An 819198-nucleotide genomic window follows, 5' to 3' on the forward strand; every position below is an offset into this window, starting at 1 on the left:
GGCTTTTCCAAGAGTGACGTCAGGACACTGTCGAGTGTGTATGGGTGCTGCCCACTGTATGGTGCAGTGCGTCAAGGGATCGAATGCAGTGCCAGAGGAGCTATGTTACCAGGTGGGCTGTTACAGTGATGCTAGGGGAGTTGTCAAGGCTTACTCCAGTTTGATGGCAGTGGCCCTGCCAGCGTGCGGCTCAGTGGTAACAGTGGTATGTGGGATTATGGAACCATGGTGCTGCTAGGTGTGCCTTGCGTGGTGTTACCCAAGGATACAATGGCCACCCCTCACCCCGGGAGAGACTTCAGAGCACCCCAGACATCATTATGTTCCTCTCAGCGTCACATGTGGACCCTGAGCTTTTTGGCATGGAACATTTATGAAGGTGAAGTCTGATGAGTAGAGCTCACCTTCAGAGTCAGAAATGCCCACACACGGATTTCTGTGTATCACATAGTGAAATAAAAATAAAAAAAGGTGCAGGCTGTACCGCCTCCACAGACGGCGTTCTGTCAAGGTGTGCCACAACCTGGGGCATTTTACAGAAACTTTGCATCAATGCAAGTGCAATTAGCATTGGGGCAAAACGTGCCCTAGTGTTAAAAACATATTCTTTCAAAAGTTTTTCAACAGGGCAGAAGTCTAGGACTAGGTGCAAAAATGCATTGGAAGAATATGCTTTTGGCATTTGGGCAATGTTCTGTAATATCGATAGCTGTTATGCTCTAGTGTGCAGCTACACAATAATACAAACTGCAGAAATTGTTTAGCTCGGCTAAGGAAACAAAAAGCCCTTTTCCCATTGTCGTAACATTAGCATTTAATGTGCTGCAGAGGTGATGGGTAATGAGATAGTTGAAATGTCCATTAATATTAGCTCATGATTTATGTACATTAAAAAAATATGTAGAGAAATCAACAGCGTGCCTTGCAGACCATTTGAACAGGCGAGTCATCAGCCTTCTCGTGCCATCATTCATGTATCAGTGGTTGTGTATATTTTTATTTACATATGTATATACTGTGATCATTTCATGTTTCTTTCTAATGAATGCATTAATCAAAGGGAAGTATGAGGTGAATGAGCAGTACACTGAAAGAGGAGAAGTTCACTGCAATAACATCAACCACAACTTTTGTTTAAAGCAAAATCAGGCAAAGAACCTTATTGCAGATAACCAACTGCAAAATTGCTCGGTAGTAGCGTCGACAGAAGGCAGATGCCATGTTATGTTGATTTATACCGCGCACCGCTACCATCCAAGGGCAGTCTGACAAGAAGGTTCCATCATAACTTATGCACAGAGACGGCATGGAGGCCTACAAGGAATCAGTGTGGAAGTGCTGCAATTCCTGGATAGGATACCGCAGGCTTAACACCGAACATCCTATGGCAGGGTTGTCCAACTCCAGCTGACGGTATTTAGGATATCCCTCATTATTTTCATGAGGAAAAATGTGCATACATTTAGAATCATTCTATGCAAATATATCTCATGAATATTAATGAGGGGTATCCTGAAAACCTGACATGGATCCAGCCCTACAGGCCTGGAGTTGGAAAACCCTGTCCTATGGCATTCGAGGACCGGATCCAGCTGGACGATCTGGAGGTAGTACTCAGTGAAAGGCCGAACAGAAAGAGCCTGGACGACCTCTCTGTAGAGTTTCGGAAAAGCTTCTACACGCAAATGCTGAGGCTACTTCTGGAGGTGTTCATGGAAAACAGGGAAAATGAGAAGATGACCTCAACCCAAAGACAGGCGTTCATTACAGTCATACACAGGAATGAATCCTCAAGCATCTGCCCAATGTCCTTCATTATTGGATATGTGAAGCTCAACGCCAAGGAACTTTCAAACTGACGGATAAACGATGCAGACATTAATCAGTAATGGCCAAGCGAGGTTCATGAAGGGCCGTAAATGAATCAATGACATCTGGCTCCTATTTGAAATGTAGATGGTTGCTGAAGACAACGAGTCAACTACTGTAGGAATATCATGGGATGCCAAAAAAAGCGGTTTGATAGGGTTCACTACTTTCTCTTCAGAATGCTATTGAACTGTTTTTGTTTTGTTTTTTTGGTGAAATATTTGTTCAAATGTTAAAGGCTTTTTCCCGGGGGCCCAAGGCATGTTTTAGAGCAACAGGGTGTGGTCGAAATTTTTCCAGCTGTAGTGCGTGTCATGACAATGCTGTTCTTTGTCGCCATTGCTTATTAATCTGTCCCCCAGAGCCTTTGGCATAATCCATTAGGCAGATCCCACCAATCAGAGGTATATTCAGTGGAGATAGAGAATAGAGGGTTGCAATTTACGCCTGTGCCGCGCTGGCTTTCCCATCAGACCTGGAATGCAAGCACTCTTGTCATCATTATAAGGCTTTAGTAAATTATCTCATTGCAAGATTAATCGTTCGCCTCTTCTGTCCACCCCAGATACTCTTCTCTTTCTCTGTGGCTGCCCCTCTCGCTTTTGCCACAGTCTCTTTCATATCTGTCTTTACCCTGTTAAATTCTCCATATGATTTGCATGCATCGGAGGGCCGCTGCGGTGCTCACAGAAGACTGGGGCGAGGGCCCGGGTGGAGCCGCCGCAGCTGCAGATCCTGTTGGTAGTAGCAAATATTCAAACAAGAACTTTGTAGGCCAAAGTGGAGAAGGGTTCCACGTGAATAGCAGTTGAACATGGGCCAGTCAGTCCTAAGAGATGGGTGAGCGCTTACATTCTCGCTATGATTTGCATGCATGCCGGTATCATTTATTTGAAATGTGTAATATTAATGCAATTACCTTTTTTAATCATTAAAAAAACACCAGCGCAGACTTGTGTTTCTAGATGTTTCTTTTTAAATTTACTGGCATTTTTGTTTGTTCTTTGAGCTGTGCATCTTCCCCTATTGATAGAAACGTTATGGTTACACCCGTTTTCAAAACTGGATTTCTGTGTATTACAGGGTGAAGTTCTTCCTGCCTTATTAGATAAACATACATGCATATGCTAGGCGTAGCCTTCTTTTGAAACCAGCGCAACTTAATTCGGTCACACAACAGCCTTGATGAAAAGTTTTAAAATCTTTAGGCATACGGCATAACCAAAATCAAAGACCCGCTGCATACGATCTAGGAAGGTAGCACCAGCTGTTACCATGTTCGTGTGGTGTGTCTAACGACAATCAGACAAGGGGATTGGAAAATTGACCATGTGTTACTGACTACAAGGCCAGCCCTTACAGCTGAAAACAGCACCAAAGAGCAGAACAAACCAGTATAACCATGTCATTGGAAAGCCTCTGCATGAAACCTTAAAAAAACAGTTTTCACCCATAGTACTTCTTCAGACATGTTACCCAATGAGGCTCTATCTGCCCACTTAAAACACTTTCCTTGTTATAAAAAGAATACTGGTGGCATTCTCGTAATCGTGAAGTGAGGAGGCTTCGAGCGTGCTGCCTGTGTTGCTTGCAGGGGAACTTAATTGCACTGCTTGGGGTGCTGAAAGGGTCTGAAGTGGGGTTGATTAGTGCAATATGTGATGCCAGGGATGCAGCTGGGGGTGCTGACGGAGGTTCTATTAAGTGCCAGGCTTTCTGCCAGGGAGTCCATTCAGTATCAGCGCTGCTCTGCAGTTCCAGAGGCACAGGCCATTTCCAGGGGAACTGTTGTGGTTCTATACAGTAGCAGTGGTCTGGTGCCTTGCTCCCCTTCGGTGGATTTTCCCCCTCAAACTGTTTTTTTTGGAAGAATTGCAAACTTCTGTTTGTGTCATGCTGGTTATGCCAGAGGTGGAGGGCTACACTTGCCAAGGAATGAGCATTTGTGGATTCCAATTTGGGCACAGTTGTTTTTAGAGTCCTTTCAATTGTATTCCGACCTCAGTGTAGCAAGAAATGTTTGCTTTTCCCTGAACATGTGTATTTTTGGTGCATGTAATTTAACTGCAGATTTTTCCCAGCAGATGTTTTTTACTGCCTTTTTTAACTGATTTTTTGTCTCAAAATGCAGAGGAAGACTCCCTGTCCTATCCATGCCTATCCTCTCCCCATGCCATATTCCCTCGCCCAAACCTGCCCCTGCATTTTGCAGCAAAAACTCAGTAAATAAAGTGCAGTAAAACAATTCTGCAGTGAAGTTTCGGTGGTAAAAAGACTGGATTTCGTGTATTAGGTCATTATTGGGAAGGGAGAACACTCAGAGATGATGGTAGAGAGAGGGCATGCTCAAAATGTATTGGCTTCTGTGAAGTATTTCCAGGTTAAGCACTTAAAAAGGGGATCAGCTTCCTACCAATACCGTACAAGGTGGCTATCCCTTACTTTTGGACTCAGTCACTGCCTGTCTGGTGTAGGAAAGCCCCTAGACGCTCACACCAGAAAAAATACAACCCTCTAGGGAAAAGGCCCAATCCACCTCCTGCAAGGATAACAACTTTATTTCCACACAAAAAATGGAAGCGCCAACAAAGAAGTCTGCTACAGCAGAGCGTTCGGTTTCTGCCAAAATCTGCAGGAGCAGCGCATTATGAAGGTGCACAGTGTCATCAGTGAGATCATTACATACAGTAGAAACCTGCATGGTTGGTTGGTGCGACTCTACACATAGGTTACCTACTCCATAGGGGATGCCTGGCCATTGGTCCCAGCCCCGTCCGTCCATCTGCTTCCACGTGGGTGATGCTCCAGTCGTCATCTGTCAGAAGGTGACCAGGTAGCAAGCATATAGCAAACTAAAAAACACGTCTCTATCCATCTAACAGTGCACCTGGGGCTCTGGGGGAAAGTCAAGGTCATACTAACGCACACACTTCACTCGATCCGAGACAGGCCAGCATCTCTCCAAGGTCTTCCACCCTCGTTCAAGGCTATAATTTCATCCCTTCCTGCACCTCACATCACAAATCACGTGAACTAGTAGTGAAGGCAGGAAAGCCCTGCTTTCTGATCTTTTTGGACAATCCAGTGGTCTGACAGATTTATGATCAGTGGTCTGGAGCTGGCTGGTACCTTGGAATTCAGGGGTCCTAAAGCTAAGGCATGTGGGTGCTAAAACTTAGAATTGGGACTGTTGGGGGTCAGAGGCCCATGCCCTCCTTCTCATGGGATCATATTGTACACAGACACTCAGCCCACCTCCCATGGCCTTGCAGGGCACATTATTCCCAGGGCGCGAAGGTTGGCAACATTTTAGGGCAATGAAGGATTTATGGGTCTATGTAGCTCTGGCCTTTCTCATCAGTGACAAAAAAGCACAAAACAGACTGACTACCCCTCTCTCTAAGGTCTTTCGACAACACAGATTCAGGTGCTTAGGTACTGTTGCATGAATCTACAGTGAGTACTTATTAAGGAAGCAAATTATTTGACTGAGACCGTGAAATTACAAAGGTATAAATCATTTTAATAATTGGTTAAAAACCACATTTTTTTTAAAAACTGTACATTTATCGGCTTTTTCATACACCACTCATACCTTTCATACCAATTCATTCGTGCTGTAACGTAAGGGTTCGGCAATTTACATTTTCTTTTAGCATATTAGTTGTTAATAGTATGCATGATATCAGAAAAAACAATTGCTTTTTCTAAAGATCGACATATGTTTCGGCCCCTTGTGATAGTACCATCGTTGTCTACGGTGGTCTACAAAATTGTTATTGGGCCATCTTCAGGACAGTGATGATTTTTTGGAAGCTTAAAGTCTTCACCCTTTTCTCATACGAAAAGCCATCTAAAAACATAAATAGTACATGTATTACATTATGGAACGGTCTGTACTCTTTCAATTATTTTCAAGGTGATGGCCAGATTGCTATGCCAAGAACGAAGCACCCACCTGTGGTCGAAATGTATTGTTCAGGACCACGGAGCTAGAGTTGTAGGGTATCTTCTATATTACCCCTTATCAGGAGCCCTATTAAAAGGGAACACATATAGGGAAAATTACTACCCTGTGTGTTTGTTTGAATCGACACGTAAGTTAAAAAAACCTTATTCCGAAATATGAGGAGTGACTTACAGTAAACACCTTGGTGTAGGTAAATCTTCTGAATTCTGTGCTCCAATACCGCGTAGTTTACTCTCAACCAGTGGGAGCTGTTTATATCGGCAGCATCAGAAGTGGTGCCTGCAAAAAGAAGGCGCTTTGAGTAAATAACCTGCTTTAGTCATGTCTGTTTTCTTATTTAAGACAAATAGTTTCAAAACATTTGTACGCTATGATTTATGAGCCTGCTGGTCATATGTTGTTTGTGACAGCTGGAACTCAAGTATCAACTTGATGCTGTTATGGGTTAAAGATCAAGATCTTTGGATTGCTTAACTAGTGTTTCATATGGCGAGCTGATGGTCTGTGAATAGCCATTGTAAGCAGAGTGAATGCCGCATGTGTGCGGTCATATGAACCTGCACATCTCACTACTGAATGAATTTGGTAATCGTTTCTGTTAACATAGTAGCGAAATTGATAAATACTATTTGTTACTGTGATCCTTCTCTCCCTATTTGTATCCCTGCTATGGCCGTATTGTAATTATCACCATGGCTTAAGAACAATACTTGCTCCATGTACTGCCATTGCTGTTATGGAAAGTGCTGTTCATGACAATCTCGAGTTTACTAATTGGGCGCGCAATACCGCGCTGCAGTCTGTATAAATATAACTGACCGCAGGATTCTGAAATGCTTTAAACTTGTTGCTGCGTGATTGAAAAACACTTGGGCTTACCTCTTGTGCTTGTTTGGAAAGAACACAGCGTGTCAATTCTTGTGGCGTCCGCTTGCCTTTAACTGAATAGCTGTGGGGAAGGGTAGCAGAGAAGGGACTGAATCTTTATGTGAATCACGTGAGATGAAATGGGAATCTTGCTCACGCTGGCTTCTGCCAAAAAAGTGGCGGCCATTTGTAAACATGTTGTAAACATGTTGAACTTGAAATAAAGACGAGCCCTTCAAGTTCGTGATTCACATAAAGAGGCATCGGAGAGCAAATCAGTGACAGATAACAGTGAGACAGTTGTTAATCCATTCTGAGATGGCTGCGGAGAAGGGGGGAAAAGAGAAAAATATTTGTGTGTCATCAGCAAAGAGGTGATAGTGAAAGCCAAAGGATGAGATAAATCTACATTGGGCAGAGATATAGAGGTTGAAGAGTATTGCTCCAAGGACTGATCATTGTGGGATGCGAAGAGGGAGAGGAGAGGGGTCAGAGGTCTTGGAGTTCCAGGAGATTTTAAAGGATCTACCTCGTAAGTAAAAGGAAACTCAGGCTAGAACAGATTGGCAACACCCACACTCCTGGGGAATGAGGAAGAGAGAAAGTGGCCAAGAGGTCCAAAAGGATGAACATAGAAGAACGTTTTGAGTGGTGAGCACAAGAGAAACAATTGGAGACATGAATGAGTGCAGTCTCAGTGGAGTGTTTACTGCGGGAGCCAGATTGAATTGGATCCCCAAGCCCATTATCATCAAAGTACTTATTGAATCGTTTGAAGACCTCCCACTCAAGTGCCTTTGAATAATGGGGTCAGGAGAAACAAGGTAATAGTTCACCGGGACAATTTAGTCACAGAGGGTGTCTTCAAAAGGGTTGCCAGTGAATTCGTCGAAAAAAATTGGTCGACCAGACAAATGGTCGAATCAAATTGGTCGAAAACCATTTCGTCGAATTTTTTTTTTTCTATTTTAACCCTTTTTTTTTTTTTTTTGGGGGGGGTCCCCCCCCAACCCCCTTTTTTTCTCTAAAAACCCATTTTTTAACAAAACGAAAACCCAAAAATAAATATATAAATAAAAAAATGTTTTCGACGAAATGGTTTTCGACCAAATTGCGTCGACCAAATTGCAGTCGACCAGTTTTTTTTCGACGAGTTGACTGGACACCTTCAAAAGGAGTAGGACAGTTGCAGATTTGAAGGAGACAGGGAAGAGCCCCAGTGGAGAGACTAAACTGTATCTCTACCCTTGCTTGCCATAACCTGAACACCAGTACAATGGTAAGTCATCAACACGTGTAACATTGGTAACAACTCATGATTCTTAGATGATATGTAAACACTGTATGATAACTATATCCTGTAACCTGCTACCACTGTGATGGACTGCATATGACTGTAACTGTATTCTAGATTCCCGAAATGTAACCAATCTCTTAAGTTAAAAGTGCCTAGATGCCACTGGGCTAGGTGTGCTATATAAATGACTAAATAAATAAATAAAGAGCTCAGCAAGATAAAGGCTGGTGAGTGGGACTAAGCATTTGACAATTTAAGCAGCAAATAGGTCAATAGGAGTGCAAGATGGGTTGGTTATCTGAAGAATGGGTGATAATTTGGTAGGCGAGGTAGGGGAGAAATATTAGCGAGTAGAAGGAATGGGGGAGAGGTCCTGGACAGGAGGAGAGTGAGGAGGGGAAGGAGAGGAGGGCTGTGAGAGTGTCACAAAATTTACAGATTTTAGAGGAAAAGTAGTGAGCAAAGTCATTAGAAGAGAGGGAGGAGGTTATCGATATTGGCTTGGCAGTTGGGAGTAAAGCTTGGAGGATAAATGAAAGCCTGCAAGGCTTATTTTGAGGGGAGGAGATTAGGTTACTGAAGAGAATAAAGTTCAGAGGAGCGAGCAGTAAAGGAATGTGTGTAGGCTAGGAGAAAGTGGGGGTCTGGGATTCCCATCAGCATCATAGGTCAGAGCACATGTTTGTTTTGAGGATCAGGATCGCAGAGGTGATCCAGTGATGAGGATGGGGGCGGGACAGTGAGATCTTGGTCAAAGAGAGTCAGAAGCGCAAAATTAAAGTTAGAAAAAGCACAGTCAATGGGAGAGACATCAAAAGGGGAAAGAGACTGGAGAGAAGTCCTCGCATCAATCCTGTTAGTAATAACCAAGCGGTATGCCAAAGGTCAAAGACATATGTCATGTAGATGGGTTGGTGGAGAGACTGTGATGAGAAAGTGATGAATGACTTGTAATGAATATTACCGGTCAGTAAGCAAAGCATCACTACTTGCCCTCTTCCTGGTTACAGCCCTTACTGTATGAGGATATAGCAAGCAATGCTGCTCTTAGAATGACACCCCTTGTAATCTAGTGCTGATCCCTGCAAAAAACAAGGTCCATGAGGAAGTGCAGGTTTCAACACCAATCATAGGCAGGGAAGAAGGCTGAACCACCTAATCAACTACTCATAGAAGAGCTGGTACTGGAACCTAATTGGTAAAACCAAAACACTACTTGCTGCAGCTTGCTGCAAGGGAACAGTGTCATCAGCGGGTTGATGCAAAAAGGCCAAACAAGCAAATAATTGTAGGAAGATACGGCATTGAATAAAGATAAATGGCATCATTTGGAGTTGGGCATCAATGGTAAATCTGGCCATATCAGCCAAATACCTCTGATCTTATCATTGCTGGTTCAAGGCTGGAATCCACGATCAAAGGTCCACCGATGGATAATACTGAAAGACAACTGGCTGCATCATAACAACCTGGCCCCAGACTGTGGTATTTAACACATGCCATCAGAATCAAATACCAACATATTCAAAGTTGCAATTCCAGCCGAAGGTCCACCAAAGGAAATCCAACCCAAAGGAAAAGACAGCCATAGCACAACAAAATGAAAAATAAAACATGTCAAATGTCATCAATGTCACCCCAAATATGTGGCAGGCATTGAATGAGTGATGCTGTCAAACTGCACAGATTGGGGTCCCCTGCTCTCACCTGCCCCCCCCCTTACAAACATTCAAGAAAAAAAGGCAAAGCTACAGAACGCTCCCTCCCATAGTCACAGTATCATGGCCACGGGAGAAACACGCACGCGCCAGAGCAGCATATCCCATGACCCGACCAAGGTACAGGCCATTCCTGGCACATGCACCTAAACGTCACGATGCAGGGTCAACGAGTGCTGCAGGAAAGACACATGCAGCACATTGCAGATGCAATGTGCATTCACAAGCCTCCGGGATGGCACTCTCACCCAGGTGCCCAAGAGCCAGCTATTGACTACACTGTGACACCAGGAGGGGCACATCATCGCAGGCACATTGGAACATGCCAGACCAGTAACGACGTACCTGCTGCAACTCCTGATGGCATGGGCCTAGCCAAGACTACCTTAATCCCAGGAGACATACATGGCCAGAATTAAATGTGATGGATGCCCAGGAGTCTTTACCTACATAGAGTATCTGTGATTAGACTTCAGTGCACGACAAAAACAAAAACATGCAACCTATGACACTCGACATATGTCATACCCCAAACACCCATATGGCAACTCTGCAATACCACATATTTTTTTTTATTGTGTATTTAGTTCTGAGAAAAATATAAACATGTACACAATTATTTCAATAACAACACATACACAGATATCAAATTCATCATATGCACTGTACATTACAATTATCAATGTTAACCTTATTATCATTTCATTAGAACATAAAGGAAAAGAAGACAAATAAAAAAAGAAGAAAAAAGAAAATAATATATGTCACATACGCGTGCAGAGGTCCCAATTAAAGTGCAAAACAATCATACTGGTGAACCATAGTAAACCAGTGAAAAGTCTTCTGTACGTGGTCCCAGTTTATATGGTTAAAATGGGGCAACATATGCTGCAAGGAAACACAACAGATACCTGACTGCCAAGGTGTATGTGCCAGGAAGGTTGGGAAGCTGTGTTTGTCAGGTGCACATTGCCTAGCTTGACACTTAAACTCAGATTGCAAGGTTGTGTCTCATTTCTGGCTTCGAAGCAGAGTCACGTGTCTCTTGCTTCAGAAAGAAATATAGTCAATCTCATATGCACCTGTGTCGCTGCTGCGTCTTGCCCTTCCGGGCATAACAGTCTTTCAAATTAGAATTATTTGAATTACATCCAGAGTGTTGAGCTGGAAACCTATTTGTAGATACTGGGTACAAGGATACTCAACAAGTGTGTCACTGAATCACCACAGATTCATCAGAAGGAAACAACTCATGTAGATTCAATATATACTTTAGGGGAGAAGAAAAAAGAACTATGACGTTTGTTTAAAGGCATGCAGACCAAAAAGCAGCAGGTAATAATGGCAGTATGTGTGAAGGGTATATAGAAGTAAGTATAATGTGCAGCACAGAGATTCATGGCTTATACTGTGCACACCTCGGGTTGCAATGGGCAGGACAATGGAGATGGCACATTTGAAATGGGGGCAGTAGTGAGTGATTCTAAGATGAAGCATTGGTAGGGGAAAGAAGCACGCTTTGTTCTGATGCCTTTGGCCACAATGTATGCAAGCAGAGCCCTCCTGTGGGTTGCAGGCAGATGAACTGGGCATTTGGGAACCCGAGAGACCACTTGGTTCTGCCTGGGTTCCTCGTGTGTGCAGCATTGTGTCATTCTTCGTGTTTGTTTTGAGGGCCCAGCTGGGTGTGTGGAGCCTTAGCTTGAAGGGGTATCCAGAGTGACCTGCACAATGCTAGCAGAGAGTGACACACATGCTATCCGTAGCTGCATTCGGTGAGTGTGATTCTGTGTTGCTGCCCACCCTGTGTCCGTGTGTACATGCACCCACATTGTCTACGGTGAGGATATCATGGGGTGTGGGGTGTGGAGGGGAGTAAACAAGTGGATATCAGGTATGTACAAGTGGAGAGGAGATAGGGTGAAGGGAGAAGGGGATATGGAAGAGCTGGGGGTGGTCATGTTTAAAAACCTATGAGCCAGATGTGTGTCAGTATGTGTGACCATGTGTCAGGGCAGCACAATATTTCTTGTGACCATGGAGTCATGGGTGCATCCGCGGAACTGTGCATCCTAGATGTGAAGTAGGGACTGGCATCACATGTTACAGACACATTGATGCTGTGCTACTGCTTCCAACTGCAATATATGGGCTCCCTCACCTGGCATCAGAGGTGGAAGGACAATGCTGGTGCTGTCCAGCGCCCCAAAATGTTGGGGATGACAGACATCTCCTAAAAACTGGCATTGGTGGGATAGACTTCTGTATGTGTGGTGTGGCAGTTTTGGCTAGGGCACATGGTAGGCGACAACAAAGGCCTTGGCATGCCATGAAGCGCTCTCACAAGAGGCGGGACTTTCCCTATGGCAGAGAAATGCAAGACAACCACCTGCTTGAGGAGTGTAATGCCTGGGCACATGACAATCCAGCTCTCTATGTTTCCCTGGATGAGTTGCAGTATAGCGGTGACGGTGCATCTCCACAGCCAACAGAGGGTGCATATGTGTACTCTGATGAGCATCCAGGGCGATGGCCTGAACCTCTGCACATTGGCCCGCCTGCGCCTCCCCTCCCTACTGAGGAACATCAATTCAGAAGCATGCAAGGGGTAGTGGAAGTGACATCACACAGCTGATGACTTCACAGGAAGTTATATCTCAAGGCTGTTGACCATGATATATGGTGCTCTGTCCCCCTTTCCCAAGATCATGTTTCCATTGGAAACTGCAGGGGTCCCTTTTGTTTGTAGTAGGTATTCATAGCTGGCAGGCATCAATCCACAATCTCACATAGAATAGATGCTGCATTTTACAACTTAAGATAGTGTTGGTTTGTTATAAATGAATCATAATGTGGGTTTATTTGAACAATAACACTTAAACCCCCTTCTCCTCCAAATGCTACTGAAGTGCAGTGCCTTGACAAGACAACCACTTTCAAGAGTTAGTCCTGCTTTTATGTTAGTTGCTCTGTTTACCGTTTTGTTACTTTTTAGTTCTGGTCACCCTACCATGGTGACCTTACAGGCAGTGAAGCATAGTGGATTTTTGCCCGATGACGTCCCCGGAAGTGACTTTGCAGATGTGAATTAAATCAACATAAGAGTGAAGAAATTATAATTACTAAAGCAGGCAACAGAATACTGTTTTAGTTAACAACCACATGTAACGGTTACTGCCTTGATATGGTACGGTTATTGTGAAAATATGGTAGGATTATCCAGAAGAACCAACATAGGCCAATGCCACTTCTTGCCATTACAACCACATATGTTGAGTTGCTGCCATCTTGAATTGGAAAGTGAGAAAATGCCAAAATCACATCCCTGTGGAACCCTCATAACATGATTGAAGAGATGAACACACACACACACACACACACACACACTTTTTGACTCTTTCTCTTACACACAGCTCGCACTCATTCTCCCACATTCTTACATGCATGTACACTTAGACATGCATGCATGTAAACACACGCACCACACACATTGACACACACGTTTGCTCTCCTCTATTGCACATACCCTCGCACACATTCTCCCACATTCTCACATATGTGCAAGATCAGAGTCGATGCATACACGTGCACAAACACACACGTGCGTGCTTTGGTAATACTATGTTCTTAGGGAGACAATGAAGGAATTAGCCTGCATACCATGCTTTTTACTATACATAGGCTATGTTGACCTATCTTCAAATCAAACAGATGAGGTATTTGGATGTCAGCCAGCGCCTGTTATATCATGCATGCTAAGACATCATTTAGCTAATATCAGCACAGTACTGTCTTCAGGGATGTCATTTAGGGGTCGCAATGGCGACCCCTGAGGTCTCCCTTGCTGCCCCAGTGGTCTCCCTTGCTACCCCTAAAAAAAGAAAAAGAAAAAAAGTTTAAACATTTTTTGAAATGCAAGCTCCTTGACTGTGGTCAGCGCCATGTGGCCCTTTGCTTCTGGAGTGGATGGCTTTCTTGCTCAGACCTCTAAAAAAAACAGTGGTTCCAAAAAAACAGGGGTTCCACAAGTCTAACACTTTCAGCACTGACCCTAAATAAGAAAGAATAGGAATACCAAATAATTTGTCTTTCTGGAATTCTATACAATAATTGGTAGACTCATTAAAGGTTTATTTCAGGCACACTTCAGGGGGCGAGTCCCTGATTTAGTCTGTTCTTAAACACAACTTAGCCTTTCATCCTTCTGAGGTTGATAAATGAGCACCAACACAGGTTGGGTGATATTGTATGTATATTTGTTCTATATAAAGCGCTTAGGCGTAAGTGCTATATAATTACATATCATTATCATTTGGCCATGGACATCTTCTTGCATTCACAGTAATTTGAAAATATGGGCCTGTACACACTGATCTTAACGATACATATGGAGATCCATTCTTGTATGAAATGTTTATGACATTATAGTGATATTGTAACCATATTTTTCGTGGTGTACTAAGGAACAATGCTATGTGATGCCACGTCCTGTTTTGTCAAGGGGTGAAAGGTCATGTTCTATCGCTTCCCATGAGGTCACTGTGGCGTAGGGTCAAATGACATCACTTCCTGTAATGTCATCACAGAGGTCAAGGCTCGTTTGATGTCACTTCCGCTACCCCTGGCATTTTGGTGAAATAGCGTCCCTGACTCTCTTGATGAATTTATTATTTATCTGCTGTAGCAATGCATTTCAGAAAAAAACGAGACAATCAGGGATTATGTATATGCATGTATGCTAATATGCTGTCTTCAATCACTGGACAATCGAGTGTTATTTTAGTGAAAAAAGATAATACTGTGTTTTGACTGGGAGGCCTGTATAAAAAGGTAAATGTAGATAACGCTCACTTCCAGGACCTCGATTCTATAGGAAACTGATTTTGTGTTCTTATTGAAGGTAGCTGCAATACGTGATTTTTGGATAACTGCCTTGAGAAAGTGCTGTAGTGTGTGAAACACCTTGACTAGTTATTTACTATTGTACTGAATATATACATTGTGAATAAATTAACAGATAATAATAAATCCGATGAGAGCGTGACATTCAATTTCTTTGTGATTGCGTTGTAGTGTTGTGAACCGGTGTGTTTTTTGCCCAGATTTACTACTATTTTTCAGGATTTTTGCAATTTTTTTTTTATATCTTAAATGATTTACACAACATATTGTACATGTCATGTTCTATGTAATTATTATCCAGCTAAAATTGGTACTTATTTTATAAAAACTCACCAGGAAGTAGAACAGTGTCTGGCGTTGTGGCGCAAAAAATTTAGTTTTGTTCAAGGCGGCTTGAGTGTGCATGCATGGTTCAACTAAGAAAACTATCGTCTTATAAATTTTGCAGAGTTAATCCGGGGAAAAAAACACGCCAGTCCAGAGCAGATAAAACAAATTCTTCTATTTATGAATTAAAGCTTACAAATAAAGCCTGCAATGTGGGAAGCAACGGTAGCATGGCAGCCTGCTGTAGAAGGAGGGTATTTGACTTTTAACCGAAATGGTCTTGTGGATCAAGGTGGCCGTCCAGCAGGTGGCCCTGAGCGTCCTGCTGCAGCCACTGTACGTGACCCCGTGGGATGTCTCGGAAGTGGTCCAAGCAGGCCCGTCTGCCAGCATGCACGGGCACGCAGGCTGTCCTGCGGATGTGGAGCCGTGTTATGCATTCCGGGGGTCCCAGGAAGTGGCTGCTTGTCATTCCACAGTTGGGGTTGTTGATACAATCAAGTTTCAAAGCAATCCTAGGTAAGAGGAAACGGCGAGTCCAGTTGTTTTGGGAAGAAACCTTGCTCGCTTCAAATGCGTCTACATCAGGGATTTCATTGGGGTTTTCCTGACAATAAGGACTCTGAAAGAGACCATCCCCCACACAGAGAACCTTGCTGTCATTAGAAGGCCTGGGTAGTAAAACGACCCACTAAAGGTATTGCCAATAGTTAAGGTCGTCAAGCAAATGAGGCTGGTGTAAGAACTTCCGAAACGAAGGCCACTCACTGGGGAGGGCGGGATATGAGGGGCAGAATGAGAAGGAGGCAGAGAGAGGGGGGGAAAGATAAAGAAGGGAGAGAGAGAGAGATGAACGGATATATGGGTGTTTGTGTGCCTCTATGAGGGAATGAAAGGAGAGAGAAATGAAGGGAAAAACAGTGTGTGTATCAGAGAGAGTGAGAGAAAAAGAGAGAGATACACACCAAATCAGCCGGAGAAAGTAAGTGTGTACTGACCTGTTCACAATAGATTACCAGGAAACACTTTGATTTTTTTTTACCCCGCTCCGCTTCACTACCACCCCGCCCAAAATCCCTCTCCACCCCCCTTCTACCCCTTATCCCCAAAATGCATATACATGTCGAAGTTTTTGCGAAGTAATTTTCACTGAGTAAATTGCATTGAAGGAATTTAGTTTGTGGAAACAGCGGGATCCCACTTTGATAACCTGTATATGTCCGCACTTCAACTGTCTTGCCATATTTGTTTAGCCTTTACAGGACTACATTAAGAGGTGCTGTATGATCCACTTCAAGTATATCATCTTGAAAGTACATTATACCATTTACTCCTTTGAACAACCTTTCTATGTGTTTTGGAAAAATTGATGTGGCTGAGGCTAGGGAAAATGGCATTCTGTTTTGAATCCGAGTGAACCGACCGCGGCTGATTTGGCCGCGGTCGGAACTTCGCATGAGAAAGGTGCGAACTACCAAAAGTTCACACCTTTCTCATGCAAACACACGTACTACGGGTGCTGCAGGGGGTGTCCCCCGCAACCCCCGCTCACTATACTGTGAAGTATAGTGAGCGGGGTGTTGCGGGGGACACCCCAGCAGTCTTTTTTAAAATTATTATTCTTAACCTGCAATGCTACCACCAAAGGTAGGAACTTTTGGTGTTCAAACCTTTGGTGGTAGCATTTTTAGAACTTTTGGTCATTATGGCCATTTGTTCGCGGTAAAATCGACCTAAACCTTCTGTTTTAGCTCAACAGTTCACATGCTGTGGTAATCATAGTAAGATGCTTACATGGTTTTGTTAGTTTGATGGTATGCACTCCGTAAATTCATTGTAGAAGATACTGTGGCAATTTGAATACAGTGTAGCATTTCAGTTATATTCGGTAATGGATGCATTTCTGTTATGATACTGGCATCCACGCCCCTTAGATCTTGACATAGGCAAATGGTACTGTCAGGTTGGATTACTAGCACCACTGGAGCCACCCGCTGAGAACATTCAGTTTCCTCTCTAATTCCTTGCTTGATCATATCTTGTAGTAGTGCTTCTGACTGATCAAATCTTGTAATAGTACTTCTAACGGTCTTTGTAGTTTCACCAACACATTTCTGACCTCACTTTTGAAGGGTTCCAACATGTATTTTAACTTGAGGTTGTGTTCGTATCATTTTAATATACTAATTTTCTCCATAAATATATCTGGAAATTTCACAACTAATTTCTGCTGCCGGAAAAGATGCTCTACAAATAGCAACTTGTTCTTGTTCTCCCAGTTTTAGCGCCATGGCAAACTATGCTTGCTGTCTCCACCACTATGGGTGGTCCCTTATCCACTATGTTGACTTTTCCCACTGTTGCAGGATTCTTGAATTTAATTTTCTCTGCAAACCATCTAAGTGAGCTTATTGGATGCCCCGAAGAGCGATGTGGCATCTTGGAAATGGATTTGAGTGATCCTACTCTGGATTGCAACCCTCCCTTGTACATGGATTCTGATATTATGGGATGGAAGTATCCCAAATGCCACATGTTCTGTCTCTACCTGTCAGGCATGGGAAGTTGCGAGCGGGTTTACGGTGCCTCCGGCAGCAAAACAAAGTAAACAATTGAAAGTGCTGGGAGGATGGCATTTATTCACCAGAAACGCTATTCGTGGCAGCGACTGGAGGTTGCCATGGAAGTTAGGTGACTCGTTGCTAAGGAGGGGTAACGTTCGTGTAAGATCACGACGTTGATCAGGTGATCTTGGGTATTTAGCCACTCCTCCTCAGTTGCTCAGTGCTTCTGATTGAGCACTTTTGGCGTTTGTTTTGCTGTGAGGTAGACCTTTTGTTATCACGACTTCTGAAGGCAGATCGTTTGTTTCCTTCCAGTGATTCGCTCGTGGATATTCCCGCGTAAGCCCATTTCTTGTGTTATAAGCACTTTTGATCAATCGTTCTTAGTGACTTAGGCACATAGTGACTAATTGCTCATAGTGAAATATTCTTTTGCAGAAATTCTCTGGGCTCTCTTCATAACCTGATCCTGGTAGTTCATCAATCCTATTCTGTTAAATCAGCCACGTTGGCTAATCCTATTCTGTTAAATCAGGTTGGTGTTAATTGGGATTAGGTTAGAATTGTGGCTTACAATCGTCAGTCTCACTGGTACTAATTGTGTTTTTTCTCTCTACAGCCACGTGGTCTTGGTGGAATATCCACTCTTTCAATTAATTGATTCCTTTGTATTGTGTATTTATCACATTCAAAGGAATACATTGGTGCGAAGAATTCTTCTTCTACATTAGGGGGTCAAGTCTGTGAAGAGGAATTCTGACAGAATCAGAAGCCTTTTAACATGGACCCCTACGAGACCCTGGCAAATTTACTTCAATTAGTGGCCGATTTAAGAACTGACATGGCCAATGCTTACGCTACTACTCAATTCCAAATCCTTGAATTACAAACTGCCAATCAGCCATTACCACCAGTGGCGCCGGTGATGCCTAACAACCCTGTCATTGAACCTGCACAGGCAGAGGCTGGTCCGGTATACATTACTCCACAGTTTCCGTTGGCTCCTCCAGAAAGGTTCCATGGGGACCCCAAGCAGTTCAGGACATTTTTGAAACAATGTCGTTTACATTATTTATGCCAACCTGGTTCTTTTCCTGATCCCGCTACCAAAGCGGCCTTTTTATTGTCGCATCTTGGGGGAACTGCCGCAGCTTGGGCTAACCCTCTCTTGGAAGAGGGTAGTCCATTATTGTTTGACTGTGATGCATTAATTGAAGCGATGGGAAAGGTATTTGATACCCGATACAAGTCTCAAGTCATGGAACTGGAATTGTTAAATCTACAACAAGGGGATTTGACTCTTTTGGCATATCTAGCCAAATGTAATCAATTGGCTGCAGAAACAGGATGGCCTGATGATAAGAAGGAGTCCTTATTCTATAAAAGGTTATCTGACTCATTGAAAGATACTCTTGTTCTGGTACCGGTAGTTCCGGTTACGTTTCCAAAATTATTGGAACTAGTTCTTCAGATCGATACCCGCAAGGCTGCTAGAAGAGGGGGAAAACGTGGTATTCCACCTGGGATCCATGTCAATCCCACACCCGTTGCGGGTGCTCCAGAACCAATGCAAATTGGAGCCACTACACAGGGTCCTCTTTCTCAAGAAGAAAGAGAACATCGAAAGAAGAACAATTTGTGTTTTTATTGTGGCTCTTCAGAACATCTGTTAAAAGCATGTACCAAGAAGCCTAATAAAAAACAGGGAAACTTGAAAGCTCGGCAATAAAAGGAGTCCGATTGTTGAGTACCAATGTTTACACGGACTCCAATCTCATCCAACCTATTTCCTTACAGGTGAAATTTAGGTTGTCTCAAGACCAGGTCGTCCATGCCATTGCTATCCTGGATTCCGGTGCGACCGGAGTTACATAGATTCTCAGTATGCCAAGAAATTAGATGTATCTATTGTTGAAAAGGAAAACCCTGTTGTTGTGAATGCTGTTGATGGTTCCACTTTGATATCTGGTATGCTGGTACAACAGACAGAGGATTTGGTGATGGAAACAATACAGAGCCATTCAGAAAAGATATTTTTTGATTTGATTTATGCGCCCCAGTTCAAGCTTATATTAGGTATTCCGTGGCTCAGGTTGCACAATCCTTCAATTGACTGGCACGTAGGCAGTATCGAATTCTTATCGGAGTACTGTGAGTCCAGGTGTTGGGAAGGGAAGGCTCCAACTTGCAGTCCTTGTCATCCTTTATTGGAGACTGCAGCTACGATTGGGACGGTCATGGCTGCTGAATTACCAAGTGAGTATTCCGGCTTCAGAGATGTGTTTGATGAAGGAGGGGGTACTGTGCTACCGCCTCACAGACCATACGATTGTCCCGTTGATTGGGTCCCTGGAGCCAAAATTCCTTCACGGAGAATTTACTCTTTAACCCACAAAGAAGATGTCATTCTGAAGGAATACATTGATCAGTCCTTAAAATCAGGTTTCATATCTCCATCTCGTTCACCAGCAGCCTCCCCTTTATTTTTTGTGCCCAAAAAAGAAGGGGATCCCCGTCCATGTATTGATTATTGTGCCCTCAATTCCATCACTGTGCAGAATCAATATCCCATACACTGATTTCCGTACTCTTGGATCAACTGGGGTCCTCTGTTATATTTGCCAAGTTAGATCTTCGTGGGGCTTATAATTTGGTAAGAATCCATAGTGGAGACAAGTGGAAAACAGCTTTCAAAACCAAATATGGGTTATTCGAATACAGAGTTATTCCATTTGGGCTCTGTAATGCGCCTGCTACGTTCCAATACTTTATTAATGAGTTTTTCCATGATATGATGGACCAGTTTCTTGTGGTGTATTTGGATGACATCTTAATATATTCTGCATCCTACGATCTACATGTGAAACATGTTACTAGTGTTTTACAGAGGCTTTGTGACAACCACTTATATGCGAAATTAGAGAAGTGTATTTTTCATGCATCTGAAGTAGAATTTCAAGGGTATGAGATTACTTGTAATGGAGTACAAATGAGTCAGTCTAAGGTTGAAGTAGTTTTGGACTGGCCTTTCCCCACATCCCTGAAAGCTTTACAGTCATTCTTGGGGTTCGCAGGTTTTTATAGAAGGTTCATTAAAGATTTCTCATCTTTGGTCACCCCATTCACCACACTGACAAGCAATAAGACACCTTTCCTTTGGAACAGTGACTGTAACAAAGCCTTCCAGAGTCTTAAGTCTGCTTTTACCAGCGCACCTGTCCTTCAATATCCGAATCCAAAGTTACCGTTTGTTGTAGAGACGGATGCATCGGACATAGCCTTGGGTGCCACTTTGTCTCAGGAATGTCCAGAAACTAAGGGGTTACATCCGGTGGCTTTTCATTCAAGAACACTTACCTCGTATGAAAGAAACTACACTATCACAGAGAGGGAGTTGTTAGCAGTCTGTGATTCATTCATGACTTGGCGACATCATTTATTGGGTTCAGTTTTTCCTGTTCAAGTATATACTGATCACAAGAATCTGGTAGCCTTACAGTCAGTTAAGTGTTCTACAGCCCGGCATGCCAGATGGCATGAGTTCTTTTCGATGTTCGATTTCACGATTACTTATCGCCCTGGTGCTCTACACACGAAGGCAGATGCTCTTTCACGTATCCACGGAGATTCGTTTCCTCCCAGATCGGAAGGTCCTCTTTTGTTACCACACCAAGTAATTTGTGGTTGTACCCTTCAACCCACACTGAGAAGCGATCTACAGGATTGGGTAAGAGACAATCCTGCAGAACCGTCAAAACTCAATCTTGAAATCATTCGGGGTTTGCCTCATATCAAGGGTTTACTGTTTCTTCCGGATAGTGGTACTCAGAAGAAGGCTATCCAATGGTGCCATGATTCGAGGTTAGCTGCACATCCTGGTAATAGGAAAACCCTTGATCTCTTGCAGTGTTGGTGTTGGTGGCCTTCGATGATAAAGGACGTTGCTGACTGTATTTCCCATTGTTATGTCTGTGCTCAATGCAAAGTTTCTGGTACTAAACCGGTTGGACTACTGCAGTCCATGCCTGTTCCTGATTATCCTTGGTATAGGATTTCAATGGATTTTGTGGGTGATGTACCTCCAGTTTCAGGATTTGACACTGTTTGGGTAATCATCGATTACTTCACCAAATTGGCATTGTTTGTGCCTTGTCAAGGCCTGCCATCTGCCCCGGGACTGGCGGATTTGTTTCTAAAAAACGTTTTTCGTCTTTTTGGTCTTCCTTGTGTTATCGTCTCGGATAGGGGTTCGCAGTTTACGTCACATTTCTGGAAGTCACTTACTGCCTCTTTTGGAATTGATGAGAGGTATTCCAGTTCTTATCATCCTCAAACGGATGGACAAACTGAATGCCTCAATTCCACCATGGAACAATATCTAAGGTGCCTTATTCATCAATATCAAGTCTCCTGGCTTACGTTACTCCCTATGGCAGAATTTGCGTATAATAATTCTTTACATTCCTCTACATGCTATTCCCCATTTTTTGCCATGTTCAGTCGTCATCCTCGGTCTTTACCCATTGCCCCTGTTTTGCCCACACGCCATCCGGCGGCTTCTTCTTGCATCCAGAGCCTGTGTACAATTCATGATCAAGTGAAAAAGCATCTTGTTATTGCGCAGGATAATTCTAAGCGTTTTGCTGATGTCCACCGTTCTCCGGCTCCTCAATATGGAGTGGGCAGTAAGGTTTAGCTGTCTACTAAGAATCTGCATATTCCTGGTAGGAGGGCTCTTCTTCCACGTTATGTGGGGCCGTATGAGATCACGGCTGTGATCAATCCTGTGGTGGTTCGTCTGTCTCTTCCAGCCAAGTGGAGGGTACATCCCGTTTTTCATGTGTCTCTCATTAAACCTTCTCATCCTGACACCACTCTCCCTTTGCGTCCCCCTCCCGTCACGGTGCAAGGGGAAGAAGAGTATGAGGTTCATAAGATTCTAAATACCAAGGTTTCTAGAGGCATTAGGATGTATTATGTGGATTGGAAGGGTCATGGGCCAGAAGAAAGGACCTGGGAACCAGTACAGCACATTCATGCCCTCGCTTGATTTCTGAATTTTGGGCCTCGAGGAGACGTGACCTATCTTTAGGGGAGGGTACTGTCAGGCATGGGAAGTTGCGAGCGGGTTAACGTGTGCCTCTGGCAGCAAAACAAAGTAAACAATTGAAAGTGCTGGGAGGATGGCATTTATTCACCAGAAACGCTATTCGTGGCGGCGACTGGAGGTTGCCATGGAAGCTAGGTGACTCGTTGCTAAGGAGGGGTAACATTTGTGTAAGATCACAACGTTTATCACGTGATCTTGGGTATTTAGCCACTCCTCCTAAGTTGCTCAGTGCTTCTGATAGAGCACTTTTGCCGTTTGTTTTGCTGTCTTGCATATTCCTGTTTTCTCGTGTTTTGACTCGGATTTTGGACTTCGTTTTGGCATTGGATTTCCCTTTACTGTTTGGCGACTTATTTTTCATTGCTGTAGATCTCTGGCTCTGGTACCTGGATTACGTCTTTTTCTTACCCTTGACTGCTACTGTTTTTTGCCCGCTTGGTGTTTTCAGACCGTCTAAAGGATTTTCTTTTGGATTTAGATTTCGATACGCGTCTTTTTGGTAACTTTCAAGTACTTTGTTCTGGCATTCGTAGTTATTGGATTGAGTTTGTGACTTACGAGTGTCCATTGCGCCGTGGGACAGCCGTGGGACAGCCTCCGCTGCGCCGTGAGACAGCCTCCGCTGCACCGTGGGACAGCCTCCGCTGCAACGCGGGAATACGAAACGGAAGAACTGTTCCCGCGCCGTGTGGTAGACCTTTTGTTATCACAGACTTCTGAAGGCAGATCGTTTGTTTCCTTCCAGTGATTCGCTCGTGGATATTCCTGGGTAAGCCCATTTCTTGTGTTATAAGCACTTTTGATCAATCGTTCTTAGTGACTTAGACACATAGTGAATAATTGCTCATAGTGAAATATTCTTTTGCAGAAATTCTCTGGGCTCTCTTCATAACCTGATCCTGGTAGTTCATCAATCCTATTCTGTTAAATCAGCCACGTGGGCCAATCCTATTCTGTTAAATCAGGTTGGTGTTAATTGAGATTAGGTTAGAATTGTGGCTTACAATCGTCAGTCTCACTGGTACTAATTGTGTTTTTTCTCTCTACAGCCACGTGGTCTCGGTGGGATATCCACTCTTTCAATTAATTGATTCCTTTGTATTGTGTATTTATTACATTGATAGGAATACATTGGTGGGAAGAATTCTTCTTCTACACTACGGGGTCACTACGGGGTCAAGTCTGTGAAGAGGAATTCTTGCAGGTGGGTCTCATTATCCTGGCGAAGGCATTGATGTCCTCATCCCTGTTCCATACCAACAATATATCCTTCCTGTGATTCAATATTTGTTTCTTCCACCTCCCCAATCCCATCTGTGCATGAATTTTCATGAATGGCTGCTACTTGGTTTTTCTTTCTCCAAGTAGATGGGTTTGCTGTACTTATTTCTGCAGACTTTTGCAAAGTGCCTTTTCTTCCACAGACATTACATTTCCTTCCAATATCCATGCTCATTTCACTTGGTGACATGATCCTTTGATCCACACGTATGGCATTCTGGATCTGATGTTGCTCTATCACTCCTCGTCTTGGTATCGATTGCACATACTTGAGGGTTGTCACCTTTCTTTTCGGTTGTATACTAATTGACCTTTTCACAATTGACCTCGGGAGAATTGACCTCGGGAGAAATGACCTAATTTAGAAGGTGAATTAGGACACATATGCGGGGGGGAAGCCCCTGCAACCCCTCACCCAATCCAAAAAACCCTGAAACCCCCCACCCAATCCCCTTATATTATTTATAATCTAAAACCAACCCAATACATATATAAAATAACTAAAATAATATAAAGGTCAATTGTGCAGAAGGGCAATTAGGACCACTATAATTAGGTCAATTGTGCAAAAGGTCAATTGTAAAAGGTCAATTTGGGTAATACCTTCTTTTATTGTGCTATTTTCTTGCACCCTTCAGTCGACCTCACAATGCTTTTCTACTATCTGAATAACGTCCTCAAGTGTGGGTTCATATTCCTCCCACTATCAGCTGATCTCTGAGGACTTCATTAAAAAGTTTCCAAAGTTGCAATGTGCTTCTTGTCCTCTCAAAGCAGCTCGATATCCGTCCACTGATTCTCAGGTCAGCTGCTCTCCTATGTAAAATGTGTGCCTCTCCAGAATAACACTGCAAATAGCAATGCAAAAGCAATGTCTTTTCTTTTGCATTGCTTTTCCAGTCTCGCAACCACTTCTTCAAATACGTTCAAGCTTTCCGCTTCTTGTCATTCCAATACTGGTGGTGATACTCCTTCTCTTTCTTATTTTATATATGTCCATGATACTTTGTTTTTCGGAATGCCTGGTATTCATTTCCTTCAGCACGTTTCCAGTATGAACTATCTTTATTTTCGCGTTGTTGCCAGGCAACATGGATGCAGTGCTGAGAACGGTGCGCCGTGAGGTACTTTCCTCTTCGGTATAATGGCACACACTGAGGTGCTGTTCTCTAACATCACGCAACAAGCCGTTGAAGCTCTCCGGGCTCGTGCTCGCCTTTCTCCTTTATACCATTATTGTATGAATCCCTTTTTTGCAAGCTTTACCTCAATTTGGAGTGGCAATGTGCTCTGCTCCACCTCTGGGGAGACAGCATCTTCTAGATTTACTGGAAGACCGCAGGTGGATCAGCATCCAGGATGTGGCCATGCAGCTTGTGAAGGCAGAGCTCATCACCATTTGAAGTGTTCTTCTTCAACCCCTGAGAGGACACAACGGATACTGCTGATCAGTACGTATGTTTATTGGAAGAAATCTCATATGCGGCCGCAGCCACATCTTCTTGAGGCCTCTTAATTTCTCTGGAATTGTATGTTGTCACCTGGTTGAAGTCAGTGCATAATGACATTCCAAATTCCACCAATGATAGGCAACACAACATCAAATTCTGAAACAGCACTGTTTTACTGATCTGGGTCATGGATGGTAGATATGACAAAAAACAATATATATATATATATTATGTATATATTTCATAGTGAAGTGGTTTGGAAAACCTCACTGAAGTGAACCTCAAAATAAGTGCCTTCACATATACTAGTCTCATGTTCTTTTATTTCTGTTATTCATTTTCCTCCAGAGTCTCCTTTTTTCAAATATTTGCATTGTAGTGGCGCTTTCAAACACAATGCTGTTGTATAGGTGCCTAACAAATGCTCAATAAAATAAATAAATAACATACTCCGTTGTGCATTTAGGGTAGCGCTCTTTTTATTCCATATCTACTGGGTGGTCTACATCTGCTCCTCCACAGGGAGATCACTTCTCTGATTTCTTTTTCTATAGGTATATATGGAGTCTGTTATTGACTTCCTCTCGGCCAATCTGAATGCACTGAAGGCAGTCAATAACTACTGCTATTGCCTGCATTCCAAGCATTCTGACCTCAGAAGCAGACAAGTAAAACAGAAAACATGTTTCTTCATAAGCCCCTCAGGCCCAACAACCAACACAGAAAATGGAGCGGCATTACAAACTCCGAAGAAATACTACTGACTGCTTGCCTCCACAACAATGTCCCACTGGTGCTCAAACATGACGCAATCCTGACAATGCCATTCAAAGGGTGCAATAGAACCCGGAGCACGCTTCAAGAAAACGTGCCTGCTGTTAGTTCGATTTTCCTACCTACAAATCACAAAGAAAGCGTCATCTCTGGGAGCATGTTTTTCCACTGCTGCTTGAATTGTATTGTATTTTATTACATTGGTAAAGCGCTAACTATGGTGCAAAGGCATCTAGGCGTTATGGCGGGCTTTAAAGGAGACTGTCAAGAGAGTAATGTGCTTTTATAATAAGTGCGTTTCAAGAGCTTGGCGAAAACAGAGATGGTCAGTAATTTCTCGGAGATTGGTTGGAAGAGAATTCCACAGAGAAGGGGGGGGAGGACGGAAAAAGAGCGTCGTGCAGTGTGAGCTCTGTGGTGTCTAGGGATTATCAGTAAGGTTTGTGGGCCGAGCGCAGGAGTCTAGAGGGATTGTGCAGAGCATGCATTGTGACATACAACATCTAGTTTAACAACTCCCCTTATCCCGGGATTATTGTGTAACAGGAGCTGGGAAACCATTCCCTCATTGCACTGCGCCCCTCTACCCAACTCCCCGTCCCACTACTGCTTCTCTGGGGGACACCCCCTAAACACAGCGCCCATTTGCCTTTGCTTCTCCCACCCCTATCACGCCGACTCCTAGCATGTGGAAGGCACCCCCAGGTTCGCCAGCACTCTGCCCCCTCCTCTTCCACTCCCCATCGGCTTGCTCCGTTCTCCGACCCATGTCTCTGTACTCACCTTACCTCACCCTCCACTAGCCCGGCCCTTCCTGTCCCCTTTCACTTACCATGCTTGCGTAAAGAACATTTGATACTGCATTTCATGCAACGTCTTTTTCCCGCAAACAACACAAAGTGAAAGCTTAAACACTGAAAAAACGCTTTCAGTTTTATATATAGAAACAGTTCACTTTTAAATCAGGTCACCCAAGTTTACAGTTAAAATGCTTATCAGATACATAAAACCTAGTAATTTAACTGCTACAAAAATCAAACAAAAATGATTTCACCAACACGTTTTGTCTCTTTAATTACCTGACTATTAAACTAACTTTTTACTTAAGTACCGAATCTCCAAAACATATATTGTGATTAACGCTATGTACTAGTAGCTTTGTAGAATATGAGGGGGGTTATCATTGCTTCAGGGAATGAATTACCTTTCCCCAATGTATGGGCCTCGACTTCGCATCCGGCAATAACTTGGGGTCGAGTCATTAACCCGCAATAATGACCCGACCCTCAATCTATCAGGCCATAATATGACGTGCACTGAAGACATAGTGGGTTCGCTATTTGGTGGGTAGATTCTCCAATGTACAGAAGGCCCCCCCAGACCTTCTTCAGAATTAAAGGTCTCTTGGCAAGAAGGATGCCCAAATGGTGGTTCATGCTGCTTTGCTTGCCCATCCCACCTTTTGTAATAAGGCCCCTTAATCTTGAAATAGGAAGAAAAACAAAGTGAAAAAATAACTGCCCAATCGTATCGTTATAACAAAGTCAATGTCAATGTTGTGCTTATCATTTTAAGGGCAGATGCAAAATATAACGGCAACATATTGTTGGGAGCACTTAAGCATGTACATTAATACACAGTGGGGTTTGGCTTGTAGAAAACTGAAGCCTTCTTTTGATGTGTGGAAGTGGAAACATTCTTAAGGAAGTCTTGCCTTACCTTGGCTGTCCTTGGATCAATCAGCAGCCCTTGGCTTATGAATGAACAAGGAGGGTTTCCATGAATGCAATCTCTGGATGAGGCTGCCTTAAACTCCGCCTGTGACAGGCTGCTGATTGACACATATTGCCTGTCCATTTCCTGTGTAGGCCTTTCATTAAAATGCACATTTAAGCTTCACAGAAAGGCGGACCTTGAGACTTTAAATACTTCAGATGTATTGGTTTTCTGCAAAGCAGACAATAGCCCCCTTAAAAGTGACCCCCATGGGAATAATGCATCACAACATTTTGAGGGGCATTTTCTGGTTTAAGCTTCAGTGCAAGGATTAGTGGGACTGAGTGAAACTGTTAATGTAGCCAGATGAAACAGGGCTCAAAACTGTGAGGTGCATGGCACACAAATCTCACCGAGCAAAAATGCGGGTTATTCTCTTGGAATAGCTCATTTCTGGTGGTCGAGGTCAAATACAAAACAACGGAATCTTATAGAGTATAGTGGCACGCACGAAAGAGGAAAATGTTGAACATTGTGTATTTAACTCTGGAAAAATCAGGAGATTCAGCCCTCACAACTAGTCTCCTGATTGGCTGGCTCCACCGCCAAGGGTGCTAATGGTAGTAATTGCCACCTTTTGTGATTATGGTAATACTCCATTTTCTTGATATGTGGCTGAATTGGAATGCACAGTAGATTTAATCATCAATATAAAGGTTTTGTATGAAATGTCATATTTATTTATTGTTAATTTATAACACGCTTAATACCAAAGAGTGCTTTCTAGGCGCGTGATGGGGATCCGAACCTTTGTTGCACCGCGTTGTCTTCATTCCAAGACAAGCGCGTTGCCCCTGAGTTATCCTGCATCCCCTATATAGGATTTTATACTGTACCTGTTAGCAATATATGTGTCTCCCGGCACCTGCTGTGCTGGTTTATCAGCTGAAACGACTTCATTTATTTATTTATTGCACATTCATACAGCAGAAAGTGTTTCTAGGCGCCATCATCAATTACCTCTATCGATGTTTCACATGCTAAAGTACCCTTTGTTGCATGGCAGAACAAGACAAAGAACTAGGGACATGCTCCAATACCGGCACTAAGATGCTGTCCACACATGGCAACCATTGAGGACTAAAGAAGGGTAAGAACTAAAGCCTAAATATTGAATCCAGATCTTGATATTTCTACGTGGTGTTATAGAGCTTATATACTGTGCTAAATCGCCCCAGTGGTGGTCATGTGCACTTAGGCTTGTCAGAATGGCTGACATATTATGGTTCCACCAGGGTTTCCACGTCTGATCTGTGAGAGAAAGAGGTGATTTAGAGGGAGAGGGTCGGATGACGGTTCGGAAGGGAAGAGAGATGGTGTGGGGAATCCTGGTGGCGATGGTTTGGAAAGGTGTGTTGGTCCTGTTAAGTACAGGCCTACGTAAACGATGTATAAGGTGCATTATGGATCACCAAAAGACATGCAGGCAGATCATTGTAATTATTCCCCATGTCAAAATGGTGCATTGGGTATGTGTGGGTCCCGCGATGTGCTCAAGCAGACACTGTACGTAAGACAGCTAAATTCCCTAGGATGTGTCTTAAATGTTCCATAGGGCAACATTGATGTCTACCTCATCAGCGAATTGTTGTGGAACCCCGAGTTTAGAGGTATGTTTCAAAATGTCCCCCATACAAGTGTTACTATCAGATAGCTGTAGGAACTTTTCATCCTTATAATTAAAGAGCCAGAGATCTCAGAGACTCCCGGCTTGTAGGTCTAGTTTGTACTCTCTAAAACTCTACACCATCTAATTTCTCTGTTTTCCTATTATATATACAACTAGCCTAAGTACCCGGCTTCGCCCGGGATGTCCATTCTCAAATTTATTTTCTTATTCCACCAAAAAAGAAGAACAAATCTTGTTGTTAGATGAACAAATATTGTTGTTTGCCACAAAGGTAAAACATGATACATGTTAATTTCACTAATTAATTGAACACCACATTTTCATTAATCTCCGATTTCAATTCTCACATGAATATCATATTTGTATGCTTACTCTAATTATTTGCAGCGTTGTGAGCAGTGGTGGCCATTGTTGCTGCTAAACACACACTGCAAATAATCAGAGTAAGCATACAAATATGATATTCATGTGAGAATTTAATAAGGACGTAAAATTAAAATTAGGTGTTCAATTAATTTGTGAAATTAACACGTATCAAGTTCATTGCCAAAGAAATCAATTAAGAAAAAGACACACTCACACTCTTCTGAAAAAATTAGAAAACAAAAAAATGGAAGACCTGTTCAGCACAGACAGCGCAATGATGAGCACTATCTACAAATGGCCCATAGATGGCACTCCGAACACCACAAAATGTAATGCAGAAAAAAAAATAAGTTAATTATCTTGGGAACGGGATGGACCATCGAGCTAGAAATAGTTGCTAACATTTGGCAATGAAATAAAGAATATGCCATGTAAAATTCATGACGCCAGACCTCAATGTTCATGAGGAGTTATGTCTCCGAAATCCACGCCACATACAAACCCACAAACAAACAAAACTTTGTTTTATATATGTAGATACTCAGAATTGTCAAGTGGAGGGGTGGTAAGAGTACTTACCCCATAGTTTATCTAATCTATAACCATGTTTGATGCTCATATTTCTTATATGACACAGATATTAATTTTGTTCTTATATTTATTCATAATACAGACGTGCAATGTGAAAGGTATAAAAGGTTATGCAGCACAAAGCAGAAACATGTTACTCATCTTTTAATGGAAATGTTGAAATTGACCAAATAACACTTTTAAGGTGTTGTTCCATACAGCTATACTTCACTGAAAGTGAGGGGCTACTTTCCGACCTTCAAAATGTCATCTTTTAGATTTGTATGTGTTATATGTGTTTAGTTTAGTTTAGTTTAGTTTAGTTTATTATTTGTATAGCGCCGCCTGGCCCTAGGGCATCCAGGCGCTTGCGATGAGTACAACAAGAATAATGAATACAACAAGAATAATGCAACAGAAATGTACAAATCGATTACATATTTACAAATTTACAGTCTTGGTGCATGCTAGTGAGGTAGGGCTAGGCAGTTTCTTTGGATAGAAGCCAAGTTTTGGTGTTGTGTCTAAATCTGTGAAAGGACGGTTCTGATCTCAGCTCGAGTGGAAGTGAATTCCAAAGTTTGGAGGCAAGCACGGGGAAGCTGGAGCCACCTGCTTTTTGGAGCTTAAATCTTGGGATATTTAAGCAGTGTGTTTGAGCTGATCTGGTAGGGCGCGCTGGGGTGTGGTGCTTGAGGTTGTCGGATAGGTATCTGGGTGCTTGGTTAGCTAGGCATTTGTGTGTGAGTGAGATGGTTTTATATTCAATTCTTTGTGGTATGGATAGCCAATGGCAGGTGCGTCTGGCGTCCGAGATGTGTTCATGTTTGGGTATGTTCAGGGCTGCTCGCAAGGCGTTGTTTTGTATGACTTGTAGTTTGTTGATGTTTTTCTGACTGGTTCCCAAGTATAGCGCATTGCAGTAGTCAACTTTGGAAAGGACTAGCGCTCTGGCTAAGGTGATGCAGTTGGATGGTGAGAGGTAAGGTCTGCTGGCATTGATGAGTTTACAAGTGTAAGCAGTGGCTGATGAGATGGAATTGATCTGTCTTGTCAGTGTGAGGGAGGAGTCGAGGTAGATTCCTAGGGTTTTGACGCTGTTAGAGACGATGATGTTATTGCCGTCTATAGTGAATGCTTGATAGAGTTTGTCGAGTTTATTAAGTCTGGGTTGGGAACCTAGGAGTTATTTGTTATGTTATGTTACTAAGCTTTCAATGTGAACTTTGAGTTTCACTGATTCACACTTTTTTTATTGTGCCCTTCCTCATTAATATACAACACTGACAGTGAGGGACTACTTTGGTCTTTTAGAATGCCATCTCATAGAGTTGTATGCACTGTTTTTCTTGTGTTGTTTTACGATACTCAGATTTCAATACAAATATTGATCTTCATTGAATCCCACTTTTAAGAGGTCCTTCCTCACTGCTATGCTCCTCTGATAGTGAGGGGCTACTTTTGGGCCCATCAAATGTCATTGCATAATGTGTTATGTGCTGTTTTTGTTATGTCATGATACTCAGCTTTTAATGTGCATATTAAACTTCAACTAATTACTCTTTTATGGTGTCGTTCTTCATTCACATGTGAGGATAGTGTGAGACAGCCAGGGTATCAAGAGTTGACACAGACAGTAAAGGTATAGTTCATAAACCTTTATTTTACTGATCAGGATGGTGTAACGCCTAACTAACCCTATGCTATGGCAGGATTTCCCTGCCTAAATGAAATTAAGGAAAGTCCATGTCTTATAAAACTAGAATCTGTCTGTGTCAAAACGTATGTTGTCCTCACTTCTATAAGCTAACAATGTATAGGAAATGTCAAAATTAAACAAATGTTCAAAAAGTAAATGTATCTGTTCACTGGAGCTTGAAGGCAAAGAACGTTCACACAACACTGTAGTCTTGGGATTCCCTTCCCCAAAACGAAGGCAATACAGTTCACACAACACTGTAAACCTCGGGTTCCCTTCCCCAAGATGAAGGAAAGTAAAGTTCACTGTAGTCTTGGGATTCCCTTCCCCAAGAAGAAGGAAATAAAGTTCACACAACTTTAGTAAATTGTGTAAGTTTACAAAATTTACAGAACACTGTAATCCTGGGGTTCCCTTCCTCAATATGAAGGCAAATAAAGTTCACTGTAGTCTTGGGATTTCCTTCCCCAAGATGAAGGCAATAAAGGTCACAAAACACTGCAATCCTGGGATCCTCTTTCCCAAGATCAATTTTCCTCTATTAGCTTCTTTTCTTCTCTTTCACAACAACACAAAAAAGATTTGGTCCGCTTGACCTCTCCCTCTGTCATCTTCCCCAAGGAGTCACTCCTCTTTGCAGCTTTCCAATGTTTAGTGGTTTTTGGCCTAGGCGCAGTTTCAGATCACACGGTCCACCCATCACAGGTCATACAACAAGAAACCACATCCTTTCATTGTGCTTTAAATCTGGAAGTTAGAAATGTGTACACTAGGAAACTCTCTGTTCTAGGCACAGTTGACAGACCACACAGTCCACCCATTGCAGGTCACGCACCCATATGTTTCCCTTCCCCAATGTCATTGTTCAATAGCTTGATTTAATACTCCACATACTTGAAGCTTGGTGTTAGCTTAGTTTCACTTGAGACAGACTCAACAGCCCCTTTCAGAAAGTTCAGTATTCAGAATGAATATATTTCACTTCATAAAGGCTCACCAGCCCCTTTCACAAAGTTTGTTATTCAAGAATTGTAGGTTTCACTTAGTACAGCCTCACTAGCCCCTTCTCCATGATTCTATTATCAACAGTAGCACTTTCACAAAGTTCCTTATTCAATAATAATAGATTTCAGTGTATACAAGCTCACCTGCCCTCTTCACAAAGTTTGGTATTCAAGATTCTCTTTATAGAGGCTCACCTGCCCTCTTTACAAAGTTCAGTATTCAGTAATACTAGGTTTCACATCATATGGGCTTAACATTCATTTGGAGCAGCCATTATCCAAAAAGCCCTTCCAGAGCCTTACCGGGTTACTGTGCTCCACTCAGTGGCTTCCCTTCTGCTGGGGAAAAGCAACTCACCAATTCGTCGACTGCTTACTTTCAGGAACGCTGGCCTCTGACTCCGTCTCTGCTTCTCTGCGATGCCTGATCTCTGATTTCTCTCACACCGGGCTCCCGGTCCTGTTTGTTCCATCCGGCAGGACTCTCGACAGCCTCTCAGTGTCTCGGCTTCTTCCCTCTTGACACGGCTCAAGCTGTATCGCTTGTAGTCCTCGTACCTCCCTCTTCTTGACACTTGACCAGCTTTTATACTCCTGTTCATTCACAATGGGTTGCAGGTCAAACAAAGTATCTCCAATTGCCTGAACTTGTTCAGACCTATTGGTGTGACATGTCTGACCTCTCTTCTTCATCACAGTACCAGAGTGGTACCTACAACATGAAATCTGCATTGCTCCTAGTTATCTTCTTCTTCTCAGAACCCAAAGGAATGTCATAGGGGATAATAGACTGGGACTGACAATAGCCCATAAAGGCTGAGGACATGTTGGGTAGGTCAATGCCGGAAAAGGGGCGATACCATGTCTCACCCTTGGGTGTCCTTTCCCCAATCCTTAAGGACCCTCTACCCAGGTGATCCTCTGTTGCTTGTCCACCCCCAGGGTCAGGATCCAAAAATGATGGCCCTCCCTTGACCGCCTGTACAGAAGATCTCTGCGGAGTAGGTTGCGGAACACCCTGGGGTTTTTCACACTAGGCTGGACCTTTGAAATGCCATCTTATAAAGTTGTTTGTGCTGCTTTCTTCTGTCCTGTGTTTGTCCTGCTGGTCATGTTGACTGATAGTAGACGTGTACTGCCCAGAGAAAGTTTAGAGAGTGCTTCAATTAATACATCTCTTTTCTACTGTTTGCGTCTTATTTCTCTTTTACTTCCTTCCTAATGACTACAGGTGTATCCATGGCCTTGCCTGCTCTATTTTTCTTCCCTGATCTCTTTATACTCTCCCTCACATTGTCTTTAATCTCAATCTTTCTCTAAACCTATGTCTTTAGCATTTCTCATTCCCTTTAGATCCCCCAAACCCCTTCTCAACCTATATGAACATTTGGACTCTCTTCTTTCATTTCTTTTATATCCTTCACTACTTCCTTCTTCCTCCTTTTTGACTTCAATCAACATTTCACCACTATTCATTTCACTGCCCTTCTTCTTTCCCTTTTTGATTCCTATCATCTTACCCACATTGTCTCCCATTCCTCTCATGTTTCGAGCTAATCTCTTGATCTTCTATTTTCCTCCTTCCCTTGTAACTCTACAATATATGCTCACCCTATATGTTCTTCTGATCATGTCCTTCTTTCCTTTTCCTCTTCCCTTCCCTCTTGCTATACCCCTTCTCCCACCTAGTTATTTTCTCTCATCATGATGTACACACTTTTGATTCACCCTCCTTTCTCTACTTTTCACTCTTTGTTTCCCTCTCTTATTGATTTTTGTTTGCTTTCCTAACCAAGATGCTTCTACTTTTCAAACTAGTTCTCTTTCAACTTTTGACTCTCTCTTCTTTGTGACCTTTTTTCCCATCTCTCAAACCTCTTGAACCATGGCTATCCTCCTCTCTCTTTTCCATTTGGACTTCTCTCTGCAAAGCTAGGCCAAGTTAGCAGAAAACCAAATCCTCCATCAATCTTGACATTCTTTTCTCTTTCTTCAATATTCCTATGACCGTTCTTTACTTGCTTCCAAAAATGGTACTTCTCTGATCTTACCATCTTTTTCACATCATTCTCGTCATATTTTCCAACTTCTTAATAACATTCTTTCACACTGCCCAAAGACCCTTCTTTGTCTTCTCCTCTATCCCCTTCTGACGTTCTGACTACTTCACTTCTAAGGTGTCTCCTCTACGGTCTTCCTTCCCTTCCACACCATCCCTTACTGATTTATCTCTTCCCCCCTCCCTCTCTACTATCCTCCTTCTCCTTACCTTCTGATTCTGACACTGTATTCTTTTTATCTTCCGACAGCCTCTCCTTTCGACCCCATTCCCACCTCTCTTATCCCATATATCTACACTCCAATTATTTTTGATCTCACTTATCTTCTGATTATATCTCTCCACTTCATCCTTTCCCTCCTGGTCCAAGCATGCGGTGGTACACCCTATACTCAAAAGACCTATCATTGACCCTACCCTCTGTGGGAATGTTCACCTTATTTCCCTTCTTTCTTTTCTTTCTAAACTACTTGAGTGCATTGTCAATCTCCACTCACTTTTTCGCAACGTTCAGTCTGGCTTCTGACCCTCTCACCTCACCGAAACAGCCCTTCTTCACAATGACAATGCCATGGCTTTTGATTCTGCAGGTGATCCTACTCTTCTTTCTTCACTTTCTTCTCTTGGACTATCTAGTTCAGTATTCCAATGGTTTTGCTCCTATCTTTCTGACTATACTTATTCTGTATTTTGGGCAGGACACATCTCCTCTTCTCATACATTTCTCTATGGAGTGCCTCAGGGCTCTGTACTTATTCCCGTGCTGTGCTCTTTTTACACCATCCCTCTTTCCACCCCATCTCCCCTTACAAACTGTCATGTCACTTTCATGTGGATGACTCTCAAATCTTCTTTTCCTTCTCTTAGTTTACTGGCACTCTTCACACAACTGTTTCTAATTCTCTCTCTGCCATCCAGTCTTGGATGTGCTCTCACTTTCTTTACCTCAATCTCACAAAAGTCTTCTTTTTCCCCACCACCTCTTTACCCACTTACATCTTTACCTGCACCTACCCTTTTTTTCCTCATTCGTCACTTCCTTTCTCCTCTTCAGCCCGCAATCTTGGAGTTACTTTTGACTCTTCCCTAATGTTCTCTTTACATATCTCTGATAGTGATTGTATCTGTCACTTTTATCTTTTTAATATCTATTGTGCTTGCCCTTTTCTTTGCTTCCAGGCTACGAAATGTCGTAATATATTTTCCCACATCTTGACTACTGCTCCACGCTCTTGCTTGGTCTTCCTACTTCCCATATTACTCCCTCCGCTCTGTGAATAACTCTACTCTCTGTCTTCTTTTCTTGCTCTCTTCACATACTTCTATAACTTCCCCTCATCTATCTCACTATCTGTTTTTTACCATTCGATTTTCGTCTTCCCTTTCACTATCTTTCTATTGTCTACATGTGCATTTACCCCACTCTATGTGTCTCCCCTGATCTGATTATACTCTCCCTCACGGTCTCTTCAATTTCAACTCGTCCTTACTGTTTCCAATCCCCCTGCGCCCTATCTTGTTTCTGCTCCTTCTCCATCCTAGCCTCTAAGCACTAGAACTGCCCCCTTTATCTAGCTGATCAACACCTTTACTTCATGTATTTTGTTCTTGACTGAACTCTCATCTTCTCTCTGCTCCCTCCAACAATTGATGCCCCCTCTAACTGGATCTCTGATTACCATACATCATTATTGCTTGATGATGAGCCACCCATTTTTCTATTGTAGTGTACAGCGTTTTCGCGAAAATGCTTTACGCTTCATCAATACACATACACAAGTTCCATGGGAGCGTCCGTTCAGGTTGAGCTGTGACTAAAAGAGGTGGTCGGGGGGTATCTCCTGTCTTGTATGTTACTTAGAAGCTTAAGATTCTTCTTCTTATTGAAATAAATAAAGCCTACGCCCATATTACCTGGGGGCTCCTGAGTCATTACTAAAGTAGTACCTGAATATTACATGGTTGTTATGCTGGGTTACATTACTCAGATTTGAATGCACATTTTGAACTGCAGAAAAACACACTTGTAAGGTGCCTTACCTCACTGCTATGTTTTACTGATAGTGAAGGGCTACTTTGAACCTGTAAAATGTCATCTTATAGACTTTGTATGTTGTGTAACATTACTCATCTTTTAATGTGAACTTTATAAACTTTGTTGAATCAAACATTAAGTTGTCCTTTCTCACCGCTCTCATAGAATACTATTTTTTATACTGTTTACATTTAAAAACAATAATACCACTTGAATGAATTTCACAAAATGACAATTCCCTTCCATGAATTACATTAAATTCCATTTCTACTGTCCTGGTGAAGGCCGAAACATTCATGGAAAGAGCACATGACCAGTAGCTCAGAGATGCCGAAACACAGCATGTCGACAATATGTTCTCATGACAATGCCCTATAGCATTGGCAACTTGACCGAAATTCACATTCTAGAAAACACACATCAAGTACAAACGACGATAGAAGCAAGTGAATCTCATAACCCCCTAAAGCAGGAGTGCACAACTGATTTTGACAGAGGGCCGAAAGTACCTTACATGAGGGCTATAGTGGGCCGAAAAGTAAATGTGGGCGGGGCGGTAGGCGGGGCGTGGCAGGAGGCTTTTTAAACCCCCAATTTGTACTAAACACATGGAAAAAGAATGTTTTTGAGGGGTAACGATTTTTATTTGCATTTCAAACTTACATTTTGTACTACACATTTTCCATTGTTATAATGTATTTCTATTTAGTTATTGCATCTCGCCTGTTTAATTAACTTATATATATTTTATTGACCCTAGATACACTATGCCCCATGGCCCCCTCACCCCAACCAAACACTATGCCCCATGTCCCTCACCCCCAACCAAACACTATGCCCCATGTCCCTCACCCCCAACCAAACACTATGCCCCATGGCCCCCTCACCCCCAACCAAACACTATGCCCCATGGCCCCCTCACCCCCAACCAAACAATATGCCCCATGTCCCCCTCACCCCCAACCAAACACTATGCCCCATGTCCCTCACCCCCAACCAAACACTATGCCCCATGGCCCCCTCACCCCCAACCAAACACTATGCCCCATGGCCCCCTCACCCCCAAACAAACACTATGCCCCATGGCCCCCTCACCCCCAACCAAACACTATGCCCCATGTCCCTCACCCCCAACCAAACACTATGCCCCATGGCCCCCTCACCCCCACCCAAACACTATGCCCCATGGCCCCCTCACCCCAACCAAACACTATGTCCCATGTCCCTCACCCCCAACCAAACACTATGCCCCATGTCCCCCTCACCCCCAACCAAACACTATGCCCTATGGCTCCCTCACCCCCCATGTCCCCCTCACTCCCAACCAAACACTATGCCCCATGGCCCCCTCACCCCCAACCAAACACTATGCCCCATGTCCCTTACCCCCAACCAAACACTATGCCCCATGTCCCTCACCCACAACCAAACACTATGCCCCATGTCCCTCACCCCAACCAAACACTATGCCCCATGGCCCCCTCACCCCAACCAAAAACTATGCCCCATGTCCCTCACCCCCAACCAAACACTATGCCCCATGTCCCTCACCCCCAACCAAACACTATGCCCCATGGCCCCCTCACCCCCAACCAAACACTATGTCCCATGGCCCCTTCACCCCCAACCAAACACTATGCCCCATGGCCCCCTCACCCCCAACCAAACACTATGTCCCATGGCCCCCTCACCCCCAGCCAAACACTATGCCCCATGGCCCCCTCACCCCCAACCAAACACTATGTCCCATGGCCCCCTCACCCCCAACCAAACACTATGCCCCATGGCCCCCTCACCCCCAACCAAACACTATGCCCCATGGCCCCCTCACCCCCAACCAAACACTATGCCCCATGGCCCCCTCACTCCCAACCAAACACTATGCCCCATGTCCCCCTCACCCCCAACCAAACACTATGCCCCATGGCCCCCTCACCCCCAACCAAACACTATGCCCCATGTCCCTCACCCCCAACCAAACACTATGCCCCATGGCCCCCTCACCCCCAACCAAACACTATGCCCCATGGCCCCCTCACCCCCAACCAAACACTATGCCCCATGGCCCCCTCACCCCCAACCAAACATTATGTCCCATGGCCCCCTCACCCCAACCAAACACTATGCACCATGGCCCCCTCACCCCCAACCAAACCCCCCAACTCAGCACACACACAAACATGCACCAATACAGACCCGAACCCCCACCCCCCAACTCAGCACACACACACAAACATGCACCCATACAGACCCGAACCCCCCACCCCAGCACACAAACATGCACCCATACAGACCCGAACTCCCCACCCCCAACTCAGCACACACACAAGCATGCACCCATACAGACCCGAACCCCCCACCCCCCAACTCAGCACACACACAAACATGCACCCATACAGACCCGAACCCCCCACCCCCCAACTCAGCACACACACAAACATGCACCCATACAGACCCGAACCCCCCACCCCCCAAATCAGCACACACACAAACATGCACCCATACAGACCCGAACCCCCCACCCCCAAATCAGCACACACACAAACATTCACCCAAACATTCATACACATCCGACACACCCCCCCACCTCAACTTACACACAAAATACATTCAAATACAAACATTCATACACATCCGACACACCCCCCTACCCCCGCATCTCAACATACACACAAAATACATTCAAACACAAACATTCATACACATCCGACACACCCCCCCACCCCCGCATCTCAACATACACACAAAATACATTCAAACACAAACATTCATACACATCCGACACACCCCCCCACCGCAACATACACACACAAACATAAAGCAAAACAAACCCGACACACAAACACAAACAGACCACTTACCGGAGACGTGCTGGAAGGCAGGCAGGTAAGCGGCAGGTAAGCTGGAACGCTGGAATCGTACTACGGCTGGCGTGGTCCAAGGCTGAAATGCCTTCCGGCATCAAGCCTTATGGACCACGCCAGCCGTAGTGCTGGCCCTCCATTGGTGCAGCACACATGCATTACGTGGCTCGTAGGAGCGACGTGATGTGTGTGTGTGCTGAGCCAATGAGGGCCAGTGTTTTCACCGGCCCGGAAGACAACAAAGACTTTCCTAATGGAGGGTGGCCGCGGGCCGCCCTCCATTAGGAAAGTCTTTGTGCCTCGCGGGCCGGTCAAAAGGGCATGGCGGGCCGCAACTGGCCCGCGGGCCGTATGTTGTGCACCCATGCCCTAAAGTAACCAGTTTAAGTTCAATCCAGAGAGACCTTTAAGTCTTGGTTCTTAAGTCAATTGTCATTTTTGCGAACTTCATTGAAGTGGCATTATCATTTGTAGATGTAAACACTATGTATGTGTCATTATTGTTGTTCACTTTTTCAATAACTACTGCATACAGAATGTGGTGTTATTGTTTTAAAATGTGTTATGGATTAATATTTGTAAACAAATAGGTGTTGTATATATGCATTACTGTTTGACTCCAAGCAAATAATTTCATACTGTGAGGAATTCGACCATCCGCACAGGGAGAGTGAGCTCGCCTGGGCTTTTTTGATTTTTGGATGTATGAAAATGAATGATGAGAGACCAACCTCTGAGAAATGAGTGCGGCCATTCCGCACCCATTTCATCTGCGTTCCGCACCAAATACATAGTCACCTTTACTCTGGGAAGACACTGCCTACATGCGCCGTCTTCCCCTGTCATATTCACATGGAATATGACAGCCCTGAGTGCATCAAAACATTCCAAGAAGGGAGAAGGCACACCTTCCTCTAGCCCTGAGCAGCCTAATTAAAATATCAAAAGCTCCATGGATCTGCATTCCTTTGTACTCCGGCTGGTGGCAGTGCATACTAATGAGAGATAATTGAGGAAAGTCTGCCGAGTGGGCTTGGTTGCTGTAGAGACAACAGGAAGGCAAAACTAACTCCCCTTTGGTGTGCAATGTGCCAACTTGAAGCTAGTTCCCACAGCTTTGTATCATAGGCCGTGAAATGCATGTCTGGGTCCACTATTTACCATAGGCTAACCCCTGCAGAGCTGACCCCTTTCAGAGGGGAGAAGTATGTGGATTGGGGGAGACAGGAAGTCTGCTCCCACCACATACTTCAAGGGAAAACCTGCCCTTTATTCAAGAGTCACAAAGGGCTCAGTTAATAAGAGAGATGCTTTAATCTAGAACAGACAGGATGATGGGTGGGACTTAGGTATATGTTGTCATCCCCCTGTCTGTCCTGTTGCAGAGTGCTGCGGTCCTGGTCTCATCCCAGGAGGATAGCTCAGCGGCAGCGTGCCCGACTTGGAAACAAAACGACACGGAGCAACACAGGTTTGATCCCTGGGTCCGCGCTTAGAAACCTATGGGTATTAAGCGCGTTATAAATAACCTATCATATCATGCATAACAGAACGATTGGTTCATTAAGGTGGGCTTAGCCTACACCAATCGCTGGGGCACATTTGGCTTTAAAAGAGGGCTGAACTGCTACTCTGAAGACTTTGCAATGAGTAAGAAGAAGGACTCATTTGGAACCGAGCTGAAGGTACAGTCTACCTTACATCTTCCACCAGTGAAGGAAGGCTAGGAGTTCAAAGAGAGAAGCAAGATCCCTCCCCAAAACATTTCCCTGGGAACAGGGGAAGATACCAGACTCAGAGGACCCATCCAGCAGCTCCAGGACCGGTACCCAGCCCACACACAGTTTGCCCTGCTAGGTTGTGACAGCAAAATTCCTAGGTAGGAAGTGCCGGAGATTCTCTGGACAAAGGACAAGGCTGTTGCCTGCTAACATCCTCCTGAGCTTTGGGCCGTCTGCCTTGAAAGAACATGAGCACCGCAAAGAGCTAAGAGGAGTGCCACACAAGCATCAGCCCGCGTCCATCTTTCTAAGGACAATTCCATTACGCCTCGACTAGCATTCCAGATTTGACAACCAGCACAGAGACAATGATTCTTGGCCCTGAGCCGCCGTGCCAGACAGCCTACAGACATCCGTCCAGCCTCGCTTGCCAAACTGCCTGCCGCCTGGTACTTGCAGCTCTCTCCTGCTACTAACTCACTCTTACTGGCTGCGAAGTGCCCTGGAACCACCTCAACACTGTCGAACACCAAGAAATTCTTCAGCACTAGGTACATTGAGGTTCTGCCCCCCTGGTCCTTCTCCGAAAGCCCCTAGAGATAGTACCGACCCTTTGCCCATTTGGTGCTGGACCAAATAATCTTGAACTATAAGACTGATTACTTTACCAACTGCCCTCCTATCAGTATCCCGAGTGCATCCCTTTCCTTCATGAAACTGTCTGTCCTCTGTGTTCCTTTACAGTGTGGGTTGTAATTGTAGTGTGCTAGAACTGTCTGTTGTAGTACTAATAAAGTAGTTATTTGTATACCACTTTGGCTGCACAGTCCCTTTTATCATTGGCTAATAATTATATTTTCTCTGTGTTGCAACTAACGATCCAAGACCTTGCGGAGATAAGCCTGCTGTTGCGTCCACGTTACCAAATATTGGACAATTAGGTCTTATAATTCACTTGTATTCCAATCTGTTTGCATCCCTTTTAGTGTACTAGAGGTGTGGGGTTGATTGATGGTGTAGAAACCGCTATTCATCCCTTAACCACTGGTGCCCCGGAAGTTGATTCATCACAGATACATTTTTAAAAATACATTAAACATTTTTTAAAGAAGGCTACACAGTGCAGATAGTGTATATGCCAGTGATACTACCGGTTGCCTATCTGAGATGATCCTGTTAAGTTTGTATTTTTATGATTTAGAGGAACCTAGGAGATCAGGATCATTACCAGGTACCCCTGTATATGTATATACTTCCTCACTGGTATACATGGCTGATAGGGAGTTGCTAATTGTGGACCTTTAAAATGTCATCTTATAGTGTTTCAGAAGCAACACATGTTATGCTGTGTTGCCTTATTCAGTTTTTAACTCATATGTTAAACTTCACAAACTCATACTTTTAGGGTGGCTTTGCTCACCAGTGAACTGTGCAAATATTGAGGGGCTACTTTTGAACCATTAAAATGTCATTTTATAGTTTTATGGGCTGTTTGTGTCATGTTATGTCGTGTTATGTTACTCTGCTTTGATTCAAAATCTGAACTTTACTGAATCCCACTGTTAAAGTGACCTTCCTTGCTGCCATACTCTGCTGATAGTGAGGGGATACGTTTTGACCTTTAAAATGGCATCTTATAGAGTTTAGGTGCAATTCATGTTATGCTAGGCTATGTTAATCAGCTTTTAATAACAATGTGGATCCTCACCAAATGCCACTTTTAAGGTGTCCTTTGTCACTGCTATATGTAGAAAATAGTAAGGGTCTACTTTTGGATCTTCAAAATGATATATTGTAAAGCTTTATGCACTGTTTATGTTATTTTTCATTAATGATTTTTAACACAGACCTTGAACGTCAATTAATCCTTTAAGGTGCCCTTTTTCACTGTTATATCCTGCTGGTAGTGCAGAACTAATTTAGACCTTCAAAATGTCATCCTAAATTTTTTATGGGCTGTCTATGTCATGTAATGTTATGTTACTCAACATATAATGCACATTATGAACATCACTTAAACCGACTTTTAAGGTGATCTTCCTCAATGCAATAGTCTGCTGATATGAAGGTGCTACTTGTTGACCTTTAAAATGTCATACTATAGAGTTTTAGGTGCAATTCAGGTTATGTTTCGTTACTCACTTGCAATGCACATTTCAAACGTTTCTGAATCACACTTTTAAAGTGTCATTCCACACCCATATACTTTGCTGATAACGAGGAGCTTCTGTTGAATCTTTCAATTGTCATCTTAAAGAGTTGCATGTGCTATTCATCTTATATTGTGTTACTCTGCTTTTCTGCCTCTCCTTTCACCATTTAAGGGATTGATATTAACCGTCTTCATGTACTTTGTGTATGATGGCTGGACCAGGCATAAGAGGCATTTTTAGAGGAGCAGTTACATGCCTCTGCAGGAAATCCCACCCCCCTACCTCCTATATGTTGGAAGCCTGAGATTGTACCATACTTAACACCAGCAGTTATGACCATACCACGGCGAGTATTCGAAAGAAGATATCCTCTGAGAAAACCCAATCAAATGTATCCCTGAAGAGATGACAATCTGCCGGGAGGTATTCCCTGAAGGAATATGAAAAAGAACAAAAAGAGGAGCTGGTGACGTTACGAAAGACAAGAGTGGCGCCCTAAGGATACTGGCTGAAGATAATGCATGGATCGTACCGAAACTGATGACGAAGTTAAGAATCGAGTAAACTTGCATATGCGAAAAGAAGATTGCACGTGTGCGAAGCATTGCAGAAAATGCAAGCCGTTCAATAAATGTTCAGATGCTGTAACGCAATTAGATTAAGTCATCTTAGAAGCTGGCTATATGTAGTGAATAGACAGCAGGCGAAGCCGCCATTGTATAGAAACTGGACATCAGTATCATGAATTTAGTAAGTCAGGAACCATGGAGAGAAAAATGCAAGAACTGTGTCGCAGCAAGAATAAGCTGAGATCGTGGAAATTAATGGCAAGACTGTCTGCCCTTGAATCAAAGTTGAAGCCAGCCAAGGTCGGTTATCTATTTTTGAAGGCGGTGAACATGAGAATCTGAATCATTCCTCATTAAGGTGCAAAGAAAGAACACCAAGAGTGCCAAGTTTTATTCATTTAAGACATTTAAATGCTGCAAAATTGACGATATCGTGGTCTCCTGTCACTTGAGCCAAGGATAGAAATAGAGTCCAGCATGGAGTCATAGAACTACGATAGTGACAGCCTGCACTCGCATATATTCCCAGGGACAACAATACTTTGTAAGGCCAAGTTCAAAGACAATCTTCATGGCAGAAGGCATGGGTGATGAGAGATGTTGGGCTAATTGGGTGGGGAGGTAAAGTCAAGTCCGCGTCCTGGCACCTGGGTCTGAACTTATGTGCTGCTAAGTGAACCAAATCTTCCAGACATGGCACAAGCATGCTAACCAAATGGCATAGAGGGCTGTATAATGAAGGGCCTTATAGTTTGTGAGCCAATGATATACTATGTACTTCTACTAGTATATCATTGTACTATGTACTAGTGTTAAAGATTACATGTTTTAGAGATAGGCATAAGTTCTCCACCTGAAAGTAGACATCCAATCACAATCCCAGTCCCTATAGAAAGTGTACTTCGAAGTTCCCCTTGAACCTATCACAATCCCTCGTAGGGTTTTCTTATTTGCAATGTAGTATGACATCACTGTTGATGTATTTTTTGCATATAAGGATGTTTTTATGAGAAATGCACTGAGAGCTCGAAAGAAAACATCGATTAATGTCCGTTGTAACTCCCTGTTTTTGATAATTGTTAATAAAACAGCACCTATGCCATTATTTGGTGGCAGAGTTATTCTGCATCCCCATTCATTCTATGCACGATACACAAAGTGCCTTATGCTCACATGGTAGCAGTGTGGATGATTGGAAAAGATCCAAACTAGTTTGTCTCCAGATTTTTGCATGATCAGGCATCCTCTGCCATTAGCCGGAAGATCACAGGGTTTCCTATGGAGAGCGGCCGATAGAAATAAACTTGCAAGAAGAACTGAGATGGTGGCCAGGTCCCCCTTTGGTGAAATCCCTGTCCGGTTTCCACTGGCGCTCTACGGACAAAAGGTGAAGTGGTCGGATTGGAGGAGGAGTCAATACCGAAGGCCTCAAGTCATTAACACACAATTGGTGAGTAGACTAAGGGGAATGGCAAATGAAGGGGATGGGATTGTGATAATTTATTAAGTAATGGGTAATATGGAGTGAAGAAAAGGTAGCGCCTTGAGTCCTGGCTCAAAGGAGTTTCAGAAGGAGATGTTTCAGATCCCAATGGGGGTAGAATAGAAACATATAACGTGTAAACAGGTTTTCGTAAAGTGAAGTCTCAAACCCTGTATAGGGTACAAAGTAAAGGCGAGAGAGAAAAAGGTGATCACAGTGTTTATTAAGGTGTAAATGTCAACTAGTTTGTAGTTGTTTGTTGAGTAAAAATATCAAAAAGTGATAGAAGTTGTGAAGTAATTGAAAAAGTTGAGGAGCAATAGAGATTAAGCATAGCAAAGTGATTGATACCAATCAAAAGGTAGAGATAGCTAATTAAGAAATTAGAGTGTAGAGCACCGATTGATTGTGCATGCTCATATTTGTTGTTTAAAAGGCGTTGAAAAAGTGGTGATTTAAACAAAAGTATAAAGGTTATTTCATAAGTCTGGTAAGTATTGACAGTCAATTGAGACTTGTCATTATGGGAGATACTCCTCTGATGCACTTATGTAAAACGTTACCACAGCTTCTGCGCAAGCTCAAGCTCAAACAGTATAGTGAAGAATGGGTGAAAGGCATGGCAGATAAAATGTTCATGCCCTGGCCACAAGGGGGATCGTTGTCAAAAGCGGTATTGTGTAACTCATGAATACATACTTGCACACTGGTACACGGGGAAGAAATTAGAGAAGAGATTAGCGATTCTAGGGCTCTGGAAAATGCACCAGGAAGAAAGGGAAGACACGCCACCTGGGGAGTGGATGCTTAGACAGTGTAAGGAGGAAGGTGTTGAGCCCTCAGCTCCCTTTACCTCCCCTGAAGTAAAAGGTGCCAGTACGGAAGAAATAGGGTTATATCCTTAAAAGAGTTGAAAGCTCCAACAGTGTATAGTAATCCAATATACAAACCTCCCGCTTATAGTAGAGATGATAGCCCAGAGGAGAATAAGAGAAAAGAAGAGATCTATACGATCATACAAGACAAAGAAGAAAGGAGTGAGTGGTTGAATTTGTCAACAGAACTAGATAGGGAGATTAAGGGATGGAAAGGAGAGAATGATAAAGCTGACGAGAAAGCGCTTGTGCAGAACTAATGGATGGGAGGACAGATATTACTTAAAATAGATGGGAAAAGCATTGAGGAAGTTAGGCAAAGAGAAGATAAGGACGAACAAGAATGAAAAGACAAAGAACGAGAGAAGGGATTGAAAGAAAACGAGCAGAAAAGGAAGAGCAGGGTGTGACGAGAAAATATAGATTGATGCCAGTCTCATTTGAAAGGAACTAGTAGGGCTAAGCCCAGAAATACAATAGGACAGAAAAGAAGAGATTCCTCTGATGAAGGAAGCAATGCCAACGGCATCTAGAGTAGTATTAGAAGAAGAAAGCTTTGATGCATTGAGCATCGGAGAAAAGATCGATATGGCCCATCAAGAATTGAAGGAAGGTAGCAAGTATGGAATTCGAGGGAAGAGGGATCAATCTCTAGTATTTCAATCACGAAGTGAAGAAGGAATTCGGTTCAGTCATGGACGTAGAGCATTGTCCTTAATCAGACTGAACTTAGACAAAGGTGAGGAAGATAATAGTCACACTAGTTGGGGACAAGACATGTCAGACGAGGAAAGAGAATCCAGTCTTTGGGTAGAAGGAGGGAGCGAGTGCACCCCTGAAAGAAGCCTGCAAATGGATAAAGAAGTAAGATGGTCAGATCCAGGTTGAGGTCATTACTGACAAGGAGATAGACAGGGACGATCGTTCTGGCCATGGATAGACTAATGATGGGAGCTGAGGTTGGGGTTCACACAGTTTCCCTTGCTGGAAAAAGGGGGAGCAAGACCACGGTATATTCCATGGCCGCAGATGGATAAGGCTAACTTATCAAGCTCCCGAGTTTGACTTCGGGCACTGAGAAATGGATATATGAATTAGGAAAAATGACGGGAGGAAACACGCTGGCCATAGGGGATATAAAAGGTCCCCTGTCAGCTATTCTTGGGGAGAGAGCTGTTGACATATGGAGGAGAGCAGGATATTCAATTGTGACAGCACATCATTAAAATGCGCTCCGTCATGCGCTGTGTTTTCACAGCGCATGACGGAGTGCCGTTTAATGATTGTAGAGCATGTGTGTTGAGGGCTCTCAGGGTACAGTACCCCGATACATCAGATATGGGTGCAGTTATGACTCGTAAAATGAAGGAAGATGAAGACCCTATTGCTTACATTCAGGCTATTCAGGAGAAATGGCAACTTGAAACTCGCGAGCTGTGGGAAACGACAGTGGGATTATTTTACCACATTCTTTGCCAGGGGTTGCATGAGCCATTGCAGAGCCAGATGAAAAGACAAGTGGGGATGGAAGGGAAACCAAGGGCTGAGATACAGCTGACGAAAATACACCATTGGCGGTTATTACAAGAAAAAAATAGGAAGAAAGATGAGACTAGGAAAATCGAGTAAACCAAGTTAGTTCAGAATTATTTTTCTAAATTTGCCATAGAAGGGGCAGTATCGACAGGTGGAGAAGGATTGGGAATGCCAGAAGCAGTGGGTGCATCACAGATGAGTAATCAGCACCGATGGATCAAGGTGGATACAGGTTCGTGCCACGAGGCAGAGGTATGGGCCATAGAAGAAGAGGAGGTGGATTCCAAAATAATCAAGGCAGGTTTCAGAATACACAGAATGAGAATCGGAGTACCCAGGGAGGATATAACCAAGGGGGACTTGTCAGAAGGACACGCCCAGTATGTTGGACTTTTGGGATGACAGGGCATATTGCACACGTATGTGGAAGCCAAGGGAATGTACAAAATGGGCAGTTTTGAAGAGGGGGGACACCTTGTCCTCCACCACATAGCACATAAACTAGAGACGGGTTCTCCCAAGATCACACATTTTATCAAACACAAGCACCGCGAGTACAACAGGTATAGCAACAAGAATCCACCAAAAGAGCACTCGCAACAAGCCCCTATGCACACACATTAGTATGCAAACACTGGGCAATTGCTGACACCCAAAATAGGAGGTGTCACTGTAGTAGGAGGAAATCCTTTCACAGGGACGGGGATGAGCCTGTACCCACAATAGGCAGCTCACAGGGTGACTTGATGTGTTCAGTATTATTTGTGACACCAGACCTCCAAGAGGAACCAAAGGTAGATGTTACGATAGAAGGCACATCTTTTTCTTTTCTACGAGATACTGTAGTCACTCATTCATGAATACGAGAGGAAAAATATCCAATGTTGGGAATTGCCATGAATGCTCAAGGGTTCTCTGGAGCTACGAGTCAAGTTCCTTTTACTAATGAATTACCAGTCTCTATAGGATAGTGTGACATGTCTGTTCCTTTGTTATATTCATGGCAGACACTGGTTAACATTTTGGGAAGAGATTTAATGACAAAACTTAACATGACAATTTCCTTTACTGATCAAGGGATAGTGTGCTCCACTCCAGGAATACACTTTTTAAACTTGGGCGAATTTATACTGGCGTTCACAGGGCAAGAGGCTATGCGAGGCATTCCAGTAGATCTAGAGATTTCTCTATATGGAGTGAGCATTCTATTCACATGGCTACCTGGCTTAGTGGGAGAAATTGGGAGGATACCTGTTGAGATTTTGTTTAGACCACGGATACCTATGGACGAAGAGGGGGGACAGACTATCCCTATAGAATTAGAAGCAGCCATTGCACGGAGCGAAATGGAAATGCTCGAAGGAGTAGACAATGAGGGTAGACCATGGAGAACAGTGATAGTTCTCGAGGAAGGGTACAGATTGACTGACATCACTGATGACAACATGTTCAGGGAAGACCAAACAGATTCTGAAGTGGTGTTCTTTATGAGCATCACATACTCGATAAGGATAGAAAAGAGGGAGGTCCCTGAGCGAATGGTGATAATGCAGCAGCGTCATGCATTTTTTCAGGAAGACTTGGAGAAGGTGCTAAGCATCCTTTGGACCACAGGTCCTTATAATGTAGGTTTATTGAAGGGAATATGGGAAGTTAAAATAACGCTTAGGCCAGGATCAATTTTACCTCGAGCAAAACAATACCCATGTCTCGAGAGGCTGATGAAGGTATTTTTCAGACCATTTCAGCATTGATGAAACAAGGGATTCTGGTGCCATCAGAATCATTGTGTAATACTGCGGTGTATCCGATCAAAAAATCTAAAGGAGGGTCGTGCAGATTTATACAAGACATTAGACTGATTAACCAGATTATAGATGCAGAGTTTCCTGTAGCTCCTAATCCGGTTATGTTACTATGCAGAAGCCCGGTGGAAGCTCGATATGTCATGGAGATTGATTTAAAAAATGAATTTTTCTTGATTCCGTTGCACAAGGACTCACAACACTTCACTTCCTTTACATTCCTCCAAACTCAACTGAAACATACTCGTTTGCCCCAGGGGTACTGCGAGTCCCCATCAATCTTTAATAGGGTCCTACAGATGGATTTAGGCAATATTGATTTTAAGAGTGCAGTGATACAATACGTCAATGACATTTTAAATTATGGCACAACGGAAGATGATTGCAGACAAGATTCTATTCAGTTGATGACTATTCTTGCAGATAAGGGATATAAGGTAGACAAGGAGAAGTTGCAATGCTGCCAAGAAGAGGTTTTATACATAGGGCAGATGATTTCACATGAAGGAAAGAAGGTGACACCTGAAAGAGCTGAGGCAATTATGAAAACCTCAAAGCCAAATACGGTGAAACAGATGCAACTGTTTTTGGGGTTATGCAACTATGTTAGAGCCTGGGTGTTTGATTTCAGTACATACACAAGACCCCTTTTGCAAGCTTTAAAGAAAGCACAAGTGGATAAAGTAAAAATAGAATAAACTGAACAAATGTAGGAAGGGTTGGAGGAGTCGAAAAAAGGCTATTTATACAGCCCCTGTTATGGGAATTCCCAATTATGCTGTGGAATTGCATTTATTTTCACACACAAATGGGACAGTCATGACAAAAGTGCTTATGCAGAGAACTACATACGGGTACAAGCCTTTAGCTTATTAAAATGGGATTTTAGACCCAGTTATGAGAGAAAACTTTCCTTGTGAACAATCTTTGGCAGCTGCGGTGTTCGCAATTGAGAAGTCTACAAGTATTGTTATGGCTGCTCTATGACTCTCTTTGTGGAGCATGCTCCGTTTGCCATTTTAGAGAAACACAAGCGTACATTGACATCCCAAAGAGCTTCAGCATATGAGGTAATGATTTCAAATCCAAAGATGAAGATTGTAAGATGTAAAATAGTGAATTCTGACACGTTTATAGCTGAGCCAGTAGAAGAAGGTGACCATGTCCATGACTGTGCCAATTATGTTGAATTTTATGATGATATACCCCGAGTGAAGGAAAATGCCTTGGCGGAAGAGGAAATTCTCTTTATTGATGGTTATTCGAAAATTGATCAGATTAGCGGGGAAAGGCATTCAGGCGCAGCACTAAGACACATATTAAATAGACACTTTGAAGTTGTAGCAAGTGCAAGGTTACCGTCTAACTTTTCAGCGCAAGCAGCAGAATGAGTAGCGCTTATTGTCGTGCTCGACAAACATGAAAGGCAGGAAGTGACGTGACGTGTACAGTGAGTCTGCTTACGTGACGTCAACTGTACATGTAGGATTAGCACGTTGCAAAAGAGGGGCTACCTCCGTGCGGACAGCATTCCAGTGCAGCATGCATCCTTATTGGGCAGGGTTATAAAGGCACTATCAGTAGCCATAGCGGATGTTAAATGCGCAGCGCATCCTAAGCAAACAGATTCTATCTCTTGCAGGAAGGAAGCCGGAGACAAAAAAGCCAAAAGGGTTACATATTCCCTAGATATTTCGAGTTTTGATACTGAGAGTATTAAAGAAAAATAGTTACAACCATCATAGTTCAAGAAGGATTTAATAATTTGTCGATAACCCAAATAATGGAGATTCAATGGAGTGCACCACAGGAAGAGCAGGAATTGTGGAAACAAAAGGGGTGTTCTTTATCCCTGACAGACGTATTATGGCGACAAGACAGCACTGGAAAGCCGGTGATGCCAGTAGCATTATTGAAGGTCGCGCTCGAACAGCTGCATTACCCCGCACATGTAACTAGGGAGAGTCTTGCTGCTACAATTGCAGAAGACTGTTTCATTCCGAATTTGTTGGAGCATGTTGCATTACTTACGGTAAACTGCATCGTGTGTCAAAAGTTTACTGCTGGGCATACACTGAGAACAATTAGAGGGGTAATACCTCGACCAAATGGTCCGTTTCAGCATTTACATATCGACTATGCCAATATGCTGCAAGTATGTAATAGATATAGGTATCTATTAGTTGTGGTGTGGTGGTGTGTCCCTTCTCTAGGTGGATGGAGGCAGGTCCGCGTACACGCCCTGATGCCACTTGCGCAGCAAAGTTTTTAGTGTCTGAAGTCTTCCCAAGATGGGCTGTGTGTGAAGTGCTGAGATCCGACAATGGGCCACATTTTGTTGATGAGCTATTTGAACAAATAGGGCTTCTATTGAATATAAAGCCACGTTTTCTTCTGCTTATCACCCGCAAATGGACGGGATATGCGAGACTCCACAGCCTGCTTAAAGAAAGGATTGCCAAGATTAAATTGACTTTGAAGAAGGGATGGCTATATTCCCTTCCCCTACTTTTATATGCCCTTTGGAATCAGCCAGGGTCAGACCACCACCTCACCCCGCATGAACTCAGGGGTGGACTGACCTATAGGGAACTCTGGAGATTTCTCGGTAGGCCTCTACACCATGGACACCTTTTGTGTGGCATTTCCAAATGTTTCCATAGGAAAGGGGTTGGACTTGCTGAAAAGCTCTACCATGGGGCCACTTGAAACATTATTTACATGGCCTCTTTTGGTTCGCAGTCCACGCCTGCATGAACTAGTGACAGAGCGGCATATGTGAATGCTCCTTACACCTCCATCTAGGAGTAGTAGAGATGCCCAGAATGTAGCTAAAACTTTAGGTGATGAATTGCACGACTATTTGACATGCATGACCTCTAGCATCTCTCTCATTTCAGATCAAGTCAAGCGCAAGGGTGGTTGGTCTCAGAGCACAGAAGAAGACAATTCAACAACCAACCCAAGTCAACTACTATCGGCACCTAAGTTATACGTTGGAGACCTAGTTCTTATTAAAAACTTTTCTAGAAAGTGGCATGAGCCACGATTCAATGGTACCTTTTGCATTGGGAATATAACCCCTTCAGCTGCAAAGGTCCAAGGAAGACGAGCTTGGCTTCACCTGAGTGATGTAAAAACCTATAAAGGTGAGAGTCGCCTTCCCACCATTGCTGATCTAGAAGCAAGGCAAGAAGAAGAACTTCAGCTTGTGCAGACTCGAATGATGACGAAGAAGAAGGACGATAAGGCAACTACCAATGTATGATACAGATTTATCTTGAACTGAAATTCAAAAGGACACTCATTATAGATATTTTAGTAGGAGTGCAAAGACTTGCCGAGAATTTCAGGAATTTTGGAAAATGAACTTTTAGAAACACATTGAAGCATCAAAGTTATGCCTAAATGTCAGTTCTTGATCAGAAATTGGAAACGAAATCAGTATCCAGATTCATTTCGTGGTGAATACCTGTTCCAAGCAGTTAAACATAGGGTACTTACTGACAGTGATGTTCATCGACTTTTGCTTGCTGTCTTTGTGTTTTTACTTCTAGCTCATCCTGCTCTTGTTAGAAGAGACGTTGATATTCGCACTTTTTTGCAGGATCCTAAAAATGGCCCAGTGATAAGAAGGCTTTGCATTGCAATAATTGAGAAGGTTTTACAGTTGCAAGTGAAGAGAAATGTGATGATTGTATTAAAGATGAGAAATGTAGTAGCCGCCACATTTCTAGAGAATGAACAAGTGCAACAAGTACCAGGATGGCTCAAGAAATGGATGCCTATGTTTTGTGCATAATATTTGCTTGTACGATTACTCTTTGTCTTTCTGTTCCTCATTTTTCACAGTCTCTATCATGTTAGTACTTCCACTGAGGTAGAGATCCCTATTGTTCTTCCTACTATGGGAACTTCCTTTGATATACTCCATGAATGGTACAAGTCTTCTAAAAGACACAGGAGAGATGCAGAGGAAGATAATGAGGGGATAAATACCTATCTAGATATTGCAGCACACTTGGGTAATAACATGTGGTACCAGCACATGAGCGAAGTAGGGGAAGAAAACATCTAAGGAGAGTTGCTACGTCTGCACTCTCATCCTTTATGCGATGAATACAGTGTGAATTTTAATCTCCAGAGAAGTCCCAGAACATGGTGCCAGGTGCCTCGTTCATCTTGCAGCATGTATGACCAGTGGAAAGTTTCTGGGTCATCAGGCCACTTTGCGATGGAGATCGAAATGGCTGTTTCCATTCCAGGATGATTATATCAAGACTGCACCGATGAAAAGGAAGCTGGATGGGAGAGCAAGATGCTTGTGTATCCTGCAGCAGGACAGGAACAGGTAGTCATTGAAGACATGAAGAGAATGGATTGCCCTGATATAACAGAAATAGCTGGATGGCCTGGATGTTGGGAACTAACTCCAGTCTTAGTCTATGGACGAGTGAAGTCCAAGAAGGGATGGGAAAGAGGGCCGATGTCCTGTGCAGCTCATCCACTGAAGCCAGAATATGTGCAAGAGGTGCAAAGATTGAACAATGGATGATTGAAGTCATCGGCTAAACATGCCAAACTACTGATATGGGTTGAAGATTAATCAGGTCCAATGGTTGTAATTCCACTGACGAATGTGACATTGTGCTTCCGAAGAGAGGGGAAGAAGCATGTGGGAGATAACAAAGGCTGCAAAACTACAGTTGATGTTTCTAGGACGGGAGCAGGGACAGCTGTTTTGATGGATCAATATTGGGTTTTTGTGGTCCTAGGGCCTACATGAAGTTGCCCAAGGTTTGGAGAGGAACGTGCTCCTTGGTGCTGTCCATGTTCCAGCATTAGTGATTCTTCAGAGCGACCTGAACATTGTAGAATTTCCAAATGTAGATGCCCATTTGAGAAAAAGAAGACAGCTTGAATTCCTCAATTGAGCCAGAAGAGAGAATTGCTTCTCAGCCAAGTCAATAAAAGCATTTGACTCCATTCCTTAAAAACACAGGTTGTTCAGCAAGACTGTGTCAATATTTACAAGTATATTCATGCCTGGGATACAGACGATGGCCAATGCCAAGTGGTTGCAGTTTACGATATGGGAGCTACTGCAGACAATCAACACCATCATAAAGGGATTCATTGCTATCAAGGAACAGCTGAGGGCCATATGAATAATGACCCTGCAGAACAGATATGTCCTTGATATGATCACAGTGATGGAAGGAGGAGTTTGCACCAGAAACAGGCCATCATGTTGCACATTCATACCTTCTCACGATGATGAGAATGGGACCTTGACAGACGCCATAACGCTGCTAACGAACCTGCATAACAAGATGGAAGACGATATAGAGGACATTACGCATGACAGTTGATTTGCTTCCATATTTTCATTGATTCCACAGTGGATGGCAACCATCTTCAAGTTTCTTGGAGCAATATTGTTGATCGTGATGTTTGGCTCCTGTGTAATCAGGATAGTGATCGCCCAATGCAAGAAGACGGCACAGAAAGCAGTAGGAATGAAGATCATGATCAATGTCGAATCTGGGTTTGGACCCAAGGAATTGACTGATAAAGATGTCAGAAAATACATAGAGGCCAGCATCGTAGCACCTGAAGGAATGAAGTTCCTATATCCAAAGAATCATAAGAAGTATGTGGGACGATGGGTCTATTGTAATCCGATGGACAGTGCAACTACATGACCTGGAGTGTGGATGAACATGTTAAATAAGCCAGCACCCTGAGGGGAGTGATGAAGATCTGGACTCCAAAAAAGCACTTTTAAAAGAGAAAATATCCAGATGTGGAGACGATTGAGAAGGTGGTCGAGGACTCGACCAGATGGGGGGAATGTAGAGGAACAGTTACATGCCTCTGGAGGAAATCCCACTCCCCCCTATCTCCTATATGTTGGAAGCCTGAGATTGTGCCATGATTAACATCAGCATTTGTACCATATCACGGTGAGTATTCGAAAAACGGTATCCTGTGAGAAAACCCTATTAAATGTATCCCCGAAGAGACGACAATCTGAGGGCGGAACTCCCTGAAGGAATATGAAAAAGGACAAAAAGAGGAGATGGTGACGTCACAAAAGTCGAGCATAACGCCCTAAGGATACTGGCTGAAGAGAATGCATGGATCTTACAGAAACTGATGGCGAAGTTAAGAATTGGGTAAACTTTCATATGCGAAACAAAGATTGCATGTGTGCAAAGCATTGCAGAAAATGCAAGCCGTTCAATAACTGTACAGATGCTGTAACGCAAGTAGATTAAGTAATCTTAGAAGCTGGCTATATGTAGTGAATAGACTGTAGGTGAAGCCGCCATTGCATTGAAACTGGACATCGGTGTCATGAATTTAGTAAGCCAGCACCCATGGAGAGAAAAGGCGAGAACTTTGTTGCAGCAAGAATACACTGAGATTGTGGAAATGAATGGCGAGGCTGTCTGGACGGGTATCAAAGTTGAAGCCAGCCAAGGTCGGTTATCTATTCTTGAAGGAGGTGAATGTGAGAAACTGCATCATCGCTTATTAAGGTGCAAAGAAAGAACACCAAGCGTGCCAAGTTTTATTCATATAAGGCATTTAAATGCTGCAAAAGGTACCAAATGATGCTCTCCTGTCATGTGAGCCATGGATGGAAATAGAGTTGAGCGTGGAGTCCTAGAACAACAATAGTGAAAGCCTGTACTCCCATATATTACCACAGACAAGGATACTTTGCAAGGCCAAGTTCAAAGACAATCTTCATGGCAAAAGGCATGGGTGATGAGAGATGTTCCCCTAATTGGCTGGGGAGGTAAAGTCAAGTCCACCTCATGGCACCTTGGTCTGAGTTTACGTGCTGCTAAGTGAACCGAATGTTCCAGACATGGCACGAGCATGCTAATCAATTATAGAGGGCTGTATAACGAAGGGCCTTATAGTGTGTGAGCCAATGATATACTGTGTACTCACAGAGTTAAAGATTACATGCTTTAGAGGTAGGCATAAGTTGTCCACCTGACAACAGACACCCAATCACAATCCCAGTCCCTATAGAAAGTATACTTAGATGTTCCCCTGGAACCTATTACAATCCCTCGTAGGTGTTTCTTATTTGCCATGTAGTATGACATCACTGTTGATGTATTTTGTGCATATAAGGATGTTTTTATGAGATATGCACTGAGAGCTCCCGCAAAAGTCCTTTGATGTCCGTTGTAACTCCCTGTTTTAGATAATTGTTAATAAAACAGCACTTTTGCCATCTTCCTGAGTTGGTTCAAGTATTTGGTGTCAGAGTTATTCTGCATCCCCATCCATTGTATGCACGATACCTAAAGGCCCTTATGCTCACACTCTTACCACGAGTCTCTACAGGCAGCTGCCATTTCACTTTCCCACTGCGCCACAGTAACCCCTTCTCTCTCTCTCTCTGTTTCTCTCCCTCTCAATTGTGAATTGTACACAGTGAGTAATGAGGATATGGGAATTGGCAGATAAGTGGCAGAGCAAGACTGGAGTCGCCCTTCATTGCCATAGGAAAGCTGCAAAGACTTATGGGAGGCATAAACATGTGTTACAGGGAAGGGGCTTGCTGCAATATGAAGGTTCCAGTCTCTCAATTATTCTTCCTTAGTAAATTGGTTGGAAGGTTGAGAGCCAACACAAACCTCACTCTAACTTGTTCAGGTGCTTTTTTTTAAGTGGGCCTCACCGATCACGTCAATAGACATCGTTTGTCAGGTGTTCATCGGGCGATCGGGGCGGTGACCAGCCTCCCTTGGTGCTTCTCCCCAAAGTAAACCTCAGTATCCCAAAAAAGCCTCAAACCCCCCTCACACAGTCAAAGACTACAATGAAATGTATCAGTCTGACCCCCTAACCTGGTGTTCTGGGTCATTTGTAACTATGCCTGGGATTCTTCACAGAGACGGTGATGAAAAGAGGTTGAACAAAGATAAAAGGTGGAGCCTAGATTCCACAGAGTGCCCCGACAACGCTGAGTGCACCATCCCTTGCCTTAAAGGGGATGCCACAGCTTTTTACTTGCGGGGTTTCCAACAAGAGTCAGAAGGAGCAGGCAGACTTCAATAGACAAAAACGGGCATTGAATTGCAGAAGAATATTATGGCATCTGAATAAACTTGTAGTAAGTGCACTAGCGAGGACAACTATTCTAGTTGCGCTCCACTGACATATTGTGCGGATATTTTAAAATGATTGCAAATGCTATGACCTGTTGCATGCAGCCATTAAAAATCAATGTCAAAGGAAAGGTTTGGAAAAAGTACAAATTGTGCATTTCAAAACACATTGGGCTTCTATAGTTGGCCAAAACATGACAGGCTTGAATGCATAGGAGTTATTAGGGCTCAGAGCACATATACAATTGTTTCTTTTGCTCAGTCAAGCAGATATTACCAATTGCTTGTATACATTAACGGATGTTGTAATTTTACCAATGCCCAGAAATGGGTATTTACAGTTCTTATGTGGCAAGTTTCATATATTGCTACTTTCCACATTGCCAGTAGCTGCCATTGCCAGTGTTCATGTGTGCAGTAATTGATGACAGATGATGGAAGTAGTCTTATTTGCAAGTCGATTAGAGCCGGTGATGGCCTGACCAATAGGATGTGGCACCCCTACCATTGAAACTTGGTAAAAAGTGGAAAAAAATGAAAAGGAAAACCAACACAAAGAAATGCGGGAAACCCAGATGAGGGAAGACTGTGTGTGATGGCACATGGGAAATTGACTCTTGCTGATGCATATAAGGCAAGAGGGAACAGGATGGGAGAGTAATAGGGTGCACGCGGCAGAGGCTTGCGTAACATATAGCCAGTCAGATAGCACAGCGAGTAGAGCGAACGCTTTGACATCCGTGCAGAGCCTGCTGATGCAGCCTTTCATCCTTCCGAGGTCGATAAATGAGCACCACACACTGTGGGAAATAAGCAGCGCTCAGATACCTGAGGGTTCGTAGCGCTATATAAATGCACAAACAAACATCAAGAAATGCCATTTCGTGCACATTGTATACTCCTCATGGACCTGTTGAAGGAAAGCCTGAATATTCCGTTTGATATTGCAGCATGAGCCCTACCAATAGTACGCTCATGGGTCCTGCAAGAGAGAGGAAGGCCTGTGAAGGATTCAGATGTACAGGGACCTCTCTGCATGTGCTCCCCCAGGCCTTTGTCAGATGAAATGCGGAGCATACCGGCATTGAGACATGTCTTTCTGCCCACCTTCAGGGTTGGAGCCGATAGTAATGACCTCCCCCAAGACGGCAACCATCTCCCTCTAAACTAATGTAGAATAGGGATGTTGATCTTGAACATACTGAGGCTGCGAGAACGGCGGGATATTCAGACGGTTTTAACAATGTCCATATTAGAATTACATAAAGATAGGCTAACCTAGTTTGAGGAGAACCATCTCTGGTTCCACAAGCACTTCAAGTCCTTCCTCTTTATTTCAGCTTTCTCTCCTCCTCTCCCCAGCTGAACTCCTGACTGAAACTTCACTGGTCACCTGGCTACCCTCTGATGTCGGACCTAGGTCCCTTACCCCGCCACATTGCCTCCCGGCAACCCCTGCACTAGGAGGATGTTTCTGTATCCCTACAGTCTCCCACCAGCTCTTGACACCTGATGTCTGCACTTACCCCTGCACTTGCCACAAGCTGGCCACACTTTTACCTACTGTTTTTCTTTATTCCATGTATGTATTACTGTTGATCCTATGTACTGCACTGCCCCCTCCCCCTCCGCACTTTCCCTTCCCCCCTCCCCTGCACTTGCGCGATCTCAATGTCACCTGGCCTAGTAAGATCGTTGTCTCTGTCTACCCTCTGTTCCCCTTCCCTTGCCTCATCACGCCTTGAAACATTTGTGTATAGGCGTGCAATAAATGCAGTTTCATATCATAAAGTAAGATGGCCCCTCAATGCCTCCGGGCTGTATGCGTGCTATACAAATGAAATAAATAAATAAATATATAAATAGGAGTGTGTTAGGCAGAATCCTGTGCAGGGACCACTACACACAATTAAGACTACAGGTGGCAATACAAGTTTTACCATAGGTACAAGCCTGTACTACTGTGTCAGAGTGGTAGCAGTGGCGGAGCAGCCAGGCGTATCTCAAGAGTATGTGAGCAGTAGCAGAGATTACACAAAGGGACCACAATTACTGTGACTGAAGCAAACACTGACTCAAGGTTTCAGGTAAATGTTAAGACGGATTTCTGAACTCTGTCCTGGTGGCGCAGAAGTTCAGAAGGCCAACCTAATTACTTGGAACAGGGTAACCTCTGGACGAGCCAGACCAATCAAGGTAGCGATTGCGGCGGTCAAGACTAGGTCTCAAGAGGGGTGAGGGTGACTGAAAGCCCGCAATGAGCACACAAAGCAAGAACACTTACAAACTACTCCAAACAGTTGTTATATTAAAAATATATACACATTTATTTCAAGGCCTTTAAAACAATGACCGTAGCGAGAAAATCACAATATAATGATAGTAAACCAACACATACCATATCAACACAATATATATACAAATACGACAGTCTCAAGCGTTATATGCACGAAATGGGTAGTCCACCTAAAAGGGAAGGAAGACAGGCAGTGCGTAATGATGCTTAGACCCAGTTCGCCTTCAGCGGCACCTAACTAGATGGAAGTCCGAGCCCTGCGAAGAGTGGAGCCTTGTGCTCAAGAGTACCTGCACACGCTGGTGCCAACGGGCAAAAGGAGAAGCTCTTCGAGGGAAATCAGGCAGTTCTGTTTAGTGCACAAAAGAAGAAGAACAAGTTCCGCGACTCAAGCGCAGCCTCCACAGTGGGCAGAAGCAGAGCGCGAGTACGGAAAAGGGTGCTGTTTTGACACAGCGGGGAAAAGCAATGGGCTCCTGCAGGAGGGCGACCAGATCCTAGCTATGCTACTCACCGGTCCCTGATGCAAGCAGACCCAGGCTTCTCCGCGTCAGTTTCAGCAGCTGGCAGGTTCAGAAGAGCAGGGAACGCCTCGTCGTCGTGTTGAGTAAAAAGACGTCCCAATCGAAGAAACCCGCACAGTTTGTTACCACAGCAGGGCAACGGAGCGGCCGTGTGTATCTGAGCCAAATGTACACTACTCACTTCAGACCTGGGAACGCCAAGTGTACGAAGCGTGTGAGAGTGACAAGGAATCGAAATACTACACAACCTGGCGGCGGTTACAGAGCAAGACTCCCGTGTAAGCTGGTCAGTCAGCTGGATGGCCCAGAGACGCTTCCGAAGGCTTACTGGCAGGAGATGGTGAATATGCCGAGAATAGCTGTCCCCGCTATTCCAAGGGTCGAAGTACCAGTACAGGCCTTCTGGTTCGATCAAAGGTGAAAAGGGTTTCACAAGGCGACAGCAGTGCAGAGGAGAAGTCCTTCAGCGGGTCACCAGCGATTCCTCGGTCCAGCCTCTTGGTTGCAGGATACTTGGCTCCTGTATTTCTTCATTCGTGAGAACTCAGGAGATCGACCTGGTAGTGGTGTTTCCAGCCCCCTCTTATCCACGGTTCCCTTCGCGCCAAAACGGAGGGGACCCAATGGGAGATCCGCTCATCAACACTCACACCATTCGTGGACCAATCACGGACCACGGTGGTCCCAGGCATTCACACCACCCTAGACTCTCTGGCACCCAGGATGTGTATTGGGACCAGACATCCCAGCCCACATCCTGGAGGCACACACAAGACATGTAGAAGCCCGCGAAAGCATCTGTGTTTCGTGGGAAATTACATGCCCAAATAAGGAAGGCCCCGGGTCGGCTCGACCTGGGGAAGGTGAAGGGAGCAAGAAGGTCAGCGGACAGGACAAAGGAGCCTCGTGGTCTGGCCATTTTGGGAGCCAGGCCACCATTTTGGGTTAAGCGCGGAAAACGGGCTTAGAACGCCAAAAGGAGCTCAAAACACAAGAAACGATCGCTGCCACCATTCCCGTCCCTGAATCACTTGCACCGATCAGATACAATCCTAAACGAGTAACTAGGGCCTGTAGAAGGCTAGAGACCCAAGAGAGCTGTAACTTAGCTTACAGTGCCCTCTTGTGTCATGTTGCACGAAAGCCGCAACATGATAAAAGAAACTACGGGAAACAGCGTTCCCCGGTACTGACAGTCTTAAGGGCATGTCAGTTTCCCCGTAAGAAAGGAGCGAAAGCCCAGAGGAGTCCGGCAGAAGGCTGCACTTCTCTGGCAAAGTCAAGAACAAGGTGAAAAACAACAGCAACAAGTTTAGGGGTTGCCACATGGAAGGAAAATTACCTACAATTACGAAATCTTTCCTAACACTCGCCCCTCCCAGACTATGGACAGGGGGAACTATTCCACCCCTGGATGAGTCTCTTGTTCAGGTCAGTTAAACATTCTGGACAACCCATCAGCATTGCTATGTTGGACACCTGGCCTATGCTCAATAGTGAAGTCGAAGCCTTGTAGACTTGTGGACCACCTAAGCAACTTTGGATTCTCCCCCTTCATGTTCATTAGCCACTTTGAGGGCTTGTGGTCAGTTTGCACAGTGAAGTGGGTCCCATAGAGGTAGGGCCTCAGCTTCCTTAGGGCCCACACAACAGAGAAACATTCTTTCTCTACCGTGGACCATCTGAGCCCTCTGTCCTTAAGCTGGCGGCTAATAAAACCAATAGGGTGTTCCTTACCCTTCTCATCTACTTGTGATAGTACAGCTCCTATCCCAGTGTCAGAGGCGTCCGTCTGCACGATAAAAGGTCTTTGATAATCAGGGGCCCTGAGGACAGGGGCCTGGCACAAGGAGTCTTTTAAGCCATTGAAGGCCTTCTCACACTCGTCGGTCCAAGTTACCTTCTTGGGTTTCTTCGGAGTTGTGAGGGCAGTGATAGGGGCAGCTATGGTGCCATAGTCTGCCACAAAATTGCGGTAATACCCCGTGAGTCCTAAGAAGGCTCTCACTTGGGTTTGCGTAGTGGGGGTAGGCCAGTCTTGTACTGCTTGTACTTTACTGGGAAGAGGCTGTATCCTCCCTCCACCTACTTCATATCCAAGGTAAACCACTGAGCCTTGTCCAATCTGGCATTTACTAGCCTTTATGGTCAGGTGTGCTTTCTGAAGAGCCTGGAGCACAATCCCGAGGTGTTTCACATGGTCTTCCCAGGTGGCACTGAAAACTGCGATATCGTCCAGATATGCAAGACAGAATTCGTCCAACCCATTCAAAACATGATTCACAAGCCTCTGGAAAGTGGCAGGTGCATTCTTCAACCCGAACGGCATTACCCAGAATTGGTAAAGGCCGTCTGGAGTAGAAAATGCTGTCTTCTCCTTGGCATGCTCTGCTAACGCTATTTGCCAATAGCCAGCAGTGAGGTCAAAAGTGCTGAGGTACTTGGAGGCATCCAAAGTATCCACCAGCTCATCTGTTCGAGGCAAGGAGTGTGCATCTGTCTTGGTGACAGCATTCAGAGCCCTGTAATCCATGCAGAACCTCAATTCAGAAGTGCCTGCCTTTGGAACCAAAACCACAGGGCTGGACCAAGGACTACTAGAGGGTTCAATCACCCCAAGGTCTAACATCTTGTTGACCTCGGTCTTAATATAAGACCGTACTTTGTCTGACATCCTGTATTCCCTACTTTTGGTAGGTACACTGTCTCCTGTGTCTATGTTATGTTTGCACCAAGGTGTCAAACCAGGCGACTGTGAAAACAGGGGGGAAAACTGCCTAAGCAAACTTTTCACCTCAGCCTGCTGATCAGAAGTCAGGTGAGGGGCCACTCGGACACCCTCAAAGGAGCTATCTGAAGGACCACTTTGGAATAGGTCCGGGAGAGGTTCAGACTCCTCTTCCTCAACGTCTGAAGCCAGTAGCAGTGCGGCGATTTCGACTCTTGGGACGAAAGCCTTCAGCCTATTCACGTGAAACACTTTTGGAGCCTGTCCAGGCCTTCCAAGGTCCACTAAATAGTTAACCTCACCCAGGGGCTCCACCACTGTGTAAGGGCCTGACCATTTGTCGTGTAAAGCTCGAGGCCTTATGGGATTCATGATCAGGACTTGCTGACCAGGTGTAAAGTTGATGAGGGAAGCTTTCTGGTCGTACCAATGTTTCACCAGTGCTTGTCCTGCCTTCAATTTATCACTAGCCAAGCCCATCAGAAGTACCATCCGTTTTCTGAGCCCTAGCACATAATCAACTACGTTGGTAGTAACAGGGGGAGTGGGCATCTCCCATCCCTCTTTGACGATGGCTAAGGGTCCCCGTACGGGATGACCGAACAGAAGTTCGAAGGGGCTGAAGCCAACACCCTCCTGTGGTACCTCTTGGTAGGCAAACAGTAAGCATGATAAAAGAAGATCCCAGTTTCTTCTCTGAGGTTCCTCCAGAGCCCCAATCATGCTCTTTAACGTTCTGTTGAAACGTTCCACCAGACCATTGGACTAGGGGTGGTATGCAGAAGAGAACTTGTAGGTGACCCCACATTCTTTCCACATAGCCTGCATATACTTCGACATAAAGTTGCTGCCACGATCTGACACAACTTCTTCAGGGAAGCCAACCCTAGTAAATATGCCAAGTAAAGCTTTTGCAACTGACTTGGCAGTTACAGTTTTCAATGGGATGGCCTCAGGATACCTGGTTGCATGATCGACCAGCACCAGGATAAACCTATTGCCCGAGGATGTTTGCGGGTCAAGGGGACCAACGATGTCGATCCCTACCCTTTCAAATGGTACCCCCACAACTGGGAGCGGTACCAACGGAGCTTGGATTGTCGCGCCAACCTTACCAGACAACTGGCAGGAGGCACAACTCCTGCAGTGACTTTCTACTTGCACCCCCATCTTGGGCCAGTAGAAGTGCATGGATAACCTTTGCTTGGTCCTCTTCATATCAAGGTGACCAGCAAGGGGAACTTCATGCGCCAACTGCAGGAGGAAGGGCCTAACAGCAAGGGGAACCACCAACCTCCTATGGTCTCCTTCTGTAGACTCTGTGGGCTCACTATACAGGAGTCCACCTTCCCAATAAATCCTATGCGTCCCAGGAGGTTCACCCTCAAGCTGGGAGCAGGCCTGTCTCCTTAGGCCTTCCAGAGATGGGCACTCACGTTGGCCTTTACTGAATTCGTCCCTATCAGGACCTCCTTCAACTAACAAGTCTTTTAGTCCAGGATGATCGTTGGGGTCAAATACTTCAGGCATCGCCACCTCCTCGTCAGGCCCGGGCGATTGACCAACTTCCTCCACCGCAGTGGTAGGCGAGCTCGGGGGAATATTCTCTTTCCCTCGTCTTGACTTGTCGACTCCTTTCGCCTTGGGTTTGCCCTTCGGCTGGGGCGGCGTATTGGTCTTGGCCAATGCTGCCCGTGCTTGAGACCGTGTGTAGGGTCTTTCGGCAGTGTCTCCTACGAGCCCTAAAGCTCTGAGATCATTACCTAACAAGACCTTTTCCGGGACGTTTCTCTGAATGTTCACTGGAATCCTGACTGCTGTACCATTTAAAGTAAGATTTACAGGTATTACTGGGAACATACGGAGTGGGCCGTCAGCCAACTTAGTGGGCATCAGAGTAGCTCTGGCAACTTCCTCTGAGTCTACCAAGGTAGAATCCACTACAGTGCGACTGCACCCACTATCCCTAAGAGCTGGAGTATCTACTCCATTGATCAGCACACTGTCTTTAAAGTAGTGCTTGGTATTATCCGGAAACCTAGCATAAGCCTCTGCGACTTTAGGCTCCCAGGAACCCAGGGAAACTAAAACTACCTCAGCCTCTATCCCGCTGGGAAATGAGTCTGAGGAGAAGGATGCTCCTGTAATCTCTTCTTCCTCGTAGGAGGAGAAGGCCAGATTAGCGGAGTGGACCCCCAAAGGTCTAACCTTACACCGGGGATCCCCCTTCACGTGGTCAGTTGCTCCACAAGCAAAACAAGATCCATTGGGTCTGTTTACATAGGGAGGCTTATTGTAACCAGAGTTCTGTTTCGGAGGTTGACCTCCACTACCCTGTGAGTTCTCTTGTGTCTTACCCTTATTTTTCTTTTTGTGGCCCTTATGAGAAGAAGATTTATCAGATTCTCCACCCTCCATATCTTTGGACTTTTTCCCTTCCTCCTGCTTACCAGGATGAGTTTTGTCCTTATGGGACACTCGATGTGACACCCATAAGTCGGCTGCAATGGCCAGCTTCTTAGGATCTATCTCCTTCAAATCGGCCAAATGCTGCTTAAGCTCCGGGGAAGAAGATGCAAAAATGTGTTCCAGCATGACAAGATTTATCATGCCTTCGAAGGTAGAAACCTTATAACCTTCGACCCAGCCAGTTACGTTTTTCAAGGATTCAGTGACATAAAATACCCAAGTACCACCTTCCTTTTTCTTATACTCTCTGAAACGTTTCAAATATTGGGCCGGAGTCTTCCCAAACTTTAAAATGAGAGTTTGCTTTAACATTGCGAAATCAGCTGGCTCAGCCTTCGACATTTCCATAATGCCACTACAGCCAGAATGGGGCAGTCTGCTGAGTAACCAGGCAATCTTATCAGCATTGTCAACTTGTTGAACTTCGCATGCATACTCAAACGCATTCAGCCAGTCCATAATGTCATTCCTTTCTTCATACACACTGAGCAGATCTTTCGGAAACCGTGGATGAGAGGAGGCCCCAGACCCATGTCCAGGACCCTTGGACCCATTTGCAACCTGAAGCTTGGCCAGTTCCAACTGGTGATCCCTGTCTTTTTGTTTTTCTGCCTGTTCGATTTTTAGTTTGGCTATGCTGAATTCAAGCTCCTGCTGCCTAAACCGCAGCTCTTGCTTCTTGAATTCAAGCATAGCCTCCCCATCAGCACTGGCAGAGGAAACATTAGACATCTCGTCCTCCCTGTCCTCGTGGTCGCGATGGATCAGTGCAGCGGCAGAACCGTCGATTCTACCAGTGAGAGCAGCCCCACCACCTTCCGCACTGTCCTCAGAAGTTATAGCTTCAAGCTGCGCTTCTTGCCACACCACGATTCTTTGGATCATTTCCAATTTCGTGCCTTGAGAGGAAACACCTCTCTCCGCACACATCTTTTTCAATGTTTCTGATTTGGAAGCATTTAAAGTTAACAAGGTATTTGTTTCCATACTGTTAGATAGGACTATGGCCTTTTTAAAGTTTTACTACAACAATTCACTACGTGTCCTGGTTGGAATAACCCGAAATGCCTTAGTTCGTGCGCAACACTGGATACTTTCAGTCGTATCCCACCGCTGTACACCAATTTGTTAAGACGGATTTCTGAACTCTGTCCTGGTGGCGCAGAAGTTCAGAAGGCCAACCTAATTACTTGGAACAGGGTAACCTCTGGACGAGCCAGACCAATCAAGGTAGCGATCGCGGCGGTCAAGACTAGGTCTCAAGAGGGGTGAGGGTGACTGAAAGCCCGCAATGAGCACACAAAGCAAGAACACTTACAAACTACTCCAAACAGTTGTTATATTAAAAACATATACACATTTATTTCAAGGCCTTTAAAACAATGACCGTAGCGAGAAAATCACAATATAACGATAGTAAACCAACACATACCATATCAACACAATATATATACAAATACGACAGTCTCAAGCGTTATATGCACGAAATGGGTAGTTCACCTAAAAGGGAAGGAAGACAGGCAGTGCGTAATGATGCTTAGACCCAGTTCGCCTTCAGCGGCACCTAACTAGATGGAAGTCCGAGCCCTGCGAAGAGTGGAGCCTTGTGCTCAAGAGTACCTGCACACGCTGGTGCCAATGGGCAAAAGGAGAAGCTCTTCGAGGGAAATCAGGCAGTTCTGTTTAGTGCACAAAAGAAGAAGAACAAGTTCCGCTACTCAAGCGCAGCCTCCACAGTGGGCAGAAGCAGAGCGCGAGTACGGAAAAGGGTGCTGTTTTGACACAGCGGGGAAAAGCAATGGGCTCCTGCAGGAGGGCGACCAGATCCTAGCTATGCTACTCACCGGTCCCCGATGCAAGCAGACCCAGGCTTCTCCGCGTCAGTTTCAGCAGCTGGCATGTTCAGAAGAGCAGGGAACGCCTCGTCGTCGTGTTGAGTAAAAAGACGTCCCAATCGAAGAAACCCGCACAGTTTGTTACCACAGCAGGGCAACGGAGCGGCCGTGTGTATCTGAGCCAAATGTACACTACTCACTTCAGACCTGGGAACGCCAAGTGTACGAAGCGTGTGAGAGTGACAAGGACTCGAAATACTACACAACCTGGCGGCGGTTACAGAGCAAGACTCCCGTGTAAGCTGGTCAGTCAGCTGGATGGCCCAGAGACGCTTCCGAAGGCTTACTGGCAGGAGATGGTGAAGATGCCAAGAATAGCTGTCCCCGCTATTCCAAGGGTCGAAGTACCAGTACAGGCCTTCTGGTTCGATCAAAGGTGAAAAGGGTTTCACAAGGCGACAGCAGTGCAGAGGAGAAGTCCTTCAGCGGGTCACCAGCGATTCCTCGGTCCAGCCTCTTGGTTGCAGGATACTTGGCTCCTGTATTTCTTCATTCGTGAGAACTCAGGAGATCGACCTGGTAGTGGTGTTTCCAGCCCCCTCTTATCCACGGTTCCCTTCGCGCCAAAACGGAGGGGACCCAATGGGAGATCCGCTCATCAACACTCACACCATTCGTGGACCAATCACGGACCACGGTGGTCCCAGGCATTCACACCACCCTAGACTCTCTGGCACCCAGGATGTGTATTGGGACCAGACATCCCAGCCCACATCCTGGAGGCACACACAAGACATGTAGAAGCCCGCGAAAGCATCTGTGTTTCGTGGGAAATTACATGCCCAAATAAGGAAGGCCCCGGGTCGGCTCGACCTGGGGAAGGTGAAGGGAGCAAGACGGTCCGCGGACAGGACAAAGGAGCCTCGTGGTCTGGCCATTTTGGGAGCCAGGCCACCATTTTGGGTTAAGCGCGGAAAACGGGCTTAGAACGCCAAAAGGAGCTCAAAACACAAGAAACGATCGCTGCCACCATTCCCGTCCCTGAATCACTTGCACCGATCAGATACAATCCTAAACGAGTAACTAGGGCCTGTAGAAGGCTAAAGACCCAAGAGAGCTGTAACTTAGCTTACAGTGCCCTCTTGTGTCATGTTGCACGAAAGCCGCAACATGATAAAAGAAACTACGGGAAACAGCGTTCCCCGGTACTGACAGTCTTAAGGGCATGTCAGTTTCCCCGTAAGAAAGGAGCGAAAGCCCAGAGGAGTCCGGCAGAAGGCTGCACTTCTCTGGCAAAGTCAAGAACAAGGTGAAAAACAACAGCAACAAGTTTAGGGGTTGCCACATGGAAGGAAAATGACCTACAATTACGAAATCTTTCCTAACACTCGCCCCTCCCAGACTATGGACAGGGGGAACTATTCCACCCCTGGATGAGTCTCTTGTTCAGGTCAGTTAAACATTCTGGACAACCCATCAGCATTGCTATGTTGGACACCTGGCCTATGCTCAATAGTGAAGTCGAAGCCTTGTAGACTTGTGGACCACCTAAGCAACTTTGGATTCTCCCCCTTCATGTTCATTAGCCACTTTGAGGGTTTATGGTCAGTTTGCACAGTGAAGTGGGTCCCATAGAGGTAGGGCCTCAGCTTCCTTAGGGCCCACACAACAGAGAAACATTCTTTCTCTACCGTGGACCATCTGAGCCCTCTGTCCTTAAGCTGGCGGCTAATAAAACCAATAGGGTGTTCCTTACCCTTCTCATCTACTTGTGATAGTACAGCTCCTATCCCAGTGTCAGAGGCGTCCGTCTGCACGATAAAAGGTCTTTGATAATCAGGGGCCCTGAGGACAGGGGCCTGGCACAAGGAGTCTTTTAAGCCATTGAAGGCCTTCTCACACTCGTCGGTCCAAGTTACCTTCTTGGGTTTCTTCGGAGTTGTGAGGGCAGTGATAGGGGCAGCTATGGTGCCATAGTCTGCCACAAAATTGCGGTAATACCCCGTGAGTCCTAAGAAGGCTCTCACTTGGGTTTGCGTAGTGGGGGTAGGCCAGTCTTGTACTGCTTGTACTTTACTGGGAAGAGGCTGTATCCTCCCTCCACCTACTTCATATCCAAGGTAAACCACTGAGCCTTGTCCAATCTGGCATTTACTAGCCTTTATGGTCAGGTGTGCTTTCTGAAGAGCCTGGAGCACAATCCCGAGGTGTTTCACATGGTCTTCCCAGGTGGCACTGAAAACTGCGATATCGTCCAGATATGCAAGACAGAATTCGTCCAACCCATTCAAAACATGATTCACAAGCCTCTGGAAAGTGGCAGGTGCATTCTTCAACCCGAACGGCATTACCCAGAATTGGTAAAGGCCGTCTGGAGTAGAAAATGCTGTCTTCTCCTTGGCATGCTCTGCTAACGCTATTTGCCAATAGCCAGCAGTGAGGTCAAAAGTGCTGAGGTACTTGGAGGCACCCAAAGTATCCACCAGCTCATCTGTTCGAGGCAAGGAGTGTGCATCTGTCTTGGTGACAGCATTCAGAGCCCTGTAATCCATGCAGAACCTCAATTCAGAAGTGCCTGCCTTTGGAACCAAAACCACAGGGCTGGACCAAGGACTACTAGAGGGTTCAATCACCCCAAGGTCTAACATCTTGTTGACCTCGGTCTTAATATAAAACCGTACTTTGTCTGACATCCTGTATTCCCTACTTTTGGTAGGTACACTGTCTCCTGTGTCTATGTTATGTTTGCACCAAGGTGTCAAACCAGGCGACTGTGAAAACAGGGGGGAAAACTGCCTAAGCAAACTTTTCACCTCAGCCTGCTGATCAGAAGTCAGGTGAGGGGCCACTCGGACACCCTCAAAGGAGCTATCTGAAGGACCGCTTTGGAATAGGTCCGGGAGAGGTTCAGACTCCTCTTCCTCAACGTCTGAAGCCAGTAGCAGTGCTGCGATTTCGACTCTTGGGACGAAAGCCTTCAGCCTATTCACGTGAAACACTTTTGGAGCCTGTCCAGGCCTTCCAAGGTCCACTAAATAGTTAACCTCACCCAGGGGCTCCACCACTGTGTAAGGGCCTGACCATTTGTCGTGTAAAGCTCGAGGCCTTATGGGATTCATGATCAGGACTTGCTGACCAGGTGTAAAGTTGATGAGGGAAGCTTTCTGGTCGTACCAATGTTTCACCAGTGCTTGTCCTGCCTTCAATTTATCACTAGCCAAGCCCATCAGAAGTACCATCCGTTTTCTGAGCCCTAGCACATAATCAACTACGTTGGTAGTAACAGGGGGAGTGGGCATCTCCCATCCCTCTTTGACGATGGCTAAGGGTCCCCGTACGGGATGACCGAACAGAAGTTCGAAGGGGCTGAAGCCAACACCCTCCTGTGGTACCTCTCGGTAGGCAAACAGTAAGCATGATAAAAGAAGATCCCATTTTCTTCTCTGAGGTTCCTCCAGAGCCCCAATCATGCTCTTTAACGTTCTGTTGAAACGTTCCACCAGACTATTGGACTAGGGGTTGTATGCAGAAGAGAACTTGTAGGTGACCCCACATTCTTTCCACATAGCCTGCATATACTTCGACATAAAGTTGCTGCCACGATCTGACACAACTTCTTCAGGGAAGCCAACCCTAGTAAATATGCCAAGTAAAGCTTTTGCAACTGACTTGGCAGTTACAGTTTTCAATGGGATGGCCTCAGGATACCTGGTTGCATGATCGACCAGCACCAGGATAAACCTATTGCCCGAGGATGTTTGCGGGTCAAGGGGACCAACGATGTCGATCCCTACCCTTTCAAATGGTACCCCCACAACTGGGAGCGGTACCAACGGAGCTTGGATTGTCGCGCCAACCTTACCAGACAACTGGCAGGAGGCACAACTCCTGCAGTGACTTTCTACTTGCACCCCCATCTTGGGCCAGTACAAGTGCATGGATAACCTTTGCTTGGTCCTCTTCATATCAAGGTGACCAGCAAGGGGAACTTCATGCGCCAACTGCAGGAGGAAGGGCCTAACAGCAAGGGGAACCACCAACCTCCTATGGTCTCCTTCTGTAGACTCTGTGGGCTCACTATACAGGAGTCCACCTTCCCAATAAATCCTATGCGTCCCAGGAGGTTCACCCTCAAGCTGGGAGCAGGCCTGTCTCCTTAGGCCTTCCAGAGATGGGCACTCACGTTGGCCTTTACTGAATTCGTCCCTATCAGGACCTCCTTCAACTAACAAGTCTTTTAGTCCAGGATGATCGTTGGGGTCAAATACTTCAGGCATCGCCACCTCCTCGTCAGGCCCGGGCGATTGACCAACTTCCTCCACCGCAGTGGTAGGCGAGCTCGGGGGAATATTCTCTTTCCCTCGTCTTGACTTGTCGACTCCTTTCGCCTTGGGTTTGCCCTTCGGCTGGGGCGGCGTATTGGTCTTGGCCAATGCTGCCCGTGCTTGAGACCGTGTGTAGGGTCTTTCGGCAGTGTCTCCTACGAGCCCTAAAGCTCTGAGATCATTACCTAACAAGACCTTTTCCGGGACGTTTCTCTGAATGTTCACTGGAATCCTGACTGCTGTACCATTTAAAGTAAGATTTACAGGTATTACTGGGAACATACGGAGTGGGCCGTCAGCCAACTTAGTGGGCATCAGAGTAGCTCTGGCAACTTCCTCTGAGTCTACCAAGGTAGAATCCACTACAGTGCGACTGCACCCACTATCCCTAAGAGCTGGAGTATCTACTCCATTGATCAGCACACTGTCTTTAAAGTAGTGCTTGGTATTATCCGGAAACCTAGCATAAGCCTCTGCGACTTTAGGCTCCCAGGAACCCAGGGAAACTAAAACTACCTCAGCCTCTATCCCGCTGGGAAATGAGTCTGAGGAGAAGGATGCTCCTGTAATCTCTTCTTCCTCGTAGGAGGAGAAGGCCAGATTAGCGGAGTGGACCCCCAAAGGTCTAACCTTACACCGGGGATCCCCCTTCACGTGGTCAGTTGCTCCACAAGCAAAACAAGATCCATTGGGTCTGTTTACATAGGGAGGCTTATTGTAACCAGAGTTCTGTTTCGGAGGTTGACCTCCACTACCCTGTGAGTTCTCTTGTGTCTTACCCTTATTTTTCTTTTTGTGGCCCTTATGAGAAGAAGATTTATCAGATTCTCCACCCTCCATATCTTTGGACTTTTTCCCTTCCTCCTGCTTACCAGGATGAGTTTTGTCCTTATGGGACACTCGATGTGACACCCATAAGTCGGCTGCAATGGCCAGCTTCTTAGGATCTATCTCCTTCAAATCGGCCAAATGCTGCTTAAGCTCCGGGGAAGAAGATGCAAAAATGTGTTCCAGCATGACAAGATTTATCATGCCTTCGAAGGTAGAAACCTTATAACCTTCGACCCAGCCAGTTACGTTTTTCAAGGATTCAGTGACATAAAATACCCAAGTACCACCTTCCTTTTTCTTATACTCTCTGAAACGTTTCAAATATTGGGCCGGAGTCTTCCCAAACTTTAAAATGAGAGTTTGCTTTAACATTGCGAAATCAGCTGGCTCAGCCTTCGACATTTCCATAATGCCACTACAGCCAGAATGGGGCAGTCTGCTGAGTAACCAGGCAATCTTATCAGCATTGTCAACTTGTTGAACTTCGCATGCATACTCAAACGCATTCAGCCAGTCCATAATGTCATTCCTTTCTTCATACACACTGAGCAGATCTTTCGGAAACCGTGGATGAGAGGAGGCCCCAGACCCATGTCCAGGACCCTTGGACCCATTTGCAACCTGAAGCTTGGCCAGTTCCAACTGGTGATCCCTGTCTTTTTGTTTTTCTGCCTGTTCGATTTTTAGTTTGGCTATGCTGAATTCAAGCTCCTGCTGCCTAAACCGCAGCTCTTGCTTCTTGAATTCAAGCATAGCCTCCCCATCAGCACTGGCAGAGGAAACATTAGACATCTCGTCCTCCCTGTCCTCGTGGTCGCGATGGATCAGTGCAGCGGCAGAACCGTCGATTCTACCAGTGAGAGCAGCCCCACCACCTTCCGCACTGTCCTCAGAAGTTATAGCTTCAAGCTGCGCTTCTTGCCACACCACGATTCTTTGGATCATTTCCAATTTCGTGCCTTGAGAGGAAACACCTCTCTCCGCACACATCTTTTTCAATGTTTCTGATTTGGAAGCATTTAAAGTTAACAAGGTATTTGTTTCCATACTGTTAGATAGGACTATGGCCTTTTTAAAGTTTTACTACAACAATTCACTACGTGTCCTGGTTGGAATAACCCGAAATGCCTTAGTTCGTGCGCAACACTGGATACTTTCAGTCGTATCCCACCGCTGTACACCAATTTGTTAAGACGGATTTCTGAACTCTGTCCTGGTGGCGCAGAAGTTCAGAAGGCCAACCTAATTACTTGGAACAGGGTAACCTCTGGACGAGCCAGACCAATCAAGGTAGCGATCGCGGCGGTCAAGACTAGGTCTCAAGAGGGGTGAGGGTGACTGAAAGCCTGCAATGAGCACACAAAGCAAGAACACTTACAAACTACTCCAAACAGTTGTTATATTAAAAACATATACACATTTATTTCAAGGCCTTTAAAACAATGACCGTAGCGAGAAAATCACAATATAACGATAGTAAACCAACACATACCATATCAACACAATATATATACAAATACGACAGTCTCAAGCGTTATATGCACGAAATGGGTAGTTCACCTAAAAGGGAAGGAAGACAGGCAGTGCGTAATGATGCTTAGACCCAGTTCGCCTTCAGCGGCACCTAACTAGATGGAAGTCCGAGCCCTGCGAAGAGTGGAGCCTTGTGCTCAAGAGTACCTGCACACGCTGGTGCCAATGGGCAAAAGGAGAAGCTCTTCGAGGGAAATCAGGCAGTTCTGTTTAGTGCACAAAAGAAGAAGAACAAGTTCCGCTACTCAAGCGCAGCCTCCACAGTGGGCAGAAGCAGAGCGCGAGTACGGAAAAGGGTGCTGTTTTGACACAGCGGGGAAAAGCAATGGGCTCCTGCAGGAGGGCGACCAGATCCTAGCTATGCTACTCACCGGTCCCCGATGCAAGCAGACCCAGGCTTCTCCGCGTCAGTTTCAGCAGCTGGCATGTTCAGAAGAGCAGGGAACGCCTCGTCGTCGTGTTGAGTAAAAAGACGTCCCAATCGAAGAAACCCGCACAGTTTGTTACCACAGCAGGGCAACGGAGCGGCCGTGTGTATCTGAGCCAAATGTACACTACTCACTTCAGACCTGGGAACGCCAAGTGTACGAAGCGTGTGAGAGTGACAAGGACTCGAAATACTACACAACCTGGCGGCGGTTACAGAGCAAGACTCCCGTGTAAGCTGGTCAGTCAGCTGGATGGCCCAGAGACGCTTCCGAAGGCTTACTGGCAGGAGATGGTGAAGATGCCAAGAATAGCTGTCCCCGCTATTCCAAGGGTCGAAGTACCAGTACAGGCCTTCTGGTTCGATCAAAGGTGAAAAGGGTTTCACAAGGCGACAGCAGTGCAGAGGAGAAGTCCTTCAGCGGGTCACCAGCGATTCCTCGGTCCAGCCTCTTGGTTGCAGGATACTTGGCTCCTGTATTTCTTCATTCGTGAGAACTCAGGAGATCGACCTGGTAGTGGTGTTTCCAGCCCCCTCTTATCCACGGTTCCCTTCGCGCCAAAACGGAGGGGACCCAATGGGAGATCCGCTCATCAACACTCACACCATTCGTGGACCAATCACGGACCACGGTGGTCCCAGGCATTCACACCACCCTAGACTCTCTGGCACCCAGGATGTGTATTGGGACCAGACATCCCAGCCCACATCCTGGAGGCACACACAAGACATGTAGAAGCCCGCGAAAGCATCTGTGTTTCGTGGGAAATTACATGCCCAAATAAGGAAGGCCCCGGGTCGGCTCGACCTGGGGAAGGTGAAGGGAGCAAGACGGTCCGCGGACAGGACAAAGGAGCCTCGTGGTCTGGCCATTTTGGGAGCCAGGCCACCATTTTGGGTTAAGCGCGGAAAACGGGCTTAGAACGCCAAAAGGAGCTCAAAACACAAGAAACGATCGCTGCCACCATTCCCGTCCCTGAATCACTTGCACCGATCAGATACAATCCTAAACGAGTAACTAGGGCCTGTAGAAGGCTAAAGACCCAAGAGAGCTGTAACTTAGCTTACAGTGCCCTCTTGTGTCATGTTGCACGAAAGCCGCAACATGATAAAAGAAACTACGGGAAACAGCGTTCCCCGGTACTGACAGTCTTAAGGGCATGTCAGTTTCCCCGTAAGAAAGGAGCGAAAGCCCAGAGGAGTCCGGCAGAAGGCTGCACTTCTCTGGCAAAGTCAAGAACAAGGTGAAAAACAACAGCAACAAGTTTAGGGGTTGCCACATGGAAGGAAAATGACCTACAATTACGAAATCTTTCCTAACACTCGCCCCTCCCAGACTATGGACAGGGGGAACTATTCCACCCCTGGATGAGTCTCTTGTTCAGGTCAGTTAAACATTCTGGACAACCCATCAGCATTGCTATGTTGGACACCTGGCCTATGCTCAATAGTGAAGTCGAAGCCTTGTAGACTTGTGGACCACCTAAGCAACTTTGGATTCTCCCCCTTCATGTTCATTAGCCACTTTGAGGGTTTATGGTCAGTTTGCACAGTGAAGTGGGTCCCATAGAGGTAGGGCCTCAGCTTCCTTAGGGCCCACACAACAGAGAAACATTCTTTCTCTACCGTGGACCATCTGAGCCCTCTGTCCTTAAGCTGGCGGCTAATAAAACCAATAGGGTGTTCCTTACCCTTCTCATCTACTTGTGATAGTACAGCTCCTATCCCAGTGTCAGAGGCGTCCGTCTGCACGATAAAAGGTCTTTGATAATCAGGGGCCCTGAGGACAGGGGCCTGGCACAAGGAGTCTTTTAAGCCATTGAAGGCCTTCTCACACTCGTCGGTCCAAGTTACCTTCTTGGGTTTCTTCGGAGTTGTGAGGGCAGTGATAGGGGCAGCTATGGTGCCATAGTCTGCCACAAAATTGCGGTAATACCCCGTGAGTCCTAAGAAGGCTCTCACTTGGGTTTGCGTAGTGGGGGTAGGCCAGTCTTGTACTGCTTGTACTTTACTGGGAAGAGGCTGTATCCTCCCTCCACCTACTTCATATCCAAGGTAAACCACTGAGCCTTGTCCAATCTGGCATTTACTAGCCTTTATGGTCAGGTGTGCTTTCTGAAGAGCCTGGAGCACAATCCCGAGGTGTTTCACATGGTCTTCCCAGGTGGCACTGAAAACTGCGATATCGTCCAGATATGCAAGACAGAATTCGTCCAACCCATTCAAAACATGATTCACAAGCCTCTGGAAAGTGGCAGGTGCATTCTTCAACCCGAACGGCATTACCCAGAATTGGTAAAGGCCGTCTGGAGTAGAAAATGCTGTCTTCTCCTTGGCATGCTCTGCTAACGCTATTTGCCAATAGCCAGCAGTGAGGTCAAAAGTGCTGAGGTACTTGGAGGCACCCAAAGTATCCACCAGCTCATCTGTTCGAGGCAAGGAGTGTGCATCTGTCTTGGTGACAGCATTCAGAGCCCTGTAATCCATGCAGAACCTCAATTCAGAAGTGCCTGCCTTTGGAACCAAAACCACAGGGCTGGACCAAGGACTACTAGAGGGTTCAATCACCCCAAGGTCTAACATCTTGTTGACCTCGGTCTTAATATAAGACCGTACTTTGTCTGACATCCTGTATTCCCTACTTTTGGTAGGTACACTGTCTCCTGTGTCTATGTTATGTTTGCACCAAGGTGTCAAACCAGGCGACTGTGAAAACAGGGGGGAAAACTGCCTAAGCAAACTTTTCACCTCAGCCTGCTGATCAGAAGTCAGGTGAGGGGCCACTCGGACACCCTCAAAGGAGCTATCTGAAGGACCGCTTTGGAATAGGTCCGGGAGAGGTTCAGACTCCTCTTCCTCAACGTCTGAAGCCAGTAGCAGTGCTGCGATTTCGACTCTTGGGACGAAAGCCTTCAGCCTATTCACGTGAAACACTTTTGGAGCCTGTCCAGGCCTTCCAAGGTCCACTAAATAGTTAACCTCACCCAGGGGCTCCACCACTGTGTAAGGGCCTGACCATTTGTCGTGTAAAGCTCGAGGCCTTATGGGATTCATGATCAGGACTTGCTGACCAGGTGTAAAGTTGATGAGGGAAGCTTTCTGGTCGTACCAATGTTTCACCAGTGCTTGTCCTGCCTTCAATTTATCACTAGCCAAGCCCATCAGAAGTACCATCCGTTTTCTGAGCCCTAGCACATAATCAACTACGTTGGTAGTAACAGGGGGAGTGGGCATCTCCCATCCCTCTTTGACGATGGCTAAGGGTCCCCGTACGGGATGACCGAACAGAAGTTCGAAGGGGCTGAAGCCAACACCCTCCTGTGGTACCTCTCGGTAGGCAAACAGTAAGCATGATAAAAGAAGATCCCATTTTCTTCTCTGAGGTTCCTCCAGAGCCCCAATCATGCTCTTTAACGTTCTGTTGAAACGTTCCACCAGACTATTGGACTAGGGGTTGTATGCAGAAGAGAACTTGTAGGTGACCCCACATTCTTTCCACATAGCCTGCATATACTTCGACATAAAGTTGCTGCCACGATCTGACACAACTTCTTCAGGGAAGCCAACCCTAGTAAATATGCCAAGTAAAGCTTTTGCAACTGACTTGGCAGTTACAGTTTTCAATGGGATGGCCTCAGGATACCTGGTTGCATGATCGACCAGCACCAGGATAAACCTATTGCCCGAGGATGTTTGCGGGTCAAGGGGACCAACGATGTCGATCCCTACCCTTTCAAATGGTACCCCCACAACTGGGAGCGGTACCAACGGAGCTTGGATTGTCGCGCCAACCTTACCAGACAACTGGCAGGAGGCACAACTCCTGCAGTGACTTTCTACTTGCACCCCCATCTTGGGCCAGTACAAGTGCATGGATAACCTTTGCTTGGTCCTCTTCATATCAAGGTGACCAGCAAGGGGAACTTCATGCGCCAACTGCAGGAGGAAGGGCCTAACAGCAAGGGGAACCACCAACCTCCTATGGTCTCCTTCTGTAGACTCTGTGGGCTCACTATACAGGAGTCCACCTTCCCAATAAATCCTATGCGTCCCAGGAGGTTCACCCTCAAGCTGGGAGCAGGCCTGTCTCCTTAGGCCTTCCAGAGATGGGCACTCACGTTGGCCTTTACTGAATTCGTCCCTATCAGGACCTCCTTCAACTAACAAGTCTTTTAGTCCAGGATGATCGTTGGGGTCAAATACTTCAGGCATCGCCACCTCCTCGTCAGGCCCGGGCGATTGACCAACTTCCTCCACCGCAGTGGTAGGCGAGCTCGGGGGAATATTCTCTTTCCCTCGTCTTGACTTGTCGACTCCTTTCGCCTTGGGTTTGCCCTTCGGCTGGGGCGGCGTATTGGTCTTGGCCAATGCTGCCCGTGCTTGAGACCGTGTGTAGGGTCTTTCGGCAGTGTCTCCTACGAGCCCTAAAGCTCTGAGATCATTACCTAACAAGACCTTTTCCGGGACGTTTCTCTGAATGTTCACTGGAATCCTGACTGCTGTACCATTTAAAGTAAGATTTACAGGTATTACTGGGAACATACGGAGTGGGCCGTCAGCCAACTTAGTGGGCATCAGAGTAGCTCTGGCAACTTCCTCTGAGTCTACCAAGGTAGAATCCACTACAGTGCGACTGCACCCACTATCCCTAAGAGCTGGAGTATCTACTCCATTGATCAGCACACTGTCTTTAAAGTAGTGCTTGGTATTATCCGGAAACCTAGCATAAGCCTCTGCGACTTTAGGCTCCCAGGAACCCAGGGAAACTAAAACTACCTCAGCCTCTATCCCGCTGGGAAATGAGTCTGAGGAGAAGGATGCTCCTGTAATCTCTTCTTCCTCGTAGGAGGAGAAGGCCAGATTAGCGGAGTGGACCCCCAAAGGTCTAACCTTACACCGGGGATCCCCCTTCACGTGGTCAGTTGCTCCACAAGCAAAACAAGATCCATTGGGTCTGTTTACATAGGGAGGCTTATTGTAACCAGAGTTCTGTTTCGGAGGCTGACCTCCACTACCCTGTGAGTTCTCTTGTGTCTTACCCTTATTTTTCTTTTTGTGGCCCTTATGAGAAGAAGATTTATCAGATTCTCCACCCTCCATATCTTTGGACTTTTTCCCTTCCTCCTGCTTACCAGGATGAGTTTTGTCCTTATGGGACACTCGATGTGACACCCATAAGTCGGCTGCAATGGCCAGCTTCTTAGGATCTATCTCCTTCAAATCGGCCAAATGCTGCTTAAGCTCCGGGGAAGAAGATGCAAAAATGTGTTCCAGCATGACAAGATTTATCATGCCTTCGAAGGTAGAAACCTTATAACCTTCGACCCAGCCAGTTAAGTTTTTCAAGGATTCAGTGACATAAGATACCCAAGTACCACCTTCCTTTTTCTTATACTCTCTGAAACGTTTCAAATATTGGGCCGGAGTCTTCCCAAACTTTAAAATGAGAGTTTGCTTTAACATTGCGAAATCAGCTGGCTCAGCCTTCGACATTTCCATAATGCCACTACAGCCAGAATGGGGCAGTCTGCTGAGTAACCAGGCAATCTTATCAGCATTGTCAACTTGTTGAACTTCGCATGCATACTCAAACGCATTCAGCCAGTCCATAATGTCATTCCTTTCTTCATACACACTGAGCAGATCTTTCGGAAACCGTGGATGAGAGGAGGCCCCAGACCCATGTCCAGGACCCTTGGACCCATTTGCAACCTGAAGCTTGGCCAGTTCCAACTGGTGATCCCTGTCTTTTTGTTTTTCTGCCTGTTCGATTTTTAGTTTGGCTATGCTGAATTCAAGCTCCTGCTGCCTAAACCGCAGCTCTTGCTTCTTGAATTCAAGCATAGCCTCCCCATCAGCACTGGCAGAGGAAACATTAGACATCTCGTCCTCCCTGTCCTCGTGGTCGCGATGGATCAGTGCAGCGGCAGAACCGTCGATTCTACCAGTGAGAGCAGCCCCACCACCTTCCGCACTGTCCTCAGAAGTTATAGCTTCAAGCTGCGCTTCTTGCCACACCACGATTCTTTGGATCATTTCCAATTTCGTGCCTTGAGAGGAAACACCTCTCTCCGCACACATCTTTTTCAATGTTTCTGATTTGGAAGCATTTAAAGTTAACAAGGTATTTGTTTCCATACTGTTAGATAGGACTATGGCCTTTTTAAAGTTTTACTACAACAATTCACTACGTGTCCTGGTTGGAATAACCCGAAATGCCTTAGTTCGTGCGCAACACTGGATACTTTCAGTCGTATCCCACCGCTGTACACCAATTTGTTAAGACGGATTTCTGAACTCTGTCCTGGTGGCGCAGAAGTTCAGAAGGCCAACCTAATTACTTGGAACAGGGTAACCTCTGGACGAGCCAGACCAATCAAGGTAGCGATCGCGGCGGTCAAGACTAGGTCTCAAGAGGGGTGAGGGTGACTGAAAGCCCGCAATGAGCACACAAAGCAAGAACACTTACAAACTACTCCAAACAGTTGTTATATTAAAAATATATACACATTTATTTCAAGGCCTTTAAAACAATGACCGTAGCGAGAAAATCACAATATAACGATAGTAAACCAACACATACCATATCAACACAATATATATACAAATACGACAGTCTCAAGCGTTATATGCACGAAATGGGTAGTTCACCTAAAAGGGAAGGAAGACAGGCAGTGCGTAATGATGCTTAGACCCAGTTCGCCTTCAGCGGCACCTAACTAGATGGAAGTCCGAGCCCTGCGAAGAGTGGAGCCTTGTGCTCAAGAGTACCTGCACACGCTGGTGCCAATGGGCAAAAGGAGAAGCTCTTCGAGGAAAATCAGGCAGTTCTGTTTAGTGCACAAAAGAAGAAGAACAAGTTCCGCTACTCAAGCGCAGCCTCCACAGTGGGCAGAAGCAGAGCGCGAGTACGGAGAAGGGTGCTGTTTTGACACAGCGGGGAAAAGCAATGGGCTCCTGCAGGAGGGCGACCAGATCCTAGCTATGCTACTCACCGGTCCCCGATGCAAGCAGACCCAGGCTTCTCCGCGTCAGTTTCAGCAGCTGGCATGTTCAGAAGAGCAGGGAACGCCTCGTCGTCGTGTTGAGTAAAAAGACGTCCCAATCGAAGAAACCCGCACAGTTTGTTACCACAGCAGGGCAACGGAGCGGCCGTGTGTATCTGAGCCAAATGTACACTACTCACTTCAGACCTGGGAACGCCAAGTGTACGAAGCGTGTGAGAGTGACAAGGACTCGAAATACTACACAACCTGGCGGCGGTTACAGAGCAAGACTCCCGTGTAAGCTGGTCAGTCAGCTGGATGGCCCAGAGACGCTTCCGAAGGCTTACTGGCAGGAGATGGTGAAGATGCCAAGAATAGCTGTCCCCGCTATTCCAAGGGTCGAAGTACCAGTACAGGCCTTCTGGTTCGATCAAAGGTGAAAAGGGTTTCACAAGGCGACAGCAGTGCAGAGGAGAAGTCCTTCAGCGGGTCACCAGCGATTCCTCGGTCCAGCCTCTTGGTTGCAGGATACTTGGCTCCTGTATTTCTTCATTCGTGAGAACTCAGGAGATCGACCTGGTAGTGGTGTTTCCAGCCCCCTCTTATCCACGGTTCCCTTCGCGCCAAAACGGAGGGGACCCAATGGGAGATCCGCTCATCAACACTCACACCATTCGTGGACCAATCACGGACCACGGTGGTCCCAGGCATTCACACCACCCTAGACTCTCTGGCACCCAGGATGTGTATTGGGACCAGACATCCCAGCCCACATCCTGGAGGCACACACAAGACATGTAGAAGCCCGCGAAAGCATCTGTGTTTCGTGGGAAATTACATGCCCAAATAAGGAAGGCCCCGGGTCGGCTCGACCTGGGGAAGGTGAAGGGAGCAAGACGGTCAGCGGACAGGACAAAGGAGCCTCGTGGTCTGGCCATTTTGGGAGCCAGGCCACCATTTTGGGTTAAGCGCGGAAAACGGGCTTAGAACGCCAAAAGGAGCTCAAAACACAAGAAACGATCGCTGCCACCATTCCCGTCCCTGAATCACTTGCACCGATCAGATACAATCCTAAACGAGTAACTAGGGCCTGTAGAAGGCTAGAGACCCAAGAGAGCTGTAACTTAGCTTACAGTGCCCTCTTGTGTCATGTTGCACGAAAGCTGCAACATGATAAAAGAAACTACGGGAAACAGCGTTCCCCGGTACTGACAGTCTTAAGGGCATGTCAGTTTCCCCGTAAGAAAGGAGCGAAAGCCCAGAGGAGTCCGGCAGAAGGCTGCACTTCTCTGGCAAAGTCAAGAACAAGGTGAAAAACAACAGCAACAAGTTTAGGGGTTGCCACATGGAAGGAAAATTACCTACAATTACGAAATCTTTCCTAACACTCGCCCCTCCCAGACTATGGACAGGGGGAACTATTCCACCCCTGGATGAGTCTCTTGTTCAGGTCAGTTAAACATTCTGGACAACCCATCAGCATTGCTATGTTGGACACCTGGCCTATGCTCAATAGTGAAGTCGAAGCCTTGTAGACTTGTGGACCACCTAAGCAACTTTGGATTCTCCCCCTTCATGTTCATTAGCCACTTTGAGGGCTTATGGTCAGTTTGCACAGTGAAGTGGGTCCCATAGAGGTAGGGCCTCAGCTTCCTTAGGGCCCACACAACAGAGAAACATTCTTTCTCTACCGTGGACCATCTGAGCCCTCTGTCCTTAAGCTGGCGGCTAATAAAACCAATAGGGTGTTCCTTACCCTTCTCATCTACTTGTGATAGTACAGCTCCTATCCCAGTGTCAGAGGCGTCCGTCTGCACGATAAAAGGTCTTTGATAATCAGGGGCCCTGAGGACAGGGGCCTGGCACAAGGAGTCTTTTAAGCCATTGAAGGCCTTCTCACACTCGTCGGTCCAAGTTACCTTCTTGGGTTTCTTCGGAGTTGTGAGGGCAGTGATAGGGGCAGCTATGGTGCCATAGTCTGCCACAAAATTGCGGTAATACCCCGTGAGTCCTAAGAAGGCTCTCACTTGGGTTTGCGTAGTGGGGGTAGGCCAGTCTTGTACTGCTTGTACTTTACTGGGAAGAGGCTGTATCCTCCCTCCACCTACTTCATATCCAAGGTAAACCACTGAGCCTTGTCCAATCTGGCATTTACTAGCCTTTATGGTCAGGTGTGCTTTCTGAAGAGCCTGGAGCACAATCCCGAGGTGTTTCACATGGTCTTCCCAGGTGGCACTGAAAACTGCGATGTCGTCCAGATATGCAAGACAGAATTCGTCCAACCCATTCAAAACATGATTCACAAGCCTCTGGAAAGTGGCAGGTGCATTCTTCAACCCGAACGGCATTACCCAGAATTGGTAAAGGCCGTCTGGAGTAGAAAATGCTGTCTTCTCCTTGGCATGCTCTGCTAACGCTATTTGCCAATAGCCAGCAGTGAGGTCAAAAGTGCTGAGGTACTTGGAGGCACCCAAAGTATCCACCAGCTCATCTGTTCGAGGCAAGGAGTGTGCATCTGTCTTGGTGACAGCATTCAGAGCCCTGTAATCCATGCAGAACCTCAATTCAGAAGTGCCTGCCTTTGGAACCAAAACCACAGGGCTGGACCAAGGACTACTAGAGGGTTCAATCACCCCAAGGTCTAACATCTTGTTGACCTCGGTCTTAATATAAGACCGTACTTTGTCTGACATCCTGTATTCCCTACTTTTGGTAGGTACACTGTCTCCTGTGTCTATGTTATGTTTGCACCAAGGTGTCAAACCAGGCGACTGTGAAAACAGGGGGGAAAACTGCCTAAGCAAACTTTTCACCTCAGCCTGCTGATCAGAAGTCAGGTGAGGGGCCACTCGGACACCCTCAAAGGAGCTATCTGAAGGACCGCTTTGGAATAGGTCCGGGAGAGGTTCAGACTCCTCTTCCTCAACGTCTGAAGCCAGTAGCAGTGCGGCGATTTCGACTCTTGGGACGAAAGCCTTCAGCCTATTCACGTGAAACACTTTTGGAGCCTGTCCAGGCCTTCCAAGGTCCACTAAATAGTTAACCTCACCCAGGGGCTCCACCACTGTGTAAGGGCCTGACCATTTGTCGTGTAAAGCTCGAGGCCTTATGGGATTCATGATCAGGACTTGCTGACCAGGTGTAAAGTTGATGAGGGAAGCTTTCTGGTCGTACCAATGTTTCACCAGTGCTTGTCCTGCCTTCAATTTATCAATAGCCAAGCCCATCAGAAGTACCATCCGTTTTCTGAGCCCTAGCACATAATCAACTACGTTGGTAGTAACAGGGGGAGTGGGCATCTCCCATCCCTCTTTGACGATGGCTAAGGGTCCCCGTACGGGATGACCGAACAGAAGTTCGAAGGGGCTGAAGCCAACACCCTCCTGTGGTACCTCTCGGTAGGCAAACAGTAAGCATGATAAAAGAAGATCCCATTTTCTTCTCTGAGGTTCCTCCAGAGCCCCAATCATGCTCTTTAACGTTCTGTTGAAACGTTCCACCAGACCATTGGACTAGGGGTGGTATGCAGAAGAGAACTTGTAGGTGACCCCACATTCTTTCCACATAGCCTGCATATACTTCGACATAAAGTTGCTGCCACGATCTGACACAACTTCTTCAGGGAAGCCAACCCTAGTAAATATGCCAAGTAAAGCTTTTGCAACTGACTTGGCAGTTACAGTTTTCAATGGGATGGCCTCAGGATACCTGGTTGCATGATCGACCAGCACCAGGATAAACCTATTGCCCGAGGATGTTTGCGGGTCAAGGGGACCAACGATGTCGATCCCTACCCTTTCAAATGGTACCCCCACAACTGGGAGCGGTACCAACGGAGCTTGGATTGTCGCGCCAACCTTACCAGACAACTGGCAGGAGGCACAACTCCTGCAGTGACTTTCTACTTGCACCCCCATCTTGGGCCAGTAGAAGTGCATGGATAACCTTTGCTTGGTCCTCTTCATATCAAGGTGACCAGCAAGGGGAACTTCATGCGCCAACTGCAGGAGGAAGGGCCTAACAGCAAGGGGAACCACCAACCTCCTATGGTCTCCTTCTGTAGACTCTGTGGGCTCACTATACAGGAGTCCACCTTCCCAATAAATCCTATGCGTCCCAGGAGGTTCACCCTCAAGCTGGGAGCAGGCCTGTCTCCTTAGGCCTTCCAGAGATGGGCACTCACGTTGGCCTTTACTGAATTCGTCCCTATCAGGACCTCCTTCAACTAACAAGTCTTTTAGTCCAGGATGATCGTTGGGGTCAAATACTTCAGGCATCGCCACCTCCTCGTCAGGCCCGGGCGATTGACCAACTTCCTCCACCGCAGTGGTAGGCGAGCTCGGGGGAATATTCTCTTTCCCTCGTCTTGACTTGTCGACTCCTTTCGCCTTGGGTTTGCCCTTCGGCTGGGGCGGCGTATTGGTCTTGGCCAATGCTGCCCGTGCTTGAGACCGTGTGTATGGTCTTTCGGCAGTGTCTCCTACGAGCCCTAAAGCTCTGAGATCATTACCTAACAAGACCTTTTCCGGGACGTTTCTCTGAATGTTCACTGGAATCCTGACTGCTGTACCATTTAAAGTAAGATTTACAGGTATTACTGGGAACATACGGAGTGGGCCGTCAGCCAACTTAGTGGGCATCAGAGTAGCTCTGGCAACTTCCTCTGAGTCTACCAAGGTAGAATCCACTACAGTGCGACTGCACCCACTATCCCTAAGAGCTGGAGTATCTACTCCATTGATCAGCACACTGTCTTTAAAGTAGTGCTTGGTATTATCCAGAAACCTAGCATAAGCCTCTGCGACTTTAGGCTCCCAGGAACCCAGGGAAACTAAAACTACCTCAGCCTCTATCCCGCTGGGAAATGAGTCTGAGGAGAAGGATGCTCCTGTAATCTCTTCTTCCTCGTAGGAGGAGAAGGCCAGATTAGCGGAGTGGACCCCCAAAGGTCTAACCTTACACCGGGGATCCCCCTTCACGTGGTCAGTTGCTCCACAAGCAAAACAAGATCCATTGGGTCTGTTTACATAGGGAGGCTTATTGTAACCAGAGTTCTGTTTCGGAGGCTGACCTCCACTACCCTGTGAGTTCTCTTGTGTCTTACCCTTATTTTTCTTTTTGTGGCCCTTATGAGAAGAAGATTTATCAGATTCTCCACCCTCCATATCTTTGGACTTTTTCCCTTCCTCCTGCTTACCAGGATGAGTTTTGTCCTTATGGGACACTCGATGTGACACCCATAAGTCGGCTGCAATGGCCAGCTTCTTAGGATCTATCTCCTTCAAATCGGCCAAATGCTGCTTAAGCTCCGGGGAAGAAGATGCAAAAATGTGTTCCAGCATGACAAGATTTATCATGCCTTCGAAGGTAGAAACCTTATAACCTTCGACCCAGCCAGTTACGTTTTTCAAGGATTCAGTGACATAAGATACCCAAGTACCACCTTCCTTTTTCTTATACTCTCTGAAACGTTTCAAATATTGGGCCGGAGTCTTCCCAAACTTTAAAATGAGAGTTTGCTTTAACATTGCGAAATCAGCTGGCTCAGCCTTCGACATTTCCATAATGCCACTACAGCCAGAATGGGGCAGTCTGCTGAGTAACCAGGCAATCTTATCAGCCTTGTCAACTTGTTGAACTTCGCATGCATACTCAAACGCATTCAGCCAGTCCATAATGTCATTCCTTTCTTCATACACACTGAGCAGATCTTTCGGAAACCGTGGATGAGAGGAGGCCCCAGACCCATGTCCAGGACCCTTGGACCCATTTGCAACCTGAAGCTTGGCCAGTTCCAACTGGTGATCCCTGTCTTTTTGTTTTTCTGCCTGTTCGATTTTTAGTTTGGCTATGCTGAATTCAAGCTCCTGCTGCCTAAACCGCAGCTCTTGCTTCTTGAATTCAAGCATAGCCTCCCCATCAGCACTGGCAGAGGAAACATTAGACATCTCGTCCTCCCTGTCCCCGTGGTCGCGATGGATCAGTGCAGCGGCAGAACCGTCGATTCTACCAGTGAGAGCAGCCCCACCACCTTCCGCACTGTCCTCAGAAGTTATAGCTTCAAGCTGCGCTTCTTGCCACACCACGATTCTTTGGATCATTTCCAATTTCGTGCCTTGAGAGGAAACACCTCTCTCCGCACACATCTTTTTCAATGTTTCTGATTTGGAAGCATTTAAAGTTAACAAGGTATTTGTTTCCATACTGTTAGATAGGACTATGGCCTTTTTAAAGTTTTACTACAACAATTCACTACGTGTCCTGGTTGGAATAACCCGAAATGCCTTAGTTCGTGCGCAACACTGGATACTTTCAGTCGTATCCCACCGCTGTACACCAATTTGTTAAGATGGATTTCTGAACTCTGTCCTGGTGGCGCAGAAGTTCAGAAGGCCAACCTAATTACTTGGAACAGGGTAACCTCTGGACGAGCCAGACCAATCAAGGTAGCGATCGCGGCGGTCAAGACTAGGTCTCAAGAGGGGTGAGGGTGACTGAAAGCCCGCAATGAGCACACAAAGCAAGAACACTTACAAACTACTCCAAACAGTTGTTATATTAAAAACATATACACATTTATTTCAAGGCCTTTAAAACAATGACCGTAGCGAGAAAATCACAATATAACGATAGTAAACCAACACATACCATATCAACACAATATATATACAAATACGACAGTCTCAAGCGTTATATGCACGAAATGGGTAGTTCACCTAAAAGGGAAGGAAGACAGGCAGTGCGTAATGATGCTTAGACCCAGTTCGCCTTCAGCGGCACCTAACTAGATGGAAGTCCGAGCCCTGCGAAGAGTGGAGCCTTGTGCTCAAGAGTACCTGCACACGCTGGTGCCAATGGGCAAAAGGAGAAGCTCTTCGAGGGAAATCAGGCAGTTCTGTTTAGTGCACAAAAGAAGAAGAACAAGTTCCGCTACTCAAGCGCAGCCTCCACAGTGGGCAGAAGCAGAGCGCGAGTACGGAAAAGGGTGCTGTTTTGACACAGCGGGGAAAAGCAATGGGCTCCTGCAGGAGGGCGACCAGATCCTAGCTATGCTACTCACCGGTCCCCGATGCAAGCAGACCCAGGCTTCTCCGCGTCAGTTTCAGCAGCTGGCATGTTCAGAAGAGCAGGGAACGCCTCGTCGTCGTGTTGAGTAAAAAGACGTCCCAATCGAAGAAACCCGCACAGTTTGTTACCACAGCAGGGCAACGGAGCGGCCGTGTGTATCTGAGCCAAATGTACACTACTCACTTCAGACCTGGGAACGCCAAGTGTACGAAGCGTGTGAGAGTGACAAGGACTCGAAATACTACACAACCTGGCGGCGGTTACAGAGCAAGACTCCCGTGTAAGCTGGTCAGTCAGCTGGATGGCCCAGAGACGCTTCCGAAGGCTTACTGGCAGGAGATGGTGAAGATGCCAAGAATAGCTGTCCCCGCTATTCCAAGGGTCGAAGTACCAGTACAGGCCTTCTGGTTCGATCAAAGGTGAAAAGGGTTTCACAAGGCGACAGCAGTGCAGAGGAGAAGTCCTTCAGCGGGTCACCAGCGATTCCTCGGTCCAGCCTCTTGGTTGCAGGATACTTGGCTCCTGTATTTCTTCATTCGTGAGAACTCAGGAGATCGACCTGGTAGTGGTGTTTCCAGCCCCCTCTTATCCACGGTTCCCTTCGCGCCAAAACGGAGGGGACCCAATGGGAGATCCGCTCATCAACACTCACACCATTCGTGGACCAATCACGGACCACGGTGGTCCCAGGCATTCACACCACCCTAGACTCTCTGGCACCCAGGATGTGTATTGGGACCAGACATCCCAGCCCACATCCTGGAGGCACACACAAGACATGTAGAAGCCCGCGAAAGCATCTGTGTTTCGTGGGAAATTACATGCCCAAATAAGGAAGGCCCCGGGTCGGCTCGACCTGGGGAAGGTGAAGGGAGCAAGACGGTCCGCGGACAGGACAAAGGAGCCTCGTGGTCTGGCCATTTTGGGAGCCAGGCCACCATTTTGGGTTAAGCGCGGAAAACGGGCTTAGAACGCCAAAAGGAGCTCAAAACACAAGAAACGATCGCTGCCACCATTCCCGTCCCTGAATCACTTGCACCGATCAGATACAATCCTAAACGAGTAACTAGGGCCTGTAGAAGGCTAAAGACCCAAGAGAGCTGTAACTTAGCTTACAGTGCCCTCTTGTGTCATGTTGCACGAAAGCCGCAACATGATAAAAGAAACTACGGGAAACAGCGTTCCCCGGTACTGACATTCTTAAGGGCATGTCAGTTTCCCCGTAAGAAAGGAGCGAAAGCCCAGAGGAGTCCGGCAGAAGGCTGCACTTCTCTGGCAAAGTCAAGAACAAGGTGAAAAACAACAGCAACAAGTTTAGGGGTTGCCACATGGAAGGAAAATTACCTACAATTACGAAATCTTTCCTAACACTCGCCCCTCCCAGACTATGGACAGGGGGAACTATTCCACCCCTGGATGAGTCTCTTGTTCAGGTCAGTTAAACATTCTGGACAACCCATCAGCATTGCTATGTTGGACACCTGGCCTATGCTCAATAGTGAAGTCGAAGCCTTGTAGACTTGTGGACCACCTAAGCAACTTTGGATTCTCCCCCTTCATGTTCATTAGCCACTTTGAGGGTTTATGGTCAGTTTGCACAGTGAAGTGGGTCCCATAGAGGTAGGGCCTCAGCTTCCTTAGGGCCCACACAACAGAGAAACATTCTTTCTCTACCGTGGACCATCTGAGCCCTCTGTCCTTAAGCTGGCGGCTAATAAAACCAATAGGGTGTTCCTTACCCTTCTCATCTACTTGTGATAGTACAGCTCCTATCCCAGTGTCAGAGGCGTCCGTCTGCACGATAAAAGGTCTTTGATAATCAGGGGCCCTGAGGACAGGGGCCTGGCACAAGGAGTCTTTTAAGCCATTGAAGGCCTTCTCACACTCGTCGGTCCAAGTTACCTTCTTGGGTTTCTTCGGAGTTGTGAGGGCAGTGATAGGGGCAGCTATGGTGCCATAGTCTGCCACAAAATTGCGGTAATACCCCGTGAGTCCTAAGAAGGCTCTCACTTGGGTTTGCGTAGTGGGGGTAGGCCAGTCTTGTACTGCTTGTACTTTACTGGGAAGAGGCTGTATCCTCCCTCCACCTACTTCATATCCAAGGTAAACCACTGAGCCTTGTCCAATCTGGCATTTACTAGCCTTTATGGTCAGGTGTGCTTTCTGAAGAGCCTGGAGCACAATCCCGAGGTGTTTCACATGGTCTTCCCAGGTGGCACTGAAAACTGCGATATCGTCCAGATATGCAAGACAGAATTCGTCCAACCCATTCAAAACATGATTCACAAGCCTCTGGAAAGTGGCAGGTGCATTCTTCAACCCGAACGGCATTACCCAGAATTGGTAAAGGCCGTCTGGAGTAGAAAATGCTGTCTTCTCCTTGGCATGCTCTGCTAACGCTATTTGCCAATAGCCAGCGGTGAGGTCAAAAGTGCTGAGGTACTTGGAGGCACCCAAAGTATCCACCAGCTCATCTGTTCGAGGCAAGGAGTGTGCATCTGTCTTGGTGACAGCATTCAGAGCCCTGTAATCCATGCAGAACCTCAATTCAGAAGTGCCTGCCTTTGGAACCAAAACCACAGGGCTGGACCAAGGACTACTAGAGGGTTCAATCACCCCAAGGTCTAACATCTTGTTGACCTCGGTCTTAATATAAGACCGTACTTTGTCTGACATCCTGTATTCCCTACTTTTGGTAGGTACACTGTCTCCTGTGTCTATGTTATGTTTGCACCAAGGTGTCAAACCAGGCGACTGTGAAAACAGGGGGGAAAACTGCCTAAGCAAACTTTTCACCTCAGCCTGCTGATCAGAAGTCAGGTGAGGGGCCACTCGGACACCCTCAAAGGAGCTATCTGAAGGACCGCTTTGGAATAGGTCCGGGAGAGGTTCAGACTCCTCTTCCTCAACGTCTGAAGCCAGTAGCAGTGCTGCGATTTCGACTCTTGGGACGAAAGCCTTCAGCCTATTCACGTGAAACACTTTTGGAGCCTGTCCAGGCCTTCCAAGGTCCACTAAATAGTTAACCTCACCCAGGGGCTCCACCACTGTGTAAGGGCCTGACCATTTGTCGTGTAAAGCTCGAGGCCTTATGGGATTCATGATCAGGACTTGCTGACCAGGTGTAAAGTTGATGAGGGAAGCTTTCTGGTCGTACCAATGTTTCACCAGTGCTTGTCCTGCCTTCAATTTATCACTAGCCAAGCCCATCAGAAGTACCATCCGTTTTCTGAGCCCTAGCACATAATCAACTACGTTGGTAGTAACAGGGGGAGTGGGCATCTCCCATCCCTCTTTGACGATGGCTAAGGGTCCCCGTACGGGATGACCGAACAGAAGTTCGAAGGGGCTGAAGCCAACACCCTCCTGTGGTACCTCTCGGTAGGCAAACAGTAAGCATGATAAAAGAAGATCCCATTTTCTTCTCTGAGGTTCCTCCAGAGCCCCAATCATGCTCTTTAACGTTCTGTTGAAACGTTCCACCAGACCATTGGACTAGGGGTGGTATGCAGAAGAGAACTTGTAGGTGACCCCACATTCTTTCCACATAGCCTGCATATACTTCGACATAAAGTTGCTGCCACGATCTGACACAACTTCTTCAGGGAAGCCAACCCTAGTAAATATGCCAAGTAAAGCTTTTGCAACTGACTTGGCAGTTACAGTTTTCAATGGGATGGCCTCAGGATACCTGGTTGCATGATCGACCAGCACCAGGATAAACCTATTGCCCGAGGATGTTTGCGGGTCAAGGGGACCAACGATGTCGATCCCTACCCTTTCAAATGGTACCCCCACAACTGGGAGCGGTACCAACGGAGCTTGGATTGTCGCGCCAACCTTACCAGACAACTGGCAGGAGGCACAACTCCTGCAGTGACTTTCTACTTGCACCCCCATCTTGGGCCAGTAGAAGTGCATGGATAACCTTTGCTTGGTCCTCTTCATATCAAGGTGACCAGCAAGGGGAACTTCATGCGCCAACTGCAGGAGGAAGGGCCTAACAGCAAGGGGAACCACCAACCTCCTATGGTCTCCTTCTGTAGACTCTGTGGGCTCACTATACAGGAGTCCACCTTCCCAATAAATCCTATGCGTCCCAGGAGGTTCACCCTCAAGCTGGGAGCAGGCCTGTCTCCTTAGGCCTTCCAGAGATGGGCACTCACGTTGGCCTTTACTGAATTCGTCCCTATCAGGACCTCCTTCAACTAACAAGTCTTTTAGTCCAGGATGATCGTTGGGGTCAAATACTTCAGGCATCGCCACCTCCTCGTCAGGCCCGGGCGATTGACCAACTTCCTCCACCGCAGTGGTAGGCGAGCTCGGGGGAATATTCTCTTTCCCTCGTCTTGACTTGTCGACTCCTTTCGCCTTGGGTTTGCCCTTCGGCTGGGGCGGCGTATTGGTCTTGGCCAATGCTGCCCGTGCTTGAGACCGTGTGTAGGGTCTTTCGGCAGTGTCTCCTACGAGCCCTAAAGCTCTGAGATCATTACCTAACAAGACCTTTTCCGGGACGTTTCTCTGAATGTTCACTGGAATCCTGACTGCTGTACCATTTAAAGTAAGATTTACAGGTATTACTGGGAACATACGGAGTGGGCCGTCAGCCAACTTAGTGGGCATCAGAGTAGCTCTGGCAACTTCCTCTGAGTCTACCAAGGTAGAATCCACTACAGTGCGACTGCACCCACTATCCCTAAGAGCTGGAGTATCTACTCCATTGATCAGCACACTGTCTTTAAAGTAGTGCTTGGTATTATCCGGAAACCTAGCATAAGCCTCTGCGACTTTAGGCTCCCAGGAACCCAGGGAAACTAAAACTACCTCAGCCTCTATCCCGCTGGGAAATGAGTCTGAGGAGAAGGATGCTCCTGTAATCTCTTCTTCCTCGTAGGAGGAGAAGGCCAGATTAGCGGAGTGGACCCCCAAAGGTCTAACCTTACACCGGGGATCCCCCTTCACGTGGTCAGTTGCTCCACAAGCAAAACAAGATCCATTGGGTCTGTTTACATAGGGAGGCTTATTGTAACCAGAGTTCTGTTTCGGAGGCTGACCTCCACTACCCTGTGAGTTCTCTTGTGTCTTACCCTTATTTTTCTTTTTGTGGCCCTTATGAGAAGAAGATTTATCAGATTCTCCACCCTCCATATCTTTGGACTTTTTCCCTTCCTCCTGCTTACCAGGATGAGTTTTGTCCTTATGGGACACTCGATGTGACACCCATAAGTCGGCTGCAATGGCCAGCTTCTTAGGATCTATCTCCTTCAAATCGGCCAAATGCTGCTTAAGCTCCGGGGAAGAAGATGCAAAAATGTGTTCCAGCATGACAAGATTTATCATGCCTTCGAAGGTAGAAACCTTATAACCTTCGACCCAGCCAGTTAAGTTTTTCAAGGATTCAGTGACATAAGATACCCAAGTACCACCTTCCTTTTTCTTATACTCTCTGAAACGTTTCAAATATTGGGCCGGAGTCTTCCCAAACTTTAAAATGAGAGTTTGCTTTAACATTGCGAAATCAGCTGGCTCAGCCTTCGACATTTCCATAATGCCACTACAGCCAGAATGGGGCAGTCTGCTGAGTAACCAGGCAATCTTATCAGCATTGTCAACTTGTTGAACTTCGCATGCATACTCAAACGCATTCAGCCAGTCCATAATGTCATTCCTTTCTTCATACACACTGAGCAGATCTTTCGGAAACCGTGGATGAGAGGAGGCCCCAGACCCATGTCCAGGACCCTTGGACCCATTTGCAACCTGAAGCTTGGCCAGTTCCAACTGGTGATCCCTGTCTTTTTGTTTTTCTGCCTGTTCGATTTTTAGTTTGGCTATGCTGAATTCAAGCTCCTGCTGCCTAAACCGCAGCTCTTGCTTCTTGAATTCAAGCATAGCCTCCCCATCAGCACTGGCAGAGGAAACATTAGACATCTCGTCCTCCCTGTCCTCGTGGTCGCGATGGATCAGTGCAGCGGCAGAACCGTCGATTCTACCAGTGAGAGCAGCCCCACCACCTTCCGCACTGTCCTCAGAAGTTATAGCTTCAAGCTGCGCTTCTTGCCACACCACGATTCTTTGGATCATTTCCAATTTCGTGCCTTGAGAGGAAACACCTCTCTCCGCACACATCTTTTTCAATGTTTCTGATTTGGAAGCATTTAAAGTTAACAAGGTATTTGTTTCCATACTGTTAGATAGGACTATGGCCTTTTTAAAGTTTTACTACAACAATTCACTACGTGTCCTGGTTGGAATAACCCGAAATGCCTTAGTTCGTGCGCAACACTGGATACTTTCAGTCGTATCCCACCGCTGTACACCAATTTGTTAAGACGGATTTCTGAACTCTGTCCTGGTGGCGCAGAAGTTCAGAAGGCCAACCTAATTACTTGGAACAGGGTAACCTCTGGACGAGCCAGACCAATCAAGGTAGCGATCGCGGCGGTCAAGACTAGGTCTCAAGAGGGGTGAGGGTGACTGAAAGCCCGCAATGAGCACACAAAGCAAGAACACTTACAAACTACTCCAAACAGTTGTTATATTAAAAATATATACACATTTATTTCAAGGCCTTTAAAACAATGACCGTAGCGAGAAAATCACAATATAACGATAGTAAACCAACACATACCATATCAACACAATATATATACAAATACGACAGTCTCAAGCGTTATATGCACGAAATGGGTAGTTCACCTAAAAGGGAAGGAAGACAGGCAGTGCGTAATGATGCTTAGACCCAGTTCGCCTTCAGCGGCACCTAACTAGATGGAAGTCCGAGCCCTGCGAAGAGTGGAGCCTTGTGCTCAAGAGTACCTGCACACGCTGGTGCCAATGGGCAAAAGGAGAAGCTCTTCGAGGGAAATCAGGCAGTTCTGTTTAGTGCACAAAAGAAGAAGAACAAGTTCCGCTACTCAAGCGCAGCCTCCACAGTGGGCAGAAGCAGAGCGCGAGTACGGAAAAGGGTGCTGTTTTGACACAGCGGGGAAAAGCAATGGGCTCCTGCAGGAGGGCGACCAGATCCTAGCTATGCTACTCACCGGTCCCCGATGCAAGCAGACCCAGGCTTCTCCGCGTCAGTTTCAGCAGCTGGCATGTTCAGAAGAGCAGGGAACGCCTCGTCGTCGTGTTGAGTAAAAAGACGTCCCAATCGAAGAAACCCGCACAGTTTGTTACCACAGCAGGGCAACGGAGCGGCCGTGTGTATCTGAGCCAAATGTACACTACTCACTTCAGACCTGGGAACGCCAAGTGTACGAAGCGTGTGAGAGTGACAAGGACTCGAAATACTACACAACCTGGCGGCGGTTACAGAGCAAGACTCCCGTGTAAGCTGGTCAGTCAGCTGGATGGCCCAGAGACGCTTCCGAAGGCTTACTGGCAGGAGATGGTGAAGATGCCAAGAATAGCTGTCCCCGCTATTCCAAGGGTCGAAGTACCAGTACAGGCCTTCTGGTTCGATCAAAGGTGAAAAGGGTTTCACAAGGCGACAGCAGTGCAGAGGAGAAGTCCTTCAGCGGGTCACCAGCGATTCCTCGGTCCAGCCTCTTGGTTGCAGGATACTTGGCTCCTGTATTCCTTCATTCGTGAGAACTCAGGAGATCGACCTGGTAGTGGTGTTTCCAGCCCCCTCTTATCCACGGTTCCCTTCGCGCCAAAACGGAGGGGACCCAATGGGAGATCCGCTCATCAACACTCACACCATTCGTGGACCAATCACGGACCACGGTGGTCCCAGGCATTCACACCACCCTAGACTCTCTGGCACCCAGGATGTGTATTGGGACCAGACATCCCAGCCCACATCCTGGAGGCACACACAAGACATGTAGAAGCCCGCGAAAGCATCCGTGTTTCGCGGGAAAGTACATGCCCAAATAAGGAAGGCCCCGGGTCGGCTCGACCTGGGGAAGGTGAAGGGAGCAAGACGGTCAGCGGACAGGACAAAGGAGCCTCGTGGTCTGGCCATTTTGGGAGCCAGGCCACCATTTTGGGTTAAGCGCGGAAAACGGGCTTAGAACGCCAAAAGGAGCTGAAAACACAAGAAACGATCGCTGCCACCATTCCCGTCCCTGAATCACTTGCACCGATCAGATACAATCCTAAACGAGTAACTAGGGCCTGTAGAAGGCTAAAGACCCAAGAGAGCTGTAACTTAGCTTACAGTGCCCTCTTGTGTCATGTTGCACGAAAGCCGCAACATGATAAAAGAAACTACGGGAAACAGCGTTCCCCGGTACTGACAGTCTTAAGGGCATGTCAGTTTCCCCGTAAGAAAGGAGCGAAAGCCCAGAGGAGTGCGGCAGAAGGCTGCACTTCTCTGGCAAAGTCAAGAACAAGGTGAAAAACAACAGCAAAAAGTTTAGGGGTTGCCACATGGAAGGAAAATTACCTACAATTACGAAATCTTTCCTAACACTCGCCCCTCCCAGACTATGGACAGGGGGAACTAATCCACCCCTGGATGAGTCTCTTGTTCAGGTTGGTTAAACATTCTGGACAACCCATCAGCATTGCTATGTTGGACACCTGGCCTATGCTCAATAGTGAAGTCGAAGCCTTGTAGACTTATGGACCACCTAAGCAACTTTGGATTCTCCCCCTTCATGTTCATTAGCCACTTTAAGGGCTTATGGTCAGTTTGCACAGTGAAGTGGGTCCCATAGAGGTAGGGCCTCAGCTTCCTTAGGGCCCACACAACAGAGAAACATTCTTTCTCTACCGTGGACCATCTGAGCTCTCTGTCCTTAAGCTGGCGGCTAATAAAACCAATAGGGTGTTCCTTACCCTTCTCATCTACTTGTGATAGTACAGCTCCTATCCCAGTGTCAGAGGCGTCCGTCTGCACGATAAAAGGTCTTTGATAATCAGGGGCCCTGAGGACAGGGGCCTGGCACAAGGAGTCTTTTAAGCCATTGAAGGCCTTCTCACACTCGTCGGTCCAAGTTACCTTCCTGGGTTTCTTCGGAGTTGTGAGGGCAGTGATAGGGGCAGCTATGGTGCCATAGTCTGCCAAAAAATTGCGGTAATACCCCGTGAGTCCTAAGAAGGCTCTCACTTGGGTTTGCGTAGTGGGGGTAGACCAGTCTTGTACTGCTTGTACTTTACTGGGAAGAGGCTGTATCCTCCCTCCACCTACTTCATGTCCAAGGTAAACCACTGAGCCTTGTCCAATCTGGCATTTACTAGCCTTTATGGTCAGGTGTGCTTTCTGAAGAGCCTGGAGCACAATCCCGAGGTGTTTCACATGGTCTTCCCAGGTGGCACTGAAAACTGCAATATCGTCCAGATATGCAAGACAGAATTCGTCCAACCCATTCAAAACATGATTCACAAGCCTCTGGAAAGTGACAGGTGCATTCTTCAACCCGAACGGCATTACCCAGAATTGGTAAAGGCCGTCTGGAGTAGAAAATGCTGTCTTCTCCTTGGCATGCTCTGCTAACGCTATTTGCCAATAGCCAGCAGTGAGGTCAAACGTGCTGAGGTACTTGGAGACACCCAAAGTATCCACCAGCTCATCTGTTCGAGGCAAGGGGTGTGCATCTGTCTTGGTGACAGCATTCAGAGCCCTGTAATCCATGCAGAACCTCAATTCAGAAGTGCCTGCCTTTGGAACCAAAACCACAGGGCTGGACCAAGGACTACTAGAGGGTTCAATCACCCCAAGGTCTAACATCTTGTTGACCTCGGTCTTAATATAAGACCGTACTTTGTCTGACATCCTGTATCCCCTACTTTTGGTAGGTACACTGTCTCCTGTGTCTATGTTATGTTTGCACCAAGGTGTCAAACCAGGCGACTGTGAAAACAGGGGGGAAAACTGCCTAAGCAAACTTTTCACCTCAGCCTGCTGATCAGAAGTCAGGTGAGGGGCCACTCGTACACCCTCAAAGGAGCTATCTGAAGGACCGCTTTGGAACAGGTCGGGGAGAGATTCAGACTCCTCTTCCTCAACGTCTGAAGCCAGTAGCAGTGCTGCGATTTCGACTCTTGGGACGAAAGCCTTCAGCCTATTCACGTGAAACACTTTTGGAGCCTGTCCAGGCCTTCCAAGGTCCACTAAATAGTTAACCTCACCCAGGGGCTCCACCACTGTGTAAGGGCCTGACCATTTGTCCTGTAAAGCTCGAGGCCTTATGGGATTCATGATCAGGACTTGCTGACCAGGTGTAAAGTTGATGAGGGAAGCTTTCTGGTCGTACCAATGTTTCACCAGCGCTTGTCCTGCCTTCAATTTATCACTAGCCAAGCCCATCAGAAGTACCATCCGTTTTCTGAGCCCTAGCACATAATCAACTACGTTGGTAGTAACAGGGGGAGTGGGCATCTCCCATCCATCTTTGACGATGGCTAAGGGTCCCCGTACGGGATGACCGAACAGAAGTTCGAAGGGGCTGAAGCCAACACCCTCCTGTGGTACCTCTCGGTAGGCAAACAGTAACCATGGTAAAATAAGATCCCATTTTCTTCTCTGAGGTTCCTCCAGAGCCCCAATCATGCTCTTTAACGTTCTGTTGAAACGTTCCACCAGACCATTGGTCTGGGGGTGGTATGCAGAAGAGAACTTGTAGGTGACCCCACATTCTTTCCACATAGCCTGCATATACTTGGACATAAAGTTGCTGCCACGATCTGACACAACTTCTTTACGGAAGCCAACCCTAGTAAATATGCCAAGTAAAGCTTTTGCAACTGACTTGGCAGTTACAGTTTTCAATGGGATGGCCTCAGGATACCTGGTTGCATGGTCGACCAGCACCAGGATAAACCTATTGCCCGAGGATGTTTGCGGGTCAAGGGGACCAACAATGTCGATCCCTACCCTTTCAAATGGTACCCCCACAACTGGGAGCGGGACCAACGGAGCTTGGATTGTCGCGCCAACCTTACCAGACAACTGGCAGGAGGCACAACTCCTGCAGTGACTTTCTACTTGCACCCCCATCTTGGGCCAGTAGAAGTGCATGGATAACCTTTGCTTGGTCCTCTTCATACCAAGGTGACCAGCAAGGGGAACTTCATGCGCCAACTGCAGGACGAAGGGCCTAACAGCAAGGGGAACCACCAACCTCCTATGGTCTCCTTCTGTAGACTCTGTGGGCTCACTATACAGGAGTCCACCTTCCCAATAAATCCTATGCATCCCAGGAGGTTCACCCTCAAGCTGGGAGCAGGCCTGTCTCCTTAGGCCTTCATGAGATGGGCACTCAAGTTGGCCTTTACTGAATTCGTCCCTATCAGGACCTCCTTCAACTAACAAGTCTTTTAGTTCAGGATGATCGTTGGGGTCAAATACTTCAGGCATCGCCACCTCCTCGTCAGGCCCGGGCGATTGACCAACTTCCTCCACCGCAGTGGTAGGCGAGCTCGGGGGAATATTCTCTTTCCCTCGTCTTGACTTGTCGACTCCTTTCGCCTTGGGTTTCCCCTTCGGCTGGGGCGGCGTATTGGTCTTGGCCAATGCTGCCCGTGCTTGAGACCGTGTGTAGGGTCTTTCGGCAGTGTCTCCTACGAGCCCTAAAGCTCTGAGATCATTACCTAACAAGACCTTTCCCGGGACGTTTCTCTGAATGCTCACTGGAATCCTGAATGCTGTACCATTTAAAGTAAGATTTACAGGTATTACTGGGAACATACGGAGTGGGCCGTCAGCCAACTTAGTGGGCATCAGAGTAGCTCTGGCAACTTCCTCTGAGTCTACCAAGGTAGAATCCACTACAGTGCGACTGCACCCACTATCCCTAAGAGCTGGAGTATCTACTCCATTGATCAGCACACTGTCTTTAAAGTAGTGCTTGGTATTATCCGGAATGCTAGCATAAGCCTCTGCGACTTTAGGCTCCCAGGAACCCAGGGAAACTAAAACTACCTCAGCCTCTATCCCGCTGGGAAATGAGTCTGAGGAGAAGGATGCTCCTGTAATCTCTTCTTCCTCGTAGGAGGAGAAGGCCAGATTAGCGGAGTGGACCCCCAAAGGTCTAACCTTACACCGGGGATCCCCCTTCACGTGGTCAGTTGCTCCACAAGCAAAACAAGATCCATTGGGTCTGTTTACATAGGGAGGCTTATTGTAACCAGAGTTCTGTTTCGGAGGCTGACCTCCACTACCCTGTGAGTTCTCTTGTGTTTTACCCTTATTTTTCTTTTTGTGGCCCTTATGAGAAGAAGATTTATCAGATTCTCCACCCTCCATATCTTTGGACTTTTTCCCTTCCTCCTGCTTACCAGGATGAGTTTTGTTCTTATGGGACACTCGATGTGACACCCATAAGTCGGCTACAATGGCCAGCTTCTTAGGATCTATCTCCTTCGAATCGGCCAAATGCTGCTTAAGCTCCGGGGAAGAAGATGCAAAAATGTGTTCCAGCATGACAAGATTTATCATGCCTTCGAAGGTAGAAACCTTATAACCTTTGACCCAGCCAGTTAAGTTTTTCAAGGATTCAGTGACATAAGATACCCAAGTACCACCTTCCTTTTTCTTATACTCTCTGAAACGTTTCAAATATTGGGCCGGAGTCTTCCCAAACTTTAAAATGAGAGTTTGCTTTAACATTTCGAAATCAGCTCGCTCAGCCTTTGACATTTCCATAATGGCACTACAGCCAGAATGGGGCAGTCTGCTGAGTAACCAGGCAATCTTATCAGCATTGTCAACTTGTTGAACTTCGCATGCATACTCAAACGCATTCAGCCAGTCCATAATGTCATTCCTTTCTTCATACACACTGAGCAGATCTTTCGGAAACCGTGGATGAGAGGAGGCCCCAGACCCATGTCCAGGACCCTTGGACCCATTTGCAACTTGAAGCTTGGCCAGTTCCAACTGGTGATCCCTGTCTTTTTGTTTTTCTGCCTGTTCGATTTTTAGTTTGGCTATGCTGAATTCAAGCTCCTGCTGCCTAAACCGCAGCTCTTGCTTCTTGAATTCAAGCATAGCCTCCCCATCAGCACTGGCAGAGGAAACATTAGACATCTCGTCCTCCCTGTCCTCGTGGTCGCGATGGATCAGTGCAGCAGCAGAACCGTCGGTTCTACCAGTGAGAGCAGCCCCACCACCTTCCGCACTGTCCTCAGAAGTTATAGCGTCAAGCTGCGCTTCTTGCCATGCCACGATTCTTTGGATCATTTCCAATTTCGTGCCTTGAGAGGAAACACCTCTCTCCGCACACATCCTTTTCAATGTTTCTGATTTGGAAGCATTTAAAGTTAACAAGGTATTTGTTTCCATACTGTTAGATAGGACTATGGCCTTTTTAAAGTTATACTACAACAATTCACTACGTGTCCTGGTTGGAATAACCCGAAATGCCTTAGTTCGTGCGCAACACTGGATACCTTCAGTCGTATCCCACCGCTGTACACCAATTTGTTAAGACGGATTTCTGAACTCTGTCCTGGTGGCGCAGAAGTTCAGAAGGCCAACCTAATTACTTGGAACAGGGTAACTTCTGGACGAGCCAGACCAATCAAGGTAGCGATCACGGCGGTCAAGACTAGGTCTCAAGAGGGGTGAGAGTGACTGAAAGCCCGCAATGAGCACACAAAGCAAGAACACTTACAAACTACTCCAAACAGTTGTTATAATAAAAATATATACACATTTATTTCAAGGCCTTTAAAACAATGACCGTAGCGAGAAAATCACAATATAACGATAGTAAACCAACACATACCATATCAACACAATATATATACAAATACGACAGTCTCAAGCGTTATATGCACGAAATGGGTAGTCCACCTAAAAGGGAAGGAAGACAGGCAGTGCGTAATGATGCTTAGACCCAGTTCGCCTTCAGCGGCACCTAACTAGATGGAAGTCCGAGCCCTGCGAAGAGTGGAGCCTTGTGCTCAAGGGTACCTGCACACGCTGGTGCCAACGGGCAAAAGGAGAAGCTCTTCGAGGGAAATCAGGCAGTTCTGTTTAGTGCACAAAAGAAGAAGAACAAGTTCCGCGACTCAAGCGCAGCCTCCACAGTGGGCAGAAGCAGAGCGCGAGTACGGAAAAGGGTGCTGTTTTGACACGGCGGGGAAAAGCAATGGGCTCCTGCAGGAGGGCGACCAGATCCTAGCTATGCTACTCACCGGTCCCCGATGCAAGCAGACCCAGGCTTCTCCGCGTCAGTTTCAGCAGCTGGCATGTTCAGAAGAGCAGGGAACGCCTCGTCGTCGTGTTGAGTAAAAAGACGTCCCAATCGAAGAAACCCGCACAGTTTGTTACCACAGCAGGGCAACGGAGCGGCCGTGTGTATCTGAGCCAAATGTACACTACTCACTTCAGACCTGGGAACGCCAAGTGTACGAAGCGTGTGAGAGTGACAAGGACTCGAAATACTACACAACCTGGCGGCGGTTACAGAGCAAGACTCCCGTGTAAGCTGGTCAGTCAGCTGGATGGCCCAGAGACGCTTCCGAAGGCTTACTGGCAGGAGATGGTGAAGATGCCAAGAATAGCTGTCCCCGCTATTCCAAGGGTCGAAGTACCAGTACAGGCCTTCTGGTTCGATCAAAGGTGAAAAGGGTTTCACAAGGCGACAGCAGTGCAGAGGAGAAGTCCTTCAGCGGGTCACCAGCGATTCCTCGGTCCAGCCTCTTGGTTGCAGGATACTTGGCTCCTGTATTCCTTCGTTCAAGAGAACTCAGGAGATCGACCTGGTAGGGGTGTTTCCAGCCCCCTCTTATCCACGGTTCCCTTCGCACCAAAACGGAGGGGACCCAATGGGAGATCCGCTCATCAACACTCACACCATTCGTGGACCAATCACAGACCACAGTGGTCCCAGGCATTCACACCACCCTAGACTCTCTGGCACCCAGGATGTGTATTGGGACCAGACATCCCAGCCCACATCCTGGAGGCACACACAAGACATGTAGAAGCCCGCGAAAGCATCCGTGTTTCGCGGGAAAGTACATGCCCAAATAAGGAAGGCCCCGGGTCGGCTCGACCTGGGGAAGGTGAAGGGAGCAAGATGGTCAGCGGACAGGACAAAGGAGCCTCGTGGTCTGGCCATTTTGGGAGCCAGGCCACCATTTTGGGTTAAGCGCGGAAAACGGGCTTAGAACGCCAAAAGGAGCTCAAAACACAAGAAATGATCGCTGCCACCATTCCCGTCCCTGAATCACACCGATCAGATACAATCCTAAACGAGTAACTAGGGCCTGTAGAAGGCTAGAGACCCAAGAGAGCTGTAACTTAGCTTACAGTGCCCTCTTGTGTCATGTTGCACGAAAGCCGCAACATGATAAAAGAAACTACGGGAAACAGTGTTCCCCGGTACTGACAGTCTTAAGGGCATGTCAGTTTCCCCGTAAGAAAGGAGCGAAAGCCCAGAGGAGTGCGGCAGAAGGCTGCACTTCTCTGGCAAAGTCAAGAACAAGGTGAAAAACAACAGCAAAAAGTTTAGGGGTTGCCACATGGAAGGAAAATTACCTACAATTACGAAATCTTTCCTAACACTCGCCCCTCCCAGACTATGGACAGGGAGAACTAATCCACCTCTGGATGAGTCTCTTGTTCAGGTCGGTTAAACATTCTGGACAACCCATCAGCATTGCTATGTTGGACACCTGGCCTATGCTCAATAGTGAAGTCGAAGCCTTGTAGACTTATGGACCACCTAAGCAACTTTGGATTCTCCCCCTTCATGTTCATTAGCCACTTTAAGGGCTTATGGTCAGTTTGCACAGTGAAGTGGGTCCCATAGAGGTAGGGCCTCAGCTTCCTTAGGGCCCACACAACAGAGAAACATTCTTTCTCTACCGTGGACCATCTGAGCTCTCTGTCCTTAAGCTGGCGGCTAATAAAACCAATAGGGTGTTCCTTACCCTTCTCATCTACTTGTGATAGTACAGCTCCTATCCCAGTGTCAGAGGCGTCCGTCTGCACGATAAAAGGTCTTTGATAATCAGGGGCCCTGAGGACAGGGGCCTGGCACAAGGAGTCTTTTAAGCCATTGAAGGCCTTCTCACACTCGTCGGTCCAAGTTACCTTCTTGGGTTTCTTCGGAGTTGTGAGGGCAGTGATAGGGGCAGCTATGGTGCCATAGTCTGCCAAAAAATTGCGGTAATACCCCGTGAGTCCTAAGAAGGCTCTCACTTGGGTTTGCGTAGTGGGGGTAGACCAGTCTTGTACTGCTTGTACTTTACTGGGAAGAGGCTGTATCCTCCCTCCACCTACTTCATGTCCAAGGTAAACCACTGAGCCTTGTCCAATCTGGCATTTACTAGCCTTTATGGTCAGGTGTGCTTTCTGAAGAGCCTGGAGCACAATCCCGAGGTGTTTCACATGGTCTTCCCAGGTGGCACTGAAAACTGCAATATCGTCCAGATATGCAAGACAGAATTCGTCCAACCCATTCAAAACATGATTCACAAGCCTCTGGAAAGTGACAGGTGCATTCTTCAACCCGAACGGCATTACCCAGAATTGGTAAAGGCCGTCTGGAGTAGAAAATGCTGTCTTCTCCTTGGCATGCTCTGCTAACGCTATTTGCCAATAGCCAGCAGTGAGGTCAAACGTGCTGAGGTACTTGGAGACACCCAAAGTATCCACCAGCTCATCTGTTCGAGGCAAGGGGTGTGCATCTGTCTTGGTGACAGCATTCAGAGCCCTGTAATCCATGCAGAACCTCAATTCAGAAGTGCCTGCCTTTGGAACCAAAACCACAGGGCTGGACCAAGGACTACTAGAGGGTTCAATCACCCCAAGGTCTAACATCTTGTTGACCTCGGTCTTAATATAAGACCGTACTTTGTCTGACATCCTGTATCCCCTACTTTTGGTAGGTACACTGTCTCCTGTGTCTATGTTATGTTTGCACCAAGGTGTCAAACCAGGCGACTGTGAAAACAGGGGGGAAAACTGCCTAAGCAAACTTTTCACCTCAGCCTGCTGATCAGAAGTCAGGTGAGGGGCCACTCGTACACCCTCAAAGGAGCTATCTGAAGGACCGCTTTGGAACAGGTCGGGGAGAGATTCAGACTCCTCTTCCTCAACGTCTGAAGCCAGTAGCAGTGCTGCGATTTCGACTCTTGGGACGAAAGCCTTCAGCCTATTCACGTGAAACACTTTTGGAGCCTGTCCAGGCCTTCCAAGGTCCACTAAATAGTTAACCTCACCCAGGGGCTCCACCACTGTGTAAGGGCCTGACCATTTGTCCTGTAAAGCTCGAGGCCTTATGGGATTCATGATCAGGACTTGCTGACCAGGTGTAAAGTTGATGAGGGAAGCTTTCTGGTCGTACCAATGTTTCACCAGCGCTTGTCCTGCCTTCAATTTATCACTAGCCAAGCCCATCAGAAGTACCATCCGTTTTCTGAGCCCTAGCACATAATCAACTACGTTGGTAGTAACAGGGGGAGTGGGCATCTCCCATCCCTCTTTGACGATGGCTAAGGGTCCCCGTACGGGATGACCGAACAGAAGTTCGAAGGGGCTGAAGCCAACACCCTCCTGTGGTACCTCTCGGTAGGCAAACAGTAAGCATGGTAAAAGAAGATCCCATTTTCTTCTCTGAGTTTCCTCCAGAGCCCCAATCATGCTCTTTAACGTTCTGTTGAAACGTTCCACCAGACCATTGGTCTGGGGGTGGTATGCAGAAGAGAACTTGTAGGTGACCCCACATTCTTTCCACATAGCCTGCATATACTTCGACATAAAGTTGCTGCCACAATCTGACACAACTTCTTTAGGGAAGCCAACCCTAGTAAATATGCCAAGTAAAGCTTTTGCAACTGACTTGGCAGTTACAGTTTTCAATGAGATGGCCTCAGGATACCTGGTTGCATGGTCGACCAGCACCAGGATAAACCTATTGCCCGAGGATGTTTGCGGGTCAAGGGGACCAACGATGTCGATCCCTACCCTTTCAAATGGTACCCCCACAACTGGGAGCGGTACCAACGGAGCTTGGATTGTCGCGCCAACCTTACCAGACAACTGGCAGGAGGCACAACTCCTGCAGTGACTTTCTACTTGCACCCCCATCTTGGGCCAGTAGAAGTGCATGGATAACCTTTGCTTGGTCCTTTTCATACCAAGGTGACCAGCAAGGGGAACTTCATGCGCCAACTGCAGGAGGAAAGGCCTAACAGCAAGGGGAACCACCAACCTCCTATGGTCTCCTTCTGTAGACTCTGTGGGCTCACTATACAGGAGTCCACCTTCCCAATAAATCCTATGCGTCCCAGGAGGTTCACCCTCAAGCTGGGAGCAGGCCTGTCTCCTTAGGCCTTCCAGAGATGGGCACTCACGTTGGCCTTTACCGAATTCGTCCCTATCAGGACCTCCTTCAACTAACAAGTCTTTTAGTTCAGGATGATCGTTGGGGTCAAATACTTCAGGCATCGCCACCTCCTCGTCAGGCCCGGGCGATTGACCAACTTCCTCCACCGCAGTGGTAGGCGAGCTCGGGGGAATATTCTCTTTCCCTCGTCTTGACTTGTCGACTCCTTTCGCCTTGGGTTTCCCCTTCGGCTGGGGCGGCGTATTGGTCTTGGCCAATGCTGCCCGTGCTTGAGACCGTGTGTAGGGTCTTTCGGCAGTGTCTCCTACGAGCCCTAAACCTCTGAGATCATTACCTAACAAGACCTTTCCCGGGACGTTTCTCTGAATGCTCACTGGAATCCTGACTGCTGTACCATTTAAAGTAAGATTTACAGGTATTACTGGAAACATACGGAGTGGGCCGTCAGCCAACTTAGTGGGCATCAGAGTAGCTCTGGCAACTTCCTCTGAGTCTACCAAGGTAGAATCCACTACAGTGCGACTGCACCCACTATCCCTAAGAGCTGGAATATCTACTCCATTGATCAGCACACTGGCCCTCATTACGACCCTGGCGGAAATCGCGGTGCTAAATGCACCGCGGAGCACGGCGGAAAGCTGCCGATAGCGCCATGGAGGTTGGCGGATTTTCCGCCCCATGCCGACCTTGGCGGGGCGGTAAATCCCCATTCCCCATTTTACCCTTCCCCATTCCCATTTTTGCCCCATAGGGTATAATGGGAGTGGGGAAGGCGTTAATTGCGCCACCACAAAATACGGTGGCGTAATTAACATCAAGGTCCCGTAGCGCCATGGATTTCTCCGCCCGGAAAAACCAGGCGGAAAACGTTCCATGGCGCTACGGGAACTCGTAGTAGGGCGGACGGGTCCGCCGCGAATAACGCTGGCGTAAACCCACTCCGCCAGGGTCGTAATGAGGGCCACTGTCTTTAAGGTAGTGCTTGGTATTATCCGGAATCCTAGCATAAGCCTCTGCGACTTTAGGCTCCCAGGAACCCAGGGAAACTAAAACTACCTCAGCCTCTATCCCGCTGGGAAATGAGTCTGAGGAGAAGGATGCTCCTGTAATCTCTTCTTCCTCGTAGGAGGAGAAGGCCAGATTAGCGGAGTGGACCCCCAAAGGTCTAACCTTACACCGGGGATCCCCCTTCACGTGGTCAGTTGCTCCACAAGCAAAACAAGATCCATTGGGTCTGTTTACATAGGGAGGCTTATTGTAACCAGAGTTCTGTTTCGGAGGCTGACCTCCACTACCCTGTGAGTTCTCTTGTGTCTTACCCTTATTTTTCTTTTTGTGGCCCTTATGAGAAGAAGATTTATCAGATTCTCCACCCTCCATATCTTTGGACTTTTTCCCTTCCTCCTGTTTACCAGGATGAGTTTTGTCCTTATGGGACACTCGATGTGACACCCATAAGTCGGCTGCAATGGCCAGCTTCTTAGGATCTATCTCCTTCGAATCGGCCAAATGCTGCTTAAGCTCCGGGGAAGAAGATGCAAAAATGTGTTCCAGCATGACAAGATTTATCATGCCTTCGAAGGTAGAAACCTTATAACCTTCGACCCAGCCAGTTAAGTTTTTCAAGGATTCAGTGACATAAGATACCCAAGTACCACCTTCCTTTTTCTTATACTCTCTGAAACGTTTCAAATATTTGGGAGTCTTCCCAAACTTTAAAATGAGAGTTTGCTTTAACATTGCGAAATCAGCTCGCTCAGCCTTCGACATTTCCATAATGGCACTACAGCCAGAATGGGGCAGTCTGCTGAGTAACCAGGCAATCTTATCAGCATTGTCAACTTGTTGAACTTCGCATGCATACTCAAACGCATTCAGCCAGTCCATAATGTCATTCCTTTCTTCATACACACTGAGCAGATCTTTCGGAAACCCTGGATGAGAGGAGGCCCCAGACCCATGTCCAGGACCCTTGGACCCATTTGCAACCTGAAGCTTGGCCAGTTCCAACTGGTGATCCCTGTCTTTTTGTTTTTCTGCCTGTTCGATTTTTAGTTTGGCTATGCTGAATTCAAGCTCCTGCTGCCTAAACCGCAGCTCTTGCTTCTTGAATTCAAGCATAGCCTCCCCATCAGCACTGGCAGAGGAAACATTAGACATCTCATCCTCCCAGTCCTCGTGGTCGCGATGGATCAGTGCAGCGGCAGAACCGTCGATTCTACCAGTGAGAGCAGCCCCACCACCTTCCGCACTGTCCTCAGAAGTTATAGCGTCAAGCTGCGCTTCTTACCACGCCACGATTCTTTGGATCATTTCCAATTTCGTGCCTTGAGAGGAAACACCTCTCTCCGCACACATCTTTTTCAATGTTTCTGATTTGGAAGCATTTAAAGTTAACAAGGTATTTGTTTCCATACTGTTAGATAGGACTATGGCCTTTTTAAAATTATACTACAACAATTCACTACGTGTCCTGGTTGGAATAACCCGAAATGCCTTAGTTCGTGCACAACACTGGATACCTTCAGTCGTATCCCACCGCTGTACACCAATTTGTTAAGATGGATTTCTGAACTCTGTCCTGGTGGCGCAGAAGTTCAGAAGGCCAACCTAATTACTTGGAACAGGGTAACCTCTGGACGAGCCAGACCAATCAAGGTAGCGATCGCGGCGGTCAAGACTAGGTCTCAAGAGGGGTGAGGGTGACTGAAAGCCCGCAATGAGCACACAAAGCAAGAACACTTACAAACTACTCCAAACAGTTGTTATATTAAAAATATATACACATTTATTTCAAGGCCTTTAAAACAATGACCGTAGCGAGAAAATCACAATATAACGATAGTAAACCAACACATACCATATCAACACAATATATATACAAATACGACAGTCTCAAGCGTTATATGCACGAAATGGGTAGTCCACCTAAAAGGGAAGGAAGACAGGCAGTGCGTTATGATGCTTAGACCCAGTTCGCCTTCAGCGGCACCTAACTAGATGGAAGTCCGAGCCCTGCGAAGAGTGGAGCCTTGTGCTCAAGAGTACCTGCACACACTGGTGCCAACGGGCAAAAGGAGAAGCTCTTCGAGGGAAATCAGGCAGTTCTGTTTAGTGCACAAAAGAAGAAGAACAAGTTCCGCGACTCAAGCGCAGCCTCCACAGTGGGCAGAAGCAGAGCGCGAGTACGGAAAAGGGTGCTGTTTTGACACAGCGGGGAAAAGCAATGGGCTCCTGCAGGAGGGCGACCAGATCCTAGCTATGCTACTCACCGGTCCCCGATGCAAGCAGACCCAGGCTTCTCCGCGTCAGTTTCAGCAGCTGGCAGGTTCAGAAGAGCAGGGAACGCCTTGTCGTCGTGTTGAGTAAAAAGACGTCCCAATCGAAGAAACCCACACAGTTTGTTACCAGAGCAGGGCAACGGAGCGGCCGTGTGTATCTGAGCCAAATGTACACTACTCACTTCAGACCTGGGAACGCCAAGTGTACGAAGCGTGTGAGAGTGACAAGGACTCGAAATACTACACAACCTGGCGGCGGTTACAGAGCAAGACTCCCGTGTAAGCTGGTCAGTCAGCTGGATGGCCCAGAGACGCTTCCGAAGGCTTACTGGCAGGAGATAGTGAAGATGCCGAGAATAGCTGTCCCCGCTATTCCAATGGTCTAAGTACCAGTACAGGCCTTCTGGTTCGATCAAAGGTGAAAAGGGTTTCACAAGGCGACAGCAGTGCAGAGGAGAAGTCCTTCAGCGGGTCACCAGCGATTCCTCGGTCCAGCCTCTTGGTTGCAGGATACTTGGCTCCTGTATTCCTTCGTTCGTGAGAACTCAGGAGATCGACCTGGTAGTGGTGTTTCCAGCCCCCTCTTATCCACGGTTCCCTTCGCGCCAAAACGGAGGGGACCCAATGGGAGATCCGCTCATCAACACTCACACCATTCGTGGACCAATCACGGACCACGGTGGTCCCAGGCATTCACACCACCCTAGACTCTCTGTCACCCAGGATGTGTATTGGGACCAGACATCCCAGCCCACATCCTGGAGGCACACACAAGACATGTAGAAGGCCGCGAAAGCATCCGTGTTTCGCGGGAAAGTACATGCCCAAATAAGGAAGGCCCCGGGTCGGCTCGACCTGGGGAAGGTGAAGGGAGCAAGACGGTCAGCGGACAGGACAAAGGAGCCTCGTGGTCTGGCCATTTTGGGAGCCAGGCCACCATTTTGGGTTAAGCGCGGAAAACGCGCTTAGAACGCCAAAAGGAGCTCAAAACACAAGAAACGATCGCTGCCACCATTCCCGTCCCTGAATCACTTGCACCGATCAGATACAATCCTAAACGAGTAACTAGGGCCTGTAGAAGGCTAGAGACCCAAGAGAGCTGTAACTTAGCTTACAGTGCCCTCTTGTGTCATGTTGCACGAAAGCCGCAACATGATAAAAGAAACTACGGGAAACAGCGTTCCCCGGTACTGACAGTCTTAAGGGCATGTCAGTTTCCCCGTAAGAAAGGAGCGAAAGCCCAGAGGAGTGCGGCAGAAGGCTCCACTTCTCTGGCAAAGTCAAGAACAAGGTGAAAAACAACAGCAAAAAGTTTAGGGGTTGCCACATGGAAGGAAAATTACCTACAATTACGAAATCTTTCCTAACAGTAAATAATATAAGTACATTTATTTTTAAACCATTCGTTATCAACACAACACTTCTACTAAACTCAAATAAAAACCACACGTTAAATATACCACAACTAACCAATTCACTTTGTATAGTAAGTCTCGAGGTAAGTACCCTGTGTTTGAATGAACCAGTGTTACGAACAAAACACGTTACCGGGAATACGATTGCAATCCCTTTTTGACAGTTCGGTCTACTAAATAAACACGTATCCGTGACATGAAATGCTACCGGGCAAAAACACACTTAGCACCTGAGATACCCAGAGGGAGTTGGAGGCAAAAATCACAGGCAATATTTTGGTTAGGCAGGCAGAATCAAGAAACACTTAGAGACAGGAGTTCAAAAGTCAAAGGGCCAGAGGCAGGGTCGAAGGACACCGGGGCCTGTTGCCGAAGATCACACAGTCAGACAGTTCACGATTCAACGTAGCCAAAAGTACTTCGATATTGTCAATGTTCGGAAGCAAAAGTTATAAGAAGGAGGGAAGACAAGGGCAAGCCTTGGAAAATGAAGAAAAGGGATTCACCCAGTTTCCTTAAGGAGAACACAGTACCTTGTTCCAATGGTGCAGCTGGTGCCCTGGCAGTTGTTTCTGTTGGTTTCCCGCAGACCCACGATTCCCGGAGCTTCGTTGTGAAGGAGGACGTCTGAAGGGGGTCTGCACCACACAGGGATCAAGCCGGCAGCAGCGGCGAGGAATAAAAGGTGTGCTCCTTAAAAACAGGAGAGGCTCTTCAAGTGGCTATCCGGACCACTACAGCAGTGTGCAGTGATTTCGAACAAGGAAGAGGATCCTCTGGCTGTAGAAGATGAGCTGGTTATCCCCACCAAGCTCATGGGAAGAAGACTCCGGACTAGATCTTCTCTAAGTCGTTGGCAGGAAGATAGCTCAGGACTGCAGCAAGGGCTTCACCGGGATGGGGTAGTTGCTGCAGCCGTCTTTCTCTCCGCTTCTCTTCAGTTCCTTGTAGTTCCAGTGGCAACTCTCTGACTTCTAGCCCAAGAGACCTGCCTTTTATGCGAAAAACCTCCATTCACACAGCCTGGCTGTCAATCACCCAGCAGGGGAGTTGTCCGGCCCGGACAACTACCCTGGCCAATCATGACAAAGTGCGACTTGGGTTTCCTAGGAAACCCTGTGCAGGGGGTAACTACACCCCTCCCTCACATTCAGCCCACCTAGACACCCAGGCACCTTGAGGAGGGCTTCTGAGCAGAAGCCCGCCAAAAGACAGTGAACAAAGAAGGCGAACCTAGTTTGCCGCGCAAAGTAAAACACAAGAAGGACTTTAACAAAAAGAAATGGCAAATAAACCCAACCGGAGCCGCCAAAAGAAAGACGATTTGGTCAACCGGGTTTATGTTCGAGGCTAATATAATAGCCAAGAACAGTACCACCTTTATCTAATATAATCGCGGTAGAAAAGTTAGGGTAGATACCACTGCCGCCAGCCAAGTCTAAATGTTAAAAGAGCGAAACAATGCTCTAGGAGGTACAGATAAAAAGGGATACAAGTTAACCCTTGCCAGTACTCCATGGAATATGGGGTGTACTGGATCTGTGGTAGATTGACTAGGTAAAGCTGATTGTAACTTTACCCTTTCCTGGGGGACGGTAGTCGCCTCAGAAATGGAGTGGAGGGAAGTCTCAAAGACAATCCTGTGCCATGGCACTGAAGGTGCTGTGTGACACACAAAAAGATTAGGGTTACTGAAGTGGTGTACTTCAGAGTCCATAATCACAAAAAACAGGTAGAAACATATAGTAAAACACAGGTAAGAGTGGGGAAAAGCTCTCACTCTTACCAAGTGGAAAAAAAATAAACTCCAGAAGTCCAGCAAAGCTGCTGGGGGACTCACTAGGTGAGGGAAATTAGCCATAGATGAGAATTCTCCCTAACACTCGCCCCCCCCAGACTAAGGGACAGGAGGATTTAATCCACTCCTGAACGGACCTCATACCTCTAGTCAGTTACAAACATCTTAGAGAGACCATCAGCGTTTTGGTGGTGACTTCATGCTCTGTGCTCAATGGAAAAATCAGATCCTTGTAGGCAGATTGACCATCTGAGTAATTTTGGGTTTTCCCCTTTCATTTGCATCAGCCATCTCAAGGGTTGGTGGTCAGTCTGAATGAAGGTAGATCCATACAAGTATGGTCTAAACCTCTTCAGTGCCCACAGAATAGCAAAGCATTCTCTTTCTATTGTTGCCCACCTTGTCTCAGGATCCATTAACTTCCTGCTGATGAAACAAATGGGGTGTTCCCTACCTTTCTCATCCAGTTGACTAAGGACTGCACCTAAACCTACATTAGCAGCATCAGTTTGTACAATGAAGGGTTGGTGATAGTCAGGAGCTCTTAGGACTGGAGCTTCACAAAGGGCTTTCTTTAGACCTTCAAAGGCTTGATTGCACTCCTCATTCCACCTGACCTTTTTAGGAAATTTGGGAGAGGAGATGATATTCAAGGGAGAAGCTATGCTCCCATAGTTCTCTATGACGTTCCTATAATACCCAGTGAGACCTAGGAAGGCTCTCACTTGGGTTTGAGTAGTGGGGGTGGCCCAATTTTGTACAGCTTGTACTTTGCTAGGCAATGGCCTGATTTCACCTCCTCCTACCTCATGTCCAAGGTAGACCACTGAACTCTGACCAATTTGACATTTGCTTGCCTTGATGGTCAGTTGGGCCTGTTCAAGAGCCTGCAATACATAACCTAGGTGTTCAACATGTTCTTTCCATGTAGAGCTGAACACTGCAATGTCATCCAAGTATGCCATGCAGAAGTCCTCCATCCCATTCAGAACTTGATTGACCATCCTCTGAAATGTAGCAGGTGCATTCTTTAATCCAAAAGGCATTACCTTGAATTGGTAGAGGCCAGATGGGGTGGAGAATGCAGTTTTCTCCTTGGCATGGTCTGTCAGGGCTATTTGCCAATAGCCTGACGTTAGGTCAAATGTGCTGAGATACTTGGCTTCACCAAGTTTGTCCACCAGCTCATCTGTCCTAGGCAAAGGATGGACATCAGTCGTGGTGACTGCATTTAGAGCTCCATAGTCCACGCAGAATCTCAGCTCTTTGGATCCTGCCTTTGGTACAAGCACAACTGGGCAAGACCACAGGCTAGTAGAGGGTTCTATTACCCCGAGTTCAAGCATCTTGTTGACCTCATTCCTTATGTGGGTTCTGACATTGTCTGACATTCTGTACCCCCTGCTTTTGACAGGCAAACAGTCACCAGTTTGTATGTCATGTTGGCCCAAAGGGGTCAAGCCTGGTGAAAGTGAGAACAGGGAGGCAATCTGATTTAACAGTAGCTTGCACTCATCCTGCTGGTCAGATGTGAGACTGGAAGAGAGATTAACTCCTTCCACTTGCTCATCTAAAGGTAAGCCTCTGGGGAGGTCAGGCAGGGGTTCACTCTCCTCCTCCTCCTGAGCTGAAACTAGAAGCAAAGCTCCTATGTCAGGTCTGGAGACATAAGCCTTTAAACGGTTGGTGTGAAAGACTCTGGGAGCCTCCTTAGGATTGCCTAAGTCAACCAGAAAGTTCACCTCTCCAAGTTTACCCACAACCTTGAAGGGTCCTATCCATTTGTCCTGCAAGGCCCTCTGCCTTGTGGGGACCATAACAAGAATAAGCTGTTCTTGAGTAAACTCAACCATGTTAGCCTTCTGGCCATGCCAATGTTTGACCAGAGCTTGACCAGCCCTCAAGTTATCACTTGCCTCTGCCATCATGTGTGACATTCTCCTCCGGAGACCTATCACATAGTCAGTCACTCTGACTGGCTTGGGGGAAGGAGCACTCTCCAACCCCTCTTTAATCAGGGCCAATGGACCTCTGACTGGATGGCCATAGAGAAGTTCAAAGGGACTAAATCCTACTCCCTCCTGAGGGACTTCTCTATATGCAAAGAGAAGGCATGGCCATAGAAGGTCCCACTTTCTTCTAAGGGGTTCTTCTAAAGCACCTATCATGCTCCTCATAGTTCCGTTAAACCTCTCTACCAGTCCATTGGTTTGGGGGTGGTAGGCAGTTGAGAACTTGTAGGTGACTCCACAGGTGTTCCACATGGTTTGCATGTAGTGGGACATACAATTTGATCCCCTGTCAGATATCACCTCCTTAGGAAAACCTACTCTGGTAAAAATACCAAGTAGGGCCTTAGCCACAGCCGGAGCTGTAACAGTCCTCGTAGGTATGGCTTCAGGAAATCTAGTGGCATGGTCCACTACAACCAGGATAAACCTGTTGCCTGAAGTTGTGGGAGGGTCAAGAGGACCAACAATGTCAATACCAACCCTCTCAAAATGAATTCCCATCACTGGGAGAGGCACTAAGGGTGCAACATTCTTGGATCCACTCTTTACAGAGGTTTGGCAAGTGTGGCAGCTTCTGCAGGATTTGTCTACTTCTGTACCCATCTTAGGCCAGTAGAAGTGCAGAGATAGCCTTTCTTTGGTCTTCTTAAAACTTAAGTGACCAGCCAAAGGTACCTCATGGGCTAACTGCAGAAATTGGAGTTGGTTCGCTAGAGGTACTACAAGTCTTTTGTAGTCTCCAGGGGTTGACTCAGTTGGTTCACTGTAGAAGAGGCCATCTTCCCAGTGCAACCTGTACTTCCCAGGCTCAGTCCCATTGAGTTGAGAAGCTGCCTGTTGGCGAAGACCTTCCAAGGTAGGACACTCCCTTTGTCCTTTACTGAAATCTTCTCTGTTGGGTCCACCTTCTGCCAGTAAAGACTGCAGCTCAGGATGGTCAACAGGGTCACAATCTCCTACCAAGGTAAGATCCTCTTCTAGATCTGATTCCTCGGTATCTAGTTTGACCATACAGGGTTGAACCTCACACTCAGCCTCAGCTGGTGTGGGAGTCACAGGTGTGACTTTGGACAGTCTCGGAGATGTCCTTCTGGGCACAGGAGTGCTTGCTGTTTTCTTGCTGGCAGACTTAGGTTTCCCCTTTGTCTTTTCTTGCCCTGCAATGGCAGTAAGTAAGTCCTGTGGACTTGGTGTGATAGCTTCCTCTACCATGTCCCCAGAAGAGCCTCTTAAGGTTCTCTCCCTTGCAGACCTTGTGAGCTCCTGCTTCCTTCTGCTGGGGGTGCTAGTTTTTAGGTCATTACCCAACAGGACCCTCCCAGGTACGTTATTCTGCACACTTACAGGTATTCTGACAGTCATGTCATTACACTGGATGAGAGCTGGTAACTGGGGAACCATTTGCACAGGGCCTCCGGCTAACTTGGTTAAGTGTTTGGGTGCCTTAGCAACATCCTCCACTTTGAAAAAAACATTCATCAACCACAGTTATGATGGCTCCAGTGTCTCTGATGGCAGGGGTCTACTGACCATTCACAAGAACACTATCTTTATACTACTCTTTAGTATTATCTGGGATTGAGTCATAGACATCTAAGTTCTGTTGGTCCCAAAGACCCAAGGACACTAAAGAAACACTAGCTGAGACTCTCATGGGCTCATCAGCTAGTAGCTGAAAGTTTCCGCTGGTCATAGGTACTTCATCCACCTGGGAGAAGGCTAAGGAGACAGTGTTGATCCCTGAAGGTTTACCCTTACACTTGGGATCTCCTTTCACATGGCCAGGCAACCCACAAACAAAGCATTTCCCAAATGCTCTCTGGAATGGGGGTTTGCCCTGGCCTCCATCTGGTGTGGAACCAGGTGGTACACTAGCCTGAATCGGTTTAGCTTGTGGCTTACCCTGGTTATGTTTGGGGCCCTCTTTTGGATTGGAATTATTGGAATTCTCTTTGTTGTCTTTCTTTGGCTGCTTCCCCTCATCCTTCTTCTGAGTAGCCCCAGAATCCTTGTGAGTGGCCCTGTTGGCAACTCATACATCAGCAGCCCTAGCTAGCTTCTTATGATCTATCTCCTTTGAATCAGCCAACTGCTGTCTAAGCTCAGGAGAGCAGACATCAAAAATAGACTCCAACATTACAAGATTCCTCAAACCTTCATAAGTGTTCACTGTGTAACCCTTAACCCAACCATCTAAGTTTTTCAAACATTCACACACCCAGGTAGCCCAAGGGGTACCATCATGCTTTTTGAGGGTTCTAAACCTCTTAAGATACTGGGAAGGGGTCTGCCCAAACCTAGCTATTAATGATAGTTTCACACCCTCATAATCCTGTTTATCCCCCCCAACTCCATTACAGCATCACTTGCAACAGGGTAGAATAAACTGATTCCCTGAGATACCTTGAATCCCATGAATGTACTCAAACATTGCTAACCAATACAAAATATCAAGTTTAGTCTCATACATACCAATCATTTCCTTTGGCATACAGGGTCTCTTAGGGCTGGAAGACCTAGAAGACTCTGGGTGAGAAGCATTTTCAAGAGACAGTTTCTTCATTTCTAGTTCATGGTTCAGCTCCATTTCTCCGAGCCTTAACTCTTGATGTTTCATGGCAGTTTGTGCATTAATACGTTACACTTCCAATTCAAGTCTCATTTTCTCAAGTGCAATAAATTCAGGAGTAAGTGTAGGACGTGTGGGGGTCCCCGTGGACAAAGGTTGTGCATTCTGAGCAGGTAAGGGAGTTGTGGGGTTTTCTAGCAAGGACTCGTCTACTTCTTCACAATGAACACTCTCAGAATCAGAAACATCAAAATCCACATTTGCTGGAGGGGTAGGTCCTTCTGACCCACTCTCCAGACTTTTTCCCATTAACTTTGCAACCAGTTCAGATTTGTTTCCTTTACCAGAGATATTCTTATAGCTACACATGGCTCTCAGAACCTCAGCAGTATAGAGTAAAAGACTCTCTTCAGTGTAGTTTTCCATATTTTACATGATTGCTTAGTTAAATAAAATTAGTGGTGTTAGCCTTGTGGTTAGTTGAACCCAAGCAATAGCAGCACTCTAAGTGTAATAACTCTACTTCCAAATCCTCACCGCTGTACACCAGTGTTAGGCAGAATGCTGTGCAGTGCCCTTAGGGACCACTACACACAATTAAGACTACAGGTGGCAATACATGTTTTACCTTTGGTACAAGCCTGTACTACTATGTCAGAGTGGTAGCAGTGGCAGAGCAGACAGGCTTATCTCAAGAGTATATGAGCAGTAGCAGAGATTACACACAGGGACCACAATTACTGTGACTCAACCAAACACTGACTCAAGGTTTCAGGTAAAAAATATAAGTAAATTTATTTTTAAACCATTCGTTATCAACACAACACTTCTATTAAACTCAAATAAAAAACACACGTTAAATATACCACAAGTAACCAATTCACTTTGTACAGTAATTCTCAAGGTAAGTACCCTGTGTTTGAATGAACCGGTGTTACGAACAAAACACGTTACCGGGAATACGATTGCGATCACTTTTTGACAGTTCGGTCTACTAAATAAACGCGTATCCGTGACATGAAATGCTACCGGGGCAAAAACACACTTAGCACCTGAGATACCCAGAGGGAGTTGGAGGCAAAAATTACAGGTAATATTTTGGTTAGGCAGGCAGAATCAAGAAACACGTAGAGACAGGAGTTCAAAAGTCAAAGGGCTGGAGCCAGGGTCAAAGGACACCGGGGCCTGTTGCCGAAGATCACACAGTCAGACAGTTCACGATTCAACGTAGCCAAAAGTACTTCGATATTGTCAATGTTCGGAAGCAAAAGTTATAAGAAGGAGGGAAGACAAGGGCAAGCCTTGGAAAATGAAGAAAAGGGATTCACCCAGTTTCCTTAAGGAGAACACAGTACCTTGTTCCAAAGGTGTAGCTGGTGCCCTGGCAGTTGTTCCTGTTGGTTTCCCGCAGACCCACGATTCCCGGAGCTTCGTTGTGAAGGAGGACATCTGAAGGGGGTCTGCACCACACAGGGATGAAGCCGGCAGCAGTGACGAGTAATAAAAGGTGCGCTCCTTAAAAACAGGAGAGGCTCTTCAAGTGGCTATCCGGACCACTACAGCAGTGTGCAGCGATTTCGACCAAGGAAGAGGATCCTCTGGCTGTAGAAGATTAGCTGGTTATCCCCACCAAGCTCAAGGGAAGAAGACTCCGGACTGGATCTTCTCTGAGTCGTTGAAAGGAAGATAGCTCAGGACTGCAGCAGGGCTTCACTGGGATAGGGTAGTTGCAGCAGCCGTCGTTCTCTCTGCTTCTCTTCGGTTCCTTGTAGTTCCCGTGGTGACACTCTGACTTCTAAACCAAGAGACTTGCCTTTTATGCGAAAAACCCCCATTCATACAGCCTGGCTGTCAATCACCCAGCAGGGGGTTGTCCAGCCCGGACAACTACTCTGGCCAATCATGACAAAGTGCGACTTGGGCTTCCTAGGATACCCTGTGCAGGGGGTGACTACACCCCTCCCTCACATTCAGCCCACCTAGACACCCAGGCGCCTTGAGGAGGGCCTCTGAGCAGAAGCCCACCAAAAGACAGTAAACAAAGAAGGCAAACCTAGTTTGGAGCGCAAAGTAAAACACAAGAAGGACTTTAACAAAAAGAAATGGCGAATAAACCCAACCGGAGCCAAAAGAAAGACGATTTGGTCAAGCGGGTTTATGTTCGAGGCTAATATAATAGCCAAGAACAGTACCACCTTTATCTAATATAATCGCGGTAGAAAAGTTAGGGTAGATACCACTGCCACCAGCCAAGTCTAAATGTTAAAAGAGCAAAACAATGCTCTAGGAGGTACAGATAAAAAGGGATACGAGTTAACCCTTGCCAGTACTCCATGGAAGATGGGGTGTACTGGATCTGTGGTAGATTGACTAAGTAAAGTTGATTGTAACTTTACCCTTTCCTGGGGGACGGTAGTCGCCTCAGAAATGGAGTCAAGGGAAGTCTCAAAGACAACCCTGTGCCACTGCACTGAAGGTGCTGTGTGACACACAAAAAGAAGAGGGCTACTGAAGTGGTGTACTTCAGAGTCCATAATCACAAAAACAGGTAGAAACACATAGCAAAACACAGGTAAGAGTGGGGGGAAAAGCTCTCACTCTTACCAAGTGGAAAAAAAATAAACTCCAGAAGTCCAGCAAAGCTGCTGGGGGACTCACTAGGTGAGGGAAATTAGCCATAGATGAGAATTCTCCACAACAGAGTGTGACAACAGTATGGAAAAAACTAGAATGGGTTAATGGTGCAAAGATAAAGAAATACAAAATGGCTCAGTAGAGTGTAATGTTAGTGAGAAAGTCCATGGAACTTTATTTGGGAGTTTCCTACAGCTAGAAGTTATGTGGCACGGGTTTGCGCACTTGCCTCCAATGCTCTGTGGGGGCTGCCACCCGATGGCGTTCATTGCTCCAGAAGGAGAATGGTGCTCCAGAAATAGGCAATAATTACACGTGCGTACAAGGGAGACAGGTAGATGGGTGTTCAGAAAGAGTGTGTTCGTTCACTGGATGAGAGCGGTTTTGAATGTCAGGTGCTGTGTCTTCTTGCGCAGAATGGCGCGGGATCGCATAATGTTAGATGGACCTTTGAGTGTCCAATCACAGGAGAAAATAAGTGGGGGGATTCAAAGATGACTCAGAACGTGGAAGCAACACAGACACAATAGGAGCAGTTCTTACAGCTCTGCGGAGAACAACAGAGCTCCAGGACAGGACTCTCTTGCGCTGCAAGAAGACGAGACTTGCCAGTCTATGAGTGCCTGAAGCGTGCAGCTAGGACGCCCAGGTTTAGGACACAAGCGTGCAAATTCCATCGAGGTGTAGAGAAAGGATGGTCTCTTCTGGTTCCAGTTACCATTCTGGAGCAAAACACTGTACCAGGAACGATGTGACAAGACGGTGCTCTGAAGCACAGTTTGCATGCCCTATTTATGCCCAGCAAGCGCTATGATGTCTCATTCCCTGGCTGATCCTGTTAATGCGCAGGTAAGCAGGGGTTATGGCTGTGGTTTAGGGGGGTATCTGACCTCTGGTGCCCATAGGAAGAACATATAAGCCAGTGTCAATTACCAAACCCGCACTGAATCTTCAAGACACTCTGAAACGTGAGAGTAGCTGAGGCTGGGGCCAGAGAGCTTGTGGGGTAGGAAGGGGCTGGAGGGAGTAGAACCTGCCAGCTTTTGGTGGATGGATGTGGTTGTGTAAAGCAACTGTATGTGTGCATAGCCAATGCACGAACTCACTGAGTACATCTACCCTGATCTACCTGAAAGTATAAAATGCGTTGTTGGTACAAATGGTTTGCTCTGTGTGCTGGATTCGCATGACAACTAGTATTCCACCCAACTTCCCTGACTTTTGACCATGAAAGTACAATACAAACTTTGCAGAACTTAATGTAAAACGTACTTGGGCTTTAGCATGTCTGCGATTGTTTATTCAGAAGAGCACTGTCCCAAAATCTGTGGAGACCCTTGACCCCTTTCTTGTACTTTCTCTGCGTTCCACAGTGGAAAACCAGACACTTGCCTGAGTGGGTAACCTAAAATCAAACTTAGATCACGCTGGTGCACAATAACTGGAAATAGTACACTTGAGTAAGTCAGCACAGAGCATATCAGCCAAGCCACTGCCTCTGAGCCTCAGTAACTGTGGCTGCCAGAACACATGACTTCTTCTCTCCAAAAGAATCCACAAGACCTGAGTCAGAAAACCACCAATGCAGTTTTAACACTGAGTCGCCTTCACCAATAGAAACAATGAAACAAGAGTGAGGCAAAACTTTGTACTATTACATTTAACACTCAATATTCAGTTTTGTGTATAAATTTCTCCCTACTTCTAGGTGTGTGTGTAACAATGATAGATGTGCTTGTGGTCGTGGACACAGTGAGTAGATTTTACAATTATGATTTAACAGGATTTGTAGATTTAATACATATGCAGTTAAAACCTCATGAACTATGCATCATTTTAATGCACATTACTCTGATTGTAAATGAACCCAAACCAAGTAAATGTGTGGGGTTAAGCCCTTTCAATACTTATCAAACGTGTGTACATTAGTACCTGGGTATTAAATTGACAAAGATATCCTTAAACGATCAGATCTGTGAAAGTGAGTGGAGGAGTGCGTTAACAAGTGAGTGCAAGTGAGTGCATAAGTATGTGTGTGAGAAAGTGTGCAGGAAAGCATATGCCGCAGTCCCCCTGAAAGAAAGGGCTAAGGGTGCCAGGGCTTAACATGGAAGAGGGGCCAAGCCCCCCGCACCTGCCTCATTTCCATGAGGGGAAGGAGCAGGAAGCAGGGGTCACTGGTATGATGACCAGGAGGAAGGGGAAACAGAAGGCAAAAGGTGACTGCTGGACAGGAAGGGGAGGAAGCCCCCTCCCCTGTGGAATGCTCTGATTGGAGGGCTAAGGTATCTTCACACCTCCAACAGGTGACATCAGAGGCCCCACTGAGGCCTCTAATTAGTGGATGCACAGGGGGGCGGTTTCTTTCACCGCCTAAACCTCCTGCTCCAAGGAGCACATGTCGGAGGACAAGAATGACCAGGAATCGGTAGCCCCCTCTTAGCCTAACACTGCGGGAGGCGGCAAGGAAGGATAAAGAGGTGCACCCTCCGTTTGGATGTGAGCTTCCAGTCTTGGGTGGTGGAAAGAAAAGCATAACGGCGCTCCCCGCAGCCCAACAGCAGCGGCAGCGGTCAATGTGATTCGCCCTGAGTGGGAGGCTCGGGAGGGTGGTGGGGGTGAGACCTAATTATGCTAAGTAAAGAGTTGATAAGGAGAAAGGGGCAGCTGACTGGAGGAGGTGAATAAAAAGAGATTAAAGGTCAAAAAGGAGGTGCTGATAAAGAGGAAGACCAAACAAAAGGTGCTGCCAATTGTCTGTGTTGTTAAAAACGAATGTGTGTTTTTGAAGTTTATGGTTGTAAATATGACATATAAACTGCCACAATAAGACGAGTTGGTCTGGCCCCAGTTATTTGTGCAAAGTAAGCTAAAGAGTATTTGTTGAATCTGTTGGGGTGCGAGGAGGGCGAAGGTTGTCCCCGACTGCCTATGTTAGTGAGTAATCGTCTCTGACACACAGGGTTGGATTGGCCCCTCGGCCTTTCGGCCCGGAAATCATCCCTGGGTAGTGGGGCCCGGTTTCTGGCCATGCTTGGGCCAGTTTGGAAGAAAAAAAATGTGAAAATAAATATATATGTTTTTTCAAATTTTTATTTTTTATTTTTTTCAAAAAGCCTTTCATCCTTCTTAGGTCGATAAATGAGTACCAACACAGGTTGGGTGATATTGTATGCATATTTGTTGTATAAAAAAGAAATTAAGCGTAAGTGCTATACAATAACATCATCATTTGGCTGTGTACGTCTGCTTGGAATCACAGTAATTTAGTGTACTTAGGAACAATGCTATTTGATGCCACTTCCTGCTTTGTCAAGGGGTGAAAGGTAGTGTTTCATCGTTTCCCCGGGATATCACTTCTGGGTGGGGTCAAATGACATCACTTCTGGTGATGTCATCAGAGGTCAAGGGTCGTGAGGCGAGGGGTGGGCCACTTTTTTTTGGATGACCGGGCCTATTTCCTGTCCCAGTCCGGCCTTGATGGCACAGTTTACGGAGGAAAGCGCCTGTAGGCACTGCAATGGAAGTGGCATAGCCTTTGGGGTTCGATGAGTAGGCTATGCCCTTTCCCCGTGTTTGACTCGTACCTCCTGAAAACTGAAACCGGGAAACTCCATCTTTGCCGTCTATTACCAGCGTGCCCCATACACCCCCCATAACTTCCAATAGAAATCAATTAACTTAAAAAAATAATTCACGGCAGCACATAGTTTGCATGGAATGGCCGAGAGACGACTTAATTGTGATGCTGTCCCGCATGACCCGCCTGCGCTCCTCTCTCTGGTGCTGCTCTTGGGAGTTTCAAACCACACTTTCTACGCGCACATTTATTTATTTATTTATTTATTTATTTATTTATTTGTAAAGCGCCTAGCAGCCCGGAAGCATGGAGGCACTGTTTCAAGAAGGTGTCTTAGTTACAAATGAGTCTGAGGGTGAGGCGGTGTGAGCTGCTCCTTATCATTCGTGACCAGTCTTGTAGGAGAGCTGAGTTACTCCCCACGATAACCTAGTGTACACACCACAAATCTCCCCTTCCCACACAAAGAGCCCCGTGCAGGCAGCATGAGTTGGATATATTGCGGTGGGCAGTTCGCCATGCCTGCGTCTGCCTTATCTTCGAGGTCGTTTAGCGAACTACTACTTTTTTAACAGTGTTCGAGGGAGGGAACCAGGGGAGGAGGGAGGCGGGGAGGTCCTCCTGGTTTTAGGAAAACCTTTCCCCCTCCTCTCTCAGAACAACTGCTATATTCATCACAGCAGCGGCTCCTGCGGGAACTCCCCGAGGGAAGTGGACGTGGAGCCGGAGCTCACTGCAAGTTTCCTCAAAGTGCCCTCGGAGGACCCCCGGCTGTCAATGCCCCCCTGCCTGCACCGTGCCACCAACAATGAAGCAAGCCGTCTGCGCCTGGCTCGGACTCCTGCTGCTGGCTGGTGGGGGCTGCAGCCAGCAGCCACGCGAGAGGTGAGGACAGCCCCCTAGGGGTCCAGGGAAAGGGGGCTTCATCTGGGAGGGTGCGGGTCCCAGCAGGGGATGTTTAACTACCAGAGGTCTCAAGTTGCAGGTGGGGAAAGACATTCTATCCCTGGGGGTTTCCTTGCGTTAGCGTACTTGTGACTCACCCCCCCCCCCCCCTTATAAATGCAGGAATCCAGATACCAGAATGAAAAAGGAAAACGGAGACTGGCGAGCTACCCACAGCTGACATCACAAACACGCAGATCTCTGGGCTACCAGAATGCCGTGGCTTGGGTCCTTGTTGGATGACCCCCTCCCCCAAATCCTCCCTACACGTGGCTGTCTAATCCCTAAAGCATGCCACTCTATCCGAGAGGAGTGTATATCTTGGCGCTATTGGTGCAGCAGTCTCGAGTGCAGCCCTTGCCCCAAGCAGCAGGTTTAGCTCCCATCCCACCGTGTCCCTGTCAGGCTCCAGATCCCTTTGCCTGCTTAAGACTGGCTGAAGATGTGTCAGGGTTGGTGGGGGCCTATTTCAACATGTTATTTGAGTCCACCCCCCCCCCCCCCCCGCACCCTCCGCCCTCCCAACACCTTACAACTGGGAAAAACAGGCCGAATTACCCATGGGGTGCTTACATTATGATTAAGTCACGAGAATAGCTGCTGAGTATCCCAAGAGCCAGGCAGCGGGGAGCTGAAACACAAAAGGTATGCTTGACATCTATTAATCACTCGTTCACATCAGGGTGCTGATGGCAGGGAAACCAGAGTAAAACGGCAACAAGGTGATGCGAGTGAGGTGACGGCCTGAGAGCGCCAGTGAAAGGCAACCTGTGAGTTAAGTGCTGAAAAGTGGAAAGGCCCTGGCGTCGTCTCTGAAGGGGCCGATATTCGTGGATTTGTTCTCGGCCGTTCGCGTGATTTCTGTCACTCTGTCAGAGCTGCCAATCACTGCCCAGCCAGCCTCTTCTCCAGAAATGCGACGGGTTCTGCCGCTCAGCGTCGCTTGCGCGAGCTCCGAAAGCTGGAATTGATTGGGTTACTTTTTCACACTTTACACCCCTACTCTTCCTGGGAACTTTCCCTACGCAGTCAGAATTCGTTAACTAACCGTTTGGCCTGTAACTGACCACGCGCTCCCTGTCACTTTTGCACCGCGTGCCTTGACTGGGTTCCCGGGCGGGAGATGACAGCACATCCTTTAACGATGCGCGCTTCACACGTCCCAGTCTAGTTCCCACCCCCGCCCCTCCTGAGATTACACGGTGTGTAGTATGCTGCCAAAACTGGGCGTCAGGCCCGTCTATGCTGCCTTTTCTCCCATGTCTGCCGCCCTCACGTTCCCCCAGCTGCGCTTTCACTTCCCGCCTCTGCGTCCTGCTAATCTGCGCCAATGCTGCTGCTCGCGACACTCCTGAGGGCACAGGTCGCACGCGCTTCTTCTCACCCTGTCTCCCTGACGACGCCGGCCCACCTGTGCTGAGACACCCGCAGAAGCCTCTGTCCTGTCCAGTGCCCGGTGCCTTCCTCTCCACGTGGTCTGGATGCCCAGTGCCACGAACTTGGGCACAAAGTTAGATCAGGGGGCACGGGGAATAATCGGAGCGTAGGCAGTGCAAGGGAGCGAGAACACAGACAAGGGCAGCCCTTGCACACAACAGGGAGGCAGCTCAGTGCCACCACACCTGGCTACACCCCCACCCCCTCAACACTTGTCACACCACAGGGAGGGGGGACAAGACAAAGGACCAAGGTATGACCAAAGGCAGGCAGGAAGGGAGGCTAGGGCCACACACCTGTGTGAATGGCCAGGGGTGCCAGCCAGCCATGAGGCAGGAAGCCTCCAAAGTGCAAATGCATGGCCACAGGCAAGAAAAGGGGAATATAAGGAGAGGCCTTGCTGAGGAAGGCCAGTTCTCCTTGATACTCTGTTCGGAGTATCAGCTGTCCTCTGTGCACGCAGAAAACTGATCTTCTTTTCCCAGACCCCCCCCCCACCCCCAATGAAAGGAAGAAGAGAAGGACCACAGGGCAACGAACAGGGCCCACAAAGTCGTGGGAAGAATGGGCGGCACGGGCCAGGTAGATGCACTGGCTCCTTGCCCAAAAGATGACAGTTTTGTTTATCATTATGTTTGTTTGGATAAATAAATGTACCCAATTGTTATGATATTACTATGTGCAATAAAACACCACAGCCCTTTTATTGCCAACCACAAACAACCTTGACTCTGGTCGTTCTTGCCCTGCCACAGGGCACAGGTAACCACCGCACCAAAGGGTAACAGGTCCGGACGGCTCAGCCTCCTCAGATTATTGCTCTTACTGCAATGCTGCCTTAGGTGCTTTGAAACGTTGCCTTCAGCAAACACTCCACATTCAGAAAAGTTGCCGTCAGGGTTGGACTGGCCTATCGGGAACTCTGGAGAGTTCCTGGTTTCCGCACCCAGGTCCCCTTTTGTGTGGTAACCTATTTTCCCCCGAAAATGTTCTCATAGGAAAAGGATAGGGCTTCTTGCAAACAGAGAGATGACAGACCTCTTTGTTTAATAGGATACGAAATAGAAGATTACAAACAAAAAAAACTTTCAAACAAGAATATGTTCTCTTTTTAAAAAAGGAAAGGAAAGCAAAGGGAATTTTGAAATGTATTACTAATTGCAAAAATATCTTTATTGACAAACACAAACATGAGGTCACCCTAATCTGATCTCTTCAAAACACGCAGGACCAATGGGGATCAAAAGACAACGAACAAGAGATGTTGCATCAACTCAATTAATCAAGCAGCCACAGGCAGTATAAAACAGAAGATATTTATTGCAAATGTCAATAGTCATAAATCATTGTAACACATGAAAAGGTAATCAGAAAAACTATGAAAATGTTATACAAAATGCACAGTAAACAATCCCTACCCATATTTGCATATCTCATGCCTTAGTCATACCTAAACAACAACAGTAAGTACATAAAAATGCTAAATACAAACACAAAATTGAATATCACAGCAAAGAACCGAAAAACGACAGCAGCTATTCCTGTCTGCTTACTGCTCAAAGCCACATAAAAAAACAGAATCTTCCAAGCCCATGGTGAGAAACTTCACCCGTCGGGCAAACCCGTTCGTGGATGGCGAAGTGTGTGTGAATGAATGGATCAATTTATACAGGCGAACTCGAGTTTCGACTTAAGGTAACTCTATTTTCATAAACCTATGCCTTCATCAGGGCCAAAGAACACAGCTACATGTTGGGAAAAGTTCTGTCAACAAAGGAAATAAATGAAATCAAAAGTAAAGTTTCTTTGAACAAAGATACATGAGCATGCACGCTTGTTCTGCATGCTGGCACACATGTGCATCCATTACTCAAATAAAACAACCTGTGCCTTTTCTAACATCCCAGTGTGGACAGCCCATCAGCCCAAGTGGCGCACCCGTGCCAAACCACCATGGACCCCCCACTGCGTGAGCCAAAATAGAAAATTAGAAAGGTGGCTTACTCCAGCCACTCTTACCAAAGTCCTGCTGTATACACAGGGCATACGTCCTAATGTAGTCTCACAGCAGTGTTTCCACAACAACCTGCATGAGGATGTATGAAAAGTGCATCACATCGTTCATGACCTCGAATGTTCTGACTATTCAATCGTAGTCCACTGCTTTGATGTCTCTTTCTGTAGTTGCAAGGGTTTGAAATTCCCTTTCTCTTATTCCGTAGAGCGTCCACACAATGCCCATCGGACAAAGCGTTGGAAAACCAGTGCACAAGAAAGTGATTCAATACATCACCGGTCCACAGATCTGAGGGAATCAAATGAAAAGTATGATCAAATGTGAAAGGGGTGAACATACCACACAGCCCCTGTTCAATCTCACCCTATCCATGTTTGATAAAAAGAAATCTTCACATTGGGGCACAGTTCTCACTACAAAGATCTTTATTGTGCAGCAAAAAAGTTTTATTGATAAAAAGGAAACTGAACTAAGTAAATTAACATGCTCTTGAAACATTGTTTTTAGCTTTGAAAACACAGCTGTTGGCATGAAAGGTGTGTTAGTGGCACTCTAGAGAGTTTATATTAAGAGATTTTGTAAAAAGTGATTAGGCAGAAAAAACATACTATTTTATGGAAAATATCGAAGATTAACCACTCAGGTCACATATGGCTATGAAGACAGTTACCAAAAGATGTAGTCTTGCTTTCAGCACGGAGAGACATAAGGAAATCTCGCAAATTTATTATTATTATTATGGTGTTTAATGAGCACGGACCTAGCTTCGAGAAGCAGCGGAGCACTTTACAGAGGTATATAACAATAAAGATACATAACAGAGTGCTCTTCCGAGGTAACAACAGAAAAGATATACAGCGCGGATAGGATACAGAGGGGCACAGAGGAGGGGTACAACTGTACCGGGTAGCTGGGCGGAGAGGCGCGGGCGTCGTCTAGCGAGTCATGTGGCGCGAGGGGTGATGTGTTGGCCCATGTGTTGGGGAGGAGAACTGCCTTGGAGAGGTCGGTCTTGAGTTATTTTCTGAATTGTAGGAGCGTGAGGGCGAGTCTGATGCTGACTGGGAGGAGATTCCATAGTCTTGGAGTGTAGGCAGAGAAGGTTTGTTTTCTGGTCCTTACCTTTTTGCAGCAGCAGATTTCAAGTCTGCACGTGTCCTTGCTTCTGGTGGTGCGCTGTCCGCTGGAGATGCTGAGTTTCTCAGCGAAGTAGCTTATTGTCTTGAGGGTGACTGCGTTATAGATGATGCAGCTAGACTTGAAGGTGATTTGTGCATGCAGTTGGAGCCATTGAAGGTCGATGAGGGCTAGGGTGATGTGGTCGTATCTGCGTAGACCCTTGATGAGACATGCAGCCCCATGTAGGACACTTCTCAGAGGCGCAAGGGAAGATGACGGGAGGCCTTCGAGGAGTTCATTGCCCCCATCTAGGTGGGATAAGACCAGTGCTTGAACAGTGGATCTAAAGCTATCCAGAGGGAGGGAGGGCTAGACTTTCTGCAGGAGGGAGAGCTGAAACCAAGCTGTCTGAGTTTTCTTAGCTATGTGGGTCTTGAAGGAGATGTGTTTGTCGATGTGGAACCCGAGGGAGTTGGTGCAGGAAGTGAGCTCGGGTGTGAAGCCCTCAGAATTAATTGTTGATAGCCAAGTCTGTATGTCTGGGCATTCAGTGTTGTTGGTGAGGAGTAGGAATTTGGTCTTGGAGGGCTTAAGCTTCAAGTATGCACTGGACATCCAAGACTGGATCAGCGTTTTGAGCAAGTGGATATGCTCGATGGAGTTGATCTTGAGGTATAGCTGTGTGTCATCAGCGTATTGGTGGATGTAGGTGTTGTGTGTGGCTAGGAAGGCTCCCAGTGGCTCCATGTATAGATTGAAGATCACTGGGGAGAGGATGGAATTCTGCATGACTCCAGAGGTGGCGGGTAGCATTGGCAATCTAGAGTCCATGTGAAGAAACGGCTGGTGGTTGGTGAGGTAGGACTTGAACCAGCGTAGGCTGAGGCCTCTGATCCCCATGCACCAACATAGGGTGTCCATAAGCACCTGGTGGTCTACTGTGTCGAAATTGGCAAAGAGGTCGAGTAGAACCAGGAGGCAAGGATGGCCGTCGTCAAGGATGTAGAGGGCTTCATCGACCACCTGTATGATTGCTGTTTCTGTGCTGCATCTAGGTCTGAACCCAGATTAGTAGGTTTGCAGGAGATTGTTGGTGTCCATGTGTTGCTGCAGTTGTGCGACTACCGCTTTCTCAATGATCTTACATAGGACAGGAAAATGGGTAATGGGGGGTAAATAGTTACCTCGGTTGTCGGGATCCAGAGTGGGTTTCTTTAGTAGAGGGAGGATTTTTCCTGTTTTTAAGATCGAAGGGAAGATGCCTTGGGTTAGGGAGCTGTTGATGATCTCCAGGTAGGGAAGGAGAGCTTCTGAAGGGAGGGTCTTGAGGTTGGATCCTGGGAAGATGTCATCTGTATACGATGTTGCTTTGAGGGCAGTCAGGGTTTCTACCAGTTCCTCTGTCGAGAGTGTCTTGAACGTTGTCCAGGGTGTGGAGATTTTATGAGGAGGAACGCAAGATGGGTCTGTGGATGCAGAGGTGGTGTCTATGTGTGGTGAATCTTGCTGATCTTTTAAATGAAGAATGTGTTGATGGCTGTGGATTTTTCAATGGAGCATGTTATGGGATGGTTGAGTGGTGGGTTGACGCAGTGCTTGTCCCCTTTGAAGAGGGCTCTGCTTTTGTTGTTGGCTTCCGCTATGGTATTCTGATAGTTGGAGGCCTTGGCTGTATGGATTAGTTATCAGCGGGTTGCTCAGAGTTTCTTGAGGAATGCCAGGTCAGATGCGGTCCTGGAGCAGTGCCAGGTTTTCTCTTGTTTCCTGATGACTCTTTTGCTAAGGTTGAGTTCAGTTCTTGCCTGTACCAGGGTGATGACAGATTTGGTTTGCAGGTGCGTTGTTTCAGAGGCACGTGTCAGTCGATGGAGGCTGAGAGGGTGGCGTTGAGTGCTTCCAGTAGAGTCACTGTTTGATTGGGGTTTTTGGGCCATGTAATGTGGAAGTTGGCAAGGTCTTCTGTGCGGGCTTCCACCAGGAAGTTCTTGAAGGACCTCAAGGTTTGTCTGGTGGGTTTCTGATGGGACCACTTCACTGGGGTGGTGTGCAGGATGTTGAAAGGCACGGCTAGGTGTTCAGACCAGCAAAGCAGGAGAGGAGAGTTGTAGTGGAGTGAATACAGTGCAGTGATGATTAGGTCGAGGATGTTACCTTTTTTGTTTGTTGGGTCTTTTGGTTGCTCTGTGAGGTTGAGGGTGTCGAGAAGGTCAAAGGGAGCTTCCTTCATTGGTTGGGTGGCCTTGTTGCCTAGGAGGTTGAAGTCACCTAGGAAGATGTTGTTGTCATGCGTGAGGGACAGGGTGATGACCAGGTTGGTAAAGTCTCAGATGAAGGCGTTGTTGGATTTGGGTGGTCTGTAGATGAGATGGAAGGTGACTGTGTTCATCAAGGAGAGCGGGAAGTGACAGGAGAGGACTTCGAAGGAGCCAATGTTGGCAACGTCAAGTCTGGTGCAGGACCACAAGTCTTGTGGATGACAGCGAGGCCTACGCATGTCTTGTCTGGCCAGTCTCTGTATTGGATGCTGTAGCCGTCGGGGGAAAATGCATGGGTGATAGCTGAGCGAACATTGATGAGCATCAACTTGTATGTTTTGGATGTTAAGGGGGTGCTGATGGGCTTGAGTTTGCTGCATTGTGGAGCCCATGCCTTAGAGAAGGGGCGATGTCGCTAATGTTGGCGTTGGCTGGTGATGGTGGGAATGGCCTGTGGGGACAGAGGGCGAAAATACATGTCAGCGTGTGCGTACATGTTGTCGGAGCAGGGGTTCGGGCTCTGGGTCCTCTCAGTCTGAACAGGTCCAAACAGGAATTGCTCTTTTCTTCGTCTGGCCTTTAATCCGGACGCCCAGGCGAAAGACGCCCCTGATCTAAGAGTTAAGAGCAGAAAGGAATAGGCAGGGCTAAGAAGGTGGGTGGGGCTTAGGCCACGTGACCCTGCTCACCAACTGCAAAGGAAAAGAGGCGGGAGGGCTGCTTAAGTAGGGAAAATGGGTTGCAAAACAGGAAGGCGCCAACAGATTAAAGTGATTGACAGGTGGAAGGGGCTTAGGACACGTGACCTAGATCCACTTGTGGCTGCTCACTAACTGCCAACTATGGCGTAAGAGAAATTTAGGAGAAGGGTGACATGCCTTGTTGCTGACCATGGGTGTCAGGCCATGCCATCATGCAATAAAAATACATTTGTCTACCGCCTTAGTTGCACCTTTGTCTGCTTTTGTGCATGGTATATCATTTCATCAGGCTGTTCGGTGTACATGTTGGAGTGGAGGAGCATCTACGCCAGCACCCAAGTTGGGGGAAAATGTTCTGCGGACATAGACGCATACCTGTCAACTCAACTGCTTTTGGCGGATGACACCCGTCATGAAGTCAGTTCACTCACCCGCCAATCCCTTTGCTGGTCCATAGGCATCAATGGAGCTCTCACCCGCAAAAAATAAACAGCCTGATACATGGAATTATTTGCGTATGGGGATTTTCGGGCAGAAAGGCGTGCAAATCTGTGTTTTCACACAAATAATTCCATGAATCAGGCTGTAAATCTTCTTTTTTTACCCGCCTTGACAACTCAAAAGGTTGCGGGTATCTTTATGAGAAGAGCAATACAATATTCATATATTTTTAATATTTATATCATGAAATAAACATTAATCTGCATCCGATTGCTAATTGCTGATGCACTTAGAAAAAAACAGCTCTGTAGTGAAACTAAAGCGTGAAGGTGGTGCTCACAAATTATACTTATTCTTTACAGCACAATCAGCAGGAGGCCATAGAACCAATGTGCAGGTATACGGGAATGTGCCGTGGTACCCAAGAGCAAAAGCATGAAAGTGGAAGCTGGCAAAACCAACGCAAAAGCTGTGTGAAAAGAAGTTTCACCCAACAAGTGGAACCAGCAGGATTCCCTTTCAATGGTTAAATTGGTCCATCCCACAGTGCACCACAATGTACATGGACACATGCACTACACCACCAGTAAACATTGCACTCTGAATGCTAAATCTGGTATATAACATTTACGGGCTTCTTGGGCCTGATTACAAGTTCAGCAATAATTCAGCGATACATCCACAGAATTGTATCCAAACTTGTTTACTGTTACTGTCACTTGGCGCTGTGGCATTACCACATTATTACAAGTGGTTGCACATCAGTGTAATTCCCCATTTTTGGAATCTGTGTAGTTACCACGAGCAGTCACTCTGTTGAGGGGAATTCCAGCGATTTTTGTGGGAAAAGAAAAGGATCCACCTGAAGCAAATTGCCTCCAAACGTCATAGTACCATAGTACTGCAGAGCTGTAACGTGGCTGTAAAGTGGCGGTAACAGAAATACCGCCAGTATACTGCAATTTTTAACTGCACCGCCATGCTGCTATTGAGGCCTATATGTTTTTTGTACATTAATTGGAATGCTGAGAAAGGGATAGCCTATGACATTTCTCAGGAGGCAACGCACTACTGGACTAGATTGAACTAGATTGAAATGTAGCAATGCTTACAGTGGCTGTGGCGGGCTTGGCTTGGCTTCCAACATTTCGCCAATCGCTGCCCTGGTAGGCCCAAGTAAAGCAATGGCCTTATTGAGGGCTTAGGCCCATAACTGGACCTGCCCTTGTGCAAACATTGTGATTAAGATTATAGAACCTGCCACTTGAACGTCTGGCTAAAAGCAGGTTCAGTTTGGGGTCTAAGAAATTAAAACTATATAAAAAACACAGAGACCCGCTTCCATTTCTTTGACGGCCATGGGTTTTACCAGGGATGACAAGACATGGCCGGTGGATGGCATGAGGGAGGAAAGTGTGCGGTACAGGCAGTGATTGAATTGTACGAAAAGAAGTAGTGGAACTATGTTCCCTGCTGGCCTGCCCCTACTCCCCACAAACCCCATTGCCAGAACCCCTCCCACACACAATACACCCCCCAAACACTTGCACCCGCTGTTTAAGGGCACGTCCAATGCAGTGCACTGAAATTGAAGGTTTCAACTTCTTCCAACACTTTTATTTTAAAACAAAACCATTCCAGAGCGGTTTCTTTTTAAAATAAAAGTATAGGAGCTCACTTCGACCACTGGGTAGAGCTGGGTAGAGCGGTGTCTTCAGGGCAGTAAGTGCAGCTTCCCAGGATGGGGGCCAGGGTGGGGGCAGGTGTAGTGGGAATGGTTGTGGAGATTGGTCAGGGAGGTGTTTAAGGCGACATGTGTGATGAGCAGAGATGGTTAGAGGATGAAGCAGAAGAGAGGGCGAGGGGTACAATGAAGGCGTCTACCTTCAGTGTACATGGGCTCCCACTGGCGATTCATGTCCACGTTCCATGGTTCCCAATTGGCTGGCACCTTCCCAAGGGTTCTTACATTAGAACACAGCTCATGGAAAGCACTGGGAATACGCATAGAGAAACAGCTTGAAAGAGAGGGTCAAAGGGAGGGGTAGAGAGAAAGTAAAAGAGGAAGAGAGAGAGAGAGCAAGAAAGACACAAAGGTTAGCATGACAGCGCTAGATATCTCTTGTTCTAATATGGTTATTGCCCTTAGAATTTGTGGCTTATCCCTACAAATCAGGTGAGAGTCAACTACTAAAGTTAATAACTAACTCTTTCGACAGTAATGTAATGTAAAGTGGCCTTAAATGGAGCTCTTTAGCCAATCATTTTGGTCTCGCTGCACATTGCTCTGTAAGAAAGGAGGGCAGGGTGGATAGCAGGAAGGCAGATGCAGAAACCCTTGACGTTGGTGGGTGCCCGTTACCTGTGTGTCTATATGAAAATCTCTAAGTTGTTTGTGGTTAGTACCGGCTGGACAGGTTAGCCATGTGGGCATCCCTCGGACAGTGGAGTGCAAAAACTGGCAGCATGGTTGTGAGCAGAAGATGGATAGGGTCTGAATCTGTTAATTAAACTAGACCTAGGAGGTTGTCTGTAGGAGTGTGGGAGATGTAAGGATGCAAGACTGTAGTAGTGAGGAGTTAGTTGAGGGATGAGGGGGTGGAGAGTGGGGCCAATGGTGTTGTCATTTGCTTGCTGTTGGTGGTAGATTTCACTGAGATTAAAGGTGTGGACCTGTGCCTTGGAGGAGAGGTGCTATGAGTCAGTTTGGTTTGCTGCAGCTTGTAGTGCAAAGAGTTTTGAAAAATGTATGTTGTAAATTAACACAAGCGTTTCTGGTCCACAGTTTTAGTTGGTTGCTATTATTTTGTGTTTCTTTGAAGAAAGCCAAATCTTGAGCTGTTTCCTGAAAGTCAGATGATTCTCCTTCAGTGGTAGAGGTTTGGGTAGGGTGTTCCACAGTATTGTGGCTAGGACTGAAAAAGAGGATCCTCCTTGCTGTTTCTTGTTGAAGTTTGGGACGTGCAGTATGTCTGGACCTAAGTGTTCTGGAAGGAGTGCAGTGTTAAAATTTACAAGGAGGAAGGGCCCACTCCATGGTATGAGTGATGACTATGCAAAAGGTTTTGAAATGCACACTTTTTTGATGTTTAGCCAGTGGGGGGTAGGCAATGCTGGCTTGATATGCTCAAATCGCTCCATTCTTAGAAGTATTCTTGCTGCTGCATTTTGAACTCTTTGAAATTTCCTCATTAGGTAGTGTGTGAATCTGAGATAGAGGCTGTTTGCATAGTTTAGTCGGGATTGTCTTAGAGATATTATGACCATGGCCCTGTATGGGAATGTCAAGTAAGGTAAGATGCAGCATAGTAATGTCAGAAGAGGATGTTGCCACCCAGACATCTAGCTCAGGGAGCCATGAGCTGTCAGGAATCATATATGCATGTGTTTTTTTTTCTTTCCCAGCAGACATGCTTTCACTTGTGGAGGAAATGTAACTGGAGAGACTGGGTTTATTGGCAGTGAAGGATTCCCTGGAGTCTACCCACCAAACAGCAAATGTACATGGAAAATCATGGTAAGGTGCACCTGGGGGTAATATTTTTAATAGATTGTCTGCTTTTCTAGGCAAAACCTGGCAAACCTGAAGTGAGACAATGTGGGGGCAAATTGGGCATCAAGAGGAAGAGTCACCATCTATGTCCCCAGAGTACAAATTCTCCTTGGGTCAGATTGTGTTACTTTAAGGGACAACCTGTAAAATGTTACAATCTATGGCTTTGTCGATGCGCAAGATATGTTTACTAGGCCGTATGCATATGTGAAATTTAACTGAAATATGACGGCTAAAAAGATTGCTCATCATCAAGACTGCGTTCATGCTGCGAGCGTAAATGGTGGCTGTTATCAAACCCTCCTTGGGAAAAAAATCCCAAAATGGATTTCTTAGCTATAATTTACAAAAAAAACGAAATATGGGCCCAAATACCAAAAGCTATGGTCCAAAAATGACTGTTTCACGTCAAAAATACAGAGAAAGAATAGCTTTCCATTCAGCCACACCTCCAAATCCTCTGGAGTTCGGGCTCAATCCTGCGAGTTCTGCCAATGGCTGGGTGAAATTCCAGGCCAGGCCTGCCAACCTTTCAAGGCAACACATACGCACACTTTTCACAAGGGCTGGGTAAATCCCCTTTGGGTGCTGTGGCACGCCTGTTTCTCGCCGGCAAGGATGCAGCTATAGCAGGGTGTGTAAGACCCCAAGGCTGAGTCTATGAGGGGACGCCCTGGATGATGTCATGGGCGCCTCATGGACCCCGATGCAGGCGTAAAGGGTGTGTTAGACCACGAGTTTGCCCACGGTTTGCTCTGAATGAAGTCATTGGGTGCCGCATGTAACAGTCTGGTCTGAATCAGTCCATTGACCCCACCCTCGCCGCCCTGGCCCTGACATGCTATGTCTCATCCAGAGTCTACTCATGCATTATCCGTATTCCCCCCACGCCCGTTATTTCCGCAATGAGTCACGTGAGTGCGCGTGTGCGCGCGCGCCTCATCCTCTTGTCTAGCGCCCTCTCAATCTTGAACTCCTCGGGGTCCCATCGTCTGCCTCCTCCAGTGACTCAGCCTCGGACAGGCTGCTGTATCAGTCAGCACGGCAGCTGCGGGTCTTTGTTTCTCTAAAATCATGGGGAATGTGAAGGTGACAGCATGTGCACTTTGACCCCATGACATCACGAGAAGTGGTGTCATCCAACCGCTGCCCCCGCTAAGTGGCTGATACGAAAACAGTTGAACAATCCTCATGTCATACAGGAGGCTGCAGCAGCGTTAGATAAAAGGCACTTAACAACCAGGCATTAAACAGTAGAAAAAGGTAAACGCATGTTTCACGTTAGCATATCTTTAGTCAGTCTAAAAGTATTACCGCTCGTTCAACACTAGTTGTTTACACTACAGGGGCTGCGAAGCAGTTCCCAGAGGTGGCATGCCAGACCACAGGGGTGTCTGAGCCTGGTGGCAGCTGCCCTTCTCTCCCCCCAATTGACCTCTGTTTTCTCACCTGGTGTCGACGGTCGAGGCCTCATCAGCTGATAGTAGGATGCATCTTCCCCGCCTAAGAAGCAGCTGAGGAGGCCCCAAAGCCAGATTCGCCTCACCTCATGCAACGGCCATTTTCCTAATTTGTGTTTAAAGTTGTATGATATGATATTTATTCCGCGCTTAACACCCAGAGGTTCCTAAGCGCGGACCCGGGCTTATAGAACGTGTGTTGCTCAGTGTCGTCTTGCTTCTAAGGCTAGAGCGTTGCCCCTTAGCTATCCTCCTTGCGTCTCCTGTCACAACGAGGCAACGCATATCAAAACAGAACACTCTGCCCCTCCTGACTTTATGCAGGTACCTCACAGGAATGTTATGCCATTGCCAGCCATACCTTATATTTTAACCCTTTCCAAATTGGGGGGGGGGGGGCAGGGCGGGAGAATGTACTTGACAGTATATTAGTATTTCTATAAAAAGCGAACTGTACGTTTTATTCTATTTTAATTTTATTTTAGTTATTTTTACAGCACATGCACAAGGCTACAGATAAGCTTACTAAACAGGACTATTTTAGGTTGGAGTAACATGACTTTTGAGGGTGCAAAAAGGTCATTCTTATTAACAATGTTTTTTTTAAGTGAGTAAACATATTTTAACTTTATAACGAATGTGATATGCATATTAAAAGCTGTATTTTTTTTTACCCTAAAGTTCCTCTTCGGATTAGGCAATTATTATATTACAGATCCTTCTGTGACACTGCTCTGCTGGTGCCACTGATCTCAAAATATTAGTGGAGCAGTGTGGGTGGGAGAAGGGGGCAGGGTCCTTTTTGTCCATTGGCTTGTATGTGGGTTTGGAGTATTTGTAAATGTTTTTAAGAGGTAAAAATGGCGGATACGCCGCTTATCTGTAGGGCTGCGCGGCCTTCCTAACCATTGGGGCAATAGAGTGCTTCAAATAATAATAAGAACACAATTGGAAAGGGGAAGTTGCAGACAGTACCCCTGAGCGTGTTCTTTGTGTATTGCTTTTTTATTGTCTGAATTAACCTCATCGGCCAAAGATCTTGCGCTGGTGTGGCCCCAATCTGTCTCCAATATTCATTGTGCACAGCCTTTCAAAACGCTGTTTACCATTTCACTGCAAGGGGGCTCCTTGCCATTTCAGCGGTGTAGGGTTTGTGGCACCTGCTCTTTCATGAGCGGGCCCAGGTCACAGCTGGGCTGCAAGTGGGAGTAGAGTGGGATATTGCCAGGGTTGAACGTCTACTTGGTACTTGTCTCGGGAGGATAGCTCGGGGGCAACGCGCTCGCCTCGGAAGCAAGACGGACGCGGCGCAACACAGGTTTGATCCCTGGGTCCACGCTTAGAAACCTCTGGGTATGAAGCGCGATATAAATGACCAATCATATCAAATCCGTGATAGGCTGGGGAGCAGGGTTTAAACCTTCTGCAAGCATCATCAATTGGTCAAACACTGACCCCTCAACTGTGTCACAGGATTTGATCTGCTCTTGATTTTTTTTAATGCGCTCATTCATTCATACAACGTACAGCAGAAGCATTTATTGGCTATGTATACTGTTAAAACTTAGCAGTTTTGATTTGCTGCATGCTTTTTTCTGGTGTTTCTACTATAGATATTGTAGTGACGCATCAGGACATCAAACAACAGCAACAATATAACTTTAAAAAGGCAGACTCGGAAGGGCTTTTTCTATATAGGCCTGGCAAAAACAAGTAGAAACGCAGTGCAGAAAAGTAGCATGGGACAGAGACACTCTCGCTTTTATAACTCGTTGAAACATTAAGATCATTGTGACAGTGAAGGAAAGAAAAATTAGAAAACTGATGTTATGATTGGAAATATTGTATACAAACATATTTTAAATTCATAAACAAAATAAATTCAGAACAGTGGGCAGTCAAAACCCCCCAGATGAAGCCACAGTGAGCGGAGAAACACGTGTTTGGGGAAAATGGGAACTGACATATCATATGAAATTGTTTATACTATGAAAATTTGGTCTGAATTTATTTTTGGAATAGCTCATGCAAGATCATATTTTGAGAATCTTTGGCCACTCCAAAAGTCGTTTTTGGAGGTGTGGATGCTCCTTGCCATCTAAGTGGAAAGCTCTCGCCGCGTCACAACTAGGGCTGCGTCAATGAAGCCTAGAGAAGCAGAACTGAGCTACAACCCAGCCGCATACACCACAATGCGCTCAACCGCAAGCTGACAAAACACATAGCTGCAAAGTAAATAGCTCCGTTGTAAACAGTTCTACTTATTGTTCTAATGACCTGTTCATGTTTGTAAAAATGCTTCTCTCACTTTTGTACCTGTTGTTATATTGTCAACGTTCGGCGCTCCATGTCATGGTACATTATAGTGTACACTCCCCACACCCACCACTAGCCGGCAACACATTCGGCACTGTTCGTGGACGTTATGCTTAATTACAACACGGAGGAGGTGGTCGCCCACACCTTTTGTCGCCTATCTCTATCCCACCCCACCCACTCGCCCCACACTTGAATCCTCTCGCCTCTCCAGCTTTCCTTGCAGCACAATCGGAATAGCGGTAGTTAGTGGGAGATGACATGCCAGACAGCATGGGCGTTGCCCTCCCCCTCCACCACTTTCACTTCAGTGGCCAATGAAAGCCATCTTTAACGCTGCTACAGTAGGCCCCTTCCCCCAAAGACATTGACGTTTCTGTGATTGCCAATCAAGGCACGCTTAACGGAGCTCAAATCCACTGCCTGTGGTCACACATAGAGTTAGGAGGGTGGGCGTCAGTCAAGGCGCGTCTAGGTATGTTCAATGCAATATTATAAACGGAACAATTACACCCTACAACATTTTTTCCGATGAGGTCTTTAATCCCATGAAGAATGCAAACCCAAAAGGGGAAAATGTCTATGTTTTGCTCATCTCTCTTATCATATTCCACTGTCCTGCTGTTTCCCTGGTTCCCTTCCCTTTGCCCTGTGGGCGCTTTGAAAAACAATTTCTTGATGTATAAGTGCCTTGCAAATGACCCATGAAATAAATAAAATAAATAAATAAAACCACAGCGTCTGTGATTACAGCAAGCTGAACTCTAGGACGCAAACAAGTCTGTTCCGTAAAAGGACAGGATTAGAATGGTCATTCCCAATGGTATATTCATGGCAACAACATAACCAATGTTGCTGCTATCGGGGTCATCAGACAGCAGCATTCACAGACTCAAAGAGCATACCAGAAATCATCCGAACCATATCCTAGCATCAGGGAGGCACTAATCTTGCATCTACAACCTTCAGCCCCCAGATGCTTCTGACGACACATGCCACCAGCCCCAGCGAGCATGGCCAACGATGAGGGCGTCCTGGGAGTTGTAGTACGAAACACCCAGAGAGGTGTTGGTTGCAACAAGACAAATGTGAAGCCTCATGGAACCGTTATTGAATCTGATGTAGGGCCTCATTACGAGGCTGGCGGTAAGGGGATAACGGCACCGGTAAGGATGCCGGTGCCGTTAACCCCCTACCGCCGCATTCCGAGGTACTTTAGCGGGTCCCATTAAGGCCGGCTGGTTTTACCAGCCGCCCTTAGCGGGAGCCGCTAAGGGACCAGTGAGCTAATAACGGGCCCGCTATTTGCGGGCCCGTTATTAGCTCCATCCCCATTCCCATTGAGCCCTATGGGGGCTCGAATGGGAATGGGGAATGGTTTTCAGAATGGGGACTTACTGGGTCCTCCATGGTTGGAATGACCCGGTAATTCCCCATTCCGACTACCCGGACACGATTTTTCTGCCTCCAAACTCGTAATGAGGCCCATAGTCTGAGAAACAGGACTCAAGATTGCTTAGTTGGGAACAAGTGGGAGTTCAGTGTGGGCCATTCATGTATCAATCTCAATTTATATCAAAAAAACTTTAATTAAATACTTATTTTCTTTTTTTAAAAAAAATATAGACATACATATATATCACAATTGTCAATACAATAATACATAATTAAATAGCGTTCTTCATTGCAATTTGCATACAAATAGTGCATGGGTCAAACAGGCCTACAATAAACTTTATGTATTTACTGCATCCTTATTCAATGCAAGCGATGTTGTGCTAATGGTAGGACCTGGTGAAACAAACCACTCGAATCTATTGACCTAACATTAAGTCACTCAGCTGAAAGAAACACCATCCAAGTAATGTCCAAACCTAAATGCCCTTATTGCCCATATCAAAAGGAGCAAACACCGTGCAAGGAACCCAAGCGGCAGCACGCTGCATAGGTCAACGTTTCCTTATCGGAGGGATGCCCTTACCCAACTGCAATAGAACAGATATGCCGGAGGACATACTGGCAGTAGTGCAGCACACATTTTAATGAAGACGTCTGTGCTCTGTATGTTAACCATCAATGATACATACGGCACATCAACCGTGGGCATATGCTGTAAGAAATAAAATAAAAAAATAAAAAATCCCAACTAGTTCATGGCATCTGCAAGTCAGTATCACAAACAAAATAATAGAAGTTACTGCATTACCATATAATGAGGTCTGTTTATTTTCTGTTAATTGCAATAAGTAGTTATTTACCAAAATTAAAAACAATACAAGGTGGATTACATAAAGGCTTTGGAGCAGGTGCTATTCAAACCCTGCTCTCAGAGGTGCTCAATCCGAGGCCCAGATGGATTCCACTTTGCCAATACAAAGCTGTAAGAGTGATGCCTGCAGAAGAGTATACCCAGCAGAGTGCATCCTGATGTGTAATGGACTGTCTCTACCTTCGCAGCATTGGAGGAGAAGCAGGGAGAATGTTTCCCTCGGATACACCACCAGTGTATGTATCGCCTACGGCCTGATTGTAATATCCAGATGTATAGCTGATATCTGTTTCTAATGTTTGCAGTTTAAGCTTTGACTTTACAAAAGCAACTACAATAAAAAAATTAAAATAAAAACGGCATTGGATAGCAGGGGGTTTCAAACATCTGTTCCCCGCTGCATCACCCTCCCCTGCACTTCTCCACAATGCACTTGCACGGCCGAATGCCACAAGGCCTAGTAGAACCAGGACTGTAGATTACTGTTTTGCCATTGTTTTTATTTCTGCTGTTGCCTTCCCATTTAGCCTTGCAGCGCTTTGAAACACAATTCTGTTGTATAAAGTGCCTTACAAACGCTCAATAAAATAAAAAATAAATAAATAGCATAAAATATAATGTCGCCAATGGCTTTTCCCGGCAACATTAATTATGGGGACATTATGTATGGGGACAATATTACCTGATACCAAATAAATTGCATCAAATATGAACTTTTTGGCCTCATTCAACTTTTCCCCCCGGCAATACAAGCCGCAAAAGTAACTTTATAATGCATTGTCTAAGACGCCAGTCTGCTTATTTTGCATCGCCAGGCGCTCGATTCAAGAAAATACCTGTGCATGACTATTGTGACGTATAGCACTCTGTTCGACTCTCACACCGTTGTTGATGGCTGCAAGCAATTAAAATACATTTTTAAAATGTGCGCATGGGCAGAGCTGTTTCCATTTAGTGCCACACTGTGGGGAGAGTGGAGAGGTGCAGTTACTTTCTCCTTAGGCATATTAGCGACAGAATAAAATAAATCGAGCAGAGGTCACGCAATAAGAAAACAAGTCTTGCGTCGGTGCAAGAGACAAAACGCTTGTTGGCCGATATTGCAGTTCACAAGGACAAGCATTGTAAGGACAGAAGAAATGCTGCCAGACAGATGGAGCAAGAGACTACAAAGGAGCAAAGACCATTTGTAAGGTGGGGTAGGAGTAAGGTAGAAGAGTCAGAGTTAGAGGGGAGCAGCAAAAGAGGCACATCAAGGCTCAGAGGGAAAGAAGAGTCTGAGGAGGTAGGTTGCTAAATATCCAGCATATTAGCAGTGGGAGAGCCTTAGTTGAAGAGAACTTTGTTCCCACAGTCGTTTGGCACAGATTAAGGGTGCGTGGCTCTTTGTGTTCCCTATGTGGGGTTTTCGATTTTAAGAATGACTAAAGTTGTCCTTCTGGTGATCTATAGATGCTCCAAGGAGGGCAGTTAGTCAGAGAGTTTCACAGAGTCAATGACGGTGGCAGAAAGATTGAAGTTCATTTTTACCTTCACACTTGCCAACTCTCCCAGCAGTTACCTCTTGGATTCTCCTAGCTGTTTTTCTTATTTTCCCCCCACACATTTCTAGTATCATCCCCTCCTTCAGTGCACTATTCTTCTAAGAATTTGGGCTGCTGTAGCTGTTACCTTCTGTCCTCTTGCTTGCCATGACAGAGTAGTCCATGTCTGTATGCAGCAAGGACCATGTTATTTACCGCATTGCGGGTCGCATTCTTTTTAGCTGGTGAAGCAGCTGTTACTGGTGCCATCCTGCCCATCAGTGTCATGTTGTTGTTGTGGGGCTTTCAGGGACTGGCCCTATGTTTCCTGAGCTTTTGGAGAACCCTGCATGGGTAGGAACTACAAGTCCATGGTCCCTACCGCTTATCTGCCTTGCACTATTGTTATTTTAGATGGGCGTTCTATACAGGAAGTTGAGACACTACTGTCCTCTACACAGCTAAGCACAGTGCTCTGAATTTCTCTTTTCTCCTTGATGTTGGTATTATTCTTGCCTTGCACACTGCTGGCTTGATTTTTGGGTTACCCTTAAGCATGGAGACTGGTATTGTTCCTTCCTTCCTCCTGGTTGTCTTTCCATCTTGGTCTGAATTTCATAGTTTAGATAGATCCTCAGATTGTTCTTGTATTTTGTTTGGATTCTGAATTCCTTCTTCTTTCCTTGGTGAATTGTTTGGTCTTGGCATTTAACCTCAGTCGTCTTCAGTAATAGAATCTGTGAACCTCGTTCTTTGAATTTGAACTGTGCCTTGTCTGGTCTTCAGACCTTTGAGATCTTTGACTGCTTACCATTGGGTTGCTCCTCTTTCTACTGGGCTGTATTCCCACAGGCATTAGTTTCCCTTCAGATTGGGGCAGACGTCTGACTGCTGAATCACCCTTACCTTTTATTTGAACTTCAGGCCAGTCCACTTGGTGATCAATGTAGATACTGGCCTGGACGTGTGCCTCGTTGTACACCACTTCCTCTGGAATCTGTGGATTCTACTCTGGTGTCACCAGCCATGGTAGCTGGGGTTATCCTGAGTCACCTGAAAGGGCAAAGGTCATAGGTGTCAGTCACAGAGCATTGTGGATGTGTTACACAATACAACAGCATGGTGATAGACAGTCTGTGCATGCATTTCACAAGTATTGCCACACGGCATTATATAACATACCAGTAGTTGCATATGGAGTCATTCACTCAGGGGGTACATTTGCTCTGTCGTGGAACATCATGCACACATCTCAGAGCCAGCACTCTTCACTTTCAAGGTCTGTGATTTACAGTGCAGCATGCTATGGTGCCTGTGTTGGGCCTGTGCATTGCTCCCATGCATGTGCACTGATGGATGTTTAGCGGTACCAGTTCAGGTTGTGGACATCTAATCCACATTGGCCTCACATCCATGCCACCTGAGTACATGGCATTACTTCTGCCAGTGTCACATTCCTTTGTTGAAGTGTTGTAGCATGTTGTTCCATGTATAGGGATGTGAAGCGTTGCATTGTGGTTATTGTAGTCCTATGTGTGTGTTGCTAGCCTATTGGGCATATATGCACTGGCGATTTACAACAGCATTGTCACTCATGTCCTAGTCCTGTGGATTGTAGTCTCTCATGTGCAGGGGTGTGAGGGCAGATCCTGCATGTACAAGGCTATGACGGGGCATGCTTTGTTCAGTTGTGGTAACCCCTCCCTCATATGGCATGTCTATTGTGCTGCGAGAATAGTCTGTGTGATAGCACTTGTACTCACCCAATGTCCACATCCGTTGCCCTCTGTGCCTCTCCATGTATCCCAGAAGTGTGCTGTTCCGCATGACCATGGCATCATGGGTTGAACCGTGGAAGCAGGCACAACAGTGTATAATAAGGTGGTCAGGATCACAGGTGACCTGGACATTCAGGGAGTGGTACTGCTTCTGTTTGCGGTATACATCTTCAGATGCCTGGGGTGTCACCAACTCCACATGGGTGCAGTCCACAGCATGGGCATGTGGGCTGCTGCATAGAAACGTGCCTTCATGGCGTTCACCTGTGCCGTGGTGGTGGACAGGGAGTTGTGCTGGGAGACGTGGCACAGGAGTGCTTCCAGCATCTGCAAGAGCACCAATAAGCTGCTTGGCCTCCGTCAATCAGGTTTCAGGCCCCAACACATTACAGAAACAGCTTTGATTGACTTAAAAATCCAAATCGACGATCTAAAGGATAATGGTAGCTCAGCCCTCTTACTCTTACTGGATCTGTCAGTTGCCTTTGATTTGGTTGATCACAAGGTTCTGTGCAAGCACTTATCCACAACAGCTCACTTCTCAACAGAAGCTACAGCCTGGATTAACTCCTTTTAAAACAACAGGACCATGAGAGTCTTCCTCGTTGGCCACCGCTGACCCGATCCCCTTTTCTTGTGGAGTCCCACAGGGACCGTGTTTATCTACCACCATGGGTTGTTCTGGATTAATGTGATCCAAAAACTTGAAATTAGGTGCTGGACAGTGGTTCCTTAGTATCCAATGAGTATCAATTTCCACACACATTAGGTGTTTGCAACATTTGTTGATTTATTTTTCCTTCAGTAATTCACACATTGGTTGTCACTCTTGTGACCAACATATTCTTTGCGAAAACTTCATATGTGGTACAGAGTATGTGATATACTTTTATTCCTTTAGTGCCGACACATGTTTCAACCTTTGAGGTCTTTGTTAAGGCAAGTGTAGGGTTAGCGTGTTCCCGGATGGTTGGAATTGAAATTCTTATGTTCAGCTATGGTAGAGGGTGACACCTCTTACTCTCGGGTGAGTGTCCGTGTAGTCTCCTGGTCTCACGGTGATCTGCTTCAGTGAGCGTACCACATATGAAGTTTTAGCAAAGAATATGTTGCCTAATTTCAAGCTTTTGAATCTCAGTAACCCAGAACAACCCTTGCAAACATTGGGACCTTAGGAGCTTTTTCCCTCTGAGATCCACCTGACAGGCAGCTGGCAACGAAAATAAGATAGCAACACACACACTAGCGCAAGACCCACAGTCCTAACAAGCTCTCAAAGCACTTTAACTCTCCCACCATGTACAATGCTTTTACCAAACCACTGTTTGACGATTTGGACCATCTGGGTATCACCTACACTAATTATGTAGATGACACCCAGATCCTCATACCTCTGACAGGCAACTACGATAAAGACCTGGCTCTTGTAAATAGAATTTATCTTATCATTCAGGCATGGATGGCCACACATGGCCTATGCCTGAATGATGAGAAAACTGAGTTGCTCCTCCTAGCCACCCCTATCAACTCTGCCAAACTGGGCGATCAATACAGATCTTTTAATATTGATGGAAACAACATCAAGGTTGCAAACAAAGTAAAAATGCTAGGTTTCTACCTCGACTCCTCACTGAATATGTGCAAACAGGTTAGCGCAACAGCTTCAGCAACTGCCTATGCCTGTAGACTTATCAGAGCCTGTAAACCCTTCCTTTCTACACAAAGTTGCATTACTCTGGCCAGAGCCTTAGTACTATCTAAAATCGACTATTGCAACGCACAATAATTAGGTGCCAATAAATATATCATTAAGAAATTACAGATCTTGCAGAACCATGCACTCAGAACAGCACTGAGTATTGCTCGCAGACAACACATCTCCTCAATGAGACGGGACAATAAATGGCTATCTATCAAGGAAAGAATTCAACTCAAAACGGCCTCCCTAACTCATAAATGCCTCAATAATTCAGCCCCCCAGTATCTTATGGATACATTTTCCAAAACCAACTGTGCCCGATTAACTAGATCATCCAACAAAGGGTGTCTACATGTACCTAGATATAAACTCAAAAAAGCAGGCAGCAGTAGTTTCCCAGTTTTGGCCTCCCAACTCTGGAACTCACTGCCCACGACACTTAGATCTGACCAATCCTTTGTTAAATTCAGGAAAGACATGCAGAACTGGATTATCACTAATGATGCTCCCTATAAGTCCCAGCTTCCCCGCTTAACCTGACCCGGTATAGCTGATTGACTGTGTCAACACAGTCCCACCTTATTGTACATTACTTTTCTGTAAATTATATTTTTACTTCTTTTGTAAATGACTATATTAATGCATCCTTTTGTAAATGACTATATTTCTCCCCATATTGCCTATTGTATACTCTCTGTGTTTAACTATGAAAATGCATATCCTTGTAATGCGCCCAGATACTTCAGGGTGTGGCGCATACTATAAATAATGAACAAACAAACAAAAAAACATTGGACGGTGTGCTTGAAGTTGCCAGGAAATGCAGGGCTGACACAAGTTTCATCAGCGGGGCTAAGGCTGTCCTGATGTTGATCCTGCTCTCCATGTCATCCTGGATCAGGGTGAGCAGCTCAGCAATGGTCTCCCTGTTCAGCCGGTACAGCGTGATTAGCTGGATATTTGTCATGGTCCAGGGTGAGGGCCTAATCCAGGGTATGGGTGCTCGCATTGCATCCCTGCCTCTCCCTCCTCCTTCTCCTATCCTCTGTGCCCTGCTCATTTAGGTGGAGGTAAATGAACTGTGATTTTGGTGGTATTTCTGCCCAATTTCAACGGTATTACCATGATTTTCCAAGTTTCATCACAGCAGTAATACTGTATTATGATTTTGGTGGTAATACCGCCAACATTAAATCCATGGGTGTTAATTCCACCAACGGTATTACCATTGGCGGTATTACCACCGTCAATAATACTGTTGCCTCATAATTTGGCGGAACAGTAAAAGCAGTGGTAATACCGTTTTAACACATACTGCCAGACTTAATAATGGGCCACTATTTGTGACAGCAGAATTGATGTCCTAGTATTGCACCGCCACCGCCACTACTGTCTGTCCCAGGCTGTGGTACCAAACCTGACATTTTCTGCTGGTAACTCCTCCGGTTATGCATTTCGACATGCCTCTTCCTTTTAACAAAGGGATTTCTTTAAAACACCACCACTAGTCCTGTACCTCTCTGCCAGATTGCTGTGCCCTGCACGCGTGCCTTTACGTGTGTCTACCTACACTGAATCTAATTAGCCACTTTCTGGACTGGTTTTCAATTCTATTACCTCTTGTGTACTCAGACTATGAAGTATAGCACAACTTCCACACTAGCTCCTCCACCCCCACAAGTTCACTTATTAATGCTTTGTAAATGAAAATCATATGCTAGAGAATGGATAATGGCAGCACCGTCTGCGTCAGTTCCTTCAATCAGCTCTCTTTGGTACATATCACTGAGCCAGATGCTAATCCAGTTCACCTGGCTCTTTGACCTGTTTAAGTAGAGCTCATCCACACTACACCATCTGTTACTCGAGGCACCAGTCAAAGACCTCAGTTTGAGGTGTCTGACACCAGTTCCTCTTGTGGAATCAACCTGCCACGAATGTTCGCTCACCCACCGATTCCAAGATAGTAGACACTTTCCTTTTGCCTGTACAATGTGTGATTCAGTTCATTTCCTCACCACTAATGCCACGCCGACTGGCCTCCTTTCCTTTCGTTTCCATATGGAAGACAAATGTGTCCTCAATCATAGAAAGCAGACTTATCAGGCAATGTATGCAGTGCTTTAACCAGTGGCAGCTCTAGTGCGCAAACATGGGAGGCACAAATAGAACAAGGGGGGCAGGAGAGTGCCACATGAAATAAGGGTCAACAGGGCAAACGGGTTTCAGTAAATATATATTTTAACAAGCTGGAGAAAAAGGTGACATTATGCAAGTTCAGAGTAGATCTAAGACAATGCATGTTTTGCATCAAGTTAATATACACCCTCAGAAGGTAACTCATGTCCAACAGTTGCAAAAAGGCCCTCCAAAAACTTCCAAAGGCCTTTAGTCTTACAAGTGTTTTAGGGTGTGTTTTTCATTGAACACAGTTCATCATCATCTGTTGCTGTATCTTTAAAACAATGAATTAAAATGCACATAACCAAAGAAATGAATAGTCTGAAATCTCCCCCCAGACCCTTCAAGGTCTAACCTAAAGCACCCTGAATGGCACCCCAACTAAACTTACATTTTGCAACTCCAAAATGACAGTTCACCAGCCCTCCCTAATGTGCCCTCTGTGTCTTTTGAACTATTCATCCATATCAATGTTCTGTCCATTATTTCAAGCTTAACCATAATAATCATATTACTTTTTTTATTTAGTGATTCATGGCAGATACCTCCATCACCTAAGTGCTGTAAAGGTGTTATTATTCCCCAAATGAATGGTAATGTAATATCATGTAAAGTTTTCTCTGTTGCATCTCAAATATGTGGTGGCTTTGTGGCTTGTAGTTTTGCCAGAACAAAAGAGGGGGTGGTTATAAGGAAAATGGCAGGTACTTAACATGTGGCATCGATGCGTGTGGGCTGGGAGTACCAGAGTCCGCAGTGCTGGTAACGATTCTATATGGTTGTGTCATTGACACTTGGCTATGTGTTCTATTGATACTGATTGTTTATTTGTATAGCGCCTATACACAATGTGTTTCAAAGTGCTTCAAGGAGGGAGGGAACAAAGCAGAAATACATTTACATTCTTACAGGTCCTTGAAAGAAATTAGAATGTGAAAAATACAACTATTATAATCAGCCTGGTGACATTTCTGATAGCGCAAGTGCATAGAACAGTTAGGGAGAGAAAAGGGAAGGGAAGAAGGAGACACACAAGCAGTAACATTACTATGCCTGACGACAATTGTTGTAGTGCATGAGGACAAGAGGAGGGGATGGGAGGAGGGGGGAGTGGAGAGAGTGAGGAGGAGAGGAAACAAACAGGAGACTATCATGGAAGGTCAGATGACAATCAGATTAGTCAGGGGGGAAGAGGGAGGAGAGGACAAGGAGTGAAAGGGGGGACAAACGAGCTGCTATTAGATGTAATGGGACAAATGATAGGAGTATGTGCTAAGAGAGGGAATAATGGCTGCAAGACAGGTGGAGGGGGAGAAAGGAGAGAGGGGGGGAGGAGGAGGGGAAATTGGCTGTAAAAGACAGGCTACGATTACTATGCCTGATGGCAATTGAGGTGGTGACAGCCTTAGACAGGAGGTGAGAGACAGCACCGGTACACTGGTAACGTCCCTGGCAGAGCACAGTACGTGACAGAGCGAAATATTCAGCGGGCTGTGCAATGAACGCTGAGCTTCTTCCCAAGGCTCCAGTGGTTGGGATGGTTCTAGCAGGCATACATCAGTTTGCTGTGTGTGTTATAGTACTTGTGTGTGATTTAAAGGTGCTAGTAGATTGAAAAGTTAGGGAAACAAGATTTGGGATGTGGCTCCGGAGGAGTCCAACTACAATTTTAGGATTATACTGAATCAGTAGAGTTCAAGCTGTGTTATTACTCATCTTGATGTGGTTTGTTACTGTTCTGAGTTTCCATTTTATGACGACTGTGGGGTGTTATGATGGAGAGAAAAAGATGCAAAGACTGACATGACTGAGTTGAGATCCCCAAAGTCAGCACTTTAAATGGGCCTGTCCTAACAGGCCCACATTACCTGCACTTCTCATACCATATCGAGTACCTGGACGTCTCCAAGATGAAGGAGCGTATCATTACTCGATTATGAGGGCAGGTGAAAAATAAAGCATTTCATTTAATTGTACATGGCTGAAGGAAAAAGCCCCTGCAAGCTTTGTTGCGGAAAGTAGAGCCTACTTTCTCCTTCTCTCTTCCCCACCCATAGTGCCCATCAGGTCTCCTTCAGGGCCCACCATGCATAACAAAAGGAGAAACAAACATACAGCTACAGGGCTGCTAGTGTGTTTACTGGGCATGCAACACCATGTGGCTAATTGAGCTGTACCTGTCACTCACAGGACCCTCCAGAGCTTTCCTGTGGAGGACATATTCATGGTTATAGTATCTGGGAGACCACTGCACATTCAGCACTTTAAGAAGGGCCTGGCAATTACGTTTTAGCCTGTTTATTTTTTATTATCAGTGCCTTTTTTATGTGTAAAGGTTTATGTGGTTACAACTGTGACTGTGACTGTGATGGGAGTTATCAGACTGAAAGCCTGTACATCCTCCTGTTACCTACCAAATATTGACCTTCTTGCTAGGCCATGAAAGTGAGCAAAATAACCTCAATGTTTGAATCTTAGTGTATATCTATGATGACTGCTAATTTGACATGCAATAAAGAACAAATTCGCTTTTATGTGGATATTCAAATATTTTTAAGACCATGCATAACACGTTTGTCCAAAGAAATCATTCAGGTGACCTTATCACAACATTTCTTTTGTGTGTCTTTAGGTTCTGAAAGTAAAGTAGTGTAAAAAAGAGGGGATTTTTTAGGGTCATATTACTTGGCTTTCTGGAAACTGTTGTCCTTTAGGATGTGTAAAATATAGCTGCAATGATTCTTATCTATCTTAACATGTATTTGTATCCCAACTGCAGCTTAGAAGGTATGTGGTCAGGTGCCTAAATTACAGAGTAGGTTCAAATTGCATCTTCACAGCTTATTCCTTGGCAAATATTTAATACAAACTTGAGTACATCAGAATATTGCTTGAGGAAAGGGGCAATATTGGTCTGTTATTAACAATCAACTTTGAGAGATCGCTACATTAGACTGACAATTAAATGTAAAGTGAATGGGCCGCATATGTTTGCCGGTGTGATATTGACTGTTTAGCAGTACATTACTGCGCTGACAAACTACATGTTTGGTGGTGGGGTGGCTGGATTTACCTGCAGCTCAAAGCTGCTGGTAATTCTGGCATCCCACCACCAAAGAATTATGGTATTATTGGAACTGGTATCACTGGTGCCCGTAATACTGGCAATTCCTCCCATGGAGTCATATGGAACTCCATGGAATGGGGAATACCCACCCTCATCGGCACTTGTAATCTATCGATATTACCGGCAGACCAAGTGCTTGTGATAGTAATACCATTTGGTGGTACCAAACATATAATGAGGACCAATGGCTTAAGGGTAAACCATTATAATCAGATTTTGGTTGGAAGCACTGGCTGAGATGTTTCAGCTCATCATGACCCCAAGGCCCAGGCTAAAAAAAAGCGGGACTTGCACAGAGTTAAAGAGGGGGAGAGGACCAAACTGGAGTTGGGGTGTGGGTAGGGGCTGAGGGCTTCCAAAATGGGGAATATTGGAAAGGTTCACAGGATTGGAATCATGCGGTCCTACTGGGGAACTGGGTAATTACCACATGGGGTAACAGGTTGGTCTCATATTACTCATGGTAATACTGCCAAACTCTTAATCGGGCCCAAAGTGATGAAACTGGTTTAGCATCTAACACTTGACATGGACTAATTTTAGATGTCTTTAATTTTTCAGCTGGGTTACACATGTTATAGTCACCTTTTCTTAGTCGTCATTTGAAAATGGCGTGCAGCGTGTTGTTATGTGTGATTTGCATACAGGCAAGAGAGAGGATACTTGTAATGAGAAGACATCACTCATAGTTCAACCACCCAATAGTTTGCACTCATTAAAAGACAGTTTTCTTTGAGCTAAATAGACATTGCTTCACACTCAGCTTCAAATAATATGTAGTAAGAGATGGTGGTTAACAGAAGAGACACCACTCCCAGTTCAGCTTCAAATAATATGCACTCAAAAAAGAGTCAGTCTAATAGGAGAGATATCACTCATAGCTCAGTTTCAAATGATAGGTAGTCAAAGACAGCTGACGCGATTACAAATTTTGCGGTCTTACCAGAGGTAATTCTGCCAAACTCTGTTACCATTACCACATGTGGTAAATACCGGGTGCACTGGTAGGTCTGCTTGACTACAAGTTATGCCAACCCTTCTGTTATTTCCCATTTTGGAGTTCAATAGGACTCTATTGGTTCTGATAATTACTGCTGCCTGTATATATCACATGTGGTACTGCTTTTGTGTGGCAATAATTATTGCCATCACACAAAGGTCAGCTAGTAAAAAAAATTTCAAACTCAAAACTTGGATTTTGGGCCGAGTGGTAATGATAATTTCTATGGGCCTCATTACGACCCAGGCGGTAGGGGGTTAACGGCGCCGGTAGAGCTGCCGTTAACGAGGTCTACTCGTGGGTCCGGCTAAGGATGCCTGGTAAAACCAGGCGTCCTTAGCGGGTCCCGCGAGCAGACCAGGATGCTAACATCCTCCCCATTTCCATTGAACCCTATCGGGGCTCAAATGGGAATGGGGATGTACCAGGTCCGGGTTCCTTGAATGGGGAAATACTGAGCCCTTCAAGGTCAGAATGGCCTGGTATTTAACCATTCAAGGAACCCGGACCCGCTACCCGGTATGGGGGTATCCATGCCGCTAAAAGCGGCATGGCTACCTCCATACTTGTAATGAGGCCCTATGTGTTTTACTACTACTGTAAACTTGTGATCGGGCCCAGTCTATTTAACAGATTATATATCGCCCATGGGTACTGAGTACAGGGGGCAAGTCAGTAAGTGCACCCATTGGCCATTAGCAATGGAAGCAGGAATCTCACTTGACCCATATAGAGATGTTCACAGTTTCCACTTTCTGAATGTACATCCCAAATGCCTCTGCACAGTGTCAGTCTGGAGATGAAACACCATTGACTTCAAAGTCATGCACATGAAGTACACTGTTGTACATAAAGTGATTTTGAGCACAATAAGAGATCCAGATTTGATACTGAATTCTTGGAAGGTAGAGTGAGTGACATGACCTAACGTAGAAAGCTACCAAGGTGGCTCAGCAGGTTGAGTGACTTTTTGAGATGTTATACATTTAAAGCTGGCTGTACATCCTATGGCTTTTTGCAGTGCCTTATAAATATAGGTGGTGTAAATGCACTGTTTGGCCGGGGGATGGGCTGGGCTGGCTACTTGCTCCTATTCAGGGCAGGGATAGGGGAATGTCTGCCCCCATAGTGCAAATGAAAAGTTAGCGCCCATTAACTCACAGCTCAGTTTCAGAATAATTGCTGTCAGCACAGCAGAATCATTTACTTTCAATTGGGCAGTTTGACAAACAAATAACAGCTGTAGAAGTATACCCTGCCAAAAAGCTCAAAGGTAGGTTCTGTGAGACAGACATGGTATCAAGAGAGACACAACTCAAGTGTTATAGTTTCAAAACCTTTATTTACTATAATGCTGGGGTTTGTGTAATACCTAAGTGGCCCTAACTCTAAATGGATGATTCCCTCAACTGATGTTTCTAAGGGCTGTCGATGTCTGAAAGTCCAAAACCAAAATCCTTCTGTGTCTAAACCTATGCTTGCCCTGCCTCTTTGATAAAATGTAGTAGGAAGTCTCTTTAAAGAAAAATGATTAAAAAAAAATATATATATACCAAGGTTGGTTTCAGGTGGTCTTCTCACCAGGTGTGGCTGTCAGTATCACCAAAGCTCAGCGCAATCAAAAAGAGATTGTTCGTTAACTCTTCTCCAAAAAGTTCTTGCACTCTGTTCAAACAACTTCCAATCTCTTTAGATTCCTGGGGATTCCCTTCCCCAAGCTTCAATCCTCCCAAGTTTCCGACAAGGCAACAATATAATAGAGTTTCCTTCAGGCTTCTCAGGATTCCCTTCCCCAAGCTTATGCCTCTCTGTTTCACCAAACAAGTATTCCTTTTTGTTAGACCTCTTAGGGTTCTCTTCCCCAGGCATAGGCCCCTTCAGTTCCAAACACAACATTTAACTTGTCAGGATGTACCTTTTACTTATGTCCAGTTCCTTTTCCACACAACCTTCTCATGGGTAAAATCAGAGACTTTCGAAAACACCAGGTTCTTTGCTCCTCCCAAGCACGCCCACTCTGATCTTTGGCCCCCTCTCTGTATTTCCTCTACTTGCTTTTCTTCTATCCTTTCATCTTCAGGTGCTTCCTTCACCCCTTTGTTATCTTCCACCTTGCTGTGCACACATGCACCTTTTTTGGCTTTCTCTTCTTTCACCGTGTTTTGCCCCTGGCACCACTTTCTCTCCACTGTGCCTCTTGCACATTCACTTCTTTAAATCGTGCACACTTGCACCTGTCCATTTCTTTATCGTGCCTCTTGCACACGTATTTCGCTGTTCGGTGCTCACTTGTGTCTTTCCTTTACTTTCGGTCATTTGCACTTTCAAGCCTTTTGCTTTCTTTTCACTCTATTAGCAACTTCCTATCACTTTCCATTCACTTTCTGGTTTCTCTCTTGCTTTTCGCTTCATTCCGCTTTGCAAAAACTGTCTTTCGCCCTTCCCACGCCTGCTAGCCACACGCTCCCGAGTTTCTCCCGCTTGCTGACTCGAAACTCACCGGGTAGCATGGCGCTGGCGAGCGTTCTCTCCAGGCATATGAGAGCGAGGTCACGGTCTCACCACCTGCCCCTCAGACCCCCTTGGGACCGGCACACGTCCCAAGGGAACAAGCACTTTTCCGCACACTGCCCGCAGGACACAGGCTACCTCGCTCCGGCTCCCTGGAGACATGGCTCGCTAGCCATGCTGTAGCCCTTCACAAACACTGGTCCAGCGTCTCAGCATGCTGCTCTCCCCGGATACTACAGGTGTCTCTTTCTGCAGCTCCCTGGCCTCTCGGCTCGGATCAGGATTCACAGCTCACTCTCTTGATTTTGTAAAACCACACCTTTTATACGTAAAACGGGAGTCAAGTGGAGTCATGTGTGAGTAGTCAGTGTTAAATGCTTGACCCTGCCTGACTCTATTAATGGGACAACCTAATGGTACTAGTGGCACTCTTCCTTCTGTTTCTCAAGGTGTTTTTTGCAGGTAATCCTCACTACTCTCGGTTGCCTCTTCTTCTTCCCAGTATCAGTCAGAAATGGGAAGGGAGAGAAGGGGCAAGATGGAAAAGGGTATTTATAGGCCAACCGACTAGACCTGGGGTGATTTCGTTTCCCTCTGGTCTAAGCCCAGGAAGCCAAATAGGTGTCAAAGTGGGAACTGTGTATGTGTCTTATATGGCCCTCCTCCTTGTCTGGTTTTATTGTGTTATGATGTTTACATCTCCCACTTGGATTTGGGACCAGGGTCCCCATATATACTGCAAAGGCTTCCGTGTCTTCTCCTCCTCGCCTACTGTCCCTTTGGCATACCGCGTCTCACCTGGGGCACTCCTACAACAACAACCCTGGACTCCCCGACTCTTTTTCTGCCCTTCCTCCACCCCCAGAGATGGGATCCAAAAGAGATGGCCCTCCCCTGGCCATCTGAATAGAGGATCCTTGGGTTCTGCATGGGAGAATACCCGTAGGTTTCTCTCAGTGCACACAAATCACAATGGGCCTCATTACAAGTTTGGAGGTAGCCATGCTGTTTTTACCAGCATGGCTACCCCCAAAATCGGGTCTGGGTCCCGCAAAATGGGAATAACCGGGCCATTCCGACCTTTGCGGGCCCGGTAATTCCCATTGACCCGGTACATCCCCATTCCCATTTGAGCCCCCATAGCGCTCAATGGAAATGGGGAGGATGGTTACAATGGACCCGTTTGTAGTGGGCCCGTTGCTACCATCCTGTTCTGCTAGCGGGTGCCACTCTGAACGTCTGGTCTGACCAGGCGTGAAGAGCGGCCCCGCGAGCAGATCTTATAATGTGGCGGTAGAGTGATAACGGCGCCGGCAGCACTACCAGCGCCGTTATCACTCTCCCGCTAGGGTCGTAATGAGGCCCAATGTATTTGTAGGGGTAGTCCAATTAAAAAATGTATAAACACAGTTGAAAGAAAACTGTTAGATTCAAGTTTAGGAAGCATGTTTCACTTTGGAAATGCCTTGTTTTTTGGCTTCAATTAAATTGCAAGCTCCACATTTCCAAAACAATAGTGGCCCAGCATGTGGGAAGCCTGCTTTTAGCATAGATTGTCAGACCAGCAGAAAGGGCGGCTCAGCAAAGAGATTGAAAACGTGAGTGCACGTAGCCGGTCAATCGAGCACCTTTAGGGTTCCTGAAAAGAATTGTTTGCCTTGGGGGGAAAGGCACCAATTAGGGGGTGCAGGGGAAAGTAATTAGGGGGAGGAAATTGGACCCCTTTGCCACTCTCTAGGTACACCTATGGCTTTAACACTTAGTAAGTTTTACATAGTTTCACCACTGTAGGTGCTAAACAATAGTTACATCTTTTGTTAGTGTGGATATGTATGTCAGAATAGCACATAGTCTCAATACAACCATCTTTTAAGGATGTTATGTTATGTTTGAAAGCTTTTATATTCTGCCACTCTGCACTCTATTGGTCTGTTGGTGCCGGGACCTTGTCCTGGATTTGCCTGGAGTAACCAGACCATAGCCTCTGAAGGAAGAATGAAAAAAGGCGAAAGGTGGGGTGTGGAGACAAGGGACTAGGAAAGGGACACACAGAGCTAACAAACAGAGAAGAGCCAGTGGGGTTAAAGCAGAAGGAATGTGATCACATAAGTAGGGGTACATGCATAATGCCAGACAGCGAATCAGACATATTGCTGACCTACAAAGAGGGCACATAATCCATCTTAAGGCAATGAGCATTTTCAGTGATGGCAGTTAATAGCACCTTGGAAGGACGTATTAGTGTTACTGGAAGCATGGTTGTGTGATGCCACCAAGGTGTGTTTGCCAATCCCTTGAAGTGTGGAGGCCATAGCCAGGAAGCCTTTTCTTTTTCTTTTGTAGGTGCTCCCTCCAAATCCCAGGGTATCATCTGGGACTGCCAAGCCCACTGTGAGAAGTAACAAGCCAAGGACTGGCTGTGTAAAAGGGTGAATGCAGGGAACAAGAGTGGGAGAGAGGGAATGCGAAACAGGAAGTGACAGCCACCCTATAAGAGCCACACGTTTACATTCTCTTTAGGGAGACTTCACCGTGGCGAGCTGTGGGAGATGTGGGGGCTGCGTGGTGTCAGTGCGTCGTGTTTGAAAAGCTTCCATGTGCTGTTTGTGTGCTTGCCAGCAATGCACTGTCTTTTGGGCAGCTTATACATACCGGGCGGCTACAGAATGGACACAATCGCCATTGGTTTACAGACCGCTTTTATTTCCCACGCTCCCTGCAGACAATAAATCACATATCTCAGAACATTTACACCACAAAAAATGTGCAACCATAATACAGGTTGCCATAGTGCTGCAGTACTTATCACAAAAGAACACAGATAGCATCGCTGTGTTTTTCTGATACATTATTAGTGCTTGCAGTGAGTGTACCTTAGGGCTTGAGTCGTGGCAGTGAGTCTACAGCAGTGGTTATCACAGTCTCGGCACTCATGAGCTGGCTTGATTGCATTTGGGTCATTCTGCAAGCCACAAGAGAGACTTGCTGTCTGCGAGCACATCTGCTTAGAAAGAATGAATGCCCTCCAGGAGGGTGGGTAGGAAACATTGGCTCTCTATTACTGGAACACGTGCCTAATGCAGGTGTCACAGTGCCCGCCTGCCTACATTAACCTTAGCCACCAGCAAGACAGGCATTTCCCAATCCTAATAAAAGGCCAGACAGTAGCACATTGAAAGAAAGCTCCGAGTCTCCTGCAAAGCGATTTCTCTGTTTTGGGTATTTGGATTCTGTTTATATCTGATTTTATAATTAACTTTTCCCTCTACCTGAATCTTTGTCTTCTTCAATGAGCCACCTCTCACTTTTTTGCTAGAATATTTTTATTTGAAGAAATGCTAAAATAGTTGATGCCTTTTCTGATTTTTCAAGGAGCTGACTTTTCAGACGACTGACTGATCCAGCTGTTCCATTTCCCTTAAAATTGTTAATTTAGCTGTTGCGCCTGAACCACAGATGTGCTGAACAAATTGAACGATGCCAGTTGAAGAGGTGTGTCATTGTTGATAGCAAACCTTCTCCGCAATGGCAGACCGATACCGTTTCATAAATCCTCTTTTCTAAATACATGTGCTCTGCAAGATCCACCTCTACTTAGATCTGCTTCGACTATTGTAATGTCCCATACTTAGGCCTGGATAAATAGCTACAGCAACAGTTACAGCTGATCCAAACTAAGGCCATCAAATGTGTGGCTGGTCTCAAAACATGGGGCCACATCACCCCCAGCCTGAGATCTCTCAAATGTCTGCCTGTGGAGAAAAGGGTCAGCCATAAGACACTCGTCCTCAGCTTCCGCACACAAGCAAGATAGAGACCAAAAATACCTCAAATGCGACTTAACCAAACATGAACCTAATAATCCCTAGGATCCAACCGAAATCGGGGCCTCTCACGAGCCCCCTAAATGACGGCAGATCCCTAGCAGTTCAAGTCACATCTCATTAGAAGAAACTAAAAAAGGATTGAATGCACATTTACTGTGCATTCGACCTGGTATAGAAAATTGAAGCCCATAATACCTAACAAGGGGAGTCGGGGTTGCAGGGTTGTCCCACTCTCCCCTACTTCGATATTATAGGCTGCGGCGGTGTCCGCCGCATACATTACATGACCAGTGGAGGGGGGAAAAAACAAGTCCCTAAAACTCAAAATACAAAATGCGAACAAAGTGCCTTCTTAATTTTGTAATTCGAGTTTTTGGGATTCGGTTTTATAATGTAAGGATCACCTAACACCCACCTCGCTTGCACTCCTTCCCGCTGACCATCTCTCGTGTACTAGACTCCGGCTGCGTCTTAAAAAAATGGTCTGCTGCACGTATTGCTTCCTTGTTATCTAGACTTGGGCTTGTCACCTCGCCCCGACCTCGGGATTCCCGATTCTGAGGCCACTCCGTTTGATTAACCTGATAGGCACAAAGCATTCTGTGTATTCCAGCAGGCACCCGGTCCATATATAATGCATACATAGATGAACCTCTTATTAGAGCTCTTTAAAGCAGTATTCCCATGAGTGGACACTCGACTATCACAAAAGAACGTTTCACACACAATTGGTCACTCTTGACAAGTACGACTGGAGACCTATGTTAATGTGGAGAATTGCCAGTGGGTGGGTGACTTTCATGCCTGGTCAGTAGATTGCAACTTGACATTTTTCCCCCATTAAATGAATGTGTCGCCCTTATTTTGACCTTGTTTGGACATATTTCTAACTATCCTGTCCAGCTAACTAAGTAGACTTTCAAAGATACCCTTTGGAGCCTATTTCTTAAATAAACTGGGAACTTAATTATAATCTTGCAGATCCGGCATCAGATTTGGCTTTTTCTGCTCTCAGGCGACAATATCATGGCTTCCTTAAGGTGTTTTGTATTTTAAGCATAGTCAGCGCTTCGAACAAAATGCACGGGATGCAATTTTGTTCCTAACCCTAGAGCATCTTGTTAGGGCAGTTTCTGGGGACGGTAGAGCCGTGCCAAGGGTCCGCGGACTCCCAGCTCATGAAAGGCCCTAACTCCTTCCCTGGTACCAAGAAGTCGAGGTCCACACATGGATCAAAGCGTTACTGTGGCTTATTATGTAAAACAAATAGGGGTCATCGCAGGCCAGTTTTGTACATTTGTAACAACATAGCCTTCGTCACTCAGCAGGCTCCCTCCCCAAACCTATCAGGGCCCAGGATTGGCTCCTGAATCGTAGATCCAGTAGAGGAACCTATAGAGGAGAATTGTTATTGGACATTATTGTGTCAGATGGTGTACTTGTATCATCCCTGAAAGTTGCTTCTTCTAAAATGTTACAGTAAGGAAGCCTGGTGATTGGTTTATAGCCTCCGCCATCTGCCCCCGACCGCAGTGTCCTGGTCAGGCTGTGGGCCCCCAAGTCTGGGACCAACTCTGTTCCCAGCCCGCGAGACACCTGTTCCCGCTACATGTCTACTCTGTCTCAGCAAGGTGCAACTATGTGTCTGTGTATTACAATAGTGTGTGAAAGACTAATGGCATGAGAGCGTTCCATTCCCACCGTATAAGGTGGCTGGAGGTAGCGAATATGTTGCGAGCCGATGTCTGGCCGTGGGGGCGATTGCTCGTTCTCAGCCTCCGAGTCTTGGCCTGTTCTCAGCTCAGCCGAGTCACGTGGTTGGAGACCACTCTTTCAAGCTTAATTGCTTTGACTTAACGTGTATTTTGCAGGGACTATTCTTTGCTGCAGCCAATGTCACCTTGGCTTGGGATGTGGAATGTCACATTGCAACATGGTGGCCTTGGCAGCCTGTTGCTCTTGCTAGGGCTTGGTCTGCTAGCACAGCACCATGAGGCTTGAGATTTCTCTGAGACCATTACAGCCTACTGTATTTTCCTAAGGCCTGCTATGGCTTCTATTATGGAGTTCTCATAGTGTCCATAGGTTAGTAGGAGTTTTATGGCTGGTCAGGTCCCTTGGGTGCTCCTGACCTTCCACAGGGTTAATTGCATATAAGCATCTGCAAGCATATACACAAGCTCTTCTTTGCTTCTTTTGTGTCTGCAGTGCTATAGCGAGCCTAATGACAAAATAATAAATGTGCTGATTGTGAGTATATGTCACTGTCCTCTATCTCATAGAACTGTACGTGTTCTTCGTGTAGATTGGTGCGTGGGTGTCCCAATTGCGTGGATTGCACGTGTGCCTCCTGTCTAATGTATCCATGTTGTCATGATGTCTCTAACGACTTGTGGCATGGTGTTTTGGGTTGATGCCTCTTGTCAAACCTTTCCATACGGTTGTCTCCAGCTCTGTCCTGTGCCTCTTCGTCCACTCCAGGCAGAATTCGCATTGTAGCAGGAACATATGGTCAGCCGGTAGGGTACCTTTCGCGGTAGTTGTCCAAGGCTGGAGCAGTAGGGATTGGCATGAGCTCATAGGATAGGTGGCCATGTTGTTGCTGGTGCTTCTTCCGGTTAAGGGGTCCTCCGGGACTGAGGATCTGTTCGAATTTTCCCTCTTCAATCTCGCAAAGGAATACACGCGTACACATAATTAGGAAGCACTTTGGAAGGTCTGCTTCATGGTGAGGGTGGCATGCACTCACCATTCCAGTGTGAGTGCTATGAGTATTCAGGACACAGCATGGCACTACCCTGGGAGCCGCAGAGCGTCCTGTAAAACAGTGATTGACTGGCAATGTTACCCGCAGTTAGATGTTTTACCACCCAGGAGCAGAACTAGACTGCATGTTAAGTTAGCCTCGTTAAAACCAGATCCTGTTGTATTACAGTTTCACCTTTAGGCCACCAAACCTTTTTCGGGTATAAGTCAGGCTTTCACGGCTCATATAAAATTCACATGACCATTTTCCTAGTTAAGCCACTGCTATTTCTAGAGGCGGTTAAAACCCTTTTTCCAACTCTGGAAAAGAATATCTCTGTTCTTAACACATGCTTGTGGTTACCGTAACACACTTGGCAGCGTAATCACAGAGGCCGCGAGCCACCACACGGAAGACCAGAACTTCTCAGAATTCAAGCTTTTTTTAACTCAGCTTTCCGTAATGAATGGGAGTTTCACTTGGAATTCTGAGTGGTGGGCATCCCACAAGCCACTGCGCTGCCATAGGCTGCCTGAGGAATGTGGGGAGAGAGGAGGCATTCTGCGCGGGCAACCACAGCGCGTGACTTGACAGGTGAGGAATTATGGCACGTCATTATCAAGTGCGACAACACAGTGGCCTGTTAGCTGAAGGGTTTCACTTGGACACATCCATTTAGGAGGTTTTCAGCCACTAAAATGAGTGTACTGTAGGCACGAGAAGAGTGCACTAACAGAACGTCATGAAAAAACACTGACAGAAACATGGTACTGATTTTCTGCACGGGGGCATGTGAATTATGGGAATCCCATCACGATACAGTAAGAAAGAAATGTGTTATTGCTACCATTACAGTTTCTTTGCGCGGTATCCAACGATAATATTGCTGAAATAAATACCGTTTCTGAAACAATGTTTATTCCTATTTGGCATGAATATCCACGTGGCTTATTTTGCATCACGATATTCGGTGATGATATGCCGATTGACTGCAGATCAAGATACAATATGTGTGTCCAGCGGTGACGTCCTTTGGATGGGAATTTTCCGTCAGCATCTGTCTGGGCCTGTCCAACATGAACCATGAGTTCAGACTGGGAATTGAGGAGATTCTGTTTGTGTGCACTTTAACCCCTTAACTGCTAAGTGTATGATTGCCCTGCATTTCTATACATTCCCGCTGGCAATGTTTAGGTTATGTGGCCAGTGACTCCTTTGTGCGACCAGATAAAAAAATACGCACTATGGAACCATACTTAGTGAAGTGTCCCTCCAGTCACATTAGATCTCAATTGCTACGGATTCGATTGAAACTGTGTGCCACCAGACAGATTTTAGGTAGAAGAGGCAGCATTTTTAAAGACGATATATACTGTCGATATTGTAAAGACCTTGATCAAATTGAAACAATATGGCATCTGGTTGTTGACTGTCAAGCCCTAAGGGTAATTCGTAAACAATTGTTTAAAACATTTAGGCCTTCTGTAGTTCCTCGATCTAGTGATGAAATTTGGGGCTATCTTGTGTCTAATGCCAAATCATCTATTCAAATTGCGCTTGTTCAATTTGTTAATGCAGTTATTCCTCCTTGTATACTGTGAGCTATTTATTAATTCATTGTGTAATTGTCTTTGGTGGTGTAATATGAAATGTATCGATGAACTTTTAAAAATCTTTTATATGATGTGTGTAGAGTTGACACTTTTGTGTATAATCATTATTGTGAATAATTTTGTAAGTTCGATAAATTTTGTAAGGTTGATATCTTTCAGCCAATCAAAATAAATAATAAAATAAATAAATAAATAAGGAACCACTGTTGCTTGGCCTTTTCATTCTTACTTTAGGCTCGGACTGGCCCCATTGACAATAACACAATGCACGAATGGCCAGCCCTAGAAGTCAGAGTGGGCCAGTTTGTTCAACTAAGGTGGGCCACTCCCAAACCATAGCACATGATGCTGAATAGTCGTAGTCAATGTTACTGGCCCAATGTGCTTTTAAAGTGCCCTAAAAACTACTCAAACAGTGTGTCATGAAAACGTCACAAATGAACATTTAAAAATAAGTGACCATTTTCTTTTGGTGCACAGGCCTATAGATTGTCCCACTCTGACCCTGTTTTCTACTATGTGTAGGACTATTTTTGGCGTCTTAGGAGACATCAAGTACTTGAGGTACTGAGGGGGCTAGATCAACTTGATGCTGTCCTCCCTCTATTTTAATAAAATGGCAACTTCCTCCGTACACTTGATTAAACTTTTTTAAATTCTGATTCATTTTTCTTTTAGTTGGTCAGAATAATAGGTGACCTCTTTGATGCAGTCTGGCAACTAGGGTTGTTCAGCATGAGGCCAGGCTGCTAGTTACCCTGCTTGGGGCAGGCTGCTAGTTACCCTGCTTGGGGTCCTGTAATTTCCACCTTCTGTTGATTTTCTCTCTGCACCAGTGGTGGACGTAATGATGTTCTGGGCCTCCAGTGCCAGCCCTGCACAGGTGATCATTGTGTACCACTGTTAGGACCCTCCCATTTTGGCTTGTAAAGCTACAGATAACACACATGATATATGTAAGATCTGGATGCAAAATACGCATGCACCCACTCTGTGAACGATGGCATTGTCTGCATGTTCGGGGCGTTCATTTTTTGTTATTGTTTTTTGTTTTATTGGTTAAAAATCAATTAAACCTTTAACACTTTACAGATATACTTAAGCAATCAGTATTGTTCAGACAAAGGAGAAAAAAAGGAAAAAATAACACTAAGTGAAAAAATCATACATTTACTATCCAGAACGCAGCTTGAAATATGTTACCTACTCATTATTGAAAATCATATTCGTAATTGATTCAAAAAATGAAGCAACCAGATTCACAACATGTGTGGTTGATCTTGATAAACAGTAATTCCACATTTGATCCATTGATATAAAATGATATTGTAAAAACATATAAAACACTCTTTCTCTTAACTGACTCAGGGCTTCACACATTAACAGCAAATGCTTAGCTGTTTCTCTCTGTTTCACAGCTTTACAAAATCTACAGAGCACAGCCTCTTCCTGAACCAAGCCAAATCGAAGCAATATTTCTTTTGTCCTGGTCAAGTTCAGGCAGAATCTTAGGAAACTGGAGCGAACTAGTCTGCTGGAGTAAAGCGACAAATATGGAGTCAATGTTTTTTATGATCTCCTTTGAGGTCAATTAGAGAGGGATATGCATGGAACTCTATCACCATATTAGCCCAGTCTTCCAAATACAAAGCCTTCTTAACTTTGTCTGGGCTACCTGTTAAATCAGTGGCAGAGCACCCCACCACTGCCAGTAACATTGAAGCCAGTTCCTTTATTTCAGATAAAGCTTGAAGTCCACCACGTTCACATGCTTCTCTAAAGTCCGACATCAGAGAATTTGCTGTTGGTTCTGCCATCTTCCCATAAAAAGACAGGTAACTCCAGAAGGCTCTGTCTTTCAGGGATATACTACCAGCCCATATTGGATAGTTGAAAGCGGAATAGATGCTGGAAGATTAAGGACTCTTCTCCAGATCAAGGCTTCTAAATAGGGCATGTAATCTGTCACTGCTAGATCATACATTTCAATCCTGTATAATAATTTTGGGACAATCTTGCCCTAAAAAAATCACAGACAAGGCACTAGAGAAAACTTGCCAAATTTTGTATTCTCCCTTTGCGGTTGGTTCGCTAACCTACTGGACAAAGTATGCAGCCATGATCGAATAGAAGTTAAAGAGGGTCTGGAGTTTATCATAAAACCACGATAAAGAAAAGAGTTAATCCTTTCCACTGCCTCTGCTTTGACATACCACTTAACTGAAACTCGTTTCCGAGAATTCGATAGATGCATTACCTTTGTTTTAGCTGAATTGATGGATAATGAGTTAGCAGTGACAAAGGCAGAAAAACCATTTAACACATCAAAGATTAGATAGTCGTCTGCCTAACCCGTCCATAAAGGTCTTAAGACAAATACCTTTGGAGTTTCTAAAGACTCAGACCGCAGATAGTGTTCTAGGTCTGCCATGAACAGTTTACACAGGCAGGGAGCTAAAACGCAACCCTGTCTCACGCTTCTATGAGTTCTTATTGGGTGCAAAAGAGTGCCTTGTTGGTATAGGCTAACTTGTATAGTGGAGTGGCCATGGAGAGCAACTATCAATCAGACCCACAGGAATACCCATTTCTGTAGCTTATGCCACAGCAGCACCCGGTCCACCATGTCAAAAGGAACTGCAAGGTCAACTGAGACGAAATACACTGGGTTACTCCCTTTTGATCAGGACTGGAACCGAATGCGTTTCAGTAACATACCATTCAGTTGTGTGCTCATCCCCTTTCTAAATCCCATTTGACATTTAGATATCAGATTCTGGCTAGTGGCCCAGGACTCAAGATGATCCAGCAGAAGACAGGAAAAGACTTTTCAATCTGCATTGTGGCGTTAAGGAGTGCATTACATCCCTATTGCATGTGGCATAAAGCCTTCCATGGGTGTCCTGTATTTTATCTACGTTCATGCAGATGCAAACAGTCAGTTCGGGCACAAAAATGTGCAAAGCCCACCCCTATCCATAGCACACAGAAAGTCTCCCAGCCCAATCCCTGGTATGTTGCACATTATGGTGTGTAACAAACACTACCTATGACACTGCACTCCAAATACTTTTCCAAACGCTTTAATGAACATGGCAAGATGTTTGGAGGGTTGCAAGTGCCCTCCCTTTAACTGCACAGAATAATAGTTTCAACCAAAATTCTCTGTGGCTTAAAGTACATTTTTCTGGGGTCAAACGAATGTATCTGGGCTTCAACAGAACTGTCTGGGGTTATAATCCTCAGTTCAGGGATCCCTTCTGGGAGTTTTCTTCCTTCTCTTTTGTTTACTCTCCACTGTTTCTTCTTGGCTCTCTGGCCTCCTCCTCTGCTTCTCACTCTCACTTATTGGGCCCTACGTGTGCTTTTATGGTAGACCTTGACAATAGGAGCAGCAGGTGGTGTAACAGCATCTTACCCCAGGAAGCTGGCTACCAGAGCTACTCTATAAGATGGATCTGTTTCTCCTCGCCACCCCGCTGTCTTAGTGTTCTGGATCTAGTCCCCAACAACCTGCTGTTGTCTTTTTCTCTGTGAGTCACCATGGTCTCTTGCCTATGGGGAACACTTCTTCCTTTCATCAACTTTCCTTTTTCTTTCTTCTCATGACCTCCCTGATGCTCTGCCACATGCTTTTACCCCCACCCACACATCAGTCACACTCCCTTGGCGCAGCGTGTGATTCCTGCTCTTTCTTTTCTTTTAGTTCTCTTACAGATCAATCATTTACTCTTAGCTTCCTCCTTAACCTTATTCCAACCTTCTCCTTCACTCATTCCTCTGCCTCTCTTTATCCTTTCTCAGGCCTCCTCTTTATCTCTATCCCAAACCTCTGGGTCTTCTTCATTCCCAGCCTCATGGGTCTTTATCTTCCCAACCTCCTGGTCTCTCTCTCTCCCCAGCCTCTTGGGTATCTCCCTCTTTCTCTCCAACCTGTGGGCTCTCTCTCCATCTCTCTAACCTCGCTCCTCCAGATCACATTCTTACTCTTCACCAATACCTTATGTTCTGTGACCTCTCGCCTCCTCTCTTGCTCCATAACAACCTTTCTCCAGCCTCATTACTCCTGTTGCAGCTCTTTCTGCTCTGGCCACAGCCTCCTCCCGCCAGAGGCGTAGCCAGGAGTGTCTAACAAGAGGGGCCTGAAGCTAATGCAGCTGGGCCCATCTCAGTGACATTAACATGTGTAAATGCCCACACAGTGCCGTTGAATGGTATGAATGTAAAATTAGACAAATTGACTCAGGAGTTATATTGAAAATGGATTAAGCAAGACTATGTGTATTGCCTGCTTGCAACTATAATAAAGAGATAACACCCTAACTGCCCACCGCCCAAACTAATAATCCCAACCGGCCTCCAGTTCTCCTTCCCTATCATGGTCTTGGCCCTTTATAATGAACATCACATCTGTTTGGGTCAGCCCCCCACAGGTAATACAATGGGACACACTATGTACAGTTGTAGTCTGTCTTCAGTTCCCGTTTGTTCTCCCATTACCGTGTGCTTCTCAGCTCCCTGCCCAGTCTCTCCATTCTGATGATATTCAGTGTCATCTTCCTCAGGTTTTGGGCCAACACCCCCGACACACGTTCGGTCAAGAATAATGGTCCATTGTCAAAACATGTTTAGGCTAGTACAATCCAAGATGGGGTGCAGGTGGCCTTGACCCAATGCACTAGAGAGCCTCCATGAGTGCTGCCTCGGCAGTGCTAGTGCACACGTCCATTTCAGAAGACCTCAGTGCAAGTGTTACCTATAGTCAACAGTTGGTGATTTCCCTATCCATTGTCCGTCAACAGTTGGTGATTTCCCTATCCATTGTCCGTCATAATAAAAAGGAAAATAACAAACTCTTGGGCATAGTATATGTGAGATAATACTTCCGGTATATAATAGTATTCACAGACTCCTCCCAATTGCAGGGTTCCTCAACCTTTGTGATTATAGTAATCTGATAGTCCTTATGGCGACTTTACAACCCAAATGAGATCCCCCTTCCTTGGTGGTCATCAGTGTTAACAGACCCCCCTCTGTGCCTATTGCGCAATTAACCTAGCTGATCCCCTTATACTATCCCTGTTTTTCGTTTGGACAGGGAATTCTATTCTAAGCCTAATCTCACTATGGTGCAATCCTGCTATTTTTGTTGTGCAGGTGAACCAAACTTTTTTTATTTTGACACTTCTACAATACATACATTAATCATCCGATCTCTGTAACAATTTCCCCAGCTCTTATTATAGCAGTGTACTTTCTTACTACCTGGAACTAACCACTTTTTCACTTAGGATTCTTTACCACCTTGGTCTTGATTTGCAAGCACATATTTTCACGCAGTCATAAGGGTGTCACCTGCATGTTACCACAAGCGGGGGGCAGACAGTATTTTATTTATGTGAATATGACACCAACGTTGGTGAAATCAAACCCTTGCACGTTATATTAGCATCTGGGATCTTTCACAAGGACTGTACTCATTATAATTATTATCAATAATGCACTACTATATTGAATTGAAAGCCATAATTGGTTGACACAAACAACAGGTCTTTTGGTGAAAGGACTCCAATTGGGCATTTCTCTTAATAATTGGTTAACTTCTTATATATTTTTTTCCATGCTTCATCTGTTTCTTCACCTACATACCCGACTCCAACCTTGTATGCGAAATTAATGTATTACAAATGCCATGATTTTGCTTTTTATTTTCATTTTATTTAACAACAATGTTTGCGATTGTTTACTGAAACATGTCTCATCTGATATGATTTGACTGATTCGTGATCTCATGATGCAATAATTTGGATCATTTGGCAGCCTTGATGAAGACAAGTTGTCAAAACACGTGTTGGCTGCTCCTGTACAACTCGCGCAAGAGATTGCTGTGGGGGAAATGAATAAATAATAACTTGTGTTGCTAAGCACATTGGATCAGTATTTTCAATTTTGTGTTGTTTCTTGGCATAGTTTGGCCAATTTATTCTTCAAGACTCCATTTCATCTCCCGACTTCCCTGGATGATTGGCAATGGTGAGGGCAATGCAAATTATGCTGGACCTTCAGAATGGACAACAGTGTTTTGATAATGTTATTAACAAAATGAGTTCCCTGATCACTGTTAATACATACCAATATCCTAAATCTGGGCAATAATTACTGAATCAAAAGATTTTGCGACAGTCACTGCATCTGCCTTTCTAAAAGGGTGCACCTCCACCCATCCTGAGAAAACATCCATTATTACTAGCAGGTATTGCAACTGTTTAAACTTTGACAGTTGGAGAAAATCAATTTGTAGTGCCACAAATGGGCCATACAGTGGAGGGTGTGTGGCTTCCACTGGGAAAATGTACACATCATTGCCCTCTAAGGTGGCAGCCAATTTGGCAGTTTGACCAGCAAAATAGTTTCCACAACTAATAGGATCATCTAGTTCCTGATGGGCAGCACATTTGATGATAGCACTTTGTTCAGGCAACATTACGACATCTAACAATGCTAACACATGCTGACAGTTTTTAATGTGTGTACTAGTAGAAGTCATGAATCCTCACTGTTTCCAGGGCTGATGAAATGTGTGGTGTATGGCAAAGGTTTATCTTGTACAAGTGTAAATATTAATGGATTGCTACGCTGCTGCTCAGCAGGCTCTCATAGGACCACTAATTTGGCCATGTGAGCTAATGTTACTTGTGGCAATTTTCCACCCTCCACTACTTCTCCAGGTGCACATACTGCATAACACGAGACCACTTGGCCATTCTGATTTCTGAAACATGACCCATCCACAAAGTACTTGAGATTTGGGCCTGGCAGTGGTACATGAGTGAAGTCTGCACGAGGCATTGCCAGACATCGCTTCATGTGGGGTGGAATCATGTGGCTCTCCCTCTAATGGAGTTGGTAAAAATGATGCTGAGTTTAAGACCAAACATCAAGTCACAGTGATAGTGGAAGAATTTAATAAAAGCATCTCACATTTCCTTGCTCACGATACCGACATGTGCCTCATTTTGTTTTTCAATAATATTGATACCACTGAATGTGGGACAGCCACCTCTAATGGTGATCCTAATTCAAAATGTTCACTTTGTTCTGCCACCAGGGCTGCATCCTTTACTGATCAGAGGCAAGGCGGCATACCTGCGGCAACTGGGCCCAATATCCTTACTGCAGTATGCTACAGGTCTCTGATACATCCCATGTTTCTGGGTAAGGACAGCTAGAGCAAATTCCTTCCTCTCATGACAATGCAGGGTAAATTCCTTTTAAAATCTGGTAATCCCAAAGCGGGGGCTTCAGCTAGTAATCATTTGATTCTTGAAAATGTCTCTGGGGCCACTGCAATGATTCAATAGTGTTCAGTTGGGTATCATCTTGTAGTGGTTTAGCTATCTCAGCAAATCTTGAGATCTGTTGCCAGCAGTAACCTATTGCCCAGAGGAAAACTTACATCTGCTTTATACTCTGCAGCCTTGGCTTTTATAAACTGCCTCTTTCCGGTAAGTGGATATCATCTGACATCACTTCAAAATATCAAGTGCCAAATGTAGCACTCTAAGAGCATATAGCTGTAGCTTTATTTTCAAAGCCTTATGTCCTTTCTCTGCCAACGCTGTTAGCAATACTTTAGTATCTTCTTCGCATACTTTGTACAAGGAAGAGGCTATTTACAAATCATCAACATATTGGATGGATACTGACTTTGCTGGCAATTTCATATAATCTAAATCTTTCCTTAACTGGTGTGAAAAGAGGGTTGGTGACACTGTATATCCCTGGGGTAACCGGGTCCATGTGTATTTGAGCCCCCTATGTGAAAATGCTAATAAATATTGTCTATCCTTGTGTATGGGGACTAAGAAGAAATCTGAACATAGGTTAACCATCGTGAAATGTGTTGCTTCTTGTAGAATACACAACCTTATGGTTGCTGGATTTGGTACCACAGGAAAGGAAGGTATCACAACAGCATTAATAGAACATAGGTTCTGTGCAAAACAATATACCCCCTTCCAGGGCTTCTTCACAGGAAAAAAGAGGTATTGCACATGCTGCAAGTTGGAACAATGATTCCTTGACTCCAAAATGATTCAGTCACGGGGGTGATTCCTTCTTCTCCTTCAGGTTTTAAGGGGTACTGGGGTGTACGGGGGAACCTCTTAAATTATCTACTTTTATCCGGTTATAGGTTAAAGGTTTGAATCAAAAGGTTTGAAATACAATAGGGTGGAATCAAAAGGACCGAAAACAAAAGGTATAAAAAAAAAAAAATGTTTCATATTTTTTTATGGGGGGGGGTCCCCACCCCAACCCCCATTTTTGTGGTAAAAAACACTTTTTTTACCTATACGGAATCCCCAAAACAAAATATAGAATAAAAAAAAAATGTATCCTTTTGTTTTCGGTCCTATCGACTCGATCCTATTGCATTCGAACGTTTTGTACTCAAACCTTTAACGGGACACCCTTTTATCCTTACTGATTCCGGAGTGTGTTTATATCATTATCATGAGTGGCCCACAAACACCCTGGTATTGCATCAATGAATTCCTGTATGTCCTCCGATCATTGCTTCTCTGTTACACCTCCTTCTGTGTCTTCCCTTTGTGAGGCCATTATTGTCACCGCATTATCTGTGGGCACACTAAGAAACACCCCATCTGAAGTAGGATAAATAGTGTGTCTCATCTTGCACAGTAGATCTCTTCCCAACAAATTCACGGGTTAAGTGGGACTTAAAAGAAATGCCTGCTGATTAGTAATGGGACGGAATGTGATGGAGAGTGGTTCCATCACCTGGTGCATGACATTAGTATTCGATATTGAAACTACTCTTACGATCTCCTCTTATTTGGGGATATGTGAAAAATTATAAATTTGTAAAGTGGATCAATTTGCCCCGTATCTACCAGACAGGGTACAGGTATTCACTGAACCTGGCACTGCACATACAGACCCTTCTCGTCAACCAGGACTATTAGTGCTCCCAGAGTCTCCCCTCTTCTGGTTGTCAATATCTAGTCATATCTCACCCTTATACTTGCTTGTCTCCAGATATTAATGGATTAGAATTTGGGATTGGAAACTGGGGCAGTCAGTCTTTGGACCTGTCCTCACTGTGGTGGCATTTGTGCATTGTTTGGACATTTGCCCTGCGATCTGTATTGGCACTCATTTTTCCAGCAGCCCTCCTGTTTACAATAGTTACAAATAAGTGGACCCAGTGCCATAGCTCTGGGAGCCGTCTGATTATTCCAATTTCCCTGCACCTGCTGACCCTGGCCTCCCCATGCCTGTTGTTGGTCAAACTGTCCCCACTGTCTAAGTTGCTGCTGCTGTACCCCATACCCCCTGTGTTGATTCTGATACATCTGTTGACCCATCTGACCCCATCTTCCTCTGCCTCTTGGCTGGCCCCCCGTCTGGGCCTGATTCCCATGAATGTGTCCTGTACCCTGCTTCTGTCCCTGTACCTGTCCTTTTAAACTTTGCATCTGTAAGGTCATAGGTTTGTTATCAAACGTCTCCTTCCTCTGATCTTGGCAAGCAATAAAAAGATTTGCCACCGCAACGAGCTGCGCTAATAGCTTGGTCTGCATTCTACTCAAACTTTCTTAAGCTGCATCTGTACCTTCAGGTGTAACTAGTGTGAGAAACCTGAAGGTGTCTCCCTGTCTAGTCCCTGGGGATCTATCATCCAGGTGGCCACGACACAGCCATCGCTATTGGGTCCAGTCCCTGGGGGTGGACCAATGAGGGAGGATCACCTGAATGGGGGATCCTCGGGGAGTGGGATACCGATGGGTGAGATGCAGTTTCCCCCTTCTTTCAACACCTTTTCCTCATCCGACCACATAGGACATTCAGATTCACTACCCCCCCCTTTCCCACCACAAAGCCTTTCATAAGACACGCCAGAGAATGGACTAACACCGGAGGCGTTTACCTGACATGTCCCAATATAAGGGTCAGGCAGAGTCAGATATTTGATCAGAATCACACACACCTGACAGCCCTTTCCCTTCCCCACAGGGATAAAAGATGGAGTGAGAGAGCACAGTACGAGCATGGCAGACAGCACTATGGCACAGCTAACCAGGCACGGCAGTTCAAGAGAAGGAGAAAGGTGGCGAGAATAGAGAGGGTGGTGAGGAGAGAAGTGACCTTGCCCTTTTCTTCCCAGACCCGCAGAACCTTTGTGGAAGAGGACATAGGACAGTGAACAATAGCACAAGTGTCTTGCACCAGATGTCAATGGTACACAAGGCAAGACTACGCCGATAAGCAGGAGCAAGGGAAGCTCCTGCGACTGTGAGACCGGCCTTTACTCCCATGAAGAGAAAAGCCAAGCGGTCATCACAGCCAGTGAGTCGAGGGGAAAACCAATAAGAACCGGGATGTGTTGAATGAAAGTCCCAAAGGGGTAATTTGAAGGAAGTTCATAGAACTGTGAGATTGTGCAAGGGAAGACCAGCTGCAGAGGAAACCAGCACCAAGTGGGTGCTAATTTGAGAGACTCTGGTCAACCCAATCTTGATTGAAACTACAGATACCAGAACGCCGTAGGAGAGACGCCAAAACAGGTCAAAGTGGTCATACAGGAGGTTAAGCAAAATTCCCATGCAATCGAAAGACTTTGATCTGCAAACTGGTGAAAAGCAAGGGAAGTGAATCCCACACTGAGAGAAAGCAAGGGAAGTGAATCCTGCTCTGCGAGAAAGTAAGAGGAGTGAATCCCGATTGTTAATTGGGGGTGAAGCCTTCACCCAAAAGCAGTTGTAGAAGTAGTCAAAGACTGTGACGGGTCAGCGCCCAGAAGAAGGGGATCCAGGGGTGAAGCCATAACCCAAAGTGTTCGTAGAACAGAACTGTGTTTTTGTTTGTTGGAACTGTCAGGCTCTCGGGGGCAAGAGACCATTTATTGGAAAAATACTTTTGGCCCCTCGGAGAACCCGATAGCTGGGGCAGAACTGTCGGCTCGTGCTGGGAGGAAAGCTTGTGGGTGTGCTGTGCTCGGGAGACCTACTTTGTCCCGTGCTAAAAACGTGGGGAAGGGAGACCATGGTAATCACATCTTGACATATGATTTGAGAACACTTCTTTCTTTATTGAAACCCCTATCCCACACTTTGTTGTATTTGGCATAAATAACTGGTAATAGGTTGTGTTAGTATAGGCCTTTTATTTTGACACGATGCCACAAGGCCTGCCTTACTTTTCATTTGATGTTCGACGCTTGCTCCCATCGTAGATTTAGGTTTAGGTTAGGCATTATTCCACCCTGCATTTATTGTTCAATAACCACCCTTGAGCTGTGATCACTTGTGCTTGTGTCCATCTTTACTGTTGTCACAATGAGTTCCTTACACCAGGCAACAAATGAGTTTGCTATAGCTTCCTGCACCTGTCTTCCGACTTGGTAATACACACATACCACCTTCAGTCTATCTAAATAGTCGTCCTTATTTTGTTTACAATTCGATATTTTTGCCCAATCAGTTTTTCTAGGGCATACATCAGTGGCCATCATCACTATCCTATCCCTTGCCTGAACCAGGGTGTCCCCTGTGCCTGGATCGACAACTGGTCAAGCCACATGTTCCGTTAATTATTGCCTTACCTCTGGTGGCATCACAAGTCTCATATGTTGATTCATGTCTGCCAACAATGGGTTATAACACTGCATGATTGTCTGTAATTCCTCCACAAACCATTGTGGTTGCTTCCTTATATTGGGGAATTCTTTAGCTAATATCCTAAGGTGCCCGGTGTCCATGGTACATGGACTGTAAACAGTGCCTGCTGTTGCTCTCCATCCTCATGACCAGTTGGTCTGAGTGGAGCTTCAAATGTGTGTGAATCCCTTCCATATATCGTACCTCTCCTTATTACTGAGGGGTCATAAGCGAGTGGTGGTCGCATGAGCATTTACACACCTGTGGACCCTACTGTGCTCAGACCCGTGTCTCTGGGGCTGCCGGCACCAACAGGGACCTCTCTTCTACAACTGGCCCCTCCTGTGCCTGGGGTCTTCTCATGCTGGTGAAAAAATCAAGTATATCCTCTGGTGGTCTCACTTTCCTGATCTTCTTTATCCTCCTCTAGCTTGTGTGTATCCAACGGCCCCTCCTTCTCTAATATCTACAGGCACATTTGGATCCCCCATAGTGCTCTCCTACCACTCAAAATGTGTATTTGGCTCCTCAATCTATCATTACTCTCTCTTATTCTCCTAACTTTCCCGTCATCACTTTTAGCTGTGGCCTCTTCCACCCACATGGCGAACACTCGTCATTGTGCTTCTGATATTTACGTACATTTCTTTTCCAGCGCCCGTCTCAGGGCTCCCAGTTAATCTAAATTTTACATTCCCTAAATTGGGAATTTAGTTTGTCTATTTTGTTCCATCAAATAATGCCTTGAATCACAGTTAATCTAAATTTTACATTCCCTAAATTGGGAATTTAGTTTGTCTATTTCGTTCAATCAAATAATGCCTTGAATCCAAAGAATCACAAGACGAACTGTTAAACTGTCTAAACATATAGTGGGCGGGTGACCCCCTTGGGGGTTCCTCTGCCTCTTTCAACTGCTGTTTGCCCATTTTATTTTCCCTATTTAAACATGCTTTCACTCCTCATTTGCCCCGCTAACCAGGCACCCATGCTCCACTCATTCTTTGACTCCATTCCTTTGTGGTTCAGAGAGGGAAAATCGATCAATAACCGGAATAGCACTGATAGGGATTTTATAAATATATTTATTGGGTTTCTATAATGTGCCTGTACACAATGGGCCTCCTTACGGCTTTGGCGGTAGCCATGCCCTTGATAAGGGCATGGCTGCCACCAAAACCGGGTCCGGGTAACCTGAATGGGGAATTACCGGGCCATTCTGAGTTTGGAGGGCACAGTAATTCCTCCTACAGGGAACCCGGGCCCGGACCTTCCCCATTCCCATTTGAGCCCCCATAGGGCTCAATGGGAATGGGACCAGGGAGCTAACAACGGGCCGATCCCGACCGGGCCGTTGTTAGCTCCCTGGTCCCCTCGCGGGACCCGGGAATGACGCCTGATTTTACCAGGCGTCCTTACCGGGTCCCGTGAGGGCACCTCGTAATATTGCGGAATGGGTTAACGGGCGCTGCCACCATTAGCGGCGCCCATTAACCCATTCCGCAATAGTCGGAATGAGGCCCAATGTGTTTCAATGGATAAGGGTTCTCACCATGCACTTGCCCACCTGTCTCTGTTTACTGATGGACCCCACCCAGAATCTCCATCCCATTTCAGCATATCCCCTAAATACATCCCATCCCGCGTTGTCCATTCCTATTCCATTCCTTTCCTAAGCGGGACACTCGGTTCCCCGCGTTGCTTCACCTGTACTCTCACCAGCCCCAATCTCCTGCTCTGGAAGCAACCTATGGAGATTTTCAAGTAGATCTCCTACCATTTCTTCGCATTGAACGCTCATGGGGGTGTCCAGATAGAGGCCCTCAGGGTTCCGGCGTGCTGCAGCATTGCATGACAGATCTGAGTAGCGGACACCATCTATGAATGTAAAATCAGACAAAAGGACTCAGGAGTCGTATTGGAAATGGACAAAGCAAGACTACCTTTATTGCCTGAAAACACGAAACAGAAAACACCCTAACAACCCACCACCCAAAATAATAATCAAAACACTCCTACAGTTTGCCTTCCCTTATATCCCCTCATGGTCTTGGTCGTTTACAATAAACATCAGTTCTGTTTGGGTCATCCCGCCACCCTGAGTAAGACAATGGGACACGTGTACAGTTGCAGTTTGTTTGTTTGTTTGTTTGTTTATTTATTTCTAATGCGCACCCATCTTCAATTCCCATGCGTTCTCCAGTTTACTGCATGCTTCTCAGCTCCCTGCCCAGTCGCTCCATTCTGATGATATCCAGTGTGTTTTCCTCAGCTGAAGGGTGTGGGGCCGACTCCCGCTGACGCACATCCGGTCAAGAATAATGGTCCATTGCCAAAACTTGTTTAGGCTAGTAGAATCCAAGATGGAGGTACAGATGGCCTTCACCCTGCACTCTCGAGTCTCCAAAAAAGCACTGCCTCTGTAGTCCTACATCTCATGTCTGTTCCAGAAGCCCTCTGTCAACAGGTGAGATTTCCCTATCCCTTGTCCACAATAATCAAAAGAAAAATAACAAACTCTCGGGCATAGTATATGTCAGATAATACTTTCAGTATATAATACTATTCATAGACTCCTCCCATTTTGGGGTTTCTCACCTTTTACGATCATAGTCATCTGATGGCCTTTGTGGCAACATTACAACCCAAATCAGATCACCCCCTCCCTTGGGGGTCATCAGCGTTAATAGTGGACATTAACAGATTTTGGGTTGTCCTTGCCCACTCAGGCCCTGCCCTATTTATGGCTCTGCCTCCATTACTCTTTTGCCAAAACTCCATTCCACTTTTCTGCTGGCAATTGGCATTTAGATAGGGCTTTGCTTGAATTGCTTCACAATGATTCACTGGAGCAGTCACATGATGCATCTGAGCATTCTCAGTGTAAGGGGGACTTTGTAGACCTGCCCCACTAGAAGAAGTTTTCAAAAAGGGCTGCCACCATTTTGGATTGCAGACCAGAATGTGTTCTCCTCTAGATGGATGGCAGCTACTGTTCTCTCTCCAACTCTGCTTCTAGAAGCTGCCTTTGTTTGGTGCTTAACAGTAGCTGACTCCTGTGAACTCCAGGTGAGTGCTGCAGCTTCCCCCTGTGGAGGTGTTGAGGCTGAAAACCCTATTATCTGTTGCCTGTGGCTAGTTTGGGATATTTCCTCATTGGTTGAACTATAGGGAGAGGATGCACTTCCTTCTGCTCCTCTGATTATTAACTGCGTGAGGGGCATGGATGGCCCATGGAGGACTTAGGTTGGGGTTTTACGATATTGCTGTGCCATAGTTTGGTCTTGCTGAGACAAAGGCAGCAAATGTATCCTTCTGGTATGTTCCGGGGTTGCCATCAGGAGTACAGGGGAATTGTGGCGGCTGTAACCATTCTCTTCCTAGGCTGTTGAGAACATTCTGCTTGTCTGGGTAAGGGAGGGGGGCTCTTAGAGGCGACATTTCCACATCGGGTCCAGGTTTTCGTCCCAATCAAGAGGTGCATTCTAAGAGTCATAATTTCCAGGGTCTGAGCTTTCCGGGTGGGTGGTGTGGCCCGGGGATATCGCTGGTCTCAAGAACTCATGGACGCCGCCTTGTCCCAGATCATTGTCACCTACTGCTGTGGCTAAAGGGTCGAGCGACGTGCGATACTACAGGGTCCTCATGTTGCAATTCTAATGTTTGTTTCATTATGTTTGCATATGTATATCAGGATATATAGAGATTTACAGATATAGAGACTGCAGCCATCACACCTGTATAGTGGGCAACACATGTATCTGGAGACAAACTTCTGATGGACATTCCTCGGGCTAAACTGATTTCGAAGGGGGACAGGAGGTTCTCTGTGTTTGGCCCTAATTTATGGAACCAGCAACCAACTGCCATACGATCATGCCCATCGTTAGAAGGTTTTAGAAAGGAACTTAAAACCTTTCTATTTAAGTGAATCTAAGAGGTAGGGGCGAGAACAGCATTTCACAGTCAAAGGTTGAATTATAGTTAACATCTGCGCCCAAATGCAGTTTATTCTGTCTGGTGCGCATAAGAAATAACCAAAATCAAAATCAATATCTGTAACATTTGTCATCTGTTAAGTGATTAATTTACCTCGTCTAGCAGATGAATTAATCCTGTTGACTCCCATGTGTGCTTATGGTTGTATTATGCAGCACATGGCTTCAGGGTTTCATGTCGCCTAAGCCTGCCTCCAGGCAGTCCAACTATGCCCATAGGTGTTTGGCCATTGCCCTCTGCTTCTCACTTTACCAGCGTTTATTGATGTCAACCACTTTGTGTAGCTCCACACCACGTACCTTTACTAAGTCACTGACAATCTGCCAGTGGTCTTTCTGGCTCCAAAAGTTCCATAGTGGGCCTGCACATGGTGTAGTTCATCATGGCATGCCACCTCTTTTTTTATGGGGATCTCATGTTCCTCCACTGAGAAGTTCCTCTTTCCCTTCATGCTGGTGAAGTTTTGGCCAAGGCTTTCAGCCTGCAGCGCGTTGTCAGAGTACTAGAAAATGGGGATTTTTTGTTTTCATGTGGATAAGTTGATTGCGTTAAGGTGTGGTCATTTGTGGGTACAATTGGGGATGTCGCATAGTGTATATATGTTTCGATGGATTGCGCTTAATATCCAGAGGGATGTTACATGATGTATATTTCATGGACTGAGCACATGGTGCACATGCAGGGGGAACGTCAAAGTGTGTGTCTGCCTGGGGCTTGCCTTTAACAAATCTTAGGCTTCTGTTTAATGTTTCACCCCTATTCCAATTCATGTAAAGGGTGTACCTGTCATACACCACGCACATTTCCCTTATGAAGTGGTTCATTTGCACAGGTAAACGTATTTTTATATTCAATGGGCCTCATTATAACAGTGGCGGTACAGTGATAACGGCACCGGTAGTGATGCCGGCGCCGTTGTCACTGGGCCGCTACATTACGAGTTCTGCTCGCAGAGCGGCACCCCTGAGCAGAACAGGATGGTAGCAACGGTACTGTTATGAACGGTACCGCTGCTACCATCCTCCCCATTCCCATTGAGCCCTCTGGGGGCCCTCTGGGGGCTCAAATGGGAATGGGGACGTACCGGCTCCGGGTCCCGTGTAAGGGGAATTACCAGGCCCGCCAAGGTCGGAATGGCCCAGTAATTTCCCTTTCACGGGACCCGGAGCCAGACCCGAGTTTGGGGCTAGCCATGCCCTTATTAAGGGCATGGCTACCTCCAACCTCGTAATGAGGCCCAATGTTTTTTTTTACACGTCTATTGCTTTCTTTGTTAATCAGAATTAGACTCTATTGATGATAAACCCACGTCTATAAATGAGCCAGAAAGAGACAATAAATAATTCAATGTCAGATTCTGTAACCTAATTTGATCACAAACCCAAATTGGAGAAATATACTACTTGCCAGTGAAACCCAATGCATATTAAACCACGTTCACGGTGGTTTCCATACCACTTGCCATACATAGCCATTTACTTTAAAATGGCTGCCTTTTATCCCTCTCCGGTGTCCTGCTCACAGGAAAATTGACTTGCATCCATTGCATTTAAAAATCCTGTTTACAGTTTTCAATTGCCCCAGACCCACCAGATGCATTTGTCGAGGCCGGAAAACGAGGTCTCGCTGGACCGTGGTCGATACTATTCCCCAGAGAGGAATCCAGCAAGATAATCCTTTTAAGCATTTCTATCAAATGGTCTGAGGCAAATTTAAGATGAAAGATGGGAACCATGTGTACACACTAGGCTTTCGACCTCTTGTCCCCTCCAGTGCTACACTGGCACCACTGAAGGGGGAGGGCAACGTTTGTACACTTGCTTTCTTCTCTACCACTAATAGAAGGCGGAAATGCCTCCCATCTATAAAATGCTCGAAAGCAGATGCTTTTCTCAGAAAGCTTTATAGCAAGAAAGCATCGTTTTTTTGTTCTACCCAAATCCCCTTTTCTTACTGCTGGGCCAAGTCACGTGGGTATTGAAACATGATAATATACATTAACTAAACCAGTCTGTAATATCTAATTTCCTGGAGGATATTGGTCTAAATCCATACTAGGATAGTGAAGTTAACGCTAAAACAACAAACAGACTGCTTTAAATCAAACCGAAAACATAATTACTTCTCATGTTTGCAGCCACAGGATGTGGATGCTTGATTGAAAGTGATGACGAGTAAAACCAAAACATGCCATGTGCAGGGATCATAATTGCTAGGACCTATTCCTGAAGCCTAGAAGAGGCTGATTGACTTGGACTAATAGCTGCCAGGGTCTCTTTTTTGACTCCCCATACCATTTGGTCCATATACACATATCTGTGTAACATTAACACTGTGTACAAGGCAGTAGTGGATTATTTTATTTATTTATTTATTTTATATTTATATATAGGAGGAACAATGCTCTTTTGATCACAAAAGAACGTACAATAGATAAGAAATCAGATTTGACAGGAAGCAGTGAGCTTCTTACAATGGGGTGAGTTTGAGGGGCATTCTGACAGGTTTTTGGATGGGAGTAAATGGAACAGTCACCAGGGACAATACATAAGTGGACATACATAGATTAAGGACAACCAACATTAGACATTTTTAAGTGCAGGTAGGCGGTACGACCAGCTGTGCTGCGGACATGACCATGATGGGTGAAGTACTACAATAAAAGAAGAGGAAGTGAGAGACAGAGGTAGTTTAGAGGCGAGGGAAAAATGTTAGCTAGAAGGCAGATGAGAGGTATGTTAAGAGGGTAATTCAGAGGTGATAAGGTAGACTTTTAGTTTGGTTTTGAACAAATCCGTGCAGACTGTTTCTCGGATGCTCATGGGAAGAGAATTCCATGCAAGTGGTGTAAGAAGAGAGAAAGAGCAGAAGGGTGACGGAGCACAGAGGCGAGGACCCACAAGGGTAGTCGTGAAGGCAGAGCAGAAATTAAGAGAAGGCTTATAGAGCTGGATAGAGGAGGATACAGTGGTGCCTTACCGTGGATAGATTTATGAAGCAGGAGAAGAAATTTAAATCTGGCCCTGTTTTGCGTCATCAGCCATCCAGTCTGGTTATGGTACGAGAAGTAGGTGTGAGGTGAGGGAGTTCAAAGGGAGTCCTGGACCGAAGTTAATGATCTTGTCGAGAGGACAGAAAGCATAGTTGGGGAGACACAAGAGGATACTGGCATCAGAGAGTGCAAAGCCATCCAATATTTAACAGCAGAGAGACAGTTGGAAATTTTGATAGAAAGATCAGAGGAGAGTTCAGGAAAAGAAAAGAATATGTGGGTGACGTCCATGAAGAGTTGGTGCGAGAACCCAAATGAGGAGATTAGTGCCCCAAGAGCAGAGTTGTAGAGTGTAAAATGGAGCAGACCCATGACAGGGCCTTGTGAAATACCAACAGTTAGAGGTGTGAGTTGAGAGGTGTTGTTGCTCCAGGAGACAGAGAATTGGTGAGGTGCAAGTGAGGACCCAGTCCAGCAAGGGCTTGATCCTGAATCCGAAGAAGAAAGAGAGTATTAAGGAGATCAGAGGGATCGACAGTGTCAAAGGCAGCAGACAGGTCAAGGAGAATGAGGATAGAGGATAGGTTTGAGTGATTAGCAGAGGTCGATGAAGTTGGAAACATTCTTGAGGGCAGTTTCAATGGGGTGGCAGGAGAGAAAACCTGCTTGTAGGGGGTCTTGAAGGTTGTGGATGTCTAAGAAATTGGTAAGACAGTTGAACACAAACCTTTCGAGCACTTTAGAGTAGTACGGAAGGAGAGACACAGGGCAAAAGTTAGCCGGTAGGTTCTGGTCAGCCTCTTGATTTTTTAGGAGAGGGATGACTGTGGCTGTTTCGAAAACAGAGGGGAAGCAAGCAGAGTTGAAGGACAGTGAAAACTAGAAAAATTGTTATATGGCCGTAACATTGTCATAGTATATTTGAACTCCTAATTGGTCTAAATGAGAAGCACTACCTGCGAATACTAGTGGATTTGTAATACGTTTTGGGCGGAAGCGCAGATGGTGAGGCCTTTGCGTCTTTCTAGTTTTCACTTATCTGAAGGTTTTTTTGGAGAAATTACCCTTCTGGGCCCCACTGCTGCCGAATACCGGCTTTTATAATATCTTTGATTCCCCAAATATATACTAAACGTAGATATAACTGAAATCTGAGTGCACCTCCTGTACAGGTAAATTTCTCAGACACTCCATGAGTTGAAGGACAGGTTGACTAGTAAGATGTCACTATAGGGACAATAGGATTGACTAGCTGAGGAGCAGGAGGGTCTGATGGGGCACAACAGCGGTTAGCCTTCATTAATAGAGATAGCACTTTGTCAGTATAAGTGTGACTAAAGTGGGAGATGGAGGCAGAGGATTATGGTAAAATAGGCAGAGTGTAAAATGCAGGCAGAGGGATTGTAACGAAGGTCAGGAGAGCGTCTCTAATTTTTTTAATCTTTGGAGCGAAGTATTCAGCTGGGTCATTAGCTGTTAGAGTGGAGTTGTTAGTCAATGGAGTGAGTTTAGGGTGCCCTCTAGCCGGCGAGGAAGGTTGGAGTGACAATCAATGAGAGCTAGGTAGAATTCCCTTTTAGCTCTATTAGGAGGGTAATTGAGAGAGTTCAGGGCAGGGAAGTAGTGTTGGAGGTCCTCATGTGAGTGGGTACACCTCCATTTGTACAGCAGCTGACGCATGTCTGTGCAGGGAGAACATATGACTGGGACAACCCATGGCTGAGGATGCTGAGACTTCGGGGTGAAAGTAAGCAGTGGGAAGGGAGAGGATAATCAGTCATATGGTAGAGATTGGAAGCTGGAGAAGGCAGTGTTGGTGGAAGAGGTATCGGGTGTGAAGGATACTGTAGGTTGGAGAGAAAGGGGGGAATGGCACCTTTTAGGTGCGAGGGTGGAAAGGAGATGGTGATGGAAGCAATTGAGTGATCAGATATGGATTGTGTGACAGTAGTATTATTGGGGATGAGAGAGAGTTTGAGAGGATTAAGAGATCCAAAGAGTTACCCTGTGTGTGAGCAGGTAATTTATGGATAGAGTGGAGAGCGTGTTCACTAAAAAAAGAATGAAGTTCAGATTTATGAGAAGTGGTTGAAGAGGGACGGTTAAAGTCACCTACGAGAATGAGGTGATGTTTAGTGGAAAGAGAATCAAGGAGTTGCCCGAGGCCATCAAAGAATGGATCAGTAGGACCAGGAGGGCGATTAATGGTGATGATGTGAAGCTAGTGAGGAAGAGCAATAGTGAAGATGGTGAATTCAAAAGAGGTACTAGAGGATATGTCCATGGCAATTTGTTGGGCATTGAGGTGGGAAGAGAGTAGGAATAGGACTCTTCCACCTCTGCCAGTCAGTCGAGGAGAGTGAACGCAGGATAGTTTGGAGTTGTGTAGGGCTGCCAGAGTGGCAGTGTCAGATGGAGAAATCCAGGTTTCAGTGATAGCAAGAATTTGGGGAGGAGAGCTGGAGTTAAAGTAGTCAGTGGTAAAGGAAGTTGTGTTGCAAACAGACTGAGCATTCCAGAGTGCAATGTTCAGTTGATGAGGTAAGGAAGAGAAGAGAAGAGAGGTGAGGTGGATAGGTGTTAGAGGAGGAATGGTTAGCTTGTCGGTTTTGTTTGTTGGAAGGAGTTGGAAGAGAGATAGAGTAGTTGGTAGTTTCAAGTAGTGAGTTTTGTAATAGGGCTAGGAAAGGAGGAATTTGTAGTGTGATAGGAGAAAGCATAGGGAGAGGTGAGTAGGAGGAGCAGGAGTGAATGCTTTATAGGTTTGTAGAACAGTGTGGAGAGACAGCACAGTAATTAGGCAGCTTTGGGTATTCAAAGGTGCAACAGGGAGAAAGGCAAAGGCTTGTAGGCTAAGAGGCAAATTGGCTGGTCAAGGGCTGGTCTTTACCCTTCACTGTTCCGTCCTTAACTGGGACGCCCCTGGCTGATGCCCCTAGGAAGTTCAGAAGGGATGACACCTGCCCCTGTCACCTGATCGCCTTGTCAAATATACTAAGGGCCACCTTGCACTTCCCAGATCTTCCCAGGTAATCATATGTATATGTGAAAATGATCAGGGTGAACCCAGTTAAAGTGTGCCCCACTCTTTTATTCTTTTATTCCATCTACCATATGTATGAAGGTAAATGTGAAATCGCAGAAATGAAATACAATACCATACATTAAAGAGTGTAGCACAGGGGAAAAATAGTGCATTGCATGTACAAAACAATCAACAAACCTTATCACACAAAATACAAACTGTGACTAATATGAATGTAAAACAACCCCTTTGCATTAGCTTGGGGCTGTGTTCAAATGTTAATGCCACTGTATAGTATGCAAGAGGACCAAGGGTTCACACGACAAAATCCCAGTTTAGCAGAGTACCCAAGGCCCATCAAACCCTCCCCTGGCAATGATGGAGGACTCAGCCATGGGGCAATTTAGAACTGTCCTTTACTTTTCCAAACAGACAGGGATCATACAGGAAATAGCAGAATGTCTGGCAATCACAGACCATGAGCCCATGTTACAAGCTTGTATCCCATAGTGACATCACAATTCCCAACCCTTCCCAAAAAACCTCAGAACCAAACCCATTGCGGAGCTCGGGTAATAACACCTATAGAGATCCCCTATTTAAATGATTCAATTGGTCTTCCTATGTCAGGTGGGTTCACTTGAGACTTCCCCAAAAATGATCTATTACATTGTTGCAGGGTCAAATGACTACCATTGGCCCTTGCATTGCCACACACCGTCCCAGGATTTCAGCGTCGTGATTGGCTGGAGTGGGTGGATGAGGATCACAAAGCTGAGCTTTTCAGTCTGCAATTAGTGAGGATTTTATTCTGTTATTTTGCAGGTGTCTCTCTGCCCTGTGAGCCAGGTTGTGTCACTGCACTTGTCCTTTGCTGCGAGCACTGGCTCTGTGCTTCACACTGTAGAGTCTGCATCTCTACTTCCCATATTTTGTGGCCTGTTGCTTCATATGAATTCACTACAGTCCTTCTATTGTCTCCCTATATATTGTATTATTTTCTTTAGAGGTTAGTAGTACTCAAGCCATTCCAGGTTCCCTACATGTTCCTCTAGCTCCATATGGTTAGTTGCAAAAAAGCAGGTGCAAGCTTGCTCTGGGTGTACTTTGCTGTTTTGCATTTCTGCGTTTGGCTAGTGAAAAGGAAAGGATTCTGACAGTATGTATATGTATCTGTCCTCTATCTACAGAATGGTGTGTGTATGTTCTTCGTGTATGCATGTGTGTGTCTGCATAACTTCATGCAGGAATGCTAGTTTACTTCGTGACTAATGTTGCTACGTCATGTTGTCACTAATGACATCAGCATGGCTGGTCATTTGTCATTAGTCAACCTGGTCCAGTGATGAGGCACCTGTATCCGAGAAGACATCAGCTGGATAGGGTTTGTCTAAGGGAATATCTGTTCCCATACGTGGAATACACTGGTCCTCCTGGAGGTTGGCCAAACAGCGACTGACATCCCTCATTTCTCATCCTTCATTCTGAAATGTGCATAGGGGACATGAGGGCCACCCCAGGCACCCTCTCTTCAGTCCCCCCTCTGGTTGACTTGTGGACCACTTCTCCAAACGTATTCACCTTCGCCCTCTGGAGCCAAATCTTCGTCACTCCTCTTAGATGTCCATAAAATCTTGCGTGGTCATCTAAACTCCATGTCACGTAACAGCAGTCTCCTTCCGGGTTGCACAACACCCATTTCCCCCAATATTCTTTGTAGTCATTGGGGTTGTCGAACACTACTCCGGTCGGGAACAGTGGACACCCTGTTATTTGCGTCCTTTGGGTATTTCGAGCTGCTATTGTCTTGTCTTCTTCAGAAGTTGTTTCTACTAATACTTGAATTACTACAGTTTTCTCTGTCATTTTCTGGCATTGGGTGATGCATATCCTGACCACACAGTGTGTCAGTAGTACTAAAATGAATTCTGCCAGCAACACTTTCCTTCCATTGGCCATCATGTAAATATCCATGAGAAGATGTATGACAGCCAATTTTTTGCTTCTTCCTCCATGTTGGCATGCATATGCGGTAATTTGGTAACTGCTTCAATTAGTGTCCCATTGGCTTTGTCATTTGCTGGAACAAACTTACAGCAAGAAGATCTGATCATGGTGCACACTCCTCCTTCCATTTCTGCAAGGAGATCCAGAACATACGTGTTCTGCAGGGCCAGTAACCTTACTGCTCATAGCTCTTCCTTTATGGTGTTGACGCCGTTGACAGTTGAGGTTATGTTTTGTATCAGCTCCCACCTCGTAATCTGGAGCCATTTTGCATTTGTGTATATTTGTACAGCAGGAATGATGGACGTGAAGAACATTTCTGTTCTGCTGAACAATCGGTGCTTAGGTGGTATGTCGTCCACAGAGAGTTTTCCATCGCTGACGATATGTAGTTTCTTCTCTTCACCCTAGTTAATTCTACTGACCTCTTCTTTCTTCTGGCATAGTCCATTTGGGGAATATGTCTGTTTTGATGTCTTTCTGTGGAACAACGAATGCTGGCATGTTTATGTCTACCAGTGAGCATATTCCTCCCCAGTTGGGTGGCAGTTTCGTGTATGCCTTGGATCTGCAAGCCCAATAGTGATCCATTAGTACTGCTGTCCCAACTTTCATGCCTGGAACCTTCACTGTTTGCTGGCATTCTTTGTTGTCTCCAACCTTTACTGCTCCGTCATTCTGGAAACATAATGCTACCCCTTTAAGTGGTATTATGGGCATGGGCCCAGCCTCATTCTCTACCCATGTTAGTAATTTTGCACTTGCTTCCCATTCCTTTATGCATGGTCATTTTCTTCTTGAACTGTATGAACTGGAACGGCTAGGAGCGTATTCACCTTGCTTGCCACGACTCCTTCTTTCTATCCTGCGGCTGTGTATACTTGGCCATATACAAGCACCTGTGGTGTTTCCCAGCATTCTGGTTCTCCTCCTATTGCTATGGGTCCCTTCTTAGGACATGGGTGTTCTTTCAATGTTATTGTTTTTGTCTCCCCTTTCTGTGGGCCATCAGTGATATATTGTATAGCCTGGTCCTTTTTCCAATAACTGTCCATCATGCCTAGTGTTTTTATAAAGCTGTCTTCATAGGGAGGTGTTGCTTTGGACATCCATCTTAAGGTTGCCGTTTTCCCTTGGAACCTTCCTTGGGTGGTACACATTGAGAGGTACATAAGGCATTGTGCTCTTGCAGGTGGTATTTCAGTTGCAACAAATGTTCTGGAGGCATAGCAGCTCTCTCCAGTGGTCTGCTTACTTACTCTAGTCATGTGCTTGTACCACATGTTATTGGATACTTGAGCAGTATCAGTGAGATAAGAATCGATCCCTCCTACATCTACATCAACACTGTGTCTACCTCTCCTTACTGGTCTGACAGTGCTTACCTCCCGACCTGACATGGTAGCCACACCTGCTGGAATTGGGGTAGTGTTAGTAGGGGGTCACAGCTTTATTTTCTATAACAAAAGACATTCGCCAAAAAATAAGGGCAAAAATACCAAGCAAAAAGAAGACACAAGTCAGCATGATCACACTTTAAATAATGGCTTCATTACTTACTCCGCTTCAGAACATTGTGCAGTTTTGAAGATATTGATGAACCACCTGAAATGTGGTAGAAATGCGTTAATTTGTTGTTAGTACTTATTATTTTAAGCTCTGTGGTCGTGATGTTGTTCTACTCAATAAGGAATAACTGTTCCCACACAATGCGTATTCTAGGGTCACCAAGTACTTCAAGTATGGACAGATTTCCTCAATGAAGTTGTCGGTATGTTTGGGACAGATAGGCCAAGAAAACACAGAAATATGAACTGGGAGAGGGTCTCCTTACATGGTTGAATCTTCTAAAATTGGCCTTGGAAGCTCGCGGGGTGAGGCTCTTCCGGAAGCACGGGACAACGTTCCTGATGAATGCTGTTAGTGTGCGAAAAGAAAAATAACAAACAGTGCATCCTCACTCTAGATGTGTAGGAAGTGCTTTCCCTATCTCTCTCGCTCGGGAGCGAGCATTTATGGGTTGGCCTCTGCTGGGCTACGATGTTCCTCAGTGATCTTTTTGCTCTCCCTCTTGTGGAATGTTGACCCTTTTGTTGTTGTTGCTGGTAGACACCACTGCTTGACAGGGTGTGATGTCCCCAAGGTAGTTCCATGCTTTCTTACTCCTTAACTTTACAGCGTAGTCAGTAACTTCTTCAACCTGATGGGGACCTGTGAATGTGGGTTTAAACCAAGTCCTCATAAAATTGCATAAAAGGACTGTGTCGCCAGGATAAAGTTGTGGTGCTTTCAGTCAATCTTCGTTTATTGCTGCATTGTTGCTTTCTTCTTTTCCTTTGGGCCTCTCCTGTTGTGCCTGCAGTTGGTAAGAAATGAAAGAGGCACTAGCCATCAAGGCAGCAGTGTACTCATACATTTCCTGTCCCAATACATCAAGCATCTGCTAATTCCCTAGTAAGAGAAGTCAGGAAGAGTCGCATGCACCACCCGGTTACCACCTTGTGTGGGGTTAAATAGTGGTCGGACCCTGGTTTGTTGTGCAAAGCGAACAGAGCTAAGGGCAAACAGTGTAACCAGCTTTTATTCAACGTTTTCTTTATGTTAGCTATGTTCTCCTTGAGCAGCCCATTGAGGCACTCACACATCCGTTCGCCTGCGGGTGGTATGCACAGGAGAATTTGTGTTGGATTCCTAACAAAGTTGTGATGTGATGAAACATCTCATTGGTGAAATGCGGACCGTTGTCAGACTGCAGGACCTCACACATGCCCCAGTGTGGGAAAGATTCCCTAACCAGGAATTTTGCCACTCGAATGGCATCAGGATGGGGACAGAGTCTGGCTTTGATCCATTGGGAAAATGGGCACACAACCACTATCATGTAGCGGTAGCTCTGGCATACTTGAAGCATGTCTACATAATAGATATGAAGGTGTTGGAATGGGCCCATTGGATGAGGTGTGACTTCTCTCACTCCCTTCAGCGTATGACCTTCTGTGATACTTTTACAGACAATGCAATTGGTCATGAATTCTGCCACATGTTCCGCCAGGTTGGGACAGAACCAATCTTCTCCAATATGAGCAGCAAGTACATCCTTCCCCATATGGGTACAATGGTGTAAATGTGTTAGTCCAGTGTGTAATAATGATAATGGTATCACTACCTTCCCTCTGCTTTCCTGCTGCCATAGGGCGCCTGTTGAAGATATGAAACATTCCCTTCTGAACCATAATTCCTTTCCTCCTTTGGTGCAGCTCCCTGCAGCTCCATGATTTGCGTCACTAGCAATGTGCTGTACCCTTCCTTCAACACAATTGTGCGTACATAATTACATGTATGGGATAGGATGTTCATCTCTAAGATGTCATCAAAATAAGCGGCGCATTTTGCTTCTGCATCTGCTGCCTCATTGCCCCTGGAGACTGGATCCTCCCCCCTCGTGTGTGCCTGGCATTTCGCGACCACTATGCACATTGGGAATTGGAGCCCTTTTATCAGTCTACCCAATGGGAGCGCATGCTGCACCGGTGAGCTATTAGTGTGTCAGAAGCCCCTCTTTAGCCAGCGTGACAGCCCAGAATGCACTGCAGACAACACGTAGGCTGAATCTGAATATACTGTCACTTCCTTATTCTGGCTTCGCTCCAATGCCAGTATTAGAGCTACTAGTTCCACAGCTTGTGCTGAAAAATGTGACGGTAAAAACACGCTTGCTACCACCTTACTTGCCCTGTCCTCCTTTACTCTCACTACTGCTGTATCAGTATGTTGTTCTGCTGTGGTCTGGTCTATTGTTGATGACCCATCAATATAAAGCACTTCTCCACCCTCAAGTGTGTTCTCCTTTACCTTAGGGTTGTCGTCATGGTTTTCTAAGCTTGCGGCACAGTCGTGTACAAAGTCATCCACCTCTATGAGTTCAGAGAGCGAAATGTCACCGGGTTCACAAGTCGGCACCTCACTACCTTTATAGCTGGATTTGACAGTTTCACCTCATATCCCAAAGCTCTTTGTGATGTCAATGTACTTTTGGGTCCTTCTAGTGTTGCGGAGAGAGCATGCTCTACAAATAGAGTGGTGCTGCATCCCATGGTAATAATCGCAGATTTTTCCACTGCAAATGCGGCAGCAGCTAGTGCCTGCTTGCAAGAGTAGTGTCCTCTCATCACTGTCTCTAGATTCCTTCTGTAATATGCTAATGGTTTGTGGCCCATGGTTGTTTTCTGTGTCAGTACTGCGGTCATTACTACTTGGTTGGGAGGTGATAATAAGTAAAATTCATCTTGATAGTCTGGGATCCCAACACTGGAGATGTGCATATTGCTATTTTCAACTCTTCAAATGCCTCAGTCATTTCTTCTGTCCACTGTAATGTACCCTCCCTTCTTTGTGCTTCTTTCAGTGCGCTTAATAAGGGTCTCATATATATGCTGTACCTGAATACCCATGGTCTGCAGTAATTACAGAGGCATAGAAACTGCTGCATTTGTCTTATGGTCGTGGGTTTTGGGGTCTTGCGAATTGCCTCTGGTCATTCTGGTGTCACTTTCTGCCCCTCTTGCAATATCAGTTGCCCAATATATAACACTTCCTTATGGCAATATTGTCGTTTGACCTTGTCTACCTTGTACCCTTTCTCTGCTAGTACAGTCTACGTATTGTATAACAACACTTTCTAACTGTACATTGCCTAAGTCCATCTGGAGGATCCTGTTGAATATGGACAGGGGCTCGCAGTACCCTTGTGGGAGCCTAGTGTACTTCCATTTTTTTTATTTCTATGTAGGAACGAAGTTAAATCTTGTGAGTCTGGATGGAGTGGTATAGAAAGGAAGGCATCCTTCAAATCTATAACCGTAAAGTGGGTAGCTTCCGTGGGAATGCTACACAAAATTGTTGCTGGGTTCTGAACTGGAGGAAAGTCTGCCTCAACAATATGGTTCAAAGGATTCAAATCCTGTATAAAATGCCACAACCCCCCTGTTGCCTTTTTCATGGGGTACACCACTGTGTTGCATGGTGACTCTGATGGTATTAGAATGCCTTGCTTAACTAGGGCTGCAAAGGTCTTGTAAATGCCCTCATCTGCCTCCCTAAGTATAGGGTATTGCTTTGCTCTTGGTAGAATGGCTCCTGCCTTATTATCTTTACTGCTCCTATTTCCTTCAAAAGCCCCACGTCATAGGTACTTGTGATCCATAAGACACTGGGGACCTTGGCCAAGTCTTCCTCGAGAAATGATGGTGGTGCTTGTAGCATCATCGCCATTCTCTGTGTTACCTCTCTGTAGTGTATTTTCACCCAATATGTAATGCTAATGTCGAACACCATCTCATGATCTGAGCGGTTGTCTTTGACAAATTCTTCGTCAGTGACGGTAGTCATCTGTAACCTTCTCCCACTGCAATCACTGACCTCCATGCCCATCTGGTGCCATCTGCCCCATGTACTGTTATTCTGCCATCGCCCACTATCAATCCCTCTAGTTCTAGTGGGATCACCATCCCCTCTGGCTCATCTAATGGTAGTTCTTGTCAAAAAAGGTACTCATTTGGAAGGAACCATACTTTTCCCTCGATCCCCGAGAGCCTTGCAATTATTACCTCTACTCCATATTGGAATAGCTCTCCATCTGCTGGCACCCCCCTCTGTACCGTGTGTCCGCAATAGGTTTGAATAATTTCCCTCACATTTAGGAGGTGAAACCCAGATGTGGAAAACACTATCGCTTGGTCAGTGAATGAGATGGTCATGTTCAGTTTACTTATAATGGTCCTCATCACGAGTTGGTCAGTAAACATTATTCTCCATTCCCCATTGGGTCCACTGGACCCAATTGGAAATATATGATAGAACAATCCCACTGTCTTGTCCCTTTTGCATTCATGGCGTTGTCTGACATTGGATATATTCCCTCCCGATGCAGGATCTAGACACCCCTGTGTCTACAAGAAAGGAGAAGGTCTTGTCACCTACTGTCACCCTTATACGTGGTTCATCTGCCATGTTGGGTGTAATCGATAGAATGGGACACATTAGGTCAATCTGTGGGCTGTCCTATTGTGGGTACAATAACATTCCGTTCCCTTTGAATAGGTTGTCCCCATCACCGTTACACCTCCCAATTTCCAAATGGGAGTAATTAGCATGGAATCCGTGCGTGTCTGTGTCCCATCGTTTTGCTGTGCCATGTATGGTGACTGCATATTATTCTGCATCTGCGGTGTGGGTGGTTCTTTTGAGTATGGCTGTGCGGATACCTGCATCTGAGGTGTCTGTGTCATGGGTTGGTATGCCTGCGGGCATGTGTCCGATGTCTGCACTCGTCAATGTGTTTGGTTCTGCTGCATTCCCCCCCTGCTTCTACACACCCTGGAAATGTGTCATATTTGTCCAAATACCCAGCACTGGGGTTATCCTCCCCTTAGCCTCTGATACACTCCTGAAAATCCCTATTGGCAGTGCTGTACCGAGTGCCTGTACCCTCAGCCTCTAGGTGGTCCCCCTCTTCATCTGAACCTGTGATACGCATCACACCACCCTGTGAAACCTCCCCCCGTGGGCGGTGGCCCGAAGTGCATATGCGGGGCACCTTGTGCTTCTGTACTCGTCAACATTGTTCCTTCCATTGTGTGTTTTGACAACTTCTTCTGCACTAACTTTGCCTCTTCCTGCTTTCTTTCCTTGCTCTTCTTTTTCACATTTTCTTGCTTAGTCTACAATAGTGTACTATAATGAGCTGAATTTTGGACCATGGGTTAACTTCCATCCCCACAAACATCTTGAATTGCCTTTGCACTTGCTCCAGCAACCCATGGCATAATATATGATAGAATGATCCCACTGTCTTGTCCCACCGTTCTTGCGTTTCAAGTCTCCATTTGTCTTTTATAGCTTGAATGTACTGCAAGGGGTCTTCGTCTTCCCCCATTTTTTTGTGTGCCATAATCGCACTAATATCTGAGGTATCTGGGTACTGTACTCGTAGAGCGCGTCACACGGCTGCTCGCAAGTTGTAAACGGTGATCCATTGTGCACTGTGTTCTGGGCGGTTACTCCTGTGTAGCTGGCCCTTTTCCATATGTCATTGGCCACCTCCTCGAGAATTGCCGAAAGTAAACTTTTCATATCCCCCACCAATATTGTTGTGCCTGCTGTTAGTCTTTCTATCTCGTATATCCATTTCCCCGCACCTGCGGTCAATGAGGGCGACTAACACCTCAAGTTGTCTATGTCAATCTGTTGCCATAGTATGTATTGAGGTTGCCCCCCTCCCTTCTCTAATAGTGGGTATTGTGTCAGTCTCATCTTCCCATCCTCTCTCTCGGCGTCTTTGGTGGTGGTAAAAGCCCTCCTCCATGCGGGAAGGTCCCTGAGCCGCTGCTTATATGGAGTAACGCTATCTGCACTGCGCGATATAGCCCTAGAATGATGTGCCCTCTCCCCTTTGTCACCCCATAGTCCACACATTAACTTGTCGGCCTCCCATATCGTGTCTCAGTCAAGGCTCTTCCCTATTTTTTTTTTAAACGTATTTTATTGTCATTTGTATTAAATGCATACAAATACAAGAAAATTAACTAAAACAATAAACATAAACAACAACAGTCTTCAAGGGAACAGTTCCTCTTACTTGGGTGGGCAAGGGTGCAGATGGGGGTTCCGACATCTCGGGAAGTGAGAGGGATCTCGGTCAAGGAGATCACCATGTCCGGGCGAGTGTGAGGGATCTTATATGGTAGAGTAATGGGGTTTATCAGGGGGGTTTATGGTCTGCACTGAAGTGTATATCTCTCAGGAGGGCCTTCCAAGAGTGCAGGGTGCCACTCGCAAAGTCTCCGTCAGAGGCGATTCCATCTTGCCAGGCTCTGGTTTCGGCTGCAGTCCATCTCTCTAGTTCTTTTAACCAGCGTTCAGGTCTAGGGCCCCCTGGTGACTTCCATGCCATGGCTATAGTTCTTTTTGCAAGGATACATGAAATGTCCATCAACTTAACGACATAAGGCTCTTCCCTATAGACCGATGGGCAGGTCACCCCACTTCCTCGTCTTCACCTCGTCTTCACTACTGAGGTGTCGCTCTCTAAGGAGCCGTTCCACTTCCAACCTCCTCTTCTACTTCTTTTTTTGCACTTGCTTTCCTATCTCTTCTTCCGCCCTTTTTCTCGCCATATCCTCAAGCTCTCTCTGTCCCCCATCTCTCGCTATTTGCACAATTCTGCCTTCTGTTTCTCCCTTCGCCCTCTCTCACATTCCTCCTTCTCTCGTCTCTCTACTTCTTCCATTATCATTGCTTCACTCGGGTCCTTACAACCCATCATTTACTTATTAGGACCTCCCACTTCTCCCACTGTCTTCCCGTCCAGTTTAAGCAATATTTGTTTGCCTACCCATTCGTTTTATATTATATTCTCTGGTCTTTCCTGTCTCCATTTCATCCCTATGTCGCTCTGTTTTATGCGTGCCTGGATCTCGCTGCACTCTCTTTTTTCACCTCCCACACTTTCAGCTTCCTTGAGCGCGTGCCCGGGGTCTTTCTGCGCTTCCCTCCAGCTGTATGCTGGAGGTGCAAATATTGGATTTGTGTAGCCTGCCGCTGCTCTCAATTCCCTCGCTGGATATAATTCCTGGACCCCGGCTGTTGCACCTTCGCTCTCATGTTCAGGAGGATGAGGGGCAGAGGCCGAGGGGTTTTCGCCCACAGCCTCCTGTTGGTTCAGCATCCAGTGATGCCGCGGCACATTCCCTCCACCGTCCTGGAACATTTTCCACAGTTTGAATATAGCCATTCGCTTATTCAATTTCTTCCCCTTGTAGACCTTGTGTATATGTACATGTAATGGTTGCTGCACACATTTGGAGAAGCTCCCACCTTTTGGCCATGGCTTAGACAGTTTACTGTGTGTGCTTCGTGTCCAATCCACGCTATATTTACAAATGTTGTCCCTTTATCGCAGAACGGACTGGCACATGTGCTGTAGGGGTGTGTCCCCCATATTGCTGTCACAGTACATTATTTTAATACTTACTTGTCCCTAAATTGGGGCTTTGACACTTCCGATGTTATCAAACAAATGCACTTTACTTGATGTTAACCTCAAATATTCAAATAACAATTCAATCCACAAGATTACAAGCCTCTTTGACTCTCAACCAATATCCTGGGTGTGCTCCGTGCACCGCCCTTCTGCAACTCTCCACCTTCTCAGGCACACCCACCAATCTTGTGCATGCACCTTCCATGCACCACCACAAAACGCCACAAACTCTGTCAATTCTTGATCGTCAAAATGTTCTGCACCTCCTCGTCCTCTCTGAGTCCTAAGCACAAGCCTCACTGGTGACATTACCTCAATAATGCATAAGGATAAAGAAACAGAATCTCTGATACCCGCTCACTCACAAACTTTACCAAAACATTTCCCAGTCACACTAAGACCCCGACAAATACAAACAACATATATCCACTGCCGTCTTCCTGCCTCCTAACAGGGGACACCAGTATTTCACGTGCTCAATCTGTACCCACAGTGTTGCCTTGCAGATAAAATGCCTCCGCAGGACTTATCCAGAAGAACACCTTCTGCGATTAAAGCTAGGTTCACCTACTTAGCCCTATACACTGGAATACCGTCATCCATGACCTGAGCTACAACGCCCAACCTACAGGCAATCCAATATTTACATAACTTCTGTCATCCATACCCTTGAGTCAATCGTCTAGGCCAGCTGCCACAACTGATCACGTCAAGATCAAATGTTCCCTAACCCCAAACAATTAACATCCACCTCTGCGGCTCACCACCCAATACTCAATAGGACCCCACAAAGCTCATGCAGATTCAGTGACCCGTATGGTACTAGCCACCAGCGACAGACACCACACACATACTTCCTGAAATCTCCATTGATGTGCATGCTATCTCAGTGCTCGACTCTGACCACAGGATATTGCATTGAAAGAGACACTATAATCACTTCACATCCTGATGAAGGCTGATGTACTAAGAGCACCATCTAACTGCTATACAGGCCGAAACAAAGTTGTGTCCACAACCAAAAATAACAACAGGGTTTAACCAAAACACAGTATAATAAACTGACTAACGCAGCATTTGCATTTGTACACGGCCCCAAGGTAATGCAAAGGGGTCATTTTACATTCGTATGAGTCACAGTTTGTATTTTTGTGATAAGATTTGTTGATTGTTTTGTACAGGTAATGCACTATTTTTGTTCTCCTATGCTACACCTTTGATGTATTATATTGCATTTTATTGCTGTGATTTAACATTTACCTTTATTCATATGATAGATGGAATAAAAGAGTGGGTCACACTATATATATATATACACACACACATCAGATCCCTTAGTACTCAGTGGTTGGTCTCTCTGATAGTGTCCCTACTGTTGCTGGGATGAGGCGATTTCTTCCTGATTGGTGTTGCAAGAGGAGCCTCTTGTGGCTTTCGGCTGGAGATGGGTTTGGTCCCAAATGGCTGCAGGAAGTGATGTCAAGGATCCAAGATGGCCACAGAAAATGATGTCACGGATCCAAAATGGCAGCTGAAAGTGATGTCAATGACCAATCCAAGATGGCCACTGGCAGTCAAGTTCCACATAGAAAGCAAAGCCAAAAACCAGAAGGAATGACACACACTCTTGTCACCGGATTGCCTAGTCCATCAGTCTCACTGATATTGTCCCTGCTGTTGCTGGGATAAGACAATTTCTTTCTGATTGTTTCAGATTGGGAATCCATTTTAATCATAATGTGTCATATATAAAGGGCAGAAAGCTACAGTTTGCATATTATGTGGGATATATATTTGTGGCACACTATATAGTACCCCATTGCTCCCCAGTAGCTCCTGCTCATTGTGCGATGCCTGAAACCAAGGAGAAGTTAGTTGCTCATCAAATCTTTATTTGTATCCCTCTTTTCAGAAGGGTCTTGCAGATCTGGAATCATCACAGAACCCCACTATCTCCTCAGGAAGGACTAGATCTTGAATTCTTTTCAGATTTTTATGGGAGTACAGGTTCCTTTTAATCAGGTTGTTGTCAGAATGCACAATTTTAAATTGGTACGAGGTCCCCATTTCGCAGCTGCTCATTCGTGGCTCACCTTTCTGTGCCCCACACTGTAAACAGATGGCAACGGGGATGAACAATCTGGCTGGCAGAGGAGCATAGGTTGACAAAAGGAGGAGGCCAGTGAAAAGAATGGGGGTCACTGAGGTTTCCCCTGGGGGAAAAATAAAAAAAAGAGGCAGGAGTCACGTGGGTGTTCCCTGTGAAAGGGCACCTTGCAAAAAACGGAACAAGAGACAACCTGTGCCAAACAGAGAATGGTTTGGTCCAGGGGTGCAGGATGCGGAAGAGCTAAAAGGTGAGAGAACAACCGAAAATGTGTGAGGCAGTGGCAGGGAAAGGCAGTAGGACGACTGAGACAGGCAGTACAAATAACAGGTAAGGAGAGTGGCAGAGGCAGAAATGGGGATCAGTGAATGATGCAGTGCGGAAAGATGTCTGATAAAATCATGGGCCTGATCCTTTAAGTATGCCCTTTTTCATATAAGTCTGCTATGGTATATATTGTTAAATATCCCATGTAAAACGTGTACTGGACAGGTGGGTTTACGGATGAATTTTAGACTGGCTTATGTGATGGGTTATGTGAATTCCATGCATGCAGGCCTTCCACTTTCACAAATTGATCAGCTGTAACTGGTGTGGAATATCATGGCAGATTTATCCCTGGTTTGAGGAACCTTGACAGTTGGCACAGCTTTTAGATTCTTTCATTGGCTCCCTACTTTGAGCAAGTATTCGTAATAGGGTACTCTGGGCCTCATTACGAGTCTGGTGGTAACTTGCTGATGCTACCGGTGGGTTGCCGCCAGACTTGTAACACCAAATACGGTGCCTGACTTCCTGGTGCCAACGGGACATTACAAGTCCCGGTGGAGCGGGAAGTCAGGTGCCGGATTTTGTAAGTCCCCATTCCTGTGAAGTCCCTCCACAGGAATGGGGACACGGAAGCAGCAGCACCGTGGCTAATGATGCCAGTGCTTCCGTGACAACTGTGCCTGCTGGAGCCGATATGCCCGGTCGTTTGCCAGTCCAGAAAGGGTGCCTTTAAGTTGCTACCGGCATCCTTATTTCAGGACCGGCAAACTCGGAATGAGGCCCACTTTAACTAACTTTACAGCGTAAAACCAATGCACATCTGGAAGACATTTTCCTGCTATGTTCGTCATAACCACCGTACCTTATTAGTTAGAGGCTTCGAAACCTCAGTGTGTTAATAGAGATGATGACCATGTTTGTGCACCCCACAAAGACTGCAGAACTCTCGCCATTCCAAATTTAACCCAATTCCTTCTTTTGGGATTTCTTCACTGAGGCTTAAATCCTTTCTCTTTTAAACATCTTGATTCACCTTTGTGGTGTGTGTCGTGCTGGGGCTTTTGTTAACTCCTCCATAGAAGTGCCTAGGGGAATGTAGTTTGTATTGTGTGCTATACAATTCCAGGCATAGCAACTTCGATTACTCCAATGCCATCCAACTTTAGAGTGACACAAATTCATAGGCTTGCGCATACCGATCTCCCATCAGCTTCCCTTTGTAGAGCTAGTCTACCTCTAGTAAGTCTTTTTTTGAGTTTGTAATCATAACAATGAATAATGTAAGGGCAATGTAGTGGTTCGAAGAAGACATAATAACAATGATTTTTGATGTTTGTAATTTTGTCAGCTATTTTGGGGGCATTCCAGTGCTATATAATTAATCTTTTAGTTGCCTATCTTTTAGAAAAAATTACGTTTTGGGCAAATTCAGCAAAGAAACACTAACTGGTGAAGGAGAGAGTGGAATTGAGGTAGAAACCGAGGGTCTTTACCTCGTTGGCCACCTTGATGAGGTTACCATCAATTATGAAGGAAGAGTAGTCCTGGCCTAGTTTTTTAAGTTTGGTGGGGGTGCCCAAGATGATAAACTCTGTTTTATGATCATTCAGGCATAGACCGTGGGTCGCCATCCATGCCTGGATGATGAGGTAAACTCTATTCACCAAGGCCAAATCCTTGACGTAATCCCTGGAAAGTGAGAGGAGAATCTGAGTATCATCTGCATAGTTAGTGTAGGTGATACCAAAATGGTCCAAATCATCGAAAAGGGGCTTAGTGAATATGTTGTACAACGTGGAAGAGACGCATGAACCCTGGGGCACCCCGCAAGTGATTGGAATAGGGTCAGCCACTGCTGAGGGGGAGATGACCCTCATGGTCCTGTCACTTAAAAATGACTCGATCCAGATTATAGCCTCTTTGGAGAAATGTGCGGTTGAGTGTAGGTGAATACATAAAACCTTGTGGACCACAAGGTCAAATGCAGCTGAGAGGTCGAGGAGGAGAGCTTTATATTCTGCTTGCGCCACTTCCCTTATTAAGTCTGTACCAATGAATATATAATCCAGCCTTGTATAAAGATTTTGTGGGGTGGAATAATGTGAATGTTCTCTATTGTGTGGGGGGCGCAGCCTCCATACATCTACCAGATGGGCGGCTTGTAATAAGGTATTTAGGGCTTTCGCTGCCAGGGCCAGGTGTGACACCTTCTCGTCCGACCTGTCCATCATGGGTCTAGAGTACAATTAAAGACCCCCCCCCCCAGATCACCGCTCCATCAATGTACGGGCTGATCTTTGTATATAGGGTTCTGAAGTAGGCTGTAGTGTCCTGATTCAGGGCATACGCATTAATGATGCATACTTCTTTATCTTCCACCAACCCCCTTTTCAGTGCCATCCTTCCATCTTTATCTATGGTGGACTGTAGCAGCTTAAACGGGACTTGGGGTGCTATCCATGTTATAAGCCCTCTGGCGTATGCTGAATAGGTTGCTCCTAGTGTTGTCCGTTTCCATTTCTTTATTATCACATCTTGCTTTTCTTTGGTCAGGTGGGTTTCTTGCAACAGTGCTATGTCTGTTTTGTGTCGTTTTAAGTACATCATAACCCTATTGCGTTTGATATAATTATTCAGCCCCCGCACATTCCAGATTACTATCCTCATTTCCCCATCTTATCCATTGTTCAGTCCTCCCATCCCCGCTCCCACCTCCCACCTCTCACCTCCCATGCTTGTCTGTAGGCCTGTCCCTTTATAACTTCCCCAACTACCCTGTCCCCCACCCCTGAACCATCCCCAACAATTGCCCAGCTCCAAAACTGAATCTCAGGCATCCCTGCTTCTCCCTCCTTTCTCGGCACATAGCCGGTACTTAGAGCGCAACAGGTGGATACTGTGCTATCAGTATCTCAACTAACCACCTACTGGGGGTAAGAACGATTCCTGTGTTACTCTCACATTCTGTTAATAGTCATAGGTCTCATAACTTAGTTATCTAATAGTCCAAGTATCTCTTTCGCCACCACCCTTGTTATCTACCCCTCCCCTTGGGTTGTACATTAGGGTCCCCATCGGCATATCACTTATCACTCTCCTCGCCATGTCGGTTCTGCTGCTCTGATGGCATATTCTGAGAATCCAACAAACTGTTGACCTCATCTGGAGATTCGAAAAATAGGGCTCGGTCTTTGTGCAGCACCTTCATCGTGGCAGGATACAGTATCATGAACTTAAATTGAGTGGTGTACAGTCTTCTTTTCACCGTCCCATAGTTCATCCGTTGCTTTTGTACTAAGAAGGTGTAGTCTGGATACCCTGCAGTGGATGCTGATGCTGTGCTGATAGTGCCGCCTTTCCAAAAGTGTTCCAGTATTCTCTCCCTGTAATTCAGTATTTTGGCTATTATTGGCCTCGGCGGGGCCCTGAGTGGCAGTCTCCGTGTCAGAGCCCTGTGTGCCCTTTCCACTGTCAATCCCTGGGAGAGCATGCCCGCTACAATTTCTTGGAGGAATATGCCTTCTATGTAATTGATCGGGCCCTGTCCTTCCTCACCTTCCGGTAGCCCAATGATCCAACGTTGCTTCGCCTGGCATGGCCTTCTGCTTCTTCCGCCTTGTTTTCCAGGTTCTGTACTTGCTGTTTCAGGGAGGAGATCTCTGATGTGTTGTCTTTGCAACTACTGTTATTGGCCTGCACCTCCTTTTCCAGCACCCCTGTGAGCTCTGACAATGCTCTGACGTCTTGTCGCAAGAGATTCATGTCTATCTGCATTGCCTCTATTTTGAATTCTAGGGACGCCTTCAATTCCGCTATAGAAACCAGTATTTGTTTGTCCATTCGTTCTTGCGTGTCTCCATCATTTAGTTCTTGTGGTTGTGACTGTGTACCCTCCATCGTTTGCACGGGTCTGGTAAACATGTCCAGGGATGTCTGTTTTGCTTTATCCTTTTTTGCCTTAGACGACATCGTTGATGTCCTCTCCCTGGTGTTCGTTTTTCTTCCTGGCATCCGTGGCGGTATTGGCTGCTGTCGTTGTTCCCCGTCGAGGGGGAATGTCTCCTGATGATCTTGTGCAGGGTCTTATCAATTTCCTCCCACTCTGTATCTTTTTTTAAAATTTTTTTAAAATTTTTTTTTAATGGTTTGTTCAACCTTTAGAAAAGACAAGAAAACACAAACAACAACAACATCTCCTTATCCTTTCTTAGTATCCATTTCCCTCGCCACCCTTCTGCACACAATTTCCGCCAATTACATCAATCTGGGTGTCTAAGCCATTTGCACTGCAAAGATTCATTCAGCTCTAGGCACTTGAATTGGTTCCTGCGTGTCCAGCCGTGTTTTTACGACCTGGAGCAAGGTTATCAGATTAAATAATACTGTTCGGTTTGAGCCTTCGAAGAACATTTCCCACCATTCTTCCAAGCTCCTTGAGCTAATATTATAAATGAGTGGGGAAAAAATCCGTCCTCTTTCTTTCTCAAAACTCGGGCATGACATAATCAAATGCTTTAAAGTTTCTCTAGCAAGATTGCAGAAGCGGCACATTTGATCAATGTTTGCGTACTTTGGCCAAGAGCTTAAACGTTCTTTTGTACTTAGTGCATTTAGTCTAAATCTCATATACAAGGCTCTTGCGTGCTGATTTGGCAGATGCGTTAGATAGAAATGGCGTTGATTAAAAGCTTTCGCCTCGCCTGGGACTTTGTGCATTAATTTACACTTAGCTCTTAGGTCATAGGTCTTAATCCAATCCAGCCGCCAAATCTTCATCTTCGCTGCCTCCGGATTTTCCGATAACATAGCAGTAGTGATATCATACTCGCCTAACAGATCTTGGCATAGCTGATTCCACTTGGCGAGTATCGTATAGTCTTTCGCAGTATCAGGCATGTGCACAATTAGGAATTGGGGTGCCGGAGTCTTTAGCATCGTTTTACGGTAAAGGCTCAGCAAGTTCCATAGAACTCTTGCATGTATTGAGATTAAGCCAAGCTCGTACCGTATACAAACAGTTGCGATACCCCTCGGTAAATGAAGTACACGAGACCAAAAGATGTTTTCTAGTGAGTTCCATAGTTCATTTGAGCAGCCGAAGGCATTTTCACCTCCGTAAATTAGACTCGGCACCACTTTCTGTTGAAAAAACATAATTGTCGGCTTCAGCGAAAATTTGCCATATTTGTTATTAATTAGACATGCTTGGCTTGCTAATTGCCGACACTTGCTTTTCACCACTTCTGTCCATGGTGCATCGTTTCTGCTTGCGCTGATGGTCATACCTAGATATTTCGTATGTTTTACGAGCTGGATGTGCTCGTTGGCAATATACCAATGCTCTTTCGACCCCTTACCAAGGGCTCCTTGAAGATTCCCCAATGTCAAAATTTCTGTTTTTAGTCTGTTGATTTGCAATCCGTTTGATGTTATGTAGATATCTATAAGATTCATTTTTCGCTGAAGACCTATTGGCGCCTGGTCTATTAAGACAAGATCGTCAGCGTATAGCAGATAGTTAATGGGTACTCCGTGGATTTTTGGGGGAAACAGACTGTTGCCACAAAAGATCTCGTTCACATCCGATATAAACAGGTTGAATATAGTTGCTGCCAAGGGACAGCCCTGCTTCACACCCTTAAGTGTGTTTATTTTTGCAGACAGAGTGCCCTTCAAGTCCAACCGAACTCTAATGGACGTTTCAGAGTGCAATTCCTGAATTGCGCTCAATAAACTAGGCGGACAGTCCCATTTAACCAGTTTTTCCCACATCCTCTCTCTGTTGATACTGTCGAACGCCTGCGAGAGGTCAATCAGAGCCAAATAGATTTTTGTATTAGTTCTGAGTGCCTCCATCTTTAGGAGATTTAATAGCAACAAGTTGAGGCCACAACCTACTCCTCTTACGAATCCAGCTTGTCTCTGGTCTATATGATTAGAATCTTTTGCCCACCTCACAAGTTTGCGTTGAAGCAGAGTTGCATAAATCTTCCCCACAACATCAAGAAGCGCTATCGGGTGATAGTTTTTAGGGTTGCTTCGGTCACCTTTTTTAAAGATGGGAACCACAATAGCACTTTTCCATGAGTTGGGGGTAGAACCACTCATTGCAATGCGATTAAATAGAGTGACACAAAAGTCAACCCATAGTTCTGGGTTACGTTTGATTGTGTAATTAGTTAGTCCATCAGGACCTGGCGCTCTGGATTCACTCAATCCATTAATTATTGAGAGAATTTCACCTCTTTCAAATTGCAGGTCCCATTTGGGTTCAGGCAAAAGGACACGGATACTTGCTGGATCGTCTTTGTTAAATAATGCAGAATAGAATTCAACCCAGGCTTGCTCACTGACAGCGTTAGCCTGTAACGCGTATTGGGGTGTTACACAGTTGTTTAATAGACTCCAGAATTCAGCTGAATTGCGCCCCTCCATTTTTGCCATCATCTTCTTAGAATCATTTTGCAACATAATAGCCGCGTGTGACTTAAGCCAATGTTTGTATTTCTGTTTAATCGTTCTTCGAATTTGTTTTACATTTATATTGGAGATGTTTTTGATTTTCCTTAATTCCTGTCTCATCAGGCGTTTATGCTGCAACACACAAAGATCGAATTTGTGTTTATGATGCAATTTGACATGGCTCAATTTAGATCTTCTTTCTTCAAATTGAACTAAAAGATGTTGATATTCGAGAGCCTCGGTATTTCTTTTGAATTTTGATGTTATAGTCTCTACTTCAGTAGCTAGAAGATTAAGTCGAATCCTGCTTGGGTCTGTATTTACCGTGAAAGGCCATATTTGCTGCGGGCAGACACATTTTTTGTTAAGAGTCAGTTGCACCATTTCATGATCACTATGAACCATTTTTTGGACATTTAGGTGCAGAACTCTCTTAAGAAGATTTCCGGTTACGAAGATGTAGTCAAGTACTGAGGTTGACTCCTCTCTTCTCCAGGTTGGCTGCGCCGGGATATCGCCTGTGGTGTTGCCGTTTAGCATATGCTTAGCACGCAAGTCCATTTCACCGCACCATTGAACTGCCTTAGGTTCTAGTTGAGATTTCTCATTCACGCAGACCAAATTCAAATCGCCACAAACAATCAGATCCAACGGAGATTCTGTCCCAAGGAGGTCATCTATCACAGTTGTCACAGTGTCAAGAAAAGACGATGCATATTTGTTTCGATGGTTCCAGTATACATTAATAATATATAGGCGGTCGATGTTCCTTTCGTTAGATTGAGTTATGCCAATTGTTGAGAATTGAATAAAGGGAGACAGGTTCTGAGAGTCTATAATCCTGAATCCAGCCGCCTTTCTCACTGCTGTCAACAAGCCCGACATGGGTCTTCCTTTGGCTTGGCGAATCACCGGATTACAAGCAATTTCAAAGCCCTCTAAAAGAGGACTAGTACTTAGCCAAGTTTCCTGTAGGCATAGCAGATCCAAGTTAGTTGCCCATGATGCTTGAAACAAATGGCTAAAGCCTCTAGTGTTCCAGGAAGCCAGTCGGCATGAATTTTGCGTCTCGGACGCCTGGCGTTATTTGTTCCCACTTTTATTTAAAGAGCCTGCAAGCCAAGACCAGTCAGATTCTTCTTGAGTTAAAGCAGTCTCACTTGCACTTTCCGCAATCGTCATGGAACCGCATATGGGTCCATTCACAGTGATTCGTATGCGCTCCCCTGTCATCGTTGGTTTAGATGATTTTGCCACAGAGGTAGGCTTCAGAGCTGGGCTTTCAGACAATACAGCAGATAGTCGTGTTTCAGGCTGCTGCGTGCAAGCTCGACTTGTCACATCTACTGTGCTGCAGGGATCTCTTTTAGGAGTTAGCAATTGCAAGCAGCCATCTGCTCTTGATATATCAAACCCCAAGGACATTAGGACTGGCCCAGCATCAAGCAAAGCTTCAGCGATCAATTTTGATTGAATGTGTAAGATGACAGCGTCATTTTTCTTCTCGTCATAGAATTCTACAATTCTGAGGTCATCAGATTCGATTGCTCTTAGACTTGGAATCAGGTGACACAACCAGAGTACGTTGTGCCGATTTAAGATTAGGTCATCCGAGGATTCGATACGTTCGAGTATCAGTCGTTGCAGACCATGAGAATCTTGTTTCGCTGGGTGAGTCTCTCTCTCCTTATTCACGTTTTGTTTCACCTTCGGTAATTTTCGCGTCTCTTGTTGTGACTTAAACTGAGAGCTAATTACCGGTCCCCTAGGAATCCTTCCAGGGTCACAAGATACACCAGCTAGATCAGGAAGCACCGTCTCGCTAGCCGCCGACATCTTGTCCTGTCCATTGCGTCCTATACTGCCAACCTTATTAAGCGGCAAAGTACTAGACGCTCTCGCCCTTGCTTCGAGCATCTTTCTTTTGTCCTCAAGCGTTACGAATTTCGAATTCAACGCCTCTTTTTCAGGTGATGAACTAGTTGTTAGTGGAATCAGTTGACATGTTCTGGATAAAGTCTGTAGTTCATCTAAGGTTATCGTTCCATTGTTATGTACATTAGGTAACAACATTGAGGGCCGCTTACCATCACCTACGGCCTGGTTCGCTGCCGACTGTTGGTTGTTCTGCAGCTGTACCGGGACAACAGATTGGCCCGCTTTTGTGGTCATGGGTGGCAAATTCTCTTCTGCTGTTAATTCTTTGAGAACAGACGTTGACCGTTCATGAACTACTTTTATTTCACTGTCGCATTGGTCCTCATCCTCGTAGGTTGAGACATTTATCAAAGTATCAGATATATCACTGATTCGGGTGTAAGAGCCATTAGGATCCATAACCGATTTTGAGCTGCTTATTTCAGTTTGATTACGAGCTGGTTGAGCTGATTTTGTGTGCACACCATTCACCGTTATGTCCACATTTTTAATGTTCCTCAGAAACTTAAGCGAGTTGTTGTTACGTCTCTTAACTTTCTTTTTTGGTTGGTTTTTAGTCTTCATTCCTAGGGCCCCATTTACGGAATCGATTGATATACACGTCTTCTGTGATTCACCAGTAGGTTTGAATATAGAATATAACCCTGTGGGTTCCGCCTCAACGTTCGTTGCTACCTGAGGTAATACGGAGGAGTGCAGCTCCTGAGTGGTGACCTCTTTCGACGTTGATGGTCTTTGTGGATCTTGTAGTGCCAGGTTTGCCACATCTTGGGCCTCCCTTACCACTTTGGCGAAACCAGATTTAGAACTAGTTACTTCACTACTAATCGGAGTTTGAACCTTTGATGCATCCACACAGCAGTCGTTATTTTCATCCAAGGTGGCAATAGGGTGTTCCACGAGCACGTTCACCTTAGCATACGTCTGTTGGTCAGTGGCAGCCACTGTTGATATCTGTACACCATTTGAAATTCTTGGAGCTTGGCACTTTGGACAAAAAGGGTCACTTGTTTGCACATCACCGCCCTTATTTTTATGGAATATTTTCAAGGCTTCCTTAGCAACCTCTGCCAGTAGTTTTTTGTCAATATTTGCGTTTGTGATTTGATTTAGGAGAGCGGCCTCTGTTATATCTGACTTCCTAATCATCTCTTCAACCATATTCTTATATTCAGACATTTCCTTTCCAAGGTTTGCTGAATTATTAGACAACCTGCAGACCCCTACAGAGAGGTCTTTAATCGTGTCATTTAAACTTTCATATAATTTAAGAAAAGGAGCAATCGATATGTTTAAAGAGGACATTATCAAGGCCTGCAGATCTTGCGTTGTTGGCATATTTCTTACAGATTCAGGCTCGGTTGCTTTACTAGGCACACCTTTCTTCTTGTGATAAACAGGACGTCTAATCTTAGGATAGGGCCGCTCCATCAACGAGGAGTCCGAAGACACTTGGCCAGCGAGGACGTCGCTTGGTGCTTCATCCGAATTACAAGAGTCTTGCTCTATTTCTGGGGGCAGAGTGCGGTGAGGTGAAATACTGTACACAAGCCTTTTAGCCTTTTTGTTTTGAGAGCATCTCAAACTGGGTGACAGGCTTTCGTCAAGGCTCGTACGCTTCATCAAGTAACCATCTCCATTAAGTTGATGCTTCTCAATTAAGGGTTGTGTCCCACTGTCGACTTGCAAGCACTCACTTTCCACGTGAGCCGTTGTAGATACATCAGAGTTTTTGCCAATTTTATCCTTGGGTATTTTTTGTTGATTTATGCGAGTGAGATCAGCCAGCAATTTGTTGACCACCTCCAGCGAGTTTCTTCGCTCCCTACCATGTGCTATGACAGTATCAGAGATGGGATGAGTATTCCCTGAAACTTTAAGCTGGGGGTCTAAAGCGGAACTCAACCGCCTTATTTCACAGTTTCTCAAAGATCTCCGAAACACAGCATCGTCGTCAGCACTACCTGTAGAGTGACGTGGAACATCCAATGTGTGCACAGCAGTAGACCGTGCAGAGTCTAGAGCCCCCGGATCACAACACTGCATCGACTCTTTAGGAGGCTCTGTTTCACAAAAAACACTCTCGCTGTTGCTATTCCAAGTGCCGTCATCAGGCGACCGTCGGCAGTACTCGCTTGGAATCGGGTCAGCCGGCTCTGCTAGTACATTGGGGTTCATATTAGTCCATTGAGGGGCAGTAAGTGGAGTGTTAATGGGACTGGGCCTTTCGAGCAATGTCACAGACAGATGGCCAGTCGCTGACATCTTGCCTTTGCAATTTCTCTGGTTAACAGCACAGGAGCGAGTCAAGCACAAGTCAGACCCATCCAGCACACAAGCCGGCCTTGCACCAACCGTTAGTTCGGCCACACACGTCGAGGGCTCGTCATTCACATCAGTCCCAGCAGAAAATGAACCACAAGGCTTATCCGACAAACCAGACAAGGGGCTTGACAAGGGGCTTGACAGAATTTGCTGTGTGTGCTGATCGGTAAGTACACAACTTGCCACTTTAAGTGCGAATAAAGGTTCATGCGTGGCAAGTTGAACACAGGCATCCATGTTAGCACTTACTTGTTGGAGAGCAGCGGGAGATAATTCCATAGAGGCGCTAGTTACGCTGGATGTCAGATCAGCCGGCCCCTCCAATACAATGCTCACACTTTCAGCACAGACCGCCATATCAGCCTTGCCTCGTTTTCTCACGGCCATTACTTCCATTGTGGCAGCTTCAGTCTTCCGCTGCGCCCGAGTTTTGGGAGAGAGGACCGCCTTCATGGCCTTCCCAAAGGAAGACACAGGTCCTCACACCCCTCAGACTCCTAAGACTCCCAAGACTAAGCGCCGACTCCGCGCCCGCTCCGCGGGAGAGTCGGGTCTTTCAGCTGCACGGCACGCCCACAGCCGAATCAGGAAGCAGTGTAGACAGACTGCAAAAGCACAGAGAAACAGGGAGACACTCCGTACACTCCCAAGACTCAGCGCCGACTCCGCCCACTCTGTATCTTGCTCCCAATGTCTCTGTCAGTCTTACTGTTAGTGTGTCCTTCTCCTTGAGAGATGCAGCTTGAGGGTTGTTTGTTGTGACCTTTGTTCAGCTGCGCACCTTGCTGTCTATCTGTGGCCTTCTCCTCTCATCATGACTCACTGCATATTGCAGCACTGTCTTGTTGCTTGTCCTTTGGCTATGTTCCCGTCCTGTCCACTTTTCATTTTCCCACTCCCACCGCCTTCGACTCTAGATAACACAGGCAGCCCCTCGGTGAGCCAGTGTCTTCCTGCTTCCTTTAGGTGGTGTGGTGGACTGCGGCCCGTTGGGTCCCCTTGTCGTGTCCTCCTTCAGGCTACATTCTTCTATTCTTTGCCCTTCCTGTTTCCCTTCACCTTTGGGGGGCCTCACAAGGAGTGCCTCTGTGGAGCCTGTTGGTTACTCCTGGGTACATGACCTTATTTGACACCTTTGTGCACTTGGGTGTCTTCCTTGCCCCCCTGGTGCCTTTTTTGACTCTGATCCCCACTGCTCAGAAGACAATCAGGTGATGAGCAGCCCCTGGCTTATGTCCTTCGTTGGGATCACCACCCGGGTAAACCCATGCAAGGCAACACACACATACATTGTGCAGCTATGCTCCTAGAACATACAAACAAATCTATGCAGTGCCACTCATTTAAATCACCCAGTGCCCTCTATAGTTACTTAAGCAATAAGCCCTGAGCTGTGTGGGCATTATGGAGTCAGGTAATGCCCCGGGGCCCATAGTTATAAGCCAGAGCAAAGCATCTCTCACATCATCTACAGAGTATCTCCCACAGTCCCTCCTAGGGAATCTCCCACAACATCCCCCAGAGCATTTCCAATATCTCCCACAGCATCTGCCAGAGCATCTCCCATAACATTCCACAGAGCATCTCCCAGAGTATCTCCCACAGCATCTCTTAGAGCATTCCCACCAGCATCCACCAGAGCATACATCTCCCAAAACATGACCCAGTGCATCTCCCACAGCATCTCACAGAGAATCTCTTACAGAATCTCTCACAGCATTTCCCAGAGCTTCTCCCAGTGCTTCTCCAAGAGCATATCCTAGAGTATCTCCCACAACATATCCTACATCTTCCAGAGCATCTGCCTCAGCATCTACTACAGCATCTCCCACAGCATCTCCCACAACATCTCCTAGAGCATTTCCCACAACATACCCCAGCGCATCTCCCAGAGTAGCTTCCAGAGCTTCTCCCACAACATCTCCCAGGGTATCTCCTGGAGCACCTCGTACAGAATCTCCCACAACATCCCTCAGAGTATCTCCCACAACATATCTCACAGCATATGACACAGCATCTCCCACAGCATCTCCCAAAACATTCCTCAGAGCATCCCACAGAGCATCTCCCACAGCATCTCCTAGAGCATCCCCCAAAGCATACATCTCCCACAACACTCCTCAGAGCATCCCCAGAGCATATCTCACAACATCTCCCAGAGCATCTCCCAAAGCATCACTTACTGCACCTTCCGAGCATCTCCATCAAGATTCCCAGAACACCACTTCCCAGAGCATCTCCCATAGCATCTCCCACACCATCTCCTAGAGCATTTCCCACAACATACCCCAGGGCATCTCCCAGAGCAACCCTCAAAGTACCTCCCACAAAATATCCCACAGCATCTCCCACAGCATCTCCCACAGCATTCCTCAAAGAATCCCAAAGAGCATCTCCCACATCGTCTCCTAGAGCATCCCCCAAGTATACATCTCCCACAACACTCCTCAGAGCATCCCCCAGAGCATATCCCAGAGTATCCCCTGGAGTATCTCCTAGAGCATTTCCCACAACACTCCTCAGATCATCCCCAGAGCATCTCTCACAACATCTCCCAGAGCATCTCCCAAAAGCACCTTCCAAGCATCTCCATCAAGATTCCCAGAACACCACTTCCAAGAACATCTCCCACAGCATCTCCAGAACAGCTCCCACAATGCAACTCCCACAGCATCTGCAAGAGCATCTCCCACAACACTCCTCAGAGCATCCCCAAGAGAACCCCCCAGAGCATCTCCCACAGCATTTCAAAGAACATCCCCTACAGCATCTCCAAAAGCATCTCCCACATCATCTCACAGAGCATCTCCTGGAGCATCTCCCACAACATCCCAAGAGCATCTCCCAGAGTATCACCCACAGCATCTCCGAGAGCATCTCCCACAACATCCCCCAGGGCATCTCCCAGGGATCTCCCACAGCATCTCTCAGAGCATCTCCCACAACATCTCCCAGGGCATCTCCAGGAGCATCTCCCAGAGCATCTCCCAGGGCATCTCCCACAACATCTCCCAGAGCATCTCCTAGGACATCTCCCAGAACATCTCTTGTAGCACCTTCTGAGCATTTCCCACAACATCCCCAGAACACCACCCCAGAGCATCTCCCATAGGATCTCCAGAGCATCTCCCACACCACTGCCTAGAGAATCTCCCACAACATCTCCTAGAGCATCTCCCCAGAGCATCTTGCACATCATCTCCCAAAGCATCTTCCAGATCATCTCCCACAATGTTATACAAAGCTTCTCCCAGAACACCTCCCGCAGCATCTCCCAGAGCATCTCTTACAGCAGCTTCTGAGCGTCTCCCACAACATCCCCAGACCACCACCTCTCAGAGCATCTCCCACATCATCTACAGAGTATCGCCTTCACACCTCCTAGAGAATCTCCCATAATATCCCCCAGAGAATCTTCCACAACAACTTCCACAGCATCTGCCAAAGCATCTCCCAGACATCTCCCACAGCATCTGCCAGAGCATCTCCCAAAACATGACCCAGACGATCTCCCAAAGCATCTCCCACAGCATCTCACAGAGCATCTCTCACAGCATCTCTGAGAGCTTCTCCCAGTGCTTCTCCTAGAGCATCTCCCACAACATTCCCCCAGAGAATTTCCCATACTGTCACCCACAGGATCTGCCAGAGCATCTCCCACAATGTTCCCACAGCCTCTCCCAGAGCATCTGTGTGATGAATCAACTTCTGGGGGCACCAGTGGTCCAGGGATGAATATCCCTTTCTAAACCATCAATCAGCCCCACATCTCTAGAACACCAGAATGGATCCGAACAGATTGGAACACAAATCAATTATAAATCTCCTTGTCCAATTTTTGGCAATGTGGATGGAACGGCAGGCTTATCTCTGCACGTTTGTGGATCTTTGGTTAGTTGTAACACAGCGAAAACACAATTATTAGCCAATGATAAAAGGGATGTCCAGTCAAGGTTATATACAAATATCTACTTTATTATTATTACTACAGCCAGTTCTAGCACACTACAAAATACAACCCACCCTGTAAAGGAACACAGAGGACAGACAGTTTCACAAAGGAAAGGGATGCACTCTGGATACCGACAAGAGGGTAGTCGGTAAAGCAATCACTCTTAACTGTTCAAGGTTATTTGGTTTCAGCACCAAGGGAGCAAGGGGTCGTTAATGTCACTAGGGGCCTTCGGAGAGGACCAGGGGGACAGAACCACAATGTACCTGGGGCTTGCAATGATCTTGATGCTCAACAGCGTCGAGTTGGTTCCAGGATGCTTTGCAGCTCCTGCAACAGAGTTCAAGACGGAACACAGCTGCAGGTATAGGCGCCAGCCAGTTCAGCAAGTGAGTCTGGATGGACGCTGCAGGCTGGCCTACACGGTGGCTCAGTGTCAAGAATCATTGTCTCTGTGCTGGCTGGTCGACCTGGAATGCTGGTCCAGGCGTGTCAGACGGCTTTAGTAACTGCAGCGTGACAACAGTCAGTGGTGCAGCCAGTCGCGATTGGAGGTCTCAGCTGCCTCAAAAATGTCCTTTAAAGATGTATGCTGGTTGATGCTTGTGTGGCACTCCTAGCTTCTTCGCAGGGCTCATAGCATAATTTCAAGGTGGTCGGCCCAAAGCTAAGGAGAGTGTTTGCTGGCAACAGCACTTCCCACCTAAGAAGCTTGCTGGCAGAACCTAGCAGGACACGCTGTGTGCTGGCTAGGTACCGGTTCTGGAGCTGCTGGATGGGTACTCTGAGTCCAGTATCTCCCTCTGTTCCCTGTGAGATGTTTAGGATCTTGCTTCCCTCTTGGAAATCCTGGCCTTCCTTCACTGGCAGAAGATGTAAGGAAGACTGTACCTTCAGCCAAGGTCCAAATGAGTTCTTCTTCTTACTTCTTTCAAACTCGTCGGATACCAATCTGCGGTCCCCACCAACAATCTTCTGTTATGCGTGAGATCAGTTCCAGAGCGTTTTGCAACAGGAAAGAGGTGACAACATGTACTCCTAAGTCCCACCCATTTTCCTGTCTCTTGTAGATCAAATTGTCTCTCTGGTTAACTGAACCCTCTGTGGCTGTTGATGAAAGCGCAGGTCTCCCTTGAAGTTTGTGCTGAGAACAGACTTCTATCTCCCTCAAATCACATACTTCGTCCCTCTGAAAGGGAGTTTGCCTAATGTAAACAGTTGTCCCAGATATGACATTCACTGCCCTTCATACAGAGGGGTGGGAGCTAACTTCAAGGTGACACATTGCATATCAAAGAGGTTTTAGTTTTCCTGCTCATTGTTAAGATCTGTGACCAGGTCTATTTGCAGGCCTGCTTCAATTAACTCTTATCAGTATGCACCGTCACCACATATAACTTAGGCAATAGAACAGGGCGGATACATGGAGCCTTTGATATTTAATTAGGCTGCCCATAGGAGGAGGAAGGTGTTGCCGTTCTCCTCTGGATGTTTTCGTGCCCCCCTCGCTGTCACATGTCAAATAAATGTGACAGGGAGGATCTGTAGGCTCTATCCCCACTATCACCTGCGCAACCACCCTGGAATCCCCTAGTGTGCCAGGCATATTCTCAACACATTGATATTACTTGCAGTAGAAACATCTTTTCATTTGGTTGTATCAGGGAATGATTTATTAGAAGGACTACTAGATACAAGTAATGACTTTGAAAATAAGGGAGTGGGTGTACTCAAGTTCAGACCTATCTGATTTTTGGGACATCATAACATTTGCATAAAATGGCTCAACTATCAGCCTGAGTGGAAAATAAAAAGAATGAGAAAGGGGAGAATGCTCCTTTGATGAGCAGTCACCATGCCTGAAATCTTTCTAATGGAACACATCCTCTCCGCTATAAACCCATGATGATTAAGAAATGATGAGTGGTACTTCACCCTAGCCCCATCCCACCCCAACACAATATTTACATAGGTTATGGGTTCTGTTGAGAAGGGGACACAATCTTCCCACACCCCAAGCGCTTTAGGATAAGGTAAAGGTCGCTGCAGGTACTGTAAGAGACCAGGGGAGAAGAGGAGTGCCCTAAGGATTTCTGCATGATTACATTATTGCATGCTTTATACAGCAGCAGACTTGTGAGAATAACAGCCATCTTGGATATTAGCAGCAATACTGTGGCACAAAGCTTAAAAGTAGCGCAATGCTCAGCGCCCCAGTCCTAGGCCGCAAACATGAATAAAGGAATAGATTAAATCCCAGGCACTGATGAGAAAGGCCAGAGTTGCACAGACCCATAACCCCTCCATTGTCCTAAAATGTTCCCACCCTAAGAAGTATGTGCCCTACAAGGCCACGGGAGGAGGGCTCAGTACCTGTGAACAGTGCCATCCTATGAGAAGCTGGACACGGGCCTCCAACCCCCATCAGTCTCAATCCTAAATTATAGCACCTAAATGTCCTGCCTTTAAGACCCCTATATTCCAATTTACCAGATACCCCTTGTCCACTGACCATAAACCTGTTTGTCCCCTGATCAATCAAAAAGATCAGGCAGCAGGGTTTTTCTGCCTTCACTTCTAGGTCACATGATTTGTGCTGCGAGGTGCAGGGAGGGATGCAATTATAGCCCAGAGTGAGGGTGGGAGACCTTGGAGAAATTCCGGCCTGTCTGGGAGGGAGTGAAGTGTGTGCATTAGTATGACCTCAGCTTTCTTCCTGGGTCCCTGTCTGCTTGTTCCAGATAGAGATGTGTTGGTTAGTTTGTGAATAAATTGCTAATTGCACAGCTTGTGACCAATGACGACTGAAACATCGCCCACGTGGAAGAAGATGGACAGACGGGGCTGGGACCAATGGCCTGGCATCCCCTATGGAGCAGGTGACCTCTGTGTCGGGTCTCACCAACCAGCAGCTTGGGTTTCTACTGTATGTAAAGATGTCACTGATGACGCTAGGTATCTTTATAATGTGCTGCTCATGCAGATTCTGCCAGAACGTTCCACGGCAGCAGCGTTCTTTTCTGGCACGTTTCTCTTTTGTATGGAAATAAAACTTGTTATCTTTGCAAGAGGCGTATTGGGCCTTTTTCCCTAGTGGGTTGTATTTTTTTTTCTGGTGTGAGTGTCTGTGGGCTTTCCTACAGTTCTCTGATCTCATCATACCCGCAGAGCCAATGGACATTGGGCATCAGGGTATGCTTTTCCTTGCTTATAGGGTCGAAGGGAAACACAATAAGGCCAGGTAACAGCAACTAGACAAACACTCAAAGGCTGATCTCAACTGGAGACACTCCATTTCAATTGACACACTTTGGAATCAAAATCAAATTGGGGATCACGATGCCCTCTCACCCTCACTGCACCCTTTCTTTTGGGATGGTGTGTTCATTTAGGCACATCTCTTCCACTCAATTTAATTAGAAATCCTTTCGTCCATATGCTATGAATATACACGCAAGGACATGTTATAGCGATGGAAGAAGGGGTTATGATGGCAGAGGAAACTAATATCATACAATACGAAATGCCATTGAAGGAGCCACCGTTCTGACTTTTGTGATGATAGGGAATGTGAAGGGTGGCATCAAACCTGAGAATACAAAGACCAAAGTGACATGGGGTCAGAGAGTTGGGCAGAGGACTCGAATAATACTGTCAAGTAGTTTGATGTTTTGGGATTTCTTCCATGACTTTTCTGTCACCCGCTCAGTTATCATTCTATACACATTGCTCATGTAGGTGTTTATCTGGATCAGAGAACTTGTACGTAAGCGGTACGGGTCCCTCAAGTACAGAGACAGGAAGAGGCCAAGAAAGGACTTTATTGCAAGAACTAAATACAGAGACAGGGTACATGACCATATACCAATCCACCAAGGACGGGAAATAATAACTGAGTGTGTAAAGATAACCCTAAGGGAACAGCCAATGAAACCATCCACAAGATCATCATTGATTACACATTTCTTTGAGCAGGACTTCAAACACCAGGAAACAGATTCAGGATGGGCTGGGGAAAAAGCCCAGGACAGAAAAGTGGCCCTATTGACTGAATCATCTCCTGCAAGAGGAAAAACGGGTCAGAATTGGGCACACCATTGGGCTCAGAATTGGACATGATAAACTAGGGCTTTCAAAGTCAGGATGTTGGGGGAGGTGGGGCAAAGCCCAATTTAAAAAGGTAATTTGCTCAATGTGGGCAACAGCCTTCCAGCCCCCTTACCTCACCGAGCCCAGGTGGAGCTTCTATTCCTCTCTGTTCCCTTCCTTAACCCTTGTTACATGCAGCACATTGCGGGTCAGAGATATTAAAGAACAGCTAGCGGAAAGGGGAGTGGGTCATTGGTGGCTCCACTGTCCTCCATCTCCATCTGTTATGGTTGCCAGCCCTTGCATCCGCTTGATCCTCCTCACCCCCTGGGATGCCATCCCCAGGGCTCCACAGTGGTAAAATGCAAAAAGACCAGGAATATCAGTGGCTTGTGAATCACCTGGGCCCTAAGACATATGCATGTGCTCTGTCTCTCTGTGAATAGAAAGTGCACAAATATTGTGCATGCACCAATACGTTTTTTTTTTATAGATGTTCGCCAATTACATGTACAACCTGACACCGCTAGTGCATGCAAACTCTATTTGGAAAGAAGAAAGTATAATTGACAATGATGTCGCGGTTTTTAGTGATATTTTGAGGCATATTCACGAAACTTGTCACCAGTTCAAGTGCAATTAGCACAAGGTGTAAAAAAAATGACCCTACTGCAAAAAATATATTCTTTCAATACATTTTTGCACCAGGGCATAGACTAATACCAGGGCAAACATTGACATGGTGCAAAATATATTGAAAGAATGTTTTTTTGTACAATGAGGTAATTTCTGTCCTGGTGCTAACTGCACTTGCACGGGTTCAAAGTTTCTGCAACACCACCTTTGTTTTAGTTTTTAAAAGATCTTATTGGAGCACTATTTTCTAACTAGTAAAATGGACTGCAAAGTTTGTGTAACTTGCTTATAGTGCGCAGGCCAGCTATTCCCAGGGCTGGACTAGGAAACCATGTGGGTTTGTTTGGCATTGCAACTCTTTGCGGCGCCCCTGCTTTTACCTGTGTTTCACCTGAAACTATAATATTTAGTGGCAGCCCCTGCCCACGTGTGGCGGGAGACAGTGGTCTGCGAATTAATGCAGCTCTCCCACCGAGGCACTTGTGAATAGGCGCGTTATAAATGCGATATATGATATCATATCATATCACACTTCTGGTACACCCACTATTTGGCCAAATACACACTGGGGGGAAAACCCCACATTGTATGCGCTACTTTGAATGTGGACACCCTAGCACCCTTTGTGAGTGAAGTCTACCGGCCTCGTTTTCTAACCATGCAGAGTGTTAAAAGTGGTGTACGCATCTTAGTAAAAGTGTTTCAACTACCTTCACACCACTTTTAGCACTCCTGGGGATTATCAGTGTTTTTTTTAGATGGAAGGCGGGGGAGGGGTGCGGCACAGAATGCTATTAACATGTTCCCCCTGCATTCCCTTTTCAACTGCAAAAATCAAATGGTTTTATATGCCAGCATGACGTTCATGCTGACGTAAAACTAGTGGCTGCTTAGAGAATCGCCCTGTTTTTTTGCCCCTGTTTGAAGCAGGCAGATTCCACAGGAATCCATTATACAGGCCTCCTGCAAATACATGCAAAAAAATGTTCATTTGTATTTGGCAAGTTTAAAACTTGTTTTGCACTTCATAGTGCAAATGTCTATATTTGCATAGAGGGGACCAAAGTACACAATAGTACTAGAATAGACGGCCCACTCTGTGCAATTTAGGCTTTAAAGAAAACTAGAAAAAGGTACCCATTCTCCAAACGGGTTCTGTGGACTGACATGACAACACTCTCATACATTTTTGCCAATCTATGATCCTGTAGGTCGCTGTTATCATGTCAGTTCTGTGGACTGACATGACAACACGCTCATAAATTGTTGAAAATCAATGATCCTGTAGGTCGCTGTTCTGATTCGCTTATCATTTGATGTGCTTTGCACTCCGAAGTAAACTGCACTGAGAACGGGCGCCCGTGACTGGCTGACATACCCCGGAGCGGCCTCTGGGGGAGGCGAGAGTTGGTGTGCTGCTGCATACTGGGACCTACTGTGCTCCCTCCATCATCTGTTGCCTCAGCCTGGTGTGGTGCAGTTTGTTGTTGTGCATTGCTGTGCAAATGTCCCAGAAACCGTGCATTCTAGGTTTGGGGACCGGTCCTTCTTTGACCACATTGTTGTTTAGTTGATTTCATGCAACCGTCTCATGTGTGAAGGTGCTGAAATCCAGAGAAAGGGTGGAGTGTTCAAATGTTATGTAGCCAGTCATGTCCGTAGGGTCCTCACACATAACTATGCAAAATGTGGTGCAGATTGTTGAAACGGTGTGGAATTGTTTAAGGAACAATGCTTTGCCAAGCCACAAACCCACAAAATGTTTTGACTTGTGCAGAAATCCAAGGAAAGGGGTGGGGATTCCAAATGTCATGTAGCCAGTAATATCAGGAGGGTTCTAACAGGTAACTGTGCAAAATGTGGTGCATATTGGTAAAATGGTGTGGAATTGTCTAAGGAACAACGCTTTGCCACAAACCCACACACAACTTTGACTTTTATATATGTAGAAGATAGAACCCATATATATTTTGTGCATATTTTAATGTGTGTGTGTGTGCACGCGCGCGCACGTGCACATTTTGTGCGAACATTAACATTTGCACAAGGGACATTTGTTTACAGAAGCAGGTAATGAATGATAGGGCAGCTGATGGAATGAACAGCAATGGAGACGGTTTAACACTAGTCATTTTAAACGCTAACTAGGGCACAATACAAAATAAAAAGCAACAGAGTCCTTATAAAAGGACCAGTAATATTTCATGAGACTATATACACATGAAAGGAACAGCTAATAGCAGTCCAAAGACTCTTGGCAAAGCACAGTGTTTTTCCGACCCAAGAGCTGGCTACCAGTCTTAACCACATTCCAGACGGTGTGACTCTTATGTGAATGTGCACACTTATAGAAGTCTGGCAACTGTATCAAGGGATGCCCTGCTGTAATTGGGCATTGAAAACACTGTCAGGCCGCTGAATAGGATGCATTCCTATAGTACCCACTTCAATGACTTCTTGGCGTTCCCATATGTCTGCAAGCTTCTTAGACCTTCCTTCAACAGTCTTGTTATGAACAATCAGTCTTGTTTCATTTTGATTTAATTCCCGTGGCGACTGGTGAATTTTTGAACTGGTGGGGCATAAATGTGTGTGTCTAATATGTCAGAGCAACCAAGTGCAGCAATGGAGCTCAAACCAACACAGGTGGTTCGAGATGGTGTCGGGGGCAGAGTTGTAATAGAACTTATCATGTTTGATTTACACTTGATGCCAAGTAAAAGATTTTATGCAATATTAAGAAAGTAAATGCAGACTGGCACTACTAATGTAGGTTAGTCTAGCCATGTTATGCAAACATAAGTGCTATTACATGCCTAAACATCCTGCATTCAATGTAGGCCAGTCGAGCCATGTAATAACTCTTATCATGTTTGCTTTACCCTCGATGCACAGTAACTGTGCATCGAGGGTAAAGCAAATAAAAGTGTTAGTGCCTGGTTAGACTGGACTACATTGAATGCAGGCCAGTGACAACACTTTTGATGCACAGTAGCTATGCATTAAGTGTGACACATAGATACATGTTATTACCTGACCAGACTGGCCTACATTAAATGTAGCCATGTAAAAACACTTTTCATGCTTGCTTAGTGCACAGTAACAGTGCATCAAGGGCAAAGCAAACCTAAGTGTTATTACATGGGTTGGCTGGTCTACATTTAATGTAGGCCAGTCTCTTCATGAAATAAAACTTCACTTACCATTGTTGCTTTCCCCTAAATGCACAGTATTGTGCATCAAGGGTAAAGTAAAACAGAACGCCATGCCCCCAGCAGCCTTACCTTCAAATTTAAGGGTGGGGTCTGACACACACGCACACAAACACTTTCACCCGCACATTCTCACATCATTCATACAACTCCTTGCATTCATGCATTCATAAAAACAAACACCAACATACATACAATCCATACATTCATATATACATACAAATTACATACAAAAACACCTACTTTCATGCACCCATGCTGCCACAGGGGGCTGGATAGACTTCCACTCCTACCCGCAATGTAAAAACTGTGACTTATAGGCAAGGACTCCCATCCTGCCAGTCAGTGCGTTTGCGCTGCTGGTCTTGGCAAAGTGAAGACACTCATTATATGGAAGGCGGTAAGCCATGGCGCTATTAGCGCCATGGCTGCCGCCGGTACCTTACCGGGTCCGCCTTGGTGGATGGCGGAATTAGCGCCATATTCCAAGGTGTGTGGGGGCGCTAATTCCGCCATCCACCATTGCCCCTTCACCATTGCCAGTCAGCCCCATAGGGCTCCATGTTAATGGTGAAGGTGCTAATTACGGTACCGCAAATTGCGGTACCGTAATTAGCACCAAGGTCCCTTTGCGGGTCCCGTACTTAACGCCTGTAAAAACCAGGCGTTAAGGGAGGACCCGCAAAGGGACCTCGTAGTAAGGCGGTAAGGGTTTACCGGTACCAGTGCCCTTACCGGTACCGGTAAACCCCTACCGCCTTCCGTGTAATGAGGCCCACTGACTGACAGGTGAGGACTCCTGTCCTGTCAGTCAGAGTGTCAACACTGTGTAAGGGAAGCATGGTATCACAAGTATGACACTAACACAAGAGGTACGAGTTTCAAAACCTTTATTCAATTTTCTGGGTTTGGAAAAACTCCTGCTTTGCTCTATATCTATGATGGGAGTAGTTTCTACCATCAAATAATAAATAAAACCCAGTCTTAGTCAGTCTCTGTCAAATCAAAATGGCATATAATAACAAAAGCTAATGCCTGCCCTATCTCTCATACAATAAGTCTGTAAAGGGGAATTATGTATGCAGAGGAAAATCAGTGTTATGATATACAGGATCAAGATGGCTGAGTCCGCTCTCCTCCGCACGTCGGACAGCACAGAGTAAGGCGGCCCTGTAAACAGGATGGCACACTCTGGCTCAGGTTCTCAAAACAAGACAGTTAAAAACGTGGGTCGAGGCCCGCTTGGTCTTCCATGTTAAAGTCATTTATTCCACTTCACAAAAAGTTCTTTAGCAGTTCAACAACAAATTCACGTAGGTCTTCCTTCATCTGGCTCATACCTCTTAAAGCTTTAACAGTTAACAGAGGTCTCCCTCAGCAGGGCTTGGACCTCTCAATCAACAAATACCGAATTCTATGCAGATCTCCCTCAGCTGGGCTCTGACCTCGCAATCACAGCACTTGCGGGGGTTACCTTCCACAAGCTTTATGCACATTCATTAGGGGCTCCCTTCCTCTAACTTATTTCATGCTTCCAGTCTCCCTCAGTCGGGCTCGGACCTTTCACTGATGTTGAAGACTTTTGAATGTGTGAAGCTTTTACTATAGACCTACGCAGGACCACTTCAAATTTTACTTCAGCTCTCCTGTTAGTTATTTGACCCAATTCCTCTTTTCTTGGTAGTTCCATACCATAAGCACAAAAGTTCCAAGAAATATTTCTCTTAAAGCATTCACCTTTTAACTTCCCCTTTTGCCAGGATTAATCTTGACCATTGTGCATTTCAGAGTTCGTTCACTTAGCTGCTTCATGACAAGATATCACACATTTCACAGAGACTTTTGAGTGGGCTACTTCCTTTTGCCAGACTACTCTGCTAATCTGTATCACTGGCTTCAAAGTTATCAGTAACTTAAAAGTTCACTATGGATTTGCTTTCCCTCACGTCTCATCAGCATGTGCGCAACTTTCAATTCTAAGATACACTGTTGCGGCTTCAATCTTTACTTAACACACACCAGCCTTTCATGTCTTTTGCTAACTCAACAGCTGTGCGTAGTCCCTGCAGCTTTGATTCATGAGTCAAGGTTGATACCACAGGCTTGTCCTCGCCTCCCAAACTCTGTCGTTCACCCGGGAGGGTTGCTGGTGTCCTTGAAACACGATGCAGTCTTCTTGTCTGGGATTTGTCCTTTTCCACGTATCCTTCACGGCTCTTTGGAGGAAATAACTTCCCAGGGATCGCCTGGGTTCCCCTACCCTTTGCTCTTGTCCCTCGATCGGTCGTTCTACTCCAGTGGATTCGCCCTTGCCCCGGAAGATCAGCTCCTTCTCGTGTTCCACCTTGCTCAAAGTTTGTCTATATGTTCTGACTTTTATCCATGTGGGGAGAGCTAATGGGTATCAGATGTATCTAATTAAAGTCAAGTGCCTGACTTTGCCTGACCCGATTAGCGGGACATGTACAATGAGTATTAGCCACTTTACTCTCAGTCCCTCTTCCTCTGTCCAGTGTTTGTGTAGAAACGGTGGGGGAAGTTGGGACGTCAGAGAATCCCATAAAATAGGAAGAGATATGGGAACGGAAAAGGGGAGAATACCGTGTCTCAACATCGGTTGTCTCACCACAACTTCCCGAAGATCCCTCACCCAGGTAATCCTCCCGCACTGGTCCACCCCCAGGGTCTGGATCCAAAGGTGATGGCCATGCCCTAGCCACCTGAGAGAGAGAGCCCCGGGGGCTAGCAAGTGAGACACCCTTTAGTTTCTCACATCCCCATCCCCTATGAAATGTAGCCTCATCTGTTCTCTTCTGGACCCTCCTTTCCCTAGGGGTTTGAAGAGAGCAGGTATATGAACAGTCTAAGGACCATCACATACTACTCATGTGCTCTTATTTTGGTCCTGGTATACACTGGGATCTGATGGTACTATTTCTTGAATATCCCATCCAACCTGAGTGAGTTTTTTGCTTCCTTAAGTATTCCCTATCAGAGTTAACCATGGACTCACAGTGGGTCACCTCATCTTGGAAGTTCAATTCTGTCCAATCCTATAAGATAAGAGAGAGGTTTAAGAACAACAATCAGTTAGCCATTGAGTGTGAGGTGAAAATCTGCCTGGTGAAGAGGTTAGGTCTTGCAGAATGGTGGAAAAATTAGGGAAGACCCTGCCTATGATGACCTCTTCAGGAAGCCCTGGGATAACTGCTGATGAAATTAACGTTGGCTCCCCTCTAATATTAATTGACATGGGTACTTTGTTGTAGATTTCGTTGTCGCCATGCACGTAGGAAACCCTAGTTAGGGATGACTTCTCAAGATCTGCTTGTGAAACTAGATCAGCTCTTACTGCGGTTTGTTTTCTACTGGAATATATCAGGGCTTTTACCACCTTTCTGTTCACTATGATCGTTTCATAGGTGAATCATGTTGGTGATTGACATAAACATATGCTAACTGATTCTATAATTTCTTCCAGATCTTCCCATTCTTCATCTCTCAGACTTTCTATCTCCATATGTTCTTCCCTTTGCTGTTTTGGACATGTCTTGCCAGTGTCTTGTCACTGGTTCTTTTCCAACTTCCCTCAAGCACTCCCTTGTGCACCCCCTCCTTAAAAATCCCCGTGTAGACCCTTCCTGCCCAGCCAACTACTGCCCCATTTCCATCACCCCCTTTCTGGGAAAACTGCTTTAGAAGCCAGCCGTTCCCCAACTCAACTCTCATACTGAACTTGTTGGCAGTCTGCATGACCGCCAGTCTGGATTTTGAGCATCCAGAGGCACGGAAATAGCTCTTCTGAACACCTGTGAAGAACTGCTTGCATCTCTTGACTCCAGTTCCCCTGTTGCCCTCATCCTTCTGGATCTCTCTTCTGCATTTGATACAGTGAATCACTCCATCCTCATAAAAAGGCTCCATGAGACCCTTGGCATCTCATAACAGGCACTGAACTAGCCTACTTCCTTCCTAATTAACCGTTCCTCCAAAATCATTTTGGGACCTTTCTCCTCCCCTTCTTCCTCCGCTAACTGTGGTATCCCCCAGGGCTCCATTCTTTCGCCCGGGCTCTTTAACATATACCTTTCTCTGCTGGCGCAACTCATTTCCTCCTTCTCCCCCAACTTCCAGTGCTATGCTGATGATACACATCCTTTCTTTAAACTTCCCTTAGATGCCCTTGCACGCTCCTTCATCCCTGACTGCCTCTCTGCCATCCAGACCTGGTGCACTGCCAATGACTGGGCCTCAATGCCAGCAAAACTGAGATTCTTCCTATTGGCTCCCATGCACCCTACGTCTTTCCTGCACTTTGGCCTTCCTCCATGCCCTCCCTGCCCCCTTCACTGTAGCTAGGAAACTTGGAGTCATCTTTGAATCTTTCCTTTCCTTCATCCCACATATTTAGGACATTGTCAAGAAGTCATACTTTCAACTCTTCCTTCTCAAAGGGACTCTACCCTTCCTCACCTTCCCCCAGAGACACAATGTTATCCGTGCTCTTGTTCTCTCCAGACTAGACTACTGCAATAGCCTCCTCCTTAATCTTCCTTCCTCAACCCTGCAACCCCTCCAGCTAACCCACAATAGGGCAGCAAGTCTTATCCTTGGTCTCAAGCCCAGGGACCACATCTCTCCTGCCCTAAATCGCTCTGTATCATACATAAGGCGATCTGGTGGCGGGGACCACTCTATCTTCAACGCTTCCTGACCAAATACTCTCCTTTTGGACTCCTCCATTCCTCTGGCACCAACTCCCTGTGGGTTAAGTGCTTTGCTAAACAGTGAGCTGGTGGGCGATCACTTTCCTTCGGACTTGCAATGCCTACGCTGCAAACGCGAGGAGGGAACTTTCTTCCGTATTATATGGGAATGCGACAACATTCAGGAGCACTGGTGCAAATGCTGTGATAAACTGTCCAGAGTCATGGGCAAAACAATACAAAGGAGCCCAAAACAGCTCCTACTAGGGATCTCCGATGAATGTAATCTGTCCCGCTATGAGAAACTGTTCTGGTCAACCGCTGCAGCGGTACTTAGAAGGAACATTGTGCAGCTGTGGGGATCGGAGAGTACACCTAGCTATGACCAATGGGTCACGGATGTGGACATCTGCGCGACAATGGAACACAGGGTGTACGCAGCGAGGGGTTGCTGGCAAAAAGTGAGCGAAATATGGCAGAGATGGGAGGAGGCTAGTATGCACCTGACGAGGCGGCGCAGGCAATACGCACAAGGTGGACTGAGCAATGCCAGGCAAGCGGACCTGTTACGAACAAACTGCTTCATGAGATCCCTCGCCAAAGGCTTGACGGTTCGAGGGGCTAAGGTCCCTTCCTTTTCTTTTCCTTTGACGTAATGTTCCCCTATGTTTTTCCCCCTCCCCGCAATGCAAAGTGTTATTTGCAATGTTTATTCATGTTTAAAAATCAATAAAGTCTTTGATTAAAAAAAAAATTGTGAAACAAAGAACATACACCAGTGACAACCACCTGAACAGGCTATCCAGAAATTATGAATATATGTAAGAAAAAACATATATATTTTACACAACAGAAACCTTCTGAATCTTTTTAAGACATATATTCATTAAAATGTACAAGGAAGAAACTGATCCACATTGGTTTCAAATATATAAAGGCATTCAAAGGAGTGTGCACTATGTTTCGATTCCTGTGTTTGTGTGAGATCTTCTTCAGGGGCATGTAATGTAACACATTGAAAGGAGTGTAGATGATATAAGATATCTTCTAATGGTGTGATAATAGATGAATAGGAAAACATCTTGCCTATTCTTAAGCAAACAAATTTCCGAAAGTGAGGTTATCGCCACAAGAAACTATTAAGGTTGGTAAATCCTTGATACCTCTATTTTCTGAGGGGTGAATCTAGGGAGGAAGAATTGTAGAATTATGTTACGCAGTAAGAATAAAATAAAAAGAAAACATTGGTCAGAGAAAACATTAACCTCAAAACAAAAACCATGGAGATAGAGACAAAGGTGTATCTGTGGGTGAAATGGAATAGTTTTTGTTATTTTTTATTTTTTATTGATATATTTGAATTTCATCAACTTTACAATATAAAATATGTAAAATATTAACATTAACATATTAACATAAAAATTTACATCAACATACTCAATTATTTGTTCTTTATAAAATCATCTACAGTACAGAAGAGAAAAAAAGAACCTAAACAAACATTATCACCTACTCACATGCAATTATCTAAAAACAACAAAACTAAAAAGCACAAAAAAAGGAAAAAAATATAATACTCAACTAAATCACAACTTTGAATTAACATTAAGATTGTGATAAAATCACTCTTGAACTCTTGTTTACAACCAGATAAGTAATGAACATTACATGAACATTTATTTTGAAAAACAGTGTAAAAACTGCAAATAAGGAATCTAGATGTTCAGTGTAGTGTTTACAAAAATGATAAGATTTCAAACCTAGTTCCCTTCTTTTTGCAGTCTGTCTTCAGCTCAGGGACCTAGACCAGATCAAAATTGACCAGATCATGTTAGCTTCTCTGTGTCCTAGAGCCACATGGTGGTTTCCCATGGGAGCACTCCTATTCTTAGTGTGACTACAGCAACAATGTTCAGTTAGTCGGATTCTATTGCTCTACATAGTTATCCCTATGTTGATAAATGTGCTTAAGGTTTATGTAATTAACCAACTGCACAATAAAAAAATAAAAAAATTGTCATCCCTATATATTTCTTCTGGCAGAAAGGGACAAATCATCGCACATACCACTCATGGGCTGTTGCAGTTGGTGAATTTCTCGAGACCATAATGTTGGTAGACAAAGATCAAGAGTAGTGCTGACTCGTGTGAATTTACACATTACACAATTGCCACATGAGTCGTGGCTCTTAACTGGCGTCAGACCCCATAGTTCTAACAATGATGACTGATATGTAGTTGGTGGTACATGTGTGCCAGTGTACAGCAAATGATCTTGACGGCTGGAACTCAGAATACTGCTGAGCCTCTATACCCATCTATACCTACTAACATAAAGAAAATGTCGAAAGTCCAGTCTCCAAAAATCAGATTCATCTTCTCCCCTCTTGACTTCTAATACAATTCCTCCAACCATGGATCATCCATTGAGGGTTCCAACACCGTACTAGCAAATGCCTGTGTAAATAATAGGCCACAGAACGTCATGGCTCCTACTTTCCATCGAAACAGAACTGCTAATATTCAGAGAATTAAAGAAACAATGCTGGGACAGTGAGCTACAAGGCATTTCAAGCTATGGAAAATGAGATAATTACCAATGTGCAATGGATCACAAGGTTCATACCATGTGAGGATCGCCATAATATCCTTGCATTATTCAAAGAACAGTAAAAGCCAGTGTTAGCCTGGACCCAGGATTTTAAAAGCCTCAGAGTAATATGGGTTGTCGAAAGGGAGTCACAGAATGGATGTCTAATCATAGGCTGTGTAGAGCAACATTTGCAATGTGTTCTATGGAGACAAACACACTCAGACAAGAACAGCTATAACTTTAAATTGATCCTTTGGTACTTTGATTCAATTTGAACTAAAAAGTAATTGAATTAAAACTGATAAAACAAATACGCTGTAACTGAGGAACTTACCCGTGATGACCTGCATGCTCTGTGCAGTCCAAATAGTTATGCATGAAGACACCAGTAACCCTGTTTCCCCCACCTGCCTAACCCTTATCTAACAGCCAACACACAAGGGAAATCCTGAGCACCAGGAGTAGAGAAATGACTTGAAGCAAATGACTCCTCTGACGTTGGAAAATGCTATAAGAAGAAACTGGTCATGTGTATTTGTGGGCCAAACCAAAGTGAACTAAAGATGTTTATTTCCTGGGTTTTAATATAGGATATATGCTGTCTGTTTATTTGCACTTTATGTGTTTTCTGAAGCACAAAAGGCCAGTTTACCAGAGTGTGTGCATAAACTTTCACTTACCGGGAGCCTACAGATTGTTCCTGTGATGACTCTGTCATGGAAAGATTTTCATTCCCCTATGCAGAATATCTTTAAGACATTCCGGCAATGGAAATTAGGCCACATTTGTTGGTTGTTGGGACAATTTGGAGCTCCTGGTAGTGACAAAATAGGCAGCTGCCATGTATTTCCTTACCACTACACTGGCCCCACTGATGTAAGAATTTGAAAGAATTAACAGTAGTGGTGCATCATTATGGACGGGGAGCACCACTCCCTCACCCAAGGGGCAGGCCGCCCAATCCCCTGAGTGGCAGGCAGCACAGTTGCAATGTGCTTGTTTTCACAGGGGTCTGTGCTGCCTGCCTCTGAGTAGGGGTGTGTCCCCTGCTACGAATTTCGTATTTGTTTGTTGCAGGGCCCTTTCGGCTCCGCAACAAACTTAGTGCATATTAGTGGGAGGCAGCCGGATGGCGGAAGACTGACCTCTGCCTCTCATTATTGTGCTATAGTTTGTGAGAAACCAAAGGGTGTCTCACTTGCTAGTCCCTGGGGATCTCTCTCACAGGTGGCCAAGGCATGGCAATCGCCTTTGGATACAGACCCTGGAGGTGGACCAGTGCAGGAGGATCACCAGCGTGAGGGGTCTTTGGGAAGTGGTGTGAGACAACAGATGGTGAGCCGCAGTATTCCCCCTTTGCTGTTCCGATATCTCATCCATTTTATGGGATTCTCTGATGTCCCAACTCCCCTCCCCTTTCTACACAAACACTGGGCAGAGGAAGAGGGCGACTAAGAGTAAAGAGGCTAACACTTACATATCTCATTGGACATGTTCCGCTAATTGGGTCAGGAAAAGTCAGGCACTTGACTTTAATTACATACATTTGATACCCATTAGCTCTCCCCACATGGATAAAAGGTGGAACATAGAGACACACTCTGAGCAAGGTGGAAGACGAGAAGGAGCTGATCTTCCGGTTCGAAGGCAAACCCACTGGAGCAAAATGACTGATTGAGGGACGGGAGCAAAGGGTAAGGAAACCCAGGAGATCCCTGCAGGAGGTTGTTGCCTCCGAACCGCTGTGAAGGATACGCAAAGAAGGCCAAATCCCAGACAAGTAGACTGCATTGTGTTTCAAAGACGCCAGCAACCCTCCCGGGTGAGCCAACAACCCTCCCGGGTGAACGAAAGAGTTGGGGTGGCGAGGCCAAGCCTGTGGTATCAACCTTGACTCATGAATCAAGGCCGTAAGGATTACACAGAGCCTGTGAGTTTGCAAAAGACATGAAAGGCCAGTGTGTGTTAAGGAAAGATTGAAGCCGCAACAGTGTATCTTACAATTGAAGGTTGCGCACATGTTGATGAGATGCGAGGGAAAGCAAACCTGTAGTGAACTTTTAAGTTACCGATAACTTTAAAGCGAGAGATAAAAAGTAGCAGAGTGGTCCGGCGAAAGGAAGTAGCCCACTCGAAAGTGTCTGCAAAATGTGTGATATCTTGTCCTAAAGCAGCTAAGTGAAGGAACTCTGAAATGCACAATGGTCAAGATTAACCCTGGCAAAAGGGGAAGTTAAAAGGTGAATGCTTTAAGAGAAAGATTTCTTTGAACTTTTGTGCTTATGGTATGGAACTACCAAGACCAAAACACATTGGGGAAAATAACCCAATGGGAGAGCTGAAGTGAAAGTCGAAGTGGTCCTGCATAGGTCTATAGTAAAAGCCTTGCACATTTGAAAGTCTTCAACATCAGTGAACGGTCTGAGTCTGACTAAGGGAGACCAGAAGCGTGAAGTTAGTTAGAGGAAGGCAACCCCTAACAAATGTGAATAAAGCTTGGGGAATGTAACCCCTGCAAGTGCATTTATTGTGAGGTCCGAGCCTGGGTGAGGGAGATCTGTGCTGAATCAGGTACTTGTTGATTGAGAGGTCCGAGCCAAGCTGAGAGAACTATGTGAACTGTTAAAGCTTTGAGAGGTCCGAATCCGACGGAGGGAGACCTACGTGAACTTTTTGTTGAACTGTGAAAGAACTTTTGGTGAACCGGAATGAGTGATTTTAACGTGGAAGGCCAAGCGGGCCTTGACCCAAATATTGAACTGCCTTGTTTTGAGAAACTGAGCCAGAGTGTCTCACCCTGTTTACGGGGGCCACCTTACTTGGTGCTGTCCAACATGTGGAGGAAAGCTGACTCAGCCATCTTGGTCCTTTATGTTATAACACAGATTTTCCTTTGCATACATAATTCCCCTTTTCACACTGTTTTTATTCTTTCAAGACCAGGTTTTACTAGCTACCCTTCCTTTCTCACTACTGCATACAGCAGTGGTGTCGAATAATCCTAAATTTAAGACCATCCCTGGTTTTTATTAGACTTAGTGCATTGAGCCCCCATTTTCCAGAACCTTTTTTTCTTTAAAGCTGAATTACCTTCTGTAACAGGCTTGTCTGGTTTAAATTCTGTTACTCCGAGGTCTCCTTCTCAATCAGAATCAGGCCCTGAAAGTCTAGAAAGTTCTGCAATTTCCATTTATTTTTCAGAATTTGAAAGTACAACAGAGGGAACTCTAATACCCCCCTCGAGAATATGGCCTCAATAATTCAATTAAAGATGTATTAGCATAACTGGCCGCCCATCAGATACAAGCTGAAAACCGTCTCAAAACAAGCTTCGAACAATTAGTGGCTTTACAGACCAAACCCCTATTACCTCAGGGGGCATTACAACCATATCAAGATGGAGAAGATCTTGGCAATTTCTTTTTGAGTTTTGATCGGCTAGCAGAACAATTTGAATGGCCTTAAAATCAATAAATGTGTTACTTGTGACCATTGCTGAAAGGGGAATGACAAACTACCTACCGGTTACTCAATCTCCCAGTGGGGGCCACCTTTACCACGATTAAAGAGAGACTTCTCAAAAGAGTAGGTCAGACAAGCAACTTCTATAGGTAAAAACTAAGAAGCATCCAACTGAATCCAGGAGAAACCCCATTAGAATTAGGAGAACAAATTAAAAATACAATAACTTTATGGGTGGCTAAAATAAATCTAGATGAACTGATAGAAATGATAAACCTGGAACTATTCGATAACGCTTTACCTCCATATTTACAAAAGGCAACATTGCAGCTAAATAGATAAAGTGTCACGCTAGCCATCGAAAGTGCCCAATCCCATTCAGAGACTGTAAAATTCTTCCATACCCTACATAGAGGAGAGGATAGAAAAGAACAAAAACCACTGTACCGCTCTATGCCACATACATCAGAGCGAGGGGGAAACCTTTTTAAACCTAAAGACTGAATGATGAAAGAGAGGGTGGAGTTAAAAAAATAAAACCTAAACCTCGAGAGGAGACCAAAAGAGAGGAGCCAAAAAGTGTTAAACCTCCTTCCACTATCTGTTTCTCATGTAGACAAACCAGTCATATTTATTTATTGTTCACTTATTAGGCGCTTATACAATTAGCAAAACTGTTTCAAAGCGCCCACAGGGAAAACTGGGTGGGGACAGGGAAAGGTAATACAGCAAGGATAAATAATTGCATTAATGGTACAAAATAATGAGAATAAAGGGAGGGAGAGATGAACCTACTATGCCTTTTGAGTGTTCAGAACGTGCAAGTGCAGGGGGGGATGGGTGAGGGATAAGGTGCTAGAAGATCATGGTGAAGTGCTCAGGGTAAGTGCTAAGAGGAGAAGAACTAAAGTGCATAACATAAGTGCAACCACCCATGGGTAGGGTGAGCCAAGTAAGTGCAGCAGAAGACAGCGGCTGGGATGAGCGATGTGGGGGGGTCAAGGCCCCAAGAACACATAAGGGCCCTGCACATCAATCACGCTGCTGTGAGATTAGCAGGGAACAGAGGGGGAGAAGGAAGAGGTAATGAGAAAGGTCTTGAGGTTTTTTCGGAACAGCCTTCCTCTCCCTCTGAGTCTTGAACAAGACCTCCTTTTGTTCCGAAACAACCTCAAGACCTTTCTCATTACCTCTTCCTTCTCCCCCTCTGTTCCCAGCTAATCTCACAGCAGCATGATTGATGTGCAGGGCCCTTATGTGTTCTTGGGGCCTTGACCCCCCCCACATCGCTCATCCCAGCCGCTGTCTTCTGCTGCACTTACTTGGCTCACCCTACCCATGGGTGGTTGCACTTATGTTATGCACTTTAGTTCTTCTCCTCTTAGCACTTACCCTGAGCACTTCACCATGATCTTCTAGCACCTTATCCCTCACCCATCCCCCCCTGCACTTACACGTTCTGAACACTCAAAAGGCATAGTAGGTTCATCTCTCCCTCCCTTTATTCTCATTATTTTGTACCATTAATGCAATTATTTATCCTTGCTGTATTACCTTTCCCTGTCCCCACCCAGTTTGCCCTGTGGGCGCTTTGAAACAGTTTTGCTAATTGTATAAGCGCCTTATAAGTGAACAATAAATAAATATGACTGGTTTGTCTACATGAGAAACAGATAGTGGAAGGAGGTTTAACACTTTTTGGCTCCTCTCTTTTGGTCTCCTCTCGAGGTTTAGGTTTTATTTTTTTAACTCCACCCTCTCTTTCATCATTCAGTCTTTAGGTTTAAAAAAGTTTCCCCCTCGCTCTGATGTATGTGGCATAGAGCGGTACAGTGGTTTTTGTTCTTTTCTATCCTCTCCTCTATGTAGGGTATGGAAGAATTTTACAGTCTCTGAATGGGATTGGGCACTTTCGATGGCTAGCGTGACACTTTATCTATTTAGCTGCAATGTTGCCTTTTGTAAATATGGAGGTAAAGCTTTATCGAATAGTTCCAGGTTTATCATTTCTATCAGTTCATCTAGATTTATTTTAGCCACCCATAAAGTTATTGTATTTTTAATTTGTTCTCCTAATTCTAATGGGGTTTCTCCTGGATTCAGTTGGATGCTTCTTAGTTTTTACCTATAGAAGTTGCTGGTCTGACCTACTCTTTTGAGAAGTCTCTCTTTAATCGTGGTAAAGGTGGCCCCCACTGGGAGATTGAGTAACCGGTAGGTAGTTTGTCATTCCCCTTTCAGCAATGGTCACAGGTAACACATTTATTGATTTTGAGGCCATTCAAATTGTTCTGCTAGCCGATCAAAACTCAAAAAGAAATTGCCTAGATCTTCTCCATCTTGATATGGTTGTAATGCCCCCTGAGGTAATAGGGGTTTGGTCTGTAAAGCCACTAATTGTTCGAAGCTTGTTTTGAGACGGTTTTCAGCTTGTATCTGATGGGCGGCCAGTTGTGCTAACACATCTTTAATTGAATTATTGAGGCCATATTCTCGAGGGGGGTATTAGAGTTCCCTCTGTTGTACTTTCAAATTCTGAAAAATAAATGGAAATTGCAGAACTTTCTAGACTTTCAGGGCTTGATTCTGATTGAGAAGGAGACCTCGGAGTAACAGGATTTAAACCAGACAAGCCTGTTACAGAAGGTAATTCAGCTTTAAAGAAAAAAAGGTTCTGGAAAATGGGGGCTCAATGCACTAAGTCTAATAAAAACCAGGGATGTTCTTAAATTTAGGATTATTCGACACCACTGCTGTATGCAGTAGTGAGAAAGGAAGGGTAGCTAGAAAAACCTGGTCTTGAAAGAATAAAAACAGTGTGAAAAGGGGAATTATGTATGCAAAGGAAAATCTGTGTTATAACATAAAGGACCAAGAGGGCTGAGTCAGCTCTCCTCCACACGTTGGACAGCACCAAGTAAGGTGGCCCCTGTAAACAGGATGAGACACTCTGGCTCAGTTTCTCAAAACAAGGCAGTTCAATATTTGGGTCAAGGCCCGCTTGGCCTTCCACGTTAAAATCACTCATTCCGGTTCACCAAAAGTTCTTTCACAGTTCAACAAAAAGTTCACGTAGGTCTCCCTCCGTCGGATTCGGACCTCTCAAAGCTTTAACAGTTCACATAGTTCTCTCAGCTTGGCTCGGACCTCTCAATCAACAAGTACCTGATTCAGCACAGATCTCCCTCACCCAGGCTCGGACCTCACAATAAATGCACTTGCAGGGGTTACATTCCCCAAGCTTTATTCACATTTGTTAGGGGTTGCCTTCCTCTAACTAACTTCACGCTTCTGGTCTCCCTTAGTCAGACTCAGACCGTTCACTGATGTTGAAGACTTTCAAATGTGCAAGGCTTTTACTATAGACCTATGCAGGACCACTTCGACTTTCACTTCAGCTCTCCCATTGGGTTATTTTCCCCAATGTGTTTTGGTCTTGGTAGTTCCATACCATAAGCACAAGAGTTCAAAGAAATCTTTCTCTTAAAGCATTCACCTTTTAACTTCCCCTTTTGCCAGGGTTAATCTTGACCATTGTGCATTTCAGAGTTCCTTCACTTAGCTGCTTTAGGACAAGATATCACACATTTTGCAGACACTTTCGAGTGGGCTACTTCCTTTCGCCGGACCACTCTGCTACTTTTTATCTCTCGCTTTAAAGTTATCGGTAACTTAAAAGTTCACTACAGGTTTGCTTTCCCTCGCATCTCATCAACATGTGCGCAACCTTCAATTGTAAGATACACTGTTGCGGCTTCAATCTTTCCTTAACACACACTGGCCTTTCATGTCTTTTGCAAACTCACAGGCTCTGTGTAATCCTTACGGCCTTGATTCATGAGTCAAGGTTGATACCACAGGCTTGGCCTCGCCACCCCAACTCTTTCGTTCACCCGGGAGGGTTGTTGGCTCACCCGGAGGGTTGCTGGCATCTTTGAAACACAATGCAGTCTACTTGTCTGGGATTTGGCCTTCTTTGCGTATCCTTCACAGCGGTTCGGAGGCAACAACCTCCTGCAGGGATCTCCTGGGTTTCCTTACCCTTTGCTCTCGTCCCTCAATCAGCCATTTTGCTCCAGTGGGTTTGCCTTTGACCCGGAAGATCAGCTCCTTCTCGTCTTCCACCTTGCTCAGAGTGTGTCTCTATGTTCCACCTTTTATCCATGTGGGGAGAGCTAATGGGTATCAAATGTATGTAATTAAAGTCAAGTGCCTGACTTTTCCTGACCCAATTAGCGGGACATGTCCAATGAGATATGTAAGTGTTAGCCTCTTTACTCTTAGTCGCCCTCTTCCTCTGCCCAGTGTTTGTGTAGAAAGGGGAGGGGAGTTGGGACATCAGAGAATCCCATAAAATGGATGAGATATCGGAACAGCAAAGGGGGAATACCGCGTCTCACTCTCACCATCTGTTGTCTCACACCACTTCCCAAAGACCCCTCACGCTGGTGATCCTCCTGCACTGGTCCACCTCCAGGGTCTGTATCCAAAGGTGATTGCCATGCCTTGGCCACCTGTGAGAGAGATCCCCAGGGACTAGCAAGTGAGACACCCTTTGGTTTCTCACAAACTATAGCACAATAATGAGAGGCAGAGGTCAGTCTTCCGCCATCCGGCTGCCTCCCACTAATATGCACTAAGTTTGTTGCGGAGCCGAAAGGGCCCTGCAACAAACAAATACGAAATTCGTAGCAGGGGACACACCCCTGCTCAGAGGCAGGCAGCACAGACCCCTGTGAAAATAAGCACATTGCAACTGTGCTGCCTGCCACTCAGGGGATTGGGCGGCCTGCCCCTTGGGTGAGGGAGTGGTGCTCCCCGTCCATAATGATGCACCACTGCTGTTAATTCTTTCAAATTCTTTCATCAGTAGGGCCAGTGCAGTGGTAAGGAAATACATGGCAGCTGCCTATTTTGTCACTACCAGGAGCTCCAAATTGTCCCAACAAGCAACAAATGTGGCCTAATTTCCATTGCCGGAATGTCTTAAAGATATTCTGCATAGGGGAATGAAAATCTTTCCATGACAGAGTCATCACAGGAACAATCTGTAGGCTCCCGGTAAGTGAAAGTTTATGCACACACACTGGTAAACTGGCCTTTTGTGCTTCAGAAAACACATAAAGTTCAAATAAACAGACAGCATATATCCTATATTAAAACCCAGGAAATAAACATCTTTAGTTCACTTTGGTTTGGCCCACAAATACACATGACCAGTTTCTTCTTATAGCATTTTCCAACGTCAGAGGAGTCATTTGCTTCAAGTCACTTCTCTACTCCTTGTGCTCAGGATTTCCCTTGTGTGTTGGCTGTTAGATAAGGGTTAGGCAGGTGGGGGAAACAGGGTTACTGGTGTCTTCATGCATAACTATTTGGACTGCACAGAGCATGCAGGTCATCACGGGTAAGTTCCTCAGTTACAGCGTATTTGTTTTATCAGTTTTAATTCAATTACTTTTTAGTTCAAATTGAATCAAAGTACCAAAGGATCAATTTAAAGTTATAGCTGTTCTTGTCTGAGTGTGTTTGTCTCCATAGAACACATTGCAAATGTTGCTCTACACAGCCTATGATTAGACATCCATTCTGTGACTCCCTTTCGACAACCCATATTACTCTGAGGTTTTTAAAATCCTGGGTCCAGGCTAACACTGGCTTTTACTGTTCTTTGAATAATGCAAGGATATTATGGCGATCCTCACATGGTATGAACCTTGTGATCCATTGCACATTGGTAATTATCTCATTTTCCATAGCTTGAAATGCCTTGTAGCTCACTGTCCCAGCATTGTTTCTTTAATTCTCTGAATATTAGCAGTTCTGTTTCGATGGAAAGTAGGAGCCATGACGTTCTGTGGCCTATTATTTACACAGGCATTTGCTAGTACGGTGTTGGAACCCTCAATGGATGATCCATGGTTGGAGGAATTGTATTAGAAGTCAAGAGGGGGGAAGATGAATCTGATTTTTGGAGACTGGACTTTCGACATTTTCTTTATGTTAGTAGGTATAGATGGGTATAGAGGCTCAGCAGTATTCTGAGTTCCAGCCGTCAAGATCATTTGCTGTACACTGGCACACATGTACCACCAACTACATATCAGTCATCATTGTTAGAACTATGGGGTCTGACGCCAGTTAAGAGCCACGACTCATGTGGCAATTGTGTAATGTGTAAATTCACACGAGTCAGCACTACTCTTGATCTTGGTCTACCAACATTATGGTCTCAAGAAATTCACCAACTGCAACAGCCCATGAGTGGTATGTGCGATGATTTGTCCCTTTCTGCCAGAAGAAATATATAGGGATGACAATTTTTTTATTTTTTTATTGTGCAGTTGGTTAATTACATAAACCTTAAGCACATTTGTCAACATAGGGATAACTATGTAGAGCAATATAATCCGACTAACTGAACATTGTTGCTGTAGTCACACTAAGAATAGGAGTGCTCCCATGGGAAACCACCATGTGGCTCTAGGACACAGAGAAGCTAACATGATCTGGTCAATTTTGATCTGGTCTAGGTCCCTGAGCTGAAGACAGACTGCAAAAAGAAGGGAACTAGGTTTGAAATCTTATCATTTTTGTAAACACTACACTGAACATCTAGATTCCTTATTTGCAGTTTTTACACTGTTTTTCAAAATAAATGTTCATGTAATGTTCATTACTTATCTGGTTGTAAACAAGACTTCAAGAGTGATTTTATCACAATCTTAATGTTAATTCAAAGTTGTGATTTAGTTGAGTATTATATTTTTTTCCTTTTTTTGTGCTTTTTAGTTTTGTTGTTTTTAGATAATTGCATGTGAGTAGGTGATAATGTTTGTTTAGGTTCTTTTTTTCTCTTCTGTACTTTAGATGATTTTATAAAGAACAAATAATTGAGTATGTCGATGTAAATTTTTATGTTAATATGTTAATGTTAATATTTTACATATTTTATATTGTAAAGTTGATGAAATTCAAATATATCAATAAAAAATAAAAAATAACAAAAACTATTCCATTTCATCCACAGATACACCTTTGTCTCTATCTCCATGGTTTTTGTTTTGAGGTTAATGTTTTCTCTGACCAATGTTTTCTTTTTATTTTATTCTTACTGCGTAACATAATTCTACAATTCTTCCTCCCTAGATTCACCCCTCAGAAAATAGAGGTATCAAGGATTTACCAACCTTAATAGTTTCTTGTGGCGATAACCTCACTTTCGGAAATTTGTTTGCTTAAGAATAGGCAAGATGTTTTCCTATTCATCTATTATCACACCATTAGAAGATATCTTATATCATCTACACTCCTTTCAATTTGTTACATTACATGCCCCTGAAGAAGATCTCACACAAACACAGGAATCGAAACATAGTGCACACTCCTTTGAATGCCTTTATATATTTGAAACCAATGTGGATCAGTTTCTTCCTTGTACATTTTAATGAATATATGTCTTAAAAAGATTCAGAAGGTTTCTTTTGTGTAAAATATACATGTTTTTTCTTACATATATTGATCATTTCTGTATAGCCTGTTCAGGTGGTTGTCACTGGTGTATGTTCTTTGTTTCACAATTTTTTTTTAATCAAAGACTTTATTGATTTTTAAACATGAATAAACATTGCAAATAATACTTTGCATTGCGGGAAGGGGGAAAAAACATAGGGGCACATTACGTCAAAGGAAAAGAAAAGGAAGGGACCTTAGCCTCTCGAACCGTCAAGCCTTTGGCGAGGGATCTCATGAAGCAGTTTGTTCGTAACAGGTCCGCTTGCCTGGCATTGCTCAGTCCACCTTGTGCGTATTGCCTGCGCCGCCTCGTCAGGTGCCTAGCTAGCCTCCTCCCATCTCTGCCATATTTCGCTCACTTTTTGCGGGCAACCCCTCGCTGCGTACACCCTGTGTTCCATTGTCGCGCAGATGTCCACATCCGTGACCCATTGGTCATAGCTAGGTGTACTCTCCGATCCCCACAGCTGCACAATGTTCCTTCAAAGTACCGCTGTAGCGGTTGACCAGAGCAGTTTCTCATAGCGGGACAGATTACATTCATCGGAGATCCCTAGTAGGAGCTGTTTTGGGCTCCTTTGTATTGTTTTGCCCATGGCTCTGGACAGTTTATCACAGCATTTGCGCCAGTTCTCCTGAATGTTGTCGCATTCCCATATAATACGGAAGAAAGTTCCCTCCTCGCGTTTGCAGCGTAGGCATCGCAAGTCCGAAGCCCTGCCCCATCGAAAGAGTGCCACTCTTGGATAGTAGGTACGATGCCAGATCTTAAGTTGGACTAGTCTGAGCCTCGACGAGATGGTTACCTCCCGAGGGTACATCAGAGCCTCTGTCCAGTCTTCTGGTTGTAGTGGTCCCACATCTCGCTCCCATTTGGCTTTCAGACTGATCAGTTCTGGTGTGGCAAAGGATGTGATCACGTTGTACATAGTTGAAGTGATTTTCCGTTTTATCTGGTCCTGAACTATATTGCGCTCTAGCGGAGAACATTCTCGCATGTCACAGGTGATCTGCCGGTGCGCTTGCAGTGCGTGTCTCAATTGAGTATAGTGGTACCCTTCTGTGGTTGGGAGGGAGAGTTCAGAGTGTAGTGGCTCGAACGGAACCAGTTTATCCTCCCGCACCACGTCTCCAATACTGGTGATACCACGCTGGACCCAGGCGGGCCACTTGGGCAGCTTCTGTATTTCGGGGAGGAGGCTGTTGTTCCTCAGGATTTGGGCCAGTGTCAGTTTTGAGTCCCACCCTAGGTGTCGGTGTGTTTCCGCCCAGTTTCGCGCAATATGCATTGCCATGTCGGAATTTGATGTACATCCCAAACCACAGTACAAGAGCTCCAGGCATGTCGTTCACCACCGCCATCTGGCTGGCCCAGTAGTATGTTTGCAGTCTGGGCAGCCTGATTCCACCCTCCCAGTCTGACCTCTGAAGTGTGGAGAGAGCCATACGCGGGTGGCCCCCACTCCATAGTAGCCTCCGAAGGATGCGGTTAATTTTGAGGAATTCCTGATGTGGGATATGCAGTGGTGCAATTTGCAGGATGTACAAGAACTTGGGAAGAGCAATCATTTTGAATAGGGCAGCTCTGCCCATCAGTGTCAGTGACAAGGAGATCCAGTGGCGAGTGTCGTCTGCGAACCTCGTCACAAGTGGGTAGAGGTTCAATGATGTGTAGTCGGTAAGATGTTTCGTGATTCGTATGCCGAGGTATTTGAACTGTTCTTTTACAAATTGGTAGGGGCAGTCTGCGGGGCTCGCAGCTGCAATGCTGCCTATGGGGAATAAGGTGGATTTGGTCCAGTTCACGCATGGACCAGTGAAGATCTCGTATTTCTTCAGCATATCTGTGACTCTATGGCAGGAGTTGATTGGTTCTTTCAAGTAGATGAGCAGGTTGTCCCCATAGAGCGCGATTCTATCCTCCCAAGTCTCAGACCAGTGGAAGCCCTCCCAGAGTGGTGTGTTTCGTAGGAGGATAGCCAGGGGTTCGATAGCCCAGAAGATCATAGCCGAAAGGGGAAAGCCCTGCCTAGTGTCTCTGACCAGACTGAAAGGGTCCGATTGGCAGCCGTTGACCTTAGTTCTGGCCGTTGAGCAGTTGTATAGTCGTTGCACCCAGCTCATGAAGTTCCTGCCAAAGCCCATGCGCCTCATTATGTCACAGAAAGCCTTTTCAAAGTCAATTGCTAGTAAAGCTAGTGGGCCTTGTATGCTATCGGCTCTTTCCAGGGCTGTGTGCATTCTGTAGAGGTTCATGTGCGTCGATCTCTGGGGCACGAAGCCGCATTAGTCCGGGTGGACCAGGGAGGGGATGACCTGCTGCAATCGATCTGCTAGTAACTTCGCTAATATTTTGGTTTCGCTATTTATGAGTGAAATAGGTCTGTATGAGCTGCAGTTTTCAGGGGGTTTGTCCATTTTGTGTACTACTATTATTGTGGCTTCTCTCAGATCTGGGGGCAGGATGCCCCGTTCCCGTGCGTGTTGGTACATTCGCAGTAGGTGTGGGGCAATTACGTTGGCTCCCACCTTCCGCCATAGCTCGACCGGGAAGCCATTTGGGCCCGGGGACTTGCCAGTTTGGAGGCCGGCCATGGCGCTCAACACCTCATCCTCCGTGATATCCTTCTCTAGTAGCTCCTGTTGTGCCGTGTTTAAGATGGGGATATTGATCTCGTCCATGATTGAAGCATCTGTGCAGGTGGTGGATGCCTTATAGAGCTCAGCGTAGTATTCCGCGAAACCCCGCGTTAGGTCCTGATCTGTCACTAGTGGGCCTGGGCCCCCTTTTTCTAACTGCAGGACATGGCTGCGTCCCTGCTCCCTTCGTTCCAACCATGCCAGCATCTTGCCGGCCTTGTCTCCTGTTTCATATATCCACACCCGCATTGCCGTATGTGCGTGCCTGGCATTGTCCAGTGCTATGTTTTGGAGACGCTTCTGTGCTAGGAGTAAGGCGTGGTTTGTGCCAGGCGCGTCTTGAGTTATGTGCGTTTCCTCTGCCTGTTTTACCTTTTGTTCCGCTTCGTGTATCTTAAGTAGATGTTTTTTCCTATGTGCAGTCGTCCAAGATATGAGTTCACCCCTCAACACTGCTTTGTAGGCCTCCCATAGTAACCCGGGGTCCGATGCGGTCTCTGTATTTAGCTAGAAATGTGTTGGTAGTCTCTTGAAGCTTATCTACCAGGTCCGGGTTGCCCAGATAGTAATTATTCAAGCGCCAACTAGGCAGGGGGGGTCGTCCTGGATGTTGTGATTTTTAGCACCAGTGGGGAGTGGTCAGAAATACCTCTGGAAAGCAGGCTTGTTTCCTGTGCCCTATTTAAATCAGTTCATGGGATGAAGAAGTAATCTAATCTGGAGAGCGAGGCGTGAGCCCCAGAGTGGAAGGAGTATTCTCTGGTGTTGGGGTTTGAGATCTCTCCACATGTCACACATGCCCAGGGCATTGGTAAATGTGGCAAGTTTGGTGGGTACATTGGAATATCTACCGCATAGATGTGAGCGGTCTAAAGTTGTGTCCATGACTTCATTGAAGTCTCCTCCTAATATCATGATATTGGAAGTGTTGTTTGTAATCAGGGGGGGAGATATTGGTGAGTAGTGGCGATAGTAGGGTGGGTGCCACATAGACAGCTAGTAGAGCGATAGAGTGGTCCCAGAGCGTGCCCACCGCGTATACATATCTGCCTCCGGTGTCTTGGGTAACTGTGTTCAGGTGGAAGGGGAGTTTTTTGTGTATCAGGATCATGATATCCCTTGAGCCCATAGTGAAGCCTGCGTGGAGTGCAAGCCTATAATGTGTGCGTTTGAATAGGGTACACTCTGTACACGCGAGGTGAGCCTCAGACAGAAATACTATGTCTGGTGCGTGTCTATTTAGGAATTGCCCTACCAAGCGGCGCTTGACTGCATTGCCGAGGCCGTTGACATTCCATGTCATGAGCTTGAGTGTTCTGGAGGCGTTTGTGGTGGTGTTACGTGATGCCATGTTTGCCTGTGGTTGGAGAGGTGTGTGCTGCTGTTGGCGACGTTAAGCGCCGGGCTGATTTGTATCCATGTGCTGTTGCCCTCCTCTCTGACTTTAGTATGCTTCGTGTTTGACAGGTCCCATACTTAACTGAACTTAACAAACCCCTTACCTCCCACCCTATACTCCTCCCAACTAGAAGCATTGGCCGCCCGAACATAAGAACTTCAAATTGTCAACCGGACAACTTACATGCAGCTAACTAAACTTAAGGTACAGGTAGTTCCCCCTTGCGATGTACGACCAGGGGTTGCCACCACTAGTGCTATCTTGTAGTGTGTCTATGGGGTGGGTACCTTGACGTGAGGACGCAGGTCGTTCCCGCGACCGCAACATGAAAGTGTGTGTTGCCTTGTTTTGGGTGTTGAGGTATGTTGCATGTGGTTAGGTGATTCAGTGTGTACTCAGTGCTGAGTATCGGGGCTCTGTTGGAGATCGAGACAGGAGTCATCACCCAATGTCTTCCAGCGGGTCTTGTGCTGGTGGTTGCCGGGGTGCTTGCTGTTGGTCAGGCGGTGGTCTGTGGTTTCTTCCCTTGCTACCAATAGAAGTTGACCAGTCTCCTTCTATGTGTTGGTCAGCCCAGCGCCATACTTCTTTGGGGTCATTGAAATGGACTGTCGTACCCTTGTGGTAGATCTTAAGCTGTGTGGCGAAGAGCAGACCGTATTTGACACCCATTGTTTGCAATTGCTTTTTTAGGTGGTCGAAGGATTGTCTCGCTTTCTGCACCTCCCTTGTATAGTCGGGAAAGAAGGCGTTTTTGAAGCCATTAAAGGTGATCGTGCCCTTGGCGCGTGCGCGTTGCAATAGTGCATCTCGGTCTCTGTAGTTTAGAAACTTTGCTATTACTGTTCGTGATGGGGCCCGGGTACCGGTCTGCCCGTGGGCATTCTGTGTGCTCTCTCTATAGAAAAGAACTTGGAGAAGGAGTCCGGTTTGAATATGTCAGTGAGCCACTGTTTAAGAAAGAGTTCCATACATCAGCCTTCAGCTCCATCAGGTATACCAAGTATGCGCATATTATTGCACCTAGATCTTCCTTCTCCGTCCTCAATTCTGTCCTCCAGTACCTTGAGCTTCGACATGACGCTTCTGAGCGAGCTGCTCTTGCATGTCGCATACCCCATCCTCTGAGTTGGAAATGCGTTGTTCGGCCTCACCAGTGCGTGCAGTTAGTTTTTGGAGATCGTGCGTAAGGAGGGATACGTCCAGGCTTATCCCGTCCATCTTTTGTTCCATTGACGTGCGGGAGTCCACTATGGCAGTAATGACGTCCGTCAGCGAGATTGTATGGTCTGACTCTGCATCCTCCGGGGAAATAGAGTGGAGTTCGAGAGCTTGTGGTGGAGGATTGGTGTACTGATCCATTCTGCTCTGAGTGGGAAGTCTCTTGGATTTGTCTTTCCCCATGTTTCCTCTTGCACCTTGTAGCCGTAGTTTTTGCACAGTGATCACTCTGTGGTACTTGACAGTTATGTTTCATACCAGCTCAATTTTTTCGTGGTCTGTTGGCGCTGTGATCTTGCTCCACACTCCCTGCAGAGTGGGGACCCTTTGTGACTCCCGTGTCCAGATCGGCACCGGTGAGCCCTGCTGCTTCCCCCTAGCTGCCTCTTGGGTGTACCTGCAGTGCTTAGCCTCTGGTTTAAGTCCTCTTTTTTCTGGTGCATTAGCGGGCTGGTGTGATATGCGCTGGACCTGCACCCTATGGGGGATCACCTCCAGGCTTTGTTGTTGTGCTGCTGGCGGGTTTTCCGGTGTATGCCCCGGGAGGCGCCCCGCCCCATCACAGCCAAGTGCGTGCGGTTGTGGCCACAAAGCCAGGCCTGTCGCCATGTGTTCCGGGTGTGCCCCAGGCGTGAGGCTCGTCTTTACCTTGCTGTGTGTCCCCACAGTGCGTCCGCTCACTGCTCCGGCAGGTGTAAGTGTCAGGGCTGCCAGGCGGCTGCGTGTCCTCTCCGCCTCTCTGCAAGGGCCGGCCCGCTTATTGGTGAGGCAGGGTCGAGGCTGTGCTGGCGCAGGGCGCCTTGGGGTTCCATCCACCCACTCCAGCAGCTTGGCCTCTGTTGGCTTGCGGCGCCGTGCTCCTGTGGCCCCTCCCCGGGTGCGGCTGACTATGTCCCTGTGTGTGGGCTGCACCCTAGCTGTTTCGCGGTATGGGTCTCCAGACCCCACTCCCAGGTTTGGGCGTACACTTTTGTCGTGGATCTCCGTGTCTCCCCAGGGCCTCCTCCATGCCCGTCTGTTGGTGGCTTCCCACGTACTATGCGGCACTGCCGCAGTGCACCGCAGGTCTTCCGGGCCCGTGACCAGGCCGACGTGCTCACCACCAGAGCGCCGCACCACTGCGTAACCCAGGGAGGCCACCTCTGCCTCTGCGCCTCGGGCAGTCTCCTTTCCTCAGGCAGGTCCTCGGATCGCCACTTCCGTGGCGCTGCCTGAGTGCTGCACGTTCTCTTTCTTCCGGAGCCGGCTTCGGCCCACGGCAAACCAGGCCCAGGGTGGCGCACGTCAGCGGGGGCATGCTATGTCTCCTTCTCTTCTGTTGGCACGCGTGGGCCCGCCCACGGATCGGAGCGCCGTCGGAGCTCTCCCAGGTGCAGCGCCCCACCTCCGCCACTGTTGGTGGGTAGGTGGAGAACAGGGCGCCGCTGTGGCGCAGTCTCACTCCACGGCCCCGTGTGTTTGATTTCACACGCAGGCGGCCATCTTTGAGGTGGACCAATCGGTGTCCGCACGACGTTCTTCATGCCCCAAGAACCGAAAAGCGGGCTCGTTTCCCGTCATTTTTTGCCCCACTTGTGCACAAGGGTGTCCGACACCCGTCAGGGATGTTTATGATCCTTTATCTTGCAAAAATCTGGTGTTTTATTCAGGATGAGCGTTGCAGTCGCGGGAGCCGGCGAGGCTCACGACTTTCCCATCTCGCTGCTGGCCACGCCCCCTCTTTGTTTCACAATTAATTAATAAAAGCAGTGTAAGCACTTAGACTTAATTGTGAATATTTTGAAAAAATAAATGCCAATAATAATTTATTGGGTGTGATGAAGATGGAGAGTTTTTTGTGTTTTGAAAACCCCATCGGGGCCAGCAGCTCTTCATATAATGACGGTTGAGCACGGTACACATTCCAATCACCTAACATACGTTAGAGAATAAAGAGCCTTATCCTCCATTTCGTCCAGGCATATTAGTGTTAAGAATTGGCCCGTGGTGAATGTTCCACAGGACTCATGACTTGTTTTGACATTTGTAATTTTTGACCGACATTTCTCACTAACTCTGATGGGTTCTTTGTTTTGATGTCCTTAGGTGCTCTGAGTGGACCTGACATCTTCTTCCTCCACTAAGTCTTAGGATTCTGCAGTATTAATTTGGACATTCCCGCCATTTGCTTTGCATGATATGGGTAGTTGGGTTTGTGTCCTTTGTGCCTTGAGTATTTGGCCATTTCTGTACCAACCGCTTTGCTATGCCTTATGTATAGCCATAGGTTATCTGACCTGCAATAAGTGATATCCTCCTCTCCTCTTACCCCCTGTCAGTTCTTCTCTAGCATAGATTCAGATCTCATTTCCCTCTGGGAAATTATGTCAATGATATCAGAGGTCTGGCACTTAGTTGGAATGCCATTTGTGTTGGCGCCCATCATTTTACCTACCCCCTTTTCTTTCCTCTTTTGATTCTTTCTTATGACAGTTTGGAGGATCACATTTCCTTCCCTTCCCACCCATGCACTTTTGGATCCCATCAGATTGCCAGTGTTCGAAGCAGCAGAGGGAAAGGTGACTCCACTTTTGCTCAGGATACTGCTGTTGCAAGTGAGTGTTCAATGGTACCCACTTTATTTGACCAGAAGGTCTGTTACTTTCTACTGACCCCTTGTTTGAATTGCTGCCACTCAGGGACTGGGGTTGGAGGTAACAGGTGCTGTCGAGAGGGGCTCAGGTGGACTCTCCCATCCCCTAACGGTGCCCTTTCATGATCCCTTTTAGAGTAGCATCACTTGCAGGTGTGTGATACAGCAGACGTTGGAACTTTTGGAACTCTGGGACAGCTAGTTTGGGTAAGGTGCGATCAACTGAGTGCTCACCAGGTACTGAAAATACTCCAAGAGAATTTTGCAGTGAGAAAGACTCATAGACAGATAGACGGTCAGGTAAAGAATAGCGTAATGGAAAGTAAACGGAAGGGAATCTTGTTACAGCAAATGGCAGACATCGAACAACAGTCAGTTACCTCAGCAACACGCTAATCAATTTCTTGCCATGGATAATCCAAGCCTATATTCAGGCCTGTGAGTATCCCCACGGTTGTAAGTGACATACTCCCAACCGCCCCTATCCGACGTCACCATACCACTTCTGTCGATTGTAGTTTATCGGCCTGTCCCACTTCCTGGTCGTTGTACACATCAGTGCTTGAGCTGCCATGGGAAGATCCAGTAGTCGAAGTGGATGAAGGATAAAGAGCAATCGTGGTAGAGGTGCACTAGCAACAGAATGGCAACCAGGCCTGTAGGACAGGTTGAGCAACTGCCAGGACACATTCATTTACGGTGGGACATGGTATCCGTGTCTAGTATGCTAGAGCCGCTGAAGTGGCAGCACCTCCTGTGCATGTTCAACCTGATCAGTATCCGGTCAAGAAGCTCCCTGGCCGCACTGCCAGACGTAGCAGTTGCCTCCACGGTCTCTCATGGAAGCTTGTATGAAATGATATTGTCTATACAACGCTACAGCGTATTTGGAGCAGGAAATAGTGCTTTCTTTCTGTTTTGCAGACATTTGTGATTCATTTGTAGCAATATTAGCAGCGCGCCCTCAGATATATTATAGTATTTGTGATCTAAAGAAATATACTTCAAGCTTTGCACTGGCATTAACAGAAGCAGCTATAGACCAAAATCACGACTCCTTAGGAGACCTGGGACTTTTTGGTGTTTCATGCAAAAGTATGTAGGACCAGTATATATTTAAGAGCAACACTTATAAATGAGAGTTGTGAGCTGATCCCCAAATAACGTTTACAAAAAAGGCACTGGAAACTACTTCACCCAACAATTGTGAAATGCCCTCCTCAGTGCTTAGGAAATGGCCAAATTCCTCAGCTCCTGGGCAGATAACTTTCACATGGAAAAGTGAAAAGAAATATACTTACACATTTTCACTGTGACAGTCGCGATATAAAAAACGACCGAACTCTGAAAAATAAAGTTAAACAGAACTTCTTGTCCCTTATCTCCAGGGCCGATTTGACATTGATCTGTAACCACCTCTTCTTTAATGCTTGAGGTGTCCTGAGTCCTGTATCAAGCAGGCAACCCAGACTTTCAAATGGCTCTTTCTCGGGTGTTGGAGCAGCTTTGTCTCCTACATGTAATGAAAATGACAACTGTCCCTTTCCCAGGTATTTCATAAGTCTTGACTTCCGCATCGTGCAATGAAAACCCCAAGTGTCTCGTTCTCAGATGTTTGGGAGTCTTGATTGCCGTATCCAGTAGACAGTGGATGTAGCTTTCTCTGATGGTTCAAGACTCTAGCATGCAATGAATGCCTCTTCCTCAGATGGTAGATGAGTTCTACTGTCTCTAATGTGTCTTTCTCAGATGGTTGAGGAGTATGGTGCCTGTATTCAGCATACAGTGGATGTAGCTTTCTCTGATGGTTAATGACTCTGGTATACAATGAATGCCTCACCGTTTAGATTGTAGATGAGTTCTACTGTCTTCTTTGAATGTATCTTTCTAAGATGGTTGAGGAGTTATGGTTCCTGTCCACAGCATGCAGTGGATGCAGCTTTCTCTGATGGTTCAGGACTCTAGCATGCAATGCATGCCTCGCCATCAGATGGTAGATGAGTTCTACTGTCTTCTTTGAATGTGTCTTTCTAAGATGGTTGGGGAGTTATGGCTCCTGTATCCAGCATACAGTGGATGTAGCGTTCTCTGATGGTTCAGGACTCTAGCATGCAATGCATGCCTCGCCATCAGATGGTAGATCAGATCTACTGTCTCCAGTTAATGTGTCTTTCTCAGATGGTTGAGGAGTCTTGATTGCCGTATCCAGTAGACAGTGGATGTAGCGTTCTCTGATGGTTCAGGACTCTAGCATGCAATGCATGCCTCGCCATCAGATGGTAGATGAGTTCTACTGTCTTCTTTGAATGTGTCTTTCTAAGATGGTTGGGGAGTTATGGTTCCTGTCCACAGCATGCAGTGGATGCAGCTTTCTCTGATGGTTCAGGACTCTAGCATGCAATGCATGCCTCGCCATCAGATGGTAGATGAGTTCTACTGTCTCCAATTAATGTGTCTTTCTCAGATGGTTGAGGAGTTATGGCTACTGTATCCAGCATAGAGTGGATGTAGCGTTCTCTCATGGTTCAGAACTCTAGCATGCAATGCATGCCTCGCCATCAGATGGTAGATGAGTTCTACTGTCTTCTTTGAATGTGTCTTTCTAAGATGGTTGAGGAGTTATGGCTCCTGTCCACAGCATGCATTGGATGCAGCTTTCTCTGATGGTTCAGGACTCTAGCATGCAATGCATGCCTCGCCATCAGATGGTAGATGAGTTCTACTGTCTCCAATTAATGTGTCTTTCTCAGATGGTTGAGGAGTTATGGCTCCTGTATCCAGCATACAGTGGATGTAGCGTTCTCTGATGGTTCAGGACTCTAGCATGCAATGCATGCCTCGACCGTCAGATGGTAGATGAGTTCTACTGTCTCCAATTAATGTGTCTTTCTGAGATTCTTGAGGAGTTATGGCTCCTGTATCCAGCATACAGTGGATGTAGCGTTCTCTCATGGTTCAGAACTCTAGCATGCAATGCATGCCTCGCCATCAGATGGTAGATGAGTTCTACTGTCTTCTTTGAATGTGTCTTTCTAAGATGGTTGAGGAGTTATGGCTCCTGTCCACAGCATGCAGTGGATGCAGCTTTCTCTGATGGTTCAGGACTCTAGCATACAATGCATGCCTCGCCATCAGATGGTAGATGAGTTCTACTGTCTCCAATTAATGTGTCTTTCTCAGATGGTTGAGGGGTTATGGCTCCTGTATCCAGCATACAGTGGATGTAGCGTTCTCTGATGGTTCAGGACTCTAGCATGCAATGCATCCCTCGCCATCAGATGGTAGATGAGTTCTACTGTCTCCAATTAATGTGTCTTTCTCAGATGGTTGAGGAGTCTTGATTGCTGTATCCAGTAGACAGTGGATGTAGCGTTCTCTGATGGTTCAGGCCTCTAGCATGCAATGAATGCCTCAACGGTCAGATCATAGATGAGTTCTACTGTCTTCTTTGAATCTGTCTTTCTAAGATGGTTGAGGAGTTATGGCTCCTGTCCACAGCATGCAGTGGATGCAGCTTTCTCTGATGGTTCAGGACTCTAGCATGCAATGCATGCCTCGCCATCAGATGGTAGATGAGTTCTACTGTCTCCAATTAATGTGTCTTTCTCAGATGGTTGAGGAGTTATGGCTCCTGTATCCAGCATACAGTGGATGTAGCTTTCTCTGATGGTTAATGACTCTGGTATACAATGAATGCCTCAACGGTCAGATCATAGATGAGTTATACTGTCTTCTTTGAATGTGTCTTTCTGAGATGGTTGAGGAGTTATGGCTCCTGTCCACAGCATGCAGTGGATGCAGCTTTCTCTGATGGTTGAGGACTCTAGCATGCAATGCATGCCTCGACCGTCACATGGTAGATGAGTTCTACTGTCTCCAATGAATGTGTCTTTCTCATATGGTTGAGGAGTTATTAATTTATTTTTTATTTTTGGGATTTGTAGAGCGCACTACAGCCTGCCGGCATCGAGGCGCTATGAGGAGATGAAAGAAGGCTTGATTCAGGGTTACATGAATGCGGCCCAGACAGAGTATTGCTTAGTACAGATTGTTTCGTTATAAAATACATTAGATGGGTGTTATTTAGATGCATACACAGAGATACATGGCAGATGGAGGTACAGCACTTTCAAACAACAGCCTCATTTTGATGGCTTTCCGGAAGGCTGGATGAGAGTCAATCAGCCTAATCTGGGATGGAAGGGTGTTCCAGAAGGTGGTGAGTTATGAATCCTGTATCCAGCATACTGTGGATGTAGCTTTCTCTGATGGTTGAGGCCTCTAGCATGAAATGCATGCCTCGCCATCAAATGGTAGATGAGTTCTACTGTCTCCAATGAATGTGTCTTTCTCAGACGGTTGAGGAGTTATGGCTCCTGTATCCAGCATACAGTGGATGTAGCTGTCTCTGATGGTTGAGGACTCTAGCATGCAATGAATGCCTCACCCTCAGACAGTAGATAAGTTCTGTTGTCGCTAGAGTCCAGCTTGCAGTGAATGTCTCTTTCTCAGGTAGTTGAGGGGTTTTGGCTTTTGTATCCAGCATGAACTGGGTGTTTCTTTCTCAGATGGTAGAAGAGTCATGCCTTCATAATCCGTCATGAAATGAATGCCCTTTACCATCTGTATCCAGCATGCAAATAATGTGCCTTTCCCAGATGGTTAAGGAGTAATGACTCCTCTTTCCAGCATAAAAGGGAAGTCTCTTCCTTAGATGCTTGAGGAGTTTATGCTTCTTTATACAGCATGCAATTAATGTCTCTTCCTCAGATGGTGAAGATGTTCTGGCATCTGCATCCGAAACTCAAGAAATGTCTCATACTTAAAATGGTTGAGGAGTTATGGCTCCTGTACCCAGAATACAAAGAATGCCTTTTTCTCAGACGGTGAAGTTATGACTCCTGTTTCGAGAATGCAATGGATGTCTTTTGCTCACACAGTTGAGTTTTGGCACCTGTATCTGGCATGCAATGGATACCTCTTTCTCTGATGGTGGAAGAGTCCTGCCAAGACGTATCCGGCAAGCAATGAATGCCGCCTAGTGGTATGGTTGGGGAGGTACGGCTCCTGCATCCAGCATGCAGTCACGGTCCCTTGCTCAGACAGCTGAGCGATTCTCCCATGCAGTCATAACATTCAGCACTCTTATTCATCATGACGTTTCTTAGTTTGTTCCGAATTTTGCACTCGAGTTCAAGGATGCAATGTTTCTTGTTAGTCTGGTTTTCGTAGGGCATGTTTGGAGAAAGCAATCCAAGTGCTAGCATGCACACATTCTTGTCTGTTTGGATGTCTTAAATCGCACTTGGAGCCCCCACTCTGAGTTTCAACTTGCAGCATTGTTTGCCAGTTTTGCATTTTTAGTACACTTTAGGAATTCGCATTCTAACCCCCAGCTTACACTATTTCAAGTCAGTATTGCTCCCCATCAAAGGGGACTAACTTTCCTCATCCCAGGTTTCAGCATATTCCATGGATTAATCAATGTCTTTTAGGGGCTCATGGGTCAGATTCCTGCCTGAGTTCTCTCAGATTTCCTCTGCTCCCCTTCTTCCTCTCACGCAGGTGTTAGGTGCACAACCATGGGTTCTCCCTCTCCCCAGATTCTCCCCAGATTCAGACCAAAGCCTTCTCTGAGTGTTTTCCTCTGCTTTCCTTCTTGGGTCCTCACGTAAGGACTTCCTCCCTCAGCTTCATCAAGTCTGATTGCGTCACGCCTCAATCTTACGCTTCAGTCTCCCCCAGTATCCACAAAGGTCCGGTTACTACTGCTCCAGCAAGCTTATTCACTAAACACAGACTTGGACATTGGCCCCACCGTCATCACTCCCTGGGCATTTCAGAAAGACACGGTGCCGCTGATCAAATCACCTGACTGATGCCAGAGAAAACAGACTTTCAGATAGGTGTTTTCTGCCACTCCGTGATGGCACTTTATCGCATGTGACAAAGGGTGGGGGAACTAAAACAGTTTTAAGGGAAAGTGTAAACAAAAATTGTATTTGTCCTTGAAGGTTTCTCTGCGTCCCAAAAAAAGACATGTGCCTTGTTGGAATATAGACAAATTGCCTGGGAGAAGAGGAGCAAGTGGGTTCCTCTTTTCTTTGTGAATCAGTGCACCCTTGTAGGCGATCCCTCGTTGTACCATGGGTATCTATTCACGCAGATTATTTTAGGAAGTCAACTGTTTTGCATCTGCAAACTGTACTATTATGTCGTTGAAATGCATTTACACTTGCAAATAAAACGTTTGAATGGGTCGCATAGCACCTTCATGTTGAGGGAGAATGCATTTTATTCGGAATTAAAATCCATTAACAAACAATCAAAACAACAAAAATGAAAAACTCCCAACCACACTTATTCACAACAGGAGAAAAAATGCAGCCTAAAATACAATTAAAACAGGGGTGCACAACTGATTTTGACAGAGGGCCGAAAGTACCTTACATGAGGGCTATAGTGGGCCGAAAAGTAAATGTGGGCAGGGCGGTAGGCGGGGCGTGGCAGGAGGCTTTTTAAACCCCCAATTTGTACTAAACACATGGAAAAATAATGTTTTTGAGGGGTAACGATTTTTATTTGCATTTCAAACTTACATTTTGTACTACACATTTTCCGTTGTTATAATTTATTTCTATTTAGTTATTGTATCTCGCCTGTTTAATTAACTTATATATATATATTATTGACCCTAGATACACTATGCCCCATGTCCCTCACCCCCAACCAAACACTATGCCCCATGTCCCTCACCCCCAACCAAACACTATGCCCCATGGCCCCCTCACCCCCAACCAAACACTATGCCCCATGTCCCTCACCCCCAACCAAACACTATGCCCCATGGCCCCCTCACCCCCAACCAAACACTATGCCCCATGGCCCCCTCACCCCCAACCAAACACTATGCCCCATGTCCCTCACCCCCAACCAAACACTACGCCCCATGGCCCCCTCACCCCAACCAAACACTATGCCCCATGGCCCCCTCACCCCCAACCAAACACTATGCCCCATGTCCCTCACCCCCAACCAAACACTATGCCCCATGGCCCCCTCACCCCAACCAAACATTATGCCCCATGTCCCCCTCACCCCAACCAAACACTATGCCCCATGTCCCCCTCACCCCCAACCAAACACTATGCCCCATGTCCCTCACCCCCAACCAAACACTATGCCCCATGGCCCCCTCATCCCCAACCAAACACTATGCCCCATGGCCCCCTCACCCCCAACCAAACACTATGCCCCATGGCCCCCTCACCCCCAACCAAACACTATGCCCCTTGTCCCTCACCCCCAACCAAACACTATGCCCCATGGCCCCCTCACCCCAACCAAACACTATGCCCCATGGCCCCCTCACCCCCAACCAAACACTATGCCCCATGTCCCTCACCCCCAACCAAACACTATGCCCCATGGCCCCCTCACCCCAACCAAACACTATGCCCCATGGCCCCCTCACCCCCAACCAAACCCCCCAACTCAGCACACACACAAACATGCACCAATACAGACCCGAACCCCCACCCCCCAACTCAGCACACAAAAAACATTCAAATCAAAACATTCATACACATCCGACACCCACCCACCCCCGCATCTCAACATACACACAAAATACATTCAAATACAAACATTCACACACCCCCCCCACATCTCAACATACACACAAAATACATTCAAATACAAACATTCATACACATCCGACACACCCCCCCACCCCCGCATCTCAACTTACACACAAAATACATTCAAACACAAACATTCATACACATCCGACACACCCCCCCACCCCCGCATCTCAACTTACACACAAAATACATTCAAACACAAACATTCATACACATCCGACACACCCCTCCACCCCCGCATCTCAACATACACACACAATACATTCAAATACAAACATTCATACACATCCGACACACCCCCCACCCCCGCATCTCAACATACACACAAAATACATTCAAACACAAACATTCATACACATCCGACACACCCCCCATCCCCGCATCTCAACATAAACACAAAATACATTCAAATACAAACATTCATACACATCCGACACACCCCCCCACCCCCGCATCTCAACTTACACACAAAATACATTCAAACACAAACATTCATACACATCCGACACACCCCCCCACCCCCGCATCTCAACTTACACACAAAATACATTCAAACACAAACATTCATACACATCCGACACACCCCCCCACCCCCGCATCTCAACATACACACACAATACATTCAAATACAAACATTCATACACATCCGACACACCCCCCACCCCCGCATCTCAACTTACACACAAAATACATTCAAACACAAACATTCATACACATCCGACACACCCCCCCACCCCCGCATCTCAACATACACACAAAATACATTCAAATACAAACATTCATACACATCCGACACACCCCCCACCCCTGCATCTCAACTTACACACAAAATACATTCAAACACAAACATTCATACACATCCGACACACCCCCCCACCCCCGCATCTCAACTTACACACAAAATACATTCAAACACAAACATTCATACACATCCGACACACCACCCCACCCCCGCATCTCAACTTACACACAAAATACATTCAAACACAAACATTCATACACATCCGACAACCCCCCCACCCCCGCATCTCAGCTTACACACAAAATACATTCAAACACAAACATTCATACACATCCGACACACCCCCCCACCCCCCCATCTCAACATACACACAAAATACATTCAAACACAAACATTTATACACATCCGACACACCCCCCACCCCCCCATCTCAACTTATACACAAAATACATTCAAACACAAACATTCATACACATCCGACACACCCCCCACCCCCGCATCTCAACATACACACAAAATACATTCAAACACAAACATTCATACACATCCGACACACCCCCCACCCCGCAACATACACACACAAACATAAAGCAAAACAAACCCGACACACAAACACAAACAGACCACTTACCGGAGACGTGCTGGAAGGCAGGCAGGTAAGCTGGAACGCTGGAATCGCACTACGACTGGCGTGGTCCAAGGCTGAAATGCCTTCCGGCATCAAGCCTTATGGACCACGCCAGCTGTAGTGCTGGCCCTCCATTGGTGCAGCACACACGCATTACGTGGCTCGTAGGAGCGACGTGATGCGTGTGTGTGCTGAGCCAATGAGGGCCAGTGTTTTCACCGGCCCGGAAGACAACAAAGACTTTCCTAATGGAGGGCGGCCGCCCTCCATTAGGAAAGTCTTTGTGCCTCGCGGGCCGGTCAAAAGGGCATGGCGGGCCGCAACTGGCCCGCGGGGCGTATGTTGTGCACCCATGAATTAAAAGCTTAAAAATATCAGGCGGGTATCTTATTTCACCAGCGGCCTATTTCTGTAAACATCACCAAAAGCCTCCTTGATAAAATCAGCTGTATCAGTTAGAAATGCCTCATCTTCACTGTGCATAAAAAATAGCATAGCGGCCCCATGTGTCCATAAAGGATTCTTTATAGGATGAGGCCTTAGCCACTGTTTTCTTAATTTAATCAGGCGTTTACCGTCCATTAAGAAGTGCATGAGATCTTCTCCATATCCCAAACCATGTGGGAAGACCCTATCTAACCCCAATCATGGGGCCCTTGTTCTAAGCGGGAGCACCTTTAACCTGGCCATTAGGATATATCTTCGGCACTCGGCAGCCTGAATCTTAGTTATGACAGAAACAGGACCGGCCCATTTGGGTATCGAGGCCTAATATTTCAGCAAGGGTATTTTCATACTTCTCACTTACTCTGGCTGCGAGTTAAATCACCCAACATCGTTACATCCCACTACCTCCATCCTTTCAGTAGGCTGATTCTGCTGCTAGACCAACATTCTGGATCTTCACTGACATTATGAATAGAATCTTTCAATGCTATCGTAACATTTAGGTTTAGAGGGGGATTCAATTGGATATTCCATAAGAATTCTAAAAACCGTTGCTGGGCTTGCAGGGATAAACTAACGAGCCCCAGCTCATATATCTAAGCATCCCCCGGGACTCTAGAAGGGAAACCCGTAATCATCTGCAAACCAGAATTCAACACTGTACCTAGACACCCACAAGGAGCTGCCCCCAAGACCTCTGCTCCATAGACGACTGCTGCATTAATTTTGTACCCTAAAACCTGGTGACATTTATCCAGACGTTTCCCACGGAAATTAAAATAGAAACGAAGAAGCCACCTTAAATGTTGTCCAGGCTGCATCCCATGCGGGACAGTAAAATGCTCCCCGTTCGTGGACAGTAAAAGCCTCCCCGCTCCCTGTTTGTATGATTCACTTCCAGCTCACTGCTTCACCTGTTATCACGGTGATGCTATTGAAAGTACAGTGCACCTAATGAAGCCTTGAATGCATTGGAACAGGAGCGGAAACGACCAACCCAGACCATGGATGTAACGCATTCCACTGATAGCAAAGCAGCAATGAGGACAATACAGGAGTCTGCTCCGTAGGAAGAGCGTAAGGGCATAAGAGTTCTTCAAGTCACAAGTGTTAAAAGCTGGTGACAGAGAAAAAAGGAAATACAATTAAAAATAATTGCAACGGAGGCACGTAATTATTAAATATTTGTAAATGTTCACATTAAATATACCACAGTATTGGGGGATTGGAAGACCACTAAAATAAGGGTTCCAGGTGTTACATTTAGACTTGCTCCAGGACTCCTTTGTGAAGGCTTTACTCCAGTACCTGAAATAAGCACACAGACACAGATCTTCCTGTCACGGTCTCCCAGCGTGCACTAACTGTGTCATGGGATCACCCCCTTTATTTATATGAATGCGCGATGGCAGATAGTTGCAGTCGCGCCACGTGACTTCATCAGATTTCTCCTTTTTCATAACAATTGAAAAACACAACTTTTCATAATCCCGTCAGTGCAAACAGGACAGACATAAACATGGTAGCATACCAAACTAGTTTGGGCACAACGTGGGCAACATGAGGTGACTTGGTTCGATACAGGTCCTTTCACGCCTAGTCACCCATTATATAGTCTCTGATCCACTCAGGGCATCTTCTGCTCTCTCGACGGGGGTATCTTCCTTCTGCTGGTTACTCCATGGCATTGCCTTCCGCCCTGGCTGGTGTGGGCCCTGCATCTTCCGCATTGTCATCCGGTGTTTGTTCCACACCTTTGGTTCCTGTCAGGGGACCTTCTTCCTCTCTTGTTCTCTCAGCCCTTCTTTTCCTCCCATCTTCCGAAAGAAACTGGAGTTACGAGTTACTTTCCCCCTCTGATCGATGGCAGTTACCATCGAGCCTTTGACCTGGACCACACCCATTGGGGAGGGCTCATAGGTGAGGGACAACTTTCCTTTGGGGTGACGATTTCGCACCAGTACAGTGTCACCCACCACTATGTCCGGTGGTTTGAGATGTCGTCAGAGGTTCTCCTCGTCATTATGTATTCTTCGATCCTCAGACGTCCTTTTGTCATCAATGACCCCAGGGGACTGACCCTCCACCTCTGGGAGTAATCCTCGTGGCCACCTCTGAAAGAGCGCCTCTGCAAGAACCACGCCTGTTGATTGATGAGGTGTTGCTCTGTATTCCCTCAGGAATTGGTATAGAGTCCTCCTCAGCTCATTTCCCTGGCCTTGAGTTATGCAGAATACTTTGTTTAATTTTCTCATAAAGCATTCAGCCTCCCCATTAGCCTGAGGCCATACGGGTGTGTCTCTCCGGTGTGTGATCCCACAATCTGCCATAAACTCAGCAAAGTTCTCTCCATGAAACGATGGTCCATTGTCTGAGCAGACGATCTTGGGAAAGCCATGTGTTGCAACATTTTCTCCATGACTTGTATCACCTGGTAACATGATTTGGACTCCACTAACTCAACCTCCGGGTATCGAGACTACTGATCTATCATCACAAGGAAGTGTATCCCCCTAGCCATGGACCCAAAGTTAGCGTGGACCATGTCCCACGGTTGTTCACTCCTGGGCATGGACTCTATCCTCGGCTCTTTGTTAGCTGGGGCGGTCGCTTGGCACCAGATGCAGTTGGCAATGTGTTCATCCACTTTTGCTTATAGGCCTGGAAACCAGACCCTTGGTCGTAGTCTGGCCTTTGTCTTTGCTGTTCCCTGATGGCGATAGTTTGACAACTCTATTACCCTTCACACCAGTGCTTACACGATCACTAGCTGGTGTCCTCTCAGTATTAAACTGTCCTTCGTTGCAGACAGTTCATGCCTGACTCGCCACAGCTGCTCCAGATCCTGCTGCACCTCTCGGCTCCTGCGGTTGGGATTGGATAGGACGGTCTTCCACTCACTGCTGATCATGGCAGTCTGGATCACCCTGAAACATTCATCCTCTTTCGAGGCGTCTGCCACTTCCTGAATGGTGAGAGCTACCGGCTTGGTGGCTTCTATCGCTAGGCGAACATGCTCCTCAACTTCTACCGGTGCCAGGTCCTCTCGTTCTCCTCCGCTCCTCGGGTGTCGTGAGAGGTAGTCAGCTGGGTTATGTGCTCCAGGCCTATATGTCAGCACTACTCCGTACTCAATCAGGGACAGCATCCATCGTTCGATCCTTGGGGGCAGCTTCGACAAGGATCCTGCCATGATGGGGAGTAGGGGTTTATGGTCAGTCACTATAGGAATAGGTTTTCCCAAAATGTAAATCCAAAAATGCTGGCATCCTCATAGGATGGCCAGGGCTATTCTCTCTATCTGTGAGTAGCGTTGTTCTGTGTTGGTGAGCGCCTTGCTGGCATACACAATTGGCCTCATCTGTCCTTGCATGTCCTGTTGAGACAGAACCGCTCCCAGCCCAACCGGACCAGCGTTGACAATGACCTCGGACTCCTTCCTCGGGTCAAAGAACGCCATTCATTCCTTCCCAGTGACTGCCTTTTAGATGGTCTCGAAAGCCTCCTGCTGTTTGACGGACCATTCCTATACTTTGTCCTTTTGCGTCAGCATCCTGAGGGGCTCGGAGAGGGTCACCAGGTTGGGTATGAACCAACCACAGTACGTCACCATCCCCAGGAAGCTCCTGACTTCCAACACGTTTCCTGCTGGTTTTGCCTCATGAATGTCCATGATTTTCCACAGGTCTGGGGAGATTCTCTTCTCGTGGAAAACGAATCCAAAGGATTCAATGCTGTCCTTCAGGAACTTGCACATTTTGTGATGTAAGCTAAGTCCAAGGCTTTGGATTCTTTCCAGAGTTTTCTCGAGATGAGCCATGTGTCCGGTGTAGACCAGAATGTCATCGCTGAGATTGATGACCCCTTTGAGACCTGCCAAGGCTCCGCGTATGACATTCTGAAATACTTCAGCTGTGGAGGAGACCCCAAAACTCAAGTGCTTGTATTGGTAAAGCACATGGTGGGTTGTGAATGTGGTAATGTAGCGCAAGTCTGGGTGAAGTTCCAGCTCATAGTACCCGGACGCAGATCTACCTTTAAAAATACCATGGCCCCATGCAGTTCTTCTACCACATCATCAAGAGTCGGTGTGCTATGTCGTTCACGCTTGATGGCCAAGTTTGGAAGCCTCATGTCGACGCAGATACACTGAACCGGGTTGCTTCGGTATGATTGCCACGACGATGCCACAATGATACCACGACGATGGAGGATCAGCTGAGTACCACCAAATGTGAATAGTTTTGCCTGGGCTTTCATGAGTGCTGGAGGCCCTGGCAGTGTCTCGTAGAGGCAGGTCACCCATTGTTCCATCCACAGCTAGTGTGCACATGGGCTGCCTCCTCTTCTTCTTCAGAGAGTCTATACTTGAGAGGAAAAATATCTCTTCTTCCTCCTCTTCATCTTCCGCCAGTTCTTGACTCGGTGTACCTTGCTCGACAACCGCAACCTGCCTCTGTCTTCATGTGGTGTTACTGGGTGTCCTTCTGGGCCGTCTGGGAATAGTTACTGGTGTGGGTGTTTTGCACATCCGGCCAAAGTGACACGCCTCTCCACAGCATCTTCACCTTCTCCCTTTCGCTGGGCATTCCCCCGCGTGTGGAAGGTCATAGCCACATTTGGGATATGGCAGCAGTGTCTCAGATCTCCTTGGGGGCCATCTAGGTCTTGAGGGACTATCATTTGGCAAGCGCCTTATTGCACAAGCGTCCTCCACTTTCAGTGAGCGAAGCCCAGTGTCCATTTTAGTTGCGCGGCTCTCCGCCAGTTCATATGATCGTCCCATTTCTAAGATCCAGGCCAACAACAACCCAGGCTCACGCAGTATTTGTCGGCACAGCTTCCCTGAAGCGCACCCTTGTATCAACTGGTTCCTCGACATGCCCTCCTCATTCTTCCCTGTACATGTACTTGCCAGATGACAGAGCCTGCCATGAAACTGGTCGAGGGATTCCTCCTCCTTCTATTTCTCACTGCACACAACAAATCTTTCATAGTCTTGATTGGCTAGTGGCAGAAAGTGTTCTCTGAGGCTATCTTTGGCAGCTTGCTAGGAGTTGTCAATGGGAGTGAGGGACGAGAAAAATTCTGTGCACCTCCGACCCAGCGGGGTATATGAGGGTTGCAATGTTGGCTTCATAATCCGTTTCGACAGTTGCCCTAAAATACATGTCCGACTTCTCGATCCAGAGCAGCCATTTCGGTCCCAGCTTCGAGGGATTGCCCGAAGTGTCGAATACCGGCATCGGGGCCAGTGTCCCTTGTTGGCGTGGTGTCCTTCTCGCTTGCGGGGCCCTTGCCACAACCTGACCGGCTCCCGGAACGTCCTCAGCATCGCTCATGGTAGCAAAGTACACAGATCCCCTCCCTGCGAAAGAAGGCCGCAATTCGCACCCACCAGTGCACCTTTATGGTTGCAAACTGCACAGGCACCCTCTTTGTGGAAGAAGTCCACACTTTTCTCCTGTTAGCGTACTTCTCGGATTCCCGGCACTGTCATGTTCACCTTCTGGCACGTCAGCCTTCTCAGATGGCACTTCAGTATGGCTGCAAATATACGCTGCTTGTAGGCGTGATGTACTGTTAAGTGGAAAAGGAGAAGAGAGGAAAAAAAGATACATTTTTTTAAAGGGCCTTTGTGGCCCTGCTGCAGGTTAGTAGCCTTTATGGGCTCCAAAAACTGCCCTCACGGTGCATGAGGACTCCACATGTGGAGCTGCTGCAGTAGGGACCGTAAATGTCAGTTTTTGCTTCACCGCGAGGGTTAATGCCTCTGACAGGTGTCGGGTCGGGCCACCAGAACTATGACAAGCATCAGAGCACCGTCCCCCTGCCCAGCTGTATCCTCGTCGCCAATGTTACATTTAGCCTTGCCCCGGGACTCCCGTGTGAAGGCCTTGCCCCCTGTACCTGAAATAAGCACATAGATCTTCCTGTAACAGCTCCCGGCGAGCACTAAATGTGTCGCTGGACTGCCTCCTTTATTTATATGAATGGGCAACGGCAGAAAGTTGCCGTCAAGCAACGTGACCACATCACACAGGAGACAGAGGGGAGTGGACTGTCTTGGGTAACCGTGCAAGCCATATGTCGCAATCAGTGGAATGCATGCACCCCACCCCCCAACTTTGTTGACCATGCCCGATTTTAGATTGAAAAATGAAGCAGATCCAGCTCAACATTACTCTTCAAATTGGGTAAATCACTCTGAATGCTCTACATACACACACAAAGCTCAAGTGCAGAGGTTTGAAAGTGAGCCTTGCTACCCAGAGCCCAGGGGCGTTGCTAGGGGGGGGGCTAAGGGGGCTATAGCCCCTGATCTTTTGGTTGTAGCCCCGGGTAGAATCTCAGGAGCTACAGCCAAAAGACTAGCTAGCCCCCAGTCCCAACAGTTCCGGCATCAGTTTAGCCCCGGGTCTTTTCCAGACCTAGCAACTCCCCTGCCAGAGCCCAAAAAATAACCTCTCTGCAGCATTCGGAGATTTTCCAAGCTTCCTGCTTTTTTCGAAATTTCCTTGGCCAACGCCCTCGGTTTCTGTGAGAATGCTCGCATACCTGGCTTTCTTTCAAAATGGCGTGAGTTTCCATTTTCTGCTTGAAAGAAAGCGTTCCGGCAACGAACGTCAATGTGAGATTAAGAAATCCCACTGGTGCTGCTCCCAGCTGTCCCTGACCACGAGGCCGCAGTGAGGAGCAGCGAGGACTGCTGTAGTCCAATGCATGTGTGTTTATTCTCCTGCATTTGTTTTATTACATTTCACAGGACAGCTCACGAACACATACATAATTGGCACGATCACGTGTATAGACTTCAAAACGGTCACATTCTCATTGCACTCACTGGTAGGGAGGGAGGGGCAGCAAGGTCCGGTCCAGCCCTCAAGCATCCCTCGGCGTCTGTACCAGTCCCCTACTCGCTCTCACACGAATCAGAAAAATGCCGAGACTTATTTGTGTTGCTTTTGTGTTGTTCTTCCGGGTCCGAACTCCGACGTGATTGGAATTACACTGGAAGGGAGTGTCATTCAATGGGAGCACAAGTAATTGAGCGCTGGTGGCTGGTCTCGGTCACTGAGACTAAGCCGCATCCGTGTGTCTATATGTTAAATGTTAAATGTTAAAGGTAGTTGTACCGCGCACCGTCACCAAAGGAATTGGTCCCCAGGCGCTCAGGCGGATCTGTAAACGATAAAGGTGGGATGGGTTAGTAAGGTGAAGAAGGGAGTAGGATAGTGAGAGGAGTGGTGTTCTGTTGGCAGCTTCAACTCAGTATACACCGGGTGCTGAGCTTTGGTGCGGGTATCGGATCGGAGTCAGTCCGCGTGTGCTGTTGTTCCCGCTTATGTGTTGTTGCAGTGTTGTGAAGTGCGTGCGGCTTGTTGTGCGAGAGATGGTTGTGTGAGTTTTTTGAGTGAGATAAGTATGCAGAGTTTGAGCTTATATTCGTTAGTGGGTTACCTGACCTTTACCATGCTAACATTCACAGTTCTGTCTGAGTGTGGCACCTGTTGGCCCTCACATGCCCATCTAGACGCGGCGCAGGCCAATGTTTAGGACTCCATCCAGGTGTGGTTATGCCAACCCTCACACCCCCATCCAGATGCGGCGCAGGCTAGTGTCTAGAGAGCCGTCCAAGTGTGGGCATGCTAACATATGCACACGGTTTGTTGAATGTTGGCCTGGCTGGATAGCAAGGGAATACTGCGCGAGACTACGCAGATGCTGTAGCCAGTCTTTTTTACCTATTACATTTCAATGCAGCTTTTTTTTAACTGACATTTTATACTGAAAGGTTTTCGCAAAACGCCAGGTGTGTTTGGATGAGGCATTATGATATGGGCTGGGGTGGTACTGCATTTTGTGGCAAAAAAATCTGTTAAACAAATGCAGGAGTTTTTTTTTGACACAGTGACAATTCTTTGGTAAAATCCCATAAAACCTGCAGTCAAACTACATTGATACGAGTAAGGGAGGAGAACGGGTGCACTGGAAGACTTGCCAGTGCTGAAGAAATGACAAACCACTGGGATTGGCTCTTACGCCTAGAGAATGAGTTACGCTCCCTGGCAGTGCAGCGAGTCTCATTCCCTGGGAGCACCTGACCTGCTGTCAAGCGCTCTTCTTCAGACATTTCCATTATTCGTGCTATAGTAAAATTCAAGTGCCCACTTCCCTACCTTGGGTTCTCTGACTAATAAAGACATCAAGAATCTTGCTAAAGAAAGTGAGTCTTTACCGTGCACAGTGGACAGTGAGGGCCCGATTCATGGAATATATGCCCGGTTCAAATTGAATTTGCACTACTGAAAAGTGACTTTGCACTGCCAGTCCAAACCATGATTCAGGGGACTGTGCAAAGTGTATTTTTGCCGGGCAAAGCACATAGCTATAACCTGGTGGGGAGATACAGGGGCCTGCCTTTGTCCAATGGGAATACTCAGCCATTCTGGGGATTTCCTTTGCACTTAGGTACTTGCAGTCTTGCATTATGCTTGCTAAGGTAAAGTACAAGTAATGTGCAGTAACACAGCACGCAAGCACTTGTAGATGATCCTGAACTTGACACAGTAGAAATTGAGGAATTTGTTTCAGCATATTTTGGAGAGATCAAGTATGAGGGAGCATCACTTGAAGTGTCATAGTCCTTAGTCGCCCTCCCTCAGGGCCAGGGGTCTGCAACGTTTGGCTCCCCTTGATCTCTGCCAGACTATCGGGCTTGTTAGGGCCAGTGTTTAATTTGTGGGGGTGTTTACCAGGGCGGAGCCCTGGCACTTATTTTTGAGCCCCAGCACTTGTTGTCTTAGACTCACTTTATGAAGTGGTGATAGTCAGTGCAGCCATGAACCACAATGAGCAGGTTCGAGCTGTATCTGAGATTCCATATGATTTGGTTGCTTATGTGACGATTACGACCCAGATCGGTTTCTAAGCGGACTTTGCAAAATATCAACTACTAATCAGAAGAGGGAGAGGCTCTGCCGGATCTAGAAATTATGGACTGTTATCAAAACAGCCAGCTCTTTAATTTCCAGCGGAAGGCTAGATGTTTTTGAATGACACGCCTTCTATTCCGGAAGTGAATTCCACAAAATACTTGCTTGGACAGTGAAAGAAGGTTCCAGGGCATAATCACACTTAACCCTTTGTGCAGTCATTAGGAATTTACCTAAAGATCATAATGATCTGTTTGGGGTATATATCTTAAAACAATGTTTCAATTATCCTGGCACTTTCCCGCAGATGGTTTTATGGCCAAGAGTCAAGGCTTTGAACTTGACCCCGGAACGGACGGGTAGCCAGTATAATTTACGTAGAATGGGAGTCATATGCTGTTGTCCATGGGTGTTGCTAATTATTCTAGCAGCAGAATGGATGAGAATCTGCAGACGGTTCCAGGATTCCGGATTTGACAGCTTCTATCAATAGTGTACAGTAGTTCACTCTTGAACTGAAGACGCTGCTGTGATAGAACGTTTTTGATTAGTCAAAGGAGCATAAGATGATAAACTGTGTTGCTTAGTATCTGATTTGTGTGTATCGCAGTGGTTAACTTGGAGTCGAATTTTACTTCCAGCATTTTCACTTTATGTTGGGCCTCAACGATGTTGCCTTGGATCTTCAAGCACTTAAAGTAAGCAATCATTGCAATGAGAGTTTCAGTCTTAGCTGGATTTAAATACAACCGGTTTTCTCTCACCCATTTTTGAATAAGATTGAAAATGAAGTGAGTTCTCTCAAGAACATGAGCAGTCTGGAATTGAAAAATAAAATAATAAAAAAACATGATCAGTCTGTCCATGGAGGTTGAAAACAGCTGGGTTTAATCCGGGGTTATTTTGAAAGACTGCACCTTGTTCCAATAGTAAGCCATGGAAGGATTTCATATATACACTTAATAGAAGGAGGGATACCTGTTCCTTGGGAAACTCAAAATTCCAGCTCAGAAGCCCTCAATTGCTGGAACTCCAAGCACACTCTACTGACTCTGTCACTCAAAATAAAATCGTTAATCCATTCAGTTTTATGGGTCAACAGAGCCACTTCAACCAGACTAGAAAGGAGAGATTTTTGGTCGAGGCTGTCAAAAGCTGGGGATAAATCCAACAGCATAAGCATTCCATCCTGGCCGTCCTCTGACATGTGCAACAGTCCTTCCTTTATATCTAGCAAAGCCATTTCAGTTCTGCTTTTGGATCTGAAACCTGATTGAAAATCGCCCAATATTTTATTTCTCAAGTGAGTCTGCAATTGTTTAGTAGTGATTGTTTCCAGAATTCTTTACAAAAAAGGAGCATAAGCAATGGGTCTATAAGCAGAGCATTGGAGAAGGTCTAAGGGTGGCTTTTCTAACAGTGGGGTCATCCAAGTGTGTTTTAGTTCATGTAGAATAATATTATTGTAAAATGAGAGATTCATGATTTGAGTAATAAAACAAGCCAGCACTTCAGTGCTTGGTTTGCCTAGATGAGAGGGGCAAGGATCCCCAGGACAGGATGTGGGGTTCCTTTTTGAACTACCTCAACCACCACCTTGGGAGAGATAATGGAGAATGAACGAGGTGTAGCTGTCTCTTTAATAAGTTTAGGTCCATATCTTTTCGAGTTAATGTTTGGGCTATTATTTGAGCTTCCTGCAAGTGAGGTAAGAGTAGATGCAAGACTATTAAGATCAGTGTCTGAAGTCTCAGTAATAGCCTGCATATCACTGATTTTAGAAGTGAAGAATGAGTGCAGTGTGTTACACCATTGCTGGGAAGGACTGATTGGGTTATCAGAGTGGAATGGGTTTGTCAAATTTTATAACATTTAAAATAGTTTTGGGGCATACTTTTAGCAGACTCGATTTGAGTTACAAAATGTTTTTTGAGTGAAGCAATGCACTTCTAGGTGGCTCACAGCACTACAAGGTTTAAGGTTTATCAAATGCCCAGGTGGCACAGCATAGTATACTGTGCCACCATGATCCAGTTCACCAGCCAAGCTCAGTAATTGTCTCGCACAGGGATGTCATTTCACCAAAATGCCAGGGGTAGTGGAAGTGACATCACACGACCCTTGACCTCTGATGACCTCACAGGAAGTGATGTAATTTGACCCGACCCCGAAGTCACATCACAGGAAGCGATGGAACACGACCTTTCACCCCTTGACAAAACAGAAAGTGGCATCACATAGCATTGTTTCTAAGTACACTACGAAAAATATGGTTACAATATCACTGTAAAGTGATATACATTTCATACAAGAATGGATCACCATATGTATCATTAATATCAGCGCGTATAGGCCCATTTACCAAATTACTGTGAATGCAAGCAGATGGCCAAGGCCAAACGATAATGATGTGTTAAATAGCACTTACCGTAAGGGCTTCATATAGACCAAATATACATACAATATCACCCAACCTATGTTGGTACTCATTTATCAACCTCAGCAGGATGAAAGGCAGCATCGAACACTGAACTCACTGAGCTACCATACCGGCTAAAAAAAGAAGATATATATATATCTTTTTTTACTTTTGGTTTTTTTTAGGGGTAGCAAGGGAGACCACAGGGGTAGCAAGGGAGACCTCAGGGGTCGCAGGTGCGACCCCTGGTGACCCCTAAATGACGTCCCTGGTCTCGCTTTCTTACGCTCTCTGTTTCTTGCATGAACTACTCGAGCCTAATCCTAGATCCAAATTATTCTGCTCCACGCACCCACCACAAGTGCATGTCATGACCACAGTCGCCAATGGCCTTCACCATTAGCCAAGTGAGGCCTCTATGGCACAGCCACAGAAGCAGCTTAAGGTCAGGGCTTGGGCTCTGAAGCCCCGTCTTAGCCTCACTACACTAGAAGCGTGTCACGTTATGTACCTCAGAACCCTGAGAAGGGTATCCTTCCTTGAACCCTGAGGTTCTTTGCCTCCATGAAGGCCCTCCCACCTATGGAAATTAATAGGGGTTCACACGCCAGTGCCTCCTCTAGCGTCAGCCCTGGGCCCTTCAGGTAAATATATCTATGTGGGCGAGATCTAGGATACTGGGTAGGCCTTTCAGCGGCACAAGAGGGCGAAAATGTCTGCTCCGTGTTTTAATTTTTATTTTTTTAATATGGTTATAAAAGCATGCCATTGTAGAGCATCACGTGACGGTCATCACATATTTTGTACATGAAAAATAACTCTATCGGTCTAGTTTTCAATTCCAGAAGAGTAAGAAAACATGAACATATGTCCATATGCTATCAAAGACCAAACAAAGGCCATATAAACATATTCAAATCCTGCCTGTCTCCCTAAGTTGTTAATTACTGTGAGGCTGTTTCTTTTCATCAGCATAGTCTGTTATTACTTCCAACCCCCTTTCCCGCTCACTTATTCTCCACCCTTTCCTCTCTCCACTATAGCCGTTTGAAACTGCCCCCCAAGGCTACAGACTTGTGGACTGTTTAAACGTCCTATTTTAAAAGTATACACATATGCATGCAAAACTAGCTTCAAGCATGATGGCAATACAATGTGCAGTCCAATATAAATATGACCAGGCATCATCGGCATGGACTAGGCGGCTATGTAAAGTTTAAGGGAAAGGCTTTACTGGAGGGGGACTGGCCTGCTAAAAGCTTTTTTCTGTGGAGGCTTGAAAGCCCCTCTGCACCCCACCTGTTGTGTGGCAGACACCTTTAATTCTTAGTTCTGAGTCCCTACAATACCCACTCTGACATTTACCATTGTGAGGTGAATGAAATGAGTACCATCTGGATGAGTAATCATATCACCTAGAAATCATCCAGTCTATGATGTACACTAGATCATCTCCTGCCCTCAAGCACACCTGCCCGTATTTAGCATAATTATTCAAATATGTTGTGTATTCCCTAAAAACGTGTTATCAAAAAATCAGTGTGTATCCCACAACACTTCGGTGCACGGCGCTGCCACACAGCCCTACATCTGCTGTGAGGCTTTATATGTGAGGCTTTATATCTCATGGTTATGGGAATTATATTGTTTCAATTATTTAACAATTATTATGAACAGGGTATTAATTGATTTTTTTTAATGAATTGTAACAAATTATGTAAAACTTATTTTATATTGTTTTTATACGTTGAAAAATCAAGTTTCTTGATTAAAAAACTAAATAAAAAAATTAAATAAATTAAAAATTAGGGTATTAATATGGGATTTATTGAGCGCAGACCTAGCTTCGGGAAGCAATGGAGAACTTTACAATCAAGGGGGAGAACATAGTTAGAGAAGCTGAGAAACAAGGAAGTGGGGATCTAACAACAAGGGAGGGTGAGGAATTTTTCATCAATGGATCCACAAGGGTTCATAGGAGGAAACAGTTTGGATCGGGTCACTCAGTCTCAGGTAAGCTAGGGAGTGGACATTCTGTGGACCTACGCGCTAGGGAGGAACCATTCCTTGAAGAGGAGGGTCTTGAGCTCCTTCCTGAACTGTAGAAGCAATGAGATGAATGAAGGAGCATTGAATATAGGCGTATATGTAAAAACATGAACACTGCACCATTGCTGGAAATTGTGTCCCTAATGGTGATCTTATTTCTATTGTTATCTGTTTTAGGATGCCCTTGCAGAGCTAGGTTACAAAAGGAAAGATTTACTAAGTGTCCTGAACAGTGTAGTTCCTTGATCTAATTCAATGAAATGAGCAGAAAATGCAGCGCAGTCCTGATTTGCGCGCTGTTGTATTGATTGACGTGAGAAAAAGGCACCATAGTAGTAACACACTGAAAGGAAGGTCTGATTGCAGGGTGTGTCTATTCAGAGTAAAGTGTTTGCCCTTACCTTGGAGATTGATATATCAAACTCCTAGCGCCTATTGCTTCAATCTTGCTCTACCTCCCAGTCGAGACTACGGTCTAGTTGTCCCAGGGAGGTGCACAATACTACACGGGCAAGGATACGCAATTTGAAACTACTACAATGTTGGTTTGGGCCAGTACAAAAGCATAGTAACAGAACAGAACAATGGCAGCAGAGGGAGAATAATCTGACAAGGGTGAGCAGAATCCTTCATAATGAAAAGCTATAACAGAGGTGTATTATACAGATGGCTTGCAGAGTTCGATTGAAACTGAATAGCAGTAGGAAAAGCTTCAGTGATCCCATCTGGTATCCTCTCCAAGCAGTCAATCAAAATGGGAGAATGCTCCACGAATGCCCTCTGCCTGCAATCTCCTTTAACATTTAACCACTGAGCAGCCCTCACTCTTCAAAATATCCCTAGGAAGCAGATGCACTATCAAAATGTAATTTATTAAGAGTAGCTAGTTATAAATGAATGACATCCATTGTGTTTCCTCACCCTGAAATCAAACCTTTGCATTTCTTAAGAACAATTCTTTTTTTGGGGTGGAACTTCTGCATACGCAAAACATGCAAATGGCAGCCGCGCCCGGCATGAATCCCAGTAACATAACAAACAAAAAACTAATATTCCAGTATCCAATGAGTCGCCTCAAAGTTGATTTGGAAATTGCCCAATACAAATGTCTCCATGTACTCCAACATATTTGGAATTCAAATGATTAACTTTCTTTGAAAATTAACAGCAGAGTTTTGCTGCACCAGAATTGGGCAGCCAAGAATTGCTTTTCAGTCCCTTAGGGAAGAAGGCCAATCTGTGAAGGGTAAGATTAACATCGAATGATCTGGCTCCAAGTAATATTGTAATCATTAATGCCCTGAAACTCCTACTTTTCAAGCATCATTTTTCTTAAAGAAATGTGGCCTGCTCCAGCAAGGAAACCCATGGGGTGGTACTGTGTAAAGGAGGCCCAACTCTTGAGGGCCACTTATTTATTTATTTATTTATTTTCACATTTATAAAGCGTGCTAAGCCCTTGGGCATCAAGGTGCTATTACATAAACCGGTTACGCATGTGAGCAGTATAGAGGACAAAGACCAAGCATGCATTTAGAAATCGATGACCAGTCTTTGTGGACATGCCCACAGAGGAAGGAACAATGTTAGTTAGAGCTAGGTGAACAGCAGAGATGTTAGCACTTTCCTGAAGGTCCAGTAAGACTGTTCAGCCCCAGAGAGTGGGCGGGAGTAGGTTCCACTCACTGGCCGCAAATGTTGGGAAACTAGATCCTCCAGCTGCAAACTGCTTACCTTTAGGCTGGGAGATGAGGTGGGCATGCGCTACTCTGGTTGGTCTGGTCATAGAAACTTTGGTGATTTTATGGGATAAGTAGGGAGGGGCATCTTTGGATAAGAATCTATGTGTGAATGAAAGCGTTTTGAAAATGATGCACTCACGTATCAGAGCCAGTGGGCATGTTTTCTTGCTGTAGTGACGTGATCAGCTTTAGGGATATTGAGTGCGGCTCTGAGGTTGTTATTCTGAATAACTTGCATTTTCCTGATATTGACATCAGTAGTAACTGCAAAGAGGGCATTGCAGTAGTGGAGCCTGGATCCTATGGTGGCTCGGCCTTTAGTCATGCAGCTGTGTGGGGAGAGGAAATGTCTAGAGGCGTTGATTAGCTTGGTCGTATGGGCGGCACTGGAGACAATGGCACTCACTTAGATATACGCCATGTGTTTTCACCATAGGGGAGACCGGAATTACTATCCTATCAATGTTAAAGGATGAGTAATTTGGGGTTTAGCTTTTTATTACCGTGGGGGGCCCCACTATGAGAAGCTCCGTCTTATCATCATTTAGGCATAACTGGTGTGTGGCCGTCCATGATTGGATTGCCATGTAGAGCGAGTTGAGAGAGGAGGAATCTTCATGGTAGTTTCCAGTGATGGGGAGTAAGATTTGCAAGTCATCTGCATGATTTGCATAAGATATGCCAATGGAATCCGAAAGGGTAAATCGTGGTTTTGTGAATATGTTATACAAAGTTGGTGTCAAGCAAGATCCTTGTGGGATGCCGCAGGTGATGGGTGCTCATGGTGCGCTGGCATTCTCTGCAAATACCCTCATTGATCTGACCCCTAGGAAGGATGAACTCCAGGCTGAGGCTTTTGGGGAGAAGTTGGCAGAGGTGGATAGGTGCTGACCTAGGATTTTGTGGTCAACCAGGTCGAAAGCAGCTGAGAGATCTAGGAGAAGTTGAAGGGCAGGCTTGCCTTCATCTCTAATTTCATCAATCTGGATTTTTAGGTCGATAAGAGCTGATTCCGTCCCATGGCCTGGGCAGAATCATGATTGCTGCATGCCCAATATTTGGTTGGTTTAAAGGTATCGATGGACTTGTAATAGCCTACATTACGTATAGGCCCCTCGCCTGCTCAGGAGCACAGGTGGACATGCTGTCAGTGTGTACATGCATTTTCAGGCACAGGTGCACCATTAGAGAGTAGTGAGTTGACTAACTTCACTCCGGTGGGCAGGTGTGAGGCATACCCGCCTTTGCAGACAGCACAATGGCAGCTCTCAGGGGAGTACCCAAGTCCCGCAGAAGCTTGGTCGGGGGCTGTTGTTGCTCAGCCAGGTAGCACAGCATCAGTCTCAATGTCCAGCTCTGAAGCCCCTCCTTGACTTATGCTCTTCCTATAGGCTTTCTAGGAGGTGCATTTTGTCCTGGAGTTACTTTAGTACCCATTCTGTAATGGTAGCATATTCTGGGACCATCAGGACTGCCGTCATTTGCATGTGGAGTGCTTTCTTATGATATGATATGATATGATATGATATGGTATTTGTAACGCGCCTATACACAAGTGTTTCAAGGCGCGACGAGGCAGGGAGGGAGGGAAACAAGGGGAAGACGGACAAGCGATCCTACTAGGCCAGGTGTCATTCAGATCGCGCAAGTGCAGAGGTAAGGGGAAAAGGAGAAAGTGCAGGGGGAGGAGGTGGGGGGAAAAGTGCAGTACAAGGTAAGTGGCGTAGTGAAATAATAACGATAATAATAAATAAAAAGGGCCAACTAGTGGCAAGTGCGAGGTAAGTGCAGAGCAAGTGCTGAGCAGGGGGCTGTAGGGATACAGTGACAGTCCCACAGTGCAGGGGGAGCCAGGGGGGCAGTGCAAGTGGAGAGTGGCTGGGCCCTGGACCGAGGTCGCTGAGGGGGAATGCGTCTATCCGACTGCACCAGCGTATGATATCTTCTTGTCATATTGGGTGTTGCTACTAGTCTCTTCTCTAAACCTATATTAGGTAGCCCATGTTAAAGGGCCGCAATTGGGTTGAAAAGTGTCTTATCTTCTGGGCGACATTGCAAGCACATGCAAAGCATGGCGTTATGAGCATAGAAGTTATTGACATTTGAGCAAGAGCATATCACTCACCTCTTACACTACACCAGATATTCCTAAATATATAGTGGCAACCCAGTGGGTGACATTTCAGAAGGTGTCTGACCCACACCGGGGGTGTAGTTGCCTAGACCATACATTTTGGTATTAAAGAACAGGCATCGCGGCTCCTTCTGTAATGCACAATACGCAGGAGGAGTTCTTCCACCTGCGCATCGGAGTAGAGAACCTCCGTCATTGGCAGAGAGGCATTGTCCACGAAAATTAGGGCATTTCTGTCTCCGCCAGTGCATATTCCCATCAGAGAACCTGCAAGGGGCAACCTGCCTAACCGGAGATCATCTGCATGGCTCAGGTGGATGCAAGTCTGAATGGACCCATCTGTGTCTTGACATAAAGCTTGCAAACAATTCTCTGCATAAAAACCTTAAGTGCTGAGGACGAGGTTGCTCGTCCTAGGTGCATGGGAAATCCCATTAGGATCAATTTTCCTAGCAGTTAAGTGCATAAAGTGATGGAATGTGCTTGCTGGCATAGCCTTCACACATTGCATACATTCCTCGAGCAACGTAGCCAAGGAACCAGTTATGATTAATGCACCAACAATTTGGAGAAAACTGATATTAAAACTTTCAAAGAACTTCCCCTACTGCCAAAGCCAGATCAGGCCTGGAATATAGATTGTAGCAGCAGCAGCAGCAGCGTGTTTGGAATGTTGGCTGGATCTTACCTCTCCAATGCTCAAGTACAAATTAAATGGGGAAGGGTGAAATTCTCCTTTTAATTGTGTTTTGAAAGCAACAATTAAAACGTTAGCTTTAGCTGGCCTTGTTGCACCATAAAAAGGCAACACTTAAAATGATGTTTGATGCACAAACAGAAAAACTGCCATTTGCATGGCTTGGATACCGGTTGGCAACTTTCCAATATCATTTCTGTAGGACCAGTGCATTGACATATGTTGGTGAGCATCTATTTGTGGTTATGCCCCACATTATAACCCTACCTTTGCAGCACTTCAGATGTATCTCTCCAGGATATTGTATATAGGTTTATATATTTCCCCTGTGAAAGGTGCAGTGAGCTAAAACGTGGCTGTAGACCCTCCTGAATGGGAATCTCCCTATAGAGCAAGTTATTTGGCTGAGTGCATTCCCAGCAGAGGGGCTACCACATTTGTGCAAGGTTTATGTATATGTCTTTGAATTGGGGCAGTATAGGGATGCTTTGGCTTATGTTCTCTCCACTGAGGGTGGCTATATGCTGCCATGGGTATTTCATGTTAAAAAATGGCGATTAGCCCTAAATCTGCAGAGTATGTGGGCGGATCAGCACTCTCTGGGAAGGGCGTGTAAGAACATGCAATCTGAGGCAGCGAAGAAGCCGCACTCTCTGGGAAGGGCATGTAAGACCGTTTGTTTGGGCATTTATATAGTGCTACAAACCCTGAGGTATCTGAACGCTGCTTATTTCCCACAGTGTGTGGTGCTCATTTATCGACCTCGGAAGGATGAAAGGCTGAGTTTGGCCCTGCCGGGATTCGAACCTGCGTCAGCAGGCTCTGCACGATGTCAAAGCAAGCGTTCTACTCGCTGTGCTATCTGACCGTGCTATCTGAGGCACTGAAGGATCCACACTCGCTGGGAAGGGCGTGTAAAACCGTGCTATCCAAGGCAGTGAAGGATCCGCACTCTCTGGGAAGAGCGGGTAACACCGTGCTATCCAAGGCAGTGAAGGATATGCACTCTCTGGGAAGAGCGGGTAACACCGTGCTATCCAAGGCAGTGAAGGATCCGCACTCTCTGGTAAGGGAGTGTAAGACTGTGCTATCCGAGGCAGTGAAGGATCCGCACTCTCTGGTAAGGGAGTGTAAGACTGTGCTATCCGAGGCAGTGAAGGATCCGCACTCTCTGGGAAGGACGTGTAAGAATGTGCTATCCAAGGCAGTGAAGGATCCGCACTCTCTAGGAAGGACGTGTAAGAATGTGCTATCCAAGGCAGTGAAGGATCCGCACTCTCTGGGAAGAGCGAGTAAGACAGTGCTGTCCAAGGCAGTGAAGGAAATGTCCTTGTGAACAGAACCTTGATATACTTACACCACCATTTCCCTGTGCCTTATTTTTGGAGTTTAGCATGGGTGCATTAAAGGTGCGGAAATCTACTAGTAGATGGGGCAGCCAAGATATCACTATTTGCCCCGTTTGCAGCTCCAGTGTCGAAACTGTTACTCATTTCTTGGTGCTTTGCAACGGTGATAGATCTTTGAGAGTCAATGACCTCCTCCCCATGTTTAGAGCTGCTTACATCCGCCTTCCCCATTACGCAATGCCCTTCTGTAAGGCGACAGATCACCTTAATGTCATCTTCTTTACTGCTAAATGCATCCACCAGGCCTGGTTGATAAGGAAGCGCCAGATCCCCTAAATATCTGCCCGAACATTGGAATCGGTATTTGGCAGTCTTGCGCTAATCGGCAACGTATCAATCCGGCATGGTTTTTCCCGAGCTGTGTTATATATATATTTGTACAAATTGTGTCCAACTCTGTATTTATAGTGTTTTTCTTCCTTAGTTGGTTGATGGATTTGTGAATATTGTTGTTTTTATCATTATGTGTTTCAGCTGAAAACCTATGTCGAATAAAGCTTTTATGAATTGAATTGTATATGCCTATGTTATGGTTATGATTGGTTATTTATAATGTGCTTAATTAATACCCAGAGGTTTCGAAGCGCGGACCCAGGGATCGAGCCTGTGTTGCTCTGTGTCATCGTGCTTCCAAGGTGAGCGCGTTGCCCCTGAGCTATCCTCCCGGATGTTCTGCAGCATTGAGTGCGCATATCTAAATTGGAATTTCTGTAGTGGCCTCCAGCTAATATCATAATCCCACAGCTTAGAAATGCCAGGTAGTCCTATCTCGTGGCTAGTCTATGCGCATGGGACACCCAGGTAGAGGCATATGTTTGTATCACTCACAGATTGTATTTCATACAGTAGTTTGAGCCAATGTTTGACCCGATTGTTACAAAGGGGTAATCGCACTATAGTGCATTATTGGGCACGTCTGCCCTTTCACCTTATTAAATCCTAAAAGCAGTGTTATTTTCAGTGATCTAAGAGCAGTGACAAATGTGGCGAGCGCGTTACCCAGAGAGAGCCTCTGATTACGCAGGTCATAGGCCTATTCCACTGGTTGTGGTACAGTCCCTCTCAATGCAGGATTTATATTCTTAGTCTATGTGCCAGGACTGCAGAATGTACAAGTTTTACACTCACAAACAAGACATTCAATGTGAAATGGCCTGCCTGTGAAATCCAGCAAGCCTCTCTCATGTGCATTCTAATTGGGTGTCTTGAACAGCGTGAAGAAAAAGTATTGAAAGAGCCAAATTGTACTATATAAAAAGGGCCAATCCCTAAAATCTGATCTCTTTCTTGCAAATGATTTAGAAATTATTGGATTATAATTTAACAAGAAGCAGTTATATTGGTTTGTAAAAAGGAATCAGGATTTATACATTGCTGCATCATCTACAAGACAGTTGCCCTCAAGTCACCCAGCTACCTCACGGAGAAGCTCTGCATCTCTGGCAGACAGCGCACCACCAAAAGGCAGGACACATGCTTACTTGAAATCCACAGCTGCAAAAAGGAAAGGACCAGTAAACAAGGCTACTCTGCCTACTCCCCGAGACTATGGAACCTCCTCCCCATCATCATCAGATCCACCCCCACACTCCTGCAATTCAGAAAAGAACTCAAGACCCACCTCTTCAGGGAGTGTATCCTCCTCAACACCTAGGCCATCACGTCGCTCCCCGCACCACCTGACTCTCTAGACGCCATCCGCTCCTCTCCTCCCTGCGACCCTGTACAGCTGTACCCCTCCTCCCTGCCACCCTGTACATCTGTCCTCCTCCTCTGTGCCCCTCTGTATCCTACCCCCTGCTGTACATCTGTTCTGTTGTTACCTGAAAACCAATCAGTTATGCATCTGTACGGTTGTATACATCTGTAAAGCCCTCCATCGTATAGCTGTATTGTTGTATACCTCTGTAAAATGCTCTGTTGCTTCTCAGAGCTAGATCTGCGCTCAATTAAGGATCTATGTGATCACTGTGCCGTTTTTACTGTGACCACCGAAAATGCAGACTTTTATCTATTTTTTTTTTTAATGTATTTTGTATATTAATCAAATTTGATTTTTACAAAAGAAGTTACAAATCAACTGTTTAATCTCTAAGGTCTTTCCATATCTTGAGAAAAAAAGTCTTACGAAAAGTGAGAAGAGTTCAGATGAGGTTCTGAAGAAAATCAAACAAGGTTCAGGCATTCAGGTGTGTTGTCTGTGGACCCTGGTTTATTAGAAGGAGAGACTTTTCTATGTGTTGCAAAGGTTTATAGGTGGCTACCAGCCATGAGGTTTTGTCTCCCATCATCATGCGAGACCAACATAGGTCTTCGTCCCTCAATACAAAGTCTGAAAATAGGTGTTTCATGTAGTAAGCTCTCATAGTTGTGGTGCCTGAACAAGAAAGAAGAAGATGACGGATCGACTCCACCAAGTCTGGTGAGTTGCAAAATCTGCATCCTATGAAGGTTGCTTGCCCTCGAATAGTCAAGATTTCATTTGTGTGTAATAAGTTGAACCTTGCTCTCAATAGTAGGTTCCTTGCCTGTTTTGATGGAAACTGCTTTAAGAATGGTTGAGTCTCGTTCAGTTTCCTCAGATTTTGCGGTAGGTGACGCGTTAGTTTGTTTGCAGCAGCTAGTTCTCCTGTCACAATCCAGTCAAGCTCCTTGATCTTATTCAGAACTTTCGCCGGATTTGTTTTAAGAGTTTCTTCGTCCATCCCCACCTCTTGCAAAGTTTACAGGTTTTGTTTTGTCCACTGGTTCAGCATCTTGCATCTTGCTCCCGAAATGTCTTGTGAGATAAGGTTGTAGGTTGAGTGTTCTTCCGAGAGATTGCATTTCCGGAACTGCATCAGGGTGTTGCATTTGACAGTAGCCGCGAGTGATAAAATGCTTAGTTCTTTCATGAAACAGGCGATCGCAGTGCTGTTTGGCCTCCAGTCTAGGCCACAGCGTCTTCGGAATGTTTGGCATCGCCTCGGCCCCGTAGGTCAATGATGGCACCACTTTCATCTTATAGAAGTTTAAGACAGGGATCAATGAAAATCAGCCAAATTTTATGTCGATGGCGTGTCCTTGGGCCGCTAATTTTCCAGTTTTATCGTTCAAGAACTTCTGCATGGCTTTCTCATTTTTGGTATTGTCGGGTGTTACTCCAAGGTATTTAAACTCGCGTACTTTTTCAATTGCTTTCCCATCCAGGCTCAATGTGATGTTTTCCTTTATTTGCGTGCCTTTCGACAAAATCGTAAATTTATTTTTGTCTTTATTGATCTCCAAGTTGTTTGTTGAGATGTAATTCTGAAGGCTGCTGAGGTGGTGTTGCAAACCTATTGATGTATAGTCGAGGAGAATCAGATCGTCGGCATATAAGAGTCTGTTAATGGGAGTTTTACCCATCTTGGGAGGAAAACAACGTACCTCGATCTCTGTGTCTTTGATGTCTCCTATAACTGCCAAAAACAGAGCCGGCGCCAACGGGCACCCCTGCTTAACTCCTCTATCGGTGAAAATTTCTGATGATAGTGAGCCTTGTTGGTCCAGTCGCATCCGCATGTTAGTGCCTGAGTATAAGGCTCTGATAGGTGCCAGTATTGAAGCGGGACAGTTCCACCTCTCTAGTTTGTTCCAAAGCAGTGACCTGTCTACACGGTCAAATGCTTGTGTAAGGTCCACAAAGACGATTAGTGTTCGTGGACCCCCTTCAAGGACTTTATTTTTTAAGATGTTTAGCGTCAAGATGTTGGCTGCTGTTCCTGTGTTTTTCTTAAACCATGTTTGTAGGAAGTCCTCACACGGCGCCCCTTTTGCCCAGACCTTAAAGTTGTTTAGAAGCATAGTTCTGAAAACCTTACCAATGCAGTCTAATAAGGCGATTGGCCCGTAGTTGGCCGGATCGCTCTTATTTCCTTTTTTGTAGATCAGAACTACAGTGGCCGTTTTCCATGATGGTGGGATCGATTTTAGCTACGCCCATCTTTGAAATATTTTGCTTAGAAGATCTGCCCATTCTTCTGGGTGTGCCTTTAGATCCATGTTTGTAATTCCATCGGGCCCTGGGGCCCTGGAGTTCTTAAGGGACTTGATCGTCCGGATGATCTCCGCTATGTTGTCAAGGCAAGCCCACTCAAGCCCACTTGGGTATTGTTTCAAATGTAGAGTGGTCTCTGGGCACTGAAACAGCGCACTGAAGAAGTTTTCCCAGGTGGTTTCACCTATGTTGTTTAGGATCGAAACTTCTTCTGATGGAGTAACTGAATTCAAGAGGGACCAAAATTCTCTGCTTTTATTCCCACTTATGGCTCTTTGGATAGTTTCTGCGTCATTCTGATATAGCGCCATGCGATGGTTTCTGAGCCATGATTTGTACCTCTGCAGGGCTTCTTTGACAAGCGGGTTTGTCTTTACAGGACCTAAGGTTTTTGCTTCTCTTTTTATTTTCCTTAGTTCTTTTCTTTTTTCCACCAAGGCTTTGTCACATGCATGTTTCCGAGCACCTCCTCATTGAGTTTGGTCTGCTTCTTTTTGTAAATCATGAGGAGCGGTAAATAGTCAGTCTGTCTTGCACTTTCCGAAGGTTTTGGGCCAGGTATTTAGACTTCAGGTCACTTATTGCTTCAACTGACATTTTCAGTCTGGATCCCTGGTTGTTTAGTTCCAGGTGCATTATGGATTTTGTTGGTGTACCGAGCTTTGTTGGCCAAGAAACACATAATTATGGTCATTGGCAACCAAACTAATCACCTCAAATGTGGTTATTGTTTGTGCCAGCTTGCGTGTTGCAAAGATGTAGTCTATCGTTGCTGCTGATGACTTTCGCTCCTACGTCGGCTGGGTCTTTGCGTTTGGTAGCACCTCATCCATGTTAAGGAGCTCTTGTGATGTCATTAAATTAGACCAAGCTGTTCCTCTTGTATCTACCGCCAAAACATTTTTAGCTGGCAACGAAGTTTCGGCTTTCTTTTTGCAAGTAGAATTAAGGTCACCGCATACGAGCACATGTGGAACTAGATGTACCGCTGTCGCTTCGTCAATGGTGTTTTCGACCATGTCCAGAAATTGGTTAGTTTCACTTGTTGCTGGGTTCCAATAAATGTTTATGACAACAATCACTGTCTTTGTGTCTTTGTCGTTGGCTTTTTCTGGGTGTGACCAGCCTGCCTTGATCATCAGTAGAGCTTGATTACAGATTAAGACTTTCGCTGATGAAATTCCACAGCTATGAAGTATAGCGGTCACAATTCCTGATGACAGGCGACCCACAGGGCCATTTTTTGCTGGCAATAAAAATATTTCATATCTTTCTAGCGTCGGAGCTTCAGTCAGCCAAGTCTCTTGACGACAAAGGACGTTGTAGTTCCCAAGGTTTATATCACTAGTGGCTGTCAGGGGACCATGACCCCTTGTGTTCCACGAGCAAAGCTTTATTTGTTTCATTTTTTCCTCAGGGGTAATGTTTGCTAGCTTGCTTTGCTAGGAAGTCAGGGATTGCTATTTTTTCTGCTGTGTTATTAAGACTATCGGAAGCCAAGACCACAAATTTTGTATTGAGGATTTCTTGCCACTGTTAATGCCGATGGAAAGTTTCGTCCTAGTGGCTTGGGGCATTGTTCTAATGTTTTTTTGCTGGCTCGTGAGGGATACCCTGTTGGCGTGTTTTTCCGAGGCCTGCCTGTTGTTGTCGCAAGCTGTTTTAGCCCAACTGCGCCTTCCGTTTGATGAGGATTTTGAATCTTTAGTTTTACGGCGTTCTGGTGTAGGTTCAGGGACTCTACTTATTTTGGTCTGTTTGCGATGCTCCCTTTGGCTCTTCTCTCCTCTGTCATCACAGTGCCAATTGTCCGTGGAAGGGTAGGGTTGAGGAGTTTGCGCTATGCTGCTCACTGAGGACAGTCCATTTGTTTTTCTAGTTGATTCGGTCAAATCGTAGCCCATTTTCAACAAGCTTCTAGTTTCATTTCTTAGCTGTCGCTGTACTGTCGATGAACTTATGTATAAATAAGCTGTTGCTTTCCGTTTCTTGTGGCTGGGGTCGAAGATGAGTACTCTGTTCTTATTCGCTGAAGATTCGGAATATAACTAAAAAGGGCTAAGACCGAATTTCGATTTAAGATGATGTCGTCGTTGTTTCCCTCGATTTGCTCCAACTTTAGAATCCATCTGGCTAAGTCTTTTTTCTTTGCTACTTTGTTATAGATTGCTGTTTTTGTGATTTAGTGAGGGTTGGTCGCGTTGTTATGTGTGTTCTGGTCGTTGGGTACCTCTCTGAGAGTTTTTCTTCTTTTGTTGTAATCAGGGTACTGCAAAGAAGGTTTGTCAGAGCTCTCAGGCGATTTTCTTGAATTTTCCCTCTGATGTTGTCGATTATTTGAAGTGTTCTTACTAGACTGACTCTCCTTTAGTTCCCGCTCCTCCAGTTCCCGTAAGTTGTTTCTGTTTACTTGGTTCTTCTGGTTATTCCTGGTCGGGTTATTGATCTGACTTTCTTGGTCTTTCGAGGACCTTTTCTTATTTACTGCCTTTTGTTCAGAGGAGTTTGAGGCTTTCCTAAGTTCGTAATCTAACGTACCTCTTTGAGGCCTGTGTCGTTCCCTGCCCCGTACTGGCGAGGTTTTACTTGGCCTCCTCCTTTTTGATTCATTTGTCGTTGTTTTGCGTGGGTCGTTAGTTTATTCCTTGTTTCTTTCATTAGCCCGAGTCGGGCTGACGGTCGACCTTACTTGTGCTTTCCATGATCGTTGATCATTTATTGCCCTCTGTGCTGGGAACTGAGATTGGTCCGGGTGCACGCTTAGTTCATCAACTCGTCCCTCTCCAGGAAGTCTTCAATTGTTTTCGGTGAGTGAGAATCCGCTCAAGTTAACCGTAGTGGGGTCGATTCTTCTCGCGCTCCTTTCTGTTGTTTTGGTTTTAAACCATTTGTCGCTTCTCTTGGACCTTTGGATGGAACCTTTCAGCGGCGATTTAGAATGAAGACTGATTCCAGTATCTTCGAGTTAGTGGGCTCATCTATTGTCACCGAGGGAATCTTCTCGGGCCTTGAGGGTAGTTTCTCTTTAGAAGTCTGAGTTAAGTCGATCATGATCGACGTTTGACTCTCAGTTTCTTTTGTAGCCACCAAGTTAGGCTGAAGGTTCTGTGCTGTCGACATTTGTTGAAATGGTTGTTCTTGTACCTTTGGCTGAGTCTTTTCCTCATTGTCTAGGGCCATGATATAGGCTTCCAGAAAAGTTATCTTGCCGGATATTGTAGCCTGAATCGATGTGTGATCCTTTAGAGCATCATTAATCCCTTCGTACAATTTCATGAAGGGAGCTAGTGCTATTGTTACAGCTGATATTTTCGATAACATGTCCTGTTTCTTTGATGGCGTAGCCCCCTGGTTTTGATCTAGGCTGTGACGATGTCTACCTTTTGGGGGAGAATCCACCCAGAGCGAGCTAAATGCTGAGCGCTGGAGACTAGTTCTTTGTAGTTCCAGTGAGTTTTTTCGACTGGCTGCCACATTTAAGGGGTCCCAGAGGGCTGGTTGGTTGTGGTCACTCTGGGAGATTGTTTTTCTAAGAAGTCAGTTGTCACTTCTACGAGGTCCGGTGTTCTGCGACGGCACGCTGGGAGTAGCTCGTCCTGTCTCACCATGGTCAATTGGTATGGCTAACCTTTCCAGTTGGGCGTTTGCTGGTGTGCCCTGGCCATCCGAAGACTGGGGATGGATAGGCTTGTGTTGCCTCGGCGCGCGCTCAGACAGAATATCGTCTTGAGAACTGCCGATGGTCCCTGCATGTGATGGCATGATTATGACCATTAGGTCCTTTAGAATAGGACTTATGCTCAGCTGCGGTTCTTCCAACACTCTTGGCTCTACTTCGGGTGATTGCAGCTCCTTTGGACTTGTCGTTCCTGTTGTAGGACCAATGCTATCTCTTGAGGGCTCCAGTATGTTAGAGCTCTGAATGTTTTTTTTCCGTAACCTTAAGTGTAGGCCCTACAACGTTTGGGATAAACTCAACCAAGTTTAGGGGGAGCCCATCTAATCAATGCTGCTTGGACACTGGCAAGCAGTCGCTCAAGGCCTCCAAGATTTCTATTTCCGTTAGTTCCTCTCTATTTCTGTTTTTTGCCTGGGGTCTGAGGTTAAAGAAGTTCCTTAGGTTACTGTGCCCTTAAGGAACTCTATTGCCCCCATTTGCCCCTTGTGGTTTTGTTTTTTTGTTTCCAGACACTGTTTGAATTCTTAATGTTGCAGGGTTTGATTTTCTTTTTAGCCACTTTGCGAAGTTTATGCAGGTTGTTGTTGTTGGGGGCATCTGGCCTTACTAAGACTGCATTTCTTTGTCTTTTTTTGAAATTCGATGTGATGTTTTCTATGCATGAGGGCGAATCTTCCAAGTTATTCTCCAAGTTAAGCGAACCTTGGGCAGAGTGCAGACTCTGCTGTGCAGCTTGTGGCTCAGGCGCCGTGTGGATCAGTGCCTCAACAGTTAATGTTTTGCTCGGGGCGGGGCCTCATTCTCCCCCGAGCGAGTCACCGCTGGCTGGGCGAGATGCACGCCAAACCGGCCCGGCCTCTGCCTCGGTGCTCGTCTGTGTCCAGGCTCCCGAGGGCCCCCCTTCTCCCTCGGGCCACAGGAGACTGAAGGTGCCCCCACCGGGCCCCTAGGCCACTCCCCGGTGGGGGCCGCCGGCTCCTGCACGAGCCCGTCCAGGGAGCCCGTGGGTCCACCTGAAACCGTTACCGGCAGGGCCTCCACCGACACCTCAGACGGCAGCCCCCCCTCTGGGGATCGACGCCGGAGAGCTCGAGGGCAGAGGAACCCAATCGGGCGCGGCCGGTAAGGCGCAGTCTGCAGAGCCAGCCGGCACCTCCGCCAGGTCCTCCCGAGACTCTCTCCGACACTAGGGCAAAACTCCACTGGTTAGTGGCGGCAAACAGTTAATGTCATTGGCAATTTGTGGGGGCATAATGTTACCTTTAAGACAAGACGTGGGGGCCAGATGCCCGCCTTTCTTTGATAGTATAGTTGTGTCAGGCCCATTTTTCTCCGTTGTTGGCTTTAACCGGGCACTTCTCAGCCGACGGCCTTCCTCCTCCTCCGGGGTCTCAACAGTGGGAGAGGCGTCCATTGTGACTCGTGCAGCCTGGCCAGCCCTGCCTGCCAGGACTGCAGGACTGTCACTCTCCGTCACTCCGCGGCCGCTCCGTGGGTTGCAGACAGTATTAGTACTGTGGGTCCACCCACCAGTACTGAGCTGGAAGACAGACTCCAGCAATGGCAGCAGGGAGTAGAGTAGCAGGAGACAAAATGTGCAGCAGGAGCAGGACTGTCACTCTCCGTCACTCCGTGGCCGCTCCGTGGTTGCAGGCGGTATTAGTACTGTGGGTCCACCCACCAGTACTGAGCTGAAAGACAGACTCCAGCAAGGGCAGCAGACAGTAGAGTAGCAGGAGACAAACTGTGCAGCAGGAGCAGGACTGTCACTCTCCGTCACTCTGCGGCCGCTCTGCGGTTGCAGGCGGTATTAGTACTGTGGGTCAACCCACCAGTACTGAGCTGGAAGACAGACTCCAGCAAAAGCAGCAGAGAGTAGAGTAGCAGGAGACAAACTGTGCAGCAGGAGCAGGACTTTCACTCTCCGTCACTCCGCGGCCGCTCCACGGTTGCAGGCGGTGTTAGTACTGTGGGTCCACCCACCAGTACTGAGCTGGAAGACAGACTGCAGCAAGGGCAGCAGGGAGTATAGTAGCAGGAGACAAACTGTGCAGCAGGAGCAGGATTGTCACTCTCCGTCACTCCACTCTATTTCAACACCCTTGTCCCACCATATATATGTGCTTCCTCCCTTTTCCCCCGACATTCATTATATACTGTACCCATTCCCCCACATATATATGTGGTTCGAAATTTTAAAAAGTAGACATTTTTGGTGGTCGCTGTAAAAGCACCACAGTAATTGTATGATTTTTCAATTAAAACGATAATAATAATAATAAAAGCAGAGTTAAGAACACACGTGATGAACTGGATAGCCCAAAATCAGTAGAGAAGTTAAAAAGCTATGTTAGATATAATGTGATGCATTATGGAATCAGTAGACTACTTATACGCGGGGTGATCATGTGACAAAACCAGATGGTTTGGTGAGATCTAGAAATACCCCTTGGTACTATCATTGGTGAGTTTATTGTGTTATAATATAGTTGATATGGTTTGAGATTTAAATGAATGTGACAGTATTATTAAAGTCTTTGGCAGGAAGGCAGGCAGTCCGAAATTGTGTGTCTCCACAAAGTAGCAATGAATAAAAAGCTGTAACATTGTTGGGTTTTTTTTGTATATTTGGTTTAAATTAAAATTTTCACAAACGTGAGGAAAAGAATAAAAGCATCAATAAAAAAATACCATTGGGTAAATTACAACATTTGGTAAGAGGAAAATCATCACATTAGCCCCCTGGAAGGGATGTAGGGGATTTTATCGAACATAAGTGTTTGAAAAAAAGCAAAGTGTTCAAAAATGACTATGGATAAGTGATCGAAAAGGTGATGTTTTCGAAATCAGCCGTAATGTACAACAAATGTATGTATACTTATATTTTAAATACATAAATAATAGATCTGGGAAAAATGCAACAAGGAATGCTATACAATGACAAATTACAAACATCTGAAATAATAACAAGTTTCTATTAGGCGCTCATAATCACTGTTAACAGAGTAATAAAGCTGCAGAGCCAATGTTGTGTAGCCTAGGTGCCAACAATGCACGTAGAGGTAAGTAGCTTATTCTTTTTACTGCCTGCCTGGCTGGGGCCATTATTACTTTTACTGCCTAGCTGATAGTCCCACCGTGATTATCAATGTATTCCTGATATTGTCGTTACTGTTTATAATCCTTTATGGGGACATTATTGGTTAATCTAATAAATATTATTCTGCAGGCCACTCTGCCTAGGCAATATTTCTGGCCAAGGAACGCTGTGCCAGTCTGTAATGAAATGCCAGCCTCAGTTAAGAGAGCCTTCAGCAAGGATTGGTGGTCGATGCCAATACACGCAGAATCTTTGTTATTCGCCTGGGGCAAGAACCGAGATCATTGTGTAAAGCATGGTGTAGGAGGGGGCCACCCCCTGCCTGTTCCAAAACAATGGGCAATCCCCCCCCCAATCCACCCATTACACTCGGTGCCGGATATTATCAGCATTTCAAGGTAGCAGCAACTGGCTGCACCCCGTGGATCACCCATGAGAACCCAGCATACTAAGTGATTGTCATTGTCAACCCCAATATTTTCCTGCATAGGAGAATGTTTTATTGTGACAAACCTCTTAAAAATTGTCCCTTGCATACGCTCTAGGCATCCAAAAGAAAACGGAGAACTGAGAATCTCGCCTGTGCTATTAATTGTTATTTTGATTTGTAATGTGTGTTCCTTTGAGTTGAAACTCGAACTTGACATTATTTGTGCAGTGTTTATTTGCATTAATATGGAGCATGGAATGATCTCAACTAATACTGTTATAATGTGGTATTTTCAAAACATGAGTACAGATCAGGTGAATATTCGAAAACATTGCATTTCGAATAGATCAATTTCGAAAAAGTTTAATTCGGTCAGATTGCATTCGGTGTGATATACGGAAACGTCCTGGCAAGGGGGCCCTGGGCATTCAGGATGCTCTAAACGTGGGATGTTTTGCCTGCTAAAAGCCCACGTTCCGAGCAGCCTGGGTGCAGCAAACTAGTGCCCCTTCACTTCCCCGCTCCCCCTTCCCTGCCCCCACTTCTTAGCACCTGTGTAGTTTCCTTTGCAGGTGCGGAGAGTGTGTATTTAAACATATTGGTTTAAAAAAATATATATGTTCCGGCGGCCCAGCACTGCACAGTGCTTTCCAGTCCATTTTCAGTTTTGATGACATCACAGTCGTCAACATTTTTTAATATATACTCTATAAGCACCCAGGTAGGGAACTACACAGGTGCTAATGGCGATATGAGGTGACGGGACAACGCTGTTGGTGACGGCACTGGCGCCTAAATTAAGGGACCCTCGCTTCGCTCGGGTGCTTAACTTAGCCTGCCACCTTGGGGCATATCGCCTTAATAAGAAAGCTAAAATTGGGAAGAACCCTCTGAGCAATAGTCAATACAAATAAAGTGCAATAATGAAATAGAAATGTTAAAAGAGGAAGATCATTTCTCATATGAATTAGTTATTTTCAATTGCTCAAGGGATCTAATCACTGCATATACTATAGAAATCTGGTTTGCTAGTAGTAATCAATGCCAAAATGCCTCTGTCTTAATACATTGCACACTAAAATGAAAACAATGAAAATGCAACATGCGTATATAGGACAAGGTCGGGCAATTAATTATGAAATGTTTGAGGCTCTCTACTTCCAATAAAGATTTACAAAAACGACATAACGACAACAACTTAGCTAATGCATTACGCATACATAGAATTTCTTTAGTGGGTAACAAATTGAATGTAAATCTCATAAAATAGGAGCGCCAAAAACTGTTTGGGAATTTAATCGGAGAAGGAGCCACGGTGCCCACTGGTTTGTGTTCCATCGCCAACTGTGTAAACAACCCATATTTTGAAATCTCTGAGCATGTATCTAGACAGCCTTTGCGAATAAAGTCTGTTTTAACCCTATGCATGTTATACAAAGTTGTGTCTCTTGTGTCTCCCAGATCCACCAACCAATTCGAACATTCGAACATTTAGACATAAAAGAATGTACAGTTTCCCTTGTTTTCCAAAGCTATATACTAGTTAAGAAAACGGGCTGGGGGGCAACGATTGTATGACAAAATAACCAATGTTTCAATGATACGTGTCCGTTCAAGGATTGTCAGCCTAATTCAAAAAGTAAAAACCACTAAAGAGATACAATTCGGAAGAGATAACATTTTCCTCAGTAAAAAGGATCCTAATGAGACCAGCTCGTCAAGTACCCCTTGTTGCAAAATCTCCAAACCACAAGAAAGTTTAGGTACCACTTTGCCTATGTAGAAATGTATTAAGGCAATCATGGAAAAATCAGCCATGTTTCTTTTTTTTTCATTTGAGCCATTAAAAAGGAGGCTTTCTTCTGTAGAAAGATCGCTAGCTATATGTGATTCATTTGATCTGGAAGTGAGAGGAAACCTCAATAGATAAGATTTTCCTTAAATACAAGTTCTGTGTTATCTATAAACCATGACAATTTGGTTTGTTTTCTAAGTTTACCAAATCTCAACTATTAGGTGTTAGCGGTATTTATTTTGAGGGAATTATGCCTGGTAAAAGTGCAAAAGGAATTAATGAGACGTTGAAGGCCAATTTGGGTGCAATACAAAAGAATGAAATTGTCAGTGTATGCTAACCATGACATTTTTAGGGAGCCTACTCATGGGGAAATAAAAGCCACTTTTTCGGGATATTCACCAATGGCCGAAACATAAAGATTGAAGAGGCAGGGTGCCAATATATACACTTCCTTTACCCTCGAAACAGGTTTTTTTCTGAAATGTAACAGCTGAGGATCTAGTGAGTTAAATACCCTTACAAAATTCCAAACAAAAAAATGAAAACAGTGAACAACAGTAATAAATCAACAAATTGAACATAAGCGGTCGATGAACACTGATATGACTGAATGGAGGACTTACTGAAAGGTTGACCCTTCATGCTGAATACTGCAGATTACCTCGCCAGTAAATGTTCAAAATCATAAAACATCAACAGTATTAGGATAAAGGCACTGAAAATATAGGTGATCGGGCATCTTTATTTTTATTATAAAAAATTTACCTAAGCTATTACCATCAGCATAGTTTATAGTGTGATACACCGGTATGGCGTTTACACTAATTGCTTTACGTTCGGTGGTATATTATGTAACCCGATAAGTTACACAGCCATGGGCACAAAAGAAGTCCTCAATAAAGCTAACTTATACATCCACCATTTTGAAGCTACAATCAAATTTGGCGAGTTTGAGGGTTTTTGGGCGTTTTGTTTGCCAAAGCATTGTTCCTTATACAATTCCACACTGTTTCACCAATTTGCACCAAAGTTTGCATAGTTACCTGTTAGGACCCTCCAGACAATACTGGCTACATGACATTTGGACACCCCACCCCATCTCACCAGATTTCAGCACAAGTCAAAATGTGTTGGTGCATTTGTGGCTTGGTGAAGCGTTGTTCCATATACAATTCCACACTGTTTCACCGATCTGCAGCAAATTGTGCATATTTACCTGTTAGGACCCTCCAGACATTACTGGCTACATAACTCCCCACCCCTTTTCCCAGATTTCAACAAAAATGAAAATTTGTTTGTGGGTGTGTGGCCTGGCGACGAAGCCGTAAACCATGTTCACCGGGTAGGGAAACAAAAAATGTATGCGAGGCGAATGGCCCTGAGAGGCAAAGGCAAAGGCAGGTAGCATTCCAGAAGTTGTTCCATTTTTACAACATCATGTGAAATTACTTTTCCAGAGGATGTTTGCGAGATGGTGCCTGTCGACAAAGCTGTGAACCATGTTCACCAGGAAGGGAAACAAAGAATGTTGTTTCTAAACAAGCTTTACAATGCTGTAAACCATGTTCACCAGGAAGGGAAACAAAAATGTTTGCTGCATCAGATGAAATTACTTTTCACGAGGATTTTTGTGAGATTGTACCTGCCGTAAACCATGTTCACCGCGAAGGGAAACAAAAAATGTTGTTTCTCAACCAGTCCCGACAGTAGGAACAAAACTCGAGGTCAAGGTTGCACGGTTTCAAGATATTTGCACCGCAATGCACCGCAATGAACTGCACCACGCCAGGGTGAGGCAGAACAGCGAACTACAGGATCATTAATTTTCAGCAATTAATCAGAGTGCTATCATGTCTGTCTACAGAACCTGTTCAGAGGACGGGTACTTCTGCAAGAGAACAGGTATGTCTGCTAGTTCTGCTAGCTATTCCTTTAAGGACAACACTCTCAAATGCAAGCAGTGAATAGAGACCATTATTATCATCTGGCCAGGGACATGTGAGCAATGTAACCACTTTTCTTGTGATAGTCAGTCATATCTCGTACTTATCCTAATTGTATAGGGTAGCCTCATTTGCTTTCAGCCCATTTGTGTCATTCAGCCATATCTCACACTTAGCCTAATTGTGTAGGGTAGACTCATCTTGCTTTTATCCCATTTGTGCTAATAAGCTATATCTCGCACTTAGCGTATTCTGTCGTGTCGCAATGTTTCTGCTTTTAGCCCAATTGTGTCAGCTAGCTATATCCTGAATTTAGCGATTGCAAGGACTAGCCACGCATCTCACTTAGATAGATTGTGAAATTAACCATGTGTATCACTAGATACAATTGTGAAGACTAGTCATGTGTCACATTAGATAGAATTGTGTAATTTAGCCACATAGAAGAATTTAGTAGCCAGTGTACTAACCACCCCGCTCTTGCTTCCTCCAACACACAACCCAAATACTATACACATCCACTGGGCTGGCCAACCTATGCACAAACACACACCCAACACAAGTAAGACATGCTGTAAAGGAGCAGCAGGGGATCTCTAGCAGTCACCCCGAATTACAAGCAAAAGGATACTTGGGCCCCAACAAAATCCCAGCCACGAGTACGAAAGACTCAACCATAAGGCGCATTTTACTGTCTTTATTATCCAACAAAAATGACAGGTATCGCAGTAGAACGACATATCGTTTCCAGAGCTCTCGTCCGCCAAATGTGTGTCATCCCATTTTAACCAAGGGTGACATCACAGAAAGAGGTTACGTACCCCAAAACCTATCGAGGGTGTGGGTTGGTCAGTTTAGGGAAAATATATATACGTACATAGGGGTTAGTTTGATTATTGGATCACCATACCTGGTGGCTTCTCCTGGTACCACCTCTACCTATAACAAATACAAAGTTGCAGGAAAGTAAAGAAGCTATTGGACACTGCAACATGATATGTTTCAATGTGAAAGGTAACTACGGATTGGATAGAACGTGTCTTCCCAGCCTCTGGACCTTGGACATCTACCAGACTGGTTGTAACTTTTCAAGGCAATGGGAAGGAGCATAGAGGTGCTGTGTGTTCCATCATGTTGCCATCTCTGATCACCTAAGCCCGAGAGAGTGCATTCAATTGATAACTTTGAGCAAGACTTGTATCTTTCCACCTCTGGTTCCCTCCATCTACCTTCAGTGAATAGGCCTTGTCCTGCTCTTGCAGGTCACGTGTGTAGAGACCACAAAATGGAGCTCTCCTTCTTGTAATTATGAGGATTTTAAACTGAATTCCTTGCACGTGCCTTATTGTCTTGGTAACTTGAAACCTCTGTCTCTGCCGGTCCTTGGCTAGGGTGTGCACTGTGTCTGTGCGGGAAGCTCTGTCCACCTGCCTGTATATATATGTGTGTCCGTCATCTACCTGCAGGAGTCCTAAGCATTTGTTTTGTGTCTACCTGCAATAATCTAATGTATGTTCAAGTAGCTTTGTGCATGTATACCTATGTACTTCATGTCTATGTGCACCTATGTCGTGCGGTCAGTGATGACGTCATTAACTTCTCGAGTTATAGTCAGTTGACCTGTTCAATTGATGACAACTCTATCTCTTCAATACCATCAGTCGGGGATGGTTTGAATGGCTCTCTGAGAGAGTAACGTTTCTCATAACTGTTATACATCGAAGATGGTGATGAAGGGCCTATGAGTGATGTGCATCTGTCATTTCTATGCCTTTGGGCTGCAAGTCGGGTGGGTGTCCCAAGAGTCACACTTGGACCCCCGTCTTCAATGCTTACAACAAACAACCCCGGACTCGGACATTGGACCTTACCCCTATGGATACAACAAGCCAGTGTACGCAACCTTAAATACAAGCCAATCTACACATAAAATACGCAGACAGACTCCAACATAAAAGTCACATAAAAGCAACCCAGGCATTGGACATTACCCATACAGATACAACTAGCCAGTGCACATGACCTTAAATAGCAGCCAATCTACACATTAAACACACAGACACACTCCAACATAACAGTAACATAGAAAACAACGCAGGCATTGTACTTTGCCAATACTGATACAACAAGCCAGTGCACGCAACCAACCTTCTGCAAGCCAACACACACAGACGCCAGTTTCACCTGATTCTGCACCTATCCTATCACTCTACCCTCACTTCCTAACCCTGTTCTCTTTCTTGCAGAGCCACCTGAGCACGTGGAGACTGCCACTGGGTGGTTGCGGTTTGCAGTATAAATCAACATGAAATAACATAAGATATACAATTAATTTCCATTCGTACAAAAATGCATTTGAATGTATCCTTTCACAAACATTGACCCTTCAAAATCAATTACATTTACACATTATTAGTTAAAATCTATAATTTAGCTTATAATCAAATACTTAAGATAGTTTAAACCTATCCCCATTAAAATTGTTTAAGATTTCCACCAGAAATATTTCATAAATAAATCTTACAACAGCTAAAGAAATGAATATTTGATTAGCTGACATAATCCTATCCCAAAAGGAATCTGTTAAAATGTACATTGGTGAATGTACAAAATGATGAAAATGGTAGGTTCTCCTGTTGTAGAAACTGGTATAACTTATTAAAGGAGGGTTTCTGTTTTTCCTTCAATATTACAGAACCTACAGATACATTTATCTCGTTACCAATCCTTTCTTTGGCCCACCACTTCCAATGATGGGCTAACGATAAATCTAATTCTCATATTCATGGCTAAGAATTTATTTCCTGGAATTTGTATGCAATATTTTGGCAGGCTTCCTAGCTTTTTCTCTGATTTTGCAATTGCTTGACACATTTTATATTTGGTGTTGTATTACGAGTGCTTATCCAGTCCCACTCAAACAACAGATTTTTTGTTTTTAGCAAATTATTCAGGAAAAAAGTTACGTCCACACCCAAATCTTCCAACATACTTTGATTTGATTTGATTTGGTTATTTATAATGCTCAACTCCTTGCAGGAACCAGGCAGAAACTGCAAATAGGCACAGATGCTATCAATGTAGTGGACACTGAGCTATATGGAAATGGAAGAAAACCAATTAATGGAAGAGATAGGATTTTAACTGTTTCCTAAATAATGGTAGGGACATGATTTATTTTGAAAGATCAGGGGGCAGCGAGTTCTAAGCTCAAGGACCGCAGACAGAGAAGCGTTTGTCTCCCCTAAGTACAAAATAAGAAGCAGGGAATCATCAAAAGATTTCGACCAGCGGATCGTAGTGGTCAGGCAGGGCGTTGTAGGGAAATTTTAGAAACACGATAACTTTGGGCTACGGCAGTTCTACTCAGATTTTAATAGAGCCTTTGAACTGAGAAGGCCACATTATTTTTGAATAAATCATTAATACTTGCCGTCTTACATGGGTTATCAAAGAGACTAAGCCAAATTCATATTGAATAATTGTTACCGGGACCCCTGGAGGAAGGCATAGTATACTCCCCCAGATAATTCCCTCGATTGTGTTATAAAATGACCAATCTGAATTTAGGATTAATTGCAGCTCAAATAATAAACTTGGAACTATTTTTTGTTTGTATAATTTGATCAAAGGTATGTACGAGAATCTCCCATAATTATTGTGAATCCTTTTCATTTGTGCAATAAACCATGGGATTTTTAATCTGAAGCGCCCTTCTAAAGCTGTTATATTTGGTCGCTTGTATAGAGTAGAGCCCAGATACATTATGTTGTCTGATGTTTCTAGTGATATGCCATCCAGATATCAGACCATCTGAGGCTTGTTTTCATAGTCAGACCCCAGGTTGTGTCTAGATAGAAACACTCAGTTTATTTAGTAATCGCTGTAATCCTATTGGCATAGTATCGAAGATAAGGAAATCATCTGCATATGCTAACTAGTGCACATGCTCATTTGCAATCCTAGGTGCATGTATGTAATTTTCGTAGCACCAAAGAACAATGAACAGTGATGATTTATAAAGCAATAGACGCACTTCCACAAAAAACATGTCAATACTTTCATTAACACCCACCCAATTTTCCTGTTGTTTGTCTTCCAAGCGCTTGATGGATCTGGAGAGAGACCTTCAACACAAAAACTCACATTCTGCCTCCCTCTGATTTAAGAAACTACACATATGCTATAAAACAAGTCGAACGTCAAGTCCATTGTTTCTTCCCTCATGGAATTTGTTCTGCCATTGCTCGGCAAGTGAGTCTCTGCCAATACATGCAAGTCATGCATTTTTGCAATTTATAACTTTCTGTACTGCTTGACATCAAGCCACAGCCTTTTAAAATCCCTCTTTCACTCTCTTTTTACACTCCAATAAGCACATTTAAACCAGTTTCAAGTATGCCATAAGATTGTGCCTACATATTTTAAACAAACAATTCTGAAAGTAAAGTAGGGAAAGAGTGAACATGAAGAAGATTAGAAACAGTTTTGTTTCAAGGCTTAACTGCAAGGCTTTTATACTGTAACAAATAACCATCGAAGTGGTCACAGAGCGCTTGGCTTGTCTGGAAGATGGTGCATTGTCGCCCTACGCGGGTTATCCAGACCTCAGTGTGCGGAGGCAAAGGAATGAGGAAAAGAAAAGAAAAGAAAAGAAAAGAAAAGAAAAAGAAAAAGTGGGTCAAAGTTCAACAGACATAGGAAAGAGTTAATGTAGAAAGGGAAAGGAATATTTCGACCGATTGGGTACATGTGGATCCATGAGAGGCCAGAAAGAAAGGTAAACATAACGTTTGGATCAAAATGGACAATGCGAGGAAGTATTTGAATGGGCAATTGGTAGTTAAAGGCCCATCATATTTGGATGTGTGATGGGCTTGAGATGTGCTGCAAGCTACCCAGAAAAAAACATTGTGCTGTTTGACCCGGGTTTGCCCTTAACATTTTTTCATTTTGCAAGCTCCAGATTAGTAATTCAAGAACTGCCAAACCTGGGGCCAGGTATGTATGGCCCTGTCAAGAATAGATTGCATGCAAGGTGAATGGAGTTGGAAAACAAGAAGGCAGACGGTGAAGCTAAAAATGTGTGGCACACATTTTGGAATAAGTTACTAGCCTGGCACTCATGATTGTGTAAAGCTTTCAAGATCAGAATAAACCAATAGTCGTTCCGCAAAGGCTCAACTCTTGCCGGTGCAGCCATCAATAATTTCAAACTGAAATACCAAGTTACAATGTTACGTCACAAGTTACATCGGTACTTACGTAGTGTGAAGGTGGTGCCTTTACACACCTGATGCAGTGCCACAGGAGATAATGTTGATGTAATCATGTGATTAATGTAAGTACCTTTATAACTTCCTCAAAGAGATTAATAGGAATTAGGATTTGGGAGAGTGGGGGGACATGCTGGCCAATCTGGAGGCCAAGGACATAGACATACAGGGTGCAGCGTGCAGCACTAGAAAAGCAGTGCAGCGCCATGGAGTTACTTACCATGGCCTCTTATCTATGATCGGGAGAGTATAAAGGAGATGGTTACCCCGGTACATTCAACCTCCCTCTGCTGCATAACCCACATGCCTTCAATGACTGAGCAAAACTTTCCTCTGCTTTAGGCCCTCTGTAAATAAGTCTTCTCGCTGTCAGGGCTCAACATTCTAACACACCCAAACCAGGCTGTCAACATGTACAGGTTTTCTGCGTAACTGGCACTGCCAGCTGGGGTTGTAACTGTCACTCAGCTAGTTGACACTTCGGCTGATGTTGATTGCAGCTTCCCCTGTATTTTGCTCAGTAAGGAGTCTGCAATGGAAATGCCCCCGCTGACAGTTACAAATATTTAGAAATGCCCTTGGATAGGTTTGCGGGACCCCACGCTCACCCCCAAGAGTTTTTCTTTCACCTGTGCATATGATTGGCTTTAGAGGGCGGTGATTATGTACTACACTTTACAACTTTCGCTAGAATACGAAGTGGTCAGGAATTTCATTCATAATGATGGCTTTTTGCAAGTCTTCTTACTTATTATAGTTAGCATTATTAAGCACTAGCTGACGAATATTTCCTATCAGAGTTTGAAGCAGCCACCAGCAGCAGGTGAGGCTAGGTAGTAAAGAAAAATCCAGCGTGCATTTTATACACCATCCGCACATGATTGGGCAAGATTAAAAGAAAAAAGTATGTGCATGTGTGTTGTGAGTTTGATATGTGTGTATGGAAGGAAGTATACGTGTATGTGTGTGTGCAAGAGAGAATGTGTGTGTACGTGTGTGCACATGGAAGAGATCATGCCGTGAGAGTGTGAGTTGGGGGTAAGCCAACCGTTCTTTCCTGAAGCTGACACAACAGAAGGGCAGTTGCCTCAGTGCTGGTAGCAGCTAGCAAAGCTGTATGGTTTGTTAGACTTTTGGCACAATGTTAAGTGGCGCATCACCAAATTGGAAGAATTTATATTTGTCGGGAGCAGTGGGGCAGAATGCCCCTCCTTTGTCCCTGATCCGTGAAAGCATGTCTGCTGCCACATACATCATTTTCTCGGAAGCAGTCTGAAGTCTTTTGCCATTCGAGCACCTTTTAAAGTACTTGTACTTGCTGGATAGTTTTCTTAGTCGAGCCATGCTTGTGGAAGCTGCTTGACTGTTAGTCAGTTCAGGACACCTGGGATCGTCTGATAGGTTCACTGAAACCTCTGTTTCTTCTTTATGTTACATAGTGGAGGTGTTTAAATCATGGTCAGTATGCTTTCCCTGGGCTGGTTTGATAGTCTCTTTAAATTCCAGGGCTGGAGCCTGGGAGCTGCAGGGGGAGGTTGTGTGGGGTCGTGCCACTCTCCCGGCTGGGTTTAAATATGCATCCCTCTAAAATTAACTTTTCAGTCTTGATCCGATCGAGGATTCAGAGTGGGGGGGGCAATTTAACAGTTTGTCTAAGTTGGCAAAATTCCTTGCACTGGCCCTGTCTGTTCTTCCGGTCGCATTTGGAAATACAGCAGTAAATGTCCCTGTGTTCATTGGAAAATAAAACAGGTGCCTGTGCAAGTTCATCTATTAATTCTTCTAAGGCCTAATGCGGAATACACCTGCACTCTGAGTTGAGAGCATTGATCATTGATATAAAAGAGTGAGACTCGTTTGTTTGTCTTAACCCCTTAAGTGCTACGGGTGTGCATGTTCTTCCTGAGCTCCCATGAGGAATCATTGTAGGCTGCGCCCACTCCCGCACTGGTTGTAATAGATCTACATGTTCGAACCTAGATCATCCAAGAGGAAAGAATTCTTAATCATTCGTGCATATGGCCCCAATGAAACTCTGCATACAAGCCCATGATTATAAGCATACATGGAACAGCCTGAGTTCTATTGCAAGATAATGGGGGTCATTCCGAGGTTGGAGGTAAGGAATTACCGGCACCGGTAAGGGTGCCGGTAATCCCTTACCTCCGTATTCCGAGGTCCCTTTGCGGGTCCTTCCTTACCTCCTGCTTTTAGCAGGAGTAAAGTACGGGACCCGCAAAGGTACTTCGGAGGTAATTACGGTACCGTAATTTACGGTGCCGTAATTACCTCCTTCACCATTCCCATTGAGCCCTATGGGGCAGAAATGGGAATGGGAAAGGGCAAAAGGTGAATGGGGAATTACCGGTCCCTCCAACCCTGGAATGGACCGGTAATTACTCCATTCACCATGCCGGATTTGGGACGGTTTTGGAGGCAACCATGGAGCTAATCATGGTTAGCTTCAAACCCGGAATGAGGCCCATTGAGTGCCACCGTGTGAGAGTCACAGGAAGAATCAATTTAGAACGAAAAAAGTAATTATATTATCATTAGTATATTCCTAACATGTTGGTTACTCACTACTAGAAACAACATTCCACACTATTACACTATATGGCAAGGAGACAGTGAATGATCAAATATTTCCTCGCCAAATACTTTCTCGCCTGTAGAACGTATCAAATTGAACAATATTAAACAATATGGGAAGCAACCAATGGTGACCACAAATTATGTTAATTAAGGTTAGAGGCATGCATCCTGATGTCAGAAATAGCCATAAAATACCAACGATAAACATAGCCTGGGGTGAATAACACATTGTTAGTGAACAATATACATTTCAGGTACTTGAACATAAAAGAATTTAGCCAAGTTAATTTACAAATCAGGTGAACAAGGATATTACACTGTCTTACAATAATATTTGGTTGCAAGTGTAATAACGTAGTCAAGGAAACGGGTTAATGCTACCTAGTGTTTAAGTGTGCAAGCCCTGGTGTTGCAAGCATACGGAAGTTAATATTCCATAACCTTAATCTTAATGCAAAAGGATCCTTATTGTGGCAAACGCCAAGTTCTAAAGCTTTTTTGAAGGAGTACAGCAGGGACATCAATTAGTAACAATGCCAGTAGAGCTGATGCAACATTTATTGGCCAATGACCTCACAGGAAGTGACATGGGATATGCATTGGCACTAAAGACATCACTTGAAGGTATGCCATGTGACCTTTGGCACCGGAACACATCGTACTGCAGTGGACAAAAGGCTATTTTCATTTTCAATCACATATTAACTATGGTGCTGCCTTGGTATGTAACGGGTGCAGTCATGATGTGCCAAATCTCACCCAGTATAACTGCCCAGTTACTGCCATGTTATCTCTTAAAGCCTTGCATGCCGGATATGGTGACAATCTGCTAAATAAGGCCTCACAAGTCTGGTACTGCTATAATATGCGAAGCACACCCTTATATACCCAAGTAGTGCCAACTCATGCCAGCTCAAGCCTCTTACGCCATGTGCAATCATCATAAGCAGGCTACAGCCTTATGAGCACAAGTTCTGCGATCATGTGCCAAGTGCCGCATCCGTTGTCCAAGGGCCATCATGGTATGACAGGTAACGGCTGATGTACCAGATAAATAATTCTGCATGTGTGCTTTTTTTTATTGTGCAGCCTGGACTGAATAGTTTAATCTAGATGATTTCATTTGGAAAAGATAAGGACAATTATGCCCTATGAGGTAAAGGGATTTTTCTAGAATCGATTTTCCAAGGATAACACATTTGTCAGGTAAAGAAGTAAGGATGTGTTCCAAAGTGGCATGTGTCACTGCCTCCAGTTTACCCATGAGACCACACCTCCTTGTGTTCTTTAATGAGCAGAACTAATTGTTTGTGTTCAATAAAGCAGATATGTGAAGCATCAAACCACATTCTAAAACAATCTGAAAATATAAAATAAATCGTTTTTGAAACCTTTGGGTAAAACAAGTTTGTACTGTGTATTGTCTAAAGCAAGTATTGTGATGTGATGCAGGATGAACACCTAGCATCAATCACTTACTTCACAGAGCTTTCACTATCCCTTTCTACATAGTGCATGCAAAGGTTCAAAGGTAATATCCTGAATGTCCAAAGTACATAGAGATAAGTGCTTTACATAAGTTACAATGAAGTGTCACGCACAAATAAGACATAAAACGTCACACATAAGCAAACTGTAAAAACATTTCACAAACACACAAATGCACTCATTTTGTTTTTATTTTGGGTGCTTATTTCACACTGGCCGAGATTTAAGAATCAGCAGAGTGTTCTATATCTGTGGATTAACAGGCATACAGATAAGGGGGCAAGAGTTACAACAGGGCTCTGTCGTCCACTTTGTTGTGAAGTACTTACACCGGGACTGGCTCACAACGACCCGACCTGTTGAAATGGGTGGAAAAGTGCTGGATTTGTTTTAAGTGATGTTGCATATGAACAAGGATTTTATCGTATTACCTAGGACATGTGTCATATTTTTTTTATTATATGTTTTATTGGTTAACTTACATTTAAACCTTAAACATTAGCATTACTTCATCCATCAATGAAATTGAAGTTTCAAACTTAAACATTAGCATTACTTCATCCATCAATGAAATTGAAGTTTCAAACAGCCATTCAATAGACTTCTGTTAGTGTTAATTAGGTGGCTTCTGGCCCAAATCCAAAGATGCCACTAGTTTAGTGCTGCAAGGGTCGCTCCCATTTTTTCTGCCGCTATTAGCCCTTCCCAACACTCATCCTCTGTTTTCTGATCAAAGAGGCCCCTATATTCATCCAAGAAAAATGTTCGAGGTAAGACGTGTCATATTTTGAAATGTTATCGCTGTGTATTGTATGTCTCTCTTAATTCTGTATAATATGATTTTAGGACTTGATCTTGACCATTTTATCTTGTGTTTTGCTCCTAATTGTAATGGTGTGGTTTTAAATCTAAGATGTCATTGTGCAATGGTGTGATTCCCAATTCTAATCTTGTATGTAATGGTATATCATTGATTGTTGCCTAATGATTGTATATCGAATAAAGGTCTATGATGATGAACAGGGCTGTGTCAAATTACAATAAAATAACAGGATCAGTAGTTAGGGGTGATATGGGGAACAGTTAGCTAGGTGGATTGGGGATGTTTATGGTGTGTGAAGTAGGTACTCCTTGAAGAGGAGGGTCTTGGGCTCCTTTCTAAATTGGATGAGGCTGGTAGCGAGTCTAATGTCGATGGGTATGAGGTCCCACAGTGTGGGAGTGTAGATCGAGAATGCATGTTTCCTGTTTTGTTGTCTTATTTGATTTTTTGCAGCACTAATCTGGCTAGGTTCTGGCTTCTTGTGAAGCACTGGAATCCAGAGACAGTGGGCCTCATTATAACATAGGCGCTCCGTAATGAAGGGTGCTGGTACGGGACCGGCACCCTTCATTACGGGATGTCCTATTACGAGGTTCCCTTTGCGGAACCCGGTAAGGACGCCTGGTAAAACCAGGCGTCCTTAGCGGGTCCCGCAAGGAGAACAGGGAGCTAATAATGGGACGTTACTAACGGGCCCGTTATTAGATCCCTCCCCATTCCCATTGAGCCTCATCGGGGCTGAAATGGGAATGGGAATGGGTTCCTTCAAGGAGGAATTACCGGATACTCCAAAGTCAGAATGACCCGGTTATTCCTCATTGAAGGAACCCAGTACTGGGACCCGGTATGGAGGCAGCCATAAGGGCATGGCTACCTCCATACTCGTAATGAGATCCAGTGACTTTGTCATCTAGGTAGGAGGGACTATGCAAAGTGCTGACTTTGTAAATTATGTAGATGGTCCTGAAGGCAATGTGTACTTGTAGGGGAAACCAATGTTGTCCAATTAGTATGTTTGCAATGTGGTCCAATTTGTGGAAGCCTTGGGTGAGGCAGCACTGGCATGGACAATGTTTCTCATTGGTGACAGGGTGGAAGTTCAGACTCTGGTAAGCCGGTTGTTCCCATCATCCAGGTGCGAAAAGGACGAGGGCCTGCATTGTGAATCAGATGCTAGTGTCTGGAAGGAAGAGCTTGATTTTCCTCAGTAGATATAGTTGGTACCAAGAGGTCTGGGTTTTCTTTGCTATGTGTGTTTTGAAGGAAAGATGGCTGTCAATGTAGGATGCCAGAAACTTCGCACATGGTGCAAGTATCAGGGTAAAACCCTCTAGATTCATGTGGACAGCCAGGTATGGGTGTGGGTGTGTTCAGTATTAATAGAGAGGAGAAGGAATTCTGCTTTGGTGGGGTTCAATTTGAGGTATGCGCTGGATATCCAAGTTTGTTTTTCAGTGAGGCAGAGTTGAGCTTGTGAAAATAAATAGAACCCAAACGCATATAACTAAAGCATGTGACGCTGAAAAGTTGCACTGCTTCTTTGAAGTGTGGGGCATGTCATTCAATTGGGTGGAGAAATATTGCACTGATAAAGCAAGCAGATAGGTGTCACCTCAAATAAAGGCCCCCTTACATAAGAAATAGAGACTTGCTCCATTACGAGGCTGGTGGTAGCCGTGCCTGTAATACAGGCATGGCTGCCGCCGGTATTTTGTTTTTTCTGGCACCCAGAAATGGGCAATTACCAGGTCATTACGGCCTTGCCAGACCCGCTATTTGCCCATTCCTGGGCGCCTGGAAAAATTATTCCCCATTCCCATTGAGCCTATAAGGCTCAATGGGAATGGGGAAGCCGGATGCACCGGCACCGTTATGAACGGTGACGGTGCATCCAACATGCTGTGCTCGTGGTGCCGCTCTGCCCGCCAGGTCTGACCTGGTGGGCAGAAAGGCACCCGCGAGCACAACTCGTAGTTTGCCGGTCCAGGAACTACAAAACCAGCAAGCTTACCGGTACCGTAGTTCCCGGACCGGCAAATTTCTAATGAGGCCCATTGTCTCAACAGTGAGATGTGCCAAAATAATGCCTCACTTCAGTTATGACTCCTATTTCAGTTATCACGAATAGGCTACACCTGCAAGAGGCATGTAGTTCATTGCTTGCATGAGTGATAGCACCCGACAAATGACACAGATTTTGCCACACATCACAAACTTAACTGAATTGTAAGGCAACAAGGTCTTCAAAACCCACAAACTTGGTGCTGTAGGATTATAAATGCACAACACGAAATGCTGAAGATACTAGTTTAAAAATTAAACTCTGCAGTCATGAAAACAGTGAATTTGTTGAACTAAAACAAAATATATGATTGGAATCTATAAACAAGTAATGCCAATTAAGGGCAGAGCAGCATTATGGTTTAGCAATAATCACTTTGTTCCTTATGAATCAAGAAACTGTGGGGCTCATTACAAGTTTAGTGATAATCCAGAGATAAATCCGGCGAGATACCACTAAAATAGAATTATTGTTACCGCCACTAGGTCCGGCGGTATTAGTGCTGGATTACAAGTGGTGGTGTCAGTGTTAGTCCCCATTTAATTGAAGTCCATAGGACTCCATGGGACATTTTGGCAGAATTACCACAGTGGTAATTCTGCCAAAATCATGCAGAAAGCTGGCAGGTTAACCTCCAGCTCATAGCTAGAGGTGAATCCTCCAATGGTAATGCAGCGGCATACAGTAATGCTGCTGCATTTAACCCACACAGCCCAACTCGTATTGAGGCCCTGTGTCTCTAAATTTGTAAAACAGTCTAGTGTTTCAGAAATGTTCCAATATAAACAGTGTTGTTCATTTTTCAACTGCAAGTGAAAACTTGGTTCATTCCTTCAAGAATATACATTTGAAAGATAACAGGGACATTTTCATAAATGCATGTAAAAACCTATGATGATTATACAAGGATGTGTATGTGCATTGTTTTAAAATAGGGGATACGTTAATGTGCAAATGTATGAGAAATCAATGTTTTTTTTTAATTATGGCTTTGGCCAATGCTTGTGGTGACTGTTTCCCTTACTGGTTCTATTTAGCCTTGTTGGGGGGGGGGTGGTAGATTTAAAGGTTCCATGAGACTGGCCTTAGCCCCTTGGAATGGAAGTATGCATTGTCTGTTGCCATGAACTCACATTAGGTGTCCAGTAATGCAAAAGGTCACCTGGACTCAGCAATTCGAGTATATGAGGACCCCTGCCTTTGGGAACTCCTCTCAGGTGAAGATGTTCTTATAAATAGAGCTTAAAATGTACCCAGGCTAAATCCATGGTGTGCTGTGTGATAAGAATCTAAACTGCTTCCCCAATTCCATACTTCATAGAACAAATGACTGCACTTAGTGTGTCAACTTTGGACCTCGGCCCCTCATACAATCAACCTGGTGGTTAGCCTAATAGAAAGCCAAACAAAATAAGCCCCGTTTTAGCAGATTCGGGCTAAGCATTAAATTTAAGAAAGCCTAGGCATGTATGCTTTCCTTTAATTTAAGACACATCATATTTTGCAGCTTGACATTTCAAATACAGAAAATTATTTTGTTGATAAATCTACAATCATACTACTCAGAAACAAATGAAAACATTTGGTACGACCCTGAGCATCCCATCTACCCTATGAAAAAGAACTACCCATGTTCTCTAATTGTTGATAAAACTATTAATATTAGTAACTGCATGAAAAATGATACTACTTATTTATGCCGCATATCCAGACCTCCATTTAGGCTGGGGCATCCCAGAAATCCATATTTCGTATAAGTGGCATTTTGCTTTGATGAAATGTGGACTAACATTATTTATGAACTCGAAAGTGTGAGATCAAGCAGCCCGACCTTACTCTTTCGTTTGAAATGATGGTTAACCTATGAGAATTGAGGCTGTGTATTCCATAGGAATGTTTGACTAGTGTGCAAGCCAGTGGAATGATCTGTCCATCAAGGACAAAGTGTGGGAATAATTCCAATTATAAAACGAGGAACACAGAGGGAAAAGGTTTGGACTCTGGAATCAAAAGCTGCAGAGAAGGGGTAGCAACTGTTCCACGTGGGTGAATGTTGAACCTGGACATCATCTGCAGAATAATGGCCTATCCATGAGGATAATATTACCTGAAACAGAACTTCTTTACAAGAGTGAGAAAAAGCTTACTGCAAGTTCTTTGAAAACTCAAGAGGGCCCCTTCTGACTCAGCGCTTTTAAGAATATTTTAAAGTGAATATGGAGATTCCCCCAAATGCAATTAGAAATCCTTGCCCTTTTATGTCCCTGGATTGGGGAGGTGGTTTCCACTTGGACACTCATTCCAAATATACTATCTTCATATTTTTATGTGAAATGCAACAGCGCTTTCTTAGTATATTTAAGGCCAAGTGAGATTTGCCCTCTTGTGGAAAATAAGCATTTTTCTGTGGACATAGTGCAGGGGCTGACACATTATTAACAGTAAAATTAAAACAGGATATTGCAATTTGCTAGTGTGAAGAATATCCTGCTTTCTGAGCAGCAAAGGAAGAATAATTTAAACTGGCAGCCAATAGCATTACTGCGCAGGATGTGCAATCGCATGCAACCAAAGCCAAGTAAATTAGGTCAACATGTGAGACTGTGCACTGATGCAAATGCTTCACAGCTTGACATATAATGAATACATCAACACCTTTGAAAGTCACAGATATTTAAAAAGACAGATTGTGATGCAAGGGAGTTTAGCATTTCATTTCTATACAACAAATGCACTTCCAAATGAACACTAAAACGTTTACCAATGATCCAGCATTGAAGTGAGAGCCCTGCTGACTAAATACAACCACATTATAAAGAGGGTTAGTTGAGCCTTTCATAAAGTCAGAATCTGGGGTGACACATAGAGTAGATAAATCAACTCTTTGCATTCTAAATTGATAGCACAGTCTTGCAACCTATCACAGTGTGCATTGTATTTTCATGTATATCCATGAAACCCACAACCCTACATTCACACAAGGGAGGGGGCAATTGAAAGTGTTTATAATAAATATAATGTATCTATGCAACTTTTCCTCTGATACCAATTCTTATTTTTGATATTGGAGAAAAGTTGTAAACTGATGTTTATCATTGGAAACTAGTTGTATGTGAATGTTAGCTGAAGAGATAATGAATGCACTAGCCAATAAGTGTCAATGTTGTCATAGATTCGAGAATGATGGCTATCGGTTGCCTTATTCTATTAAGGATTACTAATGTTAGAAATATATTCATTTAACATTATGATGATTGAATGTGTGTGTGCCACTCTTCGCAAGATTGTCCCAGGCAGGCCAAGTCTGTAAACAAATCATCATAGTTTATGTATCTTATTGTGGGGATTTCTCCTGGATAAAGTAATGGGACAACCATTATTTGTATTTAATTTAAATAAATTCGAGTTTTGATCACACACAGCCTGTTTGTTGTGCAAGAATTGTGGAGTGGGACTGTATACTAGAAGGTTTGACCTGGATACAAAGTGTTGCAATGTATTAATGACACAATGGAGGAGATTGAGGTTTGCCTATCTCCAACTTCTTTAGACAGTCAAAAAGTCTAAGCGTTTATGAAAATAAAGGTCTGTGGGACAAATCTTCTTACCAGTAAGAACATTAAAAGAGTCTCATAGCATACAGAAGGTTGGTTTGATGCTGATTGTCGAAAGGCAAGAATATTTGTATTGCCTGCCCTGAAGAAGGATAGTTGCGTTTCTGGTGAAGTCTTGAACACTTGAGAGAAGGAAGTATGACAAAATGCCTAGGCCTCATTGAAATGTGCAGCACTTTCTGTTGATTCTAGGGCGTATTTGAACGTTGTTGCACATGGCTTGGCCCCTCTGTCCACTGCTTCAGGCATCTTCCATAATATTAATCCAGAAACCTTGATCACTCGTTTTTCACCAACCTATAATGATTCGGTAGCCTATGGCAGTAAAACATTTCTAGTTCATATAAACGTTATAAAGAAGATATTGCTGCATGAAACATTCTAAGCACTAGAACCTTTCGCAGATAACTAAACTCTGGGACCCGACGCTGTGCTTATTTTTCTATTTAAACAGAATTCTGAACTACGGCCTGTGATTTTATTTAGTAGAAAATGTGTGTATTCATTATGGGACTTTCTATCTTTCCTGGAAAAATGAAATAATTGACCTTTTATGTAAAGCAAAGTTCTGAATCCAATCCTGATTGCTATAGGCCCATCTCTCTAATAAATTCTACAGCAAAGTAGATGGGTAGGATTATCCAATAGCATTTAGAGGAGTGGGTCAAACAAAATAATATCCTTGATGAATGCCAATTTGGTTTTCAGAAATTAGTTATAGTTGATAAGCAGGCTTTAAACTTATTTAACATTTTTGATGAATATTTGAATGCTTTTATATCTATGGTGCATCTTTGGTTATGGATCTTTCTAAGCCTTAACATTCTGAGAACCAAGAAAAATGATGGAAAATGTTACTGTCGATGGGTGCCCCGTCGATCCTATGTATATTATTCAGTTTCTTTATAACAACCTTTCAGCTAATGTTTGGTGTATACAGGATGGTTTTCTGACAGATTCTTTTTCTATTAAGAAAGGGGTATGGCAGGGCTGTGTTTTGGCCCTTCTTCCTTTCAATACGTTAACCCATAAAATTATGTTCTGTTGACTGCGTCCATTGATTTACCTAAATTTGGGCATAAGAAAATGTGCATGTAGGCTTACGCTGACAATGACATTTTAATCGCAAAGGCTCCTATGGCTTTACAGACAGGAATTTCAGTGTATGTAGATTTTATGGAAAAATTAGATCTTAGTCTGAATGTGCTAAATCCAAAATGATGTGAGTGGGCACTTCCACTAGACCTTACCACAATATAATGATACAAAATGTTTAATTGGTATGGGTATCTACTTTCCCATACTTAAGGGTGCTGTTCTCAACTACTTCAAGCTGGTCTTTACATTTGAATGTGTAAGCAATTACATTTCTCCAATTACTGGTTCCTTAAATAGGTATTTTGAAAGAATTGGTGGCCTTCATATACACACTGCTCTAAAGGCATATAATGCAACATTTAAATCTGTGGGGGTTTTTGATAGCAAGTCAAATTCTGCAAAATGCCCAAAACGAATTAGCATGATATTTGGAGGGGGCTTCTAAAAATACTTCTAGTGTTGCTCCTTTAAAAGAATGTGGTTTGGTTCCATTACAATTTCAATTTGGGCTTGCTCCACGTCTGATATTCACCTAACACATTTTCTCTGAAATGACTTTCTGACATCCACGAGTGTCTGTAAATGTAAGTGACTTTGGGCTATTTGGATGGTATTCAGGGAGTTAAGACATATGGGATTATATGATAAACGGAGAGTTCCTAATGCTGAGTCTATGAGAAAACTGATTTCTAAGTATTATTATGAGAAGGAACATCATTTCGAGACTTTTGAAATGGGTAAAAGTACCGTTTCGTATTTACCTCTAAATGCTTCTGATGGTAGCAAACCTTATTTCAATTGGTTTCACAAGGCTAAGCAAAGACAGTTGATATTTAAAATATACACACAATGTTTGCTTTTGGGAGTGAATGTATCACGATGGGACACAAGAGGAAATTCAACTAATAAGTGTTCATGTGGTGATACGTCTTGTGTGGATTCTGTGCATTTTGTATGGCTTTGCCCTTATTATAAAGTAACTAGGAAAACATGTATAAAACCAATGTATAAACAACAGGGGATAAAATCCTTCCAGATGGCCAGCTTTCATATTTATATGTAACATGATGTACAAAGGGCATGGGCCAACTACTGGTATCTTGGAAATGCTCAAATCAGGCCCGGGATACTTGGCATGCAAACGGAACTTCGGACCGGAGGAGTACATAGATAGCATCAGCCCACTGTACGCCAGAACCCTGCAGATAAGCCTTACAATGGGTACTTTACACCTTGCAAGTTTTACAGGGCCTTGGTCCCTGGGGGGGGGGGTCAAGTGTGTGCCCTCTTTTTGGCACGGGTGAGGAGACACCTGCACACTTTCTACTGTTCTGCAATGTGCTGAAACCATTGAGAGTACTGTATCTGAGATCACTCCTGTGCAGTGCTTAATTTGTGCTGGTATTTACCAGTGGGCAACACCAGCACTCTTTTTTGGGCAGCAGCACTGATGCGGGCTGGCACGGCATGGGTGATCTGTTTTGTTTATTTGTACAAATGTTTTGCGGTCTACTTGCAGGTGCATGATTGGCTGGGCCTACCTGATTACAGAGGCATGTGACGTGTCCCATTTAACGCAGATTTCTTTGTTTATATTGCCTGGAGCTCGGTAGCTCGACGCACTTTACGGCATTTGAATGTAAGAGCCTGGCAGGGTGCAAGAGTGGTGGCCAGGCTCCCGGTTTTGTCAGTACAAATCTATTATTCTTTGCACAAACAGGGCATGAAACACAACAGCCAATAAAAACTATACATTCTGTGTTACAATGCAGTATTTGAAATTCTGTATAGTAACACAGAATGTATTGGTTTCATTGGCTGTTTGCCAGCCAATTAATTTAATTATGGGCATGTGTGGTGTGGGTGATGGGCACAGTGCCACCTTCTCACTTCACAGTTGTTGCCGAGCCCAAGGCGTGGTCGACTCGTCCTCCTCCTCTACAGTGAGCAGAGAGCCTCCCTGAGCAAGCCCAGCCACATGCGGTGTGCGCCGCAGCCTAGTTGCCCTTGCTTTGAGTTTGGATTGTGTGGGTGGTCCTCGCCCACCCGCGACCTGAATCAGACAGTCCACCGGACGGCCGACTCCAACGGTAAGTGCTGTGTGTCTGGAAGGATGAGCAAGCTGCCACAGTGACACCAATAGGGTCGGGTGGGTGATCATTGATGTAGGCCTCAACTTGGGCACATTTCACCGGGGCAGGAAAGGGGTGGGTTGTGGGTGTGAAGTGAGTTGGCACGCTCCAGTCACCTCAAGGTAATGAGCAGTAATCGCTTCCACAACGCTGCACACATCTTGATGCGTCGCATGCCCAAAAGAGAACGATGGAAGGCACGCAGCCATGCACTCGTGACACCGTTCTTTCCTATTCATACACCTTTCTGTGTTTTTGTTTATAAGTGCAATTAACTTTGGTTTGTGTGCACAAAGAGCCCCTTTGGGGTTTTTTGAAGCAGTGAGTTCAGTGCTCGTTCCATTCTCAGTTGGTCTGCTGTACTGGGCCACAAAGGCACTCTGCAGCGCAGGTAATAAAATGCCACTTCCAGTAAGAGGGCTTGAGGAATGGCGTGTTGGGATGTCAGCTATCGAGGAAAAGCACTGATTAAGGGGATGCAAGGCGGTGGGCGGGGGGGAGGGGGGGGGGTGGTGATCGAGTCCAGCCTCCAGTAAACTTGGCAGCAGTTCTGATGCCTCCGTTAAATGGGCAGCCGGGCGCCCATAGCCATGCCAGACGGGTGCCCGTTTTGTGCATGGATCTGTGTGGGCTCATGGTTTTGGCCTGTAAACCCTCGCTACCAGGTGTGTCAGATACCGCTTCAGGCTAGCACTGGCTTATAGGGCAATGCCTGAACCAAAAATTCAAAATGCTAGTGTGGGCCAGTTTTTTGGGTGAAAGTGGGCCACTTTTTTGGCCAATGTGGGCCAGTGTTATGATTTACTTCACTATACGGCTGGTAGTTTTGACCATTGCTGCTGAATAAATATTCTTTAAATTGCACAATTAGCATTACAATTGATCAAAACACTCCCCCTTGGGTGGGTACTATTCAAATAGTCTGTCACAAAAGGAATGAATTGCCTTTTGCAACTGTGGGCCACTTTTACAATGTCATGCTCCAGTCTGACCCTGGCTGGCATTGTGTGTTTTCTGTGAAACAGGATGTCCTGTCACGCGAGTGTCAAGTGGAGCAAGCGGTATCTTAGCTTTGGACATTAGAGGCTTCGTGAGTTACAGATACAATAACCAAAATGGAAGAGGAAATGCGGAAATACGTTTGGTTAAATTAACATTGAATGACGCTGCTGGATGTCTCCCTAATCGATGTCGGGCTCTCTAGGAGTGAACCGGTCCACTGCTGTTTTCCTCAACCACGAGTGAGGCGAATGGCCTAGGATACCCCTGATACCATTGTGCGACAGGCTAAAAGCATCACTCTAGACCAAGCTGATGCATAGTGTCGCCTATGTCTCTCTCTGGCTAGCGTTCTCCACCTGCGCGTCCTAGCCACATTTTCTTTCTCCCTTTCTTAGCCAAATGTATCATTAGCTTGGCTCTGATGATGAAAAGTGCTGTGTACAGTGATTCGCAAGCCATGTCACGTATGTGGCCAAACCTGTGCCTATAACGAGGTGTATTCGCTTTAAAGGAATGTATTAGCCACTTCAAGGCCAGTCTTTCTCTCTCCCCCCTTGTGTCTGGCTCTCTCCCACTCCCCACCCATCTGTTTATCTCTCTCTGGTACTCTGATGGGACATTTCCAGCTGAAAGAGCCCACAAAGCTCCACTTACCTACCAAATCTGTGTCTGCTTCCAAGACAGTAAAAGTGAGTGACTTAATGAAGCTGACTTTTAAAGATGACTTAATATCCATGATTTCTATGTGTATGACAGGCAAAGTTCTGCTCTTCGGTCGATAGTCGGATGTTCTTAACACCACCACGAGCAGTAGGTTTGTGACAAAAAAATCTGAATATCAATTTAAAGTTTTAAGCATCGTAGAAAACGTGTCCAGATATCATTTTCAGTCATTTGAGTTTCTGTATAACCACCATTTGCTTGGTTAAATGTTAGCATCTTTGTTTTCTCATTTGAGCCCTGCAGGCCCATTTGCAGATAAAGTGCATGCCAAAAATAGTTAGCCCAAATGAGCTCCTTCTTATGTGAGGAACTTGTTCATAGTGAGCTTCTGGTATTCTGTGTTGTCTTTTTATATGCTTTTGTGTTTTTTGCTGAGTTTTTGGGTGGAGAATAGAGAAGTCTCAGTGCCATTGCACCTCCATATACCTGTGGAAAGCACTTTTTCTCAGGCCCCAGATGGGCAGTGCCTCCTCATTGGTTGTCGTACCCTCTAACTCGAGGGAGCCAGGTACTCTCTTGCCAGAAGCACGAGGCGCTACTTTGGCCGCTGACCTTTCCCGGAATGAGTGATGGTCCTTTCTCACTGTTTGCTTGCAATTTGTATCACGAAGTTGTGTGATGGGCTGGTGATGGGCCGATCTAGGTCTACACTGAACTGGACCGGGCAGCCTGCACTTCTGGTGGTGCCCACCGGCCCCGCGGCCGGCATTAGGGGTCCTAGATTTTTTGGGCCCTAGCACTTACTTTTTTTACAAATGTAGCACTGCTCCTGAGGAAGGCAGGCGCACGCACTTTGCAGGCTGCACTTGATTTCTGTAAAAGCACTGCAGATGATTCTAGAGTAACGTGTGTAGCCCAATATGTCCATCGGGCTTGATTGTGCCAAAGAAAATGGTGTATTGGATCAATTGATGGTACGACATAGTTATGCATTGAGGTGTGATGATGCATAAGGATTGGTATTAAGGGTTTGCGAGTATACTCTCCCTATGTCTTCTTATCTTCTTGTCTCAAAATGCGGCTTGTTTTGGGACATTTAAGTGCATTAGAACAATTGATGACATAATGTAGTTATGTCTTCAGGCATGATGAAGTATAGAGAATGGCACTAGGGCTGCGAGTATAATCTCCCTATGTGTCTTTTTCATCCTCTGTTTAAAAATGTTATAAAATGTTTTTACTTCTTATAGTATTTCTACTGATCGTAGGATGATGTCCTCTGGTACTGGTTATGCTGAAGGAAGCTGTGTGTGGAGCTACCAACTGATTAATGAATTAATGCTAATAGTGCCGAAGAAGGCTAATGAATGGTACTACAGCTGCGAGTACACTCTCCCTAACTTTTTTCTCCCTTTCTATCAGCTCTTTTTGTGTTTGCAACTGCTCTAACATCAGTTTAAGATAATGTTTGCAAATTGCACCTTTGTATCTATGTCTATTGAAAAATTATTTTATGATTGTATGATGAACTTTGATGGATTTTTACTGCCGAAATAGAGTTGTTTGAATGATTGATTGATTGAAAAGTCTTTTTTTTTATTGTGCTTTAGTTTTAACAATTAGAAAAACTTTTTACACATTTAATACTGTCTCTAGCCATCATTGTTCACTCATTTTAAGAACTATAAGATCCATATAAAAAGTCAAGATTGTTCTGTATCCTGATACCTGTCTATTTCTGTCTCTTCCATCACAGTACTAGTCCAGTTTCCTTTTGTGTGCTTGAATTGCATCTTCCATCAAGATCAGCCATTATTTTACCCAAAGGATTAACTCCTGCAAATACAAGATGGGGGCTCGTCCCTTGCAAGAATTCAACCCACCTATCTGGTTCAGTTTTTGTCCTATGAGCTCTGAGGAATGGACACAGCAACTCCTTATGTTGCTCATTGAAGGCCGTAGATTCTATTAGTAGATGTTTAACTGTCTCTTGACAACCTGGTGCATTGCAGCACCTACATATCCCATTGTATGAACCTCTATTCCCTTTGTCCTGGCGATATTCATTCATCAGGTATATATTTAGCCTTATTCGCAATAGTTGATCTCGGTGGAACTTGCTCGGAAATTTGGTTAAATATTCTCTTGAACGATAGTCCTGAGCTGCATTTTTCAGAGATTGGTATGCTTTCTTGGAGTCTTGAGATCTTATCCAGTCGTCTCGTTTTAATTTTTCCTTGATTTTCTCCGGATTCACTAGTAGATCTTCAAGTGATGAGTCAATCGTTTGAAGGTATTCAATCCACTTTTCTTTCCAAGCATTCAGAGTGATCGTTCCTCTGCCCACCTCCGAAAGCCGACAAAAATCTGTATCCAATAGGTGTTTCTGTCATCATGATCTTCCGCAACAGGGCCAGTGATTTCCACCTTATCAATGAGTGCAGGGACAAGAGTCATATTTCTACTCTTATTGCCACTACGGGCATACTTTTCGGGAGTCCTAATACATGTTTCCCAAATTTTCCCTCAAGGACCGCCCAGGTCTTCCATGTCAAGTTTTGGGCTGCCTCTCCTCCATAGGTTAGAATTGCAGTTACCTTTTGTGTGTAGAACTGCCACACTTATAAGAGAGAGAATTTTCCAAATCTTGCGTAGAGGATCGCTGCTTGGCATGCAAGCATCTTTACTTTGGCACAAAAGTCCATTTGCCAATTCTGTTCAGCTATAGATATGTTGAATTTGGTTCCTAGATAAGCAACTACATTTGTCTTCTCTAGCTTATATCTTCCAATTCTCCAAGAAAAGTCTTTCGCTCTTATTTTTGGTTTCCCTCCATTTTGAATTATCCGGGACTTGCTGGTGTTAATTACAAGGTCGTTCGAGATCATGTATTTTTGCAGGTTCTCTAGTAGATGTTGAAGACCAATTTGCGTTTGGTCAACTAGTACCAAGTAATCTGAGTAGGATAACAGAAATATTTCTTGATTGTTTATTTTTGGGGGGAAATGCTTTGTGTTTTTAAGCTTTTCAGGGAGATCTGCAATATAAAGCTTAAAAAGGGTCGCTGCCAAAGGGCAGCCTTTTTTCACTCCGCTGTTCATTAGACTTGGTGCCGACAGATCACCTTCACTCTCTTTTTATATTAGAAAGAAAATATTGTCATTTTAAAATGTATTTACTTTTATGAAGATATGTTTCTCTTCGAATAAAGGTATGGGGGCTGATCTTGCGGTATCCATCTGGATGGTCTGATGGTGGTCTTCTAGGTATGAGATGAACCACTGGAGGATGGTCTCACTGATTCTCCTATGTCTACAAACATTATTAATGTGCTGATAGCTGCAGAGAGATTGTGGAATACCTGGAGACAGAGGTGGCACACATTGAGGACACAGAGATCAACATCTGCCACTTCGATGGTGGCTGTTTCTGTGCTGCATGTGGGGCCGAAGCCAGGTTGGTAGGTTTTTTAGGAGGTTGGTGATGTGAATGTTTGCTGGAAGTTCAGTGACTATGGCTCTTTTGAGGATCTTGCCAAGAAATATAAGGCGTGGGAGGGTGCAATAGCTGCAGAGGTCATCGTGGCCAATTTTCCTTTAAAAGCAGGAGCATTTGTCTGGTTTCGAGGTGGTAAATGTTCTGTGGTTAAGGAATGTATTGACAATAGCCAGGAATTGATGGAGTGCTTTCCTTGGGGGGTTTGAGGATGGAGGCCATCAGGAGGTGAATTTAAGGATGCTAAGGTGTTAGTCATGTTCTCAACAGAGATTAAAGGTGGTGATTGACTTCGATTCACACATCAAGATGAGTGTGACAGTGTGTCTAATGTCCTTGATGAAAATGTTTTAGTGGACCTGGCTGATCTTGTCATTGAAGCAGTCGTAGTGGATTTCCTGATGAAATGGTAGATCGGAGGGTTGGGGAGAGGGTTGATGCACAGTTCTGCTGCCTTTCAGAGAGCTTTAGTTGCACTGTTGGTTTAGGGTATGGTGTCATTGTAGCAAGCAGCTTTTGTTGTGATTATCAGTTGTCTGTGGTCTTTCCAGAGTTTTCTAATCTGGTTAGGTCAGATGAGGTATTGGACTTGCATCAGGTTTTCTTCTTTTCAGTTGACATTTTTGCTGATATTAAGTTCCTGCATGTTCCACAGGCTTATGGATTATGTCTGATAGTTTACTGATTCTCTGTGGCATGTATGCTGATTCTGGTCTTCATGGTATTGTGGAGAGCTTCCAGTATGCCATTGCAATCCTTGTATTAGGATCCTAATACGGGGGTGGGGAGGGAGGTTGGTTAGTTCATTAATGAGTTCTATTTGGAAGTCTTTGACGGATCAGAATGTCTGCTTCATAGGCTTAGGTTGTGTACATGCGTTGGGGATGATGTGGTTGATGGTGAAAGGAAGGGCAAAGCAAATTGACCAGTTAAGGGATATTGGTGTGTTGTAATGGAAAGTCTGCAAGAAAGTGATGATGTGGTCTAGGATGTTGCCTTGCTTGTGAGTTGGGTCCGTGTTGCTGGGTGAGGATCTGTGTGTCTAAAAGGGTGAGCAGTACATCCATCATAACCTTGGTTGCCATGCAGCCTGGAAGGTTAACGTCCTTCAGGAATATATTGTTGACGAGCGTGAGGGACATGTTTGTGACCAGGTCTGCAAAGTTGTCAGTGAAGGAGGTGTTGGATCTGGTTGGCATGTAGATGAGGTGGAAGGTGATTTTATTCAGTGGGTGAGAGAGAGAAATAGCAGAAGAGCTCTTCATGGAGCTGATAGTGGTTATGTCTAGTTTAGTGCAAAGCCAGGAGGTTCTTTGGTTGGCAAGTCCTCAACCAGTATTGTTTGGCCAGTCCCTAAATTAAATGCTGCATCCATCGGGATGAGGACATCTAGAATGTGTGTTCAAGGGGTGAGCAATGTATCAGTGTTGAAAAGTGCATCCAAGTTGTGGTTGGTTATGGTGTCTGCAATGTCAGCTGCATGTGCGATTGGTGAGCGGTTGTTCATGTTGATCAGCTTCAGCTTCTGTGTATTTATGGGAGGTTCTGTGTGTGTTGGCTTGAGGAGAACATACATGAGGTTGCTCTCATGTTGTCATGTGGAGTCCATGAAGGTGGCGAAGTTGTGTGTTGCTTGGGTTGTCTGAACAGTGCATGGATGGGCTAGAAAGAAACGGGGTGAGACATATGGTGTTTGGCTTACCTGGGATGTCTGGTGTAGTGGTCCTGGGTCCCCAAAGGCTGAACAGGGCCAACAGGAGTTGCCATTGCCTTTGTCAGCACTTCACTTCAGAAGCCTATGTGAAGGATACCCTAAGGAAGAACGTTTAAGAGGGCTTGAAGTGGGTGCGGAAAGCAATCAGAGGAAAGGCCATGCAGAAGTGGTCCAGAAGCAGCAGACGCATGACCTGTTGCTACTGACCCCAGGACGCAGAGAAGGCACACATAAAGGGTGAGTCAACTTGAGAGAGAGCTACAGGTGAGCGGGCCAATACAACAGAAAAAACAGCAGAGAAAATTCAAAGGGAAGAGAGGCCAGAATGTGGGTGGTAGAAAAACAGAGAAAAATGCTGCAGCAGAAAAAATGAGAAGGGTGCGGAGACAAGCACCACAGAGGGCTTGGGGCAGGTGAGGAAAGAAAATAGTGAGACAGCAACAGAAAAAGTAGGAAGAGAGAGCAAAAGAGCAGCACAGAGGGCTGGAGGCTGATTGAGGACGAGAACCAAGAAAAAGGAGGGAGAAGTGAGTCATTGGCAGTGGTCAAATGACCTATTGCTGGTGTCCAGTCATTATCTCGAAAACAAAATGTCGAATTACAATAATGTCGAAACAATAATGTCGAAAACAAAAATGTCGAATTGTTTTTTTTTTTAATTTACATGTTTTTTTGGGGTTCCGGTGGTAAAAAAAAGGGGTAAAACATAAAAAAAAATTAAAAAAGGGGGGTTGGGGGTTGAACCCCCCCATTTCGAATAAAAATCAACAAAAAAAAGAAATTCGACATTTTTGTTTTCGACTTTATTTTTTCGACATTATGACTTTCGACATATTTGTATTCGAGATTATGACTATAAACCCCTATTGCTAACCTATAATAATTGTGAAGATGTTGTGTCAATTGGAATTGTAGAAAGGATTTATTTTGTTTATGCTGATCGACCCAGCTTGCACACCATCAGGAATTACGTGTGATTAATGTTCCCATCAAACAACCAGTTATCATTTTTCAAAGTTGAGTGTGAACTGTGACAAAGTCTCTTGCCAGGTTTGGGAATTACCAGGGCAGTGATGCCTGGAGCCACCCTAAACCAGTACAAGCTGGACCGTGGTGACATATGTGGAGGATCCCCTGGTCACCTGGTCTTCATCCCCAGCACGTGGGACAGTCATATTCTCAAAGCACATGCCAGTCTCACGTGTCCAGTCCTTTTCCACCTCACTGCAGTATCAGAGAAAGCCACCCCTCTGAACTTGAACCATGATTAAAACCCCCAGTGAACTCTGCAGATTAGTACACCGCGATGGACAATCAGATTGTAACAATCAGTCTGATTGGCCCTCGCCGGGTCCTTACCAGGCCCACAAAGACTCACCTCTGAAAGTTTGCCGCTCTACGTCCCTGGAGTTCCATCTGTTTCCTCGTTAGGCTGCCATGGAATGTGAGAAGGGACTATCTATAGTCCCTTCTCCCCTTCCATGGTGCCCATTTTGTTTGTTTACTTTTTCCCCCATCGTTTTTTAATGGCCGGCATGGCAAGGGAGAGGTACTACATGTAGTCCCTTCTGTCTGATCCATGATGGACATTTATTTTCTTTTTTTTCTCAAGTTGAGAAACGGTCACAACACTGCATTTTTTTTTTCTCGAGTTGAGAAACGGTCACAACACTGTGTTTCAACTCGAGAAAAATTGCTATTAGTTCCTTGTTACTACGTGCCAGGGTACTAATAGCAATAGAACCCTAGTAGGGGGGCTTCGCTTGGGCTTCTAACTATCGCTCCAGGGACATTACCCTACCAGCAATACCCCACTCCTCGGGTTCTATTGCTTAAGTAATAAGAGATGTCTCTCTACCCTATGGGAGAATCTAAAGTTTGCCCCAGCTAGACCCAAATCCCTCATATTGAAAAAAGGACTTTTCCTTTTAAGGGAAATCCTTTATATTCACTCTTTATATTCACTCTTTATATTCACTCATCAATGGTTACTGTGCTACTGTTACCAGTTCGTCCAATGCTTCAAAGGAGATATTGTCGCAGTGTTTAAATGACTGTGTCTCCTGGTGACCAAATTGTAGGATTCCAAAAGAAATTGTCACATGCTCTACTTACAAAAAACTGACAATGAATATGAAAAGCTAAAATGCGTACCTGCATGTTCCCAATCTGTAGCCCCCATGCTAAAAACAACACACCCCCAGCCCAGTACAGAAAGAGACCCAGAAGTAGGTGGTAATTTCATTGGTTGAGAGTGAGCAGAAGGAGGCTGTGGTAAGAGTAGAGATCCAGAAGAAGGTGGTATAACATCAAGGGTGGAGAGTGAGCAATAGGATGTGGTGATAGCAGAAGAGACCAGGAGCAGCTGGTTACGTCAAGGGTGGAGAATCTACAGAAGGAGGAGGTGGTAAAAGAAAAGACCCATGAGGAGGTGTCAGTGTCAGGGTTGGAAAGTAAGAAGAAGGTGTTTAAAAAAAGGGGTTTCTTTGCATGTCGAAGTGTAAATGTGGAAAATTGCTTGGCAGGAACCTATTTATATGAAAGAATTAACATAGGTGATCGCCTTCATGCATTTACTTTTTTAATGAGGCCCTTAGAGTACCAAAACCAAAGTGATTTATTTCAGTCCAACAGTCTGTTTTCACTGAGCAATCAGTCATTCTTTTGGCATCTAAGCCTGATGGTGAGTAGACTAGAGGTTACAGTGAAATTGCCAGGCATACAAAAGGGATTGCCAGGGGTTGCAGCTCGTATCCGTAGCAATCCCCAATTGACATCTACCCAAGACAGTAACTGAATGTCTCTAATTGACATGATTGAAGTTTATCTTGGAGGAGGATAAGCACCCCCATTATTTCATAGAAAAAGGAGGAACAATTAAAGATAAATTAGTTGAAGTTCTCAGTGTACTTGTGAGGTTGTTTCATATTTATTTGATTTTCTGAAATGTGGTCCAGTTCCATGGATGGTCCTAAATGGAATCCTGAGCACCATGAAGGCTTTTCTGTGATTGATTAGAAGCCAGTGTAAGGACATCAGTAATGACCAAATATGCTCTAGAGTCCCAGTCTCAGAAACTAACTTACAGGTGATTTTTGAACTTTCAGCAAAACAAAGGAGGTGATGGCTGGAAGGTTTAGACTTAATCTTATCCTTTGGCATTGCTCGGGGCAAACCTCCAGACCATTGTTCTTCGCCTGTCAATCCATTAGAAAAGTTGAAAGAGCATATGCAAATCAGGCTTGTCCCACCACAAAAGGGGCAGTTCAGCCCGAGCTGCTTGGTCACATACATCCCTTCTGAACGAGACCACAGTCCTCCCCAGACATGCTTCGGCCTCATTGGGCCTCATCAGTGAAGAGTAGCTTGGGTCTCTAGGCCCAGCAGGCACGGGACCCACGTCTGGGCATACCCATCCCACTCAGGGAGACTACAGCAAAACAAAAGAGGTGATGGCTGGAATGTTTAGACTTAAGCTTAACCTCTGGCATTGCTCTGAATTGTGTACACTCTGCAATCTAGCTATTCATTGTGGTTAGGATGGTAAATACCATGGCCGTTTATTTTTGTGGAAAAGTAATGCATGGTCATTTTATTTAACCATTTTCAGATCTATAACAGCTTGTCTGGCCACAGATGTAATGTGTGGCTCAAGTCATGAATCTGAATCCATCATGATTCCCAGATTCCTGACTTGTGGGAGGAGCAGAGTGATTCAGATTAGTGATTGAGTTCTGACAGGGCGATTGGTTGCCTGTGAAACGCTTTTTCCAGGTTTAGCAGAGGTGGTTATTTGGCATCGAGTTTTCTATTTTGGGTATACATTCTGTAATGGTCCTATTTGTCCATCTCACGTTTAGCTGTGTGTTATCCGTGTGACTGCGTCAGGATACGTTGAGGTATCTACGAAAGTAAAGAAACAGATGAGGTTAAACTAAAAGTGAGGCAACTTTAGGGACACTAAATATGCATTCTTTAGGGACTTATATGTCAGGTTGAATGAGGCTCTCTTCTGTGTAGTTATTAAATATAATCATGATCAACTGCAGTGCGTGTTCTCTTGTACGCAGGTGATAATCCAAGAATATTGTTGTCAATTTAGATCATCTGTGAAACGTAGCACTGCTCCTTGTACATAGACGGAACCCAGGAAGTAGACATTGTTTGTACAGCGAACTCATTTCTTAGTGGAAGGTATGTCTCACTGCACACACCCTACACTTACACATAACACAAACACTAATGCACAGCACCTCTGCCATAAAAATGAATCTACTTTTAATGACAAAAATTCGAACTGTAGCTTCCCACATAACTTGCTATCTCTTTAAAGACAATCCCCCTTTAGTCCATAGTATACCTCTGCTGCACCCATACACACTCCAATTTGACATGGGTGACCAGCAGGGTATTTGCCAACTTTGCATAACTTTAATGGCTGAAATGCACACACGCATAATAGCACCTTCCAAATACTCCCACATTTGTGGACGCCGGTCCCTTTGAGAGCAATCAACCAAAAGCACGTTGGGACCATAAAAAGAATGTCCTTCACCAATGACATTGGGCATGGGTCGGCATGTGATCCTGCAAGGGTGCTTCCATCAAGCTATTTTGTGAACTCCTCTGTTGAGAGAGGACTGAAGGAACAGCAATCCATTTTACTGCCAACAGGTCATGAGGGAGCGTTCCCATAGTGCCTGCAGCAATGTTACATTTGTTTTATGCCCATAAGTAAAGAGTGAAAACTGCATACAGTAATTACTGTTACAGCATGTGCTAATCCCAGGGCCACTCACAGTAAACGTTACCACTTGACTGGTAAAACGTGTTTTCTTTAGTTCTCCCTGTAGTATTTCTAAAAATCATCACAGTCACCACTGGTACATCGGAAAAATCCATGTCCATCCCTGTTTGGGGATTAAAAATAGTTGATGTGCCACACACATTAATGCAGAATAGGGTCAGTACTAACTTTTTTGTCATTTTTTTTAAAGGGGCATACCCCCGCATAACATTTGCTTTTAACACAGAGGCAATGTGCCAATTGATTGCATATATAAATAATGTCTTGCAGTGGTGTACACACTGCAAAGCAAGGCCAGACAAGCTCTAATGTGTGTGTGCTATAGCAGACCAACACACAGTGCTCCAGATAAGTTTTGGAACTAGAAACATTGGGAGTAAAATGATTTTTAGGGAGTAAAAATGTAAATCCAATGCCCAATGGGAGTATTGTTTAAGCGAGTAAAATGATGTTTTAACTGGAAGTCTGATTTTTGAAAAATAATTATTTCTGTGCGCCTGGTTATTCATGCACATTAAAATATACAGGTTTTCTTCTTCCGATCAGGCAGCAATTATAATAGGTTATTCCTGTGGTATTATGTACGCTATTGGTCCAAACATAACCACAGAGCTGTGTGGGTGAAAGAATGGGCACAAGGTTCTACGTGTCTGTTGCTTGTTTTTTGTTGGGAGTATTTTTACTCCCTATTTCTATTTTTTTGGGAGTATTTGCCTATTTTTATGGAGTAAAAGTGGCCGATATGGTTCTATCTAATTTCATCGCCATTTTTACGACAGGAGGTTTTACAAAAAATGTTTGCTGAAAAAACTCATCGAAATGTTTAACAAAAAATTGGGGAGTTTTCCCCTCCAAGTCCCCTGTCATCAGCCTATTTCTTGTTATTCCAGACCCCTCAAACCTTTATATGCCCTTTCCCACCCCCCCACATTTTTAAAAAGTGTTTTCTCCGCAACAATTCTGCAGAAAAGCACCCGTCGTAAAAACGGGTGTCGATGAAAGGACGTTGTACGGCTGATACACCCCTTATCTGCAGGGCTGCCAACACATTTTGGAAATTGGGTCACAAGCAGTACAATTCAAAGACTTTTCTATAGTAGTTTTAATACATTTTATATTAATAAAAACATATTCAACCACATGATGTACTTTAATTTGTATCGCTAATAATATAGCTGTTTTTATGACAGGAAGATGGGCTGTAGAGTTATCTTCTTCATGAGCGCCTGGAGACTGCCTCTGAGTTGGTAGCGGTGCACGGTATAAATCAACATATCATAACATACCATACCTATGGACTCTACTAAGCCCAGTAGTTGTCAGAACACACGTGTATACCTGTGCATTTCTTGCTGGACATATTTAGGTTCCTCTCCTATGGTACCTAGGAAGAGGTCCTGCAATGGTCCACCTACACGCGTGCTGTTTATTATTCATGTAAACGTGAATTGGTCGAAAGTACATGTCCTTAGAACTTATGGGGCTACACAATCCTTAGCTCTTTGTAACTGAGCCTGCCAACTTCCCCCCCTTCTCCTTCCTCATCCTCTTTCGCTTTTCTGCTCAGGGCTGCAGTGCGCTTTTCTCCTGCAGTTGCCTACTCCTTCCTGCTCGGGAGCTCTCGACACTTATCCGCGCTGTGCTTGGCGTCAATGTCACTCCACGCCGCACCCTGTGTCCCTACCCTTCCTACGCTCTCTTTGACGTATCCTTCGCTCTACTTGCAGTGCCTGTCGGAACACAAAAGAGTAGAAAGCTTTCAGTTTTTTTCTTTTTGCTAGTACTGGGCCAATTTAAGGTCATAAATATTACTCATGACTTCCATCTGGAGCTTTGCCAGTTATTAGAAAACTTCTTAAGTAATATTGGCCAGATTGTTTTCACTTTTCCAACCCTCGGGACATGCCCTTCTCATGGTCGGAAATTTTGATTACACTTCAGCCATTAATTGCCCAAACATATTGTTTCCATAATATATTGTGTTATTAAAAACAGCAGCCAATATAATTGGTTTGAAATAATACAAAGGTAATGTTTTCAAGATACCCTAGACACAACTGAATATTATATGTGTCATTAACTAAGAAAAGTCAGGAACTGTTGACTATGCCCAAGTATGTGATTCTTTGAGTCACCACATTTTCAATTTAATTTTGGGATCCAACTCTAGTGACATTTTACTTTTACATTTTTCTTGGATGAGGTCCTTCAGTTAACTCTTTATTCCATGCACATAAATAGTGCTTAAGCAAAATGATGTGGCAGATACACAACGTATTTCGGCAAACACATATGCTGCTGGGCACTAATAAACAAATGAAAAATGATACATGATTTAAAACGTTACTGATTGCTCGGAAAAGTACTGTAGTGTTGTACAGAATATTGCTTTCTTTATCTTACGAGGATTCACTGAGATAGGAAGAGATGCTACTATGAGGTTAATGTATTTGTCTGTGTATTTGTAATTGCTATATCGTTATCATCAAATGGAGAAAGGAGGACATGCACCCACAGAATTCTATATAGAGTCATTTTAATGAACATTTAACGTTTGACATGCTTCATAACCAAAGCATTTGTAGTGTAGAGGTTTGGAAGGGAGCAGCCATGTGAGCTGCTTTCAAACCTTGCTGCTAGTGTTGTAGCTTTTATTTATTTTATTTTATTTTTTCACAAGGCAAGGATGGGATGCGTGAGGTTGTATACGAATTGTTCGTTTTACAACTGTTCGAATTACAATTGACCTTTTCACAATTGACCGAGTTGTGAAGGTCAATTGTAACATATATGTGGGGGGAAACCCCCCACAACCCCCCACCTAACGCCAAACCCCCCAAAACCCCTATATATATATATAAATATATATTACCAAACAGATATATATATATATATATTTATATATATATACAGTCAATTGTGAAAAGGTCAATTGTGACCCTTTAAATTCGGTCAATTGTTCATTCGAACAATTGTAAACAAACAATTTGGGTAATACCATGCGTGAAAGGTTTTTGTAGTAAACATCTCATCAGTCCTTTTATAGCAGCATTGATATTGCTGACCCAACATAGTGCATTTGATTAGGTGTTAAGGATCTGTGTATATGTTAAAGATCAATCTGTTGAGTAGTGATGAAGGCTACACTTCGGAGATCAGTGGGGCTCATTACGATTGCGCGGGTAAAACATAGGAAATATCGGCATGCCGGTGTTACCGTTACTGGCGGGGCAGCCGCCAGAATTACCAGTGTATCACAGGTCCTCGGGTGTGCGCATCCCCCCCAGCCGGGAACGTTAATACCGGCACACCCCTAAACTGCAGGAATTACTGGCGCCAGACATAGTGTCACACCGGAAACAGAAAGTTCACCGGTGGCCATCTTCAAAACTCAATCCACCCCGAATCTCCCATTTCCTCTTGTCATCCAGTTTCAGAAAAGGTGCCAAAAGAATGTCCCAGCAAAAGAATGCCTTGGTCCCCTAAAATCACAGACACAGTGCTCACTTCATTGGCCGATGCAGTGGTCGAACACTCTGATGCTCTCTATGGCACCATGCACAGGAGAACAAGTGTGAAGAGAAAGTCTGCCATATGGGCAGAGGTGATGACAAAGGTGACACTGTAGTGACTGTCGCCCACACGACAAAAGATTATCGCAAACGGTGGGACAACCTCAAAGCAAGGGTACGCAGCCTCATTGCGAAGCGCAGGAGTGAGAGCCCCACCACAGGACGAGGGACAGTGGAACCCCTCCGCATCATGCCCTGGGATGGGATGGCCAGTTCCATACTCCACATAGAGGGCATCGAGGGAGTTGGGAGTGCAGAGGCTGGAGCAGGGGCCCAAGACGATGGTGGTAAGTGCAACAGACACCATGTACAAGCTAATGTTGTGTCCAAATAAATGCATTCCCCAGCAGAGAAGCACCAAATGGTCAAGGGAATTGATTCAACACATGTCAGTCACAGCAAATGGCCAGTGAGCACACACGTGCCAGGGGATGCGGGAAGATGTAGCCATGCACAATCACTGTAGCCGAAACATGCAGCCCGACATCTGGCCACACGAGAAGCACCCATGTGTGCCAAGTGTGTGCATGTCATTAGATGATGGCCCATCGCACACACGACAACAAGCCACCTTGGCAGGCCATCAGGCAATGTTCACTTCCACCACCTACATGTAGGAGCACACATTGGATCCAACGCAGCCAAGTAATCCACATGAAATGAGCAGCTGCAGGACACACACAATGTTGCATGAGTGAAATGCAAGCCTGCAAACATAATTCCAAGATGACTAACTGCTTGCCATTCAACAGGAACACAGTCCATGGACAGTGACAGGGCTGGATCTTCAACATCTGACAGATCAGCTGCATCCAAACCTGCTCAGGCCACACCGCTTGCCAGCAGGGCCAGACAGCGGGGCTACCGGCCCACCTTCGCCACCATCAACACCTCTGCCACCTTCACCACCATCACTACCTTCGCCACCTCCACTGCAACTGGAACACCAGCAGTACCTGTGGCTGTTGCTAGCCCCAAGGCAGTGCTCAGTGGCCCCTCCACTGGCCAGCTGGGAAACGTGCCAGTTGGCAAAGCCGCCACTGCAGGGTCTGATAAAGCCCCTGTCAAGGGAGACAGTGCTGCCATCCCTCCCGTGTCTGGTATGACACCTCATTTCCATCTGCCTGCTACAGTCCTGGGTTACTGCAGAGCCCTCCACCTCTGCCTGTGCCTACCTTGTCGTCCATGGATGCACCCCTGCATGCCATTGAGGTGCGCCAGTCTGTCATGGCCGAACTTGCAGGCCAGCAGCTTCAGGAAATGGGCCCAATGCAAGAGTGCGTGCAGGTGTGTAGCCATAAGATGGACCTGTCAGATGGTGGGCAGTGCCGCCATGGTCACTCTCACCCAGAGTGCAGGAGCACACCGACTCCTCCTTGGCCAGTGCCGAGGCAACCAACCAGGCAATACACCTGACGTTGCAGCACGTGCATGCCCAGGGGTCAGAGACCTCCACCTCTGTGACCCCCCACAGAAGGCTCCCTGCCTGGAACCCCAAGGCCCCGATCTCAGCGCCTCCTGACTGGAAAGCTGCCGGTGAAGAGCCCTATGCCCAGGAGGCACAGGAAATAACAGTTGGACACTGCCAGGGTGTGTACACTGTGGGTGTGTTGCGGGTGGGTGTTTGGGGAGGGTGTGTACACTGTGTGTGTTTGGTGAGGTTTTGTTGGGGTTGAGTGTTTGGTGTGAGGGGTCAGACATGTGAGTTGATCAACTTTGTAAGGAGTATTTTTAACTTCTGCCATTTTATTAAATAACACAAGTTAAATGAACACCACACTATCCCTAACCTATTGTGGATTTCCCTGCCTTTTGTACACTAAAAGGGAACACTCTAACCAAGGGATGTCTACCCCTCATACTAATACAACAATCAAGACAAAAAAGGTATGATATGGCAACTCAGTTCCACAAATGTAGACAACATATAAACTGGTTCACCATGTAATTAATGTATCTTGTTATGTATGGTCTGGGTGAATTCCCCTTCCCCAGATCCAAATAAGGATATTTTTTATAGTTCAAAAGAACACCAAGGAAATCCATCTTCAACACAAAGTTCCATTCTTTCAATGAGGTAACTTGCCAAAGTCAAACATTCTCACACCTCCTGGAACGAGAACTCCTTCACATCTTAGGCAAGAGCAAAAGGTCGGAATAGCTTGCTTCCAGTGTGGCAACAACAAACAGTTTGGTCAAAATGGCTTGCTTCAAGTTTGACAACAACAATCAATTTGGTCGGAGTGGCTTGCTTTAAGTTTGACAACAAAAAACAGTTTGGCGGGAATGGCTTTCTTCAGGAATATATGTTGATTTTCCAATAGTACCACTCGTATGTACTTGATCCTTCAAATACCTGGAGTAACCTTTCACCAGGTCTCTTCAGGGCAACTACCTCCTGCCCTACGGGTATACTCGCCTTGGCTTTAGCAATGTGAATCTACATCAACCACAATGATAGGTATCCCTGAACCTGAATGACAACCTTTACAACTTTGGGGCTTCTTACTATTCCCCTCTTGCATTTGTCAACCTTTATTGGACTGAGTTCTCAAGGTCTCTTAGCTTGGGTACTGTTGGTATCTTTGAGTTTCTAATACGGCCTCCCCACCAGATTGTGGATGTTTGCCCAAACTCTCCCTTTTACTCTTGGACCATGTTTGGTTTAACATCAGCCCTTTTTCCAAGTCTGTAACAGTTTGGTATTCTTAAGGTTAATCAATTTGTTTTCTGAAAGGTATAATGGTTCGGTATTTGCAAGCGTTATTAGCGCGCCTCTGTAACTTTGTAACTGTTTGGTATTCATAATGCTTATTAGCTTCTCTTGGTACGTTAGCCACAGTTCTCAATTGGTAGTGTTGCTTAGCCTGCCTGTTACTCGATCACAAGTGATCCCACCTGCTCTGAGCCCTTGGCCTGTACCGGAGAGCCCCGGAGTGACTTGTGTGGCTTAGACTGACCGGGTAAGTCGCTTCCTGGTGCTCCTCTGCGCGTTCACAGATCTGATGCACTTGTGGCATCCTCCAATCAGGCACACCTTCTCCCTTTGGTCGCCACCGCTTCAGCCACATTGGTGCGCAACCTCTGCAGTTTAGGATGATAGAAGCACAGACCCTCTCAGGACCCACAGCAGTACTGGTGTCTTCTAGCTTCTCTACTCCTCTCTTCTTCAGCATACACGGCCTGCGATTCTCCTGCTTCACAAACCGCTTCTGCTTCTTCCCTTTCTCTACTACCTGCACCTTGCTCTGCCTCAGGTGTAGGTAATTCCTGTCAATTAGCTGATCACTTCTACCTTTGGGGAGGGTGTGTTGAGGGTGGTAATTTGGGAAGCTGTTTTTGTGTAGTGCATTTCAAATATCACCTTGACACATAAATCCAATTTTTACTTGAAAAAATGACAGACATTTTTATGTATGTATAAGTGTTGAAAGTGAATGTGCAGACCATAAACATAAGTGCAAGGGGGGTGCAATGTGGATGTTGCAATCAGAACAAATTCTCAATCCGTTTCTGCTTGGTGCGCACATGTATAGGTCCCAGAGACACTGCTGCATCATCCTCAGGGGGAGGAATGTCCAGAACTGGGGACGGGGAAATGTTGTGCCTGACACATATGGTATGTAACATCGCACAGGCCAAGCAATCTCTCCCACCTTGCCATGTCTGTACATTAGCAAACCCCGAGAATGGTGTAGACATCTGAAGCGGACCTTCCACTGGCTAAAGGTGCACTCAATCGTCACCCAACCATTGTTTTCAGGGTCCATGACGGACAGGTCAGAATGCCACGGTGGGTGGTTTGTGCTTGTGCATTGCTCCCATGCTTTATCTCTGATGGGAGTCTGGTTAACATGTGCAGGTTGTCTGTGTGACGTCCAAGATGGGGTGGATTGCATGGGGAACAGAGTGCATGCCATATCAAATGTAAAGGATCTCAGTTGCAGTTTTGCAGTATGTCATCCCATGGATTAAGGCGCTATATAAATAACACATCATTATCATTATCATTATGTATGGGAGATTTATTGGGAGCTTCATTTCACGGGCAAACCATGGGCGCCATTGGTGATTGTGGGCCCTGCACCTAGTCGTTCCCCACCCCCTCACCTCACGCAAAAGGGTTGTCTGGGCAGGCTATTCAGGACATCTAAGTGTGTCTGGGGCAACTGAGGTATATGTGTGGCACTGTACTATGTGGATTTTACTGTGCATGGACATCGACCTTGGTCATTGTTTTTGTTGTCCTAGGTCATCTTCACCCTTATCCCTTGGCTCTTGGAGGTGCCCCTAAACATATTTCAGACACCCATAGCTTGCCTGGCCCACCACTTTGCTGCCCATGCATGTTGTGGGATGTGTGGTGTTGCATTCTGGTACCTGTATTGAAGTATGTGCTGCTGACCTGTTGGGGTTGGATGGGCTGGCATTGACTGCTGCATCTCCAGTCTTGTACTCCTCCTGTGAGTTCCAGCATGTAATGTGTGGGGTAAGCTGGTGGGTCCTGCATGTAGAGGGCCTTTTCAGGTCATGTAATGTTAAGGATTCTAATGGGGCGTCACACACCAGACCAGGACTCTTTTTTTTATATATTGCATTTTATTGAGTTTAAACAACAACACAATCAACGAAAACCACAAGAAAAACAAGGTCAAAACATATGCATTCAAGGAACGAATCAATAAGTGAAGGCACGATAAGAGCCAAATGATCTCCATTTGTCGCCCTTTCCATCTACAGTTCAGTCTAGTGTTTTAGGGCATCATGAGGTTACTGGGATTCTCTCTCCTTCCATTTGTCCCAAATCTTAGAAGCTTTGGTCGGGCAGCCTCTTGCTTTATAAACTCTGTGCTCTAACATTGCAAGTGTGTCCATATCATCTGCCCATTGTTCCAGTGTTGGGGACTCTGGGGCTCCCCATTTTTGTGCAATGTTCCGCTTCATCAGTCCTGCGGCCGTGGATAGGAGCAGTCCTTCCCATTTATCAGTAGTGTTCTCATCGGGAGAGCCCAACAACAACACCTTCGGGTCCATTGTTATATTGCGGCCTAGCACCCTGGATAGTTCATTGCAGCAATTCCCCCAGAAAGTCTGGATCCGCGGACATTCCCAGAGGATGTGTATGAATGTACCAACCTCTCCCCCACATCGGCAGCAGTTCGGGTTTGGGGCACATTTCCAGCCATGCATCATGGTTCTTGGGTAATATATTCTGTGGAGGATTTTAAGTTGGACCAAGCGGAGTCTGGAGGAGATAGCAATCTCCCTGGGATGCATTAGGATCTGGATCCAGTCCTCCGGGTCTATGGCTCCCACATCGTCCTCCCATTTGGATTTAAGACGAGGAAGTTCTGGAGTAGCAAAGGAGGACATGGCATTGTATAATATAGAAGTGACTCTAGTAGGGATATGTGTTGGGAGTATGTTGCGTTCTATGGGTGTATACTCGGGAATAGCGGGGTCCAACTGGATGTGTGTTCGTAGGGCGTGAGTCAGTTGAGTATGGTGATAGCGTTCGGTTGCTGGAAGGTGGAATTTCTGCTGCAATGCTACAAAGGAGGCGATTTCCCCATCTATCAAGACATCCCCGATCCGTGTGATTCCGGCCTCCTCCCATTTGGGCCATGGTCTGAGTTTCCCCAATTCGGCCAGGTTACTATTGTGCCACAGGGGTTGTGCCGTGATGATCTTGTCTTTCCATCCCACATAGGTGTGGGCCCGTCTCCAGACCCTTGAGACATGTGTTGCCATTGTTTGGGGTAGGGGTCTGTGGAGGGGCTGGTAGAGCAGGTGTAATGGGTCAGTGTCGTGGATGGCTGCAATTTCTGCCTTTATGTGCGGGAGTTCCCTATCCCCATGTAGTAGGTCATTAACCACCGCCAGCTGGGAGGCCCAGTAGTAAGCTCGGAGACAGGGCACGCCGATACCCCCCTCCCAAACCGATCTCTGGAGTGTAGCCAGTGCAATACGAGGCTGTCCCCCTCCCCATATGAGGTCTCTGAAGAGGGAGTCAAGGCGGTCAAATTCAGTGTCCTGAATCTCCAGTGGTGCGTTTTGTAGTACATTGAGAAATCTGGGCAGGGTAATCATCTTAAAGAGGGCAGCTCTACCCATTAGTGTCAGGGGGAGAAGCCTCCAGTGGCGGACATCGTCTTTAAAACGATCCATGATCGGCTGGAGGTTATGGGCTGCGTAGCGCGTCAGGTCCTCCGATATCCAAATCCGAAGATACCAGAAGTCGCATGGTTCCACCTTGTATGGGAATTCCTGGGGGACGGCCAGTGTACCGCCCTTAACCGGGAACAGGATAGATTTGTCCCAGTTGATTCTCAGCCCACTGAATTCACCGTATCGGATGAGCATTTGCGTTACTATGGGGCAGGTTCGTATCGGGTCACCCAAGTATATCAAGAGGTCGTCCGCGTACAGAGATGCCCTCTCTTTGTGCCCCTCTGGCCACCTGAATCCCAACCAGTCCTTGCTTTGGCGGAGCCACAGGGCGAGTGTCTCTATCGCGAGGGCAAAGAGAAGGGGGGACCAGGGGCATCCCTGCCGTGTGCCCTTGCCCAGGGGAAAAAGTTCAGAGGGCCACGCATTTACCTTCACCTCTGCTTGTGGGTCCGTGTAGAGAAGTTGTACCCATCCCAGGAAGTTGTCCCCAAATCCCATTCTTCGCATAGTTTCCCAGAGGCTGTCCCAGCGAACCGAGTCGAACGCCTTCTCAAAATCTATGGCAAGTAGTGCAAGCGGTTTGTCTATGATAGGGGCCCTTTCCAGCAATAGGTGGAGGCGCTGCAAATTCATACGTGTCGATTTATGTGGCATAAACCCACATTGGTCCGGGTGGACCAGGGAGGTAATTACCGCTTGCAACCGGTTGGCCAGGATCTTGGCAAGGATTTTGGTTTCGCTATTGAGTAATGAGATAGGCCTATTGGAGGCACATTGCTCGGGTGGTTTACCTGGTTTGGGAATAACGACTATCGTGGCTTTACGCAGATACGGCGGGAGAGCGCCCTGGTCGCGGGCCCCGAGAAACATTTTGTGAAGGTATGGTGCCAGCTTCTCCCCACCCAGTTTCTTCCAGGTCTCGGCCGGGAACCCGTTGGGGCCTGGTGTTTTCCCCGACTGCAATTGAGCTACAGCCTCAGCAATCTCTGCTTCGGTGAGAGCCGAGTCCAGTTGTGCCCTCTGTTGTTCCGATAGGAATGGTAGGGTGATGTTGTCTAGTAGGGAGGGATCCAGAGGGGACACTGGGGCGGCGTACAGAGTAGCATAGAAGTCAGCGAAAGCCTGTGCTATATCCCTGTCTGAGTGGCATTTCCCATTCTGCGGGGTTATGATCTCTCCAACGTGGCGTTGACCCTCATCTCTTCTCTCGAGCCAGGCCAACATTTTCCCAGCTTTGTCCCTGTTTTCATATACCCTTGCCCTGGAGTCTTGGTGGGCTTGCCTGGCATTGTCTAGTTCGATATGTCGAATGCGTTCTTCAGCACCCTTAAGGGATCTGAGAGACTCCGGGCTTGGGTCACGAACATATTTGGCTTCCCAGTCGCCCACATCAGTTTCTGCCTCCAGCAACTTCCGAAGTCGCTCAATCTTGTTACCCGCTACCCAGGAACTCGCCTCCCCCCTCAACACCATTTTGTATGCTTCCCATATCGTCACTGGGTCATCGACCGTAGAGGTATTAATTTCAAAATATTCATTAATTACTTCCGTGAGGTGGTCAACAAGATCAGGGGAGCCCAGATAGTAGCTATTCAGCCTCCATGATCGGAGTGGGGTTTCACTTTGTATGCGCAGTACCGCCATGAGGGGTGAGTGGTCTGAGATGCCTCGGGAGAGTAGGTCTGCAGCGGTCGCCCTGTGTATATCAGTGCCTGGGAGGAAGAGGTAGTCTAGTCTGGACATGGACCTGTGTGCTCCCGAGTGGAACGAGTAGGCCTCGTCTACAGGGTGGAGATGCCGCCACACATCCCGAAGGCCCAGGGCCGACACAAATTTTGCTAGTTTGGTGGGAGTGTTCGGGTTGCGGTCCCTGATGTGAGTGCAATCTTTTATATTGCACATGACGTCATTAAAATCGCCCCCCAAAATCCACGTATCAGGTTGGTGTTTTGCCATAAGGGTGACCAACTCCTCCAGGCGTTCCTCTCCCAGTCCTGGTGGGGAGTACACTGACGCAATGGCCAGTGTTTCTTGTCCCAGTGTTCCCATAACCACCACATAGCGACCCCGGGAGTCTTGTTCAACTGTTAGCGACGTGAATGGGACGCGTTTATGTATCAGGATAAGAGTCCCTCTGGATCCCATAGTGTATCCCGCATGTAGGGCCAATCGGTAGTTGGTTCTACGAAAGAAAGTGCAGCTGGTTCCACTAAGTGTGTCTCATTTATCAGGGCGACGTCGGGAGAATGTCTGTTCAAGAATTGCAGAACAAGACGTCGCTTAATTCCGGACCCCAACCCGTTCACGTTCCATGTGATTATTTTGAGAGATCTGGGGCGCTCAGGGGTTGGTGCGTGGGTCAGTGTGGTCGCCATTTATTGTGTACAGTACCAGGTGCGCAGACATTATGGGTTGTTTCATGGAGTTGCCATGTGTCAGGTGTGTTGGGTGGCCTGATTCATTAATTTCGTGAATACGTAATAAACGTGTATTAATACTATAACAAAAACAACATAAACTCGCCCATCCTCCCTCCCTATACTTCACCCCAACACGAAGTACCTGTCGCCCGAACATCGTTGGCACTCGGAACTAGAGTGTCAGCTTAAACTTGGGGTCCTGGCTGGCAGGCGAACAGAGGGGGGTCCCCTCTGGTCCGCAGCTCCTACCGCCTTTGAGCATTCCATGGTTCTTAGGGTTCACGTATGAGGTCGGTCTCTCTTCAGTTCGGTATTCCATCACTTCTTAGTATTCGTTGGTTTCCGTCGCTTTAGTTGGCGGGATTTACCGCCTGTTCCAGGATCGGTAGTTCCTGGGCATCCGGGTGCCCCCGGGAGGGGGACGACCCACCCCAGGCCGGGGTCTCCTTCCCCGATCCGTCAGTCTTGCCGTCCAGTCCCCTTCAATGTGCGCTTCTGCCCATCTCCAGGCCTCCTTCGGATCCGTGAAATGAACTGTGGTTCCCTTGTGGTGGATCTTGAGTTGGGCCGGAAACAGCAGTCCGTATCTTACTTTCATGTGGAATAGTTGCCTCTTCAGCTGTTCAAACGACTGTCTCGCCCTCTCCACCTCCCGGGTGTAGTCAGGGAAAAAGGCAATTTGGGAACCGCTATGGGTGATTGTACCCTTAGAGCGAGCCATTTGAAGGAGTGCATCTCTGTCCCGATAGTTAAGGAATCTGGCTATGATCGTTCTGGGTGGTTGTGCGCCTGGTATAGGCCTGCCCGATGGCATTCTGTGAGCTCTCTCCACCAAGAAGAACTTAGAGAAGTTAGAGAAGGGGTGAGGCGCATAGTTGTCCACCAACCATTGTTCCAAGAGCTCCATGCTGGGCCCTTCCTCCCCCTCCGGGAGGCCGAGGATGCGTATATTGTTGCGGCGCGATATTCCTTCCCCCTCGTCCTCTAACATTTTCAGACGATTTAGTATCTGGGAGAGTTGTTGATTAATGCCTCTAATGTTATCTTCAGTCCCCAAGATGCGCTGTTCCCCCTCCCCCGTACGAGCGGAGAGTTTCTGCAAGTCATGGCGCAGAAAGGAGACATCCGCCGCTATACTGTCAATTTTCATCTCCATCGAGGAGCGTGCCAGTGCCAGTGCAAATTGGTCCATCTTGCTTTGCGTTGAGGCTTTTTTCAATTTGTCTTTGCCCATCCTTGGAGAGAGGTAGTTTTGCCAGTTTCTTGGTGGTATTTAGTCCCAGTGGCCACGGGTTTCGCAGGACTGAGGCTTGCTGTGGATCGGGTAGGTCAGCGTGTGCGGCGGCAGTCCCGGTCAGGCGAGTTCTTCAGCCGAAGTCTCTCGCATGTGTGGCTCGGAGAGGGGCTACCACCTCGAGTTTACCAGTGCGTGGGCTTGGGCTGGTGCCCGGGGCCACTCACCGGGCTCGCTGGATGTCACGGTAAGAGAATCTTCCCGGCTCGGCAGTCGAGTCGCAGGGCCCCCGAGCGGCGGGGCCACGATCCCTCACGGGGGGTTGGCTCCTCGTGGGCCAGAGATGGTCTGGTGTTTTCCCTCAATTCTGCTTGCAGTACCGTCGCTCGCCGCAGCCGACAGGCCTCGGACTGCATTACGTGCCGGCGGCGGCCATCTTGGGAGCGTGGGAGCCCTCTCCGCTTCGCTCTTCACTCGCCTCGGGTTCGTTCTTGGGGCTCCGATTTTCCCTGAATTTTGCATCCGATGGTGCCCCAGTGCGTCAGCTATCGATGCAGGTATCAGAAGTGTATAGAAATCTCAGGAATCAGGCTATAAAAGACAGGATATTTGCAGCGGTCACGGAGCCGATCGAACTCACGTCCGCTCCATTGCGGTGCTGGCCACGCCCCCAGACCAGGACTCTTGATACTGGCCTAGGATGCAGCGCACAATTAAAACACTTTTTCTTTATTTACTAAGAATTCTGATTGAGAAGGCACCCAACCCGTCTCACACCCCCTGCTACAAATACCCCAGGCCACAATGGACCATGAACAAGGCCGGTGGGTGGTAATACAATATTTATTTATTTTAAAATCCAAATGAAATCACACAAATTTTATATTTGGCAGCAATCACCAGTGGGGTGATAATTACATGGTAAATTGATGGAAAGCACTTAGTTAGACCTTTTCATGTAAGATAAACACTACACACTTGAAAGAAGGCAAAATTAACTTTTGAGTGGATTTTAAATTGTATCAGTTAATGATTCCCCCTGCAACACTCCCTCAGAACCCTCAAACCCCTATGAATCAGAATTTGTGTGGATGAGGAGATGCAACAATCAGAATTAAAATCCGATTTACCCCCAATGAATAGGGAAAAACCAGATTTAGCTCCACCGAAAACTGAGCAAAACGGCCTGTGAAATTACTAAATGTTTATTTTATAGGCGCAGTTAAATGGAAAAGGCATGAATTGAGTATAACAGTATCAGAGATGTAAGATCACTAGCAAACTACAAAGCAATGTCCTAACAACGGGCATACAGTTCAGAACATCGACTTGGGAAGGAAAAACACAGTGCAGGCAAATCATAAGTGGAGAAATTGCACTTACTTATTTTCACAGGTTGAAATGTCAAAACAGCTTGAAAAACGGGTTCAACAGACAAAATTGGAATGTGGTTTTTATGCTAAGGGACAGATACACATCACAGGAATAATAAGAAAGTGAAAGGGCGACTCTAAATGAATGGCAGAGGGAGATTCTTAATGGGAAAGGACATTCGGTTTCAAAAGTGAACGCAGTGGAAAGGGAAAATCGGTTTGGAAAGGAAATGACAAGTGCTATTACAACTATAATTTAGTGGCTAGAAAAAAGGAACGCCACCCGCGACACAGGTTACTTTGCAAGTGTAACCCCTTCATGCCGTGTTTCTCTTTAGATGGGAATTTAATACATTTATTCCAAATATGACTAAGGAGTTATGCAATGGGCTAAAAGGATAGGAAATAATGGCGCTACCACAGAGAAATCAAGGAACAGAATACACAGAGGGTTCTGATAATTTAAACAGTTTCTAGGTTACTAGTATACTTTCAGGATTACTTATAATGTTGAACAAAGGCAAAGTATCAGAATGGGATATCCTATGTTTTGCTATGGGATGCAGTGATACTTACAATAAGCACTTGAATTTGGAATTTTGGACCGCCAACCGGGTATCTGAACAGCGGGGCAAGGGTCTGGTCATGGCACAGTGGCGCATCAGCTGGATAAAGCAGGAAGCAGGGCAAGCAGGTAGCGCTGGATAATCCCAATGAGGATTCAGCCACCTTTGCCCTTTCTCCCTGAATTAGTGGGATTTTTGTGGGGTTTGCTTCTGAATGGTGGTTCTGCCTGGATAGGAGGGTCTGAATCAGCTATCGCTTTCCTGGCAGTGGAATCTGGAATCTTGCAGGGTGATTATTAAATGTCTGGATCTCGGGATATGCTGAAGCTGGAAGTCAGGAGAATCAGTCCCTTGTCTTTCTGATCCTCCAACTTTTATAGGGCGGATGACATCACAGGATTTACTATGGGACAAGACCTTTGGCCTGACATGCCTCTAACAACTGGATTGGTCAGGGGTGGCAGTCACTGCCTTCCTATCTGCCGGTTGGACTTCAGAGACATGACATCGGTTTTATGATTAGTGCTTCACAATGTGCACGGCCATCCCACAGTTGCATTTGCCAAAATCAGATATGACACAAAATGCACATTTTTACAGTTGTGATGTTTTTGAAAATCACATAGGCAGATTCCAGATTCTACACTGAACCTGTCATTCCAACTCCCAAATTTCTACAATGTTATTTAGCCGTTCTAATAATCTTTTGCAATTTCTAGTGGGAACCGCTTCACCTAAAATTTTATAATTTTATGTATGTGTACCTATTATCATAGAGCATGTTTGCATTCATTTTCAAATTTCTACCATGTATACCTTTCCCATGAATTACATTTTCCTGCCGTTTTCATCCCCTACATGCTAGGGAAAGCTACAATGGGCCTCATTACGACCCTGGCAGCCACAGTATGAACGGTGCCAGTAAGGTACCGGCACCGTTCATACAGGGCCACCACATTACGAGTTGGCTTGCGGGTGGCGGTATGCACGTCTGGTCCGGCCAGACATGCATATCGGCACCCGCGAGCAGACCATGATGCTAACAACGGACCCGTCATTAACCGGTCCGTTGTTAGCAACCTCCCCATTCCCATTGCGCTCTATGGGGGCTGAAATGGGAATGGGGACATACCGGGTCTGGGTCCCGAAAATGGGAATTACCAGGCCCGCAAAAGTCGAAATAGCCCGGCAATTACCTTTTTTCAGGACCCGGACACGAATTTGGAGGTAGCCATGCTGGTAATGACGGCATGGCTACCCCCAAACTCATAATGAGGCCCATGTCTTTTTTTGATGAAAATAAAATGACATTTAAACTGTTAAAGAGTGTTTTCCGGTTGCAGAAATAATATTATTAAAGTTTATTAAATAAGAACAGTCTTTTGTCCCAAATGGACTGGCTTTGTCTTCCAAATAAGGACATTCCTTTCCAGGCCACAGCCAAATGTCAGGCTCTGGTCAGTTCAGCCCAGTGTTGTCATGGATACGCCTTTGAAGCTCTTTAGTTTGAGTTGAGGGGAAGTGCTACCAGAAAGTCACACCTAAGTGTCTCAGAAATCCATTGTCACAGGCTGGAGCACTGCCCCTTTGTCTGACGAGGGTTCAAGATCCTCCACCCTTGCCTATTCATATGCCCCGGGCTGTCCACTTGGGGGGAGGTAGATCCTGTTCAGAGGAAGCAAGATCCTTTGAAGCCAGGGCCTGTAAAAACCTGTTCTGCAGGCCTCACAGCAAATGTATGTATTTATTTACGTTTCTTTCCTGAACCGGAAAGCAAGTCTGTTGGAATTAAATATCCTATATATGATTTAAAATAAACCTGCAAGTCTGTTGGAATTAAATATCCTATATATGTTTTAAAATAAACCCCCATCACATGTCTATGCAAGGACAGAGTCTTAATTCAACAATGTACTTTTAAACAGACATTTTTTTGTTTGTAAAGAGCACCATTTTACACGTGGTTAATTTTCCTTGGCTGTCACTTTACAATGCGGCCTTCCTCTCATCCATTTTCTAAACCTTTCCAAAGCCCCAGTCATGTTTCTAATGCACAGGCCTCTGTTCAAATAAAATGTCCTTTGAAACTGACATGAGCTAGGAGAGAGAGAGAGAGAGAGAGAGAGAGAGGGTTTTTTGTTAAGAGTTTATCTGTGATATTTTGTTGCAAAAGTAAATGTTTTGCATACGGCTTGGAGTGAAGTTCTTTGTTATTTCACAGATCTTGCCTGACACAGCCTGTCCTTCAATGAGAAATGCCCCCATTTGCTGGAGCACAACCTAAATATGGATGGACATAGCTGGGTCTCACTGGAACAAAACTGTGTACTGTTGAAAAGATGACAAAGAGCATCAGGGCGCAGTTATTTTAAAAGGCAGAATGTTTTCTTTTTCAATTAAACGTTTTGAGCTGGCAGCAAAGTAGCACTGCCTTTGAATTCTTTTCTTTGGTGCCATTGAAGAAAATACTGGCAGCAATTCTCGGGGTGTTCTGTGTTTCATCTTGCCCAATGTGTGGCTGGTGAGACAGCGCAGCCATTATTTTGGTGACTGCAAACGCAGTTTTATTGCAAGGCAACCATGCTCAAGAGAGCCAGCGCAGCCATTCTGCTGGTACTGATGAACATGTGCTATTCTGTTGTAGGGGAGTTCTGCTGGACGGATAAATGTGCCCCACAGTAATCACAACATTCCTCCGCTTTTGCATGCCACTCATACAGCAAGGTAAGTGCAATTGAACATCTACTCACCTAATATCCAGGTCTGTTGCCCTCTGTATGCCTCCATATATGCTGGCATTGCACTGTTCCCAGGATCATTGTGTCATGGGTTGATCCTGGGAACCAGGAACAGCTGTGAGTGATGGTGAGTTCGGCATCACAGATGACCTGGACATTCAGTGAATGGAATTGCTTGCAGTTCCTGTAGATCTCCTCTGAGTTCTGGGGAGACACCAGCTACACATGTGTACTATCCAGGTCTACCACCACATTGGACATGCCTGCAATTGCGTACATTCGTGCCTTGGTGGCATTCACCTGTGCCTGTGTGTTAGGGAGGGCAATGTGCTGGCCCACATCATGCATGAGTGCATCCACCACCTGACCCAGCACTCTGGAGAAGGCAGGCTGCGAAATGCCATGCAGTTGGCACACTGAGTCTTGGAATGTGCCCATGGTCAAGAGGTGCAGGACCGACACCAACTTGGCCAACGGTAGTATGGCTGTCCTAATGCCAATCCTGTTCTTGGTGTCCTCCTGGATGTGGGTGCGAAGTTCTGTTATCGTCTCCCTGTTCAGGGGGTACAGAGTGAGGATTTGTGTGTCTGTGCGGGTCCATGGTGTGACCCTTTTGGGGGATATGGCTGCACGCGTTTTGTGACTTCTCCTTTCAACCAGCATCATCATCCTCCTCCTTCTCTCCAATGCCCCTGCACCTCTAGATTGTCCTGGAGCAGCTCCATGTCTATGTACACTGTGATGTGTGGCAGCATGGTTGTGTAGAGAAGTGTTTGGGGAAGGTGTGGCCCTTTTGTACTCTTCCTGTGTGCATTGGGTGCACCTTGGTGGAATGGGTGCAACTGTGGCCTCATTTCCATCACCTGTGTGCATTTACCACCTGCTATGAGGTTTAGGTATCTCCGCCTTGGTTTTGCCAGTATTACCGGTTAAAAACGCATGTATTACTGGTGGCTGGGTAATCAATAAATCCTTTGCCACTATTACTGGCACTGGTATTTCCGGTGGTGAGTATACCATTGCCGGCAATACCGGCAATGGTGTTACCACCAACTCGTAATTGGCCAGAACAGTAAACATGCCAGTAACCGGAACTACCGGCACTTTGGCCATATACCGGAAAACTTGTAATAAGCCCAAGTGACTTGTAGATAGGATTACAGAGTGACAGGAAGAGAGTCGAAGGAGATTTCAGTCAAAGAATATGTCACATTTTGAAAGGAGTTTTTTTACTAATAAAATATCACAGGCGTAGAATGTCAGAACTGCCTCCTCAGTCAAGTGGAAGATACAGATCAATGGCGATCATCATTTCTGAAATGAAGACCATAGCCAATTAGCTTTGGGTGCTAGGAGCTCATTGATGATTTAATTTAGAAATCTAAATATAAATCACTAATGAGGCCAAACAAAAGACTATGCAAGTTAAACACTGAAATAGAGTAACCCAATAAAAGCCAATTTCAAATAAATCTCAGGGTGCACAGTAGAAAAAATGCATTTAGTCAGCAATGTTATACAAGTAGAAAGGCACAGAGTTGAACAGAGGGCTAATGCATTTCAGGGCATCACCAAGGTCAATCTGCAATAAATAGAAACATAAATGAACTACAATAGTGATCCCTCAAAGTGGCAAATCTGTGAAAACTGAGTGCATACAATAGGACAGTCAAAAGCATGCCTGTCCTTCATGCTAGATATAATGAAGATTACCCCGGCTAATAGTGCAGGGAGTCTTGATTCTATAAAAGACAAGGAGGCGAGCATTATGCTTCACTTCGTATTTATTCCTGTCTCCACCAATTTCAACTGAATCAAACATTTCTAACTTCAAATTCTTTTTTCTTTTTAAGAACTACATTTTCCTTTAAGCCAAGTCCTTTCTGTGGTCCATTTTGTGCCCTGCCATGTGATCATAGTCCTTCCTGTTCCTTCCTTCCTCCTATTCTTTGAATGCTCTGAACTGCACTCTAACTTCAAAACTGAACTCTCAACTTGTAGAACTATGGAGTCTTGTCACTTCCCGCTGGGCTGCTCTGCTCTCTCTCAGTTTGCGTTCGGCCGATCTTGTCGATCTCTTTAACCTGCACTCTCGCTAGCCCGCTCAATTGCTCTTCTGGTCATCTCCTATAAAGATACAAAGAATGCGTTAGGGAGGCGGATACACTACCCTGTTCCACATTGGAATCAGTAGTTAGTACACATTTAGGAACATATCTTCTCCCCCGTGTATCTTGGGTGGGAAAGTAATGCTCGCCTCCTTGTCTTTAATAGAATCAAACCTCCCTGCGCTATTAGTAGGAGTAATATTCACTCTAAATCAAGACCGGAGGCAAGCATTATGCTTGTTCAAAGCTTCTCATCACTGTCGCTGCCACTAATTGCATAGGCTTAAAGTAAAAAGTTCTTAATATACTGTCGCTGGCCCAGTCGGCCGCTTGTAGAATGTCTTGCAGCTTGGCACCATGTGCTAGTGCTTCTGAGGCCATTGCTCCTCTCACGGAATGCCCTCCAAACTTAGACCGGTCTACTCCTGCTAACTGCATCACTTAGCGCACCCATCTGGCTATTGCAGATGTCATTACTGCTTTATGTGGTTTCCTAGGCGCTTATAACAATTGTGTGGTTCCTACTGCTCACATTTCTGCTGTTCTACCTTCGTACTCTCTTATGTATGCTGCCACGCTCCACTTGGGGTGGTCGTGCAAGTAGGGGTAAGATATCAATGAGGAACAAGTCTTTGTCCTCCTTACTAGTGTAAAGGTAACCCCTTCGGGTCCATACGTTTTTCTGTTCACGTCTAGTGCTTTAACGTCTGCTACTCTTCTGCACGACACTAGGCATAATATCATGGCTAGCTTCCCTGACAAGTGCTTGAGGGACAGATACTTGTTCGTCGGCCAACTGGCAAGAAGTCCCAGTACCACTGTCACGTCCCATAACTGTCTGTACTTTGGTTCTGGAGGTTTACTGAACCGGACTCCCTTGATGAGCCTTATCACTGCTGCATTCTCTCCCACGGGAATCCCGTCGATTGGCAAGTGTCCCGCTGCGATGGCGGACCTGTACACCCTTAAGCTTTTCCGTCCTGAAGCAGCTCTGCAAGGAAATTCAGGACTGCCACTATAGGAGCAGAAACAGGATGAAGATTTCTCCTTTTGCTCCACCGTGACCATCTACTCCGAGCTGCGTCGTAGCTCAGTCGAGTGGATGGAACCCACGAGTCTGAAATGAGTCATGCAGCTCACGCCGTAATGCCTGGCAGGGCCCAGCGTCTCCGGCTATTTTGCACACCATTAGTGGGAGAGTCCCTTTCACTCTCAGAGGATGAAATGACCCAGCTGGGTCCGTGAGTAGGTGTTTTCCTGCCAGTAGGATTCTCAGATGATCCATCAGTAACTCCATCAGCGTCGGGAACCATACCTCTGATTTCCATAACGGAGCCACAAGGATCAGTCTCGCTACTTCCCTGCAAGCCTTCGCAAGTACTCTGCTCATCATTATGAATAGGGGAAAGCCATAGTGCAGGTTTCTACGTCAGTCTTGGAGGAAGGCGTCTACTCCTCCTGCTGTCGGATCTAACCTCCAGCTGAAGTATCTGCTTTTCTGTGCGTTCAACCTGGATGAAAATAGGTCTGTGCGGAAAGGACCTCACAATTGTTCTATCCACTGAAATACTCCTACATCTAGCTTCCAGTTGCTGGAATCTGAAAAGTGTCTGGAGTTTCAGGTATTACGGTGAGCGTTCCCTGAAGATACTCTGCCCTCACTGAGGTCTGTACTTTGTTCCTCCTAGGTGGTTGATATATCTGACCACTAAGATGTTGTCCATCTTCAGCAGAATACATGAGTTCACCTTGTCCTTCATGAAGGCTTTGATCACAAAGGATCCCGCCAGCAGCTGTAGACAGTTTATGTGTAGACATAGCTCCTCCGAGCTCCATCTTCCTCCTGTTTCCAATTCCCGCAGCAGTCTCCGCAGCCGGCTCTGCTGGCATCTGACTATTATCAGGTTGGGCGGGTCTCCGAACATGGCTTTCCCATTCCAGGTGTCCATATTCTGCAACCACCATTTCAGTTCCGTTCTGGATTCGGAATCTAGAGGCACTGCCTGATGATATTTTAGTCTTTGCCGCAGGTGCCTTATTTTTAGTCTTTGTAGGGCACGATATCGAGGCAGCTAATAGACCCACTACTCTCGCTAGCATCCTCAGCGATACTATGTTCTTGTCTAGGCAGCTCCTGATCTCTCTCTTGATGTCTCCCTTTCCTGGCTGGTAGTTCCAACGTTGCTGCCTTGGTGTCTACAATGAAACCGAGGGAGTCTATTCTCCTCATCGGGGTTGTGTCTGATTTCTCCAGATTCACTAGTAATCGTAGGGACGAGAGGAGCTTGTTCACCCATATTGTAGCGTCTCTCTGCAGCTTGCCAGCAGCAGAATGTCATCTAGGTAGATAATCATACAGATCCATTTCTCCCTGATCACTGCCGATATCGGTCTCATGAGCTTTGTGAAGGCCCTTGCCACTGACGCTAGACCAAAAGACATTGTCGTGAATTGCTAACATCGTTCGTCCCAGGAGAATGCTAGAAAGGGTCAGTATTGCTCCTGCACTGGTATTGTGACATATGCGTCTTTTAGGTCGATCCTTGTGAGCCAGTCGCCTTGCCTTAGTGTATCTCGCAGCTGGTGGATCCCCTCCATCTTGAAGTGGTGGTATGCCACTCGGCTGTTCAGATTTTTTAAGTTTATCACAGGCCTTACTTTTTCTTTCCTGTGAACCAGGAACATATTGCTTATGAATCTTGGTGGCGGGGTGCAAGGCTCGATAGCTCTCGTCTGCGCTAGACGTTGATGTTCGCTGTGTAGGCTTAATCTCTCTGCTTAGGCCATGTGTATCGGTGGGGGAATTTGCCTATGGTGAGGTTCTTGCATGAATTCTAGCTGCAGCCCTTTGGCTGTCTGCAGCACCCAGGCATCGCTGGAAAGTGCATGCCAGTTTTGCCAACATTGCTGCGTTCTCCCGGTTACTGGTGGATATGTATTGTGCCTCACTTGTGGGGAAGTTCTGTCCTCTTCCCGGTCCCCTTCCTCTGCGTCGTCTCGGGAATCGGCCTCTCGTGGGAAATAAAGTGTCATGTTGTTTATTGTCCCAGTAGTGGGCCCTGTTAGTCTGAGGTCTTCTCGTGCATTCATCGCAACTGGCCGCTCGACCTTGATAGCGACCGGTTCCCGGTGAAAACTCTGCTTGGAAATATTTTCCTAATGGATGCTTGGGTCTTCTCCAGTGAGGTGTATGTTCCTACAAATCTCCCCATTTCTTTTCTGAAACTCTCGTGGAATAGGAGACCCTTGGCTGCCTCGCCTGCTTCATATGAGGCTAGATCCCCTAGCTTGGAATCTATTTTCAACAAGAGCCCTCTTCTCCGCTCTCAGTTCGCGATGCCTAAGAAGCATACTGCTCTCTGCGCTCAGTTTGCCAATATATCTGGGTCTACTTCTTACCCTGTGTCTCGGGATTGCTCGGCTAGGTCCGAGGCCCTGCGAGGTCAAGGACCTTCTCCTGACAGCTCCTCCAGGACCTGTCTATTCCTTTCTGGGGGTCTCTGGATGTCTTAGATACAAAGGCAAGCATTTTGGGATCTAGCTCAGGCGCCTCTGCCACCTTTCCAGGCAACTCTGGCCTTGGGCATTCCACTCTCACACGTTGCCTCGCTTCTTTTTCTAGCACCTTGCGCACTCTCCGAGTCATATATTTGGCCACCCCTGGTGATGGTTGCCAGTCTGAAGATCTGGGTTTCTAATGATCTCTGATTCGAACATATCTGATATTTCTTCGCTATCTTCTATGTTATTTTCTATTCTTAATTTCTTCCTTGCAGGGGTTGTAGGTCACCTTCCTCCATTCTGTTCTCTTCCTCCTGGGAAGAGCGTGGGGTCTCTGGTGACTCTTCTTCTGAGTCTAGCCCCTCGTTTCCCATTTTGTCTTCCCCTGGGTCAGGGGTCGTGAGGCTTGGCACCACCGACCTGCGCATGAATGCGTCTCTAAGCTTTTTGAAAGCGTTGGTAGCCTCTGGGGCCTCTTTGTCTGCTCTGCAAGGTTCACCCGGAGTCTCAGTACACCCCTGTGGGCCCTCTGGTGGGGCCTTTGTGGACGTGCTTTCTGTTTTCTCAGTGCTCATGTGCTTCTAGCTTAAAAAGGTCTCAATTGTAGCCAGCCTTTCTTGTAGGGGTCTCACCCCCTGTGCCACTGCTTCCACTAGCGAGTTACCTAGCACCTCCCTGAAGTTGTGGGCCAGGTCTTCTGCCTGTTCTTCCTCGCTCTACTCAAATTACGACATTGCTCCTGTGGGTGCTTGTGCCTTATTACCTGAGCTCAGGTTGTGTGGCACGTCCACTACTGCGCTGTGGTCTGACTGCCTGGCTAGCACCTGTCTGGCTCTGTTATTAGGAGCTCTGTCCTCGCTTTGTGAGCGTCTGTAATGCAGCTTTGCTGCTGGAACGGTGTGCGGTCTGCGCCGCATGTCGACTGTCGGATTCCGACTTGCTGTAAAATGTGCGACCTATCCCTGCCTTGGGGGAGTTCTATTAATACTTTGACATTTGTGGATTCGGTCTGCTTTGATCACAATCACTCTGGGGATTAGCTTGTTATATTCTCAAACTTTTCGTCCCTCCGAAACTGTTCTGCGACGAGCGATGAGGAGGCGGCTCTGCCTCTCCAAGGGTGGGGGCTGCCGCGCTCCTTCGCTCTGCCAATGACCCCGGTCATTGTTTATTGGGCTCTTTCACGCTCATTGGCGGCCACTGTGACTTGCCGCTCTGCCCCCCAAGGGAGCGGGCCACTGCGCATCTTAGGCTCTGCCTCCCACTTGGGGGGGGGGGGCGTTGCTCCTTTCCTCATGTGGAGGCTGGCGGGCCCCCGGACATGCCAATAGTGCAGCACAGGGCCATGCCTGCTCTGCCCTGCTTTTTGTATGTGAAACATTTTTAAACCTACCTATACAAAAGTTGTGCTCCAACGATCCGTGGACCCAGCTCCCTAGCGTTACTCTGTGACTCATGCTGCGTGCGCTAGTTCAGATATATGGTCAAAACAACATTTCTATTAGCGCACTTCTAAGCTAAGAAGATATAGTACTTATAGAGCAGGAAAAAAAGAGAAGGAAGGAAGGACTATGGTCACATGGCAGGGCACAAAATGGACTACAGAAAGGACTTGGTTTAAAGGGAAATGTAGTTTTTTAAAAGAAAAAAATATTTTGAAGTTGGAAATGTTTGATTTTGTTGAAACTGAGACAGGAATAAATATGAATTGAAGCATAATGCTTGCCTCCGGTCTAGACATACAATCTGTGAGCAACAAAGGGACAAAAATGTACCAAAAAAGGGGCCTCTCCCCGCTTGTTGGTGATCAGGTGTATTCAGCCTTTTACAACTCCTTCTCTGTGTGCCAATACACTAAGCCAATTTTCAATAATTACCAAAAGGCAAGAGAATAGAGCCAGAAAGAGAATAAAGGGCAAAGGAATAGCTCAAGTGGTACATGTGCAGTTAAAAATAAAGAGGATCATCCTCATATTGGACGCTGGATAAAATAAAAAATGGAGGGAAGTTAAAGCAGAAGTAAGAAAAGTGGCAGTCAAAAAAACCTGTGAAAGGTTAAAAAATAGAGGTAGCTTAACACCATTGAAATATCTCCTGGGTAGATAGTTGAAGGCTCATCCAGCGCAGATATGCAGCAAAGAATGATCACAATTTGGCCACCATTACAAATATTGAATGCGCACCACGTGATAACGTCATTTGAAACCGCGTAATGACACATAAAGACTTTACAGAAGCTGAAACAATGCAAATAGTAGCACAAGGGGAAGCAACTGATACTAAACAAAAAGCAAAAAGCAAAAAATATCAAACAAGAATATGGCAAAAACCATGCTAAGAGGCAGTCAACATAGGAAAGGGGAGAAAAAATGAAAATTAAATTAAAAAAAGACCCACAGAGCACAAAGGTGATAATACTAAATGAAAAAACGAAATTAATGAAAAACAAATAATACAAATTAAAATAAGGCAGAAAGACAAACAATCTGATGCCAGATACTGATAAAGAAGCAGAAAAAACTTGAAACCATAACTGTTGAACTCATGAGAAAAAAGAAAGCCTGTCATGCAGTGCAAAATGGAAGAAGACAAACTTTAATTTTCGTAATTAACTCATGAATAGAAATGCAACAAAAAAGCAACAACTCAGAATACATGTACAAGGGGGTACAGGTAATCTCAGTATAGGGGAACAGGAAAATATGGAAAGACAAATTACTAAAACAGGCAAGATTGCACCTGTGGGGCCATGGAGTCCAATTGTTTAATCCAGTATGCTTCTCTACAGTAAAGCAGTCTATGAATGTCCTCCTGGGGTTTTCGGTGTTATGACTTCCAGTATTTGAAACTTTATTTGGGATAGCTGATGGCGTTGTTCCAGGATGTGTCGGATCACAGCAGAATTCATGTTGCCGATTCTGATGTTTGAACAAAGTTCTTTGCGCCGTACCTTAGCAGATCATTTGGACTACCCAACTTAGGAAATACCACAGGTGCACCTAATGCAGTATACAATATGTGAGGTGTCACATGTAGCAAAGTGTTTAAAAAATATTTTCTACCTGAACCTGGGATAATACACAGTGTTCCCTTTTGTGACACTGTTACAATCGATACAATGTAAACAATGGAAATTGCCCACCCTCTTACTTGGACAAATACATGGTCCCATTTTTCTACCTGTATCTACCAATAGATTTCTTAAATGATTGCTATGTTGATAGGAGAATACTAGTGGAGAAACAAAATATTAAGTAAGTCTAGAATCAGTAGAAATAACATTCCAATGCCTAAGGATATTTCTGATTTTGTTACTTTAGATCAAATATTTAGAAAGAAATACCATATCTTGTGTGCTGCATGTAGTGGTGGAAGTCATAATGCTTTCTCGCTCCAAAAAAGGTTGTTGATGTATCGACCCCAGAAATTAAGGTATTTCTGTCAAATGGTATGTTTCAAAATATGGTCAGTCTCAAACTTAAACATAAAGGAGTTAGCATAGGCGGGTGATTACCCACCATTAAGGTACCTGTGATCTGGTGATAATGTTTATTGTTGTAAGTGAGGTATGTGTTTTGTGAGGTAAATGCCAAAAGAGTCAGAATTAAGTCCTTAGAGGTACCTACAGGCCCTTCCTGAAGAAGCAACCACTCAACAGCCTTTAAACCTAAGACATGGGTGATACTGTTGTACAAACTGTTCACATCAATTACGAAGAATAGATCATTAGTCTCAGGGGTGATTCCTTTAAAGATGTTTAGAAAATGTGTGGTTGGTTCTATGTCATTACTGGTATTTTGTCCAATCAGTTAAAAAAAATAGTTAACATATATCCTTAGGGATTGTATAATCCTATTAGTTACTGCAACTATATGTCTGTCTGGAGGATTTTGCAAAACCTTTTGTATTTTAGGGTAATAAATACAATTTAGAAACATTGAGATGTTGAGTGGAGAGACATTGGGACTCATTATGACTTTGCTGGTGCGCAATTAACGTGGCGGTATCGCAAAGTACAGGCTTGCCGTGGGGTGGAGGAATTACCTGCAGCTAAGAACTGGAGATAATTCTGACACCCTACTCTGACACCCAACTGGCAAAAAATAGCCAATATTACCAGTACCAGTACTGCCAAACCAGCCAAGCCCCTCAGTCATTCACTGAGTCTCGTATCATAGTAATACCGAAAGAAGATAAAGACGCTACAGAATGCATGTCATACCACCCAATATCAATCATAAATGTTGATGCAGAAATCTATTCCGACACCCTAATGGCAAAAAATAGCCAGTATTACTGGTGCTGTTACCTCAAAACCAGCCATGCCCCTCAGTCATTCCCTTAGTCCCATATCATAGTAATACCGAAAGAAGGTAGAGCACAATATCATACCGCACAATATCGCTCATAAACGTTGATGCGGAAATCTATGCGAGCATTCTCGCCAATCACTTGGCCCAAATCCTCCCACAATTAGTCCATACTGACCAAGTAGGTTATGTAAGGGGCAGACAGTGGGCGGACAATGTCCGCAAAGCACTTGACCTTATCGCTGCCATAGATGAAAGAGAAGAATGCCCCACGTTCATGTCTGTTGATGCCAAAAAGGCATTCGCACAGGGTTATGAGGTGGGCGGGTCTAGATCAACACTGGGTGACAGGAGCATCAGCATTATACAAGAACGCTAGAGTTAAAGTTGTAGTTAATGGTGTCGCATTGGAGTCCTTTAACCTAACGCGAGGCACCCGACTAGGCTGTCCTTTGTCACCCCTGTTATATGCCTTGGCGGCAGAGCCGTTAGCTCAGGCTATCAGAATTAATGCTCAGATACACGGGGTAATAAGCGGAGGGAGAGAGTACAAGTTGGTGTTATTTGCTGATGATATTTTAGCCTATATCACCCAACCATTAGAGTCAATACCTGCCCTTTTTGCTATGCTGGAGGAATATGGGACACTGTCACGGTTTCAGGTGAATCTGAATAAAACTGTGGCTCTGCCACTCCAAACGGTCTCAGCCCTCCCAATGAATTTGGTTAACGTATAGGGATTTCAGCAACACACTGAAGAATTGAAATACCTAGGGGTAGTGCTCACCAAAAATGTAGCAGAGCTGTTCAATGCAAATGTTATACCTTTGTGGAAGAACATAAAATCTGACCTAGAGAGATGGCCCAAAATGGTCCAAAATGGTGTTCTCATGGACAGCCAGGTTTACCTCAATTAAGATGAATATACTCCCCAGATTCTTATTCCTCTTTCAGAATCTCCCAGTAATTATCCTGGATCTATTCCAGCATAGGTTAAGCGAACCCTTCTAGCATATTTGTGGGCCGATTCGAAGCCTCGTATATCGTATACAACCTTAATCACGGCAAGAGATAAGGGGGTCATGGGTTTTCCTGATCTCTTTGATAATTACAGAGCTTCCCAATTTCGCATCCTAGCAGATCATTTGTGGGAAAATGTAGAGAAACAATGGGTCAGTATGGAAAAATAATTATTCACACCTGTAAACTTGGGCGAATGGTTGTGGGTCCCATATCGAACTATGCTGCATAGGATCTCTGAACACCCAGTCTTAGCGGTACTATGGTCCCTCTGGCGCCCTGTGCGAACCATGGATGGAGTCACATTCTGCCTATCCTACTTAGTTGTATATGGGCTCCTCCCACAAGGGAGCGTTAGTAGATGTACACTTCTTCCAACCTCAATGTGAAGCAGATTTAGTGAGGGCAGGACAAATGTGGAGGGATGGTACTTATACATCAAAGGAGGAATTAGAGGCACTACAGCAGGGCACCGTGATAGCACCCCTCCACTATTTGCAACTGAGAAGTGTATTGCGAGATCCAGGCTGGGGGGACTCTCTTCGAAGGCGACTCACAATGTTTGAACGCGCTTTAAGTGAATGACATGGCACAAGAGGGTTGATAACTCGACTATATAATGCACTGCTCTCCAGGGGACACCTGACGAAACCAAGCACCCAAGCAAAGTGGGAGGAAGAGCTAGAGTTGCAAAACCAGTTAGACATGTGGACATATAAAGCAGTAGGAATATATCTATATCTATGCAATATAAGGTGCACAATAGGTGGTTGTTGATGAGATGGCATCTAACACCACAGCGATTGTCGAAAATGTTCCTGGGGTCACGCCGTACTGTTGGAGGGGGTGCAGGGAGGTGAGCGATCATTGGTATCAGTGGTGGAGCTGTGTAAGTGTACAGACCTACTGGAAAGAGACCTTGGGTTGGGTACAGTCCATCAACAGTGTTCACAGGTAACTGTCCCCATTATTGGTTTTGTTTGGGATACAGTCGAGGGCTGAAGGAACATATACCATACTTTCACACATGCACAGAAACTTGTTGGCAGCTAGAGTATGTCTAACTGTTAAATGGAAAAGCGAAACGCTGCCAACGAAAGGAGAGTGGCTCATGAAAGCGCACACTATATACCAGATGGAGAGTATGACAGCAGCCTTCTTAGAATCCCACTCCCACAGTGAAATGGTTTCTCCTCCCTTTTTAGAATATTATGCTGAGTACAAGGCGATGCAAAACCAAGTGGGGCAGAGGTAAATTAAAGGGTACCAAAAGGGAATACTAAAAGTCGTATGAGATGCTTATACTTCAGACTCAGCCGGGGTGGCAATCAGGAACAAAGTATCAAAACAGACCAGGAAGATAGCTTCCTTGCAATGATTAAATAAGTATTGGGTTGTACTTTCATTGATAACATTGAGCAATGTGTTATGTGGCAAGGAGGGGGCGTAATCATTTAGGAAAATATGTACTGCTGCCAGCACAGAATGATACTGACTTGATGTAGGCAATGGACAATCTGGGTTGCCAAGAGACATTTAACCAATGAAAGTTCAGGTTGTTTTTCATGGATACTACATGGAGGGGAAAGGATAAAATGAGAGCTTTGTTTGGGAGGCATCTATTTCAGTGATATAATCCATTGACTTAGTAATGTGAACCAGTGAATGGTGGCACTTGTTTAACAATTGTAAAACCAATAAAATACTGTTTTTTTTAAAAAAAAAGATCTTCCGCTAAAGCAAAGTTCTTTGGACTAGCCATAGCGCATCTGGTGAGACTAGGCCGTATTCCAGTCTCAACACTGCTACCGGAACAGAGTTTGACAAATTTACAATGGAGCGCAATATTTGTCCCTCTATGTTCCTCAACCATTGAACATATTTATGGTCGAGCACAGATAGCCCACATAGTGTGTGTGGTGCGATACTGACCCCATAGATCTCCAACATGGCCACAATGTTGTGCTTCCCTTTCATGGCTATATAATGTTTAATAACGGTCCATTTCCTCCAAATGTTTGGGACAATGGCCTCCCCAAAGTAAGGGATAGTCGGTGTGTCACAGATTGAAAGGCCCATATATACATATTCCTTAGTCGATTGAAGGCGAGTACCATTCATTGACAAAATGAATTGTTGTTGTATTTGTATGACCAAACGAGATTACTTTGGTCTTTGAGATGTTTATACTCATAAATAGCTAAGGAGCGCTGCGATAGACTGTTGAAGACCTATCGTAGTTCTGTCTATTAGTATCGTGTCCATCTGCATAGGCCAGCCAAGAGACTAGCCTGTCATTAATTTTAGGTGGAACATTTCTGGCAGCATTGATATGTTTCTCCAGATCAGCTGCGTAAAGATTGTAGAGCATGGGTCCTGGAAGGCAGCCTTGTTTGAGGCCGTGTTTTGTTTGCCTGTACCCAGCAAGTTCACCAGAAGCACTTAATTGAACAGTTACCAACGTATTTGTGTAAAGAGATTGAATAAGATATAGCAGCTGTGGATCTATTCCCTATTTCTCCAATTTTTCCCAGAGGAGTATTCTGGAGACGAGATCAAAGGCTTTGCTGTAATCTATTGAAAGTGTTTTCAATTTCTGCACTTTCCCAGGTCCTGTATTTCTGAAAGGTGCAATTATTTGGGAATGTTTTACTTCCATGTACTAAAATGATGCCCTGTTTTGTAGGCCTGATTCAAAAAGTACACAAATCATATAATAATCCAACATGACAATATTTTTAAAAGCCTTTACAGAAACATGCAAAAATGCAAAAGGAGAATGATTCTAGCTTCATTTTCTCCATCCTTAAGGGAAGTATACAAGTACCAGTATATTAATTGATGTGAGCCTATAAAATCTCAACTGGGTTTAGTACAATATTTTGAAGCTTTAAATACATCCAACAAACAAACCTACGGATTGTTATTCATGATGTGCAGAAGAACATTTGAACTTGTACATAAAAAAGCAAAATTTTTTGTCAAATAAGCAGACCTAAAAATGATATGATATGATTGGTTATTTATAACGTGCTTACGAACCACAGTTTTCTAAGCGTGGACCAAGGGTTCGAGCCAGTGTTGCTCCGTGTCATCTTGCTTCAAAGGCGAGCATGTTGCCCCTGAGCTATCCTAACTAAAGCCCTGAGACATTTGGTCAGCTCCCTTCTTTCTACAACCACTTCCTATCAAAAGCCCTACATGAAAAGAAAGAGCAGGCAAAATGCTAAGCAAAGCCACCGAAATTTGAGTAGGCACATTAAGTGCACAGAAGAGACTATAGTAATAAACATTGAGATAGGATGATTTGTCCAAGATTTCTGCATCGTCCGGTGGCAGAGCCGGATTAGTAGGAGGCCAGAGGAGGCCCAGAATAGATATGCAGAAGTCAACAAATCCAAATTGGAGATCAGCCAAGGACTCAGGGTCAGCAAATTAAGGACCAAACTCCAATAGCAGAACTGAGCGGAGGTATGGGGTACCCCTAAATATCACTGTTCACAGTCCAAAATCAGCACACCAATCACAATAGAGGGATACAGAGAAAGAATCTGGATACCAGACCATCTGTCACTGAACCCAGACCACCACCACAGGATGTGATATGGCCAGTTTAGGAATAGAGACTGATCTAAACTAGTAAAAACTAGTATGGAGGCAACCTTACTGGGCTCGTGGTTGGCCTGAACAAAGGAAGTCCCAAAAACAAAATGATAAAAGGAGGAGTTAATTTCTCAATGGCTACCAAAAAGGAACATTGGGCTATCAATGCAGTATATTGTCTTGCACCACTAATGGCAATACAAATAAAGAACTGCTGCCAACAGCCCACACCCTAAAACCAATGTAGTGTTGTATGATCACCATAGGGCCGAAATAGGGTGTTTATGAATCACCCCAGATATTGGGAGCCTTATAGGCAAGCCAGGAAAATATGCTTAAAATGAGTGGAAAAGTGTTACAATGGCAGGGGTGCTTCAGTAGAAGGCATAGCATTTGTATAGTCTCCAGGAACGCAGGTAGATCTGGCAACAACTCATTTCACATCACAATACCCAAGTGAATCCTGTAGGCAGGGGCATGGAAATGGCACGTGCCCACATGAGTCCTTAGCACCATAGGCACATCTCCATCCTGCCGCATCTAGCAACATGCACCCCTGACAGTCCAACATGAAAGCATGTAACAAATATCAAGCAGCAATGCGATCCCTCACAACCCCAAACAATGCCATGATGACAACACATGTATGGCCCCACATTCAGTGGTCTGACGGATCAGAGTTTAGTCCCAGATAGTCAAATGCACTAAATTGCCATTACCACACATCCATACACATGTTTCGACGCTACTACCCGATAGTCCCCCTGGGGGTGGTACTCATTGGATCCCATGGGAGGTGGCCCCCTCTGTGGGAGAAGGGAGGACTATCAAGGGAGAAAGCAGTATGTCAACCACCATATGCCCTACATTATCCACTACACACCACAGATATGGCCCAAACACCCCCATCCTCTATGTCTCCTCTTTCTGCTGGTAGTTATATCATGCAGTGTAGCCCTGTCTATAAGATAGACAGTACTGTGACAAGGAAGAGATCAGAAAGTATGGTAGTAGATGGCTCCACGACTACTGACAAGAAGAAGAGTAGGGCAGTGAAGAGCCCTGCGCAGAACCAAGGCAAACCTACTAGCTATTCAGGATTCAAGAGCCAACCTACCATAAAATCTGATGAAGGACTTTCCTCAGGGTCAGTCCTGCCCCAAAGGAGAATCAAGCTGGAAAGTGAGGCAGCGCAGAGAGGATGTGTTGCAGATCCAGACGCCAGCAGAGCAAAGTTGGTGTCCGAAAAGGTGGATGAAAGCCTAAACTCACCTGAAGGATGGGAAGGAGACATCCGGTGCCAGGAAGGAAGTCAACCGAGTCGTCCAGGGGAGAACTTATGTGTGGGGAAAAACCAGTGTGTTGGAGCCGCCAAAAGCCAATAACCAACCACGAGACATGACCGTAAGAGCCACAGGAAAGCCAGAGAAGCTTCCCTGTGTTGCCTAGCACCAGAACCCTCACAGACCAAGCTAGAATGTACACACAGGGGGGCTGGGAAGGTGCTGGGAACCACTAGGCTGTGATGGGGAGAAAGTGAGGGGCCATCCTCCTCACCCCAGTGGCACCGAGCAGAGAAACAAAACAGAGACATACTGGGTGAGAGAGCACCCCAAAAAAACAGAATAGAGGGAAGGGTCTGGGACCTGTATAATGAGAGAATTGGAGAATTGTATATGCAAGACAAAGCCTGGCAGGTTAGGGAACCAGGCCTGATTAAAAGACATTATGCAACTGAGAAAAAGGGTCTGGGACCCACATAATGAGAAGAGAAGACCAGGGGAAAAGAGAACTATCCTTCGGTAAAAGTCAATCGATTACCAGGGGAAGAATGATATATCGATTGGCAAAGGTCAATAGAAAATCAGAGGAGGAAAGATATATCCTCTGGTAAAAATCTAGACATCATTGGAACTATTGAAAAAACACCTGAGAAGGCCTAGGGAAGAGGGACATTTTCCCCCCTTAGTTGACTGTAAGGAAACATCTGAGAAGGCCTGGGCAAGTGAGACGCCCCTCCCCCTTTATGTGGAACTATACAGAAAAGCCTTATGAAGGTCAGGGGAAGGAAGATATTCCCCCACCACTTACAAATTGCCTAAAGTACCATCCAGAAGGAGGGAGCCATCCTTCTGGAATCAGGGTGTAACCCATTCTCCAGTTTTTCATTTAGTGTGAGGGACGGAGATAGGTTTGGAATACAGGACAATGGACTATTTGTTTTTGACTTACATTCATGACATCATCCTTTATTTTTATTTGAGGCAGGGAAACTCTTCTTAGTTATAGGGACAGATAGGGTTCTTCCTTATTTTTCTGTTAAATAAAAGTTTTTGCCAACAAGCATGCCACCTTTGTGTCCCGCGTCAACTTCTGCCACCTTACACAACCCATAGAGAAGGTATGCATGGATGTACCGGACAATGCTGCAACATCTGCAACTGGCAACTGTTCCTGTCTGAGGCCTTGCTGCCAGCATCTCATATTGCATGCACATGAGTATACTTTGCCACCAAGGACTGACAGAGCTCATCCCTACACATATACACTTCACAGATGTATGCCATCACATACTCCCAGTGTCGGCATAAAGCTGCATGCCAGTTTAGAATTGTGCAACACACATGCCATGAGATGAACTGACTTGCTCAAATCATGCATAAAGATGCAGGACACACAAACTCTGTGGAAAAGTTCACCCTGTGAGCACTCACCAGCAGCTTAGATCTCTGCCTGCAGGTCAAGGACCTGAGTATGGATGATGGTGACCAGCACAGTGCACCTACACGGAAGCAACTGCCTCGAGGGCCGGCTTCACCTGGCTCCAGATCGTTAGGTCATCCCTGTGCTTCTTGGCATGGTCCACCGTAAGGACTACCACCCCCTCCATGTTGATGGCAGCCATGATGTTCACCCAGATCTTCTGATCCCTGCACGTCCCAAGATGCATCTGCGGATCAAAGAGAGCATCATAATGGGCCAGGACCTGCTCAACCAGGATGCCAACTTCTGCTGTAGTAAAGTTGACATCTCTCAGCCTCACCTTGGGGGTTCTGGTCAATGTTCTAGACATCTAGACATAGACATGGCTCCCTTAGATGATGGTGGGGTGTAGCTGGGCCCTGATGATGCATGCTGTGGAGCTGTGTTGGTGGTCCTTAGTATGGAAGTCCTAATATGGAAGTTGAGGTGGTATTAGAGCCTGATAGGTGAGCCACAGGAGAACAGGCTAGGAGGGGAAAAAAGGCACTCCAATGCTGTGATAGTGGTCAGCAGCCAGTGACACACTACTACACAGCAGGGGATGTTGAGGTTTGGAGGGAATATAGGACAGGAGGAGGCAAGGTATGGCATAAGGCAGGAGTTACACAGAACAACAGGTGTCTCCCATACATGCAAGAGGCAGCAGTGTGAAGCTCAGAGGAAGAGGCCTATGCGCATACCTCTGTATATGTACACTTGTACACTTGGGCTAGCAGTACCCTTCCTGTGACCCACCGGTGGAGGATGTAGCAGGAGTTCACAGATCAGATTCATGTCTGTGGTGTGGAGAGGTGCACTGCGGAAGAGATCCGGAAGAGGGTGGAGGACCCCATGCTACGGACCAAAAATAATCTCGGCAGCAATGTGGTGTGAGGGGTCAGCAATGCAAAGCGTACAGTTGTTTGATGATTGTTCAAAACATGCCATTTTATTAAGTTATACATTATATCAAAATGCCTCACTATCCCTATTCTGATAATTTCCCTACCTAACAAAGCTAAAGGGAAACACCTTAACACAGGATTTCTGGCCCTCGTAATAAACATTAAATACAAAAGATAATACACGGCAATTCAATTAACATCAACAAAGATATCCACAGTGTCCTGATAATCATTTAGCAACCTGGGTGAACTCCCTTCCCCAGGATTTAAGGTGTAATCAGCTTCAATGTTCACCAAAAGAATATAAGGAAATCCACATAGGTAGCAAAGTCCTTTGCCTCATAGAATTCCACTTCATTTGGCATACTGAAGTCTTGCATCTACTGACAACTAGATATACCACCAAAGCTTCAGTATTTTGTATTTCAAGACAGAGTTTGACAAGATTCACTCTAAGGGACTGCAAACACTGTCAAACAGGCAAGGCACTCTTCCTCTGAATATCTCTTTTCAAAAGGGGAAGCCTCTTTGCCTCTTTTGTCTGTCTGACACCTTAACAACAACCCAAGTTTGCCTTTTGGACACACTTCTTTCCTTCTACAACAGACTCTGGCAATATAGGTTGTGTCAACTTGCAATAATCTTTATAAGCAATATGGTTTCCCTTTCCCAACTTGACCTTCACCTCTTTGCCAACTGTCAGCCAATTAATTACCCAGAAGCCTTGGTGGCACTCTCTTAGCTTCAGGTAATGCTTGCACACTTGTAACTTAGTCAAGGTTAAACTTCTATTGTTAGGCCATTTTCTGGCTTTGAGAAAGGCTGTTTTGAATCACAATGAGGGAATACTCTTGGCTTGCTCTTTTTCCAACTGTAGTTACAATGTTTGTTTAGGAACAATTGCTGTTCATGAGAAAAAAGAATTAAAGTTCACTCTTCACTTGGAAACAAAATTTGACACATGCAACCACTGCTTCTCAAGTTTTAAATGTTCAATAATGCTTTCCACAATGTTCATTATGTTTAATGAGAGACACGCAACCACTTCTTCATAGCTTAAGGGTTTAACAATGGCCTTCAGCAGCGTTTGCTTCTACGCGAGTAAAATAAATACTTCTGATCATGCGCAAGTTCTACTTTCCATTATCCCCTTGTTATAAACTTCAACAAATAACTTCCACTTGCTTCTGCGTGAGTTCACATTTAAACTGGATACTGTTGCTGACAGTGCTAGTGCAAGGAATCCGAACACCAGGTTTGACTCACTGGCCTCTGTGATCCTCTTCCCGCTTATTGCACAACTTCTACTGGTTCTGGCTCACTTGGGACCCACACCCTTCCTCTCTCAAGGTGTCTCCGGTCCGGCCACTTGATTGAGGTGCCTCTCTCGCTCCTGAGACCTGCGACACACCCACAGCTCCTTGCCTCGTTCTCCAACACATTTCCAGCACAGCAATCACAGCAATCAGGCTCACATGTAGAAAGACAGCCTCTCTGCATGTCTTCTGCTGTGCAGCCTCTGCACTTCAGAGTTTGGGAGAACAGGACCAGCACAGAACAAGCAGGTGAAATCTGCTGCATCCCCTTTCGAGCGTCCCTCTAGTTCTCCTATTCTGCTTGGTTTGCCAGCACTGTGCCTTCTTCTTTCTGCCTCTGCTAGTGGTGCACGCACTCCATTCACAGTTCCCTCTCCTTCTCACTGTCTGCAACTGAGGGTGCATTTATTCCTCCCAGGTTGTTTCATGTGTGGGCTGTTAGGCTTAATTGCCTGACTACTGCTACAACATGCCTCTTCAGCCCTCTTTTTCTCATCCCACTACTCATGGAATTATGGGACATGTAGTCGCCATCAAAAAAGTTAGTTATTTTAAGTATTGCCTTGATTTTAAGGGTAGATTTATTTCCCTTATAATAATTTGAAGATGGACCTTCAGAATGTGTTATTAGAGAGGAAGACATTTGACCTTAGTCAATATTTCTAGATCCTTTTACATTATACCCTTGGGAGTAAGGAGGTGTTTTGTCCTGAAAAACCTTGAAGGGTCTTTCTTATGGTAGGCTGGCTCAGATCCTACAGTACTTGTACCCAGAGAACCCGATCTTATATGTAGTTCAGGGACATTATAATGACAATACACCATTACCTGTTTTGGTACCCCAGAAATGTTCTTCCTTTCGGAGGAAAAATACTGTGTCTCAGCCCATGGGATGTCCTAACCACCCTGGGCCTTGCCTCCTTCTAGGTTACCCTCCCACATTACACCACCCCCAAGGTCAGGATCAGAAAGCATCTGCCTTTCCCTGGCCACCTTGGAGGAGACTTTAGGCAGGATTGTAGTGGGGGATCTGTAGGATTCTTCACAGTGGCCTCTGACGTGAATACTGGAGGTGGATCACCGCATGTGGTAGAGCTGGCTCTGTTTGAAGAGGTTTCCAGTGGACTCATCAGCAGTGAGCAGGTGGTTGGCCTGAGAGGCATAGACACTTATGCAGCCTCATCAGTTAGGTGCCATATGTGCATGTCATGTATGCGTCCATTTTCACATGATAGGCTGTCAAATGTTGTGGCACTGATTTCCGGGGTACTTGTGACCCATTCATGGGTGCTACAGTAATGCTTCCGTGGCCACGTCCATAACATGTGCATCCAACAACGTGGATGTTTGACCTGTATGTGCGGTTGACATTGATCTTACTGCACACATTACTACAATCATATTTTTTAACAACTACAATACACCTTTATGTGTCAAGGGCCTGCAAGACACATGTCACTGACATGCTCACAGTCTCATGCTTATGGATAGTGCTTTGTAACCACAAATTCTGACCCACATGGAATGACACCAAGCAGTGGACGAGGATCAGGAGAAGGAGGAGGATGAAGCACAACCATCCACCAGTGCAGTCCAGGGTGCTGTGCCTGGTGAGAATCCCTCGTGTTGCAGTCCATCATCAGCAGGCCTGCCGACCCTTCAGATAATACTACCAAATCTGATGTGGAGGGCATACTGAGGGACATGGTGGAGGGTACACCACTAAGTAGTCCAGATGCCACCGAGCTCCTTGAGAACCTTGATGCTACTGCGTTGGAGGAGGAGAACCAGGAGATCCTGGGCCTGGCAGTGGAAAGCCCTGTGTTAATGGTGGCTTCAGTCTCCGGCAACCCGGCTTGGTAGGCCACGCACACTTGTTGAATGTGTGCCTTCCAGAGTGGGAGGATCAGTTGCTGTGTGCAAGTGGTCAATGGAGCGTGGTCCTAAAGGAGATGGCCAGGGACATCTATTACTTGGCAGAATATGCAATCTCCTCAAATGTTGCACACACTGCCGAACACTGCCTATCACGCCAGGGGAATTGCAATGTCAAGACACAGAATCCCATAGTAAATGCCTGCAGGCGGAGATGTTGGTCATAAAAGAGACCCACCATCAAGACACGGATTCCTTGAAGCAAGTTCTGCACGATGACATTTTTACCACAACCTCTGCCAAGAGATGGATTCCTTGAGACGTTCTGTCAACATGCAATTGGAGACATCAAGGGTCACCATGCATTATGACTATTTGGCCCCTTGTGTCATGCATGACAAGGACTTTGTAGCTATTGGGGGCCTCATGCAGTTGTTGGCCTCAAGGGACCAAAAGCAGCAGGGGATGGACACCTTAAAGGAAACACTGCATGTGGAGATGTTGGCCTCAGGGGAATCCCAACATCAAGACACAGCATCCCAGAGTAAATGCCTACAGGCAGAGTTATTGGGCTTAAGGGAATCGCAATGGCAAGACGCGGATTCACATAGTAAATGCCTGCAGGCAGAGTTATTGGCCTTAAGGTAATCCCAGTGTCAAGACACAGAATCCCATGGTAAATGCCTGCAGGCGGAGATGTTGGCCATAAAAGAGTCCCACCATCAAGACACGGATTTCTTGAAGCAAGATCTGCATGATGAAATGTTTGCCATAAGGGGCAACCTCTGCCAAGAGATGGACTCCTTGAGACGATCTCTCAACATGCAATTGGAGACATCAAGGGTCACCATGCATTATGACTATTTGGCCCTTAATGCCATGCATCACAAGGACTTTGTAGCTATTGGGGGCCTCATGCACACATCCCTCTCACAAGTGGCCAGGAGCCAATGAGGACCAGGTTTTGGCACTGCGGGGTCAGAGTGCACCATCCTAGGATTCACCACATGATGGGGCTTCCAATTGAACCACACAGGTGATGCCATTTCCCATGTCCCCACACACGTCACTCCTCTTGACACCACAACACTTTTCTGTATACTCCTGTGATTTCCTGTGTGTTACGCAGAGGTTGTTATTCATGTGAAGTAGGTTTGTCCTAGCTGGTTGCGTGTGTCCGGTCCCTGTGCCCGTTGGCCTGCTAAGGGAATGGGTTGTGCCTGTGGATTAGGGCCGAAGCCCTCCTGCACCTCTACTGCTATTCCACGGTATGTGCCAATATTATGCAGGACACAGCATGCCACAATGATTTTGCATATTACAAGGGGTGCATATAGGAAAAAGTCACCTCAGTGGTCAAGGGAGCAGAAGCGTGACTTGAGCACTCCAAATGTATGCTCCACTACGCCGCTGGGGGTTATGTGTGCTGCGCCTCATCTGACTGATGGGTGTCAACAGGAATCTTGACAGGGTGTTGGCTCTGTCCCTGCAAAGGAGTAAATGGTTGTTAATTGCATGTATTGTCATTTGTGTTCCTGTGTGTCATGTGACTGCTTTTGTGTGTATTATAGTTGATACGCACCCACCAGCAAGTTGTTTCTGAAGGTTACTGATGCAAGGGCCTGGTATATGGGGGAGTGACGGAAGATGTAGCTGTCATGCGTGCATGCTTGGTTATTGGCATTAACATGCATGATGTGTCCCTTGACATTGCAAATTACCTGCACATTGATGGAATGCCAATGTTTCCTTTTTCGGAATATGTGCTTGGTGTCTCGGGGGGAGGGGGCAGGGGTTGTAGCACTACATGGGTGCAGTCACTGGCTCCCAGTACCCGGGGAAAGTGTGCAAATGCATAGAATTCCTGGCACACCCTTTGCCTTACCAGTGTGCGCGGCATGTAAATGTGCCTATGCACATGTGCAAGGATGTAGCACAGGACCTGGCGGAGGCGCCTTCATTGTGTGAGCTGTGCTATAGCCCCCACAATGGCTGTGGTGTGCTGGAAACAATCCTGTGGCCAGGAAGTGTAGGGTTGATAACACTTTGACCAGAGGTGGCATGGCATGTAAGCACATGGTGGGTGATACAAGGTCATTCTCCAACTCCCTGACCACCTAGGATGACATATGGAGTGAAGTTGTATCTTCCGTGTACCTCCTCGTCTGGAACCCCAAATAAAGTTGTTCATGGATGGAATATTCTGGGCCTCTTCCTCCTTCCATGTAATAGTATCATAGCAATGCAGAGTCTGGCATTGTGGCAATCATATGTTCGTTGGATTTGAATCACACTTTTATTAGTGAGCTTTCATTGTGCTTTGCGATGAGGTCGGAAAATGTGCGTTCTCCTTTGCACTCCTAAAAAAAGCACGATGGGTTCTGTGAATTGGGGTTCCTTAGCACTTGATGGGGCGCGTTTGATGTTTGCAAGGAATCCCCCTCTCCGTGCCCATGTTCTTCCTCATTTTCCTCCTCGAATGGGGATTTTGCATGTTCCCCCCATATTTAGTTATTTGCAGCAGTCCTTTCCATGCGTTGCGCTCTATGTCACACAAAGCGTTCCTGCACACCGAATGAGAGGAAGGGCCGCACAAAGTTCGATCTGTGAATCAGTAATTGGGTTTTTGTGTGGCGCAAAGTGTACTTTTACAGCACAAAGTCACTTTGCGGCACGCACATTTTTTTGTAAATGAGGCCCTGTATCTGGTAATACAAGCCTGTGTTCTGTGAATTAAAACTTCTGGGGACTCACTTGTTGGCTATTTTGTTTTACTACCTTACTAACTGACTCCAGACGGCACCCATCGTATCGTTTTGGCGCTCTCCGATGTTTGTTCCCTCTCCACAATACACCAACCTGTCTTTTCCTCCTTTTGCCTTCCCTCTTCTTCTATTCTACTTCTCTTTTAGATCAGTGTGCCTGCCCCTTGAATGGCACATAGAAAGCTCTTGCATTAGATCGCCTTTCCATTTTCAGTAGCAGCCATTTTGTTTCATTATTTCTGTTAGCCACCGGTTATTATCGCTGAGGAGCGCGTGGCAACAGTGAAAACGGTGATAATACGCGCATCGGTTGGCCGTACCATGAATTATCCTAAAGCACAGTGTGGAGGCCATACAGTTATTTGTCTCATATAGTAAGAGCAGCGTGGTTGCTCTGTTCTGATGTAAATTCAGCAGACATATGTTCAGAATCAAAGGTCACGTGTTCTCTATACGCTGTCAGGTATCATGAAAATGTCAGCAGCATTTCCCTCGTCCATGTGGCTGTCGGTTTAAGTCAAGGCAACTTCAGTGAGGGTCCAGCTAACAGGGAGCAGCTCCTAAGCATAACGATGCTTAATGCTATTTTATGCTACAGACTGATTTATACCACGGCCTTTCATTATGTCTGTAAAAAGCAAGAAGTACCCGCTGTTTGCTATGGGAGTTTATGGTCGTTTTGAAATCACTGCCAGCTTTCATGGCGCCATACGGTGCACATTAATATATGCGAAGTTGCATCTTTGAGGACACAGTCATTTCCAGGGAGGCCAGAGATTTAGGGGGTAATTCATAGAATTCAGCGCACAAGTGGCGCACGCGGCTGGCGCACAGTGTGCGCGTGCGCTGCGTTTCTCACGCTTGCGCTCCCTTGCGCCTGCTTGCGCATGGATTTTCGGCGCACGTTTTTTCCATGAATCGGCCCCTTAGGCATGACGCGCATGCAGCCAGTCTCAGATGCCAGAATCCATCTGGAAAGGGGTGCTTCTCAGAATCCATCTGGAAAGGGGTGCTTCTCATCACCTGGGGGAACAGTTATATCGGCCCTTCGCTCTTGATTTGCAGGGCTGCCTGCACCGAGGGTCATTTTATTGTTAACAAATACGATTCCAATGTTATAAAATCTTCTTGCAGCTATCAGACTACACTATAGAAACTGAAAAATTAAAGGATTTGTCTTTTTAAAGGATAAATCCCATCGAGAAAATACCCCCAATACCATCGCGTCATATCCCCACCAGACTTCTTTTTGTAGAATTGAAGACTTGAAAACTTTCAAATTGCTGATGAACAAGCTCACTCATTGGCCTAGCGATTATTTACGCTGGCCACACATCTCTGCGTCCATCCTGCTTGACCGGTGTGGATCCGGAGGGTGACCACCACCTTGACAACCTCCTGCTCCAAACCGATCAGGCAGGATGGACACAGGCATCTACTCCATACCATTTGCACTGCCCGCCCCCCACCCCCACCCACCGCTCAGCTGTTTTTTGGTTTTTTTTTTTTTAGAAAAGAAAAGAAATGCTTGTAGGAATGAGCAGTGCCAGGCCTTCAGGACCCACATACTGCTCCACACGCCACGTGTTCCAATATTTCCAGGGCACCATTGCCTGATGTTGAAGCTGTTACTGCTGCTGCTCTGTCCAGCCCGCATGAAAAGTACATTTCTTAAATGTCTGCATGAATGCGTCTTTAAATATAAAGAGTTTGAATGAGTGTCCACATGTGTGACCGAGTCTGTGCATCAATGTCTGTATATGTATTTGTGTGTCAGAGTGTGTAAGAGCCAGTCCTCTTTCTAGGCCTACACTAGTGTCAGTCCAGACATCCATTAAACACAAATAAGTTCCATGCTCACTCCAGGACCACCACACTTGGGACTTTCTTTCTTAGCAAAGTGCTGGTGATTATCAAAAAGGAAGTGGATGCAAGGGAAATCTTATTTGGCCAGATCCAGGTGGCCAGGCAGTGTAAAGGGGTAGAAGAGGAAGGCAGTGTGATGTGATGCCATTGCACATCATTGCTGTGACTCCATCGAAGCACTGTCTAGGCCTGATTTCTGGTAAACCTTTATAGAGAGTGGAAGATAGCCAGTGGGTAGTTGAGCAGGTTAATGCACTTTCAGCAGAATTATGCCTGCAACACAAAGGCGCCAGTGTTCGTTCACAAAAACAGATTCATTACCTTGAGCTCGATAAAGTTGAATTGAACTGTTATTACAGCTATTAAAATAATGAGTGTCTGTATGTAGACATTGTTTATTTATTTATTTTTTGAATTTGTATAGTGCACTAAGCCCAGGGGCATCAAGGCGCTGAGAAAATTCAATTAGGTTCCACATTCAATTAAGTTCAGTTAGGGGAGTTAAATGGAGACTTTAAGAAGACAGATGATTTAATATTGGAAGGAATCAGGATAAGCAGCACTATAATAGTGCAACTTCTGCACTTTAACCATGTCAGAGTGATATTCATGAATTGGTCCAGTACCAATTCGTGGGGTATTTTGCTAAGCCCTTCACACTGGCCATTGTACATTTAAAATAAATCAAAGTACGGATTCTAAATGTAAAAGAAGGAAAGTTGCATGCTTTTGTTGATGGCCACTCTCAGCACTGAATCTTCATGTGGTAGCAATGCTATGCTGCACAAAAGCAGGTTACTGATGGGATGCACTTTTTATGTTCCTGGTTTTCTAAGGCTTCAGTACACATAGCAGGAATAGCTCAGCGGGGTTAATATGCCGCCTGTTTGAAAGGGCTATAGTCTGTGCAGTTTTGCTGTGCCACAGCCGTTCAAGAGTGTGTGTGTGTGTGTGTGTGTGTGAGGGATCACCCAGCTGTGAATGATGTGCCCATGGGCGCTTCCTTGCTTGGCGATGGCTGCATTTTGAAAGTTATTTACAATGTCAATGCAGGTATATATTGTGCGCAGGATATAATCAGAGCGATTTAAAGTGGTAGTGCTGCTGGCACATATTGTTGGTTTAGCTTCATGAAAGTGATAGTCAATGGCAATGCTGGAACATATTGCCACAGCTTTACGAAAGTGATCTACCTTGGCAGTACTGGCATATATTGTGGGTGCAACTTCATGAAAGTGAATAATGTTGATGTATACTGTGGGCACATGCATCAGGAAATTGTTGTAACATTTGCTGTTGATGACATGGCATCTGTAGGATTGTTTCCTGTGTTACCACAAATGAACAATTATAGATTTGTACACAATTGTTCTAAAAGATTATGCGGGAAATGGTACCATTTGTTTTATACAAATCCATTGTTTTAAACATGTTCTTGGTGCTTCCTTGGTTCGCTTGGTCACTCACACTAATTTGGGGGAGATGTTAATGCCCCACAACTGAAAGCATTCAACACCTGAACTGTCCTGGAATTGTTTACAATGGTATTTCCCCCTCAGGAGTGGCATCACAAGTTTCTTCTGTCACTGCGCCTGATGTCTCCTCAGAGACAAATTCCTTAATGTTCAAAAGAAAAAATGGAATGGTAACTGTGTTAATGAACAGGACATGTAGCACAATTCTGCCTTTTCCTCTGTATTTTTCTTTCTGTTTATTGCAGTTCTGTGACTTATGGTCTGTAGCCAATTTGCGAGTTTATGAAAGTGGTTGTGGGAGGATAGTTCAGGGTCAACGTGCTCGCCTCGGAAGCAAGACGACATGGAGCAACTCAGGTTGGGTCCACACTTAGAAACCTCTGGGTATTAAGCGTTTTATAAACAACCTATTATATCAAGTGCACATGTATAGCTCATCATGATTCACAGCTTCCTCTCTATCCAAAGAGATGTATTACAAACATTTTTGCATAAAGTGTCACACAATGGGCCTCATTACACGGAAGGCGGTAGGGGATTACCGCACCGGTAAGGGCACCGGTGCCGGTAATCCCCACCGCCCTACTACGAGGTCCCTCAGCGGGTCCCGTCCTTAACGTGTGGTCTGACCACACGTTAAGGACGGGACCCGCTGAGGGACTTCAGTGCAAATAACGGTACCACAAATTGCGGTACCGTTATTTGCTGCTTCCTCATTCCCATTGAGCCCTATGGGGGCTCAATGGGAATGAGGGATGGTTCCCGGAATGTGGACTTACCGGTCCCGCAAAGGTCAGAGTAGGCCGGTAAGTCCCTATTCCGGGAACCCGGCCTCCGACGGCGGTAAGGGGGTAGCCATGGCGACCGCCTTCCGTGTAATCAGGCCCAATGTATTTATACATCACTGAACATTAACGTATGAAAATATTCACTTATACAAGCACACAGAAGTACATGTGAGGCTCAGGAAGAAATAGCGACACATCCGTTCTAGTTGTGAGGTTAGAAAGAGAACACGTGAACAAAGGAAACGATTTTAAAAATGTGTCAACACCTGGGTCATAACATTTCCTTGGCAGCTTGCTAGGACTACGATTAGATGATTTTTTTTCCATATTTTCTATGTAGCTCTTCATTGCCCTGCCCTTCACCTGGCAAAACGAGGGGCTTGATTCTACATAACTGCGGTAAAAAATATTACATTCATTAAAACAAGATCAAAACGTCGCAACGCACTATTTTTTAAACCTGTTTCCTCGTGCTATGTTGATTCAGTGTTGTAGGACCCATCATGACTAATAAAACGATTATCAGTCCATTAACGTTCCACGCATTTTCATGAGTCAGCACCCTGACTGATATTTCCCTGAGGGTGACCTGTATCCAAGGAGACGGATCCCATGCCCTTCCAAGAAGTCTCTTCTCTCGCGTGTACTCTTTCACAAAGCACTGCTACTCCCGGTTGCATTTTTCTCTGCCCTACTTAAGTTTGTCAGTAAACCCATGGCTTAGGGTCCCTGGCGGGTTTTGGCATTGTAAAGGCAACGTAGCCGGAGACTTGGTATTGTACAAAAGGACCGAATACCAAAAGTTCGACTCCCAAAAGTCCGACCCCCAATTTTCCGCATATATATATGTGGGGGGGGGTAAAGTGTATAAAAAATGTATACGGTTAAGGTGGGATGGGCTGTGGGGGGTCTCCCCCCACATATATATTTGCAAAAAATAAAAAAATAAAAATATTTCCAACTTTTGGGAGTCGAACCTATGGGTTCGGGAAAATCACGCAGATCCGGAGACTTTGTAGGCCAAACGATGGCGTATTGAGGACAGGTGCACAGCATTGCAACCATTAAGGGTTGTACTGCATCACAGAACACTGTTCTGTGGTTCACATATGTTATGTTATTTGTCTTTTATACTACACAGATCACCACCATACATATTCACTGACTAACCTTAAAACAAGAGGGCACTTGCTTTATAGGTTTTGGCTCGTACTTGTCCCTTTAGCATCACCTAGTGGAACAACACATTTTGGTGTTGATTGGGGTAGATGGAAAATGGGTATGAATTCACATTTGCTTTAGTGGCATAGTAATAATTATTTAGCATTTATATAGCGCTACGTACCCTCCGGTATCTGAGCGTTACTTATTATTACCCACGGTGTATGGTGCTCATTTATCGACTTTCGAAGGATGAAAGGCTGAGTTTGGCGCTGCCGGGATTCGCACCTGCATCAGCAGGGTCTGCACGGATGTCAAAGCGAGGAGCGCCCTACTCACTGTGGTATCGGACCGGCATGACATTATTATTCTCTCCTTTTGTTTGTTTCTGGTATCGTGATATGCTGCATGGTGAGGATTCTCTCTGTGTGTTGTCATGAGTCACAGTGACAGAACAGTGCTTTCTTTGTTTGAATGAATTGCAGGGACGACGTCATTTCACCAAAATGCCAGGGGTAGCGGAAGTAACATCACATGACCCTTGACCCCCTGATGACATCACAGGAAGTGATGTCATTTGACCCTACCCTGAAGTGATATCACGGGAAGAGATGGAACACGACCTTTCACCCATTGCGAAAACAGGAAGTGGCATCACATAGCATTGTACACTACGAAAAATATGGTTACGATATCACTATAATGTGATGTACATTTCATACAAGAATGGATCGCCATATGTATCATTAAGATCAGTATGTATAGGCCCATATGACCAAATTACTGTGAATGCAAGCAGACGTCCATGACCAAATAATAATGATGTGTTATTATATAGCACTTACGCTTACGCACTTTATATAGAAAAAATATACACCCAATATCACCCAACCTGTGTTGGTACTCATTTATTGACCTCAGAAGGATGAAAGGCTGAGTTGAGGCGTTTAAGAACAGACTAAAATAAACCTTTAACGATTCTAGCAATTATTGTATGGAATTCCAGAAAGACACATTATTTGGTATACCTATTCTTTCTTATTTAGGGTCAGTGCTGAAAGTGTTGGACTTGTGGCACCCCTGTTCTTATTTTTCTTCTTTTTTTAATGTACCTGAACAAGAAAGCCAGCCACTCCAGAAGTAAAGAGCCACACGGTGCTGGGCACGGCCCAGGAGCTTGAATTACAAAAAAAAGAGGTGGCAAGGGAGGCCACAGAGGTCGCAGTTGCGACCTCTGGCGACCCCCAAATGACGTCCCTGATGATGGGCTTGTTTTATGTTAAGTACTTAAATGACTGTTGTCACTTATAATGGTGTGAACTGTATTGCTGTGCTTTAGACATGGCCTAACGAATTTTGACTGTGCACAGCCTCGTTTGCTTGATGCTCATTGAGAGGACAACCGCAGATGTGGGCAATGATAGCGCTGGAGAGCGGGGGAAGGGCTATTTACCTTCCTTTGCCTCGTCCCAAGGGACTTTGGCATTTGCACCAAAGCTCTGGTGAAGGTATAGAAGATGGAAAAAGAGATTGGGGGTCTTTACATGTTCCCCCTGTCTGGAAAAAATGGCAGCAAAATTGGCGGTAATTCTGGCACTGGCATTTTTACCAGACCGGGGAAACTCAAGTTGGCCGGTGGGGGCCACGGATCTTCTTCCAGGCCTCATCCGCCGGTAGTTCAGGCACCAAAGGCAAACTAATTCTGCAATTACCGGCATCAGTACTACCTGTGCTGGTATTTGCAGCAATCCCCTCCATGGAGTCCTACGGGACTCAATGGAATGGGGAGTTACCGGCATTCCCACTGCCTGTAATATCCTGGCAATACCGGATATCAGGCGGTGTGAATGCTAATTCTGTTTTGGTGACATCCCGCCGGAATTAACAGCAGGATACCACCAAACTCAGAATGAGGGCAACTGAGCTTTTGGTTCCACCCTCTACAAGTGTGTACAATGGGAATGATGGGGTTGGTTAGACTGGTAGCTGCAGACTGTACATCTGTTTCTATTTAGCCCACCAACCACAGGCACTGATTATGAAAAGAGTACTTAGAGTGCAGAGTTCAAGACACAATGGGACATTCGTATTGGATACGGAAAGTTAATAACTCATGGCAATGTGATAAATTGACTACTGCTTTGCAGGAGTACATGGTTGAGTCGTGTCAAAAATGCCTACTCAGCACCACACTACTACAAAAACAGCAGTGATCCCAATCATAATGGTAGAAAGAGACACAGCCTGACAGGTACACCTCTTTCGCCTCTTGTGATAACCTTTGCCAAAGGCAGGCTATACTCTTCAGGAAGGGTGTGAGCTGATACAGTTGCAGTACAAATAACAATAGTACGGTTGTACCAAAATGAAAGAACATCCAACCAAGATTCTATGAAAATAGGAACTTTAATAAAACTAACATTTCACACAACTAATTAAAACACTAACTACATACCCATAGAAAAGAAACACTGAGAAAGCAGACTTTGAGTGCAAAAGGGCACTCTGCATAAAGACGGGGCTACATGCAATTGATTTGAGCAGCATATATCAGGAGTACTTCAAATCATCTAAAATGGCAAAGAGTGGGGTTGCAGTAGTCACTAGGGCCATTTAAGTAGGGCATGGAGGAGAGGACCACTTCAAATTCCTTGATTCCTTGTCTTGGGTGCTTGGCAGTTTTGAGCCGCACGTGTTGGTGCTTTTCTGCAAACACGACCCTATCAAGATGGTCAGTTCACGTTGTTCCAGTGGTGAGTTGGCGTTGCAATGGCTTTGAGATGGGGTTCTCTGTGGAGCGAGTTAGCGCTCGAGACAGGCCGAGTCGATGAAGTCTAAACAGGTCATGTCAGCGGTCTAATTTGGTGGAAAAGATGCATCCACTGGATAAACTTGGCTTTCAAGCCAGGCAATGTTTTTGTTGAGTTGCGTCGGCTCTCGGGATGCATTGAGTTGGGTGTTACCACAGTAGCAAGCCAGTGGTTGCGTTGTGGAGGCAACGCACTTCACTCAATGGAAGACGGTAGAGCCCCTCTCTTGGCCTAAAACCACTATCTGGCTTCTATAACTCCATCCCCTTCCCACATCTGTCTACTTCAAAAGGAATGTACTAACCAGCAACCTAGTGCGAGAGTTTCTTTCTTCTGTCAGGACTGTCTCTAAAGCACCAGTTTCCCATGGACCCCCCAGGAAGGATCATTATGACCTGAAGGAAGGTGTCAGCCTTCCTCAGGGGGATCAAAGAAGCAGCTTCCTGGGCATAGTCCCACGTGGTTATTGTGGAGACACTCATGCTAGATAGCTAATACACACCAGCCCTGTCATGACTGAGCACCCTCGCCAAGCTGATATCAACATAGCCTGCAAATGATGTGGCTGTATAGTTATTTGATCCCTGTAGCCACCAGATCATAACTAGACATTGCTTATATTAACAGTTTAAAGAGCAACCATCTTATCATAGTTTGAACCAGTGGCAAAGACAATTAAACTCACCTCTTCCTGATGCAACTGTGATCCAGCAGTTGTCAGGAATGCACATGTGACCTTTGACCCTGCCCTGCTGCTACAGCAGGGCAGTTGCTGGAGATCTCAGTAGACAGTCACGGAAAAGGCACATGAGTACACTGTGATTTAGGTATGGAACATTATGAAAGGGTAGTCTGATAAGTAGACCTTCCTTCCAGAAACAGGATTACCAGAATCATTTTATTTGTAAAAAATCAAAATACATTAGGCTATCCCACCCTCAACAGATGGCATTTTGTCAAATGCCCCTAGTCAAAAACATTTGAGTACCACCCTCCTAAGAGTCAGGCTCATCATCCAGGTGAAAGTACCTACCAAGGGCATCTGCATTGGACTCCTGTAGTTGAGATATATACTGGATATCCATATTCAATCCCTGCAGAGATATGTCCCAGTACAGCAATCTTGGACTCTCTCCCTGCTTGGCCATTAACCAACAGAGAAATGTGGTCTGTCTGGATGGTAAAATGGGACCCGTACATGTAGGGTTTCAGCTTGCGTTCTGCCCAAACTACTGCAAATGTCTCTTTTTCAAATGTAGCCCAGTTGTGCTCTCTTTTAGACAACTGTCTGCTGATGTAGGCAACAGGTTGTTTAAACCCTTCTGTGATAAGCTGCACTAAAACGCTTGTAGCTTCAAATTTACAGTAATTTTTCCGGATAAGGAATTTCTGCCCATAATCTGCGATCTTTAGAACTTGGGGCCTGCAAAAGTCATTTTTTAAGTTCTGGAAAGCGGTTTGGCAGGCAGGAGTCTCAGTGACTTTCTTTGGCACCATTTTAGATGGCACGACATTCAAGGAAGGTGCAGTTGTCCCAAACCCATTGATAAACGATCTATCATACTCAGTGAGGCCCAGGAACGATCTAACCCGAGTCAGTGTGGTTGGAATGTTCCAATCCTGAAACTCTTGCGCTTTTGCTTGTGGAGGATGCTTCTAACTGCCACTCACTTGGTGTTCTAAAAAAGTAACAGTACCCAGCGCTATCTGGCACTTTGAAGCCTTGATAGTTTAGTCAGCATTCTTCATGGCTTGAGGTTCCTTCCTCAGATGGGAAAGAAAGTCATTCCAGGTCTGGCTAAAGAACGCAATATCACCGAGACAGGCAACACTGACATTCTCTGGCCTGGTTTCCCGTCCTCTACAAGTCTGTAAATTGGCAGGGGCATTCTTAATCCAAAATCCCACTTTCACCTCAGCTGTTCTTTCAGACCACCTATCATGTCTTTCAGGGTCTTGTTCAATCACTCAAAAAGCCAATTGGTTGGAAGATGGAAAACTGTAGACTACTTGTGAGTCACGCTACACTCCTCCAACATCCATCTTCATATACGCAGATATGAATTTGTAGCCACTACCAGAAATGTATTCTTTAGGGAAACCAGCACAAAAGCATATCTATGAAAGAGCCTTCTGATAGGGTCCGTAGTGTGAGGGCGAGATCTCTGAGAAGTAGGCATATTGGGATCAACTGGAATTTGGAGAATATCAGTTTGGGGGTGCGAGAATTATGTGGGTCCACGAGGTAATGCCTTGTTAACCACTGGTAAGTACCTACTAGTTGAACAGAAACACAGGCTCAAATCCGGTATGGGCAGATCCTTCTTAGTAAAGGCGGTTCAGATATGGAATGCCCTTCCGATAACTCTGAGAAGCCAAGAAAATCACCTCCAATTTCGAAAACTCCTGAAAACCCACCTTTTCAAATAGGACTCTTGACACCCACCGGAGCCAGAGATCATGATGTCCAATTTAGCCTATTGTGTGTCACAGCGCCCTGATGCCTGCGGGCTTATGGCGCTATAGAAGCATATAAACATAAACACATAAACAAACACCCTGCACGTTTGCTCTCACTGCCCTCTGACACTTCAGCTTGACTGTCCTGGTGCATTTATCAAATTACGTCTGGAGCCATCAATAAAAGTTATCCCCTCCCTGTTCAAACATGGTGCCTATAAGTGACTTCAGAGACAGTGAAAACAATGTATGAATTAAAAGAGACAAGAGATTATTTATTTTATTTATTTATTGTGCATTTGTAAAGAGCTTATACATTAAGTAATTTGGTCTTCAAAGTGCCCACAGGGCATCAGGGAGGGAACCTGGGAATTAAATCCAAATACAATAACAATGAATAGAACGAAAGATGTGGTCCTACTAGGCCTTGTGAGCATTCAGAACGTGCAAGTACAGAGAGAGAGAAGGGGGAGGGAGGCGGGTAAGTGCTAGGAGTTCCACAGAGGGAAGTGCTAGGGAGTAAATTGCAAGCAGCTGCTAAGTGCCTGTCAGAAATCACTTGGTGAGAGTCATCAACTGTCAATACAATAAGTGCAGGCCTGTGAGAAAGCACAGGCTAGAGGGCACCCGAAGGCAAGTGCTGGGGGTCGGCGAAGGCTAAAGGCGATTGGGGGTGGGGAGGCCATGGCCCAGAAGGACACATAAGGGACATGCTCATCAATCTAAGCGACTGTGGGGTTTAGCATGGGAGAGAGAAGGGGAAGGAGGAGGTGAAAAGGAAAGTCTTGAGGAGCTTCCGGAACTTGAGGTGATCCGGCTCAAGGCAGAGAGGAAGGGAGAAGCTGTTCTAGAGGAAGGAGCCAGCTGAGGAAAGCTATCAGCCACAAGCTCGTTGTTTATAAAAGCGCTTGACACACAGAGAGTTGTCGCCGGAGGAGGGAGAGTATTTAGTGAGAGCCAGTTGTAGATAACATGGTCCCCAGCACCAGACAGCCTTATTGTTAATGTGGAGGGATTTGAACTTGATTCTTGCAGCAGCCGGGTGCCAGTGGAGAGATTTTAGGGATGGAGAGATGCTCACCCTGGGCTTGAGGCCAAGGATAAGTCTTGCAGCCCTATTCTGGATAAACTGGAGGGAACGTAGAGAGCAGGAGGGTAGATTAAGGAAGAGGCTGTTGCAGTAGTCCAGCCTACAGGTTACTAGGGCTCTAGAGACATTGAGCTTCTGGGGGAAAGTGAGGAAAGGAAGGATATCTTTGAGGAGGTCGAGTTGAAAGTGGGCCTTCTTGGCAAGGTCCTGGATGTGAGGGAGGAAGGAAAGAGATGAGTCGAAGATGACTCCAAAGTATCTGGCTTCAGATGAAGGAGAAGGGGGAGAGCCCACAGAGATTGGCCAAAGCAAAGGGAAAAAAGAGGAAGCAGGAGTCCCAATAGGAATGATCTTAGTCTTGCTGGAGTTGAGGCATAGATCATTGGAGGCACACCAAGACTGGATGGCTGATAGGCAGTCAGGAATGATGGAGGAAGTAAGGAGAGGATCAGAGGGAAGTTTGAAGAGGAGTTGTGTGTCATCTGCATAACACTGGAAGTAAGGGGGAAAAGTGGAAATTAGGTGTACAAGCGGAGCAAGATATATGTTATAAGAACCAGGGAGAAAGGTTGGAGTCCTGAGGAATGCCACAGGTGGTGATAGAGGTGGGAGAGGACAAAGGGCCCAGGATAACCTAGGAGTGATGGTCAGTGAGGAAGGAGGTCAACCAGTCCAGTGCCCGCTCCGAGATACCAAGGGTATCATGGTGCCGTTTTATGGGAATGGAGTGGTTGACTGTATCAAATGCAGAGGTGAGAGCAAGTTGAATGAGGACAGTTGGAGAGTTAGAGTGAAGAGATGCGAGCAGGTCTTCACAGGTGGTAAGGAGAGCAATTTCCATGGCTCTGGATACTCAGAATCCAGATTGATGGTCGTGTATGCAACCAACAAGCTCAGTATGCTGGATCAATTGGGGGTAGACCTGTTTATCTAAGAGTTTCGCATGGAAGGGGGTAATAGAGATGGGGCGGTAGTTAGCCGGACACGAAGGATCGCAGAATGTTTTTTCAGAAGGGTGTGCACAAGAGAGTGTTTGAGGGAAGAGGGGAAAGACCCAGCAGCAAGAGAGTGATTGCAGAAATGAGCAAGTGGAGGTGCAAAGGAGCCAATATTGTCCTTAATAGTTCTGGAAGAACAGAGGGAAACCTGTTTGGAGGAGACCTTCATAGAGCGGACAACTATAGTGACCTCATCAGATGTGATAGGAAGGAAGGAGGAGAGAAAGGCAGAGGGAGGATGTGAGGCCATAGGTGGCAAGGGGATGGGAGGACGGGAGGGGGAGAAGGAAGTGCTCTGGATGTCCTTGAGTTTTTGCAGTCAAGTGAGTGGCCAATGCATTGCAGAGGGTCTGAAAGGAAGAAAGCGAGGTGGAGACTGCTGAATGGTTGGCTAGTTCCTTGCAGATTGTACAGAGTGCAGCTGTGTTGTTGGAGGCACCAGAGATGTGTTCTTGGATGTGGGCCCTTTTCTTGGAACAGATGGAAAGTCGTTATTGTCTTTGGAGAAGGCGACAAGACAGTTTGTCCGAGGGTGGGCCTGAGATCTGCAACTTCCATTCTGCAGCTCTGCAATTGCGTTTCAGGGCTGTACGTTAAGAGTCGTAAAAAAGGTGTTACGATTGGTCGCAAGGTTGGCAGAGCTGGGGAAGGTGTTGTCGGGTGGCAGAGAGGACTCAGGTGCGAAGAAAGGAGGGAGTGATGAGCCCAAGAGAGTGGGGTCATGAGTGGTGGGAGAACAAAAGATCAGTGTGGGCCAAGGCATCTAGAGTGTCCAGCTTAGTGGGTAGGACCAGAGGGGAGAATGGAGAGGGAGAGTGAAGGGCTGAGGTCACAGAAGAGAGTGGATGCTGTGAGTGATGATTCAAGATGGATGTTGATGTCACCCAGGAGAAGGAGTTTAGAGGTGGATGTGAGGAGAGAGGAGAAATCAGCCCAGTTTAAGAGAAACAGAGTGATAGAGCCAGGTGGCCTGTAGATAGTGGCAATGTTCAGGGAGGAAGTGGGGGAGATGACCAGCCTGCAGACCAGGCTCTCGAAGGAGGTGTATGGGTGGGTATGAAGGAAGTGGGGACCCACTCAGGGATGATCAGGGCAACTGCTCACTCATCCTGTACCCGTAGGCCAGCCAAGGTCTCCTGCAAAGATCATCCGTGTCTGTAGCATTCCAAATAAATATGGGTGACCATTCCACATTGTGCCCACCACTACGGCCGCAATTCACCTACTCGTCCGATTATCATGGCTATCACTGCATAATCACATAGGGCCATTAACATCTGCAACTATCAAAAGGATCGCGAGTCACCCTTACACGACTGCACGCTGTCCGAGCACCCGCTACCTACCGAACCCAGCTTTGATCCCTGCCAAGACACAGTAACTAGTTGAGCACATACCCTGTGGAGGACGTTACATGCTATCAAATATGGCATAACTGCACCAACCTAGCCCCTCAGTTGTACTGTATCTAGGCTGTACTGAACCTTACACCGAACATTGTTGTGTATACTAGTATCCGTCCGTTGTACCTTTCTTAGCATTTTAATTAATGTCTTGCATTTACATTGATATCATTGTACCTGCTGCTTTATTGTGCTCTCTAATTGCCACTGCCAGATTGCCCCAAAAACTGTATTAGCCTCCTCAACTGTTACTACTGCATCTTTGCATCTCCAGTAGTCGCCGTTAGACTCCTTACTGCTCTGACCTCCCCCTTCTTATTGCTGTCACCTCATATGCTCACCACTGACCACTGATACCCTGCACGATATACTGCATTTGCCCTACCCTCTGCACTCCAATGTATGCCACTACGCAATTACTGCCCTCTCATAGGCATTTCAATCAGAACACATTCTGCACCTCTCCAACCTGGCACATCATCCTTGCATTATTACTTACACTTGCCACTTACCCGTATGCCATTCCGTCAATGATGCTGACCTCCAACATTTACCTCTCCTCCCACACTTCCCATCAGCTCCCAAGCCTAGCCAACACTGCCTCTCCAAGCAACCACATGGCCCCTCACTGCTCTCAAACGTACCTAGTATCCAGGCACTCCAGGCTTAGTTCACACGCTGAACCCTCACTATACCCCAACCTCCCTAACGTCATGGCTAGAAGAAACCTCAGACTGGGCTTGCACACTCCCCACACCTATGCATCCTCACACACTTATGCCTCCCCACACACCACCATGACCAAGCTCACTCATGTCCTGCCCGTACCCCCACGATTGACACCACCCCAAAGGGCCCTTGGCCTCTCTACACAGTCGACCAAGCTCTCTCATGTCCTTCCCATACCCCCACAATTGATACCACCTCAAAGGACCCCTGTCCCCCCTACACAGTCGATCTGCATGCACAAACATCAATCTACCATGCAAATCCATTCTCCCTCCCACTCGGTCGCCCCCCTCCCTCACCACTCCATCTCGCCTTCTCCGATTTCCCTCACCAAAAAGAATACTCCCTGCCATCCTCTCAAATGTGTGCTCATAAATGCTTGCCCTCACTCCGCCCACACCCTCGAGATCAACAACCTCATCACCACTCATGACTTAGATCTACTAGCCGTCACGGAAACCTGGCTTCACGAGGCATCAGACCCAACAATATCTCTTGCTCTCCCACAGGGATACTCCATTCTCTGTCAAGACAGGCAGCTCTTGAGAGGAGGAGGCTTAGTACTCAAATCTAGGGATGCACTCCCCATCATGCAGTGCAACCATCCCTCAACCAAACTATCCTTGTCCCCTAACTGAGCAATACATTTACAGATCATATACAGGCCCCCAGGCACTGCCCAGGACTTCCAAGGCCACCTCCTCCATGTACTAGGCAACAACTTAAAAAGCTCCACTAAATCTATTCTACTCAGAGACCTCAATCTAGGTCTTAGTGACCCCAAAGACAAAGCAGCCTCAGCCTTAACTAATTAACTCAAAGACCTTCGGTTCTTACAAAAAGTCACGTGCCCAACTCATTGCAAAGGTTGCACCCTTGACTGTGTGGCAGACCACAACTGCTCCTCCTCCATCACTTCAAACTCGGTCTACCCATGGAGGGATCACAACTGCATCCAATTCACCATTCCCGTGGAACTGACCAATAAAGTACTTTCCTATGCACCCCCAGCTAAGGTTAGAAGCTCCAAAAACTAAGGACAACATCGTCCTTTCTTGGATGTCCTGGAACTCAAACCCCCCTTCACAAGTGACCCCAGCTCACTTGCCGACATCTACTCCAACACCCTCACCAGAGCCATTAGCGCCATAGCCCCGAATGAAGCCAAAAGAGAGAAGAAATCTATGCACAGTAACTCATGGTTCACGGAAGACCTACTAACCTTACGTAATAGTAAACGTACTGCCTTAGCCAACTGTCAATCCAAGCCTAGTGACTCCACCAAAGCAGTTTTCAAAAAGCTATCCTCGCAATACAAAGAAGCTATAGTCAAAGCTAAGTCCAACTCATACAACCTACGGAACTCCAAGGCCAACTCAAAGTCCAAGGAAATGTTCTCAATTTCTAAAGACCTCATCACCCCATCCACAAGGCCCCGATGAGATCACCAAAGATGAAGCATGGTGCTCCAGCGTACAGGCAGCCATGCTCAACAAAATAAAACTTCTCCAGGATAAAATACAAGCGCAATTCAAAGCACTCCCAAAGTCTGACCTCCTTATGGCACCCAGTAGCCCTCCTCAAAACCCTTCCGTCCCTCACTTCTCTTTCAAAGATGTCTCGGACCGGAAGTCATTGACCTCCTCCAACATCTCAAACCATCTATGTGCAAAGGAGACATCTGTCCGCCCAATACTATTAAAGACTGTGCTGACTCCTTGGCTCTTTCATTACCTGGTCCATCAATGTCTCATTCACAACAGGTATTGTGCCGTCCAGCCGAAAAGAAGACTGGGTTCACCCCCTTCTAAAAAAAATACCCTAGATCCCACTTACCCAACAACTACCGCCCTATCACCACCGTCCCATTTCTACTCAAAATTCAAAATAAAGCAGCCCACAACCAGATCCAACATTTCCTCGAATCCAACGTTGTCCTCGGCAAAAGGCAATCAGGTTTCCGCAAAGGCCACGGCTCTGAAACCGCCCTCCTGGACCTTAAAAACCAAATTACCAAAATTATGAACATGGGCAGACCAGCTCTCCTCCTGCTCTTGGACCTCTCTGCCACGTTCATCACAAGATTCTTACACCCACCTCACCCATGCAGCTCACGTCTCCAAACAGGCCTCCTCCTGGATAACCTCCTTCCTAGACGGCAGAACCATGAAGGTCTTCTCTGATCAAGCAAACAGAGCCCCCTCCACCATCCACTGTGGAGTTCCACAGGGCTCCTGCACAGCACCCACTCTTTACAACCTGTTCACAAAACCTCTTTTTGACAAACTGAACTCCTTCGGCATAGCTTATACGAACTATGCCGATGATACACAGTGCTCCTCCCACTCTCTGAATCGTACAACCAAGACTCCGCAGCCCTCCTTCAAATATACGCTACCATCCAAGCCTGGATGGCAGCCAATGGTCTTTGTCTCAATGGAGACAAAGCAGAGATCATCCTCATAGGCCCCAAAGAAATACTAAACCAAAAATACTGTAACTTCACCATTGACAATACCATCATCCCCGTCTCCTCATCGGTTTTCCTAGACTCCACTCTGTCCATGTCACGACAGGTCAGCGCCATTGTCTCTGCCTCCACCCCCACCACTAAACTAATAAATGCTATAAATGCTATAAAACCCTTTTTATCCAACCAGAACTGCCTCTGGTTGGATAAGAACTGCTCACCCAGAGCTACAATTGGAGCTAAACTAGACTATTGCAATCCTCTCTTAGTGGGCACTTTGGCAAGAAATCTAAACAGGCTTCAAATAGTCCAAATAACACGCTTAGAGCAGCTCTCAATATCCCCTAAAGAGACCATATCACGAGCTGCCCACTGCCTCCCGATAAAAGAAAGGATTACCTTTAAGACCCTCACATGAACCCACAAATGCTTAAGCCTCTCAGCCTTGTCCTACCTATCAGAGACGATAGCTAGGGACTCTTCTTCGCGCTCCAAAAGGACATTCCACGCCAACCAACTGCACGTCCCTCCCATCAAAAGGGCCAAAGTGGGGGGGATCAGCTTCCCACATTTAGCACTCAAACTTTGCAACGCCTTACCCAACGCACTCAGAACTAAAACCTCCCTTGCGGCATTCCTCAGAGGGCTAAAAACCACTCTCTTCAACTAACGCAGTCATCTCCACCTTCCTCCCCTCCCCCACCATCTGCACGCCTACTGCATCCCTGTATGTATTTTAGACTGTCATATAACTATGTGCAGGAGTGAAGAGTGTCAAGCTGTAGCAAAGACTATCAATATTTACTGTGCAACATTAAAGAAAATGTTATTATTCATTGTGCTTGCTGTTCAAAACAAATGGAAAACTCACAGGATTGCGATAAGGAATGTATTTTGCTAATTGAGACCAATATGGACACAATGGCTCTCCTTTGTGCTGATATTCATGGTATTCAGGGATTTAGGGCCATAGTGGAAGGGGCATGTTTAAAACAACACTTTTATAGATGGTGCTACGGACATAAAACATATGATCCCCAGCAGGATGCTCACGAATGTTTGAAGATATCTTACGCAGATAATTCACTGCGTAAAATATGTTATGTGTTGAGCTCTAAATGTCTTGTAGATATGCTGCGCTTGACGCGTCGCTGACAAAGATAACAATTGGCATAGGGACTGAATAAAGCATGTCTAAAACATTATGGGCTATAGAATCTTCAGAAAATGACACAGTTTAGACGCATGTGTCTGATGGGTACTAGAAAGATTGTTGAGAAAACACTTTGCAAGTGGAATGGGAGAAAGTATATCTAAAATAAAAAACGTAGCCTGCCTCTGGACTCGTTACTATCTAAACCAATAGACCCCCCCAGAAACAAATCACTCCATTCGAGTTCACTACTTTCTCAGTAACTGAAGTTAAAAACATAATCTCTAGTCTTAAGCCATCTAGATGTCAAGGTGACATTTGCCCTGCCACAGCTGTCAAAGAAGTGGTAGAAGAGCTTGCTCCTTTCATCACCACCTTAATAAATGCATCCTTCGAAACAAGCACTGTCCCAACAAAGCTTAAAGATGCCTGGATCCATCCTCTACAAAAAAACTACTTTAGACCCTAACATCCCTTCTAACTACCGGCCTATAACTACGGTACCATTCTTACTTAAAATTCTGGACAGGGCGGCCTACCTGCAAATACAAAACCATCTTGAAGACAACAAACTATTGGGGCTGCAACCGTCAAGCTTTAGACCAGGCCATGGCACCAAGTCAGCCCTTCTAGATTTAAAAATCCAAATGGATGAACTTAAAGATAGAGGGAATTTAGCTCTCCTCCTCTTATTGGACTTATCCGTGGCCTTTGACTTGGTCGACCATAAAATCCTGTGCAAACATCTTACATTAATTGGTCAATTCTCAGATATAGCTTCGCTATGGATGCAATCCTTCTCGTCTAACAGAACAATGAGGGTATTTGCCCCGTCTGCAGTGGCTGAACCTGCCACAGTATTGTGCGGAGTACCTCAGGGGTCCTGTGTTTCTCCGACACTATACAACAATTTTACTAAACTCTTGTTTGACCAGTTGGACAAATTGGGTGTCACCTACACTAACTATGCAGATGACACCCAAATCCTCATTCCCATCTCCGGTTCCTATGACACCGACACTAATCTACTCAATGCTACCTACCAAATCATCCAATTGTGGATGGCTATCCATGGCCTATGTCTCAATGATGAAAAAACTGAGCTACTCCTTATTGGATCTCAGAACAGACTTAACAAATTAGACCCCCAATTTAAATCTTTTAACATCGACAATATCACCATAAATGTCTCTAAAGAAGTAAAAACGTTATGAATCTACCTTGACTCAGCCCTTACAATTACAAGACAAGTAAATGCTACTTCTTCGGCGGCGGCCTACACCTCTTTACTTATCAATGCTGCTAGTCCCTTCCTCTCCCCAGATAGTTGCCTAACCCTAGGCAGAGCCCTCATACTGTCCAGACTGGACTATTATAACGTCCTGTATGTTGGCACTAACCATCGTAACCTACAAAAACTCCAGGTACTATAAAATAATGCTCTGAGAGTACCTCTCAACATCCCGAGACCCAGTCACATAACAGCTGCAAGACGGAATGCCCACTGGCTCCCGGTGTAAGATAGGATCACCTTCAAAACGTTATCACTTACACATAAATCTCTTTTGGACTCAGTCCCTAATTACCTAACTAACAAATTCTCCAAAAACCAAACCAACAAACTAATCCAGTACACACAGGCCCACCTCCTAACTATACCAAGATTCAAATTTCAAAAAGCTGGAGGCAGTAGCTTCCCAGTACAAGCGGCGAAACTTTGGAATTCCTTGCTGCTGACCCTAAGAGAGGAACTTTCCTACTGGACTTTTAGATAAAAGTTGAAAACCTGGCTGTTCGCCCAGGTGTAGTAATATACATCACTGCCCTGGCCTATGATTGTAATCATACTGTCAATCTTTACTGTACTATGCCTCTTTACCAATCATTACTGTGTAATTTTATGTGTAACTAACTACGACATAAGAATGTTTTGTACTCATTTTGTCAATATGCTTTGAAACTGAATGTAACAAGATGCACCCAGATACCTACGGGTTTGGCGCATTATAAAAATAAATAGATAAATAAAATGTTTTATACATAATGGATTGTCGACATGTTTGCTTATCTGTTTATAAAATCTGGCTGTGTCTTTATGTTTAGCGGTTTATGGAGGGAACATGTCTGGCTTGAAGTTGTCCAAAATATATTACGATGAAGGGGGTGTTGATAGTTATGGAGGGGTTGACAGCCTGTGCCGTAAACTGAAAACTGATGGTGAGAAGGTGTCACAGGATGCTGTCAAGGCGTGGTTTTCGGGGGGATGAGGTCTACGCGCTACACAAGCTGGCCCAGAAACATTTTAAACAGCGAATGACCATGGTATCTGACATCAATCATCAATGGCAGGCAGATATTATAGATTTGAGCCAGTTTTGCAACAGACAACAATGGTGTTTGCTATATTCTAGGCATTATCAACGTTCTATCAAAATATGGCTTAGTTGAGACTTTAAAGAACCAGACTGGTCACAGCTTGTTGACTGCTTTTAAACGCATATTGAACAAAGGCAGAGTTCCTGCTAAACTACAGATGGACGCCAGTAAGCAGTTTTTAAATAAGCTGTTGCAGAGCCTTCTAAAACAGCACAGGGTGCATCCCTTTGTAACTCCGAAGTTAAAGCCTCTATTGTAGAGCATTTTATACGCTCCTTTAAAACACGCCTCTGGTGATTCTTCACGGCTAAAAACACGCATAGATATGTGGAGGTGTTACCCACATTTATAAATGTGTATAACAACATGCATCATAGATCTATTAAAATCACCCCCATGGGTGTAATGCCACAGAATAAAAAACTGTATGGCAAAAAACTTTTTTTTAAAAAGACGACACTTACGCCCCTTAAAAAGGGAGATCATGTGGGGATCTCAAAACACAAATCTGTCTTTACAAAGGGGTATGCGCAGAACTACAGTGGTGAGATCTTCATTATAGATGGAGTGACTCAAAGGGAGGGCCCTTATATATACAGACTAATTGATTATTCGGGGGAGGGTATTTTTACAGGGAGGAGATCCAGAAAGCAAGTAAAGACAAACAACAGGTTTATAGAATAGAAAAAGACATAAAGAGTAAAGGTTGTGGAGCTAGGAAACAACATCTAGTCAAATGGCTGGGGTAGTCTGACAAATTCAACAGTTGGGTACACGCCGGATCCCTAGAGGCCACGGGTGTGTAACGGATGGCATGGAGTCTATACCTTTTTACATTATGCTCCCCAGCAACGCTTCAGCCGAGACATTTTCAGAGAACAAAATATCCAACTTTACAGTGAAGCTGGCCAAGCCCATAAATTTGGAGGTGCAATGCGTGGTGACGCTGACTGAAGTTCAGTACGTCCGATCGTGGCACACTTTAGCCCCAGGGGAAGTAACATTTATTATGAAACAAACCCACGAAGGCTCCAGCTGGGCGGGTTTCCCGAGGGGTATTATCCAAATATACAGGAACCTGTCAGAGTCATCAACAAAGCCGTACCAATCATACCCAAGTATGGTGATATGATGTTACAACATGAAATCATATGTGAAAGATTCAAGAGCCATGCTTATCCTCCTTGACTCTCTGCAATTTGACCCGAGCAAGACTGGCTAATCACTATTGATATAGAATCACTCTACACCAGAATCCCGCAACAAGAAACCCTTGAAATGCTTAAAGACCTATTGGACTCAGGCATTGACCTCCAGAGGGTACCATCGAGTTTCATCCTATCCTTGGCAGAAATAGCATTAACAAGGAACTATTTCATGTTCAATTATCAATTTTTCCAACAAGACTCTGGCACCGCCATGGGTGCGACCTTTGCACCCAGCCTGGCCAACCTATACGTCAACTCCTTTGAAGTCCGACATATCTATCCAGCAACCAATCCATTCCAAGATAACTTGCTAACTTGGTGTCGCTACATCAACGACATTTTTGTCATCTTCAGAGGCACCGAAGAAGATGCCATGGAATTCCATGGCTGGATTAACAGACAGAATATCCATCTCCAGTTCACTATGGAAAAGGACAGAAAATACACTAATTTCTTAGACTTGGCAGTTACAGCTTCAGAAGGAGGACTCATCTCCAAAGTCTACCAAAAAGAGACGGACAAAAACGCATTATTGACGTATTCCAGCTACCATCCACAATCCATGAAGGACAATCTCCCCTTCGGTCAATTTTTGCGCTACCGACGCCTCTGTAGCAGAACCGATGAGTACACCAATCAGGCCAAAATCCTCAAAAATCAACTAGCTCAATGCGGGTATCCAAAGAAGATCATACATGACACCTACAAAAGGGCTAGACATATACCTCGCTCATGCACACTTGAGCAACACCACAAGCCAACAGAAGACAAAACAATCACATTCAGTTACTCGCCCGCACTCAACAAGATAAAGAAAGGAATCAAATCTATATGGTCAATCCTGAACACAGGCACATCCAATATAGCACCACCCGTTTTGCGCTCAAAAGGAGACGGAATCTGAGAGATACTCTTGTCAACACGGTACGCCCAGAAGCTGATACAGCACGAGTCACGCAGAACACCTTATGGAATCAAGCCCATCCTATGGGCCACAGTCTGTGCGCGCAATGCTCCATGTGCACACAGACTGCCCGCAGCACTACTATTGACATCGGCTGGACAACCCCATGGGTCCAAAGATTTTTCACAAATTGCAACATGAAAGGAGTAGTGTACATGATCACTTGCCCATGCAATTTACGATACATTGGAATGACGGCCCGAGAAGTCAAAAAACAAATGATTGAACATAGATCATGCATCAGAACAAAGAAAATAACAGCGCCTATGGTCCCGCATTTTTTGGCAGAAGGCCATACAGCTGAGGCATTCAAATGGACAATTCTCGAAAAGATCAAACGGCCCAAGCGAGGAGGAAATTACCACGCCATGCTGTTCACACAAGAACAGAAGTGGATTTTCTGCCTGAACACATGTAATCGAGGCCTGAACGAAGCGATGCAGTGGTAGGAGCTCGCAGTGCTACAGCACTAAGCTATGCATTGATCTGCCACACACACTGCATCATGCCTCACCTCTATCAGATATTAATTGAACCAATAATGTACCGCATGTTTGTGTGTTGTTTCCATACATGATGTGAGTTTTTTCCATACAGGTAGCGTGACCGTTGGCCACAGGACTAAACTATGGGTTGAGAGCAACATCCACCCTCCAGACAAACAGGGACATGCCTTTATTGTTTGACTCTTGTGCTCTGTTTTAGAACCAAAACCTCCTTCATTATACATGATATCGGATTTAAGTCTACAGCAATAACCTATGGATGCAGACAACATCCATTTTCTGCACATACAGCACTACGTCTTGATTGCTCTTCTCCCCTTTTTTACTCTTTGCCCTCCTTTTTCCTCTATTCATTACAAACAAGCACTGGTGTGCATGTCTGACCACACAACTGTGCGACCGCGCACTTGTTCCTCCCCTTTTCTCCTTTCCCCCTCCCCCCTTTCTTCTCCCATCCTCCCTCCCCTGCCCTCTGCCCCGCCTCCCCTCTCACCCGCACTCCCCAGGTATACGGAGGCCAGCCTTTCACTTCGTGCAGCTTGGGCATCCAGTTGCACACACACGTGCACCTGTCGGTCCAGCCCTGACCCATGTGTCAGATGGCGCGGCTCCAGCACCATCAGAGCAATCACGCGTCACCGGAGCCATGCCTTGCTCATAGCACAGGCCCCGCTCTCAGCAGATCCTCCAGCCACTACACACATCCTCGTCCAGGCGCATAGACATTGGACCAGGACAGGGCTCACACACCCCTCAGCCCGTGGTTCCCATTGGATCTAGCTGCCTGACTAGCCACGCCCCCCATAGCACGTCACACGCGGAAGGAGCTTTCCTCCATTACGCTCCTTCCACACCCAGTTCCCGATCCATTCGACCAAAGGCTTCAGTAGCGCAGTCTCATCAACCTGGTAAGAGCCCTCTTTTTGCTTAGGACAGCTCTGTTTTTCCTGGCATCCTTCTGCACCGCCACCCACCACAATCAGCGTTCGTTTTTGTCTACACAGAGACAGCGCAGCGGCACAAACAAACGTGATTCCAACCTTGTGGAAATCACACACTTCCCCGGACTACACCCAGGTAGGATGATCTCCTCCAGCCTATCGTCAGAGCCCCCATTTTGGCAGTGACTAACACAGCACTACCCACCAAGCAGAGCTTTTTCCACTTCCCTACTTCCCAGTGATCAAACACGGCACCGCTCACATTGCAAAGTCTTTTTTCAATCCCAGAGCCATTCCACCTCCCAACACGGCTCCCCTTCTCTGTCCCCCCCTCCTTGCACTCCCCCTACCCCGGTGGTTTGGGCTAAGGGTTCTAAAGGCTTATATACAAGCCACCACTCTGTGGCTAGGCTCAAATGCAAAAAAGAGCACATATTCTCTCTCTATATATAGCAATAACAGCTACTGTGACATGATTGTGTATGCTCTTGAAGATTCTGTTATGCAACATTGCAACTAGAGGTTATTCAAACCCTCCTTGCACTGTTCCATTATGTTTCCCAAATACAGGATTCTATGTAGCCTGGTTATGCCGTGCATGCTGTCCTACCCGTGAGTACAGCAATCGATTTGACCATCATATCAAGAAATCGTATGTCCTGAATAAGATGGTCTCTAACTGCCTATAACCATTGAAACCGGTCGACCTGACCTGTTGTGGCCCCTCCACAACACTTTACGATATCCCCAAGACAAGGAGGGGATACCAAGACACTGAATACCATAACCCAGTGCAAAATGGGTTTGTAGCACCTCAAGTGCGAAAATATTGACACTTTTTTTAACTTCTCTTTGTTTAGTTTACTCTATTAAAAGTGTTTTACTCAGAAAACCGCCCGCATGCAAAGGATTTGAGACATTTGGGTCAATAAAGCATTTATTCGGAAATCCCAATGCCCCTACACCATTCATGTTAGTTCCAAGGTGCTTTAGTCACCACTTTGAGATCTAATTTCCCTCTCCAAGCTACCTAGAACCCCTCGGCGGTTGCCGCATGATTCTGTTGTTGTTTTTTCCAATAGGCTAGTGGTGTTACCATCACAAGCGGGGGATATCTATCACCCCACAAAAAGAGAATCATCCAATGACTTTGTCTCTCCTATACAAAGCCCCATATTAAGGCTTGTTTACACTCAGGTCACCCCAGAAAAAATCCCCCTCCCTTTCACCCAGGGCAAGGGGTTCCTGATCAGAGGGCCAGAGCCTCTCCCTATCTAGCGTCCACCTTGGACTTTCCAACCTCTACCATCCACTCATGGCAGTTGTACACTGCTAATCCAAGTACCCTTTCCCCGTCCAACCGTTTTTTGTGTACCACATCTAGACCCGCACCAGTAGAGCATTTTTCTACAGGGTCCAGGCACATCTGTTAGGTTTTCAACAACGGGGAGACTGCGTAACCTATTAGGAACTGTGCAACACATTGGAAGTAAGGAACTGTGAACAATACCTGCACTGACATTAATGGCAGGGGTTTTTATAGCTTGCTGCTTTACAGAGATATTGTGTAGTATCAAAGGGTGGGGAATAGCTGTGCCCTGCTACTTAGAACAATGGAGATTAAAGGGAAATACAAGGATATTGTGAACATTCAATACAACAAACCTGATTACGTCCCTGTGTGTAAAAAACATTTGGACACTATCAACATACAGATAAGAGATGACCAGGGGCAGTTTGTTTTATTTAAAAATGCAAAAATCTGGCTGCAGTTGCACTTCAGACCACTCCGGCTGAAGGACTAATAAAACAGCGTTATAATGGTTGTGGTGCGCAATGCCCTTTCTATGGTGTGGCTTTGAATTAGCAGAACCACACGTAAAAACGTCAGCCACCAATATTGCAAAAGACGTGATTGGAAGCGTGACAATGGTGGTTGCTAAGCGTCTCGTCAAACAGAAAAAGTAGGGCCAGACAGATGTGGACTCATTTATAAAGCACGTAGGAGCATTAAGGAAAAGAGGTCAGCGTCCCTGCTGTGCGGCCCCCCGAAACCCACCAGGAAAAGCAGATCAAAAGCCTGATGCAGACAGCCGAGTAAGAAGAAGAAGCAAGTTATTCCTAAAAGACACACAGGGGTCATATATGTTAAAGAACAATGGGCGTTTTACATGGAGCCTCTGGGGAATGTGTGAAATCAGAGCTTGATCTCTTCACCGTATCCCCGACCCAGACCAGCATCGAAAACAATTTCTTCATGGAGGCATCACCTCTGGTGGCTCTATCGCTGCTAGCCCCCACAGAATTCTTTGCTCGACTGATATGTATCTCAATTTGAATGATACACTGCTGCATCTAACCTGTAAAATAACAAAGGTAAATGGAATCGCCATAGCGGCTACCGCACTTGTGGGTAGAATCACCTAACCCTAGCCGCCATTTTCAATCAGGTGGATGTAACTCTGGTAAATCGAATGATAGCGCAGAGTGATAATATGTATGCCTACACATCCTATATAGAGTGCCTATTAAATTATGGCCGCAATACCATGGATAAGCAGCTCTCAGCAGGCCTCTTTTATCAAGACAGCGCAGGGCGTTTCGACAACACCGCTTTGTATGACGGAAACACTTGGTTCGCGAAGAGAGCCTGCCACGCCAGCACCAGTAGATTATTTGATTTACTCGGATGTCCACACACTGACCTTTTCTTTCCGGATAAACTATTGATCAACAGTGTTGGCCTTAAAGTGAAACTATCCAGAAACACAGATGCCTTTTGCCTTATGAGGGAGGACACCAAACAATACAAGCTAGTCATCATATCGGTGAGTTTATTCATTAAACGTGTGAGCGTCTCTCCAACCATTAGACTGGCACATGCAGAGGTGCTGCAAATATCTAATGTAAAGCATCCTGAGGAGAGCGTCGCCCTTAAATCTTAAGCATTCCTACTGGTAGTTGTGGTGCCGGTCAAGATAACCTGCTCCTGGGACAGCTCCCAAAAATAATCATCATGGGAATTGTTGAAATAGTGTCGGGCATACGATCGAAATCCCTTTGACTTCAAACACTGTAACATAAACTATGCAGTGCTGCATAATGACGGTTTCCTGATCCCTGCCAAAGTATGCGCTCCTAACTTTGGAGTTCTGAACATAATTAGAGAATACATGGGCCTGGTGGGTGTCATATGCAAGCATATACATGATGCACTGGTTTCAATCACATGCAATGAGCATGCCCTTGGCTATACCCGACTGACGTTGCGATCTCAGACCCAACAATGCATCCGCATGTCATTTCAAACTCCTGAGGAGTGGAAACTTACGCACTGAGATAAAGTTTGAAAGAAACCCAAACGCCACGCACTCATTCCTAGTGTGGAGGGTTTTCGATAGCATTGTTGAAATCACCACACAGAGAAACATACACTTAGATATTTAATCGATACTCTACAGATAAAAGGATCTCTGCGTAAGCATTGACACGCTCAGAAAACATTTCACGGTGTGTATGCCAGCAATACATGCCCCGAGCGCCTACCCAGGAATCGACCATTTAGCCTGGTGGTGAACACAGATCCACAGTCCCGGAGCAAAACACACTGGATAGCTTTGTGGTTGGAGGGGGACATGATAATGGTTTTTGACAGTTTGGCACACTTTCCGCAACACCCCATATATGCCAACATTTGAACAGAGTATGTTAAAAGCATTGCAAAGTATTTACGTTATATCAATGTGCCGTTTCAAGACTCTAAAGCTCTTACCCGTGGTCAGCACTGTATATTCTTTGCTAGTCAAATGTCGGAATGGAGATCGCTGTCAGGCTGTTTTGAAAATGTATGCAAGCTGTTTTGAAAATGTATTCGAGCAATGCAATCAAAATGATCAAATTGTGGCCAGATTAGTTAACAAGATGTTATCTAATATATATAGATCTCGCAAAATGTTTACAGTGTGTCAAAAATGTAAATGTGCTGCATCTATCTAGTGATACATGTATCAATAAAACAACTGTTTAAAAATCAACAAGCGTCATGTGTTATTATACATAATAAATAATACAACGGAATAAAGAACCAGTCAGTTTTATAAACCGAAAATATTTTATATTTGCAAAAATAAAAAAGCATACTTAACACAGAAAGAATAAAATGTATACCACAAACATTTCAATACAGAAAGAAAATAAACATATACATTCGGACAATGTTATTATTAAGCTCATAGGCTAATTAGCCAATACTCTATCCATGGTTGTCTATCCACCGCACAATACTAATTACTGTTGTTGTTTTCTGTTATTTTCTTTCCTGACTCTGAGACTATTCTCCACTGATATGGTAATTGCTCACATGTATTCCTTGTAATGGTTGTTCATATGCTACATTGATATGCCAATTTGCATTTATCCATCTTATGTTGACATGCATTATGCACTTTTACAATGGGCATTACCCTTTGTTGTTTCTCTTGGTTTGGTCGGCACTATGTGGATGGAATAATCAATTGTATATGTAATTTTTCAATTATTTGACCACGCTTGTACAGTCTCAGAGGAAGAGCTTTGCTCGAAACACGTGTCAGGCTGTTGAACAAAATTAAAATACACTACAATTGTTTTGATGTATTATTTGTAACTTGGTGCAGTTCACTGGTTAACTTCACTTCATTGCTTCTCTGAGGGCACTTGGTCAAGGCACCCTCAACTTAACAGTCGAACGCTGCCGCAGTTACAACCTTGAACTTTGGCATTAGCGCTGGTGGTCTCAGTGGCCTTCTTGACCTTCTTCCTTGCTCTGTTCTAAACTCAGTTTGTTCTTTGCATTATTTCACGTATTTAAAACATGATTCAAGTCTAATAATACAAATAAATCAAAGAGGTAATGGAGTGTAGCACGCATTTTACAGTTAAAAAACAGAATAAATCAAAAGTGCCATTCAAAACCCATGTTTTATGTTTTGTAACTCAAATTCACACACCAACGCCCCTGACATCTGCTAATCCCCATGACAGCCCAGCCCACTGTATGAGAATTGTGTGCTACATTCAGCCCTCCAGAGAAATCAGTTGTGCACCCCTGGTTTAGTGTTATAGATCGGTTGCTGTTGCCCTTGTTAAACAAGATATGCACGATGCAACAAATGCTTAGATTGCAGTGATACGAATATTGAGTATAGGCTTTTTCTAGCTCAGTGCTCTGGCCCCCGTCGGTCATCAAATCATCCACGATATCATATTCACAATGCTCAGAGGCAATAAACGATCGTCGTTGAGACTGCCGGGCATACCCTCTACAAACCAATGGTGCTTAAACGGTTGTTGCAAGGTGGCATAAAGACGTTGCCAATAGCTGTACAAGCAAACATCATTATCAGGAATACGACTCATTGCCGTGTGGGCATTTTCTACATGTTTTCTGACAAAATAACTCTTGCCACAGCTGGAAGGCCCTGCCAGCACACATGCAAATGGATGTTGTAGCCTGGTATACATAATGACAAATACTTGAGGGTTAACAAACCATGTACAGATATCTACATGTGAACGCCCCAGGAGGGGTTAAATCACAGTGGGGGTCAGGCTTTCAACCTTCTGGGGTGTTGCTAAAACAAACACTGCTATATCTACAAAACTATGTTCAGAGTTTAAGCGCTATGTGGAAACCTATAAATGAAATGCATGGCTTTTTCTAGCTTACCAAGAAGCAGAAAATGAAAACATGTTACAGTTTTCTAATTTTTCTTCAACAATAAACTTCTTAAAGACTATATAAACCCACAGCCATTGTGTATCAGGCATTATACTTTTAGATGCTGCAATAAATCATCCAACATATAGCAGCCCCATCCCAACCCGCCTGTAAAACAATGGGCGTCCATTTGTCAGACACTTCCAAGACACCTGTTGTCAAGGCCCATTGATACATCAGAAAAACAACTCTGCTATGGTGGGCCCCCAAATATTTTACCAGCCCTTACAGAAAAGCCAATATCAGTTGTGTTGGGGCCCCAATCCATTGGCCCTTGCTGGGGCTGCAATCCAGTCATGCCAATTGTGGATCTGGTGAAAACATGCAACCCCATCCTCTGGCCCTCAAAACATCCAAAATGTGTTGAACCAGATGTGCAAATCTCCATAAATCCAAGGGTTAATGCTTGGTGGCTGGCACAGGCCATTTCTTCTGCCTGATGCAACATCCTGCTGTTAAAATACGCTGTCTCTAAGGAAGTACAAAAAAGAATATAAAATCAGTCTAGGTCATCTTTTACACAATGACAATTCCCATCGATAAATAACACGCCTTACATAACAAGTCCAATATAACATTCACACACAGAGAATAAACATATTTTGTTTCACTTTGTGCCACTTTGTGTAAAATAAATTGTAATGCCCACTTGTAACTACAGAATATATCCAACACAATCTAGAACATGAACTGACACAGTCCAAAAAACCTAAAAGAAACCAGCTTTTACACATTACGAAACACCTCTTTGAAAAAATCCAAATATCCATATACATGTAACACCTTGATACTTGGCCCCTTAAAAAATGTAATTCACTCCAGCGCTTTGGACGGCTAAATCTCAGTGATGCCATTTCTGCAACATGTGTGATCTTTGACAAAAAAACTGAAATACTAACTTTACATTGCACGCACTGTCAAATCGGATCATGAGCCGTCTGTGCTAAATATTTCACACGCTTGAAATATTTTACCAAGTTTATCGGCACTTGTCATTCCTAAATGTTAATTGTTGCTATATTACATTCCTGACTTTGTCGCCTCACTATAGTCTGGCCTTTGGTAACAAGGACAATCTGCAAAATATGAAAAAATGGTGCAGTATTACAAAGCATTTAGCGCTGCACCAACAGGACCCATAAAGAAATATTAAGATTTATTGGCGTGTGAACTATAAAACACATTTCAAACTTGCACTGTGGTTGAAGTAATGCGAGCCTTGCTGGCTACTGAAGATTAAATTTTGGTCTAAAATGTAATCTCTGGAGGGAGTAAGGTTATAGACTTGAAATTGAAAAGGCCAAACACCTCTCCACATTATCATAGCCAACATATAAATCCACAAAACACATGGTAGTATCTTTAAGTGCCTTATAAACACTAGAAACGTATTTAATCGGCCTGCCTCAGAAATGGATGTGCAATATCAATGAAATAAAGTATTACATAAGTCTGTGCTCTTTACATTTAAATACAATCTAATTATTTCACACTTACAACCACCTCTTCACATTATCATAGCCAACATGTAAATCCACAGAAAACAGTCTAGCGCCTTTAAGTGCCTTATAAACACTAAAATATATTTGATCAAGGTGCCTCAGAAAAGGGTGTGCAGTATCAGTAAAATTCAGTATCACACACGTCTGTAAACACCTTTTAAACAAAAGGTTTGTCAATCATTCAATAGTGAAAGCTCACAAAAAACTGTACATTTTCAAAACATGTCATTAAAATACACACAGTTGTTTAATTTAAAAGTAAACACAACTCACATTTTTTTCTGAATGTTGATATGAATAAAAGACCATGCCTGTTTTCAATAAAAAAAAAAGCCTTGCAGGGTCTCCTCTGTCCCAGTATCCCAGATCCACGATCAAATTCAATTAACTCCAGATAACAAGGTTTTCTCGCAGCGTTACAAGCAGATGTTCCAGTCAATTAGTCAGGTAGCAGTGAAAACACTGGGCCGGAGTTCTGCCAAAAATCCCAAGTTCAGACAAAGGTATACGCCTCTGCAGGCAGAAACCCCCTTTTAAGAGGCAAAAACACAAACCCTCCCTGAACAGTTTCCTCATCAACACATCCAGGTTTCCTGAACTCATGTATTGTTTTGCTTACTTTGCAAAATATAGGCATTTGTAACAAAACTAAAATTACCTAGCCCCCTCTTGCAGTCATAAATAACAATATTGTGTATTGCAGGCCCCCGCCCCTATATTCCGTGGAGGTGACTGGATCTATGTTTTCTGGTATGCTTGGCAAAAATGCAAAAGTCTTGAGTTTGGCAGATAAACACCCTGCCCCTCTGCAGCCCTGTTTCACAGCTGATCGTCTCAGTCATTCTTCTCTGGCACACATGGCATATCCCCCTGCAGCCCTTTTAAACAGCCTTCATTCTAAGAGGACCATGCAGTGTGTTCATTTAGAAAGAAACCATGCATTGGCAAAGCCAACAGTCAGCATTTTTGTATAGGTATAATAAAGTAAAAGTTTAATGGTGAGTGTTGACGCTGTATCAATATGGTTCAGCATCTCTCCGTTAAAATACCCATGCAAATTATTAAGAAACAAGCATTGACAAAGCCAATAGTTGTATGTAAAAGTTAAACTCTTCATTTAAAAAGGCAAACACACATTGTCCAGATCAGCAAACTTTTGTGTAATTCTAGTGAAGACACGTTGTACTGTTCCACTTATATATTTTGCCATAGAAATTGTTAGGACTTTTGTGTAACTCTGGTGAAGACACTTTGCTTATAAAGTGAACTGCTTTCATTATTTAAAAGAAACATGCATTATCAAAGACAATAGTTTGACGTTTGTATAGGCTCTAGAAAAAACACTTTTCTTATAAAGCCAATTGCTTTCATTATTTAAAAACCACACGCATTGTCCAAAGCCAATAATTTGGGGTCTTTTGTATTAGCTCTATAAACCACACCTTTACCTGTAAAGCAAATTCACTTAGGGCTGCCATGCCATCCTCTATTTGCACTCTATATCAATGCTATATCCAAGTTTAATGTTGCTAGCCATTGAAGCTAACTCTCTAGCCTGTGTCATAAAAATTATAAAATCATGAAATCATCTATACTATATATAGAATGTATATATGCTTCATATAACATTAAAGGCCAAACTCCTCTCTGACATCATTATTGTGTCACTGCAAAACCCTGCGTTCACAGTCCCTGTCTTTGAAAGTCACTTTGCCCTCCATATTCAACCAAGCAGCACCACTAACCGCTGCTACAATGTTTATACACATTATTATATAAAATGTATATTCATTTTATATCAAATCATCTCAACATCCTATCAAAACATTTTAATAACCATTTTATACCCACTTTAAATAAAATATAAATTTTATATCAAATCAATTTCATTTTTATATCATTTTTATATAAAATGTATATTCACTTTATATCAAAACCCTATCAAGAGAGGGAGGGACTAAGACCAGAAGCAGGGAACGTTCCTACCTGTCAGAATGTTGATGTGCAAGAAAGGGGCCCCATACACTGCTGACCGACTCCCAACAACATTTAGGAATTTGAGCTTTTTAGCATCTAAATAGTAGAGTAAAACAACACATGTTACGAACAAAAACATGTGTTCTTTCATTTAAATACATCTATATACAATTTGCGGCTGGATTGTTTTTTTCTGTATTATGTGAAAATTGGTGAAAAAGCAGCCAGGTACTCCTTATAAAATTCAATACTGCAAAATTACATTAAACCTTTCGTCCATGTAACTATATTCAATTGCCTCCCCACTTGAAGAAGGAATGACTGTGATTCCATTACTGAAAGATAGTTTTTGCAGGTTCCTACAATCCTAGGACAATATAGTAAATTATGTTTGCCGGCGTCTGCAAATATTTCACAAAACAACAACTATACAACATCTGCAGCATGAAAATATATGCTAACGCTAAACCATTTGTTAGGATTAGCTAAGGAGCCTGATAGTGGTGCTTTTTTCTGTACAGTGCCACTGCGGCTCAAATAAAAATAAAAATCCCACAAAGCATTGAAGAAAGTGTTAGACGCCTATCTTAACACCTTCTTTAATGACCTGGGGGACTTGTAAAATGTGCCCCAGGGACATCTGTCACTGGAATCAAATAAACATAGAGAAGTATTGACACGAGAGAGATGCACCTCGAGGCCCTCAACAGATAGTTCTGCTGAATGCAGAGCGGAAAGTGCTGAGTTTACTCTGATGGGTGAGGTTTGTCAGAAGCGGCTGCTACCATTGAAAGAGCAGTCCGATCAATTATTCCCAATGCAGTACCACTAGGCAGCCAAGATGACTACGTTGGTGCACTCTCTGGTTGGCCACAGAAGTCTGGAGGAAAAGAGAACATGGCTCTGGTCCCTGAGGGAATTAATGAGGGCACTTTATGATTAAAGTAAAATGTGAGGAACTCCTTGCACCATCCTCTCAATTTCCCATATTTGAGGGGAAGGAGTCTGTGTGAGGATATAAGCACTTTAAGAAACACAACACTTGTCCTACTATACACTCGCAGCCTTTGAAACTTTTCAGATTACTCAGTCAGCAGAAAACAAGGCGTATCTGCCTTTTTTAAGAAAAGCTAATATTTAAGGCAATGGAGATCTGTTGGAATCATGTGTGCTATTTTGTTTCTTTGAAGTGAGCTAAGGCAGTAGCAATCACTTTTTGTTAGATGGTATTTGTACAGTATTTCATGCCTCCTTATTGGCAGCTTCAAAGCACTTAATGTGAAGGGAAGAGGGAGTACACAAAAGGAGGGCAGTGAATGGTTACATTTTGCCAGTGATGTCCTCCAATGTTGCACTGGTGGAATGGTGAAGCCATGGAGAGGAAAGAGCTCACAGGGGCCAACACGGGATGGGTGTGGAGGTGTTGGAGTCTTTCATAGTGTCATACAGGTAGAGAGTAAACAATGAACATCGGGTCAGAAAGATGTCACATGTGAGAGGTGTGTAGCCCCGTTAAATATGGAAATTAACTTTGTGCCGAGTGAGAAAAGATGGTATTATGCACTTTCTCTGATCCAATGTAGTTCCAAGAGCAATCTGGCTTCTTGGATTGTCAACAAATGTAGCACCACATCAGTCGCAGGGCTCTTCCGCCTGTATATGTGTGGACAATCATCTGGCACTTTATCGACGTGACCAGGAAACATGCCGCAATGCACTGCTGGCTAATGCAAAACTATGCCAGAACACAGTCCTCTGGGAACACCGAGGCCTTCCTTGGTGCTTTCAATCCATGCCAATGGTAGCTATGCATATTACAGATGCCGCATAACAAACAGCGCACTGTGCATTCTGTTCACTGCATAGCTATTCTGTTGTGGATTGAGGCTGGGTGATAGGAAATTGGATCAACTATAGAGTGATAGAAGAATTACATCCATTTGTTTTATTTCCAGCATTGCATTTAATTTAAGCTGGTTTACTTGTGCATGTCGTGCTGTTCAATTGCTGCGTTTGCTTGTGAAACGTGCATTTGGTACTCAAGTTTGCAAATTAATGATGTAATACATTTCGGCCTATGTAGTTTCATTTTGGGAGTTTGGTGTAAATTAATGCCAAAAAAAAAAAATAGCCAGGAGTTAAAGAGTAACACACTCTCTGCATCAAGCGCCCAGTTTGCTATTCCCTAGATGGCAAATAAAAAAGAGTTTAAGTCTCCCGGATAATTATCGCCTAAAATCAAACGTAGGTCCCATCAAGGCTGCATGAAATGCTGAGAGCTGAGTGGTTAACTCTGGAGCCCCTGACTAAGCCCTAAACCGGCCATTTCTCCAGTCACCATACATTTCAAGACGGCATGAAAAAGGGACGCACGCTGAGAAGTAATTAAGTCTCAGGCAAAGAAGCGCCATTTTCTTATTTCGCTTCAAGGCTTTTGATGTTGCATTCTAGAAGGGTAAGGCCCTTAGGCATGCGGATGAAAGCCTTCCATCGATTATGCCGTATTACGCCACACGCGCCCTCTCTTGATGTATATATAATTCATGGCATCCTGCTCAAAAGCTTTTTTTTCGGGCAGCTTTCGACGTGTTAGATCATTTCCAATAATGCCTTGGCGTATAAATGATTTCAACTGTAGGGAAAATGACATTTGCACGTTTTAAAATGGTCTTTCGAAAAGGATCATTATAGTCCATTACTCTGGCTGTCTTTAGACCCTGGAACTGCATCTTTGTTCTGTAAATGATAGCAATATTTTTGTGAACATATAGGCTGTCATTTAAAAATAAAATATGCAGGTAACCACCGAATGTAGCATTCAGGTGCTGTTAGAACCTATGCTTGCAATTTTCAAAATTTGCAAGAGCAGAGTAAACAATGCAAAATCACCGTTATTCTTCACCTTTATGCTCTGTTTTCCCCAAAAAGTAATGCTGCCTGCAAATTCGATGCACATTTTTTCGATAGAAAAAATTAGATGGTACTTACCTTCGATGGAAAAAGTGTGATGGAAAGACATGTGACCGTGGAAGACTAGTAGGCAAATATGTGTGACCTATCCCTGAAACAGTGCCCTATACACTACCCCTACGGAAAAAGTGGCAATCATATATCATAGGCCAGTAGAAGTTTCGCTATTTGTCAAAAGTGCATCGACAGATGGAATAAATGATCCCGGATCGGTTATCTCCAATACTCTGAGCCCTCTCTTGCTTTTCTGTTTCTCCCCTTCAAGGAGACACAATTAATAGTGGTAAACAATCAGAGAACAGGAGAAGCAGAATGCAAAGACTGTGGCAAGGAAGAGTAATGGAGGTTGCCACCCATATGCTTTCATTGCCATCCTTGTCCCTCTTCCTTGTCCCAACCTGTACTAATAAGGATAGAGCGAGCAGTACCTGATTATGACAACAGAGTGATGCCAGAATTTTTCTTCTCCATTTACAATACCACTGGAAATGGGCAATGTTTTAAAAGACACCTAGCAGCCTGGATCCAAGATGCAGTACCTCCAAGATGGCCGGTAAAAGTTAAACACTTTTAGGAGCCACTGAAGATAATGTGTGTTGTATTTGGAAAAAAAGACGAGGGTCTCAACTGGGTTCAACCAGATTTTTGTAACTGCATAAAACAATAATTGATTAGTAAAATGTGGTGTGAGGGGAATTTGGTTGACACCCCCCCCATCCTGAGTTTAGTTGGTGAAAGGCCTTTTTTGGACAAGAGGGTGGCTTGGGATCCAGTATCCACCAGGGGTGATAATTCACACTGACCCTGCACCCTGACCGGTGCATGGAATCAGCCTTCTTTCTCCTCCAGTGTGCAAAGAAAGTATGAGTTATTTGCCAGCCCAGTGGTCATTTTCTTAATATTGAACTCCAACACCGTGTGATCCTCTGCAATTTTCAATGTCGGAGATCGGGAATCTGTACATAAAGTTTTACAACTGGCAATTGGTAAATTGGGGGAATCCTCTTTCCCCCCAATTCTTTGCGGTTCCCCTTTTCATGGAGGCAGTTCTCAAAACCTGTTTGGAGAAAGGACCCCTCCATTTCTACCTTGTCTGACTCACATTTTGGGGGTTCAATAGTTTCTTGTTTTGGGTCGGTCTCCATACTTAGCCTGTCCCACTCGGGGTCTTTTGGGACACATTATTCTTTGGCAGGGATTCCTCTCATTCCTGAAAGAGAGGTTCTGCTTACCTGAGTCCTCCAGGAACTCTTCCCTTTCCAAGGGGATGATCTTAAACTCTTCTACAAAGTGGGTTCTTCTTGGGCTTCTCCTACTTACCCTTTCCTCTTTGGGTTCAAACATTTCGGGAGCAGGAGAGTCACTTTCAGGCTGAGAGGTTTTTTGGGGTTCTGTCTGGGTGAGAAAGGAAGATTCCTCTAGGGCTTGGCATCTCCCCTCCACCCGGGCCCCCTCCTCAGGAACCTGTAGTTTGTCAGATGTTTCCTCCCATCATTTCACCCCTGAGGTATCAGCCCTGGGTGTTGGAGCATTCTGGGAAGCAGGGTAAGGCTGAGGGTTGTATTGACGGGTTCTCGATCAGTTACTGGACCTGTCTCTCCAGCTGCAAGACCCTTTCTGGGTTGTAGGGAGGTCTCAAGATATACCTCTGCTGCTCCTGAAAAGGGTAACTGTCCCTTCTTTCAGAGAAGCTTGGGTACTTGAAACTTCCCCCATAATCTTCCATCCTCAATCTCCTTTCTCCCGGGTTCAGGGATCTATTGTCCTGGAATCGGGGATAGAGAGAAGGATTTCTTTGGAAGTTCTGGTTCGTAGGATGTCTGGGGAAAAAGTTCAGATTGGGAAGTGGAGTGATACTTCTCATCTGAGGGAAGTTTGGAGGGAAGTTTTGCCCGGGCAGTACTTACCTGATTGGTTTCCCCTGCTGGTCCGGGGAGTATATGCATACCCCGGGATTGTCTTGACACCCTTGTACGTAGGTCTTACATAGGTGGCAGGATCTGTAGGATCATTGTTTTGGGACCTGCCTGACTACCATTCGATTGGGTCAGATGGGGTGTCCCTTCTCCCTTCCATGTTGCTTGTTGGCAGGAGGGTTACATTTAGGCCCCCCTGTCTCCAGATCCAAGCAAGGGGTATTTCTCACATTCACCACTTTCACAGCAGCAGGTGCGTTAGACAGCTTAGGAGTTTTAGGAGTGTTTTTATTCTCAGTGGGCTTTTGGACCTCATAGATCCTGGTGGCTTGTTTGATTACCCAATCCAGGGTCACGTACTCATGAAATTCACACACCAGCTGAGTAATTATGTATTTGGGGAGCGCATGGGAATAAGTGGTTACAAATGCCCAACTATGTGTGTTCACTCATCAGGAAGTATGAACAAATGTGCACTTTAGCTCCTGGACAAACTCCCTAGGCGCCTGATCCTCCTCACATTGCAAATTCTAAGGAGCCTTACGGTCCTCCTGTCGGTTTCTGGGTTAGGAGAAATGTTTTTAAAATGGCCGCCTTATAGGTGGACGAAAACAACATGATAAGGACCTAAGTTTCTTTTGAAAAAAGGGGTTGGGATTGTGCCCTTATAATGACACAAAAATTATATAAAAAAAGATCCCAACACCTCTTGACCGTATCCACTCTCTTTAAGCAGAAAAAAGAACCAACCGTTGTTACTCAAGACTCACTACACATACACAGGTACTACACCTTACACAAAATGATTGTATTACAGTGTAACATAAATGATGTGGTAGGGATCAATACATTATATCACGATCCCTCAACTAATAATCATTCGATCATATTTAAAATTCATAATTTATTTTTTTATATATAAAATGGAAGAAAAAGACATAGAGCCTCATTACGACCCAGGCGGTAAGTTACCGCCTGGGCCGTTACTTTACCACCATGGCGTAAACTACGTTTACGCCATGGTGGTTGGCGGACTTACCGCCCCATTCCGAGTTTGGCGGGGCGGTAAGTCCCCAATCCCCATTTACCCTTCCCCATTCCCATTTTTGCCCCATAGGGCATAATGGGAGTGGGGAAGGCGTTAATTACGCCACCGTAAATTACGGTGGCGTAATTAACTCCATGGTCCATTAGCGCCATGGATTTTAACACCTGCTAAAAGCAGGTGTTAAATCCGCCATGGCGCTAAGGGACCTCGTACTCAGGCGGTAAGGGTCGGCGCTGTTTACGGCGCCGTAAACCCCTTACCGCCTGAGTTACATATCCAAAAAAATCATTAGAGTGACATGTGCAAAAACATTTGTATTATACAAAAATCTCAAAATTCGAGATTCTGTTTGCTCAAAAGAACATCACAACAGGGTTAACCTTACCCTCTAGAATGACACTAATATCTGCTAGCATTCAATTAGGTGAAAATTGTGAATGCCTAGCACCTACAGACTTATACTATTGTTGGGTAGCAATATATAGGTCCTCAAAATAGACCACAAATGTCTTATTCTAACATCCTGCTAAACTTAGAAGTAACAAGATTCCTGACATGTTTCGTTCCTACATAAGTCAAAAACAAATCTCAGAACTTCTTCAGGGGAAATTCTAATGTCATACATGATTATCAACAAGGTATTAATGTGGCAAAACAAAGCTATTTTAGCAGCAGAATTGAGCAGGCTATTAATCAGCCTAGAACTCTTTGTCAGTGGTTCAATCTCTTGCTGTTCAGGCCAAACCTTCTCTGGGTATCTCCCATTCACAGGAAATGTGTGATTCTCTGGCCTGGTTTTTCAATGAGAAAATAGTTTGTATCTGAAGGGGTATTGTTACATCCTGTCCCCCTTCATCTCACACTCTCTTCTCTAGGTCTCAGGCTAGTACTGATGCCAACCAAGCTTTGCACTGGTCCTCCTTTTCTGTGTTTTCAGAGGAGGAGGTACTCACTGCGCTCAATAGCCTTAAATCTGCTTCCCCCCAGGATCCGGTTCCTTTATCGGTTCTTAAAGATATTTCGGGTGATATTATTGACCACCTTACAGAGGCAGTTATTGACTCTTTCACTTCTGGTGTCATCCCCGACAACTTGAAACATGTTCTTGTTGTCTCTCTGCTGAAAAAGCCTGGCCTAGATCCAGCAGTATTGTCTAACTATCGCCCCATATCCTACTGCCATGCTTGATGAAATTGTTGGAATCTTTGGTGTCGCCTCCTCTCAGCACTTTTTTTGAGTCATCTAACTCTTTGGACCCATTTCAATCTGGGTTACGCCCAGACAGAGGGACGGAGTCAGTCCTGGTCTCTGTAATGGATGACCTGACCTGCTTGGTTGATCAGGGTGGGGTGGGAGCTCTGATTTTATTAGATCTGTCAGCTGCATTTGACACAATTGACCATCCCACCCTGCACTCTCGCCTTTCTACTGCTGGCATCTCTGGTCAAGTTCTGACATGGTTTTCTTTTTTCTTGACCAGTAGTTCCCAGTCTGTCTCTCTCCCTCCTTTCTTTTCTCAGGTGTTTGCTCTTTTGTGTGGGGTTCCCCAGGGTTCTTCTCTATCTCCTACGTTGTTTAATTTATATATTCGTCCTCTTCTGGCCTTAATTCATGCTTTTGGTGTATTATGTTATTCCTACGCCGATGACACCCAAATCATCGTGCGGTTGGACTTGACCAAATCTGAATCCACTGATCAATTGAAAAAATGTCTACTAGCCATTGGAGAGTGGATGTCAAAAAATTGTCTAAAATGTTATGCTGAAAAAATGGAGTTGTTTGTAGTGGGTATGGCCACTCCCTCCTTGTTTTGGACTCCAGAGTTTTGGCCAGAGAGCTTTGGCCCTTTCCCCCAGCCAGCCTCTTCGGTGAAAGATTTAGGCGTGAAAATCTCGACCTCTCTTTCTATGGCTGATCAGGTTTCCCAGGTATCTCAAAAAGCTCATATTAAGTTATGGACGCTCCGGAAAGTCTTGCCGTTTATTCCGGTAAAGTTCCATGCTCCTGTTGTCTCCTCTCTTGTCAGTAGTATCATTGACTATTGTAACTCCCTGTACCTGGCTCTCCCCAAGCATTTTTTACAATGTCTCCAGTTCCTTCAAAACACAGCAGCTAGAGTTGTTCTACACCCCCCTTGGGGTGTTGATATGACCCCGCTCCTGAGGCTGCTTCACTGGATTCCAGTGGAGCACCGCATTAAGTTCAAGGCGCTGTACATTGTACACAAGGCCTTCTATGGTTTGGGTGCAGAATTTCTTCAAAAGAAGTTTGGCCTGTATACTTCTACCAGACCACTGGGCTCCCAGGACCTGAAAACTATACAGCTCCTGAGGGTCAGGCGGCCCCTATGGGCGGCCGTGCATTCTCGGTAGTGGCGGCGAAGGCTTGGAATCAGCTACCTTTCACTTTGCGCAGTATTGAGTCGCACCTGTGGTTGCAACGAGCACTTAAGACCTTCTTGTTTTAGTCCCTGGAATGGACATACCTCTCTTTTGCTTAGCGCCATGATGCCTCTGGGCGTAAGCTGCGCTCTGCAAGTTATTTTTTAAGATACATATTTACAATAGACGTTCAGTATATCTTCGCTGGATCTCGAGCGTCGAGAATTCCAAGTGGTGATTCTTTGGTTTAATAAATAAACCAATACCGCTGACTTTTTAATAAAGAATGTCAACTCACGAGTCTCCGACTCTAATACAGTCCGATGTGGGCTCGCAGTACCACTACCTCAAACTCTCTCCCATCGGTGTCCGTAATAGGTGGACCATTTATAATGATCCTGGTTCTCCAGTCCTGCAAAGAAACTAGAGTACTCAGGTGAGAAAGTCAGTTTAGCAAATGCTATGCAATTCACATCATTTCTGATCTAGAATGATGCCATCATCTGAATATAAGGTTCCAAGTGCTCCCATACTGAACACTTGGTATTCTGATGGTATGTGGTCAGGAAGCTCTTTATGTAGAACAATTATGGGATCACTTTAGCAAAAATGACCTTGGCTACGGGCACACTTTTGAGCATAAAACTATGCAAAAATAAATACTGTACTTACTTGTGATTTTACATCAGTTTTAATTATTTAAACAAAGTTTATATTAGGTGGTAACTAGTGTACCTCATTCCTTTTCTAATTTCTTCAATGTTCAAAACATAAATTATTACACACTTTAAGCATTACTTCATGCTTGACAGTATATCAATGTAAAGGATACTTGAAACATTTCCATATGGGTCACAATTCACTTAAATTAGAAAATGAATGGCGTACACTAGTTACCACCTAATATAAACTTTGTTTAAATAATTAAAACTGGTGTAAAATCACAAGTAAGTACAGTATTTATTTTTGCATAGTTGTATGCTCAAAAGTGTGCATGGAGCCAAGGTCATTTTTGCTAAAGTGATCCCATAATTGTTCTATGTATATTAGATTCTGTAGCCCAGAATCTGACTCTGTTAGCACCTAAAAATCCTGAGGAATTGATTTGAAATGTATGTACCAAAGCGAGAAAGCCAATATAAGAAAGATGTGCTCCTCTACACTACTGTTACCAGGAAGCTCTTTATGGCCTTGATTTGTCTTATTGGGTCTTTCACAAAACCCTTTCTCTGTTTCCCTGTCTTTTTCTTCTTCTGCACCTGATGCAATTCATTTTCTGACTCAGAGCTACTCTGTGTACTCCATTCCCTATCCTCTAGCTGCTCCCTATCTCTATGACATTGGGAATATCTCCCAGACTCATAGGATCTGGACTCCTCTCGCCTGGACCGCAGTGAGCTATCAGGGTCACTTTCCCGGTAGTTACCTTTTGGCCCAGGATTAATATATTTTTTTACATTGAATTGAGGCTCCTGGGCTGTGGCCAGCAGCATGTGGCTCTTTGTTTCTGCAGTGGCTGGTTTTCTGATAGTTTTAGCTGTTAGGATAACTCAGTGTGTTGGGCTCTCGTTGCTGCAATGTATGTGATCTGCAGGTTCAACTCCCAGCAAGATCAACTCCGCCTTTCATCCTGCTGAGGTTGATAAATGAGTACCAACACAAGTTGGGTAATATATATTTGTTCTATATGAAGCGCTTAAGCGTAAGTGCGTTATAATAAGACATCATTATCGTTTGGCCTTGAACATCATTCACAGTAATTTGGTAATATGGCCCTATACACGCAGATATTAATGATACATATAGTGATCCATTCTTGTATAAATTTATATCACTTTACAGTGATATCGTAACCATATTTGTCACAGTGTACTTATAAACAATGCTATGTGATGCCACTTCCTGTTTTGACAAGGGGTAAAAGGTCATGTTCCATTGCTTCCTGTGATGTCACTTTTGGGTGGGGCCAAATTACATCACTTTCTGTGATGTCATCAGAGGTCAAGAGTCGTGTGATGTCACTTCCGCTACCCCTAGCATTTTGGTGAAATTACGTCCCTGCCATGCATAAGGCCTAGGTGGCCATGCGCCACTCATGATCCCTCAGCCTCCAATGCCATGCGGCCATGGAGGTCTCTGATCCTCTGGTAACCCAGACAAGAATTACCTCAATTCTCAGCTGCCCCAGTCATGAATAACCCCAGCATAAGTTGCTTCACTGCCTCAAATAATCCAGATTTAAATACCCTATCTAGGCCAGCCTGAGACTTAAACCTGCATGCCCTCTTCAGCACTGCATGACCAGAGCTGTCAGGTTAAACTGGCTCAGGGGTTAGTGGCTCATTCAGTCGGGGTTATTTCGCAGCATTCTGGTACTTGGAGGTTTTCCTTTCTTATTATAGATACAGGGCTACGTGTTCCAGAATGCGAAGGGAAGAAATGTGCGTGCAAGAGATACTTGCCCATGGCTTGGAACACCTTGAGTGCACAGCATTGCCTATTCCTGTCCATATATGCCAGCATGTCCCATGTTATTTTAGAGATGCTCATCAAGTCCTATTTGCTTATTGTATTTTCCTGATAAACCCAGTACTACACTTCCAGAATGGCACAGAAATGCGTGACTGGGTGGAATTGGGGCATTTTTGCATCCGTTTTGTTGCATCGCTTCCAGCCTGTCCGTAGATTTTACATTTTAGTATTCATACAAGTTGAGTTTTGTCCCTCCAAAGTTTCACATTTGCCCGGAAATGTTCCTAGGATTACTTTTAATTGAATCAGTGGCATGCCAAATGGGCAAGAGGAGGAGGGAGAAAAAGAACAGTGTTTGCCTTTCTTCCTAAAAAAAAGGGGGGGTTTTAGAGGACAGAGAAAGCCCACCTCAAAGCCCTGTTGATATAGTTTTTAACAGTTTAACAGTAATTCAACTCCAGGGCTTGTAGGATTGACCCTCCTATATCACCAGGAGATGAACTGATAGGCGCTTGCTACGGTGCTCTGATTTCTCTAATTGTTTAGGAGTTATGTATTAATGTTCAGAGTGTGGCCATAGGACCAGAGGTCCTGGTGCAATGTGTACCATTTGCACTCCCATTTTAGGGGCTGTGCCCTTAAGGACTGTAAGGTGCCGCACACATGGCAGCTCGTTGGCAGAGGCAAGAGTGAACTGGAGGCGTCATCTCGAAATGGCTAAGAGACTTCTCTCCTGCCACTCTGAGTCACTAAATGTGGGTGGGCCACACTGCTCGCAGGCATACTATCAGATGCAGCCTCCTCCTGAATCTGGTGGGGGGATGTCACAAACTTAAGATGGCCAATATTCTGAAACTAGCTTATGCCAATCTGGCTCTTTCTCACTCTCTCTCTCGCTCTCTCTCTCCTTCTCTCTCTCTCTCTCTCTCTCTCTCTCTCTCTCTCTCTCTCTCTCTCTCTCTCTCTCTCTCTCTCTTTGCCTCTATCTCTTTTTGTGTGGGTGAGAGTTACATTGGCATGAGCATGTTTGCTAGAGCCACCCCAGCTGTTGCTGACAGCAGCAGGAGCAGAGGAAAAACAGATATATCCTAAAGGAGAGCTGGATCTTTTTTTTGCAAACAAAATAGTAAAACAAATAAAGGAAATTAATTATTTGTACTAACATTGTAAAATGTCTCTTTTTAAAATTGTAAAATGACCCTTTGGAATAATCACTACGACTAAGTAGTCATGATTAGCATGTTGCACGTGTCTTGTTAAGGAAAGCTTATAATCAGGGCCAAAAGTAACCATTTAAATTACTTTCTGATGGAAGGCTTTGATTCCAAGGACTTCAGCCTAGTACCAATCCTTTGCACTCTTTTGAAATTCCAATATAAAAAACTGGAAGGGGCAAATATTATCACCAATGACGGTTCCTGTCTGCTTTGCATAAAATTAGGAAGCATTTTGGCACCATAAGAATGACCACTGATCTTTATTTTTGACCAATATGTCTGTGAAATTAGGGCTGTAGGCTTGACTCACTACACATAATTCACACTGAGCTTTGTGTGCCATTAATCTTTCACCACAAGCACCGTAACAATAAAATGCCTGATTCATGGAACGTTTTCCTAGGGGATTGCGCCTTTATAAAACACTTCCATGAATCAGGCCGAAAGTGTTTGTAAAACTATATACTTATACAGACATCCTCAGGATTAGGATGTGAGGATACAATGGTTGTAACCTTGGTTACATAATTGGGTTCAGAAAGCCATTCTGCTTCTTATTTCTGGAAGTAATGCTTCCTCTCCCTGTTTTAGAGGTGAGGGGCTGAGAGGGAAGACATATCACTCAGTAAGGATGGCTGTGCACAGGCTCAGTACCCACTGCATAGACGCCCTTAAATAAGGTGTAATATATAGGATCATTTATCTGGACATCCCACATGCACTTGCAACCACACATCAAAACCATCTCTGTGGGGCGACTGCCCCTTTGCAACCACATCAGGCATATATGTCTGGGCTGCTCCCCCTTTTGGCCAGGTCTGTGCACAGAGGCATGTTGATAAGAATGTTAAATTGCCACAATATGGTTAGAAACCCGGTTACTGATACATTTGGAGTATATTTCCATAATGCTCAGTAGACACAGCCAACTCATCTCGGAATAAATGTTTTCTAAATGCCCAAGTTCCCTAAACTGGTGCCAGGATCCTCTATGAGAGGAAGTCAGGCCCAGAAGATAATTGTATATGGAATGTTTGAATCACTCTTAATAATTATTTCATAGTTGTAGTCATTTCTAATTTTAATTTTTGTAAATGGATAATGCTAAATGTGTGCTATTTCTCTTTGATGTTTCTAGCTGTAGAAACGCGGTATCATCTTAATTGCTATACAAACATTTACATACAAGAAACACTAAACAATGATGACTGCTTTGAGAAGCTCGTATTTGGAACTCATCGTGTTCATATCAGGGAAAATATAAAAATGGAAATACATTCAACAAAGTCGTCGGCATTTGAGGATACTGTGTATATGTCAATGTTAATGTTAAAGATCATTTATACTGCGCACTATCACCACAGAGTGGTCCCCTGGCCATCTGGCGGATCGGAAAAGGATGGAGTGTGGGGTGGGTTAGTAGGGCATAGCGCGAAGAGGTAGAGCGAGAGTTGTGATGTCCTGTTGACAGCTTCAGTTCGGTTTGCACCGCTCGCTGAGCTTGGGTTGTGATTTACGGCTCGGTAGATTCCCATGTGCTGTTGTGCTGGACCATATGCGGTTTGTTTTGTTGTTGCAGTGTAGTGAAGTGCATGCAGATTGCTGTACAGAGAAGAGGTTGTGTTTGTTTAGTGTTTAAGAGGTGTATGTGGAACTTGAGGTTTTAGGGTTGGGTTAGTGGGGCTTTTCTTACCTCGTTGGTTCAGACTTCTGTGCTCAGCGTCTCGGCCTCTGCTGTACATTTGTAGCGGTTCATTAGCCGGGTTCTTGGCATGGTAGTAGCTTACCTCTCCAACTGTCTAGCTGTCTATGGTCAAGAGGTGGTGATGGCCTTCCTCCATCCCTGGGTGGAGATGGGTATGGTTGAAGGGTTTGCTCTTAGGCTGCCACAGGTGTGCCTACCCTTGCCCCCAGCCCTTGGTGTGGGGTCCACACCCCCAGAGGAAGGTGCTTTAGGGTCTCCAGGGGTGCCAGTTAATAGGGTAATGCTCCTCCCTCTGCAGCTATGCTGCACGTCCCTGTGGTGATGTCTAGAGTGGAGTTATTGTTTGGGGTGGGTCTTTTTAGTGACCCAGTCATTCCTAGCCGTTCCCGTCTGATTCTGAAATCAAACGCCAAGTTTTCAGTCATTTTCTGAATTTTTGGTGATCCTTGCTATTACGTATTTCTTTCGGGTGGTTGTTCCAAGTTTTTGGTGCCAGGTGAGGGAAAGATGACCCCCCGCCCCCTCCCAAGTTTTGTTCTTGTGTAAACTTTTGGTTCTAGGCAAATGTCGGTGCTTGATCTGAGTGGCCTTGTTCTTTTGTAGGAATTCTGCTCCTTGGTCATGGATTGCTCTATTTATGATTGCACGAGGAATCCTGAAAATAATATTTGGAACTAAAATGATCTTACATAAATCACTTTCTTCCTAGAATGGGGCTAATTTGGTTTAAGAATGTCTCAATATTACTAAAAGCAAGTTGTAAATAAGCTGAGTTGGTCGTTATTAACTTGAATGGTCCCTTTCTATAGAGTGTATAAAATGGGTATCAATTACTGCCACTTATTTGCCTGACACCCCCACTTCCACTCATTTAACCCTTTATTAGCTGCTAGAGGAAACTAAACCCCAGTACAATAGATCAGCAGGCACGAGATGGAAAGGTTTGCATGACACGTTTTCTTCATGTGTCACCTCTCCTGCAGAGACATTGTTTCCTTCCAGTCTGGGTGCTGTGAACAGACGAGACATTATATACAGATGCAGTTTACAAATAAAAAACAGTTTGAGCAGTGATTCAAATAATGGCAATTTGGGGCAGGTTTTGCAGTTGCACAAAACATGGAGTTGATTATTTCCACTAAAATTACACTTATCCCCTGCCTTGGATAGCAGACCGCCCTTGTAAAGCCTAGGGAGAATACTGACACGGAAGTGACGCTGACCTTCCAGAAGTCTCCGTCAGTGAGTCTGCATTAGCAGATCAGTAATTAAACTCCCATAGACAGAGAAAATGGCCGCCTTTTTACCTGGCACGGAATGGTTTACTGCTTAGAATTGGGACCGAGAGAGGTCATGATTGCTCGCTTTCTTTTGCTTATAACCTGAAGATTATAGGAGCAGCTTCTGTGCAATTCCTGAAAGAGTGGGCCCTGACCCAGTTAGTAGCCGCTGGGATGGCCAACCATCCTGTATTTCATGGGACTGTCCTGTTATGGAGGACTTTTGATTGGCGCGGGCAGCGAAAAGTACCAACTCCGTTCATTGAGTAGTCTCGGCCCAGACCTCCTTTGTGTGTCTCCAAATCGAGCGTGCTACTGCGTGCTGCTGCCAATGGGGGCAAAAGAGGCCTGGAAATAATGTTCAAAGTGGCCCCCAAATACACATTTTCAGCATGCAAAACCCTTTTCCTATGAGAAAATGTGGAAATAAAATAGGTTACTACAAAAAAGAGGCCCATGGTACAGAGGCCTACTGGGAAATCTCTAGAGTTCCCTATAGGCCAGTCCAGCACCGGCTGCTGCCGCTTTGCCAGTCGTGCTGTCTGTTAATGCTCTGATATCTGGCATAATTCCAATGCTGATGCTTTGTTCGTGGGGTTGTGGTCATGTTTACAGTTAGAAAACGTCATCATTACCTCCCAAGGACAAACCAATAGCACTGGAATTAAGCAGCGTGTAAGAGCGTTGACAGTCATTCACCAATTGCTTAAATAACAATTGGGCCAAAGGGGAATGATGCTGGAACGTCATCCTGGCATGTGTGCAAGTGTCCCTCAAAATGTTAGAAAGTTGGCCACCCTGGTACCCGCTTCAGCCCCGCAATACGGCCGAGGGCTAATGGAAGACGATACAGTTTCCTCTAACTAAAAGCCCCACACACATGCACTCTCTTTCTTCTGGGTGCAGACCAAATACCCTTCTCAGAGGCATCACTGGGGGCGTAGGCGGGCTGAGGGGGCTATAGCCCCGCGTCTTTTGGCTGTAGCCCTGGATAGAAGCTCAGGGGCTACAACTAAAAGGCTAGCTAGCCCCGAGTCCCGACATTAGCATAGTCCCGGATCTTTTGCAGACCTAGCAACACCCCTGAGTTCCTGCTCCTCGTTGCATATTGCCCTTTGATGGGCAATGGTGCTTGGTTGCATGTGCATTGTTCATCATGTTTAAACAAAATACCAAAGCAATATATTGCTTTCAATAGCACACAATCTGCACGGCAAGCCCAAAAACGAATACCACGGGGAGCTTGGAACTACTGTCTCTCAAGTCAACAGCGTCTTGCATAGTGAACCATTGCTACCTCCCTCCCCCCCACACATACTCAAGTAGCACACCTGAAGCCAACCCCCTTCATGCCTTCCAGATAATTGACTAACATCTTCTGAAGCCCCTTTCTCCAGCATCTGATGTTTCTTGCAAGGGTTTTATCCTCTTAAAGTACCCAGCCCCACATTTTTACTGGGCAGGGTCCTCACATTAATTACCAGCAGGCCACTCACTATCCAGCAAAGACTACAGGTGGGCAAGACAGAAAATCCAGGATCAGAACCTAGCAAAGGTTTGACGGGCTCAGCGGGCCAAAGGACGAGCCGAGCCAATGACACCACAGCAGTCAAACAATTATAATTGTACAGGATGCTTTTCTTTATTTTATGACATTATTAAAGCCTATTCCAAAAGTGACAACTTATTTACCAGTATTACTTGACAAACAGCATTGGAATTTTCGAGGTATCAAATTGATGAATTGTCAAAAATAAAGGCATCAAAGAAAATTAAACTGAGTGGTTCCTGTTCCCAAAGCTCCCCATGTATGGGTATATTCAGCATATTGTCTAGGTTCATTTAATGTTTGATAATGCTTCAACTAGCTCAGGCAGTGAGGCATGGGAACTTTGATGCCATATTTGAGAGAGTATACATTTGTTGCATCGCAAGTATATTTTTCGATGAGTTTTTTGCAAAACATTTTTCAATGATAAATATAGGAGGGGGTGGGTAAGAGGATATAAGGCGGAGAGGTGTTGGGGAATAGGGAGTATATAAAAGGGGAGGGGCAGCTTGGGGGGAAACCCCCCAAATATGAAAACTATTTTTTTGATTAGATTTTTTCAGTAAAAAAGGTTTCTGCAAAAAAATAATCGAAATAAAAATGGGGATGAAACAACATTGAACCATTTGGGAGATACAAAAAAAAATACAAATTTCATAGAAACGTTTTAAGGTGGTTATTTCAAGGCCACAAATAAAGTGAGGCTAAGATTAAGAAAATGAAGTAAAAAAGCTTCAGGGTCCCCCAAGTCATCTAATGTTCGCAAATAGTTGTATTGCCTTCTTCTAAGAAGAACAGTTTTGTAGCCATATTTCATTATTTGTAGATATGCTCTTTTTCATGCACTAGCAAAACATTTAAAGGTGCTCACCATCTTTTTAAATCTGAAAGCTCTGCCGAGGGTGTGGCTTCCTTCCCACCTAGTCATATGAACCGTCTACCCTCCAGACCCACTGGGCTATTTCTACTCATATGTCCCAATGGGATAGATAGGGTACCTGGTAATGGGAATTGGGCTCACGTGAATCTAAGGAAGTCCCACTTACAGGATAGATAGGGTACATGTTAATGGGATAGATGGGCCACTTGATAATGGGAACTGGGCTCACATGAATCAAAGGAGGTCCCCCTTACAGGATAGATAGGGTACCGGGTAATGGGAACGGGGATCATGTGAATCAAAGGTAGTCCATCTTACAGGATAGGTAGGGTACCTGGTAATGGGAACGGGGATCATGTGAATCAAAGGTAGTCCATTTTACAGGATAGGTAGGGTACCTGGTAATGGGAACTGGGCTCATTTGAATCAAAGGAAGTCCCCTGGGATAGATAGGGCACCTGGTAATGGGAACAGGGGCTCACATGAATCTAAGGAAGTGCCCTGGGATAGATAGGGCACCTGGTAATGGGAACTGGACTCACATGAATCTAAGGAAGTGCCCTGAGATAGATAGGGCACCTGGTAATGGGAACGGGATCATGTGAATCAAAGGTAGCCCATCTTACAGGATAGGTAGGGTACCTGGTAATGGGAACTGGGCTCATTTGAATCAAAGGAGGTCCCCCTTACAGGATAGATAGGGTACCGGGTAATGGGAACGGGGATCATGTGAATCAAAGGTAGCCCATCTTACAGGATAGGTAGGGTACCTGGTAATGGGAACTGGGCTCATTTGAATCAAAGGAGGTCCCCCTTACAGGATAGATAGGGTACCGGGTAATGGGAACGGGGATCATGTGAATCAAAGGTAGTCCATCTCACAGGATAGGTAGGGTACCTGGTAATGGGAACTGGGCTCATTTGAATCAAAGGAGGTCCCCCTTACAGGATAGATAGGGCACCTTGTATAGGGTACCTGGTAATGGGAACTGGGCTCCCCTGAATCTAAGGAAGTCCCCTTCACAGGATTGAATTTATGGCCCTTGCAATGTGTATCTGTTACAGGATGGGAATACACCAGAATAATTCTGAGTCCAAATAACCGGACAAACTCAAGAAGATGCAAGTTACTCTTTTATTAACAGTTATCTAAAACAGCGAGGCTACAAGGAACATCAACGGAGGTACACTCAGTCTCTCAGTGATTTCCTCAAAAAATACAATGCATATACTTAATTATGTGTCAGAGGATGTCATACTACGTGGCAATAGTGAAAAACCTATCAAGGGTTGGGATTGGTTAAGGGAAACATCTAGATATACAATCATATAGTAGCTAGGATTGTTATTGGCTGTCCGATATCAGGTGGATAACTTATGCCTACCTCTTCATATGTGTTATTTTAAGACAGATCAGATACAACGTCTTTTATTGGTCTGTCAAGCTATAAGGTCCTTTGTTATAGAGACTAATATGATTGGTTTGGCATGCTTGTGCCATGTCTGGAAACTTTGGTTCATTTAGCATCATGTAAGTCAAGACCCAGGTGCAGCAAGATAGGACATGAAGCTACCTCACCACCCAATTAGCACAGCATCTCTCATCACCCACGCCTTCTGCCATGAAATTGTCTTTTTACTTGGCCTTGCAGAGTATTCTCATCCAGGGAATGCACAGGAGTCAGGGTACTCGCTATTTTGTCTGGAACTCCAAGTTCAAACTCTATTTTCATTCTTCACTCACGTGATAAGAGACCACGATTTGGTTCATTCTGCAGCTTTTAAATGCTTTAAATGAATTAAAACTTGCCATCCTTTGTGTTCTTTCTTGCACCTTAACGTGAGAGGATTCATCCTCCTCACACTCGTTCTTCTTCAGATTAGATAGCTGACCTCCACTTCTTAGTTCTTGACTTCAGGCCAGAGAGCCTCTCCACACTGCTCTACTAGCCTGCTATTCTACTGTGACACAGCTTTTCATTAATTCTCAATGATTCTCTGGCTTACTTTTTCATGATACCAATCTCCAGTTTCTATAAAATGGCAGCTGTGCCTGCATTCTATTTACTACTTATAGCTTGCCTAAATGATGACTTGATCCATCTTGCAATTCAGCATCTGTACATTCATTAAACATCTGTTTTCTGCAACCCTTTGTTAATGTGTAATCTTCTTTTACACTTTGATAGTTCACTCGATTCTTTACTTCGTCATTTGTCTTCTAGGATCCATTCATGATCTTCATTCAGTATCTCGGGATGTTGTGCACACTTCCTTATGACGTCATCAGTTCATCTTCTTAACTCCTTCTCAAATTCCTTCAGGGATTTCCTCCTGGAGGCTCTTGTCTACTTGAGGGTACATTAAATATTGTCGTCTTAATGGATACCGTCTTCCATATGCTCGCTGTATTATTGTTACAGTAGCTAAAGTTAGACAGGGCATGGTTTCATGACTCCAATACAGGTGAGGTGGGGGGTAGGATCTCCTGTGGATGTATACGTCTGCTCCTCTACATTCCCTCTTCTGGTTGAGTCCTCAACCACGTCCTTGAGTGTTTCTGCTTCTTGGGATCTTTTCTTCAAGAAAGGTTTAATGGGTATCCATACCTTCATTACCGCCCGCAGGGTGCCCGCATTTTTTATGTGTTCGTCCACACTCCAGGTCATGTAATTGCATCCTCCACTTGGGGTACAGAAGACCCAAGGTCCCACATAATTTTTATGATCTCTTGATACAGGAAATTTGTTTCCTCAGGTGCCACAATACATGCTTTTATGTTGTCTCTGATGGCACTATCGGTCAGCACATTTTTTTCTGATATACCCTTTGTGTCAATCATGATCATCATTCCCACTACTTTCTTTGCTGTTTTCTGGCATTGTCCAATTATTATCCTTATGATACAGAATCCATACATCATTATCACCAATATTGCTCCAAGGAACTTTAATACATTTGCCATCCAATAAGGAATCCATGAAAACAGGAGTGAAAACCAACTGTCATCTCCAATGGCCTCTTTCTCCTCCTCCATTTTTCAGTGTAGTTCTGTCACCATTGATATAGCATCCATCAAAGTCCAGTTCTCGCCGTCGTGAGATGGTTTGAATGTACAACAAGATGGCTGGATCTTGGTACAAACACCTCCTTCCATTGCTGTACTCATGTCAAGGACATACCTATTCTGGGGGTCATCAACCTTATGGCCCTCAGCTCTTCTTTTATGGTGTTAAATCCTTTTATAGTGGCATTGATTGTTTGCAGCTGCTCCCATCTGGTGATCTGTAGCCATTTGGCATTCACCGCTGTTTGAATTCCAGGCATGAACATAGATGTCAGCATCATTGCAGTCTTGATGAACAACGTGTGCTCATCAGGAATGTCGTCATAAGCCTTTAGTGATTTTTGTGAGAAATAATTATCTCTCTTCATCCAGTGGAGTTCAAGTGAGCTTCTTTTTCTCAGATGCTCGTCCACTTTTGGAAATCCTTCAATTTTCAGATCACTCTGAGGAATCACCAATGCTGGAACATGGACGTATACCATGGAACACACTCCACCCCAATTCCTGGGCAGTTTCATATATGCTCTAGATCCGAAGGCCCAATATGGATCCATTAAGACAGCCGTTCCTCTCCTCATTCCGGCAATGTCAATTATGTTTTGGCACCTTAATTCTGGCCAACAATTATTTTTCCCTTGGTCCGAAAGCACAGTGTTGCATTGACCAATGGGACTACAGGCAATGGACCTGATTCCTCTTCCACCCATGTCAGCAGTTTAGAGTACTTGGCCCACAACCTTAGACACTCATCATTCACCTTCTGCTCCTCATGCACTGCTTCCTTCCTCAGCAGATGAGCTGCACAGGACATCATTCTATCTTCCCGTCCTTTGGTTTTACTCGCTCGTCCATAGATTATCAGCTGTGAATGCTCCTAGCATCCAGGCATTCCAGCCCTTTCCGTCATGTCAGAGCAATTCATCTTCTTCATTTCTTCAACAATCACCTTGTCTTGTCCTGCAGAAGGAAACAGAAGCATCTTATCTGTCCATCCAGGCTCCTTTTCAATTTGTGTTGTCTTGATATAATCATCCTGATATGGAAATGTCTGTCTTGATCTCCATCGCAAGGTTGCCCAGTTGCCCAGTTGCCTTGAAACTGTCCTCTAGTAGTACATGCTGCTAGATGACTGAAACACTTCACATCTTGCGCCGTCATCTCTTTTGAAATGAATGTTCTTATTGTACTCATGGCATAGGGGGTGAGAGAGCAGACGTAGCAGCTCTCATCAGATGCTCTCGCCCCCACATTTCTCATGTGTTGGTACCACATATTATTCCCCAGGTGAGCTGAATTATCAAGATAGGTATTTATCCTCTGGTTATCTTCTTCTGTGTCCCTCTTATATCACCTGACATGCCCAAAGAGGTCAAATAAATTATCATCATTTGTACTCATACTAGGAAAAGTCACAGGTGTGTTTTCAAATGGAGTAACTACAAGTGGAGTTGAAAGGCTCTTACCTCCCGTTTATGCCTCAGTATTGTAACACACCAAACACAGAAGGCTAGTTAATTACAAAGTTATTCCTAACGCTGTATCCCTAGCACAAAGTTAAATTACCCTAACTGTAAAAAATCTCGTATCGATAGATGGAAGTCCCTAGTAATTGCTGCTGTGCCGACTACAAGGGGTGTCGAGATCCTGACCCTAAACTCTCTAAAACACTTTCCTAGTGTCTACAAGTGAACACAACTTGGAGGTCGGTATTTTGTATTTTATTATTTCCGCCCCCTCAGTGCGTGTCTTATTGTTTAAAAAAACAAAGTGCCTCTATGACCAGCCTGGTCAAATAGAAGTCTCTTAAAACAACCTATTCTCTCACCACTAAATTGTAGTGGGGAGAAAATATATATAATGATAACTAAATCAATTGCCTTGATCAAACCCTTTTCTTTGTTTATAAGGGTATTGGGGTCTGGGTTATCAACCAGTCTTCCTAACAAATAGTCAACCGGTTTCAGCAGGATTCTTGAGTGGCCGCTTTCTTCAGGACAAATACACTATTGACTTCTGGTATTCTCAAAGTTTCTTCAAAAATGAAGTGTTCTAGGATGTCTTCCGTGGTCCAGAGTGGGTATAGAGGAATAATCCCTGATCCTATAAGGACAAAGACAAGAAAGACAGGTGGGGCTAACATCAGTCTCAAGTACTATTAAAACCCTTTTAAAGGGAGTATATTCAGAAGGTGCTACAATTTTAGATAAAGGTTCCCCTTACCTTTATATGTCAAGGTGATAGATTTTCTAGTCCATTGTATGATGCAGGTCTCTTTGTATATAAGGTTATACCTTTGGCGTTCAAGGGAGATATGTGGCTTTCTCTTCTCTCTTGAGTTGCGCTCACTGTATCGGGGAGAAGTGTTGGTTTATAATGTGTATGCTATTTTCGAACAAAAGTTTCTGCATTCATATATTATACAAATGTTGTGCCTCTCATTCATTGCAGTCTAGCTAGCTTTGGGAGCTATATCTGCTATTAACTCTTGATCAATATCCATCTATTACTCTAGTTTATTTATCTCATAATGATGTAATCTATCGTTCGGCCGTGGTTTGTTATGTTTGCGACCGTAGTTAAAGGGTACTTCCCTCCGGTGATGGCCTCAAACCGAATGCCCCGCTATAGTTGAAATAGTTTTTGAATTCAACGGGAGAGATTGCAAACCAAAGCTCTATAGCGTCGTCCGGGCATCTAACTCTAGAAAATAGATAATAAGGTTGCATACAACTGGATGTATTACAAAAGGGTCTTTCGTTTGTACCTACATCTCCACAAGACCCGTTCCAGACAAGAATTGAGATCACCCAACTGATGAGGAAAATACGGTTAACACAATTTTTTTCCAAGAACATCCACACAGGCCCAACAGATGTGACCGGTTTACACAATAAATCGACATATTATCCTCCACCACACACTATAAGTGTGGAATCCCAGACTTTTGAAAAATTGATTCTCAAAAAACTCGAGGAGATCGAGGTGGAAGACAACTCTGGAACATTCCACAATATGACCAAGATGGAATGCATAGCCTTGAAGGAACTAAAGACAAACAAAGACATAATCATAAAACCCGCTGACAAAAGGGGGAGCCATCGTCATCATGAATGGAACAGACTATGATGGGATGGTGAATACTTTGGTAGATGACCGGAGTACTTACAGAAAACTTGGAGGTGACCCCACTGAACAACTCAGGAGTTTGATTAATCCGATCATTGAAGAAGCGGAAGCAGAAGGGCACATAAGCTCTAAAGAAGCTGCCTTCCTGACTCCACAACATCCGAGGCGACCTGCTTTTTATGCACTACCTAAAATTCATAAGGGCGTCCTCCCTACACCTGGACGCCCCATAGTATCCGGAATTGGGTCGATTTTAGAACCTCTTTCGCAGTTCACTGACTTCTTCCTAAGAGAAGAGGTGAGCAAAATGCTCTCCTACACGAAAGACACTACAGCAATTTTGATGTACTTAGACAATCTCGTCCTTGAAAGCAGATACATCTACATAGTGACCATGGACATAGAGTCCTCAATGACATTTGTGATGTCATCTTTGATGTCCTGGTTGCTTAGCTTACCATACCTGGCACATTTATGGGGTTTTTTGGTTTTACCTGTAACCATACCGTCCCTGTAACAATGTTTTTCCTTTGAATTTCATAGGTTTTTATTACTGCAACTTATCCATAACGTCCCCTTAACTATGTTTTTTCATTGAATTTCATAGGTTTTTAGTAGTGCAACTTAACCGTAACATCCCTTTAACAAAGTCTTTTCAGTGAATTTCATGGGTTTTTACCAGTGCATGCTATTTTCCAACAACTTACTAATATCATACTTAGCCAATAAGCAATATATTTGTCCAATTTACAAAATTTCACCTTAAAACCCTGCCATTTCCCACCTTGTAGCATCATTTTTAACATGCCTATACAGTTTTTGCAACTTTTTGAAATAATTTTGCATCCTTAGATGTCCGGGAACGTCTGACTTCATCGCAGACCTTCTGGACAGTGTCACGTGGCCATACGCTTGCGCGCGACATGGTGACGTGTTCGCGAAGGTGTCTGCACTTCGTGATCGTATCCGTGCTTCGAAGACAGTTCGGAAATGCATTTTCTACTGATCTAGCAACTTTCAATTTCCAAATTTCCCTTGCACACCTCCTACACCTTTTCGTACTCATTATCCATTATCAATCTAGTACACAGACATACTTGAAAGAACTTGATCAAAACTGCTATTTATCTTAAAAATGGCATCAGTTATTGCCATCCCTCCTCCCAAGAGCCACTACCACCACCAGCTGGAGGACCTTCACAACAAAAAAAGCGCAGTACTTTCAAAGACAATGAAGATGACCAAGAAGATGAGGTAGAGGAAGTGCCTACTTCTAGCACCAAGATCGAATCATGAGTGTGCCAGTTCTTTGCTACTGTTGGGAGTGTACCAAAGGCTAAAGCTACCAAAGTGAAATGCACTGAGTGCAATTTTGTACTCAGTCGCAGACTACCAGGACAGTAGTCCTACGGGACCACCTCCAGGCGCCGCCACACCAAATCCAATGACCACAATGCTCTCAGAAAGGTTGTTCCTTTCTCAGCAAGTAGTAAGCTGTCTTCCTCCACCTCATCTTCATCAACAAATACTGTAACCACACAGCCTGATGTCTACAGGCATTGGTGCATTACAAATAAATAAATAAATAAATAAATAAATAAATAAATAGATAAATGAAGAGGGTTATGTACCATTATCGTCCATTGCAGCCCCTGAAATGGGGGATAAAGGCCATTAGCACCCCTGGTTCCCAAGAAGGAAGACAGTTTACTACTTGCTGAGAAAGGAACAACCTTTCTGAGAGCATTGTAGTCATTGGATTTGCTGTGGCGGCGCCTGGAGGTGGTCCCGTAGGACTACTGTCCTGGTAAGAAGGAAGGATTATTCTTCCTAAAGCAGGGCGCCTGCAGCGCCCGGCTGTAGGAAGGAAAATCCTTTTCCAAGACAGCCAACATGGAAAGAGAAGGTGGGGCTCTGTACACAGCTCCTCTTCCCTTGCCATGGCAGCCTGCAAAACCCTATGAACATATTACCACAAGCACTTTTTTTCCCCTTCAAACCTATCCTACCTTCGAATAACTTTACCACATAGCCAGTCACAGGTAAACATAGCCCCTTTAATGCCATTTTTCATCCCTAGCGGTCATGGCCAGTAGCCAGATTGTCCACGTCATGACCTTATGCCATGACCGAGACGTTCTGGCTACTGCCCACGGCCACAGGCCATACCTCAGTCACCAAAGGTATATGACTATTTTTTTGTACCTACATTATTACACTTGTCAAAAAATAAAACACAGGCACATTTGAAAAACCATGCTTTAATGTCCTTGCCAATGCTCCTCACGAGTTTGCTTGAAATCTGCACGTTTTATTTTTTTAAAAGTGTCAAAATGTATGTACATACAATAGTCATATAACTTAGCCCCCACTGGACTAAATCCATTCATTCTTTACACAAACATTGAAGGTTGGGTCTATAATCTTTCTCAAAACATTTGTCCACATTCGTCAAATAGCAACAAAGTTAAAAGCCATCTAAAAATGTTGAAACCCCCCTCTAATTTCGCCCCCTCTTGAGAAAATCCCACCAAACTTTAGAAAACCATTTATATCTAGATCCAAAATCGTTTTGCCAAATGTTGGGCAGATTCGTCCAATGACACCACATTTATATGCCTTCACAATATTTTGGAACACCCCCTCTAATTTTGCCCACTCTTGACAGAATCCCACAATACTTTGCAAAACCATTCAGGATTGGTTCTAGAATAAAATTGCAAAATTACATGCAGTTTCATTGAGTGGCGCAAAAGTTATAAGCCATCCAAAAACTGCTTTTCCCCAACCCTGTAATGCAGAAATAGGTACAGATGTCCTAGGACATCTGAAGTGTCCGTGAGCACCACAGGACTGCCCCAGGACATCTGGAGTGTTCGCAGACTTTTTGGGGGGGGTGAAACAACCAGTTTTCTTGCTTCTTATGGCCATATCCAATCCAATTCTCATCCTCCCGACATCCCCAGAGATTGTTTGTTGAGTTTGACGAGTGTAATGCTGCTTTTTTAAAAATGTTTTCGCCGCACACCCCAATAAATCCAAGATGGCGGGTGTTTCAGGAAAACCAATGCATTTCACGTTTTCTCACCACCCAATCAGCGGCTGCGTCCCGATGTCCACGGACCACACAAAAGTCCACACATTTTTCTGGCCAATCAGAGGCCAGCCCGCAGACCGAACAGCCAATGAGAGGCCAGTGAGCAGAGCGAACAGGGAAGTGAGTCCGCGGAGCGGACATAAATATCACTAATGTTTTTGCCTTACGTTTTGGTAGTTTAAAAAAAACTACTGGATGGATTTACACCAAATTAACAAAAGCACGCTTTCGGGACCAAGCCGCTGCTCCTGCCGCAAATTTGGTAAAAAGTCCATCCAGCGGTTTGGGCTGTAGGCGTGACAGAAATGTTTTCCCATTATGTCTATGGGAACAAAAAGGAATTTTGGGACCCTCAAATAACTTTGCCCCCCCCTTGATCAAACCTCAACTTTGCAAAAGAATTGAGAGTGGACCATATGCTTTTTCTGCAAAGTTTGGTGAGGATTCGTCCAGTGGGAGCAAAGTTATAAGCCACCCAAAAAGTGCTCTTCCTATGTGTTTAGCAACTTAACCATAACTACATGGCCGCTGCCGCAGGCCATGTAATTAGGCATAGAAGTCTAGAAAAACATTTGGTGTGCCATACCAATACTCGTTGAACTCGCGCTCTATCTATGACCACATTATCTTCTTCCCGAATCATTTTAATACACGCGTCCAATTTACGTTTGTAGTTGCACAATCTGCTTAATTATCGCAATCAGAAGTCTTCTTATAACTGGACAATTTTTTGGGTCATGGAGAAAGGTGTGAACATTAACATCTCTCCTGGTGAGAGTAGGGCATGACTGAAGTATAAACACAAAAATTGGCACTATAATCTGATGTGTATCGCTGTTGACGGGTATCATGTATTGTTCTTGAAACAGATATGCTCCTAAAAACAGATCTAGGTATTGATCTCTCTTCCAATTTCTAAGAAGGAATTGGCATTTAGCCATAATACTGATATGACTTTACTATTTCAAAGAATGTCTAAAAGTAAGTTTAAGGTTCTGGAATTCTCTGCAAGCCCATGCACTTCCTGCTAAAAAATGTAAGTAAGGCTTGTCCAATTAATTCCAGTCCAAAAGAAATATGTGCTAACCACATGGTGTTTTGTCGTCCTTTTTCTTGGTCATTCGATCAAGTCTGCACAAGCAGCAATTATTCTTCTTGTCTTGCTTCTTGGTCAACGGGTGTTGGAGAGAGAGTTTTGCTTTTCTAGATTTCTACATCTCCTAAATGTAACCAAGCTCTTCTTCCAAATACCCTAACTGCAGTAGGGGAAACATCTTCTACACAGAAAGGACTATTAAATTCAGTTCATGACATCTACAAGTAAATATCTTTATAAGCACTTGGTCTACAATATACAACTTTGTTGGTGGCAATAATTTGCTTAGATTGCTTATTGGCTGTCCTCTTCTGTGTTTTTTGACCCCCCCCCCTCCGATGCTTGACTTGATCTGAAATGAAAGAAACAGTGGTAGTCATATATGTCAAATAATCAAGCATTTCATCACCTAGAGCCTGCGCTACACTCTGGGCATCACTCCTGACTCTAGATGGGGGTGTAAGAGGTGTCCTCATGTGACGCTCTGTCACTAACTCATGGGGCCTAATATGGTCTGAACCTGGCAGGTTTCGAAGGGCATATAAGACTAGAGGTAGGCAGTATAGCCATCCCTTTTACAAAGTTAATCTGTTCTTGGCTATCCATTCTTTTAGGAGGCCATTGAGTCTCTCAGATATTCCGATTGCTTGTGAATGATAAGCAGAAGACATTTATGTTTTATACTCAATATTAGTCCTATTTGTTCAAATAGCTCAATGACAAAATGTGGCTCATTATCAGGCCTCAATTTCTCGCACACACCCTATCATGGAAATATTTTGTGCACTAGAAACTTTGCTGCGCCAGTGGCATCAGAGTCTGTACAAGGACATGCTTCGATCCACCTAGAAAAGGGGCACACCACCACTAATAGATACCTGTATCCATTACATGTCTGCAGCATATCAATGTTATCGATATTCAAATGCTGAAACGGACCATTCGGATGGGGTATTACTCCTTTAATTGTACTTAGTGTATGCCCAGCTGTAAACTTCTGACACATGATACAATTCACAATGAACTGTGCAGCTTGTTCCAATAGATTGGGAACAAACCAGTCTTCTGCAATGGTAGTAGCAAGACTTTCTCTGGTTACATGCGCAGGGTAATGCAGCTGCTCAAATTCGACTTTCAGTAATGCCGCTGGCATCACTGGCTTTCCAATGCTTTCCTGTCTACATAGTGCTTTCGTGGGGGATAAAGAGCACTGCTGGCGTTTCCATAGCCCCTGCTCATCTTGTGGGGCTTTTTATTTTATATGTTTTTATTTATTTGCATTTTTGAAAGTGCCTAAGCCCGTAGGCATCAGGGTGCTGTTGCGAACCTGTTACATGATAAACATACATATACTTGGCAGAGACAGAAATAACATAAGCTAGAGAAAAGGGGATATTAACAGAACATGGAAATGGCTCTACCCAGTATCTCTATTAGTTGCGTAATTGACAGAATATTAAATCCTTCTCGTACTAGCATACTTCTATTCAATACTTCTTTGACATTCTCAGTATCAAAACTTGAAATTTCTGAAGAATATGCAACCCCTTTCGAGCACAACAATAAGCGCTACCAATTCTGCTGATTGTGCTGAAAAATGGGATGGTAGTCTTGCACACGCCACTATCTCAAATTACCATTTAATCTGTGTCTTACAACTGGGGATCCTGAATGCCTCTCCCCAGTAGTTTGGTCAATTTTCATAGAACTATCAGTAAAGAGAATCTCCCCTCCTGCTAGAGCATTTTCTTTCACACGGGGTATGTCATCGTAAAATTCAACATCATTTGAGCAGTCATGCACATGATTACCTTCATCTACAAGTTTAGCTACAAATATGGCCGTGTTCACTATTTTAAACATCACTATTTTATTTTCTGGATTTGAGATCAACACCTGGTATGCAGATGCTCTTTGTGACTTCAATGTACCTTCTGGTTTCTGTAAAATAGCAAATAAAGCATGCTCCACGTATAGAGTCATGGAACAGCCCATTGTAATACTTGTGGACTTTTCAATTGCAAATGCGGCAGCAGCCAAAGATTGTTTGCATGGAAAATGTCCTATCATAACTGGGTCTAGAATCCCACTGTAATACGCCAAAGTTTTATACCCTAATGTTGTTCTTTGTGTGAGTAGTGCTGTCATCACTGACCAGTTGGTGTGTGAAAACAAATACAATTCTTCACTATAATTGGGAATTCCTAAAACTGAAGCTGTACAGATTGCTCTTTTTAATTCTTCAAATCCTTCCTCCATTTCTTCAGTCCACTCTATATTTTCCTTACCCACTTGTGCTTTCTAAAGTGCTTGCAAAAGCGGTTTTGTGTCCGTGCTGTAATCGAACACCCAGGCACTGCAATAATTGTATAAGCACAGAAATTGCTGCATTTGCCTCATTGTATGTGGCTTTGGTGTTTTCATGATGGCCTCAGCTCTTTCAGGCGTCACTTTCTTTCCTTCATGTGAAATTAACTGGCCTATGTAGAACACCTCTTCCTGCAAATACTCTAATTTCTCCTTGTCTGCCTTATATCCCTTGTCTGCCAATATAGTCATCAACTAAACCACGTCCTGCCTACATTCATCCCCCGTTTCACTGCAGATTAATATGTCATTTATGTACTCAATTACCGCACTATTGAGTTCAATGTTTCCTAAATCCATCTGTAGAACCCTGTTAAAAATTGACGGGGACTCACCGTACCCTTGAGGCAACTGAGTATGTTTTAGTCTCTTTTGTCTGAATGTAAAGGAAGCAAGGTTTTGTGAGTCTTTGTACAACAGGATCGAGAAAAACGTATTCTATAAAATCGATCACAGTGAAATACTTAGTTTCAACTGGGATGCTACACAATATTGTTGCAGGATTCGGAACTAATGGAAACTCTGCTTCTACAATCTGATTTAGATGGTGCAAGTCTTGGATAAATCTCCATGACCCCCTTTTGATTTTTTGATCAGATGCACTGCAGTATTGCACAGGGATTCTGATGGCAGTAGGATTCCCTGATTCATCAATGCTGAAATAGTTCTTAATATACCTTTATCAGCTTCTCGAAACATAGGATACTGTTTTGCTCGTGGTAAAATTGCTCCTGGCTTGTATTTTATTTTAACCTCTCTTATTCGCTTCAATAGACCTACATCATATGGGCCCGCCCCGTAGCCCAAAGGACACTTGGCACTTTTTCTAGGTCTTCCTGAAAGAACAGTGGCCGTTGCTACATTAGTGCCATTCGCTGTGGAACTTCCCTTTTCTCAATTCTTATCCAATATGTAATGCTTATAAAAAACACTTCCTCATCATCTATACATTCATCTCTGAACATATCTTCATCTGTTATGTCAGTCAATCTGTATCCCTCCTCAAGAGCTATCACTGTCCTCCATGCTCTGCCTTCATTATCTACTCCTTCAAGCATTGCTGTTTCCCCTCGTACTATAGCTGCTTTCAATTCTATAGGAGTACTCTGCCCTTCTTCATCGTCTATAGGTAATTGTGGTCTAAATAAGAATTTGTCAGGTAGTCTCACAATCTTCCCTACTAATCTAGGTAGCCATGTTAATAAAATGCTCGCCCCAAACATGAAGACTTCCAGATCTACCAGGACTCCTCATAGAGTCCCTTGTCCTGTGAATGCCAATATAAACTCTCCCACATTTAAATAGTGTATTTCCTAGAGTGGAGCACACTAATTCCTTGATCAGTGAATGAAATCGTCATGTTAAGTTTCATAATTAAATCTCTACCCATAATGTTAACTGGCGTTTGCCGCGAATATAACAAGGGGACAGACATATCACATTCCCCTATAGACACAGGTAATTTGTCAGTAAAAGGAACTAAATTTGTAGCACCAGAGAACCCTTGAGCATTCATGGCAATACCTGACATTGGATAGTTTCCCTCCCTTATACAGGAACGAGTCTCCCCAGTGTCCACAAGAAAAGAAAAGAAACGAAAAGGATTTGCCTCCTCCTACCGTCACATTGACCCTTGGTTCCTCTTGGGGGGGCTGGTGTTACTGATATTACTGAACACATCAAGTCACTCTGTGCGCTGTCCTATTGAGGGTACAAATTGATCCCTGTCCCATAAAAGGATTCCCTCCTAGCATAGTGACACCCCCTATTCTAGGTGTCATTATTTGCCCTGCATTCGCATTCTGTTGTGTTTGCATAGGTGCTTGTTGCCCTTGCTGTGGGTGCATTTACTGGCTCCTGCTGCTGTGCCTGCTGAACTTGCGGCGCCTGTGTCTGATAGGATGTTTGATCCTGGGCAAAGCCCTCTTGTGGTCATGTACTTTATGGCGGCGAATAAGCTGTCCCCCGTCTTGAAGGTTGTCCATTTCGTTGTGTATTTCCTCGGCCTCTACATACACGTGCAATATGCCCTGTTAACACACAATTCCAACACACTGGGGGTGGTTCTCTGGCAATCCCACCATTATATCCTCCTTGAGTATTCTGACACCCAACCGGGGCATTTTGAAATCCACCTTAGGTGTTCTGAAATAAACCTTGGGTGTTCTGAAATCCACCTCTTTCTCTAAACCCTCCACCTCTACCTTGTGGCCAAAACCCATACCCACTTTAATTGACTGGGTGTACATTATTCACCTGTGATGCACTCATTATTTCTTGTGTTCCTACTCCTCCACTTGTCAATACTGCCCGCTCAATAGCACATTTTGAATTTTATTTCTTAACTTAGCTTCCTCGATTTTTCGGTTCTCATCTTTCTTTCTGTTTTTCTCTTATAATAACCGACAATGATGCACGATGGTTAATTGTATCTCATCCCAGGGCTTTGCTTCCATTCCTACTTGTTTTTTCATTTGTTTCTGTACCTGTTCTGGCAATACCTGGCACAAAATATGATAGAATAGTGCCACTGATTTTTCCCACGGTTCACGCATTGCAAACTGCCATCTCTCTTGAATATTCTGAATATAAGCAATAGGGGCATCATCTTCTTTCATTTTACATGTCATAGTTGCGCCCATATCTGACATATCAGGACACTGTACCCTGAGAACCTTCCAAACATCTGTCCTGCAATTATATTAAATGGCGCTCCATCGCGTGCTGTATTTGTGTGCTGTCATACTCTCATATCCTGCTGGTCTCCAAATGTCATCAGCTCTCTCCCCAAGAATAGCTGCCAGTAGACCTTTTATGTCTCCTATGGCCAGCACATTTCCCCATATCATTTTTTCTAATTCTCTAATACAATGACGGCTTTGCCTACATTCGATTTACTACTTATAGCTAGCCTATACAATGGGCCTCATTACGACCCTGGCGGAAATCGAAAAACGATGGCGGAAATGCAATACCGCCATCGAATAGCACTCGGTGCGATCATGACCCGTCACCGCAAAGTACGATGCCATTAGCGACACCGTAGTGAACGCCAACGCTAACTGCACCAAGTAAGCGCACGCGCGCCATGCCAAACCGTAATTACCACCATGGCGCAACGGTACGCGAATTCCGACCCTAGCGGACATGCACCTAACGCCATCAAGCACGGCGGAAAGTACCATTCCGCCATGGTGAGAAGTACGGCATCGCGAACCAACCGTAAACGGCCCTACTGAGTGCTTGTACACCGCTCCCTGGCCACATTGTACAACCCCCCGTAGGTGCAATGAAGTCACACAATGCAACCAGTGAAATGTACTAGTCATCCATGCCTGCCAACGAACAAATGAATCTCAAGAGGGCCCAATGGGAGCTGCAGGGCACAGATGGCACGAATACAGAAGCTATACAAATGGACATGACCTCAGTCTCCCACCAAGAAACGCACGCAAACACAGGCACCTGTGACCAGCAATATTCCGATAATCACATCATTCCACCAATCCAACTGGCTGACCGGCATCTGTTACACAAAAGCTAATCCCCCGCCCCTGAGCATGACATCATCAAAACAGTCATAATGGCAGCCCTTATCCCTGACCTCACTGGGCTTCGTAGGCAAACGCGCCCAGCACAGTACCACGCAACTATACTCCGAAGCTGGAACCCAATGCAGATCTCCTCACAATACATCGCTCCCCAAATAGGAATATGCCACATCACTCGCAAAGAAGAACGCTACACGGTTCATATCAGAATAGAAATTTAATGCACAACAAATTCACCAAGCCCATACAGCCATTAGGCCATGAACTCCAAAATACATTTCATTATTGTGGGCTGCATCCGCAATAAATGACCAGCTACTTCTTGTGTGACGCCCTGTTCCTTCATGGTACACAGGGGCTACATTCCCGTACGAAAAGGCAACATGGAAGCGCCTAGAACCGCAGGGCCGTCCCAATAGGGAGGCACTAGTCCAGCTGAAAGGCCGAAATGTTGCTCCTAGCCACTAGTACTGCGTAAGGGCATGTGGCCCATTGGCGATCGTCCCATAAGATCGTAATGCTGCTCCACTGATTAACACGAAGCAGCAGGTGTCGGGAGTAAAATCCATCTGCAGGAGTGGCATACAGATGGCAGTGGCAAAAGGGGAGGAGATACCTGTCAACCAAATGAAATGAAAAAGAATAGTATGGCCATCAGAACTACATTTGAATTACTCACTTCAATGATCACACCAAATCCACAGCCATATGCATGCTAGCCCACTCCAAAGGATCATCACCACCCAAAAACCACTTGCGAATCATAACTATCTATATCGAGGTGAAAACACTATCACAAACGAGTGTACCTGTGCATGCGTCTGTTAAAACAGAATCCATCTGATGGGATTGGTAACGTGCATAGACACAAGTGTCTGAAGGCGCGTCGAGACAGGGAGGGCTCAACAAGGCCAGATAGACGATGGTCCCACTTTGGCAGCCCTGCATCACATAGCGCAGGGGAGGCGGATAGATTCCAAGAAGCCCTGTACATGGCAAACTCTGTATCAAATCATCTGTCCATGCATCCATACATCATTCCCTCATCCCGTAATGAAAACGCCTGTTTCCATACTCACATAACATGTGAAATTTCCATTGAGTCTGTGCGTTATGCAGCCTGCAAAATCCACTGTGCCCCAGCCCGTTATTCCAGTGTTGTGAAGTAACATGTATTTGGGAACGTCCGGCCTCATCGCCCACGTCGCTATTGCGCATCCCAAACTATTCATATCAATCATTGCATCCTCGCCATGGCCCCTGTCCCAAGGACATTGAACAATAGAACGTTATATTTGCAGTCAGACCTGTGGGCATCTCCTCGCCGCTAGCTGAAAACCGAAAGCGCCGCCCTTCGAATTCCTCATTTGCAACATCACGTCGAAAAGGCATCTGTGGCCGCTTGAATTCACAAATTAATCCATCTAGTGCGGCTGTGTGTGAAAATGGCAACTGCCTTCACTCACAAATGGAACGCCCCGCCCGTCGGTGAAGCTCGGTACAGTGTTGCATGAGGGTCCACCGTTACTCGAGTACTACGTTCCACTGACCCTTCACAAGTCTGTTCGCGACTGCAAAGATTGTATGTGAAACAATGGGACCATAGCCGAATGAACATATCAACCAATGTTACACTGCCATCGGGTACAAATACATGATTGCAATAGCAAGATGCCATTCGTCGAATTGCAGCGTTGTGTGCGGGACGTGCTCGCCCAAAGGGGAGTGCAGCTTGCACAGGTGGAATGAATCACCACAGGTGGAGGCCATACAGCCTGAAAACACATAAATTGCACACCCAGTCTCCTCCCACAACCACACCCACTCCGAAATGCTACCGGCAGGACTAGCCATGTTGGCCCTGGGGGACCTGATAGCACTGCAAGTACTCCAACTTCAAGAAGAAGACGAACACCAACTACAACCGGCCGCACGGCGGAGACGCAGGAGGAGGAGGAGGCCAAGGCAGGGCCAGCAAGGGCCGCCAGCACAGCCACTACCACGACGCAGGCAGCCCGCAATCCCACGCCTCCGAGCACATCCGTTCAACCTCACTGATGAGCAGATCCACACCCTCTACCGTTTGGACCGGGACACCATAACCGCCATTGTGGACATGACACAGGCTGACCTTGTCAGCATGATAGATAGCCCAACCGCCATCCCACCCCTACTGAAGGTGGTGTCTGTACTACACTTCCTGGCCACAGGCACCTACCAGCACACAGTCGGACAGTTGCATGGCATATCACAGCCACTGTTCTCACGGACACTATTGCAAGTGCTCGATGCCCTCCTGAAGCACGCAGACGACTACATCTCTCTACCACGCTCGGAGCAGGAAATTACCAACACAAAAGTGGGATTCCATGCACTTGCCGGCATACCGGGTTGCATTGGTGCCATCGACTGCACCCATGTGGAATTGGTCGTCCCACATGCCATGGAGGCCCAGTACCGCAACCGAAAACAATTTCATTCCCTGAATGTACAAATGGTGTGTGACTCCAACAGGATCATTACACATTGTTGTGCCAGATTCCCTGGATCAACCCATGATTCTATGGTCTTGAGGAACTCTACTATACCACGCTACATGGAGCGACACGCAGGGAACAGATCCTGTCTACTCGGTGAGTCTCATTTCATGCATGATGATGTGGGGTATGTGATGCGGAAATGACCTGGCAGGAAGGGGGGGGGGGTGCGTACGTAGCAATGGCATTCCTCAAAATTCCTTTCTTGTCCACATACAGGTGATGCCGGGTATCCACTGAAGAGATGGCTCCTCACACCAGTCCGGAACCCACGGGACCAGCATGAGGAGGACTACAACCATGCCCACTCACGTACCCGTGTAGTCATAGAACAGGCATTCGGCCTACTGAAGACTCGTTTCCGCTGCCTCAGCAGGTCTGGCGGGGCACTCCTGTACCGCCATGTGAAGGTTGCAAAGATGGTCATGGCATGTGTCATGCTCCACAACATGTGCGTACGTAGAAATGTGCCCATGCCCCCTGACGCAGAACTGCAAGCACCTGATGATGGTCATGATGAGGGTGGGGATGTGGCAGCACCTCAAGGAGTCTGCGAGGCACAGGAGGGCCGTGACATTCGTCAGCATCTCATAGATGCATGCTTCTAGCACTCACGCCTGGTGGCTGATACATGGACACGGGACTCGTGGCACTGTGTGTGTCTGGAACATGCACAATATGGACTGTACGCCTATAATGGCCTCGTACACAAAGATCAATGGCCACACATCTCATTGCATGATCGTGCATTGTTTATGGCATATGTGATATCATGTTAAACACCCTATCGACCCGCCACCCAAGTGAGCCCAACACACCCCCTCCACCCTTCTACCTCCCCCCCGAACACCAGTGTCCAAAGATGCTCATTGTCAGTGGGCTGTCGCTATTGCAAGCCCCCTCTGCGGGTATCAGGGGCACCCCTGCCTGTGGAGCGCAGGTTCCTCCCAGATCTACGTTGGGGGCTGCCCTGGACGGAACTTGCAACGGATGATGTCTCTGCCTGCTCACGTCCATGCATGTCCCTAAGGGTTTGTGAGAGCTCAGTGAGCACACGGCGCACTGCGGCAAGTTCGGCACATACGTCTTTGGACGTCGCATGCAGTTCCCCCCTCAGGCTCTCGGTGCTTCTCTCCATTTGTACTCTCAGGCTCTCGGTGGTACTCTCCATTTGTGCCCTTAGTGTCTCTGTACTTCTCTCCATTTCTGCCCTAAGTGTCTCAGTTGATGTTTCTATGTCTGCCATAGTGCCCCCACATTCATCGGCATGGTCCTTGAGGAGCGTGGCCAGTTGCTGCTGTTGCACGATTAACTGGTCGAGGGACTGTTGCCTCTGCTGGGCCATGGCCATTTGCGGTGGTGTCACAGAGGGGCTGATCACCTCATGTTGCCTTGCCACAGGGCTTGTGGGGGATGGCCAGTCGTCGTCTTGTGGGTGCCCCTGCGTGGTATCCTCATGGTGTACGGGATGGAACAGACAGGGGGATTGAGACAGGTCATGGATGGATCTAACTTCGACATCCCCGTTTTCTGTGTCGGAGCATGCTGCCATTAATGCAGTATCACCTATGGTGCTGCTGCCACCAGAAGCTGTGCCTACTGTGGCATCCATTGGGGGGACCTGTGGTGGTGGTGTTGTGGGCATGCTGGCTGCTGGGGTGCCTGTTGGAGTTCCCTCCTGTGTGCTGTCACTTGATTTGTGCTGCTGCCGTGTCTTGATGCGTGCAGCTGAGGTGGAGGGTCTTTGTCCGTTGGTCTTGGCCCTCTTTGCAGGTGTGCTGGTAGGGGTGTCCTGGAGCTCGTCGTTTGGATCGGACCCTGTGGTGGAGTAAAGGAGGGCGAGCGTTATTAATGGGTCTGTGGGAATTGGAATGGCAATGTATCACATGCATTGGGGTGGTACCTGAGGGTGATTTGGGTCGGGGCCTTGGAGGTGGTTTCATTTGTGTGTGGAGTGAGGGTGCAGTTGTTTGGCAGCCTGCAGTTAGGGTGTGCCTGCTGCACGTGTAGAGGGTGTTTTTAGGATTTTTAATTATTTATGTATTTGATGTGAGTTTTAAAGTGTGCTATCAGGCCTATGTATGTGGACGTTCTCCTGGACATGTGTTCCTGTTGCACTATGTGGGCACGTGGTACTTCACATGATTGGACATTGTGGTTTTGGCATTGTTTTATTTGGGACACCTACCTGAATCTTCGGATGTCTGCACTCCTTTCTCCATCCCTCCGACTCCCTCTATGCTCTCCATTCCAATGGTGGAGGCACAGATTTCTTCCCAGGGGGTCAACTTGATGGGTGATTCCGATCCTCCCCCGGTAGCTGTGGCAATGTTGCGGTTGGCAGAAAGTATGCTACGGACGCGTATCCGCAGGTCGTCCCATCGCTTTCTGCATTGCTGTGGGTTGCAGGGTGCGGTCCCCACCGCACTTACACGCTGTGCCACCAGGGCCCATATGGCCTTCTTGTTCGCAAGTGCCGTCCTGGTCATTTGCGTGGAGAAGACGACGGCAGCATTCTCCTGGAGGGTCTCCGTGAGCACCGTGAGTTCCTCACGGGAGAAGTGGACCTGCCGCTTGCGGTCGCACGCTTTTTTCGCTACTTTTCCCATTTTTCTTGGTTTCACTAGGGTGGATGACGGGTTGGGATGTGTCTCAGGGTAGTATTTTTTATGGTTGTGTGGATTTTGTGGTTTTATAGGTGTACGGCGTGATGTTTCCCGTTCCGGGACCATGCTTTTACTTCCGTTTCCGTATTTTTACGGTCACCGTACTTTCCGGTTGGCGCTCACTGCGGTGTCCGCTGAGATGGGTGGCGGTATTGCACCTAGGGCGCCGTACGGCGGCGGTGTGGCCCGTTTTGGGGTCGTTTCCGCCATCGCGGACTTTGCACTTCCGCCATGGCGTGGTGCTCGTGCCCGATGGGTCGGAATGAGCCACACTTTTATTTTATTTTAACTTTAATGTGATATAGATTTGAAAATAAATTCAAAACTTTACACATAATATACATTGCATACATTAAAAAATAAAAAGCAAGTCATAGAATAAGAAATCAAATCATACAATATACCATATAACATATGGAATATCACCTAACAACAGATATATATGATCCTATATATATTAAAACATCAGACATAATTTCTTTAAAATGAGAATAAGATAAAATGATAGGGCTTCATTATAACAGATAACAGATCTTTAACCGTTATGTTTCCCAAGTCAGTACCGTAAATGCGTACATTACATCTCTCACCCACAGCTATCCTAACCAAAAGATGCCATAGAAGTAGAGTTCCATCAAGTAAGGGTGCTTTAAGAAATAGCGTGCTTATCCAGCACATACAGCATCGGCAATCTTTTAGCCCACCATGATCTGGCATTTCAGATCAGAGTAAAGGACCCAGATGTTTTTCGATCTGTTGCCACACATTGTACAATGCAATAGACAGGTGCATATTGTTGGTGTTTGTGCAATAGCGCCAGAAGGAGGTTCTACGTATGTTAAGTGGGTCGTGTACGAATTCCCTAAGATATTTAAGTATTGGCTGTTCCAACATTAAGCACTCCGTTAGCAGATGCTTAGCTGTTTCCACACATCCAGGAGATTTGCATATACGGCAAACTCTGTCACAGGGTGCAATTTTTTCTCTGACTCCTATGTTATAAAAGGTAGGTAGTTGCTCCATTCGGAACAGAATAATGAACCGTCTAAGCCTTTTGGTGGGGCATAGATATAAATATGCTTGTGGTTGCATTAAGGTGTATAATCTATATTTAATGAAGTGGTAGGAATTTAAGCTACTTAAATGTGAGAAGTTCTCTAGCCAATCCCACATATCCACCTTTTTACCAAGTGCTATTAGCACTTCCTTAGAAACTGTTTCCTCTCTATGCATCCAGCCTATGTTCGTAAGAAATTTGGTCGTTTCTTTCAGGAGGGGGGAGGAGGAATGTTTTTTACTCACTTCTTGATGTATCACCACCAATAATTGGTTGGAAGTGCCACCCTTCATTTTCAAATAAAATCCTGCTCTCCTCTTAAGTACTAATGCTTTAAGAGAGGGCAGGGCGAGTTCAAGCCTAATCAAGGCCATAGGGACACTAGGTGGTAAGCCGAGTATCCGGCGCCAAAATTTGCCCTCTATTACTTGCAGCCAGGCGAGGTCAGTAGAGAGAAGAGTCTCCAGGCCATAGATGATCATGGGCGCAAACACTTGAATATATAGCTGTCTTGTCCCCCATAAGGTAAAGCCACCCTGCTTATTTGTGAAAGATGATATTAATGCTATTACTTGCATAGCCCTGGTTATGCGCCCTTGCCTGCACAGGGCATAATCACCCAGTGGCTCAATATCTACTCCAAGGTATCTATAGGATGGAGCATAGAGTATATTATTATCATATACCCATAGGTTCACTCTGGAGACTCTTCTCCTGGTTAATCTAAGTACCTTTGTTTTGTCTAGGTTTATAGATAAGCCATTAGTCTTAGCATAAACCCACAGAGTAACCGCTGAACGCCTCAGTCCGGCTATGGTGTTATCAAATATGACCAGGTCATCAGCATATGCTAAAACACTACAGGGAGCCTCACCAATTTTTGGGGGGCAATTGTTTGTCTCCGCCAATGCTGCAGGGATGTCGTATACATGAGCCGCACTTTGCTCCATCGTGCAATGGCGGAAACGCTATTTACGCTATGGCGGTCCGGTCGGTTGATTTCCGCAAGGGTCGTAATGAGGGCCAATGACTTTATTTATCTTGCGTTTCAGCGTCTGTACATTCATTAAACTTCTGTTTTTTGCAACCCTTGGTTAATGCGTAATCTTCTTCTTTTCCACTTTGATAGTTCACTTGATTCTTTACTTCGTCATTTGCCCTCTAGGATCCATACATCATCTTCATTCAGTATCTCGGGACGTCATGCACAGTTTCTTATGACATCACCAGTTCATCTTCTTAGCTCTTTCTCATATTTCTTCAAGGAGTTCCTCATGCAGACTGTCATCAACTCGAGCGTACATTCGATATGGTCATCTTAATGGATACCATCTTCCATATGCTCGTTGTATTATTGGTACAGTAGCTGAAGTTAGACAGGGCATGGTTTCATGACTCCAATACAGAGGAGGTGGGGGGTTTAGGATCTCCTGCGGATGTATAGGTCTGCTCCTCTACATGATAGGTAGGGCACATGGCTAAGGAAGTCCCCTGGGATAGATAGGTCACCTGGTAATGGAAACCAGACTCACATGAATCTAAGTAAGTCCCCTGGGATAGATAGGGCATCTGGTAATGGGAAGTGGACTCACATGAATCTAAGAAACTGCCCTGGGATAGATAGGGCACCTGGTAATGGGAACTGGACTCACATGAATCTAAGGAAGTCCACTGGGATAGATAAGACACCTCGTAATCGGAACAGGGGCTCACGTGAATCTAAGGAAGTCCCCTGGGAAAGATAGGGCCCCTGGTAATGGGAACTGGACCCACATGAATCTAAGGAAGTCCCCTGGGAAAGATAGGGCACCTGGTAATGGGAGCTGAACTCACATGAATATAAGGAAGTCCCCTGGGATAGATAGGACACCTGGTAATGGGAACAGGGGCTCACGTAAATCTAAGGAAGTCCCCTGGGATAGATAGGACACCTGGTAATGGGAACTGGACTAACATGAATCTAAGGAAGTCCCCTGGGATAGATAGGACAACTCATAATGGGAACAGGGGCTCACGTGAATCTAAGGAAGTCCCCTGGGAAAGATAGGGCACCTGGTAATGGGAACTGGACTCACATGCATCTAAGGAAGTCCCCTGGGAAAGATAGGTCACCTGGTAATAGGAACTAGACTCACATGAATCTAAGGAAGTCCCCTGGGATTGATAGGGCACCTGGTAATGAAAACTGGACTCACATAAATCTAAGGAAGTCCCCTGGGATAGATAGGGCACCTGGTAATGGGAAGAGGGGCTCACGTGAATCTAAGGAAGTCCCCTGGGATAGATAGGGCACCTTGTAATGGGAACTGGACACACATGAATCTAAGAAAGTCCCCTGGGAAAGATAGGGCACCTGGTAATGGGAACTGGATTCGCATGAATCTAAGGAAGTCCCCTGGGAAAGATAGGGCACCTGGTAGTGGGAAATGGACTCACATGAATCTAAGGAAGTGCCCTGGTATGGACAAGGCACCTGGTAATGGGAACTGGACTCACATGAATCTAACCAAGTACCCTGGGATAGATAGGGCACCTGGTAATGGGAGCAGGGGCTCATGTGAATCTAAGGAAGTCCCCTCGGAAAGATAGGGCACCTGGTAATGGGAACTGGACTCACATGAATCTAAGGAGTGTCCCCTGGGAAAGATGGGGCACCTGGTAATGGGAACTGGACTCACATGAATCTAAGGAAGTCCCCTGGGAAAGATAGGGCACCTGGTAATGGGAACTGGACTCACATGAATCTAAGGAAGTCCCCTGGGAAAGAAAGGGCACCTGGTAATGGGAACTGGACTCACATGAATCTAAGGAAGTCCCCTGGGAAAGATAGGGCACCTGGTAATGGGAACGGGACTCACATGAACCTAAGGAAGTGCCCTGGGATAGATAGGGCACCTGGTAATGGGAACTGGACTCACATAAATCTAAGGAAGTGCCCTGGTATAGATAGGACACCTGGTAATGGGAACAGGGGCTCACGTGAATCTAAGGAATCCCCTGGGATAGATAGGGCACCTGGTAATGGGAACTAGACTCACGTGAATCTAAGAAAGTCCCCTGGGAAAGATAGGGCGGCTGGTAATGGAAACTGGACTCACATAAATCTAAGGAAGTCCCCTGGGAAAGATAGGGCACCTGGTAATGGGAACTGGAATCACATGAATCTAAGGAAGTGCCCTGGGATAGATAGGGAACCTGGTAATGGGAACTGGACTCACATGAATCTAAGGAAGTCCCCTGGGAAAGATAGGGCAACTGGTAATGGGAACTGGACTCACATGAATCTAAGGAAGTCCCCTGGGAAAGATAGGGCACCTGGCAGTGGGAACTGGACTCACGTGAAACTAGGGAAGTGCCCTGGGTAGAGAGGGCACCTGGTAATGGGAACTTGATTCACATGAATCTAGGGAAGTGCCCTGGGATAGATAGGGCACCTGGTAATGGGAACAGGGGCTCATGTGAATCTAAGGAAGTCCCCTGGGAAAGATGGGGCACCTGGTAATGGGAACTGGACTCATGTGAATCTAAGTAAGTCCCCTGGGAAAGATAGGGCATCTGGTAATGGGAACTGGACTCACATGAATCTAAGGAAGTCCCCTGGGAAAGATAGGGCACCTGGTAATGGGAACTGGACTACCATGAATCTAAGGAAGAGCCCTGGGAAAGATAGGGCACCTGGTAATGGGAACTGGACTCACATGAATCTAAGGAAGTGCCCTGAGATAGATAGGACACCTAGTAATGGGAACAGGGGCTCATGTGAATCTAAGAAAGTCCCCTGGGAAAGACAGGGTGCCTGGTAATGGGAACTGGACTCACATGAATCTAAGGAAATGCCCTGGGAAAGATCGGGCACCTGGTAATGGGAACTGGATTCACGTGAATCTAAGGAAGTCCCCTGGGATAGATAGGGCACCTGGTAATGGGAACAGGACTCACGTGAATCTAAGGAAGTCCCCTGGGAAAGATAGGACACCTGGTAATGGGAACTGGACTCACGTGAATCTAAGGAAGTCCCCTGGGATAGATAGGGCACCTGGTAATGGGAACTGGACTCACATGAATCTAAGGAAGTCCCCTGGGATAGATAGGGCACATGGTAATGGGAACTGGACTCACATGAATCTAAGGAAGTCCCATGGGATAGATAGGTCACCTGGTAATGGGAACTGGACTCACATGAATCTAAGGAAGTCCCCTGGGATAGATAGGGCACCTGGTAATGGGAACAGGGGCTCACATGAATCTAAGGAAGTGCCCTGGGATAGATAGGGCACCTGGTAATGGGAACTGGACTCACATGAATCTAAGGAAGTCCCCTGGGAAAAATAGGACACCTGGTAATGGCAACAGGGGCTCACGTGAATCTAAGGAAGTCCCCTGGGATAGATAGGGCACCTGGTAATGGGAACTTGACTCACATGAATCTAAGAAAGTCCCCTGGGAAAGATAGGGCACCTGGTAATGGGAATTGGACTCACATGAATCTAAGGAAGTCCCCTGGGATAGATAGGGCACCTGGTAATGGGAACAGGGGCTCACATGAATCTCAGGAAATGACCTTGGATAGATAGGACACCTGGTAATGGGAACAGGGGCTCACGTGAATCTAAGGAACTCTCCTGGGATAGATAGGGCACCTGGTAATGGGAACTGGACTCACATGAATCTAAGGAAGTCCCCTGGGAAAAATAGGACACCTGGTAATGGTAACAGGGGCTGACGCGAATCTAAGGAAGTCCTCTGGGATAGATAGGACACCTGGTAATGGGAACTGGACTCACATGAATCTAAGAAAGTCCCCTGGGAAAGATTGGGCACCTGGTAATGGGAACTGGACTCACATGAATCTAAGGAAGTGCCCTGGGATAGATAGGGCACCTGGTAATGGGAACTGGACTCACATGAATCTAAGAAAGTCCCCTGGGAACGATAGGGCACCTGGTAATGGGAACTGGACTCACATGAATCTAAGGAAGTCCCCTGGGAAAGATAGGGCACCTGGTAATGGGAACTGGACTCACATGAATCTAGGGAATTCCCCTGGGATAGATAGGGAACCTGGTAATGGGAACTGGACTCACATGAATCTAAGGAAGTCCCCTGGGAAAAATAGGACACCTGGTAATGGCAACAGGGGCTCGCGTGAATCTAAGGAAGTCCCCTGGGATAGATAGGGCACCTGGTAATGGGAACTGGACTCACATGAATCTAAGAAAGTCCCCAGGGAAAGATAGTGCACCTGGTAATGGGAACTGGACTCACATGAATCTAAGGAAGTCCCATGGGATAGATAGGGCACCTGGTAATGGGAACAGGGGCTCACACGAATCTAAGGAAATACCCTGGGATAGATATGACACCTGGTAATGGGAACAGGGGCTCATGTGAATCTAAGGAAGTCCCCTGGGATAGATAGGGCACCTGGCAATGGGAACTGGACTCACATGAATCTAAGGAAGTCCCCTGGGAAAGATAGGACACCTGGTAATGGGAACAGGGGCTCACACGAATCTAAAGAAATACCGTGGGATAGATAGGAAACCTGGTAATGGGAACAGGGGCTCACGTGAATCTAAGGAAGTCCCATGGGATAGATAGGGCACCTGGTAATGGGAAATGGACTCACATGAATCTAAGGAAGTGCCCTGGGATAGATAGGGCACCTGGTAATGGGAACTGAACTCACATGAATCTAAGGAAGTCCCCCGGGATAGATAGGACACCTGGTAATGGAAACTAGACTCACATGGATCTAAGGTAGTCCCCTGGGAAAGATAGGGCACCTACTAATAGGAACTAGACTCACATGAATCTAAGGAAGTCCCCTGGGATTGATAGGGCACCTGGTAATGAAAACTGGACTCACATTAATCTAAGGAAGTCCCCTGGGATAGATAGGGCACCTTGTAATGGGAACTGGACTCACATGAATCTAAGAAAGTCCCCTGGGAAAGATAGGGCACCTAGTAATGGGAACTGGACTCACATGAATCTAAGGAAGTCCCCTGGGAAAGTTAGGGCACCTGGTAGTGGGAACTGGACTCACATGAATCTAAGGAAGTGCCCTGGTATGGATAAGACACCTGGTAATGGGAACTGGACTCACATGAATCTAGGGAAGTGGCCTGGGATAGATAGGGCACCTGGTCATGGGAACAGGGGCTCACGTGAATCTAAGAAAGTCCCCTGGGAAAGATAGGGCGCCTGGTAATGGGAACTGGACTCACATGAATCTAAGAAAGTCCCCTGGGAAAGATAGGGCACCTGGTAATGGGAATTGGACTCACATGAATCTAAGGAAGTGCCCTGGGATAGATAGGGCACCTGGTCATGGGAACTGGACTCACATGAATCTAAGGAAAGATAGGGCACCTGGTAATGGGAACTGGACTCACATGAACCTAAGGAAGTCCCCTGGGAAAGATAGGGCACCTGGCAGTGGGAACTGGACTCACATGAATCTAGGGAAGTGCCCTGGGTAGATAGGGCACCTGGTAATGGGAACTGGACTCACATGAACCTAGGGAAGTGCCCTGGGATAGATAGGGCACCTGGTAATGGGAACAGGGGCTCACGTGAATCTAAGGAAGTCCCCTCGGAAAGATAGGGCACCTGGTAATGGGAACTGGACTCACATGAATCTAAGGAAGTCCCCTGGTAAAGATAGGGCCCCTGGTAATGGGAATTGGACTCACATGAATCTAAGAAAGTCCCCTGGGAAAGATAGGGCACCTGGTAATGGGAACTGGACTCACATGAATCTAAGGAAGTGCCCTGGGATAGATAGGGCACCTGGTCATGGGAACTGGACTCACATGAATCTAAGGAAAGATAGGGCACCTGGTAATGGGAACTGGACTCACATGAATCTAAGGAAGTCCCCTGGGAAAGATAGGGCACCTGGCAGTGGGAACTGGACTCACATGAATCTAGGGAAGTGCCCTGGGTAGATAGGGCACCTGGTAATGGGAACTGGACTCACATGAATCTAGGGAAGTGCCCTGGGATAGATAGGGCACCTGGTAATGGGAACAGGGGCTCACGTGAATCTAAGGAAGTCCCCTCGGAAAGATAGGGCACCTGGTAATGGGAACTCGACTCACATGAATCTAAGGAAGTCCCCTGGTAAAGATAGGGCACCTGGTAATGGGAATTGGACTCACATGAATCTAAGGAAGTCCACTGGGAAAGATAGGGCACCTGGTAATGGGAACTGGACTCACATGAATCTAAGGAAGTGCCCTGGGAAAGATAGGGCACCTGCTAAAGGGAACTGGACTCACATGAATCTAAGGAAGTCCCCTGGGAAAGATAGGGCACCTGGCAGTGGGAACTGGACTCACATGAATCTAGGGAAGTGCCCTGGGTAGATAGGGCACCTGGTAATGGGAACTGGACTCACATGAATCTAGGGAAGTGCCCTGGGATAGATAGGGCACCTGGTAATGGGAACAGGGGCTCACGTGAATCTAAGGAAGTCCCCTCGGAAAGATAGGGCACCTGGTAATGGGAACTCGACTCACATGAATCTAAGGAAGTCCCCTGGTAAAGATAGGGCACCTGGTAATGGGAATTGGACTCACATGAATCTAAGGAAGTCCACTGGGAAAGATAGGGCACCTGGTAATGGGAACTGGACTCACATGAATCTAAGGAAGTGCCCTGGGAAAGATAGGGCACCTGCTAAAGGGAACTGGACTCACATGAATCTAAGGAAGTGCCCTGGGATAGATTGGGCACCTGGTAATGGGAACTGGACTCACATGAATCTAAGGAAGTGCCCTGGGATAGATAGGACACCTAGTAATGGGAACAGGGGCTCACGTGAATCTACGGAAGTTCCCTGGGATAGATAGGACACCTGGTAATGGGAACAGGGGCTCACGTGAATCTAAGGAAGTCCCCTGGCATAGATAGGACACCTGGTAATGGGAACTGGACTAACATGAATCTAAGGAAGTCCCCTGGGATAGATAGGACAACTCGTAATGGGAACAGGGGCTCACGTGAATCTAAGGAAGTCCCCTGGGAAAGATAGGGCACCTGGTAATGGGAACTGGACTCACATGCATCTAAGGAAGTCCCCTGGGAAAGATAGGTCACCTGGTATTAGGAACTAGACTCACATGAATCGAAGGAATTCCCCTGGGATTGATAGGGCACCTGGTAATATAAACTGGACTCACATAAATCCAAGGAAGTCCCCTGGGATAGATAGGGCACCTGGTAATGGGAAGAGGGGCTCACGTGAATCTAAGGAAGTCCCCTGGGATAGAAAGGGCACCTTGTAATGGGAACTGGACTCACATGAATCTAAGAAAGTCCCCTGGGAAAGATAGGGCACCTGGTAATGGGAACTGGATTCACATGAATCTAAGGAAGTCCGCTGGGAAAGATAGGGCACCTGGTAGTGGGAACTGGACTCACATGAATCTAAGAAAGTCCCCTGGGAAAGATAGGGCACCTGGTAATGGGAACTGGACTCACATGAATCTAAGGAAGTGCCCTGGGATAGATAGGGCACCTGGTAATGGGAACAGGGGCTCACATGAATCTAAGGAAGTCCCCTGGGATAGATAAGGCATCTGGTAATGGGAACTGGACTCACATGAATCTAAGAAAGTCCCCTGGGAAAGATAGGGCACGTGGTAATGGGAACTGGACTCAAATGAATCTAAGAAAGTCCCCTGGGAAAGATAGGGCACCTGGTAATGGGAACTGGACTCACATGAATCTAAGGAAGTGCCCTGGGATAGATAGGGCACCTGGTAATGGGAACAGGGGCTCACGTGAATCTAAGGAAGTCCCCTGGGAAAGATGGGGCACCTGTTAATGGGAACTGGACTCACATGAATCTAAGTAAGTCCCCTGGGAAAGATAGGGCACCTGGTAATGGGAACTGGACTCACATGAATCTAAGGAAGTCCCCTGGGAAAGATAGGGCACCTGGTAATGGGAACTGGACTCACGTGAATCTAAGGAAGTCCTCTGGGATAGATAAGGCACCTGGTAATGGGAACTGGACTCACACGAATCTAAGAAAGTCCCCTGGGAAAGATAGGGTACCTGGTAATGGGAACTGGACTCACATGAATCTAAGAAAGTCCCCTGGGAAAGATAGGGCACCTGGTAATGGGAACTGGACTCACATGAATCTAAGGAAGTGCCCTGGGATAGATAGGGCACCTGGTAATGGGAACAGGGGCTCACGTGAATCTAAGGAAGTCCCCTGGGAAAGATGGGGCACCTGGTAATGGGAACTGGACTCACATGAATCTAAGTAAGTCCCCTGGGAAAGATAGGGCACCTGGTAATGGGAACTGGACTCACATGAATCAATCAAGTCCCCTGGGAAAGATAGGACACCTGGTAATGGGAACTGGACTCACATGAATCTAAGGAAGAGCCCTGGGAAAGATAGGGCACCTGGTAATGGGAACTGGACTCACATGAATCTAAGGAGGTGCCCTGGGATAGATAGGGCACCTGGTAATGGGAACTGGACTCACATGAATCTAAGGAAGTGCCCTGAGATAGATAGGACACCTAGTAATGGGAACAGGGGCTCACGTGAATCTAAGAAAGTCCCCTGGGAAAGATAGGGTGCCTGGTAATGGGCACTGGACTCACATGAATCTAAGGAAGTGCCCTGGGATAGATAGGGCACCTGGTAATGGGAACAGGACTCATGTGAATCTAAGGAAGTCCCCTGGGAAAGATAGGGCACCTGGTAATGGGAACTGGACTCACGTGAATCTAAGGAACTCCCCTGGGATAGATAGGGCACCTGGTAATGGGAACTGGACTCACATGAATTTAAGGAAGTCCCCTGGGATAGATAGGGCACCTGGTAATGGGAACTGGACTCACATGAATCTAAGAAAGTCCCCTGGGAGCGATAGGGCACCTGGTAATGGGAACTGAACTCACATGAATCTAAGGAAGTCCCCTGGGAAAGATAGGGCACCTGGTAATGGGAACTGGACTCACATGAATCTAAGGAAGTCCCATGGGATAGATAGGACACCTGGTAATGGGAACTGGACTCACATGAATCTAAGGAAGTCCCCTGGGATAGATAGGGCACCTGGTAATGGGAACAGGGACTCACATGAATCTAAGGAAGTCCCCTGGGATAGATAGGGCACCTGGTAATGGGAACAGGGGCTCACATGAATCTAAGGAAGTGCCCTGGGATAGACAGGGCACCTGGTAATGGGAACTGGACTCGCATGAATCTAAGGAAGTCCACTGGAAAAATAGGACACCTGGTAATGGCAACAGGGGCTCACGTGAATCTAAGGAAGTCCCCTGGGATAGATAGGGCACCTGGTAATGGGAACTTGACTCACATGAATCTAAGAAAGTCCCCTGGGAAAGATAGGGCACCTGGTAATGGGAACTGGACTCACGTGAATCTAAGGAAGTCCCCTGGGATAGATAGGGCACCTGGTAATGGGAAGAGGGGCTCACATGAATCTCACGAAATGACCTGGGATAGATAGGACACCTGGTAATGGGAACAGGGGCTCACGTGAATCTAAGGAACTCTCCTGGGATAGATAGGGCACCTGGTATTGGAAACTGGACTCACATGAATCTAAGGAAGTCCCCTGGGAAAAATAGGACACCTGGTAATGGTAACAGCGGCTCACACAAATCTAAGGAAGTCCTCTGGGATAGATAGGACACCTGGTAATGGGAACTGGACTCACATGAATCTAAGAAAGTCCCCTGGGAAAGATAGGGCACCTGGTAATGGGAACTGCACTCACATGAATCTAAGGAAGTGCCCTGGGATAGATAGGGCACCTGGTAATGGGAACAGGGGCTCACTTGAATCTAAGGAAGTCCCCTGGGATAGATAAGGCACCTGGTAATGGGAACTGGACTCACATGAATCTAAGAAAGTCCCCTGGGAAAGATAGGGCACCTGGTAATGGGAACTGTACTCACATGAATCTAAGAAAGTCCCCTGGGAACGATAGGGCACCTGGTAATGGGAACTGGACTCACATGAATCTAAGGAAGTCCTCTGGGAAAGATAGGGCACCTGGTAATAGGAACTAGACTCACATGAATCTAAGGAAGTCCTCTGGGATTGATAGGGCACCTGGTAATGGGAACTGGACTCACATGAATCTAAGAAAGTCCCCTGGGAAAGATAGGGCACCTGGTAATGGGAACTGGACTCACATGAATCTAAGAAAGTCCCCTGGGAATGATAGGGCACCTGGTAATGGGAACTGGACTCACATGAATCTAAGAAAGTCCCCTGGGAAAGATAGGGCACCTGGTAATGGGAACTGGACTCACATGAATCTAAGAAAGTCCCCTGGGAACGATAGGGCACCTGGTAATGGGAACTGGACTCACATGAATCTAAGGAAGTCCTCTGGGATTGATAGGGCACCTGGTAATGATAACTGGACTCACATAAATCTAAGGAAGTCCCCTGGGATAGATAGGGCACCTGGTAATGGGATGAGGGGCTCACGTGAATCTAAGGAAGTCCCCTGGGATAGATAGGGCACCTTGTAATGGGAACTGGACTCACATGAATCTAAGAAAGTCCCCTAGGAAAGATAGGGCACCTGGTAATGGGAACTGGATTCACATGAATCTAAGGAAGTCCTCTGGGATAGATAGGACACCTGGTAATGGGAACTGGACTCACATGAATCTAAGAAAGTCCCCTGGGAAAGATAGGGCACCTGGTAATGGGAACTGGACTCACATGAATCTAAGAAAGTCCCCTGGGAACGATAGGGCACCTGGTAATGGGAACTGGACTCACATGAATCTAAGGAAGTCCTCTGGGATTGATAGGGCACCTGGTAATGATAACTGGACTCACATAAATCTAAGGAAGTCCCCTGGGATAGATAGGGCACCTGGTAATGGGATGAGGGGCTCACGTGAATCTAAGGAAGTCCCCTGGGATAGATAGGGCACCTTGTAATGGGAACTGGACTCACATGAATCTAAGAAAGTCCCCTAGGAAAGATAGGGCACCTGGTAATGGGAACTGGATTCACATGAATCTAAGGAAGTCCCCTGGGAAGGATAGGGCACCTGTTAGTTGGACCTGGACTCACATGAATCTAAGGAAGTGCCCTGGTATGGACAAGGCACCTGGTAATGGGAACTGGACTCACATGAATCTAGGCAAGTACCCTGGGATAGATAGGGCACCTGGTAATGGGAGCAGGGGCTCACGTGAATCTAAGGAAGTCCCCTCGGAAAGATAGGGCACCTGGTAATGGGAACTGGACTCACATGAATCTAAGAGTGTCCCCTGGGAAAGATGGGGCACCTGGTAATGGGAACTGTACTCACATGAATCTAAGGAAGTCCCCTGGGAAAGATAGGGCACCTGGTAATGGGAACTGGACTCACATGAATCTAAGGAAGTCCCCTGGGAAAGAAAGGGCACCTGGTAATGGGAACTGGACTCACATGAATCTAAGGAAGTCCCCTGGGAAAGATAGGGCACCTGGTAATGGGAACGGGACTCACATGAATCTAAGGAAGTGCCCTGGGATAGATAGGGCACCTGGTAATGGGAACTGGACTGTCATGAATCTAAAGAGGTGCCCTGGGATAGATAGGGCACCTGGTAATGGGAACTGGACTCACATGAATCTAAGGAAGTGCCCTGAGATAGATAGGACACCTAGTAATGGGAACAGGGGCTCACGTGAATCTAAGAAAGTCCCCTGGGAAAGATAGGGTGCCTGGTAATGGGAACTGGACTCACATGAATCTAAGGAAGTGCCCTGGGAAAGATAGGGCACCTGGTAATGGGAACAGGACTCACGTGAATCTAAGGAAGTCCACTGGGAAAGATAGGGCACCTGGTAATGGGAACTGGACTCACGTGAATCTAAGGAAGTCCCCTGGGATAGATAGGGCACCTGGTAATGGGAACTGGACTCACATGAATCTAAGAAAGTCCCCTGGGAGCGATAGGGCACCTGGTAATGGGAAATGGACTCACATGAATCTAAGGAAGTCCCCTGGGAAAGATAGGGCACCTGGTAATGGGAACTGGACTCACATGAATCTAAGGAAGTCCCATGGGATAGATAGGGCACCTGGTAATGGGAACTGGACTCACATGAATCTAAGGAAGTCCCCTGGGATAGATAGGGCACCTGGTAATGGAACAGGGGCTCACATGAATCTAAGGAAGTCCCCTGGGATAGATAGGGCACCTGGTAATGGGAACTGGACTCACATGAATCTAAAGAAGTCCCCTGGGAAAAATAGGACACCTGGTAATGGCAACAGGTACTCACGTGAATCTAAGGAAGTCCCCTGGGATAGATAGGGCACCTGGTAATGGGAACTTGACTCACATGAATCTAAGAAAGTCCCCTGGGAAAGATAGGGCACCTGGTAATGGGAACTGGACTCACATGAATCTAATGAAGTCCCCAGGGATAGATAGGGCACCTGGTAATGGGAACAGGGGCTCACATGAATCTCACGAAATGACCTGGGATAGATAGGACACCTGGTAATGGGAACATGGGCTCACGTGAATCTAAGAAAGTCCCCTGGGAATGATAGGGCACCTGGTAATGGGAACTGGACTCACATGAATCTAAGAAAGTCCCCTGGGAAAGATAGGGCACCTGGTAATGGGAACTGGACTCACATGAATCTAAGAAAGTCCCCTGGGAACGATAGGGCACCTGGTAATGGGAACTGGACTCACATGAATCTAAGGAAGTCCTCTGGGATTGATAGGGCACCTGGTAATGATAACTGGACTCACATAAATCTAAGGAAGTCCCCTGGGATAGATAGGGCACCTGGTAATGGGATGAGGGGCTCACGTGAATCTAAGGAAGTCCCCTGGGATAGATAGGGCACCTTGTAATGGGAACTGGACTCACATGAATCTAAGAAAGTCCCCTAGGAAAGATAGGGCACCTGGTAATGGGAACTGGATTCACATGAATCTAAGGAAGTCCTCTGGGATAGATAGGACACCTGGTAATGGGAACTGGACTCACATGAATCTAAGAAAGTCCCCTGGGAAAGATAGGGCACCTGGTAATGGGAACTGGACTCACATGAATCTAAGAAAGTCCCCTGGGAACGATAGGGCACCTGGTAATGGGAACTGGACTCACATGAATCTAAGGAAGTCCTCTGGGATTGATAGGGCACCTGGTAATGATAACTGGACTCACATAAATCTAAGGAAGTCCCCTGGGATAGATAGGGCACCTGGTAATGGGATGAGGGGCTCACGTGAATCTAAGGAAGTCCCCTGGGATAGATAGGGCACCTTGTAATGGGAACTGGACTCACATGAATCTAAGAAAGTCCCCTAGGAAAGATAGGGCACCTGGTAATGGGAACTGGATTCACATGAATCTAAGGAAGTCCCCTGGGAAGGATAGGGCACCTGTTAGTTGGACCTGGACTCACATGAATCTAAGGAAGTGCCCTGGTATGGACAAGGCACCTGGTAATGGGAACTGGACTCACATGAATCTAGGCAAGTACCCTGGGATAGATAGGGCACCTGGTAATGGGAGCAGGGGCCCACGTGAATCTAAGGAAGTCCCCTCGGAAAGATAGGGCACCTGGTAATGGGAACTGGACTCACATGAATCTAAGAGTGTCCCCTGGGAAAGATGGGGCACCTGGTAATGGGAACTGTACTCACATGAATCTAAGGAAGTCCCCTGGGAAAGATAGGGCACCTGGTAATGGGAACTGGACTCACATGAATCTAAAGAAGTCCCCTGGGAAAGAAAGGGCACCTGGTAATGGGAACTGGACTCACATGAATCTAAGGAAGTCCCCTGGGAAAGATAGGGCACCTGGTAATGGGAACGGGACTCACATGAATCTAAGGAAGTGCCCTGGGATAGATAGGGCACCTGGTAATGGGAACTGGACTGTCATGAATCTAAGGAGGTGCCCTGGGATAGATAGGGCACCTGGTAATGGGAACTGGACTCACATGAATCTAAGGAAGTGCCCTGAGATAGATAGGACACCTAGTAATGGGAACAGGGGCTCACGTGAATCTAAGAAAGTCCCCTGGGAAAGATAGGGTGCCTGGTAATGGGAACTGGACTCACATGAATCTAAGGAAGTGCCCTGGGAAAGATAGGGCACCTGGTAATGGGAACAGGACTCACGTGAATCTAAGGAAGTCCCCTGGGAAAGATAGGGCACCTGGTAATGGGAACTGGACTCACGTGAATCTAAGGAAGTCCCCTGGGATAGATAGGGCACCTGGTAATGGGAACTGGACTCACATGAATCTAAGAAAGTCCCCTGGGAGCGATAGGGCACCTGGTAATGGGAAATGGACTCACATGAATCTAAGGAAGTCCCCTGGGAAAGATAGGGCACCTGGTAATGGGAACTGGACTCACATGAATCTAAGGAAGTCCCATGGGATAGATAGGGCACCTGGTAATGGGAACTGGACTCACATGAATCTAAGGAAGTCCCCTGGGATAGATAGGGCACCTGGTAATGGAACAGGGGCTCACATGAATCTAAGGAAGTCCCCTGGGATAGATAGGGCACCTGGTAATGGGAACTGGACTCACATGAATCTAAAGAAGTCCCCTGGGAAAAATAGGACACCTGGTAATGGCAACAGGTACTCACGTGAATCTAAGGAAGTCCCCTGGGATAGATAGGGCACCTGGTAATGGGAACTTGACTCACATGAATCTAAGAAAGTCCCCTGGGAAAGATAGGGCACCTGGTAATGGGAACTGGACTCACATGAATCTAATGAAGTCCCCAGGGATAGATAGGGCACCTGGTAATGGGAACAGGGGCTCACATGAATCTCACGAAATGACCTGGGATAGATAGGACACCTGGTAATGGGAACATGGGCTCACGTGAATCTAAGGAACTCTCCTGGGATAGATAGGGCACCTGGTAATGGGAACTGGACTCACATGAATCTAAGGAAGTCCCCTGGGAAATATAGGACACCTGGTAATGGTAACAGCGGCTCACGCGAATCTAAGGAAGTCCTCTGGGATAGATAGGACACCTGGTAATGGGAACTGGACTCACATGAATCTAAGAAAGTCCCCTGGGAAAGATAGGGCACCTGGTAATGGGAACTGGACCCACATGAATCTAAGGAAGTGCCCTGGGATAGATAGGGCACCTCGCAATGGGAACAGGGGCTCACGTGAATCTAAATAAGTCCCCTGGGATAGATAAGGCACCTGGTAATGGGAACTGGACTCACATGAATCTAAGAAAGTCCCCTGGGAAAGATAGGGCATCTGGTAATGGGAACTGGACTCACATGAATCTAAGAAAGTCCCCTGGGAACGATAGGGCACCTGGTAATGGGAACTGGACTCACATGAATCTAAGGAAGTCCTCTGGGAAAGATAGGGCACGTGGTAATAGGAGCTAGACTCACATGAATCTAAGGAAGTCCCCTGGGATTGATAGGGCACCTGGTAATGAAAACTGGACTCACATAAATCTAAGGAAGTCCCCTGGGATAGATAGGGCACCTGGTAATGGGATGAGGGGCTCACGTGAATCTAAGGAAGTCCCCTGGGATAGATAGGGCACCTTGTAATGGGAACTGGACTCACATGAATCTAAGAAAGTCCCCTGGGAAAGATAGGGCATCTGGTAATGGGAACTGGATTCACATGAATCTAAGGAAGTCCCCTGGGAAAGATAGGGCACCTGGTAGTGGGAACCGGACTCACATGAATCTAAGGAAGTGCCCTGGTATGGACAAGGCACCTGGTAATGGGAACTGGACTCACATGAATCTAGGCAAGTACCCTGGGATAGATAGGGCACCTGGTAATGGGAGCAGGGGCTCACGTGAATCTAAGGAAGTCCCCTCGGAAAGATAGGGCACCTGGTAATGGGAGCTGGACTCACCTGAATCTAAGGAGTGTCCCCTGGGAAAGATGGGGCACCTAGTAATGGGAACTGGACTCACATGAATCTAAGGAAGTCCCCTGGGAAAGATAGGGCACCTGGTAATGGGAACTGGACTCACATGAATCTAAGGAAGTCCCCTGGGAAAGAAAGGGCACCTGGTAATGGGAACTGGACTCACATGAATCTAAGGAAGTCCCCTGGGAAAGATAGGGCACCTGGTAATGGGAACTGGACTCACATGAATCTAAGGAAGAGCCCTGGGAAAGATAGGGCACCTGGTAATGGGAACTGGACTCACATGAATCTAAGGAAGTGCCCTGAGATAGATAGGACACCTAGTAATGGGAACAGGGGCTCACGTGAATCTAAGAAAGTCCCCTCGGAAAGATAGGGCGCCTGGTAATGGGAACTGGACTCACGTGAATCTAAGGAAGTTCCCTGGGAAAGATAGGGGACCTGGTAATGGGAACTGGACTCACGTGAATCTAAGGAAGTGCCCTGGGATAGATAGGGCACCTGGTAATGGGAACAGGACTCACGTGAAGCTAAGGAAGTCCCCTGGGAAAGATAGGGCACCTGGTAATGGGAACTGGACTCACGTGAATCTAAGGAAGTCCCCTGGGATAGATAGGGCACCTGGTAATGGGAACTGGACTCACATGAATCTAAGGAAGTCCCCTGGGATAGATAGGGCACCTGGTAATGGGAACTGGACTCACATGAATCTAAGAAAGCCCCCTGGGAAAGATAGGGCACCTGGTAATGGGAACGGGACTCACATGAATCTAAGGAAGCCCCATGGGATAGATAGGACACCTGGTAATGGGAACTGGACTCACATGAATCTAAGGAAGTCCCCTGGGATAGATAGGGCACCTGGTAATGGGAACGGGACTCACATGAATCTAAGGAAGTCCCATGGGATAGATAGGACACCTGGTAATGGGAACTGGACTCACATGAATCTAAGGAAGTCCCCTGGGATAGATAGGGCACCTGGTAATGGGAACTGGACTCACATGAATCTAAGGAAGTCCCCTGGGAAAAATAGGACACCTGGTAATGGCAACAGGGGCTCACGTGAATCTAAGGAAGTCCCCTGGGATAGATAGGGCACCTGGTAATGGGAACTTGACTCACATGAATCTAAGGAAGTCCTCTGGGAAAGATAGGGCACCTGGTAATAGGAACTAGACTCACATGAATCTAAGGAAGTCCCCTGGGATTGATAGGGCACCTGGTAATGAAAACTGGACTCACATAAATCTAAGGAAGTCCCCTGGAATAGATAGGGCACCTGGTAATGGGATGAGGGGCTCACGTGAATCTAAGGAAGTCCCCTGGGATAGATAGGGCACCTTGTAATGGGAACTGGACTCACATGAATCTAAGAAAGTCCCCTGGGAAAGATAGGGCACCTGGTAATGGGAACTGGATTCACATAAATCTAAGGAAGTACCCTGGGAAAGATAGGGCACCTGGTAGTGGGAACTGGACTCACATGAATCTAAGGAAGTGCCCTGGTATGGACAAGGCACCTGGTAATGGGAACTGGACTCACATGAATCTAGGCAAGTACCCTGGGATAGATAGGGCACCTGGTAATGGGAGCAGGGGCTCACGTGAATCTAAGGAAGTCCCCTCGGAAAGATAGGGCACCTGGTAATGGGAACTGGACTCACATGAATCTAAGGAGTGTCCCCTGGGAAAGATAGGGCACCTGGCAGTGGGAACTGGACTCACATGAAACTAAGGAAGTGCCCTGGGTAGAGAGGGCACCTGGTAATGGGAACTGGGCACCGTAAGTGCATGGAAGTGCTTCAGGCTGTTTGGCTGTGGATCCTGCCGGACTGAACTTGTACTTTTTTGACTGCATGCATGAGCGAGAGCCGTCGGCAAGAGGAAGTGCCAGCTTTTCGCAACGTGCTGCTACTTGGACTACCTGAACCATAATTCAAAGTGTTGCAGGTAGCTCCGCCCCCTAGCAGCGGGATTGGTGTGCACCATTTGAAAACGTCTGTGCACGCGCACCGCGCGCGCACCGTAAGTGCATGGAAGTGCTTCAGGCTGTTTGGCTGTGGATCCTGCCGGACTGAACTTGGACTTTTTTGACTGCATGCATGAGCGAGAGCCGTCGGCAAGAGGAAGTGCCAGCTTTTCGCAACGTGCTGCTACTTGGACTACCTGAAGTAAATAGTTTTGTTCGAATCTTGTTATAGCGTTTCTTCGGGGGTTTAGGTTTAGCGTTTGTGTTTGTGCTTATGTTGTAGTGCTAGTGTCTCTACAACGTTAGTTACTACCCTCCTTTTTCTTACAGCCATAATTCAAAGTGTTGCAGGTAGCTCCGCCCCTAGCAGCGGGATTGGTGTGCACCATTTGAAAACGTCTGTGCACGCGCACCGCGCGCGCACCGTAAGTGCATGGAAGTGCTTCAGGCTGTTTGGCTGTTCGGGTGAGCGAGTGGGCATTCTTGAATAAGCACGGATTAAGTATAGGTCCTTTTTCCTTTTGTGTTGGTGCAAGCACTCACTCGCAGAATCCTCTACTGTCTTTTAAGGTAGGATTTTGCTAATAAAAATCTTTAGTTATTTTGGGAATTTAAAAAAAAAAAAAAAAAAAAAAAGCGTGAGTCATTTTATTGGGCATTTATTTAGTTATCATAGATGATGGCCAGTGGTCTGAGGAGTAGAAAGTGCTCTGAAATGGCGGTTCCCTTTAGTCTTACCGACCAAATTAATAATGGGCATCTTCTATAAGTATTGTTGATATGGATATTACAAGACATCCGGTTGACTTGAACATAGAATTAAAAGAGCCTGATGACTTGTATCCAGGCTCTACTAATGAACTGCAGCCTCATAATAGCAATTTAGATCTTGAAATCCTGGCTGATTTGGACTCCCGCATTAGGTTATCCATCGGTTTACTGACTCCACTAATACCCAGAAATCGTGATTCGCATACGAATGCAGATAATTCTGATGTATATTTACCATCAAATTTACATCTGCCATTGTCACCTGCTAATGTTATAGCTTTAGATAATGCCTCTCACTCGGAACTTCCTATAAGCCCTGATCTCCATGTTCCATATTCACAAAATATTGGGAGTGAACCTAATTCATCCCCTACTTCTAAAGATCAAGAACCATTCACTTTCCCAGTGATAATACGGATATTGGACTTGCTGGACAAAGGTCATGATGTCACTCACTTAGAATTAAGGGATATAAAATACTCTATGAGTGAGATTATGTCCAAAGTCACTAGGATGGAAGGATTTATTCTTGCATTGGAAGGGCTCAATATAGGGGTAAAAAATCCCAATGAGGCCAAAGCTAACATTTGTCATGAACAAAGTACACAAACTGAAGACTCTTTCTACAGACAAGGTTTTGCTAATCAACCTTCTAAAGGATTTGACTTGCTCATATGCGAAATAGGTACTATCAGCTCTACAATAGTTGAACTTAAAAATAAACTTGAACCTTCAACCCCTAATATATTACCAGAGATAAGTGGGAATACTGTGGATAGCCCATCAGCCTTAATTAAACTCATAGAGGAACAAAAACAAAATGCAGGTACTGCCGATAGCGAAATTGACTATGTAGGCTATTCTTCTAGAAGATTTCGTAAAAATCAAAAACGGTGTGTTAAACGTGCCGAAAAAAAACGGAGATCTGCAAATGAAAAAATGAAAAAATCAAAAAAAGAAATCTCTGTGATCTCCGAAAGTGGTGGTGAAGATGTCATTGATGTGGAACAGCTTTCTGTAGAATGCCAATCACACCTTGGGGCAAAGATTAGAAAGGTGAAAGAGTCAATAGATACAACACTGCCATCAATTTCGAACAATCATGTTAAAATGGCTAGTGTTGAAGTACACTCAACTTGTGCAAACTTGTTAACTATACCTGATATTCCAATTGATCCCGTTAAAACAATTGAAGATCCCGTTAAAACAATTGAAGATGAAGTAGAAGTACAGACAATTCAAAAAATACTGCCGACCTACTTTAAAAGTGTAGGTAGGAAACAGACCTCAAACAGATCTGGACTATCTCACAATCCTCCTATTGTATTGAACAAAGGCATTATATCATCTTCTGTTGTATTACCTAAAATGGATCCGTCTTTGTACTCCGAAATTTTAAAAAAACCTGTCACGGATCCAACTACTACGATAGGTAATGTACCAGTTATTCAAAACGGTGGAGGAAAGCTTACCACTATTCCTAATCAGTTGCATATTGGGAGTTTTCCTCATCAGAATTTGGGTGATGGTAACAGTGCCATTTATGATATGTATGAAAAAGATAATCAACTAATGCCAGGCATAAATAACGATGTAATGAATGTATATGATTCTATGATAAATATTCAAAAAGGTGGAACTCCATCATCTGAGATGACTGGTGATATCAATGAAAAAGCTAAGCAAACTCTGCCTTGTATAAATAATGATGTAATGAATGCGCATGATTTTATGCTTAATGCTTTAAAAGCTGGTATTCCACCATTTGAAATAATTAATCAGTTTTTAAAAGCTCAAAAATGTGGTGATGAAAATATTGCCCAGCCTAAGCTGACTTGTCAATCACTTGTAAGCATCCCCATATGCAGAGAACTTAACTCATCTGAACTTGCAGAAAGGCATCATAACGAAACCCTAAACAATTTGAAAAGTGTGTTGAATTTAGAAGAGCATATGGTAAGGTCAAATGGTTTAGCAAATGCTAATGTGGATAACTTACAATTTGAACGAGGTAAAATTACCAGACATCTGCCCTGTCACACTACGGTAAATAGTAAGAAATGCATTAATATGTTGGGCCTGGAAGGTAAGCAAGAAATTCTAGGTGATGCACGTATTAATAGAAGATATTTTTTGGACCTTCTATATACAATTCCATCATTGAGAATAATTGTGTCTAGTGATATTGATTGTATTTCTTTGGCTCCAACTAATAATTACCGTATGACATGTCATTTATTTTCTGAACATGTGTTGAAACTTATTTGGTCCTTTAGAAGGGAATTACATGAAATGGGTTTCTCGTTATTCACATTCAATGATGAAAAGTTGGCAGGAGAATTCTTATTTGATAATCAAAAATCCGTATCCTCTGAGCAAAATACAAATGGAGACTTGACGACTAGCACAGGACATCAAAAAATGTGTATTTCCCAACTATTAACGACTGCTCGCACCAATAGTGAAATGGCGTGGATTGAACCACTATTAAAAACGATATTTGCGGCAAGTCCTAACTTATTTACTTCATAAGTAAAGGATAAGACAGTACTTACAGTACTGTCATGGAACTCATGTGGCTTTAAAAATATCGAGACTTGGCTTTCCACTCTTGTTAAATTGCCATCAATTTTCATGTTTCAAGAAACAATGAAAATTGAACCACTTGTTATCCCTGATTTTCGATCATATTGTTCTCCTGCCAGTAAAGGGGTTGAAGGAAGACCTTTTGGTGGGCTAACAATTTCTGTCAACAATTCCATTGCCTGTACTATAACTCTGGTATATTCATCTATACATGTTCTAGCGGTCTTCTTGAATTTAAACAAATTTGACACAAGGATTATTCTAGTCATGAATGTATATTGCAATCATTTGAAATACAAATTATTGGATATACTGGATGACATAGATTGTTGCTTTGACCAAGCGTCAACATTTTACTCCAAATACGACACTATTATCGGTGGTGATTTTAATTCACAATGTATTGGAACACCAGTGTATTATAAAGACCATAAACAGGCAAATTCAAATAGCTTTAAGAGAGGAACTATATTTCGGCATTATTTTGATGACTGGGGTATGTCATTTGTGAAGTTTGACATGGATTCCAACAAATATACTTGGAAAAGGGGCAATACTACTTCAACGATTGATTTCTTTTGTGTCTCTGATTTGTTGTTATCATGTATTGATGCTGTTACAATTGGGGACATTATTTATAGCGATCATGCTCCCATTACCCTTAACACTTCTATTGTTACGAATCAATGGCATGTTAATCAGTGTATGCATGCCATTGAGATTAAAAGAGAAAATATATCTCTTAGATGGAATCCTACCTTATGCAAGAGATTAGTAGAGAATGTAGTAAATCATCTAAAACATGTGGTCAATTTTCTAATGCCGGAATTATACTCTATAGAATATTTAAATCAGATGATTAATGATTGTATCAGAGAAGCTCTTAATAAATTTGGAATAAAACAAGCTTCTTTTGTGACAAATCACAAACATAGATTTAATTATAAGATTAAAATACTGAAAAGAACTAGAAATCGCGATATACGAAAGCTTGAATTAGCGAAACTTCCTGATAAACTTTATTCACTAAAAAAGAAGAGTATAGTCCTAGAATACAAGTTTAAAGTAAAGGGAGTACACATAGAGCAATATAACAAAGAAAATTGTGATATGATCAAAGCTATTTGTAGTAGAAATTCCCGCGATATTTGGGCTGCCCTTAAAAAAGGGGATACAGCGGATTTCCGTAATGGATCTATAATTAATGCTGAAACTTGGACAGCTTATGTTAAGCAAAAATATGAATTACCAGATCGCTTTGTTAAAAACCAAGATGATGTAGAGCTATCAACCACTGACATAAAATTTGTATGGACTACTTCTGATATTATGTGGGCTATCAAAAAATTATATAATTCTCGTGCCCCTGGCCCCGATGGGATTCCATCGTGCGTATATAGGTCCGATCCGATTTTTTGGAGTATGATCTTAAAAATTAAGTTTGACAGTATTTTAGTGAGTGGCACTATCCCGTCTTCATGGGTTACTTCCATTCTTATCCCATTGTATAAAAAAGGTGATCCTAGATTGCCCGAGAACTATAGACTGATATCGTTAACAGATGCGGCGGCAAAGGTGTTCGCTATTCTAGTTATCTATGAGCTTGATAAACATCTAGCAACTTATAAGACCTATTCGAAATGCCAAGTGGGATTTAGACGTCAAATGGGAACAACACTAAATGCCACTATAATGAAACATCTGATTGCCGGAGTGAATAATAATGAATTGAGCACTATTTACATTGCATCCATTGACATGTCTTCTGCGTTTGACACTGTCGTGCGCAATGTATTATGGATCAAAATGCGTAAATTGGGAATTCCGGAATATTTGATCTATTGGATCAAGAAATTTCATACCAATACATCTTGTAGAATTCGTCTAACTCAGGGTGGTTCTCTAACTAAACCTGTGCAACTTCATCTTGGTTTAAAACAGGGCTGCAATTTTGCTGCCCTGCTGTTCAACCTTTATCTCTCTGACATAGATAAACTTTGGGAATCCACTCTGACGTTACCAGCAAGGCTATGCTCACTAAGAATACACTGGCTAGCCTTTGCAGATGACCTTATCTTTTTTGATTTAACTCCTGCTGGTCTTCAGGCTAAGATAAATATATTCACAAATTTTGCGTATGAGCATAATCTTCAACCTAATTCATCCAAGACATGCATAATGATTTTTAAATCAAATAAGAAACTTAAAAAGTTCAACTGGAATATGGGGGGGACTCGTCTGCGAATTACAAGAATCCATTTACTTAGGATATCGCTTGAGCAATGCGAATAGTATAAAGTCATGGGTGGAATATCTAAAGCTGAAAGCCAGACCACTCTTAAGTCAGATGAAATTTATCTTTTATAAGTTGTGTAAGTTTTCAATGACTCCGTTATTAGAGTTTCTTACATTGAAGGTTGAGCCTATTCTTCTATATGCTATGGATATTTGTGTTGGTAATTTGCATAAGCAACTTGATTCCATACAGGGTACTTTAGTGAAAAGAGCTTTATGTTTATCCATATCAATCCCGAACTGTGTTATTAGACATAAGTTGGGATTGATTTCTCTATCTACTAGGTTTACCTGGCGGGCTCTCTCAAACTATTCCAAAATTCTTAACTATCCTGATAATTCCTTATATCAGGATCTTTTTGAATTTACGAAGGGTTGCTCATCCAGTTCGTTCACTAGCTACCTTGAAACCATGGCTAAAATTTTAAATGATTTGGGTACTGATCGTGATGATTTGCTTATCCGTCCTAACTATGTTAAACATAAATTATTTGCGTACGACTGGTGTAAAACTCTAGATGAAATATCAAATTTGAGTACCTATAAGGAATATGCAAAATTCCTACATAAAAGAGATGGTTGTTGTGATTATATAGCGTTATTTCCGTGTAATAAAACCAGAATGTATTACATGAGATTTAGATTAAATCAATATCATACTCTCGAACTAACAAAATTCTGGGGAACTGCAGGAACTAATCTAGGCGCCACGAAGTGTCGCTTTTCGAGATGTAGTGAACAGAAGGAAACATTAAAACATTTGATTTTAGAATGCCCACATTTTAGAGATGTACGGACTAAGCTTTTTCTACGATTCATAAATGTGAACTACGCAGATTGTATGATATCTCTTTGGACTGGACTGATGCAAGGAAATGAGAGAGCATTAATCTTTGCCTTAGTAGAGTTTTTGAAAGTAATTGAGAAAGAGATTTTGTTATTTCAGTGTTAAATTTGTTTGTTATTGGGTTGTTTTCTCTTGGAAATTGTGTTAAAGGTTTGTTCTACTTTTATCAGTTTTATTGAGATGTTTTATATTTTGTCTGGTTATTTGAAAAATGTTTTTTTGTTTGTAATAATGTGTTATTTTGTAAAGGTTCATTGAACTATATACAAATAAAAAAAAAAATGGGAACTGGATTCACATGAATCTAGGGAAGTGCCCTGGGATAGATAGGGCACCTGGTAATGAGAACAGGGGCTCACGTGAATCTAAGGAAGTCCCCTGGGAAAGATGGGGCACCTGGTAATGGGAACTGGACTCACATGAATCTAAGTAAGTCCCCTGGGAAAGATAGGGCACCTGGTAATGGGAACTGGACTCACATGAATCTAAGGAAGTCCCCTGGGAAAGATAGGGCACCTGGTAATGGGAACTGGACTCACATGAATCTAAGGAAGAGCCCTGGGAAAGATAGGGCACCTTGTAATGGGAACTGGACTCACATGAATCTAAGGAGGTGCCCTGAGATAGATAGGACACCTAGTAATGGGAACAGGGGCTCACGTGAATCTAAGAAAGTCCCCTGGGAAAGATAGGGTGCCTGGTAATGGGAACTGGACTCACATGAATCTAAGGAAGTCCCCTGGGAAAGATAGGGCACCTGGTCGTGGGAACTGGACTCACATGAATCTAAGGAAGTGCCCTGGGATAGATAGGGCACCTGGTAATGGGAACAGGACTCACGTGAATCTAAGGAAGTCCCCTGGGAAAGATAGGACACCTGGTAATGGGAACTGGACTCACGTGAATCTAAGGAAGTCCCCTGGGATAGGTAGGGCACCTGGTAATGGGAACTGGACTCACATGAATCTAAGGAAGTCCCCTGGGATAGATAGGGCACCTGGTAATGGGAACTGGACTCACATGAATCTAAGAAAGTCCCCTGGGAGCGATAGGGCACCTGGTAATGGGAACTGGACTCACATGAATCTAAGGAAGTCCCCTGGGAAAGATAGGGCACCTGGTAATGGGAACTGGACTCACATGAATCTAAGGAAGTGCCCTGGGATAGATAGGGCACCTGGTAATGGGAACTGGACTCACATGAATCTAAGGAAGTCCCCTGGGAAAAATAGGGCACGTGGTAATGGCAACAGGGGCTCACGTGAATCTAAGGAAGTCCCCTGGGAAAGATAGGGCACCTGGTAATGGGAACTTGACTCACATGAATCTAAGAAAGTCCCCTGGGAAAGATAGGGCACCTGGTAATGGGAACTGAACTCACATGAATCTAAGGAAGTCCCCTGGGATAGATAGGGCACCTGGTAATGGGAACAGGGGCTCACATGAATCTCACGAAATGACCTGGGATAGATAGGACACCTGGTAATGGGAACAGGGGCTCACGTGAATCTAAGGATCTCTTCTGAGATAGATAGGGCACCTGGTAATGGGAACTGGACTCACATGAATCTAAGGAAGTCCCCTGGGAACAATAGGGCACCTGGTAATGGTAACAGCGGCTCACGCGAATCTAAGGAAGTCCTCTGGGATAGATAGGACAACTGGTAATGGGAACTGGACTCACATGAATCTAAGAAAGTCCCCTGGGAAAGATAGGGCACCTGGTAATGGGAACTGGACTCACATGAATCTAAGGAAGTGCCCTGGGATAGATAGGGCACCTGGTAATGGGAACAGGGGCTCACGTGAATCTAAGGAAGTCCCCTGGGATAGATAAGGCACCTGGTAATGGGAACTGGACTCACATGAATCTAAGAAAGTCCCCTGGGAAAGATAGGGCACCTGGTAATGGGAACTGGACTCACATGAATCTAAGAAAGTCCCCTGGGAACGATAGGGCACCTGGTAATGGGAACTGGACTCACATGAATCTAAGGAAGTCCCCTGGGAAAGATAGGGCACCTGGTAATGGGAACTGGACTCACATGAATCTAGGGAGGTCCCCTGGGATAGATAGGACACCTGGTAATGGGAACTGGACTCACATGAATCCAAGGAAGTCCCCTGGGATAGATTGGGCACCTGGTAATGGGAACAGGGGCTCACATGAATCTAAGGAAGTGCCCTGGGATAGATAGGGAACCTGGTAATGGGAACTGGACTCACATGAATCTAAGGAAGTCCCTGGGGAAAAATAGGACACCTGGTAATGGCAACAGGGGCTCGCGTGAATCTAAGGAAGTCCCCTGGGATAGATAGGGCACCTGGTAATGGGAACTGGACTCACATGAATCTAAGAAAGTCCCCTGGGAAAGATAGGGCACCTGGTAATGGGAACTGGACTCACATGAATCTAAGGAAGTCCCATGGGATAGATAGGGCACCTGGTAATGGGAACAGGGGCTCACACAAATCTAAGGAAATACCCTGGGATAGATAGGACACCTGGTAATGGGAACAGGGGCTCACGTGAATCTAAGGAAGTCCCCTGGGATAGATAGGGCACCTGGTAATGGGAACTGGACTCACATGAATCTAAGGAAGTCCCCTGGGAAAGATAGGACACCTGGTAATGGGAACAGGGGCTCACACGAATCTAAGGAAATACCGTGGGATAGATAGGACACCTGGTAATGGGAACAGGGGCTCACGTGAATCTAAGGAAGTCCACTGGGATAGATAGGGCACCTGGTAATGGGAACTAGACTCACATGAATCTAAGGAAGTGCCCTGGGATAGATAGGGAACCTGGTAATGGGAACTGAACTCACATGAATCTAAGGAAGTCCCCGGGGATAGATAGGACACCTGGTAATGGGAACTGGACTCACATGGATCTAAGGTAGTCCCCTGGGAAAGATAGGGCACCTACTAATAGGACCTAGACTCACATGAATCTAAGGAAGTCCCCTGGGATTGATAGGGCACCTGGTAATGAAAACTGGACTCACATGAATCTAAGGAAGTCCCCTGGGATAGATAGGGCACCTTGTAATGGGAACTGGACTCACATGAATCTAAGAAAGACCCCTGGGAAAGATAGGGCACCTAGTAATGGGTACTGGACTCACATGAATCTAAGGAAGTCCCCTGGGAAAGATAGGGCACCTGGTAGTGGGAACTGGACTCACATGAATCTAAGGAAGTGCCCTGGTATGGATAAGGCACCTGGTAATGGGAACTGAACTCACATGAATCTAAGGAAGTGCCCTGGGATAGATAGGGCACCTGGTCATGGGAACAGGGGCTCACGTGAATCTAAGGAAGTACCCTGGGATAGATAGGGCACCTGGTAATGGGAACTGGACTCACATGAATCTAAGAAAGTCCCCTGGGAAAGATAGGGTGCCTGGTAATGGGAACTGGACTCACATGAATCTAAGAAAGTCCCCTGGGAAAGATAGGGCACCTGGTAATGGGAACTGGACTCACATGAATCTAAGGAAGTGCCCTGGGATAGATAGGGCACCTGGTCATGGGAACTGGACTCACATGAATCTAAGGAAAGATAGGGCACCTGGTAATGGGAACTGGACTCACATGAATCTAGGGAAGTGCCCTGGGTAGATAGGGCACCTGGTAATGGGAACTGGACTCACATGAATCTAGGGAAGTGCCCTGGGATAGATAGGGCACCTGGTAATGGGAACAGGGGCTCACGTGAATCTAGGGAAGTGCCCTGGGTAGATAGGGCACCTGGTAATGGGAACTGGACTCACATGAATCTAGGGAAGTGCCCTGGGATAGATAGGGCACCTGGTAATGGGAACAGGGGCTCACGTGAATCTAAGGAAGTCCCCTCGGAAAGATATGGCACCTGGTAATGGGAACTGGACTCACATGAATCTAAGGAAGTCCCCTGGTAAAGATAGGGCACCTGGTAATGGGAACTGGACTCACATGAATCTAAGGAAGTCCACTGGGAAAGATAGGGCACCTGGTAATGGGAACTGGACTCACATGAATCTAAGGAAGTGCCCTGGGAAAGATAGGGCACCTGGTAATGGGAACTGGACTCACATGAATCTAAGGAAGTGCCCTGGGATAGATAGGGCACCTGGTAATGGGAACTGGACTCACATGAATCTAAGGAAGTGCCCTGGGATAGATAGGACACCTAGTAATGGGAACAGGGGCTCACGTGAATCTACGGAAGTTCCCTGGGATAGATAGGGCACCTGGTAATGGGAACTGGACTCACATTAATCTAAGAAAGTCCCCTGGGAAAGATAGGGCGCCTGGTAATGGGAACTGGACTCACATGAATCTAAGGAAGTCCCCTGGGAAAGATAGGGCACCTGGTAATGGGAACTGGACTCACATGAATCTAAGGAAGTGCCGTGCGATAGATAGGGCAACTGGTAATGGGAACTGGACTCACGTGTATCTAAGGAAGTCCCCAGGGAAAGATTGGGCACCTGGTAATGGGAACTGGACTCACATGAATCTAAGGAAGTCCCCTGGGAAAGATAGGGCACCTGCTAATGGGAACCAGACTCACATGAATCTAAGGCAGTCCCCTGGGATAGCTAGGGCACCTGGTAACGGGAACTGGACTCACATGAATCTAATGAAGTCTCCTGGGAAAGATAGGACATCTGGTAATGGCAACAGGGGCTCACGTGAATGTAAGGAAGTCCCCTGTGATAGATAGGGCACCTGGTAATGGGAACTGGACTCACATGAATCTAAGAAAGTCCCCTGGGAATGATAGGGCACCAGGTAATGGGAACTGGACTCACATGAATCTAAGGAAGTCCCCTGGGAAAGATAGGGCACCTGGTAATGGGAACTGGACTCACATGAATCTAAGGAAGTCCCCTGGGATAGATAGGACACTTGGTAATGGGAACTGGACTCACATGAATCTAAGGAAGTCCCCTGGGATAGATAGGCACCTGGTAATGGGAACAGGGTCTCACATGAATCTAAGGAAGTGCCCTGGGATAGATAGGGCACCTGGTAATGGGAACTGGACTCACATGAAGGTCCCCTGGGAAAGATAGGGTGCCTGGTAATGGGAACTGGACTCACATTAATCTAAGGAAGTCCCCTGGGAAAGATAGGGCACCTGGTAATGGGAAGTGGACTCACATGAATCCAAGGAAGTGCCCTGGGATAGATAGGGCACCTGGTAATGGGAACTGGACTCACATGAATCTAAGGAAGTCCCCTGGGAAAGATAGGGCACCTGGTAATGGGAACTGGACTCACATGAATCTAAGGAAGTCTCCTGGGAAAGATAGGGCACCTGGCAGTGGGAACTGGACTCACATGAATCTAGGGAAGTTCCCTGGGTAGATAGGGAACCTGGTAATGGGAACTGGACTCACATGAATCTAGGGAAGTGCCTTGGGATAGATAGGGCACCTGGTAATGGGAACAGGGGCTCACGTGAATCTAAGGAAGTTCCCTGGCAAAGATAGGGCACCTGGTAATGGGAACTGAACTCACATGAATCTAAGGAAGTCCCCTGGGAAATATAGGGCACCTGGTAATGGGAACTGGACTCACATGAATCTAAGGAAGTGCCCTGGGATAGATAGGGCACCTGGTAATGGGAACTGGACTCACATGAATCTAAGGAAGTGCCCTGGGATAGATAGGACACCTAGTAATGGGAACAGGGGCTCACGTGAATCTAAGGAAGTCCCCTGGGATAGATAGGGCACCTGGTAATGGGAACTGGACTCACATGAATCTAATGAAGTCCCCTGGGAAAGATAGGGCGCCTGGTAATGGGAACTGGACTCACATGAATCTAAGGAAGTCCCCTGGGAAAGATAGGGCACCTGGTAATGGGAACTGGACTCACATGAATCTAAGGAAGTGCCCTGCGATAGATAGGGCACCTGGTAATGGGAACTGGACTCACATTAATCTAAGAAAGTCCACTGGGAAAGATAGGGCACCTGGTAATGGGAACTGGACTCACATGAATCTAAGGAAGTGCCCTGGGAAAGATAGGGCACCTGGTAATGGGAACTGGACTCACATGAATCTAAGGAAGTGCCCTGGGATAGATAGGGCACCAAGTAATGGGAACTGGACTCACATGAATCTAAGGAAGTGCCCTGGGATAGATAGGACACCTAGTAATGGGAACAGGGGCTCACGTGAATCTACGGAAGTTCCCTGGGATAGATAGGGCACCTGGTAATGGGAACTGGACTCACATTAATCTAAGAAAGTCCCCTGGGAAAGATAGGGCGCCTGGTAATGGGAACTGGACTCACATGAATCTAAGGAAGTCCCCTGGGAAAGATAGGGCACCTGGTAATGGGAACTGGACTCACATGAATCTAAGGAAGTGCCGTGCGATAGATAGGGCAACTGGTAATGGGAACTGGACTCACGTGTATCTAAGGAAGTCCCCAGGGAAAGATTGGGCACCTGGTAATGGGAACTGGACTCACATGAATCTAAGGAAGTCCCCTGGGAAAGATAGGGCACCTGCTAATGGGAACCAGACTCACATGAATCTAAGGCAGTCCCCTGGGATAGCTAGGGCACCTGGTAACGGGAACTGGACTCACATGAATCTAATGAAGTCTCCTGGGAAAGATAGGACATCTGGTAATGGCAACAGGGGCTCACGTGAATGTAAGGAAGTCCCCTGTGATAGATAGGGCACCTGGTAATGGGAACTGGACTCACATGAATCTAAGAAAGTCCCCTGGGAATGATAGGGCACCAGGTAATGGGAACTGGACTCACATGAATCTAAGGAAGTCCCCTGGGAAAGATAGGGCACCTGGTAATGGGAACTGGACTCACATGAATCTAAGGAAGTCCCCTGGGATAGATAGGACACTTGGTAATGGGAACTGGACTCACATGAATCTAAGGAAGTCCCCTGGGATAGATAGGCACCTGGTAATGGGAACAGGGTCTCACATGAATCTAAGGAAGTGCCCTGGGATAGATAGGGCACCTGGTAATGGGAACTGGACTCACATGAAGGTCCCCTGGGAAAGATAGGGTGCCTGGTAATGGGAACTGGATTCACATTAATCTAAGGAAGTCCCCTGGGAAAGATAGGGCACCTGGTAATGGGAAGTGGACTCACATGAATCCAAGGAAGTGCCCTGGGATAGATAGGGCACCTGGTAATGGGAACTGGACTCACATGAATCTAAGGAAGTCCCCTGGGAAAGATAGGGCACCTGGTAATGGGAACTGGACTCACATGAATCTAAGGAAGTCTCCTGGGAAAGATAGGGCACCTGGCAGTGGGAACTGGACTCACATGAATCTAGGGAAGTTCCCTGGGTAGATAGGGAACCTGGTAATGGGAACTGGACTCACATGAATCTAGGGAAGTGCCTTGGGATAGATAGGGCACCTGGTAATGGGAACAGGGGCTCACGTGAATCTAAGGAAGTTCCCTGGCAAAGATAGGGCACCTGGTAATGGGAACTGAACTCACATGAATCTAAGGAAGTCCCCTGGGAAATATAGGGCACCTGGTAATGGGAACTGGACTCACATGAATCTAAGGAAGTGCCCTGGGATAGATAGGGCACCTGGTAATGGGAACTGGACTCACATGAATCTAAGGAAGTGCCCTGGGATAGATAGGACACCTAGTAATGGGAACAGGGGCTCACGTGAATCTAAGGAAGTCCCCTGGGATAGATAGGGCACCTGGTAATGGGAACTGGACTCACATGAATCTAATGAAGTCCCCTGGGAAAGATAGGGCGCCTGGTAATGGGAACTGGACTCACATGAATCTAAGGAAGTCCCCTGGGAAAGATAGGGCACCTGGTAATGGGAAATGGACTCAGATGAATCTAAGGAAGTGCCCTGCGATAGATAGGGCACCTGGTAATGGGAACTGGACTCACGTGAATCTAAGGAAGTCCCCTGGGAAAGATAGGGCACCTGGTAATGGGAACTGGACTCACATGAATCTAAGGAAGTCCCCTGGGAAAGATAGGGCACCTGCTAATGGGAACCAGACTCACATGAATCTAAGGAAGTCCCCTGGGATAGCTAGGGCACCTGGTAACGGGAACTGGACTCACATGAATCTAATGAAGTCTCCTGGGAAAGATAGGACATCTGGTAATGGCAACAGGGGCTCAAGTGAATCTAAGGAAGTCCCCTGTGATAGATAGGGCACCTGGTAATGGGAACTGGACTCACATGAATCTAAGAAAGTCCCCTGGGAATGATAGGGCACCAGGTAATGGGAACTGGACTCACATGAATCTAAGGAAGTCCCCTGGGAAAGATAGGGCACCTGGTAATGGGAACTGGACTCACATGAATCTAAGGAAGTCCCCTGGGATAGATAGGACACTTGGTAATGGGAACTGGACTCACATGAATCTAAGGAAGTCCCCTGGGATAGATAGGCACCTGGTAATGGGAACAGGGTCTCGCATGAATCTAAGGAAGTGCCCTGGGATAGATAGGGCACCTGGTAATGGGAACTGGACTCACATGAATCTAAGAAGGTCCCCTGGGAAAGATAGGGCACCTTGTAATGGGAACTGGACTCACATTAATCTAAGGAAGTCCCCTGGGAAAGATAGGGCACCTGGTAATGGGAAGTGGACTCACATGAATCCAAGGAAGTGCCCTGGGATAGATAGGACACCTGGTAATGGGAACTGGACTCACATGAATCTAAGGAAGTCCCCTGGGAAAGATAGGGCACCTGGTAATGGGAACTGGACTCACATGAATCTAAGGAAGTCTCCTGGGAAAGATAGGGCACCTGGCAGTGGGAACGGGACTCACATGAATCTAGGGAAGTTCCCTGGGTAGATAGGGAACCTGGTAATGGGAACTGGACTCACATGAATCTAGGGAAGTGTCTTGGGATAGATAGGGCACCTGGTAATGGGAACAGGGGCTCACGTGAATCTAAGGAAGTTCCCTGGCAAAGATAGGGCACCTGGTAATGGGAACTGAACTCACATGAATCTAAGGAAGTCCCCTGGGAAATATAGGGCACCTGGTAATGGGAACTGGACTCACATGAATCTAAGGAAGTGCCCTCGGATAGATAGGGCACCTGGTAATGGGAACTGGACTCACATGAATCTAAGGAAGTGCCCTGGGATAGATAGGACACCTAGTAATTGGAACAGGGGCTCACGTGAATCTAAGGAAGTCCCCTGGGATAGATAGGGCACCTGGTAATGGGAACTGGACTCACATGAATCTAATGAAGTCCCCTGGGAAAGATAGGGCACCTGGTAATGGGAACTGGACTCACATGAATCTAAGGAAGTGCCCTGGGATAGATAGGGCACCTGGTAATGGGAACTGGACTCACATGAATCTAGGGAAGTGCCCTGGGATAGATAGGGCACCTGGTAATGGGAACAGGGGCTCACGTGAATCTAGGGAAGTGCCCTGGGTAGATAGGGCACCTGGTAATGGGAACTGGACTCACATGAATCTAGGGAAGTGCCCTGGGATAGATAGGGCACCTGGTAATGGGAACAGGGGCTTACGTGAATCTAGGGAAGTGCCCTGGGTAGATAGGGCACCTGGTAATGGGAACTGGACTCACATGAATCTAGGGAAGTGCCCTGGGATAGATAGGGCACCTGGTAATGGGAACAGGGGCTTACGTGAATCTAAGGAAGTCCCCTCGGAAAGATATGGCACCTGGTAATGGGAACTGGACTCACATGAATCTAAGGAAGTCCCCTGGTAAAGATAGGGCACCTGGTAATGGGAACTGGACTCACATGAATCTAAGGAAGTCCACTGGGAAAGATAGGGCACCTGGTAATGGGAACTGGACTCACATGAATCTAAGGAAGTGCCCTGGGAAAGATAGGGCACCTGGTAATGGGAACTGGACTCACATGAATCTAAGGAAGTGCCCTGGGATAGATAGGGCACCTGGTAATGGGAACTGGACTCACATGAATCTAAGGAAGTGCCCTGGGATAGATAGGACACCTAGTAATGGGAACAGGGGCTCACGTGAATCTACGGAAGTTCCCTGGGATAGATAGGGCACCTGGTAATGGGAACTGGACTCACATTAATCTAAGAAAGTCCCCTGGGAAAGATAGGGCGCCTGGTAATGGGAACTGGACTCACATGAATCTAAGGAAGTCCCCTGGGAAAGATAGGGCACCTGGTAATGGGAACTGGACTCACATGAATCTAAGGAAGTGCCGTGCGATAGATAGGGCAACTGGTAATGGGAACTGGACTCACGTGTATCTAAGGAAGTCCCCAGGGAAAGATTGGGCACCTGGTAATGGGAACTGGACTCACATGAATCTAAGGAAGTCCCCTGGGAAAGATAGGGCACCTGCTAATGGGAACCAGACTCACATGAATCTAAGGCAGTCCCCTGGGATAGCTAGGGCACCTGGTAACGGGAACTGGACTCACATGAATCTAATGAAGTCTCCTGGGAAAGATAGGACATCTGGTAATGGCAACAGGGGCTCACATGAATGTAAGGAAGTCCCCTGTGATAGATAGGGCACCTGGTAATGGGAACTGGACTCACATGAAACTAAGAAAGTCCCCTGGGAATGATAGGGCACCAGGTAATGGGAACTGGACTCACATGAATCTAAGGAAGTCCCCTGGGAAAGATAGGACACTTGGTAATGGGAACTGGACTCACATGAATCTAAGGAAGTCCCCTGGGATAGATAGGCACCTGGTAATGGGAACAGGGTCTCACATGAATCTAAGGAAGTGCCCTGGGATGGATAGATAGGGCACCTGGTAATGGGAACTGGACTCACATGAAGGTCCCCTGGGAAAGATAGGGTGCCTGGTAATGGGAACTGGACTCACATTAATCTAAGGAAGTCCCCTGGGAAAGATAGGGCACCTGGTAATGGGAAGTGGACTCACATGAATCCAAGGAAGTGCCCTGGGATAGATAGGGCACCTGGTAATGGGAACTGGACTCACATGAATCTAAGGAAGTCCCCTGGGAAAGATAGGGCACCTGGTAATGGGAACTGGACTCACATGAATCTAAGGAAGTCTCCTGGGAAAGATAGGGCACCTGGCAGTGGGAACTGGACTCACATGAATCTAGGGAAGTTCCCTGGGTAGATAGGGAACCTGGTAATGGGAACTGGACTCACATGAATCTAGGGAAGTGCCTTGGGATAGATAGGGCACCTGGTAATGGGAACAGGGGCTCACGTGAATCTAAGGAAGTTCCCTGGCAAAGATAGGGCACCTGGTAATGGGAACTGAACTCACATGAATCTAAGGAAGTCCCCTGGGAAATATAGGGCACCTGGTAATGGGAACTGGACTCACATGAATCTAAGGAAGTGCCCTGGGATAGATAGGGCACCTGGTAATGGGAACTGGACTCACATGAATCTAAGGAAGTGCCCTGGGATAGATAGGACACCTAGTAATGGGAACAGGGGCTCACGTGAATCTAAGGAAGTCCCCTGGGATAGATAGGGCACCTGGTAATGGGAACTGGACTCACATGAATCTAATGAAGTCCCCTGGGAAAGATAGGGCGCCTGGTAATGGGAACTGGACTCACATGAATCTAAGGAAGTCCCCTGGGAAAGATAGGGCACCTGGTAATGGGAACTGGACTCACATGAATCTAAGGAAGTGCCCTGCGATAGATAGGGCACCTGGTAATGGGAACTGGACTCACGTGAATCTAAGGAAGTCCCCTGGGAAAGATAGGGCACCTGGTAATGGGAACTGGACTCACATGAATCTAAGGAAGTCCCCTGGGAAAGATAGGGCACCTGCTAATGGGAACCAGACTCACATGAATCTAAGGAAGTCCCCTGGGATAGCTAGGGCACCTGGTAACGGGAACTGGACTCACATGAATCTAATGAAGTCTCCTGGGAAAGATAGGACATCTGGTAATGGCAACAGGGGCTCACGTGAATCTAAGGAAGTCCCCTGTGATAGATAGGGCACCTGGTAATGGGAACTGGACTCACATGAATCTAAGAAAGTCCCCTGGGAATGATAGGGCACCAGGTAATGGGAACTGGACTCACATGAATCTAAGGAAGTCCCCTGGGAAAGATAGGGCACCTGGTAATGGGAACTGGACTCACATGAATCTAAGGAAGTCCCCTGGGATAGAAAGGACACTTGGTAATGGGAATTGGACTCACATGAATCTAAGGAAGTCCCCTGGGATAGATAGGCACCTGGTAATGGGAACAGGGTCTCGCATGAATCTAAGGAAGTGCCCTGGGATAGATAGGGCACCTGGTAATGGGAACTGGACTCACATGAATCTAAGAAGGTCCCCTGGGAAAGATAGGGCGCCTTGTAATGGGAACTGGACTCACATTAATCTAAGGAAGTCCCCTGGGAAAGATAGGGCACCTGGTAATGGGAAGTGGACTCACATGAATCCAAGGAAGTGCCCTGGGATAGATAGGACACCTGGTAATGGGAACTGGACTCACATGAATCTAAGGAAGTCCCCTGGGAAAGATAGGGCACCTGGTAATGGGAACTGGACTCACATGAATCTAAGGAAGTCTCCTGGGAAAGATAGGGCACCTGGCAGTGGGAACGGGACTCACATGAATCTAGGGAAGTTCCCTGGGTAGATAGGGAACCTGGTAATGGGAACTGGACTCACATGAATCTAGGGAAGTGTCTTGGGATAGATAGGGCACCTGGTAATGGGAACAGGGGCTCACGTGAATCTAAGGAAGTTCCCTGGCAAAGATAGGGCACCTGGTAATGGGAACTGAACTCACATGAATCTAAGGAAGTCCCCTGGGAAATATAGGGCACCTGGTAATGGGAACTGGACTCACATGAATCTAAGGAAGTGCCCTCGGATAGATAGGGCACCTGGTAATGGGAACTGGACTCACATGAATCTAAGGAAGTGCCCTGGGATAGATAGGACACCTAGTAATTGGAACAGGGGCTCACGTGAATCTAAGGAAGTCCCCTGGGATAGATAGGGCACCTGGTAATGGGAACTGGACTCACATGAATCTAATGAAGTCCCCTGGGAAAGATAGGGCACCTGGTAATGGGAACTGGACTCACATGAATCTAAGGAAGTGCCCTGGGATAGATAGGGCACCTGGTAATGGGAACTGGACTCACATGAATCTAAGGAAGTCCCCTGGGAAAGTTAGGGCACCTGGTAATGGGAACTGGACTCACATGAATCTAAGGAAGTCCCCTGGGAAAGATAGGACACCTGGTAATGGGAACTGGACTCACATGAATCTAAGGAAGTCCCCTGGGAAAGATAGGGCACCTGCTAATGGGAACTGGACTCACATGAATCTAAGGAAGTCCCCTGGGATAGATAGGGCACCTGGTAATGGGAACAGGGGCTCACATGAATCTAAGGAAGTGCCCTGGGATAGATAGGGCACCTGGTAATGGGAACTGGACTCACATGAATCTAAGGAATTCCCCTGGGATAGATAGGACACCTGGTAATGGGAACTGCACTCACATGAATCTAAGGAAGTCCCCTGGGATAGATAGGGCACCTGGTAATGGGAACAGGGGCTCACATGAATCTAAGGAAGTGCCCTGGGATAGATAGGGCACCTGGTAATGGGAACTGGACTCACATGAATCTAAGAAGGTCCCCTGGGAAAGATAGGGCGCCTGGTAATGGGAACTGGACTCACATTAATCTAAGGAAGTCCACTGGGAAAGATAGGGCACCTGGTAATGGGAAGTGGACTCACATGAATCCAAGGAAGTGCCCTGGGATAGCTAGGGCACCTGGTAATGGGAACTGGACTCACATGAATCTAAGGAAGTCCCCTGGGATAGATAGGCACCTGGTAATGGGAACAGGGTCTCACATGAATCTAAGGAAGTGCCCTGGGATAGATAGGGCACCTGGTAATGGGAACTGGACTCACATGAAGGTCCCCTGGGAAAGATAGGGTGCCTGGTAATGGGAACTGGACTCACATTAATCTAAGGAAGTCCCCTGGGAAAGATAGGGCACCTGGTAATGGGAAGTGGACTCACATGAATCCAAGGAAGTGCCCTGGGATAGATAGGGCACCTGGTAATGGGAACTGGACTCACATGAATCTAAGGAAGTCCCCTGGGAAAGATAGGGCACCTGGTAATGGGAACTGGACTCACATGAATCTAAGGAAGTCTCCTGGGAAAGATAGGGCACCTGGCAGTGGGAACTGGACTCACATGAATCTAGGGAAGTTCCCTGGGTAGATAGGGAACCTGGTAATGGGAACTGGACTCACATGAATCTAGGGAAGTGCCTTGGGATAGATAGGGCACCTGGTAATGGGAACAGGGGCTCACGTGAATCTAAGGAAGTTCCCTGGCAAAGATAGGGCACCTGGTAATGGGAACTGAACTCACATGAATCTAAGGAAGTCCCCTGGGAAATATAGGGCACCTGGTAATGGGAACTGGACTCACATGAATCTAAGGAAGTGCCCTGGGATAGATAGGGCACCTGGTAATGGGAACTGGACTCACATGAATCTAAGGAAGTGCCCTGGGATAGATAGGACACCTAGTAATGGGAACAGGGGCTCACGTGAATCTAAGGAAGTCCCCTGGGATAGATAGGGCACCTGGTAATGGGAACTGGACTCACATGAATCTAATGAAGTCCCCTGGGAAAGATAGGGCGCCTGGTAATGGGAACTGGACTCACATGAATCTAAGGAAGTCCCCTGGGAAAGATAGGGCACCTGGTAATGGGAACTGGACTCACATGAATCTAAGGAAGTGCCCTGCGATAGATAGGGCACCTGGTAATGGGAACTGGACTCACGTGAATCTAAGGAAGTCCCCTGGGAAAGATAGGGCACCTGGTAATGGGAACTGGACTCACATGAATCTAAGGAAGTCCCCTGGGAAAGATAGGGCACCTGCTAATGGGAACCAGACTCACATGAATCTAAGGAAGTCCCCTGGGATAGCTAGGGCACCTGGTAACGGGAACTGGACTCACATGAATCTAATGAAGTCTCCTGGGAAAGATAGGACATCTGGTAATGGCAACAGGGGCTCACGTGAATCTAAGGAAGTCCCCTGTGATAGATAGGGCACCTGGTAATGGGAACTGGACTCACATGAATCTAAGAAAGTCCCCTGGGAATGATAGGGCACCAGGTAATGGGAACTGGACTCACATGAATCTAAGGAAGTCCCCTGGGAAAGATAGGGCACCTGGTAATGGGAACTGGACTCACATGAATCTAAGGAAGTCCCCTGGGATAGATAGGACACTTGGTAATGGGAACTGGACTCACATGAATCTAAGGAAGTCCCCTGGGATAGATAGGCACCTGGTAATGGGAACAGGGTCTCGCATGAATCTAAGGAAGTGCCCTGGGATAGATAGGGCACCTGGTAATGGGAACTGGACTCACATGAATCTAAGAAGGTCCCCTGGGAAAGATAGGGCGCCTTGTAATGGGAACTGGACTCACATTAATCTAAGGAAGTCCCCTGGGAAAGATAGGGCACCTGGTAATGGGAAGTGGACTCACATGAATCCAAGGAAGTGCCCTAGGATAGATAGGACACCTGGTAATGGGAACTGGACTCACATGAATCTAAGGAAGTCCCCTGGGAAAGATAGGGCACCTGGTAATGGGAACTGGACTCACATGAATCTAAGGAAGTCTCCTGGGAAAGATAGGGCACCTGGCAGTGGGAACGGGACTCACATGAATCTAGGGAAGTTCCCTGGGTAGATAGGGAACCTGGTAATGGGAACTGGACTCACATGAATCTAGGGAAGTGTCTTGGGATAGATAGGGCACCTGGTAATGGGAACAGGGGCTCACGTGAATCTAAGGAAGTTCCCTGGCAAAGATAGGCCACCTGGTAATGGGAACTGAACTCACATGAATCTAAGGAAGTCCCCTGGGAAATATAGGGCACCTGGTAATGGGAACTGGACTCACATGAATCTAAGGAAGTGCCCTCGGATAGATAGGGCACCTGGTAATGGGAACTGGACTCACATGAATCTAAGGAAGTGCCCTGGGATAGATAGGACACCTAGTAATTGGAACAGGGGCTCACGTGAATCTAAGGAAGTCCCCTGGGATAGATAGGGCACCTGGTAATGGGAACTGGACTCACATGAATCTAATGAAGTCCCCTGGGAAAGATAGGGCACCTGGTAATGGGAACTGGACTCACATGAATCTAAGGAAGTGCCCTGGGATAGATAGGGCACCTGGTAATGGGAACTGGACTCACATGAATCTAAGGAAGTCCCCTGGGAAAGTTAGGGCACCTGGTAATGGGAACTGGACTCACATGAATCTAAGGAAGTCCCCTGGGAAAGATAGGACACCTGGTAATGGGAACTGGACTCACATGAATCTAAGGAAGTCCCCTGGGAAAGATAGGGCACCTGCTAATGGGAACTGGACTCACATGAATCTAAGGAAGTCCCCTGGGATAGATAGGGCACCTGGTAATGGGAACAGGGGCTCACATGAATCTAAGGAAGTGCCCTGGGATAGATAGGGCACCTGGTAATGGGAACTGGACTCACATGAATCTAAGGAATTCCCCTGGGATAGATAGGACACCTGGTAATGGGAACTGCACTCACATGAATCTAAGGAAGTCCCCTGGGATAGATAGGGCACCTGGTAATGGGAACAGGGGCTCACATGAATCTAAGGAAGTGCCCTGGGATAGATAGGGCACCTGGTAATGGGAACTGGACTCACATGAATCTAAGAAGGTCCCCTGGGAAAGATAGGGCGCCTGGTAATGGGAACTGGACTCACATTAATCTAAGGAAGTCCACTGGGAAAGATAGGGCACCTGGTAATGGGAAGTGGACTCACATGAATCCAAGGAAGTGCCCTGGGATAGCTAGGGCACCTGGTAATGGGAACTGGACTCACATGAATCTAAGGAAGTCCCCTGGGAAAGATAGGGCACCTGGTAATGGGACCTGGACTCACATGAATCTAAGGAAGTCCCCTGGGAAAGATAGGGCACCTGGCAGTGGGAACTGGACTCACCTGAATCTAGGGAAGTTCCCTGGGTAGATAGGGCACCTGGTAATGGGAACTGGACTCACATGAATCTAGGGAAGTGCCTTGGGATAGATAGGGCACCTGGTAATGGGAACAGGGTCTCACATGAATCTAAGGAAGTGCCCTGGGATAGATAGGGCACCTGGTAATGGGAACTGGACTCACATGAATCTAAGAAGGTCCCCTGGGAAAGATAGGGCGCCTCTTAATGGGAACTGGACTCACATTAATCTAAGGAAGTCCCCTGAGAAAGATAGGGCACCTGGTAATGGGAAGTGGACTCACATGAATCCAAGGAAGTGCCCTGGGATAGCTAGGGCACCTGGTAATGGGAACTGGACTCACATGAATCTAAGGAAGTCCCCTGGGAAAGATAGGGCACCTGGTAATGGGAACTGGACTCACATGAATCTAAGGAAGTCCCCTGGGAAAGATAGGGCACCTGGCAGTGGGAACTGGACTCACCTGAATCTAGGGAAGTTCCCTGGGTAGATAGGGCACCTGGTAATGGGAACTGGACTCACATGAATCTAGGGAAGTGCCTTGGGATAGATAGGGCACCTGGTAATGGGAACAGGGTCTCACATGAATCTAAGGAAGTGCCCTGGGATAGATAGGGCACCTGGTAATGGGAACTGGACTCACATGAATCTAAGAAGGTCCCCTGGGAAAGATAGGGCGCCTCTTAATGGGAACTGGACTCACATTAATCTAAGGAAGTCCCCTGGGAAAGATAGGGCACCTGGTAATGGGAAGTGGACTCACATGAATCCAAGGAAGTGCCCTGGGATAGCTAGGGCACCTGGTAATGGGAACTGGACTCACATGAATCTAAGGAAGTCCCCTCGGAAAGATAGGGCACCTGGTAATGGGAACTGGACTCACATGAATCTAAGGAAGTCCCCTGGGAAAGATAGGGCACCTGGTAATGGGAAGTGGACTCACGTGAATCCAAGGAAGTGCCCTGGGATAGCTAGGGCACCTGGTAATGGGAACTGGACTCACATGAATCTAAGGAAGTCCCCTGGGAAAGATAGGGCACCTGGTAACGGGAACTGGACTCACATGAATCTAATGAAGTCTCCTGGGAAAGATAGGACATCTGGTAATGGCAACAGGGGCTCACGTGAATCTAAGGAAGTCCCCTGTGATAGATAGGGCACCTGGTAATGGGAACTGGACTCACATGAATCTAAGAAAGTCCCCTGGGAATGATAGGGCACCAGGTAATGGGAACTGGACTCACATGAATCTAAGGAAGTCCCCTGGGAAAGATAGGGCACCTGGTAATGGGATCTGGACTCACATGAATCTAAGGAAGTCCCCTGGGATAGATAGGACACTTGGTAATGGGAACTGGACTCACATAAATCTAAGGAAGTCCCCTGGGATAGATAGGCACCTGGTAATGGGAACAGGGTCTCACATGAATCTAAGGAAGTGCCCTGGGATAGATAGGGCACCTGGTAATGGGAACTGGACTCACATGAATCTAAGAAGGTCCCCTGGGAAAGATAGGGCGCCTGGTAATGGGAACTGGACTCACATTAATCTAAGGAAGTCCCCTGGGAAAGATAGGGCACCTGGTAATGGGAAGTGGACTCACATGAATCCAAGGAAGTGCCCTGGGATAGATAGGGCACCTGGTAATGGGAACTGGACTCACATGAATCTAAGGAAGTCCCCTGGGAAAGATAGGGCACCTGGTAATGGGAACTGGACTCACATGAATCTAAGGAAGTCTCCTGGGAAAGATAGGGCACCTGGCAGTGGGAAGTGGACTCACATGAATCTAGGGAAGTTCCCTGGGTAGATAGGGAACCTGGTAATGGGAACTGGACTCACATGAATCTAGGGAAGTCCCTTGGGATAGATAGGGCTCCTGGTAATGGGAACAGGGGCTCACGTGAATCTAAGGAAGTTCCCTGGCAAAGATAGGGCACCTGGTAATGGGAACTGAACTCACATGAATCTAAGGAAGTCCCCTGGGAAATATAGGGCACCTGGTAATGGGAACTGGACTCACATGAATCTAAGGAAGTGCCCTGGGATAGATAGGGCACCTGGTAATGGGAACTGGACTCACATGAATCTAAGGAAGTGCCCTGGGATAGATAGGACACCTAGTAATGGGAACAGGGGCTCACGTGAATCTAAGGAAGTCCCCTGGGATAGATAGGGCACCTGATAATGGGAACTGGACTCACATGAATCTAATGAAGTCCCCTGGGAAAGATAGGGCGCCTGGTAATGGGAACTGGACTCACATGAATCTAAGGAAGTCCCCTGGGAAAGATAGGGCACCTGGTAATGGGAACTGGACTCACATGAATCTAAGGAAGTGCACTGCGATAGATAGGGCACCTGGTAATGGGAACTGGACTCACGTGAATCTAAGGAAGTCCCCTGGGAAAGATAGGGCACCTGGTAATGGGAACTGGACTCACATGAATCTAAGGAAGTCCCCTGGGAAAGATAGGGCACCTGCTAATGGGAACCAGACTCACATGAATCTAAGGAAGTCCCCTGGGATAGCTAGCGCACCTGGTAACGGGAACTGGACTCACATGAATCTAATGAAGTCTCCTGGGAAAGATAGGACATCTGGTAATGGCAACAGGGGCTCACGTGAATCTAAGGAAGTCCCCTGTGATAGATAGGGCACCTGGTAATGGGAACTGGACTCACATGAATCTAAGAAAGTCCCCTGGGAATGATAGGGCACCAGGTAATGGGAACTGGACTCACATGAATCTAAGGAAGTCCCCTGGGAAAGATAGGGCACCTGGTAATGGGAACTGGACTCACATGAATCTAAGGAAGTCCCCTGGGATAGATAGGACACTTGGTAATGGGAACTGGACTCACATGAATCTAAGGAAGTCCCCTGGGATAGATAGGCACCTGGTAATGGGAACAGGGTCTCACATGAATCTAAGGAAGTGCCCTGGGATAGATAGGGCACCTGGTAATGGGAACTGGACTCACATGAATCTAAGAAGGTCCCCTGGGAAAGATAGGGCGCCTGGTAATGGGAACTGGACTCACATTAATCTAAGGAAATCCCCTGGGAAAGACAGGGCACCTGGTAATGGGAAGTGGACTCACATGAATCCAAGGAAGTGCCCTGGGATAGATAGGGCACCTGGTAATGGGAACTGGACTCACATGAATCTAAGGAAGTCCCCTGGGAAAGATAGGGCACCTGGTAATGGGAACTGGACTCACATGAATCTAAGGAAGTCTCCTGGGAAAGATAGGGCACCTGGCAGTGGGAACTGGACTCACATGAATCTAGGGAAGTTCCCTGGGTAGATAGGGAACCTGGTAATGGGAACTGGACTCACATGAATCTAGGGAAGTGCCTTGGGATAGATAGGGCACCTGGTAATGGGAACAGGGGCTCACGTGAATCTAAGGAAGTTCCCTGGCAAAGATAGGGCACCTGGTAATGGGAACTGAACTCACATGAATCTAAGGAAGTCCCCTGGGAAATATAGGGCACCTGGTAATGGGAACTGGACTCACATGAATCTAAGGAAGTGCCCTGGGATAGATAGGGCACCTGGTAATGGGAACTGGACTCACATGAATCTAAGGAAGTGCCCTGGGATAGATAGGACACCTAGTAATGGGAACAGGGGCTCACGTGAATCTAAGGAAGTCCCCTGGGATAGATAGGGCACCTGGTAATGGGAACTGGACTCACATGAATCTAATGAAGTCCCCTGGGAAAGATAGGGCACCTGGTAATGGGAACTGGACTCACATGAATCTAAGGAAGTGCCATGGGATAGATAGGGCACCTGGTAATGGGAACTAGACTCACATGAATCTAAGGAAGTCCCCTGGGAAAGTTAGGGCACATGGTAATGGGAACTGGACTCACATGAATCTAAGGAAGTCCCCTGGGAAAGATAGGACACCTGGTAATGGGAACTGGACTCACATGAATCTAAGGAAGTCCCCTGGGAAAGATAGGGCACCTGCTAATGGGAACTGGACTCACATGAATCTAAGGAAGTCCCCTGGGATAGATAGGGCACCTGGTAATGGGAACAGGGGCTCACATGAATCTAAGGAAGTGCCCTGGGATAGATAGGGCACCTGGTAATGGGAACTGGACTCACATGAATCTAAGGAATTCCCCTGGGATAGATAGGACACCTGGTAATGGGAACTGCACTCACATGAATCTAAGGAAGTCCCCTGGGATAGATAGGGCACCTGGTAATGGGAACAGGGGCTCACATGAATCTAAGGAAGTGCCCTGGGATAGATAGGGCACCTGGTAATGGGAACTGGACTCACATGAATCTAAGGAAGTCCCCTGGGAAAGATAGGGCACCTGTCAGTGGGAACTGGACCACCTGAATCTAGGGAAGTTCCCTGGGTAGATAGGGCACCTGGTAATGGGAACTGGACTCACATGAATCTAGGGAAGTGCCTTGGGATAGATAGGGCACCTGGTAATGGGAACAGGGTCTCACATGAATCTAAGGAAGTGCCCTGGGATAGATAGGGCACCTGGTAATGGGAACTGGACTCACATGAATCTAAGAAGGTCCCCTGGGAAATATAGGGCGCCTCTTAATGGGAACTGGACTCACATTAATCTAAGGAAGTCCCCTGGGAAAGATAGGGCACCTGGTAATGGGAAGTGGACTCACATGAATCCAAGGAAGTGCCCTGGGATAGCTAGGGCACCTGGTAATGGGAACTGGACTCACATGAATCTAAGGAAGTCCCCTGGGAAAGATAGGGCACCTGGTAATGGGAACTGGACTCACATGAATCTAAGGAAGTCCCCTGGGAAAGATAGGGCACCTGGCAGTGGGAACTGGACTCACCTGAATCTAGGGAAGTTCCCTGGGTAGATAGGGCACCTGGTAATGGGAAAGGGACTCACATGAATCTAGGGAAGTGCCTTGGGATAGATAGGGCACCTGGTAATGGGAACAGGGTCTCACATGAATCTAAGGAAGTGCCCTGGGATAGATAGGGCACCTGGTAATGGGAACTGGACTCACATGAATCTAAGAAGGTCCCCTGGGAAAGATAGGGCGCCTCTTAATGGGAACTGGACTCACATTAATCTAAGGAAGTCCCCTGGGAAAGATAGGGCACCTGGTAATGGGAAGTGGACTCACATGAATCCAAGGAAGTGCCCTGGGATAGCTAGGGCACCTGGTAATGGGAAATGGACTCACATGAACCTAAGGAAGTCCCCTGGGAAAGATAGGGCACCTGGTAATGGGAACTGGACTCACATGAATCTAAGGAAGTCCCCTGGGAAAGATAGGGCACCTGGTAATGGGAAGTGGACTCACATGAATCCAAGGAAGTGCCCTGGGATAGCTAGGGCACCTGGTAATGGGAACTGGACTCACATGAATCTAAGGAAGTCCCCTGGGAAAGATAGGGCACCTGTCAGTGGGAACTGGACTCACCTGAATCTAGGGAAGTTCCCTGGGTAAATAGGGCACCTGGTAATGGGAACTGGACTCACATGAATCTAGGGAAGTGCCTTGGGATAAATAGGGCACCTGGTAATGGGAACAGGGTCTCACATGAATCTAAGGAAGTGCCCTGGGATAGATAGGGCACCTGGTAATGGGAACTGGACTCACATGAATCTAAGAAGGTCCCCTGGGAAAGATAGGGCGCCTCTTAATGGGAACTGGACTCACATTAATCTAAGGAAGTCCCCTGGGAAAGATAGGGCACCTGGTAATGGGAAGTGGACTCACATGAATCCAAGGAAGTGCCCTGGGATAGCTAGGGCACCTGGTAATGGGAACTGGACTCACATGAATCTAAGGAAGTCCCCTGGGAAAGATAGGGCACCTGGCAGTGGGAACTGGACTCACATGAATCTAGGGAAGTTCCCTGGGTAGATAGGGCACCTGGTAATGGGAACTGGACTCACATGAATCTAGGGAAGTGCCTTGGGATAGATAGGGCACCTGGTAATGGGAACAGGGGCTCACGTGAATCTAAGGAAGTTCCCTGGCAAAGATAGGGCACCTGGTAATGGGAACTGAACTCACATGAATCTAAGGAAGTCCCCTGGGAAATATAGGGCACCTGGTAATGGGAACTGGACTCACATGAATCTAAGGAAGTGCCCTGGGATAGATAGGGCACCTGGTAATGGGAACTGGGGCTCACGTGAATCTAAGGAAGTCCCCTGGGATAGATAGGGCACCTGGTAATGGGAACTGGACTCACATGAATCTAATGAAGTCTCCTGGGAAAGATAGGGCACCTGGTAATGGGAACTGGACTCACATGAATCTAAGGAAGTGCCCTGGGATAGATAGGGCACCTGGTAATGGGAACTGGACTCAAATGAATCTAAGGAAGTCCCCTGGGAAAGTTAGGGCACCTGATAATGGGAACTGGACTCACATGAATCTAAGGAAGTCCCCTGGGAAAGATAGGGCACCTGGTAATGGGAACTGGACTCACATGAATCTAAGGCAGTCCCCTGGGAAAGATAGGGCACCTGCTAATGGGAACTGGACTCACATGAATCTAAGGAAGTCCCCTGGGATAGATAGGACACCTGGTAATGGGAACTGGACTCACATGAATCTAAGGAAGTCCCCTGGGATAGATAGGGCACCTGGTAATGGGAACAGGGGCTCACATGAATCTAAGGAAGTGCCCTGGGATAGATAGGGCACCTGGTAATGGGAACTGGACTCACATGAATCTAAGGAATTCCCCTGGGATAGATAGGACACCTGGTAATTGGAACTGCACTCACATGAATCTAAGGAAGTCCCCTGGGATAGATAGGGCACCTGTTAATGGGAACAGGGGCTCACATGAATCTAAGGAAGTGCCCTGGGATAGATAGGGCACCTGGTAATGGGAACTGGACTCACATGAATCTAAGGAAGTCCCCTGGGAAAATAGGACACCTGGTAATAGCAACAGGGGCTCACGTGAATCTAATGAGGTCTCCTGGGAAAGATAGGACACCTTGTAATGGCAACAGGGGCTCACGTGAATCTAAGGAAGTCCCCTGGAATAGATAGGGCACCTGGTAATGGGACCTGGACTCACATGAATCTAAGGAAGTCCCCTGGGAAAGATAGGGCACCTGGTAATGGGAACTGGACTCACATGAATCTAAGGAAGTCCCCTGGGATAGATAGGACATCTGGTAATGGGAACTGGACTCACATGAATCTAAGGAAGTCCCCTGGGATAGATAGGGCACCTGGTAATGGGAACAGGGGCTCACATGAATCTAAGGAAGTGCCTTGGGATAGATAGGGCACCTGGTAATGGCAACAGGGGCTCACGTGAATCTAAGGAAGTACCCTGGGATAGATAGGGCAACTGGTAATGGGAATTGGACTCACATGAATCTAAGAAAGTCCCCTGGGAAAGATAGGGCACCTGGTAATGGGAACTGGTCTCACATGAATATAAGGAAGTCCCCTGGGATAGATAGGGCACCTGGTAATGGGAACAGGGGCTCACGTGAATCTAAGGAAATGGCCTGGGATAGATAGGACACCTGGTAATGGGAACAGGGGCTCACGTGAATATAAGGAAGTCCCCTGGGATAGATAGGGCACCTGGTAATGGGAACTGGACTCACATGAATCTAAGACAGTCCCCTGGGAAAGATAGGACACCTGGTAATGGTAACAGGGGCTCACACAAATCTAAGTAAGTCCCCTGGGATAGATAGGACACCTGGTAATGGGAACTGGACTCACATGAATCTAAGGAAGTCCCCTGGGATAGATAGGGCACCTGGTAATGGGAACAGGGGCTCACATGAATCTAAGGAAGTCCCCTGGGATAGATAGGGCTCCTGGTAATGGGAACAGGGGCTCACATGAATCTAAGGAAATGCCCTGGGATAGATAGGACACCTGGTAATGGGAACAGGGGCTCACGTGAATATAAGGAAGTCCCCTGGGATAGATAGGGCACCTGGTAATGGGAACTGGACTCACATGAATCTAAGACAGTCCCCTGGGAAAGATAGGACACCTGGTAATGGTAACAGGGGCTCACACAAATCTAAGGAAGTCCCCTGGGATAGATAGGACACCTGGTAATGGGAACTGGACTCACATGAATCTAAGGAAGTGCCCTGGGATAGATAGGGCACCTGGTAATGGGAACAGGGGCTCACGTGAATCTAAGGAAGTCCCCTGGGATAGATAGGACACTTGGTAATGGGGACTGGACTCCCATGAATCTAAGAAAGTCCCCTGGGAAAGATAGGGCACCTGGTAATGGGAACTGGACTCACATGAATCTAAGGAAGTGCCCTGGGATAGATAGGGCACCTGGTAATGGGAACTGGACTGACATGTATCTAAGGTAGTCCCCTGAGAAAGATAGGGCACCTGCTAACGGGAACTGGACTCACATGAATCTAAGGACGTGCCCTGGGATAGATAGGGCACCTGGTAATGGGAACAGGGGCTCACGTGAATCTAAGGAACTCCCCTGGGAAAGATAGGGCACCTGGTAATGGGAACTGGACTCACATGAATCTAAGGAAGTCCCCTGGGAAAGATAGGGCACCTGGTAATGGGAACTGGACTCACAGGAATCTAAGGAAGTCCCCTGGGAAAGATAGGGCACCTGGTAATGGAAACAGGGGCTCACATGAATCTAAGGAAGTCCCCTGGGATAGATAGGGCACCTGGTAATGGGAACAGGGGCTCACATGAATCTAAGGAAATGTCCTGGGATAGATAGGACACCTGGTAATGGGAACAGGGGCTCACATGAATATAAGGAAGTCCCCTGGGATAGATAGGGCACCTGGTAATGGGAACTGGACTCACATGAATCTAAGACAGTCCCCTGGGAAAGATAGGACACCTGGTAATGGTAACAGGGGCTCACACAAATCTAAGGAAGTCCCCTGGGATAGATAGGACACCTGGTAATGGGAACTGGACTCACGTGAATCTAAGGAAGTGCCCTGGGAAAGATAGGGCACCTGGTAATGGGAACAGGGGCTCACGTGAATCTAAGGAAGTCCCCTGGGATAGATAGGGCACTTGGTAATGGGAACTGGACTCCCATGAATCTAAGAAAGTCCCCTGGGAAAGATAGGGCACCTGGTAATGGGAACTGGACTCACATGAATCTAAGGAAGTGCCCTGGGATAGATAGGGCACCTGGTAATGGGAACTGGACTGACATGTATCTAAGGTAGTCCCCTGAAAAAGATAGGGCACCTGCTAATGGGAACTGGACTCACATGAATCTAAGGACGTGCCCTGGGATAGATAGGGCACCTGGTAATGGGAACAGGGGCTCACGTGAATCTAAGGAACTCCCCTGGGAAAGATAGGGCACCTGGTAATGGGAACTGGACTCACATGAATCTAAGGAAGTCCCCTGGGAAAGATAGGGCACCTGGTAATGGGAACTGGACTCACAGGAATCTAAGGAAGTCCCCTGGGAAAGATAGGGCACCTGGTAATGGGAACTGGACTCACATGATTCTAAGGAAGTCCCCTGGGAAAGATAGGGCACCTGGTAATGGGAACTTGACTCACAGGAATCTAAGGAAGTCCCCTGGGAAAGATAGGGCACCTGGTAATGGGAACAGGGGCTCACATGAATCTAAGGAAGTCCCCTGGGATAGATAGGGCACCTGGTAATGGGAACAGGGGCTCACATGAATCTAGGAAATGCCCTGGGATAGATAGGACACCTGGTAATGGGAACAGGGGCTCACATGAATATAAGGAAGTCCCCTGGGATAGATAGGGCACCTGGTAATGGGAACTGGACTCACATGAATCTAAGACAGTCCCCTGGGAAAGATAGGACACCTGGTAATGGTAACAGGGGCTCACACAAATCTAAGGAAGTCCCCTGGGATAGATAGGACACCTGGTAATGGGAACTGGACTCACGTGAATCTAAGGAAGTGCCCTGGGATAGATAGGGCACCTGGTAATGGGAACAGGGGCTCACGTCAATCTAAGGAAGTCCCCTGGGATAGATAGGGCACTTGGTAATGGGAACTGGACTCCCATGAATCTAAGAAAGTCCCCTGGGAAAGATAGGGCACCTGGTAATGGGAACTGGACTCACATGAATCTAAGGAAGTGCCCTGGGATAGATAGGGCACCTGGTAATGGGAACTGGACTGACATGTATCTAAGGTAGTCCCCTGAGAAAGATAGGGCACCTGCTAATGGGAACTGGACTCACATGAATCTAAGGACGTGCCCTGGGATAGATAGGGCACCTGGTAATGGGAACAGGGGCTCACGTGAATCTAAGGAACTCCCCTGGGAAAGATAGGGCACCTGGTAATGGGAACTGGACTCACATGAATCTAAGGAAGTCCCCTGGGAAAGATAGGGCACCTGGTAATGGGAACTGGACTCACAGGAATCTAAGGAAGTCCCCTGGGAAAGATAGGGCACCTGGTAATGGGAACTGGACTCACATGAATCTAAGGAAGTCCCCTGGGATAGATAGGACACTGTCATTTTGCCTACCTCCAAGGAGCCAGACAGGGCCTGGCACCCTCAGAGGCAGGCAACATGTATACTAGGGAAGTCCCAGCCACCTCAGATAGGGGCTCTTTGGACTCAGTCCTGGCGCCGTTGGCGTCAGGCTCATAAGGGATAACAGTCCTGGCTCCTGGCACCATCGGCGCCAGGCTCATACAAGATATGGAAGGAATAGTGTTTGGTGCAAACTTACCTGGCAGACCATGCTGCAATTTCCTTACCTGGCAGATCATTCTACAACTTCCAGATGAAAGAGGAACTACTTAACCACACGGGTGTGGCTGGTGGCAGGATACATACCTTCAGTGGAAGGATGCATACCTGGGACTACTTGAAAGGCTATTTAAGCCACGCCCAGACAGCAAACCACGCTTCGCGTTGTTCTGCTCATAGCAGCTGGACGCTCAGCGTGCCTGCTCCTGCCCTCGACCACACCTGCCAGCATCCTGGAAACACCTAAGGATAGAAAAGGGAAGAAGAAACAGGTGAAAACAAACATTACCTGTTAAAGCTGCATTCCGGATTCAGCGCGCCAACGTTCCTGCAAAAAGACATCATTTTAAATACTCACCGCGTCGCATACATCTCGGCGCACTTCTCTTACCTGCACGTGGCGCCTTCGGCTCTGCGACGCCCATCCGGATCTCCTGCAGCATTCCAGCACCTACGGGGAGTTGAAGAGAAGAAAGCAAGGTGAGAAGGGGAAAATAACCAAGAAGCACTTACCCGCCAAGCTAATTCTTCTTACCTTCGGGTCGATGCCATTCCTTGGGCATTTCAGCACCCCGGCCCCTATGGGGAAAAAGCAAACATCACATTAGTGAATGCAAGAACCGTAGCAAACGAACTATTTTAAACTTACCTGCTTACAGGTCGGACTCAGCTTCTGCTTCGTACCGGCTCCATTTCTTCGGCATTCTCGAACTCCGGCCCCTAAGGAAAAAGAGACAGGAAAAGACAGTAGTGGGCCTACACCAAAACTCACCTGAAATCAGGTTTTCGACGGAAACCGCCCTCAGCCCGGAGTCTTCCATTACCTGCAAAAGAGTAGAGGAACAGTTTAGACTCAAGCTTGCCATAAACATTTACGGTACTTACCGGAACAGACAAGCGAACTCGAACTTACTATCCAGTGACGTAACTGGATCCCAACGCGCCCCTGCATCAGAAGCAGGATGGAGAGCTCGCCTTTTCAATCCCTAAGGTGAGTCTCCACAGGGAATTACAGAAGGGTTGCAAGGAGGGTGAGAAGGGGAACGGGAGATCAACACAAAACCCGCAGAGTATTAACCCTTCCTTTTCGCTCACAGAAGGGTATTCATCCGAGCCAGACAAGCCGGATTTGGGAACCCAGCCCACTCCATCTTCCGGGTGCTGAACATCTCCTTCGAAGAGGCCACTGCCGTCCAGACCACGCCCGCGCCTCCGTGGGAACCAGGTGAGCGTTACAGACACCTGGTAATGGGAACTGGACTCACATGAATCTAAGGAAGTCCCCTGGGATAGATAGGCACATGGTAATGGGAACAGGGGCTCACATGAATCTAAGGAAGTGCCCTGGGATAGATAGGGCACCTGGTAATGGGAACTGGACTCACATGAATCTAAGGAAGTCCCCTGGGAAAATAGGACACCTGGTAATAGCAACAGGGGCTCACATGAATCTAAGGAAGTCCCCTGGGATAGATAGGGCACCTGGTAATGGGAACTGGACTCACAAGAATCTAAGAAAGTCCCCTGGGAAAGATAGGGCACCTGGTAATGGGAACTGGACCCACATGAATCTAAGGAAGTCCCCTGGGAAAGATAGGGCACCTGGTAATGGGAACTGGATTCACGTGAATCTAAGGAAGTCCCCTGGGAAAGATAGGGCACCTGGTAATGGGACCTGGACTCACATGAATCTAAGGAAGTCCCCTGGGAAAGATAGGGCACCTGCTAATGGGAACTGGACTCTTATGAATCTAAGGAAGTCCCCTGGGATAGCTAGGGCACCTGGTAATGGGAACTGGACTCACACAAATCTAATGAAGTCTCCTGGGAAAGATAGGACACCTGGTAATGGCAACAGGGGCTCACGTGAATCTAAGGAAGTCCCCTGGGATAGATAGGGCACCTGGTAATGGGACCTGGACTCACATGAATCTAAGGAAGTCCCCTGGGAAAGATAGGGCACCTGGTAATGGGAACTGGACTCGCATGAATCTAAGGAATTCCCCTGGGATAGATAGGACATCTGGTAATGGGAACTGGACTCACATGAATCTAAGGAAGTCCCCTGGGATAGATAGGGCATCTGGTAATGGGAACAGGGGCTCACATGAATCTAAGGAAGTGCCCTGGGATATATAGGGCACCTGGTGATGGGAATTGGACTCACATGAATCTAAGGAAGTCCCCTGGGAAAATAGGACACCTGGTAATGGCAACAGGGGCTCACGTGAATCTAAGGAAGTCCCCTGGGATAGATAGGGCACCTGATAATGGGAACTGGACTCACATGAATCTAAGAAGGTCCCCTGGGAAAGATAGGGCACCTGGTAATGGGAACTGGACTCACATGAATATAAGGAAGTCCCCTGGGATAGATAGGGCACCTGGTAATGGGAACTGGACTCACATGAATCTAAGGCAGTCCCCTGGGAAGGATAGGGCACCTGGTAATGGGAACTGGACTCACATGAATCTAAGGAAGTCCCCTGGGATAGATAGGACACCTGGTAATGGTAACAGGGGCTCACGCAAATCTAAGGAAGTCCTCTGGGATAGATAGGACACCTGGTAAGGGGAACTGGACTCACATGAATCTAAGAAAGTCCCCTGGGAAAGATAGGGCACCTGGTAATGGGAACTGGACTCACATGAATCTAAGGAAGTCCCCTGGGATAGATAGGGCACCTGGTAATGGGAACTGGACTCACATGGATCTAAGGTAGTCCCCTGGGAAAGATAGGACACCTGGTAATGGGAACTGGACTCACATGGATCTAAGGTAGTCCCCTGGGAAAGATAGGACACCTGGTAATGGGAACTGGACTCACATGAATCTAAGAAAGTGCCCTGGGATAGATAGGGCACCTGGTAATGGGAACAGGGGCTCTCGTGAATCTAAGGAAGTCCCCTGGGATAGATAGGGCACTTGGTAATGGGAACTGGACTCCCATGAATCTAAAAAAGTCCCCTGGGAAAGATAGGGCACCTGGTAATGGGAACTGGACTCACATGAATCTAAGGAAGTCCCCTGGGAAAGATAGGGCACCTGGTAATGGGAACTGGACTCACGTGAATCTAAGAAAGTCCCCTGGGAAAGATAGGGCACCTGGTAATGGGAACTGGACTCACATGAATCTAAGGAAGTGCCCTGGGATAGATAGGGCACCTGGTAATGTGAACAGGGGCTCACGTGAATCTAAGGAAGTCCCCTGGGATAGATAGGGCACCTGGTAATGTGAACAGGGGCTCACGTGAATCTAAGGAAGTGCCCTGGGATAGATAGGGCACCTGGTAATGGGAACTGGACTCACATGAATCTAAGGAAGTCCCCTGGGAAAATAGGACACCTGGTAATAGCAACAGGGGCTCACGTGAATCTAATGAGGTCTCCTGGGAAAGATAGGACACCTGGTAATGGCAACAGGGGCTCACGTGAATCTAAGGAAGTCCTCTGGGATAGATAGGACACCTGGTAATGGGAACTGGACTCACATGAATCTAAGAAAGTCCCCTGGGAAAGATAGGGCACCTGGTAATGGGAACTGGACTCACATGAATCTAAGGAAGTCCCCTGGGATAGATAGGACACCTGGTAATGGGAACTGGACTCCCATGAATCTAAGGAAGTCCCCTGGGATAGATAGGGCACCTGGTAATGGGAACAGGGGCTCACGTGAATCTAAGGAAGTCCCCTGGGATAGATAGGGCACTTGGTAATGGGAACTGGACTCCCATGAATCTAAGGAAGTGCCCTGGGATAGATAGGGCACCTGGTAATGTGAACAGGGGCTCACGTGAATCTAAGGAAGCCCCCCCCTCACAGGATAGAAAGGGTACCACGTGAATTTGGGCTCACAAATATACTGAATAAAGGCACAGAATGCTGCACCTTGTGGTACATATGCAGTTTAGCAAACGTGTTTGCATTTCGCAGAGCTATTTGCCATAAGCCCTGCGCATACAGGACTGAACCAGTGGAGATTAATGGTAAAACAGGTGCTATTTCTGTCTGAATATTGCCTGTTTCACTGCTCTGCCTGATTACAGGGTGTGTGTTTTTTAATGTATAGGTTAGTCCAAGGAATACCATTGTTGGTAAATACCGCCTGCTTATTAGCTGTAATACTACTCAATGTAACACCTCCGGGTTTTTAATTCTACACAAAGCTAGAAGTAAATATCCTGAAACGTTTCCTGCTCGGAGACATCCAAAGGGTGTCAGAAGGGGGGCGTCTCTGATGCTCCCCCTTCTGATTCTCTGCCTTTGCCCTGCTATGCACAACATGGTCAAGAGTGGCCGTTTCCTGCATTTACATTATTTTATACAATGGCAGAGTGAAATGCTATGGTGTACAATGCACTTCTGTCTTTAAATGTGGGGATCAGATTTTTAAAAAATAGAGGAATATCGGAGGCCGATTTCCGGAAATAAAGCATACAGTACATCAGGAAATCTGCATCCGTTACCAACCGGGCGTTTTCTCATACTTGTGTGGACTTCCAGCAATACCACTTGTGGTAACAGTAACCATTGCATGCGGTATTTCCAGATGGATGTCTACCCAATTCGAAACGGCCTCTTATATCCTTTTAATTGCATCCATAATCTTGTATCCAATGACCGTGTTCCATTTTTGTAGAGAACTCTGTGGATACCGGGAAAGATTTGGCAGTATAAAACTTAATGGATGTATACATGCAAACAAGCACCCATGCACCTTCAAACCGTCAAACATGTGGTTGCTTCTAATTTTGATCAGAACTAGTGCTTCTGTCACAGAAATGATAATGGCCCTCATTACGACCCTGGCGGAAATCGAAAAACGATGGCGGAAATGCAATACCGCCATCGAATAGCGCTCGGTGCGACTATGACCCGTCACCGCAAAGTACGATGCCATTAGCGACACCGTAGTGAACGCCAACGCTAACTGCACCAAGTACGCGCGCGCGCGCCATGCCAAACCGTAAATACCACCATGGCGCAACGGTACGCGAATTCCGACCCTAGCGGACATGTACCTAACGCCATCAAGCACGGCGGAAAGTACCACTCCGCCATGGTGAGAAGTACGGCATCGCGAATCAACCGTAAACGGCCCCACTGAGTGCCTGTACACCGCTCCCTGGCCACATTGTACAACTCCCCGTAGGTGCAATGAAGTCACAATGCAACCAGTGAAATGTACAAGTCACCCATGCATGCCAACGAACAAAAGAATCTCAAGAGGGGCCAATGGGAACTGCAGGGCACAGATGGCACGAATACAGAAGCCATTCCAATGGACATGACCTCAGTCTCCCACCAAGAAACGCACGCAAACACAGGCACCTGTGACCAGCAATATTCCGAAAATCACATCATTCCACCAGTCCACCTGGCTGACCGGCATCTGTTACACAAAACCTAATCCCCCGCCCCTGAGCATGACATCATTCAAACAGTCATATTGGCAGCCCTCATCCCTGACCTCACTGGGCTTCGTAGGCAAACGCGCCCAGCACAGTACCACGCAACTATACTCCGAAGCTGGAACCCAATGCAGATCTCCTCACAATACATCGCTCCCCAAATAGGAATATGCCACATCACTTGCAGAGAAGAACGCTACACGGCCCATATCAGAATAGAAATTTAATGCACAACAAATTCACCAAGCCCATACAGCCATTAGGCCATGAACTCCAAAACACATTTCACCATTGTGGGCTGCATCCGCAAGAAATGACCAGCTACTTCTTGTGTGATGCCCTGTTCCTTCATGGTACACAGGGCCACATTCTCGTACGAAAAGGCAACATGGAAGCGCACAGAACCACAGGGCCGTCCCAATGGGGAGGCACTAGTCCAGCTGAAAGGCCGAAATGTTGCTCCGAGCCACTAGTACTGCGTAAGGGCATGTGGCCCATTGGCGATCGTCCCATAAGATCGTAATGCTGCTCCACTGATTAACACGAAGCAGCAGGTGTCGGGAGTAAAAGCCATCTGCAGGAGTGGCATACAGATGGCAGTGGCAAAAGGGGAGGAGATACCTGTCAACCAAAAGAAAAGAAAAAGAATAGAATGGCCATCAGAACTACATTCGAACAACTCACTTCAATGATCACACTAAATCCACAGCCATATGCATGCTAGCCCACTCCAAAGGATCATCACCACCCAAAAACCACTTGCGACTCATAACTATCTATATCGAGGTGAAAACACCATCACAAACGAGTGTACCTGTGCATGCGTCTGTGAAAACAGAATCCATCAGATGGGATTGGTAACGTGCATGGACACAAGTGTCTGAAGGCGCGTCGAGACAGGGAGGGCTCAACAAGGCCAGATAGACGATGGTCCCACTATGGCAGCCCTGCATCACATAGCGCAGGGGAGGCGGACAGATTCCAAGAAGCCCTGTACATGGCAAACACTGTATCAAATCATCTGTCCATGCATCCATTCATCATTCCCTCATCCCGTAATGATAACGCCTGTTTCCATACTCACATAACATGTGAGAATTCCATTGAGTCTGTGCGTTATGCAGCCTGCAAAATCCACTGTGCCCCAGCCCGTAATTCCAGTGTTGTGAAGTAACATGTATTTGGGAACGTCCGGCCTCATCGTCCACTTCGCTATTGCGCATCCCAAACTATTCATATCAATAATTGCATCCTCGCCATGGCCCCTGTCCCAAGGACATTGAACAATAGAACGTTATATTTGCAGTCAGACCTGTGGGCATCTCCTCGCCGCTAGCTGATAACCGAAAGCGCCGCCCTTCGAATTCCTCATTTGCAACATCACGTCGAAAAGGCATCTGTGGCCGCTTGAAATCACAAATAAATCCATCTAGTGCGGCTGTGTGTGAAAATGGCAACTGCCTTCACTCACAAATGGGACGCCCCGCCCGTCGTTGCAACTCGGTACAGTGATGCATGAGGGTCCACCGTTACTCGAGTACTACGTTCCACTGACCCTTCACAAGTCTGTTCGCGACTGCTAAGATAGTATGTGAAACAATGGGACCATAGCCGAATGAACATATCAACCAATGTTACACGGCCATCGGGTACAAATACATGATTGTAATAGAAAGATGCCATTCCTCGAATTGCAGCGTTGTGTGCGGGACGTGCTCGGCCAAAGGGGAGAGCAGCTTGCACAGGTGGAATGAATCACCACAGGTGGAGGCCATACAGCCTGAAAACACATAAATAGCACACCCAGTCTCCTCCCACAACCACACCCACTCCGAAATGCTACCGGCAGGACTAGCTATGTTGGCCCTGGGGGACCTGATAGCACTGCAAGTACTCCAACTTCAAGAAGAAGACGAACACCAACTACAACCGGCCGCACGGAGGAGACGCAGGAGGAGGGCAAGGCAGGGCCAGCAAGGGCCGCCAGCACAGCCACTACCACCACGCAGGCAGCCCGCAATCCCACGCCTCCGAGCACATCCGTTCAACCTCACTGATGAGCAGATCCACACCCTCTACCGTTTGGACCGGGACACCATAGCCGCCATTGTGGACATGACACAGGCTGACCTTGTCAGCATGATAGATACCCCAACCGCCATCCCACCCCTACTGAAGGTGGTGTCTGTACTCCACTTCCTGGCCACAGGCACCTACCAGCACACAGTCGGACAGTTGCATGGCATTTCTCAGCCACTGTTCTCACGGACACTATTGCAAGTGCTCGATGCCCTCCTGCAGCACGCAGACGACTACATCTCTCTACCACGCTCGGAGCAGGAAATTACCAACACAAAAGTGGGATTGCATGCACTTGGCGGCATACCGGGTTGCCTTGGTGCCATCGACTGCACCCATGTGGAATTGGTCGTCCCACATGCCATGGAGGCCCAGTACCGCAACCGAAAACAATTTCATTCTCTGAATGTACAAATGGTGTGTGACTCCAACAGGATCATTACACATTGTTGTGCCCGATTCCCTGGATCAACCCATGATTCTATGGTCTTGAGGAACTCAACAATACCAGGCTACATGGAGCGACACGCTGGGTACAGATCCTGGCTACTCGGTGAGTCTCATTTCATGCATGATGATGTGGGGTATGTGATGCAGCAATGACCTGGCAGGAAGGGGGGGGGTGCGTACGTAGCAATGGCATTCCACATAATTCGTTTATCGTCCACATACAGGTGATGCCGGATATCCACTGAAGAGATGGCTCCTCACACCAGTCCGGAACCCACGGGACCAGCATGAGGAGGACTACAACCATGCCCACTCACGTACCCGTGTAGTCATTGAACAGGCATTCGGCCTACTGAAGACTCGTTTCCGGTGGCTCAGCAGGTCTGGCGGGGCACTCCTGTACCGCCATGAGAAGGTTGCAAAGATGGTCATGGCATGTGTCATGCTACACAACATGTGCGTACGTAGAAATGTGCCCATGCCCCCTGACGCAGAACTGCAAGCACCTGAAGATGGTCATGATGAGGGTGGGGATGTGGCAGCACCTCAAGGAGTCCGCGAGGCACAGGAGGGCCGTGACATTCGTCAGCATCTCATTGATGCATGCTTCTAGCACTCACGCCTGGTGGCTGATACATGGACACGGGACTCGTGGCACTGTGTGTGTCTGGTACATGCACAATATGGACTGTACGCCTATGATGGCCTAGTACACAAAGATCATTGTCCACACATGTCATTGGTTGATTGTGCATTGTTTATGGCATATGTGATATCATGTTGAACACCCTATCGACCCGCCACCCAAGTGAGCCCAACACACCCCCTCCACCCTCCTACCTCCCCCCCGAACACCAGTGTCCAAAGATGCTCATTGTCAGTGGGCAGTCGCTATTGCAAGCCCCCTCTGCGGGTATCAGGGGCACCCCTGCCTGTGGAGCGCAGGTTCCTCCCAGATCTACGTTGGGGGCTGCCCTGGACGGAACTTGCAACGGATGATGTCTCTGCCTGCTCACGTCCATGCATGTCCCTAAGGGTTTGTGAGAGCTCAGTGAGCACACGGCACACTGCGGCAAGTTCGGCACATACGTCTTTGGACGTCGCATGCAGTTCCCCCCTCAGGCTCTCGGTGCTTCTCTCCATTTGGACTCTCAGGCTCTCGGTGCTACTCTCCATTTGGACTCTCAGGCACTCGGTGCTACTCTCCATTTGTGCCCTTAGTGTCTCTGTACTTCTCTCCATTTCTGCCCTAAGTGTCTCAGTTGATGTTTCTATGTCTGCCTTAGTGCCCCCATATTCATCGGCATGGTCCTTGAGGAGCGTGGCCAGTTGCTGCTGTTGCACGATTACCTGGTCGAGGGACTGTTGCCTCTGCTGGGCCATGGCCATTTGCGGTGGTGTCACAGAGTGGCTGTTCGCCTCATGTTGCCCTGCCACAGGGCTTGTGGGGGATGGCCAGTCGTCGTCTTGTGGGTTCCCCTGCGTGGTATCCTCATGGTGTACGGGATGGAACAGACAGGGGGATTGGGACAGGTCATGGATGGATCTGACTTCGACATCCCCGTCTTCTGTGTCGGAGCATGCTGCCATTAATGGGGTGTCACCTATGGTGCTGCTGCCACCAGAGGCAGTGCCTTCTGTGGCATCCATTGGGGGGACCTGTGGTGCTGCTGTTGTGGGCATGCTGGCTGCTGGGGTGCCTGTTGATGTTCCCTCCTCTGTGCTGCCACTTGATTTGTGCTGCTGCCGTGTCTTGATGCGTGCAGCTGAGGTGGAGGGTCTTTGGCCGTTGGTCTTGGCCCTCTTTGCAGGTGTGCTGGTAGGGGTGTCCTGAAGCTCGTCATTTGGATCGGACCCTGTGGTGGAGTAAAGGAGGGCGAGCGTTATTAATGGGTCTGTGGGAATTGGAATGGCAATGTATCACATGCATTGGGGTGGTACCTGAGGGTGATTTGGGTCGGGGCCTTGGAGGTGCTTTCATTTGTGTGTGGAGTGAGGGTGCAGTTGTTTGACAGCCTGCAGTTAGGGTGTGCCTGCTGCACGTGTAGTGGGTGTTTTTGGGGTTTTTAATTATTTATGTATTTATTGTGAGTTTTAAAGTGCGCTATCAGGCCAATGTGTGTGGACGTTCTCCTGGCCATGTGTTACTGTTGCGCTATGTGGATACATGTGATTCACATGATTGGACATTGTGGATTTGGCATGGTTTTATTTGGGCCACCTACCGGATTCTCCGGATGTCTGCACTCCTTTCTCCATCCCTCCGACTCCCTCTATGCTCTCCATTCCTATGGTGGAGGCACAGATTTCTTCCCAGGGGGTCAACTTGATGGGTGATTCCGATCCTCCCCCGGTGGCTGTGGCAATGTTGCGGTTGGCAGAAAGTATGCTACGGACGCGTATCCGCAGGTCGTCCCATCGCTTTCTGCATTGCTGTGGGTTGCGGGGTGCGGTCCCCACCGCACTTACCCGCTGTGCCACCAGGGCCCATATGGCCTTCTTGTTCGCAAGTGCCGTCCTGGTCATTTGCGTGGAGAAGACGGCGGCGGCATTCTCCTGGAGGGTCTCTGTAAGCACGGTGAGTTCCTCACGGGAGAAGTGGACCTGCCGCTTGCGGTCGCACGCTTTCTTCGCTACTTTTCCCATTTTTCTTGGTTTCACTAGGGTGGATGACGGGTTGGGATGTGTCTCAGGGTAGTGTTTTTAGTGGTTGTGTGGATTTTGTGGTTTTATAGGTGTACGGCGTGTTGTTTCCCGTTCCGGCCCCATGTTTTTACTTCCGTTTCCGTATATTTACGGTCACCGTACTTTCCGGTTGGCGCTCACTGCGGTGTCCGCTAGGATGGGTGGCGGTATTGCACCTAGGGCGCCGTACGGCGGCGGTGTGGGCCGTTTTGGGGTCATTTCCGCCATCGCGGACTTTGCACTTCCGCCATGCCGTGGTGCTCGTGCCCGATGGGTCGGAATGGGCCGCACTTTGCTCCATCGTGCAATGGCGGAAACGCTATTTACGCTGTGGCGGTCCGGTCAGTCACTTTCCGCCAGGGTCGTAATGAGGGCTAGCGCCTTAATCCAAAGCGCTTTACCGAGCACGTATTTACATACAATATCACTCAACCGAAATTGGAACTCATTTATCGACCTCGGAAGGACTAAAGGCTGAGTTGGCATTGCCGGGAATCGAACCTGCGGCCTGCAGATCACACTCAGATTGCAGCAGGGAATGCTCAACCCACTGAGCTATCTTACCAGCTTGTAAAATAAGGTCTTTATTACCACACGGTGCACAAAGTGGACCGGTTCTTTTAACTGAGGGCTTACCTATCAGGTTATTTTGCAATAGGTGCATATCAGGAGTACCAGCGAAATGGGGCTCTTGCAAAGAAGAGAAGATGTGGTCTGAAAAGGATGCTGCCTTGTGATTGGTTGCAGAAAGGCTCGATACACAAAACATTAAAAGGCTTAACATTCTGGTCGACCTTAGCAGTAACTCAAGTTGTTTCTATTTAGCTATAGTGGCAGGGAAACAAGGTGGAAACATTGGGCTAGTCATTTTACCATGTAAGAAGCTCCTCAAGAGCTTCCTTTTCACCTCCTCCTTCCCCTCGTCCCTCCTTTGCTTAACCCCACAGTCGCTGAGATTGGTGACCAGGGCCCTTATGTCTCCCCTGGTACCTGGCCTCCTACCCTCAGTCGTCTTCAGCCTCCGCTGGTTGGGCTTACATCTAAGATATGCTTTAAAACGCTGTGGCATTTGCTACTGGTACAAGCAGCAAAACAAAAGCCTACAAATGAGAAAGATGACACGGGGACCATATTTCGTGCCGCTCTTTCCCATGTTTGTGCAAAAATGCTTGCTCAACGAGTTGATACATAGAAATATAGACACCGGCATCCACAATGAAATTCCACATTTCTAGTTTTGCGCACTAGCGCCCAATTCCCGAGACCAAAAAATCAAAACGTATCTGTTTTACAAGAAATCTTGAAACTTTGTCAATAAAGACATCTCTGCATCAATAGAGTTTTTTTAAGGGAGCAGTATTCAACAATTGTTACAGAACTTTACCCACACACCTGGAATAACCAACCTGGCTGTAGAGTGATTTCTGTGTTTGTCTTTGAAATGCAATGCTTTACCAGCAATGTTCCCTATATAGCAGCCCAGTCCAACATGGCGCATGTCTCCGTTTCTTCACAGGTCCCTGAAGGAAAGGTGGTCGTCCTCTCTTTCCGATTCATAGACCTGGAAAGCGACAACTTGTGCCGCTATGACTTCATCGACGTCTATAACGGACACGTCAACGGACAGCGGATTGGCAGATTCTGTGGCACGTTCAGGCCTGGCGCCCTCGTGTCTAACGGCAACAAGATGCTGGTACAAATGATTTCTGATGCCAACACAGCTGGGAATGGCTTTGTCGCTATGTTTTCTGCGGCAGAGCCAAACGAGAGAGGTATGGGAAATATTTGAATATTAACAGCTTAGAATGGATATTTTGTTCTGTGTATATTTGTGATGTGATTTTATTAAATTAGAGCACTATTGCCCTATTGAAAATGGGATAATGTGTAAACAAAGTGCAAACACAGTGTAAATGGTGTTAGTGGCTTTGAAGATGGTCTACCGGGCAACTTTACAAATATCAACACCAAACTTTTTTTTAAAAAAAGAACCAGATTATGAAAATATGTGTGCCGCAATTCAGGAGATGCGCTTGCACATTTCATCACTTGTGCCACAACATAGATGTGACCTATGCACAATGGGTATTTGGATGTGCACATTCAAATGCCCTCTGCCACCCTTTCCGCATTTGTTCAAATAAGGGGATATTTCAGTGCATTTTAAGTTGCATCCCGTATCCAAAAATGTAATTAATGCTATAATGCGCTGAAAATAAAGGCATCCCCCTGATTGGAACAGGCGCAGGGCATGCGCATCACATGGCTTTAAGTGGAACAGCAGCAGGATGAACCACCGCTTTCCTACTTTCATTTCTATCCCTCAAACAGTGATAGAAACGCTTTTTATCTCTCATTTCACAGTGGTGTCACCGTGATATGTGTTCCCAATACCCACGTGGGTACTGGGAGACTGTAATACATTAATTTTTGCAAGGGGGCTGGACACAGCTTCTTTTACGCTGCTGTTCAACACTACAGAATTTGGCTGGTCACCTTTGAGAATAAGGTGACCTGCACATTTCTCAAACAAGTGCAAATAAAAAAAGTGCATCCCCTGCGATTTTTCTATTTGCGCTTGCTTTTTGAAAATCTGGCCCAAAGGGTCTTACTCAGAACAGTTTGCTTTGGAGCAAATGAAGTGAACGCCATGTGAATCTCAGATTTGTACTTACCGCTTAATGCTTCATTCGCGAAGCCTAAACTGGAGAAGATAGGAAGACGCCTGGAGCAACTTTTAGGTGCTCAGTTGTAAATATGATTCGCAGAGAGGTGCTCAAGGCATCTCCAGATGTGCTTGAGTTTTAGGGTTTGAGAATCAGGTGTATGGGTGCAAATCTGGGATGCCCACAGGAATCCCCTAATTTGCTCAAGTGCAAATTGTTGTAATTCAGGCCCAAAGTATGATTCATTTTGAGGCAGCCATATTGAACGTTCATATTTAATATTGATCTTTTCAGAGGACTATGATTAAATGCACATATAACTCATCTTAAATGTATGTTTTTTTACCAATCCTTTTTATGGTTACAGGGGATCAGTACTGTGGTGGACGACTGGACAAACCCGTGGGCTCTTTTAAAACACCGAATTGGCCGGATCGGGACTACCCAGCGGGGGTCACCTGTTCATGGCATATCGTAGCCCCCAAGACTCAGGTGAGCTTCGACTGGGCACAACGAGCTTAGACATGTCATTTTATTACAACATGTGGTGACATGCATGCTTATAAACCCAGGGTTAGTGTCAGTCAGGGTAAAAGGTAATGTCAGTAATTGCATTCAAGCTGGTTTGAGACTCCATGAGTACATACTGTAACCACTGCCAAGTTCACGCGAAGGTCGCAGTGTTTTGATGTTTGGCGTGGAGGTGAGGAGTTGGGGATGGAGCGCTGTTACAGAGTCTAGAGGGAAAGACACTCTAACCATGAGGTATGTGGCTGTGTAGAGGGCTCCTAGAGTAATGGAACCTTTTGCTGGCGTGAAGCATTGAAGCAGTCGTAACTGAAGTGGATGTACTGCCAGCTTCGAGAAGTGTCCCAGGTATAGAATGCGGCCTGTCTTCGTCTTCCTGCCTTGGACTGTCGTTTGGCCTGGCTGGTTATGTTTAAGCCCAATCCTCCGCAAAAGTTTGACTGAGATAACTTTAAATGTGGCAACATTAGGTGACTACGCTCTCAGTGTGGGGAGAGGGGCTGGTTCCTCTGGGCTGTGTTGTTAACAGGGCTGCTGTTACCACAAGGCAAAGTTAAACACTTGCCTATAATGTGAAGATGTAAGAGGTGCAAATACCCCTGAAGGCAATAAGCACATATACATTTTTTGGATACATATATTTATTATTCTCTCTCGAGAGTTGTGAGGCGGGCGTCACTCTCAGCACTGTCTGCAGCAGCAAGGCAGTGTAGCAGGCACTATGTGGTTCGAGGGAACAAATAAAGGGTGCCTGGCGGAGTCCTGATATGCCCAGGAGGGTACATATATTAATAGCAAAAATAATCAGGATGCGAGATCCTCACAAAATTCCACCGTTTTTGGACATATTTATTTCAATCTCAAAAACCAGTATCTTTAATTATTACACTGCTTTCGCTAAGCACGAAAGCGATAACGGACAGATTTCAATACAAAAGCATATGGAAGTGCAGCTGTGCACCCTCATCAGGATGTGCAAGACGAGTACCCTAATGACAAGCACATATGAGTATAGGAGATTGATGAAACAGATAACTCAAGTGAGTGCTGCCTGAGGCTGCTATTCAGCCCGGGTGTGTTTTAGAACAAAAACGGTGTATACAACACTAAAATAGAAACATACAACAAAGGGTATTTTCACAGTTGTGCCACAAGTGATCGACACAGTTGTATTTTGGCCACAATGGCTTGGTAGGAGCTTGTAGTTGTGGTGGCCTTCATCAGGAGAGACTTGTTAGGTGAGTCTGTCCGTGGGTGTGATCGTCCAACCGGAGTGAGGCGGTCTTGTTCTGCTGTCAACAAACCTAGGAGCAGTCCCAGGGCTGGTGGTGTGATGGATACACCAGTAAGTGTGGATCTTTCGTGTCGGGGTAAACCGATTCAGATGGCACTGGGCTTATGATTAGCCATCGATCTGATTAGCATTCCTGGAGTTCTTGCTGTGTTCACGGCGGCGCTGGAAATGCAGCAAGAACTCCAGGAATGCTAATCAAATCCGGCAGATCCATACTTACCGGTTTATCCATCACACCACCACAAGCTCCTACCAAGCCATTGTGGCTGAAACACAACTGTGTCGATCACTTGTGGCACAACTGTGAAAATACCCTTTGTTGTATGATTCTATTTTAGTGTTGTGTACACCGTTGTGTACACCGTTTTTGTTCTAAAACACCCCCGGGCTGAATAGCAGCCTCGGGCAGCACTCACTTGAGTTATCTGTTTCACCAATCTCCTATACTAATATGTGCTTGTCATTAGGGTACTCGTCTTCCACATCCTGATGAGGGTACACGGCTGCACTTCCCTATGTTTTTGTATTGAAATCTGTCCGTTATCGCTTTCATGCTTAGCGAAAGCAGTGTAATAATTAAAGATACTGGTTTTTAAGATTGAAATAAATATGTCCAAAAACTGTGGAATTTTGTGAGGATCTCGCATCCTGATTGTTTTTGCTATTAAACTATGAGGTTCGAGTCAGGACTTGGGTGTGGTGTGCTGTGCCGTGCGCAGAGCCTAAGGCCGCACCTGAACATTAGCACCGCCCGTGCCCTCGGGACTGAGGATCATATGAATGCTCTTCTCTTCTGGAAGTTCAGCTGGTCTCGCCCATCTGTGGCCCGCCTTACACACTAACTGCAGCCTGTTGCCGTGGTTCGTGGGTGGCGACCCTGCCTGCCGCGAGAGACTCAGACACACAGCACAGCACAGGCAGTTGAGGGGTGCCCTATTGTTGTAATTGTTCTGCCTATCAGTCTTGTGGTTGGAAATAGCCAAACTGGGTGGGATAGAGATAGATGTATGGAAGCGTAAGGGAGCTCTGTGCTTTCCAAGGCTAAACATGGAAAACAGACACAGAGCTCAAGTTAACTCCGGCCTGTAATGTGCAGCCCATAAGGCTGCCGCTCTCATATTCTTTCCTTTAGTCCTAAGTTTATTGCGGTTTACCAAATGTTTGAAGTGGCACTGTATCGAAAAGTAGGTCTGTTCTGTAGACAGATGCTATTTAATTATTTACTGTACATGGGGAGTGGGAAATAAGGCTTTCTGTGTTTTTTGCTCAACCCCCATCTTTCTTAGGGCCTCATTCCGAGTTGGGCGGTAGCCATGGCGCTATTAGCGCCATGGCTGCCTCCCATACCGGGTCCGGGTCTGGTCTGGTGGAATGGGGGCTTACCGGAACATTCCGACATAGGCTGACCCGGTAAATCCCCATTCCAAATGCCATTCCCCATTCCCATTTGAGCCACAATAGGGCTCAATGGGAAGGGGGAGGCGCTAATAACGTGCCCGCTAATTGCAGGCCGGTCATTAGCTCCAAGGTCCCTTAACGGGTCCCGTAAAGAACGTGTGGTCAGACCACACATTCTTTGCGGTTCCCACTAAGGGACCTCGGAATTGGGTGGTAAGGGATTACCGGCACTGGTCTCCTTAACGGTGCCTGGCATCCCTTACCGCCCAACTCGGAATGAGGCCCTTAGTTTTTTGGTCTTGTCTCAGTTATCCTCTGCTAGGGCCTTTCTGCCTTTCACCAAGGAGACCTAATACATTAAATAACACTTGCATTTAAATAAACCTTTTCACACAGAGTTGCTATGTGGTTTGTTGCTATGCCCAATACTAGGATTTAAAGGTACAGAGAGGGGATTTAGGTGGGAATACTGTAAATCATACTGTGGAAACGAAACTATGAGCCAGGTCTTGCCAGGGTGTATTCAGCTAAGGGGGAGGGGACTTGAAAGGAGGCAGAGGTGCAGGGGAGCATCCTGTCTTAAGCCTTCAAGTTATCATGTCTGCAGGAGCAATTCCTTTCTATGCCACTACTCAAGTGCTTGAAGAAGTGTATTTTGTTACATAATATAACCCCCTTTTTCAAGCTTTGTGGCAGGAATGACAATCAAATGAGCAAAAGTAATTTCTCCCTTCTAATGAGTGTGTCACTGTTACTGGTCGCTGTATTTGCAGACCGTCCTTCTGTTTGTCAGTGTCTATGACCAAACCTAAATACTCACATTTTGTGTGTGTCTGTTCACAACAACCATATAACTGGTGCCAGGCACAGGCGGCATGTTGCAAGGCACTTGACAAGACAGGCGATAGTCACCCACTTAAAAAGCATTGTATGAATGTGATTTTTGAACTGAGATGAGACATAGGCAAATGGAGTGCAGTTTTGCAACGCAGTCTATAGTATGCCAACCGTATGCATTAGAGTCCTGGAGCCGCAAAACATTATGCCCTTTAAGAATACATTTGTAGGATAAGACGTTCTCTCTGTACCACTGTACCATGTAAGTGGTCTCTGTGTAAAAATACTCTGTGCCAACGAGATTAGTGGCTGTGCCTGAGCTGTGTCCACAGTCATCCTCACTGATCTGCAGCATGGTCTGTCAATGTGGGGGGGGCACAGTAACGAGGTGTCAAGCCTTTTGCTATGTGGCACTATATTGGGTGAATTTCCTTATCATTGCTGTGATAAGTGTGGGAGTGACTATATCTTTCGGTTTACTTATTTATCAGACACACATTTCAATGGGCACTATGACTCAAAGCAAAACATCTATGTGCCCTTTATGTCTCCTTTCCCGTAAAAGCCATGTTAATTATGTTATAAAGCGAGCGAGAGATGTTTCATTTGTGTTCTTTTTTTCACCATTCTTATCTTGTTAAGTCACCTAATATTCCATGACTGCAAAGGACATTTCCAGTCACTGTTATCTATAATTATTTTGCCATAATATATAGGCTTACTGAGCTATCATAAAGCCTTGAGATTGCTTTCCTATACATTCATTAGAAAACATGAAATTGATAAACGAAACAAATATGTGCGCCTATCACACGCATTTGATTTGATGTAACCATGATCAGAAATAATAATATTACTTGCCTTTGATGTCCTAACATTCTAAAGGTTATTGTAATTTGTTTCACAACTTGGCCATTGACAGAGAGCATTATCATGCTGAGTGACTGTAGCTGCCAGCCTAACCTGTTGCACAAAGGCCTGGTGAAAGGTCTTTACCCTCTTATGGTTGAATGTGCTCTGTTTGAAGTATGTGGACTCTTTGCAGCAGTCCATAGTGCCCAGCTCCACCAGGACACAAAGGTCCTCCTTGCACCCCTATTGCCAATCTCATCAGAGTGGCTTATGCCAGAATAGACTTGTTGAAGTATTAATGTGGGAAGGTTTGAGCGGCTCCTCACATTTCTGTGCCATGTTGTCGACACTGAGATTTCTTTTTCCAGGGCATCTTTGTCCAGAACCTGTCAGCTGTTTCTCAATAATACTTTCCACCAGTAGAGCAGTGGGCATAAATGTCACAATGCTTGGGTAGAATACTTCAGGTACTCATTAAGCATGTGACAGGGTGGTGTTAGTAGTCACATGTCTGGACAGGATTATTCAGGTAGTCACAGCATCACTAGGGCTAGACTATCTTGGTGCAGCCACCCTGGACATGCTTTCTTACTGTGACATGACATTGTTTACTGTCAAATCCAACAGGATTAAATACTTTTATGGTAATTCTGGGATCTGCCTGCATATAGCCTGAATGTACATGTACGGGTTAGGCCAGCATGAACATTTTGTTATGCTAACATATGTGTTTTGCCCACTTGTAATTTAGGAAAAACTAAAAGTCCCAGAATTCTAAGCAAAACACAGGACTGGTGGAAACTTTAGAGCTCTGCTCTGTAAGGCAGTATTAATGTGGGCCTTGAAGTACAACATTTCAATATTTGTACCAAGCGCATTATGAAAGGTATGTGTTCAAGTGCCTAAGTGGGGGGCACCAACATGACACATTGGCCCTCATTCCGAGTATGGTGGTAGTCATGGAGCTATTTGCGCCAGGACAGCCTCCCATACCGATACCGACTCCAGTTTGGTTCACTAGGGATTTACCGGTCCATTCCGACCTTGGAGGGACCGGTAGGCCCCCATTTACCAAACCATTCCCCATTCCCATTGAGCCCCCCTAGGGCTCAATGGGAATGGGGAGGTTGCAAATAATGGGCTGGCGTATGCCAAGCCCCTTATTTGCGCCCTGGTCCCTTAACGGGTCCCGTCCTTAACACCTGGTCAGACCAGGCGTTAAGGAAGGGACCCGCTAAGAGACCTCGTAGTAGGGCGGTAAGGGATTACCGGCACTGGTCTCCTTACCGGTGCCCGGTATCCCTTACCGCCCTACTCGGAATTAGGGCCATTGCCTAGGATGGCAACATTCCTTGCACAGGCCCTGGTTGTTAAACCACTCATTGACTACATGGCTTTAGCATCTGCATTTTGCCTGTGATCCTTTTTCTTTGCCTTATATGTTTTTGTAATTGCTGGTAGGTTTAGGCACCTGTTTGTGTATGTAGCAATATGTCGAAGAGGAAAGCTACTTCTGCTCTGCCTTCATTGTCTCATAAATGGAAACAGGTTTCCACAATGGTACTAATAACAGAGGCAAAGTGGCTAATACATGGAATTGAAATGGTACTTTCTGATTTAAGCAAAGAAGGTAAAATTACTGAAGGAGGAAAATTGTCAATGGACCGTAGGAACCCAGTTACACTACAAAGAGGCCTTCATATCACAAAGGAGATTCTACAGCCTGATATGTACAAAATACCCTACTTGGCCAGACAGGGGGCGGTTTGAAATGTCCAATTAGTGCCTAACGGGCACTGTGTAGACCATCCGGCAATAACACGTGAGAATACATTTTCAATTCTATTGGAGCTGAGGATGAGAAGGTCGACCATGGCAAGAAATTGACAACAAAGCGATTGAAAAACAGCATCCATTATCAGTCTGTTCACAACCAATGTAGGCAAAGTTGATCCGAGTAGCAGGGAGGGTGAGAATCTGGGAAGGGATCATTGTTATAGATGCAACCTTCTGATTGAACAGTTGCTTCGGATGTTGGCAGGGGGCAATTTTAGAACCTATTTACAAAAAAGGCAATAGTTATCCTCTCCAAAACTATCATTCAATTTCACTTTTAGATACACTTGGGATGGTTTTTAGCAAAGGTTGGAGGAAAAAGCATTACTACCACTGGTCACTCTTTTAGAATATTACTAGTGTTGTACAAATGTACACTATTAAAAAGGCAGCCACTTTATTTGGCATTTATAGATTTGCAAACAGCCTTTGACCTTGTCCCGAAAGCCAGGTTATGCCGGGTGTTGGAGCAGATGCTAATCCCAAGCGAGTTGATGGCTTCGGTTAGGCGTTTGTATTCTGATAATTACACATCTGTCAAAGAAGGACAAGAGATGGGTCTTACAACACAATTTGACATCATGGTTGGTGTACAGGAAGGGTGCCTACTGGCCCATTTACTATTTTCATTATATATCAATGGGTTGCCTAGATGCAGATGCACCAAGTATGGGAGGTTATAAGATAGCAGTCTTCCTTTTTGTCGATGATGCAAAAACTCCAAAAGGATTACAAAGGCTAATCATGCTGCCAAGGAAGGAGGCCTGAAATTGAACATTAGCAAAACTAGGGCAATGGTATGCCACCCACTGTGGACGGAGATGGTCTTATAGCTGATATTCAAAGTAAATGGGGAAATAATCTAAATCATGCACACATATTATTACTTAGGTTTAAGAATAAACAGTTAATTAAGCTGGAACTCCCAAGTGGAGAAGAGCGACAACATTTTAGCACTAATAGGTGAAGTGGTTTTAAAATTCTCAAAACAGCACGGGCAAATAATTATTTCCAGTGCCATATAGTTGTGTATGGGCGGTTGGATCTCCCATTTAGCTCTTCCTCAATGCCAACAAGGATGAAACTGAGGATTGTAGTTATTAACTATATTATCAGACTTAAACCCCTTGTTTTTTGGACCAGAATATACAATAGTCAGGATCTGTCCCCATGTCACCTAATCCTAAAGGATCGTTTGGCAACTCCCAGTGCAAGAGATCTACCTTGAATAAGGTACATTAAAACCATGTTAATCACTATTTGACTCCCCGAAAAATTGATAATTCACGTTGTTATGGTTTTCATGCTAAAAGCATGGTAAATAGGCCTACATGGAATGGGCATGTCATATGGCCGTGGAACAAGGTGTGGGTGCTCGCATCATAAGTGATTATCTAGTGATTAAATGTACACCAACTTTTGAAAATGATCTTAATCTGCTGGGGGTAACAAAATAAATGTACTCCTGATATTAAGACTCTGAATATTACCTCTTCAAGCTTATATTTCAAGCTAGAGCAGTGGCCATTCATTGAAATGACATTTCTGTGCAGATGCATTTTATTGATAATTAATTTTTTATTTTAAGTTTTAAATTTTGTATTGTGGTATTGACTGTTATTTATTCTTATACTGCATTGTCTAGTTCTATTTTTGTAACCGAGTGCGTTATGTTCTAAGATTTGAAATTGTGATATTATTTGTACATTTTTTGTGTATGGTTTAAGGCAATGCAGAATACATTTAAATTACATAATCACTGCCATTCATATAGTGGATACATGTATTATTCTGCTGGGTGCTGTCTACAGACACAGCAGCAGCTGACATGTTAATTGGCCAAATTCCAGATATAAAGGCATCATATCACTTCAGATTAGCACATGCAGAAACTGTGCAGCAGCTACTTAACTTAAGTTTCCCTCTAACAGCTCATTTGTCACAAAGGAACATTTTCGGATCATTCAGATATACACAGACACCTGAAACTCAGTTTATGTAATCTTATAAAGTAAAGGGAATTATGGTGTGGATTTTAAACAGTTTGCTAAAGATAAAACCAACCTATCAACCATTGGCATGTATTTAAAATAGCTTAGCACTTGTTAACTTGCATTGGCATGCCATTTTGTCTGTCATACCTTCCAGAAATATCCTATCAGCCTCTCAATTTGAACATACATCTTGAAACCTAAAGAAGGTTACCTTATTTGTAGTAAGTAAGTAGAGATAAATGGTATTGCTAGTTTTACATCTACCCCTACAGATGAAAAACATAAAACATCTTTTCAATTGGTGCTCAAAGCCTTGTATTGGTTAAAATCTAGCTTAATAGACATAAAGAACAATATTCGAACAAGGATGGGTATTTTGGTTTAGAGAGAGTCGAGGTTGTGGGCAATCTTGCATCTGCTGTGTTTGATTTTATTTGACTATTTATTCTTATGCTTATTGGCTGCTTAGATGAAAGATACACATGCTTAATACATTACTCTCTTTTCACAACTCAAATCAGATGGCTCATCTACGTTCAGTAACGCTTTTGTATCTCCAAGTGAGAACGTAGCACCTGGTCCCCATAGGGTGAGTGCTGGGGTGCTGGGGTCCTGGGATGAGTTGGGCCATACACACCTGAAAGGAGACTTGCTAGCATGAGGATGGGCCTTTCATTACCTTAACCCAAACTGGTCCACAACTTAAGAAGTGAGTACACGATTGTACGTAAAGCAAGTTTATTGTACAATTATCCGGGGAGCAGTTAGATGGTACCTTAGGACCAAACCAACTCAAAACCTCAACAAACCACCTCAATTGGCATCCTTTATACATTTTTGCAACAGTTAAAAAACTCCCAGATGCTTACAATCCACCCCCACATGTGATTGGACAAAACCCTCTTCAAAGAAATCCCATCTTTCTCCAATTCCAGTTTTTATTGCCCAGTTTTATCTTAACTATCAACTCTAGCTCATGTGTGGAACACAACTCTTCTCAGTGTTCGTTGTGGTGGGACATGACGTCATTATTTAGTAAAATATTTGCATGCAAACATAATTCATTGCTAACAATAACTGGCCTAAGCCGTTTAAACCTTAGCTCTTCATTTGCACATGGTTTGCATGAATATTACCGGCGATATGAGGAAGGCTGGGTAAATAATTTCTGTTTGAGTTAGTGATGCTATCTCATCCCCCAGGTCATTGGTTTCAGTGGAACATTCTAATCTAAACAACATGCTGCTTTATCGCACATAGCACATCTGACAATACAGTTGCAACTCTTGTTTTTGTCGTAAAGGAGAGCACTAGTTAAGATAAGGCAGGGCTGACTTGTCAGCAGTCCACCCCTTTCTATCTTTCCAGATTTACCAGCTCAGGAGCTGGAGTGGGGAAAAGGATAAATATTAAGCTTAGGTTTCCCCTTATTTCCTGTTGAAATAATAGATCATATCAGAATGGACCTGTTTGGTCCTTACCATCTCCCGAATTGCCATGCTCGAACTATCTGAGCCACAGGAATTTTTGCCCAAGTTGCAGTGATTAGTCTTCTCAAATAACAACAAAGAGAAGAGGATTGAGGGCTTCTCTCACTGCCAAAAAATGAGGAATGGTCTACAAACTCATATACCATAAGAGGAAACTACTAAAAGAAGCCTACACTGGATCTACTGAACAATGCTTCTATAGCAAAACACACTGGAGTTGCATAAAACAAAAATCCTAAGCTTACCTGACTAAATACCTAGGCAAATTTCTTCTGGCACAAAGTCTGACGAACTGAAGCAGTTGAAAGACACCAAGGTCTTGTTTATGGTTGTTTTATGCTGTGCTTCCTCCTCCTGTCCTAACGTGTCCATGGCTAACTATTTTGGTGGCCATCTTGGTGGGGGTGGTAACTGCATTACTAAAGACAACCGAACACAGAACGGAATACTGATGCACGGTGGGATGCTCGCCTTCAGATGACCAGGTAAGTACATCAGTGGAGAGGAGTGGTATCCTTACACAGGCGCTTTGGTACCTACAAGTCCAAGTAGGTTGCCAAAGCCTGCCTGGGAGCAAAGGTGCTGTTCGGACACGGTTCCTAACACCCTTTCATGCATTGCAGCTAGATTTCCGGAAGGGATTGAAAATCAATTTCCTTGCCAATGTCTTGAGAGACATAGAGGTTACCTGCTGGAAGAACAAAAATCTTAAAATGCAGATAAGAAACTACAAACTAAGACTCACACCTAACTGTTAGGTGGAAAGGAGTCCTGCAAGTTCTTTTAGGAATGCTACCTGGCTTAGCAAGAGCAGAAGCAGACACCAGTTCTTTAGGATAACTTATTTTGGAACCCACAGGGCCAGATTCAAAATGATTTGCATTGTAACAAATCTGGAGATGCCCTTAGAATCTCAGATTTACTTTTGCTCCCTTACACTAGTCAAAGAAAAACAGTCTCACAATTCAATTTGTATAGATGGCAAACAGAGGTGATTTATTTGTTGGATTGCAAGTCCATGAACACAGCATCACAGCCCAGACCAAGCCCTTTTAACTAACCTGACAAGGTCAGGAGACTGGCTTTGTCACACTACTGAATGTTTACAGGTTTGGGGGGCACCAAGCTCTAGACCTGTATTAGACTGATGCTTTGTTAATTACAATAACTAGACTTTTTCTGGGGTAGGTAGATTGTTTTAGTGGCAATACACGGTGTTAAAATCAATGAAGTTCATATACTCAAGTTTGTCAACTTCTCAGTGAGATAAGGCCCAGTATGCCTTGCTGGGATTTGGAACTGTGATCTGTCAAATGTACACAGATCTCTGCAACCAGGGCTTAACAAACTGGGCTATCTTTGGAACCAGCACGGCACTCAAATCCACAACATGCATTTCAAATGTGGTTATTGCACGTGACCAATAAATTCCCCAAAGAAAGATGTAAACGTGACATGAATTGAGCCATGATGAACACAGAAATAGTATGTGCTACAGCGAACACAGAAAGCATTACAGAATTAATTGATCAATTCAAACCTTAGTTATTAACAAGAGCCAGGCAGCACGCTCAGTGCCTCTCTAGTGCACTACACAATTGCATATCGTGTTATTTATTTTTTATGAATAAGTATGCACTGACCTCTTTGTATCAGGCAACCAGGTCAGGGGCCCTGCCAGGGTTAATTTACCAGTGCAGTTATCAGTATTCCATCGGGTTCCCAGTCCACATTCATCCCCTCCCCTACATGTAATGTGACAGGTTGGACCCAGGGGAATTAATCCCCACCTTGCCTCCCATGCCACAGCCTGTCTACGCCACTGGTTCCCATACAGAGGCAAGCTCGCATTATAAATGTGGCTGCTTAAGTTATTAGAGAAAACTCATACTTCGACAGGAGACATTTTAGTTGGCAGAAAAAGGAAGAAATGAGGAAAGGGCAGAACATAATAGTTCTGTGATTATATTAATCTTTTCACATTTTGTTGACTGTGGCCCTAGTCTGCTCCATTCTTTCTGTTATGGTTCAAGTTCCTGACACATTATGTGTGCATCTTTGTAAGAAATAACAAGAGCCTTACCTTCCAGAAACATTGTGGATTACTTTTCATTTAGATCACAAACCCTCTGCCACACCTAGCATTTCCACATGTTTTTCCACAATTCAATAATAGCAATGTAAAGTGAAAGTTGTTAGGAGGCAGACATAGAGATCTAGATAATCCTTCTATTCAGTTTTGATTTGTTACATACCGAACTTGTTTCTTTTGGCTACAGTACGTAGTACATTCTGCTGACCAGATGTGTGTCTTTACATTGTGTACAATAATTGCTTTGTGGAGTCCATATTGTATTAGTATACTTGGCTCATTAAACAAAACAAAAACATCCACCTAGTGTTGAGTGTGCTTATTTATGGTTGGAGGACTGTGAAGAATTCTATAAAGATGACATCAATTATGAGAAAACTTCATTTAAGTGTACAACAAACTCTGTTTCTGGTTTAGTTTGAAATAGTTTGAAATAAAGACGCATGCAGTTCTTTTGATCACCTTCCTTGTTTTCCGATTGTCCATCCATGCTCTTACTGGGGGCAATAGCTATCATTTAGTTATTCGTGTATGTATTTGGTTAACATCATAGATGCTGCGCTTTGGGACCCTTTGCTGCACTGGGGTTGAGATGGAGTGTTAGCCCTAAACTTGTTAATCTCCCATCTTGGCTTAAGGATGCATGTCCAAAAGCAGTCTCTTTTAAAGTTCTTGGCAGGAAGACATTGTTTGCAGTTAGATACTTCCTCTCTGGATGCCAGAGGTATTCTACTATTGGCAAAACTGAAAAATGACTGATCCTCCAATCCCTAAAAAACCCACCATGGACCCAGAGGACCTTTCCAATTACTGACCAATCAGCAACCATTTATCTGTAAAATCCTTTAAAAGGCAATTGCCAACGTTGTATGTGCTTTTTCCGCTTTTTGAAGGCCGCACATATAGACCGATCTATTTCAGTCGATTTTGTGCTGCCCTCAAAAAGGTAAAAAAGTACATGGCTGAAGTTTTTTTTTTAAATTCAGGGGTGTTTTTTTAAATTCTCCACTCGTACCCTCTGCCAAATCCCTCTTGTTCATCTTACACAGTAGCATCTACTTCCAGCAGCACATTAACAAAAGGCCGCTTACGGCTTGATATCAGCCCACACTGCTCCATGGGATTAAGCCCGCCCTTCCAGCACAGGACCTACAGACCACAAACCTGTAGGTTATTCTGAGTGCATACATTGCTGGGGGAACCGCCTTCCTTGTTTGGCTCCCTGACGTACACCTGGCCACTCTTAAGATGGTTGGGCTATCACGTTGCGGTACGTCTCATAGGTTACAAAACATTCAACCACATCACCCCCATTTTTCATGACCTAGACTGGCAACCTATCCCCTCTAGGGTTCCCTTCAACATCTCCTGCATCGGATAAAAGGCAAACACCACCTGTACCCCTGCCTACTTTGCGACTAAACTTACCAGCTCCGCCATCGAACAGTCCTCCAGGAGCCAGACCTTTGCAAGGCTTGAAATAAAACTTGCAGACAGGCAGAAGACCAGGAACAGTGGTTCACCATCTCCCCCGGGCATACTGGAATACCACCCCTGGCGTGATCAAGACCCCTCCAATGCTCCCACTGTTCTGTACAGAGAAAAGCTGAAGACCTTTCTTTTTAGGGAATTGCTAGGTGTGACCTAAGATCCATGGCCCCCAGAATGCCACCGCTCCGGGGCTGTCTTGTAAATGTACCCCACTCCATCTCTCGAACACATGCACAGTGTGCTCTGTTGCTCTCGAGCTAGGTTCATGCTATGTTAAACACAAATAAAAATTGTCAGGTGAGTGGAATGACTCAATGAAAAAGGCCATTTTAAAGACTTCTTTTGAAGGCAGGCATTATGGGTGGTAGCATTACTTAGACCACCAGTGGCGTAAAGAGCTGGGAACCTTCCACCTTTATGGTGTTACTGGATTTCGTCAGCTTAAAACTGTCTTCAGGGCTAGAGTGTTTCCCCATCATGACTAGATGGTTGGGGCAGCAAATGCCTGAGACGTTGCCGGTCTCTGTGATTGTGAGCAGGAACTACATTGGATAGCAACCCTGCTGATTTCAGGAAGGCCAGAGGAGATCCAATGCTCTGCTTACCATGGGCCTCATTACACGGATGGCGGAGAACCATGGCACTATTAGCGCCATGGTTCATGCCGGTAAAATACTGGCACCGCCTTGGCGGAAAGGGGAATTACCGCCCCATTCCAAGGTTGGTGGGGCGGTAATTCCCCCTTCCACCATTGCCCTTCCCCATTCCCATTTTTGCCCCATAGGGCTCAATGGGAATGGGGAAGGCGCTAATTACAGTACCGTAAATTGCCATACCGTAATTAGCTCCCTGGGTCCCTTTGCGGGTTGGTTTTTAACGCCTGCAAAAAGCAGCCGTTAAATCCCCCAACCCGCAAAGGGACCTCGTAGTAAGGCGGTAAGGATTTACCGGTACCGGTATTTTACCGGTACCGGTAAATCCTTACTGCCATCCGTGTAATGAGGCCCATAGTGTGAATTTGAACAGGTAAATGTTGTGAAGCTGGAACTCCATTGTGCTCTCCACTTGAGAGGTTATTTTTCATCATGGCCGAGGTCCTGAAGAAAAGGAGGGTACAAATCAGCACTTACACAGGTGCACATCTCAAGAGAAACTGGTGTAATGCAGTACAGTCCTCAGGGGTCAGCTCAAATCCCTCAGGATGGCGTGGTGTTCCTGAAGCAAAACACTATGGGAAAGGCTCTAAGCAGTTAGGGAGGCAGTTCTCCTGCTCATGAACAGCCTTCCTTGGTATCAAATTCAGAACACTGTAGTGGAACACATGTGTTGTGTTAAGGGTAAATAAACCTGAACGGATGTTGGGGAAGGTTATATTAGAAGCAGAATTCTCACCCGGGCAAGGGTGCTTAGGGAATCAGGTGGCTGGAACAGTGGACGAGAATACACATTCTCTGCCCACTGCCTCAAGCCACCCAAGGCCCTTCCCTGTGTTGCGCTATTTTACAAATAAAGATTCAATGTGGGGAGGCAACAAGGAGGCTCTCCCTGTTGCCTCCTCATGCCCTCTCCCCCAAAACTATCCTTACCCCTTAGCCACCGCCGACCCCTCCCACTTATCTGCTGGACCGGAGCATTGTGCTCCGGTCCCGGCATTCCTCTTGTCTCCTGGCTGCCGACATAGGCATGGAAAAGGGACTTGGTCCCTTTTACCAATGACGGTGGGAATCATTTTTATTTTGCCCCATGGTAGATTGGCGTCGCTTGCACAGCCAGTCTCCGGAAGGGAAAAAAAACATTAGCATGCGGATTAAACTCTGGTGTGCAAATGGCTTTCACCGTTGCTATGGGCGGCAGACATGGCCTTTAACAGCCCAAAGCCCTCGCCGAGCACCTCGCTATGTTCAGGCCTACCTGGGCTCAAGCAACAGGGCCGTTAAGGCCCATGTCCGCCCCCCACAGGCGGGTGAAAGCCATATTATTTTGTCTAAGACCACCTTCCATTAGAACACAAGGATGTGATGTTTGAAGCCTGGAAAGTATTGTGAAATCCATACTCCCACGTTATCCAGCCAACCTTATCCCGTAGATGTATTCTGGGAGTATCTAAAGAAGAGTCCTAGTTAAGGAGCCTTTCTGGTTCTTCTTCTGTGGCAGCCAGCTAATCCTTCTCCACGAGACCAGGTGGAAATGAGAATCTGTGCAGCCCTGAAACACTATGGGCCTCATTACACGGAAGTAGCTATTAGCGCCATGGCTCATGCTGGTAAAATACCGGTACCGCCTTGGCGGAAAGGGGATTTACCGCCCCATTCCAAGGTTGGAGGGGCGGTAAATCCCCCTTCCGCCATTGCCCTTCCCCATTCCCATTTCTGCCCCATAGGGCTCTATGGGAATGGGGACGGCGCTAATTACGGCACTGCAATTTTGCGGTGCCGTAATTAGCTCCGAGGTCCTTTAGCGGGTTGGATTTTAACGGCTGCAAAAAGCAGGCGTTAAATCCTCCAACCCGCTAAGGGACCTCGTAGTAAGGCGGTAGGGATTTACCGGTACCGGTAAATCCCTAACGCCATCCGTGTAATGAGGCCCTATAACACAACTGCTAATGTCTCATTATGCACAAGGACCCCGTGCAGTTTATTCCTCCCAGGCTTAGCTCATGGAGTTCGGGTATTATTCGCAGGTATTCAGAAAGGGAGGACAGTCCCTTCATTTCCAGAATGACGGAGGTGCAGTTTATTTGTTGATCTTTGATGGGATTGGGGCTTTTGCTCTTAGGGATATAATCTAAGCATGACATCATAGATGGGGGTTCATCGTACAATCAATTAATTCAAACAAAAACATACTCCACTATGTACCCTTCAGAGGACAGAAGTTATACACTGAGTAATTTCTTTAACCGGAGAAAAGGAAAATGTACCTTTTAACACAAATCACAACTCTTCTGCACCGTTCCCATCAAACCAAGCTCCCCCTTGAAGTGTGAAAGGGGTGTGGCTTTTTGAACTGTGTTAAGTAGACTTTCACTTCCCAGGCTGCAATGTCTTAACCATCTTGTGTCATTCTGGTCAGTCAATGAATTTGAGAATTAATTTCTAATTTCATTTAGAATGGAAGGAATATGTTTCAGACTAATTGCTACTGGCGGTATCTTAGAATTGGTGATTGATGATTTTCATCACCCTACTTCAGTCTAAGGGTAGTTGTGGCTCGGTTGGCTCTGTGAAAAAGATGAAAGGTTTTTCCACTGTCATTTTGGTCTTAAAGGCAAGGGGGCATTCATCCAGTCTTGCCTCGGAGCGGGCCTACGAGAACCTCAGGAAGACCCCATATTCGAGATTCATTCCAGGTCCATGCCTAGACCCCATGTCCAGGGATTCATTCTAGTCATTAATCTTGGAGCATTGTTGACTTTTTTGGATCATCAAGATAAACAACTGTTAGCTTTATGGAGTAATCTGCACTATTTTCTTTCCTGCAGATGTGGAAAAACCTCGCAGCCATAGCATTATTTAAGTATGAAATTGCAGCACATTTTGAGAGGGTGATGTCACCCTCTCAGAACACACTCTAATTTGACAAAAAGCACCTGAATAAAGCCCAGATGCCCAGTAATTCTGAAAAACACGTGCACGTCAGGGTTTGCAGACTGTTACAATAAGCATGGGCAAACTAGAAAGACCTCTGTTCACTGAGATGACCAGAAGTCTTTCAACTATGTCCATGCTTAATAGAAGACATGGAATATTCTTACATGGGAAAATGCTGAAATGTTGGAGCAAATCCATCACCGGTTTCCTGGCATGCTGGTGCAAAGCCATCAGAGTTGTGTCCGTTGAGGGGCATATGCTGGCATTTTGGGTGAAAGCCATTGATGGTGTGTCCTTACATTATGAAATGCTGGCGTATTGGGCCAAAGCCATTACAGGTGTGTCCTTACCGGGACAAACACGGGTATATTGGGGCAGATCCTTCTAAGGTGGGTCTTTAAAGGGGCAAATGCTGGCATTTTTGGGAAATGCTATCACAGGTGTGTCCTGAAAGGGGCAAATGTTGGTATTTGGGTCCAAGCGATCACAGGTGTGCCCTTACATGTCCCAATGCTGGTCCTTTGGGTTAAAACCATCACATTTGCTTCCTTACAGGGACACCTGCTGCTAATGTTTGCTGCAAATCCATCAAAGATGTGTCTGTAAAATGGCAAATGCTGGCATTTTGGGGGAAAGCCATAAGAGGTGTTTCCTTAAAGGAACAAATGCTGCCATTTTGGGGGCAAATACACCAGAGTTGAGTCCTTATAGGGGAGAATGTGGTAATATTTGGGCAACATCATCACAGATGTGTCATTCGAGGGAAAATAATGGCAATATTTGGGCAAAATGGCTAGTGTCCCTGCTCTGCTATCTAATTAACATGTGATGTACATTAACTCTGGTAATTGGAAGAGGGGGTGCCTGCCATCAACTGATCCTACAGAGCTAAGGATCTAATTCAATATACCCAAAAGTGGCGGCATTGCTTGTGCGGTCTGGACTATTGCTGCACACAGGCCAAAATGTACCTTCACGGCAAGTGGTATTCAATTATTAGTTATCATTTTCTATAACGTTCAGAAGAATTTGTTAACACAATTTATTAGACAGTGTATCACATTAGAACTGTGACTTATTGCAAACTAAAAATCCAGATTGTCCATATTAGTCATTGCACTCAATTGATTGGTAGATTTATGAGTCCCTGTGTTTACATTTTACTTGGAGTGTAACATAATGGGCCTCATTACATGGAAGGCGGTAAGGGTTAACAGTCACCGGTAATGGTACCGGTGACCGTTAACCCTTACCGCCTTACTACGAGGTCCCTTAGCGGGTTGGTACTTTAACGCCTGCTTTTAGCAGGCGTTAAAAACCAACCCGCTAAGGGACCTTGGTGCTAATTACGGCACCGCAAATTTGCGGTACCGTAATTAGCACCTTCCCCATTCCCATTATGCCCTATGGGGGCAAAAATGGGAATGGGGAAGGGCAATGGTGGAAGGGGGAATTACTGCCCCGCCAACCTTGGAATAGGGCGGTAATTCCCCTTTCCACCAAGGCGGTGTCGGTATTTTACCGGCATGGACCAAGGTGCTATTAGCACCTTGGTCCACCGCCTACCGTGCAATGAGGCCCTATGTTACTAATGTATTGTACGAGTACAACATTATAAGTTCTAGGTGTATGATATGATATGATACGTGATTTATAACACGCTTAATACCCAGAGGTTTCTAAGCGTGGACGCAGCTATCGAACCTTTGTTGCTCTGTGTCGTCTTGCTTCCAAAGGGAGCATGTTGCTCCTAAGCTATCCTCCCGAGACCATATAATGTTCGTATACAGATGACAGTCTCTGAAAAAGAGTTGTTTCAGACTCGAAACTCGTCAGACAGCACAACAAGCCATGCTGGTCATCCTTAAAACTAAACAAGGCACACTGTGTCTGCTTTTGTTGTTTGTAAAGCTGTGCAGAAAATCTATAATTTTAGATTGCAATAACGCATAGTTTAAATGTGATAAGCTGGCTAATAAATTGTGTTAACAAATTAGCCTGAACATTGTAGAAAATGATAACTAATAATTGAATACCAGTTGACGCGTAAGTCGATTTTGGGCAGTGTGCAGCAATTGCCTAGACAGCGCAAGCGGTGTGGCCAGCTTTGGCAATATTTGCCCAGAGCCATTATGAGTGTGTTACAGTGACAAAGCTGGCCTTGTTTTTTTGTCTATACTCTTTATCTACAAAATGTTCAACTGACATCCGGGCATCTATTTGTTTTTCTGCATGGTACTGCAAGTTTCTGCCTGTGCAGAGTTGCCTGTCCCTATTTGCCCTTTGTTGTTTTGTGCCGGCATACCCTCAAAGGGAAGAGATTGTCCACTATCAATGACCAAAAATAGTAATCAACTAGCAATTACAAAAATACAAATATTTATAAAAGAAAATATTTGGCGCCAATTAGTGGCGTTGTGGTTAGATTCTATTTGTCCTTTGCATTGCAAGTTTCCAGAAATCTGCCCAGAGGGTCACCACTTCTAATTCTGACTACTCCCATTCAGCTGTTACCAGCTCCATTGTTAACTATTTCAGTTTTGGCTTCTTTTCCTGTGATCTTGCACAGCAATTACCGAAACCTGGATGGCTGGCATATCTGTGCCTTCTCCCTTTTTCTTTAGAAACGAGGCCATCATCTGGTTTGCAAGAAGCTATGAATTTCCCATCACCGCCAAGGAATTAAATCTGCTTCTAAGGCAAAGCCTTTCTGCAAAAATCTGGGCCGGGAATGTTTTCCCCTGGACTGGTTGACCGGTGTACTGGTTGACAAGGTTGCTTGGTTGTCCGTCTTCATTTCTGCATAGTATCTCTCATGTAGTGGGGGTCCCTGCAGCCACTCGCAGTGTAAGGGGCCATGAGGGGCCCAAAAAGGCACCACACTAATAGGCTGCTTGGCCTCTCCTGCCTAATCGTCACAAGAGACACTGTTTCACTGCCCTGTAAAAGGAACAGGCGTTCTGTGGTCAGGGTAAGCAACACACCCGAAAGAAAAGCCTCTTCATATACGTTTTTATGACTCATATTTTGCAGACATTTTACTGCTAGGGTGAGTATTTTGGCAAATGAAATGAACACCAAGACCAGTGTGCGTTGTTTGTTTAAATGAGGTGCATGCTTACAGGACTATCACGGACAGATGTGTTAAAGACAAACATCTATGTCCATGTTGAGGTCCACAAAATACTCTTTGTTATGCAAAGCAGCCAGGAATTCTTGTGCCAGGTGTCAAAATATCCCTTTTCCATAGGATATTTATTTGCAGAAGGGAGATTTACTCATTCGTTTAATTGTTAACATACTGACTCAGGCAATATTTTATTTATAATCAGCAATTTACTTGCAAACCGAGCCAGAAAAATCTACTAACAATGTGCAGGCTGGGGGCAAACAAAACCATCCGAGATCATGCTCAGTGGCTCAAGATATATGTTGCCAGTGTTTCATGATTTTTATTATTGCTTTTATTTGTATTATTAACATTATTATTAGGATTTTTATTGAGTGCAGACCTAGCTTTGGGATGCAACAGTGTTTTACAAGGCATAGTAGGAAGTAGACTGTTAAGGTAGCAGATCACAAGGGATGAATTCAAGGGATTGGGGAGCTACCAATGGGGCAGTGTAAGGCTGGGCAATTTGGCATCAAGGGTTCTATGAGCAAGTAGGGACGGAAAAGCTAGGAACAGGTTGCACCGTCTCAGTTTAGAAGGGAGCGGAGGGTGTGTGGTCACAGGTATCAGGAAGAAGCCATTCCTGAAGGGGCGTAGACAGAAAAGGCCTCTCTTCTGGTTGTTTCCTTCCTGCACCAGTGGAGTTTAAGTCTGCAAGTATCCTCGATTCTTGATTCTGATTTATTTTGTGTGTGTGTCTGTGAGATGGGTGGTGATGGGTGGGTCTTTGGAGTGCATGCACGATTTTGGCGGCTGGGGCTGGATCATGGAAGTTTTTGATAGTGGCAATGCTGGTTTATAGTGTTTTTGGGCAACATCATTCAACTTTCGATATTGCACGTTTTGGGATAGATTGAAATAGTTTGTGGCTGCAGCTTCATCACCGTGATTTACAGTGACCACACTAGCATGGATTGAGGCTGCAGCTTCATCGCCGTGATTTACAGTGACCACACTAGCATGGATTGTGGCTGCAGCTTCATCACCGTGATTTACAGTGACCACACTAGCATGGATTGAGGCAGCAGCTTCACAAAATGATTTACAGTGAACATACACGCCCAGATTATGTTCACCGATTCATAAAAGGTATTTACAGTGACCATAATGGTATTGATTGTAGCCATAAAGTCAATGTGATTTACACTAGAAAGGCTGGCATTTATCATAGACCTGGCTCCATGAAATGATTTGCACTGGCAAAGCTAGGATTAATTAATAAGTTCATCTTTTACTGCACGCTTAATGCTAGAGACCAGCCTCTAAGCGCAGGACCGGTATGTGAACCTATGTTGCTCTGCGTTGTCCAGCTTCTTAAAAAATGTGATGTCTCTGAGCTGCCCTCCTGGCCCTATCCTTCAGAAATATCGTGGGCACAACTGCATAAAAATAAATTGGAATGGCAATGCTGGCCAACGTTTAGAACCCAGGCATCATAAAAATGTTGTCAAATGTTCTTGTGTAGTGTTGATAACATGGCATCTACTAGAGTTTTTCAAATATTATCCTACAATTGTATGGCTTTTTAACCCATTGTTCTTAAAAAATGTGCTATAAAATGCACCATTTCCACAGATTATTTTAAAATGTTCCTCGGGGGAAGCACTCGATTCTCTGTACATTATGTAGGCTCTCTCGCTATGCATCCACCCTTGAGCTGCTTTGTGGAAGATGTTAATGCCCCTCAATTAAAGATATTAACTTGCCACCACTGATTTTGAATTGTTTAAAATGCTAATTACCCCCAGTAGCTGCCTGACCCCCTTGCACCAAAATCTGGTTCCCCTACTGCCAAGCGCATAGCGCATAATAATGTTAATGGCAGCACAAAGTGGTGGCTGGAACATTTGGGTGCACGTGGGCCAGGCACTACCCCCTTGTTTCTGTGTTTGATCTAAGATGTAAGATTTGATTTTAAAAACATACATCTTCCCATGAGTGCAGCACACATCTGTGGCAGCATGATCTTCATCTCTATTAGATTCAAAAAATGGGCTCCTGGTTATGGACCTATTCTACCCAGGAGGGTTACTTTAAGACAAAAATTACAATTGAATAGGTACAAAGAAGAGTGCTCTAATGAAAACACACTGTTTCACCCCTTATTACCCTCTGCATTAAAGGAGAAAAAGAAAGAAACTCACTTTTTTTTGTTGTTTGGAGAAAATAATAGTTTGTTTATCTATGCAGTTGAAAAAATCAACATAGAGTGAACAGTTCTCCAAACAACATAACATCACACGGTTTAATGAAACCAACCGTACAGGCTTATAGGATATATTTACAAACACATGGGGTCACATAGTTTGACACAACAGTCGTGTAAGTAACGCAAACTCAATCAAAATACATAGTTTGTTATGGTGATTCATATACTTCAGTATAAAACAACACAATTAGACAAAGTAAGCAACAACAGAAAAAAAAGGGGTTCGTGAATTGACAATTGGTAGTGGACAGTGACAATGCACTGTTGTTCGGGGTGCGTCTACACCAAGGTTTTTCGGCCGTTTAGGTGGACCAATTATGTCCCAGCATATGTACGGCCTTCATCAGGACGAAGTGCTGCACGAGGTGGAATAGGTGCTGTGGATAATTATTTCCTCTGGCACGAATTTCTAGTATTACGCCAGGCGTGGGAAGGATCTTAGTGTAATCCTCACTTGTGAGGATCTTGGAGTGGGATGGACTCTGATTTTAAATATGCGGTCCTCGCGCGGAAACCTTTGTGCATGAATCACGAATAGCGGGCCAGTGGAGAGCGCTGTAGAAATGTGCTGACACACTCCGGGGCTCGAAAGGGGCCTGGCGGCATAGCGTTAGTACTATGTGATTAAACCATGTGATGTTATGTTGTTTGGAGAACTGTTCACTCTATGTTGATTTTTTCAACTGCATAGATAAACAAACTATTATTTTCTCCAAACAACAAAAAAAAGTGAGTTTCTTTCTTTTTCTCCTTTAATGCAGAGGGTAATAAGGGGTGAAACAGTGTGTTTTCATTAGAGCACTCTTCTTTGTACCTATTCAATTGTAATTTTTGTCTTCATCTCTATTAGGCATGAGTAGTGGCCCAATCTGGCTCGAGAGTCTGTCTCACAGAATAAGCTTCTTCAAAGAGCTTAGAGTAGGGGGGGGCTCAGCAGGGCTCGCAGCGGGGCTTTGTCATTTTGTGTTGCCCCACTGTATACAATAGGATGTAAACATTGCTGGCCTGGTGGTCAGTCCCTCATTGCTTGACACCTCTGAAGGCGCGTCGACAGACACAATTGAACGGGTCAACGGAGAAAAACATACATTACCACCAACTGGGTTTAAATGAGAAAAACACTCTTCAATTAATGATGGTCATTCCCCCTTCGTTGTTTCAAAATTGTTCATTGCAAGTTAGAACAATCACATATCAATGTCTGTTTTAAGAAATAACACAGAAAAGACAATATTATATTGACAAAACAAAGTGCATTGCAGCAAATGTAATACCAAAAGGACTTTTTGGCTGAAATATACACAATCTGTTAAATGGATAACCTGGTGCGGGTGGAGGTTGGTGGCATGATCTTCATAATTATTTGGTTTTGCACATTCAATGTGATGGTCTGTCTTAATTGAACAGACAAAGCTTACTGTGTCTGCTACCGGCTGGTGCACGGAAAGCTTATGGAGAGACACTCTGAGTCAAATGGTTGTCATTCTATAGCCTGTTGGGCAATATAACAGATTCAATCTGTGAAGAGATAACTCTGTATAAGTATCTAGAAGTCGAGGGACTATGTACACCTCTATTTCGATACCATACAATTGTTTAAGTTGCTTAGCTCTATTTTAAGGAGATGCAATGGGACAGGTTCAGTTACGGTAAGCTTTGTCTGTTCAATTAAGACAGACCATCAAAAGCATTGTGTAAAACCAAATAATGATGAAGATCATGCCACCAACCTCTAGTGCCCCCACCTTGACCATGCTTCATTTATTTTGACAGCACACACAGAATATCTAGACACCCCAACCATCCTGTCCTGATGAAGGCCCCACAAGAAAGGCTCATACATGAACCCCAGAAGTGCCGAAACACTGTGGTATAGACTTTGACTTTTAGAGTCCCAATTTTGTAAAAATACGCATTGTGTATTTTGTTGTAAATGTTGTTGAAATGTACTTGCCTCTTATGTTTCACTTGTTTATTTGTCTTGACCCCTGTCTTGATGTAGCTTGACAGTAGGATATCCATTTAACAGATTGTGTATATTTCAGCCAAAAAGTCCTTTTGGTATTACATTTGCTGCAATTCACTTTGTTTTGTCAATATAATATTGTCTTCTCTCTGTGTTATGTCTTAAAACAGACATTGAAATGTGATTGTTCTAAACTGCAATGAAAAATATTGAAACAACAAAGGGGGAATGACCATCATTAATTGAAGAGTGTTTTTTCTTATTTACACCCAGTTGGTGGTAATGTATGTTTTTCTCTGTTGACCCGTTCAATTGTGTCTGTCGACAGTTTAGCCCAGCTGGGCAGAATAGGGTCTTGACCAGGAGCCCTTTCATATTGACCTCTGAAGGCTTTCAATGTTTGATCCATGGATGATAGCTTGAAGGGTGTGTGGGTGGCCATCAGGGACATTACATCTTCTTTCTCATGTTCTCTAAATATCGAATTTTCCAGTTGAAATTCTAATGGCTCATAGAGCTGTGGCAGGGCATATTTGATTCCCAAATTGAAACTTCCTCTGTTCAGCTCTAGAATGCCTAATTCATAGCCTTGGGGTGTTCACTCACTGGATTTCATTATGTTGGTACTCCTTTCATAGGCTTTGCCACGGTTTCCTATTAATCATAGTTTATCTGTCATGGTACAGATAGACAGTGCTTCATTATTGCAGGTCTTTAGCTGGTACACACTGCTGCTCTTCTTCCATTTGTTTCCTGTTGGATTTTGAAACACTAAAGAGTGATACTGGAAAAGTGTTTAATTAATTATTGCCACCGGCAAATGATGTATGCAGTTTCCGAACCATTCTTTTTTCAGGCTGCCTTGCGGCTACAAAAGGGGAAAAACCATTTGCAAATGAGTCTTGGTCCCATACCAAAAAAGGGAGTCCAGCTGAACTAAAGGTCACATCCCTTCTACAAGAGAACACAAGCAACGGCAGACATGTTTAAGTCTTGTCAGCCTTCATCAGTGAGCTGAAGCTTAAGACTCTAAGCCCAGCAACCTCTGGAGCCATGTCTGAGCATCCTCCTGCCACTTAGGGCATCTTTGCAAATCCACAGAGTGGTGGCTGGCAAAGCTTAGATTTCATCATACCCCCTATAAATTGCTGTGAGCAGCTTTCAAAGCCATCCCTTTTTCCTTTTTGAACCGGCTATGCTATTTTCCGAAGTGAAAATGCATAAGTAAATCAGGCGTGGTCCCGTCCCAAATGATAGTCATTTTCCAAAGTGATCTTTATAGGCATAAACATACCTTTTTCTGAAGCAAACATTTTTGATGTGGCTGGTTACTAAGGATCCAGCCAACAATTATCAGCAATCCATTTATTATTCTTAATCAGTAGCACAGATTTTTTGATTTTTTCCAGAAACCAACACGTTAAATATACTCATCTCCTCAGGAGCATTATTGTACCGTAAAGATAGGGCCATGGCCTACAATTTCTTTTGCAGAGATATATCGCGTCTTAGGGAAAGAAAAGTGGATCTTTGCAGAGGATTTTCATGTAAATTGACATAGCAGACGCATGTTTCAATCTAACTCTCACTAAGAAAACCTTAGTATTGGACCCTGGTGACGAGAATAAGGCAATACATTAATCACACAGTGTTCCAGAGATTCATGGATTTGATTATGTTTTGATATTTTAAAGCAGTTCATGATTGTATCCTTAGATCTACTCATCTTTTGTATTGGAGCATCCGAGGCATTTTGGTGATCTTGTGGAGCATCCCTTTAAGAAGGGCTATTTGAAAAAGCCAGAAAAGCATTGACAGTATTCTTCTGCAGACCACTTTTGACAAGCTCAGTTTTGTAATCCCCGCTTTCGCATTCCGGGGACGTCCCCTGCCACACCCGCCCGACAAAAGCGGTCCATCCTGATAAAGCCACTTGCGCTATGATGAGTCTTGATGGTTGAAACATGTGCATGTCGACATTAGACATTATTGAATGTAGTTGTTTTTTGGAAAAGGCCCTCTTCTTGCATGCGTTTAAAAGTAAGAACATTTTGTTTAGGCCCATCCCAAGCATTATATTCCCACCTTACATTGACCCCACATGTTGATATCTTGTTTTTCTGCGTTAGGGAATGTTGTACATATTGCTATGTGAACTCCAAATTGAATTTAGTGGGTGCAATTAACAGATTCCAGAACTTCTCTTTGTTGCATTTTAGGAATGATTTGAGTTCGGGACATATTCACAATCGAGAGTGCCATTTCTCTCGAGACCTCCACTTTGAAAATCATGCATATTTACTTTGTGGGTACAAGATCAATTCTCTGTCCTCTCACCGCTCACTCAGACTCATTTTTCTTCCCAGAGGTTTGAGGATGTTCTGATTAATAGATGTGAGCATAGTTCAATATCTATCAGCACTCCTCACAATTGGTGTGAGTCTGCGCTTAACAAGTACGAATCTCAGCAGGACCCAACCAGCCATTTATCCTTCCCAGTATGAATACCTGAGTACCATTAAATAGGGTAATAATGACGCCTTTTGGTATAGCACTGATTAAATGGTAGGCTAAGAAGGAAGTTTTTAAAAAAAAATGTTTTTAATTAAAATGTTTTGTTTGATTTTACAAACTTTTCATTTAGAATACTCTCTCAGTTTCATTTTTTAAACAATTCATTTGTTTCGGTCCCTTACGACTCTTTTGTAATCTCAATCCAGAATTTAATCACTGTAATAATAAGCCACTGATCGTTTCCTTGTAGAAGATTAGCCCATCTTTCTTCGGTCGTCTTTGCTTTTTTAGAGATTAAAAAAGAATCTCTGAATAGTTCTCTTTTTTCTTTCAGCGCAGGACACACCATGATCAGATGGAATAAAGTTTCTGTTGTTTGCACTTCTTTGCAAAATCTACAATCCGGGGAAACAGTATCAGTTTTGTCTATCATTGCTCGATAGTCTCTGGTTGGTAATATGTTTAGCCGAAATCTTAGAAACAAATCACAAATCATTCTGTCCGGAAATTGACTTAGATAGTGAGGTCGTTCATTTAGAGCTCTTACCTCATATCGCATTTAAGATAACGTTTGTAAGTTGTTTGGATCTCTACAGTTTTTATCCAATCGCTGTTTTTTTGTTTTCGTTTCGCCTGCTGAGGTCTCTTTGTCAACATTTCTTCTGATATTTCTTCAAGTTGCATTTTTCTTTTTATTGTCGATTACGAAAGAGCTGCCGTTTGAAGAGCTTGTTCTTTTATTTTTAGTATTTCTAATGATGGAATCTTGTCATCCGAAATTATTTTTCTATACAGGTCCATCTGCTTCCATAAAACTATAGAGTCGATAGACTGTAAACCCAGTTCAAATCGGATCCTTGCAATGGGAAACAATTTTGGGAGAGCTAGTGTTTTCCTCCAATATAGCCCTTCTAGATAAGACCAATTGATAGCCTTCTGGTTGATTAAAGTTTCGCTGGCATAGGTTATTATTGGAACTATCTTTTGCCTGTATAATAGGGTTGTAGCCTTTACTGAATATGTTCCGTATTTTAAGTGAAAAAACCTTCCTTGTCTAGCCAGGGATCTTGCCTTTCCTTCGATATGTTCTTACCATTCTTTTTCGTTGTTTGAGGGATTAATCAGAGCACCCAGATATTTTATTGTCTTTGTTGCAGATATTTCTTGGTTTTCAAGCAGAATTTTTATGGGATGTTGGGTTTTCCGGTTCTGAGTAAAAAGTTTCATAACCTTTGTTTTGCACGTGTTAATTTGCAGGTCATTTGTACACATGTACACTTGTGCTTTATCCAAGGTTTCTTGTAGGCCTTTTGTGGTTTTGTCTAATATGATGATATTGTCAGCATAGATTAGTGTTTGGATTGATTCACTATTAATCTTCGGAGAATTTGCTTTAGGATTTTGTATTTGTTCCTCAAAATCGTTGGTATACAAGTTATATAAACAAGCGGCTAAAGGACATCCTTGTTTCAACCCATTCCAAGTAGGAATGGATTGTGTGACCATACCATCATTTATTAGGCGAACTCGAACAGATGTGTTTGAGTATAATTGAATTATTGGATTTAGGATGCAAGTAGGGCAACCCCATGCTGTTAGTTTCCCCAAGAGCTTATGTCTGTTTACGGAGTCAAACACCATTTTCAAGTCTATGAAAAGGGCATACACTTGTTGGTTTCTTATGATTGCTTCCGCTTTTATCATATTCAGTAGCAATAGGTTTACATTGGTTCCAATCTTTGTCACAAAACCTGTTTGTGTTTTTGCTTGTTTTTCGTTATTTGCTGCCCAGTTGTTCAGTTGTTTTTGTAGGTAGCTTGCAAAAAGTTTTCCCAGCGGATCTAGAAGGGATATTGTCTATAATTACTTGGATTCTTTCAGTCTCCTGTCTTGTAAATAGGGATCAGAATCGCAACTGTCCAGGTGTAAGGGATTTCTTTTCTTTTTTCTATGAGATGCAATAGATGAAAGAAGAATTTTGCCCATTCTTCCAGTGTTGCTTTAAGAATTGCATTTGATAGCCCATCCGGGCCTGGTGCTCGGGATGGATTCAGGGCTTTGATTTTGTTTGGTATGTCATCCACATCCCAATTGAAATTCCAAATACACTTATCGTTTTCTGTAGTTTTTGGCAAGTTTGCTGTTTTGGTATCATACACTTCCAGGAAATGCTTAACCCACATGTGAGACTCCACTTCTTGTATCAAAGTTTGTTGGTTTGAATTGTCATTCATCATTGACCACAGATTTCTCGTATTTTTGTTTTGTAGAGCCCTCAAAATTGCTTCAGAATCGTGTTGTTTCATCATAGCCTTGTTTGCTTTTAGAAAATTAGAATATTTTTGTTTTTCTTTTTTTATTTGGTTTTCAAAGTCAGGTTCTTTCTTTTTTTTTCAATTGCTGTAGTCTCTTTTGATGATCTTGTTTTTTTTGCTTGATTTCTGGATTATATTGATGGCCATGAGAAGTCTTAGCGTTATTCATAGATTTTACTTGAGGTTGTTTGTATTTTTCTAGAATCCATCCATAGTTCAACTTTTCCTGGTCTTTCAGGGGGGCTTCTTGAAATGTAGAAAGTAATTGAGGGACTTGATGGCTTCAGATTCTTAACTTATTCAGCCCATTCGATACTTCAAGTTCTGGTAAGTTTATTTGCTCAGCGATAGTTTTTTGAGCACTCCATGAAATTGAGATTTGATGGTGGTCGCTTGCACAGTGTGGTATGTTGTTGGTTGCAATTATTCATTTCTGTAATTATTGAAGTGGAGGTTTTACATGTCCAGGTCGAATATGGTAATCCCTTAGCGTTCGTGGGTTGCTCGGCTAAAGAGATATTACAAATTCTTATTTCCTTCATCCATTTCATTGCACGAGTTGACATTTCTTGAGTATATTTATTGCCTTCTTTATTAAATAGATGGATGTTGAAATCACCTGCTATGATGAATTTATTTCCACTGTTGGATCGCGGGATGTAGTCAATTTCCTCACATATGGAGTCTATTAATTTGTTGTCACTGATCGCAGTAGGGTTCCAATAAATGTTAAAGATTGAAATACATCTATTCTCCAAACACTGTGTCACACTGTTGTCGTTATATGCTGAATTATAGGCTGGCATACTGATAGTAATGTATTGAGACCAAGAATTGATGTTCTTTCTTGCTATTATTGACCACATATCATTGATTTTCATTAGGATTAACATTCCTGATGCCGGTCTGCCTATACTCGAGGGTATTGTGGGATTCAACCAGGTTATGTATCCATCGCAAAGGACCTCTTCGGTCAGCCAAAGTTCTTGTAGCCAGATTATTTCTGATTCTGCTAGAGTTATAGAAGGGCTTTCCAGAAGATGTTTATAACCCCTTGTGTTCCATGATGTTAAGGATATTTTGTTTGTGTCAGTTGTTTTGTCCTTTGATTGTTATAGGTATGTTTTCCTAGGTCCTCGGTTTTGATTATCTCTTTCAGCATCGTTTTTTTGGTTGGAAGTACGTATGTGGTCGCTCCAATTTTTATTTCCTTTTGTCTCATTCCTTTTGTTGTTATTTTTATTTTGGTCAAGTAATGCAATGTTCCTAGATTTTTTTTCAGCCATCATTCTGGTTACAAAGATTTCTTCTGCTTTAAATCCAAGTTTCTTAAGTTGATGGTTTGCCGCTAGAACTCGCTGCATGATTTCTTCTGTATAGAAATCAATGTGAGCTTCTTCCATGTGATTCTTGTTCGGGAAGATGATTACTTCAATGTCGTCCGTTCCAATTTCTCTAAGTTGCGGGATAGCTTTAAGTAAGCGTAGAGTGTTAGATCTATTGAGCATCACCGGCGCTTCTGTAGTTGGCGTCAATTGAAACAATGCTAGTCTATGAGCATGCGTAGTACTCAAGGGATTCTGAAACATAGGTCTCGTAATAGGAGGACTTCCACAAGACATCGGTCTGCCACTTTTTTTTGCACTCTTCTGCCTTTCTGCGGATAACCATGTTTCATCATTTAATACCAATGAGTATATGAGGGATATGTTATTCAGTTGTTCGTCCGAGTCTTGGGTGTTTGTTGAAGTAACCAAAGATGTACCGTAGCAATCATCAATAACAATCAATGCCTCATCTTGAGAGTTTATGGTGAATGAATTGTCTTCCGAGGAATCCTCAATTGTCAGAGTCTCTGGTGCTGGGACCTGACTTGTTGTCAAATTTGTAGCGTCATAGTTGATTTCAGCTATCAGCACGTCCAATGGTTCTAATAATACTTGTTTAGCAAATTGTGGTGTTGATTTCGGAATTTTTTACTATAACCGGATTAGAATTTAGAACTTTTTGCACTATGTGCTTGGCTGCACTGCGTTGATTAGTTGGCTGTGGTTTGTCGCCTAGTGATTTTTGCACACTTTGAATTTTTCTCAGGAACGCGCGAGATCCCATTTGCGATTTCTTAATCGCTTTTTTGTGAGTTGCTTTGTTCAGAGTATCTTGTCCTGCCGTTCCTCGTTTGGAAAGGTCAAATATATCGAATGGTGTGCACATTGGTGGTTCATTAGTGCCTTGAATTATCGGCAGTAAGGGATTATTTGTATCAATCATAAAAGGTTGCATTTCATACTGTGTTGTCTGGTCGATGTTAGTACTGTTGGCGTAACTTTTTCCCTCAGTTTGAGTTTCTTGCGTTGTTGCTTGTAGTTGAGGTGTCATATGTGATTGTTTTTTCGCTTTTTCATCTATTCATTTTTTTTTGTTATGGTTGACACTGTTTCCATTAAATTTTGTTTATCTATGTGGTCCACTCTTGCCATGTCCGCTAACCGTGATTGCCATGTCCTAGACATTTCTGCCTCATATTTCATTCGCTCTTATATGGCGTTTGTGAATGATTCGAACTGAGTTTGTTTCGCTATGATCATCGCTAAAAGCGTTGCTTGATCTTTTGTAGCGTCAACCATGGATTCCTGAATTTTCAGAAATGGAATCATTGCAGTTGATAGTACTGCAATCAAGGGGCCTCATTACACGGATGGCGGTTGACCAAGGTGCTATTAGCACCTTGGTCCATGCCGGTAAAATATCGGCACCGCCTTGGTGGAAAGGGCAATTACCGCCCTATTCCAAGGTTGGTGGGGCGGTAATTCCCCCTTCCCCCATTGCCCTTCCCCATTCCCATTTTTGCCCCATAGGGCATAATGGGAATGGGGAAGGTGCTAACTACGGCACCGCAAATTGCGGTACCGTAAGTAGCTCCCTGGTCCCTTTGCGGGTTGGTTTTTAATGCCTGCAAAAAGCAGGCGTTAAATTCCCCAACCCGCAAAGGGACCTCGTATTAAGGCGGTAAGGGTTTACCGGTACCAGTAAAATACCGGTACCGGTAAACCCTTAGCGCCTACTGTGTAATGAGGCCCAAGGTATTTTACAAATCTAACATCGTGGTAGGTAATCTCAGTGGATATTTAGGCAAGTCCCTCGTCAGGTCGGAGTGAGTACTTATGGATAAAGATTCAGGGGTCTCCGTTCTTTGGTTCGTTACATGGTTATTTGATTTTTCCATGCATGTTTTTGCTGTTATATAACTTTGTTTGTGAACTATCGGCGTAAAAGTGTTTATTTGATTAGTAAGGGCAGTTGGACGGACTCCATTGAATACTTCATGTCTTTTCTCTTTAGAGTCCATTATTGCATCTATCTCAGTAATGTCAAGCGACAGCCGTGCTATCCTGATAGGTAGAGACTGCATATTATTGTCACAGATGGAGTTGGTTGGACGGTATGTTGACTGCCAATGTTGTTTGCAATCCTTGCTCTCTCCTGCAATGATGGTGTAAAACAGGAGTCTTCAGATCTTGTTTTTTGTAATTTATTGCTTTTAACATTTCCTTGGCTTGATGACACTGTAACTGATACAGTATCAGCATCTGGTAACTTCTCTTGGGTTGCAGTTTCAGTTGGTAGTATGCTTGTCAGTTCTATAGTACTTCCGACTGTAGAATGTATCTGGTCATCCATGTTATCATCCGTAGAAACCGGTGTCTTTAGTGTTAGTTCACAAATGTTATCTTTTGTCTCTTTTTTCTGTGCAATATTCACTTTATTTTTAACTGATCTAGCCTTCTCTTCCATAAGTGAAGTGATTGACAGAGGTTTGATATTGACGTGTGTTGTAACTCTATTCCTCAAAGCTACAGATTCTTCTAGTTTCTCTTAAAGTTTTGTACGAGGTTTTACAATATCCATCTTTAACTAGTAGTGGTAGTGGTTGAGCAGACAATTGCGATTTCTAGCAATTTAATAAATAGGTTTTAGGTTTAAACACTTACCAGACGTTCACGCCGACTCCAGCCGTAAACAGCAGTTAACAGTGCGCCCTTTCCTCCACGCGGGCTTCATGCCGCAAGGGTCACGCTTTTATGCTTAAATGGACTGATCAGGGGGCGTGTCTTCCAGATGGCACGTGACACGAGTCACATGAGGATGCAAATGAGTCGGCTCTCGCGTCCCGCTCTCCTCAACTGCTGTCAGCTGATTGACACTGATAGACTTACGCGACTCGGAGCGGTAACAGCAATTCAGTCTCAGAAGGTCACAGAAGGTAAGTTAAGGAGCCCAGCCGAACAGCAGTTAACAGCGCGCCCTTTCCTCCACGCGAGCTTCACAAGAAGGAAGTGTACACTGATGGAAGGAAATTGTTGATAAGTGCCGGGATCTGAATTGGTCCTCATAATAGGTAAGTTTAATGGCAAGTACAGCATCCAAGTAATCATCAAACATGCTGAGCATACATTTTTGTTCAATATAATTTGTTTGTTACCTGTATTGTCACTGCAATCATCTTGGTGGCTTAAATCCAAATAATAAGTGCTCTTGAGCAAGTTGTTGGTGTAGCGCGTACATATTTTGATAAAATACGGGTTGTGTTAAGGAGTGAAGTAGCAGTTATATTTTCAGTCCCTTCGAAGCAAGATTTTGTGAAGAAGCATGGGCTATAGTTCTGAGGTCAGACCTTGTTGGTACCTAGTTAAAAACTACCATTTAAAGCACTTAGATTTTGCCATGTTACTGTGCATGCAAAGAAACCTCTCCAATCCTAGAGTTAGTTTGAAGGCCACTTGGATTGCCATCTCTAGTGGAGAATGTGAGTTATTGCTCATTTTTGCCAAGAGTGAGTCTTCCCATCATTTACATATAGAGTTATTTACACCAGGACTGTGGTGCTCTAGTCACAGATTATATCATTACCTAGTCATTTTCTGAGGGGGGTTACAGTGATAATGGTGATAGTGAACCGTTTGTCCAAGTTGGCTATTTTGAGGCATTGGAGGAGCCTCTTACCAGATTTCAACTGGCCCAAGGGTTTTTTGTTTTTTAAGTCAATGGTCTTTATTGGAACCTCATTTTAATGAATGGCAGTTGCTCTATACATTTGGAAGCACTGTTTGTAAGACTTTGCGTGTAGAGACTGTTCCCTTTCCTCTGTCTACCATCCTCAAACTAATGGCAGACAGAGGGGAAGAATCAGTCTCTGGTCAATTATTTCTGTTGCTTTGAAAATGCTACTCTTCAAACTGTAGGGTTGTCCTTGCCTCAACAGAATTTGCCTATAGTGATTTGGTACAGTTAGCAACCCATTTTATGGCATGCATTTGCTATTTTTCCACACATTGCACAGTGCGGTTCCTACTTCATATTCTTTTTCATGGAGCAATTTCAGCACAGCAGATTTGCAATTTGGTTGCTTCCATTATGTGGCTGAAAGGAGAGCTGATCAGTTGTCAAGTATAGCAGCAGGGTATTCTGTGGGGGGCAATGTTTGGTACTCCTCATGGCTCCTTCGAGCTCCATCCTTACCAGTGTCATTAGGTCCTCAGTTTTCATATGTTGGTGGTTGAGTGCAGTATTATCAACCCAAAAGTACTAAGCCCTGGTTTGGCCTTTAATGGCAAGGACGATCCTATTGTTCATGTATCGCCAGTGAAACCTTTGCCCTGTGATTTCTTTGTTTGGGACTTAGTTCTCCTGCCATTGAGATTTTACAGGAAGGCCGTAAGGAGTATGAAGTTGCCTATATTTGTGATGCTCACATTTCTCAGAGTTATATTTGATATCTAGGACCAACATCTTCAAAGCAGTTAAGGCCAAATGCCTCTGAGTGACTTTGGGCCCCTCTTTCTAGTACAAGGATATGCTCTCTTATAGCTACTTAACTTTGAAGACAGTCTGTAACGTAAAACCTTTCCTCTCCCTCACCAATCTAGGGCCAGTAATCCACGTACTCAATACCACGAAATTAAAGTATTGCAACACCACCTTGGAAGAAGAAAACACCTCTTCTATCAAAGCTCCTACACATTTTTCAGACTTCTACTGCAAGACAGATCACCAACATCAAATGCTTTGCTCCTATACAACATATCCTCCAATCACCTCCCTATTAGAGGGAAATGAAAATTAAAATCTCTAGTTCTCACCCACAAAGTCCTACATAGAAACACCGCAAATTATATGTCTAACTTGATCTCCTCACACAAATCTCCTCTGGTTGTTGAACAGAAATATGCTGGACTACCCCTACATGTTCTCCACAATGGGTGGCAGAAGATTTGCAGGCCAAGGTGCACTTTTCTGAAACTCTTTCCTTGGGCACCTCTGAGACATCACTGACTTGTACTACTTTTAATGCAGTCAGACTTTGCTGTTTCCCTGAGTGTACTAAGACTCTCCTTTCACTACCATGCTTACCATCTTGCCAGGCAACTTGAGGCTTCATTGCAACAAGGTGCACCATAAATAAATCTCAACTTAAAATAAATAAATAAAATGGAAATACTACACTGGAAGTGAAAAATCATAGGTACCCACTTCGTTTGGTCTTTCCCCATATTGATTGGTTGCTTTTATTAACAGTTGGCAAATAAGCCTTGGATTCTAGGGGACAGAGAAGGGGGGCTTTTACTGTAAAGTACAGTAGCATGGCAGTAGGTCTTGTGAGGCGACCAGGGTTTTGGCGGTCAGTGTTACATGGTTGGGTGTCTGGGTCAGCTGTAGTCCTGGTGCACCAGGTGTAATATCACCACAGGATATAGGACCAGAGCAGTGGAGTTTGGTTTCTGAAGGTGGTGGCATCATTGGCCATGTTCCTTATTGCCAGTTGTTAGAGTGTAGGAGGACTTTAAAATTACAGATTGCCTGCCATAGTATTGCTCTCATTTCCGGTGTGGGTGTTGGATATTCATTATTGTAGGCTTCTTTTCCAAAGTGGTCATTGATCTGCCCTGGTCTCTGCTCATTATTGGATGGGAATTGATTCCTAAACACTGCTCTCTTTTGTTCTCAATGTTGCTGCACTGCCAGTGGGTGACATCCTAATGTGCTTCAGGCCAGCTAGGAGATGTTTCAATGGCAGGAGATTCTTCCCCTTTTCTGAGACTTTCCTATGATGGTCCACTATCCAACCCTGTATGCCTAGGACTCAGGGACTGCAGGGAAAAAGGCATCCATTTTTATTTCGATGTTTGGAAGCATCTAATTGGATCCATCCAGAGCCTGACCCTGACATACAGAGGCCTCAGAATGCAGGAACAAGTATCTTTATTGTACTGCCCAGACATAGCATCAAACCTCGTCAATTGCCCCCAGAGATAGATGGTATGTCCAATCATTTCAAGGAATGCACTAACACTTCCAAGAAACCTCTTGGTGCTGATTGAGTTCAGTGAGGAGGTGAACGTCTGAGATTGTATTGAAGAGACAAGTGTCAGATATTCCCCTTTAAAGGAAACAGCCGGAATATGGCTCTGATACAGAGATCTAATGGTTGCTATTTTTACTACTGTGTCATGTTACATGAGAATGCCCACCACTCCACCCGCGGCAGACACTGCTACCAAAACTGAATCACCTGGACCCATGAGGTATTCACAAGCATTAAAGCCTCTGAATGCCCATAACATTATATAGGATATCATTAGGTCTCCCAGGAAAAAGTGAGAGTGTCTCAGTAAGAATCTGCATATCAAGACCTCTGCCCGGGCATTGATTCTGGGGTTGGAAGCCCTGCAGAGGGATATAGTACAGATACGAAATATTTGTAGAGTGAAATTGTTCCACAGCACATTAGAGTCGGTGTTATTGTCCATGTTTCTATTCATCCTAACATTGACAAGAAGCAACTGCAGACCAATCGCAAAGGGTGTCTATGCAGCACCATGCACCAGGCCCAGCAACCCAGAAGCAAATGTTGCCTTGTTGATATGGTGCTCTGTTCTACATACATGTTTTGTTTTCAAATGCAAATGTTGGTGATTTGACTTCATGGTGGGATGCTCTGATTTAAAAGTAGCTTCTTAATTTAAAAGAAAGCAACTTGTTCCGATCTCAGGGAATCTGTAGACAGTCAGTAAGTTGCACAACCTTGTCCTAAAGACAAATTTAACAGAAACTCTCTGAGACACTTGTGCTTTTTTTGTTGCAGGTGATTGAGGTACAGTTTGAGAAGTTTGATGTGGAAAGAGATAACTACTGCAGATACGATTATGTGGCAGTGTTTAATGGTGGGGAAATCAATGATGCCAAACGAATTGGGAAATTCTGTGGGGACAGCCCACCAGCGTGAGTAGCTTTCTTTCATTCATGCAGCCTGATACGTTTACACCTTTCTTTCCCAATGTGATATGATTTATATGATAGAATTGGTTATTTATAATGCGCTTAACACCCAGAGGTTTCTAAGTGCGGTCCCCAGGATCGAACCTGTGTTGCTCCTTGTCGTCTTGCTTCAAAGGCGAGACCATTGCCCCTGAGCTATCCTCCCGAGATCCTGCCACAGAAACATTCACTGCCAACCACACGACTACTACAAAGCCATAGGTTCAAATGCCACCATTTTAAATATTCAGTGATTGTATTGGCGTGATATGCCCTGTTTTATAAATCAATTGTGAAGCTCTGTTTTCCAATTTGTTTTCTCCAGATACGCACTTGCACGCATGCAAGCCCACAAACACATGCATGGGGCAAGCCTTGAAGTCTTGTTAGAAGATGGGTCCCACTCTGGAGCGGGTTTGGGCATGTAGACTTTTACATCGTGAAAATGCAAGCCCACAAACACATGCAAGGGGCAAATCTTGAAGTCTTTTTAGAAGATGGGTCCCACTCTGGAGCGGATGCGTGGGGCAAGCCTTGAAGTCTTTTTAGAAGATGGGTCCCACTCTGGAGCGGGTTTGGGCATGTAGACTTTTACATCGTGAGCATGCAAGCCCACAAACAGATTCGTGGGGCAAGCCTTGAAGTCTTGTTAGAAGATGGGTCCCACTCTGGAGCGGGTTTGGGCATGTAGTCTTTTACATCGTGAGCATGCAAGCCCACAAACACATGCGTGGGGCCCTCCTTGAAGTCTTGTTAGAAGATGGGTCCCACTCTGGAGCAGGTTTGGGCATGTAGACTTTTACATCGTGAGCATGCAAGCCCACAAACACATGCGTGGGGCAAGCCTTGAAGTCTTGTTAGAAGATGGGTCCCACGCTGGAGCGGGTTTGGGCATGTAGACTTCTACATCGTGAGCATGCAAGCCCACAAACACATGCGCAGGGTCTTTGAAGTCTTGTTAGAAGATGGGTGCCACTCTGGAGCGGGTTTGGGTGTGTAGACTTTTACATTGTGAGCATGCAAGCCCACAAACACATGTAAGGGGCAAGCCTTGAAGTCTTGTTAGAAGATGGGTGCCACTCTGGAGCGTGTCTGGGGGTGTAGACTTTTACATTGTGAGCATGCAAGCCCACAAACACATGCGCTGGGTCTTTGAAGTCTTGTTAGAAGATGGGTCCCACTCTGGAGCGGATTTGGGTGTGTAGACTTTTACATTGTGAGCATGCAAGCCCACAAACACATGCGTGGGGTCTTTGAAGTCTTGTTAGAAGATGGGTGCCACTCTGGAGCGGGTTTGGGCGTGTAGACTTTTACATCGTGAGCATGCAAGCCCACAAACACATGCGTGGGGCCCTCCTTGAAGTCTTGTTAGAAGATGGGTCCCACTCTGGAGCGGGTTTGGGCATGTAGATGTTTACATCGTGAGCATGCAAGCCCACAAACACATGCGTGGGGCAAGCCTTGAAGTCTTGTTAGAAGATGGGTCCCACTGTGGAGCGGGTTTGGGCATGTAGACTTTTACATCGTGAGCATGCAAGCCCACAAACACATGCGCAGGATCTTTGAAGTCTTGTTAGAAGATGGGTGCCACTCTGGAGCGGGTTTGGGTGTGTAGACTTTTACATTGTGAGCATGCAAGCCCACAAACACATGCAAGGGGCAAGCCTTGAAGTCTTGTTAGAAGATGGGTCCCACTCTGGAGCGGGTTTGGGCATGTAAACTTTTACATCGTGAGCATGCAAGCCCACAAACACATGCGCAGGGTCTTTGAAGTCTTGTTAGAAGATGGGTGCCACTCTGGAGCGGATTTGGGTGTGTAGACTTTTACATTGTGAGCATGCAAGCCCACAAACACATGCGCGGGTTCTTTGAAGTCTTTTTAGGAGATGGGTCCCACTCTGGAGCGGATTTGGGTGTGCAGACTTTTACATTGTGAGCATGCAAGCCCACAAACACATGCGTGGGGCAAGCCTTGAAGTCTTGTTAGAAGATGGGTCCCACTCTGGAGCGGGTTTGGGCTTGTAGACTTTTACATCGTGAGCATGCAAGCCCACAAACACATGCGCAGGGTCTTTGAAGTCTTGTTAGAAGATGGGTGCCACTCTGGAGCGGGTTTGGGTGTGTAGACTTTTACATTGTGAGCATGCAAGCCCACAAACACATGCAAGGGGCAAGCCTTGAAGTCTTGTTAGAAGATGGGTGCCACTCTGGAGCGTGTCTGGGGGTGTAGACTTTTACATTGTGAGCATGCAAGCCCACAAACACATGCGCGGGGTCTTTGAAGTCTTTTTAGGAGATGGGTCCCACTCTGGAGCGGATTTGGGTGTGTAGACTTTTACATCGTGAGCATGCAGGCCCACAAACACATGCGCGGGGTCTTTGAAGTCTTTTTAGGAGATGGGTCCCACTCTGGAGCGGATTTGGGTGTGTAGACTTTTACATTGTGAGCATGCAAGCCCACAAACACATGCGCGGGGTCTTTGAAGTCTTGGTAGAAGATGGGTGCCACTCTGGAGCGGGTTTGAGAGTGTAGACCTTTACATCGTGAGGTACATGCACCTTGATCTACTTGGAGTTCTGGCCCTGGAACACATAAGTGAGTGCCTGATGTCACACATGATTCAGTGACCCGATGACCAAAAAAAGGGCACTTAATCGTGAGAAACTACAAGACCTTTAAAGCTGCAAAGAGGCATTATTAACCAAATTCTTTAAAGATTCGACCATTCCTACATATATAATCTGCTGATAAACAGTTTCATATCCCTCTTGAACAGGCTTCCAGGCATAACTCACGAGTGTAATTGTGTATGCCACGCCCCTGCAACATACTCCCTGGAGAAGTATCAGCTCACACAATGATGCCTTCACTGAGACCTCTAACTAAGATCCAGCTCCGTTATCCAAAGCAGGTTCACATTTGAGGATGAGCACTCAATCTAGAGGCAGAATGCTTTCCCTGGAGATGGACTCAGCTGTTTAATTTCTGCCTGTGTTCTTAAAACCACGGTATTTCTTGTAGAACCACTTTACACAATACAGCAAAATTGACTGAGAATTGCCTTTTGAATTTATTTATAAGCATCTCATTTCGTACATTTACCGTTTTTTTCATACGAGGTCCTTCCAAGTTCCTGTCTAAACCTTGCAGGACCCAGTAGACATAACCCAAGAGAGTCCCATAACGAGGAGACAATTTCTCTTTTATCATTTTTGAAAAATATCCTGGAGAGCCGGGGAACTTCACAGAGACAGGTCTGTGTGAGGGCACCACACAGCAGTGCTCATGTTCCAGGCAACTTTCATCTTGTGCAAGAAGGATGCCCTCTTGCCGGATCTGGATGAGTACAGATTCATAGCCCGGGTCCTTCTTAAAAGGAAGACCAGGGCTAAAGTCGAGGGTACACGTGGGTGGACAGAGTCCACCCACTTTCTTCAGAGGGTGGACTCAGTCCCCCCAGCTAAAATGAGAAACATTGAAAGTCTTCCATGAATTTATGCCGACCTCAGCAATGGAACCACAGTCGCCAGGTAGGCCAGCCGGACACTTCACCACTGCACTATATAACCGGATGAAAAGTAACAAACAACTAAAGGTGAAATGTCTGCATGTTCCAGGGAAAACATTTGTATTGGTTCTTGGAGTTTATTACATGTACACCTTTTAACATATTCAAAAACACCATTAGAAGAAAATATCCTTTCTTGGTTTTGTGTGTGTGTTTATTTTATGAAAAGAAAATGCCATTCGTCCTGTGCAATTTGGGTGGTTATACAAAGCCAATTTAAATAAATGTGCATATTTCATCTTGATATGCTAATTTCTGATGATGTCACATCCCATTTCGTTTGTTGATGAGTCCCCACACTTATATGTTTAGGACTTGACCCCTGGGAAAGATCTAACATTTACTGGAGCATGGTCCTGCATGCAGGAGGGAAATGTTATCCATCATTGCCATTTCATATATTAATCATGGAATGCTACAGGAGTCTGTAAAATATGTATCATGTGTATCATGTTATGTTACATTAGCTTATGCTGTGTTATGAAATGGTATGTTGTATCGATGGAACTTATAAAGCAGAGACTTTGCCCACCAAAGAGCGCTCTTGGCTTGACCACCTGAACATAACCAACGATTTCAGTGGTGAGACAGGGCAATTTAATGTTCTTGATGTTCAGGAGGAGGCTGCTTCTAGGGCGGGATTTAGTCTGTCCTCACTGAAGGTGCACATGGGGTCAAGATGGGGGCTTTCCTCTCTGCATGCAGGTAACAAGGTTGACAGTGGTTTCTCCGACACTGCTACTATTCAGCACGTGCCTCCAAACTGTGACAGATGTTGAGTACAGCTACAAAAAACACATATCACATCTGTGTTAACCCTGTTCAGATTGCTGTATCACAGACTAGGATCCCTTAGGTGCATGGATTGAGAGTAGCCCAATGAAAGCAGTGATTGGCTTCCCAAAGGCTATCTATCCTACTTTTGGGCTGTAGGCCCCACTTTCTCAAATTAGACGAGAGATCCTAGGGGAAATTAGATGCAGAAATGTTGCACAGTCCGTTCCCTTGTAATTGTATCCCGCTGTCCTATATCCTCTGTACTGATGCCACGGAATAATGACTTAGCAATGAGCAAGCTTGCTCGGACCATGGGAAATATACCCGCCATTGTGCTCGCCTGCAATGAAGGTTAATCTGCTACACCAGAACACGTTTCTCTGCTGTTGGTTAACCCTTACAGTATATGTTATGTTATGTTGACTTATACTATTTTCATGGTCTCCAGGTGCTCGCGTGGCTCTGTAAGAAAGTGGGTGGGGTAGGGTGGGGTGTGGTTGGTTAGTGAGGGAAGAGCGACAGGGTAGAGGTTGTGCTCTTCTGTTGGTGCTTGAGAACCAGGAGAAACTGGTGTCTGTGCTTGTTGGATTTCTGGGTGTGGACTGGGGTTTTGTGTCCAGAGGCGCAACGTTGAGTGTTTGGGTTGTATGTTGTTTGTGGCACTTTGTACTTGTGGGTGATGTGTGGCTTGTGAGTTTGTGTATAGTAAGGCTAGCCCATGTGAGCATGGGTGGTACGTGGGAGGTATGTGGGAGAGGAGCGAGGAGCAGGGATGGTCAGTAGTGCTTAAGTTCGATACAGTGGCTACTCTAAAAGTGTATCTAAAGTCAATACAGTGGCTACCCTCAGAGTTCAGCTAAGTACAATGCAGTGGCTACTCTCTAAATGCTTCTGAATTCATTACTGTGGCTACTCTCAAAATGCATCTAGATTAAATACAGTGGCTACTCTACAAAATACAGCTAAATTCAATGTAGTGGCTACTCTCAAATGCATCTAAATTCAAATGTTCAGCTTTATCAGGTGGTGCAAAGCATGGCGGATTTCCTAGATCACTTATCAGTAATCCGCATTACTTCTAGTCCTACACTTCCTTCTCACAGTTCTTAAAACACAGTTTACCCCACACACCCAGCAGGGACACTTTCAAAATAATCATTCAAATCCCCACCCTTTGCGGTTATATAACTCCTCCTGACCCACAGAATCCTCTTGTATAGCTCAACATCTTAGGGACCAATCAGCATGTGAGATGTAAGGACTGTGATGATAAAATATACGTCTAGAAGAAAGGCGGATTACTGCGAAGTATGCTAGGCATTATCATTCCATCCCTCTTCCTCATCCCAGTTCATAAGCATTCAGGCATGTCCACTCTTATGGACTTCAGATCAAAAAACACATTTAAAATTACTGCAGCTCTAGTGAATTTATCAATAAACGGTGACTATGTAATCACTTAGCAGAATGAAGTAGCCCCCTGCTTTACCTAGTCATGCCCAGATCAGCTACACTTAAAAAACACTAATGGTGCATAAAGGTCTGGGGCATCAACAACACATTTCTGCCTATGGAGATCCTTTGGATTTGGACGATGACCGCGCCATTCATTGCATGGAACACCCTTTATTCCCAGGTGAAGGAGGAGTCACAGCTGGGAAGTAGGGCAATACAATAAAGGACCCAAGATATTTGATTTCTGAAAAAGGGCTGACCTCCCTGTAGCCATCTGGTATCTACTTTGAAGAGGCGCACTGTCAGCAAATAGTCTTTTTATCTTTAAGACCAATCAGTGAAAGGCAATTCAGTAATCTCACAGGAGTTCATTATGATACCCATTCTCAGCTCAGGCGCAGTGGATCTTTCGAAAGTCGTGCAGATTTCCTGCCATGCTCCTATTGGTGATTTGATTCTCCATGTTCGCAATCTTGCCGTCTATTGCCCAAAGATCCCCTTGTGTGGCCCAAGTGGTAACTGAGACTTGATGCTTGATGCTTTGGGGGCCCTCACCTAAAGTCATGACAGTTCCCCACTGAAGACTTTGGTTCCTGCATGGCTTTTGACATCAGCCCTTACAGTCGTTGAATGTAAACCTTTTGTTAATGATAGGATATGATATGATATGGCATTTATAGTGCGCCTACACACAAGTGTTTCAAGGCGCGACGAGGCAAGGGAGGGGGAACAAGGCAAAGACAGACAGCGATCTTACTAGGCCAGGTGTCATTCAGAACGCGCAAGTGCATGGGAAGGGGGAAAGGGAAAAGTGCGAGAAGGTGGGGAGAGGGGAAAGTGCAGTACATGGGATAGTAGAATAAATAGATAAATAAGCGGCCAGCTAGTGGCAAGTGCAAGGTAAGTGCAGACATAAGTGCTGGTAGGGGGACTGTAGGGATACAGAAACAGTCCCCATGTGCAGGGGTTGCCAGGGAGGCAGTGCAGGTGTGCAACCGGTGGGGCCTGGGCCCGAAATCAGAAAGGGTGGCCAGGTAACCAGTGCATTTTCAGCCAGGAATTCAGCAGGGAAGAGGGGGAGAGAAAGCAGAAGCAAAGAGGAAGGTTTTGAGGTGCTTCCGGAACCGGAGATGGTTCTCCTCTGGTGTGCCGCCAATAACCTCTGCCTTAATGCCAGTAAGACTGATATTCTACTCATCGGCACACCCACTCCTTCCTTCCCTGCAGCTCTCTGGCCGGCCTCTCTTGGCCCTCTTCCTGCAAGGCAAAAAACCTCTGGGTCATCTTCGACTCCACACTCTCCTTCTCTCCTCACATCTCTGACGTCTCTAAGAAGTCACACTACCAGCTGCACCTCCTCAGAGGTATTCTTCCTTTCCTCTCCTTCCCCCAGAAGCTCACTGTCTCCAGAGCCTTGGTTCTCTCTAGGCTGGACTATTGTAACAGCCTCTATCTAAATCTGCCTGCCTCTACTCTCTGCCCTCTGCAACTTATCCAGAACAGGACTGTGAGACCTGTCCTTGGCCTCAAGCTCAGAGATCGTATCTCTCCAGGACTGAACTCTCTGCACTGGCTCCCAGTGGCTGCGTGGATTAAGTTCAAAACCCTCTGCATTGTCCACAAGGCCTTCTGGGGACTGCGCCGCAATACCTTCAACTCTCTCTTCCTAAATATCTTCCTTCTCGAGCTCTTCGCTCATCCGCCTCCAACTTCCTCATGGTCAGTCGCTTCTCCAAGCAACGAGTTGGTGGAAGATCTCTCTCTTCGGCAGGGGCCTCCCTCTGGAGGTGATGGTGATTTTGGTACCTTGGTCACTTCTGATAGACTTCTAGGTGACTTGTGCTATTTGTTGGGTAGGACGTCCTTATTAATGGTGACCCACAGATGCTTTGGCCATGTGACTGGATCCAGACTTTTGGCCAAAGGTTTTGTCCTTCTTTAATAAGAATTAAGAGATTGTGGTTCCTCTTTTCCGCTCTAGTCCTTCCTCAGATTTGGCAATATCAGTGAATTGTTTGGATGTCACAAGATCTGTTGTATTTCACAATTCCCATTATTAGAGAAAGGGTGAGGACGACCACAATATATTTTATGGCCACAAATAAACAAGGATAATTTGAAAGGTAAATCACCTAGTTTGACTTCAGGTGCTGGAAAATGGATTCATGAGTTAGAGAAAAAGACATCAGGAATGACGTTAGCCATAGGTGACATAAAAGGCCTGCTAGCAGCTATCCTAGGAGAGAGGGATGATGAAATTTGGACACAAGCAGGGTATGCAGGTGTGACTGTGCAAAACATGACACATGGTGGAGCGCAATTTAATAATTGCAGATCATATGTATGGGGGGCGTTCAGAGTACAATATACTAATACATCAGAAATGGGTGCGATTATGCCTAGGAAGATGGGTGAGGATGAAGATATTCAAGATATTCAAGAGAGATGGTGTATTGAGATGAGAGAACTGTGTTATAAAACAGTGGCATTATTTTACCCCATTTTATGTCAGGGACTGCCCGAGCCAGTAGAAAAGGCAGATGAAGAAACAGGTATGGATGGAATCGAAGCCGTGGCCAGAAATACAATTGACTATTGTGTACCATTGCCGATTGTTACAAGCGATGAATAAAAAGAAAGCTGATAGTAGAAAGCAGGAAGAAGCAAAGTTAGTTCAGAAAGAATTGTCAAAACCGGCCATGGGGGGAGCGGTATTGACGTGAAATGAAGGTGTGGCCATACAAGAGATGCGACCAGTGCAGCAAAGTAATATAGTATATATACCCTGTGGATCAGATTGCGTATACTTTTTGTCCAAGAGGAAGAGGGCATGGACTCAGGGGAGGAGGATGAGGTGGATTTTAAAACCCTCAGGGAGGAAGAGGATTTAATGGCGGACAGTCGCAAAAATGCTGGAACTGTGGGAGGATGGCACATGTAGTCAGAAAATGTAGACATAGAGGGGTCATGCAGCAAGATTGGCAAGCTCCAAGAGGGGGCATGGGCTATGCTCGACAAGATAATATAGAACCACAGAAGTATTATGTCCAAGATCACATGCAAAATCAGACATCTGAGCCGCAACCACAGCAAACACAGCAAGCTCCATTACAAATGCAATCACCACAAAGGCAACCACAGCAAATCCCTATGCAAACACAACAGATACAAAGCCAGCAAGCACAGAAACAACAGGGTATGGTACCACAATGAAACACAAATGTAGGAATACCACAGAAACCCACACCTAAATTAGGGAGTGTGAACATGGTAGGAGGTAATCCTTTCACAGGTACTTGGATGAATTTATATCCACAATAAGACAGCCCACAGGGAAACCTGATGTGTTTAGTACTATCAGTGACAGAATTCATATTAGCTTTTACAGGCTAGACGGGATTACGAGGAGTCCCTTAAGATCCAGAAGTATTTTTGTATGGAGTGACTCTTTTATTATCGTGGTTACCCAAGTTGGTAGGTAAAATATTGAAAATACCTGAAGAGTTTTTGTTTTTGAAATACCTATGGATGAAGAATGAAGAAGAAGGACAGATTATCCCTTTAGAGCTAGAAGCAGCAGTGGTCATAGAGGAAAGAGTGGTTTTCCATGGAACAGATGATGGGTGGAGAGCAGTAATAGCCATTGGTGATAGCCGTTGGTGAAGTCTATAGGTTGACAGACTTGACAGACAAAGAACTTTATAGGGATGATTATTCTGATGATGAATTAGTATTTTTAATAAATCTCACCTATTGGATTAAAGTGGAGAACAGAAAAATACTGCAGATTATGGCTATGGTAAAAAAGAAATTGTAATTTTTCCTGAAAGATTTGGAGGAAGGGACACTTATTTTAAGGACCACTAGTACATATGACATGGGCCTATTGAAAGGAGTGGCAGCAGTTAAAATCAAGCTTAAACCAGGATCAATTTTGCCATGAGCAAAGCAATATCACTTGTCCCAGGAAGCAGATGAAGGTATATTTGAGACCATTGCCGCTTTAATTAGGCAAGGAATATTGGTGCCATCTGAGTCCCCATATAACAGGGCTGTGTGCCCAGTGGAGAAATCAACTGGGGTGTCATGGATATTTATTCAGGATATCTACCCCCTAAACAATATTGTTGAAGCTGAGTTTCCTTTAGGTCAAAATCCTCTTACAATGTTATGTAATATCCCTTCTAAGGCCAAATATTTTACAGTTCTATATTTAAAAAATGTGTTCTTCTCAATTCCCATTCATGAGGACTCACAAGATTTGACTTCCTTTTCATATAGAAATATCGACCAGAAACAAACTTGTTTGACTCAGGGGGACTGTAAGTCCCCCTGAATTGTTAACTGGATTCTCTAGATGGACCTAGGTAATGTACAGCTCGAGAGTGCAATCATTCAGTATGTAGATGATATATTGGTGTGCAGTGAGGCAGAGGAAAGGTCTAGGGAAGGCATAGTGTGACTCATTGCCATATTAGCAGAGAAAGGATACAAGGTAGACAAAGAAAAGTTAAAATATTGTCAGAAAGAGGTCCTGTACATAGGACAGTTAATCTCTCAAGAGGGGAGAAAAGTCACACCTGAAAGAGCAGAAGCCATTATGAAGACTTCAGAACTTAAACTAACAAGGCAAATGCAACTGTTTCTATGCTTATGTAACTATTGTAGGGCCTGGGATTTTAATCACAGTTCATATAGTCAACCACTTTTAAAAGGACTTAAAGAAGCACAGGTAGACAAAAGTAAGATAACATGGAAAGATGAAATGACTGAAGAATTTGAGGAATTAAAAAAGCAATCCGTAAAGACCCTGTGCTAGGAATTCCAGATTATCATGAAGAATTGTACCTATTTTCTCATTCAAATGGAGAAGTCATGACAGCAGTTTTCACACAGAAAACAACATTATGACATGGACACAAACCATAGGCCTACTATAGTGGGATTTTAGATACAGTTATGAAAGGACATTACCCTTGCGACCAATCTTTAGCTGCTGCTGCATTTGCAATTGAAAAAGCTTCAAGTATTACAATGGGATGTTCAGTAACATTATTTGTTGAGCATGCATTATTTGCTATTCTAGAGAAGGCCAAAAATACATTGACCACACAAAGAGCACCAGGGTACGAGGTAATTATCTCGAACCCTGCGATCAGAATTGTTAGATGTAGAATAGTGAATCCAGCAACATTCATAGCAGAGCCAGTAGGGCAGGATGATTATGTACATGACTGCACAGCGTATACTGAATTTTTTGATGACATTCCCCTTGTTAGAGAAAATGCTCTTTGAGGGATGGCTGTTGTTCTGTTTATTGATGGTCCTTTAAAATGTATCAAACAACTGGCGAAAGGCATACTGGTTAAGCAGTAGTAAAGCTGAACCGTGAGGGTGAATTTGAAGTAGTTACAAGTGCGAGATTGCCTTTGCATTGTTCAGCACAGGATGCAGAATTAGTGGCGCTTATACCTGCACTCCAAAGATATGAGGAAGTGATGGTGTACTCCAACTCTGCCTATGTGACGTCAACTGTACAAGCAGGTTAGTCATGCTGGAAAAGGATGGACTTCCTCCATGCAGACGGCACACCAGTACAACATGTGGCCCTGTTGGATAAGCTTGTTGAGGCACTGAGGCTCCATTGACTATTGCAGTTGTAAAATGTGTAGCACATACTAAAAGAACAAACATATATTGAACTATGAAACGAGATCACTACACCCTGCGTAATTCATAGTTTAATATTCACTATCAACCATGACTCAACAACTTGTGGTGCAACTTTGTATTTAATTGGTAGCCAACGCGTGTTTTGACCTGGAAAACTCAGGTCTTCTTTAGCGCTTTTTCAAATAATTATTGCATCGCCACTTTCTGATCCACTTTCCATATTCAATTGAAAGCGCAACTTGAAGTTTCGTTTTGCACACTATTCTGTGGCTAAGCTCCTGTGGTGAAAGTGGATCTGAAAGTGGCCACGCAATAATTATTTGAAAGATCCCTGAAGAAGACCTGAGTTTTACATGTCGGAACACATGTTGGCTACCAATTAAATACAAAGTTTCACCACACGTTGTTGAGTCATGATAGTGAATGTTAAGATGCAAATTATGTAGGGTTTAGCGCTCTGGTTTCATAGTACAATGTATGTTTTTTCCATTTGGGTGACCTTGGGCTGTGGTCACCTCCTATGACCATTGCAGGCTGACACACCTGTTAACCATAACAGGACCGTTTTTTCTAAAATATAGTCCTTACCTCGAAGGAATCTTAGCCCCAAATCCTCCACATACTAAAAGAACAGACACACTTTCTCAGGAGAACAAATCCACAGACTTAGAAGCCAGAAAGGCAGCATATTTCCCAAATACTTCTGATTTCGATCTAAGAAGTGTTAAGTAAATGACAGGACGATGCATGTTGGTAAAGGAAGGCTTTAACATGCTGTCCATTGTTCATTTAATTGAAATACAGAGGAGCAAGTTTTATGGAGAACATGGGGGTGTTCTTTATCCCCTACTGTGGCAATCTGGAGACAGGATAGCACTGGAAAGCCAGTTATGCCCCTAACATTATTGAGGGTAGCATTGGAGCAGCTTCACTTCCCCGCGCGTATTACTCGAGAGAGTCGTGCTGCTACAATTGCAGAAGATTGGTTTTCACCAAATTTGTTAGAACTTGTGACACAGTTTATTGTGAATTACATCATGTGCCAGAAAATTACTGCAGGGCACACTTTGCTAACAGTGAGAGGAGCAATCCCTAGACCCAATGGCACCGCCGTCACATCTAATTACCTGTCCAGGAAGGAGCAAAACACCACTGGGTGGGCCACTGTAAGTAGGGTGCTCACTCTAGCATGGCATGATAACATTGCTGTTGGTGTGAGGTCTGTGTAGGGTGACCAGATTTAAAAAGTAAAAAACTGGGACAGGGCAACTAACAGAAACGTAGGACTAACTTTTGAAAGGCACTACACTTCAGTAGCAGTTGGAGGAGAAAGAGATTTAAGTGGAACAAACACATATTATAATTAATTTATCACAAAAAACCACTATCTTAATTCATAAAAGGAAGCATTTTCTTCTGTGTGAGATTGTACATTCCTGCCTGTCAGCTATGAAGACCTACTACCAAAAACTGGAACCACTGCATTTTCCAATGGAAAAATAATCTTGAGAAAGGGGGACAGAGCACCCAATTCCGGGACAGTCCCGGCAAAACCGGGACATCTGGTCACCCCATGACGAGTAAGTTGGATGCAGAGGTAATGGAGCGCTTAATGCCATTCCTGCTCTTTCCCCTCTGTGTATTGCCGGATGCAGCACTAGAGCAGGCCTGTCCCTGACAGGCATTTCATTCCTGACCTTGAAAAGCGGAGATAAGAGGGCAATCATATTTGGCAGCTCACTTCATTCAGACCAATTTGGTGGCGGCTCAGAATCCAAACTTTAGAAACAATTTAGATCTTTGGCAAACCAGCCAGGCACTCGGGTCAGTTCCATTTCTAGTGGCAGGCAAACCAGGCAATGGCCCAGGGCACAGTTGGGGGGAAGGAATGCAGCAGGGACAGCCAGTAGGTCTCCCGTCCGGGATAACAGGAAGCTTTTGCATTTTACCATAATTAGGCAGCCGTAATACACGAACAGAGGCATTGGTCAATAGGCTCTCAGCCTATAGCCATCTACTCCCATCATGCAGCCAAATGCTTAATACTCTGTTAGGGTTTTTTTTTAAAGGCTTGGACTTCCCACATTAGCATATTTTTGTGAAAAAAACCTCCTTACACTCCCCCACAACCTTGGGCAGTTTGATAATGGAGGGTTTGGGGTTTATGATGGACCAAAAGGCCTTTTTTGCTGGCTGATTCAGGGGCACCAGTAGGAGGTTTTAGGGGTAGGGGTGGGAGACAGAAGTAAATGGCCAAAGGAAGACATCACATATGAGGAAGAGAGGAATTGTTATGCATGTATGTTCTATTAGCAATCAGCAGGTGACTAAGCACATTATCTTGTACATGTGGTGTTTTAGGGTGATCAAATGAGTGGCTCAATACTAATGCACATCTGGGCACCATTTGGATTTGTGTGAAGATTATTGTTTTCTTGTATGGCAATTCAGCTGGAGAAAAAAAACATAAAAACGTAAGACTGGGGAAAAGTTATTTAGGTGACATGGAGTCACAATGCCAAACGATGCTGTTTACTTGTAGGCAAATCTATATTTCATGAACTATTTGCCAAAGGTTATTATTGTATGTACAGATACTCACACCCTTAGGGAGCTATTGCCATCCGCTGCCTAAGTAGTCATGCCATTTCTAGATACTGCCATTCTATATTCTGGTACTCTCACTCTTACTATTTGGCAGATTTAGGGGCCGATTCATGGAACAAATGTGTGCTGAAAATCTTGGCGCAAGCCAGCGCAAGCGTGAAAAAGCAAGCGCACGTGCACGAGTGCGATTTATGGAAGGGCCTGCGCGTGTTTACTGCGGGATGTACGCCAAATCCGAGCGTGCATGGGCGCACACGTGACAGCAACATCCCGAACGCTGTGCGTGACGCGCACATCGAAAGCGTACAACGTCGGCACACACACCACAAAGGGGGCAGGACACGGGGCGTAACACGTGGAATGGGGAACAACACGTGAAAAGGAAGGCGTAACTGGGGAAGTACTGCAGGGAAATACACGGAACGCCCACACGCACACGAACAACATGTATTCATGGAATCGAATACGAGAAACCCGTGCACGCTAAAAGCCGCGCACAGGCGTCAACACGTCCGCCACACAAAGGCAGGCGGAAGTGTCCCCGCACGCAGTATAAAAGTGCATGCAACAACAAACACGTATATACAGCTACGATGAATGCCCCATTTGTCGCAGCACTGATCATGGGACACCGCAGGAGGAGGAGAATAGCCAAGCCTTGCATTTTTTTGCCCCAGACCAGCCTTTTTGGGATGCCTGACGACCAGGTCTATGGCAGGTATAGGTTTCCACCTCGTATCATCCTAGACCGGGTCAGGGAGTGGGAAGATAACCTTACATCACCCACCCTCTGCTCCCAAGCATTGAGCCCCTTGGAGATGGTACTCAACGACCTGCATTTTTTGGCCAATAGGTCATTTCAGCGGACAACTGCCATAGTGGGGGGTGTCTCACAGGCCACGCAGTCACGCTGCCTACACCAGGTATTGGCAATCATGACTGCGCACCCCTCAGTCCGCAGGCACATATACATGCCCAGAACACCCACAGAAAGGCAGGCAGTGGTCCAGGACTTCTACAGGGTGGCACACTTCCCCAAAGTCCTCGGTGCCATAGATTGCACCCATGTGGCCCTACATCCACCTCAGGCCACTGAGCACATCTATCGAAACCGCAAGCACTGGCATTCCATCAACGTGCAGGTTGTATGCGATGCAAAGGGAATCATCACCTCTGTCTATGCAAACTACCCTGGCTCAACCCATGACAGCTTCATATACAGAATGTCTGCACTGAGCCAGGCCCTGGAAGCTGGGAAGCATGGTGACACATGGCTCCTAAATGAGTACAAATGCTTGTGCCATGCATGCATGCCACACACACACAAATACACAAACCAAACTAATCACAACCATTATCACCTCCCCAGGGGATAGTGCCTACCCTCTGAGCAACCACATGATGACGCCAATCCGGAACCCCACCACACCACCCCAGGTAAGATACAACGCTGCCATATTGCAACCAGGGCCATAGTGGAGCACACATTCGGAGTGCTCAAGTCACGCTTCCGCTCCCTTGACCACTCTGGCAGCCAGCTACTATATGCACCCCCAGTAGTGTGCAGGATCATTGTGGCAGCATGTGTCCTGCACAATGTTGCAACATGGCAGGACGTACCGGCGGACATGGTGGCGCCCTCACATCCCCAACCACATGCACAGGTGCTGCCCATGGGAGGGGAAAGGGCACGTGGAGAGGCAGCGCGGACCCAGCTTTTGGCCACATTTCTCACCTAAACTCCCACCCCTGCGGAGTGCACACAGGCCTGGCACATACCAGGTGACAATCAATGATGGCAAAGAGACAGTCAACTGTCACAACCTTACCACCCTGAGAATGTCGCCACGGAAGTGCTACATTGTGTGCATCTCTAGCTACTTAAACATAACCAATCCTGTGTGACCAAAAGAAACACATGCAAGGTGTGTATCACACCACCCCCTGTAAAACAGGCCATGACAATCACTGGTATGTCACCCAAACCCTCCCAACCCACATCACCCTTGTCTGCCACACCATGACATGGCATGCAACAGCAAAAGCCCAACACATGACCAATTACATAAGAAGTGACATGTGATACATGGGAAGTGGCCCGACACAATGACGCCTGACATGGAATCAGATGAAATGACTGACCAACAACCTCCCACACACACCAAGTCATACACAAATGCTTTCCACCAGTGTTAGCATGAACAAAAGACTGATTGCCAGTTCACATGCACATTGGTCAAGGCAATATGGCTACTCCCCAACCCGTGTGCTTTGTGTGTCTCCTGCAACACACTGCTCAGCACACAGCACAGTGAGCAGCCATTGTGTTGGGGATACACCTTGAGCATCACATCAAAAGGACAAACAAAATAAACAATCTATTGACGCATGTACACGATCCCCAAATGGCAATTGATCATGTGCTGCAGGGGCACAGCATGCCTGAGAAGGCAATCTGTGTGCACCTGTGGGCATGGAAGGGTGGTTTTACGTGTGGTGGAGCATTGTGTAACTATGTGTGTCAGTAGGGACATGCACTCAATATATGCATGTGAAATCAAGTGACCCTCAGTGTCCTGTACACATCACATGCGAACATTGCCCATGTGTACACCCCAGCATGTCAAACCACAACAATCCCCTGACACCTGAAAAGTAAATACAACACAGGAACAGCCATTGACCATCAGAACACATCATGTACATAGTACCCCACAATGACATTGTCAGAGAGTGCCCAACACTGTAACCCAGGCTTATTGTCCAACAACAAAAGGCCCTCCCTCATTTACACATCACCATGACCTTCTGAATAACTGTGTCTGGGGTATGTAGCCTTCTCCCTTTTAGTCTACCTGGCTACAGGATACCCGTACCCCTTGGTCTTCATGTTCCACCTGGCGTGTAAATAGGGTCAAGCGCCCTCAGAGGCCTCCTTGATTGGTAAAATACCAAATCGCAGAGAACTCCAAGGAGCCAAACCCCCAAACCAGGGAAAAAGCCTCTAGGCACCAAAAAACCCTGGAAGAGTCTCCAGTAGATTACTAGAAGTGGCAAAAAAACGTCCAGGCACATGTATAAGCCACTGAGACCCCGGCGGGGAAAGAGGGTCAGGGATCTGTTGTTTGGACAGGCATTGGTATTCAGGATAACCGGAAAGAGGGGCAGGAGAGGGGAGTTGGATTGGCAAGGGAAAGTAGGCAAAATACAAAATACAACTATTGACAATAACACATACTCAATCAGAGAAACCATGTTCTACATGCACATTGTACTAAATGAGCCAAATGCAAGACAAAGAGAGACTTATCTCTGGGGTGAGTGCTGGCCTCCTGCCTGCGCACTCCCAGGTCTGGTAACAGGATCACTTCAATGCTGCAAAGAGAGCGTGAGTTACTAATCTGTCTGTGTTTACAACACATGCACAACACCATTCGTGCCCCAAAGTAAGTGACTTCTCCACAAACAAACACTCTTGGCTGCTGCTATGTACGTATACGTTAGCTTGCCCCCGTGATGGTTTATACACTGTCAATGCACTAAGGCAGACGCACGTGGGCACGCAGTAAATGGAAGACCAATGCATCAAGAATCTCACATGATAGAATGGTCCCTGCGTGAGCTGCTAGACGCGTATAGCGAGGTGCAACTTCAGTACAAGTTGTGTTCTGACAGCCGTGGATTTCAATAGGTAGTGCACGTGGCAATTTGCACATGCAAATGACATGCACTGCACACAAGTCTGTGCCTCACTGGGTGTCCCTGTGCGCTGTATTAGTTTCTGGCTAGGAACGCTACTGCGCTAATAAATCAGCTTCTATGGAGCAGGGGGGACTGGAGGATATGTGTGATGGCCCCTGCGTGTGCCCCTGACAACTTGTAAAGCTACTTGGCATTTGCCCCTCAACGCATCTTAGCTGTACTCTGCGCTTCTACAACAATGCCTGGCCAAGCTCCCCAGCACTGGCGCTACTTAGCATGCATGTGCAAGTGGCCTGGTGGAAGGTTGGCTGTGGTGTGGCCACTTGTGCTGCTCACCTTGCTTGGAGCTCCTGGAAACATGTCTGCTTCTGTCGGACGTCTGAGTACAAGCCCTGTGCTTTTGCTTGCGCACACATGCACACGTCTGCACCACCGAACGTGGCCAGGTTTCAGTAGTACTTGGCCCTGTGTCTGCCTGCAAAGGTAGTCTGGAGGCTTATTTTCCTGCAGAAAGGTCATAAAACATATTAATAATGCTGGAAAGTTGCCTGTGTGTGTCTTCATGCTGGTTGTCACTGGGCGATGTTAGAGACCTACATCCGTACTCCTCCCACCATCAGTGTGACTTTGACAGGCAAAGGGTGCAGGCTACTGTCTACAGCATGAAGTGCATCAAGCACACATACAGGCAAGAAAATAATATACATCATAATCCACATCATTTAATGGACACATCAATCATGTACTCACCCAAATTGATTACAGAGATGCCGTGGATAAAAGCCACTCAATCCCCACTGGGCGTGTTAACATAAGTTGTACAGTAGCAGACAGGCCACAGATATGACGAGAGTCCAAAGCCCTTGTGTAAATGGTTGTTACACTGAACCACCCTTGCGAGCCCATGGATAAGGGAAGCAGGAGTGGCCTATGTGAGTCAGGACCCCAAGCTGCAAACACATACACAAGACAAGCTTAAAGGGCCCAGCTGGAACAGACAGTGGATACTTTCAAAATCCACAAAGCACCACACCGTCACATGAATGCACAATAGTCAAGCAATTTTAAACTACATTAACTAATTTAACTAACTATAAAAAAAACTATATTACCTAATTCAACTAACTACCAAAAACCATATTAACTTACTAAACTAACAATAAAAATAAAAAATGGCCACATATGACCCGGGGGGGGGGCACCCAGGAGGGGGGAGGTACAGGCTGCACCTCAACACCCACATGCAATGATGTTGGGACAAAAAAAAAACTCCATGGGCTCAACGCCTGCACAGGCCGACCTGTGTGGGAGATAACTCGTCATCCTCATCACCCTCTGGCTGAAAAGGGTGATGTGGCACAGTACCCTGACCAAGCCTAGACACAGCTTGCCCCTCGTCGGCAGCAAGTCTGCAGGACGGATGAGCCTGGTTCTTTGCGGCAATAACACGTAGGTCAGCATGTAGAACCTTGCGTGATACGCATGCTTCCTCTTGCAAGGTAACACGTGTAACACAGAGTTCTTCCTGCATGGCCTGGCTGGACAACTGGTACACCTCCCGGAAAGCACGTAGCTCAGCCGAGATGGTATTCTCTAGCTGCTCCAAACTCTCCTCTGACCGCCTCCTCTGGGACATCAAGAGCACAGCCAGAGTAGATTTGAGGGATTCATAGTCAACTCTCATGGCCTCCATCTGTCACTCTGCGTGAGCAGCAATTGCTTGACGCAAAGACACCATTTCAGCCCGGCGTGCCCTGTCTGAGGCCGCCATGCCCAGCCTGAGCGAGCGGGCCGTGGACTGTGCCACCCGCTGCTGGATTTCCACCTGCCAAGCAGGGGGTAGCGCGGATTGGGCCACACGTTCCATGCTCTCAGCAATGTTATCAATTGCTGCCCCCTGGTGTTCTGAATTGGCAACCATGGCTTGATCCCACTCAGTATACCCTAGTGGCACACGGCCACCGCATTGCTGGGCTTGAAAACTGCGAGGCCCAAGGGGCCGACGTACCTGTTGGGTTGGCACTGCCCGCGGCTTCAGGACTACATTCCTCTGTTGACGTGATGCCCCAGGCACATCAGCAACTGGAGTGGAGGGTGACCCTGCGTCCCAATCCACCACAGGCAGAGGTCTCACGACCATCTGGCCCCTCAGTGCAGGTGTCACGGACAGAGGAGCGTCCACATCAGAATCACTCACCCCTGACGAATGGACCCGATGCACATCCAACTCGACATTGTCGTCAGAGTGATCATCCGAGCTAGACTCATTGCCAGCCCTAGACAAGATGGTCTGTAACACAAGTGGCTTCTCGTGGCCTACCACCCCACGACCACCACTTGTGCTGGGTTGCTGGTGTGATAGCAACCCTGTGTCTGGCATGACAACACCATCCTCTGGCTCCATTGCGTCATCATCTGAAAAGTGGAGAAAAGATAAACATTAGTACACATGTCAGAAGCACATAACACACACACACATATACATCACATTGACAGCCAACACATGAAGCAGACATGTCACACACAAATGAGAACCTGGCATGTATCCAGTGGCCTTGATATGCAAACACATCCCAAAAGCAGAAATGGATGTGTCTAAATAGCAAAGCCTACACAAGTACAAAATGTAGTATATGAACTCCATCAGACACCACCTCTGTCAGGCACATGTCACAGGCAGAAAAGACAGGTGGCAACTAAGAGATGCAACACACCATAAGTATTTCTGAACTGCAAATTGACCACTGCTGCAAGTGATTCCAAACACACAATGACACAGGTAAAATGCATGTAGACATGCATCACTAAAGCATCATCATCAATATAGCTACATCCATCTGCAGCTCGGCCCGTACCGGGTGGCATGGGCCATGTAGATATAGTGAATGTCCCAAGCAAAGCAAGGGCCTGCAACCAGGCATGAGGGACCATAACCCCCAGTACCATCCGAGCTGCAGGACATGATGCCTCCACAACACCCCTCAGGGCCTGATTGAGCACATTGGGCTAAGAATGTGCCCGATTACATCATTCCTTGTGGAAATCTCCACGGCCAGGACCCACCATAGTAGCTAAGTGGGCTTGGGCATACACATACTGCACAACAGTGAACCTTTGGGATCATGCCAGTTCCACATAACGTGCGCAATGCAGAAATCTCACCAGCATAAACGTCTATCAACTACATATTAGTCAGTCAACAATAAAGCTGAGGAAGATACATGTGTAAATGGACACTTTCACAAACACAAAAGTGAGTACTCGCAATGTTGCACCACACAACGTTGAAGCTGCTTGCATATGTACATGTGAAAGCGTTCAAAAACACCCATTTCCCCATACACCTGTATTGTGAACATGGCCAGCATCCAATACACCAAAGCATGCAGCTATAACGCTGCTTGCTTTGATGTATGTGGAAGTGCACACATACACACGTGAAGTATGCTCCACAGTCATAACAACCCGATTGGCAGGATACATCCAATCAGTGTCCTATGCCAGTTGCTATAGACCGCACATTGATCAATCAACTCATCTAAACAACCACTAGGGAGTTCCAATACTGAGTACATGTGTCATAGGATGCACCTGTGCCCGTCGCATACATGACAGAGAAGGGATAAAAACCTGCCCATGCATGCCAGGTGACTTTGACATTTCATCAGTGAGTAGGCATGTAGAAGGGTGTAATATGGCTCATAAGTGGGTTGATGCAGTGCAGAACATGTGTACGTTACCCACTATCTAAATGAACAAGTACATTATGATGTCTATCAATAAACGTGAAGGCAGTGCAAGGGCAAGTTCAGGCATCACATGCAATGTGCATGGCAATGGGTTGCATGGCTACAAGCAAACCCCCCAACTCCCTTAAGTGAAAATGCAGGGAGGCATTGCATGGCAGCGAAACGGTGACCAGAGATCTGTGTATTGGCAGACAGTGTTGACTAGCGTCAATTGCATCATCTGAGTCAACTGACAACACAGCAGATGATGATGGGACAGTAAGCAGGACACATGATGAACCCTCAGTAGTACACCAATGTGTGCAAAAGCCACTACACCAGTTGAACAGAGTCAGTGGGCTTGAAACAGGGTGAGTCCTGTGCCCCACACAGACTGTGACACCCTAAACCTGTGTGTGATGCTGGACTGAGCCAGAGTGGGCATGGAATGGATGATCAAATGCCATGAAATCTAGGTCATCCTGGACATGTACTACAATGATCATCCTGTCAAGGACACATAGGGGCATGCATGGAATGCACATGGAGCATGAATGGGCACTCATGTCCCTGCGGAGCATCTGCCATCTGCACAGTCCAAGTGAGACACCCTGCATCAAGGACAGAGGATGTACCCCACTGCATGTGTATGGTAGGTTGGCTGGTGGAAGTTTGCATGTACACAGGAGCCTTGAACACGCCATTGCAGTACGCCAACATGATGCACACCAATGTCATGGTGAAATTGTTGTGCAGGAAGGTGTGGAGGGGCAAGGGAGCATGCCTACGTGGAGTACCGGAATGCAGGCAGAATACACATGCACGTCAGTCATGCAATGACATAGTCCCAGTGCTGAGAGGAAAGACACCCCAGGCTACATGCAGAAGGGCCAGTGAGCTGGAACATGGACCGGAGGGGCAGCCGGGTGAGTAGCATGTGAGTAGGGTGCAAGTGTGGCCATGAGGACAGTCCCCGTCTGCTCTACATGTCCAGCATCCTGCACAGCAGGCATGCATCAGTGAAGCATTGTATGACTTGCACATGGGAACCATGTTCACATGACATGTAGTGGCAGTCAAGCACAACACATCACACAAGCAAACCACACATGGCCTCGACAAGCATGCAACAACACTCACTGGACGGGGCATCAAAGTCCAGCATCTCTCCCACTCCTTTGACCATTCCTGCTGGTATGAACTCTGCAGCGACTGACTCGTGCGAAGTGAGGTCTTCCTCCTCAGGCAGTGGCCCACTGCCAGACATCAGAGTCATGTTGTAATTAGAGGCACGCTTCGCCTTAGTACTGCGTTTGAGGTCATCCCAACGCTTTTTGCACTCTTGAGCTGTGCGCACCTCATGGCCGAATGCAGTCACACGATCCGTAACTTGCTTCCAGTGGGACATACGATGGGCAGCCGTAGTTTGACAATTCGGCCCCACTAGCATATCACGGTTGTGGTCCCGCACGTAGTCCACAAGGAAGTCCAGTTCCTACACACAGAAAGGCTTCTTCCTTGACGTGCTGGAGGCCGGAGCTGTGTCTGGGGTTCCAGCCTCTACTGCAGGTGCAACCTTCCTCCTCTTGGACAGTGGTCCAGACCCTAGCTGGCAAATGCCGCCACTATCAGTATGGGATGTGGCACTGGTGGATTGAACCGAGAGAGTGGCAGGTGGAACGAGGACGGAAGCCCTGACTTGCGTCAGTGGCTGCTGGGTGCCCTGAAATGGACCCTGCGCAGCAACATCCGCTGTGCCAGGGTCATTGACCGGGACTGTCCTGGAGGGTAGACTCACAGCCGGGGTGGTGTCAGCTGCATCTGCCCATGCACTTGCCAACACCCGGCTGGTTGGGGCATCAGATGACATTACTGCCCAGGTGTGCCTCCTGACCTCCTGGAAATCTTCCAGGGACTCTTCAGGTGCCAATGCAGCCTGCGCTGTCAGACCCTGAGCCTGGGTGGTGGTGTCCACAGCTGCACCTGCAGCTACCACTCCCCTTGGGCCTGTGGCAGTCGATGAAACGGACTGCCGGGTCACATGGGCGCCAGTGCCAGATGCAAGAACTGCATCTCCCGGAGCCGCAGGGGGTGGTGGCATGACTGCACCAACACGTGGCACAACATCGTGCTGAAGTGGTACACCCCTGTCTCTTCCCCCTATGCAGCCACCCTGGACACCCTGGAGTCCCCCTACTCCCTGGTCACTCAGGCCACGTCCCTGACCATGCCCGCCACGTGGAGTATGCCAAGCTGAGGCGCCCCTCACCTTTCGTGGCCTCCCAGCCATGGCACAGATGTAGTAGTGCCGGCAGAGATGTAGTAGTGCAAATGGGAGGTGTACACGACAATTGTCCTGGGCAAGTGGGGTGAAGGGGGTGGGATACAATATGTTAATAGCACCCCTGCACCTGCAAGGCTGTATGTGACCCCGGTGATAAAGTGACGGGTCACGCAACGCTCAGGCACCCCAAAACTGCAGTAAAACCGTGCACGCAACCCCCGGTAGCCCACGTGTGTGGAATTAACCTCCCGCAGTACGCCGTGGCACCCAGGGACACGTAAAACACGTACGTGTGGGACACGCAGGATACTATGACCTCGAAAACGGGTATGTGATACACGGGCACCCGCAGTGGGAAAAATAGCGTGCGCGAATCACCGTCAGACTAGCGTGATAATGAAAAACACGCGGAGCCAATACCCCTGCCAAAACAAGAGATACGTCCTTGATCTGCTGTGAAGTTCTGATGGCACGCGAAACAACACGAAGTAGCAACACACACGTCGGTCTCGACGAAAGGCACATACAGCGAACTGCTGGCCCCGCTCACCTTTAACCCGTGCTGAGGGAAACGCCCATGCGCGTCACTTCACTTTCACGCTTATGCCCTTTCCTCGGATTACACGCATTCACACGCGGACGTGCTGTTTTCTCACATGATATGATATGATATGATATGGCATTTGTAACGCGCCTATACACAGGTGTTTCAAGGCGCGACGAGGCAGGGAGGGGAGGAACAAGGGGAGACAGACAACGATCCTACTAGGCCAGGTGTCATTCAGATCGTGCAAGTGCAGGGGTGGGGGAGGGGGAAAAGTGCAAGGGGAAGGGGAGGGGGGAAGTGCAGTACAAGGTAAGTGGCGTAAAGTAATAAATAAATAGGGCCAGCTGGTGGCAAGTGCAAGGTAAGTGCAGAACAAGTGCTGGGAAAGGGGAGGGGCTGTAGGGATACAGCGACAGTCCCGCAGTGCAGAGGGGTTCCAGTGCATCAGTGCAAGTGGAGAGTGGCTGGGCCCAGGACCGAGGCCGTTAAGAGTGGTCCAGTTGCAGAATCAGTGCAGTTTCAGTGAAGGATATTAGCTGTTCAGCAGGGGAGAGGGAGAGAGAAAGCAGAAGCAAAGAGGAAGGTTTTGAGGTGCTTCCGGAACCGGAGATGGTTCTCCTCAAGTTTCAGGGAGGCAGGAAGGCTGTTCCAGAGGGAGGCCCCTGCCGCGGAGAGAGATCTACCCCCAGCTCGTTGCTTCGAGAAGCAGCTGACCCTGAGGGAGTTGGAGGCGGATGAGCGAAGGGCTCGGGAAGGAAGATATTTGGGAAGAGAGAGTTGAAGGTATTTAGGACCCAGACCCCAGAAGGCCTTGTGGACAATGCAGAGGGTTTTGAACTTTATCCTCGCAGCCACTGGGAGCCAGTGTAGAGATTTCAGTCCTGGAGAGATACGGTCCCTGGGCTTGAGGCCAAGGACAAGTCTCGCAGTTCTGTTCTGGATGAGTTGCAGAGGGCGGAGAGTGGAGGAAGGCAGATTAAGATAGAGGCTGTTACAGTAATCCAGCTTCGAGAGAACCAGGGCTCGGGAGACAGTGAGCTTCTGGGGGAAGGAGAGGAAGGGAAGAATACCTCTGAGGAGGTGCAGCTGGTAGTGTGACTTCTTAGCGACGTCAGAAATATGAGGAGAGAAGGAGAGTGTGGAGTCGAAGATGACCCCAAGGTTTTTTGCCTTGCAGGTAGGAGCAGGGAGGGGGCCAAGGGAGGCATGCCAGAGAGCTGCAGGGAAGGAGGGAGTGGGTGTACCGATGAGTAGAATCTCAGTCTTACTGGCATTAAGGCAGAGGTCATTGGCGGTACACCATTCCTGGATAGCAGACAGACAGTCAGAGATGAGGGAAGGAGAGGGGGAGGCTGAGGGTAGCCTGAAAATGAGCTGGGTATCGTCCGCATAGCACTGGAAATTAGGGCAAAGAGCGGCGATGCGGTGGGCAAGGAGTGCCAGATACTGGTTGAACAGCCAGGGAGAGAGATTAGATCCCTGGGGGACACCACAGGTGGAGAAAAAGATGTCGGAGAAGAAGGACCCCAGTTGGACCTGGGAGGGTCGATTTGAAAGAAAAGAGGTCAGCCACGCCAGAGCCTGACCAGTGATACCCAGGTTTTCACGGAGACGGTTGAGCAGGATGGCATGGTTGACAGTGTCAAAGGCAGAGGAGAGATCGAGCAGAATGAGAACACATGCTGAATCACTATGCACCCGTGATGAGGGGAACGCCCGTGCGTGTTATGCCCATATACACGCTTACGCAGTAAGGGCCTTTCCTCGAATTACACACTGACGTGCAGTTTTTTCACATGCCTATTCACTCTGTATCAAGCTGGCCACGCAACAACACACGGAAGACCACTCTCCTGCCCTGAAGGCCGAATTACTGCCCCCCAAGAGCCCCGAGCAGCCTCCCACGAGCCATCTGCTGCTGCCTGCCTGCCTGCTGCCATGGTGTGCTGCCATTTGGTGCCTGCACATCTGCCATCTCCAGGGGTCCAGTTGCTGTGACCACCCCTGTTGGAACAGAGGACTCAAGACTGGTATTCCATCGCTCCACAGCCCAGCCCCAGGACCCAGTTGCCCACCCACACCTGCCTCGGGGGTTGCCATGTCTGACACAACACCACCTGGCACCAGCGGCAACCCCCCAGCTGAGAGGCAGAGGGCTGCCAGCTTCACTTCCAATGAAGTTGGCATCCTGGTGGAGCAAGTCATGGGGCATTATGATGCCCTTTTCACACCATTGTGCGCCGACAAGGAAGGACGGTTGGGGATCTGGACGGACATAGTGGGTGCCATCAACACGGAGGGGGTGGCACCCCGCGACATCAAACACGTCCAGAAGCGCTGGGAGGACTACAAGTCCAGGACCCTCAAGAAGGCCCGGTGCCTCTTAGACGCAGCGGATGCAGTGGGGCGCCGGGGCCAGCTTACCAATCAGCAGATGAGGATCCTGGAGTGCATTCGCCCAGTGCTTCACCACCAGATCCTCAGGATGCAGGCCCGCCTGGAGTCGAGCAGTAAGTGGCCATGCATTGCTGTGTGAAACAGGGCATGTTGCAGTGTGCTGGTAGTTAGCTACTTCCCTGTATGTGTGACATGGGCCATGTATGGATGTATGTGTGCAGGGACATGATGGTGCTGCATGTGAGTCCAGTCATGCGTGAACCACATGGATGCTGTATGTGTTACAATGCAACATGCGGAGCAGCATGCGGAATGCACACATGAATGCATGCCTGTCTCTGTTCTTGAACATGGTTGAGGTGTGAGAGATGGCTGCTGCTGTCATGGACATCTATGGTGTACATGTCTGTGTGTCTGAGTAGCGTGTGTGTGACTTGTAAACGCCATGGATGCATGACACATGTCTGTGATGATGTGTTGATTCACTGATGCAGCCTAGTCATCCTTGTATCCACTGTGTCTGGGGTGTACGAGGCCAGATGCATGAAACTACAGTGATGTGTGTGCATGTGATCAGTATGACCCATGATGCATGTGAGTTTCAACCCACCATTGTATGTTTCAATAGTTCCTTGGACATGGATGCAAATGTTGATTGCATGCGCCATGCCTGTTTCTGCATGTGTGTTGCCTGCACTGACCCTTGTGATGTGGAGGGACATGATGGAAGTGACGTTTGACAGTGCCACTCATGTGCTATTGCTTCCTGTCTAGGGGACTATTGTACAGTACCGTGATGCTTGTGTTCTATGTCTCCCTCTACACAACGGTGAGTGAAGAAGAGGGCGGAGACGGTGCTGTGGAGCAAAGCAGTGGGGATGCCTCCACCGGCCGGCGACGCAAGGCCCAGTCACCCTCCCAGGAATTACAATGATCCGGGAGCGTTGGGACTGGTGCCGCGTCTGCCACTAGGGCTACAGCGGAAGGGGCGGGTGAGCCCCCACAGGGGCTTGCAACGGCGGAAGGCGGTGTGGAGCCATCCAGGTTGGTGGTGTGCACAGAGGAGGAGGATGCCGCTACTGAGCCGCACATGGGCCTTGTGAGGGTCGTACCACTGGTTCAAGTGGTGCAGTCCAGGGGCAGGGGCAGGAGGCAGCACAGGTCGCCGTAGAGGGGCCTGTGCATGTCACTGTCCCTGACACTGTGACTGCACCACCATGCATCAGTAGAGATGCCCCATCCCAGGCCCATCTGCAGGTAGGGGGGAGGTCCACATCATCTGGCACTCCTCTACCTGCAGACGAGGGGACCCGTGACCGTATGGAGTCCGTCCTGATTGGTGTTGCGTTGCACACGAGTGATATTCGTGATGACGTGTGTGCTTCCTGTGGGGACCACACACGTCATCACGAAGAGCTGCGTGCCAACATGGCCCAGTTGGGAGGGGCCATGGTCAGGGGTTCCTACATGTGTCAGGCACTTTGGCGGCCCTCTCCTACTCTGTGCAGATATGCACCAGTCGTTCTCCATGCCGTCTTCCGGCCCAGATGCCACCAGGGACCCCTGTGGACCTGTCCCGACCAACGCAGCCAGCTCGGTGGAGATCCCATCCCTGCCACAGTCGGGAGTTGGAGGTCCAGCAGGGGTGGGCACCCCAGCAACTGGACCCTAGCAGATGGAGGATGTGCCGGCATCATCGGGCAGTGCACGTGCACGACGGCGCTGGTGGCTTCCATCAGCCCGGATGCCGTCATGCTGGCAGAGGCAGCTGCGTCAGAGGCAGCGGCATGCTCAGCGTGGGAGGCATCATGGCTCGGGCCCATCAACATCAGAGGGACAGGCATCGGCCGGAGGGCAGGAGGACCCTAGAATGGGAGTGTCTTCCATGTCGCAGCGGTTGGGCCAGCGGATAGATGCGGAGCAGCGGCAGGCGGAGGAGGCACGGCTCACTATGGTCAGGGCGGAGAACTCCATGCGCAGGGCATTGAGGCAGGGAGTTGGAACAGCCCATGACTGCATCCCTGCGAGACCTCGAGGACAGGGAAGAGGCCCACCTCCAGGACATCGACGTGGAGTTTGAGGATGCCCTGGCCCAGAACATCACGGAGTGAGCTGTAGGACTTGCCCGCCACCATAGTATTTAGTGCATTAGTCTTAGGTTTCCTTTGTTTTTCTTTTATTTAGGAGTTAATGGACATTGCTCCACTTTGTGTCTATAGTTTTTTCTTCATAGGACTTTTTTGTAGGTTTCCTTTTGTTTGTAGATCATGGACCATTTGGACTTCCATTGTATATAGTTGCATTAATTTGGATTATGTTTTTATTATGGACATTGGCAATGGACCACTTTTTTATTGTACATGATTTTGCTTTTTTTACTTCATTGCATTTACAAATTTGTTTTTCTAAATCTGTCATTGTACATTGATTTTCATTTTACAATTCCTCCAAGTCAGTTCATTATGTTTTTAATACATTTTTGTAACTTCTAAATTGGTGTTGAGTTCTGTCATCGGTTTTTTGCATGTCTCATTGAACATTTCCTCAGTCATGTGTTGCCACTGTGTGGCTCCGTTGTGCATTCCTGCATGGGCATGGTGGTTCATTTAGACTATCATGGCATGGGTAATTTGGGAGTGGGTTCTGTGGATGGTTGCATGCTTGGACTGGGGGGCAAGGGGGATTAGGGTTGGCTTTAGGGACATGGGTCTGTTTTGTTAGGACATGTTGTTTGTTGGGACATGTGTCGGGGCCTGCTGGCAGGTGCCCGTCAATGGAGGGTGGGTGGGGGCGCAGGGGGACATGTGTCAGGGCCTGCTGGCAGGTGCCCGTCACTGATGGGTGGGTGGGGGTGCAGGGGGACATTAGTTGGGGCCTGCTGGCAGGTGCCCATCACCGCTGGGTGGGTGGAGGTGCAGGGGGAAATGAGTTGGGACCTGCTGGCAGGTGCCCGTCACTGCTGGGTGGGTGGGGGTGCAGGAGGACATGAGTCGGGGCCTGCTGGCAGGTGCCCGTCACTGCTGGGTGGGTGGAGGTGCAGGAGGACATGAGTCGGGGCCTGCTGGCAGGTGCCCGTCACTGCTGGGTGGGTGGGGGTGCAGAGGGACATGAGTCGGGGCCTGCTGGCAGGTGCCCGTCACTGCTGGGTGGGTGGGGGTGCAGGGGGACATGTGTCGGAGCCTGCTGGCAGGTGCCCATCACTCCTGGGTGGGTGGGGGTGCAAGGGGACATGAGTCGGGGCCTGCTGGCAGGTGGCCATATATGGTGGGTGGGACATGTGTTGGGGCTCACAAGTGCATGGTGCCATGTGGGCTGCCTGCGGGGCATTCCCGGGGTGGATGGGCTGCCTGCAGGGCATGGCCAGGGGTGTAGGGTAGTCCCCTGTGGTGTGGGCTGCCTGCAGGGCCTGGGTAGGGGGGAGGGGGCACACCCGGGAGGACACACACTGACAAATCGCGTGTAATACTCCAAGCGCACCCCGGAATACACGTACCCCTCTCGCGCTAGCGAAATCACATGTAAAACTCCCCGCGCACCCCTCAGAATACAGGTACCCCTCTCGCGCTAGCGAAAACACGTGTAAAACTCCCAGCGCACCCCTCAGAATACATGTACCCCACTTGTGCTAGAGAAAACACGTGTGATACTCTCCATGCACTCCACAAGATACACGCATGCAGCCCATCCACCCTCCCCATGCCCCACAGGCAGCCCATCACCCCAGTGCATGCCCCACAGGCAGCCCACACCACAGGGGGGACTTTTCCCATTCGTTTTCGCTAGCGCGAGAGGGGTACGTGTATTTTGAGGGGTGCGTGGGGAGTTTTACATGTAATTTTGCTGGCACGAGCGGGGTACGTGTATTGTGAGGGGTGCGCTGGGAGTTTTACACACGATTTCGCTAGCGCGAGAGGGGTACGTGTATTCTGAGGGGTGCGCTGGGAGTTTTACATGCATTTTCACTAGCGCAAGATGGGTACGTGTATTCTGAGGGCTGCGCGGGGAGTTTTACACACGTTTTCGCTAGCGCAAGAGGGGTACGTGTATTCTGAGGGGTGCACGGAGAGTTTTACATGCATTTTCGCTAGCGTGAGAGGGGTACGTGTATTCTGAGGGGTGCACAGGGAGTTTTACACACGTTTTCGCTAGCGCGAGAGGGGTACGTGTATTGTGAGGGGTGCGCGGGGAGTCTTACATGCGTTTTCGCTAGCGCAAGTCATGTGTGGCTCCGTTGTGCATTCCTGCATGGGCATGGTGGTTCATTTAGACTATCATGGAATGGGTAATTTTGGAGTGGGTTCTGTGGATGGTTGCATGCTTGGACTGGGGGGAAGGGGGATTAGGGTTGGCTTTAGGGACATGGGTCTGTTTTGTTAGGACATGTTGTTTGTTGGGACATGTGTTGGATCCTGCTGGCAGGTGCCCGTCAATGACGGATGGGTGGGTGGGGGTGCAGGGGGACATGTGTCGGGGCCTGCTGGCAGGTGCTTGTCACTGCTGGGTGGGTGGGGGTGCAGGGGGACATGAGTTGGGGCCTGCTGGCAGGTGCCCGTCACTGCTGGGTGGGTGGGAGTGCAGGGGGACATGAGTCAGGGCCTGCTGGCAGGTGCCCGTCACTGCTGGGTGGGTGGGAGTGCAGGGGGACATGAGTTGGGGCCTGCTGACAGGTGCTTGTCACTGCTGGGTGGGTGGGGGTGCAGGGGGACATGTGTCGGGGCCTGCTGGCAGGTGCCCGTCACTGCTGGGTGGGTGGGGGTGCAGGGGGACATGAGTAGGGGCCTGCTGGCAGGTGGCCATCAATGGTGGGTGGGATATGTGTTAGGGCTCATAAGTGCATGGTGCCATGTGGGCTGCCTGAGGGGCATGCCCAGGCTGGATGGGCTGCCTGCGGGGCATTCCCGGGGTGGATGGGCTTCCTGCAGGGCATGGCCAGGGGTGTAGGGTAGTCCCCTGTGGTGTGGGCTGCTTGCAGGGCCTGAGGAAGGGGGAGGGGGCACACCCGGGAGGACATACACTGCCAAATCGCGTGTAATACTCCAAGCGCACCCCGGAATACACGTGCCCCTCTCGCGCTAGCGAAATCGCATGTAAAACTCCCCACGCATCCCTCGGAATACATGTACCCCTCTCGTGCTAGCGAAAACATGTGTAAAACTCCCTGCGCACCCCTCAGAATACACGTACCCCTCTCGCGCTAGTGAAAACACGTGTCAAACTCCCAGTGCACCCCTCAGAATACATGTACCCTGCTTGCGCTAGCAAAAATGCGTGTAAAACTCCCCGTGGACCCCTCAGAATACACGTACCCCTCTCGCGCTATCGAAAACATGTGTAAAACTCCCAGCGCACCCCTCAGAATACACATACCCCTCTCGCACTAGCGAAATCCTGGGTCCTGTGAGCAGTCAAACTCAGCTCCTTTCTTTAATAACTCTCTTAACGGTGCAGGGGTCTCAGAGAAGTTGGGAACACATTTCACAAAGTATTCAGTGAGGCCCAAGAATGATTGTACTTCATCTTTGTGGGCTGGTGCAAGAGCCTTTACAATTGCCTATAGCAGATTCTTTTTGGGGCTGATTCCATTGCTGGAGATTTGATATCCTAAATACTCCACTTTGTTGGCCTTGAGCATGCACTTGTCGTATCAGAGCCTTACTCCTGCTTCTTACAGCTTGTTGAGGACTTTCCTCAGCACCGCATCGTGGGTCTACCCATTTTGAGCATATATGGGGATATCGTCCTGAAAGTATGAGACATTCTCTATGTGGTGTAATAGTGAGTCCATCATACGCTGAAATGTGGATGCTGCGGATGACGATCCGAACGGTATCCTTGTGAACTGATATGTACCAAATGGGGTAATGAACTCAGTTAACAGTCTTGACTCCTTATGTAAATAAAGTTGGTGGTATGCATCTCTCATGTCCAATTTGGAGAACACTTTTGCCTCCTGCATCATAAGTATCAGTTTGTTGATACTGTGGAGAGGGCATGTATCGGTGATTACTTCTAAGTTCAGACTGCGTAGATCTATGTACACCCTCAGATTATTCGAGTTCTGTTTTTAATCAACACCGCCGGGCTCAACCACTCGGATGACTTCACCTCCTCGATTGTGCCCTCCTTCTCCACATTCTTGTGTTGTGCTTTCAGCACCTTCCGCACTGTCGTTGACGCTAGTCATACCTTTTATTTTGACAGGAATCGCGTTCTGTTTCACCATGATCTTGTGAACGTAGCTTTTGTTTCTACTGGATTAGTCGAAGAACAATTTGGGGAATTCCTCTTTAGACACCAGTGCTCCTCCTACACTCACTGACAGCACCTGATCCTCTTTGCTGGTCTCCAGTATAATTTTTAGTTTTGCCTGGTCATCCCAACCGATTACTGCTGGGCCTTCTTCTGTGAAATATACTCTAGCCTTTGTGGTCCTGACTTTGAATTCAATGGTACTGTTGATGTACCCTAATATATAATATAATATATAATAGGTTCACAGTTGCTCTTCCGAACACTGTGGGCTTGTGTTTCGTACTCAACACTTCCACTTTGTCTCTTTCCACTATATCTTTATAGGAGTGGATTGGTAAAATTGCTAGATACGACCCAGAGTCAGCCATCACTCTTGTCTCATTACCGTCTACCTTAGTGGTGTGGCTTTTCCCTTCTGGCAGTTGATCTGTTAACCATTATGATGGTCGGTCTACCTTCCTCTTCAGGCAAATCGTAGCCTTCGGCTTTTGCTTCCGCCCTGACTGATGTCACTTTTCTGCCACGCCATTTACATGCAACTGCAATGTGGCCAAATCTCCTGTAATTTGAACTTTCTTTGTTCCCAGCAGGGCACTCCCTGTCATTGTCTAGGTGACGAGTGCTGGTGCACCTGTGGCATTTCAAGGGTTCCTTTTTCCGCCACTTCTCTTCTCTTGCTTGTAATTGTGGTTTCTCCCTTCGTCCTCTGAACTGCACGGCATGAACGTCCTCCCCCGATGGTTTTCCAGCCCATTCCTTGCACCTGTTCATGGTCTCCTCCGCCGCTCCGGCGATTTGACCGGACTTGTTCAGTTGCAATTCCTTCTCAAGGATGAACTTGTCCTGGACTTTCCTGTTACTCGTGTGCACTGTAAGAATGTCGCAGATCATATTCTCGGCATTGTCTCCGAACCCACATAATGCCGCCAGGTCCCGTATCTTCTTCACACAATCATCCACCGGTTCAGTAGGCTCTTGCTTCCGGGTGTAGAACCTGATCCTATGCAGCACGGTGTTCAATGTGTTGGAGAATCTTTCACTATTCTCCTCACTGCCACTTTGTATACAACATCGGTATCTTCCTCACTTGTCTTGGGCATCAGATTGGCGAAAATTCTTTGGCCTTCCACCCCCAAGGCATTGAGTAGAATTGCCCTCTTGCTTACGGCAGTGTAATCCACACCACATCCACGTACGTAACAAATAGAGGTTCCCACCAACGGCTATGGTATCGCAGGCCTACCTGGAGTCTGCATGAACGCTGGCGGTGGTGTCACACCTTGCATCATGCTTGTTTAGGGTCATCTTTTTTTCCTCGTCGCTATTTATGTTGTAAAATAACACATCTCACATAGAGGTCGGAGTAGACAAGGCTTTATTCACTCCATGCAACTTCAACATATATACAAGCAGCAGTTGCTTCACTGCTGATATGTCCTCATAATATAGTGGGCAAGGGACCAGGACCAGTTCTCTGTCGGCTTGGAGCTCAAATTGTGCTTTACATAGGAGGAGCACAGGGAGGCATCCATCCAATGCACTCCCCGTGCTGTCACTGTCTTTTTTCTCTCGCACTCCATACCTCTCGCGAGAATACGAGCTGTTCTATATGGGTGCAGTAAAGTAGAGGAGCAAGGTGTGGAGGGTCAGGGGGGGTTTGGTGTTTTGCCCTGGGCCCAATATTGTCTATAAACTTCACTAAGGGCATTAGTCATAATATGTGCTGGTCCTTTAACTGTGGGGAGCTGCACTGCTCCCCTCTCTTCCACGTTAGCAACGCTACTGCTGGCCTTGCCTAAAACGTGGTGCTTTTTTATTTTTGACCTGTGAGCCTGCTTAACGATTTAGGGGGTAGCTTGATTGCCTTTCCCACTTTCATGTCCTTTCACCTTTAATGGGGGCAGCGTCCATTTTCCTCCCATTGGTACAGCTTTCTTGAACTACAGTTCCGTTGTTATTGCTTCCCGTGTGCCAATATAAGTGAGCGTTTTTAAGTGGACTTAGCAGAGGTCTCGAAATGGCCGTAATATGAATGCAACATGTAAAGCACATATAACATTTTATTTACTGGCGAACACTACAGCCTATGTGGTGTCGCCATTGTTTATTTGTTCAGAGGATGAGTCCTCTGTTTGTTGCCATTAATCAGTGGGCTGCGACCCACGTGTAGTAAGGGGCGGGGCAACCGCCAGAAAGGCAGTTCGAAGCTGATGGTCATTAAGTAAAGAGGTGTTGCACCCCATCTCCTGTGTCGGTGTATCCTTGTGTGCATGAGGGTGACTGACTGGCAGCGTGAGGAGGTCCACTTGCGAGATACTACATTGGTGATGAAGCGGACACGTGTCTTCCACCGTGCCCGCCACCTCGGGTCCAAAGCGCTCATGGTGAGCAGTGAAGCACCACTGGAGCCGCAGGACATCTTCCGGTCGAGGACTCCCGGAGACAGCGGGTTGGAGCGAGAAGGCTCCCCGCCGTCGAAACGAGCCCCAGCGCAAGCTCCGTTAAGGCTCCAAAGTGCACATCTCACACGGATGGAGCAGCTGCAGCGGCTCCCCGCATATCATCCATCTGGGCTGGGGGGGGAAACCTTTCCCGCCAACGGCAACGACTCCGGTAGGCGCATCCAATCACCTGCAGGTGGAGCAGCGGTTCCCTGTTCACATCTCCGGGCGGTTAAGGAGCACTGACCTCCCGCCAACGGCTGAAAAACAACTCCGAGAGGAGCGGCAGGGACACGGCCCTTCCGTTTTCTCCACAAGGATAAGAAGCGTAAGATCACAAACCCCAACGCGCGCAAACGAAATTCGGACTCCCGCGCCACAAGGCTTCAGGCCGCGCCACCAAAGCTAGGCCCTACAGGCCCGTCAACACGTGGCACAGTGCCCCTCCCCCCCTGGCGTCCAAGAACGGCTGCACACAGGACAGTAGGCCTCTCGAGCCACACAGCTAGTACAGCGCCAAGGACAAAGCGACAGGAGGAGCAGATAAGATCAGTCCATGAGTGGATCGGAAGGGGAGTCACTGACAATCCCAGTGACTCCAGCCAGACCACAGCACAGAAAGATGACAGACAGCCTCTTATCCCAACTGCCAGCAAATTTTGACCTCACTGATACCGGCACCCTCGGATCAAGATGGAAAAGGTGGCTGAGGGATTTCGAAGCATGCCTAAAAGCGGCCGGACCACTAGAGGATGAGCAAAAACTAAACCTCCTAAACCATGCCGTAGGATCTAAAGTGCGAGACATCCTTGACGAAATACCTGAAAACACCATAGACACCTACGCCAAATTAAAGACAACGCTCACGGAATACTTCACGCCCCACACAAATGTGGACTATGAACGGCATGTATTCCACACCACCAAGCAGAACAGAGGAGAAACCATAGACGCATTTGTCATGAGATTAAGATCAAAATTGAAGCACTGTGATTTCAACAATTTCTCCAACGAGGAGGCCCTCACGTCGCAGACCATAGTGGGGTGTGAAAGCGCTGACTTTCGCAAATGACTACTACAACAGCCGAGAAACTTAGAGGAAATCTTGTCGCTGGCACGATCAGATGCTTCCCTCGCGGCACAAGTAGAGGGCCTGGATGAAATAAAAATCACGCACGGTAAGCACGAAATTCTCAACAAGTTAGAAGGAACAGCGAGAACCAACAGTGATCCTTTCTGCTACCGGTGTGGACACGAGAACCCCCATGAAGGAACGTGCCCCGCCATGGGCCAGACATGCTCCGCATGTGGTGGTGACAACCACTACAAGGCTGTGTGTTTGATATTCCACATCAAGATGAGAGGGGCAGGAAGAAGCGGGAAACCAACAACAGAACTGGAAGAAAACCCGCCCAAGCAGCACCTCCAGGTAGCATACCAACCCCACAAACAAGGACGTCACAGACACTACGACGAACAACCGGAAAGAAGACAAGAGAAAAAGGGCTGGAGGGAGAGCAAAACCACCCCATCCAAGACAAGGAGAAGACCCAGGAGATACGTACGGTGCCTCATAGAACAGTCGCAATCGGACAGCGTGTCAAGTGCGTCATCAGAAGAGGGAGCCCACCGATCGGAGAAATACCAAGAAGCACCTCGGAAAAAGGGATATCTATACGCCCTTGGAAACAACATGACAAAGGAACACAGCCCAATATTACGAATACAAATCAATCAAACTGCTGCCAAGTTTTTGATAGACACGGGGGCAACCGTGAACGTAATCAGTGAGGAAGTTTACGAAAGCATACCAAACGCCCCTCGCCTACAGCCAGCAAGAGCCCTCATCTATCCATACGGCTCAAAAACACCCCTGGCATGCAAGGGATTCTTCATGGCATCATGCTGATACAAGGAACACGAGAAAAGCATCCCCATGCATGTACTAGAGGCTGCCACCGAGAGTGGGTGCATACTAAGCTAGCAGGCAGCCATAGAGATGGGACTCATTCAAATACTATACCGCCTCATGGTGCATACATATTTAGACCCGACGGGAAGCCTTGACCAAGTTTTCCCATCATTATTCAAAAGCCTTGGAAAACTGAAGAACAGACAGATCGAACTCCACATCAACGCCAGCGTCCCACCAGTGGCACAACACTACAGGGGTATCTGACTGAACAGTCAGGGCTCGTGTTTTGTATTTTATTTGGAAGCATAAAGAAGCAACATAACTGTGGAACCGAGGTCAGAAATGCACATTCCCTTATAAAACGGCAGACCTCATTTTTCTGCACTTTCTGACAGAATATGAAAAGACTTACATTGCTTGAAAGATTGAGAAATGTTCTTGTTTTTGTTTGCAATGAGAGAGTTAGCTGGGGGCTACTGGGCAAGCTGGAGGTTTTAGGAGTCGGGATCTGAGCGCAAATACAAACATTCAATTATGTAGGTCCACAGGGCTTCTCAGAAAAAATAACATACATGGGAAGGGTTCAAAAGCAGTGCTATATTTAGCCCTGGGCGGTGATTGCGCGCTGGAATAACATGCACACGCTTCTGTGCAGAAAATGTCCGCCAAATCAAAGCTTCAGTGAAATGGAGGTCACGCCTAATGCCACACCGCACCTATTATGCTCTCAAGATTAAAACTGGAGCATTACAATTACTGCTGTGATGCAAAAGATGCACCTTTGAAGCATTTTCCTTTCCTTCTTGTGGTAAGAGTTCATGAGTGCTCCTAAATTAAACACACATTGGACACGGCAGCAGATGTGGCTTTTGTGTTGGCATGGTGTAGGCATGGTATTGGCATTTGCCAGGCACTGCATAAAGGTACTAATTGGCCATTAATGGTTCAGCTGCAAAATGGTGCAAATATCTAGGCATATGTTATGTTATGTTACTTGCCATTTATATAGCGCCTTATGTATCATTGGTATGACCTCAAAGCGCTGGTAGGTTGAACGCTCTCGGGAACCGCAGTTCAAGTCAGTAGAGAGAGAGTAGCGTATGGTGCGTGGGCGCAACGGATATGTGTGCAGCTGGTGTGGTTGTTGCATGATAGCAGCTTCTTAGCGGTAGGTGTGGTGCTGAGGAAATAATTTGGAATGTGTTCAGTCTGGAGGGTGGACACGTAGACTGAGTTCTGGCTGCGTTAGGCCTGCGGAGTCACCTAAGCTAGCAGTGCCTGGCAAACGCCTATTTAATACCTATGTACAAGCCATAACTGTAGGCTTTCCCTATGCTTGTTATGAACATGACTTCAGTGCAAGGGCAAGGAGACTGAATATGCATCAAGTGACTGAAGGCACACTTGGTTGAAACATTTTTATTACACCAGTAGTCCCTTAATAGCTCCAAGTACGCCACTAACTCTCAGAAGAATGCTTTGAAATAACACTGGCAGGCACCTACCACACAAAGTTTGATGTTACTGCGTGTGGGATTCAGGTAGCACATAGAGGTCTCCGGAGCATGTGTTTTTGGCGGGGGAGGGTAGGAAGAAGTTGGGAATGGCCCTGGGCAGTCAGAGGGTAGATCAATAACCAAACAACACCCACAAGTTGTGTCTCCCTCATCATATCTACTCTCCCTCCTAGCTGTCCTCCAATGCACTCATTTAGGCCCATAGGTGGCTCTTTGGTGCCACATGATAGGCTAAACTAAAAAGGCCAATCAAGATCCACGTTGACAGCTGAGTGCACGGGAGGCACCATAGAGCAGCACGCTGCGGAGAGCCCCTTGCAGTTGCTATGTTTCTCTGGCAAGGCAAATACTACACATATATGGGACATCCTCCTTGGACCTTTCCAAGGCCAGTAAAAGCCCAGTAACTCCCATAAGCAGCTGCCAGGCATGCAAAGTCGTGAACATGATGATTAATTTTTTTTTTTCCTTGCATGGCTCACATCACTCCACCCTCCGTCACCACATTGGGACTTTTTCAAATCCAATTCCGACCCTGCCTTCTGCTTTGTTCCCAGACCTATGCAAGAGAATGCAGGAGGGTACTACCCAACTACCTACTTCTAGGTCTTCGTCACTCAAGTCATTTACTAACCAAGTTGGAAGCATGGAAGGATTTTGAATTCCAAAACATATGAAAGGATTTCATCGTTTTTGGGCAAGCAATTCTACGACTTCTCCCGAAAAGGGAACTGAATCTCTGCCCCTCCTGTCTCCAAAACTCAGCATAAATTACACATACAATACCTTGAAGACACTCAACATCTAAACTCTAGGGTGATAAGGACCGTTTATCTTGGCAGGGGTAAACACATACCTATTTGATATGGACTGGCTAGAATTTATTCGCGCTTTTGGGGTGTTTTATCTGCAAGAAACATGGGCGCTGGACGCTCCCGATTTGCAGGGCAATGCCACCTTTTCCATTCCGGCCATACAAGGGAAGGTTGGTGGACCGAGTGTTGGCCTTTTAACCTGGGTGAACGCTGCCCTTTTTGCCTCCATAAGTGTTCATGATAATGGGTCTATAGACTTTCTGGGGTGCCACATGAAACTCCTGGATGGAACAGGAGTTCTGCTTATCAGTCTGTATAACCGGCAGACCCCGGAGATGGGGGTTGGGCATTTCCTCCTCCTCCTTGAGAGGAACAATGATTGGAGACTTAACCGGGGTGGTTCCACAAGGACCCGGGTCGTGGGAGACTTTAATTTACAATTTGAACCCTTGGATGGCGTGGTAGTGGTTTTGGATGAGGAAGACTCTGTGTGGGGCATATGTGAACTTAAACCTGTAAATCAAAGAGACAATATGGAAATGCTGAAGAGGCAGCCATTCTGCTCATGCCAGCCAACCTAAGAGCCTGTAACAGCCGATTCCCTGGGAACTCTCCAAGCAGGATTAGCCTTTGATAATGGTACATGCAGAAGTAGGATTGACTATGGTCAATGCGGAAGCTTGGGCCTTAATAAGGGATTTCTAGAAACACCAGAGAGTAGGGAGTGATCATCGTCCGCTAACCTTGCAGCTGGATGGTGCTGTTTTGGGAGTAGCCTCAAAGGAGGCAGTGGTTCAGAATGGAGCACTGTCTAGTCATGCTAGACGTTCCATCAAGTCGGCACGGTTAGATCTCGATCGAGCGTTATCAGAGGCCTATGGCAGCATCCTATCTCTGTTGGAGGGTTTTTATACCTCCAATTTGGAGGACACTGGTGAAACTTTGTCATCCAAGAGGAATTAACAAAGATCCTAGGGGCTTTTTTACTAAACCACACAAAGCGGTCTGTCATTAATCACAGGGTAGGATGGCGATGGTAGTGGGTATGACCTGGTAGGATGGCGATGGTAGATGAGCTAAGAGCCTGTTGATAAGGCAGGCTAAGCAAGTCCATGAAGAGGCAGGTTCTGCGCTGTGCAAGGCTAGGAGAAACCATTGCATCACTTTAAAAACAAAAAACTAGCCTGGGTCGGGCAGATTTGGAGATCGATCCTGTGAGCTATCGATTACAGAGACTCTCAGGAAATGTGGGCCATAATGGGAGTTGGACGCCCAGTTGAGTGTAACACTCTGCAGGGCTGCATACCAGAGTTAACTTGGGTCGATTCGATCACCAAGTTATATCACGAAAATAGTGTACTTGAGATCGTAGGGCCCAAAGGCGTTAACTGTGATTTGGATGTTTCAAATCACAATTTCACCCCATCGGTCTTATCCAGTGAAGAAGATGTTCATTCTCTTAGAAGTCAGAAACCGGGGGAGGTGCCGGACCAGAACAAGATCCCTGTGCACTTTTATGCTTCAAAGCCGGAGGTCTGGATCCCATATCTAACGAAATTATTCAACATAACCCTTAGGCATAATGTGGTACCGGCTTCCTAGACCCATGCTGAAATAATGCCCTTATTAAAAAAGGCACCTGGGATATATCAAGCAACTACCACCCCATCTCTTTTTTAGACGCGGGTGGGAAGGTATATGCACGTGCAATCGTAGAACACCTCAAAACATGGATCAAGGGGAATTTGGTGATTAATCATCTAGATGCAGGCTTTTGTAGTGGGATAAGTACGGTGGACCAGAGTCTGTGTCTTCAATGGATTTGTGACAAATATGCTGTCCTTAGGAAGATGAGTATATATGCTGTTTTCATCGGCGGCCTACGGACAGTATTTGACATAGAACCTAGAGCCAGACTGTGGGTTATTTTGTTGGGTCTTAACATCGCGGTTTTATTATTAAAGTCCATTCAAAGCCTCTATTCGGGGGAATGTAGCAGTCGTAAAACGAGTCAAGGACGGCAGCACTACACCACCAACAGGAATAAAGGTGAAGTTGGCCTGCGGTGTGTCCTGGCACCCAATTTGGTCTCCATTTTTATAAATGGGGCAATTGAGGAATTACTGGCCCTTCAGATAGACGCCCTGGCCTTTGCAAGAGATAAGATTCCCGTTCTCATGTGCGCGGATGGCGAGGTACGCCTATCCCTAACGCCTATGGGTCTTAAAAAGCAACTTCAAGCATTTGTGGAATTCTGCTGCAAAAATGGCTTATCCATTAATGTCTCTAAAACCAAAGCCATGATATTTAATGGTTGCAGGCAGAATAAAAGGTTATTGCTGAAGCTTGAGTTCAATGACGGGCCTATTGAACTGGTTGAGCATTATGACGACCTCGGATTGAGGATAAAGGCGAATTGCCGTTGGGATGGGCAATGGTGGAGCGCTCGCACGGTTTACCAACGAACATGGGAATAGGGCTGTGCGGGTGTTCATTGAGGCTTATAAGGCTCAAGCAAGGCAAGCAGCAATTTTTGGTGCTGAGCTGTGGGGGAACGTTGGATACTCGACTCTTGCAGTCAAAGAAAACAAGTTCTTGAAAAACATCCTTGGCTTTCCATATAGTACACCCAATCTGCCGGTATTCCTGGAGACTGGTATGCAACGCATAGAGTTGATATGCCAAGCAAGGCTTGTGTTCTATTGGGTAAGACTGTGGTCACGCGAGCATTTGGGCAACTATAAAGAAGCTCTCACAGATCTTTTAGCTCAGTTCGGCGGCACGTCGATTCCATGGTTAGCTCACCTGAGAAGTGAACGTAGTGCAATAGGACTGAGCGAGCTCTGGACAAGCCCTGGTTGAATGGCTAGCATGAGTAAGATGGTTGTCAAGAACGCCTACCAAGCTAAGGCAGAACATGACACGCTATCTAATATAGGCCAATCTACCCTGCTCTTAAGATATTGGAACCACAAGCAAGGACTAGGTTATGAGGCATATCTTGATGATGTTAACCCTAAATATGAAAGAGCCTTGTATCTGAAACTGCGAAGGGGACTCTACCGCTAGCTAGTCTTCGCAACCGATGGAACACTAACGTCAAAGCGGCATGTCCACTCTGCGCTGAATCAGCTGAAACCATTGTTCACCTGGTCCTGATTTGTCCTCACCATTTGATGCCAAGATGCAGATTTTCTAGACCACTATTGAGGGAGGGTCCAGTAGGTAAAATGGCGGATGTATTGGGCCTATGCTGCAATACCAGCGATGTGCTGGCAGTCTTTTCAACATCCAGGAGCCTGCTATGGGCCTGCCGTGCAAGGCAGAAAAAGGTGGCTAGACAGCCATTCTGAATACATTTGCCAATGTACATAATGCCTTGACCCGATTCAGCTGCTATTTTTTTGAAATATTTCAGAACTGTTGCTGCTTTTTATCAGTGTTTGTACCTAAATGTGTTTTGTGTGCAACTGTGTGTGAGTCATGAAATGTTCAGGCTGTTATTCTCTCGGTTGTTTCATTTAATTACTGTTCTATCGTGGCACCCATGTATGGGCACGCCCATTGCATACTGTGATTTGTGATTGTTGTTGCTTTTATGATATTTTTATGTCGAAATAAAGTAATACTGACAGACTGACCGCTCACCTTGGCTTGTGTTAAATACGACCAGTGCCAATTTGAATGTTAATATTGAAAGAGCCCTAATCTGACACTCACATCACTCACAGGCTCAGTATACGACTCCGGCCTGTGTTTATGTGTTTATTTGTTTCTTAGCTTTTAGAAAATGTACTTGGATCAAGGAGATGGCACTTCAAATGGCAGATGTTGCAGTGAGAGTGGGAGAAGAGGGTACAGGTAGTACAGGACTAAGGAGGACAGTATGCTAATGAAAAGCTGATCCAAACAGCCACAGGGAGAATATGGCTTGAAATGTGGACATCAGACCATCAAACGCCTGCCAAGAAATCAAGGGATATGAAGAAACTGCTGCTATACACATTTTTCAGAGGCCTGGTCACTTTTAAACGGTTCCACGTGATGTTACCGAATGCAATTTTAACAAACGAAATGTTACCGAAAAGAAAACAAAATATATATTTTTTTTATTGGGGGGTCCCCCCAAATCCCACGTTTCCCCGTGATTGTAACCCCACCCTGAACCACCGCCACACCTTTTAACCCTTCATCCCCACCCCGTGTATATTTATTTTCTGGTGTTTTTTCGGTAGCATTTCATTCGTGATTTTGCATTCCCGAACATCACCTGGTATCCTTTTAAAATTCATAGGTCCTGGCCGAAGACTCCGAATGATGTCACAATATCAAGAAGGGCAGAAGGTTTTTTTTTTTTTCTTTCATTTTCTAAATACACCGACAGCCTGATTCATGGAATTATTTGCGTGAAAATCGCTGATTTGCGCGCCTTTCTGCCCGAAAATCCCTGTTTGAAGTATGAGGATTTTCGGGCAGAAAGGCACGCAAATCTGCATTTTTCAGGCAAATAATTCCATGAATCAAGCTACATAACATTGATGGTGGTTGGTAACCATTCCCCAAGGCCTCCAATCCCGAGGATGTCTGACGACGCAGCACTGATGATCGCCAATCAGAGTGAACCTTATATGTGGCTCCCTGCATCCTTGGGAGCTGCCGGTCTTGCATTGCTAAAGCTATGTACAAATAGTGCTGCCCTATAAAAGAATCGATTTTATTTATTTTTGCATTTGTTGAAGTGCACTGAACCCTTGGGTATCTAGGCGCTAGTTACATTGTGAGATAAAAAAAATACCTAGAATACCGAGTAATGATAGTTATCTCACATGATGCTAATATGCGCAAGCTTGTCAGCTAATTTGCATACTGGCAATGCATTGCTTTGTGGCTCTAACCTGGAGGTGAACTTCCAGGGGTGGTTACTTGGTGGAACTGTGGCACGTGTGGGCTGTTATCTGCAATTGCCTACTTTACTCTCCCATTAAGCATTTTCTGGCATTTTTTAAAACCAGCATAACTTTGACGTTGTTTGGTCAAAGACAGTTCCCGAGTATTTGTGAAGACAGTAATTAAGAAGAAGACAGTCACCCAGGGAAAAAGTCCTAGAATACAGACACTGAAAGCAATGGTTGGTGATCACATGACGGTGGAGATACAGTAGTAGGAGAAGCAATGTAATAGGTTAACAATCTGAATGCTGAAGAAGCATTTTCTTGTCACCTCATATTTGCCCTCTGTGCCAAGCAACAGCACCGCTGTTTTACGCAGTGTGCATACCCTTACATTTAGACTTGGGTTTATGGAGTTTGTATACAGCACCTACACCTGTGGGTTTCTTGGCACTGTGGTGCTCCAGTGGGGCGGCTGCAAGAAGTGAGAAAAGCTAAACAGGAGAGAGTCAGGTTTTACTGTTTTTTTAAAAAAAGCTTTTTAAAGGATGTGGTTATTGCTGAGATGAACATCGAGATGAAGGGAGCTCAGGATCTGTGGAACAGTACCGGGCAGGAATATCCGCCTAACCTTTTGTGTGTGGATGATGGAACCATAAGCAGCTAATGGGGAAAGGAGAGAACTAATGGGAGTTTACAGAGCTTGGCTAAGAGAAATGGGTGATCCTTTCCACAGAAAGTACAATGAGTCCTGCTGAACATTTTAAACAGGGTAGGTTGGTGTACAAGGAACCAGTGGGGAGTAGTCGTGATATGTTCAGAACGATGACCGGCAATCAGCATTTTGGGGTGAGGGGGTCTGGAGGCAATTTATAAGAATGTGTGGGTATCATAAGGAGGGCATTTCCATAGTCAAGCCGAGACACCATAGTGGAAGTCATAACTGAAGTCTTATCGAAGAGAGGATAAAAAGGATGATTTTGCAGAGCACCCTCAAATGGAAATTGCAGGGGCTTCCTACAAAATTAGCTAGAGGCTGAAGGGAGGGGCTATTACCAATGTGAAAACCAAGCTGCTTAACTAAAGTATATTAATGTGTGGGTATCATAAGGAGAGCATTTCCATAGTCAAGCCGAGATACCATAGTGGAAGTCATAACTGAAGTCTTATCGAAGAGAGGAGAAAAAGGATGATTTTGAAGAGCACCCTCAAATGGAAATTGCAGGTGCTTCCTACAAAATTAGCTAGAGGCTGAAGGGAGGGGCTATTACCAATGTGAAAATCGAGCTGCTTAACTAAAGTATAAGAATGTGTGGGTACCATAAGGAGGGCATTTCCATAGTCAAGCCGAGATACCATAGTGGAAGTCATAACTGAAGTCTTATCAAAGAGAGGAGAAAAAGGATGATTTTGCAGAGCACCCTCAAATGGAAATTGCAGGTGCTTCCTACGAAATTAGCTTGAGGCTGAAGGTAGGGGCTATTACCAATGTGAAAACCAAGCTGCTTAACTAAAGTATAAGAATGTGTGGCTACCATAAGGAGGGCATTTCCATAGTCAAGCCGAGATACCATAGTGGAAGTCATAACTGAAGTCTTATTGAAGAGAGGAGAACAAGGATGATTTTGCAGAGCACCCTCAAATGGAAATATGAAAACCAAGCTGCTGAACTAAAGTGACCAGGTGAGGTCACAGCCCCCTTGGTGGAGATGAAAGGAGTCAAGATGCCATTGCTGCCTTCAGCTGTCATCATCACCCTTTCATCAGAGTTGAGTTTAGGCCAGTGGTTCCCCATCCACTGCCTCCCCATCAGTGACTCATATCTGGCAAACAATTTCTGAAATGATCTACAATTCCACCATGTCATTTGGAGAACAATGGGGGTGTTATCAGCAGAGAAATATAACTGGAGGCCATATCCGTGGAAGGGGGTTAGGGTTGGGGCGCATATATAATTAAAAAGACTCAGGCAGTGAGGAAACCTGTGGCACTCCACAGGTAAGGGGAAATGGGTTCTATAGAAGGAGGACCCTAACGACTAAGAATCTGTTCATCAAGATGGAGTAAAACAAGCGCAGAGTTGGCGCGGTCAGGCTCATTAAATCTGCTGGGAAGTGTACGTTGGTCGATGGTGGCGAAGGTGAAGGAGGTGTCCAGCCGGACCAAGACTGTCGCACAGTGCACATAAGCGGGGACTCTAAGGTCACCCAGGATGGAGAGTAGCAGCAACCCCATGCTGCTGGTCAGCTGTAAGCCTACCTGATAGGAATCCAGAAAGTCGCAGACTCAATGAAGTCACAACTGTCCTTCCTGTGAGTTCCGCGACAAGCACTGAAAGAGAAATCAGGCAAAAGTGTGGCCAAGTGTGAAGGGGGCATAGATGGTTTCTTCAATCATTGAACAACCTTAGCACACTTGAAAGTGTCAGTCGAATGGGGAGAGGATCTGACAATGGGGGCGATAACAGGAGCAACAACAGCTGCTTGGATCCTAACCTGGTTAAACAGGTTAATACTTGTTCAGAATACATACTAGTAGTGGTGTAGGTAAGCAGAGGCAAAGCCTAAAGAGAATTGGAATAGGCAGCCATAGGAGGTTTGGAGAAGAAAGCAGTGAGGCTGATCAAGTTGTCTGAGAGATAGTTACTAATAGTAGTGGTTGTGACATAAGCACCCTGGGCAGGGGCGCCAGCCAATCGGGGAGCTTTGTACGTGGGCTGAATCCTTTGGTATAAGCCTGCTTTCCGAGCTCCCGCACGAATGTGCACCTCGCCAAATGTGCCGTCCTTCCTCCCTCCCTCCTTCCCCATATCACCCTTAGCACCCGTTAGTAACTACATGTTGTCGCTAAAGGCGATGTTAAATAAATATTTTAAAAGGAAAAACGTACCTTTACTGCGTCCTGCCATGCTGTGTCGGGGAAAGGAGTCTGTCTTCCATGATGATTCAGAATCGGTTCAGCTTTGCTCAGGCCCTTAACTTGGGCAGCAGGCCATTAACGAAAGGGTTGACACACCGCCTCTGGGGCATATGGCCTCATTGAAAAAAGAGGCCATTTTGTTGCACCCTCGCATTGTGGAAGGGGAGTAGTACTGGACAGGGATAAGGGTGGCCAGAGTTCTATGGTACTTGTGAAGCTCATCTTTTGAAAACAGAGAACCATTTCTATCATTGCAGAGAAGTATACTTTTCCTGCTCACTATCAAGGTGTTTTTATGGATTGAAAATAGCCTCATGAGACGGCAAGGTGTCATTGAGGCACTAGGCCAGTTCTAAATTCTTGGCCCTAATTGTGAATTCATTTTAAACAGAAGCAAACCATTTGGCAGAAGGTGTAACCTGATTTAACGGCTTTGTTTTTTAAGGAAAAGGTTTACTCGCTGTGTTGGAGAGCCTATTTTGGTCATTATCGAAAAGAGGGGGGGGTGCTATATATGTATGCAATCATGTAGTCATTTATTTACTTACTGAGTTGTTTTGTGTTTGTATCATGCAACATTCAAACAAGATCCTTCAAAGCATTGAGGTATTGATATGCTTAGGTAGGTGGACAGGTGGGCTGAGGAACAGGAGGTCCAATTGCAAGCTAGTCACTTATTTGCTGAGAGTTGCGGTGTGTTCCAGTAGGGATCAGTATGTCGGCAGGTGCAGGAAAACAGCAAAATAGTTGGTCCAGGTAATGTGGATGGAGAGTCTACTGCACTAGTGAGAGGGGTGCAAAGACCAGATCTAGCGAATAACCACCTTTGCGTGGGCTACCCACAACAGTTTGTGAAAGATCAATGGTCTGCATAACATTTAAGAAACGTTTTATGGCAATTTGAGGGGAGCCCTCGCACCACACATTTAGGCCACCTAGAACCTCAGTAGGCCCATGCATTAAAGGTATTACGGTAGTAGAGTGGCCCAAGAGGGCATCAGCAAAACATGACTCAGGCTTAGGGAGGTAATAAACTAAGATGAAAGTGAGTGAAATCATGCCAGGAAGATGGTATTTAAAAATGATATGTTATGCAAACACTGAGAGAACTAAGCACATACTGCTCCAGAGAAAATGGTGCCTAGAAATAGCAGCACCTCTGCCACCAGGGAATGGAGTGGTTTGAGAACTGTAGGTTTTCCCCGTATAGGGATGGCATGAACTACAGAAGAACTAGATGAGTCCTCCGGACAGGTTTCAATAATAAAATAGATGCTGTACCATGTATTACTTATACGGTCATACAACTTAGTTTGATGTTTAACTTAAGCGACAGCTAACTTGTGAGTTGTACTTGGTCTGGGGCAATGTTGTGCAAGGTGCAAATAGCAGAATGTGCAAGACAAAAGGGTGGAGTGTCACCATTCTATCACTTTACATTCCATACTTCCTCAGAGAATTGATAAGATCACCAATTATTATTTGGGGCTTATCGAAAATCGGCTTTGAATAAGTATTCGGCCGAATTCCGGCTGAAAATGAGATATTCGGCTTTTGCCGAATACTTTATTAATTATCACTCAAAGCCGAATAGTTTCCCCTACATACTACATTAAGGGCTGCTTTTACTGAGTGCCTTGAATCATTCAGGCATGTCATGTTTATCCTTTTAAAAGGATCATTAAAGAAATGTTGCTGTTACTTTTTTGATTGAGTACAGGCAGAGCAGGGGTGTAAAAGTACAAAGTGCCTTCCCTTCATGTGCTGGACAGACAGACTTTCATTTGGTGGTTTGCTTAGGGCGGCGAGCAGAAGCAAAACTCTCAATATTTTGAATGCATCCCTGATCTCCACTGTATTTTGCAGATAAAAACACTGAGCTTGAACAGTAGTTCTCTATTGAAAATGTTTTCTGTAGGTGCTTATTGATTTGCTGACGATCTGTTGGAGGAATCTGAAATTTACAGGTTCCAATCCCACCAATTCCCAATCCAAATAATATAATTTTGTGAATTATGATAGCTGTTGCAGCAATCTCAGTAAATTCCAAACACTGCGTAAAATAGCTCAGGATGTAGTGTGCCTGCAGCAAAGAATTGTATTCAGCCTGCAGGCCAAAGCTATAAAGCAAGAAAGATATCTCAGTGGGAAATGTGCCTGCGGCAGAGATACGATTATATCAAAACCTAGGTTACAATTTCTGCATTACAACTTTCTCCTGCTTCCAAAATGACTCCATTTGAATGCAGTAAAAGTGACAGATGTTACTAAAGAACATAGCTATTTTGTTTTGAACTAAAATGCCCGAGTCTGTGGCAGCAGAAATATTCATCCGAACATTAGTGAATTAAAAAAGAGGGATATTTCAGTAATAAAGACAAGGAGATACAAGTTTATAATTTAGAAACATTTGACCAAATGGATGTACAAGTGAAACAAATAAAATAAAAAGATCTGAAAATCAGCACTGCCCCTTCCCTAAAGGGTCGACAGCTGAGAACCATGGAGGTCTCAGCATACTGTATATATTTATGTCTACTGTCTTTTACCATGCCCCAAACACTATAAACATACCCCACCTGAAAAAGAGAGAAAACTACTATTAATGAAAAGGCATTCTTCACATGGCTAATCCCGAAGCAGTACCACAGGTAGAAAGCAAGGCTTTAGCACCCCAAATGTATGTATTCGGAGCACTTCAGTAGTCAGCAGGGCACTAATTGATGTAATCACTCCTTTTGTGTTTCAGTGCCTTGCTGGAACCATAAGGCTAAAGATGGGCAGGCTCAAAAGGGACATTTGACAGTACAAGTAGACACATTACAGTCTCCAATCACAGTGATTGCTTACATGCATACTATATTTTTGGGCTAGTCTTACTTGGGCACTGCCCAACAGGCGACAACTATGAAGGCACAAAAATACAACGTTTATTTTCTGATAATGTATTCCTTTCAGGGTATATGCAAACATCTTTCATAGACAACAAAGCAAAGAAATGTAGCAAAGATATGTTATACATATTTTAAAGTTTGTTTTTAATGTAAAAAGTGTTTTTCTTGTCTGCATAACTTTATTTATTAAAAAGCCAACTATTTGGTTTTGTACTGAGCTCCAGCTGAATATTTGTCCAACTATTCGGTATTCGGTCGAATACTTAAATCGGTATCCAGTCATTGTATTGCAAACATTACAGAGTGGTACATAACAGAGCAGACAATAACACCGAAAACACCAAAAAGATCAAATAAATATATAAAGAGAAGTGGGGTAAGTGGTTAAAATGGGTGGGGATGAGCTTGGGGTGGCGTTATAAGGGTAGAAAATCAGGAGGTTTGGGGGGACCCCCCAAATAAAAACAGATTTATGTGTTTTTCCTGTGATTAAATGTACCACTCTGTAATTGTAAATAAATCTACTATTCGGTACACCCCTAATTACTATATCCTCAGAATCAGACTCATTTAGTATAATCTTGCAAGTAAATTCCCTTCTGCCTTAATTCTGTTACCCCTGGTCCTCAGATTTTACTCAAAAAGTTACCCCTGTTGTTTATTTTGTTTATAAATTGGATGCAGAGCTACCTTCTAAGAAATACATTTGATGTGTCGAAAATTGTAGGTAGAGGGTTTCCTTTACTCCATTTTGTGGATGATGCAGTTTCGGTGGCAAAAACAGAGGTGGCTCTTGTTCCACATAGTAAATTAAAGTAAACTGGTGTTAGTAAAGACATTCGACTATCTGGGATCCGCTTCTCATCTAATGCACCATGGTCCTCTCATATATCAAAATAGCAGAAACCTAATTCAAACAATCTATCGGGTGATATTCTTATATCTATCAAATTTTGTTAGATTGGCCATAGAAGTCTACAAATCAGAATCCTTGGCCCAGCTGGTATTTGGAGCTAAAGGATATGGTTTTAGTGGGAGAAAGAGTTTTGTAGGCACAAAAAAATTGCTTTTTGAAATCTTTACTGGGTACCAACGGCAGTAGCGCATGAAATAGCATTTAGAGAGGGGAATCCCGGAGCTGTTGAGGACATCCTCCTGGCAAAACCATTGGCATTACAGGTAAAGCTGTGAAGCAAACAGGGCAGTTTGCTATGCCGAGTGCACTCTTCACGAGTGAGACGTAGGTTTAGAAGGCAGAGTAACCTGAGCATAGCTTTGGTAGAGTTAGGGTTGAGTCAGGGGTTTAATGATCCCACATTAATACCAGTATATACCAGCGGTATGCAGTAAAAGTGAGGGCAGGTAAGTGCATGGCAAATTCAATAGAAAACGGTTCTCTGAGAGCATAATCTACATACATGCCAACGGGGATAGTCTGCCCGCTTGTCTGTCTCTCATTACTAGAGAGCGGCTGAACGTCTTTATATGAGCACAACATTGAGCACTCTACCGCAAAGGATTAACTTGTTAAAATGGAGGCCAAAGGAGTACCCCACAGATTGCTACCCGTGAACAGTAAGGTCTAGGAAAGATACTATCAACTCCTTGCTATTCTGCCTGCTGCTTAGGCACCTGAGAAAGAGGTGGGCGGATCCAATGGCAAGAGGATCAGACAACGAAATTATAGGACGGTCTTTTCCCGTTTCACTAAACGCGACCTAAAGTAACAACTATACAGAGTTCTCCCTTTTATACGGTTAGGCTTCCTTTGCAACAAAAGCTATTTTATTTGTTGTGTATTTTCACAAGTAGGAGATTGACGCTCCTTAAAGCATACGTAACATGCAGGTTTTTTTTATTCCATGACTGCGCAAAGATTTATGAATTATAGCCTTGCTGCTTTGCTATTGTCATAAAAGGTACTACATGTTTTATTGTATATTATTAAGGAAATTGGACTTAGTGTGTAACGTGAGGTCTTAATGCTTTTACCAGATTTATGTACATTTAAATGGCGATATATTTTTGTTGTTCCAATTTTATTTCTGAATTCTTATGTACGACTGTGTGTTCTCTTATGATTGTTTGTTTTAAGTTCATTCTTTTGTGGGATCATAACCCTACATAAAGTGTTCAACATGGCAGCGAGACGTTACATAGATATAATCCAGCTGAGAAAGGCAAAGGCTGGTGGACTGCCAGTAACCTTGAAGCAGGATTCTAAGGGGAACGTCATTTGATCTCAAGACGAACGTTAAGAAATCACCCGTCTAGGAGTTAGGACACACTTCCAAGAAATCATATTCCAAAATGGTGGATGGACCCCGGCCCCTCCCACAAGAGATGGAGTTTGATTACCTCGCGATAGGGTTGACCAAGAACCTCAGAGGGTGTGTCGATTAGCGAAGCATTACACAATTCTCCAATTGCTATTCAGTGCAGCCGAGAGACACAATTCCAAAAGTCTATGGGCCTCATTACGACCCTGGCGGTAAGGGGTTTACGCCAGCGTTAGCTGCGCCGACCCCTTACCGCCAATTACGAGGTCCCTTAGTGCCATGGCGCTTTTAACACCTGCTTTTAGCAGGTGTTAAAATCCATGGCGCTAAGGGACCATGGAGTTAATTACGCCACCGTAATTTACGGTGGCGTAATTAACGCCTTCCCCACTCCCATTATGCCCTATGGGGCAAAAATGGGAATGGGGAAGGGTAAATGGGGATTGGGGACTTAACGCCCCCGCCAACCTCGGAATGGGGCCGTAAGTCCGCCAACCACCATGGCGTAAACGTAGTTTACGCCATGGTGGTAAAGTCACGGCCCAGGCGGTAACTTACCGCCAGGGTCGTAATGAGGCCCAATCTGTACCGTCGAGGTGGTGTCAGGCGTCTCCTAAGGAGTTGATATCTGGGAGCTGGGGGAACAGAGGCAGGTAACAAGCCCTCTGCCACAGTATTTATCATTTCAATTTACCGTAAAAGAAATTGTGCTACTGAGAAGCGTCCTAATTCCACCAGTATTGGTGTTCATTGAAGCTGCTTTGGTCTTTGCTGTGGGAAAACGCTGTATGTTTTCATGAATGGTTCTGACAACAGCTATTTACCAAAAGCGGTCAGGACAGGCCAGCACCTGTCCAGCGTGAGTAAAATGCCGGCCTCCCTGACGCCTCCATGTGAAGCGTGTGTCTCAGGCCTGTTCCCATCCAATTTAGAAAGGTGGGGTGGCTATGATAGGTCAGCAGGGGGGAGAGATAAGCAAACACAGACTGGCAAACTTTGGAATGCCGGCGTTCCCAGGACACCACACTGGGCCAGGCACAACTGTCTCCACACGTGTCAGCTGCTTTCTGAGTTCCAACGATGAGAAAGTGCTAGTGGTCTGGCAGAGTGGGACTTAATGCATAACTTACCATAAGGACGTATGCGTGTGTGTATATAGCTCCAGATCCCCTCCTCCCCCCACTTCTAAGCACTGCAGCCGAGGTGCTGGTATACCCAATGTAATGTCCCTCAAATGACTGACTTAGGCAGGATGAAGGACTGAGTCTTCTCGGTCCTCCAGCATCCAAACCTGGGATTGCAGATTGCCCACAGACCTCAGAAGTGTTTCCACTTGGTGAGCTATCTTTTCGACTATGAGGGAACAGTTCCAGCACGCCGCCTGGAAGGGAGGTATTTTTATTTATTTATTTATTTATTTGGAGTCCATGTTATTAGTCATCAGGTCACACACACGCCACCAAAATGTAGCTTCACGCGTCAGCCACTTCCCAGGATGGTGTATGCCAAGGCACAGAAACGAGAGTAGAAGCGCCAGAGAACATATATGAACGGGCACGCTGCATGTATGTTGGTTGAGAATAGTCAGGTGATGTACTGTGATGTAAGGTGGCCTTGTGGAGCGCCCTACTGCTATTTTAGAGTCCTGACTTTATATAGAGTAAACACATTTCCCACTGTGTTTGAGGTACTGCGGTTTAAAAAAGCGTGAATGTCTGCAGAGGAGAATAAATAAGGCTGCTGTGCACTTTCAGCCAATTAGAGACACGTGCCTGTATAACACACACTGTGGTGCACAATGCAGAACAGACCTGGATGTGCCCTGCGTTCTTATTGCCAAGTGCTGTTTGTAATTACAAAAGAGGCCTCCCTCTGTGGTACTGAATGTGCCAGCAGAAATCCATGCCAGTGCACTGAATTCTGGGTTATTCCGTCTTTGCAAGGGTGTGCGCCCAATGCAAAGGGGGACATCAGATAGTAGTTTTGGCCATGCACCCAGGACGCTGCTCCTCCCAGATGCAGCATGCAGTGATCAACAAATGACTCCCAGGTCCCACCTGGAGGCCAAGGAGTTCAGTTCCAGACCCCCCTGTCTTAACAGGAGCGATCGGCTTACATTTGAGCTAATGAGAACATATTTGCACTTCCAGCATTTGGGGGATGGGACCTGCTCAAGTGGGGAGGGGGAGTCAATTAAAAAAATGTGAACAACGCTTGTCTACACTGTATACTGCATGTCGCCAATTAATGAGCATCTTATATTGTCCGATGAGATTGTGATGAAAACTTCCTCCTCAGGAATGTGTGATTATGAAGCTTCCTAAGACAAGCAGTCGAGAAATTGGTCTGATCCATCCATCCTCTCTCTATAACAGTTGACATGCTTTTGCCTAGCTGGTCGGCCATCTTTGTTACCGTTCATTTGTGTGTGCAGTGAGCGAGTGGGTGCAGTATGTTGCAGTGCAGAGCTTGCCATGTTCCTCTTAACACTTGCCTTCTGTTTCCTTCTGCTGCAGGCCTATTGTATCGGAGCGCAATGAACTCCTCATCCAGTTTTTGTCTGACTTAAGTTTGACGGCGGACGGCTTCATCGGTCACTACAAGTTCAGGCCCAAAAAGCTGCCTACGACCCAACCTCCCCCTGTTACAACGGCACCCCCAACAACCACAAGTAGGTGCCTTTTATTTACTCTGCACATTCTCTGTTCTCTTCAATTCAACTTCGGAAGAACATCACTGGAGTTCCAGCAAAGATTCCTAGAAAGAGAAAGACAATGAAGCAGTAGAACCCGAGGAGTGGGGCATTACGTCTGGTAATGCCCCCCTCCGAGGTTTCTTTTGCTATTAGTAGCCCGGCACATCTATTACTAACATTTTATTCTCAAGCTGAGAAACGGCATTGAAACAGTTTCTCAACTCGAGAAAAAAAGCACATAAAAGGCCGCCATGCATCGGGAAGAAGGGACTAAAAGTTGTCCCTTCTCCCTTTCCATAGCAGCCAGGGGAGGAAGGAAAAGAACCCTGCAGTACTTGGTGCTCCAAACGGAGCACCTCAGCTGAGTCTTTCCCGGCCAGGTAACGACCCAGCGAGGGCCAATTAGATTCTAACAATCCAATTGTCCCTCGCCGGGCACTCATGTCGCGTTAAGCCCCCGTTCCAAGGACTGGAACGGGGGGTGACAGCCCGGCAGAAAAAATTAACCTGCCGAGCAAAGCGAGGGCCATTAACGAGGTTTTCCCAGAGGTTACCCCCATTCCAGCAGTTGAAATGGGGGCTGAAGGCCATTAGCACCCCAGGCTACCAAAGCAGTAACAGAGTCTCTATTACATTTCTCATATCTGTATTCTGGGCACTGTCCTCTTTAAACACGATGGTTTGTGGGTAGAGGGTAAACAAAAGTGCACACAGTAGTCAATGAAACACGGCAAGAGATAAAGGCATTACACACCTTGCACCATGCTATTTATGGGTATATGTCTTCAATGCTTTCAATAAACTGCTGGTTACAACAAAAGGAAATTAACAAATAAAAGGCACCCAGAAGACATTGAAAAAAGTGCACCGAGAATCTGGATGAAGATATAAAGACATGAATCCTATGATCTCCGTTATTGTGCTCTGTGAGGTCATGTGACATTTTTGTCAAAATAAACGCTGTTCTCCAACAACATTGCAGAATTGTGAGTGTGGAAAGAATAAAATGATCCTATATGTAGGATGCCTTTAGGAAGTGTGCAGCATCCTTCCCCTGAGATCCAGCTAAAATTCAGCATGTGGTTGAAGTTCTTAAAGGAGTGATTGATATCACAGCCAAGCTTTCTGCCTGTCTTGAATCAGCATATATGCCTTAATGTTACAAACATTTTAATTTTAGGGGGAGTGTTGCATAAAATGAAATGAACAATGAAATTCGTATCAAGCCCAATGTGCATTATGCACCTGGTGATTCAAGCATAAAGCTCTTTTATCAAAGACATATTTATCAAATATAAAGATCTGTTGTCATTCTTATGTTCCCAAAATGATCTTTGCTCTTATGCAAAGCAGCCTGGGACCTTCACTGGTGCTTTTTGTCTCCTTTCTCACAGGTATATTTCTAAAGAGAACAGCACAAGTGTGCCAGACTGCCCATCTTAAAATGATACACTTTTTGATGAAACCTTTATTTAAGAAAGTGTGTTCAACATTACAACCAGGGTAAAAGAGTCAGCAAACAGTACAGTGAAATAAACAGTCTTACCATGACTTTACAGTTGGTATTGTTTATGAGCGGTCCTACATTGTTGCAATTCACCAGCGGGAAGAGCATTGGGTGGAGCTGCTAGTAATGAGGTCTGCATTTTGCCTCACATTTCGACAGATGAGTTATCGCCGCTGTCAGAACACATTTGGGTAGATGCGGGATAACTACGGTATGGGGACCATTTGTTCTTTGGCCGAGAGTTCATAGGCTGCAGAGCGGACCAGCGTTCTTCCATGTCTGATGCCCACGTAACTGCTTTGAACAATTGGGAAACAGTTGGACAGGCCGGGTGAAGCCATAACAACAGGATGCATCAGACGGCTAGTAACATACACAGACTGACCAGCCTACGGAGAACTCCACGTATGTTTTCGAATTGATGAAACAAGCAAAATGAGGGGGGTAGTGCGTAGTTCAGAGTTAAGTACAACTGACATGGTCTCGCAAACTCCGACCCAGAATTCTTCTAGCATCAGGCAGTATATAGTTTGCTTGACTTGCAGAGAACTTTCTTATTTATGACTATTTTCGTTTTTTCTTAATGGGGGGTTCCATCCTTATACCCTCCTTCGCCCCTATCCCTAACATTTCCCCTTTTCTTTCGTTCTCCCTTTTTCTACACCCTTTTTTTCTTTGTTCACCTTTTTTTTCCACACTTTTACTTAACGTTCCATGCCAGCGATATATAGCTGTGGTCGGTCTGCAAAGTCATCAGACAGACTGGGTTCAGGAAATTGGGATTTGGGAATTATGTTTCCGTTTTCTGACTGCAAACCTGAAATCTTTCTATCAGAAAATAATTGATAGGGTTATTCTAGGTTTTGATATTGTGCTTTGCTCAGTAAGACAAGTCTAGCATTATTTGATGACTACAATATATACCGGAAGAGATTATTGGTAATAAACGTTGTACTTTTTAAAATGGGCCAGCGTACAATATAAGTACAATAAAATAATATCCCCAATAGCTAATAATATCCCTTTTTTTATAGCTGCTCTTTCAAAAGATCACAGTCCCTCCCCCTCCCCCACGCTCCGCAAGGAATCTTTTCCTTCTACTCTGATCATGCTATGGCTGGAGTGGCTCTGGCAAATGCATGTCCACTGGGATACTCTAACCCACATAGAAATGGGCAGAGGCGTAGAGTGAGATAGAGACAGAGACACAGAGAGAGAGATAGAGAGGGATGGTTAAGAGGCAAAGGAGAAACAGAGCAGAGAGAGCGAGAGAGAGGCGGTTGATGGCAAACCTTGGCAGTGGCGAAGGCTTGCAAGCATCTGATGGTAGTCGTTGGCAACGGGGCAAGTGCCTGGGTTGACGCTTGCAATCTATAGCAATGGCAATGGGGCCAGTTAGCACTTAATGGCACTGGGGTGTGTTCCTGAGTAGTTGGTGGAAATCCTTTGCAATGGGGTACACAGCATTTGATGGTAATGTTCGCCAGTGATGCAAGAGGAGCAGACCCCCAAAACTGGAAGGGCTGAATGTGGAGTAGGACTTTCTAAAGAGAGAGAGAGAACGATTAGATAGGTCTATGATCCGCCAGGTACAGCTAGTTTAGCTTTACATTCTTTTTGGAGACAGTAGGAGTTGGAAAGCATTTTTCACCTGTTATGCATTTTTGTCTTTGTTTTATGTTAGGTTCTTCAATGGAGAACCCTTCAGCATAACCACCCCTGATAATGTGCTGCAGGATTAGGTTGTGAGACTGAGCGTCCCGAACAAAGCACCCCTTTTTTCTTTACCTACCTGCCCAGTTGCACACCTGCCCTGCCTCCTGGCAACCTTTGCACTTGGGTCTGTATCTGCAACCATACCTTCCCTTTACCTGCACTTATCACTCAGGCACTTGTTGTCTGCACTTAACCCTTGCACTGCCACCTGCTGTCCGCACTAATTGTTTTTGATCCTGCGTCCTGCACTTGCCCTCCTCCCCTTCCCCTTGCACTTTTCCCCTCCCCTCTTACCAGCACTCGCGCGATCTCTATGTCACTAGGCCTAATAAGATCGTCGTGTTTGTCCTCCCTTTGTTTCCCCTCCCATGCCGCGTCGCGCCTTGAAACACTTGTGTAGAGGCGCGTTATAAACGTCATATCATATCATATCATGCTGTTTATTCGAACGTTAGGCTCCTCCGTTTACAAAGTTATCGTTAAACTGCGTAGTGCCACACCGCTGCAAGAGAGAGGCACTGGGTAGGATTGCGCTTGCGGTGCAAAAAAGCAAGTACAACTCCCTCACTTGCAGATCCTCCTACTCTTCTATTTGCATTGCCCTAGTTCCTAGATATAATGTTGCATGCTTGTGTAGGCAATGAAAGGTGAAATTACTGTTTAGTGACAGAAATGTTATGCTATACATTCTATACCATATTCATTTGGCGCTAAAATCACCTTTTAGTGGCAACCCTCCCAGTTAAATCCCAGTACCACTGTGCTCGATCAGATACATATTTTCCGATAAAAGTATTATAACCCAGAGCAGCAGTAAGTCCAATATCTCTTATGGCTGGTGGATATCCCCACAGATGTTTAAAGAGGAGTGGGTTTCATGACATCCAAGGTCACGTGCTGTAGATACATGTCCCGCAATTGCGTATGGGTAGAAAAAATTATGGTTTCCCAAAACCTTTTTTCAAGTGAAATGAAGCCAGAATAACACTGTATAAAAAAAACAGATGGAAAGTATTCACCAAGGTCCTCAAAGGAGAGCTGCACATGGGCAAATTCATTCAGCGAAAAGTTGCCAAAAGCTGCATAAGGCGGCCCAGGGTGGAAACCACACATAGCACCAGCATTATCCATGCAAGCAGGAAAAGGCCAGGCCGAGACCTCACACGTGTAAGCAATGGCCACTGGGCTGTGAAAGGAAAGGACAGCAAAGAGACATGACGCGTGACACCCACTCTGGAATTGGAGCAAGCGGCCACAGCATATCAGCAGCTGATGTGTCCAAAACATGAGCCACCTCCCCCTTGCGTCCTCCCTAAGAATGGCTGCACAAAGTGATCTGAATGCAGAAAGGGCAGCACATGCCTGCTGACTCAACCTGGGCTTTCAGGGGTTCAGGCAAACAGGCAAATGGGCATGTATGAAATAGACATATCCACCCTGCTACTGTTGCGTGAAAAAGAACAAACACAATGACAACAGCGCAGAGATTCACTTAATTTCAGTGTTTTAAGGAACACAAACAACCTGCTGAACACTGCCTCTGGGTGCATCGTACACTGGCTGTAAATCTGGACCCTTCAATGCTACCAATGGAACAGCAGCGTTGAAGAAGTACATGCAGTGAAATCAAACCCACCCAGAACATCCCCAAAGAGGGACCGCCCTGGGGGCCAACAACAACAGCAAAGGCTTTGTGTGAACAATGCTGTGGTGCACTGCCGCATGGGCAAGGGTGCCCCGCAATGGGTCGTCAATGTGGATCATGTGGGAAGCCTTTTCAGCGAACACCCGTGGTACCGCAAGGGTGACCAGCCAGAGTGGCAGTGGTAGCTCAGGAAGCTCCGGAACAAGCCGTAAGGGTTTAACGCAGAGGATGTCTTCTTTATATCAGCAATTGCTTGTGCTAAGGGCACTAAATGTCGACAGCCAAGATGTGCAGTCACAATTCTGACCTCCACTGGGCAGGTGCTAAACGACACGGGTGCCTCAGTTAACGTGATGCTGTCGGCACAATTTCACAAGTTGAACCCGACACCAAAATTGGCCATGCCCAAGATACATCTATGGGGGTAAGCACCCACTACCTCTGGAAGGGGCCATCTACACGAGTGACCCATGACCGTGCTTCAATGCCAGCCACTTTCTATGTCGCAGCAGAGGCAACAGATACTCTCCTAAACTGCAACACTGCGGAAGACTTGAGTTTAGTGCACTTCACCTTCAATGTGTACGAAACTAGCATTGAGGGACTGGGGTTTGGATTTTGAGACTTGTTTCAAGGAGCAGGATGCCTCCGTGACCAGGAGGTGCACTTACATGTAGACCCTACCATCCAGCCAGTGGCTCTACATCACTACTGCATCCTGTTTCATCTACAAAAGAAAGTAGAAGACTATCTGGCGAGGCTGGAAAAAGAAGACATAATCGAAAGATTAACTGGGAACACACCATGGGCCTCTCTCATTGTGATAGCCTCGAAGCCCAAGCAGCCTGGTGAATTCCAGATCTGTGTGGATATGGCAATACCCAACTGGGCGATTCGGAGAGAGAGGCTTCCAACCCTGACGCTTGTTGACATTCTAACAGACCTCCTGCAGGCGAAGGTTTTCTTCACGATTGACCTACATTCTGGCTACTACCAGATACCTCTACACACAAAGAAGACTCATGCCCCATAACAACATTCTTGTCTGTATTACGATATAAGAGACTGGGCTTTGGCGGTGGCATCGGCCACTGAAGTATTTCATCACACAGTGCAAGGGGTTCTGGCTGGACTTGAAGGAGTAAACAATGTGAGTGATGATATGCTAAAACAGAGAGAGTACACATGGAAAGACTTGAGACGGTGTCCCGGAGGCTATGTCAGAAGGTCCTCGCTTTGCATGTGAAGAAATGTAATTTTCTACAAAAGAAGATACATGTCTTTCGATTTGTGTTTCAGCATGCAGGTATATCGGCAGATCCCCAAAAGGTGCTTGCCATCAAGAGCTTGGCACCACCCATATCACCTGCTGACGTATGAGGCTTCCTATGAATTATACATTTTTTGGAAGGTTTGTCCCAAATGTGGCCACTATAACAGAGTCGCAGGGATTCTTGATCTGCAAGGACTCTGAGTGGGATTGGGCTTCCATGGCCTCCAAGGCATTTGAAGGTGCAAAGGTGGCGTTCTCTAAAAACACAATCATATCATTCTTTGACCCGCTTAAGTTGTTAGAGATCTTGGTAAATGACAGCCCCATAAGGGCTTGGTGTAGTGTTGGCTCAGGAAGGAAAGGATGGAATGCGCAGTCCCACCACATCTGCCAGCAAGGCACTGTCCCAACTGAGAGGCGAGAGAGAGATATGCTGGCTGTGCTGTGGGGATGCTGGCATTTCCACATATATATGTTCGACAGACCTATCACACTGGTGACCAATCACAAACCTCTCCTACCTATCTTGCAAGCGGTTGCATACTAATTGACCTTTTAACAATTGACCTAGGGAGAACTGACCTCGGGAGAATTGACCTAATTTAGATGGTCAATTAGGACATATATGTCGGGGGAAACACCCCGCAAACCCGCAACCAATCCAAAACCCCCCGCAATCCCCCACCCAATTCCCTTATATTATTTTTAATCCAAAGCTAAGCCAATACATATATAAAATAGCTAACATTGTTTAAAGGTCAATTGTGCAGAAGGTCAATTATGACCACTATAATTGGGTCAATTGTGCAAAAGGTCAATTGTAAAAGGTCAATTTGGGTAATACCTTGCAAGCAGCTGCTCTTCATCCACCAGTGCAACTGGAAAGGTGGATGTTGCACTGCAGGATTATGGAGTAACTCTGAAATCTGAAGCCAGTGCCATCAACCCAGCTGACTACCTGTCCCATCATCCCCAATCCCTGAGGGAGGTACCCACAGAGGTGGACGAAGAAGCCAAAGCACTGGTGGAAATTATTATAATTGCTCCGGTACCCAATGGGCTGACCCTGTAAGCCATCTCTGATGCCACAGCTCGACATCAAGGTCGTAAATTATTTTACTTGAGAAATTCAGGAGTTCATGAGGGACTCTGAAATGTTCGAGCAGAAAAAGGTCTTTTGAGGATGTACTCTTGAGATGGTGCCGCATTCTGATACCTCCGGAGATGATTCAGCAAGTCGTTAACGTGGCTCACACATGCCATCAAGGAGCGAGTAAGAGCAAGGCCAGGCTACGTGAACAATTCTGTTTTCTGGAAATGGACGAGAAAGTAGATGAGGTCGTGAATCATTGTTGCTGGTGTCAAACGACAGGATCGTCACACAATCCTCCTCCGATTGCAAGCGATTGCAAGCGATAAGTATGGATGTTGGCACAATTCAAAAGAGCCAACACTTCCTCATTATACTACACAAGTTTTCCAGATACCCAGTGGTGAGATTTGTGGAATCGGCGGTGGCAGACAGTGCTGCCTGTAATTGAAGAAGTGTTTGCTGCCTATGGTCTCCCCCAATCAGTGCAGTTGAACAATGGGCCTCCCTTCCAGAGGGCCATGTTCAAGGAGTTCATGAACTTTTATGGAGTGAGTCACAAGCGGATTACCCAATACTGTCCCAGGGCCAATGGAGATGCAGAGAGATTTATGCAGACATTGACTACAGTGTTTTGTATAGCGACAGAAGAAGGCACTGCCGTGGAAAGGGCTATGACAGTGTTATGGATGGTTCTTGATGGTGCACAGTATGACTATGCCTACACTCAGGCATATCCCCGGCCGAAGCTCTGTTGCAGAGAAAAATCAGATCGGTGATACCCAACCATTGCTCAAGAGAATTGACGGGCATTGACACAGACCTTGTCAGTCAGAAATAAACAGTAAAAAACAACTTAGAAACGGTGTGAACAAAGCTGACACCATCACGTTTATAGTTCCGGGATGAGGCTATAGTGAGAAATAGGAGAAGTACGGAGAAAACCGATCTGCCACGTGCAGCCGCATCATGGACAGTAATAGGTCAGAAGGGTTCCATGATCACAGCTCGTAGGCGAGAAGAAACTGTGACATGACCTTTTCACTCGTCACCGTATTAGTACGCGGGCAGACGTGAGGTACATACATCAATAAAAGGGCATTGTCTCCCGAAGATGAGGCCATTGTCACCAACTATCTGAGTGAGAGTGCTGCTTAGTTCCATCTGCAGGGTGATGTCTCCTCTCCCCCATAGCAGCAGCAGGGGAATAGGGAAGAGGGGGCAAAGGAGCGGGAGCCGTTGGGAGACCAAGGGTTGCGGGGTGGGGGGGTTCCCCACATGTGACAGGGGAGTTGGGTGGGGGAAATGGGTTGGGGTGCATTGGGGATTGCAGTGTTGTCCGCCACATCAGAAAATGGGACAGAGAGCAGTCGTCCATGGCACAGTGTTTCCCTGCAGCCAGACCTGGGAAACCAGGATTCAACGAGATTGACCTGTGGGGAATTTACATGGAACCCATGCCTAGTAAGGCGCTAATCACATGTTCAATAGTTGTGTCCTAATGGTCGCCTGTGGAGCTTCGTCTCCTCTTGCACGATCTGCGCCTGTTGAATCAGGAGACATGAGCAGCTTCTCCCCTACATGTGGATGTGAGATTCCTTTGTGCAGATGTGCAAATAGAATATCTGTAAAATCATTTACAATAGCCTATTTCATTTTAGCGTCAATGGATGCAGAGGACGAAAACAAGGACTTAAGCGCAATGGAATCGTACCAAAATGTCGCCAAGAGTGTGGCGATATTACAAATACTGCGCCTGAGCGCAGTACAAAAATCCCAACCCCCATTCTGTTAGATGGAGGGCGGGGGACAAAGTTTAAGAAAGAAAAAAAGAAAAAGGACCATGAAGCGCCAGTTGCGATCCACATAAGTGGGTGTGAACTTACGCCTTAGGGGATAGAGGGTAGTCAGTGGCACATGTCTGAATGTGCAGCCGAGAAGTTAAGTGCGCTGGGGGGAGCGGATAGGGGATGCGCGCAACAAGTGATCTATGTGATCACTGCGCCGCGCCGTAATGGAGGTCGACATTGTCATTGTCGCCATTACAGGCGGCTCAGTGATCACATATATCCAGACCATTTACCCTAAATAAGTGCCTTTGAATCTACTGTTGACACTGGATTCACATGTATCAGTATTATTATCATTATTATTTATTGTTATTATGTATAAAAAGATGCTATTTGCTTATAGATTGTGCACACATTTTGACCGCACGTGATCGGCATCGGCGTTTCGCATGTGCTAGTTCCAACTAACACACGAGGAATGCTGATGCCGAGCACAGCAGTTTAATAAGCTTCAGAAGAACCATGAACATTGAACCATGAGCAACACCGTAATATACCAAACACATTAGGAAGCAATTTAATATAAGATAAAGAAATACCTAAATCATACGCACAGGAACCAGGAGCAGGTAACAGTTGCAGTTCACTAGGACTGAATGGACAATTCACGGAATTGATATCGTTCCATGAATCACTGAGCCTTGAAAAAGTCCACCCAGGTCGAAACACGTGTTGGCTTTAGAGGCTTTGAAACACAATAAACCCTTAATTGATATAAGAAATACACTGCAAAAATGGTTATTCCAATGGATTGTAAATAAACTGACACTGGAATTAATGAATATAAGAAGGGCATGCACATACATGCACAATCTATAACCAAATAGTACCTGTATTTTGGGCATAGCCACACAAATTGTGGGTGCAGCTGTCCCAGCATAAATAACTTAGATATAGCTTACCACAGAACCAGGTATGTGTACATGCCCCAACACATACATAAAAAATAAAAAATGCACCTACCTCGCCATCAGCATAAGGTGCAAAGGTCTTGTGCTTGCCATGATTAAGGTGGGAACAAAGTACAAACTTCATTAACACTCAGTAGTTGTTTTTGTCTATCAGGATTTTTTGGGATTGGTTATTTATAACGTGCTTAATACCGAAGAGGTTTCTACGCGTGGATGCGGGATTCGAACTTGTGTTGCTTTACAAGAACTTGTTTCCAAGAGGAGCGCGTTGCCACTGAGCTATGCCACCCGTAGGAGGTGCTTCGAGGTGATTTGATGCACTGTGCTTAACTTTTCAAGTCTACTCGCACACTAAGTGGATTACCACTTCATGCAATGTCTGTGATCTGTGATGGCCATACAGTGGTGCTTCCTATTCCTATCCTTTGATATTCAACAGCGGGAGCTGCCTCTTCCAACATTCGTGAATGAAGGTAACATCAGTTCTTACTGATTATGCAGAGGCCGAAAACACTGCTTAGCTCAGTTATTAGTCAAACAACCTCTTAGTTGTTCAAGTCAAAAAACGTGTCTTCAAAATAAAATATTAAAAAACATGACCATTGATCCTATTCAGGTCCCTCTTCACAGGTGAGGTTCAATACAATGTAATACAGAGTAAGGGATGTTTGTTCCAAACTAAGGCTTTATAGAGATATTGATGTGGTTATGAGCCTAACCTCATCATTATCTTTATTTAACCTCATCATTATCTTTATTTTTAAATGTCACCAACATTTTCAGAAAAAGTTGGGGAGGGCACTGTGGGTTGCCTCGAGGTGGCTAGCCTGGAAGGGAGCATGCTGACCCCCGGAGGGTTGATGAGGGGATGAAAAGTGTCCATTGACTCCAGTAGCCTTTGCATGTTCCCTGAGATTGTTGAAGAAAGGAGGCATGATTTCCTGTCATCAGGTCCTAGGAAGCAGGCAGACCTATGGTAGGTATGCTGGAAATATTCCCCATCGTCAGGCTGGGAATCTTCAGTAATAGTAAAGCAGTTTACCTTTCAACTTTTAAACTGCTTGTCACTTTAGTGCTCTATTAGAATCCTTTTTGGGTCATACTGATCACAGCCAATTAGACAGGTACCCATTGCTCCTTCCCTGTTGGCCGTCTTCAGAATATTTACTGCACGTTAAGTGTTGGGAGTCTTCAAAGTTGTTTTTTGCTACAACTTTGAAGTAGTTTTGTCTTTTTGTGTATGTTTTTTCCAACTAAATAAACCGGGGTTTGTTCCATTTCACTCCTCACCTCCGGCAGTGAGTTTTCAGGCATCCCATTGCCTCCAGAGATCCCATCTTCTGTCTAAGGTCTTCAAGAGTGCATGGAGATGACAGACACCAGAAGGAAGAGCCTGTTCAAGGCCTGCTCAACATGCAACTTCAAGAACGTTTACATCAAGGCTCTTCAGGGCCACAAGGACTGCCACCGGAAGTTAGTGTAGTGGTTGGAAGAGGGTTCCAGGGCCTCTGACTCAGCTTCAGTCCATATTATGCCTCTGCCAGGCACAATAGACGCCTAAAGCAGTGGTCTTCAAACTGGAGGACTGGCCCCCCTAGTGGGGCCCAAAGGATGTCCTGGGGGGCCCTAGACTCTTTCAAAGGGGATTAAGATGACTGCAAAGAAAGGCCAGAGGGGCTCTTTGAATAGTGTAACAGGGCAGAGGACCCATGCTCCGCCGTCCTAGTAACATATGAGAGAATCAAATAGATCAGGCTTTGCAGCAAATATTAAACGAGAAAGAAACACAGTCCAGCTCTGCATTCGGTATAACAAAGGCAAAGAAAGGCTAGGCTCTGAAGCCAGTATGAGATGCAATAAGAGGGACCAGTCTCATCGTGAGAGGCTGTCCCGGCCCTCGCAGGGGCGCTAGAGGGGCAGCCCACATCCTGCCCCTCTGGCCACCCCCCCCCGGGTCCACATACACCCCACCTACTAGGCATCCCCCGGGTCCGACACATCCGGCTGCGGACATGCAGAGCGCTTATAAGGGGGTGGGCTTGCGATCGCTCATCCTCCTTGTTTGCTGTACCCCCCCTCGAGGACAGTCAAAACAGCAACATCACACACCTGGTCCCTCTACTCCCATTACAGGACTTACTCAGTGGTAAATGTTAAGACGGATTTCTGAACTCTGTCCTGGTGGCGCAGAAGTTCAGAAGGCCAACCTAATTACTTGGAACAGGGTAACCTCTGGACAAGCCAGACCAATCAAGGTAGCGATCGCGGCGGTCAAGACTAGGTCTCAAGAGGGGTGAGGGTGACTGAAAGCCCGCAATGAGCACACAAAGCACGAGCGCTTACAAACTACTCCAAACAGTTGTTTATATCAAAAATAGATACACATTTATTATAAGGCCTTGAAACTAATAACCACAGTAAAAGCAGCAATATACAACGATATTAAACCAACACATACACTATCCACCCAATATATATACAGAATACACAGTTTCACAGCATTAGCAGCACGAAATATGTTATCCACCTGCAGGGGAAGGAAAACAGGCAGTGCGAACCAATGCGTGTGATATGTCCGCCTTCTGAGGCCCCTAACTAGATGGTAGTCCAATCCCTACGAAGAGTGGAGCCTAGCGCTCAAAAGTACCTGCACACGCCGGTGCCAATGGGCAGAAGGTGAAGCTCTTCGGAGGACGTTGGATAGCTCTGTAGGGTGCCCTAATGAAGGAGAACACGGTCCGCGACTCTAGCGCAGCCTCCACTGTGAGGCAGAAGTAGGGCGCGAGTACGGACAAGGGGGAGCTGTATTTACAGCGGAAAAATAAGGGGCACTGCAGGAGGACGACCAGATCCTAGCTAATCTACTCACCGGTCCCCGAAGCAAGCAGGCCCAAGCTTCTCCTCGATAGATGCAGCTTCTGGCAGGTTCTGAAGAGCAGGGGACGTCTCGTCGTCGTGCAGAGTAAAAAGACGTCCCGATCGAAGAATCCTGCACAGTTTTGTCGCCACGGCAGGGCAACGGAACGGCCGGGTGTATTCAAGCCAAACGAGCACCGTTCACCTCTAGCTTAGGGTTGCTAAGCAAACGAAGCGTGTGAGCGTGCCCCGGACTCAGAATACCACCCAACCTGTCGGCGATTACAGAGCAGGACTCCTTAGTAAGCTGGTCAGTCAACTGGATGGCCCAGAGACACTTCCGAAGGCTTACGGCAGGAGTTGATGAAGGTGCCGGGAATAGCTGGTCCTGCTATTCCAATAGGTCGAAGCGCCAGTACAGGCCTTCTTGTTCGATCTTAGGTGGAAAGGGCTTCACCGGACGACAGCAATGAGGAGCAGAAGTTCTTCAGGGGGTCACCAGCGATTCCTCGGTCCAGCCTCGTGTTCGCAGGATACTTGGCTCCTGTATCCCTGGGTTCGTAAGAACTCAGGAGATCGACATGGCAGTGGTGTTTCCAGCTCCCTCTTATCCACGGTTCCCTTCGCGCCAAAACGGAGGGGAGCCAATGGGAGATCCGCTCCTCAACACACATACCATACGTGGACCAATCACGGACCACAGTGGTCCCAGGCATTCACACCACCCTAGACTCTCTGGCACCCAGGATGTGTATTGGGACCAGACAGCCCAGCCCACATCCTGGGGGCACTCAAACGACATGTAGAAGCCCGCGAAAGCAACCGTGTTTCGCGGGAAACTACATGCCCAAATAAGGAAGGCCCCGGGTCGCCTGACCCGGGGGAAGGTAAAGGGAGCAAGACGGACAGTGGACGAGACAAAGGAGCCTCGTGGTCCGGCCATTTTGGGTAGCCGGGCCACCCTTTTGTGTTCGCGGCAAAAAGGTGCTCAGAACGGCAAAAGGAGCTCAAAATAAACCAAATGATCGCTGCCACCAGCCCAGTCCCTGAATGACTTGCACCGATCCAAAAACCATCCTACAAGAGTGTCTAGGGTCTGTAGAAGGTTAGAGACCCAAGAGAGCTGTAACTTAGCTTACAGTGCCCTCTTGTGTCGTGTTGCACTAAAATGGCGACACGATAAAAGAAACTACGGGAAACAGCGTTCCCCGGTACTGACTGTCTTAAGGGCATGTCAGTTTCCCCGTAAGAAAGGAGCGAAAGCCCAGAGGAGTACGGCAGAAGGCTGCACTTCTCTGGCAAAGTCAAGAAAACAGGTTGAAAACAATAGCAAAAAGTTTAGGGGTTGCCACATGGAAGGAAAGTTCCCTACAATAACGTAATCTTTCCTAACACTCGCCCCTCCCAGACTATGGACAGGGGGAACTAATCCACCCCTGGATGAGTCTCTTGTTCAGGTCGGTAAAACATTCTGGACAACCCATCAGCATTGCTATGTTGGACACCTGGCCTATGCTCAATAGTGAAGTCGAAGCCTTGTAGACTTATGGACCACCTAAGCAACTTTGGATTCTCCCCCTTCATGTTCATTAGCCACTTTAACGGCTTATGGTCAGTCTGCACAGTGAAGTGGGTCCCATAGAGGTAGGGCCGCAGCTTCCTTAGGGCCCACACAACAGAGAAACATTCTTTCTCTACCGTGGACCATCTGAGCTCTCTGTCCTTAAGCTGGCGACTAATAAAACCGATAGGGTGTTCCTTACCCTTCTCATCTACTTGTGATAGTACAGCTCCTATCCCAGTGTCAGAGGCATCCGTCTGCACGATAAAAGGTCTTTGATAATCAGGGGCCCTGAGCACAGGGGCCTGGCACAAGGAGTCTTTCAAGCCATTGAAGGCCTTCTCACACTCGTCGGTCCAAGTTACCTTCTTGGGTTTCTTCGGAGTTGTGAGGGCAGTCAGCGGAGCAGCTATGGTGCCATAGTCTGCCATAAAATTGCGGTAATAACCCGTGAGTCCTAAGAAGGCTCTCACCTGGGTTTGTGTAGTGGGGGTAGGCCAGTCTTGTACTGCTTGTACTTTACTGGGGAGAGGCTGTATCCTTCCTCCACCTACTTCATGCCCAAGGTAAACCACTGAGCCTTGTCCAATCTGGCATTTACTCGCCTTGATGGTCAAGTGGGCTTTCTGAAGAGCCTGGAGCACAATCCCGAGGTGTTTCACATGGTCTTCCCAGGTGGCACTGAAAACTGCTATATCGTCCAGATATGCAAGACAGAATTCGTCCAACCCATTCAACACATGATTCACAAGCCTCTGGAAAGTGGCAGGTGCATTTTTCAATCCGAACGGCATTACCCGGAATTGGTAAAGCCCGTCGGGAGTTGAAAATGCTGTCTTCTCCTTGGCATGTTCTGCTAAAGCTATTTGCCAATAGCCCGCAGTCAGGTCAAACGTGCTGAGGTACTTGGAGGCACCCAAGGTATCCACCAGCTCATCAGTTCGAGGCAAGGGGTGAGCGTCTGTCTTGGTGACAGCATTCAGAGCCCTGTAATCCACGCAGAACCTCAATTCAGAAGTGCCTGCCTTTGGAACCAATACCACAGGACTGGACCAAGGACTACTAGAGGGTTCAATCACCCCAAGGTCTAACATCTTGTTGACCTCGGTCTTAATATAAGACCGTACTTTATCCGACATCCTGTATCCCCTACTTTTGGTAGGTACACTGTCTCCTGTGTCAATGTTATGTTTGCACCAAGGTGTCAAACCAGGCGACTGTGAAAACAGGGGGGAAAACTGCCTAAGCAAACTTTTCACCTCAGCCTGCTGATCAGAAGTCAGGTGAGGGGCCACTCGGACACCCTCAACGGAGCTATCTGAAGGACCGCTTTGGAACAGGTCGGGAAGAGGTTCTGACTCCTCTTCCTCAACGTCTGACGCCAGTAGCAGTGCTGCGATTTCGACTCTTGGGACGAAAGCCTTCAGCCTATTTACGTGGAACACTTTTGGAGCCTGTCCAGGCCTTCCAAGGTCCACTAAATAGTTCACCTCACCCAGGGGCTCCACCACTGTGTAAGGGCCTGACCATTTGTCCTGTAAAGCGCGAGGCCTTATAGGGTTCATGATCAGGACTTGCTGACCAGGGGTAAAGTGAATTAAGGAAGCTTTCTGGTCGTACCAATGTTTCACCAGCGCTTGTCCTGCCTTCAACTTTTCACTAGCCAAGCCCATCAGGAGTACCATCCATTTTCTGAGCCCTAGCACATAGTCAACTACATTGGTAGTAACAGGGGGAGTGGGCATCTCCCATCCCTCTTTGACGATGGCTAAGGGTCCCCGTACGGGATGACCGAACAGAAGTTCGAAGGGGCTGAAGCCAACACCCTCCTGTGGTACCTCTCTGTAGGCAAACAGCAAGCATGGTAAAAGAAGATCCCATTTTCTTCTCTGGGGCTCCTCCAGAGCCCCAATCATGCTCTTTAACGTTCTGTTGAAACGTTCCACCAGACCATTGGTCTGGGGGTGATATGCAGAAGAGAACTTGTAGGTGACCCCACATTCTTTCCACATAGCCTGCATATACTTCGACATAAAGTTGCTGCCACGATCTGACACAACTTCTTTAGGGAAGCCAACCCTAGTAAATATGCCGAGTAAAGCTTTTGCAACCGACTTGGCAGTTACAGTTTTTAATGGGATGGCCTCAGGATACCTGGTTGCATGGTCGACCAGCACCAGGATAAACCTATTGCCTGAGGATGTTTGCGGGTCAAGGGGACCAACGATGTCGATCCCTACCCTTTCAAATGGTACCCCCACAACTGAGAGCGGTACCAACGGAGCTTGGATTGTCGCGCCAACCTTACCAGACAACTGGCAGGAGGCACAACTCCTGCAGTGACTTTCTACTTGCACCCCCATCTTGGGCCAGTAGAAGTGCATAGATAACCTTTGCTTGGTCCTCTTCATTCCAAGGTGACCAGCAAGGGGAACTTCATGCGCCAACTGCAGGAGGAAGGGTCTAACAGAAAGGGGAACCACCAACCTCCTATGGTCTCCTTCTGTAGACTCTGTGGGCTCACTGTACAGGAGTCCACCTTCCCAATAAATCCTATGCTTCCCAGGAGGTTCACCCTCAAGCTGGGAGCAGGCCTGTCTCCTTAGGCCTTCCAGAGATGGGCACTCACGTTGGCCCTTACTGAAGTCGTCCCTATCAGGACCTCCTTCAACTAACAAGTCTTTTAGTTCAGGATGGTCGTTGGGGTCGAACACTTCAGGCATCGCCACCTCCTCGTCAGGCTCGGGCGATTGACCAACTCCCTCCACCGCAGTGGTAGGCGAGCTCGGGGGAATATTCTCTTTCCCCCGTCGGGACTTGTTGACTCCTTTCGCCTTGGGTTTCCCCTTCGGCTGGGGCGGCGTATTGGACTTGGCCAATGCTGCCCGTGCTTGAGACCGTGTGTAGGGTCTTTCGGCAGTGTCTCCTACGAGCCCTAGAGCTCTGAGATCATTGCCCAACAAGACCTTTCCCGGGACGTTTCTCTGAATGCTCACTGGAATCCTAACTGCTGTACCATTTAAAGTTAGATTAACAGGGATCACGGGAAACATACGGAGGGGGCCGTCAGCCAACTTAGTGGGCATCAGAGGAGCTCTGGCAACTTCCTCTGAGTCTACCAAGGTAGAATCCACTACAGTTCGACTGCACCCACTATCCCTAAGAGCTGGAGTATCCACTCCATTGATCAGCACACTGTCTTTAAAGTAGTGCTTGGTATTATCCGGAATCCTAGCATACGCCTCTGCGACTTTAGGCTCCCAGGAACCCAGGGACACTAAAACTACCTCAGCCTCTATTCCGCTGGGAAATGAGTCTGAGGAGAAGGATCCTCCTGTAATCTCTTCTTCCTCGTAGGAGGAGAAGGCCAGATTAGCGGAGTGGACCCCCAAAGGTTTAACCTTACACCGGGGATCCCCCTTCACATGGTCAGTTGCTCCACAAGAAAAACAAGCCCCATTGGGTCTGTTTACGTAGGGAGGCTTATTATAACCAGAGTTCTGTTTCGGAGGCGAACCTCCGCTACCCTGTGAGTTCTCGTATGGCTTACCCTTATTTTTCTTTTTGTGGCCCTTATGGGAAGAAGATTTAGCAGATTCCCCACCCTCCATATCTTTGGACTTTTTCCCTTCCTCCTGCTTACCAGGATGAGTTTTGTCCTTATGGGACACTCGATGTGACACCCATAAGTCTGCTGCAATGGCCAGCTTCTTAGGATCTATCTCCTTCGAATCGGCCAAATGCTGCTTAAGCTCCGGGGAAGAAGAAGCAAAAATGTGTTCCAGCATGACCAGATTGATCATGCCTTCGAAGGTAGAAACCTTATAACCTTCAACCCAGCCAGTCAAGTTTTTCAGGGACTCAGCTACATACGACACCCAAGTACCACCTTCCTTTTTCTTATACTCTCTAAACCTTTTCAAATATTGGGTCGGAGTCTTCCCAAACTTTAAAATGAGAGTCTGCTTCAACATTGCAAAATCAGCGCGCTCAGCCTTCGACATTTCCATAATGGCACTGCAACCAGAATGGGGCAGTCTGCTGAGTAACCATGCAATCTTATCCGCATTATCAACCTCTTGAACCTCGCATGCATACTCAAACGCATTTAACCAGTCCATAATGTCATTTCGTTCCTCATACACACTGAGCAGATCTTTTGGAAACCGTGGATGAGAGGAAGCCCCAGAACCATGTCCAGGACCCTTGGACCCATTTGCGAACTGAAGCTTGGCCAGTTCCAACTGGTGATCCCTGTCTTTTTGTTTTTCTGCCTGGTCGATTTTCAGTTTGGCTATGCTGAATTCAAGCTCCTGCTGCCTAAACCGCAGCTCTTGCTTCTTGAATTCAAGCATAGCCTCCCCATCAACACTGGCAGAGGAAACGTTAGACATTACATCCTCCCTGTCCTCGTGGTCGTGATGGATCAGTGCAGCGGCAGAACCGTCGGTTCTGCCAGTGAGAGCAGCCCCACCACCTTCTGCACTGTCCTCGGAAGTTATAGCGTCAAGCTGCGCTTCTTGCCACGCCACGATTCTCTGGATCATTTCCAATTTAGTGCCTTGAGAGGAAACCCCTCTCTCCGCACACATCTTCTTCAATGTTTCAGATTTCGAAGCATTTAAGGTTAATAAAGTATTCGTTTCCATACTGTTGATAGGACTATGGCCTTTTTAACGTTATATTCAATACTTTACTGCGTGTCCTGGTTGGAATAACCTGAAAACGCCTTAGCTCGTGCGTAACACTGGATACCCTCAGTCGTATCCCACCGCTGCCACCAATTTGTTAAGACGGATTTCTGAACTCTGTCCTGGTGGCGCAGAAGTTCAGAAGGCCAACCTAATTACTTGGAACAGGGTAACCTCTGGACAAGCCAGACCAATCAAGGTAGCGATCGCGGCGGTCAAGACTAGGTCTCAAGAGGGGTGAGGGTGACTGAAAGCCCGCAATGAGCACACAAAGCACGAGCGCTTACAAACTACTCCAAACAGTTGTTTATATCAAAAATAGATACACATTTATTATAAGGCCTTGAAACTAATAACCACAGTAAAAGCAGCAATATACAACGATATTAAACCAACACATACACTATCCACCCAATATATATACAGAATACACAGTTTCACAGCATTAGCAGCACGAAATATGTTATCCACCTGCAGGGGAAGGAAAACAGGCAGTGCGAACCAATGCGTGTGATATGTCCGCCTTCTGAGGCCCCTAACTAGATGGTAGTCCAATCCCTATGAAGAGTGGAGCCTAGCGCTCAAAAGTACCTGCACACGCCGGTGCCAATGGGCAGAAGGTGAAGCTCTTCGGAGGACGTTGGATAGCTCTGTAGGGTGCCCTAATGAAGGAGAACACGGTCCGCGACTCTAGCGCAGCCTCCACTGTGAGGCAGAAGTAGGGCGCGAGTACGGACAAGGGGGAGCTGTATTTACAGCGGGGAAAAGCAAGGGGCACTGCAGGAGGGCGACCAGATCCTAGCTAATCTACTCACCGGTCCCCGAAGCAAGCAGGCCCGAGCTTCTCCTCGATAGATGCAGCTTCTGGCAGGTTCTGAAGAGCAGGGGACGTCTCGTCGTCGTGCAGAGTAAAAAGACGTCCCGATCGAAGAATCCTGCACAGTTTTGTCGCCACGGCAGGGCAACGGAACGGCCGGGTGTATTCAAGCCAAACGAGCACCGTTCACCTCTAGCTTAGGGTTGCTAAGCAAACGAAGCGTGTGAGCGTGCCCCGGACTCAGAATACCACCCAACCTGTCGGCGATTACAGAGCAGGACTCCTTAGTAAGCTGGTCAGTCAACTGGATGGCCCAGAGACACTTCCGAAGGCTTACGGCAGGAGTTGATGAAGGTGCCGGGAATAGCTGGTCCTGCTATTCCAATAGGTCGAAGCGCCAGTACAGGCCTTCTTGTTCGATCTTAGGTGGAAAGGGCTTCACCGGACGACAGCAATGAGGAGCAGAAGTTCTTCAGGGGGTCACCAGCGATTCCTCGGTCCAGCCTCGTGTTCGCAGGATACTTGGCTCCTGTATCCCTGGGTTCGTAAGAACTCAGGAGATCGACATGGCAGTGGTGTTTCCAGCTCCCTCTTATCCACGGTTCCCTTCGCGCCAAAACGGAGGGGAGCCAATGGGAGATCCGCTCCTCAACACACATACCATACGTGGACCAATCACGGACCACAGTGGTCCCAGGCATTCACACCACCCTAGACTCTCTGGCACCCAGGATGTGTATTGGGACCAGACAGCCCAGCCCACATCCTGGGGGCACTCAAACGACATGTAGAAGCCCGCGAAAGCAACCGTGTTTCGCGGGAAACTACCTGCCCAAATAAGGAAGGCCCCGGGTCGCCTGACCCGGGGGAAGGTAAAGGGAGCAAGACGGACAGTGGACGAGACAAAGGAGCCTCGTGGTCCGGCCATTTTGGGTAGCCGGGCCACCCTTTTGTGTTCGCGGCAAAAAGGTGCTCAGAACGGCAAAAGGAGCTCAAAATAAACCAAATGATCGCTGCCACCAGCCCAGTCCCTGAATGACTTGCACCGATCCAAAAACCATCCTACAAGAGTGTCTAGGGTCTGTAGAAGGCTAGAGACCCAAGAGAGCTGTAACTTAGCTTACAGTGCCCTCTTGTGTCTTGTTGCACTAAAATGGCGACACGATAAAAGAAACTACGGGAAACAGCGTTCCCCGGTACTGACTGTCTTAAGGGCATGTCAGTTTCCCCGTAAGAAAGGAGCGAAAGCCCAGAGGAGTATGGCAGAAGGCTGCACTTCTCTGGCAAAGTCAAGAAAACAGGTTGAAAACAATAGCAAAAAGTTTAGGGGTTGCCACATGGAAGGAAAGTTCCCTACAATAACGTAATCTTTCCTAACAGTAAAGGCAAGATTTCCTCTTTCTTTGAAACCCCCATCCTTCCATTCCAAGAGACACACACGTCTCCTTGCCCTCACACAAAAAAGTAGCAACTTGCAGTTAGCAGAAAAAGGCTGCAACTCCTCCTTTATTTGGCAGGAGTCCACTTACAGGTGATCTGCCTCTTAACAAGCTGGCGTCCTAGCTGTGGCCCACTGGAAGTAATTGTTATTTCCTCTCTTACCATGAGCTCATAATCAGATAAAACATCCAGAAATGCAACATATAAAGGCATGTTCTTTGCTGCGCCATCCTTTAATTTTCTTCTGTTTTCTTTTCTTCTTTTATCTTGTTTTATACAGTGATGATATTTGGTGATTTAATACGTACTGCTATTTTAATTTTAATTTTGTGAAAAGTCGAGTTCTTTGACTAAAACACAATTAATAAATTAAAAAAACAAAGTCCCCAAGGTGTCCCCTGTCCCCCCCAGATTGAATGTGGGGGGGACAGGGCCCCTGGTCTCACAGTTTTTTAGGGGGGGAAATGGTTGTTGACGAACCATGAAATTAGTATAGCCGCTTTTTGTTTGGAATCTATGAGGGCTTTTATTTTTTACTCATGTAGATGTTTGTGGGCAAGGTTTCAAGATCTGCTGGCCACATACAACTCATTGTCTGCTCTCAGAATCACCATTTTGAACCCGAAAAAGCACTCTTTGAACCGCTGCTCAGAGGAGAATCAAACACGGGCTGTGGGTACCAAGGGAGACTCGAAGTAATGCAACTTCAAGGTAGTCCATGCGCTCCATGGGTGTGATGTTCCACATAACATGCGGGCAATAAACGTCAACATGGAGCTCCTCGTACATCTGTACAATTAAGCAGTACAGTATGGCCCATATCTTGCGCGCCTTGTGATATGCATTCTGGTTATGAAGCAATACCGGTCGTGCTCTGTTCTTGTACAGCATAGACACATGGTGCAAAGACATTTCTAACAGCATGTGGACATTAATAGGGGAAATAGGTTTGGATTAGAGGACCATCCTGTACCTGGTGTCCAGATGCGGGGGCCTCTTACAGCAACCACAAAGAGTTACTCTGGCAGCCACGCAAAAATACGGCCCAGTTCGTTTAGATCTCGCCTTATTGTCATTTTATGGACAGCGGCACTTCCCATCGGAGTTCTGCTTTAAAAATAAAGGTACCTGTCTGTTTGAACGCGCGTGTTTTGCCTCCAATTGATGTACGTCGCAGGAGAATCAAAAAGGCAAATTAGCTGAGGAAAAAGAAGTCAACCGCCTTCGCATTCCTTCCGCTTGGAGTGTGTATTTTATCGACGCAACGAGATGTTCTGAATTTGATCTATGGCTTGAAAAGAGAACATCCGACAGCAGCTGTGAAGGAAGTTATATTTGAGGTATGGCATGAGATCAAGGAATCTATATGGCACACCGGCTCCCGTTCTTGGCGTGAATGCTACTGCGCTGTAAGCGGCCATCTTGTGCATCCGCCGGCCCTGCAGTGAATCGGGCTCTTCACAGACATCTGCGAATAATAAGGTGCCCGGCATTCCATCTCTCACCACTGGAATCATAACAGGTCTGCGTGGGTCTCCACTGTAATGATTGCTTCCAGTTGCCGGCACCAAGACATCTATCCTGGGGAGGGGTCTGTGTTAGGGGTAGTAAGTAGATGCGTATCTTGGAGGTGAGTCCAAGAGGGGCCCTGTGGGGAGACCTAAGAGAGCTCTGCAGGCTGACCACTGCACAGAACATCATCCGGCTGTCGGCAATTCTAGATGGACGCGCCAAGTCAAGACTGGGTCATCATAACAGTTACTAAAGGCCTTCAAACCTGAGTTGAAAAGGATGGACATTCTGATAACACTGTCCAGATGCAGGGGGGGCGCCATATTATAAAAGAATCTTGATGACGCATATGGTGGCACATGCCCTCTCGTGAACCAGTGTGTGCAGAGACATTCTGCAGCACGTGCAATGGGCAATCCCACCGTGTGCGCTGGTTTGCTGATACCCGGGTGCATATTGTGCAGCTCCACACAGGTTAACTCATCGCCATAGAGTGGCGCTCAGTCACAAGCAAACGTGAATCTCCCGTAGACTTCACACGTAGGTCACCAGAATTGAGCGAGCATTTTCAAGTGGGCAGGAGGAGCCTCAGCTGAGGCAGTTTAGCTCTCGGTCTCGCAGGGTGAAGACTGCATTTGACCGGGTCCACCACAAAACCAGCGAGTAGCACCACTCTGCGGCACAATGGCTCATGAGGCAGGTCCACCATGCGTGGGGTGTGCAGCGCTGCGATCAGCAAAAGCACTAGCATTACTCCCATCAGTCCTCATGGACCGCATACCGATTTTCATACTTAAGAGAAGAACGCATTTTTCACGTGGCGCACAACAAAGAACAATGGGCCTCATTCTAAGTCGGCCGCTCTGGTAAAAAAAGTGCCGGTGTTCGTGGATACCAGCACTTTACCAGACCGGCCGACTATGGGTTTGCCAGTGGGGGGCCTGCATTAACTCCAACTAAGGCAAGCGCCCTACCGGACTTAATGAATGGGGATTTCCACCATCACTCCGGCATTCGGAATCCAGCGGCACTGCCGCTGGACCCAGTGCCGGAAACGGTATATACATTTGCTGGTATCCTGGCGGCTATACCGCCAGAAACATTCATCCTTTGGATCACATTCAATCTCCAGCAGGTTTCTGTATTCATACACTATTCCATCAAGCAAGTAAAGGGTTCCAGTGGAGGGGCTAGCCACAAAACTGTTTTGGCATGCACTCAGGTTTTGATTCTCAGACACCACCTGAGAAAGTAGTCTATGTGCAATCCGGTGCTACAGTAGGCTTAGACAAGCCTCTTGGTCTAGCTGCTGAGGCTGAATGTAGATGCTCTAGCTGAAGTGGGACAACATGGTCACTCTCTGTTCACCTTCCCTCGTGCTAGTGTGCCAGTGAGCGAGCAGATTCCATCCTCTGAACTTAATCCAGAGTATGAAGTACAAAACACCTTGATGGCAAGTATAGAGCTTTTGGTTGTTGCTGCCCAACTTACAGGGACAAAGCGATATCCAGAGTTTAAGAGATATGAGTGGCCAATTGACAGTGAAATCCTAATTAACATAGACTTTGGGGCTCATTACGAGGTGGGTAGTAAGGGGTTAACGGTGCCGGAGCCGGAGCCGTTAACCCCTTACTGCCCTGCTACGAGGTCCGCTCGCGGGACCCGCTCTGGACGCCTGGGTTTACCAGACGTCCTTTGCGGGTCCCACGAGCAGCCCAGCATGCTAACAACGGGCCTGTCATTAACGGGCCCGTTGTTAGCATGCTCCCCATTCCCATTGAGCCCTATGGGGCTCAAATGGGAATGGGGATGGTCCGGGTTCCCTGAATGGGGAAATACCGGGCCCTCCAAGGTCGGAATGGCCCGGTATTTCCCCATTCAGGGAACCCAGACCCGAGTTTGGAGGCAGCCATGCCCTTCCTCCAAACTCGTAATGAGGCCCTTTATCATGGTAATTCCTCTGGTTGATTTTGGCTACTACAAAGAAAGAAACTATGCCATCCACTGTGGAAAGGGATTGCAAATGTAGAGCTCGGTCATTGGTGACTGGTGGCAAGGGGTCTACTGCTCTAGAGGTGCCTTCTGTTGCTGAGCCACCAATCACTCTGTTGGCTTCTGAATCTTCAGCCTGTCCGCCTTTAGCCTTTGACTCCTCTGTATTCCAGTGTTCTGCTACAGAGACATGTTTGGCACAGGCATGTTCAGCCACAGGGTCTCCTTCATCACTGGCATTTACTCAAGAGCCTCAACTATCAACCTCAGAGCCTTTTGCATGCTTTTCCTCAGCTCCAGAGATGACTCACGTCTCCAGTCTGATACTCACCTCTCGCAATTCTGTCTTTAGCCATGGTAGAGCCTCCAACAGACCTTTCTAAATCTATTGCTTCAGTGCTAGAGCTTGCTGCAAGTCTACCTTCAGCTCAGGAGACCCCTGTGGCACCCCCTGTGGCACGCTTATCCTCTCTGCCAAAGACTCAAGCATACCTCTCTACCGTCTCATCTTCTGCAGCATATCTGTGGTCAGCTCTAGAGATTCTTCCCGAATTCCCACTGTCTGCTCTAAAAGAACCTCCAGCATGCCTACCTGTTGCTTCAGGGGAACCGCTAGAGTGCCGGCCTTCTGCATCAGAGGAGTCTCCTGACTGCTTGGCTTCAGCACCAGAGCCTCCAGAGTATCCAACCTTAGATATTGAGACTTGTAAGCCTGCCTGCAGCTTCCACGCCTCCCGCCTATCTGCTCTTGGCGAAATGGCTAACAGACAGTCTACCACTGTCTACTGAATGTGACACTAGCCTGCCATCAACCTCTAGGTTTTTACAACGGACCAATCCAAGTGACTAGGCCTGCCACAGATTCTGCTGATTTATGGGTTAATTGTAACACTCTGGTCCATCTGTTTTTGCCCAGAAACCTCCATTCCCTTCAACATCACTGCAGACAAATTAATCATATAATGGACACAAGACCCAGTTGCGGGTGATGGGTGCCAGTAGAAGGCCTTGGGAGTGGGTATACTGTCATGATTCGTTCCTTTGTCTCTCATTCCTCCCACTTGGGGCATGTACTTGGGGGCATGCTTTTGCGTTCCGGTTCCCTATTCAACTTTCCTTCCAAAACTTGTAACGCATTACTGTGTTGATTTGAGAGCTAGCTTCAAAACCATATTGTCCACTTGACTTCCCTTCCGGATACATTTTGGGTTTCTGGAAACCAGTATGCTACTTTATTGAAAAGACTATGCACCTTATTAAAAGTTTGGTGGTGCATGAAAAAAGTGGTGGTAATTCCGTTACCATCATTTTTTGGATTGTATGGGAGTTCCCACTGTTTTTCCTGCACTGCCAAAGTGGAGGATTTACCGACAGTATAAACCTGGAAGTGGATCCATAACTTTATTTCCGGAAATCGGCAGATTTACCATGCGGTAATTACATCAATGATAAATCTGCCAAAAAAAACACATGGAGTCCTATGGCCTCCAAAAATTGGGAATTACGACCAGTGGTAATTTCATAAGATCAAGTGGCAGTACCAGTAATCGAGTTTACCACCAAAATTGTAATGAGGCCCAATGTTTCCCAAAATGCCTGGCTCACTGCTTCAGCTCGGCACTAGAAGAACACGGTTTGGTGGAGGATAAAAGACCCCTGTGGCTGGCTGGTGCTAGTCAGTGTCACACTTCTGGTGCGTGATTGGTAGCGTTAAAAGCCTTCATTTGCTGCAGTCTAGCTCTGGTCAGTGGTGCACTGTTTCCGTTTGCGGCCAATCTCTTGTTCCTAGTGCTTTATTCCTAGTTTCTAGTTCCTAGTTCCTTGTTCCTGGATCCCTGTATTTAGAATTTAGTGTGCTAATTAATATTGTCTGCTTCCTTGATTCCCTTTCTACATTCCTGCCAATGTTTCCATGTCTGCGGCTTTGTGTTCAATTAACATCTTGGGATCAAATAATTGAATATGCAGAATTTATGTGGGGCCGGTGTTACCAAGAACACCACTCGCGCTAATAACCGGTTATCGCCCCTGGACGCACCAACGCAACTGCAGATCTGTCGTGTTCGGATCATGGGTGAGAAACTAACCTTACAAGATGGGAAATCTACTATCAGCCCATGCTCAGAGGGCAGGACCGTTCCCTCAGCCAGTCAAGTGTATCTCACCAGAGCAGAACAACAATAGGAAGTTATATGGGAGTTGTTTAATGACATGCACAGCTCAAGAGTCAAGTTATTTTTTAGCTTTTTTCATGTTTTGGGTTTTTATGTGTGTTGTTATTTTGTCACATTGATTACTTCTTACCTCTTTCTTTTTCCTTAATCTTACAAAACAACAAAAAAATGAGAAGCAATGGCTTACAAATAAAGAAAGACAAGCATTGTTGCATTAAATTATATATTGGGAGTCTAGAGCTATTGAGTTAATCTGTTGAACTGTCCATTTCTGAATTCTCCTTAATGCAAATATACTTGGTTGAGATTGTATTGCCTTTCTCGAGTCTTATAACTACACATTTTAAAATGCACAAATAAAAAGACACAGAGACCATCAGTTGCGAGATACAGAGCCTAAATGTTGCTCGTGTGTTAGCAGAGCGAAAAAGAGACCTGTACTGAAATAATGAATTATTAATTTACAAAATGGAAAAAGTGGAAACAGTGGTGCTCTGTCACCTTGTCACGAAGATAAACTCTAACCATATTGAATTCTAGGAAAGGAAGTTCCATGCGGTGGAACACTAATGAATTCATCCTGTTCCCGCGTGTAATGGCCCTGCTGTGGCCGACCTCAGAAGTGTCAGCTACTGGGGTTATTGATGGCCTGATAACTCCTCCAGCAAGCCAAGGCCCACGTGACTTGGTCACGGTCATAAATAAAGATGGCAGCACGCAGTGAGGTCACTGGAAGTGTGTGTTTAGGGGGCCATGTTTCTGGAAAGCAAAGAGAGTGGAGGCTGTTGATTTGGGGTCTCGGCCAGTCAGTCTATGTCTGTACGCAAGCTCTTTGACAACTGTGCTTCCATTAAAAGAAAGACACACAGTGTAGGGTTACTAGCAGCGTGCCATGTATGTCTCGCCTATATGCTATGTTATATTTATATAACGACTCCTATCATAGGTTATATGACGGAAACCTCACAATTTGGTCATATTTTTTTTAATGTATTTTATTGTCTGATTTTTATTTCTAAGGACGGTTTCGGGATTCGAACCTCTGTGGCTCTGCGCGGTTTTGCTTTATAGACCAGCACGTTGGCCTTGTGCTATCCTCCGTTCACACTAGTTGGTTCTCTGGTGATGTTGAAGGATGAGTCTCAAAAAGCCTTTGTTCTTTGACATCTGTGTATGATTGCATTATAAGATGATTTTTAAAAAAGTAAATAATGTTCGTGTGCAAGGTAAACATACAAACTATTTATAATGAAACATACCATACATGGGTGATACGTCAAAGGGCCCAATTAGTACAATGATTAGTTATCTATTTAACTGTTCCTTTGTCATGCTAGAGCAATACAATAGGATTCGTGTAACATACAACGAAAGACATGTCTTCAAATATCTATCAAATAGGAGGAAAAAACGGATTCATTAATTCGTATACTAGGCCTGTGACACTACAATCGCATAGCCTCCTACAGGATCGGCAAGGGAACAAAAAGAAATATGGGTCTGGGAGTGTGGGATCAATAGAGCTTTGGATCTTCGACTACTGTAGCTGTACAAACAAGCATTGGCAAGGCAAAATATGTTGGCTTTTGTATAGGCATGAAATAGGCATGTTCCAAGCACTGCCATAGTGGATCTACCTGGCCACAGATGGTAGCAACTGGCAAATGGTGGTATTATCTGGGCATATAATGGCAGTGTGTGGTAAATGTATATATAATGCTTACACGAGAGCCAAAACTGTTGGATTTGCCAATGTGTGTTATAAACATTTGCCAATGTTTGTTCTAACACACACACACACACACACACACACACACACACACACACACACACACACACACACACACACACACACACACACACACACACACACACACACACACACACACACACACACACACACACACACACACACACACACACACACACACACACACACACACACACACACACACACACACACACACACACACACACACACACACACACACACACACACACACACACACACACACACACACACACACACACACACACACACACACACACACACACACACACACACACACACACACACACACACACACACACACGATGCCTGTAAATTAAGTGGCTGTAGGCACACTTGGTTGAGACATGGTTATTACACCAGGAGCTGGTTTACAGCTGCAATTAAGTCATTACCTTTCATGCTATGAAATAACACTGGCATTCCAATCAAAGCACAGACCTATCTCAAAGAGATCCCAGTTGAGTGGGTGGACCGTTATTGTGGGTGGGGAGAGTCGGGGAGGGGCAGAGAGTGGGCTGGAATGGCCATATGGACCAGCATGGCCATAGGCAGACAATAGATGGGTAAAACAGATGTTCCTCCCCATACCCCATCTCTCGTTTACTTCACTTCCCCGCCCAAAGGTTTTGGCTTATAGACAGCGCTTGCAATGCCATCCAAGACCAAAAACAAAAATACCTGCTCCACCCTGCATACTATACATGGCCCACACATATATGAATGAAAGAACATGCTTTGGGAAGCGTTGGGTTCTTCATTTGTTTCTTGAGGATTGGGTTAAAAATGATTTGTTCTTTGACTTCTGCCTATCATTTCATAGCCGGCTTTTATTAGATCATTTTACTAAAACAATGTAACAAATAAACATGCATACTGCATATAATCAAACATGTCATAAATAGGCGAGTCAGGCATGGGCTGGGTTATTACAATGATCTGTTAACAGGTCAATGGATCTAGCGTTATGCTACATTAAAATATAATTCAAGGATTACAAACACCCAATATATCATGACTTCTAAAGTTAGGAAGACGTATTCCCCCACTGTAACATGCTGAATGGAGAGCATGTTCACACTGAGCTATTCAACAGGCGAGAAAGACTGGTGTATTCATTCAGTTCCCTCCAGTCATGGAATGCAAGAATGGTCTCGCCACTTGCAAGATCCAGGGGGTGGGGTCAGGGCATGGGAGGATAGAAAGTGTGGCCGTGTGGAATTAAAAGAAGTCCTGAAATCGGAGGCGTTGCTAGGGGGGGCTGAGGGGCCTATAGCCCCAGGTCTTTTGGTTGTAACCCCGGATAGAAGCTCAGGGGTAACATGCAAAAAGGCTAGCTAGCCCCCAGTCCTGACCGTCCTAAAATTAGCATACCCCCGGATCTTTTCCAGACCTAGCAACACCCCTGCCTGAAATTAATCAATAGTGATAGTTGGTCAAATAATTTGTGTACTGGAGACGTCACCATGCAAATTTATGCTAGGAGGATGCTTAATAAGGCTTATTGCCTGTTTATGAATGTATTTGTTGTGTATGCAGTTTAGTTTAGTGCACACGGGTTGTACCAGAGGTCAGAGTGCTATGCAAGGAGTGGGAAACAAACCTGATTTTTCCTTGGAGGGCGCACATGATGTTTGCATAAAATAGTATTTACTTGGTTATTTGCTGACACGAAGGTTACTGGGTAAATTACATGATTATATCGATTCTTGGGATTCTAAGCCATATCATTATAGGCCCTATCAAATGTAAGAGAATTGAACAGGGAGCAGTACTAAGGTGCCATGTGATCCGGAAGTGGCCTTGTAGAGAGTCGCTAAGCTTGGCACTGGGATTCAGCGTTGCCTTGTTTCCAAGACAAACTTGTTGCCCCTGAGCTATCCTCCTGGCCCATGAGCTATCGCCCCGTAAAATAATACATGTTATCTTGTGGACATCGGTTCAGATAGAACAGCAGCGGGTAAATAATAGTTCTGTCTACTGAAAAGCCGGCACGTAATCACAGCTGGTGGGGGACGTGCACATATAGATGCCAAGAGAAGGACACAGAGTATCCGCTGACCTTTACACTAGTGTGATAGGATGTCCTGGGCAGCAAGCGTGACCATGTATGTGTGCTTGAATGGAATTCTGCAAAGGGGCAGTGGTCAGTAGGGTGGTGAGGATCACTGAGGCAGTAGACCATAATGCAAGTGGGAGCATGAGCTGCAATAAATGACTGTTGCCAGGAGGAAAGATTCTGAGTTGGATAATGTAGGATAGAACAAATATAAGTGGCTCATTACGAGTTTGCCGGTATCCCGCCAATACCGGCAAACTGCCCCTACCATTGCCGCCACCTGATATCCTGGTAATCCTGTGATATTACAAGCAGCAGAAAGGGCAGTAAATTCTAATTCCATATTGTCCCATAGGACTCCATGGATGGGATTGCTGGATTTACCGGCACTGCCAGTACCGGTGCCAGTGATTCTGGCATTTATTTATCAGTAGGGGCCTGGTTTACCTGCAGATCAAGCCTGTCGGTAACTCAGTGCCCCCACTGGCAAACTTGTGTTTCGCCGGTCCAGAAGAAATGCCATTGCCGGAATTACCAGCAATTTTACCGGAATTTTTCTGGACAGTGAACCTTGTAATGAGTCCCAAGAACTTTGGCATCATTTGGCCTTTTACAGGGTGTGAACTTCTCAAAAGGCAGAAATGAATATTGTGTCTTCCAGGAAAAAGCACTGAACATGAATGCCATGAAGACACGAAGAAACAATGTCACTAAAATGCATCAACCAACATAAACACAGCCATGGGATAGTGGTGGAAGAAATACATAGACATGTATGGGTTCCATGTGATAATGTACCTGCAAAAAGGCTGTGTGGCAAAAACGTTGCTGCAAAAAAGCTGTGGTTTGCGGCAACATTATCACTGTGAACCTTGGGGGGCTTCCTCGCAACTCCCGTTTTTTTTTTCCCCCAAGGCGAGTGGGGGTAAGTCCTGTTCCCCTTACAAATAGTCACCAGACATAATGTTGCCACTACCTTTTCCTGGCGGCTATATGTATGGCGACCATTTGTGTGGGGGTAATATTACTGGATATCAATGTATGAAGGACATCTGGGTTGAGCCGCTATGGGTACCAGTCCACATTGCAATCGTCTTCTTATTATTACACCTGTATTTTTGGTCTTTCTCAAAAGTTGCATAATGTTGGTAATACAGGATATAAAAATACGTACAACAAATATGAGGCAGTGGTTCGTACTACAAAATAACATGCTTGAGAGAAATACATGGCCATACGTAGAAACCTTTGCGATCATGGAAAGAGTCTAGAGTGATATTTGGCTATTAGGAGATAAAGCCCTGTAGTGAGGGCAGAAGCTAATGCCAGAAATAAGATCAGAATACCATCAGATAGACTAAAGGATTGTAAGGGATTTCAATCAGGCACTCACCCAGGTCTCGCCTAGCATGTAGCGCGCAATGAAACCCTTATTTATTTTTGTCTATAAATTCAATATTGTGAATGATATACCACCCATATCACACCCGTCTCAAAATACCCCCAGGTCACACTGAACCAGGAATCAGGTTAGTTTGTAAAGGTAAGGATTTATTTATTTATTTAGTATTCAAATCACACATAAGTTTAATATATATATATATATATATATATATATATATATATATATATATATGGGCAGCAATCACCTAATGGTAACAATACCATTCAGAAATAAGCAAAGCAATTGAATTCACTTATAAGGAGGCAAAATAGAAAACCCAGGAAAAAGAACAGTTTTATTTTGTGAACAGATAGCGTTTAGGTTACTATTTCCCCCTGCAAAGTTTCTTTAAATGCAAATGAGCAATCCTACACAGATGTAAGTAATCAGCAGGTATTCAGGAATGAAAGACAAGGTCTATAGTTAATAGGCAATCTTACCTCCCCCAACAATGGAGAAAACTGTTTTTGGCAAATGACACTTTTAAACTGACCGGTGAAAATTGCTTTGCAAAATACTGCAAAAGGGTGCAAAAATGTTTAAATGGAGAAAAGTTCTAAAGAAAGCAACACTAAACAAGTCCTAACACACATGAGCTATAATCTAAACAACAGTACACACTTCAGATCAGGATGGGATGGATGAAGCACTTTGAAATGGGCAAAAGAAACATGTAACTTTGGCTAACTGCAATTCGCGGCAAACTTTTACTATGCGATATTGTTTAGTTGTGGATATAGCTAAAGATCTTAGGTATCAGTGAGAGTTGAAATTTGGTTTCTATCTTTAAAATTGAAGAAGTTATAGAGGTTTTAGTGCGAGGCGTTTTTGCAAAATAGGCGCGAAAATGAAAACAACAATTCGATTTTAAAAATGACAGACAGGTTTTCTTACGCTATATTAATGACTATGAAAAATAGGATGCCACACATGAAACTTCACAGCTACGTGGCCAGCGCAACCAGTCAATGGTGGATACTCGATTTCTGGGATTTACTTTAGTTATTGAAAATCACTAAGGAGTTATGGTTTTGTAACACAGGTGAGAAATCAGCGCAAGAAGGATTAACAATACCAGGGTTCTGAATTAAAAATGGGATGGGTTGAGATAGGGATAATACAATGCAAATATATTATGGGTCACTGTTTTTCCTATTATACTTACAGTCCTTTATAATTAAATTGGGCCGTCAGCTCTGGTCAATGAATTGGGTCAGATCTACCAGCAGCAAGGCACCTCTGGAGGGATCGGATCAGCGGCGCGGTTCTGTTCAATTTTGGACTGCACCTCAGACTGGATTTGGAAGGCTCTACTGGTCACTGGACACGGTAGATGACAGGATGCAAATTTCAGCGGGCAAGCCTTAATGGTAGCATGCCAAGCTGAATCAGAATTATTCTTTTAAGTTTTGGAGGTTTGCAATTGGGTCAAGCTAGCAATAGTTCAGCAATGCTAAGTCTAGATTCTGCAAAGAAATCTGGATCTTCTAAGAATTCTGGAGTCAGCTACAAGATGAAGAGTTCTGGAATAAGGTGCTGCGCGGACATCTGGATGGGTTCTGGAAGCAGTGTCTATGTGTAGTGAAACTCCTATTTTTATACTGTCAAATGCCATCCCCCAGTTTATAGGGTGGGCAGAATTTCAAAAACACACCCCCATGGCTGTGAGTGGCTGCAGGCACATGCTTTGTCCTGGTTGACGGTCTGAACAGAGGTGTCATCTTTATGATCAGGATTTAGGAACTCCCACATTGATTTTTAACAAAACATAACTTTTGCACAAATGTACATTTCTAGCATTATGTACCCTAATAAAATTGGACACATATATTTTATATTCGATTGTCTACATTCACATTCACTCCCCATCTTTGTGTGAGCTGTCTTGGTCATTCTACAGATTTTTATCAATTTTAACTATAACGGTTTGGATTAATCATTTCTAATTCGGTACATCTCTGGGCACTGATCAGTGGATCATGTACATAACATTTTAGGTTTGCAACATTGATCGTTCTGCTACAATGCACATTTCTTCATAACTTTGGTCCTTAAATGGTACAAGTTTCTTCAATGTCTTCAAATCACAAGCCTGAAATTAGTTTAATGTCTACCAATTTTCAGATTTGTTCCTCTTTAGGTTTCTCAGTTAAAGAGTTCTAAACCTTAATCAAACATAAGGATTTAACATCAAAGTTCTGCTTTGTAACCTCCCCTTCTCAGGTAGCAGCTGTCCAGTCTTTCTGTTGATCAGAGGTGTGTTTTCCCTTCCTAGAGGGGCAAGCTCCTGCCCCTCCCAGCAGAGGTCAATGCTCAGCCTGTCCTTTGTTTTTTGTTTCAGCACCAGACGAATGTCTAATGCGGCCTCATTGTTCTCCTTGTCATTATGCGGGAACCATTAGGCTTCCTGGTTTCAAGGAAGTGTCAAGCTGAGATGTCAACTTTCCCAGGCCAGGCTGTCAGATCAGAGTTAAATAGTGAATTAGCTCCAGACTGGGTTCCTTTAAATTAAAGTCTTTTCATTTCACATATAAAATATAAGCACAGTTTATAAGGGATTTGGACATTTTAAAAGAATTAGCCCTTCACAAACATGCTTTAAATAGATGGATTTTGCAATTTTAATCAGGAAACAGAAACACTTTTAAACTGGGTTTGACAGCTAATTTCCTTAAGCAGCTGCCAGGCAGGGAGGCCTAGATTCCTCTGACTGCCTGGAGAGTCCATGATTTCAGCACACTTTCTTTTCCATAATTCTCTGGGAAAATGACTGAATTTTTAAGGGCATTTTCGGATTTTGCCCTTCTGTGGCCTTATTTCAGGTGACAGGTGACAGAGGACAGGTGACAGATGACAGGTGACAGCAGTGATTCCTGTTTTTACGCCAACTTTGCCTGTGTCTGTGGCAGGGTGTGCAGCTCTTTTGTGGTTTATGAACCCTACCCACTTTTGCAGATTTAGTGCACACAGGGGTTATCGCCTCCATTTTTGGCAGTTTTCTTTCCCCATTGGCAAAGGGGTGCAGTGTGACGCATTGACATGGATAAAAATATTCCACGGGATAATATCAAAATCCTGAACCTATATAACGCTTTTCTCTCCTGTGTAATCCAACACAAAAGCCGGTTGAGATGATAAATATATCATACATATCTGTATAAAAACCTGGAAATCATCATAAATTAAGGGCTAGTTGTGACATCACAAATGACCTGTAATTGGAACATGACATCACAACTGCTCTGTAATCAGTTATGACATCACAATGCCTGCTGCTTGAACCAACACAGAGCAGAACTCGAACTGTCACTGTTGCACTTAAAGCCGTGACATGCTTTTTAAATTCTGTGCTTGCAAAATAGTTTTCTGTGAAACTTTACAGATAGTAATTGACAAGGAACTGTTGTTTATGGTAGATTGTTTAATTTGTGCAAGAATCGGTATGCTTTTAATTATTTAAAAACACAAAACGTTGCATGCAGTCTAAATATGGCGACAGGTTTCTATTTCTTTCAGGCACAACCAACATTTTCTAACAGCATCTGGAACATTAGTCTGTCTTATTTTAACTTATCTTAAACGCATTTGTAGAGTGCAACATGGGCCTGCAGGCCTCTTGGCGTTAAACTAAGTGAGGTCAACCAAAACCAGGTGGACTAAAAGAGAAAGGTCTTCAGTGTCTGAGAAAACGGCAAGTGAGACTCAATATTACACAAGGAAAGCAGGAGAAGGTTCCAGGCCTTTACTGCCACGACTGAAAAAGCACGACCGCCCACTCAAACAAGCCTAACCCTCTGGGCTGGATGGTCTTCAGTGCTTGCGAGCGAAGTGGCCTGGCCACCAATGTAATCCATCATCGGTAGAATGTTAAAGCGCGAAAGAGTGATAAACCTTTTCAATTTTCTCAAAGAGAGTTTCTTTAAATATGTGCATGGTGTATTAATGGCAAAACCCTGTGTATTATACGGCGCATATCTCCTCTTGGAGTGTAATTTTGCCATATTCTCTGAGCTGTCCCATATCTCAGTCTTAATTCTCAAGAAAACTGGAAAATTAGGAGAGGCGAATGTATAATCTAAGGTTAAGCTGATATTTTCTAAATGGTTTAAGATTAAGCAAGAGACCATATAGTATAGGAGATGACAGTGCGTGGCATATATTATACAGAATAAAATACCCCCTACTGTACGTAAAAAGGATACTTGCAATTCATCTTGGAGTCCCATTACCTTATAAAGGAACTCGACCTTCGGCCTGGTTCCTCCTATTTGGTCACAGAACTCCTCAATGACTTGCAATATCCTTATAATGTATGGTAGGGGGCACTTTATCCCATATATATCAAGGAACGATTAATGCTGTACACCAACTCATTAGCCAAGACGTATGCTTATAGAACAAAGGAATACATCATTGCATAAAGTGATACGACAAAGAATGTAGGGAGGCAAAAACACACCTTATACGACAAACTAATCATAACCAGTGGAGGAAAACAGAGAAACTGACAAATGCTAAATCTAACTACAAACATGTCATTGAGAATACAAAGAAGGGTTCGAGAAGAAAAGATGGAAGGATCTTAACCATGCTATTAATGATGGGGATAATAAAACATTCTGGAGGACGGGTAATGGCTTAGAGTCAGAGACCAGAGGCAGGGGGGGGGGGGGTGAGGAAGTGTCCAAAAGTAGTGTAGTGCAAGCAGTATAGCACCCTTTTGGATGACCCAAGGGGCAACAGTGACTCTAGCTTAAATGGCATAAGGGCCTCCTCTGTATTCTCAGAAGGAGAGCAGTTCACATGAGAAGAAACAATGAGAGCAACTGAGATCAAAATAGTGGGAAGGCACTTGGCCCAGACATGGTCCCAGTCAGAGCCATTTGAATGAAATATCTCTTTCTCGGCCCCATATAGCTGTGTACTGCTAAATGATGTTATAAATGGTAGACTGGTCCTGGAGTCCTGGGGAACAGCTGAAATAATCCCCAAATGTAATAAAACAAGGGGATAGGACTGCCCCGAGAAATTATCAAGCAATTTCCCTATTAGATTTGTACTCCAGAGACCCCCGGCCGGCCCATAGAGCTGAGGTTAGCTCAGAAGTACTTTAAGACGAGATAGCTGCACCCTTGAAATGGATAGGGGTGCAGATTTATTACTCCAACACCAATCAATAAGGACAACTCAGTGGTTTGGCAAAGGGAGTCTGTTTAATGACAAGTAAAAAAAAACAGGGAGTTATGGCTTTCAGCAGTGATGCGATCGTCTTCTCACTTCAACTCCAATGAACTTCATACAAGTTGTGACATTTATACTCAAAACTCGTCATAATTGATGTATAACACTCAAAGGTTAACATGCAATTCTATTGGTTAGGAAAAGGTAACTTTACTATAGGTACTATATCTGTATATGGTAACGGATTGAGGGGATTGGGTAAACACTGTCAGGTGGCCGTCTAAGCCCTTCCTTCAAAAAATGACTACTGTAGACGTCACTGAAAGTATGACGTCTCATTGGGTCTACTAACTATAGGACCCTATATTATTTGGTCCATCGTGATTGGGTTGGCACCAACCCCATGCATAATTTTCTACTTTGCTTAGCAGCACGCAGAACGGTCAGCCAGGTGCGAGGTGCCCCTTAGTTACCCGGCCTTCCTCCAGCCCTTGTTACAATCAATCATAACTTTAATAGCCATGTGTCAATTAGTACATTGTGGTTGGCCTCGAAACTGCATCTTCTGTCTGTTCTGATATCTCTGCTTGGTCCGGTGCCAAGCTTGGGTGTGAACCCGTGCTTCTTCTTGCTCGGATGGTCACGTGATTCCCACACCGTGAATTTCTCTCGTTTCTCTCAATTTGTGTATTTGATTTTCGTTTCACCCACCGCCTGCCTTCGCCTTCTTATCTCGATCCGTCAGAGGCAGGATATTCTGTTCTTAGTTTCAATAAAAGTAGCTACTGTTCATAGCTTCTATTGGTATGACCTTGGCTTCCCTGTCACAAACTGCCTCTGCCGAGTTTCGATTCAGCCGTCTCTCCTCGTGTTACTAGAATATGAATCTTCTTGCGTTTGGCCTTTAGTAACCTAGGTTGGCTCTGCTTTTGTGCAAAGGAGAAATAATCTTATAATGAAGGGCTTTGTTTGAGGTAGATTATGTATAATGGCACTTGCCGCACTATTCTTCTACTAAGCATAGCAAGCCGCAATGTTTTCTTAGCTTTCTTGCGGTTCCAAGCATATTTACAGGTGTAAACTAGTTGAATGTCTTCATCTTGCTTACAGTTTGAACTTCTTTGTATTTCATCATCGTTCTCCCCCTTGAGGTTCAAGATATCTTTATTCATGGCATTTCATCTCTGTGTGTCATTCTTTGGTTGACATTTCATCTATCTGCACATCAGTTCTTGTCCTTGTGACGTCACTATTCATCTTCCACTAAGATTTTTTTGGTTTCTTCCGGGACAGTACTTAGGCGATCTTCATTTCGTTTCATTTGCTGGTAGGGTTTTCTTAAGGGATACCTTACTGTCCATGGTTTCCTTGGTATTGGTACTTCAATAGGTGCTGTTCTTCTGACAGGCACTGGGCAGAGCCCTACTGCGGCTCTCTGCTGGTTTATTTGCTCATCATACGTCACATATCTCGGTGTGAACGTTCCTGGTACCTCAAAATGGACGATTGGAGTGCCAGCCTTATTTGGGACCTCCTCTACAGATTCTACAGGTTAGATCTATGGCAAGGTCCTACAGAATAGGCTGGACGAATGGGCAGAGCAGAAGAACATTATAGCCCCCTGGCAGGCAGGTTTCTAAAAGGCAGTTAGTTGTACCAAGCAGGTGCTTAGAATAAATTGCCCATAATTACATACATGCCAACAAGTGCTGTATTTACCTTTTCTGTCTAGATCTGAGGGCACCATTGCTCAGAAACGAACTGTTGCTTTCACTAGTGGGCAACTCGACTGTATTAGGAACCTGTACAGTAACAGCAGGGCCAGAGTGAGAGTCAATCAAAACGGCGAAAACATCAGACTTTTCTGACATTGAAAGAGGCTTTCAACAGAGCTCAATATTGGTACCAACCTCTTTTGCCTATTTATTAATGAAACAGAAAATTAAGTAGGTGAATTAGAGGCGATGCACCTGCCCTGAATGGTAAAAAAAATTGGCATATTGTTTAATGTGAACGGAGGATAGCACAGGGGCAACAGGCTGGTCTTGGAATCAAGACCACGCAGAGAAAAAGAGGTTTGAATCCCAGATCCACGCTAAGAAACCAAACTCAGGTATGGTATTAGGCGCGTTATAAAAAACAAATAAATAAATAAATATGTAAATGACACTGTTCTAATCTTCAAAACACCAATAGGCTTGAAGAAGCAGCTAGCATTATTCTCATTAAAGGGGTTGGGAATTCAAGTGGCAAAAACCAAATGAATGATATGCCGACTCAAAAATAAAATTGAGTCAAATACTTTGGCTATTTAGGGGATAAGTTCAGCCCAGAAGGGAAAGAGTCCTGTACCATTGGCTAGGTCAGCTCAAATAGTAGCCACATCTGCTAGCTTGGGAAATAGATCTAGAACAGCAGCTATCAAGATGCACAGCAAACAGGCGGTACTCGGAGCAGTTTATGGGTTCAATTATGGGGATATGTCCCCAGTGAGAAATTAGTGACTGTTGATGGCGAACTGATGAATTGATGCGTTGGGGGACATTTTGGGTGAATTTGTGGCAAATGGTGCTTTTTGAGCAGTAACATTGTGCAAACCTTCTGGCTGAGCAGCGCACTAATTCATCAACTGTCCCACATCTGGCCCATAAAACCAGTCCCCACTAATCTGTTTGGCTGGCCCTTCGGCATTGCCATATCATTATCGTCCCAGTCAGAATTGGAAAGTCATAGTTTGATATTTCAAGCCCGTGCTGCTAGGATCGCATGCAAATCAATGGACGCCTGCATTATGCAGAAACAAGGGCAAGGATATAGTGACCACCACACTACATGAAATATGCATTCTTTAACCCTGTTACTCCACTATGGAAGGCTGATTCTGCTGTAACCATTCCTTAAACCACAGTCTGCCTCCAAGTAGGACCGTAGGTGGTCCGAGACTTCTTCCTTCAGCTATATGTACTCTAGGGGAATACACTGAGTTACTTGTGCCAACCACAGTTCAGACCATTGTGTTCTATTCTGCGTGCAAGCGTAAAACACATCTTCAATTGCGCTTCATATTTCACATAGCCCACCTTAGGATCCGGCATCATCTTCAACAGCAGAGGCATACATTGCAGGGCACCTCTGCCATCACTGGAGGAACTTGCCACTCATGACTTCAAAAAATATTTTCTGGTTTCAACAGGTAGTATAGCTCAGTGGCAACGCGCTCCTCTGGGGCCCGCGGTATTAAGCGCTTTTAGGAGGGGCAGTGTCGAGCAGGCTCACGGGTGGCTAGATGCCTCTAATCCCTGCTGTGTGGCTTCTTCCAACTATGCTGCATCTGCCTTTGTGGTGCACAGGAGAAGGATCTAAGGTGGGGGGGCCTGTCTGTAAATAGAGCATACTGGCCATGCCCAAACTGCCTGCAATGATACAGTAGTGGTGATAGCTTTTCACCCCCCACTGGTGTGTGTTATGTTAATGGGTTTTTATATTGCACCAGTCATGAGCATAGAGGTCTAACTGCGCCGAGCAGCAGTACAAATGCTGGAAGCCGCAACTAAGCTGCCTTCCCGCAAATGCCCTGCACCTCTCCCGTTCTGGGCCAACTTGAGCACTTTTGGAGCCCCGGGCACAGACCTCTGTGGGGATTCCCTCCACCGGACCACATGAATAAAGGGATCCAGAATACCTGGTCGCGCCCACCCCCCCTCATCACGATCACAACCCATAGCTTGATGTGCTACCACGCAGCATTCATAATGAGCTGTAGTGAACGCACAAACTATGTATACCACAGTGAGAACAGAAAGCATTACAGGATGAAATGATCAAAGCAGAATATACCTGTCCACAACAGACAGGCAATAGGTTTAGAGCCTCAGCAACACGCCATAAAGTATCTTGACGTGTGCTATTTAAGTTTGGTGGCTAATGGGAACTGACTTCTTTCGCTCACGCAGCCTTGTGGGGTGGCCCTTTAAGGTGGGCGACCGAGGCAAGTGCACCTTGTTTCCTCCCATAAAGACATGTTTGCTCCAATTGGAGCTGGTGAACGGGGGGCGTCTGGCAGGAAAGTGTACCCTATGGAAGCATTAGTTGAACAGGAGGCAAGATCCACCACAGCAGATGAAGGAGAAGGTGGCGCGACAGAGAGGGCCCAGTTCCTAGCCTGTGGGACATAAAGCGTAAATGCTTTGGCAACAGGAATCCTGTGAACACTGCACTTCCACAGATGTGTGACTGCATACAATTAAGACGAAGAACATGTATTTAGGACTCTTTGGTTATCTCGTTCCCTAGGAGCAGGTCACTTGAAATCCTGTATTGTGAGCCTTTGCAATTAACCTCAAGCCACGAGTGCTGCTTACAGGCAGGGCACAAGAGCTCAAAAAAAGTCTTAGGACTCATTCACATTCGCAATGGCAAGATACGTCACAGTATATGAACAGATGTTAAAGTGAAATATGCACATTTCCTTCAATTGGTCTTTCTCAATCGAAGAAAGTGCACAGGACAAATAAGAATTTGCCTCTCAGAAGATTAATTGTGAGCATCCAAACAATAGCCAAAAATTGGAGCATACGCCATGATGTTGCTTGCAAGGTATAAAAAGTGTGCACCTTATAGACCTAAAGTGCTGTATTTACATATTCCCTGGGGAGTACACCCATAATGAGAATTCCGGCGTTGGCACTGTGTAGCAGGCTGAGCACACTACTAAACCAATTGAAGACAGCACAATATGTTTTATTTCCTTGAACACCTAGGGGGAGACGGCATCCATCCTCTCCAAAGAGTGGGCAGACCGTCCGCTCGTGTGTCCCTCGACTTGAGCTCTGCTAATAGGTCAGATCATGCCTGGTCCTTCAAATGATCCGGATCGAACAAAAGTAGGTTGGAAGTATTTCTCCTGTGTCATGCTACAGCAGGGCCTATTTATTTAGGTGTTTTGTGCAGTCCACGCATGTACAGATAACTGCTTCGAGGGGCTAGGTGAGGGGGCGGGGTATCAAGGAGAGGGAGGGGGTTATGAGAGGTGCACCACATTCAAGGCATGCTTGGCGGCTGTAGTCCTGACGGTCCAGTGTCAAATGCATCAAAGCAATGGCGACAGAGGGGGAGAAGACGCCATCAAATGGCAGGGATCATGAATGGCATCTTTGGAACGAGATCCAATAGAAGCGACCTGGGCAGCTCGGGAAAACCGTGTTGAAAGACTCTGTGCCAGAATGGAAGAAGAAATCTCATAAGCAGAGACCTCAGTGTCTTTGATAATGACCTGCGACTGCAACAGTTCATCACTACCACTGCTGCTCATATTAACCTCCTCAACATTAGGAAAATGTGTCCTTTTCTTCCTAACTACTCAAAACTTCTTACTCTTGTCCTCAGCAAACTGAACTACTCAACTTTGCTGCCGGCACTCTCTACCACCTACCCAGGTCCTCCTATCTCCTCCTCCACTTCTACCTACCGACAACTTGCTGGTTGGCTCTCCATTTGTATTTGTATTTTATTGTTTATATAGCGCCTTCATCCAAAGCGCTTTACAATTTAACAAACATGAAAACATCAAACATAGAACATAGAAGCAATAACAGTATATATGAATCAAACCGGAAAAAACAGCATGTGGAACAATTTGCATTTGAGAAGGAGGAGAAAAGGAGGCGGAGGGAAAGGAGAAAAGGGAGAGGGAGAAGGGAGTGAGGGGAGTATTAGGGAGGATGAAGATTATGGGGGAGACAGGGAAAGATAAAGGAACAAGGAAGAGGGTATTGGGAGGAGAAGGAGAGATGAAAGGGGAGAGGTGTCAGGGATGGGAGTGAAGAAGGAGAGATTTCAAGGAGGAATAGGTGGAAATGGAGCGGATAGTGAGAGGAAGGAAGTTCCAATGTAGGGGGGCAAGGAGCTAAAAGGACCGGAAATGAGAAGAGGCACAGGGAGTTGGGGGTACAGAAAGTAAGAAGAGATCAGCAGAGCGAATGGAGCAAGAGAGGGTATAGAATGAGAGAAGAGAGGAGAGGTAAGGAGGGGCAAGGTCATGAAGAGATTTAAAAACCAGACAAAGGAAGTGAAATTTAAGTTGGGAGTGGAAATCTAGCCAATCTAGGTAGGAAAGTGAGTTAGAGATGGAGTCATGGGGCGAGAGAAGACAGAGGGTATGGATGGCACAGTGGTAGAGGGATTTAAGGAGGGCAAGATGGGAGGTGGGGAGACCGAAAAAGAGAGAACAGTAGAAAAGGTGAGAAAAGATGAGGGAAGAGATTCAGAGCTTGGTAGTATGGAAAGTGAGAGAAGAACGGACTTTACGGATATTAAAGAGGTGTTAGCGACATATGCGAGTGCTAAGGGAAATATGATGAGTAAAGGAAAGGGAAGAGTCAAAGTAGATTCCTAGATTCCGGGCGTGAGTGGAAATAGGAAGATCAGAAGAGGGAAAATGAATAGAAGGAGGGGGAGAGGGAGGAGGAAGTGTGTTATAAGGGAAGAATAAGTCCTGTCTTGTCAGTATTAAGAGAGAGATAATGAGATGACATCCAGTTTTTAATCCATTCATTCACACCCGCTCTCTTGTCAAATGCCTACTCCTAGTCTACAAAGCTATCAAAGGTCTTGCTCCTTAGTACCTGTCGAATTGTATCTCAGTTTGCTCACCATCTCGTTCCCTCCGATCCTCCTCTGCACTGAACCTCACTGTCCCATTCTTTTGCTGTGCCTCCTCTCGATTCCACTCTTTCTCCCTACTTGCCCCGCTCTGTTGGAACCCATTCCCTGTAACAAACAAAGCTACAACAACATCAAAGCTTGGCTTAAACTTCACTTACTTGCTAAAGAGGGAGCTCCCTCTGCCCACTGCCTATTCCTCCTACCTGACCCCACCACTGCCTCCAGCGACGCTTGATAATGTAATTTTGAATATTTAATCAGTACTCCTCTTCACATGTTTTCTAAATTGGAAAGATGGAAGATCGGAAATTGGAAAGATGAGAAAACTCCTATAGGCAGGGTCGGACAGGGACAAGAAATAGGCCCGGACACCCAAAAAAAAGGGGCCCACCCCTCGCCTCAAAAAAGTGGGCCACTCCTCGCCTCACGACCCTTCACCTCTGATGACATCAATGGAAGTGATGTCATTTGACTCCACCCCAAAGTGACATCCCGGGAAATGATGAAACACGACCTTTCACCCTTGACAAAACAGCAAGTGGCATCAAATAGCATTGTTCCTAAGTACACTACGAAAAATATGGTTTTGCAAAAAAAATATATATATATATTTTTTCAAAACCGGCCCCGGCATGACCAGAAACCGGCCCCCACTTCCCAGGGACGATTTCAGCCTGGCCACAGGCTGAAAGGCAGAGGGGACAATCCGACCCTGCCTGCAGGACAGACAACATCACAATCTTGGGGCGCCGAAGATTACCAATGAGGAGATCGCAGATGCGTTCCCACTCGTGACTAACCATACCGATGAGCAGAGAACTCCAGATAAGAGTGAAGGTGGCTTCAGTGGTCGTAGTGACTGACCAGAAACAAGAATACTTAAGGTAGCTTTATACGAGGTGGAGGGATGGGAGACTGTGTTAAACGCAACTGCATTCTAGAAAGGATTGTTATATGAGGGGAATAGAACATTGACATTCCCATAAAGCAGCCCTGAATCCATATGGTAGAGACTCATATCGTTAACCTCAGTTATGATACATACCAAACTGAAGCTGCCAACAGGAAATCACAACTCTCACTTTCCTATTCCCATTACAGCCTACTAACCCCCACTCCTCCTTTTTTTCACACGCTCCTTTTCAGATCCGCCAGAGTGCCTGGGGACCACTCTGGTGGTGACGGTGCACGATACAAATACTTTTAACATTAACATCCCTACTGTGACGATCATATTCCATCCCCCATTTGCATTTATCTTTGCCTTATCCATGTGTTCATCTTATGGTCTTCTCCCTCTTTCCTGTCACCTTCTCCCGCAACCCTACGCCTTCCTGTCATCTACTTTACCCAACCCTGCTCTCTCTTATGCAGCGACTAAGGTCTGGCTACACCCTAGATGAGTCACAATTTGACACCTTTCGGACAAGGCCAGGCTACGTATGACCAATGTGGTGGAGGTGGGCACATTATAAATATTAGAACACATGGCATAACTGACTTGGAACTAACAAGTGCATGTTGGAGATTCACACCTGAGGAGCAGCATGGTGTGAGGGGTAAGTGCTTTTTATCCCTAGGTAGATGCCTCCCAGACTTTCATTGTCACATTCGAAAGCCATAAAGGGACACAACTTAAGTCAAGGGCCTACCACTTTTGACTCTCCAGATGTTCTGGACAACAGCTCCTATCAGCCCCAGCTAGCATAGACAATGATGAAGGATCATGGGAGTTGTAGTCCAAAACTATTTATTTATTTATTTTTACATTTTTACAGCGCTCACACAGCCCACAGGCATCGAGGCGCTGTTACAGGAATTGTTTTGTGTTTTTTAGTTGCGTAATTGTTTTTTTTTTGTCTTGGTTGCGTATTTATAACACGCTTAAACACCAGGAGGTTTCTAAGTGCGGACCTGGGGATCGAACCTGTGTTTTTCGGAGAGTCACAATTGGAGACAATTTTAGGACAATTGGAGAGTCACAGGTTGCAGGCTCCTGAAAAGTGCTTAAACAACCGTTTCAAATTGCTGAGTGGCTTAAGTCTGGAAGCTGTCGGAATCCCAAATATCGCCTTACAAATATCCAGTAGATAAAAGAAATAATTAAGATCAAGTGCTGATTTGCATTTAACAAATAAAGTCTACATGGTTCTTGAGTCGTCTGGCTCCATTCGGCTGCTATCCCATTTCCCCGCTACTGGACTGCCTTTAGAAAGGATATGGAACTGTAACTTGCTTGTGTGTCCGCCTGCTGATCACAGTGTGCGGAGAATAAGTTACAACTGTAAAGGTGAACGTTTGTCATCACCTAATTACAAACCTATCGATCATGCATATCTAATTCTGCAAAATATAAGAACAGGCAGAACTAATGATCTAAGAGTGACTGAATGAGCAAGTCCTGCGCCAGTCAGTGAGTGGGTTGCTCCGTTTGTATCGCCCGCTTTACTGCCAAGCTTCAGCTGCTAAAGATGCTGAAGATGCAACATCCCTTCCTATGAAACCAAGGGCCTCATTATGACCTTGGCGCTCCCGTAATGAAGGAGGCCGGTACGGGACCGGCACCCTTCATTATGGGAGCGCCTATTACGAGGTTCCCTTTGCAGGACTCGGAACAGACATGGGGCCTCATTACGAGGTGGGCGGTAAGGGATTACCGGCACCGGTAAGGGCACTGGTGCCGGTAATCCCTTACCGCCCTACTACGAGTTCCCTTTGCAGGTCCTTCCTTAACGCCTGGTTTTTCCAGGCGTTAAGGACGGGACCCGCAAAGGGATACCGGGGTCAATATTGGTACCGCACTTTGCGTTACCGTTATTGCCGCTTTCCCGCTTCCTATTAAGCTCTATGGGGGCTCAAATGGGAATGGGGAATGGCCCTGGTGAATGGGGAATTACCGGTCTCTCTGACCTCGGAATGGACCGGTAATTGCTCCATTCACCAGGCCGGAGTCGGAAGGGTTTTGGAGGCAGCCATGGCTACCTCCAACCTCGTAATGAGGCCCATCTGGTAAAACCAGACGTCCTTTCCGGGTCCCGCGCGGGGAACAGGGAGCTAATAACGGGCCGTTGTTTACGTGCCCGTTATTACCTCCCTCCCCATTCCCATTGAGCCCTATGGGGGCTCAAATGGGAATGGGGAATGGTTCCTTCAAGGAGGAATTACAGGGTCCTCCAATGTTGGAATGACCCGGTTATTCCTCATTGAAGGAACCCGGTATTGGAGCCCGGTATGGAGGCAGCCATGGTGCTAATAGCACCACCTCCATACTCGTAATGAGGCCCCAAGGCTCATGTATAAATGGGGGCCCCTCTATGGACGGTGACTTTTCAGCCATGAACAACGTGCTCTTTTTTTTTTGTTACAATGTGGACGCTGCCCACACTGACCACACTTGATGGCCCCCTTATAGCGAGTGATCTTTCATTTGCAAGTGGCAGCTGCCTAACAGGCCCTTTAATTTCTTGCCACCCCTATCCGCGTGGAGAGCTTTTTCCCATTAGAGGAACATGGAGGTGAGGTATCTCCCAGCGCTCAGTCGTAAAGCATCTCATTTGTTGTGCTAAGCTGCTGTGCTCAGTAAGCAATCCTGCCCATGTCATTTTGCGTGCTGACTGTTGTAATAGCACTCTTCCCTCTGTTACCCTAAAAACCATTACTAAACCACATGAATTCAGTGAATGGCATGGTCTCAGTTCAGCTCACCACTCCATATGGGTGGGTCAAATTTGTTTGATGGATGGAACCTCCCAAAAACATTGCTGCCGTTACCTAATGACAACCGCCTCACTTTGGAATATATGTACGGCTGGTTGTAATTTACCACTTTGCTGAGACTTGCGCCTCACGTGTTTGTGTACTGGAAATATTGTAATTGCATACTACCACCGACCCTATAGCATTGCTAACAGCAGAAAATACTCCTGGTAGCAATCACTGGCAGAGGCAAATCCCCCGCCAGTGCAACACATCATTTCCTGCTACTGACTTTAATTTCAGTAGCTAAACGCAATGATGCCAGGCAAAGAAAGGGATGAATCACAGTTTGGGCCCGATTCATGGAAAAGTAGGCAGAAATACTGCAACAGCCGCGTGCCAAGAACGTTACTGCCAGTGCCTGCACGCAGACGTTTTTCTGCGCGCTTTGCATATTCATGGAATTGTTCACGCAAACTAGCCGTATACGAAGTCACTGCCAGAATGCCCCCGACACGCTCCCGCAAATCAAAAACAGTCACCTTTGCATGCTCCCCGGGCGCGAATACATGCACTCTCAAAACAGTGCGTGGGGTTCCCCGCAAGCAGGACTGCATCTCTGGGATCCTGCGCAGAGTCCTCTGTAACTGTTGCTAGCACCCCAACAACACGCATACAATTTATCATAACTTGTGCTAAAACTCAGAAAATCTGCGTGTGAACCACCGTAAACAGTTGCTGCACTCTGATACAATGTGTATGAGTACCCCTATGTCATATCGGAAGCCCTGAATCTGACACCCGATCTTATCTCTGAGCAGTGATTCCTATGCGCAAGTGTCTGTACGCCTGCCTTCGGGTGGCGGATAGTATGAGGGCTTTGCGTGACCCTTTCCCTGATGGGAGGTTACGTAGTCGGATCCCTGAATACGTATTGTTCCGCGCAATAGTGGGCAGGCGATGGGCTGCCTACGGGCCGTCCCTCGTAACACCCACTTTTTTGTATGTTATTCCCTATTTTCGGTGTTCCGCCTCTTTCCTAGCCCTCTGTGCAAGCCCCGCCCACGCTCTGCATGTTGTCTCACGTAAGGCACTTAGCAGCTCGCAGGGGCGTGCCGGGCTGCCGTGAAATGCACTCGAGTCCAAGGAAAATCCTACGCATTCGATTATATGGAACACCGAACGGGATTACGCACGCAGTTTGGCGCACAAGTTCCCTATTTTCTGTGTAAATAATTCCATGAATCAGGCACTTTACATTAGAGAAAAGGCATAAGAGAAGTTAGTTGATGGGTCAGGGATAGCCACCCTACAACATATACCACTCTTCCCTCAACAACCCACTGATTGGTGACCACATCAATTCCTCATTTCAGGAATGATCGTTGATGCTCCTTTTTCAGAAGTGATGTTATTTTCTGTGGTAATTGCACTATATTTGGGATATAATTCAATGTCCAATAGAAATACCCGTGCCATTGCTAGCAAGTGATGCAGTTACTCCCTGGCTGCAATATTTCTACAGGTATCCCAGCAGAGTGTACTTCACTGCTGCCTCATATTTCTCCGTAGCACAATTGCTTGTATCACACCGCCAGCAGTAATTGTGGAATGCGCCAGGAAGTTTTCATGCCGCCCTTTCCGTAACTAGTCCCAAAATGTTGAAAGTGCAATAATATTGAAATAGATCAATGTTAGCAAAAAAAGATGATGTCTGGAGTGCCCTTGGTAATCCTCACTCTCAGCTTCCGGTAAGGTGGCCTGCAAGGCGTACAATAAGGTTCATAAGGCGGCCATCTTGAATGCCCAAAAGACTTATTTTGCCGAACTCAGAGTATGCAGATAACTCCACTAGAGCGCATTGTGCATCACTCCCGCTGTATCACTATATTCACATACCAACCCTCAGAAGTTTTGTTCATAAGTTTCTTTGCTGTTTTTTATTTACAAACTTTGTGCTACTAGGGACAAGATCAGTGTTTTCTCATGATTCTCCCAGTTTGTCAGCAGGTTCACGCTGGCATGCTGAGATTACTGCAGTGGCCCGCTCCCTCATGACTGTTTCTTGTTGCTTTTAACAGCTAGGCTCCACCTCTCTCTTCAAGCTTTGACTAGGCATTGATAATTCCTCATCTCCATTATATCTGTGCCCCAACAAGGGTTTCAAGGCAATCATACCATCCATCCTACTAGAGTCATTCACTATTGTGAATGAATCTTTAGATGCCGACATCTATTCCAACTCATGTAAACATGCTGTAATCACACCTTGGCCAAAAGAAAAAACATCAGCTGACCCCTCACAACCAGATAGCTATTGCCCTGTTGGCCAACTATCCATGGTGCATCCTAATTCGGAGAAGATGCTACTCCTATGCACCAAGATGACACTGAAGCTCGCCAACTCTTTCATGATCTGTAATCTGGGGTTCCACCGAGGTGGGGGTCTCAGAGGACTATCCTGGACATTCGAGTACATCTTCTGAAGCAAGGCAAGGAAGGTGAGACAGGCAGCAGAGCTCTTTCTTGGTTTGTCTGCAGCATTCAAAACCATAAAAACGTAACGCCCATCTCGGTCCCCCAGCTGATCGGTTTGGTCTACCGGGTCTAGTGTTGTGCTGAATTATTTCTTTCCCGACGGGCAGGGTGCGCCAGATTAGGTTTGAAAAGCATTGGTCAGAAATTGCTCCAGTGATATGTGGCATTCCTCAAGGCTCACCCTCTCCCCGTTGCCATTCAATGCCTACATGCAACCCCTGGTATGGCCAATTAAGAGTTCAGGTCCTGGGTCTTTGAACTGTAAGATGGCGACACCCATTTACTCATCAATATCGACCTGGCCTTGGGGGACACAGCTAGAGTGGGGCTTGCTTGGTCTAGCGTCAGACCTTGATGGTGGACAGCTGACTTTGGCCTAAATGTATGCAAGACACAGATCCTCCTCGCTAGCTCTCAGGCTTTGCACCCACACCGACCCTCACCTGACATGGCATGCTTGGTATGACACCTGTTGCAGTCAAGGGGGTTGCGACAGTTTCATCATGCCCTTTCCTTCGAGCTCGGGTCAGTGTTGCTGTGGACAGTGCCCACTTCCAGCTCAGTCTCGTTGCCAACTTGTGCCTCTGCTTAGTCCCGTTAACCCAGCCTTCCTTGTCCTAAGGCTCTGACCCTCTCTTGGCTCCCATACTGTACTAGCGTTTAGAGCAGGATTGCTAATAAACTGTTGGGCAAATTGCCGCTGATATAAAATTGCGCTCTTATACTTATTTTTTTTATTTTTTTTTTTATTTGTGTTTAATCAAAAGATTTTTACAAAATTTGAGGTTTCTGTCTTTTGTCTGCGGTCGTGAAAAAGAAAAGAAAAAGAGAACAGCTCTCTAAAAATGTGCCTTTGTCGGCCAGTTTATGGCTTCCAAGATTTTGTAAGTGGCTATTTGCCATTGTGTTTTGTCGCCTCCAATCAGACGAGACCAACATATTTCTTCGTCCTCTATGATGAAGTCTGTGAAGGTTGATTTTAAGTATCGGCTTCTTATATGTTGGTTTGAAGCACATTTTAGGAGCAAATGGCGGATTGTTTCCTTTTCTTGTGTCGCACAAAATCGACAACAATTATTTTCCGACTGGCCTCTGATTGACAAGATCTCGTTTGTCTGCAGTAAGTTTAAACGGGCCCTCATCAGCATATCTCTCCCCTTCCTGGATGGGAACTTCTTTATATACTCCTGGAGTTCATTGAGTTTTTTCGTATTTGGAGGCAGGTGTAAGGTTAGTTTATTTTTTCCTGCTGTCTCCAGGGTGTTTATCCAGTCAAGTTCTTTGATTTTGGTGAAGGTTCTCTTTGGGTACTTTGTTAGTTGTTCTTCATCTGCCTGTACCTGTTCTAGCAAACTGATGTTTTATTCTTTCCATTTATTAAGGGTTTTGCTTGTGTTCCTTTCTATTTCGAGGTTGATGAGAAAATATATTGACGGTGGCTCGGCCATCCGGCATTTCCTGAACAGCCTTAGAGACGATTGTGAGACTGAACTTCTAAGAGATGGTAAGCTGAGCTCTCGTCGAATTGAGGCTATTGGGGTCGAGTTTGGGAGTCTAAGTACTTTTCGCCAAAACTTTGCCTCAATTTTTGTCCAGATGGATGGTGGTAGGTTCATCATTGCGTCTCGCCCCATATGTTAATGTCGGCATCACCTTTTTCTTGTAGTGTTCTAGCACTGGGATCAGCGAGAATCTCCCGAACTTTTTATCTATGGCCCTAGCTTGAGCTGCCAATTTATTGACTTTGGTCATCAGGGCCAATTGCATAGCTTTGTCTTGTGAAGAGGAGTCCAGGATTACTCCTAGGTATTTGAAATCAAACACTCGCTCGATCAGTGATCCTTCCAGTTTTAGTTTCAGTTTTTCTGTTTTCCTGGTCGATTTTTCTAGTACTAGAAATTTTGTTTTCTTTGCATTTATTTCCAGTTTATTTTCTTGCATATACCCTTGGAGCTTTGTCAATTGGCGCTGCAGACCTATTGGTGTGTGATCCATTAGGACCAAATCGTCTGCGTAGAGCAATCGCGTTATCGGGGTTTTGCAGATTTTTGGAGGAAATACTCGAATTTCTGGATCCTCATCTTGGATGTCGCCGATAAATGCCAGAAATAAGGCCGGGGCCAAAGGGCACCCCTGCTTCACTCCCCGCGCTGTTGGAATGGGTGATGATAAGAGACCGTTTTGGTCGAGTCGAATGCGTATTGAAATATCAGTGTACAGTCCTTAATCGGGTTTAGTATAGAAGGTGGACAGTCCCAGACTTCAAGTTTGGACCATAGGCAGACCCTTTCAATCCGGTCGAATTCTTGGGTCAGGTCGATGAACGCCACGAAAATTCTCGTTCCCCCTCCAGTACTCTGTTTTTCAGCACGTTTAGCATTAGAATGTTAGCTGTCGTGCCCAGATTTTTTTTAAATCCAGTTTGGAGTGGGTCGTTGCAAGGTGATTCCTCCGCCCAGATCTTAAAGCGGTCAAGAAGCATTGAGCCAAACCCTTTACCTATAACATCCAGGAGCGCAATGGGTCTATAATTTGTCGGGTCCTTTTTGTCTCCTTTCTTGAATATTGGTACCATTGTTGCTTGTTTCCATGAGGGTGGTATCGTTTTCAAGCTGCAGCATCTGCCAAAGATTTTACTTAGCAGACTGGCCCACTCATTTTGATGTGTTTTTAAATCAATGTTCGTAATCCCATCGGGTCCTGGGGCATGAGAGTTTTTTAAGCCTCTGATCTTTAATCGGATTTCCTGTGGGTCATCTATGTTTACCCATGGCTCCGAAGACATTTCGCCCTGTAATTTTAAGTTGGTAGTTGGTGCCAGGTACATAGTAGTATAGTATTTTGACCACGTAGTTTCTCCAAGCTCGGTTATGATAGTATTTTCTTGCGTTTCATTAACCGCTCTCAAGATTTTCCGAAATTCTTTTATGTTTTTGCCGTTTATCGCTTTTAGGATATTTTCAGCGTCTTGTTGGTAGAGGGACAGTCTATGACCTTTTGCCCAAGCTTTGTAGAGTTTGGTTTCCACTTCCGCCGCTCTCACAGCCCCTGGAGATCCGGAAGATTTTGCTTTGCGTTGTATTTTACGCAGTGCCCGGCGTTTCTCCACCAGTGTTAGGTCATACGCGTGTCTTGGGGGATTTCCACTGTTTGTTTTTATTTTACGGTTCTTCTTGAACTTCGTCAGAAGTGGCGTATAGTCTGTTTTTATTTTTGCCCAAATGGTTTGACATTGAGCTGAATCCTTTTTCTATTTCCACAATGGAATCTGTTGTAAAATGTAAGCGGTTTCCCTTCGTGTTGACTATGACTTGGTGCTCAGCGTAATCATTCCGGGGCCTTGTTGACATCCAAGTTGTTGACAGGGGGTTGTGGTCACTTACTGTTACTCGTGTAATTTCAAAGTCTTTCGTTATTGACAGTATTGGTTCGGTGATGAAGATGTAGTCTATGGTACCTGTCGATTCATTTCTTTCCCATGATGGCGGGCGATTTGAGTCTGGGAATGCTTCGTGCAAATTGTGAAGGTTTCTTGAATTCATCAATTTGACCCATAGATTGCCACGTTGTTTGCCTGTTGAGTTGTGTCCTTGGTCCGCCTCCCTTTCGTCCGAGCTCGTGCACGTAGCGTTCAAGTCTCCACAAATGAGGAAGTATTTTACCAGATGTTCAGATAGTGCCTCGTCTATCGCGTCCTCAATTTTTTCTATGTAGGTGGTAGGCTCTATGCTTGCTGGGTTCCAGTAGGTGTTTGCTACGATTAAGGTGACTTTCTCATAGGCATTTTTGTCGGTATTCCGTCGGGTCCATGACGCCTTGACCATCAGAATCAATTGGTTGCTGATCAATGTTTCTTCTAATTTGATCCCTGAGTCTTTTTTAGACGCAATCAGTAAACCCGATGAAGGTCTTCCTCGATGTCCTTGTTTGGCTGGTGCAAGGATGACTTTGAACCCCCTTATTGCAGGGGGTTCGGTCAGCCAGGTCTCTTGGAGGCATAATAGGTCATATGACCCCAGGTCCATGTCACTTGGAGGCAGTAGGTGGGTGTGTCCTCTCGTGTTCCACGAGCACATTTTTAGTTCGCACTTTTGGGGGGTCGAGCGATGTCTATCTTGAAGAATGTGCTTGTCTCTCGCGGGTTGCTATATTTGCTTTTTTTCCCTCAGAGTTTTAGGCAACCAGGACCATATGCCATTCATGGGTTCACATCTTTTTTGTGGGACTTTTTCTGTTGAAAGTTTGGCCGCTGTTTCTGGGCTTGTCCTGGTATTGTTAAGTTTTTTTGTATCTTTGGTTTTTGGGGAACTTTCATAGATTTTGTTTTCTTTGGAGGCTTGTTGGTTTTCCCTCAGTTTCTCTTCAGGTTCCAGGGCTCTTGCTCTTTCCTTGTTTTTTGCAGGAGATTTCTTACGGCTGGTTGTTCCTATGGCGCTTTTTAGGTGTCTGCCTACTTGCTTTCTACTGGGCGTATTGCGCCCTTTGTTTTCAGCCTCCCTTTTGTTATCTTCTTCGCTTGTGGCTGATTGCACTTTGACATCATAGCCCATTTCGTCCAGCTCTTCACTACAATCGAGAATCAGGTTTTTCAACGTTGTTGATGTTACGTAGAGTACCGTTTTTGCTTTTGCGTTTACATGGCTGGGCTCTACCACAAGCAGGTCTTCTGATTTTATTTGATTCAGCTTTTGAATGTGTTTAAAAAGTTTTAACACCGAATTTCGGTTCAAGGTTATTTCATCTATGTTTTCTTTCACTTGTGTCAGCTTTATGCGCCATTTAGCTTTGTCCACTTTTCTCGGTTTTAAGTTGTATTTCTGTGTTCTGCATCTGTACCGAAAGATCGTTTCTCCTTTATCTTGTGATGGGCTGAGTCGCTTTTCAGCATTGGTTTTGTTGTGGGCGTTCCTGGATTGAGAACGAGGTCTGCCTGGTGATGTATTTCTGTACGGTTTTCTTTTATGTTTTTGTTCGTCCCATCTATCTTCTGATCTCCTTCTTGATTTACCACGTTCACCATCTTTCTGTTTGAAGGAGTTATGTCTTTGTTCTTTTTTCCGATTTCTTGGGGTCTGATTGTCTCTGGGTCTCGATTTCGTCCTTTTGTTTTCTTTTTTTGTTTCTTTCATCATCCTTTTTAGCTTTGTCTCTCTATCTGTTTCAATTGATCTAACGCCCTTGTTCTTTGTGTTTTTCGCGTTTTCCCTAGAATTTTTTGCTGCTTTTTCTCCAGTCGCTTCTTCATGTCTCCCTGCGATTTCTGTATTTTCTTTTTCTTTGTGTGATTGTGAAGTTAAAGCTTCGCTGGGGCTATGTGCTTTTAGGCTCATAGGAGAGTTTTCTGGCAGGTATTGGCTCAGGTTCATCAATTCTTCGTTTTCAATACGTTCAATTATTGATGGTGATAGGCTGGAGGTTCTTTTTTCTGATACTTCTAGGTTTTTTGTTTGCCTCGACTCTGGTTCTTTGGCTTTCATTAGTGATATTTCCTTTTGATTTACTGGTCGTGTAGAAAATTGAAAAATACCTTCTGCAGTTTGGTTTCCAATAGTGGGTTGTCTAGGTGATGGTCTCTTTGTTGGTTGGCTCCCGGTCGGTATTAACTTCGCCTCTTTATTTGCACCCTCTGTTGGTAAGTTATTTGTTGTGAGGTCTATTGTAGCTATAGTTTGAGTCCCCGTTGTTTTGCTCACCAGTCTTTGTTTTTTTTCTCCATACTGCTCTTTTTGTCGGGAAGACGAGCCCTCGTCGTTTGTTATGACTGTGCTTGATTTTCTGGCTTCCAAAGCCATGACATATGCTTCTAGGAAGATAACTTTGCTGTGGATCATCACTTGGATGCTTGTATGGTCTTTCAAGGAGTCAGCAATAGTTTTGTAAAGCTTCATAAATGGTGCCAATGCAATATTCGCTGATGACATAATTGACAATAAGTCAATTTTCTTTTATTTGAGGAATCCATCGGGCTGGTCAGTTGATGTGGAGAGATTCTTCTTATAGGTGATTCAGTTAACATTGTTGTCTGATTTGTCCAGCTGCCTCGAGATGGCCTTGTTGTTTCTGATGAGGCTCTTCCTTTTCGATTTTTGTCGATATGGGAACTTCGGTTGTCATTTCCCCCCATATTCAAGTTTTGATTGATTTGGGGTCTCATAAGATTATCTTGATTTAGATCGTCTGTGCCTGCTGTGGATGGCCTTTCTATTGTCGTGCTCTCTCTTTGGGCTTTGGAGAGCCCTGGTTGATTGAGTTTTTCAGGCACCAGCGTTTTATTTGGGGTTTTGTGAGCTTTGTCTCTGTCTGTTCCTATGAAGTTGTCTACGTTCGGGGCTGTACCCTCAGGGGGTGAGGGTGTTGCAGGGTTTAGCTTGCAGGAGCCTTCCTCATTTTCTGTTGTTAAGCCATTTGGACCTTCCGTATCAACTGTAGTAAGGCTCTCCTCTTGAATGGTATGCGGGTTTCCTTTGCGCTGAGACATGACAGCCCCCATTTCTGACTCTTTGTCCGCATTTCTCTTGTGTTCCCCCTTCTCTGTGTCTTTTATCGGCTCCGGATTTAACTGGCCTCTTGGTGAATTCATAGGACTCTTTTGGGGTGGCATCGAGCTCGGTGATTCCCCCTCAGCCCTCTCTTTGACACTTGGCTGTCCTTGTGCCTTATTACTGCCTTCTGAGGCCAATCTTTTACTGTATGACAGGTTATCACTAACGTAGTGCTCAACTCTGCGTAGTTTTGCTACCGGTAAGCAATCATTTAAAGCTTCCAGTATTTCAAGATCTGTAAGTTCCCTCTGGGAGTACTCTTTTGTTGCTTTTTGCCTTATGTTTGCATAAAAATAATCCTTTATAGAATTTTTAAGTGCCCCTCCTTCTCCTCTCTGTGGCTCGTTTTCATTTATTTTGTCCATCAATTGTCCTGGTGTTTTTTGTTGCTGTTCGAGCTTCTGGGGCATTTTTTTCGTTCTGATACTGATCTTATTTTTCGTTATTTTGCGGCTCTTGAGTTTCTTGAGGGGCAAAGAACTTGTTCTCTGTATTTTCTTTTTATTAGGGTTGGATTGCCATTGTTCATTGATTTTTTCTGAGACCAGACTGGTCTCTGCACTTTCCTCTGCCTCTTTGTGAATGAGAGCCACCACTTTCACTTTCACTTCCGCTAGTGGATACGGCGGTGATGCCCTTGCAGTGTGCAGCTCTCTATCGGGCTCCCCCTGCCCGTTCTGCTCAGGTGGGGGGCCCGCCGCCTCCTCTGGCTCTGCCTCTCCTGAGGCCGTTGTACCGTCCTCCTCCTTTCCCCGCCCTCCCTCAGCAACATCCACGCCCGGCAGCCCTCCTCCGAGAGCTTCCGCTGTGGGGCGGGGAGCGCCCTGCGGCGCTCCGAGAAGGGAGGGAAGTATGGAGGACTGCGCTGGACCGTCGAGCCTGGCTCCCACTCCAAGGCTCGCTCTCCCGGCGGCTCCAACCTCCTCAGCCGTGCCCTCCCTCTCCGTCAGCCCCTCCTCGCCATCCCACGCGGGCCGCGGTCCCCCTTCGAGGGCCGCCTCCGCGGGGTCCTGCTCAACCGCAGCGGCTCGGAGTGGCGACAGGGCATCTTTCCGGCAGGCAGAAGCCTCGGCTGTCCTGACTTCCAGGCTCTTTGCCCACAGCACGTCAGTCGCCCCTCCAGGTAAGGATGGTCGTCGCTGGGGGCCGTGTTGGGCTGGTTTAAAGTCTTCTAAGACCACTGGTGGCCGGTAGACTTTGCTTTTGGTGGGTTGCGCCTTTATGGTGGTCGCTTGCTCTTGCTGCATCGTCAGTTTTGGGGAGCCCATTTGAAGCAAACCCATGTTTGCCGCAAGATGTTCCTTGGAGGTTAATGTTTGTTGTTGTTTTTGACCCTGCTGTTTCTGGTTAGGTTTGGCGCTCCTCAGGCGTCTACCCTCTTCCTCCATTTCTTCCTCTCTCGGGGGGTTGTTCTGCTCCGAGTTAATATCAATTTCCCGCATTTCTCTGTTTGCCCTTGCAGCCCTGACAGTCATGACTGCAGGACTGCCACTCTCCGTCCACTCCGCGTCCGCTCCGCGGATGTAAGGGGTTTATGTAAGGGTCCTCCCCCACACCGAAAACAGTAGAAATGGGCAACAGACCTTCCAGACTCTCCTGCAGGACTGCCACTCTCTGTCCACTCCGCGTCCGCTCCGCGGATGGAAGGGGTTTATGTAAGGGTCCTCCCCCACACCGAAAACAGTAGAAATGGGCAACAGACCTTCCAGACTCTCCTGCAGGACTGCCACTTTCCGCCCACTCCGCGTCCGCTCCGCGGATGGAAGGGGTTTATGTAAGGGTCCTCCCCCACACCGAAAACAGTAGAAATGGCCAACAGACCTTCCAGACTCTCCTGCAGGACTGCCACTCCTCGTCCACTCCGCGTCCGCTCCGCGGATGGAAGGGGTTTATGTAAGGGTCCTCCCCCACACCGAAAACAGTAGAAATGGGCAACAGACCTTCCAGACTCTCCTGCAGGACTGCCACTTTCCGCCCACTCCGCGTCCGCTCCGCGGAGGGAAGGGGTTTATGTAAGGGTCCTCCCCCACACCGAAAACAGTAGAAATGGCCAACAGACCTTCCAGACTCTCCTGCAGGACTGCCACTCCTCGTCCACTCCGCGTCCGCTCCGCGGATGGAAGGGGTTTATGTAAGGGTCCTCCCCCACACCGAAAACAGTAGAAATGGGCAACAGACCTTCCAGACTCTCCTGCAGGACTGCCACTTTCCGCCCACTCCGCGTCCGCTCCGCGGATGGAAGGGGTTTATGTAAGGGTCCTCCCCCACACCGAAAACAGTAGAAATGGCCAACAGACCTTCCAGACTCTCCTGCAGGACTGCCACTCCTCGTCCACTCCGCGTCCGCTCCGCGGATGGAAGGGGTTTATGTAAGGGTCCTCCCCCACACCGAAAACAGTAGAAATGGGCAACAGACCTTCCAGACTCTCCTGCAGGACTGCCACTCTCCGTCCACTTATACTTATCTGGGGCCTAAGGAAATGTGGCCATGTGCCATCTTGAAGATTAAAATTAGGAACTGAAAGTGGTCACTGTTAGGAAAGATTTCGTAATTGTAAGTAATTTTCCTTCCATGTGGCAACCCCTAAACTTTTTGCTGTTGTTTTTCACCTTGTTCTTGACTTTGCCAGAGAAGTGCAGCCTTCTGCCGCACTCCTCTGGGCTTTCGCTCCTTTTCTTATGGGGAAACTGACATGCCCTTAAGACAGTCAGTACCGGGGAACGCTGTTTCCCGTAGTTTCTTTTATCGTGTTGCGGCTTTAGTGCAACATGACACAAGAGGGCACTGTAAGCTAAGTTACAGCTCTCTTGGGTCTCTAGCCTTCTACAGGCCCTAGATACTCTTTTAGGATGGTATTTGATCGGTGCAAGTCATTCAGGGACTGGAATGGTGGCAGCGATCGTTTTGTTTATTTTGAGCTCCTTTTGGCGTTCTGAGCACGTTTTTCGCACTGAACCCAAAATGGTGGCCTGGCTCCCAAAATGGCCAGTCCACGAGGCTCCTTTGTCCTGTCCACTGACCGTCTTGCTCCCTTCACCTTCCCCAGGTCGGGCGACCCGGGGCCTTCCTTATTTGGGCATGTACTTTCCCGCGAAACGTGGTTGCTTTCGCGGGCTTCTACATGTCGTTTGTGTGCCTCCAGGGTGTGGGCTGGGATGTCTGGTCCCAATACACATCCTGGGTGCCAGAGAGTCTGGGGTGGTGTGAATGCCTGGGACCACCGTGGTCCGTGATTGGTCCACGTATGGTATGTGTGTTGATGAGCGGATCTCCCATTGGCTCCCCTCCGTTTTGGCGCGAAGGGAACCGTGGATAAGAGGGAGCTGGAAACACCACTACCAGGTCGATCTCCTGAGTTCTCACGAACGAAGGAATACAGGAGCCAAGTATCCTGCAACCAAGAGGCTGGACCGAGGAATCGCTGGTGACCCGCTGAAGGAATCCTCCTTTGCACTGCTGTCGTCCTGTGAAACCCTTTCCTCCTTGGATCGAACCAGAAGGCCTGTACTGGTGCTTCGACCTTTGGAATAGCAGGAACAGCTATTCCCGGCGACTTCATCATCTCCTGCCAAGTAAGCCTTCGGAAGCGTCTCTGGGCCATCCAGTTGACTGACCAGCTTACAAGGGAGTCCTGCTCTGTAACCGCCGCCAGGTTGTGTTGTATTTCGAGTCCTTGTCACTCTCCCACGCTTCGTACACTTGGCGTTCCCAAGTCTGAAGGGAGGAGTGTACATTTGGCTCGAATACACACGGCCGCTCCGTTGTCCTGCTGCGGCAACAAACTGTGCTGGTTTCGTCGATTGGGACGTCTTTTTGCTCTACACGACTACGAGGCGTTCCCTGCTCTTCTGAACCTGCCAGCTGCTGAAACTAACGTGGAGAAGCCTGGGTCTGCTTGCTTCGGGGACCGGTGAGTAGTTTAGCTAGGATCTGGTCGCCCTCCTGCAGTATCCCATTGCTTTTCCCTGCTGTGTAAAAACAGCACCCTTTTGGCCGTACTCGCGCTCTGCTTCTGCCCGCTGTGGAGGCTGCGCTTGAGTTGCGGAACCTGTTCTCCTTCTGCTGTGCACTAACCCGAACTGCCTGACTTCCTCCGAAGAGCTTCCCCTTTTGCCCGTTGGCACTGGCGTGGCAGGTACTTTGAGCACAAGGCTCCACTCTTCGCAGGGCTCGGACTTCCATCTAGTTAGGTGCCTCTGAAGGCGAACTGAGTCTAAAGCGTTATCGCACTGCCTGTTTTCCTTTCCTTTCAGGTGGACTACATATTTCGTGCTTTAAACGCTTGCGACTGTGTATTTGTATATATATTGTGTTGATATGGTATGTGTTGGTTTAGTATTGTGATATTGTGATTTTCTCGCTACGGTCATTATTTTAAAGGCCTTAAAATAAATGTGTATCTATTTTTGATATAACAACTGTTTGGAGTAGTTTGTAAGCGCTCTTGCTTTGTGTGCTCATTGCGGGCTTTCAGTCACCCTCACCCCTCTTGAGACCTAGTCTTGACCACCGCGATCGCTACCTTGATTGGTCTGGCTTGTCCAGAGGTTACCCTGTTCCAAGTAATTAGGTTGGCCTTCTGAACTTCTGCGCCACCAGGACAGAGTTCAGAAATCCGTCTTAACAAATTGGTGTACAGCGGTGGGATACGACTGAAGGTATCCAGTGTTGCGCTCGAACTAAGGCATTTCAGGTTATTCCAAACAGTGCACGTAGTGAATTGTTGTAATATAACTTTAAAAAGGCCATAGTCCTATCAAACAGTATGGAAACAAATACCTTGTTAACTTTAAATGCTTCCAAATCAGAAACGCTGAAAAAGATGTGTGCGGAGAGAGGTGTTTCCTCTCAAGGCACAAAATTGGAAATGATCCAGAGAATCGTGGCGTGGCAAGAAGCGCAGCTTGACGCTATAACTTCCGAGGACAGTGCAGAAGGTGGTGGGGCTGCTCTCACTGGTAGAACCGACGCTTCTGCCGCTGCACTGATCCATCGCGACCACGAGGACAGGGAGGATGTGATGTCTAATGTTTCCTCTGCCAGTGTTGATGGGGAGGCTATGCTTGAATTCAAGAAGCAAGAGCTGCGGTTTAGGCAGCAGGAGCTTGAATTCAGCATAGCCAAACTAAAAATCGAACAGGCAGAAAAACAGAAAGACAGGGATCACCAGTTGGAACTGGCCAAGCTTCAGGTTGCAAATGGATCCAAGGGTCCTAGACATGGGTCTGGGGCTTCCTCTCATCCACGGTTTCCAAAAGATCTGCTCAGTGTGTATGAAGAAAGGAATGACATTATGGACTGGCTGAATGCGTTTGAGTATGCATGCGAGGTTCAAGAAGTTGACAATGCTGATAAGATTGCGTGGTTGCTCAGTAGACTGCCCCATTCTGGCTGCAGTGCCATTATGGAAATGTCGAAGGCTGAGCAGGCTGATTTCGCAATGTTAAAGCAAACTCTCATTTTAAAGTTTGGGAAGACTCCGGCCCAATATTTAAAGCGTTTTCGAGAGTATAAGAAAAAGGAAGGTGGTACTTGGGTATCTTATGTCGCTGAATCTTTGAAAAACTTAACTGGCTGGGTCGAAGGTTATAAGGTTTCTACCTTCGAAGGCATGATAAATCTTGTCATGCTGGAACATATTTTTGCTTCTTCTTCCCCGGAGCTTAAGCAGCATTTGGCCGATTCGAAGGAGATAGATCCTAAGAAGCTGGCCATTGCAGCAGACTTATGGGTGTCACATCGAGTGTCCCATGAGGACAAAACTCATCCTGGTAAGCAGGAGGAAGGGAAAAAGTCCAAAGATATGGAGGGTGGGGAATCTGCTAAATCTTCTTCCCATAAGGGCCACAAAAAGAAAAACAAGGGTAAGACACAAGAGAACTCACAGGGTAGTGGAGGTCAGCCTCCAAAACAGAACTCTGGTTACAATAAGCCTCCCTACGTAAACAGACCCACTGGGGCTTGTTTTTCTTGTGGAGCAACTGACCATGTGAAGGGGGATCCCCGTTGTAAGGTTAGACCTTTGGGGGTCCACTCCGCTAATCTGGCCTTCTCCTCCTACGAGGAAGAAGAGATTACAGGAGCATCCTTCTCCTCAGACTCATTTCCCAGCGGAATAGAGGTTGAGGTAGTTTTAGTGTCCCTGGGTTCCTGGGAGCCTAAAGTCGCATAGGCTTATGCTAGGATTCCGGATAATACCAAGCACTACTTTAAAGACAGTGTGCTGATCAATGGAGTGGATACTCCAGCTCTTAGGGATAGTGGGTGCAGTCGCACTGTAGTGGATTCTACCTTGGTAGACTCAGAGGAAGTTGCCAGAGCTACTCTGATGCCCACTAAGTTGGCTGACGGCCCCCTCCGTATGTTTCCCGTGATCCCTGTAAATCTTACTTTAAATGGTACAGCAGTCAGGATTCCAGTGAGCATTCAGAGAAACGTCCCGGGAAAGGTCTTGTTGGGTAATGATCTCAGAGCTTTAGGGCTCGTAGGAGACACTGCCGAAAGACCCTACACACGGTCTCAAGCACGGGCAGCATTGGCCAAGTCCAATACGCCGCCCCAGCCGAAGGGGAAACCCAAGGCGAAAGGAGTCTACAAGTCGCAACGAGGGAAAGAGAATATTCCCCCGAGCTCGCCTACCACTGCGGTGGAGGAAGTTGGTCAATCGCCCGGGCCTGACGAGGAGGTGGCGATGCCTGAAGTATTCGACCCCAACGATCATCCTGAACTAAAAGACTTGTTAGTTGAAGGAGGTCCTGATAGGGACGAATTCAGTAAAGGCCAACGTGAGTGCCCATCTCTGGAAGGCCTAAGGAGACAGGCCTGCTCCCAGCTTGAGGGTGAACCTCCTGGGATGCGTAGGATTTACCAGGAAGATGGACTCCTGTATAGTGAGCCCACAGAGTCTACAGAAGGAGACCATAGGAGGTTGGTGGTTCCCCTTGCTGTTAGGCCCTTCCTCCTGCAGTTGGCGCATGAAGTTCCCCTTGCTGGTCACCTCGGTATGAGGAAAACCAAGCAAAGGTTATCCATGCACTTCTACTGGCCCAAGATGGGGGAGCAAGTAGAAAGTCACTGCAGGAGTTGTGCCTCCTGCCAGTTGTCTGGTAAGGTTGGCGCGACAATCCAAGCTCCGTTGGTACCGCTCCCAGTTGTGGGGGTACCATTTGAAAGGGTAGGGATCGACATGGTTGGTCCCCTTGACCCGCAAACATCCTCAGGCAATAGGTTTATCCTGGTGCTGGTCGACCATGCAACCAGGTATCCTGAGGCCGTCCCATTTACAACTGTAACTGCCAAGTCAGTTGCAGAAGCTTTACTCAGCAGATTTACTAGGGTTGGCTTCCCTAAAGAAGTTGTGTCGGATCATGGCAGCAACTTTATGTCGAAGTATAGGCAGGCTATGTGGAAAGAATGTGGGGTCACCTACCGGTTCTCTTCTGCATACCGCCCCCAGACCAATGGTCTGGGGGGGCGTTTCAACAGGACGTTAAAGAGCATGATTGGGGCTCTGGAGGAGCCTCAGAGAAGAAAATGGGATCTTCTTGTTTCATGCTTACTGTTTGCCTACCGAGAGGTACCACAGGAGGGTGTTGGCTTCAGCCCCTTCGAACTTCTGTTCGGTCATCCCGTACGGGGACCCTTAGCCATCGTCAAAGAGGGATGGGAGATGCCCACTCCCCCTGTTACTACCAATGTAGTTGATTATGTGCTAGGGCTCAGAAAACGGATGGTACTTCTGATGGGCTTAGCCAGTGATAAATTGAAGGCAGGGCAAGCGCTGGTGAAACATTGGTACGACCAGAAAGCTTCCCTCATCAACTTTACACTTGGTCAGCAAGTCCTGATCATGAATCTCATAAGGCCTCGAGCTTTACAGGACAAATGGTCAGGCCCTTACCCAGTGGTGGAGCCCCTGGGTGAGGTTAACTATTCAGTGGACCTTGGAAGGCCTGGACAGGCTCCCAAAGTGTTTCACATGAATAGGCTGAAGGCTTTCGGCCCAAGCGTCGAAATCGCAGCACTGCTACTGGCTTCAGACGTTCGGGAGAGGAGTCTGAACCTCTCCCCAACCTGTTCCCAAGCAGTCCTTCAGATAGCTCTTTTGAGGGTGTCCGAGTGGCCCCTCACCAAAATGGACAAGGCTCAGTGGTTTACCTTGGACATGAAGTAGGTGGGGGGAGGAGACAGCCTCTATCCAGTAAGGTACCAGCGGTACAAGACTGGCCTACCCCCACTACGCAAACCCAAGTGCGAGCCTTTTTAGGACTCACGGGGTATTACCGCAATTTTGTGGCAGACTATGGCACCATAGCTGCTCCTCTGACTGCCCTCACAACTCCGAAGAAACCCAAGAAGGTAACTTGGACCGACGAGTGTGAGAAGGCCTTCAATGGCTTAAAAGACTCCCTGTGCCAGGCCCCTGTGCTCAGGGCCCCTGATTATCAAAGACCTTTTATCGTGCAGACGGATGCCTCTGACACTGGGATAGGAGCTGTACTATCACAAGTAGATGAGAAGGGTAAGGAACACCCTATCGGTTTTATTAGTCGCCAGCTTAAGGACAGAGAGCTCAGATGGTCCACGGTAGAGAAAGAATGTTTCTCTGTTGTGTGGGCCCTAAGGAAGCTGAGGCCCTACCTCTATGGGACCCACTTCACTGTGCAGACTGACCATAAGCCGTTAAAGTGGCTAATGAACATGAAGGGGGAGAATCCAAAGTTGCTTAGGTGGTCCATAAGTCTACAAGGCTTCGACTTCACTATTGAGCATAGGCCAGGTGTCCAACATAGCAATGCTGATGGGTTGTCCAGAATGTTTAACCGACCTGAACAAGAGACTCATCCAGGGGTGGATTAGTTCCCCCTGTCCATAGTCTGGGAGGGGCGAGTGTTAGGAAAGATTTCGTAATTGTAAGTAATTTTCCTTCCATGTGGCAACCCCTAAACTTTTTGCTGTTGTTTTTCACCTTGTTCTTGACTTTGCCAGAGAAGTGCAGCCTTCTGCCGCACTCCTCTGGGCTTTCGCTCCTTTTCTTATGGGGAAACTGACATGCCCTTAAGACAGTCAGTACCGGGGAACGCTGTTTCCCGTAGTTTCTTTTATCGTGTTGCGGCTTTAGTGCAACATGACACAAGAGGGCACTGTAAGCTAAGTTACAGCTCTCTTGGGTCTCTAGCCTTCTACAGGCCCTAGATACTCTTTTAGGATGGTATTTGATCGGTGCAAGTCATTCAGGGACTGGAATGGTGGCAGCGATCGTTTTGTTTATTTTGAGCTCCTTTTGGCGTTCTGAGCACGTTTTTCGCACTGAACCCAAAATGGTGGCCTGGCTCCCAAAATGGCCAGTCCACGAGGCTCCTTTGTCCTGTCCACTGACCGTCTTGCTCCCTTCACCTTCCCCAGGTCGGGCGACCCGGGGCCTTCCTTATTTGGGCATGTACTTTCCCGCGAAACGTGGTTGCTTTCGCGGGCTTCTACATGTCGTTTGTGTGCCTCCAGGGTGTGGGCTGGGATGTCTGGTCCCAATACACATCCTGGGTGCCAGAGAGTCTGGGGTGGTGTGAATGCCTGGGACCACCGTGGTCCGTGATTGGTCCACGTATGGTATGTGTGTTGATGAGCGGATCTCCCATTGGCTCCCCTCCGTTTTGGCGCGAAGGGAACCGTGGATAAGAGGGAGCTGGAAACACCACTACCAGGTCGATCTCCTGAGTTCTCACGAACGAAGGAATACAGGAGCCAAGTATCCTGCAACCAAGAGGCTGGACCGAGGAATCGCTGGTGACCCGCTGAAGGAATCCTCCTTTGCACTGCTGTCGTCCTGTGAAACCCTTTCCTCCTTGGATCGAACCAGAAGGCCTGTACTGGTGCTTCGACCTTTGGAATAGCAGGAACAGCTATTCCCGGCGACTTCATCATCTCCTGCCAAGTAAGCCTTCGGAAGCGTCTCTGGGCCATCCAGTTGACTGACCAGCTTACAAGGGAGTCCTGCTCTGTAACCGCCGCCAGGTTGTGTTGTATTTCGAGTCCTTGTCACTCTCCCACGCTTCGTACACTTGGCGTTCCCAAGTCTGAAGGGAGGAGTGTACATTTGGCTCGAATACACACGGCCGCTCCGTTGTCCTGCTGCGGCAACAAACTGTGCTGGTTTCGTCGATTGGGACGTCTTTTTGCTCTACACGACTACGAGGCGTTCCCTGCTCTTCTGAACCTGCCAGCTGCTGAAACTAACGTGGAGAGGCCTGGGTCTGCTTGCTTCGGGGACCGGTGAGTAGTTTAGCTAGGATCTGGTCGCCCTCCTGCAGTATCCCATTGCTTTTCCCTGCTGTGTAAAAACAGCACCCTTTTGGCCGTACTCGCGCTCTGCTTCTGCCCGCTGTGGAGGCTGCGCTTGAGTTGCGGAACCTGTTCTCCTTCTGCTGTGCACTAACCCGAACTGCCTGACTTCCTCCGAAGAGCTTCCCTTTTTGCCCGTTGGCACTGGCGTGGCAGGTACTTTGAGCACAAGGCTCCACTCTTCGCAGGGCTCGGACTTCCATCTAGTTAGGTGCCTCTGAAGGCGAACTGAGTCTAAAGCGTTATCGCACTGCCTGTTTTCCTTTCCTTTCAGGTGGACTACATATTTCGTGCTTTAAACGCTTGCGACTGTGTATTTGTATATATATTGTGTTGATATGGTATGTGTTGGTTTAGTATTGTGATATTGTGATTTTCTCGCTACGGTCATTATTTTAAAGGCCTTAAAATAAATGTGTATCTATTTTTGATATAACAACTGTTTGGAGTAGTTTGTAAGCGCTCTTGCTTTGTGTGCTCATTGCGGGCTTTCAGTCACCCTCACCCCTCTTGAGACCTAGTCTTGACCGCCACGATCGCTACCTTGATTGGTCTGGCTTGTCCAGAGGTTGCCCTGTTCCAAGTAATTAGGTTGGCCTTCTGAACTTCTGCGCCACCAGGACAGAGTTCAGAAATCCGTCTTAACAGTCACCCTCCTTTTGAAGGCCATTATACCGTGAGAGACATCTACCTGTCATCTGTAACCGTGCCTTATTGTTCCACTGGGTTCCTTCATTCAGAATCCACCAGAAAGTTGGCACCACTTTAGGAAAAACCTGGAGGATAGAGTTTCCAAGCCCGGCAGAGAGATTATGGGGCACTCTCTGCCTTCCTCCATACGTCCTTCAGCCGACTCAGTTTGAGTCTCAGGCAATCAGTTACTCGCGTGATCATGGCTCAGAGCACCCTTTCGTCTTGTTCATATCCTATTCCTATTCAGGTTTCTGCTTTTTGTATGTTCCATTATTTTGTATTTTTATTTGTAATGTGTCTTGCAGCTGCCCCCTGGTTATTGTGCACTTACTACATTTTAAGAAGTGCAAATGGAGAAAAGAAGTCCTGCAATCATCCATTATGTGAAACATCAAACAATAAAACAATAGTTCAAATACAGGAATCCTAATTTCAGTTTTCGTTATTTCTTTTGTGTTTGCTGCCCGTCAGATCTTTTAATGCAAGATATAACATTTGCTATGAAAAAAGCATGAAACAAAAACACCATAATTCAAATTAAGTACACTTAGAACTACGTATGAAAGCTGTGACTGAACAAAGTAACTTTGCATGGATCCATTAAAGAGTTGTATTAAAAAGAAAATGTTTTCGCCCAATTCTATCACACACGTGTTTCTTGGTGGCGCACAGATCTGTGATCAACGACATGGAGAAGGCCACCATCTGATAAACCCGGCTTCAGCCCAGAAAAAATAAGGAGCTGCCTCTCTATAGGCCTTTTGATAGGCAAGATGGTGATTTGGGTGAAAAGCGACTACAGTGACATCGGATCTTTGGGGACTCCTGAAGCCAAGTCCTGTTGGGCCTCATAGCAATGGAAGACCTTTGCTCCATGGGGTGCTCAGTTTAAGCATGTGTGCAATGGAGGAAAGGGGGAACACAAGAGTTGTAAGACTCATGAATACAGCTGAAACATGTCAGACCCCTGACCCAATATAACACACAACTACAGCAGGACGCACTGCCCGTTTATCGCTTGGATGTACACCATATACATTCATTTTTTCATTGTCCCATGAGAAAGAGCACAGGCATTTGTGAAATATAAAAATAACATGCATCATTGAATTCATATTTTAGTACATCAATTTTCATATATAAAAAAAAGACATGCATTTTATAAACTTGCCTCCATACAAGGAAATGCGTAAAGTGGCGTCTAAAACCGCTCAAAAGTGCAGGTGCATCCAAGTGCATCAAAGTGCTTTCAGAAAACCAACTTTCTATGACAGGACCTTCAGCCTCGTCTAACTGGTTGGGTATTCCAACAGTCTCCTATTAGCTAGACAGTGAGGTACACATGGGGGACCCATCACTTCACAAATGTATTGTTTTGGGTCTCAGGGATTTGACCACAAAAAAAAAGATAATTTTCTTTGTTGTCTTACCTTTGTTAAATGCTAGCTGCGGTTGTTATTGGTCATGAAATGTATTTGGTGTTACGTGTGTGTAAGTTATATATGTTTTATACTGATCGTCAAGGAATCCATTTTGTAAAAAAAATGCTAAACACAAAAGAGATGAGGTGGCTGGATTTTGACATGAAAGACAAAAATTACTTGAAAAACCTTTTCTGACTGAATTAAAAGGTCTGATTGATGTCTTTTGCTCAGCATCATTAAGTGAGTGTGCTAAGGAAATTGTTGTCTCAAATTATCCTTACTTATAATTCGTTCTGTGGGGTGGGGGGGTTATTTTTCCATTTTTGAATATTGATTACCCCAGCCCACTGCAGAGTCGGGGTCTGCCGTTAAGTTGTTACTAGAGAATGCGCGCAACATACCACCTGCAAAAGAGATGGAGGGCGGGCTGCAAACGAGTCCAAGAAGGCCTGTGACTACATAGGGGGGCCAACAGGACTAGGGACACATCATTATAATTGTTCTTTTATAACTGGCTTAATACCAACAAGTGGTCTATAAGGGCGGGTTCGGGATTCGAACCTGTGGCACTGCATTGTCTTGCTTACAATACAAACGTGACACCCCTCACATGAACCAAGAGAGAATGTAATGTTTGTCTGTAAAGAGTCGGCGGGAATCGGGGAGACTGGATGGGTTGTGGGGTTCTCATCTCATCTGCTGTCAAATGTATTGTATGGGTAATGTCACCAGGGTGGGACTGGAGCATAAAATTGTCCTGGGCACCAATGAAAAAGTGTCCCAAAGTTGCAAATGGCAATTCATTCCTTTTGTGACAGACTGTTTGAAGAGTACGCAAGAGGGGAGTTTTTTTGATACAATGTGATACAAATTGTGTGATTTAAAGAATGTTAATTCAGCAACAATGGACACAACTACTAGCTGCATAGTGAAGTAACCCATCAAACTGGCCCACATTGGCCACAAAAGGTGGCCCACTGTGAACAAAAAAACTAGCCACGCTAGCATTTTGCATTATTGGTTCAGGCATTGCCCTATTGCCCAATATATGCCAGTCCGACCCCAAACGTCACTAAGTCACTCAAGCTCATGGTAATAACTTTGAACTGGAAGATACAAACTCATTCACTAGAGACATACTATGGAATGCCTTTATGCAAGTAGTCCCTTGTCTGTGTCTGCCTGCTGCATTGGGGATTTTCGGAAGCAGTGTGCTTGAAAACCAATTCGGGAAAAAAAACCTTCCACTTCCTAGAAAGCGTTTCGCCTTCAAGCAGAGGAGTGGCTGCTGGCAGCAGCAATATGTCCGCCAAATGGCAGCATTCCAGTCCCTCGCCCTCCTCCCCTGTTTATTTTCGCAGCCTTCCATGTGCTTGAACATGTGTCTCATTTCAAATGAAACACGCTCTCACCCAAGCTACCGTTTAGCCGCTGGGCTGCTATGCACTCACACGTACATAGGACGAACCTACTCGCCGTTTGCACTTAATGGGTCCATTGGAGGTTGCAGGCGACCGCGGGTGCTTGCCATTAGCGTCGTCAATGAGTTTCCAGGGTTCACCAGTGCAAACCCCATGGTTCTGCTTGCCCATCAGAGGTATAGCTTTCATAAGAGACAGCGCAGCTCTAAGTCTCTGTTAGTCAAGCTGTAGGGGTTAAAAGTGCCTCTGGCATCGTAATGAGGGCCTTGTCCTGAATTTATATTTACAAAATGGCTGCCATTTTTTTATTTTTCGGTTATGAAATGGGAAGTGTCTTCCCTCAGACTCCGATTATAGCACATCCCTCACCCTTCCATTTTGCTGTTTTGCAGCTCTGTTCGTGTTGTGCTTTCTCTACCTACCGTCCTAATCATATCCATTTATTGGCGTCATGAAAATCCTTCAAAAAGGGTCCATCCGTTTTTTTCCTCATAACTGACTGGACACCAAGCTTTGTGAACACCCTCCACACCCCCATTCCGGAGTAACGGGAATGGAAGTAATAATTACTCATTCTAGTGAGCCGTAACGGATATCAAGGTCATTTAGGGGTCACAGTGGATTGCCTTTTATCTGCTTATTTAATATTTGAAAGCTATTTGTTGGTGTTACATTACAACAGGATGTTTTTCTGTACAATTGTATTGGTACGTAATATGCTCACAAACATATCAACATATCAACAACTCTGATCATGAAGTATGTAGGAAGTGATGAATAAGGCAATAGAACCTGAGGGGGGAGGGGGAGCATTATCGCCCGTCTGGTAATGCCCCGGTGCGTCAGTTACACGCCCTCTCTGGGTACTAACAAGGCAGACTCAATGAGACTCCAACTTCTTCTGGAGCAAATATCTTCAAGTTTGTAGCGCATGTGACAGACAGGTTTGTTGCAAGATGTAGTCTAACTTCCTGTGCTTTCTTGGAGGCCAGGAGTTGTGCGACGTCACTTTGTGAAATAACCCAGGTGGAAGGTCATGCCATTTCCCTGTCTGTGAAGTCATTATCAGTGGATCAAAGCCCAAAGGCTGTACATTGTGTCACTTCCACAACGCTGATGATGTTGATGAAATACCACCAGTGGAATTATGCCGGGTTCTTTGGTACTCTTCGATCATGCGGCTACTCGGGTGCCCTCCCACACTCTACACAAAAGAAGAGGGAAGGTGGCCGCGGCCATGTCCCTAGTAAAAAAGAAATCCACTTTTTGGATTGTTTTGGGATTGCTTCTGGCTTGTTTTCAAGCTGCAGATTTTTTTTGGATTTATTTTGGATTTTTTGGGGATTTTTTCAAGCAAGGATTTATTTGCCTTGGGTAGGAGGATTTATTTTGGAGTTTTACTGACTTGTTTCTCAGTAAAAACAATCCACTAACACTAATTGGCAGGCAGGCATTTCTAAAGGATTTATTTTGGAGTTTTACTGACTTGTTTCTCAGTAAAAACAATCCACTAACACTAATTGGCAGGCAGGCATTTCTAAAGGATTTATTTTGGAGTTTTACTGACTTGTTTCTCAGTAAAAATAATCCACTAACACTAATTGGCAGGCAGGCATTTCTAAAGGATTTATTTTGGAGTTTTACTGACTTGTTTCTCAGTAAAAACAATCCACTAACACTAATTGGCAGGCAGGCATTTCTAAAGGATTTATTTTGGAGTTTTACTGACTTGTTTCTCAGTAAAAATAATCCACTAACACTAATTGGCAGGCAGGCATTTCTAAAGGATTTATTTTGGAGTTTTACTGACTTGTTTCTCAGTAAAAACAATCCACTAACACTAATTGGCAGGCAGGCATTTCTAAAGGATTTATTTTGGAGTTTTACTGACTTGTTTCTCAGTAAAAACAATCCACTAACACTAATTGGCAGGCAGGCATTTCTACAGGATTTATTTTGTATTTTTTTCATCTTGTTTCTCAATAGAACCAATCCAGCAACACTACACATTTTTACTGCATTTATTTTGGATTCTTTTGCAAGCAAGGCTACATTGGAAGATTTATTTTTGATTTTTTCAAACTTGTATCTCTGTAAAAACAATCCAGTAACATAGGCACACATTTTTACTTCATTTAAATGTTGGAAAAATAATGTCAAATTGCACTTAACTAATTTCTCCAGTAAATAATGCCCAGTCGCTATCATTCAGGGTGTATCAATTTGCAGCAATGGGTAGAAGGAATGCTAACACCTCGGCCATCCCATCTCCCATCGCGCCACCTGACTCGCTGGATGGTGGCTGACTGTCTCCTGCCTGCCACCCGGTACAGCTGTACCCCTCCTCTGTGCTCCTCTGTTTACCACCCCTGGCTGTATATCTGTTCTGTTACGTTTGAAAAAAAAGAATGCACCCGCAATTACTATTTTATTTCTTTCTTTTATTTATTGGATACTTTGTAAGTCCCCTACACATAAAATGGTGTTTCAAGGCACCTCAAGACAAAATAAAGGGGGCAGGAGAGAACAAGGGAGAAAGATAACAACATTCCGGCTATGCCTTGTGACATTTGGATCATTGGCAGCAAACCATGCCTGAATAGCCTACTGTCTCTACCCCCAAACAATTAATACTATGTATGGTACTCTTAAATAATTTACATTTCTTATGCAGATGTAAGTAAACCAAGCAGAAAAGAAGCAGAAAAGAAATAATATGATTACCAGGTGGGGCTCGTGGCCGGCACTTGCTTCGGGCAGGCACTGGGCCACGATGGGGGGTTAGGCCAGAGTCCTAGGTGAGGCTTGTGCTGGCCCGAGCTCCGCTGGGATCTCCTAGCTCTAGTCTCCCCACCTAAGAAAACACTCCTTTTGGGTTTAGCTTTAAAAATGCCATATCACAGTGAGAAAACATGTCCAAACTGGATGTACAATGTAGGCCAGTCTTATAGTCAGGCCTGGCTGAAGAGGTATGGGGGCCTAATTCAACATGATGGTTGGGGGACCCTTTGCTTACAATGCAAAACAGTCTGAGGCACCTGTGGGGTGCATACATCATAATGGAGAGCAGGAAATACAGCCATGGGTTAATAGCTGCCGATTTTCCCATTGCACTTGCACGATGCAAATGCAACGTGCCTGAAGATCCTCTGTCTGTTCTCCCTTGTCTTCTCCCCTAAATTGCACTGGTAAAACTGCAAAATCGCTGACGGGCCTATTTGCAGTGTCTCAACTGTTAAATGTATATTACACACTTACTGTGCCTCTGGAGACTATTATCGTCTCAGAATTTCAAGGTATACTAGACTGGGGGCAGCAAGATCAAAATGATTTTCCCATGATAAGACACTTTAGGGAAGTGGTGAAATCAGGATTGGAGTCCAGTCTTGCAATTAAAGTACTTAACCACATATCTTCCCAGCTACAGCTTGTGGACATGTCTGGGTTTTGATGGAGATGGCTTAAAAAGTATGCAAATCACATGATAAACCACGCTGACAAACATTTCCTTATAGAAATATGTGTAACACGAAAAAGAAAAAAAACACAATTTTTGTTGCCCCAACCCATCCTCCTCCCCATTTTCACTGGAAAGCTACAAGTACCAGAAGTAATATAAGCCTAATCTCCAAGTAAAAACCACTGAACAGGTTATCATGCCATGTTCATTCTAGAGAGGAGTGCCTGCTACCTTTTTTGTATTTTTTCAAGGAACTTGGGGTTGGTCATCCTCCATTACCTGGGAGAACACAGACGTGGACCCCTTGCTCACTGTGCTCAGAGAGGCACAGCTCCACCTCACTGATGGGACCCAACAAGGCTGAAACACGTGTATGGGGTTGCTGTTGGTACTCTTGTTCAAAGGAGGTTTGCCTGGCATTTTGGTGCTGGACTGTCCTTGTGGGCGGGACAAAGACTGATATGCAAATGGATATTCCTCCTTTGTGAAAAGTACAGTGAGCAAAAAGTGATGGCTGCGGACTCTCAAGTGGGTAAAAACCATTGAACAGGTTATTATGCCATGTTTATTCTAGAGAGGTGTGCCTGCTACCTCTTTTGTATTTAAGCTCCATGGGGTTTGCAAATGTGCTTAGACACACAACAAAATGTATTTTGTGGTAATAATATGGTCACTTACATTTAGTCATTGTTTGACTAATAAAGAGAATTTAATTTAACTGTGCTGTTCATAACAAAATGTGTTTTAAAAAAGAGTTTCTGAGGAGAGGGGGGTTAAATTTGCTGGGTATGCACTCTGTTCTATGTATAGTTATGGTATTCTGTTAAATGTCTTAATTTTGACACCTAACCACAGCGTTTTAAATGAGTGCTCTTTCCTGCTTATTTAGTTGGGAGTCGGCTTGTTTTGGGCTTCTTTTGCAGGGTCATTCAGCTTTTTTTTCTCAGGCCTGGCAGCGTGGGCAGCAATGGCGGCGGAAGAAGAAGATACGGTGGTGGCCGTGCTCCTTGTGGGCACGAAAAACTGGATAAATACCATACAAGAGGTAAGTGTGCGCACGTTTAGGGCACCTTTATTTATGTGGATGTGTATCTGGACACAATCTGGAGCACTGCGCACTCCACGAATATCGAGGGGCATGGAGGGGAGATGCGGGAAAAAAATAATCTGACTTCAAAGTCATGCCGGAAAGGAAGGAGGCTCTGACGGGCCTGTTCTGAGGCCCGAGGGACTGCCGAGGGAGGTTTAGAGAGGAATTCAGGAGGTGAGCCCCAGAGCAGTGTGCTGATCGAGAAACAAAGTTAACCCGTCAACACAAGCAGGCGCACTCCCCATCTAGCCCAGCACAACTCTGAACTGGAGATTTATGGCACAGCCGGTTCCACGTATGTCTCCTACTCCCATTTCCAGGGCAGGGGCACAAACTTGCAACTGCCGTCAAAGGAGCCAACTGTAAATATATGTCAACTGGGCAAAAGAGAATGGCAGTTCAATCTCACTGCTGTCTTTGAACGCAAAGCCTATCCTGTGTCATGCGTTACTTATTTACTTCCAACTGTTCAGCGCGCCATTAAAACCATCTAAACGCTGCGCCTGAGGGTTGAACACTAAACAGTTTGGTACCACAGTGACCGGAGCTGGATCTTTGAAGAAACCGTGCATGTATTATAAAAACACATTGCAAAATGTTGCGGCCATTGACCACAGTACTGAAATTGCCAGAATCAATGACCCTGTAGAAGGGTCAGATGGGGTACTGGGTGTCACTGCCTGTTGGATCAAAGGACAGTGGCTCAGAGCAGGCAGGCAGCACGTGCATGGTCGAGAAACCCAGGTCTAAAAGGATGACTTAAGAGACCATCCTGGATGTTAAGACGGATTTCCGAACTCTGTCCTGGTGGCGCAGAAGTTCAGAAGGCCAACCTAATTACTTGGAACAGGGTAACCTCTGGACAAGCCAGACCAATCAAGGTAGCGATCGCGGCGGTCAAGACTAGGTCTCAAGAGGGGTGAGGGTGACTGAAAGCCCGCAATGAGCACACAAAGCAAGAGCGCTTACAAACTACTCCAAACAGTTGTTATATCAAAAATAGATGCACATTTATTTTAAGGCCTTTAAAATAATGACCGTAGCGAGAAAATCACAATATCACCATATTAAACCAACACATACCATATCAACACAATATATATACAAATACACAGTCGCAAGCGTTTACAGCACGAAATATGTAGTCCACCTGAAAGGAAAGGAAAACAGGCAGTGCGATAACGCTTTAGACTCAGTTCGCCTTCAGAGGCACCTAACTAGATGGAAGTCCGAGCCCTGCAAAGAGTGGAGCCTTGTGCTCAAAGTACCTGCCACGCCGGTGCCAACGGGCAAAAGGGGAAGCTCTTCGGAGGAAGTCAGGCAGTTCGGGTTAGTGCACAGCAGAAGGAGAACAGGTTCCGCAACTCAAGCGCAGCCTCCACAGCGGGCAGAAGCAGAGCGCGAGTACGGCCAAAAGGGTGCTGTTTTTACACAGCAGGGAAAAGCAATGGGATACTGCAGGAGGGCGACCAGATCCTAGCTAAACTACTCACCGGTCCCCGAAGCAAGCAGACCCAGGCTTCTCCACGTTAGTTTCAGCAGCTGGCAGGTTCAGAAGAGCAGGGAACGCCTCGTAGTCGTGTAGAGCAAAAAGACGTCCCAATCGACGAAACCAGCACAGTTTGTTGCCGCAGCAGGACAACGGAGCGGCCGTGTGTATTCAAGCCAAATGTACACTCCTCCCTTCAGACTTGGGAACGCCAAGTGTACGAAGCGTGGGAGAGTGACAAGGACTCGAAATACAACACAACCTGGCGGCAGTTACAGAGCAGGACTCCCTTGTAAGCTGGTCAGTCAACTGGATGGCCCAGAGACACTTCCGAAGGCTTACTTGGCAGGAGATGATGAAGTCGCCGGGAATAGCTGTTCCTGCTATTCCAAAGGTCGAAGCACCAGTACAGGCCTTCTGGTTCGATCCAAGGAGGAAAGGGCTTCACAGGACGACAGCAGTGCAAAGGAGGATTCCTTCAGCGGGTCACCAGCGATTCCTCGGTCCAGCCTCTGGGTTGCAGGATACTTGGCTCCTGTATTCCTTCGTTCGTGAGAACTCAGGAGATCGACATGGCAGTGGTGTTTCCAGCTCCCTCTTATCCACGGTTCCCTTCGCGCCAAAACGGAGGGGAGCCAATGGGAGATCCGCTCATCAACACACATACCATACGTGGACCAATCACGGACCACGGTGGTCCCAGGCATTCACACCACCCCAGACTCTCTGGCACCCAGGATGTGTATTGGGACCAGACATCCCAGCCCACACCCTGGAGGCACACAAACGACATGTAGAAGCCCGCGAAGGCAACCACGTTTCGCGGGAAAGTACATGCCCAAATAAGGAAGGCCCTGGGTCGCCCGACCTGGGGAAGGTGAAGGGAGCAAGACGGTCAGTGGACAAGACAAAGGAGCCTCGTGGTCTGGCCATTTTGGGAGCCAGGCCACCATTTTGGGTTCAGTGCGAAAAACGTGCTCAGAACGCCAAAAGGAGGTCAAAATAAACAAAACGATCGCTGCCACCATTCGAGTCCCTGAATGACTTGCACCGATCAAATACCATCCTAAAAGAGTATCTAGGGTCTGTAGAAGGCTAGAGACCCAAGAGAGCTGTAACTTAGCTTACAGTGCCCTCTTGTGTCATGTTGCACTAAAGCCGCAACACGATAAAAGAAACTACGGGAAACAGCGTTCCCCGGTACTGACTGTCTTAAGGGCATGTCAGTTTCCCCGTAAGAAAAGGAGCGAAAGCCCAGAGAAGTGCGGCAGAAGGCTGTACTTCTCTGGCAAAGTCAAGAACAAGGTTAAAAACAATAGCAAAAAGTTTAGGGGTTGCCACATGGAAGGAAAATTCCCTACAATTACGAAATCTTTCCTAACACTGGAGTCATCCGATGATCATCAAACTACATTAGAAGTCATTCCCACATCATCAGAATTCATCACGCTGTTAAAGTCATCAGCAAATGTCTCAGAATGGTGGGTGATGAATTGGGGATGGGTTTAGGATGACTTGCTGATGATGCCAACATCATCCCTATTTTAGAAAACTCTTTGTTCCTGATGATTTTAGGATGACTTGCCGATTACGTCAAGAGCATCAACAGGTTTGCCCCAGATGATTCTGGGATGACCTGCTGATTACTTGAAGAGCATGTTTGGCCCTGATGATTCTGGGATGACTTGCCGATTACTACAAGAGCATCACCATGAAACATGTTTATGTATCGCAAACTATTCTTAAAATTGGGCTTTTTTCGCTGCCGGCTGTCCCCGGGATAACCACAAGTTGGCGCCCCTGGTACTGGGTGCTGCACCGGGAAACATCCAAGATGTATTGAACATGTAAAACAAAACGTTTCATGAAGTAAAATATTTCCTGATATTTGTTCAGATTCAATATAGCCTGCATACGAAAGGAACACAATTGTAAAAAAAATAATACTTGTTACTATTTCAGTTCGTGCACACCATACTCATGTGTCCAGCAAATGGCACCTTCTAAATACGTTCAGCGCTATGACTATTAAAACACTATTTGAAATGCATACACAGCCAGTCTTACTGTTTTCGCTTGTGCAACATATAACCATTGTCCCCATTTGTACCCTGTACATCAAAGTATATATATACTGGATAAGTGAACGAACTTGCTGTTGTTTGATGGGCTGATTTCCTGAAATGGCGTACGACCACTATATATATCATGGCCTGCTGTAGCGGCCATGTAGTTATGGTTAAGTTGCTAAACCCATAGGAAATTAACCATAACGCCCCCTTAACAATGTTTTTTATTGAATGAACACACACACACACACACACACACACACACACACACACACACACACACACACACACACACACACACACACACACACACACACACACACACACACACACACACACACACACACACACACACACACACACACACACACACACACACACACACACACACACACACACACACACACACACACACACACACACACACACACACACACACACACACACACACACACACACACACACACACACACACACACACACACACACACACACACACACACACACACACACACACACACCCCCCCCCCCCCCCCCCCCCCCCCCCCCCAAAAAAAATATATAGGCATTGCCCTGTAGGCCAGGCCTGGCAGCATCCTGGCAATGTAGACATGGCTCTCTTCATATGAAATCGTGCAGGTCAGGGCATGGGACCATTGGTGGAGGGCTTTGCAGTTCCCTCACTGGGCTGTCTCCATGTAGCTTTAGCTTACATCTCGGGTCAGGTTGCCTTGGCAGACCTGCTGGGCTGCAGGTACTCCATTTTTAAAATGTAAACTGCTTTTCACTTTACAGAAACATGGGCCCAATTCTGAAGTCCATGTAAACTTGGAAAAGTATTGTTCCTTGGTGGAACAACACTTTTCCTAAAAGCACCGTATTCTGTGACATTAAGAATGTGGGGGTACAGACATCAAAGCTTCCAGTGTCCCTAATATGGCCTGACAATGGCCATAGTGCCTCTGAGGAGTGCAGGACAGGCACTGCCTGGGGATTCTCCTTGCAGAGCGCAAAAAGGAGTTAAAATACGGTGCCTGTGAGGTATCGTTAACATCTATTGTGCAAGTCTTTCCTATGTAAGCTGCACATTTCCCAGATGGCTGTACCACTTTTCTGATTTACTGACAGCATAAAGACACTTTTGTAAGTCAGAAATGGCAGAGTTTTGAGAAATGCTCAGAAATTAGAAAATGGCAGTTTTGAGAAATGTTCAAAGTGACACCTGAGAGAATTGTGTCTTTATTTAAAAGTTTTCAAGCTTCAGATTTTTTTTCCATTTATTTTGGATTTGGGGGATTTTTTCCAAGCAACGATTTGTTTGTCTTGGGCTGCAGGAGTTTTTGGGATTTTTTTACTGACTTCTTTCTCAGTAAAAACAAGCCACTAACACTACTTTTTATTTTAACTTAGTATATGTGTGTTTTCTCTATGTTTCTGAATTGTGCTGTTTCTTACTTTTGAAACCCACTCATGGCGTTTACATGTGCGCTTGCTTTTTTCGGTTAATTTGGGTGGGTCAGCTTGTTTTGGGCTTTTTTCGTACGGCGATGCAGCGCGTTTTTTCCTTCCACCTGGGAACACTGGACACCAGCTGAGCAATGGAGGACGAGATTCGAGCGTGGATCATGCTGCTGGGATCGATAAACAAAGCCAGAATCATTGGGTAAGGAGCTGATGTACACGTTTTAGGCTTTATTTCAGAGTGAGCCTTTTGCATAGTGAGGAGTGTGTCTCTCGGGAGTCAGACAGGTTGTGTTGATTTATGAGGCAGACTCTGCCTTTGTAGTGCGCGCTCCCCACGTCCAGCGCCCCCATCCGCCTCCTTGGACCAGCGACGCCATTTCTCCGTGAGCCTCCAAGCAGGGAGCACTGTTGCAAACCCTTGGTGTATATCATATGTTCTCCTGCTAAAGGCCGGCACAGTGCGTTTATCTGCAGGACACCGGGATGTTTTCCTTCCCTGGATAACAGGCTGCTGGCACATTTCATTACTTTCACACGGTGCAGCTCTAATACCTGCTTTACAAGTGATATTAAAGCAGGCTAGAGCTTTACAGGAGAACATAATAAACACACGTGTCTGCAACATTGTGCTCCATTGTTTTCATACGACTTCAATGATCCAGCGTCATATATGCCAGCTATGGCTTTTGGGAGTTTCAGTCCAAAACACATCAACATGCAGCTGCAATTGTACTCGGAGCTGAGATTGGGTGTATGTGTATCATAGGCAGTGTGGGAGGGAAGGGGTGCAGTGGGCGCGCCTAGACCTACTGCAATTGATTTACTGGCACAACTGCACTTTATCACAAAACCAGCTGAGTTTTCGGGAGGGGCCAATGTATAGGACATGACGCATGGGTGGCACCTCAAAGAAAAGGAGCCTACAGTCGTAAATCCTACTTTGGAAGCTGTGCAGTTAGAGCAGCATCTGTGGGGTTCGATGGGGGGTGGGGGGGAGCTAATTTAATGAATATGTTGACCCAACTGTGCATTTTGAAAGCTCACTGAGGCCACGACTGTGTTCAAAACGACCACATCCCTTTCAATTTACCCGCATTTGGCTGTCCTCTAAGAAATTCATACAGATTAAGAAAGTTCGTGCATATGTAGCCCCTTTTTCCCCAGGTCTAACTTGGGAGCCTGCACTTGAATGGGACAATAAGTGGTGGGGGGGGGGTGGTTTGGAAAGATATCCACAAGGATAACCTGAGGCGTTTCACACAGTACACATTAGCTCTACATCGTGTGCCATCATCTGGGTGTAGTTGGTCACAGCTGTTTCACTGCATTTGGTGAAAGGCCGTTTTGCCAGGTTTTTTTGCTGCATTTTTGTTATGGGGTTTGGGGTAGGGGAAAATTAAGTAATTGTGGGTGTTGGGAGTGTGCCCCCATAGATAAATGGGGCAAAATGGGCAGGCGCCGTGGTGGTCCATCTCCCCTTGAATCATCTTTCCCTTCCCTGTTGATGCTCTACATTCATGGCTGCCTCTCCCTTGCCAGATGCCTTAGAAATATTGCCTCCTGCTTTCCTTAATCGGCTGTTGCAAGACCCCCCCCCTGTGGCATGGAACATGCACATTCGCAACCACTGGAATGTAAACATGTCTGTCTTCAGCACTTAGCAATGGCTGGTTTGCTTTCGTCTTTGCAATTTTTTTTGGCAAATGGCCTGAACGATGGCACATGAATGCGGTTGCACATTGATGGTGCCATTTCATGACCAGGTCCATTCCACTGAATGCCCAGCACCTCTGAAAAGCTGGTGGAGATGATTGATCAAACCGCAGTCGCTTTGACATCTGTGCAGAGCCTGCTGACGCAGGTTCGAATCCCGGCAGCCCCAAACTCAGCCTTTTATCCTTCCGAGGTCGATAAATGAGCACCACACACCGTGGGTAATAATAAGCAGCACTCGGATACCTGAGGGTTCGTAGCACTATATAAATGCTAAATTATTATTATTATTATCCTGGCTCAGTTTGTTGGATCAGCCTGACAAAAGCACAATGTTGTATTTGAACAGCAGAAGTAGTTATAAAGCAACATACATTTGAGTAAAATGGTTATTCTTTAGGGCAGGGGTGCACAACTGATTTTGACAGTGGGCCAAAAGTACCTTACATGATGGCTATAGTGGGCTGAAAAGTAAATGTGGGCGGGGCGGTAGGCGCAGCAGGCGTGGCGGGAGGCTTGGCCCCACCCCTCAACCAAACACTATGCCCCATGGCGCTCAACCAAACACTATGCCCCATGGCTCCCCCACCCCTCAACCAAACACTATGCCCCATGGCCCCCCCACCCCCAACCAAACACTATACCGCATGACACCCACCCCTCAACCAAACACTATGCCCCATGCCACCAAGCATGCACCATGCATACATACTCATACAGACCCAAACCCCCCCCCACACCCAACTCGGCACACAAACTCACAAGCATACACCAATACACTATGCACCCATACAGACCCGAACTCCCCACCCCCCAACTCAGCACACAAACTCACAAGCATACACCAATACACTATGCACCCATACAGACTCGAACCCCCCCACCCCCCAACTCAGCACACAAACCCACAAGCATACACCAATACACTATGCACCCATACAGACCCGAACTCCCACCCCCAACTCGGCACACAAACTCACAAGCATACAGACCCCCAACTCACCATACAAACTCGCAAGCACATTCAGGCAGTCGCGACACACACTCCCCCTCCGCATCTCAACACACACTGCACTTGCACACAAACACATTCAGGCAGACCCGACACACACCCCACCGCTGCATCTCAACATACACTGAACTTGCACACAAACACATTCAGTCAGACCCGACACACACACCCCCTCCGCATCTCGACACACACTGCACTTGCACACAAACGCATTCAGTCAGACCCGACACACACCCCAACCCCGCATCTCAACATACACTGAACTTGCACACAAACACATTCAGGCAGACGCGACACACACTGGACTTGCACACAAAAACAAACATTCAGGCAGACCCGACACACACCCCACCCCCGGATCTCAACATACAAGCAGCACAAAGATCCAACAAACACACACGCTCGGAAGACAACAAAGACTTTCCTAATGGAGGGGGCCGATGCTGCTTGCGGGCCGCCCTCCATTAGGAAAGTCTTTGTTGCTGGCGGGCCGGACAAAACGGCATGGCGGGCCGCAACTGGCCCGCGGGCCTTATGTTATGCACCCATACTTTAGGGTATATCCTACTTTTTTCATCTTAACACTTCCAGACTTGTTCAGTTGCTTCGTTGAACTGCTTTGTGGCTGAAGGCAGACCTGGTTAAGACATTTTTTTTATCACAGCAGTAGTGGGTTTACAACTCCAATTAAGTAATTAACTCTTAGAATACTGCTTTGAAAATCACAGGCAGGCACTTTAAGCGCAGGCACTTTAAGCGCAAAGTCTGATAAGACTTGATTAAAGTGAGCTCAAAGTTCCCATAAGGAGGTATTTTGGGAGGGGCAGGATCTGGGTGTAAATGGCCATAGGGATTAAAATGACCATGGGCAGTCAATATTTCGGCAAATAACCAAACGCCTACTGGCTTTGTGTGCCTAGGTGTTCACCATTTCAGAAGTTCAGGTAAGACTGGCACCTGCCCGAGACACTTCCATGGGTGGGTTCCTAACGAACTTCCTTACTTGCTGGGCTGTGTCTGGGTACCCATCTGGCTCCCTGCGCTGGTTCCGGGTCTTGGTAATTGTCATTAGAATGCGTACTGTATTAAAATGTGTAATATTAATATTTGTGCTATTATTTCAGCATACTGGGACACAGTGGATTCCTGTCAGCAGGTAGCAGTTGAGCACTGCTTGGAACTGGCCGTTCAGTGGATATAGAGGAGGTGGACAGGAGCCACAGAAAAAGTTTTCCCGATACAAATCCCAACCCTGGTCCATCAACTGCATCAGAGGTAAGTGCCATTAGAGTTAACCAAAAGTTGGTTTGTGCCCTTATGAAATAAATAAATGCTTTTTCTCTATCCAAATACTATCGGTTGTAGGCTTCTGTGTCTCCACCCCAATCTCAAACCCTCCTCCCCAACATTCCTATGAAGCCATAGGGCTTCTAGACGACTGTGTCAGAGGGTGGGAAAAGGTAGCTCAAATACTGTGGCTCATGTATTAACCGGTTATTGTCCATCACTCATTATATGCCCACATGCAAACATATTGCTTTGTCCATTACTTATGACCCGTTAAGCTTCAAATGTCATAGTGGTGTCCTATGTTATTTTTTTAGATTGTTACAAAAGCAAGCACGCACATAGTTAAATTCCCATAGGTATATAATATCGGCATCAGTTGGCCCGGGAGCCAAATTTAGCTCCTGGTAAGCATGGTGTAAAGCTAACCAGGCTCTTCAAGGCTACAAACAGGGCTAAATAGCCCCCAGCTCCGCTCAATTTCAAACCCTGTGTATTTGTTTTGCTTGTATGGCTCCTTTACCAATGCACTGTCCATGGGGGAAACACGAGATTGGTAATTTCTTCACAATATACCAATTATGCAAAGAAGATAAACGGAGAGCCACTTCCTGGGGAAGTGACACTAATCTATATTAAATTCTAAGGAATTGCCAAGGTTTCAACCAGATTTACAGCTTTGAGAAATGTAGTAATTCGAATTACGAAAGCACATTAGAGGGTGTACAGTGAAAATTGTCTATGCTTTATTTCTCACAGCCATGTGTTAACCAAAAAGTACTTTGTTTGCTCTTTTCAAACTTTTTACACAAATCTTTTTTGCATTTCAGAATGTATCCATGTTAAAGCCAGGGAAATGGGCTTTCCAGTACTCTCTGCATCCGAGTGCAGAAAAGCCCTCCAAAACAAAATTGGGAACTACCGGATGAAGAAGGAGCCAAACCTCGTCTTTTCTACACAAGTGTAGTTCCACATTCCCTTGCTCTTTTGCCTCGTCCTGGATACTAGTGTGACTCCCCGGACTGGTTCTCTTTCCCCTCTCAACCTTGCTCCCTGGGCTGGTCCCCACCGGACTCGCTTGCTCCCTAGGCTGGGCCTGTATACTCGTGTGACACCCCTGGACTGGTTCCGTGTCCCCTATCACCCTTGCTCCCTGGGCTGGACCGAACCTGACTGGTTCTGGGTCCCCTCTCACCCTTTATTTTTAAATTGTGAAGCACCCGTGTTTGGGATTGCTACAGTTGTGTTTTTGTGCTATGTACACAGTGTCCGATTGAACCTCTGCCTCTTTTTAATAAATATAGTCGGGGGAAAAAAAACGTGTCGCTTCTTTTTAAATATAGTTTGTATGCCATTACATGGTCTTGACTTTCATGGCCATTTTACCTAAATGACTGTGACCTAATTAGTCATCACTATTGTTCTAAAGGCAATTCAAAATGCAACTCTCTGAAATGGGCAGCAATTAAGCCACAGTGACGCTTTTAAAGCCCAATTCAACAAGGTGCACCAAATGTGTTTTTAAGCATTTCTTTTCAGGATTATAGTAAACATTATTTTTGTTAAAACTCATAAATTTATTTCCAGCTCATAAACCGAAACAATGCCTATATTGTTAAAGAATATTTTTGGGATTGCTTTGTTGTTTTGATTTGTAAAGTATTATTTGGTGACTACATTAATTGCTTTTGCATTTCAAAAGGTTTATTTGGGGATTGCATTGCATTGCTTTTGGATCTCTACGAGGGTACATTTAGCCAAAAGGAAGCCAGCTGTAATCCGTTGCTTTTGTATTTATTTAGGGATGGCACTGCATTTGGATTTTTATAGGATTGTTTGGGGATTGCATTGTTTTGGGATTATTGCTGGATTGTTTGGGGATTGGATTGTTTTTGGATTTTTAGTGGATTGTTTGGGGATTGGATTGTTTTTGGATTTTTAGTGGATTGTTTGGGGATTGGATTGTTTTTGGATTTTTAGTGGATTGTTTGGGGATTGGATTGTTTTTGGATTTTTAGTGGATTGTTTGGGGATTGGATTGTTTTTGGATTTTTAGTGGATTGTTTGGGGATTGGATTGTTTTTGGATTGTTTGGGGATTGGATTGTTTTTGGATTTTTAGTGGATTGTTTGGGGATTGGATTGTTTTTGGATTTTTAGTGGATTGGATTGCTTGGATTGTTTTGGGATTGCATTCCACTGAGGATTGCTAATTAACATATTTCAGGGTGCATGAAGCCAAAAAGAAGCCAAAAGCAATCCACTGAGTACAATGGGAGTTTCTGGAGTTAAATAGGATTTAAAGAGGATTTAAATGTTTGGGAAAATCCAGTAGCAATCCACTTTCAATCCAGATTTTTTTGGTAGGGGTGGCTGCATGGCGCTGGCAAAAAGCACATGGTAGGCCTGTATGACTTTACTTTCCGGTTCCTCTTTTTGCTTGAGCCATTCTGAGGCTGCGCACCCTGTAGAGGGGTGTTGCCTTCCTTTTCCTCTAACACCACGAGCCACAGAACGAATATTAAAAGCATAAATCTAGCATGCAAATCGTTCACGTAGAGATGCGCGAGGCCGTGCCCAATTCACTACTGTATGAAAGTGTGAGGGAAGGAACAGTCAGTCCTGGTACATTTTGGACAGAAGTTCCATTTTCTTTATTGTACACTCAATGGCCAGCAATATTTTATGTGTTCCAAGGCCGTCGAAAAACCAAACAAGGATCCATATCTTAATCACCAGAGTAAGTGAAGCAAGCATTGGCAAAGCCAATAGTTTCGCCTTCTTTATATCCAAATATTTTGTCTTCCTGGGCCGCCCCAAGTCTTTAGCAAAAGGACCAGAGAGACCTGTCTGAAGGAAGACAGCTGCTTGCGACGAGTACACTGTGCGCGCACTGCCCAGTCCTGGTGCACATTGCTAAGGATTGTCATGACTGCCATGACTATGCCATGCCTCAGTATCCAGGGTGTCCATCTGTTACCCGGAAAATTACCCCACTGCCAAGGATTATTACAGACCACTTAGAAGCCACGAAGGGTCACCAAATCCACAGCTAAAACCTGCCTCTTTGCAAAGGATTGTCATCGACTGGTTCAGTATTTGGGCCACTGCCCAGGGTTGCCAGTAAATGCCCAGGAACTCGCCCTATTGCTAAGGATTGTCATCAAATATATTGTTGCCTCACAGGTTCGAAATGTGGGAAATCAGGTAAATTAAGGTGGGCACCCAGTTGGGTTTATGCTTGAGCTCCCCCAATCCACCCCCGGGGGGATAGATCATGTGTTGCCAAGACACTTGCATTGTCTGCATCTGAATCCAAAGTCACTAGTAATGAAGAGGGGTGCAGGGGGCAGGGTGAGGGGGAGTGACCGCTGGTCCAGCGGACGCAGCTCATCTGCGCGGCCACAGGCCAGTGTTGGTAGACCTGCATACATGAGTACGCCTAAAGTGAGAGGGGAATTGGTGTCCGTAAGTTCACAGTTCAGTGCCCTGCACTGTTACCCTCTATACCGTCCTTCGTGTACTGGAGTTACCTCCTTACACTAAAGGTGGTTGCATGTTGATACCTTAAAGCGACAAAGGGAAAGTTGTTATTTACATGAAAAGCTGAAGGGTTCAGCTGGTTCCAACTTTGCTGGGTGTGGCAGCGGCCCGGAGGGGGTAGAGATGGACATGATTCCATGCCAATGTCACTGGTGTTTGTGTAGGGCAGAACACTGCACTTCTCCACTCCCCCACCCACTCGGCACTTCTCCCCTCCCACTTCCCTGCACTTGCCTGATCTGAATGACACAAGGCCTAGGAAGATCGCTGTCCTTCCTCTGTTTCCCCCTCCTTGTCTTGTCGCGCCTAGTAACACTTGTGTACAGGCGCGTTATAAATGCCACAGCATATCACACCAGTCATTAGCATGTCTTTTCAGCACTGCATCCTTGTCTGAAAACGAAGTCTCCCCACAGCTAAGATGTCTGTTCGTGTCTTGGATGAGTTGTCTATATATTCTGAATATCAGTGGTAAGATGGGCTCAGGGGGGGTCGTCCAACCTGGCGCTGTGAGCTTGTTGCTGCAGCAAGATGGCATTAAGGAGGAGCTGGGAGGTCAGGTGTGCATGATGTGACAAGTGAAGGGCGGGCACAGACTCTGATATTTGGATCTGTTTGACCCCTTGTGTGGTGCGACCAATGCCAGTCGGATTGAGTGTCGCGATGCCCGCTCCCGGGGAGCCGGCTCAGGCCCTGCGTCCCCGAAAGCGGACATCAAGTCCCCGGGGAAGGTCCCAGCAACCCCTTATAGGGGCCCTTTGGCCTATGGCGCCAGGCTCATAGAAAACGTCAGTCCTGGCGCCTATGGCGCCAGGCTCATTATGAAAGTGTTTGGGTGCACTTACCTGATGCAGACCATGCTGCAGAACCCCGGCCTCCTTGAGGCCTGAAAGGAACTACTTTACCTGTGGGACTCATTTACCACCCGGGCGTGGTCGGGGAAGGATACATACCTGATTGGAGGAAGGACACATTCTAGGAACTTCTTCCAAGGCTATTTAAACCACACCCGATCAGCCACACGTGCTTCGCGTTGTTCTGCATCTAGCAGCTGGACGCTCACTGTGTCTGCTCCTGCATCTTGACTTCTGCCACACCTGCCAGCATCCTGAATCACCTGCAAAGGAAGGGAACAAGAGAACAGAAGAAGGAAAAGGCCTCACCTGCTAAATCTGCATCCCAGAGACATTTCGCCGACAATCCTGAAAAGGAAGACATTTATTTTTAAAAGCACATCGCATCGATCGCTGCAGCGCCGCATTCTACTCACCTTTACAGGGCACCTGCATGTTCAGCAGCGACCATCCGGATTCGCAGTCGCGCCCCCGCGCCTAGGGAGAAAAAGACAAGAACAAAGGTGAGAGAAAGAAGGAAAAAGAGAAGCTAAAACTCCATGTCAAGACTTACCTGTTGGGTCATTCCCTTTTCATTTCGGGTCCGCGCCGCATCCAGGCATTTTCGGACCCCGGCCCCTAAGGGGAAAAAGACATCAGCGTTAATGAGTGAATGAAAAGACATTACCAAAACACTCATCAAAGACTTACCTGATTTCCACAAGGATTTCACCGCTCACCTCGGGTCGGTGCCTGTTCCCCGGCATTCAGTACCCCGGCCCCTATGGGGAAAAAGACACTAGCATTAGAACATTAATGCATGGACACAAGGGGAACCACTTATAGAAAAAACTTACCTGGAAGCCAAGCAAGTTTGGTTCTCACCCATCCGAAAATCCAGTGACGTAACTGGATACCAACGCGCCCCTGCATCAGAAGCAGGATGGAGAGCTCGTCCTTCCAGACCCTAAGGTGAGACGCTACGGGGAAGCACAGAAGGGTTTTGAGGAGGGTGCGAGGGGTAAGTGGGAGGCCGATTGCATTACCCCGCCGACAGTTAACCCCCTATTCTCACCTACAGAAGGATACTTCTGCGAGTCAGACAAGCCAGATCTGGGGCCCGGTCCTGTCCGTCTTCCGAACCCTGCGCATCACCTTAGACAAGGTCACAGCAGCACGAACCAGGCCAGCGCCCCCGTGGGAGTCAGGTGAGCGTTACAGAACACAAAGCCTTCCTACAAATTCCCACCCAGGAGCTATGGAAACTTCTGAGACTGATCAGTTGGCCCAATTACTGGGGGAATTACGGGCCGAAGTACATGCCGCTCGTCAAGAGACTAATGCCCTCAAGAGGGAATTAATAATATCAAAGGAAAGAACTGATGACCTGGCCAGACAGCTTTTGCAAGGTCAAGCTGGACAAACTCCTCTACCCTGTTTCGGAGGGAACCCCGCTCCTGTGGTTCCCAGTAACCCTGTGCAGATTAATCTACCTGGAAACATGCCGCTGGCCCCACCTGAACGCTTTGCTGGGGACCCCAAACGATTCGCCGTATTCATGGATCAGTTCGTTTGCACTTCCTATGCAGACCTGGGGCCTTCCCTAATGATCAGACCAAAGTAGCTTTTGTATTGTCATATCTCAGCGGCTGCACTGCCGATTGGTCAGTTCCACTGGTTACTCAAGATGACCCGATTCTCCGTGATTTTCAAGGATTTCAAGCAAGCATGGAAAGGTTATTTGCTCGACACTCTCAGGGGCAGGCTCTGGATGACGAACTTCTATCCCTGCGACAGGGCAATCAGGACCTCCTATCCTATATTGCAACCTTTAATAGACTGTGGAAACGGGATGGCCAGAGGATAAAAGAGTCACGTTATTTTATCGAGGTCTACGCAGAGAACTTAAAGATGTCTTGGCCCAAGTTGTAAATCCGCCCCAAGAATGCACAGAATATATAATATATAGACTTAGTGGTCCAATTGGATCACAGACTTCAAAACAGAAAAATAGATCGGTCCAGGTTTGAGACCCGGGTGTTGGTCAAGACCCACGCTAACCCCAAAGTGAATTGATGTCTCTGAGCCTATGCAAATTGGAGGGGTTAAAGAACCCTTAACTCAAAAGGAACGTGAAAGGAGGCGGCAGTTAAAATTATGTCTTTATTGTGGGAACTCTGGACACTTTCTACAAGATTTCCCGGCAAAACCGCCCCGAAAAGCGGTAGGAGCCGCTGATAAAAACCATGAAGACTCTGTTTCGGGAAACGACTCAGCCCGACAAGCGTAGGGGTCCGCTTGCTGAGCTTGAAAACTAACTCTCAGACCTCGCATTTTATTGTGCCAATGGTTCTCGTAGATCCAGAAAAGCCTAAGCGGTTGCATGCAATAAAGGCATACATCTATAGTGGGGCTATTGGAAACTATGTGGATCGTGAATTGGCCTCTAGGATTAACCTCCCTCTCCATCCTAAAACCAGCAAAGATGTCATCACCACAGTCGATGGAACTGAAATTGCCTCTGGACCGGTAACACATTCCACTACTGGGGTGACTCTTATTGGTCCTGACGGCCATCGGGAGGCAGTTGTGTTTGATGTAATCAAGGCTCCACAGTTTCAGGTTATTCTTGGAATTCCTTGGTTAGAGACACATAATCCTCGAATTGATTGGCGAGCTAAGAGAATAACCTTCCCGGATTGTGCACAAACATGCTACCCTGAAAATCTGAAGATTAATCTAGCATCTGTAACCTCTGCCTCCATGCAATTACCTCCGGAATACCAGGACTTTCAGGACGTCTTCCAAAAGGAACAGGCCAACACGTTACCTCCTCACCGATCGTACGATTGCCAAATCGATCTGGTGCCCGATGCACAACCCCCTTGTAGCAGGATTTATGCCCTTACCGAACCTGAGAACCTGCATTTGAGACAATATTTGGATCAATACCTCGCCAATGGTTTTATTCGCCCGTCAAAGTCCCCGGCATCCTCGGCTTTGTTCTTCGTGCCTAAAAAAGAAGGCGACCTTAGAACTTGTATCGATTACCGCGCATTGAACCAGATAACGGTTAAAAACCGTTATCCTCTGCCTCTGATTCCTGAACTCCTTGACCAGGTGAAGGACGCTTGCATATACACCAAGTTAGATCTCCGGGGGGCATATCATCTGGTGCGAGTAAAAGAAGGCGACGAATGGAAAACAGCCTTCCGTACAAAATATGGATTATTCGAATACCAGGTAATGCCTTTCGGGTTGTGCAATGCGCCTGCTGCCTTCCAATTCTTCATGAATGATGTCCTTCGGGAACTCATCGATGTTTGTGTTGTCGTCTATATCGATGACATTCTAGTGTACTCCTCTTCGGAATCTGATCACAGAAAACACGTTAGGGCAGTTCTGGAAAAACTGCGCCAACACAAACTATTTGCTAAACTGGAGAAATGTGTTTTCCATACCACAGAAGTTGAGTTTCTCGGTTTCATCCTGACACCCAAAGGAGTCCGAATGGACTCAAGAAAAGTGGATGCCATCCTCAAATGGCCATCACCTAGCTCTGTAAAAGGGGTTCAAAGCATGCTCGGCTTTGCCAATTTCTATCGCAGGTTTATCCCGGAATTTCCACGCATAGTACAACCCGTTACTGCACTCTTGAGAAAAAATAAACGTTTTGAATGATCTGAAGAAGCCGAGCAGGCCTTCCAGGATTTAAAAGCTAAGTTTACCTCTGCACCTATATTGAAACACCTGTGGGATGTATTTACCCATGCATCCGAGCCCTACCTCAAAACTGTGCAGTACTGACATGAAAACATCATGATGGCCAGAGCTTCCCAGAAAATGCACAGGGAAATGCAGGAAGAATAGGCTGCCATTCATTTTTGCCGATGTTATGGGCACAGAAGGACGCTGCCTAAAACCACCATTGGACTACCCGCACAGTAGTCTGAAACCATTGGGAATGGCAATGCTGATTGCCAAATGCAACCTAGAATTGTGGGGAATTCATTTCTTAAATCCCAAAAATGGGTGCAGTACCAGTACTCACCACTATCCAAAAGCCGGCAATTTAAAACAACACCAGATTTTACTTTTTGTAGAAAACTGAATGAATGAACCCAAAACATGCCAAAGAAAGACTTACTGAGAGGTGGATACAATGTAAAGTGATATTCTGAAGTGACTTGAAGGTTTATAACAAGACTGGCTGAGCTGTGGAGTGCAGCAGTTTAAGTTGCACTGGATTTAAAGACACTAAAATCGAAAATGTTTAGATTAAATGAGTGAGCTATGTTTGGTGTCACATGCCTTTGTAACTGTTTAAATGTCATAGTTTTAAACTTAGAATCAGCCTTCTAGCTGCATATGTAAAAATGTTTAGTTTTATTTGAATGCAGGAACTGGGGAACAAAAAGTGACATTTTATCTGAAACCTGGCTTAAGGAACTGAATTCTGCCTGGCAACAACCCCCATCAGAAGGGAAACTTGAGTCACAGCTGTGTTCCCAGGCCATCTGCCCTTTTGCTGCTCACACAAAGGATATGCCATCTATCTGATAATTGAATTACCTGCTCTGCAGGAAAGTGAACAAAGCCCTGTCCTGGCCCAGGCAAAGGTTTTATTGGCAGGAGTCGTAAATGGTCGTAAAAAGTGGCTTCCTCCTGAGGAAAGGGGAGGAGCACTGCCTGTGAGAGCAAGCTGGCTTGGCAGAACTGGATTGCTGAGAGGAAACCACACCCCTTTGGAGCCAGAACATAACTCTAAAAAGATGAATAACTCATAGAGCGGACATGTGAAAATTTTATAAATGACACCATAACTCTTGTGATTTTTCTGCCCACATTTTAAGAGGTTTTTCGACCCGGTGGCATGTTCAGGGGGGTGTCAGCGGAAAAGTGGATATAACTCTAAATGTATGCATGTTAAAAATCTGAAACTTCATCAAGTAATGTCCATACTCCCTGCGCACATGTATGTAAAGTTGGGTCAATGTCAGAAATTGCAAAATCAGTTAAAAAGTGAAATATGTGCCATTTCTGAATGCAAGCTCCCAGGAAGAGCAGAGTTTGAACAGGGGATACCTCCTGTAATGCATGATGGGTGCATATGATTTTAAAACAATATGTACCTCTGCAAATATGTATTTGTTTCAAATCTAGATTTGTGTGTAAGTTGACAGGAGGAGTGGACTTTCTGCAGGCTGTAAAATGACATCCCTCTGACTCACAGTTCATTCCCCAATCAAATGATAAATGGAAGTTTGACCAATTAGAAGCTGAGAGAGAGGTAGGGTCAGTGATGCTAGAACACACCCACATTCTAAACACATAAAAGCAGACAGACATGACAGATAGAGACCTTCAAATTCCATCTGCAGCGGGACGCTCTGCCGGAAAAATCCATACTTTACCTCCATCAAACCTCCAGAGAGCCAAACTAGAGACTTCAATCTATCCAGAACTAAGAGACCAGACCAGAGAGAAAGCAGTGCTGTACCCAGAGAGACCCAGACCAGCAGAGAGAGCTGACCCAGATCACTGTGAAGTGCAGAGGCCAGACCAGACCAGACCAGAGTCCAGTTTAAAACCCTGACCAGATCCGTGACGAGGCCCATTTAACTCAAGAATATAGTGTGAGTACCTAGAAAACTGTGCAGATCCAATCTCCTAGTTAAAATAATATAATTCAATCCTATTTTAATCTAAGTAGAACTGTCTCCTAACTGTCACCTGTCATTTGTAAAGCTGTCACTTGTCATTTCCGAGTTGCAAGTTGCACGTGTCTTTTTGAACTTTAAAATTTCAAATCTGAAAAACGACCTTTATTAAATCGCTCATATCTCCGCAACCGTTTGTGCTAGAGACTTGCAGTAACTTTTATTTGGAAGCTGAGATCCTAGGCTTTCCTAGGACCCCAAAACGATAGAGATAGTCCTTGTGGTTCCTCTGTAATAGCGCTCGGCGCATCCGCGAATTTTACAGCGATTTGCAAATTTCTTCACATGTAAAAACTGCTGCTGCTTGCCTTCCATTTGCCAGAAATTCGTTTAACCTGCTAGCTATCCCTGCATCATTGCTAGTGTGAACCTGGACTAATATTAACTAGATACCACTCACCCTGAACCTCTGAAAAGGGAATTAAAAGCATTTTAGCATATTTTTTAATTCATTGCCAGCACATATCAAAGCAATTTGGGCCTGTGTTTTCAAACTTCTGTAGTCTAAGCTGGCTGGGGTGAACTGATTTACATTGATTGCATTTCTGAGAACTGTGTGTTTTCCTTCCATTTCCTTGCCTTGCATCAAGGGGGGGAGGGGATTGCCAGAGAAAAGTGATTACATTGTTTGGTTGAAATCATATTGAGTATTTTCTGTACTGCATTCATTGAATATTGCATCCACCTGAGCTTACATAAAGCATTCTCTACCACATTATACTTCTGTACCTATTTACCAGTGTGCTACCTTATCCATTTCATGTCAACTCATTAGTGATTATAAGAAGTGTGCTAGTGCCAGATTCTCCGTTGTTGATCTTTATCATATCAGATTAAGTGTGCTATTCAATTATTAATTTATTATAAAGTGTGTTATATATATATTTTAATTTATCAAATAAACATTTTAAACTTGCAAAACAGAACTACTTCTTGGCTCAGTGGGGTCAGGGGGATTCCAAGAGAGGGGTGTTATATAGGGGTAGTCATCCAGAACGCATGAACTGGACATAAAGATATATCAATAAGGGTTTTCATTCAGTATTATAGACTAGGCGTTGACTTAGCTGTAGTGTTGAATTGAATCCTCTTACAAATTGGGGGCTCGTCCGGGATGTTGGGTTAGATTTACCACTTGTGCAGCTTAATACAGTGTGCTAACTGACGGGATACATACATCCGGTCGGATCACCACGCTGCATTACGCTGTGAAGCATTCCTCAAAAGGGACACTCCAAGAAAAGTTCTGTTCTGCAAAAATAAAATACTAACTTCTGTAAGTCAGGACAGAGACCAATCTCTAGAATGACGACCTTAGTAGACATGAACATAGCCAGAGAGCACCTCTTGCATAAGCTATTTATGAGAGGTGAATGGACCGAACAGGGCCAGGATGTGTGGTTGCAGGCCATCACACAACAGGTCACTGAAACAGGGTCAGACATATATAGAGATCAGGGTCCCTTACATGTGGCCCTGAGTGAACTATATATGGCTCCTAAAGCCAAAGAGGAACACAATAAGATTGCCAGGATAGCAGCATACCTGTACCTATATATGGGAGACATGCAGGATAGATGTGCTGAAAGCCAAAATCTGGCAAATAGGCAACATATGGTATTAGAGAAGGTCCAATCTGACCTGGTCTCTTCTGAGCAGAGGCTGCAGAGGAGCCAGGAGTCAGAAGATGATAGTAGGCAGCACATCATTAAAATAAAGAAGGATATGGATGTGCTGCAACAGGAAAAGGTAGAACAGGATACCAGATTTCTGGCCTTGCAGAAGGAATACCAAGAAGGTTTGGACTCCCTACTGCAAAACCAGAAAAAGCTGGAGCAACAACTGGACTTCAACAGGGTATGTGCTGAGCAGGTAGTCACCCTGCAAGGCCACCTAGATAGAGTGAAGGCAGAGAGCAACAAACTAATTCTGAAAGACCTGGATACCCAGGCAGAGTTTGATCAGGAGCGCCAGAATGCTGGTGCCTTCCAAAGGCAAAGGGACGACCTGGCAGCACAGATGCAGGCTCTTAGTCAGGAAAGAGACGCCTTAGGCCAGGAAGTCTGCCATTTAAAAAGGAAAATTGAAGAAAATCACCTGGCCCTCCAGGGGCTGGGTGATCTCCAAAAAGAAAACCAGAACTTGGTAGAGCACACCAGAAGGGTGGAAGATGCTCTAGCAAGAAAGGAGCAGGCCAATAGGGACATTGCCCAGGAGGTAAACCTCCTGCAGCAAAGACTGGCCCAGTTCTCCAGGACCAACCAGGAAGCACAGAGGGAAAATGAGGCCCTCTGTCAACACAATGATAGGCTCCAACAACAGGTAGCGATGCAGGAGAGACTGATAGAGTCTAGTAAGGCCTTAACTGAGGAACTGAAGGCACAAATGCAGGCTCTTGCATTGCAACAGGGAGCAGGGGCGGATAGAGATGAGGTCCGCTGGGAAAGAGAGACTCCTGACCATAACCGCAGGAGCCCTAACACCAGGGGCCTTCATCTCCCCCAGTCCCTGGACTCTACCACCCCCATGTCCCCTGGCGCACATGAGCACAGGGCCGCAGGGATGGCAGATTACTATCCAGCTAAGAGTATGGGGCTCATAGGCCAGTACCACTCAGGAATGGAGGGGTGGGCATCTGGGTATGGGCACCCAAGTACAGTACAGTTCAATGGGGAACCCCAGGAGAGTAGGCCCATTAAGGGCATCCTGAAAACCTCTGCCCAGTTAGGTCAGTGGAGGGGGTACCCATCAAATCCTGGCAGCAAGGAGGAATCTGAAGACTCCTCTGAACTGCGCAGGACACAGGAGACCAGGTCCCCACATTCTGCCAGCCATTCCCAGGCTCGCAGAATCCGGGAAAACCTGGAAGAACAGACGGGAACCTCTGGGAGCAGTGCCTCTGAGTCCGACGAAGAATGGACAAGGGTTACCCGAACCAAAAAGGCCAATAAGGCAAAAAGGGCCTTGCTTAAGGACCCCTTAAAGCAGATTAAGGCGATCAGGAGCGTCATCACGCCTTACCATAAGAACGCTAAGTATTCTGTTTGGGAGCACTTAGAGTTGTTTGAACAAATGATGGAGACTTTCCATTTGAAGGACAGCCAAAGCTGCATTCAATATGTAAAGTGGACCTTCGCCCCGGAATACTCCAGTTTCTTTGCGGGGCTGGAGGACCAAAATCATTTAAGATGGTCCACCTATAAGGCGGCCATCCTGAAACATTTTTCTGTTCACAGAAATCCTCAAGAGGCTCGCAAGGCAGCCTACAATTTGCAATGTGGGGAGGATCAGGCCCCACAAGAATTTGTGCAGGAGTTAAAGCGTGCTTTTGCACAGACCACAAGAAGGGTGCGCACAGATAGTAGAGAATTTATAAATACGTTTTTCCATGCCTTGCCCAAATATATCATGACCCAGCTCGTGAGGGATTTTCACGAGAAAAGATCTTTAGACTGGGTCATTGAACAGGCTACCCGGATCTATGAGGTGCAGAAACCGATAGATAGCAAAAGTAATGCCCAGAAAAACCCCAAAGCCAACAGCACCCCTGCTGCTGCCAAGGTGGCAGAGGTAAAGGTCACCCCCGTTTTGGATCTGGAGATGGGGGGGCCTAAAAACCTGCCTGCACCTAATAATGCTAGGCCCAGGAGGTCCTCGGGTCAGTCACAGACAGGGAGCCAAGGAGGCAGCCCCACAAATGGGGTCCCTCGCTCTCCTGATTATGTAAGTCCCTGTTACAAGGGAAATCGACCCATCCTGGGTTATGTGTGGACTCCTCCAGCCCAAGGGGGGGGGATCCAGACAAGCACCTAACCCAGGGAACTTCCCTCCAAACTTCCCACAGGAGGGCAGAAATTTACCAAACCCTGGGCAGAACTTTTTCCCCAGATATCCACCGACTTTCAGCCCCAAAACCATCCATCCTTCTTTCCCCAATTCCCTGAGCCCAGACCACTGAATCCGGGAGAGGGGAGGCCAAGGGTGGAGGGGTACCCAAATCTTCCCAACCCAGGGTATTACCAGAGGAGGGATAGCTACCCTTCCCGGGATCAGCCCAGGGGAGAAAACAGGGCCCCGTATCAGCCTGAGCGGGTTTCCCAGTTAGAGCGCCAGGTTCAAAACATGGCGCGGGATATGGGTCATATACTGAGGGCGCAGCAGAACCCTCAGATCAGCATGCCGGCGCAGAACGCACCCAACTCTGGACCTGGTGCTCCAGAACAATGACGGGGGCAGCACCCCGATAACTCACCGGTTCCCAGGGAGGAGGCACAAGGGGAAGGGGGGTGTAAAGCCTTGGAGGAAGCTTCCTTCCTCACTTGTAAACAGCCCCTGGAAACCCAGGAACCGGAAACAAAATCTCTTGCCCCTGAAAGTCTGCCTCCTAAGGAGCAGAGGGGGGGTAGGAGAAACAAAAGACCCAAACAGACTCAGTTTGAGGAGGAGGTACAGATCTTCCAATTTGAGGGAGAGGGATCCTCAGAGGATCCTGAGAAAAGGATCTTCTCCTTCAGAGAGGGGGGAACTCCTCCCAAAGAAAAATGGGTCCCTAGGAATGCAAATCCAGACTGGGGAGATGTGGAGACTGAGCTACCGCCGCCCACCATCTCATCCCAGAACCAACAGCAAGAAAATCCCCGGGTTCAAACCCATACTGGTGACTGCCTCCAAAAAGGGGGGGGCGGCCCAGAACCGGAACCAGGGGAACCCACAATGGCTCTGATCTCCAGTTGCCAACTTTTTCTTTCAGATTCCCAAGACTCTCCACAGAATTCTGCCCAAATCTCTTTGCTAGCGATGTCCAAAACCAGAAAATTAGCCCACCAGTTGTCCAAAAATGTACATTATCTGTGCCCCCTTGAGGAGAAGGAGGGAAGATATTATGCCCCGGTACAAGTACAGGGACAGGGTACAATTTTGGCACTGGTGGACACTGGATCTCAAGCTACCCTTCTGTCCAGAAGGGCCTTTGATGAACTGAATGCAGGAAGGGGAGAGAATTACCAAATTCCTCTCACCTCTCTTCCTGGACAACTGCAGAACTTTGACGGGAAGGAAATTCCCGTCGAGGGGACGGCAGACTTGGACATTAAAATTGGGCGACATAAGTTGAAACACCCGGTCATAGTTGTGACCCCGGAGGGCACCCCTTGTTTACTAGGGAATGACCTCCTGAGAAGGTTGTCACCCCTAATAGATTGCGTAAACAAGGTCCTCTGGACCCAGACTAGCCGACCAATAAAACTAAAACAGAGTGTCAACCATGTTAGTTTAAACGGCACATGCCACATGGTTGAACAAAAATCTGACCAAGTAGAATTTCACTTCCAGAACAACCAAATTCCAGACGTGACAGTCATAGCAGTAGGACAACAGACTGGTGATGGGGGGTCCTCTCTATTTCTGAAAATCAACCTTCCTTCCAGTCTAAAGTGGTATTCCACGCTGGAAGGAAACACTCTGAAATTCTATACCAATCCACAACCTGAAACTCCCACTCCTATAGTCCAGAAAGATGTGAAATCAGCTCAGAGCCTGGCTGATATTCAGCAAATTGGAGAGCAGTTGTTCATCCCTGTTCAGTTAAATGATGGGAAGGACTCTGTTCTCGCTCGAGTGTGTGTGAACAACGGTAAGAGCTTCATCAGCGAAGCCATGTTCCGCCAACTCCCAAAAGATCCAGCCATTCCCACCTTCAAACTGATAGACAAATGGGAAATGGACCTGGAAGCACCCAATTCAAAACATCTCCTGCCAAGCAGGTGTATGCTCAAAATCTCCATTGGCAACAAGAGCATAGTCCATAATTGTTGGGTCGTGCGAGACGTCACTGCCGCCTTTTACTTAGGCAGTGACATTCTCAATCGCTTTGCCATTAGTTTGGACCTAATAAACTTCAAAGCTTGGTCCCGATTAGCGGATAATCCCATGGGCTTTGATGATCCAGAAAAAGCATTTAGGTCAGCTCAATTGCTACCTTATGCAGTTGAAATTCAGGTTAAAGAGGAAGTCACCATCCCAGAAAGGACCCGACAATTCTTCCTGGAAGTGAAAGTTAAAAGGGGACAAGAGTTGAAAAACCCTGATGCTTACATACATCTAAATGCTTCTCTCCAACAGCAAGGGTTGGGGGTAAACCCAACACCATTAGTCAACATAGAACATGACACCATTCTAATAGAGGTGGATAACAGCGACTTAAAGAGTATTACTCTAGCCGCAGGCACCATTATTGGAATGGCGGTTGATGACCGACATGTTTCCATCGACTTATTAAATGAACTGTTAGGACCAATCCCCAAGGACTGTTTTGACAGTGACAGTGAGGACAATACAACACCAGACAGGATTTTCACCCGGCATGGGGGGAACTTCCTGGTGTACACTTCCTGCCCTTATGGTAAGGAAGATGTGACTTGTGACTTCAGGAGGGATGAGGTGATTTTCCAGGTCCATGAGGGCTGCCTTTCCCACCTGAAGCCTCCAGTCCAAATCAGCACTCTGACCAGGGACTTCTCCACCCAGCTGGAGGAGGCCGCGGAAATAGCCAAACCAGAAGTCTTTCCAGGCTTCAGGCAGATGGTGGAAGAGAGAGTCAACCTAGCTGATGCCTGTGTGACTCTGGAACAAAAGCAAAAGTTGAAACAAGTTTTCTTGGATTTCCAAGATCTCTTTGCGGTAGACTCATATGACTGTGGTCGCACTGACATCCACACAACAACAATCCCCACGGACCCTGGCATGACTCCTGTGTTTGTGAAACAATATCGCTTGCCTCTCGCATCAATGGAGTCCCTTACTGAAATAATTAAGAACCTTGAATCCCGGGGAATAATCCGTCCAGTCCACAGCACCTTCAATAATCCGGTGCTGGGAATATTGAAGCCAAACGGCCAGTGGAGACTCTGTGCTGACCTCAGGGAGCTCAACAAACGGGTCCATACTTCCCGATGGCCTCTCCCCTACATTGACCAAGGGCTGGCCCAGATCCAGGGGTCACAGGTATTCACTGCAATAGACCTGACCAATGGATACTGGACTGTGCCTGTCAGTAGGGAGGACCAATACAAGCTGGCTTTTACCTTTGGGGGCCAGCAGTACACCTGGACCCGGACTCCCTTCGGATACCTCAACTCCGGTAATGAATTCAACATTTTCCTACATAAGGCCATGCCCGACCTGGGTGCGAGGGGTAACCTGGCTTATGTAGATGATGTCCTCATCAAAAGTTCATCTGTGGAGGAACACATAGCGGAGATCCGTTATGTTCTGACACAGTTGAGGGCCGCCGGAGCAAAACTTTCCTTTCAGAAAGCACAGTGGTGTAGAACCCGTGTTAATTTCTTGGGGCATGAGATTACTCCTCAGGGTCTCTGTCCCCAGGAAAAGAAAGTGGAAGCACTTCAGAAACTGAAAGACCCCACAACTCTGCGAGAACTAAGGAGCCTCCTTGGATTGACTAATTACAGCAGAAAGTTCATTGAGGGCTACGCAGAGATCACCAGACCCCTGATTCATCTCCTGAAGGGGGGGTCAAGTGGGAATGGGGTCCAGAACAAGCCGAGGCAGTAAAACAACTCAAAAGAAGCCTCTCACAAGCGCCTTGCCTAGCTTACCCGGTCAGAAACAAGGAGTTCTTCCTGGAGACCGGGTTCTCTAGTACGTGCTTGACGGCAGTATTATATCAAAAGCATGACAAGGTCAATAAAGTAATCTCCTATGCGAGCAAAACTTTATCCTCTGTGGAGGAAAAATTCAACGATTGTGAGAAGGCACTCCTGGCAACGGTGTGGGCATTGAAGAATTACCGCCCGTTTATCCAGGGGGAACACATTATAGTGGAGACTCCACACCAGCCTCTGCAATATCTCCAAAGTGACAGAATCCGGGCCGGAAATGTGAGTAATTCCCGAATTACTTCCTGGATTCTGTCAATGCAAGGCTTTCCTGTGGAGGTCCGATATGGCTCAAACAAGAAGAGTCCCCTCGCGCAAGGTCTGGCTGACTTGCATGATTGTGCCAGAGAAAACTGTCTCGAGGACGAAAGTCTAAAAATCAAGGACAACATGGAGGCATACCTTAATTCCCCACACAAGGTCTTTGAAGAAGACAAGTGTGAGGGAATGCCCACTGTCTATGTGGATGGATGCTCTTACCATGTTGACAACAACGGGGAGAAAGAACTGGTGGCCGGCGTAGGGAATGCATGGGTGAATGAGTCCCCAGAACCCTCCGCTGGATACAAAATTGGTCCCCGAAGTAGTCAGGTGGCAGAATTGATGGCTGTGCATCAGGCCATCCTCACTGCTGTCCAACATCAACTCCACGAACTGGTCATAATCACAGATTCGGATTATGTACGGAACGGGTTCGTGGAGCACCTGGTTAATTGGAAAACCAGAGGCATGTTATGTGCTAACAACAAACCCTTGAAACATGGGAAGTTGATCCAAAACATTGATGATCTGGTCACCTCGAACGAGATGACCATCTATTGGAAGAAGATCAAGGGTCATTCCAAAGTAGAGGGACCAGACAAAACTGGAAATGATTTAGCTGATCAGCTGGCCAAAACCGGAGCCATCCAAGGGGATCTAATTGAGATTGAGTCCCTGTTGGGGGAAATCCAGGTCACTGCCATCACTAGGTCCCAGACAAATGCTCACAACGACCTTTCAATTGCACAATGGAGTAAGGAGACCCCTGATGCTGATTTGATTACTGCTCAGAAGGGGGATCCAATAATTGGTAAATTTTACCAGCACCTTGAGGACCCTGAGAACTTTCCCCTGACGGATACCGATTACATTGGGAAAGAGGACCTAAGAGTGTTGATGAAATGTCCAAAAATGTTCCGGATCCAAGGCGGTTTGTTGGTAAGGAAATCCAAAGCTGGCCACGACCAGTGGGTGGTTCCTACCTCATTCCGAAGCCTGATGTTAAGTCACGCCCATGATGCAGCCACCGCCGGTCATAGGGGGTTTCACACAACATTGGAAATCTTAAGAGAGGTTGCATACTGGCCACACATGGGGCAGGACCTCGACCAATACTTGAAGGGGTGTCTTGTGTGTGCACAATTTCAGCCATCATCCCTCACGCATCGTGCACCTCTCCAAAAGAGGGGGTTGACACTGCCATGGTCAGATTTACAAATCGACTTTGTAGGCCCTGTGATTCGCTCGGCTAGGGGGAATAAGTACATGTTGACTGTGACATGCTTGTTTACCAAGTGGGTGGAATGTCTCCCAGCCCCAAATTGCAAGGCAGAAACAGCAGCTGCCCTGATGATTAACCACATCTTTTCCCGTTTTGGTCTACCTCAAAGGATTGAATCAGACAGAGGTAGCCACTTCACCAGTGAAGTAATGACAAAGATGTGGGAGATACTGGGGGTCAAGAGAAAGCTGCATATTGCTTATAGACCAGCTACTTCTGGGGCAGTAGAGAGATATAACCGGACAATTGTGAGCATATTAAAGAAGTTTGTGGCAGATTCTGGGCCAAGTTGGGATATCCGATTACCTCTGGTCCTAATGGCTATCAGATCTACCCGTTCATCTGCAACCAAAATGTCACCATTTGAGTTGATGACTGGGCGCAAGATGGTGCTTCCTCAGCATTTGCTCTACAGGACCCAAGAGCAGACACTGATAAATGCCTCCACTACTCATGAGTATGTAGAGAATTTAAGGAAACACCTCCAACATGCTTTTGCTTATGCTCAGCGGAATCTAGAAAGATCAGCTGATAGCATGAAGACCCATTATGACCTGAAAACTCTACAGGACCCAAGAGCAGACACTGATAAATGCCTCCACTACTCATGAGTATGTAGAGAATTTAAGGAATTTAAGGAAACACCTCCAACATGCTTTTGCTTATGCTCAGCGGAATCTAGAAAGATCAGCTGATAGCATGAAGACCCATTATGACCTGAAAACTTCCAGGAAGGAATATCAGGTGGGAGACCGGGTCTATCTATACAACTTCCAAAGGAACCAGGCCAAGCAGCGCAAATTTTTGCCTACATGGAAGGGACCCTTTGAGATCATCGACAAAATCTCCCCTGTGGCCTACAAAATCCACATCCCCAAAGGTCCTTTGGCAGCGGGGGAAGACAAGTGGGTCCACATAAACCAGTTGAAATGTTGCCATCCCAGGCACACTCTGCAACAACTGGAGGAATCCTCTGGAATCCTAGCGGGTACTGTCTCAGACTAATTCAGTTCCAACCATAAAACATACCACATCGAGTCTCTAAAATATTGTGATTTGCATGAAACTGTCTCTTAGTTATACTGTTTTTATTAAAATAAGAATGTAATGTTTCGTTATGATAAAATGCATATGCTGCCCCACTATCTCAACGGTGGTGGAAAAACGTCTATGAATAGGTATTGCCGCTCTTCCTTTGTCGTCCTAGGAGAAAGAAAACCTTGAGACGGGCCAAGGAGGACGATCCGGAGACCGGGAGCTGAGACGCAACGGGCTCGGGGTACCGCCCAATATTCCCATCAGGACCGGCGAGGAGAACCAATCGATCCGACCGGATGGAGGAAAAGATGCTGAACTGTGCCATCTATTGGAAGAAGATGAGGAAACATCCCAGATCTTGCGAGTCCCATCAGTGAAACCGAATGGCCATCGCAAGAGGGGGGCTTGTGGGATGTATTTACCCATGCATCCGAGCCCTACCTCAAAACTGTGCAGTACTGACATGAAAACATCATGATGGCCAGAGCTTCCCAGAAAATGCACAGGGAAATGCAGGAAGAATAGGCTGCCATTCATTTTTGCCGATGTTATGGGCACAGAAGGACGCTGCCTAAAACCACCATTGGACTACCCGCACAGTAGTCTGAAACCATTGGGAATGGCAATGCTGATTGCCAAATGCAACCTAGAATTGTGGGGAATTCATTTCTTAAATCCCAAAAATGGGTGCAGTACCAGTACTCACCACTATCCAAAAGCCGGCAATTTAAAACAACACCAGATTTTACTTTTTGTAGAAAACTGAATGAATGAACCCAAAACATGCCAAAGAAAGACTTACTGAGAGGTGGATACAATGTAAAGTGATATTCTGAAGTGACTCGAAGGTTTATAACAAGACTGGCTGAGCTGTGGAGTGCAGCAGTTTAAGTTGCACTGGATTTAAAGACACTAAAATCGAAAATGTTTAGATGAAATGAGTGAGCTATGTTTGGTGTCACATGCCTTTGTAACTGTTTAAATGTCATAGTTTTAAACTTAGAATCAGCCTTCTAGCTGCATATGTAAAAATGTTTAGTTTTATTTGAATGCAGGAACTGGGGAACAAAAAGTGACATTTTATCTGAAACCTGGCTTAAGGAACTGAATTCTGCCTGGCAACAACCCCCATCAGAAGGGAAACTTGAGTCACAGCTGTGTTCCCAGGCCATCTGCCCTTTTGCTGCTCACACAAAGGATATGCCATCTATCTGATAATTGAATTACCTGCTCTGCAGGAAAGTGAACAAAGCCCTGTCCTGGCCCAGGCAAAGGTTTTATTGGCAGGAGTCGTAAATGGTCGTAAAAAGTGGCTTCCTCCTGAGGAAAGGGGAGGAGCACTGCCTGTGAGAGCAAGCTGGCTTGGCAGAACTGGATTGCTGAGAGGAAACCACACCCCTTTGGAGCCAGAACATAACTCTAAAAAGATGAATAACTCATAGAGCGGACATGTGAAAATTTTATAAATGACACCATAACTCTTGTGATTTTTCTGCCCACATTTTAAGAGGTTTTTCGACCCGGTGGCATGTTCAGGGGGGTGTCAGCGGAAAAGTGGATATAACTCTAAATGTATGCATGTTAAAAATCTGAAACTTCATCAAGTAATGTCCATACTCCCTGCGCACATGTATGTAAAGTTGGGTCAATGTCAGAAATTGCAAAATCAGTTAAAAAGTGAAATATGTGCCATTTCTGAATGCAAGCTCCCAGGAAGAGCAGAGTTTGAACAGGGGATACCTCCTGTAATGCATGATGGGTGCATATGATTTTAAAACAATATGTACCTCTGCAAATATGTATTTGTTTCAAATCTAGATTTGTGTGTAAGTTGACAGGAGGAGTGGACTTTCTGCAGGCTGTAAAATGACATCCCTCTGACTCACAGTTCATTCCCCAATCAAATGATAAATGGAAGTTTGACCAATTAGAAGCTGAGAGAGAGGTAGGGTCAGTGATGCTAGAACACACCCACATTCTAAACACATAAAAGCAGACAGACATGACAGATAGAGACCTTCAAATTCCATCTGCAGCGGGACGCTCTGCCGGAAAAATCCATACTTTACCTCCATCAAACCTCCAGAGAGCCAAACTAGAGACTTCAATCTATTCAGAACTAAGAGACCAGACCAGAGAGAAAGCAGTGCTGTACCCAGAGAGACCCAGACCAGCAGTGAGAGCTGACCCAGATCACTGTGAAGTGCAGAGGCCAGACCAGACCAGACCAGAGTCCAGTTTAAAACCCTGACCAGATTCGTGACGAGGCCCATTTAACTCAAGAATATAGTGTGAGTACCTAGAAAACTGTGCAGATCCAATCTCCTAGTTAAAATAATATAATTCAATCCTATTTTAATCTAAGTAGAACTGTCTCCTAACTGTCACCTGTCATTTGTAAAGCTGTCACTTGTCATTTCCGAGTTGCAAGTTGCACGTGTCTTTTTGAACTTTAAAATTTCAAATCTGAAAAACGACCTTTATTAAATCGCTCATATCTCTGCAACCGTTTGTGCTAGAGACTTGCAGTAACTTTTATTTGGAAGCTGAGATCCTAGGCTTTCCTAGGACCCCAAAACGATAGAGATAGTCCTTGTGGTTCCTCTGTAATAGCGCTCGGCGCATCCGCGAATTTTACAGCGATTTGCAAATTTCTTCACATGTAAAAACTGCTGCTGCTTGCCTTCCATTTGCCAGAAATTCGTTTAACCTGCTAGCTATCCCTGCATCATTGCTAGTGTGAACCTGGACTAATATTAACTAGATACCACTCACCCTGAACCTCTGAAAAGGGAATTAAAAGCATTTTAGCATATTTTTTAATTCATTGCCAGCACATATCAAAGCAATTTGGGCCTGTGTTTTCAAACTTCTGTAGTCTAAGCTGGCTGGGGTGAACTGATTTACATTGATTGCATTTCTGAGAACTGTGTGTTTTCCTTCCATTTCCTTGCCTTGCATCAAGGGGGGGAGGGGATTGCCAGAGAAAAGTGATTACATTGTTTGGTTGAAATCATATTGAGTATTTTCTGTACTGCATTCATTGAATATTGCATCCACCTGAGCTTACATAAAGCATTCTCTACCACATTATACTTCTGTACCTATTTACCAGTGTGCTACCTTATCCATTTCATGTCAACTCATTAGTGATTATAAGAAGTGTGCTAGTGCCAGATTCTCCGTTGTTGATCTTTATCATATCAGATTAAGTGTGCTATTCAATTATTAATTTATTATAAAGTGTGTTATATATATATTTTAATTTATCAAATAAACCTTTTAAACTTGCAAAACAGAACTACTTCTTGGCTCAGTGGGGTCAGGGGGATTCCAAGAGAGGGGTGTTATATAGGGGTAGTCATCCAGAACGCATGAACTGGACATAAAGATATATCAATAAGGGTTTTCATTCAGTATTATAGACTAGGCGTTGACTTAGCTGTAGTGTTGAATTGAATCCTCTTACACACCCACGTCCAGATCTCCCGTATGTCATCGAAACTGACGCATCCAGCCTAGCCATGGGAGCAGTTCTGTCTCAAAGAGATCCTGAAACCAACCAACTGCATCCCGTAGCATTTTGGTCCAGAAAATTCTCGGCACCAGAGATTAATTACGCAATCACTGACAAAGAACTGTTAGCCATAAAGTCCGCTTTTAAAGCCTGGCGGCATTACCTGCTTGGCGCTCGACATACCATCACGGTGATCACTGATCACCGGAATTTACAGTATTTGAAGACCGCCAAGGCTCAGTCATCACGGCAGCTCTGATGGGCTTTGTTTTTCGCTGAATTTGATTTCGTGATTACTTATCGACCTGGCTGCAAGAACGGCAAAGCAGACGCCTTATCCCGAATTGGAAGGGGAGAATCTGATACAAACTCAGAACCAGTACCAATAATTCCCGAACAGAGAATTCTAGGCATGACTTCATTACAGACGCTTGAAGACATTCAAGTCAGAGTGAAACAACTCCTGGACCCTACAGTCCTACAGGATTGGATACAAAAGGGATCAGACTTTACCATAGATAATGGTTTACCTTATTACCAAGGACGCTTATTCCTGCCGCACAAGGATTTACACAAACTAGTTATTTCAGGTTATCATGATACATTAATAGAGGGACACCCCGGACAAGACAATGGAAAAGGTGAAACGACAATTCTGGTGGCCCTCTTGGCGAAAAGATGTTAAATTTTTTGTGATGTCCTGTGGTGTTTGCGCCCAAAATAAAGGTCAAAAGAAAAGACCAGCCGGTCTCCTTCAACCTCTAGACATTCCGCCAGCACCCTGGCACACCCTATCAATGGATTTTATTACGGACTTGCCTCCTTGTTTGGGATACAATACCATTCTGGTAATTGTGGATTTGTTTTCCAAAATGGCCCACTTCATTCCTTTGAAAGGTTTACCTTCAGCTTCTGTCCTAGCCAAAGAATTCCTCGAAAATATTGTTCGGCTACATGGATTCCCATCTATACTAATCTCTGACCGGGGAAGCCAATTCATTTCCCACTTCTGGCGCAAATGTTGTCAAATGGCACAAATCGACGTAAGATTATCGACCAGTCACCACCCTCAGACCGATGGTCAGACCGAGAGGACAAATCAGACCCTTGAGCAGTACTTACGGTGTATGTTACAGCAATCTGAAAGCAACTGGAAAGACATTCTTTGGATAGCCGAATACGCATATAATGATTCGGTACACTCTGGAACTGGCCATAGTCCTTTTTATACCTTGTTTGGACATCACCCTCGAACCTCAAACCTCGACTCACCTCAGAACCTCGGAGTGCCCGCAGTAGAACATCTGCATTCTACCATTACCCGAGCCTTCAAAGAGGCAACCACGCATTTACAACAAGCCAAGAGAAAATACAAAGAGAATGCTGACCTACATCGGAGTGAAGCACCTCCGTATCAGATTGGGGATCAAGTGTGGTTAGCTACCAGACATTTACCGCTCAAAGGTCCTCAAACTTTTAACCCAAAATATCTGGCACCTTATTCTATTACGGCAATAATTAACCCAGCAGCGGTTAAACTTGATTTACCAGCTAATATGCGAATTCACCCTGTTTTTCATGTGTCACTTCTGAAACCAGTGGTCCCCGGAACCCGACTACTCAAACCTCCAGAACCTATTCAAATAGATGGGGAACCCGAATTCGAAGTGAAGAACATTTTAGATTCAAAAATGTTTAGGTCAAAGCTTTTCTACCTAATTGATTAGAAGGGGTATGGACCTCAGGAGAGGTCGTGGGAACCCAGTGACCATGTGCATGCACCTCGATTAATCAGGAAATTCCACCGACTCTTCCCAAACAAACCAAAACCCCCAGAGGGAACAACCTTGGGAGGGGCCTTGGGGGGGAGTGCTGTCACGATGCCCGCTCCCGGGGAGCCGGCTCAGGCCCTGCGTCCCCGAAAGCGGACATCAAGTCCCCGGGGAAGGTCCCAGCAACCCCTTATAGGGGCCCTTTAGACATTGTCCTGGCGCCTATGGCGCCAGGCTCATTATGAAAGTGTTTGGGTGCACTTACCTGATGCAGACCATGCTGCAGAACCCCGGCCTCCTTGAGGCCTGAAATGAACTACTTTACCTGTGGGACTCATTTACCACCCGGGCGTGGTCGGGGAAGGATACATACCTGATTGGAGGAAGGACACATTCTAGGAACTTCTTCCAAGGCTATTTAAACCACACCCGATCAGCCACACGTGCTTCGCGTTGTTCTGCATCTAGCAGCTGGACGCTCACCGTGTCTGCTCCTGCATCTTGACTTCTGCCACACCTGCCAGCATCCTGAATCACCTGCAAAGGAAGGGAACAAGAGAACAGAAGAAGGAAAAGGCCTCACCTGCTAAATCTGCATCCCAGAGACATTTCGATGACAATCCTGAAAAGGAAGACATTTATTTTTAAAAGCACATCGCATCGATCGCTGCAGCGCCGCATTCTACTCACCTTTACAGGGCGCCTCCATGTTCAGCAGCGACCATCCGGATTCGCAGTCGCGCCCCCGCGCCTAGGGAGAAAAAGACAAGAACAAAGGTGAGAGAAAGAAGGGAAAAGGGAAGCTAAAACTCCACGTCAAGACTTACCTGTTGGGTCATTCCCTTTTCATTTTGGGTCCGCGCCGCATCCAGGCATTTTCGGACCCCGGCCCCTAAGGGGAAAAAGACATCAGCGTTAATGAGTGAATGAAAAGACATTACCAAAACACTCATTAAAGACTTACCTGATTTCCACAAGGATTTCACCGCTCACCTCGGGTCGGTGCCTGTTCCCCGGCATTCAGTACCCCGGCCCCTATGGGGAAAAAGACACTAGTATTAGAACATTAATGCATGGACACAAGGGGAACCACTTATAGAAAAAACTTACCTGGAAGCCAAGCAAGTTTGGTTCTCACCCATCCGAAAATCCAGTGACGTAACTGGATACCAACGCGCCCCTGCATCAGAAGCAGGATGGAGAGCTCGTCTTTCCAGACCCTAAGGTGAGACGCTACGGGGAAGCACAGAAGGGTTTTGAGGAGGGTGCGAGGGGTAAGTGGGAGGCCGATTGCATTACCCCGCAGACAGTTAACCCCCTATTCTCACCTACAGAAGGCTACTTCTGCGAGTCAGACAAGCCGGATCTGGGGCCCGGTCCTGTCCGTCTTCCGAACCCTGCGCATCACCTTAGACGAGGTCACAGCAGCGCGAACCAGGCCAGCGCCACCGTGGGAGTCAGGTGAGCATTACATTGAGTGCCGCCTGAGTGTCAGCGTGAGGGCTGGAGTCAACCAGATGTTGGAGTGCCTGCGGGTTGTGTGGGCGGTGTCAAGAGAGGTGCCCTGTGCATGAAGCTGTGTGCTAGTGGGGGTGCAATTGAGACACGTGAGCATGGTATTGTAATATTATCCTATAGAACTTCTTCATGCATGCACGCATGTGTGTGTGCGTCTGTGTGTGTATGTGTGATGTTGGGATCATACAGCACATGGGATGAATGTGTCGTAGGAGTATAACTGTCTGCACAGCTCTTGGAGGCACAGGGTGCTACTGAGCTGTGTGTCGCTGTGATTGTTGGTGTAAACTGAGCCTGCCAGCGCGCCTGGAAGAGAACATCACGGGAATATGTCCGAGCAGCGCCCTTTGTGTCTTTAGATGATAAGATATCAGGAAAGTGTGCAGGTATACTTATTTATTTCAGTTTTTATGTTATGTTGAGCATGTTCTGTAAAGTGCAAGGTTCCGCATTTCCATGGTTTCTTGGCGCTGGATGCTGCCGCAGAGTTGTTTCAGCAGAAGTGAGTTCTTTTGCAGAAGATTTCCTCAGGTGGGATAATGAGTGCTACATGCCTTCTGCACACCCTAGTATCACTGGAGTATGTCTTTTGCTCAGGGGCGAGGGATGCCTGGGTGTCAGTTTTTATTTGTGTTTGTTCAGTGCTTGAAATGGTAGGGGGAACCGTCACTTCTTAGAGGGGCGGGGCTATGGGAAGGAGGGGATGGGGCCAAGGGGTGTGGCTCCGGTCAGGTTGTGCAACACCATCTCTACATAGAAATTAATCCTACGCGATTTGCATAAAAGCAAAGAGCGTTATGGGAACAACATAATGGCCACAATTTTAAATGTTAAACATGTCTTATAGTGATTGATTAAGAAAACCTTTTAAACAAATAATGGGCTCTTCTGTTTTTATTGGTCACAATAATCACCCTAATAAAAAGATGTCTGTACATTTCAGGACATATATGCCAGTTTGAAAAACTACAGAGCAGTATGTGATGCTTCAACAGTTTCTGTAGGCAGGCTATGTTTTTAGTTCATTAAAAAGAGGTAGTGAAATGTTCTAAAGGCACAACAACGGTCAAAAAAGTGCTTCGCATTTGTGGGGAAACGGGATGGTAGCATTCATTGGGTTCAAATTGTTTTCTTAAAATAAACGCTGTTTCTTTTACGGGAACGTGTTCTCTTTTAACAGCTCTTGTTAATTAAGGAGAATCAAGACCGTTCCATTAAGTTCCATTGACCAAGAGGTTCCCCCTGGGTTGGCAAGAATGTCCGACTATATTGACAGAGAATCGTTATCCTTGAGACAGAAGTAGTACCACAGCTGTATCACTCTGTCATGTTTCCCTGCAAAATATTCTCTTATCACATTCAATTAACATTTCAAATACGATCAGAGCATGTGCCGCACAGCCATCAATAAATCAATACTGGTCCTCGTGGGTCTGACCTTTCTAAATAGGCTTTGCTCTGGATACCAGGACCGTAGCAAGGATTCTGGCCTACATGTACATACATGCAATGGTGCAAAACAGTACTGGTAGCTTTGAGTGCTTAAAATGTTGTGAACAAAAATCCCATGCGGTGTAAGCTGTATCAGAGGTACAACCTCCTGATGGGACTGAATATGCATGCTTAAATTCAAGACAAGTGTATAAAGACAGGATACTAATCCCATAGCTGGCTACAAGAGAGGATGTGCTGCCACAATTGGCTACCAGGACACCTCACCCACGGGCGGGCGGTACTTCCCGCCCTCTCACAATGCCAGCGTGTGCCAGGCATTGCTGGCTCAAACGCCAACCATAATCACACCTGCACAGTCTTCATTGTACCAGCAGCACAATATCAAAATGCCATTGGGGGCCAGCACATTCGTACACTTCTTATAGTAAGTCGATGTGGTTTGTAGGAATGGAAATCCAATAGGAACTTAATTGTGCTTCTTTTCAAGCCTCGTGTGAATCCGTTTTCCTCCCACCCCAACACTTTCTACATGCTCCTGTTTCACCGTCTAACCAGTTGTTCTCGTTCTTGGACAGGGCCCATTCTCAATCTGGGGTAAACCCAATTGCTGTGTCGCTTTGCTATGAATACCTGCATACTTCCTGGATGTGCGGGCAGAGGGAACCCAGGACCATGGTCTTTAAAAAAAACCAGTCTGGTTGGTGGGTGAAAGGGGTTCGATTGGTATAGCAGATTTGCTGTGGGAGGGGCCTTTAAAACAGGCAATGAAACATATCACTGTTTTGGCTTTTGTGTAAGCATTGTATAAGCAACTGCCAGGTATTGCCAACATATTTGCCCAGGTACTCATACAGTGTGTCAGCTACTGCTATCATATACCCAGGTACTGCCATCATGTACCAGGTATTTCCAACATCTGCTATGCTACTCATAGCATATACTGCCATCAAAGTCTACATACTCACAGCATTTCCAGGTTTTTCTATCAAAAGCCCAGATGATCACACCATTGGCAAGTATTGTCATCAAACGTCCAGAAACTCAGCCTATTGTCAAACTATGCTGTCAAAAGGCCAGGAACTCTCCCTGCTGCTATAAATTGCCAGCAAATGCCCAGGTACTCTACCAATTGACAGGCACTGCCTTGAAAAGCGCATGTGCTCACCCCGTGGCCAACTCAGTCCACTTGCCCCAAACTCTCCTACTATTTTTATTGCACCAATTCTTCCATAGAAAAGATGCGACATAGAAAGGTCAGTGGGGAGGGCGTGGCAGTGGGAGCCCTGGAGGTGGGCTTAACACGTACCCCTAGTGCACTGGCCACTTTTGGCTCTAGCCACATGCTTAAGGGCTGTACCACGGGGAAAGCAGGGGTGGGGGGCTGTGTCAGGAGAGCAGCAGTCCTCAGGGAAGATCAGCTCTTGTTTTGAGAAGAAGGTAGTGTCAATGCAGTGATGTCCAGTGAAGCGGGCCATGCTCCCCAGTGCTCAACTGGGCCTCCATTCTTCTCGGGAAGCACTTGCCAGGACTGAAGCTAAGCAACAGAGCACAGACCTTGAGGCACGCAAATAGAGTTACCCTGAACCGGAATGCTCCCTGCCATGAATCCCACCATTGGCACCAGTATAGCTCAGTGGCAACGCGTTCGTCTTGGGAGCAACATGACACAGGTTCGAATCCTGATGGGAACAACATGACACAGGTTCGAATCCCGGGTCAGCGTTTAGAAACCTTTGCGGTATTAAGCGAGTTATAAATAACCTATCATAATAATAAATGAATGGGTACGTGTGTGCCTCATATGTACCCGCCCATATGCCTACACTATGTAATGCTAAAGTGTCACCTTCTATTCTACGCCACAGACACTTTTCTATTCTAGGTTGTTGTTTCTATCTGCATCATCATGTCAACGTCAGGTGTGCATATTAGAATGCAGGGAGGCTGGGCTGGCTAGGTTGATTGTGCTGTACAAGAGTATCTCACACCCAGGCATAAGTGGGTATGATGGGCTTTGCCCACAGCAGAGGGTAACCCCTCTTGGACAGTCTAGCTCAAGAACTCAATGAGCTAGCTAGTCCACATGAATAGCATGGGGTAGAGCGCTGCCTGAGAACCATGCAGTGTGACTGTGTGATCTGCAACGGAGGGGCCCAGACGTGCCATAGTCGTGGATTTTACACAAGTGGTGAAGGAAGTAAAAGAGAGAGAGTGTGTGTGTGTGTGTGTATATATATATAATATTCAGTTGATAACTGCTTGCTTGACCAGTGTGCTTTTGGAGAAGAAACTAGCCTTCCCTTGGGTTTCCGTTTGTCCTTTGGCTTGGATCTGTTCACCATTTCACATGCTGAATCCTTCCTCACATGTAGGTGACAGAATCCATGGCAAACAGGAAAGAACTGTTCTTGTGGTGACACCATGGCCAGCAGCCCTTTCTGTGTCCGCACATTCCCTGTGACCACCTTGCTGAGGGGAGGGGAGCAAGTCCCTCTGGTTTACCCCAGCGGCCTCTAGCCCCATAGGACACAATGAAGCTATGTCCTGGTAGGGGCCCTGGGTAGGTGGACGAGCTGACCTAGGATTATCAGCCCTTAGAAGGGCAGAAGAAATGTTTCTTTGTTACTAGCTCTGGAGCAGAAGGTTGACCACCCATGTCAGCTGCATTCTCTGGTTTCAAGAACGTTGTCTGCTGCTCTGTTGGCGTAACCTCCTACTCTCAGCAAAGTCTCCAACTATGTTGTTTGCTGCTGTTTCGAGCTTGGCTTGAAAGCTCAGCTATCTGACTTAATTTAGAAACCATTTGTGTACCACTTCCATGATGTTGGGTTATTATTGTGGATGTTGAGTATTTGGCTTGGAGTTTAAGTTCCTTGACCCTTTTAGTGTATTCCATAGAATGTTTGATCTTTAGAAGCCTTAGGGTCGGGCGGGGGAGGGGAGTGGGGGCTGGAGGGGCAGGGGGTTGTTCATAAGGGACCCCTCATACAGGGACCTGCTTCACATCCACAATGACTTTAAATGTTAATTCAATGGGAACGATATAGCCATGAACAGTGATACTGTGTGGGGTAAATGCATGGACAAAGTCAGAGGTACCTGCTGAATTCCTGGCAGGCGGACAATGATACAGCTGGATCTTTCCACTCTTGGCAAAACTGGGTAGTGGCAACATTGCTAGACAGCTGGCACTGATGTTGGGGCATGGGGGGGCATTGGAGCCACAGGCTTGTAACGAACATAATAAACAGAATGTGAAAACAGTGGTCTTCGAAGCCAGCAGAAATAGAATGAACTGTTGCAAAAGGCGCCAAGATGATGGAGCAGCTGGGAGAGATGGGGCCCCTCATCACAAGGGGCAGCCATGTGTGGAATAATGCGGCCCATACGTCCAAACAACCTGAATGTTGTGACAGAGGGAAAACTGGAAGGCACCAAGCCCAACCAAGGTCCTGAAAATATGGTAGGATAACAATCAGACTACAATCGTAAGACTTGATTATTATATATGTGGAAGAGTGTCTTGGGATGGGTTCTGCAGGCTCAAACAAATTGCTAAGTTTACAGACATTGAAAGAGTTCAAGTGTCCGAATAGGCCGAGTCAAATAGGCAGAGTCGAATGGCAGAGTCATATAGGCACTGCCTAACCAAGCTCCTGCTGGTGGAAAGCAGAGATATGTTAATCGTTATGTCTAGTAGCTTTCCTGAAGTTGAAGGAGGGTCATTTAGGACCACCAGCCCAACCAGGTTCATGCTGGTCGAAGGGAGAAAATCAGCTGATGCAGGTGGTAATGGATGCTTGCTGGGGGTGCTTCGGCAATCTGAGTGCCCACCGGCCAGGGGGCCTCCTTGGCAACCTCCTCTGCCAGAAGAGTGAGCTCCTGGTCAGTGAATTTGGGTTTTCCGCTGCCACTCATCCCGGCTTTTAACACTTGTTCTGTCCCCTGGATCATGCCCAGTGCGCATATGGGCTAGCTGGAGTTTGGATCCAAAGATACAGGCTGGAGTCTGTGCTGCAATTGCTGCTGCGTGCAGTCTTATCCTGCACATGTGTGATATTTCCGGTTTGGGTCTATTTGACCTAAAACATTTGGCCTAATCACATTTGATCGAATTTGTTTGACCTTTTTTTCAGTCTAAAATGAGGGGGGAGACCCCCTGCAACCCACCTCCACTTCCCCTCAACCTAATCTATACCCTTACTCACCCCATATATATATTTAATTAAATTTGACCGAAATAAAGGTCAAAAGAATTTGATCAAATGTTTTAGGTCAAATGTTTTTAGGTCCATTATGCCAATACGATAGTTCCTCGTCCGTTAATGGCATTTCTACATGCGATGATGCCTATCCAGTTTAATCGCATGGCTGAATGCAGATATTATCGCATACGGTAGCTGCCTTTAGTGCATGCCTGCCAGTAAAGTCTGAAACGTGCAGTGTGCCTCACATCACCGCAGGCGGTAATGGAAATTACTGCATTTGACGTTTCTGGGTATTTTAACAGAAAACTCATTGTGAAGCCCTGTGTTCCCAAAGAGCTGCAGTTCTGGCAAACATCTGGGATGAGCCTGGGCCGCAAACATAGTAGGATTTTCAGATTGGGGTGGACTTCATGCCATATATCTTTCTTCTCCCCTACAAGTATTCCATACGATCTTTTAGGTCGGGGCTAGGTGATGGCATCACTAACCTCTGGCCCGGTGGCTCATATGCCACTCGCCTCGGCCCCATCCCAGACTTCAAAAGCTATGTGTGTTCTTATGTCACATTTATTGTTAAGAGTGAAACATCAATGCAAAGTAAAGAATATGGTACGTGTAATGTATTTTAAAATTTGTGAAAAGAAAACTGCATTTTATATTTTTTTCTGTAGATAATGCACGTTGTGGCTCGCTTCGCAGGCCTCCATAAATTATGCAGAGGCCAGCTGTTATGTTCGGACTTGGGTGCAAACAGATTCCATCCATGCATTTTTAGTCAATTTCACTATGAAGTGCAAAACAAAGTTGCTAATTCAGGTGTAATCCCCTGTGCACCTTGGTTTTTGCACTTCGTACTGCAAATTAAGTCAATGCTGCTGACTGTTTACGCGCGGCCGGCGGCATTTCCAATGGATTCCTATGGAATCTGCAGGCTTTTAGCTGGCGTAAAAGCAGGCTGGTTCCATAGGCATCCAAATCATTTGAGCCAAAATGAACATATCATGCTGGGGTAAATGCATGCTTGTGTGTATGGTGTGGATGATGGTGCTGAGGGAAACAGTAATTCCTTTACGTGCCCCACATGGGTGTAATCTTAGGGGGGTGGGGGCAAGGGTGGCTGTCCCCCTCCCAACTTTTGTGGCACACCATTTTGTTCCACCCATTTGGCAGGGGTCCCTTTCATTTAGATGGCATGTCCCCGCCCACCAACATTTTCAGCAAAGTTACTCCACTGGTGCATCCTGTCTGCCATACAAATGATTGAAAATGTGGAGTAGATCAAAAAGCATGCATAACCTTTTTTATGCATGCATTTTTTACATATGCGTTATACTCTGCGACGGATGCGACCCCCACTGCGTTTTATCCCATTATACGTTATTGCTTAAAAAGATGATTTCATATTTCAGATTGAGGGCGGCGATCTGCACCATGTGGCCCTCCATCCCCAATGAACCCTCATATTCACCTGAAATTCACTTTATAACCAACTCGGCTGGGGTGAAAGGCGTAACATCCTCCCTATACAAAATGCTGCTTGGAAAATTGGGTAACACCTCTCCGCCGACCCGGGAAGCATGGAATAGCGAACTGGGCCTGACTATCACCGATGCCATGTGGGGTAAAATGTGCATGCACACATGTAAGGTCTCCCTAAATGCTAGGTTTCGGTGCATACAATACAAGCTCCTGAATCGCCTATATTACACTCCGCATAGGGTGGGGAAATTTGCGCACAGCCAGACCCATACTTGCCCAAGATGTAAATCCATGGAAGCAGACCACATCCACATGTTCTGGTCATGTGATGCGCTGGGCCCATATTGGAAAGCCATCATGGAGGCCCTTGCTGAAATAACTGGGATCCACATCACACCTGACCCACTGGCCGCTCTGTTCGGGCTATGGGATGGGCCTGAGGTGAGCAGGGCGTCCAAGTTCCTGAACATCGGGACTATGGTCGCCAAAAAATGTATACTACAGTGTTGGAAGCGCCGCTCCCCTCCCTCTTTCGAAATGTGGCTGAAGGCCCTCACCTTGACTCAGATATGCAAAGAAGACTATATTAATACTCTCCCCATGACCTCTCGCCCCAAGAATATATGGGTCGACTTTTGCAGAGCTGTGAACAGTAAAGATGATATTGGACTGCTCTCCTCTCCCGTGTCAGACTCATAGCCCCTGCGTTTCCTTGAATGGCTTTGAACTGCTTGAGATTCCGTCTGCCCTTTTCTGTCCCCCCGTATGCAATGCCATTCAACTATTTGTAATATTATTCGTTATGTTTGCCTGCTCTTTCCTCGTGCCAATAAAGAAAAGTAAAAAAATAAAAAAAGAGGATTTCAACTGAACTCATTAAACAGTGTTGCTATCAGGAGCAATTCATGGTGGAAGGAGAGATGCTCACAATGCAAAAGTATACCTTTAGACAGGGTGACCTTGGTAATATAAGCCAAACTATCAAATTTTGAATTGAAACCCACTCTAGATGCACCTGTAAGAGCGGAGTTGGGTATGGACTCAATTGGGGCCCAAATAGAACTTAAATCCGTCTTGGACTGGACTCAAGGATGGTTGAACGAGGGTGCAGGAATTTCTCTGCAATCACAAATGGGGAGGTAAGCCACGGACTGTTGCATGAGCATCCTTTGCCTGGCCTATGTGAAAGCTACTTTAGAGATGGTGCAGCCGAGGATTGGAACAATTGGCATGCAGCCAATCAAGATCAGATTAACATAATAGGACATTTGTGTAGAGTGTGCTGCCACGAGAGGATTCTGATCATGGCTTCTCAACATACATTTCATGCAATTTATTTTACTGTGAATGTCAGTTGATTACCGGGCCACTATACGTCTCGTTGATATTTAAGTACGTATAGATGTAGATGGATTTTCATAAATAGTGTGCAATATCGCCATATTTTGCATATGCTATTTTTTTAATGCTTGGTGATGACTTATGTATATTTTATAAATGTGTGTGCTTTTCTCTGATTTTCAAGCTATGAAACCGACTGCCATCCCTTGCCATCAGAAATGCAAAAGAAGCGGGACCCTGGAGAGCAATTACTGTTCGAGTAACTTTGGTAAGAGAAATCCTGCTTTTCATCATGTGTGCAATTGCTTGCTCCCTGTGGCGGCGAGGACCAAGGTCAAGACCCTCTGCATCGCCCACAAGGCTTTCTGAGGCTGGGGACCACACTACCTCCAACTTTCTCTTCCCAAGCATCTTCCTTCTCGAGACCTTCGCTCATCCACCTCAGTCAGACATCTCTGAGGGTCAGACACTTCTCCAGGCAGAGAAGAGAGTGCGGGGTAGAGCTGGGTCCTCCCTTACGAACAGCCACCCTGCCTCTCTCAAACTTGAGCAGGACCATCTAAGGTTCTGGAAGCAACTCAAGACCTTCCTTTTCGCTTCTGCTTTCTCTCTCCCTTGCTGATGCCCCTGTCTGCGGCGCATACTGGTTAAGTGGCCACCCACTGAACTTACAGGACCAGGCTCCTGCGCGACCAGTTGCCCTTGCACTGCCTCCAGGCCTCCCAACCACTTACGGGACTGTATCTGCAACCCTACAGTCCCCTGACCCTCTGAACTTATGAGCCACCTCCCGGCAGCACTTATAAGTTACTTTGCACTCTCCCCTACCCATTCCCCCCTGCCACTTCTCCCCCTTTCACCTCCACACTTACGCAATCTGAATGTCACAAAGCCTAGTGAGATCTTTGTTTTGTCCTCCTTCTATCCTCCCTCCCTTGTCTTGCCTTGAGGCTAAGGGCCTGATTCACAGAACGTTTCCCTATGAGATTGAGCCATTATAAAACACTTCTATGAATCAGGCCCTATGTGTTAAGCCTGCAGAGTTCAGCTGTGAAATGGAAAAACGAACCCAGGCAATGTCTCACCTCCACGCTATCCGTGTCTTCCATTGGTGTATGTGCCTCAGCAGCTCCCCTGAGGTGTTTTTAAGAGAAAACTGTAAATATGTCAGGGGACAACACGTTCTCCCAGTTTAAACACAAGCCACCCAACAGAAGGCGGACTGTTGCTCTATCAAAGTGTCGATTCAACCTCTGGTCTGCCGTGTTGTCTGGCTGGAGCACTCGCTGTATATTTTGCCCATAATGATATGTTTGTCATCCGTTACCCTTTCCACGCAGTTGCATAATTCGGTTTGTGGATAGAATTTGTTTTCCTGCTTGCTGGGAACTGGGAAAGATGGGGAAACTTCGAGACTCAGTGCTATAGAAGCACGATTGTACAGTAGTTCAGTGGGGGTGTTGAGATTTGCAGTTTTGTTGCACAACTATGCTGTGCAGTGCAACCTATGCACAAGAGAGTTCAGCGTGGCATAACATCCTCCGTAAACTGGATCCCCCATGCTGTTCATTTACGCACAGCCACACACACATATTCATGTGTGCAAGTACCACACATACCTGCCCCCCCTCGATACACACACAGACGCCCTCTCGCATGCGCCAAAAACACACACACGCATACACACAATTGCTCGCGCGCGCCACACAAACGACCAGGAGGGCCCACCTCACTAATGTTAACTCCCTCTACCAGTCCAGGAACCTTGTTGGCCCAGAAGAGTGTTATTATAGTGAGCAGGTTACCCGGAAACTGTGCTTTGGCCCCAGGGGTGTTGCTAGGTCTGGAAAAGATCCGGGGCTACACTCATGTCGGGACTGTCAGGGCTAGCTAGCCTTTTCGGTTGTATCCGCTGAGATTCTTTCTAGGGCTACAACCAAAAGACCCGGGGCTATAGCCCCCTCAGGCCCCCCTCCCCCCACTCTCAGCAGAATCCCTGTTTGGCCCTATGGAATATGGATTCTGCCTGCTGCCCGCTGCAAGTATGCAACTGCGGCACAGGAAATGAGGTTGATCCTCACCGGATTTATGGACCTGAGGCATGGTCGAGGGCACATGGAGGTTTATGTACAACAGTTAGTGTTAATGACCTTCTTCAAGGTTAATAATGCCATTCTAGCATTCTTTTTCGAGTGCTGTCAGCTCCTTCTAACCAGTCACCAGGGGCTATCCCCTTCGCCCCACCCGGCCCCCCCACGAGGCCACTACTGGTATTGCACCAGGGAACGTACAGTGCAGGAGGCCTGACGCAGGGTAATGCCCCAACAGCTATGCATCCAATGGAACGGCTTTTGTGGGTAATGCACATAGAGTTTGGGATTCTATGGAAGTTAAGCATATATAGTATTGCTTTATATGATGGCTTCACAAAAAAAGCAGTTGAAGTCTGCTGGGCAGAGCTGATACGTATGTTAGCTACAAAGATACACTAGTAGAGTAATAATAGTGTTCTGCAGATATGACCGGGGGCTCCTTGGCCACTATGTATACGTGGCACTGAATGTTATGGGACCTGAGCAGGTAAAGTACCAATGGGTATGTTCCTAAATACATGGGTAAGGAATGACAGGTCTGGCTGCTCCGCCCATGTCCCTGCCTGGGATGACACTGCAAACCATTCATTCGTATTTTGGAGGTCTGTCATTGCTCTTACACTAGGACTGCTGTTCTGTTTCTCTCAGGGGCATTTTACATTCCCTCCCTGATTGTGTCGCCATCATTCTCTCTGGGTTGGAGTTCCATGCACTTACCAGACTGTGAAGAATGCCGCCATCTTACTCCTGACCATCACATGATATGTCTAACTTCAGCATCTCATGTTCTAGACCCACACATCCACTGTAATAGTCTTGCTTTTTCTAATCTGCTTCTGTGTGCTATTTCTGTCCTCTCTCCTCTCTTTCTCCTCTTCTCTAAATTATACAGGCACCATCTTACTAGCTCGCTCCCGTCTGAACCATCTATAATTTCATTTTCCACTAGTAATTCATACAGTAGAGTCTGGATTCTATTTACCACACAGAGATGAGCATTATGCATTTCTATTTTCCTTCTACGTATAACATCATCAGGAAAGTGATACATGCAACCTTCTCTTTTGAGTTCTAGTCACTGTTCACCAATGATGTTCTTCCTCCTTTCAGTTCACTCCACCTGAGCGTTCTTTCTCTTTTCACCGCTGTCCATCCGCAGACAACACTCTCAAAAGCTGTCACTCCATCTTGTTATATTGATCCATCTTCTTCATCGTTCCTCTCAAAATAAGTGCTGCTCTGAGAAAATCTTTGTAAGAAGACAAAGGAGTTGGGTAGCATCAGGAGGGTGGGATAATAATTGCCTCCGTGACATTAACAGAATCTCAAATCTCTTTCTTAAATAACTAGAAGCAAACCAAAGTCTGTTGCATAGCACAACATGTTCCTGTTATGCAAGTGCAACGTTTCAGAACCAGGGGAAGAAGATTGAACAGTAGGCTTGCAATAAAAGATATGAGAAGCCTGTTCCTGAAACTACTCAGCCAATCAGAGAATGTCCTCCAACCAAGCATGAAACCAAAAAGACCTTGGACGCTGCAGCATCTCTGGTTAAATGGGCCTGAAACTCTGAAAGATCAATACCAGCCAAAACACACCCCATCTAACCCACCTAGCAAGAATGGGAGAATAAACAGTGTGATAGGTTTACGGAATGCGATAAACGGATCATTGGACATTCTCGAATGAATCGCACAGTCTTCATATTTCCTCAAACATCGCCCCGCACAGAGAGTAGGAATGTTCTGAAAGCAAGGAAACTCAATCAAAGACAACCCTGTCTCCATCCTATGTGTTTTTTCTGAAGCACACTCATTCAGGAGTAAAATACCCACCGACCCTTCTCAACATATAACCTGTTTTTTTTATGCCATCTGCAGGAACAAACCCCGATTATCCAGCCAACTCTTAAATACAGCACCAAATGAACATCCCCAGGTATCTAGGTTCGGAAAGAATAAAAACTCCAATACCCTTAAGTAATCGACAAATCAATGGCTGGGAACCAACAGCTCAGACATCTAATGGGGCCATGGAATGAAGAGATGTCAGATCAGTATACATTTAATTTGCTGTCCGATAAGCGGAAGGTGTGGCAAGTCCAGCCAAAACTTTTACCACCAGGATAATATCCAGCCGAAAGGGATCCGCCCGCCTTTGTTGGGCCTCTGAATCCAGACCAAGGACTTTTAGGTGCTCCAGTAAGCCTTAATCTTGCTGGAGCCCTTGATTGGCTGATATATTTTGAAGCCATGTCTGAAATTCCTTCTGGGGAACAACTGACCCTACGGGTAAGAAAACCTGTTACATGTAACACATGGGGCTGCCCTTGATCATTCAGAAGTAGGCCCCTACATTCTGGCACCAATATTGGGCAGCCTCTGGTTAATGGCAGAGCTAGGGGTAACTATGCTTGTGTCATCCTAATGGGGATGATCAGGGTTCTACATGTCTTCAATTTGGACTTGCACTTTTGATCGACCATAATTCAACCATTTTCTTTATTATGGGGTGTCTTTCCTATGCCCCCCTGACTACCCCACCCCCTCATCCTTGACCCTGGTATGCATCTATATGTATATGAAATTGGTTGATTTGATCAAAAGTGTACGACCATCTGTCGACAACATCCCAGATTGTGAGTCACTCACAATGATATGCTCGGTCTCTAACACCTCTTTGCTAACCATCCTTCTCACATACAGACGACCATAAGTTATTACAGTCCATCTTTTGCAGAGAAACTCACTGATGCAGCCGCCAACCTAGCCATAGACTGGACCGTCAACATCTGACAATACCAGCAACTCCAAGATCAGGCTTGAGAAGGAAGACGATCCGATGATGACATTCCTCACTGTAAACCTCACTACACAACATCGCAAAAACTGGGAAAGCGTACTATCCACATAGTGGGGCATATACGAAATGGTATATTCTATAATGAGAACATTGTCACAGTCTGCTCCCATGTCCACCTCCCCTGGGAAACCACATATCTGTTCGGTTCACAAGCTTCACAGAAGTTCCACTGCATGCAGGAGGAACAGAGGATAGCGCAGGGGCAATGCAGAGCAACAGAGGTTCGAATCCCGGATCTGCACGTAGAAGTCAAGTACGGTATCAGGCGCGCTATGAAAAAAACAATTAATTAAATAAATAAATAAGAACCATCCTTACATCCTCTGACCTTATCCAGACCCTGAAAAGAAGGACATGCCAACACATTATCAGAAATACTGGAATCAAAGAAACCAACCATCACATCAGACCCATCAAAAATTATTTTTTGAACAACTCCACACCCCTAATAACTGGATGAAATCAACTTTAGAAAAGATTGCTCCAAAAGAACCTTTCAAGAACTCACATTAGAATAATTTTGTGAAATGGTACACACCAAAACGACACTGCATGAAGAAAGAGAAATGAAAATTGGAGAACATTTGGAGGAAACACAACTTACAACCAGACAGATTTGCCTGCCACAAACAGCTATGTTTCTACACTGCAGAAGAAAGCAAATGACTCCAGATGACTTGAAACAGCACAACACAGCCAAAGGAAAATGTTAAAGATGATCAAACCATTTTAAAACCTGACAGCCTACAGCAAAACACTAGTACCAACCCAAGAACTATGCAATAGAATGAAGATTGCCAAAGCGCATGGCGCAGGAAGTCTTGATTCTATTAAAGACACAGAGGCTAGCATTATGCTTTATCTTCTTTAATTCTGCTTAACAACAACTTTTCAAATCTTTACTTTTCATCATATTTTTTTTTTGTGTGTGGCCAACTGGCACTAAAGTATAAAGAAAAACAAAATACATTGAAAAAACACAGAGGTGTATCTACTACATTTCCTATGAGTCTTTGGCTCCCTGGTAGTCCTAGCCTCCATTCTATCCTCCAATGAGATGCACTCCCTTGGTATAAATGTCCCTCTGACTAGGTGCCTTCCTCTTCTTTGCTTGTTTTCGAACTTGGTAACTTTAATAACAGTCCAGTAACAGTCTCACAATTGAACTCGCTGTATTTCCTATTCTGCCTCGATCCTAGAGCTTCACAGTTGGTGCGTTAGCTGGTTACTCCCGAGGATTCTTCTGGTCCTCTCCTATTTGGAAAGAGATCACAGTTGTAAGAGGGGGGGGGAGAGGAATTTACTGTAAACCACATAACACAATTATACTTTCATCATTGCTAGACTCTGCTCCATTGTTCATTCAGTCAAAATCTCTGCATGATTACCTTGCTGGCTGCATTGCCAACTCTTGCTGCCCTCAAATTCCTCCAGGGAGGGATAATGCTCGCCTCCGTGTCTTTAATAAAATCAAGACTTCCTGCGCTATGCGCTTTGGCAATCTTCATTCTTGGACAAGACCAGAGGCGAGCATTATGCTTGTTCAAAGCTTTGTATCACTGCTCCTGCAATATTGTGTACTGGCTTAAAGTAGAAAGTTCTGAAGACAGAATCAGTGGACCAGTCTGATTCCTTCATGATCTCCTGCAGTGGAACTCCTGCTACAAAAGCTCCTGAAGCCATAGCTCCTCTGGTCGAGTGAGCTCCAAACACAGAAATGTCTATACCTGCGCTGTCCATCACTTCTTTTACCCATCTTGAAATGGTAGCTGGGGCAACCGCTTTATATGGACTTCTGCGCGCTATCAGTAGTTGTGTCACATTTCTAGGCCTTATGTCTGCTGTTGCTGCTTCATACGCCTTTATGCATTGCGCTACGCAGAGTTTGCTATTGCCTGGAAAGTAGGGGTAGGTAATCATTTTGGAGTTGGTCTTAATACGCTGCGCTATATTAAATGCTACCCCCTCCGGATACAAAATCTTTCTATCTTCCTCTAGCGCTCTGACGTCTGACACTCTCCTGCAGGATACCACACATAGAAGTGTAGCCAGCTTCCCAGAGAGTTGTCTCTTCGATAGTAGGTCATTTGTGGGCCATTGTTCAAAAAGGTAGAGTATCTTATTAACGTCCCATAGGAAGGAATACTTTGGTCTCGGTGGCTTACTAACCTTTATCCCCTTTAACAGTCTAGTTACTGCTGGGTGTTCTCCTATCGGTACTCCGTCCACTAACTCGTGTCCTGTTGATATAGCCGACCTGTACACTCATACTGTTCTGAAAGCCCTCCCCCCAGTGGTCAGAGATGCCAAGAAGTTCACTAACTGTACTATAAGGGCTGAAATGGGAGAAAGACTCCTTTCACTGCACCCTAAATCCCAGGCCTGCCATGCGGAAATATAGCTCCTGATGGTGGAGGGAGCCCATGATACCTTGATGAGCTCTGTAGCCTCCTCTGAAAGTCCTGGCAAGCACCATTTGTGCCTGAAACTATGCATGCTATTTGGGTTAGTATCTGGTTCAGAATCAGTGGGTGAGACATTCCTGTCGGATCTAATAGCAGATCCTGCCTGTGAGAAATCCCCTGGGGGAAATCCGTGGAAAGTTCCATCAGAACTGGAAACCACACTTGCGATCTCAATTCCGGTGTCACTATGACCACTTCCGCTCTGTCTCTGCGCACCTTGGCTAGTGCCCTCGCCCGCATCGTGAATGGGGGAAATGTGTAATGTGTGTGACCTCCCCAGTGGTGAAGGAAAGCGTCTGTACCTATTGCTCCCGGATCCAGCCTCCAGCTGAAGTAACTGGGTAGTCGAGCATTCAGCCTGGAGGGGAAAAGATCCGTATGCAGGGGCCCCCCCTTTTGTTGTAGCTTGCCGAAGACTGAACTGTATAGCGTCCAGTCGCTGGAATCTACTAAATATCGGAAGTTCCAGTCTGCCACTGTGTTCCTCACTCCCGGAAGATATTCGGCTCTGACTTCTACTTCCCTCTCCAAACAGGAGCGCCAGAAATCCGTGGCTAATTCTGCAAGCATTTTGGATTTCGTGCCCCCTAGCTTGTTGATATACCTCACGGCCGATATGTTGTCCATTCTTAATAGGATGCAACATCTCGCTCTGTCCTTCGTGAAAGCTCTGACCGCGAAGGAACTTGCTAGTAGTTCCAGGCAATTGATGTGTAGAGTTAACTCCTCCTGTGACCATTTTCCTCCTGTTTCTGTGCTTCCGCACCTGGCTCCCCATCCTGATCTGCTGGCGCTGGATTCTATTATGAGCTCTGGAAGGTCTTCAAAAATTGCACGGCCGTTCCAGGCTTCCATATTGTGAAGCCACCATCTGAGCTCTGTCCTGCTGTCCTCGGCCAGCGGCACTAGCCGATGGTATCTCCAACCCCTCTGTAGATATTTGATTTTGAGTCTCTGTAGACCTCGGTAATGCAAGGGACCGGGAAAGATCGCTTGGATAGATGCTACTAGCATTCCAACTATCCTGGCTAGATTCCGAAGCGATATAACCGTTTTCCTCAGAGCTGCTCTCTGGTCCTTCTTTTTCGCCCTTATCTTGGCCGGCGGAAGTTCCAATGTGGCCTTCCTGGTGTCTATAGTGAAGCCTAGGAATTCTATTCTCCTGGAGGGCGTCAATACTGATTTCTCGGTGCTGACCAGAAATCCTAGACTTGCAATGAGGGATGTTGCGTATTGCACTTGACTCTGCAATCTCTCCCTGTCCTCTGCCATGAGTAGGATGTCGTCTAGGTAGATGATCATCCGAATACCCTGATTCCTCAGGACCATCACCAGAGGCCTCAAGAGTTTCGTAAAGGCTCAGGGGGCTGAGGCTAGTCTGAACGGAAGAGTTTTGAACTGCCAGATCTCTCCCTCCCACTCGAACTGCAGGTATGTTCAGAACTGTGGGGCTATAGGTATTGTGAGGTAGGCGTCCTTTAAATCTAGGCGGGCCAACCAATCGTCTTTTCTGAGGAGGTCCGCGAGTAGATGGATTCCCTCCATCTTGAAATGCCTGTAAATGAGCCAACTGTTTAGCTCCTTTAGATTGGTAACTGGAGGCACCTTTCCTTTCCGATGGACTAGGAATATGTTGCTGAGGAAACTGGAATGGCGGGCTGGGCTCTCTCTATGGCTTGTTTGCGTGCTAAATCGCAAATCTCTGCCTCTAGGAGTTGCTTTTCTGCTAAGGAAGTTTGTATGCGGCGCGGGGCTGCTATTTGCTGAGGCTCTGCCATGAAATCTAGATGGAAGCCCTGCGCTGTTTGCAGTACCCAAGCGTCTGATGAAAGCTCACGCCAATTGTGTATAAAAAGCAAGGTTCTCCCACCTACTGGGGGGTATATAACTGAACTTTCTCTCACCTGTGGGGTTGTTCTGCCTGTAGTATCCTCTGCCTTGGCGTCCCCTGAATCCTCTACCTCGAATGGGGAAGAAGGAGTCTTGTTGCCGGGATTCCCAGTACTGGGAATCTGTTGGCGTTATAGCGGCCGGACGAGCGACCTCTAAAACGGCTGGCCCCTGCAAAAACCCAACTGGGAAAGACTTTCCTTATAGAGGATTGCGCTTTCCCAAGCGCCGTGTAGGTCCCCACAAATGTATTCATTTCCTTGACGAACATGTTGCCAAAGAGTAGACCTAGGCCACCTTCGCCCGCCTCATAAGAAGCTAGGACCCCCAGCTTGTTATCGATCTTCAATAACATAGATCCTCTCCTCTCTGCCAATATTGCGCTATTCGTGCTCCCGAGCAAGCAGACGGCTCTCTGGGCCCATCCTGCTAGTATTAATGGATCTGCAGGCTCGCCGGTGTCTTTGGACCTCTCGGCCAGGTCCATGATTTTAGGGATGGGACCTGCCAGGTCAAGAATCTTGTCTTGACAAGACCTCCATGACCTATCCATGCCTCGCCGAGCATCTTTGTTAGCCTTTGTAATGAAGGTTAGCATTTCAGGATCCATCTCTGGCGTCTCAGCTACTTTGCTTGAGAGTTGGGGTCTTGGACATTCTGCTCTAAGGCGGAACCTGGTTTCCTTGTCTAAAGGTCTCCGGATTCTCTGAGCCATATAAATCGCCACTCTAGGTGACGGGGTCCACTCTGTGGATCTGGGATGTCTTATCGCCTCTGGCTCAAACATGTCTGATGTGTCCTCCGGGGTACCCTCCACTGAGCTGGCATCTATAACTGGCTCTCTACTCTCCTCCATGTCGAGGCTGTCGCCTTCGTCTTGACCCTTCTCCTGGCCATACTCTTCTGAGGAAGAGAGTGTGTTCCCTGGATTATCAGCCCCTGGGGTAGTGGGTACGAGCTGAAGTCTTTGAGAAGAAAGCATACTTTAGTCTCTTGAATGAATCAGCTGCCTCTTGGGGCTTTTCATCCTTCCCCATGTCCTTGCCCAGGGGGGTAGAAGAGTGCTTCCTCTTCCGGGTCGCTTTACTCCCCCTTGGTGTATCTTCTAGAGGCTGTCTAGTGGAGGTCCCCTCACCTGGGTCATCCTGTGTACCAGCTGTGGTGCCCAAAATCTCCTCTAGGACTTGTAGTCTGTCCTGTATAGGCTGCATTCCCTGCACCACTGCTTTAATTTGAGAGTCACCCAGCACTCTCTTGAAGATCTGTGAGAGGTCGAATTCCTCTTCCAGGGGTTCTGGCTCCTGGTCGCTGTAGTCGCACCAGTATTCCTCTGGTCTATCAGAGGTCATGTCTGTGGCTTACAGATAGGGGAAGAGCAGCTTCAGGCCCTGTAAGTTTGCTGTGTTGACCTGCGTGTACTTTTAAAGCAGGTCAGCGTTTCGGAAATTATTTCTTTTTATTTTACCTTAGATCGGGTTCAGCCTCATCAGAATAGTGGAAACGCTGCCAAAACGTGAGGAGATGTGTTTAATTGGCCGTGTAATACTCTCCAGAGCGGCCGAACGTTTGCTTTCCTGCATGATAGCGAAACTTATGGAAGGAGATCGCAATGCGCATGCCCAAACTCTTTCAGTACGCTGAGGCATTCCTGTCAGGCTGTAGTAATCGCTACAGGCCGCGGGAACATCCGCCCTCACGTGATGTCCCCTGAGGCCCTGAAGCAAGCGAGATCGCCCGCGGGCCCAAAAAATCACCTATAAACAATCCGTGACTGCGTTCGGATCGTTAAAATGTATGCGCTGTATTCGTAAATTGAATATAAGTAAATATAAGTAAATCTAATGAGATATAATTAAATATACTCAAATATACTCAAATATATTTAAATAATACATCCTGTCATAAGGCTGGAGTAAGCACAGTGGTGGATATGCTGCACTCATGACAATTACTCATAAATATCCTCTATGAGATTAGCAAGAAAGTAAATGGGGTACTTAGCTGTCGAGAGCAGCAAAAAAGAAGAGGAAGGCACCTAGTCAGAGGGACATTTATACCAAGGGAGTGCATCTCATTGGAGGATAGGATGGAGGCTAGGACTACCAGGGAGTCAAAGAATCATGGGAAATGTAGTAGATACACCTCTGTGTTTTTTCAATGTATTTTGTTTTTCTTTATACTTTAGTGCCAGTTGGCCACACACAAAAAAAAAAAATGATGAAAAGTAAAGATTTGAAAAGCTGTTGTTAAGCAGAATTAAAGAAGATAAAGCATAATGCTCGCCTCCGGTCTTGTCATAGAATCGCTACACACTTTACCAAAAAGATATTACTCACCCAATAAAGGACCACCACTTCCCTACTCAGCCAAGGAGACTTCACCTCTGAAATCAACGCCTCCAATGCTTGCCACCTTGCGCCCCTTCTTCACTATCACCGACTCGTGCAACTCTCCAAGATCTCATGAAGAACCTCCCCTAATCTGTTTGAAATCTACTTGAATCTTACCAACCTGGCACCTGCTTTTTTACCATTCCTGAATAACTCAAAAAACACCGGGAGCATCGCTCTACTATTAAAATGAGCCTACATCAAGCCACACCCACAAAAAATGATCCATGAAATCTATCACCAATCTCAACACTCCTTTCATCTGGAAAATAGTGGAAATATTCATATACAGCTAAATCCATGATTTCATAAAATCAAATATCCTGGAACACAAGGCACACCATTACATTAAGCCAATAAAGGACACATAATCTACCCTGTGCTAAATAGGGGACACACTAAAGAACAGTACAGAGGGCAACTCAGAGAGTGTTCCCATGCTTCTGTACATCTCGGCAGCGTTAATACTGTTAGCCATGAGCTTTTTTTGAAGATAATGGGAGACGTTAGAATAAAAGTAGTGTCCCTGTGCTGGATTACCTCCTTCCTCATCAACAGAGCTAAAATCACTATTATGGCCACTTTCGGATCCCAGCCGTTCCGTCTGGCCTGCAGATATCCCCACAGTTCAAATGGACATATTTGAGGACTACAGCATCCCCTACCAAGGAGGCGACTTCCTCAAAAAATGACCTAGGCAAAGACATCAGTTTTCCTAATCTGAGAAAAATAAGAAACCTGAACGAAAATAGCTGGGTAATTGAACAACTAAAGGTCCCTGCAAATGTGACGGACAACGATGCAGTTTGCGCAGGAGAAAGCTGATGGCCAGTCGAACAAATGCTGAGGCCAGAGCAAAGAGAAGAATGGTTAAAATCCATTCATATGAACACAAACTTTAACGGAATGGGAGCACGAGGTCAATATGAAAGATCATTGACACATAGCAGGTTTATTGGCCAAATCTACATTGGGGACTTTACTTAAAATCGACAAACGATAGCCTACAATCAATAGCCCATTTCTGAACAGCTTGAGCCTATGGCCCTTGCAACGTGCATCTGTTACTGGATGGGATTACACCAAATAACTGGACAAACTCTAGCAGATGGCAAGTTACTGTTTTATTAACACTTATCTAAAACAGGGAGTTTAGAACGAACATCAACGGGCGTACGCTTAGTCTCTCAATGATTTCCACAAAAAATACAATTTATATACTTCATTATGCATCAAAGTGATGTCATTCTATATGGCAATAGTGAAAAACCTATCACAGGTTGGGATTGGTAAAGGGAGACATCTAGATATCCTATCATATAGGAGCTAGGGTTGTTATTGGCTGTCTAATATCAGGTGGACAACTTATGCCTACCTCTTCATACGTGTCATTTTAAGACAAATCAGCTACACCGTATTTCATTGGTGTCTCAAGCTATAAGATTCTTCGTTACACAGACTAATACAATTCACCTGAATTCTATTCACTAATTATAGCTAGCCTATAAAAGGCTTTGATCTATCTTGCATTTCAGCGTCTGTACATTCTTCATGCTTCTGATTTCTGCAGATCTTTTTATCGTGTAATCGTCTTCCTTTATACCTTAATGTTCATGTGATTCTTTACTTTGTCTTTTGTCCTCTAGGATCCTTTCATCATCTTCATTCAGTATCTCGGGACGTCGTGCACACTTTCTTGTGACGTCATCAGTCTGTCTTCTTCGTTCATTCTCATATTTCTTCAGGGATCTCTTCCTGCAGACCGTCATTACGTTGTGGGTACATTCAATACGTTTGTCTCAATGGATATTTTCTTCCAAATACTCCCTGCGGTATTGGTAGGATAGCTGGTGTCAGGCAAGGCACGGTATCATGTCTCAAATACAAAGGAGGTAGAGGAGAGGGATCTCCTGCGTCTGTATACATATGCTCCTCTACATTCCCCTCTCTGGTCGAGTCCTCGATCGCCTCCTCAGGTTTTCCTGCTTCTTTGTATCTTCTCTTGAAGCAGGGTTTCATGGGTAACCATATCTTCATCGCCCCGTCAGGGTACCCGCATTCTTTGTGTGTTCATTCACACTCCAGGTCATGTAATTACATTCTCCACTTGGGGTACAGAAGACCCAACGTCCCACATAATTCTTAGGATCCTTTGGATACCAGAATTTTGTTCCTTCAGGTGCCACAATACTTGCTTTAATATGATCTCTAATGGCACTATCTGACAGCACATAATCTTTTGGTTCATCCTTTGTGTCAATCATGATCTTCATTCCCACTGCTTTCTTTGCCGTTTTCTGGCATTGTCCGATTATTATCCTTATGATACAGAATGCAAACATTATTATCACCAATATTGCCCCAAGGAAGTTAAATTAATTTGCCATCCAATAAGGAACACATGAAAACAGGAGTTAAAACCAACTGTCATCTTCAATGGCCTCTGTCTCCTCCTCCGTTTTCATGTGTAGTTCTGTAAACATTGATATAGCATCCGTCAAAGTCCCATTCTCGCCAGCGTGAAATGGTACGAATGTATAACATGATGGCCTGATGTTGGCGCAAATACCTCCATCAATTGCTTTAATCATGTCGAGGACATACTTATTCTGGAGGGTCATCAATCTTATGGCCCTCAGCTCTTCTTTTATGGCATTAAATACTTTTATAGTGGCATTGATTGTTTGTATCAGCTCCCAAGTAGTGATCTGTATCCATTTGGCATTCACCGCTGTTTGAATTCCAGGCATGAACATGGATGTCAGCATCAATGCAGTCTTGCTGAACAATTTCTGCTCATCAGGAATGTCTTCATAAGTCTTTAGTGATTTTTGTGAGAAATAATTCTCTCGCTTCCTCTGCTGGAGTTCAAGTGACCTTCTTTTTCTCAGGTGCTCATCCACTTTTGGAAAATTCTTAAGTTTTCAGATCACTCTGAGGAATCACCAATGCTGGAACATGGACGTATACCAAAGAACACACTCCAACCTAATTTCTGGGCAGTTTCGTATATGCTCTAGATCCACAGGTCCAATATCAATCAATTAGGACAGCGGTCCCTCTCCTCATTCCTAGAATGTCAATTATGTTTTTGCACCTTTATTCTGTCCAACTCAAATTTTTTCCCTTGCTCCGAAAACACAGTGTCGCATTAACCAATAGGACTACAGCCACTGGGCCTGATTCATCTTCCACCCATGTCAGGAGTTTAGAGCGCTTGGCCCATGACTTTAGACATTCATCATTCACCTTCTGTACCTCGTGCACTGCTTCCTTCCTCAGCAGATAAACTGCACAGGACATGATTCCATCTTCCCATCCTTTGGTCTTACTCACTCGTCCATAGATTAGCAGCTGTGAACACTCCCAGCATCCAGACATTCCAGCCCTTTCTGTCATGTCAGACCAATTCATCCTCTTCATTTCTTCAACAATCACTTTGTCTTGTCCTGCAGAAGGTTACACAAGCATCTTATCTGTCCATCCAGGCTCCTTTTCCATTTGTGTTGTCTTGATGTAATAATCCTGGTATGGAAATGTCTGTCTTGATCTCCATCACAAAGTTGCCCAGGTTCCCTTGAAACTGTCCTCTAGTAGTACATGCTGCTAGATGACTGAGGCACTTTGCAGCTTGCGCTGACATCTCTTTTGAAATTAAGGTTCTTACTGTACTCATGGCATAGGATATGAGAGAGCAGACGCAGCAGCTCTCATCAGATGTGCTCTCCCCCACCTTTCTCATGTGTTGGTACCACATATTATTACACAGGTCAGCTGAATTATCAAGATAGGTATTTATCCCCTGGTTATCTTCTTCTGCATTCCTCTTATGCTGTTTGACGTGGCCAAAGAGGTCAAAGAGATTATCATCATTTGTACTCATACTAGGAAAAATCACAGGTGTTGTTTTTCCAGTTGGACCATTAGGATAATAAATACTTTGAAATGTAAGGTATAGAAACAAAAAGAAAATACACAGGCATATGTATATTAGGCATAGAAATCTAGAAAAACATTTTGTGTGTCATACCAATACATGTTTAACTCATGCTCTATCTATAACCACATTATCTTCTTCCTGAATCATTTTAATACACCTGCTGAATTTACATTCGTAGTTGCACAATCTGCTCAATTATCACAATCAGAAATCTTCTGGACCATTTTTTCGGTCATGAAGAAAGGTGTGCCTATTAACATCTCTCCTAACGAAAGTTGGGTATGATTGAAGTATAAACACAAAAATTGCAACTATAATCTGATGTGTATCGCCATCGGTTGGTAACATATGTTATTTTTTAAATAGTTTCCCAAAAATGAATCTGGAGATTGAATTCTCTTCCAATTTCTAATCCGGAACCAACGTTTAGGCATTGTATTGATGCAATTTTTACTTCTTCAAAGAATCTCTAGAAAGTACGTTTTAGCCTTTGGAATTCTCTGAAAGTCCATGCACTTCCATCACTCATCACTCATCACTCCTGACTGTAGATGGGGGCGTAAGAGGTGTCCTCATACGAAGCCCTGTTACAAACTCATGGGGTGTAAGATGATAGTCTGAACCTGGCTGATTTCGAAGGGCATACAGGCCTAGGGGTAGGCAGTATAGCCATCCCTTTTCAAAGTTAATCTGATCTTAGCTATCCTCTCTTTTAGGAGGCCGTTGAGTCTCTCACATATATTCTGTTTGCTTGAGGATGATAAGCAGAAGAAAATGTATGTTTTATACTCAATAAAAGTCCCATTTGTTCAAACAGCTCATTGACAAAATGTAGCCCATTGTCTGACCTCAATACTTCACACACACATCCCATCTTGGAAATAATTTACGCACTAAAAACTTTGCTGCACAAGTGAAATCAGGGTGTGCACAAGGGCCAGTTTTGATCCATCGAGAAAAGGGCCACACCACCAATAGATACCTGTATCCATTACATGTCGATAGCATATCGACATAATCGAGATGCAAATGCTGAAACAGGCCATTTAGACTGGGTATTACTCATCTGATTGTTCTCAGTGTATGCCCTGCTGTAGACTTCTGACACATGATGCAATTCACCATTAACTGTGCAACGTGTTCCAATAGATTGGGAACAAACCAGTCTTCTGCAATGGTGGCAGCAAGACTTTCTTGTGTTATATGCGCAGTGTAATGTAACTGCTCGAGTGTGACTTTCAATGATGCCTCTGGCATCACTGGCTTTCCAGTGATATCTTGTCTCCATAATGCTTCTGTGGGGGGTAAAGAACACCCCCTACTTTTCCATGACTCCTGCTCCTCTTGTGGGACTCTAACCTGAGTCTTTTAGTTGCATAACTGACAGCATATTTATGAAATCCTTCTTGCACTAGCATACTCCTACTCAATACTTCTTTAACATTTTCACAAATCTGCGGCTTTGTTTCCGCAAGCGATAAAGTCTGTTCATTTAGTATGTGCTGCACATTTTACAACTGCTGTGGCTATTGGGAGTTGTAGTGCCTTAATGAGCCTGTCCAATAAAGAAGCATGTTGCACTGGAGTGCCGTCTGCATGGAGATAACCCCTCCTTCTTCAGCATGACAGCCCTGCGTGCATGGTTGATGTCACATAGGCAGAGTCACTGTAAACCGTCACTTCCTGACCTTTGTGTTTCTTGAGTGCAACAATAAGCGCTACTAATTCTGCTGCCTGTGCTGAAAATTGGGACGGTAGTCTTGCACTCACCAGTACCTCAAATTCACCATTTAATCTGTGTCTGACAACTGCAGATCCTGAATGCCTCTCCCCACTAGTTTGGTCAATTTTCAGAGAACCATCAATAAAGGGAATCTCCCCTCCTGCTAGAGCATTTTCTTTCACCCAAGGTATATCATCATAAAATTCAACATAATTTGAGCAGTCATGCACGTGATCACCTTCTTCTACTGGATTAGCTACAAACGTGGCTGGGTTCACTATTTTAGTAGCATGGTTAGAGATCATTACTTCATAAGCTGAAGCTCTTTGTGATGTCAATGTAACTTTGGATTTCTCTAAAATGGCAAATAAGGCGTGCTCCACATAAAGCGTCATAGCACAGCCCATGGTAATACTTGTGGATTTGTCAATTGCAAATGCGGCAGCAGCCAAAGATTGTTTGCATCGAAAATGTCCTCTCATCACTGGGTCTAAAATCCCACTGTAGTACGCCAGAGGTTTAAACCCTCGGGTTGTTCTTTGTGTGAGTACTGCTGTCATTACTGACCCATTGGTGTGTGAAAACAAATATAATTCTTTACTATAATTGGAAATTCCTAAAACTGGAGCCCTACAGATTGCTCTTTTTAATTCCTCAAATCCTTCCTCCATTTCTTCAGTCCATTCTATCTTTTCCTTACCAACTTGTGCTTTCTTAAGGGCTAGCAAAACCGGTTTTATATATGAGCAAGAGTCAAACACCCAGGCCCTGCATAATTGCATAAACCCAGAAATTGCATTGGCTTTGGCATTTTCATGATAACCTCAGCTATTTCAGGTGTCACTTTCTTTCCTTCATGTAAAATTAACTGGCTTATGTACAACAACTCTTCCTGGAAATACTGTAATTTCTCCTTATGTACCTTGTATCCCTTGTCTGCTGATATAGTCATAAACTGGACAGAGTCTTGTCTACATTCATCCTCTGTTTCAATGCAGATTAATATGTCATCTACGTACTGAATTACCACACTCTTAGTTCAATGTTGCCTAAATCCATCTGTAGGACCCTGTTAAAAATTGATGGGGACTCACAACACCCTTGAGGTAAACAAATATGTTTTAGTCTCTTTTGTCTGAACGTAAAGGAAGTAAGGTCTTGTGAGTCATTATTACACAATATTTTGTCGCAGGATTTGGAACGAATGGAAACTCTGCTTCTACGATCTGATTAAGATGGCGCAAGTCCTGGATAAATCTCCACGATCCTCCTTTTCGATTTTTAATCGGAAACACCGCAGTATTGCACAGGGATTCCAATGGCACTAGGATTCCCTGATTCATCAATGCTGAACTAGTTTTAAATATGCCTTCATCAGCTTTGCTCGGGGTAAAATAGCTCCTGGCTTGATTTTTATTTGAACCTCTCCTATTCCCTTCAATAGGCCTACATCATATGGGTCCCTAGTCCAAAGGACACTTGTTACCTTTTCTAAGTCTTTCTGAAAGAACGCAGGTCGTTGCCGCAAAAGTGCCATTCACTGCAGGATTTCTCTTTTCTCCATTTTTATTAAATATGTAATGCTTATAAAAAACTCTACCTCATCATCTATACGTTCATATCTTAACATATCTTCATCTATGTCAGTCAATCTGTATCCCTCCTCAAGAGCTATCCCTGTCTTCCATGCGCCTCCTTTGTCATCTACTCCTTCAAGCATTGCTATTTCCCTTCGTACTATAGCTGCTTCCAATTCCATAGGTATGTGTGGTCTAAATTAGAACTCATCAGGTATCCTCACAATTTGCCCTACTAATCCTGGTAGCCATGTTAATAAAATACTCACTCCATACATGAAGACTTCGGGATCTAGTGGGACTCTTCGTAGAGCCACTTGCCCTGTAATTGCCAGTATACACTCTCCTACATTTAAATAGTGTATTTCTGGAGTGATTTCATTTACTGATCAAGGAATCGTGTGCTCCACACGATTCCTTGATCAGTAAATGAAATCATCATGTTAAGTTTTGTCATCAAATCTCTACCCAAAATGTTAACTGGTATTTGTACCGAATATAACAAAGGGACAGACATGTCACATTCCCCTATAGAAAGAGGTAATTTATCAGTAAAAGGGACTACATTCGTAGCTGCAGAGAACCCTTGAGCATTCATGGCAATACCTGACATTGGGAATTTTCCCTCCCTTATACAAGAGCCTGTCACCCCAGTGTTTACAAGAAAAGAAAAGGATTTGCCTCCTATCGTTACATCGACCCTTGGTTCCACTTGGGGGTCTGGTATTGGTGATAGTACTGAGCACATCCACCTGTGAGCTGCCCTATTGAGCATTCAAATTCATCCCTGTCCCTGTGAAAGAGTTCCCTCCCACCACAGTGACAACCTCTATCCTAGGCCTTAATATTTGCCCTGTGTTCGCTTTCTGTTGTGTTTGCATAGGTACATTTTGCGATTGTCCTTGCAGTGGGTACATTTGCACTGACCCCTGCTGCTGCACCTGCTGTGCTTGTGGTACCAGTGTCTAATAAGATGTGACCCTGGGCAAAGCCCTCTCGTGTTTGTGTACTGTATGGCGGTGGATAAGCTGTCCCCCCTCTTAAAGGTTGTCCATTTTGTTGCACGTTTCTTTGGTGTCTACATGCACGCATCATATGCCCCGTCAACCCGCAATTCCAACACACTGGGGGTGGCCTTCTAGCCAACCCAGCATTATATCCTCCCTGAGTATTCTGACTTCCACTATGGGCATTTTGAAATCCACCTTGGGTGTCCTGAAATCCACATCCTCTTCCTCTAAATCCATCACCTCTACCTCGTGGCCAAAACCCATACCCACATTGATCCACTGGGTGTGTACTATTCACCTGTAATGTACCCATAATTTTATGCATCTCTACTCCTTATCCACTTGTCACTGCTGCCCCTTCTATAGCAAATGTTGACATTTTTTCTGAACTAACTTAGCTACCTCACTCTTCCTGTTTTCATCTTTCTTTCTATTTTTCTATTGTGATAACCAACAATGATGCACAATAGTTAACTATCTCAGCCCATGGCTTTGCTTCCATTCCGATTTATTTTTTCATTTGTCTCTGTACCTGTTCTTGCAACCCTTGACACAAAATATGATAGAATAGCACCACTGTTTTCCCCCATGGTTCATGCATTTCAAGCTGCCATCTCTCTTGAATATCCTGAATATAAGCAATAGGGTCTTCATCTTCTTTCATTTTACGTGTCATAATTGCTCCCATATCCATCATATCAGGATACTGTACCCTGAGTGCCCTACAAAAATCTGCCCTGCAATTATTAAATGGCGCTCCATCATGTGCTGCGTTTTGTGCTGTCACACTCGCATATCTAGCTCATCTCAAAATATCACCAGCTCTCTCTCCAAGAATAACTGCCAACAGACCTTTCATGTCTCCTATGGCCAGCGTATTTCCCCCTGTCATTTTCTCTAGTTTGTATATCAATATCCCAGCCCCCGAAGTCAAACTAGGTAACTTACATTTTAAGTTATCCTTATCCATCAGGGGCCATGGTATATATTGCGGTCTTGCTCCCCCTTCTCTAGCAAGGGGAACTATGAGAACCCCATCCCATAATCGGACCTGATTATTTGTTTACCTAATGCAGGGGGAATCATTCCTATTCATCTTCCTGCTGGTAACAACCTTAACCTACTCACATAAGGTGGAGATTGTCCTCTCTCACTAGACAATCGTCTTCGGGGAAGTTTGGGATATGGTATAGGATCTGGTGTTCTTTCCTTAGGGTGTTCCAGATCCGACCACCTTACCTCCTTATCCAAATTTGGACTTTCCAAGGGGATGCATGTACCCTCCCCTTCTATCCCATGACCTGACTCCCTTTCCTCATCTGACATTGCTCTACCCCAACTGGTGTGACTGTCATCCTCCTCTTCTCGGTCTAAGTTTAATCCGCTTAAAGAAAGTGCTCTGCGTTCATCACTGAACATGTTATCCTCTCATCATCCCATGGTTTTGGTATCGGGGGTCGTTAGCCGCTCCCTTGAGTCCCATACTCACTATTCTGCCTTATTTGCTGAATTATCTATCGATCCTCTCTCCAATGCTTCAGCATCATATCTTTCCTCTTCTTGTGCTACTTTAGGTATTTATTGACTTTTTTCTCTCATTGGGAGAACTTCACTTATCATGTCCCATTTTCCGTTTGTTTCATCGCTTGGTCTTACTTGTTCCTCAAGAAACAAGACTTGCATCAAGACCCACTGCCTTCTATTCTGTTCTATTCTTTTTTCTACTTTCATTCCCTCTCTCATGTCTTTCCTTGCCCTCTCTTCTTCTTGCCTTCGTTCTTCCCTTCTTACTTCTAGCCTTTGTTGTTCTTCTTGTCTTCTCCTTCTCTGTAATCTTTTTTCCTTCACTCTTTGTGCTTCTTCTTCTCTCTTCCTTTCGTATCCCTTTCTTCTATATCTCTATTCCCACTGTCATATTTCCTTTGTTCCTCCACCAGCTTTATATCTTATTTTGTTCTTCTCTATGCACCTGTTCCCGTTATCTCATCAGCCCTATCATTTTCTTCTTTCCACCTCTTAATATCTCTGTCTATATCTGTTGATATATTTGATCTCTCAACTCTTTCTTCTTTATCTCATTTGAACTTACAGGCATCTTACTTAATTTTGCTCTCTTCTGGACTATCATGACTACTATGAGCGGGGGTTCATACGTTGGGTTAGTATACCCCGCTGCTGCTTTTAATTCCTTTAAAGGGTAAAATCCTGTCTCTTCTGCATCTACGCTCTTAATCTAGGACAGAGTAAAAGGAGCTGAGGGCTCAATGCCCGCCCCTTTATGCTGATTAAACATCCACTCCTCCTGTATTGGGTCTTCTTTCTCAACTTGGTACATTTTCTAAAGTTTTAAAACTGGCAGTCTTTTTTCTAATTTCTTTCCTGTGTACACAGCGTGCATATATGTGGTCATGTGTTGTAATACCGGCTTTGACAATGATCCCCCTTATGATATGATATGATATGGCATTTATAACACGCCTATACACAAGTGTTTCAAGGCACGACGAGGCAAGGGAAGGGGAACAGAGGGAAGCCTTGCAGCCATGGCATGAACATTTTACCAGATGTGCCCTTTACCCATTCTGCACTGTACTGTTTAAGCATGGACGTATGTCACGGTAATGTTTTACAAAGGTGCATTAGAGGCGTGTCCTCCATAATGACAAGTCTCAATTAAATGTTGATACTTACCAGGTCATTAATAACTCTCTACCTATCTTAAAGTGTATTGCTCAACACTTTTAATCTCAAAACAATAAATATAAGCAAGCACAATAAGTTGCTGATCAATCCTCTTTTGTTTCAACAACCCACCTGTCTTCTGACTGCCCTTATCTGTCTTTTGATTGGCTACACTCAGCTCAACACAACGTCACTTCCAACCGTCACAGCTTGTCACTTCTCAAAACTTCATACATCGAATGACACTCAAAATAATAACACAATACACTTTCATAACTTTTGTGATCACCTTCCCTTTTCCCTATAATCATTTATAGTAAGAGGTATTCTTTCCTCGCCTCCAATTATATCACCCCATACGGAGTTTAAAACGTCACCATACACAGTCCTGGCTGTGTGCATTCTCTGTCTTAATATTCTGACTGGAATTTGAGAAGTCTTCTTCTATCTCCCTTGTAATAGGATTACCTAGGCGTTCCTTTATCTACACAATATTCCTGTTATCACAATCCTGCCCCTTTATACTGCCATTTCCATTACTCTACTTACATTCATTTAATCAACTTGAGGACTTCAGTATTGACTCCTCCTCCAATCTGACCACTTCGCCTTGCATCCACAGAGCGCCAGTGGAAACTGAGCAGGGATTTCTTCAAAGAGGTACCTGCCCACCATCTCAGTTCTTCTTGCAAGTTTATTTTTATCAGCCGCTATCCACAGGAAACTCCACGATCTTCAAGCTAATGGCGAAGGATGCCTGATCGTCTGAAACTCTAAAGTCAAACTTGTTTAGATCTGAAACCATCAGCACTGGTACCACATGAGCTCATGGCCCTTGGAACATGCATTTGTTACTGAACAGGATTAGACCAGAATAATTCTAAGTCTAAATAACCGGACAAACTCAATAAGATGGCAAGTTACTGTTTTATTAACAATTATCTGAAACAGGGAGGTTACAACGAACATCAATGGACGTACGCTCAGTGTCTCAATGATTTCCACAAAAAATGTATATACTTCATTATGCGTGAGAGTGACGTCATACTACGTGGCAATAGTGAAAAACCTATCAAGGGTCGGGATTGGTTAAGGGAGACATCTAGATATACAATCATATAGGAGCTAGGATTGTTATTGGCTGTCCAATATCAGGTGGACAACTTATGCCTACCTCTTCATATGTGTCATTTTAAGACAAATCAGTTACACTATATTTCATTGGTGTCTCAAGCTATAAGGTCCTTCGTTATACAGACTAATACAATTGGTTGGCACAATTGTCTGGAACATTTGATTCAATTAGCAGCACTTAAACCAAGACCCAGGTGCAAGGAGATAGGCTATGAAGTACCTCACCACCCAAATAGCCCAACATCTTTTTGTTTTTCAAGTCTTGGACATTACATTATTGAATTGTCGAACAAGGGGGTATAGTCTGGGGCAATACACCTGGGGACAGAAAAACTGTTGTGCTAGCCTGGACTATTTCTTTGGTAACAATACATGCCTCGAAGAGATAGTAGACCTGAAAGCGTTCCCAACTGAATTTAGCAATCAGGCTATACTGGTAGTAAGCATATTTTCAGGTCTAGGCCATTGGACCCATATCACAGTGTTGCAGGTCTGCAGTCAAATTACTCAAGGAATCATATTTGTTGGACGAGCAGACATGTAGTGGGGCAAACCAGGCTATTGCCGAACTCAGCACTTGTGACTATAGACTACTGTACAGCTTGAACGCAAACAAAATGGAATGTTGGCTGAGACGATTAGTGCACAAAGCAGGTACTCTTCCTTTGGGTCATTTAACAGTTATGGACAAACATGCAAATTACTTTGATCCCTCCATTTGAGATGCGAAAAGGGAAATGAGAAGGAGGCTGAGAGACATATGGTCAGCAGCAGTATACCAAAGGTGATTAAGGGAGAATATAAACAATGGTTAAAACGCTGGAGATTATCGATTAATAACAAGAAATGGCAAAATATGGTACATGTCCTTAAAAGTAAGAACACTAGAAATATATGAACATCCCTAGCGCGGGCCAAGAGTGACAGTAAAAAGCACACTATAAAACCAACTAGGCAACATGTGTGGGTGAAATACCTGTACACCAAAGAGGATGATCCCTTTCAGGAGCTGGGCCTACAACATTGCCCGGGGGGTGGCCACTGAACTATACATAGAGTGATATTGAGGACACCATTTTTAACCTTAAGAACTCCAGAGCCCCTGGCACAAATGGACTAGCAGGTATAGTACTGAAACATGACCCTAGGGGGTGGGCTAAGAGCTTGGAAATCTTATTTGATAAGGTATGCCAATCACAGATGATCCCGGATTCATGGCAGCAATCAATCATGCTTTTGATCTACAAAAAAGGAGATTGAATGAAACCAGAAAATTCTAGGCTACTGCCACTATTAGATGTGACAGGCAAAATGTTCTCCAGTCTCGTCCTGAGGACCTTACAGACTTGGGTTGATAAATCCTGTTTACTTAAATTTGTGCAGACAGGTTTTCATCCGGGAAGTTCCCCCACCCATAATCTTAGGATCCTAGATTCCTGGGCGGCAACACTGGGCGGGACCCCATTATATGTAATCTTTGTAGATTTCCGGGCGGCTTTATATGGTGCAAATGGAGCAAAGCTCTGGAATGCCCAGAGTGGTTGCTATTGAGATTAAAGGGCTTACACCACAACACAGGCGGAAAAGTGAGATTGGACAACGCAGGTCATTTGTCAGCTAGAATTGCGCTTGCCGGGAGGGGGGGGTTCAACCTTGCCGATCTCCCCTGAAAGCTCCTAGCCACTATGGGATTCTGCCCCAGAATTCGAAGTGTCCCTATCCCATGTATACTTCACGCTGACTACTTGGTTATCCTCATATCCTCAACCAGACTTACTGTGGAGCAAGGGGGATGTTCGAGGAACTGGTTAAGTGTGCAGCAGAAAATGATCTGACCATAAATATGGAAAAACCAAGGTCATGGTGATAACGGCTACAAAAGTTAATGGACCCATATTTTCCGCAAGCCTGGGTAGCTTGGATTACGATAACAAATACCCTTATTTGGGCCTTATGATGAGTGCAAAAAAGGGATATATAATATATTATAGAAGAAAAGAAGAACAAGGCCCATTGACTGACACAAATGTTCGCCACATTTGCAAATGAGACCGCAGGCTACACAATCGAGGGAGTAATTGCATAATACAAACAGTTCTAATAAATACATCAACTGGTAGTGAGCCCAAGAAATATGTATTGTGTTAAAATGTTCACTTTTTTACTGCTGTTATATATAGAAGGTAAAGAGAAATACATACTACTCACCTGGTGTTATGTACCTATCTTGAGCATGTGGAGACTTGACATCCAGGAGAAGACACAGTATGGCAGGTGAAGCTTCGTCTAGTGCTGAGCAAGCATGCTTTTCTCTTCCGGGTGAACCTCTTGCTGCCCTCCCAACATTGCATTGTCATTGGCTCCCTGCACTGCTTTGGAACGCACAGGGTTGAAAGAACACCACAGTGTGTCTCCACCTGATCCTGGACCTTGACAGCTCCCCAATCAGCTTTACTCTGTTGATTCTTATTGGCCACATTCCATTGAGTTGGTTATGTTTCCTTAAATCTCACCCCACTTTTCAATTCCCCTCTGGGCATCAGCTCTCCTGCAGGACTTCAGCTTAATTTTTGAATGAATATTTTTTATAACTAATAAAAATTCAGTTCTCCAACACCAATGGCAGACTTTCAGGGCTGGCCTTTAACGTGACTTTCCAGATTCCACTTTTGAGAGGTGGAGGTACACCTTCCCTTCTGCAACCCCCCAACATCGTGAGTGTCTCATGAGAACCCATTCAGCACTCTAGGGTTAATCCCATATGGCTCCATTTTACTGTGCATTTCCAGTTCACGTGGTTAGTTTTACTAGCTAGTTCCTTCAACACCTGGGCCCCCTTCTGAAGCAGAATGTGTGGGAGAGCGAGGCGATGCAGAAAATATGGGTTTTCGACTTGCAACTATGGAGCACTTGCTCTTTCTAAGATGGCTGCCTACGCCGGACCCTTTCCATCGAGTCCCTCAGGTAGATGAGGCCCGCAGCGTTCTTCATCAGCAGCTGCATCTATGGAAGCATTTCCAGGATGCTGATTGGAGGATGGCTGACTGAAATTCCACCATTCACTGCAAGCTGGCAGGATTGGCTGGCACCCCCCTTTAAATCCCAATGCCAGTCTGGACTGTCCAGGTGCTACCGGTGTCGTGGTGCCACCTCGCCTCTTGGACTTCCAGTGCATCAGTATCTCCCCGCATTATTTCCTCTCCTGCTTGCTGTTCCGTCTGCTTACTGTCTGTGCGTGCCATAAGGTAATGAGGCCCCTCTCTTTTTATTCCCTGCACCCCCTCACACATTTTTCCCCTCTTCCGCCCATTGCCTCTCTCTGTTGTCTTCCCACCCCCTAATCCCTCTTTACTCCCTTTCACCTCTCTCACTAGTGTTTTTCCAGTTGTTAGTCTCCCTGGGTTGGGGTCCGGCACTCCCTCATGCATTTTCCCCTCTTCTGCCCTTTGCCTCTCTCTGCTGTCTTGCTGCCCCCGAACCTACTTTTCACTCCTCTTCCCTCCTCTCTTCTCCCCTTCTCCTCTCTCTCTTTCTGCTTGTCCCTGGACTACGGTCCTATGCTCCCTGCACCTCTAGACTGGCCCTCAGCCAGTCCTGCCCCCTCTTCGTTCCACTTGCCCTTCTGTGGTACCCGCCGGTTTCCCCTACCTCCACTCTTCTCGTCACAACTTCTACTTTTTTCTTTAACCTCCTTCTTGCGCTTTTCCCCTTTTCTGCCCCTATTAGAATTGACCCTACTCTGTTGTTGCCTACAACCTCTTAGCCTCAATGCTTCTACCTTTTAGCTCCCTTCCACTTAGCCTCTTGCTGTTCTTTCACTCTCAATCCCTCCTCCACGCAGCCTTGACCTCTTCTTGCTACCACCCTACACTCCTCCCTCCTATTTTCGGCTCTCGTCCCTTTACCTTGCTGTGTTCTTCCTACCTCACCATTGTTCTTCATCTGCCATTTGCCCTGTTCTGTTTCTCCTATCTGCACTCTGGACTCCTGTATCCTTGCTCTGTTTTCTATTTCACTTACCTCCAACCACTGATTCTCTCTGGATCCCTACTGTGTTTTGCAGCACCAGACTTACCTGCTAATAATGTTTTGACTCTGGACCCCTGCTGTGTTTTGCACCTGACATACCTGCAAATACTGATTTGACTTTGGAGCCTTGCTGTGTTTTGCACTTCACATATCTGCAAGCACTGATTGACTTTCAAACATTTCAATGTTTCGATTTGATCACCCGCAACCATTGATGGACTTGAATACTTGTGATGTCTTCCTGCTGGCATGCCTGATGTATCCCCTCATGCCACGAGGGAAGGCTTTGCAAGTTCTGTAGCCATTCTTACCTGCTTTTGTAACTGATGTCTGCATACCTGATGTAGCCCCTCATTCTATGGGCTGAGGCTCTTCCAGTCTGTAGTCTCTTACCTGCCTGGCATAATTGCATATCTGGTTCCCCTTTACTGCAATTTACCTACTTTTCCTGCACTTTTAATTGTTTTGCATTTCTTACCTCTCACCCTCCCATCCTGCACTCCTTTCCTCCCCTCTCCCTCCCTTTTTCATGTCTCAGCACTTGCACATTCTAGATCATCTCACAACCTAGTCAGAGCATTTTGTCTGTCTCCTGTTTGCTTCCTCCCCTCTTCCCCCTCCACGTTCCTCACATTCTCCCCCGGTTCTATGTTCATTCATCCCCAGTTTTTTGTTTGCTGCTTTTTTTTGCCAAAAATGTATTTGGGGAGGGGGGGGTCCCCACAATCCCTCCTCCACTATTATGTATTCCCTAGACACCCCCCACCCCATATTTTTAGATGGTTTCTTTTTTCAGCAAAACATTTTTGGGAAAAAATACTGTGAAAAATAAATGGCCGATGAATGAACGTTGTACCCCTCCCCCTCTGCTCTCATACTATAGCACTTGCATGTTCCGAATGTTTCAAGACCTTTTAAGAACGTTTTAGAATTTTGTTTTATACCTTTCTTCCTCACCCCTAACCCCCGCCCCTTGTTTCGATTCACCTAAAAACACAATGTTTGCTGTACAGTGCGCGTTATAAATAACCAATAAATAAACTAAAAATACATAGAATAACAGAATCGACTGTTTTACTCAAATTGGATGCTAGGCATTACATTGCCTGTATACTTCTGTAGTCCACCAGCAGACATTGGCCACTATGAATAGTACTGAAGTATTTGATCCATAACTCGGCTTTTATGAAAATATTCCCAGCTAACATTTTTTCTTTTCAGTCTTTACATTCCACCAGTATACTTCCTCCCATCCCTTCTACGTATACAAATCTATTTTATTTGACCATATGAACCGCTGTGCTTCTATTCTACACTCCCCCTGCTTAGAAATAATTGCTCACATTAAATCAAGCTTAAATGAGAAAATCCCCAAAGTTAAAATACCATTCCCAGGACCTTCTAGTACCCTCTTTAACTGCTTGCATTATCTGCCTATAAAACACCAATGTTTCTGCTTGTACACAACCAGAAAGAAATTTCTGGATGGAAATACTTGAGCCTGAGCTTCTTAACCTCAGGGAAAGCCTCTGTGGAGCATTAATTTAGATCCTTTTTTATCATGACCTTGACATCAGGTTAGGGGCAAACTATATGCAAGGCAGCCTTCACTGCGGTCCCCAAAAGAAGCATCTCTTGGGGAACACAAGCAATTACAGACATGTTTCGGCTATAATGTGCCCCATCAGTGCGCTGCAGCTTGAGTGCTTAGGCAAAGCGAGCTCGGTATCCCGAACTTCGACCCACCTAGGGAGCCAAGCTTAAAAAAGCTTAACGCTGTGCATGGAAATGCATAAACTCCTTATCCAGCAGGGATTACTCTGGGTAACAGTCCAGCCCTTCACATTTGATTTCACCTGTGCTATTATAGAAGGGGAACAACCATATCCAAATTGATCCTCCGCTCAAAAGGAAGGGTCCTGGCTGAACTGCAAAGAAGAGGTGAAAAACGATGGATGGGAATTCTAGATAGGAATTCTAAGCAGATTTATTCAAATGTTTTAATTGTTCGTTTATAACGCGCTTAATATCAGATAGTGGTTTCTGAGCGCTGGATCGGGCTTCAAACCTGTGTTGCGCTGCGTTGTCTTTCTTCTAAGACAAACGCGTTGCCCCAGAGCTATCCCGAAGCAGTTAAAGAGGGTGCTAGAAGGTCCTGGGATTGATATGTTAACTTTGGGGATCTTCTCATTTAAACTTGATTTAATGTGAGCAATTATTCCTGAATGCATGGGGGCTTCTAGAAAATTAGCCCATCTTAACTTGCATTGTTTTCTTTCACGAAATGGTAACCCATACGGTTAAGAAATGACATCCGATCACTGGGGATAGCCTATTTAAGTCCTGGTTTTCCCGTTTTTTTAGTCTATTTTATTCAATTGAATAAGCCCAAGACTACAGCTCTCAGGGGGCATTGGATGAAGAAATGAAAGCCCAGTACTCTGCCATGGTGTCCTCAATGACATGAAGTCAAATGGTGACCTCATTCCAGCAGGATGGTAGGAAGATTGAACGTTCGGTTAAATGCGGTGCCGCAATTGTTCATGTTTCCTGTGCTCTCTTGTATTTCTTCCTTAGTTATCACTGGCACGGTCATCACAACGGTCACCAGAGGAGGCAGCCTGTATGCCACAGTTTCCATCATCAATGTGTACAAAGAAGGCACCTTGGCCATCCAGCAAGCGGGCAAAAACATGAGCGCCAAGATCACCGTGGTCTGCAAGCAGTGTCCTCTCATCAGACGAGGTGAGTGCATTATAAACGCCAACTGTCCTATGGAACCCTATACATCCTGGGCAATGAAAAGATGCACTCGTATGACTCATTTGCCAATGAGTGCACAGTGAAAATGACATAAATCATCTTCGATATCTCCATTTTCTGTATTTGGAAACAATCATTGGATAGCCTGTCAGGCCGGGTTCAGGGTCTTCTTACCAGGGCTATTCTCCATGAGGTTCATCAGCTCCTGGGCTCGCACTTTGCAATCGCACTGCTGTTGTCCTCTCCCCTACTGCCTCCAGGTCGGTGTCCACCAACCTTGCTTCACCAGACACTGTACTGTGCTGCGCCAACAGGTGCCTCGCCTGCAAGGGTATCTACCATTATTCTTGGTATTGCAGGGAAACAGTTGCACTGCCTTTTTCTGTTGTCCCTTCTTTCCCTATCTCTATTACATGGGAGACAGCCCTGTGGCCCCTGTTTCTGTTTTCCTTTTTTCTTTTCATACTCATCGTTGGGTGCATTAAATGCAGCCCCTAGATCTCTCCATGCCCCCAACACCCTAAAGGCCCATCATTACCCTGGCCCCTTTAGCTTCTGTGCACTCCAGCCCATGGTAGGATTGTCTGTGGAATCTTGTTTATGGAAGGGTGACTTTGCCCCGCCACACTATATTTTAATGACCTCGTATTGTCTGCAGAATCTTGTCCATAGAATAGTGACTGTGCGCTGTCACGCTAACTTCTAATAGCACCAGGAGCGGGGTTGCTAACCAATCAGGTTGCTTGGATCGTGATCTACATCCCACAAATCAAGCCCGTGTTCCGAGCATCCTGAAGGCTGCTTCCCTTCCCTGCCATCTTCCCCCAACCCTCCCCTAAGGTCACTGTTTCGTTGTCTCCCATCCTCCTACCTCACTTACCTGATTACTTTGGCAGCAGTGTTGCACCACCACCACTCTAGCTTCCCAGGCCACCATGGTGATGGAAGAGGGGCTCCATATGGAGCCCCGGCTTCCACCTCCATGGCAGCCATCTTAGGTAAGTATTTTGTATTAATGAATGAACCGCTGCAAGCGCGTCCTGTTCATTCATACAAAATACATTGCGCTCAGCACACCGGGTTTCAGAATTGAAAACCTGTGATGCTAATAGCAATAACAGCTGATCTGGCGAGCCAGATCCGGTGTTATTGCTATATTAGCACGTGGGGCAAGGGAGCCAACCTGCTCTCTCACCCTCTCCTCCGGTCACCATTTCCTTCCCTCCCTATCACCCCTTGCCCACTCACCTTATTCCTTTGGTGACAGACCAACCTCCACCACCACTCCAGCCTCCCCAGCCGCCAATGAAATGGAAGGGGGACTCTGTGTGGAGCCGTGCCTTCCAGCTCCACAGCAGCCATCTTAGATAAGTATTTTGGATAAATGTTGCATCCTGTTCATCCATACAATACATTGCTGTCAGCACCCTGCATTTCTGGATTGGAAACCCGGGGTGCTAATAGTAATAACACCTGATCCAGCCTGCCGGATCAGGTGGTAACGGTTCCAGTGGCCATTGTTAAGCCCTTGCACTGTACTTGGGCCAAGTGCCATTACCACTGGATAGCCGGTCAAGTGGCACAGCGAGTAGAGCGCTCGCTTTGACATCAGTGCAGAGCCTGCGAACGCAGGTTCGAATCCCGGCAGCGCCAAACTCAGCGTTTCATCCTTCCGAGCTCGATAAATGAGCACCACACACCGTGGGTAATAATAAGCAGCCCTCAGATACCTGAGGGTTCGTAGCGCTATATAAATGCCAAATTATTATTATTTATTATTATCCTGTCCCACGGATGGGGTGTTGTTGCTTAATTCTAAGCTAGTGAACTTCATATCAGTCTCCCTTTTTAGATTGACATTTTAGGCTAGTAGCTTCTATGATCATTTTTTTCTCATGAGTTCTCAACATAGCTTAATGATGAATTCAGCAGCTAATATTCCCTGGAACAGTGGATTCAGCGAGGGGCCGGAGGCATGATTAGCAACATAGCCCCATAAACAGCCGTAGGCAGCTCAGCTGATGACAGCCCAGTTAATAGGTAATGTTTTGGTTGAATGTACCTTAGACCAGGGCTAGTAAGGAGCACATTTTCTAGTTACTGAGATGTCTAAAAAAAGATGCTCCCAGCCAGGGGAGTAGTTAGTGTTCGTATCTTTTGTTCTGGGTCTTTAAGCCAGCAAAAGAATGCTGGTGGTGAATATGGCAACGGCATTCCTTTTCATCCCCACAGACAAAGGGGTGATCGGAAGGGATATAGTTGGCTGGGGAGGGGAGAGGTGAGGATAAAAAGGGGTCTGCCTTGTAAAATAAAAAAAATAAAAACGTGACTACCGCTGCCAGCATTTTTACCACAAGATTTAATAAACCAGCATGTTCACAGTAATTTGTATTCATTTCTTCTGTGAGCGTCTGGCTTAAATGGGAGCACAGCATCCCTGGCAGTCATGGGTACAAATCCACTTAGTTTAAAAAGGATTCACATGGGCACTTATATGTCCACTGATGTGGTGGCACATAAACCTTAATTTATAAGAACCAGTAATAGTGTTAAAACACATATTGAACGTCTTTTGCAATCTTGTTTTTTTCAGTTGTCCTTTCTTTGAAAGATTAAACCTTTCGTTTCTCCCTCCGACTTCCGGGCCGCCGTCCAAGCTCGAGTTCTTCCCACCTGGACTGGGTAAAATACTGTAATCTTGGGTCTCTCTGCTATTTCTTTGGTCCCTCTGAAAACAGTACTCCACACCGGAGCTCATCTGGTTCCCGGCACTGGGACATTCAAGCATATTAATCCTATTCCTATTTACTTTCATTGTTTCCCTATCCACTCTTCAATATCTGTCCTATTACCCACAAGACAACGGTTCTAGGTCAACCATCTCACCTTGTTGAGAAGATGGCCATTCCGGGGCCTCAAGACATACCAGAAGTGTCAGTCTTCTATTCTTAATATTTCCCGATTTAAGCGCTCCTGTTTTTCTTCTCAGGATTTTTCAGCAGATGGCCCCTGATACTGGAATGCTCTAAATCCTTCTACATGTCTCCTCTCTACCATTTTGGAATTTAGGAAGGCTCTGAAAACCTTTCTTTTCCAGCCCGTATACCCCTAAATACACCCTGCTTTCTACTTCTTTGTTTCAATGTGTTTATAGCTCACAATATGTAGTCTTTTTTTATTTTATTCTTTTTCTGGTTGAATTTGTGTTTGTTGTTTATGCAAAGTCTCATTGCCTTTGGGCAAAGTTGGCTCATAATACATATTTTAAATACAAATAAATTGAATTTTGTGAGGGGCATGTTTCTCTGTGTGCTTTGGTTGACTATTGCTGATTTGATTTCCAGTAATCAGATTTTCCTGCCTGTTTTTCCTCCCTCCTCTTGACACTGGCTGAGGTAGGAGTGCTTGGTGCAGCTTGATCCTCTGTGGGTTAACGTGAACTGGCACCCTCTGCACCCTTTCCCCTGCTTCACCCTTTTCCCTTCCAAAGATCTACATTCATATGAAGGCAGGATATTAAAAGTGATTGCAATCTGGGCCCAAAAAAGTAACCCCGCCCACTACCTGGCAACTTCCAATAAAAGAGGTGGAAGAGGATGGAATTATGTTAAATGCTAGGTAATCGCAGCTCTTTATACAAAGTGCACAAGGAGCTGGGAGGAAAATACAAAAATCCACAGGCGGCCTTCACCCAGTTTTCCCCAATCTTCATTGCAGGACAATTATTTTTAAAGATTAACCTCCTCATCCATGATGTCATCATGACAAGCAAGCACCCATAGGATAGATATATTTCCTATAGGTGCCACGCTCAGGATTGGAGAGTCCCTTATCTACTGGCCAACCCCCTTATAGATACCACATAAACTAACATAATTTTCCTTACATTTCCTAGGCTAGCAGTAAACTGAGATAATGTGGACTCACAGTGGTTGGCAAAGGCTATGCTCAACCTTGCACTCACCAGGTGTGAGATATATCATGTTTGTTATAGTGAAGATAGACGGATCAGTGTGTCACTTATAATTTGCAATTAACTACTAGCTCTTGTTATCTCAATGTCATGTCTGCGAATGCAATGCTACTCTATGAGTGATCTCCTTCCTCTGCCTAGTTCAGCAGGTGTGCTTATCTTAGTTGTCACTTTACCAAATAGCAGTCTCAATTATGTGTTTCCTTGAGACCATGTTTCAACTTGGAATATCTATATTTTATTCAGAATTTAGCTACCGCTGACCGCAAAGCTCATCGGGCTGCATCCATCACCTAGACATCAAAGGCCTTATCTGCCTTACACTGAAGCTCATTACATTTAATTGCCGCACCCTGGCCAGTTTTCAAACAAATTCTATATGCCCTGCCGTGCTTATCTTATATTGTGGCCTTGAAATTCAATTCTCCTGAGCATTGCGCGCTTCTTCCAGGCTTCCTTGAAATGTATATATTTCGTGGCCTATTTGAGTGTTTTGGGGCCTAACTAGATTTGTAAAGCCTGCTTTCCATTTATAATGCATTTAAAAATTAACTTTATTTATTTATTGTTTGCTTGTTAGGCGCTTATACAATAAGAATATATTGTTTCCAAGTGCCGAAAGGGTAGGGAGAGAGGGTGGGAAATACAATTACAACACAATATTACGAGCAGAGCGGGGAAGAGAGGGAGGGATGAACCTATTATGCCTTGCGAGTATTCAGAACGTGCAAGTGCAGAAAGGAGGAAGGAAGAGGGGATACATGCTGGGGAGTCCGAGCTCGAGGGTGAAACATGGACAAAGTTCTAGGAATGATTGAGTGCTACACGGCCCGGGCCGCGGGAGGTAAGTGCGAGTCTCCAGGGCAGAGGGTGTGCAGATGCAAAGTGATGTGGAAGACATGAGCTGGAGAGAATGTGTGTGGGAGGTCAAGGCCCGAAGATACATAAGGGCCAAGGACACCAATACAGCACCTGTGAAATTAGCAGAGGAGAGAAGGAGGGAAGGAGGAGGAAAAAAGGAAAGTCTTAAGGAGCTTCTGGAATTTGAGAAGATCCTGCTCAAGGCGCCGGGAAAGGGGGAGGCTGTTCCAAAGGAGCAAGCCCGCAGAGGAAAGAGAGCGACCCCATGCCCTCGGTTTTTCCTGCTAGCATTTTTAATGCTGTAGTTTACTGGGATTTAAAAGCATTTTCTGCCATGTATGAATTCCCTCTAAGTGTATGTAGCATCTTGCCCCTGTCATTTTTAAATGTTCCCTTTACCACTGTAGTGAGACCCTATCTATTGTATGCTGGAATCCTAGCTCCTCCGTCCTAGCTCCTCCACGTTCTGAATACTCACAAGGCATAGCAGGTTCGTCTTATCCTTTATCCTCCACTGTATATATTGTTTCTAAATCCCATGTTCCCTGCCTGTTGCCATGTGGGAACTTCGAAACACAATATACTGTTGCATAAGCGCCTAACAAATGCACAATAAATAAATAAATAAATGTTAACCTAATTTTAATTCTACACTAGTGACATTTTAACTAACTAATTTTCATGGCAGTTAACCTATGCATTGCCTGTTTAAATGTAAGCTTGTGCATTCTGCTTTCAGTGCTTGCTCGCAGGTGTCATTTTTATATCTCAAGAATGGAGTAAGGCTATGTCAGCTTGCATCTTTTTTCACCTGCTTGGTACTGGAACATACTTGTTTGTTTGTTTATTTGTATTGTGCACCAGACCCGTTGGTATCAGGGCGCATTGCATAGGAAAACTTACAGCTTAGTTACACATCAGAACAATCACATACATATGAGTTGTTAAGGAGAGGAGCAATGTACATCCTGAGGATACAGACAAATCAAGTAGTAGCAGAATAGCATATACAATATATATAAAATGTACAAAGGTCGCCTAAAAAAATAGCTTAGAGGGGTTAATAAATCACGGGCAGGTAATGTAGGCTGCTGGGGTCACTCTGTCTGAATATATTTATAAAGTGGAAGGTCTATTAGTAGTATAATGGCGAAGGCCAGGGCATTACTATGAGAATCTTTGAACCAACTTATGAGGTTCTTACGGAGGTTTAGGTAAGGTTGATCAACACGCAGTGGGGGTGGTAGGGAGTTCCAAAGTTGGACTGCCTTGACTGGGAAGCTATGACCCCCGACTCTGGAGGGATTGAATCTTGTGACTGATAGGCAGTTGGTACTAGATTGTCTGGTGGGTCTTGTGGAGGATTTTCTTGTGAATCTCTCTGTCAGATAGCAGGGTACAGCGTTGTTCAAACATTTATATGTGAGTGAAGCAACTTTTAATTGGATTTTGTCGTATGTTGAAACCCAATTATTTAGTCTTCTGGTCTCGGATATGTGTTGTCTCCTGGCAATTCCGAGTGCCGCTCTAAGGGCATTATTTTGGAGGGATTGGATTTTTTTGATGATTTCCTTATTAGCCCCTATGTAAAGAGCATTACAATAGTCCAGCTTCAAGAGAATAAGCGCTCTGGCCAAGGTAATGCAACTATTATTAGACAGGAAGGGTCTACCTGCTCTGATCAATTTGCAAGTATAAGCTGTGGCAGATGCCATAGCATTGACCTGCTTATTGAAAGAAAGGGTGGAGTCCAGGTAGAAACCCAAGGTTTTCACCTCTTTGGCAACAGTGATAGTGTTATTGTCAATGTTGAAGGCAGACTATTTGGGTCCCAGTTTTTTTAGGGTTGTGGTAGTGCCCCGGATGAGGATCTCAGTCTTATCATCATTCAGGCATAGTCCATGGGTGGCCATGCATGCCTGGATGATGAGATATACACTGTTCACAAAGGCCAAATCCTTGTCATAATCCCCAGTAAGTGGTAGGAGGAGCGGAGTATCATCTGCATAGTTAGTGTAGGTGATACCAAGATGGTCCAGCTCATCAAAAAAGGGGCTTCGTGAAGATGTTCTATAGAGTGGGTGAGACGCATGATCCCTGGGGCACTCCGCAAGTGATAGGGATGGGATCCGCGGCTGCAGTGGGTGAGTCGTCCTGTTACTTTAAAAGGATTGAATCCATGCTATAGCTTCTTTGGAGAAGTGAGCAGCTGTGTCCAGATGGCTGCATAAGACCCCATGGTCCACAAGGTCCAATGCAGCTGGAAGTCCAAAAGGAGAAGTAGGGCCGATTTCCCTTTATCCCTAAACTCATCTATCTGGGCCTTCAAATCCATAAGAGCTGTTTCAGTCCCATGTTGAGGTCGAAAGCCAGACTGGCGTGATCCTAGTAGAATGTTAGATTCCAGATGTTTCTGTATTTGTAAGTAGGCCATCTTGTCTATAATTTTCAGAAGAAAGGGTACTGTTGTGATCGGTCAGTAATTAGTAGGTATGGTTGGGTCTAGGGTCTGTTTTTTAAGTAGGGGGAGCACCCAAGATTCTTTGAGGTTACTTGGGATGGTGCCCGAAGAGGAGGAGTTGATGAGTTTAGTGATAAAAGGGGCCAGGTTTTAGGCAGCATCCTTTATAAGTTGGGTAGGGCATTGATCACCCTGACAGTTTGAAGGTTTGGGCGATAGTATCGTTTTCTCAGTCTCAATGATGGAAACTTTAGAGAACTTGAAACGTGGGGAGACATATGTTGTTTGTGGAGGGTAACGGGAGGTTTTGGGAGGTGTAGTGGGTGTTAGCGACACTTTTTTCTTGGCAATTTTAGCTTGTAAAGTTGTGACTTTGCTGGCTAAAGCTTGCTTATGTTGGAGCACCAAGGTTTATCTTTTACGCAGTTGTCTAGCACTGGGATGGGAGCTTCTAATTCTTTCAAGATAACAAATAGTTCCTTCATACTTGATTTGGCTTGTGCTATTCTGGAGTTATAGGTTTCACGTTTAGCCAAGAGTATTTCACTCTTGTAGAGAGCTGTTATAGTGCTGAGGTTGGTTTTATTTTCATCGGAGGGTAGTAGTCTCACATTGTCTTTTTTTATTCTTAATGTTTTCAGGTGAGGTGTGTACCAAGAATTGAGGTGGGCTTTGGCCTTGCTTTGTCTCATTTTGAGTGGCGCGATTGAGTCAAGAGACGAGGACATAATCTTGTTCTACTCTGTGACTAGTGCATCGGGCACTAAATTATCTGGGAGCGAGGCGAGTGTAGGGAGAATGACAGAGAGCAGGATGTCAGAGGTAATATTCTTTTTATTCCTTGTCGGTATGGGCAGAGCTGGCATGGTAGGGAAGGCAGTGGGTCTTTTGGTTGCTATGGAGACAGCCACAAGGTAGTGGTCTGTCCAGATCTGTGGTGAGAGGGATGAGATGGAAGTGTTGCAGTTACAATCCACCACCCAGTCGAGTGTTCTCCCTTTGTTGTGAGTGGGGTGAAGCACGCTCTGGGTAAGGCTGAGTTCAGTTAAAATAGATGCATGTGTGTCTTTAAGTTCATTGAAGCCCAAGATCATATCTCCTAGTTGAAGGACTTGGGAGGATTTTTTTAGGTTGTTGGACAAAATGGTAGAGATATCCTCCTCAAAGGTTCCAATGGGACCTGGAGGTCTGTATAAAAAGGTGGATAGTAAGAGTCTGGGAGTTGTTAATGAATAGCTTAGCTGTGAGATTTTCACATGATTTAATGTCAAGGGGTGGGGCTAATCTGATTGATAGATTAGATTTGACAATAAGGGCTATACCCATGCAACAATTATGCCAAATATGTATTGCTCCTCATTGGTGTACTAACATTGTGATAGTGGAACATTACTATGTATCTGATATTATTCATGTTCTTTGCTCTGAAATTGTGCTGATTATCGATGGCCCCCCATAACCCCCTCCGTTGTAATGCCAGATTAATGATGCATGTAAACAATATGGTTTTCCTGCAAGCAATGAACCTCCATTTATTGTATTGCTTGCAATATCGTTTCCTGTGAAATAGGCTGTCCTATGCATGATTCATTTGTTTATTATTCAATCATTGAAACCACACCAAGGGCATGATCTTTTAGACACAGTGAACCTCTTAAAGAGCAAGCAAAGGGGAATAATTGAAAATGACCAGGGGATCCCCAACTGGCCTCCACTAGATTGGGGGTGCCTCTTTGTTCACACCACAACAAATCTCCAGAGACAGACAAATAATGTCATCAAAGTACATTCCAGAACATTCAGGGTGTGTTCCCTGGCAATAATTCAAGACTCCTGATGGTTCTTTTTTCTTCAAAGAAGAGTGAACTCTGAACCGTCACCTCACATGTTCCTTGACGGTGTCCCATACTTTACTAAGGTTATTTGTATCACTGCAATGGTTATGCAACCAATAAAGATGGGTGTTGATGATGTCTCTGTGTAGCGCCACATCTCCCAAGTCTGTCCTGTAGGTGCTACGTTCAATGATGTTCCTCAAACTGATTTGGTTGAAATTTTGAACTTAAGAATTCCAGAGAACTGGAGGCAATATAATTCATGTGTGTGTGAACATGGTGACACTGCTACTGCTTAGTACCATGTGAAAGACCCCCTTAGAACATGAACAAGATTCTATTAATTGTAGTCACAATTATTTTAGATATTTTGTTAAGAATGTATCATAGCTCATGAATGATCATAGAATAGAAGTTATTTTCAACTGGCGAAAAATAACTTGTGTATAATATTTTGAAAACACATCCAAAAAGAGTGAATTAGAGCAGGTACAGGAACGGTGGTGGATTTCAATGCATGTCAAGTGACACTGCCCAAAATAATGCTCGTACTTTACATTTGACTATATGGACAATTAGCACACTTTGAACTCATAGCATGCAATCAGAGGGCAGGGAAAGCTGTTTGAAACCAACAGTGGATGTTCCCTTCTCTGCACGTTGGCGGTCAAGTTTACTTCCTGCACCACTATACATTGGCTGGCACGTCTTCCTCAATGCTTGGCCATGGTTACTTTGCCTCTGCTGCACCTTTGTTGCGTGCACCGCCTCTCTGCCATACCCCCTAGTAAGTCCTGTTCCTACCCCACTTCTTCTCCATTCCACTTCCGTTTAGTCTGGCTGTGCCATGGACATCTTTCCCCACTCCACATGCAGACTTCTCACTGTTGCTGAAGCAGCAGAAGGTGGGGTAAATACTGTCAACCAGGGCCCTCTCCTTCCAGTTCAGCAGCGGCAGAGAAAAGGGAACTGCTGCCCCAGCGTGTCCAGTCAAAGGGTTGAATTCAAAAGGATCGAATACAATACATTCGACTCAAAAGGACCGAGAAAAAAAAAAACGAATGCCTTTTTTTTAAATGCCTTTTTTTTGGCCTTGTTATAGGTTACATTTGTGGTTTTTGCCCAAAAAACAGGGGTTTGTGGGGGGGACACCCCCCAAAAAAAAAGTGCATTTGATTTTTTTTTCCAGTCCTTTTTATTCGAAACAATTGTATTTTGAAGCTTTGTATTCGATCCTTTCACCCTAAACCCTGCCCCAGTATGACCTTTTCTGTGGGGGCTGCATGCACTTCGCTAGCAAGCCACGTTTATTTTTATTGTATTAAGTTTTCCTTCGCACTGGCCCTCACCGCATACCACACACAAAATGGGTGCTAATGGCCTTAATTACCTGATGCAGGTGGCTTTCATCGCTCATAATGCCTCTACTCCCTTGGCGAAGGCCTAAGCGCTGCACTAGTGGGTAATTACTGGGCAGTAAATTCTGCCACCACAGCAGTTCACACCTCCAAAGTGCAGACATCACGGATGGCCCCTGAAGTCCTGTTGGGCAGGAACTCAAATCATGTCTGAATTAATGAAACACCCAATGCTAAGTGCTATATGTTTTTATTGTGCATAAAGGGAAAGCAATTCTCAGCAATCCAAGGACAATTTTCCCTCAATGATCCTCGATTGGAAAAACTCTCCATCCAATCACTCGTCTCTACACTAATAGGGGGAGCTACATCACTGATAAACAAGAGTGGATGGCGATCAGGACCCAACAGCCATTCACTGAAGTTTACTGCTAACACCACTCACTGAGGTTTATTGCTAACACCACTCACTGAAGTTTACTGCTAACACCACTCACTGAGGTTTACTGATAACATTCGCTGATGACGTATAGTAGAAAATATCATAGGTTTGCAGAAATTTGCAGACTATAAATGGCAACTGGGTGGACAAATGTTTTGGCTTCTCTTGGGCAGTTGTGAATGAGTCCGCCATTGATTCAGCAGGAAACAATTGAACAGTATTGATTTATTGATTATATGTTATTTCTGCCTCACTCTCCCTCTCTTACATTGCACCCCTCCGAGTACAGATATACATTGATATAAATGTTTTCATCTTACTTAAAACGTTAATGCGTGTTACGTAATGATGCACGTTTCTTTCCACAGGTTTGAATTATGTTATAATGGGCCAAGTAGAGGAAGATGGAAGGGCAAAGATTTTGCCAAACAGTTTTGTCCTAAGTTTCAAGGCCAAGAACCAGAAGATCCTGAACGTCTTGAAGAACAAACGATGTTAGAATGCGAGCCCTGTCCAATACCGTGTCTGTGTACCCGATCACAGCCAATTCATCAAGTGCACAAATACACCGCAACAGCTATGAGGATCAGCTGTTTCCTACTACATTACTGGATACACTCAATCAGACTTCGAGGAAGACCAGAAAGTCACCCTCCTTACCACAAGACACGATCCTTTAAGCTGAACTGAATGACATTTTGACTACTTGCAAGCTGTTAATTTATATTTTCCTCCAAAAATATAGATTTATAGAAATAGGCCATGTGCTGGTGTAATATATGAAAAGTTTCAAGTGCAATATTTATAATAAGATTTTTATTCGTTGAAGCATTTTTCCCCAGTTGAGTTAATTTTTATATTGTTCTATTTCCATTTATTATCTGCCTAATAAAATATTTTTGAGACTTCTTACACTGGTTGTTGTATAGTGTTGTATGGGAAAGATATATTTTACTGGAAAGAAGTAATTAAGAATTTCTGGGTTCAGGATGGCGAGTATATGTGAGTTGTGTCCTTCCGTCAAGCAAAAATGTAATGGGGAATAACATTGCATTGCAGCATGTGTGCTCTTATAAGGGCAAACGAGGCAAAGTTTTTTTCTCGAACATGTATTCTGTGGCAAAACCGATTGAAGTAACGTTAATTAATTGGTGAAAACAAAACACAAAATACCAGTAAAATCATTTGTAAGCAGAACAATGGAAGATCAACAACCATATTGGTGATTCAACCTCAATACATCCTCACAAACTGATATTTATTAAATGTGGCATTTACTCGACTGTGGTTCTCCCATCATAGGAGTAGGCCTTGAATTAGCTGCCAGTGGTTCATGTAAAACGAAACGTTAACACTGTTGGATATATGTGATATTTTTGACAATATTTGTCTTTTTCTAGTCGAATTTGACTCGAAGTGACGGTTGCCAACATGCAACCGCACCTTGCACACCCTGCCTCGATGTTTAACCAGTTCTGCTTCCCTGCTCCTCGCTCTCCCCGACGACACCCAAGGCTTGATTCCTCAGGGGTCTTCTGAAGGGGCCTGAGAAAGTAGGTCGCATTTGTATTTGATATTTTTTATTTAAAGAGCACTTACGGAATTCCTTCAGGACAAAATCATGCGCTACCAGGCCTCAAGGAGTCTCAGATCTCTCACAGCATATCGCCTATTGTCCCACTTCACAGCTCCTCAAGGCTGGGCGGATCCTCGTTCTCCGTCCAAGTGTCGACTATCTGGAACTCCCTACCCCTACACATTCGCAATACTGAAAATCACCTGAAATTCCCTAAAAACCTGGCTTTTCCCAACATTCTACTGAACCCCTCCCCCTCTCTAAACTACATTGCTGAACCCAACATTCCTATACACCAACTACAGCACAGATGCTGGCAGCGTTCACAGCGGCTCACTGTGGCAAACTATCGCCCCCATGCACAACAACACTCCTACCTGATAAATACTGCAGGGAAGCCAGCAGCATTTGCTGAGGCACACTGCAATAAACCTTACTCCTCATACTATTACAGCACAGATAACGGCAGCGTTTGCATCGGCTGACCTTGACAAACTATCGCCCCATGGATAACAACACTCCTACCCGATAAATGCACCAGGGAAGCCATTTGCTGAGGAACTGCGCAATAAACTTCAACCGCCGACGCTGCTCAGACTTTTGCTCCAGAGAGACCACAAACAATGAGACCATGCCGTCCACATTGGACAAAGAAAAAAAAAGGCTGCAGCCAAACTACATTCAAGCATATGGTACATATACCTTCCACCACCTCTGTGGACACAGGCCGCAAGATCGGCCAAACATCCATGCACCATAGAATGCAGCTATGGCTATGCCAATGCGGTCTAGCAGCGCACATAGCAATCCACACTGAAACCCCTGACGTACCTCAAACGCCTCTGCCACTAGCATACATCGACTACCAACAAAAAGAACATTCGGTATAGCTGGGCACACATCGAATCTTCAACAATAGCACTCTATACTAAACTACCAACAGCGCACACCCAAGTGCCTGACCTTTGGGCTGCTTAGTGGAGCCTAGCCAGCCAGCTAAGTTCTAAACCAGCAAAAATGCACACAAGCATCTCTTAATCTAAACTCTTAGAACCTCCACCACATTGACTGCGGTCAGCGAGGGCATTCCAGTCACAAAGCGCATTGAGGCCATACAAATGGGGAAAGACCGCTATATAAATAACTGAATACAACACAATACAATAAAATACTGCATCCCAAAATAGAGATTTGTTTTTCTTTCACCCTATTTCACTACATTACATACGGGGTAAAAATACATTTATGGGTAGACTTTATGGGCATTCTACATAGTCTGGGACTGGGCAGGCTAACTGGATTGCTTGGTGGTCCAAATCAATGCATTATGTGAGACAACGGTTTGGTTCTGCTTTTGGGCCCACTGAAAGATGGGGTCCCAGTAACTCAATTTTGTTACAAAGCTCATATTTCCAAGGACTCTAATTCTCATTAAATTTCAAACCTCGGTGAACGTCCCTACTTAACCAGCAGCCCTTTTTCTTCACATAAATCGAAATAACTCAGGCTTAACCCAGAAGTTCTCAACAGCAAACCATAGTATAATCTCCCAACTAACCAGCTAGACACAGGACACGTCACGATCACACCCCAATATTGCAAAGAACCCTTTGATATACATTTTCTCTATGAAATATGGCGGTCATGCCAATTACAGGAGGGCAGACATGGCCTTTAACAGCCCAACAGCCCGCCAGGCCGAGCTAAGGCAGGCCGGAGTGAAGTGAAGAGTTCAGCTCAGGTTGTGGGCTGTTAAAGGCCATGTCTTCCCTCCTGGCAGGGCATGAGAGCCATTTGCACCCCAGGGCTCATACGGGGTGCGAACGGCATTCAGCATTTTTAATTGGGAGATCCGCGTTGCTAGCGCATTGATTTCCCAAAGATTTTTTTTTTTAAGTTGTCCGCAGCCATATGGAAAAGGAACATGTCTATGGTGCCAACCAAACCGGAGGAACTCTGGGACCGGAGTCCCGAAGGTATGTGGAGGGGTTGAGGAGGCAAAAGGGAGAGGCTCCCTGTTGCCTCCCCCGAAATGATGACAAAAAAGATTTAAAAAGTGCCAACCGGTAACAGGCCTCGGGTGGCTGGGACAGCGGGCGGGGATTGTGTATTCTCGCCTGCTGCTCCAGCAACCTGATTGGCGGAGCAGCCTTCCCCGGATGCGAATAGAAAATCGGACTGCCACATGCAAATCCACTAACCGCTCAGCTGAAAAGATGGAACAATTGGCTGACTGCTTTCTTAAAGTCAATCAGATCAAACAGCATCCTGCCTCCTATGGGCACACTCGGAGGAGCAAAAACATGGGTTGTTTCCATCCAATGTCAAGCTCAATGGAGGGCCGTTATTGAGTTAGTTACCGGCACCAGGCTTAGGGTTCCTCCTGTGCCTTTTAGAATCCATACCCCCAAAAGCAGCCGCTGAAATAACATCTTGCTTGATCCTTCCAGAAGCCCTGCATTACACCACCCCCCTCGTAGCACATCTCTTCAAATGTTCTGAAGTATCACAGAGCACGACAATCATCACCTTAGTAGATAGACTGGGGCACAGGGAGAAGAACGTATCTGATGACCTCTATGTTTTCACAACATGGTTAAGTTCAGATTGCGTACAGCAACGTTCTCAAAACCTATGTGTAATTAAAGTAATGAATGAACGTCACCCCACGCTACAGAGCAGTCCCCTTATCCATCTACCTTTTAAAATGATCAGTGGATGTTTTTTTTAGTATCCCGACACAGCTACTCTGTCACATCTAGGACCCGGCAATATTTGATTTGAGTTTGACATGCTCAGGCTTTTGGAGCTACAGAGCCTGTTTTGGGGAGCAGGCTGGCCAATGTTTCATTTTACCCTTTGGTAAACACAATATTAGGGATCACCTCATGCTCACAACTGACATAAGCCATTACCAATACATATTTATTGCAAAGAGTGACACGAAAAAGCATTAAACGGCCAACAATGTGCGTCATTATTATCTGTGCAATTTATGAATAACGAAAAGGGTTGTTTCACAAACCCAAATGAAACCAATTAGTAATCTTAACATTGATAGCCGATTTTTCGATTCAAAACCATTTTTTATTTCAGGCAAACTCCATCCCCAAATCTCTAAATGCATGCATTATAATATTGCAACTAGTCTATTATAGGGGTTGCTTAATTAGCTTTGTACTTGAAAAATGAAATAGTTAAATGTTTTTCTCACATATTTTAAAGTTAGCCCCTTTTCTAATCGAATTTGACCCGAAGTGACGTTGCCACCATGCAACCGCTCCTTGCACGCCCTGCCTCGATGTTTCTCTCTCTCCCCGACTGCACCAAGGCTTGATTTCTCAGGGGCATTAGGGGCCTGAGAAAGTGGGTCATATTTGTATTTGGTTCTTTTATTTATAGTGCGCTTACGTAAAGGGCAAAGAAAAGCTCTTCATGACATCTGCGCATGCGCAAATAGCAACAGAGCGAATTTAGCGAGGTTTTGGGATTAAGTACATCACATTTCTTCTGTTCCAAAATTAGAAATCGCTAGAAAACAGAATCTGCTGCCACTCACCGAGTAATAAACAGACACACGTGTGCATTTACCTTTAAAGTCATTAGAAAGCAGGAAAGCATGGCTACCGTGCAAGCACTGCTGTACATGCGCTTAACGGTGTCAGTCCTGTGAAGTTGAGGGTCTTTATTGGTGTCACTAAGTGACTGGGATCAAGTAGTATGCCAAGACCAACATTTTCAGTTTCAATTGATGCATTAGGAATAAGTACACAGGTCAGGAGTGTAAGGCAAAGTTCGAATGCAGTACCCTCTGGGAACACTACAAACAACTATGACTACAGGTATAGGCAACCCAACCTTTGGTATAAACGTGTACTACACAGTTTTGGTAGCGTATTGAGCAGCCAGGCTTATCTCAAGAGGGGAAATGTGAGCTCTAGTGGAGTTACACAAAGATTCACAGTTACGGGTATTCAAATAAACTCTTACACAAGTTTTCTTGCATAAACAATAATTTATTTATCAGTCAGTTATAAAGCCTTCTTCACAAGGGAGCAATAGAACAGTAACACACAAATATACTTCAATACTGCACACTTTGAGTTCCTGAATCAGACAAGGCCCTTTTGGGATGGCCCACAGACACAACCTACACCCACAGGTGATTTCAGTAACAAGGGTGCTGGGGACATTAATAACTTACTGTTGGCATTCAGAATACTCTTAATAAGTTGGTAAAATGCAAAGATTATTAGAACACAAGAGACCACAAATATTCCAAAGCGGTGCAGATACGTTTAGAGTTCACTAGAAGAGTCATTCAATTCAATAGGCTAAGCCAAAGTCAATGGGCATAAGTCTTGGATAGGATAAGGCACTTCTGGTAGGTAATGGAAAAGTCCTTGCTCAAGATCTGAGGAGCCTTTGAAGAAAAGAAGAATCAAATGTAGGGCCACAAGCTGATTAGACTTGTGAGTTGTGGAAGTCACAAGCAATTCTACAGTAAGAGGTAAGTTATCTTAGACTTGTTTCACAGTACCTTTGTAAAGAAGAAAAGATGCAGCTGATAACTTCTGTTCCTCTGCAGCTCTGCAGATCTCACTGTTCCTGGGCCTCAGTCGTGGGGACAAGAGGGAGGACGTCAGGGGACTCCTGCACTTCACTGGCACTGTCAAAACTGGCAACCGGAAAACTTTACTTTCACTGGCTGTTTCATGTTTCAGCTCCTTGCAGTACAGCAAATAGCAATAAGTGTGGTTCCTGGCTGTCAAAGTGGACTGTCATTGCTTCTGGGGTCCAGCACTATGCTGAGGGGGCTCAGGCTTGGTCAGTCCTGCTTCGTGGGGGTCCGGAGGATCTTCCAAAAGCTTTAGGCCATCTTAAAAGTAACACATACAATCTGGTGTCCCTCTCCCAGGCTATACGGCTCCTGCAGCAACTCTGAGGAAATTCAACCAGCAATGGGTGTCCAGGTGGCTTACTTTGTAGTTGATTGATCCCACCAACTCAAAGGGAGAAGTCGTCCTTGCAGGGGCTGCTCTGTCGATGCAAACTTGGCGATTCGGACCTGTAGCAGGGCTTCACTGGGCAAACCAATGGTCCAGGAGTTGCAGCAGCCATCCCATCCTCTTCAAGCTCTTCTTCGGTTCCTTCGTCCAGTGGTCGACTCTGACTTCCAAGCCAAAAGACTTGCCTTTTATTCAGTTCTCTCCCATTCATTCCAGCCTAGCTGTCACTCACCCAGCAGGGTAGCTGTCCTTGCCGGACAGTCAGCCAGCCAATCACCACAGAGTGCATTTGGGTCTCCTAGGAGACTAAGTACAGGGAGTTTTGGGCACCTCCCTCACTTCCTGCCTATCCCAGTCACTCAGGCACCAGAGGTGGCTTTCTCCCAGAAACCCCGCCAAAGGCGAAATGAACAAAGAGATCAAACCTGGTTTGGCGCGCTGAGAAACTCTCTAGAAGGACCTTCCCACAAAGACCTGGCGAAAAAAGAAGACCGGGCACCATTTTAGAAAAGATAGCTGGACGCCATTTTGAAAAAGATTACTTTACCGGAGCCGCAAACGTTTGCGGTAAATGCAAATCAAGGTAGTTCAAAACGAAACCACTTCCACCAGCCAGTCAATTGAGGAAAGGGTAAAAAAGGAGGAGGCGATAACAGGAGTGGGAAAAGAAAGAGCGCTAAGAGGGGGTTTACAGAGCCCGATTATTGCTGAGTGGCAAGGAGGAGAGAGAAAACAGAAGAAAGTAGAATAGACCAGGAGGGAGAGAGGATGTTGAGTCTTCCTGGAAAATCGGCACTTAATAGCCAGCGCGAGCAGGGTCCAAACCTGCAGCTCAGGGCCCAGCGAGATCGATAAATGTCTGACACAGTTGTAGCACCAAGTGAAAAAAGCCCAGACCCTGGCAGGTGGAAGGCTCTACCCAAGACCTCAGAATATTGTTCAATGCAGGTAGGTGGGGCCAGAGGTTGGCTTTGCTTGAAGAGGGTTTTCAGAATTGCTTGCCCTATCAGAGCCTCAGATCTGGCATCCTTGCAGCAGCAGTAGCTTTTGCAGAACATCCTTACTGACCTACAGGGTGTTGGACAGGAATCTTGTTGTCACAGGTTTTTCTCTCGTAGAATACCCAGTCATCTTATCCATCAACTGTTTCTTTGGCTCTTTGTAACTTCGAGACGTCTAATCCTTCATAATTACAGTTGTGGAGTTTTCCTAAATTATTTAGTTCTGTATAATAACAGAGGTCTCCTTTAACATTCCGTGTATGTAGCAAATGTTCTGCCGCTGAAAAAGGTTCTTAAATACTGGAAGACTAACATTTTAGTTCATGGGGTGGTCAAAGACTACTTTAGGCAAGAATAATGGATGCATTCTAAGAGTCATTTTGTCTGCATGAAATTTCATACAATGTCCCAACTCTTAAAATGCTTAGAACAGAATCATCCTGAATGCGAATTTAATTGCGACTACTAAAGTAGGTTCCCAGGTTTAAATCTGATGAATCTATAGGATAGAAAGGAGGAAACACAAGCCTAGCAACAGCTACATTTAACTCCCAGCCTGAGTGAAAGGCTTGAGAAGAGGAAACTTACGGTGCAAACTTCTCAAAAGGCTCTTTATCAAAGGATGGGAGAAAAGCACGTTTTGCTTGTGTTTCATTATTGTGACTTTGTAGCTAAAGTTATTCTTCTTTCTTCATTTCAGGGACCCAATTCTGCCAGATATAGTAGGTATGGGAGACTGGATGTGGTATGTGGTTTTTCATGGGCATGGCAGTAAGTCTGAGTGCCAGAGATGTCTCTCCCGCCTCAGATCTATTAAGATCATTCTGTCATCTTCAGCTTCTGGAACACTAGCACCGCCATCAGAAGGCAGGGAAGTCACATATGAAGCTACTACTCTAGGCTATCAAGAGCACTTTGCGGAGAGACCCCTTAAGAGAGAATAATGAGACAACACTTTATTTTGATTGTCATTCATAATACGGCCACTTCTGGTGTATTATCCAATTGGAATAGCCAATCTACTGTGGGCTAGTCCAGCTCCCACTACAGATCCTCTGTGACACATCTGCTGAGGTGATATGCTAGAGTGCTTTGTACTTCAGGCAGATGTTCCGTCACCGTGGTCACCTGATGTTTGGCGGCCCACTACATCATGCCTGGTTTCTCTGCTAACAGTTTTAGTGACTTTGTGCCTTCTTGTTTGTTGATATAAATCACTGTAATTGTACTGTCTGCATGGGGACATGTCTGTCAGACACCTGTGTTAAAAAGGCTTGCAGGACAAACTTCACTGCCCTCCGCTCCAACAATTATATGCATGAGATGTAGATTCTTCTCTGCATCGGGACAAGGTCCTCTGGTTGAGATGGGACTTGAGTGAGCTCCCCAAACAGACCAGGATATCTTTGCTTCTAAGGCAGTGCCAAAGAAAATGCTCATTCAGCAGCAACACTAGAAATGGTGTGCAGAAAAGGCTGCTCTCTGCATCTATTTGTTTTGTGGGGCTGAGGGGAGAATCACACTGTAAAGACTTTTTTTAGATGAGCTACATGGTGTTAGATGAGCTGCAGCTGGTGAATCCACATGTCAGTTTTGTGGTACCTGATAAAGGGGCAAATGTGCAAAGGAGCAGATCCAGAACAACCATGTACCATGTTTGTACATTGTTTGACTACTCTGGTACTCCACAACAATCTGCTCCCAGACCTATTGCCATGTTTGTTTGACATACTCTTCAGCAGTGATCTACTCCTCCTCTAATTAACAATTTATTCTATCATCTATTCATCCAATAATCTTTATAGCTCTAATGTGAATTTTGTTGACGATTTCTCTTCAGTTACTTCATCTTCTTTATCGCCTCAGCATAAGCTACTTGTCCCAGTAATGTTTCTTAGAACTCAGATTTGTCTAACGTAAATGATTAAAAAAACAAATCACCTGTGAATTTTCATTCCTTCACATCATTATACACAAAATCAAATTTTATTGGCGCTCTACTTCTGCCTTGCTATACTTAACTCTGGACTGTTGCAGGCTCTGCTCCAAAAGCATATAGTTCAGGGATTTGGAGACTATGGTGGGATAACACTGTCTACATATCAATCTAGCCTGTTCCAATATGTGTGATGTCCCCTTATTCCTGAGTGGGCTGAGTGGCAAATCCTGTATTGATGACCGCATTGTATCCCACTGCAGACTAGCGACGATGAGCAGGTATGCCGTCTATTCTCAGCAGGGCCTATTCAGAGATTCTCGGCGTAGATGTGTCGTCACACTCCATCTCCCTGGTCTTATCAGATTTATACTCCATCTCCAATTTGATATACTTCCTGTCTTGGCATACACTGGAGCATGGATGGGGATGAAAAGAGAGGAGCGGCTCTGCCGGTTATGATTTTCTCAGGTGGAAATGGCGCAACATGTCCTAGCAGATTGTCAGGCTCTTAGCCCTCTCTACATAGAGGAATATGCCGAATTTGTAAATTATGGCTCTGATCGGTTCTGGAGCATGCTTTACTGTGGGGAATCGTATGTTACCTTAGCTGCTGCTTTCCACATATGGCTTAAAATCAAGGCAATATATCCTTTTTTTTTTTTTATCAGTGACCGTTTACCTGTAGAGAATGGGTACATTTTTGTATACTGTGTAATGCTTAAAATGAAATGTATATTTATTGGTTTTTGATGAAGTATTGCTTTTTGTACCTTAAAATGTCATTTTAATGTATTTTATTGTTGTATGTGCAAAAGGACTCAATGTTTCCTATATGCACCAAATAAAAAATAATGAAATAAATACACATTATACACGTTATTTATTGACACAATTAGAGATGATAAAGCTAATTATTTTCAGATTCTCATTTCATCTGAGGGTTAATTTCCTCAACAGGTTTACTCAACTCTTAATATGTTGCTAACTACTCCCTGGTTAGATCCTTCTGTCAACTCAACAATTAGTCAAAAGGAGTTTATATCAGTCTTATGAAGACCCTCATTACAGCATCCATGTTAGAGAGAAACAAGAGCTATGTAATATAACTCTGGGAGTTATCAAACTCCATAACTTAGCAATTATGATGAACGCCCTGAAGAAGACCTTTGTTTCAAGGTCGAAACATTTGTTGGCGGCTGACCATTAAAAATTAAGTGTACATAAAAAATTGACCAATGTCTCCTTCTCGATATCTTTTGGGACTACAAAATAAGAACAAATTGGACTTATCCAGTGTTTGATGCTAATCTTGGATGGATACTCATTTTCTTCATCTTAATTGAGAGAAGACTGAAATAATTTGCGAAGGGACTGACAAGGGCAGTCAGCAGTGCCAGCACGTCGTGCTGAAGATCGAGTGTTTCGAGTGTTTTTTCCTGCTTCATCGTTTGGAGGCGTGTGCTCAGAGGCGTGTCCCGAGCCCTCCACCTGACTTACCCTCAGTCCTCCGCGAAGCGGACCGCGAAGGGACTGACAAGGGCAGTCAGCAGTGCCAGCACGTCGTGCTGAAGATCGAGTGTTTCGAGTGTTTTTTCCTGCTTCATCGTTTGGAGGCGTGTGCTCAGAGGCGTGTCCCGAGCCCTCCACCTGACTTACCCTCAGTCCTCCGCGAAGCGGACCGCGAAGGGACTGACAAGGGCAGTCAGCAGTGCCAGCACGTCGTGCTGAAGATCGAGTATTTCGAGTGTTTTTTCCTGCTTCATCGTTTGGAGGCGTGTGCTCAGAGGCGTGTCCCGAGCCCTCCACCTGACTTACCCTCAGTCCTCCGCGAAGCGGACCGCGAAGGGACTGACAAGGGCAGTCAGCAGTGCCAGCACGTCGTGCTGAAGATCGAGTGTTTCGAGTGTTTTTTCCTGCTTCATCGTTTGGAGGCGTGTGCTCAGAGGCATGCCCCGAGCCCTCCACCTGACTTACCCTCAGTCCTCCGCGAAGCGGACCGCGAAGGGACTGACAAGGGCAGTCAGCAGTCCGCGGGCCCGCGCGGCAGCGCGCTGATTCTAATCCTGCGACACTCACCATATCGATCCCCTGCTTCCAGGCCCAGAGGATGGCAGCCCGGGAAGATCTCGTAAAGCGGAAACTGGAGCTGGTGGATCAGGCCGATCAGGACAAGCGCCTGCTAAGAAATGGTAAGCCTCGCCAACTGCCGTCCCACAACAAGGACCATGTAACCTCACCGGAAACCGTGGAGCAGTTGGCTACTCAGAGGCTTCAACGGATTTCCTGCATCAAACACGCGGGTAAAGTAGTACAGCTAAACTCTACCCGCCCAGCTGAGCTGAACGAGGTAGGTGACCCCACGCTTCTCCCGATGGAATCCTTGGGTTCGGTGGGTACCGCGCCTTTGACGGCGCTAACTGTAGAAAATAATCTGAATTCTTCCCAAAATACGACATTGGTAACAACATGTCCTGTGACTCCTTATACACCTTCCCCACCGTCATCCGACAAGGAAGTCCACGGCACAGAAATAAGGTGGGAAGGCCCGATAATTTCGGAGTCGATCTCACCGTGTGGTGAGAGACCGCAAGAGACCGCGCCAAAACATTTTATGACCTTTTCACAGGACACAGAGGGGGGCGTAAGTCAGATGTCGCCCCGCATTCCAAACCCCCCCATGGAACAAGCATTGCGCACGGGCGACAAGAAAACTCCTCGGATCGATACAGCCCTGCTCTCACTCCCGGGGGAGCAGGTAGTGATCATGGTACACAACACAGAGGGAGTGGAGGAAGTGGAGGACTTACAAACACCACCAGGTCCAGAAGACCCTCCTTCTTCTCCCTATCTGTTGTGTGATCCGGCTGAAGAGGAAGGTAGGGAGGAACATGGGAGGTTCGAGATTTCGGGGATTGACCAGGAAGAGGGAGATGACCAAGCCCTAGCTTCCCGTTCTCGGGAAGCATTGCGAAATCCTGCCACGATTCTAGTCCAATGAAACAACTCCCACTTCTACCCAATATTCCCCCCCCAGCCGAACCTAATGCGGTTAATGTAACCGCCAATGCTAAACAGAATTTGACCAATCTGCCGAAAATTTCTGGAGGTAGCCATAAGATGTCCTCCCGTAGGACGGTGAGGGCCAAGCCTCCGTATAAAAGAGGACAGATGGGGGGGGGAAAAACAAACAATCCCTCATTGTATGTCAACCCTGAAAGAGTTTTTCGGAAAACAAATACGAATGGAGGGCGAAGGTCATCACGACGTTTCAGACGCAGAACTCTTGGCTATAGTCGAAGATAGAGCCTTGCACCTCTCAATTCCGAACCTTCCTGCTAATACGACCGCCATGTCGGAGAGTCTGAGTAATAATGCACCGCTTCTAATCGCGCAAGGGAGCCGGCCCCCCAATATACTAAACATGGGAAAAGAAGCTGCAATAGGGAGAGTTCCCACAGAACTCGACAAGGGCGCGGGCACCCACGTCCGGTTGAATAAGAGGTCTGTCTTTCCACACCGGATTACCAAGTTAGCCCACGCAGAAAGTGGGACCTTGAGAAGTGCCACCTTGACTACTGGCACTACACCCTGCATGGACAACCAAGCAGAGGGATCGGGATTGTCAGGAACCCTAGCGGGGGAGACTTATCCAGTTCCGGTATCGGTAAGCGGTCCCCCCGCGCCACATAAAGTGACTGAGCCCTCTTACCCTCGATCCCTGGAGACTAGCATGGAACCACACTTTGGAGAGGAGGGCCCTCAGTACGAAAAAAGCTTAGGCTTCCACCAAGATTGTGGCCCTCTGACACCTCTCAGAGGTCAAGGCAAATTTCCTGCTAGCCAAGAGGCTAAAACCCCCCCGAAAAAAGAGGATCTCATGACTATTCTATCTACAGTCACTATCGCGTTGGCCCCGTTTGGGAAATTATATGAAGCCATTAGCGATACCTTAAAAGACCAAACCACCCTGATCGCACTTATGCACACCAAATTGAATTTCCTGGAGGGGTTCATCACTGCTTCTCAGCAACACAATGGCGAGGACAGGAGAGGTCTGGAGTCTACCCGGGAGATAGAAGTGGGCACTCGGCCAATCGATAGACCCTTACCTTTGGCGAAATGCGGAGTTCAGACAGAGCACAGCACAAAGGTAGCCCTGCCTTTGAACGGATCGACTGATAAACCAGGAAGGAAAAACGGATCAGTGGTTTTTACTTTACCAGAAGGAGCTGCGATTCAAACAACCACGAAACCAGTCGATTTCGCCAAAATGAAAATCCCGTCTACCTTTGAAATATTTCAACATAAAGGCCAAAGTGAACCGGTCTGCAAGGGCAAAAAGGCTGCAAGACATAAGCTCCCCCAACAGCCCGCACAAAAAGACAAAGCAGAGAGTAGAGGTCTAAACAACCAAGGTAAACCAACTCCACCTACACAAAATCGCCAAGTCTTCAAACTAAAACCCCCGGACAAGACGCAGCGGGTGTAACGCTCACCTGATTCTCGCAGAGGCGCCGGTCTTGACTGGGCGACTACCGTATCTTCAAAGGTGATGTGTAGCACCCGGTTGGCTCTTTGGGCTGGACCTCTGTGCACTGTATGCCTGACGTGTAGAGTAAGATGTCTGCAGATAGAAAATATGGGGTTAATGAACTGGGGTTATTGGGGTGTCCCTATCTCTTTCCTCTTCTCCTCTCCTGTAGACCCCCAAAGGTTAACGCTCTCACCTTAGGTAAGTGAATGTCGAGCTCTCCATCTGCCTCGGGGCAGGGTGGTGTAATCAGTTTCTTCACTGGATAGGTAGCGCAGGCCTCTTGACTTCAGAGGACTGCTGTCCGTCGTTTACTGCACGAACGGTAAGTTTCGAGTCATTCAAATGTCTTTAAAGTCTTTAGTAATGATGTCTCTTGTTTTGCAGGGTTCCGGCGATGGCGGATGACGGGCTGAAGTGAGTTGAAGATGGAGCCCGTGTGATGAATAGAAGCGCCTGGAAGCACGTAAGTAAGCGCTTGTTGCCTGCTTCACTATGCGCTCTAACTGTCTTTTTATTTTGCAGGTACGAGTTCGGAGCGGCTGCAGGGTGCCGGAATACCCACTGGATTAGATGTGGAAAGGAGTAATGGCACGTGAGTATTAAAGTTCCCCAATGTCTTTAGACGCACCTTGTTTTGTCTTTCAGATGCGGGATGCAGCGCCGAAGAGTTGGTAAACTTTTGTCTTTCAGATGCCGGAATGCTAACCTGTTCTTTCTTGTCTTTAAAGGTGTTGCTGAAGACTGGATTCAGAATGGTAAGCCTTTGCCTTTCAGATGCCGGAATGCTAACCTGTTCTTTCTTGTCTTTATAGGTGTTGCTGAAGACTGGATTCAGGATGGTAAGCCTTTTTCCTTAGGCCCAGGACCGGATGCAGAAGACACGATGAGCGTTCTGCTGCAGAGGTTGCAGAATAACGCAAAGCAAGATTCATCCACCGGGTGTGGTTTAAATAGCCTCCTGTAGTGCTTAGGTGTCTCCTTCCACAGCCACGCCTAAGTAAGAAAAGAGTTCCTGGTAAGAAAAGAGTTCCTGCCTTCCAGAAGAGTTCCAGTGTTCTGAATCTAGGGAGTGGCTCCAGCCCCACCCAACAGGAAAAGTAGTTCCAAACAGAAGAGGATCAGAGGCTCAACTGGCAGGCAAGTAAGCAGCATGGTCTGCTGAAGGTAAGTCCACCCAAGCATTATGAGCCCGGCGCTTCCAGCGCTGGGACTGGGCATATTTATGAGCCTGGTGCCACTGGCGCCAGGACTGGGTCCAAAAGGTCCCAATTGGGACTGGTTGGCACTCGGAACCTGGGTTATGGATCTGCTTCCAAGGGAGTTGGGAAAACCCTGACCTTTTGGAAGCAGAGATCATGACAGCGGGCTATACGGAGCTTAGAGAGGTCGCGAGAGGATTCCTATATCTCCATTGACCTAATGAATTTGAGTACATATACGGTCGAGGAATCCGAACCAGAAACTCTGATAGCGCTGAATCAAAAAAGAAAAAAACCTGAAAGTCGCGACAACAGAGAATCGGATGAACCGAAATCAAAAGCCCTGCTCCTCGATTCTCCCTCGTCTTTGCCGCGAGCATTAGAAAAAACCTCTCTGCCACAGAAAAGTCCAAGCAGGAAGCCGAGACAAGCGCAGGGTAAGGGGTCCCTCGGGAGAAACCAAGATGAAGATCACGCCCGAGACCCACAGCAAAGATCACGCTCTCCCGGGGAAAAAAACCCTTGGGTCCAACAGGACAGAAAAAAGAACAGGAGCCCCCCTATGGACAACTCCAAATGCCGCTTTAGAACCAAGGTTCATGCACTGTCGGGATCAACAAGGCGGCGAGCTGCGGGAGCCTCTCGTACTAATCGTTCTCCTTCACCAAGGCAAAGGAAAATGACGACAAGAACTTTCAAATTGCAAAGAACACTTGAAAGACTGGATAGCTGGACACTGAATCGTAAGGCTCTATCCAAACTGTTCCTAGAGAGTCGGTTGTCTAATATCGACGTCACAAAAGACATAAAAATCTTGGAACCGAATCCTAATGGAAGAAAAGACAGTTCGTTCCTACACATAGGTTCGATCTATATCCAAGAACAAATCTGGAAAGCAAGAGCAGAATTGTACAATCTTGGTTTCGACCTGTCATATGCGATGGAGGGTAAAACGTCGAAGTTGTCCCTGCTGGAGCAGCCTCATCTTCGACCTAGACAGCAGGAACCTGCTCGAGGCCTGCGGCCTCACAAGACTCCTACCAGGGACCAAGCTGCCTGTAAATATACTGAAAACAGGCCTCGGCGTGAATCTAGTATTTGGAATACTCGTCGGGATGTGAAAAGGAGAGTGAGTATAGAGAGGGGACTCTCTCCGGCACCCCACTCGACACACAGAACCTTTCAACGTGTGGAACACATTGACGCGACAATGAATCATGGCAGAAGCTTATTTGAAAAAATTGTCCCTATAGCGAAGGGATTGAGATAGAACCTGGACCCCTCGAATCCCCTAGTCAACAGACAGTAGCCACTAGAGAGTTTATTCAGTGTTCCTTTAACGAAGGCATCGGTTCCCCTGGAACCCCCGGAGGGGGCACTGAAATTGGGATCGTGGAACACCAGAGGATTCGCCCATTTAACTGTTACATCAGACGTCAACTTTGGGAGCTTCGATGCCCTATGCTTGCAGGAAACATGGCTAATTGAATCTCCCACGCTGGACGGTTTTCAATTAGCACACTCACCTGCCCAGAGTAGTGAGAGAGGTAGACCAAGATCTGGGCTTATTACCGCCATAAGAGTGGGCTCAGGCTTATCACTGTCAAAGACACTTTTGGCCTCGGAATTTATTCTGGCGACACTCTTGGAGTGGGAAAGGACGGAAGGGTCCCCGGAGCTTAACCAAAGCGCTGAGATCCTCTTGATCAACGCCTACTGGAACCCAAAGCGAGTGACTAACGACTACTTCATAGCTCAAATCGAATCTCTAATTGACGATTTCTTGATAACATCTAATTCCAGTGACGTGATCATTGCAGGAGACCTGAATATCGACCTAACATTTCACTCTACGGTGCTCCAAAGTAGAAACAACAGATGGCACAATCTTCTAAAAGCAAGAGAGATGCACATCCTCAGGCAAAAAGAAGTGAAGGAGTTCGAAATAATTCCATCATGGGAGAGAATGGATCAATCAGCAATAATAGACTACATCCAAATTTCAAGGAGCCTACTGCCGCTGCTTACATCCTTTGTAATCACCAGGACGCAGCATAGTGATCACAACTTGCTCACCTTCTCGTGGTACTCACGGAGAAGAGACGCAGTCTACGACGCTCAGAACCTGGTAGTAAATCAGAGCGGGAACAGGTTGAGACTGTCCGAAGTGGCTATCACCGATATAACTACCCAATACAAGGCACGCAAAATGGTCGAGCTTTTATGCCCGGCAAGTCGGATTGAATACTCCCCCCTGCTGCAAGTATACCAACGGAAAAAAGGAGTGTCGAAACAGGGAAACAAGGCTCCACTCCACACATATAATGAACAGCTAGTAGCCCGAAGAAAGGGGGTCAGAAAATTGCAACGGGAGGCAGCTAAATCAACATCCTTAAGCAAGAAGGACGAAGCTATCATGGCATTAAAAAATTACAAAGCTTGGCTCAAGTCAACAAAAGCATATAGGATCCAGGCAGACGCGGAAAACATGCTGCGCGCTTTCAGTGGACACAAGGCACGTGATTTCTGGTCACTAATCAAGGGCAACTCCAAATCAGTAAATCAGGCACTGCAATACTCGATTGGTGAAAAGACATGGACATCCCACTTTGGAAAGCTTTATGGAATTCCGAATAAGGATAAAGATAGCGAAGCCCCTAGTTCTGGGGAACGATGGGAAATCCCTCTGGATCTGTCCACAATCAAAACGAAAATAAGACAACTAAATGGTTCCAGGGCGGCAGGACCGGATGGAATAACCAATTTTGACATAAAAGATAAATTGGATTTCTGGGCACCCTTCATTGAGGAGGTATTTTCAAATTGTGTAAGCCTCTCGTCCATTCCTGCATCATGGAAAAAAGCGATCCTGGTTCCCATCTTTAAAAAGGGAGCTAAAGATAATCCTGCACATTATCGCCCCATCGCGTTACTAGATTCCATAGGAAAACTTTTCGGTGCCTTAATCCTGGATAACTTTAGCAACTGGATTTCTGCGACTGGCCTGTCGGACCACCTTCAGGCGGGTTTTGTGAAAAACGTCGGAACTACGGTTAACATCTTGGCGGTGAGCATACTAAAAGCCAAAGTGTTCGAGGGCAGTCCGAAGATATACATCGCATTTATCGACCTGGTGCAGGCATTCGATCGGGTAGACAGGCAACGTCTTTGGGCAAAACTGCAACTTCACGCTTGCCCCCCAAGGATACTGGAGCCCATAAAGGCCTTGTATACGGACACCTCAGTATGTGTCCGGCTGAACAACCAAGGCCTCCTATCCTCCTGGATGAAAACGGCAAGAGGGGTGAAGCAGGGATGCCCTTTAGCCCCCGCTCTGTACAATGCATACATGGCCGATTTTAAAGAGTATGAAGCCAGAGTCCGGATGTTCCCTCCTACACTGGGATTAAGCAAAATCTCACGCCTACTATATGCGGACGACATAATACTCTTCGACGTAACCCCGATTGGCCTCCAGAGGCAGATAAACAACCTCAACTCCTATCTGAAGGAAAATAAACTTTTGATGAACTTGGAAAAAACTAAGATCATGATTCTGGGTAGAAAGGAAAGGAAATTGGAGAAATTCACATGGGTGATAAACAACACTAAAATTGAACTGGTGGACAGCTTCAAATATCTGGGCGTTATCATCAATATGAATAGTAAGGAAACAGCGATGCAGGAAAACATCATGTCCAAAGCAAGACTGCTCATTTCACAATCCCGAGCAATACTGAAAAAATATGGAAAATTTACTTTGGCACCAGTGGTGACTTTCTATAAGTCTAAAGTAATTCCAACACTCACTTACGGGGTAGAAGCTTTACCGAACCTTCCAACCGCCTTTTGGTCCAAACTGGAAGGATTTTATTGGAGAAAGGTTCTAAACCTCCCCGATTCGCTACCAATTGTGCTATTAAGAAGGGAACTTTCTCTACAATCCTTGACCTCCATTGTGACCCGTAACGAAGTCATGCTATTTCGAAAGTCTTTACTTCCAAGCCCCCCATTGATTATGCAAGAAATTCAGCAAGAAATTCAGTTGGGAACATGCAAAATGTTAACAAAATGGGTGGCAAAGATTGACGCAATCCTAGAGGGCGCTGGAAGCTGTAAAAATGAATTAATACACAACCCTTCCAAGTTCAAACTGCGTCTACTACAGCAAGACTGGATCGACACCTTAGAAAAAGCAGCCGCATCAAAATTGTTCACAGATTTGCCTCCACAGTTGACTAAAGTGAACGAACTTAAGCCTTACTTGATAAAAGGGCCGGATCCCAGCTTCAGGGTTCACTTTTTAAGAATCCGTTTGAACATTCTACACACAAGGGAAGTCCTATTCCGAAGAAAGTTGGCATCGGATGAAGTTTGTAGATTCTGCAGGAAGCCAGAGATGGCAGAAACCATAAGACATCTCCTCCTTAACTGCTTAGGACTCACAGGCCCTCGTTTGAGACACTTGGGGCATTTGTTTAAAAACCTACATGTCTACGAAGAAGAAGAATGGTGGTGTCGGCTCCTTAGTGGGGTGAAGACCACTTGGGTGATTGCGGTGGTGGGCTTCTTTCGAGAGATTAATCTGTTGTCCTGACGGGAGTATGTGAGCAGGGTTATCAGCTGGGTGCCCTCACATTAACTGCTCTGAGGGGGACACGGACTCAGTATCTAACTATGAATTCTAGATCTCGAATTTTGAAGTTGAATTAGATTCGAAAAAAAAAAAAAAAAAAAAAAGAAAAAAAAATTGATCTGACAGAGCCTTTTGGGGAACTTTGAGATGCATGGGGCTCTGGACAAAGATTGTCTTAGTTTTACAGGGAATCTGGATCAGTTAATGGGGGGACCTCTCTAACTCTCCTTTCCTCTTGCCCCTCTTCAATTTTGTAAAAATTGTTTTATACAATTAAACAAATAAAAAAAAAAATGTGTCCCTCTTCTGCTGCTATCAACCCCTCTCCCCATTCATTTAATTTCCTCTGCAACAATTGACTATTTCAAGGAATGTTCTTAACGTGGACTTTATCTTTTAGGCTAATTGGTCTTGCCAGCATCAAATTCTCTCTGTTATGCACACCTGCCATTTTCCACAGTTATAATTTTCTACCTTTTCTTCGACTAAACTCCTGTTACAAACTATGGTTCTTTCAAGCCTCTGTTACAGTCGTTCATTCTACATCAGGCTGCCTAATTATGCTTGAGTTGCTTTTCAATCAGTTATTACAAACTGTGGTTCATATTTCTTTTTGTCTTGGGGTTTCAGCCAGAATTTCTCAATATTTGGCTAATCTCCAATGGATCCATTCCAATACTGGAGAGAAAAGAAGCAGATCTGGCCCGGCGTTTCCAGGTTAGCTTCAAAGATGGTGAGCTGAACTTCAACCAGTGGTTACTGAGAGCAATTTCTTTTACCATGCTGGAAATATTGTGTCTGAAAAACATACAAATGTTCAGTGACTTGTTTTCATGAAGAACAATCAAAAGTATTTCCGTCAACGACTGCAGCCCAAGGAAATTGGTGACAGCGAGTCAGATAAGATTACACATCTGCACACATTGCGTATATTTGCAGAGAAGGAAGAACTGTTGTAATGTTCCTTGGAACCCCCGGGCTAGACTCAAGAATCCTGATCTTTAAGGCACAAAGTGTTTTGGAGTCTGCTTCTTTTTTGTGTGACGCAGCTCAGCTCCGTTGGAATCCTACGTGTGGCAAAGCAACTATTTTCACTTTAATGGCAGGAGATTACCAAATCTCAGATCAATTTATTTTCAAGACATTGACAGAGTGGACTTTGTGTAAGACGATCGGACAGACAGAGTCTTCCTGGAAAATAGCGAACATCAAAAATACCACGACCTAAGGGAACCTAACAACTTCCCCTTGCTGCGTGTCTCAGTTAATCCTACAGTTGAAGGGCAAAGGAAAGTGGCTTGGTCCTCATCAGGCAGAGCAGTCACCTGGGCAAATGAAGATTGGACATGGGTGGTGGGGACCCTGAATCCAACCAAAGTGCCACGACTGTATACGGAAGTGGACCTTTAGCTATGAGACAGTTGCGTCCTGGAATACAAGAGGCCACTCATTTTTTTTTATTAATGTGTAGACTGCAAAAAGATTAAGGGTGTTTGAAATGTTTTTACTTCAAGAGACCTGGCTCACAGAGAAACCCTGGATGGATGGATATAAAATTGACTCTCAATTAGCCGGTAAACAGCTCAATTTGTGCCCTTTTGGCAGCCTTGCGACGGCCACAAAATCCAGCACATCCATCCGCTGGCTTAGTGAATCAAACATTCAGACCAGGGCTATAGCAACAGAGCTAGAGGTACTATAAGTTCACACCTCTGTTAACTATTAACATTTATTGGCATGAGTGTGTTGCTCCCCTTGGCACCTTTCTAGATGGCCTCGTGAACTTCCTTTATCACTGGTGGGTAAAAGCCACTTTTGGTTTTGTTCTTTGCAGGGGCGCTTTAATTCATCATACCTTGAGGGGAAAGACCAAAGTCCTCCACCTGCGTATGATCAATCAAACCACGATAGCAAAGCTGAGAATGGCCGCAGATGGTCGCCGTGCCTTAAATCTTTGGGCTTACAAAGGTTAAATGGTAATGTTAACGTTGATGACTCTATGCAGCATACGTGGTTTATTGGGAACAAGGGGTCGGTAATCGATTACATATACTGAGACTCTGATGTTCTGAACATGTGATAACTTTTGTGTTTTAAATGCTTCAGAAAGTTACATAACATCCTGGCCGCTACATTTTCCATTGAAAGGAAGGAAGTACCTATATCTGGCCTTTGTGATTTAACTGTAAACATGGGGCTAAATAGAATTAGGTGGAACATATGAAAATGCCCCCACTGAACTCAAGAGTTGAATAAGATCCTTGAGGATTGTTCCCCCGAGTGGACCCGCCTTACATTTACAGTTGATGAGTTCCACTCCTATCTAACTGTCCTAATAGATGGGGTTTTCCTACACTTAAGGCTGGTTAAAATGAACAAAAGCATTAAGAGGGACCCCCATACATTTGATCCATGTTTGGCGGAGAGGAAGTGTAAGCTTACGATGGAGATCTGCTACATTAAGGGGCTAAAACTGCCTAAAATAGCCAGTAACCTTAGGATTAGTAAAGCGAAACGCTTGCATAAAAACTGGGGTAAAAATAATCGACCTGCAAGGCTTCAGCGAGAATCAATGCTTGAACTCCTTAGAATTAGGGATTTGTCAGCCTTTTGGAATGCGATAAACGCACTGGGAGGTGTTCAATCTAAATCCCAACTTAATCCCATCCCAGAGGCAGGTTGGGTAGATCATTTCACCTCTATATATGCCAGGAGTGATGGTACCTTGACGGGGCTATTTAGCACTGACCACAGAAATTCAAAATGTGTGTGAGATTTCCCAGGAAGAAGTCGAAGATAGTATTAGGTCTGCCTGCCCTCGATCTACTAGCCCTCCTAACAGGCTAACTAACCTGTTGTTTAAATCTGATCCCAGAAAATGGGCATTTTTGTTGAACAGTTTATTTAATGACGTCTTAAGGACAGGCAGATTTCCAGACACTTGGTCAACCTCCTTTGTGGTACCCATAGACAAAAAGGGAATCAGAACAGACCTGGTAAATTGTCCGATTATGGTAATAGGTCAGATTCGAAAATATTTGCGTCGTTATCTATTATCCTTTGTGTTTGTGGGCCAAGGAAGTAGGTAGGCCGAAAGGATTCCAGACAGGCTTCCGTAAAAATCAGGGGACTGGCCTGACTGGCTACCTGGTCAAATGCCTATAGGAGTCTGCTTGGTCCAAGGGGTGCAAGCATATATATGCGTCATCGATCGACCTTTATAATGCTTTCGATCCGTAAGCCGCCCTCTTCTTTGGACAAAGCTACATGCTTGGGGAATACCTGAAAGCCTTCTCAAGATTTTGGTGGGGCTTCACAGCAACTCGAACATCCAGGTTCACCTTAACGCAGAGGGAGCTCCGTCAAGAAAGATCCAGACAACATCAGGCCTAAGACAGGAATACATTTTGGCACCTCGCCTTTTTAATTTGTATGCATCAGACCATTAGGACTATTTAATCAGGGAATTGTTTGCTCCCCCTAGACTGGGTGAGACAAAAATCAGTGTAATGGCTTACGCAGAGGATTTCCTCTTATTTGACCAGACTCCCTGAGGTCTGCAACTGTTGATTGACACCTTTTCTAAGTATGCAGAAATCAATCTTCTAAAGGTGAACCCTACTAAATCCAGGGTAATGCGCTTTTCAGTCTTGCAGAAGTGCTGGAGTCACACCTGGTTTATGAATAAAACAAAGTTGCTGTCCTCACACAATATGACATACCTGGGTTTCTCCATCTTAGACTCCCCTAGTCAATCCTATCTTATGAACTTCAGGAGCACTAACACATCAATGCTCACCAGTCAATTGGTAAAAATAGAATCAATGTATGGGAAATTCTCAGTTTTGCTCCTGCATTAGTTCTACGAGGGGACGATTGTCCCCAAATTTTTATATGAAGTGGACGTTTTACCCCCCTGGATATTGGGTAAACGTCCCCTCAATGAGGAACTTATTTGGAGGAAAGCCATTCATTTGCCAAACTGTATCCCCATATCAGTCATGAGATTAAAATCACTCAGAGTCTGTGAAGAATAGAGAGTCTTGGCGTTGTTTTGTTTGTTAATAGATCCTCCCCAGGACACTATGAAATTGTACAACAATACAGGCAGAATCATGGGAGAACCGTGTTAAAATTCTCAAACTACGTTGTACAAATCTGCTTCAGGAACTCGGTCCAAATAGGGGTGATCTCATCACTAACCTTTGTCTTGTTAAAAAACATCTTTTTAGGTTAGATTGGTTGAAAACGTTTGAAGATTCCCATGCCTATCGATCCCATAGCCATGTAGTTGCTGATCATAAGCGTATAGGGATAGTTGCACCTTACCTAAACCTATATCCAGATAAGAATAGAAGTAGTGACTTTTTAAGGTTCAGACTGGATATCTGCCCCACAAGGCAATTGCAGGCATGTAGAGGCATTATCATGAAAGAAAACGCCTTTTGTAGATTTGATCAACACGTGGACGAAACAATGCAACATTTTATCTTAATCTGCAAGGCTTTGACTGCCCGACAGCAAATGTTTTTGGGAAAGCTAATCAGTCATTTTTTATGAGATCAACCTGGAAAGCCTATGAACAGGTTGATGAGGAGACATCCTTCCTCTGTGGTTATTGCTGTTGTGGGCTTTATAAGAAGTCTTAATTTGGACCAGGATCGGGACAATTAATTTGAGGTAGCACATAATATTTGCTTAAAGAATTTTAATTAAGTTAAGTATGTGTTTCTCTCTTAACCTTTTCTTCTAACATGGGTTTATGTTAGGTTTGTATTTTAGGATTGCTTTATAATTTTTTTAAATTATTCAAACAATGTGTACATTAATTGTAGTGTAATAGGTTGTATTTTTATTGTTTTCTTTTTTGTATTGGTTTTTCCTGATTTGATGCAAGATTGATTTTGCAAAAGGTTGAAACTTTATTCTAGCCATATGCAAATAAAAAAAATTAAAAAGAAGGAGAAGGAAGCCTTCCCCCAAACTGTAGCTTAGCTGACAGGAAAAGTCTTGCATCCTTCTATACGACAGGGTTGCACGTGATCGATGTCTCAGATTCAAGGACATCTCTTTATGTCCGAGTACACCACCACTCCATGCATTGCTACAAAGGTATTTGTTGATTAATTAGCTTCGTTAGTCAGCATCATGGGTACTCCAAGCAGGTGCTCTCTGTCCACCCTTTCAGATAAGCACAATTTGCACAACTCTTGCACTGTATTAAATAAAGTGTTACCTCAGGGATAGAGAAGAACAATGCAGAGTATTCAATGGCATAATACATCAGCACAACATTTTCATATTAAGTAATAAATGGCTAATAAGATATAAAAGAATACATGTTTAATTACAATATAATCTCTTACAAGTCTGTTCTTAATGAATCACCACCAAATCAAAACAAATCCACCCTTTGTAGGGTCTAGGTCATATTTCTCAAATCACATTCATGAGCAGGGGTTGCCACTCTGCTCATACCCACACAGGCATATCACATAATTCTCCCTAAAAAAACCAAAAGCTTTAATACCAGCTCAGTTAAGAGAAACCCACCAATACTAGGCATTCAAATTCAAACAAAACACTTGCATACATCATAATATATAATTGTAGCAGAGTAATGCAATAATAAAAGCACAATGCAAATGGATCAATTCTACACCCCGAGATAGCAATGATCAAAAGCAAACATGCAGTATTAACGCAATGTTAATGAATCACTCCTGTCTCTCCAGGGTGCAAATATCAAAAGCAAAAAAGCAGTAATGAAAAGCACAACGTTAATGAATCAATCACTAATTTCAGAAAATGCAAAATGACCATCAGGAGCACACGTTTTAAAAACAAGATATGCACTGGCATGTCACTTATAAGATGCCTGCTTGTTAAATCAAACAGGACATCCCCTGTGGCTGTGATCAGCTGCGACATGACCCTCTAACAGCATCTCCTCTATCATCCAAACAGCCAGTCCCAACCCTAAGGTTTGCATGTATTATATACTTTCTATATCGAAACCCCCTGACCATTATAATCGCATGTCATTTGATGGACAGTTCCACTGAGTCTAAGGCTCCTAATGCACTTCTATGTTGCAAAGACGTTAAGGTCCTGCCCTTAAGATGATGTGCAGCAAAACTTAACTGGCACACCCCTTCAGCTTTACACTGGGGTAAACAATGTTCAATGCTCAGTGACATATCTTTTACACGCAAAACTATTGCATTGTCTGCATGTATCTGATTGTCTGTCTGTAGCAAAACGTGTCTTACAGGTCTAAGGCCACGTTTATCTGTGCCCAGAATAATGTTCCTGGGACAGGATGCCCATTTCTTGTCTATATCAGTTTCCCGCTTTTTGCTTCTGACAACTAGTATCCTACTCCTGTTATCATAACACAACTAAAGGCTTGTATGTATAAAAGGCAAGGCCCTTTGCACACGGTATTCATAGAGAACTGCTATTCCATTCATCTTATGGGGAATTAAAATGAGGCTGCTGGCGATCTTTGCAGGTTCACCTACAAGCTGAAGAATTCTTTGCAGAAATATATGTGTGTGCATAACTCAAGTCATTCATGAATGTAAATGCACCATAAAAACACGCATCACTGAGCGGTTGCTTTAGCAAAGTAAAAGCAAATACAGGTTAGCTCAGGCGTCTAGCATTTCATTGTTTCTGCTAGTCAATGCACTATAATGCTATTCTAAATAAATCTTATTTTTAGGGTTTAGCACAGTACTTATGTGAGAGCATCTAGGCACTATATTCTACCAACAGTGCCTGGTCAGGCCTAGTCTGGTTTTGCTTATATGAGGGGAATTCTAGCAGGACATGGTGTCTATGTTGTTCCTTTTGCCGGAGGGCAGAATGAGTGACAGCACATATAAGACCAGGATTTGCAATTGCAATGACTGATAGAAACCAAGAAAACAAATTGGACTCTGAAAAAGATTGAAAGAGATCCGCCAAACTCAGCAAAAATAATTATAGAAATGTATTTTAATAGGAATGCAGGTTTGGGACTGTATGTCCTTAAATGTATCACTGACCATCCTTTCAGCACTGAAAAGCTACACCGATTTTTGGGATAACAGATTTTCTGCAACTGAGGGCTAAGGACATTTTTCAGTAAGGCAGAGCTATAACACACTAGTCTAATTGCACTTAAGCCTGTCAATGGAATTTCATCTCATACCGAAAAACACAAATCGCTGTCTTTCTCACTCAGCCAGTCCATTGTACTCAGTCTGAATATTGAAAAACAGAGATAACGTTAAAGGATATTTGTACCGTGCACTATCACCACCGGAGTGGTCCCTTGGGGCTCTGGCGGTTCTGAAAAGGAAAGGGGGTGGGGTGAGTTAGTGGGAACGAGCGGGATAAGTGCAAGAGAGCAGTGATGTGCTGTGCGCAGCTTCAGTTCGGTTAACACTGTTTGCTGAGCTTGGGGGTGCTTTCCAGTCGGTAGCCGTCGTGTGCCGTTGTGCAAAGCAATGTGTGGTTTGTTTTGTTGTTGCAGTTTAGTGAAGTCTGTGCGGTTTGCTGTGCTTTAGGGTTATGGTTGTGTTTGGTTAGAGTTTGAGAGGTGTATGCAGAGGGGTGACATTGTTAGTGGGTTGGTTATTGGCCTCGCTATCTAGAAGTGATGTGTGCTGAATTTCCACATTCTTTCTAGATGTGGCGCGTGAATATATCTGAATTTATATTCACAATTATATCCAAATGTGGCACTGGACCACCTTCAAAATCCTGTCTAGATGCAATGCAGGCAAGCATTCACAATTCTATCTAAATGTGGCATTGTAATGTTCCCATTTCTTAACATTGGTTAAGAAACGAGACTCTGCGCTCACCTAAGCACAATAATAATTAGTTTTATACCTTTGAGATCAATGTTTAGAGTACTGCTGTGCACTTAATATGCAGTATCAATTATCTGGAGGCTGTAACACCATAAACCAACCATAATCACTAAAAGAAATACCAGACTATAGATGGGCAAAGTGTAAGACTTATGTAGTAATCCTTATTTTATTATTACGTTTTTGAAAAACACTGAATCACAAGTCACGTACCAACATCAACTCCTTAGAGCACCTGCTAATGTTTTACCCAAAGGGCTTTGTCTAGGTAAATTAGATTGTTAGGTTTCAAAATCGGGGTTACACAAAATCCATTCATAACATAGATTCACATGTATTTACATGGAAAAATAAAACGAATATGGCTTCTGATCCTACATTCACCAATAATCTATGTACACAGAGAAATTTGAATTTCATAGTCCAACTAAACCATAATCCTCCTATTGGTAAGATATCTAAAGAGGGAGAGAAGAAACGGTACACAGATGTCAAAGGAAGACAAGATAATTGAAGCAATATCCTAATGTGAAATTTAACAAAACTATCCAAACTTCTAACAATATTAGACTTCTAAATTGGCTAATTGAAAATCAGAACAACGGAAATCATTACTGGAAAAATCCAGGCTCCCATAGGTGACCCAAACCCACAATGCTCCTACTACATGGACAGTTTATAAATGCATCTAATATAATCACCAATGTCAACCACTGTGCTAACCTGGCACTGGACCAAAGCACTGTGTGCTTCATTAACTAAATTCTCCATGGTCATCACATTAAAATCTTACCTATTTATTATTTACTGTAATCCATCATTAGTTAAGTGGCCGCTAGCTGAGTTCAATAAGAAATACTCAAAAATGGTTTCCAATTGTCAAATATCAATGTCAGCCTATAAAAGAAATACCTTTATTCAAATAAATCTTAATAACTCCAATATCCAATAATCTGTCAACGCTTTTTATCAAAATCCCTAACTATTGTTACCTTATCACAAAGACAGATCGTGTTCAACTTTCATGTGAATCACAGGTCCGGCTGTCTTTCACTCTTAAGTCTGCATCAGTCATCAGGTTGTCCCATTACCCAAATGTTTCATTGATCTATTCAAAATATACGTACCATTACTAAACAGTGAATCCAGATGCTAAGAGCCAAAGTCATCAGTGCTAATGGTTCTCATGATGGCAAGTACTTTGATCACTTGCTTTTAGTGCTCCACTTAGTCATTGAAGTTATGCTTATCGGAAAGCTTTGTTCTGGTTCATCCAGCACTATTCTGCAAAGAGGAAGGAGAAACAAATTATATATATATATATATATATATATATATATATATATATATATATGTATATATATATATATATAGAGAGAGAGAGAGAGAGAGAGAGAGAGTGAGAGAGTGAGAGAGTGAGAGAGAGAGAGAGAGAGAGAGAGAGAGAGAGACCCCCTTCAAAAATATGTTTACCGTAAGTGGCCAGTATTAGTTTCATCCATAAAGCTCACCCATTCTGCAAGGATCTTTGTTTCACAAATAGTGTCACGTATGTGACGGGATGCAATGCAACAATGTCATCCATTCCATGACATCACCGCGTTTGTTTGTGTGAGCCTGCACTGGCTAAAGAATGTGAATAACCATTATTGTAAAATTGGATATACCAAGATGTTGGGCTTCATTCCGAAGTTGGCGGTAACCCACCTGTGGCACCGCCGACCCGGAAACACTGAAACCGCCACCCGACTTCCTGGTGCCACCGGGACATTAAAACTCCCAGCGGCACGGGAAGTCAGAAGGGAGATTTGGGTTTGGTAACTTCCCATTCCCATGGAGTCCCATGGACTTCAAGGGAGTGGGGAGACAGAAGCACCATCACTGTTGCTAGCGGTGGTGGTGCTTCCATGAAAAGTCTGCCTGCAGGGGCTATTGCGCCTAGCAAGGTCTGAACCTGCCGGGCGCAACGGCCCCTGCAGGCAGACTAGTAGTGTGGTGGTGTGGATACAGGGGTGCCGGTAAGCTTACCAGCACCCGTGTTTCCAGACCGCCACACTTGGAATGAGGCCCATTGACTTAGCTCGAGATAATTTATAAAAATGATGTATCCTGGATAACTCAAAACCTTAATATATTTCAATGGGTCCATGTAATAGGATATCTATTACGGCATCTCCCTAATCATGGTCTTAAAGTAGAAACTGAACTTCGACACATTGACAAATGAATCGCAAGTACGTAATCGTGTATCTAAAATATTGTGTTTGTCTGATCATTCACAATATAGTCACATCTATTTACTCCCAATCCTTAAGGGCGAAGTCTCTTTGCATATGTATGCCTAAGCTAGACCTTAAAACATATTGGCCATACTGGCAATGCTGCCTGTATCTCAAGAAGTGAGCATATAGTGGGACACACACAAAGATGGGCCACCCATAGGTAATGATGATATTATCATAGTAGTAATCAAGGAAGTCCCATAACGACCAAAATATACAAAGATGTTCTGATTGTGTATCACATCAGCTAGATGCAATGGCACTGAGGTAGAGTCCCTAATTCGAAATGAGTATATAAATCGAGAGACATGTACTCCTCCATCTTGTCCAGTGATCTCATATCACAAATCATTTTTTACATTATCTTCATTATCAAAGAACAAAAGAACAAGTTACTTTCTTACCTGGTAACGTTCTTTCGATGGGATGGTCCGACGACGTATTCCATATCTATGACATGTAATCACCACAGCTGTGCTGCTTCGGAAACTTTTCCGGCGTCTGCGTCCTGCGTCGATGACGTCGATGCGCCGACGTCGAGGACCTCCTCCGACGTCCGACGTCATCCGATGTGATAAGTAGGACGCACGACGCCCGTAGCCTCAGTTGTAGTTTTTTCCCCCCAGAACGTGTGACATAAGTCAACTGCCAGTCAGACACAAAGCCTTGCTGAACGTAAGCTGCAATCGCAAAAGAAATTCTGCAGCGGGGAAGGCAGGGCGGGAGCGATATGGAATACGTCGTCGGACCATCCCATCGAAAGAACGTTACCAGGTAAGAAAGTAACTTGTTCTTCGAGGGGATTGGGTCCTCCGACGTATTCCATATCTATGACAGACTCCCAAAGCAGTACCAAAACAAGGAGGAGGGAAAGAATTTAGAAGCAAAATTTTAGAATAGCCAATCAAATAGCCGAGCAAAGGACCGCCTTGCCAAAGGCCAGATCCTGCCCTCTGATGGAATCGAGGGAATAATGCCGTACAAATGTATGTTCTGAAGCCCAGGTGGCTGCATCACAGATGTTGCGAATAGGAACACCCCTCTGCAGGGCAGTAGATGCAGCCACACCCCTGGTAGAATGGGCCCGCAAGCCAGCCGGTGGGTCCTTACCCGCCAAGCGGTAACACTCCGAGATGGCCAAAATAATCCAGCAGAACAAAGTCTGTTTCGTCACAGCTTGCCCCAAACGCTTTCCAGCGTAACCAATAAAGAGTTGATCGTCCACTCTGACCCGGGACATGCGTGAAACATAAAAGCTTAAAGCTCTCCTAGGATCAAGCCTATGGAGCCTCTCCTCTTCCTTACCAGGATGCGGAGGAGGATAGAATGCCGGAAGAACAACCTTCTGGGCTAAATGAAATTCCGTCACTACCTTCGGAAGAAAAGAAGGACGAACTCGAAGGACAACCCTGTCCTTGTGAAAAACAGTGAAGGGTGGCTTAACTGAAAGTGCCTGTAACTCACTCACTCTGCGAGCAGAAGTAACCGCAACTAAAAACACAGTTTTCAGAGTTAACAGCCTCAAAGGGCAAGAATGTAAAGGCTCAAACGGAGCACCCATAAGAAACCTAAGAACAAGGTTTAAATCCCAACCGGGCACCAGGAAAGGTGACGGAGGAAACACATTAGTGAGCCCTTTCAGAAACTGTGAAATTAAAGGGATTTTAAAGTAAGAACACTCTTCAGACGAGCGCTTAAAGATGGACAGCGCCGCCAGGTAACCTTTAATGGTACCCACTTGCAAGCCCCTGTGGGCCAGAGAAAGCAAAAAGGACAGAACCATGGGGATGTCACATGCAAAAGGATCCACATTCCGAACTCTGCACCAGTCGCAGAACTTACGCCAACAGCAACGGTACAGAGACTTCGTTGCTGGCCTACGGGCCGAAAGCAACACCTCCATCACGTCTTCAGGGAGGTCCCAATCCATATACCTCAACCTTTCAGAAGCCAAGCGTGAAGGTTGAGGGATCCGACCTCTGGATGGAGAACCTGACCCCCCTCCCGTGAGAGCAGATCGTCTCGGTAGGGAAGACGACGTGGAGGGCAGATGGACAAGTCGAGAAGGTCCGGGTACCACGTCCTCCGAGCCCACGCCGGAGCAATGAGGATCATCCGGGAACCGAACTTCCGTAACCTCCGCAGCACTTGCGGGATGACGGGGACTGGAGGAAACGCGTACAGCAGCGGGAATGACCACTCCACCACGAACGCGTCTCCCAAGGCTCCTTTCGGAGGAAATTCCCGCGAGCAAAACCTTTCGCACTTCCGGTTGACACTGGAGGCGAAGAGATCCACTTGAGGGGACCCCCAAAGGGCGAAGATCTCCAAGAGAATCTCCTGAGCCAACTCCCACTCGTGAGAGATCGCGCTCTGCCTGCTCAGAGCGTCCGCCGTCACGTTTTCGTCTCCGGCCAGATGAACTGCCGAGATCGAAACTTCCTGCTGGATGGCCCAGAACCCGAGCTGCATCGCCTCCCTGCACAGAGGAAGTGACCCTGCCCCCCCCTTTTTGTTGAGGTAGTGCATGGCCACTGTGTTGTCCGTCAGGATCAGGACATTCTTTCCTCTCACAGTCGGCAGAAAAGCCTTCAGGGCTAGCCTGACGGCCCTCAGCTCCAACAGATTGATATGGAGTCTGGACTCCGACGGAGACCAACGACCGCTGACTGTCAGCCCGTTGGCATGAGCTCCCCATCCCGTGAGGGATGCATCCGTCACGATTGTCACCTCCGGCCAGTGAAGCCAAAATGGAGCCCCCTTCATCAAGTTGCCTTCGACGGCCCACCACAGAAGGTCCTGGGCGACCGAGGGCGGCACCTGAACCGGGTCCGACATCCTGCCGGAGGACTGCGACCATTGCGTCTTGAGTGCCCACTCCAAAGATCTCATTCGCAGGCGAGCCTCTGGCACCAGAAGAATGCAGGATGCCATGAGGCCGAGCAACCTCAAGAACTCGAACGCTGGGAGCGTCTGGGCCTGCTGAAACTTGTGCACCATCTGCTGAATGTGAAGAGCCCTCACCTGGGGAGGAAAACACTGCCCCAGGGAAGTGTCGAGCACTGCTCCGATGTACTGGAGCCTCTGTGTTGGCGTCAAATGGGACTTCTTTAAATTGAGGGAGAAGCCCAGCTTGTGAAGGGAGTGGCAGGTGACGGATAGATGATCCAGGACTTGCTCGGGAGAGCTCCCCCTGATCAACCAATCGTCCAGGTAGGGGTAGACGTGAATCCCCCCTTGCCTGAGATGCGCTGCCACCACCACCATGAGCTTGGTGAAAACCCTCGGGGCGGAAGTCAATCCGAACGGCAGGACCCGAAACTGAAAGTGCGAGTCGCCAACCGCGAACCTCAGGTACTTCTTGTGCTTGGGATGGATCGGCACATGGAAGTAAGCATCCTTGAGGTCGAGTGACACCAACCAGTCCTGAAGCCGAAGGGCCTGGAGGACTTGAGAGAGAGTAACCATCTTGAACTTGTCCTTCCTGAGGAGTTTGTTCAAACCGCGCAAGTCCATGATGGGTCTCAATCCCCCGTCTTTCTTGGAAATCAAAAAATAAGGGGAATACCATCCCTTGTTCCTCTCCGCTACAGGCACCAGTTCTATAGCGCCCTTCTCCAGCAGGGCTTGAATTTCCTGCGCAAGGAGCGGATCCGGACACTTCAAAGAGAGGTTCCCCGGTGGATTGTCGCGAGGCCTGTGCCGAAAGGGAAGACAGTAGCCGTGGGTTATGATCTCCAGAACCCACACATCCAAAGTAATGGCTTGCCACTCTACAAGATGCTGCGCCAGCCTTCCCCCAACCGGCGAACCATGGGACCTGGCTTCATGACTGAGTAGGAGCGGCTGCGGCGTTACCTGAGGGCAAAGAGGCAACTGCCCGAGCGGCCTTGGCACCACGGGTACCCTGTCGTCCACCTCTGGTACCCCTGCGTTGGCCTCTTTGACTGCCAGCTCCCCTCGCTTTACTGAAGGACGAGTAATAGCGAAAGGAACCACCCCTCCACTGCTGTCCCCTAGGACGAAAAAGCGGAGGTTGGCGAACTGCAGCGCCCAACGACTTCGCTGCAGCTTTTGAGGTCTGCAACCTCTCAAGGCTCTCGTCAGCCTTGCTGCCAAAAAGGTGTTCACCGTCAAAGGGCATGTTGAGGAGCCGGGACTGCACATCAGGAGCAAACCCCGACTTCCGCAACCACGCAAACCTGCGTATCACGGTGCTCGCCGCCATGGACCTACTGACGCATTCAGCCAAGTCCAGACCCGACTGAACGGACTCACACATGGCATCCTTACCATCCTGGACCATAGCAAGGAAACCATCCCGTTCATCCCCTTCGGGAATATGTTCAGCCGCTAACGCAACACAGTTCCACAGAGTGTGCGTGAAACGTGACAAGGCACAAATGGAGTTGGCCGCCTGAAGCACCATACCACCAGAAGAAAACACTTTCTTCGCCCAGCCATCAAAACGTTTGCCGTCCCTATCAGGAGGGATGGTAGGGTACGACGCCTGCTTTGCCGGGGCCGTGGCCGCCTGCACCACCAAACTTTCCGGAGTGGGGTGCCTGGTCAAGTAGCAGGGGTCGCTACTGGCTGGACGGTATTTACGCGACAAGGATCTGCCCACCGCCACCCTTCTCCGCCACCCGGAGCAGTCCAAGCCGCCGCCACCCTTCTCTGTAAAGCCATATGGAACGGCAGTACCGGGTCAGTTGGGGGACCAACATCAAGGATGTCCGTCAGATCATCCTGCACAAACTGCCCTAGGGGAGCAGACCATCCCAGATACTCAGACACCCTAGCCATAAGGCGCCGGTACGAGGAATCGGCATGGGAGCCAGGCTCAGGCCTACAAAATTCCACCTCCGGAGAGGTGTCCAGTCCACTGGCATAATGCAGTGACTGCCTCAAATCGTCAAACTGACTATGGCCCGAGACAATTTCATCTGGCACCTGACTAAGAACCAGGCCATCAGAATCCTCATCCGCCTCTGAAATATATTCCAGGTGGCGAAAAGGCACCCGAGAGTGCTTGCTCTTAACCAGAGCCTTCCTAGGGGGTACACCCGTGACACGGGGCACCTCCGACACGAAAGGCGTCGATGGCGTCGAGCGAATCGGCGCCGACGTCGAGAAAACCGGCAACGGCGCCGAGAGGATCGGCGTCGGCGCCGAGGAAATCGGCGTCGACGTCAGATGCAGCGCCTCCAGTATCGGCGGCGTCGACACAGCCCTCGAAGCCGGAGCCCCGAGCGTGTCCCTCGACGACCTGATCGTCGACAGCGTCGACGACTTCCTCGAAGCCGGAGCCTCGAGAAAGCCTGTCGACGCCCTCGACGCCTCAGACGTCGATGTCTTCCTCGAAGACTTCACAGGAGCACACGGTCTCGAACGCGTCGAGGACCGGGACCTGGAACGGGTACGGCGAGAACGAGCCTCCTTGTCTGAACGGGACCGCTCCCGTGACTCGTGCCGACCACTCTTGCGAGCGGTGTCTCTCGACCTCTCACGGCCGACCCCACTCGGGGGCGCGGACGGCTGAGTACCCTGCGACTCAAGAATCGCCAACATTTTCTTCCCGAAGGAAGCCCATTCCTCCGGCGTCGCACGGCTGGTGGGGTAACCGACGTGCCGTGCAGAATCCTCGGAAGAGGACCTGGAAGGCGACCGGTGACGGCGCTTCCGAGAATGCCTCGAAGAGGCTGAGGAGTGGCGAGACCCACTCCTAGAAGAAGACCGACGAGACTTCCGACGATGACGCGGAGAGTCACCCCTCGAATCATCCGTCGAAAGCCCCGCCGACTTCGACTTCCGGGGCTTGGACACCCGACCTACCGACAACTTCTTCTTACGTTCGCGTAAGGCTTTGGATGTGAGCGACTGGCAGTCGATACAGTCATCCGTGTCGTGGGCCTCCCCGAGGCACCAGAGGCAGGCGTCGTGCGAGTCAGTCACCGACATCTTGGACCCACACTCCCCGCACTTCTTAAAGCCCGGACGCGGGGTTGAAGACGAAGTGGAAGACATCGCCGAAGGAAATTCACAAACGAACAGGTTCGAAGAACCAGAAAGAACAGAACTCCAAAGAGTCGAGGCTTAGAACCGAGAAACACGAAGCAACACGTTCGCGGAAAAAACGGAACTGAGGCTACGGGCGTCGTGCGTCCTACTTATCACATCGGATGACGTCTGACGTCGGAGGAGGTCCTCGACGTCGGCGCATCGACGTCATCGACGCAGACGCCGTAAAAGTTTCCGAAGCAGCACAGCTGTGGTGATTACATGTCATAGATATGGAATACGTCGGAGGACCCAATCCCCTCGAAACATTTTTACTAAAAAATATAAATGTAAAATTGAATAGTTCACCACAATTAGTATTAAACCAAAGCCGTGCATTTAGTATGTTACACAGAATAATCAATGAATGATTACAATATCAGTCAACAATGAGCCATCTTTCTGTAAAATTACAGGAATACCTGCAGTTCATTATCTTTGTTGAGGCCGAGCGTAGTGTTCCTTAATCTGCATATAAGTTTTGCCTCCTCCCGTCGCAGAATGAGTTCACGATCTCCCCACCTGTCACTCATACAGATATGTTTTACTCTTATAAAGTTGATTTGATCCTTGTTGTCCATCTGATGTTCCAAAGCCCAATCCTGCCATATTTAGATATTCTCGGATGTGGAATACTACTTTGTTAGCACCATGAAAATGTCACTTTGCGTACCTTGGATCACTTATTAGTCAACATACAGAGACTATCTCTAACAACAAAGGTGTCGGAAGCATGTTGTAACAATGTGTCTTTTCCATCCACTGCATTTTTCCACTTGGTAAAGTAAATGTCCTTTTTTACAAACACTTGTTCAAAAACCAAAGCAATATTTCTCCAGAATATCTTACTTGATAGGGCAAAGGTCCCTTTCACAAAACACTAGTTCATAAACCAAGTCAATTGTTTTTCCTCCACACAATGGGCCTTATTACAAGTATGGTGGTAAAGCAACACTGGCGCCAGTATCGCTACAGGCACCGTTGCTACCGTACCGCCATACTAGGAGTTCTGCTCGCGGGTGCCCTTGCAGCCACCAGGTCTGACCTGATGGCCGTACCGGCACCCGCGAGCAGAAAATGATGGTAGCAACGGTACCGTTATTAACGGTACCGGTGCTACCACCCACCCCATTCCCATTGAGCCCTATGGGGCTGAAATGGGAATGGGGATGGGGATGTACTGGGCCCGGTAACCGCGAAAGGGCAGTTACCGGGTCCGGCTGGGCCAGAATAGCTCGGTAATTGCCCATTCGCGGGTGCCGGACCCGGATGCGAGGTTGGAGGTAGCCTTGCCGGTGTAACCGGCAAGGCTACCTCCAACCTCGTAACGAGGCCCAATGTCTTTCTCAGGATTTAAAGTAAATCTTATCACATCGCAATTATTCTTCCAATGGTATGCTTTTGTCAGGGTAATGCAACCACTACTTTTGGTGATGCAGCAGTTTGTCAAAATGTTATAGTCATCAAGGTCTCTCCACAACACGCTTTTACCACAACTACATTTCTTCCAATCAACAGTTTCTTTCCTGGTCTACTCGCATGCCAGTACTAACTATAATGGTCCCTTTCCTTGTTCACTCTCCTGCCAGGAAGAACAACTCCTATTACTACAATTGGTCTCTTCAATAGCAATATGGGTTATAGGTTTCCTCAAGTTGACATCACATAAATGGAGAATTGCGCCCTTTTTGCATTCTTGCTCCTTCTGGATAACCTCTTGGCTTTTGGCAATGCGGGTTACATTGTTCCCCAAGTTGACGTCTCACAAATGGAGATTTGCACCCTTCTTGCACTCTCACTTCTTTTAGATAGCCTCTTGGCTGTTGGCAATGTGGGCTACAGGATTCCTCAAAAATGGAGAATTGCACCCCTTTTCGCCTTCTTATATTTTGTCAATTAAAGGGTTTAATTAGGCATTCCTTTAACTCTCTTTGCCTTCCCCTCCTTAAGTCACTTTGCTCTCAGACTCCCCGTGACCTAATTTCGGGGGCCGCAAATGCTACAAAGCGATCCCGGCACCGTGTGTCTCTTCTGAGGCTCACTGGTTACTGTTAGCTGCTTTGGTGTCCTCATGTGCAACATGACACAGCAGTTCTTCTCTTCAGCGTCTCGGGTACCTCTCTGGTTCTTTCCCCGTCTGGGTCGCTCTCCCTGGGAGCCTCTGCTGCTCCACTTTCAGTGACCACGGCGCTCCTGATTTCCTTTCCTCTTCGTGGACACTGTCACATCCGTTTCCTAATCTTACTGCACACCTGCTGCTCCTGCTCCATCAACTTCCACCCATCTGTGGTCCATCTTCAAGTTTAAATGTGCCACTCAGGTCTCCACATATTCCCTTCAATGGCATGACTGATTTTCATCGACTCCTTTTTCCTCATCTCAGTACCACAGGCATTATGGATCCTAAAGTCCATAATGGATTTGAGTTTTTTAGAATATATATTAATTTCGACTTTGGTGAGACTGCATCAGTGTTAGGGGATGTCTTATGCATTTCTACTTTGGTGAACTCAATGTTATCAAGTTAGGATATGGTATATGAAGGATGTGTGATTTAACATTAGGGCTAAAACTTTTACCCAAGAAAGAATCCTGGCCGTTAGAGGATATCGCCTCATATTTAGAAACTCCCAAGGTGTACAACTTATTCTGTCTAGGTAACTTTTCACAGAAGGTTCCTTGGGTTTCCTCATGAGAGGAACTTGTGCAATAACAGCATGCCATATGATAATTGGGATTACAGAACACTCATCCTCAGAAGAAGGTGAATACTGCACCTCTCCCAAAGGAGTCATCCCCCCCACCCCAACAACCATGTGATCCACCTTCGTGACACCAACCCATGGTTTAAGATCAGGTAGCATCTGCTTGATGTACAAGTGACATGCAATTGGGGAGCGGGGGGTGGCACACATGAATGCATGCTGGACTCACCCGTGCACCACACACTTGACAAGCTGCACTCCACAGGAGGCGGCCATGGACTGTGATGCAACAGGAAATGGCCAGGCTATGCAACCACAACAGGCCGGTCCTTTCACACCATACTACAGGTACCAGAATACAATACCACAACAGGCATGGGCTGCAAAGGGGGGGCTATCTAGTGGTGTCCCGACCATGTCTGGGGAGCCCCCAGGCACAAGGAGAAAAAGCTGACCATGAAGGCAACATGAGCAAGCCTGACGTCCATTCCAAGTTGAACTACTCCGTACAATAATGCACAATGAGACCATTAGCACTATGGACACAGTAATTCTCAGAAGCTTGCACAGCCCCAGATGCCCCTGGTGCATGATGAGGGTGGGGGTGGCAAACAACCAGGAGTAGGGCCCCTGACACCAAGGGGACTCCTGGGTCGTCGGAAATGTGTAGCAACAAAAAACACCATCATGGATGTCATGACATGATGCCAAAAGGCTATCAAGGGACAACACACTGGCAGATGTCATGGCATGCAAAGGCCCTAACCAGCCACCATTGGTTATCTTCCCCATCAGGCACAGACCCTGAATGACACGAGTTTTGGCTGTGAGCTGTGATCAAGATGTACCAAGTATGACAGTACACACTCCCTGAGTGATACACCACACATGCAAGGACTTTAATAATCGTCATATGAAATGCACATTGAGACGGTTCACTAACTTGCTGTTTCTTGCAACACAGCAGCCTTGCAGGCGACTTGGATATCCCTAATTGCCCTGGTTGATGGCACCTGTCAGGAATCCACTGATGTCACAGGAAGGTGTGTAGGTGTGTATGTGTATGTGTGTGTCACACCTATAGACTCCTGAAGGCGTGCTTCCGTTGGCTGCACCGCTCAGGCGGTGCGCTGATGTACAGGCCAGAAAAGGTGGGACAGATACTCCTCGCATGTTGCACAATATATGTGTTCAGCGCAACATTGCTCAGCCCACGTATGGCAATATGCCACCCCCAGAGGAGGACGAGACAGTACCTGCGGGTGCAGTGGGGGCATACACTGAGCAGGCCGAAGGCCAGGAGTGGCGCCTGGAACGGCAGGAATTGATAGATAACTTCTTCTGAACAACTAACAGGAGATCATTTGCACATCAGTATATAGTGACTTGTCACATTACACACGTCTACACAATAAGCAATGTCCTGTCATTGTTCAAGGTGTCAGGTAATTTATGTTATGGTGATTTTACCTTCCACAAGACATCAACACCCCCACCCCAAACTCCTCTCCCCTTCCCACCACTCTTCCCGAACTCCCCAACCCAGGTACACCTTCATTTCACTCTTGCAGTGTCCAACAGTCATTTCTGGCCCATCTTTAGCATGCGTGCCTTCTCATGCCCTTCGGGTGTGAGGTGACACTTTGAGCAGCGCCTTGCGGTGCTGGGCAGTAAACCCTCAGTGGGTGTTGCAGAGGTGGAGGAATCCGTCCCCTGGGCCCGGATGTATTGCAGGGTCAACTGGATGACCTGCTTGGTTGCCTTTGCAGATGCTGAGGTGGGCTCAGTGTGCTCCGGCACCCTCTGTGCTAGTGCCACAATGGCAGCGGTGGCATGCTCAAGTGACCATGCGGTTCTGTGAGCACACCGCTGCAGGCACTTCCGCATGGCCTTCATCTCACTAACCTGTTGGCCCACATGTTCTTCTATGGTAGCCTGGTGTTATTCGATGGCCTCGAGCCTGGCACATACTGCTACCATGTCAGTCGCCTGCAGTCTGCATGGGCTCTGTGGTTGATCCGGGCTGGAACATAGGGGCAATTCAGCCATGTCATGCACCACCTCTTCCTCATCCTCATCGGTGGATGGTACATGGGCCCTGCCACGATGTTCCAGTGGCTATGAAGCACGTATTGGGGATGGTGGTGCTGGTACCTTGATGGCTGTGCACCACTACTGGAACGGCCGTGGGACAGGTGGTGGCTGTGGCCTGGGAGTGGTGGCTGCCATGACAGCTGTGACACCTGCCTTGCTGCTGGTGGGGTCACTCGGCACCACTGTAGGATTTGGGTCATCCATGATGGTCGATGGAGTGTCTAATTAGGTGTTGGGTGGTGGTTGAGGGCATGTTGGTGGTGTCAGCCTTATCACCATGCTCTGCTGACTGCTATCACTGGCAAGGGATACTCCCTGTGTAGGGCTGGTGCCATCTGCAGTGCCTACAGTGGAGGGTCCTGCCTCATCGCTGTTCATGGACTGTGCACGTCAGGAATAGAATGACATGCCAAAGTCACGTTGTTTACTGAACAAGGATGTTCATACAACATTTATGTATGTTCCAGTGACACACTATTGGCCAGAGTGGCATGGGTGGTGTTGGTGCAATGGGGGCTGCCTCTCACACATGGTGGGGATGTACACGGTGCATGCATGTGCTCACTGACTGTTGGGCTTCCAGGCAGGGGTGTTCTCGTGTGTGGCGTGGGGCATCACATGCTGACATGGATGTACAAGGCACATGGGTGGTTCTCAGGTGTCCCTGGATTTGTATACACGTGCCACCTACGGTGGATATACATGGCAATGTTTCTCCGCATCCCCTAGCCATGTGTGTCCTCACTGGGCATTTGACGTGGTGGCCATCTGGTGTCACATTTGCCCATGGTGTGTGCCAGTGCTGGGGGACACTTGCTCATGGTCACTGCATCCACATGTACATGGGATCAGTTGGATTCACCTGCAACACCATGTGTGCCTGCCCCAGCTTCTGCGCTGCCAATACCCTTGATACCCTCCATGTGGAGGATGGAGCTTGCAGTCTCCTCTCATGGCATCAGTTTGAGGGGCTCCAACGTTCTGCCTGCAGTTGCTGGAGTGCCCCTCCTGTGTCTAGAGATGTTATGTATTTATTTATTGGACATTTGTAAGGCGGCTATACACAGGTGTATCCAGGCACCACAAGACAGGATGGGGTTGGTGGAGGGGCATGGGAATCATAAAAATACAACAAAGAACAAAGCAGCGGTTATATTGGCCTTGTAACAATACTACCATGCAGGTGCATGACAAGGTGAGAAGTGGGGTGGGGGGGAAGAGTGAGAAGTGCAAGAGTGGGGTACGCATAAGGGTGAAGTGCGGTCAGGCCATGGCAGCAAGTACAGGGGGGAGAAGGAGGGAGCAATTGGAGTGCGGTGGTCAGGAGGACTGGGTTGGGCTAGTCGGGAAAGGCAGCCCGAAGGCAAGTGCTGCCAAAGGTAGCTGGGAGGGATTGGTGGGGGTAACCTGGCCCAATCGCAGCGGCAGGTGGAGAGTTTAGCACAGGAAGGGGAGAATGAAGAGAAAAGATCTTGAGAAGTTTCCGGAACTTAAGAAGATCCGGCTCAAGTCTGAGGGGGGAGGGAGGCTGTTCCAGAGGGAGGCGCCAGCCAAGGAGAGGGATCTACCTCCCACTCTCTGCTTGGAGAAACGTTCGATCTGCAGTGATTTGGAGCCAGAAGAAAGGATTCTGGTTGGGAGGTATTTTGGGAGAGAAAGCTGGATGTAGAGAGGTCCCAGGCCCCACACAACCTTGTGGATGATGCAAAGGGTTTTGAATTTGACCCTGGCAGTCACCGGAGCCAGTGGAGAGATTTTAAGGCTGGAGAGATGTGGTCCCTGGGCTTGAGGTCAAGGATATGCCTTGCAGTCCTATTCTGGATTAGTTGGAGGGGGTGAAGGGAGCAAAGAGAGAGTTTGAGGAAGAGGCTATTGCAGTAGTCAAGCCTAGAGAGTACCTGGGCTCTGGGGACATTGAGATTCTGGAGGAAGATAGAATGCCCTTGAGGTGATGGTTATGAAAATGTGACTTCTTGGCAAGGTCTGTGATGTGTAAAGAGAAGCAGAGAGAGGAGTCAAAGATGATCCCAAGGTGTTTTGCCTCACAAATGGGTGAGTGGATGGGACGCAAGGAATCTGGCCAGAGAGTGAGGGGGCAACTAGGAGCAGGCGTCCCAATGAGAACAATCTCTGTTTTGCTGGTGTTGTGGCAGAAATCATTGGCAGAGCACCATGCCTGAATAGCAGTCAGGAATAAGGCAGGAGGAGGAGGAGGAGGAGGAGGAGGTAGGGGAAGGCAACCGGAAAGAGCTGTGTGCTATCTGCGCAACTCTGGAAGCAAGGGGAGTAGGTGTAGATCAGGTGGGCCAGAAGAGGCCAGGTATTTGTCAAAGAGCCATGGTGATAGGATATATCCCTGAGGGATGCCACAGGTAGAAAGTGAGGCGGAGGAGAGAAAAGGACCCATTTGAACTTGGGAGGGTCTGTTAAAGAGGAAAGAGGTAAGCCACGCCAGTTTCCTGTCTGTGATGCCTACGGTTCGCAGAGACCGTTTGATGATGGAGTGGTTGACAGTGTCAAAAGCAGAGGAAAAGTCAAGGAAGGTCAGAACAGAATGAGTATTAGAATCCAGATTAGAGAGGTCTTCTTGGGTATTCAGGAGAGCAGTTTCAGTGCCTCTGGCTGCCCTGAAACCAGACCAGTGGTCATGGAGGCAGAAAGCCAATTCGGTGTGGAGGGTCCGTTGGGGGATGACTAGCATCTCCAGGAGTTTGGTCAAGAAAGGGGTGATAGAGATATGTGGATAGTTAGCCAGGCAAGAGGGGTCAGCAGTTGGCTTTTTTAGGAGAGGGTGCACAAGAGAGTGCTTGAGGGGTTGAGGGAAAGAGCCAGTGGCAAAAGAGTGGTTGCAGAGGTCATCCAAGGCAGGGGCGAGAGTGTCAATGCTGTCCTTAATGGTTCTGAAGGAGCAGGGTAGCACCTGTTTAGAGGAAACTTTCATAAGAGAGGACAACTCTAGAGATCTTATCAGGTGCAATGGGAGAGAGGGAGGAGAGTACGGGGTGGAGAGGGGAGTCCGAAGAGGTGAAAGGAGGGAGGGAGGGGGGGAACAGATGACAGGATGTCAAGAGTTTTGGAGGAAAAGTGGGACACCAGTGCAGAGCATAAGGCCTGCAAGGGAGGAGAAGAGGAGACTGTGGTAGGATTGGCGAGTTCCTTGCAGATTTTAAGGAGTTCAGCCATGTTATTTGTGGCTCCAGAGATGAGCTTGGACATGAGCTCTTTTCTTGGAGCAGATGGAAAGACGGTATAGCCTTTGGAGTAGACGGCAGGCCAGTTTGTCAGGGCATGAGCTAGATGTCTGCCACTTCCGCTCTGCCGCATTGCACTTTCATTTCAAGGCGGCTGTGTTGGTGTCATACCAAGAGTTGCATTTGGAGGCAGGCTTCATGCGGATCCTCATGACAGGGGCAAGGATGTCCATGGTGTTGGTGATAGAGAGATGGAAGTTAGTTAGGGCAGAGTCAGAAGGAGAGTCCAAAGTAGGGGGCAGGGACGGATGAAGGAGTAAAGGCAGTGAAAGACCCACGCTTCATCGGTCAAATTGTGGAGAAGTAGACTGGCAGTGCGGGGAAAGTAGACTGGGGGCAGGGGAGGTGAAGGAAGAGATAAGAGAGTGGTTGGGACAGGAGAGGGTGGCAGTGAGTGGGTTTTAGAGGGGGATCTCTGTAGAGATGAGGGCATCCAGGGTGTGCCCTGCAGAGGGTTGGGCCAGAGGGGAGGATAGTAAGGGAGAGAGTGTTGCAGAGATCACGGAAGAGAACAGTGGCCAGATCAGGGGAGTCGAGATGGATGTTGAAGTCCACAAGGAAGATACGTTTGGGGGAGTAGGCAAGAAGAGAGGAGGAGAGGTCGGCCCATTCACAGAGGAAGAGGAGGGAGGGAGGCCCAAGGGGGTCTGTAGATGGTAGCGAGAGTAACAGAGAAAGAAGGGAGACAGCCTGCAGACTAGGTTTTCAAAGGAAGAGTAGGATTGATTGGGGATGAAGGCAGGAACCCACACAGGGAGGATTAGAGCCACTCAACCGCCAGATCGGGATAGTCTGGGTTTGAATATGATCTTGTAGCCATCAGGAAGAAGAGTGTCAAAAGCAGTGACAGAGATGCCTTGAACCATGTCTCAGTGAGGGCGAGGACATCAAGGTCAAGGTCTTCAAGGAGGCGACAGATGCAGAGCGAGAAATTAGGGTAGCTAAGTGAAGCTGGTAACCCCCTTTAAAAGATTTGCGAGGGGGTACAGCGGTGCGTTGCAGCCCTGGGAGGAGGGGATGGAGGGATGATAGTGCCATTGTGATAGATATTAATGGTGCATTTGGAAGATGCGAAGTGAGCTAAGAGCACTTGTTATCTAGTGCCGCCAGTAATGGGCGAGGAGGAGAAAGGGGAGAGGACAGAGACCATATGGGGGTTCATAGGCTAGTAGAAAGAACAGCAAAAAGGATTTCTGTGATTGTCTGGAGGAAACATTGATGTATATCTCTACGATGGGCAGACCAGGGTTGGATCTTAGGAGTGCCTTTTTTAGTTTCTTCCTTCCAGACTTTGCGAGAAAGGGAGGATATGAGATGGAGAAACATAATAAGTTAGGACAGATGGAGAGCCCCATGGGGGAAGTAAACAAGAGGGGAGGAGAAAGGACAGAGGATAGCAGGGAGAGGGTCAGAGGCACTATGTGACGATAGAATCGCAACAGGCGGTCAGACATAAAACAATAGGCATGCTGCAAGTGCCAAGATTTATAGATCATTGATAAGTTTGTAAATGTACATAGAATTCGAATTATAGACAAAGCACTCTAAGAATACAAAACAAAATGGCTGCACATATGGAAAGTGTACCTACAATTCGACTTTTACACAAAGCACAGAGTATAGAAAAAGGTAAGGCAAATCTACTTTGGAACAGGGAGTGAGGAGAGCGAAAGGTGAGCAGACGTTACAGTGCATAACATGGAGGTGATGCTGTTGGTGCTAGATCAGGAGTTACAGCTAGGCACTGGGGAAATTATACTGCACGGATTAGACTGCACACCCTCTTCTTGAGGTCATCCCGCCACTTGTGGCAGTCTCTGGCAGTGCGGGGTACAGTGCCCACTGCTGTCACCCGTGGCATGATCTCCCCCAGATGGCGGTCCTCCTTTGGCCACTAGACTTGCGCTGCCTGGACTCAAACAGGTCCTCCGAGTGCTCCACAACAGCAAATGTGCAGTCAGCTCAGCCTCAGTGAAGTAAGTCTTCCGCTTGAGCATATTGTGGCGGTATGTCTTCTTTTGCTGTGCCATGGTGCTGCAACAGGTTTCAGGACTGAATGGCAAGTGGAAGTGTAGATTCAGAGTGGATTCTATCTTTCAAGATGGCCACCGTGGAGCTTCCTGTTCCGGTGGTGCTATTTTTTCCACTTTCGGTATTACCGGCAATGGCAATACCGGCAGCGGTATTATCAGCTGCGATGGCACCGGTATCAGTGTTACCTTTACTTTTTTGCCTTCATTACTGCCATTCTCAGCTTGTTGCCGGTAATACCGGTTTGCTGGTGCAGGGGAGTCCAACCGACCTCACGTACATGTGGATAGAGTGATCATGAGTAAGTGCACCCTAGCACTGGCACACACCATGGGTAAAATGTGACCCTACATGGCCAACACATCAAATGCACAGTGAGGACACACAAGGCCAGGGGATGCAGGGAAACGTTGCCATATACACCCACTGTAGGTGACACATATATACAAATCCAGGGACACTGGAGTACCAACAATTTGTGCTGGTTAGCCGGTATTACCGTTACCGGCAGGGCGGTGCGCGTGCAGGTTCGTAATGCGACAGTGATTCCGCCAGTCACCCTGCTGGTAAAGGTAATGCCGGCAAACCGGTATTACCGCCGGTTTACTGGCAAACTCATGAGCCCCACTGTCCCTACAACCTCTGTGCCAGGGGTAGTGGCTGGAGTATGGAAATGGGAGCCAAGAGTTGTAGCTGCTACCTCAGACGACCACCAAATGACATACCTGGTGGAAGCTCAAATGACCTGAGCCAAGTCAAACCATTTGTCCATTGTAAGAACAGATATTCGAGTCGAGCGCTTGAAGGCTCACCCAAACCTTGTAACGACTAAAAACAGCTGTGTTTACTCTAAATGTTTCTTCAAGTATTGCACCCGCCAGTCTTTAGGGCGAGGTTCTCAGCAGGCCTCCTAATTTAACCTGGCCCTTCTACCTGGCTTCTCTGGTACAGCCATCTTCTGCACCGTCTCCCTGTTAATAAATGTCCTACTTGACTTGGTTAACACAGGTTCTGCCCTTCTGATTATATTTCCCTGTATTCACATTTACTGCTTGGCTTTCTCAGCTTGGCCAACACAGATTTTATTCTTTTGAATCTCCTTTTCTCTCTCTTTAATGACTAGAACGCCACTCTCTTGCGGCAGCAAGACCCTAACACTTACCGAAGTTAGGTTTGTGCATCATTTTATGCAGGTGCCGATAGTGATTGTGACAATAAGTAATTTGATTTGTGAGACTGTTTCCTCATAGGCTTTGCACTCTGATTGGTCCTTGAATAATGATTCCACCACCTACCCAATTATGTAGCAGGTGAATGTTTTGGTCTGTAGGATATTTGCATTTTTGTCGAACATGAATCGGCACGTGCCCTGGCCAAAGGTTAGAAAATCGTTGTCCGCCATCCTGTGATGAAGCAGCTCTATTATTACAGCCGGTAGACCCAGAGCTCAGGCTTCCCTGTGCCTTCTGTGTTTTCCTGTCTGTGCTGACCAGGAGTGGTTCATGTCTGTATTGCTTCTGAATCAATTTTCAAAAAAGGGCTCCTGGTTAATGCCTTGCTTTGCCCAGGTGGGTAGTATCATATTTAGAACAAGAATGAGCAAGGTCATGCAGAACCTCACTGCTGAGAAAGGAATGACCAGACTGCTGAATAGGTTGCACCTTCACGTGGTGGATACTGACTAATACATATATTTTCTGACAAATTTTTTGACAGGATGACTCTGTGCACCGCAGTTCAGGTTTAATTTGTTTGCAATGAGTGTTTCAGATACACTTGATTTAGTGGAACATAAGATACCTCAACATTTAAACATTTTCATGGTGTAGTACCGAGTTTTCATGGAACAAATATTGAATATTTGTAGCATCATTCTATTGCTTCTGCATCCTCTATGGAATCCTTGGGAAGGAGACTAGAGGACTTAGTGAAGTATTTGCATAATGAGCAGAACAAAATGCGTAAAAACAATGCAGGGTTGAAGAAGAACAACAACACACAATAAAACAAGTCAACATGACAGTGTTTCGGCCAACGGGTAAGCTAAATGATCTTAGGTGGTGTGGCCTTCATCAGGACAGGATATTCCAAGGGTAGAAATATTTTATGAGGTCGGATATGGGGAGCGCGGTGGCTCAAAGGGTCGCAGTGTCTACGTACACTGGAAGGATTTCAAGGTCCTTGGCCTGGCCATTCCTATAGTGGGCCTGTTGCTGGAGGCAGGCGTATTGAATACAGATTATTTTCCGTAATCCAGAAGTGAGCCATTCTGGATTACGCAACGCCGGCAGTAGAAGCCACTCCCACCCAAGAATCACAAGAGCAGCTCTGTGCTTCTTTCATCCAGAAATTCGCCCATACCAAGAAATCCTCAACTCAAACAGGATTCCAGGGTTTTTGCTACAAGGCCTTTTCCCTGCTCGGGGTCGGCACCTCAAAGTCCCCACTACCTTGATTGTTTCCACATCCAGGCAAGGTGGCCTCTGGAGGAGCTCGCTCTTATCTCGTCAATAAGAAGGAAAAGCAGGTCAAGAAGTCTGCATTAAGAAGGAGAAGGAAGAAGAGTGAAGTTCCAGAGGATTCCTCTGAAGAACAAGGTGAGGAGGGCTAAGGGGAACGATCCTTTGATTCTGAGAATAGGTCATAGAGCCACTGTACTCTGAAAAAGCCTTTGATTCAGAGTGATAGTAGCTTCTAGTCTGTACAATGAGGGTGATGAATATTGGAACAGAGTAAATTGCATGTATTTACTCTTGTACACTGAACCAAGTGCTAGGGTACGAATGGGTGATATGAGAAGACGAAGATTGAGAGGGAACTAGATAAGGATGCACACTGTCACCACTGTTTGTGTTATTTAAGGAACCTTTGGTGAATAAACTGTGTAGTGAATTAGCAAGCTGATGGGCAGTGGCAATGTAAGCAGATTTGTTAATTTTTGTTGTGGAATCCCAAGCAAAGTGTACCGAAATTGCTAGATATAGTGAATATCTCTGGAATAGGCTTAGGATTGCATATTATTGGGGTAAATTGTGCACTTTCCACTGGGTGGACTTCGACATATGATAGCAGAAGACCTTCCTAAATTCCCTACAACATGGGCAATCAAATTGTTCACTTATTTGGGAGTACACATTCACCATGAAATAGAGGATCAATATAGGGATAATATACTGAGAGTGAAACGAAGAGATGAATCAAAGGATCACATTCTGGATGGGGTTACTGGTGCCGATGAAAGGGGAGTGGCTCTCTGCAAGATGGCGGTCTTAACAAAATTGCTGTATGTATTTATGGGAGTGTCAGCATGGGTCCCCTTGCTGCTTTCCTTACAGACTTAGAGAGAATTATGGCCAAGATGATATCGGTCAGAGGGAAATCTAAAGGAGCAATGCATACGCTGTATCAAGAATATGAGAGAGGAGGGATGGGAGTCCCTAATATGAGAAATTACTTTCATGCTTCCCAATTGCAGTCTGTAGCTAAGTGGTTGAGACAAGGAGCTAATTCTGAAAAGAGGCTGCTGGGAGATGTAGAGCTAGTGTAGTGCTGAAAAGCCCTGATGGTGGAGATAAACACGAGAAACAGGAGGCATCATATCTACTGCAAATCGGCAGTAAGGTGTGGCACGCAGTATTCAAAAAGAGAGACATCCCAACAGCCTATGCCAGAAATCTTCCTATACGCGAGCACCCACAATGTGATGGAACCTCAAGGAGATAAATATTAAAGCATGGTAAGGGAATAGTTTCTTACCTGTAACTCCATTTCTCCAGGATTGGTATCTTTCATGGATTCACATGCTTAGAATATTACCCGTCGTCAGATCCAATGCTGGAGAAAAAGGCGGTTACATTCTAGCAGGGAATTTGTTTGGAAATGGGAAATTCTACACCTTTAATGAAATGAGGGAATGATAGGAGGTACAGAGAGGGACTTTTTCTACAATTTGTCAGAATGTCCAAAACAGCCCGAGATAGCTTGGGTGGATTTCTGGCAGAACCAGGTGAATCTGATGCATTAAAAACAATACTAGATTCAATCCTGACTCACCAAGAGGATTCTTTTAAAGTGTTACAGAAAGTAGAACAAAGTAGCAAAGGGAATCAGAGAAGGCACTAACTGATGTAGAATGGAAGATTCCCCGAATGGGAGTGGCAGAGGTTACTCGGAATGTTAGATTAAAACAAACGCAATGAACGTGCTTCATACGGTGGATATTACACTGTGGGTAAGACATAAGATGGATTCTAGTATTCCAGGAAATTGCCTGAGATGTCATGCTGATGAAACTAGCTTCTATCACACGTTGTGGACCTGCTCCAGGATTGGTTTACTCCTGAAGTGTGTTTACTGGTGTTAATCAATAGGAGAAAAAAACGATAAATATATTTTACAATTGGGGACAGCAGTGGCCAAGAAATGGATAAGGAACAAGTTACTTACCTGTAACTGTTGTTCTCCAGCATGGGTCTGGCATGGATTCACATGCTCATGTATATTCCCCGTCGTCAGGCTGGGAATCCTCGGTAAAGAAAAAACCAGTATCAGTTTCGTTTCTGATCTGTCTTTTGTAGTAATAACCAATCACTGGTCTCTGCGTCATACTGACCACAGCCAATGACTGCCCTCTACCTAAGCACCGCCTCTGGCAGCCATCTTCAGATTTGGAAGCACGTGAAGTGGCAGTATGACCAAGTGAAGAGCCGCAGAGGGGTAGGCGGGAGGGTTCGCATGTGAATCCATGCCAGACCCATGCTGGAGAACAACAGTTACAGGTAAGTAACTTGTTCCTTCTCCAGCATGGGGTCTGGCATGGATTCACATGCTCATGAATAAAGAATACATAGCAGTACACACATGCACAACCACGGGAGGTTGCAAAGGCTCAACATTAAGCATTACATTAAACTCAATATTAAGCATCTTACCTCCTCACCAGGCTCACCTCAGGCGAACAGGTTGCGCCTGGACTCCTCCCTGGAATCCCGGTCGACGCAGTAGAATTTCGTGAAGGTGTGCGTCGACCTCCACGTAGCAGCCATGCATATGTCCAGCAGGGGCACACCAGAAAGGAACGCCGTGGTAGCTGCGATCGCTCTGGTGGAATGGGCTCTCGGACGGCCAGGCAGCGGTCGGTTTGCCAACCGATGACAGTACATGATACAGCCGGAGAGCCATCTGGAAATGAAAGCCTTCGAGAGAGCCTTCCCCTGATTGACAGGTCCAAAGTTCACAAAGAGTTGTGACGTCTTCCGAAAACACTTTGTGCGGTCCACGTAGAACTTCAGCGCTCTAGCCACATCCAGCGAGTGCAAAGTCCTCTCAGCCGGCGACGAAGGCGACGGGAAGAACACAGGCAACACCAAGGGTTCGTTGAGATGGAAGTCCGACGGTACCTTGGGCATGAAGGAGGGGTGCATCCTGAGCACTACCAACCTCGTGTCGTGAAAAGTCAAGTACGGGGCCTTGCAGGAAAGGGCCTGGATCTCTCCCACCCGTCGTGCGGAGGTGATGGCCACAAGAAACGCTGTTTTCCACGACAGAAACTTCAACGGGGCCGAGTGCAGAGGCTCGAACGGAGGTCCCATGAGCTTGGTCAGCACCACGTTGAGCTCCCACGCCGGGGCCGGAGCCTTCACCGGCGGGAACGATCTGAACAGCCCCTTTCATGAACTCTTTCACCAGACGATGAGACCACAAGGACGTCCGGCCCGTGGTTCTGGTGTATCGGGAGATCGCAGCAAGATGAATCTTGATGGACGCGTGTGCCAGTCCAGCTTTGGCCAGCGTCAGCAGGTACGGCAGTACCTGGGGAGCCGTAATCCGTAGAGGGTTAATCTTCTGTGCGTGGCACCAGACAGAGAACCTCTTCCATTTGTGTCCGTAGCATTTAAGAGTCGAGGACGCCCTGGCCTTTGCAAGAACCTCTCTGCAGTCGGCCGGTATGTCGTATCCTCCAAACTCTAGCGCTGCAGGAGCCAGGCCTGCAAGTTCAGCGATTTCGGGTCGTGGTGGAGGATGGCGCCTCCTTCCCTGGAGAGTAGATCCGCGTCCACCGGCAGCTTGATTGGCGGGGACGCTGACAAGTCCAGAAGGTCCGGGAACCATATCTGCCTCGGCCACGCAGGTGCGACGAGGATCATCCTGCACCGTGACCTCTTGAGCTGGTTGACGAGCCGGATTAGCAGTGGCAAAGGAGGGAATGCGTAGAGGAACAGGCCCTCCCAGGGGAACGAGAAAGCATCGCCCATGCTCCTCGCCTGGGGAAACCTTCTGGTGAACCTCCGGCACTTGGAGTTCGTCGCCGTCGCGAACAGGTCGATCTGGGGTGTGCCCCACCGTCGGAAGAGGCGATCCACTAGATCCTGCCGTAGTTCCCACTCGTGGCACGAGCACAGCTCCCTGCTGAGTGAGTCGGCGATGGTGTTTTTTATCCCTGCCAGATGAAACGGCACCAGAAACATCCTTTGGGCGACGGCCCAATGCCACAGGTCCTGCGCCTCCTTGGACAGTGCTAGGGACTTGGTTCCGCCCTGTTTCCTGATGTAAAACATGGTGGTGGTGTTGTCGGTGAAGATCCTCACCACCTTGCCCTTGAGGGACGGAAGGAAGGACCTGAGGCCCCAGAACCCTGCACGGAGCTCCAGGACGTTGATATGGAGGGACTTCTCCGTCGGGAGCCAAAGGCCTCTCGCGTGCAGATTTTCGGTGTGCGCTCCCCACCCTTCCAGGGAGGCATCCGTGGTCACTGTCTCCTGGTGGTCTGGGGTCTGGAAGTCCATGCCCGCCGTCAGATGCGCGCGGATGCCCCACCACCGGACCGCTCGGCGGAAACTCTCGTCGAGTGTGATCCTCTCCTCGAAGCCACCCGTCGTTTGGATCCAGCGCGCGTCCAGGAACTCCTGCAACGGGCGCATCCGGAGCCTGCACGAGGAGGAACTTGATGGACCTCACCTTGGCCGCGTCGGAAACCAACATCCGCTGTACCTTGCCCAGGATGGACCTGGTCCTTTCCTCCGACGGGGAGGCCAGAAGGGACACTGTGTCGAGCTTCGCTCCCAGAAACAGTGCGTTTTGCGTGGGTACCAGGTGGGACTTGGCGTAGTTCACGGAGAATCCCAGGTCCGTGAGAAGTTGGACGGTCCTTGCCGTGTGATCCACGGCGAGCTCCCTCGTCTTGGCTCGGATGAGCCAGTCGTCCAGGTAGGGGTAGACGTGGATCCCCTCGCGGCGCAGCTGCGCCGCCACCGGTGCAAGGCACTTGGTGAATACCCTGGGTGCCGACCGTAGTCCGAAGGGGAGGGCTTTGAACTGGTAGTGACGCCCTTGGACCACAAACCTGAGGAATTTTCGGTGCCCCTTTAGGATGGGAATATGGAAGTAGGCATCCTCCAAATCCAACGACGACAGGAAGTCTCCTTCCTCCAGCTGACCCAGGACGTGTTGGAGGGTGACCATCCGGAACTTTTGCGCCTTGATGAACTTGTTCAGACGTCGCAGGTCCAGGATGGGGCGCCATCCCCCCGTCTTCTTCTTCACGAGGAAGTATCTCGAGTAAACTCCGGAGCCCCGAAGCCTCTTTGGGACGAGTTCAATGGCGCCCTTCCTGAGCATCGCCTTTACCTCCAGGAGAAGTTGAGGGACGTGAAGTTCTTTCCTGGCCACGGGGGGGACGCGCGGACACCTTCTTTGAAACTCGAGCGCGTGGCCCCGGGCCAAGGCGTCCAGCACCCAACGGTCGGTGGAGATGGACTCCCATACGCTGACGAAGCTCGCCAGCCGGCCTCCCACCGGGGTGCTTCGGTGGGGGCCCGACCCCACGGCCGGTTCAATCCTGCTTCGACGAGGCTTTGCCGCCTTGACCTCCTTGGCGACGACGGCGGGGTCCGCCAGACTTGCCTCGTCCTCTGTAGGCCTCCTGAGCCGACGAGCGGGCCGCTTGACGGTAGGTGGAGAAACCGCCGCCGGAACTTTTGGAGGCGCCCTTGCCTCCGCTGCTCCGAAAGGGTGTCCGTCGTTGTTGCAGAACTCCAAGGGCCTGGGCCGTCTCGGTGTCCGCTTTAATGGCCTGAAGGGAATCGTCCACTGTTTTCCCAAACAGGTTGTTCCCATCGAAGGGCATGTCCAGGACTCTGGTCTGAACGTCTTGACGGAAGTCCGTAGCCTTGAGCCATCCACGCCGCCTAAGGCAAACGCCGTTGCCCAACTGGCGGAACCCAGTGTCGGCGATGTCCGTCGCAACTGTAATGGCGTGGTCCGAAGCCACCTCACCTTCCTGCAGGATCTCCAGGGCCTCTGCCCTCTTGTCGTCCGGCAAGAAGTCCAGCAGGGGAGCCAGTTTGTACCAGAGCTCCCTGTCGTAGCGGGCCACGATAGCCAAGGCGTTGGCCGCTTTAATCGTCGTCGCCGCAGACGAGATGACTCTGCGTCCCATAGCGTCCAATTTCTTTCCCTCGCCGTCCGGTGGGGAAGTCTATGTGGAGGCCGCACCCCCCCCCCGCTTTTTTCCTGGCCGCCGCGGAGACGATGGAGTCCGGGGTAGGCTGCGCCCGGAGGCACAGGGGGGCCGTGTCCGGGACCCGGTACTTCTTCTCGTACCGGTCTCTTCTAGCTGGCGTCGTGGAAGGGTTCTTGAGGAGGGTGAGGCCCTCATCCCAAATGTCGTCCAATAGAGGCACTGAGAGGACCGTCTTCCTCTTGGCCTCGCGCCGCTGATAAAGGAAGCATTCCTTCTTCTTCTCCTCAGGGCAGAGTTGGAAAAGCTCGGATGCCCTGGTGATCATGGAGTGGAACGATCCAATCTCATCGGGCGGAGAAGCCCTGGTGGGAGGCGACGACGGTACATCTTCGTCGTATACCTCGTTGTCCGTACCCGTCGCTGCCGTGTCAGTCCCCGTATCATCCCCTCGGGTGGACGGGGAGGAGGGCTGGAAGGGGCGCGACGGCTGAAAAGGAGGCGGAGGGTGGATCCTTCTTTTCTTGGTAGGGGGAACACCAGAAGGTCCCGGTTCTGGGTCCCCCGACGGGAGAGGTTCCGTCGGCAACGGTAGTCTCGTCCTTATCTCTGAGCATAAGGACTGTATAGCCAACAAAATGGCCGCCGAGTTATCTCGCGGCGCTGGCAGAGGGGAATCCGACGGGCGATCAGGGGCCCCGTCGGTACCCTCGACGATGTCGTCGTCACCTGCGTCGGGATCCATCCCGACGGGTCGGTCTTCTTCCACGCCGAGGCCGTGGTTTAAGACTTCGACCAGCTCCTCCTCCGAGGTTGAGGCCGAATCTACGACGCCCTGCCCCCCCTTTTTCTTCCCCACGGGGGATTTCACGGGGGTCCTATCGATGGGCACAAAAGAGGACTCCCTCCGAGGTGGCAGGGAGACTCTGAGCCCCGAGGTCGCCACCACTGGTGTAGCCTCCACAGGCTGAGCCAGGGCCGCCGTGACAGTTTCGATAGAGGGCTTGGCCTGTTGGATTAAGGCCTTCACCACCTTAGGTGCGCTCACCGCCTTATCCTTGAGGGGGGGGGACACTGCCTCGCTCCCCCTCCGCCTTCGAGCTCGACCGGGGCCACTCCAGGAGCTTCGCCGGGTGCTCGGCCTTCCTCTTACCCGACCCAGAGCGTTGGCTCGTGGTTGATGGTGCCGGGGAGGGTGCGCCCTGCCTGGCGCCCGTAGAGCCCGACCGTTCGGCGCTCCCGGTGCCAGCGGACTCGCGGTGCTTGGCCTTATGTTGGACCCCCGTCGCCGGGGCGTCCTCAAAGGTCTTAGAAGACCGCTCGGCTTTCTTCCTCTTCTTCTCGCCGGACGGGCTCTTCCCTTCCAGCCAGTTGGCGAGACGTTGATGGCGGTCCTTCATGGTCCGCTCCGACATGTTGCCGCAAAACGCACAGTCCTTCTCCACGTGCGTCTTGTCCTCATGTAGGCAGTAAAGACAAAAAGAGTGTTCGTCCTCCTTGAAGACGTTCTGCAGCTGGCATCCAGGGCAGACCCTGAACAGCTTTCCGGGCGTCGAGCTTCCCTTCTCCTGGGCCATGTCCGGGCCTGAGAAACTTCTGGAGTCCTCCAAAAGCGTAGCTCGACGAAATCTTCACCCTTGATGGGCGCAGACGAATCCGACACGGATCCCCGTTGATCGGATGGAGAGTTGGTGGAGCTTGAGGCTCTTTTGACCGAAAAAAACCGAAGTTTTTGAGAAAAACGTGAAAAAATAGCACTAACGCTCGAGAGCAATAGCACGAGGATCCCAACACATGAACGTGCGGTAAAAATCTGAAGATGGCTGCCAGAGGCGGTGCTTAGGTAGAGGGCAGTCATTGGCTGTGGTCAGTATGACGCAGAGACCAGTGATTGGTTATTACTACGAAAGACAGATCAGAAACGAAACTGATACTGGTTTTTTCTTTACCGAGGATTCCCAGCCTGACGACGGGGAATATTCATGAGCATGTGAATCCATGCCAGACCCCATGCTGGAGAAATATTGGATCTCCAAGTATGCGCCGACAGCAAAGATGTGGCTTGAAGACTTAAAATTGTTGTGTGCAAAGTGACCTGGGGATTCTGCAGCCCCAAACCCAGACCAGTGGGTTTACCATTAGATGAATATCCACCGTACATAACCTTTGCATTCTAAGACAAACACAAGGCGATTGCAAATGGAGAGCCCTAGATCTGTATATAACTAGTACAATGCTAGATACTGTATTGATGTATTTAGTTATTCTGAGCTGGGTGGCATGTGCCTTCAAGATGCAAAGTGTTATGCGCCTCCCTGGAGAGGCGAATTTATAATGCGAGGGGTTCCCCCCGTAAGTTCCAGAAAATATGGGGAAAATGGGAACTATAAATGCTAAGACTAAAACAAGGGACAGCGGCGACGCCCTACGCAGCTACCGGGTGGGGGGTGCGGATTTATGAACCCCAGTCCCCCCCCCCCCCCCCGCAGAACTATACAACTGTCAAGGAATATGTTAAGCACTGCTATCTATTGTGTTATCGATGATAGGTCTCCTAATGTCTTTTTGTGCGCTGGCTGTACGTGCTGCCTTTCTTTTTCTTCTTTTGTTCTCTGTTTAACAAATCAATAAAAAAAGATTTATAAAAAAAAAAAGATGCAAAGTGTTTTTGAGGAGGCGGTACTTAATATGATGCATTGCTTCAAAATAATAATGAGAAATGAACAGTGAGTTTTGACATATGCTGGATGTAACGAAAGTTAATAAATAAAAGCATTAAAAAAGCATAGTAGTTATGATAGCAGGGCCATCTTCTACTCCAGCTTGTGCTCACAGTAAGTGTGTTCTATAGTTGTGAGCATTTCTGTGCAGTGCGCGTTTGCTCTCTCACTGTCCTTTTCGCTAGTTCTACCTGATTTTCATCCAACTCCATTTTGTGATCCACCTTGGGCGCTGCACACCCGACAGACGTTCATCGGTGACTACATTAGCCCCTGCGGAATAGTGGCCGAGCAGTGGGTGAACACAGATCCCTGATTATACAGTGGTGATTGCAAACCTTTAAAAAAGCATTTTCTATAGGTTTTCTCCCCCTTCCATTATTCCCCAAAAAATTTGATAACCTTGGGCACATTTCTTCACTGAGCTATCCCATCGGTCTATGAAGTGGTTGTAGTGGGTTTTGAGGTTCCTGAGAGTGGACTGGGGGAGCTCTGCGTAATCTTCCATGTGGACGTAGCTTGTGGCTTACCTAGGACACAGAGATCCTCAGGCACCCACCACGATGCCTCATTAGGTGACTTGTCATTATGGCTAAACAAGGCCATTTATGCAAAACCACGTATAAATAGATAGGCTCTCATCAGCCGTAACATACCCAGGATATTACTGGCTTTGTGATGTGACAAATGTACTCACTCAAGGCATGTACTGTGCCTTGTATATTAAGCAGATATTTTGGGAGCAAAT

The 819198-nt window shown here is 45.9% G+C and overlaps 1 protein-coding gene across 2 annotated transcripts; it reads left to right on the top strand.

Moving 5' to 3' along the window:
• Positions 1–125631: 125631 nt before the first annotated feature.
• Positions 125632–762002, top strand: PCOLCE2 (procollagen C-endopeptidase enhancer 2). Of its 2 annotated transcripts, none has more exons than XM_069618265.1 (9): positions 125632–125866; positions 137302–137413; positions 505154–505409; positions 506671–506795; positions 544025–544161; positions 599374–599528; positions 719787–719870; positions 749975–750142; positions 761459–762002. In XM_069618265.1, exons 1-9 carry the CDS (start codon positions 125790–125792, stop codon positions 761587–761589), a joined length of 1245 nt encoding a protein of 414 aa, XP_069474366.1. In that variant the 5' UTR covers positions 125632–125789; the 3' UTR covers positions 761590–762002. The 2 variants fall into 2 exon arrangements, with proteins under 2 accessions (XP_069474366.1, XP_069474365.1); XM_069618264.1 differs by having other exon boundaries at positions 125644–125866; positions 137305–137413.
• Positions 762003–819198: the final 57196 nt, after the last annotated feature.

The sequence above is a fragment of the Ambystoma mexicanum genome, chromosome 10 (genome assembly GCF_040938575.1).
Source record: "Ambystoma mexicanum isolate Mex_15411 chromosome 10, UKY_AmexF1_1, whole genome shotgun sequence".
NCBI classification, from domain to species: Eukaryota; Metazoa; Chordata; class Amphibia; order Caudata; family Ambystomatidae; genus Ambystoma; species Ambystoma mexicanum.

Excerpts from the sequence above, each read along its gene's own strand:
- PCOLCE2 (XM_069618265.1), top strand. The coding sequence starts at position 125,790 with ATGAAGCAAGCCGTCTGCGCCTGGCTCGGACTCCTGCTGCTGGCTGGT. Across the intron at positions 506,796-544,024 it reads TCGTAGCCCCCAAGACTCAG|GTGATTGAGGTACAGTTTGA; the intron begins GTGAGCTTCGAC and ends TTTTTGTTGCAG. Across the intron at positions 719,871-749,974 it reads TTACTGTTCGAGTAACTTTG|TTATCACTGGCACGGTCATC; the intron begins GTAAGAGAAATC and ends TTTCTTCCTTAG.